Raw genomic sequence first — 1,049,348 nt, 5'->3', positions numbered from 1 at the left:
AAGCAGTGGTATCAACGCAGAGTACTGCTCTCTCTCTCTCTCTCGCCCCTTTCTCCCCTTCTTTCTCGCTTTCGTATGAGGTCAGAGGCTCAAGTCGTGTTTTATCAGGGGCCTCTCCGCGTGTTATCGAGTTCTAAAACCATGAGATAAGGTGGAATGATCTATCGCAGATTACATATAGATGAATTGTATATTCAATTAATATAATGCACACAGGGCAAATTATGTAAAATATATATATAAATACATACATACATACATACATACATATATATATATATATATATATATATATATATATATATATATATATATATATATATATATATATATAAGCCATTAGTGTCTTTAAAATATCTGGTTGAGATGTGTACGCGATTTCTGTAAATGCGAAAAAAATTTACTTTGGTTAAAGGTAATACAATGCGGTTGCTTCTTCAGAATGTAAAGCGTTATACATTAAATACACCTGTTAGAGTTGCTTTCGATCGCAGATCCCCGATGTTGTCAGAGAAACGTCTTTGAGCCTCTGCGAAAAATAGACGAATTGTAAGAAAAGGAAACTTATATGCAAAAAATGTAAAGTTTTAGTTTTCAATATTAGAAACTAATTTTTTTAATTCTTGACTCTCTCTTTTATATATATATATTTTTTTTTTTTTTTACTTCTATTCAATTTCAATGCTCGCGAAGAGCAATCGAGGAGTGAGATAAAAGATAAACTGTAATGCCTTAATCTTAGAAGCTAGAATTTCTTTCATAATCATTCAAATTTCCGCCAATCTTACGTGTTTATTTTAATTCTTATCAACATATATTAATCCTTACATATGTATACACAATATATAAAGACAATCGGCAATTAGAAAAGAATCTCATTCTTTAATAAAAATAAAACATTTAAACAAATAGCAGCTAGATAAAAATAATTAAGACTAACAATTTTCAAGCTGTAATTTTATTTCCGTAATTATAACAATTACAATTTTATAATTTCGCAACGGTATATTTAAAATTCTATATGATTATGAAATGGAAAAATAATAATTATATGTTTCAGCTTTCCAAAATTATTACAGTGAAGTATAAATTAATAATATTAGAACGACAAAACATTATTTTTGATTATTATAATTCGCGGATATCCCAATCTAGCAAATCTACAAAGAAAATATCAATACGTTTTCAATTCGCGTGTCTTTTTGAAAAAAAACTTCGCTAGAAGCATGAAAGAAAAAATGAAATTCGCACGAGGCGAATGTTGGACTTATACCGAGCTTAAAATATTTTCTGGTTTAGCTTTTAGCTAATATAAAAAAATTGACGATTTTGTATTAAAATAATGATTCTCACTCGTAATTTGTAAAAAGATGCGGAATAACCTGCATTAGTCCATTGCTCCCAATCACAAAAGAAAGGAGGATCAAATTAGAGAAAATTCAGCAGCGAGATTGATCTACAAATCGGAGATTTATAATTGAATCTCTCAAAAATGTCGAATCTCTCTCTCTTTCTCTCTAATAATTTTCTCTGATTTGTTCGCCTTTTTTTTTTTTACAGAGCAAATATTTAGGAAATTAATAGATACCATAAAATGTTTTATAAACGATTTAGCGGTATAAAAACGCCTCTCTCGGAGATTTTCTCCACAATTTAAGAGCGCGCGCAACTTGTATATATTTTTCTCTTTTCTTTATATATAATTTCTTCTTTCACTATCCTATTATATACTTTTTCTGACGTCGTATTTCTCATATTCCGCTTTTATGAGATTGCGCACGTTTTTACTTCGCTTTACCCTCTTAATTATAAATATGTAAGGGTCCATTGCAACAACGATCTCGCAATTCATGAATTCCGATGAGAAATTTCCTGTTTCTTTCCAAATCACGATTAGTTGTTATAGAGAATGTGTGACCCACATCATTTTTTTCATTAATAATAAAAAGAATTGTTAAGATGAAATATCATACGGCAATTGTCTCGTTTATAGATTATTTGTTTATATTTTCTCGAAGAGAGAGAGAGAGAGAGAGAGAGAGAGAGAATATAACTCACCAGCATGATTTCTCAACTTTTAACATGTTACATATTTATTGATGCTCGTCAGAAAAAACATCTTTTTTTAAATATAAAACTTATAAATCTAATGAAAATTGATTGGAAGAACTTTTGATATTTACAAGACATCCTATAAAAACAAAAATTTTTATTTGATTAGAGCGAAAAGTGAAATCTATTGATGCAAAGGGCCCGAAAAGATTCGCATTATTTGATGCGACATACAGTCTACTGAGGCATCGTGACATATATGATCTTCGATAATTTTAGATTAGTCTTGAATTCGAATGCGTATTGTACGATATTCCTGATTTTACTCTCCGCCTAAGTCGAAGGCGCGCAAACTCGTCAATACACAACGTTGTTAACAACATTGTAGCATATAATTATAAATAATAAAACAAAACGAAATAATAATATTAGAAATGTTATAATGTTATTCAACTCGTTGTTTCACTAGAATGTTATTTTTTCCACCCATAATCTTCTCCCGAACATTAAAAATGTATTAATTTTGTCTCTCATCACCAATCACTTTATAATATAGATTAATATAAAATATACCGCGCAAATTTTCTTACGCGTTTTATTATCCTGTATTAGTAAATGTGTACTTCTAAAATTTTAAATTGTTTCCTATTAAAGCAACGAAATAAATTTATTAAATTTTATGATAAGATTTAGAAATATTTATCACACAATCCACAAACCAAAAAGACGAAGACAGCATTAATTTGTCCTACTTCTAGCAATTATAATTTTCTGCTACTTTTTTGATAGAATAAGATTTTTGTTAACAAGCTTTGGCATAGTCCGTTTTGTCTCATTCTTACATTTTTCAGTCAATTTCAATTTTAAAACAATAACTTCATTTTGCTCAAAAAATATTTTATTTATTAAATTTTCTATATGTATCCTCTCTTCTTAAATGCCATATGTTGTATCATTACTTTGTATAAATAAAGAATTAAATAATTTAAAAATTAGATATTTAAAATACATTATCCTAATTATATACATTTATTTGCATTATCATACATGTTTGTTGCAAGAGTTTTTATCGTAAATGACTACAATTAGTAATGTGTTCATCATTGCTATCGCATAAAATTACAAATGATTAGCTTGATGAAGCCTATATTATTTAGTTGAAACTCTGGTACGTTTATTCCAAGAGAAATTTATTCCATAACTGCGGGGTTTTGGTTCATTCAGATTTGGCTTTTGCACATAATAATCCCAACCCATCTTCTTGCAATGTGCAATTGCCTCCTCCTTGGTTGCAAAGTTGACTTCAATATTTGACATGGGATCTCCACTGAATTAAAAAATTTGTATAAGTACATAAACGCTATTATTATGCAGCAGAATTTTTAATATACAATGTATGTCCCTCAAATATATCTTAATATTTATATCTAATATTAATAATTACCTGGAAGTCCATCCCATCAATGGATTTTCCCAGCGTTCACGTGTATCAAAATCCATCTGCCAAAAGTGAATATTATTTGTTCCAGATTGCATGGCACTCTTGGCAGGCTGATAAATCCGCACTCTGCGTGTTTTAATATGTTCCTCAGGAACACCAGATACATATCCTACATCTTCGTCGGTTACAATAATTGGACTCTTCGAAGCTTGCAAATATTTGGCTTCTTCTTCCGACAGTAAAGCTTCTTGAAGATTCTTACGCTGTGCCATGTCTGGTTTCTTTTCTATTTCTGCGCTTTTACTCGAAAATAATCTGCTCCATCTGCATATAAAAAGAAAAACTTTAGAATTTTATAAATTGTAATCATATTTTTTAGGCAATACTGTATATGAAACTCTAATTAATGTTAACGTTACATATTTACTTGTCATATTTTATTTGCAATTAAAATTTATATATATTATATATTTTCATCAACGGAGAGCTCGACATAAATAAACTGTTATTGATTTACCTCTCTAACGCTATAAAAATGTATAAAATTTCTAACCAGTAAGATTTGTTATAAACAACGTCGTTTTCGTAAACATAAATTATACGATTATTATACCTTTGAAAATTAGAATTTCGATATGTTACATTTCATGATAATATTCGGTCAATTTAATATGTAACGCAACTGTTATGTAAAATTATGAGGTTATGATCTGTTTATCTTTCTATCATATGGAAAAGACATTTGAGAAATATTACAACAGGCTTACCCAAGATTGTTCTTGTTAAGTCCAACCGCACATTGCCGCAGTAATGCGCGGGATGCCATTTTTTCGTTCTGGAAACGTAAATGACAAGTCGAATGCGAAGAGAGATGAGTCAATTTACAACAAAACCACTAAACCAGTTCGTCTTGCAATCGATCAATCGATGTGCGCGCGACAATATTTTGGTGCGATATTTGATTTCCACATAACGTAAAACATTTTCTTCCTCTTTCTTCTTAAAGAAACTAGAATATCAATTTCTTTATGTCATGTATTAATTAATAAATTGCAATTAAAAATCCCAAATAAAAAGAATGTCTTTGTCTATATATATGCAGAAAAGTATATAATTATATACTGACAAATATACACGTCATTTAATCAATGGATTTATCATTCAACTTAATATACAATATAATATTTTTTCTACATGATTCCGAATCATATATAGTAAATCACTTACGATATCTAATTTAATACGGCATCTGTGAAAAAAAATTATCCATTAATATGCTGATAAATATTGTCATGATATAAGATTAACGTGCAGTAATATGCGTATTTTAATAAATTTATCTGAATTATTAGGAAAATATATATTTTGAAGAGGTGAGAAAGTAATGCACTTTATACAAGCAATAATGTATTTAATATGTTTGAAAAATCGCGTCAGAGTTACTAGGAGAATATATTTCGCAAAGAGGTCGCGCGGTAATGCCGTTCACGAGCGATAATATGTCTTAAAGCGTTCGAAAATTCGTTTCTGAATTAACAGGAGAATATATTTCGCGAAGAGGTATGCAGAGAGATTCCCGCGAAAGGAGGTGGGGACTGAATCCGTGGGAGGGCGTAACCGATGGTTAATATACACATTAAGTACTCCACGCTGATTGGTTGGATCGCGCGGCCATTAAAAAAGGGGTGTATTCTATTGACCTACGATCCAACCAATCAGCACAGAGTACTTTATGTATATATATTAGCCATCGGTCACGCCATCTCACGGATTCAGTCTGCACCACTTCTTGCGCCAAGTAGCGCATACCTCTTCGCGAAATATATTCTCCTGTTAACTTCTGGTAATACAAAAACGAATTTTCGAGCGTTTGAGACACATTACCACTCGTGTACGCTATTACCGTGTAACTTCTATACAAAATATGTTCTCCTAATAACTCAAAGGAATTTTCGAGCGTATTAAAAGACACGTATCTTATTGATTGTCAACTCCATCATCAGTATTATTTACTAGCGAATTAAAATAAAATTTCTTCTCGCGGAATCAGTGAGTAACATCAAGCGGATTCTGTCGTTAAAATTGTAAATTTAAAATAGAGCAAATAGATGAATAAAACAAACCGAATCTATGAGAGAGAATAGAATTATATAATAATTTTCCATTATATTTAATTAATTTTATATATAAGAACTATTTACATATATATCTTTTTAATTTCTCAATATTTAAAAACAAGAATAAACTGTTTCTTGTATAAAAAGACTATCACTTTCTCAAATTTTTCATTTATTTACTTAGAAAATCTTAATTTTCCAAGTTCCTAAATATTGTTGTTTTTTTTTTATATTGTTAAATAACTAGATAGTTATCTTATTAAATTTAACTACATATATTTTTATAATCTTTATATGAATTTATATTGCCAATATGTATGCCAATTTGCAATTCGCTTCTCGTTATCGAAAGATCGTGTAATTCATACGTCATGAACGCTCGAAAACGACGATCGATCATCATATAAGCGAGACTTTGACCTACCCTTAATGATATCAGCATAGGATACGTACCGCAGAGGGATGTACGCATGCTCGACGTAATTCGCTCCTTCCCTTCAGGAACTGCATCGCGTAGGGACAATGCCTTACGAGCGACACAGCGGCGGACAAATGCAGCTGGCGTGGGCTCGTCATCCTCTCGGTGCTTTTTGCACGTAATCCGGAATCGAAGACGTTTATACATTTTACACAGAAATGAGGGAAAATGTAAGTAAATATATATTGTATATGAAGCGTGCAAATATATATAAAATGATTGTGAAAATCTCGATATCATTGCGAGAGATATTGTATAATGAATAAGAAAGCGTTTTGTAACGAAATTCGAAGGAGACTTTAATTCAGAGAGAGATAAAAAGATCTGTATATATATTTCTTTACAAACATATTATAATTTTCAGATTGTAAGTTAAAAATTCTTTATAAAGTAGGAATAAATTGATTGAAATAAATCGATTAATAGGAATAAGGGATAATTAATTTTGTACAGAGTATATAAACGATTATAAATATAAATAAAATTGTTTTTGCAGGATAAAGCTGCACTATGTTTCTTATTGATACTTGCGCTATGCGCGAGAGTATATTCGGCTAACGTCAAACACATAATTACCAAGAGAAATTATAGCGATCAAAGTGTAAGAGGCTATCTAGCAGAGGTAAGGTAATAATAAAAATAAGAATTTTATCGTATTATAGAATTGTTCAATTTTTGCGACTATACGCGAGCGAATAAGAGAGAAATGCAAAGAAAGAGGACAAATTTTTTGCCAACGCTTATTAAACAAAATTTTGTAATTTTTCTCGGTTTAATAAAAATTAAGTTAAAAATATATATATATATATAAAATTCTATTAACTTTACTATGACATGTTGCTCATATGTTTACAACAGAAATGTTTTTGTCATTAAATCAACAATTTTATATGATTTATAAATTATATTAATGAAAAGAAAGCAAATAAACCGATTAAAAGTTATTACTTATGTTAATTGAAAAAAATTATATACTTTAATTATTAATATAGTTCAAATGTATAGATTTAGATTGAAGATGAGCATCTTATACACAACAAGCTCCGATGTTTCAGAGGACTTGTTGGTGGAATGAAGTGTGCAAGGAAGAGTTTCACAGTAAGTTTCGATGCCGTTGTCCGAGATGGTCATATTGTCGTGCACCAGGAAGATATTACGACGCTCACTGCAGCATGACACGCACAGGCTACATATGGACCCAACCAGAAACATCGTTGAGCCTCGAAATCGATAAGTAAACGACGTTACGAAAAGCCAACTCTAAAAAAAAAAAAAGAGAACAGGTGAATTAAAAATCTCTGTAAGAATTTATTTTATAATGTTTTATATATATATATAATTTTCTTATAATATAAATTAAAATTTATTTTTCACGATTTCGAATTTATTTTTATAATTCTATCTATTCCTTATTCCCATTACAAATAACGCGAAAACAATTCAGTCCATAATTAAGTGTGTTATGTGCTTTTTAAAATTAATTTAAAAAATAAAATTAATAAATTATATTAGAATTTATTATCAACAAAATCTCGTTAATATTTTATCGGCAATCTTTAGTTTTTATTTGTATTAGATGTATGTATATGATTTAATTATATTGATAAAAAAAGATATCACGCAAAATATTTTTAAATTGATCTCTCATCTCTAATTAATTAATTTTACAAAAATTAATTGTTTTTAATTAATATTAACTCATCCATTTTTACAGGTATGGCAATACAAAGGAAATCAAATTTCTCTCGTTTGAAATCAAAATCGACGATTGTTGGAGTATTCACAGATTGTTTATTCATCGGTTAAAATATGGTATGATTGTCCGAAATGTAATTTTCTATTAGCAACTTTATTTGAGAAGAAAATGGGAACATTGTATAATGTTGAAAGAATGATGTTCGAAAGACTCGAGAGCAATATAATTTATATATTAGCACATCGATGAACACACGCTGCCAAGAATTTACAATATTATTGCGTTATACATAAACTCACGTTGTGATTAATAAAATTCTCTATTAATAAAGTTTTGATGAAGTAATTTGTGGCTCTGGTTCTCACTCATTGTGTCGCAAATATAATTCTCAAATATAATATAAGTTTATTTGATATGTTTTTATTTTATTATATTTTTTATATAAAATTATATATAGTGCTGTGCCAAACAATATACAATATATCTCTATTTAATATATAATAATTTATAAAAACACGTAAAATCCATAATTTATAAAAATATAACTCCAAAATTTTCAAATATGTAGCGAGCCTTTATTTTATAATCATCATGAAAAAAAAATATGAAAATTGATTACTATCAATTATCTAATTTTCACTTATTAGCGGATAGCATCGACGCATATACATATACGTGTCTGTATTAAATATTGTCATATTACCGGGAGTTATTGATTACTCTGCGAACAGAGATAAAAACTCTGACGTCAATGGTTTCCAGGATACGTTATCTAGTGTTCCTTTCCACTTCCCTGGGGATAGTGACCAGGACACCTGCGCGCAAATATCGATTGGCGCCCACCTGTCCGATTGTACCGGCAAGCCCTTTCTCAAGATCCTGGAATAGACACAGTCTGTTTCGAACGATATTGAGTGTAAAAACAGTTTCGTCAGCCATCGTTTGGTATGCAAGATCTTTCTTTTCTTTTATATTAATTATGTTTTCCCTTTTAATTATGTTTTCATATATCTTCAAATAAAATTCCATTTTGTGACATTTTTCGCATTGTTATCAATCCGTAATATTTTTATATAATTGCCTTTGTTTTGACAATATTATTATATTGAATTGATAAAATAATTATTCCGAGATTCAAAGTCTTTGATGTAATCATCGATTCGTAATTGAATTCTCAAACATTCTTGCAACATTTCAAACATTCAAATCGAGGAATTTTCTCATTTATTCGTATGCATCGAGAAAATGATCGATTTCCTCTTATCGTATAATATTTCTTGCTCTCGAAACTAGATTTTAAAGTCATGCTGATGATGTAAACTTGACGAGCGCCTGCGCGTGCTATCGATTTAGCTTCCCGGCCTGGACCTCATCAGCTGCGGAACTTACGAAAGAGAAAAGTGTAACAAGATGACGGATAAACACAATCACTTGCCCCGATTTCTCTTGGTGTTTGCAATAATATTATTTAGGGGCGTTACATCCGATATCGACGATGGTGGTTTCGACGAAAATAATTTCAATAGACTTGATGCCGTTTCCGAGGCTCTTTATCGTCTTTCCCAGGTATGCACTATATATATAATAATAATAATAATAATAATATTATCTTAGTAAATTACTACATTACGATATTTTAGACAATGTTTATATGTGCGCATAAACTTGAAAGATTAATAAACGACATACGTTGTATCTTTATTTTATAATTTAAAGACAAATATCTAAACAAATTTTTAAAAAATTACAACGTCTTTTTTGAGGTTGTAAAAAAGAGAAAATAATATAGCATATTATATATCGTTTTAGAAAACATACCTTTAATTATTAAATTTGCTTTAATTTATGATTATACAATGTATAATTTGATTTATATAAAAGATTTATTGATATTGATATTGTTGGTATTAAAATTGTTTTTTTATTATGAGATATTATATTTTTAAGATTAGCTTCTCTTGTAAAAGGCAATTAAATTGTGATATTTGAATTACATTGTAATGATATGATAATTTCATGATGAATTATTTTCGTTGTCATAGGATCAATTTCCGGAATCCTACAATCATGCACCACTGCGTCCCGTTGAAAATCGTTTGTGGCGAAATCCCGAAAATCTTGGCGAGATTTCTGGAGTCGCTGTGGATCCATCGGGTAATCCCGTGATTTTTCATCGCGGAGATCGAACATGGAATTACAAGTAAGAATCGTAGAATAAATTACCATAATAATAATTAAAAGCGTATAGCAATATAAAAAAGCAAAAAAGAGATTACGCTTTTAAATATATTAAAGAAAAAGAGCAACAATTATATATTACAGAGAATTTTTAAAAAGGATACAAATTATAATATTTTTATATAACAAAAAACAATGGAGTATATATCGTAGATCGTTTTAAAATTTGTTTAAACGAAAAATTCCAATACAATTTTGAAGCTTACTGAAAAATCTAGCTCTCTATGTTCTTGATAAAAGTTATCTGATTTTTTTTTTGAATTTTTAATAAAATATTATGTGATATAAAATAATTATTAAAATAATTATATAAAATAATAATTTCTTTATTAAGAATTTTTAATGCAAAATATTGCCGTGTTCTCTCATTGTAATGCGTCTGATGCGAATTTTCAGAACATTTAACGAAAACGCAGAATATCAAGAAAAATACAAAGGTCCTATTCGTGGTGACACAGTGTTAACATTGGACCCTAAAACCGGCGATATTATTCGCGGTTGGGGAAATCGGACGTTTTATTTACCGCATGGAATTCACATCGATAGGATTGGAAACATATGGCTGACCGATATTGCCCTTCATCAAATATTCAAGGTACGTGGGGAGATCCATAGCAAAGCCTATTTTAAAACACAAACAGTCTTAATAATTATTATAATAATAAAAATAACAGAATCAAATCTCTCACAAATAGTATTGTTAAATAACAAACATTGCATTATAATTATAAGATATTTAAAAGAAGAAATGGCATTAAAGATTTTAATTAAATGTGTTGTAAACATAATTATGCAGAAGCGAATTACATCAAATATATAAACATATTGCAAATTAATACAGAATTTTCGTTACCCAGCAATCGATCTATTAAAACATATTGTAATCGATTCTCGTAACTATTATTATAAAAAAATTAATAAAATCGATTATATTCGTATAAATTATAGTATTCGTCTTCCGGAGTCCTTCAACTGATTCTCGGTCAACGATTCGAGCCTGGAAACGACATGGAACATTTCTGTCAACCAACTTCGGTCGCGGTTTTACCGAGTGGCGAGATCGTCGTCGCTGATGGATATTGCAATAATAGAATAGTACTATTCGACAAAGGGGGCAATCCCAAGTATAGTATTGGCGAACGTACGTTTAATATAATTAATGTTAAAATTAATATTAGAGTCAATCTTAAATTGTTTATACTGATTCTTAAAGGTAGAGAACTTAGACTATAATTAATAACTACAGGTAATATTAATACTACACAAAATAAGTATATAATGGTAATAAAAAGTAAAGGACAAGTGTTCACTGAATAGAATTTAATAGTCTTTAATTTTATATCTTTTCATTATTTAATTTTTCTACTTTTAATAATGTAATTAGAAGAAAATATAATTCTCTCTTTATCTCATGCTTGTAAAATTTTATTTGTATATTAATAAACAAATTGCCTCTGCTAAATCATTCGAAATATTTTAATAAAATTAATGTATTTATACTTTTAGATTGGATTTCTTTAAGAATTCCGCATTCTCTGACGATTTTGCCAAATAAACAAGTGTGCATCGCTGATCGTGAGAATTCGAGGATCGTGTGCTTGGATGTGATATTTTCCGATTTAAATCAAAATCCCGAATCTCCATATTCCATTCGTCATCGACAATTTGGCCGCATATTCAGTATTGCGTCCTACCGTAAGTAAAACTCATGATAAGTACAATGTATGATTAATGATTATTATTATAAATTAGCATTTAATCCTGACTTTAGAATTGTCGCGCATTTCAGATCTAATATATTATCAAATCCAATTCACATACTTAGATTAGATTGAACCCGCAGAAAAAAAAAAATTAACATTACATTAATAAGAAAAATAAAAATCTTCAAATATATTAGCGATATTATAATATGCTGTATTCTATGTCCACATTTTGATACCTTTAAACTGTTCTTTCCAATACATTATTCTTTATTAATTGTATTTAAGATATTTATTAAAAACCAAAGCAGCAAAATCAAAATAATAAAAGTATTATTATTATCAATCATTTTAGGTGGCTTTATTTATGCTGTGAATGGTATGACGTCTAGAAACATACAAATTAAGGGCTTCACTATTGATCCGATAAATCGAAACGTAACAGAAATTTGGGGACCGGAATCTTCAGTAAGTTTTTATGTTTTATATTCGCGATACATGTAATAATTGTGACAAACACATTTATTATAAATATGTTGATTTAATTTAAAACAGATTGCCCCATTCTTTTCTCGTAAAATAAAAGGAGCCATATATTGTATTATATTTGTTTCAGCCTTTTATGATGCCTCATGCCATCGCTGTATGCCCGTATGGTACAGCACTCTATGTATCAGAGATCGGACCCAATAAAATATGGAAATTCGATTTATTTGCAAACTTGACTAATGTAAAGTTAAACGAATAATATAACAAAATATAGCGCCAAAATCTGTCATCTATAATGCTGTATATTATTACCTGATCGTAGAGTAAATCTGAAATCAAATAATTCACAAAAACAGCGAATTCACCTTTTTCATTATCATCTCATTACGTTGCAAATTTTAACGTTGCGTTGAAGTTTTAACAATAATCTTATTTTCAAATCTAGTACAGTAGATATAATATATATTAGGTAACATATATAAATATATTTTATCATTTAGATATATATGTATATGTGCGTGTGTGTGTATATATTTTTTTAAATTCTTTATACATAATAATTTTTTACCGTTGTTCTCTACTTAAAATTTTATAACATAGATAAAAAAAAAATAAATATAATTATTCGAGAAAACTATTTGAGATTGTTTGTTACTGCACACAATAATGTTTAGCATTCATATCTCGTGTTGTTCAATTTCGTATCCTGATGGTGACTGATTTTGTTTCAATAACAATAATAGCACCCCGAAGTCACGGACCTAAATATCGATTACAATGTGTTAAAACTTTTTAATGCTTCCATGATAATTTATTAAAATCAATGCTTATGCGTAAACTGAGGATGATATGAAACTTGACAATGCGATAATTAACCAAATTATCATCATCTAATTTATATTGACATTGTATGCGATGTTTACATATTGACGCTTTACAATATATGTACAAATGCGTATATGTGTTTCCGTGTGGGTATATAATAATATCTTATACAGCAGATGTGAGAAAGAAAAAGTACATGCACTTTGATATAGATTATTCTATAATTGAGATATAAAAATAATATTCATGGAGTTATATTATTTAATATATATAAAATTCGATCGTATATATAACTATTTATATTTAATTCATGAACTAAAAACAAAGTTTTCGCGTCGCTTTATCAACTTATATTTTCAAAAACCAAATAAGATAGTATATGAAAAAACAAATTTTCTTCGATGTATTTCGCAATAAAAATATTTACGTGACTCGTATGCTTATGACTTCATAATTCATTACAGAAAGAGTAAAAACCTTAATAGAATATATTACACAAAACTACATATATTGTTCATCCTTCTTCACTTATGATATGACAAATTTGATAATCTTACTTTATTGCTCACATTTAGCTATTCGTTATTACTTATTGTCACTTATTTATATAAAATTAATTATTTTAAACTAAATTATCTCAAATTATTACAGCTTAGTCAATTTTCACTCCACTACAACACATGCTAGTCATTGTGACAGTGAAACCCTCGAGCATTAAGTGTGTTGACAGATTCGTAATATTTTCTTCTGATGCATATGGCGGCAACAGAATGTATACATATCTTCCACCAAAACTTGTGAGTTTTCCCATAAAACCATATCTCTTCGTAATCGCGCAAATAATATCCAATTTTGGATGCGACAATCTCAAGTCGCGAAGAATTTCTTGATTTAACATAATACAGATCTGCAAAGCATTAAAAAATCGAAATTAAGAAATATATACGGTTACCAACAAATAATAATATATATTTGACATTGTTGTAAGCACATCTATTCAAAAATGCGCAACAAAGTAATATCAAAAGTCGCAAAAAAAAGCTTACGTTCAATGCTGCGTATTTTTCCTGTAATTGATATAAATTGTCTCTATGAATATTATTAATTTCAGCAAGATTACTAAAAGCCTGCTTTGATAATGTATTCAATATATTAAAAACGATGTTTACGGAAGTGGGATAAGAGGATCTCATTTCCGCTAATCTCTTCATCTGTTCTCTCTTATTTGGGCAAATTTTCGAGTCGATCAGCAGGATCTTCATTTTTGGCACATTCAGTTTACGGATTTTAATAGTAAGTCTTGCCGAGTTATAGTAAAATCTTAATATTCGACCGTATGAGCACACGTCATGGTCGAGTTCGAGTACATAGTTTTGTATTAATTCCTCGCATTTCAGAGCGTATATGGAGATTTTTTCTAAATCATCATGATTAAATGCGCCGTCAACATTTCTCTGCAGACGCGCCCAATGTAGAAAGGCCGCTGCGAGACATACCGTGAACGATGTCGAACTGCCAAGACCAGCGCGCATTGCTAATTGCGTGGTCAAGTGCATGCGAAAAGGTTTTATATCAAATATCTCTTGATTAGCGATGTATATAAACAGGAAAAAGAATGTTTGTAAGCTAAATTTCTGCGCGTATGTCCTCCACATACCGTTTAATGTGATAAAATATTGCACTCGCCTGAGCAACCAAATATTATCATACAGGAACAGATCAGTCTCGTCATCATAAAAGAAAAAGTTTAAAATCGAATTTAAAGATAAGTTCAAGTTTAAATCGACATCGGGGAACTCTATCTTGATGATATCTCTATTATTATCGATTATTTCGCAAAATTTCAGCCTAGTTCGAAGATCTACGCTGGCTGCCACAATATTTTTTCCATACATGGCCAAAGGTTCCCCGTATAAAATCATTTTGCCTGGCGCAGAAACTTGAAATTTAATCATTTTCAATTTTTTAGTGTTACGTTTATTTTTTTAGGAAGAAAAACTTGTACTCTCCAAAAAGTCTAATAAACGTTGTAATCGCAGAAAATTAAATCTGAGCACTGTAGTTCTTATATTTATATGTGTAACGTGAAAAAGATCATCGAGATTGTAGATATTTGTCGCTCCTTTTCGTTTTATATTAACTAGAAATACGTCAGTTATGTGTGACAAAAATATAATTTATCGATATGTTATCGAATTTTTATTCTGTACAAAAAAATGTACTTACAATTCAGTCAAATTCAAATTTTTGTTCTTTCCCGTTGTTTTCTATTTGTCGTTAACAAAAGTCATAAATTATCTTTGTTTCTATTTTCAAGGCTCCACATACAATATATAAAAAAGATCTGAATAATAGATACTTTTTTTAACTATTAAAATTTTATAATATCGATAAGAAAAAGAATCGAAAGGATGAAAATTATTCGAGAATATTCGTTTCTACACAAAACACTCTTTATACTTGGTCTTGTTTTCGTGTCTTCATCACGACTGATTTCGTCTCGATAATAATAGCGCTCCGAAGCCGTGAACCTAAACATCGACTACAAAGTCAAATTTTTTTAATATACTTTAATAAGAAATTATTCGAACTTATATATATTTAAATCTTACGCGTATGTATAATCTAAAAATTATATATCCCTTACAATATAATAGTAAACAAATCGTTATTATCTTATTTGCATTGGCACAATTTATATGATATTTACATATTGACGTTTTATAGTTTATACAGCACATGGTATAAATACGCCTATATTTTCCTACATTATGCGAGTGTAATATTTTATATAGCAAAATACAAAAAAAAAAAAAAAATTCTTTGACGCAGATTATTTTATAATTGAAGTATAAAGTAAAATATAATGTAAGGTAAAATGTAATATAAGATAAAATATATAATATAAGGTAAAATATAATATAAAGTAAAATAGTATTCGCATGTCAAATTATATCATTTTATATAATTCGATTATATAATTTTGACGAAGAGAATAAGCAGCGCTGCCCTTGTTATTTTCTAGATTGCATTACGTAAAACTTAATTCGTCTAACAATAAGTAAGATCATACATGTCATTAACTTGAGAATCAAAATCCGGGAAAGGATGGTAATACTTCTTTTCATTAATTTTTTGTATCTTGAATATATGTATATAGACAAAGATTCAGGCTGCAAAACTTAACTATAAAACAAAAAACGTGAATTAAAAAAATAATGTCTCGATCAATTTCTATTATCGGATTCAAATGAATGGCGTAGCAAAAAAATTAATTTTTTTTTCAAATTTTACAAATTGAAATATTTGCAATGATTCCTCGCTTACGATTTCATAATTCGATACGATATTATCGAAAGGGAAAAGAAACTTTAAGTTAAACGAAAAAAAAAAAAAATATAAAAAATATATTAAATAAAATATAAATTAAAATATATAAAACTATAATGAAATTCATAATCTTACTATACATTATTCGCGCTTAGTTTAATTAATCATATTGTTTAATTATTTTTATACAACTTTAACATACCTCGTCAAGTCTCACCCCGCTACAACATATTTTGGTCATGTGGAAATTAAAACCTAGTCTCGTTAATTGGTCGCAAAGTCTAGTAGTACGTTCTGTTTGAATATTTGGCGGCAACAGAATTAATGCGTATCTAGCTCCAACACCTGTGAGTTTTCCTGCGAATCCATGAGCTTTCGCAATTGTATAAATAATATCAAAATTTTGATTTGACAGATTCAAGTAATGCAACATGTCTTGATTCAAGGTGATGTTAATCTGCAAAGTATTCATAAATCTAAGCGGATGATAATATATTCGAGATTCTTATAAAAATTGTACAAAAGCGTTACTATATATGCGATAAAGTAATTCGCAAAGAAATGAAACAAGACTTACTTGTAACGCTTCATATAAACTGTGTAGTCTTTGTAAATTGTTATTTCTGTGACAATTTCCTATTTCACGAAGTGTTGTAGCAACTTCCTGCGATATATTGTCGATCGTATCCAAAATGCGATCGACGGCGTTACCGTATAAATGTTTCGCCTCGGCCATTTGTCTTATCTGTTCGCTCTTTTGTTGAGAAATTTTTGAATCGATTAGCAAAATATTCAAGTCTGGCACGTCTATGGGTGTAAAATTGTCGTTTAGCAGTTCTTTATATTGAAATATTATTCCTCGGCCGAACGTGCACACGTCGTGATCAATGTTGAACACATAGTTCTGTATAACTTCTTCGCACTGCATAGCGTATTCCGAGATAGTTTCTAAATCCCGAGTATTAAATGAATTATGGTCACCTTTCTGCAGACGCGCCCACTGTAGAAAGCACGCCGCGAGACATACCGCGAACGATGTCGAACTGCCAAGACCAGCGCCCATTGTTAATTGCGTGGTCAAATGCACGTAACAAGATTTTATATCGAGTGCCTCGTGGTGAGCGATGAACAAAAGCAGGAAAAGGAATGTTTGTATACTAAATCTCTGCGGAAATGTTCTCCACATACCGTTTAAGGTGATGAAATATTGTATGTGTCTAAGGAACAGGATATTGTCATTAATTATATTATTATAATCTGAGGAGGAAAGGAAATTTTGGATATGTTCTAAAGGCATATTTATCAATAGACCGACATCAGGCATGTTTATCTCAATGACGTCACTGGTTGTTTCGTAAAACTTGAGCGTGGTTCGAAGATTTATGCCGGCGGCCACAACTTTTTTTCCATACATCACCGTATGCTCTCCGCTTAAAATAATCTTACCCGGTGCTGAAATTTTGAATGTAATCATACTTTTTGCCAATAAAAATCTCTACACCGCGAAAAGATCGACGTTAGCGTTGATCGTAAAAATTTATATCCAGTCCGTAGCTCCGGGAGATAGTTATTAGAACCGTAAGAAATATGTTTATATGTATATAACACCGGTGATGAAGATCACCGAGATAATATTTTTGTCGCTCCTTTTCGTTTTATATATAAAATTGAAAGTGCGTAACGTTAGTTACGTGTGATAAAAATAACTTCTCTCATCGATACTTCTTTATCGAATTATATCGATACATTTAAAAAAATCCGCTAAGATTCCATCAGATTCGAATTCCTTTCAATTATTTTTGTTCTTAGCAAAATAGCCGAATTGTTCGTCACAATCTATCTTCGCTTCTTCTTTCCAGGCTCCGTGTACAAAAGTTTGAACACGTTTACTATTGAACTATTAAAACTTTCACAAACTAAAACAAAAGAGAAGCTATACCCACATAAAATGAAAGTTATTTGAGAACGTTTGTTACCGCACGACAGTGTTTATATTTCGTGTTGTACAAGCCGCGTCTCGATTATGACTGATTTCGTCTCACAGGTAATAACAATTCCGAATATACGAGCCAAAATATTGACTACAAAAGTCGAAGCTTTGAAAGCTTTAACGGGGCGATGCGTAGAGTCGCGGACTGACAATCGTCAGGTTCTAGATTCAATTCCACTCGGGTCCTATATTCCCACATAATTACGCATACAAAGATATACTCTGATGCCAATTGTTATATAATTAAAATATATACTAGTTGTATATACATAATTTTAATAGCGCTGTCGTTTTATAAATCGCTTTAATTCGATTAAATAAAATGTGTCAACTCCGGCTCGAAAGTCAAAATTCGGGGCAAAATGATGTATGAAATTAATATTTTTTATTAATTATATATTAATTTATTAATTTTCCTTATATATAGATAAAATTTTAATTTATAAAATACATAGATAAAGGCAAAAATATAAACAATTAATTTTTTCGGGCCTTATCCTATCTTTTGATTTCATAACTCAATACGGTATCAGTCAGAGACTAAGAATTTTTAATAACAGAATACATTTTGAGATACAACTATAGTATATATTAGTCATTATTAGTCATTGTGATATTGAAACCCTATAAAAATATCTGCTTTTCAAGAAAATTGATGTAACGTTGAACATACATTATCACGAAACAACGTTTATGTTTCCCCGTGTTATATCGTTTCGTTTCTTGATCGTAACTCGATGATTTTATCTCAATAATATAACAGCGTTGCGAAGAACTAGATATTACGATTACAATAATAATGCTTTTTAATGCTTTAATCAAAAGTCATTCAAACTTATACATAATTATATTTATACATAATCAAAAAACAATCAAATGTATTATTTGCAATCAAATTATCATGTGTTCTGTATAAGTGCTATCTTTATTATTTTATAGATCGCATTGATCGCGTTAAGCTTTCGACAAAAAACTACTTGTTCCTTTTTCTTCACTTAAAATACTACAGTAATTAAGCTAATAATCTCACTTTTTTTTACATTTATTATTAATTATTATTTACTTATTATTTACTTATTTATATAATTATAGGTGATCATTATAATCATGAATGGTCACTCCATTAGGACTCATGCTGGTAATCGTACTATGAAAACCCTCTGCCATTAAGTGTGTCGAAAGATTCTCAATTAATACTTCTGGAATGTCCGGTGGTAGCAGGATGTATACAAATCTACCAAATCCTGTAAGTTTGCCCGCAAATCCACATTCTCTTGCAATAGAGCAAATAATATCCAATTCCGGATACGACATATTTAATTTAGATAGTAAAGATTGATTCACTTGAATGGCGGTCTGTAAAGAAATCTAAATTAAGAAACGATATTATTTCTATCAGATATAATTATATACTTGCAAATTTTTTAAATTACGCTATATACAAAAGTATGTAACGAATATCGTTGTTCGCGAAGAAACGAAAATATATACCTGTAATGCTGTGAACGAATTTTCTAATTGAAGTGAATTGTGATTTATGTAGTTAATTCTTATTTCCAGAAGCTTTTTACAAAATCGTTTTGATATCTCATCAATTTTTTCTAAAATTGAGTTGACGGACTCGGGATAAGAATATTTCAGTTCCGCCATTCGCTTTATTTGTTCGTGCTTACTCTGATGAATTCTCGAATCGATCAATAGAATCTTCATTCTTGGCATATATATGGTATGATTTGAAAAATAATGATTGTTCGTGTTCATATATCTTATATTTATATTGCCAAATGAGCACGCGCCGCTATTGATCGCGAACATATAGTTCTGTACCATTTCCTCGTACTGCAAAACGTAACGCAAAATCGTCTTCAATTCATTTAATTCAAACGCATCGTGAGCACCTCTCTGCAAACGCGCCCAATGTAGAAAGCATGCCGCGAGACATACCGCGAACGATGTCGAACTGCCAAGACCAGCGCCCATTGTTAATTGCGTGGTCAAGCGCACGTGAAAAGGTTTCATATCGAGTTCCTCGTTATGAGCGATGTACAAAAGCAGAAAAAAAAATGTTTGTAAGCTAAATCTCTGCGGATGCGTTTTCCACATACCGTTTAAGGTGATGAAGTATTCCACGTTTCTAAGGCACGAGATCTTATTCAGATTCAAGTAGATTAAATTATTAGAAAACAAATGTTGAACTAGTTGCCAAGATAAATTCAACGATATGTCAATATCGGGAAACTCTATCTTAATAATGTTTCTTGGATCATCGATTAATTCGACAAATTTAAGCGTGGTACGAAGATCTAAACCGGCCATCACGCCACGTTTTCCATATAGCATCGCGTGCTCTCCGCTTAAGATGATACTACCCGGTGCGGAAATTTGAAATTGGATCATCTTTTTTATACAAATAAAATTATCCGCTCTTCAAATATATTCATGCAACTTTGAACAGTAGAACGCAGAAAATTAATTTTCCGTGTCGTAGCTCTTATATAGACATTTATTAGAGTTACGAAAAATATATTCACATAACGCAAAGAAGATCGAAAGATAATATTTGTCGCCTCTTTCCGTTCTATATAAGTTATAAATACATAATATCAATTATAATATATATGACAAAAATAACTTATCATCAATGCTTGTTATCAAATCGATATGCATACACGAGGCATATACTTAAATTCAATCGGTTTCTCGTTTTTTGCTCTTGTTTTTGTTATCAGCAGATGAATGGTAAATTGATTTTTTCCTTCAAGATTCTACACACAAGATTGAATGATACATTTTTAATTTTTAACTTTTTATATCATAGAGATCGTAGACAAATGAAAGAAGGACCATGCATAATGAAAATTAATCGAAAATGTTCGTTACCGTACACAAGACAATGTTTAACTTCGTGTTGTATTATTCCGTATCTCAATCGTTACTGATTTGATCTGAATATCATAACAAAATTTTCCAAAGTCATGATTCTAAATATAAACTGTGTCAAATTTTTTCAACGCTTCAATAAAAAGTCATTATATGTTTTTATATACCATTTATGAAATTAATATGTTATAAACTATGTAATAATTGATTAAGTACATATGTACCTATAGTGTGTAGCTATTTATTAATCCATAAATTAAAAAAAACTTTTGATATGTTTTATTGCTACGCATGTCTTGATACAAGAGGGAAGGAATAATGTCGTTTGATCAATCTATACTTTCAAAATGAGATGGCGTACAAAGCAAATTCTTTTTACAATAAAAATATTAAAAATGGCCCATCGCGTCCAATTTCGTAATTCGATATGACTTTAATAAGGAGGATCAGAAATTTTAAATAATAATATATATATCATATTATATAAAATTATATATTTTGTTCGTTTTTTTCATTACTTATATTCTTGCATTTAAATCGCTAACGGTACTATATATGTTGTTCTCATTTATAGTTAATACTTAGATAATTATATAAATTATAGAAATTATTTTAATCTTCAATCCTCACTCCATTGCAACACATGACGGTCCCTGAGACAATGAAATTTTCTGCCTTTAAGTGTTGGATAAGACCCAAAATACGTTCTTTCGCATTCGTAAGATCCGGTGGCGGCAAAATATATGCATAGCCACCAGAACCTGTGAGTTTTCCCGCGAATCCATAATGTTGCGCAATCAAACAAATGATATTCAATTTCGGATGTGACAAACCTAGATAACACAGCATCTGTTGATGTAATTGAATGAAGATCTGCAAAGAGAGTATTAATCTAAATTAAAAAATGATACATACCAGCGAATAATTCATCCGCTTGAAATTTTCATAAATGCAACTGCCTAAAAATACATAACAAAATAATATTAAAAATTGCAAAAAAAAAAAAACACTTACGCTTAATGCTGTGTACGATTGTTGTGATTGAAGAAAATTTCCATTTCTATAATTATTATTAACTGCAACAAGCATACAACAAATCTTATTTGATACTCGATCGAGTTTATTCAAAACGATATTGACAGTCGAGGGAAAATAATGCTTCATCTCCGCCATTTGATTGATCTGCTCATTCTTATTCTGACGAAATTTCGAATTGATCAACAGAATATTCATTTCTGATGGTATATTTATAATCTTAGTATCATGGAGTTGTTGACCTCCGTATCGAAATCTTATTATTTTACCATACGTGCATATATCGGAATCGTTCTGGACTATAAAGTTTTGTAAAACTTCTTTGCAGCACGAAGCGTATTTCGAAATCTGAGCTAATTCAAACGAACTGAATTTATTATTGCTGATACCTTTCTGCAGACGTGCCCAATGTAAAAAGCATGCCGCGAGACATACCGCGAACGATGTCGAACTGCCAAGGCCAGCGCCTATTGGTAATTTCGTGGTCAAGTGCACGCGAAAGGGTTTTATAACGATCTTTTCGTGATGAGCGATGTACAAAAGCAGGAAAAAGAATGTTTGTAAGCTAAATCTCTGCGGGTATGTTTTCCACAAACCGTTTGAAGTAATAAAGTATTGCACATCTCTAAGCAATTGGGCATTGTCCTCAACGACGTGGATGAAATTATCGTCAGAAATGAATCTTAGAACCAATGCTAAAGGTATGTTCAACCCTAAACCGATATCAGGGAATTTTATATTAATAATATTTCTTGCATCATTATTTAATTCGTAGAATTCAAGTGTGGTACGACGATCTATGCTGGCTAGCACAATCTCTTTTCCATATATCGAGGTATGCTCTCCGCATAAGGCAATCCTCCCCGGGGCAGAAATTTTGAACTTAATCATCCTTTTTTATGTGAATAAAAATGTTTCTAAAAAAAAAAAAAAAAAAAAAATGTAATGTTGAACAGCAGAGTATGGAAAATTAAATTTGCGTGCCTTATAAATATTTGTTAAAATGTCGAATAATGAATAATGAGATAAGATTTGTTCGTTTTGTTTGCACGCTTTTTACATTCAGATTTTTTAACTTTTTCCTCTTCTTCATCCGAATATATATTTATCTCGTTTTAAGAACGAAGGATTCTAGAGAGCGCGAGTAAAATAAACGGATCTAATTTATTTGTTGCTTCTTGCGTTTTATATAAGTTATAGAGACGCATAATATCAGTTATCTATGACATAGGTAATTCATTATCAATACGTTATTAAATTTATATTCATACCAAAAAAGGAGATTTAGATTCAATTAGATCCTCGTTTCCTGTATTTCTGTTGTTAGCAAAATAAACGTAAAAATGGTCTTCGTTTCTTAATCCTTTCAAGGCTCGACACACGAAAGATTGAGAATGATACGTTCTTAATTATTAAATCGTTATATCATAGACAAAAGAGAGACAACGGATAATGAAAATTATTCGAAAACGTTCGTTATCACACGAAAACAGTGTTTAACTTTGTGTTGTATTATTCCGCGTCTCAGTCGTGACTGATTTCGTCTCAACACAATAACAGCGCTCTGAAACAACGATCTCAAATATGTAAACTATAATGGCAAATATATCCTCTTTTTCTCTTATATTGACGTGTGTTTATATAAGAAAAATAATAAGAATATAATTAAAAAATAATTTTTACATTGTTTTTTTAGAAAAATTAAAAATATTTTTCTTATTATTTTCTCTGTTTAAATGAACTAAAAAAAAATATATATTTATATATATAAGAGAGAAATAGAGCTATATGCATATATACTTTATATATGTATAATTAAATATATTTATACATAATTATATCTGGATTATTTCCTAAGTATTATTAACACGAACCGTAAATGCAGGAAAAATATATTCAATTAAATATAATGAAAAATTACTACACAAATTCATCGATTCGGCTATGTATCATTCATCTATTTACCGCTTCGAATTTATAATCTCATCATCAGGACCTGCTTGATATCCATTAGCGAAATCCGCGAGAAAAATCTATCCATTAATTCTGATAAATGTCGCCTAATTCAGTTCATGTGTCATATAATACGCGTCTTTTAATACGCTCGAAAATTCGTCTGAGTTATTAGGAGAACATATTTCTCGAAGAGGTAAGCTAGAGATAAATTTGTCGATCCGTCCTGCCCTCTGGATAGCGATGATGTAACTTTCCCTCCGAATGTCACGACATCACACATCACGAACCTTTTCACGTTTTTACCCCTAGGGAAAAGTTAGGGGAAAGTACGACTACTGCTCTGAGATTGGCAGTTTATATTTAAAAATATTCTTTGTCGATGCTTTATCTATATTATTTTTTAATCGATGATTCTAGAGAAATTTGGTAACTTTGTACGTATGAATTTGGCTAACTTTTCGGCCGCGATGCCCGCAATCCTCGATACAATTGCAAACACAACTATTCCAAAATGGCTGGCGACAAGATTGTTGACGGTTCACAAAACTGTAACAGCGAAAGAATAAACGAAACCGGTGACTTGAATCTCAATTTGAATTTAGAGGACGAACTTGTCGAATCAATCGAATATATACCTTGTCCCGAATTTCAATTTTCGGTAAATCGATTTCTACTCTTTCCATCTTATACTTTGACATTTTTTTCTGTTCTTTATAATATTTCGTGACAACTGGTATACTTATTTTGCACCAATAACGAAATATTATATACAATTCTATCGTAGAAAATGTTTTTCTACATCGAGAATTTTTTGACAATTAACTGCATAATCTTTGTATTGCTAAAATAAGAGTTATCTTCTCTCTATTATACTTGTAAACTATTTGCATAGATGAATATATATATTTATTAATAATATATTGATCACATTTATAATTGTTATACTCATATCGTTTCATGACTTCTCTCATTATATATTTTTATAAATTTTTGTGTATATATATATATATATATATACATATGTAAAATGCGTAAACTTAATTTTTTTAGACAACAGCATGTTATATTTGTAACGGATATTATGGGCCTTGTTTTGAGGAACCAGTTTGCGCAACCTGTCATGCATTTTTATTTCCAAATGATATTGATCTACTACAAGTTCCAATTTTCAGTGAGGTATATATAACTGATCTTTTAATAAAAATCTAATCTATATTCTAATATAATTTGGTTTTGCAATATCATTATTTTACAAGAATTCTACAAAAATATATCGGCATTCTGTTGATAATTTTTATGAAATGTATTAATAAATTGTTAATAGTAGTAATTAATGGGTACAATTTATTAATATATTAATATATGTTACTTTTTATGCTTTATTAATAATATTAGTGTCAATCTTATCACATATGTGCTTTTTGAATCCAAAATAGAAAACAGATGATGAAGATTCAGGAAATGACGAACCAACTGATCTTTACTACAATCATGAAAGAAGAACTAGTCAACAACAACAAAATTCTCCACAGAGTGTCAATCCTAATATCCCAAACATACAACAGAATGCATCTAATCATAACATGAATGTTTCTCGCAGATCTTATGCACAATATCAAAATGCAATGCCTCAATGCAATTATCATGCACTGCGAAACAATTCAAATAGCAATTCTGCTGATAAATGTATGGTAGCATTTACACGGAACGCGTCAATTTCGCGCGATGTGAATCTCGATCTGCAGAATATGATCTGTCGAACTAGAAGTGGCTGTCATCAGAATTGCGTCAATGGAAATGACCGACATGTTCAAGATATGATGGAGGAAGATCTGCGGTGTACATCAGATACATTTGCAACAAGTAATGACGGCCAAAACAATGAACGTAGAGATAATATTGGACCACAGTATCATTGGAATTATAGAATGTACGAGGATGTGGGTGAGCCGTCACGGCCGTACAATTTATCGGCGAGACTAGAGATATTGTCGGATCACAAGCATATCGAGCACGAGCCTATTAACGAACCGGGTCTAGTAGAAAGATTGCCGCCAGAGGTATTGCTCGCCATCTTCTCACATCTCGACGACATCAGTTTGTGGTCAGCAGCGAATGTCTGTCGGCGGTGGTGTGGTCTGCTGTCGACGCATGTAACACAATTGCAATGGAAACAGCACGTGAAACTACGTTGGCCCCTTTACAAACCTATAGGTTGTGTCAAGAACTGGTACAAGGTGTATGATTATCTAGCCTCTTCAGCGCCATGTCGAACTTGCTTGGCGCAGACCTCTCTGCAATCTAGACCTTCCCGAATGGAAGAGAACTCTTGGCGAAGGAATAGACTACGCAGTGAACTCAAGAGTTTAAAAATTGATCCACCTGAAGGAATTGAAGCAATGCCACTCGATCATATGTGTTGCCATTGGCAGGCCACAATCACAGGACCAGTGGGAAGCCCATATGAGGGAGGATTATTTTATCTATATCTACAAGTACCCTTCAGGTATGTATATAAAAACTTGCAGGTAGTTACAATAATTTAGGTTTTCTTTCATAAAACTAGTAAATTTTTCATTTTTAAAATTAATTTTTATCTGAATTCTGATATTTATGAGTAAAAAAAAGTACCATAATTCTCGCTTTGCATTTAGCTCGTGTAACAAATTTTTAATCTTATAGTTAGTTATATATTATATTATTAAATTTTATGTATATAACATATATTTTTCAGTTATCCAATGTGTCCACCTGTAGTCAGATTTCTGACAAAAATACTTCACCCAAATGTCTCTAGACATGGAGATGTTGGCATAGACTCAATACATCATAATTGGTCATTGGCTCTCACAATATCTAAAGTCCTTATCAGTGTACAAAGTTTGCTTACAGATCCATATTGTCAAGTAAGTAAATTTTTGATATATCATTGATTTAAGAAATAAATCGATCATTTTGTTCATTTTGATTAAAAATTTCGAAAACAGAAAAAAAGTAAATTGATTTTTTTGTCTCAACTTTATAATATATTCTATATGTTAAGATTCATAATACGATTATTCTCTTGTATTATTATTAATCTATGACTGATATATATGATACATAGGTATGTATGGAACCAGAGTTAGGAGAGATGTATATGAATGATCGTGAGAAATTTGAGGAAGTCGCTAGGGCATGGACATGGAGGTATGCAATGCACGATATTGTGATGCCACTTTAGTGCACTGACATGTATAAATCTCAATTAATTCGTGTAATTAATACGTAAATTACTTAGATGTTAATTATCATACATAGATACTTATCTACAAACTATTTAATAAATTGATAATAGTATGTGATATAATTGTGCTAAGGTCTATGAAAAATGTGAATGTATATTTATAGGAATTATTTGCTAATCACTATTGTACACTAGTGAATCGATCATTTTGTATCCCAAAGTTCATTATAAAATATATACATATATATATATCATCATTTTTACATTGTTATTTCAATATTTGCACTTTCATAAAATATTTCATCAAAGATGCAAATAATACAATACATATGGGTTTATGAAAAAGTTGACATTTTCAAAAAATTAATAGCTTGGGAAGAAATAAGTACTAAACATAGAAATGTCATTTTTCATTATATTGTATAAAAGATAATATCGATAAAATATAGTTTACCTCATAGAAAAAATTTTTTGGAATCTTGAAAAAACTCTGACTCCTCTTAAACAGAGATAAAAGATTTAAAAAATATATAATATTAATAAATATATATAATATATAAAATAAGATAATAACAACAATCGAAAAACAAGTATGATTAAAGAATCAACTTTTGTGAGTAAAAAGTGCCATAATTCTCGCTTTGCATTTGATTAACTATTGTGTCATATACAATATATATAATATCTTACATCTCTTAATTAATATAATATAATTCTTAATTTCAATAAGCAAAATCTTAATAACAAATCTGGAATTTATGAAGAAAATTAAATCTTGAATAAAAATTTCAAAAAAATCCATTTGAATTAAAATAATTTACTAATAAAATTCTATTATTTATTTTGCACATTTTCCGTTAATTACAACTCAAAAATTGATGAGTCCAGTTTAATTTAACAAAAAGAAGGAAAAAGAAATTGTTTTAAATTTAATCAAAAGATCTACACACATACATACACCATCAAAATTCAAAAGTGCGATGATGATGAAATGCCCTGTACACAGCGGGAGAGCGTTTATTAACTAACCTAGAAAGTCGCGTGCTCAAACACTCTTCAGTGTCGCAACATAGTACTTAAATTATAATTTAATTTCGGCCGAACGAAACTAATCGAGTTTCGGAAGGAATCGAAACGAAAAGAGCAGATATTTCTTCATACAGGGCGTGTACCTGGAGCTCGAAGCCTCTCGGCTCGCTCCGGGTGACCTGAGGTGACAGTTATGATTCGAGCGACGACGTAAGATGATACTGAGGAGTGTCCCGTTCGCGCAATGGATCCTGGCTTTAATTCTCTCCGTTGTGATAATCTATCTGCAGCTACGAATAAGCGAGCTCGAGGAGAGCTACAGATCGCTGCGTGCGTATCCATTATATCGCGAATAATCTCATTTAAGCGCAAGACTGCTCTAAATTAATATTCGCGATGTGAAAATAACGTCTGCTTGCGATTCCTTTTCCAGATGATGCTGTCGTGCAAGCGCAAACCAATATTAGAAACGACGCGCGCGTCGAAGCGTCAGGTAATGGAGGCGGTCTCGAGGACGTCGTCGTGATATATAACAGGGTACCCAAGACTGCCTCCACTAGTTTCGTGGGATTAGTTTATGATTTGTGCAAGCAGAACAAGTATCACGTGCTGCACATCAACGTGACCAATAATATGCACACCCTTACTCTCGCTAACCAGGTGCTATATCATTTTGGAACAATTCGCATATTGCTCAGCTATAGAATGCAATTGTTTATGTTATAGAATACTTTTTAAAATATATATTTTACTTTGGTACAAGATACATGATAATATTTTACATAGTAGAGCACACATGAAGTATAAAATATAAAGAGGTACTAAATTTCATTTATTTCTACATTTATGTCTGCTCTATGTCTGTCTTATTTTTTTGTTAAGATTTAGATATACATATACTTGTTTCATCTAAAATATAAAACATAATGAACAAATCTATTGCAGCTCTTAACTATACATTTGCAAAATACTGTGTAAACTTTATTTTATTTGATATATTTTAAATTATATATCAAAAATGGGTTGTTTCTTTTTTGTCTTTTCTTATCAATGCAATAACAATTATTTTAATATTTTAAATTCATATTTTTCTAAATACATTTTCTTTCCTTACTATTTTATATAATAGAGATATATTATATTAATGTATGGCTATTATATATACGTAGATTCAATTTGCAAACAATATATCAAACTGGAATTCTATAAAACCAGCATTTTACCACGGGCATATGGCATTTTTAAATTTTGAAAAGTAGGTGTACCAAAGTTTACATCCTTTATAAGATGAGATGAATTTATTTGTTGTCTTTAACAAATAATACTTTAATTCACAGATTTGGTATTAATCGTACACCTTTGTATATAAATTTATTGAGGAAGCCTTTAGACAGATTTGTATCATATTATTATTTTTTACGATATGGCGATAATTTTAGACCTCATCTTATAAGGAAGAAACATGGAGATACAAAGGTTTGTTTGTATCTGAAAAATATTTAGAAAATATAAATAATTTCATTCAATTAATTAAATTATTCTATTTGTTTAGACATTTGACGAATGCATAAACATTGATCAACCTGACTGTGATCCTAATAACATGTGGCTACAGATTCCATTTTTGTGTGGGCACGACCCAGCTTGTTGGTAAATCTTAATCTTTTTATAACTTTGCAAGTGAAAAAACAATTTTGCAAAAATTGTTTGCCTTTTTAAACATATTTTTAAACATTAAAATATATATAATTATGAAGAATTCCCTAATTATTATAATACTTTCTCATTTGTAACAGGGAGATTGGTAACAACTGGGCATTAGACGAAGCCAAACGAAATCTGCAAAGGCATTATTTTCTAATTGGTGTGACGGAGGAGTTAAATGATTTTGTGGAAGTATTGGAATATGTACTACCACGATTTTTCAAAGGAGCGTATAACTTCTTTTTACATAGTAAGTGTGTCTATGAGAGCATTCATTAAAACTTTTTCTCGAAATCAAGAAACATATATTTGTCCTTTATTCAATTATCACAGTTAACATATCATGAATCACATTAAATATTATAATACTTTTCTTTTAATTTCAGACAACAAATCACATTTACGACAAACTACTCAAAAACTCAATCCATTACCTGAGACAGTAGAGAAGATTCAGCAGTCTGTTGTGTGGAAAATGGAAAATGAATTATATAATTTCGCTTTGGAACATTTTCATGCTGTAAAAAGACGACTCATAAATGCTTCTCCTCAAGATGCAAATCAGCGCTTTATGTATGAAAAGATACGGCCAAAATAAATCTCTACTTTTTTACATAAAACTTTACTTGAAGAATATAATAATGCAACTTCCAATATTCTTGCGACAAATAACTGCTGAATGTGTACTTAATGTATATATAATTAAATGCAAAAGTTTTTTTATAAAAAAATCATTAATTTATTATTAATTCTGTGTAGTTTTAATAATTTATTTTCTTCCTACATATATAAACTAGGCACAACATAAAAGCTTTCCTTCAAAATTTTTTATCTCAGCACTTCCAATTTCTAAGAAAATGATATAGTTGTATAAATAATTTAGACAGATCTATCTAAGGATGCATTATGAAAAAAAGTAGAACAATATGATATATTTAATTTGTATACTATGCATCATTAACTAATTTACTATAATGATTTTTTGGTCTAAGTGCAAACATATAAACTGGATATAAACCACGCGGAAATTTAGTTTGTTGTTGTTCCTTAACACAAATAAGATCAGCTTTATCAAACAGAAATTGCAAACATTTCATTGGTCTGGTTACAGAGGAATCCTCCGTGTCAATTTCTAAATTATTGGAACTTGTAATATTTTCTTTCACCACAAGTACACCATTATTTTTTAAACCCAATCTGCAAATCCAAATCACAGGGTGAGAAATAATGCTTCATTCTTGTTCCATAGTAAAGCAGAATGGAAACTCACGAGCATTTTCTGAAAAACTCTATTAAATCATCATCCCGTAGATGCCCCAATACCCATTGGCACCATATAAGATCATATTTATTTGCTACAGGGCAGAAGTCTTGCAAGCCTTAAAAGACAAGTATATTTATGTATCTGTCGCATACTAAAAATTTAAATCTTATAAATATAAATACACTACCAATCGGATAATACTGATCGATTCTCGATGAATAGTTTTCCAGAGAGATTTTTGCTACCTCTAAAAACTTGGGATTTTGCTCGACTAGATCTATACGTTTAAAATGTTTTATTAATAAATTTTTGGTGATTCTACCAATACCAGCACCACAATCGAGGGCACATGCTTTGGAAGGTGGATTTTTTAACTAAAACAGATTAAAATAGCAGTTTTTTTTGCAGATACATATCATTTTTTTACATTTAATCTCTCTCTTTTCTTATAATTTATTTTCAAATTTTTATTAAATTGTGATAAATTTCAAAAATTGTAGAATCTTATTTTGTAAAATCATGACAGTTTTAATTTTTGAAATCGGGGATTGATTTTATAATCCATTTAAATTTATCTACATTTTAATTAAACGTGCAACTGATTTCAGATCGTTTCACCAAACCCATAAAAAATAGGTTAAGTTAAGTTAGGCTAATAATAAGTACCTCGAAAAGAGATTTTAGAAAAAACGTGGAGCCTTTTATGTCAGTCTGCGAGATAAATCCGAATCCTCCTAACATCCCGTCCACTGTAGGCGGAATGCGATCCCAATATTTCGCAGCTGCGACATAAAATTCGCCCTTACACGTGTTCGCGTCATGTTGCTCTTTCTGCATTTTCGGACACTATGCTTTAGGATTTTCACAAATACACTACGCGCGCGATTCTTTACGAGATTTTTCGCATTTTTGTCAACATAAATATGACTTGAGACATTACAAAAGTTGCAATGTTCTGAAACAAAATATCAAAGCAGCGAGCTTGTAAATTATTTCGATATATGCGCCATGCATGCCAGAATCACACACATGCGTTGACAAAAGGTCCGCACGTCCGCAGCGTAAGGCGTTTGTTGAACTTCGTAAAAAAATTTTTTAAAAAGAAAAAAATTAATATTATTAAATCTCAGACTCAAATTATTACGATCAAAATATTATTATTTATTATTCTTTATATATTATTTATTATCATGAATAATTATATTATTTAATCCCACTAAAGCTTTTCAAAACATTTCTTTTGACGTTTCCTATTCGTATTTATATAAGTTTAATGTGATATTAGTAAAATTTATTTCGATAAGATATACACTATTATACTGCATTAAAAAAAAAAAATAGTTGACAAAATTAAGATAATCTGTTTCCTCAAAGAGCGATTCCCTTCACGATTCTTAAAATGTCAAAGCATCATACTATTTAGAGCATTTTTTTATTTAAATAATTTATGCTACTTGTTTTTCAGTAATATAAAAGAGAGAGAGTTTGTGAATCACAAACATTTAAACTCTCAATAATTGGCAAAGTATTAGGAGAAAGTATCAGATAAAAAGTAGCACAAATTACATAATTCCAAAACTATGCTTTTCTTAAGCTAACTTATATACTAGCTTAAATATATCTTAATGTGTAAATGTACTTTCATGCTCTTAAAGAAACAAATTGATGGAACACGTCTAAAATATGAGGGTCCAAGTCTGGAGTAAACAACAAAGTTTCCAATGTTGAGGAATACTTCTGTACTTGTTCCTGATGCTGTAAAATGAATACAAATAAACATCTTGCAATTATAATAAACAAACAAGAGAGTATACTAATATTATATACTAAAAATTTTCAAATCCAATTGTAAAAAGGTAAAATTTATTAATATGCTATCACATAATAAATAATTTAACTTACAGATAAAAAAACTTGTTGTAGTCTTCCTATAGTCCATTTATACCAATGCGTATTGTAGTCAATTCCATCTGTGTCACAGCGCACTAAATGTTCTGAGAGGATCATTATAAATCTCTAAGAACAAAAATATATATATATAAAATATACAATAAATGCAATAAATTTATTTCTTTTATTTCAAAAAATGTTATTTTTCTTTTGCAATAATAAATAATGTATATCTTTTATACCTGAAATATGATGAGAAATAAATTTTTCTGATCTGCTTGTGCAGCTTCCAACTTTTCTTCCATTCGTTCTACTACATCTTCTGATGGCCTCTCTCTATTTTTTTCTTTATTATTGTCCTCATCGTCCGAGGAAGAGCCCGATCTACTTTCTGCTCTCCTCAATTTTTCTCTCGCCTCTACTAATTCTGTACTCAACTTTGTCACATGTTTGTTCATCTTGCGTATTGTCAAATGTAGTATCTCCCAAATGTATAATCTGAAAACAAGTTTTTAAATTCTTATAAATTAATCTTCAACATATATCTATAAAACAATTTTGCGAATATGTAAAAATATAAAAAGCAAATAAACATTACAACAATAGCACAATACTTGTTAAGTAATAAACAAACTTTGTAAATTCTGATGTCATCTCTTTGGAAAATATCCAATTGGCAATAGCACTACATTCAATAATACCAGTTTTTAAAAATTTGTCAGTTAACACTACCATCATTTGATAATGATTCTTCCATAATGCATACATGTTTCTTAATATACATATTTGAGCTTCTTCTGTTTCAGCAAGTACCTGTAATAAGATGTATTCACAAATGTACATATATAAAAATCTATACACATGTACACATACATACGTGCAACAATTTTATGGCAACACTGTTATAACTTACCTTAAAAACATAATGAAATTTAACTATAGCCGCAAAACTGTGACTAAAACTTTTTGAACCCAGATTTAATAACGTTTGTACAAAAACGTCAATCTTTAAAGGATTGTAATTATTTGTTTCTTCATTTTCCCTAGGACCAGGCAATGTATTTAATACATTTAGTACTTCTTCTGGTGTACATTTGCGTCTTATAGATACCACCAATTCATGTGCAGCAGCTGTACCAGGAAGTGAACCTGTGAAGTAGTTATGAAATAGTTTACTAATATATTAATCTGTTTTTTTTCCTTTTTTTTCAGTATTTATTTTTTACCAATATCTTTATCGTTTTTAGTAAAACCGCACAATTTTTAGTATAATGTTAGAGAAAAATTTATATTTAAAAGAGAGAATTTTATTAATTAAATTATATAAATATCTAAAAAATGTTTCGTATAAATTAAATCACTATGTATCTATCTTTTTAAATTTCTAAAGGATGTGATTTTTCTATCATTTTCTACTATTCCATCATGTACAATACTTACTAGCACCTTCAGATGAATATTTGTACACGGGATCGGGAGCTACTGGAATCAGTTCCACATATGAGTCTGGCATCATATCCCGAATCCTTTGATAATATGATAATCTAGAAACGGAAAGATTTCAAAATGATTTTATGTTATAATAAAAATGTGTAAGTGCTTTGATAATTTCAATTAGTTTTGAGGTAAAATTATATATATCCTATAACAAATTAATATACTGACCTCAGAGCTTTAAGAAGAACTTCTCGTATAAATTTTGGTCTTGGATGTTCTGAATCACGTTGCAGACAAGAATCCCAATCTTCCCACGACCAACGAAATTGAAAGTTGCTCAAATGATATGCAAACCACCAAACAAAACGATCAAAAGCAGTAGCTGCCATACTGTCTATACGGCGAAACAGAATTTCTGTCGCCTGTGCTAGTACCTGTAAAATAAAATTTTTATCTATTACAATTTCAGATAATAAAATACTAAACTTGCAAAATTAATATCATTTATTTTATAACCTGTGGCATAGTTGAAGGCTGCAACTTGCAAAGTTCTATCAAAATTGATCCATAACAAATCTCTAAATGTTTTGGAGTAGGTAGTCTAAACAATTCACCAAATATTACTTCAACAATACAATAGTCCAAGGGAATCTTGGCTTTGAATGGAAAATTCAGTAGTTGAGCAGCACTGTAAAGTATAAAAATGATTAATATTATATATAATTCGAAATAACATACATACATATATATATATATATATATATATATATATATATATATATATATATATATAATTATTATACAAAATCTTTTTATGATTGATTTACAAAATGTTATATCTGACTTCTATTACCAATCTTTTCTCTCAAAATAATAATTGTTAATGATCTGTCGCAAATGTTCTTCTATTAGAAATCTCTCAATAGCATGACTTCCTGGTAATAATGGTCCTTCGGCAGGACAATCCGTATAATCAAACATACGAAAGACAACAGTAGGCAATGGATAAGAATAAGATTCATGGTGCGGAGGTGGCATTAAAGGCGGTAAATTATGTTGCAACGCTTCGCACAAAATTGAATCAAATGCAAGATATGGGCGTGGAATATGTTTCTCGGCCCAATTGTCTTGTCTCAGCTTGCGAACTTGTGCCCATAGACAATCTAAGTATTCTTCTTGTGGATGAGGTGTATCGCTTGACCAAACTCTCAATGCTGGCTGATGTTTCTTGCTTCGTTTATTCAAAAATATTTCTATTGTAACCATTAGATGATCTAATTCTTGTTCTTTTTTTTCATATAGTTCTCTCCCAACCCATGGCAGTGTTGATAGAACGGCATAAACATACCTACAAAATATTATTTATAATTATTAAAAAGTGTTATACAAATATACTTTTGGATTTATTTCGTATAACTCGTCTAACAAAGATGCCTGTCAAAGGAAATAAAGATATTTCTCACATACCAATCACGTCTTACTTGTGGTACACCATCTTCATTTGCAGCATCAAGCATATTGTCAAATAATTGCATCAATGATCCACATGATAAAACATGGCAATTTACTAAATCAGCCAAAAATCTAAGAGAATATCTGGCTACATCCCATTTACATGCTTTCAAGGAATCCTTGAAATTTTTCACCATGTAATCAACAAATTCTCCGCCAAAATTAAAATTTTTTGCATTTAGTAGCCCAACAAGAGTAGTATAAATTGTGCACTTCTCTGGCATCTTAATAGCACAATCTGTTAAAATTCGTAGAATCTTACTACGAAATAAACCTAGGTCAGCTTCTAATACAGAAGCTAAACCTTCCAAGTTGCTTTCCAAAGATGATGTTGATTTCTCTCCAACGCGAAGGATGAGAGATTCGAGACGATCTTCAATCTCTTGATTCTCTGATACCCTTCTACGTTTTTTATATACTCGTTCTAAAAAAATATATATATATCTAATTTTACAGATACAATAAATATATACATTTATGCAATTGCATTGTAAAAGTAAACTGACCAAGTCAGATATGGGTTCAGAATTAAATTAAAATAATTTATAAAATTGTAATTGTTTTATAAAGAGAACAAATTCTTGTTAAAATTATCATTTAAAAACTTCCAGTATCTTCCTCCAATCGTTATTAAATCTTTATTAGATCAAATGATGACTAGTCTATTAAAATCAATTCATAAATTTTTATAAATCTTTAAAACATTTTATTTCATTGACACGTCGATAGAATTATATCATACTTTAGATATAATTTTAATATTCATAAATAGCCATCCGGCAAATCGTAATATCCGAGAAATAAGAAAACAGCAATAATTCGAATAATAATTACCATAGCCATCATCCTCCTCGTGTACTCTTCTTCGACTCATATTTCAATCTGTTGTTCTTTACTAAATTTCCAGTAGTTTACTCCAGTTTGCTTAGAAACGTTCTAATTCTGTTATACGTAAACGAGTCATATATCACCATTGATCACTATATATATGAAATAGAAATCGTGCAATGAGAAGATAAAATGATGATGAATAAAACACAAAATCGCGTAATGGCGGATTCGAATCGCGGAGCATACGCTTTCCAGAGATTTCAGAGTGAAAACCCATGCAGCGGAATAACGTAAAGCCCGTATCACATTACGCATTGAAGATTGAGGATTGAAGATTGAAATTTGACCAATTAGAACAAAGAAATTTTAGTCCCTTTTATTCTGATTAGTCAAATTCTAATCTTTAATCTTCAATGTTCAATGCGTAGTCTGATACGGGCATAAGGCCGGATTCACACCTTGGCAGAAAAGCAGAGACCAATCAGAACTTGCGCTAAAAAAAGCAGAATGTATTGCTTATTTTCAGCGCGAGTTCTGATTGGCTTCTGCTTTTCTGCCAAGGTGTGAATCCGATCTAACGCGAAACGAGAGCGAAACCAATCGCGAGCGTTCAGCAATTTTCGTTACGCTCGCGATTGGTTCCGTTGACCTCGTGTCACATCTACATGCAAATTCGCCGTAAAGGCACCTTTACATGGCAGCGTTAAGCGTCGAGCGTCTGCGCAGATTTTGAAACAAGATAGATCCTAGGCTGAATTTAGATTTTGCGCAGACGCTTAACGTTGCCATGTAAAGACATCTTAAGGTCAATTCGGACAGAGATTTGTATAATTATTATGTGCTGAGAGAAGGGAGAGAACCGACGAATCGCGTGTCCGATTCGTAGAACTCAATATGGCAGCCTCTTATATCGGCGTCCCAAAAAACGAAAAGACAAAATTAGATCGTAGTAATATAATTTTCTTGTTCGTCGCGCGAGATAACGAAGTGTTCCGTAATCTTACGGATTAATCGTAACACGCATGCGCATCGATTACAAAGCATATCTCGAGATTTATTACATATTCACCGCGCCCGCAGTAAATACATATCAGAATTTGTCAAGCGTCAGAAGCGACGACGGACGACGGTGTCTTCCCGTATACATGTATGTGTATGCATGAGTGCGCGCGCGCGCGCGTGTACGCTCCGCTACGAAAACAGAGCTCCGATCGTCGCGGAAACGCAGCTCTCTCTTTCTTCTCTCTGTAAAACCATTGTTCCGTGCGTGACGCACAAAACAAACGCGACAATCAAACGAGAAGAGCGAAAGACGGAGAGTGTCGTAGCTGAGAGAGTCAGTTGGTAATCGATATAACACTCGTATAAGCCGTGTAATCATGGGTCGTCGTCCTGCCCGAGGTTCACTATCGTCGTCGTCGTCGTCGTCGTCGTATGTAAACACGACGGCGATTCGGTGAAGAGTGAAATCTCCGCCGACTGCGTTCCTTCGACGAATTCGCAGAGAGAATTCACGACTGTAAGACTTGTTTCGAAAAAACAAAATAAAGAAAACAAAACGAGTGGTGGAAGGTGAAAGAGTGCGATACCGTCTTCCGATAGGGATTAGAGACATTCGTAGAGCGAGCGGAAAGACTCATCGTCTCGTCCGCTGCTAATCGTGCTCGTGTGACCGATTTGCTCCGATCGCATTGCGCCAGCGAAAATCGTTCGAATGCAGAGATCGTCACGATGGTGATACGGTAAATAATCAATGTTTATCTTTGTAGAGGATCCCTCCTCTCCCAAATAGAGACGAAGAGAGCGATCCCCCTCCTCTCCCCGCTCACAGTCGATAGAACTGCACGACAATCATGTCACCGATCGACATGCTGCAGTATACCGTACGATTTTCCTATCCAACCGATACTGCGTCATTATATATGTGTATGTACACATACACACGTACACATATACAACATATATGTATATGTTAACATATCTCATGTATTTACAAAATATACAAGCAGTCGTGAGGTCTCCTTGACGCGGTAATGTTATCGGAGTACGTGACGAATATATTAGGTCGTGTCCGTAATATTGACTGCTATATGTGGAGGATCGTTGTTTTTTTTTACTCTCGATATTAACGCTATCATATCTCGTCTATTGGCTTCTCTATTTATGTGCTGACAGAGCGCACGTGAATGCGCAATAATATTGCTCCATAATTTCGTCAGTCTTCAATATCGGAGCCCGTTCCTTTACTCATTATGCTCATTTTTCGCCTATAATTTTGTTTGCCTTTTTCTTCTTCGAAGATAATTCACGTTTATCTGCTCCATTCTCGATGCGAAGAGTATGGGAAAGTGTGGCTGAAAAGTACAAAATTTATTGTGTCATTAATAATGCATGTGTAACGTGAACAAAGATTGATATACAATTTCGATAAATTCGATCTGCGATCTGAAAAATTTTACACTTAATTAAAAAAAAAAAAAAAAAAATCATTTTGTATAAATCTCAGTAAAAGTATATCGATTAATTATCTAACACAGTAATACAAAAATCGTAAAGAGTTCTTATATTGAAAACTATCGTGGACGATTATTAGCGAGCAAGTCAAGTAAAATTGTAGAAAATTTTGTCGGGAATGTCACTTGATACGGCATTATCCGAGTGATTTCGCAAGATTTATTTACTGTGCGAGCGATAAGTGCGTTTCATTTGTAATTTGAATATCTGTTGACATTCTTACCGTATACCATGACTTGTTAGTGTGTTAAAGGCTTGCTGATAATGGATCCAAATTTTGTATAATAGCATGGATTTAGTTTCTAGTTTTATCGAATGCAAATCTGTTGTCAATCTCTTGTCAAAAAACGGTAACGCATGAAACTTTAATAGCATAAACTGTTATTTCTATGAATTAAATGTGAGATTATCTTGTTTGGAAAAAGATCTTTATCAGGCTGTAAGAGAATTAATGTTCTATATAATAATCTCACATTATTCATATATTATATGTACAATTAATGTAGGTAAAAAATTATCAAAAGAAATTTCTATATTTAAACAGATTTTTTTCTGTATAAAAATTATTAGCAGCATGCTGATGATATATGTGTTATACGAGAAGAGTTTAATATAATCCTAATTTTTCACACACGAATTATTTTATTTTAAATAAAATTATTTTAATTTTTACATCATGTTACTATAATAGCAGTCGTAATAGCCCATTAGCATGTATCTATAGAGAAAATTTGAGGATGATTAGGTAGGGAGTACCTACTGTATAATCTGTATTATTATATATATACTGGTTATATACATAAATTTACAAATAAACATAAGCAGAAGAATGAAAAACGAGTAGCATCACTGAGAATTGTAGGACTAATTGATAAATTAATATCTATTTTTATTTGAGCATAAACGGTAAATATAAAAAGATTGGATAAAGCAAATCTGATATTAGAATTATCATAGAATCGGTAACTTATGATGCAAAGTAAGAAAAATAACGCTGAGAAAAAGCTGTCGTTTCCGTTAACAATACAAGGCAACAGTAAAGACGGGTCGATTACAATTACAAATATTGAAAATTTTATCACGTATTAAAAAAATTATTGTAACAGATAAAAAGAGAGACAGAACAAGTAAGAGAGAGAGAGAACTATCAGCTAATTATGATCTTTATATTCAATGTTTTTCATTGCAGATCATAATTACCGATTCGCAGCTTGCCGCGTATGCAATTGCTCAGATTTGTCTGCATCCGCGTGAAGATCCTTAAGACTGCCCGTCCTTACCAAGTACCCTTGCAAGTACCATGGAAGTAATAGAAATCTATAAATCCTACTGAAAGGAGGATGCCAGTAACTAAACGCATTCCATATCCTTCGCGGTAAGTAAGAAATTACGGTTTACGTAATTTAAGCCGCGCAAGACTATCTCTATAATCACATCGCTTGTGCTCTCAAATTTGAATTTCTTTATAAAAGGCACCGTTTATAAAAAACATAAAGCCGTATCGTAATGTTCATGCGAAATTTGAATATAAGAACTATTTAATTTAAAGGATTACATTATAGAGTAAAAATAATTGCGTGATAGATCTGCTATGTATTAATATGTGCGACAAGGTGATGTATTGTTTGTGCTTCGTTTAAATTTTGGGCAAAACATTTTACTATTATTTCTAAATCTAATACGCGAATACAGAAGAGAGCTTTTGTCTGCAAAGGTACAACGATTTATCTGTTCGATGAATTAGCTAGTCTTAGTACGCATACATTAACAATATAAAGTCATTTCGTCCGATGTAAAAAACACCAAAACTTTACTGCACTTTACTATAGTCTTTCATATTTTTGATATATTTTTTTGCTTCTGGAATCAGAAGTATTTCCAGTTACAGACATCCTTCTATTCAAAGTTTCCCCGATTATCGACACATTTTAACCCCATTTTAATTTCCAACAAAAAAATCTCCTTCTTCTTGGTGGAAGTTAATCACGCAAAATTACCGGAACTCTCAGGAAATGTATATAATTGGTATAATTTAATACAACACATATTCTATATAATTATATATTCATCCTCCATTTTACTCTTATGATCTTCTAACTACAACTGTTATGACTGCATTGTATTAATCTGAGAATTTATCTTTCTCTGCTGCAATATCGAAAGTTTTAATAAAATAAGAAAATTCACTGTTTTTTTGTAGGTTTAATAAAATTTATAGAAGATTGCATAATTGATTCTTTTATGTTAAATCAATTTTCTGCAAAGAACTAACAAATAAGAACGTTTGAATAATTTATCTCATAGAGTGATATATTACTATCATTTTTTTCTTCAACTGTGAATATCAAACAAGGAAAAAAACTAGTAATTGCTAGAATGTTGGAAAGTGTTCGGAAATAATTAAATAAAATTATTTATATAATATATCTCGACAAATTAAGTTTTAAAATTGTTATATAATAGATGTAAACAACTTATCTCTCAATCATTAATTCGCTCAATTTTAATTCGTTTGCAAAAAAATTTAATTTGAAAACTTATTAAGTACTTAATGAAAAATATTGAAAAACGAAATTATAGAATTCTTGCCAAGGAACAGAGACTAATTCCAAATTCATAAGAGAATAAATTCTTAAGATAAAAAATGATAGTATATATATATATATATATATATATATATATATATATATATATATATATATATATGTATGTATGTATGTATGTATGTATGTATGTATGTATGTATGTATGTATGTATATGAAAGATTTATCATACCATTATTTTTTATATTAGATCCGACGGCGGTAGTAGTGAGAGCCCGTTGCTCGTGGAAGAAGGTGAGACAGTCGGCACGCCTCATAGTCCACGCAACATACACAGTCACAGTCATTCACATGGCAATCCACATCGGTCTCACAGTTATCACCATGAGAAGCCAAAACAATTAGTGAAATACGGTGAATTAGTTATACTCGGGTAAGAATTTTCAACACATGTAAAAAAAGAAGAAATTAGCGAGAAACATTAACGATGAACAAATTTTGCGCAGATACAATGGTTACCTTCCACCTGGCGACAGGGGTAGAAGGAGAAGTAAATTCGTATTATACAAAAGACCCGTGCCAAATGGCGTTAAACGTAGCAAGCACTATATCGTTAAAACGCCCCATTGTTCGCAAGCCATTCTCAATACGAAGCAACATTCGATCTCGTACACGCTCTCCAGAACACAGGCTGTTATCGTCGAATACACGGAAGACGAAAAAACGGACATGTTCCAGGTAAAAATCCAAAATCTTTTTATGCTTCTAAATAATCGCGCGCATTTCCATTTTATTTATTAAATTTTTTTAAATTATTATACTTATTAGTACGTTACGATGTATGGATATTATGTGGCAATATATATGTGAATGTGTATAAATCTAAATCAAAACTTATTTGTATAGATCGGTCGTTCATCCGAATCACCTATCGATTTCGTAGTGATGGATACATGTGCGGGCGGTAGCGACGGCGGACCTGCTAATGAAGGACGCGTCGCCCAGAGTACCATCAGCAGGTTCGCCTGTCGGATTCTGGCGGATCGATCGGATCCCAGAATCGCGAGAATTTATGCCGCAGGTTTCGACAGCTCGAGAAACATTTTCCTAGGGGTAAGATTCGGAAGCGCGCAGCTTGATTTTATATACGTATAAATTTATAAGCTTAATATAAAAACAAACTTTCTCAGTCACATTCAAACATTTTATAAGCGATTTCTCACAGGAAAAGGCAACCAAATGGCAAGAGAATCGAGAGATCGACGGACTTACAACTAATGGAGTCTTGATAATGCATCCGCGGGGTCAATTCTGTGGTGGTGAGGCGCAGTGTGGTTTCTGGCGGGAGGTTAGCGTGGGCGGCGGTGTTTTCTCACTCAGGGAAAGCCGGAGTGCTCAACAGAAGGGCAATGTCGTGGAGGAGGAGAACAATATTCTACAAGACGGTACTCTCATTGATCTTTGTGGCGCTACTCTGCTCTGGCGATCAGCCGAAGGTCTCGCAAAGTCTCCGGTAACTTAGACATATTCTTTAAAAACATTCATAAAATATGTCATTTATATATATTGGAAGATGTAAACATATATTCTTTTTGTAGACGAAACAAGATCTAGAAGAGTTAGTCGATGCTATAAATGCCGGCAGACCACAGTGTCCTGTAGGTTTGAACACATTGGTCATACCACGCAAAGCAGCTTCGGACTCGACGCAGCAACAGCCATACGTTTACCTTAAGTGCGGTCACGTACAGGGACATCACGACTGGGGTCAGGAGAAGGATAAGGTTACTAGAAGGTGTCCTATGTGCCTAGTCGCAGGGGCAGTGGTCAAACTGTCTATGGGAATAGAGCCTGCCTTCTACGTAGATTGCGGACCGCCCACTTACGCATTTAGTCCCTGTGGGCATATGGCTACGGAGAAAACTGTCAAGTTAGTAACGCGCCCCAGTCGCTAATCCATTATACCTTGGACTATCATATTTTAGTTATTCGTCTTTTTCACATTTTTTCCATATATTTGCCATTTTATTTCTTCTTCGTTTTACAGATATTGGGAAAAAGTAGCTATACCACACGGCACAAACGGCTATATCGCGATCTGTCCCTTCTGCGCAATGCCGCTCGAAGGAACGCCAGGATATGTAAAACTAATTTTTCAGGATAATGTAGATTGAAAAGATATATAAAATAATGGAACACTGTAGAAATTAATAACTTCTTAAGAAATATAAGGATTATTAAACTCGACTAATGCTTTGTCTGATCTATCATTGTACTGAATATCCACAACACAGTTTTGTCATTTTCTTTTTTTTAAATACGATAAAATACCTAATGTAAATTATTATGCATAACTATTTACAAAAATTTATGCAATTAACAAGTAGATTGATAAATTTCGCAACATCAAAACCTTGAATGAAATTATTATATAATAAATTTATTTAAAAAAATTTAATATTTTATTTTAAAAATATATTTACCTATATAGGGCAGTTGCAGACATCGTTAAGAAGACGGGACAGGAGATATGTTTTTAATATTTTATTGCCAAAATACACGAAAAGTAAGCTTACTCGTTCTCTTCCGAACGCAAGCGTGCACTGGCATTTGTCACGCGTATCGAAAGTTGTTGAGCACGCTCGACGATGGCTTTTCTTTTCTTACTGCTAACAGCGTGTGCAATCTCTGCACAGAACTTACGATTTTGCATCATTAAGACTTCAAGCTCCTGTAAATAATTGATTCTTATTTGTACCTTATTCAAAATATAAACATTACTAGAATGTACAAATCAACAAAAGGAAAATAATGTATAACGTTAAGAAAGACGCTTCATGTAAAATATACATTTTCTGTTTTTTAATGATTTGTATAATGTTATACATATATTATATAAATTATATCTCATTTTGTTAATTTTTAAAAAGAGAAAATTTGATACATAGAAGCAATATTTACCTTCACATTATGTACAAGGACCTTGCGGAATCCTGTCGGTAGCATGTGACGTGTTTTCTTATTGCTACCATAACCAATACTAGGCATCAAGTATTGGCCCTTGAAACGCCTACGTACCCTGTTATCGATACCTTTTGGTTTACGCCAATTGCGCTAAAAGACATGCAGAATAATTGTAATTTCTACACGATTTTCACTGTTTAATAGTTAATTATTACCTCGAAAACTAATCTTATATCTCTTAGTAAAAAATAAATTGTTATTCAATATTATATGTGAAAATAAATAAATATTTAATGCTAAGTGAAATATATAGCATGCAAGAAAATTTAAAATTTCTCACGTAATCAAATTATAATATAATGTAACACATGTAGTGCAGACAATATAACCAAACTCTACAAACACGTTGATGCGATTGACAAAAGACAAAATAAAAGATACATATCTACCTTGAGTTTGTCATATCTATCACTTTGATGCCTGATGAACTTCTTTGTCCTTTTCTTCACAATCTTAGGTCGGTAGACCGGTCGGATGGACATTTTGAGTTCTGTTTAATAACTGAAACAACAGACGCAATCTAAATCACTTTGGTAATAAGTTGCTCCACTTGTGTCCCGTTCCCGTAAATATTGCACTATTATATTTCAGAAAATCGTCCACAATCGATTAATTCCCGCACAATGACCGTCTTAATGACGATCATCGTGAAAATTAAGGATTTTCCGCGTGATACGTACCGTTCGCTAAAATGTCGTAAATGGAAAAGGTTAGGTTTCACGAATAACCCCCTTTTCTCAGCTAGAACATTGAAGGTGAGTTCGAAAATCCTACTCGCGGGATAGAGAGAAGCATTTAATTGACCAATCAAAAAAAGAAATATTTGCTTTTTTCGACGAATGAGATTGAAAAATGACGATTGAACATTGACCAATCGGAAGAAAAAATTTTAATTTCTTTTATTCTAATTGGTTAAATTTCAATGTTTAATCTTCAATCTTCAATGCGTAGTCTGATACAGGCTTTAGGTTTTGCGCTAAGTGATGGGGGCTCCCACTTCTCCATGATCTGGCAGCTCTATCGCTCGCACGATCTACCACGATCCAAGATCGAGTAAAGTAGATCGTCTGACGAGAATCGAATCCGCGAATACGACAGCTCCCCAGCTCGTAGCCATTCGTGGCTATTCGCGACGGGAGCGAGACCCCCAACCTCGTATGTGATGACGCCATGATCTACGTCGTCGTGTCACAGCGCGGATCGTAGACAGCGGGATCAATTTGCCACCGGAGAGCGACCCCCTTTCTTCTTTTTTTATTATAATTATGAGTGTCATTGGCCCGAAATCTTAACCACCGGACGCATAAATACAGCAGCGAACGCCGCTCATCTCCGGTAAATCGCTCGCATCGCGCATAGAGCACATCGTGCGCGTATTATCGACAAATAGAGGAGGCGGTGTGGAGATAAAAACGGCACTTTATTAAGGTGTGTTCTCGCGCAAAGAAATGTCCGTCCCTCAGGCTCGCGCGTGAACGTCTCGGAAGGATTTAGCGGGAGAATTGTTGTGTGTCACGGGGCTAGTCGACGTGGGGGTGCACCGGTCCCCAGTTGACGGGACTACTTCATTATTTCTTCTGGATATTTTTTCATCTGTGCTCCGAAAACGGGCGATTCCTCCCCCCTACCCGCCCGCGCGCGGATGACACATCTCGATGGAACGATCCAAAATCGTAAATCGTAAATATAATGTCCGTAGAATTGAAAAAAAAAAAAAAAATAGATCCCGTAGAAAAATGTTTTGTCGTAGAGGAACGTTTGACATTTTCCATCTGTGGGAGAAATCCATGATCTGTACGATGTCTCTCCGCCGTTAGCGTGTTACACCTTTATCATTCCCTTTGCAGGAAGGTAATAAGAATGTCTGTGCCACCTCCGCCACCGCCTCCACAGGGCACTGCCTCTGGCCCACTAGTGGGAGACAACAGGAACTTACTGCTACAGTCCATAAGGGCAGGTAAAACTCTGAAGAAGACTGTTACTGTGGACAAGAGCGCACCTGCTATTGCTGGTAAATCTCTTACAAAGAGTAAAATAGTAAGATTCGAGAATAGATTGAGTCGTACAAAATATGTTAATTGTTAAATTTGACAAATTTTAAAAGTGTCTCATTGTATATAAAGCGATAATATGTTTCACAGGGAAAGTTAAAGGCGAATCGATAAGCCCGTCGTTGAATAGTAATAGTAGAACTAATAGTTCCAATGCAGCAATAAGTGGCAGTAATGGTGGACCCATATCCCTAGGAGGTTTATTCGCGGGTGGTATGCCGAAATTAAAACCTACAGGACTAAGAGGCAATATGACCGAGAAAGAGGGACAAAGTGTACATAACTCTAGTTTTCTTCATTCATCACCTGGATCCTCTCATAGTATGAAACGCGGTCCACCTCCGATCCCGCCACCAGCCGCGCAGAAACCACAGATGTTCAGTCAGGTAGAACAAGAACTATGATTCGGCTAAATCGTGCTATTGATCTGTATATCTGTAAAGTCGTTAATTTTAATTGCACAGGGACAAAATACTACGGATTCCGCGACGAGCAATTCAGACACTATGCCCAGAGGATTCGCGAAATCAGCCACTATGCCTAAATCAGTGCCGTCGCCTAATCTGCAAAAACCGTCGCCGCCGCCTAAGAAGTTAAATCTGACAAGTAGCGTGACCAGCGTGGCTAGGGCGCAAAGCATGCGACTACCACGCTCGCCGCCAGTTTTGATGACGATAACGCCATCCTCCTTGCACCAATCGCAGGATTGTCTAAACGAGACTATTGTACCACAAGCCACAGCGAGACCAGCGATAAATCGAGTTCTCAGACCGCCGATAACGAGACCTCCATCGCCGCCGATCTCACGATCGGCAAGTATTGTACCCACAACGAAACCGCCGTCATCGCCGACCTCACGGTCGTCGAGTATCATGCCTGTCATGAGGGCGGCGCCACCGCCCCCATCGAGAGTCACAGTTACTGCGCCGTGCATACCGCCTCCGCCGCCACCGCTTCCTCATCGTCCTGCTCCTACGCATCAAAGACTAGCGCCGCCGCCGCCGCCACCTCCGACTCCACCTACGAGAAGTCTATCGGTGCGCAATGGCGGCGGTCAAACCGCGGCGAGCTCCGTTGACCTAGAGGTGCGATTCGCCGAGATGTTTCACGTCGCATGTAATTTACCACCCCCGGAACCGTTCAAGGGCTTTGTCAAAGTTTACAGTAGTAGGAATGGTAAGACCAATTGACTGATCTTTGATTTTTATCGTAGAGTATAATACACCCCATATGTGTGTGTATAATAATAAAAAGAGTTATATGCTTTTTTTCATTCTAGATTTAGTCACACAATGCTTCGTACAATGCCGCATATTTAAACGCATCCTAACAAATATGTCGCACGTTATAAATACAATTTTCTAGCACAGTCCCTTATACGATGCATATATATATTATTTATATACATTGGTAATTAGACACGATTTATTTATCATGATGTATTACAAGACACTATTTTTTTTTTATAACGTTTCAAGGTTTGTTAAGGTTTCTTTCAAAGCACTAATTTCTGCCGACATTGTTTCTCTATGCATTATGTTCCAGCAAATATACTATAAGCATGTATGATACTAACATTTCACATTGATTATATAATATATAAATCAAACTGCATGCTATACTTTTATGAATATGTATATTGTACTTTTATGAATATCTATAAAATATATAATCTTACTGTATATTGTTCTATTGTCGTGAAAAACGGAAAATAATCATAGTGCTTTAAAAATTACAGCAGCAAAGCAACAAGCTCCAGCTCCACCTCTTCAATCGTCCTCTACCCCTAGTACACTGCATTCGTTAAATACTTCATCTGGGAGTAAACAGTGGCAACATAATGCGACTTCTTTGGCATATTGAAAACACCATCTGTGTATACTTAAGAAATCATTGCTTTAAGCACTGATTATTGTTTAAAAACTTCTCAATGCTGCCACACAATAAAATGTTAAATTAAGTGTGCATGGAAAGAATGAATCAGCAAAGCATAAGAGTTTCAGAGAAAGTGAGATCTTGAATTTGCGAGCCCAGTTATACAATAAAATGTTTTAGACAATATTTTCTGTACAGTTTATCTTAGGAAAATCTATTTAATATAGATTATAATTATATATATATATATATATATATATATATATATAAATCGTTAGAAAGGCTAGGCCTGTTATTACCTAACAGAAATCTAAAAGAGATTGAAACAAAAAGCACATTTACTCTCATCTTAAAAACATATTCATTTAACCTCCCCTATCACATACTTTTCTTATACTTCTATGTAAAAAAATAACAGATATATCACCAAAATCATTAATTTACGACATTATATCAATATCTATGTATGATGATTTATCACTTCTTTATGTTACTTATTTAAACATTATATACAAAGGTCAAAATATAAAATTGTAACTTATTTTTCAATACTAATAAACAATTGCAACAGCAAAATTTGTTGACTTAACAATAATTGTATTATTGTATACTGTATGATTAAACAAATGCAATCTTTACAGAATAGTAAGTAATTAATATATTTTCAAGTAAAATGTGTAAAGCATTATTTATCTAACAATATCTTTTATTATTTTCTCTTAGTAATAGAATAATATTTAGTATGAAATGTCCAAATTCACAGATTGCATGTTACAATCGAATAGTATGTTTGCTCAATGCATTAAAATGAATATAATGCACTTGTTAATAAATTTAAGAAAAAAAGATACTGTAATTACCACAAAGGGAAAACACAAATATTTGTGTCAAGTAGATGAATAAATCGTACATGTATATAATCGATGATTGCTATATTTAATCTGTTTCATGAGAGGAAAGCATTTAAAAAATAAATAAGATATTAGTGATCAAATGTGTTTGGAAAAAAGTAAATATTACAATAAAATAGGTATTAATCGTAAGCTGATTTTAATTAAAAGGGCGATATTCCTCTAAAATTTTCACAATGATATATTACTTGGTATAGGAGATAACGCAAAATTACGAGACAGTATCACATTAGACAAAACTTGGTTTCTTATAATTCAAGCTCCCTCTCGATGATCCTGCGATACTCATCAAAACCTTCTTCAATGCATCTAACAGATCCTTCTCCACAAACCCACAATTCCGTACAAACCATCTGGATTAAGCGTTCATCATGCGATACCAATATTACACCAGCCTACAATGATAAGATAAATATAATGATAAAATATATATAATTGATCACACACATATGCGTACAAAATTTAAAAAAATTTAAATAGAAATTATAGCCAATATGTGAATAAAATAGGCACTTACTTGGCAATTGTTGAGAGCTTTACCCAATGCTTCGATCGATTCGATATCGAGATGATTCGTAGGCTCGTCGAGCACCAGAAAATTAGGCATCGCTGCACACATTAGAGCGAACGCCACTCTAGATTTTTGTCCTCCCGAAAGAGAATTTATGGTCTGCAAAGCCAAATTGCCACTAATCCCGAAACTACCAAGTATTCGCCTGTATTCCTCAATAGGCTTACCTGGTAGAGCGAATAGTAATCACTAATGATTTTTAAGATAAATAGAGAACTATAAGCTCGTATCGGAAACACATACCAGGAAAATGCATTTGTAAAAGTTCGACGGGACAGACGCGCATGTCTAGTTGATCGACATGATGCTGACTAAAGTATCCAAACTTTAGATTACGATGCACGTGAACCGTGCCTCGTGTCGAACTCAAAGCACCCGTGATGATCTTCAATAGAGTAGTCTTGCCCGCGCCGTTCTCCCCGACAATACAGATGCGCGATTGCAGACTGGCAGTAAGATTCACATTGCTAAACACTAAGTCAACTCCTCCATTGTAACTAAAGGAGACTTCGTTAAGTTGCAGTATTGGTGGACTCAGTGGCTCAACATCTGGGAAGTTGAGAGTCACTTCGCTTTCCTTTTCCATTGGCTTCAAATCAGGTCTGTGTTGACGGATTTAAAGAAGATATAAAGTTAAGTAAATTTTGATCTATCTTTCCATAAAGGATCAGATTGCTTGCACATTCAAATAATCACTACTTACAATTTCTCCAACATCTTTATCTTGCTTTGTACACTGGACGCACGATTTGCATTATACCGGAACCTGTCGATAAATTCCTGTACATGTGCTCTTTTTGCTTGCTGAGCCTCATATTCTCGTTGCTGATTTCTCTCGCGTTCGCCTTTCGTTTTTACAAATTGCTCATAATTACCACGATACGCCTCTATTTTCTGCCCACGTAAGTACAAAATATCAGTGGGGACCTGTATTAGAGAAATAGAAACACAAGAGATAAATAATGATATAAATATATTTATAATAAAAAAATATTTAATTATATAATTTTATATATAAATTAAAATTTTTATTATATGTAATCTGTATACAAAATATACGACTAATGTCATAAGATAATACTGAGTTTTTCTTTCTTTCTTTCTTTCTTTTTTTTAAATAAATAGAAACGTAAATATATTTACCGTATCTAAAAATTTCCGATCGTGTGATACTACAAGTAATGTTTTCGGCCATGTTTGTAGATACTTCTCCAACCAGAGTATCGCTTTAATATCAAGCATGTTTGTTGGCTCATCGAGCAACAATAGATCTGGTTTGGAGAAGAGAGCTCTCGCAAGAGCCAGCCTCATTCGCCAACCGCCAGAAAATGCTTTGGTCGGCCAGGATTGCCTTTCCACAGTGAATCCGAGTCCTGACAGGATTGCACTTGCTCTAGCGGGTGCCTTGTCGACCTCGGCTAATTGCATGGCTTCGTACACCCGTGCCAATTCTTCACCTAACGCATCGCCCGTCTTGGAGCCATCCTTCTCTATCGCTGCCTGTAATTTTGTCTCCTGACTGAGTAACGCACTTCGCTCCTGATCGCATTCCAAGACGGACTCCAATGCGGACGTATCGTCGCCGGCTACCTCCTGCTCGACGTGCAACACACGTACATGCGACGGTATCCTTAGCTGTTTGCTAAATTAATCGAGATTTCTCCATATTAATAATCCAAGAGTCGAATTATTCAAGCAACTGTGCAGTGATCTCAATTTCATACCTCGATATCATTCGAAGCAAGGTGGTTTTGCCGAGTCCGTTTCTACCTATCAGACCATACCGTCTGCCGAACGCAAGCATTAAATCAGCACCATGTAATAATACTCTATCACCATACGCAACATCAAAATTCTCTATCCTGATGTCCTGAGCTTTGTTCACTCCACCTTTGGTCTCCATTCGACTGTCCTTCTTGCTCATCATTTGGCTTGCACTAGCCGCACTTTCAGCCGCATGATTGGTAGTGTTAATGCGAGATGCCGATCCCTGCTCATTTACGATTCGTTTCTCCTGTTTCTGTTGCAATTTAGCCTCAGCCTTCTCTAATTTTTTTGCGTCTACTTTCTGTTATTTTAATAATAAGCAATATTAAAATAAATAAATGATAGTTTTGTGTAAATCTAGTAATTAAAAATACAAAAATCGAATATATATAATATATGTATATATCAACATAATTTTATGTATATATATATATATATATATATATTACCATCGCATCATCTCTAGTCGTGACCCATATACTCTTGATCTGTTCGACTTGTGCCTCTAAAGTAGCAGCCAGAGCACCCAAATGTACCGGAGCATTTAATACTTTATTAACACCGTTTTTTCTCCTGTCTATATCATCATTATTTGAACTACTTTTTAATATTTCCAATAATTTTACGCATATTTGCCTATATATAAAAAATAAAATATAAGCTTGAAATTATATGCCAGTTGCACTAACAAAAAAGAAAAGATTAATGACTCTTGCGATCGCGAGAACTTGATATATATACGGAAATATTATACGATTCCTGTTCAGATAGGCAGTCAGTTTTGTTAACGAATTAAAAGATGATAAATGCGAACATATTTACAGACCTAACCTCGTTTTCTGATTTATCCGCTACCTCGTGCAATACCTGGCCGATCGCCTCGTATACCTCGTCGCCATCCTCAAAATCGTCTTTGGAACTGTCCAAGATACCTACGTACATACGTCAAGTATAGAGTTGCAAACTATTATCATGAGAGATTCTTTAGGTTATTTTATGGTTATATACCTTCTACATATTGATATAGGTCGTCGTCTATCGTCGGAAATTGACTACGAATGTATTCGCCGCAGGTCGCCATAATTAAGCTATTTAAGTAAAAAAAATTCGTAATCCTAATCGAGAAGAAAGGACGACACGAGCGAATTTCACTGCTCTTGACAAGTCAGCCGTCAAATTCCCATCGAGCCACAGAGCAATGTGGAGATAGAGACATGGAGGGAGGCACAAATCTCGCGCATGCGCAGTAACGTAAGCACTAGTAAACGCTTTTATATATCAGTTACATATATATTTCGTAGCAATAAAGGATCCCATTAGATTCCTTGCGCGAAAAAGGAATAAAAAAAAATTAATGCTATTCATGTCAGTCACGTGTACAATGACATATTTCACGCATGCGCATGAAAGTCCCGGACAGATTTGTTTCTCCGTCTCCCATCACTCAGCTTCCAGCTATACGTGAACACATGTTCACGCCATTTTAAAACGTCAGTAGTCGGTAGCTCAAAAATGTTGAAACACCATTCTCGTAGAGACGTTAGGAAAGATCTCTCTAACGTCCATCGATCTTTCTTTCGGATAATCGTAATTTTTTCGTGTTTTATTTTGACGGACTGATAATCGTATCTCACCCATAACATCGATTTGTCAGCGCGTCAAATGATCACGGCGGTAACCGCCATCTTGTAGCTGTCAAAAGTGATTTTCGCTGATGATGCTCGACAGCTCGAGAAGTCGCGTTTTCGTTTTGCAGATCGACGCGTATATTTCCGAATGTCGTCATTCCGCGCGACGTCAAACCCGGTCAGGCACGACTATCAGTTTTTAAGTTAATCACGGTAAGAGTCGCGCGTCCTCGTTGCTCGCTATCTAATCCGTCTCATGACGTTTTTTTTTTCCGTTGAGAAATAATCGTCAATAACAGTCCGGGTTGGATGAGCCATTAAGACTGGGAGTTTAGCAGCTGAAATGCCTTTGCTGGCCCCGACGACAGACGTACGTTCTTGCTGAGAAGATACTTTCGCTGAAGAGAGGAAAGAAATCGCGCTGGCGGAGATTCGCGGGAACGGAGATACCGCGACGACCGATGGCGTCGCGGAATCGAATGTCGTCGGGGAGTTATGCGGCACAAATAATGTGGACGAGGGCGAAATTCTTCTCCTACCGTCCTTCTCTTCTAACAACACAATGAGTAAGGAACGCCCGCGGAAGAAACTCTGGCGTAACGCGGTACAGGTAGTGGCGAGCGACGACGAAGATTCGGACGGCCATGAATGTACTTTCTTTCCGGCTAAGCGACATTGCAGCACGCAATTGTCCGAGGTCGATGAGACACGTTCAAACACGGTAATTATATTCGCAGGGATATTACGACGATATCCTAATATTGTATTATTTCTTATTTCAATATCGCTTTTATTATTTAATTATATACACGAGTATAGTATCTACTTTTTGACAAACTGTGTAGTTTCATTATCAATACTTTTATATTGTATCATATAAATAGAAAAAATAATAATTTTTCTATAGGAGCAATATACGAATGCAAACACGGAAACAACAACTAACAATGTAGGGAATATTGAGTATGATGAAATTATATACCAAATACAAATTGAGAAGAAGCTTAAATTATGGCAAGCTTTTCAAGAGGAAGAAGGATCCATGGACAATAGTATTAATGAGGTGTTGGCTTACTATAGGATGATGCATCCATCTGATCCTCTGGAGGAGGATTCCATTGGTTCAAGATCTCATTTATCATATAGAAGAAATGACATGGAAGACACAGCAGTGACAATGGCGATTCGCAATCATGGCTTAGTCCAATCGACCGAGCTCGCTCTTCAACCGCATTATTGTAAATGCATAGGTGTAGATTGTTCCTTTTCATCCAAATGTATGTATGAACTCGACGACTTTTATGGAACTGTCTACAGCAATATAGAAACGGGAAGATGCAATGTGCTGGATGCAGATAAAATATATGAATGTGATCAGCCGGAAGATTTCTTGGAACGTGCCGTTGGGGAAGCGATTAAGAAGAAGGGTCTGAGTGCTTTAAGTGTGGATTACGGTTGAATATATTGGTTAATATATTCCTTCCCCCCATTCCTTTCATGTATTTATATAATAATGTAGTATATCTAATTGTTGTGCTCCGTAAATTTATCGCGATTTTATTTTATAGTTGATTTTTATTGTACGAGTTGTAAATGTGTTTTGCAACAATAATCTCAAAACATTTTATACTCATATGTATACATTCCGATGTAACCGATTGCTTATATTGACCACGATTTGAGATCTATTTTATTCAAGAATAACGTTGAACTGCTATAATAATGATTTTTTATTATTAATCTTTTTAATAGCCAGCTATTAATAGTATTGATATCACATTAATTATATTTTCATGTATATAAATATACGTCATAAATATATATGAAAGTATAATTATTGTATATATATATATATTATGAATCAAATTATAGCTTTGTAAACAATATATATTTCAGAAGTATAAGTAATTATTTTGATTGAAGTATAATTTATTTTGATCAAAGACATGCATATGTTCTTTTACTGTTGTTGAATTTGTGAACTTGTTTTCTCTTTTTAACGTATTTTAATTATATATAAAATCTACTCATGTGTTTCTCTATTAAATATAATATAATTATAAAATGAAGAAAGAATGACATATTGTCTTATAAAAAAAAAAAAATAAGATTGATACGACAGATATATATACATATATATATATATATATATCTACTTTATAAAGACTGAGAGTTTATTTCTTGGCGTTGGTAACCCTGAAACTAGAGTTTCATTGGAGTTTGTATTGTCACCGCGCGCATTCATTGGAGTTTCGCATTGTCATCTCGCGAGGTCTTCAAAATCAGACTACGTATTGAAGATTGAAATTTGACCAATCAGGACAAAGAAATTTTAGTCCCTTTTGTTATGATTAGTCAAATTCTAATCTTTAATCTTCAATTTTCAATGCGTAGTTCGATACGAGCTTAATACGGCTTAATATTTCATAGGATCCTAATTTCATAATTTTACGTTATGGCGAATTCGTCATATTCATCATCCATACAGTCCTTTAACGAGCCATTAACGAAGGAACAGGAAATGGCGCTTTACAGTAACATAAATATGGTAGAGTTACGCGAAACTTTAGTAAATTTATATTTATATAAACTATATTTTGCTGAGATATACTTTGCTTGAATCTGTTGCAGAATCTAGAAACCATTCGAAAAGCTACGCATGATATTAACATACAATTTAAAAGCATACAAAAGGAAATGTATGTCACGAATGCCTTGGTAAACGCGATTAAAACAAAAATTCCAACAACAGTGAATGCGGATTAAAACTCTCCGGGGAAATTCTATTCGCAAAAACTAAAACTACAACTACAGTGCAAAAGTACATTTCAGTAATGTGAAAGAAATCATACATTAAATGCACAACTTTACAAACTATAACAAGAACACAATATTAAATTGAGTTATTTAATGTAAAAGATTTTTTGTAGTAATCAAGAAATTTTATGATTTTGTGGATGCATTGTGAGAACTCGTCTAGAATAGAAATCTTTATACTAAAGAAAATTCTTATTTATTACCACAAAAAATGATATTTGAAAAATTTATATTTCTGTAAAAATAAGCATCTAATGTTAAAAATAACAGTCTGAAAATTGTATAACTTTTTTCATGACTTTATTAATGACAAATTATATATCGAATAAAAAATATTAATTTTCTGGATTACCTGTTTATTGTAATATAACAATAGAATGAATGAGATAGAAAGTAATATTTAGATAACAAAGAAACTGAATAACTTTAAAATCAATCTCATTCTTAAATATAAATAATTTGATTTACAACACAAATCTTTATATTTTATATAATCTCTTTAATTTTTATTTACTTTTTGTCAATTTTCTTTTTTATTATGTACACATCATAGTTTGGATAATTCTCTTGGAAATATTAAATGTGACCTTGTCTGTATCAGGCAATACATTCTAAGCATTGAGTAAGACTACCGTGCGATATTATACATATTTGTAAGAAGAAAGGATGATTTTTTATGCGTATAAGTGGTATGGATATTTCAGAAAAACATCTCGCTCGGAATATATATCGCCGATATAAAACACGCAGTCTGTTAAAAGTTCGCGTCATTCGCTGTGTATGATAAAATCCGCGAATAAAAATATCTCTTCATATATATAACATCGTTTTATATTCAATTCTTTATATCGATAACGAGATCGTGAAGTTTGTGTGAAGACCAACAATGTTTGTGCATTGTTTTTCCATATATCTACTTCTTCCTTTCTGGTTTGGGTAAGAATCACATCTTTTTATATTTTTTCCTCTCCATTTCTTTAAGTAACTTCAATAATTTAAAGTCTTTTTCTTCGAATAATCCTTGATATTTTTTGATAACTGAAGATTAGTTTTGTATATACAAATCGTTTTTTTAAATCAATTTTGAAAAATATGAATGCTAAGAAAATAAACAATTTTTTATGTATTCAAATAAAGTTAAAAAATAAATAATTATTTAGATTATACATAATTAAGAAGGATCGCGTCATACAGTAGTAGTATTTTTTCTGAATTGTACTATACTTATTACATAATGCGTTTATGCGAGTAATGGATTTGCTTTTTCAAGATAAGTCTGTTTTTTATAGCTGAACTGGCTGCATTAGTTCAGACTTTATCTTTTATTTTCTATATTGGAAAGAGAAAAATAAGCTCTAAACTCTGAACTAGTACAGCTAATTCTGCTATAAAGAACAGACTCAAGATGAAATACCTTTAAAATATATATCATATGACATCCTGCGAATGCTTGGACAATACACAATTTGACATAACAGCACGTACTTTTAACGTTATAAGTATTGGATATTGTAATCTATCTTCGTAATGATAGCGCAGATGACTCATTCTATAAATCATTCAAGTGTTCTTAGCGCGCGCAGTACTCGCATTTCAGCTCATCTTCGCGGAACATTTTAGAAAATCGAATTCGCATTTTACACATACAAATTGAAGACGTCAATAAATATATGTCGAGACTTCATTCTTGTTTTAAAAAAGAAAAAAAATCAATATTCATATTATGTTTTATAAAAATGTGCTATATTAAATTTATCTTTATTCAGAACGATCATGGCCATGACAGCGCTAAGATCCATCACAATGATAAAATGGGGTTCTGTGAACAGTCAGGAGATTGAGAAGTATACACTAACAAATAGCAACAACCAAGAAGTCGATGTTGTGACATATGGTGCGACAATAACCGCCATTAGAACGCCAGATAAAGGGGGTAACATAGCAGACGTCGTGCTCGGTTTCGATAACGTCGAAGGTAATCTGATAATGAGAGCAATTCGTTTATAGGAAAGAATATTCGATAAGATATTCGAGTGATCAATTCAATTGACCTTATTATATATGACCTGTTCTTTGAAAAAAAAAATCAAAGAAATGAGTTAAAATTATTCGAAAAACGAAAGTGACAAGTTTGATTAAGCATTATAACATTTTTCAGAATATCAGTCGTCGAGTAACCCGTATTTCGGTGCCACCATCGGACGTGTTGCCAATCGCATCGGCAAGGCAATGTTTGTTGTGGATGGTCAGCGTTACCAGGTATCGAGGAATATAGGCGAGAACAGTCTTCATGGCGGAACTCACGGTTGGAGTTCGAAGGTCTGGAATGCCTCGATCGATCATGATCGTGTAATTATGACCTTGATCAGCCCAAATGAAGATGAGGGTTATCCGGGAAGAGTAACGGCATGTGTTACCTTCCGAATGACTGAAGATGGAGAGCTGCACATAGATATGACAGCTGAGTCGCCCGAAAAAGCAACGCCGATTAATTTGACAAATCATAGCTATTTCAATCTTGCTGGACATGTATGTAGTACTTATCTCTCTTTATAAAGTATTCATCTCCACAAAAAACTTCTCCATTATATTTTCTCTCTATTCAATAAGACTGGAACAAGATAAAAATAGTAATGCTGCAAACTTGATATATTTTTATATGTAGTAATAATATTGGAAAAACTAATTGTGTTCATTTCTGTGCTCTTTCTTGTGTCACAGAAAAATGGTGAGAGATCAGATTATAATTATTTTTCAATACGCGCGATACTTTTCTATCTATATTATTAATCAATCAATTGGAAAAGGTTACTGTAACTATTATAATGCTCGTCGATGTTTTTTTTTAGATTACAAATGCGGAGGAATTATATAAACACATATTCACCTTGAATGCAGATCACTGGACTGTAACGGACTCTGAAAGCATTCCGACCGGTGAAATTCGGCCGGTTGAGAACAGCGTAATGGATTTGAGAAATGCGACTGTGCTCGGCGATGTTATTGATAAAGTGCCGGGTGGCGGTTACGATTGCAATTTCTGTTTATCAGAACCACACGATTACAAAAAGAGAGATCTCGTCGCTAAAGTACTGCATCCGGCCTCGGGACGCAGCTTGGAAGTGTATTCGAATCAGCCCGGCGTTCAGTTTTACACATCTAATTTTTTGCCTGACAGGAACAATATGGGTATTCTTGGCAAGGATGGAGCGCGATATTTCAAACATGCAGCTTTCTGTTTGGAAACACAAAATTATCCCGACGCCGTGAATCATGTAGGTTTCTTTCAAGATTAGCCTCGTAGAAGCTGATAATTTGTCGTACAAAAATTGCATCAAGTCTTGTTGCATTATTATCATAATCTCATTGCAATATGATATAAACTGTAAACACAAATGAAGATCACAATAATAAAAGTATAGATTGAGAGTCAAATACAAATTTCAATTCAAAACTATAGATTTAATTTACTAGAATCAAGCTGTTTAAGGAGATTACATATTGATTTTATGATTTTTTACAGGAAAACTTTCCAAACAGCATACTGCGACCAGGTGTAAAATACAATCACATTGTTATATATAAATTTGGAGTAAAAGTTTGATATCTGTAAATTGAAAAAAAACAAAACAAATATTAAATAAAAAATCTTATATCATTATCCTTTTGTTAATATAAAAAAAAATCTTTATAATATAATTATATTGCTAAACTCGATAATATTTTGTGTATAATATAAACTTAAAATTTACTTAAACTTTCTGTATTTATTATTTTTTATATCATACATAAATAATTAACAATTTATAATAAAATGTATACCTAATTAGATAATGATGGTGGAAGATTTACTTCTAAAGGATTATGTTTCTTTATGGTAGCCGAGGAATCTATATTTTCTAGTAATCTCTCCTGCCGTTGTTGCTTAATGGATGGTGTTGGTGGTGTGTAACGGTCAGATATCCATCCCTCTACATTATATCCGATGAATCCAATAATACCCACAAAAGGAAGCATAATATATTTACCAAAATGGCCAAAAGATCTCACTATTAAGGGCCACATTTTTTTAATTAAGCTGCAATAAAAATAAAATCACTTTACTTGTTTTTTAGGCGAAGATGCAAGTCACAATTTACGTATAAAATTAAAAATATATACACATCATGTGTATGTGATGTGTAAATGTAATACAATATAAATGTTACCATAAGTGTCGATTTAAAAATATTTTAATATGAAAATATGTGAGATAATACTATGATAGGAAGAAACGAAATATATATATTAAGTATGATATTAAGTATAAATATATATAAGTATAAGAATAAATATGTATATAAAAATAAGTATACTTACAGAAGTGCAGGTTATGTAAATATTTCACAAACCATCAGCCACTGTGAAACTGTAAACCCACGTGAAGTGAATTACCGGCAAGCCGGCAACTTGTATATTGTATATAGCCAATCGTTTTATATGTATGCGCAGGAATGCGCATGCGTGTGAAAATCTGGAAACAATGGGCGCGTTCAGGAAACACAACTGTTGAGCATCGTCTTGTCAACATTCGACGTTGATTTGTTGGTTCTAGAAGTAAGAACCAATCACGTTCGATTGTTACTCAACGGTTGTGTTTCCTGAACGCACCCATTGCCTTATTGGAGGTTTTGGTTTCACTCAACGTCATTAGAGAAGTGATACAAGACACAAGTAATAAAACGTCAAGGCGTATTTTTGTTGGTTGTTCTGATAACGAATTTTCATTTATTTACGATGCCTGCAACGAAAGATAACGAAGATCCATACGCACACGTTGCAAAGGGAGCCCTGAAATTGAAGAACGACCAAGCAGTGAGCAGAAAGTAAATATTTTCTTTATTTGATGTTTACTGATTCGATTAAATGAGGTTAAGTTTATTATGGAATAATGATTTTTTTTCTTTTTTATTAAGACAACCGATATTCAAAATAATAGTATATATTAGAAATTGTTCTCTTTCTGTAGGAAGAAGAACAAAGATGGTAAAAAGAAGAAACTGGTAGAGGTTTCAAAGATCATCGAGGAAGAGAAATCTGAAAAAAGGGAAGTGATACGAACAAAAGCAGAGTTAGCTTTTCAGGAAATGCAAGAAAAGATGGTAAGGCAGACATATATATTTATTATATTAATATCAACAAATAATTCGATTTTAAGAATTCTTAGTGCTGATATTTAATATTAAAATTTAATATTAACATTTAATAATTAAAATTTACAGCAAACTGAAAGGATCAAACAAAAAGCCTCTAAGACTCACAAACAACGAGTGGAGGAATTTAATCGACATCTGGACAGCTTAACCGAACACTTTGACATACCTAAAGTGAGCTGGACAAAATAAGTTTCGATGTATCTTTCAATTATTTATATGTATATATATATTATGAATAATTAGTTTTAAATTATGCTAAAAATATATAAATATATTACATTTTATATAATTATAGCATTACATTTGAATTCTTAAATAAACATTAGACTAAGCAATTTTTTTTTGTATCCTCTTTTTTGGAATTTTTAAGAAACCTCGTAAAATTTTCTACTATTTCTGAGTTTTAAAAGAAGCTTTATCTAAGAAAAAAAGTAATGTTAATATATATATTTCAACATTATGGCATATGTATATATTTAAGGATTAAATAAATTTTATTATATTATCTATATATATGTAGGTGTATATGATAAATATAAAATATAAAAAATTATACTTATTCTATAAACTATTTTTAAAATGTCTTAATGTATAACATATGTAATAAAATTGTCAAATGCTTTCTGTTTCATACATAATACAATACATATGAAATAAGAATTATTCAGTTTCAGAAGTTTTTTTTTTTTCATCTCATCTGTTTTTGCTTAAATAAGTAACCTAACCAAATCATCCTACTTGTGATCTTTTCTCTATATCTTGTTCGTATATGCATAATAAAATGAATAATGTGTGAACCAGAATACATTTGTTTTGCATCAGAGATTCTTTGAGGACGGACTTTTCTTATATATTAAAATATCTATATTGTACATCATCTATTTATGTAAAATTCAAAATAAGGCAGTAGTGTGTTAAAGGCACATATATAATCATAATTACAAAATGGACGGAATATATAGTGCCAGTGTGAAACAAATCATCATAAGAATTGTTTAAAACCATATATGCGATATTTATCTTAAATGTTTATCGCACTATGATCGCGTTTTTTATGAGAATTAATGAACACGTTTGATCCTCAAAGAGAATTATTTTTACATGTTTCTATTATAATATACTATTACTAATGGTATGATAAATAAGAATAAGAAACGACTTTTTGTATTACCGCCGTTTCCGAAATGGAAGACATTGACAAAGTTTTCTGTTTTCACCCAAGGATTACTTCCGTCATCAAAATACATTGGACATTGATCACGTTCTCGTTCGTATTCCTATTAATTAACGATATGTCGGTAAGTTTTATTTTTTTATTTTAAATTTCATTGTATTCATTTATCATACTCAAGGAGAAGTTTCTTTCTCCTTACCTGCAATTCTAGCGCAACTGCAGCACCTTCTGTATAATTTTGACTCGTCACGTCTTGTTTGAGATCACAGAATGGACCAATAGCTTGAGACAAGAGCACTCTATTCAGATCGGCCCTTTGATACACCCAACAACGATATTTGCTAAAAGGATCCAGTTCGTCGTAAGTAACTAGGTACGATTTTAAGTTCTCCTTCCAAAATCCAATGCATTTCATCACATAATCGGGATCACCTGTAAAAATAGTGTGATATTATAAATATGTGAATGGAATTATATATGTACTGGCTGTATATAAAATATTAATAAAACTTACTGTAAATGTCAACCGGTTTTCCCAAGTGATCTACAGATAAACAATACGTCTCATCAATGGCGATTTCCTTTTGATCGGTAGTGCAAACCGAAAAATCGGAAATATTTTGTTTGCAATATATATTTGGACGTGGAGATTTAGTGACGCCGCCTAGAATTCTCGTCTCAAAAAGAACATCACCTTTTTGATGGAACTGAAATTTTCCGGCTATCGGACAGCGCACCGGAACGGGATTTCTTGCTAACGAAGTTATATAAGAAATAATATAGTACAATCAACTATTAGAAAAACAAGCACAAATTTATTTATTTATACTGTAATTACCTAAAAATAGATCATATTTCCAATTTTCTTTATTGGGAAATTGGACCCAAGAACACACCGTATGAAAATCATCTTTTATCACAGCCAATCCACGTCGGTATCTAATAATATTATGATGTCGTCGTACAAAATCGAAGCAAACATAGTCCTTTTGGCTGAAAATGCATTCAATGAATATATAAATATAAAGATTTGTATATCTTTATAAAGTATGTGTAAGAATACTTTTAAACTTGTTAAATTTTACAAATATATAAAAATATTTCTTTATGAAAGATTTGACAAATATACCATCCATCAACAGTCAATCTTGCCATCATTATTCTCGAGTCCCTTTGTTCACGACAAACATAAATCGTCCGTCGATAACGTCCTTCGTCTGGATACCAAGTCTCAATAATATGTGTTTCGTTAATGAAGATATCCGCGTCAATATTAGCGGTGTTGATCCAATTACCAGACATATCCTCGGGCAAACGGCAACCCGGTTCGACTATTTCGGACTTAACTGGAGTAATTCGCAAACGTTCGGGACTTTTCTCGACAGTTTTAAGAGTATTACACTCCGCAGTAATCGATACACCGATATACAAATCATCGTCGCGATTCTTTAAAAAACATCTGTATTTCTCGTCTTTTCGAGATTCTTTTGTATTCGCTACTGCGAAGAAGTGATTCTTATCCACAAACCAGTCGCCCAAGCAACTGTATTCTACCACTGAAATGAGACAATATCGATATTTTTCTTTCTATAAAAAATCTCAAAATATAGCTATTTTTTGTAAATTTTATTACATCCATCAAAGGTTCCTTTCATTCCAGGGCATCTCTTGTAAGTAATATTAAATTTCTGATTGGTTATAAGAAATTGAGTTCCTGCAGTCTGACAAGATTTTATTTGCGCATCTGGATTATTACACTCTCCGGTAAATCTAAATCGATTCTGAAATAATAAATATAGAGAGATTACATATGACTAATGAAACTACTATTAATGATATTAATTAATAAAACCGTATAAAATATCATTATCTTTGTGCAATATTACTATCTTACTTGATAAGCAAACTGCCAAACTCCTTCCAAGGAAGACCTGCAGTTTACAGGCACATAATTCTCAGAGAACAACGTTACCAATTGTTGGTTTGCGTTTAAACCTTTGCAAACATTATCCACAGTAGGTTCGACACCATTGGGTAAGTTTACACAACTCACTGTAGTAAGAATAAATAAAAATATTTATAAATTATATATTTTATATATTATTTTTAAATATAATAATTTGTTGCATTAGTATAGACCAACTCATCACTTGCCTTCAAGTTTTTCCAGGACATTTACTGTTCTGACAACAAGTTTCACACAATGATAACAACTGTCGTACATGGCCGAAGTATTAGCATCACGAAATACAAACGTATAATTAACATGATATTCTTCTATCATATTTACACATATACCCCGATTAGTCATACTGTTGGCATTTATTTCTGTTAAGGTATTCCTGCCATTTTCCCACGAAAACCAAGATCCTCTGATGACCAGTGGAATTTGGCAGTTTTCTGTATTCTGAGCTGTAACTGTCAAATTTTATATTTTTATTTTTATTTGAAATATATGACGTAAATATAAGAAAATAGAATATGAATATAATATTATAAAATCCCACGGATATTAAATTTTAGAGCTTAATAAACAAAAAAATCAAAATATCTACATTAATTTTTATACTAGCATATTATAATAAATATATATTTTGTATTTTAAAGAAATTGGATAAACTTACCATGCCATACGAGGCATGTTACGAGCAGAAAAACGCAAGACCAACGTTTCATTATATTAGATCATTTAAAGAAATAAAAATTGCGTAAAAAATTCGATTATGATGTGAGATGATAATATAATAACTGAGAAATTTGAGGCGAACCTAAAACACACGCCCAAACTCATTAGGGGTGATTTCAATGATACCATCTATATATATGACACATTCCTTCAGACGCTATCACATCGTCGATATCCTAAAATTCCTGTGTTTTGCAGGGGGAAATAAATAACTAGCTAAAGTCCCTAGAAAAAGTTTACGATGTTTTTACGAACATGCCACTTCCGAATGAGCCAACGTGTCATGGTCAAGAATTTTACTGTCACGAGTGGTGTACGATGAGGCTCGTAAATAGGTTATTTTGTCTGTTCTTCGTGTTTGCCAGCGCAAATGCTGGTGGCCCGACCCTCGTCTTGTTGGACAATCTCGCAATTAAGGAAACACATTCGATATTTTTCAATACATTACAGGGTATCCATACATTATCATCTTTTTTTCTCTAATCGTTACAAATATTTGACCACTAGCGGCTTTCCTTGATAGCCGGTTTTTGCAATTTTCCGAGCATTATACGGTATCGTATTCAGTATTAATACTTTTGAAATATCAGCTGCGTCTCTGTAAACATTGAGATAGATAATTAAAAATTATACAAATCTTTTGTATATTTCAATCTCTTGTTCAAATTTAATAACCATGTTGGAACATACAGTATTGATGTTACTTATTAAGAGATTCTTACATTATTTTTTTATCATAAAATTTCTGATAATGTATATTATATAACATCTTTAAACTTAGTTTTTTTAGGGCCAACAAGCAAATACTTACTGCAAAATATTTTATTGATATTAATCATTTTTGCAACAGTTTTTAAATATATTATCTAGTCACAACATATAAATACATTATTTATATATTTTATCAATTATTAACTTAGTACATCCTGACAAATTTTGTTTTTATTCTCATGTTAAAAATTAATTAAATGAATATATATAATTGATAGAATATATGTTACATAATATATTTTGGAATTATGTTACAGATAGTGGCTATGTATTGACTTTCAAATCAGCTGACGATGCAAATCTACAGCTCTCCAAGTATGGCGAATATTTATACGAACATTTAATAATATTTGCACCCACAGTCGAAGAGTTTGGTGGTGCTTTGAGTGTGGAAGCTATAACAGAATTCATCGATGGTGGTGGAAATGTTTTAATTGCTGGCTCCTCGCAATCTGGCGTTGCTTTGCATGAATTAGCCTCAGAATGTGGCTTGGAGATAGATGAGGAAGGTTCCACTGTGATTGATCATATGAATTACGATGTTTCCGATAACGGCCAACATACCACTATAGTAGCAGATCCAGCTAATCTGATAGATGCTCCAATCATTGTCGGGAGCAAAGACATCCCTCCGTTACTCTATCAAGGAACTGGATTGATTGCGGATTCGGATAATCCTTTAATTTTACGCCTCTTATCGGCATCCACCTCAGCATATACTTATAATCCAGACCAAGTAATCAAAGAGTACCCACATGGTGTTGGTAAAAACACTTTGTTGATAGCGGCTTTACAGGCAAGGAATAATGCCCGAGTTTTGTTCTCGGGTTCGATATTTTTTTTCAGCGATGAAGCATTCACCAGCCCTGTTCAAAAGGGACAAGGTAAAGAAAATAATACTGAAATAGTTAAATTCTTTGCATTCTCTTTTTTTAGCAAGAGTTTAACAGGAGATTATCAGTGCAACTGTTTATATAATATTATCAACATTTGTTATTTAATATTTTGAAATTACTCGAAACAAAGATTTTATCTTCATCTATTAAAATTTTCAATCTTTTCAATATACCTTTGATGTTTTTATAAGATAAATGTTCTTAAACTATTGTCAATTGTTCACAGGTGGACAGAGATACGAGAAATCCGGTAATCAGATAGTAGCAAAGGCTATGGCACAGTGGGTATTTAAAGAGAATGGTGTCATACGCGTGTCATCCGTTCATCATCATCGAGTTGGTGAATCGCAACCGCCGGCCGCGTATACAATCATGGATGACGTGGTATATTCAATCGACGTCGAACGACTGTCGGACGGCAAGTGGGTGCCCTACGAGACTAACGATCTGCAGCTGGAATTTGTGCGGATCGATCCGTTCGTGCGTATGACCATGAAGCCGGTAGGAAATGGCCGTTACGAAGGCAGATTCAAGATCCCCGATGTATATGGGGTGTACCAATTTAAAGTAGATTACAAGCGCGTCGGATTGACGCATCTTTACAGCACTACTCAAGTATCTGTACGTCCGCTGCAACATACGCAATACGAACGCTTTATACCGAGTGCGTTCCCGTATTATATAAGCGCGTTCTCCATGATGGGCGGCGTGTTTCTATTTTCTCTCGTGTTTCTTCACTATAAAGATGAGATGAAATCCAAGTCTGAATAATTTGTCTCGATGTTCGCATATTGTCATCGTTTGTCTCTTTTACACTTTGGAGTATATTGTATTGTATTGAATTCAATATTGATATTCTTTTTCAATACAGTACTGAGTGGATAGCGTAATACTGTATCGAAAGAATTACATTTCAATGTGTTAAGATTTTACTATGCTTATAAAAAACTAACTATTTTAAAAAAACATTTCCAAACATTTACGTTTATTCCGTTTTTTTTTTTTTTTTTTTTTTTTTAGAATAGCACTTTCCATGTACATAAAACGCATTGCAATAGATCTTTTGTATGTAATACTAAGAGTTCACAATAACAGAAACAAATAAACGTTATCCAATCATTAATTATGTGTGTAATAAAACTAATTTATAATTGAATTATTTAATATATTTAATATTTTGAATTATTTTTTTTCTCTGTATAATCTATTGTATAATTTATCTTTTAATCTCGTCAGTCAGATTGATTGATAATTAAATACAGAAAATATTTCCGATATATATATAAATCCATTGTAAATTTGTTACGTCTTTTATAGAAGGGATATATTTAGAGATTTTCAGAATTGTTTCTCCATGAGAATTTCGTGTTCAGGAACCAATCGAACAAATTCAATGGCGGGCTTCTCGCGCATGCGCTATATGGCAACAGTAACAGATGATAGTAAGTAAATTAAATAAGTTTGTTTTAATATATTGATTTATAATATTCTAAAATATATTCGTGAATAAACATCGGAATAATGTTTAGAAACAGTTAAAAAGAGAGACTAAACAATATCTCTTTGTTTTTATTTGAACTTTCATTCCACTAGGACTATGTTTGACGCGCATGCGTGAGAAAATCAATCCCCTCCTCGCCACCGGTTAGCAACACCGCAACCAATCCGAAAAAACCACCGAAAGATTCAAACTTTAACGTATAGTCGTATAATGCATAGAATAATTCCATCGTGGACTGATCACTCTTTGGCACGTTTCATTTTATTCTGTATGATTTCTTAATCAACCGAGAAATCGAATATATAATTTTAAGATATAAGAGATACAATAAGAAGAGAAGAAATTAGGAGCAGCATAACATTCGTGCTTTGACGAATAGTTTCGGACGTGAGACGTTAATGTATAATTGAATGTAAGTACATTGCGCATCCTGGTCTTCTATTTTAATTTTGCAATAATAACATCGGATCTTTTATATATAATCTTGTTTAAATGGTGATTTATAATGACAGAAATGCGTTTCTGCATTATCTGCACAAAAACACTGATAGATAATTGTTTTTTTACTATTAAAGTATTTCTTAATTTTATTATCTATAAGGGTAAGATATAAAAAAGACATTGCATTATTATATGAATTTTTCGCCTTTGATTTGAATACTTCTTTTATTATGAATCCTTCGAATCACATACATAATATTAGCGATAAATTGAAACAATTTTTGTTGTCAAATAAAGGAATGGCGTTAGCTGCTATTTACCTTGAGAAGTGTAAACATTATTAATATATCTTAAATTAATAAGATCTAGAAACAATAGTCCTTGTGCTTTGATATATATAATTATATTAATATTTTATTTATATTTGCTTATTAAATTATCATTCTCTATTAATAGCTTAAGAATGATTGAGATACATACAAAAGTAGATAATAACTTGAAAAAGAAAGAAAAAGATTTAAAAAACTTTGTTTACTTTATTCTTTCTTTCATACTAGATCCTCGATTTTTGAAATATTTCACATATAAAATTACAAAATGTACGAAAGATATTGAGATTTTGAATTTTTATATTTCAGATTGTCGTTAACAGCACTGTTATTTAGATGAAATATTTCATATGTTTTAATGTACAGTGATCCTTTTACTTTTATGACTTGATATCAGTATACTTTTGGGTAATATCATATTTTACATACGTTATTGACATAATGGCAGACTATTGTAATATACGTGCACCACAATGGATAGATTTTACTCAAAACTGCAGTCCTGTACAGATACAGGATTTTTTTGAAAAGGAGCATACAGTACATGAACGTATAGAAGAATCCTGTAACTCTACTGCTGAAAATATGGAAAGTGCTCAACATGCATCTCAGGTAGACGTCTTATGTGTTAATGCAAAAGCGCAAGCAGACTTGGATATTATAAGAAGTACTCCTGTCAAGGTGATTTCTCCAAAATATCGTAATAATAAGGAGACAGTAACAGCAGAAGTAACTTACGATCAGGTGTTCAATGATGCAATGAGAAAACTGGAGCTCTGCAAAAAGATGCCTAAAACTCGAGATGTATTAAATAAATCCATCCAAGAGCCTAAAATTTTCAAAACTCCAAACATGCCTAAAATTACTAAATCGTCCAGATCTGTTGGATGTGTACTGAACAAAAACAATCAATCTAATCAAGATTGTGCAGGAAGACCTACAAAAATTAATAAAACATCAAGTAATTATATGAAGAAGATGTTGGTTAAACAATCCTTGTTTGAGCAAGATAAAGATTCTGTAGAGAATGATACTTTCAATACATCCAACAATCCAGTAGATGATCTTACAAATAAGAAGGCTAAACAATGTTACGAGGAAGACAATGAAGAATGTAAGGAAGAAGATAATAATAAAGAACATAACGAAAAAGATAATAAGGAACATAACGAAAAAGATAATAATAAGGAATATAACGAAGATGATAATAATAAGGAATATAACGAAGAAGATAGTAAAAAGTTGCAAGATGAACAAGTAGTATCCACTAACGACAATGAAGAAGACAAGAAAGCAAGGAACAGTCAGGACGATGTAGATGCGAAAGGTAATCGAATGCAGTCTATTAAGCAAGTCGCAGTTCTCACCTGGCAAAATCATAGACGAAGCATGCACAAACGTAAAACGTCGGTCAACAAGCAGTACATCGGATTAGCGGAAGCGGTGTCGCGCTTCCAAAACGAAACACCCAAACGCTTCCGCACCAGAAGCAACAAGGACAATACAATTAGACAATCCTTTTACGCGTCCAAATTGACGCAAAACCGTTTAAAACCGACAATACCTATCTCGCCAGCGCTTATATCAAAGAATAGGACTCGTCCCGTCACTGTGTTGAGTCAGGAAGAACGCGAAAAACTGGAAATCGAAGAAATGAAAAAGCATCGAATAAAGGCTAATCCGATACCGCCTAATGTATTGCTAGGTCCGCGCGCGACGACAAAAGCCAACGGTGCCGCGAGAAAGCCGATGGTAATTGCAAATACCTCTTCCGCAATACAGCCTGATGAAAAGTCCAAAAGTGATAAGGTGCCGTCCGGTCTGAAGAACACGATTACGAATGTGATGGTAACCGATTCCGAGGGCATTATCGTACAACACGAAGAGATGGCGTTTTTTGGTGTACCCAAGAATACCACGAAGAATGTTACGCGTGTCGTGCCATTTAGTTTTGAGGCGCGTAACAAGGATATGCAAATGAAAAAGGAACAGCGATTGAAGAATTTGCAGGAGGCCAGCAAAACCAAGGCGGAGTTTCATGCTAGGCCGGCGCCGAATTTTTCAAAGTCGTCGACGTCGTCGAGTTCCACGAAGCCGCCGACGCCGTCGGCCAAGCAGCAACAGAACGCGAAAAAGCTGGTCCTGCCGTCTGCGTTCAGTTTCAAAGAACGAGATAGGAAATTGTCAGAGAAGAAGGAGCAGTTGGTGAAGCAGGTACTCGAGGAAAGCAAGCGGTCGCGCGTGTTTCGCGCGAATCCCGCACCGGTTTTCAAACCCGTGATGGTACGCGGTAGATCCAAGGAGCATCTTTCTGTAAAAAACAAGAACATGAAAACAGAAAGAGAGCATAACGCGGAATACAAGTGCGAGAATCAAGAAAATAAGGAACCGAATGGAATTGATTCTTACAAGACAGAAGACGAGAATATGCAGATGACGGAAAAGAGTTCTGCTTGTGATGATGATAAGCAAAAGGTACCATTGAAAGCCCTTCCACTGGAATTGAACACTGATAAACGCGCAAAAGAACGACGCGCATTTGACGAGAAGCTGAAGCGGAAGGAAATTGAGGAAGAAATGAAGCGTCAGGAGCAAGAGAGGAAGCAAATGGAGCACGAAAAACAGTTAAAGGTGGAGCTGCGTAAACTGGCGGAAATCAAGGCCAGACCAATGCCGAAATATAAACTGCCGATTATCGCTAAAGCGACGAAACAGCTGACCAATCCGCAGAGTCCTGCGTTTGCAAGTAAACTCAGATCTAAACAGGTATAAAAACATGATATTAATTATAATATTTTTTCCCCTTTCAAATTCACATATGATATTTTACTCACTATGTATAGTTATACAAAGATTAAAAAATTACAACACAAATGTAGTATTATAAAGAATATAAATAAAATTGTACTTTAGGTTTTTATTATCATGTATCATTTTTTTTAATAATATTATACTTTATATAATCTTCACCTGCAATAAGTCGTGGATTTTTATCTCTTAAATAGAAAAATAATACTATGCTCGCTTGATGTGTTCATACTGGATGTTATTTTATTCCATTTCAGTTCCAATCGATCTGAGGTCTGTAAACTTGTATAATTAGCTTTTAAAAAATGATCAACAGTTCTTTTAACAATTTCTCACCACTGTACATTACAATCGTAAATATTAGCTTGTACATATATACATATAATGTATATATATATGAATGTATGTACACACACACACACACACACACACACACACACACACACACACACACACACACACACACACACACACACACACACACACACACACACAAAAGCTTTATTAACAAATGTTTAGTATCTGAATATATTTTCATATCTGATACATCTATATATTCCATTGCATCCATTCGTGTACACAGATTTATATCATATTTCAAATAAAACGGAAAAGAGAAATGAAAAAATAAAAAGAGAAAATTCATCTCTTAGAATCTTTAGTTAACATATAAGTTTTTCAGATGCCAATTTGATTAATTCCATTTTTTGTAAAATTCCTCATTTTAATATACAAGAATAACATGATTAGTACTCGGGTATTAAAATTAAGAAGTTTACAAAATATGATGTTGATCAATATGATTTCCGAGAGCCTTATATCTGCAATTGTTCCTTTGCATTGTTGATTTAAGTATTGAAAAGATAAAACTTTAGTAATTTTTTCCATCAATAAAATATATAATTTCATCTTTATCAAGAATCAAGGCATGGTTTATCATTGCCAACTATATGATTGACAAGCTTTAATTTAAATATCTATTACATATGACTATAGAGCAAGTTGCAAACAAGATTCTCTTTTGAATTTAATTTAAAAATTAATATTTATGAATCTGTAATATATATAAATTTTTTTATATTGTATCGTTTAACATTATATAATGAAGGTTATATACAAACAGAGAAGCGACTATGCACGCGGGCGCGAAAATTTCACTATACGTAAAATATGTAATGCTAATCGGTAAAAACGCAATCGAATAATTATTATCGCTGAACACTCGTTCTGTTACGCATAAGATAAATAAAAAAAAAAAAGTCATTATCTTAAAAATGAACTATTTTTAAATAATAAAAAATTAGTACAATTGTGGATCGTATTGAACGATGCGTATCATTTCGCGATGCATTTACAAATATATCATTTTGAAAGCAATAACTCGACAAAATGCAGACGTACTTATATTATGCAAAATTAAAATTTACATACGTTGCATTGCTAGAATCTTGCACATAAATAAACATTCTGATTTATAAGAATTATGTTGCGCTCTATATAGATTGGCTAGATCGGTGAGATCGCTTAATGCGATCGCTAAGGAATTCCTATCGCGTTTAATCACTCATTTCAATGCGAATGATTGCGACAATGTACAAGAACGATATACATTATACGGCGATTCCACTTGGTGGTGATAAATTTTTCGAGTAATTAACATGCTCGTGCACTATACTAACTGTTCCGAACTGGTGGCACTAAGATCAAGTAAACGCCACGCGGCCTTGGAATTGAGTTCTGTCCGATCACGACACATTACCCAGATATAATTGACGCGCATCACTTTCTGTGGATCTCCTTCGATCACCTCGTTCTTTGAGTTTCTCACGCACATGATTTGTTGAGATTGAAAACTAATGATTAAAACCGGTCCCTGTTCCATCATCTTGCCCATCATTAGATCCACATTGTCGATGTCTGCGATTAATTGATATTCCTCTTACTGCTCTCGTATAATTATACAGCTTATAAATAATGAGTTATGAATTTATAAATACATACCTAAAATTTTACTATCTGAATAATGTCCTAGTTTCTTCACTTCTTTATGTGGCTGTGCAATTATATTATAAGGCCCTTCGTGACACCAATCCTTCAGAATCTCGAGGTCGCCCCTGACCATTGCTTCGAGAATATTCGGAATGAAATCAGTCTCGCAATCCTTTAAAAACTGAGTTTTACTAAAATTAGGATCCAGTTTACAGATCTCTGTCAGAGTCTCTGATAGCTCGGTCTTTTGAAATAATCCGCCTATAATGTCCGAAACTTTATCCGTAAGCAATTTGGAAGCACGTAATACAGCATTATCTGATTCGTCGTATTTCATTTTCCAGTCCATTACCTTATTTACATATGGATTAGTATCCTTTAAAACAACATTTAATGGAATTAAAGAAAAGTATTTTTTTTAAATTGAGATTCAAATTATCTATTTGTACATTGCATTAAACTTTTACAAGACACTGTACAATAAATACCTTAAATTTTTGCCAGGCATTAGAAAACATAAAATCTTTATGTATCTCTACACCAGTTGATTTCTGATCAGGCATAATTTCTCTAGGTTCTATCGACACTTCATTCCTTTTTCGTAGCTCTTTAGGTGGAACGTAAACTTTGCCTGTATCAGGGAATAATGAAATTTAATCCTGTTTTCTATTCTCTGTCTATTCAAATTTATCTACCTAGAATTCCATGTTGGTCAAGTTCATTTCGTACGGCTTCTGCGGTGTGCGATATTGTTTGAAATGCACCGGTTTTACCAAATGCTTGGCTCTTTTCAGAAATCGTCTCTGCTGCATCTTTGGCAGATTTCGTAATCTCTTCGCCTAACTGGCCAGCGCGTTTGCCCAATTCAGTCTTACTTGCCTCTTCGATAACTTCTTGCACCTTTTGAATGTAAACTTGTAGAATTGTATAACACTATCACTGTACACAAGTCGATTATGTATATATACCTTCTCTTTAAGTGTATCTAGCCTTTCCTTAATAGCTTCCGAACCCTTGTTAGCTTCAGATTCAACAGCGTGGAATTTTTGTCGCGCCGTGCGCAATGCTTCTGATTGTTCCAATTTCTGAGCTTCCTCTCTAAATTTCTTTAAAGATTCCTTCATTTCCTTGTTCTTTTGCATTTCCTGTTTGATATTTTCGATGAACTGAGACAAGAAACTTGGACGTCGTGCCGGATTCGAATATAGTCGAATCTGCAAAAGTATTTTTGTTAATTGTCAACATCATTCACTCTTACAGTAAGAAACTTACCCACTGCATTTGAACATTGAGCATTTCCAGCGATGTCGGTTGAAGCGTACATAACAATAAATGTTCTCTCGAGCCATTTCTCAAGTTTCTCGTTGATTGTACCGATCTCGTAGCTCCTTTTAAACTTGCTCTACAAGATGCAATATTCTGAAACTATTGCAGCATCAGTTACAATTTTTATCCTCAACAATGATCATTGTTTGTGCAACTTTATTGATAATCGAATACTCGTGAGTTTTTTGGCTTTATTCTCGTATAAATATTATGCAAGAGAATCTTGCTATAAATTAAATAATAAGTTTCTAAATTAAGTAATAATAATGCGCATCATTCAAGTGTACATCGTTATTAATAAAATTTATCAAATAGGCAAGACAAAATTGTTTTTTCAATTTTAGTAAATTCTGTAAGGTATCGTAAATTATTTTAATTATTGCATAAAAAAATACTCGCGGTCGCACAAATAAACTTTGCGAACGAAAACTTTTAAAGAAATATAACCTTTATGTCAACGGAAAAAATACCGGTTTTTTGTAAATAAGATTATGAATTTACGCGTGATTGTCAAATAATGCGGACGCAGCGTTTAGACGACAAGATCATGTTTTCGAGTGACATCGGTTTAGTTAGCAATTCAATTTATTTACCATTTTACGAAAGATTTATCTGTATGTCGTTTGCGAAAAGTCCTTGTTAATGCGCTTAATGCTGACGAAATCGCTCAATCACATTGCCATCTATGATTAAATATGATGAACTAGTCGCGTCTTGAGGCTCAAAGGTTAGGAAATAGGTTAGATTGTTGTGTATATATGTATATCTTTTTTAAAAAGAACATTTGTATTTTAACAAAAGCTGATGAAGTCCATATACGATACATGCGCTACATTTGACGTTGAAATGCTTGGAAAAGTAATTTATAATAAAATTTTATTAAAAAATGTTTATATTCAGTTTCTCCGTCTCTCTTGTTATCCAATGAGAGCGCAGTCGATAAAAAAAATACAACTAGAGAGAAAACAACTAAACGCTTAGCTAATGGATTGTACCAGATTTTACTACAACAATATAGCTTTCGATTCGTGGATTTCTATGTTAGGGTAATATTTCATTGGTTGTTCTTATATCGACAGTTAATGCTCCGTTTGTTATATTTTATATCTATGGACGAACTTTCTTAAAATGCGAAAGAACCACGTTACAAAACCTAACTAATATGCATTTAAAGATAAGGGAAACGTCAAACGATTCGATGTAGCGATATTATAGATTAAAATTGACAGGTAAGACGTAGAAAAGACTGGAGCGAGAATGAAAAAAAAAAAGATATTATGTTTATTTTTATTTATATATATATATTTTTTTTTTTTACGCTCGCGTGCGAATTGCGAATCAGCGATAGAGTAGATGCGGGAGAGAAGGAGAAAAAGTAGGGGAAAACGCAACAGAGTGGGGGAAGAACGAAAAGAAACGACGAATCGGCGGCGACAATAGTGAAACGGTAGTGGCGAAGAGGCTCTCAAATATAGGTACGTATATATATCTCGGCAAAGTTATATCTAGTCACAGCACGCCGAAATCTTGCCTGTACATAACGAAGTTGATATTTCTGTAGTGTATTGTCGTGAGAAAAAGTGAAGTGAGAGGAGAAGTGTGGTGTAACGAGAAGGAGAAGCGGAGTCGCTGTAGTGATCGTCAACGTCGTCGAGCGGATCGCGAAGCGGCGGGTTTGACGATCGTCGTCGTCGTCGTTGTGTTGTCATCGTGGTGATCGTAGTGTAACGTTCGTGCTTTGTCGTCGGTGCCGAGAAGCGTGCTCGCCGAGGAATGGCGTCGGACGAGGAGGTGGACGAAAGCTACGCAGGTGAGAGAGCGAGAGAGAAAGAGAGTGTGTGTGAAAGTTGAAGGAGGAAGCGAGAGAGAGAGAGAGAGAGAGAGAGAGAGAGAGAGAGAGAGAGAGAGAGAGAGAGAGAAAGGTGAAGGAGGAAGAGAGAGACAGCGTACACAGACAAAGAGACATAGCTATACGAGAATGGCATCGGGAGAATTGTGCGAGCCGGACGGTGTGCGACGTATAGTATACAACGCGGGACGCGCGCTTTTCGGTACATAAATGGCTGCCGATGCATCTTAATCGGCCGACGCCGCCACGCTGCATTCCCGAGAATTCTGAACGAGAAGCGAAATCATCTCGAGGCCGTGAATGCGCGCGAACTTTCGCTCGCGTAAAAGAGTGACAGGGAAAGACACGCGTCGCTAACCTTCTTTCGCCGATTGTCAAACGTCGCGACGACGCGGTCAGAATCGCCGGGCAAGTCTCTTCGCGAGCGAGAGAGAGAGAAATAGATTATCATTTATGAATATGATGTAAAAATAATATTACACGCTACGTTTCTCGAAGCAAACTAGATTTTTTACGAATCGCTATTTCGACAATCGCGTATCTTTCGTTTTAGCATCGTTTTATTCGAATTTTACGTAATCATAAATATCCATAATTTCGAGTAATTAAGAATCGAAGAAATCGAACGCAGCCATGGTTGATTTGCAAATCTGACATGGTTGCACGTATTCGTGATGATAACCGATAGATAACTTAACGCTCTCTAATTTCAAACGCTACAAACGCTTATTAAATATCGGTGAATATTCTCTAATGACACATTACGCGTATGAAAGAGATTGAATTTTTTCTCTAGTAATTATATCCGAGTTCGAAACATTTCCAATCGACGAAGAGTAATTATACATTTACGCCATATTACGATGTATGTAACACGCGTTCGCGCAAAAAAAGTTATGGATCCGCGTTTCACATACACGCGCATCATGTTGCGCGCGCGTGATTCGTATGCGCACACGAACGCACGTATGATTATAAATGATACAGCCGGCGTCTAACCTCCATCGCAGTTTCGTTAAAAATTCGCCGCAAATGAACGTGGATTTTACGCGATTATAATTATTCCTTGAATTATTCTTGGTTGAAACTTGGAAAGAAATTATGTATTTTAACGTATACGTGCGAATACATGTGAACATACATATAAGCGCGCTCGAATAATATGCGTGTGTGTGTGTGTGTTGCCTGATGTCAAATGTAGAATGTAGTTATGCCTATATTAAAGAAAATGGCGGACGCACACTCGCACAAAGCATTCGCGGAACGTTGATTAATTTCAAAATCACTTTGGCGTTCGCGTGAGTCCTTCTTTCGATTCCGCCGATCGTGAATTTTATAATATTCGGAGCGTTCTTTTTTTTTTTTTTTTTTTTCATTGTTTTCTTTCAGCTTTTCGATGCTTTTCCAGAATTTTCTTTGCTGTTGCATATTATTAAAGATATGTCGCGTATATTGTACTATAGAGCACAATTGATTCGGCCATTATTAAATATCTTTGCAAGTCAAATTTTTCTCAGTGATAAATTAAAATATCCATGTTCAATCGAATTTATATCTTTAATATCTTTAATTTTATTTAATTATTTTTTCAAATTATTACATCAAATATAATCGAGGATTTTATAACTTGCTTTAAAATTATTGCAAAGTTTAAAATTATTTGCATACAGAAGGATATAGAAGTCGTAAAATATATTGTAGAAGAGAATTGTGTCACATATTTATGAAAAAAGAAATCTTTTATATGTATGTATGTATGCTTTATATATCAACTCCTATTTTTATAAAACATTACTTTACATGTGCAAATCTTATGAAAAATAACAATAATTATTGAAATTAAAAATATTTTCCAATAACAAATTTGAAATATGTTTTTTTTTAGGAGAGGATGACATGGAAGAGACTGGAGGGCAGATATCGAATGTTGGTCAGCAAGTAGATGGTTCATCTGATGCTGAAGAATCTCAAAGATTGGTAAGTTTCATATTCTGTTACAAGTTAAGTTTAATGTGTAATAGTAATATTACTTACAACTTATAATCATAGATAATATAATGAAAACTGATATTTTTTTATTTTTGTAATAATTATGATTTCTTTATGATGATTTAAATACTTTGAACTTGGTATTTAAAATTGTAAATGAAAATTATTCTGCGCAGGAAGAAGATGATGATTATGAACCAGAAGAGCGAAAAAAGAAGAAAGGAAAGAAGCGGAAAGCACGTAGCGAGGATAAGAAGGGAAAGAAGAAAAAGAAAAAGAAAAAATCCGATTCTGGGGATGTAAGTATATTTTTCTCATACATTTACTTGTTGTATAAGATCATATATCATTACTTTAAAAAATCATCTAGCAAAGATAATGTGTTTATATTATTTAATATTTTCGTTATTATAGGAAAGCGATTTCGGTGGCGGTGGTGAAGCAGGCGATGCGGCTGGCGAGGATAGCGACTATGCCATCAATAGAAAAAGCAGAAAGTCATCATCCAGAAAATCCTCCAGCCATAGCGCACCGACCACTCAGAGCCAAGAACCGACAACAGGCATGCCCACAATTGAAGAAGTGTGCAACACATTTGGCTTAACAGATGTACAAATTGAGTATTCTGATGCTGATTTCCAAAACTTGACAACATACAAGCTGTTCCAACAACACGTCAGACCACTTTTAGCGAAAGAAAATCCAAAAGTATGTACATTTTATTATTCTTTATGCCATGTCAGCCATAATCATACATTTCGCATTTAGTATGATAATTTCTTGACTATAGTACATTTACTTTAGTAACAATCTCTTTGTTTTGAATGATTAGGTTCCAATGTCAAAACTTATGATGTTGGTGGCAGCAAAATGGCGTGATTTCTCTGAATTAAATCCACATACGCAACCAGACGCGGATGTCTCATCCACAAATATTGATGACGATAGTAGAAATGCTAGAGCAAATCGAAGTGGCGCTATGCAGGAAGCCGAGGACGAGGAGGAAGACGACGAGGATAGTGATAGAAAGAAAAAGTCCCGCAGCTCGAGAGCGAAAAAAGGCAAAAAAGCGTCGAAAGTTCCGACGCTTAAGATTAAACTTGGAAAACGTAAAAGAGGAAGCTCAGTATGTGTGAGATGCGTTTGAATTAATTTTTGCACGACATTAATTTTATATATAAGTATTCTATTATGACTGAATTTTATTTAGGACGAGGAAGCGGAAGGTAGCGCAGCAGGCTCCGCAGCGGATTCTGATATGGAATTTGAGCAGATGTTGGCCGATGCGGAGGATCCTTCTGGTGCCGAGGGTAACAAAGGCAGCGTCGACGAGAGCGGTGTCGAACCGCCGGCCGAGCCACCAGTTCGCAGAAAGGCGAAAACCAAAATCGGCAATAAAACGAAGAAAAAGAAAAAAACAAAAACTACTTCCAAGTTTCCGGATGGAGAGGAAGGTCTCCAGGTAGAGTTACACAGCATCTGCTTATGCGTTCATTGTTGTTTTAAACGTGCTTGCAAATCATGGACTGCCACGTTATAATCATCATTCTCATACTAAAAGCTTGGAGATTTATTTATAATTTGCCAATGTCGACGCATGTCTAATTATTGTGCTTATTAATATTATCACAATTGCGATTCTTTTCATTTGAATATATACATTTAAATCTCTTATAATGTTAACTCTTACTGATAATTAGAGACAACTTGAGATATATAAATTTATAAATTTGTTATAAAGAATATAACATTTCTGATACTTGATATATATACATGCATATATATACATATATGTACATATGTATATATGTATATATAAATTAATATATAAAAAAGTTGGTGGTGAAAACATGTTATACATATGCACACACACACAAATGAATATTTAGAAAACTTCAAGAACGCATACGCTACGTTGTCTGACTCTGCCTTAAAATAATTATAAATGTGTGTTTCTTTTTTCTCTTTAGTAATATTTAAAGCGGCATAATTACTCATGCAACATGCTTTAAATATGCTTAATTATTATGTTTCGATTTCATAGATATCTTTTTTTCTGTAAATTATTCTATCTAATTAAAAAATAGGTTAATTATTTTCTTTTTTCTTTTTGCTTTCTACAGACTGACCATCAGGATTATTGTGAAGTATGTCAACAAGGGGGGGAAATTATATTGTGCGACACATGTCCAAGAGCGTATCATTTAGTATGCTTAGAGCCTGAATTGGAGGAAACACCTGAAGGGAAATGGAGTTGTGCTCATTGCGAAGGAGAAGGTATTGCAGGTATCCGTATCCTCGCACATACCAACCTGATTTTCCTTGCTCCTATCTAAATGAGTCTTGCAACTACTTGTCATTGAGTGATATATAACTACAATTATATTTGTATCTTCAGGTGCAGCAGAAGATGATGATGAACATATGGAGTTCTGTAGAGTATGCAAAGATGGTGGAGAATTATTGTGTTGCGACAGTTGTACAAGCGCATATCACACACATTGCCTGAATCCTCCTCTATCAGAGATTCCTGATGGTGATTGGAAATGCCCTAGATGTTCTTGTCCACCACTAAGAGGAAGAGGTAGGTTTATAAACATATTATATCTCTTTAGTAATGCTTAAGAAGATATATAATATAGTTTATTTTAGTAATTTAAACGTTTTTTTTAATTTTTATTTCTGTTTATTAGTGGCAAAAATATTAACCTGGAGATGGAAAGAATGCTCGGATACACCGTCGGAGGAACCTTCTACAAGCAAGGCTGCGCCTAAGCAAAGAAAAATGCGCGAATTCTTCGTCAAGTGGGCAGACATGTCCTACTGGCACTGCGACTGGATAACAGAATTGCAGCTTGATGTTTTTCATCCACTTATGTATAGGTAAGACACTTTTTCAGCAACGATATTACTTGTTCAATTTATACATAAATATGTATAATCACGATATATGGATTTTTATATAATCAGAAATTATTATCGTAAATACGACATGGACGAACCGCCGAAGTTGGAGGAACCATTGGATGAGAGCGATTCACGCGTGAAGCGTTTAAAAGAACAGGATGGTGCTACCAACAGGGACGACTACAATTTGGAGGAACGTTTTTATCGTTATGGTGTGCGTCCAGAATGGCTGGTAGTTCACAGAGTAATCAATCATCGATTGCAAAGAGATGGCAGGGCGACGTATCTCGTGAAATGGAGAGAACTTGGTTATGATCAGGCGACGTGGGAAGACGAACACGAGGACATCCCTGGCTTGAAACAGGCCATAGAATATTATCTAGATTTGAGAGCTGCAAACTGTTGCGATGTTAATTCATCACGTAAAGGAAAAAAGGGTAAGGACAAAAATATCAGATTTAGTTTTGCTACTCGCACGTGAGGTCTCTTGTGTTCTTGTAATAGAAATGAAATGCAATCTCAGGTAAAGGAAAGAAATCGAAAACGCGCGAGCTAATTGATGACGAGGAGAGGACTCCAAAACGATATACACCACCACCAGATAAACCTACAACGGATCTCAAGAAGAAATATGAGAGACAACCAGAATATTTGGATCAAACCGGAATGCAATTGCATCCCTATCAATTAGAAGTAAGCATTAAGAAGAGATACAAAAATTTTTTTTTTCGAGTTTCTACATTCGCGTTCTACATTTCTACGATCTTAATTTATAGGGCTTGAATTGGTTGAGATATTCATGGGGCCAGGGCATAGACACTATCTTGGCCGACGAAATGGGTCTGGGAAAAACTATCCAGACTATAACATTCTTATATTCCTTATATAAGGAAGGCCACTGTAAAGGTCCCTTTCTGGTCTCTGTTCCCTTGTCGACTATCATTAATTGGGAACGTGAATTTGAGACTTGGGCACCTGATTTTTATTGTGTTACTTATGTTGGTTAGTCATAATTTTTTTAATAACAAATTTTAATGTGTATGTGTATTTAATAAATGGATGTGTGATAAAATATAATTTTTCTCTTATAGGCGACAAAGATAGTCGTATTGTGATTCGGGAGAATGAATTATCATTCGAAGAAGGCGCTGTGCGTAGCGGACGCGCTTCCAAAATCCGGTCATCATCAATCAAGTTTAATGTTTTACTTACCAGCTATGAACTTATCTCCATAGATTCGGCATGTTTAGGCTCTATTGATTGGGCCGTTTTAGTCGTGGACGAAGCTCACAGATTGAAGTCTAATCAATCCAAGTTCTTCAGATTACTAGCTTCTTATAATATTGCATATAAACTTTTATTGACTGGTACACCACTGCAGAATAATTTGGAGGAATTGTTTCATTTGTTAAATTTCTTATGCCGCGACAAATTTAATGATCTGGCGGCATTTCAAAACGAATTTGCTGATATCTCGAAGGAAGAACAAGTCAAGAAGCTACACGAAATGCTTGGTCCACATATGTTAAGGAGATTAAAAGCTGATGTACTGAAGGTTGGTAACTTTTCTGTATAGATTATGTAATATGTTACAGGTTTAAACTATTTCATCATTTTTTCATAAAATTATGAGATAAATCTAGAAATTTAAATGTTTTACAATATTACTAATTAATTTAATTAATTAAATATCATTTAATTTAATTAAATAAATATTTATTAATTTTATTAATGAATGATATTTACATCTTCAGATACAATTATATATTTCTTTATCTATTAGTGTCTTATATTATGTTGTTGATATTACAACAGGCATGTGTTTCTTTTACAGAATATGCCTAGCAAATCTGAATTTATCGTACGTGTCGAATTATCACCAATGCAGAAGAAATACTACAAATACATATTGACAAGAAATTTTGAAGCTCTGAATCCAAAAGGAGGTGGTCAACAAGTATCATTGCTAAATATAATGATGGATCTTAAGAAATGCTGTAACCATCCGTACTTGTTCCCCGCTGCATCGCAAGAAGCACCAACTGGACCGAATGGAAGTTATGAAACATCAGCATTGATTAAAGCGGCTGGCAAATTGGTTTTATTGAGCAAAATGCTCAAGAAATTGCGAGATGATGGACATCGAGTCCTTATATTTTCTCAAATGACCAAGATGTTGGATATTCTTGAGGATTATTTGGAAGGTGAAGGATACAAATACGAAAGAATAGATGGTAATATAACGGGTTCGCAACGTCAAGAGGCTATCGATAGATTTAACGCTCCTGGTAAGCATTTTCAAAATTATTTTATATATAATTATCCAGTTGTTTTGTACAAGATTATATCTTCTTCTATATTTAAAAATAAACTTATCTTTATCTATTAATTTTATTATATATAAAGTGAAATAATAAGACACAAAAAAAGAAAAGACATCTTTTATTTGTTTTTTAATCAAAACTTTATTTGTAGGTGCGCAGCAGTTTGTCTTCTTGCTTTCCACGCGTGCTGGTGGTTTAGGTATCAATTTAGCAACAGCTGATACCGTGATTATTTATGATTCTGATTGGAATCCGCACAACGACATTCAAGCATTTAGCAGAGCTCACAGGATAGGCCAGGCTAACAAAGTTATGATCTACAGATTCGTCACGCGTAACTCTGTGGAAGAAAGAGTGACGCAAGTAGCCAAGCGCAAAATGATGCTCACTCATTTAGTCGTACGACCGGGCATGGGCGGCAAAGGCGCCAATTTTAGTAAACAGGAACTCGACGATATCTTACGTTTCGGTAAGTTCTAATTCTTATTGTTAATCCATTGCAATTATAAAATATCTGCTAATTGAAAATATTTACTGTCAAATTCTGTCAATTGTTTATTATAGGTTATCCTGTTATATAATTATGATAAATTCAATAATGCATTTGTTTCATGCTAGGTACGGAAGAATTGTTCAAAGAAGAAGAAGGTAAGGAGGACGAAGCTATACATTACGATGACAAAGCTGTTGCTGAATTGTTAGATAGAAGCAAGGAAGGTATCGAGCAGAAAGAGAATTGGGCCAATGAGTACTTAAGTTCTTTCAAAGTTGCCTCATATGTGACGAAGGAAGGTGAGACAGAGGAAGAGGCGGATACTGAGATAATAAAACAAGAAGCAGAGAATACAGATCCAGCATATTGGATTAAACTTCTTAGACACCATTACGAACAGCAACAGGAGGATATCGCTAGAACGCTTGGAAAAGGTAAATTTATATTGATGTATAAAAATATATTTTCAAATAATATCGATACATAAAAGATAGACAAATGTTTATGTATGTCGAATTAATCGTAGGTAAACGAGTACGAAAGCAAGTTAATTATACTGACGGTGGTGTAACCGGCGATCAAGGCGCCAGAGATGACCAACCATGGCAAGAAAATCTATCAGATTATAATAGTGACTTTAGTGCGCCCAGCGACGACGATAAAGAGGACGACGATTTCGATGAGAAAGGAGACGGAGATTTATTATCTCGTAGAAGCAGACGAAGATTGGAGAGACGCGACGAAAAGGACAGACCTTTACCGCCTCTACTTGCCAGAGTAAATGGAAATATTGAGGTTAGTATTTGTTTAAAAAAAATATGATATATACTTTATACATGTTCTTTTCACATATATCTCTACATTTCATTTGTGTGGGTTTAAAAAAGAAAGATCTAAGAATAAAAACGAAATAATTTTCACTTTAATTAAAAATAAACATTACAATTATTTTGCGTTTTTACATGTATATTTTTCACAGGTACTAGGTTTTAATGCTAGACAACGGAAAGCATTCCTCAATGCAATTATGCGCTATGGAATGCCACCGCAAGACGCTTTCAATTCTCAATGGTTAGTTGCTTTACTTTATATAGTTATTATCACGACATATCTATGTTTTAGAATCGCCTTGTACAATTTTTTATTATATTTAACATGAACATGTATCGTGAATGCTATGCATGTATTAGTGTATTACAACATTGCAATATATTATGAAATAGAAGCTATATATAGTTGCTATTATTTTGTATTATTTAACTTATAATATTTGTCCTATATAGTAATACAATTTTTTATCTAAAATCCTCTATCATTCAGGTTGGTACGCGACTTACGTGGTAAATCTGAGAAGAATTTCAAAGCCTATGTTTCGCTCTTTATGCGACATCTCTGCGAACCAGGTGCCGATAATGCGGAAACATTTGCTGATGGTGTTCCGAGAGAGGGTCTTAGTCGACAGCATGTACTAACGAGAATCGGCGTGATGTCTTTGATTAGAAAGAAGGTATCAATTGCATGATGAAGCGCCATTTTTAACTCGTCCCCCTCCTCTCCCTCCCCCGTATTAAAAGCATAGGATACAGGATATATGTTGTTTAGGTTCAAGAATTTGAACACATCAATGGCTATTATTCGATGCCGGAAATGATACGCAAACCAGTGGAACCTGTAAAAATGGAAGGTGTCGGAGATGCAGCGACTGGTACTAGTAGTACCAGTGCTACACCGGCTACCTCAAATGCTCCCAGTCCTAGCCCCGCTGCTACGCCTACCCCTACTTTGATCTCTGGTACGAGCAACGAGATTAACAAAGCAAATTCCGATTCTTCGGAAGCTAAAGAATCTCGAGATGAATCCAAGGATAAAGAGGTTTGTATCAGATGGATCGAATCCTCCAAAAGCCGCGAAATATTGTTTATTTGATCAGAAAAGTAAATCTTAAAATATCATTTCCTATAAATAAATGTTAATGGATAATTATCTTTTATTGTAGGGTAGCGATGCGAAAGATTCTAAAGAAGACTCGAAGAAAGAGGACGATGAAATGAACTCCGAGAAAGATAAGGAAAAGGAGGATGCTAAAAAGGAGGAAAAGGATGCTGAGACGGATACCGCAGAAAAGGAGAAGGACAAGTCTGATGCGAAAGATGAGAAGATTGTAACGAAATATGATGATAAGATGGAAAATAGTGAAAATAAGATGAAATCGGAACCGGAAGAAGATGTCGTTATTGTCAAGGACGATGAGGAGGAAGTTGAGAAGAAAGAGGTATTTATTCGTGCAGGATACTAGATAAAGAAGCGTGTATTTAAGCAGCTTAATTTATGCTACTTTTTTTGTAGGAGAAAGATAAAGAAAAAGATGTAAAGGACTGTGATCCAGATATGGTAAAGCCTAAGCGTAAGTTTATGTTTAATATAGCCGACGGCGGATTCACGGAATTACATACACTTTGGCTGAACGAGGAGAAAGCTGCTGTGCCAGGCCGCGAATATGATATCTGGCATCGCCGACATGATTATTGGCTTCTAGCTGGTATCGTCACTCACGGTTATGGACGCTGGCAAGATATACAAAACGATATTCGGTAATATAAAAACTTTCCAAAAATACAAATATCTTCGATAATAATACCATTGCTTTAATTATTCTTATTATATTTCCTACGATTGTTAAAAATATCGAGTACTTAGATAGCATTTATTTCTATAACTCCAAATCGCAGAATAATCTATAAACTCTAATTTCAAGATTATGATTTAACGATTGTCATTATTCAATTTGTCTGGTTTTTAATCATATTTTATTACTGTACTTATTGTAGATTTGCAATTATCAACGAGCCATTTAAGATGGATATGGGAAAAGGCAATTTTTTGGAAATAAAAAATAAATTCCTGGCAAGACGCTTTAAACTCTTAGAACAAGCGTTGGTAATAGAAGAGCAGTTGAGGCGAGCCGCTTATCTGAATCTTACGCAAGATCCTAATCATCCTGCCATGAGTCTTAATGCGCGTTTCGCTGAAGTCGAATGTCTTGCCGAATCCCATCAACATCTTAGTAAAGAGAGCCTTGCTGGTAATAAACCGGCGAATGCTGTGCTACATAAGGTTGGTTCGATTAATAAATCTATAAATTGTGTTACATGTTCAAAACAAATGTTCTCAAAAAGATTTGGTGAATATCAAAGATTTCTTAATGTGGGAACTGTACTTTTATAGGTGTTAAATCAGTTAGAGGAATTGCTCTCCGACATGAAATCGGATGTCAGCCGCTTGCCGGCGACATTAGCTCGCATTCCACCGGTTGCTCAGAGACTCCAGATGTCCGAAAGATCTATATTGAGCCGATTAGCGGCAACGGCACCTGGCGGTAGCACTTCTCAGACGGGTCAAGCCGCATTGCTGGCGCAACAATTCCCGGCCGGTTTCTCCGGAGGACAATTGCCGGCCACCTTCGCGGGTGCAGCTAATTTCGGAAACTTCCGACCACAATACTCAGTACCCGGGCAACCACCGCAAGGTTTTACAGGTTCGTGATATATTTATAATAATGGTAGATCGAATGTGATATTGTAACAGTTATTTACAAAGATATAAACAAGATGATTATTGATTGTTTGACTATGAATTTTTAAATGCAATCTTTGATTTTCTGTGTGTAACGAATATATTATTTACGTTATAGCCTGAATATTAAGTGCTGGAACACAATGGCTCAAACAAGGACTAAAAATAGCGCAAATCGAACTGTCCCGCGAGATAATCGTTTTGCGCTGTAATATTATTTTTCGTAAATTGCAGTTTTTAGCTGAATTTTTCTAGAAAAAGAATACGAGGCGATTTCCAAGCGCGTAAAAACATAATATTTTATAAATTACGAGTTGCATATTACTTCTGTATTTATTATGTGTACATTCGGCATCTAGATTCAAGAGTTCACATTCTTTGTATTTATACATACGTTCTTTATAGGAAATGACATAGGTTATTTTCTTAAGATTCTCTTTTAAGAATATATGATTTATACATCCCGTTTAGCTTTTAATGTATCGCACACGTAAGAGTACCGGAGTACATTATTTACTTAAGTCTATTTAAGACCTTTTTATTCAATGCAAATCTCCATGTCGTTACCTTTAAGGTGCGCTAATTCAAATAATTTGTCACTTGTAATTTATTTATGTCAAATTTTTGCGACAATAGATTACGTGTAAGCGCGGTAAACTTTTACAACATTCACACTCGGTATTTTAAGGGTCACGGTTTATTTTAATTTGTACGTTCACTGCAAATGAACGACGGCAATCAGATTAGGTCAAGACTGACATTTGACAAGTAGTTGAGGGAACTTTACCGCGTAATATGCACTATCGTAATGCATGGGTATAATTTCGATACGATGTAATTCATTTCCCTACGTCTCAGTTATTTTAGGTACTCTTTAGGATAATTTGGAGAATTATCTCGCGCTTTCGATAAGAAAGGAACAACGATTGTCCAAAATAAATTTTTTTTACCTTCTTTACGAATGCGTTTTTATTATGTTAGAAAAAGAGCGGGTCATTTTTATTCTCTTTTGGATGAGCAGATTTGTTTTATACTAAAATCGAAGCCGTAATATGGCATTGTGCATTTTGTTAATGTTCGTATAGTTTGAAAATAAGTATAGAAGCTATCTTTACACGTATGACACCGATAATATCTCTGTACATAATATTAGATCATCGTATTTATAAAAAAACCATCCGATAATATACGATTTACAATATATTAAACTTGTAAATTTGAGAGACACCAGCCGTGCCCCATGCATTACCATAGAGTAAACTAATACGATCGTACTACCAAATATTGACGATTTTAAATAAGCATACGCGTGTATTATTCAGTCTTTTTCTACCCTGTTTCAAAAACTATACAGAACCACTTTACTTTCTCGTTAATAAACTTGCCAAACCATTGCTTTTGGCATAGCTAAGTTTCTAAGATTAGGTTTTAGAGTTTAGCTATGGAATTTGGAGGACGATTTGAGATACGCGAAATGGAGTGAATGGAATATTATTAAAAAAACAAAAAAAAGAATCGGTTTGTGTATGTATTAGATCTACTGGAATAAATTAATAATAATTAAAAATGTGTTTGTTTACTAACAAATTGTACCTTAAAAGCATATATGTAATTGGTAATGAGGATTAAATAATATATATTACTCGTTTTAATGTTCAATAAATAGATATGTTGTGTATGTGTGTGTGTATATGCGTGTGTGTGTGCGCGCGCGCGCGTGTGCGTGTGTATTATAAAATAGAAATAGAAAATGAAGAGAGAGATGTATTTTTAATAAGCATATAATCAATTCAAAGGAATATATGACAGTTTTTTTTTATAACGGATACACAATTTTTTATATGCAATAAAATTTTATGCTAAAATCGATTTATTCATAGAAAACTAATCGTATAAAAATATGATTGCGCGTTCTATTTTAGAGATACATTAAAGCAGTTTGTTATCGATAGTTGATAAGTGAGATTATAGAAATTTTTTTTCACCGTCGATAAATTCAATCCCGAGGGAGATTACACAGCTGACACTGTTTTATCGGATTGCCGAGTACGTTATGAAACGTTTATTCGGACAACACGTTCTGACTCTGACGTCTCTGATGTCTGACGTTCTCCCAACGACAAGGAGAACGGTGTTTTGACGAAGGAGTCGCGTATCTTGTACGTATTGTATTCCTTCTCATTCCTCAACTTCTTAGTGATCGTCGATCGTATTCATACCGTACAATTTCAGTCTCATTTCGATCAAATATACCTATTAATTAAAACAATGGCAACTCCGAAAGTATGGGCGAAAATACAACCCTTAGAGAATCCTGTCAATCTATTGGATATCACATCAGAACAGCTGGCCGCGAGTATGCAAGAAAGGTATATAAATATCCCAACTTCCTTTCCTGCGACGAATCGGTTATCTGTATCGAATAATTTTCATATATAAAAAATAATTGATACTTTTAATTTTTTATGACGCACACAATGCGTCTATCGTGAGAAATATATAACTGAGCATTGCTACACATTCTGATAATTTATCACATTATAAGATTAATGATTTTCAACGAAATGCGCGCGATGATGTGACCTTCGTTTTATTATAATATTATCTCAAGTTATGTTAACGTTTTTCAAAATTGGAATCAAAACATAGAATTGACGCGTTCGATTTATGTGATTTCGTGTCTAAAATTATTTTTGTATTGCCACACACAGAGAATTGAAACAATATTTCAATGACGATGGCGCGAACAAAAAGACAGACAAAAATATGGGAGAAACGTATGATGCGAGCGATACCAGTAGTGATAAAGTTATAGCGTATTTATTGCAAGCACAATTTAATTGGGAGTACGATACGATGTTAAAGCGCACAGAAGATAAATTTAATCGTGATTCGAAAGGTGATAGAAAAAAAGAAATAGTATGCATGCGCGCGACTATTTAAAATTATTTCTTTTCTTTCAGTGAGTATTTCGTATAGTAATTACCGTAACTCTTCGCATGATACTAAGGATGAAGAAAATGCAGATTCTAATATGGATGATAGCAACAGAGACTTTGATCGTTTTGTTGTAAGTGTTGTGTGCAATGAGACATATATAAAACATTATATAGATTAAGAACTTATTTATATATTGTATTGCATGTTGTAAAAAATATGCTGTATATTAATTTTTTCAGAGCATAGAGAAAGAATATGCTTCAATACCACGTTGTGGTTATAAGAAGATTGGCAAAGATTCTCAGATTATTACAAAACATGACATGTTAATGTCTTCCAGAATAAATGCTTGTCGGGTGTTACAGTTTCCACCAGGTATCCACACAGGAGATACAGGTGGATTTGATGTCAAACTGAACAATAAAGTATATAACACTCTGCGTGCATACAGTCGCGCGCAATACTCCAAGGAAAGAGCAAAGACATCGCCAAAATCTAAAAATTCGAAATAGAATGTCAAAAAGATCTAACAGATAATTCTTTTCTGCATCTCAGTAGTATTCCATACTACGTTAACATGTGTTGGTATTTTATATTGGTATTTGTTAAAAAATATAACAGAAAAATATTATATTACAAAACAGCAAATTGATAGAATATTGTATAGGACCTTTATCAAATCTGCTAATGTGTCATAATAGTAAGCAACAAATTCTTAGCTTTTTTAGCAACAATTTCAAAATTTTCAACAATTGACAAAAATATCGATAAATGTCACTAACAGGGTATGGAATATTTCTGCTTTCACAATCATATTTACGCCCACTTACTGTAAATACATACAGCATAATATGACGAAACGATGTATATATAATCCAAAGCTAAATGTACATTATATAAAACTCCAAAAAAATATATATCTTGAAATTAGAAGAAAAAATTTTGATCAGAACGGGAATGTATTAATCTTTTATATGCATATATACATTATGACAGCATAAAAAAAAGAAAGAAAAAGAATATATTACTTATAATAGCAGACAACAATTGCGTAAAATTGTGAAACGGATACTTTTGTCATCGTTTTATAAATAAATGTGACGATACCGGTTGATAACTGATAAGGTTGGTGTTTTTTTTTTTTTTTATTATTTTTATCACGTTCTCGCGTATTCAAGGACAATAGCTATATGCGCGAGTACTATCGAATATAATACTACAATCAGTCGATAAGTATTTTCTGTTGAAAATTTTACTATTACTATTGATATGTAGCTTAGATTATAGATAAACTACTATTTATTTTTTCTCAATACTAATTATTTATACATATATTATAATTAGATATACGAGATTAACAACGAATGCGATGTTTGATTGTGCTTTAAACGCGTAATATTACGCAAAATGCTTCTTTTTATATTTATCTATATTAAAATCAGTGTACATTTCACGAACAAAGAAAACGAATGGAAATGAACAAGGAAAACGAAATTAAGTATGTGTCGAAATTTTTCCAATGTTGAAAAAGTGTTTATATGTTATATACATATCACATTTATGCTTCTTAATGTTGAGAACATTTAATCAGCAGATATAAAAGAAATAGAGTTTGTTGTACAATTTTCGTTTACGAAATCGCTCATTTATTATACAGAAAGTTTTTAATATATAATAGGCATTCTTACTTTTATATAACTTTTTATTACTATTCGAAATGTGTTTTTTGATGAGTGCAGTAGCGCACTATAAATGTATCAATTATTAACACTGGTAATTTTAATGAACTGTAATGTAACAAATACATACTTTGTTCTTTTTTTTTTGATTTTTATAATTTTTGTATATTTCATGATAATCGTACGTAATCGTAATCATATTTCTTTTGTATACAGTAAGTTATATCTCACATAAAGTACTAGAATGTATCAAATATATATATATATATATATATATATATGTGTGTGTGTGTGTGTGTGTGTGTGTGTGTGTGTGTGTGTGTGTGTGCGTGCGCGCGCATGTGTATTTTGCGTGTGTATACATGGTCGCGCGCATGATCCTATTATCTCTTGATAAGTGTTTCTTACAACAGTATCATTTTTCCCATGGAATGACACTAAAATTCGAAGAATATTGTATCGAAATAACGATCGTAATTAATCATCTAGATCATTGATGTGCAAGACCTCTCTATGAGTTAAGCCGGCATCCAATAGAGTTAAAATATCTCTACAAGGATAGATAATTCTTCTGGGATAACTCGTTGTTATTTCAAAACTCGCCGGAGAATCTGACTGGCTGAATATCCAGTGATAAACGTCCTGAAAGAGAGAGAAAGAAAAAAAATATAGTTTTATATTTTTTACAATGATAAAAGTCAGTCAATCTGGCGAGTACTTATTAGAGAAACTTTCAAGCAGATGCGAATACCAAATGCAAATAATTTTTGCAAATGTTTCATCTTGCACATCAACTATATAAGTAATAATATTTCTAATCTATATATTTATACGATTTCATCGCGTGTGAATTACCTCAACTGTGTCAGTCATAAGGAATCTTCTTTTCATCGTCCTTTCTCCAAGCTTAATTTGAAGATGACATGCGTTAGGATTAGATGGTTCCGGCTCGAAGGGTACTTTGCTAATAGTAAGCTTCTTCTCGAGCCGTATACGTTGTATCTCTAGTTCTTGAGCGTTCAATTGTTCCTTCTCTCGGGCCTCTTTCTCCTCCCGCGCTCTTCGCTCCTCTTCTCTTTTGCGATCTTTCTCTTGATCCGCGCGTAACGACTCCTCGTAAGCGCGATCCTGTTGCTGTCGGAGCGATTGCGCCGCGCTACGCTCTGCTCTAAAATATCCATACAAACATAATTTTCATAGATAACGCTAATTTCTCAATTTTTATGTATCAATAGATTTTCAAAAAAAAACGCAAGTTTTGATCAAATGCCAGATATATCCCGTTTTTTTTTTTCTGGGGATTCTCTTTTATTCGTATTTACCTATCCCGACGTGCTTGGATCAAATGAATTTCATTACGTTCTACGATTGTTTGCAAACGCGATATTAAATCAGCAGAAGATGGTGCACCTTCTAATCTGTACAAAAAATAAAAGAAACATTCATATTAATTAAATCGCGAACATTTAGACAGATATATAAATATTTATTTCAAAGCGCATATAAACGAATTAACTACATACCGACCGACTATTGTCATTCTATTGTCTTTCAGCACGATAAGTGCCAAGAAGGGATATGAACCCGATTTCAGCGCTTCCGCAACTTTGTAACCCTCTCCAGATTTTACATTACATGCCCAGAACAAAGTATGTGTGTTTATGTACCGTATCACTTCTGGATCACACAGCGTATTTCTGGAAGGAAGGCACACTTCTTGCCACATTATATCATTTATGATATGTATGTATGTGTATAAATGCTATTTTCATCTCGGAAGTAATTTGCTATCGCAAGATTACCTGCACCATTGATCAACTTCTTGTGTCTCATCTTTATGCAAGTATACCAATAAAAATCTTAATTCTTGTTTTGCATCCGAAAGAGCTTGGCTGTATGAGCCTTGATAAAATACTGGATGAATGTTACTGTAACGCTCCTCGTAAGACCTAATGAAGTTGACTACATCTTCCACTGGATCGGAGGATACTTAAAAGATTATATATTGGCTTCAATTGGAGTGTACAAATTATAAATCGATATATATATATATATATATACACAATAAAAAAAAATAATTACCAAAATCTTATAAATTGTTGAAATCAATTTTTATAAATTTATGCTATTAAAATTATTGCATAAAATTTGAATAGAAAATATATATATTGAAAAATTAGAATTGAAAATTTAAATTTAAACAAGAATGAGAAAGAATAGAAAAAAAAAAGAAAAAGAAATGTACTAAAATAATAAAACCGACTGTTTCTTATCACATCTATTATTTACCAGGTCTAATGTTCCTCCTAAATATTGCAAACAACAACTGTAGGATGCTGCTTACTATGTTGTAACACATAGAAAAGATATAGGATAAGAGACCACCGCCTCCACCAGAACTTCCTGGATAACTAAAATAAATTCTCGAACTACTGTCATCTACAACTTGTGGCGGACGAGCACGCGAATCCTGTGCGTACATGGATGGTCTACCTTCATATAAATTTAATTGTTCCTACAATACAGTCATTTGAATTACACAAATTGAAACTTTGCATATATATATATATGTTATCTATTAGCGATACATATATAAATGAAATAATGATAAATATGCTAATATGCTAATTTGTTTATTATTAAGAGAAGAGAGATATTCTTTAATTATCTTGTATCAGATTATAAAAGTGAATCGAGATTTAAGGAAAATAATGCAGCATACCTGAACAGCGACCTCCAGATTCCAGTTGTGTCTCTGCAAAACATCTCTGCATACTGATAGATCCTCAATACCGGTGAGATCCTGGAAACAATCGTTATGTCATGTCGTGATAATACGAGGATAAATTTCGATTCTCGTGATCTTAAAATGAAAAGCCTGACGATAAAAGTACCTGGAATTGGAGTACTTTCTCAGTCTGATCACTACTGAGCTCCCCTAAAGCGAGATCTGCCATGACGAAATTTTCCTCCGGTAAGTTGTGGAAATGAAATGTTTGGACAATCCGGCGGAAAATTGTGCGCTTAGTTACATTGAGCCCATCAGCTGATACAAAGTTCGCATATACGGCGTAGGTTATAATAATGCGAGATCGTAACCATTTGGATACGCGGATATTTTTTAACGATAGTTTTAAAGCTTGAGCGTTCTTCGATTAAGCACAGGACGCCCCTCATAAAACGTCACGACACAATTCGTTTCATTTTTTAACTACACGAACCTTGTTTTTGACATCATGACTCTTCACAGTATAATTTACGATTTCAAGTTTTCAAGCTTGTCTCTCTCAATCATTCTTCATCATTCTCAGACCGTCACGACAACGTCATAAACAAACAAGTTACATTTCGAGCTTTGCCATTGGCGAGGGTCGCGTATTTTTCTAGAATACTCTTTGACATCGACCAATCAGAATAAAAAAATTTTTGTCCTCCTGCTTGACCAATCAAATGATTCAAAACATTTTTAACTTTAAGTCGTTACTCTATGTTACATACATAAAACATGGCCGCGGTAAGTAAGACTAGGTCAGTTTAGGTTAGATTAGATCAGGCTTATGTTGTGCAATGTTATGTTATCGTGCGGGTAAGAAGCGCTCTATTGAATCTCGCAAAGTAAGATGATAAGAAATTGGAAAAATGCGCGATCAGTAATACGAATTGGACGCACAAACGACGTCCTGACCGGTGTGTTGGATTTCCTTGTAGGGCGTATGCTGCCCTAATAAGAACAACGGATATCGAACGTTGTCGAAACGACATAGCACGAGACGCTTGGAATGGATTATGCAACGATCGTCGACGATGCAGTCAAGCAATTCTACTCGGCGGGCAACAATGAGGCTCATTCATGGCTTCTACAAGTGCAAGCCTCTCCCGAGGCCTGGCATTTTGTATGGCAACTTTTGGATCCCTCTAAGGTCTTCTTTCTTACAAAGCTTCAAATTTATTTTCTCTTATTACGTCTACTTTTTTTATAAATCGCTTGTAATGTTCTTTTTTTCTCGATGATTCTATAATTCTATACTTTAAGAATGTTACGAGCAGAGTCAGATGATAACTTTTCACACTATTCTTGAACAAGAAAACAATGTAGCTGTAATCAGAAAATAAGTTGAAAATATTTTAAGTGTTTTAACAGTGATCTAGAATTAGTTGATCTTTTTTGATTTACATTATCTTTCAGTCATTTGAAGTGCAATTTTTTGCGGCAACAACTTTACATGCAAAGATATCCAAACAGTGGGATGAAGTGCCTCAAATTGAGTATCCAATGTTAAGGGAACGTTTGCTTAATAGTGTGAGAGGAACCAACACTCCTACATTTATTCTTGCAAAGCTTTGTCAAGCGGTAATATATACATACATATTTTGTTTTTCTTAATAATTTAATAAAAGGATATGGTGTGTGTGTTGCAAATAATTAGCTAATATTTGCATATAATTCATTACAGTCATAAATTATCTAATGTGCTCTAATTTCAGTTAGCTGCATTTGTGGTCAATGTTTACAGTGCAGAAAACAGAGAAAAAAATAAAAGTATAGTTGATGAACTGCTTAGCATTGTACCTTATAATTCTCCATCTACATTAGAATTGTTACTTCGAGTACTTTTAATACTTCCTACTGAGGTATATAAATATATGTGAAATTATTTCTGTGCTACTTAATTTTAACTCTTTGATGATTGCAATTATTTGTTTAGTATAAAAAGAAACACGAAGCAAAAAGTGCCAAATTGCGGGAAGCCGTTCTTAACTTAATCAATAGTTGGTGCCAAACTGCGTGGCTTTTGCAACAGGTCTTTTCAATGTGTAATCTCAATTCTGAAGGTAATGATAATACATTGTATACCTTGGGTCTGGAATGTGCTCAGTCATGGCTCAAAATCGATCAGTTACCTTTAGAAACCACTGGCCAGATCTATCCCTACTTATTAATGGCTGCAGCTCACTATGCACCTAATAGGTACAATTATATTATATATAAAAGAAATGGAATAACGCGATAAATCGGCTATTGTAAAACTTAATTATGTAATGATAAACAAAATAATAAAAAAATATATGAGTTAAACCAAATAATTTAATAAAATTACTTTTTCCATTATAGAGAAAGTGGCGATGATGAGAATATCAAAAACTGGGAAATAGTACAAGATTGTTTAACTATGATTGTGACACGTTGGGAACTTCAAAAGCGACCTCAAACTTTCTGGGAATGGGCTACTGCTTTGGTATCGATGGCGAAACAACACAACGAAAAATATTTCTGCGAGATACTAACTGCCATCGGGGAGACTCATAGCCGAGCGTTTCTCATCGCTCTCGCTGAGAATTCCAACGAGACACATGCATGGACGGCCATGCATTTGATCGAATTATTGTTGGATTGTTCGGAGCAGAAAGGTCGTTATCCTACGGAAGAGACGCGTAGCTCTATACCGTTTGGATTTTGGTATGCATTACAAGATGATCTTTCCACGTTGGATCAACCGTTGGAGAGTCGAGCTCTAGAAGCATTGAAACCCATTTATTTTCGATTGGCCCAGGCATTGTTGCGAAAATCGACATTACCTGCATCTCCGAACGAAGGAGGGAACGCGGACGAACGCGAGCTTTTTAGATGTTACAGACAGGATGTGGTGGATACATTGGATTATTGTTACAAAGTTCTCGGTACTGATCTGTTAGCACTTCTGGGACAAAAAATGAGCCTTGAAGATTTAGCGTGGACTGACATAGAATCCACGTTGCATGCTTTCAAAGCTCTAGCCGAAAGCGTTGGCACTGAAGAGTATTATTACATTCCCGCACTAATAAATTTGATTCTCGTTCGCATACCTTATCATCTTTATCCTGAAGAGGTATGTATAATTTCTATGTGATAAAACAATTAGAATTGTGAATATCATTCTTATAATCCACAGTCAATATTAATAGTATTTTTTTCTAAATAAATAATATTATATGTAAAAAAGTAGTTTTTCTTATATTTCTCTTTTTTCTTTTATTAAATAAAATAATTTTAAGAATTTAAAAATTGAATTTTTTTTATAAGAAATGTTCAAAATATGACATATACTTTTTTGTTTTTACTGTACTATCGTGAATTTAATAACAAACGATTCATCTCCAGGTATTAACGTGCGCCTGTTCGACGCTAGGCGCATACGCCGAATGGATAGGGGAGCATCCCGAACCTTGGCTGAAACAAGTATTGCAACTCGTTACTGAAGGACTGACCAGAGGTTCTATGACGTCACCTTTTGCAAGTATGGCGCTAAAGGATCTGATCAGAGAATGCGAGTCGCACCTCATCCCTTACGCACCGTCCATCCTCCATACCATCAGTCAAACATTACCAAACATCGAGCCCGGTGGTAGGGAAGGCTTGCGACTCATGTATGCCGCCGGAAAATTACTCAATATATTGCCCTCTATGGAGGAACAATTAGTGCATCTTGAAGCGACATTAGGATTATGCGTGATGAGGATAAAAGAGCTGTTGGAGCAACCGTTATTCACGGCGCGAGTCGGCGTGACAAATTATTTGAAGATGGTTACCACATTCTTTACAACTATCGAAGGTGCGATCGGTAAAGCTGTGTTGGACGGCGTATTACCGGTGTTTAATCAGATTGTTATGCATCATGAGTGGAGTCAGGACAACGCTACATTGGAGGCGATGCATATATGCGCGCAACGATCTCTGTCAGCGTTACAACAGCCGGAGATAGAGGCACGACCCCTGCTTCCAATTTTGTCAACTTCGTATAAAATCTGGCCGCATCCGGCCGCGTTGAATCTATTGAAGCAGCTCGTGCTGTTATTTAGGAGAGATCCAGACAACATCGTAGGTCCGGTGCTCGCAGAAATAAGCTCGATAACGTTGAACGGCGTGAAGGCGTGCAGATCGGTGCAGGGCGACCTGTCCGAATGGTCGGACTTAATGGAAGCTTATCTAGACGTGCTCACGCAAATCTGTAAGAAGAACACTAGGATATTGTTGCAGATTCCAGATCAAATACCGGACATGTTGCAGTGCGGTAAGCGCAATCGTGTGTCTCAATATATTCTTAATATTTAAATTATTTTACAACGTAATTTTTTTTCTATAGGAATCGCATGCCTAACTCTACCAGAGACAGCTACAGCCAAAGCGGCCGGTCATTTTCTCAGTAACGCAATTATGCAAAGTCCGCATCTGCAAACGTTTATTCAACCGATCGGGCAAGAACTTGTCTCCGCAATTTTGCATTGTGTCGGTAAGCAATAGAAATGCACAAATATTTGGCGCGTTTACAAAACCTACGCTGGACTATTTATTTGAGATCGCTCATTTATTTATTTTTTGTTGTAGGTGGAGCAGTATCTCATAGTAATTTAGATCCACATGCCGAAGTTTTATTAGCATTAAATAAAACTTGTTCGGAATGGACCGTGCAGTGGTTACGGATTGGACTGGAGAATCAAAAGAATCTTGCTGCTGTAGTGTTACAAAGGGAAAATATGATACGCATTTTGACAGAGAGAACAAGAGCGACACGACTTTGTGAAGTATTAAAAGAAATTAGTATTCAATGTCGTCAAAAAAAGGGACTGTGACAATAGAACTTTCAAAATCGACAGATTTGATGGCACGAAAAACAAATCTAAGGCAATTGTTATAATCTAAGGTAAGAAAAATAATGTAATACACAGAAGTTGACATAATTTATCTCTTCGTAATAAATACTACATTATATATATATATATATATATATTGTTTCATACACATTTTGCATTTGTTTGAATTGTAAAATATTCATGAATTATATAAATATTAAGTAGCGTATCAAATATAGAAATGTCTTAGTAGTGTCACACATGATGCAAGATAAATCGCGATAAAAAAATATATATTTAATATATATACATATAATCAAGTGTCCTTGCTTTGTATTATATAATCGCGTCATCGAACCATAATTTTTGGGGGAAAAAAATAAAAAAAGGAGTCGAGACCGAACGAAATAAAATATCTCAATATAATTAGTAAAAGTATGGTGAGAGTGGAGAATATAATAAAGTCTGAACAGAGAGTCTAGTATTTAGATCCGCTGCCTCAATTTCGAAAAAAAAAGAAGGAAAGAAAAACTACCAATTGCTCCCATATTCTACTTATGAGAAAAGATATGCAGTCACAAATGTATTTTTTTCTTACAGCAAAGCATATCGTCTGTCTATTGACGATTCCCTATGATATAAATAGCGTAATTTGTATAAATGCTCGATATAATTCTTTTCTCCATGATGATAGATTTGGAAAAAATATTTTTGCAGATTCATGGAGAGAAAGAATGGAGGGAAATTTCTTAAATAATAAAAAAGTAAATTGAGGAATTGTCATATCTTTCCGATTATATCATTTTGATTTCAAGTTAAATATCTTTCAAAATTGTTACAGCCGAGTTTAAGAGAATTGTCCAAAGGTAATTCAATGAACACTTATGCCATATCGAATATCTTTTCCATTATTATGATAAAAATATCAATATTCGTATAATTTGTGATAGGAAGGGTATTAATTTGTGTGTACATATCTATAGGATTTCCTACACCGAAGAAGTGATTGATAAACTATTACATATATATATAAGATAGACAAAAGTGGGGAAAATAAGGAAGAGAGGAAAAGAAATTTTTTTATTGATTTAATAAAAAATCACTATAAGAAATGAAAGAACACATAAAAATAATTCAAAACAATGTTTGAGATCATTATAAAAAAAATATATTCAATAATCAGTTATGATTTACTTTATTTTACAGTAAAATTGAAACATCTTGTTGGAGTTTATTCTATTAATTATTTAATTTTAATTTGTTCCTTGCTGTAATATAAAAAAAAGAAACATAGAAAAAATTGTCGTGGACACATGTTGTTATTTGTATATTATTTAATATCACTTTCTGATTATCTTATGTATGTAACATGCATATGTTACTTGCATAACGTTGCCTATCGAGATACAAATCACATGCTGCAATAAAAATAGATGTTTTGCTGCTTTTTCTAAATCGCGCATAATGCGTTATTAAATAATAAATTAAATTCATTTATGCACAAACCAACGTTATTTAACGATTTTGAATTTTTTCAACAAAGTTAAAGATAGTATAAACTGATCGTCATATGTGTGCACATGATACGTATATATTTTAATAAAATAAAATTTTTAAAAAAGAGGGGACATTATTATCAAAATCTTCACGATATACTTTTGCTTTAAGCTTTTGTGCATATCATTTAAATTTTGTAATTTTTTATAATTAATTACGTAAAAATATCTGAATAAATAATTTTCGAACACTCTCATAAAAAAATAAAATAACTAATCAACACACATATAATCATAAAGTATTCTGATAATATATCGTGCTAATATCAAAATATAAAAATTCATGAATATAAATGATACACATAGCTAATGCATAGCAAAATGTAAAAAAAGGCAAATTAAACAATCAATTAACTTTCTCACTTACGTTCTTTACATATGTTATGTATATAAGTTTGGTGTATATACATTTGATTCGAGAAAAAGAATCTACAAATTATTACTTGGTACGATTATATCTAAGTACGAAAAATGTTCAATGCACCAATGTGTAAAGTTTTTGCAACAAGAGATAAACTGGCCCATTGGAAATCTTCAAAGAAAATTGCTCGTTTTTATTATAAAATGTAAAAAACGAACGCGTGATGGAATTTCGGTATTATCTTGTATGTACATATATAATTTGCAAAGCTGTCCCATCTTGAAAGATAGAATAGATTTTTCACTGGGGAGGTTCACCACCATTTGATAAGGGTGGCGAACCGAATTTCGCGGCGACACGCGATTTCCTAGGTTTGGACGATTTTCCCGCGTTATATTGCAGCTGTTGTTGCTGTGATTGTTGTTGCCGTTCGTTTGATGTCTTTTCTCTGACCTTATTTACAACCTCTTGTTTTTCTTTCTGCGTAAGAAATTGACGATTTAATAATCCGAATTAGAGATTAAGAGGCGATATAACTTTTATTTACAAACCTTGGGTGACGTTTCTTCTTTTTTTTGCTGTTGCTGTTGCACTTTAGGGCTCGAATTCTTCTTGGAATTTGGATTGGTTTCTCTTGCAGCTTGTTTTACATTGGCGTTTCTGCTCTTTTTCTGTGCTTGTAACGGCACGAACGTGTTCTTAATCTCCATCTTCGGTCCGTTCTGAGGACCCTTTTGTTGTCCTTGTTTAGGTTGTTGTTGTTTGCCTTGGTTATATAACGCGGTTTGTCCGACCGCTGGATTTGGCGGCATTTTCTGGTTCCATTTCGGGTAGAATATATTAGGCTGCACAAGTAGATTTTGCGGAAACGGTGGCATTTTCGGAGGTCCCATGGGCATTATAGGAGGTCGGATATTTTGAACCCAATTAGTTTGTTGATTATTATACCATTGTGGTCGAGGCGTCAATACGATTTTCGCATCATGTGTCGCTACCATATTTAGATTTAACGCCTAATAATAATAATAGCTATATTAATACAAAATACAAGACCGATATTAAATTTTTATACGCTTATCGTACCTTATACGCTCGTTTTGCAGCACTTTCTGTGGCTAGTTCGTGAGTGATGCAAGGATCGCCCTTAAAAACTCTTGCATGATCTACCATAATGTGGGCGCTAATCAAACCCGTTTTTTCATCGATGATATAATTATATTTTGGTATGCCAGCTCCGCTATACGAGAAATGTTGTAATAATTGTGTGCTATACCAAACTGAATGTGCTCTCTCTTTTCTCTCTTCCGTTCGTCGAGCATGCTAAAAAAATAGCAACAACACACATTTTATATAAAAATTATTAGACAGACATACATATAGTTGTTCCTTTTTTCTGTATTATAAACAGCGAACAAGTCATATACATATATATATAGCACAATAGGACATAGATAGACATACATCAAACATTTGTTGAACCAAAGGTGGGGGATTTAATGTTTGATCTTTTTGCGAAACTGTCGCTTTCTGAAGCGTCATCGCGGATGTAGAGTGTTTGCTCTGTTGCTTATTTGTTTGCGCATTTACATCGGGAATCTTTAACATAGCTTTCAAGAATGCGCTAGGATCTTGTGGCTGTTTTTTGGGGAAATACAGTGATAGATCAAACATATAATTTTAGAACATACTAACACATATCCAACAATATTTACCGATTGCATATTATGATTGTTGCTGAATGGCTTAACCTTTGTCATCATTGGATTCGATGATATTTTCTCAGGCGGTCCGTTCGGTTTCTATATCATATATTACAAAATTCAAATATTTACAAGATTCACGAAACAATTTCATAAATCTATATCATTATATTGTACCTGTATCTTATGCAATTCGTCCCATAGCGCTTGAAATTCAGACGTTTGATTAGGTGGCACATTCTGGCGGGAATTTTGAGGCAATGCCGCGTAAGGCACCGTCTTTGAGTCTGATTCTATCATGTTTTGTTGTACCATTATACCCAAACTAATGTCTCGACTTAATTTTTCGAGTCCTTTCTTAGCGAGTTGCATTTCCGGATACGACTTCGACGATTGATCGTTCTTTTTATTAGGAGAAGCTGGATTCGCGATTTGTTTGCGGCAATCTGCCGATTCATTTGCTGGATTCCCCTGCTCGTTTCTTTCACCAAAGCTGATATTTATGAAGTCCATAGCTGCCAAACGATAGCCGCGAGATGCAGAGCAACCGCTTAATGTAAGTCCGCCTGTAGTATATACATCGTTAAATAGAATATACCGTAAAAGTTTTTTTTCGTATTTCAGAAAATTATGTGCTTCTCTCACCGATGAAAGGCTGGTCAAACAAAACGTCGCACATAATGTCCGCTGGATTGTTCGCCTTTCGTATTCCTATTATAGTACCCTTAGCCCCGAGCGGTACGCTGAAACCGTTTCGAACGCAGCATATTCTGTCGAATAAACGATTCTGAGAACTCGGATCAGGCGGCACACTACGCAAGTGTAATCCCGGTTTGAAGAGCAATTGTGGTTTTACTTGTATAAAGACCATTTTGGTATTTTGAGTCTTTAGGTATTTCTCTGTTTCTTGCTCGATCTGTTTCACTAATTCCATTTCGACGATATCCATGCCACAGGCACGACTTTCTATACCGTCCAATTGTGTTTTTAGCCATATGACTATATCTTTCAACTCGTTTGATCTACAACGTCATGTATTATGTACAGATTTTGATAATATAAAGTACAGGTAATAAAATACACAATGTACCCCTTGTTGAATAGGTCCTCTTCTTGGAAAATGTCGTCTGTTATGTTTTGAGCCAAACGCTCGAACAAATTGGGACATTTCGTCATATAATTGCGAATCAATTCAATTGCTTTTGCACTGTACAACCATTGACTATTTTCTTTTCTAGTATAACCAGTCATCTTTAAAAATTTTGTATTAGACAGAGATAAAAGAAAATTGGTCCACAAAATTGTATGCGTAATGATACATTAGTTACATCTATATAAAATTATATTTAAAAATGCAAATGTCAAATTTATTTGAATAATAATTTTTCTCACCTCTTCATTCTTTTTATTGAACTTTAAATTCAATCCAACATTATATTTGGCAATTTCCTCTTTCGATGCTTGTATAACATAAATTGTTCCAGTAATTCTACTTAAAAGATGACTACTTATTCCAAGACGTTGTGCAGCAATACTGCCATGCATATATCGAGTCCTTTGTTGCACATAGGCTTGTTTAATGATCTCAAATGTTGGCTCCTTTGTAATCTTTATACAAATTTTAATTCTGCGTGGCTTTGGATGATCCTTATATTGCATAACCTATAAATTCATAAAATGCTCTTGAATTAAAAAATTTGTTTTTTCAATGATTTACACAAACTTAATTAATTTATCAGATTAGTTATCATTTCGATAAATTTAACTATAAATTTTTCCAATAATTATTTTGATATATATATGCAATTGTACCTCTCCCATTGCACCATAATAAGGATGTCCCAACATGAAACAGAAAGTGCCTGGTACAAAAATATCATGCATAGTTTTATAAACCGGTAGTTTTTTACTGTGGATAGAAATGTCTTTAACCACAGTCTGATAAGCGTAAGCCATGGGAAAATCGCTCCATTGTTTCTCGATCGTCACTTTTCCCTGAGCACCGAAAATGCATTTGTTTCCCAAGTATGTACGGGCGTAAAGTAATACGTTCGTATCGCCTATGTCTATCCCAAGACGCGACATATGTCTAAAAACAAATATTATGTGGTTATACTCTTAATATCATTCTATTATTAATGTTATGTTAAAAAATTTTATCTTACGTGTCTCTGATTTGTTTCTTTTGTGTACACCATTCCACATTTAACAAATCCTTCACGACTTCCTTTTTCAGATTATTATTGCTGTAACCCTCTAGTGGATTAATTAAACTGAATTTTACGTCGTTATCAGCCACACCAATCACGAGAGCCTCCTTCAGGTGAGGCCATCCGACACATACACTCTTCCCTAATAATTCTGACGCTACAGTTGTTAAATTAGGTGCTTCTTTTGATATTATACTTAGGATCATATTTTCTCCCATTGATGCCTGTTGGAATACTTTAACCTGAAAAGACACTTGTGTAACAAACTATTAAGAATCGAGGCAATGTTGAAATTCAATAACGATATACTTTTGTTTTTTCTAAATGCGCTGTATGTTGTAAGTGCCGCAATACAGGAAATCCCGGATAATAAATATCGAGATTGAAATCCGGGGACAATCCTCCAACTAATTGTTCTCGCGGCACAAAAATTTCGTCGCGGTTTATTAAAGTTAACTGAGCACAATTGATAAATTCCGGAAAGTATGTTGTTGCCTTTTGAACACTTCGGATTGCATCATTATATGTGTATAGACACATCGGTCCATGTTTGTTTCTTGCTTGTTCCTCTGCTGTTAATTTCGATAAGTGTGGGTCCATAGCTATCAAACAGATGAATACAGAATAAAGAGATTTATGTATTTAGTTTATATATAATTTGAATATCAGTGTTTCAGATAAATGTTACATATCTTCAACTCTATCGAATAAAGAGAAAAATATTTCTCACCAGCCAACAATAGTTTTTCATCAATGAATGGAATAAGCACAACTGCTTCCCATTCCTGTTTTTTTCCATTTAGATCAGTTTTAAAATCATGTGGGTAATAATTTATAATAGGAGAAGACTCTTCTATCAATAGTGATTGGAATGTTTTTGGTAATAGATCTTTACTATGTGCAGGTAATACAGCTAATAATTGTTGGAAAGGTAAGAATGGCTCTCCCAATTCAAATTCTAATTTCAAATCCTTAAAATCTTTTATGTCTGAAATGTATGGGGCATAATGATGTGGATAATACCATGACCAACTACAACAACCATGATAATAATAATGCAAATTCCATTGTATTGCTCTGACATAGCCTTCAGCTTGCGAACGTAAAACTTCTCTAAAATAATCCATAAAAAATAGATAAAATTACAATTTTACAAATATCTCGCGTAAAAATTATATATAAAACTAAAACTTACGCATCGACATTTTTGTATTCCAATTTGTTCATATAATAATCTCTTTTATGTTGTACAAATTCCATGTTATATATATCACTATCAGATTCATCATCTATCATATCTATATCATTTATATAGTCACTATCATCTTCATCATCATTATCATCATCAGACTGACCTAAGGACTGTTTTACAAAGTTATTATTTATCTATCTCTAAAATTAGTAATAATTAAAAAAACACTTAAATAAATACCATCTCTGTAGTACTTTTAATTAAAGCATCTAAATCTTTATTTTGTATTTTTTGCGGAAATACAGTTTCGTCATCTTCCGATTTCTTATATACATGACGTTCAGTTTCATTAGGCCGTCTACCTGTTTTACTTTCAAAATATTTTAAATCAGCATACTGTTCATTAAATTGTTCTAAGTCTAAACGACTAAGTTTTTCCATAAACTTTTCAAAACGATCCAGTTTTAATGTTCCTGCTTCATTTATATAACCTAGAGTGAAATAATATTACTTTTATTCACACACAATAATATAAAATATATATATTTTACTAAAGTATTGATAAATTAATAAAACCTTCGAGTGTTGGTAATACTTCCATATATGCACGGTACAGAATTGGCAGTGCACCATTTGTAATATGTAAATTTGGCAAATGGGGAATAAAATCATTTCCCACGAGAAAACCCATTAAAACCCAGTCATCGATTATTTTCTCAATGTCAAATGCAAAAGATAATTTATCTTTGATTGGTGAAAACTCATGCTCTATATATTCTCGTAAAAGTGACAAATGAAGAAGGCAGAACTTTGTCTCCTCAGGAGTCATCCTTACTTGTTGTTTACCAAATTTGACCTCCTCTCTTAAAAGAGAGAAATTTGGCTCATGCGAACAGAGACCTAACATTATTAAATCAGCATCTAGACCATATAAACAATGTCTGGAATTACAGTTGTAATCTTTGCTTGCTTTCATATATCTTATATAATCCATAATTTTATGCTCTCCTTCTCCAGGAACCTGAAACAGTAATATTTTAGTAATTTACTCTATTCTATAAAATAATTGTTTTCACCTATACATATATATATATACATTATATCCACTACAGAGAGCAAACAAATTATATTAGTTTCCCTGATATTACAATGTCAAGGAAAGATACCTCAGATCCACTGAACAGTATTTTACATTTCTTCCAAGTATCATCCATAGAAATTTTATGTTCAACAAAACGTTTGAGCTGTTCGCCAAGTTTATCCATAAAAAGTGTTCCTGGGGTTATGCAATTTGAGTCAAATCTCTTTTCCTTGGGTATTTCAATACCTTTTGCTTTAGCTTTAGCCTCTTGTACTTCTGCATCCTTGGCAGCTCTAAATCGTCGACCCCTCTGCTGATTGATTTTAGCTCTAGGTGCTACACCATCTATCGCCATGAAGAACAACTTTTGTGGGTGTATCATGTTGAATAACACTTCTATATAGTGAAATATGTTTTTAAAAATATCCTTCTCAGAAATACGGAAACAAACATTATCATTCGGATGTGAACATGTATGTATGATACCATTCATATCTAAATATAAATAATCGAACTCTGGTATCTGGAAAAAAAAAACAGACAATTATTGAGTTTTTTTTTTCCATAGAACTGTAAAAATGATTAAAAGCCTCGCTTTTTTTACTGAATATGTAGCGAACTATTTAAGAGAAGGTAAGCTCTTTACTCCGCATTATGAAGAAACGAAGCGGACGAACAAAAAGACAAGAAGAAAGATGTTCGTTGCTCGAAGATAACATTATACTTTTCTTTTTTTTTTTTCCAAATACCTGATGTTCCTTTATGACCTCGCTGAGGCAGGGATATCTCTCGCTTATGTATCTAAAGAATTTCGGCACACCCATCTTGAGATCTCGTTTGAATGTCGCGAGTAAAAAACGCTCAATTCTGTACTGTCTATCAGGCAAACTGCGCGTTTCCTTGTAAAATCCCGTCTTTATAAAAATTAAAAGTTTTGCTCGCGGATGCGCTACATCAACTTTGCTTCAACGATAGCTCATAGTTTGTTTGTTATACATAGATGGAAAGACGAGCTCAAAGTTCTTGGACCCGCTTTCACGCTAAAATACAGTTTTCATTCAATGATACGCAATTGGCTGTCGAATAGAGAATTCCTACAGTCCCGAAAGTTCCTCTATTCTATAGCCAATCGCGTGACATTGTGTGTTTCTTCCTATGCGTTCGAGAACGTCATCATGCACACAGTAAATAACGATGATAAAACGACGCTCGGTGCCCATGGGTGACGTGTGACATTCTCGAACGCAGCCCTGTGTTCCGATTCCCCACCCGGGTGCACCCGATATTATAGTATATGTCACATATACTATAATATCGGGTCCACCCGGGTTTGATCGGTGATAGACCTTTTTGCTCCACTTCTTCGTAAGTACTCTAAATTGAAATATTTTATCTTTGAAAGTATAAAAACGTTCTTTAGCATATGTATGTGTACGTAACTGAAAACTATTGCTAATGTGTTTTATTTGGCTCACGGATTTTAATCTGAAATTCGACCTTAAAATTCTTTTCGAATGAATTCTTTTCGAAACGAACGAAAAAGAAATAGAGAAAAATATATTGATTAAGCAACTATTTTTAATTGCTAGCGTCACATAAAATTGGAATCGATAACGGTAGATTAAAACATTGCCTAATACACTAAATACTAAATATTCTCTCGAGAAATATAACGGTTGGAATTCAAAATGGTAACTTATCCAATACAACAGACATGGATGATATAACGACAAGGAAAGATGTCTTTTCATAATGAAATTTGCAGAGAATTGTTTACAGATATCTCATAACACGTTTGTATTTTCATTATAAATTACAATATTTTTTGTTACGAATATTATCGATTATACAGGTTGTTCGGAAGGTATATATAACTATATACATCACTTATTCCAAATATTAAAAAAGATATTTATCAAACAACGAGATATATAACTTATGAATTTTGCGATTAAAACTTGGAAAACTTTGCGTTAATTTGAACATTTTACATCACATAGTGACATGTACAAGATATTAATTAATTCTTTATTTTATTGCTATTAATTTACGAATTCGTAATTAAGAAATATTTTTAGTTTTTTGTACATATCTCTAGTAAAAAACAATACATTATTATTTAACTACTTATAGCATTCTGTGTATATGTAAGATAAAGAAAAATCATAATTTTTATATTATAGCGCGATATATAAATAAATAATTAATTTTTTGTTTAAATGATTAAGGTAATCAATTCGATGGAGGCGTCAGTTCCTACAGTATCTCGGAGTATCATCCTTGGAGCTTGAATTGTGTGGCTGTTTTATATATATGCCCTTAAAAGATATCTCTCAAAGATTATTAAAGGAAAGTTATTCTATTAATGAGAAAGCAACAAGGCGGTAAGCACGTTCCAAGTAATACTACATTGAAAGATGATCTCGCCTCATGTTCTTCGGCGCGAGAAATGGCAATTAAGCACTTTCGAGCTTTACGCATTGTTCAAATATTTTGATTGTTGCCACGCAGCATATGACACGCGTTAGCTGTCTTGCAGCTTTCGATTCCGCCTGATACGGGTTCTACGGGCGAGCGAACGAACGAACGAAAGCGATCTCATTACCGTCGTCTCACCGAATAATATTACGCTGCGGCGGCGCGAAGCATGAGCGTTAGAATTTTTCGGCCACGGGAGAGAGGAAGAAAAAAGAAAAACGAAAGAAAGAGACGAGCATCTTGATAAATGGGAAAAAGCGCCATTTCGTGAATTTTCGAGGCGATTTTATCGTCACCGTCGATCTCGCGCCGGAGAGTTTCTTGTCTTGGTATACGTTTGAATAATTAATCTGTTCGCTCCACGTATATCCACATCAGGGATGCAGCGCGTTACCACCTCGAGATCGTATACTTATCCGGTATGCTTAACATAGTCGGTGACGGACAATGGCCCGACAGATTTTTAAATTGTAAAAACGGGTCGCATCGACTGAATATCCTAAACCTTTTCGCTAAGGGATACTCTATCTTTTGATTCTGGATTATCTGCGAGCAAAGGTCATTCGCTTTTCCTGTTTTTTATTTATATCTTTTGAAATTTTAACGATTTCAAAAGATGATGGAAACTAATTGTTTATTGAGAAATATATAGACCTTATACATACGTTACTTGACAATGAAAGAAGATTTATGATGCTTATTTTTCATTGAAACATTAAAATATAAATTTTTGAACGAATGTTTAAGTGTCAGAATTGATTCTTTCTGTTCTATTCTTTTTTGTTTTTTTTAGAAAAATACATCTTATATATTTCGTATGAATAATCATTTACTCTTGCTATTTTTACTTTACATAATTATATTCGTTTATAAATGTCATTTTTGTCTGGATAAGACATCAATAATTCTGCCATATATATATATTTCTTACTTCTCATTTTTTTCAAAGCGAGAAATTCTTTTGCTTCTTTTTACTTTTCCGTTGGATATATCGGCTATGCTTTTCTTTATATCTTTATTCATATTTCGCTTCGATAAATAAGGCCGATATTCTCTATATGATCATTTTATTCATACGATACATGTTCGAAAAACGATACCAACGTTTACTATTTCGCAAGCTAAGGATTTCGGCCAAAGAAGACGAAGGGGAAACTAGAAGGAGGAAAGGATAGGAGATGTGTGCGAGCTGTCAGTCATCGTCATTGATGACGCTGCCAATAATGCGTTCATGAGAAAAGATACACTGAGGAGAGGAAAATATATATCTTTCGCAAGAGAAAAATAAGAAGAAGAGGAAACATTCGTCCGTATTAGCGACGCAAAACCAGAAACGCTGGAATATAAATACGAATCCCCGTGATTCTGTCCGCTAGAACCGATATGCTAAGCGTACGGACGGACGTATACATCGGCGAGCTTGAAGCATTGATCGATATACAGTCTCGATAAAAAGAGACACGCCGGTCGGCTGAAGAGGACGATGAAGAAGCGGCTGAGGTGAAAGAGGAGGACAAGAAGAAGACGAAGGGGACTCGCCGCGGTTTTAGATCCGATGATATAGGTGGCATCGATATATAAGCCGCTCGTTGACTCGTCGCGTCCTCCGCCCGTGGCCGGGCATACATAATCGGATAACCGTTTACGTGACACACGACGCCGCCGAGTTCCAGCCCCAAGTCAATCGCGGCACTTCGAGAAAGAAACACGCAATTCGGGAGACACGACGGAACGATCGGCGTATATAAAACCGCGAATGAACTTTCCAGGTGTTTCAATTGCTCGAAAACCTTTATAAAAGTGATTCCATCGATGGTTTCTCCTTTTCTATGTCAGCGCGCTTTTTTTCTCCTCCCGAGCTTTTTTCCATTTTTTGTATATATACATATATATATGTATATATGCGCACTCTATATATTCTCTTTCTTTCCTTTTCCCTTTCTCCAACACGTCTTCCTTCTCATGTACCCTTTGGATCCATCGCGTTCTCCAAGTTTTCTACGTCGCTGACTCTCCCTCTGGCTGTGGGTCTCTTATACGCATTGCGTCGCATCGCTTATACTGATGCACACGCATGTATGCGCTTATATATTAACTAACTAACTATACCGCAAGTTATCTTTCTTTTTCTCCCTTTCATTTTCTTATCCTCTCGTCCTATCCTTCCTCGGACAGGAGTCCTCCTAGTCCTTTTTTTGTCCAACTCCCGACGAACACGCGCGTCCTCTTTGCCGGTAGCTTCTTCCTCCTCCCCCCACACCCTTTCAACCCGTCTAACTCTTTCTCTTTTTCTTTCTAACCCCCATCTTCTCATCATTTCTCGTCATCGTTTTTACTTTGCACGCTCCCGTTTATCTTCCGTACACACACGAGCGGAGCCAAGAATTGCAAGGTGTACCTGTCGGGATAAAGGAGTCGAAAGAGCGACATCGTGCGAGCGTGACACCGGGAGAAGAGACGATGCTGGAATGGTATATCGGGATTGCGACCACCGTGCTGGTCTTTCTCATCTACTTTGCGTATTTCTTCAAATTCAACTGGGTCAGAGTAAGTAGTAATCTTTTTGAATGACTGTACATGCAAGCATTTTTTCTTCAATATTAAAAGAACAATTTTTAAATACAGCAACAGTATTAGCTAAATTGATTAAAAAGTTAATTGAAAAATTAATTGCAATTAACATTTGAAGTGCTTATTTTACAATTATATACAATTTTTAAAGAAATTTCTTTCTCAACGATCAGAATATAAAATAAAGGGAGGGAGAGAGAGAGAGAGAGAGAGAGAGAGAGAGAGAGAGAGAAAGAGAAAGTGTATTTTAAAGATAATTAAATTTTGTTTATTAAATAAATTAAACTTTTTTTTTTAATTTATGCAGCATTCTTTAAAATTAGTTTGATATTTATTAAAGGACTTGAGGAATGAAGGTAAAACGCGGACCGACTGTGGTGTTTATGTGAGATCCAGAAATCGGAAAGTGGGTAAATTACCACCGGTATATCCGAACGGATGGTTCGCTTTACTCGAGAGTTCGGAAATAAAAAAGGGCCAGGTGAAACACGTATCTGCCCTCGGAGAAAATTTCGCGGTCTTCAGGTACGTCAAAGGGTGCAAAATTTTTTTTGACAGACATTTAACGATTGTTTAACCGTCGCTGTTCTTTAATCGTTCTTTATTTTTTTATATTTTTAGTATTATAAATACTAAACTAACTAATACGTATATTAATGTCGATAATTTTAACATGCATTACATTTTTTCTATTACTTATGAATTTAAAATTAAAATGCATTAAGTGTGTACACAAGTTGTGATGTCTATTTTATATATAAAGAGGATTTTACAAATTTTTTATATATTTAATTTATTTATTAGGTAATTATATTAGGTAATTATAATTTAATTAAAATACATTACCGTTAATTCAATGATTTTTTAAAGTTGAATCAGAATATTTGTATTGTTTGAATAATTTTTTTCGTACTGATATTTCTTCGTATTCAAAGTTTTTGAGGAGCGATCTCTATACTTAAGAAGTTAAAATAATGTATACTATTTATTATAATAAAGTTTTCAATTTCTTAAAGAACCGAAAGAGGCATCGTAAACATTTTGGACGCGTATTGCCCACATTTAGGGGCAAATATGGCTCAGGGTGGCCGTGTTAAAGGGGACTGTTTGGAGTGTCCCTTTCATAGCTGGACATTTCGCGGGGAGGACGGTCGCTGCGACAATATACCTTATACCGAAAAAGGTAATTAAAGTTCACATATATTTCTCCCAGTTGCGCATGCCGATATTTATTTACTTCTTCCCATTCCCGAGATATGCTATGTTGATCAAGATTGGATGTTTTTGTACCCTGAAACCGCATTCCTGCATCGAGATATTTGTTTGTGTATTTTAAAAGTCTATTCCCGATTATATACAATGCAAATATTCAGAAGCGATGCGATATTTCGCGTATCGACATTATTTAATGTTTTGTTATTGTACTATTAATATTTAACGAAACATTTTTTGTCTTAATTTAAAATTTTAATAGTTAAATAATGTAATTACAATATGGATATAATATCACATGTCTTATTGATAAAATATATTTACATTACTTGATTATTGAAATCAAATATGGAGATCGTTTATCGTTTATCTCTTTTATATATTCTAGCCATATTTAATTGTTCGCCGTATTTTTTTTCTTATATCGCGCAGTGCCGGTAATCGCGCGTGCAAAAGCCTGGAAGTGTCGCGAAGTGAATCACATCATCTTCGTCTGGTACCACGCTGAATCCGCTGAACCAGATTGGCAGCCACAGCCGCAAACGCATATTTCCAATGGGACATGGCGCTATCAAGGTCGCAATGAGTTCTTCATCAATTGTCACATACAGGTTTGTCGTGCTCTCGATTCTCCAGCCGATATAAAATCTCTCCGTTATTAGTTTATATATGAAGGAGGAAGATACTAGAGGAAAAGAAAAGAATCCGCATAATGTAATAAAGTGAATATAAATGAATTATAGATTGATTATAATCTATTTAATCTATATAATCTATTATAATCTATTTAATTGTTGATTTTATTTGAAAGAGTCTTAGCTTCGAAAGTGCTTACGGATATGTTAGATAGACTTAGCATTGAAAAGTATTACGAAGAGTTATTTTTAATTGATTTTTCTATTCCATTACTTTCTTATCTCGAAGAATGTATTTCTAATTGACAATAAACTTTACATATGTAGGAGATAGCTGAAAACGGGGCCGATATTGCACATCTCAGCGCTGTGCACGGTCCAGCTATGTTCTTCTCCAGTAACGTCTCTTGGCTAGCTCGGCATTCCTGGACTACCGATGTATCGTGGCGGCCGTACTGCTTGTACAATGAGACGAATGTAGACAAGGAGATGGATGCGGTAGCGAAGAAAGCGGAGGTACGCGTCAAACTGAACAGCGAATTGACCGATTATCCGATCGCCGGCAACGACGACGAAAAGAATCATTATCATTTCCCAGTCGTCGAGAATGAAGGAATCGGCCGAAGGCAGAAGCACAAGGCCGGCTTGCAAATGCGCCATAGTTTGACTTTGCTGGAACGCTTCACTGTGCTTGTCGTAGATGTGCGCGTCGAACAGATTGGGCCTGGGTACGTCGAGCTGCTGCTCGATACATCATTCGGGCCCGTGTGTATCTTGCAAACGGTTACGCCGATCGAGCCGATGCTGCAACGAGTAACCCATCAGATTTTTTCACCGCCACTATTGGCGCCCTACGCCAATCTGGTTTTCCTAGGCGAGTGCATAATGTTTGAGCGCGACGTAGTGATCTGGAATCATAAGAAGTATGAGCGGCACCCAATACTGGTGAGTGAGGATCGTGCCATCCGAGAATATCGGCGTTGGTACTCGCAGTTCTACTCCGCTCACAGTCCTACCTACCAGACGGCCATTCAGAACTTGCAGTGGTAACAATACAAGGCGCAGCTTTTTGTAACCGGTATCTCACACTGGCAAAATTTTAAATCCTGGTATAATATCAACAGAGAGGTTTGGATCTATAATACTATTAATATCCCAAAATTGCTCGTATATTTATTCACGATCATGAAATCGCAATGATTGATGTAGAATCCAATAGATGATTTATAATACATAGAACTCAAGAATGAATTGTATTTATAATTTTATGTATCGTATAATACGGTGAATACTACGGAGAAAAATCAGAATACATATATATATTTTTAAGAATAAAATTATAAACAGAATTTTATCACAAACTATGTATAAATCGTCTAAAATGGTATTTATAAGTGAATTGAGAATTTTTTCGTATTTCACTGTTTCGTTGTATTTATTCAAATACATTCACGATAAATATTAGAAAATCAAAAACGCCATTATTTCTACCGAATGTTTAAAATCCTTGCAATAATTTAACACAATTGATGATCTTTTAAAGATATCAACGATTGTATATCGAGAATGGGAAAATTCATATCGATAGAAAAATATTCATTATACAACAGTTTCATTGTTTTGTATCTTTCACTGCGAGCGTTATCAATTATTATATACTTAAGACGTTAATTTAAGCGTTACGATGATTAACTGCTGATTAAAGCTTCTTTCGGTTTATAAATCAGTTTGTTTAATTATGACTTGACATTTATTTTAGAAAACACTATGATTAAAAATTATATAAGTAATTATATTATAACATACAGAATTTATATAAAAAAAGAAAGTATTATAAAAATGAAAAATTCTTTACGCATTACAATTCTTTTAATTTTTATATACAAATATAGCAGTTTTAAAGAAGAAATACTTTAAGAAGAAATTTATATTTATACAAGAAAATCTGCTACAGATTTTACTTTTGGACATATATATGTATATAAGAATCCTGTTATAACTTTAGTTCAAAAGAAGATTTTTACATTTAAAGCTGTTGAAAAAAAACCCATAGATCACCTTTCGGTGTTGGTAAGATTGTGTTGGGCTCCATTTTTAAAGGTACTTGCGTCCTCAGAGAAAGTTCCAGGCTACATTTTCTCAAGATTGCAGCGAAACCCGCCTTCATTTGCAGTAGAGCCATTCTCATTCCAACACAGATTCGCCAACCCTCACCGAAGGGAAGAAAAGCGAATTTCTCGATGCTGTGTTTTCTGTTTGAACTGAATCTTTCAGGATCGTACACTTCGGGATCTTCCCAATACCGAGGATCTTTCTGCAGGCCCTGGACGGGTATCAAGATTTCCGTTCCAGGTTGTACGCGACAAACAAGCCCATCGGATCCTCTTAGCTCAAATTCTTCCGTACATTGCTTTTGCAGAACTGCTGCTATAGATATGATCCTTTGTGACTCATTAAAAACCTGGTTCATGTACGTCATCTCCTTCAAGCCTTCGTAAGTTAAAAGAAAAGGTAACGCGATAGGTTTGTTACATTAACATATAATAAAATAAATAGATATTTATTACAACAATAAAATAATAAGAGTGACACTGCATAACGGATATAAACGCGAATTATTACACGCAGTGATTTTGCGTAAAATGATAAGAATGACACTGCATGACGGATATAAAAGCGAATTATTACACGCAGTGATGTAATGTGCAAATAGCGGGTATCAAGATCTTCGTTCCAGGTTGCACGTGACAGACAAGCCCATCAGATCCTTTCAGCTCAAATTTCTCCGTACATCATTTAGTTATAAGTCCCGTTATGGGTACGAGTCTCTGTGACTCATTCAAAACCTGGTCCATGTACATCATCTCCTTCAAGTCTTCGTAAGTTATCACACCATCATACTTGTTGAGTACAGTTATGACTTCCTTGCGTAATTTCTCCTGCACTTTTGGATGACTAGCTAATTGAAAACCAACGAAACTCATAACAGTGCTGGAAGTCTCATAGCCGTCAACAAAGAACGATATTGCATGAGATGCAAGCATCTCGAGATCAAATTTATCGTCTTCAATTCGCTCCAACTCTGTCATTAAATGAAGGAAATCGTTTCTGAGTATATCGTCCTTTCGTCGTTGCTCCATAAGATCCGCAACCAATGTTCTGAAAAAATGATCGATGTGTTTCGGAATGAAGCTTATCTTGAAGATTTTGTTCAACGACGGGATGAGAAACAGAGGAGCAAACAAAATCTTATTTTTGTTGAAAATGGCTTGACCAATTTTTCGGAAAGATATGTCTTCTTTCTCATCATTGAAGCAGAATCCGTCCACGCCGAAACCGCCGGCGGCCACCACTTGTGCGGTAAACCTGGAGCATAAGTCCTTCAGTTCCAGCTTTATCTTCTCGACTTTGCTAACCTTGTTATCGAGATAGTTTTCGAGTATCATGCATACCGACTTGACGCTCTCAAGCAGGATTTTCAGTCGTATACTAGAGAATGCATAGGTGAAACGCTTTCTTCCGATGACCTACTTATCGCCGGAATTGAAGAAGGGATTATGTGCTAGCAAAGGATTCAAGATTGGATCAATATCAAAGTTGTTTTTGGAAAAACTCGCAAAATTCGTCTGCAACACTGTTTTTACCAATTCCGGCTAATAATTATCAACGACGGTGATGTGAAGTTGTAAAATCCGATCATGCTATGATTCATGTTATCTCTGTAGATTTTGCGACAATATTCCGGCAAGGTCGTTCTCATACAAATCATCCACAGCATATGGCCGATTCCCGGCAGGGCTCCATCCGCGCATGGTACTCCACGTTTTGGCCAGTATTTGTTTTTTTGTGTCAGGTAAAAATAAAACACTACAAGCACTCCGATGATCAAAGATATTAACACGACAGCCATCTCGTCTCTTTCGAATCATAAACGATATTGAATTGCACAGAGTGATTTACCCTTGAGCACATATTATAGTCGCGATTGGTTGTTAGAGTAGAATTACTGTGAAGTATGTATATGTTGATTGCGTCGATTAGCTCGTGAACGAGAAAGGCTGCAAAGATAAATAGTGATAAAGTTTACTTTGATGATTATTTTAATTTTATTTAAGTAAATTTTATTACAATAAAATACCAACCATATTTCTTTGCCATTATATATAATTAATTTTTAATCTTTTATTTGTTAAGGAGAAAATAATTTATTACAAAATTTTTTACAGTAATAAATAGAAAATTAATGATTATTATGAAATTGCACATATAAATTTGTTATTCAAGTACCGCACGTGTCTCATACAACTTACAGATTTGTTATCGAGATAATAATAATCATGGTGTGAAAAAATCATCATTTGACTTTGTTGAACAGATTGACCTTAACTTTATCTAATAAAAACAGATTGATACATTCTGTTATCACTGTTGGTTGCAATAACATGATATTAATACGTAAATAGCTTCTCTAGTAAAAAGCTTCTCTAGTGCAAAGAAAATATCTCAATGTCAATATCAACGAAAGTTAATAACAGTTACAATTGTAGGAACATCTCTCTCTCTCTCTCTCTTTGTATCTTTTTCTCTTTCTTTTTTAAATAAACTCTCTAATTTCAATTTGATCGGCGACTATTAACGATAAGTAATGTAACGCACTTTATTAATGTAATGTAATATATGCGCATTTTGTTAATATTATTTTGTTATTGTGAATAGAATTATAATTTTTTTATTATTTTACATATAAACAAGGATCACATATTTTAAAAACGAAAAATTATATAATTAGAAATTTTGCTGTAGACAATTTTGCTAGTTAAATTAATCATTAATTAAATTAATTAGAATTTGGTCAAACTAAAATTAATATCAATAAATTTTCATTGATAACGGAGAGAATAACGGATATTTTTTTTCTGTTAAGAACAATTTTATTAAAACTTTAACGATGATAAATAACATTTTACATGTATACAATATATAAATAAATAATTTACATTAGAAATTATGTTACATAATACTAACTAAGATTAAGCTAGGTCATCCATTATCATTGATACGCAGCTTGCCCGTTTATTTGCTGATGCTACACGCGCTTCGTGCGTGTTGGTGCACTTTAGAGGGGAGAAACAGTCGTACTTGTCATAGGCTGCGTTTCGTTTCATGATGTACTTATCCTTGTTGTTCACCGAATGTTAAACAAGGATAATGCGCATTATGCATGAAACGGAACACAGTCGAGTGTTTGATCGTTCAGTATCATTAGATCTTTTATGAGAAACAGAAATGGCTCTCGCGATCGTATCCTTGATTCTCATAGCATTATTGATTCTTTACTTTTATTTAACAAAGAATTTCAACTATTGGCAGAAACGTCAAATACCTTGCCCGAATGGCGCTCTACCTGGAATTGGTCATTTCTGGGATTTCATCACCATGAAGACTACCTTCTCAGAGTGTTGTCGCAATATTTACAACAATAATCGGAGTCACAGTATGGTGGGAATCTACAACTTCAGATCACCGGCGTTGATGGTCATTGAACCAGAGCTAGTAAAAACGGTATTGCAAACCAACTTTGCGAACTTCCACGAGAACGGCTTTAAAATCGATCCTGATTTGGATCCTCTTCTGGCAAACAATCCATTCTTTACATACGGCGAGAAATGGGTAACTAACAGGAAGCGTTTGACTTATGCATTCTCCAGCATGCGACTGAAGATTTTACTTGAGAGCGTCAAGCAAGTATGCGTACAATTCGAGAACTTCCTGGATAGAAAATTGAGCAAAGTCGGAAAGATCGAATTGGAGCTAAAAGATCTATTTGCCAGATTTACTGCGCAAGTTGTATCCGGTGTTGGTTTTGGCGTAGATGGATTGAGTTTCAACGAGGAGAAAGAGCATGAATCTTTCTACGCGATGGGCAAGTCGTTCCTCCAACCGTCTGGTGTGAACACCTTTATCTTTATACTTGTTTTCTTTTTGCCTTCGCTGAGTAAAGTTTTTAGGATGCCTTTCCTACCAAAGAGAGCCGATCGTTTCTTTAGAACAATACTCGCGGATGTTATGGAACAAAGAAGAACAGAAGAGAAACCCAGAAATGACTTTCTTCAGTTGATGGCTGATTTGGAACGGGTAGAAGGTACTAATATTGACATGAATATTCTTGCGTCTCATGCAGTATCGTTTTTCATTGACGGTTATGAAACTTCTAGTACAGTTTTGAGCTTCATTGGTTTTGAATTAGCTAGCCATCAGGAGGTACAAGCAAAATTACGCGAGGAAGTGATCTCTGTGCTCAATAAATACGATGGCGTAATTACTTATGATGCTCTGAAAGATATGACGTACATGGATCAAGTTATAAGTGAATCACAGAGAATCGTTCCTACAGTAGGATTTTTGACTAAGAATTGTACAGAAGAGATCGAACTCAAAGGATCCGATGGACTCGCTTGTCACATTGAACGCGGAATGCAAATTCTAATACCCGTTCAAGGACTGCAGGAAGATCATCGGTATTGGGAGCGTCCCGAAGTATTCGACCCCGAAAGATTCGGTCCAGACAGAAAACACAGCATCGAGAAATTCACTTTCCTTCCCTTCGGCGAGGGTCCGCGAATCTGCGTGGGGATGAGAATGGCTCAGTTACAAATGAAAGCATGTCTGGCTACATTTCTAAGGAAGTATAATCTTGAACTTTCCCCGAAGACTCGTGTACCTTTAAAGATGGTGACATCGACCTTTTTGCCTGCGGCAGAAGGTGGTCTTTGGGCCATTATTCGGCCGATTTAACAATTAGAATTTTTTTTTCTCATGATACTTTAATATATATATATAATATTTCTTTTTTATTTTTTATATAATTATATAAGGAAATGAGCTCCTATAAATATTTTTGTGCAGCTTTTACGTTATTTGATGACAAAAAATTGTTTTAAAATACGTTTTTTGTTTCTTTTATTTTGTTCTTATTTAGACTATATTATATTATTATAATGTTAAGAAAAAGAGAAAAAGAAATTTAATATTTTTAGAGCAATATTATCATTATTGATATGATATTTATTATTCTTGATTCCACGATATCATTAATCATGTATTGTACAACAATATCACGACTGTACGAAATGTCTAGTTTGCTGCTTTAGACTACAGATAAAGAATAACATATATTTTCCAATAAACGAATTTTATTTGCATGGAAGTCAATTAACTGTGCTATATATATACAATACATTTTATATACTTGTAGATAAATATATAATTTATAGAGAATATAAATTTTTTATATTACATAATATATAATGTAGTTATTAGCCAGTTTGTAAGAAAAATATAGTTATGGCATTGGAATAAAATTCATCTTTTCATAGAAAACAAGTGTTCCTGTATAATTAAGCTGCTTGTAATTAATTGCAATCGTTGACAAGTCATTGATAATGATTAATTATTATATGTAAATTTTTATTTATGAACATTTGTTATAAGAGAAAGTATATGACATTTATCGGATATAAAAAAAAATGCATTTTGGATATTATATATACAGTGTTTATTTGTTAAATATACTTATATATTCTATATACATATATCATAAGCGCATTATTCTTTTTATACGAGAATACATATATACGTTCTTAGTTATTAGAACTAAATTCTTATTATATTATTTCATATAATGATAGAGAGTATGTGTTATAAGACATATGCGTAAATTAAAATCTATCAAATAAGGCACTACATGGTGAAACCAAAGTATTTTAAATTTTGCAAAAATCAGACAGTGACAATCGTTATGTAAATTAGAATCAAATTAGTGATTCGCAACGTGATCTTTGCTGAAATAATATTCGCTGGAATGATATTTACAATTGTGATTCGATTAATGCATTATGTTATTTAGCGATATATATGTAACTTTAAATCATTATCAAACTGATGATTGATTTGTATTTCGCCGATTAAAGTCTTAGCTCTTTAATCTTAAGAGAGCGCGAATTATGCTTGCTTTTGGTGCTAGTTTAATTAACAGTAATAAAACAATTTCTCTAATTCTTCAAGAACAAAAACTGAAAACACGGGCAGGCAACTTCTCGGTGTGGGTTTTCAGAGGTATCAATGGTAACTTAACAATAAAACGCAATTTCATATAACAATAATCAAGGATATAAAAGATAACAAAATTAATTAACAACAACGATTATATACGCGCGTTATGATGGCTGACCAAGTATTTTTGATGATTAAATATTTATCGCGGAATTTGTAGACGTTAGAGGATTATCGTTGATCGATAATCTAATTAGAATTTATAAATTAAATACAATTTTTTATTATATATAGTTGATATAATACATCATGGAGATTATCGATTGCTTTCCGTTATGAATCTTTATAAATTCTTACTCTCCAAGAAAGATAAAAGTTTAATGAGTTTCACGTTTTGCGTACAAAATTTATAAACTCTTATTTGAAAAATTTTCAAGCGTATACATCTATTTTCGGAAAATCCTTTCTTTTATCGTGCTTGTTTGGGACCCGTATTCACAACATCGAGTAAGTCGCACAAATAAAATTTATATGCCAGGAAAGAAATATAAGCGTAATCATTATTAATTGCCCAATTGGAATTGTTTTGATTAATCGCCCTGCCGTCAACAGTAATAAAGCAATCTGGAAATGTAATGCTCTCGTAATAAAATCTAAATAGTAAATAGTAATAAAAATAATATTAATAAAAATAAAAATAATAATAATAATAATAATCATAATAATAAGGATCGAACAAATGGGGTGGTAGGGTAAACAAAAATGGCATTGAATAACGAAAATTGTAAGTAACGATTATAATAATATGTTTAAGATGGATAAAAACTAATAACTTCAACTGACCAAAATTTAATGCAAGCTGTAGAACACATTTCCACTTGTATGCATTTTTAACAATAACAATGACGGTGAGATGCGTGATGAGAATTTAGATGGATTTGGAATTTCAACTATTTTTGAATTCAAATTTGTAAATTCTATATGCATTTTAGGATATCTGCCGGTCTTTAGATAATATCATGTAATGCAAGATATTTTTTTTTCTATATTGAAATATTTTATGATGATGATAATGAAAACTCAAAGAGTACAATTCTATAATTTGTTGCTATTTTATTTACTATGAATATTGTTATTTCTTGTTAACATTAAACGTAAAACATCGTTAGAATATATATACAAATTTAATGAAAATATCATGTTTGGACATGTGAGAGAATTAATGAATTTTCGAATTTTCGAGAAAGTATTCGACAGCAATTGTGTGGTGATGCATGAGATGACAATGATACGATACGAAAAAAGTATCAACAGTACACAATCAACAAAGGATCAACAGCGTTAAATATAATTTTTTGACAATGTGATAATGTCGATAAAGTAATAGATTTAAACAGGCCTATTAAAGGGAAATGAAAAATGTAACAATCGTCTTTACGTATAACATTCGACGGCTTATTATAACAGTAACAATGCGCCAAATAGAAATTCAACGTGAACAATGGGAGAATCTTGGGACGTGTACCGTGTATATCAGGGCTGACCAAAAAGCGTAGAATTCGAACACAAACGTAAAAACAACAGAAACAGTAACATTCAGGTAAGCAACATTCGAGAAGCATTCAAAAGCAGCATAATACGTTTGTGTATACTCTACTCGGACAATTCTGTTGCGCGTCTTTATATAAAACGCGTCTTTTTTTTTCGAAATGTACCTTAAATACCTTCATTCGAATTGTATTCTTTAGACAGCTGAGAATTTAATTTTAATCGTTACTTTACGGGCAAAGTACAAATCATCCTTGTCGTGAATTTTCAATTCGATATTGAGTTCATACCGAGTATATATCAAATTCAATGATTATTTATTTAGGTAATGATTACTAAAAAAATATATATACGCGTTTACCCTACATAGCAGTTAATGTTAGACTGTTTCTTATATATAATTCACATTAATATAATTACTTTTTTAATTGACAGAGATATTTCTCTGATCTTACTATATATGATTATATGATATCAAACCCTTACGGATACCCTTACGGATTGTTATGAATCTATCTATCCTAATTTTATTTATATTCCTTACAAAGGTCAATAAACGTAAATAGAAATCTACGAGATGAAGCTATCAACTGTAAATTAAAAATATCCAATTTTTTGCTTCTTTAGATGAGTAATGTAACAGCGAAAATATTAACAAAACAATTTCTCTCGCAAACGAGACAGTTATGTAATATTTTATTGACATAAAAAATGAAAGAAATGCTCTATGAACTCAGAATAAAATTTGCAATTGACAGGACGACATCTCATAACGCTTTTCCAAAGCGTTCTGTAATGACTTATCCTTATCATTAATCACCGGAGGTATCATCTATTCGCCTCCGGTACGTTTTGTGCGACATTAAGTTTCCAAGTTAAATATTTGCTAATAACGCGAGAATAATCACGAGACAAACAATTTTTTCTTTTTTTTTTTTTTTTACTTATGCATTCGCTATTTTTGTGCTTATCGGAATACTGATCAGCTGAAACTAAGCACAGGAGATTTGAGATTGTATTCAATTGCGCAGAGATTGTATGCACGCAGATCCTAAAAGGAACAGTTGCTCTCGCAAAACAGCAATTAAATTTTACAGTACATCTTCATCTGTAATTTTTACTAGACAATTTTGCGAAATAAACTCTTTTTCATCTTTCCAGCATCTCCGCACAGTTATAAACCAATGAATTTTTGTTTGCATTTCTCTCTTTGGTAGCAATCTCAAATATCTCTATCTCAATCTCAGTACATATTGTAAAGTCGCACAAAATTATTTTCGAGGCACATTAGCTTTGTCTATTAAACATATTGTTTCGTAGAACATATCATACTTTTCATATTTACATCTTTGTTTCATTTTTTTTAGGGTTTTCATTCTCTCTTTTTTGTTATGAGTAAAAAATAAATCAAAATAATCAAAATAAAAAATAAGAAAAAAAAGATGAGGAAAATTAAAACTAAGAAAATAGATAAATCAGACGTGAAATCATCGATAAAACGTATGAAATATTCAACAAGACACATGACACGCACACATATATATATATATATATACGATAAAGTTCATACAAAGCGCAGGCAAGTAAAAGAATTTAAAGCTACAATAAATTCCATAATTTTAGAATACTTAAATGTTTGGATAAATGAAACTCCATCATTTTTACGGTAATCGGAGAGTTTGCTGTTAGTAACATTATACCAAACTATTATGTATATCAATAATATAATTTGCTGTTCGGGGTAAAATTTTATTGGCATAATATAATTTTGACGATTTCATATATTTTTTTTTTTTTACTGATGTGAGATCGACGTTACCTGGAGAAAATATCTTCCAAACGTGAAAATGACAAAGTTTTCAAAACTCCAATTCTATATTCTCTTAACTCAATGTTATAATTGAATTTATATATATTTTGTACTATGCGAAATTTTATATTAGCGCAAGATAAACATGATGGAGATGTGTGAATAGAATATATATAATTTGCATATATGAATATTTCTGTAATATACATATTTATGAGAAAAAGAAAGATAAAGAGAGATTCTAATATCGACGACGATTTCACGTAGATTAGCGAAACAAAAACGAACGAAATAGAAGAAAATAAAAAAATAAAAATAAATAAATAAATAAAACCTATAATACGTAAATTAATAAGTAATTGAACGCGAATTAAATGCCTAAAGGCAAGATTATGATTTCATCTTTTCTGTGATATCAAATTTAATTTTCGCTTGTAATCAATATCGAAAAGATTAATTGATATTATTATCTAAAAAATTACATTATATAATCTATAATGAGATTAAACAAAATATATTACTTTTTGTCGATGGTCCCACGATGTCCATGTTGTCCATGATTTAAACGATTGAGTCCCACGTTGCAATGATAATTTGGTATTTGATTCCCATGTATCTCGTTCAATGTAGTTTTGTTTTCCGAGGATAATCTTTCCGATGACTTTCGAAGAAGCAATTTATCGTATTGCTTGTCCTTGATTTCTTGATTAATTATAGAGCTTCTCTTGCCTAATGAAAAAAAATCAATAATAGTTATCGATTAGATAAGATTTTACTGATCAGCTTGTCGAGGATTCTTGCACAATCGGAAAAGTTCGCGATTTTTGTCCTGAGATTTGCGTCGAGTCATCAAGTGCAAATGTCTTTTGGTAGAAATTCTGTTTTCTATAATCTTCATATAGATTCGAATCTTCGACTGCATCGATCGACATCGATTTTGTGTAGAGTCTTGTAGAATTATTAGTTTGACAGTTTGTTCCGAGTATATGATTTCTTGTTTTCTCGTGTATTTTACTGCGTCGTTTCGTGTTCGGTTTTTGCTCGTTGAACGCAATTTTGGATTAGAAAATTAATTTATAAGTTAATTATGCCACTACAGAGTCGTGTGGAAAAAATTATTATGCTTGCTTTAAACATGATGATAAAAGTTTCTTCGCCAAGTTTGTTGACAATTTCTAATTGTTTTCGAAGTATCCTTGTATTGGACCAAAAAGGACTCCGCGTGTGCTGTTTTGCATAATGTAATCCGGAAAAAAAATGATATAACGAGTATCGTAAATTAGCTCAATTGTAAATGATTTAAATAATTTCTGAAACAACATTCGTTTTGCGAATGTTTACTTTTTTTGCGTACTTCCCTGGATTTTGTTTATGAATTTGCATATCTTTGCTTTTGAGAGTATCTCTTTTGAGCGCTGCAATTATTGTTCGGTAATTATTAATCAAACTCAAAAATGTTAAATCTCAAGAATTGACGGTGCGTTGACTCGTCGATCCGAAATAACTTACGAATTTCGATCGAGAGCTATCAATTATCCCTCCAGCCAAATTGAACTCTGGAGAATCATTTTTCGATGCAGTTTTGTTCCGTGCAGAGCTGTTTTGGCTGCACGATATAATTTACGGCGTGATTTTCGATTTTGCATTTTGCTTTTGATCTGCTCTGAAGCCTTAATCGTATGTCGTAGACGTGTGCGTCTTCTCTTTGAATCGTAAAATGATCAAAATAGAGTCTTGCGAAACTGTTGCACTTAAAGTCGCAATACGTTTTCATATAATTATCGATAATATACGTCCTGTGAACAGATTTGACATCATGTTAATACTTCTTTGATCGTCAAGTGTGACAGATTGCAGCGCGTAAAAAGATTGTTGCGGGAAGTGTAATGGAAACGCTTTCTCGTGAAATAAATCTTTGCTGTAAATCGATATATGTACTAAATCAGAGTTTAAAGGCGCGGCTTGTGCTGCGGCCGTAATTTAATAACGTTCTGCGAAATTATTCCTGATGCGAGACTTGCACTTGCATGTTACAATGTAGAGTTGCCGGGTTGAAGTCGGAGAAACTGATTCCGTCCATGCCGTGATCCTTTCAAGGAGAGATATAGAGAGACGTTTTGTCCTTTTTAGATCCAATTTCAAGCGAAGCTGAATTCAGAATTTCGCGCGATGTGAAACAGTACAGAGCATACTATAATATTTCAATGATTATAATGCTTTCCTCTCATTTGAAGTAACTGCAAAGTAATCTCGAAGTAAGTCGAGTGGTGCACATGCTGACATTTTTCGATGATTTTTCAATAATTTCAGAAAATAAAAGAAACATCTAATCTCCTTTTATCCATAAACTTTCTGTGTCCATCCTTTCCATAAATTTCAGAACAGTTTACAGATAATATTTTGTATTGTTGCTTTTCGAAGCAACACAGAATGATAGATAATATGAAATGGCGTTTCCAAGTCTTGCTATTTTTGACGAATCATTCATGTTGCGTTATTTTGATTTCGCTACTTAGAAAGTGCTTTTGTTCTTCGGTCTGGCGAGAATAACAGGTGCAGCCTTTGTTAGCCAGGTAATTCCAGAATTTCTTTAAATTTTGCCAATTGTCATGTTAATGATCGACAATTGACGTTCGTCGATTGTCCGTCTGACGATTGAAATAAATTTTCTTGAGACGGAACATGATTGGACCCGGTGAAAAATCATTGCTGCTTTAGTCTTTCGAGGTCGATATCGGAAGATTCGTTCTCGATGAATTCGCGGAACTCCGTACACTTCGATGAAGATGCTTCGTTCGAAGGTGTGTTTCCAAATGTGTGCTAGGTAAATCAATTAATTCTTTCAGGCTGGCCGGGTAGACACGTGAAAGCCTGTTTTCGCCTCTTGTGCAACATATAAATGCGAAAAGCGTTTTAATAAACGCGATAAAAATTCAACAAAATCCCCATAGTATAATATAAATTTAATAATTCTGCGAGTAATAGCTTGAGATGTGAGTGAATCGAAGAATTGCGCGATCGTCGCTCTTGATCTCCGATGATCTCCCTCGATCATCGAGGAACGCGAGATCGCCCAGAAAATACTTGTTATCCGTCCACGTTTTGGTTCCTCGTCGGACAGCTGGCTTCCGCTTGATGCTTGTTTCCGGCTGCACCCGTCGATCTTGATCCTCCCCTGCCATCCCGTCGACTGATAGATGCCCCGATTACCCGTGATTGATGCTGCCTCGTTGTTGTAAACCGTGGCGGTGAGACCTGGAAGAGTGTGAGCGTTAGCTACGAAAAAAAAACAAAAAAAAAAAAAACACACAAGGGCCGGTTGTTCATATGTTCCAGTTCACCTTGAAATTCTAATCTACCGCGATTTCTACCAAATGCTCTTTAATTGATGCTAACAAATAATCTCTCTTATGTTTCAGATAAAATGCAAGATGTGTTTGTAAAGTGTGCGTAAACGTTCGCGCAAACATCGTCTTGGATGTGTTGTAAATATCGGGAGGTTAAAAAAACGCTGTTCTGTTTTTTTCCGCCGTACGATAGAATTCATCTTGTAATACATCATCTTGAACGTCTCTTGTCTGCCGACGAGTTTCCTTGGATAAAAAATTTCAAATAAATTTTGATTGGTACAAATATAATCCTGGTAAAGTGGCGATGACGTTGTCGATTGATATTTTGATAATGTTCTAGATCGGCGTTCAAAAATTCCTTTTTGATGCGGACAAGCAGTTTCGATCAGAAGACGCTTCGCGACGCTCAATTTCAATGGTGAGTTTATATTGGCTGGATGTTCCAAAAATCATTAATTATAACATTGAAATATACTAGATCAATGTAGCAAATTTCTATCAAATGTAAAATTTACAATCTTGCGGCTGTGTGTGTATGTGTGTGGTCGCTGGCTGGTTGAAATTTTGAAGCGAGAACTGACACTCGGCATAGTTTGATAATTATCACTTATTTATGTACGTGTTTTGAGATGTGCGACCCCGATTTTTATTCTCATTGTCGATTAACTATCACTAACACAACTAATACTAATTAGTTATTCAAGTTTTTAATAATATATATTTTTTTATTTTGCAAAACCCTTCATTATTCTTCTCTCAAATCATGTTTTTATCAATATTTTCTTAAATATAAAACTTTAAATTCTTTTTGAACTATTTTTTCGGATTTTGTTTACATGACTCTTTCGGGCAGGATGCGATCGTGTAATAAAATGGTTCGTTATTTAAACCATTTTACGAATTTCTTGAGAGAAAACGCGAAATGTGCTTTGGGAATCTGTCAATCATAAATTCATATATACTCGTGATTTCACAGAACAATTCACGGATCACCTGTACAATAGACACAATTATTTAAAAAAAAAAAAAAACAATATTTTGTACAAGCACTTTTGTAAATTTTAAACGTATAAGAAATAGCGACACGCCCATGTTTACATGCTTGACGATATGTCAATACGGCTTAGTGAGGATAAGCCGCATTACAACGAGATTACACCGATGCAAAGAAGGATGAAAGTTTATTATTATTTGATCAGCATTTATACATTGAGCAAATCGTGTAATATTTTGTTCATTAATAAAGTTCCGTATTTATACAATCTTCAAGGTATGAATATTTCAATCTTCATATCAAACCAAAAATTGATTTCACACGCTTAGCTTAGCACATATTCCGTCTTTTGATTTTTGTAAACGTAAATATATTCTTGAATCTTTTCATTCAGTTTAATGTTATTATTTATATCTTAGCTACGGAGGAGATATTTTTCAGTTATCGTTCTTCTCTGTTGAGTAACTTCTGACCTTTTTGAAACCTTTCTTTTCGTATCGCGTAGCAATGAGATATGCGCGTTTAAGGATCACGATGCATTTATCTATGGTGTTATCGAGAAGTTCGAGAGATACCAGAACAATGTATCGCTAACTCGCCAACAGAAAATATATCTGTTCTTTTCAGTTATACATCTCTTGCACTTTTTATTTTTATTTTCATCATTGACGAGCGATCATCGTGAGATGACCTTGATTTGATATTTTTTTTCTGCGAAGATTTGAAAGCTTTGACGCGGAGAATATCACTTGCACATGTACATTGCACCATCGCAAATAATAGTTGGTAAAATAAAACTGATGTGCGATCTTGAAAAATCTATTTATGCCAGGTTGAAGCTCCCTTTTTCTTTCCAAGAACAGTACAGTGAGACATTATAAAGCACTAGCTCTATTTATTTTTTGTAATTTTAATACGTATTTTTTGCAAATCTTTCAGACGATCCTGCTGGATGCAATTCTTACAAGAAGAAAGTTTTCATTCAATTACAGATATGTCTTGACACGCACTATTGCGAGAGCAGCTGGTAGTAACCTGCATATAAGTCTTGAACAAAACGCGCAATTTCATGTGATCGCCTTGACAGTATGTCAATTATGCTCGTTTTAGAGGGAGGAGAGTATAGAAAGAAGAATACACGAGGGCAGAAAGTGTGTGAACGGAGGAACAGAGCAAGCAAACAGAGAATCAAAGCATCGGTGGTTGCCTATGTACAACCGGAACAACCGGCCCCGGAAAGACCGGAGAGCACAAAAAGAGGGCGAAGCGTGAATCGTGGAGGTGAGCGTGGCCGCAAGAGAGAAGACAAAGACGTCGTGCTGTTGTGCTGCTAGTGCGGGATGCCGGACCGTGGGACTTACGTGGGTATTATACGCGAGGTAAGAGTAAGTCCCTTTAGATTTTTCTCTCTCTTCTCTAGGAACGCACATCGGATCAAGGAATGAGAAATGTTAGAAGGGAATGAACGACACGTGTGTGTAATGATATACACCTTTTGTATGAAGAACAGCGTTGTGAGGGTTAAAGCGGAATTTTTTGTGGCTCGTTAAGTCGTTGAGAAGTCGCGACCGGATGCTAAAACCGTGGCTCTTTGTTACACGAGTCCGGCCTGCTTCGCGTTTTGATATCTAGAATCTTTTTCTTTTACTAACGATCGCGGTGGTCGAGGTTTCGCGGTGTATTTGGCATTCTTCCGATCGTTAGAGTGATCTTGACGGGTTTCGACGACTGATTAATCTACGCTGATCGCATGAAATCATCTTGAGAGCATCGTCTTGAATCCATAATTCGATACACTTGCAACTGCGATTTTGACCAATCGATTTCACGGATTAATTGAACTCGCGTGAAATTGGAGAGATGATGGTGTGATTTTGATGATAATTTATGCAGAGCACATTGTCTTACCGGACATTTAATCTGAAAAATGATGTCTTTTTGACGAATCACAATTTCCATCTGATATATCTTTCTCATCATTTGCGATCGAAATTTTGACAAAAAGAATAATTTTACGATTGAAGAGAGAAGTTTCTCTTTTACGATCGATATATTACAATTTTATTGGGACTTTTGATATTTTAATAGTTTTTTTATTTATATCTTCATTCAAAAACAATACGATATCGGCCGCTTTATGCATTGTGAAAAAGTCCGTGGATATATTTTGTACTCGTCTGAAGCAATCAGAATTAATTTTAAGTAGTCAATATACCACACTATGAAATTCAGATATTCAGGAATTTGTAGTGCAGAATAACAAAGTTTTGTAGTGCAACATTAAAAGCAACACGAAACTATCCTTACGATTTGCTTTCTATTGCTGGATATTGTCATTATTATAATAGAGTTTCTCGATATTAAAAAAAGCTCTTTTTTAAAAACGCATGCTTTTAAGTCGGAATTTTACTTTAATACAATATAATTGGCTTTCAATTTTCGATATCTTCTTTTTCATCTGATGTTTGATGTTTTTGCATTTTTTTTTTTTTTTTTTTTTTTTTTTTTTTTTTTTTTTTCAAATAGAACAAGACGATCCCAAGATATTGACGTATAAAATTAGAAAATTTCAAAGAGATTCTTCTCTCACAATTTTTTTCAAAATACACTGTAGAATGGAAGATAGGAGAGTAAATAAGATTCCTTTGTTTTCTTGTTAAAATAATGAGAATATTTTCTTGTTGAAATATCGGTGCATATATAATAGTAACCGTAAGGTAAATTGTCATTATATTTATTATTGAATAGCCATTATTTTACTGCAAGCCCACTTTTTAAATAAAACATATTTCATCACTATGCGAGATTTGAATTTTATTCAGTAAAGTATCAATAATTAATGTGATGTGACAACTTGATAGGATGAAAGATAAAGTATGCACAGAGCATGTGTATCATGCTGTTTTGAAGATATAAATTCGAATGATACATTCAATAATAAGCTCTGTGAGAATCGTATGTATATTTGAAAAAAAAAAAAAAAAAAAAACTTTCTCTATTTATATGAGCATTTTCTTATAATGTAACCAATTTCAGAAAAGTATCATAATATGAATTTGGAAAGTATTACTCTCATATGACACACAGTCGAGAGTTTTACGGTATTAAAATACGATAAGAATTTATGCAAGATCTAAACGGAGCAAATTTTGCGATTGTAATGGATGCGTGTCGGATAAATCGATATTTTTCTCATTCATTCTCAATAATTTAAGCAAATTTATCTTGGGTCGATAGCTGAATTTTGAAAATTAAAATAGATCTTAAATAGAAATGAATATCGCGATGTATTAGTTACTGATATTTTCAATAGTATTTAAAATAATAAAATAATAGTATTCACATGCATATACACGCAGACACACACATATACCCACTCATTCACTCATAAATTCCTTTGGAATCTTATTTAAGAAATATATTTCGCGTATATGAATGTGTTCAGCGACCGAATCAATGCAGTATTTTAATACGTCAACAATTCTTGCTTTTGATACGATGGGCAGTTCTTATTTTTCCGTGATAAAGAAAAAACGAATCTACTCTCGTATTTATTGATTATGGAAATAGATGCTTGAATCATAATGACGTAATTTTTATCGTGATATTTCGACATTTGCTTATTACAATTTTGAATAAGATATTTTTTAGATATTATAAATATTTTATCAATATTTTATTATATATATAATTATTATTTGTTTATTTTGTACAAGACTTGATAAAATACAATGCCATATTCGCCAGATATTTTAATAAAACGTCAAAAAAAAATTTGTGTTAAATATTAAAAATCCAATCTTTATTATCAAAATTTTTTCGCACCGGTTTTACTGTTTGTAACACAAAACTTCATTACTGATTTCATTTTTCTTTTGTCACACATTAACAAAATGTTTATATTATCATTTCTATTAAAAGCCTAAAGGATTAGGTTGAAATATATGTGTCAAATAAAATTGCAAACCATAAAATTTCTTTGTCATATTAAAAACGAAATTTTAACTGTAGAGTAATTTTTCTTTACATCATATCTTGACATTATATGTAACGTATGTGTCTGTTGAATGCTTGTGAATATAAAAACATTTAAATGCCTATTTCTTATATGCTTGAATTGAACGCATCCACACAGTTTTATAATCGTGATTTGAATAAAATTTAGATCTTTCTTTTCCAGTACACAAATAAAATATCAGTAAAAAAATCATAAACTTTCTTCGCATTACAAGGAAAAATTTTCTGCAATTTTTATTTTGTTTATTATTATTAAAGAAGGGACTTATTAAATATTCTTCTGTCCGGTTTCCTATCTCCTTCCTATCAAATCTCAATCGTGTTTCATAAAGTTCAATTGTAATTATCTAGATTTTTATATTTCGGGATATATTACTAATTTATGAGAATTGATATCTATTACAATTTAATATTTATTACGATGGCTAATTCTTTATTTAACTATTTGTCCAGCTAATGTAATTTTGCAGTCCATGAAAAAGTTTTATCGTGTATTATATGTCAGTGAAGCCAATTGCGTATATCTGACGAAATTGGAATTGACATTAAAATTGGATTTATTAATATAAACATTTATTTCATTAGTCATTTTATATGAATGTACATAACGCAATAATTAAATCCAATTTTAGTTTACGAAATTTGTTTATTCTGAAACTGTCTAGATTGAAGTTATAAAGAATATTAATCGGCAAATCATATTCATCATGAAATATAATATCTCGTTATGTTAGCTGCGTTGATCAAAATAAATATGTACATGTCGATAGCAGTAAAAAAAGGTCAAAGATAACGATTATTCAAAGAATATACCGTGTCATTATTTTTATCTGTAAAGTTTGTGATAAGTTTCTGTTATATTACTGTTAATCAAAAGTACATAATTAATTCATGAATACTCGAAAGGAGTAATCGTTTATTAATATCGTCATGATGATGTAAGAAATATAATAAATTTCACGTGACTGTTAGTATAATTTTTATATTTCGTGCATTCTATTTATTCCAATCAATATAAATCGTTTGTAGCAATTTGTCATATTTTTATCTTTTCTCGTGTATTATATACCTTTGTATCGTGTTTTGAAGTACTACTGCATTGATTCGCTAATCTTTTCGATAACAATAAATTGGGATCGACTTCGAAAAATTTTAATCATTAATTTCATATTAAATTGTTGCCAATATAATATTTTCCAATAGCGATAGTCAGCAATTATTTTTGAACAGCACACACTTAAATATTTTTAACCTTGAGATTGAATAGCAATTTGAGTCGGTATAATGATCAATTAATAATTGATTGCAACAAAATTGATCGCTTCAGAATATTTGTTAATATCTGTCGATGTCATCTTCGATTATGTCAGATTTGGAGTTAAGCAGATATTTCACCTGCTTAAATCTGCACATATTTTAGAGTCGAAATTTAATCCCACTATTGCAGTACGAAAATTTTGAGAAATGATACTTTGCCATGAAGATTTTCGCGTTTGCATTACTTTGTTGTATTACTTTACACACAAACACATATAGTGTATCGACAATTTATGATATGCGAGGTAATATGTGCAGAGATATTTACGCATGCATTTTTTTCTCTCATTGCATTTATTAAGCAGTTGGTGAAATTGAAGGGCAGATCAGATCGAGAGTCGGTACAGAAACAGCAGTTTAAATTTGTCCAGAGTTCGAAACATAATGCGGTAATTAAATGCATGCATTTGTTATTTTGCATAAACCAATTATACTACTGATGAATCTGTAAATCCAGCTATTGATCTATGATAAATATTAGGAGGGTATACGCGTTTAATTCATTTAGAACATACATGATTAACAGTAATCGAAAACATTCTGAAGATTTATAAGAGCAGCGAGAAATTGAGATTGTAATCGTAATATCATTACTCTCGCAATCTCGAAATAAAGATTATTCAAGTGATTTTTTTTCGATATCCTGGTGAGATGGCAAATTATACTTTCGCGTTACTCGATACAGTTTTCAATCAATCTATCGTGTTATTAACGTGACGTCAAGATTTCACGAAACATATTCTCGTAAAGAATTATTTCTCACACTTTTGAAGATAATTAGTAACGAATGCGTGAGTAGTGATAACGCCGTTACAAAATAAGCAGATTGAGGAGAGCGTCTACTTTTAGACCAGTACAAAAGAATTTTGAAAGAACACTATTGCACACAGAACAATTTGATAAGAGATATAAAGAAAAAAAGAAGCGACAGAATTTTCGAATACGCAATGACGAAAAAGAGAGAAAGACAGCAAATTTTAAGTCATATTTTGGAAGGATATTAGTGCCTGGATAGAGTAGGTCCGAATAATCACAATTCGCGCATAACTCGGAATTTCGATCGTAGATTCACGCTATTCTGTCCCGCGAATTATACCAAGACATCTTCGTCGCGATTAATTTTTCTCCCGTTTCAGTGAAATTTGATCGTTTTCTACCTGACCGAAAATTTTCACGTATATAGTACTATTTAATAAAATTAGAACACCGTAAAAAAACTCTATATATACATATATATATATATTTCTATGATATTGCGCGTGAATTTAGTACATGTAATAATTAATCGCGCATTAGTTAAATAAACATGTGGTATGCTTTTCGGAATTTAATATAAATTTAATTCAATTCGAATTTTTCGATAAAAATTTCCGAAGCATTAGCTAGCGAATTAAATCACTCTCGGTGTTCGTATTTCAATGAATTGTACTGTGTAATCAACTATCATCCCCGCGAAAAGTTAAGTGAGCCGAGACAAATTCCATCTTTCAGAATTTCATCTTAAAGATTTCGTTAGCTTCAAAAAAATGTGCCGGTATGTGTAAACATATTTTATCTGCAATAATCGTTCGTGTCAAAATGTAGTTTTTTCACGTATGATTGCAAAGCGATATTAATAAATGTAACATATACATTCATATGCAAACGTATTTGATTTTGGTTTTTTTTTTTGCAACAAAAAATACGACTCGTCCGATTTTTCGCATCGCATGGCAGCCAATTATTGTATTTACAGAGGAGTGCAAATTTCCGGCTTCACGAGGCAGAACGTCGAAGATCCGCGTGGGCCGAACGCTTTAGACTTTAGGCGATTTTTAGCGTAGTCTATCGAAGCACCAAGATCACGTGGACAAGCCAGGACAAAAATCCGAAACTATACTCACCATCGTGATAGTGATGTAGACGCTCCGATCGGATCTGCGACAGAAAAACGTTGACAATCGCCGATTAGATATGGTCCACTTTTTCCTCTTCTCCTCTTCTCTTCATCCTCTGCGGATCCTCCTCGACCGTTTGACCACGGCGGCCGATCGGTCGAAGAAGCCAAGAGACTTCCTCTCTTCGCCGTTGATGGTGATGTTCTGTGATCGCTGCAGACCGAGCGGGCCCTTATATACTAGGCCCTTCCTTCCTCGACGTGTATGGAGATTGACGGGGGGAGCCCTGCCCTTCAGCAGGGCCCTGGGAAAACGATTCGGCACAATGTTCCTTTTCAAGCGCAGCCCCTTCTTGTCGTCTCTCACCCTTCGTTAAAGAAGGAAGAGCTCGCGTCAGACGAAGATATCCTTGATCCTAGAACGGGATTCTCTAGTCCTTACCTGTTTCCACGTTGCGTAACGTACGCGACGCGTCGGTTTTCTCCCTGAGGATTTTTGCTCCGACGCGAGGGATGCTAGTCACCCTTCAAAATTATGAAGGGGGCGAAGATGCCCAGGTGTCCGAAGATAAGTCGAGCATTTTCGAAAATTCGCTGCCATGGCATAGAATTTTTGTCAGATGACTTTTGCGAAGAAAAAGATTCAAGACGCGCGTGAAAAATATCTCCAGATGTCGGATTATTATTTTAGTCTCGTCGACTCGCAGAATGAAGATTGATAAACAGATTTTTTCGGTCGAATGACATAAGAATCTTCATGGTTTTTATATATATATAAATCATCATATCGGGGAAAGAAAAGAAAGAAATAATATTCCATAACTGAATAATATACATTTCTTTGTAATTAAATAACAAAGATGATTTATACACGTAGGATATTATCTCTACGTAATCTTGCTCAAACAATTTAAAATCCCTTAGTATTTTTAAATGCAGCATATCACATACACACAGATGTTTTCATATTTTTACTTCGATAACTAAACTTGTTGTTCGCAAATAAAGCTAAAATTTGTAGATTTTAAATAATTAGTCATGATTAATATAAGAATGCTGTATGAACTGAATAATATTGCAGATTTAAAGTAAGGCATAAATAACGTTTTTATTTAACACATACAATTTCGAGGGAACCGTTATACCGCATCCCCTTTGTACGATGATATGAGAATTATACCGGTTTAACGTTTATAGCATCTAAATCGATTTCCTTTTTTACATATCTTCTCGACGATTTCTTTAACTCTTTGATAGTCACGGATCCAGTTATGTGAATCTCATCCGTTGACCGTTGCTTCTCGCAGAGGAAACCTTCCCCGTTTCTCCTTTCTCTCACCCTTCTCGAATTTTCCAACGGTACGCAAAACTCGAAATATACGTAAAAAAGATGACACATTTCGACGGCAATTCTATATGCTATTTTATTTAATTTTCCCATAGAGATGTTAGCAAAACTTTTCATTTCTTCGACAGATCCAAAAAAACATAAAATAGCTCGTTAAAAATTATCACTAGGTAATTAAATTTTTTGCTAAGTAAAAATTTCATCTTTTTGTCACATATATACTTATCTCTTTCAATTCGATTTATTTTTTATTTTTTCACTCGGTTATATATCGTTTCATCTTTTTATTTGCTATTTTTCCTTGATTATTTTTTTCAATCAACTTATTTCTTCTGATATATATCCAATATAAGGGTGGTGTGTAAATGGTTTTTAAAAGCACTGACACGCTCCACCCGCAGCAGACGATATGCTCCTAATCGGAATTGATTTCTCGACAATTCAAGCAAGATCGACGTGAATCATTCGGCAAAAGCATTTAAATGAATTCTCGCAGACGTGCGTAACATTAACTATGCGGGTACCGACTAGTCATCAGGGGGAGATTACCAGGGTAGATAATTGGTTAATGACTCTTGCTTCTCATCTTTTTCTCAGTGTTTCAGTATAATAGTACAATTATACGCGGCGATCAATTTATTTTCGCTATAAATTAGAGTTATTCGCGACGGAATTCCGTGTTCGAAATCATTCTTATTGTACCGATATTAGAAAATAGTTAAAAGAGGGATGAAATTTCTCTTTCTTTTTTTATGAAATAAACAAATAGAAAGAAAATGCTGTATTTTATATATATATATACTCATTCTGTCGCAATGTAATTCCGATTTACAATACTAATTTATAATAGAGGGCTGTTCTCTAAAAAGACGAATAGATAATAGAAAAATTTGATATAAAAATTTGAAATCATGCAAAAGATATAATTTTTATCCCCTTTTTCTGTTTCAGAAATTGAGTTTCTTCTTCGATTTCTTCTCATGCCGTAAATAACAAAAATTATCGTTCTAGCGTTTTCTATAATTCAGTATTTACGGTATTTAAAACATATACACATATATCAAATCATTTCCTTAACGCTGACGATCCTAAATATCTCTATTGTTGTTAATATTATGAAAATAAGCTTGGGGAAAAAATTACTTATTTTTCTCGAATAATAACTGACAAAAATATTTTCGCGATGTCACAGCTTTCTTTAATTTAAAATTAATTTTCTTCTTTATTTCATCAGTAAATCAATTATTGTATCCGTGAATTATCATAAAGTTACGATTACTCGTTATTATTTCCGATAAGGCAGATGGCCGGAACTGCAGTCCAATTTCTCGACATGACCCAAGTAGTTATTTATGCAACACTTAGCGCGCGATCCGAGGGGTGGCCGCCGAAACTGGGGTGTGCTATGGCATTTCTGCATCCCCTGCATTCTCACGCGAATGTCGATATGTATGAAAAGAGCTACCTGTGCAAGAGTGTCATTTTTCAGACAGGTACACACATATATATGTGACCCGCTCATCTTCATTGTGTGATTTTTATCGTGACATCACCAATGGATAGGACACGTCACGATATAACGGCTTTGATCATTTGCCCTTCCTTGTTTTTCTATCCAAATAATCTATAAATTTATGCTAAAGACAAATATATTTATATCATCTATTTTTCAACAATTTCTATTGAAATAAAAAAGAATTCAAATAGAAAATGGATAATACAAAATGGATGGTAACAAATCATTGCTAATAAAAAAATATGTCACCGTACGTTAATTAATTTAATATAATTTTGTGTATTTTTCATGTACATATTAAAGAAAAAAAAATTCTAAAAAGAATTTCTATTACGCAAAATATATACATACAATCAATCGATTTAATGCAACATCTTTTTCTTGGTAGTTAAAAAAATGCTGAAGAAAATAATCTGGTAGAAAAAATATTCCTCTTTAGATTTTAATGTAATTATTATTATCCAAATTATTATTCAAATAATGCATATTATGTATTTCCCTTCATTGCAAACTTCTTTCATTTTCGTGTTATTAAAAATTTAATTATTTAACACACGTTAAATAATTAATATACACATAGAATCGCAAATCCATCCATTATTATCTTTATCAGTTTAACTAAAAACGGATGTTTTTTCTTCGCACAAAGAAATTAAAAATTCGCGAATATTCATAATTTGTTCCACAGCTCGTCGTATAGTGAATATGACGAGCAAACGAAGGAAGAAAGAGAAACGTACGCTGTTTCTTGAGCCCTTCGACCCTTCGACCCTCTGGGCCTGCCTGACCCTGATCCAAAACTACTGGTGTTATTGCACAGTCGCCTGGTTTTGTACATTTCTATACTCACATCTGCCCTATGTTCTCACGCTATTTTCCTTCCGTAGAACCTTCGAGTAACGATAATGAGTTTTGTTATCGAGATTTAAGAAAATTTAAAATCAATATAATAAAGATATAAAAAAAATAAATTTCTTTTATAGCAAAAATTGACTAAAAAAATTATAGTTAGATTTTTGTTTTATGAAATATTATTGTACATATTTTTGTCTTTTAATTACAAGTTTTAAATTTAAAAAGATTTATACTTTTTTCGTATATCGTTACTCGTATTCCACAGTATAAAGTAATAAAACACGCTTAAGACTTTCTTTATAGTTTATGCATTAATAACTATAATAGCTATAAATTTTGGACAATTGTCGAAAATTCCATTTTCGTTCAAAATATACATATTAATATCATATGTTCACTTACAAAAAAAATTACTTTATAAAAGACATATTAATAATCTTAGTATTTAATAAAAGTAGTTAATAATATTAGTAAAAATACAAGTGATAACATGTAAGAAAATTTATTTTTTGACTAATTTATTTAAAAAAATTACTTATAGTACAAAAAAAGAGAATATCTATGATTTCTCATTTTGGAATTTATAAATCAATATGTTTACAGTGAAAGATGTAGAAAGTTTTAAAATTTATTGCTATCTATTAATCTTATAAACGAGAGTTTTCGACAAATCTTTCATAAACAGCAAATATCTATTTTAAAAGATAAAGGGAGAAATGGCATGTGTGGGAATATCACAGTAGGATGAATGTAAAAATATATAAGAAATATAATATTTGAATATTTTTATATTTAAGAAATCATACATACGATTCGGGAAATTCGAATGTTACATCTCGCCCAGTCAATTGTTTATACACCGAAGCAAAAGTATCAACCTGTCAAGATAAATTGAAACATAATTATAAAGATGACAAGAAAAACTCACAGAAATAATATTCTATAGAAAAAATAAATATACCTTATGCTCAATATTTGTTTGCTCATTTTTGTCCAAATGGACTTTAATAACTTGAGATCCATCAAGTTTCACTCTAATACGTTTGCCAACAATCTCCACAGGATACACAATATCCTCTAATAAGGCATCATAAACAGAAGTTAATGTCCGACTAAATAAAAATAAATTACAAAAATTTAATAAATTTAATTAAATTCAAATGGAAAAATTATACATTAAATATCTTTTTTAGAATATTTATTACAGAAATAAAGACAAAATATATATGTATATATGTATATAATATATATATAATAGATAGTAAATAATTAAATTACATTTAATTATATAAAAGCACAAATATAATTAATATATATTGTATTTTTTCTTACCTTCTAGGACGTTTTTGTTTATTTTTGGTACGAGTTTTTCTTGTCGGTTTTGGTAAAATTTTACGTTCTCCAACAAACATCACATGTTTGCCAGAAAATTTCTTCTCTAATTCACGTACTAATCGTGTCTGTATCTTTTGAAACGCTTTTAACTTGGGCATGGGAACGTATATAATTATAGACTGTAAAGAACAAAATTACCTTAGTAAATGATTCTTTCAAAAAATATTAAATAGCAATATAATAATAATAAAATATGTTGAAGATAAAATCTCACCTTCTTATTACTTGTTTCTAGTTCTTTTGCCTTGGTAATATAAAGTTCTCTTAATTGCGATTTTAAATCGCTATTCATTTCCAATTCCAGAAGAGCATTAGAGATGCTCGCCTCGAACTGGTCAGGCTCGGATCCACCGCTTTTAATTATTTTTGCATTAGCCGTGAACATCTGAAAAAATTTCGAGGTTAGAATATTCTGTATAAAAGCCATTAACAATTCCGTGCGATATAATCGTCGAAATGTTTTGTAATAATAATAACATAAATACGGATTCCGTATAAGTGTTGGAATCGGTTGTTTAATGCGAAAATAGATGTTAAATGCGACATTATACGTAACGTAATGTATCGTGAAATCTAACAGAATCCAGCGTAATCAATATCATGGAGCTATCATCTGAGAAAGATATTGGAAGCTATACATTTTACGAGGCTTCAAATATTATACGATATAAGATTTCATATTTTATTAAATATTTCAGATTTTTTATTAAAAATTAATGTTCAAAAGCACACACCTTGCCTACTTGACAACCATGAAAAAAAGAAATCAATGTAGAAATACAACTGATACGTGGACTTGAACACGTGCGCGTTTCTTCCGAGTTTTGATCTCGCTAGAGGCCACTAGTGTAGCTAGTACATTTTTATTATTTAGTTGGTACAGAACATTTTTTTGTGTTTTGGTAATACTGTCCGTAAAAAGTGCTAAAATTATACAATAATAAACATTAAAATATTAATAAAAAATTTTATTGTAATTAGTGAAGAAATTCCGCATCTTTATTATTTGACAAATTTGTCAAATATATTGATGCAAGATTATATATATATATTTGTTTACATTCAATCTATATTCAATGACAAGTGTTTTCTTAGTATAGACGAATTATTTTAACATAAATAATATCTATATTCAGTTATTTATAATCAATTATATATTATTTATTCAATCAACATTTTTATATATATTATTTAATTATACATATACACAACTGTTTATATAATAAATAATAATATAATGGATGCAGTAGAAGGCTTGCATGATTCTTCAAATAAAGGTACAACTTGTAATGATAGTTGAAAATGATATAGCAATATCTGAGAATGATATAACAATATCTATTTAATAATAACAATTTTATTTTTTTGTTACAGTGGCAGCTTTAGTAGAAAGAAATATTTTACCACAAGGTATATCATTAATCGATCCAGCTGCTGTAGCAAAATCAAGTCGGCAGGATTTGATAGCATTGGTAACAGAAATCGAAAAGGTAATAGAAGAATAATAAAAATTAATATAATAAAATATAATTTTAGATAATTATATATAATTAATTTCGCTATATGTATATACATATTGTATATGTGTCTTATTAATATATTTTTTAATTTTTATATTAATTTCTTATATATATAGGCAGATAGATGTATAAAAGCTAATGCTTGTAATAAATTACAAGTAATCGCAGAACAGATAAGATTTTTACAAAAGCAAGCCGAGAGTATTTTGTTGGAAGCGGAGCGAAATGCAAAGTTACATCATGTAGCTTGTAATTTTATAAAGCAACCTGGTCATATATATCATTTATATCAACGAGATTCGGGACAATTTTATTTCTCCATGCTTAATCCAGAGGTAAATAATATTTTTATATATCATTAATTAATCTAATAAATATCAAATATTAAATTTCTGTTAATTTGCACTCTTCTTAAAAGGAATGGGGCAATTCTGCACCATCACAGAGTTACAAAGGTTCTTTTAGATTAGAACATGATCGCTCATGGACTCCAGTATCTGAATTGCAGGCAAAAGACAATGAATTACACCTGTTTAAAAACTTGTTACCTTCTAATAAGATTACAAATACTCTTTTACAAACAGTTATATTAAATACCAGTACCTAATAAATTTATTGTTATAATTATCTAATAAGTAAAATTAATATTAATAGATTTTTAGAAAAATTTAAATAATATTGAAGCTAATACATGAAGTATTAATGTTCATACAATGCAATATTTAAAGCATGTATATAATAAATATAAAATAAAACATCCATTGCTGAGAACAAATTTCGTTAAGATTATTATGAAATTCTTTAAATACTATATCGCACAAACACCAGTGCTTGATAACTCCCTTGTGCCGGCTTAGATATCCTTATTTAGATAATTATTGCAATATTTAAGCAAGAAGTACAGGTTAGAACAGAAGTTATATAAAAGAATTTGTAACACTACTTGATAAGTTTTTAATCTCTTCATTTGATATATTCCTAAAAATATAAGGATATATATAGTGAACAATATAGAGAATAGATTCTACTTTTTGGTATAATATATATAATTATAATAAATTACGTATATAATTTTGAAGTTCTGTATGTGATACACCTGTTGAAACAATATTTTGTACAAGAGTACATTGTATTATGATAATACTTTAATCCTATTGGGTAATCGACTGTGCAATTAATTAACAATATTCTTGCAATTATATGCAATATGTGTATCAGTTCAAAAGTATGTAGCTATAAGTTAATTATTATCTTTATTCATAATGATCTTTGTATAATTGCAAAAAGGTCAATATAATTCTTAGAATCATAATATATTTTCTATTTTTTATTTAGTTATATATTTCTAAAGGCAGTAGGTAGATTTGTATTTAACTTTGCTTTACTCTTATCATATCTGGAATACAATTTCCATGAGCAAAATGAATTTATTATAGCGTGTTCACATACTATTAAAATTTTAAAATTTTCAGTTTATATATATATATATGTGTGTGTGTGTGTGTGTGTGTGTGTGCGTGTGTGTATGTGTGTGTGTGTATGTATGTATGTATGTATGTATGTATGTATGTATGTATGTATGTATGTATGTATGTATGTATATATACACATATATAATACATAGACTAAAAATTTGAATGTGTGTAAATATATATTTACACATGTATGTGTGAATTTCTTTTAGCATAATTAAACGTCTATATATGATACAATCATCTTTCTACAGAATGCTTAATTCTTGCAAAATATTTAACATATTCCAAATATTAATATTATTATAGCTATTTTCACATAATAAACTATTTTACCACAAAAATAGTATCAAAGCATAAGGATCAATGAACACTTTTATAATATTTTTTGCCCTTTATATAAAATTAAAGAATGAACAAAAACTCTACACTCTGAAGCAACGCCGATCATTGACGAGGGCGATGACTGCGTTTTGATTTTGATGTTGAACGCATTTGTCAAGTGGTATTCACTTTATGTGCTGAAACATATAAATGAGATATATACATATTACCAAATTAAAATAAATTAGATACAAATTTATTTTTAACAAATAATTAAAGTCTTACACGAGATTGGTATCCTGAGGGGTGCATCATCGCGTACAATACATTCATGCGTTTGAGTATGGAACAGATATTGTACCAAAAGTTGCTTATCTTCTCCCACACATGGATCATAAAATCCAGGTAGTTGGCTCTGCAACATTTCATACAATACAGAGTTATGAATATATTATTAATATTTCAATATAAATATCAATATATATGTTTGTTTATTCAATTATATGTCAATTTTAATCAAGTAATTTAGTAAATTGGGAGCAAAATATAACTTTGAATTATATTATAAGTCCTCCCCACCTCTAATTAAAAACATGTAATTGCAGGAACAAGAATTCAACAGCAAAGGAATACAAAAAAAGAATTGTTTTTAGGAGAATACCTTAGATGCCTTGTGAAGAATCAATTTGGAATCCTTGACCAAGCATTGCAAAGGAATGGTTACATCTATCATCTCATCCCTATGTCCGCTCTCCTCCGAGGTAGCTCGATCTTGTTGAGGATAAACAAATCGACCGTATAAAGCTTTGGTAATAATTAATCCTTTCTTTAACTCCTCTTCAGCTCTTATCCTGCTGACGGTTTCTTTCATTAGTTCAGTGGCAGCTTTGGCCTCTCTTTGTTTCTCCATCATTCTAGACTTATTTAGCTCCCTCTGTTTCTCCTTTTCACGTTCTTTGCGCTCCTTTACGACGGGATCAATTATGAGCTTTTTAATAACTGTCCAAGTAATTATAGGTGCCACAGTGGCATAAAAGATGGGAGCTGGTAGAACCTCGTCGCATAGATGAATAGGGAACGTGTACGATTGCGAGGCGCGACTTAGCCTAATTTTTAACGTGACACCAGTCGGCACGCCAACGCGTATAGCCGCTGAGACCGAACTGTGCTTAGAGACTTTCTTCTCTGCGCCGTATTCGAGAAATGCGCCAAATGTACCGGCCCTGTAAATTATACAAAACATATCATATGCAAAATTTTCCGTCGATGAAGCATAAAAATCGATAATATTCGGCAACACTAACTTGACACTACCACGAAGTTTGAGTTGCTTCTCTTCCATCTTATAAGTGTAGTTAAGGCTAACAAAAGAATGTATAAGCCCGAAATGTATAGAAAACGACGTATACGAACGAGACGTATCTCTTACAATCATAGTGCTCATGGCACCTTGAATGCCAGCTCGGTACGTAAGATATCCAACTGTATGTTTATCCAATTGCATTGCAAGAGCTATATAAATAAAATATTTCTGTAATAATTTAGATCATTCGAAACAAACAATTTAGTAATTATAATATGCAAATAATGTAGAAATAATAATTGTCATTATAATGTCATTGTATATATACAATTGTATTCAGAAAGCGCATATGTAAGTGAGCATACTTCCAACATAACCAGCCTTCACGCCGTGTGACGTAAATTGCAACATTGTCGCCCCGTCACAAAACAATCGTTTCGTCAAAGTGCGAAATCCTTTAAGAGAGAATGTTGGACCATTGCCAGCTCCCATTTCGACTTCAACCCAACCCTTTGAAGATATCAATCGTTTCGCAGATACATTAAAGGAGCCAGAACCTGTACCATTTTGGGTTCCTAGTTGACCAGACATAGTCACAGTGTCCCTCAGAGTGAGAGGTGTTTCGATAGATTGTGCAAATGACATCCCACTGACTTCGATGCAAGAAAACAAGCCACTGCTGAAACAAGGTTCACAACTTTTATAATCAAAAGTTATAAATTTTAATTATTGAGTAATCAATTAAAAAAATTTTACTGAATAATCCAATTTATTTATTAAATAATTCTATTTTATTATGTTTTATTGTAATAGTTTAAATTAATCGATCTTACCCATTGTTATAATCTTCATCGTATTTACTAAAAATATCAGTGGCATTGATGTTTACTGTTACAGTGCCCTTAGGATTTGTGTGCTGCTGTAAACGTCTCTCTTCTCTCTCCCTTGCCAATCTCTCGTATTCCTCGCGAATCTCTTGAGGAGTTTTTGTACGTTGTACAATTTCCCATCCTTCTGTTTCTAATCCACGGATTCCCAATGAATCATATATCGCTCTTTGATGTGGATCGCTCAAAACTATAACAGCCAAATATTACTTGAAAGTCTGCACACGTGCACAATAAATAAAACATATAAATGCACATAAAATATCTTGGAATGAAAATTTAATATTGCAAGTAAGTAAAAAATTTTATTTTATAATTAGTTATCGTATATGATAATAATAATTCAAGATTTAAGATATAAAATAACAAAATTATAATTTTAAAATAATGATAGCTTCCTTAAATAAATATATACATATATCAACATTAAGCTATAATACAAACCTTCATACGCCTTCTTTGTACGATTAAAAAGAATCTCTGCTTCTTTTTTAAGTATCGGATCTGTATGCTTATCAGGATGGTAGAGCTTACTTTGTCTACGATACGCATTGCTAATATCTTCAGGACTAGCCTAAAATATCAAAATAAATTATTACAAAAGAAGATATATAATAGTTCCTCTTATTGAATGATGAAATGATAAAAAGCAATTGGTAAAGATAAATTTTATGAAAAAGAAGACTGAGATGGATAAATATAAAGTGATATTCATTTGTATATAAAAGTATAGCAAAAACTAAACAGATTTGCTTTTAGAAGAGAAAAATTGATAGGAGAATAAATAATATTTTGGGAGGAAAAATCAAGGAGAGTAAAGTGCAATTGACGATATCGATTCGCGTCGCTAATTAATTTTCTATTTCTAATATTTATGGAAATATCGTATTTCGATTAATTTGAAAAATAGTTTTCTGCGGCAAAGAAACTATTACGTCATTAAAAAGGATGAAGGTGTCACGTGGAGGGCCAGAAACTGTTCTCTACCTCCTGTGAACCGGGTAAAGTTATAAAGCAATTACAAAGGGGGATTGCTCACGTTTCTCGGAATATTCAGGAAGGTGTAATAGTCGTCCTCGATCGTGCTTTCCTGATCACTTTCGTCGTCCATTTTAAAACTTGCGAATTTTGTCTACGTTCAACGAGCCTCAATAGGAATCGCGCGATCACCCGTGCTTTCTCTCTCAGCTTTTTATAGGTTACGATATAGAATTGAGATATATCTATAAGAGCATAGAGTAAGCCGGTAAACGCGCGCGCGCGCGCGCACATGTATATCGTTTACCGACCTGCAAAACGATGTATATCGTTTTCCCTAGATTTCTCGTTAGATGACGCCTAATGCTCGAGATAAGAGGCGAATCTAAAGATCAGATATATTTATAGTTTCGAATTATCTCGTCAACTTCCATCATGTAATTCCATAGTGTTATTACAATATGGCATATGTATATATATATATATATATATAATCTAATTTAAAAAATTAATTGATTAGAATCAGATTTTTGTAAAAGAAACGACTTTAATTTTTATATAATATAATTACAGAAACGTATTTCTCTTTATGCAAGTCACGGTTTAAAGGCTTTCTCTCCACGGCCATTGCTGATGATTAAAATTACGAACTCACGCCAAAATCCCAAGATGGACGTTAATCTACAGATATTCGCGTAAGATGAAACAGATATTTATAAAATAAATTATTTAGTTCATATCACATCTATTCTATATTATTTATATATCGATTGTTTTAGAATCATAGATTTATTTTGAAACAAATCGTGAGATGAAGATTGCGAATGAGTTTCATTTACATCGATTCGACGAACGTGCTTCTGTTCCAGTGCGGTCTTCCCGCCCCGATTGACTTATTCGTGAAGGGAGTCTTATATTATTTGTTTGACCAATCTATCGTTCGGGAGCGAGTGGAAAGAGAGGAAGAGAAAGAAGAAAGATTTTTACGAGCGGAGTATAGCGTGGCGAGGCTTGCGAGCTGTGAGGGCACCCAAGGGCTCGCGCGCGTGCAAGCAACGTCAGTCGCGGGTAAAACGTAATATTATGCGACGGCGGATCGCCTTTACGTAAACATTTATGCCTCGTGGCAACACTAAAATATGAAGCCGTCGGAGACGGGATTTCGTGTGGCAGGACCCAAATAATTTATGACATCGGCTCTTCTCGCGGCATGGGACTACCTACGTTTCACCGTTGATGATACGCATTCGATATATAATATATATATATATGGACAACGTAATAGAAAATAGAGAAATGTCATAATGAAGAAATAAATATAGTGGATGAATATTAGATTAAATTAGGTATTTAATTCGAAATTAATGATCCATCTTCTATCATTGTTTTTAATTATTTTATTGCCGATATCGTTAGATAGAGATAAAGAATTTCGAAGAAGATGATAGTGTCACTATATATATTGTATATAATCCAATTAAAAAAATTAATTGATTGGAATCAGATCTTGTAAAAGAAATGTTTTAATTTTCATAAACTAACTTTAATTTTTGTATGTGTAATTACAGAAAGATATTTCTTCATACAAGTCACGGTTTAAAGGATTCTCTCCATAATGTCCGCTGACGATTAAAATTACAAAAATTTGCGCCAAAATTCCAAGATTAACCTTAATCTACAAATATTTTCAAAAGATGAGAATGGTATATATAAAATAAATTATTTAGTTCATTACATTATTATTTAATTAGTTTATTACAAAATCTGTATGGAAAGATGCATTTTTACAAAAAAGTGTAATATTGAAAAATAATTATTGATCCTATGTAACAGAGCGTTTCGAAGGCGAGACGAGAGAGACGAGAAGGTGCTTCTAGTCACGACTATACTCCCGTAACGGAACGTGACCGCGTGGTAATCGCTCCTGTCTCGCTTCGCCGCGACAAACCAAAGACTATAAAACGGCAGTAAAACCGACGGGTGTGAGACTCGAGCACGAGAGAAAGGGGGAAAAGGGAGAAGAGAGGTCCAGTCCGGGTCAAGAGAGGCAGTTTGCTTTGACATTGCCTAATCAAAACAGGGACTCCTTCTCCTGTTTCTTCGTCCGTGCCTCGGGTAAATCGAAGAATAAAAAGGCTCGTTGGTTACGCGATTTATCGCTTTTTGATAACCAATTCGTTCGCGTTGAGAGATCGAGATACAAATACATTTGATCCGCTATTGCCTGCTGTTATATATATAAACAAAAGTGACTTAAATCAAAATAGAGAATATGACTCGCTTATCGTAATGAAAATATAATATTGAATATCACATATATATTTTTAGAAACGTAAGAATCGATATAATAATACCAGGTGTCTGTGAAACCTTACGCATTACTACGTACATTACCTGTGTTACAGAGATAAAGAAAGATATAAAAATGTACACTGGATTTATAAAAAGGGATAATCTCGTTGCTTCTTGGCGGACCAACTTGTCGACGATAACGCACGATAGCGACCGTAGAGACGAGAGGCGGGAGGGAAACGGTAGGAACAATCGAACATGATCGGCCGGTCGATGTTGCTAAACACGGTCATTGTGCCGGGTTAACAATACTCTGCTATATCAGCAACACAGGCGTTCGTAAGTCCCAGCATTTGGTCAACAATTCGCGCACTCGGCCATTGCAGCTGTTGAAAAATATCCGGCCGCGCTTTGACCACCGTTGTTCTCATTTGTTTCCGTTCCTGTCGCCAAACTTGCATGATCTGCGATTTTTGTAAATCCTCGATCAAAGCCTGTTCCAAAGTATGATTTAGACGGCAGAGTCTAATTAAGACGAGACGTGTGTATTTAGATCATATGTGGTTGTCCTTTTTCCCGTTCTTTAAAAAAGAAAAACAGCGAATTTTTTTAAGATAAAAATATAATGTTTCGCACGTATCGAATTTTAACGAATTTTAAACTTCTGTACTCCAAACAATATGTGTATTTTAATATAATAATGATAAATATAAAGCACACAAATTTTCAGATATATCTAGATTACGATATTCATCTAAATCTCGTGTGAATACATTTATTTATGTATACCGCTTAAACATTTATTTCATATAGTGTTCTAAAATTATGAAATATTAGAATAAAATGATTTTTTTTAATGGGAGCGTAAAGATAACAATATATATGCAATATTAACGCAAGATTCTTAAAAAGTCTGGATCGGAAAAGCAAAAATATCATATATTATCAATTTTTCTATCTTTGAATCCTGAGAAACGCCGATTTCTTTAATCAATCTTGCATTTCTATAGATCTATTGATCCAGAATTAAAAAATCGAGTCAGTCGGTTAAATCGAGATCTCGCGAGCAGAAAAATAGCACATTCGCATCCGCGGAATCGACAATTCCTTATCAAACGGCCAGATCGTATTGGTTCTTTCCCTGATTTGCTCGTCTCCTGTGCGAATCGAATGCGAAACTTTGTCGGAATCGGGTGCGAGTGCGCGCTGAGTCGATGGTCCAGAAGGAGGCTTCGACCAATAACGCGAGTCGAGCGACTTGTGGATGCCCGCCCCAACATGGCGTCGCAGCTTCCGTTTTTATCTTCCCCTCCTTTCGCTCACGCTCTCACACCCACATTTACGCATTTCGCGAGCTATCGGCAGCCGCTTCCTTTTTATTAACACGCGTCATTTCTTTCGCAATTCGTCTTGTCCTTTCTGCTTTATAGAGCCCGATAGATCCATACTTAAATAATGAAAAGTATACGGTATAATAAAAGATTTTATCAATTACAAATAGGATATTCAGATATTTAGTGATATTTGGTTGGATAGAAAATTATTCTATTATTGATTAATTATATTTATTTATGATGCATTTTCTTCAATTGCAATTAGCCAGAATTCTTCCATAGTTTTAATTTAATTAGTTTATACATATATGTATGTCCGTTATAGAAAGTCTATAATTTGCAAAATTTATTTAATTTAAAGCTCTATAACCCAAATTTTTCTGTATATGAAATATTATAAATAGCTAATTCTATTATTATCGAATGATCATATCTTCACGATGTATTGAACTATACATATATATGTGCTTAACTCAATATCTTTGACAATGATCAGCAATTTCGACAAACGGTTTCATTCTCTTGACCTTAATTCTTGACATCGATTCTAAATGATTAAGCGATGGAGCAAAACAATAATTGCTTAATGCGGTTCATAAAATGCGACATAAGCGTAATTACATAATCTTTGCCTGTCGCGATCGATATTTAATCTGTCACGTTCGTTTCCGTACATCGAATAAGTCTCTGTCGAAACTGTTTAATTTCTATAAATATATTCATTCTTATAAATTTTATATCTCGCATATTCTAGAAAAGAATTTTAAAAAAATAATATGTAAATACCATGAGATATTTAATATTAATATACGCGACAATAAAATATTACATAGATATATGTATTCATATATCGCTTATCAAATAAATCTGCTGCTATAAAAATTAATAACAACAATTAATAATATTGATAATCGTCTAATATACATGTACAAAAATTGTTTTATTTTAATCATTAAATCATTTATAGATAATACCAGCATGTAAAGGTATTTTAAATTCTGGTGTTTCAATTTGTAGATTTTGACAATAAATGAAAAAATCCCGGTTTAAATGCAAATTACAAATTATAATTTAGAATATCGCATTAAATACGAAGTGTCCCGTACTATTAAATAAAAAATATTTATAAAGAAAGTTATCTTTTATTTAAATATTCTCTATTTTTAAAAAATTTATTGCAGAAAAAAACAGATAGAAAGATAGATAACTTTCATAAAGACGTTGCTAGAAAGCACAATAAGTTTGATCCTTAAATATTTTCATGAATTATTTTAAATAGTTTATTATTATTATCAATTTTTTTTCTTTTTCTTTTTTGAACTATATACAACTTTAAAAAATAAACCAACATACATGTAACGGGTGTATAATGTTGTTGATAACGGAAGGGAAGCTAATACACGTAAAAGAGAGATTTCCTTCCTTAAAGATACAAAACTTGGAAAAGAAGATGAAAATATGAAGTGTCCCGTACTATTAAATAAAAAATATTTATAAAGAAGGTTATCTTTTATTTAAATATTCTCTATTTTTAAAAAATTTATTGAAGAAGAAAAAATAGATAGAAAGATATAGATAACTTTCATAAAGACGTTGCTAGAAAGCACAATAAGTTTGATTCTTAAATATTTTCATGAATTATTTTAAATAGTTTATTATTATTATCAATTTTTTTTCTTTTTCTTTTTTAAACTATATATACAACTATAAAAAATAAACTAACATACATGTAACGGGTATATAATATTGTTGATAACGGGAGGGAAGCTAATACACGTAAAAAAGAGAGATTTCCTTCCTTAAAGATATCAAAATTGGAAAAGAAGATGAAATTCTTATAGGATATATATATTTACGTTGATTTTAAATCAGTATCGTAAAAGTGACACGAAATTACCGCGCACTGAGCTGGCCGGCCGATGTGCGGCGCGCTTCAATCGAGAGGAGGGCTTGAAGTTGACGCGAATGCACGCGACTCCGCCTACATTCGCGTCGCACAGGCGCGCGCGCGGGTTGCCGATCCGGCCGCGTTCTTTCGCTGTCCAGTCTCCATCTCGCCTCTCGTCTCGTTCTCTCATCTCGGTCGCTTCGCGTTTTCGCGCGTGTTTCGATTCAATCTCGTTCGCTCTCGCGTCGGGTAGATTCGCGAAATCGCTCGTTCTCGCGAACGCAATAAACAAAGTGATTCTCGAGCAAGGAATTCGAGGAGCTGCGGAGGATTTCGAAGGACCAGCAAACAGGTAGCGAAACGATACATTGCCGTTTATGGCCGTTTCTCTTGTTATCAGTGATATGAATCTTTATACGTCTCTCTTTTTTTCGAAGGGTTCGCGGAAAATTTTTCTCTCTAACGTTCCACGTTATTATCGTTATTGTCGAACAATGACAAATTCGGTTGGATGCATCGATGTATGTATGCGTTAATACAATAGAAGGCCAGTGTACATAAATCTCAACGATTCGATGATAAAAAGCATTATTATTTATTCCGAATATGTTTCAATGTGATAAAGACACTACTTTTACATTACATTTATATCGGTAAATTTAGCTTTTTATGCATATATGATTAAATTCGTTGAAATATATCTCGGGAGTTACGTTTCTTATTTAGGTTATATTTCTAGGTTAGTCGTATAAATCTTTCTTGCGCTCTTTACACAGCTTTTTCATTTCTCTAAAATGTGCGAATATATTTGTCGCGTTTGATGTACAGAAAATATAAAAAGATTTTAGGTGCAATTGAAGAGACTGATTTTACATGTCGCACAGTATACGACGGCGGATGTCAATTTGTTTTAAACGCGTTTATAATATACGTATTATAATATATAATAATATACGTGTTTATTAAAATTATACAACTGTGAGAGATATAAAAGCTAGTAAAAAATTCAATCCTTTCGACTTGTTGTAATGCGTGTAAAAATTATATCATTCGTATTTTCATGTTAATTTACATGTAAATTTATGACTGCAATTCCACAAATTGTATTAATGAAATTTATTTCGCTAATAGAGCTGATTCTAATGCCTATTAATATTAATCGTAAATCATTGCAATTATCTGTCACACTTTATAATATAGAATCTATATTATAGAGAATATTATGATTAGAATTTTTTTTAAGTAGAAAATAAAATATCTTACTTCCATGCAAAGTAGATTATATTGATTATATATTATGTATATACAGTTGATATATACTTATACCAAACAAAATTAATTAAACTACGATACGAGTTAATCGGCATTAATCGAATTATTCGGAAGACATTCGTTAATTCCAGATGCGAAATGACAACGTCAAGATCGAAGAGAGAGAGAGAGAGAGAGAGAGAGAGAGAGAAACAATGTGCGCAAAGTACGAGATGAATGAAATTATTATCGCGCTCGCGCGTGAAGGAAGTAAATCGTCTGGCGCGCGTGCCGCTGGTTTTGTATAACATTTTTTAACTATCTTAAAGACTCTTTCGACTGCGCGCGAGATCGTCGTAAAGTTTGTAAACTTCGGTCCGCGATCGGCCGAGGCGATTTGTAGGGGCCGGACACGGTGTTTACTAAACACCGCGAGATAAATATTTCTTCTTCTCGCGCGCGCCGCGCGAAGATAAGCGCGATTTTTTTTCCGTCATGCGGAAAAAAGAATCGGCGTATCGCGGTTAGTCGGCGCCGCGTATCCTCTCCTTCTCTCTTTTCCTCTCTTTCGGGATTATACACGTTTAGCTGTAAAGTTAAATCATTTCGATCGAAACCTGCATTCAAGGTTTACACAGAATATAAGGTCGAGTCTACAATAAGCGTAATAAGCCTTTAGCTTTTAGAATTGTATCTGTCGAAAGTTTTAAGAGCTGGGATCCGGTGATCGCTTATTGTTGGATATTAGAGCTTTAAGCAGCGCGCAGGAAACATTTCTGACCGGAAATTATGTCATATTTTAGGGCTTAAGCCTTGTGTCCATGATACTAGAATACGGTCTGAGAAACGTATAGCCAATAAAATTGCCGCTTTTCGGTAAAAACTGCAAATTGATTGCCTCCGAGAACTCGGACCGAGTTCTAGCATCGTGGACACAAGGCTTTAGAGCAAAAGGCTAAACCTGTTGTAGATCCTTTATGACAACGCGAGAGACGGTATGTTATTTTCCGTGCGAAAATAAATTATATCGGATGTTTTTTCTTCTTCTTATCGTACGAAGCTTCGCGTTCCACTTATCCGCCGAGTACGCTTGAACTTAATTAAGATTCGATTTCGTATTTATATCTCTACAGATACACAATCAATATTCTTACTCCATTTCGATATTTTGAATATTGGCAAAGCTTCTGTTTTCTATTATTTTCTTTTATTTTACTTACTTGATTTTTGCTAAAGTATCGCAATGGCCATCAGACACGCTCGATGAATTTTCAAGATTGTTTTTGACGACTTTTTTTGAAAACTATAAACGAAAAATATTCATCGAGAAATGCTATAAGAAATAGAAAACTTCCTGAAATTCTTAAAGCTTTTATATATTTTCAGATATTGGAATTTAATTTTTGTTAGAATAATTTTTTTTTTTCCCCCACGACTGCTCTATATAAGAGCAAACGAGAAAGAAGAAAATGTCTTTTTTCAGTTTTGAAATTATTTAGAAATTGAAAATTGTATATTAATAAACTCGAAAAAATACTAAATCGAGAGAGCCCGTTGATTAATATATAGTGTGTACATATCTCTTATCATTCGCGACCTCTCGTACATAAAACATACAGATCTTTTACTGCAAACAGAATTATGACGGATTAGTGGATATACAAAAATATAATGTCGCCTAACAAACACACAATCTAATCGACGAAAGGCATTGAGTAAAAAAAGAGCGGTTCGGGGAGAGGACGAGGGGAGAAAAACGATCGCCAGTCAACAGATATATAAATATCTCCAGCTCGATTAACTGTGCGAATGAATGATAAACGCGCTTCATTAACTCGCATAATCGCGGCTCGTGTCTAAAAATTTTCAAGATATTTGTAGGCATCTTAGAGAACTTATTAAGGCTATTAAAAAAGGAGGGAACGACCGTAAAAATCATAAACACCGAGGTTGGGCCGATCGAGCGCAGAATTTACGGGCAGACGGAGAAGAGTTCCTCGTCTCTCATTCGCCGGCGGAAGTCCCGATGAGTCCCCGGGGAGCCCCTTTCCTTGCCGCATCGTCCGTAAGCTCCTAAGGGTGTTAAGTGCTCAGCTGTTGCGCGCTCATCATCCTCGTCGAAACCAAGCAGAGTCAACGACGTTACAGAGACGTCTCTTCTAAATGAAAATATATAATGCGCCGACCGGTCGACGGACTGTGTCACTGTCGCTTAGAACACATTAGAACCCGGGTTATCCATCGATATCGAGTGTAGTTTAAAGTTGTCTCGCCTTCGTTCTGTGTCGGGAAACATCGGCTTCTTCTTGTCTACATTGTACCGGTAACACATTTCGACGTGATAAAATAGGATGTCTACTGATACTGAGGCGTTAAGGGGGGAAACCAGTGTAACGGCTAAAAAAAAAGGCTATTTTTAAGGATTTTTTTTCTCATAGATAATTATTTTTTTCCAAATCGCGTTATTAACATCACAAAGTACATAATTTGAACTATCTTTTGTGAAATTTTTGTTAAAAAATGTTAATATTAATAGCTACAATAGTCAATAGTGTGAGCCACCTAAAAAAAAAAAAAAAAAAAAAACGCACGCACGCGTAGCGGGGCAACGAAAGCTCCAAAACGAAAAAAAGAAACAAAGATTCTCTTAAAATATAAAACAATAGCTTCAATTGCACATATGGAATTTTTGATTGAATAATTCGTTTTTTTTTTTTTTTTTAATTTTCGTTGGCCCGCTACGCACGCCCCCTCCCCCCTTTTTTTTGGCGCCTCACGCTATAGGCTATTGTAATTATAAATATTAATATTTTTTAACAAAATTTTAACAGAAGATAGTTCAAATTATGTACTTTGTGATGTTAATAACGCGATACGGGGGAAAAAAAAATTATTTACTAGAAAAAAAATTCTTAAAAGTAGTCTTTTTACACCGGTTTCCCCCCCTTAATCAAGTATTTTATGTAGACATATTTTCCTTTTTTCTTTTTTTTAATCTGGTAGTATTGAAAACGCGACGAAGTAGTAATTGATTTCTCATTAATTGTAAGAGAGACCGTGTACATTGGACTTCTATTTTTTCCATATTGCATGAAATTGATAATGTATGGAATTTTCGATGAATCAGCAGTCTTAATTTGGCACGACATTATTTTAATGATTACATCAGCTCTTTTTTCATCGGTGTGTAGATTGTAAACGTTCATTGGACCGATTACTTCAGAGAGTTGACAAGTGATAAAGACCGAATTGACAGGCAATGTAATTCATTCATATACATATATTATTCAGATATGTTTGTAAATATATTACAGAGTTTTTGATAAATGAATGATAATACACAATTGCCGTAGGGATCATAAATAATAATCATTGGCAATTATAAATAATAATATATATATATATATATATAAATTGATTATAAATAATTTAAAAGCGATTCATAATATTCCATAATATATGCATCATATAATAAATTTTGATTTACTATATATTATTTGTTATGAAAATAATATATATGTTATTTTATATATATATTTTATGATACAAATATGGTATAATATTCTAGAAAATTGTAAAAATGTTTTCTATTGATCCCATTGTCGAATGTGTAAACTCTCGAATTCCGATTAAATTGTGATTTTCGAAATTTCGTATTATTTTTTGTGGACAAAAGTTTCCAGTTTCCAGTTAATACTGGCACATTGCATTCTCCAATAATTGATTCAATTATTTAAATTTTTAGTTTGTTCTCCTTTTCTCTGTCTTTAATATTACAAAAATTCATGGAATATGTTCTTACTCTGTTACAGATTTCGATTCAAGACATCTCGAAATTTTCATATCCAACGATTGCCACGAACGATTCTTCCTGAAGATGCAAGATCACAATATCATTCTTGCGATATATTTTACCATTACATTGTAAACTCCCTTTATTGACTTGTACGATATTGTGTGAAATTATGCTGTCGGTGTGAAACGAGTGTGTTTTTGTCTACTTTAAACAGTTTTAAGAGAGCATGAAACACAGAAACAATTGCTCGGCTTCGAAATGTCAGTGAAATAAAATTCCGAACATTAAGATTCTGGATTCTGGATCAAAAGGATTATTGAATCTGATCCGTGTCGAAGCCATCGGCGATTGTGGCAATTGTGGAGACCTTACCTAGTGATTGGGTAGAGTTGCAGCAGCAGCGACGTGTAAATGTAGCGGCGACGGCCGATATCTTTATGAATTACACGTCCGTGGACAGGTCCAAGATGGTTTCGCATATCATTCCTGTTTCTGGGGTGAGTTGATACAATAAGAATCGATTAAAGAATTTCTGTGAATTTAAATGAAAATTATTAGTCAAAATCGAATAATAGAATAGAGCGAAATACTAATTAATATCTTTATTTGAAATGATAATGAACAACTATATGGGCCATGTATACTGTTTACGGTTTTATTATTCTATCTACATTTGTGAGACTTGTTTCGGCAATCTTTCTTCTAGTTATCTGTTTTTTCATGTGATTTTTCCTCGTTTCGCGGAACACATGAGAGAACGACCGACTTTAATGTCATCATATACGCTTATCTTTCAACAGGGGAACGAAAAGAAAAAGAGTCAGGAAGGTCATGATCTCAAAAGTTTCACAACGATTCGCGCGCCATGTCTTCATTAAGATTTATTCTGCGACAATTTTGCAATTTCATCAAAAATTTATTTTATCGAATTCTGTTGATAGATATTGTCGCGGTTTATTTTACATCTTTTACATCTAACTTAATAAACAACTCAATCTTTGTAGATAGGAATACAATTAAATAGAATCTCTCTTTGAAATAGTTTCCGAGTAATCGTCATTGACAAGATTTCAGAATCGATGTGATATCGCGTTGTTATTCGTCCCCATCGTGTGATCGCTGAATGGATTAAAAGTAGGTTATCGAGCGATCATTCCATCGATTAGCTTGCTAGCTCGACTTTGCGAATATGAGCGAAAAATCAATGATATCTCTGATTACTGTCTGCTTGTTGGCTCGCTTATTCAATTATTCGAGTCTTTAAAGATTTCAATCAAGATTAAACACGAAAGGATAAATGTCAAATTTTTTATATTTTGGCTGAAAATGAAGGAGATTTTGTCGTTTTTTTAATGTTAGCGCCAAACCATGCGCATACTATTAAATAAATTTTATATTTGATTAATTTTTTTATTTGAAATATATCTTACAACTAGATAAATAGATGTTATGTAAAGAGAATTAAGTTTCTTGAGCGATTATATTTGGACACATTAATGTTAAAAGATTCCAAAGTATATATATTTTTTTTTGGCGAAAGTAGTGCATGAAAAATAACGAACGATAGCGATACTTTTTATCATTATTTCTATAATTTAATTGCGCTATCCTACGTGTCGTTGAACCATGTCGATCTCTCGTGATTCTCCAAGACATTTTTTTGAGTGTTTGTAGCGTATATACTATATATAACAAATATAAGAAGATATTATGACATTGCAAATGCAGATCGGAAGTAAGGATAAGATTGTGGAATTATTTTCGTCACAGAAACTCGCAACAAAATAATTCGCGCAAAACTTTTTGATAAAATGTTTTATTTTCAAGAAAATTATATTTGAAAATTAGAAATATTCTATTATATCTTATCTATTCCAAATAATTTATCATATCGCGCAACAAGAGCATAATTGAATAGTCAAGTAGCTGCAGCAGCTTTTTTAAAAAATTTGTATTCATGTTTGAAAGAATAAGTCGAAGTGGTTCCACATAAAACGGTAATTTATAACAAAAATTTATAAGCAATATGAGAGAAATAATATATATATGTATGTCTATTTATCTTTATAAAAGTCATAAATAAATGACCGAAATTCTCTTTATGTCATATGTCACAGAATAAAGAAAAGAATTAAAGGCATCCGGCAAATTGTATAAATCACTAAATATCTCTAATTAGTCACTTTTTGACAGTTTGAAGATCGATACCATGTTTCGTAACTTGACGATTCGCGAATCTAATACTTAGGAGCCTCGTAAAACCGGATCGCAAATTAACGATCTAGCGAGATCGTAAGTTTTGCTCCGGCATAATACGATGTCACAACACCGAGTCGGTGTTTATAAGCTTCCGGTGACGGCACTTCAAACATCGCAAGCACCAAGCCAAAAGTCTTTTGGCCTACCCGCCTCTCTCTCTCTCTCTCTCTCTCTCTCTCCTCTTTGTCAAGGGAATTTCTTTACTCTCGCCGTTTGTCGGTGATTTCCCGGTTCGTTTACCTCTCAGTCGCTCGAATTCTATTACGACTTATATTGTAGGAGAATATTTTAGGGTGACGTGAATTTATCTTGTCGATCATTCTTTACTGAAAACTTATGCCGCGTTTTTCCCTTTTCGAATCTCAATCATTCCGCGGAATAATTTTATTCTATTGAATGATACAAATCATTTCGATAATATATAGTTTTGATAATATATGCTTAGATTTTTTTTCAATATTTTTTAAATTGAAATAATTTAATTACTTTATCCGCAGAAAACTGGGAAAGAACGGGAGATTTAATTAATTTGACCTTTTCAGGAGCTGCAGCAGGGGAATGGCAATCTGGGCACCACAGGACTTAGTGGCATGCAGGATTCTCCTCATTCTTTAAAAATCAAACAGGAGCCGTTTCAACTATCGCCACCATCGCCCCTACCACATCTTCATCAAGGTATATATCCTCTTCATCATTATTTCTATCACGCGTTTCTATGGATCGCAAACTTAAATACCTCCAAACATTATGGTGAGCCGAGGAAAAAAAACGCTCGATTTTATTTATTAGGATTTCCTCTCGATTAAAAGCAACAAAGAGAAAATGTATTCATCGATTATATTATTGAATTAATTTGAATATTTTTAAAGAAAATCTATTTAATTTTAATTGAATGAGAAAAGGTAGAATCGAATTCGATTCGATTAAAATTGAATTTTTCTAAACGAATCCTCAAACATACGGCGGTTTCGAAAGAAGAAAAAGCGGGTTGTTGCTAAAAGCTGCGTTCTAATAATACAAAACTGTAGTCTGGAGAACGCCGAGAGAGTGTCGTCGCGAGGGAGGGCTTCGCCGCGAGAAAACGGTGATGCGACGATGGCTTTCCCGAGAGAGAAAAGGAGAAGGAGTGATATACTGCGAGAGGCCTGTGGCGTACAAGAAGAAAAGAGAGAGAAGGAGAGAAAATCCCAATGTTTCCGCGCGGCATTTAATCACACATTTTATCTCTCTCATCTCTCGAGCGATTATATAGCCCTTCTCTACATTGGCCGAGACGAAATTGTCGTCGCGCTCCTATAATTCCGCGGAGCGTAGAAATATCTCGTCATTTATCTCGCGGTGATGAAAGGCAATTTGATGATTTAACGTTCGACGACGCGTCGATGATTTATTGACCGGTATATTCCGCGTGTACAGCAATATTTGTCTCGAAATTTAATAAGTCAGTTTAATGTTGATGTGAAAAGGCGAAAGTAAACTCTACACACATACTGTATTAAATAATAGAGTTCAATTTTTTTTCATTCGAGTCTTTCCATGAAAGATAAAGTCATCTCATTCGCGATATAAATATTTTCCAAAAAAAAAAAAAAAAAAAAGATATATCTTTTGTAATCATATATATTGTATATATATTTCTTTTTAAAAGTTTTCCGAGAGTTTCCAGATATAAGTACCGAAGATTTCTTACGAATCAAAGAATTCGTTATCGCTGCCAAATGATCCGAGCACATGGTATGTGGGTGTGCATTTCTTTCACTCTTAATTTTCGATGGGATACCGAGACGATTTCTCCCTCGACGGTGGTCGACTATATCGCCGGTATAAGCGATTGCCCGAGGCTCGTCTTTCCGTAGACAATCGTCAAGAACAGTCGGCAAGAAACATTTACGAAGAGGATTAATAGAGAAAGAAAGAAAGAGAGAGAGAGAGAGAGAGAGAGAGAAAGCGATAAGCGCTCAGCTCCTTCATCGTCGGGATCGTATTACCGGACTTTATTATTCGCTAATCGCTGAATGTCCGGATGGATAGATAGGCCGAGATACGACCTCGTCGACACGGCTCTCGGCTGGCCCGATTAATCCGCACGTCGGTCTCTTACAGAGCTGAAATCTTAGACGGATATCGATGTCTCCGGTATGTTACGTAGATATCGCGCGCGCATCGCGAAGAGACATAATCGCTAATAGTTTCTTAGCCTTCGCTCGAAGATAAGTCTATCAGACAGAAACGCGCAACAGTTGCAAGATATTTATTCGATGAGTCAAAGGATAAAGGAACTTTCACGTTTATAAATTAATAATATTCACAATATTCAATATTAATGTCAGCTGTCATATTTATTATTGTTGATATTAATTTGACATATTTCTCATATAGAAAATAGAGAGAGAGAGAGAGAAAGAGAAGATATTATATTTAATGTTTCGTATCGAATTTAGTATTGTAAATTTAATATTAAATAATAAAATACATTACATTTGATATTTTAAATAATAAATATAGAATAGAGTACTAAAAACAGTGGACGATAGTTAGGTGGTGAAAAAACTAATATCAATATGTGATTTTCGTGATTGGAAAGTAGAATTGCTAGAATTGTTCGCCGAATGGCTTATAAATACTTGCACTAAGTTTGATGAAATAACGGACCTTTTGTTTTTACCGAGTTAAAAGTAAAAAAAAAATATATATATATATATAAATATCAATAATCTGCAATGTCGTGAATTATCTTTGCTTCTCAGTCCAGAATTATCTTTCTCCTACCGCTTTTGATTTATATGTTTTTGTTTACATTTCTGTCAATTCAATCTCTCGATTATGTCATTCAACAACCTGATCGTTATGCGCCGGTGATACGCGACATTTAAAAACATTGCGAGTTACTCCGAAGATTGTTACACGAGAACAGTGATTACGAGACAAGCGCGTAAGTACAGTGTCGCGGAGAGGAAAGGGTCTCCAAAGGCTGTCTAGAACGAATGCTGCGACAAGAGACAAGAAATAACGAGCGTCTCTCGTGTTCGGGTGGATCGGGGGTGTTTAAAGCGTTCGTCCGTAAGAGTTATGATGGCTAATCCGGGAAGGCTGCGCGTGCTTCAGAGCGAAAACCAATGTATCTACGACGACAGCTTCTTCGTGAATTCCACCATGGAGATCGCGACTTTAGAACGCTCGCATTTAGACCAAGAAATATATCGATAATCACATCCTTTTGCCCCATAATTAGTAACGCGAAAAAAAATCGACGAAATGAATATATTTTCAACTTGTCATCTCTCTCTCTCGATTAACTCTCTATTAGAAGTAAATTTCTATCAAAAGAAAAGAAAAAAATCTTGATTTCGCAAGAATACAGATAATTAATAATTTTTTCGGGAACTCCTTTAATGCATCGGATTCGAAAAATATGAGAAAATTCTCGATCGGATATTTATGGCGATTATACAAAGTTGCGATGCGTGATCTGCCGGGTCACGGCTCGTGGCTCTACATCATTATAGTTTGCACTCGCGCGAACTCTATTCGCCGTTTAACAAAGATTACACGCGGCGCAAGTTTATCGAGGCAATAAAGGCCGTACGATAAAGTCGTACGAAATAGCTGACACATCTAATTATAGGGTAGCCGATTATCGCTTAAACGCCGATCTAATTACTAGTGCGCTGCGCTGCTGCCTGATTATATTACGTCTATTGTACGATTATGGAAATCTAGACGTCTAAGCGAAAAATTTTAGATAATTCTTGAATGAGAGAATACATTTATTTATATTATCTTATGTTATTATTTATAACAATAATTATATTATTCTCCGATTTATATAATACCATTCGTCTAACGTATACGTAAATATGAAATATATAATTCTTAGAATATGGTTTTACATATCTGGATTTACACACATAAGAAAACAAATTCTGTAACTTTCTAAATTTTTCCAATATTTATTCAATATTATATATTGAATATTTATTGATTATAAATATAATATTTTTGAATATATCTTACGTGTGCCAATATATATCTTTGTCTTATAGAGGGAGAATCTCTCTTTTACGTTTGTCTTATAGAGATCACGAATAATAATAACTCTTTTTTTCGGACTTATGACAAAATAAATCGCGGAGTTACAGATATGCGATAGATCTTTCTTGAGGAAAGTACGAATCGATGATCCTGTTTATTTACTAGGAAATCAGGTCAGGGGTGTAATCGTCGTGTATTTGCATCGAAATATGTGCGTAGTAAAGAAGGGCAATCGGTTTGGCAGGCGATTGCTAATTTTGCGCGATAAGAATTATCGCGCGCGAATGTTATCGCAAGTGACGTTACGTCTTGCTGCAGCGTTATAGAAATTGACAGAAGCTACCAAAGTTTCGCGATAAGCTATGGAATGCCGGCTGAAGAATAACAGACCTGTCATTTGGGGGATAATTAGATATTCTTGTGAGCGAATTTAAGAGCGTCGATTTTTTTAAAATTATGCAAATAAGATAGATAGTTGAATAAAAGTTGGTAAGAGAGAGTTACATAAAAAGATTTGATAATAAAGACCCATTATATACAGATATATATGTCGATGAACCGAGTTACGGGGATGCTCCCCTTTTCTCCTCTCCGTCGAAAGAGAATACGTGTCTACCCTCGTTAAATAATCGAATCGTTCGTTTTCTGCGTTAATTTGTGTTTTCGCGTTCTCGTTTGCGATTGTGTCGAGGGAGAGAGGAAGCTTTTCTTTCGATTAATCGATGCCGATGGCGGGTATAATAACGCCTGTGCAAAACAGCACTTCCCGCTGCATATTTACTATATAGCAAAACACGATAGCGCGTCGGGGAGATAAGTCTTGTCGTCGCGGAGGAAAGAGCCGTCGAAGGAGGGCAAACGGTATCGTCGTGTCGCGCGACCGTTCTTGTTCCTTCGAGTCGAAATTTTCTCGTCTTATCTCGCGGGAAATAATTAACGGGCGTTACATTGCCCGTGAACGTTTACGTAAGCGAAATAATAACTCCGGACAATGACGTCGTCGTCGTCGTTTCGGCATCAAATGCAACGCAAATGGAAACATGGAATAGTTGAATATTGATTCCTTCTAAAAGAACTCGTGATCTCGCGTGCCTTTTCGACGAATATATATAATGTAATGAAATGTCAAGTTATTTGTACGGCGAGTGCGATAATGATAAGACCAAAAATAGTCTCTCGTAAGAAAATGTTATGAAATACTATTACAAGAAAATTAATTATACAAAATGATAAGAATAGAAAATTTATTTTGTTGATCAAAAAATAGAGATGTAGAAGGTAAGAGAAAAATAAGATCACATTTTTTTTTCAAGTTTAATATAGACGCGCGAAATTACATTTTCTCCTTTTTCCACTAAAAATTGTGTAATAATGAAACTTGAATACTGGATTATGGTATCAGGAAGCGAATGATATCGAGGTGTTTTTAATTACAAATATCGTATATGTGGCACACGGGTCGAATCGTAGAAAAAAATGTGAGCTTGCGTTAACATATGCTTTACGTCACGACGACGACGACGACGACAACGACAACGACGATGCTGAGGTCGAGATACCGAACGACGATTGGCTCATACGGAAGATATCACGAGATAAGCAGTAGTCGTTGAGATGACCCCCTGGCTCCCGGAGAGTCTATCTTTTATCCTCGTATGAGACCCTCGCATGATTCTCTTCACGATGTTCCACTCAAGAGCCTTCTTGGCTGATACATTTCGCGCGTTTAATATGATTCCATGAACTTTTATACAATAAAATTCACTTCTTTATAATTATACATCAAACGCTAAAGATAAAGGAACAGAGTAAGAGAAGGATAGCAGAGAGAAAACGGCGACGCGAATAAAAGTGATCGTTATTCTTTTCGAGCATGATATTTTAAAAGGCGCGTATAGAAGGACAGAGAGATAGAAAGATGAAAAGAGACGACGAGTTAGTTGCCGACGATGGAGTATCGAATTTCTATCGCGAGCCGAGAGTCGCCGCGAGGCTTTCGAGCCCGTTTAACCCCTCACCCTAGTCACGCGTCTCGTATATCTTTCTTCTCCCCGTTCCTGTGCCTCTCTTTTCTTCTTATTGATCATTTGTACGAATTACTGCGAAAGAGAGAGAGAGAGAGAGAGATAAAAAAAATATGCAATTGGATTAAAAAATTAAACTAATTTATCTTTTTGAGGGATGACAAAATTTTATATCTATATAAATGTGCTTCTATTAATTCTGTCAATATTGTTGATAGATGATTTTTTTTTTTTTCCCCCCATGTAATTTTTCTCTCATAAAGCGGAAAGTAAAGACGAGCGAGAGTATACAGATACATATGTCTCCATTTGTAACGGTTCTCATGTTAATGAGCGTATTACATTTTCAGCACATTTCCTATTCTAATTGAACATCGATACACGGTCACGTGTACCTTCCTCTTTCGAGCCCTCGCCACTTGATCCCGTCGAATTAGCCGTACGCAAAATCCTATTACGCATGATATCCGGGACGCGCGCGTGCGTCGTCTAATTGAGATCGGTTAGCAAGATTAATTGCGCGAGCAACGATTGATAAAGGCAAAAAATATTTTTATAAATAAAACAATATACTATGATATATATATATATATATATATATATAAAACACGATAATATCGTAAAAATTAATTTATGTAATTATTATAGTCTATAACGAACAAAAAAATTCAGATTTCAAAATAGAAGAGTCGAAAAAAAGTTTTCAAAAGTTTCCAAATCATATGGAAAACCAAGCGAAGAGAAGAAATTCAGATCATTATTCTCGATAAAGGTAGTCGTGAAAGAGTCCGGGATCAATTAATCTCGACAGGCAATTTACAAAATATTTATACTTTGCAGCGATAGCGTTTCGAAAGAATGATCCGTTATCAGTAGCGAGAAATGTGCTCTCGCGTATGTTACTACGTACACACATGCGGAAACGTAACGCGTGCTCTATGTAATACACGCCAGGAGCTATGTACGTATGTACACGCCAGATAGAGAAAAAGGGGGTGGGGAGGGGAGGGGGGGGGAGGAGCTAAGGTGCATGAGCAAGCAGGGCACCAAGATCGCGATAACGTCACAAAACGTTCGCCAACACACCTGACTGCAACTGGAGATTTGCTACGCGACACCCGTTGGTACACATCTGCTCCTGTCTCCCGCGAATTAATCCCGATCCTTAAGATGAAGCCGTGCGCGCTGTATATAATATGAGATGTTCGGAAGAGGAGGATTGAGAAAAATATTTTATTTAAATTCAACCTCTCTCTCTTTTTATCGAATAAATGTATATAGTAGAATGATTCCAAATGTCAGATGATGAAACAAAGATGAAACAGAAAAGAAAGAATTTTTGGATATGCATAATATAGACACACTGTGTATGTGTAATTTATTTATTTATTTATTAATTTTTTTTTTTAATAGGTGTAATTTTTAATTGACGATATTTATTGTAATTATGTTTCGTGAATAAAACATAAAAATTCGAGAATATTTTAAATATAAATATCTTTCATAAATATTTATCGAGGAAGATTAATTTTTTTATTTAACATCACATAATATAAAATATAATCTTGACGTGTGTCGATTATGTTAGGCGGGGGTACGAGAATTAGATTTTTTTTATTATCAAAGATTTCGCTGGAAAAGGTGAATCAAAAGCAGAAATATCGCAATTAATGTTTCGTCATTTAGAACGGAATGTAGCGGTCAGCGGCTCGAGAAGGCCAAATTATGTAATAAACATTACGCAAATTTGGCCTTCGGAGTCATATTTATTTGGAATACGAAAATGCAATTGCTGCTTTCCTCGATATCCTTCGCCGATGTTCCGCCGACTTTGCAATTTTATATGCAACACGGAATGAGAGAGAGAGAGAGAGAGGGGGGGGGGGGGTTCACAGTTCTTGAAATATACATCTACGGTTGCAAGGAGATCGACGAAAAGCCTCGATCTAAATCATTTCTCAAAGATCATGACATGAGTTTTGTCGAGGAAAATTGATCACGATATTCGAAATTCATCGTAAAATTTACGGCTGACAAGTCAAACAATTGATCATTTTAATACCGATCTTTTAAATATAGCTGAATTATATTAATAATTCGGAACTTGTGACATTTTGCGTCGAAATTTTGGCATCTTTCGATCCTGTATACACATATATTTGCAAATAGTCGACGATGACAGCGGGTTCTCTCAAAAGCAGCGGTAGGGGAGAGTTATCCGTTTCCGAAGACGAGAGATGGCTGTATCTCGTTGTCGTTGTTCTGTCACGGTTCTATCGCAATTCACCGAGCGACGCGCGTGATGTCACGACGTATTGTATTTCGCTTATCGGCGCCGGATGCCGATTTCTCGTTCAACCCAGCAGCAGCATTTCAGGAATGCGAATGCCACGGTTTTCTGCGACGACGACGACGACGACGAAGACGAAGACGAAGACGAAGACGAAGATGACCTTCGCCCCGGAGATCGGCTTTGCCTTGGAGGCTAATCGATATACCTTCTACGCATTACATTTCGTTCGTCATTTCCGTTTTTTTCACGTCACCGAGTTATCACGTGAGGCAACAGTCCTCGCTCGTTTAACTTCCCGTTGAAACATACACCGTTTGTACCATGCTCGTTTGTTAATTACATGCTGCCATTAGATATATATATTTAATCGTGTCTCTTCTCCCATCATTGCTCTTTAATTTCCTTTACGCAAGATTATAATTTCGAAAATCAAATATTCACTTTGGCGAAAAGATATGAAATTTTTCCGGTTTATTCATTTCAACATGTTTCTATTCTTTACAGGGCGATTTGTAACGATGTTAACGTGCGATTTCAAAATACGTATATAAGATTATAGTCAATCAGCGTTTCTATCTTATCATTTCATATTATCAATAATATCAGAATTCTCGTGCTAAAGTCGCCTGCACTTTTCCGAACTCAATCGAGCGTCTGGTTATTATCGAGAGATTGTGTATTTCTCTTTTGCGATTGGGGCTCTCGTAGATACGTAATACAGTTTGTCGCGGTCATCGGAACATTGCGGATCGATGTTATGACAATAACCGAGCGCGGTAGCATATTCTTGTTTTCAAAACATCGCCTCTCTTCGCGTATACGAGGATGATTCTGGCTTTCGTTACTGCAGGAAATCGTACACCCCGATGGCAGCTACGGCTGTATGAAAAGAGAGATTTGCGTCGCTACATTAAAACCCATTTTTTTTTCTCTCTTTTTCTCTTTCTATCCTCGAGTCCGGTCCTCCGAGCAATTTTACGACGCGATCGAGTATAACGTGCATATTTCGCGATGGAAAAATCATATTTCCGGAAATACGAAAAAATCTCAATCGAGTTAAGAACCCGGAGATAAATTCGGAAAATATTATTTTATGTTTCAATATTATTAGATATGTTAAGAGATCTGACGCTATATTAATATTACACGATATTAATTAGAGATTCGATGAAGAGAACGTTATAAGGGTAAAAGAGTGAGAGTCTCAGGAGAAGCTATTAATTTTGAAAGGACGTTTTTGCGATTGAAAATAAAAGAAATCACATTATTTTATTTTAAAAATAATTTTAGTAATATGACGCGCATCCTCTTTTTCCCTCTTCCTTTTATTATATCTGTAATGTATCAAATTTTTATTAAATTTTCCAGGAGCTTAATATATGAGTAAAATATTATTTACGGGCGAATATCTTATCGAATTTTCAATTTTCAAAACTTTGATATCGATCTTATCGCTCATACTTTTAATGCAAGAACAATTAGGTCCATAATTTGTAAACAAATTTTCCTATAAATATATTTAGATATATCTCTCTCTACGCTATATAAATATTCTATACATACATAGATATATACATATAAATACTAGACTACCATAATACATATGCAATTTATCTCATTCTTGCACTTCGATTTTGTTGATGAAATAACTTTTTGCTGAACTCGTGATTGGTAAAAAAAAAATATATATATATATATAAAAGAGGATCTGTGCGTCATTCGAGAAGTGTGAAGCTCGTGCATGACGTTCGTGAGATCACCGTGCGATCGATGCGTGAGCACGGCACGTCACGGTGTATCCCTTGTTTCCACAACATGTCTCTTTGCCAGGACAAGGCCTTGCTGGCTCGATACTAGGAAATTTTATGCCCACAGTGTCTGTATCGCGCGGACGTCTTGTTTGGCGAATCCATTTCTAGCCCGGAGCACGTGTCCGCGTTTTCGCGGATCCGTTAACGGCAACAGTATCATCGAGAACCTACCGGCGATGTTGTAGACATGTAATATCCCCTGTAACGGATCGAAATACATGACGTTCGACTTTCGAACACGCTACGACACATCGATCGTTATATCATAATATATTACTGAGAAGTTATTGAACATCTTAAGTTCTCTTTAGAGCAAATTTGCTTTCAAATTTTCCATCCGTCTTACATACGCATATAATTAATTCGAATCGCGTATACGTGCAAAATAAAATCTTCTTAAGAGAAAAGCGAATAATTTAAAAGATATTTTACACTTAATTAGAATTTAGTAAAGAATAAAATTATATTGTATTATTTTATAACATATATGTATACACACAATAATATAAATGTATAATATAGTTTTTTGTCATATTTATTATAAAATGAAATGAGAATATGTGTGTTTATATACTTTACAATTCAATTTGTCGCTCGTAAACGTTATAGTAAGAAATAATTTGAAGAGTAATTCTTATGTCACAGATTTTTTTCAGCGTTACTGCGAAATATTCTGAGATATATGGTCTTCATTTCCCAGCTTCCTCCCTTAGTCATTTAACGCTTTGAGAATTTCTTCTACGCGTTTTACGCGCGTGTGCGAAGCAATTTATGCGGCTATTAACATTCGCAGTTAACGACTAATAGTACAATGTAATTACATGATATAGGACTGCAGATTTGCTCAACGTGCGACTCCATAATCTATTCTCTTCTATATTCTGAATAAAAAAATTTGGCGAGATAAAGGAGATAAATTAGCGTACGTATTTTTTATAAAGATTAAACAAGAGAAATTAATAAAAATTTATTATACTTAAATATTATGTACTACCCAATATACATATATGTATATGTATTAGTTATGTAATATTTATAATATATAAAAAATTTATTATGTAAACTGAGATAAATTCCTATTTTTTAAAAAGAGATCAAAAAATATTTGAGTCTTTTAATAATGATTTTAATTTTAATCTTTCATATATTATTATTTAATATTATCGCGATATTTTGTAAATATCTAATGATAAAATATATCGCGATTATTTCGTTCGCGGAGGTGAATGAATTTCTTTCGGCCGACCAATCGGAACTGACTTTCGTCCTTTCGCTTCTTCCACATTTTCGTCCTGGGTTCGTTCGCTTTTATATTACGTCCCGCGGGCGATTCTCTTTTTTTTTCTTTTTTTTTTCTTTCTCTTTCCCTATTTCGCCAGCGGCGTGCACATAAGTTATTGGTGTCCAGTTACATCCAGTTCCAGTTACACGTGCCGCGGGGCACCGATGCACTCGATGCCGGTCTCTCATTCTCCCTTCCCCCTCCACCCCCACGCCGTATGCAGCACCCGCGTACTTCCGAGTACGTGCAACTCTCGCTCTTTCTCTCTCGTTCTTTCCGGTGTTTTGCGATTTTATCGTATCGTAAAAAAAAAAAAAAAAAAAAAAAAACAGATTATCGTACTGTTCTAATGGAAGTTGCGTATGCATGCTTCGCGCACCGTGAAAGAAAAATTCAATATTGCTGCGACGTATTATCGGATTTTTACATAACATGGATAAATTATTAGTTTTAAATTGTAATATTTTATATCTGTATTTTAAAAAATTTTCTTTTTTTTTTATTTTTCGCGCGAGTGCATCTTAATACAGATAATACATTGATAAAATATAATTTATATCGTCGAGCAAATAAATTTTGAAATTGTAGATCTGTGAAGAAATGTTATTATTATCTCGATCAATTTTCACATTATTTTGTAAAAGTCCACAAAAATTCCTTCTAAATTAGTCAAACATCTAAATTTGTGCCCGCAAAGAACCAATTTGAGAATATCGCCCGAATGTTCTTTTTGTCTGTCTTCTCTCTCTCTCACACTCGCTTGCTCGTGGTTTATCGCTTCGTATATCGACTCCCGGCTCTAAACATAAAACCTGTGTGGGCCTCGGGTGTCCCGAGGTACAAGTTCCTCTTAAATGGGTCAATTGTTTTGCCCGGACGAGATTTCTGAGAATTGCGTTACGCATTCACGTGCGTGCGGATCAGCCGATCGATGATGGAAAGACAGAGACAACGAGCGCACTGCCCATTGTCCAAGTTCTCGGAGTAATCGTCACGTTCGATCATCGTCTCGGAATTCGTAACTGCGCGTCTCGGTTTTCTGTAATTTCGTTACCACATCTATCGCATAAATATTTCTTTCATCAATATAAAATTATGTTATATATATATATATATATATATAAAAAAAAAAAAAAAAATTCTGCGAAGAAGAATTTCAAAAAATTTGTTTGTGTTTAATGTCAACGTTTTATTATTAGAAAAATAGAGAAATACCAATTATTGTATCAGGCATGTGCAAAAATATTGAATCCTCTTTGTTTCAGTGAGCGGTTTCGAGCTGCAGAGCAGCTGCATCGGCGGCACCTCAAAGGATTTGGACGCCACTACGATGACTGGCAGCTTAGGCCGCGGTCTGACATCGCATCACGTCTCTCCTCTGAGCCACCATCATCATCATCATCATCATAATCATCATTCCCATCCTAGCCTGCACAGTCCCAACCCCGTGGTATCTATGCACTCCGCGACAACCGGCACAGCCGGTTCGACGCATCATCACCTAGATGACAAGGGCTCGTCGCCCATAGGCGCCCTTCACAGCACCACCAATAGCAATCCTTCCACGCCATCCGCACCCTCCACGCCCACCACGGCTACCGCGGATAGTGGCGCGACCGTCACCGCATCCGGCGCGAGCAACCCTAACGGCGGCTCCTCCGGCGCCGTCGCCGTCAACAGTAAACCGCCCTTTAGCTACGTCGCCCTGATTGCCATGGCGATTCAGCACAGTCCGCAAAAAAGAGCGACTCTCAGCGAAATCTACGCTTACATCACCGCCAAATTTCCGTACTTCGAGAAAAACAAGAAGGGATGGCAAAACTCTATCAGGCACAATCTGTCATTGAACGAATGCTTTGTCAAGGTACCCCGAGAGGGTGGCGGTGAGAGGAAGGGCAACTTTTGGACTCTCGGTAAATTGATGTTGTCCGCTATATATTTATTATATTATAGATTTGATTAATTTTATTTTTACAAGAAATAAGATTATTAAGAATTTATTTAACGAATTTTTAATAGCCACTTTTTAATTTTCGGACTCGGACTCTACTTTCACATTTTTTTACATTTATTTTTATCTTATAAAAAGATGGAAATTAAAGATAAGTCGATTCATAATCAATAATATTTCATAGAAATGTAACGCACTCACTTTATTTTACGAGATTATTACCGCATATATAATTGATTATATATATGTATATACAATTTGTAGCGTTCGCACGTTTCGTAAATATTTATTATCTAAATGTGTTTTTTCGCATTATCGTGTAGATCCGCAGTACGAAGATATGTTCGAGAACGGCAATTATCGAAGGCGAAGACGAATGAAACGTCCTTATAGAAATGCCCCCCCTCCATATCATAAACAATTCTTCGGCGATCCATTCTCGACAACTCATGTACATTTGGGACCTAGGAATATTTTTGGCCATTCACCCCCTTCGTACGCTCCTCCTCCGTACACGCGATACGATACGAGGTATTTTCAAATATCGCGTGCGAATGTAACGTATTTGTGTTAGCATTAATACGTACACTTTTCAAAAGTTTGCGAAAAATTAAACTAAAAATTTTAGAACGAAGAGAGTTAATAATATTTGTTCTTTAATTATTAACAATATTTATACATTAATATTTTCTCCCTTTCTGAAAGTTTTTTTTTTTTTTTTTTTTTAATTCTTTCTTGTTGAATTATTAATAATACATCTTCTTCGTATGTATCTTAAATGTGAGGAAATACAAAACTCTTCCCTTTTGTTAAAGCCCATGGAGTCTTCAACAATCGCAGCTATCATACAACCATTGTCAGTCGGTGAGTTTTCATACCATATAGAAATAACAATTTAATATCGAATAAGATGTACCTAATTCTTTTGGAGAGAATATTTAATTATTATATCAAGTTAGGGTGGAATCATTAATTTTCTCAATTACAGCTGCAATCGCAATTGCAGCCGATGCAGTCGATGCAAATCCCGTCCATGAACGGCTACAGTCAACTGGGTACCTCGTTAAGTGAGTCATTATTCTCGCATTTTGTGCCCTCTTTTGTCGAGCGGGGTAACGCCGATCGACCAGACAAAGCGTTTCAAGGCAATTACCTGGATGTTCCAGGTGGAACGGCCGGATCGCCCAGTTCCATGGGCGGGAGCTCTTTCGGAAACAGTTTCGCCGCGTGCAGCAGGAGGCACGAGTCCGCCATGACCACGGATACGATGCCCGGGAGATGCTATTGGCCCGATAGTGAGTAATTTTAATAAAAATTATTTTATTTTGTATATATATCCGCCTGTCATTACGAGTTTAAGGAGTCGCGAATTTATATATAATACAAGACTATTTTTAATGGATTGCGGATATATGTATAACTTGCAATTATACAAAACTTGCGTTTTGTTGAATTTATTATTTTAAATATTGCTTGCAATATACATATACTGTAATTTTCTTAACAATTTTTTCGATCGGAAATTTTTATGTTCGAATTGACTGAAGAAACATCTTGTAATGGAAGAAACATCTGGAGAGAACAGCCCCGGAGTATCTTGTATATCGTTTGCTAATTATTGCAGTGGTAAACGTAAAGGAGGAACCCGGGAGTAACGTCGTGTCGACTAGCAGTGTCGGCACTGTTGGCGTCCCATCCAGCATGATGAGCTCCGCCGTGTCGTCGGGCGTTTCCACGACGGGATTCACGCCTATGGAGTTTCAAACGCGTTCCAAGTGCTTTATGTGAATTTGCGAACTCGAAGAACCGTCGATTAAATCGATCAAATTACAGTGATGATTCGGGGATCGAAGGATGACAATTTTGCGCAATTTGCAATGAGACGGATTTGCCGAACGGTGAGCGATATACTTGAATAAATCTGGTTAACGCAAATAATATATCCGCAGATTAAATTTAACAAATATTATCGATTAATATCTGATAATTATTTAATAATATTATTGAATAGGTATTTAATAATATTATTTGCGAAGAATCTAACCGCACGAGCAAATAGGCAATAAACAACGTAAAACTCATGTAAAATCGTTGTTATATTAATTCGATGTTAAACGAACTCGTCATGTTGCGTCTCTTACCGCGTAAGCGTGTTCGCTGTTGATACGTAAGCAATACGCAATGTACGCGAATATAATCGCGCTTATCGTATGAAATGATACGATGCGGTATCCTGTAACGACTGAATCCTTTCACGAGAATGATACAACCATCGCGGTTGCATCTGTTATCTGGTTCCGAGTGTCGGAGATACATCGTCCGACGCAAACAAAACGATTGCGAAACGATCCCTTAACTTTGTCTCGTCTTTTGACGGTAACATACTTAAAAAAAACCTCAATCCTTGTACATCGTTTTAGGATTGCTTCCACAGTATTTAATATCTTGATGAAAAATTTTGGATGAGTGGCTAACAAGAGAGTTTGCGCATAACGAGAATGAGATATCATTTCGATCGGGATAGAATGGAAGAACGCGTACTAATATGAATTTATCGGAAGCACTCTTTTCCGGATCAATGTAAAATTATTAATATTTTTTAATTGTATTATTTTTAATTTTATTGCATCTTACTTTATTTTATAAGTTATTCTATTTTATATTATTTTATCTTATTTTAGTTTATTTTATTTTTTCTCTTCTTGTTGTAATGAGTTCTCCCTATATTCTGCTAAATAAATAAATAAAGAAGTGCTTAATAAAATTATTAATAATTTAAAATATATTATTCGTAGAATAATGTGCATGAAATTTTCATTCGTTTTTATGCTATTTTTCGCGTTCTGTACGAGATATGATCGGATGATACCTCTTCTATGGCGACATGAACATTTGCGATAGCTTTTAATTAATTGAATTCTATTATAAAAAAGAGCGACACAAAGTACAGAGAGAATCATCTTGTTGTAGAGAGTTTCCTCTTATATATACATACATAGAATTTAATAAAGCTATATATGTTTAATCGTACAAATATGTTTTATGTCAACTATAGAGATTAGAATGAAATCGTTTCCTGACAATCGCGATGTAAATATATGATTAGTATAGATGTGTTAATAACTTTACAAAATTATCTTGCGAATTAATTAATCTTATATGTATAGATTAACTAAAGTTACAATTTCTATTAAATGTAACATCTCCCCCGTTCGAATTTATTATACACTGAAATGTATATGTATGTGTATATCGTGGCAGTTGTATGCAGTTCGACAAAAATTAACATATAAAAAAAGTGTAACAGTGATTATATAAGATATAATTAGAGAATAAATCTTAATTATTTATCATCAACAAAAAAAAACACAATTTTCTTTTAGAAAATCGGTTTATTTACAAGTTAATTTTATTATTAACTTATTTCAGAAATTATATTCTCAAATTGGATATTTTATAAATCAAAAATGATTTTATTTTTAAAATATAGTATATATATATAAGTATATAAGAAAATATGCCAAAAGTTCCGTTTATAAGAGATTGTAAAGATTTATAAAATTTAATATGTACATTTTGTGAAACATCTATCTAATAATGCGATGTGATATAAAGTTATAAAATTTTGTGTTCTTTTCTTTAAAAAAATTTAATTTTTATTTAATGTTGCCTATTATGTGAAATATTATTGAAATGATCATCGAGAATGAAACTCGTTAGCGATGAATGGTCGGTTGAGAATAGTTTCTACGCTGCATAGTCGCTGTATTTTAAAATTTCTCTCTGCACAGGATGCCGAAGAGAAAAGTATATATCGATGAGAGAAAGAGAGAGAAAATACTGAACCCCAATGGCCGGCGAATGTTTGCGAACGCGATGTTTTACAAACAAGCCGTGCACCCGTGGGCTTTAATATTCTCCGTAAAATCTGGAACAGTACGAGAGACCGCTGCCGGACTCCGGCCGCGCGTCAACACCGCGCGTGCATCGAAGCTGGAATAGCACGTGCATCTTATTTTCTGACCTGGGAAATACACCGTACACGAAAAGGAGCACGTCGATGATATCGTCAGAGCTTTTCTCTCGTAGTGGCTGCAAATAAATTTTGCCAGTTGCCGGATATATAATTGCGAGAAACGTGCGAAACAGTGCGGTGTGCAGCCAGTCCGCGCGCTTCTTTAATATAAACATAAGTAACTAAAAGGTAAATCATGAAAATCGCACAATGCAAAAGTCTGACGTACGCAAATACAAAACATTGCTGCATATAATATTTGCACTTTTTCAATTGAATAACTATTAAAATATATATAGATATGATTTATTTGGAAACGTACAAAGATAATCAATTTTGATTTTTATCTTTACGTGTACCTTCTCTCTTAACTTATATCGCCCACTTTAAAATCATAGTTTTGCTCATCATATGAATGAATGAAATAAAATAATAAAGTTTTAGTTTTTAAAAATACAATTCTTCAAATTTTTATCATTTTGCGTCATCTCTTATTTAATTATATCTTCTGATACTTTATCAATTTCTTCGAGACATCAGTTTTCCCGAAATATGCGAATATATTACACATGCTTTAAATATAAAAAAATCAGTATAATTGTACGTCTTATAAAATATTGAAATAATGCCGAGTGTACTATGCGATTGTACAGCTATTTTATTTGTTTAATTAAATAAATACACATATAATGTTATTTCTATAATAGAGACACTCTCTCGAGGGAAATGAAATCTGAGAGATATCACTTTATGCTTCTTCGAACTCTCATCTAGATTCCTCGAATTTCTTTCGGCTCTTAGAAACGTACGCTTTACATGACGCAGTTTGACACATTCAACATAAACATCAGATCTGTTTTATCAAACAGACACGATAACGGACTCGACTCAATCATCGGTATAGAACGAGCCACATATATGTTACAAAGAGCGATTAAAACGGACAATAAAAAATTGATAATTAATTATCATAAATAAACTGTTACGTGTATACGCGTGTTGTATTAATTTTAAAACTTAAAAAAAAAATAACAACTAAATTTAATTTGTAATAAAATAATATAATTTATATATCGCTTTTATAAATAGGAGATAAATAAAATATATTTTCAGCAAATTTTTGTATCGAGTTCTGCAAGAAATATACTACAATATTTCTCCATTCAGCGGCCGTAAGATAACGGATTTAGGACGAATTGGAGACACGTCGAAAATCTCCGAACGGGCGCCGTATAGAAAGCCACGTACCGTGTTGAATGACGCGCAACAGCTGTACGTAACTTTGAGTCGCGATCGTTCCTTACGCTCGTAAGATGAATATATACAAGCGATGAGAATGATCTCTAGAACAATTAACATATTAGCAAATATATTTTCGAGCCTTGAACATTTTTAATTAAATATTTAACGGATAAAATGTTTCGCACATATCGCGAAATTATTTTGCATCAATCAAGTGTTTTATTCCTTCATCGAGTATTATCGATCTAATATAAATATATATTGTTTAGATGTCTTACTCATTTTATCTTATCATCGATAAAACCATATAAATTCTTGTAATTTCGGGTTGCGATTTATTGTTTAAATTCGCGCGATTTGTCGGGGACGGATGTGAGAAAAAAGTTTAAACGCTACAGGCAGATCGCAAGCTTTCGCATGCCAGAAACGCGGAGAACGCGCGGGATTCACACGCACGTGCACATCGTGCGTGGCGATGCGTGTAAGTGGAGGGTAGCGATGACATATAGCGGCCGTACCGACCGTTTAGGCGACTATTAGCAGCTTCACGGGATGTTTCACGCACGTGCGTCTTTTGTGACGATGGTCTGCGAGCTCTCTTTCTCTTTCTCTCTCTTTCTAGCTTTTCCTTGAAACAGAAAGAAGGAGATTCCTCTTCGCACTTCAGTCGAGTCAATCTTATACTCGCTTAAAATGACACGCCACACTTTTTACGCTCATAAATCATGTAAAAATGTATATAAAATATATGTAAAAGATAAGAAGTAAATTTTCTTTCGATTAAATAAATAAATAAAGTTTATTGAGATAAGTGTATTCACGATTTTGTAAAGTAAATCAGTATTAATTTTTTAAATTAATTAAATTTTAACTTCTTAGATAACTTTAAATTGTTTTTTAAATACTTTTAAGTTATTTTATCTATTCCTTGGTTTATATATTATCTTTACATGTTTACATCAGATGCAGTTTTCATATTGGGCAAATAAAATGAATCACGTTTAGACGATAGTCATTAACTTCTTCTGATTTCCTCGGATTTTGACAGATCGAGGTATTAATAATGAATGCGATTAGTGTCTAGAAATCCTCTGCATCAATCGAGTTTTACTCTGTGTGATATGAATGTTCCCCGAGATAATTTCACATCGAAGTTAATTTGCTATTTTGCGAGAGATCGTGTTCCAGAAAAAAGGATAAGAAAATCCCTCTATTTTTAGCACACGTGTGCACACATACAGAGATATTTTGCTTCGTCCTCATTCGATTATAGCACAGAAATTAAGTACTACGTCCGTAATATATGGATTCGATCGCGCATCGTAAAAAATCAAGTGGACGAATTAAGAGTATGTTAAATATTACCCGATCGATTTATAGTAGTTCTTACGCATAGAAACTAGGGGCCATAAATTTAAAATGTCGGACGGGATGAGTGTTGAAATACGTTGTTTCCCTGCTCGTCGATGTATCTCAATTATTAACGTTGTCATCTAAACTCAATTTAATTGTATATCATTCTCGTCATTTTATTCTGTGAATATTCAAAATTTATTACACGGAATTATGTACCTTATGAGTTCACAGAATTATATTTTGCAGAAGTATGTAGATAGATAATGCAGTTTACGAGCAGTAATGTATCTTAATACACTCGAAAATTCATTTCTGATTTACTAGGAGAATATATTTCGCAAAGAGGTATGCTACTCGTAACGCAGTTCACGAGTAATATTATTTTTTTAATATCCATGAAAAATCGTGTATGAGTTACTAGGAGAATATATTTCGCGAAGAGGTCGCGCGGTAATGCCGTTCACGAGCGATAATGTGTCTTGAAGTGTTCGAAAATTCGTTTCTGAATTAACAGGAGAATATATTACGCGAAGAGGTATGCGAAGAGGTTCGCGTAAGAGGTGGGTGGGGATTTGTGGAAGGACGTGATCGATGGTTAATATATATGTAAAGTACTTGACGCTGATTGGTTGGGTCGTGCGGCCATTACAAAAAGGGTGTACTCTATTGACCCACGATCCAACCAATCAGCACACAGTACTTTATGTATATATTAGCCATCGGTCACGCCATCTCGCGGATCCAATTTCCATCATTCCAATTTTGTACAAAGTAGCGCATACCTCTTCGCGAAATATATTCTCCTGTTAACTTCTGTTAATGTAGAAACGAATTTTCGAGCACTTTTAAGGTACATTATCGCGCTACCTCTTCGCAAAATATGTTTTCCTAATAACTCAAAGGAATTTTCGGGTGTATTAAAAGACACATGTTCATGAATCGCGTTGCTACTAGCATACCTCTTTGCGAAATATATTTTCCTAATAACTCAGAAATAAATTTTCAAACGTATTAAGACATATAATTGTTTTCGAATCGCATTACTTTCCTTTTTGCGATATTAATTTCCTATTATCTTATTGTTAGGCGAATCTTCGAACGTTTTGAAATACATATTATGACTAATGTGTGTGAATTGTATCACAATACTTACCTCTTTGCAAAATATATTCTATTAATTTACACATATGAATTTTCAAGAGTATTAAAGGATACGTATTCTTAATCTGAATAAATTGCATTATTTATTTCTTCGCGAAATATATTTTTCTAATAACTCGGGAATGATTTCTTGAAGATTTTAAAAATTTCAAAAACGTATTACCGACGTATTACTGTACGCGAACTGCATCATTAACAGTATTTGCCAGCGAATTAATGAAGATCTTTTTTGCGGATTCCGTCAGTAAATATCAGGGTTCTGGCATTGAAATGTTAAAATAAGATTACGTGTAAAAATAAAGTTAAACAAAACTAAAACAAGGTCGGAATAAAAAAGATTGAACTATATTGTTAGTACAACTCATGCGGATGTCTATTTTTTACAAATAATCGCTTACATGTAATATAATTTTAACATGCAACACTATGAGAATAAATTATTCTTAAAAAGGAATACAAATGAGAAAGCAAGAGAGAAAAGGAAATAAATTGGTACATTTTCAGAACAGATGGTCGAATGCGAAAGCATGCAAAAAAAAAAAAAGACATTTATCGATTGTCCAATATCATTGGTGACTTTTTTCCGTGCGTGAATGCAAGATGCGTGGCTTTTAAAACGAGAGAAGTGGCATCGTGACGCGGGCAATTTGTAGCGAAGTGTCAACACGGCTGTTTCTATTTTCGAGTACGCGCGGCAAGCATATATATCTTTTTCTTTTTCTGCTTCTTCATCTCCAAGTTCTCTTCGTGCTCTTCCTTTCTCTCTTTTTCTTCATCTCTCTACCTGCTCCTTTTTTTCCGCTTGCCCACCGACGACGTAAATCTACGCGTGGGCAGAGAAGGCGATCGCAGATCTCTTGCCTACTCTATATCTGTCTCTTTATATCGGAAGCTTACATTTCCTCTGTTTTCTAATGTGAATACAAGCGACTGTATATTTTCGTTCCGCGATTTATCAGGCGGGATGAGAAAAACGTCCGAGAATTATTCTTATTTAATAACTTGGCGATTTTATTCAAAATTATGGAGATGTTTATAGCCACGAATAAACTGAATTGTAAATACAGTACGAGGTACTTTAAATGACATAACAATGTTATAACGTATAGTGTATAGATTGTGTTCATTGAAATAAATAAATTCGTATGTAAGCAAATAATAACAAATAACATATGATACGATAAACATGTATACAAATTGTGTTTTTCTTTCTTTAATTTATGCATATATATATATATATATATACTTCAAATATTGAGATATTTGATAGATTTTTGAATCATCTCTTTATTGCAAATATCGAATAATTATAATATATACGATGTTTCTTTTAATAGCAAGTAATGTGCCATAAAAATCTATTAATCTAAATTCTATGTACATACAACATAGATACACAATATATTTAAGAAGGCAAATGTGCGATTATGTATCACAGGATTAAGAAAATTTATGCTGGGATTGTATGGGCGATGCCTGTTCGACGAAAGAGCGTATATCGCCGTGAAATGCTGAACTGGTGCATTCGTAATGATTTGCGCGTATCGACGTGACGTCAAACGAGCCGCGATGATTCACCCTGGCGCACACCAGTTTTTTTTCATCGTCCTTTCACATCAGTCGGAAACCCGAGTTGCATCGGGCGCGCATGCAATGCGACAAATGCTTGGCTTAGTTTATTCGTGCGTGCGTTTTGCGAAAGCGAGCGTCGAATTCGAGAACGCCGACCTCAGCATCGTTCTCGCGGATCTGCATGCGAATGCAAAGTTTCAGTGTAGACGCACCTTTGTAATGTTAATGCACTCTAATATACTCATTGAAAAAGGAGAATCATTATTTGTTTTTCGCATACAATCGATACTGTCATTATTAAACTAATACAAATCATTTTAAAATAATATCATTTATAAATTATAATTTCATTTAAATTATACACAAGTAAAAATACACGCATTTAAGCATTACTACATATAGACTGATATTCCATTTAATTGCACGATTGAACAAGAAAGATGCGATATGTATCAGGAGAAAGAGAAAGAGAGAAAAAATAGAAAAAAATATTGTCCTATATAGCAATTTTTTTCTCGTAAAAAAAAAAAAAGAAGTAATGCAATCCGCGCTGTTTGTCTCGATTATTCAGACGAGTTTGACTCTTCGCATCTTCTTTTCCTGTTGGTGTTAATAACGAGTATATTTTGCCTTAACACGTGCGCACGTTTCCTCTTGCGCGAGTGTGGATCGGGCACGTACAACTCGTGCTAACTGCACCTCTTTATTTTTTTCTCTCTCGGCACATTAAGACACGTACGAGTGTATCGATTCGACTCCGGCTTTTACGCACGCACTCTCGGTTGTCCAAAAATTCAGAGGAAAACGCATCACGTGAACAGCTGATATACCGAATATGCCAGAGTTGACGAAGTGTGGATACATAGTGTTCATTCTTTTTCAAATTTAAAATCAATCTTTTCTGTAAAAATGAAAAAGATTATCGTCTATCATAATTTATATTTTTTTCAATGTTTGATGTGTTTTGTTAACCAAACTCCAAATTAAAATTCTGTTAAAATCGATTTCAAATTTTCAATGTTTCATCATTTATTTCGAGAATTTAATTTGCGAAAAGATTTTATTCGATCTCACTTGTAATTCGAAAATCATATCAATGTCATGAAATTTTCATTGATAAAAACAAAAATCGTTTAAAAAAAAAAGAAAAAGAAAATATGCTATAATAATGCCATTTTGAAACAGCATAAACTTCGAATTTTGATAAATTAGAGATGATGGGAATGTATTTATTATTTGTGTCAAGGAATGAGAAAACGTAAATGGATATAATAAAATGGATGTGAGAGAGAAAGTATGACACAAGAGCACATCTTATACTTTCTATTATATTAACAATATATTTAATCTTTAAACGTGCCGTTGGTAGCTGGCAATTATACGTAGTACCACTCTCATTAATTTATACGATAATATAAACGCACTTGTGCATAAGAATATGTTTTATAATTTTAATACTTGATTCTAAATTATTCTTATTTTCTTTCTTCTTGCGGGGAATGATTGACGGGAGGAGAATGAAAGATACTTGTGCGACACGCACACGCTATTCATCTCGACAGTTAATCTTCTTCATCATCAAAAGGATCATCGTCGAGATTAATACCCTGGAATAATAGATAATTTTAGAAATATTTCTCAATAATGTTAATATTTATAACGAGATATATATAAATAATTAAGTATATCTTGTATTTATATTACTCCATAATTTCAAAATCTTAAAAATGAGAAATGTCGAAGCGCAAGAATTCTTAAATGCACCATCGCGAATGAATGGAAACAGAGCAGAAGGCAAAGCGTGACAAAACGTAATAATGGTCGGAAGAAGGGCTCCGGTTCGGCTCCGGAGTCGAGTGTTATGGCAACAAGGCTGTAAACAAAATACGGCGTGACTGCCTCGGAGCAAACAAGCCTCCGAGGCCTCTCGCAAAGAAAAAGAAAAAAGGGAGGGAAAGAGAAAGAGAGAGAGAGAGAGAGAGAGAGAGAGAGAGAGAGAGAGAGAGAGAGAGAGAGAGAGAGAGAGAAAGAGAGTAGCTCTATTCTCTCGCATTCGTATCAGTTACACCGGGACAAGCCTTAATGATATGTCGTTGATTTTGATATTACGCACACGCACGCGAAGAAAAATTCTTTAACGCAGTTGACTTGCATACGTAAATTTAAATATATAAATGTCTTTTAAACTGAAATAATTTGAAAAAATATTTTCATTATAATTTTTATAATTCATTATAATTTCATTAATAATACAATTCAATCAATCAATCAATATGATTAAAATAATTTTATATAAAAGCTATGGCACTATCTTCTCATTTCATACATCACGGATTTTTTAAATTTTTTTATAATATGTGACGCGTAAATTGCGTTATATGAGCGCGCGATTTCCTCCGAAATATATAACACAAATATAGATTTTATAAATGTGCACTTCAGTGTGTTTTGCACATATATACAATTTATATATATATATGATATGTATACTGTATCGCGCAGCCCCTTTCTTGCTGTGTTTGGTAATACTATACGCTTCTAAAGTTACGTCCATATTTAGAAGCATTAAACCATTGCCTAATTGATTAGTACGCCCTCCAACTCTTATTTGTTCGCGCCTTCTTCATTTTCGATTTATTTTTATCAAAAAAATAAAAGTTTAATAAGTTAATAACTTCGGTCAAATTTAAATGTAATTATGTATAATTAATAATATATAATTTTTTTCAACATAGTGAAAATAATAAAAATAAAATGACATCATAAAAAAAGCGAAATTAAAGCTGTCACATGAATAATATATTTATCTATATAAAAATATTAAAACAAATAAAACTTACAGTGGTATCAATATTATCATCAATCCCTAAGTCATCGTCTAGTTCATCATCGTCCAATGTGAGAGGCCTGTAATTACTCGTTGGCTTCGTCGTCGATTTCTCGGGTATCACTGACTGCACGGTGGACATAGTCGTTTTACTTAAAAAATTGTCCTTTGCTGATATTGAAAGATCTTGCAATCTATCGATCGTTGCTTCAGTCGATTGCGTTTCAGAAATGCTACTCGCGCTGTCCTTAAACTGGAACGCGCCCGATTGTTCGGCGGCCAACATTTCCTCCAATGGCTTCCGTTCGATGTTAGGCTATAAAATTAATACCAATTGATTGGTTATATAATTTATCATCCAATTCAGTAAATCAAATATTTTTTATATATTTTTTATTATGTTAAAAAAATAATATATATACATAAAAGTATATTTTGTAAAATATTTAAAATATATTAATTTAATAATGATAATTATTTCGTTGCATATAATGATATAGTAGATCGCTACATCAGCAAAACGCAAGTTTTATCGACAAGCGGAAGATCGATTTTATATGGTATAGTATTCTGTCGAGCAATAACAATACGATAACAAACACGCAGGGGAATAATATCTTTATTATCGGTAACAGGCGTGACGCGATTTTATAATGTGATTACGAGTATATATAAAAATATTATTTAACTCTTTCACGGCATGTTGTTGTCGTAATTATACTTACCGCGCGAGATTGCGGATTGATTGATATGAGTAACAGATTCGTCTCAGCGAAATGATTTGCGTTCTACTAATACGCTTACAGTTTATTTTTTTTTCTTTAATCTCTTACATGTTATTTTATTCATGTTCATCGATATTTCCGCGATCAATTTTCCGATATTTCTACATATTCGATATACCCTTTAATATTGCCAATATTTTATAAAATAATTGCATGATCTTACCGTAACAGCGGGAAATGCAGAAGCTGAAATCTTCTTTTTGCTATCTTCGCGCAAGAACTTTTCCACTTTTAGCGCTTCTTTGTATCCTGGGAAAAGATTCTCGTACTGTTCGGGATCTGCCAAACTCTGTCCAGCTTTCTCGCTCACTGTCGATAGCTTTTCTTTCCACAATTTGATGATGGAGGAAATTTTACTAGGCGCATATGTCCTAGCGAAGAACGCTGCCTCTGGAATTCTATCCGTTTTGATAAGGATATCGAGACATTTGTCCACGTCACCTAATATAAAGTTCGACAAGAAAGAGATATTGTTCTTTCCCGTTTCGTCCGCGACCGCGCCGAGTTTCTTTATCATGGTGGCATTTCCCGTGCTAGTTGCTAGTAACAACAAGCCACCAAAATCTTGCGCTTGGTGCAGACATTCTTGCGCCAGACACAATTTTCCCTTTTGCGTTGCGAGAGAAGCCAGTTGTCGCCACTTTTGCTGGCTATTCGCTTCTTTGGCGAGCGTATGCGCGGTCACGAGATTTCCAAGCGCGAGCGCTAATTCAAATCTATGCTCGGGATCTGTTGATACCGCCAGGGCTTGTTCTTTAAAACCCTGTAATAAAAATAAAAATGCAAAGAATTCTCTCGATACAAACACATTCGTGATAAAAAACAATGTCGTAAATTACATACTTGCTTCTCTAAGAAGTGAGCTACTCGTGTACGATGTTCCTTTGGGACAGTCGGCAACACTCTGTTGGCGGTCTCAAAATCTTTCCGCATGACCGCAGTCTGATACTCGAGTACTGATAATAATAAAGAATACGAGACGACAGATAGTTCCTTATCGCATAGGTATAACCTGTTGTCTCTCGGTACATATCCCAATAAGTACATTGGTCTGTCCAGATGGGAGACCGTGACAACTTCACCACCGACGAAGTAATTAACACGATTGACGCTGTTGGTATAGATAAAACAATCGCCAACCCATAAACCAGTCTTTACTACTTCGCTCATTTCTGCTACCATCTAAAGACATTATTCTGTTTATATATATATTAGAAATAAAAAATAAGCTTGTTAAAATAATTAAATATAATCGTACTTCGAATGCATTTTCGATGTCCTCAGCGTTTTCTGCAGCATTAGCGATAACATCTGCGTGATATTTTAATATAAAATATTGATCTGATGTAGCTAGTGCCACCAACGAGGCGTTTTCCGCCCAATACACGTGTGTCGGTTGTATGTCTATGCGACGGATCAACTTCAGCATATCCCAGTCAAAGAAGGAGAGACCGGATCCAGAAGATACACCAAGTAAAAATCCGCCAAAGATGCCTGTAATTGCGACAATAATATACTAAAACGGAAAAACAATATTAAATCGTTTGTAGAAGTAGAAAAAAAATATACCATCTGCTCCAAAATCTGGCTTAAAGCTCTTTTTCTCCTTGAAGTTTTTAAAGACCTTTACCGTCGTATTACTTTCTCGCACTGCGTATTGGCTCGAGTCCGCCGCCCATACGAATTCTGACGCCTGTCCAAACGCTTTGTTCCTTAACGCCATAGACGTATATATGATGTACTCTCCATCACCGCAGACCACCAGAAAACGCCCGTTCGGATTATGCTGTATGGTTTGTGGATAAATTTCACAAGCACCCATATCTTTGACGGCTAATGGTAGCCGCTCTCCGTCTTGAGCCTCCTCGCCCAACGCCTTCAAATTCACCTGCTGGATTTCGCTATGACGCGCCCATACGATTTTGCCGCCCAGTGAATCCATCGAAACGGCCGGTTCTTCTCTGCCAACCTTCACCATGACGCTACCTTCGTCGTAGCCGATGGCAACATTGTTCGAACCGCGCATGCACGCAATGGTCCATACTCTTTCGAAGCCGTAATTGAGAGACGATTCTAATCTGTATGTCCCAGCATGCCATATTCTGACAGTACCGTCTTCCGATGCAGTGAGAACAATCGGTAATTCTGGATGGAAACACACAGCAGAAATATTCTGCGTGTGACCTTCCAAAGTCTGTACGCAGGTCTTATTTTGATAATCCCATATCTTGACATATCTATCGTCAGCTCCTGATATCAGGTATGGCTTATCCCCGCCGTGGTAATAATCCACGCAGTTTACGCCCTTTTCATGACCCTCTAATGTGAAATTAGCCGTAGACGAACCAAGCTGCCAAACTTTGACAGTTCTGTCGAGGGATGCGCTGGCAAAAGTGTTGTTGTCTTTCGGATTAAACACAACTTGCATAACATAATGTGTATGACCTTCAAATACTTGTTGACAGGTCCACGATTTCTCCCAGTTCCACAACTTGATCCACATATCATCTGCAAAATCAAATTTAAAAATATAAGCTTTTTAAATCTTGATGAAAGAACGAGAATTATTATTCTTTAACGTACCGCTGCTGGTAAGAATAAATGGTTGCGTTGGGTGAACTGCTATACATCTGACATAATCACTGTGTGCTTCGAACGCATGAACGCGCTCCAAGGTATTGTAATTAAACACTCTGATTTGCATGTCATCAGAGCCAGTGGTAACCCAGTTTTTACGCGGCACAAACTTGGCTGTCCGTACTGGCAGATCGCATACTTCGAACGTTTTTACCAAGGTTTGTGTCTCGTGATTCCAGATATTGACATTGCCTTGATATAAGGAGCACAGCATCCATGGTTCGGTTGGATGAAGATCCACACTCTTCACTCTGTCTGATCTGGCTGTCAACTTCCGTTTAATATCTAATCTAAGAGGCTAAAAGAAAAAATATTGTAAATTAATGTACAACATTGTGCATATGGAATTCCGACTGGCTGTTATTTCTATTTGATTCATCACGTTACCAAAATAATAATAGTATTTTTACTCTAAACATAATAAATACATACATTAAACCTACAAGATTTGCAATAACTGACAGATTCGTTGCAATTATTGCAGAATTTTTGAACGGACAACGTGATGCTTTTCTATCAAAAAAATTCATTATGCAAGTAAGCTTAGTATCATCTCAGAAAGAGGCGATATATTTTGATGCAACGTTAAAATGGAACGTACATATATGAGCAAATGTCAAACGCGCAAGTGTTTCATTGTTGTGAATCGATTCGTATAAGAATCGATCGATTCGTTTTCTCTACATACCATTTTGTTTCGCGATTATCCACTGATTATCCACTGACGCTGCAATTTATCTGCAAGATTATCGTTGCCGCTGCATAAACAGACCCAAATGAAAGATACTCCTACTATGAAGTTAGGACGTGGCCGATGCCGCGAATGAAAATGGCGTCTGGCATATCGTAAATGATGTTACACGATAAAGCTCGAGGAATAATTTCTCGAGCGATCTCTGCAGCAAATATTGAGTTTATTTAGAAAACATTTGCTATTTAGTTAAAATTTTAATTATATACGAGGACATATATATATATATATATTACACATTGAAAAGAGATAATTTTGGTTAGACTGAGCTAATGTGCAATCGATAACACTGCCATCTATTGATAACATAGATTTAAGATTGTTTCTCCGTCAATAATATAGAGATCGTTTTTATCGATCTGATTTTTCTTTCGACAATATATGGAGATAGAATAACATTTTTGATCAATAAAAGTAAAAATAATGTTTTAGCGTTTCTTGTCAGAGCACATTATATATTTATTATCTTTTATTATTCTACATATGCCTATTTATTTATATTTTAGATTACTCTCTTCTTTCTTTTCGTTTTCGCCTATAAAATAAAAGAAATGTGAAAAAGTAAATTGTTTTTATAATTGTTATATAATTTTTTATTTTCTCATCATTATATATTAGTAAATTATTACAAATAACGAGTTTATTATCGAGGTGACCTAACTCTTCTTGCCGTTACATGTCATTCTTATTAGAATCCGTGCTGACTAATTGGTCGATAAGAGAATGGACTACATAAAACGTTTATTTGTAATGTGTCTTTCGCGCGTACGCGACAAAATATGCGATCCCCGGACGACGGATCACGTTTAAATTCTCTCGACAATACAAATTATTGACAAGAGAGATCAATAATGACGCATAGTGACGATTGATTCCGCTAATGTTGCTTGGTTTAGTGACACGTATATTCGATACGGAATTTCTCTGACTATCGCGACAAGAGGAATGCATAACAATAATTAATCTAAGAAGAAAAAAAGCAGCGAAATTAAGCGATCAGACACAGTCGAACACGAGATCTTTTACAGCTAGAACTACATTTTGAAATGCAGCAATGTCGCATTCTGTCGCGCATTACGCCTTTCTTCTTCTAGGTCAGAGTTCACAAGTTATATTAATATTTTCGACTTTAATTCGCGAATTTTATTTAGCACAAAATACAGATGTATAGATAATAATTAGAAATCTCAGTAAATATTTTAACAGAGAAAGACACGAAACTTATAATCTCTACAGGGATCGGGATGTGCAACAAAGCGGGACTTGGATTTAGCTTGAAGGATAAGGTGGTCCTGTATCAAAATTGTACAATTTTCGATAATCCGGATATATACGGTGGCCCGATATGCGGTGACAATGGCATCACATACGCCAATGGTTTATACCTAGACTGTAAAAATCATCAAAGCCACGACACTGGTAAGTCAATTCTCTATTCTGCACGAAAATTGACGACGACACGCCATAGTATGTAAAAGATACTTATATATTATGATTGTAAATTATTTATACATAATTATTATGACATCAATTTTTAAAGAATACTAACGATATATTAATGTTAAAGTTTTTATATTTTAGGAATATATATTTTAAATTTCAGAAAGAAATTTATGTAAAAATAAAAAAAAAAAAAAAAGATTTTAACATAGAAATTCATTGAAAAATTTTTAAATTAATATTTTTCGCAGTTGCTACGTTGCATTCCGGTCCGTGCTTGGGAAACGAGAAATATTGCAGCGTCGATCTACATTACAAGCCGGTTTGCGGTTCGGATCACAAAATTTATACAAACATGCAATCGCTTCTATGCGTTCGCCACAAACAATCGAAAGGTAACATTCTCAACTTTTGCTATATTTATTTTTATATATATATATAAAATTTTATAATATTATATTTATTAAAGCTCCTATATATATTTAATAAGTGCAGAGTCTTTCATAACTTTTCAAAGCTTATCTCCAATTAACTGTAGACAATTTGAGAATATCTGGATCCGACAAAATTAATGCGAGCGCATTGATTTGATTGAATTATCGCAAGCGAGAAGTACTCACTGCGAATTCGACTACTGAAACTTTGTCCTCGTGATCGTTTCAGATTTGACAGCCGTAACGATGACAGACTGTCGACAGAACGATCATTGTGACAGTGACGGCACCGAACATTACGAGGTGAATCCGGTTTGCGCTAATAACGGGCTAACATATCAGAATGCGGCGCAACTCAAGTGCTTGCAACGATATAATCCTGGTAAGGGATCACGATGAAAGAATATGATAATCGATATTAAAATTTTTCATTTGAAAAATTAAGATTAATATTAGAAATTTTTAATCGTAAAAAGTTATGAATTATTTTATTTAATAGATTATTATTGAGAAATATTGTAGTTTTTCGCATATATATGTACATGCTTAGATTTTAAATCTGCACGTGTCAGGATGTATTTTATTTCTCTAGAACTGCAAATTATTCACGACGGCGGTTGTCGCGTGGAATTCGTTCACCAGCTTTACGGTGCAGCAGTTTGTGACATCGCAAAAGTGAGATATGAATGGAATCCGGTTTGCGCATCGGATGGAGTTACTTATTCAAATCCTTTCCTGTTTCTCTGCCATCACCCACGTACGTAATGTAATTCATATATTAACAAAATAATTTCTATACACTTTATCGACGGATACTTTCACCAATTTTTCAAGTCGAAGTTTGCGAAAGAGCAAATATATTAAAATAGCGATAAAGTTTTAATTTGTAAATGCAATAAAAATTTATAATAAATTAATCTAATCGCAGTTTAACTTGAAAATTTATCTCGAATTTATTGTAAATGAATCTCGGAAGAATTTTTATTTTTTGTGATTTAAGATCAAGATCATGAAATATTTATCAAGAAAACTTTCTCTTGGCAATAGCTAAGATGATACGTGAACGCGCACTTCTTATTTTTCATATAATTCAGATCTAAAAGTAATTTCCAACGGAGAGTGCGACACGCATAGCCACGATTCCTGCGTAGAAGCGCACACAAACACGACGATTTTGCCAAATGGCGAATATATGAACGAAGCTTTTACCGCGGATGATGAGGTTTGTGGAAACGACGGTCGCACATACCAGAGCGTACATCATTTGCAATGTCATACACGTCACGATAAATGTAAGTCTCGCATCGCGAGATATCATACCGGACAAATATTTCATAAAATGTATCAATCGTAATAGTTAATTGCTAAATACATTACAAATAAGCATTTTCTATGTAAGATCTATTAATTTTCACTCGCGATTAAATTTCAAAAATTTATATGAAAAAAGTCTAGATAAACAGTTTATATGTATATAGATGAGTCTTAATAAAATCTTCGATAAAGCAATAAGAATTGCTATACAATTCTCACGCGTTAAACTTTAGAAAGAATTGTCGCTCGATATGAGAATCTTTATATATTTGAAAAATCATGTTTTTCGTTTTTTTTTTATATAAATTTTTCATTATTATATGTAATATTCAGGCAATAACTTACATATCTCTTTTTATTATAGATCTGTTCTTGAAGCATCACGGTCCGTGTTCTGGGCCGGATGATCTTCCCTGCGGATCGATACCGGAAGAGGATCATAGACAACCGGTATGCGGTACCAACGGCAAGTCCTACGTGAGTCCGGAGGCTCTCTGGTGCGCCAAATTACGCTCCCTGGCAGAAGGTGAGATCTGTAAATCGTACAGCATATCCGTAAATTCCACAGACAAATTCTTGCTCGCGTTCAAGCAACGGCATTTTCATTTGGAGTCATTCTTTGGAGGCTTCCTTCATTAACTCGCGTTTGTCGCATAAAATATCGTCGCATGATGCATCGTACGTGGTGGAAGTTTCAATTTTGTCTCGACGAGGATATATGGATTTTCATCGCAACAGAAAAAGCGTAATCTTAAAGTAATCTTCATACGTTTCATTATGATAGCAAGATAGTATCTCGCGGTTCTTTTTTTCGCGCGCATATTAAGATAGCGGAAGAAGCCATTTCGTAGATAAATTCTATCAAGCGACTTGAAATTACAACGTAGAGAAAAATTCATGATATACATGACTCGATTCAGACGCAATCAAGATTATATCTAGCGTATATTCGAGTGTTGATATACAACAACGATGTAAAGAAAACATGAGAAAACTGTTTATTATATCGAGATAAAGGCGTTTTTAGATCGACAGACGATTGAACTTTCAGTCGGATAAAAGGCATCCTGTTTTTGCAGATATTGCTTACAAGCACGACGGTCCCTGCTAATGAAGACATTGTAAGGATATCATGCAGAAGACTACCAGAACTTATTCAGTTTACACTTGTAAAATATCTCGAAATATATTTACTCGAAATATCTGTAAAAGTTAGAAAGAAAAACTACTTCAAGATGTCAAGAAAATAAATTCAGAAAATAGATAAATAAAACAAAAACTTTTCTATTAAATATAAGTTATATAAGAGAATATATAATTAAAAATAGATTGTATAATAAATCATCTATATTTGTTCCTATTCATGAAAGAACAAAGATCTCAGTTTAAATATAATATGGATATATATACCCTATCGAATAATTCAACAAGTTTATGGAGAGTTAGCTATGCATAAGAGTAACGTCTCGAAGATACAGATGACATAAAAAAAAAAAAAAAAACATGAATCAAATTTTGAAAGGGCTTGCTTCAGAGGACTAGGCTTATTGAATCATTTGTAACGTTTCTGTCGGAGACTTCATTAATTTAACGCAGAATTTAATAGTATAAAATTTAAAGTATAAAAAAAATAATTGTTTTTAAGAAAATTATTTACGATGTGTTTTCTTAATTTACAATTGTTTTTTTGCACTAATGGATTTGTCTCATTATTTTGCACATAAAAGTATTACGGTAAGATTATCGAAAACTGAATATTTTACGAAATATTTTATTTTTTATATCAAAATATATCAGATTAAAATATAAAGTAACTCAAAAAGTACTTAATAAAAAATACTTTATTATAGTGTTTCGGAAATAAATCTCTCGAGATAAGCTACAAGAATATGTAATGAAAAATAGGGGGTTTCATTTAAAAAATTCAAACTGATTTTTATATGATCTTGACGGTGCTATTCAAGATCATACTAATATTATTATATAATACGCCACTTAGAGCTCTACAACTTTTGCACGAAACATATTTCACGAAAATGCGTTGTTTCCTCAGAAGACTGCTGATACAGGCGCTTTGTTACACCCTGTATAATGAATACTGGCCATTTAGCTTAACAATGTGATATAAATCCACAGCTAATAGTGTAATAAAGAAAACAAACAAAAAACTAAAAAAGTCGTTACCGTTTTGCTATAAAAGATGTCTGAAACTATTAAGATTACGTTTCCCTATTTGCGCAGCGTTGACGATATCGCATGAGAATGACAATTGCTTTGTTCCGGAGAGTTCTCGACCTTTTTTTTTTTAAACATCTGATATTTCACGTAGCGTGATCTGATATTACGTAATCTGGCATGACGTGCTAGATGGACGTGATCGTAAATAAAATTTATCATAGAGACAATACACGCAAGCTGATAATATACATATTTTCAAAATACAGTAGATTTTCTTTTTATGGCAACGCCAAATCAATGTTTATAAACGAAACATTTGCATTTTAAAGATATTTCAATGCAATTATTGTTCAAATATTTGGCCTTTCCAATAATAGCTTACCCGATTATGAATATTAAATTATGAAGATATGTTACAATAAAGTTCTCGAGAAATATGTGTGTGTGTGTGTGTGTGTGTGTATTACAGCCAAATGTTGCGCAATTGTTATATTAATAAATGTATATAACATACAATATTATAAATAACAAACTTACATAGTTATGGATACTGGTAAACGTCATTTAGTATGCTTAGGAATTTTATATATATTATAGTAATATCATTGTGTATTAATGTGATATAATATCGCGTAAGATAAATATCAGATATTCAGCATTAGATGAATAAAAATTAGAATAGCAATTGCCGAATTACAAGAATATTACAATCTTGCAAAAATTAAAAACTTTATTTCGAAAATAATATGAATAATATAATTTGCACAATTATTGTGAATAAGCTACACTAATTTTATTACTATTATACTATTATCACTAAGTGCTATTTAATTCGAATTATTCGTGAATAAAATTTTGCATATTTATTATGACACGTATCATTCGTCAATCTTTTGCAATATAAAAAAGATAGAGATTAATATATATATATATGAATACTGCATTATATAATAAACACTGATGTTTATATAATCTCCTTATTATTTCTTCTTGATGTCTGTAATACGATTTTTTACAATATTTTTCAGATAAATTGGCTGAACACGATACAACCTATTTTTAGGCCTCTTAATGTAAATATAAATGCTTCGAAATCTATGGTATGTACGTAATAAAAATTTTCTTCATAAATTGGCATGTTCGCCAGTTTGTTAGATGCTGCATCGAATTACGTAATCGATAACGTAAACTCATGCTTGATTTTTTTTCATAGTGAGTTACATCCAATAGAATGTCGTAAGTGGATTTATAATATATCTGAATAAAGAAATGATATATATACATTGTATTGAAATATCGTTATCCAGACGTGACCGAACAAATCTTGAAATGGATAACAATGAGATGCAATCACTGATTTTTAATGAAATTTAGGAAAAATATTTTTGTTTATCTTCTAGATAGTTAATATTATGTGGTAAATATGCCGATGAAAAAGTCTATAATTCATCCAAATGATATTCTCCGCATAATGCAACTTCCGTTCCGAAAGCAAATGTATGTGTGTGTGTCTGTGTGTGTGTGTGCAGAGTTGGAGATAATTTAATATGGGTTAAGATCGTCTCTAGGGTTAATTTTTGAGCGATATATGTAAAAAGTACATAGAACGAAAGATGTACGGAAAGAAAGAAACTGTCGGCAATAATGCAAAAGGAACGCAAATAATTTATATGCCTCGCTTTTAAGAGAGATTATTCTCGATTTATTCAATGGGAATACATCGAGTTTGAGCCGCGATCTTTCATATGTTTTATGCATAAGTTGCACAATAATATCGAGAATGGATCTTTAATTAGATGGATAGAAATAAGAGAGGATAATATATTTTTATAAAAATTTTTATTTTATATCTGTGCAATTCAAAATAAAATTTTGCCTCTCTAGTTGTTTAATTAGAAGTAAAAACTTCTTCGCGTTTTATCTGATGTTCTTTTTTTTTATATTTCACTGTAATATTTTAGTATCTCTTCTTCTCTCTCTTTCTTTTTCTTTAAAGATCTTAATATCGTAATAACTGTAATAACATTGTTATGAGAAATCTTGAAATCTTAAAAATGTGATTGCAAAATTAAATTATAAATTTTAATATTGTCTTCTTATTTAAGATGCGTTAGGTTTTTTGTATCATATAACGTTTCCCGTGTTTTATTCTCTAAATAATATTATAGAATAGACGAGTTTAAAAGTGAATTGTATCCAGCAAATTGGATCAATGCCATGTCAACAATATAGATAATTAATCCGCAAAAAGCATGCCATGAATCAAAGGCGAAAGTCAAGGAAAAGATCGCATCTTTTCGAACCTCTTTTGAGACGAAGAAAGCAAAATGAAGCGAGGATATATGCGGCAGAGTCTCTTCAAGGTTTCGAGAAAGGTCTCCCGGAAGATCTCAACGATCGGGCTATGATAACAATCACTCGTTTGAATAACAGATATCTTGTACATTTGTTTGACAAAAAATTCTAATATAATTGTCCAATATTTGTTCCGCGAACCGTTATTAGATCTCACAAACATATTTTCACACATTTCGATAATATAATTTGTCCTCATTAAAAATTTCTCATTCTCTTCCGCGTTATAGTAAACACAATTACGCAAAAGCGATCACATTGGATCTTTTTCAGCACTTTGTGCCTTTGAAATTATATTTTGCTTCGATTGTATAGTCGAAGTGAGCTTCGTTTTGCATTTCTTTACTCTCATTTTTCGCAAAGAGATCTGATCGTATCGTCGAGTATTCACGAGGAATAGCCGGACGCGTTTTGTTATCTCTAAACGAAAAAATTCCAATTATTCCCATTTCGCTGCCGTATCTATTTGGTTTGAACAATTTTTTCTATTGCAAAATTGAGATAATATTGGATCGAACGGAAAGTTCGTGCCATTTTTTCGATCATCATCTCTTATTGTTAGTAAAAAACGGAACGAATTTTCCGTTCAACCCAATAGAATCAGAAAAAAAATTTTAATAATATAATCTCAATTATGTCAAACAATTATGTGCATTTGGTTTTTTCGGGACTTTAGTCGGAAAAATATAACACAGATACGTTTTTCAATAAAAATACTTTTTCTGAAAGCAAACAATAGTATTTTCTGCAAAGAAAATGTGTTTCGATGAAAGCATATAGAAACAACGGGAAAAAAAAAAAAAAAAAAAAAAAAAAAAAAAAAAAAAAAATACACTACATTATCTGATAAAATATTTTTCAAAAATGTAGAATATTTTTTATCAAAATTTTATCTGATATCAACCAGTGATTTACGCTGTTACGATAAATTTGCTGAGTTTAAAGCTTATTTTGATCTAACACAAAACGTATTTCTTTTTCATGTAGTAACTGTGATTCTCGCGCTATTAATATTACATCATTTTTTTTTTCGTGTTAAACGAAATGACACATCTTATTTCGAATGACTAAAAAACTTGAAGAAACATCTTCGTCATTCAAACAGTCGCTATGGATGATCAAGTTAAAAATCTAAGATTTGATTTAAATCGATGAGTAAATCAACGTCTATATACAACGATAATTAAACGTAAACGTATAGTGTTGTGAGCAAATTTCTGAATACTGCAATTTTGTGTGATGAGTCAAACGTAATTTTTCTTCTCTACAATTACCGATTTCCTGCGACCTTAACGTTCGTGTGAGTAATATAGTCTGGTAGAATTTCGTTACAACTAAATTTTCTCTGGATTCTGTTCATAGTTTGCGAACGAGATATATGTGGTATTGCCAGTTAAATTTTTCTTGAAGTGTTTTTTATAAAAATTTAATTACAATTAAACATCGTGGCGGAATAAATAAATTAATATATTGCACATTATTTATTTAAAAGGGGGAAAGGGAGAATACAAGTGTAGAAAAAAATCGAGATGTTAATATTATGTAATATAATATTATATAATATTGTGCAAAATCGCTCGATATGCATTTCTCATCAAGATGCTCTTTAATACCTATAAAAATCTTTCAAAATTTCTTATTTTATTAAAGTTAAAACACACGTATCTTATTTATTCAGATGTGATTAATGATTCTGTTCGATTTCATTGTATCACTGTACATACACATTTATATTATCGTTTTTATATATCAGCATCATCTCTTATCGTATCTTATATTCATCATGTTGATGTAATTATTTCATCACGAAAGAAATTTTCAAAAAAAAATTACAAAAATTTTGTATATATATAAATGCGTGTATTATAAAATATTACAATAATATACTCACATTTTTATAAAAATAACAATGCATCCTTCGAGCATTATAACATACTCTTCCATAATATTTTTAATTGTGTTTCCAAGTATTTAGTTGTTAAATGTGTTGTTTTTTTTTTTTTTTTTACCTACAACTCCATGCGTCAGACAATTAATTCCTACATTGCATTGAACGAAATCGGTTAACGTGCCGAGCAATTAAACACACGGGCCTCGCGTAATTATCACATCAAGCCTGGTTTATTAAGGCCCCGGAGAGAAGATAGATTATTTCTTCTACTATTCTAAAGATCTTTTTCTTTTTCATTTCTGGCCTATTTTCAGCACGTAACCTTCATTTTTTGCTATGAATTTGCTACTGTGCTATCACGCGATTTGTCCGTGATCCATCAAATGGAGACATCCCTTTGATAGCTAAACGTAATCATTAGCAGAGCTTTAGCTCCTTGTTCACGTTGCTCGTTCAGTATTAAATGTAGATATCCGATCCCGTGTTTCATCTATCTAATATGGCGATTTCATCACATTATCAATAGATTTTGTGTTATTAATCACAATAATGCTGTTATCAATCACATAAATCTAACGATATTTTTTTTTATCGCAATTTTAGATTGTAGATTATAATGTTAATTTCTTTTTATTAAAATAAATTGCGACAGAAATCTCGGATAATATCTTGCGCATCTGGGACGCGAGTACTTCAAAGATAGTCCTTGGATCAATACGAGATAACATTCAGATAGCTAGTATTTAATGTTAAAAGTCGTAATGGGAGAGGGAATTTGGCGAACGGCCGCTTTAGCATACGATTTTAATGCGAAAAGTCGGAAAACATTGATCCAGGCGCGCCTCCTCCTTCGCAAATCATCCTCCGTACAATCGTCGAAATGTCATAAGTCACGTTCTAATCGCCCGCGGGTAATTGCACGGCACGATTGCGGCACGGGGGGTGTGCAACAATCGGAAGTTTTTGTCAATCCATCGTCCGATCCGATAGCCACGCGCGCCGCGGAGGAAATTGCGAGACGATTGTCTAACCGCAAGAAAGCAGACGGAGTGTGCGAGAAGGAACGAGAGAGAAAGAAGAAGAAAGGGAAAACGCCGGGTATTGTCTCTCCTCGCATGATCGACGGAAAGATGCGCAACCTGTCTCTGGATCCGGTGCTGTGATTAACAATGAGGACGGATTTTCTCACGAGGCCCTGACATATTCCTGCCCGACGCGATGCGACTGGTAGCCTTGTTCTCTCGCGTATTCCATACGAGATGGCCCGAGGAAGATTGCGCGTGTCACACTTAAGTCGTAGATAATGTACCGAGACACATACCCCGGATACGGTTGCATTAAATATAAATCTTTACATTGTAATCAATCTTTATGGAAGTCTCGATTAAACACGATTTATATGCGTTCTATAACAATTAAAAATTTATAAAGGAAGTACGTCATGTCATCAAGTTCTTGACAACACAAAATCCATTTAGAATTGACTGTAGAGCGCCGAAAGGAACGCTGTGCGAGACACTCTCTCTACGATCTTAATTATGTGTAATTATTATTCGATGGATAAAATATATCATAATTTATAATACTTTTAATATCGCGCAAACATGTATGAAATTGTAGATCGAATGTTTAAAGCACATTTAGTTCATTATAATAATTCCTTTACAATAATTCCGATACAAAGATTGTCATGGAATTTTCCGTATTAGAAAATAATCGTATGCGAAATGCGCACGAGAGGGAAGACTGGATGGACGACAATAAAGCATGCTTGATGAATTACACGCCGAGTAAGCGAGCAACCCTCGCATTTAAACGTTTATATGCGAGAGGATTTACGAGAGGAGGAAGTAGAAACTCTCCTTGCTAGAATGATTAAGCCTCGTTAAAGATGTAACACATTCTTCTTTTACATATAACATATACACATCGAGAACACAAATCTTCAATTTACACTACCGTGTTTGCCATACATATTTATACGCAAATACCTTTGTAACTTTTTTCAACGTCAATGCCATCACATATATTAGAATTAGAATTTTCATAATTTTACTCTCTGTTACTTGTAAAATTTTATCAGGCTTTATCTTACTATATATAAATATTTAATATTTAATAAAAATTTCTGCTGAAGAAAAAAAAATATATATCAAAGAATGAATCATATGTCAAAAAATACAAATTAATTGACGTAGTGTGATGTGATATACTAAAAGTGCGACAGATTAGTTAAACGCTAATCGAGAATGTGTTTTATCGCGTTGAGTAAATTTTGAATTCCTACGCGTTAATACATGCATGGAAATTTTATATTAATTATGTATTTTTCCTAAGGTATTTTTCTCTGTATTTTTTTTTCAACAGATATAAAAAGGCTTAATTTTTTTATGCGATATTTTTATCTTAATAAAGAGATTCACGATCAAAATCGTAAGATCTATAATCGCGACAATCTTTCTAACTAAAATTTCTTATGTGTTTCTTTTTATTCTAAAATCCACATTATTAATTAATATAAAATTAATAATATAAAATCAAATATCATCACAAAAATCAATAAATATTCTCACAATTTACTCGAAATTTACGTCAATATTTCACAAATAATTATTCAATTTATTTGGCTTAATATCTTTTATTCTTTGTTTTCACACACGTGTAATTATTTTAATTACTTGTTATAATCTGTATCGATATATTCGTATCGTTAAAGAACTGACCTCTCGCACTATACGTGTCCACGAATTGATTATCGCACAATTGGAGGAGGTCAGGGCAGCCGTTTATCTCTAATCCCAAGAAAGAAACATCGAGTTTCTCTACGTTTTCCGTTACACCAGGTGACCTACTGTTCCTTTCTCGGAGATGAGAAGAAACGCGCCGCGATTACGGCTGCGTTATTTATCCATCTCCTCTCTTATCCACCACCGCGAGACTGTTTGCCCGAGCGAGATATATTTTTCTTATTCGCCCATCCTCAGATGTCATTTCGAAGAATCATACTTCTAGCTGCCATCGATCACGCGATTTTTCCCTTTTGCTTCGGCACGAGGAGTGGACCGACGAGCGTGTCTATCGATCATTGGCAGAGTGATTGATCGGCACGCGCTGGATATATTGCAGGATCGTATAAAAATTTGTCGAAAGCAAAATCGAGAGAATTAAGAATAACATCATCGCTCCTATGGATGTTGTTATGGATAATAGAGAAAGGGACAAGTCTTATTGGAAGTATTATTTTCTCTTTTCATTCAACACAGAGAGAAAGAGAGAGAGAGAGCAGCTAGTACACGGTATCTGGAGCAGCAATTACGAATATATGATTGTTTCTCGGTCACTTTCAGATTCACCGAGTAACGTTCTTCTATCATTGTGATCTGATAACTCATTAATTTTTTTTATTTCTCATTTTTAAACCCCATACATTTATCATTTTATATTTTATAAAATATTACATTTATTATTTCATTCTTCTTTTATCTTTAATTTCTTATTGAGCTTACAACTTTAGGTCTCGTCTTTCTCTATTGTATCCTTGGTAATTGTAAGTCCAGTTCTCGCGGTTTCAGAAAGATATTTCTTCTTTCCCTCGATAATATAGTCGCGTGACAGTGAACCAGTTTGCTCTTGGTTTTCTAACGCGACAAATGTACCATGACATTAAAGACTCCGAGCTGTCTTTTTTGTCGTAATCATTGATATTGTCGACGACGATTAATAATTCGCCGTTTACTCCAATTAGCATTATCAAAAATACATTATCGGATAAAGAATAATTTTTCACGAGCATATATAAAGCGTATTACAAACATATTGAGATGTAAAATTATAGAAATAATTGAAACGATTAGAATTCTAAATTACAAAAGGAAATAATTTCGTAATTATAATTAACGTAAAGTGTAGTTAATTACATTTAATAGTAAATAATTATATATAATTTCTCGAAGTTTTCCGCTTCGCGGAGAAAAGAGATAGCGTCTTCGTTTCTCGGTGTCCGAATAAATACCGTCGGAGTCATCGACCCGCGTCGGCCACCGACAATGTTATGCAAAATGCGGTTGGTAATAAGAAAGCAGTCCCTAGTACTTGTTGATTCGATTACTTAATATTATTGTATAGTTACGAGAAATCTCACCGGTTCTTTTTTTCCTATGACACCTTCAGTTTATACAGCGCGACGTAATTTTCTCGAAGACAGGTAAGTAGCGACGATAATCACCGAGATACGTGATTAGGGGGGAAAAAAGAAAAAAAGAAAAAAAAATGCGATAATACAGATAAACACATGGCGTAATTAGATATATAATAAAATAATAGAAGAATAATAAAAGATTTGCTTCGCGTCAATATTTTTGATATTTTTTAAAATAAATCATATTATCGTGTTATGCTTATTTTCAATTCGCATTAATTAATGCGAGACACGTCTAACAAATGAGACATAATTTTTTGAAATCTTTCTTCTTTTTTGCAAAAATTAATGTTTCAAAATTCAAATCGCGACGAATATTTATCTAAGTTTATCGGGAACAATTTGTACATATGCTTGTATTTTCAGATCTTTATTTGTCCATATGGTTAATTTGATCACCAATCTCTGTCTCAAAATATGAAAAAATTACACTATTATATCATAGATAACAAGGGAAAAGATAGAGTAACAATAACGTATAATTAGAGTAAATGTTCGGAATGCTTTATGCGTTATCGTATTTAATACATTATTATCTTAAGTAGATGATTTAATTGATCGTTATATGAATTGATTATTTGATAAATCTCACTTATACATTAATATACAATTAAATTACAGATTTATTTGTCGTTCCAAATCTAGTAGATGTGTTTCGCGATAAGATGACTCTTGACAGTAAAACACATTGTATACATTTCATATACTTGACCATAATTTATTGATTGTTCAACATTATTTGCTGCTAACGATAAAATCGCTAATGATAATCTATTTGATTCTCTCACGATTGTGATGTAAAGCACTTTAATAAAATAATAAAATTGTACAATTAAAAATAGAGATGAATAGACTAGAGAAACCAAGATCCTAGAATTTTTGGCATTCGTAAAGAACCGTGTTACCTATTTTTTAAACTATATTTTATTTAGAATGAACGTCGAATGTAAGTGTAGGAAAATCTGAGGCACAAAATCTTTGGTCTTGAACAGTATTTTTAATGGAATTTCATAATGTATAGCGTGTCCTAGACTTTATACTACAAATTACGAAAGGATATTCTACAAGTGGAAATAAGAAAAAAATATTATATAAAGTTTGGCTAGAAATGCTTTATTATAAAGATTAGCTTTATTACAACGGATTTTTCCTCATATATCAATGTGTATTCCTTTCTATTTGAAAACACTCTTGATATTTTGATGATAATTGACACAAGGATTGAAATCTAATAACTATCGATGTAAAAGTAGCAATCTGAATCTTTTAAAGATAGTAAATATGATATGAATATACACAGATAAGATAAATACGTTCGATTTTTCATATTCTGTACAACGGAAAATCCGTTATCTATTTCATGTTCCGTTTCAATATATGTTTATAACTTTGTAATAAAGTATTTCTAGCCAAATGTCATAGAATATTTTTCTCTTATTTCCATTTGTAGAATATGCTCCTACAGTTTGTTGGGTAATCTCTGGGACACCCTGTATATTAATAAAAATAAATAATCATTTTTTATATAAACAGAAATTTGTATCAATATTATGTAAAAAAATATTCTAATATTCATAACAGTATTAAAATTATAATATAATCAAAATTTTTTAAGCAAAAATAATTTAATTGAAATAATAATTTCTCCATTTCAAATTAAAATTTACTTGTCCATGACAAAGTTTCAATCAGATGATTTCTTGGCAGCGCTTTACATAATACATAGTGTTTACTTATATTGCTATCGTACATATATAATATCTCATCAAAAATTACAAAAAAATATTCTTTCATAAAAATTCAATTGAAATTCATGCCATGCATTTTTTTTGCAGTTTTTAAAATTTTATAATTAATTATGTCAAATATCAAAAATTTATATATCGCATGTTTTATGATAACTATATTTTACACGTACTAAAATTTTGTTCTCATGTCCATTTAAGATTAATTAAAGAGAACGAAATGCTCTCTCCATCTTTCTTTCACCTAATTACACTTTTGTATTTTAATTTGTCGAGAGACATCATCTTTCTTTATTTCTGACAAAGAGAGAGAGAGAGAAAGCGTGTTAAATTTAGGTCGACGAGCAAACAGTAGATTTTGCGCATACGACACCGTGAGATAATCGTCAACAATGTATGCGGTGGTAAATATTTTCCGACGCGGAAGCTAAATCGCAAGCGCGCGCGTGCGGTGTGTTGATAATAATTTGGCAGGTAAGTACATTTCGTGAATTCGTATGGTCGTGTGCGGAAATATACGGAATCATCGTGTAACGGGAGAGTGACGGCCAACCGGCCGTTGGCACAGTGGAGGGTTTTCTACATATAGAGGTGAGCGCGAGTCGCGAAACGATTCAGTCTTCTTGAAACCACGCAGCAATAAAATACAAGACGCGGATAAACAACAATAGCCGCGGGCATATTTGTTCTTCGCCAACGTGCCGATCGTACGTGCGAATTTTTTGACGATTTTTTTAACGATCGGATCATCGAGCGAGTTCGTGTAAAGTTTGTGCGACGCTGCAGCTGCCACCAACTCCTCCTCTTCCGGGTAAGAAAATCCTTCTTCGTGGCATGAAAAATCGAAGATTAGTAATTTCTGCATCTCTAGTAAATGAAAATTTTCCTAGTTTCTGTGCGATTGATAAAAATAACATATACTAACACAAGTATGAAGAAATTAATTTTGAAATGCTACTTATATTTGACTTTTTTTTTTCATCGATTATCGGTTGGTCGTGTTAAAATCTTCCAATTTAAATATACTAAAACTAGAGTCTTTTTTAGTATGCTCCTAAATTGCAAAAACATATAAATGCAAATACATCATAGACGTCGGTTATCGATTATTACATACTTTATGATAATCAATCTGTTATCGAGAGATCTTTGAAAGTGGATTAAGCGAAATTAGTTAATAGTAGATAGCTACGGATTTTGTAGCTACTATTTTATTCTATTTACTTCCTTAAAATTTCCGATATTTATAGTATAAAAATTACATTTGTAACGTGCATATAATTATAGATGCATCGCTGCGGAAAGGAATTTCTTTGACAAATTCCGTAAATTGTATAAATTAGAACATCGAAAGTTTGCACAATAGAAAGAGAGAGAGAGAGAGAGAGGGCTGTTATCAAGCAGAGAATTAAGTAAGATTAGATAATAGTTACTTTAAAATTTGTTTCACGTTCGCGTCATTAGAAAATCAATATTTATTTTATTTTACAAGCAGCACACACTTATCGAAATAAGAATCGCGCGATCTAGAGTATCGGAAGCGCAGTGATTTATTCAATGTAAAGTCGCGACAAGCCGCGATCGATCGATAACGCGCGTACTAAATCACGGATTTAATTAACGAAATGCAATTCATTGCTGCCTGGCAATCATGAAACATACGATTCGATCAGTTACGCGTAGAACGTCAAAGTTCGTTTGACAGCTCGGAAAACTCACCTTTCCATTTGTTTGTTATTTGCATGTCGATATAACTATTATTCGATTTGACAAAGGACCCCGCATTATTCTTATGAGAACTATTCAACTTGATCTTAAATCTTCCAAATTTAACATGTAAGGATATAGGCTTTTCAAATCGACATATATGACCTTCGGTCGAATGTGCATGTGTGTGGAAATGTCAATCATTAGCATAATAATATTCAATAATAATAATTTTTTTATCTTCAACTCTTGACTGTATTAGTGCTCATTATTGTTAAAAGCCATATAAAGACAACAAATATACGTGATATAGTGTGTGTAAATTTCTAATGTATGTCAATTATAAAAATAGACATATAATGTGTATATATTGAGTTGAATGGAAAGTTTGTGCCATTTTTTCAGTCTTCATCCGTTAATCTGGAAATCCTTCCAGAACTTGTAGCGCGAAAACAGTTCATAGGGTCAAATTATGTTCATTGATAGATATTCGTTCACAATGACGAGGGCTATAACATATCCAAAAATTAGCCAAATCCGCAGAAAAACATTTTCCCATAAGAATGGCGCAGAGTCTAATTTCGACTAATTGTCAAATTCAATAAGATATTGATATTTACATTATCATCGATTATTTCTATTTGCCACAGGTATTCTACTGTCGCCAAATCGATAAAAAAATATGTCAAGAATTGGTTTTTTTTTTTTTTTATTTTGCGGCTTGTCAACGGAAATTTCAATAAGCAGATTTCGTCAAAAATGTTATTGACATTTATCAAAGAATTTTACCAATATTAATAAAACAAAGAAAACAAAGAATTTTACCAATAATTAATCTAAAATTTGCTAGAATTTTATCTAAATTTATTACAATTATACGGTAATTTATTGCAGTAAAAATATCAAGCCATTTCAAAGTACAGTAGCAATTGATAAGATAACGAGAAAAAAATATATGCATTGCCAACTTATTTGCATCGGTGTAAACTCATTCTCCCGTTGCAATTTCTTCAAATAAGAATATTACAAAGCGAAGAGACGCGCGATTACCGTAATTTATTGCCATAATTTATATTTACAAATAGTATAATCTGTATGAATAATAGTATAAAGTAGTATAATCATTGTTTTCAGTGATCGTTTAATTGTGTCGATATGGAGCAAAATGGTGTATCGATAATATCTCCACCGGGTGTCACAGAAAATTCTGTCGGAAAGTCCAAGAGCATCGGTATCGCGCTAAGATCTGGCAGCTTACAATCGGCTAAGGAAAAGTTGAAGACACCCTGTGAGTATAAATTAATGATGCAATTACAATGAAATCAGAAACGGCTTCGAAAATGTACAGATTTTAATAGAAACTCATATAGAAAATCAAATGAAAATTAAAAACAGTTTGCAAGTATATTTAATACAAATTTTAATACAATGTTTTGTGGAAAAATTTTTGTGGTAAAAAGATTGGTAATTTTTTTCAATGGCAAATTTCTACGTTACGCATATTTTTTTTTTTTTTTTTCTTCAAGAAAAGAGTCGAGTTTCGAATTTTTTAAGATAAACTTCGCATTAGATAATTCACTTTTGCACAGAGTTCAATCGAAATTGGATAATCAGATTTTATCTCCATTTTATATCGATATGGTTTGCAGAAATTTACGTTTAAAAAAATAGCACGAGGCATTACTGAATATTAACACGATCGAGTGAATAATGGCGTCTAAAAGTTTAGTAGAATGACAAATTTTCATGTGTATGAAACTATTTGGGACAAATTTCATTATAATTCGTAAAGGTTACCGCCCTATTAGAATATGAAGCTATTTTCGCATACATCAATCTAGATCTCAAACTTTTAATTCGAAATCATCTAATTTTGCAACGATTAATCATTCTTTCGCGAACAATGCCTGCTCCAAGGTTATCGTGAGTAAAGTAAAGTAAAGTAATTGAATATTGTTAGATGGAGAATACAATAGTAAAATATTTTTATTCGTCAATAAGAGCAAATTAAATTTTTTTCAAACGATTATTCATTGATCAATCTCTCTTTTGATATAATATAAAATAATGAAGAAAAAGGATATTAGCAAAAAACATTTACAATAGGAGCAAACACTGAAAAAAAGTACTGGATGTTTTAGTAATAAATCCTATCTGAAATTTCTTCTCTAACAGTAATCTTGTATTTAATTCTTGATGTTAAATTATCAATCAAGCGTTATAATAAATTTTACTAAAATCTTTAAGTTAGAATTATATAAAAAAATTTTGGTTTTTCATCTTTATTTCATTTTCTGGTATCTGCGTTTGTCAAGGTGACAATTCTTGAGAGATCTTGCACGCTTTAAATGTTAGAAAAATATAGAACATTTATAATTTTTACTTTTTTATTTATATATATATATATATATATATGTATAATATGGAATTCTCGCGTTGAAAATTTCACGGCTTCCTATTCGGGAAAAAGGAACGTACAGAGAAGTGACTTCGCGGTGAAGTTTCATAGGAAGAATCGATCGTATAACAAAATGGAAAGGCCTCGCGAACGATCGTTCGTTGCTGCTTTCAAGATTGACCTTAAACTCACGGAATCGTCTGCTATCGCGAATCGACCGACCTCCTATTCACATCGCGCCGGTTTTCTCGGTGAAAGAAAGAAGAAAGCGGAGGTTGTATTATACCGAGCGCATGCTAAGCGACGCTCTACGAGTATTCCCGACCTGAAAATTGGGTCGGAAATCGGATTTGCGAGACTCCGAGGGAAATTTCTCTCTTTCGCGCGTTGCATCCCGCCGTATCAATGGCATTCTTGGCACGAGAAAATTAAGAAAATTAGGTAAGTTCTCGCGCTTAAGGATAACGTCATCGTAAGTTGCACCTGCCATTTATTATGCAGGCGACGTTCTCGTATCGGAGAAAAAAAATATTCAGTTCCGGAAACGATTCGCGTTTCAACCACGTGACTCGACAAATGGATTATATTCTCGACATGATCTTTAAGACTGTATAATTTCTTTCCTGTAAAATCAATAGCGATCTAATCTATTCACATATTTATAGATTATATTTTTCTAAATTATCAAATAATCTTTTCTTTCATTAAAATGAAAGAAAAGTTTCAGCAGTTTCAAGCACCGTGTAACGCGACGAGAGTTTTCAATTGGCGGCGCGTTTCGCTGTTTGATCTAGAAAGCGGATTGTGTTTCTTTTGACGAGCGTATTTCGGTCGTTTCTCTAGGAAAAAGAAAGTGCATAATACGACCGCATCAGGAAACACGGTTGCTCGGATGTTTTTCCGAGGCACGTACGCGAGGAGTCTCTCGCTAATGAAATTAGATGATAATTATAAAGCGGGACGCGTATATGCTTAGCACCAAACTTCTTTTCTCTTGCTCTTTTCTCTCTCTCTCTCTCTTTCGTTTTACAAGCGCGGAAAAATGATGTGTTTGGAGATCTTAATTTCAAGCGAGTCAATCTCTTGTTTTTAGCTCCTCTAATATGTTACACGCTTCGCAGCGTATCTACATCGCGAGATATTAATTAATTTGAAGCTTCATTTCCCTCGGACGTTCTCACAATGCGTTCCGCGAAAGTCTTACAATTAGATCCGATAAATGATAGAAAAAAGAAGAGGATGCGGATGAGAGGAATTGATTATTCCCGAATGGCTTTTTGTGGATTGTATCTTCCTGAGAAAATCTAGGGAAACAGATCTCGCACGCGAAATATTGAATTATTCGCGTGCACTTTCACCCGCGATAGCGACGCGAGTCCAATTTATAGTCGCGAATATACACGCGATAGTCTTCGGGAATTAATTAGAATTTAATATAGCGCGTGGAGAGTTGAGCGAAGAATTAATATTAAAATGCGGGTCACGTATCGCCTCATAATCCCTTCCTGGAACATTGCGGTAAATGATTAGAAACTTGTTCATGCCACGTTGATGTAAATACTTTGGATACTTTGTTTCGAAATACGTTAAAAGCCCACAAATATTCATTTGCATTCACAAACAAGAATGTGTTGGAACAAAAGTCCTCCAAAACTGGTTGAGATACTTTATAAATAATTTCCTCCTACAAATTCAAGATAAAATTTTGAGAGAAAGAGAGAGAAATGTACTTCAAATAATATTTTTCAATACAAGAACATTCGTGCATTATAATTCGTATACCAATTTAAAGAAACATAATGACAAATTAAGAGAGAAAATAGAATAACGGAGTAGTTCTTTGTCTCTTGCTCGGCATAGAAAGTAGTTTGAGAATCGTGGATTGTACAACACGGGAGTGTATACTTGTACTCGATTTGACGAAAGGAAATTTTGAAACTCCAGTGTTTAAGAATCGCTTGCATTATAATGTCGGCGACATCGCCAACGATCGCGGAAGACCTCTATCGTTGTAATAATTATTTTTTTATGTCATCATGTTATATATTACAATTTTCGTAATAATATCATTAATCTGGAAACGCGCAGTCGCTTCATAAAAATTTTCGCGTGCATCGCGAATATTATTACGTCATTTTTATTGTTAAAGACGCACAATGCAACGCAAATTTCTGATGTAAGTTTCTACACGAGATATTTACAGTGCAGATACATCAATGTCGGCAGTAAATATTTCTCGTTGTCACGTCAGGCGCTTAAAGAAGTTCAGTCTGTCGATGGCGATCAGTGACAAGCAAATTATACTAATGCGTGCAAATTATTTTCGACGGATTGAGATTGTTTTTTTTTTTTTTTTAATTTCATAATAAGAGCAGTGCAAATAGCGAAATATATGTAAGCACAAATTGTAATAAAAGCATTTTCGGCTTCATTGTAGACGCACAGAATAAATCGCGCGCGAATAAAAAAATAAATAATAATTTTCTTTTTCCTCGATTATCATAATCTCTTCGCTATATGCTTTTTGTCGTATTTATACGATCTTTTAAACCTTTTAATTCACATTCATCGAAATCTGGGCAATTCGCATAAGCGATGTTATCGCAGTAAAGCTGCTCCGGATTCCTGAGACGATATAATTATTGCCAGATTGGGGAGCCTGCTGTAAATGGAACAAGCGACGCTTTGAGAAAATTTAGTACATCGCGATATTCTCGAGTTTTAGAAAATCCAGAGTTTCACTCTTTCTCGTTACGATTTATCGTGACAATCGCGTTGTAATTTACCGATACTTCCTCCGTATCCGTTCTCACGATGGTGCTCCGCTTCCACAACGATATGCGCGACGTAGCGATATAGCAGATAGACACTAAAATGTCATGGGAATGCAATCAAAGGCGAGACAATGGTCTTTCGTGTCGCAGTATAACGCGATCTTATTATTATTTATCCGCGTATTTCTCCGCGGCAAATGTTTCTGCAACGAATTTTCAAGATAGATACGCATTAATTCGAGAGAATAATAAAAACTAATATTAATATAATAGAAATACATGACATTATATATAATTGATATCATATATGTCATTAATAATTAGTAAATGTTAATGTTAATAATTAATGAATAAAATTAATAATATAGAGAAAGATTTATAAGTCAAATTTCATAAATATCGTAATTCAAGTATTAATAATTAATATATAATTACAATTAATAAATTATAACTTTGCAATATTAATTGAAATATTTCTGTAGCATTTAACAGCGCTCGAAACTTTAGAGATGATTCATAATATAATACGAAGCGTTTTATACGCATTTCGATCGTGTCTGAAACTTCAGGCACGTCAGAGGAAGTACAATATGTTTCGCATCCCGAAACACGGGTGTTTCTGCCGATCCCGTGATAAAATTTCGAGAATGAAAATTCAGCGGGAGGGAAGGAATTCGGGCATCTCGATAGCGAGTGCCTATGTAAAAATGCCGTTAATCTCCCTCTCTCTCTCTCTCTCTCTCTCTCTCTCTCTCTCTCTCTCGGTTGCCGCTAAAAATTGAGACGGCGCCGATGACGGAAGAAAGATGATATCGGCACATCTTACGAGCGGGTACATCGAGTCTGGCTCGACAGTCACATCATCTGCTCCGGCCATTCACATCGCGAACTTGACCTACTGTCACACTTGCAGCAACGGTACGCGATGTTATATTCTCTGCCGCGTATTCCACGTAAGAAAAAGATCACCGTATACCTCTTCCCGCTATGATTCTTGCGGAGTCTATCGCCAGATATCTTCGCAGACGTACAGCAATGATGTAATAACTATAGAGATTAAATTCTCAATAAGTCCGTACATATTTATTACGCTACATATATTATAATCAATTTTTTGTGCAGTTCGAAAGAGAAGGAAATTATCAGGTTGTCGACTTGACACTCGACAATAATTATTTCTTCATATTTCACACATATTAATGTTATATATATATGCGCATATATTTTCCAATCTTCAGAAAGAAAACACATATAGAGAGAAAGTCTTTTTATTTTATTTTTATAATATATTAACTTATGGACTGCGTGCGCTCTATCATTTTGTACTTCTAATTATATAGATAAATAGATGAAGATAAGTCTGCATTACGAACTTTATTTCCCCGCAAGCTTACAATATTCCTGATGCGTATCTTTCATGTACTTCATTATAACATACGGCCGACAGAACGCATTCCACATATGATGATATAACCTGCATAAGTATTACTGCATCACTCTAAGCGATACTTATCGCAATTGCAAGATTCAAATGCTCAATCGCAATCGTGATGTTACTTACATTTATATAGAACAGAATAGACAATAACAAAAAAATTCCTGAAAATATCTGAAGATAATTTAGTTATTTGGCGAATAATAAAAAGCCGGTTATAGATATTCATGTACGTGAAAATATTGAGATACGATATAAATATACGTATATCATACAGATGCTAAATATTTTTAAATTTAGAGTAGAAAATTATGAATTTCTAATTTCGGTAATTAAATAAATATATCTAAAAATTCGTAAGATTAATCTCTTGAAAGAGATAAACGATAACGTGAGAAATCCATCGTGCATGGATCACGCGTATTTCGATAGTATTTTACATTTCCGGCGCTTATTGAGAAATTGTTTTTATGCAACGCGTCGAATGGATGAAATTACTTTCGACATCGTACCATCGCGAATCTAATCGACTATGCAAATCGTTACGATGCAGTGTAATCAATAATACGTTATATCAGAGCGCGTGTAATTATGCATGTAATAATTATTGATCATTGCCAATCGTTCTCTCGCAAAAAGCACAAAAGCGAATAATTGACAGCGTGCGAAAGTTTATCGCTAATAATCGAATAACGCAGCGATTTTTATGCTTTTTTCAAGACATATATTAAAACGTAGTAGAGTTCTTGCAAGCGAAAAATATCAAGCATACTTTTTCTCGCGAAGAAAGAATATTTGTGCATTAAATGCACCTGCAAGATTAGACGATTAGAAGCGCGCCATTCGTTTAAAAATTTTTTTTTTTTTTTTTTTTGCAACAGAGTAATAAGCAAAAACCCGAGAAAAGCGGGCGATGGAGAAAAGCGCATTTGTTTTTGCGCATCGCTGCGCTTTCATGCATCTCAATGTTCACGACAGTTAATCGAAGTTCGCCGTTGCATCCTCTCAGTCGGTGCAAAAAGCAAGGATTTCTCTTCACGGTACTATTACTAACCCATTTTCTATAATTCACGAGGATTCGTTGCATTTCACTTGTGAGATGTGAAAATATGGATTATGAATGTATTCGAATGTACAAATGACTTGTATAATATTTATTTTCTATACGGGTCTTGTAATCTTGCTCATCGAAAAAAAAAATATATTTATATTCGTTCAAGTAAATGATGATCCATGAAGTAAATCAAAGTTTAACGCATAACTTATCGGAAAACTATTATATTTTCTTCTGCAATTTATTTCTTTAAAAAATATTCATTTTTTTTTTTTTAGTTTTATATTTTGAGATATTTTAAAACACGCAAATGATGTAAATGTAATTTAAGAAGCTTGTTAAGAAATTTATGCACAATTTTACCGAAACAATTATCTGGAAAACATATAATCTTTTTTTTTTTCATTTTGCAAAAGAGATATAATTTAGGTTGTTTCGAGAAAAATAATACACAGATTTTAAAAGATGCCCGCGCTTGCGTGCTCGTGGAAATTACATTCTCTCGGCACTATAGATTTCGCACGGGAAGATGGTATCAGAGTGTAACGACAGATCGTTGCAAATCACACGTAGCCGGTCGTATATTTCACGCTACCTGCTAAGATATCGTTCTCATCGTATTTTACAGCTGAATCGTGCGTTTCTGCGTAAATGACGTTGTTTGCGGAATAACGCAAACCGCGTTACACAAATCGAAGACGCATATTCCGAATGTATTATGTAACGAACGTGTTCGGACGTTCTCGTCGCGAGTAGCCGGCAGATGATTAGCAAATGTCAGAAGAGGTTCTCGGTACTTTCACACGCAATAATAACGAACATGCGTGACGGTAACGTGTCGTGTCACGTGGAATAAACACGTTATTTTCACGTTGATCAATTTTATATCTGATTCCTAATCAATCCTTGACAAAAGCTCAACGGATTCACCATTTGCGGATGTGTGGATTGGAAAATCAATTATGTTAAATGCTTTACTAATATTGATCGGTAGAATACGAGCGCATTACGAATTGTAATTACGGAGGCGGATACAGCGTACATAATTTTGACTAAAGATCAGGAAGTTTATTAACATTGGTTAATTAACATAGCGAACAGCATGCAATGGAATTGGTAATGAGAATAATCGATGCAATGAATAAAAGCGAATATGTTCTTATACTTGGGTTTATATCGCGTCGATTATCATGAGATGACAGAAATGATATTTTCCCACAAGTATAAAAATTATATTACGATCGTCGTTACTACATTAAAACATCTGATATGAAAATTATAAAAGGAATTATTAAACGAACGATTGTACGTTTGTCTCAAATGTATAACTGTTTAATTTAACATAATTTTTTTAATGTACGTCTATCCAGGTGCGTGAGTTGGAAGGTAATTAATGATCCGTTCGCGTTATCTTATCGTTTTGTTAATATCGATTACTAGTTGATTAAACGAGTTGATCAAATATTGTTCCTCTGATCGTTGTGACATGCGTATACATCGTGACATATATATTACTGGAAATATAATGTCGTTTTAATGTCACGAGCAGTTGCGAGCTTGTCGTAGGTGTGTTTTTTTTTTTTTTTTCGAATTTCTCGTAACACGTGGCGAGAAGAAATAGGCGTTGGAAATTAACGCGAAGCGTACTTTACCGCTCGTCATCGCACGTTGCAACGTGCGTTACGACAAAAACTGGCTTTCTACCCTTTCGGTGCAGTTGATTTATGGAAATTTCACCGTGTACGGTCGTCGCTATTAGAGATCGTTGAAATTCGCGGCATAGTGGAGAATATCTTTCTTTAAATTGTCGAAGTAAATTGCCTTTTTCACGTACGTTATCTAGTTATCAAGCGCGTTGCGCGAAGAATTGACCGCGAATTACAAAAGGTTGAGCGATTCACTAATTATAGAAGTTGCCACACTTTAAACTCACGTGCAACACGCGTTGCAATTCATTCCTTGTAATTCATTCCTTTATAAATCTGCGACTATAATTTAATAAAAAAAAAAAAAAAAATCCCATCACAATAATTTATTTATCTGTAACGATAATAGCTTGTTATTAAATTACAGCGAATTACAATATTATCATTATCAAATTAATTAAATATATTGTTTTACTTTTGATATGTAATCCGAACTTAATGATTAATATAAAAATATAATAACATGAATATATTACAGTATGCACACGCGAAATGCATTTTGCTACTTTATCAATCCAGTCATGAGTCATACCATAGATTCCTACTGTCTTTTATACGCTATCGATAGCTGGTAAAACTATGTATGCTGTGGTCGGTATATATCGATGGAAATTTTCCAGAGAGAGAGAGAGAGAGAGAGAGAGAGAGAGAGAGAGAGAGAGAGAGAGAGACGTTAAAAGCAATGAGCATTAATTTATATTTGTATGCGAGATACTGTAAATGGTGCATCGATGAAAATGCATCAAAAAAGCGCATCACTTTCTCGATCCAAACTTCTCCCTTTCCTTTATTCTCATTAAAGAAAATGGAAGAAAAGAAAAAAAAAAGTCAAAAAAGAATATTGAGGGCGAAGTATTATATACAGAAATACGAAACATTTCACTCGGCAAACTATAATCGTCGATTATACTTTCTCGGTCCGTAATTACGCTCTCCGGCACTTTCTTGCTAATTATCTCCGACAGCCTCCGTTCCCCGGAGTTTGATTTTTTTTAATTAACGAATAGAGATATCGCGTTCAAGTTACTCGCAACTTGGAAAGTGCACATCTCGACGATAAAGATACGAGATATATTTCCATAAACTCCACGTTATATACATATACAGATATATACCGTGTTTCGATGTGAGCTCGCATGCGTTTTTCCCATTCGGCCCTAATATACAACGCGGGTACGATGACTTTCTACACTTTATTCCGCCAGTACTTGTCGTGTTTACGACTATCGGATCATTAACCGGCGATAAATTAGCGAAATATTAAGAGACCTCGTAAAGCCATACGCGCGTTCCAATTTCTTTATGTTGATTAAATGCTGTAACCGGGTTTTACAATATCGTCGGATTATTATTATTATTATTATTTTTTTTTTTTAAATCTTGGATAAATAAGTAAACAAAGGAAATGAATAAAAGCGAAATTTTTTCGTACAAATAGTTTGATAATATATACGAGCGTAAAAAAATGAAGCGTAAGAAAATTGAACGTACGCGTATACAGTAATTTTTTTATATAATATTATAAAAATTTCATTCTATAAATTTTCAGACATGATTATATTTTATGGCGCGATGTATCACAATTTTAATTTTTCTCTAATCGTTAGAATGAAATAATTGAATTTCGCAATAATTATCTTCGTAAGTGTTTTTACTTTCAAAATGAAGAGAATTATATGGCAACTTATATCTCTTGGTCTGCTCTCAACTTTTATGTACCTTACGTCGTGAAATACGTCAAGTATTTATTGCGCATGCAATCGATATGATGTCCGAGAATAGAGAATGTCCGCTTTTGAGAGGATAAACACTGACTTTGAACGGCTTCGAGTACATCGGTTTGCCTTCCCGTCATCATATCGAAATCCGGCTAATCCGCGAATGTCGATGACTGATTACCATCAGTCTCGCTCTATGTCACACTAAGCCTGTACGCTAGTGGGAACTGTACGTGACACGTGCTAGCTTCTAATTATATCCGTGCGACATACGTTTAATCACGACGACTCGGCCGTAATTCTAGAGTAAACGTGCTTTGGCATCTCTATGCATAGCTCAGAAGCGCGGACGGATTGTATATATATATATATATATATATATATATATACAATATATAAGAGCACGATTAAAGTCAAGGGATATTGACATCCGTATGTGAAGTTAGGAATATCGTCTGAATGGAAATCGGAAGAGCGCGAGCGTCTTTCAATGATCCGTTCGGGAAAAGCGAATCGTGCGAGTGTAACATATAGCAAGATATAATAATGGAATCATTTATTATTACGTTAAACAAATTATCACATTAAACAAATTATTGATCGCAATCAGTGAAATTTGTCCAATGATGAAATTAAAAATTTAATATTTTCGTTGATTTTCATATATGATGCTCCGATAAATAATTATAAAATTTTATCAAAGCTACGTAGAACGAGAAGAAATGTCACTGAGCCGTGATCTTTGGCTGCACTGATTACTGATTACTCGGCCGTCTTTCTCTCATTGGAGCCTGAAATACTAAACATCAACCCGAGATATTACTCAATATGCGATAACTAGCGATATATTTCGTATATTACAATATCTCTCTCGCGAGCAGAAAGATAGATAGCGAGAGAGAGAGAGAGAGAAAGATAGAGAATTGAATTCATCTTCTACTACGGATATAATTTAATTCTTGCGTTTCAAAGTTGAGTTAAATTACCCGGAATGAAATAAATGAAAGTTGCGTAGTAAAATAATGCGAAAATAATGGGCGTTACAACGGTTAATGGCTCAAAGAGCATAGTTTAATTTAGTTGTCGTAAATTGTAATTCAGTTCAACTTTTGGCCGCGGGCAAAAGTTTCAAAAACACTCTCGTGAAAATTTTATAGCGCGGACACTCGCGAGAATTACATCGAGAAAATTTAATACGAACGTATAATACATTGAAGAAAACTATACCATCCTGTCAAAGAGAAAGAACGCAAAGTGCTTCGATACACAAGAGTGGAGGATACTTATCCAAGTCCAGCATCTCTCTCTTTAACAACGCTAGAGTTGCTCGACCTCCGATATGCATAACTTCACCGATGCTTTCATGTAAATTCTCGTTGCTCCTTTCTACTTTAGGTTTACACCAATGGTAATCGCATTCGACGTGGAGCGAACAAAGTTTTCACTCGAAAGTTCACAATAAAGTAACAGAGTCCAACTTTATCCTGCCTGTCGATCCAAAAATACTTTTGCATCAAGCACATTATTATATACTTTTGAAATTCATCGAAGAACAATCATTTCAGCGTACATTTCAAAATAAATAAAATCGAATATGATCGTGATATGAAAACATATCGTAAATTGCAAATATAAAAATGTCAGGAAAAGTAATTATTTTTCTGAATAACATTAATACGGAAAGATGTTGAGAATCTTGCTCTTTTCAAGTTTTTAAATGCGAAATTAACTAAATAGCACAATCTTGCCATCTTTGTGGCTTTAATATCCTTTATCGGTGAAAAAAGCTTAAAGAAATATAGAACTCTGTTGAATCATCTCTTATTATCTTTCTTCTCACGCTAACGATTCAAGAGATTCGCAAGTCGTGAACGACAATTTCAATACACGTGCATATATCGTCTATACATACGCTTTATTCATCTTTAAAAACAAAGTGCCCGTCCTCGATTATACATTCAATCTGGCTGGCTTCGGCTCTTCGTTTAATGCGCAGAATTAAAAACATGTATATTTTGGTAGAGACTGTTCGTTCGTGCACGATAGTCGCGCACGAATATTTTAATTAAATACGCCATCGTGTTGGCGCACGATGCGACCGTATCGGTAATGAGAGCGCAAATTTTCATACTTTTTCACATAAAAGCACGAAGATGACGCACTCTCGAGCAGCCTTTTCTACAAAATGGTAACATAAAGCTGCGTTTTATCTTTTTCGTTCGTTGCGGCAATTCGTGAATTATTCGTGTAGTCGCGCTTTGGTTTTCCCCTATTCTAACTTCCAAATTTTACATTTCGTACAATAATATAATATAAATTATAAACTGTTATTATTCGTAAAAATTTCTCAATTGCATTCTTACGAACGACGTAAATATTAAATAGATAGAGATTCGACATGCATGTTTTTTTTCGGAAATTTTTACGAAATTCTCGTATAGGTTTGCTCTTCCCTCCCCTTCTCTTCGTTATAAACAAAGCTAAAAAAAAATTGATCTAAATATCTAAAGAGATTTATTACGGCAATGAATAAAAATGTAGCAATGTATTGACACCGCGCATAAATTGATGATGCGTTAAAGACCGAAATGTCCATTTATATTTCAGGGTTAAAAAAGATGGAAGAAGGCAGCACATTGCGGGACAAGTTGCTGGCCGTTCTGGCAGAATTAATCGGAACGGCAATGCTGGTCTTTCTAGGATGCACAGCATGCGTGGGTAGTTTGGAAACTCCGCCACCAGCCTTACAAACTGGCCTCGCTTTCGGTATCGCTGTCATGATCGTAGTACAGGTATAAATCATTCGTGCCATTTGACTATTAACACGTGTCTTATTCTTGAAAATAATATTGTTTTGCGATGCGCCAATATACGTTTGTTTCGCAGCATTTATATTATTTTTTCTTCATATCTTTCTCATTAATATTTTATATTTAGATTATTTTAGAGAGAGAGAGAGAGAGAGAGAGAGATTTCGTTAATAATATATCTTGTGAAGAAAATATATATAAAAAAATATATAAAACACAGTATCTAGTACAATAAATGAGGCGGTGAGAAGCGACGTTATCGAATCTTATCGTCGATTAAACGTTCCTCGTTTACACTCCTTTTTCAGAGTGTTGGCCATATCAGCGGCGCTCACATTAATCCGGCTATTACAGTGGCCACGGTGATTCTCGGCAATAAGACCCTCCTGATGGCCGGATTCTACATCGTTGCACAATGCTTGGGTAGCCTGGTAGGCTACGGTTTGTTAAAGGTCGATGAATATGTACATATTCATTTACTCTTTAAGATTACAGTAGATACTCAAATTAGGTTTTGGCGACCACGCCCAAAAAAAGAATTATTATTGATATTCCTTTTTTTTTTATATCGTATATCGTGTTTTTATAACGCGTTATATATATTGTATATAAAAATTATCAATTTAAGAAGTTATTAAAGGGCTCTCAAGTGAAAATCACAAATACTTGTGATAAAAAATTATGTTATCTCAAAGTTACAATCTGACAATTACTTGGACTCGCTCGAGCTTTCTCTTAAAGATTATCTATATAAGCTCGTTAATTGCGGTTTAATCTTTCGGAAAATTAAATAATAAATATATATATACGATATTAAATAAACTTTATATATCGCAATAATATAATTGTAATTGCTTTAAATTATTCTTTGCACTTTTGCAAGCTTTTAAAAAAAACATTGATTAATTTAATATTTTGCCATAATATTAATCATATGTGATTGACTCTTCTTTTAAATATTGATTACAGATTATAACGCCGAAGCATTTGTTGCACAATGGTAAAGACAACGTGAACCATTCCTTCTGCACAACGAATATTAATACAGAATTAACGATCGTTCATGGACTCGTAGTTGAGGTTTTAGCCACGGGAATATTTGTCTTCTTCGCCTGCGCAATTTGGGACTCGCGAAATGCGAAAAACACCGACTCGGTAGCGATAAAATTCGGTCTGTGCATCACCATGCTTGCTTTGGCTTTCGTTCCTTACACCGGTTGCAGTATGAATCCCGCTAGGACATTCGGACCAGCGGTCTGGAATAATCATTGGAATGATCACTGGGTGTATTGGCTAGGGCCGATCGGAGGTGCCATGATCGCGGCCCTGATTTATCGATGTTTATTCTCGCCAAAGACGAAAAATCAGGAGAATGCTACGCATGACATGGAAACTTTCAATGGCATCGAGACATAGATGAAATCGCCTGTATGTTCTTTTTCTCAACTTGTTGCAAAATCTTGCATTATATTCATACGGCATCTATCGTTAAAAAGTTAAGGAGAGCGCACGCAATGGTAAAAAAATCAATTTTTTCCATGAAGAAATGCGCACTTTGCATATTTAATGCGTTGAATAATATTATTATAAATAACTTATTACTTTAAATTTTTTATATCTTAGATAATAATTTAAAAATGATGTTAAACAACCTCTTCTCTAATATAAGAAAATCATTTTTAATTGAAAAAAGAAAAAAAAGAAAAAAAAATGATTTGACGAAAGTGGAAAATTCGCTCCTGTGCAAATGTTTTTTTCTTGTAAAAAAATCTCATCAATGTTCCGCCAATTTGGCATGTTTCTAAAGCATTTTTTACGATTGCTTTCTTTTATTTTCGTCCATTTCGCTTCAATGCAAAATATATGCTGGATATTTTCGGGCTATGTATAATGCGTCACTTTTGTCGAATAATTTACGAATCTAACTTATATCACGCACTTTCTCTTTCAGGACTCGAGATATTCCAGCTGTGGGGGGGGGGGGGGAGTGACTGACTCACAAATTGAATAGGAAATCCTGAATCGCGCTGGTATTTTCCTCCTCGACTGAAAAAGAGGACGTTGTAAAAGTTTCTTGCAGAAACTCCTGCGGGGCGCGATGGAAGAAGATCGGACAGGCTTCGAACTTTACGGATTTCTGTTTTCAGGATATTCGTCGGAAACGTTTCACTCGAAAATCTTGTAACCCTAAGGAAGAATCGTGAAGACGCGACGAGAGAGGACTTCTCCGTTGTAGATTAATCTGACAAATTATTTTTGTACAAAAATTCGATGTAACAAGGCGCATCAAAGTACCATTCGCATTCGCTTTTATGCGATAGATGTAGAATTTCTGGCGTTTTTTTTTTTGTTATCACATAATTATTTGTTATTTGACGGCGTCGCGACTGAGCGAAACATGACATAGAAATGCATTTTAAATATAAAATGCAAAATATAAATTATATATTCTAAGAATGTTACTTTAAAATAAAAAAATACGGACCAAGTACTATTATAAGTAAGCGTATTCTTAAAAATTTTCTCCAAGAAATTAAAATATATACAAAATAGTTAGTATTATGTATTCGAATATTTACGCCTGTAATTTTCATTTGACATACGCTAGGCCGTGAAGCACACATGAATATTTATATCCTTTTGCCACGTATTATAGTTTAAACATCTCCAGCACTTTCGAGGATAATCGTTCTATGTCGTTGTAACATATAGCGAAGCGCTATAATGGCGTGTGATTTTGTCTTGCTTAGTAATATATTATTTAGGATACTAATTGTCTCGTTTGTCTCTCTTTTTTTTTTTATTGTTCGTAGTGCGAAGCGCACGTGAAGAAGAAAATCTCTCTCTTATTACGCCGCAGCGGCCGCATCGTCACGCTTTTTATTAATTATTAGCGAATTTATGGGTTGTATGCAGACCCGGTTCGCTCGCTCCGCAATTCCACCAAATTCGCCACCATCATATCGTACGCGTATACGCGATGCAGCTCGTTAAGGCCGACATCTCTTATCCCTGTTGCGACGAAATTCGAAATAACGGAATTAGTCTCGGCAAATTCGGGAAATTGCTTCCATCGCCGTCGGTCGCGCCAAACTTTTAATTGTATATTCGATCTACATGTCTGTGCGTGCGTGCGTATGTATGTGTGTATGTATGTATGTGTGTAAACGCGATTGCAATTACGCTCCGCGACTTAATGTATATGTAAATACAGGATACACATTCGGACCTCCTCGCTGGTTTCATATATATCCCTCCTCTCCCCCTTCTGTAGATAACAATAACTTTAAGAGCTTGTGTGCGAAATCGCGCGATAGATTTTCTGTAGTTTCGCAAACCTCTTATTTTGCGCGCGAACGATGGCGTGGGATAAGATCGGATTTTGGATTACATGACTGCAACGTATATTTATATAAGTAATTTTCAATTGTAATAAAATGTGACTTCAAATAAATTCCACGTGATATTTTGACAAATTGTGATTTTTCTTTTTATATACTCATTTTATACTCTTTGCAAATACTTGCGAGTAACTTAAAATGACAACGGATACTCATTTATAAATGTCCAATTAATTTTATTTAAAAGTAGTAGTGTAAATTTACTATCCTAATATTATACAAGTTTATGAGATATAAATATAATATTTTATATTCGGATTGCGTAACCAGATTGGTTCAGAATAAAAAACTCATTAAAAATTCATTATTCGCGTTTATATCGATAACTTTTTGCCTGAAAATAGGAAATGCATCGAATATATGTCGACGAGACGAAAAATCTTAGTATGTTATGTATATAAAAAAAAAAGGCGATCTCCTAGATAATTGAATCCTGAAAATACAGACGATTTGGAGGCACGCTAGAAAGATATAAAAATAGCGGTGATCATATATGAAAGAGCAAAGCGAGCATTGTTGCGAAAGATACGATATAAATATTCGATTCCAAAATTAGTATTCTTCAACTTTTTGCAATCAATCTTCTGAAATAGATATTGCAAGGCACATGTAAATTCAATTTAAAAAAATATAGAGATTTGGCGAAAAACTAGTATAAAAGGAAATGAAAAAGTAATTAAAATAGATGAAGATGAGGACAAGTATAATGAAACGATTTGAGTAAGCGACGATATGTTACGAATGATATTACTAAGGCAATTTAGTCAATTGTTTCTCAGTTTCTCAGACGGTCCCACGGATTCTCGAGTTTTTTCGTTATTGTTACATAAGCAACGATAAAGACTGAAAACTTAATTGCACAGAAAATTACTTCCTAGCATTGTTCGCGACGCAGAAGATTTCTTAATCTCGATTTAATGTATATAGAGAATCTACTTAAAAGTATACGTTAGCGTACAGACTGATAATGAAAGCTTCGACAATCATTGCCAGCTACTGCTGACAAATACACGCGATGTACAGTAACGTTGATATTCTCTGCGGGAACCCCCTATTCTGAAATTAACATCCCCGCCTGATTTTACTATACGAGCGAATAGCGAGCGACGAAGTAGGACGTACAGGCGCGTTGTTACATCACGCGAGCAGAAACCACGTGTCTTCTTTGCGCGATAGAACAAAGTTACGATCATATTCGCGGCTCACAAAGAGACCAGCTGACGGAGTGTGCGGGTGTCACTCTCTCTCTCTCTCTTTCTTTCTCTACGCTGTGTTGATACCTGTCCGTCCAAGTCATTTGTGTTTGTGGTGTTGTGACACTCTCTATTGGAAAGACGCTCCGTCATGCCGGCAAACGATTTTCGCGCAGGTAAGAAACTTGTATTAAACTCATCTCTCTTTTCGTTCAAAAAGTATTGCTTTGCGACGATGGTTGGAATAAGTATAATTATTTATTAATGTAATAAAAAAATTTCGATGACTATGGAGCCGGTATATTTTCACAATTTGAGAGAGTTAGAAATCTTAAAGATAAGATATTTAGAAAATGTCTACTCAATGTAGATTTTTATTTAGATTTTGTTCATATCAATATTTCTACCAAGCAATATTATTTATGAAAGCACTAAAAATTTATTACTTTTTTTTAATTAAATAAGAATAAGTCTTAAATATTTTCAAAATATTAAAATTATACCTTCGAGAATGTTTATTATTTAGTGGAAAGAAAATATGACGCAATATATACCGAAGACTTTCAAGGTTTGAATAACTTATAAGAGATCTCGAAACACAAAAGGTCTGGCAACACAGAAGATCTCGAAATGGTATTCGCTTCTAAATGCAATCTTAATATTACTGACAATATTCATTTTTCATATTTAGCATTAAGTATCTCTAATTATCAGTCTCTAAATATCATATATTTTTAATATGAGATAAGAAAAATAAACAATCGTATTTAATGTTAGAGAAATTTAAATTTCAACAATAAGCCAGTAAATATCAATAATATAATGAGTTATAAGAGAATGATAAAACAAAAGCTGTAAATGAAGATGTTTATATGGTATACATTGTTGCAATTTATCCGACTAGTAGTTTCGAAATAAATTCAAGATTAGATTGCGTGCAAATAAAACTTGCTTCTTTGTGACATAATAATTTGCTTTATATTTCGTGATTGTCAATACAAGTTGTAGTAATATGTCGCTGCTCTTGAGTAAGCGATTCCATAACATGGGGCCGTCGACCCTAGTCCAAATACTGAAATAGTCTTTACCTTCAACCTTCGATTTAATAATACTTATTTTAACGCTATATGATAGTATATCATAAAAGATACTAAATTAATTTAAGAAATAGTATTTTTCTTATATTTAACCGTGTTGAAAAATTTATAATAAGTAAACGCAAACGGACAAATTAAATTAAGCAAGCAAAAATAATATATATTATATTATTAAAAAGATAATGCCAAGTTACTATGGAACTCTTTGCGATTCATCCCATGTAATGTGATGGCATTGCTATCTTTAATTTCGTTAATTTTAATGCGAAAGAAGGAGAGTCGTACGATGATCAAAGTGTATTTTTTAACATAGTCAGCAACAATAAACTTTTCCTCTCATTATTTCATTATATTTATAAAGAGTACAGACATTTTTTTTTTAATTATCAGTCAAGATAATGTATCCATGCAGTTGTTTATTCTCTCTCTTTCTTTTTGCGTTATAAATTTTATAAATCTATAAATTTAAAAATATTTTACTGTGTATTTTTAAATAGTCTTTTTATTTTGTATTTTTTCACGTTTAGTATTGCACAAAAAAACTTTTAAATCTAACGGCTAAAATAATTACGCACAAATTAAATATTACTATAAACAATACTATAGAATTCTGAGAAATTAACAATAGCTTATATCCATACAACATCCCGCACGCACGCAGCATTAGATGCAATTTGTTGTAACACGATTCATGATAATATAATATGATAATCGTATATTACAGCAAGAGGGCCAATTGTACGATAATTCTCTTTTTCATGCAATTATACCGACTGGTTACGTGACAAATGTTGATTAGGCTTTAAGGTCTTGTGTGCATACATAAAATTTTAATTCAAATAGCACACGCACATTTAAGTTGCTCATCAAATTTCAATCATTAATTGATGAAATCACGATATATTAAAAAACTTTATCATTTTTCTCAATATCCGGCGATCCGAGATTGCTCCGCGTCGTGAATTTCTTCGATTTTTTTACATAACGTTAAATTCTAATTTCATTTACTGGTATTGCGATAAAAAAATTCATAAAGATCCTTCACGAAAAAGACGGCAGCAATTTGTGAAATTTCAATACGAATATATCCATTCGATTCTACGAACATTTCGCCACGAGAAAGATCGCGATGTAGTTTCAAGGATTTCTTCTTCATTCGTTCCGACTAAAGTATTTTTATCGACGAGCTGCGAGAGATTGTTTTGTCGATATGAGTAACAGATCGCTTACGCCTCGGATTTTCCTGGCTATTGTATCACAAGTTATAATTTTTCACACTCGCCCACTTACGTGCGCCTTGTTAGGTTGCACATTCATGATGAAACGGAATATCATGTTTATCTGCCCATCCAAGATAAGAATATTTTAGTTCCGATGATAACGTTCTCTCACAATTTGAATTCACCGACAATCGCTTGTCAGTATCGAACGAAACATGATCTCTGTTTACGCTATCGTGTTTGGTTAATAAATATTAAATTAATGGTAAAAAAATGCAACGCGAGATATTATTGATTATCTTACATAAACGAAAAATGTAGTTAATTAACACAGATCTTGTATTGAAATAAAAAGCTAATATATCCATGTATTAATACAAACATGATATACATACATTTACCAAGAATATACTTTAGATATTTTTATTACTGCAATAAAAACTTGTCTTATCATTATATATATAATATAATATATAATAATTTTTTCACGTCTCTTTAATATATCTATAAAAGATTACGTTAAAAGATATTACCGGTACTTATGACGCTGGTAATAAAAATTCGGCAGATAAAATGAAAATCATATTATTAAGCTATATCGCGCAATAGATAATTCTCTGACGTAAATAAAATTTTTTATCAACTTCATTTTCTTTGATCCAAATCAATATACAAATGAAAATTTCATCGATATCGATTGCTATTTACAGAGACACAGTTTTCGCTCCATATTTTGTCCAACGTGTTTCAACGGCGGAAGATCATTTAGCAAGAGTATGTTCGTTCGACGGTTGTTATGGCATATGCGATTAAACTTTTGACTCATGGCTATCGGTTAACTCGTGATACTGGCCTTTATCGTCCTAGCGTGTGAAAACAAACCCGGTCTCGATATCGCGATACATACAAATTTATAGAATTGCTCCGCGGTTATCTCAATTCTGCTAAGTCAACGCTAATCGATAATTAATGAGGACGCATTGATTATACACTCGGCAAGAGAAAACTTCTTACGACATATATATCTTCTGAAATGCGACACGTCGTGCAATTATTGATATCCGCGCAAAATGAGAATTGTGTGAATATAAATTTTGCAAGTTGATAACCGAGAAACTTGGAAAATTACTCATTTTGGTTATATATTTATCTGTTATTACAGTGAAAATTGCAAATTAAGCCATTAAAACAAAACCGGGCCAAGTAAATTGTGTCGATATGTCGCAGATATTTGCGAAACAAATTAAGATATAAAAATGTATCTTTTTTTTTTTATAATATAATTACACGAACTTTTGTTTCAACCTGTACGTTAGCAGTAGTTCGATGTGATAATTGTATAATATCAATGTATGCTAATTAAACAACTTTTTGCCTTCATAAAGTAGATTTTTACTTCCTCAAACGGAAACGAAAAAAGTTTATCGCTAGAGGTTAAAAGATGACTTTTGCGTTCCTGCTATCTAGCAATATAAATCTTATAAATATGCATCGTCATACGATGCGATTCCATAGTTAATTGCAAATAACTAACTAACGTTTATAACTTGATCGTTGTTGTTGTATAAAGCAATGACGTCAATTCTCAAAGCACGTGTATAAGTGTGCAATTTTATTATCGTCGGCAATAAAAAGAATGATAATAATACGATTGCGATTAATTGCGATAGAATTTACATATAAAATAAAAAGAGAATTATAAATCTACAAGATGTCAGTTCGTGTATCATACACTCGCTTCGATCACAGATCGAATTTACTAAAACCGTATGTCTATTCTTGATATAAATGTACGTATCAAAATATTTAAATTTTCGCTCATGAAAGTGTCACGAATGAAATTTCAATAACTATTCTTGCATCTCTCAGAGTAATATAATATTTAAAAGACGAGGTAAAAAACGCGACTTTTCCGCGTACGAATTTACGGAAGAAGAATTGTTACAAAGAGATTTTTATTCAATGAAATTAATAAAAATCGATCCTCGCCGTCTCAAGATAGAGGAAGAAATTGCGCTGACTTATTGTCAATACGGAATACACGGATCATTAGTCAATTTGCGTCGGCTAACATTTGAGTTACGCTCGCAAGCGTTTATCGATCTAATTGGCAGATTATGCCGACTAATTGCCGCGTAATCTCCTGGCGGTGCTCCCGCCAAAATTAACCGATTGTATGCAGATCGTAGATTAAGAGCTTCGTTAGTGCAGGCAAACGATCGAGCGACGATTAGTGACGCGCGCAACAAATGTGTCGTAGAAGAAATTGCAGCTTCTTCTTCCACGGCCCATCCATCTTCCTTAGACAAGTTTCACACTGTCAATGTTAATGATCGACTCGCGGCAGACAGGATTTGATTCATCGACGTATATACCCGGCGGATTAAAATTATCGCACAATTTCAATGATTCACTTGAGCTGCGATTACGTGTTCTGCTTCTCGGATGTATCTAATTGCAGATTGCGATATTTTTTAGAACCATAAATATGATTCTACCATGTCGGTCGTTTACGCAAATTAATGATTACTCATCTCTTAATTATCGAGCAAACAAAATCGTGAATAAAATCGGTTTGATGTAACGAATTAACAAGTATAAGCTTTTCTGTGAGAATTTACTTCTTAATAGCAATAATTACTATAATTAGTTCCTACAATGTTCTCTTTGCGTTAGGATTCGCGAATCTGATGATAATAAATTAGATATAATAGGATAAAAAATATAATGACGTTTCCGTTCATTGTTACAGCATATAAAATCGAATAATCGATACCAAGAATTTGATGGAAACATATAATAGTCGAAGATTATTAAGCAAGTATAAGCAAATTGTATGCATTTAATTCGACGAAATTATGCGATAATTGGATGCATCTTATATACATTTTATTGTGAGAAGAGATAATGTTTCTATCGCAAAGACGATAACGGACAATTTGAAATATTATATAAGCTTTCTGCCGCTTTTTCTCTAAAAATTTATATTTGTCTGCTCTTATCACGCGCGATATTCATTCGCTATCACCGGATAAGTATTATCGACAGATTCTGAAAGTGGATTTGTCGACTGCTACAATCTTTCCTGTCTTTCACAATATTCACGATAAACTCAAATATTTTATCGCTGACCCGCGACCGATGTTGGGCAAAATGTAATCGCGAAAAATGTAAACAACTAACGATTAACAAACAACAAATAACCATTTTTGATATAACATTAATATAAAATGTATCGTTCAATATTGTCTTGGAGATTTGATTTCATATATAATGCAATAATTACATAAGCGATAAATAGAAATCAAGATTTCTTTAATACGTACGATATAGTCGATTAAATAAGATAATTGATGTTGTCAAGTTTACCGATCAAAGAATATAGACTTTTGATGAAAAACATTATTTGCTTTTTTTATTGTTTAGCCGGAGAATCGGAAAGATCGTATGAACAAACAAGTCGCTATACTTTCTTTTTTATAGTGAAAATCGATACGTTTCTTTTAATGTTTTACACAGAAGATCGTTCATTGTTGGTACAATTTATCCCTCTCTAGAATATTTATAGAATACTCTTTACAAGGATGTACCATATAAATGATTCAGCTTCAGCCGAGATAAATACTCTTTTTTTATATTGCAATTTTGAAATATTCCGTTCTCGATGTAATATGTTTTCAGTCCATGTTTTTAATAAAGTTGAAATAGAAATATGCGTTCGCACGAAAGCCATATCTAGTTTGCAGTTGGAATTTTTCGCGATATTATTTTTATACTATAATCATCTGATGTCGTATCAATGTAGCCGAGAAAATTCTGCGATAAGTCCGACAATCTTATTGATGTAAACATGAATTTTTATCATTTGTTTATCACTTTCACTGACAGTTTAAATGTACCAATTCAATTAATTTTACTTTACATTAAACATCGATTATTTTCACTCTACACGAGAGACAGTCTTGTCAAAAAGTTTGTTTTCTAACAAAAATATAGAACATATAATTCTAAGATATTCATTATTTGTTTCGTTCCACATTTGAATTTAATTCAACGTTTTAGAATTTGTATTTGTATTAAATTTACTTTAATGTAATTGCTCGATAGTCGTAGAAATTACAATTTACATTTTTTAAATCTAATTAATTAAGAAAGTGCCGATATTATGGCAACCAGTATATGTAAATTTTAAACACAACACATATCACTTTGACAAAATTAATCATTGGTTAATCAAATTATAATGATGCCATATAGCGTGCAAATATATCCACGAGTTTTTCGCGTGTATACCGTGCAATAAAAGAGCCAGTTGCTCTAACTGCAAAGAAAAGGTAAAGAGAAAAAACGTCTTTTACATCCTTATTAATGGTTTTAATGGGGCATCACCTGGCGAAGATTTTCCACTATTAAACAAGCGATTTTCCATGCGTGTGCTTCGAGAGATTAAAATAATGGAATTGATTGAATAGAATGTCGATTGAAAAGTTTTAATGGAGAAAGAATAGTAGTATAGATTCATAATTTACGAAATCTATTTTAAATTGTATTTTTATATTTAAAATAGATCTCATTAATTATAATGTTGTAATTTTTCTAAAATCGCAAAAAATACACAACATATACGTAATATAAAATATAATTCTAATATTTTTTTTCCTGATTCAAAAGAAATACAATTCTTAAAATCCTCGATTACTTTGAAACCTCAATAAGTTTCTTTCTAAGAAAAACGCACAGTAATATTTAAAACTAATTTATGTGGAAGACTACGTAACCCGCTGCGTAATCAGCAGATTTAATGATCTATCACTTCCGCCCGACGCAAAGTAAATATTTGCGTGAGCGTAAGTTGAATAGCTCTGTTTTTTCGATTGACAGTCGATTTATTATTGACAGCGACACATGCATCGCACATCGATGTCGCGTATATTATGGCGTGCGTCGACCTTGTCCGAATGGCGATGCTGTATCTGCCTTTCGTGAAAGTTATTCTGTCGATGGCAGCCGCGGACTGTGCACGTTTGTTCGACGTAGTGTAGCAAAATGTGGCGGAATCGCCGTAGGACGAGAGGCAAGTAATATAACCGCGTCGAAAATCCTGTATCCTTTGACATTATCGCGCTACCGTGTCATAAAATCGCTAGTAAAGACAGCTGACTAGTAGGAAAAATCGGAAACTTCGTCCTGAAACGTGGCCCATAAATAATGGCACGTTTCGAGAAGCGCAATGCTCTGGTATTTCTTAAAGTGAAATTTTGCGGATAGTGTTAGACAATGAGAAGTGAGAATTGACATTATGTGTGCAACAATTAATAAATACTTAATTTCTCGTGTAAAATTTAAATAATTCAATATTGTGATCGAAGAAGTTATATAAAATATTGCTTCTTTATCGAAGAAATGCTTTCCAGGATTGAAAAGATGGATGGAAGGAGAGGGTACTATGAAGAGCACTATTCTCGCCGGACTGGCGGAACTGATTGGTACATTTATCTTGGTGCTTGTGGGATGTATGGGATGTGTAGGTAGCCTAGGTGTCGTGCCTCCTCATCTACAGATAACGCTAACCTTCGGCTTAGCGGTTATGGTTGTCATCCAGGTCAGTAGGTAATCGGAAGTTTTCGGTTAGCATATGACTGATCGCTCAATTTATTATTATCTTATCTTTACGTGCATTTAAAAATATGACTTTACCTCTTTATGTAATACCGAGCGTATCTTGCACACGCGCGGCTCTCTTTTAATATTTTTTCAAGAATCACCTTAACAGAATTATATAATATCGCAGTTATAAATTTATATAGTATGATCGTGCGATTACATTCCATTTATCCACATTATTATAGTTATCTATTATATTATATTCAATTTCTCCATGTACAATATATGTATAGTATAAAATTGCGCATTTAATATATCATCGTAATTCATATTATAATGAAATAAAATGGCACGTCTTTCATCATATTATACCATTGAAACTCCCCGTGTTGAAAGTAAAAAGTTTAAAGTTTAAAGATATTCGAAATAAACAACACTAATTATACGACGACAACAGCTCGAATCGGTTCAAATTATTATAATTTCGATGCGATCGTATGCGGAGACGTGAAAAGAGATGTATATAAACGGATAGATTTTTTTTTATAACTAATTCATAATAATGATAAAACGATAATTGGCGTACAGTATATTTTCCCATAGCATGAAAAGTTAAACTCATCGATATTAATCTTGTTATACGTGTTTCTGATTAAGACTATCGCGGATTTATTTATTATATATATATATATATATATATCCTATGTATTTTGCAATATTATACTACAAGCGCGTTTTATCTCTTTTATATGCTGCTTTTCGCTCGTATCTGTAAACAGGATTACGGCAAAACGTGGCGATATCGTTTCGCGGTTCGTTAGCGAATATACTCGAATTTTTCTAATCCATATAACGCATATATTTTATTAGCTTTTATTCGTCTCGTTTCGTAATTTGTATCTGCGTCACGGTAATTCGGAATTTTTCGTGCGACGCGTTTCTTAATAAAGCAGCATTAAAGTCAACATGTTATCGATAATTAAACATTCTCTCTTTACTTTTCCGTTTTTACAGTGTTTCGGCCACATTAGTCAGGCTCATGTTAATCCAGCAATCACAGTGGGAGCTGTAGTTTTGGGGAAAAAAACTATTCCCGAGGCCTTAGTATACCTTGTGTCCCAGGTAATAGGTGCCATTCTGGGATACGGTATGCTAAAGGTAGGTATAAGAAAATTATATATTCTTCTTTATATTTTTCCACTAAATAATATTGCAATTAATTAGATGAAAAATAAAGAAAAATAAAAGTCGATCGATCCGTCTAATAATCGTTCGAAAAAAATTATGCAAGATCGAATAAAATTATTATTTCGTAAAAGATGTATATACAATATGTATGTATAATTATTTTTCTCGTTATTTTTATAATTAATTTTTGTTTAAAACAACACGAAAATTTTATATTTAAAAAATCGGCAATATTAAATATATATATATATATATATATATATATATAAATCTTTATAAAACTTATAATACGTGTATAAAACGAATATCATTTTTCCTAAATAGATAAATTAATATTCAAAAAAATATTATAAAATTCTCTGTGTTTCTTACGTTAAGTGGTTCGGTTTTCGGTTTACGAATAAAATTAATAGAATAGTGTAATATTTAAAGCGCGTATAATGTGGAAATAAAAGTGGACGATCGAAACATCGCCAAGTTTTAAATATAGAAATGATACAAAGATACTTTCTAGTTTTGTTGAGACACACGCGTGATGACCTTCGATGTATTCGTCATCGTACTTTGAATTATACACCGTTGAAACGATACGCACAAAATGCGAATTTTATTAAAGAATTAATTAACATTTCTCACTTCAATGATATCTTAATGAACGAAAAACGATTATTAAGCAAGACAAATATATTGACGATATTTATGAAGTAATAGAGCGAGTGAGTGTGAGAGAAAGAGAGAGAGAGAGGGAGAAAGATAGAAATAACTCAAGAAATTTTTCCGCCTGGTTTATATCAACGCGCAGCGAAACGCGGGGATCACAGCCTTTGTTTAATCAGTAATTCAGTACACGTGTTACTCGATTAATATTTCATGCTTCCGTAATGAGAAAAAAGCCTTACTGTTGCGGTATCTCTGCGTCTTTCGTAGCGACATGTCGGCGTGGTAACCTCGATAAGAAGCAAACAAAATAAATAATAACAATTGCCCCCCCTTTTTCCTATAAATGGAAGGAATAATGCATTCTTCAGAGTTCATTGATCGCGGAAAACATAACACAAAGCTCAATATTCATTATGGAAATATTACGTCGGACAAAAAAAAAAAAAAAAAAAAAACTAATAATCCTGGTAAGACACAAGAGCAAAACTGTTTTAATAATATAACAGTATAAAGCAAAAGAATATTGCATAAATAATACTTCGTACATATTTCATATTTTTAAACCGTGCTTTTGTGGATGTTTTTCTTTTTTCTTTTTTCTTTTTTTTTGTGACAGTTATTCAATCGCATATAATCAGCGATTTATATAATTTTATAAATCTGTATTACTAATAAATATTCTTATAAACAATATTCAGTTTTATTTTAATTATACGCTCGTTTTTAGTATACGATAATATAAGAATCGACATCTGTTATTAATGCGCCTTTTGCTTTTGCTCCGTTATGAATTTCTGCTTTACTTTATCCGCAATATAAAATCTTTTATTTTATTTTACAATAAACCAAAAAAAAAAAAAAAAAAAAAAATGTTGAAACGCAATAATTTTAATCACGTTCTACAAAGAAGCGTTTACAACTATTGTCTCAACAACGCTCAATGGTCCTTACAGGTGATGACGCCGAAGGATCACTTGACATCCGCTACTGCCGAACAGTCGCACCTGTTTTGCGTGACTGATCTGCACGCCGACCTGTCCGCAATCCAGGGTCTGATCCTCGAGGGACTCGCCACCGCCGTTCTGGTGCTACTATTCTGTTCCGTGGTAGATCCGAGAAACGAGAGAAACACGGACTCGGTGGCATTAAAGTTCGGCCTTACGGTGGCCGTATTGGCGACCGCATTCGGGCCCTACACCGGTTGTAGCATGAACCCAGTGAGGTCATTCGCGCCCGCATTATGGAACAATGAATGGTCGCATCACTGGGTCTATTGGTTCGGCCCGATCGGCGGAGCCCTAATTGCCTCATTCGCATACAGAGCTATCTTCAGTGTTTCCGAAAACATTGCCGAGAACGACGAGCCCACCGCCGAAGCGGTTGCGCTCAACAGCGTGGATGTCCATAAAACCGAGGTAAGATGGTTGAACGATTAATAAGAAGGAAAACCTAAGACATGTTACTCGTCGATTCGATTTTGTCTTTCGCCGTAAGATAATCAAATCGTGCGATAAACTGTGTAAACGTGAAAGCATGCAATAACTGTACTATTATTTAAAATGTTACATCCAATTAATTTTTCTAAGATCAAAAAGTGCTTTCTTTGTAAATTAATTTAAATAAAATTCAAAAAGAGAACGTTTCATTAAATATTGTTAAAATATATTCCACGACAAAGTATTAATACCATAAATATTACAAAGAAGTAATTAATTCGTTAAATTTCATTTATTATTAATATTACACTTCCTTGATTTTTATTGCGTGAAAGATTATTTGTGCACATTTACACAGTTACCAGCTTTGTTGCAATTAAAGAATGTATTTTAATATGAAATATTGGAACCGCCTGTCAACAATTAGTAAAATACAATATTATAGTCGAATGTAATTTGTTCGCGACAATAGAAATAGTAATTTGTATAAGAAAAAATCAACCGACTTGGCAAACCTTCTTCTTCTTTTTTTTTTCTTTTTTTTTTTTAATAGTTTAACATTATAAGGACAAAAGTTACGAAATGCGTGCGAATCTCTGGCATAAGAGAAACTGCGTCCCGTTCCAGCAATAATTCTCGTTAACGACGTTTCGGCGAAATTAACGGCCATCTTGGTACGACTTTTAACGACCCTTTAAAATACGGGAGGGACTAGGCTCACGTGACTTTATCATGTAAACGCCATACCCGCCATGCATCAGGGTTCTTCGCGTGACGCGGATTATCTTGTAAGGGCCAGCCGTAAAGGTCGACGATAAATCGCTAGGTGGGCAAGAAAGTTCAGTAAAACTGGTTTTACGGAACGTTATTGGGGAGAGCTGGATTTAACGTTGTCGGTATACCCCGATTGTCGCGAGCTTTAAAGTGGATAAGAAATAGAGTCGTCCGTCCCGACGATATTGTATTTTATTCTGTACGTATCTCTCTTTATTTCACTATCATCGCAGGATTGCGATTTTACTCGCATCCGATTACGATCATCTGAAAGCTCTCTCAACAAAAGCCACCTAGTTTGGAACGCTCTATAAAAATCCGCTCTATAAGTATTATCTACGACGAGAGTATGGTGCGAGAATATTAATTCTTAAAAGTCCGCGCGTTTTTTTATCTCTTCGCAGTATTTAAAGAATGGCCGTATTCTTCGTTAAACAATGCACGTTGAAATATTCTTTTGATTATTACGCAAAAATTATCTGAGAGATCTTGAGAGATTTGGAAGAGAATTAATATTATCTACGTTGCAATTGAAAACATTATTCTAATTTCAAGCTCTTTCGAGCAGCAAGAAATAATCTCCATTCATTTCAATTAAAATATAACGGTACACATTATGCTCGGCCAATATTAATTGTGAGACCGCTATTTATTAACCGCAGTACAGCGCACGGTGGAATAGCCGTTATTCGGACAATTCTGTGATTATTAGCAATCCTCAAACATCCTCATTTTGCCGCGGCATTTTCGGGAGCAAAATATATTTCCGCCATTCGTGATTTTCGATCCAGTCGCGACCGCGATTCAAAAAGCGCGCTGAAATTAATTGATATTAACCACATTCCTCTTTCAGCAGTCCTAATTTCAATGGCGAGACAGGCACAACCAATGTGACAGGCGGTAAAAAGAAGCTAAAACGATCGATATTTTATCAACAAGAAGAAAACCTTCAAACATCTCTTGAGAAGATAATACTTTAAAACGCACAGACGATTCAATGACGAGTCAGGTTCAAATAGTCAGAATTGTGAAAATCGCTTCGAAGCTCATCGTCAATCAGAAAATGTACTCGGAATCTCCGAGATCATTGTCAGCACAGAATGACGTAGCCATCGTCACGTGCGTATCCTCGTACAACCGCAAGTCACGATGTTTCTCAGTCTTAGTTTGATAAAATCATTTAATTTTATTAAATCGCGATCGTTTGTTATCATCATTGTTTTTTTTTTTTTTTCCCCAATAATCCAGTTTATAGAAAGCATCTCGACGATATGATCGTCGAGAGTGGACTCATAATCTTACGATCAAATCTTAATTGATATGAAATCTGAAATTAAACCGTCGTGTGCCACTTTCTTTCTGTAGTATAGTGTATATTCGCTATCAAATACCTCGATTATCTCTACAAGTTTATTGTATGTGTATATATATATATATATATATATATATAATTTCCTTTCTTCATCTGCTATACGTACGTTAGAGACAAGTACAAATTTGCGATTCGATGAGAATATGAATGTGGTGAATAAACATTCAAAAATGTATACTTAATTACAAAAAAAAAAACGACATTTTTATGTTAACTCTTTTGCTTTCAGTTTGATAATAAATCAAATTTCACAAAATTAATCTATAGTGCCATATTTTCATTCTCTTTGATTCGTGCGCCTTTTGCATAGTAAATATATTACAGTTATCGCAATTCGATTATATGTTATAATACTCTTACACGCGATATCGCTTGACGAACTTCACTTTTACGTTATCCGTTCGTTTAGGCAAAGCGCACTGTTTCGTACTCGCGTTTGTTAGTCGTCCGGATTCATCGCCGGAAGCGGAAATGTCGATTCCAGAGCGACGAAAAAGCCGCGACCGATGACTCTTTACGTACCAATTTTTGTTACATCAATGTATACAATATCGTTATTTCTATAGTCACGCATATATATACCTGCTCCAAGCTATCGCTATGACGGGAGAAACGTTTCGTTCGCTGGAAAAAAAGGGGCAACTTTCGAGGATTTCCAAACAAGTAACGTTTCACTATTTATAAAAGTTTTATCAACAGATGCACAAATATATCAAATATAACATAATATGTTGGATTTTATTTCTTAAATTTCTACGCTATTCGATTAAAAAAAGATTTTAAATTTTTAGATAAGGTCTAATGTTTTAATTATTTAATTTGTTTGATAAATATAAATAATATCGTGTATATAGATATACATGTGTACGTGGAAAAAAAAAAAAAACATTTCCGTGATGAACATTGTAATAAAAATGTTGTTTTTACGGAGGGTGCTTTTAATGTTTGTAACATATTGTCTCTACTTTATTATTTTAATTATCTCTTTTTGATTTTATTTTAAGCAAAATGAAATATATCGTTAACATAAGCTGCTCTATATCCTGCTGTTACAATGAAGTTAAAGAAAAAAATACTAATAATCCTCGCATGCGCATTTTAATTGAGTTTTATGCTCGTAGCGCGATAAATGAAAACGCGTAAATAAAAATAACTTTGATTGAGAAGGATTGAGAGCGAGTGTCATCGAAAAAAATATGACGTACGTAAAAAGTGTAACTTTTTGATTTTCCTCTTTGCCGCAGGCTTGTCCTGATGGCGCCGACAAAATTTTGTAACTCGTTCGCGAATATCTACGCTGCCGGTCCCGATCGCGTCGGGATACGAACACTTCGTCAATTTGTTCGAAACGATAAAAAAAAATATGACAGAGACTAAAACAGCGTCATCTCTCTTCCCGTATATGTTTTAATCGCCGCGTCGTTAATCGGCCAACGATTGCAATATTTGTAATGTTACGTTTAAATTATAGTCACCTAACAAATCATGTATAATTGTCTCTGAATACGCGTGTGATCATTAATAACGGCCTCTGACTGTGACATATTGCAGCGCGTATTGTGAAAATTGCAACGAGAATACAAAATATTCATAATATTCTTCTGTTCCTCTCGCAATAATATATATTCTCGTGTCCATCTTTATAAGCTGCAATAAACCGCTCATAGTTGTATACAAATTCACACATCTTAATAGACAAGTAAAAATGAGATTTCGTAAATATTATACGCGCGCGAATATGCGCGCGATTAGGTATTATTTATTTTTTTCTTCGTCTGTTTATTTTCGTACACATTCATCGCTTCTCACGCAACAATGTGAAAGAGATAACGTAAGTAAGCTGCGCGGAATGCACAAATTGTGACTCTTCGCGTCTATTATTTCTTTTCAAAGAAGCTATATACTGGGTCAACCGAATAAAGTCGCTACGAGTGTTGCGAATTAGAAAAAGAAGTATCGACGGATCTCGCGGAAGAAATTGATTTGGGTGCAAAAAGGGGCGTGTTACCACGGTGGTAATGGTGACGCGTCCCGAATAACTTTTCAACTCTCTCCCATTCGCCACGTTCTGCGTTTGCAACGTGTCGCCTGGCGCACCAGCCGTTCGTGACTGCCTCGTACTCGGGGTTTGCTCGCTGCAGTACAGGCGCATCTGTCAGGTGCCTTTCCCTCCCTCATCCCTTCATCCGCGTATATTGGAAAGCGGGATATGTGCCGCTGCATTTTCGTAACGTGTTCTAACAATGCTCGAGGAATTTTCGCGAGAATTATCCGAAGACGCAGAAAAAAGTTACGGGGCCGCATGCGATGCCGTTTCATAAAAATATCACGCCCCGTTGACGGACGGATATTTCGTATTCAATTAAAGGCGGTATATTAATTATCCAGATGAATGAATAAAACAACAAGCTAGCATCCCTATCCGAATATACCCGTATATAGGGTGTCCATTCCGCAAGATTATTCGTAACGTTATTTTCACAGTTAGTAATATTTTCTGTGAATGTGAATAAGATTTAAAAAAAAGAAATATTCGAAAATTAGGTTTGAAGAGTGCGAAACAACAACAAAAATCTTATTCTTTTGTTAATATCAATTATTTAATTTTATTTTACGCTATAAAAATCGTAACTCTTTAGGTAAATTAAAATTAATATTATTGTTAAGTAATAAAAATTTTATTTGTCGACGAGAGAAACGAATAAATTGCAAATATGGCAATAGGCAAACACCCTGTATATATAATATCATATTTTGTGCAAGTGGGTCTCCCGGGAACGATAACTCGTGACGTAATGCAAAATTAGACAAGAACGGAAACTGGCTTAAGCAAAAATGGAAGAACCGTCTGGGAAAAAAGATGTAAAACGCGATAAAAGAATTCAAGACCAAAAAAAAAAAAAAAAAGCAAGGAGAGCGATCGCTCGCGCGAGCAAAACTACATTCGAATGTCACTACTAGAATGTCTCGCACGCGTTTGGGATACATTTTTCCTTTACGGAAAAGAAAAGTAATATTTCCGTATGATTTACATGCCGGGCGGTAGGTCACTCGTTAATAATTCAATTTTCAATCTGGTCTTAATGCTCGCCGGGCTTTCCCCAACTTCCATCCCCTTTCCTTTCCATTCTCGTCTCTCTCTTTCCCCTAACTCTCTTTACTTTACGTTTTCGTGCCACCGTCGCCGTTTCCGTCCGGCGCGTCTTTTTCTTTCTTTCTTTTTTTTTTATTCTTTTCTTTTCATTCGTCGGCACTTATTCGTCGCCGTGTCGACGTCTAGATAAGGGCGAAATAAGTACGGCGAGCGTGAATAAATTTTTACATCGCTGTTCAAGTTCGCCTTGTATTTTTCGCATTTGCGCGTAATCAAAAGCAAGGGAATTCTACAAAGAAAAAGGAAAGAGAACGGATAGATATCTATCTTTTAAAAATTGATGAAAATTTCATCGTCGAGACGCGAACGAAGATATCCACCACAACGGCAAGAAGCAGAAACGTTCAAGGTCGAACTGCGAGTGAATTAAGCGATCGAGGTTGGATGCTAATTAAAGCATGGTTCGGCGTTTTCGCGCAGGATTGGTTGATTCGATTAACTATAGGCAAAGTTTCACGTCTCCTATACCTTACTATAGCCTAATAAATTCAAATAAATCGCCTCCGATCATCGTCCTGCATGTTACCGCAATATCTCGTATAATTATTTAATTAAAAATTTTGGTATTAAATAATTCGCGTATAAAGATAAGAAATTGCATTCATTGTTGCAGAAAAGAGATATACGTAAAAGAAGAAAATATTTTTTAGAAGTAAAAAGAGAGAGAGAGAGAGAGAGAGAGAGAGACGGAAAAGAAAATTGTGCGTAAAAGAAATCTTTTTCTATATATTACATCTCCTTCTTTTCTAAAGTTATTACAAAAACAATTTTGATTATTATATATTTTTAAATTTGTGCAAAATTCCTTTCTAGAGAAGAAAAAGAGTAATTTAAAAAATTAATAATAAAAATAAAAATAATGATATTATATACGATATATGAATAATAAAGAAATAATAATTTTCTAGAAGCACACACTTGTAAAAGATACACGTTCTTTATTTATATTTCGTAAACATATTCTTTCTGCAATTATTCAAGTCTTCAATCATGATTTCGTTCAATTTAATCCTAAAGATCTTTGAGACTCATTAAAGTCTTCTTTAGTTAAAATTTATTATCCTTCTAATTAATCTTCTCTCTCGAAGAAATCTGAAATAACTTCGTTACGGTATATAAATTAAATTTTTCAAAATTATTTTTATATTTCATTAGGTTTGTAAACTTTGTTAAAAGACTACAGATCATATGGTAATTTATGCATAAACGGAAATTTCTTCGCTTAATTTCATTTAGTTCAACGTTATGATGTTTGATAATATTGCAGATACAATGAAAATATTGGCAATATCGCAGAAATCTGTAGAAAAGAACGTAAACGTATCTTGATTACTTATCTCTGTAATTAGCAAAATAGAAACTTAGCGAGTACTCGTGCGGATATTTAATCGAATAAACTCATCAATGTTCTCATAAAAACTTGCTATAAAACTGAACGGCAGCAGCCTCGAGCGGCGCGCGCATTAAGTTCCTTTAATCCGTTTACTTGTTCCACTTTTCCCGAGTAATACAGTTTCATAATTATACGAGTGTATACGAGCTTCAAGAGCGCATGCAAAAGAATGTTGCACGCGCCATCGCTTTGTAATTAAATTTATATGATTAGAAAAATTATCTTTTTCGATGAAATTGCGTTACATGTTTGTTGTATTTTTGTGTGTGTGATTTCAAAAAGAAAGATATAATATTTATGACGCCACTTGGTATTTCTTTATTCAGAATTCTAAAGAAAACGCATACGAAAAACACGATAAAAGAATAAAATATATACATATATTTTGTAATAAAACAATCAATGTATGAGAAAAAACATATTTATGTATTAGAATTTGGAAGCGAAAATTTTTATGTTAAAAATTTGATTATGTTATGTTGTATTATTATTATTATTATTTTTTTTTTTTTAATTGAAAGTATAAAGATTTTTTAAATATTTCAACTGGCCATGTATTTCAAATTTGGCAAATGTAATTATACATTTTTAATTACAGCATTATGAGACAACTTTTTGAAAATAATTCACGTGTAAATCGTTATAAATCATTTTTAAAAGATAGGATAAGAAAAATGTCCGTATGCGTGTTATTTGCAAATGTACAATAATATTCTTAAGGCAGCATTTATTCTTCGAAACAGAGAAGTAAATGAGGAAACTTCTTCCTAAAATAAAGATTCGAGGGATTTCCTCCGTCAACCCTGATCCTCTAAAGATCAATCAACGAATAATGAAGGGAACTCTGACATTTCTTGAACAAGATTTATTACGCAAACTTATTTCTCAAAAGCCTTTATTAGGAATGAAATCCACAGAATTGAGTGGAGGATCAATACGGACAGAGATCACGAGGTTTAACCGACAGGAAACGATCGCGCGCAGAGTGACTCGCCGCGAGAGGAGAAACATATTGTTCCTCGAATGCAATGCGGTATCGATTTCATTTTCTGTCTCAAGGACAAATCGCGGTGATTTTAATTAAAGGCCGACCTACCGCAGTCGCGGATGTACACGTTGGTCCGTGAAACACGTATAAAAAATTTGTATATTCCGGTTATACACTTTGTCCAGTGCGCAAACTCGACCGGTCGTTCGACTCGGTGGTCTGTCCCCCCCCCCCCCCCCCCTTGCCCCTGGGTATTCCACGGCCCTACCCTACCACGCTATTACGAACTAACCTAACCGAGAACAGGTCCGACCTAACAGCGGGTGTCCTTAGAAAAGCCGAATAATAACTGCGTCAAATTATACCTCGATACATAAAGTTAATTCGGCTAGGAATTATATACATGTAACGAAAATTATTACGTGCAAAGGACTAAACGTAAGAAAAAAGTATATATTATAAAGTATATAAAAAAATAAATATTAAACACGTAAATTTAAAGTTTTTCTATCTTTAAACGAGTTCTTTTTAATATTTACAAAAGAAGAAATAATTGAAAATATATTTTATTACATGTTATATTAGAATGAAGAAATACCATTATATATATATATATATATCGCACAAAATATATACATATGCTTAGTAATATATTTGGCATTTGAAAATCTCGACGAGAGCGGATGAACGCGTGCCGAGGGAAAAGGATATTCTTAGCACGTCAATCAGTGATAAGAGAGAAATCGTACTTACCGACGAAGCATGTTGCGGTGGAGTCCGCGGTGGCTGCTTACGGTCCTGGGAAGCATCCCTCTCGCGGGCCATGGCGCCGTTTCGGCATCTCTCTCCATCGTGCGTCGCAAGGTCTTCGGGGTCACCCTTTCTCTCTCACTCGCCGCGCCGTCGACCCTCGCTCGAATCCCTTCTCCGTTAACCGAACTCCTTCTCCCTCTTTCTCCATCTCGCTCTCGCTCTCGCTCCACCTTGCGCCGTCGGATGGTGGGGTACGCGTGAACGCGGTCGGACGACAGTCCTTCCGCGGATTGCGGAGGTCGTGACGTCGTTCGATGTCTCGTGTACTCGACCGTCACTCGTCGTATCCTCTCGATATGCCGCGGTATCCTATCGTAGAGTATCGCCGTGTATAAGTCGAGAGAGACGCGGTCGACGCGAGCCTCGCGTGGCTCTCGTCCGTAACGTATACTTATCAGAAGGAGACGGAGCGATAGGGAGAGGGACGCAGAAGCAGCGAGGCAGGAACGAGGAACGGAGAGCTCGCCTTCCCATCCTTCGGCGACGCGACGTCACTATCGTATCGTGTCGCGTGGCGGGGCGGGAGTTATTTCGTGTCGCGTTAACGATACGCGATACGTACGAATGTACATAAGCGTACTTCGCTTTGTTGTCCCTCGACGTCTCGAAACAGCGTCACCGCTTTACCGTCCGTCTCGTCGCGCACTGTTGTCGTTCTCTCTCCCTCGCGCCCTTGGAATTCCACCGCGGTGTGTACGCGACGCGAGAAACGTAAACGCGAACTCTCCCGCGAATGAATCCATTCGATTAACGATCGCGGTGAACGATACACGCTTCTGTCGAGGACGCGCGATGTACGTACGTACTTTCGAATCTCAACGACTAATGTACAAATTTTAGACGCTCGCGGTTGGCATACATGCATCACGTGGCGCGTGACGTATTTGAGCTTGGACGAATTTCAAGAAGGATGCGCGCCTCTCGTGCAGCCTCGAATCTTTTCGAATGTTACGACGGAATTTCGACGGAACCCATGCACAAGCGTGTGTGTTTAATATCCCGATTTATAATCGAAAAATCGCAAAGCGCCTCGTCTCTCGAAAGACATTTGCATAGAAATGAGACAATTTTAACGAATATTTCTCGCACGTTACTCCGTTAAATATTCCGATCGACGGGACCTTTTTCTTCCGCCAACACGTCGCGAGAGAATAATATTCGCCTACCTTTGTCACACGTCGTACAGCGTGTGTAGACAAGCGAAGAATTGTCGGCGCGAGAAAACGAATTCACGCGATACATCCGCGATTTTTCGCTACAGACGAGAGAGAGAGAAAGAGAATAAATTTCCTCTTTGATTTTGACTTATCTGCGGTGTGAGATGAGGCGCGATGCGAAGTGAGTAGCGCGCTCGCGGGGAGAGGAAAAGGCAACGACCAATCAGAGGTGGTGGGGAGGAAGGGGGGGGGGGAGGCGTCGCGTGACGCGCGCAAAAATTTCGACTACGTGCACTGTGTACGTGTGCTCCCTTCTCTCGTCTCGAACGACCTTCATACCGCGACGAGTCGTTGGACCGCGAGTGTCGGTGTCTCCTCGGTAAGATAAATCGCGCGCGTCTCGCAACGGATTGTCCCGGTGAATATCGAAACTGGTGACGCGGCCGCGAGTGATCTTGTATCATGGGACATACGACGGGATCGTGCCGGGCCTCCGCGATCATCGTACGTGATCCTTGAGGATATCGCGGACACCTGTGGACACTTGCCGCGAAGTTGCCATGGCGACCGGTGAGTAGGAAAATAACAACGGCGATGACAAAAAGGGCTGTAGTAGCGGAAAAACGAGTGCTAAAAAGATATATTTCCTGAAATATTTATATGTATACGATGTAAAATTTACAATATTTGCGCAGATGCGTGCGTTAATTTCGTAATTTACGAAAAGATCGTTACGTATTAAGTATGTCCTGAAGTTGCAAACACAAAAAAACGATACTTTTGTATGTTAATGCGACCGAATTTGGCTGCGTATTTAAATTATTATTAATTTCGTAATTATCTATATATTAGTCGTTTCTCTGTATACTAATAATATATGCAGTTAATTGGCATATTAAATATTAATGATAATAATTTTAAGTGATTTGCATAATATATTCTGTCGCAATAAATTTTTAATCGGATAAATTTTTACGTTGAAGATTTGAAAAAAAATTTAACGAATTTAAGCTGATGTCTTTCCAGATATATTGGCGAATATTGTCTAAACGCAAAGTATTTCAAAAATACGCAAATAACGCGTAAATATTGCACTACAATATTGTATGAACAATATTTATTTAGTTTGAGAAAGAAATTTTTTCATCGATCTCAACAGCTACTTCTAACAGCTGCAACTTTTTTCTCGAGGTAAAGATCTCGAAGAATTTTTTTAACAATATAACCATTACAGCCTTTTAATGTCAAGGTCTCACTTTTAATAATTTCATACACGATATTGAATGATAGTCGTTTTGCACGATTTAATCGTTATTTTTCGTTTATTTCTGTAAATGTCACGGTACATTCTAAATATGACCGTGACCTTCATAAAGAATCGAATCGGGCAAGAATCGAGTCGGATTTATTTCAATTCTCTTGTTGTTTTGTAATACGAACAAAATTATTTTTATTTTTCTCCATTTAATATTTCGAATCAATTTCAAATATGTTTGCGTTTTTTTTTTTTTCCAACAATGGCATCTAACTCGCAGCAACGATAAAAATACGTGCGAAACGAAAACAAAATTCGTGTCACGAATATATGATTTATGCATAAATCTCGCTGTTTTATCTCGAATCAATGATGGTAAGAAGTTTATCTCGCATTTCCTTCCGGTGGCTCCTTTCTCTTCTCTCTTATTGTTAGAGTTGCTACCAAAGTTGCTATAATTGCAACACGCGAACTTTACGTTGTCTACTTGCCTCATTAAAAACGTATAAACTGCATCAGTAAAATCTCGTTAAGCAGAATAACAAACGAATATCGTCACTTTTACGCCAACGAAATCTCAGAAATAGCCGAAAATTGCAAAGGACGATCCGTTGACAAAATTTTTCATTTTAATTCTATATAATATTTCGTGTATTTTAAATGTCGTATAGTGAAGAGAATTCGTGTCACAAATATATGATTTATGCATAAATCTCACCATTTTATCTCGAATCAATGCATCGTAATAATTTTCGCTGGTAAATACGTCATTAAATTATTAATAACACTTGTCGTAAAGCGCGCAGGTGGTAAGTAGATTTTTCCGAATAAATTTCTGTTAATGACATTAATGATGGATAATATTGCCTATATTAAATTACGACATTCGATTAATTTAAAAAGGATGTATTACAAGTATTTAATTCAGCACGCAAGGAATGTTTTTCTTTTTCTCCTTTTAATCGCGAGATTCAAAATTTACCTTTAAATTTATCTAATCAAATCTAATTAAAATTAAAAATATTAACATCGACGTTTCCTCGGATAAAACTCGGTTAGATAAAATTTCGATCTCGCATACACGCGAAGCTTTCTCAGCTTTCTCGTTCGTTCTCGCTTAATCGTTTGCGCGAGAAGTTACAAGGGATAATTCATCGATTTATGCACACATTATGCGCACTTTCGGTGAATTCTTTTTACCGTTTCGTTGCGCATGCGCTGCAGCTAGAAAGTTTCGCCGCTACAGGCCAAACAAAACCTTTCGTTTCAGTTAATGGTCGCGTGTCTTGGACGAAAAGTGGAGCGAACTAGCGTTTTATCATCTGTCCCGTTTCAAGGTCGTAATCCTTTTTTTCACGTTCGTAGATGTAAGACATTGATTATCGGCTCGGTTGAAAATTAATATACTAAATGTGCAAGAGAAAATACCTAGGAATCGTGCGTTTGTTCAAAGATTACATTAATTACAAGTTGTACATTAAGAACGTCAAAAAGAGATTTTTTTAGATGACGGTTAGCCAGATTTTTTTATCGGTATATTAAGATGCGAAAAGGAATTTTGAATCGTTATTCCTTCAAAACACTTGTATGAAAATAATTGCGACCATGTTCTTTAATCGCATTTATCAATCTGATTCAAGACATAACTCACATTTTTTTTTAACATTCTTTTGACTCTTTTTTTTTTCCTTATTAGGCGTAAAAATACATATCGAGTGGCTAAAACGCGAACGATTCTAGGATCTCCGATCTCTTTTTATTTTTTATCGGCACTTTGTTCGCGCTTACGGTTCGCACTCTACGCCAATGTTTTTATAAATTATCGTGTAAAAGATCGTTTTCCAGAAAGAATTATTACGCGTTCCGCACTAGCCGCAAACTCATCTGTTTTCGCATTGAATTCTATGATGTAACGCTCCGGGTAAATCCCCATCATAAACAAGGATATACTCTACACGTTCATTATACGAAATATTATGCTTCATATTGCCGAAGATAATTGCATTCTAAAAATAAACACACACTGAAATATTTTTCATCGATGAATTTGATTAAAAAAAAAAAAAAAAAAACAAAAAAAAAAAAAAAAAAAAACACACACACGATACCTATCCGTGTAACATTATAAGATAATTAACACACACATATAATGGCAACTGTGTACGTATGTGTTATAATTACATTGGTAAATTATTCACCGTCTATCTCGATATCACAATCAATTGATTTTTGATTGTATGTTTTTTTTATCGGCTTTTATCTATTTCACATTGCATTTAAAAAACAAAGGTGTTACAATCGTAGAAAAGGTTCGAATAAGTACGAATCGCGAATGGAATCTAGAAAAATTAAAATTATAAATCAGTAAAATATATCGAGCTTATAGTAATTTATATAATGACATTGTATATAGAATATAAAACAATCGCTCTTCTTATATGATGGTAGATGTGTAAATTTTTTACAATCTTGTTTTCTTAAAATTGAATCCTTTGAATCCTTTGAGACATTTTTTTTTCTCAGGATGCGACGAGCGATAAACTTTGTGAAAGATCGCAGCAAACCGCCGAATATATTCCAGGCATTTTTGCGATCTTCCGCAAAATATGCGACTCGGTTTTTTTTTTTTTTTTTTTTAATCTCTCGTCAATATTCTGCTCAATCGTAATCGAAAACCTTTCGGTTCGCGTATTCGTTTTCGGCGAATCGAATAGTTTCTCTCGCGCGAAAGTCTGCGCGAAACCTCGTTTCGATATTTCCGAGGATTAGCGGCAGCCGGCGGAATTTTACTCGCTCGGCTAGTAAAATACCAGGAACAAGCTCCTTGTCCCCTTATGCAGCGACGCTCCATCCGATTCTCTTGCGCCGAACTCAGCAGTTTTTTAATTCTCCGTCGCGCGAAATATCTCGCCGTGAATTCCTCCGTTTTATTGGAAGCGCGAGGAATTTTATTCGCCACGACTCGCATATCGAAAGTTGGACGTTGATTGCGTCGCTGAAAATAGAGGAGATATAATTTATATAACATGTATATAATATCATACTCTTATATAGAGTGTATACAGTCTCTTTGAAAATTTGAGGAATTTTGAGAAATTAAACTTTAAAGATGGACGACAAAATATTTTTTCATCTCGATTTCATTTCGAGCGGCTTCAAGAATTTCATTAGATTTTTAATCGAGAATTAATTGTCAGAATACTTGACGAAAATATTTAATTATGAAAGAAACATGACAATTAAACTGTAAAAGTGAATCTATTTTAAGTTTAATACGAAAAAATGCGCGACTTTTCATGTCTCCTCTATATTCGATGAATTCTTCGAGTCTCTCTCTCTTTCTCTCTCTTTAGTCTCCTTACAAAAGTTTCTACGCTGTCGCATATTTTACTGTATATTCGGACGATACGCCTGCATTTCTGTCGATACCCGTTTCCGTCGTATATCTCGCGCGTTGTTAGACGTAGACGTGTTGGAATCCGGTGTGACATTCTAGTATTCTACTATCCGTTCCTTCGCACCAGCTAGGATATCTCTCCTCGACAGGTGGTATCCTCTAAAAGTACTCGCATCATGAATCCGTGAAATGGCGCCTTTTTATCGAGTTTTTAACGATATCACACGTGTGACAGCAGCTGTACTTAATTATAAAAAATCCACAATCTACGCGACGCAATTAAATTAATTATTCTGAAATGCTGATATCTCCTTGACAATAAATATTATCGCTGATTTAATTACCATATATGTTTATTTATGATTATTTATTGATTTTGAATATTTTAAATATAAAAACTTGTAATTATTTATATTTCAATGATTATAATATATATTAATAGAATATAAATATAATTATATTTTCTATAAATTAAATAAAAAATTACAAATCCATCGCATGTAAAATTTTTATATCTATTTAAATAATCAAATTTTATTTGCTTTTTATATAAAAATATTTTGTATATTATCTGCTCTTTCTTTCGACTCTTCGAAAAAGGGAGGAAAAGGTGTAGTTGGGGGGGGGGGGGGTGTAAGGGCTTCTGGAAAAAAGATTCTCTTTCTAATACTATTTCGCAGGATTTATTTTATGAATCCGTTTACACGTAGAATGTGTACGCGTTTGTTTAAAAACCGGCTTCCTAAACACATCCACGGTGGGCGAAACGAGAGAAGGAAAGACGATAAGAACGTGTCATTGACAGGCGTATGGCTGTAAAAATTGAAGAAGTAGAATGAGAACAAAAGTTAGAAAAAGGAAAAAGAATTGAAGAATACACCGTGGACGGGATACGGGAGGGGAGGGAACGAAGCGTGATAAAGAGTTAACGGTATATTCGTTTAATAACCATTCATCCAATTGTGAGGATCACACGCGGATTTTGCGTCGATGGAAACTGAAACTGACGCGACATGTGTAGAGGACGGATTGGATGACAGAGAAAGAGAAAGAGAGAGAGAGAGAGAGAGAGAGAAAAGGGCTTCGCGTTTCGCAGTTAACTTACGCGCACGTGAAAAGTTGGAAAAGTCCGACCTCTCGAAACTATCTCGTTCGAAAGAAATTTGATGAGGCGAACCGATAATCATCCTATGATTCCGTTCGTCGGAGAATATTCTCTCTCTCCTCGATATCGTACTTTAAATATGTAGAGTGAATGCTAAAGTCGATTGCTGAATTATCACCTGTCGCACACGCATTACTATTAACTGGCTTGAGGAATGACATCAGCATTTAGAGAGTTTTTATTTTGTTGGAGATTAAATTATATGTACATGTATATGCGCGCGCGCATACATACACACATCTTTGTTCGGAAAAAAAGTAGAATTTACAATTATAATTCTTGCTGAAAGGAGCGTCGAGACGAGGATTTTGCAATTTTCTCTATACGCGAAGAGGCCTTATTTGTTTCCTCCAATTCTAAAGAGGACACGTCACTGCAAACGACATTCAAACGGATACGCACGACCAGATAATTACATCGTTATCATAGATTCATACGCGGTTTCAGGACTACGTACCGTCTAGTACTAATTTACATTATTTTTTCATCTTCTTTCCTATTTATGAGCGAAGAAAGAGAGAGTGAGAGACAAAGACCTAAACAAAGAATATGAATTAAAGAGTGCGTTTAATCAATTGCTCGTGTTTACAATTACCATTATCGTAACTGGTTTTACACAGCGAATCTAAAAAGCATGAGTTTTTCTACATTGTTATAAATATTAGAAGCCTTAGCTAATTGTGAGAGATAGCAATTGCGTTTCAATTTAAACGCGTCAAGAAGATGAGAAGAAAGATTTTAGAATAATTAAAAATGTTATTCTCTAAAATTTTATTTCACACAAGATGTAATATCGAATGATGCGAATATTTAATTTCGAAAGAGAGCACACGACTTCTAATTAAATTTAAGAGAAAATCCGCTCCATATAATTCTTTTTCTAGAATAGAATAAAATTTGTTATTAAATTTATAATTTTTTTTTTTTTGATCTTTGTATTTTTCATCGCAGTTGTTGCGTTTTTGCGTCAGACAATTTTTCGTAATCGATGCGTTTAAATTGGCCGTTTAAACGCATTAATGCGATAACGTAGATGATTGAAAAGAATTTGAACTGACGATTACATGGGTATTTACTTGCAACGCGATCGATAGTGTGTCCATGTTGGTTTATTTGCGAATTCGTAGAACGTGGCACAGATTAAATCGAATCGTTTTGCGAATGTTTATCAAAGTTTTTATGTGCACGATAACGCGTTATACGTACAAATATATTAGTTTCGAGTATCCTGCTAGAGTTTTGTTAAAATCGTCCATACGATCCTTTTTACGGGATATGATAATCCAATTTGTGATTGAAATCTCATCGTTAAAACGCTATGATCCTTTTCTCATATATCGCCTGTCGAAATACGCGTCGAAATAGTTTGTCTATAACAAGTGCTTTAACTCCGTAATTTTAAAGATTAAAATGATCCTCTGTATATATTGCATTGTTGTACAGTTTCTTCGGACATATTATCTTATAGAAATATATTTATATATTTTTTTTAAGAATTAAAAGATTTATATTACACACATACACACTTTTTTTTATTTCTCTTTCTCTCTTTCTCCTCTCCAGAATATAATACGTATAATTTTTAAAGCGTAAATCAAGTTTTTTCAGAAGATTAATTATTTTATATTGTACCTACACACACACACACACACACACATATTCATTATCAGTATATGTTACGTGTATATTATATTTACTTTTATAAGATTTCTAATCACAGATGTACAAGATTCTCTGTTTTCGAAACATGGCACGAATCGCGCCCGTTGTACAACTTTATCGATTTTATTCGAAAATACCTGACCAACGCTTATATATCACTATGAATCTGGCAGATTAATGTTCCCACGCTCGTTACGGCAAACGTTTATATCTTTGCGTATGATTTATGGCATACGTTAGACGTGGCATTAAATTGACTTACGATCCTAGCCGCGATGGTGAAACTTGTACATAGTTTTGTCACATGGGAAAATGGCAACAAGGAATCAGACGCGATTAAAGTGTATTTTTCCCATCTTTACAATCATTTTCTTCGAAAGGAAGAATAAATTCTGCTACAATTTTAATCTTTTAACACAAGTCATTGAATAAAATGCACAAATAGGACAATTTTTAGGATGTCTCATTAAGTTCTCAGCTTCTCAAGGCTTTATCAAAAATATTACTTACGAAACTTTATGTGTACTATCTAAAACGTCTTATCAATATTAATGTCTGGAGATCACGCGTAGTTCTTATTTTCTATTCTACAAAATTAAATTTTTTTTTACCAGATTAATCGACTCGTGATGAAAAGTGCTCGAAAGCTCTAAATACATTTCGGCGTCTTTGACAAACGGAGAGAAAGGTATATTATATAAAACTGTAGAAAGATCCTCTTTCTCTCTCTCTCTCTCTCTCTCTCTCTCTCTCTCTCTCTTTCTCTTTCTGCCTCTCTCTGTCTCTTTCGCGCAGATATCATCGAGATATCGCCTAGCAACGAAAGCTGATAGCTTCCACTGAATCGATAGACGCCCTGTAATGCAATATATCGGATGGCACTCCTCGGCCTTCGGCCTATGCCCTGTCTCTCGCTTTCCCTTCCCCCCTTTTTCCCCCCGCCCCTGTCTGTCTCGTTTCTCTCTATCGTGCGCTCTATGTACTCGCGAGAGTCCATGTACCCGTTGCCCTTGAGTAAATACATTTATTCCTCCTTTCCCTCTCTTCCTCCCCCTCCCCTCCTCTTCTCGCCTTCCTGCTGCCATACACCCCCGTCGCGTCGTATACGTGTGTGTACGCATGCAAATTCGTACGCGACATGCGTTTGCATCCGTGAGGCGTGAATCGAACGCAGGAAGTCAATGGTTGCAGCCGGCGGGGGTGGGCCTCGTTCGCTTTGATCGTGGCCGTGGTGAAATTTTCCGTCTCAAATCTTGAATCGTCATTTATCTCCGCGTCAAGATGATAATATTACGATGGTATTTCACGAACAAGGAAAAGTTTAATAGGAAACGTCGGCGAGAAGCGAAAAGGGGATTAAATGGGTGAAAAATTCATATGACGTGTTTGAAAAAGGTACGCGTTAATTTGAAAATTATCGATACGAGACTCGTATTAGCATCGTTTTCATCCGCAGTAAGTCTTTATATACGATGGAAATATTTGCGACGCGATATTTGAATCGCAATTGCGATCCATTTTTTGCACAGCTTTGCGTTTCAAATCTATCTTTTTAGATTGAATATATTTGAAATGTAAAAACAACGCGTGTATTCAATACACGTACATTCGTATGCTATGTTTAATACACTAAAAGGTTAAATATATAGATATATGAAATGAGATTTTGATAGAGTTAATTAAATTAAAAATTTAGTCTCAACTTTTTTTCATTATAACTTTTCGATCGAAACCGGGTGTCGTGAATTTTTCTATAAAGAAGTTTTCAAAGTAACGAAATATTGCGTTATTAGCAAGAACAAATATCGCATCAGTACTGCCGTAGTACTGCGCGTGCAGGCGTACGGAATTTATTTTGATGGGGAAAAAAAAAAAAATTGATCGATTTTCCGGCGTTCCAAGTAGCCGATGCAACGTGTATCGACGGACATTTTCGCGTTCGCGTGAGAAATTACGTTTTTTATCACCCTATTTCTCTGCGTGCGTTTAAAGAATGGAATTTCTCACGTCGTTGAATATTCATCGCATGTCGAAGAAATTTTCATTAAGGAGAGAGACAAGTTCTCGAGAGACGTACAGTACTACAAGTTTCTTGCAATTATTATTCTCGATTAGAGAATCGTATCGCGTTTCAATATTTTCTAGGATAGACGAACTCAGCGCTTGAGATTTTCTCAGTTAAAATCAAAGTTAGAAAAGAAAATTATATAAAGGAATAAAAGTTTATAAAGGTATACGTTGAATGGGGTATTGTTTGATTTTGTTCGTGCGATATTTCATGCCATTTACACGTCGAATTACGAAGTAATATAATTCTATGGATTTATTCTATGTCACGTTCATGTATCCCATGATTTTATGCATGGCAATGACACGTTCCGTCGCCTGTATTGGACGAAGCATATTGTGCGAGAGTAGTTTTGTGTTTAACCGCGGATTTTCGTAACGTAAGGGCCTGACAAGTTTTATAAGGGATCCAGAGATTTGTATTTGTTTGTTCGTGCTACGAATTTATCGATTGGATCGTGATGGTTTGAACTTCGAGAATAGTATCTTAAGCGGCGAAAAAGGGGAAAAGAAGATTGCCGAAAATATGGCTAAATTTCGCGTCGTTACGGATGTTCATTTCTTCTCGTTAGATGAGTTGTACCTTGCTATCTTTTCTCATTAATCTGAAAAATTGTATCGATTACGTGAGTGTAATACGATGTATAAAGAATCAGGATTAATAACGAAATAGGAATATTGAGTAAAGCATAAATAATTGAGAATTTTGGTCAATAAACCTGGAAATATATTAGAAATTTAATTCTTTTGACGGCATAAAGTTACATTTATAATGTGCTTCGTAAAACTATAAATATATTTTAATCGAAAATTTTACTTTAATTAATATTATAATAAAATTTGTAAATTCTTGGCCAGATAGTTTTTTTTTTTTTTTTAAATGTGCATTTTAATGCATCGCAGCGTAGCAACATCACGTAACATCTCTAGATGGTTTAATGGTGACAATGATCCGGCTTTAGAGGCGCCATTTATGGATCTCTGACCGGCTTGTTTCTCCTCCTTCCCCTTTTTTTTCTTTCTCTCCTTCTCTCGATGAAGCTCGAATGAGTTTGCTTGCGTTTCTTCATCGCGTGCGACTTATTAGGACATGCTTTTCCTCGGACGGCCGATGCGGAATAGAAAGAAATGAATACAGAAAAAGGCGCGCGGAACTTTGAGCAAGAAATCTCTTTGCGCGGTGAGAGAGAAAACTTTTCGCGATACGCTACATCACTGAAAAAGGCGAGAAAATCAGTTTATCGGCCCCGCGTCTCACCAGTAACGACTTATTTCATTAAGGTGGAAATTCGATAGCGCGAACAATATTGCGGAAAACGATATCGCTCTCTCTACAATGCTTAATTATCATTACGAAGAGAGAAGAAATAATCTTATCCTCTTTTGCTTCGGGCGATCTTGCGATCTATGAAGTATTATACTTTAGAAGAATGTAATTAATGAGCAACGGAGCGAGTCTCTCGCAACACGCGCTCTATTGTGAAATTAAATTTTACGCATATTATTCCTTTCTTGCATATATTAGGTAAACGTAAAAGTTTCTTGCCTCATGATGCAAAATTATCTCATCGCAGAAATGAAATAATTCCATCGTTGGCGCAATTGCGCTCATTATCGCGATATATAAAATTACATCCCTATAAAAAACTTGGCCGGATTTCAAATTCAACATATGGGACTGAAATTGTGCGATGGCGAATTAATACGGATTGAACTTTGGTCCAATTTTATCTTAATTTATTATATTTCATCATAACTTTGCGAAAACGTCTTCGCCACGCGATCTCCGATATATACGACGCGATGAGAAAGGAATCAGCGAATGAAGCAAGATTTTTAAACGCCACTATCATTTCCGAATTTGCTCGTAATTACGATGGATATATATATAGTGATAGGAAATGTCGATGAAAAAACGAAATAAAGGCTGGAGGAAGAAAGGACGCCAAAAATACAGAGTAAACCGCGATAAGTTTCCGCGTTTCTCGTTTTCTTACATCGACTCTTTCGATGATACATCATTATTGTTGAACATTTTAATATGCAATCAGTTGCATCGCAGGATAAATCTCTTGAAGAGAGAATGGAATATAAAAGAGAATTTTACGCGTTTCACATTATTAACCATCTCTTACAAAATAATATACGATGATAACGTAGTGTGGTCTAAATTTTTAAGATTTATACAATGTTATATCTCTCTTGCATCTTGCTTATATGAGTAGTGAACGTATATATTCTTATATATGTAAATACATTAGTTTTCAAACAATTATCGTTGTTTATTTAAGAAAAAAACTCAAGTTTTATCATTTCTTTCCGTAAAAGAAAATTAATTGTTCGTATTTTTTTTCTCTTTTATTTATCACATACGAATTTTTAATAGTTTCAGCATATCCACAATGTATGGGAGGTAATGTGAAATTTTGAATGGATTTTTTTATGACCATCTTTGCTGACATCCTGATTTGATCGCGCGATTAAATGATTTTATTTCTTCAACCATTCATTTATATAGGACAGAGTTTGCGTCGCGCAGATTTTCATCACAATGAATCTATTTACTCTCGAATATACAATCGAAACCTTCTATTTACGTCGTGGATTTATACCTCTGTTAGAACGGTGGCAATCTGGTAAAGAAGGAATTGCGATGGGCGGGTTGGTAGCAATGACTCCTTGCTTTGCGGCAATCGTAGCTCGATCTCGTACTTTTGTTTCGCGATTTCTGGTTTATTATCTTATATATAGCTCGCACGCAAAGGATACTGTTTTCGAAATCGAGAAAAAGTAAAATCGGGGAGTAAATGCAGAATCTCGTATAGCGAGAGTCTCTCATAATTTTTATCAAATATATATGTAAAAAAAAAAGTTTGAAAAAGATTTATAATTTATATAATATATTATTTATAATTTTATTACATTTTCTATTATTTTTCATAATACATATAAAATTGTATATTTAATCTATTAAATATTTTTGAGGATTACGAGAAGCAATTATTTAATTGCTTCTCGTAATCCTCAAATAATAATTGAAAAATATTGAATAGAATTTAGAAATGGGAACGCGAGAGTGAAACGTTTGAATTTTTTGCGATTATTTTTAAAATTGCTGCGAAAATAAATCTAAAGGATTATATACAATTTTCGTTAGATGACGAGCGAGGATCTCGTTGATTCAGCTATTTCGTAATAGTAATCGAGATCATCAGAAAAGCCAAGTGGACCTTTTAATTCCGTGACTCCGACGAAATTAAATTCTCCTCTAATTTTGTGCAGCCTGCGAAAATAATACGACACATATGTGCGAGAGAAAGATAAGACCCGTGCTTCTATTCTTCGTTTTCTCTATTCGTTTCATACGTTCTCTCACTCACTCACTCACTCATCCTCTCTCTCTCTCTCTCTTTCTCTCACGACGCGATTTCGTCTGCAGGGTTAACAGTTTCTCCATTTTTAATCATGCCGTTTGTTTCTTCAATGGTTAGGAAATATCTTTTATTCGTTTAAAATACGAGTCGTGTGAAAAAATATAATGCGTAAAAATAATTTTATTTTTACATTACAATAATTATTCTCCACGGTTACTTTATTCAAATCATTTTATTTCGTTTTTACTCGTAGCTTGTTAAAATATATGTGAAAATGAAAATTATATGATAAAATATATTATTGAATTATATTATATAATAATTTTAAAAATATATATAAAATACGAGATCACTTTTTTTTACGCGCAAATATTAATTATATATTTCAATTTTAAAACAATACCTCCTTCTTAACCAATTCTAAAACAATACCTCCTGATTCGTGTTCGATAAGAAATTGATATCCGTAGACGAGGAACACAGAATCGCCGTATAATTTTATTAAATATGAAAATTAAGGACTATACAAAGGAGCACCTGATAAATGATTCAGTGACCCTGTCGAAGTTTTTACGCGGTATTTCCTTTCTTGGAACTCGAACATCGGTAAACACTGTCAAAGTTCTATTCGGAATGATTATAAATTTACAAGGTAGCCGTGCATTATGTTTCTCATAAATTATAGATGCCGCTATCGTCGTATCGATCGATAAACATATCTGCGAATATGGAAATGAACGCACTTGTTAGCGAAACAAGACAGGCTATCGATTTCTCAGAAAAGCCAAACATGTCAAACTGGCTGTTATGATTACTCCATTAATTGGCTACAAGAAACGGGCCCATAATCATACCGCGCTATCGATTTTGATGATCGACTTGAAGCTTTTCTCTTTATCCAGTTTCAATAATACGAAGATTGTAACAGATTTAACCGGATATCTTCTTATAAAAAGCAAAATAGATATATCGTTGGAAAAAAATTCAAACCAACTCATATTGTTATGAAAAATAGAAATTAGGGGGAAAATATACGAGATAATTTCTTAGTTAAATTATTTAAAAGAATTTCATATAATATTTCACAATTGTGATGAATAACAAAAAAATTTAAATATCTAATTATAAATATGTCAGATCAATTTGATTTAAAGTATCTCTGATGATAAATATATACGTCGCGTTTTTTTTTTTTTTTTTTTATTCCATTGATCGGTTACACTTCGGCCAGTGCAGAGACAGACGAGCGATATAGGTCTATCACTGCTGCAACTGCTATGACTGATAGTGTTCTCGGTTAATCGATTAAAAATGTAAACATAGAGAATCGTGGTGTAGGGGTGGGTTTGATAAAGCTGCCAATGTGCATCATTATTCATCCACGAGAGAAATGATCTCTATTCGTACGCGATGTATCATCTCTTGTTGTGTAACGATAACAGACAATGTCGTCCTCGCCGATCACAGCTCTAGAGGTAATTACGTATCGCTGATTACTCGTTACGAATCGATATAATAATTGTGAATTTAGATCGCAAACATAATTACGCGACGTATAATACCGGCACGCTCGTATTATTCGAGAGCGAGTAGGCGTTTCTTCCTCTTTTTCAAGGATGTTTATTCGACTTTTATGTTATCATTCTCTCGCGATTTTATTAAAACGAGTCTTTCTCGAACGTGACTTTACGCGAGGTGTATCGTGAAAAATCTTTATTGAGCCGATTTGTACGGAGCTGTTATAACGCGATATTAACGAGGATTACGTCACAGCCGTCATTAATCGCTGATGGATTATTTAAGGCCGTTCTAGACGCGGAGTCTTCGTTGTCGGCGTTATACGGATATCTCGGTTTCCGAACAACTTGCTTGCCTCTCCCTCTCTCACGTCATATTAAAATGCGGCGGCATGATTCTAATAGAAGGCATTACCGGCCCGGGGCTGGATGCAAACACCTTGTAATGTATTCATATTGGCCCACTGCGCTCTACGTACCTCAAAGTGAAGGCTCTTCCCCGGCTGTGATATTTGAATTTTAATGCGAATCCTCTATCCCCGTCGCCGTTATCGTCTCCCCTTGTTCTCTCTATCTCCTTCTCTTTCTCTCTTTATTTCTTCCTCTTTCATTTCTTTCCCCCAATCTCCCCCATTCTCCCCCGATTCTTCTCTCGCGTCCCACTCGTTGGCCACTCGAGAAACCATCGAGCCTTTTTCGGATGGGAACCTACGTTGGCAACAATCGCCGGATTTCACAACCCTCGTGTAGCTATTCTTAAAAAGAACTTCCTTGGCAGTTGCTCGAAAGATATTTCTCTAGGAGATCTTTAGGGAAGAATCTCTTTTGTTAAAAGTTCTTTTCGGTGTGGTCTCGAATTTCTGATAAAAATTTATTTTAAAATTTGATTCCTCTCTTTCTCTCGCTTAAAGTTTTTCCTTGTCATTTCAAACCAATTTCACAGATTTTTTTCATAAAAAGGAAACACCGTTAGCTTAAAAAAAAAAGATATAATTAACATTTTCAAATATCCGTTTGTAGATTCTTTCCAGTGGAGATTAGCAAAAAGATACAATTATTTATACGAGAAACTAATTCCCTTTTAGAACATAATTTTTGATATAAGCACGATTCAATCATTCTAATTTAATAAGATACTTTTAATAAAAATAAATTAAAATTGATGTAACAAAATCAAACAAAATATAGAAATGATTTTTTATTACGTAAACGCTTATATAGGCGGCTGAATATTTCGAAAGTTGCGTGGTCGATGAACGTTGAGTTTCGTTGATCAGGCCAAAGGAGATTTTCTCACTCAGATTGGTGTCTATATCCGTCTTGTTCTTCGTATAATCGGTCCTGCTCAAAGAAGTCCTCGGGGAGGAGTCAAGCGAGTCGTCCGAGTGAGACTCTCCTCCACTCTCGAAGGAACCTCGATTCTTGTTATCTTCATTCTCGTCGATTCTCCTTCGATCCCCAAAGAGGGGTCGATGCCGCGTTCGCGTTTATGGACCGACCCGACTCCAAGAAGGATGATCTGTCCTTCTGGATTATCTCGACTCTTGGCTTTCTTTCTATGGTGACATGCACGAAGGGTCGAAGAAGAGTCAACGAAACGCGGGGATTAGATGAAGCATCTTCCCTTTTAGGCGGATATTAATTTTATCACTTTAGGACATTAACTCTTATGGACAGTAATCTCGCGTCTCTTTTGCTTTTTATTTGGTAAATCTGAAATATTTCTTAAACATTTACAAAGGAGATATATAGTTTATATTTTACGAGAGATAGAGAAAAAGTGCGAGAAAATATGTAAGGCTGTTCAATATTCTATTGCGACTCGCTACTGGAATAGTTGCGCAGAATTATCTTTTCGCAGAAATAATTGACGTCTACTCTCGCGAACGATACGCGCCGAGTTTCTCATCGATGCACAATGACGGGTAGATTCGAGCGAATCGAGCCTGGCTGAGCGCGATAACAAGCTTAATGCGTTCCGGAACCGGAAACGCGGCCATTGTGCTCCCCTTTCAATCGGTTATCGACGTCGCCCGATTGTTCATCGATTCGAGATTCGCGCATTTAATTATCGCACTTCTTATCCCGTTCTCCGTAGCATTTTCCTCCCGATTAACCGCGGCCGCGTCGCGACGCTCGATATCAAATTTAATACTTTTGCTGGGTCGATGAGGAATGATAATGAACGACGTAAACTTTGCGGCGGTTCTGAAACTTAAATTTTCTTCACCCCCGATTTACGCTTTGTGTAAATTAAATTCATAGAATATAATTATACATTTAAGTAGATTACCTTTCACGGGGAAATTTAACAATGTAAGATATTTAAAGTTTGTCGCGAATTCGTATAGCTATGACGATTCGATTATGACTCGTACAGTTGATAAATTTCTTATAGCTTATTTTCAAAAATTATGAGAGACATAGAATAAATATTTTATTTCATTACATTTTATTATACATAAACTTTTATAATGTGTTTTTCTTACAATTGAACGAATTTGCATGGAAAAATAATGTTACAACGTGAAAGTATAACGTTACATTCTTGCTTTACAAAGAATCTTTTTATCTCGTTTCAGTATTTTAAATTAGACGGTCATACATTTATACAAAGACAAAGGCAATAAACATGAAAAAACCTTCTTATACAAATGAAAGATACAAGAAAATATTTTTTTTATAGAATAGCGCGATTGTTCTGCTTTGTACATTTGTTATATTTCTATACGACGCGATGTGTCTTTACGTAAATTGATCTGAAAAAAAGTGGAAAAGAGAAGCGCACAGGTAAGTACGTCGAAAAGAAATAACGACAGAATAACGAGCACCGGCTTCCCACGTGTTTGTACACTCTCATTGTACGACCTGCTCATTATTTTCGAAGTAAATACGTCGTAAAAAAGGTATAGTGTTGGAACAGAAAAAAAAATGACCAGAGAGTATTATTATGGGGTGCTGACTTTCAAACGGGATAGTCAAAACTTTAAAAAGACTTGCTAACAGCTCTCGTTAATTAGGTTGGGCAGTAAAGATGAAGAAGCTCGGACTTTCGAGAAAAAAATAGGGATACTCTTCTTTTTGTATACATCTCGCCGCTATTGTTGTTTCTTCAATTCAGATTACGATGAAGAGAGAAAGAGAATGCGTATCGATAAAATATATTTAACGTTGATTTTGCATGAAAATTTTTTATTTCTCATATCGATTTCATTATTATTCGTTATAACAATTTTATCACATACTCTTTAACAGAAATAAAAATACATTTTCTTGTCGGAGATAAATATGTTTATAATTCGTTATTATGTAAAGTTGATCTTTGTTCAAATGTACTACTGTTTACCAATTTTCGCGTTTTGCATCTTTTTACCTTTTAAAAAATCGAGTTTTGATACACGAGAAAATTGCAGTTCGTGTGCCGTATTTTTTTTTTTTTTTTTTTTTCCCCTGTATTCGAAGACTTGCTCCTTCCTTTTTGCTCCAGTTTCTTAAATCTTTTTTTTTTATTATTATAATCTTTTATTATTTTATCTTTTTTTAACTGTCAGTATCTATTTACGTTCCCTAGGTTCACTCTCGCATTTTCTTTGTCCACTACGTTACGAGATTTTTCTCCGACGAGAGAGAAAACGCGTCCGAAAAATGCATTAGTATTTTGCAGAACGACTAATTGGACTCTGCCAATTGTTGCCACATGCACGTTTGTTTCGAAAATCTCTTGCATCTTTTTTTAATACTTGATTTCTGTTAAGTATATATTCTTACATTCCAACCAGTACGCGCAGCATTTTTTCTGTTTATCATTTTATTTTGTGTAGGAAGATTAATTGTAATGTCTTATTCATCGATGCATTTAGTGTATAAAATCGAAAAGTGATTGCATACGGCCAATAATTGGTATACTTCAGCAATATATTCATATATTCGATAATTTAAAATTTAATAAGATTTATAAAATTTAATAGAATTGCAATTGTTTATATATACACGAGATATTTGGAGAGATGTGAGAGAATGCTTATGAAGAAAAAGGATACAAATATTTGTCGATACTGGACGTCAGTTTAATTTGTATTTAATTGATCTTTGTTGTTGTCGTGGAACATCGATTCTTAATTAGCGTGCTAATTACCTATGTTTTTTGTCCGCGTCTTGCTTTGATCGCGATTCGAAGTCATTTGCCGGTTCGACGAGTTGTTTCGGCGTCTCTCATTAATTAAAAAGCAACTTGTTTTGTCTATATACCGTTTCGTGGCGATAGTAGTAGCGCGAGGTGTGAAAGAGTAACCGTGTAACTTGTAATTGGAACAAAGAACAAAGCAGAGGAGAACAAAGCGTTTATTGTACTCTTGCTATTTCGTTTCCGGTTATTTTGATGTTTATGGTCGAGAGAGAGAGAGAGAAAGTGTTTGTTTCAGATGGCGGACTTTTAATTAATTACACTTTCGCATATATAGTTAAGATGTATAAGCAAACGCGCTTGTTTTCTTTAAAAAAGACGTACAATCGGGTGCGCGATCAAACATTGCGGCACGATATTGGCTTGCGCGATATCAATGGATCGTTTCGCGTTTTAAAAGTAACTTTTTTTTTTTTTAATCGATTAATAAATCATTTTAAACGGCAGTTTTTTTTTCTAGTACGCTCGCTCTGTATGCAACGCTATATTCGTAAAACAAATCGCCGTTATTTTAACGCTATGTGATTTAAACGAGATTTCAGAGAAATAATTTGAACAGATGCAATCTACGCGGAATATCATCTGCAAATTATTATACGATCTGTACGATAGTTCTATTTATGGCCGAGTTGGTTATTTCGTCTCACGTCGGCCCAAATTTAGCCGAGCTACAATCTCCATCGTGACCCGTTTCGTCTCTCGCTGTTAACGCCGGGTCGTCATCGTACATATATAACACGGGGGCAAACACGTAGAAGAAAAAGAGAGAGATAGGGAAAGCAGGGTCGATTAATTTGCTTGAAAACTTTTGTAATCAGACCGCGAGTCACAAGTCGCGATAGGGCGTGACGTCTTTTAATAAAATTTATGCGCGCTCGTGCTGGCATAGTGATGAAGCAACGAAAAAATAATGAAAAAATAGAATGGAAAATAGATATTCGTTTGTATTCCTGGAATACATATCTTTCTCGAAAAATATCAAGGATATTGTGCAGAGAAAATCTCAGAGATGTTATAGGCAACGATTGAACGAAAGGAAACAAACAGATAATAAAAATATTAATATTTGGAATTAATGTGGGATAAATCTCTAGAGAGAGAGAGAGAGAGAGAGAGAGAGAGAGAAATATTTCTATAAAATAATATAGAGAAAATGACAAGATTTAAGTCGAGTTTGTTAAATAATTGATAAATTCCTAAGGATGTACGTTTCGCGCCGTTTATTTCATCGGAAATAGAAACAAGGAAACCCGACGTAACCCACTTGATGCAAAATTCGAAGTATCCTCGGAACGTTGTAACACAGTTTGCTGTATCTCTCGTGAATTGTACCTTGAAGCGGTTTGCACGACTTCGTATTCCGACTTTGTTTTGCGACGTGGCGAACTTGGCGCCGCGCCAAAACGAATATCAGGCAATTTACCGGTAATTTCTGTAATGCCAATATTGAATATATCGCGAGACGCAATATAGTTCACGATGCCTTTCGTAACCATTGCGCTTTAGTAAGACTGTCGGTTGATTCGTTTGTGCCGCTCTCCATTTCTCTCTCTCTCTCTCTCTCTCTCTCTCTCTCTCTCTCGCTCGCAACCGTGTTTCTCGTAAAGGCTCTCTCGTCTTGAGAGATACGGGATCGTGAGAAAAGGGCCCGCGGTTGTGTCGGTCTCGAGTCGCTCTCGAAAGTAAGAGGTGGAAACGCCCAGAATTGTATTTACCCATTGCATGTAGACGGTATTGTGCATGATATACCTGCGCTAGATCGTAAGAACGGCCATGTGCTGGATTAAGATCTTGCGGACTGCGTCTAGTGTTCTCGATATTCCGTGCAGCATCGCTATCACGATCTTTTTCGACACTTCTTTTGCCCAAGCAATGCGAAAGATCATCGTTATTAAAAATTATATATTAACGACAATAATTTTTAACACGTGTAGTTATATTCGATGGATAAAGGAGCGGATAACTTTGATGTCGAATCAGAATTAGAATATATTGGAAAATGGTGGTCCAGAAGAAATTGATATGATATTTGCCTTAATAAATTATATATATGACTTTATTTTTTTTTAAATCAATTTTCTATTTTTTTTTTTTTTTTTCTTAAAACACTATCTTCATGATAGTTTGCTTGAGATTATAAAATTTCAATGGATTTATTTTGTGACTGCAATTATTTATGATTTTCAAGATAAATCGTATTAAACAGAGGCAAACACAATTCATGTATATAGCTACCAAATATCGTATCGTGTAATTGAAATGACATTTTACACTTACTTTGAGATATCTTCTAAACAATGTTTCTCAATTTAATATCGTCAAATTTATCACTTCCTTTTCTCCTTCCTAGTACTATTCGCTTAGAACCTTATCCATGTTGACAAGGGGGATCGTCGTCGAACGGTCGACCTAAAAGCGCAGTCGGTCGATGTCGCGGATCGTAGAATATAATGCATTCAGTGCGTTACGCGAACAAAGAAATGTACCAGAGGGTAGGTACCGTAACGTTACTCGAACGACACGCGAAGTAACTCGCATTTTCCGCAAGGTACGACGACCTTTTTTCCGCGGTCGCCGAGCATCGTGTTGCACGCATAGAGTTCATGTCCGGTTGTAACGCAGCTTAGGATACCAAAGCCTAGATACATAAACGTGTGTTAGCTTACTCGTAGAATCTAATTTCTCATTTACGTTTGTTCGCGAGCAAAAATATTTGTGCGCGCCTGTCAAAATTCAATTAATGTATAAAAAATCTTAAACTTTCGTCTCATAATTGAATTTGCGCCAAAAATAACTTTCCGATAGTAAAATTTTTTTCCACATCACATTGTTACTTATTTATTGATTCATTTATTAAGGTTTTAATTCAGAAAAAGATATTTGCTCGAGGGATTAATAAAAAAGAAAAGAAAAATTATGCTAACGAAGATTTAAGCTTCTATATTCTTGCGAGTATAGTCCGACGATTTATGCATAACGCTCGTTTTAATGATCCATGAATCTAAACTTGACGTAAACGCATCTTTTTGCGCCGAAGATATCGGCCGCTATCCAAGGGGGAGCGACTTGTTACGGGGTTAATCACCTCTGTACTTTTCTCTACACTCTATCTTCCAAGCGTTAAGGGATACCTCCGGTGTACACCCTCCCCCCCTCCCCCCCATCCTCCACCGCCTTTTCCTCCACAACCTCGATCTTGAGTTATCTACTATGTTGTTAATCCAGTCGACCGGCCCTCCGATTTATCCTCGCGCGTTCGACGATATAATTTTTTTTTAAATTCACTTCTACGAGGTCCGCGTGAAACAGCACGTGGCTGCCGATATTAAGGGCGCGAAGCGCGTTAAAAGCGAACCAGGGGCTAAATACTCGTGGCTGGTTTTGTGGCCGGGTTGTCCTGCTGCGAAAGACAACAAATGGCGATTACAGCCGGGTCGTTAAGGTGCATTTTACCGGCCTTAGAACCATTCTGCTCGCCGGTTATAATCCACGACGGTAACGGAGATAGAATTCGCGTCTGATGAGCGGAGTTCAGGGAAATTAATTCGCAAATTACAGCGCGCGCGAGAGGAAAAGGGGGGAGAGAGAGAGAGAGGGCGAAAGTGCTTCGACCGCTTCCGAATGTAACGCATCCCAGACAGATACAGAGGGGGAGCCGTGATGAAGATGGGAGGGGAAGGCAAATGCACCGCCATTGTAGACATATCGTGCCTAACGTTTACTAACGACCGTGACCAATTGCTCGTTTCCGATTTTCATTGTCCTATCGCCGCTTGTCGGTAATCGACAGTGAACAAGAAGAATGTCTCGCAGTCGTTTCTTCCTCGATACTCTCCCGGGGTGCTCGGGCATTAGACCGAGTTCGCGTAACTCGTAGGATCCACTTTTAAACGTGACGTATCCGAAGAGAATTGCTTACAAATTGCCGAGTTGATTAACGAACTTGCAACTCCGTGAACGCCTCATTTAGTTTCTTGACATCCCGATCCATTTTTTATAATCGTATATACACACAGGAAGCCTCCCGGATGCGGCCAGCTGCTTTTTTATTTTCTCCGCTTTATATTTTCTCTTTTCCATTAGTCTTCTGCCATTCTTCATTACGCTCCTCGTGCCATTCTTCATTACGCTCTATACACGGAAATTACACAAATTTATCGACATGTGTCTATTGCTAGAGAGCTTGTTCTGATTTTACTAAATACCGGTATCCTATTAGCGGATAACCACGTGGCTTGTTCTGTCAAAATAATAGCAGACTACAATTTTTAAATTGACGTTTAATTTTCATGATATATCTCTTAACTTCGAAATTACGAAATACGTGTATGATGGACGGAATGAGATTTGCGATTAATTGCATTTAATTAACGATAGATCGTCGGTCGACATTGAGCGGCGTGAAAATGCTGCGCTCGCAAATGAAAATTATCGGCTGGTGTCGCTCTGTTGATGCGTATGTTGCGTATACGAAATAATTGCATCGTCCTGTCGTTATGTTCATTTGTTTCCCGCCTTGACGCGCGGTGATGTGTCGCGTTGTTTTCCCTCGAATCGCGTCAATCCCTCGTTGTTCACCCGAGGGCAGATTGACTTACGATTTTTTTCGACTTAATGCATACGACAATAATAACATATCTTATAATATACACGACGCGCGTCGAAGCATCTTCATTTTTCTTCCTCTTTCTCCTCGTATAACTTTCCATGGACTTTGCCACTCTCGAGGAAATAGCCTGTTAAAATTTCAGGATATCTGCGTTGATTACTTTTTAATACGTAAACGCGCGCAATAGCGGCAGTCATTTTTGCATGCATAATATGAATCCCTACTCTTATTTTTTTCAAAATTGTGTTAAAGCAAGGTTGAGCGTCGCGTCGAAATGGCACGATTACAATTTCTAGTCAGATATCAATGTTCGATAAAACACTGACACTCGAGCATTAATTAATTGCTATTTCGTTTACATAATATATGTATATTACGACTTGAAAAATACAGCAATTGTTTAATTCTTACGCAATGACAGAAACAGAGAGAGAGAGAGAGAGAGAGAGAGAGAGAGAGAGAGAGAGAGAGAAAGATATAAAGAAGGAAATATGAGCTAAGTGAAAAAATACATGAATATGTTTGGTTCAAACTTAGACCCATGCTGCAAACATTTTTTGTATTTGTGCGAATTTTATGTATGCTTATCGTTCAGGTCGACGACCGCGAGAATATGCTTTTAGACGTCGATCGTATAATCATTCTCAATGGTTTACACTCTGTAATTAAAAAGCTTTTAGCGCGGCCGCTATCGTTCTTGGCGTCTTATACAGTTGCGCGTTTCACTTTACGTTTTTTTCCTCATTCCTCTTGCTTCACGCTTTAATAAGGTTCAAACCACACCTTTTAATCTAGCGACGGCATATCGAAAGAAAACATTTTTAATGTTCAAGCTGAAGAAAGCTTTCGAAAGAAAACATTTTTAATGTTCAAGCTGAAGAAAGCTTTCGAAAGATAAACCGAGAATATATAATTCTCTCTCTCTCTCTCTCTCTCTCTCTCTCTCTCTCTCTCTCTCTCTCTCTCTCTCTTAAAGACATCTTTATAAAAAGATTGAGTGAGCCATTTTCTTTTACTGCATTAATATTTCAATATGTTGTATAAAATTTTATTATATACATCATATTTTTTTTTTTTATATTTAACTCAATTTTGATCTCCAATATTTTCAATGATTTTCTCTTTTGTAAACTTAGCATTCAATTTTCAACATTTATAACATACGACATAAAACTACGACATACGATTAATTAGCTTTCTCTCTCTCTCTCTCTCTCTCTCTCTTAAAAATTATTTCGATATGCAGTATTATTAATACGTTTTTTAAACAGAAGTATAATAAATTATATGGCCATGCTTCTGAATTTGGCAAGCAAGATGACGAAGAAACTACTACGAAAGACGATTATCTCGAAGGTGATAAGCTTAGCGTGAATTATGCTAATTAACGTATCCGCGAACTTTCCGCGCGGCGAAGCTCACCGATGAATCTTCCGATTTTCCCGCCACTTTCTCTCTCTCTCTCTCTCTCTCCCCCTCTCTCTCTCCCTCTCCTAAAATCCTTAATTCGATTTCAATTCAGATATTGCGGTGCGCGCTCGCGGGTCTCAATATCCGTTCGATAATACATTCGGTCCCGGAACTGCCGTAAATAATCGATTCCGAGCGCTCTCATTGGCCGGAATGACTTTGCGAGCCCTTAATCTCGATCCTCCATGCTACTCGAAAGTTTTAACTCGATAAAAAAGTTGGGGAACACGGAAAGGAAAGGATCATTTCGCGGAATTCACGAGGTTCCGTTTCCGGTCGCGCGCACTTGCTCCTCCTTTGTGATCACTGTCGCGGAAAAAATTTTTCTTTTTCCTCTATATCGATTCGGTTGATTACACTATTACTATCCAATTTGCCAGTAAACAGTATTGATTTGTAATTTACGTATTTTGATATTATGATATCGGAGTATAGAATATTTTTCGTATCTACTGTTTTATTTACAAGAGATAGTCAGAGCCCCACGTAGTCAGCAGATACAAATTTGCAATATATATGTAGTATACATGATATTATGTCCTGTTACGGCTACAGGTCGAATTATCTTTGGCGGATAGAAACGATTATGATGATAATGGATGTTGCTTGTTTAAAAGCCTCGGTTGGTTGGTTATAGGCAAGCCTTAATGGCCAAATGATATATCGCACAAATCTATATGTATAATCAGGAGATAAGATCATTAATAAAAACGTCTCTAATAATTTGTAAGACAATGTCATAAAAAAAAAAAAAAAAAAAAAAAAAAAACTGTAGAATCTGCAGCTATAATTAAGGGAAAAAAAAATGTTGTTACGTGTTATATTAAAATTATTAACCGTAATCTGTATACGCACACACACATATATATAGGATATAGATTTAATTTTTTTCAATTTCAAAGAAAGAAGAGGAAGGTATTAAATTATTTTTGTGCATATATCTTTTCAATTATTTTTCCACTCATAAATATCTGATTCATCTTCGAATTAAATGGCATTTGCTCGTATTTGGGAATGATTTATACGCAATGTAAACCCACGCTCGACGATTGTGTATTTTCATTATTTGGAAAAAAAAAAGAAATCGCTGACTCATGAACGCGTCACGACTGGCCAGCGCGATACAAACTCCGTTTCGGTTTCACGATGGAGTTACGAGCGGATCTCGCACAAGCGCGCGAAACTCGTTACACTTTATGAAATGAAATGGACGCTAAATGAAAAGTTACATTCTTCCGCTCGTAAAGCCGAGTCTCATCTCGTATCGCCCAGTACCGAGGGTCCATTCGCGCGGTCGTTTTAAGGTTACATTACCGTTGTAATGTCGCTGCACGATTTGTTATTTTTCTCATCTAGGCGCTTCAGCATCTCCACTTGCGTATACACTCCTATCTATAATTTTTCGTACGTCATTATATTGTTTCATCGTTGAACTTATTTTTTATAAATAATCGATTCTATAATCGCGATATGTCTACAAGAATAAATATAAAAATAAAACATAAGGATGTGCGAGAAATTATAGACAAAAGAATACAGTGTGTGTGCAAAAGTTAAATTTTGACAAGAAAAGGATTATGTTTTTCTTTCTCGTCATATTTTAAATTTGTAGCTCTTGCCACGTTAAAATTAAAATTAACGTCACCATTATATATAAAAATATTATTTATTATTAGCAGATATGATTTAAAGAAATTGTAATAAAATATTTTTAATACTATTTTCTGTGGAAGAGTGAAGCTTGGGATTCTTGTCCTCGTTTCGCTCTGGCAGAGCATATTCCCTTCGTAACTACTTTTAGCTCTTCCTTCCCACTTGTTCTACTCACTCAATGTAATTAACGTGGACCGAAATGCGAATTAATCAAGACTGTTTCTTCTTCCTCTAACGTCGGTATATAAAATTGGCTATAAATAAACGAGTTACAGTTAAATATATCTTTTTAATACAAGTGTTTGTTAGCAAATCGGGATAATGTTTGTCGAAACGAAGGGGGATATATATGTATACGAGAAAAATTAGATTAAATATCTTTGAAGATTATTTGATAAAATAGTTTATACGAATATGAATAAAAGAGAAAATCTTATTATTGAATTATTAATATCAAATTAATTTGTAATGTAAATTCTCTTGAATCTTGATTATCGAAATATTAATTCTTAAAATTTTCACCTTCTTTTCTATAACGGAAAAAATCATTTTATTTATCAAATGCAGAAGTATCGTAAACACATAAGAGCGATTTATTTCTAAGATAGCACGCATTATATTTTCTTATATAATCTTTAACATTATCGTAAATGCAATTTTATCGGTACCAAGAGCGACTGTATGTTTATCTTAGAAATAAAGCACAATGTACGATTCTTGATATTCGAACAGCGTCGCGCGATTTTTTCCCGTTCCGAACTGAAAATGGATAAAAATGGACGGGACGGAAGCATCCGACAGCTTTGTGTGGCGAATCGCGACCGCGATTTATATTCGTGCGATGCATTTTTATCGTCGCATCGATAATGCATCCGTCAGATTGTCAGCGTAGCCAAAAATCAAGTTTACTTGTACTACTAAACCTGCGATGAAATGAAATTAAATTCTGATTCTTCTGAAGATCGATTCCCGTTCCTTCCTTAATGCGAATGGAAATCGCGTGGAATCGTTCTGTGTGTTTCCCCATTTCATTCACGTAAATCGGGAAAAGCATTTTAACCCGCACAGAAATAGCGCGCGCGTCTCTCTATTTAAACCGATGCGTTGTTACTTATTCATCGCGTTTGAGCTCTACGTCTGCGTAAACAGATATACGTAAAAGGGAATTTCTTTGATCGCTGCACGATGCTGGGAAGGTAGAGAGATAATATCATATTCCCAATTGTGTTTAATTCTTTGAGACTTTGTATCGATACAGTGTAAACTTGTTGACGAGTTTCATGTATATTTTTTTTTTAGATAGAAAAACAAGGCGAAACGAAAAATAATTTTTAAATAATATCCTGTAAAATATCTCGAATGATAATAGTTTGTTGTGTCGAAATAAGAACGAGATGTATATTTTTTATATCGGCTCACATTCTTCGTCGATTAGGCTCGGATACAAATCTTTTTCAAGGTTCATTTACGCACTAATGTAGCGGGGCTAGAAAAAGCGGACAGCTTGGAATATGCAACGAATAATCGATGTGATTTATTCTCGCATATAACAGACGCGTATCGAGGAACGTCCGAAGGCTACCATTGTCAATGTTGAAACGGCAGGTATGATGCTTTACCGTACATGCGACGATTTTTCATTCTTTTTTTTTTTTCTTCTCTCACCCACGCGGTGACAATGTTGGCGCGTCGATCACGATTTCGTCCATCTCATCCACCATAGAGACACAAATCCGCTCTTCCTATTCGAATGACGCCAACAATCTTTGTGCCATGAAACATGATGATATCGATCGATATATTGACGTACCATTCGATACTTGATAGTACAACATGGATCATGTAAAAGCTGCATTATCATTGTATATACAATATATATAGGAGATACAATGCGCAACGGATGTCTTTATAAATTAAATGTTTAATATAATATACATAATAGACTGCTCTTTTACATATATATCAAATGTATAGAATGTTTCTCATCGATAACAAAATTAATTATCACGATCATCATCGTGATTACATGAATTATTGATGAGTTTTGCATGTAATATATGAAATAATTAAAAGAAAAAGATATTTTGCCAATATAATGGCAAGCGGGATTAAATACAATCCTTGAGATGCATCTCGTGGTTGCAGATAATATAATGTACTTGCACACATCGCCCTTGCTTCGTCAAAATGAAATTTCTATAAAGGATGGAAATTTAAGGAAGATTATATTACGAGAGTTTTGTTGAGCTATTTGCAAAGAGAGGATAGCGTAGAAAGGAATCATAATTTTAAAGGAGCTTTAATACTTAACGCGAGCTTCACCCTCTGACAACGGTTTAATCGCCGGATGAAGTTACCTTAGTTTAGGTCAAAGTTTCAGTGTTTTCTCTTTTTTCATCTTTGCTAACGCCGTAGAAACCGCGAGCATCTGAGAGATAACAACGAGATTGCGCATCTAAAAACGAGCACGTAGAATATTTCGGTAATAGTTTGCGAGTCGCAGATTAACGGGAGAACTGTCATTTTTGAAGCCGGGACAGCGGTTTGAAATAATTTATTTAATAATCGGTACGGAGAGAAGCTCGATTTACGAGACCGTCTTTTTATCTGAATTCAATTTGAATACGTACCTCGCATGTATAATAAGTTTATAAGGATATAATTTTAATATAAAATTTCTCTCTTTCATTTAATTGTTCGGTCAAAGTTTCAAAATGTAAATATAAATTGATGCAATAACCGACGAATTAGGTTTTTAATTTTTTCTCCATTTCATGTCGTGTATTTTGTCGAATACTAATGATTCGCGTGCAAAAGTTACATTCAATTTTAATTCCTTGCACAATACAATCATTAAGTATAGAAAGCTGTGTGTGCTGGTCGAGGAGGCGGTAGAATGAAAAATGTAGCGGGATGTAAATAAGTATTTATTAGGCGGTGGAAAAGTAACATCTTTATTGCCGTTGAACTGGCAGATTCTCCCTTTCTTTCTCTTGTTCCGCGTGCACCGAGGTCGTAGAGTCGGCGGTTGCGCGGGTCCGGGTCATAAATAAAGCGATGCATGCAGAAATTGCAGCGATGGAATGGAGAAAAATGTAATTGACGATGATTTCCGAGCGAGACGTCATAATCAAGGAATGCATTAATCGCTCCGAAACTTTCGTGTGACGCAACGTTGGTGCGAAACCCGCTCGTGAAACCTCGCTCTATCGCGTGTCACGGACTCGCGAAACTTGACATAATTTAGCGTGACGCCGAAGCGATGAAAAAAAGTTGAGATTACACACGTATACAATTGCTTTCACGGTATAAATTTCACTTTTCATGCGAAATATTCTTTTTATTTCTTTGCTCAAGGAATCTATCGTAAAGTTACGTATATTGAAATTTTGAATCGGGTTTTTTTTTTTTTTTTTGTTATTTTCTTTGAGTCGGATGTGATTTAAAATAAAGATAGTAAAAAGATCTTTTTTTTTTTTAATATATATATATATATATATATTCGTATCTTGTTTTATCGGCTTTGTTTGATTTGATTTACATTTCGCAGTTCTCGAGTCTTTGTATATAATAATCTTTTTTTAATCTCGATAAAAAATAATTGTGGGAGATTCCATTATAGTTTTATCAAGAAATCGGATTATAGAGCAACGTAATGAAAATGGCCTTTGGGCCTCACATGGGAAATTCGCTCTTTGATCGTTGAACTCGGGATCAAAGATCCTGCTTTTGCCGTTGATGCCGCCGTCGGTTGACGTAACGTTTATTGCGCGCCGCGCCATGCATATGAAGTACGACCGGCATTTATAACGTTCCGGGACGAAGGGGGATTACGATGGGGGTTACGTCGCCGTAGGGAGGGTGCGGATACTGATTTACAGCCGCGAGTCACGCCACGAAAGCTAGACATTTCGAGGCGAGCGCAACATCGCCGAGGATGTTCGCGATAAATGCGGTAACTTTTGAGTAATACAAAACATGTATATCCTTTTTTTTTTTTTTTTTCATCGCGAGAGCGATACGCCACGTTATAAATAATATTCATTTTTAGCGAGAAAAATTTTCAGTAGAAACCTGTGTAATATTGTAAAAAATTATGAATACTAATTTGCAAGATTCTTTATAAAGTACATATGTATAAAATTAATTCAAGCAAGCAGACACACACACACACACACGATATCTATTTATAATATACAGTGTATAAAATATTATATAAAAATCTTCTTTTAAACATGTTTTTATTTGTTTCTTAAATCAAATTGTATAACCTGATAATCGTAGCTTAAACTTAATAGTACATAATTAGGACTCAAGGTTACATCGACTAGAGGTGTTAATTAAGAGCGCGTATAAGACGACTAATGTTCAAACATAGGATTCAATTTAGTTCTCCTACTGAAAATCGTGCCAGATTTAATCGAGAGTAACTTTGTTGTAACCCATTTCTCTCTAACGGAGTCCTAGCTCGAACTTAGCGGAATTCTAACAGAGACCTAATCGAGAAAGAGAGAGAGAAAGAGAGAGAGATAGTGGTAATTGCGCCGCGGGATAATTGGGCGGTTCTGAGTCATTTGGCCGTCGTGTAATTTAACCGGGACATAATTTTCATATCGAATCTCCCCCTTCTCTCCCTTTTTCCTTCTCCCCTCTTTCCCTCTTTTTTTAATGGGCCCGTTAATGCGACAAGTATAATCGCAGGGTCATATATCTCGTACGATAATTTATCGTACTAATTTGTGTTGGCTAATACACGATTAATAAAATGGTTGTTAAATTTACACGCTCGAAAGATGGCGATTAAACGAAAAATAGGAAACAACCTATCGCGTTGTTTATCATTTTTATCGGCGGGTATGGAACGGGATGATCGCTGAGAGGTGATGATGGGTCCTTATCAACTGCGCGTAAAGCGGTTTCCTTATCGAAAGATTGGATGTGCTCTCGCGCAAAGAGAAACAGTCATTGTCACGATTAGAAACGTTCAGGTATCGTGTAGCGTTTTGTTATCTCGAAACGCCGACCGCGAATGCCTGGGATACTCTCGAGCGATCTGTAGTATCCACTACAGTTAACCTACTTTCTGACACGTATTTCGAGTTAACGATTGTTGTTGCATTGTTAACGGACTCGACGACCGCTTCTAACGACCACAATTTCCCGTCGACGCACGACCGTGCGTTTCTTTTACAATCTTATAGAATCTAATGTGTAATTTAATATAAATTTTTTTCATGTTGACGATTAAAACGTATTGATTGATTTGTATAATGACTTGGGATAAAATTAAAATTAGCCAAACATATAATTAGAAATTGATGAAAAATTTTAATCAGATATAATACATATATGCAGTAAAGTATAATTTTCGTTACTCTCTCTTCTTTGTGTCTTGAATATAAAAGATTAAACTGTCCCTTTTCTTACGAACGATAAGTTCTTTATTGGCAAAACTTTTTATTCTTTGAATTTGCAATAATAAAAAAAAAAAACCACCGAGATAGTCGAGAGAGTAATCATTTATACATGCGTAAGATACAATTTCTTCAAGCGTACCATCAGCTCGCTTTCAGCTTGAGCTTGCGTCGTACGTTCGTCGTCTTTGTATCGTAGCATTAGGAGCGTGTTTACGAGCTTAATGACGGGACTTAAACAGTCCCTTTGGAACCTCGTCGTAAAATTGCAGAGCGTAGAGCTATGTATGCATTTGTCTGCTCGAGCCGCGCTTGAAACTGCATCACGATGAAATTCACGGCGCAGCCGTGTCGGTACGAAACCTCAGAGAAATAGTTTCGCCAGATCTTCCTAATGAACGGCATGCGATTTCGTTAATCACAGTTAGAGAGAGAGAGAGAGAGATAGAGAACAATAGAGGAGGACTGCCCCTTGGGCAAAATCCGGGGAATTGATAGCTCAATTATCGCCATGGATTTTCCCTCTTGTCGAAATTCTCTTGTATTTTATACACACATATATAATATATATATATAAAAGTTTTGTTAACGGGCGTTATTGTAGTATAATGGAATTGGATAATATGGAAATTGAAGCAGTTTTGTCGGAAAAAAAAACTTTTTACGTTTCGCTTAATGAATTATTTGTTTCCCATTTTGCGAAATATTTTTTGCGCGATAAAAAACGACTTTTTAGCCATTTTCAAATCAGTACTAATATTTATACAGCGATTTTGATACTTTACAACCGAGCAATTACGACTTTCCGCTAGTAATAACGTAGAATTTATTGTTATCGTCCATACATTTATTCGTGTAGAGAATGTTGTTTATCGGTGCTAGTATCATATTTCTCGATACTTTTATTACAGTCTAAACCTGTTTGCTAATTGAAAGTAACGCGATTAAGTAATATCATTCGATCGTTTCGGGTTTACTCGTGCGAACTCACGCGTCTCATTGAAAAAAATTAAGAGAAAGCTTATTCGCATTCGCTTGTTACCGGTATTAAAGAATTTCTTTATCGGAGCGAAATATGAAGCTATTCAAAGCGTGTGTGACCAGAATTTTCTTACGTACATACATCGATATGTACATTGAGTTGAATTCAGAATATAGCACGTTACGTGGGGCGGGGCGAGAGAAGAGGGAGAGAGTGAACAAAAGGGAACCGCGAAGAAAAAGAATCGAGAACGATAGATCGCGTGGATGTGGGAAAGAGAAAGAGAGAGATCCGCCTATCGATTCGGCCGATTACTTTTGCTTTTTCGAGCAGACCTTCGTATCATCGCACCCGTATAATTACATCGCGATCTCTTTTTGCTCGTCCGGCCTTTCCGGCACAGCCCGTCTTCTCTTTTTCATCTTTTTTCTCTCTTTCTCTGCCAGTTATCCCTGCTCGCTTATACCGCCTTCGTCATAAAATACGGTCTTAAAGCGTACTCTCTGTTCATCCCTTCGATCTCCCGCGATTATCGCGAAACAGCCGCTTTTTTTGACTTAATTTATAGCGATTGATCTCTTTGCAAAGCGTAAAGTAACGAGGCCGATTCGTATGATTGAAAGCTGCAAAAAATTGTATCCGCGTTGTTAGGTCATGTACATTTTCGCATAATTTATACGCGCGTTCAATAACATGGGATATACGTATACCACCTCGCCATCCCCATCGATCTGATTTCGGTCCCGTCACTAACGCCTAACTTTCTAATGAAGTATTTCGTTGATAAGAGGTCGTTATCCTATTTCATTGCTATAATAATGTAAAATTACCGTTTTTTATCGCGCGGACGTGCAATACAATTTTGGCCGCAAGCTTCGCGGATAATTTGCATATTAAAAGTCGCCTCGTCATACGCCTCGAGATCGCGAGTATCGAGGCGTGCGTATCGCGCATGCAAAGTTACGAAAATGGAACGCCTCGGATTATGATGGCGAGACGCGAGAGTACGACACATCCAAGGGGTGTCTGTACACGAAGAAAAGTAGTTTTCTATACGAGAAGGGATCTAGTTTCTCTGGATATTGGTTATCGATCCAGTCGCGTTGCTTTGTCGTTTGTTTAACGCGAGGACAACTGTATTGTGTGCATCGTGAAAGAAAAATCGTTACGCGATCATTAGCATTACCATTAAACGCAGAAAGGGCAAAGACACTCTGTCTTGATAACAGGCTCTCATATTCTCCGTAGATGAGTAAAATCTTTATTTCTGAATTAACAATTATATTTACAATGTTTTCAAATCGACGATTAAGATACGATCCGTTACTTGTAAATTAAATTCTAAATTTCATTTATTAGAGACCTTTTATTTCTTGCTACATATTTTAGAGGGGGAAAAAAAAAATGATTTTTCTATACATCTGATCTAGGCCATAAATCCGGAAGAAGTCGTTACAACTTTAATAACGATTCCATATTGTCAGATTATTATTTCTCGCCCGCGATCGCTCTTTCTCATGGTCGGCATTTTCCGACGTCGTTCGTCTCAGCGAATTTTTTTACCCGACGATTTATGACTGGCGAATCGACTGAAACCCGATCGACGAAGCCTCCGTTCTGCTCATTTCGTCGGCCCGATCTTTTCGATCATCGATAATATGTGGCATCGTTCCAAGTACTCCGGAATACTCTTTGATCTACCGTTTCTTCTTTCTAACTCTGTTTCTTCGACTGAAAATTGCTAGCCAAGCAATTCTTGCGTATTTTGCACGAAAATTTGATGGGCGTATCGCTTGTTGTCCGTGGAATTAAATTAATTTTTGAAAATTTCCTCGCCGCCCGCTAATCTTTTCTCCCTTCTATTCATATTTTTTTACGGAGAATCTTGTTTGCTCTGTGAAATAAAAGTTCTTGATTTTATTTGCATAATTCTAAGTTTAGTTTCTCCCAATGTAAAAAATGATGTCTCGCCGACGAAAAATTCTAATCAAAGACTAATATTTATCGCAAAGCTTTTCAACATCAATCAAGTATATCAGTGACGAAGAGTGTGTGTTGCTCCGAGAGTTGCGTTCTTCAAAATTAACGATTCGTATGATAAATATGAAAGATCCACGCGAGATTAAAGATCGCCGTAAAATATGCATATTTGCACGAGAGAGAGAGAGGGAGTCTTTTCATCCCAAAACTGACGCGATTCACTCGTCCGCCCGAGTTTTCCAACCTGCAGGAAAACCTTGTGACGTTTAATAATCTTTTGTCACGGAGAAAGAGAGAAAGGATCGCATCGGCCGGATGCGCATCGCGATATCACGCATCGTATTACGCTATCGTGAAAAGCAATAAGACGGACGACAGGAAAAGATAAAACGCGTCTATCTCCGTAAGAATTTTTTTTTTTTGAATAATCTTGTTCTACTTGTTTGTATTCTTTGTACTTTTAGAGATAACGTTTAGAGATGTCTCGGATTAAGCTTGTCAGTAGTGGTTCGCCGATTCTTCCTTGCTCGGACGAAAATGTCGCGAAAAGTCCGGCCGTTCTTTCGCTTGACAAGTGACCCGAAAGAATTCGCTAACTTTTGCCGCGAGGAAGCCTTTTCGGGGACTCGCGCCAAATTGCCAAATAAATCTCGGGTCTTAACTACTATCCCCCTACTACCTTCCTCTCTGCTGCAATTGCGCCGCCGGTCTTTGGCTTTATCCTGTCCCCCGCTGTGATTTCTCGTACGGCGCCCGCCGTTATTCGAGAGGGGGACTATAGACAGTGCAGTCTTCCGACTGCGCGTTAAGCCATCCGGTGGACCTTTGTGGGAACTCGGGACATGTACCGGTTAAGTGCGATCTTGTTCGGATGCACGTGTTGCCAAATGGCCGCGGTGATTGTTAGCCGGATGCTCGGCCTGTAAACTACTCATCTTCGGTCTCCGATCCGCGTTTCGATGACGGAGGGCTTTCTTCTCAGCGATTCTGCCAAATTTTCCTCCCTCTCTTTCTCTCTTCCTATATTATTTGAATTTACTCGATGAAACATATGACCATACGAAGTAAAGGGAAGAGAAAGGATGAATAATTTCTTTTTAAATAATATACATATAAATGAATTGAGAAATATGTAAAATAAATAATATAAATATTTCTTATATATTTACGTACATCTGGTGATTTTATTATTTTTCATCGAATAAAGTGAAATTAATTTTGCAAGTCAAACAACACGTAATGCGTGCTACGTTCACAAAAACGACCTAGGAACGGAATATTGACGCGAAATCAATAGCACGATCAAACGCGTAATGATACGAGAATAAATCAGATTATTTATAATTCCCTATGCCTTCGAATAATTAATTTTAGCTGTTTGTTCGCAAACGATACAGGAGCGTTTATCACGCTCGACAACGACGAACGTCGCTGGAAAAAAAAAAGGAATAGCAAACGCGACCGAGAGCTCGGTATTTGGTTTAAAGGGAATTTGTAACAGCGTATTTTCAATTATACGCGCGCGCCAACACACAGGTGTATACGTACACACGCACGCGCGTGCAGCTTCGCTCCTTTCTCGAAAATGAATGTCATAAATATTTTGTCGGGGAAACACGAATGTGCGTAGCGGATACGTTAACTTTGTCGTCCGAGTGATACAACTGTTGTTTCTATCCGTCCTTTTTCGCGCTGCGATATTTACAGCGTCAAGGATCAAAATGCATCAAAGGATCCAGGCATCGAGGTAGTTTGAAAATTAACTTGTGCACCAGACGCGCGACCTCGCCTGCTCGCGCGAAGCATGCGCTAAGCTTGCACTATAAAAAAAAAAAAAAAAAAAAAAAAAAAAAAAAAAAAAAAAAAAAACTATGTAAAAGGGAGAACGACAGCATACCTCGCTCGTGCCACCATCTCGTCTTTGTTCGTAACTAATTTTTCCCGCCTTTTTAAGCGTTTTTTTTTTTATTTAAACTCCCGTCGGAATTGCATAAGCGTGTAAGACGATTATACCGCGGGTTCTCTGCGCAGTGTAAAAGTATTCGACAGATAAAATTTGACGTCGCATTCATGAGGATATTTATAATCGAATCGTTAATTCCAAAAACAATTACGATAAAAAATAAATTATCCGATGGAAAATTTTTATTGTTGCATATTTTAGATTATTGCAACAATGAAAGAAGCATGCGAATAAAAAACACATTTTTTTTTTTTTTTAAGTTATCGCTAAAATAATACAAATTCTTCTTGAATAATGCTTTTGCGAAATATTTAATACGAAAATTTGTATGTTAAGTCGTATTGTTGGTTTCGACGGGAGATTTGCAGAAGAATAAGTCGAAAAGTAAAGAGGGAGATTTGATAAATTCCGTGTGTAAAACTCTGGCTCGAAGAAGATGACGGGCCCTTGCACATGCGTCGATTCCTGCGATTTGTCATCCCCTCGTTTTTCGCACTTTCGCCGTAATGCTTCTCGGATTTAGTTAGAGCATCGTCAAAGTTCTCAAGCTCTTTGGCGAGTTCTTAAGGACGCGCTGGTCCTTGAAGGAATCAAGGGTGGGCGCGTTGAAACTATAAATTCACGAATGCAGCATCATCGATTCTGTCTTCTCACGCGACTCCTCCATCGGATGTAATATTAACTTTACCCTAATTCAACTTGTTACCATTATTAATTCGCGAGCGAGTTGGCGCACTCGACCAAGTTCGGTTGAGTCAACCCAATTCCTTGGCGAATTTCGCGGCTTCTCGAACCCCGAAATTTGGGGTAGCATCGGGCAAACAGTCGTCGGCGACATTACACTATTCGCCGGCGGTAACGACCGAAATAACGTGGAAACACGACCGCGCGCCGACGCGCCATTTACGTATCCGGTTCTACTGGATTAACGTTGCCCGCGTGCGCGCGCGCGCCTTTCTCGAGCGACGCGAATGACTGCCTGTGTAAACGATACACATACACAATGTATGTGGAACGTCGTGTTCCCTGCATATCCGAGTCGCCGAGTCAACTCGCGCGAAGCTCCGCTCTACATACCGATTGCGGTAATTAAACGCGCGAGTTATCATTCGGCGAAGAAACCGCGCGACCACACACCGTGTGTGCTGCTCGTGCGTTTTCGCCGCAGTCGTTGCTTTTAATTCCAAGTTTTAATTGAAGAATTTTAAAGGCAAGCTTTAATTTGAAGTTTCGGATTCAAAGTTTTTAACTCCAAGTTTCATTCCTCGAAGAGCGGGATATATATATATATATATAATTATATTCTTGTAGTTTTGCTCTGATGAAACTTTGACTATCCGCGGGCAGGCGATCTTTTTCTAACTTTTTTCTAACCCTTTCCTGTTTATTCGTATCGCGAAAATTCATTGGAAAATATCGCGAACTTTTCTCATCCCGATGCGATGTTTTCGCGCGAATATCGCCTACTTCTGCCGATTTCCATTGAGATTTTAGCGAACTCTCCTGACAGTCGATTCTCTACGTCGAAACTACAACCGAGTTTCCTACACACCGCGCCAACTCAGATTTCTGCTCTCCTCGCTCCAAGTTTATTCGCCAAACGAGTCGTACTTGAATATACAGCAGTTTGAATACTTAACAGACCTTCAACTGAGTCACGAATTGCGTATGAATATGAATACAGATGGTATATATGTCTGACATGTCTAATACGATCATAATTTCATACGTGAATTATTTTATATCTTATGAAAGAAGGAAGAAAATGTAATTTTGAAATTTTTATTTTTAATATATCCAGAGGGCACATTTGTTTAATTTATATATCTTATATTTTTGTAACATAGTTTCTTAACTTTTATCGATTATTAAGTCTTATCGTGTCTCGTATCACTTTACCACCTAACCAACGTGATATTAAAACTCGGAAAATTTTCGACCAAGAAATTATTCCGATTAACAAAAAAAATATATAAAAATACAAATGTTGGATCGTGTGAGATTTCGTTTACTCCCGTCGAATGTATCTTGCATTCGCGAGGCATGAATGACCGACCAGTTTACTAGCTTGTTCTACGTTTAGACCGAGATTGCGGATTATGTAACCAGCACACTCGGTAACTGGTTCCTATATGCACTTGGCACTCGTAGTACGCACGTGACGGAATTTTAATTCTTTCGGTGCTGAATATCGTAGCGCCACGTGCGTTTTGTTGTAAACATTTGTATATATATATCGCATCTGTGACAAAGATATATTTCCGAAAAAAATAAATTAATTATAATTCGCGCGTTCCATCTTTTTCTATTATTATTCAAACATTCTATTAAAATTTCCGATCGAAATGTCTGGCAAGAGAATTTATAACTCAAATGGAAATATTTATAAAATATTCGTACAGACATCTCGCCGCGCGTTGTAACGAAAGGGATGGAAAATATTTAGCGCCAATCTCGGAGCACTTTGTGTATTCAGTTTGTTTACGTTTCGTCTTTACTCGATCTGCGTCATACGAAGCGGTGGGGTTTATTTGAAACGTTCGTTCACTCTCGCAAACGTTCGCGTTACGCGCGGCATCCTCTTTCGCCGGCAAACCGATACTCCCCTTCTGATGCTGAAATACCCGTTCGTTGTAACGCACACCGATGGCAGTCGTGTGTCGTGTGTCTCCTCGATATACGAGGTCGCCCCTCGTGCGTCATCGCGCATGTACGAGAGAAATAAAGATAGGGCGAGAGAGAATGCGTGTGTGCACGGTACGCGAGCCCAATCGCTGTCTGGGTCCATGGATGGGCCACTTAGTGTTAGTAGTTGGCCAGATTCGTAGATAGGTTGTCTGGCCGATGGCCTTTCGACCCGAGTCACTCGGGCCGAGTGCAGTTTTCTCGCGAGCCTCCTTCAGGCGACGCGCTATCGTTGTCGATACGAATACGATATAGACAGTGAAAGTGCACAGGAGAAAGAGAGAAAGAGAGAGAGAGAACGCGGCTTATTATAATATAATCTTGTCGATAAACCATTATCGCCGGCGGTTACATTGTTATCATCTTTGACTTGCCGGCAGAAGCTGAATTTTATTGCAAGTGTTATATCGTTACATTACCGTGTGTGTATTGCTTTATTATTTGAACCGTAAAATATTAACTTTAAGATCATTTTTGACGTTTAGATTGTTTACAAATATTTTCTCTTTCTCGCTTTACTTTGATTTCTCTTTAATTATTAATTTCCCTACCATCTTTTCGTTACGCCGCGCGTTTACGAAATTACGAAAATAAGCAATTAAATGTTATCGTTTATTACATTTGCATACAATATCCGAAATAAATAAAACGTAATGATTATTTTTTCGCTAGATACTTATCGTTTTTAAATTTTCTTATTTTTCGTTACTACATCTCTCAGTTTTTTAAAAGAAATTATTATAAAATAATTCTGTAATCATTCTAATTAACTAATTATATGCAAAATTTTCATCGCTTACATTAAATTTAATAAGTTTTTAACTTTTATTTTACCAACTCTTTTGTTTGTTATGCTTTTGTTTCTCTAATTGATATTATAAAAATTTATTATAAAAGTTCAAACTTTTAGTATAATCTAATAACAAAAATATTAAACGAAAGTATTAGACTTTGAATGAAAATTATATAAGAGAGAGACAGTTTTCCAGACAGAGATTACCCTTATATTATAATTTTATTTTGAATTACACGCTCAATAATTTTCTATCATAACGTAAGCTAGAATTATGTAAATATATGCATCTCTTTCTGAAAAGAAGGAAATCGTGGTTCGCGCGGTGTCTCAAAACTGTCTATCCTGCCTGTCTCGCGCTTTTCTCTACCGTCAGAAACTTTTCCTTTACATGATTTTCGGTTGTCGCGAACGGTTTTCGAATAGGGCAAGGATGACGAAAGGCGACGAGATACCTGGTAATAAAAACGAGCGCGACAAAAGTTATCGACACTCGCACGTGTTTTGAAGCGAGAAAAACGGTTACGAATACGCATAAAGAATGCGGGTAGAGTGCTTCTCCGCTAACGGTGGCAATGCACTTTGCTCTGCACTTTATGCCGTTCGACTCGTCACTACGTGATCCGCGTTAGGCGTGTGTTTCTCTTTACGATTGTCATAATAGTTTCAGCTTTTTACACATCTCGCTCTGTCTTCTTCCACTCTCCATTTTGCCCCCCTTTTTTTTTATTCATGCCGACTTCCTTTACTTCCTTCCACGACGCGATACGCGATATATGCGACTGGTCGTTGAATCTTTTTCTCAGGATGATTCAAATCGCTCGCGCATTCGTGAGTCTTATCGTCTCGCAATAAAACTGTGTGCGTGTGTTATTTTATTATATAATATTATTTTATTATATCTTTCGCGTATAGACATTCTTGCCATCACCATTATTCCTCAACGTTTACCACAAATTCTTGGCAGTTACAATGTAATAATAAATTCTAATTATACCATGCGCGATTATATTCGATATATAATTAAAAATAATTTATGAATAAATATCGTCGCGCAAGTTAAAATAACGCGATTATACTATTCGATTATAATTTTTGTCTGAGATATGATAATTATGTCGATATGCCACTTTTATTACACACATCCGTATTTAACCTGGAAATATTTCAATCTTATCCATTGTAATCGTTATATATTAACTTTTTTACCCAACGTATACGCTTCTTTATATTCTTGTTGGAGGCACATTTTTTCGCGTTTTTTTTTTCCTTTTACCGCATGAATTTTCCAGACATACAGCAGCAATTAATAGCACGGCGGGGAAATAATTTTCGCGATGATCGCTTTTCCGACGAAACTGCGTTTTCGATGCACGCGCATCTGTAACGGAGACAAAACGCGCAGTTTTAGCGCCAATGGACGATCAGGGATGCCATTTGTCGCCGTGCTCGCAAGAATGGTTTGGGCAGCTGCTGAAAAACGACAGTAATCTCGCGAAAAAATATACATTTATTCGCGCACATTATCCGAACCGTCCGATCCCCACTCGTTGTCGCGTCTCTCGTCCCTTCGCGCTTTCTCTTTCTTTTCTTTCTTTCTCTCTTTCTCTCTTTCCTTTTTTTTTTCCCTTTCAATGCATTAAATCCGCCGGATAAAAAACACGAATTTTAGTATTGGACCTGTACGCAGCCAGCCTTTGCTCATATTTTTTAAAGACTCGTATCCCTTTTAGACTTAATTATCGTAATCTTTCTCATGACAGATGAATTACTGTTGGAGCATAAGAAATGCGACCGATATGGATTAACATTGTAATATTTGCATTTCGTATAAAACGTTTTATGGAAATATTATATCCGAGATAAATTCTGAAATAAATTATTCCAGATTTTTATTTTATTATAACGTCAACGAGATAGTTGACGTTATGCGCCGGTATCCAACGTTAATAATGCATGGGCTGTTGTTCACGGAAAAAACTTTACGCCGAATCGGATAAACGACGTCGCTCTGAAATTATTTTGCATGAAAGGAACTAACGAAGAGAGCCGAGATAAAATATCGAGTCAATGAGCCCGTAGTGAATTATCGAAATCGACGACTATTGTTCCCGATCGCCGCGTACCTCCCCGAACGGCGTGCGAATCGATGCGATGCGAAAAATTTACACGTACATTATAGCTTTATTTCGACTCTTTATTTATATGCCCGATGCTTTATTCGAACCGAGAAGCGAGAAAGCGCTCCGATGACAAAGCGTGGGGATTGGGAGAGAAAGAGGTAGAAAGAAATAAACTCGCGTCGTTGAGCTTTATGTATACGCTGCCTGAAAAGACAAGAAAAACTGCAGCGTTGCGAGCGAGTGCAGGCGCGACGTAGATAATCGAAACGTTAACGAACGCCTGGAAAAACTTGAGAGAGACTGAAAAAAATGCCGGTATATCTCATAATCGAGAATAATATCGCGCAGGATACGAAACGCGATGTAACGCTCGATTGTCAGAGACATTTCAATCGACGTGCCTCGTTTTTTTCCATGACGGTTACGTATCTTGATTCTCTTCAAGTCGCGTCGCGCCCGGTTGCAATTATACCTAATATAGTATACGTAAAAAGCATTGAATATCCTTTCAATAGAGAGACGGTAAAAAAGAAATTGAGAAAAGAACGTCGGTTACTTTAACGAAGATATCGATATACTCGTGCGGTTATTCAATCTGGAACATTAAGGAATTTTGCCGAGTCAGCCATTGAAGGTGTTAGTAGATAAGAGTTTGATAGTCCGGCTAATTTCAACAGAACTTTATCTTAAGAGAAGTTTTTAGTTTAAGGCTTAAACTGTCAAGGTAATTTAATGGTGAAAATTAAGAACTTGCGATGGCCTCGTACAAAGTTTTCGCGAGGAAAGAATAGCCGTCTCTATAAAATTTGATGCAAAATCCGTGACTAGAAAGAGACTCCTTAGTGAATCTGGGACGTCTTGTACGTCAGCTGCCAACTTTTATCGTTTTGCCGCACGACACAAGAAAGATCATTACGATTTTAACCCGGGCTTGGTATTCTCCAATCACTTTTGTAAACGCAATAAAAATTTTAGACGATCGGGTCGAATCGATCTTCTCCCGAAAATAATCGAGTTTTGCTTTTCCTCGGGCGTTTCGCAATCATATGACGAAGAACGAGAACGTAGCGTATTCTATATTTAAAACCAACAACGAAATGAAACAAAAATATTAATGTCATGTGAAAGAATTTGAACATTGCGATCTCTTATATAGAGTGTCCCAGAGAATTTATACAACGATAGCAAGAAGAGACTGTTGAAGTTCAGAAGAACGATCTTTCTGCCAGTAATCGTAAGACAATATTAAAAATTAAGATGAAAAATTAAGGTGGCGAATTAAATTATGGATTAATTTCAATTTATCTCTCGCGTAATTTCAAATGTATTTTATTTCAACAAAGAATTTATTCAGCAGAATATCTCAATATTGAGGTATAGAAATTTTTCAATAGAAAAAAATTTGCACCAATTCTTCGGAAATTATCGAGTTAATATCATATTACGTAGGATTTTCAGGATATCGCGTATACAAACATTTACGCGCAATAAATCCTTTCATGATATAAATCAGCTCTTGTCATTCACGATGTATGCTATGCGATGCAATGTAGAGAGAAATATTAAGAACTCTCAGGGAGAGTAGATACAGAATGTCGTAATCGCGGTGTAACGAAGATAACAAGAACTTCCTGTATACTTATGAATTGCATCGCCACTCATGAATTTTTCCTCTCTCTCTCTCTCTCTCTTCCTTTCTTCCTCCCTTTCTTTCTACGCTACGGGTCGTCTAGAAAGCTCGACTGATTACAGTAACGATGGCATCTGTCATTCTATCAAAGCGAAGAGACACTTGGTATGCGTTTTATTCTTCATCGTTGCTGGATATCGTAGTTAACGTTTCTCTCGTAGCAGCTTGTTGCATAAAGCGAACGATCTGTTTGACATTTCTTTTGCCGAGTAGGATAAATAATTGAAAAATTGCATTTAAAATATCGAGAAAATATTTCTCAAATTGCATATTAATAATTTAACGTTTTATTTATGATGTACATATATTATTAGCGTGATCTCGATGCAATGAGAGACATACGCGAATTATAATACAATATATTATCAGAAAATAGGAAAATCTGCGCGCGCGCGCGAGAGAGCTTGCATGAAAACGTAGCGCACGTACGGTACTCGCTACTTTTTATTTCAGCACGCGGAGGGCAAATTTTTGTTCGACGTAACGTCGAGTTTAAGCTAAAGTAACAGCGCCAGCTCGCTGCGCATCTGCTAATCCGATTATATCGGCCGTTTTAAAGTTATTCTGTCGGAGGTTCTCGAGAGAGAGAGAGAGAGAGAGAGAGAGAGCTCGGCTTGAAAGAAAGAGAGAGTGAGAGGGAGAGAAAGAGAAAGGCAAAAGGAGAGAAAATAGCTGCTTTCCACGGTTACTCTCGTGTTTTTCTCATGAACATAGTTCCGCTTCTGCCGTACACCCGAATTATGCAGTAGCCTCCGCATCTCTGCAGAATCCTTGCAGGAGATCTTTCTCTCTCCGGAGGTTTTCTTTTCTTTTCATATATGTATATATTTTGTATGTATTATACAAGTTTGTATATATATATATATATATATATCGGATGCGCAAATATTTCGTAAAGATTCTTCTCGCTCTCTGCGCGTTATCAAAAATCCTCACGATTTTTCCATCATCTCGGAAGGAGCGACAATTTTTCACGCTTATCCCCGTTCATTGACATTATTTAGTTGCTTAAGCGTAGTCGTTACGTTTTCCGAAACGGCGCTTCTCTCCGAGACTTTTCTCCAGATTCGTCTCGCGCTCAAAATCCGTAAACGAAATCTTATCATAAATCGTGAACCAGCTCGCGCGCCACTTTTCCAAAATGTCTATTCTCGAACTTTACTCGCTTACTCGCATCTAGTCGCAGCCACGCGAGAGAGTAACTACGCAAGCACAAGTTTGATAGGTGGGTTCCCCTATACACGGTATCGGGATTATCCGAAAGGTCGCCGCGTACGCAGGTTCGTGCTTACAGCGATCGCGGAAATCGAGCGTTAATTTTGTTCACAAACTGCCTCGCCTGGCGAATGGTAGCAAAACCCTCCTTCGCAACGGCTATTACAAGGTTATTATTAGTAGATCTACTATCGCAGTTGCATTATAGTTTACGCTAGATATCCTCTAAAATGTTCTCTAAATATCTCCAACGATAAATATTCCGTAATGGTGTTCCGCGCAGGAAAAAAAAAAAAAAAAAATTGAGATAGAAGAAAAATACATGTTTGTGAATTCAATTTATAATTAAATAAAGATAGTCGAAATTCACGTTTATTCGCGTATTGGTTTGTCGTCAAAGTTGGTCTGGCAAAGCCGATCTCTCGTTTCACTCGGAATGAAAGACAGACGAGGAACGAGGGATTTTTGCGTCAGACACCGGATATTAGTCCTGTCATAAGCGACGCGACGCCCCGAAAGGCCGCGGGTGACGGGCATAAAAAAATTCTTCCACGCAAATAGCATTGAAACTTCAAACGAATTATATATCCGATCGTCCCCTCCATCGAAAACCGAATTAGACCCTTTCGATAGAGGGTGGAACACGAGCAAGGGCTACGGGAGGGCAGGAATCTTGAAGATCCGTTTTCCAACAATCTCAATCCTCTTGTCAAGAATGATAAATTTACTGAATTTTACTGCTTAAACGCAATACATTTGATATAGAATTTGAAATTCTTGTTCTTTTAATTATCAAAATTATGAAATTATAATTTATAATTAATATATGAATTAATTATTAATTTTTTCCATTATATATATATATATATATAGATAAAGATTACACAATAGAACGCCGATTATTTCTTTTAATGATTTATAGGAAAATTAAATTTTTTGTCAAAGAAAGTTTTGAAAATATTTTTTTAAATTTTATAAGAGAGATTACTAAAGAATGTTTGATAACGGAGATTTCTCTCAAACGATCGAATAAAGTACTTTTATACTTGGATATTACGTGAAATCGATGAGCCTCGATGAATTGATCGTTTTTGTGAGCAAGGCTCACCGTCTCTCTTTGCGAGATAACAGCTGATCCGGAACACTGAATTTGCCATCAATTAAAGCTACGACATATCTTCAATTCGTTACTCCCGAACGTGCTCTTGGATATTATCATGAGAACTTGACCCTTCTCGCACAAAGTACATAACTTTGATCCGAAATTATGCTACTATGTCGCATCAATTCTACGGGCATTATATTGTATCGAAAATAAAAAATGATAATGAATAATTTTGATTGATTAAATTGATTAACGTGATGAAATATTTATTATATCGTATCGTTTAAATGGAGGAAAAAAAAAAATTCAAGGCGATCAAAATAATCATATCTCCTGGTTACGAGGTTTTATATATAGAGCGTTCACAGAGACAAATTTAAAATTCATTTTTTAATAGCGAAAGCATAAGATACGATAAGTAAGAAAGAAACTTATTTTAATTCAATCTTAACTCAAATTTTAATTAAAATTTAATGAAAATTTACTAAATGAAAATAGAATTTTATTATTTATGCTTTATAATTAAATCGAAGCTTTTAAAAATTTTAATTCTGAATTACTCTGCAATTATCACTTTTTCGCTCTTGAATTCACTCTACTTTCCCTTGGTCGTCCTTTAATCTTAAAGAACTTTCAATTATTCCAGAACATTTTATGCAGATTTGTCCCTTGCAATATTTTAAGACAAGGATTTATTTTTGCAAGATTACCCAGTAATTTGCGGCGATGCGATAGCGCGATCGGAAAGTATCGAAAATAATACCGATGCGAATTAAGTAATAACATCTTGAAACGACAGATTCCGTGGCGATGTAATTCCGCGCATAAACATCCGCCCCATCCAATTACCCAGAAATGCAATTTCCGGAGTAACGAAAGCGCAGCAGTATCCCCTTCTTGTTCCATCGTATTTCGTCCCACGAATCTCAATCGTTCGAATGCCATGGAAAGCTAAACTTATCGGCGAATATTAATATGGATCGGATAAACAATTCCACGTTGCGTTTTGATATAATCAATTCGATATGATAATCTAATAGCATTATTCCAATGTCCGTAGTTTATACCAAATCATCAAAATTAATTATTCTCATAATTTAAATTAGTTTTGAGGAAGATTCGACAATTAAAAATTTATTTTTTTTTTAGAAAGATTCATTTATATTCCTGCAAAGTCCTTCAATGAAGTTCATCTGTTAGAAAAAAAAAAAAAAAAAAAAAATATGTTGATAATTGAGAGAGTTTCTTATTCTTTTTTTAAATTCAATATATTAATCTCTTCAAAAGAGGAATCTCCAAAATACACGAGACAACTTTCGATTGTATCGAAAGAAATAAATAACGAGATCTCGAGATATTGTTTGTGGATGTTTTGAGAAATGTGTTTTCGCCTCGGTTCTTCCTCGTTCTCAGCCGACAGGGGAACGAGGACGTGTTTGTGAACAACTGGTGATCGGGGGGGGGGGCGGTAGGGAGGTCCTCGGTTCTCTGGGTACGCAAGCGACACTCGTGTTGGCCTTTCAATCAACGTAATTGCCGTTCGATCAAGTTCGAATCTGTGCCAATCCCATGCCAACGACAGTGCGCCCTCCATGCTCCCCCCCCCCCACCCCCCATCTTCTACGAGATTGAAAAGTTCCTGAGCTCTCGCGCTGAAACAGCGAGCTCGATCATGGAGTCTTTACTCAAAAGGGGTGGGCGCATTGGATATTTAAAATTAATAGATGTTGTAATATTTTATCGTGAAAAATTATCTTTCCTTGACAAATTACTCTTTTATTATTAATAAATTAAATTTACTAAAAAAATTAATTCCGCGGCTATTTTATTAATTAAAGGATAGATTCGGATTAATAAATAAAACAGTTCTTTTTATTCGCGCGTAATTTTCTATGAGTAAATATTTTATAACAAACTCTCTATTCCTTGTTCTTAATATTTTACATCGTTCTGTTGCACAGAAGGTTCAATTCGGCATTTAACAAATATTATAAATATGCATATTTTCTCATTAAAATATTGAAACACGGGATGTTGTATAAATTGTTCAAGTTAGAGGATTAGCCCCAATATCTGCTTGAGCGTAGAATCACCATGGTCTATTACGTTAATAATTTATGATTGCAATACATATAGTGTGTTATTACTCGTGCGCGCATGCAACTTTCATGGCTGCAATGTACATCCAATCGTTATTGCGCGTAAATATTAATAGAGGCACGCTAATCGCAATACTCCGAGCGATTCCTACAATAGTTCTACAGCGTATTTAACGCGCGGCTGTTTCCGCCAGATGATAATCACGCTGGTTCATTGTTGGATGAAAATCAATCTGATTTTAAGAAAGTCATTTGTTTTATTAATACATTAAGCAATTATTTTTTTATTTTTGCAATTTTCAATATTTTTGGCGAATCAAGATTTTCGTCGGCAAAAATCCAATTTTAATTCTGACATCTAAAAATTAGCTAATTGTTAAATAAAAATATAGAATCTGTGAAAATTCAAACATTTTTTTAAACAAATTTATAAAAAATTGCACGACTTGTTTAATATGGAAAATTAATTATATCTATTATTTAACACGAGATTAAAAAGAGAAATGCTGCTCTCTTCCCTAACAAAAGCGAACCCTGACCATACGTCACAGTCCTCGCGGTGACCTCCCCTCTCTCCCTTTGCATTTCCTCCTATTCTACGAGTCGAAACATCCCACGGACGTGGAGAGTCCTCTCGGAACGCGTCTTCTCCATCGCGCACTCCGCCAATCTCTCGCGGTCGAGGTCGCATATGCAGTAGACGTGCGTGCGTGCGTGCGTGCGTGTATAGGTGAATGGCACAAACGTGGATTATATCGGCACATGCGCCCCACGCGGCTGTCGCGTCTCGGCGGAAAAGCGGATATAGCCGGCGGCGTGTCAAAACCATTCCGCCGCCCGTGCCGCGAGTTTAGTACGGCGTGGTTCTTGGTTGCGGTTGGACGAGCCCGCGAACGCGATGATTACGAATCGTTGCGGTCGCGCCGTGAAAATCGCCCCTCGGGACGACGCTTTTTGACAGAGATTCCTCCCGTCGTGTTTGCGCGCGCCGGCGCGCCAAGTCTCTCGGTGTTTCGTCTTTCCGTTGCATAAGAGATAGGCGAGCTTGGAGTAGCCAAGTATTAGAGACAATAATTCGAATCTCTTCTTTCGAAATTTTCAAGTACATCTTGATTTTTTTAAAGGGCTAAGTACTTATTGTTAGTCGTTTATCTCGTCGGAGTAACGTTGACAATTTGTATCCAAACTTACAATTGATTTCATTCTTGAGGAAAGCAAAAATGTGAGACGAATATTGAGTGATTCTCGGACATTGTTCTTGTCTTAAGCAACGCGCAGGACAATTTTGAAATGAAAACGAATTTTTTCCGTTTCTTAACGACACGATATCTCTCCGATCGAATCAGCGCACGTTTCGCGGATATTCTCGCGCGAAAAAATCCTTAAGGCAGCTCTGGATGATACGGCCCGTAGAAATGTATTTGAAGAAAGTCACTCGGTTTTCTACTTTAAACACGATGTTGCAAGTCTGAGGCAGTGAAAAAGTTCCCTCGTATATTACTCGGCTCGTATACGGAACGAATACAGCCGGCACAACCTGTCAAAACTATTTCGTTCGAGCGGTGAATTCAGCATCTCGTCATTTCTTTTTCGTCGTCGCGCAATTAAAACGGACAATTCGAGCATAGACCGACTTTGCGTAATCGACATTAAGGTACGATGCTACTTGCAACCTCGAATTTAATTAATGAATAAAATACAAAATTACATTTTAAAATATATTAATACATATATGATATAGAAAATTACAAAATAAATTAATTTTATCACCGCTAAGGTTTTTCTCTATAAGACTTTGCGTATCGTTTTCTTCTCGCGAAGGAAAAAAAGAATTTTTTATTAGCCTATCTTACAACTTTTGTGTGTATGAATTATATATAGAGTCTATATTTTTATAAAAATAATTTATTATTATTATTACATATATTTGTAATGTATATTTTATTAAGAGGAGAGAGAAAGAGACAAAGCAACATATTCTATAATATATAATATTATCGTAGAGTAATAACTAATCGAAAATTGATATACAGCTTTAAAAAACAGCTCGGTTTTTGCGCAAACAGACTGGAATTAAAATAAATGTATTTATACGAATCAACATTGAAGAAAAGCTACGTACAACAACGAGTCCATTGTTTACGACAGTTTTGCGTGATTTTTATTTTCACGTCGGCCCGTAGTTTTTGCAGCGTAATTCTTCCTCTTTCTCTCTCTTTTTTTAATAGTATTTTTTAATTTTTACACACATTCTTTGAATTTATTTTATCCACGCGTCGCGCACAAAGTACAAGTTCTTTGGAACACGTACGACTGAATAAATTATTACAAAACGTAAATATAACAGCTTGAATTTCTACCATGGCGATGTGTTTCGCAGCTGTTCGGATTACCATTAATTTGCAACGAATGTTCGCCGCTGATTGCCAAGCCGTGGAGATAGGCAACGGCACCCTCGTACAAAATACGATAATTTTGTTTAAATCGCACCGCACATTCGATGCTAATCATTTGATTTTAATTACATATTAATATCGAGTGCGTACACAAATACGCGCGCATCCGGTAAATAAAATTCAAAATCGAAAGCGCGACTATTTGGAAATCTCGCGATGAAATTATAATCGCGGAATTGAAATATCAAATTATCAAATAAAATATCAAAATTACACTGAACATGTACGACTACGATACGAAGAATCGAGTAACGAAACGAGTTAATACCTTATGGATAATCATAACGTACCGTCGACGGGGCGACATTTTTCTCGGCGTGCGCTCGTAACTCGAGTCAGGTAACACGCGAGAAAGAGAATGAGAAAGAGAGAGAGAGAGAGAGAGAGAGAGGCGAAATAACAAACGGCAGAGGCGTAACGCGGAGCGGCGGAGCGTTGAATAATTCTCACGTTTTAAAAGGCTCCCAATTTAAAGCGCGTCCGAACACGCGAAATGCGGCACGCGACGAGAAGCGAGCCACGGAAAAGATCGAGAGAGAGAGAGAGAGAGAAGGAGAATTAGACGAAAGAAATCGTTTTTCTCATCGAGTGTGAGTTTCGAGTGCACACTTTGTTGTCTATTCGAAAAATTGGTTTTACGTCGCTTGCAATTTGCAAAGTTTTCTTATGAAAGAGAAAAAGAGAGAGAGAGAGAGAGAGAGAGAGAGAGAAATACGCTATTTTTTATAAAGTACCCTTTCATCGCTCCCGCGATATCATCTTAGGGGGAGGAAAAAAAAACCCCCACCGATAGTATCGATTTAATTCGATCGGGTAGATATTCTGTCAATGGTATGAATTTTCGGGCTTTTAGTAATTAAATTAGCAACAAGGCAAATTTTATCGAATAGCTTCTTCCGAGAGACCTCTTTCTTCTAAAAACACTTGAATTAGAGTCTGGCCGATCGCCTACCCTCGATCAATACAACGCTAATCTTATTAATCGGACAGAACTCGCGTGGGGAAAATTTTATTGATAACAATTTTTATAATTGACAATAGAAAAAAATACAGCTATTAATAAAATTGAAAAAAAAATGAATGCTCATAATATACAAAATGTCACAAATATATTTTATATAAAATCTATATCACAATAGGAAAGAGAGAGAGAGAGAGAGAGAGAGAGAGGGAATTAATTATGCGCCACGTTGATTAAATTTCGATTCGAGCGTCTTTATTTTTTTCTCGATGCGTCGCTCGATCGCGAGGGTATCGAACGAGACACGATAACGCATCCTCGACACGTTTCATCGTCCTGGTTGTGAACGGACAAAGGGATTATGTTCGGGGGCGTCGGTCGAATGGTTGGAGAACCGGCACCTGACGAGCATCCGGCCGTTCTCGTGTCCCTCTCGTTTGTCTCCTCAATCTCCTCTTGCGTTTTTTATTAGGGTCCTCGTGAAGAAAATTGAAGCACCCGACGTGGAACTTCGGGATCTTTTTCATCACGAAGAGAAGTAATGACGTAAGGGGGGATACTTGGAAATTCGCATGTATCGTTTGAATTTTTGAACTCGCGCTTGACAGTTACACTTGCGATTCGTCATATTAATTCTTATATCATTTCAATGAAATCAATCGCGCGACAATATGCTACGATATCAAGAATTTATAATATTTATATCAACTTAATTAGACTTTTACAATAATATGGATTGTTTCCAACCGCGCAAATGTAAATCGCTCCAATCGATTTCCATCGTTTTGTGACACTGCATATACAATATTTAGAGCATATGTCGCATGAATTTAGTACTTGTTTCAAAATTTCATTATCTACGGGAATTAATGTAATTAATTTTATTCTCTTATTGATTTATTTATCACTCAACTCCATTTGCTAATATAATAATGGTAACACATACGAGTATTAATGAATGTACCAATAATTATATTCTATATAATTAATAATCATAAATAAAAAATAAATATTTTCGTAACTTTTTTTTACTAACTTATTCGGCCAGTTATAGTCGATCATAGAGACTCATCCTTGAGTTATCACTATTTTCTATAACTGTTCATTTTCTTTTATAAATTATTTCGTTACCCGCTCATATGCGCTTCGATAACGTTGACGTTGGCTGGCCGGGTTTAATCTCTTCATGAATTTTCGGACGAGCAATTTCTATCGCGTTTCGCGCTTGAATCAAGTCGTTGCGTTTCCTCCCTCTTTCTGTCTCTTATTCTCTCGTGCATACGCATCGCCTGTTTTCGCGTTGAGTTAATACCGAATTAAACTCTAATCCCTCTAACTCTCGTTTCCTTTTAGCTAACCCTTCGCTCTCTTCGCCTTTCTCTTCTCTCTCTCTCTCTCTCTCTCTCTCTCTCTCTCTCTCTCTCTTTCTCTCTTTCCCTTGTCTCGCTCCGGTTTCTCTCCGCATGTTAGTGGAATTATACGAGAACCGCGATCGATTATCGCGTGAAAAGTGACCTTATACAATACATTGGGATGGAGGTTTTAACGCACGACAAAAGATTCCGAAGAAATACGTTGTGTTTCTGATTCACGAGCTTTTGAGTTTATAGTTGGCTGACCGAGTCAGTTTCAATCTCTATCTATTTATCCTTTACTTTTTTACTTTATTACTCGATTTCGGAAAACATTTATCGATGCGATTCGAGATTGATTTTGATCTGCGATTGATTAAAGACACTCGCGAATTTCTCACGACGGTTCATTGTTTGCAATATAATTGGAAAAGTAACGTTGCGCGCTATTATAAAATAAAAAAAAAAAAAACTTTGTATTTTACATTTTTTTTTTTTTTTTCGAGTCGAATCATTTATTTCTTATTTCTTGTATCATTAATAAAATGAATTGTGTATAATTAAGGCAACTTAATAATTTATCAGAGTTTTATTTATTATAGTTGGATTAAATATTATCTCGACGTTTAAACATTAAACGTGTCCTCTTTATCCATGCCTATAAAAATGCTGTATTCTGTATGTACGAAGACAGATGGCTATTTACCGGCAAATGATGGAACTGTAGAAAAGTGAGAGAGAAAATTGTTAGCGGAGAGTTGATCGATCGCATTTCGACCAACCCTGGCTATTCGCGAGTAAAGATACGTATGGTATATTTATACGTTATATTTTGCGTGGAAAAAGTCCAGGTGCGCGGATTATTAGGATCTTCGTATAAAGTGAGCGTGTATCGAGCCGTAATTTTGTATCTCACTATTCTGAATAACGCGACCGACGATATCAGCAGCAAGATGATGACTTTTGAATTCTTTTCACTTCGGTTTTCATCCAAGAATGATGTACATGTATTGTAAAATGAGCGTTCTCTCCAATTCCCTTCTATAATAACCTGTATGATTGCTAAAGATATTATACACGTTCATGTTTCCCGATAGAATAATTGAATTTAATGAAATTAATTCATTCAATGTAAATCTCCCTTATGTTCTCATCTCGATGAGATTGAAACATTTGTATTTCGATCGGTTAACGATAAAGAGCCCGGTGGTACGCGATATCGCAATTAATTATCATTAATGATCATAGTTATTATTTAAAATTTGATTTCGATTCATGGCGTTTCCGTGTTTCGGCATGAAGCTTGCTATATGCATTATCATTACAAGCTCATGAATTTACATATTCGCGAGAACACGTGCATTCATCCACAAAATTATTTTAATACAAAATATATTGTATTAATATCAAAATTTTATTCAAAATTCAAAGACAATCATTAATTATTTAATTTTATAACGTCGGAAAAAAAAATGTTATTTAAAAAATCTTTTCTTTCTGTTCAAGGCCACTCTTCTGCCGCGATGTTCCGTGAAGTGGACGAAAGACGAAGTCAAGGATCGTTCGTCGATCATCGTTGCCGATGCTACATTCCTAGATGAATCACTGTGATTTACGTGTGCGGGGCTTACGAAGTACGCGAGTCGCATCGAGTCGATTGAATCATGTACAAGATATTACGGCGCGGCTCGGGCCGCGTGTTCGTCCTCGGCGTGGTGGTGCTGTCGCTCTTGCTGTGCCTTTACTACGTTAGCCAGGTCCAGGCACCGCCGTCGTCATCGTCGCCGTCATCGGGTCATCCCGCTGCCGCCGCAGCCGCCATCCTAAACGAGGAGCTCAGATACGACCGCAGCAGCATGACCTCCGTCACCCCGGATTACAGCGAGTTACCGGACGCCCGAGTGTCACTCGCCACCTGTCCTATAATCGTCCCGCGAAACGTCGACATTGATGCCCAGCAAGAGTTCGGCAAATTCGATTTTCAAGTAAGTCCGCTCCATTTGTCTACGTTTTGAAAAACGTCCGCGTTTTTTTTTTTTGCATTTTTACTCTTTCTTCATCATTCTCCTTCTTCGTACGTATTGTTTTCTGTAAAATATATTTTTCTATATACGGTGTAGACATTTAATACTTTTACAATAAGGCACAATGTCCTTTTTCGCATTAAAAAAAAAAAAAAAAAAAAAAAAATCGAAATATGGGACTGAATATATCCTCATTTAGATTCTTCGATAGCTTCTTTTACCCTTGAAAATTATCTTCGGCATGTACTTGGCACGGAGTATTTATGCTCGCGAAAGTTTTCGCGGAATATACGAGCGGCTAAATTTTATACCAATACTTCATAGACGGCCCGTGCTAAGTCCGATCGTTTTAAAAGTACCGCGTCATTAGCCGCGGAACTTTCGTCGTCCCTCGCGAGAGTCTGTGAACTTTACTGATTTAATGGTTGGCCATTGTAATAAGAGGACTCTTCCATACCACGCGCGGTATAATAAAAACATCGTTTGCCGCCGTATCATATATTTCGTTCTTAAAAATTTTTGCAATGATACGATGAAGATTGTTGATTAATTAGAAAGATCAGAATTTTTTGGAATTTACGAAAGATCCTGTGGTTTACACAGGAATCGTCGATTTATTTGTGACAATTAATTCTGTAAATAGAGATCGTTTGATTAGAAATTATTCTTTAACAATCTATTAGTCGCCGTTTTTACGATAATCACTACGTTCGCTCATGCCGTCCCTGGCGCATTTGATAAGCGGAAGCGCGGTCTACAATTCAAATCTCTTCTCGTGTTCGCCTAATTACAGAGCAACCGGCCGCCATTCTCCGCTGCTTAGCTGTTCGTGGCAGTAATTTCCGACATTGTATACTTGCGATGGTTTATAATCGAGATGCAAAGGAGCATTGATTTCGCTACTTAGCGAGATTCGCTTCGTTACAAGAATATCGTTAAAAATCTATTTAACGTAATAACACGACATGATAATAATTATGCTTTAATTTACGTCATCCGTTAACTCGATATTTATAAAACTACGCATTTACATGATTAAATTTAAATAGTGAAAAAATATAAATCGTGTTTACAAAAGTTTTTCTAATATTTTTTACATAAAAATATCATTAAACGCTCATTTAGGGTAAAGATATATAGCGGAAAATTATTTTCAAAGATTTACCCAATTAACTTAAATTTCGAACTACGTGATAATTAATTAGTTCACTTTACCATTGAAATTCAATTTATATCATTTTGTACGATGTTCTCGCTTTGAGCTTCGTTTCCATTCGAAGCGTAGTGTATGAAAAAATTCTGCAAACAAAAACGCAATGAATTTGGATGATATGTTTATGCTCGTTACACAGTTGAATATATGAACAACGGAATACAGCATCGACCTCTCACTGTGCTAATTTAATTAACCGGCCATCACCTCGCGTATCGAAAAATTGGCGTTATTCTATAGCCGGAATAGAATCGAGCGAGGGAGGGAAAAGTGCTGAATCGAAGCACATTTTGTTCGTGATCTCGTTCATCGATTATTTATGGCTTCGCGTGACGAACGAGTTTCTCCGTGCCGAAATTTTTATCGTAGTACACGCGCCGGTGATAAAATCTAGTTTGTCTCGTTTGTACGAGACATCTCTTCGCGACGCGCAACTTGTCATGAGCAAACGCTTCTGATAATGCGACTGAACTTTCGCGCGTAGCGGTAATAAACAACAACGTGTCTTTTTTCTGTTCAGTTTTTGCCGTTATGGCCGATTTTTCCCGACTCGATGAATCGTTGTTTTTAATTTTTTACACAAACTGCGTTAAATTTTTGTCGCGCTTAGTTCCGTTCGTTACTCGTTTGAAAAGGATCGGGAAAATCGCGGAGTTTTCTACCGCAAATATCTACCTCGACTTATATTACCTCCGCGATACACACTCTTCGTCTCTCTAAATTTTTCCATATTCGCAGTAACAAAGGTATCGCAGTTTAAAAAAATTTCCGGTTTAAATTTGAATAATTCGTTTAGGAGATAATTATCATAGCGATATTAATTTGGCTCTTGTCAATATATCGTTGAAAATCAAAACATTTGGCACAATATCGATATTTCCGTAAGTGAATGTGACGATGGGAGTTGGAAAAATCGCACGTTGCATCAATCCAGAAAGACTAATCGAACGAAAATGAATACGTCGTGTGATAATTTGCTCGAATCTACGACCTCGATACGTCAGTTACACACGATGAAAGATAAATGGAGTTACGCAAAATGAGCAGCAGCAGCAGCAGCAGCAGCAGCAGCAGCAGCGACGACGACAGCGACGATTTTCGAATTCGAGTCGTAAATTGAATTTGTACCAGCGCCCGCGCCGAAAATTCTACGCGCGCAATTCCACACAATTCTCCGAACGTACATACGTTCGTCTAATCCTGCATCTCGGACAGATTAGTCGCGTACGATGGCGGAGACCAATTGCACTTAATTGCCAGTCAAGGATGCTCGTTAAATTCGCTTTAATTCCGTGCCATGGTCGTCGTCGTCGTCGTCGTCGTCGTCGTTAAGTATGGAATTTCGATAATGCCTTGTTGTTGCCGGCGCGCTTCCGGAGGGGAATAGTTACTTAGAGCGGCGAAAACTTGCTTTGAGACTGTTTCGTCGCGAATCCTGGTGTAAAGTTGCCTCATCCATCCGTGCATTTATAAACGTAAGCAAGATGAAGTTTTCCTTTGCAGAGCGCGTACTAATTTCAACACACGCGAGTACGCGAATAATCCAACTATTTCTTTTAAATTCTAATATACCATATAGCATTTGATATACGTATGCGCCGATATAAATTTCGACATAATTATGTCTTTCTATATGTTTTTTGAAATAATTTTTCTAACTCGCAGAATATCTTTTCACAATTCGATTATAGCTGATACTTTTAACTCTGACAATTTGATTTATGCAAAAGCATAATGGGATTATTGTAGATATAATTGACAAATCAATTGGTTTCCATTTCGAGAATGACGCTCGTCGGCGTCATAATCAGAAGTATAACGTAATCTCGCGCGAGCGGCGCAGTTTACAGCGAGCGAGAGTTGCATATCGATGATCGCATTGACAGCTGAGCGCTCAAACGTCAAAAGGTCGTATTTATGATAGCGGCTATACTATTGATATCCCGCTATAGTTGCGCGCGGACAGATTTACACCGATTAACATGTATTTATTTCGATGTTCGTTACCGCGAGCGTATCTCGTTTATAATTCATCGCGGATCGCGGAAAACATCAAACGCCGGAGTATCATTTTAGCGAGTTAGTAGAGAGTACATTTAGAAAATTATGCCCCGGTGAAACCGTGTTTTGCTTCGTAATCCGTTGACGGCAACAATCGTTTCGCGTAACTGACTATTCGTTTACGCGAATAACATTATTGGCAAGGCATTTCGTATTCAGTCGCAATTTATTAGCGCTTGTTTGATTTTCAGAGAGAGAGAGAGAGAAATTGCGTGTACGAGTACAATTTTCGTTATGATTTATCGAAGACTTTATTGAGAAGTAAATGTATTTCCGTCAAATTTATGATAAAAGTTTTGCGAATAAATCATTAAAGAAATATCAAACGAGATGTTAAACAAAATCTCGATCGTATATTGTTTGAAAAAAATAAGCAGGTGTCGTAAAAAATATTTTCTTTCCATTTAATTTATTAGCACATGTTTTAATACATTTCTAGACTCGCTTTTCTAAATTTTCGAGATTCAACAAATATTTCCAAGAAGCTAATCACGATTCTCCGGACAAACATTCCATTCAACTCAAGCGGCAATATTTCATTCGCGGCCGACGTTTCCGCCAAAAATTCGTTTTTCTCTTGTTACCGGTGAAGGTTTCCCAGCCGCGAGAACGTCAAGCAGGGGACGGACGGTGGTCCGAATATCTGTGAAACGAAGGCGTACAATATTCCGGAACTTGTCTTGAATCTCTTCTCTCTTCCCATCCGTTAGCAGACTACATTTCGCAATTTGCTTAAGCAAACCTTTCCAGAAATTCATATCCGTCCCTAGCGCGAGACGCGTCTACAGCTTCTTCTCGAGTAAGCACCGTGCATCTGACGTTTTTCAGACGTAATCCTGACATGATATTTTCACCTTGTGCGTGTTCCGAGGAATTGAATCGAGAAGACATGGACGGGATATAGCTTGCAATCGGGGCGTGTTGACCTAACCTGAAGTATCCTGTGTGATATAATTTTGTGTATTTCTAAGACGATTTCTTAAACATGTCTAGAATGCGAAATTTAAAAAAATGTCATATTAAGCAAAGTTCTATGCATGAAAATTAAGATAACTTACACTTACATTAACAAAGCGTTGTGAAATTGAGGCTGCATTCAAAGAAATAATAAAGCGCAATAAAATACAATATATTTGCGAAGTAAATCTAACGTTGAATAAATTCGAATAGCTCGCATATAAATTCGCATGAGATTTTCGATTGTTTCTTGCGATTAGAGTTTTATGAGTTCTTTTATGTAAGCGTATCCACAGAAAGCTTTCAGTATACCAAGTTACATTTTGTATTCCGTGTCGGTAGTAGAGAACTTACGATACATTTTTTACAAGTCTCAAAAATCCTAGCTTGTCCCAATGCGGGCTTTTCAGACAGATTGCGCGTCTCGTTCTCTTGACATTTTAAGACATAATTCGGACGTGATACTTTCTTCTTTGCCAGTTACGAGAGCAGACTTCAAGAGTTGAAAGTCGCGTCGAAAAGTCGAGACGACTTATTTCGAAATTGGGTCATATTTTTTAGCTTCGTTACTCAAACTAGGAACTTTGTCTCTTAAATAGAGTATTATCGCCCTTTGGATTCATTTTATTTCGGTAATAATATATTTATAAAAGTATTTTGTATTTTCTTCAAATACAAGTTTATTTATATTTTAATTAGTTTCTTAACTTTAACCAACCTTAGTGAATCTCGTAATATGGATTTTTCGCGCTCTCTCAGAATGTTGCGCGACATTATCTTTGAAGAATTTTTATATAATTACATCGTGGTTTTCGTGCGCAATCATGCGAGTGTCACGACGTGTACGTGCTTGAAAGGATCGTACGTGCCTTCGCTAACAGCGCGAAAACGCCTTTTTGCCACTATGTTACATGAAGCGTAGCATAAGATAGACCCTGAAACAGGCGTGCGGATCTTTCGGGGTATGTGTATCGTAACAATTTTCGCAGGATTTACAGGACGAGAGAGAGAGAGAGAGAGAGAGAGTCTCAGGCTTTACACATATTCCGCCTTATGCGAAAATCCTCATTAACAATTTAATGGCGCGTCGCCGCTTATAATCTCGCTTCAAACAATGTCTATTCGCTTTGTCTGCGCGCGGCAGGACAAATTACGACCCTCCATTTAATTTAATACCCTCGTCATTCGTCCGTATGTCGTCGCGTTACGCGATGCTCGACGTGACGGAATAATCCTCAAAGAACATTATTTTCAAACGGCACAGATACACACAACGATCGAGGGGAATCGCGCGACGCTTTTTCGTCGGTTGTGAATCGATAAATGGCCACTTGAAAACATAATTCGCGGACCGAGAAAAGAAGGAAAGAGAAAGAAAGAGAGCTTCATTGACTGTGAGAAATAAGTAAAATCCACGCGACCCGGTAGACCCTTCTTCTCGTCGTTCCGTCTTCTCCCTTTCTTCTCTTTCCTCTCTTTCCTTTCATTTCCTTTCGCACAAAAGGCACCGAAGCGTATCCGCTCCGTAATCCGCGAAGAAACGACTTCGTTACTGGATTTTCTGTACCGTAACCAGCCGCCGCGATGATGGCGTCGTCGGCGAATGGATGGTCGTCTATCCACCGCGGTGTTCGCGAACGATAAGGCGCTTTTTTAATGCGTTTTATCGATTGCAACGGTAAACAAAATAGATGTCCGCGTTTTAACGCGGTTAGTTGTTATTCACTTTTTTTTTTTTTTTTTTTTTTTTTTTTTTTTTATAGCAATCTTTCTAACACGAACATGTCGAATTGAATGCAATTTTGCTTCAAATAGAACAAGATAATCTAAATGTATGTTTGTCTTTCATCCAGCAATATTTTATAGAATTGACAAATAACATAGTCTCTCAAGCGATTATATATTGTTTTAATTTTAATACGCAATCAATCGAAGATACAATATATAATTAAAATTTCATATATAGCGAAGTAAAAATTTTAGGATAAGTAACTTTTGCAAACTATGTATATTTATTTAAAGATGTACATAGTGGATGTGTCATCGTTATTTTCAAAAAAATATATGGTATGATATAGAAGCCCTTCTGTGAAAGTAAAAATAATTTTTGAAATACTTATGAACAATTGAGCATAATTACTATACTATTAAATGTTTAGAATAATTCTTCTTTATACGGTTTCATATAATTGGAACAAATTCGTTCTTTTCTTTCTGCTGACTTTTGCTATTCCCGAAGGATCAGCAATTCTTTTTTATATAGCGATACACGCGATCAGATACGAAATGTCGCCGCGACATTACGATGGATTCCGTGCAAGGAGTCTTTTCTTCTTCCGATCAAATTCATCCCCTCGCATGAGACAATAGAAATCATATATATATATATATATATATTCGTCGTGAATAAAAGGTACACGTGCGAGGCTCGTAATTAAATCGAATTTGAAAATCAATCTTTCCTCTCTCTCCCTTTCCTCTCTTCATCTTTGTCTTCAATATGCATCGCATTTTCTTTCGCGTAACGAGCCCGTCCGGAATCTTCCTTTCTTGAAATTACACGACCTCCTTTCTTTTCTTACATATATATTTTATACACGCTCTACTTTGCAAGTAGTATCGCGCCGTACGAGGACCGAAGACGTTCCTCAAAGGATTTTCCCGCGTTACCGCGTTCCCTCCCCCTATCTCCTCTCCCTTTCCCTTCTAGAAAACGCGAGTCAGCAGCGACGATGGGATTGCACGGCCTAGGAGAAAGAGAAGGATGGAGCGCGGGAAAACCGGAGGACCAAACAAATACGACAGAGGAAGATGGGGAAAAAAAAAAAAGAGATGGAGAGAGGTGGGAAAAGACGGACGGTTCTTTTGAACCGACGCGCGCATCAGCGTGGGTGGGCATCGCTCTGATTTGCAAAGGCATTTCCGGGATTGTCGTTCTCTGTGTAGCTCGCGTCGCGCATTTATTCTCCGTCTTTCCTTCGGCTTCCTCGTTTCCGGCGACGAGGCCACTTTCCTGCGATCGTCTGTTTCTCCCTGCGCATTCCCCGGGATATTTTTCCTAATCCTCACCGATGCGACGCAGGACGATCGATATCTCGTCGACGACGACACGCCGGATCTATTAAAATTACATCTGAATCGGGCATTTGGCAGGAAAGTAGCATGTATAAAACTTTACCATGGATAAGAAAACTTATCTTCGTTTAAAGAGAGGTATTTATTACGATATTAATCGTATACCATCAATAAAAACCCGAAACGCTAATGCTAATCAATTTAATCAACGTGAAAATCTTGAAATCTGTTATTATAAGTGTGAGATTTTTTTTTTGAAACGACAAATATACAGAAATAGATAGAAATTCATTTTTATTAAAAAAAAAAAAAAAAGAATTTATACACTGTTGAAATAATTAATCCAATTCATTTATCTCAAAGAAGTATAATTATTATCAGAGCCCCATTGTTTTCGAATCGCCGTAATATAATTGCGATTATTACGTCACTCTTGAAGAAATTGCAGTTACGGCAGAGAGCAACGAATTTCGAGAAAAAAAAAAAAAAAAAAAAAAAAAAAAAAAGTATCCAACTATTTTGACAGTGTTTTGTCGCAATCTATCTAATTCATTCGATCCATACTTTAGGAAATTCGCGGTAAATTAAATTTCTTCGTCACGCCGGCGCCGCGAGTCTCAAAACTCGCGGTACCTATGGCTCACGCGAACGGCAATTTTCCGCGACGTGACAAACGCCAATTAAACGACGTCCGCGGACTCGCGCGCGGTGTAAACAATACGGAATTCAATAAACCTCGCTGTTCCTGGCGCACGCGAAAGTCCAATATTTGACTCTCGGCCGTAGATTAAGCTCGAAAGCCCGGCGCCCGTCGAACTTTCCAGATTGCTCTCCCGTCACCTATGCTGCCATTAATCGAATATGACAACTTTGACTACTAGATCAATGATTGACCGAAGCGTCGGTAACTATTCGGTACCTCTTTTTTTATTCGTCTTATCCTAAATGATAAAATAATGAATAACAAAATCGTTCCTTTCTTCATTGTGCAAAATTTAAAAAATCGAGAAAATGTAATTGTAGAAATAGTAATGCAAAAAACATCTGGGGATCCCCGCGAAAAATTTCTATAATTTGTCGTTGCGAGAAATTAAATCACGTGCCTTAAACGATATTCATTAATGTCAGTATCAGTATTAAGCGCAAATAACAAAATGTTATTTTTTATAAAGTAGATAATAAAATGTACCGAAGTAATTTTTTCATTTCCTCTCAATTTTCTCGCGCTCTTCTGAGATCGTTGCTGGTTCAAACTTTGCGCAGACTGGAGAAAGAAAGAAGTTTACGAGAAAGAAGCGGGAAAAGTTTGGGGGGGGGAGGAAAAACTTTCGCGTTTTATCCTCAACTCTGAAAATCATAACGAGAAGTGATTTTATTTTCGCGGCTTGCTCAAACCACCGTCGTTTTCACGGTCGATATTCACGGTCTCGCGAACAGTCGGCGAGAGACGTCGTGTAATTATAACGAATAACGTAGTAATTTACGACGGGACCGGCGACGCCTTGGGTTTGATTTTCGCCTCTGCTGCGTCCACGTGTAACGAGCTGAACCCTCTAATTGAACCCCCGCAGGAATGCTTCTGCAGGAAGCTCTCCTCTCTCCATAGGAGAGGATTACAATACGCGGGTAACCGTGGACAAGCGGCGCTGGCGACAGGTAAACGCATACCGCATGCCTCTGGTCAGCACGCCAGCCAAATATCAATTAGTCCCGTTAATGAGAAATCTGACCGCGCGTCAATGTTAGTTACAGAAATGCGCGCTCTCCGTACATCGTGATACTTTTATTTACGAATTTATATCAACGAGTAGAAATATAGTTTGCAAAAGTTTTGTTGTTTATTGAAATTTTTTTTTCGAGATCCCGAGAAATGCTTTTAATAATCGTTGATAATTGAAACGTATATTTTCTTGCTTGTAATTATTCATATCGTATATTATAAAGAAATTAAAAGAAAAATCGTAAATACTCGAAACGCAAAATACTTAAAATCTGTGATCTGATATTTTTATTAAAAACTATCTATTTAAAATAACGTTAGCGTTTAAAAAGAGGAAATTTGAATGATATCTAATCTGTTGGTTTAAACTTTGAAAATTTTCTAGTGAAATAAAGTTATAAACATCAATCTAAAATTGATCATTCGTCGATTAATGTTTTGTATAATTGCAAAGATGCGCTCTCCGTGACGTGGGCGAACGAGGAGAAAGGGAGAAGGAGCGAACCTTGAACAACGAATTACTTCGATGTTGAGATGTAATCTCTGTTTAAGAATCGGATAGAAATTCATTTCAGTAGTCAAGCTGAGATATAGGCGGGAACGCCGGCAAAATCTATTGCGGGCAAGAAACTTCATCAGAGACGCGACTACAACCTGGGCCATTCAACAATAGTCGCGTGACACCGCGACAATGAGGCCAAACGCAGCGCCGTTCTTTTGAGACCGCTCGCCTGCACCCGGCATTGTTCTCCGACCTCGCATTGTGTGCCGCGAACTTTTGAATATAATAACAATAAGAAACGCGCATTAAAATACACTACATTGTACATAAAAAAAGGCGTGTTAAAGCGCAAGAGTATATTGTCTCATAATTGTAAACAAATGTTCTATTTATTAATTTTAGTTTATTAATTTATTTATATAATTTTATTAATTTTTATTAAAAAATCTGATATCTACTATTTTTTTTTTTTTAATCATTTTTTTAATGGATATTAATAGTATCCTAAATAATATTATTTTTTTCTACGACGATAATTAATATCTCAGCGTTAACAAAAAAAAACATCATTTTTTATTTGTGTCTTCTCAAAAATTATAAAATAAATGCAGTATAATTTTTCGATAAAGTCTACTTTCGAGGATTTAATTTGCTTTGCCGATAGCTCTAATGTTCGAGAATAAGAAAAGATACCGACCTCATTTAGTCGATCGTTCGTATTCTGTTGTGAATAGAGTTACCCGGTCCTTGCATCGAGTGCTCGGGCCAAGTGTCATCGCGGATGACGCTCGAGGCCAACCGTTCGATCAATCGTCGAGCATTACTACTTAACTCGTTTCTCTCGAACGGAGCGCCCGTCCAACTCGAAGAGTTTACTCCTCACTTCGATTTTACCTTCGAAGTAGGTGCAAACGGTTTTCTCTCTCTCTCTCTCTCTCTCTCTCTCTCTCTCAATTTTAACGCGAAAGGTACCAAATTGTCGGACAATCACGACACAATAGAGAAGCTTTCGAGACGTCCGTAGCGTCTGATCGGTCGTCGAGTTTCGTCACTGGTTTCTCTCGATACAATCGAATCTCAATTACCTCCAAGTGCGAGACCGCAACCGTGAACTTTACACGTGTCTGTCTTGGCGAGCTTCCTGACCTTGGACGATTTTAATACAATATTTTAGTTCGATGGGAAGGTGTGCATTCTTTTTTGTCTGGCCAAAGTGCGGTTAAAGTAGCTTTCCCTTGCAAAATTATAATCTCGCTTTAACAGAGCCGAGAAAAGATACGGCAACTCTGAATCTGCATACACTTTAAAAAATTGAAAAACGACAAGAAATGTAGATACTAACGATGTAATTAATTAGTTTTTAAATAATGTTTTTTCTAGTAATGTTATCATAATTTTTTTTTAGAAATGTAACAATAATTGCTGTGAATTTTTTGTCATATTTAACGAATCTGTGACATTATTTTGTTTTCTAGACATTCAATTTTCTTAGACTTAGCCTTTTTGATCGACTCTTGATGTGTATAGACCCACAGGGTTTTAGAATGGAAATTGCAATGCCAATCCAATCTGTCTCTCCTCCTTCTCTCTCTCTCTCTCTCTCTCTCTCTCTCTCTCTTTCTGTTTTTCTGTGAACTTTCAACGACGCTCTCGTCCGCGCAGATTCGTTCTCTTTCGCTTTCCGCTTTTACTATACTTTTTCTCAGAGTCGGAAAGTTTAAAGAAGTTTGCTTATGCCGCAATCAAGAGAAAGAATAAGAAGGATCTGTCTTATTTATCTTTCCTTTCGGCGGAGAACTTGATAGCTCGGCTTGGCTTGGGCTTCGATATAATCTCCCTTTGGCAAGCCGGGAAAGCGGAAAATGATAGGTAAATTTTAGACCTTGGCAAAAAGAGAAAAACATATATACTCTGCCTCAACAGTGTCTGATTGACATGTACGCGAATTTTATTTAAAAAAACGCGCCAAATTAATCCTAAAATTAAATACATTTTACATTTTAATGCAACAAAAAATATATATATATTTTTTTTTATAAAGAAAAAAAATTAATTCATGTGTTTCAAAAGCGACGGAAATTAAATTTAAAAAAATATGAAAGAGCGCATATGTATAAGAGTTGAATGAGATTTTTATACGAATGATTCTATTGTGCCACAATCCCAGTAAAAAATTAAATATATTTTCAAAACATATATAAACAGTGGATAGGTATATACCATATAGATGGAACAGAGTCTACGCAATCTATTTCGGCTTGAGTATGTTCGGCATGTCTGAGTTTGTAGATTGCAGGCATGATGGCATCATCCGGCTATATCTTGCTTCGAATATGAATGTAGAGCGACAGAAACGCGGTGCGGTGAAATCGATACTTTGCAAAGGAGAGGCATTCTCGATTAAGATACTAACGTTTACCTCGCTCTTTGCAACTTGTTTATTTGATGGAATAAAACTTTCTATTAAACATTATCAAGAGAGAGAAAGAGAAATATGGATACGTCTAACATCTTTGAATATCGTTATATACGCGTACAATCCCGTGACGAGAGTACATACTGGGCCGGGTTGAAAAGCACGAAGGGGGGATCTTTGATTCGCCGAGAACCACTTCTGCGAACCTTTTTCTTTCTCTCTCTCTCTCTCTCTCTTTTTTTTTTTTTTTTTGTTCGCCGCCTCATCTGCACGTCGACGTTGCCGACGTTCGCGAGTTTCTACAACCTTTCTTCGCTTGGCTTCGGCTCCCCTTTTCATGACCGCAGTCAAAAGTTCGCTACAGCGCATTGTGAACGGAAATTGACGGTGCGAGGAGTGAGAGACAGCCTCTTTTGATCGACATTCGGGTGAAACCGTACTGAGTGTTGATCAAAGTCGAGGAGATGGAGGGTCGGTATGAAAAAAATAAGCGAAACAGTAAATTAATTTCGCTCATTGTTGGCGCATAAAATGCTCGGAAAGAATATTCAATTTAAAATACGCGATGAAAACTGCCGTATATTTTTCTTCTTAATAATGTAGATATATTTTCATATATATTCATATATATTCATATTTATTCCGTATAATTGTACAGAATACAGGAGAAGTAGAGGAGAGACGGCTATAAACATAAATAGCAGATAAGAAAATATGAATGAAATAAAAGTATAATTATAGAAAAAATGCATTATAATTTGACTCGATACCGCTGCTAAAAATGCTTAAGGATATTTATTGCCTGGAATGATTTCATCATTCTTGAGTTAATTTGCGAGGCACCCTCATTGCTCGATGTTTAGCCATCTAGATATATCTGCCTTTGATCGACAGCCTCATAATGCATGCAATGCGTAATGAATGCTTCGCGCTCGTTGAATTATTATGTGCATGGAAGGGAACGACGAGGCTTCATCGAGCGTGCCAGAAGCAAAAGGAAGGAATAAAGCGCAGCGATGACAAATAACAATTTCAATAACTCAACGAGCGTTTTGTCCACGCGATTCAGTCCGGTGTTTAAAAAAACATGTCGCGTTACATAACGATAGATATCGTAACGTTTATTCATCGTTTTAATATTGGTATTTTTAATAATACGTTAAATAATGAAGAGTACATGTGTATTTCATTATTTATCTCTCAACATTATTACAATCAAAAGAGAGATAAGAATAATTTTATTAAACGTTATAAATCATATATATATTTCTGCGATTAAGAAAAATACGACGACCGTGGGGATTTTCTAAAGCGGGAAAAGTGATGTCACTTTTTGATTAACGGCGTTACTCGCGACAATCCAATTATGTATTACGCGAACTGTATCAATCGCGTGTCGGAATTGAAATCTAAGGGGGCGGAATGCGCGGGTGCACGCACCGCTGCATCGCTGCGTACGCCACGTTAATCCTCCTATGGAATTATCCACGTACGGCTGCATGCTCGCCGATTATTCCCCGTAGACGAGCTACGCCGATGCCGCTAAATAATTTGCAGAAGCTAATCTGTTCGCCTGCCAAAATATTTACTCCTAATACGCCGCTCAGATTCGCAACGTTCTAACTCTTCTCTAACTAAGTCGATATTCTCATTTTAATCTTATCGCTCATATCGTCGATATAATCGAATTGGCCAATCGGATGAGATAACTTGAGCAGAGTGATATGATGATTAAATAAAATTCAATTAGTGTAAAATTAAATTCGGTTTTTAAACAAATCATTAAAAAAACTATTGTATATTCTCTTTACCTTATACCATTATCAAGCTTTATGCTTTATTGCTTGGATAATTAGCGATAATTAGCTAATTATATAAACTATAAACAGCTGATTGGCTTGCACGCGTTATATTTTATGCATTAATTTTGAATATTTTTCCTCCACATATGCGTACCCATGACGTCTCGAGAGAGATAATGGCCTTTTACGTATCGCCGACATATAATTTTTCCGTTCCCTTACACGCGCGCTCGGAAGAAGATTCTTCTCCGCAGATTAAACACGCGCGCGTGTGTTATAGATTTTTAGACGCAATTGCGTGTGCTCTCGTTGCCTGCCCTTCGCTCGCATGAATTTTGCAATAAAAGCCGCGCTGGAGGCGCCCACTTATTTACTCTTCCAGCACCGCTCTCAACATATTCTCTTCTACCTTCCCTCGTCGACCCTTTCAATCCCGTCCCCTCTCTCCATCCCTTACCCCTTGTCTACTCCGATGGAATTTCCCTTTCGCATAGTTCCTCGGCACTTCTCACGTCAGCTGCGATCGCTCGTTCGTAAAATTCCACGGCGCTCGATATCGGTCTTTTTCTCTCTCTCTCTCTCTCTCTCCCTTCTCTCGCCCTTTATTCTGTCCGTCTGTCTCGGACTGTTCCGTTCTCTCTCTTCTCTCTTCTCCCCCCCCCCCTGTTCAACCCAGAAATAATGCCCGTGCATGGGTTATAAAATCGTTTCGATTTTCCATATTCCAAAATTCGCGAGGCTTCGCGAATGTCTCTACCGTTTTCGCTTCTATCCCGTGAAATCTGCCAATATCACTTTTTAATCTTCTTCGTTCGCGCGAAATTTATTTCGAATTTTGTGCATCGAAAAGACAATTTATTTTCTCCATACGCGTCCCATGTTTTTTCGTCTTTTTTCCGTTACTATACTTATCACATTTATTAATATAATTTAGCCGAGATAAAAAAAAAAAAAAAATCCATTTGAACGAAACACGATCGCAGTTTCAATTATAAATGTTGCATTATTCTTTTAATGACATTTTTATTGCGATTCTTACGCTCTCTCTCTCTCTCTCTCACGTTTTCGCAAAACTCTTTACTCTTTGAATACTTCACTAATTTGCTCGCTAAAAATAACATTTCACACCGTTATCGCACTTAAACTTCACAACTCGCGTGCACATCGGGCGCGCGTGCCGCGGGAGCGAGTTAAATCGCGATTATGCGATTGCGATCTGATCGCAGCGTTAATACGCCGGCTTAAATTACCTCAAGGAGAACTTACGTATAACGCGGTTGCATTTAAAATCGTTCGCCGAAGAATGTTTTACGAGAAACCGTGCAGTCTAGGAGAAGATAAGCGGATAAAAGTGCGATTATCCGCTCAAGTGGTGACCACTCCGTGACCGTCCGTCGTGTTTGCCATTAATCGCTTAATTGGTTATTTATGATGACGAAAAAGCGTAGGCCATAAATAATGCATCGGTCGAAAATTGGGTACGCTATACGATTCGCGAATGCAAAAACATTGATTACGAGATATTCAATCCTATCCGGATTCGTTCTTGATTAGACGTGCATTCGTACGTTCGCGGATTTAATACGAGATTTGCAGGCGAATTGAAAATAACGCGTACAACCAATGTATCGAATGCAATAAAATGCGTTTTCGATCTTGATTAACAGGCAAAAAATACTCATCTCGGAAAGGGATATTTCAGAGAAGCGAGAAAATATACTCTCTCGCGCGATTGAAATTTCGAATTCATTTAATTACTTTTCCGATTGACATATCGTAGGATTTTCGAGCAAGAGAGAGAATCGATCGAGAAACGTTTGTTGCAGCTCTTCCTTTTACGGCTATTATTTTAATAAACTGAACTGAGAACTGATAAAATATATTTATCTATTCTAGGATTTAAATATTATTAGTTTTTTAATTCTTTCACAATAATTTTTTTTTTTTTTTTTTTTTTTTGTTTCTTTTCAATCGGCTCTAATCGTCTTTGCAAGAAATTCATATTCTTTATAGAAACATACTTATAAAGGGACAAACATTAAATGAATATTTCTTGCCATATGAGAAGATTTAATTGGTTTGCGCGCTTTTTATGATTTCTGGCTGGATAACCAAGGAAGAAGGGTCTCGCGAAACCTTCCTCTCGATGAGAATTACCTTCGTATTGCCGGGTCATCTCTCGCAGTTTTCCCTATTACATGTAAACGACGGCGACGGTCTAAAAGGGGAGGTCCGGAAAGGTTTTGACCCGCGTGTTCATGCGACGATCCTCTCGATGCCACCATGCCGGTGGCGTCGTATTCTTGTAGGTGAAACGAGATGGACCGCGCTAATGGATTTTGTTCGGCGGCTCTTTGTGCTCGCGATTAATCTATCAGCCTTCCGCGCGGTGGCCGGTTCTTCCATTCGGTGGCTTTTAAGCTCTGCCCTTGATCGCGGCGGGCTTGTCAGACGGCGACAGCGGTAATTATATCTCTTTTCTTCTCTCTCGCTCTCTCTCTCTCTCTCTCTTTCTCTTTCTATCTCGCATGACACGCGATCGAGATATCTGTCGTGCTTTTCTATTAATACCCTCATCGTTTGTTTCTCGGTGTCTCGTGGGATAATTTCATATTACGTAGATTAAAGGGTTAGATTAGGATGGATGATGGAAAGAAATGATCGCTTTTCCGATACTTTTATCACATAGTTAAATTGTGCGTTTTATATATTTTTATTATCTCGATACATTTATTATTATAAATAAATCTTTGAAAATAATATATGATAAATACATTTGCGTATATATAAATAATGCTTATTTCTCTTTACATACAAGTGTGCGCGCTGTGTATATGTGCGCATATATGCGCAAATACGCGAATGCGGTGAGCATAGTTATTCTAACTCGACGAATCGAGGATAAAAAGGAAAAAAATGAAATATATATATTCTTTTATTTTAACATTCTCTCTGACCAATCGTAGCTTTTTTAAACCGTTGGCAAACTGCGCAAACAGCAGAAATTGAAAAAATTTAATTTTAATTTTTTTAAAGGAGAACTTGTCATTTATTTATTTATATGATAGAATTATATATCAATTTTATCGATCTCTTTCGACATGCATTTAATAAAGAAGCGTTATGTCGAATCACATCATAAACATATTTTAAATTAACGGAATAAATAATTTTCATGCGAATACAGTGATCGGAAAAAAAAAATCTCTGAAAAAACGCGCTTAAAATTGCTTAAAACTCTATTAATATTATAACGTAAGAATATTTTATTTTATCGTTATCTTTATTTCGGTAAGGGTTTGCATTCTTGACAAATTCGAAAGTTCGAGAATGATATAATCCCATAATTTGTCGATTATAATTGCAAGAGTATAGTGAAAAATTAATTATTAAGATACTTGAACTTCGAATAATAGTTGGATAAAAAGATAACGGGGGAGAAGGAACTTTTGTGGCAAATGGCGACATTAATGACAATGGTCGTCATTCGGTGCGCTATACGAATGCAGACGACGAATCGATTTTACGTGCCAGATGACGTTACGCGATTCTGGAAATTTACGAGGCTAATATTTTTTTGTCATTGCCAGCCTGGCAATGACAAAACCTATCGCGTTATTAAGGAATGCAAGTCAAATACCGATCGGCAATAAATATTAAAAACGTTATCCTAAATTACGAGAAGGAGAATCTGTTTGAAGTTTTATATTTCAAGAAATTATTGTTCAATTTAGTATTATAATTTTTTTTTTCGTAAATAATTCTAACTTTTTTGTAAAATAACATTTATATTATATGTATAAGAGATCGAGACATATAGAATAATATTTAGATAGATGACACATCGAGAAAGAGTTCATTTTTAACGCTTGGCAAATATCTTCGATTCCTCAATTCACATTAACAATTCACATAATTTGATTCGAAAACTTACCTAATTAGCGATCTTCTTCCATATACCGGGATAATGAAACACGTTGCTCTTCGAGCGGGACTTGGGCGAAAATGGATATAGCCCCCGGCACTTAAATAGCTGCAAGATTCCTAAACCAGGATCATACTCGTCGAAACTTTGCAGCGTCCTGCTTTTCTCTCTCTCTCTCACACGCGCGCGCGCGTGCGCTCTTCTCGCAAAATTAGTTCCTCCGCGGAAGCGCACCGCTCTCATTAATTATGTAATCGCGTTTCGTTACGCTCTTATTTCCTCCGCCTCCGTCTCGCTCGTGCCTTTCTTACGCAATATCTTGTGCGTTTAATTCGCGTTCTCATTCTTCGAATATCTGCGACATTTCTTACAAGATGTCAAATAGGCCACGAACGTTTTCCGTGTCTTCGAGATGAAAGTTTTTCGCGCGTCGCATTTTTTCAACTGCATCTGCATTTATACGTACGAATTTTTTATAGCGGAAAAAACATGTGCGCGGTTGAATTTTTTTTGCAGACTTTTTTTTTTTTTATATAAATTCTGTCGGCGAATTTCCGGAAATCTGGACGATACGCTATACGGAAGATTGGTATTATATTTTGTGAAAATATAATAAATCACGAAAAAAATAGAATATTTTTCGGATATTATTTTTATTTAATTTATTGACAACACATACACACAACGCGCGCATACACACACACACACACACACATACACGAGATTAATAATGAAATAAGTTTACTTACATAATTAAATCGAATTGCTTGTTTTTGTATAATAACGTTTTCTTTGTTATAGAAAAGCAAAGCGCGGCTATTATGGCTATTCGGGGGCAAACGAATTTTCGTAATATCGCTTTTACGCTCGCGAGTATTACGGCTCACACAATGCCGGTATTATGAGATCCCATTCTCTACTAAAGTGGATCACCAATAGAACGCGCTGACAGCATCTTTCTTTTTATCGCAATCGTTCGAGAAGATTCAGCTTCTTTGATCAAGTCGGATTATGTGCAAACCAAAATTGCTCTTTTTTTCTTTTTAGAAATAATATGATTCGAGTAAACAGTAATGTGTAAATATGCGAATATTGTAACTTTTCATTTGTAACCTTCTCATTCTTTTGGGGCATTATTTATATTTCTTATAAATCGAATAATAATCATACTTTACATATGAAAGTCTTGCAACTTGATCTCATCTATTTCAGAACCTACATTTTTCCGTTTAATCAAATGATACAAAGGATAAAATAATAATTTTGAGAAATGTAATCTAGGTGTGAAATGGAAAAAACTTCAATACTGAAATTACGAAAAAAAAAAAAAAAAAACTGTATTTTTCGAAAATCCTTCTTGTACAATCTAATTCATATTTCAGTTAAAATTCTAACACACTTAACGTTGCACATAAAAAAGACCAATCTTCATTCTCGAAACAAATAAATGACATGGCAGATATAAGTCAATCGATATTTAATTAGATGTCTCGCATGGCAGCTTGGCTGCTCCTCGCTCGTAACGCTTATTACCGTGTACGGCTACTCGCAGTTAAGGACGATCAATTAATTAAGCTTGCCGTTTAGACGAGCATGCACACATACGCACACATACACGTCTCCGCGCACGCACACTCGCGCAACAACATACGTATACGTACGCGCATTTCAATCCGCGTTGTTGTTGCAGCTACGTCGTTTTATACCACCGACCCGCCAATCGGAAACAACAATTCGCTATTGATTTAGCCGATAAATGGAATTAAATACTCACGCGTATACGCCCGAATACGGGATGCCGCTTTTGTGCTTAATCGCGCTGCTGCCGCTGCATTTCCGTTTCCTGTGGCAACAAACGCTGGTCGTTTTAGTAACACTCGCAATTCGCGCTTCTCGTCGATATTACGGCTTAATACGAGTGCCTTCGATCACGATGCAGTTTCGGAATCGCAACGCCGTAATCATAAACCTATATAGCGTTAACAACCTTAAATGGGATCGTAGTTGAACGTGCATTTAAGTATCTACAATATTTTATTTGCCATAAATTTTATCTTATTAAATATCTTATTAATTTTTTTCAATTTAATAAGATAAAATTATTACATTATTAATAAGATAAAATTATATATATAATTAAAAACATGATTTATCTTTAAATCCAAGTTATTTACTATGACGCGCGCACACACACACACACGATGTAGGTAAATAACAAATATTTTTATCGATACAATATTTTCCATTTATTAGAAAAGTGACATGTTGTGATCGGGGGGTCGATTCTATCTGGACCTGCTGTCAACACATATCAAATGTATATGTATATATATGAAACTCTGCCTCAATATTAAAAGCTCGTAAGCGTGTCATTGTTGCGTCGCGTGAAAGATTATCGAGTGATTTACATCGCCCCCGCGCCAGCCGCCGTTTAGCCGTCGCGGTTTCGTGCGAGTTTGAAAAATGAGGAGCTTAATTTCAATTTGCCATTGAACAGGGGGTAGTAAACCTCGCGTGCTCCTCGCACGATCGCCCACGCCGATAGAGCCCCTTCCTCTGGTTATCGCGTTGACCACCGACGATTATCGATTAAGGGCGACTTATTTAACAAACTCTCATTGCCGATTTTTCGACGTATCAGCCTAATTTATTCGGGATCTGAATTTTTTTAACGATTATATATTTTCCTTCCACACCGAGAGAAAAATCTATTTTCTTCGAAAGAAAATATATATTGTTCGTATCGCGCGCATGATACACTGCGATAATCGCGTATAATCGCAGCGAAATTTTTCACTCGCCGTCGCGATACACGTACGTACATAGCGATTAGCACGCACTTTATGCACGAGCGAGCTTCGGTTGGAACAATATACATACATGGCGTCGGTCGAACGAATTAAACGACAGCGAATCGTGGTTAATCGCACGAAAACACGAGTAGAGCGGCCCTAGGGCGATAAAAAATACGCTGATATCGGCAAGCGTACAGTTGAGAAGAGCGCGTTTGTTGCGATACAAATGTACAAACATTCGGACAAAGGTAAAAAATATTTTCCATTTTTTTTTCCCGCAACGTTCAATCTTACAATACAAATGTCAAACGCGTTACAACTGGTAATAAATATATGCATATTAAATAATGATCAAACGCGTATATAGATGTTACATTTTTTCGCCGCTATATGCCACATATGTTCTAATATAATCTGATTAAAATATGAAAAGTATATATAGATTTGCCATTATTATGCATCATAGTTATTAAATTAATTAGAAAATTATAAAAAAATTTTTATCTAAGCGAATAAAATACATGAAAGGAAATATATATTTTACAGAAAGCATTCTCGGTGCGACTTTTTTTTCTTTAGAAAAAGCCGAGCGATAGGCAGAGAGAGAGAGAGAGAGAGAGAGAGAGAGAGAGAGAGAGAGAGAGAGAGAGAGAGAGAGCGGGTTAGTCCAACGAGTTTCGCTCTTGTCGGAAAAGAAACGAAGCGTTCGCCCGTGAACGCAAATCGGCAAATCGAATTTCGTGTGCCGGTTCAGGTTAGGCATTATCGGCTTTTAATCAAGTTCGCTCCTTTTTTTGTTCACTCCTTTCCTCCTCACTTTCTGACGTGCCTCTTTGCCTTTGTGGAAGCCGCTCTTCATTCGCAACGCTTTCGAGCTACGCTGCAGTTAGTTAATCGTCCTCCTCCCCGCGAGTTTACTCTATTACGGGGAACATTCGAAGGAAAGTTTCACGATATCAACATTTAATACTGTAAATTGATTTTTATCAAGAAATACGAGTAAAGTAATTTTTTTCGTCGTTTTTATATAATAACTCTAGTTGTATTTAAAAAAAAAAATCATTATCTTTATCTTATACTGTTTTAATCGTCGCCCCCCTTTACGAGCTTATTATCTTTATCAAACTAATTTTCTCAATTTCGATCTCTCTCGGTCCTGTGACGTTGAAAGTCCGCAGGCGTTCGATTTATATCTGTTCCATTCGTTGAATTCACCTCAGTCGCGTCAACCATCGGGGAGGAATAAAAAAAGCGCATCGTTCGTTCAGACGAGACCGCTATTATTCCATGTCGCCGTATTTGCCGGCGGAAATTTGGAAACGCGCGCGAGTCCACCGAATAAATATCGCGTCGCGATTCGTGCGACGTACCCGACTAATGGAAATCCCAGAATCGGCTGCAGCGGAAAGTTTTTCGACTCTGCCCAACCATCAATTTTCCGACCCTCTGTTGCTGCGGAATCCGCGCGCATATCCTTGTGGTTTCGTCGCTTCTGTCGCTTTTCCACGCGAACGGCAATGTCGCGTTTCCCCCCCCCCTTTTTTCGTCTATTCTTCGCAATCGATCGACACATTTTTGCTGTTTTCGCCGAGTCATTCCCCGAATACGGAAACGAAAGATTTGCGTCCAAGGGAAGTTTTTGCCTCGGAAAGTCGCGTCGCTTTTTAATTTTTGTACGCGGCCTTTCGGAGACGAGTAAGAGGGGATGGATCTACGTATACCTTCATGTGTTCTACCGATGAGAGATCGATAATAATACAGTGTCGACGATGTAAAACATCATCGCGCGGACGGCGACCTTTCCCTCCCGGTTGAACGAGAAAACTTTTTCTATTACCTTCACGGGAAGGAAACTTTTCGCGAGCTTTATATGTACTGATGTTTTTTTACCAATCTAATGCTTTGCGAAACTATTCCAGGGGAAAGAGCGGTGTGCGAAAATGTAACGTTACACATCTCCACGATGAGGAGACGAACGTTGAAACGTCATTGCTATAAAATTCGAGCCATCTATTCCGCGAAGCGCGCGTGTATATATAGAGAGATTTACTTTATTTTTTTTAAATTCTTTCACTCGTTATATGCTGATTTCTTTACAATTAAAATATGACTTATAATATTCTTAAACTTTTTTTTTTTTTTTTTTCGTCGAATCCGATTCACTTAAAGTCTAATGTATCGTATAAACAGATAAGAATTAATTTGTCATTTGATATATTTGTAATTTTGATAAAACAATTTCGAAGAAGAACAAAGCTGAAATTTAATTAACTTTATAAAAATCCAATATTTATATCGAGAGATCGAAGACACACAATTGCGTCTATCAAGCTTTCAATTAAGACAGGAATATTTAAATGCTTGTTAAATGGAATAAAAGGTCGATAACAGTTAGACATGCGTCGTCTTTTTAATGAAGCGTCATTCGTGTACTATTAAATTATCATTAAGAAAACAAAAGGGTAGTGTCTTCTTCTTGCTTATAATACTGGAGGAGACGTGTAGGAGTTTCCGTATATATAGGGCGCCACGTGTAAAATAACACGCTACAATCCACTTACAGTTCCATCAAGTAATGTTTTCTTAGGGAAGTCACCCTATTTATTCTTTATTTTCTTATCAAGAATATTTATGAAATATTTTACAAAAGCACTCGTTAATTTTTTTCATTACGAAGGAAAGAATTACAAGAATAAGAATTTTTTTAGTTGTTGTCGGAATCCTTTTTTTTTTATTAATCGAAAAAAGATTTTTTTAATTTAGAATTTTTTTTTTCTCTCCTTTATGAATTATTTGTAAATCGCGAGTGCAATCGTTCGCGCATATACACGTAATTCATGCGCGAATCGGAAAATTCGTTAAACGGCTTTTGTTTTAAGCTAGCCTTACGAAGGGCGACGCATCGAAGCATGCCAGTCCTGCCTACGATATCGTACCGCCATCGTACCTTCCTCCCTTATTCGCTGCTCCGAGAATGAATAATGCGTTGCGCGCACGTACGCATAGAGACGCAAACAGATCGACCCTTAACCCGGTCTCTCTCGCAACCTGCCTTTAAGTACGCGTGCGTCCACTTTGCGGATGTCGATACGTGGATATCGTTACACGATCCCGTCTCGCACGTTTTCTCGGAAACACATTTCCTTCACCTGACCCGATTCGCCCTCTTTCACTTTACCGCGTGGAGTCTGCCCTCCATGAATTTCTTGAGCGGGTTTCGACGCCAAAATAATGTAGCCTTTTTTCGTTCCTAAAAAATGAAATAATAAAATTTTTTATTTCTATTCTTATTTCATCTTAAACCTTATTAAATATTTCTAATACATTTTTCTTAGTTAAAATAAAGTACTTAAATTTCTGTTTTTGATGGCAACGAGATTTAAAAAAAAAAAAAAAAGAAAAAGGAAAAAAAAGGCAGTACGGGCTTTTTTCTCTCTCGTCAAATTCTAAGATAAGATCGAGTGGAATTGGCATTAACTACTTAAACGGAGATTTAAGAAATAATTGCGGATATCTTTTTTATTTAATTCAAGGTTTCCATGTAGAGGGAAATTTCGAAATCTTTTCATATGCACTCCCACGTTACGAATATTACTATATTCGTAATGATAAAAAATTTCCAGGAAACGTCCATCTTCATTTACCATACCGTATACTTTTAGTTTTTATTAAAACGTCGTCCCTTGATTTTTTTTCGCGGTCTCTTTGCATTCGTATGCTCGTACGTTAATGCGATATTACTATATTTTTATATACAGAGTGTTTTATAATATTATTATATTTAACTTTCGAATTTCTATAGATTTTTTCAATTTTTCCTGAAAATCTCTTAATCTAAAAATACATTTGTCAATTAATTGCTTATACACATTGCCATGTATTGTATCTTGGTTCGATCATGTAGCGTATCAATAAAACTCGTAAGGATGAATGTCTCTGAATTATCCTGTATACGTAGCTACGCGAATACAGAATCGACGTATACGTGACCCAATTGAAAAGTCGATACCTTAGGATTCAAGAAGGGAAAAAGCCCGCGCTGTTTCCGCCTCTTTCGTTTTCTTTCACCTCGTCGCTGTTTTCGTCGTCGAGCACGTTTCGGATTCCATGAAAAGAGGACGGTAAGTCTCCTGATCAGCGGATCCTACTTCGTGTCGAGTTATTTCGCCGTGTGTCGTTGCAGCGTGCGCGGTGCAAAAAAAAAAAAAAAAAAAAAATTACGCGAGACATAACGCACGTGCGAAGCTTGTAAAGTAGAGCGTTTCGAATAAATAAACGACGGGAAATGGTGGCATTCGGCGGAATCGTGGTTTATTCTTCAAGGCGATCTCCCGTGTGCTCGCGCGCTTGGTTTCCTTTAAATTTGAAATTGCATTAACGCAAATATGCCAGGACATTATTCTATTATTACAGATGAGTTGGATCGATCATTACGAGAGCAATTGAATTTTTCTTTGCTTGAACGAGTTCGGAAAATTTTTGCTTTCCTTTTTAGAAAAATGAAATTTAAAAATATCTAGCTACTAAAAATATCCGAGCTGTAAAAAGTCCAATACAATGAATAATTGAAAGAAACTCGCTTTTTTCTAAATATCGCCTTTTCTTTCCATTCTTTTGTTTAAATTTTTCGAGAGAAATAATAAAGAAATACTGACTTTTTTATATACAATAGAAAGAAATAGATGTAAATTCTCTCGTATTACCAGTTCAGATTGTTATATCTGGTATTTGTATCGATCAATCTTTCGTATATAATAATGCTAAATGTAAACCGATATCTGAAAGAATAGTATCGCTTTTACGAAATTGCGCCGCAAGATGAAAGACGATCAGATTTCAATCGATTATTCCTACATTGATGGATAGCTCTTGTGTTGTTTGTATATTACTCGATAAAATCTGATTACATCGCGCATTTACATAGCTTTGCAACGCGGCTCTTTGTTCGTCCTCGTAAATTTTTCTTTCTTTTTCCGCAAGTGTCGATAAAACGTCGAGGATTATGTGGCTTCTGTGAATTATGAAGCGATATCTCACGGAATAAAAGCGGCGGTTTTATTAAATTTGTAAATGGAGGCTCGCGTATTTTAAATATTACATATCCGACGACTTGGTTTACAATTGCAGATGCAAACGCGATATCGCACAATCGGTAATGATTAATAACTAAAATTGTGTATTATATTCGTGACATTATAATAATAGTATGTAGATATATATTTTAGGTATAAATGATATAATATTAATTATTATTACATCGTACCTCTTGTTCAGGAAATAAACAATCGATATCAACTTTGTCTCGCTTTAATCGTTTACTTTATGCTGGAAAGGAGGGAGGATAATATTTAAGAAATTCCATGATTTCGCAAGAAATATTTAATTATTGCTGTTTTTAATTTAAATGCGCAAATGTCTGATATAAAATAATATTCATCGGAAGTTTAAGTGAAAATGCTACTGAAAGGTTTCTAGCATTTAGATCGATCGATTTCGCTTGCTAGGTTGCTTTGGCTAGTTGTCGACCTTCGTATTAGAATAGAAATAGCTGTCTGTAAGATACTTAAACGCGTTGTGGATACCCTTGACCATAGCTTAAGCAAAAGAGAACTCGTAGAATGTCTAGGTAAAGTCACATCCATTCGCGTACGATTCTACGTGTGTGCTTCGGTAGAAAATTGATATTATGAAAAGTCGAACACGCGTATTCGTATCTTCTTTTTCTCTTTTCTCCTAATATTATCCTCTTAATTTTATCGAATCGAATAATTTATTATTTCTCCGAAAGAAAGAAATTTTTATGAAATATATAAACTTTTCATCTCTCCGCTTCATAATAGATTGAATAAAAATCTAATTTTTTGATTTTACATAATTGAGTACATACATTGCAGCATATAATAGATAGATTTGTAATTATCTAAAATATATTACATATTCCTGCTAGAGAAAGTAATCTAGGAGACTATAGTATAAATATAGAGGACACGTAGGCTGCAGAATGCTATGAGATATAACCATGGCTCTGTGCTCAGATATACACAAAATTTCCTCGATCGAAATTCCGCTTTACGCTTATCGGCTATCAGGCGTTTCCTCTCCATTGATCGATTTCGGTAATGTCCCGACACAATAATGAGCGTGGAAATGGCGAGAATCAAAAATGCGAATAAGCTAAATCTGTGATGTTATTTAATCGCAGTTAAAATAAAGTTAGAAAATTATAAATAATGTTATTAATTCTTTGTAAATTTTCGACCATTAATATATATTAATCGCAGGAATTGCAATATTTGTTAGATACGTATGTAAACTTATATATAACTTTCTTTTCTTTTACGTTTTGCGAGAGTTCTTGAGAATCACTCTAATCGATATATTTAATAGAGCGAGTAATACAAAGCGATTTATGTGCGATTCTGTCGCTCTCGCTGTTACGATACTCTAAACGTATTATATTGCGTATATCGCCGCGTGCGATCTATGTGTCATATTGTTAAATAGCCTACAGCATTGTCGGGATGACGAACACGCCGAATTGCACTAACTTCATCCGACGCATTATCGTTCTCACGCAATATGACGTGATAATCGATCGTTGCTTCTCCGATACACATCGGAGAAATATATTTAATCCTATTTTAATACATTTTAATATATTTAAAATAGAATTATACGCGTGTATATCAATCACACATATCGACACAATCGATCGATTGACATGTCGAGGTACATGAGCGATATAAATTGTCGTATACCGTAGTTATCTTTAATGAAATTTTTAGTATCACGCTGTGTATACCGCATTTGACCGGCCTTTAAAATACAGGATTTACCATTTACATTAATAATAATGCGATTTTCGTTGGTGATACAATAATACGATGTATTAATTATTAATAGTATTCGATAATTACAATCCATTTCATCATAATTCCTGCATAATTCGCAACAATTGTTTTTTTATCTACTATAGAATAGATCGATTTGCTTTTCGAGCAAAATTTTATTCTGTCAAAAGCGATAAACCCGATACGTTTCTTTTATGCTTCTTTCAATTTTTTATCATCGTCCTGCAGGATAGTCGAATTTACAATCAAAGTCATCAATTGTCACTTTCTAAACAATTGGATACGTTTGTTTAATATTTTACGCGAAATTGATTTAGAGCAACTCTATTCGTTAAACGATTAAAACCGATGTTTTTCAAAGAAATTCGAGAGGATTTAATATTTTAGTTTCAAACAAAAATTATATATTATATACCAATAATTACTTGCTGCAAACTTGTACAATGTATCAGGACATATCTCTATTCCGCAAGTAATCTTTACGTATTTTTATTCTGTTTCTGAACAAACACACATCTACACTAATCCATAAAAATTATTTATTAAAGAAGGAAATTTCGCGATTATCATAAGACAGGTTTTGTCTCAAAATTCCACGCGATTGAATCCGTCTGATCGCTGTGTGAGTGTGTGTCGTTTCTTTCCGATTTACTCCGATGAAGCGGCGTTTCATTATCTGCGGCATTGGATCGTAAACGCGGTGCGCTGGTGATTCTTTCGTCGGATGATCTTCCGGTAAATTTCCGGATGCCGCGTGATACGAGCAATTTCGGCGACGCGACGCCGTTGGGATGCGATCGGACAAACGCAATTTGCGCATAGCCGTCGAATAAAAATTCCGCGACGACAACATGTTGCGCGATGAATTTTGTTTCATCCGCGACTCTTCTATGATCGCGACCAGCAACGAGAAAGAGAGAGAATAATTTTATTCGTGTCTCGTGTAAAATAATTTCGTCGATTTTTCCTTCGTTAAAATATTTAGGTGTCGGCGAAACATTTTTTCCCCGTGTAGTTAGTTACGAGTAATACTTTTCTACGCTTAATTAAATAGAGAGAACTAATTACGTCAACATAATTTTCAGATGCATTTGGTTGAGAAAATATTTTTTTATTTATCTATCTTTTATAGGAGCAACAGAACTATTTACATATCGAATAGATGGTCGGGCCCTGGCTTAACTTAAGAATTATCGACGCATATCGGAAGATAGAGATATATTCGTGACGTAAACTATCTTTCTGTCTTTTCCCGGTGCATTTGTCCCCGTGTAAATGGGCGACGATAAACGCGCAGATGAGGTCATACAGGGTGGCCGTATCCTACCGCGTCGCGACGAATGCATCGTCCTTCTCGATGCGTTCGACAGTAATCTCTCCCCTGCGTCGCGCCGGGGGTAGGAAACCGTGAACCACTCACCGTCAATCACGTGTCGGGAACAAAGGAGCGCTTTAGTGCACTGGATGCACCCATTTGCCTTCGCTTCGCCGGGCGCCGTCATTGCCGTCGTTTACGTGTCTCCTTTGACGCGCTATTAGACGACGACAACGACGAGGGGGGAAAATAAACCTGGGAACGGCACCCTCTCCCCCTTTATCAGCTCGCGGCACCGTCCGTCCCCTTTCCTCCCTCATATTCTCCATCCATTCTGCGTTCGATATCGAATTTCTCTCATGGAATTGTCGTTCCTCCGGGCAATTGTAAACTGCCGTCGAGCAGATTCTTATTCGAGAAAGAAAGAGAGAAAAAGAGAGCCTCTCGTTCGTCATAAATTTATTTCTCGCGGCGAGAGGTGCTCCAAGATGTATAATTATTTCTTTTTAACGTTCTTTTTATTTATTTGGCAACGCGCTCCATTATCAATGGCGAATCAAGTTTATTCGATATCCAAGAGCATTAATTTTCTTTGCAACAGATTTTTTATAACGATACGAATTAATTTTTTATTTACGCGTCATATGAGTATATTAGATCAATTCGATTAAGCATTATTCTATTTCTTTAGATACAAAAAAAAACATGAGACTCTTAATGAGATTTTAAACTGTGGGAGAACAGAGAGAGAGAGAGAGAGAGAGAGGGATCGAATTTGTACGGCAGCGGAACGATATGAAAAAATAAAGGAATATAAATATTTGAGTTAAATTTTAAATCTGGTATCTCTCTATGCGAATTAACATTTCACAAGTATTCCCTTCGCTCGAATATCAAATGTCTCTTGCGGAGCGCGCGAATCTCGTAATAAAGATTATTATTATCATCATCCATTTCGCGGCACGTGTACGAAGATTGAATTAATTAATAAGAAGCGAAAGAATATTGAATTAGTAAAAAGTATTCTCGATTTATATGACGGGCAGCGATTTTAACGTCTCATTCCGCGTTTTAATCGATGCCCGATAATTAAAATTTTCGCGCGTAACTCAAGCGCAATATGAAACAATTAATTCGACGTATATCACGCGCTGTGTATTTACATCACTCTGTTATATTTCCGAGTTCAACAAGTTCGGCTTCTTTCTGGCGTTTAATGCAAGCAAAATGTATCGATGGAAAAAAATGGCGCGCGTGTTTAAGCGGTTCCCAGCCGTAGAATTTTACAGTCTCGACCTGGACTTCGCTTTTCAATAATAAATATCTGGCTGGAATTAAAGCATAAAGTTTTCTGATTTATTTACGTCTTATTTATTCTGATTTGTAACTCAAAACTGTCTAGTAATTAACTCGATTCTACATAAAATTTTTAGAAAACGAGAGAGAGAGAGAGAGAGAGAAATTAATCATTCAGAAATCAATTATAAATGTTTCCATGATTTCTTCTTGTTATAACCATGTAGAAAGCTCGAGTGTTATATAAAATTATGAATATACCACTGAAAATATCTCATATTTTCAAGTGCGATGATCTTTTCTACATTCAAAGATATTTCTAGGAATAAAAAAGCGTCGAAGAGAACGAAAATTACTTGGAAAGCGAAAATTTCTCTACTTTCTTATCCGCATTATAAAAGTGTCTTTACGTTCAATAATATAATTGTGCATCTCGCCGCTTAAAATTATTCTCGCGAGCCGCAAAATAAAATTATCGACATCACGTTCGGCAAGCGTGACGATGATGCGCTGCGGTTAAAATGCAAAAGGAAGGCGAGTTTAATGGAAGAAGAGAGGCCACAGACTGCACGACTATACAATTAGTGCCGGTTTTTTAAGGATGAAAATGCTTTTTTTACCGCGCCGACTGTTCTTTAGATCCGCGAGGCACTTACGGTAATCTACAATACTTGCAAAAATGCGAATCCGGCTGGCTGCTACGAGCGAAAAATAGCATTTCGATGGAATGACGACAAAGTACTTTCGCAAATTGTGCGAAGAAATTCTTACATACGCGTCAGAGCGGCACGAAGAAACACTCCCTCGGTAGATCCATAAAAGTTGTTGCTGGAAAGATGCAATAAAAATAGAAGCTTGTTGCCGTGTGCGGATGATGTATTAATATTTTCATCGATATTCATCACGCAATTAATTTTTTAGCCTCTTACCTAACACGTATATTATGAGAAATGTAAAATCTTTCTATTATTATAATTTTTAGTTATTTAAAAAATAAATAATTTTTTAACAGAGAGAAAGAGAGAATATTAAATATATATTATTACTTTTGATGATTATACAAAACACTTTTATCAGTTAAAACTCGAATCTTTCGTATTTTAAAGACCCGTGCGAGTTTCGAAAGGTCGGTTTAAAGCTTTATACGCTTGTTATAATTCATCGCTGCACACGTTGGCCGAATCTCGTTCGTCGCTTCGACTTTGAATATAGGTGAAGCGCCGCGAATCGATCGCCGAGTATCTGTGAACGTCAATCTCGTAAACTTATTCCGGGCCTTCCCATTCGTAGCCTGTGAAGCGCTATGGTAGATTTCGCGTGAAACTCGCAAATCGTACATCGTCCGTGCAGCCGTTAACTTTGGCGCCAAGCTATACACGTCCACGCACACATTAGTATGCCCTAACGTGGATGGAAACTAATGAAGCTTGAGCTTTCGGCCATCGAACTGTCAACGAAGCGCGGGATAATGTTCTTTGGAAGCGTCTGCCAATCTCTTAAAGACTATAGAATGGAATATAAGGTACTTATTTTCATCGATAACTTGTCTAAAAATATATCTAATGATAGTGTTGTTTGTGCGAAAATAGAAGATAAAAGTGATAATTAGTTTTGTCAATAATTAGCTAGGCGTCGACAGCATTAAGTTAAGAATCAAACGGCTTATTTTTGAAAAAATATGACATTCAACTATTCCGATATTATCATTCTCTTGATCATTCGTTCGATGAAATTCCAGAGACATTATTAAAACAAGATTCAAATGAGTCGTAATGAAAAAGCAATCGGCACCCTAGATAAATAACCAGCTTAAAGTAGATCTTGTAAAACCGTACGCAGTTGCCCAAGAGAAGTGTCCTATAGGATTTGTGTCGATAAGATAGCGTTACTTCGACATCCCTCTAAGACCCGTCCGTTCGTTTTCATCCTTCCTTCCTTCCTTCCTTCCCTTCCCGGCCATCTTTCTAACAATAAGATCGCTCTCTATCCTTCGAGGAATTATCCTCCTCTTCCGGGATACTACGTAAAACGCTTCATCTTCATTCGCTACCGTGTACCAAAAGAAAGTTGGACGGGCGGGATAGTTAGTATACAGACTAAAAGAACAGTTTTTCCTATGATCGACGGACATCGTCGCAATTTCGTTAAAGACAGCTCGCGTTAAAAGACTATAAAATTGTTCCATTAAATGCGAAAATTTTAAAGCAAAATTCTGACAAGTTCTTTAGAACTGTATTCGTGCACGATATTATGAATTGGAAAATATATTTAAACAACTGAAATATCCGCGCAATAATATATTTAATTAGCAACTCAATTATTTACGTATTATTATTTTTTTTTTCTTAAAAAATTTGATTGGTTATCTAAATGTTTACAAATTTCGATTAAAAGAGAAAAAAAGCATTTTGATCGGATCGCGGAAGAGAAGAGCAGACAGATAGAAATCGAAGCGAGAGAATTCAGGGAATATTCTCTCTCTCTCTCTCTCCCTAAATAATCTCAGGTGAAAGAAAGTATCCCGGTCTGGATTAGGGAGCGAAGCTTTTCGATGTTTAATTAACTTGGACGGGATAAGCTCCGTTACAAGAAAGCTCGACCGATCGTCGGATAATCGGAGAGAGCTCCGTGGAAGAAGACTTTTAGAAGGAGGATATATCTCGATGAGTAGTCGGTTGGGCTCGATGGACGAGCTCTTCGCTTGGGATTTAATTTTGACTCGACTTTATCTCCGCCGTCGATCCTGGATTTATGGTGATTAATTTGCTCGCTGCTTGCTGTTGATAGAAATTAGAACCAAGTAGTATCCAGACCGGGATACTTTCTTCTACCTGAGATTATTTAGGGAGAGAGAGAGAGAGAGAGAGATTTTTCCAGCTGCTCGCTCTTAATTTTTTTTAAGTAATCGTGTCATTGTTACATTTTTCCAATTTATATTTAGCATAATTTAAGTACCAGATCCATAGATTATTTTTTTCTGTATTTATAATGCTCAGCAATTATAATTTATGCGATATTCGATTTAAAATAATTTCGATTTATGAATCTCGTATTTTACGCATTATAATCGCTATTGAGAGGGAGAGAAAGATACGCGGGTGATTAATTATTTCACATATAGAATCCAATTTTATATTCTATTGCGTAATCGTTGGAGCATTTGCGGCCAATTTGAAATAAGCTTTCGGCCATTAGAACATTATCTTGATTGATAGGTATGCAGCTAGAAGCGGCAGCAACGAAATTTGATGGATCGATCGAAATAATATCGTTCCCTCGCGCCCTGTCCAGAATTTTCCGCGGTCGCCCGGCGCACTAGAACCGGAAGTCTTCGAATTTCATGGTGTCTGTACCAATGCACGGCGCGTTCGGACTTGCGTAATCGATGTTTAGAATCGGCGGGATCGGATTCCTCGCGAATTCCAATTTCGCTCTACTTCATTACTTCCAATCCGCGAATTCGTATCATTCACGCTCGACGGTATTCAGGCGAGATATTGCTGCCTTTTATATACAAGGTTTTCGAAAAACTGCGGCATTTGGAATTTTTGCAAGTTCCACGACAAAAGTCTCAAGTTATTCCGAAGAAAACTTTTATTTATCGCCCCGATAGTTTCTAACGTTCAATATCTCGATACTTAAAGCGATAAATCACATTTTGCATGTTTAAAGTATAATTCAATTGATAAATTTTCTGGAAATTATAATACTTGTGTATTTGGATTTTGAAAAATCTTCCAATTTGTAAAAATCTTGTAAAATAACGGGAATGTTTCCTTGTTCTTGTTCGAAAATGTTTCGCTTCATTACTATTTTCGCGGGATCTCGATGGCGAAAGCGAGAGCTTTCGTGTAAAGTCAACATCGACGTTAATCGTGATTTCGCTAGGTGCGTTTACCTTATCGACAAGGTATCGCGTCAAAACTATTACCACGATAAAGCTGTTATTAACACGAGGCGATAAAAAGGAACAACGCACGCGAGGTTGCGGGAAAAAGACGAAAGTCGCGAATAAAGATTCGCGTTTACACGATATATTTAATCGTTGCTTAATTCTCAAAGACAGAAATTTAATTCATAAACGCGCGAAATCTAGTTAAATTAAAAACCAACGATCGATTAATCTGTTCGCACGAAATTATCAACATCCGTCAACTTCTAACTTCGCTTGACGAAAATGCAACAGCATATATATACATACATTATATATGTGCAATGTATACGTTACTTTATCTTGTTCTCTCTGTACTTTTGTTATATACGCGGCGAGCGAAATTTACGTCCTCGCGGCTTTCGTTTTATTAGCCGGTGTAGCAATATCCGGTTGTGTAACACGAAATTTCTCACGGTTGTTTACCCTTCTGTTGCAGCCCTCATGGATGCGGAGTCGGGAATATTGGGACGACAGCTTCGAGGCGCGTTTCGCGGAGCTGCGAAAAGATCCGACGAAGCCGCCCTTGAAGGTGAGTTCGTTACATCGTGAAATATTTCATCCTCGGGTGTGTAATAAAATTGCAATTTTAAAATTGGGTTTTCCGATAAAGAAGCCTCGCTTCGCGATCGTAATCCACCAGTCATTGTGTCGAAGGTACACGATTGTGTACGAGTAATATTTATCTACGACACAACTACTTCTTAAGCTAATAATCTCTAAACAAGTGCAGGCGTATTTCAATCGTATGAGATAATCTTTTAACACATTCACCGTTGCTTTATATATAACGAGGCTGTTTTAAATATATTGTAGTATAATGGATCCGATGCAATAATGCAGCTGCGAATAAAAACGGCTGTTGCAGATGTGAAAGCGAGAGAGAGAGAGTGTAAGGGGGGAATTATTGTATAAAATTATTGGGCATGAGAGAAAAGCGTAAGACGATATAAACAGCGGAAACGTTGGGGGCGAATACGAGGTATCCGCTCGTGCAAAAGCTCTTTTCAACGTGCTTTCACGTTAATGCGCGAGCGAGGATTTACGATGCCGTGGGAGTGTAAAAAGCTCGTCTGACGCGAGAGAATCGCGAAGGAGGCTTTGTTTATGGTGTTATAAAGCATTTCGATCTTTCGGGGTTTTATCCTCACAATTTGCACACCGTGAGCGTGTCCGCTCGCTCAAATCTGTGCGACGATATTGTTTTTTTATGATTTTTTTTTCTTTTTTCCTTTTTGGACACTTTGATGATGGGAACGTATTTTTAATTTATTCTTATTGCTACATGCGCGATGTTTTATTTACCGGAGATTATGGGATGTATTTATTTTCTTATTATGAAACAATAATGTGTTGACGGAGTAAAATAACTAAGTTGATTTTTAGTGAAATAATTTAATAATATATTTTTTTATATAATCGGTTTTCTTACATTATAAATGTAAAATTGCGAAATTCATCGCACAGTCACTCGGACATTTGGAGAGTTAGCGAAATAAAAAGAAAAAGAAAGAAAAAAAGACATTTAAGGATATCTTTTACGATACTTGATCGGAGTGGAGAACACTCGCGCGTATAAGTATCGTAAGTAGTAAAGGTACTTCTATGCTCAGCCGTGCGCGACCAATCGCTAGTAACGTAACGAGTTCTTTGCCGGGTCTTGCGCTATCTACAATCGTTTTCTCTTACATTATCGAAAGGTATCGAACGAACAATTTTATCTTTCACAGAACGAGCGACTAATAAACCTTATTAATAATTAAAAACAATAAACGCGAGTATCGGTATTTTTACGCGACGTCAAATGAGATAATCGAACAGATAAACAACATGATGATCTTTTAATGATAAATTTAACAAAACTGTTAAAAATGAATATATGTATTTAATTTTATCGCGTATGCGAAATTTATTTAAAAAAAAAAAAAACATTATTTTTGCGTTTAACCGAAAGCGATCGATTATTTCGCCTGGCTCCGTTAAATCGATATCGCTAATTCCTTGGTGGCGTAATAAATTTTAAATTGCGAATCGTCCCCCTCCCCTCCCCCCCTCTGATGTTTATCTGTAAAATCATACTTATTTATCTACCTGACGGAAAACGGTAGGCACTCGGAAAAATCCCCTTTCTCCCTCCTGTTGGTATATACGGTGCTCGCGAGTAAATTCTCCATGTCGCGGTTTTCGGGTAAACCTTTGTACGGCGTCCATTAACCATCGTCTCTGGATCCACGACGGTTTGCTCTCAACAAAATCGTTTGATCAAAGCTCCAGCTCTAACAATTCTCTATTACGAATCTCGGCAATTTTCTGTTTCCGTTAATGTTTACGGTCCTTATGGTATTCGTGTACGACTACACATCTCTCAACTTTCGGTACAATTCACTCGTAGAATAATTGCTGATAATACTGTAGATTAGGGAAAAATAAAGTTTCGAAACGAATGAACGCGTTGATAATATCGTATTCCGTATATTTGAAAAATGATAAAAAGAAAAAATGAGATTCTCGTATGTGCGTGTAATACGATATTTAATCTAAAAGTGGAGCATGTGCGTAGTATGCAAACGACGTTATCGCACCAAGCGTTAATGTTACATAACGCAGTTTTATAATTTGTTTTCCGGAACGTTTTTATTTTTTCATTTTCGTGTCATTTTTGAAGTGATGCGATAAATTAGCAGCGCTTCTCTCACGCGTATTATACGCGATTTTAATATTTTTCTACTGTAAAATTGTGACCGCATCAACGTGACATGACGCGAGGCAACGACGGGTAATTAGGCGAAAGGAAGAAGGAATTCTTCGGGTAATCGCGCGGAAAATCTCGAATATGTAAAATTCATCCGCGAGGAAGAAGAGAAAAAGAGGAGGAAGAACATTTTTCGATCCGTCTCGAAGGAAATAAGGCATTCGAAAATGAATTTCTAGCGATCCTCCGCGTACTTCGGAACCTTCCTGCGGAAGCATTATTTAAACGAAAGTTTGGCATTTGATACAGTATCGATCGTATACGAATGTATAAACGGAAAAGAATGAAAAATCTACAAGTACGAAGTATTTTCTTTACACGTGTTAAATAATTTTTCAAATAAAACGGACAGCGCTGAAACAGCGCTTGAAATCCTCTGTTTTTCGTTTCAATCTCTCTGGAAAAAGCAGCGGAGTTTCAGTAATTACAGGTTCTTGCGTTCTTCTGCAGATGTTGTCACGAGAGCTGCTACAATGGCCGTCTCGTGCTTCCTATGGTAAAAGTCGTCGGGTGCCTCGGTATAATTGCTTTCTCGCGCGAGGTATACTCTCCTCGCTTTATTTGCCGTTTTATTGGCAGACTCGAGTCTTTTCGCTTTTTCCGAAGAAAATTGCAAAAGATGTAATATTTCACGATATCTCCGCGTCTCGTACACAAGACTCAGTTAAAATCGCGAACCGAGAATCTCAACGTCGTTATCAGTAAAATACTCGTTCGTTCTGCTTCTCCTCAGGTAATCCCGCGGGATTACGGATGTGGATAGCGCTGGATATCGCGAAGCTTTAAACCAACTGCTCGAGACTACTCGAGCCAACCCATCATTAAAAATCCAAACGCGATCTTTCTCTCTCTCTCTCTCTCTCTCTCTCTTGCCGCGTCACTCTTTCGAATGCGGTACAAACAGAGTTGGACGAGTACGACAATACCAGCTCATCAGTCCATTGTCGCGAAGATACAATAGTGCGGGTGGTGGTCGGCCTTCGGAAAACGTGCGCGACAATAGCGGGCAATGGGCGCGATTTCGGCGACGGAATGCATCGAATGCGCTTGTAAGTCTGCTCTTTGGGTCTGAATTCGTCCGTATTGCTACGGGGATTTAGCAATGTCGAGACCCAGGAAGGAAGGAAGGAAGCGTTTCGTCAAGTCGTATAGCGATCGCTATTGGTTTATAGAAAGTCGATCGTGCTGATAACTCTTTTCGGAGCGTTTCGTATATAGACGTTGGATAATATCTTTTTTCGAAGACACATCATATGATAATACAATAATGAAAAAGTATAAATACACATAAAATATGTTATATATATACAGGATGGGACATTTATATTGAGACATCTAAATATCTAAAAAATAAAGCAAGATAGAGAGAAATGTTTCAGACAAAAGTTGTTCGGTTCTAAGGCGGTCATAAGATGGTGCCATTAGTTTGACCTTGGGTGGAGGCGCTTCGGAGATTTCAATGTCAATCACGTTTTTTTAAACGAAGACACCCCAATTTTTTTACATAAATCGATTCCTTGCAATATTCTGCATAAAAAGTTATAGGAGTGCGATGGCCAAAAGTTTAATAGTTTACGAGATATTTTATACTTCATTTTAATACTTTACTTCGATATAATTTGACATAAACTATGAAATATCTCATAAAATTATTTATTTCGCAATAATATTATCTTAATATTTTAAGCTCAAAAAATGAGAGACGTCAATTGGTGTAAAGAAAATAAAACAAGATTGACATTGAAATCTCCGAAGCGCCTCCATCCAAGGTCAATGGCACCATCTTATGATCCCCTTAGAACCGAACAACTTTTATCTGAAACATTTCTTTCTATCTTGCTTTATTTTTTAGATATTTAGATGTCTCAATATAAATGCCCCATCCTATATATATATATATATATATATATATATATACAATATATAAAATATTATATATTATTTTTGTTAATAATTTATAGAAAAAGGACTTTCTATATAGATGTTGGATTCGCGCGTAATGTTAATTTACTGTCGGATGTGAACTGTCGATATATCCGCAAGAGCGTGTCTACATTTGCGGAATCTTGAAGACGAATCCGGTAGCTCACGTCGATAAGCCAATTACGTCTATATATCATCTGACGCATTTGAGGGATTCGTTAACGAAGTTTCTGCCGTAGCTTCTCAAAAAACATATTCACATTTCCATATACTATGTCTCTTTTAAAAGGATATGACGCGAACATGTAATGGTCGTAATATGACTATAAATATGCAGTTTTCGAATCTAGTCCTGTAACATTGAATTAAACGTAAGAGAACAATGTTTTATTTTGCGGACATTGAATCTCTCTTTTAATTACAAAAAGATGTTTCAATATTAAAGAAGCTTGAGAAAAGATGGACGCTGATCAGTTATATCACATCGTTATTGCGGGATAATTTTTCTTCCATAAAAAAATCGAATACGCTATATGTTATTATGGAATGCATTATCGACGAACATTCTCATTCCGTTTTCTTCGGTTTATCATCTATTTTCCGGTAAAATGCCAAAACTTTAACGCGCGTTCCATTCTCGCATCTCGTATTTGCTCCTTTGGTCGCGTTGTTTACTCCTTCGACGGTGCTATTTCATACTCGGTCCATGTATAAATAGCGCAATCCGACGATTTACATTCAAAGCCCTCGAACAAAGTGGCAAGCCTTACTCGGGAAAATACTCGGAATTATTTGCATTCTCCGGGAGAAACGGGCCAACTTTTTGCATCAGATTCCTCCTTCCGGGGGCCAATCAGGATCGTGACGTTGCGAATATTTATAACATCGGATAATAATAATAAATTGGGTCACCGGTCTAAAAGAAGAGAGCAGTAATAAATAATAGTAGCAGCTACATTGAAGCTAATCCTTTTTTACGCGATAACGTTTCGCGACGAAACAATTTTACTTCTCTTCAAAGAAAAATCTTATAATAAAAAATTAATAAAATTTATTTTGACAAAATTTATGACTAGAGATCTTTTATTAGATCGTGATAGAAAATTTTGATTAAAAAAAAAAAAAAAAGTTATTTTCGAGATGAAATAAAATAAAATAGCTGCTATCCGTTACTTGTGGGAAATAAAGCTTACATAAGACGTCCCGCGTATAATACAATAATAATTTTTCTACGGCGTATGTCGTATAGCGAGGACTTCCTAAGAGAGTTATTTACATTGCCGCGAAACTACGTGGAAGTTGCAGCCGGTAACTACATATCTCCAAAGTTGGGGCTTTACTGCTGCGAGATTCGAAAAGTTCGGTGCTCCGTTACAGTGTTAACGGTGCTCCTTGACTAAATTTTTAGCGTTAACCTACAAGAAGATATATGTGATCCTGCAGCACATATTTTTTTTTACGTTGTCGCGTTTTTTTTCTTATTGAAATTACAATTTTCTTATTGAAATTGAATAAAATAAAATACAATTTTATCACGAGATCTGTTTGATAACTAGAACAAAAGGCAGGAAAAGGCTATGTAAATCAAAGATGAAAATGTATAATTCATATGTAATTTTTGCATATTTTAATTACATTTAAATAAATCATTCTTTAGTTTCATTTCATAATTGTGATATTTGTCAGTATACGTCGTTCTCTTTAATGCTAGTTTATTTTGTCGATTATTTCTGTACAAACGCGGCCGCGGCCATTTGAATTTAGTGCTACATATTAAGAAAAATCAAGCTTTTCTGTGTATCGTTAGATGAGAAAACGTTGGAGTTTGCGCGTATAGGAGCTAATGTTGATTTAAAAAGCTGCGATAGAGTTTAACAAGATTAAGTTTGTATTCTGAAGCGAAGGGAGCGTGCATTCGAGCAGAACGATAGGGCTTCGATTAACCCCGATCGAGTCCTCGATCTCGAGACTTACTTTCTTGGAAACGATCCGTAAAAAGGTGGGACGCGTAAACAACATATCCGCAATTTCGCCTCAAGATGAGACGCATCTTTCTTTCAATGTTCTCTCTCTCTCTCTCTCTCTCTCTCTCTCTAGGATTATATAATCAATACTCGTAAAAAAAATTAAAAAGGAAAGTTTTTTACTGTCTTATCAGCCTATTCGGCTGATTCGACGCAGTGCCAGATACAATATAATGAAACGATTCTGGACTGATCGTCGGATCGTATGTCAAAAACCACCCCCAATTTCGTCTTACGATTATCTGAATTTTTTTTATCCACGTCGCATTTTTACGGGTGTGTCTCGATCGATGCGGGGAACGAAGCGGCGTTTCGTTAGGTCCGCTTTAAAGGTAAAAGTCGTGCTTTCAGCATTGATTCGGAAAATTTCACATTTCCTCTTTTCCTGATATTACATTATCCTCACCACCACATGCTTGCTTCTGCGTATTATTTTATCATCAAGATAGAAAGGAAGAAAGTTTCAAGCACGACAATATGTCTATCGCGATCGAAAAGTGTGCGTGTGTTCTCCGTGTGGTCTAATCTAAAATTATTCTATCGTATCCGTGAAAATGTATTTCCGCTGTATCTCCACGACGATAATAATTAATATTCGATGCAGTTAACGGCCGCGCGACAATCGCCCTCTCTCCGATCGAAACGCTCTCTCGCGCTTCAATCTGCATTCCAATTCGGTCCCGAAGGGTTCGGATGGCAATCTCGAGCGGAGAACGGAGACGTGATTCCGCGCGGCAAGGCTCCAATCTTCCATCCGATGTCGCGGTTAAGAGCGATAATAGCGATCCCGGCAAGTAGCTGGGGCGAAGTTACCGTCGAGGTGACAAAGTACACGGGGGTTGTGCGAGCGGAGAGAGTAAAAGGGGGTGAAAGGGCGAACCGGACGATCGTCCGCTACGCCTCTGCTCGCCTCCGGTCGTGCCGGGCGGAGAACAGGCGAGGGCAAAAGGGCCAGGGGTGTATTAAAGGGGCGCCGTGACCCGACGTGCTTGTCTCATGCATACCAATAAGCTCTCTCGGCTGTGCCGCGTCTCGTGTGCACAGCCGAGGCGAGTATCCGCCTGCAGTTTGCCAGTAACTTCGCTTATTTGTCCTGTGAAATGGATCCCGCGTCGCCGTTAGCTCTTGACTATTCGTAGTCGTGATCAAGATTAGCGCCAGTACAGTAATAGTGTATTCCGCGAATGTATGAATTTAATTGTTATTATTGAAATTATTTATTAAGCACTTTCTCAAAGACATCTACCGAATACATAATAAAGATTAAATTATATTAAATTAAAATATGTATATTATTACTTGTAATATTATATTAAAATGTGTTATGCTTTAATATAAAACGGATAATTTTCCGTATGTGTCATCTTCCTTTAAAATATTGAACGAAGACGTATAGAATTCTAACTTCTCTTATATATGTACAATATATATTCTTTTGACAGAACAAATAGCGGAAATGAAAAATAATTCGCGGTAAACAATACGCGGGAAAATAAGCTTGTCTGTCGTTGTAGGAGAGATACGCTCGACGAAACGAATTTTGATTAACGAGAGGGAGGGAGAGAGAGAGAGAGAGAGCTTTCGCGAATTCGGAAGCGCGTTCCGCGCGAGAGAACGCTCCAATTTGTCCGCGTAGTGAGCGCGAAATGAAATTAAGGCCGACGCGAATTTGATCAGCGGGCGGTCGAAATCTCGGTGAAAATGCGGAGCTCGGACGAGAAACAGTCAGCGGGACGACGACTAATGACAGTTACCGCTGCGAGTCGATTCTCGTTTAAAAGATTCACGCCACCTCGTGTAGCTCGCAAATCGAATATTCGATCGATTTTTCCCCAAAGTACTTCCGCTCCATTCGCAGAGAACGAAAAACCAAAGTTCGTCTACTCTCTGGAGACTCGTGACTTTTAAGTGAAGCCAACGTAAAAATTTTAAGTCTCCGATACGCAGTTTAAAAATCGAAAAAAAGAAAACATTTATGCCACAATTTTATACGTATGTTTACATATAATATCATAATACTGTCCAAACATATATATATATATTTTACTATATTTCTTATTCACAAAAACTAGAGATACGTCATCTAATAACTGTTGAAAAATTCAATGCATTATACGCGAAAGATTGGACAGCCGCTGAAAGTGTCTCGGATTCGCGCATTAAAGGAGATGTAAACCTGGGTGCAGGATTCATTATCGTCCACTGACGCGTTCCAAATTACATAAATTCGCCGGCGACAACGCGTAATAAATTTCGCGCGTTGCGTCGAGCGCGATGTTGCGTCTCACGTCGTTTGAATTATTAACTCGCTATGACCGGTATATGTATATCAATTATGCAATATTGACACTGTCGTTTCACGTGATTACGGGGACAGCTATTACGATCGAGTTATCTAGGACCTGCAACCAATTAAATTTCAAAGTATTCTCTGCACGAATACATAACAAGAGGGAAGGGAATCGAATCTCGATTTTATAAAGAAAATAAGTAAAACATTAAAAAATTATAAAATACAATATATGTATCGCTTTTGATAAAACATTCATGTATCACTAGTGATAAGATAAAAAAATTTATATTTACGGTAATTCACGTAAAAAAATATATTTCCTACAAATTGAAGTGTTGACATTATGAAATTATTCTTACTATAATTATTAGCTTGCGAAAGAAATTTATAGTCGCGAAAACATTGGCATTTCGCTTGCGCGATTTAAAAATCTGGTGGCACTTTAATCGCATTCCCGCGCGAAATATTAGCAACAAAGCGAGCAGCAATAAAATCGTGCAATAGCGTACGCCCGTACAGTCGAATCTGTAAACAAAATAAAAAAAAAAAGTCTCGTTTGCACTCCACTTGACAAATATCGACACTCGAGACAGATTGAAACACTTTTTGAACACGGCCGAGAAAAAAAAGAGACAGCCAGATCCATCATAGATAAACTAATAAATTTTGTGCGAATCGACCGTACAAGTTCACTCGTCGAATTAGAGCAATGATGAGACGCGGCATTGTATCAATTACACACCATCGTTATAATGTCGTCAAGCCGATGTCGATGTAGCGCGCGCTAATTAACGAATCTTCATGAATCTGTCGGGTTGTTACCGTCGAAAATTGAGAGCGGACTCGATGAACGAGTGCGAGAATTAGATGGCCGATATAGAACGTTGGCGCCGTCTGTCCCGCATCGATTCGATCAATAATTTCGCCTTAATGACGACTGATGAACGGCGAATTAATTTATAGAGATTATCAGGTTCATAGATAACAGCTTCTTATATGTAAAACATCTTTTTGTCGTTTTCAATTAATTTTTTCAACAAATTGAATCGTTGAAAATTCAGCTCTATTATTACTATACGTTACCAGAAAGCAAATTTTGAGCAGCGCATTTCTTGTACGTGTAAAAAATTCTGATGGCACGAGACGAAATTCAAAAAATAATACGATAACTATAATATAAAAAAGAATAATGATAATAAAAAGTTTGTTATACTCTTCTTTATTTAACAAACCAAAGTAGCAGCACGTGTGATTTCTATCAATAGCTCAATTAATTATTCTTTTATCAAGCTCAACGAGGCTAGCGGCTATATTCTATTAGATTCGCTTCACGCGAAAGGCGAGGCATTAACTTCCATGCGATAGCATATTTTCTATTTGTAGCACGTTTCTGATAAAACGATGGTCGCGTTTCTCCGTTGCAGGTTATCCTTGTGCCTCACAGTCACACCGATCCGGGATGGTTGAAGACATTCGAGCAGTACTTCCACAGCTCCACGCGGAGCATCCTAAACAATATGGTCTCGAAGTTGCAGCAGTGGCCAAACATGACCTTTATCTGGAGCGAAGTCTCGTTCTTGTCACTATGGTGGGACAGGTGAGTGCCTGCTATACGCGTATACGCAAAATATATTTTTTTACACGCGAAATATTTTGCGTGTAAAATAAAAAAGAACCTCAAACGCCAACCATCAAAGAATACATGGAAATATATTTATTTTTCAAGTCATAATATTAATAAAATTAATCGGCTCAGATTTTGCATTTTTTATAATTGAGATAAAAATGTTAAAGTAATTATAAAAGTAACTAATAAATAGATTATGAAATGAATAATATTGACAATGATAAACAAATAGAAATTGAGTAAAATTGCTATTTCAAAATAACGTTCTGAAAATTTCTGATAAAGGAGCGATCGTTATTTTCGAAATTCGGATTCGCGAGTAATAGTCAACATCGCCTTTCTAACGATTTAGTTCTTGTGAATCTTTAATATACGCTCGTTGGTTTCTGCATTCATAATGAAAGATAAACTCTGGTCAATGTATTAAGTAAACCACGATTCTCCTGCGAGCATCTCTCTTTCCTTTTCTTCTCTTTCTCTCAAAGTGAATTATAAAATATGACTCGAAATGACTAACATTCTCGTATAATTACATGTCTGATAACATGTATAACGTTGTCCTAAATTTTAATTGGCGACTGAAAAATAATCGATAATTAATTTTTGCATTCGTAATCAAAGACAAACGCCGGCTTCTGTATTAAGTAAATCGCGAGCTCGTCGCGCAAACATATATATATATTTACAATATCTCGAGATGGATTGTCGTAAAATAGGTCATTGAAAAGAAAAGAGCGGATTGTATCGAGGGTAGTGATTCTCTTAGCACTTGGCGCGAAAGAACGGGAAACGGAAACCTGAGAACAACGAGGGGCGGGAAACTTTTTCTCTTTTTAACGAGCCATGCATGAAGTAGGGACGAAGAAGACGGAGAAGTGTCGCGAGCATAAAAGTGAATTCCGAGATGGGAAACGAGAGAGGGAAGAGATAGAGGAGGGGCGGACGAAATGATAAGTTTCTCAGACGAGTTTCGTAGTGGATCTCGCTTTCATTACTTCCTTCTAGGAAGAGAATGAGATGCAAAGGTTTGCTGAAAAGTAATTTTTACTCGAGAATTTAGTCACCCTGCGAATCTATACGGTTTTACTGGATCAGTGAGAAGAGAAACGGGAAGAAGGAAAAGTACTTGCAAATCGTTGAATACGATCCGAACGTAAAAAAAAAAGCGGAAAAAAATTAGCTAGCTATATAACTGATCGAAGATTTTCGTTTGTCAAAATTATTATGTTTTTCCTTATAAAATTTGTATACTCTATAATTAAATTTTATCCATTTTTAGAAAATTTCGATTAATTATAGTTTGCATTTAATCATATATATAGCCTTTCTCTTCTAAAATCAATTTTATATTTGATTTTAGGTGATTTCATATTTCGTAATTTGATAATATTGTATTTCATTTTCACATTCTGCATTTTATTTTGATACTCTCGTGGATTCAAATTTCATATGTAACCAATCACCATTTACATCGACCACGTGCCCCTAAAGCCTGAAGAAAACGTAAAACGCCAAGAAACCGTAACGGTATGCGTCGCGAGTTTCGGAGAGTATAAAAAATTTATTATATCGGTGGCGGTGCAGTTTAAACAGAGCCGCGTCGAGGAAAGCTCATCTCCAAAACGCCCCAGTTTGGCCTGGGCGTAACCACCTTAGCCTTAGCGACCTTAAACCAACCTACTAGTCACTGGGGAAAACAGAGAAAGAGAGAGGGAGAGAGACGTATAGCAGGTGGAATCCGTGGCGGCTTTATGGTCGACATAAACGACGTAATGTGGAAACCGCCTTCGGATAGGGTAGGTTATATAGGTCGTACATAACATTCTCTCGGACGCACAAATCACGTAAATCCTAGTCGAGGCTGAAATGGGACAACGGCGACGGCGATAAATATGATTCGCGACCCGAATTGCGTGATGGGTAATATAAAACAAGCGCGACAGGACAAATCACAAATCGAGAATGATTAAATTTGACTGGTTGATTCAGAGATGGAACGAAATCGATTATTCACGATCAAACACGCGGGATATAAAGAGATCACATTCATCCATGTGTCAATTGTATTTGTTTATCACAAAATTGCATTTATTGTATTATATTTATCATTAAATCTAAATACTTAATATTGAAATTAAATTTTATTTTATTGCCGTTATCTCATAATGATTAAGTATCATTCTTGCTTTCTAGTGCTCATCCGACGAAGAAGATGGTCGTGAAAAGATTAGTCAAGGACGGTCGACTGGAGATGACCACCGGTGGCTGGGTTATGACCGATGAAGCGACATCCCACATTTACGCCATGTTGGATCAACTTATCGAAGGTAAATACATGCAGAGAACGAAGTAAACACGCGCTTTCTCTAAATAGGAAAGATAAAAATTTAAACTATTCCTAGTGATTTAAAAAGTTGTTAGAGAGCAGATAAATAATAAGAATTAAACAAATCTGTGTACATTTGAAAAGACAAAAATTTTTATTAACATGGAAAAACATGAGAAGAAAACGAAACGATTACGAAACCGATATGGACTTGAAAGTTGAATAGTAGAGTTAATAGTAAGGAAACGCGTTAATATAAAACGTCCAATTGTATTACTAACGTTACACGAAGCTCGCTAAAGAATACGAGAATCCCCTCGCCAAACTATCGATCGAATCGTGTGAAAGGATCGCGTGAAAAGGCGAGCGGAAGGATCGAGCGTATGACGAGAGAAGAAAGAATACCCTTTTCCCTCCAACGATATAAAGATCAAGCAGAGGCGCCCGAAAACATTCTATCGACAGCCAAAAGAACGTCGGAGAATTCCGGTTATCGTAGGGTTAGATAGGTAGCTAGGTGAGATATCCCTCACGTTTGCTAGCCAAACGTCGATCGGCAGGAAGCAATAAGGATCCCCGCCGATGCGCCGCGGAAGGAAGAAGATTCGAATGGATAGAAAGGATTTCTCTCGTCTTACCACATTGGAGAGGAGGAGAAGGCAGTAGAGTAATAAGACGATGGGTGCAAGCGGGTCTCTCAACGTCTCCTTCGTCCTTTCGGAGCCGCCTGATTACGATTTCCTCTCCCTTTTTGCTCTCTCTTCTCTCGTCGTCGCAATAAGGAGAAAAAGGATGCTTCTCGCTCATGCTCGGTTACTTTGAGAGATTTTAAAGAGTCCTCTCGTGGAAATTTTAATCGGTGTTGATTACCTTTTCTCTCTGCGAATGTTTTCTCTCGCGTGCTGCATCGGTGGGATATCACAACCTACGTACCCTTTTCTCTTTCTCTCTCACACGCGCGTTTTCCTTCCGCCCATTACGTAGGGGTTGAAGGAGTAATAACTATTATCGTACATATGTCGCGTATTATACCATGACCTGCACGATTATTCCTAATGCCTGCCGGCGTTTCTCGAATATAGTCGAGTCAGGTATATCGCGACACGGCGCAATATGGGGCACGTTTTTGCACGGGAATCTCTTGAAAATTCAATATGAGAAAAGGCTGCCGCCACAAAGCGCGAGCCGAGAGAAGGACGAGCTCGGATAGAATTGCTTTTGTAATATATGTAAATGTTACAATTATATTAAAGAGCAAATCGGGAGGAGAGAATCAAATAATCTTCTAGATTGATTTATTAAACTCGAAACTGTCGTCAATTTTTTCAAGTTGCTTCAATTTTTAAATAAATTATTAATTATTATATATTTGGGGAAAATTATTAACACTTATAAGTGACATTTCTTTTTTTATACGGTTTTTCTTAAGAAAATATTTCGAACGCGACGGTTTTGAATAAAATTTTACAATATATAAAAATTAAAATGGCAAATCGTATACGTTTAAGAAAATTAGGCATTTAATTTTACCGAAGGAATAATGCCTACTTACGATATTTCTCGATCTACAACATTCGTTACAATATTTCTTCTCTTCTCAAGTTGTTAAAGTTCTTGCCTTTTCAAAAGCAAATAATTTCTGTTCGAAATAATGTCATATGGTGTACGATGATACTGATAAATGTCGCCGCGCCGAGCACTTTGTAGGATTTTACGGAACGACAACTCCTGAAAATACGTTCAATCGTTGTTTCCTCCTCTCGTTTTTCAGTAAACAAATATTTTCTCGCCTCGCGCGAAACGATGCGCATCGCGGCGCGTATGTAACATGAAATTTCCACCAACACCCTACGAGATCATTAACGGCGGTGAGGCAGGGTGAGGGTGAGAAGAGGGATGCAACGACAAAACGTACAGCGTGTTGTGACCCCGTCGTCGCGCGGTTTCCACGTACAAAACGTGCGTACAAGTAATACGAGAGTCCTCGAGAACGAGCGACCTGCACTCGCTCTTTTGTGTTCGCATTTCGCAAATAGAAATAATTGTCGTGAATCCAGCAGAGCTTGTTTCTTTTATTTTTGTCTTTGCACGGCTATGTTATTCATTACCCCGGCACGAAAACCGAATCACCATTGTATGCGCGAGTATAGTAATTCCACCTCCGCGTAATGCGAATGTATTTTTTTTTTTTTTTTTTTTTTTAATCTCTATATTAGATATTCGTAGCAAGATATGGGATTTATTTTTCGTAGAAAATATTGTCTGTCGCGCTTTAGTTTTTTAGAGGATTGAAAAGCATTACCTTTCTAGAAAAGTATTATTTCTCATTTTTTTTTTTTTTTTTATTCATATTTTCGTAAGATATATTTTACAGGGCAATACATTGAATCGATGCAAAAAAGATCCATATATTTTTCAAATATAGAGATTCGCGAAATTTTGGGATCAAGCTTGAAAATATTAAATAAATTATTTAGAAACGTGTTTATATTATACGGTCCTCTTGTCCTTCTTTCTATTCCTCTGTACTCGTATCAGAAATTTTTATATTTCGAAACATTTTATTCGTTTTAATGAGTTGTATGTAACAGTATGAAATTTAAAACGTTAATTTTTGGAAAAGTTTACAATCACGCGCAGCGAATCTTATATCATTATATCTCAAGTCATTGCGAGTCTCGAGATTCACAGATTTACGATCCACGATTAAGTATTGCAAATCATACTAAATTTTCTCTATCGCGGTAGCATCACTGTTTATAAATGGAATTATGGAATTAAGAGCAAAGGTGGTAAATGCATAGAGCGCAAATTATGCAACGTCCAATGCGGTAGGAGGGAAACGCACGAACCCCCCTCCTCCCCTCTCTCTCTCTCTCTCTCCTTTTACAGTGATTTCGCGAGGGCGATTTTGTAGCGGCTGCATTAAATTGAAATAATGCCGCTCAGGTGTATTAACTCCTAATTATTAGACTACTGAATATGTATGGCGCGACGCGCTTGGAACGTTAAATTGCCGAGTTTTGGCAAAGCGCGGACGGCGGCCGCCACGCATTCGCCGCGTGTTGGATATAATACGATACGTATGCATTTTCGAGTGCATTACAGAACGGAGCGCGATTGCGGGCACCCCTCCGCGTTATAAACACGCGTAAATATCAAAGTGCAGCATGTTATCGTCGATTGACCGCGAGTAAGCATAAACCGCGTATCGGGGGTGCGTTAATTGTTAAAAACGTCAACATAGCTCGTGCCCGTGATTACGATTAATGTATTATCGTGTTAATCGCCGTTCTAAATCATTGATAAACTTTACGAATATTTCTTTGCAAGATTATTTGACGACTTGATACGTGTAATATAACGTATAATATATGGTATGATATACTGTATTATTATCTTTAGATTTCTCTTTCATTTCTATTGTCACTATTATAATTAAAAACATCCATTCTTAATTTTATAGAAAAATATTCCAGGCATTATTAGAAGAATAAGAAATTTATTCGTGCAATCGTATAGTAACGCTGAATAATGCGCGTTATAAAGATTGCCAAGATATTTATATCAATCTAGAAATCGTAAGGATTAAAATTTTATAAAATTAAATGTAATATATATTAATAATTATAAAATATATATAAAATATTCTACTATACGGTAAAAAGAATTGATAATATTAAATAATACTCGCATGTAACATGTAACATTCTTAAAGTTGTGTATTACAAAGGAGCGCATTCCATTTATAAGACGTTGATTTTCGAACGAAACGAATGTCTCATCTCGTAAAGTGTCTTTGAACGTCCGATTCTCGTTTAGGCCGGTGTCGCGTTAAATCCCATTCCTCTCGCCTTCCTCTTCTTCTCGTCGAGAAAATTAATTCGCGCGCGCGAGCGGCATCCACAGACGGTGTATCTCGAGGAGAGATCGTTCTCGTTTCTTCGCTGAAGTTTCACGGCGCGCCGACAAAGGAGCAATCTTTTAATAAACGACGATCGAGTATTAAAACGTAATCCCGCGTGCTGTGAACGGCGATAATATCGGGAGCGGAGGTGGACTGGCCGCCCTTTTAAACCGTGCGCTTCTTTCACGCTGTGATCGTCCCTTATTCCTCTTCTTCTACTTCTTCTTCTTCTTCTTCTTCCTCTTCTTCTTCGAGAGATACGCTCTTGTAAAGAGGAATTCGAAGGCTTCATATTTCTCTCGGGCTCGCGCATTTCCGTCTTTTATTCCGTTCTATTACGTACCGCGGAAATTGTAACGGGAAAGCGTCGTCTGTCGAGTTTCGACAAATAATTTAAAGACACACACTCCGAGATACTAGAAACTATCATGCATCACAGTGAGTGATCTGACGGAATTGATTTTTATCGTCGACGAAACATTCGTCTAATGGCTGGACTCGTCGTGGCGATCATTTCGGGATCCGCTCGTCATTCGCATCGGAACGATGAAACGCGCGTTCCATGCTCGCACTGTTTTTTCTCGAATACTGAAATCCATCGATATTTTGAGAAATTCTGCGTTCTATCATTTCACGATGCACAGAGTGATACTTAAAACACATGTTTTTTTTACTGATAAATGCGTTCGTGTAAAAGCTGGAAAATTGGCAAATAGAGAGAGAGAGAGGAGCTAGCGAAAATATTTTCAAACGGAGAAACGTTCTTGCGTATATGCTTCCCTTTTAATATAACTTCAAATAAAATACTCGTTTTTTTATTTCGCCAGATACTTTCTGTCGTTCTCCCCGATAAAGATTTTCAAATATTGAGACTTTTCGTCCGTCTCATTCTTGTATCTCGCCACGAACGTGGAAGTTAGCGTAGCCACGCTGTTGTTATTATTGCGATACGGCTATTGTTCTACGGGACTACGGAATAGTTACGGTTATGGCTCTCGACGAGACAGCACTTTGACTGAGAGAGTAGCTAGTTATACAGGCGTTTCCGTTGCTCGTCGCACCTCGAAGCGCGCGCGAAATTCCCGCCGTTAAAAAGATAGTCAGTCTTATTTCTCGCTCTTCTCGAGAGACGACGAATATACGATAATAGAGACGTTTATCTCGGGGAACGAGAGGTAAGTCATAGCGCTTCTAAACAAAGTCGATTTCAAGGAAAATTGCGTGCTAATTAATACCGCGTATCGATTTTAATAATTTAAAGTTTAATTTTATTTTATCGAAGCTATATAGACATGTATCATATTTAAAATTAACACGACTAAAATATTAATAATATTAATATTGTGAAAAATAACGTCATCAAAAGTGACGTTGACGAGAAGAATTCATTTGGAACGTTTCTTTTTTTTTTTTTTTTTTTACGTAAAACATATGACAGATGTTTCCTGTAAGCGACGTCATTTTATATCGTCGCAATGTACAATATGTTAGAGCAAATGCAATACAGATTTTTCATGATATTATATAATATATGCATTTATTTATATGCATTTATTATAATATATGCATTTATGTAATATATACATGATATATACGCAAATGTATCGCTTGAGTAAATTTCATATTGTTACGATTTCGATTTTATATCGATATACACATTGAAGAATAACAGAAGGAAGGAGATAATATGAGGAAGAAATTTATGTAAAAGTTACGTAAAGAAAAAAACCAGAAGCTATGCGTATATCACAAAGCGTATTACAATCGCGCTTGTACATATCAGATACGTAAGCCTGAGGATAATAACGGCAGATTTGCTGAAACATCGGAATAATACGGAGAGGGCTTAAGAGAGAGGGGATGGGGGTGAGGGAAGGGAGAAAGGATCTAAGAAGAAAGTGTCGTGTGCGCGCGAGTTAAAAGAGAAGAGCGATGATAATATGCGGAAAACGAAGGGTGGCGCGTTGCTCGAGAGAAAGGAAGGGTGATTACCTGAGCGGAAAAAAAAGCGGGGTGACGTGCGTTACACGCGGAAAGGAAAAACGACGCACGCCTGGACGATCACAGGAGGACGAAGAAGGAGAGAGGGAGAGAACGGAAAGTAGGCTAACGAGATCCTGCGGTGGTGCGAAGACAGTGGCAGCTTCGTCCCCTCCTTCCCCCATTTTTTTTCCTTCCGCTTGTTCAACCTTTCTCCCAACGCCCTTTTTATTCGCCATCCCTTAAACGAAAAGAGAGAGAGAGAGAGAGAAGAAAAACGTTAAGAAAAGGGGTCGACGAACATTAAGCCGTAATTAGATCCTCGAGTGTCGATCGCAGCTGCAATTGCAGTTGTTCTGTCGAGATGAGAATGCAGTATTTTGCATTCTCATCTCGACAGAACAACTGCAAAATAAGCGGATGCTGCGCGTAAAGTATTGCTGCATCCACACAGTTCCATTCCGTATTTAACACGCTAATGCGATAGTTTAAAATTTATATGCGAAAGCGCGTGTCGAACGTTTAATACGCGGTATATGTAATTATATACGCGCGAAAAATTTTCCTTTTAATTAACGAAGGGAAGATTTTATAAAACAGCAGAATCTTATTTTAGTATGTATAAAACATTTTCAATATCGATATGTTTTAATCGACTTCTATATTTTTTAGATTTTATTTCCAAAATGTATTAATTTTGAAAAACATTCTTATCGACGCGATTATATATTCATAAGGATGCACAATGTTTATTTCAAAAAAAGATACAATTTGTCTGAGAACTTGAAATATATATATATACGACGACGTAGAAAGTTTCTACGCTTTTTCTCTTCGTTTCTGTCCGACGAATTCCGGATTGCACTTCTCCTTCTGCTTGATTAAATCCGATCGTGCCATCGTGCGAGATCGGCGCAGACAAGCTGGACTCGCGTGTTGCACACACGGGAAACTTTCTGCGCCATAAGTATTCGCTCGAAAATTGCCACTGAGAAGGCCAGCAAGAGGTCTTATTTCGGAATCGAGAGATCCCCAAGAGAGAGAGAGAGAGAGAGGAGCAACGGAATAGTCGCATTCAGCCGGAGGCTGGAAAAGGAAGTGCGACGAGACAATCCCGCGAGAGATCGGACGACGCATTAGATTGCTCTGAACTCTATCCGAAACACGCCTCCGGAAATTTGAGAGAGAACTTCGAACATACAGAGTATTTCAGAATAAACCGAAGAACGTTGAATTCCGATAAAAGATTTCCCTTTAGATAAATTCAAGGTATAAATAATTGAAATAAATATATTATGGCAGAATTAATTTCTCACTAAATAATCCTTGAGAATGATAAAGCAAAATTCTTACACAAATAATTATATTCGATAAAATTTTGAAAATTGCTTTGCAATTTACGTTTATTCTAAAGTCGTACTATAATTAATATTTTTTGCTATTTAATGCAGGAGCGGAAATTATTTAGATTAAATTCTGCATAGTATTAAAGCGCGGCGCTGATTTTAGATTCGTCTTGATCAGACCGAGAGGCGCAACCACGCGGCACATTATGAACGGGGGCGGGGGGGGGGGGGCTTTTCCCGCGCGCGTAAAATTATGCATTCGGCCGCAACTGCATCCCGCAACAAATCGCGGACGTCACGCATGGCGAGCGGATCGGCATAATTTACGAGCCCGTATGCGAACGCATCTCATTCCGATCGCACCTGTTCGATCAGAATGGCTCGGCTGATATACGGCTCTGTGGTTGACCTCATTCGACGTAAGGACAATAGAGCGATCGTATCATAATGGCAGGGTGTTTGCCGATGGAAATCCGTCTCCCATGAATCATAAACACAACAAATTAATTATCCGCCTGTTTGTCTCATTTCGGATCCGAATAACATCATCGCTGTCGCGCCCCCCTCTCTCTCTCTCTCTCTCTCTCTCTCTCTCTCTTTCTACCCACCTCCCCCTTCCTTTCTCCCCTCTCCTTTCTTCCTTTCTTTTTATTTTACATAACTTAAATAAATATATTAATTCAGTTTAAATTACATGCGCGAAAATATTTTCAAAAAATGATTTTTTTTTTTTTTTTTTTTTTTTTTTTTTTTTAATAAAGAATGCAAAATGCGTAATGCAGTAAACTAATTTTTTTCTTAATTCAAAAATTCACGATGCAGCTAATGAAAAATTTTGTAAAGAATGTTATAAAATAATAAAGTAATGTAATTTACTCTACTATATTAATTATATTGTATCTTTATGTCATATTTTTATATATCTATCTCATTCATAATATCGCTTGATTTATTTTTCTGAAAAAAAAAAAAAAAAAAAAAAAAAAATTCTAATGTTCTTGCTTTATTTAATTTTTATGGATACCATATACCTTTACTCTCTCTATTCGCGTTCGCCTTCATTTCTTTTACAAACTCCGGAACTGAAAATCGATCGCGAGACTTGTGGTGCTCGAACGTGCAGCAAAGCGGAAAAATATTTTCCCGCTGTCGAGGAATACAATATTGTATATATTCGACAACAGGTATCCGAAAACAGCTCGGAGAGCCGATGTCGCGACGTCGATCGTGAGATCGAGATAAACGTCATTCCCTCCTGGCTCGCCTATAACACGCCGCAGGAACGATAATAACCGGAAGCGCATCGAAATGAGTCCATTATTACCAGGGTTGTCGCGGAATCCCTCGTTCTCGTTCGATGATACCGGTGCCTGGAAATTGACTGCTATTAACCGCGGCTTGATGCCATAAATATCACTTGAGGGTAAAATCCGTTAGTTTTCTCTCTTTGCGGTGAAACTAAATAGTCATGGTTCGTTCGCTACGATATAAAAATACTTTGATTACTCGTTATACGATATATCTTGATTTTTTTCTCTAGTATTGTTTCATATAACTCTAAAACGCGAAAAAGTTAAACCTAAACGAGATTCAAAAGTGGAACAAGGATAGACAGAAACTTAACGTCACGCGATAACGCTTTTTTAATAGCTAAATCACGATAATAATCTGAGGATAATATCTGATAAATTGACGTGATGGATATAAATCACATGTCGGTTGAGATTTTTAGATTCGTCCGTGGTAATTAATAGCTATTAATATATTTGATCCGGCGAGAGAAAATATTCTAGAGAATTTTAAAGAAAATATAAAGATGATCATAGGATTTGGAATGAAAGCAACAAGTGGCGTACGATATCTCCCATTATCGGTTGGATATAGAAACTCATTTTTTCTTTGTTTTACAAAGTGTTGAAAATTACACAATGCTCGATTTGGTAATTAATAATTGTCAACGGACGTGAGAATAGAAATCTTGTATTATTCGCGTTCTATCGTGACTTGTTCGTTAAGGGACGACTGTGTATCATATTGCAATCGAATCCAGATAATTCAAAAAACAATCTTTATATTTCAAGTAAAAGGATTAGAAGTAGAAGAATGATAAAACACCCTGAAAATTTCGACGATAAGAAAAGAAATACTTTGTGAAATTATTTATTATTTTTTGGGGGAATAAAAAAAATATTATAACCATCTTTTTATTTTCTATTTCGTGCTTGATCATTATCATTCCGATAGACTGTGCGAACCAAAAAATTTGACAAAAAAAAACTTTAAAAGGGTAAACGTTTTGTGATAAATTGAAATTGGAAATCCAAAGAGAGAATTGGCACGTCTGTTGACTTATTCCGTGCTGCAAATCCTCTCTCTATATATCACGCAGCATCTCGACATGCACTTGCACAACCTATTTCGGAGTATCAGAACGTGACCGAGCTTTTTCGAAAGTTTGTCCGTAGCTTTTTCATGCATTTCTTTCTTATCTCCAATCGTTCGTTTGCAGGGATTCGAGACATCCTGTCGAGAAGAGAATTCCATATTCCATATTCGAGTATTTTCACCTCGCTTTCTAAAACTTTATACGTCTTATACACACTTTACTACTTATTTTACGCGATTATTTTCCTCCTCGATTCAAACAGCTCGTTTTTAGAAAAGCGAGTTTATTGTTAATAATTTTTTTTTTTTTTTTTCCGATAATAAACTTAATATGTTCACGCGTTTGGTTCTTTTTTCTAAAACAGCAAATATCAATGTCGATCCTTTTGGAAAAAATTAGCTGCGCGATTATCTCGCTCAGATCTCGCAGAAATGCAGCAAATTTGCATGTGAGACATTCGCAATCTTTCAGGGTGGGTCGCGATAATTCTGTTAATGCACACATGTCGTGCAGCTCTAACGAGTTATAATCAGTCGAGCACCCGGCTGAGTACAGTTTAATGGTTTATTCCCCGCATTAGGCACCCTTTTAGTCTCTCTTTCTCACCTTGGTTTCTACCCGTATCCTCTCCTCTCCTCTCTCTCTCTCTCCATCTCTATCTCCGGACTTCCACAATAATACGAGCTCCATCGGCGGGATAGGACGACGAACGCGCAATTTGCGGCCGAGCTCTGGCTTTCTCGAATAATTGATGCAATTTCCGGGTTGCAAGCGAGCTGCGAATGACCCCGAGAATTTGGATTTTGGATGGATTCACCACCATTTGGTTGGAGATGCTCACGTCGCAAAGTGAACATTAATTTCCGCGTGCTCTCCAAACGGCATTAAATCGCGAATTTTCTAAATAGCTACATTCATATTTTCATAAATAGTTTAATAATTACTAATTTCGATCTCTAAAGCTCGTACTCGTAACTCTCAATTTAGGGGGGGGGGGGGGGAAGCTTAAAATAATATTATGAGAAAGTTATGAAAAATAGTACAATCTATATTTATTCACATTTTTATATATAAAAATATTTCTCCATTTTTGTCGACGCAACAGTATTTTTATTTTACAATTCACTGCAAATAAATACGATATAAAAGAATATAATACAATGGAAGAAATGTAATGGTTTTTCATCCAAGCGACTTAATCCGTTTGATTTATATCTTTCGCGTGCTTGGCAAATATTGTTTATTGTATATTCATAAACATTCATGAGATTATGCTAAAAACACGACTTAAACGATAAGCGATGATAACGTACACGAGCGCGTTTTATTGTCGCGACTACGTGAAAAGACAGAGAGAGAGAGAGAGAGAGAGAGAGAGAGAGAGAGAGAGAGAGAGATATTGCGGGATATCGTCTAACTACCGTTGACTTTAGGCTAATTCTATTAACCATCCCCGGTGAGTCTACCCGCGTTCTCTGCTCCCGTTCCTGTGGGATTAATTTCGCGGCTTCGTTCGCCAGCCAACGCCGTAAGTTTCCGCCTTGTCTAGTCCTATCCGGCCATGATCGACGACCCTCTTCCCTAACCGCGGCGACGACTTTTTCGATAAGTCCGATGTTTCTTATCCGCTAATGATATATATTTTCAATCGTATTTATACCTTCTTTCTTTGTACTTGCCAATTTCGATCTACGGACTACTCCGTTCCGACTCTGATCTTTATTTATTTTTATTTTTGCAATTAACTAATAGGATACATCCTATATTTTAGATTAAAAATATTCGTCGAACACAAAAAAAAGAAATACAAATTATGAATGTTATAAGAGACTTTTAAATATGGAATTCGGATGCATATTTTGTAAAAAGATCGAGGACGAGTCTTCCCCAAGATTGGCTGTTTTACATATTTTATATCATTCCGATGATGCTTAGAGATTTTTTCAAGGGTGATATATTTCTTTATTCATTTTATTAAATTGTTTATTCCTTCAATAATTGATATTGCATAGGCAATCGGGTTAAATCTATATTTTCCATATGCATTAATCATCGCTAGAAGGGATGCAAATTAATGCATACTATAAAAAAATCAGCAGACGCGGCTTTTACGATATATGCTATTCACAATTAAGTCGTAGATTAGTTTTAGCAGATTAAACGAAAATAAACCGTAAACTAGATCCGTACGCGAGTTATATCGGATCTCCTCTATTAGCCAATTAATTAAAATTCACGACGGTCGAAACGACGAACGAAATTTCACGGATAGTTCTGAAAGATGTCTAAAGAATTTTGACGCCTTCTAGATATTTATATGTTGTTTGAAAATATACAATTAAATAAATGAACAAACAAATTCATTATTATAATAATGAATCCAGAGCGATATTCTTTATTTTGATTTTACATTATTATAATGTCAAATTTTTATTAAATTGCGTTAAATTGTAAAAACTATTCGAAAAATTAATGCAATATTGTGTATTTTATATAAAACTTTTTTTATATATAAAATTGCAAAAGAATTATTTTTTTTCACACAATCCTAAATGATACGAAAAGTTTCTTGTACATGATATTTTTTTATCTCTCAAAATATTTGTATATTATAATTACTATAATTTTTTATTCTCATTGATTTCCTTTTCTCGCTATTGTTATATTTTTCCAACGTTTCAAATATGTCCAGCATTTTTGCAACTATATGTAAAAAAGGAACTTCTGTTCTCAAATTTTAGGTCATCAATGGCTCAAGACGAATCTCGACGTGGTTCCCGAATCGGGCTGGTCCGTCGATCCTTTCGGCCACGGTGGCACCATACCCTACTTTCTAAAGGCCTCGGGCGCAACCGGCACGGTGATCCAAAGGATACATTACGCGTGGAAGCAGTGGTTCGCCAAGAAGCAATACGGCGACTTTATCTGGCGGCAGCCATGGGATCGCATCGGCTCGGCCGACATGCTCACCCACAATCAGCCGTTCGACATTTACAATATAAAGCACTCGTGCGGTCCGCACCCGCATGTCTGTCTCAACTTCGATTTTCGCAAGATACGCGGCGAATATACCGAGTACTCGGTACGCGCCGTCGAGATCACGCCCAACAATGTCAAGCAGATGGCCGAGCTCCTGCTGGAACAATACGCGAGAACCGGCTCGCTCTTCACTCATAACGTCGTTCTAATGCCGCTTGGCGATGATTTCAGGTTTGTATAGCTTTATTTCGTCGAAAGATAAAGATAAGATTTTTCTCTCCATTTAAGAATTATTTATAACATTTTTGAAATATATATATATATATATGAATATATATCGAACAAAATTTTTCTATTTTATAAAAAATAATAATATATTTATAATTTATTATATTAATTATATTATAGAATTTTTTTTCTCATTCTATATAAATTAAAAAAAAAATGATTGTTGATATCCAATAGACATGCATCAAAGATTAATTAATGAAAGTTTATTAAATTATATTTCCCATGTTTCAGGTACGACCACGCTATTGAATGGGATCAACAGTACACAAACTACAAGATCTTGATGGATTACATAAATAGCCGCAAAGACGAGTACAATGCCGAGGTAGTGTTTGGCACGCCGAAGGATTATTTTCACGAGATAAAGAAGCGTGTAGACAAGTTTCCGTCGCTGACGGGTGATTTCTTCGTCTACTCGGACATTTTCAGTGAGGGTAGACCGGCCTATTGGAGCGGCTACTTTACCACCAGGCCGTACATGAAGATCCTGGACCGCGAACTGGAAGCGAATCTTAGATCAGCCGAGATTCTCTATACAATCACGCTTAATCTCGCCAAGCAATCCGGCAAGGATATAAAACTTTACGAAACGTATTTCGAAAAGCTGGTAAAGGCCAGGCGCAATCTGGGCCTGTTTCAGCATCACGATGCAATCACCGGCACTTCAAAGTCTTTCGTGATGAAGGATTACGCGTTGAAGCTCTTCGAGTCAATCTCGGACACTACGAGTTTGCAGAGTTTCGCCATTCAATCGCTGGCAGCTGTCACTAGCGGCAAGTCGAATTCCGTTTACGTGCTAGCTGAATCAGATAGGGATAGCTACGAGAAGTTGCCGAAGAAGATACCGATTGGCTTGAGCGGTCACGAGACTAAAAAGATCGTCCTCTTCAATCCGTTGGCGCAACCCAGACAGGAAGTGATCAGTCTCAAGGTTACTTCATATAAAATCAAGGTGCTGGATCCACAGAGAAATCCCATACCTTACCAAATTGCGCCGGTGATGAATGCTACGAATATCATGCATGACGTGTATGTACTGCTCTTTGTAGCCAAACTGAAACCTCTATCGATCGCCACGTACCATTTGCAACAGGTCGATAAGGTACCGGTGGAAGCTATCTCAACGGTATATTGCAGTCGTTGCGGCAAAGACAATGTTTTTCCTATCAAACCGATGCAGGTGGGCGATGTGCAGCTGGAGAATCAACGAATGAAGTTGCTATTTGACGGACAGACAGGCTTTCTAAAGAGAGTCACCAAGAAATCCACTGGTAAGATCATGCAGTGCGCCGTGCAATTCGCCGCGTACCCATCAGCGCAATTTCATAGTGGCGCCTATCTCTTCATGCCGGATCCAAATCTCCGGGATACCGACAAGGATGTCCTCGAGGCTTATACGCCTCATCAAAAGATCTACATCGTCAGTGGCAGCCTTAGTTCTCGTCTCACTGTCGAGTACGGCAAATTGCTAACGCACCATGTGGCTATCTATCATCGCGATGGTGGCCTCGGCGAAGCCATTTACGTACGTAATATCGTTGACTTCGAGACGCCGCCCAAGAATCGTGAGACAGAGATGTTCATGCGGCTACAAACCGACATCTCCAATGGTGACCCACCAGAGTTCTACACCGACCTGAATGGCCACCAGATGATTAAGCGCACCAAGATTGAGCGCATCGGTATTGAGGGCAATTACTTTCCCATCACAACCATGGCTTACATCGAGGATTCGAGTCATCGGTTAACGCTGTTGGTGAATCACTGTCAGGGTGCGGCCAGCTACCAACCCGGCTGGTTAGAAGTGATGCTTGACCGCAGAACTTTGTACGATGATTCGCGAGGCATGGGCGAGGGTTTGCTGGACAATCGGCGGACCGTCATTAAGCACTGGTTACTACTCGAGGACATCACCGGCGAAAAAGACAAGTACTCGAGGCCATCGCTATTCGCCAATCATCTGAGCAACGCTCTCAACTACCCAGTCAATATCTTCGTCGTGGACGGTAGCGAACAGGAGGTCACCATGACACCAGAGGTGCGACTGCTAAGCCAGAGCTTCCCATGCGATCTTCATCTGCTCAATCTGCGCACCAATCACGATCAAAAACTACCGCACTTTCCAGTAAATAGCGCTCTTATGGTGTTACACCGACAGGGCTATAGTTGCTCCGTAGGCATCGATGTAGCGCTAAAACACTGTCCGCTCATTGAGAGATTCGCACAGGGAACCGCGTTCTACAAGCTCGACAATCTCAATGTCACCAAGACATCGCTGACCGGCACGAGGCCGGGTGTCCGTCTTAAGAACGGTCTCCAAGAAATTGGTTTGCAACCGATGCAACTCGAAACGTACAACGTGAACTTTATGCAATGATGCTAAGCTTGGCGATCGGTCATCGATCTTGCGTTGATTGGTTGATGGAAAATTCCGATAATATGCAATATTTGCCCTTTCCGAACGACACTGCCCTATGAATCGTATTAAATACTACCTCTTCAACTCTTCGTGTAATGTGCGACGTTGTCGGCGATAAAAAACAAGAATCCATGGAATACGAAAATGCAGGTAATTACAGAAATTTCTTGTGTGAAACGGCATGGAGTGAGAAAGAATAAAAAAAAAAAAATGATATTTATCGTTTTGGGACAATATTGAAATAAATGATTGAATTGAGTGATTGCCACTTTACGGATTAATTACAACGGATTCTATCAATATTAAGGTACGTTTAAAAATTTTTTCATTGATTAGGAGGAATTTTGATCGATTTCTTTCAATGTTAATTTTGACAAGGTACTCTACCGGTTTAGAAATCGATTTATGTCATTATCTTTTTCTTTATACATTCAGTTTCATCTTTTAATCGCTTCTATTTAGGAATAAAAAAAAAGAAAGTAAAAGTTTTAGAACAGATTAATTATAAAAATTTAAAATTTAAAATTTAAAAGATTTATAAATTTCACAGTGTAAATCTTGCGAAATATTGAATCAAGTATCACGTTAGATCTTTTTATATTATTTCCTCTCGAGAACAAATTTAGCCAACTTCCACTAGACGATCTTTCGTCGATCGCATTACGTTTATGTCGGAAAACTTTCAGAAATGACAAAAAGAGTGCGCGTGTAAATAGAGAATTTGATCGATGCAACACAATTAATTGCTAATAATATGACAAACGTGCAATGCGTGCACGTGCTGTGTACATATTGTTCCTGTATGATGCGTTCCTTACATTTTGTTGTCGAACAGCAGGAACGGGAGGTATCGAGAGAAAGAGGGAAGAAGATAGACGAGAAATAAAAAGATGTACACGTAAATATATATCAATATGTTAGTAATTTACTATCGCGTAGTACGAGAGATCTGATTAATATATGTATATTCATTAGAACACAATATCTTTCCAGGTTTACCCTGATCCACTTTGTTTATTGAATTTTAAGCGATTCTTCCATAAACTAATACGCTTTTCATTGGCACAGCTTTAATTATCGATTGTAATTTATAATTTGTGTTTAACTTGGCCTCGTCATAGCGTTAAAAAAAGTCATGGAAATTGTCACGATTTATTATTTTTTAAGTAATAGTAACGAATTACTTTTTAATATTAATAATTCAGTAACGTCAACGTATTATTTTTTAGAAGAAAAATGCTGACGAAGTTATTATTCAGAGAAAAGAATACGAGAAAGTTAGCGGTAACGAGTTACTTTTATAAAGTAACTTTTAACCCGATCTCTCTCTTCATAAATGAAGATTTTTTTCTAAAATAAAAAAAAAGGACAGAATTATACGTCGAGACATAAAAGGGGCCAAAAAGCTAGGCCTATAAAAAAAAAAACAAAGATTAAAATTTCAAATTGCCACTTTTATTTGTTCGCACGATGGATACCCGTAGGCAGACTGACTGATACAACTACGGACAGTTGTTTTCATTAAGAGAGCGTATAGATACATATGTATATATATATACATGTATTGTACATATCAAAAATCGTAACTCGCTCTAGAGTAATTAATGATACCGTAGATGACATTTGTGATAGTGAACGATGTAAAGAAAATCTCATACATCTATTTTCGTATGTCAAATATTTTGCTATTGGTCTTCCCTCTTTCCCTCCCTACGAATATTGATACTAGTAAGTGTCTTCTTATTATGAGAGGGGGGGGGGGGGAGGGGGAACACGAGATTCGGAGATTCTCTCTGCGAAATCCGAAAATATAATAAATTGCGTGTGTTACAAATGCGTGTGTCTCGGACGACGAAGTTATCTTTCAAAGATAACGCAAGAATCTCCACTGGACAAGGTATCAGGATAATTTGTATAAAAAAAAAAAATTGTAAATAATTTTAAAAACTCTTTCATGACACACTGATAATTGCCACGATCGTGAAATTTATTTTGCCCTCTTTTATTTTCTACATTGTTAATATTATATACACTGAAAATCTGTCAAATTGATAATAATAAAATATACTTTCTTTCGTATACACGAAACTTTTTACGATTATGAGAGTAAATGACAATTATTGAAACTCATCAACGATATATAAATATATCGCAGAATTTTTTTTGCGATATACATATCGTCGTGCGATGTTCCCAGTGATCTTCCATTTTCATAGAGAATCTCGAAGCGTCCCCTTTTGCAGTTGTGAGTCAGTTCTATATATAATTTGTACATAGATTAATTAATGAAAAGTTACGTGCAGCTACCGCACGAGTAGACTGTCACATTTCTCTGATACGAGAAACAAGAAAGGAAATCAATTTTTCCGAAAATAAAAAAAACTCTAGAATCCACTTTAAACGATTTAGAATTCGTGATAGAATTCAAGACAGATTTATGATTTTATATATTGTACATTCTATGTAATGTACATGTGCATGTGTATATGTATATTCTGGATCTTGTATATACGTATATTTTAATTCTTCGAATGTTTTCTGTATTACACGTGGTACATAAAATTATAAAAAGAATTCTATCCCGAATTTTCTCACGAATTATATAGATCATCTCTAAAGCGGTTTATAAAATACTACTTTTGTGTATAAAAACAACATTCTTCCGACCCCTCGAATGCGGATATAATTATTATGATCGAGAAAAAGCGCGTTTTTTTTATATTATTATTATTATTATTATTATTAAGCTTTGTAAGTATCGATTATTGCAATTTTTTCAGGTAACTTATATAGCTCTAATAAATTTCACGATTTGCGAGCGATCGTTTATACGAGTTTTAACGATGTCCTCTATAAATAGAAGATTGTCGATGAGATGATTAAACCAATAAATGAAGAGTAATAATAATAAGGTGAAGTGTAATAATAATAAGTTTCTCTTTCGTAAGAGAACATGCTCTTGTGTGTCATTTTTGATTATTGCTGTTGCGCATCATTGCGTTAGATCTTTGACGAAAATAGGCGAAAAAATGTTTGTAAAAAAAATAAATTATTTATATTATTTATATATTTATTCATTTATTAGCTTAGCGATGATGCGGCTGTTTTCACTCAGCCATCGATTTAATAATTGTAAAAATGTATCTCTAATTGATTCAATTTAATTTTATGATAAAATGATATTGTTTTATTATTGTTTCTGTTTTAGTATTGTTATTTTAATATACACTAAAATGACGCAATGCATTGCTCTCTACATATATGCAATCGTTCGCTTCGTTTCAGTTTAAACGTAACGAATCAAAAAGGAGCGCCTTGACAAGCGAAATTTTGTTGTAGGTATTTTAAGAAGACAAAGTTAAACATTTTCGCGAAATAATACTTTATTCGAGCACCGAATCGAGGTCAGGAAATGTCGATGAAATGCCCGAAACGGCGCGATAATTACTGTCCCTGTAACGATATTGTAACATATTGTATGTTTTGTGCTGTCGTTAGAGAAAGAGAAAAAAATATGGAATTCTATATCAAAGAATAAAAGTTATATTACGTGTTTACACAACTCTGTCGCTCGAGCGATTCGCAAATAATTGATTACTTGGAATCGCGCGAGTGCTATCCGATCCGAGTAATGGATAATGACGATATTGATATCCCTTTTATGTTATACGATGTAATATTATATTTATTAAATAAAATTAGTAACTGACGTATTTTAATCAGCCGCATTGTTCTTTGGTTCGAAAAACACTCTTCGAATAGAGATGGAAGGAAGATAATTGAGGATTATGTAAAGAGATTCGATAAAATCCAACTTCGTACTCTCTCACGTTTTTGCAGATATGATAATGCACTTAAATAGGTCGATTACTGCTTCCTCCTTTATGAGAAATTTTTTGTACCATCTTGCTACAAAAGATTTTTTATTTTATTTTTTCGCAAGTATGAGACTATATGAGAACCGATCGATATTTTGTCTCTTAAAAGATGCGAATAAATATGCCTAAAAAAAATATATATATATACATATGCTCGCGGTATAACGGAAGGAATATCTGGGCTAAACGTTAATCGATACTGCTCCTTGATGCATAACTCTCATTAATGGCGAATATGCGATATTCCTCGCGATGATAAGTGCTCACTCTCGTGCCGATATCGCCCACTGACCGCATAATTGAATCCGTAATAAGACGGGAGCCTGCAGACGCAGAATCAAGAAAATTGCGAGGTGGTCCCCTTTGCGCGAAGCGAACTAATTTGCATATTTCATTCTCGACGATGCTTAAGGGACCTCTTCTTCAAGTCCGACATCTTTTGTATATTGCCGAGTCGGATAAAACTGCAAGCACAGACCTGGGCACTTGTCTGGATTATATCGTTATAAAATGGTGAAAGAAAAGCTTCACAATTTACAGAAATGCGAAAGTACGGGAAGTCACGAATCTTATCTAACGATGATTTTATCTCGTTGTAATTTTAATCTTTTTTAGACAGATTTAATAGGAATGAGAATTGTTTCGATTTATATTTTTAATTTATCTATTTTATGTAACTGTCTAACCGTCAGAGAATGGATAGTCGCTTCTCGTACTCGCATTTGATTGAGATTTTAAAGAGTTGACGATTGAAAAAAAGGAAGATACGAAATGATTCGTGGAAACAAATAGTTACGCCGAAACATAATTTTCAACACTTTCGGAGATACTACGTTAATTTATAAAATATATATTCGCGTCTTTCGCGCGATGGTTTAGCTCAACGTAGGGAGAAATGGGATTTTCGCCGTTTCGACAGCTGAAATGAACTCCGCGCGCGCATGTCTTCGTTATACAAGTTTTAATTACAATCGATTCAATTTCCTTTTTCGCCGAGGACAACGAAGTTTCCATTCGCCTGCCCGCCGGGATACTTTGTCAGCTCGTTCATGAACCTGACACTCGTAATGGCCCTCCGTTTACCGCCTCCGTAAGATCGGAACGCGGCCTTTTTCCAACGATTCCTTCCGTAATCATTAGAAAATACGCTAGAAAATCGCGATTAAAAATCTGTGTCCCTTTCCTTTATTTCTTTACATAGATAGTCGCGCGAGGATTTCCCATCGTTCAATCGTTCAAAAATTTTATTACTACAATTATACAAATAGCAGAATTCGGTAGCAGAAATTCGCCAAGTTTGATATCACACGTTATATTTCTTTTAATATCTAAAGGATTAAAAGCTACAGCATCTCTAATATTCTTCATTTTTTTCTTGAAAATATTTATATTGGAAAAATTACATAGATGTATTATTAAATTTTAGATAATGAAACAAGTCAGCCTTTTACTTTGAGGCACTAAAGACTTTTTTCTAAAACGAGATGTTCTTTATTCGATAAAACGCTCGCGACTCTGAAATTTAATGAATAATTTGCATTTTCTGCTGAAAGATTATACGCGCGCTATAGAACGATATCGCGCGAGAATCGGGAGAGATCGGAGAATTTATTCAAAGATATTCAAAGGAAAACGTCAGTGATTTTCCTTGCCGAGATTGACTGTGGCAAGAAAAGCTCGAACGAGCGTCGCTTAGCCGCTTTGATTTGAATATTTATAAATCTTAACCTGCTGTTACATAAGTTAAGCGAATCGCGGTTGAAACTTTTTCAAAATATTGCAAAGTACACATCACAAATAATTCTAAGGCAATTATAATCCCTTTTCGGGGATCGAATTATATACAAGCGCTATCATTACGTAATAATTAATTTCCAAAATAAAATACCTTATCAAAAATTAAAAATTTGTTCCAAATCATATTAAAAGATAGAGATTACACGCGCGGAAAAATATAAATGACTTAAAAATATATTGTTAAAAAATACACTTAAAAAAAATCACTATGAAAATTTAAATTTGAACCTCCATTAAAGTCATTTATTTTTCATCACAATTGACGAATGCGTATAAATAATAACCGTTTCGATATTTATTTTCAAACGAGAGATTAACTCAAAATCGTAGATGCCGTAGAAACCGTAGAAATAAAATTCTCACGGATTATATAATTACAATTCGATACATATATAAGGCGCGCGATTTTCATTACCTCTTCTTAACACCATGTCGATGCTCGGGGACAATCCCTAGACGCACAGTGGATAACTGAGAATCTCGTTACGACGAAGGTGATCCCCTCGAACCACGAAGAAACAAACATGTTCTACTCCCCCTTTTCTTCCCCTTATTATCACTACCACCACAGCATATATAAACGTCGCGTCTGATGAATGAAGGATAGAGGTAGAGAAAAACGGTATTTTCTGTATCGCGACGCACGACGTAAAGGACCGTAAGGGTGCCCCAGGATTTCGTTAGTCGCGTTCCGTTAATTTATATGGAAATATAAGCTGTCCCGCGTGGATTATGTAAGCCACGGCTGTGCTTCTTACCGCGCAACGTCTTGCAGCAAATTATTCCGAACGTCGTCGTCTGGGAGACAACGGGGCGAGATTATTCGCCATCCTGCCGACGCCTCTTCGATGTAATATCATTAACAATTAGCAGTATCACGTGTCATTTAAACTTTAAACGATCAACGCAAACGCGATCACTTTGCGCTATTTCACTAGTGGCTTATTAAGGTATCGGATAAAAATTCTAATGTTTGACGCGTTAATGAAAAACTTGACATAAAAAAAGATGTAAGTATCTCTGTATATAATTCTAAAGAAATATAAACAGAAAATTTGTAGATATTACGTGTCTCATAGCGATCTTTAAAAAAAAAAAATAAAATTTCTTAAAACGAAATAATAAATTGTATTTTTATATTCTTCATTTAAGTTTACATGAATATTTTAATTCGTCTACGTTTTTTTTTTTTTTTTTTTTTGCAATTGTTTCGTCATCGAAAGGCAGTCGAATTGTCTGCTAAATGTGTAGATTTAGGATGCGAAAGTCAATTTCGTATTAAAACAGATTCGAGATTTTGTCTCAAGAATCCCTGGCTCGATGTGAAAGACGAGATGGTATCAGCCTCGATTACTCTGTAGACAGCGAAAGTGTTAAAGGGAAGGGTGGATAGTTTTAATAAACGCACGTCTCGAGAGAAACTTTTCTCGTTGGGGTGTACCGTCTACCGCAGGAGGGGTATCGCTTTTCTTCTTCCCGACTCGGCGCTAGATGAAAATCCATCTCTCCACTTCAGGGCGACGCCGAGTCGGGTTTCATCAATTATACGCGCAACGAGGAACAAGAGAAGGGAAGACGCGTGTGCTTTTAAACATTCGTGGACATCTCTGGGATAACATTTCACCAGGGTATCCACAAGAAAAAGTTTTTTCAAAATTAGAAATTTAAAAAAAAAAATGAAGAGAAGCTTTAAAAGATTATCTTAAATAAATATAATTTATTACACGGTAAAAAGGATGATTTTTTATTTTGTATAGGTGAAAATTTATAAAATAAACTTAAAACGATAAGTCGATCGTTTCACTAACTGCGAAGCAACAGTCTTGTAAGCGCAAAGGAGAAAGTTATATTGAAAAACTTCGTCGTTGGCAATCGTTCAAGTATTTTACCTAGGAAGCGAACATTATTTTGCGCTTGAAGCTACGTTGATGAAATTGATAAACTGAAATTAATTCATATATATACATATAATGTAAAATTTAAATTTAAAAATATCAAGATTTACGTATATATTTGAAAAGCGCAATACTTTGCGGATAATACAATCTTCAAGCAAGGAAGTTTCTCGTGCATTTATATAAAGTATGGTTTAAAATTTAATTCCGGTTAGAGAGAGAGAGAGAGAGAGAGAGAGAGAGAGAGAGAGAGAGATTCGCGCAGATGCGTGCTTAATCTCTCGTGCACATTGGAATTGTACGCTAATTTACATTAATCCACAATTTACGGGTCGGCGAACTAGTTTTGAAATTAATTAATAATTAATTAATTATAAATCGTTCATATATCGCCGGTGATAAATAACATGGTGCATTTATTAAATAGCGTAGACAACTTGCGGGATATATACGAGGTATATATTTCGTAATATATCTATTGTGTCTGATCTCCATCTCCTCTTTCGATCTCATCCTCCCAATGTGAATCGCGTACTTCAAATTTAATCCCAAAGTTCCCAAACGCACACAGACATCCATCCGAGGAAAGGACGATAGAGAAAAATGTGACGTGTGAAACCAGCTCTGCCTGCTGGAGACGGAAATAAAAATGGTAAAAGAGCAGCAAGCTTGTTTACCAATAATAAAGTTCAAGCCGGCGCAAAGGAAGACGAAGCGTCTTCTCTCGCGGTACGGATGGAAACTCCAGAAACGCAAACTCTTCTACACACACGCATACATGAGATGATCGCAGGCGTAGCGAATGGAGTAAATGAAACGGAGATACAAATTCGGATCATTTTCGAAGCCCATGACGTTTCTCAAAATGATAAGATACACGATAGGCGCCTGATTTTCCTCTCGCATCGTATTTTTCTTTCTAATACGCCAATGTGAAAGATGTATTCGCGATTTGTTTCGTCGATATTTACTATAACAAATTAGTTATTATAAGAAGATCCTGTTCTTCCGATTGAAAATTTTGGTCATAGTTTTTATAGAAGAGATAATGATGTTTATATTCTCTTATTTATTTCACAGAATTTATTTCCGCGATATTTAACTTAATTTTCTCCGTGATTAGATTGAAAATTTATTTCGACAATTTAACTTTGTATCGAGTTAGCGTTCGCACAATTTTCACAACTCCCCTTGCAATCGAATTAAGTAAAAGTTACCGGACGTGGACGCGTAAGTCGCGAGACTCCTGCGTATAATTTTCCCCGTTTCAAAGATCCAAGACGCGGGTCCTCGAGATACCTTAGAAAATTGAGAATAAACTTGAGCGTATGTCATAAGACGAAAAAGAGCTCGCGGACTCTTAATATGTGTATACGAGAAATTGAAAATGTACTCCAACGCGATATCGTTTACATGGGAACGGCAGATTTTCCAGCCTCCATCTCCGTCTCTGTCGCGAAAATCCCGAAGAAGATCTTCGCGAAAAGCAGCGTCATTTATATCCGAGGGACTCGGTACCTTCGGTCCGTTTTGCCAGTAAGATAAATTGCCATTCTGGTCGCACGATAAACGAACCATCATCCACCCACCGACACTCTCTCTCCTATACTCGTCTTTCGAGAAGCGAATAGACATACGCGCTATTTCGTTGAACGGAATCGTTGCAAAACGCCGAAGACATATAAGTCCACTCCATCAAGCGTCAAGCTCTCCGAAGCTTATCAAACTTCTGAAAGCGGTTTCGTAATATCGCGGTCCCTCACCGCATAGCATCGATCTTCCACGAGCCGATTCAACGGACTGGAAATTAAGCTCGCCACGAGATATTTTTTTAGGCCAAGTTCGCGCAACGTTTATCAGCAAAGTATTTCCGATATCGGCGAATCTTTCCGTAAATATTAATCGCGATCAAGTTTGAGGTTTGACTTGTTTTTCCGCCTCTTCCTAAAGAATCTGTTAGACGGCAACTAGAAAATATTATTAATGAATGTAGTCAGAAGTATTATAACTTGCGTACGCTTTTACTCCCTTTTAGTTTTCAGAACTTTAAAAAATATATGAAAGATTAAAAGCTCTCGCTCTTCTATAAAAGAGAATCCATCTAAAACTCCGAAACTTCTGCTTCCCTCCAAGCTAGAAAAATAATTTGCAAGGACTGCTTCTCGAATCGCTGCTTACCAGTCGGCAGGCCATCCATCATCTCTCTCGGAGACGCCGTTGCATCAATTTCTATTAGGAAGACGTGCGAGAGACGAACCGAGTCGAATATACGCAAGCGGGGAGGAAAGTTTTTTCGACAAAAGTCAGAGGAAATCACAGGAAAGACAGATGCGTCACTAGAGAAGGCGAGTTTCCAGGAAGAGATTGCTCTCTCATCTTGGAATTAATATAAAATTAATAGAGAGAGAGAGAGAGAGAGAGAGAGAGAGAGAGAGAGAGAGAGCGTGTTTTGGAACATATCTCGGATATTGAATTTAATACAAGGAATTTTTATATTTGTGGTAGAGGATATTTTCTATGGAAAATTTCCAGATCATTATCCGTTACAATATTTTAACATTCAATATTCACGTTAGATAATATTATTTTTATTCATAAATTTTGAGAGATATATATTTTTTTTAAACATTGCGAAAAGGAAAAATATTCTTGGCAGGATATCAAGAATAATCGAATACAAGTATGGAGAATTGATTGAAATAGAAACGTCAATGCAACAAATATAGATAAAAAAATATGAATAAACAAACTTTCGTTATTTATCATTTTACTTTAATCGATAATCAAATAATTGTGAATCCAACTGTCATGAATTTAAAAAAAAATTATGATGATAAGAGAAAATTACGCATTCTACCTGGCGTACAATAATGATTTTACTTTACATCAGAAATTTATCTTTTCAAAACCGTATTGCTTGATATATTTTTTATGAAAAATGCAGAGAAATTATTTAAATCGAAAAGAACTTTCTTTGAAATCAAAGATCAAATCCGAGTTACGAGCTAATTGAGGATATCGATTTCGTCGACGAAGCGAATGAGAAAAATCATCGTGAGCTCTAATTAACAGCCGGCGCGTAACGTTACCGATATCATTAATATTTATCGAAGCGATTTTATTATAAACCCCATTTCGCCTAAACGTTTGTGCTTCGAGACGCGGATATCGCCTCCGTTATACGAGACTTTCCTGAGAAAAGGATATAAAATTTTACAGCTTTACCGTTATAATGAAAGCCAGAGATGAGATACCTCGAGGACTTGAGCGATAAATGTAAAATTACCGCTTCGTGCTTTCATATTTAACATAATGCATAACATGGTTTTAATGTATGGTACGAATGCAATTAAATAACCAGAGAACTTTGACATAATTTGAATATTTTATGTAGAATGAATTTAAGTTAATATACTTTCAGGAAAAATTCTATTAAAAAAGAAACAGAAAGTAAACATCTTTTTCTCGAATTATTACTTTATATTTAAATATAATGAGATATTATTTTTTCTACATTTTGAAATTTTTACACGTTAAATATCGTAGTAGTTACCTCTCGTTTAAAGTCAGTTAATGTAAAGCATATGTAGAATTTAATTAACAATAACGCTTTATTATAATTACTTCCCCGTTTATAAAGCGTAATAAAACTCCGTTAACTTTCAATATAAAAAGAATGTCTAGTTTAGATGACGATTTCAAAATTAAAAATTAACTTTAACATTTGATAAAACATTGTAACTCTGCTATATACAATACATTATTACGCCTGAATGATGGCAACGCATGCAGTGTTATGCAATCATAGAAAACTAACACGTTTGTAATTTCGATGTTATTATTATCGATGATCACTATATCATTTCAAGGAAGACAATTTCTATTTCTCGGCAACAAGTTTTTATTCACATTCATACTGTATTTATATACTTTATATATATATATATATATATTATTTGTATCGTGTAAAAATATAAAAATTATTAGCCTCTTGTTTTTCAAACATTATCGACTTTTATCATCTTTTTTGTGAAATCAATTTATCATCCATTTCCGTCATACAAAGTTTAATTGTAATTATAATAAAGAAATATATTAATATCATCGATAACGGACAATAAAATATGCATTTCTTTGTCTTTTGCGTATGTCTCTTCACATGACGTCATATGAGAATTCAATGTATGGTCAAGGTCTTACGTATTTTTCGGATCCGGTTGGCAATATTTCTGAATAATATACAATATTAACGATCGCGCAGACACGTGTGACACCGCGTAGTTACTTGAAATACGAAGCATCTCCGGAGAAAAAATTTTATGCAAATTATACAAATATAGACAGAGTGACGTGTACTTTTCACGCTTTTACGTAATGAAACTTTTAGTCAGGATCTACAATAGGTGTAGGAAGCCTCGAGCGATAAAAAAATTGATCAATCACAGTCAAACGTGAGAAGAATAATCAATTGTTATCAGTAATTTTTTTTACGACTTAAGTCTTACCGTATCTATTGTAGATCCGGCCTTACCCGACTTGTTAAAGGCCAGACAAGTTTATAATTGAGGATCAAGTACAGACATATTCGCGTTTTGTATAAAAGTGGAAAAAACTTAAAATTTACGACGATTTTCTACCGATTATTACTAACTCCCGCATGCGTGTCTCACGTATGCATCGACACGAGCTGTAAAATCGCGTGTACCGCTCACAGACGATTGACCTCCGAGCGATACATGGCCATTTGGAGCAGCCTAATTTCCATTTATTACGCAATTGATGCAATTAGACACGTCAATCGCGGGATAATAGACGAGACACGCCCAATCGCGACTGCGTGAAATAAAGCTCGTTTCGCGCGTATAAAGTCAAGAAGAAGAAGAAGAAGATGAAAGTGTTGGCATGAAATAGACAGCATTATTAATGTGAACCGAGATTTTAATATATGATTTTATGTATTTTACATACAACCTCGCGCTTAAACGCCACATAAATGTATAGTATATCGTTATTGAAACGTGTCGCAGCGAAACAAAATGCAAAAGAATTTATTAACATATCTTAATTCTAAACAAAAGACATAGTCTTCGTTTTTTTGCAACATGCGTCATTCGTGAAAGCGGCTATGAAGAGATATAACATATAAAGAAACTTTTAAAACTTTAAAGAGTATGTAATAAATAAAATGTAGGTAAACATCGTATAAAAGAATGATTATTAACGTGATATCTCGTGAATGTAATATTTGGAATATTTTCTTCTTGCTATAATTTAAATGTAATTTTTGGTATTCGACTTACCAGAGATTTTCGAAACTCAATTTCTATTTCAATTTCAATTCGAGACGCTCTTAAAGTTTGCTTATCACCTCTGACACCATATCTGAAAAAAAATGCAACTTTATTTTGAATGTTTAAATTTTCAATTATGCGTACGTTAAAGTCATAAATAGTAATAAGAAAGAACAGAATTCTAACAGTTTTAAAGCAAGGTTATATCACGCAACTGGAAGCGTTGTGTTTCCGTCTTATCGAGTATCATTTCTACTTTACATATAAATTTATTTGCGATTTAACTTTCTCGGTACTTTAGTTTTATATTCTTCAATTATAAAGCGAAATTCGCTTCCCGAGATTAAAGACTCATATAAATCTATTACATAAAATTAAGCTTTTTACAAATCGTCGTAAATTTCGCCCTCTTGATTCACTTACCTTCGCAAGGACGAAGATTTCGCATTCGAACGAATATAATCCGCGACTTACAAATACGTTATGTAAATATCGTGCTTCTCCCCTTTATGCGTCCGAATCTTCAATTAATTATGCATGCAATCGAATAGCAAATTAGTTTTGCACAAGCGTGTACGTATAAATACACGCGTTACCGATACTTACTGTTACATCTCGCGAGTGCTCATCCCCGAGGCTACTTTCTCGCGCGCGCGCGCGTTCCACGCTTCTTTTATGTATTTTCGTATATTACCTTTCTCTTTTTGATTTCGGCCACGTGCGCGCCGCTCTCGCTCACCTGCGATTGGTTCGTGGCGGGGGGCTCGACGCGTGAGGGGCTCCCGCGCGTCTTTCTCCGTTTAAAAATAAATTAACGCGAGAGCGCGAATTGCAAACCGGCGCCAGTAGACTCCGGGGATCGAAGCGAGCGACGTGACGAGACCTTTATCGTTTCGACGACTCTATCTGCACGGAATATGTACGCGGAATAAAGGCGCGCGTGCGGGTACGTGTATCACGGATAACGCCGTCGTCGCCTTCGTCGTCGTCGTCTCCGTCCTTGTCGCGCACGTTGCGATCATGATGTTCTCGCTCGTTTTTCTCCTCTCTAGAATTTTCACGGCACACTCGAATTACGTGAGAGAGATGACGCGTGTCCGACACGTGCAGCGAATCGCGTAAAAGCGCATCGCGTAATCGATCCCCCAGTTTAGCGATGCTGGCCGCGTGTAACCTCTAAATACGCCGCAGAAAAAGAGCGCCGAACATAACCTACAATAATCTACGTACCTCACGTACGTAATGTAGTTTTTTCCTTTCTTTCTTTCTTTCTTTTTTTTATCATTCGTCGGTTCTCCTTTTTGCGCCCCCGTCTTCATCATTATTCTTATTCGTTCCCCTTCATTGTTCTTGGCGGCTCGTAAAGCTGGTAAAAAAAAATAAATAAATAAAAAAAGGTGATCAAAGTGCGCACCGTCGACGGCAATTCGCGACTGGGATCCACGATCCACGGTCGACATTATCTAACTTTATCCCAGATCTTCATCGATCTTCTTCCTGGATAGGACGAAACGTCGACGATGAAGCGAGATAGTTAGGAGATGCTGTAAGTCGACGCCTGTAACGTAATACCCGTACGAAGAATATACGTGTATCTCTTTACCACGTTATCGTTATCGTTATTTAAACCAGCGTGCGGTCGACGGCGTCATCAAGTCCGGCGCGATTTACGTTCGTTGCGTAATAACAGCGATAATGGAAGAAAAATACGGGCATCTTCATCTACTTTTGCTTTGTTTTCCCGAAAACGTTATCCTCGTTAACGCGCCGCAACAATATCGTGTGTGTCACGCTTGTGTCATCTCTAGATATGAAACGCTATTATTGTATATTGCCAGGTCGGTTACAAACTGTATGGTCGCCTATAAACGGTGGATTATGTCGCACAGGAGACAGACTTAAATAAAATGTCTCGCAGTTTGCCAGATAGGGTAGCCGGGCTCTACTATGCCCACGGCCTATTCTGCTCCTCTCATCCCGTCATCATACTCTCGCTCGCAATCTCAGTTTTGCTATTTTGCTGGTGAGTCATTCGCAACTTCCATGTCGATTTATTTATTCCTCGAATCTGAAACAAGATTGAAACTTGTATTTTGTGTCGTCGCAGCTATCCACTTGTCAATCTGCCTATACCAGGCAACGCTCCGAAAACTGTAATAAACAATACCATCGTACCAGCGAACGATACAGAAACTTCAGTATTGTATGTTCAACAAGTAGTGTTAAGAATCGGAGTAATGCCATGGACTGAAGATCTGACGTTGATGGATGCCTTTCGAGGGCCTCTCTACGAAGTGTTCAATCTCTTGGAGATCATACAAAACTATCAACACCCAGAAACGTGAGTAAAGTACTTTTGTTACCTACTCGGGGAATTGAGAATCTGTATAAAATATTAATGTGCAAATAACAATGTACAAAAAGAAAAAATAAGGATAAAACATCTTTGCTTTTTTAGATTCAAGACACTTGGCCAAGTATGTTTGCATATCGAAGCAGCAAAAAGACGAAATGGTAAAAAAGCAGAAGTGTTGCCAGAATACAACTGTCTTGTTCTATCGCCTGCAAATTTGTGGCAACAAAGTATAGAGTTGTTTGCTCAAGATACAAATCTCATTAATACGATATTTTCTTATCAGGTAAATATGGTATTGCAATATATAAAAAATTACTCTGTGTAAAGTAACCGTATTCTCTTGTAAACAATTTATATTTAACGTTATATATCATGCAACAAATAAAAATCTTTTTCCATCCTGGTATTTTTATAATAAAGATAAGTCTAAGTTTGTTAATTTAACCTTATCTTTATTATAAGAATTACTAGCCTTATCTTTACAATAAGAATACCATGGATGAAAAAAGATTTTTTAATTAGTCAACAAATTTAGTCTTATCTTTATTGATCTTTATGATTAAATTTCTTAATTTGTTCTCACCTTTCTATATTTATATCGCAGAATCTTCAAAGGGGTAAAATAAGTCTCGCAGAAGTAATGTTTGGAATGAGTTTGAAAGAAACAGGAATAAAGAGATATCCTGCTCGGATTCGTCAAAGAATTCTCCAATATGCTGTAACTATTTATTTGAAGAAATATGATGAAGAGTAAGTATTTATAATTTACGATTTTGATGTATTAAAAATGTATACATTAATGTATATTAATGTACATTTTATTTAACTGTTTCTAGATTTATAAAAGGATTGCAGAATCGATTGAAAACTTATTATCATCTGCATCAAAATGTTAGCGATAATATGGACAATGATGCGCGCGATGAAATATTGAATATTTTCTATCCTGGTGAATTCAACTATAGTGAATTCTTTCCATTGATGATGACCTTTCTGGCCTTATTTTTCTACGAATATTTTCAAGTGCGGAAAATAGAACTTGTCAAGTCTAAACTGGGCATTGCGTTTAGTGCTACTGTGACAGTGATGGGCTCGCTATCTATGACAGTGGGTGTGTGTTTTTTCTTCGGTTTGACTTTGAGTATGAGCGCCAAAGAAGTGTTTCCGTATTTGGTGATTATTTTCGGCCTTGAAAACGTTCAAGTGTTGACAAAGAGTGTCGTCAGCACGCCCGCGCATCTAGATATGAAAATACGCGTCGCTCAAGCTCTATCGAAGGAGGGATGGTCTATTACAAAGAATCTACTCACGGAAGTAACGATCCTAACTATTGGACTATTCACTTTCGTTCCTGCTATTCAGGAATTTTGCATATTTGCCATTGTTGGACTACTGAGTGACTTTTTCCTACAAATGGTATTCTTCTCGACCATTCTTGCGCTTGATATCAGACGTACGGAGCTATCCAGCGAGAATTCCAAGTTTCACTTGTCGCATATCCCGCCATCACGCAAGACACAATTCACCACTACAATTACCAATAGAAAACCTCATATCTTCCGCTCCAAGTCTCATCCAAGATTGAATGGTCTATCTACTGGTCCGACGAACGTTATCGCTCCAAATACACAAAATACTCATACACTAGGCAAGATTCCCAAGCGTTTGAGATTGGTGCACATTTGGGCGCGAACGCGAATCTTCCAACGTGCATTTATGGTATGGATGGTTGTGTGGATCAGCATGACTATCAATAATTCCGGTATTATTGAGCATGTGATACACTTGAGTGAGACGCTAAAACCAGAAGCTGATATTGATGGATATACAATAGATAAACCTCAACCACTGAATTATATTGAGCTAAATACAGTAACACCAATATCCGTGTCATCGGCGACTATAGCACCAGATAATTTAAATGAACAAGTAAATTTTTTTCTTGTGAACAAGTAAATTATATTCCTTGTTTCCATAATTGTCTATATAATTCAGTTTTTTTTTTTCCAGGACATAACTAATAATGCGACCGAAGAATTGAATAAATTAAGACCAATGGATTTTCCGCCTTGGAATAGTTTATCATTGTACCATTGGTCCTCGATTCTTTCGATGTATAACGTGTCGATTGCCGGTGGACGAGTGACTATACTTTCGACAATAAAGCTATCGCATGCGGTGAATCCACAATTAGTGAAACAAATAAGCAATCCGAATGATGTTCAGCATTTCCAATGGCAGAGTCTTGCTACCGCCGCGCTCGATCCTTTAGATTTTTCCGGTTTGTAAATGGATATGAAATTAATCAGACACCAGACACAACAAAATCATCAATCACATGCCAGACACAACAAAACTTTGATATTTTTCTTTCTTTTCTAGATATCGAAGTACGATCGAGATCGGAGGGACGCGTATTTAATACGGACGCGCCTTTTGTGCCATCGAGTCCAATGGAGATATTTCTGGCCGCTGTACTATGCCTTATTAGCGTGATCGTGGTTGCTTACACGATGGTCGTACTCTATCGTTGTATCTGCTCCAGAAATTACGCCGAGTGGCGAGCTAGCTGGAATAAACAAGAAAAGACGCATGATTCCGTTACTCAGCTAGTGTTGGAGGCAGTGCCCTTGGTTTTGGAAGGCCATATTCAGGAAGTGGAATGTATCGCGACGGACGGTAATACTATTGCTAGCACATGTCTAGCGGGACACATCAGGGTATGGGACTCGACGTCTGGTGAAGAGCTGGCGCATATCGATAGACGGCAATTCTTCATCGGTCCGCAGAAAATGTTGAGCCAAACATCACCAGATGCTGACGAATTGATGTCAGACTATGAGAGCGGTTCGCCGCCTTCCAGAGGAGAGATGGAAACTGCGCAATCGATGGGACTTTACTCACTAGCTTCGACGATGTATCAAGGAAAGTTATTTCCCGCTTACAACGCGCAGAGAGTTGTTAATAATAACAATCACAAAAGGCGATCTATAGGAAACACGCTGGATTACGATTATCAAATCACTGAACTCGGTAGCGACACTAAGCAGAAGCTATTACGTCGAAGCTTAGACAGCGCTTATGATCTCCCCGATTTGAAATCGGCGATCAATACTAAATTTTCATCCATAAAATACACGCCTTTGCAAAAGAACTACGATCAAGGCTTCGACTTTGGCGAGCGATATAAAATTTTACTAAAGAAACATAATAAATCGATTGAGGAAATGCAAAAATCTGAAACTAGGGAACAGTTGAACGTACTTCCCGCGAGACCAAATAATTCAGTTGGCAGCACGATCTCCATAAATACAGATCGTACGATACAATCGTCGTATATCGTATCGGCGATTTGGTGTATGGATTATCAGGAAAATCTCATAGTGGTTGGATGCGCTAACGGCAGTCTAGAATTCTGGGAGGGTACGACCGGTAGATTTAAGGTGAGAACGAATAATCCGAAAAATAACTGTATCTCATAAATAAAAATTAATAAATTACATTTTTCTCCTTAATTCACAGTGTCTCTTCGATGACGGATCGGGACTTGGAATTTCTGCAGTTAAACTCGTCGGTAGTAGAGTAGTAGCAGCTAAGTTGAACGGTACTATCGATTTTCTGCAACTCGAGAGTTACAGCGAAGGCCAGCAGATTGATTGGGGCTTCACATCCTATAGAAGAAGTAAATAGACATTAAAATATGGCAGATTTCGTTTCTACATTATATACCATATTACATGATATTACTTATATTATAAATAAAATGCTCATTTCTTTATTGAAATAAATTCTTTTATATTTTAATTAACTCTCTTGTTATTTTAGCACATGTGCGAACAGGCAGCGCTGGTTCACCCATGGACCTAAATAACAGTATGCATACGGAGGAAGATCTGCGCTGCATGAAAATTGGCTCTCATAGAGCGCATCAACAAGCGATTACCGTCCTGGATAGCGAAGGCGGACGTGTATTAACGGGTAGCCAGGATCATACTTTGAAAGTATACAGGTATACGAATTCGATCCTTTTTTTTTTTTTTTCCAATTATTCGCATGTAATTATATTTTTCTTATCTAGGTTAGAGGATCAACTGCCTCTATATACGCTTCATGGACATTGCGGTCCGATATCATGTCTATTTATCGATAGACTCAGTCCTATGACATCCGGTAGTGGTTCTCAGGATGGATTACTGTGTGTATGGGATCTTTTGACAGGTAATGTCATTAGTATCAATAAATATAAAATTTACATTTTATTAAAATTTACAATTTATCATAATTTTTGTATTTTTCTTTCACGATTTTTTTTGTTTTGTTCTTGTTGCAGGAACATGCATGTATAGTATTCAAGCTCACGATGGTGCTATAGCTGCTATTACATGTTCGGTATCGTATGTGATAAGTATTGGAACAGATGAAAGATTATGTGTCTGGGAGCGTTTTCAAGGGCACTTACTACATACCTTGCCAGCGCATAAAGCAGCTTACAGTTTACAATTAGTGATGCTGACACATCATCTCCTCATAATTAGTAATCAGGTAATATTCTTTCGAATGCTTATTATGCTTTTGTGATCGCTAAACTATAAATTTCAATCTGAATCTGAATTATTGATATTCCAGGGATCATTAGTAGTCTGGGACGTAAGGACGGGTGAGCCTGTGCGAGAAGTGAGATTGGGTCATAAAGACAGTTGCATTTTCGTAAAACAGATGTTGGCTTTGAGGGATAGCGTTGTTTGCGACTACGGCCGGCAATTAAGAATAGTCAGATTTCCGTTGGTCTCTGATAAGCTCGACTAAATTCTCTGTATACGCGCGTGTACATAGCCATTTTTCTTTACCTAGCGTTCAAAGAGAAAGTGTCTTATGTTATTTAATCTTTAGCTTTTAGAAACTTGTAGATTTTTATACAACGTATATCGTGATATTCTAAAGAGCGATGTATATTTTCGATGTAAGTTTATGTTCTCTGACTACACATTGTGGCCATTTTAGAGTGCACAACTTTCATATAATCGCGATACACATGCTTACAGAAATATATTTTTTATCCCATAAAACATTATATAATCACATTTTTTTTATTTTTATGCCGAATCGTTGATGCTGATAACATTAATAACTTCTATAAATATTAATTGAGAAGATTGAAAAAATGAAGATTGTATAGTTACACATAAAATGTTGTATATATTTTATATTTAGAATTCTTTTTATTAAATTAAATTAAAATGATTCAGAATTTTATGCTCGATTACAAACTGTTGAGACAAATGTAATATCTCTTCATTCTAGTATTTTATAACATGCATAGTGGCTGTGCTTCATTTTGGAATGCCTATTAGCTTTTGTTTTGTAATATAAAAGCGCTTCATATTCTCTATTTAAATCCTTTTTATGTTTTTACGATACATAATATCGTGATAACATACATGCATTTGTAAAACCAGTGTTATTCTTTAATGCATAGATATAAGACATTCTACTTATGACTCGATAACGATTATGACATAACTAAATATCAGCGAAAAAAATAGTTGTATGTTTCTGTGACATTTTGAATATTCCTACTCGCTTTAATGATGGAATATGGATTTTGAAATCGCATGGGAACTAATCGAACGATCTTTTTTGAATTGTTGAATAATGTAATAACATTACATTCAACAACTATAACTGCAAGTAAACCAAAACTTAAATCTGAGTCCTCGTAAATGAATATAAATATTATTGTATGGATGAAAATGAAATAACCATTGTTACACATCAAAGTTTTAAAAGTGCCTTTATCATCTTCGTCATTTTCATCTTTACGAAGAAAAATTAAATAATTCCACTAAAATAAGAATAAATAATTAATATAAAAAGAGATAAATATCTGTATATTTATTATTATATAATATATATTAATTATGTAAAAATTAAATTTTTTAAATTTAATTTGATATATAATTAAATTTATTTAATTAAAGAGATTTTGATGTGATTCTGATACCCAAATTGCTTTAAAAATTTAGAAAGATTATAACCATGATGTTATTTAAAGTTGGTTGATGTTATCGTTTCAATTATCGTTTATTAAGTTATTTCGAGAGGCTGGAGTTACATGAATATATTAATGTGGGTTATTTGTGAGTATATTTTCAATTGATTCCATCAATTGGATATTTATTTATTGTCATCGCACTACATTTTTGCGTTTTACACAATTTTTTAAAGGGGAAGAGTTTAAGCAAAATGACATTGATTTCTAATTTATCCAACTATGTTTATATGTGTTACTGTAGTAATGTGTTATTACATCCATGTATAGGTACACAAAAAAAAAAGATTGCTTCTTTATTTGCTTTACTTAATATGGCAGCTGATTTGTAAGAGAAGCGTATATAATGTTACATAAAGAAACATAGTTCTTTGAGGGAGTACATGCCGTTATGAGTTGCTACATATTATTTTCTTGCGAATAAGCAGACTTGAAAGAATATAATAGATTGTGCTTCTCTTTGATCTGTATATGTAGAGGGATAATCAACTTTATTAAGATAAATGCATGTACATGGATCTCCTTTCTCAAGAGGGTGCGATGCTCTCAATCAAATATAGATGAATGGAAATAAGGTTGAGAATATTGGTGTATCGGATAATAATGCGAACATTGCATTGTAGAGACGCACATATGTCTTTCTTGATTTTGTTTATATTAAATAATATATTTATTATAAGTTTGTTCTCTCTTTTTTTTAACTGATCTGAAACGGAACAAAATTGAAGAAGACGGATATATATTTAGAAGTTAAAAAGAGAAAAAAACGAAAAATGCAAGAAGTTTAGTAAAACTCAATAAAAAGAATAAATATACACTAAAAAGATATATAATTTGCAAAACAATATTTTTTTACAATACGAATCAAACTATCCGTACACCACATTTCTCGCAAGTTAATAAAATTTTAGGCTGATTGTACTCAATACATGGCAATTTTTTTAAAATAAATATTTAATTTTTAAATGTTCTTTATGCGCGAGAGCGAATCTACAACCGACGAGAGAAGGAAAAGTAGCAACATAGATATATATTTTTCCTAAGCAACTTTATATCGCAAGCATCACTGTAAGACTCAACTCTATACTGGTAAAAAATAAACGAACAAAAAGAAGATATACAGGATGTCCGATAAATCGTGGTGAGAGAGAGCCGATTTCCCGTGGGGGTAAAAAAAAGAAAAAAAAAACGAATAACGGAAATATAAAATAAATATTTTGATATAATCTTCGAGAGAGAGAGAGAAAATTAGTCTTGAATATATGTAGGTATATATATATATATAAATGCGTGTTTATATATTTTTGATTATAATATTGTGCGCGCTGATTACGATATACAGTTCTTAGTAAAATTTAGCGATTGAGACATCAATTGTCACGAGTCGCCAACGATTTATTGATCATCCTGTATTATAATAAAATGTGCTCCTAGTAACAACTGTCGACTCGCTAATGATTAAAAATCTGTGCGTGTGACTTTTATATTTATTTAGTTAATTTAATACAAATTTTCATGCCGATCATATGCAGAATATGTTATTCTTAATAAATTGTCATATTTAATGTTAGATACTCGTCTTATTTGTCTCGTCATATTGTTACAAACCTTTGCCGAGATGATCTGTCATCGCCCGTAATCTTGAGATCCTTTCGACAGTTCCTGGTATCGCATATTGTTAACGGCATGCTAAAAGAAAAAATGCGTGCTGTGATATAAAAAAATAATTAATAATGCTCTCTTAAGATCTTTTTGAAAAAAATTTTCCCTTTTGATTAATACGCACCCACTATCCGGATGATTATAATATATAGTAACTAATATGTTAATATTTTTAAGTATATTATTACGATCTGGATTTAACACAATACGAATCTTATAAGTATCCTTAATTTATCAACAAATGCATTCTCTTTTATATAAGTGCAACAGCGATTAAAGTCTCGTTAACTGTGTGTTCAAAGAAAGAGGGGGAGATGAATTATTTATATATATTTTAATAAGAGAACTGATAATATTAACGTACGACATAATCAGCATTAAGCAGGATAAAAAATCGTCGTATTTTTCGTTCTTGACTGATATTTAATAAAAAAAAAAAAAAAAAAAAAAAAAAAAAAAAAAAAAAAAGTTTATATAGAAACCTTACGACATTGTTATATTATGATTAATTATGCAAACTTTATGCGCGATCTTGTATCAGTCAATGACGCTGTCGCTGCTTGATATTATATAAATCAGCGATCTTAATCGCTTCTCGAAATGAAAAAATTGATGCTATTAACAATATGAGTTAAGAGTTCGCTGACACCTGAAATGACAGCGACGTAATCCGCGACTAGACAATATGTATGATGATAATGTAACCAACAAGTGCCAACAATTAACATAATCTTTAATACCTGGTCACTTTCCTTATTATATATTTGTGAACAAAATTATGCGCCAACCACTAAGGCTCTTGTAAAATAAGTGATTTATGATTAATATCTGTTCTCTAAGAAATAATATTTTATTTCTTATTATAGTGCAAGCAGATAAACGGTAAAAGAAGCATTTTCGGCAGTTTCGTATTTCGGTTACCATAAACATTGAAAAATGATCTTTATATTTATTCGCGACAATAAAAATATATTTGAAGCACATTGCATTGAAAATTGATCTCACTGAAATGAATGTCGATTACACAAACTATACCTGACGGATATAAAATAAACAATTATATAAAAAAAAATAAAAAAAAAAAACAGTAACATATATTCACAAGTTATTAATCACATATGTGAAATGAAAAGACAACAGAAGAAATGAGCGAACAAAGCTAATGAAGAATGACAAGTAATGATTAAAAACTATTTAATTATAATCGATTTTTTATTAAAATAAGACAAAAATATTTCCTACAAGAATTTTCAAACGTAGCGTCAGAAACACACACAAATTGCGGAGAATAGTACAATGTGGGACACGTAGCGGCACATTATTATCGTTTCGTGACATTATTAACGCTACCGACGTGCCAATACGTTATCCATCACTTTTCAATGATTATAGTATTGAGCAGATACTCACACACACTCATACATTACTTATAACTTTTCTTTAGAAAAGAATCTTCGAAAAAAGGAGAAAATGCATTAAGTTAATCTATTTAAAAAAAGAACTATTTTTTTTTTTAATTCCACTGTTCAAAACTGTAAGATTCGAGATAATTATTTCTTATCTATGTTATATATGCAGGCTATACATTCATACAATATTTTCTATTTTTTGCATGCATATCTAATAATATTCGACCTTTAATATTCACAAATATAAATATGAAATAATTAATTAGTACAATTAATAAAAGAAATTAATTTCGCAGAGAACTTCTTCGCAAAAAACATAAAATTAAGTAGAATTTATCGACGTGCCATTGCAGGATGTGATAATGTCAAAAGTGATCTTGGAAGATTTTTGATTATGTTTAAGTATCATTGTTAACTCTTATTTAAGATAACGTTTTAATATCAACTAGACAAGTTGACATTCGCGTGACATTTGTGCATGAATAAAATTGTTGTTACGTGACAAATCATATAAAGAAAAAAAAATCTGCATTTTAGGCAATCAACATAAATTAAAGTGTGTGCGTGCGGTCATCCCGACTTTTTTTTTTTTATAAATGTTAATTTAAATGAATTTTTTTAAAATTAATGCTCTTTAATCGGAAAATCTATCGATCGCTCAATCTTTTCACGTTGTCCTGACAGCCGCTCATCGCGTGTACATAATAATTACGACAAAATGATCGGTGGCAAGAGAAGGGAAAAGAAGAGGTCACGTATGAGCACGTACATCGTACATGTACCGATTCGCCTTCATTGGGAGAACAGGGAAGGTACATGTCGAAGGAGGGAGCTCAAAATTGAAAGTACAGCTTGCTCGTGGCTTTCGCGCCGCGCGGTGTTTAGTCCATCGCGACGTCCCGATCTAATGTAAATCGATAATTTCTTTCTCACTATTTTCTACCGCTTTCCACTTTGATCGTGATTTCTCCTCGGAATCTTTTTGGATATTTTCCTGTGAACGACACAATTTCTCGCTCCGCGACAAGATACTGCGGTTCTGTCAGTGAACAATTTGCCACTCTTTCTTCGCGATCTTGGAACGGCTAAAGCGAAAGAGATTTGTTTTTGAAAACAGGCAAAATCCAGAAAGAAACTTTTAAAATCTATCGCTACGCCGCTATATATGAGAAAGATTTTTTATTAAAGAATTAAATAAAAATAGAAAAGGAAAAAAGTGCGACTGGTTAATAATTTCTTCAACTTCTTCACGAAACGATTCATTAATCGATATTGTTCTGTTCAGTGAAAGCAAACTTCTACAAATGTTTTTCGACGGAATTATAAATTAATTTTTGACAAAAAGGATATATTCAAAATTTTCTTGATTATTTTCTCTTCAGTTTTAACGAGGATACCAGCTGTATATCTTAAAGGTGTGTATTTAAAAAAAAAATCAACTGTGATGATAACGAAATATTCAAGATTATCATCGAGCTAGAAAAAGAAACGACGATTTCTATTGTAAGAGAATTTCCATTCTGACAAATACAGATGACAAACCGATTAGGATGAATTACAACCAAAACAAAAACATTGAATTACTAACACCTTAATCGCCAGCGAGCTTTGCAATCGTCTACATACAATGACATTCAATTCAAATAATTCAGTAATTGTACCTGTGGCATTTCTAGTGCAATAATCGACTTGAGATGTTTAGATTTGATGAAGTATTATAATTAAAGCTATAGTCATAGTTAAAAGTAGCTATAAAAAGGAGATTTCTGTTTCAAGCGTCGTGAAATTATAAGAAAGCTGATTATCCGCGAAATAGAAGAAGCATCGAAAGAATTGTTAATATCTTCTGTCAGGACGCTTGCAATCAGGTGAGCACGAAAATCGTATAATCAAACTCCTCCCGAGCGAAAGAATTTTGTACGACAAGTAGATGTATCAAGGTACATAAAATTCATTTCCCATATAATACCGAATATTTGAATATATTGATTCATTAATTCTTTTTATACAGAGTGTTTTGTAATGATTAGAACTAGCTAAAAATTTTTTGAGAGATATATTTATACATTAAATATATTAAAACTCGTATATTATATATATTACTCATCACACAATAATGAATAATTAAATAAAATAAACCAAAATAAATATAAGATTTAATAAATCATTTGCTCTTCTCTGCATTGTAAATTTTATTATTATACAAATCTGCAAAATCAATTTCCATTAATTTTTTCTTAATTTAGCTACTCTTTGGTCTCTAGCGTATCATTTATGTGCAAATTATACTATACTATACCCTACACTTTTTTAAATCGCACGCTTATCAAATCTAAACATAGATATTGAAGCTGTAATGTACCGAGCACATAATCGGCTCGCTAAACTCTCACGATACGATCTTTACGAATGCAAATCCGCCGTTTGTACAACAGAATTTATTGCGATTCTCTTCTTCTCCTTGGCTGTTTTTGAGATTCTTTTCTCTCGCGTCATATAAATAAGTGAGCTTTAAACGCTTGTACGCCGAATAATCGAAATCGGTGACTTTATACAAGAATTTAATTTTACATTGTTCTGCTTCGAAAGGAGGTCATCCTTGTACCAACACCGCCGTCCTTCCCTCGATATGCAACGGAGAATCTGATATCTGTAAAACCGCAAGCGACTCCACGTGCCTAAGACCCGAAGATTGAATCGCAAGCGTATCAAGCCACGAAGATGGCAGCGACCGAATGCATAGAAAACGGAAAGAGGTTCGTCATATTTGAATTTTGTATTTTGCATCTTAACGATTCGTGAGAGATTCCGAACAACTATTCTCAATTTCAGATACCCGCAACATCGTTATAAAATTTGTTCTCGAATGGAAACAATGTTGTTAAGAATATTTATTTTTTTGCTCGAGGCTATTTATGATTATGAGACAATTTATTTTTTTACGAGATTTAAGTTTTCTCGTAAAAGAAGATGTAAGTGTCATGAATAAAAAACACTATATTTTTTCTAAATGATAAACTTAATCCGTAAGGGGAAAAAAAAAAAAAAATTATTTTTTACGTAAATTTCCAGTTACTAGAGATTGCATATATAATCCATTGATTTTGATTATAGAATCTTGTTTAAAGAATTCGTGGCCTTAATAACATGCATAACGGAAATAAACTACTTGCCCTAGTTATTATCAAAACAAATTAATAAAAATGTTCGTTTATCAACTTTCATAACGAGTTTCTGTTCGCGGATGTATGTGAAACTAAGAGACCTCGAAATCACGGATGTAAAGAAATAAATGTTCGAAATCCACAAAACGTCGATGGTATCTGTAACAATAGATTTCGAGGCAAACTACATGATAGAAAAACGTTAATGACATAATTTTTCGCGAAATCAAACTTTCTGGCGTTGCATAGTGAATTATCGTTCTACAGGTGTCGCTAAACGATTAAATATACATATACTACAAAGAAAATGACAAAAAATTACTCCTTTTATTTATATTTTTGTCCAATATATTTTTTTGCATACGAGTTAATGAAATATGGCATTTTAATTTATATCGGTAATTTGCGACAGAATCTATTATTATGTAATATTATCTACGAATACACTGTTATGTCTATTCTTTATTATTTGTTCCATTTAGTTTCACTTGAAATTTTCTGCTGATAATTCTACTCATCGAATTGATATAATTATCTAATTAAATAATTAATTAATTTAAAAAAATATAAAAAGTTAAAATATTATAAAAGGAAATATAAACTGTAAATATCAATAAATTAAAAAAAAAGAGCCATGTAAATAACTGTTACAGTTTCGTAAATTCGTTGAATTACATATGTCAGTTTATATCCGCGATTCACTAAAATTGATAATGTTCTATAGCCGCGTTTATGCTACATGTTCGTAATAAACATATAATATATTCTCATTTTTGTTTTCTGACTATGTCAGAAAGGGGTATTTCTGCGAATAAGTTTACAGTTGTCGATGAAACGAAGTGGAGGCATTAAGGAAATTGCAGGAAATGAGATATTATTGAATTCCCGACCACACATAATTTCTAACAATTTTTTTTTCTTCGTTCACATAAACTATTCTAGCGCACGTTACATATATATATATATATATATATATATATATATATATATATATATACTTACGTAACATATATATTTTATTAAAACGCACATCACAACCAAATGCATTTTACACTATTCTTAAATTAATGTAATTACAGTATAAAATTAAAAACGAAAAATATTGTTGTAAAATTTCAACATTTTGTTGCATATTTTATCTAAAAAAAAAAATACTTTTTCAATGAAAAATATTTCTGATATTTCGTCTATTTCATTCTGATCGTAAATTCGACAAATTTCTAAATTTTCACTAGTTATTCTTTTTTAAAAATTTCTTAATCGCGATAAATGATTGATAAATAAAATGCTTATTACAGAACATGGATTAAATGACAAAAATATATATTTTGTATTTTAGTAAAAACTATGTAATCTTAATATTAATATAATTCAAGTGGCGCGCTATAAATTAAAGATCATTAATTGCGACAAACAATAATCGTACCTGGATTTGCAAGTAGGTCACTGGCCGACAATCTCATGGCATTCAAATGACGCTTTTGTGCGTCGAGACTCGTTAATATTCTTTGCGTCACTTAGAAACGTATCTGCGAGATGAAGCATCTTTGCATTCGGCATTCAATCAGGTGTGGTGATAAGAAATCTCATTAATATAATAATCGTTTTATCGATAGCGTTAAGCAGCGTTGCAACGTAATAATTTAGCGCAGCGCGGTTTGAAAAGCCTGGAAAGGAGCTCTTCTACGGGTTTGGCTCAATTACTATGTGACACGTAATGACGTAAATGCGTAACGACACTACTTATTGTCAATGATAAAGATTACGCTCGACTATGACAAAGATCTGTTTTTATTTTTGACGAATAACCGTCCGAAATAAAAATATCATGGAGTAACGTGTTTATCTACGAAAAAAATGAAACACGCCCGACAAGATATTCTCTGCACGTATTTCCACGATACTTCTTGCCATAAATATTCTCGGAATTTTTTGAACTGTATAAACTTTGCAGAGATGGAGTTTCGCTTAGCGGAAAAAAATTGTCGCGACGTTAAAAATATTGCAATGGAGTCTTTGTTGTTTATTTAAATTATAATGGGATATAAACATTCGGCTCTAAGCAAATTTTCCGATAACCATCTGATATCACTAATACTTTAAGTAAGTACGCGTATTTTCCTTTGAAAGTAAATTTTGTGCAAACAGTAGAATATTCATATAATAGAAATTCGAATAGGTTTTGTCGTTCGAATATTTTAGCGTTCATTATTATGACAAAATAAATCGTAAAATGTTGGCAAAACCTAATAATTCACTGTTACTGAGAATCAAAAAAGAATCGCAGAACGATCGTTTCTAAGTCTTGAAATAAAATTTATTTCCTTCTCAGCAATAATGCCAGAGAATAATTAATATTCTTTCAATAGAATGACGTTAAAATCGACGCGACGTTACGTGCGCGTACGAAGGACACTCGATTGGCATATTTTAAGCGTAATTAAAATCGCATCCGAGTTTGATTGGATGCTACATACCATCAAGTACCATTTAATAAATCCTTCGACGTATAAAGGACATTCAATTAAAAGTGTTATAATCGACGAATTTTTTAAAATCGTACCTATCTCTCGTCTACGTTTTCCAAACAGAATTTTAATTCAGATTAGAAGTATTTAATGTTTAAAATTAAGAAAAGTGACGAAAGAATTAACCCTTAATTTGACGTTCGTTAGATGAACTGTTGAAGGAAACGCGTTTGCAAATTTTGTCTGTCGTATCTTAGACATAATTTGTAAATTTATGAATCTCTTTACTTTCTATGTGCAAATAAGGTCTCTTAGTAGAAACATTAAAAAATGCGATACGTATGTGGGCAAACAAACACGTTTACATACTCGAACAGGTGGCAAAAATGAGATTGCGTTATACGATTGAACATGTTACATCATCACCGGGCTCGTTTCATTCGAATTGAGGGAATGGCGCGCACTCGCGAACCAAATACTTTGCCTAAAGCCAGTCGTCGTACATCGATATCACAAATCCATGATTTATCGCGGGTAGAGAAAAAAAGAGAAAATAATACTAAATATACATGCGCGAGAAAATGATTAGGAAGAGAACGTTTATGTTCGCTTTTTACCACGACCTTGCGTAAATAATCCATTCACACTAATCGTCGCATTGTTCGCCGGTACTTGGTGTGATGCTAGCGGTTGTAAACTGACATGATTCGACACAAAAGGTGCCTCAATCGTCATTGCGCTTATGTAATCATCACGCGTGTTCTTGAACGTTTGCACAATACAACATGTGGATCATCGTCAACCAGTTTGCTATTTTTCACCAACTTTCTTATTGGTATTACTGAATTATTTTCATTTCCTATCCTTTAATAACACAGATGTTATTTATATAATAAATGATATCCTTCCTTTACTTATAAACTGTAAATAATTTTGTAAATATTCAATGCTATTGCCGTATTTTTTCACAGATATCTTCTAAATTATAATTTATTTGTAGCATTAAATATTGAAGCTTTTGAACTGTAACCTTTTAATGAGATACATTAACAAAGTAAAGAGACAAAGTATACTATGTGATGTCGGGTGATAAAAGATTGAATTTTCTCGTTTTTAATTTGCTTCCAAAATTATTTACGTGATTGTAATGTAAAAATAATTCATTTTTGATAAATAAACATGATATGCAGAAAAATGTTATTTAAACAACATCGGCATAAAATTACAGTTGCCGATTAGTTTGTCAATAATTAAAAATGACTGTATTAAAGAGTTGTTAAATTGTCCAATGAAAGAAACAGTTTATGAAAAATTTATATTTTTTTTTTTAATGCACGTGAGTCTAAGAATTATGTAGGCAGTTCCGCGAAATAACAATCTCAGAATCGCTGCAGAGATTGTCGCCAAAAGCAATGCGATTACATCAGGTGAAAGGCTTTGTAAGTGGATCGTCGATTATGCTTTTACAAAGTGTAGAGGCTGTGTTTCACTGAACTCGCATACTTCTCTCAATACACGAAGTGTCATGTTGTTATTTTTTTTTTTTTTTTTCGTTACTTTGACGTATGTATATTATATATGTATGTTTGTATGTAATTGTCATTATTTATATATATTATATTGAAAATATGATATTCCAAAATAATTTAATTATATATTACGGTACTGCACTAATTTAATAGCGCAATATATCTTTTATAAAATAATTTTATATGCTTTTTTGCTTTCTCCGATTAATTATGTATGCGTGTTCAATCATCTAGCAAATAAATTCATTCGACATTGCGGATTCGTAAGACTTCTAGCCCGACTACTAACGATGAGTTGTTGAGTAAAGTATATTTAAGACCGTCTATTTGACTGATTGAGAGCTCAATGTGGTGCACGTAGTTTAAGGGTCTTTAAAAGTATGCTAACAATAAGTTGTAAGACCTATCGTTGATAGTTTTACAGAACAGTAATTTTAAACGAAAAATTTACATAATATGGTAAAATGAAATTAATATCTAAAAATCTAGATAAACTTTTATGAAACATAAGAATAATTTATAATATATGCGTTAATGAAATTCCAATATTTATTAATTTAATAATTATGCTTAATCCCTGTATTAAAAATATATGAGAAATATCGATTTCAAATAATTCTGTCATTATTAGAACGTGCATAAATATATACACACACTTTTCTTATCTACACTTTAGGAATGATGACAAGACATCGGTTGACGCGGCGTACATTTCCAAACTTCGACAAGCGATACCACAATGCTGTGCAGTCGGCGCCAAAAATATACTCCTGCTTGCCTTTGGTTCAACCCTAGGATTCGCGACTATCCTCATTCCAGCATTACAAAGAGAAGATACAGATATCAAAGTCACTACGGAAGAATTAACATGGATTAGTAAGAATCTATTTGCAAATATAACTGAGCTGAGAATAATTTAGAATTTTTCGTAGTTTTTTTTCCCCTTTGGAATATAAATAGAGAAATTTTTTTCCAAAAAATCTTATTCTGTCTTTTTATATAAAATCAATTAATCATAAACTAAATTTATATCAATTAAAACTTATGGAAATAGTCGTAGTATTAAAATTATTATATTATCATATTGAGATACTACATGTTTAAATTAATTTAATTCACATTTAATAATTATACATCAATTATTTTCTATTACATAATCATATTTATTTTTTAAACATTATTATTATTAATTTATTGCATTATAATTTTAATAATCTAAATTTTCTCTCTCTCTCTCTCTCTCTTTCATATGTAATATGAAATAAATTTATTCATTAAGTTATTTTATAAATTATTTTATATTTTTATTACTATGTTTTTTTTCTTTCACAGGTAGTCTAAACCTGTTTCTCGTGCCGATCGGTTGTCTCGTGAGCGGACCGCTGTCACAATATCTGGGCAGGAAGCGAACGATGATGTTGACAAATATTCCGTTCGTAATTGCCTGGTTGATATTTTATTATTCTAGCAATCCTGCGATGTTGTTTATCGCGCTCGCAATGACAGGCCTGACGGGTGGCCTTTTGGAAGCGCCGGTCTTGACTTACGTCGCCGAGGTGACTCAGCCTAACTTGCGCGGAATGCTGTCCGCGACCTCTTCGATGTCAGTCATTCTGGGTGTTTTCACGCAAATGTTGAGCGGTAGTCTGGCCCATTGGAGAACGGTGGCAATGATCAACTTGGTTTATCCGATCATCTGTTTCTTCGCTTTGTGCTTAGTACCTGAGAGCCCACACTGGCTCGCAGGTAATCGCACAGTCAAATTATTTACGTATTGTAAAGATTATTAAATCATTTAAAAAAAATTATCTTAATATTATTTATGTCAGATTATTTATCTATTTGAAAACTTTAACATCTGATTATTTCTTTTCGTTTTAAAAATTTATTTCTAAATTTACTAACTAATTTCACACACACACACACACACACATTGGTTTTCCTCAGCCAAGGGTCGTTTCGCGGAATCGGAACGCGCTCTCTGCTGGTTACGGGGTTGGACAAGCCCGTCGCAGGTACGGAACGAATTTCAAACGATCTGCGAGACGGTCGAGAAGCCCGCCGACAACACCGACGATAAGAAGGAAGTCTGGCGATCCTACACTAAACGTACGTTCTACATGCCCTTCATCCTGGTGAGCGGGGCATTCTTCATCAGCGCTTTCGGCGGCACCTCGACCCTGCAGACTTTCGCCGTCTTAATATTCGCGAAACTCAAAGCACCGATCGACAAATACATGGCCACGGTGTTGTTGGGCGTCGCTCAATTGGTCGGCACTATAGTCTGCGTGGTGGCAATCCATTTCTTGGGAAAACGCAAGCTGTCGTTCATATCGGTCAGCGGCACTGGTCTGTGTTTCATTGTTACTGCCGTCTACGGCTATCTGAGTGATACCGATTATTTTGACGGAGTCAGATACACCTGGCTGCCGACTACCCTCATGATCGGCGCCGCTTTCGTGTCGAATTTCGGAATCAGATTGTTGCCTTGGGTTTTGATAGGCGAAGTGTTTCCGGTGAAGGTACGTTTCGCGATATTTTTCTTTTTCAGTAGTTTTCATCTTAATTCTTATTAATCTTTATTTAAATCCGTTTTTACTTTAATTTATTTAATTCAATTAAAATAAATAAAATAAATTAAAAAAATAATTACAAATATTAATTATTTAAATTAATTTTTACATTAAATCAAAACATGGACTGCACTCATTTTTTCAAGCGCTTATACACATTAAAAATTCCTTGTGTTTCGCGAATGATTTTCATATTCACTGATTCATAGGTACGTAGTAGCGCAACCGGCGCTTCAGGTATGGTCGGCTACATTTTAACATCGACCGCGAATAAAACCTTTCTCTACATGATGAACGGCATATCGCTATCTGGAACGTTCATTTTCTACGCTCTGGTCAACTTGGCCGGCCTGTACTTTTTATACACGATGCTACCCGAGACCGAAGGTAGGACCTTAAGGGAGATCGAGGAACATTTCGCCGGTATACAGAATTTGAAGGAACGGCCTAAACAAAAGCAGCACGTAATTAAGGAGAAGTGGGCGGCCGCGAACCCGGCGATCGTACACGACGAAAGTATCGAGAGTAGATTGTAGATTCGCAGATCAAATTGATTATTGAGTATTGCACTTCGAATATATATCTTGCTCTTCGCGAAAATTGTAATTATTTCGAGTATTCTGTTAAATATTACTTATCTGGTTGTTAAATATCAATATCTGGATGAATTATGCGAAGCGTAATCGCACATCTTTGTTAAACAGATTTTTATATAATCTTGAATGATATATATATATATATTTTTTTTTTTTTTTTTTTTTTTTTTTTTTTTATTAGTGAACGTGTGCGATTAAATGCAGTTTATTTTCTGCTATATTTAATGCGAACGAGAATTATCGCGTTAAAAAAGTTTGTTATCATTCCTCGGGTAACGAGTAACGCAATCTATAAAGAAAAATTAATAGATATAAAGATTGATCGATTGAAGAATAATATAGCGAAGATAAGAAGATTATACGCGAAGATATTGGACGCGTAAATTATATAATTTTCTAAGATATTTCCAGGAATATTTGAAGCGCTAATGATGTGTCGAAGAATCTTAGGATTAGCAATCTTATTTATTTCGCAAAAAAAATTTGCAGTTGCCATAAAGCGTCCTTAATATCGCTCGATTAATAGCGAAATGCTGGAGGAAAAGCTTGAGTTTTGTTACTGCTTGCGTGGAAGCTTTCTTTTTTTTTATTTCGCCAAGATTTTCGTATTTTATTGAGACTAGATATATAAATTTGATGGACAAGTGTAAAGACCGTATAATGTCTAATGTAAGTAGAATTAAGCTTTTACTGTACTAACGCGGATACAGTTATTACACCATATCATATTCTTCTGTGATGATCTTTTAATACTAAACGTAAAAGATGTATATTTCGATAAAACATAAAATCATTTTTCTTTATTACATTTCCTTATGAACTCGATAATATCTCTCACTCATTAAACGATTTATATTTGCTCTCGATAGAATTATGAATTTTGAATAAAGTAGAACTTTGAACAAATAAAAATGTTGTATATATCATTTTTATGTATTTTTTTTTTTTTTTTTGTAATTTACATAATAAAGAGCTTATAAGCTAAATAATCTATGAGTGTCTTATAATTTAAAAAAGTAAAAAGAAAAAGAAAAAAATCCATTCCTAATAAACTTTTTTCAATATTTTATATATCGCCAAATTTCTTTTCATTATTTTATCTATTATTTTATTAGTTTATATAAACCGATGAAAAATAATATTTTTAAAGAAATCTCTTTCCTTTATAGATAGAATTAATGAAAAATAACTTGACTATTATATCAGTGACTTTAAGAAAAATTAGAGCACGATATCAATCGAATTAAATATGCTCGTAATCATACTTATTATCTGTATAGAAATTGGAAATATTGTTAAGGATAAAGAAAGTATGTAACGATCGAGATGTGATTGTTGAAACTACTTGCCAACTAACAGGAATAGAGAAGAACTCGTGGTTCTTCGGTATTGCTGTAGATGGAACACGTGGTCGTCTTTATCTGACAATGAGAGACCTATAGATTCATAGTAAGATTCTGCCCATACATATTAGATAGATAGATTTTAATAATAGATTTTAAGATCGATTCTTTTATTAAACAAATATGAATTAATTTCTTTCCAGAGAGAAAGCTAACGATACTTTTCCAGGTCATAAAGTTTCGGAAAAAATCTCTTCCTTCAAATCAAAATATGTGCCACGAACAACCAGGAATAAAGGGATTTCTTCAACTTTTTAATTTGACAAAGTATTTTTTCATCTTTATGTTTAAATGTAACGGAAAATAAAAATTTTATTGAAAAAAAAAAATACTGGCGATCTCGCGGAGGATCGAGATTCAGGGCGCCGGATCGAAAGTCGCGCAAGTTGTACGAGACAAGAATTATCCGCGGCCCACATCCCCGCGGATCAACAAGTGTCCTCTCTCTCTCCACCCCGGCGAGCCCGGTGTGCTTCTATTCACGATTATATTGATGTCAGTCGGGGGTTGTTGGCGGCGCGCAGACTCAGATCCTACTACCCCCGTCGTATCGTCGTCGACGACGACGACGTGACCCCCGCCCGTCATCGTCGAAATGGTCGATATCCTTAGCTATATAGGGACAACCGACTCGGGCGGTCTACGGTGGCCGTGCGCGAGACGCTTCGCCGAGTTCGAGCAGTCCAGCACCAGTCTCGTCGCGTAATAGCTGATACGAAATAACACACCCCCTGCGTGCATCGTGTGCTGCACCGTGGTCCGCGATCGCGAGAGCCCGTTTACATCCGAAAGGGAAAACGGGTCCCCGTCTGGCGCTTCTCCCTTCGTTCGCGTCACTCAACTCCCCCGCCACCCCGTGCGCTTTAAATATTAATCGATCGATAGCCGAGCGCAGCGCAGCGCGTGGTGCATCCGTCGTCGCATCTCACGTCGCATCGACAGCCGACAACGACGACGACGACGACGACGACGACGAATCGGCGCGGGATTTCCCACATTAACGTGTCATCAAAGAGAGCGATCCGTCGTCCGCGAAGGGAGACAACCTCCTTCCCCGTCCCTAGGGAGTGATCCTTCCAGGTGACACTTTGACAATCCGCGAGAATTTTATTTGACCATCGGCAGAAAGTGAGAATTTGCGAAAGAGAAAGAGAGAGAGAGAGAGAGAGAGAGAGATTTTCTTCGAGAAAGTAAACTCGTCGCGATAGCTTGCTTATTGATTTCTCTTCAACTCTCTCTCACTCTCTCTCTCTCTCTCTCTCTCTCTCTCTCTCTCTCTCTCTCTCTCTCTCCTTTCTTTCTGTCTCTCTTGGTTTCTGCCTACTTCTCCGTCTACTCCTACTCTTAAATGTTTTATTTATTTAATTTTTTTTTCTCTCCTTCTTAGTTCTACGTAAAACGTAAAAAAATTTGACCAATATATTCAGAATGGTGGTAATTATATCTTTGCCACTCTCTTTCGCTTATTGTTATATATATATATATATATATATATATATATATATATATATAAATACACACAAGTTTTTCTAATCTTCGATATATAAATATGTCAACTCTCGAATAAAATTGATCCCTCGCGCTTTCTCGCTTTCTGTCAGCCGTGAAAACTGCGGGCATGATCGACAGACTTTTCATTCATTCGGGCTGACTTTCTGCGTTTCATGCGACGCCGTAGAATCGTCGTGACGTAGGTGGCCACCCTCCCTTCTCTCTCTCTCTCAATCAATTTCGCAAGTCGTAATCATTTATTTATTTCACGCTTCTTCCCGCGATGTTCACGGTGTTAAGATCTCGCGGAGAGATCATGTTACGTAAATAAATTTCCTCTCTGTGTACCTTTTTCTTCAAAATTAAGATGAGGAAAGCCGAGATAAGAGGACATGCTGATAAGTTAGTTACCTATCGTGCAACACCCAGCTGAGTGTGTCAGCCTTTATAATCAGGCATGATAATTACTAATAATTCTTCGGATTCAGAATGAAAATCGATATAATTAATTCTTTCCAGACATCTGGTAAATAAAAACTACCATAAATATTCTTAGAGAGAAGTCTTCTTGATAAAATAACATAAAATAAGAAAGAGCAATATTATTAATTATTCATAACATGACAAATATCTCTTATATTTTAGTTACTTTATTATTTCAATTTTATCATCATCATCCCTTTCTCTCTCTCTTATTCTTTTAATTTTAAAATTGTTAAAATATATATATATATATATTTTGTTATGTTTTATTAGTTTATTAAAGATCGATAAAATTGACAATTATTTATGATTATTTTACAGAATAAAGAAACTCGTCGTAAAACATAATCAGTTGAATATCTCGAAGGGATTAATTAATTATTCCTTTTTGGATAAAAGTAGCGGGGAACCGTTTAAAGATTTGATATTTTTGCGCTGATGCCTCTGACGTAAACCGGGGGCTCCATCTTTTACTTCCGTCGTTCATTCTACTGATGCACTGAAATCGAAACTACGTATCGGACGGCGGCGCGAGAGCGCGAGCGTGGGTGGGCACCGGGTGTAACAATCGATTTGCCTCTCCGAAAATATTTGCTCCCTCAATGCCGTTCCCCGTATCGCGAATCGGATGATTACGATATGTCCGTCGCTGCATCAACGATTCGATGAAAGGGCAACTCGTGTCCAAGTGTCATAGTCAAAGGAAAGCAAAAGATTTCTCTTCTTTTGCAATTTTTCGATTCAAATTTCACGTATACTTTAATCTCGCTTTAATTATTTTATCAGTTATTACACGTATAAATTATTTCACGAGCCGAGTTTTATTTTATGAAATTATGTATTGTATGAATTACTTAAGACGAATATCCTCGTGACACTTTTAAAGATATAAACACACGCTTCAACGAGTTTTCTCTTAAAGAAAATATGCGATAAAAGAGATCTAAGATTTGAATAATTAACATTAAAAAAAAAAAAAAAAAAAATCGAATAATATTAAACGTGTGCAACGTTTCCGCATTGATGGTAGAACTAACTTGGAAATTTCGAGCAAACCAAGTCGCCGAGAAGAAATGGACTTGTCCTGTCGCCGTGTCATCGATTTTCCGTATCTACTTGAACTCCGTAAAACGCCCGTAGGCTCAATCATCATCTGTCCATCGACAGAAACGCTCAGTTACTCAACGCCGTCCGTCACGGAAATCGTCGTAACATTGTACAACAATGCACACAGGTGATACGGCGGCGTTAACATACTTGCGCTTTTCTTTACGAGAACCGATGGTAGTTAACGTTGACACGACATACGGCGACCGATATCGTTATCGCACACGGAAAACCTTGTCCTACTTTTATTCAACCATAGTACACCGTATCATACATATGTTTAAGTGCGTGTAAGCGCGTGACGCAATCTTCCGGATGAGATTTTATACTTTTATCGCGCGCTTCTCATCAAATAATTACATACATCTATACATGCAGTATAGCTCGCGCGATCGTCTCGATTGGATCCGTTTTAATAATATTCGTGACGTGTTTCCGGGAAGAAGATTTACGGATTCGAAATAAGCTGAGAAAAATTGCAAGTGTGGCTAATCAGGGATTCGGTTCATTCAATCGAGAATGTCGAGGCATCGATAATGTTTCAATCATATGTAAGCGAAAGTAAAGAGAGAAATTAGATTTCGCACAAGAATACAAATATAAAATTTTGTATCGTTTAATTCGGTGGAAAAGAAAATGTTAAATTTTAGAGATTCAGAAAAATATCATTTCTATAAAAAGAGATTTATTCTAGTCAAGAATTTTAATTCGATATTTTCTGCCAACAATAAGAGATTTATAATCAATAAAAAGTTTCGCTCTCTGAAAAAAATAGAATAAGTCGAGTTTTTTTTTTTTTTTTTTTTTTTTTTTTTTTACATGAAACTTCGAGTTAAAGAGTGGGTTTGTCGGCGAAACGGATCGTACACTTTTACTTGTAAAATAACTCCGGACAACGAATCGAGCGTGATAATCGATAGGAACCTGCTTACCGGATCTAAAAGTTTCTCGGTTTACCCGCGGTTTTACATTCGCGTAGGGTATTTATAACTCTTGATCCACACCGATATTTATTTCCCACTACTAGTATAGCCGTGTAACTTTTGACGAGTCGGTAATCGATGAGTTTCGAAACTTTTTCTCTCTTACATTTTACATATCTCCGCTATATATGTCTCGCGTCACTTCCGCATCGAAAGAAAGAGAGAAAAAGCGAACTATGAAAGACTATACTTTCGTTAATTACTGTAACGTTAAGTAGATTACATTGAAACTATGTTTTTATCTCTTCTTATAAAACTATCGATTTCTCTTTAGTAAGAATTTTTAACGATTCTTAAGGTATACGTACGCGAGCTTTCAAAAATAAATATCTGCTAAAGTAAATGTAGTCAATAAAATTTCACTCTATTAATTCAGTTTCAGGTAGAGAGAAAGAGAGAGAGAGAGAGAGAGAGAGAGAGAAATTTAATTCTAATAGAAAATTTTAATTTAAGCTAAAGAATATTTATATACGAAATAACAATTTAGAATGTGTAAAGAAAGATAACTGGCGCGAGGTAGGTATCGTATTTGCCGATAAAATGTCAGATAAGGTTTGTACGATTTCAATTATTCATTAAGCAAATATCCAAGAAAGACGAATGAAGGGAATGAATCGAGGCGACGTGAACGCGACTGTACGCACCTGCGCGGACCGCGGACTATCGCGGGTGCGATTATCGCCGTCGACGCGTACGCGCCGGAAGCAATATATGCGTATACCGCACCGCGTAGAAAGAAAGAAAGATAGAAGGTGAAACGTGGCCACGTCGTTCGCTAATCGAGCCGACCTGAATAAATTTCCGCGATGCGGTTCGTCGTGGATGCGAACAGAGTGCGCACCATCGTGCAGCAATTTTCTTTCACTATTCAGAATCGTCCGCGAATTATGCTCGGTTACATCAATTAAGCGCAGTTTAGTGATTAAAAAGACGATATATTGGGATTTCGCGTCGGTGCCGAAGAGGAATGAACACAGTGAACGTGTCGAAATGATGATCGATAGTAATTATAACAGCCGATAATTCTCCAACGTACTGGTTTTCGAAAGGAGAATTACAATTAGTCGAGTCTTGTACGGGCACAGTTAATTGATAATTTTGCCCAAGTAAGCTGACGAACGCGCTTGATGAAACGGTTAATAAAACAAGACTAGAAGCGATTAACGAAGCAGTTGATGAGTTTTACTTGACGAAACGTGTAAGGGAGGTTTAATTAAATGGTAAATAAATTGGAGTGTCGATAAAGCGAGATCGCGAAAGACGATTTAAGATAAAATGAATAATAAATTGCAGTTAATAAAACGAGACTATAGAGGGCAAGAAAATTGAGAGAATTCGTTCCCGTTAATGTGTTCGAAGACCCGCAATAAAGGAAGAGCGAAGGACGTGAAAGATCGATCGGGTGTGTCACATCGTGATACACGTTACGTGTAAAATGTCGAGGAAGTGCGAGAACGTATCCTCCGCGCCGGTTAAGGACTCAGTTTTCGAGCTACGTACGCGGATGGCCCGGATGCTGTCCATCGTCGATATTACCTCGCAGAAGAATAATACGGTATCGGAATATCGACTCGATATGTTTCTATTGCGTTTCGAATAAGGGAGAAACTAACAGAGAAAAAAAAAAAAAAAACGCGCGAAAGAAAATTCAATAGATTTCAATTAAGACTTTACACACGCGATAATATTGACGATTTATAAATTCCACGATCGAGTAACTTAATTGAGCTAGTAATTTAACTGAGAGATTTATAAGACTAATGAGTTGCAGTGTTACAGGATAGCGAAGTTGACAGACACGGGATTGAGATGGTTACGAAAAGCCAATGAAATATAATATTATATTTCCTTTAATGCTTTAAATTTAATTATTTATTTATTTAACGTATTATATCTCTCGAAAAGGAACGAGAGAGTTTTAGATATCTTATAAAACTTCTTATTCATTTTTAGTATATGTAACTTTTTTCTGTCAAACGATTAATTTATCATTCAGTGACATTTATTAATCTCACTGAATCGATGAACTAAAATTGAATTTCCGAATAAGATTTCGAGTAAAGCTGTACTAACCTTCTCTCGTATAGGGTTTTTATATATTGCGGCCTGGCCTCTAATTCTTCGATATTTTTATCCAATATTTTCTCGAACGTGATCATGCGGTTCGATAAACTGTGACGAATCATGCATCGTAAACTCATCTGTTGCATCGAACAGCTTTTCCTCTTGACCATCACGTGTGTAATTTTACAACACGGGCATGTGCAAAGCTAATCGAAATGCAAGAGTCTCATCGCATTATCCTCTTCCTCGAATCGCCGATCCATAAACGAGAGTGTCACGAAGTCTGAAAAAATAATATATATATATTATTTCGATGTAAAAATTTTTCTATAATCATTAATCATACTGTATATATATAATCATAAATCCAATATTTCCGAACTTTTATTAAAAATCCTAGGATCCCGCTCCAGAGAAATTAATAAATCTTTTATGTACAATTCTTTTTAATTCGTATAAATAAAAAAGAAAAGAATAATAATTTATACACATATATAATCTAGAAATCTTCTTTATAAATTAAAAAAATTTTTTAAATCTTCTAAAGCTGACTCCTTCGCAGATGGCGCGTCAGGATGGCAGAGATGCCGCGGATCAGAACTTCGATTACATGTTCAAACTGCTGATAATCGGCAACTCATCCGTAGGAAAGACCTCCTTCCTTTTTCGTTACGCGGATGATTCCTTTACCTCTGCTTTCGTGTCAACCGTAGGGATCGACTTTAAGGTGAAGACCGTCTTCAGACACGACAAAAGGGTCAAGTTACAGATCTGGGTCAGTATATCTTTATTCGTCCGTTCATCATCGCGCCTAACTATTGTAGAAAGGCTTATATAACAAATATTTTCCATGATAATTGTACGTGTATAAAAAATAATGATTTGCATGTATTATAAACTCGAATTATGAATGTATCGCTTCTACTTATTTTAACTGATATTTTTGAAACTTTTCCTTCGCATATTATTTGACGAATATCAACATTTAAATACAAGCAAAAAATAATGCTGATTACACTCATTTATCTCGCGCAGAACTGCGTTACGCTTATTGATTCCTTGATTTATTGATTGATTATCCTTATACAGGACACGGCGGGTCAGGAGAGATACAGAACGATCACGACGGCCTATTACAGAGGCGCAATGGGTTTCATTTTAATGTACGACATCACAAACGAGGAATCCTTTAACTCAGTCCAGGACTGGATCACACAAATAAAGAATTATTCGTGGGACAACGCCCAGGTAATCCTCGTGGGCAACAAATGCGATATGGAAGAAGAGAGGGTGATTAGCTCCGAAAGAGGTAAACAGTTGGCGGAACAATTAGGGGTACGATTCTTCGAGACCTCGGCCAAGGAGAACATCAATGTTAAGGTATGTATGTGTCGCGTGTCGCAAAAAGATTCGATAAATCGCCCCAATTTCATAAATGAGATTAAATTCTCGAAATACAAATTTCGCATTAACTGTCTTTAGTTATAAAAGAAAATTGAAAAAAAAAAAAGGTTATTTTCCTCGTTTCTATTGGCTTATGTAATTTACATAAGATAACGTAAAAGCTATAATTGGGAATTTAGTTGAATGTTCGTAGTAAGTTCTTGATAAAATAGCGTATTTCCTTTAAGAAAGTAACTTGTTGCGTTTCAAAATGCGATGACAAATTTCTATTTATTTGAAAAAAGATTTTATTTTTTCAATTATTTTTTGATCGAATAATTTTTTTGCTTGTTCTTCTATGAATGAACATAATTCAAAGATCCTTGCGAAAATTTTTGAAATGCCGTTTCACAAATCTCTGATATACAATCTTCTACTTTATCGTGCCACGAGAACACGCGGATATCGATCCCACCTGTCGCGAGGTCACACGTATGATCGATTCTCTCTCTCTCTCTCTCTCTCTCTCTTTCTCGTTTCAACAGGCGGTGTTCGAGACACTGGTGGATATAATATGCGACAAGATGAGCGAATCATTGGACAATGATCCGACCCTGATGGCGAGTGGTATGGGCCAGACCAAGGGTCAACGACTTACCGATCAGCCGACCAACCCAGCGAACACTAACTGTAATTGCTAAAAAAAATATGGCGACACGCAGAAGAGAGGCAAAAGAACCCAGAGAGATCGTATGTGTGTGTTGCACATGTGTGTTGCGTATGTTAGAATGAGAGGATAAGAAAAAAAGGAGGAAAAAGAGGAGAGGAAGTGTCGCGTGTGCGACGCTGACGAGTCAACTAGTCCACTTACTTCGTCGTTCCTTCGTTACATTATTTATTTCGGAGGCCTTTCGTTCTCATTTATTTCCTTTTATCCTTTCTCGGCGCGAGATGATATGTAAAATGAATCTAATGTACGCTATAATTATATATACATATATATGTATACACATAACGATTGTGATCATCGATATACGACCGAAGATTAACGACCGCAATCGGCCGTGGTCCTCCTTTCGGTTCATTCGCTTGATAGAAATCAGGGATGGACTTTGATAAGTTGAGATTTCTATGCCGCAGACACGCTGATCATTAGGTTTTGTTATTAGAAATAAATATAACATCAATTACGGTTATTAACGGTAGTTATTAATGATATCTGCTCCTTAAATTACTAAAATTTATTTAAACTTAATTCAGATATTTAATCGATCTCTCTTATTTTCTTTTAAAGAATCAAAGAAGATTCAATTAACTCACAATTGATCATTCGAATGAAAACGAAAATCTTTAAAGCAACAAAAGTAAGACTTAAAATATCTGTGCTTTTTATCATATATATGTTCCTTTCTTACAATCTTATTAAGAAATTAATTTTATAAAGCTTAAGATTTTTTTATATATTAACTAAAATATCTTGCTCATCGAGATTATTCTCGTGTATCTGGCATCGAAATCTGGGCTCAATGAAATAATGCAGATTTCGATTTCTGTTACTGTTTGTGAGAAGAAAAAGAGATAGAAAATGACGCGAGGAAAAGAAGATATTAGAAGTACGGGGAAAAAAAAAAAAAAAAAAGAACCACATTGTATTATTTCGCGGTTGATAATAATTAATGACGATGATCATTGTAGCGGGAACGATGTTGCTCACTCGATGTTTGGCATCATAGATTCATGCAGAAAAATCGGACACGACCGAAGGGAGTGACTCAAGTCCGTGCATTAAATAAAACGCGCCCAAAAAAGTCTGACAATAAGCGTCAATCATTCGACAAAATTACACAAGTTCTGAATATCGAGTAATCGGAGACGTATAATAAATGAAAGATTAAAATACAAGAGCGATATAAGATACGCGAGAATGAACAATTGCTTTAGCGATTATTACGTTAATATTTGTTGTAATACACGTGGAAGCGATTGAATAAGATTCACATAATCAATCTATAATCAGATATTCTATAAAAGAAAAAAATATAATATAAGAAAAAAAAATATTTAAACATATAAAATAAAATAAAAAACTCTTTCAACGATATCACGCTTGAAAAAATTCAAGTAATATGCTTCTAAGGAGAATCTCTTAGTTTTCTCTTTTAAAGACATAAAGTATTTCGTTAGCAAACTTTTTCAATACTTGAAATATTTTTTTAACCGATAATATTCGATTATTCACGCGCAATCGATGATTCATTAATGTATATATTTGCAGCGAGTATAACTATCGTAATTTAGATATAAAGTGTCACGAGATGACAATGATAACGCCGATTAAATATGCACAATTTATTTTCGCCCACGGAAAAAAGTCCAAGTATTTTAAAATCTAGCGTTTGGATACCAAATACATTTTTTTTTTTTTTGTTGCGACTGAAATATATCTTCGCGGTTTTTTAAGGTGTCGTCTATGCAAATTGATTATAACGTCAAACGTTTCTGAAAAGTTTTTCATTGCATTTATTATTATTTTATTTTTCATTCATCTTTAACTAATATAATTTCTTTGACGTCTCCTTTTTTTTTTGTTGAGAGAGAGAGAGAGAGAGAGAGAGAAAATGAAATAATATTTATCAATAAAAAGCGATAAGAGACTTGTGTATCGCAAGAGAAAATTCATTTCTGTGCAGTTCTCCTTATAGCTACCTTTATAGCTAGTTTAACCAATTATCTATTTAATTATCCATTCGAATAAAATGACAAGATTATGATCGCGGAAGAAAATGTCGCCTTCGATGAAATATAAAATGTTAAATCTCTGAATTTTCGGGACAACGCAATGTCGCAGTATAATGTAACGTGATCGATAATCATCACTCGGCGACTTCATATAATGAATCGACCTCGAAATGACACTCTTCGCAAAATTATTGAAAGGGAAAGCATTAGCGAATGTTAATATCGGTATCGACAAAGGTCGAGATAACGATAGGGCCGTGTACGACGATATTGCAAAGCATCTAGAAAGGAACCAGGAGCATCGATCTGGCGTCAATTATCGAGAAGTACCGACGTTCCGCTACTATTACTACTACTTCGGTCATCATCCGGCGTTAAATCTATCTACCTATCTACTATAGGCAAGCTGCCCTCTGTACATAAGTGAGATAATAAAAAGGTATCTATTATGTATCACTGAATCTGTAATAAGGTGTAATGTGTAATGCGTTAATTTAGCGAGAAGAGCATGCCAGAAATCACGCGACCCGCGACACCGGACACGATTAATTAATTGACATGGTGCGATTAATCGATCGCAGATGTTGCGAATTGTCAACGGCGATCGAGAGCGATGTTCTCGATCGAGCGATTGAAAACGAGAAACAGAGCAAGAGAGAAACAACTAACGTGATAAAAAAAAAAAAAAAAAAAAAAAACACAGTTATTAATGAATATTTGCACTATCGTAATTTCGACAAAAGTTCGTATCTTTGTTATACATAGACGTGCAAAAATCTTACGCCAATTATCGCATTCCCGAATTATTTGCAGATCCCGTTACAGATTTTTATCTATAGCATTAAAATCCAAAATAAAATCGAAATTATACAGAATTTATAGATCTCTGTTTTTTATAAACAGAAATATTCTTCCGGTTGTCGCGGATATTTGTATGTATGTATTGTACGGTGTGTAAACTGTACTATATATATACGCCTAATATTAACTATAATTACGTTAACGATAAAACAATAATCTATCACTACAGACACATACACGATGCGCGCGCACACACATATACAATATCACATCAAGAAAAAGAATATAACATGAAAAGATACACATGAAAGAGATAAATTCACATAACAGGCATTACACGTTGACCATTTGTAACAAAACAATTGTATTCTAAATAAGCTGTATAATTGTAGCAAAAGTCAATCATGGATGTTTTCAACGATCGCTACGTCGTATATGTTAATTATACATGTATATGTGCACAATCCGTTAATGACGCTGATTCCGAGAGAGAGAGAGAGAGAGAGAGAGAGAGAGAGTGTGTATGTAAGCATGTGAGAAAAATTGAGAAACAGAGAGAAAGAATGAGCAAAAGAAAATGAGAGGATGTAACACAGAAACTACTTTGCAATGAGAAAATTTGACGTAGCGACAAATGTAAACAATATATATATATATATATATATACATATACATACATATTTAAAAAAAATGACAGAGCTAATTGTGTATCGCTCGTGTTGCATGTGCAATATGTACGCGTGTACATACGTGAGAGAATAGCGAGCGAGAGAGAGACAGAGAGAGAGAGACAGAGAGAGAGAGAGGGAGAGAGGGAGGGAGAGAGAGAGAGAGAGAGAGAGAGAGAGAGAGAGAGAGAGAGAGAGATAAGAAAGAAAAACGAATAGTGGAGTAAATCTATAATTTGCAACACGTGTACAAATCATTGACAATTCGGAGGACCAATTGGTAGATGCAGTTGGCAGTCGCTTATCGCGATCTCGCTCAATTGTGACACGACTCTCGATTATAGTCTTTACCCGAATTCTATCGTTACTCGCTCTGCGAAAAAAATTGACGAATGAGGAAACAAATCGTAAACTTCAACCTTGTTCCTCTATCAAACGGAAATGTGTAATCTAAAGAATGAATTTAGAATGTTCTTAGAAATCATTTCGAACTTCTTTCTAATTGATAAAGAGAAAATATAAAGATACAAAAATTGAAAGCCGATTCTCCTTTCACGCCAAGCGCCCATAATTCAAGATTCCGAAAGTAAAATCTTATGGATTCTTTCGTCTATTTTCCGCAGAGTGTTTTCATATCATTTCGTATCAACCACTGAATCCTCCGATCAACTCCGAAAGGATTATCGAGTGTTTCGCAAAATACCCGACGAGATCTCTTGTTATAAACGTCGACGATACGATAAGACACACTGTCAATTCATTTCGCGAAAAGGAGAGAAAGAGATGTGTGTTTACGACTGCATCATCGCTACCTGTCATTCCTGCCTTGCATAGAGCATATCGTTAAAAGATTCTCGGTCATCGTCGCCCGTCGATGGAATTTGCGCAATTTATCGCGATGGAGAGTGACTTTTCCTTCTCCCCGAATATTTAGGACGATGAAGCTTCATTGTACGCCAGTGTGTATCAAGCATCGATCATATATATAGACAGAGCTTAATTGTATAGAAACAAATACAGTCAGCAATATCGATTTTCTCCACGGGAGATAACGTTGTGCCGCTTCTTGCGTTTTTTTCTCCAACGAACCTGCTCAAACGAATGTTCCTCAAGAGGCGAAAGGTAAGAAGGATGTGAGAAAATATTTAGAAACTCTCTCTCTCTCTCTCTATACACGCTACGAGCGAATATTTAAATAAAAAACTTATTAAATAATATTAATACAGTGAAATAAATTGGTTTTTTTTTTTTTTTTTGCTTTCCTTTATCGGTGAGAATGCTTGCAAAGATGAACAATCAAGAAATTTAAGCTTAATTCAAATAAATTCAATTTAAACATTGGTCATAATTGTTTGTAGCTATTTTACATGTTAAGAGAATATCCAAATTCAAGTAATTTAATTCTTTCTCTGCTCAGCGTAAAAATAGAAGCGCGTCATTGGAAAGACGTACCTACATTTACCCCTCTCTCTCTCTAAAATTACGTACGAACGCAAAATTAGCACAAAATCCGACAGTCTGTCGTAATCGTATCCAATTCCGACACTATATATCCCGGTGTTGAAAGGACACCCATTTTGCAAGATTAGCAAGAAATAAAAAAGTAATCATGTCGGAGAAAAAGTGAAACGTCATTATCCGTCAAACTACGATATTTTTTTATTTATGATTGAATTAATGTGTAATTATATTATTAACAAGATACAGAATACTGTTATAATGAATTCATCCGTTATATGTTAAATCGTCTCAAAATTTTTAATTTTATTTCAAATCACGTCCTACTTTTTCTTTTTAAATACGTTATTTCATTATCGATTATATCTGTATTTAAGATCCATATATTTTCTCTACAATAGAATACTTTGTAATAAATGTAGCATCGATAAGATAGGGCGCTTTAAAATTCACATCTACACAAAGTAATCGTCGGAACATTTTCGTAAAATTTATGGACGATGCAGATGTCATTGTGAATAAAATATAGTGAGAATATCGTCCTGGAACTTGGCAATCGTCCACAGATGAAATTTCGACACTTTTAAAGGCCCCAAAGTGATAACCGTCGTTATAGATAAAACTAAGATATTAATGAATGGCAAATCAAAGTACAAGAAAATTATAAAAATTAATTTGTAAACATCTTTAGAAAAATAACGAAATTTCACGTGGAAAATTTTTTGCTCGTCAAATAACTTTTCTCAATCTAAAATAATTATTTATTTATATTATTATTGCATTATAAATATATGTATATGTGTGTATAAAATTTAAATCTAATTTATCAAATTATTTAACACTTCTAAATATGTATATCTTTCAAAGGTATCTCTCACATCACGATTATTGCGCGTATAAGCGCTTGCATGCGAATATTGAACCTAAAAGATGCTTCAAAGCAAAAAAAGCGAATCGAAAAGCTTTAAGGGCAAATAAAGACAAATAAGAGAGTTGTTAGCCGTTGTCCTTGGACGTCTAAAAATGTAGTGACGTCGCCGCAAATAGATTTCTTGGCAACAGACCGACGAGGCGAGAAGCTCGATCCTCGCTCCCGTGTCCAGGAAAAATCTGGCGCCTGCAGTAACGACCGCCATGCACTCGCGTTGTTGGCCCTGCGAGATGTCGCATGCCCGATCGCACTGGGAAAACATTCGAGACATTCGCCTCATTGCCTCTCACCCTCTCTCTCTCTCTCTCTCTCTCTCTCTCTCTTTCTCTCTCTTTTACTACACTGACGACAAATCTTACCGCGGAATCGCGACGCGATGCACTTTGGAAGATCCTTGGCAACTCGCTGCAATCTGATTCTGTCTCGCCAGAAAACAAGCGCTAGCATTGTAGCTATTTTGTCGACGATCAAAAGTCGGGACAAACGACTCGTATCGCAGAAGCATCTGAATAATTTTTCTACAAATTGTCTTGATTTTTTTCTTTCTAGCATTTAAAAGAATCGACGAAATATATGATATATTTTTGTAAAATATTAAGTGCACAGAAAGTGTATTATATTTGACGTTGAAAAAATATATCTAGAGAAATATTCTATCGCATCACACTTCAAAAAAAAAAAAAAAAAAAAGTTTTTTGTATATTTAATACCATTATGTCACTAAATTAGAAATATTTCCATGATTGTTGCATATTAATTTAAATATAAAATAATATATTTCAAAACGCTGCTCTTTTACGAAACAGTCAACAATTTTTCGAGATATTATACATCAGATTGAAGGCATGTTGGAAGAGATTTTTGCAGCTTTTCTTGAACATTTAAAGGGAGCTATAAATGAATACCTCTTTGAAGAGAGCCTTCCTGTCTTCCAATACGGTAAAAATAGTCGATAGGCATTGACCCACAGAGAGAAGGGCCGTCAATGCCTACCTGGCCTACGTTGTGAAACGTCGGCAGATCCATTTAGAACTGATTGATCGGCGGTTTCACTCGTGTTCGCACCTCACGAGTTTATTAAAAATACATAAAGACGCGCTATCTAGAAAATTTTATTTCTTTTACGAAATAAATATCTAAAGCACATATATTATCTTCTAGATAAAAATTCAAGATGTATAGCAATTTTCTGCTCTCGATTCTGATAAATATCATATAATAACTCTATTAAATTTACGATTCTCGATTTAGCCACACATACATAAAATATCAAAGTTACCAGCAGGGTTGGGAAAGTTACTTTATAAAAGTAACACGTTACCGTTACCGTTATTTTTTCTAAAAAGTAACTCGTTACCGTTACAGTTACTAAAAAGTAACGAGTCGTTACAATTTCCGTTACTTTTTTACAATACAAACTAATAAATTATTTTGCATAAGAAAAACTTTTAAAAAATTGTAAGCAAGATTTCATTCAAGGTTTATTACAAAATAAATGATTAAATTTTATCGAAATTCTTTATTAATTTTTAATAAAATTTGTTGCTCCATAGTATCATCATTTAAATGCCCTCTTTGTGGTGTTAATACAGAGCCACCGATGCTAAACATTTTTTCTACAGATGCACTGCTTGGTAGAGCTGTATTATATTTATTAAAAAGTTTTTTAAGTTTTGGATAGTCGTTTAACATTTCTATATTACAATTTATTTGATTTTAAAAACCGTTGCAATTCTTCTTGTTCAGATTCATTTTGCACCGTTTTTTGCTCAAAAATGAAAAAATCATCGCGATCGTTAGATTTTCCAGCTTTTGAAGAATTTTCAGTTGATCGGATTCCCAATAAATCCTCCAAGTAATTTTCAGCACGTTTTCTTTTTTCTCCGGTTAACCAGTTTAACTTAAATTTTGGATGTAAACATGCTGCTATTATTAATTCTTTTGTTTCAAATATTGTAAGAAATCTAAAATCAAATATAGTAAATTAAGCGACATTGTTTGTTTTATTGAAATTAATACTTTTGAATCAATAGTTTAAAATAAAATAATATTTTTCAATTAAATCCTTATTTAAAATTAAATAACATATGTATTAATCAAATTAATAAGTTATCTTTTATTTAAACCTTGCTGAATAGCTTCAACTAATGAATGGCAATCTATAAGGTCAGATTTATTGAGATTTTCTAATTTTCGTTGCAAGGTACTTAGAACTGGTAGTAAATGAGAGCTCTGCTTTTCCGAAAAGATAAAGCTCTCATTGGATATCGCGCGTCGGGTCATCGCACTGGTCTGCAAGAGCCATAAGTTGATCAATCACATTCAAGCATTTTTACAACATAATAAGAATGCTAATTGGTCGATTTGCTTACGGCTTTACGGTTAAGATAAAAATTTTATCACGCACAATAGCAAGAATAATATCTTAAATAAATCAAAAAATTTGAAAAAAGTAACGATAAACGTAACTGTTAAATTTGTTACTCGTTACCGAAAAATGTAACGAAGTTACTTTTTCCGTTACAAATAAAATTTGTAACGCCATTACCGTTACAGTTACCGAAAAAAAGTAATTGTAACGGTAACGGCGTTACAAGTAACGCGTTACTTCCCAACCCTGGTTACCAGTATATAAATATGATATAATAAATAACACTAGATCCATCTTTCGATCTCGTAAACATAAAGTTATCTCATACTCAACGCTTGATCTTGTTGATCTTTTCTTAAAGAAAAAAGTTTGACGATACAACAACTTAACCAGTCTCTTCAGGAACCGTCTTGTACGTCGATGTTTTTCGTTAATGAGAAATCGATACCAAATCGATCAAAGAATCCGTAGGTGAAAGACGATGCGATGGAGGTCACTGTGTATAGCGTCAGTAATCTTGTTAGTTAAGATCGTTACAAAGAGACGCCGAGACGCTTGGTGAATTTTAAAAACCACGAATCGCTGCCCGGGCATCCCATTAATCCCGAGGGCTTTGTAGCGCATGATTAGTTTTTCCGTCGCTGTCGTGGTCGACGACGGGGTCGACTAACGAGATTGTCTCCGTAGTGTAGCACGCGAAAACCCGATCAAAAGCAAAGTCGTTATATTGGGGATTCGTGGGAAATTGGGTCGGTCCCTGTAACGCCTCGACGTCGCGATCTTATATATCGAGTTATAAGAAGTTTCAAGGCAGAGAATGAGGAGGGAGGAGAGACAAGGGGGCTAAGGAGAGGAAGGCAGTTTCTCTTCGAGAATTCTCCAAGGAGCTAAACCGCGTCGATATTTATTAGATTACCAAAGTGACGGACGGTTTTCGTTCATTCGAATGTACCTGAAATGTAAAATGGATTCGAGAACATTGTCCGACGTACACGCGTAACGCGCGCTCGATATCGTGTGTGATAAATATCTTAATCCTCTGTGGGATTCGGCATTCGACTCAGTTAACGATGATCTTTTCGTTCTTAGATGAGAGAATGGTAATGAACATTAAACATGCAAACGACGCGATAGAACGATAGGCACGAGAAAAATCTAGGTAAAAAGTATATATTGGCCATTTTAATTTATAAAAAGATCAAATTTCAAGCAAAAAAAAAAAAAAAACGGAATACACATGAATCGACCAAATCTGTTAAATGTCAAATATTTTTCTCATCCTGAGATATATTAAATAAATTTATTAACGTGATTAATTAGTATAAATTAATTAGTAAGATAGTATCGATTATCCTTTTCTCCAAAAAGTTATAATAAAATTGTAAATAATAAAATGTAGTTATTATATATCTCGCAGAATAAAATTATTTCACTTTAGCGTAGTGGAAAGCGTAGTAAAGAGAATGATTCATATAAAATAAAAGAAAGCAAAAATAATCCTGAATTCCATCACATTTGTAAGCACGCTACAGGGATCTAAATGTCGCAAGAATTAATATTAGCTTGGTAGTCACACTTCAATTATCATGTCACGAATGTGCTTCGTTGAATTCTGCAACATTGCGATGTTGCATGAGAATAGAATACGTTTCCCGATCCAGTCAACCTAATCCACTAATCCCAACGGGATTGCAACCTTGACAATTCGTTTTCCCGACCCGACGCCCTTCGTGTGTGATCAACAGATCTCTCATATACAGAGTGTCCCATTTTAATCTCCTCAGGCAAATATCTCAAAAACCAAGCCCGGAAGAGAAAAATGTTTCAGACAAAAGTTGTTTGGTTTCGAGGGGGCCATAAGATGGTGACAATGATTTGACCTTGGAAAATCATTTGAAGGTCCTGTGAAGGTCAACTTTAAAATCTTAAATGGAAATCCCCATATTTCATTTAGTATTCTTGTAGCAGACATCGAGAGCTTTCCAAAACACTATAATAAAGTATTTTTTCATTAAGTACTTTTTTGAGTTATTTTATATTTTAATCTGACAAATTTTGATATAAAAAATTAAATATCTCGTAAAATATTTAGTTTTCGCTAATCTTATCGTAATACTTCTATGTACGGAATAATGAGACAAATCAATTAGTGTAAAAAAAAAAATTGTTTTTAAGAAAATTATTTACAATGTATTTTTTTAAACAATTATTTGTTTTTTTTTTTGGCACTAATTAATTTGTCTCATTATTCCGTACATAGAAGTATTACGGTAAAATTATCGAAAACTGAATATTTGACGAAATATTTTATTCTTTATATCAAAATATATGTCAGATTAAAATATAAAATAACTCAAAAAGTACTTAATGAAAAAATACTTTATTATAGTGTTTTGGAAAGCTCTCGATGTCAGCTACAAGAATACTAAATAAAAAATGGGCGTTTCCATTTAAGATTTTAAAGTTGACCTTCACATGACCTTCAAATGATTTTCCAAGGTCAAACCAATGGTACCATCTTGTGGCCCCCTCGAAACCAAACAACTTTTGTCTGAAACATTTTTCTCTTCCGGGCTTGGTTTTTGAGATATTTGCCTGAGGAGATTAAAATGGGACACCCTGTATATATATATATATATATATATATATATATATATATATATATATACATACCTTAATATTACAGAGGGTATAAATTTCACAAACCGAGCCGAACACGTGGGATCGATATTCGCGAGCGTGCTTCTTCACATTTTGTCATGTCAACCGTGTTTCGCATTTTATTTGGATTAAAACAACGCATCTCTCGATTATCGTAACGCTCGCGAAAACAAGCGGACAAAGTCGTATCCTTTCATCTAGGATTTTATTCATACACACTGCGCAATTTGCAACCCTTTCTCTCTCTCTCTCATATATGAAATAAACGGAAAACGTATTTCACATACTATACATATTACAGACGAAAGAGAGAGAGAGAGAGTGAGAGAAGATTTTTATTTTTATTTAAGCCGGCGAAACAACAATTCTATTGAGAAAATATCTCTAGACGTCGATATTTATGACAGTTAAAAATTATTGCAAGTAAAGATCTCTTCTTTTTAGCAAATTAATTAAAAAATGCAAATAGATACTATAAAGTTTTCTAAAGATTCATTCGTTTCAATTTTAATTTGTTAACGATTCTTATTTTTACCCAAAACTTTTTCTTCAACCTCCACTTTTCTCTATATATAAATAGCCATGTTGAATTGTAAACCGAGGTAGAATAAAGTTTCACGAGTATCTCTCGATCTAAATATAGTATATTTTGTTTCCAGAGGTGCTATGTATTGTGCAACATAGAGGTATTATTACACGTTAACGTACGTCGAGTACACTCGCAGTTACTATTCAATTATCGAAAGTCAAAGCAATCGAATTGTTTTGCTGTGCGCGAACACACGGCGACAAATATCGCGATTCGCAATGCTTAAGCGTTAGAATATCGTACTCGACGATAATATCCTAGGAGAGGCGGCACCAGAAACAGTCGCGTTTCGCGTATTAAAATCATTTTAAAGTCAGGTTAATCTCTCATTCCGCGCAAATTAAGCCCTTGGCACTCGACGAACTATCTCCCGACGAGCGGACGCGCGCGCGAATTAACAGATTGCATAGCAACACGTGTTTGACGTATATCCGTGCGTTAAAGGGGAGTATATTCAGCTATGAGCGTGCTAACCGAGAAAAGCAAAATTTAGTATACCGTTTAAGATCTTAAAAGGTTTACGTTGAATTATTATTATAATTGTTAATTTGTAATTTTATTGTATTAACGAGTTAAATAAAATTAAATATACATCGTACATTTTTTTCTGGTAATTTAACAATGTAATAATTATGATATAATACACTTATAATATTATAATTACATAATGTAATGCATTTATATTATTATGTATTGTAACAAATTAACTGTATCGCGTACGTTTATATACGCGCTTCCTTGATTTCATAGACATTTTATTAAATAGCCAATAAAGATATTCGTCTAATAATTACATTATATAATATATAATTAATTATATAGTAATATAATAGTAATGATAGGAATCTCACAGATAATAGTCGATGTTACCTATAAATGATAGTAATAATGATGATTTTAGTTTTACGACAAGATGATTTGTACATCGTACAAGTGTAATTTCGTCACACGAGTCGAACACGTGTCACACCTCCTTTAGTTCTAGATCCGACGCCTTTGCGGAAGCTTTGGCGAGCAAGAGAGCGAGTAAAGTGTTTCTGCGTCATGTACATGAGAGGGTGGCCGTATACGACGAGCCTTAACAGCTCGTCTGACCTTTCGAAATTCTGCTCGAGTGTAACTTATTTGATTACGGATAATCGATCAATTGATCTTGGCAGGTTGTCCTCGAATGTGTGGTTGCCAATGAAAGCGATCGGTAATTACGAGGAGATATAAGCGGTTGCCCGTCAACTTTTTCATTACCGGCTGATTGTGAAAAGTTGATGGAAAAGCGACATGAAACCCTCGACAATTTGCGGTAAAATCAGCCAAATTTCAAATGGCATTGATTTGCCGAGAGAAATGAGTAAATGTTCATAATATCAATTATCTCGCACATCATACGAATAATTGCATAAATATTCTTCGACAGTTGCACAAAGGCAGTCACATTCCATTATAAATTTTCGCCAATTCTCTCCGCTTCGCGTTTATTATTGTATTAAAATAAATTACACATTATACAGAGCGTCGCACGTTATACATTCGCCATCTTGATAAAGAGACTTTTCGATCAATTTGGATGAATCGATTTTTTGTTAGCGAAAATACGTATTCAGCCAACTATGGCTCGAAATCAGCCTCTTCCGCCCAAATAAAATATCACTCGTATTATTCCAGTTCATTGACTATTTATTAATCCGCTAACGCCAGTCGTCCTCTCTCGCGTATCGTGACGCGGGAGGCGCGAGAGCCGCAGTAGAAAGAGTCAGTGTTGCGCGGGCCACCGTAGCGCGAGGACGTGCCACCCTCGTGCTACCGCCGTGACAGACATTAGTGCGTGCGTTCGTGCGTGCCCGGATATCCGGCCTTCCATTTCTTTTTCATCTCTTCGCGCTTCCTCTTTTCTTTTTTTTCTTTTCTCGTTTTATTGTCGTTTCGACGATTATTTTTGCTTCGCGTATGCACGTGCGTGCTCTCATTTTTCAGAGAACTTCACTTACGAACTTTCGCACAAATTCGTACTCTATCGCGCCGCGCGTCAAACTCTACGTATATATATATATATGTGTGTGTACGTGTATATATATTGTATTTGCTTTCTCGTCCCGTTTATGTACTCTCTTTCTTCCGTTCCTCGTTCACTCTCTAAACGCGCTCCGGGCAGATAATCAGCCGGATAATAATGCAACCTGTTATTATGCACACGGTAAGTCGTAATTATATATGTAGATAAAAGAGAGATTATAAATGTGGTATACCGCAGAAATGTGTCATTAGGAAAATAACACATTCTCTTTAGCCACGTATGTAAAAAAATTTATTCTAGGATAAGTATTACCACGCGCGTATACTTTACGATGAAATAAAGTTTATAAAATATTTTTTATGTGTAGAGATATAAATATTTCGCGATAATATCGTACGTTTCTTTATATTTAATTTGATTTAGAAATGATAAAATGAAAAATGTCCCATTTGCCCTTAGAATTTTATAAAGTTGTTCGAGGAAAAATGCGTAATCATGTTTATCTGATTTCTCTCGCTCCTTTTTTCCGATGGATTCATGCGGTTTCCAAGGGGATTAATCCCCTTGGAAGTGGGAATCCTGTCGATATCGTCAATACAAATCGTAAGTTCCACTTTTCAGACTCTGTTTGTCCGCGCGCACCCCCCGCGGGGGTATCGTATATAAATTAATATTTCAAAGTAGAACGAGAGGAGAGAGGAAGACTTATCGATGCCGTGCACGTAACGTAACGTGAGCGTGCGTTACATATAGCGCGGCGGCACATCGCGGTTTTCCCATCGCCACAAAACAAATAAATAATAAATACGCCAAAGAGAGAGAGAGAGAGAGAGAGATATTACGGAGCGAATATTAAGGATTTTTATTAATTCATATTTTTTCATCGAGTGTAACACGGGCGAGATTGTAAGAAAAGGGCTTTATTTGAAATCACTCTCGATTTATCTAATTATGGATAAATATATTTAAATAAATTTGAATTAATATATTCAATTAAACGTATGAATTAATTAATTATCCAATTAAATATTTTCTATTGTTATTATATACAGCGAAAATAATTTTTCCTCGCGTAGTTCGATCAGATCTTTTTTACTGGCGAATAAAAATCAGGAAAATAATATGACATTTGTATGCTATTTCTGTGTCACTTTTTATTTTATGTATTGTATATAACTGAGTCGTATTTCATTTAATTATAAGTAATATATCATTTAGAATTCTCTTTTTATGGCTTGTTGTATGTATAACTATGATAATAGGATGGCTGAAATGCAAATTTAGTAAACGACAAAGATGTCACATTTATGGTTTATGTGCTGAAATATTCCCTGGTGGATCATCAAAATGAATAGAATGGAGCTTATTCGAGACAAACAAATAATGTACGTCGTGTTACATGACGAATATGAAATTGTACGCTTCTGTCGAGATGTTGTATATCCGCATAGTCATAAAATAATAATATTTTACTCGTTTTAATAAACATATATCACTCTGCGACGAAATGTCAATTCTAATTTCGCGGAGAAATATCGCTTGATATTTGTTAGTTATTAATTTGTCTTCGACTTTTTTCGCATCGTAATGTGCGTGTCGAATAAATAAATGTCACGGGAAATTATAAATTCATTGCATGTGAATTCTCTCGACAATCAAATAAAACCTCATCCCGGTTTGTATATACGTATGTATCATACTCTCCATCATTGCAAAAACTTTTCTCATTCTTTCGCAGAAAAGCTCGTTATTGTCGGTACAACCAGAGAAATGATAATTTTATATGAAAAATAAGTCGAATATGACGACAAAATCTTCTTATATAAAAGATCTTTATTTTCGAAAATCAATATGGAGAAAAATCGAAAAATTAATACATCGTATTACATTGTGACACTTTTATACTGGAATAACTTTTAACCACAATGCGACAAAATCTTTCAAAATACATCAACATTGATTACGCACAAAAGTACAATGAGAAGAATTCAACATATTCCGATTTAAAAAATATACGATAGAAAATTTAATAAAAGCGGAAATAAAGAAATTTTTCAAATAAATTACTTGTATAAAAATATAAAGATCGTTTTCAATTTCTAAAATGGAATCTTTATTCATATATTCTGATGGACGTTGTCGAATCAAATTCTGTGCCAATGAAAGTTATGCGAGTTTATAAGAATGACGAGAAGAAAGTTTACAGAAAAACTTTCAATAACTGATATATTTATAACCTAAGCTCTTACATATGATCGCGACGTAGACTATCGCTTTATCTTCCGATGTACTCGCATTCGACGATTCGTGTCACATATCGGAATATTTTTATGTCCGTCAAGTGCCTGATGCTGAGAAGTATATATTATTGACGAGCCGCTCTCATAAGTGGCATCTATATTGTTAAGACTTAATTCAATATAATTCGTCTATTTAGATAAAACTCAAAATATAATATTAAACTGTGAGAGAAATTATCTCGCGCGAAGAATAATCTGTTCAAAGTATTCTTGTATAATAAAAAGAATTTTAATATATAAAGATACATTTTATACTTATTGTTAAATATATTCTACAAAAATATATTGCTGAATATATATTTTATAAAAATGACTCGCTATATGTATTGTATATTTTGTGTGTGACGATAGTTGCCAAAAGTTTTCATTGCTTTTAAAAAGTGAATCGTTTATGGCGAAACGGTGATATAAATCATTAAAAATAAAATAGAGAGTTATATATAGCAGTTTGACATAAAATTTTGTATTTTATTCTCTCTCATTAATTTTCAAGAAAAAGGCAAACATACGGTAAGATATCTGCACTATATTAAACATATCATAAATCACTTTACCTTTCAAAAGAAAAAGAGTGTCTTGTGTCGCTATTTCGTTGAGAGTCGCGAATTCAGACGAAGACGAATATCTCGCGGGAGAAATCATCCCTCTAAGGAACTAAAAGGTAATTCAAACTCCAGATACATTCTTTATTCTTAGAAACGGAGCATATTTCTCGAGAAAGCAATTCCGTTCTTTATAAGAGCCCTCGCTCTCTTACCTACCCTGATGTATGAAGGGCAAAACCTGCCTGCCTGCCTGCCTATCTCCTCGATGAGTAGCACGAGTCGGTAAAGTGGTTCTCATGGCCGACGACCCGCTATCGGATTTCGTTCCATTTCCGAACCCCATTCGGGGCCAACATCGGACATTACACCCGTTAAAATAGCCTTCTCGTGTTTTGTGCGCCGCGTGTTGTTTCTCTCGATTCCCGTGCGGTAATCGCGAAACTCTCGCGCGTTATCGCCCGTAAATCCTCGTAACGCGCGTAATTTTACGGGAGAAGTAGCGTCGCGATCATTCTTCCGTAAACACATTCAAGAACACTACATTTTTACGAGAAAATACTGCCTTATCTGTAACGTATATCGTCGGGTAAACCGCGTATTTTAAAACTTCATATTGGCTCGAACGGAAAATTCGTGCCGTTTTTTCGGACTTTATCTCTTAGTAAAAAACGGCATGAATTTCCCGTTCAACCCAATATAATAATTCTCCATATAAATACAAATTATATATATATAGCCTTGTTAAACATCGTACTCTTTCATCTTAAATTTCTATCTCATCACGTATTCCCCTGTCTTTTTTCTCTACTTTTTTGATATGGATTAAATGAACTGATAATCTAAAACGATTATAGGTAAAGCAAAACATAATGGGTTTATCATATATATTTATGTATATTTAACATTATCTTTAACAAAATTGAAACTAACAAAGATGAAGTTGAGAAAATGAAACGCGGAGCTTAAATCGCTGTTCCACTTGTCGTTAGCGGCATATAATTCCACAGATTAGAAGAAATAATGATTCAACGTAAAATTGTTATCAAGACGATTTCAAAACACAAGAATCATACGACCAAGAGTAATTGAATTATATAGATGGCTTCGTGACAAACCGATGCGAGCGAGAACGGAAAAGTATATTTCATCATTATTTTTCCACATCCGCGGATTTTATCACGAAGCGCCGAGAGAGCATCATCTAATGAAGTATCCGGAAGTATACTTCGTTAGTGAACTACTTTCAATTAACTTCCATTGCGTGGGTTTACGTATATCGGCCGACAATCCATGTGGGAGGAGATCGAGTGAAGGAGCAATCGATAGAATCGCTTTTCACTCGCGCATTTTCTTTCTCTCGCTGCTAGAAATAGAAACGGGAATAGATCCCCGATTATCTATGATTAACTAACGCTTAATTAGAACAGCGCCGAAGGGATCCTTCTAATAGCCGAGTGCTTTTTAATCAGCTTGTATTTTTGTAAAATTTTAATTAAAATTAGTGACGCATATTACTCGTCATTATAATAACTCTTACAGAGAATTAATGAGAATTTAATTATTTACTCTCATATAGCTGTAAAATTGAAATAATTGATATATTCTAAATTTAGCAGAAAATACGCATTAATTTTGTATTTCAATTTATTATTTAAATCCTATAAAATAAAATTTAGTTGATAAAACTAATTAAAATTCGACAAATTAATTTATGTTCCCGTCTCTCTAATCATACAAATCATACCAAAAAAAAAAAAAAACGTAATTTACAAGCCGCGATAATTGATTTACAAAGGCAATTTGTAACGCGCATGTCTCGCTGGAGAAACACTATCAAACAAAAAATTTATATTTAATTCATGCAGACATTGAGTCCATTTTGCGAAAGAGAGAATTCTATATCCCCCGGATATAGTTTCAGTAAACTAGATGGTTGATGATTCGAATCGCGAATGAGAATTTAGATGCAAACGCGATACAAATTGGAGCGACAGGTACAACGCGTGTCTCTCGGCAGGACAGGCCGAGGGAGGGCTGACCTTTTCATATTTCTCTGACTCGATTCCAAGCGCGTCTCTTTCTGGCATTGGCCGCGCTTTTTCAAGTTTATTCCTGCCAGCGCGATTGGATCGCGCGAGGTAGCTCTATCGCGATCAGCTGCGTCAGATCCATCAAAGTCTCCTCGGATGCGCGCACGCGCGCGAATCATGTGCGTCACACGCAGCGAGTATCGTTTTATTCTCACGCGAAAATCGTTTTATTTTCACGCCGGGGATCGTTATGCCGTCGGCTTACAACCCCCGCCGAAACTCAGGATTGCCCCACCGCCGAGAGTTCGATCGGTAAACCGGGGGCTCTATCTGCGAGCTATGAATTTCCATGCCAAATTCCTGGGTGAAAATAAATTCTGAGCGAAAAAATGAGTCTCGTTCGCGCCTATAAGCAAAAGATTTAAATTTTCGATCAAACGCGAAGAGAAATTTTACGCTTTGGATATCACGCAAATCAATGTTTTGTTCTATGAAACGTAACTTTTGTCTTTATATTAATTACGTTAATTATATAATTATTGGAGGTTTCTGTTACAATATAATTTTATTTTGTATTGTATTACGATATTATAAAGTTGGATTTTATAGATATTAATTATCGAATAATTTTCTTACCTTGCGAATCCGAATATTTATATAAAAAATTTTAATATCGAATTATGTTTGTGCGCCGGAGAGTATAAAACTTTAGCATAGATCGTGTTTAAATATTTTTTTACGTGACCAACAACGGCGATCCTAATTACAATGTGCATGCACGTTCCGGGTTCGTGCTTTCGATACCTTGAAACTGTCTCGGTAAACAGAGTCGAGGGGAATTAACGTCGATATGCATGACATGTGACTAAGATACATGATACACAGGAGCACCCTATAGAACCTTAGCGGTTGACATTCTTGGCGTTCCCACCAATTGTAATTGCAAATTCTATGCATTGATTACCATTGTAAAGGGTCGCCGTCTTTGCCCTCCTTTCTCTTTGCAGAAACATCCGGACCGCGCCCACAATACTATATACATAAATGTATATACTTCACATTACTCACAATGAATATGAATATTTTTATATTTTTGAAAAAACGCGTGCGTATCATAAACTTTAATTATTAAAAAATGAAAATAGTGAAAAAGAGAGAGAGAGAGAGAAAGAGTGAATAATTTGTATTAAAATCAGGGTTGGGAACGTTACTCTATAAAAGTAACGCGTTACCGTTACCGTACTTTTTCGTTATGTTTTTTTTTTTTTTTTTGTAATGCTAAAATAAGCTATTAGATTATATAAATTATTTAATAATCGATATTAAATGTAATAATCTATGTTGCAATTAAAAACTCTAAATTAGTCTCTATATATATATATATATATAGCAAGCGTTTTTTATATTAAACTTATTTAATGATTCTAATTTTTTTATATTAATATCTTTACTTTTTAATACACTTATCTTTATAGGAATTTAAATTGTAATTTACAAATTTCAATTTTGTCGAAAATTTTTATCAAACATTCTTTTTAAATATTGATAAGAGAAATATTGATATTATTAAGAGTATATTCCAATATTCACTGTCAATATTGTAAAATTTATAATTTACTTTACTGGCGGTGACTATCAGAATGCAGCCTATGATAGAAGGCTACAAAATATTTTCCAAAAAATATATCTATTGAATAGATAGAAGATAATAAAGAACCAAAAAAATAACGATAAAAGTAACGGCTAATTCGTTACTGTAAGAATGTAACGACGTTACCGTTACCATTACAAACAGAAAAAAGTAACTGTAACGTTAACGACGTTACAAGTAATGCCAAACTTGCCAATCCTGATTAAAACTATATCCGGATAATTTTATATTTCAATCATTTTATTGCTTAAATCCGAATATTTGAATAATCTAAATGCGAAGAGTCCGAATTTGCGAGTGCGTTAAATCACGCAGATCTAAATTAATCGTTATAAAAAATTTACAAAGAAAATGATTTGCACTCCAAAATATAGCGAAAGTTTATTAACATATTATGTAATAAAATGAAGATATCAAGAAAGAGAGCTTCGTAAAATTATACAACGAAAATTTAAACTCTTTGGATTTTTTTACGGACGTGAGTAATTACATTTATTTGTCAGATAATTTAAAGACATATAAAAATATTAGTATAGATGGCATTTATTTGGTTCAAATCCCTAGAATGTATTCGGCGCCAGAATGATTGAGATAGTTTTTATATTCAGTAGGTAATTTCTATGGATTTATTCCCACAAATAAATCCAAGATACGATAAAGCGTAAAATTCCTTCTCAACATAAATATCTATTTTATAGGTCAAAAAACATACGTTATTTCCGTAAAATACCTCGCGCGTTCGTGATCGACAAGAGAGAACGTTAGTCGAGACATTTTTAATATATACTCCCACTTTTTTCGCCAGCTATGGTGAACGGCTATGCTTACAGTTGGCTCATTTCCATTTACAATGTTCTCTGTACGAACATTTCGGCCTCGCGACGGGAAATCTTTGGAACGCGTCGTAGCTCTCGAAAAGTTCACCGCGTTGAGCGCGTAGTAATTCAATCCGACACACTTTTGACGACTTTTCGGTAACAAGGTTTCCGTTCCTTTCGTCTAAAGGCAACCTTCGCTGGTCGGTTACGGTAATCTCGTGCATATCGGAAGCGATTTTCTCCCCCTTTTCACGACGAAGAGAATAATTCTAAGAGAATATTTCTAATTGTGCGAGGCGTGACGAGAGGCTCTCGCAAAATTTCGCCGCAACCATGAATGAAAGTGGTCTTTCGGAGAAGGAGACGTTTCCACCAGATGCGAAATATAGCGAGATAAAAGCGAGAGTCGTACCGTGTATATAATTGTCGTAACAGTGTATAATTGAGCATGAAGCTTTCGAGTTTTATTTGGCTTGGATACATGAAAGTGTAACGCGCTACTTTCCAGTGAAATCAGAACTGAAACGACTTAATTTAATATTTCATGTCCGAGAGATTTATTAAGCTTCTTTCGAGAAATATACGAAGCCAATTATCACGTTTATTTCATCAACGAGCTCAAAAGTAAGGTTTATTATTGTACATTATATTATATTAAAACTGCGAATATATATAAAATAAACTTTTAATGAGATAGACTTTTAATGACAGAATATCTTAAAAATAGCTTAAACGTAATAATAATATTAAACGAATGAATAGAGCAACGTTAAATCACTCTTATACGTACTACGAAAGATTTCACCGAAAAGCAATGCAGTTTATCTTCTTATACGTGCATTACGTGTGTATCAAAAGCCCTATAAAATCTACGACTCATCTCTCTACTCGCTTTTGTAACGTTTATGGCTCCATTCCAAATCGATTATTTTTTTGCTGCAACAATATTGTCTGGCCATATGTTTATCCTGACGGTTTACCCGAGCCAGGATAAATGCCGCTAGATTGTGCGTCCATCGTGCGTGTTGCGCTTTGTGCGTTCCTTCGTCCGCGGCTGGCAGTGCCGTGTTACGTCTGCGGAAATATCGTGCCACCCGATACATCGCACCGCGCGACAAGCCAGAAGCTTTTCTTAGCCGTCGGTCACTGACAAGAACGACCAGCGACCGTAAAAGCGTGCGTTTCTATTCACACGCGGGAAACGGACGGCGCGGCGCGGCGTCTGGCGCGATATCGTTCCGGAGCGATTATATTCGAATTTTTCAAATTCATATTTTCGAGGCCGAAAGAATATTTGCGAAATGGTCGAGCATGCACGAGGATCGCCAATGAAAATAAATAATGCATATTCCGTCTCGCACAAACCGCACGTTCCGCATTATTGCGTCGCCTCGATGTCTCGCCGAGTGTAATAAAAAATTCGCATTCTACACATAACGCACGCATTGCGTCTCTCTGGTCCATATATTTTTTCCCTCTCTCTCTCTTTTCTTTTGTACGTTTTATTTCAGTCGCTACTTTTAAGATATTTTTATTTTCATCATGTTCTCTCTCTCTCACTCTCTATCTGTTTCACGAAAAGCTTTCGAAATCGTGCGTCTAGAAATTCAACGAGAGATTATATAATGGCCAATCGAAAATTTCTTAAAATTTTGAAAAAAGAATTCTCTAATGTAAGCGATCGACTTGATAAATTTTATTTATAAATTATTTATAAATCCTAATACGGATAGAACATTTTTACGATAGAACGTTTGTCTTAAAATGATGTTGTGTAAAGTTTTTTATTATTAAAATTTTCTCAGTGAATTTAACGAATATTATAAATCATATCTCATGAAAAAAACAATCTTTCTACCGGTTTCTCGTTTAATATTACATCATTCGATCACATGGATGTAGCACGGAAACGTATATATCCCTACCATACGTCGGATCTAAAGAAGAAACACCTGGAGACTCTAATCAGATTTTCTCTCGAGATAATCAGAATTATTGGACAATCCCGAGCGGAGTCAGAAGCGAAACCAAGTGCCGGCTAAAGATGATGTTCAATTAATTAAGTTCATGGCCATAGTTATCGGCTACGCTCTTCTGTATGCCCGATAAAATTCGCCAAAGTAAGAAAACTCAATCTCTCGTTCCATCTCGCATTCTACAACTCGCGACTCTATTCAAAGTCTGCATCTCTTATTTAAATCATAGCAGCTGCAGGTAATTAAGGACGCTCCGGCAGCATCATTTATTTATAATTAAATAGAAAATACAATGTGGCGAGAATGACGTTTAAATGTCATAATATCGTTATAAAGCAAGGCACGCAATACGGAATGTTATTTAAAATATATTAATGGTTACGTGAAAAATATATGCGAGTATGCTATTTCAGACATGAAAAGAAAAAGAAAAAGAGAGAAAGAAATTATCTTGTCTTTATTCGCGTTTTATAATTGTCACATTTCTTCATCATCATTTGACAATGTCATAATCATTGTATACAGCCAATCACTATATGGAGATATAATTGTCCTGTTATAATATTGTGCTATCGGAACAAAACAATCGCTAATAATATCGTCCGATTTTTTTTTTTTTTTTTCCCCCTCGTATCAATTATCTTTCAGCCATAAATTTTTTTTCGATTATATCTTTAGTCTTTTATAAATATTATCTCAAAGGCTTTAAGTGATATCTTTTTTGACATGTTTTATAATTTCAACAATTACTCCTCGACAATTTTATAATATAGAAACTTTATACTAAAGTTCTGTAGTAATTTTACTCGAGATTAAATAGAGAACGTGGTTTTATCCTGCTTATATTCCTCGAGAACAAAATTTCCAAAGCTCTTCAATTTAAATCGCTATTAACACGTAGACTGTCGCGAGAGTCTTTGTCATTTTTACAAGAATTCGCAAAAAAAAAAAAAAGAAAAAAACGCTGGTAGGGCAGATCTTTGTATACGCGAGAAGAATAATATTTAGTAATTAATGATCCGTGTTCGCACGACGGAACACATCTATTTTGAAAGACATATACAAAGATGGTAACAACAAAAGATGGTTATTGAAACGCCGGTACTCTGGCAGCACTCCAATTTCACAGGAAGCATTGGCGCGCTTCCTGTACGTATATACATCGTTTCACAATCCACTCGACCTAGTAATTACGAGCTGGTGGACTCGACATCCCAAACTGTACCCTCTTCGCTCTGTCACGCGGTGGAAAACTCGCGGAATAGCCGTTGCTGCGATCGAGCTCTGCCGAGGACGTTTCGTTTCGAGCGATCGATGACGTTGACGTTTGGGCTCTCTGTCTGTATCGCGCGCGTGTAAACCCTCTTTGTTTTCACCGTCAACTCCATTCGAAGTTACTTTTAAGCTCACGGGAGGAACAATGGTATAAGAGAGAGAATATTTCTCTCGTTTCGAGCAACAAAAGGATTCGCCAAAGTACTCGATCCAATGCTATCCACTTTATCGTACTACTTTTTATCGTTCCGTAAACCGGGGAATCTAAGATCGCACGTCACGCAAAAAACAATTACGCGTATACGCAGTTGCAATAATTCATATGTGTGTTTCTTCCATGTAATGTATTTCAAATTTTATCGATTCGCGCTTCCATTGTGTGTCCAAAAGCTCCATTTATTATATTACATTATTTTATCATTAATTATGAATAATATAAATGACAAAGAAAATGAAGAAAATGTTTTAACAATGTAATCTTTGATAAAACAGCAATAATTAATAAAATATTTAGAGAATTAAGTATCATTTAAAAGAAAAGAAGTAATAATTTTGAAAAAAGATTAAGACACACAATTGATAAGAGATTTTATATTTATAGTATTGATTATATATAAATATATTTCTTCCGAGACATTTCATGTTTTAGATGTTTCTCTTTTGAACTTTAACTGCCTTTTCGTGTTATTTGAACATCGATGCAAGACGACAGGCGCGCATCAACAAAGTTTTACTCGTCCCGCTAATGAGAGAGTCCGTAAACACTCAAAGAGCCCTCCTCGTAAAATCAACGTCATAAATATAACATCTCCGAGGAGGCACTCGAGCGTAAATAATCACGCGAAATTTGTGTTCCGAAGAATCGCGGAACGAGTCCCGGAAGACTTATTATTTGCATTGCTCCTGACGAACGTCGTTTAAAGTACAGAGATCCCCGGTCCCGCTTCGCCATTTTGCCGGGAACGTACCTTTGATCGCGCGACATAATTATATTTCAGAATTATCTTATATCGCGCGTCGTCGACATGAAAAGAATTGAGCGTGCCGGGCGAATTTTAATATCGGCACAAATGCCACGCGATTCATCATCATCATCATCATCAGCTAAATGCTCAATTTTCCGCACGTATACGCAGATTAAAATAAAACATCCTGTCCGGTATATACGTTCCAACATGATAATATGAGAGGTCTGAATCTCCTATCTTTCCCCCGAAAAGCTTTTCGTAATATCTTACTTTACATAAATATATGTTAAATGTAAAATTATCGATTCTGCAGCGCTATATTTCTTCCCCTCCGAATCATGTCTTTCCTCTTGTCGCAACGAACAAAAGAATACGAGGGACGAAAGTCTTTTATAATATAATTTCACGGTTCTGTCATAAACAAAAGATTAAACGATCTTTTCTAAATAACTGTTTTTTAATTTTCTACTTTTTCTAATTATCTTCATTTGTTCTTTTTTTCCTTTTTCATGAAATTTTTTTAAATAAAAGGAACGTCTCGATTGTGCAGGAAAACCATTTTATATTAAAACTTTATTTTTACTTGAATCAATATTCCACTGGCTTATTTCTTAGCGTTAACAAAGATTAACTTCTTCCAAGACGAAGGACACTTTAACGTTTCAGCAATTTGAACAGAATGTGTGCAACGGCAAAGATATAATTCCATTGCGTAACGGGATTTCCACGCTTTTAACGGTCGAAAAAAAAAAGCGATTTAGTCTGCGAGAGCGCTTAAACGCCGGTAGTGCTGCATTGTGACACAAAAATATGATTACCGTTACCGCTGTGCTCTGCAAGCCCTTAAAAGAACGTTGATATATTAATTTACACAGCGCCAAGAGTGATTTTAAAGTGTCATTAGCGAGGCCGTCCATTATAACGAAATTGTAATTATCTAGCCTTTCACACACGTGTATATACTATATATATATATATATATATATATTCCTTTCCCATTCGTTTCCCAAGGAAAAGCACGAGCTTGATTGCTACCCTCCCTATCCGTCTTGATGATCGATACTGAATCAAAATACACACAAGCTTTAGATATATTTGCTGGAAAAAATGAGAGAGCGTGTTGTCGAGCTAAATTTTTTATATGAATTGCTTGAATACCACGTTATTCCTTTATCCCTCGCATACACACATATTGTTAATTTAACCACAATTTTTCTCTAATAAAAATTGAAAATTCAACATTTTATCCTAGTAATTTGATTTTCGATTTAGAATATTAATCCGGGAAAAAAAAATAGATAAAGTTAAATGAACTGTTTTAATCTAATTACAATTGAAATAGAAGTAATAACGATTTATGTGGTTTCCAATATTATAAATATCTCGCCACAAAACATAATCGGATAATAGGTCTTGAAGCGCGTAGCTTTAACGTGGTTCGTCCATAACATGTTAAGCACATTGTCCGTATATATTTCCACTAACCTAACCAAATTATTCCGGTACGTGACAATCGGCTGGCGTGGATTTCCGAGTATTATCACGATTGATTGATATGTTACTTTTACGGGACACGTGCAACGGTTCCCACGTTGAAAAGTATATGTAAACTTCCGTGCGCGATTTATACAACAAATGCAAATAATCCGTGAAACGCACGCGAATAGTTTAGACACACACGCCTATACAAAAGCACGTGTGTGTGTGTGTGTGTATGTGTATCGTAAGGATTCACGCAAAACGGTCGTTCGACGTAACGAAAAAGGATTTATAAAAGTATCTTCATGGATCGTAACGGCGATTGCACGAGATAAACGTTTCTACTTATATATGCGTGTCGCGTTACCTTTCACAGTTCTACTCTGTTACTACCGCTTTTAGCACATTTCACAAACTCTAACATACGTTGATACGATTCATAGATCTCTCCGGGGAATGTCACACCGACCATTTATACGCCACGTGTAACATAGCGCTCGGATTGAAGCGGAAGTATTGGAATGGATATTAAATATTTTCAAAAGGCCTATTCCCGCCCGTCAAAGCAGTGAAAAATATTTATACTCTTCGAATCAAATACCTCAACGCGTTCGAAACTTTCGGAAGAAGCTAGCAGACCTAATCATCATTTTCGTTGCTATATATCGACGATTTATTTATCTCATCTAAAATTTAACTCAAATTTATGAAAATTTTACCGAAAAAGCAAAAGTATATATCTCAAAATTTTTCAATATAGTATAAAATTTAAAAAAGCATCATATAATATGTTATTATTCCTTATAATATAATGTTACACGAAATTATAAGAAGAAAAGAATAGTTATAGTTATATAAAAGAGAATGTGTATGTTAAATTAATTTCACATTACAAATATACTTTTGTTTCAGCCCAACAGGCATCGGGAATTACTGACATAAATCCAGCCCTTTAGATTTTATCCAAGCCCGTCAGGACCAACCGCCAAAATACATACGTAAGAATCTATCACGAATAATCAATTTAGTTGATATATCCGGAGAAAAAAATTTATAATTTTATAAATTACTTCTTTGTTAATATTAGACAAATACTTTTTAATCGATGCACGCTTCAACGATACATTTTTTAAACGCTGCGAAATAATTTAGCACAACAAATTTTTTTATTTCATACATTTCATTAAGTTTCTACTCTATTTCTTTGGAATAATAAATAAATAATTTATGGACGGAAAAGAGAATGAGGGAAAAAAGCCTAGCAGGCTAACTTTTTTTTAAACTTTATGTCTTGTTCGATGCGAAAAGAATGGCTGATTTTTATTCGCTCAATTAGAGATAATAATCGATATACAATATATACGTATGATAAAACTAAAATCGATTATTCTTGGCCGTTTCTAGTGCACCGACCGATGCGTCAGTCAATGTGGCAAAGGGACAACGATAAAGAGATAAGCGTCGCATCGCCCTCGCGATACGTCGCAGGGTAGCGAGCGACGCACGATCGCGCTCTCGGATAGAAGAGGGAAAATCATGCGTCTCCTGACGGCGACCGGCGCCGATACCGAACCCGCACGCAGGACCCAGGATGTATCGTTGGTCAGCGATGTTGGCTCGCGTGGATCCGAGAAGTGCGGCGGCAGCAGCAGCAGCAGCAGCAGTGGGTGTAGCAGCAGGGACCACGGAATCCGCGACGGCGTCGTCTACGATCGCGGCCACGGCAACGACGATAATCGCGCTAGCGGCGACGATTTCTGGGCATGTACGTCATCTATCCAGCGGACGAGCTCCTGCGTATCTATGAGAATCCGATTCGGGAATCCGTGTCATTGACTATCAACGACGCAGTAATAAAGAACAGTTATCGGGAGAAGGCGAACCAGCAACGATATTATCAGCCGCAACAGCAACAACGAATCGTCGTCGTCGCGTCGGACGACGTTCGTAAGCGCGAGAAGGAGAGAAAGCGGGAGACTGGTCAGACAGTCAGCAGGAGGCGAACTGCGCGTAACGGCGGCGGCAACGTCGACAAGAAAGAAGAACGACGGAATAAGGAGCAGCACGCCGGGACTATGCAAAATAATCGTGCCTCCGGCTCCGAAGAGGCCGCCAATCATCCCTTCAAGGACCTTACGCAGCCGAGCCTCAACGAGCCGCTCAAGCAACACAATGGCGTCGCGCTTAAGCTCGTGCAGACGGGTAAGTGCGCGCGTTTCTTCGCACGTAGTGATGTTTGACTATTCAATTTTTGTGAACGATCTTATTTTAATTCGTCTAATTCGTTGTTACTCTCTTCCATCTCTATTGTTTTATTGCAGTGTTAAAGGCATAAACTCTTGAATTTAAATAGTCAAGATTTTCTTCAAAAGTCGCAACACTCGGTTGTTCTTTTTTCTGTAAATACTTTTCAAGATCCTTTGCCAAAAATTTTGTTCATTTTTGTGTTTTTGAAAAAAATATCGCTTGACATTTTTAGAGATATCTCATCAAATAAAACAATCGTTTACGCATTATCAGGACAAAGCGTGGAAATGTAGCGAAGGGATAAGAAATTAACTACATATATTCTGTCGCGTTTATCGAATTAGGAGGAAAAAAAATGTCTGCGGACTTAATTGCCATACCATGTATTATTACATGTTTCTCCTCGCGCGCTTCTATTCTTTACCACGTCCACTTCCGGAAGCTAATATTCGCGAATAGCTAGATTATACCGTCGCGACAATATCCGCGTGCTCGCTACGAAATTCGTAAATTGAAAAATCGACCTGTCAATTGGCCGATGATCCAAATTATCCATGTATTTAGCGTACGGGCTCGTATAATCGTGTAAGTCGTATAACTCTCTCGTTACCAACTCTAAACTTCTACGCGAGTTAGCATATCACGGGTCTTGACTTGACGAAAGTTTAATAGCCGTCGAGCGAAGATTATTTAAGTTTATATTGTTAAATCATGTAAGGGAGAGATGATATAATAGCGAATTCCATTATATAATAAAAAAATTAAGATTCGGTGTGAAATTTTAATTTTTGAAAGGTATCTAACAAAGAAATAACAATTTTATGCTGACAACTATGTTGAAAAGTCAATAAAAATATTTTTTCATGATATTTTTATATTATTATATTATCATATTTTATATCATTATATTTTAATTTTTTTGATTTTTATTCTTAAATATATTATAAAGAATATGATGTAATTTTTAAATTGTAAATAAATTTAAAAAATAAAGTAACAAATGTTATCCTTTTTTTTCTATTTCTGAAAGAAATCAGCTGTTAAATGTCGCACGGTACTTAATAAATTCCAATTTTTTTCTTAAGAAAATTGTCTCGAGGCAGCTTATTATGTATCACAACTTTTAATATTTATTATTAACTTCGAAACTAACAAATTAAAATATTGTTAATCTAAAGTTTACTTGAAATTAAACGGGGAATAAAGTTTCCTTATCAAAATTTCTCTTCTCCCCTTCCCTTTTCCTTTCTGAGGCTTAATTCGCGAAAAGCACTTTACTACTTTCAATAACTCACGAAAGTCATTAGATACTCGACATTTTATTACGAGGATTCTTGTCTCCAGTTCACTCAAGGAATCCGTCATTAGTAGTAGAAGCGCGGCACGATCTGTATAAAATACGAAGGGAATCAAGTTTAGGATAATCTTACTTAATATATCATATTAGAACATTGCGTTGCGTCTGACATGAGATTAATTAAAACCACGTGTCCTTTTACATCTTTCCGCGGACACACATCTCCAAAATAATTTGTCACGGTCCTCAAATCTTTTCTTCGTTCGCCGCCCTCTTTGATAATCGAGATATTCGTCGGAGAAGATATAGAGATAAAGATTAATTAACAGGTAAATGTAGTGGAAAGAGAGAAGGGCTACGGAGAATCGGCCAGCCTATTATGCTACTGAACTCGAAGCTATCGATCTTTGTCACTCGCTGTCCCTATCTGACCTATCGACCTCAATTTTCGATGTCATTTATGAACCTCCCCTTTTTCATTCGGTCATAAGACTGATAAAATCAGATTAGAGCATGTGGGGCTTTTCGAAGCAAATAATATATTCGAATGCATTTCGAATTAGCTTATCAGATGTAATATGTCCGCTGCTCCGCTTATCACACGTAATATATCCCCTCCCTCCTCCCCCCTTTTTACACGTACCCAAAGCTGTGAATCAATCACGAATGAAGATAACGAACTTTATATTTTATCGATTATGAATTAATAAAAAGGATTGTTTTAAATTAAAAATTAAAAAAATGAAAATACTATCCTATAAAAAAATATATTGTATCTGGAAAAAAAAAAAAATAAATAAATAAATTCGTGTCTCTTTTGTGACTTGAAAACGTTTTCATAAAAGATGCCTGTGTAACTTTGTAAAACATTATAACGTAAAATGTATTATTCCGATTGTCTCCGAATGTATGTACAATATGTATGTATGTATCTCTCTCGTTCTAAACAGACGACACGGTAAAGCAAATCGTTTGGCGTTATTCCGTCACGTGTGCTATTCGACTGTATAAATCCGAACGTCTCCTCCCTTCCTCGATGAACAATGTGAATTCTCGTGGAAACAAAATTCCGCGAACGCCGTTCCGCAGGATCGCAACTCCGCTTATAAGAGCTTGTTACCGCGGTATAAATAGATCTACGCCTCGTAGGGGATTTAGAGTATGTATAACCGCGGCCTCGTCAAGACCAAACGATCTCTCGAGGATGTCACGTGTGTTGACCTGGATGTTTATTCGGTTCATCGGCGCGGCCAGATATGCCCGGTCTGACGAACCCCGACGAAAACGCAATAAAGTTCGATGAAGCGGCATTTAATCGTCGCGTGAACAGAGCCGGTGTTAATACAGCGACGACTGTTGAGTTCCGTTTTTACCCCCAGTCGTTTAAAAGTTAAAGGTTGCATCGAAAACAGAAAAAATAATGATGTCTCTCATTCATCTCGTCGGGAAAGAAAGCAAATAAAGCAAAGTCGATAAGGGTGACCATTCGTGTAATTAAATGATCGCAAAATTTTCTATCGATCAAATTGATAATAAAGATAAAGTCATAAATTATTTACTTAACACATAAAATTTCGATTCAATTTTATTAATATCTATTCAATATTTAATTATTTTCTTTAACAATTCCATATAATTACAATAAAATTAATTAATAAAACAATTCATTAACATTTTATTAACTGTCATATCGGCATTGAATTTACTCTCTGTTATTCACGGTAGCTTTTATCTTTTGTCTCCTCAAACAATTGTATGATCAAAAGTCTTGCTTAATATTTAAAAAAAAAAAAAAAAAAAAAAAAAAAAAAAAAAAAAAAAAAACGAGAGAATGTGTCGAGTATCCATCATTATAAAATACTTCAATGTCACAATCGTCTCTTGATTGACAGCCTGCATATATGCATAAAAAACGATTGTAAAAATACAAGTAAAAAACTACGAGCGTATTTCTCTTTCATCGATCGACAAATTAATATTCATAAACACAATTTTCGGCAAAGATCGACGGATTGAGTGAGAGAGCGTTATTTTAGAACAACGTCTAAGGCTCGCGTGACTCTATCCAATCGGGTTCGTCGAACCTCGCGGGACCCCGTATCAAGGTCGCATCCTTGCACTCACGAAGGTCATTACACCTTGATTCGCACCATCGGACAGGTCGATCGGGCCAAGCCAGTCTGTAGAGTAACTCCGGTCGACCGGAACTCCACGTTCCCCAAATACGATAATCTTGTCCCCCCTTCCGTGATATGAGGGACATCGTAACTGTGTATGCGCGCGATATAACGGTACGGAGAAAACGACGTGGGTCATATTTTAATAAAGGAAGGAATCTACGGTTGCTACGGTAACTGCGAAGCGTACAGAGTACACGGCCAACCAGCTAGGCAGGCAGGCAGGCAGGATATTGATTCACCCCACCTGAATTCAGGTCAACCCCTGACTAAACTGCCGTTTCCACATAACAGTTTCGACTCTCCGTTTCTATTGCGTTAGCGATGCCGACTCCCTTTTTTTTTTTTTCCTTTCATGACCACCAGTCGCCATCGTTCCCTCCCCTATGCCTCTTGCTTGCGGAAATGACAGCGGGGGGCATTCTGCTATTATACATACGATTCGTCTAGATTACTTGCTAAGTCCCCTTTGCCCCCTCCCGAAACCACACATTATATCGCGCTCTCGAACAAGAAAATTTATGTTGAATCGTTAAACATCTCATCGATCTGTCGCGTTTACGTTCCCGTTTACTAGCAAATACAGATTATGACTTATTATCGCGCACTTTGATTCCGACATCGAGCGTCATTGATTATTTCTATCTTTAGGACTTTTCTTTATCCGAGGGGCGCACAATTTTTATTTGCGCGTTATGATACGTAAACGGATAGTTTCAAAAATACTTTTTTAAGATTTCTTTTTATAAATAGAGAGACATAAGTTTCACGCAAAGAATTATAATAATTACAAATATAATGAAAATAGAAAAGTATTTAGAGAGGAAACGTAGAATCTAATGTTTGATTGATTACACATTTTTGTATTAAAGTGATTTGTTAACAAATTTAGAGAAAACACTTTCTCTTCCTTTCGATCTTATTCGCAATCTTTCAATTTCCATCGAGATTAATCTTCCCCCCCCCTCACCCCCCCCCAGATCAAATCGAGTTTATATGAGAATCTATTGATAAGAAAAAGGGAGAGAAAGTATATCGATTAAATATGAAATTTCTGCGAGATAAATCTTATCAGATAAAATTCAAGTGCGCATGACATTTTGAAGTTGCTTCTATTCTTTCTGTGAATCGATCTGTATTATTTTAGAGCTTCGAAATGCATAATTTTAGTGAGTTGAAAATATAGGCAAATTACATATTTCTATACAAATACGACTATCAATACGTATCATATCGATCACGTCGAAAGTAACAATCTCTTCGAGGAAAATTTCATCGCGTATAAAATAAAAATTGCATGGCATTTCAGAGTTTCTCCATTTCTCCTGCGCGATGGTCCTATATTTTGCATCTTCTTTTATTTCGCTTTCGAAAACTCATCGCGTGATTGTCAAATGGAAAAACGTTCGTTTTCGTCCTACCTCGTCCTTTGTCATTGCGTGCTACCGGCTGGAATTTATAATATATGCGGGACGAGCGATTTTTGAATTTTTCACACGCAGCTGTTGATGTACGTGGTAAATGGAGCCGCGGGTGCAATTCTCTCGTTGGTCTTAGCGTTTTATCGAAGATAAAAATTCTCGTCGAACAAAATTGTGCAAGGTCGTAGAAACGCTCGTTAGTAAGCAAAATGCAAATGCAGCGATGTTTATCGTGACGATACTTGTAATACGGGATAAGTTGCGGTAACGTTGCTTAAAGGATATTCCTATATCGATGCAAAATCGATATACTAAAACGCATAGAACGTCATTGTACATCTACGTCTTCCCCCTTTCTTTCACTCTTACGTTTGTACTAATGTCTACCGATGCTTAATCGTTGATTAACTGCAGGACGATGTCAAAAATTAATAATTTCCATTATATTATATACGCGATAATTATATCGTTTTGACATCCATCAAACTACATGCTAGAAACATACATTATACGCCGTGTTCCTTCGTTATACCTGTCCCTTCTTCAATAATCTGGATTCACGACGATAAGTTATGAAGAGACGACGACGACGGTAAAATTGCGTGTAGATAGAACGTAGAGAAAGAAATATTTTGCCGCATTACTCCGTATCAATACTCTATACAGCAAAGCACCTGCGCTATATTTCCGTTCATCTATGCTATCGCGGGAATTGGAGCAGTATTTATTTTACCTTCAATTTTTAACGAGCGCCGAGTCCTTTAACTCTCCCGTGCTCTTTCGAGTCGATAATCGTGGCTCGCAGCCACAGCATTTACGAAGATCCAATCGTTTCATCAATCGATTGCGTATTATAAATACATTATACGAGAACAATAAAAGCTCGGTATGGACAATGCGAGTGTCATATTTTCAGAAAACCGTATTTCGTTGCGAAACATTTCAACTGTCAAGACCAATAAAGCTCCGCAAAGATTGCAGGAACGTCAGTTATGAAAAAAATTATATAAATCTATATTCCGTATATATCGTTCCTCTCTCTTTCTCCAGATAATGAAAATATTGATTAATTAGAATATATTTCGAGATATATTTTGGATATATATTTTTTTGAAAGATTTATACTTTTATTTGTATTTCTAGTATACTCTATTTATATTTCTAATCTCTTTTTTTCCACAAACTATCCTATTTAATTATTTCGCGTTTTTAAATTATGTACAGGGTGGCCCCGAACGTTCCAGCCAGATTTTGAGATCTTATAGGAAATTCTGAACAAAAAATTTCCTATAAACGTAGATCGAAGAATGCATAGGTTTTGAAATAAATCGGTTAATAACCAATTTCAAATGTGGCGAAAAGTGTTTTTTTTTTCAGCCATTGACGGTTATTCCAAAACCTATGGAACGAACTACAATAAATTTGATCTCATTTGAAAGACAATTTAATTCTCTACAACTTTTGTTTCGGTACTTTTTTGTTAAAAAACACATACTTTTCCTGATATTTGTAAAAATGTAAAAAATAACCGTGATTTCGGAGATTTTTCAGCGATAACTTCTCTTAAGAAAGCATTTTTCAACCCATGTTTATAGGAAATTTTTTGTTCAGAATTAAATTTCCTATAAGATCTCAAAGTCTGGCTGGAACGTTCGTGGCTACCTTGTATAATACTTTATAATAATATTAATATAGATCTCCTTCTAATCCTGGTATCAAACGTAAAGAAAGAGATCTTTAATGAATCAACCAATCGACTCGAATCATGGCGAAAAGACGATGATTAAAACTGTAGGAATTCAGTGCGTAAGTTATTCGTCGCGTGATATGCTTCACCGAACTCGCAAATAGGCCTGGCGAACGATAATAGGGGGCGACCCGCTATTACGGCGAATTCAATTAACCGAGATTCTTGGGGCGTGAGAGCGTCGCGGGGTCTGCACCGCGCTTTGCATTCGTACGTGTACGACGTAGTTTCTTTTTTCACACCCGATTTTAAACGCGATTTCTGGCGCAAGACGAAAGTGGAACGCGCCATGGATAACTCGTGGCGCCGACTCGGACCATTTTCCGAGACGGGGCTTCGCAAAGTTTTTCGCGAGGAGAAAATATCTCATTTCTACGGATAGGGAAGTCCCGATGTGTGTGTTTTCTTCCTTCGGTTAAATTATTTCGCTACAAGCGACACGGAACTATAACGACGGAAGCTCTTGAAGAGAGCGAGCGGACAAAGGGTCAAAGTGGAAATAGCTTTGCGAGTTCGAATGACTTTCGTCATTTTGTAAAGCGAGTAAAGCGACGTGCACAAAACTGTGTTAGAAGAAAGAAAAGCGCACATATTCACACGTGGCTCGATTTTCTTCATATACACGTCGAACGCGCAATTACATTTGTTTCATGACATGAATAGATGTGAGATAATTAGACGAGTTTAATAATTTGATTGTGAGTGAAAAGGAGTTTACACGCGAGACTTAAATTCAGTTCATGTAATTTAGATCAGAAAACAAGTATTACAATAAAATATGTATTCATACGCGTTACGTAATATTATATTCTCTCGACATAATCTCGCGAGATTGATATAATAATGTAATTATTCAACGAAAGCGGTTTTGGGTAAAAAGCAATATTACTGATGTACCGTATAGGATTATCAATTATAGATTATTGTATTGTTCGAACAAATGTAATGAATATCGCCATGTATCGATGAATTTGGATAAAAACGATATGTCGCAATATCACATGAGCAACATATACGCATATATATATCGATTTCAAAATAAATAAAATATTTAAGTCAAAATTCTTTGAGAAAATGTAACATTATTCTATAGAGAAAAGTATTCTATTTATTTCAAATAATTAAAAATAAATAAATAAAAATCATCGCAAAAATTTTTAAAACTAACGTATTACACGTTTACGTCCAAGTAAATTTATCGATAAGAATCCTTTATCATAGAGCGTAGTCTGGGCTGAAAATATCCTTGAAATATTCACATTATGCATGCTTGGCGTAAAGTTTCTTCGTAAAACAGACTTTCGTAAACGATGATTAAACGATTAAACGGTCTCTCCAGGAAACTAACGCAGGAAATCAGTAAACAAATTGCGCATTAAACCGGGATTAATTCCCGAAACCGGGCCAGCTCGGGTTAATGCTAATGTCTTAATGAGGGCGATATCGCGCGCGCTCGTATAAAGCTCTTTGCTCGCTTAAATCACTGTCGATCGATAGTCCGTTTCATCATAATTCCGTCGGATTTGTGCTTTCGGTATGATATATGTATATACAACGCAGCGCGCGAATATGTGTGTAACATTTACATAAACGTATGTAAACGGGATGTTCGTTTATCGACGTATTTAAAATTTGCGCACGCAAATGTTATTCGAAAACTGCGCGCTGTCATAATTACGCGAGAAAGATGCCCCTCTATACGATAATTTACTTATATATCATCTCCTCTTGCTTCGCAGCTTCTAAAGCTTCATCGCGAAACAACTTGATAACTAGACGAGATTCTGTTAAGTGAAATTGACATCAACTATGAAAGCTCTCAAAAGAAATTGCAATCTTCTTAGGCGCAATATATTTCACGATCTTCCAATATCGCTTTCATTTGCTGATTCAATACTTCAAACTTATAATTACCATTTGATTTTTATATATATTATATACATACATTCAATTATTTATTATATAATCGCGTATTAATATTGTTATGAGAAAATTATTCTTTATCCTATCAATTTGAAGGATTAATACGATAATCTCAATCTTACAAATTTCTATTTATCCCGACAATAATATATAATACATATATATATATATATATATATATATATATATATATCGCCGATATCGATTTTTCCTTCGTCAGAGGAAAGACATTTTAATAACGATGTCTATGACGAAAGCACTCGGCTAAACGAGAAATGCTCACAAAAACGGGTCGGATTACCTGACGGTAGGTAGGCAGAGCCCTGGCAGAGCCGGAGTTCGGAGGCTCTAGAGAGAGCTCGGCTTACCTTATTGGATTCCCGGGTTATCTTGGCCCGCTTCGAGGAATAATGTCACCCCGTCGCGAGAGCCTTCGTTTGTTTGAATTGTTTGACGAGGAAAAACGATATTCGCCATTGCAGCCTGGCTGGTTGGCTGGCTGGCATGAATTTCTATCTTTCGCATTCCCGTTCATCTCGAATTTATCACAAACTTTTGCCGCGCTAAATCGCAGCAACGGATATCAAATTAATGTTGGAATACCGGAAATATAAAGAGAAATATAAGTCAATTATTTGAATGACTATTGCATTATGCCGCATCTCTTTCGCCCTATTTCTGTTTTAGGCCGAATGTGTGTTTGTACACGTGCAGACTTATTTTTTCTACTTGCATATTTTCATTGACCGAGGTTTGACGTAAAAGCTCCTACGTATTTTTAATTCATCAGTTACACCGAAAACGTAACTGGCGAAACCGAGAAGAGAATTGTTAAATATCTTATTTATCTCTGTCATATATGCTTAATATTATTTTTAATCCCGATGATTCAATATACTACAAGACAAAATTAATAGAGCTCATTCGTATATATTCACGATATTTTTACTATCACAATCTGCTGCAAAAACTTAATTATCAAGTAAAAGTAAAAGATAAAGATCAGAAAAAAAAAAACGTGTTTAATAATATATTAATATCTTGTAAATTCTTAAAATTTTTTATAATTTTCGTTAAAAACAATCACTCCTTAGATATCGATGTAAAGAGAAAACATTTATCATAGAAATACACGCACGCGTATAAGCCGTGAAACCTAACGTATCCCTCTCTCCCTTACGTAAAACAAAAAGAAATATATTTCTCGACAGGTTCGCATCCTCTTGCCAAGATAATCGCGACGCGTGGACGAAATATTAGCGTAAATGACGGCAATGCGCTTCCGTCGCCAAGATATTCCTTGACGTAATCGTACAATATTCTCTACGCATTTGCCCACGACAGTTACTTCGAATAAATTCGATCCAATACAGACGAGAACTTTTAAAAGGGATGGAAATAAAATTTCAATGACTGAATAATATATTTTACTCAATAATATAATTACCTTTGAAGAAGTAGCTTAAAAATTCCCGATATTCGAACAATACTTTTTAAAAATGTAATCCAACAAAATCATCAACCAGTTTATTGTTGCTTTTTTACAATAAAATAATCCTGCTTAGAAAGAAACTATTAATATTGTAATTTATATCGTCAATAGGAAGGTTACAAAGAAAAAAAAAAAAAAAAAAAAAATTTGTTACATACTCGGTATAATCAGATAAAAAGTTCACACCAAAGTTCATCCTCTTATCGGCTTCTTAGCTTCCTTATTACTTCTCCATCTCTCCTCGATCGCGGTTCTACAAGAAATTACGTTTCGCACCCCCCCCCCCCGACCCCTCCCTCCCTCTAAACCCTCTTTCAAAACGCGAGATTTCGATAAAATTGCGGTTCGTAAAAGCGAAGGAAATAAGCCGGGGCCAAGAAGAGGAGATAACGCAAAAGACCAGGAATATCGCCACGATAGCGATAACGAGCTACGAGAAAACCTCGCGCATGCTTTGATCCGTGATCCTGAGTCGTGAGATGATGCCATTTGGGCGTGATCCATAAAAGGATATTTCAAAGTTCCCCGATCGCGTGCGAGATATAAGGTAAGACGGCGAGAATATTGAATTTCCCTCTCTTCCCCCCCCCCCTCACAATGTCACTCTAGATACGCCGAAAATAACGTTCACCAGAGCCGATTTCCACTGAGAGCAATTTACTTTTGGCCGCCCCGCAAGGCCTTTCTATCCAGGACGTGAAATTCCGATATATCGAAAGCGCAACGATGCCTTTGACGAGGAAATCGAATCGACGTAGACTATAAAGGATCGCAACCGCGCCATTTCGCTCGCACATCGCGCTCGCCGTCGCCAGCTGCTAAGTCCCGCTGGCAAATTGCCAAGATAGGCTTTTCCGTTACCAAAACAAGGAATCCCGTACCCGGATTTAACTTTTAATTCCCGTTTAAATAGCATCCCGCTTATTTATTCAGTGCCAATGATTCGTTCGTGAAATATGAAATTTTATGACTAAAGAGATAATTTTAAAAATATTATAGATTAATTGATTTAATGATATTGCTAAGAAATATTAGAAATCTATTATATAATATTAGGGTATAAAAAAATTAATTTTTTATATATGTATATAAAATATTTTTAAGTAAACTTTCTCGATTATTTCAAAGAAACACGATGGAAATTTTTCTCTATTCTTTTAAGAATTCTCTGCGACTATCCCATTTACTATAAATAACGATCAAGTTTCTCGTTTTACGTGTACGACAATAAATTATTTATATATTGAAAACAGATTAATCATTTTAAAAATATCTCTTCTATCCTTTTACAATATTTTCTCATGCATTCTATATAATATCAGCTGTTAATCTCTCGTAAAACGTAAAATCTATATTTCAAGTCCCACTCGAACGGTTACATTTGTCGAAATTTCGTTTATCGCCTCGTAAATCACGCTCGTAACTATCCGATTAATGCTTCCCTCTTATCTGTTCCGCGAGGGCAGTCTCCGAGTTTGCCCAGGAGTTGGGCACCGCGATGGAGAGCCATTCCGCAAACGTGCGACGTCTGGTCGATGAATTTCGTAGCCGATCGGGCGACTCGAGAACCGACGTCGGCGGCATGCGACGCGTTTGGGAGAATTTGCTGCGGCAAGTCGAGGCGGATGCCGCATCTCATCTCGATTTAGCCGCGGTGCTACAGCAACAATTATCGAGACCCACCTTAGAGGCGAGCTTTCATCGGAAACTGCAATCGAGGAAGGTAAGTTTCGGCGCGCGCGGGCCTTGTCCGACGAGAGATAAACGACGCGACTCTCCGTTATGTCTAAATTGACGAGAAATTGGAACTCTGTGACGTAACTATTTATAATATCCCTTTGCCTCGAAGTAGATATATTGGGTGATTGCATAAGTTCGTGCCCGATTTAAATATAAACTTCAATAGATTATATTTTAGAGATAACACTTTTATTGATCAATTATATAGTCTCCATTCTTTTCTACAATGGTTTTCCAATCATCTATAAGCTTGTCGATTCCATTTTTGAAGAAAGAACTTGGTTTTTCTTGATAAAAGTTTGTAAGGTGGTTTTCGACAGCTTTCTCGGAATTGAGATTCTTGCCATTTAAACTATTCTGCAAAGACCGGAACGGATAAAAATATGAAGGCGCAATATCTGGAGAATATGGCGGGTGCTGCAGAATTTCCCATTGCAACTCCTGCAGTTTTCCTGCAGCATATTCCTTTCAGTCAGGAGATGCTTGATACCCGGGTATCAAGCTTGGAAATGTATCCAAGCTTTTTTAAATGACGAAAAGCGGTTGAATTATCGATGTTCAGCCTCTCAGCAATATCCTCGGTTGTAATCCTTGGGTTTCTTTCCACTAAGGCATGCACAATGTGCATCATCGATGCCAGAAGGCCGTCTAGAGCGGGGTTGATCCTCCGTGTTGAAATCACCATTTCGAAATCTGCCAAACCACTTTTTGACTGTTCGGAGAGCAGGAGCGCAGTCCAAATAAACGCTTTGAATTTTTTTTTGTGCAATCCCAACACTCACGCCTTTCCGAAATTCATACAGCATTACATGCCGCAAATGCACCTTTCGTTCTCCATTTTTAATGATTTCTCTTATGCACAAATGGACTTATCTGAACAATGTCTGACGCTAAATTGACATAAGACAACGTCATCTATTCGGTGTAAGCAACAATTACCGCACGAAAACAATAGAACTCCGCCATGGAGTAACTTAATGCCATCTATGAAAATCGGGCACGAACTTATGCAATCATCCAATATTTATATTTCGAATCGCTATTCCACTATGTATCGAGCAGCGATATCAATTTACCCGAGTATTGCCATTCTGTGCTATTGCGATCGCTATTTCAAAGACGCCATTTAATCGCTGCTCGGTAATCGAGTTTCCCAAGCGACCTCCGAACTGGTTACGCGAACGTCATTTCGATTCGAGGCACCCACCGCGTCTCCGTATAATTTATACCCGTACTCCAGCGCGAGATATTCTCTCCACGCAGGTATTCGCCCATCGTGACGCTTACGAGCAGGTGGTTAGCAAGACGGAGGAGAAGCTGCAGCGAGCGAGATTAGATTACAAGCGCGCCTATGCAGCGTTGCTAACCAACGATGGCAGTAGCGTCGAGCAGGAATTGAAGCGCGCTTACTTGGAATCGCACAACGCCTATATTCTGCAGCTACGAGCCACGAACGCCATCGCCGAGCGTTATCAGTCCCATTGTCTGCCGGGGCTGTTAGGCGAGATTGCCGAGGTCTACGAGGAACTCTGCGGATTGGCTTGCAAATGCGTCGCCGGTATTTCGGAGGCGGCCGGGGAGCGGGCTGGCGAGCAGGCCAAGCGTTATCTGGTCGTGTCCAAGGAAGCGCAAGCGGTTGCGCCGTCCAACGATTTACAGGTAATCGTACAAAGAGATGTTCTTTTTCGAGGAGATTTTTTTTAACCCGAGAAACTCTCCTCTTTCCTTTTTCTTTTTTTTTTATCTTACTCCAATCTCACGAATATCCATTACAATAAATATAAAAATATATTCATTACACGTGATAAATGAGACAGAATATTGTATCTCTAGTTTTCATTATCTCTTATTCTCGTTGAAAAAAATAATGCGAGGGATTGCTACGTTGCTACTTTGTTAAAGTATGATTTATACGGCACCTCCAATTGATCGCGAGTGATGGAAGAGAAAAAAAATATGCGATTGTCTCTGTCGCTATCTATTTATCTCTCTCTCTCTCTCTTTCTCTCTAACTCTATAATTCGTGTCTTTCACCAAGCTAAACCCCTCAACAGTTGGTAATATAATATCGCTTTCGATACGTCAATCGGAGCCGATCGATCGCGTGTAGATAGCCACGACTATCCGGACATATTGATCACGCATAGCAAATAGACGTACCGGGCGTATATCCAATTTCGGAACGACGGGATGGATCCGATGTTGCGGATTACATTCATCGGAAGAGAGATACGAGGGTGAAAACAGGGCCGGCTGATTAAAATCGGTCATATCCCCTGCACGTCCGGCATACTGGACGCTCGGGATCGAGTCGCTTATGTGTGACAGGGATTAACTTGTTGGAAACGCGACGGTATTCACTGATTCGCGTGCTCCTCGAATAATAAATCGAATCAACGCGTGAATTCTCGTCACGATTTGTCACTTAAATGCAACGTAATTCTTATCTATTCGTATTTCGCCATGTACAATCCATTATTAACGAAGGAAATTTTTTTTTTTTTTTTCAAAGTTACACGATATATCGACATGGTTTCGTTGACGCTTTTACATCCTTATATCCGATGTACCATTTACAACGACAAGAAGACTATGTATTGATATATTAAGAAGACGTAATATCTCTTATGTTTTGTATAAGATCAATACTTGATTAAAGAAGCAATGTAATGTTATTTAAGGTCTTGGCGCGAAATTTATCCGCAAACGCGACGTCACGAAAACCGGCGCGACGCTTGTACGTCGCGCCGGCACCACCCGAACAGATACCGATGGAGAGAATCAGTCAAATACCCACGCTCAGGGACGAATTGGTACCAACGGGCACCAGTACGCTCCCTCTCATGGAAGATCTCAAACACGAATACGACAGCCTCGTCCAGGAAATAGGTCGTCTGCAAGACTCCCTGGACGCTCTGGTGCGGATGCAACGCAAGTGCGTACGGTTATTTTTAACGCAACCGCATATTTCGTTTTTGCGTGAACGTAAATAATTCTCGTACTAATTTACATTAATCTCCGGAATATTTTTTAAAAATCTTATTTACGTAAGATAAGTGTCTTCGCATATATACATATATATTTTTCGACAATTTTTTCTGTAAATAATTAATTTTTCTATTTTATTTTATCTTACGCGATCTCATAAATTTTCGTCAAGATGGTTTTATCGATTACTACGTGACGTAATGTAAAATTTATTAACGATGTTGAAAAATTTTCAAATACTAATTCATAAGCGAATAAATAAAATTTATCTTTCGCTTTTTTTAAATGCATATCTTTTATAGGTAAATATTTATCGTTGTATCTCCGAAGAGATTAAGATTATAACAATTGCTTCTCAATTCCGCGCGCGCGCGCATTTCTTACCTTCCCAGATATATTTTTCACCTCTTCCAGTAGATACGGTAACTTTTACACGAAAATATATCAGCTTTTTAATCTTTCAAGAAGAAACACACGCGGATAAGAGTTACCTTATCACTTCCCATTGCAGGAGCGCCGAGAGTAATCTTTACACAAAAGTGGCGGAGCTGCAAGAAGATATTTCTCTCAAGCGTTTCGACCTCGGTGTGGCGCAATTACGTCTAGCCGCGGTGCAAGCACAGGTATGCAAGTGTTCTTTATTTTCCTTTACGATCAACGCCGCTGCGTATATTTGTTATTTTATTCGTCTATATACAATATAATACACACATCCCGAATATAATACTATATGCGGCGCAAAAAGTCTATTCATATTTTTTTATACCATCTATTCGTTTAAAAAATACAATTTCTTTTCATATATTTCGTGTATTTGTCGTATTGATACGAATCACGGAAAATATAAGATCGTACGTATATGAATTATGCGAATTTTTATGAAATGCAGTAAACCGAAATAGAAAATATATACGATATAACATAATATATGTATATTGAAGTAAAAATTCGTAAACTTGTAATGTAAACTACATTCTACTATAGGCGTTTATTTAACGCTTCCACGATCACCATCTAAAATTGATCAGGTATCTATCCCCGCGTATTCCCTCCATTTCATCCAATTTGCTCAACAGCGCGTAACTTGGAGCCACATTTCATCTATATGCAGTATACGGGATGCATCGGTGAATGGTTGCTTAATTGTTGGAATGTTATTAATCGAAAGCGAAAATTAATTAGTATCGTCTAAAATTGACAATAGAAAAAGTATGTTAAGAGTAGCGTCAAATCGTCGGTACTAATGATCACAAGCATCTATGAATTATCATTTAATTATTTTATTGATATAATAATTGTGGAAATTGATAGCAGCGGGATCTTTCGCGTGTTTGCAAGATAACTTTTACTCTATTTAACGATTTACAGGCGAAATTCCAATTTATGAGCACGTTACGCTGGTTGAAATATATTTTAGCGTATTTTTATAAATTGAATTTCTTCTCAAAAGAAATGTGTTAAATTTCATTAGCGTATTTCTGAAGCAAACTAATTTTATCCAAAAATGGTATATACAATACGCATTCGAAAAAAAAATAATAATAATAATAATTTATTCTAGAAAAACATTGTAGTGTAAAACCTATAATCTAAAGAAAATTAAATTCAATATAAGTGTATAAAAAAAAAATGTTTTTTTATATATGTATGTGCGTACAAAAAAAAAAATATTACTGCACAGAATCATGTAATTCAATATTTACAAACGCGGCTATCTCGATCATAGAGAATAGATTCGTTTTTCCGTACGTAATATAATACAAATATCAACGATCCATTTTCGAAAAGAAAATTCATCAATGATGGCTGGTAAAATGATTCATTCATCAGCGACGATTGATCATTCACTGAATTCACCGGATGCGCTTTAACCTAAACACCGGATAAATATTGGTAGCGCGCAATCGCGCGACATGCGCCCTCGCAACTGGGTCATCGGCGAGAGTACGAGCGTCTGAAAATCCATTTCTGGCTTCGCCGAGAGAGAGAGAGAGAGAGAGAGAGAGTCCGTCTATCCAGGTCAGGCAGGATCGTCGTCGGCTGTGTCTGGCCGAGCGCCGCCGTTCACTGCTTGCTCTCTTCGTCTATTATCGAATCGTCGCGTCCAACCTGAACGATGGGTTGGACCACGTTGCGTACGCGAATCGTTAGTATTTCTCTTCCCCTTTCTTGGAGAATTATTTTACATTTTTTGCGCGCGCGTTAGATCGCGAAAGCGAGGGTGCCGCATGATCCAGTGGACTCGCTCGACGAGCACACCACCAACAAAATCGCCCCGATTGAAAAGTGCTTCACATGTGATACTCTGTGATATCTAATGCTTAATAAGAATATGTTCTATAATGATCATTGAATCATTTTTTTATTACATTTTGGATAAACAATCATTTTTGCGAGGTTCTAATGTGAATAAATATAATATACAGACACATTTTTGTTTTTATACCATATCGATAAAGAAAATATTAAATAGAGAGGATAATAAAAAATATATATTTAATATACTATATATTTTTTATGTTGTAATATATTTAATATGTGCGTGTGTATCCAAAATAATATTTAAAAAATTTATTATGACATATTTAATGTTTAATTTATATATAACAAAGAACATGTAAATTTCAATGTGAGAATTATGAAGTGGATAAGAAGTTATTCATTGTGAAAACGAGCAGAAAGAGAGTAATGTGTGCCCGCGAACAATGGCAGAGTACTGAATGGCCATAGGGATCAATGAAAATTGACATGCATGCAGTGTCAATAAATATATTTGCATAGTTGAAAATAAACCAATCGTAGTTATATCTACATCATGTGAAAACATTTTCCATCATGCTGATGTATCGACGAATCCGTTTTCCAGGGTAACGCGTTGCCAAGCGCATAACAATGCGATAGAAGTAAAACCTTCGACTTTTAATCGCAGGATGACATATCGTTATGCAAAAATCATGAAAGTGCAATAAGACTAGCTCAGTGTTATTGCTGCTTAAAAATTCTAGGAAAAAGTCGTATATTTGAGTGATTTATTCTTTAGACGCGATAAGAGCTATTGTTCGGGTTATAAGATTCGTATTTAGTAATTATCAGTAAACGTTTTCATTCATCTAGATTTATGAAAATATTTGAATTGAACTCCACGTTTATTAAATTAATATGATCTCGCTAACAATAAGTTGAGCGCGACGATTATTATATATCCATAAGATGACATGTGTCATTTATAATAACAGATGGAGATTCGTTGATATGTGATATCACGTGGATGTAGATTAAACTCATACTGAGAGAGTCACGCGTCTGCTGGATTCGCTCCTTAATCATTCACAGCGATATGTAAATACACGAATTGATACACGAAGAAGTATATAACTACAGTTACCGTTTCAATTTTAATACAACGACAATGGATTCTTCTTCCCTTCACGAGAGAAAGCATATAAATTTATGCAAGATATCCCAGATCGTTTTTATTATCAAACAGATTCGTTGATCAATATCTCGTCCACTTTTCCTTATTAAAAATTTCACGCGCAGTGACTTCTTATTTTTATACAATAATCCTATAATTTTTTTCAACATTAATTACTTTGATAATTAAGTCTCTCAGCAAAGTTTAATTAAACTAAATTATAAATAAAAATTGAGAGATTTTATAAATGTATATTTGCACTTTTAAAGCCCCCCCCCCCTTTTTTTTTTTGGCAATCTTTAATTATTCGAGATCGTGCCATCGATTTTACGATTATGTGTTTAAAAAAACAAAATCTTTCGATACTAGAACTTTAAAATATTTTTCATTTCACGAAAAAAAAAAAAAAAATAATTTTTTTTTTTTTTTATTTGTAATATCGTTATAATATATAATTTTTAAATTAAATTTTAAATCGAATCTTATATAAAGAGTTTTATATATTAATTTCCTATGAATTTTACAGAAGGAACTTTTTGGGGGCGGGGAGGCCAGTCAACCGGACGGGCTGGCCAGTCGGAAAATGTCGAACGGCTCGACCGGAAGTCCCAAGCTCAAATGGCTGAAGGCTTTCAAAAGCCTAAAAACCAGCTCGCCTACGACGCCGCCTCTGTCAGACAAGTGAGCTACTTAATTTCCTTTAGCCTAGTATAACCAATTTCCACCACGTGCATGTCGCGAAAAAAGACGTCGAGAAAATTTCTGACGGAGATGATTTTTCGCACCGAATGACACCGGGAACTACACGTATACGTTTGCTCTATTCGTATATTTCCTCAATACGACTCTCGGAAACGAAAGAGAAATATTTTGCTTTTCGTAGTAATCTGCCGTTTTATTGTCCTCTCCTCGTGTTTTGTCTCTCTAAATTTTATTTCGTATTATTCAGTAGAAAATAGCGCAGCGCGTACATCCGTGGGATGCGCAAATTCAAATTCGCGAGAAAATATCGGAAATATATATAAAAACGATGCTGTCATATAAATCGAAAATATTTCCATCAAATATTATAATTAAAAATCGTATACCTTAATTTTTTTTTTTTTCTTTATTTTTCGCACATATAAATATATACCATATAAAAATTATCTTGCGAATCCTACGTTACACGTCTGCATGAATGAGTAAAATAACGAATGCTCATTCAAAATTGCTTTATCATACCACACCACGTAGATAGAAATCTAATATTTATTTTTGACTTTATATTCTCTCTCTCTCATTATTTTAATAGAGAATTAGAATATCTCGCAAATTTTTAGAATATTAAAATAGAAGAGTGTGCGTGTGTAGTTATCGATGTATTAATTAAATTTAAATGCGAAAGTTTTGCAAGAAAAAGTTGTATTTGCATTTCGCAAACGAGAAGGAAATTTCTTGTCAGTGTCATCTGACAACAAATGAAACAAACAGGCATAACAAGGCAAAAACAAAGTTTTTTCTCGCTGCATCTTTGCATATCTATAGAACAATGTTGTCAAAGTTAATTCTCTCGAAACGAGAAGCGCTCAAGTTAAATATATGCTCTTACTTCCGTATGCTTTGTAAGTTTCCCAATTAAGGGAACCATAGGCGTTAGACGAAAGGAATTTTAAATAACCGTAGATACTGTTTTGCGAATGCTCGACTAATAAAGAGGAAAGCAGGCGACCATGTACCACGCAGTTTCTACCGTCGTCGCCATGTCCAGGTAAATTTTCAGATTGTCGTGTAAACGTCAATTGACATTCGCATTTCTTCTTCTTAATGTGCTTCTAATCGAGTTTTTTTTTTTTTCCTCCCACGCGAGGAAGAGAGATAAATATTATAAAAAATATTTTCGCGTTTATGCCAACTTTTTAATACTTAATAATTCAAACGATTTATTCACTAACGTTCCTTATTGATATTGTCATATTGATAGAATGTATAATTCTTTATGAAAGAAAAGATCGAACATATAGAGAATCAAATTCTTCTCATGTCAAAAATTGGCTTTGAAAAATATCCGTTTATTAATATTCCGATTTTCAAAGTCACTTTTCTCGAACAGAAAATTCTGTATGAAAAAACTTTACTCAACTCTTAATTCTTCATAAGAAATTTCTCAATTGTATTACGATCGCTAGCCACCCCTTCCTTCTTCCCCCCTCCCCCTCCCCCTCCCCTCCTCATCTATCTAATTAAAAATAAATACATCATATATAATTTTAATCTCTGATTAATATTATTTTAATGTCACTTTCGAGAGATTCTTTAACTCTTGGATAATTGTATGCGTCGCGTTTAATTTACGCTGTTTCGATATTATTCTAACAGCACGTAATTAAAGGTAACAATAATATTAATGACGAGATCGCGCGCGCATGCGCATGTCGAGATACGCAAGATCAATGTGAACATTAGAGATTACGATTTCGCAGGAAGAGCCTCGAGTCCGAGGGCGGGCACACGTGGCGCGAGTACACATACCGCAAGATCACGCCGTGTGACGCTTGCGGCCAGGTGCTGCGCGGTCATAGCCGCCAGGGCGTTCGATGTCGAGGCTGCAAGGCCAACGCGCATACGGATTGCATCAACATGGTACAACCGGCGATGTGTCCGAGCCTGGCGCCCAAGAAGAGCGGCGGGATACCGCTTCTGCGTCGACAAAAGACGCAAGTACCCGCTGACGAGATGCCGGCATCGTCCGAGCACAGTGAGTACAAATTTTAAATACTTGAAAGAATAGATGGAAAGATAGATAGCTATAGATAGATAGATAGAGAGAGAGAGAGAGAGAGAGAGAGAGATGCGGCGCGTTTTTATCTTATCTTTTTTCCTCTCTTCGTCCTCCTGCGACGAGACAGTTCTCTTATTGTCGAGAATGTTTTTTCGAATATTTCAAACGAAAAGAATCAGCCAATTCTCCGATAATTTTATCATCTCATTGAATGGAGATTTTTCTTTTTCCTGTTCTACGGAAAAACAGATTTCCCTTCACGCGTGATGCGTTGTTAAAAATTCGTTAAAAAATATACGCCACAAAACGCGACAGGATTTTGTTCGCAGTTTCTCTTTGTCGTATTTCGCATGTAACAACGCGGCGAGTATGAACGGATTCGGAATAGTAAAGGATTGGAAATTGGAAATAGAAAAATTATTAATCAACTAACTGCTTCTTTATATGTGGGAGAATTATTCATTGAATAATACAAAGTGAGAAAGAAAGAATATATATATATATATATATATATATATATATATATATATATATCAATGAATTTTTAATACTTTTAATTTAAAAGAAAAAGACTTTAATTCTTTCGAGTCACTCTACAATTCCATTCATTTGCCGATATTGTGTAACTGTCGCGAATTGAAAAAGTAGTGAGAAAATAAAAGATCATTTATCACGTATATTGAATTGGATACACGCACATACACATACTTAACATTACATATTTCTTATTACAAACAGAAATATTTTTTTTTTATTATTATTAAAGTGAATTAAATTCGATATTATGGTAATTAAAAGCTTAAAATTAAGATTTCGTTAAAATTATTTCAATTATTTCGAAGATTTGAGATTCACATATTATATCTCTCTCGTGAAACATCTCTCTCAGCGCTACGATTTAATCCGCGAGAATTACTCGATACCATTGCCGCTATATCGTTCCTCGTGCGCCACATCTTATCATTTATATCAAACGCAAAGAAAACGAAAAAAAAAAAAAAGGGAAGAAGAAGACAGATCAATGTAAGCAAACTGAGCACTGATCGGAGCGCGCGAATCGTAAAATCATAAACAGACGGTGTCGGTGTGCTTTTTTGCATTGCTGTGTCTCTTTATCCCGTGTGGGCAGACGTGGACGCCATATACCAGGTGCTGAAGCAGGCAGGCGAGATCCGTGGAAACTCGACAAACTCACCACCTACGCCTCCCACAGCAGAACATCTCCCCTCCGGTGCAGCACCTTTGTCAGCGAGGGCTTCCTCCCATCCCTGTTCCTCGTCCACCTCTGGTAAGGCGCACCACCGAACAATTCCCAATGATCTTGGAACGTACGTCGGAGTTTTCCCCGAAATTTTACCACGGACAGAGTGACGAATTATGCGTGCACGAGACGCTCTTATCCGGGGCATCGTGACAAAGATCGAGTTTTACTTCTCAGAGTTTATCATTCATCACTAATAAATTTTGATAATATATATATATTAAATTATTAAATATATCGTTCCTCATTTATTACTATTATTATTATTATCATTATTATTGTATTAATAAAAAGTTCTTTTCTCTTGGTCTATGAGTTTTCGATAAGAATTCTAGATACAGCGTCTCTTGCACTCTAAATAATTTAATTCCGTCACTAAGAAAACATTCATAAAATTCGATTCAAAACTACATCTCAACTTTAACAATGGATATTGTTGTGAATATATACATCGAAATTATTGGAGCATACCGACATAGTACTGGAGTGAACATGTCTCTGAATGTGTACCTTACCTTTTTCAGTTTAAGTTTGATGTATCGATATTTAATCAAATATTTTCATATTTGTTTTTTATACTGTCCTGTAATTTTGTAAACTCAATTCCTGTTATCGTAAACGTAAAGACAACGGGTAACTCTTTCCTTTTTTGCTTTTATTTTTATTAATGTACCGTAATTACTATTATATATATTATTGTAATTAGAAAGAGAAGAAGATAGGAATATTAATTTGATGACTATTGTATTTACGAGATCATTATTTTTTTTTTTTTTTAGTTTTAAATACTTTCTAATGAATAGAAATAAGAATTACATAAAGCATGAAATGTACATTTAAAACTTTTATATTTAAAGAATTGTATTTTTCAATATCTCAAAAACTTGCCGTGTTTATCGTAATTCTATTTCATATTTCTATCTTCTCAGCTAGTTAAATTGTTGTTATGTAACTGTATGTGTTATTTTTTTAAGCACGTATATATTGTGCGTGGTTGTTACGTTGCTCGTGCTCCAGTACTGTCAGTTCCAAGATCCGAGATCACTCTATGTGTCTGTGTAAAATCGCTCGTCTTCTTCAGGGACATGACTCGTAAATTCGTAATCTATCGATTCTTTAATGTGTATTCTTTTCTTCTTCTTCTTCTTCTCCTTCTTCCACGCTTATATCTTTTCCTTTTTTTTCTATTGCTTTTTTCTCCCACCACATATATCTATACATTTTGCTTGCTATTACGATTAATTCGATCGATTTTTAGAGATAAGTCGCTGATTATTATCGTTATTATCGACATTATTCAATATTCTGTTACACTACTTAAAATTATTTGTAACGTTACATTTGTCACGATTCTCGCACCCACGACGATAAATTCCACCTATTTAATCGTATAATATATATTCGATTTTATATTTATCTCTTTTTTTTTTTGTCATTTCAATAACAAAATTTTTACAAAATGATAAATTACACATACAAAATATTTTATATATTTATATTTATGTATAAATATATTGTATATTAAATCATCAAAATATGAGAGACGCATCGCTAATGTCGTTGCATATAAAATTACACTGTAAATACAAAAGTTTATTGAACAAACGGCTTGTCTTCAGTTTATCTCTACTTTGTTATATAAGTAACAATATAAACTATGTACTTTACTATCTTGTTACTAGAGTGTACTAGATTTTCTCAAGGAGCTCTTGTCGCGTGCTTCTCTCGACCGAGAATCAGGTCTCTCGTCGATAAGTCGAAGAAATCGATTTTTTTAGGCTGGCACATTTGTCGTCGTGGGTGTCATTCCTCGACGACGAAAGAAACTCTTTATCGCTTCTCACCCTCTTGACTTTTATCGCGCATATCACGGACGCTTATCAAGTTTTCCACTCCAAATCACCCCCTATTAGTTTTCTCTCTCATATATTCGAGTATCTACTATAAGTATCTACTATAATAATAATAATCATCATGAAATAATAATAAAATAATTATCATCATCATCGTGTTGATACTGATGATAGTATTGACATTTTAATAATTATTATAATATAATAATTAAAAAATATTAACTGTGATAATAAGCAAACATTATTAACAATATCAGTAATAGTTATAATAAAAATAGATTATATTAAAATAACTATTATTATTCTTGATTATTTTTAAGACTTTCTCTTTTTTCGTTATTCGATCATTTATTGTAATTATTAATTCTGTCTCCTTCTTTTTTTTGTTTATAATTACAGTTTTTAAATTACAGTTTATATAATTACATTTTATGCATCGTAATAAGAATAATCCTACATATATGCACAATGAGAAAAGACAGCAAGGAGCCAATAACGAAAAAAAAAAAATATCGTCGACTAACCCCAAAGGACGGTAATATCAGGATTTTCAGTCTATGCTATCCTAACAAGAACAATTAATGAGAAGAATTGTTCGAGCTTTCTCCTTCTAAACAATCTCGAGATTGAGACCAACCGCGAGATCGAATGAAGAATGAGAAACGACCGATTCTGTCGGAAGAGATCGATAATATCGATATGATCGTTGTGAAATCTCATTCATCAGGACGTGGCAGCGGCGGATCAACATCCGGCACACGACCCTTCGGACAGCCCCTTGTACTGATGTCGCAGGAATCGTCGTCGTCGCCGCCATCGACATCGACATCGTTAAGAATACCCGAGGCGGACGTGCAGGCTCAACGAGGCGCAAATAAAAAACGATGACGATGCGTCGCGTCTCGACGTACGAATGATGCATTAGCACGAGTGCATCAAGTACATAGATCCACGAATACCGAGATAGATCTTTTCTCGAGCGCGATACGACCTCGAGAACATCCCGAGGACACCCCCCTCCCCCCTTCCAACATCGCCGATCTCATCATTTCCTTTCCCGCTCGAATATTGCCCATTTTATTTATTTGTTTGCGCGACCCGTTCTCAATTTTCCTTCCTTTATACGCGTATTCTGTGCAATGCAAATATATTTAATAAATATTCTTGGACATCTCTATTGAACATTTGAACGTATTCTGACAATGCTCGAATTTTTCGACGTTAGCTTTAACTGCCGTTATTTATTATTTTGTGAGAGAACGAATATCAACGTTTACAGAGTTAAAAATATAATATTTTATATTATATTGTCTTTCTCGATTTTATCCTCATTTGTATTCGTAATAATTATATCTTGTAAAGATAATAGCGATATTAATAAAATACTGCGAATATTTTGGATGCTCGAAAAGCATGTAAAAATATTTATTAAATATTCGTATTTTGTATAGAATGATAATATCAATCTATTATAATTTTATCACTACCTGTTTCGTGGTACTCTCGAGGAGAGAGAGACGTATTTCGCGCTCGTTAATTAATAGACACTAATGGACGGCCAAAAAAACAATGGACAGATGCAATAAATGTGAGCATCGACTCTTCCTCGAATATATCCGACTGAATATATATAGGTAGATATTCTATGAAAACGGATATTTTGTATATTGAGAGAAAAAAAATGTTTCCCGCGTGAATCGATCAAACGCGGAGATGCGCCACGATCGTTAAAAATTCATTTCCGCGGAAATAATTAGTTAACCGCATGAAGAAGAAGAGGAAAAGTACACGGAAGAAATGTACCCGGATTACACGAGTGCACAAAATTTTACATACGATCACACATGCAGGATCGCGAGAACAGAGGACAAAGACGCAAGTATACGTTTTCGATTCTCGAATCGATTTGCTTGTAACGTCACGAAATGTGTTCGTCTATTTACTTATCATTATCCTTTGCATTTTCAACGTTGCCGACCATTGCGACGACCCATCGTAATTAGGATTGTTTATTCATCGAGCAACTAACATCGTTTCAAGAAAGTGTCGTCTCCGATATTTCATATGCGATATCGTAAAATATAATTTTAATATGACACGTATATTGAGGACAAAACAATATATTTATCCAAAGAAATATTTAGGTTTACCAAATTTCTGTTTCTTTCATTATTATTTTCATTATTATTTATTATTTTATTAATTATTAATTATTATTTCAGAAGAACACATCAATAAAAAAAAAAAAACTTTGACATAAATAATTCATAAATTTTAAGTGTATATACAACTTGAAAAATAAATTAAAAAAGAAACGGAATTTCATTTTTAACTAAATATTTTTCAGGGACGCGTCTCCCCCCCCCCCAAGTTAATGTGACTTTATTAAGTATCAAATCGTAGAAGCGCAGATTTATTGCTCAAGCGAGGAAAAAAAACGATCGCACTTTGTTGTTCGTTGCACGTAGTAATGTAAATACAACTAGCGGAACACAATTCACGCTTTGTCATCGCATTTAAATCGATATAACACGGTCACGATCGATTGTACACCGTTGTGATAGCGAACGAGGCTATTTTATCGCTTCTCCTCTTTATATCGTCGCCAACACGATTTGTTTCATTCATTTCAGCTTTCAGTACGCGACCGTTGGTCGTTCACCGCGTTTTCCTTTCTTTATCTCTGTTTGCGAAGCGTGCAATGCAATTCGAATATAATCTTAGAATGAACAGACGTACAGTTTCTTCGTATAAAACGTGCTATAAAATTCGAGCGATACATTTTTATGGCCAAGTACAACGATGAAGATAACAATTTCTATTCGACAATAAAGCTTAGAGAAGCGCCTTTGCATCGACAATGGCCTTTAGGCTAAATTTGTGAAAAATATTTACTTTTATCGTTGCAGAGAGGCTATCAATTAAATTTTTTTCGCCCGTATCCAAATTTTATTTATTATACTTTATTATCGTACAATATAATTTATACTATCGAAACGCCTGATTAGAAGAAGAAGATAAAAAAATATCTTATATATACGATTTGAAATAATGCGGAGATCAAGTGGCTTATATTATCCCTCAGCTATCGTCTTTCTTACACATATACATTGAAAATGTTATCTATCAATTTTTTTTCCGACGAAAACGTGTAAATATTGTAAATAAAAATGTTCTCTTCCGCAATATTACGAAACTCTTCATATTTTTACGCGAGTCGTGTCCCATTGTAATTATGCTGTTTGTGCGCTTTTTATCCCAGTGTATATAAATCTTTTTGAATAATTCGTCTATTTGTAAATAATCGATTGTCTCGCTTATTTATGTAGTCGATACCTCAATATAATTCGACGCTGACGCCGATAACATATCTCTTTTTGTAGATAGATATGATTCAATTTGTGGAATTTTATTTAAGCAAATGGAATTGTATATCGCTTGATTAATTGCAAAAGCTTAATTAACTATAATCTTTGCTTGATTTTTTTTTTTTTTTTTTATTCTTCCGACTCTCTCTCGATACAAATTAAGTGTAAGCTATCTGAGAATTAAATTTAAAAAAGATTCTGTATAAAAAAAAAAAGGGATCAAAATTAAATGAGGATTTACATCATTAATTTTACTTCGTAAAAAAAAAAAAAAAAAAATCTTACATCTTTAATTATTGTAAAGAGCATGCGAAATATTTTATATTTTTCCATTTTTTTCAAAGAGTATTTTTGTACCATCGTGTTTATCAAATTTCATTAATAAATTTTGCAATTATTCGATGTCAGCGTCGAAGTGCAACTCTTTTATCATGGCTAACAAATTTCTAACCGATTATCATGAAAAACCAAGCACCGCATAGCCCGCAACGTAGACGCGAGAGGCTGAATTTAAGGATGAAGAGCCTCAGTTTGGATTCACCGGAAGGGACTGCGCACGTTCGGCATCGTCCACGAGATTACTACCATGCTACTAGCGCGAGAGAGACCACCCCACCCCGACATTCTGACAGCGGCAGTATCAACAGGCTGTGTAAGTAAACCACAGATCTCACACGCAATAAATTAACATGATATTAGATCGGTGCATATAAAATGGCCAATTTGCATAGGTCTCTAATTGTAAAATTGTATGAGTGTAAGAGGAGCATTCGGTTATACGTTGTCTTTAGCTTAAAATTTTTTTTCAAGGCTTGTTTGTAAAATTAAAAAAAAAAAATAAAAATAAGTGCGGTTTGATACTCGATTATTCCGAGATATACGTTGATTTCTTTGATTTTAATTTATGTTCATAGATAAAACAATATGTTTATATTAGCAAAATATAAACGTAACGAAACTGTGCTTATATTTTGAAATTAGATTTTTAAGACATAACGGGATTCGTAAAATGCAAAATTATTATAAAATTAATATAATGTTGTTTTATAATTTTTAAATCGGTGAACGGGCGCAATTCGCATAATATAAATCTGACATATAAAAACAATCGTATTTTAATATCGAAATGATAAATTTCAGTCTGTGAAATCCGAGATACTAAAAATAAATATTCGAGAATACGCGACTTTCTTTTCTTCTTTAAAAATTCTGAATAGAATTTATCTCTGCTCATTTCCTCGAAAGATTTAGATCGACATTAATTAAATGAAAATAAAACTTTCCCCCTGAAATCGCCCGAAGATAATGGCCATTTTATATGTACCTATTGTACAAGCCGCTTGAATTTCGCGTACTTATCATTAGATATATATATATATATAAAATATTATATATTTTTTTACAGCGCCCTGCAGCCCGGGCCAGACACACGGCGTGCACAAGCACGTGCGAAGTGCTATTCGGATGTCGAGTATGGAGCTGCCGGACGAGAACGAAAAATCATACTCGTCGGCGAGTACGTCACCGTGCCCGTCCCCCCACACCAACAATCAAAATCATCTAAATCCACCCGGTGGTAAACGTGTACTACCACCGAACAATCTCTACGTCGTGCTATACAATTTCGAGGCACGACATCCGGATGAGCTAGATCTTAAGTAAGTAATTACCTTGCGTAGCACAGAAACTCCCAGGTTCTCCCAATTTTCGCTTGTATAAATTTTCATAATAATAAATTATGAACACTTTTGTCTAAAAGAAAAAAAAAGTGTACCTTTTCTTAAAAATTCTTCATTATTTCATTACAATTTTATTTAAATTAATTTTAATGAATTTGAGAAGAGAAATAATAGTTTATTTTTAATATTTAAACAAATTTGCAAGATATAATTTTATTTAACTTAATTTTAATTTAATAATTGTCATTTTCATCGCCTGTAAATTTTTTAAGTTATTCTCTTTGTAAAAAAAAAAACGACAAAATATCAGTATTTTTATTTAAACATCACAATATTTATTTTACACATAATTTATAACGATATCTTAAAATTTTTTTTTTTTTTCCTTTTTAAGTGTTCATAATTATTTTTGATAAGGCACGATTATATTAACACAACGAACGACAAATATCGTAAATAAATGAACTTACATATTAGCTGATGTTGCTCCGCAATACAATACGCCACTGCTTGTATTGTTTTCCGCTCCATCGCTCCTTTTCCCTTATTTGCTCTTTCTTACTCCTATCTTGCTTCAAGTGTTCGCACAGATAGATATGATAATCACTATACTATTATTTATTATTTTTAACGATCGCCCGTTATATTTTTCATGCGACATTCCCGATCACGATACGCTCGCGCACTTTTTTATTCAACGCATTTTAATTCGCCAGATCGAAAAATATTATAAAATACACGACGTTAAATCATCGGCAATATCGAAAACTGTATCGTCCGAAGAAGCAAGTAACGCGAAATATGCAAATTAGTGAAAAGATATAGGCTAGGATTTCGACACGACGCACCGATCGACGCGTCGATCGCGAAATTGAGAGAATACGCTCGATCGCGCATTTTCAGATTAATTAACATTCCGAAATAATCGCCCGTCACTTACTTCGACACTCCCGACACTTGTTCGCGCGTAAAATATTGCTCTCCGCGAATAAAGAAGGCGAGAATCGTGAAACGATCGCGATCCACGTCCGAATAGACACAAGTACGCGACGAAATTGCCGAATATCATCTACCTTCTCTCTTTCCCCCACTCCTCGCGCGAGCGCGTCCTCTCGCCCGAACTCGAGGCCAGAGGTTTTTTTCATATTGTAAATACGCGTCTCGCCGCAATACAATGACGATTTTCGAGATTTTGTTACTATCGCGAATACTTTCGAATATTCTTGACAGAGTAAAAATGTTTGAAATGTAACGAAATTTATTATAATAGCGATATGCGACCAACTTCAAAATACGCTACTTTCGCCACGTACGAAATACGCGGATCTAAGAATTTTAATATTGAGAACGCGCTCGATCGCATATTTCTAGACTAATTAACATCTCGAGACGATTGCCCGTCATTTCATTCGACACTTCCCGACACGCGAAATATTCTTTTCCGCGAATAAAGGACGCGGGAATCGTGAAACGATCGCGATCCACATCCGAACAGACACACGTACGCGACGAAATTGCCGAATATCCTCTACCTTCTCCCTTTCCCCCACTCCTCGCGCGAGCGCGTCCTTCTCTCGCTCTCGAGCTCGAGATTTTTTCATGAAAGCAATAAAAATATTATTTATAATACGCGTCTCGCCGCAATACAATGACGATTTTCGAGATTTTGTTACTATCGCGAATACTTTCGAATATTCTTGACAGAGTAAAAATGTTTGAAATGTAACGAAATTTATTATAATAGCGATATGCGACCAACTTCAAAATACGCTACTTTCGCCACGTACGAAATACGCGGATCTAAGAATTTTAATATTGAGAACGCGCTCGATCGCATATTTCTAGACTAATTAACATCTCGAGACGATTGCCCGTCATTTCATTCGACACTTCCCGACACGCGAAATATTCTTTTCCGCGAATAAAGGACGCGGGAATCGTGAAACGATCGCGATCCACATCCGAATAGACACAAGTACGCGGTGCAATTACCGAATGTCCTCTCCCCACCCTTCACATCTTCTCATTCGAGTCCGAGTTCTTTCCAGGAAAGCGATAAGAATATTCTTCACAATAGACGTGCTATCACAACCAGCGATTGTTTTGAGATTTTCTACTCTATTCTCGCGAAAGCTTCCGAATATTCTTAACAGAGTAAAAATATTCAAAATGTAACGAAATCATCACGCCACATTTACACGAAATTAGTAACGATGCCCTACCAACTTTAAAATATCGCTACTTTCATCGCGTGCGAAATACGCGGATTAGGCCTGTTCTATAATACGTCGTATACCGTTAGTCGTAAACAAATTGACCAATCACGCTCGAATATTCTCGAATAATCGACTGTCGTTGGTCAATTCGCTAACGACTAATGATATACGACTTATTATAGAACGAGCTTTAACGAACGAACAAAGACTCGAAACTCATCGGTCCGATGCGAGAATAAGATAAGAAATCTGAGAGAAAAACGATCGCTGAAAGGTTGTACGCGTATTACGAAGAATATTCTTCTTATCACTTTCCTGGAAAAGACCCGGGCTCGAGCCTCGAGCGTGGACGGTGGACGCGTGGAGGGTGAGGAGAGGACATTCGGTAATTGCAGCGCGTACTTGTGGTTATTTGGATGTGGATCGCGATCGTCTCACGATTCTCGCGTCCTTTATTCGCGAAAAAGAATATTTTACGTACGGACAAGTGTCGGGAATTTTAGATTGAATGACGGACGATCGTTTCGAGATGCTACCGTATGAATTCTCTATGAATATATGAATGATTGAGAACACTTGGTAATTATATGTTTCGTTTGTACGATGCGTGTATATATTTGTATATATTTATAATAGTATATATATTATATAATTGATTTAAGAACGCGTTGTTCTTGTAATTATAGGGCCGGTTACAAGATTACTGTGATTGATAAATCAGAGAAAGACTGGTGGAAAGGGAAATGTCTTGGTGGCCGTGCCGGTTATTTTCCAAGTGCGTATGTTATGCGTGTTGAATCCGGTCAAAAAACTCTTCAAGTTACACGCAACTTGCAGCTGGCTGACCAAACTACTCTGCTGCGAGATCAGGTATATTTGTGATTTTGACTAAATTCCGCGTACGCTACAATTTCTTTTTATTTATTTGAATTTTTACTTTATATTTTTCTAATTTTTATTACAAGAACTTTTATATTTATATCTTTCTATTAAATTTTTTTATTTCTAAATCTAAAAAATATAATTCACGAAAGTTTAATTCTCCTCTACCACATCTATAGATTGTAATTCAAGTGGGCGAAGAGATAGACGGGGTGGCAATGGTGAGATGCGCAGCGGACGTGCGTTCCGCCGATCACACGGGCAAAGAGGGTGACGTGCTTTACAAGGAGATCCTCTGTCCCCTCAAGTATCTGCAAGAGGTGTGACAGCAGCCTTACCATCTTCATCAGAGGACGCGTAATGGTGGTAGCGCGATCGCGACGAGCAATGAGCGTCGTCGATGCGCCGACTTGCGAGATCGTTTCTCGCGCCGTCACGTCGCCGAAAAGTATTACGATTGCCTGCAGTGCACGGAGCAGTGTCGTCACGCGATCGACAACAATAATCCTTCAAATAACAGCGGCAACAACTATAATAATAATAATGATAATGGCGCTGTCGCCATTGCCCGGATTCGCAGCAATCATCGTCTGCCCGTTTCGAATTTGGCGTTGTATCCCGATATACCGACATCTCCGCCCGATGAAATGAGAAAGACTCGAGGCGCCAGAGATAATCTCGCCAGAGCCAAGTCTCTGGCGAGATATCAATCCACTCACCTAACGCCGGTCAAGAAGAGATCGTCGCTAGCGCGACCAGTTCGCGTCCATGATTCCTTTGTGCAACTCAGACGACCGATGGCCAAGGAAGATTCTTGTCACGACTCGCAGCGAGACCAGCAGACGAGATCGTGCAAAAACCCCTGGTGGTGGCAGGAGCGCTGTGAGCGTCAGGAACCTAACGCGTCGACGAGTTACGCCTATCATCGGGGCGGAAATGTCGAGGACGGAAGCGCCGGTTGGCCTATTCGCCTGCGACTCGAGCAGATGTTGGAGCTGACGTTGCCGCAGACTAAACGGAAAAAGAAGAAGAAGAAAAAGAAAAAGCCGACAACGGCGACGGCGACGATGCTGCTAATGAAACAGCAGCAGCGTGGCAAACACAGCTTCAAAGATACCGAAAGGCTCCTCAAGGTACTCAGCATCAACAATGTGGACCAAGATAATAGGTACAACGTCAAACGATGTTCCGTCATGTAGAGATTAGAGTAAAAAGAAGAAAAAGCGTGTAACAAACTTTTTAGGAAACACCGTAGGATTCTGATACGCTCGTATCTGCAATTACCCGCTTTCTGCGAAAATCGAGGCTTTGAGTTTACTTACGTATTGTACCTCTGTCGTGTAATAATAATTTTCAATAAGTTTTATTTTTTCTATGATTTTAATTTTATTTTTTATAAAATGTGAGAAAATGGGAAGTATGATAGAAAACATTCTCTTCGTGCATTTAATCTTTTGTCTTTATATGTGAAAGTTGTTTAAAAAATCGTCTTATTAATATTCAAATTATTTCAATTTGTACGCACTAAATTATTTTTATAATAGCATCTATATGTATATATGAGAGAGATAAGAGCATTTTTTCTCGTAATGGTTTATAAAGTTTAGAGATTTATCTATCACTTCATTTTTAATAATTATATATATTTTAATGAATCTCGTATACATATTTAATATCATTATAAATGAGTGTTATTAACGAGAAAATCATAATTATTATGTAAACATTTATTTCACGGAATTTGAAATGCTATTTTTCGATAACCATCGACCTCGATAACGCACAGAGCGCTTTTTAGAAACAGAAATCGTTTCGTTTCCGTTTCGTTTTTCCCAGCCTTCTTCTCAATTTAGAGATAGAGATCATTTTCTCCTAGTTATGTATCCGATCTACTATTCCGATATTTTGAAACATAATATGTTTCCCCTTTTTGCTTTGATCGGACGTTTTTACTTTTATAAAACGAAGTGATCAATGTCATGATTCATTAAAAAAGAAAAAAAAATTATTTTAGCGATGTTTAAAAAATCACTATTGCTCATTATATTACCATGTTGCATTTCGGTGTGAAGAGTACCGCATCATCGTTTCGTTTAAGTCGACTGCACTTTATGCAAAATATATTATACGTATATATTCGCGCGGTGCTAATTAATCATTCGTATCCGCGCAAAAAGCGAACCAAAAAAATACATGTTAGAGAAAGGAGAAAGTATAAAGAGCCAATTTCATTCCACTAAACTGCCTGGGATCATCGCGGACTCTAAAATCGCGAGCTCCTTTCAAGTTTTGCGACAGCACCTTTCTCCGAATTATTTTTTATATCGAGAAATTAAACCGACACTCCTCTATATTATTCTTGTCGGGCGTGAAAGTTATTTACAACGGCTTTTGCGAATCGTCCATTCGCGATCGGAGAGTCAGATGGATGAAGGATGTATATCACATTTATGATATCCGGAAGTGGTAGTTTGAAGAAAATTTCAAATATAGAAATTATGTCTTATTGACCCGGTTATATGGATAATTTATTTTCTAAAAGTTTTCTAAAAATTTCTTTCGCCAACTTATCGTTCATTTTAAAAAATCATTAGTTTTTAATTTAATCAATTATAACATCCCTGTAATCTAATTACGCGCACGTAATTAAATCATCAATTTATGAACAAACTTTAGCTGATATCACCGTATTATTAAATTGATAGCATGTATACGATAGTATGTACTGGAGCAGATATAATACTTTACGTTTATAAGAATTAGTAGAGAATTTTGTGAGAATGTAATATATTTCCTTCGTTCGCTTAGCTCTTCGAGTTGTCTCTTTAACAACAATTATCCAGAGAAGAGCAGCGAGAGTACCTACCTATAACGGATACGCGCGTAATCCAAGTGCCATATATAGTGTCGCGACAGCCGATTAATTAATGCCTATAAAAAAATCTAAGCATTTGAATGAACTTTCCAGTATTAAGTATATGACGAACGAGAGTGCGGGATTTGACATAATTTAACGATTCGGGATGCATTTCCCCCTCGTTGTATCGTAGATAAACCCACATGCATATAAGTATATAAGGCGATCCTCTGTCCGCGAATAAACGTCACGAGGAAGAAGAAGAAATCGATTCGTATGAGTTCACTGCGCGTTAAAATCGTACGATTAATAGCGTTAGATCGCGATAAAACTGAGTACAGTGTGTTGCTAATTTTGATCGAATCTATTCGGTCTTAACACACGTGAATTTGCGAATCAAGATAATCGTAGATCTAGATTAATCGAGCGGAACTAGACGAGAGAGAGAGAGAGAGAGAGAGAGAGAGAGAGAGAGAGAGAGAGAGAGAGAGAGAGAAGTATTGATTTTACGTATGTTACATTATAATCTTATATTCTCACGAGTGCTCTTCTTTCGTTAATGTATCTCTTTTGGATTATTAACTTTGGCGTAGGGACATAAAATTGTTCCAGCTATTATTCCTGGTATTTTGTAAGAGTATCGTCTATTTGCGAGTTTGAAAGAGACCGATTCAGACGTTCAGCATGATCGAGATGCTCGATCGATGATAGAACGCGCGTCGAACAACATGCGACTAGTCAATCATAATGTTAATTTATCACACGTTAATGAATCACACTATGTATCTCTTGTGAACTTCACCATGCCAATAGGAGAGAAACTTTGATTCGCGACCGGCGTGAGAATGGCTGCGAATTATTAACTGTATCCGGTGTGATGTAATCCTCAATGTTGGATATGTTAACGAGTCTAGTCCATTTACAAGAGAACCTTTGCTATACACCCGTGCAAATGTATCGTTTGACCGGAAAAATAGACTGCACGAAAAATATATTATCTATATATATATACACATGTATCGTGTATATACGAATACCTTGGTACATTTTGCCATTTCTTTTATTTATTCTTTTCAGAATAATATATCTCTGTGAATTTTCTTTAAATCGTAAATTTATTAAAATAAATTGGCAAGATTGGCACTCGCGTTTTATGAAAGCTCATCTTCAAAATCAGAGAATAATAATGAAGAAAAAACTTTTATAATTTCGTAAACGACAACTTTACAAATGATAGCCCTTTACAAGTAATGACTACGTAGATTGAAGTCTTATTTGCATGATTACTTTATACTTCGAAAATATATGCTTATCACTCGAAAATAATTAGGAATGAGAAATAAACTTGAATAAATTTCTTGAATAATAGGAAAGCATCGCTATTTTTATTATCGTCGCGGATAATGTATATGGAACAGCATTACAATTCTCGTTAAAAAGTTTCTTTCTCAATCATTAAAAATCTCGATAGTTCACTCATCGGACAATGCGTACAAATATAACTGCTGTTAACAAACAGCGGTTATCGTTCAAAATGTTTTCAAGACAAACGGAAATCTTTCATTCGAATATAATAATTAAATACTTTAAAATATTTTTAAATTTTGACATTTGTTTCGGCTATCATCCGATCGATCTTCGTTCGATTCTACAATTTATATTTAGCTCCTCTGACAATGGGATACTTGTCGCCGGTGCAAACACCTCGGAAATCATCCAGGGACAGATCCACGATTGCTACACCGCCGAGACCCTTGGATTTAACGAAGGCAGCCTTATTGCCGGCCGTGTCCGGATCTTCGTAACCGGCCCAGATTCCCTCTTCTCCGGTATCGGCGTTGTAAGATTTATAAGCATAACTGCCGTACTTCTTGGATGGATCGCCGACGCGTCGCAATCGTCCCGCCGCATGTTCGGTTAGCCTGGCGCACATCTCGGCGTAGGAGAGCAATCCCGGTTCATTGGTGTGAGGTCCAGGAGCGGCCGGGCCATCGGCCACAATAGGCGGCACGCCGGAAATCTGGCTTTCGGCTGTCAATTTCCACGTGCGAGCGTAAGTGGGAATGCCAACGACAATCTTACTACCGGGGGTGCCGTTCTCTAACCAGTACCTGTAGAGTTACAGATTACTTTTATTAGAGAAAATTCAATATTTAATATTAAAAAATTAAATGAAATTAAGAAATAAGGGTTGTAGATTTGCTTAATACAGATTACGCTTTACATAATTAAATTATATTATGTGAAAATACGAAAAAATAACGTGGGGAAAAAGATAGATAGGTTTACCTTGCCGCAGCATCAATATTGTCATCTCCCACGTATCCGTAACTGTCATAAATTATTTGTATTACACATGTTAAAATATATATTGTGAAGATATTTTGGGGATGCGCGGATATTATGAAGGAGAGAAGTAAATTTACCTTGCCGCGTTATCGATATTGTCATCCACCACGCGTCCGTAACTGCCGTAGATTGGTGCCGGGAAATCGGCCTCTTTGCCGTTGCGTTCCGGTGTCTTTTGATCAAAGGCGAAAAGATGCACGGCTTCGATATTGGGCGATAATAATCTGGCGTCGTAGTAGACTGTCAAAAAGGAATATATAATTATGTAATAAATATCCGGTGATACTAGAAATAATTTTTTATCCATCAATTCTATTATTAACTTTAATGTTATTTTAATCACATTTGTTTTGCATACATTGTATTATACTAACCACTAGCGTTAACGTGTGGCAACACCGTGACAGTCAGGGATTTGAATCTCGACCTAAGTTGCGTCTTGAGGTCACGGACCAGGATGGTGAAACCATCGCGATGCTCCTGTTCCTTATCATCGTTGAACTTTCCGTAGCCCAATTTCTTCTTAAGGCCGTGCCAAAAAGAGCCTAAAGTGCTGCGTTGTTTCTTGGGTCTGACTGATGGAAACTGCCACGCAAGATCGATTCCATCAAAGTCATAGTCATTCAGCAGGCGATTAACGGAATTGATGAATTTCGATCTGCCTTCTGAAGTCTCGGTCTATCAATCCCAGGCAAATTTTTTAATTATTCTATTTGTTTTTCTCATATATATATATATATATAATTTTATTTAAATATTCTAATTTATTATTCCATTTTTAATTACTTTATTTTTATCTCAATTTTTAATTGTTTTAATTAAATATAAGATTAATAGAATAAATGGATTCTACATATAAATGAAAATTGATATGTAGAATGACAAAATTGTACTCACCAATACGAGGTATTTGTGTTCCTCGTCATAAGGATCGGAGTTTCCTCCAATACTCAGATAGATCTTTAGATCAGGAAACGATCGTTTCAGCTGCGTAGTGAGTTTATAATAAGAGTAGCCCGATCCAGTATCTAGATTCGGCGAGCCAGGAACAACTTCAAAATCGGAATTGATGTGTGCGTATCCATAGATCAAGTGAGTGCAGAGAGACAAGGCTAATCTAACATCATCAAGTTGGAATTTTGCTGGACCTGTGAAGGTGATAAAAATTTTGCGTATATTTCGAATCTCCGATAATAACAAATAATAATTTATATGAAAATACTAGCGTATAATATTATCTTTCAATTATGAGTTTCCATATGGAATGTATATGTTGGATTTACGTTGTCATTTGCTTGACCTTAACACATTCGTCATAGCACAAGTGTGACAAAAACTAGTGAATACAAATCGAAGTTTCTACGTATTAGTCGACGCGTTACCGGTTTTAGATATCTTGAGAGTATAGGAAAAATATCATGTAACACAGAAAGAAAGATTTTAAAATATGATTACTTGAGAAGGATGGTTTTTAAAATTAAAATAACTTCGCGTTTTTATATAATTATCCTTTACGTCAATTGTATTCTTAATTAAATTTGAATTTGTAAAAATTATGCTTGATATTTTTCTCGTGCCATAAGATTTGAAAAGAAATCCAAAAGCAGAAAATTTTATCTTTCCTTAACCTTAAGCAATGTATTTTGGAATCGATATAAAAAAAAAAAAAAACAAAAAAAAACTACAATTCATGTTATCTATTTCTAAAATATTGTAGTATAATAGAAATTTTAATTTGATAACTTTCATACACGCTATTTTTATATAACGTATTATTACCACATATTTTTTCTACGAAGAAATTTCTCTCATGTTTATTTGTGGCACGCTTGATAGCGAAATTTTCAATTTTCCAAAAAGCGATTCAGAACCGACAAGATCATAAATATTCTTTCAATAGATTTCACGTGTAGCATGAATGTGAGTGATGCAAAAAAACTAGTAAAAAAACGACCCACCTTGTCTTTCATAGGCAGTACTATTCCAATAGCAGACCACCTTGGAATGCTCATGAGGATCTACGCCGAGCACCGCCTGGATATACAGCACCGCGAAAACAGCTGAGAGTAACGTCTTCATCATCGTTGTCTAAAATTATAATGCGTAGTTAATTAATCGTCTTAACTCCGATCAATATTGACTTTACTGTGCGACGCATCAATTAATAGGCTAATGTATTCATTTCACTTTTTATAATTTTATCGAAAACAAATTAAAATATTTTAACCACAGTAGCACTATCCATCACACCGTCACAATTATAATTGAATAAAAAAAGTCAAACATAGAAAGTGGAACAATCTTTTAATATAAAGACGGTTAATATATTACAAAATTCTTTATTGTGTTTTATTATTTTTTATGCTTTTAACTAAAATTGTATTATTTTTATTTTTAAATCGTTAGCCCAGTAATTAATTATTTATAATATTTTGTTTCTATTTAAAGTTATATTGTATGTTTCCACGATTTAAAATCTTCTATTTAATATTTGATGATTTCAAACGTTTTTCTTTCGTGTCTTACCTTCAATAACGAAAGGAGCGTACTGGTGCGTCGTTGCTCCTCGTCAGGGACTTTGAAACCTCGATCTGATCTTCGGTTTAAGTAGTGGGGCTTAGCTGATATTACGTCAGTCCCGTGATCATTTGTCACATCGCTACATGTTGGTACATATGTACCATATATGTATGTATGGATGCGGTATATTACAGCAGCCGAGGTGCGTCGTGCGAGAATTCAGACGACAGTCAAAACTCACGTACATTAACAATAAGTGATCCAAGGTCGAAGGTTGCGAAAAAGTATGAAAGACGGGCCGATATTATCGTATTACAAACGCGATCACGCTATTAATATTATTCATATTATTAGCAATTATCGCGTGTTTTTAAATTAAGCGATAATCGGAGAATTGAGTTTATTGACGTTTCTTTTTTAGAGAACGAGACATCTGATACTATGTTCTACTTTTCGAGAATGTGAATTTCTTCGTAAAATTTATTCATAAAATTCATAACGTAAGAAATGCATTGCGACATCTTGTTAATCTTTGTCCCCGAAAAGATACTGATTTTTGAGATCGAGGCTTTATCCCTGTTGACTTTGAAGGATCGCTTGCTGACGCATACATAAACGATACACTGTAGTTTCCCGGCTTATTCTGAGATGCATCGTGCATAAAACTCTCGCGCATTTACACATGCCTTTTGATTTGCAAATAACATTAATGCGGCGCTAAACACGATTGAAACAAATCCAATCCAGCTGTGATCAGTTACGAACATACAGGCCGAAATATATTCTGTAAAAAAGATTAGGGAATTATAAGATATTAAAATTTTTTTCACAAAAATAAATGTTTGGTCTTCGTGTTTAAAAATTGTGACATTTATCATATTATATTTTGTGTTACAATTTTTGCGTTCTTTTTATTTGACATTTTCGGTCTACTTATTTTAATTTGCGTTTTTTATGAATTTCGGAATATTTCGAATATTAAATATTTGCGCATAATTTAAAACGAATAAATTCCTGTCGATTAATCTATTTATTCCGTTAATACGTCTATTCATTAATTTTTTACAGGTAAACAATCAGCGCGCATCCTTGCGCGAAAATTGCTGATACGTATGTTCTTCTAATCTTTCCAAAGAGATTCGTAAGAGGATAATTGGAGATGACAATTTAGTATATTCGTACAAGTAGGCATACGACGATATGAACATCCTTTCCGAGCATTGCCAAATATAACTATTTGTCAACGATTTTACTCAAAAAATATAGCGGCACTAATATCGCAGCAGTTTTATCAAAAATATTCTACAGAAGATCACATATTTTATTTCAAACATCAAGCTTTTTACGGATAACGGAATACAAACGTATATATAATATAGCATCACAAATGACTTTTTTAATATTTTTGATATTAAATATTCTTTTTTTTTCATCAGAATTATCTAAATAAAAAATATTTCTTAATCTCTTCGATTGAAGAGATTACAAAGTTTATAAAAGTAATTACATCTGATCATTTATTTATATATATATATATATATATATATATATTTTTTTTTTTTTTTTTTTTTTTTTTTTTTTATATAGAGATACAATACATAAATATTTTAAAATCTAATATAGAACGCATTGATTCTCGTTCATGGAATTTTTTTGGGACACATGATAAAACATATAACTTTTTAATAGAATTGTGGAAAAATTTAAATTGTGCAAGTTTTTCCTTGAATATTCGTCGAATATCACAGACTCTGGACGAGCGAATTACTGCAGAACATTTGATAGTCAAGGAGAATTATCGAGTTGAAAAAGATTAAAATGACGAACAGGCACGAGCGAATCTAGAGTGTGTTTGCGTTCTTGATTCCATTATAAAAGCTTGTCTGACCATGGTTCATCGAGAATAAGGTCCACGATGATAACACGGGCAAAAGGTCAAAATAAATAAATGATCTCTCTTACATCTTGGGCGCGAGAAAGCGTATACAAACAAATTTTCTATATATTGCTAGTAAACGAGATATTATACGTGTTGATGAGAATTTGATCAAAAAAGTATTTCCATTTCCAGTTAATATAATAATAAATAGAACAAATAAAATGTTCGTTTGCAAAAAAATAAATTGAAAAATCTTTGAAATTGTTGCAAACGGATACTGTTGTATAATTTATCATCAAATACGTCAAGAATTTTTTTATAAATAAATGTATTTTCTAGAAAAAAATTTGGAAAAATTTTAGAAAAAAATAAATAAGAAATTACAAAGACAATTATTTTCTGCACAAATGAGAGAAAAGTGAAACACTTATTGTTAATATATTAACATGTATATCGGTTCTCGGAACCGATAGAGAGAAGGAAAACGTTAATGTTGCTTATGTAATGGTCGTATGAATCAGAACAGCCAACAAACAACGTCTAGTGGTACATTTATCCTGTGCTCTGATAGATACGACCTTATTCTTTAAGTGATAAAAAAGCTATTGATCAAAATTTTATTTTTATAAAATAAATAAGATGTCCCACTTTTTAATAATTCTTTGATCAATTTAGAATCAATATTTTTTTTAGCGAAAATATCGAAAATTATTATTTATCACATTTATTGCCCTCCAATTATTAATATCAATAACTTTATTAGTATCAATAACTTTATAATAATGAAATTAGAATTATATAAATTTTATCAAAAATTAATAGGAAAAGTTTTGTTATCTAGTTATCTCAATAAAAGTTTAATTTACAAAGATTTCTTTCTCAATCATTTAGATTGATAGTTATTGATGTATTTTTGGGTTTCGGTACATTTCCGTTAAATCGAGAACATCGGAAATGTACGTGATTATGTCAAAATGATTAATGATTCAGTCTTGTGTTAGGTAGATTTTATTGATAATAGATATATAGCTATATACCTATACCGTATAAGGCGAACGTATCTGATTGTTGAACCATAATAAGAGAAAATTCCAAAGGCAAAGTCTATTTTTTAATCGTTTTTATTATGAAAAGAACGTTTATGTACAATTATAACGCCTCTTTGTATACATCTACATATAACTGGATTTCTAAACTATACCAAAATATTATGCTATGCTCGCTCTATATATAAACTGCTTAAAATAAATCTTTTTGACAGTTAAGTGAGAATTTTTAAGATTCTCGGTAAGGATAAAATAAATAAGATGTGAATATTCCATCGATCGCTCTTACACGATTTGCTAGATTTAATCGATTTCATTAGCGGATGTTAATTTTATTTTTAACCGTATTGTTAAAAATCGACAATCTATGATTATTAGCGACGATTGATGTCGATAAAATGAAAAACAAGATTGAAAGCGTTTATTGACGATAAGTCAATAACCTCAATGTAAATTCTCTTATTGTTAATGAAATTGAAGAATTCGATTATCGCCATGATAATGGGTATTATAACACAGGATTGGATCGCAGTAGCAGAGATGACTTTACATTATGCAATATTACATATAACTCTGCTGTGATAATCTACGATGTATCATGAAATCTCTTTTCTAACAATAATAATATTTTTTAAATGTAAAAAGAAGATTGGGCATAGAATATCCCAAACTTTTATTTACATTTATACAAAATATCTACATTTATACACTCTGCATTTTGCATTTGTACAAGTAGTAAAAAGATCAGTATTGCCATCAGTCGCCATATACCTTCAGTCACATGAACATTATAGAATTAATATAGAAAGAAGTCATTCACGACCAGCTTCAATATTCATTGGATAAAACATTTTTCTGATCAATTTTCTCGTGGATATTGATTGATTCCGAGAACATTCGCTACGTAATATTATCTCTGCTAATGCAATACATGCCCAACTTAATGCACTTGTACTAGTAACAAAGTCACGAGTGTCTTAAGTAATAAGTGCGATTAAATCTTAACGTAATCCACTCTATGCATCTCGGCTATGGATCTTAATCTAGAAAAATACAGTTTATCTTGTTTTTTCCTTCCTTGAGAGCTTGTACTCATATTGAGTTTTCGGGAAAAGGTTTATTAGAATCGCGTAAACCTTCATCAAACGTTCAAATGTGCCCTTGATGATCCGGTTATATATCCGTATATATATATCATTATATATCTAAGATTTCATACAAGAGTTTTCGAAACATAAAGATAAAGTGACTTATATTCTCTAATTTCTCGCGACATGATCATTGAACGATTCATACAGATTATAATACATAATAAGTATTCTGATGAAACCGGGACGATCGTGAACATTGGTCAAGTTTATTATTTTTCAGGCAATTTCCATTTATAGAATTTGATCGTCGATTGCGTAAAAAACTTTCGAACGGTGATGTTGACTTTATTCCCGCTTATCTTGCTTCAAATTATGCGGATATTCAAGCATGTCGCCTTCATCTGAAATTCAGATACGGGAATAATTTCACGAATCGCGCGCAAGCGGTCTTATTCGATCGGTCTCATTAAATTACCTTCACCTTCATCCTCGCCTTCCGCCAAATGAATATCATTCTTTTGCTGCGGCTCTTTATCGTAATCGCCGCCATCATACTGATCGTCGCCACCATTAGCTTGTCCATCGTCTAATCTAAAACAAAAAAAACAAAAAAATTATTTATACAATGCTGGATTGTTGAGATCGAATATACGTATGTATATCTTAGAATATATAAATTAAAATTAAATAAAATTTGGTTATATAATTATAATGATAATAAAAAATGAAATATTAATTATAAAGAAGGAAGTAGGATTTACCCAGGCATACGACCCAACTGATTAAGTTCTTCGCCAATTTCTTGTATTCCAATTAGTTGTCTCACTCCGGACCAAGCATCATTCGCCTTCTTCCTCGCGACAATCTGATCACCGGCATGTCGCGCGGCGGGAGGATTCGCGACGAATGGTGGATCGAGATTGCCAGCTTCGACGATCGGCTCCTTTTCCTCTTTACTGTCCGCCGGAGCGAGTTTTGGCGGTGGCGGTTGCAAATTATTGTGAGCCGCCGCGTCGTCTCGCTTTCGGATCTCCTCTTGATGTTTTTCTTCGTTGTCAATCTTCTGCTCGATAATCTCTGGAATCGGCAATACGCCAATTGGCAATTTGATCTTCGACAGCAATCTGACCGGTACGACTTTGTCAACGAGAGACGGCGACACCAAATTAGCATTGTTCGCTACAGTAGAGTTTTCCATTTTTCGCGAACTCGCGGAATCGCGCGCCGCGTTCTGAAAAAAATTGTTCCCAAGATTATATACACGGTACAAAATACACATTTACAGATAGGAACTGCGCATTGACAATTATACCCATATTATTGTGAAACCGGTTATAATGACAATTGCCATTTTTTAATAAATATACAATAGCATTACTGAATAAACGAAAGAGTCGTGTCTTTAGAATCCATTGCTAATATATGTTATGAAGAAAATTTTTTTCCTGTTAATCCAATATACTTTATTTTGACATCAGCAAAGCTTTACCATCTTTAACTCAGACGAAAAAGACAATAGTAGTTGTGTAAAGAGAAAAACTATTTCGATTTATCAAATAATTGTAATCTACAAAGTTGTAAGTGCAGTGCATAATTTAAAAAGTTTGTACCTTAAAATACGGAATTAAAAGTTATATTATTAAGCAATAAAAATGCAATAGAAGAGGAACTATACTACTACACATTTTTGTATAAATAAATCCAGGCTTGTCTTGCATATTTCAACAAATTCTCGAGCATTCTTTCTGACAAAAGAAATAAATTCAGTCTTGTGCAATGTAAATCGATTAGCGATGGTGATACCATAAAAATGTAACGCAAAAGTTAATAATAGCTAGGTTGTTATAAGGTTGCCAATAAAAATACAAGCAGATAAACATAATAACAATTTATTAATGCATTATAGAACACAGATTTACAGGCACATTCAGAACGACTTGCGAGCCATTATATATATATATATATATATATATATGTAAAAATATGTCATATTCCTAATAACAAAAGCAACCCTTGCAAAAAAAGCCGCGAAAAATTGGCCAAAGAAATTATATATGTACATAAAAAAATATAATTTTTTTTACGTTCTTTAAACATTCAATAAATAAACATTCGCCCGTGAATTGTATCATCAAAAATATCTACAAAATTATACCAACAATAGCAAAAGAAAAAAATAAAAATCCCTAAAGATGTTTGCAAAAATACAGCAACTTCTACATTTATATTTCTTGTTTGAATACTTAATAAAAAAATTAAGTTATTGATGATTTAAAAAAAAAAAATGTTAGTAAAATTAAAAAAAAACTTCTTTATATGATTTACGCAATATTGCAGTGTTGAAAGCATTTATTTTTAAAATTGCGTTAATATCAATAGTACGCGTTATAAGCGCAGGTGTATGTGTATATGTATTTTAAACATAAAAAATTAAACATTTTTTTAAAAACGATTTATTGCTACAATAATTAATGCACAGATGCTTATTAATAATAAATAATATAATATATTATTTTTTATCATGTGTGCGGCGTGAATCCAATTATTTGAATTATATTCAGTAACAAGATATGTATTCTCCGAAACAGACATTCATAATAAACTCTACGTGTAACCAATAAATGCGATTTACAATAGAAAAACTTACAATAAGCATCACTAACTTTAAGCAATGAACAAGAAATAATCAAAAATATAATAGCGGTTCAAATAATGTAAAATCTCGTTTTATTAAATATGCTTATAAGTTTATGCACATCGGCTACATACTTTATTTATTTATTAAAAACAAATTCTGTTATGTGTCTAATTTAAGGCAGTAGTAGAGAAAGATTACAGTTATAAGAAAAAAGCAATTATTCCGAGAAATCTTCAGTAAGAAAATAGAAGATTTCTACTTTTTTTTTCCCCATCATATAGACAATATCTATCTTAAAAGCAGATACTACCATATATATTGTATATTAAAAATAATTAGTCCCAAAATATATTCACCAACGCCTTGTTTTATAAAAAAATCCTTAGTTGACTTAGAATATGAAATAATAATAACCACTTTTTGTTTAAACAACTAACTAGATGTTCTTAACCCATGTGATTAACCCGTTGATTATTGCATAAAAAAATTAAAATAAAACACAAATAATTATATAAATTATTTTATGTCATAGTTTATATTAATTGTTTAAAAGAATTATTGTACATCATGCCAATTAAAAAATTAAATCATAATTACTATTAATATATAATTAAAATATAATTATATATATATATATAATTTGATATAATTATATTATATGATATTATAATAATTATTATAACACAATTGATATTAATATAAATTTTTTTAAACAACGATAAAAAATTTTTATAAAATTATATTATATAACAAGAATTAATCTTTCAAACATTCACGAAATATATGTTAAAGAATCTGACAATCTCTATTATGAATTGAAAAAAAATCCAACCATAACCGAGTAATAATAAATTAATAAATGTATAATCTAATGTATTCCGTTGTGGGGTAAATTATGGTTGAGAATCCCGTTTACTCTTTCCTGCAGAGCCTGCAGTTCGTCATCTTCCATACGAGTTTTGCCACTAATCATTCGACTAGACGCGACCATGGACGCTTTCTTGATGTCAAGTTGCGTTAACGGTTGTTCGGCTTGCGAACCCGACATAGCTTGATTGCCATCACGCTTTGGATTAATGTCGTCCCGTTGATTTAGTGGTGACGACATTACCTGTTCCCTTCGCTCTTTATCAAAAAGATTCTCGTCTACGCTCTTTATTTTCGGACGTTCGACAACATTTTTTTGCTGTTTTTGCTGTTTTTGCTGAAAATTGTTAGCCGAGGATTCGTCAATCTTTTGTACAATAGTTGAAACGATGTTGCCATTCTTTTGAATGAGTTTCGTGTTGTTGATCTCCTCCTTGGCATCCTCGTTCAACGTCTTGTCTTCCGAGGGAGCTACTTTTCCGTTCACGCGATAGATGTTGCGAGGTGCGTATAGTAACCCCAGCGGACTTACCTGTTGTTGCGGTTGCGGCGCCGGTATCGGTTGTGAGTCCTCCTTCTGCAATGCTGATTGTGACGCCGATGCCCGAGGAGTTATCGGAACTGGATCAGGAGATGTGCTTTTTCTGTAGGACTTCTGAAAAACAAGATAACAATTACAGAATACTTACGCATTTTTATATAATAGTTCTTTTTTTTAATTAATTTTGAATATTGAATATTAATCATTTTCTATGTAACTATTGATTGATTGTATACTATAAGATGCAATTATAATCATCTCAAGACATTATTTATCTTATACAAATTGTAATTGGTAAACTGATATTACATATATATTTATAGCATGAAAAAATACGTACCTTGGCGCTGTCCAATTCGCGCTGAAGCTGAAAGACTTCCTTTCTAAGGTGATCGATGGTGCTATCGGCATTGCCGTTAGTTGCCATCAGTTCGTTGTATTTGTTCTCCAACTGAGTCTTCTCATCTTGTAATTCCAGGTACTTGGTCTTCAAATGCTCCATGGATTTCTCCTTCTCCTCTTTCGCCTGCTGAATGCGACCATGTAGATCTTGCAGCGTCGTTTTCAATTTATTGGTCTCGTCCAGTGCCTGCTTTTCACGTTTCTTACATTCTTCCTGTAGATCCTGATGCTCCGTCTGCAGGAGTTGATAGGTCTGCTGAAGCGAATCGAACCTTCGCATCGCCTCTATACTATCCTTATCGCGTAAGGACTTCTCCCGCGATGCGCGCTGCTGCAGTTCTTGCTTCACCGCAGCGTTCGAGCTCTTCTCTTCTGCCAAGGATTTCTCCAGTCGAACTTTGTACTCGAATATAACTAAAAAGAACATGTACTGATTATCTCGAAGAGCCTACACGGAAAAAAATGCTGTTGATTCGATTAAACGTCGATGTCACGGCTGCCACAAACAAATATAGTTCATTCAATGATATTTGGTCCAATAAAAATATCATTGAATGAACTATATATGTTTGCGGCAGCCCGTGACGTCGGTGTTTAATTGAAGCAACAGCATTTTTTTCCGTATATATGAACGAAATGAAGAAAATTCACTTGTCAATAATGTCAATCAAAGAACTCAGAAGAAAGCAATCAATTTATAATTTATGAGGTTTGCCGTAACGTTTTAACGTAAACTTTATAAGCTATACTTTCCACAATAAATTCTTCAATCTATAAGATAAATAGGAGCTTCAAAGCCCTGAAAGTATATATTTGTTATGCCCATATTTTCAGCGCCTACCTTGCAGTTGGGCAGCGAGAGCCTCTTGCTGATGAGCGCATTGTTCATGAAGGTCCCGTAGCCTGGTCATCTCCGAAATAGCGGCACGATAAAGGAACATCAGCAAGAGAGCTACCACTCCACAGCTCCCGTACAGAGCCAGGCGGCCGCCTCGGCCTCTGCCAAGTCGCGAACCGCTCATTCCTATCGACAGTAAGATATATTCTCTTTTATTATCTCTTATGAAAACAATCGGGGTTTATACGCGGATTTATATCGACATGTTGTATCATAAAATGATAAACATTTGATTTTAATGTAATATATATATATAATAAATACATTTCCGCTTACGTTATCTTACAGCTCAGCTATTAAAATATATATAGATATTAATAGTATTCTTAAAATGTAATTAAGTTCTATTCACTAAAATTAGTATAACGATGAGGCACATAAATCCTTCAGCTATAAATCTTGATTTTCTATACTACTGCCAAGGCAGTTGTTAAGAGTGTTGTCAACAAATACAGAAATCAAGGACCACAAATAATATTAAAATACGTTAAAACATAACAATCCTGTCAAACATAAACACAGTAGTCATAAAACTAAATGTCACATAAACATTAGCATCAGCATTATTAAAGTTATACTTACATATCGTTATTTAATTATATAATTATTTTCTCTACAATCTCATTCCATAGAAATTTCAAAGAGAAGTCAACATATTTGAGATAGTTTATCACATATGCAGTTTAATTTTTGAATTGTGTATAAAGAAATTGGAAGCAATGACAACCAAAAAGAGGACGAAAATATTAAATACGATGAAGCAGCGGGAAGAGAAAAAATAATTGTACTTGATTTAAATATATATATATGTATATATTTATTCTCTTTAAAGTAAATGAAAAATATATTTTTTGCAATTCTTTCTCCTGTGTAAAAGAACAGGAATTTTCTCTCTTTGTTTGTTTTTTCGTGAAACAATCAAAATATTTTATTTTATTTTTCTCGAAATAAAACAGTTTTTTTCAAAAAAGAAAAAGACCTGTGTAAAATGTTTCAAACATCTTTATTTGTTTTCGCAGGACACCGTGTCATCAAGTAACATTGGATAATGGAATTTTCGATTATCAAAACGGAAATCATCAATCGTCAGAAACAAAATCGTAAGTAAATTATTAAGCTTTTCGATTGAAGATTTTTAGTTTGTTAAATCGAAAATAAAATTTGTTACATCAACATGTATAAATGAAGAAAAATAAAAAGATATTAGATGCGGTTATAAAATGGACGACGAAATAATCGAAGAACGGATGAAAAAGATGTTGACCAAGATATTCAAATATGTTTTATTATTGCAATTTATATAACATAGCCTCATTAGTGAAGAATCGTTTAGCTTTTACTTTTCTTCTTTTCTATCTTTCGATTTCGTTTTCAGTTTTCGAAGTAACGAAAACGTTTTGGTATCTCTTGTTCTTTTATTTTGGTATCTCTAGTCCAAGCACTTAAGAAATCTGTAAAATATAGACCAGATCATACATACATAATAATATAATTCCTTTACTCTTATAAAACTGTATTACTAAAACTGTCAAAACTGAGAACAAAATAGACAAAAGAGAAAAAACATCAAACAATAAAAATTTTTCTTTGGTAGCTATAAAATAAAAAATTGATTTTACAATCATTTAAATTCTTTTTATTCCGCTTTTAATCATCGATTTCAATTTTCGAAAGAAATAAACATTAATTTAAAAAACAAAAAAAAATGTTACACCTTTAGAATTAAAACATATTTCTATATTTCATACACCTTTGACAATTAATTATAAAAGCGTATTTTTCAAAATCCATTCCTGATTTCTCGAAGATTAGATACTAATTCATGAAAAGGGATTCTCTTCAATTCTTTTTATCATAAAATGCCTCTGCGATTTATAATATCAATATTCAAGATAAAAATTATTTATAATAAATATTACATAAACTAAAATAACAGATTATATTGATTGTTAAATAGATTTACGAGCAAAATAATTTATTATGTCGGTCTACAACTTGAAAACTTTGATAAACTTTATATAAATCTTCAGTTGCCAATTACGAAGATTAAATATCCCATTTCACAGAGATAGATTTCTTTCAATTTATTTTAATTCGTCATCTTTTATCGGATCACCTTGCGCGCGTTTCTTTCTCGACTCGTGCAAATTAATGAGAATTTTCACCGTAGAGCACGAGGAAAGGAAAAGGGGAGGAGATGCAGGGGGGTAGTTGACTACTTAGCAGCTGGATTCGAGTTCACTGACATTTCGGAGCACGCGCGATGCGAGTTTTGTTTCGTTTACGGCGACGACGACGACGACGGAGACGACAAACGGCGATGCACGTGTACCGTACGCGCGGAAACGTGACGCCTGCTCGAAAGCAGATTCTGCTCAGCTCTTTGCATGCCTCTGGCTTTGGCATCTCGCCACACGTCGGGTATTCACAGAATAATAAATTTTTGATTACATACACAGGATAATCTGACAGAAAATATAAATATCTTCTCCGTGGTTTCCAGAGATAATTCTTAACAAAAGAAGAAAATATCGTATCACAATTCTATTCGAATTCTGTATGTTTATCAAAAACGAATATTTCAACAATATAATCGATTAAAGAATAATAAGCGACAAATCAATCCACGTCAATTAATCATTAAATTAAATACATATGTAATTTACACTATAAAATGTAAATATGCCACGCTAATATTTTTTGTACGACAGCTACGGAAATATTGCGATTCTAAACACTGCAAACAAATATCATCATGTTTATCCATCCATACTATAAACTGTTGATATTATTGTCAGTGTTGACACTGACAATGCTGAATCAACAGCTAAATGTTTATTGAGAAATTATCAAATACAATCGCATCATATTGTGAATATTTGTAATAGTTGATTACAATGCGAAAGAGATTTGTAATTAAGACACCTATCGTTGATTTCTGAAAAATCAAATGGAGATATATATTTAATTCAAAATCTATAATTCATTGACAAAGCAGTTATATTTTTTCCCGAATCTCTCTGTATAAGTAGCAATAAATAATGCAATTTGTTAGAAGCATGTACGATTCTTTGCGGCAGCATAAGAAGTGAAATCTTTCTTTTACTGGCAGAACAGAATTCATTTATTCATCGATTGTTGCAATAGTAATTTTAAAATTCGTCTTAATATCCGTAAGAAATATCATTTATAACTGACAAAAGCGGTTTTGTTTACATGGAGCATAATTTTGACGTGCAATGTTATTTATCTCCCTTTTTTTTTCCTCCCGTATAATTTCTGACAAAATAACGTGCTTTTCCTTACCTATGCAATTAGGGATTACCTTGTATACGTCAGTTAGATACTTACATTCACGTCGCATGCATCATGTACGGTTCCTCCATACTTTTAACTTTTTTAAACTTTTTTGTCGATTCGCTCTATTAAGTCTACAAAGTGTAAAAACTAAGGACAGTCTTATCGATATAACATTACTATATCGTGAGTGGATTAATCTTCAAAATAGTTTCTCTTAATTCTATGGTGCAGTTTCGTAACGAGAATATTAGTACACAAAAGATAAAAGTAAATTTATTTCGGAAATGGGAAAATATAAAACTGTTAATTCCGTATTTTGAGATAGTTTAGTTCAAAATTTACCTAAAAAAAGAAATCGAACACATTTTTAAAGCATAAAAGGTTCAATATTATGACAGCGCTTAAGAGACTCTTTTTTTTTTATTTTTTTTTTATTAAAAGACTAAAGAGTTCTTCAGTTCATAAATCTATTTGTGTAGCAATTAAAATATCGTTCTTCAATAATTATTTCAATAATACTCCTCGCAACGATAATATTGATATCTTATTAATAATGAATATTAATTTTTTATTATTGTCTTAGTATTCATATTCGATTGCAGTTCTTGTAACTGTAACTGATTGCACTTGAACGCGAGCATCGCAATATACAAGGTGCCCCAATTTAAATGGCAAGACTAAGACAAGAAGTCTTTTAGAGGTTTGCTCGTTTTTCCTCCATTTTAGAGAAAATCGCAAGAATTCAATCTCTCATCGTCAGTTGCTCTCTTGTGTTGATTGGCACCGAATAAACTTTCTGCTTCAAGATTCTTTACATATGTAAACACTTGATGTTATCCTTTATACGGTGCCAATCAATTCAAGAGAGCAATTAAGAGACCGAATCATAGATGCGGTGCACCAAATATCACTAGAATTTTCTAGTCTAGCTGCAATTAATGAGGTCAATGCTAGATATAACGCTTGCATTGCTACAAGAGGGCAACATTTTGAACAATATCTGCGTTAAATAGATGATAACATAAATAAAATGTAAATAAATAAGTAAAAAAACGAAAACTTGTTTTGTTTCTTTTTTTGTGATTTTCTCCAAAATGGAGCAAAAACGAGCAAACCTCTAAAGGACTTTCCGTCTTAGCTTTTCGGTCCCCTACACGCTCCTGAAGTTTTGCCATTTAAATTGGGGACACCCTGTATATTTTTAATCTAACATTTAAATCTTACTTAACGTTTTATCGAATTGTAGGAATAAGATCGGTTCGTGATACAGATGAAAATAAAGAAATGTCGCTTAGAATAAATGATAAAAAGTAAATCGTTTTTCTATCTGCCGTGTCGGATTTATTAGTACACGACCATTAAAGGTGGGTATACACTTAGCGAACGAACAGCGAATGCGAATGTCTTGTGAAACGTTTTGAACGTTTTTTTTCTCGTACGAATTGTCTTTGATGTACCGCCTCATGAGGGAATCGAGCCGAATGCGAATCGAATATTCGCATTCGCTGTTCGTTCGCTAAATGTATATCCACCTTAAGGCCGATATTACATTTGTCGTACGACAAACTTTTTAAGCGCATTGATTAGCTAATTTCTAGAGACTCGAGAAAGTTTCTATTTTGCAGCCAATCAATATGCTTAAAAAGTTCGTCGTACGACAAATGTAATATCGGCCTAACAGGAGGCGATACGAGACACGACACACGACACGTAGACAAGCCACGTGCCTTCCATTTGATTATCCCGAGATCGGCAGACTGGCAATCTAAAGGAAAAATCCCTAAACGAAGAAATTTGCAACATACACATGGAAACGCGCGGATGACATTTCATTCACAAAACCCGTCATTGACTTCCCGAAACTGTCAACATCGTCGTTGTAATTTACGTAGAATCATGAATAGCAAGCACATTAATCGCGAACTCTATTGCGCGAACTTTGCATATATTAATTATCGTAAATATGATGATTTAGCGTAACGTAGTCACGTATCGGAAAAAAAAAATAGTCCTCAATGCACATTCGTATTTATACGAGAAATGAAAATTCTTGATGCATCAATGCAAAATTAACTTTAATTCTCATTAGTGTAAACAGCTATTTAAACGGTTATTAAAAAAGAAGTATTATAAAAACGCATATCATTATAAATAGTACAAGAGACATGAATAATATATCCTTTTATTAGAAAAATGTGCATTTAACGTTATTTTAAAATAAGAATTGTAAACTCGCTTTGCTTATAAAAATACGTAAACACTTTTCAGAAATAATAACAGCGTAATAATATAATAAGAAAAATCTTTCAATCTTCCATCTGAGAGAAACATGTAATTTCATCATAAGTACTAAGATTACGATAATCATAAATGCTCATAAAGATTAGTTTTAAAAAATTCTCATTAGCTTAAGTTTTCATCAGCAACAGTTAAAAAAAGTAAATGATACCAAATGAAAAAAAAAAAAATATTTTTTTTCAACGATTTTACGATAAATATCATTAATAATTTATTTACGAGATATAACTCTCATTGACGTAATCGAAATAGGAGAGCAACGTAAAAGACGATACCGTGAAAAGAAAAAGAATTTCTCATACAAGATCACACATATGTACGCTGACATGACTCTAGATTATCGTTCACGATATGTTTACGGCATGACATATATACATATGTACGTACCTCATGTACCCGGTGGACGAAGAGCCGCACACTCAGCTCTTCTTCATCGCGCCCAGTCTGCCTATCCAGCGTCGAACGTCGATCGCGGTGGTCGCGTCGGTGGCGAAATGGCGATGACGCGTCACGCGAGGGAACGACGGCGACTCCTCGACGGCTTCTCTTCGTAGCGATGTTCGTAGCGGCGATGGCGCCGTCGTCGTCGTCGTCGTCGTCGTGGCGCGACACCACGCTCGCATATGGATGATCGCGCGCACGCCGCTCACGTCGCGTCGAGGAAACGTAGAGCGAGAGCAAACGAGAGTATCACGCGAACGTGGCCGGCGACTCTCCTCGCGTCGTCGAGAGTAACGCGCACGACGGAGCGAAAATGCAGGTGTAGGTCTGTAAGTGTAGAGTGTAGATGTAGACAATGGGCGCGTTCTAGAAACACATATGTTGAGCATCGTCTTGTCAATACTCGACGTTGATTTGTTGGTTCTAGAAGTAAGAACCAACCACGTTCGATTGCTATCCAACGATTGTGTCTCCTGAACGCACCCAGGAAAGATCATGGGAAATATTCCACGGAATTTTTCGCGCATGCGTGAATGACGTCACTGCTCCACGTGTCCGATCATGCAAGTTTCGCGTTTTGTGCCCGCTGCCAGCGCGTGCGGAGGGGATACGCTCAAGCACCTAACCGTGTACACGACACATGTAAATGCGCAGAACGCTCTGCGCATTACATGTACACGGTTCATGTTTGTGTGCGTATTCCCTACACGCGCTGGCAGCAGGCACAACACAAAACGCAAAACTTTCATCACTTAAGATCTCGGTAGGCTCGTGTCGATTCGTGTTTAGGTGCACGGAGGTAAAGACATTTTTTAGAGCCTATATAAATTTTCTATAGTTTTCGTTAATATTTATGCCATTAATATATCAAATATTTCGTTATATCTCTCTTTAAGAATAAACGAGACAGAAATTTAAATTTATCTATTAATAGATAATGTTGAAAGAAATAATAGAGAAGTCAGTTTTTAAATCTATCTTGTTTATTCTTAAAGAGAGATATAACAGATATTTAATATATTATTAGTATAAATATTAACGAAAACAACAGGAAGTTTATATAGGCACTATATTATTTCTTTCAGCATTATCTATTAACAGATAGAATTTAGTTTTTCTTCTGCAGATTATCAAACTTTTAAGTGGTATATTCTTCAAATACTAATCTAGCGTACTTCATTCTGAAATAAAACTATATCATTGTGCGTCGTCTGCTACTATTTAGAGCTTTAAACAACCAATGTATTAGCAGGGAGGATATTATAGTCAGATGGTATGACTGTGATTAAAAATTATTTTATTTTGACATTAAATCAGATTGTTGATTATATAGAAAGAAAAATGCAACACAATTGTTCTCTTTTCATAGGATATATATAGTCAAAGAAGTCTGTATCAAAACGGAGTGCCTAGAATGCTGCAAGATATCGATCAGGATTACATGTTGATAGAACACATGTTGAGCCGAGTACGAGTTTAAAAGCTTTGTCAATCTAATTTATTTGTTGATATTATCATTCTGTATCTCAATATAGATCTAAATACATTTGTTATATACAGATTCAAGTAATGCAAGATGATCAAAATATGAGAGGTGGAGTGTTTATAACGAATCAGAGAGATTGTGGAACAGATTCCACAAATGTTTGCGGTTACTCGAGAAACTAAATCGAGTCTAGCTTCTGCCATATAAGCTGGATTAAAAGTATTAAAGGTATTTGTATAAATAGAACATAGTTTTATATATGATTTGTGTACAAAGGGAAAGAAAAAAAAAACATCTGTAATACATAATAACATAAATGAAATTTTTTTTCTCTTGTCAATGATTTTTTTAATAAATTGGTTAGTTTAATAAAAGAGCTCTTACATAGGTTTGCCTATGATTTTAGACATATGAATGTGCTGATAAATTATTAATATTCCATTCATCTTTATCAATTGCTGAGGAGCCTGGAAAATTGAAAAACTGTGATGATCATGAAATACTTGGTACAGATAAAGAAAAAACTGTTAGGTATGTATGCCATGTGGTTATGGTATATTTAATTTATAATATACGCGAGTGTGCGTGTGTGTGAATTTTTATTTGCAAAATAATTTTTTTTTTTTTCTTTTACAGTACCACAAAACAATGTCTATAATAATTTGAGTCAAGAATGTGTCGGTGCAGGTTGCAGTGTAGATCTGTTTATCTTTAACAATTCGTATGTAGATGTGCCAACAATTGGTAAAATTTGTCGCCTTATTGGAGGAGAGACGATCGATCTTATGTCATGCAAATAGTTGCAACTATGCCTACTTCCATATCTATTGGATACATTTATCCTAGATTATTTCCGTTGCACGATGTTGATCCTCGAGACACAGAATTACCATCAATGTTGCGCTGCTCTATTGGTAAATTTGCAGAGATTTTATTTCTAGTTATTTTAACTAGGAATAATTATTTCATATTATTCTTTAATAAATATTAGAAAAATGATCGATATCAATATTTTATATATTCTATGTGATTTGTTTTATATTTAGAAAATACTACCTATATGTTCTTATGGTTGGGTATAGCACTTTCCTCCCAATGGATACAGAATGTTTTTAGTGTACCTTCAGTAGTCCAAGTCGATATAATTCACACCGCATTGCCAATATTAGATACTTCTTTCAATAATAGAATCACAAATATTATCAATCGAATACATATTGAAAGACATCGCTGTATGAAAGTAAGCTGTTTAATGTAATGCATGAAAACAGATTCTATTAGAGTATAATATAATTTGTTTTCATCTGTTTTTCATTTTTAATTAACAATAGTAAGGCAACATGAGAAAAAAACTGGAAATAGTATTACAACATTTTTTGATTGAAGATAGAAGAAATGACAGAAACCCTAGCTACATTGACTTCCTATGTCACATGCAGAATGAAATAAGATCACTTCTTAATCAGTAAATAATTTTTTAAATAATAATCAGTTATCCTGTATTTGATTTCCAATTCTTTTTGTAACAATTATGTGTGTTGCCCACATGTCTTAAAAAAAAGTAGAATCGGGGTTTTGTATTCAACCATTGTATTTTTATTTGCACATTTGCTCGAGTATTGGAAAAATATAAATATACATACATACATACACTATATTTATATATATAGTGTATGGAACGGATTGGGAAAAGGGAGATTCAAAAGGGTAATACGAATATATTTTTCAACAAACATAGAAATGCCTTCTCCTAGAGGAAATGTTCTATATAGAATTCAGTTTTTAAATCTATCTTGTTTATATTTAAAGAGAGATATAACAGATATTTAATATTATTAGCATAATTATTAACGAAAACAGTAGAAAATTTATATAGGCTTTAAAAAATGTCCTATATTGCATCTAAGCACGAGTCTGTCTGGATCAGACACGTGGAGCAGTGACGTTATTCACGCATGCGCGAAAGATTTTACCCGTTTAATATTTCTCATGATCTTTCATCACTGGGTGTATTCCGCAATCGACTAGTTGGCGCTGCCGCTCACGGTCTACCAATAGCGATCGAGTGTACGACAGCCGAGCGACCTATCGGCGGCGAGATATCGACTGCAACTTCACGGTTTTCCATCGGACGCATCGCAAAATGCATCATCCTGCAGAGATCGCGATGGAGGTACTGTTTCTTCCCATTTCTTGCAAAATAATAGAATATTCACTAGTAGATATGGGATAATATAGTAACGATTTGTGAATTATTTCTTAAAGATGTATTATATTTTTTATCGGTTATTACAAGTTCGGCGTTACTATCGTAATTGCACTCTTTTTCTCTCTCTTCGGCATTTTCGATTATATTTTTCAATATTATTTTGTTCGCAATATGCCTTTAATATAAGTAATTGTAACTTTATTCCATAACGTCGTATTAATTTTACATATTGTTTTTACTGCAATTAACGAACGGAACGAAAAATTTTTCCAACAATAAGAAAAAGTCACGATCGTTATTGTTCTCGTTGGACATTTTTACAGAGAAACGAGATGATAAAAAAATATACTAATATTTCCTATTTTTATTTATCAAAATACAATCTATGTGTATCTAAACTATTTACTATCTTTTATAATACGATGGAAATACAACAGATACACTGAGGTAACGAAAAGATGAAAAAAGGAGAGAGGGGGAAATATGTGCTTGAAGGAAGAGTGAAGTTGCCGCGGCGCACGGGAACTTTTCGTCGTCGGCGCGATCGACGATCGGTGGCGCTGCGGTCTTTCGGGGCAAGGCTCCACGGGCGACGACTGCTCAGTCAGGGATCTCGTTTGCATCGTATCGGTTCGCGAGGACTACGTGCGATCGCGAGCGGTACGCGAGAGAGAGAGGGCCCAACGTTCACCCGTGTCGCTCTCTCTCCCCCTTCCCTCCCTCTCACCCTCCTCCTCGTCACTCTTCTATTCTCATTCTCCGCCGCCCATCGGCTCGATCTTGGTGTATCGTGTCCGCTGCTGCGCGCGCGAGTGTCGTGATTTGGTGAGCGAGCGACTCCGACGAAAAGGGACGTCCACCTCGCATCGACCACGCATATATCTATATATATATATATAACGAGGCATATAGTCGCGCGAAAAGAAGAGAGAAGGAACGGCCGGAAGTAGGAAACCCGTCGACGGCGGACGTGCGCTTTTATTCCTTTCTCCTACTCCTATCATCGTTCTCTCCCTGTCTCTCTCTCTCTCTCTCTCTCCTCGCGTTGACTCGCTCGCGCGCTGGCGACCCTATCTCTTTCTCTCTCTCTGATCCCCTCGCGCGCGCCTTCTCTCCTCTTTCTCTCGCATCGGTTTTCTCGTCGACGGCCGTCGGGCCGCGCCAAGCCAGATCGCGCCGAGAGCCGCGCCTCCTGGACTCGCGCGCCGCCAGAAACGGCCATCACCGGTGACAGTGTCATGTTGTGTCGTTGCTCCAGTGCCGTGCCCGGTTCCTGTCCTCGTCGTGAATGTCCGTCGTGCCGTCGGCAACGCCTGTGACTGTGACCGTGACTATCGTACCGTTACTTTGCCGCTGCCGCCGTCGCAATGTGCCTGGTCGACGTGCCTGTCTCCGCCCGCGAGATGCTGTGAGTAACCTTTTCACAATTATTTCACATTATTTATAAGAGAATCGTCGTATACGAAGGATTAACATCGCCGAAGGACACCGTGGGACATCGAGCCACTTCGGAGCCGACGGCTATGAACGAATGCACTACGTGCTTCTCGACAGTTTACTATTATTATCGAATTTCTCTCGATATTCCAGAAGCCCTAACAGGCTTAATCTCTCTTCTCAACGCGCGTTTTATTTCTCTCTGAATCTATATTCATGTCCCTGAGAGAGAGAGAGAGAGAGGTCCACCGAATTGCCCGATACAATTTGCTCCTGCAATAACAATCTCTGCCCGATCCTCCTCCTCCCTTCCCCCCTCCTTTCCCTGCTTGCATCCCCTTCCCGCATATATTATTACCGACTTCTCGCTCTCTGGTCGAGAATCGTTACGGAGTGGAAAAACAAGGCGAAACGGCGGATCGCTCCTCTCCCGAGTACGGATCGCGAAATCGCAATGAGTACTCTGCGTTGATACCACTGCTTGAACGATACGTGGCTTCCGACATAGTAGGTAGATAGAGCCCTTTGCGGCCCGACGGTCGGGCCGGCGCTCGACGCTCGGCGTTCGCCGCTTCGCTTGCGTCGCGACGTGGAGGAGCGCAAACACGATCCAACCACGAAAGTCCCATTCGTTCCCGGTTGTCGAAGAAATTTTCTCTTTATGGTAGACGTCCGTGATGAATCTCCGGCGAGTGTACGCGACGAGATACGTTTCGAGCGCGAAATGATACAATAGCTTTGGAAATATCGATCTCTTGGGAGAAGAAGAAAAAAAAAAAGGGGTATCTCATTCTGTTGAAGAGATTGTTGTAAAAATTAGATCTTACCCGCGTGAAAAATGGCACGATTCAACGAGGAAACATTTGTTACTTCCTAGCCAATTTTCGACTTTTTCACGAAAAACTTTCGAATAATTCGACATTTCAGGCTAATGATTTACGCCGTCTCTGAAATACTTGATCATCAATGACGTGCCTGAGATACCTAATCACTTGACGTAAGAACGAAGGAGGAATTTTCGATGATCGTCGTTGATCGCGAATGAGGAACGTGCGTGTAAGTGTGTCGCGTAGACAGTTGCTGTGCGAAAGAAACTCAGCATTCTGGGAGACGATTGATCGTATCGTAAAAGTGCACCGTGAAGATGGATGAGCCGTTGGGTGGAACGGCGCTATATGAGTCACGTTTCCTTCACTTTAAGGGGGAAAACCGAAAGCAATAAAATAATAACACTTCATAAAACAGATCTCCGCGCGAAGAGTTACAATGTTATCTCGCGATATGTCAAAATAATTATGAAACACACAGCCACATGCTATAACAAAATCTCTCTCTCTCTCTCTCTCTATTCATTTTCTCTATTTCATTTGATTTAAATTTTACTCCACTGATCCTTTAATTACTATTTCGTGCAACGAACTTGCACCTTCCCCCCATACTATCCGGTTAATTCGATTTTTCTCTGTTCGATTGGGATTCTTTTCTCCTTTTTAGATAAATGTACGGATTTAACGGTAAAACATAGACACCATGGGTAATCATTTTGAAGAGTTGTCATTAGTAAAAGCGAAGAATGCTTATGTGTCACTGCGCAGTAGGACGGAGCCCTGGCCCCCTGCGAGTCGACGCTAAACATGGTGGTTCATTCCGTCGTCACGCCAGTCTTTTCGGAGGCTTTCCCGAGATCGCCGTTTGTATACACTTTGAATTTATCATGACTCTCTCCATCGCGTTGCCATTTTCGTCATAAAATCAAACGTAACACTGTAATTTTTAATTTGACATTAGAGTTGAGAAATTTATACGACTAGATCATTTAGAGGTATGCGTTAGTTAAATAACATAAACTAGAAATAACGTTGTAATTAACTAGTTTTTTTTTTTTTTTTTTTTTTCCTCCTAAAGCCAGTCAATAATTTTTCAGCTAAGATTTAGCGACTAGAATTTTCCAAAAATTTTGATTATTTAATAGTGTTTTCATGTTTTATTTATATACATATATATATATATATTTTTTTTTTTCACTCGACTTATAATTTTAAGCCTCAAGATTATCTTAGTCATTTTTGATGGTTGAAATGACAACGCGATTGACGGAATTATATTGCAAATATCGTCTCGTTTCCATCTCTTCAATTTTTTACAAGAAATCTCTCGCGATAATTTTGAGAAACGAATCGATATACTTCGTTTTTATTTCGAGATATATTGCGTGTGAAATACAATAATTCATTATATTTGTGTATCGTTTCTGATAAGAGAAAAAGAGAGAGAAACACATTCGTAAACTATAATTTATAAATTATAACTGTATGGATTATCTAGCGAAAATTATTTTGCGAAAAGAACTTGTCATATATCGTGTTGTATCGTGAAGTTTCTTTTATGTCGACGCAACATCGTAAAGGGTTAAAAAGCGAATCAGGACGCACGCGATGCGCGCGCGCTCGCTTCGTGAGTTCACGTATTTGTCAGCACGTTTTTTACACGTTATACGTGGCGTTACGGGAGACCAATCTTGCCGGCCGAGCAGGGCTTCTCAAAGTCTTTGCTCATCGGAAAAAGAGAAAAGTAGGTTCCGCATCGGCATCAAATTCGCAGAACCCGAGATCTCTTTTCATCCACGTTTCTCTGGTGCGGCAAGTTATCCCGTCGTACATTTGAGTCTTTAACGAAACCGAACCGATAACGTGTAAATAATATTTATGTACGTGTAATAATTTTTCACTTTCAGAAGGGTAAGACGTTAAAGAAGAGTTTGCGACGAATTTTTATATGAAATTTAGATAATCTTTTAAAAATTCAATAGTATTTTTTACGATTTATCGTATGGAAATTTATTGGACGAAAAATTTTTAGTAATTTGTTAAATGTAAAGTTAATTTTTGAAATATCGTGCACCAGAATTATTATGAAAGATAATTATATGTCTCGTTTAACCGCGCCAGCGTGTCTGTCGAAATTAATCTTATACTATTGTACATTAAGTACATTGAATACGATTCTCGTGTCACGCAAAAGCAAAACTCAGGATAGATAGCTGCAATTACAATGTAATATAACAAAAATAGAAAAGAAGACAGCATCGATTATCATAACAACGAATATGCATCAAGAAATAAAACTCAAAATTATCTGTGGAAATTCTGATGGAATATGAAAGATATCAAAATCGCGAATTAATTAACGAAATTCGAGAAACAGTTAAATTTAAAAAGAGCTGGTAAATAATTTTTCTCTACAGAGTTATAAATTTTTTCGTATCAAAAGTCTCGAGTTTAGTACGAGTCGAATTTCGAAACGATATAGGCTTTTCGAAAGTGCATCCGTACGTTCAACATGAGGATACGTACATATTATGAAAGTCTTCGGCGGTGACATGTGACACGGTCCGATGTGACGTCATACGTCGGGATGACGTTCGAAATTGAAGTACGAGAGCGAACTCGCGTGCGTCCGCGGGAGATCGGATCTCTCTCTCTCTCTCCCTCTCTCTCTCTCTCTCTCTCTCTCTCTCTCTCTTTTTGCGAGAGAGGCGTCGACGACGGTGAGCACGGATGCCGCCGTCGACGTCGACGTCGCCGTTGCAAGTAGGTCAGCTGGACTCGCGCGTTGCGGAGGCACAAGGCGATGTTTGCGACCGCGAGATCGTTTCACTGTTGTTAGCTAGCACGGCTAACGGAGGTAATCTCGCCTTAGCACGACACCACGTTTCACCGATCTCTCGATCTGATTTGGCGTAGAGATCGAGTTGTATGCGAGGGGGATCAAATACGCACTGATTACGTAACATTTTAGCCTCCGAAATGCAAAGGAAATAAAAGAACGCGAGAATGCAGACGGTCATAGATAAAGTTACGTTCGAAAATATTTATTTCGTTAAAAGCGACTATCGGATTTATACGAATTAATATTTTTTTTTTTATTCTTTTATTAAAATATCATAATTTCTATAGTAACAGTCAATCTTGTATCAAACTTCGTTTTATTATTTCTTGGGTATTCGTATCGACGTCATTCGGTGAATTTGTAATCGTAAGAGGTGATTTTTCAATAACAATTGCGGTAGTTAAATGCAATTGTCGCGGTGCTATTATCGTCTTCTTGCTATATGCGGTTACTTTATGTGTGTAGATACTATATATATATATATATTTCTTTAATTTATACATTATTTTAGGCGGTTTTTTTTTTTTTTTTTTTACTTACGAAGAGAAAATATATCCATTAAAATAATAAATTAGATATATCACGTACAGAGAGTATCTCAAATTTAATGCGTCAATTATTATTGTTTGATATAGACAGACAGATTATTTGCAAAATTCCGATTTTTCGAATAGTCTGTGTGTCTATATCAAATAATAGCAAATGATAGATTGGTGATAGAGAATTAAAGAATGGGATATACATAAATATAGGCATATCAACAAGTATGAACTCTATAACGTAGACACGTAGAGTAAACAGTATTAATTATGCACGCTTGGATTACATTTACATTACCATTGAAATAAATCGATCGGTCGCTGAAGTGGGGCAGCAAGCACATTGAGAGTATAGTTGAGAAGAATCGGAAATATCTATAAGGAACGTTATGCGCGAGAAAAAAGTTATAGCTATTCCAAACTTCTAAATAGGATATCCGTACAGTTTCGCCGAGATTTATTACGTTCTTCTACAACGCGCGTCTACAAGTTCCGGTAAGCAAAAGGAAAATATGGGTTTTCATAGTTCTTGCAAACAAGATTGAAGTATGGATAAAAATGAGCGTACATTTGTTAAATCGAATAATTATAATTTATTCACATATTAATTCTCTCTCTCTCTCTCTCTCGCACACACATACGCACACACGTAATATATTCATCAAAATTCTGATCATCAATTTGCACGTCAAATTTTTTCAAAATCTCGAGTTAAAGAGAAAAAAAACGAATAAGATGAAAAAGATAATTTAGGATAGAGAAGATTTTTTTGTACAGATATATATATATATATATATATATATATATATATATATAATGATAATCCCTTATAAAATTACTTATCATAATTGAAAGAACAAAGTCCGATACTGTGTTTGACTCATCTATGCGAAATTGTTACATAATATGCGTTAATATAATAAATTAATATTATTATATATTATTAGAGAAGAAATTATTGTTTACAATGTCTCTCTATGTGTATATTATAATTCATATACATATTGAATTTCTGATGAACAATTTTTTTCTATCTCGCCTTTGTTTATATTTGTTTTTGTTAATCACGAAAGAGCAATTTTACTACAATGAAAGAATTAATTGCACCTTATGTAATTGAGAATAAATGAATACATATTTCGGTAACATTGTTATCATCGTATAGATAAGGACGACTTTGCGAATTCAAAATAATCTACGATTAAATACAAGACCACCGCATCGATAATTCAACAAAATTAGATTAATAACGAGATAATTTTATTTTTAAGATTGTCAATATTTTTTCAGCAGTTACTCTTTCCTCGTATAATATCGATAAGTCGCATTCACGATCATTTCGTCGTTTGATATATAAACTTGAAAAAATTACTTCATGGAAAAGAGATATTGATTAGAAATAAAAAGTCACGATGACTTCAATCTTTAATGCTATAAATATTATTCGAGAATATTAGAGAATGTACATATAATATTAGAGAATGTGTACATATGAATACACTGTATATTTTAGGCTAATTGTTATTATGTAATGATAATAATTATAATTTATTTATTTATCTTTACTTCTTTATATAAATATAATAATCTTTATTTCTCATATTAATTTCATAATTTAAAAGATATTTAAAAATATTGTTTGTAATATTGATAAAGTGATGAGTGATTCTTTAAATTTACAAATGTATAAAATAACATTAATTTAGCGCTATTATTTCGCACAACATTTAATTATTGATATTTCTCAAAAATCACAGATATTGAATATTATATTAATATAATATATATAAAATATAAAAGATCTTGTTATTACTTTTATCAGCAATAAAAGCTATCGAACAGCGATAAAAATTATATTATTGATCGCTAGTATTGGATTTTCCTGATGTGAAATGAAAGAATAGTCGAGAAAGAAAGGCCGTAAAACGGATTTTTATAGACTTTTCCATTCTGGAATGCGGTATTTCAACATTCCTTGCGAATACTGGAAAGTAAGAACGACGATTGAATTTACAAATATTCGATTGTTAATTGAAACACTGGCGAGGCATTATTAAGATGAAAAAAATTTAGAAACTAGAGATTTAAAAATTTAACTAGCGAATTTATTCTAAAGAGATTTATAAGTATATTGGCTTTCATATTCTCTGCGAATTCAAAATTTAACACGGATGATAAAAAGGAAAGCTGAAATTTTGTTGCGCTCTCTCTCTCTCTCTCTCTCTCTCTCTATTTCTCATTAATATAAAATATAACAGACTTTATTATCGTTGTTATAAATGGTTATAATTAAGAGTTAATTATTATAAAATTATACACTCGCTTCTACTATGTAGAAAATTATTCGAGTAATAATTCTTTTTTCCTAATTAAAACTATATAAAATTATGGAATGCATTAACTGTCTGACATCTAATTTCGATACTCGTTTATAAAAATATTCCGATAAGTTAATATTGATAGATTTAAAAAATATCAATAAAAAGTATCGATTTATTTATCTCTATTCTCGCTTGAAGCATTATTAATCCTTATTATTTTTGTTAAGGACGTCATCTTTTTAGCATCAATAACAAACATATTTAGATTTTTGTCATATATACAATATTATATTAATATTGATTAGACACCGAACAGTCCAAGCTGAAATCGATATTTGTCATCCTCGTATACGACATCCTTCGTTAGCCTCGCATCAACAAGGACACTCGTATGGTCGTCCTTGTCGATCCCCGATACACTCGAAATTGATAAAGCGATTTCCAATGCTCCTAGATTATTTTTCGCGGATTTTCCGTGCGACTATGAGCAACTATCGACATGAGATCGACAAGATCCCGATCGACGTGTATCGGAATTTCCACTCTTTCACCTGTTGAAAACTCCAGCCGATTCCCGCAGGGAATTTGAACAGAGGCGATATCGATGTGTTCTCTCTTCATAACGTGGCGTCCAAGTTCTATTTCCAGGTTTCTCGACGTCGCGATGCCGCGTTTCCCGTGTTTCCGGCGCCAGCGTCGATGTGCGTGACGCTCGATATTTTAAGTTCCACCCAGAACACGGGGCGGCTCTCCCCATGGCCGATTCTCTTTCCCTCTCTTTTTGCTCTTCGTCTCACCTTCTACTTAATGTTACCATTTAATCCTAGAAATTTACGCACGAGTGATATTGTCTCTCCAACAGATTTTCAATTTCCTATTTTGTTGGAGAATTATCGGAGGACGCAAGATGTATATTGTGTCTCATCGTTAAAATTCTTTTTATTTGTATTGTGTAAAACTTTTGTGCATTCTCGCGTTTTCTCAGCTATGTTACGTAACACGTTTTCTCAAAGTGCTCTTTAAAAAAGTCTGTGAAATTTTTAAATTGTAAGAATAACAGCTTTTACTAAGACTATTAAATAGTTATTTAATTAATAGTTACACAAAGTATGCATTTTTAGACTTTTTAAATATTTTTTTAGCTCTTGAATTTATGTCAATTCTCTAACATTTATATTCATTCGTATTTTCCGTTGATTTCATCACCCGATCTATTTGCTTATTCTACATTTAATGTTATCAATTTTTATCAATTTTTATCTATTTTTGATTTCGTATCTTGTATTAACTTATGCGCTCTCTTTTTCTCCATTTTTTATTTTTCTTTGTATTTTTAAAATCCTATTTAATATTTTGTATCATCTGTATTATTTTCTTTTTTATTGTACAATATTCTCAGAGAACTATTTGTTTTTTAGAATATGCAGCGAGAGATTCTCTTTTGTTCAGTACTCTGCGTTGATACCACTGCTTCACTAGCCAAGGCGAAGTGCGCTGTCTCGAAAATCGGCTCTCGATCCTTGGTGAAGGCAAACACCTTTCTCTCTGCCATCTTCTCTTTCTTTTTTCTTCTCTCTTTCCCTCTTTTTCTTCATCTTTTCTTCTTTTTCTTCTTGACCATCGCCGAATCTCTGTTCTCACGCTTATATGATTATCAAACTTCCGTAAGACTAGCTAAACGAAAAGCCCCTAGGTCATGATTTTTTAAATCATTCAAATGCAAATTAATTTTGCAGACTGCACTTGATTCACAGACGCCGTAATCACTCGAGCTATACTCGTTATATCACTTTTTGCCTCGTATTTTATTTATGTAACTGATTCATCAGCAAACAAATATTAAGATAAACTGATCATTTTATTATATAATTGTCGGAAACAAGTGAGAAAAAATATAAATTAAATAATAAAAGTATAAATATTTTCTTATGATATGTAGATCTCAGTTAATTGTTATGTCTTTTTCGTGCAACGAGAAATTTAATTCCAATAAATAATAGTATCAAGAAATAACAATAATCAATTCTTTCAATGTTATTGATTTATTCGAATTTTGTTTGTCTGATTTAGAATTAAATGATGGTGCTAAGGGATCCCACGGGTAAGGATGAGGGAAAGGACACCCTCTGCCGACGACACCCCGAAAAGGGCTCCACCGGCACCAAGCAGAGGTGAGTCCACGTTAATATTAAACTACTTTAATATTAAAAAATTCTCACATATTGTATAATTTTTTACGATTTGTTTTTAAATTGCTTTCCAACAAGAAAACAGGTATAAAAGATATTTCTCGTCATCAGTTAGGGATTTGCAATTAGTCCCACATCAGCATCATAATTCTTCCATATATATACAGAGTTTCATGTATCTTCGTTATATCATATTTTGTCGATGCACTTTATCATGCTACTTTTTACATAGATTTTTTTCTTGCTAAATATTTTTATGGTACAATCTCAGATCAGAAAAATGTTTAACACTGCTTGAATAAAATTAGCCTAAATAGATAACGAAACCTATTGCACATTTATCTTTATACGTTATATAATATATATACTATACTAGATAAAAGAAAAATTTAGTCAGGTTTTTTATCAGATATATAACATTGAAAATTAACAAAGCGACAATATACATATATTAATAATTTTACAAAATATATTCATATAAGATCGTATAAAATACACAATTTTTTATACAATAAATTTCTACAAGATTTTTATTAAGAAGAAATATCGGTTTTTTTTTATATATTCATTACAAAAAATTGTATATTACAATGTAATTACAATCGATACGAAGAAAGTATGCTCTCATAATACTTTGCGTTTTTCTTTCGGAAAATTGAGAATATACTCAATAAAAATCTCAATTCTTCTTCAGTGAAGGAAGAAATCAGAAAACTTGATAAAACGAGGGGGGTATGAATTCTGCGAACTTTATCCCGCGTAAAATTCACAACTCAATCATCGATTCCTGCACACACGACTATAAACATGAATATGACCGCTGGATTATGATGGCCTAACTATTGTTTTCAAGATCCCGATGCAATTGCGACGTTTACGTTTGCGTCTGCGAAGAATGTATATATCCAAGAGATAATTTTTCCTCTGCAAAGCACGTCTCAGAAACGTGAACGTATCATAAATCTTAGATCTTCATGTTTTTTTTTTTTAAAGTCCTTGTAAAAAAAAACACTTGTATCTATATAAAATAATTTTCAACAATTCTTTATTGTAATATATAATGACTGTGATATATACTCTTATCCCTTAAATAATCTTATTCGGAAACTTCTTTGCGACTCCTTTAATTGTGTCAGAACTTGTTTTCCTAATTAAAACGATGTTGTATGTTAAAACCCCTTAATTTCAAATTTATTATCATTATTATGACTTATATCACACCTTCTTTACTTCACAGCGTATACGTAATAACGACGTCCGTGTACCTCAATATGATGGCCGTGATCGGTGTCCCTCGATGCGTTGCGTGTACGATACATACGCGCGTATTCTCGCGCTCGTACGGTGTATAGTCGAAGCGGTGCTACAGCTCCATTGCGCAACGCATATCCGTCATTCGCGGACCTACGGTAGTTATGTATACAAACATACACGGGATTTTGAAAGTAGTCACGCTGGTCGCGAGATCATAATCACGGCGACGTCGACGGCTAAGTAATTATCGAACTTGCTCTCGGATGCAACGACGTCGGTAAATCCCGCTGATAAACGCCGCGAGCGATAGCTACACCGACCGCGACCCCTCTAGATTAGAGACGAGAGATCTCTGTGGTGGAACCAACTGTAGGCGAAGCAAGAGTTTCTCGTGCGATTCGCGGTTTTTTTTTTTTTTTTTTTTCTCCTCTCTTCAAGACATGATTCCGGATTTAAAAAGATCTTATAAATCGCGGACTCTTCCCCGAATTTTCACATTGAATCTTTTAAATTCGTCGTAGAATTATTTTGAATTATTGATATTTGTTGCTAGAATATTGCGTCTTTACTTATCTGATTAGAAACATAATATAGAGAAAATCTTAGTATTCCCGAGAGGAAAAATGTTTCCTATGAAATTTTCACGGAGGCGTATTTCTCGGAAGAAAGAAATTTCTCATAAAATTCTCTCGAGATCATTTCTGAAAATTACTCTTGAGATTATTTTCAAGAGAAGAAAATTTCTTCGAGAGAGAGAGAGAGAATGATGTCTAGATATAATTTCATGTTTCGCAAAATTTTCCGTAATATAATTTTCCACTGAAAGTATTTTACGAGAAGATCGAAAATTTTTATTCCGAGAAAAATGCGAGTAAATAGAAATGCTGAAATATATTGCCGCTTGATAATTAATTATTTTTTTAATTACAATATCATAGGTATTACTTTATTTAATTACAATATAATAGGTATTACTTTATTTATATTAGCTTTTTACGTTATAAAGATAACGATGAAATTATTCAAAGTCTCTGCTGTGTTTTAATAATAAGTAAATGTGACTTTTATTATGTGACTTGATTACTTACATCTTACATAATGTATATATATACTTTATGAGCCAACAATGAAAATTTCTCATTTGAAATTAAGATATGATAGCGAGAGAAATTACTACGATAATATTATCATACCTTCTTTTGATAAAAAAAGTTATATATCATTTATTTTAAAAAATATGACTTTTTTTTTATCGACAGAGACTTAAAATTTTCCGAGTTCCATGAAATTACTCTTTCCTAATTAAATTAATTCTTTCGCAATTTTAACGATGATTAGGTCCCAATGGATTCACATACTGTATAAAACGAAGAGAAAAATTCAAAAGAGACGGACGAGAGAGAAGTTAATCGATATTGCATGGATGGGAGTAGCGTATATTGATATCATTATGTCATTAATAGTCCGTGATAGACAAATCATTAATTATCATTGTTGTCGACGTCTTAAAACGAACCGGATGGTCGAAAGGATTGTCGTCGGTATCACTAAGGCCGGTTTTTACCACCTCGGGGCTGTTGTCAGGGGCTATATGTGTTTCTGTGTACCATATACACGCATGTATATCCATCTCTCTTTTTCTCCCCTTTGGAGCACTCGCTATTCGTACAGCCGTAACCCCTTTCAACATGGCAGAGGGACGGTTATCGATTCTCGCAGCCTCCCTTCTCCCCGACTTCCGGATAAAAAAGTGTCGGCAGAGATATATAGTCAAAGAGCGCTCGCTTTTTCTTTTTCTCTGTTTCTTATTTTCTCGGTGAAATAGTATTTGTATTTTTCTGTTCTTAACGAAATGCCGAAGAACTAATGGATTCAATGCACAGGGAATATTAACAAGATGCAGAGAGAGAAAGAGAGCTAAAAGTAAAATATTTAAAAATAAATTATTTCTAAAGATTATGAATCAAAAATTTTAAATCTACGCCGATTATAGTTTAACTTGTCCTTCTTTGATTTTTTTAAATTTTAATTTTAGAAAAAAAAATAAAGGAATGAACTGTTGCATCGATATGATAAATTCAGATTAATTATTATCTTGTTGTAGAATAAATTGAGAAGAAAGAATTGCGTTAATAAAAAATTGATCAAATTAAATTTATCAGTATAAAAGAAAATGGAGAGAATCAGATACACTAATATTAAAATTAAACAGCACTGATGAAATAAGTTCCACGTCAAAATAACGTGAAATTTCATCACACATGGCTAGCTCTAAATTAAATAAACAGCCATCTTACTTTGATTGCTTTTGAATGGCAACGAGAATTATCGCCTCGTCTTATCTCTTCTTAAATAATTACTTTCGTAATCCCAAAATAAATTACGCTATATTTCTCGAAGAGCTTCTCAGAGCTTTATCGAATCAGAAATTCCTTGGTTCCCGAAAATTTTCTATGATTACAGACGCAAAATACTAAATTTATATGTTTTGCAATACTTTTTATCTTCAAACAAAGTTAATGCTTTGCATGAAACAGCGACGATTACAATGAAGATCCCTTTTAGAGGCGGCTGTAGCTGGTAGCGAGACACCGAACGACGACACGATCGAGGTTTATCGTACGGCCAAATCACCCAACATCTCTTCGGCATCCGGCACGACGTCGTCTTCCGACAGAATGGTGGCGTCGATGCAGAGCCTGGAGGATCTGGCCGTCAGTCATCCTGCCAACGCGACAGGTAGCAACGACGATCGTCAGCAGCAACAGCAGGAGCGATATGGTCACGCTTACAGATCATCGGCGCAGACTGCCCAGGACAAGCGATCGCGACTGAGCAATGTCATCAACAACCTGCGCAAAAAAGTACCCGACGGAATCGTTAAGGAAAATGCAGAATCGCCCAGGAAAGAAGAGGACGACCGCAATAGCGTCGAAAGAAATCTGGAGACGCTTGAAAAATATGTGATGACAATGTTGAATGGTGTGATCAAGGAGGATGAGGAGGAGAGCAAGGAAAAGAGCACGGAAAAGACGAAAGAGCCAGAAAGACGAAGAAAAGACGTTGAAGAAGAGGAGAATTCGACTGGTACGACGGTCAAGTCTGAACCTTCGAATGAAAATGATATCGAAGCTGCCGTGGTACCATCTTTAGAGGATTCCTCCACGGTCGAAAATGCCGAATTTTCCAAGATTACAGACTGTTCGAATACAAAGAGAGCAATTGAAGAGAGTATAGAAGTTTCAGAAGTCAAAATCAATCAGGATTCAAAGGAATTGTCTTCGAGAATAGAGGAAGAATATTTAGACGTTGAAAAGAAAGAGTCATCCGAAAGTGACCGAGACATTTCTAGAGAGAAGAAGGAAAATCGAACGCTGGGCACAATCATAATGGATAGGTTAAGTGAGCACCAAGTTGAGGAAAGAGCAAATGTCGATGTCGGTAGAGGGAGAGATCGACGTGATGAACGTGTGATCTCGGAAAACATGGAGATGCGAGCAATCTGCATAGAATTACTGGACGAGTTGTTAAATGATGTCTATCTAACGATCGACAATCAGAAGAACCAACAGAGAGTTGAAGAATGCGAAAAAATGAAGAAACTTATCGACACAACTGAGTCGAGGATAAAGGAAATCAAAGATTCGAACGCGAATACTCAGGAATTGAAGAGTTTGCACTGCAGTCTACCCTTGGACAAAATCGCGTTCGTGTTTCAAAATTGTCAGACCAACGAATTGGCGATCTCGCGAATCTCTTCAAGATCACCTTCGAATCCTCCGCAAAAATCAAAGTCTTCGTCCTGCACTTCTTCACCGGTTAGACTCCTCTGTCTCTACTGCGATAGAAAGTTTTTGTCTATATCCTTGCGACAGCGACATACGGAAAGAGTGCACCAACTCGGTGGCAGAAGATCGGAGAGGAACTCTCGGAAACCTTCTCAGAATTGCCAGTATTGTTCGGAGAAGTGCGCCGATACCCTGGAGACGCTATTCCAGCACATGATCAGCAATCATGGAGATAAGTATCACGCGTGCGTTCAATGTTTGACAAGGTATCCCACTCGAGAAACTCTGATGGGGCACATGAACGAGACTCATGGCGGGAATTCGGAAAGAATCACCGGTCAAGCTCAGGTAAATATCGTAGAAAATCAATGAGCAACACGGCTTCTGTTTCACATGTTCTAGACTAGAATATAGAATCTTTGTTCAAGCTTTGTTCAGTGTTTATTTTGCTGAAGCTCACTTAAATCTATCTCAAAATTTGTTAGTCTTCTATTCCTCTTCTGTTGATCTACTCTTGGCTTAGGTACTAAACACATTATTGATATTATTCTACTCTATTGAGTTTGTACTTATCTTCAAGAATTATTTTTATGCTCTTTTTTAATCTTGATTATTTCTCTTCTTTTTGTTTTATGTAGTTATGTTAAATAAATGCGTTGCACAATTGCCATTGCTACTTTTTATAGTTTTATAATAAATTTTACATTTATATATATATATATATATATATATATATAATTGTATAATAGATTGTAGAATTATTTTGTTTGTAAGTCTTCAGATTTAATAGTTTTTTAATATATCTGTATTACTTTCTACTTCTGTATTATTATTATTATTTTTAATTGAATACCATCAAATTTATATTATATATTCAATTTTACGCCTCCAAATTAAGACACCAAACATTTTCATTATTTTCAAACAACCACTTTTTTCAGCCGGAGAAAAGCTCGTCCTGCAAAGAATTCTGCAACCGTGAGATGGTGAAAGTGTTGTCAGTCAGAGAGAGGAGATATGAAGAAAAAGAATTGGAAACAAGTCAAGGTGACAATCGACAGTCAGACAGCACTCGGACAAAACTCATCGCGACACGAGATACCATCGATAACCCAGCCAGTCCCGAGTTTGACAGTTCTTTTTACAGCAATGTGAGCTGCAATATCCGCGAGAACTTGCTACACCATTTAGACGGCAAGCTGCAGACGATTGGCGGCGGCTCATCATCGTACACACCGTCGATTATTGTCTCTGGCTCAACGACGACATCGATAGAATCAAAATCTCAACAACAACCGCCGCAACAATCATATTACGAGCATAGCCTTAATCAAATTCAATTTCCCATTGACATTTCACTAACCGCAGCGACGCCCAAAGACTTCTCGGGCGGCGAAGAATACGAAAACTCGAGCGAATATGCGCGTAAGGCCGGTAAAACTAGTAGCGGTTCGCGGCCGCGCCGGGTCTCCTTCGAGAAGTACAACTTTCCACGCAAGTACGATGGCAGGGAACAGTGGACGTGTACGATCAAGGACCTGAGCAAGTTTGACATCTCTACGCAGCTATCACTTCGGAAGAAGCAGCAGCTGATTAAGGAACGCCTTACCATCAGCAGGCTACATCAAATCCCGTTGTCCTGCGAGATCACTGAAGTATTTCTTCGCGATCGAGAACAGGTTGAATCTGTCGTCGAAACGGCAGCGAATAATCAAGATAATGTCGATGGAGGTTGCAATATCGACGCAGCTTCCGCAACTCTCGATATCGTCCACTGCGATTCTAGCGAATCGCCTCCAAACGAGATCAAGAAGGAGACGACGACGGAAAAATCCTCCGCGAGTTCGTCATCGTGTTCAACAAAATCGTTTACTACTACGGAATTCACAATTGAATTTGCAGATTTTATAAGACTGAAGAGACGAGAACAAAGCGGTAATGAAGCCGCCAATATTGAAAAAATCATCTACGCGGAGTTGAGTGGCGAATGGTCGCGAACACGAATTTATATATGCGGAGCTTGTGGTTCCAAACACGTGAGTATATTATATTATATCATATTTTATATAGTACATATATATAGTACATATATATAGCACATATATATAGTACATATATAGCGCTCTTTCATATATATATATATACATATATATTTTTTATAATACTCGAGGCGCTGAGAACCTAGGTAGAGAAACTAGATAAGGAACATATTTTTAAAAAGATCCCACAATCGTATCGTTATATGCATAATAATTAAAACTTCAGTTTTAATTTTCGGTAAATATAATTTTTATTACCTGCCTTTTGTTCTCAGTGTCTCATTTTTTACAATAATCGAAACATCAGCTGGAACAATAGTATCGGGACTATTTTATACGTAGGTACTATTACATTTTTTTATTACCTCAAGATTCTCTATATTTATAGTTTTATAGAAATAATGTACTAAAGATGTAAGAGAGAGAAGATCTCTCTTTTTTTCTACATATTTTTTAAACAAAAAACTTTTATTAAACAAATAAATAAAAATTTTGATTAATAATTATAATTTATGTATTATGATAACACAAAAATATATGTTGAACAAAATTTGCGAGTCGAGCTTAATGCAAGATTTTCCAACAATGTTTAAAGAGATATACAATTGTGAACATAGCGGTTAGACAAGATATGATTCAACTATAAATGATATGCAAATTTGTGTATACATAAGCTTTTAAGATGATTTCAGATATTGCGGTCGCGTGGCAGAATTTCAATTGGTGCAAATGTGGTTTAGATAATTTATCAAGTAGTGTACTTGATCTTTGACATTCATGCGATACATTCGAACTAAATGATAAACGCTCGCGGCGATTCATTCAAATTGCCAACTCATTCGTGCAACTCTGTTTCTCTGCTAGCTTATTACAAGTCACAGAAATGAAGATAAATCACAGAAATAGATAATCTAATGCAATCTGTAATGTTGAACTAAAATATAACTTTTTATTTTTATGTATAATTTTTGTGACAAAAATAACGTATAGCTTTCGTATTATCGTAAGCGTATGCGATTCCGATCGGTCATATCTAGTAAAAAATTTCGAGAAAACACCCAGCAAGAAACCGTATACAGTTCTGTGTCACGCTAATCCCATTTACATCGATTGAAACACCGCGTATTCATGTCGATTGAGACGTAACGCAACGAGATCTAGTTGAATGAATCATCGATATTGTTGTAACGATGCAGATGACGCTAAAGGAAATGGAGGATCACAAGACATCTACGCATCCGCGCGTTTTGTGCTCGCACTTTGAGCTGACCGGCGATCAGCGCGAACACTACAAGCATTTGTATTTACCGGGACAAACCGCGCCTACTAACGAGGCACGTGATGTTGCTCTCGTGGAAACGGTGTGCACCAAGTGCACCAAGAGCTGTCTGAACCTGGCCGAGCTGCATCGTCATATGCTGGAATGCGGTGGCGATTACGCATGGTTGCTCGGCCTCACTGGCAGCGGCAAGAGGAAGTGCAAGTGGCGACCATTCGGCAGCCGCAGCCGTCGGCGACGTCAGCGCGGCATGAAGAGAAACATACAAAACTCGCAGACGCAGCCGCGGATCATCAACACGGAACGGCCCAAGGAGAAGCAGGCACCAGCTGGACCTAGAGTCCGACCGAGCGATCGTAAGAAGAAATTGTTTTGTTTCTCGCACATTGATAGTAAAACATTTGCGAATTTACATGTATACGCAATACGATGCCAGTTTTTTATATTAATTCTTATGTCTCGTATTCTATGTAATAGGTTCTCATACATGAATAAAGAAGACGCAAGAAATAGATCGCCTTTTACAAAGTAGAATATATCTTTTAATAGAGACTTTGAATTGAGAATTTATATATATAAGAATAACATTTAAATATCGTCTTAAAAAATTTTCATTACCGTACATAGCACCGCAATCAATAACATCTCGAACTTGTTCTTAGGCGAGAGTATTCAGAAAATGCTAGCCAATCTGCCGGCTAAGAGGGCCACGAGGAAAGTTTTGCAGGACAATGCGATGCGATCGCAAAGCAAACTACGTAATGTAAGTAACTTAATCATGCGGAATAATGATTCTACCTCGTCTCAATAATATACTGGATCAAAATAGGATCGATATTAGAATCGTAAAGGGTATTAGCGGCGTCGATTATAATCGTCAACTGATTCAATTAGAATATTGATGGTGTAATATCTATCCTTAATATCTATTCTCCATAAAGCCTTTGCGATAATATAGATAGATATTAGTCTTCCCAACCATTTCAATAAAAACCATATGTACATATATAAGAATCGTTAGCTCAGAAGCGTAATAAAATGTTATTTAGAACATTTCTTCCATATGTCCTAAATAATTGCTTTTTTATTTATGCAAATTATCAAAAAAAAAAAAAAAAAAAATTATTGTTTTTTACAACACCTTGGGTAGAGAAATCAGCGTTAATAAGAAATAATAAACGGGACTAATTAAAATTGTACAAACGATTTGATATAAGTTTATGTATTATCAAAACAAAGGATGTAAGCAATAAAATTTCATAATCATATGTCGCGATGTTAATCTGGATGACACAAATATCTTAAATAATCGAGGAAAAGTCACGAAAAAATCGACTCATCGAAATGATAATAAAGCGTTATTGCTTTGCGCGCCTCGTCGCACATGAGCGGAGGCATCGATTAGTTGACATACATGCTCGTTACAAATACACGTTCTCATGATCGTGCACAGAATCACGTGCAGATAGAGCGATTTTTATATTGTCTTGTAACGTTCAGTTCTTTGGGAAAAAGAAAGGCTTTCTTTGCTTCAACTTGTTCCTGTTATTTACATTTGTCTTGTATGTTTATTAGATTATATTGTATATACAAAAGTAAATTGTATAAATAAGAATTTAAAATTGTGATTATATAAAATATAAATATAAAATTATTGATTTTTTTTTTTAAACCTTGAAATTTTGTCTTGACGAAATTGAAACTTATCAATTCGAAAGATATGCACCTATTCGATATCACCGTTATAGCGGTACCTTTGAACTTTGTTGAAACAGGTGCAGACCAGAACGAGGCCACGCATCGGCGACAATTCATCCGTCTCACGAATCTCGCGCAACAAAGCTGCCCTGAGGAATAAATTGCTGAAGAACGCCAAATCGATCCAGCGCAATCGCTGTCGAAGTGACAACATAACCGCGGTGATCGAAAGCGTTGTGAAGAAGTGTCACGAGACCGAGAACGGACCGGATGGTGACGGTAACAAGAATGTCGAAACCGAGGACGAGGGTAAGAAGGATGCCAAAGAGATCAACGAAGTCTTTTTAGCCAATAAGGTTTCAGATTCGGACGATAAGATTGTTCGTCCGAAAGTCGGACGACCTAAAATTTTTGGCAAAAAGGGAAACATGAAAACGAAAACGGACAATTCTATTAACAAGTTTCAATTTCATGATAAAGCTAGCGATAAACTGGCGAATTTAAAAGTAAAGGGCAAATCCGTAAAATTCAAGAGCAGTGCTATTTCAAAGAGCGATGCAAAAGGCGAGGAAACGTCCTCTCCAAAGAATATACCAAAGAACTCGAAAATGACCGATAAAGACAACAACTTCAATCCCGACAGCAAAAGAATAGCAACGGTTTTTGGAATAAAGAGTAAGAGTAAATCGACGCAAGGCACACTGAAGAGGAAACGTCCCGTAGATCCGGTAGCATCCTTGAACGCTTCTCTCAAAGCGAAGTTGCAGTTACGAACACAAGACGGCAAGTTCGCTCGCAATCCGAATAAAGACTCATCGGCGAAATCGTCAGAAGTGAAAATGGACAATGGAAAACATAAGGTTGTCAATTCTGTTGAAAATAAGTTGCTAAAGTCGAAAACGATTCAAAAGTTGAAAATAGCCGAAGTACTACAACTGCCACGAAGAATCACCCGATTATCGTCGGACAGCGACAAGATGCCGACTTTAGAACCAGCAGTGCAAATCGTGTCTTCTAACGAGGAATATGCCGATAAATCAATAAACGATCTGCCTATCTTGTCGCCAGTGACATCATCAGAATCTCTTCAAGATCAAAAGACACTTCGAACTACCGCAAAAAACATTTTAAAGGAGAAAGAGGGTAATACCGAGACAAATACTGATCGCGAGGTTGTACCGGAAAAAAGCACGAAAGAGCAGAAACCGACGCGGGGACGAAAGCCAAAACAGGAATCGAAAGACATGATGAAACAGAAGGAAGTCGTGATAGTTGGAGAAAATTATGAGATCTCTAAAAATAGCTCGACGGTGCTAAAGGAGAGAAGAACGAAAAACAAAAAGAGTTTGCACATCAAAAATATTAATAACGGCGAAAATAGCAAAGAAGAAATATTAAAAAGTGAGATAATCGCTAAAAAGGATTTAAAACCAAGGAAAGAAGAAACGACGAAAGAAACTCGAAGCAATTCGAAAACCATAATAGAAAAAAATTCTATGAAACTGCCAGACATCCCGTTTGAAGTAAAGAAACTCTTGGGTTCGGCTAGCAAAGAAGATCTCTTGAATACATTAGAGCTCGCGTCTAACGATACTGGCTCGAAACGCAATCTGAGACAATCGACGCCAAGATCGAAAATGCTTCAAGTGAATGACAAGAATTCACGAGAACTTGATGATGAATTGGACAGCTCAAAAGGATCCAACAAAAAGATAGACGCAATTAGGAAATCGTCAAGGAAAAACGTTGAAAAGAAGAGCGATGACGTGAAAACGATTAGCCTAGAGAAGGAGTCAGATAACAACACGTTTACCAAAGATGCAACTAACAATGTTGCGCAAAACGAAAGAAGTCAACAAAACAAAAGAGACAACCGAGCAAATGCGAAGACGAAGGAAATCGATAGTACTGATATCGAGGATAAGATCGATAGCAGACAGACGAGAAGATCATTGATCGATGCGAGGAGTGAGCCGTCTTTGGAAGCCGCGAACGGTAACTCTCAAAAGGGTAGCGGTTTGTTTGGGAAGCGCCGCAGTCGCAACAAATCGGTTGAGGAGACTGAGGAGATCAATACACGTGCAATGCAAAAACAGAATAACAATGAAAATGTCACGCCGAGTGAGAAGGAAGTTCAGAAGAAGGAGAAATTCAAAGAGGCCATCGATAAGAACGAAACCGAAGGTGATAGTAATAGCAATTTTGATGATCGCGACTCGACGATGATGAATCTCAGTCTGAGTCATTTGCAATCCGAAACAAGCAACTTATCTGTTGATAGCGGCAAGGAGAATTCCTTAGAGACTTCCATAAACATTCACAATAAACTAAAAGTAACAAGACCCAGAAAAACGTGGGGCGCACGTCGAGAGAGATCATCGAGGAAGAGATCTTTGAACAACGTCATCGGCATTCTGACGGAAGGTATAAACATTCCTGTGGAACAAAGCGTCCAGATATTGACGATTCAAACCAGTCTAGATAATCCAGACAGAATAGCGCGTAACGGAAGCACGCAGCAATCCGTTGACGGCGAGGGTAATGTAATCGTGGTGGACTCGGCGTTCAGCGAATTGTCAGTTCTTGCTAGGAGCGAGCAGGAATCTGCGGAAAATGAAGTCATAGCAACGAATGCAAACGACAATCATTGCGAGGATGATGAAAAGAATGTTCGTCCTTGTATTGATAAACGGGATGCAAATACTTTTACGGATCAGATCGACGTGTCGTCGAAAGTCTCCACTGCCAAGATGCATTCACCAGTCAACGACATTATTCTCGATCTGTCCAGGAGAAAACCCAAGGGTAAGGGTTCTTTCCTAGAGAAGATTGTATCGAAGATAGCCAAGCAAAAGGATGCTTTGTTAGAAGGTGAGGTAGGTTCCCTTTTGGACAACGCCGCTGATGAATTGACCAGCATCCTCGATGAAGTCGGGCCTGCTTTAGCCGATAACGCAGAGAGTGCGAATTTTGGCGAAGTAAGTTATGCCTCAAAGGACGAGAACAATGAAAATATAACGAATATCGATAAAACACCGATAAAAACTGATAAAAAACCATCAGTAATTGCCACTTCAGAAATCCAATCATTGGAAGACAATATAACTAATATCAAGAATGCAGCTTCCGAACGTTCAGTAGATTTATTAGTTATTCAAGATAATCTTGAAGAGAATTTTGCAATGAAGATTGAAATGCAAGTTCAGAGCAAGAATCAAACTAAGGTAAATGGTGTTTCAGATGTTGAAATGAAAGACAACTATATCGTAGATAGACAAGTGAGTGGTTCAATGCGTTCTGTTGAAGAATCACAGGTTGAATCTTGCGAAAATAAATCGGCAACGAACGAAGAAGCAATTATTCCAATGGAGATCCCAGATGAGACTCCATCATCATTGACTGATACCTTAACAGAAATTTCCATTTCGTCAATTACGGTACCAAAACTAGGTGTAGAGAAATTCGAAATGAAGGAAAAATCCAGGAGAAAATTTAGCAAGAGACCACTGGAGGACGCAAACTGGCCGAAGAAAAGCAAAAGAAAGTCATTAGAAGTCGTTGAAGAGCTTGCTGAAAAAAATATACAAAAAGAGCTCCGACTCGACGACGTTATCGCGTCTAATTCTAAACAAAAAGAGATATTTAACATTGGACACGAACTTGTCGAAAAAGAAGGTGAAATTATAGAAATTTCCAAAATAGATGCTAAAGTCGAGAAGCTTCAATGTAACAAAAGCAAAACTATCGAAGATTTGGAGCTATCGAGTTTAGAAAAAATTCTCGTGGAAGACAATGAATCAAATTTGGAGAAATTTGCCAATCTTCCAGAAGCGGCTTATGAAGAAGCGAATGAATTGACAGCGAGTTTTGAAGAAACCGTTTATAAAATAATTTCTGATGAAAAAGCTGTCGAAGCCAATACTCGATCGATAGAATTGATCAAGGAAAGCATTAAATCCCCGATATTATCTTTGAAGAAGACTGTTAAAAGCGGAAAAAGTATGGATAAAACTCAAAAGAAAAACCAAATCGATAATGCAAGCGAATCTTCATATCGACGTTTGTCGAAAAAGAAATCACAATCTCTTTCAGATGTTCTTCAAACTTCCGTGAAACCCATTAATGAGGAAAAAAAGCTGTTAACTTTATCACCCCAAAAAGATTTTGAAACAACAAAGAAACATGCTGCGAATAAAAAGTCATTAGCAGATGAATATTTGAATCTATCAAAAGACGAATCTGTCAAAGTTGCTTCAAAATTTAATGAGGAACTTAATGTCACAGATTCTAACGAGTATTTGTCTGCCAACTTGGAGCATTTCAAGGTACCGGAAGTAAAGGATTTGTTGCAGAGCGTGAAGAAACGGGGATCAAAAAAGAAGTTGTTGTCCGAGGATGATCGCTGCAATAGCGAAAATGTTTCCGAAGAGTCTGGTATAAACAAAGAACTTGCAGAAGTTAGTGACATATCTAACTTGATCGAGAAAGTCGAAGAGCAAGTAGAATGTAAGAAACATATTGTACGAAAACAATCAAGCACAAAGAAACTTGAAAGATCAAGTTCTTCAGGTTCGATTAGGTTCATTACATCTCTAGTCAAGACAAGATCCATGTTCAAAAAAAGATTACAGTTATCGAGTGAGGATCTTGCCGTTTCCAACATTCGCAATCAAGACGCTGAGAGTACGGATGATCTATCCGAGAGTTCATGCGCCAGCGAGTCCAGCTATTTCAGCAAGAAGCGATTCGCTAAGAGGAAGAGGAAGGAAGAGAATATTGTTGACGGTAACAAACGAGAAGATTCAATAATTCTAAAGAGCGATAAAGAAAATTTGAAGAAGAAAACGCAAAATGCTAAATCGTTGCTCGATGAGCACCTTGATCTTTCTGATATGGACGATATCGATATTCCAATGGATATCCAAGCTTCGTTGGAGAACACAAAAGCTTTGGAGAACATCGAACGAGAGTTTGAACTCGCTGAGAAATCTTTAGTTTTACAAAATGAGAATGCAGATGATAAACTAATGACAGATGAATCAACAAACAAAAATGCCACAGCAGAGCAATCAGTATCGAATAACTATGATTCTCCGGATGATCCGATCACCCCGAAGAAACGCGCGGCCGGTAACTTTGTTGTAGTACATACAAAAACCGGTGAAATTCTAATAGTGGAAAAGAGGAAAAAGCTAACAAAGGAGGCAGCTAGATTTTTTTGCGATCTGTGTGCAACGAGTTTTACTCGCAAGAGTTCCTTGAAGAAGCACACGTTGTCGCAATCCCATCTATCGCAGATAGCGAAATCTACCAGGGATAAAATTGAATCTGTTAATAACGCCACGTCTGAAAATACTGAAGAAATCGACGAGAAAGGGAGAAGTAATCCAGTAAGTGACCAAGATATAAAGAGTGTTTCAGACAATGCTCAATCTCATGAAGTTACTCAGAAGTCCGTAGAATCGAACAAGAGTTATGCTCCTTATGGAACTAGCACGGAATCTCTGGTGGATCTAGGTGGAGTAACGAGGCAAGAAACGCTGGAAGATAAATTGCTAGACGAGGAAATCTGCAAAATTACCGAAAACATGAGCCACGACGAATATGTTCTCACGGATCAACTAACGCCGGAGGAACCAGTGTCATCGTCTACTCCTATGAAACAGATTCGGAAAAAGAAACAGGAATCAGGACAAGATAGGAATGGCGACAAGAAGCGTAATAAATCGAAGAAGAGGAATCTAGCGGAAGAACATTTGATCTTGGATTCTCCCGAGTTGGAAGGATCAAAAATTGATTTGAACGAGCCTCTGAATTCGGTTAATGAATGGAGCTCTTCTTCACCATCTTGCGAGCATAGTTCGACAAAAGAAATAATACAAACAGTAAAAAAAGCCAAAGACATACCTGAAGAAATTCAACGTGCGGATTTAGCCGAAACGCAGAATCAGATAGAGTCGATTGTTAAATCTTTAAATAACAAAATAGATTGTTCAAAATTATCATCATTTGATACCGATATGAAAAGTGAACAGTATATGGAATCCACGAGAACTACGAGGAGCAGCACGATGAGGAAATTCTGCAAGATAGATAATGATAGAAAGGAAGAGACTCAAACTTCAACTGAAATTACTCGTTTTAATTCAAGACCGAGAAGATGTAAAAACATTCAGAATTACAATGAAATAGCTAACATGGAAGCTATTGATGTTATGTGGACTTTTATGGGAGCTTCTATGAAGATTAACAACGACGAGATAGAAAATAGCTGCGATTTGCAAAAGAGACAGAACGAAACAGAAGAAGAAATGATTAAAGCGTTACAGGAAATGGCATATGATGATAGTATGGCGTATACGGAAGTTGCAAAATCAAAGCTAGACTCGACTAATGATATTAAAAAGAAAAAACGTGGCAGACCGAGACTCAAGGATCGTATTTCGAATTCGATTATTACCTCAGTTCACACGGAATTTGAAGTTAATGAAAATGATATTGTCGCTACGAGTTTTGAAGAATCAAAAATCGAGGATCAAAAATTAGTTTCTCATACCAAAGAGCATCTTGACGAGGCCGGCAAGACGCCATATATTGATGCAAATATTCAACCTTCTAAACGAAATAGAGGCAGACCTAGAAAAAATCCTGTACAAATCGCAAACAATTTCGTAATACAAACAGAAGATTTTAATGTCTCCGAATCGATGAAATCAAAATGCAACGAAGTAACAGAAAAAACAGAACAGATTGAATCCGAAATGTTGGTCATCGAAAAAGCTGCTTCGATCACTTTAGCAGATTCTTTGACATCGAATGTTGAATCTTTGCCTGCTGTTGAAAGTCACATTCAGGAATCGAATTTATCAGAAACAAAAAGAGATGAATTAAAAGTTGAAGAAAACAAGATTCAATTGACCAACGTGAATACTTCTAAAAATCAATTGGTGCAAAAAATAGAATCTACGGACATCAAGATAGCTGATACCATGCCCGCAAAAAATTGCGATATGCTTATTTTCAATGTTCCATCAGAAAAGAATAAAGCCGTCGATACATCGATGCCGTCAGAGATGAACGTACGTATTGACGATGCAAAATTTCAATCAGAGAATAAATCTGACTATAATAATACAAGCGCAAACATTTTAATTAACTCAACAGTCGAATCTTTAGATGAATTTTCTTCGGAAATTATTGAAAAAGTATCAACTACAACTGATGATTTGAAATCGGTCGAGTCTATTAAAGCAATTGGACTTGATGAGAGTTTTGAGATTCAGAAGCTACCGAATATTTCAGAAGAGAAAAGAACGTCAGGAGAGGAATTTCCAGAGGTGGAAATATTCCATGGAGAAACAAAACTTATATCGGAATCAGGAGACAGCGAGGACGAAATCACTGACGATAAATCTCTTCCAATCACAAATCCTCGCGAGTTGCTAGCTCAGAAAACGATAAACGATTTAGAGAATGATAGCATTCACGATAAAAAAACAACTCAATTGGAATCGTCTAACAAAAGATTATCTGGAAGTTTCCAGTCAGCCGGCAAAGAGCGAGAAACTGGTCGTAGAAAATCGAAAGTCTCTCGAGATAGAAGGAAAAAGGTAGTCAAGATCGCTGAATTATCGAGCGACAGTGAGAATGAAATTGATAGAATTGAATCTGCTTCTTCGAGTAAAAGCAAGATCGTAAAGAGCGTATTTGGCAGAGTATTCGGCGGTGAGAAAGCGGATAAGGTGAAGGAGGTACTGAATGACTGGGTATCGCGGTCGGAAGACGATTCGGATATATCCAGAAGCGCTTCCGAAGCGAGATCCTGTTTACGCGGACCGACTAAGATCCCCGAAAACGGATACAAGAAGAATAAAAAACGCTATTCAGGAATTCTTACAGGCTCCGACACGAAGAAGGATGCCGAGCTATCTCCCAGAAAAAATGGAAACGACAAAGGCAATAGTATCAAAGTTCACAGAAAATTAAAGAACCGAAAAAAACGAGAAAAGGATTTCAATTCGATGCCCGAGGATCGTATCGAATCGTTGTCACCTATTAACCCAGCCAAAAGGAGACATCGAGAGAGCAAGATCAGAGCGGATGAGAGAATACTCAGAACTTTCGATGACGAGTCGCTAATTCTTTCGGAAAGTGATGAAAATGTGAACGAGATTAAAGAAACAAGCAATCAATTTGACGATAATTATTTGGGCAACAAAAATGACGAATCGGAAAGATATTACGAAGAAGAAGAGCGAACGAAAGATAGGAATTCGATTTCTGCGGACTGGAAAAATCTTCGAGTCGGCCATGATGCCTATGCAAAATCGAAAAATAGTTCCAACTATCGTAAAAAGCAGGATACTAACGCGAGGGACGAGCGTTCTTCTTCGCCTTCGCAGTTTAATATGTTCAAATGTAGACGGAGGCAGAGTAAGACTAAGGCCGGCGAGAGGATCTGGAAAACCCTTGACAACGAGACTTCAACGTGCTTTTCTGATGATCAGGATCTTAATGAGACGCATAAAAATTTCAAAGAGCGAGAAAGTGAATTTCATGAATCTAGAGACGCAGATTGTTCGAAAAATTCGAAGAGTGTCGAACATAATGATGACATTTGGAAAAATACCAATTTAATAAATCAATCGCAGGTCGAAGCACAAAATGCACGCGGAAGATCAAGAAAGGACTCGAATAATCGTAAGAAACAGAATTTCAATATAATCGAAATAGACAAGACGAAAACGGATAATATTATTTCAAAAAATTCCGATAATTCATTCATTGCTTTAAGAAATCAAAAAACGAAAGATGAACAAAACGATCAAGCGATTCGATCTACAAGTGAATCGAGGAACCGCTCGAAAAATCTGACTGTCAAAGATAATACTTATGAATCTTCCGCAGATATGAATCATCAGCCAGCGAATTACAGAAAGAGCAAAAAAGAAACCGCCAGTGAAGACTGGAAATGTTCAATGAAAAGTTTGGAATTTGATAAGGAAGATCTCGCGAAGGATAATCATCTGGAGATAGAGATTAGAGAGAAGCATGAGGTATCCACGGTGTTGTCGCGTAGCTGCAACAATTTGACGGGACCAACTATGAAAGATCAATTCGTCAATCTTGACGGAAATTCTCAGATGATTCGGGAATCTGATAATGACGAAGAGGAAGAGCAGGAAGATGACGACGATGATGATGACAATGATCTCGGACGTCGAAGAATGTCGCCGTTTTATGCTTGCGAGACTCCCGACAGCTCGATGGAGAATAGCTCTAACAACGAGGAGGATGAGGAGGAAGATGGCGAAGGGAACGAAGAAGAAAGAATGATGCACGAAGATACTTCCAGAAAAACGAATCCCAGCGAGTTTTCCGGGGAAAAAATTGTCATCAGGTCGCCGTCATCGGGTCACAAATCAGACGTGGTGACGATCGCGCCGACGGACGCAATCGAGGATAACGCTTTGGATGTGCCAAGAGAAATTGAGTCAACGACGGAGCCGCGACAAGGCAAGATTCTAAACTTTGACGAAGAGCTTTTTGTAGAGTGTTGCTCGAGATTGAAGGCCACTAGCGAGAATGAATTGAGAGGCGCGAAAAAGATCAAGCTGGATCATACAGAATCTTATCACAGACGAGATGATCAGCCGCAAGGATTTAGGGTCAACAGAGACCGATGGAAGGATGTGGAGAGTCAAAACAGCCTTGGCAGTCTTCTGGAATCGGTGAATCAAGTAAGTACTAAATTTTTATTATTATTATATATTACCAATATGTATGTATGTGTATATAAATTAATATTCATTGATAATAATTTATGTATATATGTGTTTTATTTTTCATTCGATTTAATCTGTTTAATAATGTGATAATTGTAATTTTAATTTTTTTTATATATACATATATTTAAGATTATTTTTGTGGAAATAATCTCTGTAATTGTCCTGAGCTTCTCTTCTTTTCTTTATTTATTCTCTCTTGTCTATAATTATACTAATTTAAAAAAAAAATACATTATACGATATAAAGTAAGTATATCTTACTTAAAAATTCTAGTTGCTTGGCGAGGAGATGTGCAACAGCCACGACAAAAGCTATCGAACACGTGGCAGCGAGCAATCTAGCAGATCCGCCAGTCCGGATACATCGCGAGTCGACAATCTCGGCTACGAGGACAGTCTGGACGTAGCCTTTGAACATAATAACAAACTCCGAGACAAGATTCAGCAGCGTATGAGAGAGAGCGAGAATCTGATTGCCAGTACATTCGGTCAGAAGACCAACGATAATGATCATTCTGGCGACGACAAGCGACACAGTGTTACCTCATATTCTTCGAGTATGCACGAGCCCGAACAACAATCTACCTCAATCGCGTCGAATAGAGAGCGAATACCATCACCGGGACACAAGAGCAAGGTGAATTCGACTCTAGGTGGTCTGCTAGACAAGGCATTGTCCAATTTATTGCACAACAACGGCAAACATGACCATAAGTAAGTATCTCGATTCTCAAATCTACGCATCACATTAATTTGTGCTTTTTTAATAATAATCGCGCGCGTAATGAATATATTTTATCTAAAATATTTTTGCTTTTAAGAGAAACGCGTTATTAATATTACATCAATATGATGATGTACTTTGATGTGAATAATATTTTGACATAATAAACTTCCGAACTTGGCAGAAACAAAGGTGCTTAAAACTTCGTAAATACTTCATGAATAAACTTGCAGAATTTTCCTGGCCACGGGTATCTTTAACGACTTACTAATACCATAAAATTTTACGCCAAAAGATAGACTTTAATTTCTTTTTCTTATAGATAAAGATGATTTTAATTTGTGTATATAAAATTCGGATATAAAAGCGTAAAAAATTTTCGAGATCGATAGAATGCATACACAACAAAATATCAAGCAAGATGATTAAAAATATATTTGACTGTGTTTTATATACAGGACAGATATCAAATGTCAAATTGCATTTTTCTGCTTTGCTTTCAATTCAACACCTGTTGATCACTTGTTTATTCATCGACGCACAGCTATATGTTTTGTTTTCACTCCGGTCTTTGATTACGTTAAACTAAATGTAGCGCATGATCGGTGTGTAAAGAATAAAGAATGATCGGGAAAAAATAATTCACGTGTTTCGATCGTGATTATTCCCGATAAAAATTAGCTTTCCGAAAATCGAAACCGAATTTTGCCAAATGATGCAATGTCGGCGAAGTTGTTAATATCTTCTTCTTTTTTCAATTCGCCTTGGAATTATTCAAGTGTCAGTGTTCTCAGTTTTCACAAAGAATGGCCGTAAGGACCGCTCTCGCTGAACGATGCCCATTCGTTCGTTGCGTATTGATCCATTCTCGTCACTCCATTCTATACGCGATATGAGCGATCTTTCCCGCAATAACACCGATGTATAATGTTTTTTATACTATAGAGCTCCATATATAGCAATTATTATCAGTATACGCGCTACATTTATTATTCGACCAGATTATTTACCGGCAAACGTGCTTCTTGAGGATATAGAAGGAAGGATATTGTTTAAAGGAAAGAAATATATGTGTGGGTCGAAAAAGAGTACATCTCTCTCTCTCTCTCTCTCTCTCTCTCTCTCTCTCTCTCTCTCTCTCTCTCTCTCTTATAAATTTCAGAAATAGAATAAAGTGTAAAGAAGATGTCATTAACAATATCGATTAATTTAGATTGTAACGTGAAAATTAATATTTTCAACAATAAACAATACCATATAAAATGTCACAAATTTTATTAAGCTTATGGTTTTACAACTTTATTTAAAATTTTATTAAAGAATTTTAACAAATTATAAAAAATACAAGGATTTTTAATGGATGATTATAGTCATTTACACATGGCAATATTTTCTATTTCAATTAACAATACATATAGTCATATACAAGTTTAATAACGAATCTTGCTATGGTCGATGTACGAACAATCGCGTTCGTTGATATACATTATTTATAAACTAATTTCATTCCACAGCGGATCCGCTCCAATGAAGCTGTTGGCGGAACTGGCTTGTGCACGAGCTCCTACCTCTATGTCACCGGAAGATACCACGAATAATGGCAAGAATCATCAATCGGTGAAGATGGTCGCTGTGGCGATGGCGGCGGCAGCTGCAGCGACAGCGATCAAAGATACCTCAGATTTATCGAAGAAGCCAACGAAAGGGTCAGTAGTAACGTCGAAAACATCTCTAACAAAGAAAACAAGAAACCCTATCAAAGAGCTATTTGAACGTAAAAAGGAGATAAACGACAGAAAAGAACGCTCAAAGCCTACGCTGATGGAGTTAAACGTGCAAAAACCACGCAAACCGAAGAGGGGTAAGAAGCAGCAGCAAGAGTTTCCATTAATTCGTAGAAACGAGCTATATGGTGGTTTGATGGAGAAGAAGAAGCGTCGCGAATCCGATCGGAAAGAGGAATCGGAAAGAATAAAGGATGTGTACGAATTTGATGACGAGGAGAGCCAAACAGCGCCCACTTTGGGTAGCGTGATGTCTTACAGGAGCCAAGTCGATAAGAGTTACGACACCAACTGGAAGAAGGATATCGATGGAGACCTTGGTACTTTGGAGAACGACAAGATTAATTATATTGCGGATACAAAATTAGGCGTTATAATTGACCGTAAGTTTCAAGAACTGGAGAAGTTTGCGCCCAAGACGAAAGGCGCTTTGAAGTCGTTCCAGAGTGAAGAACAGCAGCAGCGGATTGCCGATCCAATCACCGGACCAATGGACGACTTTGTGGAAAGAAAGCAGCAACGTTTGAAACGTCTTGAGCAGAGCATCAAGCAGTCCAACAAATTCAAGAAACGAGGTAAAAGTTTAAAAAAACGGGTGAGAAACGCATGGTATGAGAATGATAGCTCGGACGAGTTTAGGACGGCTGCGAAAGCGGAAGATGTTGGCGTCGGCATTTCGAAGAGTCAACGCGCATGCTCGAAGGGCAAGCAGAATCTCTTTGCGGAATTGTCAACGTCGTCCGAGAGCGAATATGAACGGAAGGACGATGTTGAATACGTAATTGGGAATGAACAACAATCTCTGTCGAGGTCGAGAAAGAGTCTAAAGAAACAGCTCAACATCGACATCGAGGAGATGAATTGTGACGAACACATAATCAACGAATCCAAATTCAATAACGAGGATCAAATTGCAAATTGCGATTGGCAGAATCAAATAGCGCAGAACAATACTATAAAGGATTACGACGCCGCGAAATCAGAATCGGAAATGTCGGATCGTTCGTTAGTGATAGATGAGAGAAAAACGATTGATGAAGCGAGAAACAGTGATGACGATGCGGATAATCAATATGAAAGGACGTTTGAGTTGGAAGATCTGTACAGAGAAGATAGTTCGGAGACGGAGACGGAGGTCGAGGGCAATGAAGAACTGGCACCGACGACCGAGGAAGCAAAGGATAGAATTGGAATGCAAGCATTGGATGAAGAAAATGCAATTTTGCAAACGAAAGTTATTTCTGCGAATGTGAAAGACGATTATGCACCGGAGAACGAATTGATTCCTTTGGAAGAAGCTTTGGATTTCTTGGATCGGCACGAGGATCTGGAGTCGAAATCTGAAAATTTACGCTCGAAAGTTCAAACTGAGAATGATAGTGTCAATGACACTTTACATACAATAAATGAAGTTTCTAATGATGGATTCATTAACACGGAGAAGGAAAATAAACATCTGGATCATACAGAGACACAAGATGAAAAGGAAGAACCGGATGACGATGTTCCAGCTTTGCCCGAGAAATTATCCAGTAATGAAAAACCGCAGAAAGAATCCGATAACAATCTTCCTCTTCATGTGTTCCTTAGCAGAAAGGTACAAGAATCGAAGAAGAGAAAGCAACAGCAGTTAGACAAATTACGAGAAGAGCAGGAGAGGATACTCGTGGATTTTCAGCCGACTAGAAGACAAAGAAAGTGCGCGATAGGCAAGCAAGGATTACTAGCGGAAATTAGCAGTTCAGATGAGGAATCATATACTAGAGATAACAGCAAGAGAGGAAACGATCACGACAAATCGCGTAAGAAGCGAGAATCGAAAGAGAAAAAAAAGGAGAGGTATCTCGAGAAAAAGCACGAGCAAATGATTGCTAAAGAGCAGAAAGCGATCGAAGAAGAGATTTTGCGAGAAGTTGGCAAGAGAAAAGAGATTCTTGCACAAAACATAGACGTAGATACTGCGTTGAATATGGACGTAATTAAAACAAATATTGTTTTCGGGCAGGCCCATAAAAAGAAACACCAATCGAAAGAAAAGCAAAAGAAAAGTAGTGAGAATACTGAGAAAAGTGTGCAACACACCACTAATCAGTCTTCTCTTGGCAGTTCAGAAGACATTCATAACAATTTAGAACATGCTTTTTCTTCTATAGAGAGTATCATCGGAGAGAACAACGACCACTTATCAATTTCATCTAAGCGAAAAAAACTCTCGAAATCACCGACGAGACTGAAAAAAATTCACAAACCGGGCGAGAACGGAAAGATCTCGGCGAACAAGAAAAGTAAAGAATCAATTGTGGAGAAATCCAAGAAGACATCCGCGAGCAATAATAAGGATTTGAAGGAGCGCAGATCATCTAGCGGGAAACACGACTCTGATGACGAAGAGCTAAAAACCACCAAATCGTGGAACAAGGTCGAGGAAGGCGTCGGGGTGGCGATCGGCAGACGAAAACGCACCGCCGCTCTTCAGCTATACTATTGGTCCAGCTCAAGTGACGAAGAAGAGGTGCCGGAGCCGGTTTTGGTGCCTAAAGAGGAAGAGGATGATCGACAGGAGCAGCATGGATGGATAGTGGGCGATTCTCACAAGCGAATGATAACGATGTTGGCGATGGAGAAGCAGCAAAAAGAAAAGCGACGCAGAAGCGAAGATGAATTCGAATCCGGCAAATCAAAGAGCAAAAAACATCGGAACAGTACTTCTTGATACGTGTTTCACGATTAAATCTATACCGCGTGATGGACGCGATATTGACGATTACGTCATCGCGATTTTTTTTCTAGAAATTATGGAGGCAAAAGTGCAACCAGAAGAATTTGTCTCTTCAATTAAAATTACGTTTTATTTCAGAGCGGTTATCCGTAGGCAATTCTATTTAGGTAGACAATTGTGTATAAGTGAATGGTGCGAAGATATTTGTTGTGTTCGACCTTTTTCTTCTTTTGTTGCATATTAAATGATGAAAATTGAATGTATGAAAGTGATTTGGCAAATAGAAGAAGCGTATCATGGACATATAAAGAATTTGTATGTTTATATGTATCTTATATGTCTATGAAGCGTATAAAGAAATGAAGAAAGATAAAATGTACATAGAGTTGCTTGACATTAGAGTAAAAGATTAGAGATTAGAAAAGTATCCTTCCGTTGCACTAAAAGTGTGTGTATGTGTGTGTGCGAAACATATATACACACACATAACTTAAGATCTTATATAAATAATGCAAGTACGCAACATTATATAGACTGAATGTGTGAATTAGTAGAGAGTGAAGAGGACACCCTTAGACAATACTAGGACATTTGTAACATTTAGTTACATAGGGGAATTTCCTACACACAATACGAAAAGATAAAGAAGAAAGAGAGAAGAAGAAGGAAATCAGTCACAGCCGCTTATTTAGAAAAGGACGACGTATAAAACCGGGTCCAATCAAGTTTAGTGCTTCTACACAGCTTTTTGTGATTCGTAAAATGTATTTCTCCGTGTATACTTGCATATTCTTATATATTCGTACGTATTCTTACATATCGCAGAATGAAGTAAAAAAAAAATATGAAAAGTTTGAGGACGATTTTGAAAATACCACATCTGAGGAGCTTAAATGCTTACGAATGCGAAAGAATGCAAGAGGTGAAATTGTCTTGATTTTTATTTTTACGAATTTTTGTAGATCTCAAGCTTGCACGACATAAAATAAAGTTACGCGTATATTCGAAGAAAAACAAATGCTTGTTTACACGTGAAACGCGGACATTATTTTTTTTCTTTCATATTCTCATCTCGTGCACATAAGACATAAGTATATAGATTTTCATATATTACGAAAAAATGTTATATATGTTATACGCAAATGACAGAAAAAAAGGAAAAAACGATTATAGACTTTAATGTAAATGTACTGCCATAATCATATATATTATACGAAAAAGAAGCCTATCCGAGAGATAAATATAGTAATTAATATTATTCCTCTGTAAAAATTTAAAAAAAAAAAAAATCTAGCACAAAACTATAGGCGACGATCTAATGTAAATAGAGCATATTTTCAATGTGTCTGGAAAAAGTATGTTTTGTAATATAAGGATTACAAAGAAAAAAAATAAAATTATTCAACAATATATTTCTTTTTTTCTCATTTAATATGATATATTAAATAAATTGCTCTTATAAATATAAAAAGTTCAAAATATATTTTTGTTCCTATAATTTACATTGCATTTAGTAATATAATATTTCTTGAGAGAGAGAAAGAGATTATTCTCATTAAATATAAATCAAATGTGGCGCGTTACCACGCGCAATATTACCATACGTAGAAATGTCCGTTTAGTTTCAGAACAACATTGCTAGGAAATAACAGAGTAATCAGTTGGTATGATTACACATTACTACACTCTATAAAGAGGATTTTTGAACGCATCCTCTCTCTCTGAATCACGGACTTATAGAAGGTGCAAGCAAAACGAGCATATCTACACTTTTAATGGCGGTGTCTAGCGTCTATGTCTATAGTTATTTATCGACAACGGGTAAGATCATCATTGAAAAATGGAGCAAATCATATATGGCAAATTCGGGTAAAATTAATATAATTATCAGTAAAATGAAGCAAGATAATAACTCTATTTATTCCAAATGTGGACATTAAAATATTTGGATAGTGAAACAATTTATTAGAATAAATACAATTTATATTTTATATATGCATGTGATCGATATGAGAGTATTTGGGGTTATAATACATATATTTCTTTATCAATTAAATTAATAATATTTTATCGCTTCAAAAACGCCTTTTTTTATTTGTAACTTCCTTAAAATATACTTTAACTTTATTATCTTTTTTTCTTTCTGTTTAAAATGTTTTCTATTATTTAAATCTTAATAAATTTATATTTGGTTATAATTACTTATAATTTTTTTTTTAAGTGAATTAATATATTTCTCTTTTCTTTTTTAGTCATGGCATTTTATTAGTCTCCAAAGCCTCCAGGTATTCAGTAACAGTTATTAATACACGGAAACTAATGTCTGAAAAATTTAGTAGGCATTGTAGACCATTACTAGCATCACCACAATTGAGATACTTTGCAAATCCACATCGTGGATATGCTATGGTAGTAGCAAGAATCTTAAGGGGAGCATTAAAAATTCGATATCTTCTTTTGGGAGGTGCAGTCGGTGGTGGTGTTACTTTACAGAAGGTATAAGCAGACTTTGTGTTTTACTTTACGCTAATTATGCATTCTTTTTTAATCATATGATATATCTTATCAATTATTAAATATTAATATCAAATATATAACAATATCAATTATTATATGATACAGTATCGATTATTAATAACCATATTTATGAAATTATATAACATTAATATAATCATATTTCTATATAAATAGAAATATGAACAATGGAAAGAAGGATTACCAGATTTGGAATGGATACAAAATTTAATGCCTAATGAAAAGCAATGGCAAAACTTTCGAGAATCACTTATGACAGTTAAGAATAGTGTAGGCGATAAAATTGAGATTGGTAAGCATAACAAATGTATAATCATTTGTATCTGTGAAAACGTGAGGCAAAACAAAACGCGCACTGCAATATATGATAAAATATTGCCAAATACAAATAGATCCACGTATAAAGGAGTTTGGATTAGCTAAATATCAAGAATACAGGATGTGGTTTGATCAAAGACTGGATGATGCTATTAAGGCAGCGGAAAGTCGCCAAAAAGACTACCAAAAGAATAACTCGATACAGAGTGAGTGATTGGCGCACAAAGCTTTTTTTTATATTTGTATATTATGTACATTATTTCTAATTTTGTCGAATAATTTCATTCTCATCGTATATTCCATGTGATCCATACCTCAATTATCATATACTCCATACTCCTTCATTTGCCTGACGTTTTCCTATCTGAATAATAATCATTTTTACAAAATATGGATTAATGATGATGAATTATAATTCCTTTAATTACTCCAATTTCTTCATGCGATCTCTATTTAAATTTATTGTCTATACAAACATTTGCATAACAAAGCATTTTTATTTATATTTGTTTATTACTTTTGAATATTGATTAAAAGTAATTTATATATTTAAAAAAAAACATTTATATTTTTTTAACACGTGTGTGCACATATATAAATTTAGTAATATAATTTATTGTATGCCAAAGCATTATTTCACACATATTTGTATTATAGATTTATTGTGGTCTGTTCTGTTCAGGTGCATTTGATACCATCTCATTGGTAACTAAACAAGCTTATTCAGGTGTGTAAAGAAAATTTGAAATTACTATTTCATACATATATTCTGTCCATTCAGCATTTTGTAATTAAATTCTCAGAGGAAGATTTGAATGTATATTTTCCAATAATGCAAAAGCCACAAATAAAAGCTATGCATATATATAAATATAATTGCAACATATATATATATAATACCAATGAATATCCATTATAACTTTTAAATACTGAATGGGACAACCATTATTTATCGCTTTCGTTATTTTATTTGCATACTTGTATATAATTTTATATACATATATAATTTACACACACACACACACACACACACATATATATATATATATATATAATGTGTGTACTTTTGTATTGCACAACATTTGTTTTTATTATTTTTTTAAATATAATTTTATCATATGTAAAATTGCTTATGTGCATAATAACTTCATTAATTTTTTACATTGATTGATACTAGCTTTCTTGCACACTTAAGCGCGCGGAATAAAGTAGAAATTGTTATAATTTATAAATATACGGTACCTTTATTTATTTTTAAGCAGAAACAAAAGATCAGTTATCCAAAAATGTGATTGTCTTTGCACGTCCATTGGCTAATGATATTACTGAGGAAGAACGTAAGAAAGCTCGTATGTACACATCATAAATAAAAAATTTTTTTATTCTTAAAACCTGGTTTAGCATTCTCATAATCTTTTTTTCCATTGAAGAATCGTCGCAACAGAGAATGAATGCTATGCAAGACGAGTTGATGCAGATGCAATTGAAATATCAACGTGAAATAGAAAGACTAGAAAGGGAAAACAAAGAATTACGTAAACAGATACTTTTACGAGGAAATCAGAAGTTTACCAATAAAAAGATAAAAGTAAGTAAATCACATATATACATTTGATATGTACAATCGCATTCATCTCTTTTGATTGCATTTCTAAAATTATTCTTATTTTTGTAGAAATCATTAATCGATATGTATAGCGATGTCTTGGATGAACTTAATGACTATGATAGTACTTATTCCACTGCTGATCATTTACCTAGAGTAGTAGTTGTTGGTGACCAAAGCTCCGGTAAAACATCCGTGCTCGAAATGATAGCTCAAGCAAGGATATTCCCGAGGTATGCTTTTTTGTGTAATTCTGTATATCATGCAATCGCGAACAATATTGATAACCGTTGCTATTTTTGTTATATAGAGGTGGAGGTGAAATGATGACAAGAGCACCAGTCAAAGTCACATTGAGCGAAGGTCCCTATCATATAGCACAATTTAAGGACAGTTCCAGAGAATTCGATCTCACGAAAGAATCGGAATTAGCCGAGCTCAGACGAGAGGTGGAGCTACGAATGAAAAATAGTGTTAAGAACGGAAAGACAGTTAGTCCAGATGTCATATCTATGACTGTCAAAGGACCAGGCCTACAACGTATGGTTTTAGTCGATTTACCTGGTATTATTAGTGTATGTATATATAATAAATGTTATAAATATTTCTAAGAAAACTCCTGTAATATTGTTTATAAAATCTCGGATTTTGCTTTGAGACAGACGGTAACCGTTGATATGGCGGAAGATACTCGCGAGGCTATTAAACAGATGAGCCAGCAGTATATGAGTAATCCTAACGCGATTATTCTCTGCATACAAGATGGATCCGTCGACGCGGAAAGAAGTAACGTGACCGATCTTGTTGCCCAAATGGATCCGTCGGGTAAAAGAACAATTTTCGTCTTGACAAAAGTATGGGATATATTTTTCTTCTTACATTAATTAAACTAAATAAATAGATGCAGATGCAGATGTGTAATTGCTGTTATCTTGTGGCAGGTTGACATGGTGGAAGAGAATTTGGCTAATCCCGAGAGATTGCGCAAAATATTATCTGGCAAACTGTTTCCAATGAAAGCATTAGGCTATTTTGCTGTAGTTACTGGTCGAGGCAGACAAGACGATAGTATACAAACAATCAAAGATTATGAAGAACAGTTCTTTAGAAACTCTAAGCTCTTCAAGTAAGTCTAAAAACGAATATATTTAAAGAATTGATATGACATTAAATACAATTGTTAACAAGTTTTGAATTTTCAGAGATGGTTTAGCAATGTCGGGTCAAGTAACTACGAAAAATTTGAGTTTGGCGGTAGCCGAATGTTTTTGGAAAATGGTTCGTGAGACAGTGGAACAACAAGCAGATGCATTTAAAGCTACAAGATTTAACCTGGAAACAGAATGGAAAAATAATTTTCCGAGGTAAATATATAGAATGTTATATATGAAAGAGAAAATTTTATATTCACACAATTGTAGTTTTATCAATTTATTCCACGACGTATTGTCTATTTAGATTAAGAGAATTAGACAGAGACGAGCTTTTCGAAAAAGCACGAGGTGAAATCTTGGATGAAATTGTTAATTTGTCGCAAGTATCGCCGAGACATTGGGAGGAAGTATTAATGGCTCGAAATTGGGATAAAGTCAGTATGCATGTTTTTGAAAATATCTACTTGCCTGCTGCTCAAAGTGGAAATCCAAGTATAGTGTATATTGATAGACTATTCTCTCCCCTGAAAAAGTGGAAAGTTTCATAAAGATAACGTTTTCGTGTCACAGATACATTCAATACGACTGTCGACATTAAATTGAGACATTGGGCCGAACAGCAACTACCTGCACGTAGCGTCGAAAGCGGATGGGAATGTCTACAGCAGGAATTCCAGAATTTTATGACGCAAGCTCGACTTAGTCAAGATCACGATGATATCTTTGACAATCTCAAGAATGCCGTCGTAAATGAAGCAATGAGACGTCATTCATGGGAAGAGAAGGTAAATCTAATTTTACAATACAAGATAAATTCAACTTTCTATCTTTATTTCTTTTTATTTAAAAAAAATACGATATATCAATTAATAAATTAAACATTAGGAAAGTGTATTTTTTGTTGTAGGCATCAGAAATGTTACGTGTTATCCAACTTAACATCTTGGAAGATAGAAGCGTGAATGATAAACGTGACTGGGATCAAGCAGTAAGATTCTTAGAAACTTCAGTTAAGGAAAAACTGCAAAGTACGGAACAAATTCTGTGCGATATGCTGGGTCCTAATCGCAAGGAACGGTGGCTCTATTGGCAGAGTCAGACAGAAGACCAACAGAAACGTATGGCGGTTAAGAATGAGCTAGATAAAATTCTTTATGCTGATAAGGTATGCATGTATCAAAATTACTACAGCTAAATAAAATTTCTTTGCGTACCTTCTTTTTACAATATTTAACAGGTCATATATTTTTGATTGCGCAGAAACATGCACCTACTCTGACACATGATGAGCTTACAGCTGTTAGAAAGAATTTACAACGAAATGGATTGGAGGTCGATAACGAATTCATTCGAGAAACGTGGCATCCTGTATATAGAAGATTTTTCTTACAACAGAGTTTAGCGAGAGCGTACGATTGCAGGAAAGGCTACTATCTATATCATACTGGACACGAAAACGAGGTACACTAGAATACTTTTAAAAACGAAAAGTATGAGCACAGTAAAAAAAAATGCACACACGTTTTACATAGCCGCTGGTCGGCCTAATTCGGACATTTTGCAAATATAATGCTTTCAGATGGAATGCAATGATGTAGTACTTTTCTGGCGAATTCAACAAATGTTGAAAGTTACTGCAAATGCTCTTCGACAACAAATCATGAATAGAGAAGCTCGAAGACTGGATAAAGAGATTAAGGAAGTTTTGGAGGATTATAGTCAAGACAGTGAAATTAAGGAAAAACTGCTCACAGGCAGACGAGTCACATTAGCTGAGGAACTCAGTATGTATTACAATATATATTTTTTTCAATCATTAATGTTATTTTTATTTATAAAAGTGTAAATAATAAATCAATATTAAATAAATATTTACATATCTTATTATTGCTAAATTATAATATTTTATTTTTATTTTCAGAACGGGTCAGGCAGATTCAAGAGAAATTAGAAGAATTTATTCAAGCGCTAAATAAAGAGAAATGAACATATTAAATCAATTATTATCGAAATTAAACATCGCATTATGCGCAGGGCGAATCTCTGACGTTATTTGCGAAAGACGAGTCTGTACATTTAGAGATTAATATGTCGTGGAATGTCAATATAGGTCCTTGCAAATTTTTACAATTTAATCAGGAAAATAATTTATTTCTCGACTACAAGCTGGCAAGAGCACAATATTGATGTAGATGTGTAACAAGCCCATACGCTTAATTAAGTTTGTGTAATAATAAACCAAAATCTCTATGCCCTTTGATATGATTTAGATTTGTAAATATGAGACTGATATGTAACTGAAACATAAAAGATTCTTATATGAAATTATCTTTAGTGTACGTGGATCATTTCATATAAGAATATTACGATCAATGTAATATGATTAAATAAATTACATCATCTCAATTATTTGATAAACAAGTAAACATATTAATATAAAAATGCAATAGTATAATACAATTATGCTACGATTATAAATCTATTATGGGCGATAAACATATTGAATACTTGAGGCTGTTATAGCAACATGTGCAGAATGTATGTAGAAATTAAAGAAAATATAAGCTGCTCCTCGAATAATATATAGTATAGTAATATATAATATAGTAATATATATCCGTCATTTTATAATATAACAATTGCATTTCTTTCTTCCATCTCCTATGAATTTTTGAACACCATGTATATCTCTTTTTTAAGAAATTATGCATCTTATTATTTTCTTTCTTGGTGAAATTTTTTATTATATATTGATTTTATCTTGACTTACTTTTTAAGAAAATTTTGATTTTCTATTTGCACATACTTACAGATTTGCTTAAGTCGGTACAATTTGTCACTTGAAGATCTCGATAAATTTAAGTAAAAAAGCTTTACTTAATAAAATAATAACTTTTAAAGCATTCAGTGTAAAAATAAATTATTTTATCAGCAGTTCTATGCGATGGCATATATGATTTTTTATAAAATGAAACTCTAGGCCATAGTTTTTAGTTAGTTTATATCATGCGATTCTTTACATCGTTTCCACGCGATCTTTCTCTTATACTTATCAATATAATATCAATCGCTTTGAAAATCATGTATTGTGAGAAATAAAATTCTTGATGCATGTTTCAATGATTGACGTCTCGCAAAGTATCTATAATTTTTCAAGATATTGTTATTTATTTTTCACGACAATGAAGAATAGAAAATGAGAATGTGAAGAAGCAGAATATGTAGCATTTCCTGACAACCCGCGATTATCATGATGTTATGCCGTGATGCTATAACACATTATTAGCGGTACGTATCTCTGGGTATAGGATTGTTTGAATAATATGTCGTTTGTGTCTCGAGGAAGAACTGACAGGAAAAAACGACAGTACAACAGAGCAAGTCAGAAAAATGCAGTCGGCTGTAAAACATTACTACAATATTAATAAGATCCTCATAACGAAAATCGGTGGCTGGCCGACCCAGAATAATTTTATAAAGATACTTCTGCCAACGATAATAACAACTGTCCTTTTTAGTCAAGCTTTTTTTGAGGTAATGTTACTTGAAATTTGCAAGAAAGATATTCTCCCATAGCAATATATATGTATATGTTAAAAAAGTACTCATCTATTTTATATCTATTTCTATTCTATTACAAGTTACCATATTACAGTTAGTCTTACTATATTCTACATATATTTTAGAAGTTTAAATCTTTTTTTATATATATCGCACATTTAAATAAGCACATTTTTATATATATCATTTTTTATATATTGTATATCGCACATTTAAATAAGCACATTTTTATATATATCATTTTTTATATATTGTATATCGCACATTTAAATAAGGAATCTAGAAGTGCTATTTTAAATAAAACTTCTTAAACTTCTTTAACTTCTTTAAGTTTTATGACTTAAATATTATAAAGCAGTTTAAAAAAAATAACATTCTGGCAACTTTTTAAACTTGATCATAAATATTTTTGTGAGACATCTTTAAGATATTATTTTGCCTGAATAAATAAATTAATTAATTCTGCGACAATATTATACAGAGTGCCAACTCCATTGTATTTTCATTGATCAGTTATAGAACTTACTTCTCAAAATGTTCTGTGATTTTTTAATCGCTTTTATAATTAAAAATTTATTAGTATTTTGATATTTTTGTAAACAGAAATTGACTTAAAACTAAATTATAATTATTCGCAGATTTAAAAAAAGTTTTAATAAAATTTATTAAAGTGCGATTGACAGGAGCAACTTATATTTCTCTTATTTACGAAAATTTGTCGAATATAAAAAATTGTTTCATTTAGAATTATTTTTGTTGGCGTATACATTATTACATCTTTACATTACTATAGCTGTATTTACATATACATCTATTTACAATATAGCCATTTACATATATCTATTAACATTACTATATAGCTATTTACATTATTTTCATTTCAGGTAAGTAAAAAGTTAGAAAGATATTTAAAGAGATGGACTCACAAGTGTTCGCAATTAATATTCTCGGTTTTCATAGTTTGTACAATTAACCCGAACTTGGAGAAGTATCACTCAAGATTGTGAGTGCCTTATCGTACTGCTAGTTTTAATTATTGGTGGTACAAAACTGTTCACTATAATTCTCAGTAATAAAAATGTACGATTTATAAGCTGCGTGATATTTCCTTATTCTTTCAATCACATAAATTGTACCCTTCGCTATTTTGTTTCATATTGTTTCTCAGATAGAACGATTGTTATCTCTCATCGATTATCATTGGCGTATTTTCACGCATTCTATGGAAATACAGATTATGCACGATTACGCTATCCGTGGAAGGAAAATAACGATAAGTTATATCTGTAATAATAAAATAAATTATTACCATGTATTATTTAGATTTTAATAAATTTTGTTATGTGTCGTGCACTTGTTTTACACGAATCATCGTGAACTGCATAATTCAGCTTTAAATAATGATCAAAATAATAATAATATGATTTACAGTTATTATTTATACATTGATGTGCTTTTACTTGCTAATACCAGTAACGCCGCAATTATTAAATATCATCAAACCTCTTAATAAATCGCGCCCATATAAATACTTGTTCGATGTCGACTACGGTATCGATAAAGAAATATACTACTATCCCATATTAATATACTCGTACTTGACAACTGTAATGAATATAAGTATTCTAGTAGTAGTCGATACAAGCTACATGATGTTCGTGCAACACGCGTGCAGTTTATTTGCTGCTATCGGGTATCATGACTATAGCATTATTTTTTAATAAAATATGAGAGAAATTATATTTTATTATCGGCATATTGTAAGTAAAATTTTAATTGTGTCCTAAAGGCATCGATTGGAGAATATAACTTTGGATCTAAATTCAAAGAAAAATAATCAGTTAATAAATAAGGACGATTTGACAGATTATATACAATATGATAAAGATGATGACATCTATCATGAACTTGTACTTGTTTTATGGAAACATCAGCTAAGTATTGAGTGAGTTAACTTACTGAGTACATTTTTAACACATTACGAGAGAGATATAATCAATGACTTTTTCTGTATCTATGTTTCAGATATGTTTGTTTCTTAGATTCTTCGTTCACAATGTATTCGTTTAAATTAATATTCCTTACAATTATAATAACGAGTTTTCTCGGAGTTCAAGTGAGTGCGGTGATAACCAAATGACATCAAATATATTACTATTTGGAAATCATTTTTGCTTTTCTATCAATCTATAGAATTTAATGGTTTTGTAGATACTTTCCTTATTAAATCATAATAAAGAAGAAATGATCAGATATATAGCAATGTGTATAGGTGCTTTCGTACATCTTTTTGTTTTAAACTATCCTGGCCAAAGAATAATAGATTATAGTACAGATATATTCCATAAAGCGTAAGTATATCGCAGCAAATTTATTTAATATAACATTAGCAAAAAATAAATAAATAAATAAATAAAAGATAACAAAACTGTAGTAAAATATAAAAAAATTTTTGTAGCAAAATGTTTAATTAAAAATTCCTCTGTTTTAATGTCTTGAACAAAATAAAATGCATTTATTATATTTTTTTTAATATTTTGTAATTTTATAGCTATTTTTGTTTACAAAAATATTTTATTTTTTATTTCTCATGATCGTGCCATTTTCTTTATCAAATATAATATTTTTTATTTTTTTTTAATTATAAAATCTGCTCGTTCTAGAATATAAAAATTGTATACATTGAATCATTATTTTTAGATATAATATGCTATGGTATAAGATGTCACGAAGATCGACGCAACTATTGAGCATATTACTTCATAGATGTTTCGTACCTTGTACATTAACAGCCGGTAAAATATATGTACTATCAATGACTAATTACGCTTCGGTAAGAATAGCTTTTTTTCAATAAAGTTCCATGTACTATGAGAGAGAGAGAGAGAGAGAGAGAGAGAGAGAATACATAATTAATTTACATTTTAAGATGGTGCAAGCATGTATGTCTTATTTCACCGCTTTTTCGTCGTTCAACTAATTTGCGGCGAAAAAATTACGTTGGATTAGTAAAATTAGCGATTTAACATGATTTTCCCTTGTTGATGTATAATTAAATAGCAAATGGAATTAAATAAAAATTTACAAGCCATATATTAATGGAAATGTGATTATAAATTGATTTTTACTTGAGCTTTCAAATATCCTCGAAAATTCGCGCTTGAGTTTGTAGGAGAATGTATTTTGTGAAGAGGTCGCATGGTAAATGGCGTACACGAGCGACGAAGTGTCTTAAAGCGCTCGAAAATTCGTTTCTGGATTATTAGGAGAATATATTTCGCGAAGAGGTATGCGAAGAGATTCGCGCAAAGAGAGGTGATGGAAATCCATGGGAGAGATATCTTAAAGCGCATGAAAATTCATTTCTGAATTATCAGGAGAATATATTTCGCAAAGAGGTACGAGAGAAGAGGTTCGCGCGAAAGACGGTGAGAACTGAATCCGTGGGAGGGCGTGACCGATAGCTAATATATATGTGTAAGGTATTCCGCGCTGATTGGTTGGATCACGCAGCCATTAAAAAGGGTGTACTCTATTGATCCACGATCCAACCAATCAGCGCAGAGTATCTTACGTATATATTAGCCATCGGTCACGCCCTCCCACGGATTCAGTCCTCACCGTCTTTCGCGCGAACCTCTTCTCTCATACCTCTTTGCGAAATATATTCTCCTGGTAATTCAGAAACGAATTTTCAAGCGCTTTAAGATAAATTACCGTTCGTGAAGGCATTACCGCGTTACCTCTTCGCAAAATATATTCTCTCAATAACTCAAAGTAATTTTCGGGCGTATTGAAAACATATATATTACTACTCGTGTGTGTTTTGAATTGCATATTATTTATCTTTTTATAAAATATATTCTTTCATTAACTCAAGTCAGAGACGAACTTTCAAGGGTATTAAAAAACACGTATTGCTGATTGTCAACTGCATCATCGGCATTATTTACCAGCGAATTAATGGAATGATTCACGGAATCAGTGAACATCAGGTAGGTTCTGCCGTTGAAATTGTAAATTCAAAGCAGCAAATAAATGAATCAAACGAACTGAATCGATGAGAGAGAGAGAGAGAGAGAGAGAGAGAGAGAGAGAGAGAGAGAATTGTAATAATTTGCCATTATATTTAATTAATCTTAGAAGAATTATTCACCGCGCGCGCGTTTATTTTTTGATTGCCCAATATTAAAAAAAAAAAGAATAAACTGCTTCTTGCATAAAGAAACTATTATTTATAGAAAACGATATTTTTTCATTCTAGACTGGTGCAATCGCACGACAGAAGTTATCCTGTTTGTCTGGCTGTTAATAAATAATTTTAACGCGAAATGTCTCAACACATCGGCACGCGGGCTGTAAGGTGGGGACGCACGTGTCGTCCCTTTTGTCATTGTGATATAATATCCGAGTCAATTCGAGTTTATAACGCGCGTGCGTGACTATAATATGTCCTCGACACAACGAACTGAGTAATATGGCGACCATAGACATAGTATATCTTATATCTAGACCGAGTGTTGAGGAGTGGGAGCCGAGGTGCACGTAGAAAAGGACATACTCTGTTTCGTGCACCTTGCGTTCTATCTCGCTCGCACGTAGCATGACGGAAGAGAGCGCTACGTTACGTGCGAGCGAGAGAGAACGCAAGGGCATCACGTAACAGAGTATGTCCTTTTCTACCGGCATCTTTATCCCTACTCCTTAAATAAAGACAAACGCTCGGTCTAGATCTGTAGATATACTATGTTTATGATGGCGACTGCTCGATGTGGTTAGTCGATTCGCGACCATCGACGCGTGTATATCAATGAGAGAAAGAGAGAGAGAGAGACGACAACATTGAGTGACAGTTCTTTTTACACTATATTCTTTGTAGGTATATCAGCACGATTTTTCTCACGAGTTTTTGCCTTTAACTGTATATTCTGAATTCTCGTTTTCTGTTAAGACGAATTTATGTGTCTTTCAATATATACATACGTTTTTTAATTTCGTCACTACCGAAAATTAAATGCCTTTGTAAATCGTTTTTGTATGTATTTGGGATTACATGACGGAATCATAGCGTAGTTTTGTGATACATCGAGTGCTCGCATTGTTACTATCAGAGCGATCTTTTTGCAAGTGTCAGATTTATGAAAAAACGCAATATAAGAAAAATGGAAAAATATTTTAATATTTTCTATATAAGAGATGGTTTTCTTATACAATAATTTTGTGTAATAAGTTTTTTTTTTCTCTCTATTGTATATACAAAAGTAGTTGTCAAATGTCAAATTCAATATATGATGCAACATTGTTGAAAGTCACATGCAAGATCAGAAATAAAATAACAAATATATATATATATAGATTTTATAAAATATATTTTACAATACATAATATATGTACAATATACACATAACGTTCGAGATAATTACATATTATAGTAATATGTCAACGAGACGCTTTTATAAAGATTAATGAGAAAGTTAATAAGAGTATGAAATCATATATGTATATATAATATGGAAATAATCTATTTTTTTTACAGAATATATTGTGTGTGTGTATGCATACACACATTTAAATCTTATTATTATAATATCTCAAAAAATATACTTAATTCTTAAACCAAAATGTGAAATTATACGAATTATTTTATTTACGTTACGTATAAAAATATGTAAATTTTTGTGAAACATATGTAATAAGACTTTGCTGTGCAATTTATTTTAAATATACAATGCGAAACTAATTATACTGTTTAATTTACAACTTGATAACAAATAAATGAATAATAAATAAATTATATACAAAATTTATTAGATAACAAAATTTACTATAAATTAAAGATTTTTTTAAATAGATTTTATAAAAATGATATAACATTTAAAAATATAATCTTATTAAATGTAGATATATAAGTATTAGAAAGATAAATATTTGCTCTCTCTTTTTTATTTTTCTTCGTACATTTTATTATATAGATTGCTACTCATGTCAATAATCATTATTTGTATGTATTCTCTTTTGTGTCCAAATGCAGTATTATTATTTATGCACAATGTCAATGCCTATAAATTAGCGTATATGGTAAAATATGATTTTATCTGTAAGTTATTGAAAGAGAATGGATCCTAGAAAGAATGAATTATATAAGAAAGTAAAAAGAATCGCGCACGTGTATCCATCCTTTTTTAATGTACTGGCTAAGAGAATACGTGCAAACATATAAGCTGGAGTCATTGAACTTTGCAATCGCCACATGTACGATGAATGTCCTTTTGTGCAAAAGAACGGGATTAAAGATCCCCGCGCGCGCGCGGAAAAAGGAGAAAAAGAATCCATTGTTATTATATTTTTAATTGCTTGTCTTTCAACTTGAAAGATTAAATATATGTATATAAATATATAAATGTATATGTATAAATCTAGTTTCCTTAGAAACTTCTAAAATGCAAATCGAATTATGAATTTTATCTTCAATTCTTTCTATCAAGTCATTTCGGGTAAATTTTTCAGCGTTGATTACGAATCTGTCCGTAAAAATGGCATATCGTCAAATTTTTGAGGTAGCCTCAGACAAAGTTACTAAAATAGAAGTTTTTGATACTTTTATCACTATTTTTACGGCCAGATTCGCAATCAGCGCTAAAAAATCTGTCAGAAATGACTTATAGAACTTGTAGAATTTGAGGCAAAAAAAAAAGATCTCATTTTGTCGATCAGTGTAATTATTGTTTGATTCACTGTAAATCTTAATCAATTCGAGAACTCAAGTGATTTTAATTATCACAAGCTGTTATTTCGTTCGAAACATTTTGCATTTGGATAGACTTAAAATTTAATAATTAATTTATTTGTAAAATTTGACCGTCCCTTTTTGCTTTCGATGTATTATATTGAGAGAATAAAAGTAACAATACATACTAAATTTCTTTTTAATGTGTATATAATACAAATTTTTTATTTATATTTATTATCAAAACAAAATTGTGTAATATGTTATAATATTAGAACACAAATATATTATGTTATATAATTATTTCGATCTTTATACACTTATACTTGATGTTACTTTTTTAATTAGCAACATCTGATTCGGAGCAAATATCCGCAATCTTTTCAATTCACATTTTATTTTATTCTTTATTTTACATGTTGAAAAATATATTTATATCACTATTATGGTGATGTAGAGTACATCTTTCAAAATGTGTGTTACGTAAGAAAAAAAGAAAGAAGAAAGAAAAGAGAAGAGAAGGAATGAAAGACTGAGATAAAATATGAAATAAAAATATTCTTAATATATACCATTTACAAAGAATAAAAGTTTGACAAGAAGGTAACATTATTTAATGTAAGAAGAATACATTTAATGTATTAACGCTCTTACGGATTAAAAGAGGTCAGATATAATCATGATAAAAAAAAAAAACAACTAATAAAAGACTATTAGAGTACTTTACAGATCACTGTTGTAGATAATGTTAGGTATATGAATTATTATCATTTTGAATCATATAAACATGCGATAAATCATTTTTCCCCTTCCACCTCAAATCGTTGTGTTTTCCATTATAGCATACTATAAGCTTTATATTTCTGTAAAAAGATTAGTAAGAAATTTCTACATAGCTTAGACACGTGTATTATTAATATGTCCCGCGGCATTAAAATGATGTCAATGTGCACGCGTGTTCCTATATCTATACAGGTCGACGCGTGTACGCGGAGGCAGTCGCGTCTCTATAGAGCGGGGCGGAATGACGTAAGGCGGCCTTCCACGTGCCCGCCCTTGTCGCGCGTGTATCACTCTATAACCTTAACGCTTTATAATCGAATTTTTCCCGCGAACGCCAGAATTATCGCATGCGTTCCGCGAACGTCACACAGTTGCGGTTTTCTGCACTCTCAGCAAAAAGCGCAAAATAGATGACTTTAATGTTTGACTGACACACATTAATCATCAACACGTGCCAAATCATATTTACGCTAACGAATCGATCTTTTTCTTCTAAAAGAGTCGTTAAAAGAGGGATTACTTGTGCAAGCTAGTAACAAACACTTTGGTGACAAAGATTTTAAAAGGCATAAAAAATAATTGAAATTTTCGTCTACGATACGAATGTATGTCAGAATAGACAACAATATCATGGAATATATTCTTCGAATTAATTTTTCAATATTTTACATCAACAGGAATTGTGAAAAGAAAGAAGCCAGTACTATTTATAGAATATACTAAAATATATGTTTGACATACATAATATAAAAATTATAATGTGTGTATATTATATAATATAATATATATAAATAAAATATATAATTTTTTATTTTCTTATTATATATTTTAAAGTACAATACGGATTTTTTTCTAAATATATGTCTTGCATATATATTATTATATAAATGAGAAAAATAATATGTAAAAGAATAATATATCGGTACAAAATTGTACAATGCCAAGACTATGAAAATTAGTAACAAAGTATAGCAGTCTAAATAATTAAGACAAACTGTACACATTGAAAGATGCAGATTACCTGTTCAGATTTTCACGCATTAACATGTCAAGGACACAATCTATTTATTTATTTTATATATATATATATATATATATATATATATATATATATATATACATATCATATGGTTGCGCGTCACGCCTTGCACGTGGTATAGAAGACTCGAGACTCGAGGTCAAAACAATCTCAAATATATATGCCACGCCGCGGTTGGAAGAATGGAGGCTTAGCATTATTTCGGTGCAGGCACGTGTAGTAGTGACGTTAACGGTAATCAGGTCATCGCCTGCATCGATCGTGTCGCCACGCGCGGAGGGTGGAAGGATATCCACGTGTAGGACACATAGGTCATTATCAAAACGTCGGATGTTACTCCAAAGTCAATAGTGGGATATTTAAAAAAAATACACCAGCTCACTGCACGGAAAAAAAAAAATTAGCTGCCGTAGCTAAAATCTGCGCGTGGTAACTAGATTTCAGTCGTACAATATATGGACAGCGAACATCTTAGCTGTGACCTATTTATTAGGTGCAACAGCAAACCGTTTTGCTGCAGTTTAGAAATTTTATTTTTCAAACCATGATTAGCTATAGTAGAGAAATTTTTTTTTCCGTGTGACAATAGAGATGACACGACTTGATACGCATTTAGAAGTTTAACGACGACAAAAATCTTTATTATCTTTTGTGTATGAGTTTTAAAAACTCCGTAATTATCTACAGCAATTATATAACAGAGTATTCCCCGAGCCTGTATGGTAATTAACATATTTAAGAGCGTAATATGATTTTTGGCAAATTTTTATCGCGTATACAAATAATTTAGATAAATTTTTTAACAATTTTAGAGAAAGAGAGTAAATTACATATAAATAAAATTGAATATATAGTATTAAGTTTTGACATAGCCAATCCGTCTAGTTCCTCCTTAAAACCGTACACCATTAAAAGGTTTTAATATATTTAATAAAAAAAATTAAATATCTGTATATATACACATATATATTCTCTTCTATTGCAGATAAATTATTATTTTTATTCTTTTATTAAACAATTCTAAATAAGCTTTTCTTGATGAATATTTCAAAATTTATGTTTTAGAATTTTTATCAAATGGCGCCGACTATTTGCGTAGCAGAATTTCCGATGGTCGGAACCACCGTTAACACGTACGTTCACCGACGACGAAGATCTCAAAATGGAATAAATACCGCTAAACGGCAGAAATTCTCGCTGGAACAGATGATATTGCAAATTGGGACCATCATTGAAACATCCCTAACATCTCGTGAAGATTATTTACGGAAATTAGAATATATGAATATGATTCCAAACCGTTCTATTCCAGATAAAAGTACGAAACATCCAACAAATACGAACGAGTATTACAAAAAACTTGTCACGCCAAGAAAAGGTATAAAATTATTAATGCGAAATTTTAAATCTAAAGTATTGAAGCAAAGAGATATCGTGAACTTTACAATAGACACTGGGACACGTATTTTCGACTTGAGACAAGAATGTGAAATTTCTGTTATAACGATATCTTTTACTTTATATCATGCAAAGATTCGCTCGAAAGTAAAAAGACAAAAACAAATAAATATAAAACTAAACAAATTTATTTTTAAATTAAAACAAAGCTTATCGGAACTTTCTTTACAACGTAATTTTATTTGTTTTGTCGAAAAGTCAGTTCATTTTACATTCTCGTTATTGAGTAGTATTTCTGATATTTTTAATTTTAAATTATTCTCGCAGATCTTTTGAATATTATTATACGCACGATAATCCTCGTGCAGCGCAATCATATCCTTCAGAGACGCCTAAACGCATTACGAGAGGAGACACGAAGATTTCTCCGTTCTGTATTAAATAATCCGGAAAATCACACACGGTGTTAAGAACGAAGATTGCAAATATCAACACATTCTGAGGATGAGATTGTTTCATCAACTTGTTTCACGAAGCTGTTTTCGCTTGCAATAATCTTGATCATACCAATGATAAATCTAATTTGATTAATCTAAAGATTAATCTTTAGATTAATCAAATTGGATTTATCATTGATCAATTTGATTAATCTTTAGATTAATCAAACAGAAGCGAATATTAAGTTTTTAGGATCCGAAGTTAATAATTTCTCAGATGATGTATAAATAAGCAAAAAGGTTGTTTAAAAGGGAAAATATCCTCCTTGTATAAAAAAATATATAACTTTAGATAATACATATTTTATTTCAGAAGATATGTTTCTCTCTAAATAAAATATTTTCATATTTTTTATAACAAAGAATTGACAAATATTTTCTGAATGTTACTCGCGAGAAATCTAATATCTTCTAAAGTATAAAACTAAATGTATCATTAGACTTTTTCCTATACGGGATGTTTTAGAATTGGCGGAAAGTAGACTTATAACTTATATTTCTTGTGAAATTTGTGTGATCCTTTTTTTCGTAGAAGAATTAAATATTTAATGTAAAAAATTGAGAGAAGGATGATACCGAAATTCTCCTCAATATTATCGTTGAAGAAAAGTGATTTTCAATTTCACAGAGAAAACTATGCTTTATACTTTATATCTATTTCTCGTCAATTCTGATACATTTCCTATATCTACTTTTAAATCCAAATTGCAATATTATTGCGATAGAGACTCTATTGAACGGATAAATTGTTTCTAGCAACAAGTTCGATACATACGATCAGTCTTTTTTCTCTTTTGAAATATGGTGAAAAATTATTTCATAAATGTTAGTGTACATGGCAATTTTTACGCATTTTCTTCCTGCGCGAAGACTAACAATTATATTAACAATGATTTAATCTGCTTATGAGCTATTTTAGCTGCTTATGAGAATAGTACTCAAACGAATGAATGATTCCGTAAAATTAATCGTAAGATTTTAAGAAAAATAGTACAAGTATTACGTCTGCATGAATGTCAGTTTGTGGGCATTAAAAATAAATTTTTAAAACTAAATTTTAGATTACTAAATATTTAGAAGTGTGCTATGAGTCTTTAAAAATGTGATCCCCTAATCGCTTTGAATAGTATGAATAGTTGTGGAAAAATGCCATCTCTATAATTAATCTAATTTATTAGAATTCTGGCAGTTAAGCTATCCGTACATAATCTTTTATGAATAATCACATAATCATTAGAAGATATAATGAATGTTACAAAATAGTTCGTTAACTGTCCAGTAATAAACTAAAGGACGAATAATGTTATAATGTTACATATATTTGGTAGCATTAATGCGTAAATTAGATATCATAAAGCTTTCATAATTTAAAAAATTGTTGATGCTGATGCTAATTTACCAATTGATTTCTGACGATTCATGACATTAGAATAAAAAAATTTTAGTTGCATTATGAAATAATTCTAACTGGATAAGATAAAATTATTGGTAAAATTAATGTATTAAAGTCATTGAAATTTACATTGAATTTCAATATACATATATGGCAATTTTGTTAAATGTGTCTCCGATAGAAATTTTCTTATATGCTATAAAATTTTAAATAATCTAAGCAGCCAGCGACACTTCGTAATCAATAGCGATGACGATCTTTAATTCTCATAATATTCGTAAATTTTTCGTGACATTATTTGTGCGTATAGTATAATTTTTATATATATAATCACAGTAATGTTAGAGTTAAAAAGTCAACTGATTTATGAAAGAAGACTTTCTTGGATTTGGGAGCATCTGTATAACATTTAATTTAGTAATTTAAATATTGTACTAAACTATACCCTTTTACTATCATGGCTGTGAAGTCTGTATTTGCACTCCGAATGCATTGTCCCTTTTACAATTTTATCGAACAAATGTTCTAGTTATTATATATTAGAATACACAATTTTGCACCAATGTACAATAGCTTAATATCAGTACATTAGCTATATAACATATTTATCACAGATAATTATATAATTATTAAACTATTGAATAATATAATGAATTCTTTTTATGAAAAATAACGGATAAAAAGATTAATATTTGTAATAGAAACTAATATCAAATTTTGACGTAACGTAATTTATAATCATTAAGAAAAAATTTGAAAGAAGAAAGAAAAATTGATTATTTTATGTTACATTCTTGGATTAATTTGGTACATCACCTTTCGATGTATAAACTATATAAAATTATTTAAAATTTTAATTAGACTTTATTAAACTTAATTAGAATTTTATAATTTTTTTTTTTTTTTTTTTTAATAATTAATAAGAATTGAAAGCAATGTTAACACTGCATTTAATCCATCTTAGAACTGTGTGATAATCATAGTATATTTCAGGGATATAATTAATAAATTTCATATTGAAAATCATGTGATAGCATTATTCAATCAAACTGTATGCTAATAGAGAAAATTTGTGCCTAAGGTGCATGTACGCGCTACTTTTCGATCACTACGAGCAATACAAATTTAAATATTTATAATATATAGGCGGCGTTTAGATAATATTTAGATTCGATGTATGTACTGATTACTAATAAATCTAACTTCCATTCTAATATTTCCTACAGACATAGAAATACTTTATTGCCAACATGATCAGTGTTTTGTAAACTTGATCTTACATACATGATATAATGGACATATGGATGCAAATAAATAAAATATAAAAATATTTACTATAATGTTTTGGTATATCTCACTATATGCTTAATTTTTTTCTTTAGCAAAAAATTCTTTATTAAAACGGTATTAAATATATATATTCATAAAAGACACTAATTTGGTATAAAGTTTTTATTAATTTATAAATAATATATCATTAACTTGTGAATTAAAACCAATCAAAAGTACATATGTATACATTATGTGACATTATTGTTTAATCATCATTAAATATTAACATTTTAAACAAATTTTTACTATCATAAAAACGCTTAATTATGTTACAATTAATAATTATATTAAAGAAAAGAAGTAATATTATAATAACTTTTACTATTTTAGTCTTTTTAATGACAATTTAACAATAAATAAATAGGTCTCTTAATAATGTATTATAATATAAACATATAATAAAAGAGATTAAAAGCCAAATTGCATAATAAACAAAGGTGAAAAACTATTAAAGAATTGAAGAAAGATAATTTAATCATAAGTTTATGGTTATCACTGATTTATCACTGTTTTATTTCAATTTTTATTCAGTTTAAAAGATTAATAAAATAATTTTATAAAGATATATTATATGCTAAAATCTGTGTACAAGAGATTTGATCTGTGTCATGCAAAACTTGCTCTCCAATATCCATAAATTGAATTTTTTATATTTTTTTCTTTGAGATGTGATGCTAGTTTCTAATTGCTGTTAATGCGCTTCTGGTGATTGAGATAAGAGTACTACCAAAACCCACAATTGGAGCAATCCCTGCAAAAACATATATATTATATTTTAATTATTAAGTAATATTTATATTATGACAATAAATATCAATGCACTTTACCATATAAGTCAATACTAAAATTCGAGCTAGTGGATATCTCCTTAAAAAAACTCCTGTTCGTATGCTTATAGCATCCAATGAAGAATAAGCTCTCTTTACTCTTCTGGTAACACTGGTATCAAATGGTGTTTCCATAAAAAGTGTGGGAACTTGAGCTTTTGCATCGTCTGTATCATTTATATTATTATACAATATGTTTCTTCGTAAATTGCCTGCAGCATTCCTATATTCATGCTGTTACAAAGCTACTATTAGTACAAAAATATTTCAGCAATAAATGTTAAACTTTAAGAGTGTACTATTGTAATTACTTCGATTTTTTCAAGTTGGAGACGTAATGCATTTCTTTCTGTAGTTAAACATTCTAATGCTTGTTGCTTTCTGACCAAAGTTTCTGTAAGAGATGCTATTCTCGTATCCATTTCATTATTTGGCATTGCTGATGTAGACAGCTGTAATTTAAGCCTAGAAATCTCTGAATTCTGTTTTTGTAGTTGTAAACCAAATTCATTATGTTGATTGATCAATTCATCTTTTAAGGATCTTATTTCCTAAAATATAATTAATTAATTATGTATTAATATTTTATACTAATTACTCAAAAAATATTGAGATGCACTACATGTTTGTAAAATTTTAAAATTTTAAAATTATGTATATATACTTCAGAATGCAATCTCGCATCTTCTTCTGCTTCTAATCTTCGATGTCTTTCACTAGTTAAAATTTTTTGATTTTCTAGATTTGTTTCCATTGACTTTTGTCTTATTTTTTCTAAATTTACATCTGCATTAATCAATTCTTCGTGTAACGTTTTTAATTGTTGACACATTTGCTGATTTTCTTCTCTAACACTGTCACGTTCGTGCCTGTGATTTAATACATTAGTAGATTACATTCTGTACTAGATTATCAGATGATAATAATGTAAACTTGCAAAATATTAATGTTACTTTAATTGATTTAATTCCATGATAGTGACTTCATCCATAGTTGTCGGTGCATTGTTCTTTAATTCAGCTATTAGCTTTTCCTTTTCTTGTAAAGTTTTTAAAGCTCTAGCCTTATGCTGTTCCAGTTCAGATCTAACCAAATTTAATTCTTGTCTATTTCTATCAATAACAAATTGCAAATCCATTATTTGCTTTGACTGTTGTAATTTTTCTACTTCCAAAGCTTTTAACTTTTCATTTAAAATTACAATTTCTTTCTGATGATCTGTTTCTTGTTTTCCAAGTAACTCACTTTGTTTCTCCAAATTTCTTTCCATTTCCCTTATATATTTTTGCATAGATTTATTTTCTACTGAATTAGTGGAATTATCTAACATATCCGTTTTCTGAGTATTCGATTCTATTTTATATTTGAATTGAGGATAGGAAATATTCAAATGTTTTTCTGTTTTGTGTTCTGTAATATAAAAATATGTATAAAACTACATATTAAAAATTACTGATATATACAAATAAAAATATACCGTTTTGTATAGCATCTGTTGTTGGTTTAGTTAAATATTCACTATTTAAGATTTGTGTTTCATTAGATAGATATAAATTTGCATTCTGTGTATCTATTTCAACATCTTTATTATCTAAAGCATTTGGAACCATTTCTAATAAAGTATGAGTTGGAATAATTTGATCGCTAGTTGATAATTCTGAATCTGTATCATTAGTAGGATGTTCTACTAATAATGAAGTAGTGGTTGGCAAATTAATGGACTCTGCTATCCTTTTTGGACTTGGATCTGGAGTATTCAAATATGTAAATAGCGCATCCTCCTTAGATGCCGTTACATTTAATAGATTCACTGATGTTAACTTTGAAGTAGGAGTAATATAAGGGATATGATCTGACGATTCCAATAAAGATCTTTTGGATGTGCTTCCATTTTGTCTAAAATAAAACTTATATTTTTATTTGTTCTCATATTTTCTTGCATTAGCAGCTATATAATTACGTTAAACTCATATGTTGAAAAAAACAATGCTTTTATAGAATAAATTTATATTCTATCACATACAAAAAATAATATAAAATGTATAAAGTTTTATTAGAATTCTCGTGAAATGATCACTGGTTCAAAAATATTTACCAAAAATAATCTGAAATTGACATGAATACAATTACCCCAATTCCGGAGAAAGCCATGTTACTTCTGTTGACAAGTGATTTTGTGGCATCTCATATTTATCTTTATTTAAGACAGCTGCGGTATTCTTGTCGATTTTATTTAGTAAATTCTCTGCCTTATCAGCAAGACCAGACAACCAAGCCATATCAACCAAGATCGATCAAAAAAAACTATTTGAAAATAAAATTATATTATACGTAGCGATTGTTCGATAAATCACACTCTTGTTCGCAATATAACACGACACAATGATCACGCAATAACCACGAACCACGACTGAAAATACTATCGATCACTGCTTATATATATACATAGAAGCTGCGTTGCTTGACGCTGCATCTGTCAATCTGTAGCAGGATCTAGGATCGTAGATCGTAGATCGTAGGCTCTGAAAACTGAAGCATAACATATAAAGTACATAGATAGAGCATATAGAGGCATAGAGATAGAGTATCGGCTGCTGATTATGGCAAGAGGGGAGGATTTTTTGCATTCTATGACATTTAAAAAATCTACAAGAAATACAAATGTTAATAAATGGAATTAAAGATACATGTATTTATATATAATAAATAGAGCCATTTAAATGTTATATAAGAGTATTTCCATAGAAATTGAGAGCGAGAGAGCGCAAATAGAGACAGGATCTAAGACAGATCTGCGTACTATGATTGGTTACATACCACCAAGCTCGCGTATGTGTAGGTATACCTTATACTATAGATATACAGGCATGTTCTAAAATTCACTGTTAGTACTGAAAATCTATAGTTCACGTGACGTATATTATAGATTTCCAGTATTGGTAGTAAATTTTGGAACATGACCTATATGACTACCATATATACCGTGTTCGGAGTTTGTCTGCATAAGTTGGACATTGTTGGAGATGGTTCATGTTTTTCTCTGCTTATTGATACACTGATTGATATTGACACGTTTCTCTATTACTGTTTTGAGAAGCCTTATTTGTTTTTCTTATCCTTTGGCATAAGTGTAAACTACATGATAAAATGAGTATAATACAAAGACAATTGCATATATATTATTTCTTATAACGAAATATTTGTCTTACAAACTTTGTGTTTGAAACAATTAATATTTTTCTGTTATATATTAAGCATCTGACAAAATGCTTATATATAAAAAATGAAATTGCATTATTAGATATTAAAATTGCTTTCACATTGAAATTGGAACTTATTCGTGGAACATAGCATGTCTAATACACCAGGTAAAAATTTATTAAGGCCGAATAGCCTGCAGTGCAAAAACTTACACGAGTATTTAAAATCACGTTCTCCTGATACTCTGAATAAATTGTATCATAAACCGCCTATATGTTTGGCTGTGTTCCGTGAGTTACCCATAATTGCTAAGCATTATGTTATGAGACTACTGTTTGTTGAGCAACCAGTGCCACAGGCAGTTATAGCATCGTGGTGTTCAAAACTTTATTTCGAAGAACATCAGAAAGTAGTGCAAATCTTAAATGAACTATATGTATGGAAAGAGGCATCTATACCTGGTGGGTTACCAGGTTGGATTCTAAACAATATCTTCAAGAAAAACTTGAAGATTGTACTGCTGGGAGGTGGTAAACCTTGGACTATGTCTAATCAGTTGGAAATTGACAGTAAACCACGCGACGTAGCTTTCTTAGATTCTTATGCATTAGAAAGATGGGAATGTGTTTTACACTATATGGTTGGTTCCCAACAGCAGGAAGGTAAGATTTCTTTCATAAATTTTTCTAAAAAGATTTAAATTTATGAATATTTTTTTGTTTATAGGAAAAATCTTAGGATTTTATGCTGATACCTAAGCTATATTATATTTAATATAAAGGAAATATATGTGTAATCATACTTTAAATGTTTTGTTATTTAAATATAATGTTTTTAAAGTATATAACTCTATATTTTAAATATACTCTTCATACAAGCATATAGTTTATATTAATATAAAGATAAATTACAACTATTTAATATATCTAACATATTTAAATCTAACACATTTAAATCTTTTACAATAGGTATATCTGCTGATGCTGTACGAATTCTTTTACATGCTGGTTTAATGAAAAGAGATGAAGCTGATGGAAGCCCAGTTATAACACAAGCAGGTTTCCAATTCCTTCTTTTAGATACAGCTTCACAGGTAACTATGAATTTTTATACCACTTATATACATATATATATACATATATATATATATATATATATATAATTTGTGCAAGTATTTATTAATTTATACATTGGAAATATTTTGCTCAAGGTATGGTACTTTATTCTGCAATATCTTGATACTATTGAGGCACGTGGTCTTGATTTAGTAGAGTGCCTCACCTTTTTGTTTCAATTAAATTTTTCCACTCTTGGCAAAGATTACAGTACTGAAGGCATGTCCGAAGGACTCTTGACTTTTTTACAGCATCTGAGAGAATTTGGACTTGTATATCAACGAAAACGTAAAGCAGGAAGGTAAATATATGTTTGCCGCGATGGAAATATTGTTAAAAGTTATTGATGAAATTATTATATAATTTTTTTAAATTAAATTAAAAAGTACAAAAAATATATTTAAAACAGATATATATGTAGATATAAATAATATGTAAGGTAATTCAAAGTTACTGATTTTTTTCATTAATGGTATATTTGTTGCAAGATTTTATCCTACTCGATTAGCACTAAACATTGCTACTGGTGAAAATAAACCTTTAGCCAAAGATACAGATAAAGAAGGATACATAATTATAGAAACAAATTATCGAGTGTACGCTTATACAAATTCCAACTTACAAGTTGCATTACTTAGACTATTCTGTGAAATATTATATAGGTATGTATATTACATATGCAAACATACATAATATATACACAATATATAAAATTTTAAAAAACTATATATTTCTATCTATAGATTTCCAAATGTGATTGTATCAGTATTAACAAGAGATTCCGTAAGAGAAGCATTGAAGAGTGGAATAACTGCTTCTCAAATAATAGGGTATGATATATCTCACATCAATATTGAATATATATGAATATAACATATCAAATAATCAAATAATATTTTGTATATTGCTTTATATATATCAATAGTTATTTGCAACAACATGTGAGCAGTCAAATGATAGAAAGAGGACCACCTATATTACCACCTACTATTGTAGATCAAATTAAACTGTGGGAAAATGAAAGAAATAGATTTTCGTTCAGTGAAGGTGTTTTATATAGCCAATTTCTTTCACAAACTGATTTTGAAGTTCTTAGAGATCATGCACTTTCTACAGGAGTATTAATTTGGCAAAGTGAAAGGTAATTATTATTTTAAAATCCCGAATATTTTACAAAATATAAATGGTTTATTATGTCATACAAATATCACAATTGAGACACTGTATCTTTATCTTGTAGGAAAAGAACCATGGTAGTCACCAAAGCTGGTCATGATGATGTAAAAAAGTTTTGGAAGCGATACTCAAAGGGTTCAAGTTAATATCGTATTAATAAAATCTAGTTATAAGCATCCTACATACATTATTGTTATGTTTCTTAAATAATACTACAAAAAAAATATTTTTTCAAAAAAGTGCCTAGAAAAACTGAAAAATTCTTATTGTCTCACTCTAATAGATTGATTCTTTTGATCAATGCCAAAGCTTTTCTCAGGTCGGATTAGGTTTTGCTAATGCGATTATGATATAACGAATTAATGACGAAAATTTTTATATATATTTATATAATAATATTGTCTCTATATTTTGTATATTCCTATCAATTACAAAATTTGTAAGACAAAAAATTATTTAAAATTATTAATTCGATAATTCGATTTATTATAATAAAACTTGTTGCAATTTTGTACATCATAATAAATGAATTTCATATTGGCAAGAATTTAATGGTCATATTCCGAAATTCTTTTAATTTAAGTTTTTATAATTTAATAAATTTAGTACTCAAATCATCCTCGATATCATATGCTTCGAATTAACACTTGTGATGGAAAAATAAATAAACATATTTACACACACAATACTAACATTCAATATATATACAATAGATACTGAAATTAGCATGCATTTGAACAAATTTTTACGAATTGATAATCCATTATACATATATATTAGATATTCAAGAAAATTTAATTAAATTCTATTATAATCAGTTGTAATGTTTCATAACTTTTGACTATCTGCTATATCGAATATTGAGGATAAAATATAAGAATATTAAGTGAAGCATTGTTATTTGTCATATAGTTTAAAATATAGCTTTATATAGAGATAAAAAAGTGTCTTTTGCAGATATAAATGCAAAACAATATTCGTCGTCAACTCTATACATCTCTAATAGCGATATATACGAGAGACATTTTTAATTGAAGTATTTGCTATGTATTAGCATGAATTCCAAACATTTGGCGAATAGGGAATTTGATGTCAACGTTGTGGTGCTGCTTTTGGTTTTGGCATTTTAGCTAATAAACCTTGAATCTCGTTCTTTTCATCATATCTTTTCCATAATTCATACAGATTAATTATATATCGTGCTATTTCTTGGATTTTTTCCATATCTGCATTTAATTCTGCAAACCATGATTTAAGATCTTTCTGCAATATCACACAGGCTATTTGCAGACAACCTGTAAAAAATGTAAACTATTAAATATAAATAAAATTTTTTTTTGTAATATACTAGATTATAAAAATAATATTATTGCTTACCAATAGCTATTTGATAAGGTGGATATAATAAACATACATCTGTTCTTAAACTGTCATTAATAATACGCCATGCAAGAGTAAGTAATTGATCATCTGGTCCCACATCCTGAATTAAAGTTAACAAGGGACGATATGGTTGATATACTATTAAACAACAATCCAAATGTTCCAAAAGATAAAATTCACATTCTAAAATGTGATTTGTACGATATGGAAATTCTTGCGTATATGCATAATTAAACTTGTTTTTAACTATAAAAAAAGAAACAATAAAATGGATTCATTAGTATATTAATAATCAGTAAACTATAAAATAATACATATAATATATCTACAGAACTTACCTACAGTTCCCATTGTTGTTATTAATCTAGTATTGGAAATTACTCCAAACTCTTCTACTTTTGATGCCAAAAAGACTGCTGTAGGAGCTAATAATAGAGGATCTATACATTTTAAGCTATTGCGAGCATAAAATCTTTTAAAATAAACTGTTGCAGTAGCTATCACTTGTTGCCTCAACTTCAATTGTTCACCTAACATTTGTATCACTAATAACAGATGAGTATACATAGTTACATATACATATGGACTGCATTATATTTGTAATTATAGAATATGATTGTATAATCTTTAATAAAATATATGAAAGAAATAATTCTCTCTCTCTCCAGCTAAGTAAAATTATTATATATGAATTTCTTAACATTATTAATATCAATTTTATATTTTGACTAACATCAAATCATAAAATACAGATCTAAAAACTTAACAATCTGTCAAGATTGTAAAAACATACAAATACAAGTTGCTTTTTCTATAATCTAATAAATATCTCACTATATATGCAATTTATCATTTCAACTTACTATTAGAAAAGAAAATAAATATTTTCTGATATTCTTCCTCCGTTAATATTGATAAATCATGTTGACGTTCTCTAACCAAATCTTGTTTATCCAGTAACCATTGCTGGCTATTAAAAATAAAAAATATAGTGAAAACTACATTCTGTAAAAATTTATTATGATATAATATGCAAAAATTAACTTACTGATGTGAACTTTGCCAGAAATTGCCGGCCATTTTATAAATAAATTATTCAATCCTAAATTGTGATGCGTCAAATGGTACTAATTGTTCGAATTCCTAACTCTTGCTTCGGGTGTAATAATGATTTTCATATTTTTTCCACCGAATTTATTCTGAATTTTCTTGAAACATATAGATATAAAAGTTAATGAATGTAATTGTGTTTTCGATATGAGTTATAATTAGAAAAAGAAGACTTACAATTATTCTTATAGAATAAAAACAATTATAAAAACATATTCGAATTATAAATGGAAAGCAACAATATATCAAGAAAGAACAAGCAAGAACAAAATTTGTACTCCGTACCATGAAGACTGCTGACTAAAAAGAGCATCAACTGTCGCTCCCACATGGATAAGTCAAGAAACGTCATTATCAGCTGGCGCTACTATTCACAAATGTGTGACAACTCTAGGAGTTTTATTCGAGGTTAAATTTGACTAATCAGAACAAAGGAACTAAAATTTCCTTCTTCTAATTGGTCAAATTTCAATCTTCAATATATAATTTGATACGAGCTATACGGGCTTAGAATTTAGAACCGGCTTTGACACTCTCGTATACCACCTATACTATACTAAACGGTAGCAAAATAATGGAATAATAATAATAAGCCAAGAAATCACATTGACAATGTTATTACAATGATATTTTAAACATGTAATGTTTTTAAATGTATATTTTTTTATATAATATATATATATATATATATATAAAATAGTTTCGTATATATTGTATAGATAGTTTTATATTATTATACACAGGAAATTGTCTCCTGCGCCTGCCGTCATTCGTCACGTAATCTGCCTATCATGACATATAGGGATCGCAATATTAATGTTTGTAAAAGTACGTGTGATGGACTACCAAAATTAAGGAAGACATATCTAAAGAAATTCTACTGCAATGCGTCAATAGTAAGACATTTTCAATTAAACAGTACAAATATACAGTCTGCCTTATTTTTTGTGCATAATTTTTGGCATCCGAACATGTTTCTTGATTATGATATTTTCTTATAATTCTTAAAAGGTGATAATAATTAAAAAATTCTCATAAATCTCTTGACAACACACTAAAGCCGGTTTTCTTCCTCTTTTTTTTTTATTTTTATTTTATTGAAATGCCGAAGTTTAGATATAAACAAAGAGATTTATTCCGCTTCCAGATTAAATCTAAATTTAATCTAGTTAAAAGCCAGATTAATTTTTCGCATTGAAAAAAAATTGATTTTACGAGTAGACTCTGCTATATAATATTTAGTTCTTTTCTATATTTTAATAATATACATTTTATGAGCAATACGCCGTAACAAACGATCTTTTCTTTTTCTTGGAAGGTTTTTTTTTCTTTTTTTTTTTTTAACTATTAATATGGGAGGGAAGGGTGCATTTTTTGCGTCACATGCGCCTTTTTTCATAATTCTATTCCTAAATATTTGACAAATTTTCATTCTTTTATTTTCTGTAATATTATTGAGTCATTACTACACGTAAAATATATTAGCTTTTATATCGCTTCTCTATCTCTGGCATTTCTCAGCACTTCCTATGTTCCGCCAACACGTTCACCTGTCTACCGCCACCTGCCTCCTTAACCAACTGCATACGGCGTACACGCGTCACAGTCGTGTATGCTCTGCTGTTAAGTATAATATTCTAAGGGACTTTAGTTCGCCTATATAGCACACGTAGTGGGGCCATGATCTTTCACCATACTACATACTCTTGTTCCTGGCAATACGACCACGACCGCCAGCGGTTGTACAGTCAACGTTACGCTGTCGTTGATTACGGTCGTGAATCGAGTTGACTTGGCAGTTTTGATAAGCGACGTTTGAATATCGTAGAAGACGCCGAAGAAAGAGGTCCATCCGCCCGTTCGCGATACAGACTAAGTTCGACGAACTCTAAACGGGAGGAGCATCGGCTACGCGCGATATCATTCCCCCGTAAATGCCTTATCGGGATACTCTCGGAAATGTTTGCAATGTTCTCGAGCATTTCGTAAAAATACAGGATACAATAGTCACGTGGTATTGAACCTGCCGCTTCTACTATCCGAAAGAGCGAATATATATATATTTTACGATTATACAATTTTATAAATAATTTCCACATCTGAGAGATATTAGTGCAAAAAAAAAGTTTTAAACATACAAATTGGAGAGATAAGATTAGAGAATAGAAACGAGTTTTTAAGATAAATTTAGAAAACGGTAAATATAAGATAAACAAACGTTATTTTTGATCAAACGTAATCGAAACGAGAACAAGCCCGTGGTATTTATATCGATAACTAAAACCTCGCGAAAGATCTAACGATAACGCTTACCGATTTGCGATATAATAATTGCGATTTCTTGACATCGGACATTATTAAAGAGGGATCGTCCCTCGTTCAGCATGCCTGCTTTTCGTTTCTTGATGCAGACAACCGAATGTATCAACGTCGACTTATGATGTCAACCGGATATCTCAAACGGTAAGCTCTCGCTATCAATGTAATTATTTGACAATTTTGTGTACAGGAAACATAAAATTATATATCGATTAACGATGGTATCTAAAAAAAAAAATTTTTTTCTCTCTTTTTCTCCATAAAGTTGATTTTATTTTTTACTTTCCCTTATCTGTGTATATCAGCTATACAGTAGCGTGTATAGAGAAATAATACCCTTAGCGTTAATACTTAAAATATATATATATATATATATATATATATATATATATATATATATATATATATATATAATATAGGATTACAGCTAATAATAATTTATTTAAAAAATTGGCGATATTGAGTAAAAAAAAATCAAATATTGATTAATCGAAAAAAAAATAATCGGTTGAAAATATCAATCAATCAAAAGAGCCATCAGTTATTTCGGAAAACATTATCCCTGCCTAGAAACATACAGATATCATTTATGCATCCGACAGTACATACAATATGCACGTGGTGTATTATAATAAGAGCGAAAGAATGATCATTCCGTACCGATCAAATTGGGCGGCAATATGCCAATATCGGTTCAACGCAGCTGCTGTTGTCTGGCCTGGTGCATTTTAGAACGGGGTTGACAGCTGACAGCTGCGTTTTCGGTATAGCAGTTTTATTTTTTTTTTTTTTTTTTGCTTTACAAGTGCTTGGTTAATAATTAACAATCTTAAATGAAATCGGGAAATAAGAAAAAGAAAATAATAAAGTTAATAGTTTTTATACAATACGCTTCGTGTGCAAGAATATCATTTATGTTAAAATCACTGATATCGCGTTGACATATTTTTTTGCATTTAGTACTATTTTCTTTCGTCTTATATATCCTCAATTAGTTTTAACGTAGAAGAAATGAAGTGGAAAAAAATATTTAATTCAAAATCTAAGATAAATGGATATAATATATCAAATCTTTCTCTTTCTCTCTCTCTTTTTCGACGTTACCGTGAGGAATCCTCTACTAGTATTCACTGTCTAGTATTCAAAGTGCTGCAAAACTCTCCTTTCACTTAGTCTCTTTGCGACACCACTCTTTCATTGCGCTTCCACACTAACTATAGTTACGTCGATTACACAAGCATAAGTAATCGTAAGTTGACCGCAGAAGTCCAAATGCAAATACAAAACGAAACATTAGTTTATAAATACTTTGCTTTACTTGAAAGAAAATATAATTATTTTAAATCTATTGCAAGTTATATATTTTTAATGAAAAGCTTATAGAGAGAGATGATAAAATCAAAAGAAAACTATATCTTCTCTTTTTTAAATAAATTCATTATATGTGTTATTGTTTTGTATTTAAGTGATAGTCAATTGATTAAAAAAATCAGACTTGTCTTGAATAATATACACATTGAAATAAGAGAACAAGATCATTACGTTAATAATATATATATTATGAATTTGCAAATAATATATGAAGAATAAAATAATATAGAATAAAAAATTGATAAAAATAATATTGCCTTGTGTTTCTCTGTGCTATTATATTTAAAAAAAAAGTACATGTATCGAATGACTATTACAAATGTGCTAGAAGAGCAGATGTAGAGCAGGGCAGGAAATTCAGAGTTTTATATGTATAATATATACATGTACAAGAGGCAGCTGATACGAATCAAATGCAGACAGATTTCGTCTTGGAAAGAAGCAAGGATGTTTTTTTTTTTTTTTTTTTTTTTTTCAATGGCGGCAGTAGAAGTTGGTTTGTTAAAGAGAGATAATTAAAATTTAGAAATTATTAGGTATGAGTCATATATCAAAATCATCAAACACATAAAAATTTTGTAGATTATAGTTTTCTTCTCTAACAAAAGAGCATATTTCTCTGATGGATTTAAAAATTATTTTACTTTTATATTTGCATTGATCCTTACAGAAAATCGTACATTGGAGTAATTATTAACAAATTTGATGAAGAAGAAATATGAGAAGAAATCAAATTTTTCACATATATTAATGAAATTCTAATTATGCAAAATTTACTATGATTAAGTACTATAAAAATTTGTGAAGGAATCAGTATGCTAAGACGGGAATTATAATAGATAACGCACAACCACATGAGGCAGAAGGCACAAAAGAAAGGTTGCCGATTAACGAGAGAAAAAGACGGAGGTAGATAAATGGAGAGAGAAAAGGTAAAGAAGAGAAGAAGGAGAGGGAAAAAAGAGAGAGGGAGTACGAAAGAGGGTGGGAATGAGAGAGAGAGAGAGAGAGAGAGAGAGAGAGAGAGAGAGAGAGAGAGAAAGAGAGAAATAAAAGTTTGCAGCTGCTGTATGTGACAGCTGCACACTTCCCAATATTATTCTCCGAACAGTATTCCGTCCTATCCTTCCTCCGCACATACGCTCGATCCCTCCCATCATCTTGCCAGGTGTTCCTTGTATCGCCAGCACGCTTCGAAAAACCCTCCTTTGTCCCCTCAACAACGCTCCGTCTGTAATGTAGAACGTGTGTAGACCCGACGAAAATCCTTACTTCTTGAAAAGAAAATTTATCCGATCGCGTGGAGAGTCTCGTGGAGATTGCTCGCACATATGGCAGCTTCATATGCCACCTTTAACTTCGCGATTGAGGGTAGATGCATGCGACGTAAAGTATAGACGTATCGATGAATGATCGATTGAATAATATTATTCAATAAACCTTAAAAGTAATTTCATTATACATATTTAAAATTAAAGCATGCACAACGAGATGAAACACTCTTTTTTATGCAATTGATCACTAATTCAAATATATATATATATATATATATATATATATATATATATATATATATATATATATAATTTATTTCAGCATTAAAATTTGTTTATAAATTTTTATTTATATATCTATCATTTTTAGTTCCAATACAAAAACATTTCCATTCTTTCATGTTTTTTCTCCTAGACTTTAATATATAAAAATACATATTTATCATTCATTTTATTTAACTCTCTTTTTGTTTGTATTAAGGAATTTAAAACTTTTAAATCCTCGATAAACAATTTAGGATTAATAGAAGGTTAAACGATCAAAAATATTAAACGACAGAATAATTGCAACAACATCTATTACGGTTTAAAGCTGAAGTGATTTAATGAGCGGCGATAGTGAACATTCAATAAGTGATTAATACGCCCAGATGTTTATTCGCTCATTCAACGATTCGGCTTCGAGGCATGACACGATACGCGGTAAATCGTTTTTGCGACTATTGGAATATATCAAGATTTAGAATAGTGTGACCGGGGTCACCGGCCAAGAGAGACGATTCGAGAGATATCCTGTAGCCGATCATCTGTGGGGGGAAGGTCGAAGAAGGCCGTGGTTAGATCTCTGGTCTGCGCACAGTTGAATGCACGGGCATATCGCGGCATATATGTAGTTCCGGCAATGTCGTTATTCCCTTTCTCCTTATACTACTCTATAAACTTGCACTTGGCAACACGTGTCTCTCTTCTCTTGATCGGACCATCGATAAATTCTTTTGTTTCCCCAAAAAAGACGTATCGAAGTCGTGAGACGAAATCGAGTTCTGTCGTACAATTTTTTCATATATATATATATATATATATATATATGTTTTTACAAACGCTGATTAGTTTCTTGACGGATATATCATAGAAAATCATTGCAAATCGTAAAAATCATGCAAACGTTAATAGATATAGATATTTCAACAGTCCTCAGCTTCGCAACAAAGTTTAGAACAGCGTCTAATTAGATCGTGAGATGATCTTAATAAGTACGCTTTGCAGGATCCAAATTGTTCGTCTAAATCGCTCTTTCCAAAAAAAAAAAAAAAAATTATTTTACATTCATATATTCTTTCATTAATGATCTGTATCTCTTTTATCTATACTATCTTCTCAGTTATCTTGTTCTAAAACGAAAGTCTATTCTTGCGAGAGAAGATTATGGTCTAAAGATTAGAGATTTACCAATATCTTAATCTTGACTCGTTATCTTCTTACACCTCCGCAGAGATAAATCAGCTGAAAAATAAAATAAATTAAATTAGATTAAATTAAAATTTACATCAATATTGACGTGACTGTGTGAATATATATCTGTGAATTACGTAAAATTTTAATTTAGAAAATAAGTCGCTTATACTCGTGATCAATTTCGTCATTTGATATCCCGTTCCTTTTCGCGAAAAATTTTATGGGATACAACAACTGATTGTAAGATACGATGAAAAACTTCATTACTGAAAATTTTATACATTCGTGTCACGTTGTGGACCATTCTTTACCTCACGGAGTTTCTCCCGGTCCTTCCAATGGCTCTCATGGCTCGCGACCGATTCTTTCCCCCCTTTTCTCCTTCTTCGCCGTCTCTTCCTCCTCCACCACCACCATCGGTATAACCACCACCATCGCTACTATCATCGTCATCGTTCCCATCGACACCATGATGCTCGGTCCAGAGGAATTGCAGAACTAGTCGCAGCCTGTCGCAGCTTGCGTGTTGATATCTCGGGAAGTGCTTCTGATTTAAAGTACAGTTTGTCAGATTCCTCGATGATCAGATGCCATGTATAATTCGGCCAAAATTTGGCTCGAGTTATAGGATTGTGCTCGAAACGGCTTTTAAAAAAATTACAAAATTTTTTTTAGGAAATTTTGCAAAAAAAAATATATATATATATATTGTAAACACGCGACAAGAAGAAGGTATCTGCCTCTCCAGAAAATTCATATATGTGAATCGAGAGACATCTCGATTTTTATATTTACGCGAGTGACATTAGTGCATTTAACTTTGAAGATGGTGCGCGGTCTTTCGCAGTGGACCAAAACTCTGAGTTTCCCAGCGAGGGTGTCACCCCAAAGACCCGTGAAAGAATCCAAGATTTTTCACGTAAGTCCCAGTGCTAGTCCCACGTCACCGCCCAGCCCGATCAACGACACGATGGACAAAGCGCCTATAATTACTGACGAGGTTGGATATATTTGTTTTTCTCTTTTTGTCTCGTTTTTTTTTTCTCATTTTCCTTGACTTTTAATTTAATCTTTTAATGCAAAGCTAGTATTTTTAACGTAATAATATACAATTCACATATTTTCGTTTTCTTATATATATATATAATTTGAAACAGACGACTGATTTATCTCTATACGCCAACAATAATAATAATCAGACGTAACATTCGTCCGTTATTCCGTTATGTAAAATTCCGTTTTCCCGGTCGTCATTCTGATGTCAATAAGCAAGTCACGAAGGAAAGGAAAACGAAATGTTTAAGTACAGCGGCGGAAACGGTGATCTCGATATCGATATGATTTTCGACGGGAATAAATTTATCACGATCCCATTGAGAAAAATTGTTGATTCCGAGATGCGTGCGCAAGAATTTCACATGGAAACGGTTCGTCTTGACAGTCGACTCGCATTTCAATATGTCGCTAGATGCTGTGCGAACTCGACAAGACACTTGGCACTTGGCCCTTTCTCGCGTCAATATGATTCGTGGAATTTCTGTGCGTGAGCATGTCCGGTGCCGTCTCACTGGAATAAAATGTTAGACGGAAGGCTCGTCGATGGCAGCGGAAGCGTGGGAATCGAGCGTAACAGATGGCCTCGACCGCTTCCGAAGTCATTCGACTTCTCCTCTCTTATTGCGCAGCTCATCCCCGATTCGCACGTGCTCGTATCATCATTTCGCCGATACAAATCGCCAATTAATATATCATCGTATAATACGAATATATTATATGATATAATTTATTTAATGCAATTTTCGAATTTCCAATTATGTGAAAGGAATAATAAAGAAGTAATTAAATTTTTTCGGAGTTGACTGGTATCAGCACAAATACAGCATTGATCCTTAACAAAATATAAAACAAAAAATGTAGTCTTTCAAAGCTTGAATTTTGCATTTTAATTCTTGTTCGTATAAAAAAAAAAAAAAAAAAAAATTAATAAATAATTAATTTTAATACAATAATTCTTTTCCCTGCTTTTACGTTCTCAGATATTTAGATGACATTTTTGATAATTTTGATTAATTTTAATTGATGTCATTACATCAAACTCAAAATCATAATTCTTAAAATAGCTACTTTTTCTCGAAGAAAGCCACGTTAGAAAATTTAAAAATTTTTATTGAGAATAATCCTATTCAAAATTTTCATTGAATTCTAATCAAAGTATTTTTTTTTCTTTTTTTTTTCATTGACATATAAAAATAAATAATGTAAATAATTTATAATAAGATTGTTAAGAAGTAGCGAAAATAAAGAAGAGAGGAAAAGAATCTCATATTTATTTTATCCCAATGAGGATTCCCAAATTAATGCATCATACCTGCTATATTGGCTCGGAATCATACATATATATGTATTCTTTATTCAACTGCACATGCGAATTTCGAGTCCAAGTAAAAGCCAGTCACGCGCGATCTTCCATGGTTCCTCTGTTGTTTGCGTTATCCGGGAATGCGAGAAAACGCAAAATGGTTACGAGTGTGCATGCAAGTAATTATTGTGTGTAATATTATAAAAACTCGACTTCTTTGCCCGCCTCTCTCTCTCTCTTTCTCTCTCTCTCTCTCTCTCTCTCTTTTCCCACGACAGCATTCTCCGGTTGGGCTACGCGCCGGAAGCGGCGCGGCTCTATGTACGCGCGTTTTTTTTCATCGTGCATTGTTCCATCGTCGCGCATTCCATGACATAAACTTCTCCATGCCATGCTCGTTCGTGAACGAGAACGTTACGCTCTGCGGCAACCCGCTACGAAGGGAGATAACGCGGGAACTTGATTCGTTCGTTCCGCGTTCAATATTATAAAGTACCCGCATTTTATCTCAGAATTTCTGTCGTTAAAACGACATGGACGATCGTTGTCTCTCGTACGATATAAATGAACGTATTATATATTTTATTCTGTGCGTTCAATTTACGCACGATATCATTCTTAAAATAATTTTACATCAAGGTTGAAAATTATTTTTCGAAAAAATATCAGAATAATAATCATCTCGTAAACTTTATCACGAACTTGCCACGAATTTATAGAAATTATTAGGAGCAGGAATCTATCCGAAAAACTTTGCTATCTAACTCGGACAAAGAACTATACCTTAGAGAGAAAGGGAAAGCTTATACTTTTTTTTTCAATGGGAACCCCAAAACATCTTTACTATTTATTATATAAATTCTTCATTTCAGTTATTCACATTTAAAAATTCTTTAATGTCGCTAATATTTTCATACATAAAATTAAATCATAAAATTAAAAGTTATTTACATATATAATTTAACAAAAAGAACAAATTTATAATTGGAATATAAGAAAAAATTTTGATAGAATTATAATCAGGAAAAAAAAATAGAAAAATAATTCGTTTCTTAAATATCTTCTCTCAGAAGAAAATGTGCTATATCACTTTTTTTTTTTTTTTTTTTTTTACGTGTCTCGTAATCTTTCTCAATTCATTTTAAATGGTTAAAACAATTCGTCTTTGTTGCCTCGCTATGATATTGTTCGATTAGATTCGATCGTGTTTTTTTTTTTTTTTTTTTTTTTTTTTTTTTTTTTTTTAAGAATGAGGAGGCGGTGGGATCAACGCACACATGTCGCGTCGTATGTTAATTTTCAACTATTTGTCAAGGCCATACGTTAAAATTCGAAAAGAGAACGTCCGGATTGAGCGCGAATTCGCAATAGCAGAATTCGTTGGAATATCCTGTCTCCAAATCTGGACGAGAAGGGGGGGAAAAAAAAAAGATTATATCTATTATAATTTATAGCCGTTCGCATCATTATCAAATCGAGCCGTATTAAAGACATTTTGATAAATAATCAGAGAGTGTTTATAATCAAACTAATACACATAGATATAAATATTCGAATTCGTAATTTCTTTAATGTAAAACTTAAAATTGAATAATATGAAATAATGTATTCTATGCAACCTGAAAAAGCAATATGAATTAATTGTTAATATAATAACAACATTTGTCTGTTAGGTTTGATTATATCGTATTCGATTCGTCAGAGCTAAACGAAAGAAAAAAAAATTATATCGACCGATGACGGTATTATTGAGCGTTGAAGATTGAACATTCAACATGCTGCAAAAGCTGCAAAGAATAAATGGAACGTATGAAGATCGATTGTTATCGTCTGTTATTTTACCGTAATATGCCTGTTTGTCGTATTGCTTAGCTATTCTAATACGGGGAATCTATAATATAACTTGAAATGTTTGCTTTTATTCAAAAAGAGAACTTACGTATAATGCAGAAATTTCTGAATTTATTTATTATTATTATTAATAATTCTATGACGACCTTTTGTGTGTGTGTATTTTATATATATATATGTTTGCATATTTTTATATATTTCGACTTTTTTCAAAAGCAATCTGGAGGAAGAAGACAGGTTCGTCTCTTTCATTTCTTTTCTGTTATTTATATCTCGCCGCTAACGACTAGCTGGTTGCGTTAAGTTCCTCGACCTTGCCGGTCGTGCAAGTTTCTGCTTGCGAGCATCTCCGAACGTGCTCGCACACGTATTTAGAAGCCGGATGCACATTTGTGTACGACAGTATATAAATGTTAGTGTCGTGATTTCCTTTCCTCACCAATTTCAAGGAAACAAATTGGCCCAATAGGTCGAATGCAGGAGAAATAGCGAGAATGCATAAACTCGTAACGACATACATATTAATATATAAATTATTATGCCATTGGAATAATTATCAAATAGCGTAGTCGGTTAAGTCAATAGATGATGCCCCGATAAATAGATACAAAGTATTCTTAGATTGCGCATCACCCACGTAGTTCTCAGCATGTGGCTGCATCTCCCACAGTGCCATACCCTGCTTTGCTATTTTGAAGAATAGGCGAACAATATAATGGCGTGTTCGGGAATAATTACTGACAATTAGGTCAGACATAGATTTGAACGAATTGAACGATTTAAAATAAAAAATTATTCGAGTTTCAAATTCAAACAATTCATGTAATTTGAACGATATCATTTTTAAATCATTAAATATGAATAATATATATATATATATTATTGATGATAATTTGTAATAATGCACGATTTACAGCAATTTGTACGAATACGCAAGACAATAAAGTTATGCACTTCTCAATTTTACAAATTTTGATCAACTGATAATCTGATGCTTATAATTCGAGTTATGGCATATACTCGCCGACAGTTTTAAGATCTTTACAAAGGATAAAGAAACAAAAGCAAATAATATCTTTCATCGTTCTGGTCTTTTTCAGACCTTCCAAGACACGGAGGCCGAAAAGGCAATAATGGGTTCAGTCGTATACTGCATACATCACAAGGATGGCTGCAAATGGTCTGACGAATTAAGAAAATTGAAGGTAAGATTTTTTAAAATAGAATTTGATATCAGAAAAAAATTTTGACAGATAGACAAATTTAAATCTCGCTTTTATCAGGCGCACTTGAATACATGTAAACATGATGCGGTTCCATGTGGCAATAAATGTGGGGCGATGATTCCCCGTGTACTTATGGAAGACCATCTGAAATATACCTGCGCCCAGCGTAGGGCTCGTTGCGACTTTTGTGCCAAAGAGTTTACTGGACATACTTTAGAGGTAGAATAATTTTATCGAGCAATATTAATTTTCTACTTTAATTTGTTTAATTATCTTCTTTATGTGAAATATGGATATTCCATTCAGCAGTTTCTTAAAAACTGTATTACTCTTATCTCTTGAAAAATCATTAGTTTCGAACTCTTAAAAAAAAAAAAAAAAAAAAAAAAAAAAAAAAAATTGCAGAAACACACGGGAACATGCGGCTATGAACCTCTATATTGTGAAAACAAGTGCGGAATGAAGGTGCAAAGGCGACACCTCGGACAGCACAAGTTAGGAGAATGTGCCAAAAGATTGGTCGCCTGTCGTTACTGTAACAAAGAATTCGTTTTCGATACGCTTGGCGCTCATCATACGAAATGCGGTCGATTCCCTGTTGCATGCCCTCATCGTTGCGAAACCGCGGTACTTCCTCGAGAAGATCTCGAGGTTCACTTAAAGGATCATTGCACCACGCATCTACTTTCCTGTACATTCAAGGACGCCGGTTGTCGCTTCAAGGTATCATTTTTTCTCATATTACAGTTTATATCCGCTCTGTAAAAGATAAGTAAATCAAAATGAATTGAAACAGGTTTATTTCTGCAAAATAGAATGTTAATGTATTTAGAATAAAAGATTAATTTATAAAGATTTCAATTATCTTTTATCTTTTTACATATTTATTGTATATACATCAGAGTGGGACTAAAATTTAATAAATTTATTGATTAATAATTATAAATAAAAAATTAATTAATAATTATATAATTTAAATTTTTAATCCCCATGAAATTAATCTGAGCCATTAATCGATTGTTTTTAAGTTTTTAATTATAACCAAAAAAATCGAGTAAAAGAAGTGTTGTATATAATTGCGATTTATTCAATCGATTAATAAATATTAATTAATCTTTAACTAATAAAAATCTTTAATTAATAAAAATATTAATCGACTATTATCAGTGAAAAAATAATTATCGATTATTAATCGTTAGTTTGTAGTCAAAATATGATCAAATTAATATACTGATATTAAAAATTTTGTTTTTTATAGGGGAACAGATTTTCGCTTGATAAACATCTAGAAGAATCCGCAAAAATGCATCTAAGTCTCATGTGTAGTCTCGTAACGAAGCAGCAACATCAAATAACCAGTCTAAAGTCAGCGATCAGCAAATTATCATTGAATTATACGGGCACACTTATATGGAAAATTACGGATTATGCTACAAAGATGTCAGAAGCGAAAGCGAAGGAAGGAATGGAGCTTGTTAGTCCACCTTTTTATACTAGTCAATATGGATATAAATTACAAGTATGTGGAATATTATACAAACAATCATTATATATATTTATTCGATTTTCCACGATTTAAAATCTTTTAGATAACAGAGATTTTTAATTTGTCTATCTTGTGAATTTTTTTAGTCTTAATAAATGTCTTTCGCGCGTTTGTATTGTTTATAGCTGAGATTAGAAAATTACAAAATATATCGAGTGTCAGTTTACTAAAAGAACTTTTCGATCGTACAGGCCTCGATTTTTTTAAACGGAAACGGGACCGGAGAAGGCAGCCACATCTCGATATATATAAAAATTCTGCCCGGCGAGTACGACGCGCTTCTACGATGGCCGTTCTCGCACAGCGTATCATTCACGATGTTCGATCAGACAGTCATTGCGGAGAAGGCCTGCAACATCGTGGAAAGTTTCATACCTGACCCGACGTGGAAGAATTTTCAACGGCCAAGTCGCGAACCAGATTCTCTCGGTTTTGGCTTCCCAAGGTTCGTGTCCCATGAGATGGTGAAGAAGCGACACTTCGTCAAAGATGACACCATGTTTATTCGAGTTAAAGTGGATCCTAGTAAAATCGTAGCGGTTTAAAAAATGCGTCAACACGATGATCCTACTAAACAACTAAACCATTACGATTATGATTACGAACTTTAATGTGATATTTCCGAGTACTCGTTTGAGCAAGGCATACAGTACTTATATTGCTTTAAATTATGTGGCAATAATGCAAATTAAAACCTCGAATGAAAACGCAAATATAGGCGGGAATTGTGTCGCCTATCTACGTCATGATAATTTTGTTTCGTTTGTTTAGACATATTATTACAAATATTGTTGACAAATGTAGAATTAATAACTTATTGACACTGCCAAACGATGCATCAAAATGTATTCATTTTCTCGATTTCTTAATTTTTTAAATTTATTACCATATAAATCACTTTCTGTGATGTATAATTTAAGCATACTGTATGTTAACCCTCGGACAGAATGGATGCGAGTGTGAAAGCCGCGTGCATGATGGAGGCTAGGTTTATTTTGACTCGTAACAAAATTTCCTTTATACATGCATATACCAGATTAAAATTTTATATATATATATATATATATATATATATATACACTACACTTATATATATGATAAAACAAAAAATATATTCTTAAAATAAAAATTGATATTTTTGGACAATGCACAGAAAATATTTATTTCTAGCTAAATGTATATTTAATTCTTTTTTTTACACGAATTTTTTAAAATATTTTGAAAATATGGATTACATAAGTAATGGCATTCACAGACGAAAGTTTAATATATGCTATTAATTTTACCATTATTCTATGATAGCGATTATATTTGCTATCTTCCTAATGATCTGTCGTATTTATATTTATAAGATTATATCTTTTTTCACACTTTTAAAATATCTAACGAGTGAGCGAAAATCTTCGATTTTTCGAGTGGTCTTATAATCGCGACTGAAAGTTATTCTTAGGGAACAAAAATCAAAGATTATTAAGAAACTTTGTATATACTATATAAGCTTAAAAAGTGTAAATATAAGTGTGAAATGCCATATAATAATGGACAATGAATTAAAGTAATTGAGACAGATTGACCAATGTAAATATACACTTCTTATATATAGTGATAATGAGAAATGTGATTGAGATATGCTATAGTAAATGTAACGACTTGAAAGTAAATTGGTTAATAAACTTATTATATAATATTCATATGCAAAAAATATTTTCTTATTTTTATATGTAAATCCAATATATGTATATATATATGAAGGATCCAAGGGAAGAATATATAGTTGATTTCAATTATCAAAAAGTATAATATCTAAAGAGAATTTTTCATGACATAATAAAATATAGGAAATAAATAAGATTTGTTAATTGTAAATCAATAAAGTGTAAAAACTCTAAAAATATTCACATTTCTATTGACAATATAATAATAGCATTATTAAATAATTTCATATTTACTTTTTCCTGTTACATACTTCCACTGTATTGGGAATTAGTTTCTCCTGTATTTGCCTGCAAAGAATAAAAATTAAATTATTATTTGAAGTGAATTATGTCAATAATGTCATATGTAACACTATATAATAAAGCTAGTAAATAAAACATCTACTTACAGATTGTATCCGTAACATTTGATCTAATGCATGTGGCAGCAATGGACGTATACTATTAATTTCCATCGCAGTAAGATGATCCAGTCTTGCATGCACTCCCTCGCTCTTCACAAAAGCATCAACAGATGTCCGCAATTTAGACATTCTTATATCCCATATGTCCTACAGCAATACAAATTCTGATTTTTTATTTAAATTTTTATTCTCTGTGCAAATGTTTATTGTGTTTAGCTTTACCTACCTTTACAGATGTCCTTATACTATCTGCATCAGGTATATCGTCGTTTGCCATGTTTAATAAGATTTGACTCTCGTCTATATAATGGTTACTAGGCATCTCCGTAAACAATCTAATGGGTAAAGTTTTTCATAAATAAATGAGTAAATATCGAAAGCATAAGATTATTTTGATCAAAATTGAACAGAAAAGTTTGATATTAGTAATCAGCAAAATTGTTCACGTACTTGGACATCTTTTCCATCTCTTTCCTATCATTTAGACTTTCGATATCCATCCATTCTTGGCCAATTATACGACACTTCTGTTTCTGCTTGAGACATACAGCAAGCCAAATTGGCACTTTGACAGGTAGACCGGCGCGAAACGGTCCAACTGAGCCCGAGATCAGATAAATCATATCCAAATTGAAATTCGGCACTATATTGACCAGTTGCTTCTCGCCAAGGAACTCTATGTTACTCGGGTCCATGTTTAATTCACTTTATGTACCATCTGTTTTTGCTGTCTATATGTTTAGAACCATTTCGTTTGACGTTTTCCAGTATGTTCCGGTCGATTCTAACCTGTTGAATCGTTCTGGACTCTTTCTTCATTCTTTATGAATTTCCCTCCATAAAGATGCTTTTACATGGCAGCATCGGGCGTCTGCGGTCTGCGCAGAAAATTATTCAGAATTTTATTAATTTTATTTATTTCCTTATTTATTATATATTCTCCTTATTAATTTTATTTATTTCCTTATTTATTTATTTGGTTATTTATTTCCTTTTTCTCTCTTTATTTATCTCTAGGCAGGTAGGAGTGGGGATACCCATATATTATGTTCGTCGAATGTAAATGAGATATTAGGAGAATATATTTTACAAAGAGGTAGGAATGTGCAGTTCACAATCAGTGTTTTTCAATATGCTCGAAAATTCGTCTGGGTTAATAGGAGAATATATTTTGCGAAGAGGTCGTGCGGTAATGCCGTTCACGAGCGGTAATGTTCTAAAACGCTCGAAAATTAATTTCTGAATTACTAGGAGAATATATTTCGCGAAGAGGTATGCGAAGAAGTTTGCGCAAGAGGTGGGGACTGGATCCGTGGGAGGGCGTAAAGTATTTCGCACTGATTGGTTGGATCGTGCGGCCATTAAAAATGGAGCGCATCTATGCCCCACCCATCCAACCAATCAGCACGAAGTACTTTACGTATATATTAGCCATCGGTCACGCTCTCTTACGGATCCAGTTCTCACTACTTCTTGCGCCGAGTAGCATACCTCTTCGCGAAATATATTCTCCTAGTAATTCAGAAATGAATTTTCGAGCGATTTAGACACATTACCGCTTGTGAACGCCATTACCGCGCGAAATACATTTTCTCTTATAAACTCAACGCGAATTTTTTCGAGGATATTTAAAGACACAAAATTAATACTCGTGACCCACATTACTTCTAGCATATCTCTTTACGAAATATATTCTTCTAATATCTCATTAATATTCATACAGAGAACGTAATAAATAAATATCCCCACTTCTAAGTTCCGTTGTCGGGAGCAATGTATAATATATATTATTATTATACATATTTCGCATTTTCATCGCGACAAATAGTCGCATGAATAAGTTATAAGAATTCGGGATATAACAATAAGTATGAAAACAACATATATATAGATTATATATGTGAAGATTTTATGACATCGATTTTATTTGCAATCTTGTAATACATATAATGTGCCTATCTGTATTAAGATCTTACATACGCGTTTTATCACGCATTATTGATATAGTGTAGATTGTAGATGAGATGATGCGTTTCAAAATTTAATGAAACGTACGACTTACCATAGAAATGTTCTCATAGAGATCCTACTGAGCATACAGATCCAATAGATGGACCTGCTGAACATAGTCGACTCGAAAATTAATAATATAAAAATATAAAATAGAAGAGGAAATAAAGAATTAATCGTCAATTTATCAACATTTATTTACTTAACATTAATTACTTAATGCAATTGGAATTTTTATTAAGAACAAAAAACTGCTAAAAATAAATATATATTTAAAGCTCTCGAGAACACAAACGTACTTAATGGACAGGACAAAACTCATTGAGAAGTAAAACAATTTTTTTCCTTATCAAAAAATTTAATTGGATCACTTATCTTTATAAAATTTTAATTATGCCTCTCTCGAATAAAACTTGATGTCAAGTTTTGTTATCTATTCGGATTTCAAACTATATTTTGCCAATTTATTATTTTTTAATAACAAGAATGACTAAAAATAATTTTTTATATCTCGATATTTTTATTATCACATACACACAAGTTTTAAAAAATTGTTAACATCACCACATTCACCAAATATGCCTATAAATTAAATATTTTTATAGAGGATGTGAAAGTGCAGGAGAAAAAAAAAAGTGGAATTGTATGATAATTTAATTATGCAAACAATATAATACGCAAATATTGTACAAACATCGTGCCAGGTGTTCTACTTTGAGAATATGTAGACATGAATAAATATCATAATCACATGCATATTGTTCTATTTTGTACAATATTAAGTATATTGTTCTTCTCATCAGCATATCTATTATTCTGCAATGCTTTGTGAATTCCGCGCACGATACAGACATTATCATCCTTGTTCTAACGTAATCGAACATTCTAGAACATATCCTAAGATGATATTTCTATAAATTTTTAAATATCTATTCTAGTTTATTTTAATTTTTTATATACAATACATGATTTAAAAAATTATAGACTTATCACATTTATCACTTTGTTTAGGTGTAGACCGAGTATCATTGTTTTATTTTATTTAAACATAATTTATTTGAATGTAAACTTACATATATGTAACATATGGCACTTTTAGCGAAACAATGATTAAAATAGAAAATGATAATAATAAAATAATTTAATAAAAAAGATTAATGGTGAGAATAATAAAAAACGGAAAGATCCTATTCTTTGTCATCAATTCTATCTCGAGATTTCTCTAGAACCAGAAGATAATCGGGGAGCGGTGTGATTTAACACGTTGACCTCGATCATAAAAATCGATGCGGGCGGCGTTTCCACGATTCGGTCTTCCTGCGCGGGCAAGAGGGGCAATAGCGATTTATACGTTTGCAATTCCATCGAGGGTGAGATCCCGCGAACGCTCGCGTCATCCTCGCTGGCCACCTCTTCCTCGCTCAATCGCTCATTCGACGGTGCATTATTAATTGCGACCGTAATTTCATTCATGATGTTGCTATCAACAATGTTTTGACGTATCTCTTTTTCTTGCGTCGATAACACGCGCCTTTCGGAACGTGCGCTGCCTGTCCTCTTATTGTCAAGTACCTGCAAATGCCCAATAGAGATAGACTGTAGAATGAAACGTGAATTGAATCGAGTGAGGCAAATGTTATGTGGAATGTAATTATGTAATTTAATTATCCTGGTTATATTTCTTATTAATGTAGAGAGTTTTGAATCTATTTTGCCATTAATCTCGATCTTATACGAATATTTTATTTGTGTGTAAGTATACATTGATATTCGGAGTCGCATGTATAAAATATATTTTAATAAATTAAAATAAGAGATTCTTTTTGATTTTAAAATTTATATATATTATATATTGCAACTGGTACATAAAATTTGATGGAAAAACGTAATAGTTTTATATTAATAATAAGTTGTATGTTTTATGTTAAGTTGCGGTTGTTTGTTCTTTAGCTATATTATAAGTTATGACAATGTTTTAACCGCGAAATATTAGCGCATCTATTGTGGCACGCATGTTATTTCAAACATATAGAACATATTTATTTATATACAAAAAATAATTTAACTTATAATCAAAGTAAATAATTTCACATACATACTCACAGTCCTACAGAAATACTCCCCAATGCTGCTTTATTATCTAATATTTATTTAAAATCTATATAATATCCTGAAGTTTAAAATAAAAAAAAAAAAATAATAATAAATTTTCTCTCTTTCATTTTCTTTTCTTGAAAAAAAATAAGATACGCTAAAGTGAGAATTTTTCTTCCTATTTCACACTTGACATATAACTAAATATACGATCGAATAGACAGATTTACGCACCTGACGTAACATACTCGATCTTTGACTCCTTGACTGAGGAAAATCGCTAAGTCGCTGAGCCTGATGCTGTCTCCGCGAACCGACGAGGGATCCGCGATCGTTGATTACGCTGATTACGCTCGATTTGACGTCGCTGTGCTGGGAAAGCAGTCGCCAGACGAAATTCTTGAGGGCGATGCGAAAATCCTTGAGATGATAGGCGTAGAGAAGGGGATTGCCGACCGAATTGATGTGCGAGAGGATGATGCAGAAATTCATTAGGAGATCGTTCACCTCGCATTTGGGACAGAAAGCCTTTACGCAATTTATCGTGTACAGCGGAAACCAGCAGACGATGAAGAAGAGGACGATACGCGAGAGATTCTGCGTAGCCTTGACCTCCCGTTTGCGCGCCGCGCCGAGCACACGCAGCATCGTCCCCGTAGTTTGATGACTCCCGCCGAGACGTAGACCTCCGAGACGGCGAAAGGTACCACCACCGCTCGAGTCCACCGTGACGATTTGCTGTAGCTACAACCGTCGTACCCGTTACACTTCTTAGATATTTTCCCTGCATCGCTGTTTGCCATGTCGGCATTCAGTCCTTCGTGCGACTGACCTGCTTTACGATCACCCGATATATATGGGCGTAGAACGCAGCAATTAGCAAGGCGGGAAAGATTATTGTGGCGAAGTATAGGAAAACGAGGTAGTCGTAATCCATAACTTTCGTGAAAATACATCTGTGATCGTTCGTTTCGCCGGCGTTCCATCCGAATAAAGGCAGGAACCCTACTAAAGTGCCCGCTATCCAACATACGCATATTATACCTGAAAGCGAGCGTTTTTTTTTTCTGTTAATCATTTACTAATCGGTTTATTTTTTTCTCGATTATTCGTCATTATTAATGAAACGGGACATGGTCTCGTCATCGTCATCGTCGTCGCGTGTGTACATTGTGCGTGCGTGTACGTGCGTGCGTGCGCGTATGCGCGGGTTCACGTTTGACAAAAGAATTCGTCGGAATGTGACGTCGCACAATTTAGAACGAATATGGCACGAATTACAAATTACGCACAATGTCGTGTAATTATTGGCTTGCCGTATTTGTGTCCTTACATCCGAACATGTAATTTAGAAAGTGAGATTAGGGTACTATACTATATAGCTATCAAGCCTTCTTATCTCTTTCATTAACATCACTGTATTAGTTAATAACGTATCTAAAGATCTAATTTAAAGCTTCCTTTGTAACTGATCCTTAACTAAACAAGTCTGTAATTGAACGGTTAAGCTATTACATATAGATATCTAAATCATAATTCTTATTATTATTATAGAATTAGTCCAGAATCATATTTGTCACATCGCGCTTTCATTGTAAATGTATGCGTTGAGTGAAATATTAAAAATTGTATTTTAATATATATAAATAGTTAGAATTAATTTTATTAACGTCACTTAAAATAAACTTGGAGATCAGAAATAATTTTTCCCTGTTTTTGTGTATTATATTAAATACAACTACAATATAATCTATAAATAAATATAATATTTTTTGTCAGCGATGACTTATTTCATTAAATATATCGGCAATCTTGATTACTCGAAAATAAGTATTTCTTTAAAATGAAAAATGAAAAAAATCAATTCACGTATAATTACGTAATCGTTATGCCGCGATGTCGTGTTCCTGTCGTTCCTCGTGGGAATGGAAGAACGATACCTCGGATCAATGTGCGGATCGTCTGCCGTTAGGTCTCGTGACACGAGCGTCCGATATCGGGTATCAAATTAATAACGTTAGAGCTGTGAACGAAGGGTGATCTCTCACCTATGGCAGTTTTGGTGCGTACAGTGCGCGAATATCCCATTGGATGCAGTATCGCCCAGTAACGATCAATGGACACTGCCACCAAGCAAAAGATGCTGATGGTGCAGAGAACGATGAGGACCGATACGGTGAACAGGCAGGCGTGTAAATTCGTCGGTAGACCGATGCTCGCGAGGATCGCGAACGGGATTGCGAACAGACCGACGAGAAGATCGGCCGCTGCTAGCGAGATGATATAATAATTAGTACGTCTGCGTAGCTTTCGTTCTTTGCCGAATACGATGATCACCAGGCCGTTGCCGAGGACGGCACATATCGCCACTAGAATCTCGCAAACGGTGTACGGCAGATTCAGTTTCGCGTCCACCGACGACGCATTCCTTGGGTTCAAATCATCCAAATAATCGTATATCGAATCGGTTGTATTTGACGCGAATCCCATCGCAATTATCGCTGTTGAACAAAATGATAGTTTTATCGGCGTCGTCGAGGATACAGGTGGACGATTCTCGTTGTTACCTCTCGATCTCGAAGCATGATACTTGTAGTATCACGCGGTATATAAAGTCAACCGATGCAATCGTGATGTTGGCTCATAAATGCGACATCGCGATATTTTTGAAAAAGACAAGCAATATAGTCATCGCTTCTTCGGAGAATTTTTAATATCTCTTAGATATTTAATAATTATTAATTTCTTTCTTTCCTTAACTCTCGAACGGTTGTATTCTGAAGCTAGCTCGCTGTATCAATGTCGAAAGAATAATTGTACGTGCGTGTATTTATAATTTTCTTTACATATATACGTAAATTTCTCTATTTGTTACTTACAAACACACACGCACACTATTTTTATGTTTAGATTCGTAAATTCTATTTTTCGTTGAATATAAAATTAGTTCACTCGATGGAAATCGTTTAAAATCATAGATTTCGTCATCAACGCCAGAAAAAAATGCTGTTAATTTATCACTCACGCGCTTGTTCCAGAATTAACGATTCTTCAGCGATTACTCATTGAAAAAGCATTTCAGTTTTTTTTTTTTTTTCTATTTCGCTGTCTCTATAAATATCGATCTTGGAAAAAATCGAAATATTGCGCTATCAATTTCGTACATGAGATTTACACGTGACTTCTGCACATCACTGTATATATGTATAAGTGGTTCACCTTTCCTCGTTTTATGAACGGTTCGTCAATTCTCGCAAGCTCTCCTTTCGATATTTTTGATAATTGATATTCTTAAATTTTTTTTTTTCGACCTTACGATTTCTCGTGATCTACACGCGCATCGGAAAAGATGGATGGGCGATCGATCGATCGATCGATCGATCGTTTATTCGTCTCGCGTGATACGCTAAGCGGACGTCGTGCTTCCATTTACTTAGGAAGAACAGCGAAATCGAGTTACGTGAGCGCGTAAGATGGATTTCCGCGCGATAACATCTAATGGAGCTGTATTTTGTGTCACGCGAATTCGTAGATACACCATCATGTCGCTGCGAAGCAAAGCGAGGAAGTCGTCCTCATATACACGCTTTACATCACATTTCTTCTCACGATCAATCACGTGTTATTTTTATCATTCATTATTTCTCGCGGTAGCTCGATTTTTTCGATAGAGCGATAAAAACTGTATTACACCAAGTAGTCGAAGAGGCACGAATTAAAAGGTATGATCACCAATCATATCTCGAAATCATGCGTGCCAAAATTCTGTTATCGATTGCGAATTCGATCGTCGTTACAATATTAATTTGCGTTCTTCTCGCGTTATTCGTATACATTATTGAAAGAGCGGGAAAAGTTGCTGCGTAAAATCTGCCAGTTCTCGTTAAGAGAGTCCATCGATTGGCTAAATATTTATATAAATTCTATTATATTATGGTCAATATATATATATATATATATATATATATATATATATATATTTTATACGTGATATTAATTAATTCGATACACACAAGGTTCTTTCTCCGTAATACGCGAACCGTAAAGCTGAAGCGAACGCGTCCGCCTTCGCAACCCTGTGGCGTGTAACTGAGGTGTTCCTTGTGATAGAAAACACGAGGAGGTGGAGGTGGAATCTCTAGCCCGTGTTCTCTTGCTCGTGTTTTTCCTTACGTCTACGTTATCAAAACGTCAAGGGAAGACTTATTTGACGCGTTCCATATGTTACATTCGACCACGTGGTCGTGTAATATCGATATAGTGCGGACAGATGTGATAAGTTTATCAAATTTAACATGGAGATTCTCCCATAACTTATTAATATCAGTTTCTCGCTCGTAGCAGATGTGTTCGTGTCAAATATATTTTTCAATTTTTCTTCTATACTTTATTTCTTATCCTTCTATAGAAGCTATATTCTTCACTGCTATCCTTGTCTTCTAAATGCCGAAAGTGCAAAGTAACAAATCTATTCTATGTCACATATAATAACTTGATTATAATCAAAATAAAAATTATGCTTGATAGAAATTTGCGTGTAAAACTATTGGTATGAAATTGCATTTGATTTTCTTTCTCAAGTTTCACTTAATACTTTATGTAAATTACATTCGTGCGCGCGAATCAAAATAAGATGAGATTAAACAATTGCATGTGCTAAATGAATGGCCGCAATATCACAGAGAGGAGTAGGGCGCAATCGGACATTTTTTTGTTTATTAGGTAGCAAGATTCATTATATCGTCAGCGTTATATAGAGAAAAACGTAAACTATGTTGATAGTTCTCTGTAACAATCAGCGCAATATGGCCTGGACGAAAAAAAAATTCTATATCTGACGTAAGTCATTACTCTTGCTTATGGCTATGCAATTGTATTTGCATAAAAGCTTGAGCGACAGATAACAACGAGGAAAATCAACAGGGTTGTTTATAAGAGAACAAAATACCTATAATTAAATTAAAAAATTGATTTTTTGTTCGAATCTTTCCATCCTGCCTCATAACAAACATCTCACACACACACATTTCATATAAGAAATTGAACTATAGCTATAATATCTTATTATTAAGACATAATACTGTTTTAATAGCGTGTGTAAAATTATATTTCCGAATATCAAAAACGTATAGAGATTATATTAATTTCTTTTTGCAGATATCGCGAACGATATTTCTCGACAATCGATGATAGAGAAAGAAGCGCGACGAGAGCTTAATGTAAAATATAGTAATCTTTCGAGTATCGTCGAATAAAAATAATTATAAAGATAATTTATCGTTCGATTTCATAGGATCCTTGTGAGCTAAAATTATTTCTGTGTAAAACAGTTAAAGACGACGATCATCGACCGTAATTAGTATTAGCAAATCATGCGTGCGTAATGATGGGTCGGGAGCGCGAGATATCATTTGATGGGACCCGAGCCGAACATTTGATGTCGCCCGACATTATTAGACATCGATAGATATATGATAGAGGAGAGGGGAAATAAGGGTAGAATTACTATCAAGGCTAACCGGGTAAATTAGTCTACACATTTGTCACTCTCTCTTTCGTGAACGAAACGTTTCTCGTATATACATACCAATACGAGCGCACGAATACACATAGATATGTGAAGTACAATATCATATCTTCTCTCTTTCTCTCTCTCTCTCTCTCTTTCCCTCTCCCCTCACGTGGTTGAGACAAACGTCGCTCTTCTTAACCGCGAATATCAATGTGTGAATATTTCACAAGCTCTTATTTTGCCACATTGCCAACACCTTTTTTTTTTTTTTTTTTTTACCAAATTGTGAAGCAATAGAATATCTCAAATATTTGTTATCCTTTCATTTTTAACATTTTTATTTAATTTTATGCGTGTCAATTTATCTTATATATTTATATTTTTTGAAGTCTTTTAAAAATACTTAAAAAAAAAGAAGATAATTCAGATTAAAAAATAAATTTAACTTGTGTTATTCACAATGTGTTCATCAAACGTAGAATACAATCGCACTTGTTCGATAGAATCGGGATTAATCGTCGACAATGAGTGTGGTACGATAAATTTGCGGAGCCATTGCTCCAGACGCGCGGCGTCTGAAAAAAACAGCGGAGAACTGTTCAACTTGGACACCTCCCATTTGCTGCTGGTGGCTTTAACGAACGGTGAACGGGTCCATTCGTGATAATTCTTATATGTTCATTGTCCGTAACTGGCGTATAACGGAGCGCTTGACATTGCATAAAGGATCTCTAATTGCGCTGCGAAACTAAATGGTTTCTCTCTTTCTTTCGCGCCACGAGGTAGCAGCTTCTCGATGAACGCGATCTAAATCGAAAATGGGTCGTGTTCGTGTTACATCGACCATGTAAACACACCCTTGAATATACTGCCGAGTATCTAATGGTTTAATACGACTAATGCTTCGCGCTGGAATATAAGACTTATTGTTAAATTCAGTAGTACTTCCGATCGCGTGTAAGCTTTTCGCAATAATTGCCCAAATTATATTATATTTATTTTTCTTTAAATTCCTAAAGTATATATTTAATTATGCAATATATTTAATTTTAATTTAATTATTTTTAATTTTTAATTTTATATATGGATTTGGAATCGAGAATGGGGATATTGAAATAGTATTTAAACATATCACGCGTAAATAAATTCACTTAAATTTACACGTATATAAGTACAATCCGTAAATATGTTTAAACAAGTACAAGTTTAACGAAGTAGGAGCAGAAAGCGCGTGGAAAGTAACGCGAGCTTTACTTACTGCAGAAGTGATAAAGATGTTTTACTAAGGAAAGTCGCGTGTAAAAAAAAAGAGAAAGAGTCAGAAAATAATATAAAGACGCACGGATCATCCGCGCGGTTGCGATATCTAAAAAAATCTAATTAAAAACCATCCTCTACAGATACACAAAGTTTACGCGGTATTATGTTTCTTAGCCGCGTGCTTTATTTTTATTACAGGCCGCGCGTGACGTGAAATTGTACAAATTAACACATAACACGCTATTTTTTTTTTTTTTTTTTGTTTGTTAAAGAGACTTTTTACGTCCCCTTTGTATAGACAGGATATAAATATACCCACAGAAAAAAAGGTTCATATATAATCAAATATAAATATAAAAATATAAATGTAAATATATATATAAACTTTAAATTCCATTTTAAAAAACGATTAAAAAATTATTCTTCTTATTATCTTTCTTGTATGTACATATGGATAGAGATTATACAAAACAAAAAAAACATATGGATATATATATATATATTTTATATATAATTATATATATTTATATTTAATTGTATATAAACTTTCTTCATGCACATAATTAATTTAACTTTTCGAAAGTGAGTTGTTTTATAATTATTAGAAAGAAGAATTGATCGCCGCTGTTCTTGGCGCATCGTATCGGTGTTGTGTAGATTTTTAATTTTTTTTACGTGCATTTAAAGCTTTATCGATCGACTAGCGTCAATTTTCGAATTCAATTTGTCTAATGAGACAAATGCAACCTCATTTTCTCGGTGCATTATGTTGATTAAGCTCGTTCAGATCGTGACGATGATCAAAGCAGATCACGATAATAATTGTTTTCGCGCTTTCTCTATTTTTGATACGCATAAAGCCATTAATGAGTTAATATTTGCTAATATTGTTATATTAGTCAGTATATACACACACATATGCATATCTAGACACATCCGCATCCGCACACATATATAATCGCTAACAGATATTACAATTTATCGTTTGTTGCAAGAATATTATATATGGTAGACCAAAGTAATTAATTAATTTACATTACAGTTTAAAATAACTTTTATAAGAAAAAGAAAGATATCTATCTAATGACTTCAGCTATATTATCAGTAATAAGCGTAATATCAATAACATATAAATGAGAAATAAATGATTATACATTTTAAAAGTACAATTCTACAAATTAAATAAAAAATATAAATATAAAATAAATAAATAGAATAAATGTATTATTAATTTCAAGATAAAAGTTTTGAAATATTTTTAAAATAAGCGATTAAAAAAAAACAGTTTAGAAACTTATTTCTCATTTCGTATAAATCTATACATTATTATTAATCCTTTTTAACAAGCAGTAACCATATTTAAGGTACTTGCGCTTACAATTGTTTTGTATTAAGATAAATATAAACAAGAGAAATAAAGGGACCAATTAAATTATGTTTTCAAAATGTATATATATTATTTCTTATATATGTATTATTTTTAATATTTTTTATCATTTATGGCAAATACAAACATTTCGTTGGTATATTTTTTATAAATAATTATAATGTAAGTACACACAACCAAGAGTAGTGGCTTACAAACATTATTAGAAATATATTATACAGGATGTTTCAGGACCCATGGATTAAGCTTTGATGGATCGTAGATTTCACCAAGAGAATCAATTTTTATCAAGAAACCCGTGTCTTCCGACGCATCTTTAAGGAGTTATTCAACCTTCTTTGAATCGGTTGTAAGGTAGGCAACCATACTGTCGTGTGACAGTATTGTGCATAACGTTTTACAATACTAATCCATGTCCTTTAAATAAAATTTAAAGAAAAAAACAACAAAAAAAGCAAAATAGAATTATAGGCGATCCAAACAGAAAAAGATGCATCAAAGGACACTGGTTTCTTGATAAAAATTGATTCTCTTGATGAAATCTACGATCCACCAAAGTTTATCCTTTTAAATTTTATATATATATAAATTTATATATCAAAAATTATTATACATATTCGTAAATATATCATCTAAAACAATTTACATAGAATTGTATCTTGTTGATCATTTAAAAAATTTAAAATATTATCGGTTAATGGAAAACGCAGTTGCATTTGGTCTGAAAGAACTTGCATCAGATGGAAAACAATGATGCAACATGCCACGTATGATCACATACATAATCCACACCCAAAGTGCAAATCCCAGGAACTTGAAAGGACTATAACTGTACAAGAAAACGTTGTAAAGGCATAGAATAATGCCAAAATTATAACATAAATATATTTCAATGAGCGACAAATTATAAAGAACTCATGAAATTACATACTCGATAAGCCACGCGAGAAATATCCCGCATGATACACTAACGAGAAATGTGTAATTGGCTAAGGATCGTAAACTTAGTCGAGGTGGCAGTCGTTCCTCGCAACCATGGATAAATCCATTAGGCGTACGTTTTGGTAATTTCATGACCGTAACAGGTGGTGTGATCAATTGCCGAAAAATACTACCAAAGAAGCTCCGTCTGTTGTACAGTGCAATGATCTCACGTCGATACTGCAAATCGTGAATTGTTAGATCGACGAACAACAGTTGGTTATACATTAAAGATACATATATATAATACCTTAAGATTGATGTAACAGCATAATTTGTAGAAATTTCTAACTAAAAAAGCACATTCATTCGATCGAATCGGTTGTAGCTCTGGATCACCCATATACTCGATATATCGGCACGTTTGTCTATCTTCTTGCAGCGGTACAAAAGTACCCGGTCTACTTGAGTCAAGGCTAGACTCCGTCTATAAGTTAATCATATTTTTTTCTAATCAAGTTTTAATAAAACTTATTTTACTAAAAAGATCATAGACAATGTTTCACCTGTGATTGATGACAAAAAGAAGTTGATAGAATACTATCGTGATATTCTTGATCTGCCACTATAGCAACTTGTGGAATGTCTTCGAGTTTGATCTGCAATAATCGCGATTGTATGTATGGTATTCACGCTAACATAGATATACGATTCGTGTTATAAGTATAAGAAAAATCTAGTTACTTGAAATATGTCTATCAGTTGCTGCTGAGCGGTAGCCAAGAGTAGAGGGACGCGTCGTCGTTCTTCTATGCTAATGTCATCTGAAGAATAATCTTCGCCATTAATAAATTCCAATAAAGACAGCAAAAAACGCTTTCCTCTTCTTCTGTTTTCCAAAGCTTCAACCAAACTAGTCGCCGTTAAATGCGCTTGTTTAATGGTACTTAAAAACCATACAACCTATAAAGAAAATCGTAACACAAAATCTAAAAAAATTAATAGTCAATAATAATAATCACTGATTTAATGTCAAATTAGTATCTAATTTGATCTAAATCAATTTCAGACTAGTAATCAATAGATATCCAGAGATATATGAAAAATGGAAAATACCTGTAAAGTTATAGCTGATGAGAACATAGGTACATATTGATACGTTGGACCTTCCAGCTCGAGAATCTGTTGCCTAACAATCGATGTCCATTGATTGGTAGTTAATCGGCTTTTACTTAAGCCTTCATCCATGCAACTTTCTACTTCACATATCATTTTTGCTAAATGTGGTTGCGAAAATACCTATAGAATAGAAAATGGCAAAATATATTTTCATAACAAATATATCAAGCATAAGAAAATAATTTATTCTGTCAAAAAAAATGTACATGCCTTTGTAACTCTGAATAACATTAATGCATTCTTAGGTGCTACTAGATCAGTTCTCATAAATCTTGGAAGCAACTGTTGAAATACAGCTGTATACGCTAATAAATTATTGGCAACAAAAGAAATCCATCTTCCAGTGTCATGAATTTTACCTCTTTCTTCTTCCTCTGCTTTACTAAAAATATTAAAACGCAAATATTAGCAATAGTACTTTGACAGTATTGACATTAAATATATCTACCCTTCTTTGGTATACGATATTTCAGGAACATATCTCCATGGTTGAATAAAACTCAACCAAGCTTCCAGTATTAATCTAAATGAACTATCCAATGGCCAATGATATATTGCTTTTCGTAGAAATGTATATATTTTTCCTTGAACTGAAGGAAGAATTATTCTGGCAAGTACAGATAAAATAATAATATTAATTGTAAGAAATTATATATGTACAATATAAAATATTATTATAAAATGTGTATATATATGCATATGTATACTATGTGAATATATTATAAAATATCTTAATACCTCTTCAATTCATCCATAGCACTCTTGTCACCTGTTGCACTATTCGTGAATTCATGCAGCGTTTTTATAAACGCTCTTACAAGACGTACATGTTCACCAGAATGTATGCTATGCTGAAATTAGAAGCTACAATCAAATATATTTAACAATAAGACAACAAAAATTATTCATATTTTTATTTTACGAAAATATTTCTTTTTTCATATACTGTAGCTTACTGTTTATTGTGCACAGAAAACTTACTCGCCGCGGTATTGAAGTTAAATAAGATGTATTCAACTGAGTTGTATTCACACGAGAAGTCAATTGCTCGTCCTCTGTATATTCTAACCAAAAATCAAGAAAAACTTGCACTACAGTCTCGCTTCTCCATACTAGTGGTAGGTACTGTTGTTGCGGTACACCTGATCCTGAGCTTGTCGTTCCTGGTGATAATATGGACGCTCTCAGAAGTCTTGGAGTTTGCAATTTATGACAATCTCTGATTGGGATTTAAGACATATAAATAAGATGTATTTACTATTTGAATTTACAAAACTTATTTCTCGATATAAAATAAATTAAGTTCCCATACCTTCTGAATTCTGGTGACTGAGTTAATTTTCTTGGCGGAGTTTTTTTGATATATGGTCCAATCATTGGTAAAACGGTAGAATTATCTTTTGGAAGGAAATGATACAAATAATTATGTGCTAATTGAACATAAACTGTTTCCCAATTCATCCATATATTTTCTGGCTGTTGCAGTTGCAACCAGGGATTGGTTAGATGATATGCAAAATGAAAAATATAATATTCAAAGGGATATATATATCTGCATTAAGGAAAAATTAATGCTAATAAAGCATTAAATACATTAAGCAAAGAATAAACCGAAAACACTGTAGAGAATCAAGACATTACTAAGCATTCCTTTGATTTTAGCAGACATTATTATAATACATAATTTTAGTTAGCAGTTAAACTTCATAATAACTATATAGTTTTTGGTAAAGGATACTCATGAATAAAGCTGAAGGAACACGTATTCCTTGATCATCTCTAATTTTATCGAGATAAAATGGCGATATTACCGCTTCTTCCAACATGGAGCGTATTTTTGACTAAAACATGAAACAATAAAGTTCATAGCTGCAATAAATATAAAACAATATATATATATGCAGTATAAATTTAATTTTTAGACATACTGGAAGATATGATATTGGAAAATTATATTTTAAATAACAGTCTGGAAGCAATTTGTAACATAAAGAAAACATTGGTCCTTGTGGGCTAAGAAAATTGCACAGTGCTTCATATTCATGTGGATTCTTCTTCAGTGTAATACTATGCAAATTCCATCCAATATTATCTACTATTCCAAATAAGGAGTCTATCAATAAAGGAAATACAAGCTGCAGTTCAGTGGTACTCGATTCATCTATCAACATAGCTAGATTTTTGCATCGTTCTATCAATGGCTCATTTAAATATTTCTGAGCTCTGATCTAAAAAAAATCATACAGTAAAATCTATTATATATTGCTTTTATTATAATTATAGATACTATTAAGTATTATTTAAGCATTACTTATAAGCGTTATACAATTTCTTTTCGATAAATGATCAATATGCTCAAATAATATTATATTTGAGGAACATAATTGATATATTTTACAATTAATGTAATTTGTGTTCATTTTAAAGATTTTTATACTATTCTGATTTTTTAAGATTATATCTTGCTATATATATGTGTGTATAAGTCAACTGACATATAATATACATACTGTAGCAACATCAGTAGAAGCAGCCATTGTTCAAAGATCTTTCGTTCTTGAAAAAATTATAAAAATCAGCTTTTAAACAATAAGAAACAATGATTTATAACGCTGTTAATTTATACATCACTTTATATATTGTTTTTATTTAATGATTTTTGTCGGTCTACACCATAGATATATAAAATACAGAAGGCACATAGAACCAACCTCTCGCTCTTACGGACGAAATATAAACCGATTGGCTATCGCGTCATCGCGGTCGTGTCGCTTCTTGCCGCGCATGACAATGGCGCCTTCCACGCTCCCACGTGCGAGAGTCTAGAGAGCAAAGTTTTTCCTGAGATGAGAGAAGAATTTACGGATATTTACCTTTATTATTTCATGCAATTTTTTGATATAATTATTTTTGTAGAAAATCAGATTTTAACAATAAAATATATAATTAAACAGCAATATTTGTACAAGAAAATATTTTAAACAAACAAACTTGATGCTTTTTTTATCTTTTTTTGAAATTTGAATATACATACATATTTATCATAGAAAATTTCTTATAACTATGATATGCTATATATTTGTCTTTTATATTTTCGATTACAAAAATCATGACAAAATGACACATATAAAAAAATATAATCTAAAAAACGATTTAACGTATCTCTTATAGAAGTCTTTTGACCTTTTTGTGCTATCTGGGATTTATAATCTTTTGTATGTGGGTAAAAATGGCACATAAGATGTCCATTTCCATCTGAAAGATATATATTAACTATTATTATTATCTACGTGCAAAGATACGAAAATAAAGTTTGTATAATAATACCTTCTTAGCAAGTTCATTCCAAACGGAAAATCGTAAGTGCTCCGGACGTATTCGGTATTAGATATTTCGTCAGTTTTTTTATCAACCGCACGATCCGTCAATTCCATTTCCTTTGCCCAATCCTCTAGTCCACGTTCTTTTGCATTACCTTTTAATGTTAAATAAATAAATAAATTATATATTTAGTATAAAGTCATTATTTCCATTACATTATAAATAATATACCTGGAATAATATTATCCAAAAGACAGCCTAAAGCACCACCCACCAGAATAGTGGTGCTGAGTAGTACAGTTAATACACTATCTATTATAGCGCTTCCTGTTTGTATTATATCTGGATATTTGATCAACCATTTCGATAGAACCTGAAAATGATCGCCCATAGAATTATATAAGCCAAAACATTTATGCATAAATAATGAAAAAATATATATATGCAAATATAATAATTAGTTGCATTTCCCGAGAATGTACTTACCAGAGGAAAAAACATGGACAAGCCCAAGATGAACAGATTTCTCGAAGAATTGAGATTTATATATTGCAATGCCGACAGACCTAACGAGAAATTAGATTAGTAATAATAAAATATAGAAAAAAGAAACAATAGATTTTTAAAAATAGCAAGAGCTTTGAATTATTTATTTAAATATTTTAACTTTATGTATAATGTACTCTGGTTCTTTTTTAATGATTTAAATACACATACACGCGCATATAAATATATAAAAACTCACCAAAAGCACAAATCATCCCAAACATTACGCAAAATATTCCGCCAATTATCGGTTCGGGAATTATGATAAACACCGCACCGAACTTGCTGATAACACCTTGTAGGATCATCAGGATACACGCCCATTGTATTACTCTACGACTACCAACTTTGGTAACTCCTAATTATTTTCCCAAATGTTAGATGATAATATTACATGATTTACGATCATAAATAAAAATCAATTCTCAAGTGTATGATTGTAAGTAGTAAACAAATAAAAAATATCGATTTGCTTACAGTTACAGTTTATGTATTTCTACAGGCTTAGGACAACGGAAAATTCGCTTAAAATAAAATTGTCTTTTACCTATCGTGCCGACATTCTCGCCAAATGTATTCGTACCGTTACCGCTACCCCAAAGCCCGGCCAATATTGTACCGAGGCCTTCCATGCCGATACCACGATTGATCGCGTGAATCGGCGGCGGCGGTGCTCCTAGAAATTATAATACGCAATAAATTTTATTAGATCACGTTTTAATATACGCGCATTTTCATTGAAATGTATTTCTTGTTAATAATTATTATATATATATTATACATTATCCATGCTGCTATCATCGGCAATTGAGGATCATAAAATGCATTAATAGAAAACGTTAAGTTGCAAATGATCTTTTTCCTCCTTTTTCTAGTTATTCTTGTCCAAATAAAAAAATTGTGGCTATAAAGCGAATATACCTACCGCACATTTTCGCGGTAGTTGGATAGTAACTGATAGACTCGACCGTACATGCCAATACTCCGGCTAGCATACCGAGTACCCCTGATAACGTTACAGTGGGCATGCCCCACTGTCCAGGGTACGGTACTCGAAACCACGGTGAGTCGCTTATTATTTTTAATTTACTGTCGGATCTGGCAGGATGACCGTATGGTAGCATATCGGTAACCGTTAGTATAGCGCAAATTATCCACATGATAATTATTGTTAATAAAATCTACGAATGCAAAAAATTATTATCACTGCAGAATTTATAGGATCTTTTTTGCTTTCTATTTACCGGAAAAAGTTTAAATAATTCAAACCAAATAATTTGGAATCCTTGGCCTTTGCGATACATCGGAAACGGAAATGGCACGTTAATCATTATTTGTGAGCATGTCGTTAGCAGTATTATTGTTCTAAAAGTATACGCGAGAGATTTTCAATATTGAATATCATCACAGTAATAGTTTATATAAAGTCTTCTCAAGCAATACCCAGCTGCGATACCCCAGTGCTGAGACGCGGCATCCGCTGCATTTTCGAACAAAGACAGCCCAACTAACGAAACTGTCGGCACTATTGTCAACGGGGTTATAAATTTCAGCAAATATCCAACGATACCTATAAGCATGCGATTTTAAAATGTATCGCGTTAAAAAAAAAAAAAAAAAAAATTATCATAGATTTGACAATTCAAGTCACCTCCAAATCCGATTATCACTTGGAATAGAGCGGAAACAGCAATGGCGCCCGATAATTCTCTCATTCGAATTTGCCACAGCTCGGTCCGATTCTCGTGGGACATCTGACTTAAGACTTCCGGCACGGGGCACTGCCACTGCGGCAGGTTTAATATTGCTAGAGTCGGTACTAAAAATGATATGGTACCACCCTGTACCAATGGCAACCTAATGCATAAAATCTGTTTTTTTTTCACATAAATTTTACTATCGGTATTTCTCAAATGAGATCAATCGATATAAAATTTTATTATTACGTGAGTTGAAAGAATTAGTGCACTGAGAAAAAGAAATTGTTAATTTGCCTAAATTCGTCCAACTAATTACTATTTCTTTGTATTTCTTTAATTGAAATATTTAACTATTTAAATCAAATATACCTCATGTTAGATTTAATTATTTAATATGTCGTATTTGACTTAAAATATTAAAATATTTCAATTAAAGAAATAGTAATTAGTTGGACGAATTTAGTCAAGTTAACAATTTTTTTTTCCCGGTGTGTATAATCAGATCACTTTGCAGCATTCAATTTTATATTTTGTTTTATATGATAATAATTGTACATACCTACATCCTACAGTAGTCTGAAAAAATGTCACCAAACCGGTGACAAAGATCATCGTAGAAATAATATGACTTCTCGCAGGATCATCTTCGGCCATGCAAAGAGCTGGCGTTAAAATGAAAGGGATAGAAACGATAGCGCCGATCATAGTTAAGTAATGCTGTAGAGTGTATTATTAAATAATATATCTCATGTAAAATATAATATATGTAGAATATATATATATATACTAGAACAACACATCAGGTATTAATATTAAAAGGTTAGAGGAAGAGGACTAAAAAAAATTAGAGGGGTCCCATAAGAATTTTAAAAACTTTTTATAATTTAAATAATCTAAACTTTTTATATATTTAATCCTTTTATAAATCTAAACTTTAACTAAATTTTAATATGTAAGTATTAAAAACATGTTTTAAACAAAAACAAACAATATTTTTTTTTTTTTAAACATCATTTTTATCAATGTTAATTTTTATTATTATTTTTAATATATATTGTATGTACGATATATGCTTATACCTGCAGTGACATAAATAAACATAGATACCATGGCGGTATATCGTCGATGCCGTAGGTGATGCCAAAATTTCTGTTTTTATCTCTTATCGTTTTCTTTGGTATTGTTATGACCGTTGAATTTTCTATCTCCTTAAAAATCAAGGAATATATAATTAAGCAAGACAGTATAAAATTAGTAGGTTTTAAATAATACCTTTTGATGAGAATATCGACACGAGAAACTTAAACAGATATCGAAAAATATTATTTGTTATCAGAATGTACTCGCATACAAAATTGGCCCATAGGTAACCAGTTTATAAGATTCAATATCAGTGACAACGGTATAATAAAAGTATCATATCATATTTATCTTTTTAATAAATTAATTGGTATGCTTAAACTGGTAATAAATGATAACACAGATTGAGAGAAAAATAGAATGAGGCATTATCCAACCGCGCAATCATCTAAATGAAGATACTGTAAATTTCAAAATTATTCGTGAATCATACCTGCGTCACTAATACTAGTATACATACGACACACAACAAATACGCGATTATCTTAAATATAGTCTGAAATTGGCCAACGTTAAATCTTTATATTTCAAAAACTATTTCTTGAAATAAATAATGGTATATGCTTTTATTACTTTATTTTTCTCAAATTTTCATCCTGTAATCTTATTGTCCTCAATTTTCGGGATATCCTATATTTATCGCGCACACATTACTGATGCTACATACTGATAATATGCAATATACTAGTAATATATGATAGATAAAGAAAGAAAGAAGAATGCGCGCGTATTAATTATATATTTTTTTCGAATTTAGGATTTCAAATATATATAAACATTATAAAATAAGCTATATCTCTCATGCAATAAAGTTTCCTTAAACTTGGGACATTAAATTTTCCGTTTCTATCATTTAAAATGGCCAAGATTAATGAGACTCTACTGTATTTTACATATTCATATACCCATGTAACGCCTTAATTTTCATCTTGTGTTGATATTAATAACAATAACAATGTTCACACCGAACAAACAAAACTTAAAGTTAGAAAAGAAATTATCACATTTGACTCTAGATACGCTAAACACTTGGCGATAATAAGGAAATATTAGGAAAATTCCATTGCTTATACGAGATATTATAACTTATATCGCTGCTCGTTTTGGAAATAATATTAGTATAATAACTAAAATATTATCTTGTGTACCGATTCAATCAGATTCATTACAGTAATATAAAAATTATTCTGCAGCTGTGCAAGCATTATTATTTGATAATGTCAGAATAAAAGTAAAATTTTTCAATATTTGTGTATGTAATGTTTAATTAATATTGTTTATACATACATACACGCACATGTGTAATCTTTATTAGATTGTCGGTGTCGTTATGTGTTTTTTACGCAGCTTTTCTACGGTATATTATCTGCGCAAAGATAATTGTAGGTAGTATGTATAGAATAGCGTTCCTGAAATAGCTTGCATACAAATACTTGCTTACAATTGACGATATATAATATCGACAAAAATTGTCATTTATTTATCATTTGTTATTTATCTATTATTTGCAAATTATTAATTATTTGCAATTATCTGTTATTAGCTAACAATTATTTGTATTAAATAACTATAAAGTGTTTAATGTTGTTTAATGTATTCTTGTTTATATAATTATAAAGTGAAAAATTCTCTCTTAAAGTTCACCTAAGACTAATTTAAAATTATGTGAATTAATTGCTCTCCTTAAAGCTTTATCCGCAAAGAAACGTGCAATTTTATGATAGCTCATAAAAAAATCAAATAAAAAAAGATGATATTTCTGATATCTTAATTTATACAGCACGGAACATTTCAATTAGATTGCAACAATATTATAATCTTGCAACATAATATCGTAGAGACATTGTAAGAGCATATAACTCTCTCGTCCTGTCTCTCATTCTCTCTGTTTCTTCCTGAAATATTTCATGAAAAATGTTACATCAACATTTTAGAAAATAATTACAACAAAACATTATTCAGTAATCGTTAATTATTTGTTCGCTTACCACAATACGACGCATTATACACTATCGTATTATACAATATCGTATTTATGTTTTAGAATCACGAGAACTATATAAAATTTGAAGAACGGCTAATAAGATTAAAGATGTAATAATTATTTCTATCAGTTTAATTTTTCTGATACAATCTCAACATAGACAATTCATATATTAAACTAATTGTTCAGAAATCTCGGGCAAATAAATGAATGACAATCATTAATTTATTATCTATTTAAAAAAAAATGTAGAGTTTAATTTTCATATAAAAATAAAAGTTTTAATGAATAAAAAAAACTATTTAAATTTGATTATTTTATGCAGAAAATCTTTTTTTATTCCAGATAACTCACCATTTGGGACATTTGTACTTCGTTCTCCAATTGCATTTTAATAAGAAACACAGCACGATATGTCGATCGTCCTTATACGAGAAAGTCTCACAAAGATTCGTCGCAAGAGAAAATGCGGCTCACGTTCAAATGCATCCAATACTTATGTGTCAAAATATGATCGAGCGCCCGATCTCTTCTTATATACACGCTCTCCTACTATCCGCCATCTATATCTCTGTCGCTTCTATTAAGTGATTATTAAAAATGAATTCCATGACGCAATTCATCCGAGTAACGCTCGAGAAAACATCGATGAATAATGCAAACGGTAATAATACGATTCGTATATATGAATGATAAAATATTCTACAAATAAGAGAAAACTTGCGAAAAGCGAGAAACGCGGATAATGGAGCGGAAAGAATCATATTTAAAATTACTGATTGCGAATTGCAGCCAAATGTAAGAATTAAGATACAAATTTTTCTTTCAATATGAAAATATTTGCTTCACTAAAATTAACCACACAATACAAATCGGACAATACAATTATTAATTCTTAAAAATGATTCAATATATTTTTCTTTCAATGTCACGCTCCGTGCAGATTCTATGTTATTATTAATTAAAATAGTTAAGTTATATTAATTAATTAAGTATTATTTAAAATAAAATAAGTATATATTTAAGAAAGAAAGAGAGAGAGAGAGAGAATTTAGTAATATTAATTATGAATATTTTTGAACAAACAGTCATAATCGATTAGTAATATATGTTTTATAATACGCTCGAAAATTCGTCTAAATCAATAGGAGAATATATTTTGCGAAGAGGTCACGCGGTAATGCAGTTCACGAGCGATAATGTGTCGTAAAACGCTCGAAAATTTGTTTTCAATTTACCAGGAGAATATATTTCGCGAAGAGGTATGCGAAGAGATTCTCGCAAGAGGTAGTGGGGACTGGATCCGTGGGTACTTCGCACTGATTGGTTGAATCGAAAAAAAGAACTAGACTTGATCAATTGACTCACACAAATCGAAATTTCGTGACCTACGCGAAATATTCTCCTTATATCTGATAAATGGATTTTCGCGTATTAAGACATTTCTGTTTCAAGCTGCATTACTTTTATCTCTTCGCGAAATATATTTTTATTGTTATATAATCAAAGTGCAGGAAGTTCAGCATTCAGCTACAAAGAACAAACCTTAAGGCCGATATTACATTTGTCGTACGACAAACTTTTTAAGCATACTGATTGGCTGCAAAATAGAAACTTTCTCGAGTCTCTAGAAATTAGCTAATCAATACGCTTAAAAAGTTTGTCGTACGACAAATGTGATATCGACCTAAGGCTCTTATAGGACACATCAACAACGTGTTGAGACTGGCCGTGTTCCGATATTCACTGCCAGTACTGTAGATCTATAATTTACGTCACATATACTATAGATTTTTAGTACTGGCAGTGAATATCGGAACACGGCTACTGTGTGTAAAGAAACCTTTAATGATCATCTAAAAATATGGAGGTTTGGTGGCCCTGACAGTAAACGTCTGCCGCTGTGGTTGCTTATTTGTAAACTGTAACCTATTAATTTTATCTCATATATAGTAAGTCGTTAATTATTGCAAAATTCAAATTACAAATTAGTCGTTCGCTTCTGTTAAGAATATTTAAACGCCTAGCGCATTTGTCACATTTGTGCGACATGGACGAGTATGAGGAATCTTCGGACGTTGAGATGGTGCCTATCGAGGAAATAGATAGAGTCAGAACAGTTCCAACAACAGAATTACGAGTAAGACAAATTATATTAATCTTAATCGATACTTGTTGTTAATCAATACTATTGTAAAAAACGCAAACTATTTTATATAGACTCAAATGCAAACATTAGACAACCACTATGAAAAATCCATGAACACATTTACAACGGGTATAGATATATTTAGTGAAGAGGAGAAGTTGAAAATGGAAGAACGAGCAAAGCGTTTTGGCTTATTGGAGAAATCCGAAAAATCTCCGAATCAAGAAGAGAATTTATATAGCAGGTAAAAAATAGTTATGTGGTATGAAACGAAAGCGATCAATATGATTATATATTATATTTTGTAGTATGGGCATCACGGATGATGGCGAGAATGCAAAGAATGCAAGATTGAATGTAATTCATATGAGAGGAACTGAGGAAATGAGTAGCAAAGATGTGTTTAAATATTTCCAAGATTACGCTCCAATGTCTATTGAATGGATCAATGATGTTTCATGTATGCTTTAAAGTTTGATTTTATTCAAGAAACATCTATAATGATATATCATTTATGGTTGATGTTAGTTTAATATATAATTCATTTTATTACAGGTAACATAGTCTGGTTTGACAATTTATCAGCAGCCAGAGCTATGCTAGGATTATCTAAAAAAATTGTAGGTAATGTTGTGAAATGTTCAGATCGAGAAAACAATTCCGAAAATAGGAAAGACAGTGAAGTGACAGTACATTCAGAAAATGAATCTGTTGATGTAGATAAGGATGGAAAGAAAGAGAATTGTGTAAACATTAAAGACATCGATTATCCATTACCTCCGGGTATATGGAGGAAGGGAATGGATTATCCAAAATCTAAAGGAATCTTTCTAAGATTTGCTACCAGGATGGATAAAAAGCCTGCCAATGCGGAAAAGAGGAGTGAATACTACAAAAAATATGGAAATCCCAACTTTGGAGGTAAATTTGTATGCAATTCTGCTTAACAAAAATAAAACTAGATTAAAATTGATGAGAGCAAAGATGACAACAATATGGTTTTGTTTTCATGTGCATGTTCTCAGGTCTTAAAGGAATTCTAACAGAGTCTCGTAAGCGTATGTACAAGCAGATTCAAAATAAACACATACTATCAAGTGAAGATGAAGATCGAAACAAAACGAAAAATCCGTGGGGCGCATTGTCCGAAACATGGGGTTTGAATGATGTTGTGGAGGATGACTTTCTTCCAAAGAATGGCATTAAAGATCAAGTACGTGGTATAAAAGAAAGATTGGGTGTCAAATGTAGGGACAAAGATGCCATACAAACAGAAGACTTAGGAGAGATTAGTTCGGGTAGCGATAGCGATGAGAATTGGTGTAAGCGGAGTAAAATTCCCCGTATGCGAATGCACGCCGACGATGAGGAGGAGAAATTACAAAAGCGACGTGCAAAGCTCCGATATCAAGTTAGTTACTTTCTTTTTATTGGAAAGATATTTTTCTTTTACTTTTTTCTATAAACGATTATCCTTTCCTTTAGATGGTTCTCAACAATTTAAATAACAGTAGTGACTTACGATCGAAATTGGGAAGACCAAAAACGAAAGCGCAGTTCCACGATCCCATTCAAGTAGTGGTCACAAACACGAACCTAACGAAATCGAAACATGATAATTCTGGAGTAATCCGACAAGATTATCAGAAAGAAACACAATTATCAGAAAGAGAAGAAGGAGAATGGCAAGAATCGGAAGATGAAGACAATCAGGCAGAAGAAGGCAAGAAAGAGCAAAAATATGGACAATGTGCATTGATCGAAGAGGAAGAAAGAGAAGGAGGAGAAGAAGAAGAAGAAGAAGAAGGCGAACACAAAGAGGATGAAGAGGATAGTGGTGAAGACAGCATTGTACCTGCAAAAGAGATTCAAGGTCCTAAAGGAAGCGTGATAAAGGTAGTCCCACCCAAGCCACGCATTGCTTCCACTGTATGGGCAAGATTAAATCACGCAAAAGGCGAAACAAGTGATAGCTATTTGAAAAACAGGTAACAAAATAATTTTTTTTATTTATTAATCATAATCGCGCATTTTCTTTCCCTTCCTCCTTTTCTCTCTCTCTTTCCTCTTCTTCTTTTTTTCTTTCTGCCTCTTTGCTACATATCTTTTTGAAATCAATTTTGCACACATTGTAATTTATTATTATATAAGTGTTCATTATTTCTGACTAATGAGAGTTGTATTTTTTAAAGACAATCGACAAGCCGCGACTTGAGAAATACTTTAAAAAAGGGCGGCGACTTGCGATCACGTATCAGGAATCATACCAGAGGACGTTCTCCATTGAGAATAGAAGTGAAAAATGATAAATATACAGAAGACAATAGTGATGGAGAGTGATTCTTGCATGAACTGATTGTTTAAACTTTAAAAGTTTGAAATTTGTAAAGAGTGCTCATTATCTTAATGTATTGTTTTAAGAGTTCATTTTTTCATTGACTACAAATTTTCAATGGAATACAAATTATATAATTATATATATATATATATATATATGTGCAATTATATATAATTTATGCGCTCTCGATTATAATGGAATTTTTTTTCATCATTAGAAAAATTTTCTTTTTATGCGAATGCATAGTGGAGAGAGCAAGGGAAAAGATATCAATATATTTAGAACTCTTATTTTTTATATTGTACAACCAATCTTCCAATAATAATCATTATCATTTCTATATTTTTATCATTATGAGATAATGAATGCTTTTAATGATATAAATTTGACAAATCATGTATCTATAAATTGATGTATATTTCTGCAGATAGAAAAAAAAACCCAACTAAGTACTTTGATCAAGTCATTTGCGTAATTATAGAAAAAAAAAGTAAGAAATTTTTCGAAGATATCACTTTCAATATGTTATCCTAAAGTGTAAAAAATATACTTTTTACATGAAATTAATCAGAGAAATATGGATAACAATAATTTTATAGCTTTTTGAAATAATCTCGAGATATCTTGTAAAGGTAATCTCAATAATCCGAGAGTATGATCATTGGTAGATGATATACTCGAATCATTGTGAAGAAAAATAAATAAATAACATTTGTGCATTGAGTTATATTTACTATCTTTCGAATATATTCTTGTGAAATCACACCGGTATGATCAGAACTATCATCTATGTGAAAGTGTCGTATGTATAATTTATTAAATAAGATCTCACTTTTATTAGTTCAGCACGAGCGTAACATACTAAAACCAAAAAAGGTAAAACCACAATACAGAAAAAAGTGTTTATAATTTTAAAAAGGGATACACGAATGGTGTAATAAAGACATCGAGTAATTGACCAATAAAGCCATTTTTATATATTAGCACAATAATAGTTTGGAATAGCTATTTCAAATACAATAGTCGATAATGATAATTTAATTAACATGAATTATGATGATCTATCTCGGATAACAATTATTTGGAGCAGCAAATCGAGGTAATAAAGAAATCGGGTAAAGAGAACATAGTAAGTATATTTATTTTTCAAATTGCTCTAGCTACATTCATAGTTTATTCATATATTTCTATTTATGGTTTCTTTCCTGTGTTCCATTATACTTTCAAAAACATAATATCTATGTGCAAATTAAAGCAATTATATTCAATAGTAGATCTCAAAATAATTCGTTTACCATTTTTACGACTGTTTCAACTTTATTACGTTTTTTAACAACAACCTACAAATAATTATACATGTTGTAATTATCAAATTAATAATGTATTGAAAATTATAACTTAATTTCATTCAATTATCTTTTTGCGCACACATTTTAAAATCTATCTGCTTTCTCTCAATTTTCTTTCTGTCTCTTTGTCAAATTTGTGTTATTCATAAGTTTTATTTACGCTAAAATCTCCGAACAAATTGCAAATTTGATTACAAAAAAGAGCAAGCAACAAAATAGTTTTATGACAATTATAAGATTAGAGGATTTCAACTACAATCATATCAAATGCATTTATTCGCTTTAAACACTATGAATGTAACTTCAGCGAAGAAAAAACTATCGATGGCTCACGGCGACACAATTAAACGGACAAGATGATATCTTTCACGATTCATGAACAACAGAATCGAGAACAAAAATACTTTATGGGGAAATTCTGGTTTTTCTTGACGCATCAAAGATAAATATATTAAATCGTTTGTGTATATATATGTGTATATATATATATATATATACCCTGATGGAAATATTTTTACATCTTTTCACGCGAAAATGATATGGAAACAATTTTGTATGATGTAATTACAACTTTTTAAATTATTTCTACGTAATTTTTAAAACTATACGATTTTTAAAGCTATGCGACAATGTTTGTAGTTTTTCATAAATTTATATAGTAAATTGTAATTTTCTACAACTATACATTATGTAGTTTAGTTGTTTTTTAACGATATTTTGCAATTCATTACAACTTATCATGAATTTTTACATTTTTAGAAAATTGTGATTTGTTATTGAAAATTTTACTTTTTCGTAGAAATACGTGAATTGTTGTAAAATTATTTTCACAAAAGTAGTTTTATACTTTTATGTGTCCCAAATGTTATCTTAAAGCGACATTGGGATAGTTGTGTGACAGTATAAATAGATCCTCCCGCGATGGTTTGCTGCACACATCTGCATACGTTTGATTGACGCACGTGTGAAAAATGCCGATCTTGCCCGTCGTTAAGAGGCGGTCGTATGGTTTTTTTTCTCAAAGTTGTTTCATTCTATTCTACGTAAAAACGCTAATAATTTTTCACTCATTATTCGTTTACGAAGACTAATAACAGTCGTTCTATTTCTTGAGAAAACAGTGCGTAGATCTTTCCTGTCCCTTTTTTCTCCTTTACATTTCAATGATATAATCGTCGATCGTAACATCGAAAATCGACGGACGAAATGTTCGGATATATGTATAAGAATCGGCAACAACAACAAGTACACGTATATAACTTTAAGTAGATTAGGCCTGATGATATTGATAATATTTTCATCCACATATACACAGGGTGTTTCAGAAATAGGTGGCTAAACTTTAAGAGTATATTGTATTTATTGTAATGATAAAAAATCATATGGAATGTGGGTCTGGAAACGCTTCTTTTTCGCATTTATAATTCAAAAAAAGAAGCGTTTCCACACCTGTTCATATGATCTTTTTTCATCATCTAAAACACCCTCTGTCTACATGTGCGCGTGTTGAGTAATGCGCAACATTCTGCATTTGCAATGTTGGCGTTTTTCTAATTTTTATCATTTGTATCACAATTTATATATATAGTACATATCCAATTATCATTGACAGGAGCATCTTTGATTTCTCGTCGGCTTACATTTTTGCTGAACGCACGATTTTATCATAGCTTTCCCGCGATTTGCAGTATGAAAGCATTTTTGAAAAAGGCCTCGGAATGACCATCACTTTTAAAAAAAACTCGTCTATTATGTACAATACCTCATAGCCTGCTAAATAATATCAAAAGACTCCATCTTTGTGCTTAAAAATTTTTAACAAGCACAGCAAAAAAATAATGTTTAATATATATACTAAATATAATATACATATATATACTAAAAATATGTACATATCATCGTAAATTGTCAAATGGTTCTCTATCGAGATAAATCAAGAGATCGTAAAAGACTATATACGCAATATAATATTTGTGAGTTTTTAGAAATCATTATTACAACAAAGTTAATTATATTAAAATTTCATTTCGTCGAAGAATCGTATTAGAAACAGGAATATGTATCGAAAATTATTTGTACTCGAATTTCTTTTCATTATATGTCGAATATTTATATGGCAAAGGCAGCGATCCGTCTAATAGAGCGCAGGAAGAAAAGATATATATTTATTTCATTTCGAGTTACATACACAATAAAGAATGTTTACAAGGAATCCACCATTCCCAAGAAAATCTCTAGTACGTCGTAACTAATTTAGAATTTATCGCTACAAAGGATTGTCGTCATTATATGAAATACTGATTCTTTTCTCAAAAAAAAAATTATGTACTTGTAAATAGAACTATTTGTAACCGTCTACATAATTTGTGCGCATTGTAATCAAGGCTTGCAGTGTGCGAGAAAAGTGTAAACCGCGAGAGATTCTTTAATTCTTTTTATACACGATAATATTTCGCCATTCGAATGCGCGTAATTGATAAACGTCGAAGGAAGATAGATTAAATCGACAGAGATTGATAAATCATGACATTGTGATAATATTATAGAATGTTGTTCGCTATTATATATCTGACATCCTTTCGCACGTTAATAGATGAAGAACGTCAAAACGATGTGCGAATCATCCTCCACAAAAATTCGTAATTACTAAAAATGCGTCTTAAATCTAGATAAGAATCTCTTATGAATCTTTCTTTAATTATCAATTTATTGGATGCATCAAGAATGTGAATTCGAAGAATGTGAACATCGGTAACAGTTAATGGAGGAAGTAAATATCTCTTCCCTGGTTTTCTTTCGCCTTTTTTTTAATTCTCGCTCAATATAGTGGGAAACAACCGGAGGAAATTCTTTCTGTGGAAAAAAGAATCTTTCTGTTCGACAAAACCGAATAAAAATGTCGAAATCAGTTGGCTGTAATATCAGCTCTGGAAGAAGCTTTTAAACTCAAGTAAGGTTCATATTCCATATAAGATTTTCAAGATCTCCGAATGACAAAAATATTAACTTGGGAGCTTCTTCTCAATGTTATCTTAATTATCGCTTTATATATATATTTTCGTATCTTATTATTCGGGCACCATCGTTACTGTCAATATACTGTAAATTACACGTTTAGAAAAAGAGAGAGAGAACGAGAGAAAAAGAGATCACGATTCTTTTCAACACATCAATTATATTCTATTAACCTCTCGTACGCTCAATTATAGTGGCGCCTATATGTCGCGTACTGGCTATAATGGTTGACTATCACGGACAGATTAAATACCAAAAGGAATTCTGCCACACACACGTGTACACACAATCATACGTACACACATGAGACAAAGAACATCATATGAGATGAATTTTACACGAATATATGCTATAAGCGCCCAAATCTCGGTCTGGAGTAAGCGCCCAAATCTCGGTCTGGAGTTTATTACGTTTAAAGTTGAATCCGAAACCAGGACCTTCGCATCGAGGCACGAAAGGTCGAATGTATATTGCCCTGATTATGCCGTACAATTACGCGATATAATCGTAACTATTTCCCCCTTCTGGAAAGGGATAATTCCATAAAGAAAACGATAATATAAAGACAAAATATATCGCGTGTTACATCTCGTCACGCTCGCAATTCACAATTAAATCACAGACAGACGGTACGGTACGGTGCAGTACGATACGGCGATGATATAAATAAAAATACATATTGTACCAATTGTGAAATATTATGCTATGTTCGATATAACGTAAGAAACACTATATTCTCTTTCTTCTGGTAAGAACATGCGAATGTACAAGCGTATGTACGATTGCTTCACTCACCCGATTAATCGGTTCGATTATTCGTTCGTTGATCGCTGAACTACATCTTTCGTCAATATCCTAGCACTTATGTCTCGTCATTAACTAGAGCAGCGATAAAGTGGCGAATTAAAAATACGCTTTCTTTACACCAATTCCGTTCTTCTGCTTGTTGTTCTTTTTCCGGTTTTTTTTCCGTTCAGTTATCACGCTTATCCACTATTGAAATTCCGGCAACAACATGCCTGATAGGAAAAAGGAGAAGAGTACTCGATTATTGATAGATCATGAAATCGACAATTCAGAAGAAGCTGCACTTAGTACTCACCAATCGACTACATAGCGTTTTCTTGATGATTCTTTTGAAATAATAAGGTTTCTTCAAAAATATACTGTTTTAATACTTCTTTTGGGAGATCATCCAACTCCATGTCAAATTTAAATGGTTCCTCTGCTACAGGCTAAAGGAAATTTATATTGATTTTGAATATAAGTTGTCACAATAGTAACATCTCATAATTGTAATCTTACGGCGAATAGAGCTTACCTCATCGGCAGGATCATAATATTGCTCTAAATAGGGATGTGCTAGCGCGTCTTCCACCACAATGCGTTTATTGGGATTGAATGTTAGCATTTTGTCCAAGAGATCCAAAGCTCTTGGATCGGCATTGGGAAAAAGACTCGTCCACGCTACCTTTGGTTTATACGGCAAAGACTGCAGGTAATTGCGTGCCTGAAATCAAAGCGGTTTAATGCTATTGAACAAAGTGCAAATCAATGAGTATACGAGTTGTATTGCATAATGCATTTGCAGGATTAGTTTTTAATAAGATACAAAAAGGCATAAGCGTAGGCGTAATCTAGTACTTTCTCGTTTATGATGCATTCGAGATCCTCCGGCGAGGGCGATCCGAGGACACCGAGGATGTGATTCAATTGATCCAAATAATGTTTGCCAGGGAATATCGCTCGTCTCGAGAGCATTTCCGCCAAGATACAACCAACCGACCAAATGTCTATGGACTTTGTATAACCCTGAATGAAGAAAAGTGTATTACAGTAACGTTATATTTTTTTCTCTTTCTACATATGTAAGTTTTCATCTTTTAACTAATGTTTTCGTTTAGAAGAATTAAGTCTAAGTACCTTAGAATTAAGCATAATTTCCGGAGCTCTATACCATCTTGTGGCCACATACTCCGTAAGAAAACCCGCGTGATTGTGCTCCGGATCCGCGACCCTCGCTAAACCAAAGTCGCATATTTTAAGGTCACAAGTGGTATTCAACAGCAGATTGCTCGGTTTCAAATCTCTGTGTAACACGTTTGCCGAGTGTATATACTTTAGTCCTCGTAATATTTGGTACAGAAAATAACATATGTGGTCATTACTAATAGCCTGAAAACAGAAATTTTATTCGAATATTTCTTGTTCACAAACTTACATCGCTTTTCTTTCTTTCTAGCAATTTCAAGCCAGTTTTGCGAATATATGCGGATTACTTACTTGTGTCTTCAATAATTTATAGAGATCAGTTTCCATTAGACACTGAACGATATATACGTCTCTCATTTGCTCTAAATTAGGTGCTCTTAATATATCTCTTATATCTATTATCTATTGCAAAAATAACGGTTAATTAACAACAACAACGAATTATTAAAAAATATTACATTATTAAACCATTATGAAATTATTCACGTTAACTTACATTTTCATGCTTAAACCTCGTAAGAATTTTTATTTCTCTCAAAGTCCTCTGACTATATGTTTGATGTTCGAACGGAGAAATTTTTTTAATAGCTACTTTCGTTTTGGTTACATTGTCGTAGGCAGATCTGTAAGATAGTGTTAGAAAGATTATTTATTATTTATTAAAGATTTTTTAATGTGCTCGGTCCTACAATCTTCATATTATCCCGTAATATATCCATCGCAATTATCTACTTTAGATTATTTGAATAAAAGAGAAATCCGCTTTTCTTATTATTAGAGGAAGCAGAGCATCTTAATAGAAGTAAAAACAATATTTGTTTTTAAATAAAAGCATGAAATAAAAATATTATACATTTTCCATAATAATCTCTCGCCACAGAATATAGTACAGGAAAGGTACAAACTAACTCTTCTTTCTTTTTCCGCATTTTTTATTCGATTATGTGACTACGTTTACATGTCACTTTTAATTGGATTTAATAACATCCGTAATTTTACAATTTATGAATCACGGCTATTCCTCTGAAGAATGGAATGACTATGATTGAGCAGTTTTAAAATTATTGATAGTATTAAACCCGATTAAGAGTGACGTGTAAAATCAGTGATACATCCGCAGATTAGGAGTCTAATTGCAAAAGATTTTCATATTTGCGAACTTCTACAATTTATTTATTCGCTAACAATAAAGAATTAGTAAAAATAATAAAATATTTAATAAAAAAAAAAAAAAATTTCTATTTGCATTTTCATATTAAACAGGCCTAAGAATGAATTTCTCTTTTCCATTGTCACAGACTACGTTTATTTATTTATATGTCACCCTTAATCGGATTTAATAACATCATATAATTCTAAAAGTGATCAATCACGGTCATTCCATTTTTCAAAGGAATAACTATGATTGATCGACTCTAAAATTACGGATGTTATTAAATTCGATTAAGGGTGATGTGTAAACGTAGTCATAGAGAAACTTGGCACATTCCTAAGCAAGCTCTATCTATAGAGAAATGTGTATCTTTGAAGATGTCGCAGTGTGAAATGTGATTTTATGACATAGATCACGTGGTGGAATTTATTCAATTTCATGTGACGCATCCAGACAAAATTGCAATCAAAAATTTATCGGCTGATTTAAGTGATACATTGAGAAACAGCGCTCTCACTTCACATTTTCTCCATACTTTCTTTGACCAATTTAATTTAAAATTCCGATCATTAATGTATATATGTATCCAATGCAATATAATGGAGCAATACAAAACGTTAAAAGATAATTAAATAAATAAAAAATGCGATAAGAAATCTTTCTTTTATATTTATTATTAATTACTATCTCGAAATTATTATTATTAATTCATAACTTTAAAATGTCGCGGGTAACTATTATATTTCAAAAATTATCAATACTTTAATACTGATTCGCACAACAATAATAATTAATTCAACATCGTAAATATCGAGAAATTAATTTCAAATTTATCAAAAAATATATCGTTAAAATAAAAAAAGTATTTTTAATTTGCTTTTATTTCTCAAGCTTTTGCCACGCAAGACTACCGTCAGTTTCTAGTCTTGGCTTACGTTGCGTGTGCGTGCGATTGTGTGCGTGTTACAATAATAACTGTAATAAAAATATAAAAGAGATACAAGGATAATATCTACGCCAGCGAAAAAAGCGTTAAGCCTGTATCAGACTTTGTATTAAAGATTGATATTGAAGATTTGACCGATCAAAATAAAGAAATTATAGCTTTTTTTTTTTTTATTTTAATTAAATTCCAATCTTTCTAATCTTCAATGTAGTCTGATAACGGGCTTTACGCGTAAACATTTGTTTTCCACGTAATACGTCGCGGCTTGCTATGTGTGATTGCGCACGTGTTAGATAGCACATCGATAAAAACGATAAGATTAGTAAATCGCAATTTCGTCTTATTAGCACATTAATACGAGGGGGAGGGAAAAAACGCAAGGGAATATAAAGGTGATAAGGAGAAAAAACGGTGGAAAGAGAGAGAACGGATACAAAAGAGACAGAGACAATAGATGAGTGAGAAAAATACGGTGAAAGGGGCGTGACATGTGTTCGAAAGTGGCGGTACAAAATGAAGGTATACATATATAAATATGTGTGTGTGTGTGTGTGTGTGTGTGTGTGTGTGTGTGTGTGTGTGTATGTGCGGTGCGAGCGGCGCACGGATATGTGTGGTGTATGTACTCGCGATCGGCGGTTTTTGTCGCGGCCACGTTTGTCGAATATATTGGCAAGCTGTCCTCGACGATGATTGCTACGCGAAAATGTCATCGCAAGCTGTTGCTATTCGCGATGCAACTGTTGGCGAAATGAGAGTCGCATTACCGCTCTCAATGTTTATCTCGGGCTATCGTCTGTCAGATGACGGCCACGGAAAAAACGGCCGCTCAACGCGGGACAGGGTGAATCGGCGCACTCGGATAATGAAATACTTACACGACCATGCCGTAGGCACCTTCGCCCATGTATGACAGATTCGTGTATCGCGGTCCGACCTCGAATGTTTGCCCGCGAACCACCTCGCAATTCGGATTCACGCCTTCCAACGCCGCCATTTTGACAACTACTTTGCGGCACCGTTCCGACAAAGTGCTTAGCGGAGTGCCTCGCCGGAGAGCGACGCGTAACGTAACGACGCGCAACGTAACGACGCGCCACCAATGATGCCAGAATTTAGACGCGAGCAGCCTTATATATACCATCTATGCGCAACACGCATCCATGATGGAGGGGATAACGCACACAGGCGCGCTCACCGTATATATGTGAGACTTGGACTTCGGCTAACTTCGGATAGTAGAGTAAGATGGATATATCACTTTGTATCTCTTTCTGTCTCTAGGATTGACCAATCAGAGTCTTCTGTTTTTTTTGTCTAGGAGTTTGTGTGGTCCTGGCAATCACGGTCATTCGATTTTTCAGAGGAATAGTTGTGATTGGCCAGTTTTAGAACTACAGATGTTATAAACCCGAGTGATATGTAAATGTAATTTATAGTCTATGGTGTTTTTAATAATTTACAATAATTAACAGGGTTGTAGATACTGTGACTTATCTATGTTGAAAGAAATTTATAAAAAGAAAGAAGGAATTTACAAAGCAAGATGAATGCACCTCCAACCTTTGAATCGTTCTTGCTATATGAAGGAGAAAAAAAGTATTTTCTAATATTCGATTATTTGTTTGGCTCTAACCTCGCTCCGACGAGATATGTAAATAATAGAATCGTCTAATCCTATACATTTATTCCTGCGTGTTTGTTACAGGATAATAAAGGAACAAGATACCAAAGTGCCAAATGCTGCAATTTTTACGATCAATAAAGAGGATCATACTTTAGGAAATATGATTCGGAAGTAAGCATATGAGTGTTACATACTTTATTCCTTTTTTATATGCATAGTTAATTAATAATAGTTTTTAAATTTATAGTCAGTTACTAAAGGATCCTCAAGTATTATTTGCCGGTTACAAAGTCCCTCATCCACTAGAACACAAGTTTGTTATTAGAATACAAACTACATCAGATTATACTCCACATGAAGCCTTTATGCATGCCATCACTGACTTGATTGCAGAACTCTCATTGTTTGAAGAACGTTTTAAAGTATTTCTAATATAAAATATAAAAGCATTATTATATATGTATCTATTATACTAATCATAATTTGTTTTTTAGGAGGCAATCAAGGAGAAGAAGGAAGGTTTGGATTAAATAGACGAGCTGAAAATATATCCATATATGTTTTATTAAACTTTCTTTTATTTAATTCTTAGTTCTTTAAAACATAATATGTATATTAAATATGACAAATACATTTGTAAATAATTTAAACATTTAATTAACAATAATATTGTAGAGGGCTAATAGGAGCCGTGCGCAAGATAGAGGACGCAATTAAAATTAATAATTCAATATATATTTAAACGTTTCGGTCCATCTTCTGGCCATCTTCAGTATAGATATAAATGTCAAAAGTTGTCCATGATTGAAAATTAACAATGATAAACGATGTGACAATTATTGAAAGAAAGTGGATAAAAACAAAGCAATCCGGATAAAAAACGTACGTCACATATAAAAAAGAAAAATATTTAATTAATTTTCCGAAATCTTGAACTTTATATATGTGTAGACTCCATATTTGTAAATATTTTAAAAACTAATATTTATATAAATTGGAAAATTTATTTTATATGTGTTCCATTATATTTAATATTCCTTATTAATCAAATATTTTCTCAAACTTATCTCTATATAATAGACACAAATTACCACTAAAACCGCTTACTTTTACATTATACGTATATGGAAGTGTGTGGCTAACAATAAAACAAAGTATATCATTCTCTTAAAAGATTTCTTTATATTTGACTTTTGTAAGAGATTCAAAATTTAACATGTAATATATAAATTATATAATTATGAATTCAATATTGGTTTATTTTTATTTATAATGACAGATATAAAGCTGAAAATATATTCTTATTAGAGAGAAGCCACGCTGCCGTTTTTCGAAAGACACCTTTTCTAGCTCGTACAGTAGCGTCAACTAGATCATCTATTTTAGAATCGGCAAAACTACATGTCCAGAAAAAATAACCGCGATTACAGAGGTTTTTGGACGCTAACTTTTTAAGGAAGTAATTATCGACACATTTATAGGACACTTTTGTTCGGTATTAAATTATCTTTCAAATGAGATCAAAATGGTTGTAGTTTGTATTAATATGCACCAATTGACTGTTTTACCATGGCACTGAAAAGTAAATTTGGCCATATAGTTCCGTCAGCTTTAAAATGCATCTAGTTGACACTAATATTGTACCAACTATAAAAAATGCGTTTTATAAAAATTGGCAGCGTGACCCCTCTCAGGCTTCTCTCTGTTCTTATTAAAATCTTTTAATTTCTAAACTAAAAAACATTTTCGGAAAATTAATTAAATGCACGAAATATAAAAATAATATACACAAATTATATTAATTTCTTTATTTTACGTATATATATATATATATATATATATATATATACTCAATCTACCCTCTACGAGATCCCGCCAAAACTGAAAAGCCTATCACGTGGCCATAATCGTCATCATTACGTCGCGCATGCGCGAAAATGGAAGTCTGCTAGTATCACTAGGCGCGTTCAGCAGAAAAAACCATTCAATAGCAATTGGCTCTTACTTTTCGAACCAACTTTAAAGCCTATCGCACGATGCTAGGCGATAGCGATAGCGATAGGTGATATCCAATGAGAGCACTGCTTTTTCGAAGAGCCTATACCAATTTCAGATCTATATCAATTTGAATGGATATTGCTAGCAGGTTAGTCGCGGTACAAAATATACTATTGAATATTGATTATTAAAATCAGATTTTAAATTGTTTTAATATTCAATATTGATTTTAATTTTTCTTCTAGAGGGCTTGATATTCCACATGTAGATATCGTTATCAATTTCGATATACCTACACACAGTAAGGATTATATACATAGAGTAGGTCGAACTGCGCGTGCAGGCCGATTCGGCCGTTCGATCACATTTGTCACGCAATATGATGTCGAATTATATCAACGAATAGAGCAGTTGATATCAAAACAATTGCCATTATATCCAACGGAAGAAAAAGAAACAATGTTGCTGCAAGAAACAGTAAGCAAAGCATAGCGAATAGTGAAAATGGTAAGAGCTGGTTTAAAATTAATGATTTTTAATAAAGAAATGCCAACAATGCATCTATGTTGCATATAAATATTATCTATAATTCTCTAGAATATGAAAAATATCGAAGAGAGCAAGAAATCAGGTAAACGAAAACACGACAGCAACAACAAAGACAACGCTACAGAACAGTCTATTGGAGTGAGAAAAAGGATGAAAACAAAAAGTAAAAGAAAGCAAGAATGTTAAATATTGTGTATAATATATGTCATTAATATTATAATTAATTTTATTATAATAAAGTCCTTTTTCTTTTTACGATATTTGTGGTTTAAATAAAAAATATAATAATCCTTTTTACTTTGTTAACTATATCTCACTCGAAAATCAATAAAAATTTTCATCTACTGTATATTATTTTATATTTTTTTTTCATATTTATCGAATATTGTATAACTTTTGATTAGATTTTTCTTTACATTAGATTTTAATCCATTATAAAGTATTTTATGCTATTCTAACTGGATTAAGGCTTCTTTAAGGCTTGAAATGCAATAACTATTAAGGCTAAGCAATAAAGCAAACATATTGTTATACTGAAGAAATTAGTACTGTATTTTAACGACTTGTAGTCTTTGCACAGAGAGCAGTATGGTATTTAAATATCACTCAAAGAATCACAATAAAATATATTAAGTAAAATCACAATTTTTTTTATCATTTGCGGCGAACGCGTTAGGGGAAATTAACGAAGCATCGAAGACAAAATTCGTTATTGTACAACAAAGAGAAGTCTTCTTTCACGCTTCTTGCATGCTTCTATTTGAATGTTATCACAAAGCAGAATATCATCCCATTTACGAGAAGAAATGCAGACAAAGGAAAACACGTTCGTCCCTATAGCAGAAAAATGTTTAACGATCGTTATGTATGTACAGTTTTTAGACTACTATTGTAAAATCGATAGTTGACTGTTTTTGTCAAATCTCTATAGAAAGTCAGTAAAATTCATTGTACAAGGTTTTGTAGTACAAAATACGGTACAAGAAACACAATAAGTGTTCCTTCCAATTTACAACTACAATGCATTCTCTAATCATTAGGAGATTATTAATCGCGTGTATAAAGTGGCAACAGATACTTTTTATAATTCTTCAAAATACATATTATCTAATCGCGTATTGCAGAAATTAAAAAATATAAATGTGCATTTCACTCTCGAGAATATTTCAGTATTCTCTGCCATTGTTATCTTGTCATTGCAAGAAACACAATTAAAATGCTGTAATTTCTCGAATTGTGTGCCCATCACGCATTTAACTCGATTATCAATGCGATACAAGTTATTAAGAATTAAGATTTTAATACTCGGCAAAATTGTTCAGTATCACATTTTAATATAATCTGAATATATACATAATTACATATACTATCGATATTGAAAAACTTCTACGTACAATCGCGTACGTATATAAATCTTGTAAACATTCGCTATAATGTATTTATTGTTGTTTGACAGATATATATAATAATATATCTCTTGGATCACTTAGTAAACTTGAAAAATGCGTGATTGTGCATTTCCAGTATGCAAATAATATTACTCGTCGCAATCTCTGCAACAGGAGTATCCGCTTAGAATACATGTATATGCTACGCTTTACATGGTATAATTAAATCATACCTCTCTCTATTTCGCTAAATAATCATATGAGAATTTCAACTTAGTTTTTATTGCTAGAGGGAAGGAAGGAGATGTACAATTAATCTCGTTATCGAAGGCTGCTGCGATAGTGAATGACGCATCCACATAAAGGTGTCACTTCGATTTGCAATGTGACGATCTCATATGCAAAATTATTTATTTCAAATGCCGATATATTATTCTTGTAATATTTAACACATACGTAATTAATAATCTCTCTTTAATATTTATTTAAAATTTGACAGAGGCCATGTAGATAGAGAATAGTATAAAAAAATATATTAATATTTTTTACTCTTAATACTTGGATAATAACAATGCCATTTTATAACTTAAAGATATAAATATTAGTACATTGGATATACTGATAAATATAATTTTTTCTCTTCTCTTTTTGTTTTCTGGAACAATATTAATCGATTTATTTTGAAATAGTGCTTTGAAACATCAGCAATTTATATTCACTCGGTATATCAATGCATATCATTTAATATTATTACAGTAGTATATCGACGATTTGTAATAAATAAATTCGCGCGCGCGCGCAATTCTTGATAAAATAGATATGCACATGCATATCGATAGTGATAAACGTCATTCGAATGTAGTAAATTTGTATTTGTAAAATATATTGCGAATCTAAGGACTGCAAAGTGTAGCATGAAAAGTAGCTTAGCCTACCATGCTACTGTTATTAATAATACGCGGTACATAATCTTAAACCTCGACAAGCCCCGACCTCAGATCAATCGTTAGAGCGCATATAAGTAACCTATTTCGCGACAGCGGAGGAATCACGATCAATCTAATCACGATGGATGGAATGTTTTTCCAAATATAGGCTGTGAGATGATGTGCTAGTGTGTGATAAAAATCGAAACACAACTTAGGTTTCATTCAAATGAGAAATAAAATATATTCCATAATATTATTATTCACTATTTCTACACATTCTGTACATTAATTCAATTTAAGGGTTTTATACCTCGATACACTTTATACAAAAAGGCTACTTATAATCTAACATTAAGACATACCATAGCATGAGTGCCCTCCACTTACCGCCAGACGGCGGAGGGCCGCACGCATGTTTGTACTGGTATTATAGAGTCAGTCGCCAGCAAGTATACCATCCTTTCCCCTTTCCCTCTTTCTCATTTTCATTCTCTCCTATTATCACACAGCACAGTAAATTGTTTCATATGTTTATGTAGTTGTTTCTTTTTCTATTTTTCTCCCTTCTCTTTGTTTTTTCACATTGTTATCATTTACAAATAGTTTCGATTTCTTTCCCAAACAATCTCTGAATTTTTTTTCATTCCTTTTCATCTATCTCATGGTTAATGGTTTTTTCTTTGAAAGAACGATTAAAAGAGATTTTATCGTCGCAGCTTCAAAACGTAATGAAATGCTTTCATTGGCTTGTATGCACGAATTTGTTCTGTTTTGTTTTTTTCCGTTGTATTCTTTATCAAATTTTTTTTTTTACATCTGAATCATTTGCAAAATTTCAGAAACACAATACCGGTACGGAAATGGCGATCTCGAAGATCTGACGAGCGACAGAAATATTAATTCAAGTCTCTGTCCTCTAAGTACTTATACTCGAAAGTAAATCCTTCTTTTTTCCTTTGTCCCCATTTTTCATAGTCAAAATAAATGTACGTTCCCTAAAACAAAATTATTCTTATAGAGTATCGTAAAATATTAGTGATTAATGAACAAAATAAATAATTTGTTTACTTCTATTTAAATTATTCATTGTTACACTTTTGGAAGCATAAAGATCGGCTTTCTTTCCGAGTATAATCAAGAGGGAGAAAAAAATACATACTAACCTGTTCATATTCTTCGTTAATAACTTTTGGTTCCTCGTGCCTTTGAAACCACATCATATACTTAGTGTGAAACCTCCAACTTTGTTTCTTTAAAGCTTTCGCCGCCAAGTACTGTCCTTTAGACCCCTCCATATAATAAAATATGAAGAATAATGTTTCTGTAGAAAGACGTTGGAAAAACTCCACGGTATCCGAATGGGGAAGCTGAACCTAATTGAAGCAGTGTCAACAGTGTCAGCTCGCACTCGTGGGTAGTGAGTGATTGATCAGACAAAATATTGTATAAAACAGGTAAAATATACCTGTTGATAATAAGGTGGCGTGGTGCATGTGTTTCTCGGTAAATACGAACGTAATCTTTCCGAGTCAGACGGATGTGGCATATGACAGTAGGCAGCCTCCATCATTTGGAATTGCAGTTGATGTTCCCTCTGCAATGGTACAGGCCCCAGAGGCGCGACCCCAAGCAGCGGAGGAATGTGTGCTTCCGACGTGGCATTGTTGCCGCTGTTGTTGTTCGTCTTAGTACTGTCAAAGATGTTTCTATTCGGCTCGGAAGGCGGTATCTCGAGACCTGCTCGGACAATTACTTGTTGGGCAATGGATTTTAGAGAGGACATGTTCCCATCAGGAAGCTTAGAGATGAGACCATTGGCAGTGGACGGTGCTGGCGAGCAGGAGTTTGCAGGTATCGGCGAGGATCTACTGCTGACCGATGATTGTGGCGATGACGAAGGCGGTATCGGCGTGATTATTTCCGTTTCGCTATTGTGATTCTGGCTCTGCTGACTGTGTAGCACATGCGTCGTTGGTACCGGCACCGAATTACTATTATGCTGCTGCGTAACTGTTTGCGGCATATTCGTAACGCTGGACGTAGACGATGACGACAAGAGATTATTCTCGTTGTTGTGGGCTACAAAAAAAATAAAAATAAAAAAATGAAGAGATTTATAAAGTTGTTTAATATAAGTCTAATATAAAATAACTATTACAAAAGTGCGAATTGATTTTCCGCAACAATTGCTACAAATAGTCTCGTATACAATTTTTATACATATAAAAGAAAGAGAAAAAATATATCTTACTAGATGTTTTATTGGAGGTAGAATGGATGGTGTGTGAACTGCTGTGCGAAGCAGCTACGGTGGCGAAATTGCCGACGTTAGTGGTGGCAATGTGATTACTTGTAGAACTAGGCGAGCTGTGACTAGGCGTCATGGGAATGGTTTTGCTCGGAGTGCTGCTTGATAATATGTTTGATTTTATGGTGGCAGTGCTTCCCGTGGTTGGAATGCTCGCTTGTGTATTCAGTAATGGCCTGACTACTGTCGGTTTTACAGGCTGAAATCAAAACGCGATATCGGAATTGATGCTATATCCTAATCTCGATAGAGGTTTATCGATCTTCTAATCAACTTTTTTTCTAATCGAATTTTACGACTAATGATAAATATTTATTTCTTTTTTAGAAATGAGAATCAAGAATGAAAGGTGTGTACCTTTGTTTTCTTATCATTATCTGTAGAGCTGTCGCTCGAGTGATTATGCATAGTTGAACTCAACGATGGTGATGGTATAGGCGAAGTACAGGAATTAGTTGAAGTCGGCGTTCCTCCGGTTTCGTTGCTGTTGTTACTATCCGTCGTTGCTGACGAGGGTATACCAACCCCAGACAACTCGACTTCATCGAGGCCGATAATATCATCGTAAATATACTCGTTTTCTTCAAAATCAGGATCTTGTGAAGACTCGATATAATACTCAACATCATCCTTTATCCTTTTTATCTGTTGGCAATTTCACAGAGAAATAAAAAACGAGAAAAATTGTTTTGTGATAGAATATGTTATGCCGTATATATATTATGTTTTTACATCTAAAAAGGCTTACTGTATTGACTTCGACGGACATATTGTCAAGCATACGTAATAACGTTTCCAATTTACGGATATGATAGCGATGCTTGTCGAGCTTCGTCTTCAATTCGTCTACCCTATCTTGCTTATCTTTGTCTATTCTTTTCTTCTTTCCTGCCTGTAATGATTCTATTTCCGATTCAAATGTATCCATCTACATAAAAAATGATAGATGTTATAGTAACATGCTAGTACTTGAATATTATCTATTGAAGACGCCATCCAAGATGCCATCAATGTAATAACTGATACCTGTAAATTGAGAGCGTCTATGGAATTAGCAAGCCAACTAGTAACCTCATCTTTCTCTTTTTGAGCTGGATCTAATTTTTGAGCTGCGCCCAAACCTTCTTTAGAGTAAGCCTTTGTTTTCGTCTCTCTCTCCACAACTTTAAATCTTTCCATTTGCTGTAAGAAATATAAAATATTCAGTAGTATTTATAATAATTATATATATATGCACACATACTATTACTTGGCAAGCATACTAACAGTTTCAATCAACTTCCGATAGTCAAGTAATGTACTCTTATCTTTTATTTCACCTGACGCGATCCAGCTCTTAATTTGATCGCGTAACCTTTGAAGTTTTTTAATTTCCTTTTTGAGATCAGCCTCGTACTTTTCCTTTTGATTGCTGTTGGTGGCATTATGAACTTTTTGCCAAATATCTTCAAAGGTTTCTACACCTTCCGTTACTTTTTTAAGGCACCGATCTATTTCACCTGAAATGATAATTTTCATATATTATCTTGTTTGTTTCTTTAATATAAATGGGTTACTTCTGCTAGAAAAATTATGTGAAAATCATTGTATATTAAATAATGTTTAAATGATTAAAACAATTACATTAAAAGAAATTGTATCGCTCTTCTTCAGTTCCTAATTTAATGTAACGAAACAATTGCATAAATATTTTTGAAAATTGAACCAATTTTCCTACTATATAATAAGTTCAAGTTAAAGTTCAGGTTAATAATTATTTTTTTAACTTTTTGGATAAAATAAATTAATATAAATCATAATTCATATACACATACATATATGTTGAGATATCATTAGAGAGATGGAGAGAACACAAAGAAATCTATAGAAAAACTACTACTTTTGCAAGATCACAATCTGAAAAGATAAAAGAGGAAAAATATATAAAGCATAAAATATAGCCAATATTGCAATAAAGATTTCATTTGGCTACAATATTCTCTCGTAGATCAGAAGAAAGAGCAGATATCTCGCAGCTATTCGCAACAACTTATTTATAATGTGTATAATAATTAAAAATGCGTACGCAAATGAATTTCAAGATTACAGTGTATATTATTTTAATTCATCTTACGTTGCATTATGCTACAATTAATTTAAAATAGTTGATCTATAAAGTATAAAATTTTTAAAGGTTATGCCGATACGTGTCAAAGAACCGGTGCCTCCGCGAGAGAAGATTAAAAGCGGCAATGATCGCAATTGCAGGGGGCAGGTAATACGCAAAATTAGGCAAAGTAAGATCTATCAAGATGCCGAGCAAAACGATAGAGAATTGCCGAATGTAAACATACTGGAAAGACCATTTTCCCTCTCACCTTGCAACTTTCTTGTCGCAGCCATGGCTATGTGAACGTGTGGCAAAATGGTTCATGCATAGTCTAGATGTATTGGAAAATATACGTAGCAATTTATCGGAACAAATAGCCGCGACTATTATTCCTCGTATAATATGGGAGACTCGGCCACACACAAGATGGCTTCCGTTTTCAAATGACAACGTCCGTGAATGTGTCGTAGCGCGAGAGATCCTCCTCTCCTAGCGTTCGAGAGCCCGATTCCTCTAGAGATTTTCCTGTTGCGAGCCAAGTGCTATGCACGAATGTAAACTGCGCACGATGCGAGCTTGTTTTCCTCACAGTCCGTAATATAGTCGGCTCACGAGAAGCAAGTAGCATCAACAAATGTGATATATATGAGATTGAGATACGAGAAATGAGATAGTATATACATATAATACATGTGTGTGCACGCACACTCTATTAGCGATTTGCATACGATTCTTCGATGTGTTCAAAAATCCGATATCTCTATAAATTAAAGATGCCTTTTATATACCGTTTTAAGGTGCCTTTACATGGCAGCGTCAAGTGTCGAGCGTCGAGCGTTAAGCGTCTGCGCAGAATATTGTTGACCAGAATTATATTTATTTCGTTTATTTTATTATATAATAGATATGTGTATTCGTGTGTTATTATTATTAATCAAAAATATATTGTAGAACGTTACTACTCTGGCAGTGTAAATTAAAATAAAATAAAAATACAAATACAGCAAGAGATTTTGGATGGTTGAAATATTTAAATAAATAATTAAGACACAAAAAGGGATTCACAAATGACAAAATGATACAGTTTGAAAAACTATTGCTAAAGGTAGGAAATGACTTAAAGGAGCAGTATATATTATAAACATGCAGAAAAAAAATTAAAATTACATCCCTTAATCCTTGATTAGATTCTAATATTCTGCTAGAGGATAGTAACGTTTTATATATATTATTTTGTTTAATAATAATACATATTGTGTATAATGTAAATAAATATCAATTTTCAGTATTAGTAATGTGTATCAAAACAAAATTTCTTTTATCTCGACCGAATTCATATCATTCATCATGCTATTAGCAACAAGAAGCTGGAATCTATCTTATTCAGATTCCTGCGCAATGATTTCTGTGTGGATGCAAACGCTCGACGCTCGATGCTGCCATGTAATAGCGCCTTTAAGCGTCGAGCGTCTGCGCAGAAAATTGCGCAGAATCTAATTTCAGTCTAGAATCTATCTCGTTTAAATTCTGCGCAGACGCGGGATGCTTAAAGCCCGTATCAGACTATGCATTGAAAATTGAAGATTAAAGATTGGAATTTGATTAATCAGAACAAAAGGAATTAAAATTTCTTTATCCCGATTGGTCAAATTTTTAATCTTGGATCTTGAATCTCAATCTTCAATGCGTAGTCTGATACGGGCATAACGCTGCCATGTAAAGGCACCTTTAAACGATTTAAAAAATCACGTGTCTCTGACTACGTATACACGTCACTCCTAATCGGGTTTAATCCGTTGTTCTAAGACTGGCCAATCACAGTCATTCCATTCTTCAGAGGAATAGCTATGATTGACCAGTTTCACAACTATGAAAAAAGTTTGTCGTATGACAAATGTAATATCGTCTTTAAGGGTGCAGTGTAAGGTCGATATTACATTTGTCGTACGACGAACTTTTCAAGCGCATTGATTAGCTAATTTCTAGAGACTCGAGAAAGTTTCTATTTTGCAGCCAATCAATATGCTTAAAAAGTTTGTCGTATGACAAATGTAATATCGGCCTAACAAAGCTCTCTGGATTGTCACTAACGACCATAGAACTTATATGAAATAGAGTAGCATTCGGTTGACCAATCAGTAGCGGGATTCTCTAACGTCTTAGCGACGATTATCGTTGTCGTTAGGGAGCGATAACCTATAAGAGTTGCGCTTTTCACCAGGATTGTTCTCGCCATTGGCTGTCGCTAGTTAACGATACCGAAAATTGTCGATAGCAAGTTACTGAATCCCGCTACTGGACGAAGAAATTTTTATTTCCTCTGATTGGCCAATCGTATGCTACTCTACTCAAAGTAAATTTCGGAACGTAATCCAGAGTGTTCATAAACAGGCTTTTCGCGAAATTGCATCATTTCCCGCGACGCTTTGTGAAAGATATCAAGAGTTTCGGTGATCGGAGGATTACGTTTCAGCGATTTCGAATCGCTGTCACCGCCGGTTTACTCGCCGGTTGCCGTTGTCGGAATTTGTTATTGAAGTGAGGAGGTTGGGATAGTACGGTAATAGAACGTACACGAGTTGTGTACGAAATGTATCGCCGTTCGAGATTTCGCGCGGCGATCCTAAGCAACGGACAAGCGGCAAGACATTCGCACTCGCTTGTCACTGGCTGTGTATCCAAATTAAATCCGTGGCAGTAACAGCAGCAGTAGCGGTAGTAGCAGCAGCATTCTCCTGACCATCGGTGACCATCGGTATCGCTATTGGATACTACGTCCGCTCGTAGCCCGCGGACTTGGATTAACCTCCTTCTCAGGACGGTTGCCAGGGCGAGCCGTAGCACAGTCGCTATGACAAAAGGTGGCATCACTGGGAACGTGTTGGAAGCACGGACGGTACAGCGCTCATTCATATGACGCCATTTTACTAACCTTTCTCGTCGTGTCCACCGCGACCAGCTACTTAAAGCAGTACCGAGGCATTAACTACGGGCTACGTGTCGTGTTTCCACACGGTCGATCGTATCATCGTGCGAACAATTGGCTCGGTCTCACGGCTTGTGTAAAGTAAGTACCGAACGTGAATCGCGTCTCTCGCGTTTGCTCTCTCTCTTTCTCTCTTCCTCTCTGTACGAATGCCCGCGCTCGATCGCGGGAATTCGCTCGAGAGTCATCCTCGCGCGCGTCCAACATTTTCGTCGTCCGTGTTGCTGGCGTCGTTTCTTGGCCTCCGCCAAGGATCGTTGTAGTATTTAACGAGAAAGACAGGCAGAGAGAAAGAGATTACCGGCGATTCGCCTCGTCATGTCGTTGCCAGGACGGTGTCTCCTTAAACCGCCGTATTTTCTCCGCGTTTCGTCTCGAGATTCGCAATTTCGAACATTCGCGAAATTTGATCTGCGACAAGAATTTCGAATTTTTCTAAGTTTAACAGGTAATTGTATTAAGGCTGTAATTTTTTTTTTTTTTTGTACGAGACCGAAATTTCGAGTGTAGAATTAAGACCAGGGATTATCTTCAACGAAACCGCCTACGCGTTATTGCGACGCAGTATATATTAATTATCTCAATTTTGATTTGTCGGAATGAAATTTCTAATGAAAATGCATTAATAATGTTTTTGTTGCATTGAAACGCCGTTTCTATGTTTGTATTCAGTGTAATCTTTGGTCACAGATAATTTCATGTTTTTACTTTCGTCACATTCTGGCATTCTTACAATATTCCTTTTAATAATTCCTATTTTCAATAATTCCTATCGTCAATAATTATAATCGTTTTTTAATTCTTTGAACTCAAAAAATTAACATGTCATTCTAATAAATTATATGCGCATAAATCTTATAATGTATGCAAAAACATATATTATATTTAATTTAATTTAATTTTAAATTCAATTTAAATTTAATTATTTATTGTATATTAAATATAAATATATTTCAGGTAAATTGCTGTAACAGTTTGCATTATTATGGAAGATGAGGATGGAGAGAGTAAAATTATAGATATGTGGAATATCTTGGAGGAACAACAGTTCAAAGATTCGACATTGGGTAACGCATTAAGACATTCCATCGACGATGTATACACAGATGTAATTGAAGAGGAGAAACAGCTAATGCGCTACAATTCGATCATAGCGAAAGATTCGCCTGGCAGAAATACAGTAACAAATCCAAAACTTACATTCAAAGGCTTCAAGAAGCGCATCCTAGCCCAAGCTCGGGAGATTCATACCTCCAGTCCGAAGAATAGCACGCCGGAAACGCAACAATCGGCATATCCCAATGCAAGGAGCGGCAAGGACAAGAGGACAGAGGGGAAACGGGAGCGTAAGATAACAGAATACGCTCAGTATTTGGGTCTTCAACCATCAGCGAGATACAAATGCTCCAAGTGTCACACGTGGTCCATTTGCGGTCCCAATACGAAACAGAACTCTTGCACCTGTAATTCTAGTATGACGCCGATGCCGAGTACCTCCGAATCGAGTACTTCAATGTCGCACAGCGCCAGCAGCTTCAAGATCACGAGAAAAGTTTATCTGTGCGCAGCATGTGGTACATATTTCGAAAACTGGAATTTATTCTTACACATGAGGGACATACACAAACGTCACATATGTCTTTACTGCCTCGGCATGTTCGGCCAGGCGGAAAGGCTGTCGTACCATCTGATGAAGAAACACAGCGTTCCGGAGATGGCGTTTACCTCGATGGAGGATTTCTATAACGCTTTCAAAGGTTCGTGCTACTTGGTCTGTTGCAGCTGCGAAAAGGTTTTCTCGGAGACCGACGATTTCTTTAACCATTATTGTTCACTGACGTTGAAACAAGATGTGACTGATACCAGCACACCGGTATGTACCATATGCAGGCAGAGTGCGGGTACACACGCGAGTACCTGCAGTTTTGCGCTATCATCGGATACGGATAGGGATTTGTATGGCTCCGCGACGCCATTATCAGTCGCCGACGCGATGCACGCGGATAATGCGTCGCCAGCGACTATTCTACCATCGGAGAAAACTACAAATCTCGAAGGTAAGGGACCACCGAGAAAAGCAATTAAGCACAAGAGCAAACACAGTGGGGGAGATGGTGCACAAAATTCTCGCCAACCAAAACCGATTGCATCGACAAGGAAATTAGGCGCGAAGACCCGGTGTAACGAAAACCAACTCGATTGCGATCTCGATATCCAAAGAGAAATAACAAATAATTTACCTAGAGACACAGTTACCGAGACAATAATGGAAGTGTCTAGGTACACGGGCCGCGATTCATCTGACGAGAATGACGAGAACGATGAACAAGCAATGAATAAGAACGTGTATAACAATCGTGACAAAGAATCGGGAGAAACGTCACCAGCTCAAAATTGTCAACTCGATCGCAATGAACCTTACGACAGTGTAACCGAGACTATTATGGAAGTGTCACGCTATACAGGTGACAAAGATAAAAACCAAAAAGGAGAAGATTCGACGTGTACTGCAGATGATGAATATACATCGCGCACAGTTGAAAAAATGAATACCGAAAACAGCGAGATATGCGATAAAAACGATATTGATTTGGTACGTTCGATTAATTCAAGACCATCTAGTCCAGTACAATGGGAAGCCGAGAAAACCGCGATGGCAGACGCAAAAGCAAATGTTACGTGCGAGCCTGAAAATGAAATTGAATTTTGCGCGTATGACAGCCCGCAAAATGTACAAAGTCCTGTCAATCAATCACTGTTTAGTCCGCAACACGAGTCGCATGCGTTGGATCCGCAATCCAAAGAAGAAGAAAATGTCGACGATGTCGAAAAGAATGAGGAGGAGAAGTCAGATGCGATGTGCGCCGCTGAATCTCAAGCTTCAGTTTCGTTTAACACTGTTGCTACTTCTGATAGGAGTTTGATTATTAAAATTTGCAATAGAAACTCGCAGTTTAGCGTCGCAACGACTACCATCGCGAGTAAAAAATCCGAGGAAAATAATAATGCCCAAGGATCGACATCAAAGGACAAAATGTTAAATGATTCGAAAATGGAAAGAGACATCAACGGCGGGAACGAAGCGAATAATGAGCTGGATGATAGTGATTCCGATAGCGATAAACTGGCAGTAGTGGATAGTAATCAGGAGGAAGATGAAGAAGCGGAAGACGGTGAGGAGGCTGAAGAGGCCGACGAGGTCGAAGAAATCGGAGAGGATAGATGTAATGATGCGAGAGATGACGATAATCAAGATAATCAGGAAGGAAATGATGGAATCGGAACTGAAACAAATACTAATCGGGAAACATTCGTCACATCGATGCCGAGCCACGATGTCAGTATTGAAAAATTCATTAATAACGAGACCGAAGGCTCAGCGAGAAGTGAGCAGACGACGAAAGACGATACAATCGGTATCGATGGTGGTATTGCACTAGCCGGCGAGGACGCCCCATGTATCGATCTAAACGTTGAGGGTACTTTGGATAGCATGGATTTGGAAGAGCTGCTAAAACGCTGCATTGAGGCGGCCAGTCCTACCTGCGTTTATTGCAATCATGCGCGGCACATAGCCATCAATGGCAAGCAACTGGGTCTGCACATGCTGGCGGAGCACAAGTTTCAGCCGCAGCATCCCGCGATAATCATACAGATGGAGCAATTTACCACACGGGTGAGGAGATCCCTGGATGAACTCGAGTCTCGTTACTTCAATGTAAACACATATACTAGCGCGAACGGCACATACAATGTGCCGGCAGTGTTAATATACGAATGCTTTCACTGCAGATTCCACTCCGCGATACACAAAGAACTATATCTGCACAATCGGAAGATGCATCAGAAGACTATATTGATTTGTATAATGTGCAAATCAACATTTTATAGTTATAGCGAGCTGCTATGCCATCTATGTCCTGGTATTTACTCGCCAAACGTAAACCTGCGGTATCGTTGCTGTCTCTGCTCAGTGGCCAGTCTCCCATCGGCATTTCGGCTCATGGTGCATCTGCGCAAGCGTCATCACGTCTGTGACGTTTGTCTAGAATCTACCGGCAATCAACAGCGTCTCTCGAACCACGTGTGGAAGCATAAGTTACATCATTTGTGTTACAGATGCGGCATCGCATACCGCAACAAACCGGACATCACGAAACACCTATTTTGGAAACATGGCACGGAGAGTGTCCTATGCCGGAAGTGTCTGCAGAAGAAATGGCCGCACATATATCACTTCTGCATACCACCCACGGCATTTGTTTGCGAGGAGTGCGGCTTAAGCTTTGGTCGCGCGGTGGCGCTCAAGGTGCACAAAAGATTACACTCGGGCGATTCACCGTATGATTGCGACGAATGCGCAGAACGCTTTATATCGCGGAAACTTCTAGCCAAGCATCAAGTGGCTCACAGGGAACCGAAGCCAGAAGACATCGATGTGAATACGATGGACGTAGTTCATGCTCCACCTACAGAAAGAGACGAGAAATTAGACACAGTGGCAGCGACGATTGATGGGACCGCCGTAGTGACGGGAGTCATGGGGATCGAAACTACGAAGAATGTCAAAGAGGCTGTGAAAAGAGTCGATGTTTACGATCTGCCTCCGCTTAATCTATCGTCTGAAAGCGATACGGATAGCGAGGAAGAAAAAGTCATTACCGCGGAGAAACTGCTGGAAAAAGAAAAAGTCGTAGAGGACGCAGCGGAAAAGAAAAATGAAACCACCGAAGAGCTCTCTGCTACCGCTGTTGATGATGTTGCTACATTAAATAACGATATAGTCGAAGTGGAACGGAATGAGGAGGAGAAGAAGCAGGAGGCACGCATTATGGACGGTATATGGGATAATTTCAAGACATATGCCGCCAGTCTGGACGTAGAGGAGTCCGCCAAGACCATTGCGTTGAAGGAGAGCGTACCCGAGACCGATGCCGCGTATCTAAGAAGTATTATCCTCACCGACCATGATTATTGCATAGTATATTCCTCCGAGAAAAAGAGCGAAGATCAAGCCATTTCCAAAGACGACGACGTAAACGACGAACACGACGGAGTTAAATCTAAAAGGAGTCCATCACCCGGTACGCCAAATCGCAACGCCGGATGCGACAGCGACGCGAACAAAAGAAAAGCAAAGACTCCTAAAAAGAAGAAAAGAAGCGGCAGCACATCGTCCACGAGTGATTCCTCGAGTGATACCGATTCGAGCAGCTGCTCGTGTGGCACCAACTGCAGCTGCAGCAGTTCCTCTTCCGGTAGTTCCTCTAGTTCTAGCAGCAGTTCCGACTCTGATAGCTCCACATCTGAGAATTCACCCAAAAAGCAATCAAGCAATCGTAAAGAAAAACATAGTAAGAAGGAGAAAGAAATCGAGCCGGAGGACAAATTAGAATCCGTTGAGCCGGAGAACAAGCCAGAAATCACAGTAGAGAACGGTCTAGTAATTCCCGAGCTAACGAACGAACTTCCGACAATCAGGGCGAAGCCGCTGTTGCGGGAATCCGATTTGGAGACCGAGGAGACCGAAACAGACGAGGACTTTTATGACGAGCATCCACAGTTGCTTGCCAACAAATTATTGTCGGAAAAGCGCAATCAGTTGCTGCTATTGGCCGCCGTTGCACCGGCGTCGACACCGATCTCGCCGGCGCAAGCAATGGAACAACCATCGACGCCGCTCAACAATGGCATTTTAGATGCGGAAAAAGCGTTGCCGGAATCGATCATGATGACCACTGAGGATCATCAGCAACCACAGCAGCAACAGAAGAGAAAAACAAAGACGAAGAAACGACGAAAAGGTGAGAGGGGTGGTAAGCGTAACGCGACTACAGTGGAATCGATCAAATTAAACATTCCCAAGGCGTTTTACCGGAAAAATCCGGGATTCGTCGCATCATCGCTAGCGGTGCTGTATCCCAATAGCAGGGCCTCGACACCGAACCAACTGCCGGCTACCACATGTAACGATTACGAGGGTGTTAGCAGTGCAATGGAGATGATGCAGCAACAGCAACAAACATCGATCACTACTGTCATTGGCGTGCCAAATCAACATATCGGTGCAGGCATGGAGACGGAGAATAAGAGAGTTTCGAAGAGGAAACACGTGCCGAAGCGCTTTTATGGCGATTCGAGCGATGACGAGCCGAAAGGCAAGCAACCGACGTTTAATAGATGGCGAAAAAATAAGATCCCTGCTAGCCCCTCAGCTTTCATATCGCCGCTCCCGCCGACGGCAATGACATCACCAAATCCGAAATCGATCGTACCTCCAAGATATTCTTTGGGCGGCAAGAGCATTACACAGACATACACCAACAGGTCCCAGGTGGTCCAAATGGAGCAGCAAGCGGTTCTATCCGAGGAGTTGCCGCGCATCATTACGCCAGCGTCCGCCACCGAATCCGACGATCCTGCGGAGAGTAGCAGTGATAGCAGCGAGTCCGAGACGGAGGACGTCACGAGACAGAGGATAAATCGTAACAACCTGACGATGCCATCAGCCATAAATACATCAGCCACGGAGCGGCCTGGCAAGATTTATTGTTATTGCCGCTGCCCATACGACGAGGTATCGGAGATGATAGCCTGCGATGGCGAGGACTGCCGCATTGAATGGTTTCACTTTGAGTGCGTTGGTATAATGGTGCCGCCCAAGGGCAAGTGGTATTGTCCGGATTGTCGGAAGAAGCACGGTATCGTACAGAACGATGACTATTGCGATTGATAGTGAGATAACAAACAGGACAATGATGATAGCGACAGCGTACTAATTACCAAATTCGACCGATCGAAATCGTTGCTTTTAGGCATAATGCTAAAATTTTCCTTCTTTCTTTTTCACGAAAAGGAAAAAAAGATACTACACTGTTCCATGTTGATATTTTTCTTAAACCGATATGTAGACAATGTTTGTACATAATTGTGTAAATACGTCCTAGAGTTTGTAAGAATGAAAAAATGAGGTTTTTGTGTACATTTTTTTGTATTTCTTTTAACGACGGCGCCATATATAAATATATGAAGTAGATATGTAGATAAATAGATAAATACAGACAGATAGGTAAAATAGGTAGGTAGGCAGATGAACAGGCTGATAGCGAATAACTGTGCAAAATCGTAGGACCCTAGCTTTTCGTAAAGGCAGGACAGCGTTTTACGAATTCGGAATTTTCATCTGATTATGATTGTCGGCATTGCTGGCGGTTTGTCTTGATCTTAGCTCGCGATCGAATTTGCATGAACTCTCGCATATCTCTCTGTTAGTTCGGCAAAAGCACTAAATTTGTAATGCTAAATATATAATAGTCGCGCGCGCGGGTGATTGCCATCTACTTTTTTTTTAAACTATGGATACGGAAATATGACAATTTCCTTTTTTTCTTGTTGGTAAATGGACGGTTTTATAAATTTTTAAATCGTTAAATTCATTAAGTTTGCATTGCATTAATCGTTAACTGTTCTTTTTAACAATGGCTATGTTCGAATTGTCGCTATGTAGCGCTTTCTCAAAATGATTGTATCTCTTGAGAGGTGTATCTTTCCTTGCTTCTAGTCTATAAGATAAAATGCTTGAAGTGAAACGTTATTCTTTCAGCAGCCGAAACAGCTCTTTCGTCGACAATCTTGTGCCACATCGAAAAGCCGATTAACGGTCGTATAAAGGTTTATATCGCATCAGTGAGATCTACAAACGTGTTAAATTGAATTAGAAAGCAGGCGCCATTCTTCGACTATGAGAATCGATTAACAAAATATCGACGCGCGGAAAATACTGTTAATATTAGAAATGAAGAGATCGTGAAATGTTTATTGAAAATTTCGCTTTAAACAGTATTATAGGATATATACAAGGAAACATATATCTATCATGTTTATTTATATACGTTTCCGAATTTCATATCTTTATATACATATACACAACATTTTGTATATATACACACCCATTAGAACACACGAAATTCGGAAATATATATAAGAGAGAGAGAGAAAGAGAGAACATGTGATGGATATATAATACATATATGCAATATACATCTCCCATATAACTAGTAATACAATCGAAAAAATAATAGTTCTATGAAAAAATAAATTAAAAATTTAGAATAATTTTTTTTTTTAGCAAGGTTTTATTTCCGAGAAAATTGACTTTGAAAATTGGAAAATTAAGAATAATTTGCTTTTTTAAACTTGAGTGATTTCTGACAATCTTGTGTTATACATTATCGAATTTTTCTTGCGTGGTTGATAAAATATATATAAAGAGATGCAACATTTTTTTATTAAACAAAAATAAAGTTTATCTACATATTTTTCTCATTTACAATACTTCTTCAGTGTAAATCATTTTAATTTGTTTTATTAAATAGATTAATAGTGTTTATTTGTACTTTTACATATATATTAATCACTCTTGAGATGAAAAAATTCAAATATGACAAAAAGTGAATTTTCTTGAAAACAAAATCTTATATGAAAAGATATTATTATGTGTTTTCGAATTATTTTTTCATATAAAATCCTTGTTAGTCGAGTCTGTTCGAACAGATTTTCACAAGTGTCTGCTACAAATTTTTATCAGCAGAAAAGCTATGAATTTAATAGAATTTGTTAATTTCGATTATGTCGACACACTGTAATAGAGCCTGAGCATAAAGATTGTCATAATCGTTGGTCACAGAGTCGGAGATGTAAGGTAATGCACAATGATTAACGTAAACGCCTACGGCCATTCTGCTAGCATTTCTTCTTTTCTTTATTCTTAATAATGTCTCTTTCAAAATTTTAATCTGACGTTTACAAAAAATAAATAGTTCCGATCTTTGTTTTAGGTTTACTTCCATCACTTTCGTTTACTCCTCACAGCAGTATATATCTATAAAAAAATCACTCCAGAGTACCGCGATGCTACAGATAATCATCATGTTGATTTTCTCGATTGTTAACTTTAGTTTCCTCCAGTGTTTCGATACCCATAATGTCCATGGCAAAATCTTTGTAAGATATTCTCTGTATCATAACGTAACAATACATTACTCTCGGGAAGCCTAACGATGAGTTTATCTTGTTTATTCTACATTTATTGCCTATTTGCATATTGTTTTTCAACAAATTGGGGAGGAAAAAATTACCGATGGAAGGAAAAGAAAATTGAAGGACACGTCTCTTTGCGATGGACTTGACGGCCGAATCTCTGTCGTTTCTTTGTCAGAAGGCATGAGCAACTTGAGATACGTGTATGCCTCTTCTAAAGTCAACGGTTCACCTGTCATATATAAGAACACATAAATTGACGAAATGTTATTGAATACTGCAGGTGAAAACTAAATCATTTATTTTGAAAAAAAAAAAACAAAAATGTAATTTTAACTTTATTTGCTCTATTCAAAATGTAAGAGTAATTCGCAAATTTTGAGACTGTTCTAAAAGTAGATTGTTACATTAATTAGTATACAATTTATTTGTATACTAATAGAAACAATTATGTTTTCTTTAATAAATAGAAGCATGAGAAAAAAATCAAATTAAAGTAGATAGATAGGTCATATAAGAATTAAAAAATTTGATCATTAATTTATATCAGAATGCAGTCGATATAAGGATATAAAACTACATAAATTTTATATTTTTGCGACAAAGTCGCAAAATAGAATAATACATAAAAAAAGTTTACAACTAATGAACTTGCCAACACGCTCGCTATCTTCCATCGAAGTCTTCGACATTGTTCTACCTAATAAAACATCCATAAACTGTTCTCTTGTTAAAGTAGGATTTTCCATATTAATAGAATCCTCATCGATGAAAGTACGAAAAACTTCCTTTATTTGGCGCATACAAATTCCGAACGCTGGACGATGATTCACATAGAGTCGCACGAATTCTTCAAAAGTAATCTTTTCGACAAGTTTATCGGTTTCGGCATAATGTTTGTAGGACACTTCCGTCATGATATTCTCTATCTTGAAAGTAAATTTATATTTTAACGCGACAGAATCTTGCGACGATATACACAAAGAAAGAAAAAGTAGAAAATCTTATGATCCCATTAGTACAACTTCAAAGTTTCAAAAAGATTCGTCCACATATTCAAAAGTTCAAGTTTAAAATGTTGACATTTTATAATTATATCCTGTATATAATATTACGCGCATGAGTACATAAATATACACATAGCCTAACATAACATAACACATAAGGAATACTTCTTTGATGGTCGGAAAATATCCTATAGCTCGCATAAGATTTGGAATCTGCTCGATGGCCACAGTATCGGAGACGATTCTAGCAACGGTCGTATTTTCACTTTGATGTAATATTTGCGCGTAATAGAACAGATTCTTCATCTCGTTTATCAGCCACAATTTTTTGTCGCCTTCAACGAGACGATGAAACGGCAAGAGTCCTTCCCCGCCTAATTGAGCTATTAAATCAACGGATCTGGAAAAATTTTTATTTACATTTTTCAGTATAATATTAAGATTTGCAATCACCAATCGTTTTGCAATTGTATTTGATGGCGATGATGTCTATATAGAGCAAAGATAAAGTTTTTATATAGAAAACCATATTTTTTGAAATGTTTTATAAAAAAAAATTGTTTTTATTTTAACGATGACATATCGAAAGCGAGAATATATAGCAATTTTCAAATTTTCTTTTAACGTCAAAATTTAATGTGACTGCAGTAAAGAGCCAGAAGCCCGCACTGCACATCAACATATACCAACTTGAGTTTGATTTTCCACATCAACACACACGGATCGTTGTAGCCTGTGGTAAAGAGTATTTCTCTGTTGCTGCTGACAGCGATATTTGTTACCTACAAATAACACAGGTGCATACATATCTACCATTTCATAAATATGAATATGTAGCATCTATAGGCATCTAACTTTTCGTGGATGTCCCGTCATACCGACGATCTTATAAGGATTGCCGTCAAGAGGCAGTAGCTGAAGACCAATTTCCCTGTCAGTGGCGAATACCATATAACTGTTATAGTTGACAAATTTCTTCGTTAAGATCTGTCGGCGTTGCAGAGATTTAAATACAAAGTAATCATTAAAAGATCAATCTGATAATTACAGACGTTCCGTCTAAATTAATCAATATATCATTCTAATAAAAATCGTTCTATGAATGTCTCAATGCGTTACTTGGAATTGTTGTACTGGTTCTCCAAAAGTCGGTCCCAAATAAGTACCGCGAATAGTTTTGGTAACATCATTGAAGATCTTATATTTGTACTGTAATGAATATATGGATTAGAGTAATACATCTTGTTCACAATTTGGGCAAATCAAGAAGAGAAAAAGCCGATTATCGAAATCTTACTTCGGAATTTGAGATCATAAGAAATCTCTCAACACCAAACTCTGGATACCATGCTAAACAAAGGGGAATAGCGCTCTGTTCGATTTTATCGGTGCGTAATATTTGAAGTCCTGGCGTTGGATACGGGCCGCTGTGTTCGAGATCATATTCGATGAGCTCTTGATCCTCTCCCAGTGAAAAAAATCGGGATGTAGAGAAATCTAATGTAGCCGGGCCGAAAAGTATATCTCTGATGGGTAGATAATGCGAGTGATATTTTCCGATTAAGTTCCACACATTAGGCTCCTTCGAAGCGGCGATATCGTTTCTCTTGAATACTACTACTGTCAGCGCGTCGTCCTGAAAATAAAATTCTTATATTAATATCTTTTAAGAATAGATTTTACATCAGCGGAACAATCGATGAATTTCTTTTTACTGTGTAAGCCATGTAATTGGCGCACTGCGCGAAAGCGATTTTATTAACGGCTGCCGAGGAGTGTTTGTACGGAAACTCCTCTAAAGGATCTAAAGTAATGTGATGTAGAATCCAAATCGCTCCATTTTCCAAACCGCACGCTAGCATGTCGCCTGTAGAAGAAAAAAAAATGAGCGCTCTTCTATGCAGATTTCCTTTACATGGAAAATTATGACATTCGTCGATACCAACATCTTGGCGAAAACTTTAAAACTGTGATGGCTTTTAAAGACTCGTGATTTTGCGGACAAGTGATGTAAATAATGTTCTTGTCGATTGTCTGTTTTTCGAGAATCGGCCGGAAATCCGGAAAGGGTGGCATGCTCCTGGATATCATCAAGGTACAGTCCTCGTGATTATATAGACGTATGGTACCTTGCACATCGCCCACGACTACATAATTGCTTTAATTAAAATTAATCAATATAATAAATATATACATTATTAATTATTTTAAGTATTTTCAAAATATAATTAATATAAAAAATAATATAATTAATATAAAAATACAGATTAAAATAATAATATATTTATTTATTTATTTTTTATATATTATATAATTATTTTTTTATATTATATAATTATATAATTATAAATTATATAATATATAATTAACTACATATGTCTACTTCGAATTATTCTACCTTTCTGGATGAGCATCTATGCTGGTCGTGATTGCTACTGGATGAGGTAATATAAAGTACCATTTTTGTTTCGGAATTTCTATTAATGCTATTACTCCTGTAGAGGAACCTATAATAAAAGAACAAAGCCACAAAAATGAATTTAAATTCGAATCAGAATAATTCACACATCTCTAGTGAAATGAATGTTTTACATGCAAGAAAATTTCGGACGTTAAACGGGGAGCCCTGTAAAGTAGCATCTATCGCCGGATAGCTCGACTTCGCTTCGCTAAATGCCTTGTAGTTTCGTGGAATATATTTTGCATTTGTAATGATTTTTGACGAGGTCATCTCTGTTTTGCCATTTCGTTTGTATTCTAATTCATGAGAATATTTCAACCTATCGTGTGATCCATTGTGCAGCGAATACTTTTCTTTCTTTCTTATATATATATCGTAAGTTTTCATTTTTCTCGTACGTTAAAATATCAAATAAAAAATATACGTAATGAATAAATTAATATAATATATGTTTTACATTACTATATAATATAGATTTAATATCAGTTATACAAAAATTCTATGAATAAAAATATATATAAAAATGTAAACATTAAAAATAAATTACATATACAAAGACATATATATAAAATGGGAATACAAAACAATGAAAGATAAGTGATATAACTTATAAGAGGACCAATTTTAAAAGCTAAAAACGGAAGAAAAGAAAAAGATTTTTTTAAATAAGACTTACTCTCAGATACATTGGTGATAAATACCGGAGATAGCAAGTTTGATTGAAGATCGAAACTTATCCATCGAATGGAATCAATATTGCAATTCTGACACCAGTACAAAAGTTTCAATTGATAATTATAAAAAGTGATACGACCATTTGAACTTCCTGTGACAAGCATACTGCAAAATTAATGATTAAATTCGCGTCAGGTATACTATTATTAGGCTATTAATAAATTATAATCTTCAGACGTGTATACTTTTCGTTATGGGCGATAACAGTAATACTACAGTTTTGTAATTTGATCGTTTTTACGTGTTTTTTCTTCTTATAATTAGTATCATTAATCGCACCCTTTTCTTTACGAGGAACGTCATTCCACACCAAAATGCATCCTGAAAAAGTTATAACGTCAATACACAATGTTAGATAATTGTTTATTAATTAGCAACTAAAATTATGTCGACAAATAGAGAATACCATTCGTAGTCACTGTAAACGCTTGTTGTATTTTAGAAACATAGCAAGTTCCGTTGAAGATTTCAACACGTCGAAGTTTTGTTATGACTTTGGGACAATCGTAACTCAAAGATTGGCCGTTCTTGTTTATGAAATTTGATAGAAATTTGATGAAGATCAGAATTCAATCAGACATTAGTTAAATTAAAATTTAAAATGTGTATAAACTTTTTTTTCTTGTTTTGTGATAAAATATTTAGTAAGAATATTTAATGTAAAATCTAGTTTTGTTAATGTAGAGCGAATATGTTATAAAAAATAAAATCTAAAATTTGATATATCATATAAAGAGAAAGATCTTGAAAATTCGTACATTATAAAACTTTATTTATTTCGATTTATATCACCGTTTCGCTTACCAATTCTAAATAAACTAAAAATACAGATATGATATTTTTCACTAACCCAAATTAGGAACAAAACATGATAATCAGTAGTTAATGCGAACTGTTCCGGATATTCATCGTCGAAAGTTATTTCCTTGACACGTTCGGACATAGTGTCGATCAATGGAATTGATGCTGGAAATGTCGTTAAGCAAATTGGTAATTTATAATCGATAATTTTTTTGACACAAATATTTTACAAAATCTTAGTCATAATAATCACAATTGTCTATTTAAATAATGATTAAATTTAATTAAATCTGATATTATATCAATATTTTTTGCATAAATAAATAATATAATCAGTAGGATAGGATAAATATAATTTTTGTAATGATGATAATAACAATATATGATAATTAATATTTAATATTAGATGTTTTTAAGGCAAAGAAGAGTGATTAAACGAACGAACAAATTAAGGGAGCAAACCATCTGGTTTGTCCCTTCCATGGGTCCACAACCAGACATGCACATTCTGACACTTTTCCTTGCTCACAGTGATTATCTGTTTAGCATCGGGACTGATATGAGCGATTGTCACATCTTCGCTTGCATACGGATGGAATAAAGTGCACACGGGCACCCTGAAAACATATCGAAAAGAATAATATTATGAAAATAGTTTTTTTAAGAAAAAACTTGCCCCTTTTCTGTATCCCAGACCATCACTATGGAATCTTTTCCGAAATTCGCTGTCAGTAACCATTTGCCGTCCCGCGAAGTGGATAATGTTCCCACGGCATTACGCTAAAGAGGGCAAGAAACGTCCCTTTGCAGATGCGGAAAAATGAACGTTATTTTGCGCTACACGCGTGAAAAAATATACCGACATGGCCTAGAAGCGGCAACATTTCTCTTGAAACATAGTTATAAATCACAACTACATGCGAACAGGCATACGCTAGTAACGTACGATTTTCCGTCGTTAGATTTATCACCGGTACTTCCGGATTTATGCCGAAGGACCATTGCAACTTCTGAAAAATAGAACGTCAATTTTTTGACAATCAAAGACATACTCGTGTCAATTAGTGCATCGTCCAATGTAATTTTATAGTTTTCACTCACGAACGGGCAAAGATCATGCTCCGTGAATGTCCGCTCGTAGCATTTTTTTTCCGCGTTTTTTTCCATGGTCTCATTATTTTCGATATCTATTCGAGATTGATCCAAAATTGACGAAGAAGCAACAGCGTACATCGCCATTTTAAAACAAATGCGACAGAAACATTCAATTTACAATATAATTACAATTGACATAAAATAGAATTCGAATTTATATTTAATTGTTGCTTCCGAGAGATGATGCCATAAGGATATTTTTTTTTTAAATTTATAACAAACGTCAATTATGATACCAATATATTGTCAATATATTTATTTTCTTTTAGCTCTTAAAATAATCGTTATTTCTTATATCATTGATGCATATGCCATAAAGGTGTTTATTTCTTTAAAAAAATAATATATATAAAAGATCACTATTAATACGATATTACAATGTATCATTTCTAAAGTCTATTCTATTCGCTGTTTATTTTACGCGATATCGCGATATTTCACAGCACTCTGTATGTGACAAATTGAAACACTATTTTAGCTAAAAACTCGGCTGATATTTGTTAGAAAATTAAATGTTATCTTCTGGTAATGAATAATCTGTATGCTGAATGATATCGCTATATGTTATGTACATTAATCTAACTGCAACAGCTTTGTGGCTTAGGATCCAGGCCTGAACGTTTGGTAATGAATATGCGCGTAAACTCCTCTGCTACTGTTGGATGAATTCCCACAGTGCCCTTCAATTTCGAAATTGTTAAGCCACATCTACGAAAATACGACAAAAGTAAACGTTATAACTTCGTAATGTAATTTTTTTTGAAAATAAACTTGTGTGCGTGTGTGCGTGTAGACATAAATATTTACTTAATAGCAGCAGCAAATCCTTGAATCACTTCGCCCGCGTTAGGTCCGACAAAGTGCATACCAAGCACCCTTTGATCATCATTTCTGAGTGCGACGACCTTCACATAACAATGATCGACTTCCTTCTGGGGAACGAAAAATTCCGTCGGTTTGTAATACGCGTGATAAATTTCTATCTCTTTCTCTCCATGAAGCATGGTCGCCGCTTCTTCGCTCAGTCCAACACATCCATATTCTAAAGGACTAAACACCGTTGTTGCGACATTTGTATAGTCCATTTGTTCGGTAGAATTACCGAACAGTCTTCTCGCTAATAATTTGCCCGCATGTATAGCGACAGGTGTTAATTCGGGCTTTTTCTGTAATAAATATTCGAAAATTAGATCATTTATATTAAAATCGTTTATATTTGTATTTGCGTTATATTTAGCTTATGTGTATGTCTATTTATTTATTAAAACATTAAAAATATTTATCAATTATCTATTTAAAAATGTTTTTATATTCTGTTATAGAATGTCATGCAAAACTTACATGAAGTACATCGCCAACAGCATAAATGTTTGGAACATTCGTTTGTTCATTAATTGCTTCAATCTTGTTAGTTTCTGGAACAAGCTTCAACCCGACATTCTCTGGTTTTAACTCTTCCGTAAGCGCTCGCCGGCCAATAGCAAATAAAACGGTATCATACACATCTTGATGAATTTGGCCATCCTAAAAAAAAAATCCAAATTATATTACACGCTAATGCAGAAAAACTTATTTATGCTGATTTTTTTAATATAAATTTCTGTAAATTTGCACTCACCTTGTCGACCCAATCAACAAGGAGACGGCCATCTTCTTGCTTTGCAATTTTCTTAGGCTTTGCCTGATAGATGAAATGCACACCGCGTTGCTCCATCTCTTCAGCAATGAGGTTTGCCATTTGTTGGTCAAATCCACGCAATACGATTGATCGGACCATTATTGTCGCGTCATAGCCTAAGCCATTAAGAAAACCAGCACATTCTAAACCAATATCTATTTCATTATTAGAGAAAATATTAATATGCATTTGTACATATAATTTTATTATAAATATCTAATGGAAGATCTGGTAACAAATCATAAAATTTTGTTGAGAAAAAGGATACATCCAGCTCCAACAACAAGGGTCTTGCCCGGAGCATGATTTAAACTGAAGATATCATCACTACTTATGCCATACTCTAGAGCACCTGGAATATCAGGATATCTAGGTCTACCACCTACTGCAATTAATACATTTTTAGCTGTAAGAATTTTCTCCTCCCCTTTCTTAGTAATTCCAACTACCGTGTGCGCATCCTTGAAATGTCCAAGAGCATTCACATATTCGACTTTCCTATATTAATGCAAAGAATATTATTATAAATATAAAAAAAGAAAAAAATTAAATAACAAACATAGAGTAATTAACGAAATATTATAGACAGAAAAATTGGAAAACAACTAACTTTGTTCTAAGTTCGACACGAGTGACCCAGTTAACAGACTTGACATGATTTTGTACAGCAGTTCTCAAGGCTTCCCAATCGATTTTCACAGTCTTAGGATCAGGTAATTGCCAACCAAATTTTGCCGCCTCCTAATAATCACGAAATTCACATAGATCAAACAGAGGTTTTTTGATTTTGAATTACAATATTGCAATAATTTAAAACGTTTATGTACATGAACAGCTTCACCGAGTAATGCGGCTTGATGCATTAACTTTTTTGGTATACATCCTACATTGACACAGGTACCACCTAAGCCCCAAGTGGTACCAAGAGGAGAAGGAGTCACATAATCTAAAACTGCCACCTTCGCATTCAGTCCCACTGCTTCCTTAGCTGCTGCCAAGCCACCGGATCCTCCACCGATGACCAAGAGATCATACATATAGCTTTGATCCGCTGAAAGGAAACGGTAATTATATACTACCATTATATACAGGAAAGATATTTTAACGGAACGAGTTTTTGAAGAAATATTCAGCGCCATCGTAAAAAACGAAAGAAACATTTCCCGCGAATAATATTACAGACAATTGTAAAGGTGTTTCTGTCGAAGCTCTCGTGCATTTCTCTGAAACGTCACTCAAAAACTTTTCGAAAATCGCGCGCGAGCCGGTAGCACAATTTATTACAAATGTAATGACATCGCAATTATTCTTTATCAGTAACTTATACGCTCGTTTCACTCACTGCACATACAAGCCATCGCGCTTCTACCGTAGACGAAGTCGTCGCACTTGACAAGCAACGGATGCGGTAACCCGAGCAATCTGGCGTGTGCGCCTCGAAATGACACGAGCCGCGTGAACACCGTCAGAGTCGCCATCATAATCGGTGACATGCGATTTACGATTGCGACACGTGACGTCAGTCGTTCGCGCCGACCAGAATAAAGGCGCTGTAACCGCGCGACGCGCTTTTTCCCGTGATCGTTCCCCGCGGGTGGTGGAGATGAAATCGATCCTAATCACCGGCTGCAATCGCGGTCTCGGTCTGGGCCTGGTGAAACATCTGGCCGAAAGATCCCCGCAACCGGACAATATCTTCGCGACCTGCCGTGACGCGAGCGAGGCGACGGTAAGATTTGATGGGCGGCGTTCTTTCCGGCGTTTTTTCCGTGTGCGGTTACAATCGTCGGCGTATTTTATTTCATATATTATACAATTCTGAGGATCTCTCCTACGTTACTTACCAATCGGCGCCATCGCAACTCTCTTTGCTCCTCGTGTGAAAGAATGTATTTCGCCCACGTATATAATCGACGAAATGTCAAAATCGTGTTCGCGCCGTGTAACGCTCAAAAATACTGTTTAAAGAATCACTTGATTCAAGCGACGATTAAAGTTGTACTGACACGGATATGTATGTCTACCCATAAGTCTTCATCACCTCCACCGCCATCTGTTATACGTGACCTTCTTCGAATCTTTCCCCCTCCCTGACTCTTCCTCCTCTCTATATCTTTTGTCGCAATTTTGTAATGAGTCAGCGGATGATGATGATAATAATTAACGAGCGATTGTGCGTTCGATCGCGATGGATATCGATAAACGTTACGTAAGATCGGACCGGAATGTCCGAGATCGATTCCACTCTCGCCCGCGGTTTCGTTGAATCGTTCTCGAAATAATGGAAATATACGAGATACACGACATATGAGATATTTTTCACGATGACGCGACTCCGTTAAATTGAAGTAAGAAAGAAAAAAAATAAGGAAAATGTTTACAGGAATTACGCGCACTCGCCGACAAATCTTCGAACGTACATATTATCGAGATAGGTAAGTCGTTAATTTCGTTACCTCTATTTTATTTATTCGTTTCGTTTGATTAATCGCTAATTTCAATCGTAACGAGAAAATATATAGTCATACCGTTATTATCTTTATTATTGCGATAACATTATATCAAAATGATTGCAAATAAATCTGATGAAAGCGTTCATGGAAGCGTCTCGAAACTTCGATATTTATTCTCTCGTTGTTAATTGTAATTAGAAATATAAGTTTCTCCAATAATATAATACATTATAAATATATAATAATATTTTTTTTCGATAATATAATTTTTTAAACAATACCGTACAAATTGATTTAAATATAAAAGTGCTATAATGTATGTCATACTCGTGCAGGAAATATATCTTAAGAGTTTCAATCAGAGAATGCTGATATATATCTTACTTAATACAGGAGTAATATTCCTCTGTCGATTTTCCACTTTATTCCCTACACCGTCCTTCACTTTATCCCGCATTTTATTCTCTGCTCCGTTATCCACTTTGTTTTCCTCGATTTCCCGATCACTCGAATCAGAATCTATAGTTTGCGGTTTTTCGCGACATATCGAAAACCATGTTTTCGGCTTGTTTGCTTTACGGGCCTTCATATCCACGCATTTGCCCAAGAATGTCGCAAATATTCCTATTGTAAAAAAAAAAAATTATCGGAGGTTTATATCGATCGACACGTACTATCTGATATCAACAAGCTAATTTTCTACCTGAGTAAGATCGATCTTTTCCCCCGCGCGCGATAAGAAAATCAATATTTATTGTTTGTCAGCGCATGACGCGACTGTTTCTTTTACAATACGATTATGATAATTGTAATTTAACTTTGAAAAATTGAGTTCATGAGAAATTTATACCTTGTATATATCACACCTTTCGTATATAATATTTAGTGGATCAATGTAAAATATTCAACGGTATAATAATACGTATAAACCACAGTTTACTCCCTTTTCTTTCAGATTTGATGGACACGGATGGCTACAAAAGAATCGTAGATGTAGTCGGCGAAAAAGTAAATGGCGCCGGTCTCAACGTTCTTTTTAACAATGCTGGTATTTCCAGCAAATTTACACGCCTCGGTCTTGTGAAGAAGCAGCAAATTATAGATGCTTTTCTAGTCAATACCGTTGCACCTATTATGTTCACAAAAGTATGCTAATGATACATATTATTCACTAATATTAAATACAATTGAAGTACTCGATTTATATATATATATATATATATATATATATATATATATATATATATATATATATAATGGAGACATTCATTTTATAATTGATTCAAGGCTTTCTTACCGCTGCTGAAAGTGGCTGCGAAAAATGTCAAGGACAAAACCGAGTTAAGCATAAGAAGAGCAGCTGTCATCAATATGACTTCTATTTTAGGCAGCATTGCTGAAAATAACGAGGGCGGTTTTTATCCCTACAGATGCAGTAAAGTAATTATTATTTTTGTAATTCATTAAGTTTCTCGTGAATTGTTTATAATTTTTTATTTAATATATTGCACGTACATCGTTATTTGCTTCCCGTCTATTATTTTGTCTAGAATATCATCTCGTGTTATCTTGGTAAAATTTATATGCATTCAATAAAATTCGCGCGTATACTTATAATCCATAAATTCTGTAATCTTTTAAAATTGAAAAAGTTATATTACTTTCAAATTAATATTGGCATATACTTCATATCGCGCGTCAAACACTTGAAACAAATTTTGCGAAGCAAAATATCTTATCTAATCTCAGGCAGCGCTTAATGCGGCAACCAAATCGATGAGCATCGATCTGAAAACAGATGGGATTTTGGTGGCATGTTTGCACCCTGGATGGGTACGCACCGACCTAGGTGGTAACAACGCTCCAATGGATATCGACACCAGCGTCAGTAGTATTCTAAATACCTTGAATTCATTGACAGAGAGGCATACGGGTTGTTTTATTCAATACAATGGTAAAATACTACCCTGGTGAAATAAAATATTTTTATACATAATATACTTTTATGTATTATATAAAAAGATTTAAATTTTTTTAATAATATTAAATATACATTCTACATTTTTTTTTGTAAAAATTTGTCAAATGAATAAAAATTTATCTCAAGGTGGTCAAGTTTTAACTTAATATTTTTCACTAAATAACTGTAGGAAAAGTATTTTCACAAATATTAGATATTTTCTCGTATCTTTTTTATACCCTAACCGAAATATTTGCTATAAGAGTTAGTGTGAATATCTTTGTACAAAGTTTAAAAAAGAAATATATCACGACTTTTTCATAAGCGATGTATAGTATGTACTGATCGAAAGGTTATTCAACTTTATTTGTATGAGTTCAAGCTTATTTTGTACATGTCATGGTGCTATAACGCAAAGGAATGCAAATTCTTCTATAGTATTAATAGACAAAGAAAAAGTGATATTTGGTATATGTACAATGACTTTTCACAATTTTTCAAAAGCATAAATGTGTTTAGACATAAAATATACATGTACTTATGTGTTTTTACATCAGCAGTTAATTTATAGTGAAAATAATTCTAATTACATACGTGTTTCTTTTTGTTAAATACTCTCTGGTACAGCAATATATCATTATAGCCAGAAAAATAGAATTAAAAAAAAAATATATATATATATATAATACTTTAACATCGCTACAAATGTTGCAATTGCTGCAAATGTACATACAATCTGCTATTAATTTTTTTTTCTGACTTTGAAGATTATTTTTGTAATCTTGCAATCTTTTGGAAAAATTATATAAAAACCCGAATTTTTGATAAATATATTGAGCATTTCCCAGTTTTTATCTATCCAATTAAAGAATCATTATTTATAATTCCTAAATTCAATGGGAAAATTTGTAATAAATTCATATGTAAAAAAATAAACTTCATTATAATACATAATTCAGAATGTTCTATAAGATTAATATTATTTATATAATTACATATGTGTATATATATATATATATATATATATATATATATATATATATATATATATATATATATACTATATATTATGTAGAATATTTTTCATACTAAATTTGGATGAAACAAAAACTTATCTTGCAATTCATCCATGTCAAGAGATATGATTTAACTCAAAATTATTGAATGCAAATTTACAAAAGAGTGATTCTTAAATATATTAAACTGTATATGACAGTGATGATGATGATGATTATATAGATCAAACATTAGTCAGTCTTTAACCTCTTAGGTGCAGATTCGCTATTTTGTGAATTGGAGTCCTCCGAGAAACCCAAATGTGCAGAAAAATCTGTCAGTCCTTGGGAATCGCTAACAGTAGAAAAACCTAATATGTCGAAAAAAACAATTGTTTTATTAATCAGCAATAATATTTCTTTTAAATTATCATTAAAACTAAACTCACATGTATTGGAATCTTCTGTGAGTCCAAAATTAGAATTTGATGAATCTATTCCTCCTTTTCTTGGTAAACCATTCTCCTTATCGGAACCGGTTTTACTTTTTTTCTTCTGCAAAATAAAACATTTACTCTTAAGTAATAATTTGTTTTTTTTTATTATTTTACTCTTAGCTTAAATTATCTTCTTGTATACCTGATCAAGAGTCGAAATTGGAACCCATTTATATATTTTCATAGTTGTCTCTCCTATAGTAACCCATTTTTTTTCCCTGCGATATACATTCAGGATTCTAATTAACTGTGTATTTTAAATGAATAATAATATTAACAAAAGATGAAAGAAAAAAGCATTGGTTATTTTTCATAACGAAACAATATGTATTATTATATATTTGTTCTTGTATAATGACAAATAATTTAGCCATCCAATTAAATAATATAGCAAAGAAATATTATATTGTACATGCATAGAGTGATATGTGTCAAAAGTTGTAATGTACGAAATAATGTAAAATAAACTGTCATTATACACAAAACATAGTAATCAATATCTGTTTTCAGGAAATGAGACGCTCTTATTGAGATACAAATGACAGACGCAAGAATCGGCAATTCTTTCTCTTCGAAACTACAGATCCGAGAAACACTTACCAGTGACGAACCTTATCAACTACTTGCATCACGCGTTTGATGTCATCCTTGGCACGACTACGGGTCTCTGCGCGCACTGACCGCGACATCATATTATTGTTTCTCGTGCGACTAAATCACCGGTAATCGATTATTGCACCAATCACTACACCAAACACACCGGGACATTCGTAAAACACGAGTGATGTGGATTGTGGATAGGTTAGAAAAGTGACAGGAAGCTATACGAATACCGATTGCTTCTTGCGGGGAATCGTATAGTTCTATAGTTACATCTATAACTTTAGAGAGAAAGAGACAAAAGATAATATGTTTGTCCTCTTTTAGGCCCATTCTACAATAAGTCGTATGTCGTTAGTCGTAAGTAAATTAACCAATCACAGTCGAATATTTTCGGAATAATCGACTATGGTTGGTCAATTTGCTTACGACTTATTGTAGAACAGGCGTTACCGATGCTAGCCAAAGCTGGCCGAAGCTGGCCGAGTGACGTGCGCACACGGGAGGTGGGCGCAAATCATTGACATAGTATATCTAGACCGAGTGTTGAGGAGTGGGAGCCGAGGTGCACGTAGAAAAGGACATACTGTGTTTCGTGCCCCTGCGTTCTCTCTCGCTCGCACGTAACATGACGAAAGAGGGCGCTATGCTATATGCGAGCGTGAGAACGCAAGGGCCACGAAACAGAGAGTATGTCCTTTTCTACGTGTATCTTTACCCCCACTCCTTAAATAAAGGCAAACGCTCGATCTAGATATACTATGTCTATGGCGCAAACCTTCCACCTCCACAACTCCACACGCTGGAACGATGATTGGACGCGTTCAGCAGAATATAAATCGCTTAATAGCAATACAACGTGATTGGCTCTTACATTTAGAGCCAACAAATCAACGTCGAGTGTTGACAAGACGATTTCCAGGATGAAGAACTCTGAGTGGTTGATTCTCTTATGCAAAAGTTTATGCTACCGTCTTTCACCTACTGTTGCTATACCTTAACCTATATCTAATCTATTCCCTATACCAGACGAATCAGACGAATGCTCTTGCATGTTTGGCACGTGTTCAGGAAAGAATGAGCGGTTTTACTTTTATGTAGAATCTAATAAAAAAGCGTACGACTAAAAAATTCTGATAAATATGAGCAAATCGGACGAAGGAAAATTAAATCACGAAAATGATTGGATGGTACTTTATTATTCTTTTTTTCTGCGTATCATCTTTTCATCGAATATCTTATCAATTTTATACTCTTTTATTAGGTTAGGCCATGTATGGTGTACAAAGCCGAGTACGACGATTGTACCAGTATAAAAGCTCGTTTCAATCAATATTTTATATTCGGCAAAATGCTCGAGTGCAATCAATGGAGGACTGATTATCGCAACTGTTATGAATGGGAAAAACATAAATCGGAAGAAGCATACGTATGTGCTGATTTACTCTATAAATTTTTAATATATCACGGAATAATATATCAGGCCCGATTGCACCAGTGTTATTTTGACTTTAAACGAGCCTTAAAACTTTTGGCAACATAAACAATGTTATTTGGCTCTAGACTATAATTTAATCGTTGATTAATTTATTTGAATTGAATCTTTGATTAACTATAGTTGAAATAACATTGGTTATTGCCAAAAGTTTTAAATCTCGCTTAAAGCCAAAATAACATTAAACGGATTTTAATATATAATACACAATTATTTATATATCATTATAATATTTAATATACTACAAAATAATGTTCTGGAAAATCACAGAACGAGCTGATCGCGAGCGAGAAGCAGCGCAGGAAAGAGCGTTTACGTCCGCATTATGAAAACGATGTTTGGGAGAGAAGGGAGAAACCACCGGAGAACTGGAACGCTCCTTTACCCGAGTGGATGCAGAAGAAGTTTGAAAACTCGTACCTGCATCTAAGAAATCAAGAGATGAAAGAGGGCAAGGAAATTTCCCAGCTCAATTCGAGATGCACTATATTATAATGATAAGATATTCGATTTGATCTTTAAGATTAAGTAGCATGTACATATATGTATATATGTATTTATTAAACCCACGTACATTTATACAATGATATATGTATATGTGTATATTGAGTTTTGCAGTGTTCTCATAAGAACAATCGTTGATGTTACATTGGAGTTAACTTTATCAAGAGATGTGCAACCGAAGGAAGAATGAGAACAATACTGAAAAGAAACGAAAAAGCAAAAGCACTTTCGCGTACGTCAAAATGTTGAATTATTTTATCGCTTCAAGGAATGGAAGACGGAAAATTCTTATATCATTTTCTTTCAGCATCTACTATTCATTTCTGAATACATAGTATCTCATTTAACAAACGGAAATCCAAGAAGGAAATACGTAATAATACTATTCATTTCCCGCGAATTAATTCTTATCGCGATGAAACACGCAGCTGGGGATCGAGGCGCGTCAGCGAATTCTGCGCATGCGCGTTGAAATTTGTCTCCCTACCCTCACGCGAAACGACGAAACCACCGACCACAAGGGAATACAACGTCTCGTAAGGTCACCGATGTCGGGCATGCGCAATCGCATCCGCACACCGACCGGTAATCCCATAGTGCATCTTATTTTTCCGTCACGATCTTTCACAAAAAAAATCTACGCTGATGTGGACAATCCAATAAAAAAAGAGATGGTCGAAGAAAACGGAAGGGACGGTTGACGTTTCGAACGCGTCGCGTCGCGGCGCGCGCGTCCATCCCTGCTCCATTTCACACCCTTTCTCACGTTCCGAACACTGCTCCTTCCTACGTACGTGCGTACATACGTACGCAGCGCGTGTGTCCGTAGTGATTGTCCGCGTACGAGACGCCGCGGTGAATGAATGACGTAATACGGGCGGACTTAATCGTTAAAGTAAGACAGTGGTAAGCGGGAACGAGCCTGAATCGGGTCCTCCTTTGCATCGACACTCTTATTACGCGTCTCGCAGCATTGTGCGCGCGCCGCGCGTTTTTCGCGGCACGTGCAGCGCGACAGCAGTGCGACACGCAATGGCCACGGACTGCGTGGTTGACGGTGATTACCTGGGTGCGTACTCGCGCTTCTTCGCGGAGTTCGTCGCCCGGGTAAATCCGAACGATCAGCTGCCCGTCAAGGTGAGCGCTTACGACATCGACGAGAGCGAGCTGGTCGGTGAGGTCATCAGCGTGACTCTACAGTATCTCAATAAAACGTAAGCATACAAATTTTTTCACAAATTTTTGTTCAAATTGTCGCGTGGGCGAGTAATGATGTTCGTCGTATATATACGTATGTATATGTGTTTGACATTCTACAGAAATGCCCGCGGCATCGAGTTTATCGCTTTCGAAATCATATCGCGAGCTATTCGTAGGGAAATCTTATCTTTGGAGAGTACTCTTGGAATGTCTAGGATAAATATTAGAAGAACATGTAGTACAAAAATGTGCTCCGATTAATCCCACCACCCCCGACTTGTTTCCGTGAACGCGTTAATTGAAGAATCGATTATGATTTTATTGCTCATCGTCAGTTTTTCCTAGAAATAAACATGGAAAGAGGGAAGCGAAGAAGTAACTTCAATCACAACTGATTATAATAATATACTTATAATATATACAGTGTTAGAGAAAAAGAGAAAATTTCGTAATCTTTCTCTCTCATATGTATACATATTCACTCGCCTTCGCGAATAAAGGAAATACCCATTATTTCTAATAAGAAATATTCGATCACTTTATGAGAAACAAGCGCAAAAGTAATGACAAGAATATTGTTCGAAATAATTTCTCGATACGATTTTTCAAAACGTTTTAATCCCGAGCAAACAATCTATTTTTCTTTGTTGATTCATCGTATAATTATGTGTGAAAGGCAATGATCTTTTTTTTTTTATTAGGTAATATCTTCACTTAACTCAATTTTTTAAATTTTTTATACAATTTATTGAAGCAAATGCGAAAATACTTGTTAAAAATAAGATACTTAATATTTGTAGTAGCTTATTTTTATAAAGGAAAATGAAACAGGAAAAAACAGAACATGCAAAATTACGAATATTTTTTCTTCTCAGTTTAAGTAAACGCGAATTTGTATTGTAGTTCTAATACAGAAATGTTCCAGTGCTTTTAAAACAACGAGAATATGTGGTGTGCGTGCGTGAAAAAGTTAACACGCAAAAAAGTTACGCATAACTGCTCGGCGTATCATGCGAAAGGGAAACTTGCACAAAGGATGGAATTTTACTTGGCGAGTGAGTACATACGTATATGTATTTGCTGTTTTAAAAACTGCAAATTTTGCGAAAAGACGCAGAAGAAACACGCGGGATCGTGTAATGAAAACTACTTCCGCGTCGTTTATTTGCTGCAAGTGAAATCACGAGGCTATCACCATTCATCGTCGTCGTTGTCACGCTCTGAACGAAAAGGATAAACGATGAAAGATAAATGAGAGAGATAGCGAAGCGAACACGGACTTTTCTCGTAGGCCTCGAATACTTAAGTTTGCTTCTCTCAGTCGTACTCTTTCCATGTTTTCTGTTGTGATTTTTTTTCTTTTCTTTTTTCTCTTTTAAAAATTGAGTATCTGCTTATTTTATTTTAAACACGAAAAGGGAGAAAGAGAGAGAACGCGATGTAATTAAGAAAAAGAAAAGTAGATTTTCCATCAAAGATGTGCATACTTATTATAATTTTAAAGATGCAGATATATTCATTATTTACTTTTACTTCTCTCTCTCTCTCTCCCTTTTGAAAGTTTAAATTTGCGAAAAATTGTTCTAATTTTTAATTACTTATAATTGTTATAAAACTATCGCTACAAGCTTTGTATTCAACAAGAAAAATCGATACCGAGTTGATTAAAGAGTACGTTCATAGAGTTTATTTAAGCATTATATATACTCGATAAACACTTTTAGAAAGTAAAAAGGATAACAGGATAAACGTAAACATACACGGGACTGATTTCAGATATTGTCCTCCGAGTTTACAATCCTATATCGTGCATCTCGTGATAGAAGCAATCAAATCAACATGCAAGAAGCAACCCGAGATTTGCGGATTAAGACCACAAGAGAAGAGTAAGTTCATTTTTAATCATTTATTTATATATTAAGAAATTAAAATATATTTTTATTTATTTACACACACACACACACACACACACACATTTACATATTAATGAGAAAAGAAATTCTTTGACAAATAAACGTATGAAATAATTACAAGATAATCAGTCGAGAAATATGCGCTGAAGGCGCGAAACACGAGTCGTCCATCTCGAAAGTGATATGCGAGTCCATTTTCTTAACACTTATAATAAGATCTTAATGGAATTGGTAATGAACATAGAATCCAGAGATACATGTATCGAATTTGGGAACATTTCGATTAAACAGCTTATGAGAGATAATCGAAACAAAATAACTTATATTCAATATTTTTAATCATCAAATTTTTCTTGCAGCATACGCACCTTTAAAGCTTATGCAGGCTGTCACGAACGAGGTAAACGAGATCTGCAGGCGATATTTAGACAACAGTAGGCTGGCACTTCTGCCGCCGCCTTCGTCGACGCCGCAGGTGACGGTGGGTGCCACTAGGAATGCTAGGAGAAAAATGGAGGACCGCCATATGGTCCTACATGATTTGCACACTATTTTTAACATTCAGGTAAGGAGATTTGGCAACAAGTTTCACGACAATTAAAATTAAAGTCTGAAATTATTATACTAAATGCATAAGAGTGATAGATAAAAGTCGTAATAAAACAGGGAACATTACTCTTTGATTTACTCTAAAATATATACTAAATGATATTGTTTATTGCAGGACGACACGATTGTGAATTATTATGCAGTGTTTGATGGCCATGGCGGGCAGGATGCTGCGACATATTGCGCCACACATCTGCATCAATATTTGGTCGAGAGTGTTTACTATCCTACGGATCCGGAAAACGCGTTGCGCGACGCTTTCCTGATTACTGACGCGCAATTTATAGCAAAATCGAGTACGCAGGTAAACATTTCTCGCACATACACAGTGCCAATATGTTGCTCCTCGTATTTTGATATCCGATAATCTCTACTGATCATTATCGTCTGCTGCAGAAATTAAACGGCGGAACCACCGCGGTATGCGCATTGCTGTTAAACAAAAAGTTATACATCGCTTGGGTCGGCGATAGTATGGCTTCCCTGGTCACGGGCGGCAACGTGAAACAATTGGTGAATCCTCATCGACCCGCACGAGAAGTAAATAATCTAGATTCTAGATTCATATTTTAATACAATAGAATAAGATTTAAAAAATGTAAATCTTTTTTGAAACACACAAATTTGAAGTTATAAATTTAACTTTTTTGTTCATTAAAATTCTCTTTAATTGCCACTGTTTTTTTACATTTTTTTTTTTTTTTTTTTGGAAAGTGTCGAGACAAGATTAATTTTGTGATTCGCGAAACATCTAACCAGCGTAATAAAACCGAATGCTATCAACGCCTTTAATTTTCAAGGATGATTTTGCTTCTGATCACATGATCATACAATATCACATGCTCGTAAAATGGGCAATGTATCCGTACTCTTGTTGTGTCTATACCAGGTGATACGACAGTAGGATCGACAGTGATTACCTGTCTGTCGTGAATATTTTTAAACAGCAAGCCACGTTTGGAATCTACAATCGGTACGTAATTGCGGGTTTCATTCAAAGACGTTCTTCCCGTTCTCCAGTGATAATACGCGAGATCTCGCTTGAACGGTGACAATCTTTTTTCGCCGCGATAATACGGCAACCAATTTTCCGATTTGAGTCGGTCGCCGAAATCAATGTAGGCCGATTCCTCGAATTGTCGCAATTTCGTTGCAAAGTGACGGACGAACACGATAGTCGACGTATAACCCAATCTGTTGGATCGCTCGCGTAGACTAAGTTCCTCCATTAACCTACCGGCGGGCGTTACGTATTCGCAGGTGAGTACGTAAGGCCGATGAACGGGAAACAGCAGATTTTTCACAATTCGTAAGCGACGATAAAAGCTTCTTTTGCTTAGGATCTCACCGGTACAGCGGTAACCGAGCTCGGCCAATTGCCGCGCGGTTTTACTGCTTCGAACATAGTAGATGTCTACTGGACTCACCAGCGAGTCTAAATATTCCTCGTAATTTTCAAAGTCCAACAGTCTTCTATCACTGTCGGTCTGCGTCCCGATGATTGTCATATTGACAAAGAGATAGATTCTTAAACCAATAATTTTTTACATTGTGTGTCATCGTGCAACGTATTTAAAATACCTTGTCCTATATAAACAATCGAGACACGCAAAATGCATATCCAAGCGAGAATATCGAAGTATCGACATATTTGACGCTTGCGAGAATGTTACGCTCATGCAACGATAATTTTTATTGACAATGTCATATGCGAAATTTATGGAGCCAAGATAGCAACGACGTGTCCTATTTTTCACAATCTATTTTTTTTCTCTTAGGATGAAAGCGAACGAATCCGCAATATGGGAGGAGTCGTCGTTCATTGTATGGGTGTCCTGCGTGTAAACGGATTCCTCAGCATATCTCGAGCCATAGGTAAGTCATTGTGACGAACATATCTGTTTCTTTTATTACGATAATTTAAGTTCCATATTTTTAATTTTTTTTTTTTGTTTTACATAAAAACATTGCAGTAACCCTATAATGAAAATGTTTATGGAAGAATATATATATAGTTTTTTTTTCTGCTCTATCTGATTCTTTCAATAAGCTTTTTACCACTGATTTACCGGCCGGTTTTTGCCGCGTTGCCGAAATGTAACGCGGTACGAAATTAATGTACAAGTGTACAGATGGAGACAGCCGTATAACGGACGTAGTATGATCGGATAATCGCGACACTCCATAGGAAACGCGAATAATCGCGAATAAGAAATCGCAATATTTATCTCTTGGCAAATAATTTATCGACTTATCGAAGAGATATTGATAAAATTGCACGTGAGAAGTTTAATATAAAGTTAGATCTAAAGATAGATCAACGATCTAACTCGCTTTTTGAAGAAGGGTGAGGGGTGAGTAACCTGAAGTTAATTTTTTTCAAATTCTCAAGTGTATTAGACAAGTATCGAAGACGAAGACTTCGTATGCATAGATGAGAATCATAAGATTGAAGAAAAAGATCTCTAATTGAACGTTTATATTCATTATTGCCAGGATATCCAATAAATATTATGCAAAAGCGCTTTTAATCTTCATTATATGAATTTTTCCTCCTTTCTGTATTTGAAGCAAGATGTGAATTCGGGAAAACGAGATTGGCAATGCGAAATTTCCGTTGAACGGAGATTAGCAATGACGAGAACGTGATTATTGACACGAGGCGCATTCTTTTTTCGTATCCATGGAAAATTCGAGTCGTCGATTGAAATATTTGCTGCTGGTCGCGTCCAAACGCGAGCCAAGTAAGGACGGGCAACGGGTGCCCAATTACGGCTTGAGACGCGACGTTTGTATGTAAGTGCAAAAAGGAGCTAGAAAAAATTCTGCCCGCGTGCGTTGGGTATCCTGTTGGTTCCGTTTGTCTGCTGACACAATAGTACGTGCAGTTACGCTCCGGGAGCGCTCCATCGAGTGGCTCGCATATCCGGAATACAATTAAAAAGACTATTTCTGCTTTCATCCTTAGCATATAGACACGTGCAAAGAGGTGGGGTCGATATTCGAACGTTCATAAATTTCAATTTATTGTTGACGCGTAGATGAAAAGTGACCTTTGTCACGCAGAGAATTTTTATCGTACGTATATATAATTTTAATTATCGAAATTTTTTTTTATTCTTTATCGTAATATGAGGCCTTATATAAAATTCGATTCAACGGCGTGAATTATGTAAGCTCGGCAGTAATGGCATGCTTTTTCCTCGAGAGTTTTATTAAACAAAGTTAACTCTCACCTCTTGTTGACACAGCGGATATCCCAAGTGAAATAAAAATTTCGGAAGGTTAATTACGAAAAAATTAATTTGGTTACGGCGAATGAGATAATACTTTCGGTTACGATAACAAACTGTTTCCATGTGTATGTACGTAAAGGAAGAGAAAAGAAACGGCTAGTTCAGATTCAGTTAATAACCGGAAGCACGTTGCGGTGGCGTCGTTATTTAAATTAGCCGCGCTATTCATTAAATAGTTAATTATAACTAATTGCGCGCTGCGTGGCATGTTTTTTACGTGTAAAATATCTGAATTACGGCTCTAGCGATGAATATAAACCGAGGTAAACAGTTACCTCGGCTATGATCTTAAGAAAGAACTGGATGGATCAACTACATCAAAAGTTAATAAATCTGTTAATACAAAGTACTTTTTTAATTTTTTAAAATATAAAATTAATAATTAATTTGTGAATTGAAGTAAAGATTTTCTAAGTCTTTATTTTCATGAATTTTTGTGTACAATCGCTATAAAGAAGTTAGTTCGATAAAACAGAATATTTAAATTATATTTTATAGGGCAAATTTTTACTTTTTTTCAACTCGCAAATTAATTATTAATTTTATATTTTAAAAGGCTAAAAGTGTGTGCTTTTCGCACAATGTCAAATTGATCTCGAAATGAATCTCGAAATGTATTATATTTATTAACTTCTAACATAGCTGATCCGTCCAGCTGATTCCTCCTTAATACACATATACTTTCGAAGTCGAGCATTCCTTTCCGCTTTTCGCGCTTGCGCCTGTAACATCTACTTGAAACAACGAAGAGAACGGTCGTTCTTTCTTAATTTTTTATTTTTTTTTTCCAGGCGATGTCCCGTATAAACCATATGTTAGCGGTGAGCCTGAGGTTCGATGCGTGTCTCTGGACGGTACCGAGGATTTTCTTATAATCGCTTGCGACGGATTGTGGGACTACGTTGATCAAAGGACCGCGGCGCTCCGCGTTTACCGGCAGGTGTTGCAGAATCCACGTAAGTTTTTTTTTTTTTTTTTTCATTAACAGTAACATAAATCGTAATAAGTCACGCTGCACGCAAGTGTTCGATAATCAAAATTTACTGCTACATATAACAGCTATATGTATTTTAATAGCTATTGTTGAGATAATTTTGATAACTTTTTAAAAGAATCATCTTTTCGATTATACCATCAATTATTAAAAAAAAAAAAACAACAAATGTATAATATATTATATATAGAGTTTTTTTAGGTGCTAATATAACACGATAACGCGCAATTTAATAATTTTTAAATTGCAAAATCTTGGAAAAAATCGCAAGAATACTTCTTGCGAAAGGAACTTTTTATTATCATAAATAGCGAGGAGAAAACTGATCCAATATTGTCGTTCGATAAGTGCAGGAAATCCAAGTCGAGTTATTTCCATTATCGTGTCGCCGGTAAAGATAGAACGATATTCGAGAAGTTAAGAGAAACGATGTGGTCTCGTCGAGAAATATGCGCTAGAAAAGACGAATCTCTTTCTAATCTAGTCGATCTCCTCCTCGTGGTCTTTACTTGTCATGCTCTGCTTCCCTGATTTCCGGGATGGACGCGACATAAAATTTGCGTAGCCTTTTACGACGTGCTTGTCCGTCGATTGATAACGACATTTTTGGCAAGGCATGCAGAAAATAACTTCGGTAATCCCATTGTTCAGCCGAACTATTCAGCGATCCGCGTTTCTCGTAGATTGAGCTACTTTTTTACAAGGAGAGATGAGAAAGCGAGAAGGGACATCTGAAGCAGCAGGTGAACGAGAAATTATCACGATTTCGTGCAGATGCACACAGCTGTGGCATAGAGATATTTTTATCATCTCCACCGAAAGAGGAAAGAAACAAATTTTCCTGCGTTTAAACGATATTAATAGTTATAATAACACATTAAACTTCTTTTATTGTTAGTCATGAATCTTTGCAGAATCACATTGATTCGATACTCTCATTTTATTCATTTGGAAATTAGCTATAACTCTTTCAGTATGTTTTTTTTTTTTTTTTTTTTTTTTTTTTTTTTTTTTTTTTTTTTTTTTTTTGGAGTGCCGATAACTTTCAGTACAAAATCCTTTTTCGAATCTTGCGAATTTCGCTCGGATAATGATATCATAATTGAATCGTCTTTCTCATTTAAATTGTAAAGCGCTAAATCTCACAGATACTGTATGTAAAATTTCCTTTTTTCGCCATCGACCACTACATCTTGCGCGGTTTTGTTTCTTTTTTTATAGTATTGATGAAAGGTTTACCGAACGTATAACGCGGATCCGAATGCTTCTCTTGGCTTCTTCCTTCGTCCTCGGGCGAGCCAAGTCAGGCCAATGCCTGGCGGCTCTTCCGATCATTCGCTCGCTTGTCATCCGTTTGCACGGCCGTCTTTTCTCTCTCGTCGTCAGGACGTTTTTCCTTCGATTGATTTTTCGCGTCTTAGTTGGTGACTCAGTGATTCACAGTGATTCATAGTGTTCTCGAGGAGGAGGACCTCGGACTGTATATTAGGAGTCCGACCAATAAGCTTTCGCGTGAGTCTTGGCTGGTAAGTCGCAGACCACCCGCAATCGATTAAACCGCGAATAACGATAGAAAGATTTATTTAGTAATCCTTAAAAGAAATAATTTATTCTTTTATACTATTTTAATTATGTGGCAATATCTATTAATTTATTATCATTGCCAATTTATAACTTTGTCCTATTTTCCCGACATTTTCAATTATCTCGCTCAATTTTATTCTTTATTTTTGAAGATTTTTAGAGCTTTTTGTAATTAATATCGTTGTCTCGAAATTAACGCTCGTCGATCATGGATGATATCATCTCGTGTAACTTGTACAGAAATCGCAACTGAATATTGCGCGCATATAAGACGACGAGATTCAATATTTTCTCTTCTTAGTAAAAAAGAAGGAAAGAAGAAGAAAACTAATCGAGCAATGGGCGCATGGCCGACCATTGTCGTCGGGCGAGAGACGTTTTCCCAGCGACGTTGCGTCCATCATTCATCGCGAAAGGAGTCCGGAAATCTCTCTCCCCTCTCGCGAAATTACCGTATTGTCGTTCGTGCAAAATATGTCTACCCGTTAGGAAGTGTGCGATTATTGTCGCCATCCGCCGCGCCGACGTAATCTTTCTTCCGCGCTTTTACGCAAAGGAATTTGAAAATTACGTAAATCCTGTCCCGATTCGCGTCGTTGAAGTCCGTGTAGAAGCTGCGCTGCACCTGAATTTCGATATAGAATGACATAAATTTTTAACACGGCAAAGTTTTTAGAGAAATTTAAATTCTTAACAAAATTGTTTCAACATTAATTTTTTTTTTTTTAATCTATATATATATAATCATAAATGATTAGTGAAAACAGACAATTTCGCTTCAGGATAGATAAGAACAGATGAGAAAATAAACAAAGAAACGCTAATTATTGCTTTGATTTTATTCATAATATATATAACGCAAATAATTTTTTTTCTAAATGATAAAATGGACATTTAGAGTACAGGATTTGCAATAGATGATTTAAATTAATTTAAATCATTAATTCTTCGATTGTAAATTCTCGATGTCTCCTGGATATATGTTTTATTATTTCTGGAATTCGTCTCGGATAATCATGAATAGTGGACTTATTGATCTTAAATTGCCTTATTGACTTTAAGATAATTCAAATCACTTTAATTTCAAAACCTCAATTATTTATCAAACAATAGGTATATATTTACGTTTCAAAATTCCAACTTTGAATTATAAATATATACAAATATACAAATCGTAGCAATTGATAGAACGTGTTAATCTTTCCTCGCTTCAGGCGGATTTGAAAAGCAGTAGAATATTTGTAAAGATCAGTATATCTATGACGCGGTGAAACTTCAGAGGAGAATGCAACATCCGCTGCATTACAATCGTCGATTGGGGAATAACGCACAGAAATAACGCGTTATTCGCATATAGAATCACGCGACGTACATCTAAAATTGACGACGTTTGTGCCGGCACTCGGGGAAGATACTTCGCGGCTAGTAGTAAAGAACGCGGTTGGTCGCGCAGTATCCCAGAAATATACGTCGGTGATTCTGTCACGCTCTGACGCATCGTTGACACGATGCATAGTCCGACCTAACTTTGCTCTTCGTATCTTAAACAACATTCTGTATAAATCTGTGATGACGGCACAGCTGTACGTTCACCGCGCGTTGCATCTGCTTTGGTATTGGGACTAGCAATCGCATAATTTATCCGACTATAGCATATATTTCTTTTTCTTGCCGGGTATGTAGATGTATTCATTATATTACATTAATTACATACAAAAATTACCCTGGGAAAAATCACGAAAATAGAAAAATCGATTTTTTTTGGCAATTTCAACGATCTTATGTTTTCTTCAACGAAATTGCTTCAGTTTAATAAGCAGAAAATTTGTAAATTTTAATAGAAATTTCGATATCGATTATTTGTAACGACATGTACATATTATTTATAAATGTAACGTAATTCTCTAAAAAAAAAAATATATATATATATATGTTTGACTTTACGATTCTACTTATACATATATAGCACCTGTTATCGCATGTTCGGTCATTTTACAACATATTGGATCGATAACAAAATATATTTCAGGCATTTTACAAGTTCACTCTAGTCAATTGAAATAATATTTCGAAAAACTATTAATTTGAATACAAATTACAAAAATTACTCGCTTTTAATTCTGATGTTATAATTAATTGACGCTATAACTGAGGACTTGTATTATTAATTCAAATTTCTTTACTTTTATTGGTTGATTATCGCTTGTCTTACAACTTTCTAGTAATAAACCATTAACAAAACCAGTTTCGTTTAATCTCGGTTAATTGAAACCTCCGGAAGAGACGCGATTCGGCTTGGCTCGACTCGGCTCGGCTCGGCGCATGGCAACAGTGCAATGGCGTTAAAATATCGCAATAAGGCATTAAACAAAGGAATCCGGGAGGAGCTGAACCAAGACCGCGGTTACTGAAGCGAAACGCCTGGAGCGTTTCTTCGTCTCGAAAGGACTCGCCGGGGGAACGAGTACTCCGGAGAGAAGGGGAGGATAAGGATGAAGATGAGATGGGTGGGACGTGAAGGAAAAGGATATCCATTCACGAGGGATCGCGCGAAAGGCGAAATTTGGGTTATACCAGTTTCTTATTACCGAGCTCTATCCGTTAATGTTTCCTTCTAATTTTGTCTTTTGTCTCTCTCTCTCTCATATCCTTTCTGAAGGGCCTCTAAATGTATGATGATCAAAGCGTTCCCTAATGTTGATTAAACATAGTATCGATTGCTTTGATTTTATTTAATTATAATATTAATTGTCTTTTATAACATAATTTATATTTTTAATTAATTTTTATTCTTCTTTTTTTACTGTGAATGTAACTTAGACTGTTATAATTATTTTAGTTGTTTTTATATTTGTAGGTAAACGTATCTTTTGCCAATCACTGTGTTTTCATGCCAGGCATTTGAATACACATATAGCAAGTTCAAATTTTGAACGACAGATGTAATGTCTAATAAATATTAAGAGATTATTTTCAGAAATCTATATTAAAATTTGAACTCACTCTTTTGTTCCTTATTAAATTTAATACTTAGTTAAAATTATTTTTGATTCGTAAATTCATACATGTATAATATATTAACAATGCGATACTATTTTAAACATGAAAATAAATATTATTTCTTTGATGATATTATTTAGAAAAAGAGGAGAAAAAAGAAAGAGGCAGAGAGAGAGAGAGAGAGAGAGAGAGAGAGAAACAATTAAATTATTTATTTTATTTATTTGTACAAAAAGAAAGAAAATCCATCTAGTTACATATAGAAAAATAATCAAATAGATATTGAGAAACAAAAAAAAAATTAATTAGAGTAATTATGCTCGAAATTAATCGTCACGAGAGAAATCGGTACCAAATGCGAAATCGTTATTGGATATCCGGAACGTAATATTCACTGGTACTTATTTTCGCCACGCACACCGAGTGTATACGACCGGTCTGACAGTGGTGGACCTCGTCCTCAAAAAGATCGGTCGAAGGCCACGATCGAAGAGACATATTCAACTCTACCTCTCCGATACTTCGGATAATCCACGAACGGCGAGACCGATCGTTCCGTATCTTTTTTTTCGCGGCTGCGAAAAAGCTCGGATATGCCTCGTTATTCCGTACGATGATCAGCATTGTCTCGCATGAGAACCGCTGAACTGCAATAACGTTCACGACGATCGCCCGTACAGTCATCGGAGCAGCCTAACCGCACGCCCGATGAATCATCCCAAGGATCCCGTCCGTCTTAATCCCTCGATATCGCGCTCATCCTTGCAGCTTTCGTCGCGCGATATCTGCTTCAAGAACAGATTTCTTTAGATTTATATACTATAGTAATATTTTATATTGCTAAAGATAAGATCGTTGTATAGACGATAAATTTATTAACGAATCTATACATTTATATATAATCGATTTTTCTTAATCGAAGTTTTAAATTCGATACATATTTAAGTTAAACGTTTCTGATTCTTATCAAAATTGAAGACGACTTCAATTGCATTGTTCTAGCAATAAGACATTGATGAATGGGATATCGTTAACGCTTTCTCGTCGAGGCGTCTCAACGAAGCCGGATACAATCGCATCCGATATTACGATCGAAAACAAAACCCAGCCAAGGAGAGGCGAGGCGAGGCGTCTTCGTGCTTTTTATGCTTATGACGCCAGCGAGTAGTTCCAATTTTAGTGTGGCATGCGAGCACCGAGACATTCGTATCTGACTCACGACGACATTCCCGACATTGCTCGCCGGATGAAATTGATTTTTTAATACCCGTCGAGTTTGTGCGTGTCAAGCGCGTTGGTTCAAAAGGAGGGAAACTCTTGCCGGGAGTACCGAAGGAGACCCGTATGAAAAGGTGAAAACGAAACGACGGAGACGACGCTCTTGAAAATTGCTTTCTCGCGATGTCACTTCGCGGCGGAGGCTAAAAATACGAACTGCCGCTTCACGACGTGTTAGGGCTATCTACATGCAGTCAGCGTTTGAAGGATTCTAACAGCTGAAAGGCATTTCTCGTCCTAGGACGCGCGACACACCTAAGGTCGACGACCTCATCTTTTCCGAGAGCGATACACGTCGGGGACGACGAAACGCTCATAGTATTGTAATCATGGTTCCTCTCGAGAGGCACTGACCTGCACAACCTGACGACTTGGGTGTGATTTCCATGAATTAGGCAGATATCGCGGCGATTTTCTCGCTTATCCAAGATATCGCTTCGTATTACAAAAGCCAGATAGTGATCTAAATCGCACTCGTATTTGATTATCCTTAGCACAATCGGGATATTAATCTCTCGGTGCACAAGGAGAAAAGAGATAAATTAAAATCTACTCTATTATGTATCTTTTCCGTTGTAAAATCTAATCTCTTTGTTGCTTTTAAAGGGGATAAATATAGAATGCTGTCTATTCGAAAGAAGTGATTAGTTAAATACGCGTCAGTTGCCAAGAGAGTCAGACGTATTCTCGATTAATTTAAGAACATTAAATTCCAATGGCTCGATTGCTATTTTAGTTTTATTTTTATGTCATGCTTATCTCGTTACATTATTCTGGCTATCTTTATCAAGAATACCCCATTAACGACTTCCGTTTAGGACTCGACTGCGGATGTTTATTCAGAATCTGTGATCGACACTTTGAATATAATAATAGTTCACATATAAGAGAAAGAGGGGAAAAAAACTTTCTTTTCTGCCATCGTTTTCACTAAGGCAATGAGTGGCGCGAGCTTTCGTGCTTATGACGATGATAAAAGGCGATGATGTCACCGACGGCAGTGGTTAATCGTTACAAAGCGCGTGAAAATATATATATATTTTACGTGTGATATGTGCCATCTGGTACACTTCCTTGTTCGCGTCGAGAAATATCAGCCTCTCCGCGCAGCGGACGCCACACCCACAACTTCTCGGTCCGAGTAATTGGGAGTTTCAGACTAGACGCGTACGTTTCACGACTATTAATTTATGCGATTTTATTTTCTTTAATTATTTCTAATATGCGAAAGAAGAAAGTAGGCCGGCTAGCATGCTTCGTTCATTGCGATGCGTATAATGATCTAGATATAAATTTCTTCTTCTCGTGGAATATCTTGTGCGCGAGATTGAGGAATTTTATTTATAACATTTATTAATCACAAATGAGATATTTTCTTTTTGTTTTGTTAACTTATGATAACGTATAATTACGGTTTTTTTTAAGACAAGATATTAAAATATTTCATAATAAGGGAAGAAGAAGGTAAAAAGATATTCATAAATATATGTTTTCCGATGTTTATATAATGTTCTTAAAAACTTAAATTAAATTAATCCTTTTCCTAATAATTGTTATCAAAACAATTTTCAAAACATCATATTTCCTTCATTGGTCCATATCATGTGGTTCCATATTTTGCGGTTGCTGCATATTACGCGGTTACCGCATATTAAAAAAAAGATGGACTCACCATGTTTCTTTCTTCTCATCGCATATTCATAAAAAAAAAAACTTATTTCAGTACGCGAATAAAAAGTGCATTATAATGATGCTTCAGATCGATATTGAGATATTTTACTGTTTCAAACATGCTTGTCGTTACTTTTTATGACTTTAAAAAAAAAGGCAGCCCATCTAGAGAGAGAGAGTCTGAGATTATATCATCGTATTCTTAACAGTTACTAACAATTACATGCTATTACGTAAAATGGACCGCTTTATTTGTGAGCGGATAATTGATTTTTGATTTACGTCGTGAACGAACGCGTCTCCCGGTAAAAAAAAAAAAAAATACCGTCGTGTCTCGGCGACTTCTCATAAATGGAGAAACCGGCGAATTAAAGCGAGGAGTTTCCAGTTTCTCGTTACGAAAAACACTTTCCAGGCACATAAATGCACATCTCGTTTACGCCCGCTGAGTAATATATGAGTTTGATAAACTCAAACTTGAGAGTGTGTTATCTCGCGAGTATATACCATAGACACCGACTCGTAACCGCATAAGTAAGCGTAATTTTAACACGATGAGCCTAATAATTATATGGTAGATTATCGTCGAGAAAGTCACTCAAAGCCAAGCGCGTCGGATTCGCGAGCGTTCGTTACGCTTGTACGATCGCATTCGCGATCGTTCCACGTCGCGAAGATCGAGCAAAAATGATCCATATTCATTGTGGTTTAGGTTCGGTCGTTTTTTATTTATTTATTTATTTTTTTTTACTGGAGATAATACAGAACGTGGCGTTAGAACCGCGATAGATCAAGGTTACCACGCAGAAAATCAGAATCTTTTTGTGATCTTGGAAATATTTGCAAAAAACTGAACAAAAGCGGCAAAAGAACAAAATTGCAGCTAAATTCCAACATAGATTTTATATGCTTAAATGTATTTAGTGTCTAATATTTTTTTCCAACAAATTAAACTTTTCCTATATTTTATTTATCGAATATTTATTCATTTTGCTATCTGCATGCGCAAATTTCACGAAACGTATGACCGCTTGATAAAGATAAGAATGGAGAGATCGTGTCATCTCTTGAATACGTGACATTATATCGACGATTTGTGAAAATTTATTTTTCGATTATCGAATTCTAGTATCCGTTATCATATTCAACTGAATGATGGATTATCGGGAAAAAAGGAGCTTAGGCGCGAGATCTCTCGAAATAAAAACTGTCTGTTATAGACGAGAAAGGCGACTAAACTTATTCACTCGGTCATGAATGCGCGGTATTCTCGAATTCCTCGCTAATGTCAGAAAAAAAATGAATTAGAGCCAATTTTATAGACTATTTCTCCCTCCTTTCGTTCTTTCCTTCCTTGACGCGGAGCCATGAATAAAATCTTGAACGTGTTAAAATTCTATCGCATATAAAGATCGCTCCTTGAATTTCGCCGACCAATTAATTTTACTTGTTCCTACGCTCTAAATATTAATTATTTTTTACAAGATTTCTTAGAGTTTAAGCTTGCATAAGGGTGTAATTTGTTTTATTTATAAAGATGGAGATATAGACAGGGAGAAAGAGAGAGAGAGAGAAAGAGAAGGGGAAAAATGAGTCAGGAAAATTACATAGCTCGGAAAATGCTTATAATAGCTTCACGGTCGGATTTAAATTTAAAAAGGAAAATATATGCGAAAAGTTACCTATATAACTACAGTGTTTCACAATTCAAGCATGTATTATCTTAAAAGAATGTTTTTTTTTAATGTATTTATTATATTATTTAATAATTATGTATAATTCAAGTTTTCTCCGAATTCAAATCTCGAAATTTTCGAATCTTTCCATCGAAGCATCAATATCGGGCTGCAATTTGTGTTCGCGATTTGTCGCTTAATTCGGATTCGATTCGGCTTGTCGTGTGATCGTCGTGTGTATTATATGCTGTATTTTCGGGCTGCAATTTTTGCGAGCGAAAGGTTCTGTCACGCATGACAGGACGAAGTTCGCAGCTGTCACATTGGCCGGGTAATAACGGGCATCCATATAATTCGCCAATTATGCCCGACTATATATGAGTCATTCGCATCGATCTCGATCGCGCTTAATATTTTCGAATTATATTTTACGAACGTCATTAAAAAAGTAGATCTTGATGATTTTATCTATATATCATCCAAAAATTAAAAAATTCACGCTACGAACGCCCGTTCTCTTGAATGAAGAATGATCTTGCTTTTAACATTAACCGATTAACGATGATCTTATTGAAAGAATATAAATGTTTATTATACATTATCTGAGTATTAATAAAAAAAATTTTTTATCGATTTTATTAATAATATCATTAAAATATATCGTGATTATAGAACGATCGGACGGTTATCGTCGCGTGGCAACGCGATACCGTAATGCGTCGTATCGCTCATTTTCATGTACAATACGGACCACGTTAGGTACTCGAATGAATCATGCCGGCCGGAATGCGATTTAGCAACACTCACTACATAGTGCTTTTCTCTCGGTGCTTCGCCTCGTGGATCGGTAAAGGGTGAAGGCGCCGCGGCACGTCCGCAACGCACGCTTCGCCGGTTCTCTCTCTCTCTCTCTCTCTCTCTCTCTCTCTCTCTCTCTCTCTTTCTCCGTCTCTCCCTTCCTTCTTCCTTCCATCCGTTCGTCATTTCCACCTCCTCGGAAATCGCCCGGATGCGTGCCGCGCGATATAGTTGCGTCACGTTCGACCCGGTACGATTCGCGCGGAGCGAAGTAAAAAAAGGCTCTTTTTTGCGCACTGACAACTCGCTTTTTTATAAATATATATATATATATATATTTTATTTTGTATAAAATATATTCTATATACATCGTCATTCGATTACAATTATTCTGCTGTTAAATTTTTTGTACAATTAACATATATTATGAGTGATAAAATCGAATACTTTGCGTGCGAGTGTGTGCGTGTGTGTAGCTTTCTCTGTGAAATTAATATTTTTAAGTGTCTTAGGAAAGGATACTTCTTACGTTTCGATACTTCACATATAATGCGATTTATTCTCAAGTCTTATCGAGAAAAACTCTCAAAAAATCGATGAAAAATATATACTTTTTCATACATAATAAATATATCGACAAATAAATACAAATATGCTCTCTTGGCTGTATTATACGAAAAAAAAAAAAAAAAAAAAATTACCAAAATATTTATATACAACTTTGAAAATATCCGGTCTCTCCTTTAAACTTATGTAAAACCAATAAAACTTGTCGCTTTCCGTCTTGAATTCGCCCGTGAAAAATTCTGCTGTCATCGTCGCGACGTTATATAATTCAAAAACATGATTTAAGAGCCCAGATTTCTTTCCAGGCGATGGAAATACTGGCTATGATTCATCGCCGCGTCGCATAGAGAATATTAAAATCCGTGTAAATACTCTTAAATGTGTCCTTGGTCAACCTAACTATTTGCTGGAGAGGCCCGTGATCCTCTTGTCCATTAGACTCGAACGGCCCCGTTTGTTTCCTCGTTTCGCGCCCGAGAGCGCGGCTAATTCTAATAGCACGTGTTTATTACGCTAATTAACGCCGTCGTTATTTCGGATGGCCCAACCCAGAAAGAAAATTGTTAAAGCAGGTATCATTTAAGATATCTATTAGGGAGCGACAAGATATCAACTGGATGATTATTTTCTGTTTTTAAATATATAACGCAAATAAATATGCAATATCGATATTTTTCAAATACTTAATTAATTAATATAATATTAATGATTAATAATTATATTTAAAAACGAAAATTCTAAAAAAAAAATGTATTATCATGTAAACATATAGAGTACGAAAATTAAAATTTAATAGCTTTATTAATTACTAAATTCTTGATTCTTTTATAGCAATTATCGTATATGTGTGTGTGTGTGTGTGTGTGTGTGTGTGTGTGTGTGTGTGTGTGTGTGTGTGTGTGTGTGTATTTTTGTACATGTGCTGGTGCAAAATAGATATGACCTACGTATATTATTATATTAAGTATTTAAATGTAAAATACAAATTAAAATAATTCTTTTCATATATTATATAAAAATTTGCTAAAGTATAAAGATTGTGGTCACAAAGTTCTTTTGCATAGTGTATAAAGTATATAGTCTGAATAAATTTTAATTTTATGGAAAAAATATAATTTTATGCCAAGCTGGGTATTTGCGGTTGTTTGTTCTCTCTAATAGCTATGTTATGATAACATTTTAACCGCGAAATAGAAACGCGTTATTGTGGTACGTGTGTCATTTAAAATGTATGGAAAATTGAATTAACCAATATTTTTTTTCAATTTTTTGATATTAAAGTGAATTTTAGTGTCATAGAAACACTAAAATTTTTTTATCTAAAATTTTTTTATCTAATAAAAGAATATATATATATATATATATATATATATATATTCTTTAAAATTCCTTTCTTGAATATTAATAATAGTTTCGGTCATCTTTCCAAAATTCCTTAAATGCGAAAACGCGAAAGGGAAGAAAGACTGTTTATCGCATTTCATAAACGAAGTTTATTGAACGTTTATTTCACATTTTTTTACGTTTCTCCATATTCGTACGAAATAACATTCTCTCATCGACATGAACAATCGCGCGAGAAGATCGATCGTGCTGATTAAAAAAGGAACTTTCTACACTGGTGAAAGCAACGATTGAAAGCAACGATATAATTTCGATGAGTCCAATCTTTTGTACCGCAGATACAGAAAAATTATATCGCGACAGGGATGCGAATATCACGCGAGGGTGGCGTCGCGTGATAAATCATCGGGGGTGTCATCGTTTATTTCGTAAAATATTCGTACACATTACATTATATTCATTAGCAGAGTTTAAAACGGTTGCCAGGTTAAGTTGGGTGGAGAGAAGGAATAATTTTTTTTTTCTTTCCGATAAAAACTGCTTCATAAACGATAAAAATGAATATTCCGAAATCCTACGTCGCATAAACCGAATGGACACCCCATATACGATGGAGTAGCCGGCTGGCTGGCGCACGAGGGGTGACATGACTCATCTTCGCTCGCGCCACGGCCGGTGCTCGGCGGTGGCGACATCCGGTGGCGAGGGATGGCAACGAGCCGGTGAGCGAGAAGGCGCCGACGACGAGAGGATCAGTCGTGATACGCCACGCCCGGTATAAGGTCGTGTAGCATCGAACGGTTTGAACGTTAACTTGGTCCGCGCGCGACTTGGTTTGCCGCCGCGGTCAGGTAGTACTCCTTCTGTCACCTGGAACACCTGTGTGCGTACACCGCGTCGATCCCCGCGTTACGAGAGCGTAACATTTGTCTCGCGTCTGTCAATTTTATCATCGGCACGAACTTACGAAGTGGATCTGGTCGCGAATCTGTTTTGCGGAAACCTGCTGCCCGAGAATCCACCCAGTTCGGGGTATATCGTCGCCTCTGACAGAGAGCGTGAGTCATCGCTGTAAATTTTTTTTTTCTTTTCTTTCTTTTGTGTGTTTGTCTTTACCTCGTCCTTGTATCGAACGTCTTTGAAAATTTCAAATTATTATCCATAATGACCAATATTGTTTCCTTTTTTTCCACGAGACTAAAAAGAGTGATTTTGCAAAAAGTATAAGGGAAAATATTTATATTAAGAGAAAGAGAGAGAGAGAGAGAGAGAAATATTTTGGATTGTTTTAGTACTTTGATAAAGTAACGACCTTCACGTTTCATAAGCATATAACGAACAAACCGTTTAAAAATTTTCAAATTTTATGACAGCACACTTTTCGGAGCAACATCGTTTTCTCATATTTAGTAATGTCGACGGATATGTCTGATCTTGAAATATCGAGCTATAGGTCCTTTTCACTTTCCCGTTTAAAGAAACTTTTTGACGAAAAAAAAAAAAAAAATTAATAAACTTTTTACAAGACTTAAAATTTCGTCACAACGACGTTAAAACCCGACATATTCGCGATATGAGTAAAGCGAATAGTCGGCAATCTCGTGAACGAGACAATCGAACATTTTCCCGATGATGGCGAGAATTCGCAAAGCACTTGGAAGATACTCGATGTCGAAAGCAGACACGCGCGTCGAAATCTGGAATTTTTTTTTTCCCCCCCTGGTAACAGCGCCAAGACGTACGGGAAATCAGATATCGCCTTCTCCCTGGTAATGTGATTCGTGCTAGAGGATCTTCGAAAATATATCGAATAATATTAATTAAAAAAAGTAGAAGGCGAAATATTTCTATTTTTACCAACAGTAAACGCGATTTCTTTTATCTCTATCGGAATAAATCTTTCAAAAATAAAATTATACTATAAATTATACGTTTAGTGAAATCGGAATAATATGAAATAATATAAAAATTTAGAATCTTATATTTATTTAAAAGCTATACTATTTAATTTTTTTTATAAATTTTTTTAACGCAAGTGAAAAAAGAAAATTATTGTGTAAACACTATGCGTTAAAATAATCAAGAACCATTGAGCTTTTCCTACAATATTTCAACATCTCCTAATATACTTTATTTTGCGGATTAAATAGCGTTACGAGAAAATAATCCGCGCGAACTCATCCGGGTAACAGTCTGGTAAAGCCCGGACATTAAGAACGATAAGATTCGAAATGATACGTCGCGAAAAAGATATATATGCCGCGTCGTCACGCGGAGGGTTTCTTTTTTAATTTTTTTTTTTTTTCCCATCAGCTAAGATACGTCATATACAGAGTCTCTTGTAAAACGTTGGATTTTACTTGGCGCGGCCTAGCCTTAAGGCGGGTATACAATTAGCGAACGAACAGCGAATGCAAAAACGTTTTGAACGTTTTTCTCGCACGAATTGTCTTTGATGTACCGCCTCGTGAGGGAAATCTGCTGAATGATAATAACGAACGTTTGCATTCGCTGTTCGTTCGCTAAGTGTATATCCACCTTTAGACGAACAGGCAGGCAGTCGGCTCCGATGAACATTGGTTCAACGATCGTTCCGCGAGCGAGTACCTGGATACAATACTTACGCGCGTGCCACCTACATAATTCATATCGGTATATAAGAGCCGACCGTTTTGACGAGGAGAAAAAAAAGAGAAACCGCGAACGATGTTCTGCCGTGGAGGAGAGAATTCGTGACCGAGACGATTGGCCGCGCGAAATTCCGATCGGTCAGAATCCCGAGATCGAGAGAGCGGATGTGGAGGAATAAGCCCCGGGGGTTTTTTTTTTCCCCTCTCTCTCACAGCCACGCGGCATCCCCCGACGCGCGTAATCTAATATTTCCGTGTAATTTATATCGCCGTGCGTTGGCTGCAAAGAGAACCCGTACATCGGCGCCTGGCGCGGGCTTCTCGTTGGCGATAAAAAATTTATTTTATCTTGGACGCTTAAAGAGAGGAACTAAACGGATCTACCTAGCTACGTTAAAAGTTAATAAATCTAATACATTTCGTGAGGAATTCATGAATACATTTGACATCGCACAAACAAAGCGCGCACACTTTTAATCTTTCGAAATATAAAATTAATAATTAATTTTTTGAATTAAAATAAATATTTGCTCGGTAAAATATAATTTTATCTCAAAATCTCTTTATTCAAGTGCAATTTTATTATTTGTACTCCTAAGAGATTCAATTCGCAAATAAATCTTTATTTGACTTAAAAATTAGGGGTTGGGGGAGAACATTATTTTATTTGCCTAAATATCCGCTATTTAATTATTCAACACGATCTAATTATCATGTTAGTATCGCGTTAACTAATATTAGAATTATAACTGTTCATCAACGCAATAACAATGAGTCCGTTATCGAGTTCAGCCTATTGTAGGGTCGCGAACTGCGGCGTGCGATATCTCGAGATGAGTTTTTTCATTCATGGTCTTTATCACAGTTCCGCTATCAATGCTATATAACCAGTCTGTACTATAAGTGACCTTGGATAGCAACGATCACCACATTGAAACGCGATTGGAATTCATTAACCTTCTTTAAGGGAGTCCATTCGTAGTAAAATTTCTTCTAGGATCTCTTTGAAAACAAATTCCGGCATGTGTATCTGAGTTTTATTCTTGAAACTTTTTTTTTTTTTTTCCTTGGAACATTATATATATTAAAGGAAAAATAATGTAAAAATAAATTAATAATAAAAATACACGAAAGTATCGAAAGATGGGGCGCGAAATAGAAAAAAAAATTTTTTTTTTTTTTTTTAGATCTAAATAAATAATATTTATATATAATAAATATAATACTTCTTTACAATTTATGCAAAGTTATTAATGCCTAACTAACATGCTAAAAACCTAGATTTAGTCGAGAGTTAAACGCGAATAGGCGTCGTTCTGTGACATCATTTGCGCATGTTCGTTATTTTACCCTTCTTTGCGACTAACAATGCGACAAGCGTTAATTGAATCCTCGAGTACGGACAATAGCACGAATCGCCGATTTTACTCTTCATTTTTTTTTCCCCCGATATAAAAAATGCACGAAATGTTAGTTTTCGTGGAAATATTATGCACCATGTATTCAGTCGTAAGCACCTTCTCAAATATACAGTATAAATATGTGGATGTATCTATCAATTGTGTATATATATATATATATATATATATATATATATATATATATATATATATACCGGGCATATATTTATCATTAATACACCGCCATGTGACCGGCGTTGACATTGATGATCTCGGTGAATCTCTCTGGATGCAATAGTTCAATTTGTGCTTTCTCTCAAGGGATCTCGTTCACGAGAATCAGAAAGACAGAAAGAGGTAGAGCGACAGAAAAATGATGGAAACCGATGAAAAATTAACATCTCCCCCTTCCTCGTATAGCAAGAGAATGCTCTCGCAACGTAATGAAGTCACTAGAGCGCGAATGTAAGAGAATGAAAGAGAAGACGACAAGAGGTGAGCGGCAACGGACAGAGGGAGAAAGGGTTGAGAGGTGGGAGAGGGCAGAGGGAGAAACGAAACGGGTGAGACGGCGAACGAAGGGGCGAGGAATTAGAGGGAGAGGACTACGCAGGCGTCGATAGTCGGCGTAGGTCAATGTACTTTCCGCCAGGGCCGGCGCGATATTCGCGGATGCCGAGACGCAGTTATATGTAGTATGTAGTGTATCGTGAAATTTCTGACAAACTCTAGATATGCGTCATTTATAAAAAAAATTTCCCTCCCTCTCTTTCTCTAAAATACAAGCAAAGAATACCATAAGATACGAGAACGTTTTTGATTCTGCTACCCAAGTCGAAATTTTGCTCCTATTTTATTACACGTGGATATATGAATTCTGCAGGATTTCGATAGGTTTCATTTATATAGGAATATATCTTTTGTAAAAGAAAAAAAAAACTATTTAATTCTTGCGTCATCGATCTATATCGAAGAAAGTTTGACGAAGATAGTATTTTGCAATAGCAATATTAGTGGATTGTGTACATATTCATATTTTACAGGAAACGATGTATCTGTGACATTCGCGAGACGGCTTCTTGAACGCGATCGCGTGATGATCTTCGAGCGTGCTTTATTCACGAACCATTGACTTCGGCAGCCGTACTTTTATTATTCGATGACTCGCACCGATAAGCTAAATAACAACGTATCCATTGAAAGATACTTCTGTTACATCCTTCGCTTCCGTTCTTCGCGCCCGTCTTCTATAATATTTTTATGATATTGATGCATCTTGATCTGGATTATTACGTTTATCTCTCTCGCTATGTCAAGAAATAGATAAAAGGCTAGGGCAATACAGTTTTTATTCGAAAGAATGTATAATACGTAAAAAATATACAAGATTAAAAAGTAAGCGCACGCGATGAAAATTCTTTGCTTCGTTAAAAAAAAAAAATATATATATATATATATATATGTTGGAAAATTACTTCCAGAATGTGAATTCCGTCGCGGGCTTTCGGTAGCGGAAGACCCAACAACGGGATCGTACAAAATTTACGTACCGTTTCAAAGTTACGCTCCCGACAATAATATTGTAGTAATTAAAAAGTAATCATAATCAAGCGATTAAATCGAGACGAGGTACGAAAATTTTTTAACGAATGCCCATCTTTCTATCTTTGCAGACGATCTAAAGCACGTGCATCAGGCGTTACTGCAGAGCGCTAAACGCGCGGGATCCTTGGACAATATCACTGTGATCGTCGTGTTTCTGACACCGCCGATCGAGATCGCCTCGCGGCATTCGCTCCTGACGCATCAAGCATCGAATGGTCTACTACTGAACAACATGGACCCGAATAATCCGGTCTCGTCGAATTCCGGCCAGTTCGATGTGAACGCTGCTTTCATTAAGCAGCAGCAGCAGCAGCAGCAGTTGATCGACGCGGATCTGCAGCACGCTGATTTTGATTTAAATCGCGTAGTCTGCGGGATGGCCAGGAACGGCAAGCATCAGGACGGCGATGGCAACGATGACGATTATGATTACGATCTGGGTCCGGAGACCGACGTCGACGCCGGCGAGGACGCGACCGACGTTAATCGCTCCTTGGAGCCCCTTGTAACATCGTCCTCATCGCACGAAGTCGCCCTCGATAAGTCGTCGATGGAAACCGAGGTCGACGAAGAGGGCAATAATAAAGAGAAGGAGGAGGATCTACTTAACCGCGATAATGCAAACATCTGTCCGATGGACTCGGTGATAAACGACATGTCCGATAATCGTGTCATATTGAGTGACAAGGACATTCTTTGCGATGAAAGGCCGCGCGACAACAATGACGACGACAACGACAACAACGAAGCTTGCGTGGAATCTACTACTGGCACGCATACCCTTATGGACGATGACAAGTCGCCACCCTCGCCACGAGATGCTAGTAAGTGCACCTTGTCCGTTGTAAAGACTCACCTGTGCGCCGCGATGGTATACGGTTATGCTTGTCGCGCGGTGAGCAATCTATTCATGTCGTTGACGAATTACATCTCGGCCTCATTTGCTGCTCACGTTTTCGGTCTACGCAGGAAGTGAATACGTCTCGTTGGCGAAGATCATAAGGATCGAGACGGATATATATGATATTATGACAAGCGATTAAATCGATACGATGTAAATTATAGATTTTCGTCGCGACATGCGACGTCTGTGATGAGATTGCACTTAGTCATTATGCATCGCGCAGCACAAAGCATTTTATATTTCATTAAAGAACAATACGAAATGTGAATATCTTGAATACCGAGAAAAATAGCTTGTCGAGAATAGAGCAAAGAAGAGGCTTGTATCGCTTGCTGATAATATCGCTTACTTCGACAATACGAGAAAAATGTATCTATTGTGTACAATATACTGCCATTATTAAACATTTCTCGCGATATATACAATTTTCCGCATATATAGAGAAGAGTAATATTGAAATATATTTTTAATAAATTAAAATATATTTCTATGCGATTTATACTAAAAATAGAATACGTTTTGTAATGATCTGATTTTCGTGCTTGTAATCTATAAAAAATATGAAGTTTATGTTCTTTTTTTATTTTATTCTTCTTGGTATATTAAAAATATGGCAAATATTTCTTTTAAAATCTCAGAGCAGTAGTTTTATCAGAACAGAATGTGAGATTAGTAAGAACTATTATTTTTTTCCTAGAAAAAGTCGTCGCATCTTTCCTTTTTTTTACTCTATACATATACGTTATCAGCATTAATAGGCTTACATGTCACAGCGGTATAGTCACAATCGATCGATCAGTTTTAGAATTTTGATGAAAGAATCAATTTTTTCCTATAAACTGATGAAACCAATTTGATTGTAAAAACAAGAAATATTTAATTATTACGACTCATGTGCCAATTTGATAAGTAACAAAATATCAAAGTTTGCGAACTAACGGAAGTAGCGAATATATCAGCAAAGATACCGTACGAGAAAACCTGTTTCTCTAATTGATTTTGAAATTGATTCCATTTAATCCGCATCGGCAGCATCGCGAAAACGGAGATTGAAATGCAATATAGGTAATCAAAAGCAGCTTTTTAATATTTCTTTCTCGATTAGCGGAAATATCGAATATCGACTAGGCGAGGCACGCTAGGGTAAAGTAGATGTCGTAAATTTTTATATTACCAGATATGCAATTTTATAAAAGCTTATTACATTTGACGAGAAAGAGCCACATTTCTGGATAATGATTATTTATGAAAAAGAAGAATAGATAATACTCTTACAGAGCAATAATTAAGAATAAATGTCTGACATATATTTCATCTTAATTATTAGATTAAGAAGAACAACTAAAAATTATTTCATATTAATTAAATTAATATATTAAAAATAGCAAAGTTATTTTTTAATATTGAAAAATTTCAAATCTTTACAATTTATGTGTATCTCTAACAAAATATTTACATCTGTAAAAAAAAAAAAATGCTTTTACATTTATTATCCAAAAAAAAAAGGAAATTTTACGAACTTTTACAAAAACTATTTTCTATCAACGATATTCGATATTTCTAATCATCGACGAATCGATGCTTAACGATAACGTCCAATTTGTATAATTCATACATTTCGAATAATCAATAGACACGCCGATAAAACAATGATTCGCCATTAGCATTATCGCCCAGCAGTCTTAGATAATTAAACAAGTACCATCATGTCTAATGTCATACATATGGAGTCCCGTTACGTTACTTTCGAATTGACCGCGTCGGCGTTCGAAGGCACACTCGCAACCTCGTCGCGATTGGCCGCCGCGCCGCGTTCGCATTACCGATAGGCGAAGGCTCGGCCAATCGGACGTCGTGCCGCCAATTGTCGCCGGGTCGCGTAGAAGGGACCACCGATTAGTTCTTCTTCGTGCTCGCACGGTTTGTGAATGTGCATCCTTCGTGTCGCTTTCGAGTGCATTTTCGCAGTGCTCGCGTGTTAAAGTCGATTCCTTCCATCGGCTATACCACCCCGACGTGCCGCACCGTCGTCGTCGCGCTTCTCGCGAGGAGTACGGACACGCACGCACGGATTCACGAGCATCTCCGAGGTACGTTGTTAGCCTCGTGCACACGCGCACGACCATCGTTGTTGCCGGGAATCCGAATTGCGTATTATTTAAATCGAGGACTTTGCCGGCCGGCAACCGGCGCAGTTTCGACGGTGACGTAATTAAAACTCATCGAAATCGTAAAAGGATGTAAAGGGGGATTAAAATGAAATCGCTGCGCGATAGATAATCGTCATGCGTAGAAATTTCGTCTACAACGATGGGAGGGGGGGTGGAGGGGGTGGGGGAGGGGGCGGCGATCGACGACACTACCAGTTTCAAACTTCAGGCCGTTTTTCTTTCTCTCCCCCACTTTTCTCTCTTTTTCTTTCTGGAAGGAAACTAATTCCTACAACATGTTGGACCGCGAGGGCTGCTCCATCTAACCTCGAACGCTCTAATTTCCGCCTTTCGTGCGAACGAGAAAAAGGAAATGAAGAAAAGAGATGGCGATAGAGGTGAGGGAGAGGAGAGGAGAGGACAGGACAAAATAGTGTTCGCCGCCGCGTCATGCGAGGCGTGTACGAAAATATCGTGTTGTGAAATCGTTGTGTGTTGTGTATTATTCTGTCGTCATCCCGTTGAGAACGAGGTCATCATCAGGATGTCTTCTACACTTTTGTCGAATGTTGCATGCGGCAATACATCTTGTCTCCCATTGAGACAACTTTGAGATTACTTCGAATTCGACGGATGAAATTACGCGGAAATGAATATCTCACGAAGTCCCTTCATCGTCATCTGATGTATACATGTAAACCCGACGATTTCCCGGTAGATATCGAGACTGAAAATTATCTCGATCTTGATGAGCCATCAAAATTCTCTTTACGCCGATGCGGGTTAAAAGTTCCCAGCTATGCCAAAGACGATTAATTTTTTGTAAAAAATTAAGATCCTTAAACGCATTTTTGTCAAAGTTAAGAATACATCTGATGCAGAGAAAATTCCTCAAATCTTTCGATGAGAGAGAGAGAGAGAGTAAAGAAATATTTAAATTGCGCCATTTAAGAAATTAAGAATGATTTTACGAATAATATTTATATTTAACGCTTTGAAATTCTGATGAAATTTTTATTGTGTATTTGGCAGTGGGTACCTTATCTTGTCTAATCGGTATCAGTTCAAATTGTAGAAGAATTATTGTGCATATATCGAGCGTAACACAACGAAACGAATATCAGGCAGGAGAGGAAGAAAGAGAGAGAGAGAGAGAGAGAGTCGCGAAGTTGTTATAACTTATAGGGGGATTACGACAACGATCCGTACGATTCGCAGAGAAAATGATTAATGTAACTTTTCTCTATCGGTCTTGCGATGCAATTAATTCGCCAATCGCGTGTCCTTTTTGCGTCACGCGTTGCTGTCTCTATTTATAGACATGAACGCAGTTCAGTTTTAACGTTCCCAATATCGTCTTCCCAAATTTTAAGACGATGTGGTACAAAGTAATTGAATATATCGTCCTGCTGTCAGTCTCGTCTCATGTTAAATTGTTGAATTTAAGCGAATCGTCGTGATGCGGAATACGATGCGTTACTTTAGCTAGATTTATAATTTTTTTTTTTTTTATTTATTTATTTAAAGAGCACTTTGTCTAATTTTACGAGTTTGCCAATTTGTCCTATTTTTCAACAAATATTCGCATGATAAAGTTTCGTGATAAGATTTGCGAGATCAGGTTAGATCGAGATTAAAATGAAGGGGAGTCGTATTACGGAAAAAGAAAGATGACAGAGAATGCGAACGTGACTAAAAGAACAAATTTATCCTTTTGCTCTCTTGGTCGTGAAATTGCTTTTTGTGCGTTTTTTTTTCTTTTTCTTCAAAGCAAAGCAGGAATTTATCGCTGTAACACTAACGTGTTGTAGATGCTGCGGCATTAATCTATCACTGACTGTTGTGATAATATTGAACTTTGACATTTTTTCTTCGATTTTAAATTGCACGAATAAATTTGTATAAGTACGCAACAGTATTCGCAAGTGTACACACGTAAAATTGTGATGAGAAAGCGTTTTTTTTTTTTTTTACAAAAGTCTAATTTTTTTTTTCCATTAATAAAAAACAGATTAATGAACTTTTATATTTTAAATAGAGGTAGCTTCTTCAAGATATGCCTTTTAAAGCTAACGAGCGGTTTTACAGAGGCAGAAATTGCCGCCGCCTGGCAAGAAAACGCTATGCAAAAACGACGTTTAAATCAGCGAGTGTGACGTTAATTGTAGCAATCGTAGCAATAACGTTAAAACAAATAAGACATTGTTTTAGATTTTAATAACGATAATTTAGCACTATCTCTCTCACACTTCAGTCGTATGCTGTCGGACAATTTGTGCCGGAGTTTGCTTTCCGGTCTATCTACGCTTTCTGCGCTTCTTTTCTCTCTTTCATCAAATGCACAAGCGTAACTAAATTTTGCGCGCGTTTTACTTGAAAAAAGTACAAAAGATTCCTGTTAAAAGAGTCGCGCGTTGCGACTAAGCGCGACTTTCGGTCAAACAATAAGAGAAAAATGACTGGTCAATTGGCTCGATGAATTTGCATGACCCCTATATTTGTTCTCAAAGAAACGCTTGGTGTAATTTTACTTAGATAATTATTTATGGAATATATAATGAGAATGTGTGTGCGATGACTCTTCGTTGCCAAGGCGAACGAATGAGAACATTTCGCTGATATGTATACGAACGTTCCTGATGTCGAAAGTTAAACTTGCCATTTATTACCAGAGAATAATTATGAGGTCTAGCTATTGTCCCTTTTTTTTTAAGGCTTTAAATAGGCTTTAAACACTTTTCCATCGCGTCACCGGTCATATCGGCGAGTCCGGCATGCATGCGCGAGTGCCATTTCGTTTCCATCTTTGGAATGAAACCCTTTCTAAGATAAATAATTAAAATGTCGGAGATTATTTTCGTATACAAAAGCTTGGGTTTCAAGATTTATTATTTAATATTGGAGGAGAAAGAACCGGTTAATTATTTGCAATACTATTATTAAGGATATCTTTATCCTATCATAGAATAGCATTTGTGAGAACTCCACAGCGCTATATTCTTTCAAATAATTGAATTAGTAAAAAGTTATAGTTTGTAAGCTATATTTTTCCATTATCCTGTCTATTGAAATAGTTTCGATATAACGAGCTTTATTGCAATTTTTGTATATATTTTTTAAAATTTTTTAGGACGATATAATGTTGTTGGAATTTATATGAGAGATATCGACGAAGTTGATGAGAGGAAAAACCGAATATTCAGGGTGTCTACTCTCTGGATAAATATGAAAAATCTGAAATTCTTAGGGATTTCTATTATACCTGGAAGAATCAGGAAATTATCATGGAATTTTATTGAAGCAGAAGGAATTTTGTAAAAAAATTTTTCTTTAATAATTTTGCTCTCATATTGTAAATGGTTGGCAAGTAAAAATTGTGTGTTAAAAATATATTATAAATATATACCTATCTCTCTATTTATATATATTCAATGTCTTAACAAAATATTGAATATACAGTACATATTTACATTCTTTATTATAGTTTTTAGTGATAAAGAAAATGAAAATGTTATGTAAGTGAAAAATATTTATTTTGCAAAAGCTATTCAGTTCTTTTCAGTACAAATCTAGCACTTGAAACTTAAGTGAATTTTTGTATGAATTTTTGTGGAATAAGTTTTATATATATATATATATAAAACTTATTCCAAAAAAATTGCTTTAAATTATTTTTTTTATCTGAAATTTGGAACAAAAATACCTGAAAGATCATGACATTTCTTTACAAGATTTGAGCGGATACCCTGATATATTTGTGCGAATTTTACATTTCCAGTCAACCTTTCGAAAACTTCGACACATGTGGCGGCGAAACGAGTTGCGGGATATTATTATCCGAAATTGTTTGGACCAGCCCTCTTTAGACAGATTCGTACAGATTCAAAATGCGTTAGAAGCGGTAGAGTGCGTGGGAGAGAGAACCTTCGTGAGTTGGCACGAGTTTGCATTGGTGGCAAAGAGACTTGGAACGGAATTAAGAAGAGATTAAGCGAGCGTGGGCTGCGTTTTTTTTTTAAGCGTCCCTTAACCAGTTTCCACGTAGCGTTTTCCTGGCTTCGGCCAGGTGGGCCCGATATTCTTATCTCTCTCGGCTGCATTTCTTACACACTCATACCGAGTCCTTTGTTCGCCTTCGCCTTCGCTTCACAAACTCGTGCCCTCACTTGATGTTTTAATTCTATGAAAATATGCAGCGAGAAAATTTCACGCAAATATCTCTATTTCGAGAATTTGCCCTTTCGCTCTCTCTGTAATTTGTAAGAAATATCTTTGTGTGAGAATATTTTTGATAGATGGATCAAGACACATTATTAATGCATAACGAGAAATTTGCAATAGCAATGAATAATATAGGATCGCAAGACTAATGAAGAAGATTTAATAGTCAATATTGGTATAAAATTCATTATCAATTCGTGGAATTATTGTATCTCGACAATATTAAATTTACAAACTAACGAATTTACGTAGCTTTATTACATTGTTCATCATCTCACATTATATTAATATTAGTCGATTATTGTTTTAAAATTAATTTTCTTTGTTTTATTGGGCATATAATTATATTGAAAGAATATCACATTCTATATTCAGAAATATATTTAACATCATTTTGAAAATCTCTCTTTGCGAAAATTGAAATCTTGAGAACGGAATTGTGTTGAGGCCAGAATCGAGAGTCAAATGCAAAATATAAAAAAGTACAGGAATTTTTATCCCATAAATGAAGAAAATAGATTTATCGAGTACGACTGAATCTATTAATTGATTCCTTGATCCTATCTATTTTATCGCTTCACGCAAAAATGTCTTGACCGCTAGAAAGGAAGTATTAAGGATCTCTTCCAGTCATCTCGCACCGCACTACTCCAAGAAATATTTAAAAAAAGTGCAATCGAGAAACGAGCCGATTCCATCACGCGAATATTTTCCCGAATAGATGTCGATCGATTCGACGATTTCCAAGGCTCGGTCCAATCGGAGCGAGGTCGTTCTCCTCTAATCGTCACGACGCGGTGCACAGGTGGGTGGCGGCGGCAGCGGCAACGGCGTGTAGGAGGGGTGTGAGGGTAGAGGGAAAGGGGAGGGGACGGAAGAGTGCTCCGGGGGCTCTGTGGACTAGATCGATAATGCATCTCTTGGCGGGCGTAGTTCCTCTTAGTCACCGAAGGGCGATTGCTCCCGCGAGGAAGATATCCGTCGTTTTACAGCCGTCGTCTCCCGGCTGCGTGTCGAAGAGGAGGTTAGTAGTGTCGGCCCATCTATCGAGCATTAACATGTAACGAACATGTTGGGTTGATTTAGAGTACCAGTGCAGAATCAGTAGTTGATAGTTTCTAACATTTTAGTCTCTTACGTCGAAATTAATTTATCGCAGAATTTTCTGTCTTTTCTCTTTATTTTCCGTGATAAGTATCGCCAAAAATTTCAACAATTATTCTTAAGGATTAGATGATTGTGAAATAAGATTATAATTATTTTCATGACGAATGAAACATTTAATGTGAGAATGAAATAAATTTATAATTTGTACAACATTTGTAATAAATGAGAATGACACGATGTAGCATAACGAATTGATTATTTGACTCTCTAATTTCTTTTGATGTTTATTTCAGACACTCCTCAGCATGCTCCGACTTCTGAACCGGAGAATGTAGAGAGTGATCAGGATTCTGACGACGGGTGGAATTATTATCGTATCGATTCGAATAAGAAAGAATCTGTGGCGACGGCTGTCACGGCTGCCACAGATAAATCTAGTGAGGGCATTGAGGAACAAAGACAAGACCTCGAAACGGGTCCGAGAGGTGATTCAAAAACCCAGTCTTCAAAAGTCGAGGCCGATATTAAATGTGAAGAATCAGAAGAAAAGATTACTCTTAAACCTATCAGCATCGATGTAAATATAATCTACACTATTGTTTTCTTATAGAAGAACTTTTGTCATTTGATATAAGAATATGCATTTTGAATAATTCTCTTCTTTGAATAATTTACTTTTAGATAAGTTATCAGAAAGATAGGCTGAGCGAATCGGAGAAGAATCACGCTCACCTAGACGACAGCGAGAAGCAAGCGGACGACAATAAAGAAGACATGAATAATTTCCCACTAAATCCGGAGGCGGCCGAGTTCGTGCCGTTGTCGTCGCCACCACTGATTAGTAAATTGCAGGATTATGCCATCAGCGGCTCTCCCTTGAAACAGACGCCGATGGATGATATCTTGATACCGAGCCAAAGCGAATTCGAGAAAGAGGTGTCTCTCCGACCAAAAGAGATATACGAAGACTTCTCGAGCGATGAACAGCATGCAGCGTGCGATAACAATTTGCCGGACATGAACTTGTCTGAGATATCGTCGACCAAGGCCGAGTTGGGTGATGAATCGATGGCGCGTATCGTATCCACCACAACGCAATGGCAAATGGATAACTCTTCTCAGTGGAGTGCAACGACACATAACGATGTAGAATCCGACTCGGAGGAGTATGAAATCGTCAATATAGATAATGCTATGACGATTTCGTTCACCCCGGGTGATTTCGAAGCTGCGTTCGAGAAAGGCGTCGATCTGAATGCCTTGCACGATCTGAATGATAGTTCAGACGATGCCGAACATATTAATACGCCGCCGCGTTCACCCGGTGGGTCGTGCGTGAACGAGAGTGTACGTGCGGATACACGCTTAGATGATAAGACACCAATCGATCTTCTGTGCACATCATCGACACCACATCCCACGGATAATCAATCAACACGTACTGCCACCTCTGAATCGGACGAAGCGAAAGCGCTCTCGGTCTTCGAAGCGGATGGTCTCACTCCTCTCCCGTACGATCTTAGTCAGATGGAAATGTTATCCTCTTCTGTTAATCTAATAGATAAATCCAAATGCATTTCCAATGAATCCAAATTTACGAATTCTGATGAATTCAAGCTTGCGAGTTCTGCGGAAGAAGATATTTCGAAAGAACTGTCGTTAAAAACAAATGAAAATCCAGATGATAATCAGCAACCGATAGATTCATCTAAAGAAAATGATAACGAAACATTTGAATTGCTGTCTACCGTACTCGAAAATGTAAAATTGACAAAGGAGATTGATAAAATACAAAACGAAGGAGAACAAACGGGTTTGTGTGAAAAAGATGAGAAAATACAATGTAGATCATTTGCTGAAACTATGACAGTGAAGTCAATCGAATGTGCCCCGTCTAAGATGGCAGAGATATCGACAGACGAGGAGTTTCAATTGACAACAGAGAAACTGAACGAGATGAATATTACTGATAATAGCAAAACAAAAACTAATGGATCTTCTTCAAAGGATATGCCAGAGCTGGTACGTTCCATTTCTGACACAGAAATGGAACACCTGAATGTTTCCGACACGAAACTGGATTATCGGCTTACTAACCAGAGAGAAGGATCACGAGAGCAGGTGAATATTGATACTGAAACAGAATTTTATTTGGAAAGGTCTAAACCCCAGCCATCTAACTGGACAGATTTCTACAAAACAGGTAAATTGATGCTGCTTGAAATAGATGATGATCCATACGCATGTAATAAATTGTACAGGTTTACTACGGAACGTCAAGAGTCATCAAAGACTCTCGAAAAGGATGATAAAAACGATAAAAATGACAAAAATGATAAAAGCGACGGTGATACCAAACCTGACAATACCGATCCGTCTGATTCGGAAAAAGATTTCACGATTGTGGAGAAGCCAACGCAATCTGAAAGTCAGACACATAACCAAAATGCGCCGTCGTCTTGTACATTGTTAAGCAATGCGCAAACCGAGCAAAAGCTAATAGAAATAGAAGCTGCATCTGCGAACACCGATGAGATATCTGAGAAACAGACTGCATCCGAAGATATTTCTACAAATAAGGAAGAAGAGAGCAAATCGTGTCTTAATCTTTGCGAAGAAACCGCGAAAAAATTGCCAGACGTCACAATGACAATGATAATGAAGACGGCAGGGGAAATTACGCCGACATCGCCATCCAAAGCAGTCAGTACGACGATCACGCGAATAACCACAACATCGCCGTCAGCGCAACCGATCTTCATGGAGGAAGTTGTTGCGGCTCGTCCTAAGCAGCTGGTGGACGAAGGAAAACCATCGAAGCAACCGAATATTGATAATGAAACAGAATTTTATTTCGAAGACTCTCAACCCCAGCCGTCTGACAGGACAGTTTTTTATAAAACAGATAAACCGACGCTGGTCCAGTTAGGTTCACAATACGAATGTAATGAATTCTATAGACTTGCTACGGAACGTGAAGAGTCATTAAAGATTCCCGAAAAGGACGATAAAAACGATAAAAGCGACAGTGATGCCAAGCCTGACAGTACAGATCCATTCGATTTGGAGAAAGATTTCACAATTGTGGGGAAGCCAATGCAATCTGAAAGTCAGACACATAAACAAAACGCGCAGTTGCCTTGCACATTGTTAAGCAATGCGCAAACCGAGCAAAAGTTAATAGAAATAGAAGCTGCATCTGCGAACGTCGATGAGATATTAGAGAAACAGATCGCATCTGAAAATATTCCTAGAAACAAAGAAGAGACCAAGCCACAAGAAACCGCGGGAGCATTGCCAGACATTACAAAGATGATCGAGTTTAGTACATATACTAGAGCCGCTGCAACGGCTACCGCCACTACAATGGCGACCGTAGGTACAACTAAGGCAAAGGCAACAACGACCACGACGAAACGTCCAACGAAAACGACGACGACAACAACGAAGACGGCAACGAAAATTACTCCGGCATCGCCGTCCAAAGCAGTCAGTACGACGACCGCGCGAGTAACCACAACATCGTCGCCAGTGCAACCGGCCCTCGCGAAGAAATCCGTTGCGGCTCGTCCTAAATATTTAATGGACGGATCGACCAAAGCTGCGGCGATTTCAAGTGTTGGTGGCAGAATCGGTGGCACTAAGACAATGACATCATCTAAAAATGTGACAACAACAGCGACAAAGACCAGTGTCTCGCCGCGCGTTAGTACAACAAAATCAAGAACTAGCACAGCTTCGTCAAAATTGAGCACCACAACGTCAGCCGAGAAGAAATCAGCGATAAATCTCGGTGAGACAAAACCCGTCAGTAAAGTCGCTGCCACCGCCGCTAAATCAGCAGGTGCGAGAACGACGACCACGAAAATCACGCCATCCGTTAAATCATTGCCGTCGACAACCGCGATAACGTCCAACGTAACATTGAAGCCGAGATCTACGTCGGCCGGTACGACTGTTAAGACGTCCGTGATGACGTCAAAACAGTCAACGACCGTTGCATCGTCGAGACCCAAAACCGCGCCATCGACTTCTAGCAGCGCGAACAAGCCGCGTGAAAATTCCGCAAAAACGACCACGACCAAGTCACCGTTGATTGATAAGCAGAGCAAGGAATCGGCTAACAAGGAAATCTCTCGTTCTACCGCCACTGGAACATTGTCGTCATCTAAAACCGGTAGCAAACCCTCCGCATCGCTTGTCGCCACTACGGCTGCGAAACGCTTGACGCTTGGGAAATCACCTGGCAAATTGCCTGGAAACACGATTTCACCGATAAAGAAGTCCGCTCTGACACCGAAAGCCGCATCAAGGACTGCTTCTTCCAGCCCCGGGACAAAGAGCACGCCTTTGATTGAATCGCAGAAAGTGTTGCAGAACGGAATTTCTGAGAACCGGATGGTGGATGTGACCCAAGTCGCTGTCATAACAGCAACGAGCGATAAGCCTGAGGATGACGTGCCACGGAAGGATGCGTCACCGGTGAACGTGCCGACCGATAATCAGCTGATAATCACCGATTGAAATGGTTGATCGAGAAATCAGAAGTTGTCCGCCGTTTGCGACAACGCAACGCCGGCCTAGGGTTATAAACATAGAGTCGCAGATTTACACGAACTGTTATAGGTTTCTCTTTTTTTATAATTCTTATTTAACTGACAAAAACAACAGAGCTCCCGCGCGTCGTTCTCGGGAGAGAATAGTATTTAAGAGACATATATGTCAAATATAAAAAAAAAAAAATTATTGTTCTTATGCGCAACACGTACGTGTGATGTGAGATATGTTTGATCTAACATGAGACGAGAGAAAGGCAAGTATTCTAAACATTACTTTTGACAACTGCTGCCTTATCATAATAAGAATATATCGATAATCTCTTGTTATGTAAATATAATTCGGATGCGTTTTCATGCGTCATTTTTTTTTTAACCGATATGTTCGCACCTGAGATTGCTCTATAGGATGATGCTCCAGTAATGATCTGGAAACAGATTTTCAAATTCTGATACGGCAGTATGTTAATCTTTGAACATTTAACACGGAAACTTAATAAAACATATATGTGGGTTTTTTACCATTTTTTAATTTTATATGCGCAAATGCAATTAATGAATATCATTACTCGCTACACTTTTATTCGTATGACAGAAGAAAAAAAAAGGTCGTAAAGAAAACGTATATTTATTCTTGTTTGTTCCTATTTTTTGAAGTTGAAGTCGTTGCGAGATTATATATCGACTCGTAACCATGATAATATAACGTATCTAATCTATGTACAGCACTTTTATGATTTAAATGTGATACCTTACAATACCATTAAATAAATTTATATAATGCAGAAGTTTATATATGTGTATGGATAGAGAAAAAGGAGAGGAACGAAATTCAAAAATTTAGTGAGAGAAGAAATTGAAGAAAAAAACAAATATATGGGAAAAATACATATATTCTACAATAACAAATATATATATATATATATATATATATATATATCTGTTCTTTTTTTTTCTTTTTTTTTTTTTTTAATATATATATATATATTTTTTCTCTCGCCAAATCTTCGAAACTCGTTCCTTTTCATATTTCTCAAAGATGATCGGCGTCGGAGATTGCTGCACGCGCGCGCTTAAAAGGTTTTATTCTGAATAAACAATTTTTTTTTTCTTCTTTACGGTTTAAAGCTTCATGGAACTCAAGGTTTCAGATGCTTCTATTATGTTAGGGGGAAAAAAAAACTCGGAAGAATGGCATATTCAAAAGGCATTCGATTCAAAATATAGATTTTTTTTCTTTTTTTTATTTCGTTTGACATCTGATCATGACACAGTATTTATTTTGTTTGATGAATCGTGTTGTACCGATGGCTTTCAAATATGCAGCGAACGAATGTTCCGACACGAAATCGGGAGATGTAATCTCGTGGATATGAATTTGCCTGGAAGCGCGCGCGCGACAGTCCTTTGCGATATCGATGAGACTTGTACACACGCACAATATTCAACCTGATATGCATTATAATATGGCCTCGTGTGTTATCAGAGATCATAACTTAGCGTTTTACACGCGAATGCGTGATATTCCGATTTTTTTGTGTATTTGTCACCATTTATTTCTTAGAATTCATACTTAAATAAATGACATATTACGTTTGAATTTGATAATATTCAGTGATGTACGTCCTCTATCGTTCGATCTAATCCATACCATTGAGGAAATTGATGGAGAGTAATGTAGGAAAGATTTTCTTTAAATTTTGATCCTTTTAATAGAATGATCTGGTATATCACGTATTACATACTATATATTTAAATAAGAAAATGGCTTTACAGTCTTTTGTATATACGCTTGGCTTTAACATCGCTTCTATTGGTAGATACGTGCTGAAACGAAAGGAAGAAATATATATAAGAATCTTTGTAACGTTATTGCATTCAAAATTGCACTTACCGCGATCATTCCAGTGTCCGTGAATTCGTAGACTCTGGTCACTTTGAGATCCGGAGTTAAAGAAGTCTCAGTTTTGAAGCCGTTATCTTGTTTCGTGGTCACGCTCTGCAGCAAGATTGAAAAACGTAACAATTATCGCTTTTCTCCTCGTCAAAAGACCGAAAGATTGCTTCCGAGTTGACCAAATCAATATAAAAATTATTTTAATCAATTTTAATTTTATATAAATATACATTAGATCTTGTGTGGGATATATATCCCCTTAAACATAAGAATAATAATATAAACAAATGATGTGTTTATTTAAATTACATGTGGATGAAATAGATATGATATAGGTAAATGTTATATTAATCATTGAAATATATTAAATCCCCCAGAACTCTCGTAGAAGAATAAAATATTTCAAGTACTAATCTTAAACGAACTAAAAGCGCTTTCAGAATCTTCTTAAACTTTCTTTTTGTCATCTTCCGGATTATGATGCGACCCTCTCGCTCATTCAAGCAACATTCGTGCCAACTCACCTTGAAACTGACGCTCTGAGATGGAAATCGCTCATCGTAGACGTCTCCGAGCTTGAAGGTGCTGGTGACGGTCTTATCCTGACTGGTGACCGCGACTACCCACTGATCGCCGTTCTGCTGGATCTCCACGACCGGCGTAGATTGCAAGAACGTGTCCGTGAGCTCGGACTTGCCAATGCTCTTGATAAATTCGTCCGTGTTCTCGCTCGACACATACTGGTACTTGCCGACGATCTGTGCCATGATGACCGGTATAAAGTAAGGATTAATCGTCGCGCACACAAGTCAGAGGATCAAGGTAAGCCGTTGAAGAAACACTCCCGGCGTGTCGAAGCGCGCCGGCTTTTATAACGACATCCGTGGATCCGGGGCTAGGAGGGAGGGGAAAGAGATTTTGTTAAGGGATATCTCTCCGCAGGAGAGAGGAAGAGAACCGCCGGCCAATCTGCTGATGATTCCGGACAAAGTATTCGACGGATTATATTATCCGTCGACGGACGGATAGAGACCCATCGTTCTGTCGTCGTTGCTTCTGATGTGCCCTTCGCGCTTGTCGAGGGGCCGAAGGGAGACGCCGCATTTATTCGCGTCCATTTGCCGAGCACTTGTGCGTTAGTTAGTTGCAACTTACATCCTGCCCCGGCTCTCGGAACGGGTAAATTTAATGTCTTTCTTGATACACAGAGGAGAAGGGTTTCTATCATCGGCAATTTCATTTTACTATATATATTTTTATAAAATTACAAATTATATAGTAATACAATATTGTTTAACTAAAACAATTATATAAAATATCTAACTATTACTATTAAATTTATCATATGTGAATTGAATTGATAAAATAATCAATACAGATTAATAAACGATAATTATTACAAAGTCGAAAAATTTAAATACGTATATTTGTGCATCGAGTTAATCGATGGAAGATTGACATTATGTAACAAACAAGATCATCGTTTCCATCACCAACGATAAATAAACAACCGTATTCTCGCAAAGGGAAAATTGATAACAAGATAACTGCAATTTAATTCTTAGGTATCGCTTTGATATCGTCAATTTCCTTGGGTTCTTTATTTTTTATCGCCTATTTATCCCGAGAGTGCATATCTTTTTAGTTAAAAAGTTACATCGCCCTTATCGCAATGGAGCAAAGTTAAACAAGACAGATAGGTGTTGGGTAAATCTGCGACAATTTGAATAACACTTGAGACATCGATCACACAAGTGTGTTTGTGTGCCTATCTGTGAGAGATATGAAAGTACATAGGTCGCATATATATATATATATATATATATATATATATATATATAAGCGCATCGGATTACACGTCACCTGTTCCTCAAGTAATCTTTCTCTCTCAAGTAGTCTTCTCGAACGATTATACAGACATATACGACAAGATATTCTTAGTAATAGTGATATCACGCACAGAAAATAACTTTCGATTCAAAACGATTCGTATAGGTGACATCATATTGACAGGGAGTGTCACAAAATCATTGAATGTTTTTTTAATGGCAGATTTGTTGGCCAATTCGAAATCGATTTTTCAAAAATATTATTTATTTCAATATTTCAAATATTTTCATCATATCTTTGTAACTAAGTATCAAATTAAAAAATTCTATTAATTTAAATATCTATATATATATATATTTAAATTATATATATATATAAATTAATTCTATTAAACTAAACTGCATCTGAAGTTTTTGATTAAAGAATGTAGTTTTGTTATCTTTCTAACTCCCTAAAATTTAGTTTGCGAAAAGTCTCTTTTCCAATTTCTTATAACTTGAGCATTACAATTTTTACTGATAATGAGAGGAAAAATCGACTCCGATTTAACCAAGGAATTTGCCATTAAAAGCACATCCGGTGGTTTTCGGTCATCTTGTGTACGATATATGTATCGTATCTTGTCCAAGAGTCAAGAATCAGCTCCAAAGAGCGATCGCTCCGCGTTTCACGGTCACCAGACGAGAAGGTCAATGATCATTATTTATTAGTCATCATATCATCGTTGCCATTAATCGAAGCGGTAAATCATATTTATGTAATATTAATAAAAGGAGTGAATCATATAGCGAGTAGATATATTTGCAGGGAAAAAATGTATATATACAAGAAAATTCTGTAAAATAAACAGAAGAAACATATAATCTATATAAAATTCTGATAATATTTTTATAATATTTTTTATATCTCGTATATACCTTTAATTCCTACTTTCATATGAAACTATCAGAGAGATCAGCTCGCGTCTGTTTACACGTATACGTTTGATTTTCATCATCAATCGCTTCGATATGATAAGAAATATTATATATGTATGGCTCTTCTTTGAAGGGAACATGGGACAATCGCCACTTCTCGCAGATTGCTTGTCCCCGCCTTCCAAAACCATAAGTATAGCCATGAATTGACAGCTAATTGCCAGCGACGAGCATACATCAAAGACTTAGACGATGCGTTCCGCCGCGTCGAGTCACGTGACGTCTCCGTCGTCTCGTATATACGGGATGAATGAGCTTATTCCTATTAAGAACGTACATGTATGTACGATTCTTTACGTTGCACGATGCTCAATTGAATTTATTGTACTTATAGTGTATATCCTCCCGGTTGTTGGTTTGCAAACAATTGTATAATCGATAGTTGACGATAAAGCATCCAACGATTTCCTTCGATACTGCAAAATGATATAAGTCATAATTCTAATTGATTTATATAAATTTATATAAAACATTAATCTAGAAAAATATCTCAGTTAAAGAAACTAATATTTATATTTAAAAAATCATTACTTTTCATACAAGCGATTCGATTTCCACGCGAAACACGTTCAAAGAGCAGTAGAAGAGAGATAGCAGTTAGATAATCATTTGTTTCTTCGAGAAATATATGAAGCAATAAGATTAATGTCTCGAATTATAAAACTCAGTAGAAAAGAAAAAAAAATACGACGAATAGATTATTTCTCACTGTTTTGACGCTGAATACGATTCCGGTTCACATATTTTACTTTATCATATGTCACACAATTGTGAAAAATCTACAATTAAAGTTGCAAAAATGGGCCATTTCAATCAATCTTATAACTTATAGTATAAATCGTATAACTTATAGTATATATGACATTTGCAACAAATTTCTCAAAATTGTAATGTGATAAAGCAAATCAGAATCTATTAAATAGATCAGAATATATTTAATATAAAAGAATACAGAAAATTATCACACTTGTGTTAAAAAAAAACTTGTTTTTTTATTGAACTGTGTTATCTATTAGATAATTTATTAGATAATATCATTTAATATGTATATATGTGTGTTATATAAGATTACAGATTTGAGCCGATAAACATGAATTGAGGTTTCGTTTTCGTTTGTGGAAAAATACGGAAAAATATATAAATAGTCTCTTATTTATTGTTCTCTCTCTCTTTCAAACATGCAAAAAATTAATGTTTTATCGAATCTATATACTTTTATTGAATTTATATACTTTGATATTTAATGGACTATAAGATTCTTAACTGCTTAATCATGATATCTACATTTCGATAATGATTCTAAACTACGAGAGGTTTATTTTAAAACTATATAATCCATGTCGCACGCGCACATTTAACATACCCACACAAATTCTCTATATTATAAAATGAAAGAAGAAAGCGTGTAAACAAAACATGTACACAAAATGTTTCATGATATATAATAAATCTTATAAAACACACATTATTAGAATATAAAATAAAGAAACAAGAAAATTTCATAACAAAATTCACATCCTGGAAAAACCATGTCTCAAGATAAAACTTATTAAGTCAACTATATTTACCTGATATATGTGAAATATTTATGCGTAGATAGTCTCAAAATTCTCAACTTTAATTTTTAATGACTAAATTAATCTGTATTTAACATTTGATTATTAAGAAACTAAAGGTTGAAAAGCTGCAACTAATGATGATCTCTTTCAAAATGCATTGAACTTTTTCTTAAAAACTAACGATTTTACAAATTTGTTGAAAATCAAATATTAAAATTAAAGTTGAATATTTTGAAATACTTTATACACTCAGATATATTCTCTACTTTCATTTATCTCTTTAAAGTAACCATTAATGTCAAACATCAAACTCAAAGCATCAACAATTTTTTTTTCTCTAAATTTAAGCAATTAAAAATTTTTAAAGCGCTTTGTGACGCTATCAACAGATAACATATAATTTAATTATAAATAAAATTTATTTTAATTTTAAAAATTAAAGTCCAAGCTAATAATTTTAAGAGTTGAAGATTTATATATATATATATACTTATATAATCATCTAATTAAATAAAACTAGACATTTAAATGTTACAAAGTTTTGTGTAAAAAGGACAATGTCTTACTTATTTTTCATCCGAGAAATGTGTGAAGTGTTGCAAATAATCCAAAGCGCTAGAAGGCGGATGGAGAGGAAACCCACCCCACACATTATATCTAGATGTATAAATTAATAATAAATACTTTTTTCACCCAGTTTCTCTTTAAATCTGGCAATGCAAAGGAGCATTAATTACTAATTATCTATTTACATATTTAAACGTTCTCCCATGGATCGAGTGAGCCTAAACAATCGGGAACACTGTTACCCTTAAGTACAAGGCATTTCTATGCATATGTGCGTTTGTTTGCTTATAATTTACATAGGCAGAACAATAAGGGAATAAAAGCACCAATGGCTACGAAAACAGGTAACATTACAGATGAATCATCTATCGAGTACGGGTCGGGTGTCCTAGGTCCACTCGTGTGTCGACTACGCACAGTAGTTTCTTCTTCCTCTTCCTGCATGCTTTGATATTCCTCTGGATCCTGCGGTATCGGTCCCAACTGCGGTATATCTGTATAAAAATATAATTGACAATAAGAAAATTTTTGTTACAAACAAAGACTAATATCCGTTAGAATGAAGAAATACAAACCTTCTAAGGTGCCTTTCACAACAGCTATAGCATTTATTTTCGGATTGTCCCGGTAACCCTGTAAATTACAATATTGATACAATTACATGCTGTATCATATATATAAAACATATTAATCTCTTACCTTTATAAATTCTACTCTTATCTTTCCTGCCAAAATGTCTGATTCTTCGTCATTGTATATTAATTTTCCTTCTTGTACCCTGAATGGGACGTATTCGTCATGTGCAACACCTCGGCCGACTCTTTCGAAGATATCCAAATCGGCGACCACGGTATGATCACCATTCAGCACAACATCAAAGACCTGCCCAAAGGATTGTACGTTATGAATTTAATCGAGACAATAGTTTTCAAGAATGTAGTCACCATTTCGTGGAGGAAATTTACCTTCATATTTGGCGAATTGAAGTAAACTTCGCAGAACTTGAGTATCAAAACGTAATCACCCTCCTGGCTAATCGGCACGTCGTATCCGAACGTACTGTGATGATAACGCTCGGTCTGATAAAGGATCTGGTCCACGTTGTTGACGCGTCCTATAATCAGCTGTTTACCGTAATCGGATGCCGTGCCGACCTTATTCATTAAGGGATCCTTGGTGTAACGTATTCCATAACTGTCCGTATGCGACTCGCCGCCCGCGTTTATCGCGTATATCACCTCCAGGCAATGCGATTCGGGAATCTGGGACACGCCAAGTAGCAGCGACAGCAATAATATCGCCGAGAGATTATTGGCATTCCCCGTTGGCGATCGCATCCTTAGAACAGACGTGTCATTCGCGGCTTGAGAAAATTCGGCTCGTGGAGCACGTGGAGCAGGTGCTCATAACTCGTCCTTCAGGATCCGTCGTTGTCGTCGTTGTTTCTAGGCACGTTCCTTGCCAGGAATCGCATCGAATCGCAATCGCGTTGATCTTTATATCGCGTGCTGCAATCAAACAGCACGTCGAATGGAATCTGCTGATTTTGTGAGAAAATATTGATATACAGCTGATATGCGGCCATATGTGTAATGCGATCTGTTATTTAGCTAGATCTCCGACTTATCGACCGCACTCACAATCAGTTCTTGTCATGTTAAAAACGCCCATCATATGTCGCCACTTTCCTGTTTTATATCCGTCAGAGATTTTATTATATATTTTTTTTACCTATAATGCAGAATATTTTTTGCAGTCGCACAATCGATTGAATATATGTTATATATTAGATATAAATTAATTATTAATATCTAAATACATTGAATTATATTAGAAGTAAATATAAAATATATATTTGTTTCTATCAACACATACATTTTATTTTTATTTCTACATTTCAATGTAAGCTCGTTATATCGATCTGATAATCAATGAATAATGTGAGTTAAAAAATTTCGCTTTTGTGACGTTGAAATGTGAGAAATTCGAACAACAAAGAAACATCTTGGCTTTACTTTTTTTTTTTTTTTTTATTGATTACGTCACGCTCATCCTATCGCAACATCTGTTTTCTGTTCATCGAATTTATTACTAATAATTTACAAGCGACACAACGAATTTGTGCCCGTCCAAAATAAATCTCTACAGTCTTATATTATATCGCTGCTATATTTATTCGTCGAGGTCTTCGCGCTTATTTTCAGTGACAGCAAAGTCTCAATGAAAATCAAAAATACTTCGCGTGACGTATATTTATGAAAATATATATATTTTCCGCATCATGATGCACATTTGATTTTACGCATGCACTTTTGTACATATGGATGTTCAACGACAAATTTTGATTTAATAGAATCTCGATTTGATATATTTACTTATCAAGTTTAAAAATTATAAAATATATAATAAAAAAAGAGATCGTCAAATTGAATTTGTACTAAAAAAAAAAAAAAAATTAATTTTAAAATTAAGGAAAAATTAAACACTAATAGTTGTTGAGAATTTGTCTCCAATTCTTGCGGAGACAGTCAAATAATCTGCTTCCGTTCGAAACAAAGAGATTAAAGATTCGGAAACACCTTGGATATTATTAAAAGGGACACGTGGGCATCTGAATGTGATCAACGAACGAAAAAGAGAGAGACAGAAAGAACAAGGACGAACCGACATATTATTGTATCTTTACTAGAATATAAACGAGAGATTTCGGATAAAACGAAATATATAATATCAATTTAACGAAAGATTTTGTTTCAATCATAAAGTAGATTAAATAATTTAATTGTAAGACGTGGATTTTCTTCATTTTACACATCCTTTCATTAGTAATTATTAAAAAACTTTCGATGACGAAATAACCGAAAATATCAACAGCAGTTTTTGAAAGTTTCCATAAAAACCGAATAATGGAATGTTAGCGTTAGAAGAAGGGATAAGAAAGAAAAAGAGCTATACTATATATGTATATATACCTATTCTCTAAAAAAAGGACAGATATATATGAAAAAAGAAGAAAAAGAAACGAAAGAAAAGATTTTGTATAAATATAATTACGAACGACAAATGTTATTCTGAGAATGAATTATTTCGTCGATTAATCATCAGATCATTTCGATAATATCACAGAGTCATTATTTCATATAACTTTCGTAAATATGTGTGTGTACTCGATATTTTCAGAATATTTTAACGATGTTTCACAGGTCGCTTGATAAAAAATTTAATTAAAACTCTGTTGTGTTTATATAAATCGACTTTCTCCTTGCGAAAGCTATTTCCCTCGCGTGAAAACTATGAAAAATCGCCTGTTTAACTGATTCTTTATATTTATAAAGCGACGAAAAATCGCTATGGTTAAAATTAACTAGTTGTGAAACAACCGACCCATCGGCTTTCTTTCTCTCTCTCTCTCTCTCTCTCTCTCTCTCTCTCCCTGTGGGTTACCTCCTGCTTGAATTTGTGTATGCCTGTTCCAAGGAGAAACCGTTTGCGGTACATTGTTGTATCGCAGCTTCCTCAAGGAGCCGACGTTAAAAACCGTTACTGCTAAACGCACCTGGCCTGATCTGGCCTAGCAACACATCTTGACCTACGATGGTTCATCAAATAAGAATGTATCGTCAAATATTACAATTTTTTTTCCACAATAGCGTATTTTATATACAGTAAAATATTCCATTAAAAATACATGAATAAATTAATACTGAATTGATGAATCTCTTCTCTCTCTCTTTAAGTTATATTTCCAACCATAACATCTCGACAGAGAAAAAAAACAACATTTGTTTTCTACCTTTTCTTTTCATATTTTGTTTCTCTTTAACTTTTTCATCTTGATCGACATCGCGCATTATTTCTTATCTCTCTCTGTAAAAACGTACATATTATCGATATAAAACATATATGTTTCAAATGGTAGATTATAAGCTGTTTTTCGAGATAAGCGTTGATGTAAGAATATAATTCGCTAATTCTACTGCGAATAAATGCGTCATCAATGACTTGTGATTTTTTTTGACTTGTGTGTGTGTGTATGTGAGAGAGAGAGAGTTATTTCCACGCGATTAATTTCGTTGTAATTTAAATAATTTTTATTAATGTAAAAATTTTACTTTTTACTAAAGATGATCATAAAGTTCTCTCGCGTCTTCGCGCGTGTTTTATTTCTTCCATGTATACGTTATATTTTTCCAATATACGGTAGAAATATATCTGATAAAAAAAACTTTCTATTGTTTCGCTGAACGTTCGAGAATCTCAAACGGTTGCGTTTATCCTTATATCGACCGCATGAATCGCACTTGTAAGTTTTTTCCATGCAAACGCAATAAACTTGACGCGCGTGTCCGTGGTATCATGCGATGAACATAAAGTCGCTCGTGTATGCCTTACACAAGAAACGTATGACTCACACGTGTATAATTTTTTCAGACCGCCGATTATATATTTTCCATGGAGTAAATGTTTCTGGTCTGTCTAAAATAGCTAGAATGTAGATATCGATTTAATCAATATAGAACTGTGCAATTTTATGAGATCTTAATTTATTATTATTATTAAAAAAAAAAAGGTATTTTTTTTTACAATAAATAATGTATAACAAAATTCTCTGAAAATTGTCGCCCATTAAAAATAAATAATGCAATTTCTAAACGCATATATAAAGAGAAACGATTTCTATATTTGACTTATATACAAATGTAATAAAAATTGTTACCGTGATTTGGAAAATCAAACAGACATATCCTGCCAATTATACATAAAATGAATATTGGATTTTCTCTCTTTCTCGAGGTCTCCAGAACTACACGTGTATCTAATAGTCGCATGTATTTGTTACTATAGCTTGAAAAATCGAACTTATCAACATTATATAATCGCGTAGTGTAACATATGTCATACGTGCATATGTAATTTTCCGCCCACAGAATATAATCTGCACTCTAATATCATTAGTCGTTATGAATTGTACAAGATTCAATCATGCAACTAGATAAAGTTCGCGAAGGGCTCGTTTTCTCTCTTTCTCTCTTTTTCTCGCATTAATATATTCCATCGATGCTCTGTCAAAATAAAAATGCTCCGTAACCTACGTGAATACTCTCTCGGAAAACGCGCGCGGGAAAAAGAATCGATCTCCTCGCGTGATCAATTTACCATGACGTCAAACACGCGAGTGTGCCATGAAACCTTGGACGCTCGTATCGCGCACGCGCTAGAATGTACTACGCGTTTCTAGAATCAGGCCCGCGAACATTCTCCATCTTTCCATCTTCCATATTTCGTTCGACTTCCGTTGTTCTAGCGTCGAATTTTCCCCGGTGACGGATTTCCCACGTGTCCGTCATTATCACATATACGACGTCCGATCGTCCAAGAATTATTCTGAATTCCGGCGAATCGTATTCGTTTCGTCGCGAGGTTAGGAATTTATTTCTGTTCGATGAACGGCATTTACGGACGCTCGATTGATTCCGGCAGTGGTGGGGGAAGGGAAAGGGTGGGAGAGGACGTCCCGTGGGTCGATGACGCTCGGCCTATCGCGCATCAGGCTCGAACGGAATCCGGCGCTGCGATTGGTCGGCGCATAGTTCCTGCGCCGTGAGAACATTCCAGAACCCATCGGGCTTTATATATACAGCTCGTGGGCGCGGACTTGGTTACTCACGTTGCGAATCGTCAAACGAAGAACTTCTTCGCTGTCCTACTTACACGGAAGTGTGAATCTTTATCGAAGCGCAGAAAGATCAAAAGGTATTGTGTTCTCTCTTTCACGATCGAGGGTGTCTGATTTTTTTTTTCTTCTCTTTCTTTTTTTCACCGCGCGTTTCTCATCTTTCGGCGTTCCCTCACGGAAATCTTATCCTCGTGTCTTGCAGAATCGAAGAGAAAAAATGGCGAAGGCACCCGCAGTTGGTATTGATCTTGGCACGACCTACTCCTGTGTCGGAGTCTTCCAGCACGGCAAGGTCGAGATCATCGCCAACGATCAAGGAAACCGCACGACGCCCAGCTATGTGGCCTTCACGGAGACTGAACGACTCATCGGCGACGCCGCCAAGAATCAAGTTGCCATGAATCCCAACAACACCATTTTCGGTAAGTTGCCGCCTCTTCCTCCTCCTTGTTCGCTCATTCGCTCGCTCTCTCGCTCGCTCGGTGTATGCGGAAATGTTAATTACGTTAGCAAATTAAATCGTGACTCGGCAAATTTTCAGGAATCGACTTAGCTCGATATCGATGCGAAAGTATTTTATCTTATATATGTCGGGTGCATAAAATTTAATTTATTAATGGCGTACTTTATTGATTAACTCTTGTAAGACACTTTTTTTTTTTTTTGCTCTGTTGGTCACATGGTTCATAATATTTTGTTAGAGACTTGGTTGCCTCAATGAGCTTGAGAAAAACCTAAAGTTTATGTATATTGTTTTACATTTGTAGAAAATGGTTATGTACAACGAAAATTAGAAAATAGATTATAAGCACTTTTTTACCGATTAAAGTCTTCGAGATATTCTATTATTAAAACATCGATAGACTTAAAATGATACGTGTGATCTGAAAGGATTAACATGACTAAAATTGATATAATGTCATACATGAAATATCTTAACATTACATTATGTTATCAATCTTGCACTATTATTTGAAAAAGGACATATTTATTTGATAAACAAGTAATAATTGAATCTTTCGATAAATATACATAAATAAGTTAAGATTTATTTTGAATAAATGAACGTAAAGATATTGTGACATTTAATCAAGTTCATTCTCATAGTTTATAAAACATTAATTACAAGATCTTCAAGATTACTAACATTATTTTATCATTTTAAATATTTTAGATGCCAAGAGACTGATTGGACGTCGCTTTGAGGATCCGACCGTTCAGGCTGACATGAAACATTGGCCTTTCACCGTAGTAAACGATGGTACCAAACCCAAAATCCAAGTACAATATAAAGGAGAGACGAAGACTTTCTTCCCCGAAGAAGTGAGTTCGATGGTTTTGGTAAAGATGAAGGAGACTGCAGAGGCATACCTGGGCAAGACCGTTACCAATGCCGTGATCACCGTCCCCGCTTACTTCAACGACTCGCAGCGTCAGGCAACCAAGGACGCTGGTACCATCTCGGGCTTGAACGTGTTGCGTATCATCAACGAGCCTACCGCCGCCGCTATCGCGTACGGTCTCGATAAGAAGGCCACCGGCGAGAGAAACGTCCTAATCTTTGATCTCGGTGGCGGCACCTTCGACGTATCGATCTTGACCATCGAGGACGGCATCTTCGAAGTCAAATCAACAGCCGGCGACACTCATCTGGGTGGTGAGGACTTTGACAACCGTATGGTCAATCACTTCGTGCAAGAGTTTAAGCGCAAGTACAAAAAGGATCTAACGTCGAACAAGCGTGCTCTACGTCGTTTGCGCACGGCCTGCGAGCGAGCCAAGCGTACTTTGTCGTCGTCCACGCAAGCCAGCATCGAGATCGATTCACTGTACGAGGGAATCGACTTTTACACCTCCATCACCCGAGCGCGCTTCGAAGAACTGTGCGCCGATCTTTTCCGCGGCACTCTCGAACCCGTTGAAAAGTCGTTGCGCGATGCCAAGATGGACAAGGCCCAGATTCACGATATTGTCCTTGTCGGCGGTTCCACGCGTATCCCCAAGATCCAGAAGCTCCTGCAGGACTTCTTCAACGGCAAGGAGCTCAACAAATCTATCAATCCCGATGAGGCTGTGGCGTACGGTGCTGCTGTACAGGCGGCTATCTTGCACGGCGACAAATCCGAGGAAGTTCAAGACCTGCTCTTGCTTGATGTCACTCCGCTTTCTCTGGGTATTGAAACTGCTGGTGGTGTCATGACTGCGCTCATTAAGAGGAACACCACCATCCCGACGAAGCAAACTCAAACCTTCACGACCTATGCAGACAACCAGCCTGGTGTGTTGATTCAAGTATACGAGGGTGAGCGCGCCATGACCAAGGACAACAATTTGCTGGGCAAGTTCGAACTTAGTGGTATCCCACCAGCACCTCGCGGAGTTCCTCAGATCGAAGTCACATTTGACATTGACGCTAACGGCATTCTTAACGTCTCCGCCGTGGACAAATCCACCGGCAAGGAGAACAAGATCACCATCACCAACGATAAGGGCCGACTAAGCAAGGAGGACATCGAGAGGATGGTTAATGAGGCAGAGAAATACCGCAGCGAGGACGAGAAGCAGAAGGAGACGATTGCAGCCAAGAACGGTCTGGAGTCCTATTGCTTCAACATGAAGAGCACGGTCGAGGATGAGAAGCTCAAGGACAAAATCAGCGCATCAGATAAGCAGACGATCTTAGACAAATGCAATGAAATCATCAAGTGGCTTGACGCGAATCAGCTCGCCGACAAAGAGGAGTACGAGCACAAGCAGAAAGAGCTCGAGGGCATCTGCAATCCGATCGTTACGAAACTCTATCAGGGCGCTGGTGGTATGCCCGGTGGTATGCCAGGCGGCTTTCCCGGAGCCGGCGGTGCCGCACCCGGTGGAGCACCCAGCAGCGGTGGCGCGTCCGGACCTACCATCGAGGAAGTCGATTAAGAGTTATCTCTTACCTTCTCGACTTGCTACTGCCCATCGTCATTACCGCATTACCTAATATGCGCGATTAAACGAATAAACGAACATAGAACAATTACACACAACCACGGTCTTCGCTCTAATCATTCCGTTTTTATGTATACGTTCCTTTAGCGCACGTCGTCTTTTATTAGAGTTCCTTTTTTTGTATTCTTTCGTCGAAGTAAATGCGTATATGCTTTATTTACTTATTTATTTTATTTGCGTACTGTGTACTTATGATTTATTCCGATAAAGATCTACTTTGTTAATCTTCTATGTTCCAGATTTCGTAAATATATAGAGCGATTCCCCAAAAATTGAATAACGTATTATTTTTTTATCCCAATAATAAACACTTAGGAAAGCACGATAATTTGATATGTAATTTAAAACAGTAATATACAATAATATAGATAACTAAACTTTAATATTTATGAATTGCCATTTATAATTTATAATATTCTTAGCGATATTAGATAAAAAATATAACAAATACTTGAATAAAAAAATAGATTCATAAACACGAATTTTATTTTCTGAATATTATGCTGTAAAAAGTTGAAAAGTAGAGAGAGTATAGAATACAAAATTTATTAAAAAGAAAAAGAAATATATACAACTGATTATTAACAATATATATATATATTTGTAATATATTAGCTTTATATATATTTGTATATATTAGCAATATATATATATATATATATATATATTTGTAAATTATCTTATCAGAAAACGAGACTACACAAAAAAAAAGAGCATTATGCATTATTTGAATAGAATAGAAAAATTGTTTGATAAGTGAAAAATCCGTGATGCGATTACAATTTTTTTATCGCTTATACAGTGTTTGTTTAGCGCAAATTTAATAAGTTAACGTAAATAATAATTGCAAATTGTTTTATTCGCATGCATTTTCTTATACCTAAAATAAGTATACATTTTAGGTCTTGAAAAGAGGAAGAGAGATCTCTGAGACATTCTTTAACTCATTTAAATACTAATAGCGTAATTGAAGTAAAATTTTATTTGTAAGCACAATGTGTGAGAACCCTACAGCAAATAATTGTTCGTTATATGGTAAAGAATTACAATAATTTTCAGTACAGAAGTAAAGACATTCAATACGTATGCCCTACGATATCAAATAATGATAGCACACAAGAGCTGTAACGAAATTAAAAATTTTCTACAATTGATCCAATAAAGTTACCAATTACCATTATATAGCAAAAAATTAGCACGCAAAAAATATCATATGCGATTATATAGGTAATTACAAAGAATAACCAGATGTCATGCCAGTCGTTAACAGTACAGTTCCTTTACTCTTCTTTTTCTTCTTCTTCTTGCCGGCTGCACTACCCTCGTCCTTCGTTTCTGAAAACGACAACGATTAAGTTAAGAGATAGGAAAAAATTTTAACCGATTCATTATATACTCTTGACTCTGACAATTCAGTCATTGATCATTCAATATATAGTCAAAATAGCGCGACTCACGTTCAGAAACGTAGGTTTTTTTTTCATCTTCATTGGAAGAAGAAGTACTTGTACCAGAATACGTTTTCGATTTTACATGCCAAGCATTGGCAGACTTATCATGCGTCTTTGTTGCTTCTTTCGCCGATACTTCTTCGTCCTTGTTGGATGACGTTGTACTAACGTTGTATTTTCTCGATTTTACAGACGGCCAAGCATTGGTAGATTTGTTACACGTCTTTATTGGTATTGTTGACGATAACTTTTTGGTTATATCGGCAAATGTTCGGATCTGTCCATGCGATGAATGGTCCGTTTCTTGTTTCGGAATTTCATCGAACGCGCTCAAAGGTGGACTACTAGCGATACTCGAAGTTGCCGATTCTGAGAGCGACAGTATATGCTCGCTATGTCACAAAGCAAAATAAATCAAATGATATTTCTACATCATTAGACATTACAACTTGCATAGGTACAAAATGTTCATGTATGCAGAAAATATTAATGAAGGCAATATTAATGACGGCGATATTAATGAAGATGAGATTATTGCACTCACTTGGAAAATTGTAGTTCTGCTTGCAATTGAGGAAAATGTTGATGCGATTCGATGTCAATGTTAGGCGTTGGATAGATGCCAATCAGTCTATTCTCAATTTCTATTATTTTTTTCTCCCTTTTATTTTCTTCGCGTTTCTTCTGTTCTCTGTTTTTCTCTCTCAAATTCAATTGCTCTGGCAATATAAAATCAATATAATAATAATAATAATAATAATAATAATAATGACAATATATTTGAAGAAGTAAATTTTATAATAGAAGATGTGACTAATTACCATGGAAATTACAAAGAACTTCCTCCGATACGAGTGGCGGTTTTAATTCAATCTCAACTGATTCGAATAAACAAGTAAGTGGTAAGTGAGAAAGACATGGTAATTTCTTCCTCAAGTTAGCTGTGCAGATGCTCGCTTGCTTCTCGAGAAGCTTACCCGTTATAACAGGTGGGCAATACTCCAGACTACCATATTGCTTTTTCAACATGCTCACATTCAATCTATCAAGATATAAGTGCTGTCCATCCTCAGCTAGAAATTAATTAATAAATGTAGCATTAATCTTATCACTGAAATATTAAGCATCATGTAATCTAAAGTCTTAAATTTTCAACTCTAAACTATAACATATCTAAGAATCTATGCAATGATTTACCTTGATAAAAGTATAAAAATTTGGGAGGATTTGAAACAGATTGGCTATCACTGGAAACACTATCCATTGAAGATTGTTTTTCTAAAGGCGTAACATCCTCTTTGCAACATTTGTTGGCATTTATTTCATTTCCGTGTGGTGTTTCCTCAGTAATGTCTTTTTTTATTGTATTTTCCATGGATAGAGCATCTTTAGACTCTGTATCCTTATATTGCATAACATATTTTTTATTATTCCATGAGATATGTATGATATAATAATATATAGTTATGATACTGTTACCTTCCATAACTTTTCTTTCCTTTTCAATAACTCGCTGAGTGCTTGGTCGATGTCAAAAGCCATATCTGGATTATCCCTAAGTTCAAGTTCTAATTCAAAACGCTCGCGCTCTATGATGTCCATAATCTGAAGACAATTTTTATCATTTGCATTTCACTCTTGTATTTAAGAGCATTGGGAGTTTTTATCAACTTACATCTTTTACATTTGCAATAAGAAGTTTTGAATATATCTGATTAGCAGCACTTTTCGAAACGGATAAAAATGTTGTCGGTGGATGAATCATAGGTTCCATAGGTGTCGCAAATAATGAAGTCTTTTCGCGTCGCATCAAACGTAAATTGATTGTATCACCCAAGTTGTATGTATTTCGCGTAATCTCGACCACACTAAAAGATTATATATATATATATATATATATATATATATATATATGCATGTACATCCGATATATATATGTATATACTTTGAATATTTTCAAAAACATTTCAATATCATGTGTATTATAATACACAGTAACAATAATTCTGTACAATTACCTTTTTAAGTCATCTTTATGAAGATATTCATCGCAAATAGGGCATTTGTAATTGCCTGTTTCTTGACAATAACGTAAGTAACGAAGAATACAGGGCCAGCAATAGACATGACCACAGCGAGTCATTTTGCCTGCGACTGGTGCATGTAAACAAATAGGGCAACAGAGATTTTCTGAATTGTGTAATTTCTGGAAATAGGACAACCATTTTAAATTAGACTCAATTAATCACACATCAGTAATGATATATATGTAAGAAAATTTTGCAATAAATTTTTCATTATAACAAAATTTGTGAGTTATAATGGAAACAACTTACAATTTGCTCAATCAATTTCCAATCCACAAGAATATCAGCGTTGGTCAAATATAAGGAATAATCTCCGCTTGTAGTCACAACAAACTGGCAGCTATCAATATATATAAAAATAGGAATTATGTATACATATTTAATGTATAGATTTCCAAAATTATTTTCATATAATTTGTACACATTATTATCTGATATAATATGCATATAAACAATAGCATATTTAACAATATATTAATGATATTATTAATAATCGAATTCTAGTTCCCAGGTTCTCCAGCATAAATTTATTTTGAAATAATTTGAAAGAAATCAAATAACTGAATTTTTGGAAATTTTGTATCTACAAAATTTTATATAATTCTAATGTGCAATATTATCATATGAGATACTTTTTTCGTTTTGCATAGATAAGCTAAATATATCTGAATAGCAATTGAAATAATCAGTTATATCTATAGTTTTGGATAATGGATGGATATCCAAGTAAGGAGACTATCTTGCTCATATGAACAGAATTATTATTTTGCTGCAAAGGGTGACTGTTGCGCACAGTTGCTGGGGATTAACGATCCTTCAAGTTCCTAAGTTGAATACCCTCCACACACTCATCAGAAAAGTACACAACACATACAGTCTTCAATCTAGGTCATTCATCTGCTAATTTCTTCATAAAAACAATATACTCATCTAACTATAATGTAACTATATACTATCTGCCTATCATACTTGATTTGCGCACAGTGCGTCCAACTCCTATCCAATAGCAAACTTGATCTCTGGCAGTATGAACAGAATTTTTTTGTGCCATTAACTAGAAATAGTAGTAGGATTATTACCTAGCTTGTATAAATTGTTCTTTGTTGTACTTATGTCGCTGCACCGGTGGAAGCAATCTATCATTGTTGAAACTATGTCTTCCTACATCCCTGCTTTGTGCATCTCGCGTTATATTTCGTGCATAGTGAAAATTCAGCAAATAATTGCCATTTATTTTTCTTCCTTGGACCAATACTGAGTCATACTCAGGTAGCTTGTTTTCCACTACCTGTGAATATACATTGAAAATCTGGGTTTCTAGCATGACATTTGTCTTGTACTAACAACAAGCCATTACATATTACTTTTGGATATATATATATATATATATATATATATATATACATATGAAACCTAACTAAATTAAAAAAAAAAATAGAAGCATGTTCCATATATGCAAATCAACCTTGGAATTCTTCTCTGCACCGCCATGATGTTGTCCTTTAGGTCTCTGTCTCTTAACAAAATCTTTTGCTTTCTGTACATTGTACTTTGTTGGTTCATTTTTTGTTTCATTTTTAGCAAATTTACTAGTAGGTTCTCTTTTGCGCAATGTTCCAAGATAGAGCTCGTTGTTAACATCTGGAAAAAATCGAAACATAAGGATAAATATTTTGCGAAGCAAACAACGACGATAACAATCCGTTGTGACTTCTTAATAAAGACCATTGCGCGATGACCTTGAGATGGATGTACCTTGGTTCTCTCTCGCATCAGTAGCAGTCCCCTCGGCAGAGGACGGCGTAAGTTTCGTCTTTACATCCATTTGTGAATCGATTATAGCCAGTCTGGTGACTCGTCTCGTCGCAGCTGCGGTCTCCTCCGTCTCCTCTCCTCGGAGAAATGATATCTTTTCGCACGCCCGTCATCTTCTTCAATAAGCCATGTTTCGTCAGTGCTAAAGTGATAAAAAGTGTCTCGATATGCCGACGTGCCGACAAGTCGATACGGAGCTGTACGGGGATGAAAACGCGAACGTCGGTGAGCGTGAAGCTCGTCTTCAGGGAGCAGTCGGCCTCCCCTTTCGTCGTGAACGACGATGATCTTTTGGTCCTTAACCTTAACAATGGTCACGATCCAAATGGCGAAACCTAACCATCTGCGGAAGCGGAAGTGAAACACGTATGCTTATACTCGATACCGTGACTCGATACCTGATTCACGTAGTATTTATGTATATATATATATATATTTCGCGGATATCACACGTCGTTTAAATCCGATAGAATTATCCTGATGAAATTTTCTCAGTAACAATAATTTATTATCTCACCTGATTAATCAATTAATATATTAATGAGAGAATTAATTATCAAATTTTTATTTTTTATTTTTATACATTAATTTACTGAAGAAATTTATTAATGAATTTTACAGAGAATTAATTCACTGATTCACTAAAACTAATTAATTAATTAAATTCATTAAGTCTCTCAATACCTCGTCGATGTCTCATCATTACATAAATTTCAGAAATAGATATATTATTTATATAAAAAAGTAACTTCGCTATATTTTTTAAAATAACGAATAGTTTTATTTCTATTATCGTTATCACTTCTTCTTCTTATCTGTATGAATAGTTAGACTTCGCTTGCGAATATCGTTATCACTGATCTCTACATGTCTATAATTAGATACGGAATAGGGAGAAAAAACTGCGACCAATTGAAGCCCAAAGTTACGGCTTGTGTCTACAATATGACGTTTTGCGCTTGCGTAAATAGTTATGTATAGAGATCTATATGTATATAAAAATAGGAAATTAATTCCTCGACGTTGATAGCCCTGACGTCGAAGCTTCGCATTTTCACCGCATGGGATCTTCAGGATCGAATTCGTAGTTCATTTGTCAGCGTACTGTTCGCGAAGTTACACGAATACACAACGGCAGGTATTCGCTAGCTTCGCGATCTCGCGTGTGTGCTTACGGTTGCGCGCGTTATAATAATCACGCCTGTGCGTTTTCGAGGGAGTGACGTAGTGAGTGAAGTGTATCGTGCATCGTGCGTATCCGACGAACCACGGTGACAGTTGCGGACTACTTCCGAGCACGCCCGACGCTAACGTCACGTCACTCCGGTGCGCCCCGGCGGTTTCGCCAGTGTCGCGAGACGACGCGCGCGAAGAAGACGCGAGTTTCCCTCGCGTCTGTTTACGCAAGATCGCCTTTTTTTCAGAATCGTGCGAACGCGCTTAGATATGCGTTCGATCGACGCGGCGGCTGGACGAGCGAACGGAGAAGCGGCGGTGCCGCGCGAGATTCCTCGCGCGTATTGGTGAGGAGCGGATGCCACGGTATAACCGGTGTACTTCAGAGTAGTAGTGGAATTTTCAAGGAGAGACCTTCGAGAGGAAACTGCGTCTCACCTTCTGGATCACGAAGATAAATTATGCGTAGTATATCGAAGATACGCGTAATGGAGTAGGAACGTCTCGCGCGTATTCGCTTTGTCCGCGACGATGACGTGACGCGATGCGTATCGGACGGACCTGTTGATATCGCGCCTCCTTATCGTGCGACACCGTGCGACGTACGACACTGCCGATGCCTGCGACACTTGCGATCGCAACAGCGATATCGCCAACTGTTACCTGCCTTTTCTAATTTTAATCTCAGGTTCGCATCACGTTCCGTATTCATTAATATTACGCGTCATTATATTTATATGCGCAAACTTTAATTGGATTTTCCAAAAAGGACACAAAAACATTTCTATATATTACCTTTAGGGCAATAATTAAGCAGTTCCAATTTCATGCTGCTTTATTTCAAACAAAATATTTATAATTTACTTATACATTTAACATATCATTTATTTTAAATATGTTATATAAAATATATTATTATTAATATTATTAATATTAAATATATTATTTATATATATATATATATATATATATATATATATATATATATATATATAATGATATATATAGATGTAATAATTATCGAAATAATTTAAATTATTACAACTCAGAAATATTCCTGAGATATAAAGCTTATCAGAGGATACAAGTTTCAATCCATCTTTAAGCAATTTTGTAATATATTAATCATATATACATCTATCTAATATATATGTGATAAAAATAAGCAGAGAAGAGAGACCGTGAGAAAAAAATCGAAGCGATCGATCAAACATACATATGCGAAAATATAACATCGTTTCCGAATATACATATATATGAAGAGATGATTGAAGGATTAGAAATTGATTGACCCACGATACAAAGTTTTATTATTTTACGGGAGAGGAAGTAAAAGTAATGCAATTTCTTTATTTTTTTCTATTTACTCGCACCACGCATATATAGCAGAGTGTATAGTATGCGCGAATTTTTTAAACGCCCCTTATAACGCTCCCGATTATTGACGCCTTTCACTCGCAGTATTTCTTATGGCTTATGGTGATTGGTATCGCTATCGGTATAGAATTTTCGAATTTCGCATCGATGAATTTTTCATCTATAAATTAATTTGCATAATAACCCGTGAGAAATGTGGACGTTTTACTAAAAGTTAAATTGCGTGCCGAATATTCGCATGCAAACTTATCAACTTCATTAGACAGCTTCCTGTGATTGGCATTTAAATAGAATATATATTAGACATCAAAAATATACTAATATGTATTGAAATTTATATATGTATCATAATACTTTAGAGATAATTGAGGACATTTGAAAACTTCAAGTATATGTAAAAGTATATCAAAAGCAGAATATTATAATTGTTACTATATTAATTTTCTATTACGTTGTAATATATTTTTATTAACGATTTTTATACATTAAAATTAGTGAATTTTACAATTTAATTGCGCATTCTTTGATTAATTTTTATTTTTTAAACATTTTTTTTTTATCAAAACAAATCGCGGATCGAATCTGATATTATCTTATTTCTCATCAATTTAACGCTCGATGACCGCTGCTTTTCGTATACTATACATAGTATTTTTTTTATCTGATACGAATGGCTTGGTCAAGAAGATTTTTTTCACTCGATCGTTTGGATTTGTTGCCCGCAATGACATGTGTTCTGTAGAGATTTAGGCACTTGGAGGTATTCGAGGTAACGACGATGCAACGACATACTCGCGACCTTCGTGCTCTCGTGGCTTCCTTCGCAGTACCGTAGAAAAGTTTCATGAAATCAGAATCAACGCTCTTGTATTTTTCTTTAAGAAATTTACGCAAAACAGAATATACTAATACAATCGATAGACGACATTTCTACTAGGATGGCGATTATGTATAGAAAGTATGAACGAGAATAGAAAGTATCTATGGCGTTATACCGTTAAATCTGATTCCGCGAATGCGAAAGCGCGACGATGAATTAAGAAAAATTTTCTGCGTTCTAGCTCTTATTTTTGAGAGCAAGTTGCTGATAAAATCCATTTTACGCCCAGTGTCTTACTATTTAAACGAAGTCGAGTTTTGATCGTCAAAAATTTAATAGAAGATCATAATCTCTACAAATTTGCCAATTTTTTAAAAATTGCGCTATTATAATAAGAAAGTAATATAAATTTAAACTCCATTCAAAATTATCTGCAAAAAAATTATTTTATTATTTATACTTTTAAATGTTATATATATTTTATATAATTCAGTTTTCGATATTAAATAAATTTGATAACGACGAGAGGAATAGATGGTAAAAAAATGATATATTATAGTTTTGAAATACTCTTTAAACATAAAAATATTTATTATATAGCACGCATTGTATATTGTAGGAAATGAAAGAATCTGTCGATCGAGAGAAAGTACACGATGAACAAATTACACCTACTGTGTAATTTGCCGTTTTAATTCACAACAACGCGTGTTTCGCGACATGGACATTCGGATGGACGTTAATGAAGAAGGAAGAAAGAGAGAGAGGGAAGGGAGTGATGCGTGCTCTTTTGCTACAGGAATGTGCATTACAGAATATACACGAGGGGCAATACCTAGATACAAGGCAGGAAACGGCCGCTTAAGTGCAATAAACAAGCCGTTAGTACATACGTCGTCTGTGATGTATATATTAAACGCGATAGTGCAACAGCTATAGCATAATTAAATGCACGATAATAGTCGCTGCCAGAAGTTCCAGAGTTTTGGTCGTATTGCTCGGGAAACGAAATTATTCATGAGTATGAATAAGCTGGTCCCTATTTTTCTTTTTGTACTGTAGAAAAGAGAGAATTTTATATACATGTATATTTAAAACGAGAAATATTTTTTTCTCCATTTTGATATTTTTGATAAAATTTTTTTTATCTGTGACAAGTACTAAAATTCATTGCTAAATTTAATATCCGGCAAGAATGTTAGAATGAGCGTGAAAACATAAATCTTTCAAAGATATACCTGATGATATTATGATGGGTGTATCACGCGATAAAACTATATCAAACACATAATTTTGCAACAAGTAATTCTGAAACAATCAAATATTGTTGACAAACAGCTCAAGATTAGAAAGATCCGGGAACACTTTTAAGATTATTCTATGTCACAATAATACCAAAAACAGATAGACTTGTCTAGCATTTTTTAATTTCTTTATCAGACTACAAAGATTACGTGGAAAAAAAAAAAAAAGCGAACATCGCACATTCAAGTAAATCGAGAAAATTATTTCTGAATATTTTCTGTGCCTTCGAATATTTTTTATAGAAGACTTCATAAAATATCAGATGTTTGTTATTTCGTTTATTTATTTTATGATTTATATTTTACATTAATTTTGCTATTCATTCACAATTATTTTCTCTGTATTAACAATTGCGAAAAAATGCATTGTTATAAAAACATCTAATATTTTCGAAATAATCGGAGCAATATTTTAATCAGCTAAAAATATATATATATACGATAGCCAAATAAATATATACATTCGAATAAATCAAGGAAATGGTTAATTCGATTCATCCTGCATAGCCATCCGATTCGTTCGCCGTTACTTAAACTTTCTGATTGTAAATCGAGACGAGCGCGATGACATTCGTGGCGATTCGCGTTATTATATCATTATACGAACGAGCATGTGCTCACCCTTTCGAATACTCCTGTAAGGCAGGTATTATATTCCCATTGACTGTTCCTCGCGCGTCTCCTACCGGTTTTTCGAAGGATATAAAATCAGGTATTACTCGTCCGAGACGGACCGTTCATCGATCGAATGAATGCATTGTTCGGTATAACTCGAAAACTTTATACAGAAGAACGACTTTGATATAAAATAATTTTATAGTAGAAGAAATAATTTTTTTACGTTTTTTTAAATATCTCTCACGACATATTTGAGAAAATCATCATTTATTAATAACATAATGATATTTGCAGCAATTTGTACCCAAATACATTACAGACATTTCTTTAAAATTCTAAATTTTAATATTATTTTTGATCTAAGTGGAGTATATACTACTCTGTAATATCATTCTCAAATTTTATTTGAGTATTGTTATAAATTGGATATTATGTAGGATAGATTGCGGGGTGAGCGATTTATGCGATTTTTTATTTTTTTCAGATCGAAATCTAAATCTTTCATGCGAATTGTTTCTCAATGTTACGTCGCGAGCTTTCCGGTGCACCGGGACTGGCTAAGGACGATGAGCAGCATAACGAGCACGATACGCACAATAATTACACGCACCACCGAATTCGATGGTGCCGGTATAAAGCATTTGATATCTAACAGCGGTCTCCGAATCTTTCTTTAATATAACGATTTATATTACGAGGCCTTGAAAACATATTGAAGCGCGCCTAAAGTTCGCCGATATCCTTCAATCGCGAAGAATTTAGAAAATTCTATGACACTGTTCAATATTTATATAAGAAGCCAAAATCGATTAATTCCATCTTGTAAGTTTTAATTTTAATATCGAAGCACGTAATGCTTATATTAGCACGTAATGCTTATAAAGGATAATTATTGTTAATTTTATGTGCTCTGATATTATAATTAAGAAATTTACAAACAGTGGAGTTGTTCAATTTGGCTGCTGAGAGGTGAAAGAGATTATTTCGTAAAGTAATTTATAATTAAAATTTGACATGAGAAAGCACAACATCAGAAAAAAATTATTTTTGATATATGTATTAAATTGTCAATACTTTATACACACGCACACACATATATGTATGTATATTCCGGGCGCCAGGAACTTAAGAGAGATAAAATATTGAGCACATTTGGGGCAATTCAAGTACGTCCTAAAATGTACTTGACTTTATGCGTTAAGGCATTCCTTGTTCCTAGTATGTGCAATACACGGAAAGATTTGGGAACCACTGAAACAGTGTGTACGTCACGTGCGAGCGTAGTAATAGTAGGGATCGGGAAGGGGAGGGTGAGAGTGAGGAAGAGAAAGAGAGAGGGAAGGCGAGAGCAGGTAGAAGCGTACTATTGCCGTGTGCGTATCCAGAGAAATTCATCGTCATACACATATATAGTTGAAATTTGCGGCGTAGAAGCGGAAACGAGATAAAACGGGACCGTGAGTGGCAAGATCCGATGCGTTCGATCGACGAGAGAATTTCAGACACGCTATAAACGAAATGAGAAATAATATCGGTACAACTTGTGTCATCTTAACAATCTCAATCGAACACCTGGCGGGACAAAACAACCACGAATCTCTCCATCAGGTATCTCGCTCTACATCCACACTCTCATTTCGACTTCCTCGAACTTCGCGATGTGTAGCGGGATACGCGAGATTCACGAAAAACGGCCGTAACGGCCGGTGATACTCCAAAGCGGGGAGGATACCGTGCGTAGCAAGGGAAGTCCCCTCTTCCCTTTCCCCCCCCCCCCTTCCTCATTCTCGGGGCCCGATGGAGTTACCTCGTCGGTTTGTCAGTCGCTTTGCCGTACGCAGGAACGCGCGGAGCTCGTCACCACGCGCGTGGAATTCAACAAGCAGCGTCGTTGGGTGTGGCGGCGAGTGTTTGATTGTTGTCGCGAGTGTGTACGCGACGCGGTGTATCGAACATTGTCCGAAAAGTGCGCTGGAGGAAGTCCGTTTTTTCTTTTTCTTTTTTGTTTTTTTTTTCCCTCGAATCAATCGAAAAGAAAAACTGTGGAAACGCCGCGAAATAAATTCCGACGCGTCTTCTAACGCGTACAAAAATTGGAAAACTAATGGAGGGAGAAAATATTTCGATGTAAGAAAGGGATCCGCGTGTGCATGCCCTCTCTCAGGTTGGATCTCGCAGAGTGAGTCTCGACGGAGTCCGAAATTTGCCGGAATGTGTGCCATTGTTCCGAGGAATTTTGGACTTGAATTCTCGAGTTTTATGAGAGAAAATTGTACATATAATACTCCTCCACGCATTTGTTAACAAATTTTTATTTGTCGCGATTTTTTGGAGATGATGGGAAAGATTAATATAGACATAGATAGCTTAATAAATACGAATCAAGTCTCGATTATCCACGATTAGTGTCGTTCTCAAGAGAGCATAATTCTTTGTTGGACAGATTCGAGAACGATGAGAACGATTCTCTTTCTTCGTCAAAGAATTTTATTATCAAAAATTCACGACGATAAAAATTTTGTAAGAACAATTTAAAAATAAATTCTCAATTTTTTTTTCTTGGGAGGGGGAAGGGAGAGGATATTTATCATTCATGAAAGTTATTTTTAAAACAATTTATTTATTATTTTTTATCTAATCCGGTATGTATGATATACATTTTATATTAGAATTTAGCAGGGAAAAATATCGATTTTTTTTTTTTTTTTTTTTTTTGTAATTTAATGAGGAAAGTTACATCCAATATTTGTGAATCGTTCGTTTCGTTCCCAGAAAACACAGTGGCAGAATTGACTTTGCGGTTCGACGACGTGTTCTTTGATGTGACGTGACGTGAAAAGAGTATCTCTTCAAGGCTGAAAGAATGACGGTATCCGAAGAGTGAGTACAATATCAAAATGGAGCACTTTGAAGCGACACGATTAAACGAAAGTACAGTATTCGTGGGATGACTATGCTTTTTTTCTCACGTTTCTTACGATTAGACCGACGAGAAAAAGCATCGGAATATTTGCAATTTTGAATAAGAGGAATTATAGAATCTTTATATCAGCATCGAGCATTCAACACACTTGGTATGTTTCCTATGGAAATATCCTATGGAAATAAAATGAATTACATTTATATTACATTTATATTATAATATATTTATATAAAAATATGTACTAAAAATTTTTACAAGAAATATAGTGGAACATCTCGGAATTTTCAACCGTACATTAATAAATTCAAGACTACTAGGATCCATTGAGAGATAAAGTAAAACTTCAAATATGCCAAGACACGACCCTACGAAAAAAGGACGCATCCTCGAGATACGAAACGGTTTGATCATCCTGGACTGGCGCCGGCACGTACAGTGAAAATTTTTTTTAAAAAAAGAAAGATCGTTCCGTCTAAATAGGTATCTTCAGATATCGAAGCGTTTGCCTCCAGTTTCATTGTCCACTGTTTACCGACGTTTCTCCGAGACGCGGGAGATCTGATGAATGCTTGTCGGTTTTTCTCTTGCTACGTATAATAGTAAGAAACGGAGTAGCGTAAAGGGCACAGCGGGGGAGGGGAAAGAGAAGTTACGCTTGTAGTAAGCTGTGCTATAGACAGGTGCAGAAATAATGTGCCATGCTCACGCTTAGACTTTTTGCGACAAAGTTTCTTTGTGATACTTAAAAGCTTATGCTTTTCGCTTGAATAAGACAGTCCAACAAAAAGTAACTTTTTTTCGGACACGATTAGAACAAGTCACTTCCTGTAATTTTTTTTTATGCTGAATACGAGTCCGGTTTCCGCTTAATCGCTTGCTTCATCACACGTCACGATTTTCGAGAAATTCGCAGTTAAAATTGCACGAAAGAGTTTTTAGTCGAATAAATATTAATATCATATAATAAATCTAATATCACAATTGACAGATTCAAAATGTATGCATAGATTTTTGTAACAATTTAAACATTTTCTATTTTTTTTTTTTTTAATTTTGATATCTGTATTTATTAATTTTTATTTCTTAAAATTGTTTATTTAACTTCTCAAAATTGTGACGTGATAAAGCAATTTGGAAACGGGAATCATATTCAGCATAAAAAAAAAAAAACTACGGAAGCAATCTTTTTTTTAACTGTGCAATTAATTGTAATGCTTCGATTACTTTGTATTTTCGAAGAAACGAAGAGAATCGGTGAGTCGCGCGTCTATCTTCGTAGATGCAGGAGTTATTAATGTATCTGATTGTACTACGTTGGCCGAGGCGAGACGCGTTATGTGCTTTGAATATATCATGAGGTTGACACTCCTCAGGAGATTGGCACTCGGCGATCGAGAAAGTTCGTATCACGATTCCATTCAGGATGCGACGAGGAGGATCGCGTAGTGCGAAAACTCAGCGATTTAAATCGCAATTGCGTATGTGCTGTTGTAAATTTTGTCGCAAAGACCCCCCGATGCACCGTCACCGTTACGATGCTCGCAAGTTTGCAAGGCAAACGAGTGACGCGCGCTTCATATTTTAGCGTATGAGTCATCGCGGTTTTACTTATCTGCGCGAGGTTACCTGCAATGATATCGCAGCGCGATCGAGCGATTAAATCTTAATGGAGAGAGGTGGCCTAGTATCACGATTCAATAATTTTCTCATCCGAAGAACTCGTTAGAGACCCTCTGTTCTCTTATTGTTAGATATATCTTCCAATTTAAGAATGATCTCGTAAGCTTCGTAGTTCTTTTTTTACGCTTACATCTCTCGGGATATCAGTCTGTAATCTCATTTTACTTTTAAATACGATTGTCCGATAGCATTTTTTATATAATTTTAAATATAATTTAAATTATATTATGCGAGTGAGTGAAATAAAATTATATTTTAATCTAATATAAATAAGATAAAAATTAACTTGTGCGTCAGAGGGTAAAAATGCAGGCGATGCAGCGAACCCTTAAAAGAAATGCGTGGACGCGCTTTTAAGGTTTTAAGATCGAGGACATGAGACGTGCTGAGAAGAACGGAGGGGCAGGGAGAGATACGACAGGAATGCTTGGCACGTGACTGCCCCTCGAGAATCGTCCGGAAATTCCGGAGTCTCGGTCGAGACAGATTTTGTTTAACTACGATTTAAGTTAATTAACATACACACACACACATACATTGTTGGTTAAACTTATTTGATAAGCGCCTTAATCTTAGCTGATTAATATAAGCTACTTATTATACTAAATAAAGCTATACTCAATCTCTTTAGCCAATTAAAAGTTGGTAATTAATTCAAGTTAAACGAAAATTTGTTTTCTTTAGCGATTTAACTAAGAGATAAACACGAGTTAAATTTGATTAACTTTAATCTCGATTCGTTGGCATAGTCGAACAGTAGTCAAATTCGGAAATTGCGTGAATGTGTCAATGATGTTATACATCTTTTCCCGAACACCCTATATAGTTCGTAGTATTCAAGAAGGCGTCGTTTCTAGATGCATCGCATGCATTGGACACTCGTGCTGCATAGAGAGAATCATAACAGACAACGTGATATTCCAGGGTAGCCTGGCGTACCGAACAGACGCCTCGTACTTTATTTCTGCCGTGATAATTTATCTCGACAAGGTATCGCAACACGGATGATGCTGGGCAGTTAGGGACGGCTTTAGAAAATTCCAAAAGGGGCGATAAACAAAATCAGCAAAGTAACACGCGCATTTTTCGGAAAGTAGATTTGATTAAATTCTTTCTAGGCATTTTTCGAAGATTTAGATTTGTTTTCTAAGCAAAACTTTATGGTTATTGGATTGATTATACCAATATTGGAACCTTGATTGAAGTTTGTTTATCTTTTATTTGATTTTAAATAAAAATGAAATTTCTACGGTTTATGTTTTTAGAAAATCGTCGCACACACACACACACACACAATACACATACCAATCGTACACTGTAGTTTCTACAGTTGTGTCGTTTACCTGCAATTGTATATAACTTGTGCATTATGTTTTTCAGGATGGCAACGGAACTGGCGAACAAGAAAGCAGAGCGAGAGGCTCTCAGGGGGGTCATACAACAGTGGAATGCCAATCGTTTGGACCTGTTCGAACTTTCGGAACCTAATGAGGTGAATATTGCAATGGTTCTGCAAACACCTACGTTTTTAGTTTAACAATATTATTGTTCGCCCAGCGTATTTCATTTATACTTTATTCTTTTTTTCGATAGGATTTGGAATTTCATGGCGTAATGAGATTCTACTTCCAAGATAGCGGCCAGAAGGTCGCTACCAAATGCATCAGAGTTGCCTCGGATGCGACCAGTCAGGCAGTGATAGAAACGCTCATAGAAAAATTTCGTCCCGATATGAGAATGTTGTCCGTCCCAGAATATGCCCTGTACGAGATTCACGAGAATGGAGGTGAGTGAAATCAAATTGCAATTTATATTACATTGCAAAAGGACAAAGTTTGATTATGACTAAAAACTATATATGTCTGATAAGAAACTAAAAATATACATATAATTATAAATTTTGTAATTATTTTAGCTATAATAATGTATATAATTATATTAAATTAAGAAATAAATTATACTAAAATGTATGTGTATTTCAATACAATTAATTTTCAAAAATTAAATTTTGTTGTATTTATTAATATCATACAAATATTTCTGTCAACTATTTTATTAATTATGTTTAAGTGTTTTTAATTATGCTACATATATAAATTTTAATTATATATATGATATATATGTTAAATATATTATATATATGTTTAAATATATATATATGAATTAACATCTTGATCTTTTTTTGAGCTACAGAGAAGCATGTTTTAATTTCAATGTTTTATTATTTAATAGTTTTAATTTATTTTGCGATAATATGTTATGTGTATAATGAAACTTTCTTCATTTACAGAAGAACGTAAGCTTGGGTTGGAAGAAAAGCCGTTGCTGGTTCAACTAAATTGGCACATAGATGATCGCGAGGGACGCTTTTTGCTGAAAAGAATTGATGACAAGACCAATGCGCAGGGCGTCGGTTTTACTTCAGCCGAGGGTTCTAGCTTTCGAAGAAAGCTGAGCAAGCGGGAGAAAAAGCAGATCAAAAAGCAAGAGAAGCTCAGTCGGCTGAAGAGCTTGGAGCAAGACGAAAACGCTGTGCCTGGCGATCAGAACGGCGTCGCCGAAAAGCTCTATACGGGTTAGCAAACATTATTTTTAGACTGTTTGTATAAAATCATTAAAGGATTAAAGAAACTAATTAAAATTCTTTAGAGAATTTTAGAGCAACTGAAAAAGATTACTCTGAAATCTATCTGTATTTAATTTTAATATTTTTAGATCATGCTCTCTAATATTTTTTATTATGTCATTTATTGTCTTCTCTCAGATAAATGCAAAGTCTAAAAATAGTTTGATACGTCAGACACAATTATTTTACTTCAATCGTCAATGATTATTTAGTATTGCACGCGATAAACATAGATTTTTTTTATTGTTACTGACTAATACGAATATGTTTTTCTTTCTTTTGGTACTAACGATGATATTATAATTTGCAGAACTCCCCGAGACTAGTTTCACAAGGAGCATTTCGAATCCGGAAGCGGTGATGAGACGCCGTCGCCAACAAAAGCTTGAAAGGAAACTCCAGCAATTTCGCAGCAAAGACGGCGGACCCGACACTGGCGGTACATTGAAAATTTATGGCGAGGCGTTGTGCAAGGACGTGCCATACAAAACATTGCTATTGAGCGTACGGGACTCCGCCGCTCAAGTCGTACGAGAAATGTTGGCAAAATACGGTCTAGAAAAAGTGGACCCACAGTTGTATTGCCTTGTTCAGGTTAGCATATGAATTTGTCGTTTATTCGTTTTTTTTTTTTTTTAATTATATTTAGACTACATTCTGATATTAATTGCCAGTATTGAAAACATATAATTTATGTTTCGTACACTACAGATTTTCAGTACTGGCAGTGAATATCGAAACGCCTTAGAATGTTAGTATGTATATTTATAAAATGACTAATTTGATAACTATATTTTAATATGACAAAAGGTTATTTTGATAAAAACAGAAACAAGAAAAGAAAGATCATGAAAATAAAATAATAAATATATTAATAATTTGCAACGCAGAAATACATAGTTAAAAGCAGAAACTTGTTAAATAATATTCATGTATCTTATTTAATCAGAATTAAACCAAATAATAATAGTCAACAATAACATTTTTGTAATATGATAAGGAAATTGGAGAAGGATTAAAAATGTTAATATGCTGAATATAAATAATGTTGTTGGTGGTTAAGATTGAATATTGTAAAATATATACTTCTATATCAAAACATATGATTAATTTACTAGTTCCTGGAAATTGTATCAGATTTAGTAATATAAATATTAGATGTTTCTTGTTAAAAGTATAATCATATCGTAAAAATTATATTTTATTCATGCTGCAGGTTAATAGTGAGAATGTGGGTGGCAATGCGCATCAGGAGTATATATTGGATGACGACGAGTGTCCTCTGGCGATATTAATGAATCATCCTTCCACACGAGGTAAGAATTTACAACTTTCATGTGCTTTAGACATATAATTGTATACCTATGATTCTTATGAGCGATTTTGATTGTATATTATCGTTTCAATATATATACGACCAGACTTGTAATTTTAAGGACTTTAATCTAAATTTTCGTTCATTACATTTAACTTCTTGAGGCTATATATTGAAATTTATTTCTATACATTTAGAGAAAAAAAAACATTAAATTTCTCGTTTTTCAATCTTCTATCGAAAATTTAATATAATCAGAGTTAATATTGCAACACTAATTCTATATAGAGTCTGTGAACAATAATAACTTATTACTCTGATTATCTTTATATTATAAGATTTTTTGGAGAAATGGTACGGTTTAAAATCTTTAGCATGATATATTATATAAAGTGATACAAAGAAAAGGAAAAGCTTGTCATGAACTTTTTGCTAGTACATAACAAAAATCATTAACATATTTGTCAATTAGAACTTTAAGTAGTGTCTATTTAAAATTATATTTAAAAAGCAATTATTAAAAAAATATTAATGTCACAAATTGAATAAGAAACTTTGTTACATAAAATGTGAATATAAATTTTGAAACATTTCTATTAAATATGAAAATAATAAATTAGACAACACTCTATAGAGAAAAACTCAAAATTGTATTAAATATAAATCTCATTGAAAAATTAAATATAAATTAAATATATATCATAAAAATAATCACTAATGTGTAAAAAACTTTACGTGGGAGGATTAATATATCTATGATGAAAGAAAACGATAGAGAAGTGATATAGGCAAACGCGGAGGAAGAAAATATCTATAAAAAAGTTGATATGATAAAATAGGAGGAATAATTTCATTAAAAAGATTGACGTCAGAATTTATGAGAATTGAATAAAAGTTGGACGTAAAAGAAGGCTAAAAAGATAAAAGAGGCTGCGTCAAAGAAAAAATTATATTTATACGATTGTGCGTCGTACGCACAGAAGGTTTATATCAGCTGGAAAAAATTCGAAAGGAGCAGTGAAAAGGGAAAGAGAGAGAGAGAGAGAGAGAGAGACAAATCGAAGAATTGAGAATGGACGAAGGGGGATGTAAGGGTGGCGTAAGGAGAACAGCCGATGCCAACATCGCCTCAGTTGGCTCATTGTCGTTGGTACTGGTGCCAGTGCGCGGGCGCCGTCGTCGCCGCCTCGTCGTTCTCTTTGCCCTCATTTCAACGTCATCGTTCGTAACGCAATAATTGCCAGCGATCTCGAATTGCCAGTGATTTTGCATCAAAATTTGCACGAACGATCTTATTCACGAAGAAATTATAATTGTTCCAGCACATCTTTTACGTAAAAATATGTGAAAGTTCAACGCTGAAGGCATATGTGTTGCTTTCTATATACATTAATTTATATATACATATATATATATTAATTGCGTGACACATTTTATTTATTTAAAAAATGTTTCTACATCGAACTCGAAGTCGTTTAATCATCGGGTGCATCTCGCGGGTCCGCTCGAGAAAACTCGACGAAAGTATATTCATCTACCTACGCATTTGGTAATCCATTGTAGTCTCGACGGAGTATATATAGGTACGTGTTTATCCTTTGCAACAACTTGCATAAATACGACAACGCAGAGTATTAATAGCGACGAACTCGGTTGACTTGTCGTCGACAAGCGCGAATTTACAACGATGATAAAACTGGATCCACCCACTCGCGCGGCTGTAATAGCCCGTAATTATAAGAAGAAGTAAATAATCATCGCAATTACACGCATATAATGCGAAGCAGGCGTGGCGTCATTGAATCCAATTAGTTCGTCGACTTATCAAAGACGGTTTACAACAGTGAAAGCGAATCCACCCACGCATGCGATTGTCGTAATACTTGGCACGAAGGTGTAAATAACTGTTACAATTGTTGCACGCGAAGCGTCGGCATCACCGAATTTGGTCAATTCATCGTTATACTGGCATATCAATAGGAATTGATGGATAGAGAGGTGGATTCATCTACGCGTATGATGATCTTGTAACTCTCTGCAAATGCAAAGAACCAATAAATGCGACCTATTAATCTTATCTAATTGAACTATCAATACTCGTAATTCAACGTAATCGAATTTATTCGACCTATTACGAAGACCTAAGAAAAAGAGGAAGAAGATTGTAACAACGGGAATATGATATTGCCTCTCGTAAAGAAAACCAATATATATATATATATATATCGATTACATGCATAAGTTACAATATAATAGGTAGTATAAAAGATTGCTGTATGATGACCTACTATTATTAAGATATCATAAAAATAAAAAAAATTGTACGCGAAACGAGAGATAAAAGTGTACAACTGGTCTTTTTTGACCAATCGAACGGTCGATTGCAAGCGACAAAGTCGATCTAATCAGAAACGATCGATCTAGTATTATTGATGATTAATTATACTTTTCTATGAGATTTTGAAGCAACAATTTCACGGTGATCATTAATCATCTCTGATGAATCGCTATAGATTATCCTTATGATTTACTATGTGGACCATATTTGTGCAATCTTTATTCCAAATATATCTTTAAACGTCAATATACAAAAATAACGAAGAGGCTGATTCAAGGACATCATCGTGATCGATGACATACTATTGACTTATCATTGCACACCGATACTAGCAATTTCTTTATCCGAGATCGTCAACACGACTTTCTTTGATAAATCGTACGATCCATAAATATATCGCAATTTATTCGCAGTATTTGCGAGAAACAGCAGGAGCTGTTTTATAGAGTTGTGTCGTTATATCTGAAGCAAGATCTTGACCATCAGCGCGGATCGTCCTTGTATATTGCTGCGACATGTTTATATGACTATGAACGCATTTTCCTAAAGTGTGTCGTCATTAGTTACTGTCTAAAAAGTTTTTTGACAACGATATTTGTTTAACTATTAGCTAAATAACTTCATTATTCTTCCGGTTGTGTAATTATTAAAAATAGGAAGCGAGAAAAGAAAAAGCGAAGAAAGCGAGAACAGATGTGTTCTTATTTTTACATTTAAGTCTGGGTAATATCACCGGGATATAAAGCAAACATTATCGAGCTTCTCAATGAAGATAGGACGAGAGTAAACTTGGATCTAATCGCGATTTCAAGCTCGTCAGTGCTGTTAGCAGCAATTGATGCTGAAGAGATTTGATTATATACCTCAACGCCCATCAACTTCGCAACTAGTTGATAAGATTCGCTTAACTAGCTTGCGAGGGACCAGGAAGTTTCCAAGTTTCCACGGAACAACGAAGGAAAGGAACAACGAAGGGGACCAATATTTCAGCAGCGGAAGCAATAATCGACAAAGGGACCACGAAGTTTAATAAATAAAGCGGTCGACATGATGGATTGGGGAATACGACGTAAGCTCTTATTAAAGCTGACAGAATCATGCATGACGCATAAGCTGAACTTTCTTTTTTAAGTGTGATCCCGTATGTTTTATCGACTCAATTTAAAAAAATTTACTGAAGCGTATTATTTATATAAATAACGTTCATACTGTAAATATCGAAGACATTTTTGAAAATTTATTTAGCGGCAATGTAATTTTTTCTATTTATTCCTTATTTGACTTTTGTAAGATATGTTCTTTTGTAATATACTTTTTATCGCTTCTTATATTGAAAAGAAATTGCTAGAAGCAAAAAAATCTTATGTTCCATCGTGTACGTAAACTTTTTATGCATTATAGGATTTTTCGATAATTCGATCAAGGCTTGCATCTTGTCTTGTTTGCATGCATCTCTTACATTGTATTAAAAAGAAATCAATGCTTTTAAAGACGATATTAAATATTTCATTTAAAAAAGTTTATTATATCCGAAGAGAGATAATTGCATTAAATCATACGGAAATTCATTTAGATATATCATTCGATATCGCCGCGGTATAAAATATCTCCTCGATATGAAACTAGAGCACAATTTTTATCGTGCATATACATAAGTATAAAAAATATGATAATTTTAAAAGGGAAAGAAAAAAATACGAAATTTTATCTGTAATCGAGAAAAATTGAATATATTGCTTTCCCTCTTTCGGGATCAAGCGACTCTTGTATCGCATTCGAAAACCGATAGGGTTGAGGAAATGGTCAAGGGATGAAAGCAACATCATCGGCGATCTCTCGTGACCTCTTGCGTGTCTCGCATACGCATCGCGAGACGATGGCGATGTACATATGTACGTACATACGTGTAGATTCGCGACTGGAATTGGGTGCGCGGGAAAAATCAATAAAACGCCGGAACGACCTGCGTTATATGCCGACCTACATTCGAGAACCTAGCATGTCACCTTTGTCTCTCCAAAGATACCTTCGGTAGTTTCTCCTTTCCGGCAATAATCGCGTGCGCCGATCCTCCGATCGTTTCCCCCCCTCCCCCCATCATCTTCCTCTGAGCGACGAAGTGAAATTTCTTAGCTTCTTGATCACGAGATTGTGACGATGATGAGTAACTGTTTCCGAAGATTAAGACTGCAAGTGTAATAGAAAGAATTTTAATTGAATCACCATTACTACTTTCATTTATCTAAGAGTGTCTCATATTAATATATGTAAAAATTTGCTTTTTTATATACATATTTAATACAATATAATAAGATAATTATTAGCTAATGTTACAAAAATGGGATACATCGTATTTGGATCAATATAATTGAAAAAGAAAAAAAAACATAAAATAAAAATTCTTAAGAATCTCGTCCATCGGCCACATTTTCCGATAAAATCAACTAATTAATTGCTTCTGTACAGGATGAAACTGTTTTATAATTCTTCTGGCCTTTTCTACGACGATTAAAGAAACATGTTGATCTCAGACTGTTATCTAATAACATTTGTGGGATGATTAATTTCGGAGTACATTGTATACATATTTATCAATGAAATTGATCTCAAGGATCATTAATAAAAATTCCATCTGTCTTATCATTTATAATGATAATATAATATTGCAAATTCTGTAGGTTTATGAAGATAAGATCACATCAACGGAATCATGCTGGGACGTTTTATCATTCAAGATGGATTTCTGGTGTCATAGATATCGAAGAAATGGAAAGGCTTTGATAAATGTGGATTGATATGAATATACAGGATGTCCCCAATTTAAATGGCAAAACTTCAGGACCGTGTAGGGGACCGAAAAACTGAGACAGAAAGTCGTTTAGAGGTTTGCTCATTTTTCCTCCATTTTGGAGAAAATCACAAAAAAAAAAAAAAAAACAAGTTTTCGTTTCTTTACTTATTTATTTACGTTTTATTTATGTTATCATCTATTTAACGCAGATATTGTTCAAAATATTGCCCTCTCGCAGCAATGCAAGCGTTACATCTAGCACCGACCCCATTAATTGCAGCTAAACATTGCTCTAGTGATATTTGATGCACTGCATCTATGATTCGGTCTCTTAATTGCTCTCTTGAATTGATTGGCACCGTAAAGGATAATATCAAGTGTTTACATATGTAAGGAACCTTGAAGCAGAAAGTTTATTCAATGCCAATCAATCCAAGTGAGCAACTGACAATGAGAGATTGAATTTTTGCGATTTTCTCTAAAATGGATCAAAAAAGAGCAAATCTCTGAAGGACTTCTTATCTTAGTTTTTCGGTCCCCTACACGCTCTTGAAGTTTTGCCATTTAAATTGGGGACACCCTATATAGTAGAAAAAAAAAGAGGAAAAAGTCACTGCTTGCTAATTTCAAAAATTATTTCCGTTATTCTTCTAGTGTTTACTTTTGTTGCTCGTTTGTCGATAAAAAAATTACTGTTGCACGAATCTTTCTACGAGATCGAACGTAATAATCGTAAAAAAATCCGATATCACCCTCTGTGTAAGGCGTCTCTTCCTGTCCCTATTTTCGATTAAAAATTAACTCTTGCACGAATCTATCACGAAAAGCTAATAAATAATTTCACGACGAATGTAAATGGAGAAGTGCTGCTATAGTTCCGTGTATATATAACATAAGGGAGACTCGAGAACACGCTTGCGCCGATCTCACGTGCGTTCTAGCGTATTCTAGTTTCTATATACATATATCCTGTGTACATACATTGTACGGGACGAAAGTAACAAGAAGAACACAACATACGGCCCAGTGTTGTTTTAACGGGCGAGCCGCGTACACACAGTATCGCCTCCCGCGTCACGAACATTGAAAGATTTATTAGGTTCGTCTCGTTATACCCGCGAATATAATTGCAATTATCGCATTCGATCGTGTTTGCGATAAAATCGAAAGTGCCTCTCTTTTCCATTCAAGTGCGCGATTTATTGGTTCATTCTCGATGAAATATTTCATAATATCCGCAAGTTGTACGGATAAAAAAGAAATGTATTAATATATAATACATTTTCTACAATTAATCTAATTATAATTAATTATTTAATTCGCAGTAAGCCTATATTTAAAACTTATTAATTAATTTATTGAAGTTTTTACTCTCCTCTCCCATCCGCGCTTCGCGCGTCTTGCTTTCTATTTGATTAAAATTTACATTTGTAGTTTTTATTTCTTCGTCCAGCGTCTTTTTTATTAATAGAGTAAATAAATTTTTTTGTCGGTGATTCGATAAAAATAATATGTTACGTGTAAAGTTTGAAATATTATATGTACATAAAGAAATTATTTTAATTATCCAAAGGAATTTAAAAAAAAGTGTCAGTCTTTATTTATTGTACTTTTAAACGTATCAAGATTGTCGCGTGCGATTTTCAATATATTGAGAATGATCTTTACTTTACGCTCGTGGCATGTTGTGTCAAATTGACCGCGTGTACGGTATCTAGAAATCTTTCGCATTACAATATCACATTTTCTATCGAGTGAACCGAAAAGGTTAAAGCTACGTAAAAATTGCAACAGGTGCAATTTAATGACAAAACGTTGTTCGCAGAACTTTCATTTTTATAGCATCGATAAAAATACACACTGGTCGATTTGTATATAGCTGTACATATACATAATAGGAAAAATTAGTATGATAGATATGTATATTTATCCTCGAGGGAAAATACGATTGGCCTATTAAGCTGATCCGCTTATCCGTTTTTTAATCTGATTTTAATTCCTATCATGTTCAACTTTTCTTTACCTACGTAATTTTTATAGTTATTTTATTTAAATATATGTATATGTTTCCCGATATTTTTTACATTTTATTAATAAGTATTTCATTTTTAATTTTCGAAAATTGATTTCTAAGACCACTAAAATATATTCCTGTTCTATCGATGTACAAACAGATGTAGTTTGTTGCAAGACATTGACATGTTAAATCGTACGTGTTTTGAAAGATCTTTCTTAGATATATTCGCGTTATTATCCGCCTGCGAATCATTGATCTAGAAGTGTTATCGGACTTCATTGATATGAAGATATGATCGGGCTTTGGCCATTCAAGCCACGCCGAAGCGGCAAAGTGGAGGTGATGTTGGGTGAGTGTTTTCGGGAAAAAAATTTGAATACTCAAATATAGATTGCTGACGAATCCAAAATTATCCAAAGTTTACGAAATTCATCTACACGGAGTCTATTACAAGCGTCGACTTCTACCAATATTGTCAAACGTACCAGGCATTTTTTGCAAAAGTCCTTAGATTCCAAGATCATCTGAAGTCTTTTAACTCGCGTATGTATCACCCTAACCGAAAATAAAGAAACGACATCGTTTGCAAAAACAAGGACAAGGGAAACGCTGATGAAAACGACGACTGGGTGCAATGACTGTGCGGCTCGCTGACCCGAGAAGCCGAGAGTCGTTCTCCCTTTCCGTCCTCTTCCGTGAGAAGTTACCGTGCTTTGAAAGCACACGTGCGTCTACGTGCGTTGTGCGTAAGGGGAACAGTAATATTTTAACGCGAGAAAAATGCACGATCGCTATCTCTCGTCCATCATACTAATTCGACGATTTACCGCGAAGCTTCTCATGCGCAATTATTATTATATATGCCACGCATCTCTGGATTAAACGATGCGCATTCGTATGACGATTCTTTGATGAAGCTTCCCCTTTTTTTTCTCTTCCCACACATCGTTGCATTTTCACACTTGATAAAAGTCACGAAGCTCTTTATCGTATTTATTTATTATTCTTATTTTTCGCAAAAGCGCTGTATTTATTTATTTGATTTTTAAAACAAGTATCCCTTTCGCGTGAATTTTGTGCGCGTGAAATAATTTTTGCAAGAAGTAATCGCTACTTCTATGAACAAGCTGTTGTAAAAATGTATTTATCCGCTCTATAGTGTTTATGGTCTTTTATGTTTATGTACTTTATATACTGAATTATAACTCATGATTGTGTGTCTTTATAATTTATTATTTATGTAGATAAAATGTATATAGCATTGCTTTGTTGTGCGATAACGTTGCTTAATTAAAATGCACGTATTTTCATTGCAGGGTCCATTATGTTTCATGTGAGGAGGAGGCCTGCGGATTACATGCCGCGAAAACGTAAAAAGAAACCCACCGGAAAATGGAACGAGTTGGATCACAGGTACGAAACTTTTCTATAATTTTTTTTTGGCTCTGCGTTTTTCCTTCGTATGAGTGAATAACATTAGAAAATACATGCAATAAAAAAAAACTTTTCGAAAGTTGATCAAAAAAATAAAAATAAAATATTCCTTTAAAATATTCGTTTTATTTAGAGTTTTAAACAAATATACCTGAAAGATCAAAAAATTGTCAAAGAACTGTCATAGCAAGTCTTCAATTTCCTCGAAAGAAACTATAAATATCTTGACAGTTATAAAACTTGAATCTTTGTAGATACGAGGATGAAAGGTTGCCGTTCCTGCTGGAGCTTAATCCCGATGGCAGCGATATCCCTAACGGTGCCGGAGTGCGACATCGATTGCAGCCAAATGTCACGGAAGTAGGATCGGAGAGACCTATTGGGCCGCAAGCGGTGCAGGCACAGACGTTGACGCTACCAGGACCGACGGTGATGCCCAGGCATTGCGTGATAGCCTTCACCGAGAACATCGTCACCCTTACGCCGTGCTCCAGAGACGCGCACACATATGTCAATAATCAGAGGATACATCAGACCACCATATTGCAGGTGTGTTGTCCGTTTTTTGCGATGAAATTTGCTCGTATCTGTCTTTTGTATTTATATATTTACTTCCATGATTGTTGTGTGTGATTAGTTGTTTAATTAAATGTAAATGATTCTATAATTAAGTGTAAATAATAAATGTAGAAAATAACGTTCAAATTTATGCTCCGAGTTGTGTCAATCGACGAGAAATAATTCGATCGTAAGCTTTAATGTTGTGTACATTTTTTACAGAATGGAGCTATCATCAAATTTGGCAGAATGCATACTTTTCGATTCATCGACCCGGCCCCGGAGGACCGCATTAGACAAAGACATGATTCCAACAAACAGATTGACTATACCTATGATCGGTAAGTTTAAAATTCATATTTTTATACTCCGTTGCTGTAATTAGATGAGAATAGACGTGAATGCACGAATCTTTTACTGCATTTGTCGTACAATTTAGCCATTATGCATTTTTAATGCATTTTAGATGCACACATGTTTAGCTCATTATAATCATCAATTATCATAATTCCTATATCGACGTGAATTTTATGTATATTATAATTTTTGTTAATATTTTTTCTAATGTTAAAATTTTTAGAGAACTATGACATTTATTTCTTGATAGTTTTTTACCATATTTTCTTTTGCCACTTTGTTGAGTGATATTTATTTTGCTCGATTTTTGCTTCGATGTTTGCTTTTTCCGTCACAAATCTTTGCTTCGCGCGCACGTCACGACAGACGCTCGCCGGACGCAACCAGTCAGGATGTCAGCTCGGAAAAGTTTCACCCGGGATCCGGGACACTGAACGGCGGCGGTCAAACCCCGAGCCAGATCCAAGAGAGTGCGACCCCTTCGAAGTCCACCGTCGCAGCACGTAATTCTCGTAGTCCCACGCATCCGCCAGAGCCCACGCACAATTACGAGACCACATTCGATCTAGATGGAAACGTGGAGACCGCCAGTCTTAGCAGTAGCAGAGACGGCAACAGGTAGCGAAATGCGAATCTACAACGGTTTTCGACGCTTTCTGACTTTGACTAAGAAAAGATACTTGGAAATTGTTGGATCATACAAATGCGAAGAATCTTATCAAACGATTATAATCGTAAAGTTTGTGTTAGAAGCAAATCATATGTGTACATAAATTAGTTCTTCAAAATTTGTTAATTTTTTGGAAATTTGAATCCGAAGAAGAAAATTAATTTATATCAATTGTTGACAGACTTTCACAGTACGATCGGCAGCCGCGAGGCACGGATCCGATCTTGCCGGCTGTTTTGGAGTTCCTTGAAGAGACAGAGGAGACATTCTTTCACGCTGTCATCACCGATGTGGAACCTTCGGCGCCGCAGTTTAAGCTGGCGCCCACTTACACCCTTTATTTGAGCGCGAGGTATCGCGCCAGCACGCATTATAGACCGGAACTGCAACCTACGGAGAGAGCGCACCGACTCACCGTCATGCTGGCTAACGTCGCTACGATGATTCAAGGTGTTATCAAGGTATATTTCAATATGAATAATTTTCTTAGCAACAAACTTAAAAATAACCCACTTACAAATATATTAACGTGGTTTAGACTTACATCTGAGAATGCACGATTCCATGGCACAAATAGATATGTAATATACGTGAGTTTTTCAATGAAGATTTTTCTAGGAACGTTACATGGACGCCTCGTCTTTGGCTTTTTGGCTGGCAAATGGCTCGGAGCTGTTACATATGCTGAAGAGCGACCGGCATGTGGGCGCATTTTCCACGCGGGCGCAGGACATTTTGGCGGACGCAGTGCATACGGCTTTCGGTTCGTTGGTGCGTTGTGTTACGCTGGAGCTAACGCCGGCGATGACGCAGTTCATGGCGGACGCAGATGAACCGGCGAAGGAGGCCGGAGTGTTACAAATCTTTTCGAATACGATGGCATTACTACGAAGATGCCGCGTGAACGCTGCGTTGACGATACAATTGTTCAGCCATTTGTTTCATGCGATCAACGCTACGGCTTTCAACACTCTGGTTTCTAATGGGAATTTGTGTGTTAGATGGTTTGGACGCAGGCTCAAAGCCAGGCTAAACGCTTTGGAGACTTGGGCCGAGAGACAGGGGCTGGAACTTGCTAGTCAGTGCCACTTGGCGACAATTATGCAGGCGACTCATCTCTTACAGGCTCCCAAATACAATGCCGAGGAACTGGCCACATTGAGCTCAACTTGTTTCAAATTAAATTCTCTGCAGGTCAGAGCGTTACTGCAAAAGTATCAACCAGCTGCGGACGAACCTAGGTTACCTGCCGAATTGATCGAGAACGTTGTGAGAGTGAGTATACTTGAGAATACTATAATTTTAGTCTTTGTTATTGATTATAAAATTGTAAAGATGTTATTATATATAATCAATCTTTGTCATAGGTGGCAGAGAGTGTCGCAGATACACTTGCGCGTGCAGACGGTCGTGAAATAAGACTGGAAGAGGAACCTATCCTAGGATTGGCGTTATTACTTCCCGAGGATGGTTACAGTTGCGAAGTAATAAGAGGCGTTCCACCAGGATTAGCGGAATTTCTAGCACCTCTACAACGAGACGGTTTATGTCGCATGGCCGCTCAACCCACTAGCAGTGGCTATTGGACCATTTACATGATAGACCATCACAACAATGTAAGTTTTTTTTATTATTATAATTTCAAATAAAATAATATCTATACGTGCAGCTTTTTTTAGTGCTTAATTAACAAGTAAATTGTAGTCTTTATAAACCGATGAAAAAAAAATTGTCTTATCTTTATGCACATATATTAAATTTTTCCAATTTAAATAAGAATTGTATACAAAAATGTTTTCATATACCAACACACAGTCTTTTTTTTATATTTTGTAGTTGCGTAGCCCTAGCGCGATGAGCAACAGATCCGGCGGCTACACCAGCCATGTCAATCAAAATCATACTCAACCAGAAATACATGTCATTAAACTGCATAAGAGTACTAACGGCATGGGTTTGAGCATCGTTGCAGCGAAAGTACGTAACCTCTATCCCGCGTTTGTTTGCATATCTATTTATTATAATTATATATGATTTTCTTAAATTTTATTATGTAGGGTGCTGGACAGGACCGATTAGGTATCTATATCAAAAGCGTTGTTGCTGGTGGTGCTGCTGATGCTGTAAGTAATTATTATTTATTCGAAAAAACTTCGCTCAATATATATACACTATTCAAAACGCGTGTTTTGTATTTAGATTTTTGACAGACAATTAAACATTATGATATAAAAAATATCTATATTTTATTAAGAAATTTATAATTTATTTTTGCATATTTATTTTGTCAGGATGGTAGATTGACGGCAGGCGATCAATTGCTCAAGGTGGATGGACAAAGTCTGGTCGGGATTACGCAAGAAAAGTACGGCAGAGATTGTGTGATTTAATCATAAAAAATGTAATAAATCTTTTAAATATTTCAATCTTGTATCATAAAATTTCGCAGGGCTGCCGAATATCTTGTGCGTACCGGTCCGATCGTGACATTGGAAGTTGCGAAACAAGGCGCTATATATCACGGACTCGCAACGTTGTTATCTCAACCTTCTCCTGTGATGACAAGAGGTAAGTGCAAAAGATTAATAACTAACGTTACAATCTGCGATGCTAATTTAGCTCTTGAAGAAAGAAAGAAATGATCAAAATCTTATTTTCTGGTTCTGTCTGATCAGTTTCAATCTATAAAGTTTATGTGACGAAAAGAATTATATTTATATATCCACATACATACACATAATCTATAGTATAGTATGTTACAAAATATTATCTTAAGGCCCCATCTTTTTTCTTAATAAATAATTTATTTGTGTATTAATAATAAAGAATTTTAAGAAAGTTATTGAGAAACTTGTTTTACGCAATACAAAATTATAATGCAATTACAATTATCTATTATAAATATCAGAAGTAAAAATTTTAAACTGAAATAAATTATCTAATGAGATCGAGCTTGTCACCTTTTTGCTTCGAGCACACGTGTCGACAAGATTCTATTTTTTACAAAATCGCTATAGCAAGCGTTTTCTAATCCGAATATCTGCTCCGCCAGAATAACGCCTTTCGCTTCGCTTCGCTCGAAAAGAGCCCGCTTTATTAACGCTTGACTAACCACTTGTTTCGTGCAGCGCATAAGAACCGGCCGAGGTCCGAGCTCTTAGAGCCGGCGATAGGAGCAACGGAGACGGCAGTTGGTGGTCAGCAAACCACATCACACTCGATGGGCGACTTATTGTCCTTCCCGCAGCAGGTGGCATGTTGTCAGGATTTTAATCAACCAGGTGCGATTCCATCTCGACGCATTGTCGAGGCATCCGTTTATCGTAATCAGATCGATCAAGGTTTTCCACGAGTCGATGATTTCGGCAAATATCGCTCCATACGGCAGGATTCGTTCTCCGTTCTCCGTCAAAGAGGCACATATCCCGTCGACGAGAGAGAACACATCCCACGTCCTTCCACTCCCACCGTCTCCCCCGCGCGTTTCCCGAGAAATCGTATGCCCTGTCCTCTGATCTCCGTTACGAGCGACAACGATATATCGTCCGTTATATATCAGGACGAGAGTGACGCGAGTGACGATAAAATCGTAGAGGAGGAAGAGAATAATACCGAATTAGACAAAGTCGCGACGAGTAGTTTGAATTATTCAACAAATACTTTAAATCCGTTCGTAAGGATTACTCCGCCGCGGGAGTACGCAGAAGCTGCAGATGACTATAAGAATGACTATCCACTGACTTTTGATAGAAACGTCTTTGACGCTATACCTTACATTGATCAAACCGATGACGGTAATTTCGCAGAATATAGAATCCAGATAGAATCGAGTGATAAATGTGAGCGCTGTAATAAAACTGATCGCAACTCTAATCTTGGAGATTCTCAGAAGCGTATAAAAGTAGATTACGATAGTCAACATACTTTAAATATTCCACGATCTAATTTTGAGATAGGTACATGTAGCAATCTCGACGTTTCATCAATCGATACTCGCTCATTGCCTGTGGATAGATCGGTGTTGCCCATCGGTACGATCGAACCAATTTTCGAATTTAAGTTAGACTCCTCGCACCTTCAAAACGCGAATAATAACGCAAGATGTATATTAAACATCGACGAACGATGCGAGGACAAAGTGTTGGACGATGTTTCCAACTCTGAAGATTGCGCGGATGAGTCCAGTTCCACGATTAACGATGATTGCACATCGAGCAGAGTCGACGGAGATATCGAGGGAGGAATTTCCACTCCCAAGATGTACACTGTAATGCCAGAGTTGCATCTCGATCTGAGCGGGCTGAATAGCGACGTGTCCAGTGACGAATCCAAGACGGAAAAGTGCTGGAAATCTCCGGAAGAGGTACGTCTAGGATGCGGTAGAGTCGCAGCATTAGCGAAACACTTCTCTAAACTTGGTGATGCCGGTTTGATCAAGTTTAAGTCTACCAAATTGACCGATTCCCGTCAGTTCGTGTCGGAACCGAACATCATATTGTCGGAAAAAGATAGCGAACGATATTTGCACCGACCTCTGCCGATTGTGCAGAAAGAATACAAATCGGATTCGAACTTGACAAAAAACTCGACAAATAAGAGCTCTCGAATCCGCCCAATCGGAAAACGTGTCATTTTGGTTGATGTTGAAACCGAAAGAAATGATCTTGCGATCGAGGAATGTCATCATCATGGTGCTAAGCGAGTCACCATTGCCAGGATTCCTTTAATGGATAATAAGGATCAAATCGCGATTGATACTAAAGGAGAATTAGACTTGGTAACCTCGATAGAAGGCACGTCGAATAACGATAGCAAATATCAAATGTGCACTGAAAAGGATGCGACTCTTGCGGAGATTGAAGATAATAATATGATGAACGATAATGATAAATCTCAAGTTTTCATTGATGCTGAAAGTACGCCGATCGAAAAGATTAATATCAAAGATAACGGTTCCAAGCTCTCTTTGGAACAACAGCGAGTGATCGCGAAACAACTCGAGCAGTTTTCCAATCTGGATAACACCGATGCCCCTTTGTTTATACCGGAGCGAAGTGTAAAGCAGGTTCCTCTCGCTTCTTCGAAGAGTGAGAATAACGTAATGTCCGGTGGCTCGAATTTGGCGCATCAATCAGCGGCGTCTCTGGAGAAATTATCATCGTTGATCGATACAGATAATAGCTCCCGAAGAACGAAGCAAGTTCCCGACTCTTCGTCGTCTTCTTCTCCGCCTTCCCCTTCATCTTCCATTATACTACCGCTCTCGAATGTTGTCGAAGATCCTCCGTTCTCGGAAGACGTCAAAACGCAAGTCCATCAATATTGCAGAGAAGGACACAAATCTTGCCTGCTCATCGATATCTGTCATTCTTCCGCTAAGATTTATTCCAACTCCTCGAAAAGCTCATCGATGCTTCCGTTATGTCACGCGAGCGCGCATTCTGGGGATAAACTGAATATTCTGCGGGTGCGAATTGCCAGATCGCTCTGTAACAGCGAGAATAATCTGATCGGGGCTGCTATTTGCGAGAAAGAAGAGAATCTTCGCGGCGAGTTCGCCAAATTGACGCGCAGCTGTGAAAGTATCCTAAACAGCAATTTCTCATCCGATTCTGCCGATCGACTCTCTAAAGATCTTAGTAAAGGTATTGATTCATTTCATACATTCTGCAATAGATCGTGCCCTAAAGAGAAGACCGGATGGTTCCGTGCACGCTCTCTTGAAGAGCTGAAATCGAAGAAGGAATCGAAGCAAGACAACTCGACGAATTCTATTTCAGCTCGAAGTTCCTCTAAAGTTCAAACTAGATTTAACAAATTCTTCGGTGATAAATCAGATTCCGAGAACAGAGAGGAGATACGATGGAATCGTCATCTATCGCTTGAAGAATTGAAATCGAGAAGAGAATCGCGCGAACGAAACAATCGCAGGAATTCAAGTGAAACCGTCGAAATACATAGGTCCGATTGGACATTGAGGAAGAGATTTCGCACAAAGCTACGCACGAGTTGCAATCGGTTGAGAGGAAGCGCGTTTGAATTGTCGCATGGAAGCGAAACCAACGACGAGAAACGACAAGAACGGGAAGTCATAGAACGAAAATATCGGAGCGAATTGGATGTTTCGCGACGAGAGTCTGATTCGGAGAGGGATGGTCGGAGCTTTCGCGAGATCAGCTCAATGCGTAAGCTACCATCACATGTGTTTATGCATTCAATGTGCATTTAGTTGAACTTTTCTTTCTTCGAGCACTCTCTTGCCTGAACAAAATAAATGGAAAATCGACATTCCCAGGCGGATCAATGTCGCACAGTTCTTTAGATCTCCGTGTTTAAATCCTTTTTATATATTATGTTTCTTTATAACGTGATCCTGGTGTTCCAATGAAAGTATAATCATTCTTGCAATTCGTTATTTTACAGCACATAATGGTTGATAAAAAAGCGATCGAGTAAAAAAAACTGATCAATTTACTTTTATATGAGGGATTGTACATATAAAAAAAATATATGCTCTAAAATAATAATATAAAACTTCTCAAATAATGCAATTCTCGCTTCATCATAAAAAAAAAATTGAAAACGATTTAAATGTTTTTTTTCTTTTTCCTTTTACATAAAATTAGGATTTTTAAAAATCAAAAGAAACACACTAATTTGATCAGTTTTTGATATAAATGCATCAATTAATGTATATCATTTATGTGATATATTGATTTTTTATAATTTCTAGCTTTGCTTCATGCAAAAGTGAAATCAAGTGTCTCATTTTGCAAAGCATAAAATACGTGTATTTTTATTTCAACACGATATATGTATTAACACAATTTTTATATATTTTGGCTGGTTTCATTGTTTTTAGAATTGTTCTTAGTAACATAGCAATACATATGGTTTTACATAATTTTAATGCGTAAATAAAATGCTAATTATAGATTGCGACAATTGCAACAGAATAAATGTCTTTTTTATATATTTATTTTTATTTTTAATTCACTTTATTACACTAAACAAACTAGTCATATAATTGCAAACACATGCATGCAATATGTGTATAATATATATTTATAAATATTATTTAATTTATGTCTATATAAGATGTGACTTCTCTTCTGACAAACTCTAATATAATGTCTTTTACTAATCGAATTAATAACTAAATAAATATCACTTTTAGATGTTGACTAATTTATGTCGACATTTAATAACACAATCGGAATTATTTTATCTGAATATATATGATTTTCGAGAAAGCAGTTTGTAATATTTGAAGATCACCTTATATAAAATAATAATACAAATACAAACTCTTGTTCACAGTGTAGCTTAGCATGTCATGATCATAAATATAATCTTACATTTAGCTATATAACATTAACAGGATTGGGAAGTAATATTACTGTAATATTGTAAAGTCATTATATCTTTTGTTATATTTTAGTATAAAAAAATATTTAAAAATGCAAATTTTACGTTTCATTTTTGATCTTTATAATAATGTTACAAATAGATAATGAAAATTGTTTTGTAATGTCTCGTTGCTTCTTGAATAACGGTAATGTGGTAATGGACTTGCTTTTTAAAATTGGTAATGTGTAGCTTTTATAAAATAACTTTCCCAACCCTGACATTTTCGCTGCTTTCAAAGTGTCGATGCAGGCATATCTCGCAACCGCCATATCCCGAACACTTCGGCAATCTAGAAAAGAGCGTTCTATTCTCGATAAATATGCTTCTCGTATGTGCACGAGTTGTCATTTAATATCGCGCCACGGCGCTTTTGTGCGTTCACCGATGCATTAACTCAAAGCTGTCTCTTTGTGTGTACCCGCTTGGGCTACCCGCAGGTCCACGTCGCATGAGCGAGCGGGATCTACCATCGCGGCTTGGACACGACGCTACTCCTCAGCAAATCCACAGCAGCAAGTCTGTACCGGCATTGCATAGTAAGTAAGAGCGTGCCTTGTGTGTGCATATATTGTAACCCGAATCATTCAGCTTTTTATTCGCAATTTTCACTATGCTAGACACTCGATTAAATATGAGTTAGAGAAGGGAAAGACCTATATAATAATAATTTAAATAGAATAAAAGTAGATGTTTGGTAAAAGAGAATACGTATTTATTCGTCCGTGAATTGAATCTTTTTAGATATGGGCAATGAGGCCAAGCAACAACACGAAGTATTCAACCCGGGATACAGCAGAGCCTCTTCTAGCAATAGCGTTACACCACCCGTCCAACCACCTTCTATGGCAACGATCACCAGTGCAACTTCTTTGCGTTCCAGGTATTATATCTTCGGCATTCGACAACTAATTGAGATTACTCTTGATAATCTTATCTTTCTTAATATATTTTAACAAAGATTTTTTTTATATACAATTTATTAAAAAAAACTGTAAAACAATTCTTAATAATTACAAAGATCAATTTTTTGAGTATATCAATTATAAAATCTAAAGTATATCGGAACCTTAATATGTATAATTTATTTTGCTTATATCCTGTTAAAATCTGACTAATTTGAGTGGACTATGTAGCTTGAAAATAAGGTAAATTAAAAATATTGTAAATTTAAACATTTCATTAATAATTAAATCATAATTAATTCATAATTAATAATTAAATAAATTTTTAATACAGTTAAAAGTTGGTAATAATAATATACTTGTAAGGATAATGTATATTCTGTTGTATGCGTAGATCAAGTCATAACTTGCACGATCCTATGAGAATCGGGACTTTACCACCCAGTGGATTGGTCAGTAGGCAGCAGTCATCGCCCAATTTAAATCCGAATACGACGCACACAAATGCACTGTCAAATATGCAAAACGCAGAAGCGGAGAGATTTTATCAGAATTTGAGTATTTATCGAAATCAAGATTCGATGAAGCAACAGATTAGCCCGCAACAGTTGGAAGACAAGTACGGAATATAGTCGAACTCTCGATTCTTGATTATATATAAATTTTTCAATTCTTTGCCATTTGTCTTGTATTGCCTTCCCATTTATATTTGATGAAGTATGTGTAAAATGAAAAGATATCACTATGCGTATAGAGGAATCTTATAACTTTTCTTAAACGTTATTGTAAATAATCTTAATTTAGCGTTATTCTCTTTACAGAAATCCTCAGCACATTCAAAAGAGTTCCTTGAGAGGTTCGCAAAACTCGCTGAACCGACCGTCCGGTGCACTGGAAGTGAGCGGCGCCCACATCCGAGACCGTCCGACATCCGCGTATGTCACCCAGTCGCAAGGCCAACAGCAGCAGAGCTATTCAATGAGTGGCAATCAGCAGATGCAACAGCAGATTGGCGGACCGCCACCGCCACGTTCCCAGTCCTCGCGCGACATAATTCGTCAGGAGGCGAAGATGCAGGAGATGCAGGAGGAGGTTCGTCGGCGTGAGTTGCGAGGTGGTGGTGCGCCAATACTCAATCAACACAGACCGCCTGCGGCGATGTACAACATCGGTTCACGAGTGGCCGCATCTCCTGCTCAGCAGGCCTCGAATACTCTGATAAACGTTCGCTCGCCGAGAACACCGCTCGGCTCCACGTCAAGTCTGGGCACGAATTCTGGTTACATTGCGAGACAAAACGCGCCCGGTTATAATTATCCGGACACACAGTACAACAGCACGCAGTATAGCCAGTACAATCAACAATATCCCAATCGATATCCGGTATCCGCTGGTAGTCAATACGGTCCGATAATGCCCAAGCCGAAGAATGAGGCGGCGATTGTTCGCGGTCACCATCCGATGTCCAATGAAAATCTACTCGGCACTCGAGATTCGAATAGCCAAGAAATAAGATACGCCGAACAGAACCGACATTTCGGCGGTTTGCAGAACAGTTCGATCTATCCGAATGGCAATCTGGAGCAGCGTGTCGATCAGTATGCGAATGATGGTGTCATCAATCGAGCGCAGAACGGGGGGGAGGGTCATTCTATGACGACGTCGGAAACTCTGTCGACGAGACCGACTCTGCCACCTGAGAATGCGTTTAACGAAAGCCCGCCGCCACCACCGCCAAGCACTTCAACACATCCTCTGTACAAGCAAGCCGACACGAGGTGTGTATATGTGTCTTGACTCATCTCGCGTCATGTTAATTTCAATTCCTAGACAATAGAAGAAAATCTTTTCTTTCAGGTACACCGCGAGCATGCAAGATCCACCACGGGGTAGTTATTATCCTGCGGGAGGAATCAACGCCATGCAGCAACCGCGTCAATATCAGTACAGCGCGACCAACCCTTGGCAACGAGAAGAAAGGGAAAAGGTAATGGAGAGTAATAGCGACGAAAATAAATTGATAGCAATAATGAAGAAAATAGTAGTAATAATAAATACATATAAACAAAGTTTGAATCTTAGATTCAGTTTTCTACGTTGAAATCTTCATTTTATCGCTAAATATCTAATAATTTTAGTATTATTTTATTTTAATACTTATACTAATTTAAGAACAGTTTAATTAAACGAGCTACTTGACATTGTTATCCTTTAGGAACAAGCCCGCAGAAGAGAAGCCGCCCGACAATGGCGAGATCAACAAATCGCCGAGTTAAGCGCGTTGACGCATCGAACCCAGCAGCAGGAAGAGCAGCTACGAGCGCTCCAACTAGAAAGAGATTTCCAGAAACGAGCAGAGGAGGCTGCTAATCAAGATGACGATGAAGAAAGTAATGATCTGGATAATGAAAGCGCACAACGCGTTCAAGGTTTACTAAGAATGGCGGCTAGTCAGGAAAGAACTGCCCAAGGGACTCCGCAGCTACCAATCTTATCGAGAACGAATACAGGCAATCAGTCTATAAGAGGTGGTCTATCTCTCCAGTCTATTGGTAGCCAATCTGTCGCCAGCAGCCACTCACATATTCTGCCCAATCAAGCGGCGGCTCAAAACGTTGGGATGAGCAATCTCGGTCAAGAAAACAGCGGCTTACACATGCAACCGAGTCAGCAGCAAACGACAACGGGTCAGAGCGAGGAGCATGTGTCGCCCAATTATGGCACATCCCTTTCCAGCCATTTCGGTTCCAGTCAGAAGCCGTATCCCATATCGCATTCCACGGAGGACAGGGAATTACAACGGAGAATGGACGAGGTGAAACGGAAACAAGCTGAATTCGAAGAGAATCAGAAAAAACAGGAAGAGCTGCATTCGCCGCAGCAGCAAACATATCAGCAGAGCCAACACTCAAGGAGCCAGCTGCACCCGGGCATGCTACGCTTGGATAACTTGATTATTAATGGACCCAGCGTGTCTATGCGTTAGTAAATTAAATATGCCTCTAAAGCTTCCACGGATTGTGAAAGCACGTCGTTTCTACATTTCTCATAAGAAAAAAATCGTTTTGGAATACTATATCCTTTATCAATGATAAAAAATTGGCAGATAAATTTGAAAATGTTATTTCTCTATTTTAGCCTCGCAAAATAGCATAAATGATGCGCCCCCGCCACCTGAACGAGGCTCCAGTTACGCCGTTATGTCTCAGCAAAGCGCTCTCAGATCAAACGGTTCGACCGCTTCTAATCTACCTCCCATTTCTCAACAGCCAGCATCGATGAAAAGAGTCTCTTTTCATGATTCGAATGCAAATAGCGAGTCTATGCTGCGCAATATGTCCGGATCATCAAATCCATCATCGATGTCAATGGACATTATTAGAGAGGATCCCAACGTGAGTCATTTTTTCTTTATGTGATATCTTTTAATTCTTTTAAAGTTTATTTCATTTACCTACTTGTTAATTTATGTCTCCTTTATCTTAGTTTGTTTCGTGTTAACGTTGAGTTAAGAATCTCGATTTCATATTTTATTTTCAGTACCTATGTATGTTATCGCAAGTCATATGTATATACTTTATTAGTTTTCTCGAAAAAAGTAAAAAATATTATTCATAGAATCATGTATATTTTTTTATATATTTATAGTATTTGGAGCTAAATATATTTTGTACACTTTCATCTTCCGGTGTGCCGTCTGTATTTTAGATAGTCAACTAAAAACTTAATTTCTCAAAGAGTTAACTTCTTCATCATTAATATGCATTTATTATAAATATGAATATTCTTTCGAAATGCATACAATGGCAGATATACATATAAACAAGTAAGATATAATTTACAAAACAGATATTGTTGCTATGTCATTATAAGTATCTGATGCATGGACTGTCAGTCATTATTGTTTAATGATATATATATCTCACTCGAATGTATTGTGCGCTGTATATTCATTACTAGATATTTTATTCATATTTCATTCATCTATACTCATGTTGTACATGATTGATGCTAGTTTTTCTAATCGTTGCTTTACGCGTACATTGTTCAGGTTCATTATTCAGATACATTACTCAGGCTCCAAAAAGTGTGTAACCTGTCGCAAAGCATTCAAAATCAATATTTTCTTGGCAAGAATTTAATCCAGAAATCTTATTTATCATGCATTTTTTATTATTCTGCATTTATCCATTAACCATCAAATTAATTATTAAGACAGTTTCGTTTAATAATATAATAATACATTAATTTAAAATTGATGCAATAGTAGCGATTTTTTTTATATATAATGTCCTATTGTTTATAATATTTTTAATTACATACAATTATAAAATTACTAAATTAATTATAAAACATAACGTTCCATGTTAAGTAGATAATTTGTTGATTTCAAATATCTCAAATTATATTCTTGCCGAGAGGATACAATTGCATATGCAACGAGAGATACGTAAGATATAATATATGTTGCTAAACCGTTCGATTATGCTTTCAGAATTTTATCAACGACGCGGAGAATCTATTGGCATCTCCCAAGACGCCGGAAGGGTCCGGAACTTCATTTACTGGTGCCACCCCTGGAGTGATTGGGGCTCAAGAAGTATATAAGTAAGTTTATTCCAGAATGAAAGAAGATTACAGTTTCGAACAAATAAACAATTCTTCTGATACGCAAGAGTCTATGGAACATCTTTGTTTGTCTAGAGATCCGAGACAAAAACGACTGGCAGAAAAGCAGAAACAACAGCAACAAAATTCGCAAATTGGCGCGGTGCCGGAGAAGCTTAGTTTCAAGGAGAAGATGAAGATGTTCGCGATGGAGACCGGTGAGGACGGCACGCCGCGTGACAAAGTAAAGATTTCGCGAGCTCAACGCGAGATCGATAATATCAGCAGCCCTCTCAATTCCAACAGTAACAATAATAACAACAACAATAACAACAACAACAATACCACCAGCGGCAATAACACCAACAACAATAGGATTTAATAAAGTAAAATTGCATTTTTTTATCTTCGAACTATAGCAAGCAAGATGTAGGATGGTTTAAATATTCAAAGTATCTAGGATACTTGGAGGAAAAAGTCACAAATGTAAAATATAAAACAGAAAATAACTTTTCTAAAATTTACATAATCCGATATGAGGTATTGACACTAAGCAATACCGATATGCTAGGACGTGAAAATAATTTCTCTACAAAATATATCTCAATTACTGCAAAAATGATTGACAATGAGTTATTTGACTGAAAGAAATATTAGCAGAAAAGTAAAAAATAAAATTTGTATTTACATTTTATCTATTGACATGTGCATTAGAATTATCCAATATCTGCCTTATATTTGTTTCCTCCGAACATTCTAGATATTTCGTCGTGCGTTTTCTTCTGGAAAAAAAGAGAGAAAGACATACCAAGAAATAGGTATTGTGCATAGTTGTATTTCTATACGCGATAAGTTAATTAATTTTATTACTAATGGTACTGCATATGAATGAAAGGGATACAAATGTTCAGGATGAATCCGATTAGCCGGTGATTCTCCACCTAGCGTCAAAGTACAAACGAAATTTTAGCTCTTTGACCAAAAAAAATGTCGTGTGTTCTGTTAAGAAGGACCATTAATAACATAACGATAAATACGGATGTATTTATTACAATCGCAATGAGAAAAAGAGCTATCTATTCTCGTACACAATGCGTCCAATATTCCTGATATTACTTCCGGACCAACATAATCTTATTATAAAGTAATTGATAATTTCTGTCGAAACTAGTACGGCGTAAGATAAAGCTCGGGAGTACTGAATAAGTTTATCGAAAGGCAAGAATCATTTTGCGAGGAAAACTCGCGAATGTACATAAGAAGGAGACAGATAGGCCGGGCCACATGATATGGTTTCAATACATTATTTTTACTATTGAGAGCGATCTGTAAATCATGCAAGAAAGGATATTTTTGCTTGCATATACTGTCGTATAATATATATTATAAATATAATTTTAACATTTTTCACTTATACTTTCTAAGATTAAGGGATATCAATTTAAGGATACACAACTTTCGAATTGCAGTATATGATTATATTAATCGATCGTAATTTGAGATCTTAAATGACTCACTCTACGCAATTTTTCTATTGGTCTTCTCGACGCTAAGTGATAATCAAAATATTATCATTGAACGCGAAACCTTTCCTCACCTTTAATTCTAAGATTTTGAATTTTTTGATCTTCGTAGACTCTTTTGCATTTGGAGAGTATTTGCGGATGATGACGCAGTACTCCAAAAAGAGCTTAGTGATCTAATAATTATCTAATATGTGAAGAACAAAGCGTAGCAATATTAGAATTTAAGAAACAACTAATATAGAGTAAACTTTGTACAAATGAAAAGAGTGGAGAATGTTAGCCGATTTTGCGCAAAAGAAATTGTCACGCGGGTCGAGCCGACCGTCGCTGGAGAGATATTCACGTTCCATTTAGTGCTTCGGTGAATTTGTTGAAATCATGCAACATTTATTGCATTTCTCGCCGTCAAATCTGTTACAACAGTGTAAAAAAATATCGTAAAAGAAGCTCGTTTTTTTTGACAGTATTCTGAGAAATTTCGAGTATTATTTGTGAAAAACGATTTATCTTTCATATCTCTACATTTTTTTAAGCTTATGAATATTATTAAGTTTATCTTCCAGAAGAGAAAAAGAGAGATGCACAGAATGCAATAGTAATATCGCATAATTAGAATGCAATATACACAGATCAATACAAATATCGCTTCCAAAAGAAATTCTTATTTTTATTTTTGTACATTATTCACGAATTTATATCTTGAATTCTCTATTTAAAAAAAAAGGAATTGCGACATACAAAATATCGAAATAATAGACAATTGATGATCTTTTTTTCTAAAAACAATGGCTAATGCCATATAAACTTTCCGCGTAAATAAAGTATCTAATTTTATTTCTCAGAAGAACTTTGATTGTTGTCTAGTGATCTTAATAATCTCGTAGAAAAATGCACTTTGGTCTTATTTATATTTTGTTACACACTTTCATCGTTTATACGCCTCTGTCGAGATCTATTCAGGATCGTTTCGGCCTTATACATTCATTCCTCCACTTGGAAACAATAGTGATAATACTAAGCAGCTTGTTATATGCTGTCGTGTGACGAATGATTTTGCTCGTGGCCACAACGAATTTCTGTTTTTAAGCAGTACGCTAATTAAAACGCGCGAATGAGGTTCCGTAGTCTTAAATTCCGTAGTCTTAAATCTTTTCAATTTTAATTAGCCATATCGAGCCGATCGAGGTGACTCGACATATTAATAGGGATTAATTACTATCGACAGAGAAGAGTATTGAAATGTATTCCTGTCAAACTCGTTAATCAAATATAGTAGACGAGAGAAAAAGAGAAAAGAGAGAGAGAGAGAGAAACGATGACCGAGAAGAGGACTCTCCCTTCTTGTTGTGTATAGCACGAGCTATATGATATATATAATATATATATATATATATTTGCACTATATTTTGTAAAACTGTTTTCATCATCTCTTGTAGGAAAAAAAAGAAAGAGAAGAGATAAAAAGAGCGACGATATATCGATCGATTGCCGAGAGACAACTTTACCGTCACGCGCGAATGTTATTAAATATTAATATTATATTTTACTTATAGTATCGACTGTCTAATTTCGCAAAGTACAGTATATTTTTTAATTATTGTATCATGTAATGTTATTAGCGAAATATGATATACGACGGAAAATATATGTCAGCTGTATTCAATATTCTCTCAAGAGATGTCTTCTTTATATCTTAAATATTTTCTTTACCTGGAATTTTGAATCTATATAGGTTCCTGAAAGATCAGGGAATTTTCAGAGAATTTTTTAATAAGGTTTTAGTAAACACCCTGCCTTTCTTATCTCGTAATATATTGTAAAAAAATATTGAATTTTAAATGATAAAAAATATTTATTTCACTTTATATTCTACATAATATATTCTTACTCTCTGTAAAAATATCGCAACATATAGAAAGATGGGATAAAATTGATGCAATATGTTTCTGCAAAGAGATAATTTTATTAACATTCATCATTATAAAACGCGTTGACTTGCAATACATTTGATTCATTTATTAAGGCTATGCCCTGCATTTCAACAATAACGAGTACATTAACGTCGTTCCACTTTTAATTTTTTATGCTTTTGTTTATAATCGATTAATAGGGATAAATGAAGTTTTATTTAAAATTCAACATTACTTTAGAGCTAATAATAAAATGTGCACCTCTAACATATCTAATATGATATCGCGTCAAAAGAATTCATATTAAAAATATTTAAATATTTTAAAATTGCTATTTATAACATAAAATAAATAATATATAAGATTCTTAATACATCCCTTCTTTTCCCCTGTAACTTTTATACATTCGGATAAAATTTGTTATAATTTCATAAACAGTTAAGCGTGATTAATTTTATATCACTGCGAGTGAATGTGTATATATAACTGTATACAAAGGGTCTCTCTTATCTTCATCATGTTAAATTGTGAGGACTTAAGATTTAATTGATTTAAATAGACTTTTCGTTAAAGAAAATTTTGTGTACAGATACAATTTTTTATTAAAGATATTTTATCTTGAAAATCAAAGATTTGCAATAAGTGATCTCCTCCGACAAGATTGCGCTTTGTCGAAAAGAATAAAATTTCATTGAAGAATATGTGTCATAAAAATCAATCCGCGATTTTCGGACACATTCTATAATAACGTAAATATAAATCTTCAAAATTTTGTTTTATATTAGCGTCTTTAATGTGTGTGTGTGTATATATATGAAACGACGTCTCAGTATCGATTGTCAACAGGTGAGCTTTTGCACATATATATAAATATCTCGTCTCCATTGTCACATCTCTCTCCCTCCCCGCTCCATTAACATATCTTTTTTTTTTATATCGATTTGCATGTGTCGAATAGAAAAATCAAAAACGGCGAACAACGTTTTTCGACCCCGTCGATCCTTCCGATGTAACCGTAATTTGATTTGAACCTTCTTAAATTAACGAAAGCCTTTCTTAGTTATTATACATATTTATCACATCGAGCATTTATTATTCGACCCTGTACGCTATATTAAATATTATTATCGATATTACGGAACGTCGTTTCGTATCATGAGCTCAGGCGACAAATTCACATTAAATTTCATAAAGCGCGATTGAATTAAACTAATTGAGTGATTCGATCAAATAAGTCGTTTCTTACTTGATAGGCGCAATTGATTAGTCAACGATTTGATCGTTTTATGTAACATGTCGCATAAAATCTTATAGAAGCGAATATCTAACAATGTAAAGGGATGAAATGTATATATCTTCCTCTTTTATATAATTAACATTTTACATTACGTTCTACGTCTCGTATTTAGAAAAGCGCGTTGCTAATCGACTATGCGTGGAAAAAATAATTTTCCTTCTCTACAACAATCTTCCTATCTATGGAAAATAATTCTTATATCTTTCATATATAACAATCTATTTTCTAGTAAATCGAGGGCCAACAGAGTCGAATTACAAAATCTGCTGTAAATTTGCTTTTACTACGTCTCGCAATAAGTCGCATACTTGAGAGATCTTTCATCTAACATAATCGATGTTGTCTTGTAAATAATCTCTCACCGTACACAGAATACAATTATATATTTTATATAGATGTTGTATATCTTATTTAAAGAGCTAAAATCACTGCAGCAACGTTCGAAGCGACTACAATGTCCGTCAACAACTTGATCTAAAAATTTTTCATTCTTTGTTCATCCTTTGTCATTCCATATTCGGAAAGAATTGAGAGATGAAAAAGAGAATTGATCTCTTTTATCGTACTTTAGAATAAATTATCATTGATGAAATAGCGAAATACAATTATATTCAGCTCGTCGTCTCTATATATGTTAATGATTATCAATCTGGCAGACTTTAGATGTAGTTGTGTACCTTTTACTTTAAAAGCGAGAATTGTTCGTTGTGACGTAATTGTCGCTTTCAAACGAGTATCTTCCTCGAGCATTATTTAAATTTACATAGTCGATAATTAAAGATTTCATTATATATGTTCAATTTTTCTCCCAGAACAGTTTCAGTTCCATTTACTTCTATTTCCAAACTATTTCTGTGAGATTCTATTAAAATAAAATAAAAACAAAAAATACATTATATCACTGAAATCTATGTTCACATCTGACATTTAGTGCTTAAAATAGAATATGACTATAGAATTTAGAGCTAAAGCAGTTTTTGCCTTGCTTTTAATTTTCATTTGAATTCATAATATAAGAAATTGAATCACATAAACGTTATTCCTCCTTCTGTTAACACTATCCTCTTTCTTTTAATTTTATCCAAGTTTCAGATTCTGTTCAGCTATTCTAAGATTAACATTTGAAAAATTCTTTCGAACAGCTTAGAAAGTGGATAGTAATAATACGTCTCGATTGTAATCTCGCTCGCGAGATGTTCGCTTTTTTTTTACTTTTAGTTCGATTATCTTCCCAAGTTCCTGGAGAGCACACACCATTCCTTCGTCGCTTGATAGGAACGTTTGTTAATACTAAAGATGCTAAGAAATTCAGCATTTGTCTCGTGCAAAACATTGATTTTCAGTGTAAGAGGACGGAAAAATATGTGCAAAGTATTACATTTCCTTGCTAGGCGCGATTCGTCTCACTTAGGTTTCTCAGTTCTATATCTCATACAATTATTATATCTTACAATACGAGTTCCTTAAATGAATGTGCCAGTCCTAAAACCGATATATTTATACAAAATAGGCATAGAGTTTTTGGTGTTCTTTTCAATAATTTTTTAACTTTCATCCTGCACGTGGGATCCATGCAACGAATAATCAGCGCGCGTGCACGAATAAACTTAGAATCTCAAAACAAGAATTGTACGTTGTACAGCCGTTTTTGTTTCTGTTTTCTCCAAATCGGAAATAGGTATAGTGATTCTAAATTTGAGCTTCTGTTATCTATTACGAACAGTGACGCAACTATTAAAAAAAATGACCTCGCCAAAAAACACACGAAAAAAGAAAATTAATTAGAGAGAAAAAAAGAACTTTAATTAGAAAGAAAAAGTAATACGAATTTTAGGCTGCAATAAATACTGCTTACATAACAACAGATCGGAAATCACTAGAAATGATCTACTCAATACTGTAACTCTAGCTTTATTATTTTAATTTAAACCGAATTTTTTAATTGTATAATTGCTTTTCTCGAGATATCTCTTTATTTATCCAAATTAACTCTTGTGCGGGAGGCCGGTAAAAAATAAGCAGTTACGCCACTATCAATAATCACAGATCAACGCAGATTGTATCTCTGCTTGATCTAATCGTATTATACGTACGTACTACCAGCTACCAAGACAAAGCTCGGTGTACTCTTTGATTATCACTGCTTTTGCAAGCGGTAGTTGAGGGCAGTAAAACCTGATGACCGACATTTCTGTGAAAAACTGCTGTATAAGATCGATTGAGCTTTCATTGCATGAGATAAAGATAGAATCGTGTTTTTAATAATTTCGTTAAAATTATTAATTCCATTATGCAAATTAATATGTTGCGGCGTTATATTTTATATTTGGCTTATTTTCATCGTAATTATCCCATTATACAATCAGAAAGACAATTCCATTGCCAACTATACTGTACAACTAGGTGACTAGACGTGTGTGTTTTATATTTATACTTATTTCTTATTAATATCCGATATTATTTCTCAGATTTTCACACGTTTATCGTCAAAGAGATTACAATAATCGAGATAAATCTTTTAAAAATTTCCAGAAAAATATTTCGAAACGAGAGGGTCCTTGCCTTTGCTCTCTTTTTCATAATCCGTGCGACCTTGAACTCGTTCGCGGCAGAGATATCGGTCATCGTGTTTCGCGTGTCCAAAAGTCTTTGACTCGCGGCATGCGATAAGTCGCACGCCTCCCTTTAGCATCCGGCCCATCGCGTGCAGATACAAAGAAGGCATTTAGCACGGCCATGGTATTATTGGCCGGAGCTGACGGACATAGTGTCGCTGCCGGTGGACGTGGTGTCTGATAACGGTGGCGGCGCCGCCGATGTTAGCAGCTCGTAATGGCCCCGCGGTATCCGCGGCACGGCGTGCGGCGACATCACAACGGCGTTCACATTCTCCGGCAACGGCGGTAACACGTTATTCTGAAACTGACCGGACACGTTCCCGACCGGCTCGTAATTAGCCACCACGATTATCTTGCCGCTTCTGCTGTGCGCCTTGCCGACCCCGAAGTAACGGCTACTCGCCCATATCAGCTGGGTGAAGTGGCCTAGGAAGTGGCGACACTTTTTTTACTTCTTTTTTCTTTGTGTTAATTAGTCTCCGTCAGAGAGACAATTAGAGAGCGTGTATTTTCGATTAATCCCTGGATTTAGAATTCAGAAACGCACGCGACATCACTATTTTTTACCTGCATTCACATTGGCATGAAGAACATCCGGTTCCTTGAGAAAGTCGTACTGCCTCACGGCCGAGTACCAGTAGGACGCAACCTCCGGTCCTGTGACATCGCCAGGTATGCCGCTACCGGGGCGACAATAAAGATTGTGACCCACGTTGCGATCGTTTCTGTAGTAGAACGTGTTCGTGTGCGCCAAATGATTCGCCCACGATTGAGCGTATTCGCACAACTGCAATGATACATATATGTATATATGTAATGACACAATTCGACAAAAAATAACTTTTTCGGATAAAAACAAGAAAACTCTTATGACATCTTAATACATCCTAAAAGTTTTTTTTCTCTTGCAACTTTAACTGCAAATTTATCAAAATTGTGACATGATGAAGCAATTTAGAAAATAGAGCGTCAAAAAAACTATGGGAAATGATTAGTCTTGTTTATATATATATATTTTTTGTTGAGCTGTGTAACCATTACAAGTATCGTCTAAAAAAAAGTTTGCGTTATACCAGATAGCGTTTTCTTATTCCCTTTATCATTTTTTACCTGTGGCGACATAGTCAACGGAGGTGCGTTATGCCGTTGCCGATAAACGTTATGCCAGCAAAGGCACTCGGTGATAAATTCGCTGTCGCGCCAATCGGTCTCCAGATCGCTCCTATCGAGCGTGATACTCATCGGCCGGTTGCTGAGTATCTGCAAGAAAATTCATAAGATGTGAGATATCTACGAGAAACCGCGCGATAACTTTACCTCGATGTACGCGATAACGTTACACGCGATATCGCGTACTTATTCATCCTTGTATCTCACATATTTAAGAGGTTGTATAGGAATCAAAAAATAGAATATTTTTAACATATGATGTGAAATTTTCGTTTGAACAAATAAAAATAACTGTAAATGTTTTTCTTCTTAAAAAATATAGTTTTCTTTTCAAATCCCAAAGAAAATTTTATTGCGTGGAAAATAATTTCATACGAATAGCTAAAATACTTGAAAGTTTGCCAAATTAAAAATTTGAGTAAACAGATCAATGATGCGATTTTCCAAGAGTGTATTTAGCGACAGAATAGCATATAGGAACCGAAGTATTAGTGCGCCACTCCTGAATCTAAAGTATCGACCCAAGTACTTTGCGCGCGTGCTCCTTCGCACTTTTGATTTCGTATTCCATTTCGAAAACAGTCGTATCGCAACGAGCAAGCCAAGGACACAACGGAAATTATATTCCGTGAACTTGAGATGTATCCGACATAGCGCGTTCGTGTAGTTGTTCAATATGTTTCATCCAAGTTTATAAGAAGATGCGATCTCACAGTTGTTTTTACCAATTTTATTTCGTAATTTTTATATTTTTTAATAATAATATAGAATTAAATTATTTTTTACAACAAAATATGACAATCTCTACAATGTGTATTTAGATTGAAAATATATTTTCAAAAATATCTACACCAAAAAAGATTTAATCCATTTTGAATTTAATATAAAAACATTACTTTTAAATAATTTCAAATAAATAAACTAGAGATCTAATGGTATCGTATTAAGTATGATTTTATCTCAAGAAGGAAAATATTATAGAAAAAAATTAAAGAAAAAAAATAAATTTTTATTTATGACTTTAAATAAACTTGTCCGGCAAAGTTATTTTACATTGAAGTTTCTTTCACAAAATAATATTATTTTAAATTGTTGCGATTTTTGGACCGCCTACCTTTTTTAGAAGTTTCGGCCGATTGTCCAGCTGTTGTTGAGTCTGTTCATAATTTAATGAGGACGAGGTAGATACAACTGGATCGACGATTCTATCCGCCTTGTACAATTTGCTTTGTTCTACTCTTTTCCTGAGATTCTCCAAGGCCTTCGCCTCCTCACGCTTCCTGGATGGCGGCCAGTTTTCGCTCGAGGTGTGGATTATGCTGATTCCGGCACATGGTGAATCCTGACGAGCACAATTAACATATATTCATGGATTAATTCAGAGTTTTTTTTATAGATTTATCGTAATTTCATTTTTTGTTGTGTTATTTGTAATATCTTAATTCTTTTTTTTTATCGTAATGTGTCCGATTGCCTCGGATATATAAAGTTTTGATCTTAAATTCTTCGAGATCTTTTTTGCTTAAAAAAAGTGAGAAAAAGATTATAATTTAAAAGATTAATCTTTTACAATATCTAATTTTATTATATATTTTTGAAGAATACAATTGGGTTTTCTATCAAACTTCCAAATTGTATGACTGTAAATAATCAATAGTAAAAAATATTTATGAATTGTAATTGTAATAAAATAAATTTGTATAAATTAATGTAAAGTTGTTGCGAAAAATGTAATATTAATAAAATAGATAAAATCATTAAACTAGCATTTATGTAATCTTATGTAATATGCAGTACTTCTCTCGTAATAATTTCAAATAATAACTGTTTGAACAAAATATATATACAAATCGACGGGCAGATATTAAATATAATTCTTAGATAACGAATTCTTCAATTATAATAGAAAGAGAGATTGAAATCTTTGAATTTCCAATTTGCTCAAGAGCGGTTTTCTGGTCTCTTTCGCGAATCTTTTAAACTCTAATTAGCGTCAAGTGTCGAGTGTGCAAATTTTGCATCTTGAAATCCTATGCTTAAAGTTCCGCAATTGTGTATATGACCGCGTCTCGAACAATCGGAATCCTGATTGAGATGAAGTCGCGTCTCCTCGGATCGGATCCTCACGCGGACCCCCAAGGACCGACCTTGAGATGATTGCTGTTGGAAAAATTGTAGTCCAAATTCGCAGCCTGACTGAGCAATCTTCGACTCGCGGGGCATCGGTTACGATTGATCATCTCCTTCTGTATCGCGTACTCGATGAAGTAACTCTCGTATTCGGCGTTGTCACGCTGCGGCAGGAGTTCCGTCGTCTCCTCCGCAGTGCCGTACGCGCGGTTCACCTCGCGCAGCTCCATAGCGGATAAGAGGAGCCTCGCAGATTCGGCCGCGATCCGCGTTCGGGCCAGACCGAGCGCATACTGACTGCATATCCAGATTCAGCCAGCCTACGATATCGTACAATGCGGATATCGTACGTTTGCGCGCCAAACTCTCGGCCATCTCCTCGCAAATGATGGAAACTGGATGAAGCGTATCGCGATGAGAAAGTAAAAAAATTAAGGAAACGATATACATGAGCGTGTTATGCCATTTGATGATGTGTACTAAATCTGCTTGATTTATATTTTTCCACAAAGCGGATATGCTGGAGAAGTTTTATTGTAATAAAAATTAAGTATGTTAAAATTTTCAGACTTTAAAAAGAAATTTATATCGACTGTAGTTAATAAGATATATTCATGATTAAATATGATCTATTGGAGAAAAGTTGCAGATTAGATTACTGAAAATCTATATAAAATAATTTTCAATTATGTTTATATTCAAACTTAAGGAATTTTTAGATTACTAAATACGAGCTTAATATCAAAATTGACAAATTTAAAATGGCGAAATTAATATAAATGTCAAAATTTAAAAATGTTTAATTTTCGCAAAAATGTATATAAGTATATATTTTGAATGATCGTGATTATTCTAACTTAAATGACAAAATTCTCTTGCCTTCAGAAGTGGATGGAGCATCTTTGTCATATGCAATGTCATTGTATGATTCTCAGTGATCTAAATCGCAATTTTCCCACGATACATCCCATATTTAATGAATATTTTATTAATCTATCGCGATAACAAATTTCTTTTGAGAGAAAAGTCCTCAATAATTTAATTTTGCATGATTGGAATATAGAACTTCTCAAAACATCACATATCGTAACTACAATATAACAAAATACATTAAAATGACTCTCTTGCAACTTTAACTAAAAGTTTTTCAAAATTGTAATGTGATAAAGCAATTTGGACAGAGTCGTAGTCAAAACAATGTCAAAATAATATTGAAATAACTAAACCTGTTCTTGTTCAAGAGAAAGTTATTTTTTGTTGAATTGTATAATTCTCGAGTCTGTATAAATTGAAATTAAATATAGTTAAAACAAGAGGAATTAGAAAAGTAAAACTATCTTAAAAAAAGATAAATATTAATTTAAAAAATCATGAATCTTTTTCATCCGTGTGACAATCAGTGATGGTCAATGAAAAGTTTTCTAATTATCTAGATGTGACGATCCGAAAAAAAATATCAGTTATAATAATTTTTTAGAAAGTTTTGCGAGCATTAAAAATAGAGTATTATAAAATACCATGTTTTATTATTTAAAATATATATTCACGAAATCTGATATAAATTAAATGGTAAGATAAAACCTCACGTATTTGTAAGTTTGTTATTGTTTATTTTACAGAAGTACATCAATCTTGGCTGGCATCCACATTTTCAGTTTGAAGACCCTTAAACGTTGCAACAGGTATATATGTGACAAGGGTATAAAGCTTGTTTGCAGAATCCTCGTCATCATTTCTTCTCCTGCTTAATCTTACACGCACTCTGAAGGGAACATTCCTGAAAAATAAATAAATGATATAAAGAATATTGCAGAATTATTTTATCTATTCATTATTTTATCTTTATATTCTTCTATCAACAAAGAATCAATATTTTCATAACAAATTTGCATATAAATAAAGTCACCTTAGATTCAAAAATTTTATTTCATACATTACTAACTAAAGCAAAAAATTACAATTGAATGAGGTTTTGTTTCAATACATATCAATTTGTACTTTTACTATAAATGAATGTATTTCAAAAAATTATAATAAATTATAATAGCTTATAATCAAAAAATTATTGATTATTATGACAAATTATTATCAAATGGTTTAAGCATGTAAAACTCCTCAATTCAGATTTTATCGAGAGCTTACCTGATGCCCTTGGACCACAATTGCTTGTTGAGACGTGTGTCTATCCTAACATCAGGCGTTCCCATTTGCTTCTCCGCAAATTTTCTAATTTCCTTGATGGCTCGTGGAGCACGTTTCTTGAATCCAACGCCATGAAGACGCTTGTGAAGATTCACTGTATATTCACGAGTCACCACCTCGTTGATGGCACTTTTTCCCTTCTTTTCAGAAGATTTAGCCATCTTGTTTACCTAGTTTTAAAAAATTGTTAATTATACAGATAGAGAAACATGTGTAAGGTGAAATTAGACATACATATCTAAGAAATGAATATTCTATGAAAAAAGTTTATGATGAAAGAGAAAAAAATTCTTAACAAAGCAAAAGATATAATAGCTATTTCGCGATACAAAGAATTATTAATTTATTGCAATTACTATTTAAAACACAGTACGTAATATATTAGAGTAACAAGTAAAATCTGTCATGATCAACAACAAATCCATCACATGTTCAACGCCAATTAACGGCGGAAAAAAGTGAGTACGACAATTACTTCAATATTAATTGACGAAAAGAAGATCTATTGAATAGGATTTTATAGGATCTAAATATTTGTGAAGAATCTACGAGTAGGATGTTTATGGATTATAACTTAAAAGTAATCATCACTACCTCTTCCAATTATAGCTAGGTAAGAAAGAGCAGGAATTGCAAGAGGGGACATAAAAGAAGGGAAATTTCCGCTGGGAAAAGGAAGACAGCTTCAGCGACATCTGTATAGGCTCCAACATGAATTAATACACGAGGTTGCGTTCCAAAACTTACTCCCTGATTAACCAATCAGGACAAGAGAAACAAAAATTTTCTGTTTTGATTGGTCAATGAAATGCTACTCGGACGAGTGAATTTTCGAACGCAATCCTTAATCGAGTTCTCGAGATTGCGATGGCTGATAGTTTCGAGGACGCGCTTAAAGAGAGAGGAAGAGAGAAGGAGAGAGATACATACGTTCTCATCACACATTAACCTGCGATGTCGAGTTGATCGTTTAATTCCCGTTTGATTGATGCTCGCGGAGCCCCTTTTTAAATAAAACGGACCAGAGCATTAAATATGGCCAGCAAAGTATGGCATACAGAATTGTGGAAGTCATGGGATAAACACGGAAGAAACGATTTGTAAGTGGTGTTGTTGGCGCGTCGCCTGGTCGACGCGATCGACACGGTGCATTGCTGGTTCACGAAAACACTTATCTACTCCTGTTAACTCGCTCTCTACTGAAGACTTAATTTGTCAATTCACGCATGTTTGCAGCCTCAAGCTAATCAAGCACAAATTTAAGGAAGGCAACGCACCAGGTAATATATTTCGCCGCCGAGTATATCTTCTATTATAAATGCTTAAACTAGCACGCCGTCGATCTGAACCATTGTTGCTTCTTCGCGGCAAACATGCAGTCCGCTTCCTATTCCAGTTCCTAAATGTATATACGTATATCGTTCCAAAATTTTATATATTCTTGAAATTTTCTGGTTATATACAATTATTAACTCGTTTTCCTTTGTTTTACTTGTTTATGAGTATTTCATATATTTTGAATTGGAATGAGAGAGAATGGTTCTCTGAAAATATCTGCAATTACGATAAAAATTTGTTTTTTTTTTCTAAATTTTAATTTTTTTTTATGTATTTTTAATTCCCTTTCCACATATGTACGCATTATTCTATATTTAGATTATATTGTCTTATATGTAATTGTATCTTTGATGAAAAGAATTTTTAATTTGATCTTTTTGTTTATAGAATGGAAGCGCGGATTATACGAATTAATATCAAATGGAATCCATGGAAATGTAAAAAAGGACAGTGTAGTACAGACATTAGGTGAACTTACGGTATGACAAAATTTTTTTTACTATTTTAAGCTTTATAAAGAATTATCAAAATTACAGATTGTTAAGATAGAATTATAATGATATTAACTTTAAAAATTTATTTGTAGAATTTTGATGGTGCAATACCATCTGCAATAGTAGATATATTTACTTTAATCGATGCAGAAGCACATAATGAAGAAAGGAATAATTTTTATTATATTGTGAAAGAATCTGAAAAGGTATGTATACATTTTTATGTATACATTTATATTATATATCTTAATTTAAAAATACCATCAAAAATCATTGAGAAGAAGAAATATTAAAAGGAATATATATCACAGTTTTAAAAATCGATTTATTGTTTTAATGAAGCAAGAGTTCTTATATTCTACCTCAATTTCTTCTATTTCTTTTGTTCTTCACAGTTTTTGACCGACAGAATATTGAAAGAACGTTTAGAGATTGAAACTTTGCAAGATGTAGGAACATTAAAAAACAAAAATTTTCAAACCAAGTTTATAAAAGTAAAAACAAAATTATAGTGAGTATTTTCTTATCAATGTATACAAAAATTCGAACTATTTTTGTGGTATAGACGAGATTTAAAAAGATCTCATCCATTTTTTTGCAGTTATAAGCAGAGAAAATTTAATTTATTTCGTGAAGAGAGCGAGGGTTACTCCAAGCTCATTGTAGAGTTAAATCAAGAACGTCCAGGCAACGAAGTAGCCTCGACACTGGAAATTGTTAAATCTCTTATTGGTAGGATTCTCTTAATTTTTGCTAGTGGTCACATACAAATATTGGTGTCTTGAAAAATTGCAAAAAGAATAATTGAAAGTACAAGATATTGTCTCCTTGCAGGTTATTTTAATCTTGATCCTAATAGAGTACTCGACATCTTGCTAGAAACTTTTGAAAACCGACCGCAAGATGATGCTCTATTTATTCCCTTAATACGCTCGTATATGAGTGATCAACAGGTACTTTGCGAGGTGTTAGGATTTAAATACTGTTCCACCGTCGACGCCACGCCATTTTCGCTCCAAAAGGTCACCGCGCTTATGCTGCAGCACAATGTGATTAAACTGGACGACATATTACCTTGGCTAGTGCCAGATGATAAAACTATCATATTAGATCACGACCAGGCGATGAAGCAGGCTAAGGAGTATGTGCGAAAATTGAGCGTGATCTCAACAAAGGACAAAGAGGACGTTGTGGAAGAGAAGGACAATGCACAAGTAGCAACCAAAAAAAATTTTATTAGTTACTCATTGTGTTGCAAATTTGAGTTTAGCTGATTATTATTTAATGAATTCAAAAGTTTTCTGATATAAGTCTGTTCAAAATTTATTAATTGTAATTTCTCTATAATTAAGCTTTTTTAAAAATTGAAAATCTATGAAAAATCTAATGATTTGAAGTCGGAATATTGAGTTTTATTTTAATATAAATGTAATATATATTACATTTACATCTTTAAACAGAATATATATATATATATATATTCTGTTTAAAGATTGATAAAAATTAAGTTTTGCGTGTACATTTTCATATTACAAATATTCAAGTAACAATTTTCAACTTTTTAATTAATAATTTGCTAAACTGAGTTTATTAATCAATGATTTGCCTGTTCATTATTAACTAATGTTTCGCAAAAGTACAATATATCACTTTATTTCATTTTAAAGGACAAATATGCGAACAATCAAAAATTTGTATTATGTGAAGCCCTTCTGGAAATCGGAGCTTGGGAAGTGGCACAAAGCTTATTCAATCGTTTGCCAGATTGCTGTTTCACTGATCAACGTCCCATAGCTTTAGCGTTGTGCAAAATGATTCAGGCTCTTATCGAACCTGTATATAGAAAGTAAGCCATTAATGTTTTTTTCACATTTATTGTTTATTTTAAAAATACAATTTGTAATAAATTACAGTTGAGCAAAAATTGTATGCTATGCTAACAAATTATTACACTTTTTACGATAGCTGTTCTATTTAGCGCTCTAATTAGCTCCCCTGAGTCACAAGTTTTCTAATTCTTCCAGGCATTGCATTGTTTCCCCTAAATTGCCAGGTCGTAAAGTACCTCCCTTAAAAAATGCTCTCGCACCACCACTGATACACGATCTGAAGGATATTCACGAGCATTTGTTGCCTATGCTGATCGTGCTTGGGCCGAATCTACACCACGATCCTATTCTAATGTACAAGGTGATGAGGCTGTGTCATACCGCTATCAAACACTGTCCGCTCGACGCGGGCAAACAACCGTTGAATAAGAACTGCAGCTTATATTACGATGTATTGACAATCCTCGATGTCGCGCTGCTACCCTCGCTTTCTTTCATGGATTGCAATTGTTGCGTCGCTGAGGAATTGTGGAACATTCTAAAATATTATCCCTATCAAAATCGCTACTGTCTGTACGCGCGCTGGAAGAACGACACTCCGTTACAACATGCAGCTCTGTTACGGAAACGGGCGGACGCCCAGAAAACGATCAAGTCTATTATGAAACGCGTGAGCAAGGAGACGATCAAGCCAGTCGGTCGATCGATAGGGAAACTTACGCATTCTTCACCGGGTGTATTGTTCGATTACGTTCTGATACAAATCCAGTTATACGATAACCTTATAGGTACATATAGTGCGCACGTCTAATGGAGTGTCAAACTTAATTTTAAAAAAAAGAAATGACCATTACATATCGCATTATACGTTTCAGGACCTGTAGTAGACTCCTTAAAATACTTGACAAATATTTCGTACGACGTGTTAGGGTACTGTCTTGTAGAAGCATTAGCAGGTGCTGACAGGGATAGATTTAAACACGATGGCACTAGTATATCCTTATGGTTGCAGTCTCTGGCTTCCTTTTGCGGAGCGATATTTAAGAAATATAACATCGAATTAACAGGATTATTACAATATGTAGCAAATCAACTTAAAGCTCAAAAGAGGTATATTCCATATATAATTAAATTTTCCGCATACAAATATTATAGTAATTTTTTTAAGCATTAAATCATTGTTATATTGCATATAACATTTTAAAATCTGTTTCCAGCCTAGATCTACTGATATTGAAGGAGATAGTACAAAAGATGGCCGGTATCGAGGCAGCCGAAGAAATGACATCTGATCAATTAGATGCAATGGCGGGTGGTGATTTGTTGAAAAATGAGGTAAATTCTAACATTATTCGAATATATAATATTGTATATAAAATTTTGATACAGATTAGTTGTCTCATGTGAAAATATTATTTCTTAAGGCCGGTTACTTCAGTCAAGTCCGCAACACAAAAAAATCTTCACAGCGTTTGAAAGAAGCTCTCGCCGAACACGATCTCGCAGTCGCCTTATGCTTGCTAATGGCACAACAGAAACACTGCGTCGTTTACAGAGAGACGGACAAATCTCATCTGAAACTTGTTGGTAAGTTGAATTGTAAACATGGAAAATAGTATAAGAGTAAGAAAAACTCTTTCCTATTATTTTATTTTATTTTTATTTTTCACATCTATAACAGGCAAGTTGTACGATCAGTGTCAAGATACACTGGTACAATTTGGAACATTTCTGGGGTCAACAATGACGGTGGACGAGTATGTGGAGCGACTGCCTTCAATTCATTCTATGCTCCAAGATAATCACATACACTCGGATGTCGCATTTTTTCTGGCGAGGCCAATGTTTGCACATGCCATAAATGTAAGCAAGCCACTTATACGCACCTTCAAATTTCCCAAAGCATTCTAATATTTCCTTGACTTAATAGTTTGAACTATTAGAGAATCACAGCACAAATAATTGATTAAATAAACTACTTTTCAGAATTTTATTTCAAAAATATTTATATATCGCTTATAATTTTATTTGTCAATTTAACACGTATTTTTATGCATTTTATAATCTTGATTTTATTTTTGCAGATAAAATATGATGCCCTTCGTAAAGCCGATCCGAATTATAAAAAAATGTCCACGGCTATGAAGCAATTGAAATATGCGGAAGCCGCGCAAGCTGTTATGGCACCCGTCGCTCAGTCAGTTAGACCATTGCACCCTCTAAAAGTATGGGAGGACATATCACCACAATTCTTAGTCACATTTTGGTCCCTATCGATGTACGATTTGTATGTGCCGGTGGAAAGCTATCAAAGGGAAATCAGCAAGTTGAAACAACTTGCGGCACAGACGGCCGATTCCAAAGATATGGTAATGCGATATTAGCAAACTTAGCATTTTATTATATTGATTACAATACTATATGTGGCAAAAAGATGATTCATTTTAAACTTAAGAAAATACTTTTCTCTTCTCTTCTTAATTTAAATTGTAAGTGATGCTGATTTTTAGAATATAAGTAAAGGAAAAAAAGAACAGGAAAGGTATACTACTCTGATTGAGAAGCTGCAGGACGAAAAAAAGAAGCAAGAGGAACATGTCGAAAAAGTATTTGCGTACCTGAGGTAAATCGTAATAACACATACATATACAATATAACATATACAATAATATGATTCTCATATAATTATATATATGATTATAATAATTATTCACTAATTTTGATAATTATATGATTGTTATTGACTTGTAGACAAGAGAAGGATACATGGTTTTTGTCACGAAGCGCCAAATCTGCGAAGAATGAGACGATAACGCAGTTTCTGCAGTTGTGCCTATTTCCGCGGTGTACATTCACAACTGTGGACGCCATGTACTGTGCGAAATTTGTACATACCATCCACTCCCTGAAGACTGCAAATTTTTCGACCTTGCTTTGCTACGATCGTGTAAGTTACTTTTTTCTAGTATTAATGATCTTATTGGTGTGTGAAATATTCTGAAAAATCGTATTCCAAAATTTTTTTTGGAATGTAATTTTCCAAGACATTATACATTTATATTATACATTTAATATAAATCTGTAATTTATTAGATTTTTATTTTTTACAATAAATTATTTGTCTTTCCAGCTTTTCTGTGATATTACCTATTCAGTCACTTCATGCACAGAGAACGAAGCAAATCGATATGGCAGATTTTTGTGTGCCATGTTGGAGACTGTAATGAGGTGGCATTCTGAGAAAGCCATATTCGATAAGGTAATAAAAATACAAATTAACAAATTACTTTGCTTCTTAAGACTTCAAAAGTTATTTTTGAAAGAGACAATCATGCTTTTTTATATAAATATTAATTCTGATATGTATTTGTCTTCTATTAATTAGAAATTTTTTTTGCCATAGGAATGCAGTAATTATCCCGGATTCGTGACCAAGTTTCGCGTGAGCAATCAATTTTCCGAAGCGAATGATATGGTCGGATTTGAAAATTACAGACATGTGTGTCACAAATGGCATTACAAAATCACAAAGGTGAAATCTTAGAAATATATTATTATTTTTAATACAAAGAAGATATTTCAATGTTGACAATAATTCAGCTCTTATAATTTAATCTTTCTTTTTTCTTTCTTTCTTAACAGGCTATTGTAGTATGTTTAGATTCTAAAGATTATGTGCAAATAAGGAATTCTTTGATAATATTGATCAAGATATTGCCACATTTTCCTGTCTTGGCAAAACTTTCTCAGATCCTTGAACGAAAAGTAGAAAAAGTGAGAGAGGAAGAGCGTGGCCAACGCCAGGACTTGCATGTTCTGGCTACATCATACAGTGGACAACTAAAGGCTAAAACTCCCAATATGATACGCGAATCGGATTTCCATCACGTGGGCGACAAGGTTATATTTTCGATAAGTAGTTTATTTTGTGTGGAACATAAATATCAAATATTAGAAATTGACGATTTTTCTTTTTATTAGTTTGTTGTTTGTGTTTCATATTTTATCTTTAGATCATGTTACTTTATTTGTTATATACAATAAATATAAAATATCTTTTTCTTTCACATAAAAATGGAAAATTAAAAGGTTATAATATAAATTTTTTTTGCCAAAATTTCTGAGATTATATTTTAATTTGTTTTAAGAAAAATATTAAAAGATGTATTATTCTTTTTATCTCTAATGAGTTAAATTATTTTCTAAGAAATTACATGATAAATGCATTTAAGAGAACTACTGATTATATTCATTCGCAGACTGGAAAGGTACCAGATACTGCGAATAATGATACAAATGAAAAAGTTAGCAATGGAGTAGCGGTGAAAGAAAATAATGGAGAAACTCGGCCCGAAAAAGAAAATAAGGAGCAACGAGAAAAACGAAGTTCGTCTAACCAAACGCATCAGTAAGTACAATATATTTAAGAATATTCATACATCTCTATTACATTACATCAAAGAGCTTAATACACATCTATCATACTTCATTATACATTTATAACATTATATCAGAGAGCTTATTTATTTTAGAAATGTTTAATTATTAAATATATTCTCTTAGCCTTTGCACACTTTTTGTCTTCAATGATTTTATTTATCCTAGTTTTGGAGGAGATATAAATTATTAAGAAAGAGCTGTGCATAAAAATATATAAACATTCAAACTGAATATTTTCTAAAATTGAATCATTCATTGTACAGCAATATGAATTTTTTGAATAGTGAAAACTCCGAAAAGTTCAGGAAGAAAGAAGACAGTAAGGACGTCTCAGAAGCAAAAGAGAAATATATCAAGAAGGAAGAAGTGAAAGAGGATGAGGGATTAGATAAAAAGGATCGCAAATATTATAAGGTACGTGCATACATTAAAGTAAGGCTGTGTTATGTTTTTCATAGAATAAGCCATCGAGAAATTGCAAAATAGACAATTCTATACTTTTAAAATAAAAATGATAAATATTAAACTTTAATGTATTGTTGTTCAATACTTGTAAACAGATATTTAAAATTTCATGTTCATATTATTATATATTTTTTGCCTCGTAATTCAAAATTTAACTTTTTTCCAATTAATTTATAACATACAATTAATTTTAATATAAATTTTATATTTTTAGGAGGAACATTATTATAGCAGTGGTATAGATAATTTAGACCGAGATCTTTCCAGTGTGTCAAATAGTAGCGCTAGTTCGGGACCTACGCAAGAAGGTCCTGAGAGAGGTTTGTATTATAATTAGTATAATAATCAAACACATTGAATATATGTGTTTCTAAATAATGGAAGTATATGTGTGTGTATGTATGTACTTTATTTTTTATTTATTTATCTGATATTTTATAAATATTTTTTTTAAATATTTTTAATTGCTTTCATACACATATATGACTATATATTGACACAATATATTCTAATATTAAGTTATACTCAGTTTCAGATGCAAAAAGAAGAAAAGTAGAGAGTGTCCCGAAGGTGATTACACAATCTATATTATACATTATAATCTCTCTTTTTTTCATCTTTCTTTGCATAAATATTTTTGTATCTAGCAGGAAGGCAGACGTGTGGAGGCTATTCTTGATAAAAAAGAACGTTCCAGCAAAGGAAAAACGCGTGACGAACAGAAGGAGCAGCGTAGGGAAAAGAAACAAGGACGGAAAAGGGTAATTATCATTTATAATTACTCTATACAATCATATCATGCACACATACAATTTGAACCTTGGCGCCATATACATACTATTGTTAAATAAGTTATTATAATAACGCAGGATCGGACAGAAGAATCTATGGTAATTACCGAACAAAAGCGGAGAAAAGATGATGAGAGAGGTTTGTACCAAATTTTTAATTCTTATTATATAAAAAGAATAAACGTATGAATCGATATATCAAAGAAAACATTTGGAACAAATATATTGAAATATGGATATATTTTTGTCAGCCAAAAGTACGCATCAGAACGGTGACATTCCTGAACATAGAGAGAAGCATCATTACAGTAAGGTTAGTAGCAATAATCTGTATCTTTTATAACAACGCTTATAGTAACAGTTACATTTCTGTTGGTAATCAATCATTTATTTTCTGTTTTATAGCAATCTTAATTTTTTCATACAGTTAATTCTTCTACATTTTCTATGAGCAATTACTTCTGCTTTCTATATCTCTATTTCTCTACATTTTTTTAAATTTTGTTTTCAAAATATATCGCCCAGAATATCTGGACTAATAAAAATAAATTTTTATATATTATATATTTCTGTTCAATGTTTTTTATTTGAAAATTTCTATTATATACTCTGATACCCACACACTCATACACGCATGCTATGAATGCTAGGTTCAAATTTGCATGTAGTGCTTTATGATCAATTATTAGCCTATTTTATAAAAGAATGAGAAACCAAGTCATTATATTCTTAACAACTTTCTGTTACTTGACTTCTCATAGTTGATAAAGATGTCTACTACAAGTACATTAAAAGGACGAAATGGACGGCTATAAGAAAAAAAAAATCTTTCAAGTATCCTCAATGTCGCAAGAAATCACGGCATTCGGGAAATTTATTCAAGAATGTGTATTTTCAGGAAAAATCTCCATACGCAAAGGATCGTCCTCACGAACGCGAAGGACGCGAAAGCCGTGACAAACAATATCCTTTTCTATACACTTAATATTAACGTAGAACTGCTTAGCAATGTTACAAATAATATTATCATTTTTTTTACAATTAAATAATTTTGTACGATAATGTATTCACACATACACAATTTGATATATTATACATTGTAACTAATTAAGTGTTAAAATAGCTTTTGCACCATATATATAGAGTGAATCGTACAATTATTGAGTTGGAGATCATTTTCATCTTACGTTTATATAGAAAGATTCTCAATGTCTCTATCAACATAATTTATTTATAAATATATAATTTATGTTTATTAATTGGACTTTTTTATTGGTTGTAGATATATAGATGATAATAATATTTGACAATAATTTAATACTTAATTAATTTATATAGATGTTCGATTTTTCTTTTTTTTATATATATATATAATAAAAGATTTGTAATTTACATGTTACGAACTTTTTTTTTTTTTTTTTTTAAAGAAAAAAAGTCCTTAACTGCTCAATAACTGTATGATTTATCCTGTGCACAACAAAGCACAATTGCTCGGTATGATCCTTAATTCAAGTGCACTAGAAGAAGTTCAGATCCAAAACGAAGATGATGTACAACAATCGAAGGGAGCTCGACTTAATATTTTTTATGCTATGTTTGATGTTGCATGTAATGAACGTAGAATTCGAAATAAAGCAAAAAAAATAGTGGATAATTTGTATATTAATGTTTTAAAACATCCAATTTTATATAAAATAAATTATCTAAATATCCGATAATTTTTGATACATGTTTTTCAATTCAGTCTTTTTCTTTCTTCGAGAATAGACGGAGATCACGCAAGTATAATGTACGCAAAGTGCATTCGCAACAATCGTCAATGGTGCGCATATATATAATAACGATAAATAAATAAATTAATTAATTTTGCATAAATATTGTAGAATGCTCTATTTCTGCTACGAAGAGGTGTTGATGAAATTGGAAAAATATTTATCAGCTTTCAAGCTCTCCTCTTCTAGGCGTTTCAATCGCATCTTCGCGTCCTTCAGAATATCCTCCGTGGAACTGCTCTCGCTGACGATCGTTGCATTCGCATTGACAGCTTGAGCGACAGAAATCGGTATTTCGATACCAATCAAACGCGCTTCCTCCAATTGGCGTGATAACTGCACGCTACGTAGCGTGATCTCTTCTATCCTCAATCGTTGTTCCTGCACGAGGTTCGTCAATTCCAGCTTCTCCTGTTGCAGAATTCTACACTCGTCTATTATTGCGCGACTCTCTAGATCAGTTTGCACGTGAATATCTCTGACATTGCTCTGAGTGCACTGGTTTGACGCGTTTTGCGGCATCTCCTTTTGCATTTTGACGAGTTCTCGTTGCAGTTTCTTCAAACCGCCCTCGAATTTCTTATAACTATCCCGTTCTCTCTGCAATCTATAAAAAAAAAATCATTCGAGATACAAATTTCAAATAGCTAATTTAATCAAAATAAAATATTAATAATTTTTTTTCTTTTATTTTCATAATGCAGAATACCTGTTAGCTTCTTGCGTTAAGAAATTCTGTTTCGTAGATAGTTCCATCTCCTTTCGCAAGATGAATTGTGCATTACTGTCTTTCTTTTCATTCAGCTGCTTTTCTTTCAGTATCAAAGATTGCATTAAATTCTAACATAAACAGAAAAAAAATAGTACAAGAGATATTTATATATTAGTAGAGGGCATCATTTTCTATTAAGATCTTTGATCTTTTCTCAATAAAAATTGTCACATTCAATAGTCTTTAATAAAATTTTGATAAAAAAAAGGATCAATTTTTTGTTAACTTGTAAAATACTTGATATTTGACAAATATAAATATTTGATATTTAATAATCTCGTACACAAAATATTTAAATCTATTGTTAAACGATAATGATGAATGTAGAACATCTTTATGCAATTGAAGAGAGATATTTTACCTGAGCTTCTGCCACTTTTGTATTTAACAAACTAAGCCGATGTTTTATGACGGAAGCTTGCTGTTTTAATTTGCTCTCTTTCGTTTTCAATTCATCATCGTACAGTTTTTTCTGTTGCATAATTTTCTTCCTCGCTGCACGCATTTTTGTCACATCTGCAAGGTTTGCTTCCAGAATCAAATTAGCTTGCGTTTCCTTGTCATATAAGGAATTTTTAACTGAGGACTGAGTGTTGATCACAAATGAAGCTATAGAGCTTAAAATGGATAGCAACAATGGTGCTTCAGTATTCATGTAATTCGATATAATATACTGGCCCTCGGGCCTGTTCGGATCAATACCCAATGTTTCCAGAGTATGTACTATATAATCACTTTGCAACTTATTGCTACAACTACCTCTTTCATTATCATTAGAGGAGCCCTGTGGCATGCTGTTGCAAAAGTTTACCAAGAGCGGTACTTCGCTGGCAAATATCGAGAGGGTGAAGGAATAATTGTGACTAAACAGATACTCGGCTATTAACATATCGTAAACATATTGTTTTGCTGATTTTGCCTCTCTATTCTTACACAGAGTCAGATCCTTATGCTTCAAAGCATTCACCAAGTTTTGGCGCAGGTGTGTTCTGATGTTAGATATAATCCCACATTTTTCAAACCTGTATAAAAAGTAAAACAGATAGTTGACGGTACGAATAAAAATATAGAATTGTATTTATATGCATCATACGTTATATATTAAATATATAAATTGATTTATAAATTATAATTACAAATTGTAATGTATCATAGGGAATATGATCGAGTTTAAATAGCGTTAAAAATAAAAAGTTTTGCTTTGCAAAATTGCAAAAATATAAAGATAACCTTGATATAAATTTTCCATTTTGTCGCACAAAATTGAATATGATATACTATCTGTACACAGTTTATATGTTTACCATGTATACACGGTGGAGTAATAATCACCATCCATATCGGTTAAAAGGAATACGCGTAACGCCGATAATATAACAATTATGTGACAAAAGAAACGTCTTTAAATACACAGGACGCTCAAACTTATTGATGCAGTACCCGCCATTTTCAATCGATAAATAAGGAGGTTACTTTACCGATTATTTTCACGTGATTGAACTTACCGATTATTGGTACAGATGATATTTTTACTACACGAATGAGATGTTATCTGTTGATGACACCGGAAATAAATAGCGCTGAAAATTCAAATTTTTTAAAGAACAACAGCTCAAATGATTAACTTACTTCCGGTATTGATGACCGATTTATTTCGACTAGCCTCTTATTAAGATTGGATCAGACCGATAATAAAAGAAGATCGTATAAAACACAAGCATCGTAATTAAGGTATAAATACTTATTTTAATCGATTAATGAGAATTTTGCAATAAAATGATGTCAAATATTATTCGAATACTTTTTGGTTAGATACATAATACAATTTTATTATGTATCATTGATATCATTTTAATCTCAAAAATCTCATTAAACCTATTAAAAGGACTTTCGCGAGAAAATTAAAAAATTAAAAAATTGCAAATTTTAGTTTTTAGTATCAAAGTTAATGCAGTTATTGCGACTGCTTTTTTAACAATAACTAAATCAAAATCTTTAAATATCACATTATTAGACGATGATATTTTATTAGTTCCGAAAATATCGTTTATTTAGCGTTTGCGGTTGTTTTTCAGACACGGGAATTGATGAATATAAATGTAAAAGTTTTAACGGAGGACGAAGAGAGACAGAAAGAGAGAGAGAGAGAGGGAGAGAACAGAAGAAGATGAGAGAAAGGGAGGGTGGGCCGATATACAGAGAACGGGCAAACTAGATTCATTAGTACGACATCAGTGCAGCTGCGGCCAAGCCGAAACCTCCTCCGTTCTGTATTCTCGGCTTAGTGATTTCCGAGTAATTATTGCCCGAAATATCTCTCTCTCTCTCTCTCTCTCTCTCTCCGAAGGGACGAGGAAGATTCGCCGTTGAAAGGCCACCAAGGAATAAAGCGGCAACAAAGAACGTCGATTTTCTTCGTTCTCGATCAGCCGATTAACCCTTCGTTGCGTATTCCGGATGTTGCGAATTTAGGCCGGCCTCTGCTAAATATATATATATATATATAATTGAGAACTCTCTCTCTCTCTCTCTCTCTTTCATCCAAAAATATTATTACTAATTAAAAATATCGACTCGCTTTTGAAATATTCCGGCTCTGTAAACTATGAGAGGGATGATATATAGATTTACATTGCTCATTTTGTAGGATCGCCTTTACGCGATATTTAGAACGTTTTACTTCAGAATCTCTCTTTTGAAATAAGACAGAGCTCTTTCTCAGAGACTCTTTATTCTCTTCTACTATTTATAATTTTTCTATATATCATCATTAATTATTATATATTTACATATGCAATTTTCTTTATGCGCACATATCGTTACATATACATACGCAATCCGCCTAAATTTAATTTAATTTATGATAAAAGAATAAAATGTGAGTTTAACAAGAATCTCGTTTTACACATACACACACACACACACACACATACATAGATCGGTATCATTAGTACCGTGACTAATTATGCTACGCGACTAACTAAGGGTTAACAACGTCGGCTGGAAGAGAGAGCCTTCCCCTCCTACCTCATCCCCCCGCCTACGGTCGGGCTTTGGTCGACGGTCAACCTATAGGCGTGCCGTAGCGTGTGCGGGAACGATTCGCGCGCGGTGCGGCTAGCTGATTAATTAGAACCCTCTACCACTCTGCTCTCTCCCCGGGACCATCGTCAAGGGAACTCGATGTAATTACGGGCATCGGGAGCGCGCGGGCGCTGCGTATAGCGCGGGGGTGGTTGACGAGAGCAGGGGGACGAGATAGGTGGAGAGATGCGAAATGACTGCGCGGGTTGGCCGCCGTCGCGGGGGGGGGGGGCACCGAAAAGCGCAGTGGTTCGCACGTGTAGTGGCGCATAGTTACCGATGCGGACGGAATGGTCGGGATGGATATCCGGACGGATCCGGTTAGGACGGTCGGGAAAATCCTCCCCCTCTCGGCGGAGAGAGAAGGCGGTGGAGTTCGACAAACTGGATTCATTACGCCGCGGAAGGAGATGCAGCGGGAGGGAGGATGGCAGGGATGAGGATGTAGAAGAGCGCGGAGAGTTGGAAAAGAGAGGGATGACGAAAAAGGGGTAGAGAGTCAACACACGTCTCGCGATGTTCGATTCGCGATCTTTCGGTCGCTCTATTGGATTTTTTTTTTTTTTTTTTTTTCCCCCCGTAGAGAAAGTTCCATTTTTTCGGGATACAATTTTAGATTTATGTGCATCTTCTCTTCGCATTTGGCGCAAAAATACATACGTACGGTATGTCCGTAATATTTACTTTGTCTCGTGGGATCATCTCTTTTTCTCGTAATACATTTCTAATAATTTTTCACCCTGATTTTTAAGCAATTAAAGGCATTCTGCTATGAGAGAAAATCGGAGATTCATGTGGAAAAAGATATTTACACTTTTTGCGATTACACACGTGTGGAAAAAGATTAAAATAACATAAAACATATAGGGTGTTTCTTATATATAGTTCAATTGGTATAAACGGTAGATTAATTTGACGAGTTTGCACGGTATTCTCAAATATTTTGCGTGAGAAACTCTGCGAGGAAATTTCTTAACCGCAACCTGAGTATTACCAGGAAGATTTCCGGTTAATTTGCTTCCTACTGGGCTGGCCGGTTTCTCGTTGCCCATCTCTTTAATATGTCGATGTTCCTACTCATCATCCCCTCGATCGATCTCCTTCTCCTTCTACCTCTCTATATATTTCCTCCTTCTCCGTTTCCTTCTCCAATTCAATCCTTCTACGATTCTTATTTATCCGCATCTCTTCCCACTAGCAGCGTCTATTACGATTTCCTTCTATTTTTGATTCTTTTTTGCAAAAATCGCCTCTTGAAAAATATCGCATAATATTTCATATATTGCACTTTTCTGTTATCGTAATATCAATATTAATTTCAGGTTTCAAAAAAATATATTTATCGAGAACAAAAAATTTCTCTCAAATCATATAAAAAATAGATTATTATAACATATCATCGTTTTTTAGAAATTACTGAATTCCGTTGCATTAATTTGTTTTGTTAAAGCTTGATAAATTCCATGAGATTCAATCTCTCGCGTTTATATTATATAGTGACAGTTATTAAATAATTTCATCAAAAAATCTTTCTCTCTCTCTCTCTCTCTCTCTCTCTTTCGTTCGCAAAAATAATCGATTACGCAATAATCAATCGCCAAGAGCCGCGTGAGATCGCAGCTTTTCCCGCTACGGCAAGTTTCCCGCGTCCGTCGACGATGGTCTCGTCTCAGAGATCCGCTTTAAGTAATTACTGCACATTTTCCATACGCGGAACGGAACGCCGAAGAACGGAAACAATGTATCCCCGGAACAAGCGGCTCGAATATCGCGCATTGTGCTCCCCGATATCGCGGCGATTCGCTAAACAAAACGGCCACTGGTTCGCCACTCCTCCTCCCAAACATTTTCCCGCCACCGGGTACGGGAGACTCTCCAGCCCGAGCAACCCTCCTCTGGATCCGTTTCTTTCGTCGGCCAACCGCGAGGAACGAATGGTATTCGTTAATGCGCGGAAATAACAACGGGCGATACGAGATGCGCTTTCACGTCGGTGAACCATAAAGCTTCGCATCAGAAGCTGCACATCACTTTTTTATTGAGATTGAGATTTTGTTTACTATTGATAATCCTAATCGTGATTGATTGTATACAGAAAATATTTTAACACGTGTAAGGAAAAAATAATTTAAATTAATCTCATTCGCCTTTTGTGTTTTTATCAAGCATAGTGTTCCGCTCCTAGATAATTTCATTATATATTTTATTTTATTTTATATATTTCGTTAAATATATTCCATTTTAACAAAAATGTCAAATGTATATATAACTTGGCCTTATGATAGCGTTATTAAGAAGAATAATAGAAATGCTGAAAATTATATAATTAAAATATGTTGCGCGATTAAGAAATTTAATCTGACAAGCTCGACATTCGCATAAAGGGTGTCATAGATCGAATGTCATATTGGACTAAAGTCAAAATATAGAAAAATAAATGTAAAAATATATGTTTCCTTAAAGTAGTACGTGTATCTCTATATAAATACGTAGCTAGAAAATTTTTTCATTTATCTGACAATGAGATTAATTTTCAGACGCGAGAAACGCGCGAGGCAAATACGAAATCTGAATTATCGAATGAGTTCGACGTAAATGTTTCAAGAAGTTTTCGTTACGACCGTACGGAGCGTTGTCGTCGATAAATATATGTCAAAACATATGATTTGTCAAATGTCACGCTCAGCTGATTGCAACGATGATTAACGATGTCGTAAAAATATTGCGTACGGTCAATTCCTGCACACACGTCAGCGCGATTGACGAGTTGAACATGAATCGCGAAATCATGGGAAAGTGGACGATAAATCGCGCCTGCATTTTTATCGTCTTGATATCTCTATGCGCGAATACCGGTCATTGTTTACGCGAAGAAGGAGATGGAAAAAGCGATTCACCGGTGCCAATAGTACTCTGGCACGGAATGGGTGAGTTTTATTATTGTTTTATTTTTACGACTATTTTCATTATATTAAATAAGTATAACTGATATAATTATTAATTGTTTGAGTTGTAACATTCTTCACATCTGTGATATTTTTGTGCGAATGTAAAATTTTATATCCGATTGTCAAAAATATATTAACTTTCAATCTAATTTTATTTTAAAGAATGCCCCTTTTCTTTCTTCCCATACTTAGTTTAAAGGAATTACAATCTTATCATAAAAAACGATACATATTTATCGGCGTTTGCTACATATGTAAATATATTGATATCCTCGTTATCGCCTAAAAATAAAGTAGGTTGTATATGAAAATTTCTTTATCTTTTTAAAATATTATATTAATAAATGTAATAATATGTTTGCAAGTGTATAAAATTTTTGAAACGTTTCTTTCTTATATAACTTGAGATATTATATTTTATTTTATTCATCAATCATTATTTTTCAGAATTTTCTGTTTTATTTTCTGTTTTATTATTGCTATGGTGATTAAGGCATATCTTTTGCAGGTGATAGCTGCTGCTTCTCTTTCAGTCTTGGAAAAATACAAGAAATTCTTCAGAATGAAATACCTGGAGTCTATATCAATTCTATATGCATCGGAGATAATGTTATTGAGGTTGGACATAAAGTTGTCAATAATTGAAAGCATATTTTATTACAAAAATATTATAGTAGCATCAAATTTATCTTACTTTCTTATTCTATCCTATCTCTATTCTTGCCTTATGTATTTATCTTCATTCAATTAATTTATTTTAATCTTACTCTAATAATGGACGTTTCTATACAAGACTTATATTGATATTATTATCTGATAATCGGATATTATTTGCATCTTATTCCATTACTTTATTCTTGTTTATTTTAATGCAGAATTAAAACGATATCTTTGTTAATCTAGGACGTTGAGAACAGCTATTTTGGAAATATTAATGAACAAATTAAACATGTATGCGAGCAATTGTCACAAGACACAAGACTTCAAAATGGATACAATGCCATTGGTTTCTCTCAAGGGGCTCAATTCCTGTAAATTACCTTATTTATTTATTTACAACAACATATAATTTTAATGAATATTTTTTATTTCTATATTATTATTTTCTCTATTGATAGGCGAGCGGTAGCCCAAAGATGCCCCGATCCACCAATGCTGAATTTGATTTCTTTAGGCGGTCAGCACCAAGGTGTTTTCGGGATACCAAAGTGTTCGGATACATCTCGATTGTGCAATTATATGCGGCGCATGTTGCGTTATGGTGCATATTTATGGTATTTACTCTCATGTTTCTCGAAAAAAATTATTCAATCTTGCTTAGCAGTAGAAAAAAAGAAAGAAACGTATTTTATATTCAACTTTTTCCATAGGTATATTCAAGAGTCGTTAGTACAAGCTGCCTATTGGCACGATCCCTTAAAGGAAGATGAATATCGAAAAAAAAATGTTTTTCTCGTCGATATCAATAATGAAAAGATTATCAACGAGGTATGTAAATGATTATGCATTGCAACTTAATTTTATTAGAATATAATAATCGATATAAGTGTAAAAAGATGACGCATCTTATCATCAAAGTGATACGGAATTTTAATAACGTCATTAAAATTATGATAGAGACAATCATAAAGTATAATATTAAATATAATAATCTTTCTTTTATTTATTATTGTCATTAGGTATATAGGGACAATCTTCAAAAGCTTCGAACTTTAGTTCTCGTTAAATTTGAAAACGATACGATGGTCGAACCAACGGAGTCAGAGTGGTTTGGATTCTATAAACCTGGTCAAGCGAAGGAGATACAGAAACTGCAGGAAAGCGAGCTGTACCTGCAGGTACGTAACCACATTCGATCGATTTAACAATATGATACCGCTTAATGCATAATTATTTTTTTGTCTGATTCGTAGGACTGGCTCGGATTACGTAAGATGGAAGAGACTGGTCAAATTCACTTTCTTTCCTTACCTGGTGATCATTTACAATTCACGGCCACCTGGTTCATCGAAAATATTATTAAAAAATATTTAATATAAATTCGGAGAGAGATATCTGCACGTTTCACCTACGAAAATACTCTAGAATTAGAAAAAATGACATATTAAAAAATATAAAATAATTTTTTTTTTTTAAATAAAATTTTATTACTATTTTTTATATTGATTATCTACTATATTTGAAATAATTCTCTTTTTTTTTTTAATTCTCCGTTTTCCTCTGTCCTGATCGAATATTGATAATTTATTTTGCATATCAAATATCTTTCTTTCTAATCTATTATTTTTTCCTGATAATATTGAAAATTCTCACAAAAGTATGAAACGTATAAAGTAAACGCAAAAAACTTTGAGTTAATTAACTTCTTTTTCGACTTTTTCACGCTGATACTTTCTTTGCGACACGAACAATGAACCGTCACCGAAGAATCTGTAACGAGAAGGGGGATGATTTCACAAAGGAAATCTAAAATACGTGAGATACATCTATGAGATAATTTATTCTGCATCAATCCTTCTTTCAATTTATTTCGAGATCTCCTGATCGTTATTTTACGCTGTTCGTACTCTCTTATTCTTTTCTCTCTCTCTCTCTCTCTCTCTTTCTCGCGACGTGGAATAATAACTCGCCGCGAAACCGCGAAGGACCGACCGAAGGGAGAGAGAGAGAGAGAAAGCCCGCAAAAGAGAATGCAACGTAATTCGTACTGTTCATTGTCGTATGACGCGATTGTATATAGACCGGGGTGGTGTTGAGGAGGGAGAAAGAGGGGGTGAGTGACGACAGGAGAACGCGAGGCAGGCAGGAGGGTGCGCCGCCACCGTCCGTCCCCTCCTCTTCTCTCCGTCCCTACCTCTCCCCTCTCGGGTTGCACAACAAAGCCTCGGGATGAGAAAACATTAATCTAGGCATGTTTTGCAATCTCGCCCGCTCGCGGTGTAGCTACATATAATGGAACGCTGTTATTGCTACGCTGTTACGGCGTGCGCGTACAATGTTCGTTTCGTGCCTCTTCCTCTCTTCGTCCTCTCGTCGTCGACGACGCCGTCGTGGTCGTCGTCGTCGTCGACGTACAGATTGGAGGCGCGCACGTGTGTTCGCCAGAGAGCGACCAAGATTAATATTTCGAAGGTAACGAAATGACGACGCGAAGATTCGCGACCGATACCTAGCGGGGGCGGACACAGGTGTTCCGCGTTGTGTGAGGAGAGAAAGGGTGTACCGTCGAATATTAATACTTTACTGAATATTTTCCTAGTGTATTAATCTTTTAGCCGGGTATAAAGTAGTAAGAATTGAAATATTTGCAATTAATCGGCTGAGAAATCTGGAAGTTGATTTGAACATGATTGTCTTTAATATCATCTAAATCTAGAAAAAAAATAATTTATATATAATTATATATAAAATATGTGTGCCCCCCCCCCCCCCACCTACATATATATCTTCCTTCTTTTATATACCCTTTGTTCGTTTATATATAGGAAATATAATATTTAAAAGATAATTTTCGCATCGTTTTTTTTTTTCAGGAAAAATAAAATTTGCAGTTAGATTTTAAAGAAGAGCCGAGAAATTTCCTATATATAATTATATGCATAAAATACGTAGGCATTGATATATTGAATATCCACCAATGAGGGAAACGGGTTAATTGAGAATCGAGCATGATAACTAAAGCGTTAATTTTCTTTCTTCCAATGTGATTTAATAATTATTCAGAGTTGTTTGAATATATACATATATATATACATATACATATATATATATATAATAATTTAAATAATCGTATTTCAAAATTGTGCTCTCACGTTCTTCGTGTTATCATATTTTGCTCATGCTCTAAATGTCTAAATAAATAAACCGTCTGCGAGAGACGTGTCTCTGAATCATCCCCGCGCACTCCCCCCTCTCGCGCTCGTTCTATTCCTCATTAAATGCGAACGATGAAGCGGCCAAGAACACCGCGAGGATTATTACCGAGAGGCCGGCACATCCCTTCGGCGCCCAATCGTGGATGTCCTTAGAAGGGCCGCCTCTCGTTGCGATTTCACCCCTGGGGAGGTTTCCGCGCGGCGCCGGAGGGAGCGCTAAAGGGGAGGCGAGGGTGTAATAAATAGAGGACGGACCGTGAGATGCACCGGTCGCGCGTTCTGCGAATGATAAACGGAGATAAATTGGTGTACTAAAGGGCATAAACTTAGAATAGAGAGAGAGAGAGAGAGAGAGAGAGAAAATTAAATAAATAAAAATATATATTTGTTCATAAATTTATATTACTTAAAATTCTATATATTTTTTCTCACTTTTAAAAGTTTTGATAAAGAAATATAATAAAAATAATTAATAGCAATCAATATTTTCTCGATAGTAATTTATATTTTATTATGCAAAAACGCAAAGCGATTTTTCAGTAATTTTATAAATTTATAATAATAATAAAGTAATCGCGAATGTATAGGAAAAATTTCACGTTATTCGTCAGAATTGCCTCGCTACGTTGAGCTTCTTTTCTTTTCTAACATCGCACAAGTTAAAGCGGCGTCTTTGTGAACTTTTGCGGTCCGCTGGATATCGACGACATGTCGCCCTTTTTCCCCTTCACAGAAGTTTTATCGAGAAGAACTTGACAAGTTATTAATAGGAGCCTCTTTTCTGATATCTCCTTCCCGCTTCCATGAATTAACATCCCTAAAAGGCCCTTCTAAAAGATCTCGATATATGCACTGACGGGGGATAACAGTGAAAAATTCGGACAATCAGATAGAGATAATATTATAATAATTCCGGAAAATAAATTTGTGTTTATATTTGTGAAGAAAATATAAGTATTTTATATACAAAAAAAATTCATCATTATACTTTCTCTCTCTCTCTGTCATAAAATTGTAATTTCTTTATTATTATCAAAGGAATTTTTTATTCGCTACATTTGAATTTTAGATAATATAAAAGAAGAAATAAGATAACTTAAAAAATATCTCTCTCTTTTTCCAATTTTCATAAATATTTTTATTATTGAATATCGCTAAAAAGAGCCGAGTCGCAAATTAAGATTTAATCCTGTTAAAATATAGAAGGGCGGGGGGAACTCCTCTTACAATTAATCCACGATTGAATGTTTTGTTATTTATTGGCAACTCTAAAAGATTCAGTCAAAATTAATTTTTATAAATGTTCGTTTAATTCTCTGTCGTTCAAGATCAATCGTGATGCCGCACCATCTTTATCAATGACAAATCAGCTTTGAATCGATCAGAGAACACACGCGGACACACTAAAGGGGGCTAAGTTTAATTACGGATCCGGATTGTGCGCGAGTGGTGGTGCAGCGATGCTCTCGCGTCAATGACTTAGAGCGAATCCATCAACGAGTCAACGCAAACGCGCCCCTGAAAGGGAACAAATTTTTGTCCGATGAATTAGAACGAGGAGTCCATCGCTCCTTTGACTCTTGTGGACGTGACAATATGAATATTAAACTATTGTTAGGCTTATATGCGGGGTGTGCTACCCCTCGTCCATCCCTGAATCCGTGACGTTCGAACGACTTCTAGCCGCAAGCAGATTAGTCTGTTTCGCCTTGTCGCCTCCGTTTTCCTCTTCCCGTCGAATTTTAGGAAGTAAAATACGAAGTCTTTTAGCAAAATTTGTCGCAAATTTATTTTTTCTTCAATCGAGAATTTAAGATTTATTCAGATAATAAGAGAGATGCGCTTCTTCCTAGATCTCTTAAGGGTTACATTTATTTTGTTTCTCAATATTTCGAAATATGTAATAAGATTTATATATATTCAATATATGAAATTATTTCCTGAAATTTCAATTAATGAAATAATAATTTTATTAAATTAGTTGCAGATGATGTCTAAAGATGCTAGAATTGTATACACAGAGTATGACCATTCTTTGAAAGAGGGGGAGAAAGAGAGAGAGAGAGAGAGAGAGAGAGAGAAAGAATTAAATATTAATAAAAAACGATACTAAGTGAGTACTCTGAACCTATTTCTGCTATTATTAATGAAGAATAGAGAAATTTTAAAGTCAAATTTTAAAATTTTTAAATGCACAAATCTTAGAAATCTCAAAGTTGTCGAATTTTTAAAATTTTATTCGATCAAAATATAATACTAGTTCTTTGAATCTTTTATAAGAAAAAATTAATTATGCATTAAACTTAGAATAAATTTAGAAAATTAAGAAAGAAATGATGTTTTAGAGACGCTTTGTATATATATATATAGACGCGTGTACTTTTACTATTATTAGGTTTAATAATGTCGTGTTATTTCTATGTATATACAATCTGCACTTACATCTCCATATGTTTCTTCCTTTCTTTCTTTCTTTCTTTGATAAAAATTATTTTGAAATTTTACTCTTTTTCGCGATCCTAGATCTCTGTTTGTAACCCTTTCCTTTCACGCGGCGCGTTCGCATCGCTTTACCCTCGCCGTCATCGGTAAATTTTCTCTTTGTAGATTTTTGTCGGCGTACCTTTAGCCGGGTGTATGTTGCGCGAAAGATACGCGGTATACGTACACCATATATTCGTCGGAATTACATTAATGAGATATATCTAAACGAGCTCAGTCTGCGATTTTGCTAACATATCTCTCTCATACCTCGCTAAATTAAGTAACACGCATTTAAAGAGCGAACCATCCGTCCGAATATTTGTTATTTTGATATAATAAGATGAGTAAGAGTTTAAAAAAATATTACTCTGTTTTTTGAAACATTTTTGATTTTTAAGATTTCTGCAAATTGAGTTATTTGAAAATTATTTAATTGTTGATTGTAATTTTTCTAATAATGATCGAGAGATAAATTTTTAATAAATCATGCATTATAAAATAAAGCCAATAATGCATAATTGCGTCTTATTATTAAATATTCGCAATTCGCGGCAAACTATATCGTGGTATTTAGGGTAACAAATAGAAAGATAAAGACCTACCACTCATTATTTTTAGGGTGGATTGGCTGAGATATTATGTACCGCGTATACCCCGTCTACCGACGTAATCAATGAATGGACCAGGCGGACAATCCCTCTGTGACAAAAGCCCGACATTTTCCGGCTTTTCAGTCTCATTACCGTAATAATGCAAATGAAAAGGAATTTTGCGAGTTTGTTCGGTGCCTGCTTTTCTTGCTTTTCGCGACCAGCATCTCCATTTTTCATCCGCCGCTCTATCAGAGGACTCAACGCTGAAGAGATAGAATGTTGTTTAGCTACCGCCCATACGTTTATTTATTAATTAATGTACTTATTCATTTCGTTATGAATAAAACTTTACGTGGATATTTAGATAAAACAAGAAAGTATATGATAAAAAGGCACACACTATAGTAATATAGCAGTTGGATATAAAAAACGTACGATTGAATAATTGAATCAATAATTTCGAATTTAGGAAAAAATCAGTATTTTACGCGCGATGTTTTTTTTAGATTTTATCTTTACGACGAAAATATAGATAAATCTTTCCATTTGATGCGAGGCATATTCGAAAGCGACGAGTGAATTAATCGTGATTGCGAGTAATCGCGATTGTAATCGGTAGATGCAATGCGATGTATTGTCTTGTAGTAGAAAGTTTTTATTTCGATGCGACAACGAGAAAACTTCACCAACTATCGAGTATTCTTAATTCGTTGCTAGACTTCATTTCAATCCTCGTGCTGTTCAAATATTAATATGGGACGAACGGAAACTAGGTCAGGATTGACTAAAGATTTTCTTTTCACGCGATTGTAATTAATTTTCTCTATAATAATTAATATTCGGTATATTCGTCGATGATAATTATTTATTATTAAGAATCAACACGAAAAAAAAAAAATAAAGAAAAGGAACGAAAGAAATATGTTTATAACGTAATATCCTCGTGGAAACACATAAAAAAATTAACTGTGCGACATTATATAAGAAGGGGTAAGAAAAATGAAAGAAAAAAAAAAAAATTATCGGGGTATGTGCGACTTCAGATATTGTAGCCGGTAAAAAAAATACTTTTCCATCTCAAAAATCACAGAAGAAAAATGAGGAAACCGAGAGAAGAGAAGAGAGGAGAAGGAGAAAATAATCTGACAAATGTTTTGGTTTCAGATAGAAATACACGCAATCATGTATGTCAGTTTAAAACATTATATATATTACCCACACATGCAATAATATTAAGGATATTTAGAATGAGAGAATTGACAAAACGATTCTTTTACAGAGGGAAAAGAAAAGATGGAGGTTAAAATAATCATGACAGATATGCTTGATGATGAGACCTGGCGGAGAGATGTATCTCAACATACTACAACGCTCGCGATCTAACATACGCGCGCGCGCGGTGACCATTGACAAGAATAATTCTCCATCGAAAAGCTGCACGGGCGAAAATAAGGAAAAGGAAGGGGAGAAGTGAAGGAGGAGAGAGGAAAATAAAAAAAAAATCTGCGCGCACACGCGAAGAGAGAGAGAGAGAAATCGGAGAGGGCGAATGTTGGTGTTCCTCAGACAGAGACACATAGCCCCGAGCTATGTAATTCATTACTAAAGCAATCTCACCCTGGCACCCTCTCTAGCCTGCACCCTGCCGGCAGCCCTGCCTCCGCCCCTGACCCATCAGAGCCGCCCGAGAGAGAGAGCCCGCACGTTATAATATAAAAAAAGAAGATGAGCGGTGGCGAGAGACGGCGGCGACGGCGGTGGTGGTAGCGAGAGAGGATGGAGGGTACAGGACGAAGAAGGGGCGGCGGGTAGGAGAGCGCCCGATTAGAATAGCGCCCCCTGACAACAAAACAAAATGAAACACAAAGCAGTGTTTTCATAATTAAAAAGATTGCGCGCGCTTCTTTCTTCCTACCATTCCTATTCATGCCTCTTTTCATTTTTCCTCTCTTTCTCTCTCTCTCTCTCTCTCTCTCTCTCTTCCCCTGTTCTCCTGTTCTGTTCTCCAATCTCTCACTCGCGCGCGTTCTCGCTCTCTCTTCTCTTCGGACAGAGACGAGACGCGAGACAGAGAGACGGAATTCAATAACTCGTATTAATACCGCGTCGTCTTTAGAAACGGGCAGACGTATTAAAATGTTTTAATCAACTCTGACGCGAGTAATCGAATCTGCGATCACAATGATTTTCCAGAATCAACCTTGCCCGATTACAAGCTCGCGACATTCTTCGAATCTTCAGCTGGACTGAGGGAGATGCTGCATTTTGCACGAGCGGATACAATTAGAATTGTCGTCGACGCGACAATTGGGACGTTTTTATCAAATTTTGTCTATCTCGTTCGTTTGCGCTAGCTCTAATTGAAAAGAAAAAAAGAAGGAGAAAAAGAAATAAAAAAACACAGAAACCCGCAATGTCTCCGCGTTTGCAGTCAATGCGCCGAGTATCAAAGGAATTCGAGCTCGGGGGAAACGTAAATGGGCGCACCCCAGGGAGACGCGGGCGCCGCGCAATGTATCAAAATATACGAGGTTACATCAATCAAATGATTGCATATTTATCCGCCCCCATCCGCGTGGTCATAATTGAGAGGCAAAATACGCCGTCGCTAATTTATGGCGTATTTGACGGAATGGATACCCTTCACCGCCGCGGTTGTCGATTTGCCTCGATCATTTAGCGCATACGACGCGACAAAAGCGAGGGAAATGCACGACTTTATTTAGCCCTCTCCGAGTGGAATATTCGATTTTCTCTTTCCGAGAAAAATGTTGAGATAAAAAAGAAACGTCAGTAATTCTCTCTGTCTTGTTTTGAACAAATGTATTATATCTACGTACAATATTCATACATTCTTTTACGATGAAAGAAATTTTACACGCATTTGTTTTAAGCAGGATTTGAAGGAAGCAACACGTTACGTCTGGTTTAGAAACTGTAACGATTGTAATCGTTATTTTTTGAATAACAGTATATATAACACGACAGTTCCTTTTATAAAGTAACTTCATCAACTCGGATTTTTTTAAATATATTGTACAATATTTATATACGTCTAATACAAAGGAGTGTTGCATGCTTTCTTATAAAGAGTCAAGTTAGAATCTGAAGCACTGCTCTCATTTTGTCTAAAAGAGATTGTGTAAAGAATGAAAATATGCTTTATATGTAGCATTTACAAACTAGTTACAACATTGAAATTTTCAATATTTCCATAGATTTATAGGCGTTCCCGTTGAGAGCTTGAAGACAACATTATTAAGAGAAGACAATAGAGAGTTAGATGCTTTTCTTACTTGATTGGTAGAGAGAAAAGAGGAGAAACGGTCGCTTCATACTCATTTTCCTTTACATCATCCCTTTCCAGAACATTGTGTGACAGGGAGAGAGTACGCGTGTGTCTCTGTTCTTCAATTTTATCGTCAGCTGTCGTATAAAAGCTTGCAATATATTTATATAAATCTAGGAATATTTCTCTGATTGATCTCGCTATTTTTTATCAAAAAGAAAATCTTAGACGATCAGTAAGAAGATTGGTAGCGTCCAGACTTTAACTTGAAAGTCTCTCTACTTGTTTGCAATGTATATCAGAAACCGAAGAGTAAGAGACATAAAATTATTTCGTTTTCAAATTATTTCGTTTTTAAGCGATATTCATTTCTCAAGCTATTGAGTGAGCTAAAAAAGGAAATTAATAATTACAGATAAGAAGAAATTTACTATTTATTATTTAAAGAGCTCGTTTTTCAATCTCTCGATTTCAAATTTTCAAAATATATATAGATGATGTAACATAAAAATATATATAGAAAAATCTATATATTTAAATTTATTTTCATTCGCAATGAAAAAGATATCGACTCCGAATTAAAATTTGTAGCAATAAATTTTACTACATTCGATGTATATATGTATACACTTACGTTATGTGTAAGGCCTATCGGTGTCACCATCTGCGTCCCGACACGTTTTCGAGGTTTTGCCCCTGGAGGAAGTCGAAGAAAACCGCCTTGCCGAGCGATCGAGCTTATTTCCGCCTGGAAGGAGAAGAAGATGAGGAATAAGAAAAGCAAAAGAAAAAAAGAAGTAATAAAGAAAATACATACACTGGCAAAAAGAAAGGGGTACGAAACGAGGAGAAACGAGTAAAGCGCGAACGGAACGCGAGCGAAGAATGACGAAGAAAGAGCAAAAGCGAGGAAAAGGAGAAGAAGGGAGGGAGAGGGCGAAAGACAGCGGGGGTAAAAAGGATAAAATATACGAGGAGGGAAAATGGGGAGAAGAACGAGGAGGAGGAGGAGGAGGCAGGAGAGCGCAGACCGCGATTTAGCGGATTTTCAACGTAGCCGCTCTGCACAAATCTCTCACCCCTCGCGGAGGGGTGTGCGCGATTCTTAACGCGGCAGAACCGCCCTCGGAGCCTCGCGGCCAATGGCGGTGCCATCGCGCGAGCTCGGGGGTTGCGAGAACGGAGGGTGGCTACCCCTCTCGCTACAAATTGCTCGCTCACCCTCCCGAAACGCGGACGAGCGCGACGATTCTCCTCCGCAGTGCTCTCGCCATGTTCGCGCCGAACGAGCGGCCCGTCGTTCTTTTGCTGCGATAGTGAGGATCTCCAAGCTCAGGGGAAGAGTCCGTCTTCATCTTTGCAAACGATCGAAAGCGATCAAGAGGAAACGCAGAGCGAGGACCGATAAATATAGGGAGGGGACCGCGATCGCCCGCCATGGCGGGTCCGTATCTGTCGCCCCTCGGGCCCCAAGCGGATTTATTAACCGAATACATGTTCGGCCGTCGTCGTCAGGTCAGTGTACGTTTCTCTTAATTTCATATTCAACTGTTATTAATTTGTCGAGTTATTGATTTGTCGGTCGTCGTTGATCGAGTGCACTAAATTGGTATCTGGTTAAACTGCTCGATTCTTCCCGGGAAATATCAAACAAATACTCGGATATCTGTATTTATTCGGATATTCTTAATCTTTTTATCCAAAGTTTTTTTTTATATGACGCGATATCTAAATATACTGATATTGAAATGTAAAAATAGCAGACAAATCTCGGGAAAGTAATTCGAACAATTCTAGTAATCGTGTGTTGTAAAATTAAATGTCTAACGATAAATAATAATATTTGTAGAAAAGCTTGACTTGTATATCATAAACAAAACGAATATTTGATATTTATGTTCAATTTGAAGAAATAAGAAAAAATTATTCATAATTATATATAAATTTATATATGATGATACATAAGCAATTTTTTATCATTTATTCAAATTTTGCTTTCCTAAAAAACGATAAAAAAAATTATTCTTCTATTCTTCTTCTTATAAGAAGACGAAGAATTAAAAAATTGGAAAAATAATTTTCGCGTTGTTTTTTATTTTTTTTTCAAGCAAGATTTGAAAAAGTGAGAAAATATATATTTCAAAAAATAATATTGATTCTAATATGTTTCGCATTAAATGTCACAAACGTTGTAATGTCATCACACATATCATGTGATTAGCGTACTATCGCACGTTGCCGCGATTAAAGATCGTTAAATATTTTAAAAAAGTATGTAAGATAAGAAAAATTTTGGCGACATATGTAACACTCGAATTCTTGTAATTTTTTCAAGCAGAGACGCAATCGGACAACGTTTACGCCGCAACAGCTTCAGGAATTGGAATCTCTTTTTCAGAAAACGCATTATCCCGATGTTTTCCTTAGAGAGGAAGTCGCACTTCGGATATCGCTCTCGGAAGCACGTGTTCAGGTGAATTTACCTCGCGATCATACTTTGTTAATATTTCGCTTACAATTATTTTATCTGTATTAACGCATTTTCGCTTCTCTTCGATGAGTTTCTATCAATAATATGACTATACAAGTTTTCCCAATACAATAAAAAGCTTAACTAAAAATTTCGTTACAAATGCCTAATTAATTAATTAAATACGCTACTAAAAAAGCTAAAAACAGTAAAGTAAAAAAAAATAGGAATTTGCAAGTATAAGGAGAGATTTTTGCTCATAGCAAAGATTTTTTGACTTTAAGCGAGAAAAGAGATGATTGTTAATTTGATTAAAAAATTTAAAAAAGAAAAAACAATTTTCTTTAGAAGAAGAACTTATAAATCAATCGGAAACTTTAATCCATATCATCTACGATAAATTTAGATATTCTTAGTTTCAGTAGATTGATAGAAAGATGCACACAACCCTTTTATCTAGGAAACTATCCGAGATAAAAGCTAATGCTCGCTTTTGCCTTCCCGGCCAACACAGACATCCAAAGGGTTAAGAAAACTTACAACCTCAAAATCTACGAAATACGGGCTTCCAACAGATTACTTCATTCCTTAAAACCGTTCACTAATTAAAGGCCAAATAAACTGTTTCGCGGAAAATACGCGCGGTTTATTCGCTTTCCGAATCCGAAAATAAACTTTGATTAACGGTCGCAATTTATTTCGGTGCATCTAATTTTCTCCAATAATTGCTGACATTTCGTAAATATATTATATACAAATAACTGAGGGGATGCAATATACATTTACAGTAAAATATCAAATAGCGAACAAACAAATTCGAATAACGCGGAATATCGATTTAATACATGCATATATTTCGATTTAATTATGAAAGAAGACTAGAAAAAAAAATATACATATATATACGGTTCTTATTCTATAAATCTTTTGATGTTATTTTACAGTCTATACGATTTTCTTAAATATATAATTTTCTGCGCGTCTAATTATTTATTTACCTTCTAATGCTGACATATCTCGCAATACGAAATTGCTACGTCACGCGTGACACGCATGTCGAAGCTTTTCGTCTCTCTTTCTCTCTTTTCTCATTTTTGATCTTTTTCCAGCTGATTGTTTTTATTAAAAAAATAATAATAATTCCGTTGTAATTTGATTGTATAACAATTAATTTAAATTTTACGTGACTGCAAGAACCTCGTTTATATTATAGCAATTATTATTTAATTAATCAGTGACATTTGATCAATATACGATATTAATTCCTCGATCAATTAATTTTTTTCCCATACAATAACAGAAATCAACGGAGCAATGACTCTCAATCGGGTTCAAGTCAGCCGCGCAGATGTTTCGATTCATTAATTGATATCAGGATACGAACAAAACTCGTCGATCCGCGATCGTATCACAAAGGCCGCGCGTACATCTGGCTGTAGGATAGCGGCTATTACGCGTGGACTATTGTGCGAAAACGATTAGGTGAACGCTGATGAAATGACCAGGCAAATCTGTACAAGGAATACACGAAAGGGTGCGAAAGAGAGAGAGAGAGAGAGAGAGAGAGAGAGAGAGAGAGAGAGAGAGAGAGAGAGAGAGAGAAGTTTGTCAAGTAAATTCGATTAATGCTTTCGAATCTGGTCAGCCGCGAATCTCGTCAGCGTAAAGGGTCAACTATACGGGATCTTTAGTAAATTGGCGGTGGTTGCAACACAGACTCCTTGCGACGGATTAAATGGATATATGAGAGCAATTTCATCGCGCGAGAGCACAACATAATTATTATTTTCTAAAAAATATTTTAAACCGATTTTATTTTTTTGGATAGATTATACAGCGCATGTGTATGTGTGTGTGTGTGTGTGTGTGTCAAAAGTGCGGTCTTTTAATTAAAGCCGTTCAAAAGGCGCACTTTTCTTGCAAAATGTATTCTGATTAATAATTATTATTTTAATTAATATTTTAAATTCTTAATTTAATTAATTAATAAATTTTTATTTTTGACGTTCAAAATTTTCAAAAATAATATTATCTGAGAATCTTAAATTAGGAATATTAAATCGAATATACATACGGAATTGTCCCGATTGTGGAGTATCATATCGCTGTAATGTTCGCCTTAAAAAGAATGAGGGGAAGATGGGAGGCCAAAAGGGATAAGAGTTTACGGCAACGATCGGTCAAGCGAGCGGTTCCTCCGCAGGTGTGGTTTCAAAACAGACGAGCAAAGTGGAGAAAGCAAGCTCGGTTACAATTGCTGCAGGACGCGTGGAGAATGCGATGCTTGGGTTTAGGGAGCGCCACGCCGTTGCTGCTCGGTCGACCGCCTCCCGTGAATCCCAGCAGCCTCACCGAGAGGACCAACACCGCCACCGACGCGTCCTCCTCCACTTCGCCGTCGTCCTCGTCGGCCCTCGCAAATTCGCCGACCGCGAGCGATAAATTACCCGAGATCGGCGGTCCAGGGTCGGTCTGCAGAGACTTTAGAATCCTACCTCCGCCGCCACCCGGGTAAGTATCTGAAATTATATAAGAAAACAACGCGTTATTTTTTATATACGTAAATAAAATGATTAGTCTATATCACGCGCTTGTAATTTAAGATTGCAAAATTAACTGTGTAGTCCTTGCGTAAAGAATGATTGAATTGAAAGTATCGATACTTATCATTTCCTTTAATTTTAAAAGCATTATCTAAACGAAACGCTTTATAATCTCATCTTTCACCGATCTTCCACAGTCTGAAAAGTTTAAAACAAAAACATCTTTATATCTTATCTTAGACATATTTGTATCGCATCTATCTTCATCTAGACGATTTCGAGATTATCTAAGCAGAACACTAGCCGTTTCGCAGATACTCGGTTCCTTGTGATAAATCGCCCGACAGGCTCAAATGCCGATGTGGAACGCCGCCGAGAATCTGCGCGAGTCCCGTGGATCGTGTCGACATCCTGACGACGAGGGAGCGGCCGCAGGAGGCAGAGATGGATCTCACTCTCAAAAGTCATCATCACGCGTCCGGCAGGCAGGTCGCTACCCTGTTCCATCATCATGTAGCGAGCAGTCCTCAGCAAAATATGGATGAGCCTTTAGACGTCACCCTAAACAGCACCAAGAACAACTGAGAGCGGAGAGATGAATTGAACGATGTCCAAGACTTTTAATCCTTTGAAATTCTTTGATTCTCCCCCGCCGAGTGTGTATGATGTGTATCATATTTGGCGCTTATCGGAAGCGCTGAACTTCATCAATTTCCAAGACGTTAAGATTTTTCCGTCTTCATCTTTTTGTTGAATCTTTCATGTTCTTCTCGAAAATCAATTGTTGCACAGTGTGATCGTATCTTAATTTTATACATAATAATATAAGTATAATAATTTTACGCAATTAAGAATTAATTAACAAATCCGGATCACGCTCGCTATATCAATACTTGGAGCTAAAGAAAAAAGATTATCGAATGTTTTAATCGAAAAGAAAATCAATCATATCGCAACGTATAATAATACTCTTTATCGCTGTATATATATATATTTTATCGTTAGATTTATTTGTATTATATTGAGCGAGTGTAATTTATAGCGACGTGCCGGAAATATATATTTAAAAGACAGGTGACGTCGTCTTTGGGATCGCAGTGTGATCGAGAATGAAGTATTTTTAAAGCAATATTTTATAATAATAATTAGATGCTAAATATCTTTCAAGATACTCAATCTGACAGCATTCATAATCGAAGATTTTCATGTAAAAAAAGAAAAACATTAACTTTTTCAGTATTAAATTAAAATTATATATATATATATAAATCTGTTGTTTGGCAATTATAACATCACGATACATTCTCTTACAAATTTCCGAACGTCTTGTTAATAGATTTGTTAATTATCTGTGTATAACTCTCTGATCATATCTTTATTATTAAACAATAAAAGTTTCTTTCATTCTTTCGAGAAAAAAATACAATGTTAAAAGGATCATAATTCGAAAAAAATGAATGATTTTATTTTTTATTCATCGAATATTTTATTTTTGTAGAAAAAATTGCTATTTATTAATATATATTACAGTGTAGAGAAAAATTAGTAATTTGTACAAAGTTGAACATGTATTTCTTATACGAAAGAAACTGAAAGGATTAAGCGATAAAAGTGCAAATGACCATTATCCGGATACAGTTGCATAGTTGAGATTACGAAACTGTACTCGAATATATAAATCGTAATATCTGCAAAAATTCAAATTGACTTTACAAAACATTTATTTTGCGCGTGCACAATTTTTATCTGTAAAAATTTTCAAAGATAAGACACAAACGAAATGCTGAAACGCGTTTCTGTATAGTAGTTTGATTAATGCGTTTTGACGTCGATAATGATTAATCGAGGGAATAGCTCTCTATTAATTATGCCAGAAAACGTACGGATTTTTTTTTTAGGTTTATACGATGTAAAATATCGCAAAATAAACAATTAATAGTATTCCGATTGCACTTATATATATTCAAATTTTCCTATAATATACATAAATGTGTATCTTCTCATTTTTACAGAATTGATTATATACTTCAATTACTTATTTATGCTCGCGAAAGAAAATTGTTGTATTCTTGTGAATACGATCGTATTGGTCCACCGTTATATAACATATCCAATCGCATATATGATTATAAAATTGAGTCAAGTCGAAAAATACATTCGCACATCTTCCAATTCGCGCCTGCGTATGCGATATAATGACTAGGAGTAGAAAAATATTTTTTTTCCAAGATATTCTTTCTTTTAGTTGTTATGCTAGTTTTTCATAAGAAAATACGAAATGTTAACGTTGTATATAGATTTGACATATATATAAAATTATAATTTATACATAAATAAATGAATAAATAAAAATAACACAATACTCAAATATTTAGAATATATTTGTTTTAGAAATAAATATTAATCGCTAAAAATATGGTTTCTATTTATTTGACAAGTTCCCCATTTAAAAGTAAAACATGTAATAATAATTCCTATTTAAATTTTTAATACCGTATATTTCCAAGTTTATCAAAATTATAATTGCGTTTCTGCTAAAGTAAAGATATATATATTTAAATAAAATTTATATTTTAATAATTTCATAATTAACTATCGAATATCTAAAATATTGAAGCACAAAAAAAATTATTTTTTAAAATAATGATCTCTGATAATTAATTTCAATAAAGTTAGAATTATTTCTCCACTGCTGTTTCTTATTCAAGATCAAATTATTATAATAATTCACTTTTAATGCTTAAATTCAAATTTTAATTAAATAAATAGATTTTCAAGTAATAATTTCTTATTGCATGTGAAAGGAATATCATAAATAACAAGACCTTTGTAAAATAATTTTGTATTTAATTCAAAAAGTATTACTACTTTTTCGCAGCTTTTTTCGTGCTCTTCTTTGCTGCATCGCCAGTTTTAACCTTCTTGGTTTTCTTTTTTAATCTGAAAAACGCGTCTGTCCGCAATTTGTTCCTTATCTGCCTTGCTTTACGCAGTTTAAAACGATCAAAATCACAAAGTGCCGCACGCTGAAACAAAGAAGATTCCTTGTAATAAATCATAATATGTCAAAGTGTATTTTACTATCGAAATTGTAATTGTATCATCAGAATTAAGCTGGCATCATTTAAATCAGCCGGCCTTTCCTATCAATAATATTGGTTCATCATATACACATTTAAGCTATTTTATAAAATCTAATATGACAAGAAACATGTTTGGAATATTTTTTTTTTCTTTTAACAGATAGAAACTTATGTTAAGAATATAATTTTTTAAATCGAACATGAATACAATAATAATTATTTAACATAAATAGCATTTATTAATTGGTGATGAAATTGACGAATTTTTTTAATTACCTTCTTTTTAGCTTCAACTTTTCTGGACCACATTGTTTGTTTCCACAATTCATTGATATTAGCCGTTTCCCATACTTTACGTACGACACGAGTGGATCCAGAAAACGGGAAACGTAAGCGGAATTTCGTCAAGTGAAGCTCGTTGAGCCTCATTTCACAACGAGGTACACCTGTCGATGGACCATCGACCAGAACCTTAAAAAAAGTAAAAAATGAAGTATTGAATTCTAATAGAAGTATTATAGAAATCGCAATAACTGTACCATCAGACATAAATTGGCATCATTAAAGTCAGCCGGCATTTCCTATCATAATACTGGTTCATCATTTAAGTACAATTAAGAAATTACAGAGAAACAAATATATATGAAAATAAAATATCAAACTTCTCAAGGAACAGTTGTAGCATTTATTTATATTTTTGTTATGATTATAGTCTGTCTGTATGTAAATCTCTTGCATAATATTATCTGCAGCCAAAACACAATTGTAATCAATATTCTAATGTCTTACCGTTAATATCTCTTATTTACAATTAATTGCCTATTATAGTTCTTCATACCAAAAAGCTTAAATTAATAAAATTAACAATTTAATAAAAAGAAATATTATTCTTACCCGATTCTGATCAATAATATCAACGATGGTGACCAATTTGCCTTGGTAAGATCCATCGCTCACATAGGCCACACGGCCCGACTGCACAAATCTTTGAAATGGCTGTTAATGAAAGAGCACAGTATTAATGATGGCTTATAATCTATATTAATCTACAACTTTAAAAATAATAAGTTCTAGTATACAATATTAAAATTTTACGATACATATGTATTCTTGCAATTGCATAATTAAAATATAAGAAAATATAACGATACAGTAACAAATCAATTGAAGAAAGCTCTATTTGCATAATAAGATCTAAAAGATTCGAGTATATATATAAATTCTCATTAAAAAGTCTCATTAAAGATATACATATATTAAGAATGTTTCTTAATCTAATTTAAAAAATTAAATAAAAGCTTGCTGTAGAACGTACATTTCCTAAGCTATACAGATTAAAAATACAGTTTATATGTGTAACAAACGATGAATATAGTGGGGTGAATCGAGCACACATGCATCTAGAATTCCGGAGGACACGCCGTACAACATGTGATTAATAAACTCATGCGACGAGGAGGTTAAGTCTCGCGATAATTTTGCGCGAAATCCTCGCGTCCCTCGAAAATAACGAGTATCGCGCGAAAAAAGCTAAAACCGTGAAAAGAACCGACTCGTTCGTCGTTCATTACAATATTGTACGACGATAATATTATCGAGTTCCAACAATCGCTATTCACTCACCATGATTTTCCGGAAGCGAAAGAACCATACGAGACAAAAGTGGATAAACGCGCGCCCACTGCCACCAACCGCCAACCGTCAAATTCACTAGCGAGCAATAATCTCTAATTCGGACTATATACTATAGGGATTTTTTTCATCCCATTATATCAGACCATTTTAATACATACCGTACCGTGACATATTTATTTTTATTACGTCATATCGAGCATGCGCTATCGGGCGCGCAACGCGACTTCTAATCAAGGTATGTTTTATTTCGAAGCTCGGCATCAGCTGTTCTATTCCATGCTCCGTTTTGAGAGAGAGACTAGCAATACGATGAACGAAAATATATACGTATATAAATAATTTTCAATTCTTAGAGAATATATACTGATATATACACTGACAGCTGACAGAAAGTTTATATTAGAGCGCATACGCTAAGAATTATATCTTTAATGTGAATTTCTTATGCAAAAATGACAATACTTTATGATTAGAAATATTCGTTATCAGAGCTAGACATAATTAATAATATGAATTTGACGGCTGTAAAAATGTTGGGAAATTCGAGAGCTGCAAGATACGCGTTCGACAAACGAACGCACGTGTTTCTGTTCGGTAATGCGAATATGCAAGCAAGATGTAAAAGTAAAAAAATAATGCACAAGGCTGTCGAAATAAATAGATATCAACGATCGGAAGAATCTATTGGAGTGTATGGATATTGCTTGTTGGCAAGTAATACTACAAATATATTTATTACGCTTATAAGTTGTTATAAAATTTTGTATGTATCATAATGATATAGAAAGATCTTATGTTTGTGAAATATAAATAAAAATTTACGGAATAAATAATGTTATGACATATTAATTAATATATTATAATATATTATAAATCTATACAAAAGAGAAATATTAAAATTTAGAAATTTAGATGTAAAATTTATTGAACAATTTTTTCATTATAATATATTTATTATTTATAATATATACATTATAGTATATTTATATTATAAAATTGCTTAATATAAATAAATAAATATAAATTATATGTTGAACAGATTGCAATATATTAATTCTATTAATATAATAAAGATAAAACATATACAAAAAAGTGAAATTTATAATATTTTTAAATTAAAAAAGCTGATATTTTATTTTTAATTTTCATACTTTTATCTGTGCAATTCCTGTACAGGGTGTACCTATTGCTACTTTTGCACTTGGCACATGGCAAATTAAAAGATGGCGATGGAAATTAGATTTAATAAAAACCCTAAAATATCGTACTTCTGCAGAGCCAATTGATTTGCCATCTGAGTAAGATTATGGTGATTTATATTGTAAATACTATGTTAAATATAGGCACTTCATAGAAGTATGTTCTTTCCAGTTTAGATGAACTGAAGCATAAGGAATATTATCCTGTAAAAGTAAAGGGAAAGTTTTTGTATGAAAAGGAATTTTTGATAGGGCCTAGAAGTCTCATTCTAGATGGAGAGGCTATCAGCGAAAAAAGCGGTGGAATATTTTCTCGCAAGTCGGGCACAGGATATTATGTGATCACACCTTTTAAACTAGAAGATCGGGAGTAATTGCAATTTGCTTTTATTAATTATTTAAAAAGATCTTTTTATTCTACAATATAGAATTAATTATTAATTATTTCAGTTTGACTATTATGGTGAATCGTGGATGGATATCTAAAAGCGATCGTGCATCATTTAAAATAGAAAATAAGATTACAGATTCTATGGAAATAGTCGGCGTTATTAGAGCAACTGAAAAACGACCTACATTTGTACCTGCCAATGCTCCTTCAAAAGGGGTATGGCATTACAGGTATAAAGATATAATATAATATGATATTTATATCTAATTTATATATGTAAAAAATTGTATTGAAAAAATTTTTAGTAATTGAGAAATAATATTTTCTCCAATGAAACATTAAGCATTTATATTAATTCCAGGGATTTAAATGCAATGGCAAAGATAGCAGCAGCAGAACCTGTATATATAGAATTATTACCTGGATATAGCACACCACGAGGTCCAATTGGTGGCCAAACAAGAATAACTTTAAGAAACGAACATTTAAGTTATATAATCACTTGGTATGGGTTGTCTGCAAGCACATGCTATATGTGGTTTCGATATTTTGTACAGAAATTACCTCTCATTTAGTCGCATTTCTTAGAGAAAAAGATAGAAATTTATCTGAAACATATGTAAAAATGTATGAGAGAAATTTAGCTGTTCTTTAATTGCAATTATATATTTTACATTTTTCATGTAAAATCTTTTTATAAAAAAAATTCAAAAAAAGAAGATAAAGCAACGTTATTTTCTGTGATTATAGATCTGTTTATAGAATTCTTTATTCTGTAAACATAATAATTATAAGTGTACTCTCCATTTCTCTCAAAGAAATATCATTTATTGTTCTTTCGCAGAAGAAATGTAGACTTTTTCATTTTTTATTAATCATTAATAATAATAACAACGATTACTATATTGATAAAATCGTCAAGAATAGTCATGATATGTACAATATACTTTCTGATGAAATCAGCACAAAAAATATCTTTATATAAAATATGAAAATATACAGTATACAAGTTACATCTTGATCGTATATTCGCATATACTAATGATCAATGATAATAATAAAAAAAAATTCTTTAGAAAAGCAAGAGTCAAGGAAGATTAGCAGGATTGTCGGATTGTAATAAAAATAATAAAATATTTCTCTTATTAACGATGATAATTATTCTCTTAAATTTTGTGTTAATAAATTTCATTATCATCCGCGTATTTTTTTTAATATCTTGTTTTTATAACAGACGATTTACATATTTTGTTTTTAATACTTAAATATAGTAAAAGTTATTTTTATATCTAGAATTATTTGGCGTAAAAATCTATATAAACATGTTTCAACAACTATCTTTTTTAAATAGAATTTTTAAACTATCTTTCGTTTCACTGATATTTCATTAAATCGTGAAAAGCTTTTGATAGAAAAAAAACGATAAAATTTTATTACGATTATCATTTTCATTTCATTGGTGTTTGTTATATTCATTATGTCTTTCTCAATTATGAAACAAGATGTTCGTATACCTTTTATTGTCGCGATGCGATACTCTAAATATAAATTCAAAAAGTATCATTTTTGTCTATAAGGCTTGACGAAAAAAAGAAATTCTTATGTCTTCGTTATATTGATAAGCCAATAATCAAGAAAAATATTTGACATTTAATTATAGAAAATTAAAGAGAAGAGAGATTCGTAATCTTTTATATATTTTTTTAAATTTATCTTACAAATGCTAATTGAAAACTACGGAAAAATAAAGTATATAACATATCAGTAACAAAGAAATAGACTGTTATAATATAGCTCGATAATTGAGGAGCTTTGTTACATTTAATAAATTTCTAGAATAAAGTGTGGAAAGATAAAATTTCTTTATTTAACAATTGTTCTATGCTTATATAATTCTCTAAAATTTAATTGTCAATCGTGTCTCCGATAAAATTCTCGCTTTGGCAACAAAATCAGCACATCTTTCTTCGGAGACATCGCATATCCTATTCTTCTTTTTCGTCTTAAATCTTAAACAATTACGAAATATGAAATAATAAATTCCCTTAAAAACTTATTTCTTAATTGCACTAATTTTCTAGATATCTGGTAGGTAGTATACTGCTCGTGCGACGTCCTCGCATTCCCAGCGAGTACGTCGAAGAAGGCAAGCTGTGAATCGGTCAAACATTACACCCTTATCGATCCCTCGCACACATCCTTATATATATATTTTATATTTTCGCAGTTATACTATATTATCAATAGTGATTTTTTTCCACTTTATATCTAAAAAATGAGAGCTCGAAAATTCTTGGATTACACCTTCGATATCGCTTACAATCAGAGACGCTCGTAAGCTTTCGTCTTCATTCGATAACGAAGAACAAAGTCTTTATTTAAAGATATCAATGTTCTCGTCGAAATGTGTACGGAACGTGCCACATCATTATGATCACTTTAACTTATTCGTGGTATAAAAACGCGCATGTCTTAACATATTGGATCCAGTTTGAGATCCAATGCTACTATCTTTCGGTCTTTGCTGTGATCTAGATACATATCTAACGCGTGATTTTTGAATCGTGAAACTTATATCGGATAGCCGATTGATTGGATACTTGAAACGCGAGAGAAGTTGGAAAACGGGTCTGCTTTTCTTCCTCAACAAAGATCAACTTGATCTTTCACGTCATATATAAGTAAAGCTCATAGAATGGGGGGTTTTATTCAATATCGTCCAGTTTGCTGCCTGGACACGATTCTGATGTGTCGAATACTCGTATCGATGAATGAAACTCGGAATCAATGTAGTGATTCCGCTTTTGGACCATATTCGAGATTTAAGCCGAGCTTAAGTGCATATAGAGACTTATCTCTTGAGAATCTTCTCGTTTTGTTTCCTTAAAACAATTTTATTTTCATAAAACATAAAATAAAAAAAGCAAAATTTGTTCGTAAAGTTTTGCTTGCTCCCTTCCGTACTATACATTTATTCATTTGGACAAAAAGGCAACTTGTATTAAATCTTTTTTGAACACTTTTTTGATACTTTTAAAATGTTTAGCAATTACAGCTGTTATTTATATATTTCAAATTACGTGCAAAAGCGTAACATAAGCACTTTGACTGATATGAGATATCCATCGTGTATTATATATTAATAGCGTAATATGATTGTTTTGAGCATCTCTTGCTATAATTCAAATATTTATATAAACAATTATATGTATATATGCTATATATGTATATGGTTTATATATATATTTGTGGATTTATGTGCAACATTCTTTAGACTATACTAATGTGCACACAAATATAATCAAAACTCGTATCTAAAAACAGAAGCTATAATAATAACAACACCGTTTTATGTTTACATTATAAAAAGGTTAAACTTTATATAAAACATGTTATAAAAAATAAAATAATTATATCAAAACGTTGCGATCAAACCTTTCTGTAATTCTTAAAAGTAGGCTTTTTCTTTTCATTTATACAATTTATTGCACGACCTAATAATTTCACGTACGCAAATGATGACAAGGTGAATTCAGCGAATAGTTTGTCTCACGAGCTCCTCTCGTATAAATTCATTAACTTGCTATATTACTTTTGAATCTGTAAGAGAGAGAGAGAGAGAGAGAGAGAGAGAGAGAGAGAGAGAGAGAGAGAGAGAGAGAAAGAGAGATTGTGTGTTGGTTTTATAAATTCGTTCTCTATGTTCAGACAAGTATAAATTTATTTCATCTTATCTTGTGTGTCGTCTAAAACGACACACAATTGTAAAAAAGCCTGTTAAAGACGATCCTGTGAAGAAAGGATTTAGCGCGATAAGAATAACTTGTGTGCTTCGTATTTACAATTACAAACTTGTCTTAAGATTATCTAATATTTATACCCTTGCTATGAATACAATCGAGCCACATTGACAATTTGAATAAATTGACTACGATTTAATGCAACTCTCTAAATAATAATATTCTATCTATAACATAAACAGCAAAAGAGAACCAAAAATTAATCCTATAATATTAATCGACGTTCGATGCAATCTTGCCTAATCGTCGATGACAAAGACCTCGTTTCCGTGGAACTTGAAGTTCGACAAGTATTTCGAGCGACACTTAGATGCTAGATCTGAAAAGCTCGAGCTTTACAATCTTTTTCCCGGCAGATAACATTCAACATTGATCATTGTTCCAAACAGGATAACAATAAGATAGGATTCTAAATTCTACGAATAATAATTGTACGCTCCAGGTGTGTGTATGCGATTGTGTGCGTGTCGATCCGGTCTCTCACACGTTCGTAGGCTCTATTATTCATTGAGCATACAGGTGCGAACCAGAGCGTTGCATACAGAATAGGGATCGCAATTACTGCTGGGCCTCCTGTCCTCCAAGTAACCCTTCTTATCCTCGGCGACGCCACGAGGAATGCGAATACTGACATTCCGATTGGCTACACCGGCGCTAAAATCGTGGATGTTGCTAGTCTCGCATTTCCCGGTTAATCTGCGCTCGTTATCCTTTCCTCCGCGCGGATCGTACGCTTGGATGTGTCTAAGGTGTTGTTTGCTGAGCTTGTCGATCGCCTTCTCGATTTCGGCGATACCGTTCTCCCCACGCATCGCCTTCGTTGAGAAGTTGGTGTGGGCGCCAGCGCCGTTCCACGTACCGTCCACCGGTTTCGGATCCAGGGTCACGATCACGCCGTATTCCTCGGCAACATGATGCAGAATGAATCGGGCAATCCACAGATCGTCCCCGGCGCTGATGCCCGAGCACGGTCCCACCTGGATCCATAATAAAAAAAATACTCTCTTCAAAATGGAAAAACTCTAGAGATTGGAGAGACATTTCTTTTCTGAAGATGATAAAACTTAAATTTCCGCTACATAGCTTCAAATCGTGTAAAGCTCGAAATAAATTTACACGATTTTGATGCAATCCTTACATTAATTTTGTTCTATTATATAAATTTAATCTTCAATATAATCTGAAATTTCTACTTTATATTATCAAAGCTCGATCTATAAGAGTCCTTTAATTATCTTTCATCTAATCATTTAGCCGGATTGCTATGTGGTCTCTTTTATTTTCTATTACAGCAATTGGCGATTCGAGTACTTACCTGAAATTCCCATTGCGAAGGCATCACCTCGGCGTTGGTCCCCGCGATCTTCACGCCGGCGTAGAGGCAGGCTCTGTAGTGAGCCTCGACAATCTCGCGGCCGATCACCTTATCGGCGCCGACGCCGCAGTAATAGGGGCCTTGCGGACCGGGGAAGCCGTTCTTGGGCCAACCAAGCGGTCTACCATCGAAGTCCAGGAGAGTGTACTCCTGCTCGATACCGAACCAGGGATCCTGATCCTTGATGGCCTCCATCGCCTGATTCGCAATGCATCGCTTGTTCGACTTTGTCGGCGTCTTGTCGCTGTTGTAGGTGTCGCAGAGCACGAGTTTGTTTTTACCGCGACGGAACGGATCATTATAAATGGCTACTGGATAAAGATATATGTCACTGTTGGCGCCGTCAGCTTGATACGTCGAGCTACCATCGTAGGTCCACGTTGGCAGTTCTGAAATTGGTGATCGAAAGATTAAGAAATCTCGTATTTAATCAAATTAAATTATTGATGAGATGTATGATGGTGATTTAAAAAAGTTTATATATAATAAAAAAAAATATATATGTGCGTTTTTTTTCTCTTGTATAATCTCCATCTGCATTTTTTCTCATTTTATCAAACTTAAATTTTTCCACTTAAAAAAAAAAAGGCGAAAATTATTTCTCTAATTATTTGTTAATTATTCTTCTTATTTTCTTTCTTGTATATATATGTATATGGATTTGTTCTCAGAGAATATTCATCGGAACTTTTTAGCAATCTTGCGATTCGATTCTTTTCGGTTAAAATTTTCTCAGAATTTCATAAAAAATTGTTATCACTTTTTGATTAACAAGTATTTTAATCCTAAATCTCTTTCTTTGATGAAGTAAAAACTTTCAAGTTAAAATTGAAAATTTGTGAATCTTCGATTAAAGTTTCTTTTGTTAACGATCTTTGCAAATCTCGATTCTATTCTCGAAATAGACATACGCTCAATGAATATAATAATAGCATCATATATAATGCAATAGCAACGATATTTACATTATACATATTAATCCGATAATAGTCGATCCTAGAAAATCTGCGATGATTATTTAAGCTGTTGACAACAGAGTTCATTGCTCCCGTATTTTCTATCGTTCTATCTAACGTGCGTACTATATATGCACGATTAGATAATATTACTTCTTTATGAGTAAATCGAGATAAACGAACGCAACTATAATGCGCATATAAACGCTTAAATTTTCGTTTCATTATCAATGCTCATAAATTATGGAGACCTTATATTTGGTCATATGATCGATTAACAAATGTATGTGACTTTATAATATGTCACAATACAATATAAATTTTGTTTCAAATTTATTACTATTATATTTCATTTGCGGAACGCATATTATTATTAGAAGAAGAAGAAAATTTTTCCATATCATTTTTGCAAAATCGTTCTTCAACACATATACATATATGTATATATATATATATATATATATATATATATATATATATATATATATATATATACTGGGTGGCCCATTTTAATCCATCCAGTCGAATATCTCGAAAACACTGCGTTAAATCGAAAAATGTTTCAGACAAAAGTTGTGTGGCTTCAAGGAGGCCATAAAATGATGACAATGATTTGACCTTGGAAAATCATTTGAAGGTTATGTGAAGGTCAACTTTAAAATCTTAAATGGAAACTTCCATTTTTTATTTAGTATTCTTGTAGCTGACATCGAGAGCTTTCCAAAACACTATAATAAAGTATTTTTTTATTAAGTACTTTTTGAGTTATTTTATATTTTAATTTGACATATTTTGATATAAAAAATAAAATATTCAGTTTTCGATAATTTTACCGTAATACTTATATGTACAGAATAATAAGACAAATTAATTAGTGCAAAAAAAAAACAAATAATTGTTTAAAAAAATATATTGTAAATAATTTTCTTAAAAACAAATTTTTTTTTTTTTTTATACTAATTGATTTGTCTCATTATTCTGTACATAGAAGTATTACGAGTAAGATTATCAAAAACTAAATATTTTACGGGATAATATTTTGCGCGATTAATGACAGCGATAGAGTATAGCAAGAACGATCGACTGAAAGATTGAGCCACACCATTATGCTTGCTGCATCCAAGGTCTTATAGAAATATGTAAACGAACAATTGAGATACATTGATCGTGCAACTTGTGTAACGTGGCCCTTATAAGACTAATGGGAAAAAAATGCGTTTCAGTTACTTGAGATACAATCTTTCTCTTTTAAAATAATCTTCCTCTTTTCTCTATCAATGTCGCTATCAAACTATTGAAAATAACGGAATAGTAGTTATATGTTACTTTAAGAAGAATAACTAGCTATATGCGTCACAAAAATAAGCAACTATTCCGTAAAACTTTTTTTTTTATTATTATTAAAAAAAGGAATTAAAATTGGAATATTATACGAGAGAAAATGTACTTTTTTTTTAAATTTAATCTTAGCGTGGGAGCTTTTAATAGGCTTGCCTTTTCAAATAAAATTAGTTCGATACAAGGTAGACAAATTTTTACATTTAGCAAATATTATATTGATCGAAGTGGATCCTCTTACTTACCGGAAGGATGTTTCGGCACAAAGTCCAAGGTCCTGGTCTTACAACGTAATCCTTCATCAGTACCGTCAATCCAGATGTACTTCGCTTGGATCGTATTTTCCGGCTGAGGCAAATCGAGGTATTTGTTCAATAGAGTTTTATCTAACGCCGCATTTGGCGAATCTTTCAACACGCTGCGCGACATAGTGATGCTGTAACAAAAAAGAGAGAGTAATGAGAATGAATAAAAATGATAGAGAAAATTGTTCGCGAATTATAATCTTTTTTTATGAAATATATCGCGAAATATGTCATATTAATTGTACAAGAAAATAATCATAGAGTATAAAATTACAATTTATTTATCTATTTCGCATCGATGACCTATCACGTTCCGTAGTATTTTACAATACTAATAGCATAAACATTCGCATAATTACAAGATGGTGCACTTAGCGTATGATTCGATTAATTATATTACGCGTATGCATCCGTTTATGCGTTTATGTCACGCTTCGTACTTGTGAATGAAAAACGGCACTATAAAAGTCCATACACATTATTGTGTATTTATTTAATTGCTGTATAATTATTTTTTTCTTTTCTCTCTTCGATCTATCGCAGATTTTGATTTTGACGAATTTATTGTAGAAAGAATTTTGAGCGCTCGTCCGAGCTAAAAATTATTCATTCTCTCGCAGGAAGAGGCAGGCTCCGCGACGTAACACACATACGTAGAAAGAGAAGAGGAGCTTTCACCGTGGTGGTATACCGTGAAAAGATAGGTGCGCCCACATGGGACTTCACGCGCGTAACACGCAAACTGTGCGTGCACCACGCACTGCTCGGCATGTCGCGAGCGTTGCCGTGGCCATTGGCGCCGACAGGATTTTCCTCTGGTTCACTACCGAAAGTTTCCTGAACGGAAAAGCAACCCATTCTCTGATACACAGCTCATAGATGCTTGATAAACTGTCTCGATAAATCTTGAATACGTAGGTCAAAACAGACTGTTATATAGAATTCAATATTCCTCTCTCGCTCTCTTCTCTTCGATTTATAAGATATCAGTTTCAAGGAAAAATTATATTCCCCTTTCAATTTTAAAGAATGGTTTAATTACGATATGAAAACTGCAATATAAAATTGCATTAGGAGAAAGATATTTTTAATGCCTGAGAATCGAAAAATATGTTTTCCATGTGTAAAATTAAGTTATTATTATTTTAGATTTATAGAAATCCGAAAAAATTTCAATATGTAATTTTAATAATAAATTTTTTCACCAATTTGGAATAAATTGTGACGAAATTAAAGTTACAGAATCTTTCCTTAATTAAAATTGAGATATCTTTTTCTCGAATTGTAGATTAAAAATAAATGACTTTCGGCGATAAAATATATAAATAAATAACACGATTCTGTTTTAATTACGTATTACAATTACAAAGTATTTCATTTGTGCTTATTCATTTAATTTTAAACAAACTTTATCAGAGATCAATAGCTTAAGAATTACAGTATGATAATTAGAAATACAATTAAAATTAAGTTTCTTGCTATTAATAGAGTGGCTAATATTAATATAAATATAATAAATATATATATATATATATTAATATTAATATAAAGAGTAATTTTATAGCTTTCATATGTTTTAGTCGGGCTCTGATCACAGGACAAACTTTGACCTTAATTTAGAGCGAACCGATATGTACATATATCGCGTCGCGTCGCTCGTTGTATCACTTCGAAAATCAGTAAAATGCAAATCAAAATTTATTTCCTCACGTCACTACACAATTACATAATTAATGCCACACGTTCATGTTTGCAAAGGCAATTGCGATAAATTTTCGTTGTCATTCTAGACGTAGAATGTAATGAATTCTGAAAGTCAAGATTTTATATAGGGAATTGAGAGAGAGATTATACAGACTTCCTTCTAATTTCGGGAGACAAAAAAATATCACGAAAGATATTAATAAGAATTAAATAAATAAAAAATATTAATATTAATTAATTTGTTTAAATATCTATATCAGAGTTTCTTGTACGACTTTATTCTCTTTCTCTCTTTGTCGGGTTTATATCTTGAGATATCTTGTATACGTCATACAAAGCTTGCAGATGAGAGAAAAATCGAACAGCGTATCGGAATGTTATTTTTGCTCATTTTTTGCGTGATACATGCACAAAGAGATGTCGGAACAAAAATATTGTATGCTTGATCCGCTTTTATCGCAATTACGAGACGGTTGTGGCCAATCAGCAGTTCGATAAGATTTGAAATTAAGTCTGGTGAAAGTATACTTTTTCCGAGTGTCAGTCTTGATGATAAATATTGATTTATCATCTATTCCGCGTTGATAATTTTTCATCGCGACTCGTGTAACTTCTCACGCTAATTATCATATTAATTCTCAAATGAAATGAAAATTGTAAGATCTCTTTCAGAAGTCAAATCAAACATGCGATTTATATAATGTAACGATTTATTTTATACAGATTCTTACGCGGTGAAATGTAATGCGATACGTAATGATCTAATTATAATTATAATTATACAGTATATGAGAGAGAGAGAGAGACTTTGATTTATTCAAATCAAATGTCAAATGTAAAAATATATAATAGTTTTGCAAATAATTGCAAGTCTCACAAAACCTAGTCAAATTTTCATCCGCTTTAACAATAGTTTTCTTTTGCTCCCAAACTGATTCCTTCCGCATTCTCTCATTCGGATTTTTGCTCATTTTTTCGGTACTCGGAGGGAATAAAGACTCTGAAGGATGAAAATAAATGCGGAGGTTAACGCACTTCCCGTTAAACTCGTGGTTGCAGTAGCAAATACGACCTTTGCTCGATCCTTTGTTTTACCATAAACAGTCAATAATGTACACGCGCGTATCAGTTATGACATTCACATATCTAAACCCGCGAATGGGAAGTGATAAATATGAAATGATACTGTTGGCATATTGGCATTTTAGTATATTTTGTCGATCTTTCCCGCGTATATTGGCTATCTTATAATACATAAAATTAAAATAAAAAATCTTTCTAGCACTTTAGAATTGTACTTTGCACGTATATCGTTAAGAGCAGATGTAAAACATACCCGATAGAAAAGGATTTTCGGATATTCATCGCGGTCGTATATTTAGATATATATCTTTGTGTATTTTCTTTTCCTTCAACACATTGAACGCAAGGCGTACTTGTGACGCACTTGGATTTTCGTATGATTCGAACGTAATTTTCAGCGAAACTTGAATACAACATAAATGTGTCATCCATGCGATAAAACGGTACGTAAGCCAGTGTCGTCGAGTATTAAATTTCGATTTCTGCGTTCCGTAACTCGACAGTGTTACTCTTCTGAAATTTTAATGACGCTCTTCGATTTTATTATTCCTCCGTTTTCTTTGATAATATTGCGAATAAAACCTAGTCTCACGTAAACGTATTTACATCATTACATATTAAAATATTTTTATAACAAAATTATTAAGTATCGTTTATTATTAATATATATATATATATATATATATATATATATATATATATATATATACATTATATTTATTATTTTATATAATAAAAAATTTTTGTCATTTTGCAATTCCAAAATGGATACGATTCGACGGATGAAGGCGATCGTCTTTACAACCATACTTCTTAAATAGCTCGCTTTACATACTCCAGGCATTGGAATAATGATGATGATAGTAATAAGGTCATTATAGGAATTAAACGTATAATTTACCAGTTTCCACGACAGGTTAATCGTCGTTCGTAGAAAGTATCTGGGGCGAACAGGTGTGGATTTTGAAAAATGAAGAAAAGGTGGCCGAAAGATATATACATATAATGAAGAGAAAAAAAAAGCAACAGACTAATTTATAAACGAAAACATTATTGACACTCTATATTTAATATGCTGTCGGATAAAACTTAATTATGCTTTATTCAGATAATAAGAAAAAATAAAAAGAATTATCTTTCGACGTCAACACGCAATGAAACATTTTGTCAAAAAAAAAAAAAAAAAGAGATAAAGAACCAACTGACATCGAAGAAAGTTGATGTTGGAAGATCTTCTTCTACGATCATTGCGTAAAAAGTAAATTACTTTCTAACCGAACGTGGCTGTCACGAGCATAAAAGCTCGTACTGAGACTGCACGTGATTTATTTGACATTTAACGCGGCTTATGTTGCCGTGTCTGCGAAATATATTCGTCTCGGCTTTGACATTTAAATATCAATTGTTCGAGAGATTCCATAACTTCGAGATATGAATATATTATTATTCGAATCAGGCGATTCTTTTTTCTTAATAAATCCATAATACATAATTCGATAATTGACTTGAGTTCAAAGTTTTAATCGATATTAAACCGCTCTAAAAATAGATGTCTTATCGTGATAAACAGTGCAGGAAAAAGGACGACATTATAAATAATTTCGACACGTTTTGTATATAAACAACCTCGACGAGACCTTCAAAGTTGTTGTATATATTTCAAATCAATATATTTAGGCCTTCGTATGAAGAGGCTTTCGCCAGAAATACATCGCGTGTACGTGTTTTTTTTTTTTTTTTTTTTTAAGCTAAAAATATTCAAAATTCAGATTTTCTATAATACTATTTCCAAAAAGATATATATCATTTTATCAATTTCGACGTGTTATTATAAATTATTATGTGTTCGTTTAAAAATCGGAGAATACTAATTTATATTACATTTATTATTTTTTCTTACTTATTATTTTTATCACCCTTGTTGTTTTTTTATCCCCCCTCCTCTCCTTGAATTATTTGAATTTTATATATATATATATATTTATATACAAAATGATGCTTATAAGATAACTTGAAATGATAATAAAAAATAAAAAAAAATGGCAACTTTATATCAGCGTAATAAAAACCTATTTAGTGATCTATCAATATTTTAGTATATTCAACTATCTCTGTTATTTGAGTCCAGTAATTATCACTATCCAGAGATATATCTGTTCTACACTCTGATAACATACCTATACGCTAATAAAATCTGCATAAATAAGGCTCAGGCAATTTAGTAATTTTTGCGAGTATAACAGGTGTTCCTTCAAATGTAAAGTGTACTACACATTTCATCGACAGATTTTTCTATCAATTTTTAAACATTACAGGAATCCGATCATGACATAACTCAGAATTTGATTGTCAAAACAATCAATCTCGGAACTGAAAAATTACGGGAAAAAAAATGATATCTCGCAAAAAAGAAGACGAATCTAAATTCGCGTATATATGTGCAGTACTATAAAAATTTTGTTAAATTTACTGTAAGAATTTCTGGAATTGAAGAATTTTTACTTTTCTTTTATTTTTCTTTCCTTCTGTCAAACATAAATCGTGCAGCTACAAGCGAACGAAAGTAGATCAGTATAGCTTAAAGTTAATTAAAAATCAATTAAAGACACAAATCTAAAGTTAATTAAAAATTAATCGAAGACCTAACAATCTCTTTCAAACGTTCCTATCAAACCTATCGTTTCTACCAACCTAAAACACCTGCTGATAGAGATCTATGACCTTTCATCCATCATTTTCGCGAAGCTTCGGCCCGCAAATCCTGACGAATATATTGGTGCTCATCGTGATGGAATTTCGTCGTCGAGGTGAGGATACGCGAAAGAAATCTCGATCGGTCTTTAAGAGGATCGCGCGTTTTTTTAAGAGAAGAGCGTACGAATACCGATGAGAGAGCACGAGGGAGCAACGCACCCTGAAAACTGGTCGACAAGGAACGAGAGTGGTACCATTTATATGGGCGCCCCTTCCCTAACGCTACCTCAGGCACCTGAGGATGCCCAACGAGTTTAACTTGTGTTTCGTTTTTTAAGCATTTTCGCACGGGGCAAAAAATATTACGGTCGCGATATGAATAAGCTACTCTCTTTATTATCTGATCGAACGACAGGTCAATTTCACCGCGGGTTATACGATGTCACTCGTCGCGTCGAAATTCAGCGCGTGACTCAATTTTTAATTAACGTTTCTCAACTTTTCTTATCAGTATGATTTCTTTGCAATTGTTGTCGGAATTGTATGCGAAAATGGGGTCCATTTCCGCAATTGGCGCGAGTAATTTCGCAATTAGCGCGATGTTAATTCATCTCGCTCAGAAATATCATCCCGGACGGACGAGAGAGACGGTTCTATTAGTGTTAATATTATTTTTATTTTTATTCTTTTTGGAGAGAAATGAATATATATATATAGTAAATTAGAAGCTGCAAATTTTGTCCAATCACGATTTAATAGATGCTCAAAATCGTAATATTATTAATTATTAACATTATTAATGTTAATTAATTATTGACATAATTAATTATCATTATTATTAATCTCATCATGAATTTCTGTCAGGTATTATTCTTTATATATTCTCTCTCTCTCTCTCTCTCTCTCTCTCTCTCTCTCTCTCTCTCTCTCTTTTGCACTATTATTCAGGAAATATATAAATTTTAATAAATTTTTTAGAAAATTTTATAAATGTCTAATAACTTCTCTTAAATAATATTCATATCGTAAAATATGTGCGTGTCGAATATTCTAATGTTCTTTTTTGATTTTCATTTAATTATGAGATTAATATATAACTATTTCAAAATCTCTTGCCTGATGTAGATTGTAAAAAAATGATGTAAAAAAAATATTGTGTATATATAATGTAAACAAAATCTAGATTTGCTTGCTGGTTAAATCGAATAAAATTTGCTTCGCAGTTCCAAGTTAAAGTAAATAAATGAAACGAATTAAAAATTGTCGAGAGACGTTTTGTAGATGGAACATCAATTGATCCGACCACTATTGCAGGCATAAATAAAAGAAGAGGAGCAAAATGTGTCGCGGTCGATGCTCGTTTATTGAATAAAAAATTCTAAAGCGGATAGTGGAACATTCAAAAGAGTGATGTAGATCCAAGTAGTTAATTATCGTGAGAATCTCGTGCCAAGACAGCGAAAATATGGTCAATGATCTCCAAAAGACTATAAGTCAATGTTATATTTGGACCGTTATACAATTTATGATTAATATATATATTAATCATAAATTATAATATATTATAATATACTTATAGCATGGAAAAGGGGATAGAAGAGATTGAAAATAATCAAATAAGAGTTAGAGCTACAGTAATTAAAATAATTAATATAAGAGTAAAAAGAAAAATTATATTATTACATAATAATGGAATATTGTAGCAATAATAATAGAGTTGTGTTGTAGGGTCATAACATATTTATAATTAAATACGTTATGACCTTACAACGATTACACTTTAACACACTCATAACAATAAGCGCAAATTAACAGATACATATTTGATGACAAACTCGAGCGTAATTAATTGATTATATTATGCCGCGCCGATATTGTAGAAGAAAAATCAGAGCGAGTCAACAGATAAAAAAATATATAAATTCAATGGTAAATTCCAATGTGAAAGAGTATGATTGATTCAGCAAACGTTACGATCGATTTTCGAAGTGAATCTTTGTCGGATATACGAATATATTTTCTTAAAAAAAAAAAAAAAAATAATGTGTTTAATTATTCAACTGCAATACAATAAGTTTCTTAACACAATTTTTTTTAACGCGTACTTGTTCTTTTATTTAAAGATTAAATTCATATCTCACATTGATTATTATGAGACACGAAACTCCGCGCATGACCAGCAAACGTCACTGAAGAGCATACATTGCTGCAATCAGTGGATTGTTCAAACAACCATTACGTCAATACGATTAATTAATCTGTGAACTCGTGACATTATACGACGCTTGTAATAAGATTTACTTGTTTCTACTTGTTGTTACAACGTGCTATGTTGATTGTTATATTAAGCTGTCATAATTGATCTAGTAACATTGTTATATATTTAGCATGTATTAATAAATGTTTCTTAATGTGTATCAAATTTGTAGATTTAAATTAAGTATCGTACTCGGTTTTAATCGTTCGACGCGATTGCAAAATCATGTATCATTGACCTCGTTATCACTCTCTTCTATAGATAAGTTCGAGATCTTATCTTACGAGACGGAACTCATGACGTCTGAATGACGATAATTTATAAGAAATTCGATTTCATGAAGAATCGGTAAATGAATCATATTCGCGAAGTTTAGAGAAGTAAAATGAGAGAAATCATTAGAAATTTATTAATTTTTATTAATTGGCAAGGATATTTAGTTTTCTCATTTAACAAGAATTCAGAAATCTTTTATAAAGACATAAATTTTTTTTTGTTTTTACATGAGACAAAGAATTAATAAGCACTTGCGCGTAATAATAATAGTATAAGAGAAGATAGAATTTATAATATATCACACATTTTAGCTTACATATAAAAAAAAAATTTTTCCTATCCGTTCCCAAGATATAATCTGTCCCAGTTTTTTTTTGTAGGATACCCTATATATAGCAATACCAATTAGCACATTGGAAGAATCTTGCTTCTAAATGTACATTTTTAATCGAGATAAATAAATTATTTAATTTCTGTCAAAACAGCGACCTATGTATAGTTGCGATAAATTTACCATGTGTCAAATCGCTAAAGTTAAAAATTAGAACAAATCGATCGAAAAGAAACAAAGTATCCATTACAAAGAAAGTAACTATCCGCTCTCATCGAATTCAGCCTTTTAGCCGATAAAAATACTTGTCCGCTACCTTAGACAGCAATCGATCTTCTTAGCCCCACGTTACGTATGTTTGCTATCATTATACCTATCGAATGTTAATCTAGATTGTTCTTCCTGCAATCTTTGTTTAACAAAGACCCTTTCTGCTGCATTTGTATGAAAAAAAAATTATATTAATAAAATACAATATTTGTCAGGAGAATGAATGTGTTTAAAAAAATATTGGATTTAAATTTAGATATAAATGTCTTGAAAATTCTCCCGCACGTATATAGAGATCTCCCATTTTTTAATGTTTTCACGAATTAAAATAAAAGAAATATATCCGTAGACACAGATCCTATTACATTTAAAATCTAGAAAAAGAAAGATCTCTTGAGATGAGTTTGTTTATGCGAATGTAGAATATATAATAATATTGATAAAATATTGAACTAATTATTTTTAAGCTCACGAGTATTCTTATCTCGTATAATTTTATAAGTAGGATATGATACGTCGATAAAAATACTCACTTAATTGCAGATAAGCATTGCTTATCGATGATAAACCTGATAAAAAAAAAAAAAAAAAAAACGATAGAAACTGCATAAGAATTGTTTATAATATTGCGTGAATAATTTTTATGACAAATAAAATTTTAGGAGAAATTACATTTAATTGTAATTCCGATTATATTTCGTATATATAGAGCGTCTTTCAAAGAAAAATTTATTAGAGACGAAGAAATTTATTAGAAACTGATAAATCTCATATAATCGTCTTTTGATAAAACTTAAGAAGAGCGAAAATATTATTGAAGTTCAGAAATATACATCATTATAAACTGTAATGCAATTAACGCAAAATGAAATCAGATAATTTAAAGTTGCTTATCGAAAATAAATACACCGTACCGATAAGATACTAGACAAATATTTACTTGTACTTAAACTTTGTATCTAACTCGCGCCTTTAAAAATTACGCAAATACGCGCTCTTCTTTTTTTAAAGCAAATTGCAAAATAACATAAAAACAATTAACATTTTAAGACCGAGATATATGTGCGATGTGCATAGATACAAATAGAACAAGACGTAATAAATTTTTAATGATCAGATTTATAGTTATCATCTGAAAGTGATTATTAAGTGATAACACAGAGCCATAATAAAAATCATTAAAAAATAATATCTATTAATTTAGCTATTACAGAAATTAGCATAGCACTTTTCCATTTACACAAAAGTCCTATTTCATTTAACCGTATTCTTACGTTTTTACACGTATGCGAGGATTGCGCTCCCAAGTATACAATGAGAACAGCAATAGAATGTGCGTTAAATTTTTTTTTTTTGATAAGTTACAACATATCATCTGCAGCACATTTTGCGCAATTTTACTTGCGTCGCGTTACATTACAAATTACGAGGTCGCGCGATAAAGTAACGAAGGCGGCTTAAGCGTTCCATTGACCTATCCACGACATCAGTCAATGGCCCTTATATAGACCCTTCATTTAAGGGTTTAACCTCATTCGGATATATCTGTTCTCGGAAATCAAATATATCGCGCATTTACGAGCTTTGCGCTTCGTCGTGTGTTGACACGGCAATAAAAGAGATCGATGTCTCATACAGGGTGTCGTGAAACATAATCTTTTGCCACATGAAGCTTTACACTTTGTGTTTGTTCCTAGGCATACTTCAATCCTTCGAATAATTGGAATAAAGAAATTTTTTTTTACAATATAATGAAAGATATATTAATCACTTATATGTATACTTGAAGAAAATTTGTACGGCTTTATATACAATATTATATATCCCGAAATTTAAAAATTTATTTAGTGATTAGAGAGATCAACCAGCACACAAGTCTCGAAATTATATTTTGGGCATATTAAAGGGAAAAAATTTTTAAGCGCGTTATATTATTAGGTTTGAGGCGGTTTTTATGCGCGTATTCTCTCGCATAAATTGTTGAAATCTGACTCTAATTGTCCAACAAGTTTCATAAGTGCCTTTTTTTAAATTAAGAGTCTCACGCTGAGCCTCATAGCTGGTGAATCAAATTGAAAAGAAGCCATGAAATCAATCAAGAGCGTCAATCGATGACTTGAAAGGAAAACAGGCTCTCGTGCACATTTAAGAAATTTTAGATACTCCTCGGTCGTGATATAAGACCTATAACGTTCTATACTCTTTCACGCGACTAATCTCTTACAAATTGTTTACGAAGACATATTTGTTGGGGGGGGGGAGAGGTGGCGGGGAGGGGGAGGGGGATACGCGCTTTGATTATTTTATTTGATATATTTGTTTTATGAAGATTGATATAAATCTTATCTATAATTTTTTTATCGACAGATCACTATCGGTACATGAATCATAGGAAATTTAGCCTATTGAAAATCATGTAAAATATTTTTTTTTTTCTCCTACAAATTATTAATAATAAAATTAGGTGTGTTAATTAAAAGATCGTTTGATCTATTTCGTCGAAAAATTTGGATCCCGGGATCGAAATTTTGCTTCGGGGATGTTTGTTTTGTTAATTTGTTCTTGTGTTAAGTAAAAATTTTCCGCGAGTCGCGATCGAGCCAAGTTTCCGGAATGCACTATTTGTCGCTTCCCAGGGTCAAACGAACAATTGCAATATCGTGCCAATTATTTCCGGTGACCGTCATCAAGGACGTTCCGTAAAAATCTAATCCTCTCTCTCTTTGCCAAAGAAAAAAAAAACCATTCTCTTCTTTTCATCGGCGTACAGTTAATAGTCGGAGCAAAATTAATTATCGGGTAATTAAACTAAATCTGATATAATAATTTTTTTCAACTGAATGCGAAAACAATAGTTATGTTTATCAATTTTCCTAAATTAATTTTATATTAGATTAAATTTTGATACATATTGATATTAATAAATTTTGATACCGGTTATTGAAAGCAGCACAGATCAAAAACATCGATAAATGATAAAATTCATTTTACATCTTTCGAGACATCTGATATCAACTGGCAAAAAAAAAAAAAAAAAAACGCGCGTGTATCTCTTACTGCTGATGAAACTGCACAACCTACACACACGCATCCTTGCCAAGTACGCGTGATCTACGAGAATAGCATATTAATAGGCCTAGAGAAAAAAAAAACTATTCTATCGCAATAAAATAAAGGAAAATACCAATTCTCTTAATTTAACATTTTCATCATTTAAAAACATTTAATCATTTAATTTTTTCACAAGTATAATTTATGTTGATATTTTCCTTGTCATTTTTGCCTTTCTTGTAACATTTATTTATTTCATTATATAATAATATCACATATTTTTTATTCTACTACTGTATTATAATGGCATACTTTAAAAAATGCAATTGATAAGTTAATTAAAATTCTATTGCTTAAAATTTCTTAATATATTTTATATATTCGTATATAGATAAAATAGCGAATAGGATGTCACGCGTATTGTAAAATACCCAGATTTTATAATACGATTACGAAATGCAATAACCCTGACTATTTTTCGTAAGCTCAATCGACTGCTGATGATAGAAATGTTAAATAATCACATTGTCAAACGTGATTTTTTTATTGATAGACACACTCTTGCGATAAAATTGAATAAATATGCATCGATTTAATTATAAACGTGCTCTCTTCGATCTTACATTCTTACATCCTTCTATAAGATTATACACGTTTCTTGAAACTTCAATAAAATAAATTTATAGTATTGTACAAATTTTTTAGATTTTTCTTCGTTTGAATCCTGAGCTTGTATATTCGATTCTTTGTATTTCGACTTTATTGTATTAATATATCTGGATTTCTGTAACTTTGTCGATTCGATATCTTCTATATTTTAACATTTTTGATTTTTCAGTGATTTTTATTATGATTAATAAACAATTCTCTGATTCTAGATTTTTTTCCACATGTCAGATTTTTTTCTAAACTTTCTGACTTTAGAATTTTAATATCTAAGTTAAAGGACATAGACTTGTTTAAATCTTATGTTGTAATTTCACGTATAAAATCTTTTCACGATACTACATTCCATCAGCCCAATTAAACTTCGAGATTGTTTGCAACCTAGTTTCCTGGAATTCTAAGATCAAGTAGCTCGTTATCAAATGACTCGCGAACAAAGAGTAATCGTCGACACGATACAATTTCAATAGAAAAAGATAACTTTCATATTTTATCAAGATTTTACTTTATCTTTCTTTACGAAAAAAAAAAAAAAAAAAAATCATCGGCTATAGTCAATTTCCATGCATTTAAGACTGTCGCCGCTTTGTATATATGGATGATAAAGGTCACAATCTATTTCGATTAACTCTCCACTCTCCACATTGTATTATGGAATATACAATGTGGTCCGTTATTGAGGATACAATCGAACAGAAGAAATAATTCTATACGAAAAAAGATAAAAGTAAAAGAGATATGCAATATTTTTTCCCGACACATTTTTCTTCGATAGAACAAGATCGAATGATTCGATAAAAGATAAAAAAGAAAAGAGTACCTTGCTGACCTTCCTCCTTACTGCTGGCGAACGCGATTCATTCGCGACGATGGACACTTAGCATCAGCCAGAGATGCGAGAGTATTGCCAGATGCAGTTGGCAGTGCAGATCGGTACAACGATATAGGATGTCGTCAACGACGACGACAATACGTATAGATACGGTGGTCCACGAAAATAGCGTCGCGTGTGAGTGACAGCTGCGTGGATCTACGTGAACACGACGGCGAAGAGATGCGTCATACACTAGACTATGGAGGAAGAGAACGAGGCTGGCTTACCCTCCTTTTTATATGTCCCCACCCCGCGGGTTCTGAGCACGCGTTCGCGGTGTGCACCACGTAAGTGCCTCGAGTTGTATCTCTCTTGGTTACTTTTATTTTGTACGATATTTTTATATTCCGTCGAGCGGAAAGATTCATAGTTAAGCGATAAAAACAAGGAAGAAAGATAAATTTTAAAATGCTTTTATTTGCTTTAAATGTGTGTATATGTATAAAAGAAAGAAAAATGTGATAGATAATAGTTGACTAAATTCTAATTGTTTATAAATGTATTTTTATTTATCTTCTCTCTTTTTCTTTTCTTCTGCATAGATTAATAGAAAAAAAAAAGATCGTAATATATATCTCTTTCAGTGATTAAATAAACTCACGTGCAACTTAGAATGTATACGGTGCCAGTTAGTCACGAATTTTAACACACGTAAAGCACTAATTGCTTCCGTTGCATCCGCAAACACAACAAGCTAACATACTAATCCTTAGCTAATACACTAAACCGTGAATTGTTTATTCTTTGACAATCGCGTCTAGCTATTGGACAAACACGTGTAATAGAATATTTGTCATCGCAAACAAAAAATATTCTTTCAGAAATAATCGCTTGTTATTATCGTGAAACTTCTGTTTTGACGATTCTTGATGTCAGAAATAAAAAGATAAAAACGTAATCGTAGATTTAAATGACAATAAAAGACTCTAGTCATTTCTAATACAGAAATCTTATCATATCGCTGCGTCGCGATTTAACAAACACAATGGATTTGAGGTTTGTAAATAACGATATCACGCGTTTAAAATTTTCCGAAGTCAAATCTAAATTGCTATATGACAGAATCAAGAATTTATAGAATTCGTGGGGGGAAGTAAAAATCCGTAAAGCCACAAGATAATACTTGTTTTCCATAGCGTCGTAAATTCATAAATGATCAGCTGATCGAAGATTCGGCGAAACGAAGAACTTACAAGAGTCGCTTTAATCAAACTCCGATTAAATTAATCGGATTAACTTATTGCAGGTAATATCTCTGATTATTTTGATAGATTCCTCCGCGCAGGCTACATCCTACTTCTTAATCTGCGAATGTTATCTAAATTATTAATTTTGCATTAGATAAATTTGAATAGAAATAATAAAGCAATGTTTTTCCCCCATTCGTTCGCATTTCGGAAGTATCAATCACGATTATTACGTGCACGACACGTGGCCCGCATCGCACGCATTGACACCTAATGCAGGTTGGGAGCAATCGTCGGTCACAATCGATTGTGACTGACGTTACATGTTACTTGGTTACATCGCCATGGTGACACGTGAAAACAAATATAACACATGCGATCGCGTAGACGCGCTGACCCACAGTGAGCCTCACGAGTTCAGTGTGTCACGTGTACGTCAGAAAAGGAGCGAAAGTTCCTCTCATTTGTCGACCTCCCCGGCAAAAGTGTGTGTTTTACTACGATGAATTAGTAGGTATCGAAAAACTCGAGGTTACTCGTGGAAGGTGGTTTTTTTGGCCATGTGCCCGAATTAAATTGACGCCTCTCACTCCGCACATTTGTTCATGCGAATCTCGTTCGAATCAAATTGAACTATACTCGTCTTGGGTCATTTTTTTTTTTTATGTACAAAAATTCTTAAATTGAAGAATTCTAAATTCTTCGATGAATTTGAGATATAATATCTGTGCTTGTCAAGTTCTAATTTCTCTGCAACTCCCCTGTAAATCCTCGAAACCTAAATTTCATAGGTTCCAATATTCCTCGTTTCATCGGAATGTTATTTTTCAAGTACTTTTGTATCTTTGAATTGTACTGTCTGTCAAACTTTTAAAATTACTTGCTGATATATGTTTGAAACTGATAATCTTTCGTGCTTGTATACTTATAATATTTTGCACTCTCTTTTGAATTTAATTGTCCTGAAAGTCACCAAAAAAAAGAAGTAAAAAGTATAACTTTTTTTTTTTTTTCCAAGAATGTCGTAAAAAATCTTGCAGTTTATCCAAGAATAGTCTTTTATCGATAAATTTATGCCAACGTTTCGTGTAACGTTATTCGCATCGGAACGACCCTCGCGCGCGTTACCTTGACCCACACTGTATAGTTCAATGTGTCACGTGCACGAAATGGATCGAAACCGAGTTCAGCATTCTCCTCTCACAATGAGAGTTTCCTTCAATCCTCCAGCGAGTTAACAATTCCCCTCGACCCCTCTCTCTTTCTCACGAATTGAAAATGTTATGTGTGTAACCTGTCTCATTGTTTCCATTTGTAAAATCTCTGTATAATTTTCTCTTTTCCTAATTAATAAATATTTTTTTGCTATTGTAATTAATATTTACGTAAATAATTCTTCATAATCTTATTTCCTCGATCAAACAAAATACAAGAAAGATACAATCGTCGTTTATAAAGAGATCAATCATTCAAGGTAATAAGATTTTTACATAAGACGAATATTATATTTCACGTAAAGGATAAATCATATCGCATCATAATTGATGCCTAATGAGATAAATTTGTCAATTCTACTTTGTAATTAAATTTACTACAACAATTATATATATATATATATATATGTTTATTATACTATATTATATTTATTATAAGATTAAACGTTAATTAATTACTGTTATGTGCACGTCATTTATTCAATAGCTCTAATTGCGATCGGTATCGATTTTAATAATTATACAGAGTACAGAGACAACAGTCAGATGTGTCATTGCAAGTTTCAATTATTCAAATTGCATAAGCTCTACATTCGTCGCAATTGTTACATGATACGCAATTGCATTCAACAAAATAGAATATGTTTGTTCAACTTGCAGCATAAAAAAGCGAAGCGACACGTGTTTACGGAAGTGCGTAACTATTATTCACTTCGTAATGCATTATTTTTCACAATGGACAAACAGTATTTTCTATATCACTCGGAAAAATAATAACTAGATAATATATTTTAATTAAAGTTAAACACCCCGGATAATTAAAACCAATCGATTAGAATACAAGAAGCACGGCCGAATCTGTCACGAGAAAACGGAGTAAACACGCGTGAGAGAAATACCGGGCATAATATAAAACAAGGAAAACAGATATTATATTGTATGAGTGTGTGTCTGTGTGTATTCATAATATGTTAATATAAGTTCCATAATGCATATCATGTGTAACAGAGTATTTTTCCTACGCCGTACAAATTTAAATTGCTCGTACAAATTGCAATTCGACACTGATATTATTCTATTCCTACAAAAAAAAAAAAAAAATATATATATATATATATAGCTGCTTAAATAATAATAAGAGATTTACGTAAGAGAAAAAATATGCTGGGAAGCTCTTGTGGCAGTTTTGTACAAATTTATATCTGCTGCAAAAGACTTACGAATTGCTGTATAAAATGATATTATTACACAACGATATTTCGCGGAATTAGCGTAAAGAGGAGGATAATTATTCATCATCTCTGAGCGTGACGCTGACGTAAAACATTCGATATTCGTAAAGCACGAGCATCCGTGGATTAATTTCAGCAGCAGTGTATCTTGTGTATAAAGCTTTCACGAGATTCGACATTTTTCTATTCTCGCGATCTAGGTCAGTGTCGGCGCGCCGAGTGTTTCATTTACTTACGGCATATATTACAAAAATTCGTCCTTGTGTACGAATAATAGGCCAGGGATAATTGGTATCGGGATAATTGGCATCTAATAGATCTTATAATTTCGCGAAAAATATTAATTTAGAAATATGATTAAAATACTGCGTTCTTAATTTAGTTTCGCTCTATCCGATTTTTATAGAAATTTACTTCGCGATGTTCAGGGGGATATCAACATATGTTATGTAGATATTTGTTTCGTTAAGGATTTAATGAATTAAAAGAGAGAGAGAGAGAGAGAGAGAGAGAGAGAGAGAGAGGATAACAATAAATAATAACAGTAATAGGCAAAGAAGAGCCAAGTCACGGGCATTACTGTGCGAAATTTATTTATAAAGTATTCCGTAAATGCAAAGATTAATTAATTTCATATTTGATAAAGACATCTTATTATTGCATTTGAACTGTTTAAGAGCGGTTAAAACGTTACTTTAGTAGAAATAGCGGTTGGAAAATAATTTATTCTTATGTAACTGCGTCCAATTTTAAACGAGAAAAAAAAAGATAAAGCGCGTGCGGGAAAACGGGAAGAATAAAACCAGTTGTTAGACATTACTATAAACGAGATGTTATGACATGACGCGCGCACAGGGATCTTCAATAAAGATTCGTAATATTCGACAAAAAGACGTCAATGTTTTTTCACATCTAGAGATCATTACATTTGGATTTATATCCTGGCATAAGGTATACGAAAAATTTTGCAGAAAATATTTACGAATGTTTTTTTCCTAATGAATGTAACGAATATAATAATCTTTAAAAAAAAAAAAAAAAAACCGAACTATAGAGAAATTTATGCGAGTCGAAATCATTTGCAAGAATATTTTAACAAACGAAGAGAATTCCTTCTCTGGGATCGCTTATCGTTTGAAGTATAACTGCGACAATAACTCATTACTGTCGATAAGAGATGTATAAACGTATCGAGGATAATTAAATGCAGCCTCAAACACCTTGACTTTGACTACGTGAATTGCGGGAGCTCGTTACAGTAATGCATCTTGCAAATTTATGCGATAACTATGATAATGAATATGCGTTTTTATTGCGCAAGCACCTTCTTATTAAGCTAATTTTTTGCCAACTTTTTTTATGGGTAAGTTTTTTTTTTTTTTTTTCTAAAACAGTTAAACCTAATAATTATATTATATCGCGTATTAAATTGAAAAAGAGAAATATTTCAAGAATTGTATCGCCTATATATTTTATATATATAAATATTATCGTTATATCTCATATATTATATAAATTATCCCATATATATATGTGTGTGTGTGTGTGTGTGTGTGTGTGTGTGTGTGTGTGTATAAATCCTTATATTACATTTTTTTTATATTATTTTTCACGACGAAATTTTTTTAGACGATAAGATTAATTGAAATGTTTGTTATCGATTCGCTTAATGAATCATTTTATGTGAGCAAGAGTTCGATCTAAGATAATAGTAAGGAAAAATGTGTAATTTAGAACATACAATCTCATATAAAGGGCTTTCCGCGCGCAAGATGAATATGGCTTAGTATTCATACATACTTTAGCGACTGTTACTTATTGGGAAATATATCCTAATAATACCAGTTATGCCGCATTACGAAGAAATATTACGCAACAAATAGCATATATCGTCATTTTTAATGACGATTTATAATAATCATTAATTTTAATGTTTGCGAAACATTTCAATGTCCAGAGCTTGAATAAATCATAATATATATTTTATTGTATAATAAGACATAAATTAAAAAATATTCTCTAAAATAAAATATAAATATATTATGTAAATACAATAAACCTGCGCAAAATATAAATAAAACTTTTTGCGTGTGGAATGCAACAGAAATAAGGTATTATTTAAGTTTTCAAATATCGAGGAAAAATAGTAAAAATTTTACATTTGTGTCAATTTCACATTCCATTAAAATTTTATCTTTTAATGAAGTTGAATTACGATTGCTAAATCGATCATTGTACGCTAAAGATTCCCTCATACATACCATACAAAATATATAATAATAACAAAACAGTGTTGAAAATTCAGAATTAGTATTGTATATAAGATATTTAATAGTTTAATAGAACGTAAAAGATTTGAAAAAAAAAAAAAAAAAGAGGATTGCGAAAACATATTGAACTGACAACTTTTTAATAAAATAGCAAACAATTTTGCTTAAAACATTTTCAATTCGATCCTATAAAAAATTATAAAGTTTCCATAATCATTAATACTCGACTTTTTAAAACTTTTTATAATCAACTTTTTTGGGCTTCAACAATTTTTGCAATTATTTATATATTCCAGTCATAATATTGTACATCTATGAAATGTTTCTTAAAATTAATTTTAAAACAAGGAATTATTAAATTACTTTCATTCGCGTGTCTAATTGTCTGTCTAATCTGTTAATTTTCATAAAACAATATTTCAGAAGCCGACCACCAAATGTATCTCGCTAAAACACTCACCTTTAATTGGTCCACCCGATGAGAGCTATTCGTCCAAATGTCTCGCTAAAGTATTCTATGACTATGCTGCTCAGTTACAGTTAGCTATTGCTTGATAACGCGTTCTGCGATACTACCGTAGCTGTTAGCTCGTGATACTTATGTAGGAGAGCGTTTCAGCGCAAGCGTCGCTCACCCCCCAACGGCGGTCGGCTTCCACCTCTCCGTGATGGGCATGATTATCCAGCATGATCGTACGTCCATCGTAAATCGTTAAATGTTGTAAATTCTTCTCGCGATGCTCACGAATCATGCAAATTGAACACACGGGATCTGAAGGTCGTGAATCAGAGCTACGCGAAACAAGATACATTCGCGAAATCAGAGATAGGGATCCGCTGTGTAAGGACTCGGGTATTGATATCGATAATTTCAAGGAGCTTCTTTTCGTAAAGACGAATTTATGGTAGGATTGATCGTATCAAATTGGAAAAATTATATTTTTTTTATAATAAATTTCATATAGCGATAAGAATTCTTTGTATCATGATTTTGTGAATTTGAATTCTCGTATATTTAAAGATCTATGATTATTTGGTGTGAAAATTTAAATATGTAACAGTTCAATATGTTATTCTATGATTATAATTTATAATCATAGAATTATATGTATATTGCATATAAAATGTCTTCAATTTTTCACAATAATCCATCACATATCCTCTCATTTTTTTTAAGTCATACAATTCGTAATAAATTTCATATCTATTTTTAATACAAAACTAATTATTATTATTTTTTTAATATATCACATTCTCTGAAAAAAAATATTACAAAAGAAATCTAACAAGAAATTTTAATGTGTATATTATTAATGTTCTCTCATAGAACTGCGATAAAATGACACAAATGATTGATTTTCTGATTAATAAACGTTTTACATGGAAAAAAAAAAAAAAAAAAAAACCAATATATTCTCAATTAGTTATGTTTTATGTTATATTACACACGACGTGTATTAGAAAGGTGATAATGATTTATATTATTTTGTATTTAAAGAAATATCAAATTAATTATAAATTATATAGCTCTTAAGAAAATGAAGATGCGAAGGATTATTGCTTGAAAGATTAAACAAGAGACTAAAAATCAATGCAAAATGAAATAAATTTTGAATCAAATAATAATGCATTATTATTCAACATATCCTTGTCTTACAATGAAACGAATATTTTTTTCAGGTGTACTAATATTCAAATCGTTAAAGAGAGCGAGAGATAGATAAATGCAACTTTGCACCGTAAGAAAGAAGATCATGCGCGCACTAAAAATGCATCGTCAATGATTATAACTATTAAAAATAATTGTATTTTATTCTCTTATACAAGAGATTCCTATGTACTAATTTTATCACGGTAAATGATAATTGGCATCGTCATATTACGCATTTACAACGATCTACATATGCATATTCACAGGCGCGAAATCTTATCTTCTCTCACATAAATATATAAAGTAAAGGATTTTATTGTTGGTAAAAATCACTGTTACATGTATCTATGACCTCTGATCTTGCTACGTTTGCAAAAAAACTTATGATAAGCTATTCTCAATTATAAAGCAAGCAACTATTCTAGCTTTACATTCGATTTACCTATAAAAGCAGATTTTAGTTTTGTAAAATTTTCTACAATTTGACCGATTGATTTATAACTCGAATCATTACGTCCGTTGCCGAAAGTCTTCCGATAATCTTTCCAAGAGATATATTTCGAAGAATAAAAAAAGAAAAAGTTATTTATATAATCACAGAGCAAACATTTATATTCGCGGCTCTATTAATAATTTTATAAAAAAATATTAATGTCTCTCTCATCGAGTCGTATTTTATGTGCATTGTAAGATATTAAACCGTATAAAATCTCAATCGCACAACCGCAAAATGTAATTCTGTATTCATCAAGGAGAACTGGCCTCGCATATCGATATCACAGCCCGTTTAAAATTCCGCATTGAAAAAAATACGAATACGAAGGAAAAGCGCGTTTTGTTTTATATTGTTCGCAACAACTGCACCTCGTTAGGTAATTGAGTCTTGTCAAAAGAAAAGCTATAACAAAAAACAAGTCAGTCGTTCGTAAATAAACATGTCCAATCAAATTTATGCTCAAGAGAAACTAGCTCTAGTTTCATTAAAAGTATCTTTAGCTGAAAAAATGACACTCCGTATAAAAAATAGATGATATAAATCATGAAATATAAGAGAACAGAAACGAAGAAAGAAAGGGGAGGAGAAGAAGAAGGACAGGGAGAAATCGATTTATTGGAGTTATCTGTGAAATCATTTTCATCATTGCGTGCTACAAATTTCTACAAATCCGAATGTCGTGACCAATTTATGATAGTAGCTCGAACAAAAAATTATGGAGTTTGCGCAATCACTCTTGATCGCTAATGATCTCTCGTCAGGGTCGCGCTGAGACACATCCTCCGCATCCTAAATTGGTAATGCGGAGATGCAACGCACGCGAGTAATGCGAGCGCAGCGAAACTGCGCTCTTCGGATAATGCCACTTTAAAAAGTTACACCGTCCGTTCAATCGCCGATCGAATGTTCGTATCACATTATTGAATTCCATCCAAGCTATTTTCAACACGAACGTGTTTTATTTGGATATCCGTGCATTGTCAAAATGTTATGTAACTAAAGGAATAAGGATATCAAAAATAAAATCGCACACATTCTTTCTATTTCATATCATCGATATTCCGTCGTTTCGTCCCATCAGATGCGATCGAGAAAAATTTAAAAAGAGCCTCACCTCGAATAATATTCTACATACGTCATATATTTGTACTTGTGCAAAAATGAAAATAAAAAAAAATTAAATAAATAAATAAATACTTCACAATAGAAATATTTCTATTGATATATTATTATGTTTTTTTTTATAAACTAGAGATATAAATTAGAATCGTGTGAAAGTATCAGAAAAAGGGGGAGGGGGAGATTATAAGCGAGAAATAATTGTTTAAGCTATGATTGCTAAAATGAAGTTCATTATCGATTACTATCTAGTGATGATTATGCGATCATTCATCATCTCGCGTGACTTGATTTGTCTCTCTATTTAGATATACGAAATTCTTTAAGGTCACGCATATATCGAATTAATTGTTAATGGGCGTGCTGTACGCATCGCGCATTAACTAGGTCGCCCCATAGTCGGAGGAAATCCGCCATTCAGGGACCCCTCAGCTGGGAACACCGCACGAAACCCGCTTCAAATTATTATGTAATCGCTCATATATCAACATACACTCTTGAGCGATCTGGGGATGCGATTGGCATAATGCACGGTAATACGTCACATTCGCAATTCCATGCAATAATAATATATCAATCATCGATCCTTTCAAGAAAGCATATTATTTTGGAAGTTTGAAAATAGAACTGATTATTTTTGCATGACATTGCAATAAATTATAGTGTCAATTATTTAAAAAAAAAAAATCTACATATTTTTTTAAAAGTAGAAGAGTATTTAAAAAATAATATAAATCTTGACTTTAATTTTTTATAAAAATAGTAATTTATATTAATAAATTTTAATTTTGAAAAAATGCATTGTATTTCTAGTATGTCAGTTGTGACATAATTACCGATAATCTTATGCAAATTAAAATAGAATGTACATTGCATTTTCCGTTTCAAGGATGCAAGAAGAGCGCGAGCAATGTATAATACAACATTATTCTATCATGCATATGCAGATTCACATGCATTAGAGTCATTCTAATCAGCGTATCGCGTATTATTCTCGATCGGGACAACGTGACCATTTTAACCCTTTCACGTCTAATGGCTATTTTATAGATTAATCGACAGACTACGTATATAAAAGACTGTTGGAAAACATTTCAAGCTTATTAAATGCAGCTATATGAAATATCGAAAAATCGAAGAGGAACGTTATAAATATCTCGTGCAAAAAAAAGATGTCTCAAAGTTTTTATAAACCTAATAAATATATATTTCAAAAATATAAAGAAAGGCAAATAATATTTATGGAATAGACGCGATCATTATATACCTGATCGTACAATACGACTAGATTAATTCAAAAATCATTCATGTCTCTTAATATTTTTGTAAAAAAAAAAAAAAAAAAAAAAAAAAATATCCAAGCGGTAATTCTATTGCCGTCAATTATTTTATTATTATTTTAATTTTGCCGTTAATCAGGGTGTCTACTAAAATCTTGTAAAACATTTCCTGATCTTCTAGATATTTTTGTACAAAGTTTTAAGTAAAATTATACATTTTGCAACTTTTTTAAAATAAATTTCCAAAAAGGTTTCTGTTCATATTATCAAAAGGAAAGGAAAAAAAACCATTTAAATTTTAAATATTAAATTCCTGAAAAATTACTGAAGAGACTGAATGGCTTTCACAAGATAAGCATTTTTCATTTTAAAAATTTATCATCAAGAATTACGACTATTACGAGATTGTGTTTACATACTCAATATTTTGCTGAGACATTAATAAATATAAACAGAGATATGTATTTATAATTTTAAACACAACATTCGCAATCTTCATAAATATATTTTAAACGATATTTAGATATTTATCTGTTTCATAAAATATAGAGCATGTGACTAAAGTAAGATATCGATTTAGAATCAATTTAGACGCAATATACAACATAGCAATATCATTACCTAAATGCATATGCGAATGTGATCGTATCAGTCTGTACTAATTGTTAATTTGACCAATCGGCTGCTTGCAATATTAGAAAGCAAAATTGTTAAAAAAATTGACACAATTTTCAAAAGAATTCTTCGAGAATCCCAATAAAAGGATTTCATGAAATTTCCTTAATTGTTCAAGGTAACGAAATAAATATCTGAGAATTCTAGACTTTTCAGGTTTTTCCAGGAAGCGGACATCCTGTTAATGCGAATGTACTGGTCCAGATGGAATGTGCAGTTATATGCGAAAAAACGCGGCTTGTTACGAGAGAGAGAGAGAGAGAGAGGGAGAGAGAGAGAGAGAGCACGCGCGATAATTTAACACTCCACGCGACATTTCACTCGAGATTCCTGATACATGTTTACTTTTCACGGGATAAAAACGTGAAAAACGCGAAAGAAAGACGCGAGGCGAAACTACGTGTGGTCAAATATATAACGGACATAATTGCGCTTCATTCGGTATTGCCAACATTTATTTTTCACGAAAGAAGCGCATACAACTTCGTACCGATTAGAGCGCGGAATTTCTAATATTTAAACACAAATTAACTTTTAAATTAAAAACGAATCTTGCATACATTTAAATATAGTAAAAATGAAAAAACGTTTGATAACCGACATCTCACGATAATCAAACAATACCTTTGATCACTTCTTTTCTAATCAAAAACGTGAAATATATACAACGGCAAAATTAAGGCGCATACAAATACGGTGATTAAAAAACACTAGAGCAAAGTTCTATACATATATAAATCGAAAGATAAATAGTTAAAATCGTTTTCCCTCTACAATAATAGTTTAAATTATTCTCAAAAATAAAGATTTTAAGAATTATATTAAATTATTTAAAATTGTTTAAATCATAAAAAACGGTTTAAAATCGTAAAAAAATTTTCGTTATTTTAACGTACTTATTTATATAATCAAAAATATTTGAAAATTGTATAAAACTTTTTCTTATTTTTAAAAAACAATCTATTTTAAAAAATATAAATTACTTTATAATATAAATTATAGTATAAATTTATTATATTAAATAATTATATATAACATTATATATAAATATATATATATATATATATATATATATATATATATATAAATTTTATATAATTATTTATATAATTATTATATGAATGAATTTACATAATGAGAACACAATTGTGACATCTTTTTACAATTTTGAAACGTGAAAATAAATTGTCTTGAACAAATTAAATATACAGAATATATACGACATACACATACATTTTGCAATGTTATTTAATGTATTTCGTTCTCATCGATAGAAGCAAACTGACAAATACATAGTGATCGATGAAATATGCGACGTATCTTTAAATAGTATTTTTGGAGAGACTGCTTTTTTCTCATCACTTAAATTACAATTCATACAATAAAATCATATAATTAGTTAGTAATTAATGATTAATAATAGTAATTAATGTATATAATTATCCATGTATCCGAAGATTACAAACTGTTAAATTTCTTCAACATCATATGTGCTTTGATTAAATGATAGTTTAATTAACATCAACGGTAACATTTATTTCCTACAAGTAAACGATTTGACCAAAGATAACTAGTCATGAGTCATTAAAGTAGCTGCGCACGTTTGTGTAATAATATTGTGTATGGTTTTACAAGTCTTTTTAATCTTTTCGCATTTTGTATACTTCTATGATATTCTGCAATAACACTCAAAGAATTAGAGCAACTTCAAATTTTCGCTAACTAATTTCAAAAGAATGATGTTTTGTCATGTTCGAGTAATTTATAAAATACTGAATATATATATATATAGATTTTTTAATATTCCATAATACTACATGTACTTAGAAATATTCAATTTTATCTACGCGAAAATCTTACTATAAACCAAAAGAAAAATAAAAGAGAGAGACAAAACAGATCATTCAAATGAATCTAGCTATTGTATTGATGTGTAAAGTTACCAGCAAATCTCTTAAAGTTACATTTAAAATTTTGTTGTAAAGCTTAAAACATATACATTATCCCTCTGCTGCATGTACATTTAAGCATAAATCATCTTGTATGTGGAATTCTAATGGTAAATATGGTAAATTCACGTATAATACATTAATTTATATATTTTATGTAACATAGCTAAAAATGATTTTCTGGAATTGCCCCAGTTGTGCTTGTCTCAGATATCATAAACCTTGTTTCATAACATAACATAACATTGTACAAAATTGTGTATATATATATTTACTTCCAAAATTAACCATCTCCAAAAATTTCTATCTTTCAGGACATCGAAATATGTGTACAGATAAAAACACCTCAATATATTTTCTTTTTAATTTATTTTCTATCCACATAACTTGTCGATTTATTGAAAGAAATAGATTTTTTATCCCATATTACTTGTCTATATTTGTGTCATTTTCGAATTGGAAATGGTATTTTTCGGAAATAGAGATTTATACATCTTTTTTCCATGATTTCTTTTCCCAACATTATGTATTACTGTATTAATATCGAAAATACATCAAGATTTATGATTCTGTTAGCATGGGGCAATAGAAATGCTTATTGAAATGTTGAAGTACATATCATACTGCAAATGCGTTAGATATTACATAGGAATAGAAAATTAATAAAAAAATAAAAAAAATATATTTATTATATTTTAAAATTGAAACGTGAGAAACATTTTATTAAAATATTTAGGGTATTATGAGTACATTTTGGATACTGTCAATGTATTTAAAAATTTATACAAAGATAAGATTTACTATTAATGTTTAATTGATAAAATATGCTTTCTCTCAATGAATGCATTGTAATTTTATAGTTAAACTTAATTATAACTGACTCAATTGTCATTAATATACGTTTAAATTGCAAATAAATAAGATACAATAAAAAAGTGAAATTTCACTATAAATATGATTAAGAAATGGCCAATCAATAATATATAATCAATATTACAATACAATAGCTTTCTTGCTAAAAGTAATCTGCCATAACACTTTTTAATATTTAATGTAATTTCCATTGTTATACCAATAATAATTATACAAAATTATTAGGCAATAATCAATTGCGCACTCCAAGTTTTAACTTTCGTCAAGCTGGAAGATACATTTAACATTAAACAATTCCTACATCCTGAGGTAAGATAATGATAAGTGGATTTCTCCAAAGAACATATTCAAATATTATATTTCTCCCAATGTTACTAGTTGCCAATGTTAATATCCCAACTCTTATATCAATGATATTGTGATGTATGTATTCTCACATTTAAAATATTAATGATGCTTCAAAGTTTCTTTGATTACTCTGTCAATTTACTATTATCCTATTGCAAAGCAGAAAATTATCAACAAAAGAAGAGAAAAATATAAGAATAATTTTACATTTAAATCTAGTCTAAAAAGTCGAGCCTAAAAAATGCTTCATTTTAAAATATCAAGTTCAAATTCTGATTTAAATAAAATATACTGCAACAGTCAACGCATGATGTTGGGAGAACACCTATTGGCATGAATTTATAATTGTTAAGATTAAAAGACAAAGAGAAAGAGAGAAAGATAAGAGAGAGAAATTTCTCACGAGTTTCGGCAATTTATTTTGAGCTGTGCTGGCTTATGCAGTCCGCTGGATGATGTGAATTCCGCTATCTGTGTGCACAGGTGAAGACAGCTCGCCTACCTTCAGCGTGAACGCCGCTTGCTCGAAAGGCTTTTGCATCGCGCCCCGACTGAAGGGCCCGAGGTCACCGCCACGCTTCGCCGAACTACAATCGCTGTATTTGGAAGCGAGCTCGGCAAACGTCGCTTTACCGGACGCGATTTGTTCTCTATAAGCTGTCAACAATATATTCCCTATGTAACATCATGTGGCAAAAGAAATATTCTCGCAATAAAAAATATTTATAAAAGATTACATTTAACAAGTTCAAGAGCTTCTTCTTTTGACCTAGTAATATTTTCTTCTCGCCAGGAAGAAGGCCGTCGAGAGCCTGAATGTTTCACAAGTAGATGAGAACATTGCACTTCTTCCGGACCATCTGCTTTTCCATTACCAGATGGATCTGCAGGTTTATCTGGTCTATCCCATTGACTCTCCTTAGTATAAATATTTAAATAATAATGTTGACCTGTAATTATAAGACAGATTCCTGTAAAAAATTGACTGAAAGATTACGATTACAATATGTTATATTTATTTAAGACAGACATCTAAATCTGTGTTTTCTCTTCATTACTCTTTATATTTGTATGAATAAAAACTTGATTATTCTAAATTGAGTGAACATTAAAATCATCAATAAAATACAAATATTGAAAATAAAATTATATATATGACAGTTCGACAGTTCGCAAAGTATACTTTTAGATCTAATTAAGTTCATATATTTTATAACAATTGCGCCAAACATCTCCTTTGAGAATACTTGTCTTTGTGTAGTATGTATTAAGTTCATATTTAAATAACAGTTTGCAGATTTGTAAAAGTTGTTATGTGAGAGACAAGACCCAAGAAGATCCCTGCTAAATATTTCACAAGCCAAAATTTCCGACAGATCAATAAATAACTTTCGTAAAGCGAATTCTTCGCTTTATTATAATAGATGTTTGCGTGACGCGAGGTCTATCGACGAAAAGGAAGCTCGACGAAACGGTTCCTCGGTACAGCATTCGATCGTTTCTCGTCCTCAAAAATTCATATCGATACGAAGTACGATAGTGACAAGAAAATTCGGCGGAATCTCTCAGGAGAGCCTTGCCTTCGGATTGATCGTATCGGCGAAAAAATGCCGGCGAATGAATGGGACGCGTGATCTCGCCGGTGATGAAATTCGACGACGACGATGAATCACAAAAATCGCGATCCCGATTTCGAGAGAACGTACCGGTCGATCTGCTGAGACGTTTCTCCCAACCCGCTGGTAGCTCCTCGTCCGCCATTGCCGTGTCGGGGGGGTATTTTTGAGATAATTTCGACTTTCTCCCTCACGTCAAATGTCGCGGATCGTCTCCATTGCGCCGAGATTCGTGCCAGTCGAGCCACCAGGCTCGCCAACCTCCCCGAGAATAATCGCTTTTTCGACGTGACGTGAAACGCGAAATCTCGAACCGGTTAACGTCACGTTTGATCTCGCGATCGTTCCGTCTCTAGCACGAAAGATTATCCGGCGTGTCTCGTGCAGCTAAATTTCCCTCACTTTACGCATGTATAGGCGTATGGAATCTTCGCGAATTCTACAGACCTGCGATAAATTCCGGTAGCATGACAACTAGAACATTTTTACACCTGGGCGACACGGCGAACAGATGGTGTGAAGGATTTTCATAACCTCTCTCCCTTTCTCTCTCTTTTTCTTTCTCTCTAGTACATATATATACCGTATTACTTTTGCTTTGTTTACACTTTTGTAAACATTTTATTTCACAAATTTCTCTTATTTCTTAAACATAATTGTCTATAATTTTCTGTATTCCTTGCTGTGAAATTATGTTATAGAAACTTTTCATTATTTTTTAATAATATTAATCATTTCATAGCATTATATTAGTTTCTTATATCTACTAAATGTTTTTAATATGCCAATATGTAGTACATTTATTGTTTTTTTTTTATTTGTATAAAAATTTATAAATTTGTATAAATTAATAAAAATCTATATATAAGACATCGTATAAGATGATTTTTAATTGTATATTTGAATATATATCAACAGAAATTTAGAATAACATAAATTGTTCAAGATTCTTCTTAATTTGTAATAAATTACAAAAATATTAAAAAATACTAATTTTCCACTGCACTATGCATTACAGTATGATCTATGTATAATATAAAAATATAGTTTATAATTGCAGTTTCTTTGCGACTGTACAATACTGCAGACCCAAATTGCAAACATCACAATATAGGCAAATAAGAAACATAAGGAAATCACAGACTTCTCTTAAACAATCAGAGTCCCCTTTTCCAAATGTTCATATTGAAACTGGAACTATACAACCTGCGAAGTTGTGGAAACATCTCGGTTTCACCATCATGGTAAATAAATAATTTACAAAGTTATTCATGAACTTTCCTTGTGGAATCAAACAATATATTTTATAGTTCAAACAACATATCTGTTCCATTTATGTATAAAAAGAAATAAAACGAGTTAAAAAGTATAGCAGTATCAAAGAAAAAAATATATTCTTCTGAAATTGTTGCCAATAATGTTGGAAATAGAATTTGATTGTCGCTAATATCTGTGATAGGATTTCTTATTTTTTAAATACTTTGAAATAAATTATTTTTTAATATTTGGCAACATTTTTGTTCCATCAGTTTAGCAGTGCCTCTATGGTCGGTGCTGCAATTTGGGAATATGAACGTATCAGAAGCCAGACATACAAAATAATCCAACGTTTCAGACAGTTTCGAACTAATGTACGTATCAGTTAAAGAAATATTTAGATGATTTTGCATGCTTTATTATATATACAATAATATATTGGTTAGCGAACAGGATGGAGGGGCGAAATGGAGACATGGTGGAGAAACTTGACGGAAGGACAGAAAATGTTTGTGCCTATATGTTTTTTAAATACAGTCGTATTCTTAGCTTGGCGAATGCCGGCATTGCAGAAGTCGATGGTGCGTTACTTTTGCGCCAATCCTGCCTCCAGTAAGTGGTATTATCGTCTCAAATATTTTATGCAATATTTGTTTTTTTCTTTTTCGGATTATTGTAAATATTGATTGTGATAATTCTTATATATAAGGTACGGCGTGCTGGCCTATGGTACTTTCTACCTTTTCGCATTATTCCATATTTCATCTGGCTGCAAACATGTATGTATTACATAGCTTCAGCACGATAGCTGTGGCAGCATTGGGAAAGGAGCAATTTTTAGCTGTCTATTTATCAAGTGGAGTGATAGCCAGTTTTGCTAGTCACATGTACAAAACTATGTTTGGTGTGCCAGGCCTTTCTTTAGGAGCGGTAAGCAGCTTTATTAAAAAAAAAAATAATAATAATAAACTTTATACACAATATATCGTTAATATTCCACAAAATCACAATTATTTTTGAAAATACAAGTCATTTGCATGCTCTAGAAAATATTTTCTCTTTTACATTTATTATATAAATAAGTTTTATCTTTCTTTATCTTTCAACAATTTTTTTTTCTATTTTAGTCAGGGGCAATTATGGGTATTCTTGGATTTATTTGTACACAATATCCTGACATTCAACTCAGTATCATTTTTCTTCCTATGCTCACGTTTACAGCCGGTATGGTATGTATCCTTATTTTTTATATTGAAATTTGGATATAATTTTGATTACATAAATGTAAAAATAGTATTATTTTTATATATCTTGGTATTATATATTTTTTTGTAATTGTATTATATTTTTGCAATATTTTTCATTTAGGCAATCAAAGGAATAATGGCTATAGATGTTGTTGGTTGTACCTTAGGATGGAAATATTTTGATCACGCTGCACATTTAGGTGGTGCATTATTCGGAATGTAAGTTCAATCACATAACAAAAATCAAGTTATATAAGACTTGTAAATTGTATTATTATATATTTTGATATATTTCTTCTTCGAAAAAGAAAAAAATTGAGGATATTATTCAAATGCTCATTATAAATTTATACAATGTCAGATAATTTTTAATTAGTAAAAATTTTCATTTTTGTCAAATAGTATAAATCGCATTATAATTTCCTTTTTGGAAAATTGCAGATTCTGGCAGGTTTGGGGCAATGCTAATATCTGGCAAAAGCGAGAACCACTTTTGACCCTCTGGCACGGATTCCGAGAACCTCGTAAATCACAATGATGTTTTCCCTATTCTAGATTTTATTTATATTATATTCTATCCACAAATTGTAAAGTTTCTATTATCTTACAAGGACAAATTTGCCGAAAAATGTAGATATGCATTATATATTTTTATTATTTATACATCGTTTTTACATGATGAAATATTACTTTATCATTTCTCAAAAAAGCAATAAGAAATTATATCATAATAATCATTCATATATACTTTTTATAGAAAAATGCAAATTTTTTTCTTGGAGAAAATGTATCATTTTAGTTTACAATAATTCTAAATCTCTGGTAAAAAATATAATATAGATCGCAATATATCTCAAAAATCTAATGTTTTTAATAATAGAGTAATAATATAGGATATACTTAACTTTTAAGATATTTTATATGATGCTTGAAATGATCCTCGATGAATGTAGCTATAAAGTAATAGCTATGATCATAACCGTCCTGAAATCTGAGAACGAGTGCTATTCCATTATCCTTGGCAGCGTTTAATAAATTCTCTGGCAATAGTTGACCTTGTTTCAGAAACTGATCCTCGTTACCCTATAAACATTCAAACTTTTATTTTAAAATACAAAATACAAATTTTTCTTACAAAGTCTAAATAATTAAAAGATTGAAGGAAAATCCTAGAAATATCAATTAAGTGACTAAGGAAATAAGATATAAATCAAAATTAAATATAAATATATAATTTTAAAATTAAACCTGATCAATTAAAATGTCCAAAGGTGGACCATCGTATATTTTTGCTAGTTCTGTAGCATCCCATTCTTTCCATGCAACATTATTTTCTGGCCCTCCCAGATATCCTGAGAAAGCATTCTTTCCCCATGGACACAAAATTGGATTACTTATAGGTGCAAAAGCTGAGACTGTTTTGTATTGTCCAGGATTTTTAAGGGCGCATATTAAAGCGCCATGTCCACCCATACTAAACAAGAAAAAAAAGGACATTTAAAAATCACATTCAAAAATATTCTTGCAAAAAATTACTATTTTTCATACCTATGGCCCATTATAGACTGCTTATCCGATAAAATTGGAAATTCTTTATTGATCAAAGCTGGCAGTTCTTTGGTAACATAGCTATACATCTTGTAATTTTTGTTCCACGGTTCGCGTGTTGCATCCACATAGAATCCTGCACCACTGCCAAAGTCGTATTTATCATCCTCCCCAGGAATATTCAACCCTCTTGGACTTGTATCAGGTATAACAAGAAGTATACCATAACTCGCAGCATATTTCTGAGCTCCAGCTTTTTCACTGAAATTAGCCTCGGTACAAGTGAGACCAGACAACCAATAGATAACTGGTACAGGGCCTTCTTCAGCTTGGGGTGGTAAATAGACAGCGAATTTCATCTTGCATCCTAATTGTAGACTGTTAAATAATTACAATCGTCTATTTCACTGAACGCAAAGTATTTTGCAGGAATAAATTTAATTGTAATTTATATTAATAAACTATATTTTTTTCATAAGTTGCGTATTTTACCTGTTGTGCGAATATACTTTCTGCCATCCTCCAAAAATTTTATTACTTTGCACTTGCGTTAACTCAGACATCTGAAAATTATTATTAAAGTCTCAATAAACAATGTCCTTGAATGTTCTTAAATGATACAAATATTTTATCTCCTAAACTAAAATTTTGATGAATTATAAAAATGTTTATATTTTAAATTTAAGGACGTTGAGGGAGTAAAAAATAAGATTATGGTTAGCTTAAGTTAGGTTAACCAATAAATCGTCAAGTCATCAAATGTGAATATATTTGTTATAGGTACAAATATATATAATCATACATAATCGTATATCTCTCTTTACATAATATAATAATATTTAATCTTTATAAAAAATTTTAGATCCATTTTCTTAAAATTTAGTACGCATATATATTTAAAACACTTTTGTTAAAACTATTTGCATAAACGGAAGGAATAAGACGATAAAAATATAAAGTTTTTTATCTTTTTTTTATAAGTATTTTCAACTTTTTTGAAAGCTTTACGTACTTTATATCGGAAATATGCGGATGATGCTTGTAGCTTCGGCCGAAATGCTCGTGAATTCACGCGCGCAAGAGAGCGAGAGATGCAAAATATCTTTAACATAAAAAACATAGTACTTTAAACTTTGATCTTTCAGATTTTTATGTGCATTACATACGCATTTATATATGTATGTACCATACATATTTAATATAGATAATACAACTTAAGTAAACTTACTTGATATGAAAATTATATAACCATGGTGATGATGTTTTTTTTTTTTAATAATCTTAAAGAAATATCAAAATAGAAGCTCTTAAAAACTTTTTTTCTTAAATATATAGAAATGGCATGGATTAATTTTTCCATTGTATAATCTTATTTATTATATTAACAGAATCATCATCACGATTTTTTTCCTAATTGTTGCTTCTCTTGTATACTAGAGGATCGTTTTGACAAGACAATTTTTGTAGAACACGATTCGCATTTTGTATTCTTTCTTGAGATGTTACTTGCTGCTGAAATAATATACAAATCATAAAAATTAGTAATTATCAAGACATTGAAAAACGAGAGATATTTAATTACTTAAAATTTAGAATATTTAATATTTGTTTTATCTCGATTTAAATATTCTAATAATATGAAAATTTAAAAATAAATATGTGATGCAAAGATATTTACATGATATTGTTATATATATATATATATATGTATAATGGTATTCTTAATACGCGTACATTTCTCGAATTGTGCTTCTATCTTAACCACACTGCCGATGCTCTCTCTCGACGATGCGAAAATGCTCGTACGGCTCGTACTCTTTGGAAGCCGATCTAACGAACTTGCAGAACTCCTGTATGGACTCATGGATGATCTGATTGACGGAGGAAAGCTTGGCAGTTCGATATTTTTGGCTATCAGTAATTTTTTAACATACGCTTCAGCTTCTACATGACGAATCGTGAACTCTGCAATGTCTTGCAGGACTAGCGCGTTCTGTTCTTGGAGCTCGCGCAGTTCCACTTCTCTCTGGAAAACGTTTGGAGATGCAATTGTCAAAAAAATGTAATTCATCATCAGCAGATTTTCTATTTGCAGTCTTTTACCTGCTGTAAAAGTATGATGTCATCTCTCTTAAGAACGTACAAGTTCTGTATATCCTTTTGCGCTTTACGAAGATTTTTATCGGCCCTGGATATCTTCTCTCCTTGTTCCACTGTCTGTTTCTCAACATTTGATAAATAATGTTGCTTATTTTCCTCCTCTTCTTTCATTCTCTCGATGTCATCGAGTAGTTGAGTATAATCATTCTGTGCTGTCTGTCCAATACAATTGTGTATTAATCATATATTGTTTTTTAATAATTAGGGAAGAAAGCTCCTACATATATATATGCAAAATACCTGCAATTTATCAGACAATTGTTGCAGTTGTGTTTGTTTTTGGTGCAATTTTTGCCGTGAATCACGCATTTGTTCCTCGAGTGTCTTCTGTTCCATCCACTCCGGTGCATCCTGGTCGACCATCACCAGATTGTCTCTATATTTATCATTGCACACGTTTACTACGCGTAACGTGTTTTCCATGCTACGTATTTCCTGCTCGGTTCGTCCGATGGCTTCGTCCAGCTTATCACCTCGCTCCCGCAACAGATATTGCTCCTGAGCACTTTGTATTTTCAAATATGCAGTGGTCATCGGCAACCCTTCCGAGGTGGCGCCTAACGTAGCGACGCCACTGTCATATCGCGCTTGCAGCTGCCGTATCCTGCTTTTTCTTTCGGTGATAGCGACCCGTAGTTCCGAGCATTCGTTGCTAGCAATCCTCTTTTGTACGACGAGCGCCTCTTTCTGCGCCGCGATTTCCGTCGCGCGCTCTTTAAGCGCCTGCGAGCAAAAATGGAGGTATCATTTATGGCAATGGCTTGATTTCGCAATTGGAACGAATATAACTGATTCAAATTAAACAAGACTCTTGTTTTTAGACTAATATTCTCTTCTCATCATATTAATTAATTTTAATAGAATAATCAATTTCGAAAATGAGACTTACCGCTTCGAGATGAAGACGATACTTTTCTAAATCGTAAACTTTATCGCTCACGTTCAATGTCATTCGCTCGAGCTGTGATACTCGAAGACGCATTATATTTTCCTCCACTTGTCTCTCCTCGTTCCGGGATTGCGCAGTCTTCAGTCGTTTCTCGCCTCCGTCCAAGAGCAACAGCAGATCCTGCTTCTTGTTCCGCAATCGTTCGAGTTCGTCGTTCTCGTTTGACAAGCAAATAGATATTTTTCTCATGTCATGCTGAAAAGAAAAAAAAAACATTTTCTTTGATTAAATTTTATTCAAATAAATTTTCTTTAACTAAGTTTTGATATACTTCGACTTTTTTTTTAATTAATTTTAAATTTATTTTTATTGTATTGTATAAACTTAAAAAAAGAAGTGCGAAATTTTACCTCTAAACTGGCGATCTGGTTTTGCAGTAATTTAGACATGGCTGTTCTCTCGTTCAGTACAGCTTGCAGCTCCTCAATCTTCGTCTGCTTCCTTTCGGCTTCGTTCTTGTCGCGTTCGTACCCTCTGATTCGCTCGAGTTTCATTTCGCACTTTTGCAGATTAAATTCCACTCGATAGAGATCTTCCTTTTTCTCACTTAGCAATTTCTTCTCTTTCACTAGTAATCCGGCAAGTAAATCGATTTTCTTGTGTTCGCCCTGAGTTTGCACCTGCATCGTCTTTCTTTCGTTCTCCAATTCTCCAATCCTCTTCGTTGTACGTAAAATTGCGACTTGCAGCCGATTCAATTCCTTGACAATCACGGATTTCCGTTTTTCGTCGTGCTAAAAATAGTAAATTGTAACAAGTTATTATTCTTTCCAAAACTGCTCGCATTACCATATTATAGTCAATTCCCCTTCTTTTGATTTGGCATCAATCTCTATACATTACAACATGTACATACTTCGATCATCTTTTCCAAGCGTTTTGTTTTCTCTTCAACATTTAACTTCTGGTTCTCTATTTCCTCCAAAGTTGACGTTAGATCATCGATCCGTTTCTTGCAATTGTCCACTTTTATATATTTGTTCTCGATCTCAATCTTTTTATGTTTCGCATTAGCTCGAACTTGTTGTATACGACGTCCCAGATCCCCCACTAATTTTCTCTGGGTATGAACCTGTTCTCAATGATTAGTATGTGACAATCATTGTCAAGTTGTAAAGATAAATCAAAATAATGAAGCAACAATTTAAATTAACATAGAATAATTTAATAAAGAGATTTATAATTTTATGAAAAATATGATATATATAAATCTTCTATTGCCTTCACACCTCGATGGCGTAAATATCAATCGTCTCTGTGATTTTACGCTGTTTCTCTCGGTTCGCAATAAGTTCTTTCTCTGATTGTTTAATTAGTTCCTCCAGCTGCTTATTATTTACAATCTGATCTTTTAAAAATTTTTCCGTTTCTTCGAGATTGTTCTTCTTCTCTCTATCGATTTCTCGCAATGTTTCAATTTCCTATGATTTGTATATATATTTAATTGTATATATATATTTTTTGATATATTCTATGCAGAAGTTGAAAAAAATCGATTGTATATACTTTTAGGCTGTTTTGTATATCATTATCCCTTTGTCGCAGAACATTAACACTTTGCGTCCATTGATTTATCATCTGCCTCCGCTCTTTTAACGCTTCCATATACAATTTTGTTGTACGATCCAGAACAATCTCCGTCTCTTGTACTTCGTCGAAGGCTTTGACAATAGCTTGGCGATAAGTTTCAAGTTCTCCGCTGAGTTTCTGCCGTTTTTGCTCCAATTCCTAAAAATAAGATTATCTCTTCAATATATATTTAACACTTTTAGAGATATATTTTAATTGTCTTTGTATTACCTTATACTTTTGTGCATCTTGCTTCATATAACTCTCTATTAGCTGATTATCCTCTTCCTTCTGTGTGAGCATCTCCTCACATTTGCGTAAATTATCTTCATCAAAATGGACTATTTGTTTTGCTTTAACTAGCTTCTTCGTAATCTTTAGCAGCTCTTTCTCTATGCATGATACTCTGTGATTCACATCCGCCCATTCTTTTTCAAATTCGCGCGCCTCTTGATGTAGTGACGATTCCTTGTTGCCACTGAGCCGATATAGATGATCCTCTGTCTCCATTTGAGCCGAATGTTCTGCAAGCAGCTTCTGATTGAAATCGTGCCGCATGGCTATATCACCAGTATGCTTTTTCATCATCTTTAGCCGTTCCTCAAAACTTTCCAGCTTCGCATTTAAAGAAATCTTGTACTTAGTCTTTCTAGCAACCTGTAGTAAAATATAAATGTTTAAGATATGATTTTACATTGCAGTTTATATAACTTTTTTTCAATTTAACTTATAATTAAATTTAATTTAATTCATTATTATGCATAACGTAATTATTTTCTATATTATTTTATATTTATATAATTGAGTGTCATAATAAAAAATATTTTCTATCGTAAGATATTAATAGTAGACAATTATTCTTTACTCTATAAACAATAATAAATATAAGAATCATTACTCAATTATGATAAATATCTCTTATTTCTATATCTTTCTCTTTTTAAATGTTTTAAAAAATATTTTTGTTTATATTCGAGAATTCACAAATTAAAATTATTCATGGACAAAATCTTTGTTAACAAAAACCGATTATTTCATAATCGTCTTTAATTCTTATCCTAACAACTGGGATTTTCTATTCTAGGAAATAAGAAAAACAACGATTAAATTTATTTATATTGTTTATTTTATTATTAATATTGTTTAAATAAATCAAAGGGAACTATAAGACCTCTTGAGATTCTTTATAATCTTTACCTCTTCTTCCAGACGTTTGTTCTCTTCGTTAGCTACAGGAATTCGGAAGCCGTCCTGCCATCCCAGTTGGCTCAGGATCACATCTATATTTCCCGTCGCCATGTGTCAAAATATTGTACTGTTCTATGTCGTTAATTATTCGTAGCAATTCATAACAATTCATACAACAGTATGCCACGTTCGATGCGATCCGCGACGCGGCGACGTTTGTATTTTGTCACTATAGTAACCGACAGTATAACCAATATAATGGAATACCAAATTTACTAGCTAGAGTATTTATCTCTGTTTTAAAGACCTTGAAGGAAATGTGTTCGAAAATTCTACTTATGGGGTAGGATAGCATTGAATTAACCAATCAGGACAAAGAAATCTTGGTTCCTTTTGCTACGTTCCGAAATGTATTCCTTGGAGTAAAGTCAGTCCTACACTGGCCTTCTCCAATAACAGCAGGATTTGTCATCTTCTGTTCAATTTTGTGACGAAGAACAACCTACTCATATAGATTACTGATTTCAGTACGGACTAACTAATGGTGTATAGACATTTCGGAGTCGGAAGTCTCCCAGCCATAACAGAGAAGAAGAAGAAGTGGACATAAAAATGGCTTGTCATATGTTACATATTTGTAGAATTGTAAATAATTCGATAAAAAATGCTCAATCTGTAACCAATGGTAAGGCAAATGAAATATATTACTGTTTATAAATTATTATATAATTTACATATATACTTAAAGTTAATTTATCTCAATTTAATCTATATATTAACTCTAGCAAAATTATGAAACTTTCAGGTATATGTAATTTATTGTCTGTTAATCACTCACATTTGTTAAAAACACATGTTCCTTTACTAAGTAATGCGAGAAATTCTACATTTTTTGTGAACAGTGAGTAAAACTTTTATGGATATACGTTTTGACAGTAATTTTCACATTAGAAAATAGTTTGTATTTCATCATGCTTCTCTTTTGTAGAATCTGGAAATGAATTGTGGAAGGGTGTAACATCTGTCAGTAATGCGGGAAAACGCAGAGGTAGAGCAAAAGGATTACCAAGAAAAAAAGATCTAAACAAAGGACAGATTATTGGTGTAGGAAAAATTCCAATACAATTTCCTGGGTTAAATACTTCTGTGTTTAGAGGAAGAGAATTAGTTCAACAGCAGAAGTTACCCATAGATCCTGAAAGAGAGGAGAAACTTGCAAAATTACGACAGAGTCAGGCTGGATCAAAGCGAGTAAAATTATCCCCATTGGAACGTGGATGGACTAGCGCTGGAATGGGTGGCAGAAAAATTGGACCACCTGATCCTATCGGAGAAGGTTGTTAATATTTACACTATAATTGAATTATATATGGTTAAGTTGCAAAATCATGTGACATAGTATATTTAAGTTCTCAATTTTTTTTTGTTTTAGTCCTGATAATATTAAAGAGTTTCAAATAATTAATATCTTTATCCTGCAGATAATTTTGAAGGTTTTGAAACTTGGATTTTGGAATGTAAAATGGTAACTTGTATGACTAGCAATTTAGGGCGTAAGGCTAGAGCCAGTGGATTTGTAGTAACAGGAAATGGAAATGGACTAGCTGGATTTGCAATATCAAAAGCACCTGTAGCCAGAGCAGCCTTAAAAACAGCTAAGAATAGGGCAGGTCAAAGATTAATATATATTCCTAGATATAAAGAACACACTGGTAAGAAAATAATTTGAATATTATATAACATAAAATTCTTATTCCTTTTTTTAATATCATTTTGTACTTTTCAGTGTTACATGATTTCTTTACACAGTTTGGGAATACAAAGATATTTGTAAGAAAAAAGCATGAGGGATATGGGCTTATTTGTCATCGTGCGTTAAAAGCATGTTGTGAGGCAATTGGCATAAAGGATATGTATGCTAAAATAGAAGGAGCTAAGAATGTAAAACATCTGATAAAAGCATTCTTTATTGGTTTATTGCAACAGGTATATATATATAAAACATCTTACAATATATATTATACTTTTTCTTTAATCTACATTAAAAAGAAAGGAAAGAGATTTTATTTATAGGAATATATATATATTAACATGAAAAATGCAGATTGTGTTGATTAATATTAAAGCATTTTATTCTAACCATAAAATTATGAATTTTATTAACAATGATTTCTTGCCCGTTTAAATTTTATAGGGATGCATTAGTAACAATCTTTTATTTAGTGTTTCAAACATATTTTTTTCTCATAGAACTTTCATTTAATTATTATATTATTGAAGCTATTGAATTAAATAGAATTAAAGTTGGCTTTCTCATTACGATCTTATAACAGATTATAATGTCAGAAATTATATTTTAATTTATTGCAATATGCCATAAAGTAAATCGATCCTAAAATAATATCGAAATATTTGCAGAAATCATATCAACAACTAGCAGATGAAAAACGGTTGCACTTGGTCGAGTTTAATCCGGAAAATGGTAATTATCCAGTAATACTTGCTTCACCATCTGAAGTTAGAAAATCAGAAGAAATCCCATCCAATGAGACTCTCGATTTTACTCAATATATAATGGGTAACAGAATGGTACTGCAAAAGAAGAAACTTCCGCCATTCTTCACTAAACATCCACTTTATAGAAGAACATTGGTAAAACAAGAACGAGTCAGAAACTCCGATAAAACAAGAATACAATTACAAGCAAAATATGGAGCACTTCATAGTTTCCTGACAGAAAAATATCCAGAGGCAAAACCACATCGTAAACAAAAACCAAGCGAGAATGATGAAACAGTAGAATAAAGAAGCATATAATTGTTACGCTTTTATGTATTAATGTTTCAAAATAAAAACTTTACGCTTAAAATATTACATTGGAAATTATAGAATTAAATATATGCGTATGAGAGATCCTAAAATTTTTCTTTTTTTTTCTAAAGATTCTTTAGATAGATCTGATTCTTCTTTCATAAAAGTGTCGAGACACTTATAATCTGGATATTTGATATTACACGTTTCTCATATTAATTTTCATTTTTCATATATGTTAGAATTATAATCTATTTTAGATACTATCAAAATATAATTTTTATGATATATATCCTTCTCGATAATATCGTGAAAATGCCGTTTTTTTAAACGAATGCCAGAAAATAGTAGGACTATGACAAAATAGGATGAAATGAACATTTTTCTATAAATTTATACAGAATTCATATGGTCCTAGGATCATCGAGTCCTGGGAGTCGATCGTGTATCTTTGAAACGAAGTGAAAATTACAAAAGTGAATAGATTTACTAGATTTCGACAAATGAAATCGTAGATACTCTAATAAATTATACTCACTTTTGTAATTTTCACATCGTTTTAAGATACAACACAATCAACCCCCTCCATTTTTTTCCGTTAAACATGCTTAACCCCGTATCAGACTACGCATTGAAGATTGAGATTGAAGATTGAAATTTGACCAACTAGGGCAAAGAAATTTTAGTTCCTTTTAGTCTGATTAGTCAAATTTCAATTTTTAATCTTCAATCTTCAAGCTTCAATTTTCAATGCGTATAGTTCGACACGGGCTTTATTACAGGCATATAGGGGTGCGCTATCCCCTCCACATTTTGAGGATATAGAAGCGTCTGAAATTTGGCATCACTGTTTTTAGTTTCCGGTAGTCGGTCGTCAGTGGTGGTCGTTATTGGTAGTCGACGAACGATTCATCACACTTTGTAAACTCGTGAAAGCTTCTGATTTCAGAAACTACTTCTCTTCTTCTTCTGCAACATTTTTGTTAGTAGTGGACAATCTTTTGACTTCAAAACTGGCTAGAATTGGATTCAACGATCGCCGAATAATCAGTTTAATTTCGGCTGGTGCTACCACGTATTTCCTCAGGTTCATGTATATTTACGTTTATTTCTATCAATATGATTTAAATTTGTTCACCTTAATGAAGATATACTTCGTATTATTTAAAAATTGAATACTATATTCTTCTTTCTAATGTGATATATAACATATTCGTAATTAAGCATTCGCGTAGTTTGTGAGAAATTCAAAGTTATGATTTTCATCTATATTTTTTATTAATCAACACAAATATAAGTATATTAACGAAATCTTTCAATAAATAATCATATCTCTCGCGCAGTTCGGGGCTCTGAATAAAGTAATCGCGAGATTAATTTTCAAACCATCCACGTGCAGTTATTCCAGAATTCAGACGCAATATCAGTTGAATGGATACACACACAAGCGTGACTCGTGTACGTGTAACGCGCAGATCGCTCTGCACATGTTCACGATTCAAACTTATATATACGTATCAGATTTGCATGGCAACGGGCGTCTCAATTCTGGCTTCGCTACCACGTGCGTCTCATACGTGTTGAGATTTCAAGATTCGCTATTTACAATGTTTCAGTATATATTGCGATGGCGATTATTATGTTGTAATTTATGAATTGTGTAAATGATTCTAGAATTTGAATAAAAAAATCTATGATTGTAAATTTTATAGATCAAAAAATGCCTTGTATAAAATATAACCGGCATTCACTACGCCGTTTCTGTATAATAGAAAAATTTGTTTTCCGCGTAGAAGCATAAGGGCTCGGGCACATAAAAAAACTTAAGCAGTAAGACTTAAAGAATTTCGACCATACGGAATTTTCAGCGTTGCTTACGTGTCAATATGGCTGCCTTACTTGTTCGACCGTGATTGGTCAATTCGCTTACGTCTTAAGTTTTTTTATGTGCCACGGCCCTTAGAGCGAGTGAAACGTGGCGATATCGTTCTGCTTGATTTTCTTTTGCCCTTTGCATCGCGCAATGAGAACTAGAGGGCGATGGTGAACAAATTGTAAATTTAAATCATAGACATACAAAGATATAGATATAGATTTAGATTTTATGTCTATAGTTATACAATATGTCTATAGTTTATATATGTATATGTCTATAGTTTAAAATTAATTATTGAATAATTTGCAGGATAGCAACATTAAAATTAAAAAATTTCTATTAAACTATGTACAATAATTATGTTGTTAAAGAAATTTGATGTCATCCGTGCATATTAATCAATGATTAAGTTTAAATCATGTTGATAGAAATGGGCATTAGTTAGATTAGCAATATGTAAAATAAATTTGTTCGAAGAATACGAAAATTCCCCTATTGTTGTGAGAACGATAAAAAATAGCGTGGTATCATTAAGGATCAAAAATCCATTAAAAGAAATTTAATTTTTTAAAACTTTATAAATTTTTAAAAATTTAAATTTTATATTAGTTATCCACATTACATATAATAATTGCATACTTATTTTTTAAATATATATAAAGAAATTGCTACATATTTGTATATATATTTAGAAAATAAGTATGCAATAATATATAATGTGGATAACTAATATAAAATGTTAATTTTAAAAAATTTTAGATTATTTACATATTTTCATTAGGAATTAAAATGAACGCGGATTCCGCCTACATTGGTAATTATTTATTCCTTTGGCATTTATTCCTTTGGCATTTATTCCTTTGAAAAGGATATATAAAATTCTATATAATATATATTTTTTTATGTACATATACATATATATTTTAAAATAAAAGAATATAACATATATATTAAATTTTATATGTTATATGAATATCTTTTTTTTTATATATATAAAATATTTAAAACATCTTTATTTTATAAGAAAATATGAAAGGAAATATATAATTGAAAAATGTTTTGCATGTGTTTAAAGAAGATTGTTTAATATTTGTTCGATTTATTCATGTGAATGTTGTTTTGCCAGATCCTTTTCTCTTTGACTGGGTGGACCATCTTCATGAAATTATGAAAGACCGAGAGCAAAAGATAATTAATAAAGGACAATTAATCATGCCATATGATGGTAAGCAAAAGTAAAAATAAAAAATATTATATGATATTCATGGAATTCATTCAAGTAATAATGTTATTACGTTACAATATTAATTATTTTAAATTATAGCAATTACAGTACCCGTTGTCGTAGCTGCCACTCACATAATGGATACTCTAGGACTGAATCGTCACGTAAAATATATGGCTCTTGAGTTGTTTGACAAATTTATAAACAAATTCTATCAGGAGGCTTACAATATGAGAAAAAATGGGTCTGACAAATGGTTACAAATCATTAGAAAAAAAACTTCTACTCATGCACCATTCTATCTTTTATCGTGCTTTCAAGTGGTATGCAAAGTAAACTCTCACCCCAACAGTTTAAAAATATCACAGGTAAGGCAATACTCTTTTTGCATTTAAAATACTATAGTAAATTTTCCCAAATAAAATAACACTCTACTTTTGTATTTTATTAGATTCTTCAGCTTGCACAAATATTTGTCAAAGATTATGAATACACACGAGAAATGGTAACCATGATGGAAGTTGAAGTCCTCAAGAAAGTAGGATTTAGAATGCCCCTCTATACACCAGTATATTGCATTGAAATTCTTATCGCAGGATTAAATTTCTTAAAAATTACTTTTGTAAGTGAAGAAACAGAAAATGGAGAAGAACTACATAAGGCTTCTTTGTTATTATTAGACATAGCTTATTTGAAGGTTTGTAAGATTTTTCTATCTTATTCTTCTATTTCTCTCATTGTGCAATTTTTAAATATATTCAAGTATTATATTCAAAATTCTATTTTTAGTACGAAGAATTAATAAACGCGTATGATCGCTTCCAATCAAAATACGTATGCAGAAATGCTCGAATGAGCATACAAGAGAAGATGCAGAAATTAAGAATATTGAAATCAAATACACTTTTACTAAGTGCAGCGACAGTGTTGTGCGCAGGATACATTTTATATCCATATCCAGCAGTAAGAAATAGTAGATTGAGATTGATTGTGGCAAACTTAGCAAGATTAGCAAATACAACGGACTCTGATGTTATGGTTATGGCAAATATGTTATACCAATTAGTGCAATATAAAATAAGTAGCATAAATGTATATATATAAAAATATGTATGTGTACATGATATACATGTATATATATATATATATATATATATATATATATAACTGTGTATTATGTCAATATTTTATAAATGTAAGTTGATAATACATAATAAATTGAGCAATTTAGAAAATATATATTCTAACTCTTCTAATTCAAAAACTCTATACACGCACAACTCCAAGATATATGTAAGTCAACTGCATACAAGGGAAATCTTCAGTTATTGATTATAAAAACATCAATGAGAAATTTGCACATTTACAAAAGATACTAAAACTCTCATCCTCTCTCGCACAGAAAATATCTATCTCACCTTTCTATCGATTCGAGTTTGGTTCATAATCGGTGATGGCGGAGGGAGGTATCATTGACCCCGATGGTTCTTTTCTCGGTCGCTCTCATTTCACTCCTTTCACCCTATCATACACACGCTTACCTTTCATAGAACGCACGCGCGCGCTTCACATCCATTCATCGCGGGAATATACGCTACTAGCTACTACGCGAGCAAAACTACTATCTGTTCTGCCGAAGCGGACACCCTTTCTATATCAGGCTATTATTCGCGACGTCCGATTTACTACGCTATCATAAAAAAATTGCTCTTGTTGATAAGCGGCGGCCAGGGCTGGATGTTGGATACGAGATCACTCGCTTCACGAATATAACATTAATAAAATGATTAATATTATAATTATATAATAATTAATATAATATTGAAGATAATTCGTTGTGAAAAAAAGACTCAATTATATTCTTATATATTTTCAATATATATATATAATACTGAACTCTAATGCTTCCTTTTATTTAAGAGACTTTTTCTTCTACGCATATGAGTATGATTATAATTTTAGAGAATAAAATTATATAAAATTATTTTAATAATTATTCTCTCTTTTTCTCTAAACTTTATATGTAATATTTCATACAAAGGTGAGAGAATTAAGAGCTAATTTGTAATACAAATTTTATTATAATCAAATTATCTTAATATAAAGTAGCGATAGACTTAATAATAAAAAGCATACGTTTAATATGTAATTTTTAATGTAAACTTATGTAATATTTATCATCCTCGCAAATGCATTCGATTAATTTCTTCTTTTCATTTCTGCGCAGAGAAACGAACTTTCTCAATTCGACCCGATTGCTAACGCACTCAAGGACTCAAGTTCGAGAGAAAATTGTAAAGCCGTCATTCTGTGAGAACGGGAGGCAGGAAAGGGGGCCTTTTTTCCCCTTCCGCGAAGGTCGGGCTTGGGATACGCTACGCACTGCATCTGTGTGTGTAGTACACGTAGTACACATCGGTATTCACTCTCGCGTCGTTCCAAGATGGAGAGAAAACAACGTCGCGCCTGCTCTCGCGCAAGGTGGTTGTAAACACAAGCGGTGCCGTCGATGATCTTATCGAGATCGTGCGAGATCCCCGAGAACGTGCGATGGCGAAGTCCGTCCTGACTTCGGACAGCTTGCCAAAGGCGGGTCGCGTGAACGAAGGTGAGAAAGAGACAGGTTTTTTCGTCCCTTCTAAGGGGATGACGCGCCTCTCCTGTCACAAGACTCTCCGTTCGACTAGCGCTTTGTTTCCTTTTTTCTCTTCCTTTCTCTGCAAAAAAAGAAAAAAAACTAAGAATGGATCTAATATTCATTTTGTCTTTTAACTTGCGGACAGAGCGCGAGAAAAAATGCAATTAAACGAAAAAGGGATCTCGTTCTCGCGCGCGTCACGATTAGTCATTGCATTGGCACTCATATATTGTATTTGTGCGAATTTTCAGTGTGTCGCGAGTGGCTGGTGCACGAGGATGGGGCATTGGCCTACCGGCTTCAGGATGAAGAAAGTACGTAAAAATCTTACACATATGTTTGTCTTTCACATGTGTAATAAGTGCCAAATTTGTGCAGGGCTATTCTAAGAATATCGCCTGCCCTAAACGCTGACAAAGCTTGCTATCTCAGGGTGAGCGAAGGCGATAAAAAATTTAGGGGTCGAAACTATAATTAATGTAAAGAAGAAAATCGGTATTATGGGAAACAAGCTCGTTAAACTAATTGTGTACAGAGAGAAAGCAGTTTATTTTATGTTTATTAATATGATTAGGAACAATTCTGGAAATTTTATTGTTAAGTGAAAAGAAAAAGCATATAATATAACAGTTTTGCACCTTTTATTGACTGTTTGTAAGAGGCTTATGTTAATGTGTAATTTTTTTGTTACACGACTTACAGTCAAGGAGCATTATACTGGCAACAAGACACGTAATGCACAAGTGAGGGAAGATGTGCCACGAGCCAGAGTTGAACAGGAATTGGAAGCGTTGAGATATCAAAACTACGTTCAACAACAGTTAGTAACATAATTGGTACAAAATATACGATTGTTTAAATATCTTTTTTTTTATAAAAAAATTTAAAAAAATTTTTTTAAAGGCTCTGGACAAAAAACGAAAATAAAACAGGAATGTTCTGTTCTATTTTGATTGTCTTTTTATTTCTTTATTTTTATTTGTTGAAGGGAAGAGAGAGATGCGCTTGTCGCGCGGCAAATCGCGCTTTCCCTGGAGCGAGAGGAGAGACAGAGAGAGCGTGAACTTCAAGACCTGATGAGATTACAATTAAGATTAGGAGATGAAGCTATACAGCAGGATATTGAAAAGCGTATACAGGAAGAAAAAGACGAGGTAGTTACAAAACTTTACTATTATATGAGCAAGTTAATATTCTCTTTTTTATCTCTTTAAAGAAAACGATTCTATATTAGCGAAACATTTATTAAAATGAATTTTTTTACACAACAGGAACTGGCGAAGAAGTTGCAGCAAGAGGAGAAAGGAGATCATCTGGACGGTCCAGGAGATGAGCAATTAATGTTGGATCAAAAACTGGCGATGGAAGCGCAGGACGCTGAGTTGGCACGGATGCTTCAGGACAAAGAACGAGCAAAAGCGCGTAAAGCGCGAGAGAGAGCGAGACAAAAAAAGCTGGAGCGCGAACGTTTGCAACAACAACAGTTCGAAGAGCAGAACGTCACGGCGCGACCACCAAGACCGGACAGATTGGACTTGAAGACTCCGCCAGTCAAGAACCGAACTCGTCATCCAGTTAACTATTCTCAGTATCCAGATCCCGAAGAAATCCAGACGTTGGATGATCCTGTTGACGGTTCACAAGAAGTGGCGAATGTCGCGGCTATCATCGATCCCACTTATAACGCGCATCGTGGCACTTCCAGCAGCTCGAGCAGCACGATAAGTCCTGTTTACGCCTTGCCAACGCCGTCGCAAGAGCTGATGATCGATGAAGCACCATGTTACATGCCGATCCAAGGCCAGCGACGGAATCAAGCCCAATCGCCGTCCAATGCGCAAGAAGAGAAGCATAAGCGACGCGTTAAGGACGGATGTAAGCATCAGTGAGACAGAGAGATAGAGAGAGAGAGAGAGAGAGAAGAGAGAATTGAGAAATCAGTATTTTTAAAATAAAATATATTGTCCTTTTTCTTTTTTTATTGCCATTTAACGATGACATAAGTTGATAAATAACTGATTCATTTCTAAAAAGTTCTTGTCTAAAGAGATGCGATTTTGTTATGCATTGATGAACACATTTATCTGATACATGTATTTACTTTCAGAAAATGTATAAATCTCTCGCAGGATTTTTTGATTATTTTACACTGACAGGATTTACTGCCATATGTTATGCGGTGATGTAATTCGCATTATGCAAAGTACAATGTGCCTTTTAAAGGGCATAAAAATTTGAAACGGCCTTGATAACACAAGTTGACAACTTATCTAGCAATATAAATTGAAGTTTATTAAGATTATCTATTCAAATAGATATATTATACCGTCCTCGATTTTGTATATTTATGTTTCTCGTATCCATAATTCTTACGAAATGACATTAGTGTAAAAATTGCTTTATCAATGACAATGCTTTACATTATTAAAATTTTGATATCTTTAGCAAGAGAGTTGAAGCGAAAGAAGATATTACAGACAATCATAAAATGATTTGCAAGAGATATGTATTGTGACGCACACTTAGATGTGGCAAAAAAAGAAAAAATAGTAACAGTGTAAATGTTGATTGACTGTAAAAATTTACTGCAGAGTCTCATAATTTGTAGGTGACTAATGTACACAGGGTGTAATTGAAACACATGAGCAAGTCGTGATAAAAGATTAAACATTTTTTTTCCAAGTTATACTTCAATGTTTAAGTAGTCGAGTTTAAAAGGAATCTCTTGTATTATCGATACGTTCGATTTGTTCGTTCGATTCCTGCAGAATGACATATGTTTCCGCTACACACCGTACAAAGGAGTTCTCTAGATAATATGCGACATTAAATTAGTTATTATATAATAAAACTACTTATATATAATTCTCTTTTATAATTAATAAAGTAGAATGTAAAGAATAACAACACTGCCAAAGATAACACTTTAATGTGTTGGCCTTTCAATAAATAAAAGAAAGTGTTTATTAAAGAAGAAGCACGTCTTGTGCGTGTGTAAAGATCTACAAATCTATATCAAGCGAATGTTATGTATTGCAATCTTTTCCCCCGAACTTCAATATAAACAAGCTCCTAAAAAAATGTTTATTGAACATATTGTTGATTGTAGTATCTCGGGGGAAATGTTAGAACGCAAGAAAATGCCATAAAAGAATTTAAATTGTTATTTCCTTCTTTCTGTGTCTCGAAAAAAATATGCTTAACTATTTATAATTTCAAAACGACACACATTTATAAAATGCTGTCAGAATTCGTTATTAATTTTCGATCATTTATAATATACGTATTCGGCCTTGTTTCATACACTTGCACGCATGCACATATACATATAATACACACATACGCAATATATTATTCACTAATTTATATAAGAACTATTCGCGAAAAGATCAGAATCTGTATTGATAACTTCAAGTAATATTCTTCATATACATATATATTTTATATATATATATATGAGAATTAATTTGTAATAATGTATATTTTTGTGGTGATTGGAGATTTTTCTTTTTTTTGATAGTATATATGTCATGTATTACTTTCTTTTACATTTATTGTATTATACATGAGTACATTAATAAATTATTTACAAAGGTATAATACATTTTTTGCCTTTTTTACCGGAAAAATACTATAGGAATTATATGCACGATGTAGCAGAGAGAGAAATCTGCGCTAAAAAATCAAATTCTAGAAATATTAACTAAACACAAAAAAATCTATTCACAACAGGTGTCTTCCAAAAGAGTGTATATAAAACGGAATAAATACTACTGTGAGCGTTAAAAAAAAAGAACAATATTGATATAATACAATTTCAATGATAGTTTATCATTTAAGTTTATATTTTTGAGAAGCGACAGATTCAATCATAGCTTGTTAGAATGATATATCCGAGATTTGAATGAAATAGCAAATTGCGAAAACAATCTTCGCGTGAGAATTACATACATATATTTTTTTTTGTTTTTTAATATATTTCTAATCAATATCGCGCGTATTAGCATATATTCCAAGTACTGCCGCTATAGTCGATAACATACAACCACAACTTAAAATATATCCCAATTTGAACAAAGAAAAAAAAATTGCTTTATCTCTCTAATTAACCCAACATTCTATCAAGACAATTTGTTCGCGGAAAAAAAGAAGAAAACGATATTGAATACAACATTGATAACGTAAATTTGATATCTCTATAAAATAACATCGAAAGATAACAAAATTTCTCCTCGTTTCCGTATGTGGTCCCAGCGTAACGTACGAAATCTTTCACTTCAGAACAAGACAATTGATCAACTAAAAATATTTAAAATTTATCGCTTAAACATCTAATTCAATGATTCTATCTATCTTCAATCGTCAATTTGTGATTGTTTATCATATATCAGCGAAAAATTACTTTGTACTATATCCCAGCGAGAACATAGAAACTGAAACTCGACAATTTTACGCCCGTAATATGTTTCATAATATTTCTTTTATTTCCGTATCAAAGCAGACAAAATTTTAAATATTTACTATGCGCCTACAATTGTTGAAAATTAAAGTTTGCGATGAAATTAATACTACAGACAATTTTAATTAACGCACAAACGCATATCACGAAAAAACAAGAAAATATTGCAATCTAAAGAAAAATATGAAATAAATTTAAATTTAAATATATTGAAAGATTTGCAGGTCGAATATGCACGATAAATTATCAGAACTCTTTTGTGGAAAGTTTTCTGTTTAATCTGTTGTACTTTTGAATTTTTTATGTATGAGGAATTTTGTCCGAAATCGTGATCTGAAGTTCTTTACGATCAAACGAGAGTAACGGCCAGGTTGAATAATGTCGTGAGGTCTCTGGACAGTTGACTGCGATTCTCCCTTTTCCTGGTCAGAACTCGGTATGAACGAGCTCACTTTTCTATAAAAGATAAACAAAGAGTAGAAAATAAACCGATTATACTTTCTCGAGTATAATTCTCAGAATCTTAAATATAAACGATTGAAAAGCGTAAAAGGGGGAAGAGAGAGAGAGAGAGAGAGAGAGAGAGAGAGAAAATATAACGGCATAAGAGAACGTTCGTATTGATCAATTAATGAATAGTGACCTACGATGTTGATTCGGAGAAATGCTTTTGGATCTGGTTTGGGGTGGTGAGAATACATAATTCGGAACTTTCCCAATCTCTGCAAATTGAAAATCACGATCTTATCAAACGTTCGAATACTTGCTGCTTCACAAAAGTGAATGGCATTAGTCACAGTAAACTTAACAGAATGAAAAATCTAACTACATATTAAATTATATCAAAAATAATAGAAATCTAGAAAGAAATTCAATAATTCAAGAGTTAATTTCTGAGACCGATTTTCGAGGATTCAATTATATAGATCGTTTACTTAGTATTATTTGTTAGTATTATTATAGAAAATATATTTTATAATACAGAATCTACAGAACATTCTATATTTACAAAATATAGTGTGTTCTTTGTGACATAAGATCATTCATCTGATAAGCATCTTAAAGTTACCTTTCTCATCCAATGGCATATCCGACTTCTCCGGCTGTGAGAAGATAAACAGATTGCTAGATTCTTGACTTGCGTCTATCTTGCGCGGTCTACCACGCTTCCGCTTTACCGTATCCTGCTTTGTATCTTTCTTGACCGTCGTTGTGGTCGACACTGGTCTTCTTTTCGACACGGCAGTATCTTGTGCAACTCTGTTCTCCGCCTGTTCGCCATCTTGAGATCTTACTTTGTCCTCGCTTTCGGCCGATTCTTCCACTATCGGTTCCACCGCAATGTTCCTCGCGCGAATGTTTTTGGTCCTCTTCTTCACGTCTTTGTGCGTCACGTCTGCGCTGGACGCTCTTCTCTCTCTGACGTTATCTTGCGCAGCCTCCTTCCGGGCGGATCTCGTCTCCCTCACCGGTGGGCTCAGGATCTCCTCCAATTCCTCCGGTATTGACAGTATCGATGCACTTCGATTGCGTGTATTTCTCGTCAATGGTATGTTAACGACGTCCGACGTATTTCTCGCGACGGAACTCCTAGATGTCCTCGATTCCTCGTCCGATGGCTCGGTAACTTCTGGGATAATCTCTTTTATTATACTACTGGACCTTCTCCTCCTGCCAGTCTGCATTGTGATCTCCTTAGGCACTGAATTGCCGCGTCTTCGGCTTGTCTTGATCTCCTTAAACTCCTCCGGTATTATCTTCCTGTCCAAACCTCTGGCGGACAATCTCGAGGAAGATCTGCTCGTCGTTGTTTTGTCCGTATCGGACGACACCGAGGACTTTCTTGTGCGCAAGGATCTCTTTTTCGTACCCTTGTCCTCTTCATCGTCACTCGTCAGCTTTGCGGGACTTCTCGGCGTATCTTCCTGTAATTCTTTTCTCGCAGTAGAAGAGCTAAGTCTCGTACTTCTCCTCACTGGTAGCTCATCCTTAATGCTCTCGGAATCGCTATCTTTGATCTCAGTCCAAAGAGTCTTCTTCGTTGGTGTAGATCTGAGATCTCTTTTAACTGACGGTGACGCGTCAGAACTTCCCAATTCCCTCTCAGATCTATCGAGGTTTTCGTCCATCACGAGTGAGTTCATTAGCACGTCCTTAACAAGAGAACTTGCTCTTCGGCTGCGTAACGATCTTCCTGACGGAGAATCTATCTCTATTGTCGTTATCGAGCTCGCTCTCCTTAATCGCGGCGGCTTTTCAGGGTACGTTTCGTGCGACGAAGGATTTGTCGATAAATCTGATATAATTGAAGTCATCCTTCGTAATAGAGGAGGTTCTTCAGAATCTGTACTTCGTGATGATGAATCCATCGGCGAAACCTTCGTCGTTGAACTTGCTCTTTGCGATCGCGGAGGCCTTTTCGTTTTATTGCGTGATGGAGAATCCGTCATCACATCTTTCGTCATCGAACTTCCTCTTCGCAGACGAGTGATCCTTTCTGGTTCCACTTGCCGCAACGAGGTATCTGTCGTTTTATCTTTTATCATCGAATCTACTATAGGTGATCTAATAATTCGTACATATGGAATATTTTCCGATTCAATGTGACTCTGTTTGTTCTTCGAGGAACTTTCAGCCTTCGATAGCTTCTCTTGACATTCGGTCGATTCAGTTTTGTTGCTGTCTACTTTCGAACAAACATTTATATTAGTTATCATAGCATCAGATTGCGATGTAACTTTATCGGCGGCTTTCTTTGAGACGCTCCCTCTCGCATCTGATTTCTTTCCATCGGATTCACTCTGGTTTTTCTCCGCTTCGGGATTCTGCGTCACGCAGTATTCTTGTAAATTAGAATATCTATCGTTCTTTGCCTTCGGTTCTTCGGCTTCTCTAATATTGGAATCGGACTCGTCGTCCGTAATATTCGACATGTCATAAAATATATTCTCCGGATGAACGATCTGCATTGAATGTTCCTTCTTTCCATCGTTATCTATCTTATCGGATACCATCGGTGTCGCGCTTCTGCCACTCGTAACGGATTCGTCATCGGTGAAATCAATGTCAAGCATTACTTGCGTCACCGATTCTCGCAGCCCGTTAGATTTCGCGACGCCGTAATATCCTTTCGTTTTGTATTCCGGATTACAAGTTTCGGACAAACGAGGAACGGAAACTCTGCCCTCCGATTGCGTTTGCGCATCCTCTAGATTCGTGGATAGACTTTCGAACGTCTCCTCGTGCTCTTCCTCGTCGTCTTCGTCGTCTCGCAACCGAATTAACTCATCATCAGACTCATCCAAGACGATCGAACTCGATTCAGCGACCTTTTCAGAGAATACGGACTGTTCTTCGCAAGGATTTCGTAAGCTTTCCTCCCTCGCAACATTTCCATTATTGTGTTTGCTTTCGCTTTTGTTTTCAGTTTTGTTTTGCAGTACGTCTTTTTCTAAACTATCTCGCCGTTCTACAAAATTGCTTCTATCGTAATTAGATTGTTCATCACGTTTCGTGGACTCGCTTGGCACGTTAAGATCCTCTCTTATTTCGTGCATGTTACTTATAAAAGATTCCGATTCCACGTCCTTATCATTGTCGTCTTGGTCGATTTTTATCGTTCGCTTAACAAATGTTGGAGAAACTATACTTTTCATCAGTGGCGTAGATGAAATGGTAAATTTATTATAACCGTCTCTTTCTAATCTCCATTCCAACGGACTAGCGCGTCCTGGTGTCTTCGGGTAACTGATGTCAACGCTATTGTCGGGAGACAGTATAGTAGTTGAATAAACAGAGGCTGATTGTGATGAGCTGCATCTCTTCGATGTATTCTCTTCAGCAATTAACGAGATCGTGGTGGATAAATTTGCGGATGTGCCGCTCGCTTTCTTCGCGCAAGATTCTTGTAATGACTCTACGGATAAGGCACTTCTTCGGAGGCTAGGTCGCGGACGGGCATAACAATAAATCTTGCTGGAGGTGATACTGCTTGTGTCGCTCAGGATCGCGCTTTCATAGTATGCCGATTTGTTTGAACTGAGAAACACGTCATTGCTCACGTTTGCCTTCAAGGAAACGTTGGCCCTATCACCACCTGCTTCCTCTTCTACTTTCTTGTCTTCATTCTCCTCCTCTTCCTCTTCGTAAGTCAAGGCTTTCTTGGACTGATTAATGTTGAATCGTATTTGTCTATTGATTTTCTTCTCGTTCTGAGGCAGTCCGTCTTCAATCTCTTCCCCCTGGAGCGTCGCAACATTGGATGACGTCGAGTTTCTTGCAAGCTGTCTGATCTTCAGAATTGATTGCGGCGTCTCTGGAACATTATCTTTGTTCGTGCATGTATTAAATTTGCGCTTTACCAAAGGTGTCTCAAAGGTCGCTGTCAATCTCGATTCTCTCGAATCTAATTTGTTTAACGAGACGTTCCCGTCTGACAGTTTTCGGCGTTTTGCGTCATCCGGCATGTCATCCACATCTGCGTTCTCCTCCTCGTAGATCTGATCAATTCTACGTTTGTTGTCGCGATTCTTATGCACTAATGCCGGGAATGATACGCAGTTCATATTTGTCCCGTAATTGTTAAACTTGAGCGACATGCACGGTACGCTGACGAACGGGACCTGATATTTCTCATTACGAAGATAGGTCTCCCTAGCTTTCGCAATCACTGTCTCATATATATTTCGTAATCTGTCATGACTCTTTCGATGCGACATTGGTCTAGAATATCGTGCCTTTAGATCTACGTCCGAGCTGGTTGCAGCTAATCCGTTTGTAGAGAATTGCTTTGTGATATCGGGCAAAGTCATGTTGTATGCATCGAGCATACTGAATGACGTGGACTGTATATCCTTTGTGAAACTCGATTGATATTGCCGGATCGGATGGCTGCCGATCGCCTCCGTATAACGGCACCGTTGCAGATAATACAATAATCGCAAATCTTCAGTTTTATTCTCCTCGAGAAATCTGACAAACACTTCCTCCTCCTCGGTATCCAACGCCAGATGCAGAATCTCGTTGAGCTTGCTATATTTCTTGCACGCCCGGAAGAAACAGACCAGCAGCTGTTCGTAGTGACAGGGTGGTCGGCGATGAAAAGCCGATTGCACGAGACCGTGTTCTACAGAGAGACTCACAGCCACACCTTGCTCCTCTAAGGAAGACAGAGGAGGCTTCCTCACGCGGAGATATACGAGTGCGAGTTTATGCTGATTATTGCGCACCAAGGTGCGCAGTATAAGTCTGTGGTGCCAATCCTTAACGTCGGAGTCGGAAATTAACTGGCCGGTCATTGTGTCGAGGAATTCCTGATAGTTCTCATGATCGAGCAGCCAAAACGCTTGAGTAAGCTTAATGAGACTGGGAGTCATCTTGAATGCGGACGGATACTTGATCAATTGCTTCACTGAGGGATATAATCGTTGTAACAGCATCGCCTGCAAATCCATCAAGAGATAAATTATGATCTGATGCTTGCAGCTGATTTCACTCGCTTCCGTCTGATGATAATCAGTTAAATAACTGCGTAGCAGAGACTGCAGCGACGGCGGTGGATAGCAGCCGCCCGTGGCGGTGCCGCCTTCTCTCTCCCATTGTGCCTTCAACATGGAACATTCGCGCGTTATCAATTCGTCGATGAATAAGTCCTGTTCATTTTTGTTACCGTTATTGTCTTTTTGAAACTGCGCTCGTTTCTCTTTGTAAAGCGCCGAGAGCCTCTCATAAGGGTAAGGTATTCTTAGTGCTAAAGAGATAGGCAAAGTGCTTTCCTCCTCCTCCTCCAAGTCTTGTGTTTCGGGCAACAGCCCCACGTCATAGAACCAAAGGAGTATTTGGAAGTACGTAGATACGCGTTTCAATGTTCTTCGTTGCTTCTTTAAATCTACCACCGCAGATGGTAATTTACTCACCACACTGGACAGGCATTCTAATTGCTGCGAGCAAAACCGCAGATTCCTTACGTCGGCCTCGCCGATGCTGCTACCAGATTGATCAAACAGAGGAACGCAGAGCCGATCAGCGATCATTTTTATCGTAGAGGCTCTCTGAATGCCCCATTTGAGGAAAGTAGGATACAAATAAGAGGCACTACCGTCCGACCACTCCACGGCGCATTTTACCAGAAACGTGGACCACCGCTGCTCCAAGCAGAGCGACAACAACATTTCCCGCTGTGCATTCTGATCGCTGGCGAACGTGAATTCCGAATTAAATGGCACCAACCCAATGGAAAGACATCTATGGAACGTTTCAGTCGGCTGTATTAGTATAATCGGACCAGCCATAGCCATTTCGCGCAGCAGATCTGCCTGAATGCCGCGAGTCATCCAGAATGTTAGTCTCTTCGAACTCAACTCCACCCATTCGAGTGAGAAGGAGTTGGGGTAGAACAATTCTTCAGGCGAGTTCGGACCCGAGCTGGGGAACTCTTGCAAACTAAGCGGAACGTACGCGAAACTTATCACTTGATTGTTCGCGTTCTGCGTGTCCAATCGCGTGCGATACGTTGCCAATATGCTATTTGGATTCTGACACTCGTTAATGGTGCGCGGCATCTGTTCTTTGTACCATTGATTTAGATCAAACAGCAGCGTTCTCTCATTGGTGGCGATAAGCAACAGATTATCCTCGCCTCTTCTGACGCTTGACTCAGTCTGTTCAGAATTGGACTCTCTCTCGACGGTGCACAAGCCAACGATTCTATCTCCCTCGCTTAACTCCGACTCAAACTTGAGACTGGGATCGTCTTCCAGGTTGAAATACAAGTTGACGTCTCTGTCATAGTATTTCCTCTCGAATAGCATGGCATACATTCTCAATACTGGTGGCGTTCTCGATAACTCGTCTTGAAATACTACCCACAAGTAATAAAACGGTCTAGGATCATCTGTAGGTTCTAGCAGAGCCAGATGCGTGACCGCCATGTTCTCGTCGATGGGTGCGCTGATCCATCTTATAGAACCGTCGTTTTGCCAAATTATCACTCTGCCCAAGCAGCCAGAAATTAAACAGCCGATTTTCGTGGAACTAATAATTGCAGTGGTCAAACTCTCGTCGAGTAAAGGAGATAATTCGAAATCTTCTCTATTAAAACCAATGTGCTTTTCTATACCTAGAAGCAATAAAGAAATTATTGATATTAAAACTTTAACTTTTCCTACAAATTAAAAAAAAAAAAAAAAAAAAAAAAAAAATATTCTTAATAATTTAATATAATTATTTATAGTAATTATAATAAAAAAAGCCTGTCAAACTCAGTTTTATTATGACTCATTTGCGAATAAGTATATCATTATACTATGTGAATAAATAAACTGTCAAATAAGCAATGACAATAGATAATAGACTTCAAAATTTCTAGGCTCACTCGAGAGACAGAAAAGTTATAGTGAGATCTTTTCATTATTGACATGATGAGTGTTCATCATTTAAGTAATAATCACTGTAATAATGAATACTTAATACTTGACAATTGCTTTACATTTATACTTACGTCTATTCAACAAATTGTAAGCAGCATGTTTTTCCCGATTGGACTGATGCCTACCGACAACTTGTTTTGCCGATAGAAAATCCAGTTCCGCTGGTGACATTTCGTCCATAACAGAGGACAAATCGTATATGTCCCATGTACGTCTTCGAAGATCAATCATGATATGCTGAAGATTACGCAAGACTACACAAGCTATTCCATCCATCTCATTTAGTATGTTATCCAATCTTTTATCAGTAAACTCTTCCCATTCCGCGCCACCTGACACAACACATACTTGTTCCACACCGCATGGCATCTGTAAAATGCAAGCACAAAGAAATAATTTTTATAATGATGTCTTTCACTTAAATAAAATTTTTTTTTTAGACAATGCTTAATTGATATTTACATGAATTGCTCTCAAAACACGGGATGTTGTACAGTCAAATATACATAATAATCCAGAAGAATCTTTCAATTTGTTCGCACAATTATCCACTCCAATCAGCAGCAGTGGAAATTCTCCAGATTGTGCAGGAAAATGAGAAACTGATGTTACAATCCCACGAAACGTCCAACTGCTAATGCTTTCCCCTATTTTTACATTGAAGACTACTAGACGGCAGCCGTAACTCAGCCATGCATATGTTGCATTATGTAGAAATCCTCCACGACATTCGCTGTCACTATCATGCTCTTGAGAGATCGCAGACTGGCCATACTCCTCAGTCTCTGAATTTCTCAACTGATTTGACACAGGAAATTGTAGGTTCACGATCCTGCGAATCTATACGAGAAAACAGAGATTTATCGAGAGATTTATAGGGAAAAGCGGGAAAAAGTTTTCAAACAGAAAAATTTGTCGAACAGAATCCATTTTTTTCATAAAATTCGCTCAAAGTAGAGAAACGTTAATCGAGAATGAATTTATATTAGCGATAATGGAATATTCTAAAATAATGCCTTTATACTTATTATACCTCGCAATTGACTTCCTTCAACTCCTTCATTTTTCACGCGAGCTACCGAGATATCATCGGTGAGAATTGCATTAAAAAAAAAAATCTCGCGGCACGAAAGAGAGGTTATACTGGCGCCAAACTTTACGATTCTCTCGTAAGATCGTTCATGAGATATCATAACAGACGAAATTGCGTATTGCAGGCGCAATTTAGGCAGATGCGATTTATTCAGAAAAATAATTTAGAATCGGTACTACGAAAACAATATTGTCTCTCATTCGTTTAGCTACTCGCGCGTGCGAGCACACATTTTGAAACCGCGAACTCCGCTACACAACTGCGAAATACGTTAAGCATTGCTCCCAACCGCATATCCGTTTTGGGATAACACGAAACACCGCACGTGGATTCTCTTTATTGATTATTTCAGCAATCGGTTGGTAAAATGTTACGTAAGATACATTAATTGCGCATTTAAAAAATGCTCTTTAGAGAAAGATTGATAATAATTTAACACATATAAACACGCGAAATAAAAACATTCTGTATCTCATATCGCGGATAATTTTTAATTATACGCTAGAGAGAGAAAGAGAGATACCTTTTATTCTCTCACATGAAGTTAGACGCAGTTTTGAGGGCAATTTTGGAGAATGCGCATCGTATCTAGATATTCGTATATCAAAGGTTTGCTCGTTTGAAATCTTGATCTAATAAATTATTATAAATACATCGTATATATCTTGTATTTCGAATTATAAAAACGATTGAAAAAGAAATAGAATTTATTTGAATAAAATGAGGCTTGGTTATAAAAATAATTTGACGGGAAAACATGGAAATTTCTGAAAAAAATAATTAATTCTCTTTCTTAACATTCTCGCTAAGAAAAAATTAGCTCGAGTTTACAATATACCAAATTGGGCCAAGAATTTGTTACAAAAAGAACATTCGGTAGCTCTTTTTTTTTTTTAGACATCCTATATTATTTATATATATGTGTATATATATGTATGCGTATAGCATATGACATGACATATGACAGTATATGTGGCCTATTTGACGTTTGCCTCGATGTGCATTTTCGCACATACGTTAGATATTTCTTTGAATTTTTGGTGGTTGTACAAGTCCTTTATACGATGAATAATTACGATTCACTTGACGCGAGTTAAATTGCAGATTATATCTATTATTATAGCGACGCGAATATCTTATTTCTGTAAACGTGTCAAGTGTTTTGCGAGGTTAGAAATATATGACAACGTGTACGGCTATTTAAAATTATTGCATATAACAGTAACAGAGGATTCGATTCTTAGGAAATTTGGGGATGTTTTTTCTTTTAGAAAAATATAAAGATATTTTAAATTATTTCTACTTTTATATCATTAATCGAGCAATTGTTTCTTGATAATTTGTAATCTATTACGATAAAATTTGGGAATATTTTTTCGAGATCGAACAAATACGTTACAGCAGAACGTATGGATTTTCAGGAGAAAAAAATGGCATCCAATTGTGGATCTAAAACTGATCGGCATGCCGGTGGCGATCAACAGGAGAAGAATATTGTATTATCATCTGTAGAAGATGAACATTATGACTTAATCAATGAGAAGGGCGATTACAGCGTGTCGACTAAATCAACCGTTCACGATATTACAAAAGAATTAATTGCCAGTGAATCCGAACACAATATTGTACAGAGTTCCGAACCAGCAACGCAGTCTTCGTACACATTGTCAACAATAATGAGCACAGGGGACAGTTATGACAATGATGGCAAAATGAGAAGCGCGAAATCTTCTGATAGTGAAATTCTTCTAATCGATGAAGGTCAGAGGCACTACCTTGCATTTTCTGTTGTATTCTTATTTTATATTACAGTAAAAAACACAAACATGATTTTCTACAAATATGTTATAGTTAAAAACACACACAAGTTCTTCTATATGTTTATTATTTTGATACTTTTTTTTGGCTTTTAAGAGAAGTACATTTGATGACAATGTTGTTAGTTGTGAGTAACCTTTAAAGCAGGTAATGTTTTAAGGTTTCACGACTTATACAAGATCTTTTTAATCTAATAATTAAATCAGCCATTGTTGTGCTGTTATAAGATAAACTATCTTCGAAACAGTATATTAGTGCATTCAAGAAAATGTCAATAATAAAAGTACAATCCGGAAATAAAAAAAAAGTTTTAAGATTTCGAGGTAGTTATTTTTAAGTCTAATTAGCTTATGGAATTTAGGTATATATTGGCCATGTACTTATAATGCAGAAAATATTTGATCTAATATAGATTCCGATATCCAGAATAAAAAGAATAGTGTTGGCAATGCAGTGAACGAACTAATGAAAAGACAATACGATTCTACTATTGATGAAAGGTTGCCGGAAACTGTAACATTATTGACGACACCGGACGGGGGAAAATTATACTTAGTAGGCACAGCACATTTCAGTGTTGAAAGTCAAAATGATGTGTCAAAGGTAACTATCTTGTATATTCTTTGGCTTGTTAAAATCTTGATTTCAAGAGGATAATTTTATTATAAAAATGTATTACACATTACTTTATTGAACATATTTTCTCCTTTACTACAGGTTATACAGGCTGTACAGCCTCACATAGTTGTGGTCGAATTATGCAGAGCTAGAGTAGGTATACTACAACTTGATGAAGAAGCTATGTTTCGTTATGCCAAGAACATTGATTTCAGTGAGTTTCTCTATTTTTAGAATTCTATCCTGAGTGCGTGCTATTATATTATTATTTAATCTATTTACAGAGACTATCATGGATACCATTAAGAAAGAAGGATTTTATAATGGTTTACTACATATCTTAATGCTGAGAATGGCGGCACATGTTGCCAAGCAACTAGGTATGCCACCCGGTGGCGAATTTCGTAGAGCATTTGAAGAGGTTAGCGTGTGCACATAATAAAAACGGCATTATACAATGATGATCGATTTAATTTATTATGATTATTTCAGGCAAAAAAGGTGCCTAATTGTATCGTTCATCTGGCCGATCGATCAATTAAGATAACGATGCAACGTGCGATACGATTGTTATCTTGGTGGCAGACTATAAAACTAGGATGGCATCTGGCAACAATGAAGAATCCTATTACTCAGGAGGACGTCGAGCTCTGTAAACAACGATCGATGCTGGATCGAATGATCGCCAGCATGGAGGAGGAATTCCCGGTATTGGAAAAAGTGTTTGTCAAAGAGAGGGATATTTATTTGACGAATTCTTTGCAGTTAGCCTGCATGCCCCATCATACTGTTAATCATACTATCGAACCAGCGCGAGTTGTAGGAATCGTCGGCTTAGGGCATACACCCGGTATTATCGAAAATTGGGGTAAAGTTAAGCCCGCCGATATACCGCCTATCATGAGGTAAATATGAGACATAGTAAATCTCTTATATTAAACTGATGTAAAATCATCTGTTATATATTAATTCATCACTTCATTTCTTGCAGAGTACCGCCACCGTCGTTGTCGAGTAAAATCCTAAAGCTGACTGTCAAGGCGTCCGTTCTTGGTGCTGTAATATATATAGGCTACAAGATCGTAGCGATACCCGCTGCTACCACTTTCCAAACTATCAAGTCATCGGCCGAGGGACTTTTAAAGGTTGGTGCTACACGATAGGGTTTGAATTCTCGGTTTACTTTATATTCTAAGAAGAAAAGCCTCTCTTTTTTTTTTATCATAAAACGATTATTTTCTCTTTATCTCTTGTGCTGCCTTTGTCTCCCAAAGAGTCTGTCGGATTTGCTTTTGGGCTTTTTTTATTGACACACGATTATGGTAAGCATGGAGGCAACTGCTTCCATCGATAAGTACGAACATACCATAGCAGACGTTATGTATGTAGTAAATAATATACCGGGGCCCGGCGTAGACGTAGCGGATTTTGAAGCGGAATACGTCGTGGGTTGTTCCTGCACGGTTAAATGTGATAACTGCTCGTGCACTCGTGGTTCCGTTAATTACTTCAATGCCCGAATCGTCGACGAGAAATTGGCCGGTCCGGTATTCGAGTGCAACCCTCATTGCAAGTGCGGACCAAATTGCGAAAATAGATTAGTGCAGAATGGTCCGCTAAATTGTTTGATTGTCAAAGAAATTGCCGGCAAGGGTCTCGGTCTCTTCACGACTAGATTAATCAAAAAGGGTCAATTCATCTGCGAGTATGCTGGTGAAGTGATTGGTCCACAGGAGGCGCGACATAGAATCGAAGCCAATAAAAGACATAATATGATGAATTATGTTCTCGTGGTAAGGGAACACATTGGTGATCATGTTATCATCACTTGTATAGATCCAAAATACTTTGGTAACATTGGACGTTATGCCAATCATAGTTGCGACCCTAAATCTAGCCTAGTCCCGGTCAGAGTAGAAGGAATCGTGCCTCGGTTAGGCTTGTTTGCATCTAAAGATATAGAGAGTGGGGAAGAAGTGACTTTTGATTATGCTGGTGGTGCAATGGTCAATTCCGTCCATTATCTCAGTGATACTCCTTGTCTTTGTGGTTCTAACAATTGTTTCAATTATTTACCACATAATCGGATTTGACAGTATAAAGTATTCTCAAATAATATTATAATAGTGACAAAGAAATTAGGCTAAAAATGTTCAAAATTTAAATATCACAGATCTAAATTGATTGTAAATTGGAAAAAGTTATATCTTGAAATTTGATATTGTAAAAATCAAAACATATGTTGCAGAACATTATAAACTTGAATTTTTAAGAATATACGTCTAAAAATATAACTTTATATATATATGAAAGAGAAAAAGAGAGAGTATAAAATACATAATAAATTATACATATATACACACACACGTGTGTGTGTGTATTTATCGCATGATTCTTCGCAATGAGTCAATATTATTACTTGTTAAAATATAGTATACTTCAAGAGAAATAAGACATCCTGTGTATCATCATGTTGCAACTATGTGACTTACAATATTTCTTGAATAGAAATTAGTTATTATACTTAAAAATATATACTTATATATATTTAAATAAAATTTTGTTATTTGATATTTTATTTAAATATTATAGTATTTAATTGCTTCGTTCTTTTTTTTATAATATGCAGTTTATCGATATAATATTAATATGCATAAAAGATGAGTTATCTCTTCATTGTTTTGTCAAATAATTTATATAACGTGCCAACGGAATTATTTTTATTAATTAAAAATAGGATGATTCCTATTTGATATTAAATCTTTAATATTTTCTTTACATTTAACTCAAAATAAATAATCAATACAAAATGTTCATGTAATTGAAAAAAAATAGGTGTTCTCAAAATTGCGAATGTTGGTATAATTGTGCATGTATTTGACACATAGTATAGGATATTCTTATATATATATATATATATATATATATATATATATATATATATATATATATATATATATAATCATAACGTATATAATATCTGCTTTTCATTAAAATAGCGAACATCGATGATTGTTTCTATAATTCTACAACTATTTAATATAAAAAATTTATTCTGACAAGTGTGAGTATTCATATCAATCATTTATATTTTATTTAAAAAATTTTAAAGATATCTATATATACATATATTTATAGACTTAGAATGCTTCTAAATTATATAACATCGAGAAAGTCGTAACTTATTAAATTTTTAGATTATCGAAAAGTCAACGATATAGTATATTTTAATATCAAAATATATGCATGCATATATAGATATACATATATCTAGAGCATATTTTTCTGTAATTGTTGGATGTTTTAAGAGAAATTGATGCTTATTAATTAATTTATACTATATTGAATGAAAAATGTAATTCCCAATAACTGCCTTTGATATATCGACGATGATTTGTGAAAGTATAATTATTTTTAATAAAAGTTCAATCATTATTTAATGTTCTATAGGTATACTCATTCAGAAATTTTGCGATAATCTGTGTGTATTGTAAACTATATTTAAGGGATGACTTTCTTCTCATTTATGAGTATGATATTTTAATATTTGGATACATTAAGCGTATTTGTGGTTGTATTAAAATGTAAATAATCAAGAAAAATGTTTTAGACAAATTATTTGGCAACTCTAGAAATTTTAAATTGTTAAAATCTGTAAATGTTGTGAAAGATAAATGGAGCTACATATTGACAATAAAATGATGTACAGTGTATGATAGAAAATATTTATAATTGTCTCTCTAATTTTGTTCAAAATTATGCAAAGTAATTTGATATAACAAAGAGATAGGATATTGTTTAATATATTTTTTAATAGATATATTGTACACATTTTTAATAGATTAATCTGTAACAAAGCTAGTTCATTAAAGAAAAATAGATATTTTGCTCTTTGATAAAGGAAAGTAATTATTAATTTTTATTAAAATAGTCATGGATGTAAAATTAAAGAAATGCACTTATAGAGAGAGGATTAATTGTAATATATGAGATAAAACTGTAATTATACTGTAAATATAGATACTATAGAGTTCTTCAAAAACCTAGCATTATGTTCTAAGCAGACTATTTGATGTTATTTTGGCAGCAAATTTTCAAATTTTGTTATAATATTAACAAGAAATTCTTAAAATCACAAAATTAAGTACTTGAATGATTTTATATATAGGTTAAATTAATGTTTAATATTAGGTTTAAATGTTAAATATTAATTTAACTTATACATAATTACGTTTTTAGCTTCATAAAATTATTTTTGGGAATTATTTTTGACTCGACATACAACGCAAATCAATTTTAATTTGATTTATATATAATGGATGAGAAAAAGGTATTTGTACATTTGTAAAATATATAGAAAATTTATTTATTTTATAGTGTACAAATACTTTTCTGATCCACTTTATATTTGATGATAATAATGCTGCAAAACTCTTTTTGCAAATTATATATCATAAATTTATATTTATGATATATTTTTAAAACTATTATACACATATAATAATCTCTTAATGCAAGATTGTTATATTACATAATCATTAAGGCATTAATCATCATTTCAATAAAAATTTCTCAGACTAGTGTATCTTATATTAGCGCAAATTTATAAATTAATGCGTGATAGTAGATATTGATTCATTATTGGACTGATACCTCCAACGCCACCATGCCACTTTCATTCGATCCCAGATATTTTCCCATGAGTCCATCGCAGGTCTCACATCAAGTAACGCAAATGTGTACTTTTCGTCAATTTTACCGCCGTCATAATAATCGATAATATATCTTACGTTTTTACCACAACGATCTATAATCCAGTCATGTCGATCAAACGGCAATTCATATCTGAAAAAACAATATATTCCGTATAGTCAATATATTTCACAGATGATATATAGTGAATCAATTTATATAGGATAGCAACGCACCCCATCCAATGGCGAATACGCGCACGTGGAGAGTATTTCGATGCTTTCCCACCAAAACTACGCAATTTCGGGTTTCCACACTCTCGTGCATGAAGCGCTTCCCATTTAAGAACCTCTTGCCATGCCTGTTCATTGTTAGCATTGTGAATTTTTATTATGTCATCCATATCTTTTGTAGATATATCATCATTCTTCCATCGCCATCCCTTTCTTAACATAGCATTCCAAAACATTTGTTGAGAGGGGTATACCCAAAATTCTCCCTCCCCAGTTGCTTTAGGTATTGATGAAACTTGTCTATTAGTTGGTAAAGGAAATGGTTGGTCTGGTGCGGGTTGCTGATTTGCTGGTGGCATCTACAATTATGTTTGTTTATGAATGATTCAAGAACAATGGTATATCACACAAAATACAACATGTATTTATTAACTAGCAAAATAAATATTCCATTATACGTACCATGTTTAATGGATTTATTTCACTTTCATCCATTTTGTCTATTGGACATTCGCTAATGTAATTGATAGTGTTTAATTGACCTGATTTGTGCATGGGACATTCTGGTGGTGGTTCATCTCGATATTGTTTCGTTCTATGGGATTCTGGCTTAATAATTTGTTGAGATACCGGTACTATCACATCAGCAGCTGACACAGATGCAGTGGTAAGAGCGTTGCCCATGATTGTTCTTATAATGGGAAAAAAAAAAAGACAAAAATCTTTATAAAAATGTACAATGTAAGGACAGTCATAAAGAGAGTAACCTAACGATTAGCAATAATTAAAATCAAGTCTAATCGAGAAAGTTTCAAAGATTTAATTTTTGGCGAAATAACCTTTAAATCTAATGAAGAGATTATGCAATAGTCTACATTCTCTGATATAAAATAGAATATTGAGATACTTGTGCAAAGATTACACATACGTAATGTGACAAGATATCGCCCGTGGTTTCTGTCAGAATTGTTAAGAATTTTCATTGAATTCTCTCGAACTTACCTGTTATGGCAGATATAATTTTGAAATTTCTCAATTTCAGATAAATTTGATCTTTTTTTATTTCGTACTTTACTGAGAAACGCGGATTATTATATAATCCAAAGTTAAACAGAGATTTTAACGTAAATTATGTATATAATTATACACAATAAATGTGGAAGAAACATGGAACATCTGAATTCCGAATTCTCTTCCAACTACCAGACATAGACATGAACACGATTTGAAGTAATTGATTGTATCGGTAAGAATAGCAGGCGAATAGAGATGGTTAATGATCGATATGTATTTTGTGTTTCTGTGTTGTGACTCCACAATGATCACTTAGAATTTTATTATCAAATGCTTATTCTTAACTCATAAAAATATTAATATATATCTGGACTCGATTTTTTATGTGATTATCTTTTTCTTGAAATTTAATTTCTGTTTTTAAATAGAAGAAATCGATTCCATGGTAAAGTAGCGCAAATCAAACTAGAATCGTCTAGAATCTCGTGGTATCAATTATCAATGACGTCACGATAATCGGCTTTCTAATAGGTGGACAAAAATTGGACCGGCCAATCAGCGCGAATTTCAATCGACGACGCATGCGCGGCGCTGCAAGTGCACGATGATTGGTCAGCCTGGTTTTTCTTCAGCGTGAAGTTGAGCGCGGCATTTAAGCGATCCGGGACGCGAGTTTGAATCGTTGGTCGTAATTGTTGCTCCGTAAAAACGAATCTCGCGCGCGTAATATATTATCGCGAGTGTCTTGTAAAGTGTCGAACGTTTCTCGTAACGCGTTAAATATCGCGTGTAAGTGTTATCCATTGATATCGTGCGCGATTTGATTTCAATATCCGCTTTCGCGTTTTCGGGTTCGATCGATGTCGGTTTCGCGTATATTTCAACGGCCATTTTCTCGCCGAAAAGTGCATTAAAATGTAACGCGCGCACAATCATCGTCAGGTATAAGATGCTTAATCACACACAAACATATATATATATGTATATTGTTTTACAATTAGTTATATATTGATTGTATATATAAAATATATATTTATTATATGTATGAATGCGAATGTATTAGTGGATAGATACGTGGAGAGTGAAAGGCGCCATTTTTGTAACGCTCTGAAAAAAAAAATTATATTATAATTATAATATAAAAAACTTTGGTTAAATCACATGCACAACTATATAATAACACCGTTTTATTATTACATTTGATTGATAAGTCGCATGCGCCGCGTCGCGATGTAAAATATTGTCGTCAATCAATCGTTATTTTTTCTTCGAAATAACAAGTACATTGCAAGTACATTGTGTGAAATTAAATTAGAGAGATTTGAATTTACGATATATTTTTACGAATTTGCAGGTGCCGATGCCGAATCTACCGATGGATTAATACGGGATCCATCGATGGATTAATGCAGATAACGGATCTACTGATCAACAAAATAAAGGAGGACGGACGATTTAGAGTTTCAACGAATTGCGATAAGTAATAATAATTGTATAAATTGGTGCACAATATCGAAAAAATAAGTATCATTTTTTAGGCAAACTTTCCGGAAATGCACTAATTTCGAGATATTTCATTTTTTAACATAATATAGAGTACAATATATATATAATATATTTGTTTGTTAAATTTTTCATATAAATAATTTTTGCAGTGATTTCATTTGTAAAAATATAATTTCTAAACGAGATTTTGTTTAAAGGAAAAGATACTTATTTTTTAACAGAGTATATGTTAGTAATACCAATCTCTACAAGTTATAGGACATTGTGTATAATAAAAAATGAGAGACAAAATGAAGCATACTATATTTAATGCCTTTTTTTAATTAAAATATTTGTAATATATATATACACTTAGTACATACACTTTAGGACGCAGATAATAAAACAATCTCAAATCTGAACACGTTTCGTGGTTAGATTTAGTCGATATGCGCGTACAAAATTATACAAAAAAGATTTAACAATTCGACAAAGATAATCAAACTTTACATTACTGTATTAATATACAATAAGTAATTATTAATAACTGGCCGTCTCTCAAAGCTTTTCTCTTACGTTACGAAATTGAAGGAAAGAGATTAAACGGAACAGTTTGTGTTTTGCTGACAATTTTCAGAATTTCGTAGTTATCTATCATAATATCCGGTACACATCGACACTTTAACGTCGTGTGGATTAAGCGTCTCATATATAAAATATGTATAAAAAATTATCCTAAAATACTGAACTACACAGTATTACATACGTTTAATAACGCCGGAAGAGTCGTAACGCGAATATTGTACGAATTTAAATAAATCAATATCGACGTTATATTTTCTCTCGAAATGGATATTCAATATCTATACTCTTTCTCCTTTGCGCTTTCGCGCGACTATTCTTAACCGAATTTGTTAATGACTGGCCGCTATAATAAATGATGAGTATCGAAATTTTTCTGTTGCGCGACCAGTAATGCGAAAAATATTTTATCTTGTCAGTATCTGGGAACAGATACTTGAAATGTATCCGATTAAAGCCGATTAGCTTGCTTTTACCTTCGTACAATATTGATGACATTGATATCGTTAAGTACGAAATTAATTTGAAATGCGAACACAAGTATTTCAAAAAATGTACCTCGAAAGTATTTAGAAATAATTCATCTGGCTAGAAATACATAGGTATTTTGTCGCGGAAAAAATGCAGGCACAGGTATACCGAAACAATATACCTAGCCGCAAAAAGAAGGTACATTTCTTGCAATATCAATACATCACTAGTCTCTTTACATTATTATTATAGTCTCGTCTCTAAAAAATTCGACGTGTTATATGTACGATACGAGATTGTTTTAATTCCTCGCGATCTTTGTCGATTCCTTGTTACTGGTGACGTGCTCAAGATCGACTCCATCGTACTCTAGACCGCCCGTATTGTCGTAATACGCGTAATCGTAATCGTTCTTCTTGCTCGATTTCGGTCGCGCTGTCGTGTTACTACCGCTGCTAGGTAATTTGGTCGTCGACGTAAATGGTCTCGCGGATCCGCTGACATAGGTGATGCCACGCGGCGTCGTCGTTGGCTGGTTGACTCTCTGAGCACTGGAGCTAAAGCTGTTCGGATTGTAAGTAGTAGCGCTGGAAGGCCGCCTGTAATGACAGAAGAAAAACATTGCAATCGATTTCTTTCTATGTCAAAAGCTTTCCTCTAAAGAACAAAGAATTTCGATCGATGAAATATCGTGGCAAGAAGTAAATTTTCTGTAGGTTTTCGAATATCTGTTCACAGAGTACTCCTTGCAGTTTTGATAAAATTATCTAATATTTTAATATTTATAAATTTTTTTTCGCGTGATCACACATTCTAAGGTGAATTTATACAATATCACACCCCATTCTTAGCATAAGCGAATCGAAAGATCACCTGGGTACCGGTGTGGTAGTTCTTGGCGATTCGGCGAGATGGTTGATACTCGCGGGACTGAAACCGATCCCGACAGAGGATCTGGCGAGGTCAAAGCTACCCGTGCTGCTCTCGATGTAATATGACTTGCCGCCGCTCGCTCCGTCGTAATTATTATACTGAGTCGCCTTCTTCGGCGTCTTCGTGCTGTCGTAATACTGCGTGGAAGGCTTTATCGCCTGATTGGTAGTTTTGTCGTAGTATTGGCTGTTATCATTATTCCGCAAGGCGGTTGTCTGCGCAGCCGTGTTATCCCCGTTCGCGTACTTCTTCGTCGCCGGGCTGTAAGTGGTGGGCGCATAACTATTGCTCGCGAAATTATTGGCAAAATATTTCGCGGTTGTCTGAGGAATGTCCTGTCTAGTAGACGTAACTGATCTATACTGGCCGTTATTGTTATAATGATTATCATAGACGGTAGACGCAGATGTAGTGGACGACGGGTACGCAATGTTGGTACTTCGTTGGATATTGTTGTAGCTTCTCTGCTGATAATTATTGAAATCGTTAGTCTGTTGGTAGTTGGTGCTCGGCTGGATGGTGGTGGTAGACTGGAATTGATAGTTGGTTTGATAATTGGTCTTCGGGCTGTAGGTGCTCGGTCTCAGGGTTGTGACTTGGAAGGAACCGCTGACGGCGTTCTGTTGGTTGTTGAAGATGCTTCTGGTAGTCGTGCTGGGTGATGACTGATGGTTACTATACGCATCTTGATACGTTGTGCTTGGTCGATATGTCGCGGACGACGGTACGTTGTATCTCTGGATGTTCTGATTTCGGTTGTAGTTTTCCTGTAACGGTCGGACGGTCGTCGACGAGACAACATACGTCGTGGGTCGTTGATTGTACGCGTTGCCGTTGTAATAGTTGCTGTTGTAGCTTTGCTGACTGGGAGCGGCTGGCGCTAACGTGGTGGTCGTCGACGAATAGCCGTTACCATTGTACGGCTGCTTCCTGCTGACCTTTCTGACACCGCCGCTCTTTTTCTTGGTGTCTTGATTCACATCTTCCTTATACGACTTCTCAGTCTCGTATTCGTCCTCCTTGTTGTTTCTATTGTAGAAATTACCGCTATTGCTACCTCGTAATATGTCGCGGTTGCTGTTGTAATTGGACGAGGACACTCGATTTATCGCATTAGCGGAAGATCGAACCGCGTCACTGGTCTCGCTGCGCTGAAGATGATCTTGGGGCTCGGCGTCGCTGCGAAGATTATCGTAATGCACGGATTCGAGACCAGAACCGATTCTATATAAATCGAAATTATCGCTGGCATAATAAAGGGTCGCGGCCTCGCAATCCACGTCGTACCAATCCGCACATGTCTGGCTTTCTTGATCGAAAGCGGTATCATTAGGACACAGGAATCTAAATGAAAAATAATAATAAAATAATCATTGATCTATATAAACTCGATAATATTAAATTATAATTTTTAAATTTTTTATGTACACATACATATAATTAATATATTTTTTTCTAATCTATATATACATATATTTTTTTTTTTAACGACGATTTTAAATACGGGTATTTACTTGCAATTAGTTATAAAACTTGAGAAGAATTTATTTATATCACTCGCGGAAAAGATTTTACGACGTGTAACACTCACTTATAGTCTTGAATAGAACCAGCTACAGAGACACAGACGTGGAAGACTTGGCAGTCGGTCTCAGGATCCGCGTAATAGCTACCGACGATTTTGTTGCGACAGGAGAAGGAAGTTTCCGGCATATACTGTTGGGAATATCTCGGCGGTGGTCGTTGAAGACCTAGTACGTAACTCCATAATATTCCCACTGAAACATAAAGCCGAAAGTGTGTCACAAAAATTTTTTTATAGACTAAAATATTCAATATGACGCTCTATCGTTTAAAATAATATTTATTGCTTATCATTTTCCGAAAGAAAAAAATTTTTCGTTTACAATTTTATGTTGATAAAAAACTTGTCGAGCGCGAAATAGTTGGATTATAGCTCATAGAAAAAAATGGCAAAATTTTAATCCATTGTATTAAACGATTTTCTTGTATTTAGAGATAAATACTAAAAATAAAATAATATATAATGATTTTATAAAGAAAGAATGAGAAAAAAAATTAATGATCGAATGTGTTTATCCATAGGATATATGATAGGATGCATATTAGAAATTGTAAGCAACGAATTGTACGATCATGTCGATATGACTTTCGAGTATGCGATTTTTCCGCGTTTTGTTCTGAAAGTATTTTCATAAAATCTACATAAAGGAATTCTTTATTACGTCTCATCGATCGAATTTAAAAACTCGAATATCTTTTCGCGGATCAACAAAATGTCAGTATTGATAGTTTATAAACTCGATAAATATCTATGCAGCTTTCTGCTTCAGAGTATTTGTATGCACAAAGAAGTATGGATACTTAGGAAGACGCGATCGCTTTTGTACGAAGATTATCTCGATCGAATACATTGCCAGTCTTCTATTAGAACGTGTCTTAAATAAGAAACCGTTTAAACTATCGTAGAACGTATAACATATAAAATCTCTCGACGCATGCCAAATACCTAAATACGATTTTTAATCTCATCCTTAAATTAAATTATTAAATTTTTAAATTATTAAAAAGAAAAAACAATTCATTGTTACACGCGTAATTTGTTCACATTCTTATCATTTTGCCTTTTAAAACTAAATGGCTGGGGGAAAGATTTCGCAAATTAAGAGATGCGTAGGAAAAAAAAAAGAGAGGGGGAAGTTAAAATAAAAAAATTTTTTTTACGCATTATTGTTGCGTGAAAAAAAAATGAAATTTTACGAAGATACCACGATACATCACGCCATGGATAATATCCATTAATTATAGCAGATATTGCCGGCACAAATGACGAAGTCATTTCGCGATCCCTACGTCCGATCTATCGCGCGGTGATTAAAGTCGATTTCATCCCGTATTTGAGTACACCTACCCGAGATTAGAACTAGTTGTCGTCTCGTGAACTCCATATTCGTGCGCCCTCTTCACTCGGATTCGATTCACACTCCCGCGTTACCTGCGCGATTGAACTCGTGGACGCGACTGCAACGGCGTCGAGGGCCTTTGGGCCCGAGAAGAGGAGACGCGCGCGCGAAGATGCTTTCTGGGAGGACGGGATCCGTCGCCAGGTAGGGGCTCCTCGTCGTTTTCGCCAAGGAGAGAGAGAGAGAGAGAGAGAGAGAGAGAGAGAGAGAGAGAGAGAGAGAGAGAGAGAGAGAGAGAGAGAGAGAGAGAGAGAGAGAGAGAGAGAGAGAGAGAGAGAGAGAGAGAGAGAGAGAACGTGCACATGGGGCTCCGCGTTCTATGGAACGTAACGTAACGTCTTTCTCGTTACGTCACCTCTCTAGTAACCGGGCTCGTTCGCCAAGTAGCCCCCGCGGCGATGACGGTACGTATGTACATGGGTACGCGACGCATATCTCGCGCGGGATGACTCCCGCGTATAACTTACACCGTTTTACTGTTACAGGGATAGGAGATCGGAGAAACCGCGACGGAGAGATTATCATCTGCTAAAGAGAGCCCTGTGTCTCGCGCGATGCAAATGATAATACGTAGGCGATCGCTATTGTAGGCGATCGCGTGAAAGACCATGCTTGACGATAACTTTGCACACGACGCTTCTGGTGGGTTGATGATTGCATATATTTGATTTAGAAATTGCGATAAAAAAGAGCGTTTTAGTGTCAATTTTCATTTACGAGTTCTGATGACGAGTTCTGATGATGGAGGAGAAAAAAAAAGAAGAGAAAACGAACGGTAATATGTATAATATATAAACGATCGTTTAATCGATGATATATCAAATTCTTTTATCCGATTATTTTCGTGACAATGAGAAGTTTTGTGCGACACGCGATAGAGGAAAGTTGCGTTTTGCATCGAATCATCCGTGGAAGAAGTGGTGATAGATATCGCCGCTGCTTTGAATGGAGATAAAGATAAGAAGCCGAATGCCCTCTAGCGACAATTATTGTAATAGTGGAATCTCGAATCTCTTACATTTTGTGTGAAAGGAATCCATGGTTGTCATTATACAGAGTATGAAAAGAGTGACATACATTTTCTATACATGAAATATGTTTTTTTCAGCCAGTTATATATACATATGAATGAATATGCGTAATTTACTTTTCAAGAATTTAAAAAAAAATAATTTAAAATTTTAAATAATTTGCCAATTGTCTCAAGTTCCCGAGAGAGAAAAAAACAAAAAAAAAAAACTGTTTTATTTTTCTCTCATCCTTTCAATTTTTTTCGATATTAATTTGATATCAAAGAATCTTAAGCCTTTCTTAAACAATATTTCTATAATTTACAATATAATCAATAAAGAAATTTATACATTCATAATTTAATGTGCTCTGATATATATTCTTTTATACATATACATTTTACTTTCTCGGTATTTTACTTTTCCGCATTATATATATGATACTAAAAATTATAAATTTGAACATTAATTATATAAATAATTTAAAGTGGACTTTATTCTTTTTATTTCACTGCGAATCATTTTTAAGCAGAAATGCGTAACAGAACTTATTTCCATATTTAATTTTGGAATTTCAAGTAAATAGTTGATCTTCACAAATCCGTACGTGTATTTTTTCAAGAGATTTTATCACAAATCTTCCAACAACAACAAAAAATGAAGAGAATGTATTTCTCGTCTCTCCTTCTTCTCTTTATACTTCTAAATTCATGTAAACGCTTCTCGTCGCCAGCGCAAGTTCGGCGTGACCGGTCGTCTGATGGCCTTTGCCAGCCAGAGATCATCGCGACTTGTTGCACTCGTCGTGGAGGGTGCATCCAAGGAGTGCTCGGCTGCATTCCAGAGGTAGCTTGAGGAGCGCGACGGACGGGGAACACCGGGTATCCGTGTTGGAAGGTTCGGATCACCGCGTCTACGAGATCGTCCCATCAGCTGAGACTACGTTCTAACTGTAATGTTAGATACTTGAAATAGCTGGAAATCGTGAAATCCATCGCGGATAATTGCGTGCCGCGGAATTGCACGGGCGGGATCGAATTGTTCGCGACGACATTTTATTTACCCTTGTCCGAAACGATTATCGATTCTTTCTCGAAACGCGCAAAACTTTCTCGCGAGTTTCTCCGATATTAGCTACACGATGTCGGATAATGGGTGAGGGACGGACGAACGATCTCGCACCCGTTGTGAAAAACGTCCGCTGAGGAAAACGTCGGAGAGGAGATTTCGTTACAAGTGGAATATTGCGACGGTCGATCCTTGATCGAGATAAAATCGTTTCCGCGGATCGAAATCGAAGCTATACGCAAAACACGCGAAGGCGTTCGTCTGCGAGCAGAGGAAGAGTCACGTGGCCCGATTCACTTGCCGCCGTTGCACGAAGATCGAGGTCGTACCTCGACAATCGAAATTTCGCAATTCAGCCTGCCTTGCATGCTGCTGTCGGTGTAATGCCTTAAAAAGAGATAGAGAAGGAGAAGAGCGAAAGAACTTCACGACACGGCTTTTCAGACTCGTTGCATTTACGTCCCGCGAAATCAAACATGAGACTTTCTTAAGCATTTACATTTTCCGATAGATACCCGGTTTGTTTTTATTTTTAAATTTACTTTAATATGCAATCTCTCTTTCTCTTCAATAAATAACAAAAGAATTACATACATTACGCAATATATATTTCAATTTCCTTAATCGACGATATTTCGTCGCGATCTACGTACACATCCGTGCAAAATAATGATCTGATTATTTTCAATAATACGAATAAATTGAAATTCAAAATCCACATTTTCCTTTATCGAGAACATATAATAAAATATAAGAAATATGCGTAGAATCAAATGCTACAATATTTTGCGAAAATTGAGCCTCTAACTCGAGTTCATTTAATCCCATCTCCTGTAATGGATATACCATTAGCGATTGGAGACTCGTTTCGACATCGACGTACGTGCCCCGGTAAAGGAGTAATTAACGAATCGGGCATTATATTTTTCAATGACCGCTCGTCTCTCCGTTACACGCGCCGCGATGAGCTTTGCGCCGCGAGGAATCTTCTCAGCCTTGGAGGGCGAAAGTTGTCTTCGATTCGCTCGTAGATGGAACGATATTTGCACCTACAGAGAGGCGATCGTCGTTGTTGTCGTCCTCGCGCGATTGCGAGCGTAAAGGTGATTTCAGTCGCTCGTTTTCCGCAAGTAGATATGTTTTGCACACGATAAAATGATTTGAATAATGGAGAGGAGAGGAAGAGTAATTCCTTAGAATCGCAAAGTGATGATATGATAATACAATATAATGACAGTGACACGAACGGATATTTATCTCCGATTATAATCTATCCTCGTGCGAATCATCTCTTAATTAATTTCACATGTCATGCATATTTCAAGCGGCGACTCTGTGAGAACCTAAAGCGACTTTCGAACATTGGCGATTTAGAGTTTTGGTAAAAGTCTGATAATGCGAGATATTTAATGTATTTAGAATTTAGTAAATTTAAGATATCAAGATTGAGTTTAGTGTTATTTTTTTTTTATTGTATTTATTGACTTGTTTTCAAAAATTTATTTTAATGTAGAATGTTAGATTATCTCGATATGTACAAATCACAGAGCACGTCCGCTTACGAAACAGCCTAATCTAATTTTGCTGAGTGCAATGTACCAGAAGCAATATAATGAAAAAGATTTAGAAATCTACAAGCATATAGAATATACTGTAATAATATCTAGAAAGACAGTTATCGCTGTTTAGATTATATAATATTCGTGGAAGAAAGTTTCGACAAAGGAAAACTTTCGAATTTTGAGAATTCGATACAAGTTAATTTAGCATATAAACGAGGATGAATTATTATGAATTTTCAATGAGTAAATTAATTAAACGGATCCAATTTGTGTTAAAATGCAACTTAATTGGTCAGAAATGTCGAGTTTTTATCATCTTTCCTATATCTATTTACTCTCTCGCAAATTCCAAGCTCTATTCGAATTCATATCCATATATTCCTCATTCATTGTAAATATATACGGCATTCGAAGATCTTAGAAATAAGAAATCTCGCTTTAAGTTATCGCATTCGTCTTAGAAATAATCTTGCACGTTACAGCCATTAGTCTTTAGATCCTCGCAAGATTATTATTAATTATTAATTTCTCATTGGAAATTTTGCATCAATTTGCCCGGACGTTCTCTCGGTCTCGAGCAACGTAAGTATGTGTATAGCCTTAGGGTTACACGCGATGTGATATTTGCTCTTTCCGGAGTAATTTTACACGTAAGAGTCATTAGTCATAGCCTCTAAGAGGAGCATAAATTTCCGCCTCGTTAAATGTATGTGGAATAATTTTCCGAATATCTGTGATAATTATGAAAATCAACGGACCTTATCACCCTTATCGCCTTGGCTCGCGCAACTTTTGTGCGCGTTTATATCGGTAATTATTAAACTTCGCATCTTTCCTCTTCGGCTTGTACCATTTAAAGGTCAGGCTCGCCAATATTGAATCATCGGTAAATTTCAAAGAGCATGACAATTCCTACGGCAGATTCGTCGGCGTGCTCGCGGAGAAAGCGCGGAAGGTTAAAGGTCCCGGTGAGCTATTTTTTCCGTCACGACGTCTCGTTTAGCTTCAACAGAAACCATCTTAATTATTGATCGATATCTTCTTGGATTTTATAAAAAATCAAAAATGAGCAACGCAATTTCATTTTATATCTTGTTCCATATTATTTTTATCTCATTTTAATTTATTGTATTTTATCTCGTTCATTCTAAACTTATAAAATTGTTTATAACTACTTTTTTATGTCGTATTTGTTATAAGTGAAACAGTTGGCTTCTCCAATTAAAAAATAATTTTCTTCGAGAAAATGTCATTTCTTTTTAAACTAATTAAAATACGCGACAGCCTCGCACCTTTCCTTCTTTATTCCGTTTAAAGTAGCCGTTTTTGAACCGCGAATTGTTGCGATATTCTCGATATTCCCTTTCTTCTCTAAAAATACGCATATTACGCAAACAGATACGCGCTTCCGTTCGCGCCCGCCTCTATATAACTTCTCGTGTCTCAAGATTGTCGACCGACTCCGCCGAACAAGATATCCGCCGTCGAGGTTTCTTAACTTAAGCGGATGCAAAAAGGTGCTAAGCGTATGCGAGTACATCTGACTTCCGTCAGACGCGCACACATCCGTACGTGCGATCCGGTGCGCATCTTCCGCGCGGATTAGCCTTGAGATATGGCCAATAAACGAACCAAGTTCCCCGTTTTTCTTAACAATCGACCGCTCCTCCCTTCTCTTCCCGGCTCTTCTTGTCACGCACTTCGACTCGAGATAGTGAAAGTGTAGAGATTTTTGTCAGAAACGTCCTCCATCGGAACAACACGTGCGCATTTGGCGAGTGCATTCTCTCGACGTTTGGCGGGGAGAGAAATATATACCTCGTAAAGTTTGTACTTATTTGAAAATGCGAAACGGCATCTGCGTTCGATGAGAAAATGAACGGAGAATGTACACGTGACGTAAGATACGAAAACGATGACAAGCGATAAATTAATATATATTTTATTTAGACAAGGATATCAAAGTTAATCATACGCGATATGGCATTTTTAAATATCTTTTTTCAAATCCTCTTAATTTTTAAACATTTTCCTTTAAATAAAATCTATTCAGATATAGGAGACCTCACTCTCTATTGAAAAACCCAAATAATTTTTTCTATCCGATTTTCTTCATATATTATAATCGCGTAAATCGTATCAATCTGATAACATTGATATTTCTCGTATAACAACTACAATATCGTATCGAGAATCGTTCGCTTCAAAAGGACACGCATCATGCAATTTTCGATCGGGTGTTTTTATTTGCGGCGAGATTAGGACTGATAGATACTAAAAGAACAATAAAAGTTAACGCATTCGAAATGTGTTGCCTTTACACATGGAGAAATAAAAAAAATAGGAAATGCATCTTTTTACGAGCGCCGTCAATTTTCGCGTCGTAAAATTCGTTAGACCAAGACCGTAATTCTTCGGGATAATCATTCTACGATAAATGCCTTTTTTTTTTTTTTAAATACTCGAGGAGGAAAATGTGAAAAAATTACATATCGCAATAACGATCCGAATAACGGAGTTACAAATCGGAGAGTCGAACAAATCGATTCTTTATACGATCTCGATTTGTGACATCTGTTATGCAACATTGTACGCGTGTTTGTATACGCAACATTTTGATCTGAGAGAAAGTAAACGAATTTTATTTTAATCACTTTCTTCCAATAGATATTCTTCTCCAACGGGTCTATTATAATTATACAAGTGATTAATTATCTTATAAAAAAAGTATCATTAATAATATTTATATTGTATGTATTATATATGTACATCGAGAGTATAAAACGATTATAAATTCTTTAGCTCATATCTGACTTATTTATTTTATTATTTCTCCGAAGCCACTTCATCCTAACTTGTTCCGATTTACTTGTCACCTATTGCGTAACTTTATTTTCACGATGTGTCTCTAAACATTCATGTACGGTGCCGTTTTTTTCGCTTCAAAATTAATAAGTAGAATCCATATGACATTCTTCAAACTTTTTGACACTTCTGATGCTCGCGATGATTATCAATGGAGTAAGCTGGCTAGCAAATAATTTATCTTCGCGGCGATGGTAGTACGAAGACAGAGAGAGAGAGAGAGAGAGAGAGAGAGAGAAAGAGCGAGAAAGAGAGGATGTCTGTTCATCTCTACCACGTGAGAAAGTGAAAGCAAAGGCCGTATGATTTGAAGACGAGATGAGGCACCGAGTACCGATCATCCCGGCATTCGATCGTCTTGAAAAAAATCACTCTTCTTCTAACAGCGGCCTCGTTATAGCCATATCGTTCTTCTTCAAAGCGACTGTGCGTGTGCGGGTTTCCCATCGCAAATCCGACAAGTTTTTATTACATCATCAATTTTCGGGATACGATTCTTTGCGTTTCCTATATTATAAATTTTTTTTTTTTTAACTTGATTAAAATTACTAAAATAATATCTTATGACCTTGCGCAAAAATCAGATAGAATATTTCCCTCGCGACATCGCAGGACGGAAGTTTATTATCTGCTTGGTTATCATCATTGATAAATAGCAAAACGCACATTCATATTTATCTCTCCTCGATTGTGTAATTCAATAACAATCGCTCGACGAGATGGTTAATTGAAGCGATTACTTTGCGATTGATGAATCGATTATATATGTTTTCTCGATCTTAAATTACCATCTCAATTCTGGTCTAGATTCAGATAGATTAAAAAAATACAATTCAATTATATATTATTGTTTTAATAGGAATTAAGATATATTGCAGATGCACGTTTTTATGTATAATAAATATTATTTCATATCTAAACAAGAGAATTTTGCACGATGCGTGATCTCTTTGAAAGAAATCGAGTTTTTAAACTGTTTTCAAATTGATCTAAATAATCTATTTTTTAAAGAAAAGAGAGAGAGAGAGAGAGATGGAGAGAGCGCCGGCTGTTTCCGCGAGCGTAATTAACGTATTTGCGATGAATTAAGCAGCCACCCGAGGTCTTAATTACGTTGCGAAGGGGCTGCCTTTGCCGTTATTGTGACATACTGTGCATATTCCGCGACGCGCAACTCCGTGTGAAAAAGAAAATTATCCACTCATCACCGCGATATGCGCCTCTCACTTATATAACTTGGAATCTCGTTTGATGGTCCTCAACCATATACGTTTATATATATATATATGTATATATCATTTCTCCTATTCCTTTTGCAGCATAAAAATTTGTATATTTACGCATTTTCCATACGTAATTTCTACGGTAAAGAATGTTTTGCATTAACAATCATAAATATTTTATACCGAAAAGGCTATCCGCGCGATTCTTGTCTTTTTAGAGAGAAGATCAACGGAGTTATTTATCCTTCGCTAATAGAGAGATGTGCATTAATTTTGTGCATGTATAGCGCGCATATAAATTGCATCCGACAAGAGGAGATTCCATTCGAATATCGTTACTCTTCCTTATTTTGTCAACGTATCTCTTTATTGTAAAATTAAGCTTTCTCGCGATGTGGGACAGAAAATTTCATTGTTTCATATAAATATTATTCGTTCGAGCAATTTAAATGCACAAATATTGAAAAATATCTCTTGTAAAATAAACAATCTAAGAACTCGCGGTGATTCATATGCAGATCAGCGTTTTAACGAAAGTTTCCAATCGATAATGAGAGAGAGAGAGAGAGAGAGAGAGAGAGTTGCAGGAATAAATTATTTTATTAAACTTGTAATTTAAAAAAATTACTTTGTGTAACTTCATATTCTTTAAATACGAAATAAATAAAAATAAATAATTCGCCGAAAGAAAAGATCTTTTCTCACATATTTAGCTGGATGATATTTTGTCAATAATATCATTGCAAAACCTTGTTGGGACCGTTAGCGAGGTATCTCATTTATTGTTAGGTCAGACTCTTTTAATCAGCAGAATTCAGTATACTTTCTGCTTTTAACACAGGAAAAACAATTAATGGTTTTTGTTCATCGAGACTACCGTAGAACTCGAAGACGATTTATAATCGTAGGTCATGCCGAGATGTTGCATGTAAAGAAGGGGGAAGAGGGGGAGCGGGAGGGGGAAGGGGGAAGGGGGAAGGGACCCTAGAGAATAACTTTCACTCGCGACAGTGTCGCGGGGATCCGATGCCCCAGGCGCATCGGGACACACATGGACACGACGATCGCGTCGATATACGACATACATAGCGATCTCGCGTAATGTTGCATAAACGCACGCTCTTACGTGCGTGCGCGATACGCGAAACCAGCGCTCGCGTGAAACGTGGAAGTAACGGCCGCGATTATACAAGCGGTGGGTGATTCCCACATGTGGGCACGGGATAGAGGTATCTTTTCGAAAATTTCCAACGAGATCGTGAGCGAGGGGACCCATTCGAAAAGCGCGATTTCAGCGATGTAATATTTATCCGCGAAGGGCTCGGGCTTTCGCGGAGCAGCGATTTGCTTTCGGATCGTATTCGTTTAACTGGGTATAAGAAACGAACGCGATAAGAGATTGTTTTTGATTACTGAGTAGAAGGGACGTATAAATAAGTATTTTATTTTACGACGATTCGATCATATATTTATTATCTATGATTTTTGTATATCGCGTGAGTTATATTCAATTTCTGCGAAAATGATCAGAAAGAAGAACAGGATAGAGAAAAAAAGAAAAAGAGAGAGAGAGAGACATTTTGTATGCGCAACTGCCGTGAGAAATTCTCCCCGAGATTCATAGACAGGTAAGAAGCCAAGATGAGAAAAAGCATAGACTAATTAGTCTTCGGGAAAAACAATACTATGAAAGTAAATCCTTACACGATCGCAAAGCGTTCAAACGAAGTAGTCTTTAAAAGGAGAACGAATATCTATACGGAACAACATATTAGAGATGAAAGATTTATCTTTCATCTCTAGCGGGATCGAAGAAAGATTTCCCAGATGAAGCTTCTCTTTGAAAGAGGGCTAAATATCTATATAAGTAACATGAATGAGATAAAAAATATATACACGGAGAAAGTACGAAGAGAGAGAAAATCTTTATAAAATATTCGGATGAGAAAAGTTTTAAGTAGCAAGTGCTTAAAAAATTCTATGTTAGAATAGCGAAGGATTGAAAGATGTAAGGAACGTTAAATGTGAGAATAATCAAAATAAATATAAAAACAGGAAAAAAAAAGTTATACACCAGCAGGTTCGTGGTAAATACGATATTTTCCGTTATTTGTATCGTTATAAATTTTGTTAGATAAGTCGGGGGAAGGAAGCAGATTCTCTCTTAATAATCGCAAGGAAATACAGCTGCGCGCATATACTCGCATATTAACGGAAAGATGGCGTAAACTTGCCCTTTTTAATTATTCACGTCTTATGCGCGTAATTCGCGCGCGCACACAGGCGCACGGAATCACACACTCGTACGGAATGATGCATCTTAGATGAATCGTATCTTCTCCAGCAAAAATGTTCGCATGAATGCGGACGAGAGTCTTGCGAAAATCCGCCTCTTGCGCAATTGCTCTCGATCGGAGTGTTACGTCTGTCTAACATCAGAATCACCAGCACTTCGTCTTCGATTTCCTTTCGTAGAGAGTAACGCAATGTCGTTCTGCCGATTCCGCCATGAGGATCGATTCTATCTGTCTCCGATCGATTAAGCTTAAGGCTATTTAAATCGTACAGCCGTTTATCTTAGGATCAATTGGATCCTATATATATATATTCGTAATGTATAAAAATTCTGAAGTTCTCGTACTAAACGTTGCTTCGATATCTTAGGGGACGTATAAAAAACGTCGTATTTTATAAAGACAAATGTTGATTTTTTTTTGTAGCGAAACATCTACTTCCGCAAAAAGGAACGCGCATAGAGGAACGGATTTTTTTTTTTTTTTTTCACTTTCGCAAAAGCCATTATAACGTCATTCGTGGGAATCAGTTCAGTTCTGTGAACGTTACTAAATCCAATGGTCGATTTCTTCACTTTGCGATAATTTTGTTCGTTTAGACTGGGAAAAGGTGGCTTGGCTCGTTCCATTATTTAACAAATACCGATCACTCTCTTTCTCTCTCTCTCTCTCTCCATCTTATAATATTTTGTTTGCAGTACAAATTGTCTTTTGCAAAAATTCGCCTTTTACTTTAGGTTCATTTTAAAAATCGCTATGTATGAGTTATGGAAATTATAAAATATATGTAAAAAGATACTATATCGCACACAAGAAGAATACATATTTATTAAAGTTACTGAAATATTGATTAGATAGACATTAAATATATATATATATATCTCTTTTTATTTTATTCTGCATTTTGTAGCAAGATAATGATGATTCTTTTATAGGATACCGTAATTGGTAGATTTGCGTCGTTGATATCCTTGAATTTCTGTATATGGCATAAGAATGGTCGGTGAAGTGAATCCTGTCGTTTTACTTTCAAAGAGCCTTCTTATTAAGCGATACAATTCGATCGTATATATTTTGCCCTTTTTTATTTATGATATAAAGATCTCATAATAACACGTGCGTTGTGTTTGAAATTTCGCAATAGTGATTAATAAACGCAGTAATCACTTGCATAATGCTATGATTAATTAATCAAGTTACTTATTCTCGGCGTTAATCATAATTGATCTAGCGATTTTAATTCTTGGCGATGAGCAATCTCACTCTCTCACTCACGCACTTTCGCCTTGTATTACAATTAGAGAAGTAAGTGTTATATATGCGTTAGATTTTTCTCGCTAGATTGACGCGCGTGAAACTGTTGGCGTTTTTCCTGCTCATTAGCGATCGGTAAACGAAGGAGAACACATGTCTTATCTCACATTATTAGATATTATGTTACCTAACCGAGCGTTTCTCGCTTTGTATAATGAATGTACAAGGCGTTCGTGCTCCAATTCGGTTTTCCCATTAATTTTCCTTTCTGGACTTATCCGCCGTTGCTATTCAATTAAAGTCGCCTCTAATCGCACAGAAGAGAATCCACGAGCGTAACCGATGTCTTATTGTACAGTTCGAGGGGGGGGGGGGGAGGGGGGGAACGGAATGGATAATCATTTCCCGTAATTTATTTGACGCTGAATATGACTCTGTGTCTTCCAAATTATTTCATCGCGTCAGACATTGCAGCTAGACTCTGTATTTAATTGATAGATCTCCTATTAACTATAACGGTCATTACAAATTTTTTTCGAAGACCTCGAAAATCTCTCTCAACGACGTATTATTAATTGGAAAACAAAATTTCTCCTATACGTCACACATTGTAACTACAACACGATAAGATACTAAATTAAAATAACTCTCTTGCAATTTTAATCGCAAATTTCTTAAAATTATAACATAATAAAATCATTCGAAAACCGTCATATTAAATCGTATTCAATATAAAGAGAGCTATGGGAAATGATTATTCTATTTTTCGTGTAAAAAAAAAAAAAAAAAACCTAGAACTGTTTCTTTTTGCCAATGAGGAGCGACACGAGACGCACGAAATTTACATAGGATCTGTACGCGATGGCTTTCTTTAATAGGTTATCGTCAAGAATCATCTTTTCGAGTATGTTACATTGTGCGTACGTCTCTTATGAACATCTCGGTGCAAGGATGTCTCAATGGGCTATCTTCCTAATTATACTTTGTTCCTTTCTTTCACTACATTACCCTGACCCACATCTTGACATGTTTATATTCGATGAATTTTTAATCTTCATCAAATGAAACGTCTGTTTGATTGAATGGCACGTTAAGGCGACGAGAATAGAGAAGATTATTATTAATATTACATATCGGTTATACATCTTCATCATTTCTATTAGTATGCAATTAAAAGTCGCTTTGATTGTATAAATTTATTTCGACGTATACATTTCTCTCTCATTTCGATATCTAATTAATTTTAATCTGCAGTTTCTTGATCGCGCTTCGCGTCGATATTTTTGATCTTCAAGATACCGATGCGGGAAGCATTGAAAAGGAAGTTGGGATACTTTAATTAGTACAAGGGATAATTGATACTAGCAGAAGAGCACGCGGTTTTACCGTAGCTGTTTCGTGGGAGGCTGCTTGAAGTCTCACAGTAGGCAACAATCATTTTATTATGTCGTTACCTACACGTACCCTTTCTCGAATCTCGTAATTATTAGTAAGAGCTTAGTTCAACGTTTTCTCAATCTTTTCCCTTTTGTACCATTTCCGGGTTTACTCGCCGTTTCTTTTTTTCGCGTTGGTTAATCGAAAGAAAGAACGATTTGGATGACTGGCTTTAAAATCTATTTACGTCTATTTGTGTTCTGCGTGCTTTTATTTACGATCTCTAAAAAAAGTATTACGCGATTCTTTTGTTGAGAATCATCAGTCGTCTAATCGACTTGGCATACAATCGCGTAACACAATCGTGTATTATGCAAAATACATATTTTCTTTTGATATTAAATTTTACATTAATATTTTACATATTGATATATTTTGGAAAACATTAGAAATTATGCAGTTACATACATTGTTATAATAATTTTCGATGTAATGATTAATTGTATTTAATTGTATTATAATCGATCGAAGGTTATCGTTCGACAAAGACAACTTTTTTCAAAAGCATCATCTTTTTACTCGAGATAATTATTGTCACGATCATTTTTCCCGCTAAAAATCTATATAAGTTTCGCACTTTGAAAAACTTTTCTCCTATAATCGAATAGGCTATAAATTATTTCCATAATTATTATCCCCCCCCGTATAGCATTAACGATAAATTATGCACCGTTATTGAAGCTTCAATGAACTTACGAGACATGTAATTACGGACGCGACAATACATGTAATTTATTATAAACACCATTTTCATTATGTCAGACCGACAATTTCATTCTCGGGTGCATTACATTTCTTATGCGTGATAATGACTATATAATATAATAATATCGCGATGTCATGTTGTGTTTAGATTGTCACGATTAGATTATTAATAAGCCATAACAGATCCGGCATTCAAGCATAATGATTTACTTAACCGAGCGTGCCTCAAGTCTCGAAGGTCTTTCGCATACGATCAGAGAAAGGGTAAAAAAAAAAAAAAAAAAAAAACTTACCTGCCTTCGCGATTTTGTTTCATTCACATCGGTCCGGATGGTCCTTGAGTGTATAACCTTTGGATGAAGTCACCGAGCATCCCGTTTATCTTAAAGACGACTTAAATGCCATGCGAGTAACATCGCCTCGCGATATACTCATCGATGCTATCTCATTTCGAAGCGAGTATATCGTATTATAAAATGTACGTATAATTTTTGCTATGAAGAGAAAAATCTATTGCAGAAAGTTTTTAAAAATATATGTATAAATTTATTTACACAAAGCTAAATATTGTTATTTATGTAGGACTTTGAAAACGCCTGTTCTATTTATTAACGAATGCGTTTTCCGATATCGAGGAACTTTTCAAATCCTTCATAAAGTTGGATATCGCCTTTCGCATGTCCCATTGACCTTCCGACAAATACGATTCGCACCATTCGTCGTTCATTTTGGACACCTGTTTCATTCTGGTGATCAGCACGGACTTTTCGCTCGGACTGAAGCAAACTGGCACGATCTCGTCGTATGCATATTTCACTACTATTTTATCGGATGTAACATTCTCTGGCGCTGCATATATATGATACTGGTCGTTTAAAATGTGATACTCGTTGTCCAGGGAAGCCAACAGTACGAATGTTCTAGAAAACGACAGCACGTTCGTGCCGGAACTTAGCTTTTTGAATAATCCCGAGACACAGAACACGATGCACTTGTCATCGTCATACATGACGTCGTACGTGAAGGAACTCTTGTCGTGATAGGACCTGGGCAATTTACTCAAAGCTACCAGAATGTCCTCCTGAGTATGATAGAGAAACGTATTTTTCTTCGATCCTTTCTTTAGCAGATTTCTGTTGCCTGTGTACAGATTAAGTCCAGTCCTTTGCGCGACGGCATTGGAAATGGCGAAGCTCATGGAATAAAACGCGTCCTTGTGATAAAGTCCTCGTAAAATCGTCCTATCGAGTTGATCGTGTAAATTAAAGAAATGATAGGCGAATTTATGTACGAGACGCTGCGTCCTTTCGTCCTGAAAGTAGTCTCTGTACATCAACGGCATATTTGGCACAATGGATACACCATCTAGTTCTTGCAAATGTGGACAATATTTTTTCGCAGATTCAACGTACTGGTTCGCAGTTGAGTAATTCTCACAAAGTGGATTTCCGTCCAGCCAAAGTTTGACGATCTCCAGATTCTTGAGGGGAGTTAGCGCATCCATATTCAATAAATTATTATGTCTCAAATCTAAGTATTTAATGGATGTTAAACTCGAATTCTCTATTGCCGATATGTTGAACAGCTCGTTGCGTTGTAGATTCAGATGTTCAATAGTGGCTATAGCAGTTTTGGCCATCTTCAAAATGTGATTGGATGTTCTGAGCTGTGACAATGGGCAATAGACAGTTTTCTCTATATCTGGATCTAAATGAAAGTTTTCCAAGTTTAACGTCTTTCGATTTGGATCGTATTTCTTGGTCAGTGCGGTTAATAATAAGGGTTGTATGTGGATTCTTAGATCATTGATCGAGGCGTATCCCAAAGTCACCACAAGAATAATAGCATCCCCTTTGACATTTTTAATTATCAGATTTGTTTTGCACAGCTTTTCGAGAGCAGGGCCGCAATTTCTCGCTATGAAATACGCATCCTCTCCGCAAACTTGATATTTCACTGGTATTAAATCGGTTGGTTCTATCGCTTTTAAAATAGCTTTCAAAACTGTCTCCTTGTCGTACTGGGAGCCTCTGATAACTCTGATTTTGTGCCATATATCCGCACGAGCCATCAGTGCTCTTTCGTAGATCATTTTTGCTCCCATAGCTATTCTTATAGCGATTGAGGAATCCATTTGAGATGGGATGATTGGTACATTCTGTACCTGATTCGGAACCTGAATATTATCTTGTTTCATCATCTTATTTCACTGATTTGTTGTATCTTGAATGTCGAGAAAAACCTTTATTTAGAAAGATCTCGAATTCGTTTCTCTATTTATTATTTTTCTTTTCGCCTATTTTCCAATCACATGTTTTCTTTGATTTGACAGCTTCTTCTGTTTACATGCCTTTGAGGTTAACTTGTATGTTTCTCTGAAACAATTATTAAGAATAAAAATATTCTCATATATACATACATTTCCAACTTTGAAGATTATTTAAATATTACAAAACAATAATTATACATAATTAATATAGATGTAATAGATGTTAAAAAATTTACTTGTTTTTTATTTGATTTTCTAATCTACTGGCGCATTTCTACTTTTTCACTGGAATATAATATGTTTCCAACGAGCTCTGATTATTTGTGATAGATGCCACGACACGATGATATCGATGGTAGGATATTCTACAGTTGAGTGTTGATCGGTATTCAATAATTCCTTTTATTACCAGAGAGAAGCCTGAGAGGGACCATGCCACCGTTTTCGAAAGACGCTTTTTCTAGCTAATGCAATAGCGCCAACTGGAATCATTTTAGAACCAGCGGAATTACATGGCTAGGTTCACTTTTCGGTGTCACGGTAAAACGGCCAGTTGGTTCGTGTCCGTGCTAAATCCATTAATTGTGGATAAAAAATGCGGAGAAATATTATAAATTTATTAATGTTTTATTAGTTACGCATGATGTTTTGTCATTTTAATATATATTACGGCCAGCGATATTATTGAAGTACTTTTATGTACACGCATGTGAAACAAAAAATAAATTTTCTTAATTATTTTTTTCCTAATTTTTAAATATAACGGATAGAAGATATTTACAATAAATTAAATAAATACTTTCGTGTAGAAAATATTTACAATAAATTAAATAATACGCTATCACATTTTTCTTATTCACGAAACAAAATTATCAAGCATCTTATATCAAATTATGTATTTAGGTTATATAGCTTTTTATAATTAATTAATTTATTATTAATTATATTATTTAATTAATTTTTAATTTATAAATTTAGTTGGATGCACTTAATGCGCATCGATGCAAATTAAAGGCGATTATATACAAATTTATATAAACATAAGTAATTAAAATAATAAGATAATTAATACGACGATATAAATACGCTTCGCTTAAATCTATTTTCACTCAAAGAACAAAATTCTTCGCCCTCATTTGTCCACTAAACGCTTCGGAGTAAAAATATTGTCTAACACAGAGCGCATTTACTGAATATACAAAAAATTTTATAAAATTTTTATATTTCTTATATTTTTAAACATAATTTTACTTGATTACTAAAATTTTTGCAAATGAATGACAAAAAAACGCGACATTATTCGGATAAATTTTAATTAGATACAAATGTAAAAATCAGATACAAAATTATGTTTTAAAATTATTCTTATCTGAATAAAAATTATTCGAATTATATCGTATTTGATATGTCATTTTAATCGTAAAAATCTCATTAATCCATTAAAATTTATCTCAAATTGGGGTAAAATGCAAAAAAATCATTCTCAAAGTAAGAATCGAAGAGATCTAAATTATAAATTATTGTTTTGTTGCGAATTTTTACGAATAATAATTATTTCTTTAACAACAAATGGTATCAAATATATTTTGTTCACGGTGCTATATCATTTAATTTTTCGACGATTTAAATATAATCTGAGTCAAGAACGTGCTATAAAATGATCGAATCGTAAAATCCATTAATTAACATAACGATAAACTCCGTGATATATTAATCGTTTAATAAATATTTGATATTAATAAATAAATTATTAATAAATATTATAAATTGATCTATAATTTAAAATATTTATATAATTTAACATTTCGCATATCGAGAGACGCGGTAGCGTCTCCCTAAGTATATGATATCTTTCGCCGTCTTTTTGTTTACTCTAAACAGACGCTATTGTGTATCATTTACCGGAGTATATATTTTATAGTACATAAAATATTTCAGCAGCGAATTAGCAATACCTAACATGTTATTCGGCCTTGGCGACGTAAACATTGGCGCGCTATTGTTCATGGCTTTGTTATCATTCATACAACAACAATTGAATAGAACTGTGGCGGGAGTTGGGGGAGGGGGGAGGAGGGTGAGACGCTCAAATTCCTTTCTTACGTGTTATCATTCGCGCGGCGATACTCGAGCAATAAAGTAGCAGTGCGTCGTCGGTGCCGTCATCGTGCCGCGGACGGCTTTCGCGTCTTCCGCGTCGCGTGTCGACACAGCATTGCCACGAGTCGCACAATGGCTCATATGTGGCACGCGCATTTGTGCGTTGAACGCGCATTAATGCGTCGTCGTTGCCGTCATCGTGTCCTACGAGCAACGATGCGTCGCGTTGTCGCGATATCGCGTTTTCGCGTCGTCGCGTCTTCGCGTTGGACTTCTATCTCGTTTTCACGATTGTCATCGAGAATCAGACTTCGTTGCCGGCTAAATGGGGATGTCTCTCAGCGTTGCAATCTTTAATATATTAATACCTATTAATATAATTAATTTTATATTAATATCAATTAATATTAATACTATATTAATATTATATATTATATAAATATTTATGTATTAATAAATTTAATATATTAATGCAGGCGCAATGTTAAAACGCCTCAGTATCGCGGCTGAGGTGAATGCCGACCGCGTAGCAACGTATGTTCGTGCATAGTATAGATGCATGTTCGCGCGGTTAATCTTGAACTTCGGTTCGAGAATCGGCTGTCGAGGGCACGTTCTGCTCCGACAAACGGTTCGGCCCGAATCGGTTAGAGTTCGGTCGATTGTTTTGGAATCGTCGTTTAATGGGTCCCTTCTCTTGTACCGTCTAACAGCACATTGTAGCAATACTGACATGTTTGGCATTTGAGGAGTCGGCTGTACTAAATTAGGTTCGATTTTCGCTCGCTAGAGAAGTTGATCTCCCGCTTTCGAAGTGATCTAGATTGTTAGCACCTAGAAGGTGGGTATCTTCATTCTCGACCCGTCTACCAGCCTTACGATAAACCCGGCTCAGTCTGTATGATAGAGACTTGGTGGTTCGTATGAAATCGTTCTTAACGAAGTTCTAGTCGGCCCTCGATGGGAGCAGGCGCGGGTCAAGAGTCGAGCGAACCCCATTCGCGTCGATTCCATCAATCGATTTCGTCTTCTTCCGCTTCCGCTTAACCTTTCCTCGAAGTAATCGGTGAATTCCCGACTTGTCGGCTCGAAGTGTGATTCTCACGTGCGAAGAGCGAGGTTCGATCGTGCCGAAATTCGAAAGTGCGGGAGTGTCGTTCAAAGTATCGCGCGTACAAGTGCGGAGGTAATATCTTTCGATAAAAATGCGGGAGTGCCGTTTAAAGTATCGCGCGTGTGAATCAACCTGAGAGGAGGAGGAGGCCTAGGAGAGGCATCGGGCATCGATGGAACAACCCTGTGGTAAGTGATTTGTTATTTTATATTAATTATTTATTAATTGCGTATGTGCAATTTAAATTAAACAATCAATTGCGTAATTCGATCTTTAAAAAAAAACATGATTTAAAGAAGAGAGAATTAGACGAAAAGACTATATGAATGCTATAATCTTCAAAATTTATAATCGTAAAAATTTTTACTTTTAGATTATAATTTTTATATGGAATTTAGTAGTATATTTCCTTACTTCAAAATTTATAAATTTGCTTATTATTATATGTATCGAATATAAAATTCAATACATACAATAAATTTTTTGAAATAATTATTTTGAGCGCTGCTACAATTTGAATCTTTTATTCGTATGTTACAGATCAACGTAGCGACCTAACATCCTAAGAGGAGGAGGAGGAGGCCTAGGATAGACATCCTGCACCAACGGAGCAACCCAAGGGTGAATATTTATTATTTTTATATCAGTTATTAAAAATCGCGTACGCGCGATTAATTCAGTCTCATTATTTGAATGAATTGAACAAGAGAAAATTAGGAAAAAAGACTTACATAAATCCGATAAATGTTTTTAGTATTAAAGAAAATAGTCTTTTTTAAAATTTGTAAAATTGTTTCATATTTATTTTTAAATAAAATTTCTTCGTATTGTACGCATCGGATGTAAAATATTCTGCACAAAATATTAATTATATTTTGAACGCTGTTATAATTTGAATTTTATATTTCTATGTTACAGACAACGTAGCTTCAAGACCGACAACTCCGCTGTTGCGCATCAATGTCGGTGAGTGATAAACTTTTATTTAATTTTAAAGTAACGGATTTGTAAAGATTGTAGATGCAGGTTGTAGATTGTAGATTGTAGATAAAATCTGTTACTTTAAAATGGATGAGCTAAAAACAGATCAAGTCGAATAACTTTTAATAAGTTCTTTTGATATATTGCATCTATTGCATAAAGTAAATTAAAATCTAAATTAAAAAAGAAAGATTAAAGAAAACTTTTTTTCCAATTTGTGTATATTTTATCTGATTTATCGAATAAAGAACGATAGTAATTTTATCAATTATATCCGTATCATAGTAACTTATTCTTATAACGCGCGCCTAATCTTATCCTAATTTCTTATATTGTAGCTCATCCATATCGTAGAATTTGTTTGCAGATATTATTCTTAAACTTTGTTTTAACTCATATAAGACCAAATAATCAATCAGTTAAATTACTTGTAATATAATAACAAATGGCACAAATGTTGTGCAAATTAATCTTATTTTATTATAAATTATATATTATTATATAAATTATATGGTATTATATATATTATTATATAAATTATATATATAAATATATAAATTTTTAATCAAATTTATACATTTATCATAATTTTTTAATCAAAATTTTGATTGATAATTTGGCTTTGTCTCAGTTAAAATAAAGATGTATTAAAATGAACATATAACAAACGATCGTAAAATCGCACGATTGTCAACGAGTATGAAACACTCATTTGCCGGCGACAATAATTACCCGGCAAAAGAAGGAGTTTATCTCCTTACGAACGCAAGAAAAATCTTGCGCTTATTCGTTGGCAATGGTAAATAGCCGGCGATAAAAGGAGTGTATATCTCCTTTTTTGATCTAATTAGAGATCGAAACAGAAAGTGGCCAGGAGCAACGAAAGGTAGGTCTTCAGCAACTGGCTCAAAGAATGGATTTGCTACGCAAAATAGGCGGTCAAGACTAAAAATAGTATTGTCTATTTTAAAAATTTCTAGTAAATTTTTTATTATACGCATATTTTGGACATTTTCATGTAATTCCATGTAGTAAATTATTTTGTATTAAATTTCAAATTATATTTTGTATTAAATTTCTGATACTTTTCTGCATTTTCGGTTTTTTAAAATTTTGGATAAAATCCCGCACAATACCCGCAAGTACTTTTTTATATTCTATAAAATCAATATTGCAAAGAAAATCGCTATTTTTCGTATGACATTTTACGAAAACCTGTCAGGTGACAGTATCTCTATCATCACGCGATCATATAAACATTAATTAATGCTGTTAATAACTGAAACTTTTTAGAAATCAAAGCAACATTTTAACGGTTAAAACTATAGAAAAATATAATAATTATAATAGAAAACTTCGGAAAAATCACAATTTCACGTATATCGTATATATGTATATTTAACAATAAAATTTCCAAGAAAAAATAGATTTTTCGCATTTCCGGTTTTTTGTTATTAAAGCAAAAAATAATTGTAAAAATTAACTAATGCTGCTAATAATTAAAACTCTTTAGAAATCCATAAAACACGGTTAAAATTACAGAAAAATATCATAATTATACCGTTTTACCGTAGCACACCGAAAAATAAATCTAGCTATGTAGTTTCGATTATAAAATGGATCCAGTTGCTGCTACTCCATTAGCTTAAAAAAGCGTCTTACGAAAAATGATAGCGTGATCTCTTTCAGGCTTCTCTTTGGTATTACCCTCTTGGTAATATAAAATTTACGTATGATTTCTGAAAGATGTCGCGACAATGCTATTTTCGATATACAGAAGACAATATATGATGTCTGTTCAAAAAAAGAAAAAAAAAACGTAGATAATATAAAAGTTACATTTTTCTCTTTTTTTTCATCTTTTTTCTTTTTATCTGCTCTATTTTTTACAAATGCAATACTATTTTTTCACCAGTCTCTAGAGAAATTATACTTAATTTTCTTGTTCAATTCAAAATTGCAATATAGCTTTACACACATATACACACATGAATATTTTATAATCAATTTAATATTTCTTTTTTAACGCTCGTGCGTGTGTGCGTCTTGTATTAAGATAATTTGATACATTTCCAAGTCTTTTTCACTCGCATTAAATTTACTTTGTGCGATTCAATCTTTCAACGAGAATAAGCTAAATTTGCAAAGTACTTATATAAAAATCTGTTGTATATTTTAAAAAAGCATTTTCTTATTTTTACATATATTTTAAAATATATCTTATTTTTATTCATTTTATTCATCTTACATTTTTTAAGTTATATAAAATTGTGTTTTATATATATATATATATATATTCATTTGTAAAAATTATATGTTTTAAAAATTACCGAAGCTTTGCAAGCTCTACGAGAGTAAACTGGCGGCGGCCGATCTTTGATCTCGCGACACACCACGCAAAGATTCATGCGATTCATAAACTCGGCGCGTTCATTGGCGCACTTCCTCATTCTCTCGTTAATTGCAACCAGCTTACCGCTCGTCTCTTGCAGAATCAACTGTTCTTTTCAACGAATAGCATTAGCTATCTGCTAATTTAGAGTTGAAAAACTGTTGCAAACATAAATTGATAAAATATCTAGATTGAAAATTTTTCTCTCCTACTCTTTCGATCTTAATTTTCAATTTAATATCTATTTTGATACTTCAAGCAGTCAGATCATTCTCTCTTGAAACTATTATTTAATTTATATAATTTTGCCGAAAGCCCCTCTTTTAAATCTCTAAGTGGAAAAGTTGTTTTATTCTGTTTATAAAATATAGGAGTATATTCAATTCGTATATAAATTAAATTTTATCCTTTAGAATACATAAAATATGAGAAGTTTAAAATTGAAAATAGAAGTAGAATTTTTTTATTTTCGAAAAATAAAGTTGATAATATAAAGATTTTCCAATTAGCTTAATTAAAAATTGCATTACTAATTTCGAGAAATGCAATATCTGACATAACTGACGTTCTCATTTAATTTCTTCTCCACTAGTCAATAAATCCTCGAATAATTTAGCCGCACGCGTTACGAAAGATTGAGTTTTATCCTCGATTCGCGAAAAAAGCTTCGTACCGCGGGTGGTTTGTATCTTCTTCAGCGGTCGCGCGGCGCCTCATAATTCACTTAGACTCAGCCTCGCTTGTCTGCATGTTGCTCGAGACAGCGGCAATTACGTCTTACGTCGGCAAAAAGCGAGTGTTCTTCTCCCGTGCCCGTTTTAACAAACGCCAATCCCCATAACGTAGAGTCGTTTCACCTCGTGTTCTCGATCGTCGCTTTTGCCGCGATTCCGCATAAACTTGAATCTCTCGCGAACTTTATATACTTTCTAGAGGCAATGTTCCTATTTTCGATCTGAATTATTTCAAATTTGTAGATTCTAGAAAATTTTGACAGAGATTTAATTTATATCGAGCTTTTATTTCGTACCTCAATTTTTCCCTTGAATTGAGATTTAAAAGAAAAGCTTCTCTCTCTAGTAAAACTATAGACAAATAATTTCGAAAAAGTAAGTAGATTTTTGGAAAATTGAGACGAAGAATAGGAGAAAAATTTTGTCTCGGGGTCGGAAATTAATCGATCGCTCGTTTCTTCTCCTTCCGTCCTCTCTCTCTCTCTTTCTCTCGTAATTCATTTAGACGGTAGTCAGACGAGACAGGCTCAATTACACCCGCGGCAAAAAGCCGCGCGCGGGCCGACCGCCGCCGCTTCTTCGTACAACGTGCGTGGTCCTCCTCGGCTGACAAGACGAGAGAGCGAACACGAGTGTCATCCGTATCCTCAAAAGCGAGCGTAGACCCGTCCGGTTCGTGTCGTCGCGTTGATCGTTATAGGATTCCCCTTCGCAAAAGCGACGCGACCGATGCTGGAATCGCGAATGTCGCGAAGTGTCGGCGATGAAGCTCGAAGCGGAATAAACGAGGAGATAGATGTATCGCAAATGTTTCAAATAACCGAGTATCGATGATTTCGCAATCTTTTTGGACACTCTTTGACACCTGTGTATTTGTGTGTTATTCGCCGAGAGTATATAATATCGACACTTGGGAAAGAGAGAGCGCGCATTCGCACACACATATGTATGATAAGTCATATGGTAGAAATTTCCGGAATCTACGATCGCGTATTCTTTAAGATTACTATCGACGCGCGATACCCGCTCGGCGAAGCGAGTTCGCGGGAATCCGCGCTTCTTGCGCGGTTTACGCACAAAGAGGACGCAGTTGGCTGTTCCCGGAGGAGTCGAGGTGGTTAATCGGCCGGTTAACGTGGCGGAGAGGGCAAAGAGGTTCGCTCGAAAACAATGGCCCTCGTGTTGATGGCAATATTTTAATGAAGTTAGCAAGTTCCCGGTATACTAACGGCTCCCTCGTCGTAGACGCGCTTCCAGGAGCGTAAATGCATCGGAGGTGGCGGATCCCCTAGAGAGAAAAAGAGAGGGTGAGAAAGAGAGAGAGAGAGAGAGAGAAAGAAATGGGGGATCGGTAGGCGCCACTCGACTACTGATTTCCACTTACCGATATCGTTCTACAAAGCTGCCTTCATCTGCCAGCCTACGCGGCTGTTCTCTCGTTAACCCAATGTGTGTCCCGATCTCGCGTACTTGAAACTCGTGGAAAATGAGTTTAACGTTATCAGATATTACGACTGTAGAACGGAGATTGTATTAACAAATTGAATGTTGTAATAAAATCTAAATAAGTGTTATGATAAATATATAAGTCACCCCCTCCGATCCAGTTGTCTACAAAAGCTATATTTTCTTATCTGTTAAGAGATGCTACGTGCATAGTAAAACCTTTTCGCATTAATATAATAGAAATGAATAATTTTGCATTTATTTGATCTGATATGTTTGATCGATTTGAATTTTTTCCTAAATTTGCCTATGAAATAGGGTTGGTTTTAATCTATTTGAATGGCAAACATAAGATGCGAAGGGAGAAAGATCCGCGTCAAGCGATGATTCATAAGTGAGGCGGATGACGATTACCGTTAGTCGCGTATCAATCGAAGAAGCGCGGCGGGATGAAATCGCATGTGCAAACATAAATCGTTTTGCATGCGTCGAGCGTGCTAGGATAGGTGGAGATCAACTGTGATCGATGCTTTGCGTACAAAGTGAGATGGCGCGATTCACAACAGAATACGATTATCGGTTAAAAGGGAAATATTAACGAATACTCTTTGAGAAATATCGATTCACGTATGAAAGATGCCGAATGAAAATGGACTGTAAATCCGTATAATTTGCAAGAATTATTTTAGACAAAAATTTATATTTAAATCTCTCATAAATTAATGGACACGGTTAACTTTTATTTTATACATTGATATAAATAGTATCTAAATCTTTATTAATTTGACGAAAGAATCGAACATTTTTGCAATACTGTGGGAAGATATATATATATATAGTTTATTCTTTCTTTTAAGAAAGAGAGAGAAAGGGAGAGAGTCAATAGAGATTCAACGCGGATAAAATTTTTTCAGATAACGAAATGTTTCGAACCGAACTAATTAATTTGCCTTCAATTAATTACCAACAATTGCTCTCGCTCTAATTACGGACACTCGATTAGAATCTGCGAAAGTTACGACCGAACGGAACAATCTTAAGGTCTCGGCTACTCACACATGCGAGTTCTCGCGAATAGAATTACCCGTGATAAGACTTGACCGCAAACCGCTCTCTCTCTCTCTCTCTCTCTCTCTCTCTCTCTGTACGCCCACGAGCACTTGCGAGTTTTAATATTTTGTAGCTTCATCTTTTTTTACATCTGCGACGACGCAATCCATCTCCGCCGCTTATAATCCGAGTCCTTATTTTCAACGTCGTTATCTAATAAGGAATCCGAATAAATTATGCAAAGGGGCTTAAGTTTGCCATTTCGCGGACATCGATCTTCGGTCGAGATCACGTCCGCCTGCCTGTTCTTTCGTTCGTCACGCGCGATCGTTTAACGACTCTATCGGAACTTTATGCGAGCCGTAAAGAGCGACTTATACCACAATTTTCACACGGTAGCATTCTAAAAGCCTCGATACGTCAATCTTTCCAAAATTCTCCACCCTGTATTTTGCGCGGGGTTTGTCGATCGAATTCGATAGCTTGCGTGTGTGCGACACGTAAATATCGCGATATTATATACACACGTTGATTGTACAAATGTGTACGTTTGTTAGTTAGGTGGACCGAACACAGATAGGACTACATAACGGAAGGAGAAGGGAAAGAGGGGTCGGAGTAAAAGGGGAACGAAGGATGCCCAGGATCTCGTCTCCGAGGTCTCGGGGAGGGATATTAAGGCTAAAGCTCTATCTGATGGTTTCTCCTCTTCTCTCCCGACTGTCTCCTTCGCCCCCCCCCCTCCCACCTCTCCGCCTCTCTCTCTCTCTCTCTCTCTCTCTCTCTCTCTCGACGATTCCCGGCATCGAGAGGGCGGTTTCGCGAGAGACGGTGCAGGGACAAGGGGAAAAGGGAGAGGGAGAGGAGAAGAAGCCACGACTCGAAATTACTGCATCGATCCCCGAGCAGACTCTCGTGCTCCACCGACAGTAGAACCAATCTTGGCCTTAAGCCCGTCTTACGCGTCGCGATTTCGTCTATTGTCGACGAAACAATCTTGAAGATTTCGCGATTATACAACGCGATCTCGACTATCTTACTAACCGTGGGAGCAGCGAATTAGCGCGAATGCGAATTTTATTTACCTACATGCTGTTTCGCGCTGTTCTTCCTCCCTCATCAGACTCGATTTCCCCCCCCCCCACGAAATAAGTTGTCGTCGAAAGAGTCTCAGGATAAGGTACAACTTTACGAGGGATTACGCAGTTTATGACTTTCTTCGACGTTTCCGCCGCGCGCTCCTTCCCGTTCGTCTTTTCCCTCGCATTGTCCTTTGACCTCGCCTTCGTCTTCGCGATTTTACGATCGAATCCGTTCTTCTCGCGTATATTTCTCTTTATTTTCGACTTTATCTTCGTCGATTTAAAAATGACCATCCTTTGTGCCCCGAGATTTTCTTTCTTCTTATACTTATTTCGAACATGATTATATCATAGCCCTGCGATAAGATCTATTTATAGCTTTGAAGATAAAGTCGAGCACATCAAAGTTTCGTTGAAACATTCATATATGCCATACATATATATGTCTAGGTAATACGTGACATTTGGATGATTTATCTCTTTAGCCTTATTGAAAAATATACTTTTCGCATATATATGATTCTAATACATATTTTTCTAAATTCATGATCAGATATGAAACATGCAATATCTTAGAAACGTGACGGATATTTTGTGTATCAAATTTTCAGATGTTTATCCTTAAAAAAAAAAAAAAAAAAAAAAATTAAAGGCTAGAGAAAAATATTTTAATATTGGAAATTAAATAAATTTCTCTCAAATTTTACGCATACACGAACGCAATGTTCTATCTGTGTTATCCGAGCCTGATTCTCTATATAGTTCTTCTAGATATAATTGATGTATAATAACAATAAGGCATATATAGGAAGAATGGCAAATTCTAAATTCGCGTTTATCTTATCGCGCGATAACGACCGACGATAAAGAAATTTTGCGTCGAGAAAGGCGTTATCACAAATTGAATTATATCCTCTGACTCTTCTCTTCAAGTTGGTTAGCGGTCCGACTTTTGAATTAAAACGCCCATCGGGCGAATATCTACGACGTACGATCCGCGCCCCCTTCTTCTATCGCTCACAAACTCTCAGCAAAAGATATAAAAATTTAATTCCTCGCGGAGGAGAGAATGACGTGCCGCCGGCGCTGCGAGCTTCCTTCGGAGAGATTTCTCCCCTTTCCTCCGTCTCCTCGCTATACTTTTTTCCCCCGGTTTTCTCTTTCTCTCGCGAAGAATCTCGTCATCGTGCCCACCTATTTTTTAAACTCCCCACGTCGGGAAAGTTTTTCCATTCTTGCAGTCGTTCACGGGACCGTTTACGAAAATTTAACGTCTTGCCCGAGAGAAGTCGAGGAATTTATCATATCTCGGAAGATTTTAGATTTTGAAATATAAAATATCTTTAAGAGAATTTTTTAAAATAAACAATTAAATATATGAATCGTTTACGGATTACGATAATGTATCTGCGATAAATCTCGCGTAAAGATTTACAAACGATTACATTGATGAAGACTAATCTAATTAATTATTCATACATATTTACAAGGTAATAACAGCTAGCCGTTATTATGAAACGCGTAATACAGCGTGCGCAACTTTTTGTCTCGCATAACTTCCGCGGCTTAATTGATTCATCTATCGCGATGATTCTTGCTGCTTCCGTTCGCTTCGTTTTTGCGCTTGATAATTCAGCTCCCAGTCTTCGTTTCTGCAACATATTGCCGCTGACTTTTGCATGAATCGATAGTTTTGCGTTCTACATGCAGATAAGCCATAAGGCAAAAAGTCTTATACACATCGGCGAAGACTTGAGTGGTAACCGTTTATCTTGTCTGGTAACGCCTCATAAATGCAATTAATAGCGTTATCGATAAAGGATCAGCGATAAGTCTGACGTTATATGCAACGAGATGCCTGTTTCCTTTGAGAAGTTTTGCATACGCGGAGAAACGTAACTAACAAGTCCGATCCTATACTTGAGATAAAATTTTTCTTATCGAGAAATATATATATAATTACAAAAAGAAGAAAACACGAACGAAGAAAATTCGCTTCAGACTAGGATCCTCATCTTCGTTATTTCAAGAAAGGAGAAGGGATTCGATTTTTACCCGAAATGAGCCGAATTCTGCTTCGAGGAACGATATCCCGAATACGTTACCCTCCGTTAAGGTTATGTAAGAAACAGGCAATCTCTGTCTGCGCTAGATAAGACCGCCATGGGTATTCGAGAACGTAGCTTTTCATCTTACTAAATCACATTCGCCACTCATTCTATACCGTCGGCATCCGGTCCGTGTATGGTATGTATTACCACAGACTTAAACCTAAACAAGAACTCCTCTCCCCCCTCAGTAGTTTGTCGCAAACGTACGCATTACGTGGCGAAATAATCGACGTGATAGAAACGCGATTCTTGTCGTCCATTTCTGTTTCTTAAAAATTAGCTTTTGGACAAAGCGACATTTAACGGCGTTAGATCGCTTTTAGAGAAAGATAGTGATATCGCTCTCTAAATAGTTAATTAATTAATCACGCAGAGAATATATATTTTTCAATTTTCTGTCATAAATGAATCCGGCAAGAATTTTGTATTATTGTATTACATCGGTGTTGAAATGAACATTTCTATGTCTTTCTTCATTTAAAGAATATATTCGAAATATTAGCAGGTCTCTTTTTCTCTTTCTTTCCGTCTTGTCTAATTCTAATGAAAAATAGGAATAAAAATAGAGAAAAACTTTGTTGGAAAGTAGAATACGCTTTATGTAAATACCAATGGCTTGAAAAATAGAAAAAAATTATTTTTTTTTTTTAGATAAATGATGAATTTTCGAGAAAAAGATGCATTTATCCAGAGGATAATGCTTACAATAAATTTATATTAGCGTACGCGCGATTATGTATATAAAACAGGGTAGAAAGTATCGAATTGCAGAATCTTCCTTCGGGGAAAAAATTTCATGCTTTCGACTTTCCTTTGTCGATAATCCTATCGACCCATGTAATCTGTTCCTCGTTGCGCGAGGGAAAAGGGGAGTTTGCCCGCCGACTAGTGACATCACTGGGCCATACATCAAATCGTTATCAGCGCCGGTCTCTCCCTCCTTCGTTCGAAAGGGTGAGACGGAGACAGACAGTTCGGAAAGAGATGGAAAAAGGGAGAGAGAGATTGTGAAAAGATGGAAAGAGGAGAGAGGAAAAGAGAGAGAGTGAGAGAGAGAGAGAGAGAGAGGGGGGGAATGATGGACGAGGGTAAAGATGAGGCATGAGAGGGGGGTGGGGGGGAGATGGCGATGAGGAAAGAAAAGAAGCGGAATAAGTCGCGAAATGTTTTTTTTTTTTTTTATTATTATTATTATCTTGCGAACTCATGAAAGAATCGAGACGTCGATTTGTTTTTATTCTCGCGTAAAACGCGCTTCAAATATAAATGACGAATGCTTTCGTCGATCACTTGACTTTTCAAAACGTGTGCGCGTGAGAGAGACAGTCGCGCGATGGCGATCATTCGGAAAATATTTCCCGTCGATTGCGGGAGGCGCTTCTCGTAAGCTCTCTTTGCTGGAGATTTTCAAGGGACAGGCGTCACGGTCGGCGGTATAATTTTATTGCGGCAGATCGAATCGGCGGACGGCGTCGTTGCATCCGCCCCTACGGGTGTCAATCCACTCCCGGGGCGAAAGTCGAGGTAGGACGAACAGAACGTAACGACATGGGTGAAGAGGAGTAACGCGCAGGAAGAGAGAAACGAATGGGAGAGAGAACGGATGGAAGTGAAGGCGAGGGGTAGTCGGTATCTGACGAGATAAGGGCGCAATCTCTATCCCCTTCCCTTTCCCATACCTCTCTCTCTCTCTCTCTTTCTCTCTTACTCTCGTCCTTGATCGTCTTCACTCTCTACATCTCTTTGGAGCGAGGGGTGGAAGAACTTCCCGTAGAAGGGGTTGAGAACGAGATAGCGCAGAGCGAGGGAGGCAGGAAAGAGGAGCGAGTAGGATAGAGAAACAGAGAATGAGGGGGGAGAGAGAGAGAGAGAGAGAGAGAGAGAGAGAGAGAGAGAGAGAGAGAGAGAGAGAGAGAGAGAGAGAGAGAGAGAGAGAGAGAGAGAGAGAGAGAATGGTTGCCAGGCAACGACGAGCAGGGCGACCAGCAGTATAGATCGCTATCCGGCAACCTCCTCAGGGGCGGGTTGTGTGGGTGAAGGAGGCAAAACCCCCTCGGCAAGATGGCTTTATTACCCTCCGTCGAGGACTCGCCGATGTCGCTGCAGTAACTTGGTCCTCGCTCTAGGAAATGACGCCGGCGTTAGTCCTCCTTGTGTACACTTACACAGGAGTACACACACGTACACCGTCGCATCGGTACGGTATTACACGTTGTATTCGTGTTGTTTCCGCATCTTGAGATCCTTCGTTCAATCCACACGAAAACGCGCTCTTCTTAGTCGTGCGTGTAATGGTTATACCGGATAATTTTTAATTAATTGAAAATAATCGCTGTTCGATGAGTTGTAATTTTTCTATTCAAATTTGACAACAACACCTATAGATATAATTCATTCTTCGAACTGTTCGATTATTAGAGATCAAAAACATTAATGGCGTGTATCTTAAATTAATTTTATAAATACATGTATGATAAATACATATACTTGAAGCCGAATTATATCTCAACAATTCGGGCCTTAAAGTTTTTGATCCATTTAATTTTCCAATTAAGAATTTGCAATATAATATTTACATGGATATCGCAGTCATTGAAGTAATATTACATAGCCATGCGATACATCGATTAACAATTATAAATTCAAATTCAAGACATAGAATATATTTCCTATACTTATATTTTATAATGCATTACATATTTCGTCGCGGCAACAATGTATAATAGTGATCACACGCATTGTTGACATTCCTTATGTTTTTGTTTACTTGGTGATTTACATCTCAAATAGGAATCGAGACGCGATAGGGGATAGAAATGATGAAGCTTCGTTTTATCGCAATCCTTACGGATTAGTTTTTTTTTTTTTTTTTTTTTTTTTTTTTTTTTTAGATTTATATGTATATATTTTGTATCGTTTGTTGAATTTTTCATCGATATAAAAATAATCCGTTCGGTTCGAGAACATGGAATAAAACACACAAATCGTGTATCGGAATAAAATTATTATATTGAAAAAATTCAATTTACAAAATAATGATAGAGATATGCAATAAGTAATAACGGCATTATATATCTTCTTATAAATTTCTTTATAATTAATATAAAAATTAATAAAAAAAAAAACTATATTAAAATTGAAAGAAATTAATATAAATATTTTTAACCTTAGGATACCGTAATCGTATAGAAGTCTGCTTAGTATTAGGAAATTAAAAATTTTTATTTTAACAAGGTGATGTATTACGCGGACTTTTTATATCCGACTCGCGAATATCTTATCGACTATCGGATTCTCATTTCTACTCATAAATCACAATAATTCGCGTTCGTTGCATTTTCTCTTATTCCAGCGAATCATAAATTTCATAGTAAATATCGTGAAATTTTACTCGTCGCGGAACCCGCTTGTCTCGTCGTCGTTATTATAACAAGTGGAAACGGTTTTCGGTGACGGGAGGCGGTTACAACTTTAATAAGTCTGCTCGACTTTGTAGCGGCGATGCATCCAGTCGAGTCGAGTCGCATCTCGGCGCCGGGCACCGGGACGCTTCCTCACGACGACGAATTCCGCCAAGGCGCGGCACCAACTCTGTCGACGGCGCAACACCGGAGATGGAACCCCAGACGTAATTTCCGGTTTCGACGCGGCACCCGCGCGTTAGCCGAACCAAAAGACGATCGCTCAGCGAACGAGATAGCCCGCGATAACTCGCTCCCTCGCGGCTCTCTCTCTCTCTCTCTCTCTCTCTTTCGTTGACTTTTCCTCTTTTCTCTTCCCATTCTCTCCATATCCAAGAGTTATCTCTTTGTTTCTTCTTGCATCCTTGTAAGCGGAAACACACTCGCTACTCGTCTTCCTCGTCGTAGATTGACGACAACATTACGCGAGATGAATTTTACTCTCTCAAGTATCTCTCAAGAACTGCTCGATACTCGAATTTAAGAGATATCCGAGGAAATTGGGGAAGTCGAGACGCGATAAAGTTACTTCAAAATTGAAAAAACAGCGGTGCGTGCCAAATATAGTGGATATTTCTTCGGCTTTCGCGATAACACTTGGATAAGTGAGAGGATAAGTTGACAAAAGATTTACGTTATAGTATAGAGAGATCACGATCCGCTCGGTAGTTCTCCTCAAAAAACGATCCTAAGAAATAACGCGCAGAAGCCAGTTTCATTTGAGATATTTCTCTCGGGGAAAGCCTAAATGGCTTTGTCGTAAATACGATTTTTGCTGCTCGACATTCATATAGACTTGGAACGGTATGTTCGCTGCCAACATCGCATCATGAATAATAAGCGAAAGCATCGCGTATGATACACGACAACGAATATTCTTTTCGCTACCACTTATTTATCACTATCATTTATCATGGATACATGTGAAGATTTATGGTAAGGTAGATTATATAGTTTAACGAAATATATATATATTTTTTTTTTCAACATAAGAAAATAATCATTTCTCGTTTATCGTCGTCTCTAGTTTTTTAATTGTCCTAAAAACAACATACTTAATTTCGTTAGAAAATTTCTCTCTTTCTCTATCAAACATATCACGTAATTATAACGTGACGAAATTTTTATATATAATTTGTTTAAGATATTTTTTAAATTATTATAGATTCTATCGATTAATCTCCGGATTTGTAATAACAGAAAATTTCGCCAGACAGCGAGCTCGTAAAAACGGACGGCGCCTTCGGAGAAGTTGCCGGTGTAGGTGTATTACGGCTATATAGGCGAGTTCGTTCGTAAAATGCTGTTCAAATTTTAAAGGCCAGTTAAATTTAAAGCGAGTTAAGCCCGAGCATTATAACGGCGCGTGCCAAGTAGAAGGGAAGAACATTCGAGGGGTGGTTGAAGCGGGAGATGATGGATGTTTAAATTTCGCATGTAACCCCTTCGTCGAATGATTGCTGATAGGAGGGGGAGGGAGAGGGATGCAAGGCCGAAAACGCTTGTCAAATCGGTAGGCGGAGTGGGAAAGTACGATTTTGTCGAGTTTTTTTTTTTTTTTTTTTTTTTCCTCCACAAGTTTTCGACGCCGCGCGTGAGAAAGCGCGACTCTATTGACGATAAAAACACTGTCGTTCGTGGCGATCACCTGTTTCTTTTTCTCTTTCATTTTATATCATCTTGTTACAATATTCTCTCGTGAAATAACGCTTTACTATTTCTTCAAATTTATACATTCTTTTATAAATTTTTCTACTCACAGAATCAACAGGGATCAACGTTTTTCTCTTTATTTAAACAGCCACTAAATCTTCATTCTATTTTAACATTTTCTAAAATTCCTCGTGCGAGAATATTATACGCTCCCGTACAAGTAACCCGAAATGAGGTAGGTGAGCGCTCTTTTTTTCTTTTTTTTTCAATATCGCGCTACAGTAGCATATAGAGAAAATGTCCATATCGTTCGCCAAAAGTGCTCGCCTGTCATCGCGGTTCATTGTCTCGTGTGCGCGAGCGAATTCAGCCGGCGACAGAATTTCTCATGGGTATCGAGTACGTATACGATATTACGGTTGTCGCTGTCATAGTCGATTGGAGCATTGAAATGGTAAAGAGGGGGCTTCGCAGACAAGCATCCCGCAGCTTAGGACAGGCACGCCCGCCGCTGCACGGAAGTAAGCTCCCGCGACACGTCCTGCGTACGCGTGCGCGCATATGTGTCGCGCATCTATTTTTTCTTCATCCTTCCGTGACAACGCGACGTCTCCCCTTCGAATATTCCGCAGAATGCGCGTTTCTATAAGAAGCATTGTGTCCTTTTTGCACCTTTAGCAAATGAAGGATTCGTCGCGAGATGATTAAGCTTAAAGCTGGAAGGTATTAAATTTTTGCTTAAATAATTTTCTCAAAAGTGTGAAAAGATTTCTGCTTTTCACGATATAATCGTTCTCGCCTAGATTTACGACCACGGCGTGTGACAATGTAATTGACGATATTAAAGATCGTATACTAAATCGGTTTTTCGAAATCGTGACAAGAGATCGTTATCAGCGCTGAAAATCGCCTTGCAATTTTTCAGCGATCATCGTCGCACCGCCCTTTCCTTCATCCCTTTTTTTCGCGACATATTGTCGTCATAAAATGACTCGTATACTTGGAATATTTCACACGCGCTACAATCCCCCGTCCGATCCAACGTCGCTCCCCTGTAAAATTTTTAAACTCCAAAAGGGTTGTCGCGCCCGGTTTCAGTTACTTATTTATTAACCCATTTACTAACCCAATTTGTTAGAGTTATTGTGCGGTCGTGACGCTTTTCTTCGCACTATCCTGTGCCTATGTATGCCTATGTGTTCGATGAAGAAATTTATTGCGATTTTTTTTTCGTATCAGATAGATTAATTTAACAATGTAACAAATGAAGCTGCCAAAATATAAAATTTATCTTAAAGTTTCCTATGTACGTATATGGATATACACATAGGACTAAATTTCTTCGGTTTTCGTATTTGGGGATTAATTTTAAAGCGACAATGGATCTCTTTCCATCATATCAGATTATCGTTATTTTCAGTGTCGATCTTGAGAAGATTAGTACACGATTTTCTTTCCATCGATCGTGTAGTATACGTGCATTTATGCCAGAACGACGGGCTTTTAGTTCATTATCTACTTAATGGAGCGAGAATGAAGTCGGAGCGATGCTCACTTCCCATGTCGGCGAACAAAAAGGAACTCTCGTCACCGTATCGTAGGGTATCGTATCACACTCGTCTACTGTATACCATAAACTGCTGTTATGTGCGAATAGAGAACGCGTGCGAGTCCGCGATGACGACTGATGAATGATCGTCGTCGATTAATCGCCATGGTCGTGCCAACCGAACTGTGAGTAAAGTGCCGGCAAACAGCAGTCACGGCACTCGCAGCTCTTATTGTGCGAGAGGAGAGGACGGTTTCACGGAGATTCCGGCCCCGATGCCCGATTGTGAGCGTCAATAAATTCCTCGCGGCGCGTGTGAGCGCGCATTTAATTAAAGCCAAAAAAAAAGATAGACATTTCACGTGTATGTCCTTCGTTCTCTCTCCACCTCCCCGTCTTCTTCGACATACATGCGTACGAAAGACTATATGTATAAAAAATTTAAGAAAATTTATTTAGCTTTATTAAGCGCGATAACGTTAAAATTATCTGCGATAGAATTTACGATAGACTCGAGTACAAAAGGCGAGACTTATACTTACAAGTATTGTAGAATTTCAAAATGCATAGCAAAAATGGAAATATAATAACAAAATAAAACAAAATGTTAAATATTAAATCATTAGATGTATAATACAATATGATATATAGAAGAAAAGAAAAAAAAAATTTTTTTAAGTATAAAACCAATTAGTTTATACCATATATATCGTTGTCGAATTCTTCTATCTGATATATATTTGCTATGAAAAATTATAGATAAAAAATTCGTTGCATTGCGCAGGAATAAATGATGGTCGGATAAAGAGAATCAACGCGCACGCGAATAAATTTTAGGGGAAGAGACGCTTCGAATTATATTATACAAATTCCACACGCGCGGAGGGATAACTTTCCCCACCGGGTGCGATGGGTGTGTTTGTTTTATGTCGGTGGATCAAATGGGATTTACGGAATTCAGGTACTGCTGCCAGTCCTATTAGCGGGTCGGTTCGGCACTCTGTTCCCAGGATATATTTTTTTTTACGCCGTTAATGCGCCTAATAATGTTCTCTTGGGTGCGTGCACGCGTTAGGAATATGATTATCGATGATTCGAGGTCGCGGGCGGCCGCGAGCGAACCTTTCTCCATCCTTGGACGCATCTGTCTCCTGCCGGAAATTGATATTGTATTTTCATCGACATTCAGAGACCGCACGCATCTCTACGTTCGTCGCTCATGCAATTTGCGAGCGCGCTTTCGCGAAATCAAGACTGCCGGCTAATTATTTCTTACTCCCCTCTTTTGGCGGAAGCGCCTTTATTCATTACAATAATAACTGCGTGTCTACGGTCGTATAACCTGCCATTAAGGATGCCACGACCGGAGTAACTGGTTCAATCAGCTGGCCGTTGTCGGCTTTTCGACAATCGACTCGACGGACGGACGACGAATTTAATCGCCAACAACAAGTTATAGGCCAGGCCTACGGTCGATATCGAGCGAGAGCTGCAAACAGGTGAGATGCGTGCCGTCACTCTTGAATATCGAATAAACTTGCATACGTCTATGTATGCGAGACCTACAGGTGCATTTACGAAAATCAATCTAAATTCTCGTTGTAAGAAATCCCCGACATTCTTTTCTCTTCCGTTTCACACATTTGTAAAAGATCATTCCGCGTTTGCTATTAAACAGACAAATTAATAGATGATTTAGAATCTCAGATAAAGAAATTCAAAAAAGCCTCAGAAAAGAATGGTTTATTTACAAAAATCCTCGTGAATATCTTAGGTATTATTTCTCGAACTCGCGGACGATCGGACGATCGACTCGTTGCCAACGACACGATCTCCGAGAGCGTTAGCTTGCATTGGTCATGCGTCTTGCTCGGTATTTTTTTTTTCCTTCTCTCTTTATGCCGGAAACAGATGGGCGCGCGAGTCCGAGATCATTAGGAAGAGATTAGAGAGGTCTCTTTGCAGACAGAGAGCCAATTAAAATTTTTCTGCTGACCGACCGACTCTCGATTCGATACCGGTTTATGTACATAAGTATACACATACGTATCGCATACATAAAAAGTGCCGAAACAAAAGTTGTAGAAAATTAAATTATCTTTTAAACGAAATCAAATTTATATTATAGTTGGTCCCATAGGTTTGGGAATAACCGTCAATAGTCGAACGAACACTTTTCGGTACATTTGAAATTGTTTATTAACTAGTTTATCTCTAAACTTATGGAACGAACTACAATCATTTTGATCTCATTTGAAAGATAATTTAATCGCGAACAAAAAGTTTCCTATAAACATGGAGAACGATAACGTTGATCACCGTACGATAGTATCGATATGTCGCTAGTCGGAGGGATGACGATTTCTCGTCCTATCCCTAGTACTTCGAAGCGGAAACATATTTGCTCTTCGGAGACACTTTGCGTCCTTTGACACGTATCTATCGCTGCGACGAATGAAAGTACGAAATGCACGATTGCAAGGAAGATAATGGTCAATGTTTTCTGACACCTGTCAGTTTTCTTTTCACCTGTTATTACCTCGTGTATCTTGTTAACAAAAGGGCTGTTGAAAACATAATTTCAGTCTCAAAGAGAAATTTTGTATAAGAGTCTCTGTCTTGATCACGTTAATTAGAGCATTATATCGGCGATATAAAAAGGAACAAGCGATTTTTGCTACTCGAGGGCACGTCCGTGTGGAGAAGGGGAAAACCCACTTGTGAACTACGACGGACGCTTAAAGGGACGCTTAACTCGAGGGTCGCGCGGGGATGCTGGTTATTTAATCTTTAATCCCAACACACTCGAGGGTGACTCCGTCACCGATACCCCAGATTTGCGTGGCGTCAGTGCCCACCCTATGAAATCATTTTGGGGGTTGTTCCGACGCGCCGTGTCGTCCCTGATCGATTCGTCGAGCGCGAAGCCCTCGTTTTATCTTGCGCCCGCACAATTATCTCGATATCATTCTGTCTAAAAATATCTATACCAAAGATATCTATACTATATTTATATCTACTATATCTATACTAAAGAAAAAAATATATTTAGATATTTGCATATTTATCTATCTCTAACTTTCGACGCACATTTATCGAGAGTCATTAATTTCATTGATTTCCACGCGATTTAAATAATTCAATTAAGTCAGAGCTCATAATGCGTGACAGATTTAAAAAAACATCTGACATTTTCGTCGATCTATTAAAATAACGATCGTTCGATTGATCGATCTGATCCAGTTGCTCACTGATTTGAACGACGAGTTTCTTATCCTGACAATTCTCGATGTTTACCGCACATGACTTAACGGATCGTGGCCAGCGCGACTAATTGTTATAATTACGATAGAAACAAATCTGCATATTCCGGTGACCGGCCTTCGCGGACGGGGAAGAGAGCGATATCAAAGTTGCGAGATGAAGAAGCCCAATAACAGCTTAATAAATCTTGAATTGCGACTCGTGCGAATGACGCCAAGATTTACGAGTTTACGCTCTCTTCCTGTGCGTTCGGAAATTTACATTCGCCCGCGAGATCGTACGCTTAATGTACATAAGCCGTCGCCGAATCCCCGTCGCGAGCGGCGCGCGCGTTCCGCGATCGACCGTCTCGAATGTAAGGCCGAATATACGCGGCTCGTTAGGTATTCCGATAAGAGAAATCGCGCGATTATGCGAATCCGTTAATTAGAGGCCGCGCGTTCGCGCGCCTAACGACTGGCGCGGGTTTATTTGAGAAACGAGATTGCCATCGCGCGCGAGATGCACGAGCTATGAAAATACCGGTGGAAATGTAGAATCCGTTTCTTCTTCTTTTCTTTTTCTTTTTCTTTTTTTTTTTCACGGTCGTTATAAGTTCGAAAGCGCGATATTCTCACGTGTGCAAGGAACTTTTCGCCGATGAGCGCGCTGATCCTTTCGTTGCGTTAATTGAAAGGAGTGACGTAATGCCGCGTGATACAGCGGACGTGAGAAAACGAAAGTGTGTGTGGCCTTTTTTTTCACTCTTCTTTCATTTCCCGTTGTATGTGAACTGTGTATTTATTTTCTGTGTATTTTTTATGTTCCATGTACGCGTCTCTATTCTCTTAAATGGAATTAGTTTAAGAGGGTATATTTTATTTTGCATCTCTTTTGCTTAACAATAAGTAGATATACTCTATTTCTATTCGCGACGAATCTATCGTGAGTCAGACAATTTGTCTTTTGCATAATTATATCGAATCTCCTCGACTCATCGGGATTATCATTTGCGTCGGCGTGAGAATCTCGTGATTTTAAGGGCACGACGCGACGCCGCCGCTATCAATACGCTTACAGGATAATAAGTATAATCGGATGTTAGACGGCTCGCGTAACGAAAGACGGGTAACATATTGTCCTGTTAGGGATCCTGTGTCGAGAGAGAGAGAGAGAGAGAGAGAGAGAGAAAGAGGAGGAAAGAGAGAGAGAGAGAAAGAGGAGTCTCTATACCCTAGGGTGGGTTCGGTCTCGTTTCTCCAGCGGATTTTCGCGGGACCCCCCATGGGAACATTTCACACCGGTAACCACCGCAAACCCCCTCGCCCCCGGGCCCAACCCCTCCCCCGTACAACGGTAGTCACCCTTCGTAGTTTTGGTTGCGCAAAGTCGATTTAGTCGGGGATGGTTTGCTCGCTGATTTATAACGTATGGAGACCCGTGCGTGTGCAAAGTCGTCTCTATATCGTTTTTGCTCGCTCAGGTTTTCGCGAGAGGATGAGGACCGTGCGCGTTAATAAAGGAGGCTGGGCACGCATTATCGATATGCAACCATTGGGCATGGAAATGACATTACAAGCTTGAAAGAACGCGGTTGTTTTTTTATTCTTTTATTTATACACACGCACAAGAGAGAATGTCTAAAGTCGCGAGATGGACTAATCGCGTAGGCTGTTTCGCCCCCCCCCCCCCACGCCCCTCCCGACGACACGGTTTATGCAACGCACTTTCGACGCATTAATAAACCTTCCCGGGTATAATAATACACGCGGTCAGGCAGATTTATCTCGGACCTGTGCGATTTTGCATCGCGAATCGGACCAACTTTTAATGGAAACCACGCGCACGCAATTCTCCGAGAACTCTCGTTGCCGGCGACCTCGTTGCCGCGAGGAGCTGTCGCATAAATCCTCCTCCGCGCAAACTAATCCTTTCTACCGATAGGATAACACCTATTTACCTACCTACCTACCTACCTACCACTGCTAGCTACATATGTTCACCGCGGCTGAGTATTGTCGGTGCGTTTATTAATTAGAGGTTTGCACGGCGAGGAAGATGGGAGAGGAGTCTCGGCCGTCTCTTTTACTGTCTCTCTCTCTCTCTCTCTCTCTCTCTCTCTCTCTCTCTCTCGCTCTTTCTCTCTCCTTTCCCTCCACTTCGGCAGAGACACGGCATGTCGTTCTTCGACCGAGATGAAGATACTGGAGGTAGGCGGACTCGGCCGTACATAAATCGTTGGTCTAGCGAGCGAGACGCTAGGTGAACGCACTGTGTACGCACGCACGCACGCACGCACGCATGTGTGCACGCGTGCGCGTGTATGCGCCGCGGTTGCATTGTTAAACATCGCGCCTACGATGAGATGTATCCGCCCGCCGGCGCTTTCCACCCTCGCCCAACGCGACGTTACGCGCTCGCACGACTACCTTCGCGGTTACCGACCGCCTGATTTTCTTCCGAGTCGAGAAGGAGAGAGAGAGAGAGAGAGAGAGAGGAGGGGGGAGGGATATAGTATGCCTCCGGGTCACGCCAACGTTATAATCCTGAATACATATCGCGAGTTTGTTACAGGGATCCCTCCTGTTACGCGATTTAACGCAATTTATTTATGGCAAAAGCAATTTCGTTTACAAATCAAATTGATTTGAAGGGAAGAATATTTAATAAACTCTCATAAGATGCATTTTGACATTTGATATAAGTTGAATATAAACTGTATCTATTATATGATGCGTTTCATTTCTCTGCAAGATTTATAGCAAAAAAAAAAAAAAAAAAAAAAAAAAAAACACATCTGACAAATTATATACACATACACATATTTATATAAATTTTTTTAAAATGATTGAAACATCCTGTATATATACATATAAGATGTGTGTGTGTGTGTGTGTGTGTATAATATACTTAATCGGAATCCCTTACGCGGTGTCTCACAAAGTGGATCGTCATAGAAACGACGCGTCAAGTTCCACAACGTCATCGGTTTATGGTAGGTTTTTAGATTTTGGCGTCCTTTTCTCCCCAAATTATCCCACAGAGATCGGCACGTGCCGATCGCACCCCACCGTCAGCGACGTGCATAAAAGTCCGAGGGTTGTCACGAGATCCCCGCCTACCTCCCCTACGGCATCGGATTCACGGGATGAATCGACGCCAAGTCATCGGCGTCAACGGGGATTCAACCTTCTCGAGTATTTGCTTAGGGCGCAACGTTTGTTTCTTTAGGATCAATGGCGATTTGTTCTCTTTCTCTCTCGACAGCCGCTTTGCAGCTACCGAGGATCGCGTCTGTTTGGAAATCTTTCGTCGCCGCTGATAAAGTCAAATATAGATGCCACATAAAGCATTTGTGCACAGCCGAAGCAAATATAAGGAGTAAATTAATTTTTCGCAATAAATTACACGAGAAATCCTCGATCGTCATTTGACACAATTTAAAATATTCGAGTGCCAGATTTGACGGTACCGTTATCATTTATAATCAGTTTTCGCTGGCGAACGCCGAGTTATCTATATCTTAACAGTATTTTATAAGACTCATAATAATTAAAACAAATATTTAACGTATGTATTGTATACAAGTATCAATTTTATTTAAAAAATATTTTTTTCCCCCTTTAATTATCACATCACGTACAAGTAATATTTTTTTAAGACGCAAAATTATGGAAGGATCAAATATATATATATATAAAATAAAATCCATTGTAAAATTTTATTCTGCGGCATGTATGTATAAGAGAAATCTTGCTGCGGGTCAAAATTGACTCATTGTCAGCGTCCGAGGGTTTATATCTTACTCGCTCTATCTCGGTTATATTTAGCTTTACTTAATTCTTGCTTCGAGTACAAGATTAGTTTTAGGATTTACACTCGGGATATCGGTAAACCGTATATAGTTTTAACATGTAGGCCTGTGCATAATGAGTGTCATAGCGCGAAAAACGGCCAAGTTTCTCACGAAACCGCTGCCGGGGTGCGCTTTCCAGCGTAATTCCGCGATTTAAAGCGGCCAAGTTTGTCCCCGGGTTCGGACGTTACGGCGATGCACGAAGTGTTCCCATATCAGGCATGCAAAGCTTGATGTATCGACGCTTTATGACGATGCCGAAGGGCGCCGAACACAGACCGCCCAGCCCTCGAAGGGCGACCGTCGTCTCTCGGCGCCTGCGAAGTCACCCTAATGGCCGGATTAGTTTCTGATAGCGGCGGGTAGGCCGACTGAGAAGCCACGTTACGCGGGGGAGGTTACTGCATTCATGACACATTTACCCTTCCTGCTTTTCTCTCACACTTGCTGGTACGTCATTACTATTCATTTCTGTCCTTCGTTGTTGCCAAGATGCGACAAGTTAATTATTAATGGTTATTGGAATATGTATAAAAGTAAATACAACATTCTTTCTATTAAAGAAGTAAATTTTTTCTGCATATTTTATAAATAATTTTTTTCAGTAACTTAAATTATTTTATTAAATGAAACGTAATATTTTTACATTTATATATTAATCGCTATTGAAACGTGAATTTAAAGATACATGGCGCTAAAGTCAGTAAAGCTTAAAAAGGCACAAATGTGTTAATAATTTTTCTAATTTTAAAGTCGATTTTCTAAAAACAAAAGAAAATTATTTGACATTTTATAGCATCAGTTAGGAAACTAATATGACTCTGTGTTATTAATTCTGTAGCAGTTAGGTGTTCCATAGGAATTAAAAGCATAGGATTATTTGCTTCTCGATTCTCCGAATTCTATTCCATGGGTCCGCCTTTAGTTTCTCGAGCCTCCCGTTCGATTCTTGGACTAATAGCTCCAGACGTTGACCGATATCTCAATATCTCCGGATGGAGTTGGAGAAAGGCGCGCGGGGAGCGATAGAACACTGAGGAGGACCGGGGCTCTTCGAGATGTATCTCAAGCCAAGATCTCGTGTTGCTCTCCGTTTAGGCGAGCCCGGAGTCTCCGCGTTCGTCAAGTTACCGGACGGCCCGGAATGGAATCATCGATCGAACCGGGCGAACCTTTCAATCATGCGACACCTATCAACCGCGGGGCTCGCGGTGCTCCAAATGAGACCCTGTGCCCCGGGCACGGGCCACGAACGAAAAAGCTTGCGATACTATCAGTGATTCATGAGAAACATTCGGATATATAATATATTCGGATCGTCCCGCGACTCGGAGTCCGCGGTGAAACGGTGACGGCTAATCTACGGCATCTCCGCCCAGGTAGATAAACGACGAGATTTGAAATCCCATATGTCGAGGTTTATAATTGCGGCGGTATATAACCTGGCTATGAAGATCATTTTAATTATACCCACGTTTGAGATTTCACGTTCTGTTTCGCGAATGTTGAATTTTATCCCGAACAACGCGTTTCCTTCATCGATGAACACTTTCTGTTATACTTTCTATCGGTCTTGTATTCTCAGAGAATGTTTTATATTACTTATGCAATAATCAAAACAAGTATTTTGTGTGAAGAAATCAAAGAAATTAATATTTTTTAAATATATATATTTTTTTTATATACAATATATATATATATATGTATTGAATTCTAATAAAAACGTCAAAGTCTGGCAAAACAGTTTTCAAAATATAGGCGATTGAAGCGAAAATACTGAGGAAACATTTTCATAAACTATTAATTTCTTGTCTTTAATTAAAATCTGCGGTATAATATACGCCACGGTGCGGTGTTAAAAGGTCGTAGGGCGAGATGCAGTGCGGGAATGACGAGATAACGTTGATGATAATTTCGAGTCTCGAGGCGAGACTCACACCGGCTTCCCTCTACCGGGTGGAGCGTGTTCCGTGAGCGTGAAAAAGATCGCGTCGTGTCACGCAACGTGTTTCACCGTTCTCATTGGCTCGACATTCCGACCGAGGATCGTGAACGCCCCCGCGCACGCACGCGGACGCGTTCTTACGTGACCGGTGACAATATTCCCAGCCACCATTTTCATTCTTCATGTCCTCCCCCCCCCTTTTTTTTTACCCATTTTACATCGCCATTTTGCCGACTCGCGTCGTCGGGGATCAGACGTCCGATAAACTACCTTACAAATGTCACACGTACGTTAAATATCTTGCGAGCGAAGAGTTTGATATAATCGTTAAAATAATTTCAGTTTTATTCCGTAGAAGAATATCTTTCAATATGAAAGAAAAAGACCGAGGAAGCGCGTCTCGCGTCTCAGTGTGTTATCTTGGATAAATAGAGATTAATTTTTCATACATAATATATTTCTATCGTCGAAATTTGAATTTGCGAAAATTATGCCGGAGCCTAAGAATTTCGACAACCGATATTCGTTTTCTTTACAGAAACCCTTTCACGCGGACTGAATTGCGAGTTCGATTCGCAATTATCCACCTTGGAAGGGGACATTATAAATTTCGCGGGCACAATCGCCTCGCGCGATCTTACCGCGTGCGCGCGCGTAGAGGGTGGAAGGAAAGGAGGGGGTAGTATGCAAAACGCGAGCGGCAGATATCGGCTTAAGCATAAATTCCTCAAGCGTCGTGACACACGTTCGCCGCAGCATAATCTCTAACTAACGGCGTACGAGCTACGGGGGTGGAAGGGGGTAAAGGAGGGAGGAGAGGGTGGAGAACGGGCGAGAGACGGGTTGAATCTGCGCAAACCGCGCAATATCGTCTCAGATTTATGGCCCGGTGAAGATAGGCCGACGCGATACTCGTCACACGATGAATCGGCAACGACGTCCATCGGCTGCGTGCGCGCGCGCATCTCGATCCTAATTGCCGAAATTGGGCCCGCGGTTATCGGCCATCCGTATCGGACTATGCTATGAACCGTTTATCGTTTAACGTTGTTCGTTATGTTATATTGGAGCCTCGAGCTTATCGGGCGTCTTAAACATGATTCTTAATAGCATTTCGTAAAATAAAGCCTCGACAATGTTACAGAAATTATCTCTTTTTAAGTCTTTATATGAGCTCTCTTAAAAAAAAATCAGAGTGAAATTTTATTGAAAAAATTAGTTGCTGATAATGGCTGTTTCAATATATTACTTTAAAATGCTTAAAATTTTATATTATATTTTATATATTTTATTAAGAAAATTATTTTTAATCGGGATATTTATTTATTTTTCATTTATCATATCTCTGAAGAGTAAAAGAATGTAATATGTATAAGATTATGAATTTTTGAATGTTTGTTGCATGTATTTCATTTTAAATAATTGTGTGCGAAAGCTTCTCTTAAAAAATGACAATCCAAAATAAATAGAAAAAGTTTTCAAAACTACGTCCTGCAAACATACTTATATAATTATTACTGACTTTTTAATTAAATCTTGCTGCCATAATCAGTGAAATCTAAGATGGAAGAACGAAATGTGAATATTTTCACTGAAGATCTATAGCTTACTAACGTAAGAAAAAAGAAAATTTGCTAATTTTCAATAAAATCTTTTGTGATATTTCTACTGATTAAGTTTAAGAGAAAATTAAACTAATTTTCGCCCATTGTCAATTCAGCGTCCGAGTACCTCTCTTAATGTCATCTTTAGTCGACATTAAGAAACATTAAGAAATTTCTATAAGCATGAAAATAAAAATTTAGAACACACACACACACACACACACATTACGATGCAACGCAACAGACGTTAACGTACGCACGTAAAGCGTTGCTATAACGTAATGTAGCGTATGTAGATTTCCTCGCAGAGTACAACGAAACGAGAGCACCCGTGCAGCCGCTGTCTTCCGGGCTGGCTTATTACGTCAGTTACTCGTTAACGCGCGGCTTACGTGGCCCCGTACATTGTGCCGGCCGTGTGTGTGGGGTCGATAATACAAAGCCGAAGAACGCCCGGAGAGGACTCTCGACGCGAGAGTGCGCATTGTCAGGCACGCGCTGCCACTACAGATGCCGCATGGCACTTGGTCTCGAGTGCGCCGCATATGCTGCGAATCAGTTGCGAAACCTATCCGACCGATTGTCCGAATCATGTAATTTGCGGACGAGGCGGAAATTCTTCCGTTACCGGAGAGAGTCGTCCGCGAGTCGCATCTCCGGCGAGAGAATAAGAAAGAGAGCGATCGGGCGCGAAAAGACCGACGAATCGTTGGTTAATACATGTTTACGAAACTCTTGAGAAATTTTTTGAGGGATATTTGCAGAGGACAAGATTCCGCGAAACATCTCTCTTAAGTAGAATCTTCGTATCTTACGTTAATCCATTAATTAGCGAAACACATTTGTAACGCGTTTAATGAATATTATATATTTAATACTAATTAAATTTATTATATATTTAATACTATCATTTGTTATCTTGTCGTTTTCTTGGAATTTGAAAGACTTGGAGCTTATGCGTCAGTTAGGTTGTAAAATTCGACATGCTCGAACTCTGATTCTGTTCTGTTGTCCAGCTTGCAAATCTGTTTCTCCTAGTCGCGCGACGCGAAAACAATAGAGACGTCCGGTTCAGCGTTATTGGCCGAAGCGGGTGGGCGAAGGAGTTTTAAGGGGGTTTAAAATGGAGAGAGAAAGAGACAGAGAGAGAGAGAGACAGAGAGCACTCTGCGGTGGTCCTCTTCCTTCCGTTTCCCCAGCAATCCTCTTCACGAGGAGGATGGGGAGTTTTACCCGTGTGAGTTGAAACAATAAGGTTCAACTACCAACGCGCAACTCTCCGGCACTCGAGTCATCCCTCAAGTGTGCTTTGTGGGGGCACGCGCCCCTGTCACACACGACGGTGATTGCGGTAGGTAGGTACGGAAGAGAGAGAGGACCGTCAAGAACAGGCTTGCATTTCCACTTTCAACGTGGAAATATGCAATGCCGGGTCGAGTTCAAGTAACGGTTCAAGCGCTACCCATGTAACGACGGGGACACGCTCGTTAATCCGTCTGGACCTCCGTTGTTGCCCCGTGAATTTCGCGCGACGAGTCTCTCTTGCGTACGTGAAACATTTACCATGAAACGTTTCAATTCTCACGGGTAATTTGTAAAAGTCTCAGCGATATAAAGCTTCGACAATTTCTTGTTGACATTCTGTGGAATTTTCTTCGAGAAGCGAACGTCTATTCCAATTTTTAAATTACTTCGATCGTCATTGATTGAAATTTTATTGCGTAAGAGATAATATTTTTTTATATAATATTTATTTTAATTCGCTGTATAAAAATATTATAATATTTATAAATTAAGGATATACATACATACACGTACACGTATACGGTTGCATGTAATTTTCTTGTCAATTATATACGGGAATACGGTGAAACCTAGGATTTACGGATTAGCGAGATACAAATCCCGTTCTCTACTTTTCCGTAATCTCACGCCTGAACTCTGCTCTGCCGAAAATCAACGCCGGGTGTTCACCGCAATTTTCGTTGGTCCGTTGTCTCTCGCGTCGTAACGACATCCACGTTGACAAAGGAAGCGGCGATCCGGCGAAAGGGAGAAAGGCGGAGCGGGGCGGAGAGTGTCAAAGTGGATAGGGTCGAAAACCCCTGAGTAATCTCGTTAATTTGCGTGCCGGCGAATTCGCTCGTCGCCAGAGAAACGCGGGAGGCCAGGAGCGGTATTCTTGCCGGGATCCTGCCAGAGGGTCGGAAAAGCCGGGCGGGGACGCGGCTGTATGGAGGGACGATAACGGAGGACCCCGGTTGTCTGATGGCAAGATGGCGCCCCACGATAGTGACGTCACGGCTCGGTCGTGGCGGGGGCGGCGATCAGAAGGGTGGCTAGAGAGAGACTAAAAGAGAGGTGAGGAAGGCGAGAAGGAACGATAAGAAGCGGAAGGAAAGAGATAGATAGACCGCGGAGGCGGGAAAGAGGGGAAAGTCAGATAGAAGCGCGAAAGATGGAAGGGAGAGCGAGAGCAATGGAGAGCGACGAAACATCGATGGAGAAAGAGAAGTAGATAGAGATGAACGGCGAGAGAGCGGAAAGACGGAGGATGAAGAGTCTGCGACAGAGGAGGGAGTAGCAAGGGACGTAGAGTTTGAGGGAGAAGGAAGACGGGGAGAATCCGCGAAGGGAGGAACGGACGAAGGTGCGAGAAGGACGGGGGCTAACTAGGACGAAAAGGGCGGTGAGGGAAAGAGAGAGAGAGAGAGAGGGAGAGAGAAAGAGAGGGAGAAGAGTATAATATTGATCGCATCTTCGTGGCTGCAGACAGCATCTACCCTCTATGTTGATGGGGTTGTTACTTTCGAGGATTTAAGTTTGATTCGCCGTGGCACCTCTCTGCAAAGATCATAGGCGTGACTGCTCACAAACCAATATGGCCTCGTGTTGCTTACAATTAGATAGATACTTGGGTATCATTTTCAATCATTGATATATATATATATATAATATTTATTAATAATAATAATAATTTGATATTTATGTAATATTTTAGTATATACGTTTATATTTATAGATCAAAAAGTTGTTTAAATAATTAAACAATATACAAGTACAGCTCTTTTGATGGATTTCTCGAATTAATACTGGTCTTCTACTGGAAATCTACGTGATTTAGATATATATGATTTGCGACGCGTGTGCGATAATTGGCAGTAAACGTTAATGGCTCGGTAAGGTGTTTTCCCGGAGATGGAAAGAAAAAATATTATATATATATATATATATATATATATATATATATATATACGCGCGTCTGAAATTAAGTTACCCTTATCCGATAGTCGCGGGATAGTCGCTATCGCGCGGCAGCTGTTTCTCTCAGACACGCCCGTTTATAATTCTCGATATCGTATTTTCGATCCCGTCGTCTGTGTCAGGCCGTCGGACTTGCGGTAAAAGTGTCGTCGCTAAAATGGCGATCGTGGGGATATAGCGTAATCGGATGTATCATTTAGCAAGTCTTTCCTTACCCGCTCGCATGACACTGCATTTGCGTGTTCGCAGAGAGAGAGAGAGAGAGAGAGAGAGAGAAGAGTGTACGCGTACAACAGAATAATACATCAAAATAATGAGACAATTTAATGACACGCTTTTAATAACGCGCGCATTTTATGAAAATCAGCTTCGATAGCATATGAATATTCGTGAGAAAATCTAGTATCACATTATATCGTCTAGTATCGAGGAACTATGGATGAAGTCGTATCGTCGCGTGCTCCGTAGTTGGTGGATATTGAGCAAGTTGGAATGAAGCGGATAAAAGCGACACAGAGTATAGCACAGCAGGCGAAACCGGCCTGGCTGGTTACAAGTTCGTCGCTTCTTTTTTTCTTTCTCTCCCTTCGTCCGCCGATTGGTAGCCTCATTAGCGATTCAGCGGATTCAATGCCACCTGAACGATATGACTAACCGGACGTATGCAAAGCTCCATCCTGCCCGTCCATCGGGCCCCGTTTCTTCGCCACCTTGACGCGAACTGACATTCCTCCGCGCGTGTCATCGTCTGCTACCGGCTGTGCGAGAGACACTTGTGTCAGCGAAAAGAGACGTTTCGCATCAGGCTCGAAGCAAAGAATACATTAGTCGTATGCCTGTCCAATTCTCTCTATCTTTCGTTCGGCGAATAATCCAGAGATAAGAATTTTCATCCAGCAGTATAGTCTAATGATCCTCGAAGGATTTGCGTTGCAAATTTTATCAAGTGTGTCTGAAATTTTTATTCCCATATTACGGTTGTCGCAAATAAAAGACGCGTATCAATAATTTGATTCAATTTTTTTTTTTCACTTGTATAGAAAGAGATTTTCTAAAAAAAATAACATTTTCGGAAAAAGTGATCGTGTAATGGAGTCGCTTTAAGAGCAGAAGCTGCTCACGATGTCTATCATCGTTGCACGAGTTCTACGTGATGGATGTAACGGGCGGCATATTATTTACATCGAACTATCATGGATAGAGCGTAGACGGGAGCGAGACGCGTACATCATGCCATTTTGGCATGGAGAGGTTGATTCGATAGGTGCAATCTTCGCACGCATCGACATGTGTATTTAAATTAGTCGCTCCTACGGTTGGCAGAACCCGGAGGAGAATCGGGCTACACACGCTTATACACGTATAAAGATACGCGCGCGCGTACACGCGCGCACGTACGCACATACGTGCGCGCGTATCGTAACATGTAGTCGGGACGCGGGGTGAGGAGGAGCAGCGTGTACACAGGAGCGACGTGTAAGCTGCCCGGCCAGCTTGTATTCAAATTAACTCCCCGAGAAGCTGTTAATTAGCGATCCTATTGCTACAGGTCCTTTCATTAGCGCGTCTCGCGCTTCGTTATTCGGGGACGACTCTTAAATATATCTCGCGCTCACGTGGCAAAGGAAACCTTTGCAAGGAGTTGAGAGCGTGAGCCCGGAAGGACGTCGTCGGAAAATTTTCGTCACCATTTTTGCTCGAGGATCTGTTTCTTAGATATCGTTCTATCTCAAGTTTCATATGTCAAACGTTGATGCAAATCAAGATGATAATCTCAAATGTTTCATCGTTGTATAATTTAAAAAATTTATAATATGTTTATTTATTGAATGTAAGATATATAATATAAGAGAACAGCAGAGGATATACACGGTATATAGGACAAATATACATACGTATATATCCATCGAACAATCATTACGGTTATTAGAGTATAACTCTCTCTCTCTCTCTCTTTCTCTCTTTTTATTTTACGAAGATCATATTATAGATTTGCATATTCCTCTTACTCGCTTACATTCTATTTCTGTTCTACATAAAATTTTAAACGTTTATACATTTTTGTCGATAATAATGATTTTTTCTCGCACAATCTTCACAATAATCATTACAATATTATACGTTATAAGCAAAACTATCGCTCTCGCACGTGCGTGTGTGACGTGAACGGAAAGTCATCGAAAATCAGAGAAATTCTCCGCAAGCGTGACGCGCGATATATTCGTTAAATCCGCGTTGAATCGATCCTGAAATCCATATCCCTCGATAAACTCTCTCGCCCGACGAGAGCGAAGTTCTGAGAGGCGCATTCATACAAAAGCCGCGGCGCTGTCAGTCACACGTCAGCCGGCAACAATATCCATTGTGCCAAAGTGAATCGTAATACCTTGCGGGTTATGGACGTACGTATCTGATACGATAACGCGATATCGAGATGACACCGGCCACTGACTACCAGGCCCGGTTGGCTGCTGCCAGCGACGAGAGAGCGATAATCGCGTGCGCGCGCGCTCGACATTTCTCAATGTTATCTGTGTATTCGAGGAGCGAAGTTTAGCACGTAAAAGACCGAGGACTTGTTGCTCGTGTCAGCTGCCCTCGTAATAGGCATGCGATATCGATAACGGGGGATTGAGGGAGAAGGGAAAGGGAGAGGAACAGAAAGCCGTTCGCCGTGATTTTCCTATCAATCGTTGTCAAACGGCTTTGATTGGGAAACGCGTTCGATGAAAATTGACAGGTATAGGTAGTCTTTATTACGCGAATCGTTCAGACGATTCGTTATGATTCTAGAAATGACGGTCGGGGTCGTTCGGCTTTCTCGTCCAAACACGCCCGAATCGATCGACAAATGGTGGAATAATAATTTTCTCTCGGCAACAGGATATCGATGACGACCAACTTATCGCTCTGAAATCCGATCGACTTGTAATTATTGCAAGTTCCACAATGTGTTTCGTCAGTCGCGACGTCGAAATTACTATTAGGCACGAAGCCACATATGGCTGTAACTCGTTGGTTCGCGTGCATGTCGTCCGACATTTTTCATCAGCCTTGCCGCACAAAGGGGGAGAAGGGGGAGAGGGATAAATTTTAAACTCCAAGACTCCTGAAATCAAACACGAACGCGAACTCTCGCGTACGTCCAGCTTGGAAAACGTATAACGATGTAAAATACGAACCACTCTCGTTATTTATATTTTAACGCGATATCACGCAATATCGAAACGTGTAACGAAGATCTTTTTCGAAACGGCTTAGCCGCGAATTTTATTTTTCGACATACTTTTGCGATCTCGTCGAGCGAGAAACGTAGGTTTGTCTCCTCGCGAGGCAAACATCGACAGGACGTCGTCGATTCCAGACAGCGGAGAAACAAGTTGCCACGTTGAGCTTGCGTCGCACGCAATAAAAAAGGGAGAAGAAAGGAAGAAAAAAAATATGCACATTTATATCGCTTTCATAGCGCGAATTCGCTGTCGCTAAACGAGACCTCGACCTGTCATTACCGGCCGCGTTCTGTCACGTTTCGCGGGACGAAACTGCCATTAGACACGAAGCTCGTCGTAGGACGAGCCCGTGCGCGCACGCATGCACGTACCTAAAAACCGATTCCTCCCCGCGATTTGAATTTTTGCGCTACCGCACACGGGGGTTTTATATTTTCTTTCGTGGCAATTAATTAGCGGATAGTATCGCGGACCTGGCGCACGTACGAACGCCGGTCGGCCGATAAAAGTAATGCTCCGGAAAAATGTTCCTCCTACGACACGATGGCGGGAAAGAGAGAGAGAGAGAGAGACAGAGAGAAACAAAGGCGATCGCGACTAGGCGAGGTCGGAGGGAGAAAGAGAAAAATGGAGAAAAAGCATAAAACGGAGAACGAGTGTTGTCCGAGTCCGGGAGAGGCGAGGCCAGAGAACCGGAGCGAGTACGCCAACGGCATAATATCTGCGCTCTCTCGGAGAAACGAGCGGCGCGTTCTGCATGCAATCGCGTCGAGGAGAGAACGTGGAGAGAAAGAGAGAGAGAGAGAGAGAGAGAGAGAGAGAGAGAGAAGGTGAGAGGAAGACGGGGGAGGGCGTGTGTACGCTATAAAATATAAAGTATAACGTATATAAGACCATAAAGCGCGATAAGGGAGATTACCCTAGATATACGGCCGCGCCGCGAAAAAGAGCCGGCGAAATTAGAATTTTTGCGGTGATCCTCCCTCTTCGCGACGACGGCGTGGAAGCGAAATACAATTAATGTTCGAGAGACAAGAGAGATACTTTATATATATATATATATATATATATATATATATATATCGTCGATTTACTCAAATAAATCGCTGCGTCTTCGAAGAATCGCGCCGCCGAAAATATCGATACTATTTAACAAAAATATCGATAAGAACAAGGATGTGAAGGAGCGGGAGAATTTTAAAAAAGATTATTCGAATATGCAACGAGAATCAGAGTGATTGATCTTTGATTGATATATTTTGTCCCATGATGTTAAATTCAATATTTTCAAAGCACATTTGCATCATCTCATCGATGATAGAGCTATCGGAATCGTGGCGATAGTCAATTATATCGATAACTCGGATGGAAAGAGGAGGTAAATCTCGCGGATATAAAAACCCATCGTTGTACAATTCGGAGATAGATCGATAAATTATGGAAATTCTCTGCTTAAAACTGTGTAACCCTTAGATCCCGTCTCGTAAACCGGTAGTCGTCCAGATATACGAGCTCGCCGTCTTATCGGCGGTGCACGCGAAATTAGAATTTTTACGGTCACACGGCGTGGGTGGGATGAGCCGAGGAGCACGTGGAGGAGGAGGAAAAGAGCCGCGAGAGCTCGTAAACATCATCGCTCGCTGTGTACGCGGGAGGGGGGGGGGGGAGGGGGGGATGTGTATACATACACTGCGTATAAAGGGACGTCGTGCCGGATTAAAAACGCGCGCGCGATAATTAGAGACGTATCGCGAAAATGGACGGAGTAAATAAATATTTGAGGGTAAATGGAGTCGCGGTGCGAATGCGGCCGAACGAATCTTCCTCGTGGAAATTAACGGGGCACCATCGCGAATTTTTCTTCCGCGGACACGTCCGTTAGCCGATGTCCCGGGCGACGAGAGGGCGCGAAAAATGTGCGGGAATTTCGCGAGCCTGGGTCTCTCGCGAGGAACAGGGATTCGCGGCCAAGAATATATCCGAATTAAAGATACCAGAGGGGAGATCCATTATTTTCGCAACGCTGCTAGGTTAAAGAGAGATTCGCTGCGCGACGTGCGATTGCGGAAGGAAAAGGCGAGATATGAAAAACGCGATGCATAGAGGCAGATAAATGGTCCCGTATATATGTATAGCGAGCTATATACGAAAATTGTTGGCAAAATTAGAATTTTTATGATGACCGCGCTTCCCTCTCTCCTCACGCTCCTCCTCTAGTACGAAAAGGAATAGCAAAAGTGTCTATTGGCTTATAATTCTCGGATTTTACAGGAAGCTGCGAAAAAAATAAAAGGCCGGCCGTCTCAAATTGCTCGTCCCGTTGCGCTGCGATTTTTAATATATTTGCCTAGCAGATTTTTTTATTCACGCATTTTTTCAATTTAAGTCTAAAGTACACAAGATTCTTACAATAAAAATAGAAAAGTAAAATATCGTAATGATTTTGATCTGAAAGAATGATCTGAAAGAATTGATCTGAATGCTAAAGTGTCAGCTGGAGAAAGACAGACAGACAGAGAGAGAGAGAGAGAAAAGAAACGTAGAAAAAAAATCGCCGTATAACCAGCTTAGGCAGTAAAGCGAAATGACCGGCGTATAAAAGCTGCCGGGGACGAGGGAAGGGCTTTCTCGTCCAGCCGAGAAAAGAAGGTTGTGACAGGGGGCGAGTGAAACCGCGCGATGTGTCCCTCTCTGCCGATCTGCCTGCCTTTCCTCGTCCTTTCCCCAGCAGGGATGAACAGATCTTATCCGTCAACTACAAAAAGTGCCATGGTGCCTGGCTTCTTCTCTCGTATGCCACCGGAAAATCCGTGACGTTGATACCGAACTGTACCTACCATACACGTGACATCGCGCGCGGATTGTATCCCGCACGTACGAGCGACGATTGCACGGGTGACAGGAGGCGGCAAGATCGTCCCTCCGCCACGGACGAGTTTCCGGATTTTCCCCGTGGGTCTAATAACGGACATTTGACGGCGACGAATGAGTTTGCATCTATTTTGTTACCCGAGTTATAGAGTCTCTTCATATGGAGATTTTGTTCTACACGAGAGATTGTTTTCTTAAATATTCCATTCCTTTGATCGACAGTGACGAGCATGACAACGTTCCCCTTCGAGCCGAAATTTTGTCCTTATTTTCAATTCCAATTTTTTTTTTATTTGTGAATTTTAGAAGATAGGTTTATAATTTATATAAGAAACGAGCTTCAATTTTATATCTTAGATAGGCAAATTAATTTACATATTGTTATAACACTCGCTAGTTTACTCCGCTGTAGCCGTGCGACGCACATACCTTTTGTCTCGAGCACATCGTGGAGATAAGCTTGTAATGGGAGATAATAATGATAAGCGTGCGTGTGTATGACGCACATCCTGTCCTGTACTGGCAAAGATAGCTACGTTTGCTGAAATTAAATGACTTGACGCTTGCATAGCGGAGAAGTACTATTAATTTCACAGATATGTAATTGCCTCTAATTACGGACGTAATAGTTTCAAAAGACATTTTTTTATTCTTGCAATTGTGTATCTATATTCTTCATAGTTTCTCTTTAGTTTTATATTTTATATATAAATTATAAATTATTATAAATGCGTGTATGTCTATTGAAGTTCACGTGTATACTATTTCAATATCACACATGCATACAGGGTGAGTTACTATAAAAAAGTATCACTTTCTAATATTTTTTATATTAAAATATTTTTCTATGATAAAATTATATATAATATAAAAAAGACAAAACGTATTGTTCCGCATTGTTTTTTTTTTTCCCAACATGTATTATCGGAGAAAGGGTTTCAAAATGCTGAGTTTCTCGTGATTCAACGGCACAGTCCGTGCTGCGCTCGAGCTCGTCGAAGGTTTCTCGATAAATGCAACGAGACGCTTACCGAGGGAGGACGTTGCACTCTCTTTCTCCCTTACGCGCATAAATCCATTCGAACGTCGATTTCCCCGGCCGCGCCTCCGCCTCCTCTCTTTTTCTCTTCGCTCTGCACGAGATGACATCTCTTGCTTACCGAATAATAAATGAAAGAGAACATTTCAATTAGATAGTTCTCGTCTCTCGCAGCTTGATGTCTCCTCCCTTTCCGAGGACCACCCCAACGCGCCTCCGAGGGGACCCGTCGATGCGAGTTTCGGGTCAGGCGGATTCCGGACGTGTATGCACGCACGCACGCATACGCGCGTGCACGGACGAGGGGCCTGTACCTTGTTGTTATAAAGAGGCGTGCTCATGACGAATGAGGACATTATGCGAGCTCGTTAGGTGTCTGCTTAGAAAGAAACTTAGACCTCTACGGTTTCTCCCGCCCCTCCCTTTTTCCGCGGTAACGCTGGGATTTTTTTCACGCGCTTCAAAAATTAGATCGGCGCGAATTCGTTCTTTGAAAGCCGAAATACAGATGCATTTATATTGACAGAGCACTTTAAGACCTTTCACTCTTAAGGGGCACAACTGATCTTGCACCGAAAAAATCTTTAATAACGAAATTCTCTACAAATATCAATTTATAGATTTTTAATTAGAATTAGATATTGCACGCAAAGCGATGGAGCGGAAAAAATCTCAATCGTTTCATCCCGCGGATTTATCGCTGCGATCGAAAACTCGTCGTTATGATGTACACGATGCACTCGCAGGTCGATCGATCATGCCGTGGAGCAAGTGAAACGAGAGATGCAACGCGCATCCGTCCGCGGGTCCCAAAAAACAGGTAGCCAGCCAGAGATCGTCCTCTCGCGGGCGATCTCTCCGTCGGTTTCGCGCGACTATTTTTCACTCGTCCAGTTTTTAATGGGCGGGATTAATATCACCGGGTAACAGGACACTCTTCTTTTCCAAAGGGGAGAGCCGTGCGTGTGGGTGTGCGGGCGAAAAAAAAAAGGATTACAGATGCGGCCCGTCCGTTCGCGGCGGCAAAATAAGTCCGATTGTGCTCGGGCGAGCGGACAAATTATCCACTATTATGCCGGCGTCTCAGTCTATCAATTACGTGGAGGAGGAGGAGAAAACTGGATGTGTAAGACGCTGGGCTCTCGCGCACACACATCGCCGTCGCGAGTCTCAGCTTCTGAAAGAGAGATCGGCCACACCGACACGCCCGCAGTCTATTTCATTGATCATCCGGTGATCGTCCGCTCTTCCAAGTATCGCGCGACCAGGTCTCCGCCTCTTCTCGGAAGCCTCGAGAGAATCTTTTCATCGTAAATAGGTGCCGCGGAGGATTCGATCCGCGAAGCGCGACGGAGGTTTTACTTGGAAATTTAGCGCCCTTGAAAAAAGAGTTTTCCATTCAGGGCAATCTATCGTTTCGTTTTTATCATTTTATCCGAGTCAAAATTATTTTTCTACTTTCGATCTCAACTCTCTTAAATGGAGTTCAGTGTATTATCATTGATAGCCAGATGGTTTCAATTATAAGTTTGTAGTACTACGAACAGTGAAATGTCATTGAAAAGAATCAGTGATAATGCGTTTGATTTTTCAATGAAATTTTATCGCCATAATCAGTGAGACATACACACAAGAAGCAAAATAAATATTTTCTGAGATCTAGTGAAATATTCACTGATCTTTCATGAAATCTTATGACACTCTGCTTTAATCAATGACATTTGCACTGATTTAGTTTAAGAAAAAAATTTTCAGTCAAATATTTACTTGGATATTTTAAGGGGTTATTCTCTTTGAAATTATTTTTAATCCAGTTTTACCGAGTTTTTTTTTTTTTTTTAAACTTCGAGGTAAAAAACCGTCTTTGTTCGAGAGATACAAAATAAAAAAATTTAATTTTTCTAGATAAATCAAACACTTGAACTCGAAATCCTCTAAGAATCCATAAATGTGAGAAATTTGAGATTGAAAATAGAAGCAAAATTTCGACCCGGAGATTACGTAAGGTTGGATCGACGATTCGGAAGCGAAAATGTAACGATTATCGAAGTGCGTAACGTTTAGGACGCTATCGCGCGCCAAGTTGTAAAATACTAAATTATCAATTGCAATGTGCTGCGACCGAGCGACGCATTAACGCGCTTCGATTTCGACTATTATGCACTTTCTCGTACACCGAGCGCGGTAATGAATTATCTATCATTGTGCTCGATATTTATTGTACGAGCGGGATATAGCGCGGACGGCTTTTCCGCGTCTGTTTTCTCCCATCTGCGTCCCGATTTTATTACGCATCGCTCTCTTAAATGGAATCGGTGTATTATTAGAAAATGAATGATCATTGATGCTTTGAAATTTCAAAGAATCAGTTAGTAACGATGGATCTTTTAATCAGAGATATTTTTAAAATATGCCTTGTATTACAATATTATTAATATACGAAATAGATTAATAACGCTATGTTTTGTTAAAAATATATCTAAGTTTTTGATTAAAAGTCTTTGTTATTTTTTGAAGGATTTATCACATCTTAAAACTAAAATATATATATATATATATATATATAAAATTCTGAACATTTGAAAATTATTATACATGTTTCGTGACGAAAGTTTTTTTTTTTTTTTTTTTTTCGAAATCCTGTTGGGAAATTGAATTTTTTCACACGATAGCGCTAATTATTAATGATTTAATTTTCCAAAATTTGCGACTATAAAGATCTTGAATCTAATCTTGGAACAGAGCTTCGCTCTCTGAGCAATATCTTTATGAAAAGTTTCTCGCGACGCGCTATAAACTATTTATCAACAATTTAACGCACTCCCGTGGTATAATGGACTCGGAGAGAGTATAATGCGTCGCGTCAAACCTTTTTTTTCCCATGGTTTTCTATGGACCCCCTTAAGAATAAGAATAAGACGTTGACACATGGAGGGGCCCTCGTGCCACGATCGTAATATAATATACGACGATGTAACTATACTTTATATAAGAGGAATCTGTTACGGATTATGGCGCTTGTGGAGGCAAATCTATACGGGATCGCTTACGTTTCTATCGTGCCTTTATGCAACTATCCATTTATCATATGGATCTCCCGAGGTGTAAATAAAATTCTGTAAAAAATAGGAAACTTGTATGCGCGAGATATGACAAGGGGGAAAATAAATATGATATCTGCAAAATTTATTTTTATAATTTCAATTTCTTATTAGACACGCAAACGTATACATATTTATAAATATTTACGAGTAGAATTCACAAGTTTCTCTTGAATTTTCCTTATTTTATAGAAATAAATTTAAAATTCAGAGAGTTAAGAGAATTTCTCTTACGCTTTCTATATATTCTATATATATTTATCAGTTTCATTACGCATCTACATTTTTGAAAAGAGAGATATTATGTTTTTTGCGTAAAAGTCTTATGTGCTAAAGCTGCGCGGATGCGTAAGTCGTAAGGGCGGCTAATTCATATTTTTTTCCTCTACAACGCGCGCGCAGATCCTGTCGTTTACTTTCCATCGTTCTGGTAGTCATCGAGGGGTGAGGGGAAAGGACAAGGATTGTAGTGAAAGTAGTGCAGCGTTGCGATAAGGAACGCAATCCGATGCGCGTGTCAGATAAGTGGCTGATGCCTCTAGTATGGGGAACGACGGTGTTTCAGCCGTAGGTTAAAACTCTCTTTCTCTCGCTCTCTCTCTCTTTCTTCTTCTCTGTCTCTCGAGGGGTCGCAGTAACACCCTCACTTAGGCCATTCGACCGAGTAAAATCCCCGAGGGTCGACGTCGTAGATCGAATTATGCCAAGCGAGGGAGGGATGAAAAGTCATTCGCGAACCAAATGGCCGGATTAAGGGACTCCGGGTCATTAATTGGTCAGTTTGGTCTCTGACGCGTTGGTCATCCCTTGCTGTGCGTGAAAATCTTATGGAGTTAGTTCTATTATCGGTATATCTACGACGATGAGTCTTGCACACTAGATGAGATTTAAGCGGTTCGCTGAGATAATAGTGATTGTCTACATCCGTTTAGTGCAATTACAGATTACGTTTAATAGAGGAATCACTTCAATACAGTAGAAAAAAAAATATTACCGCAAGATTTAGATTCTCTTGTAATGAACTCCAAGTATACCTGTCGTCCTGATATAATGTCATCGTAACGATTTTTCTCCCGGCCGAGGGAATTTCCACAAAACCATGAAATCAATCAAAATACCCCGTAAGGTCCTGCAGTGTCGCGAAAAAAATGGAAGAACGGAGGGTAAGAAGAATACAAGAAAAAGATCGCGCGCGGAGGACGACAAGGAGGGAGAAAATGATGAAGCAGTGGTGGAGGATTCGTAAGACGGGCGCGTAGCCACGGGGGTGTTTGGTAAGGGACCCCGAGTCTCCGTGGGTTCCCATGGGCAGCAGGTTGGCCCACCCATGGCTCCCTTTCACGACGCGCACACGGGACGCATTCAGAAGGAACACACACCGATGATCCCTCCGATCGGGCCCTCGCGCGCGGCGGAACAGGAGGGTGAAGGGAGGGGGGGCGGGAGGGGGAGGGGAGGGAGAAGAAACGTCTCTCGTAGGGAAGAAACGGATAGAGTCCTTCGTTCCTCCTGACAGCGGGGGCCCCGCTGGCCGACCTGGCAGATATAAACGTGTAATTCTTTCGCGCTTCGTACTCATTGTTCCCCTAAACTATGGATTGCGCCATTGTCGCGCATTGTGCCGCTCCGTCATCCCCGTCGCCCCCGCCCCCGTAAGATTGGAAGGGTCATTATTTCCGAGACGCGTCCCTGTGAATGTATCCGCGCGTTTTACCTCGTTATGCCTTTTGCCTTTGTGAAAATGCTGCACTTGACTTTTCGAGCTTCGCACACAATGATATTAAAGAGCTCGTCGCGGGACTTGAATCTCGGCTAAAATACGTTTCGAATAGGATAGGGAGCCGAGTGCATCGAACTCTTTTGGCATTCGAACAGCTGCGTGGAAATAGAAAGCGCATACCTTTACGCAATGCGAGAAAAAATATTAAATATTATTTACCATGTTTTTTTATAATTTAAAGACATTTGTTGTAAAAGTTGTGGGTGCGAGAGAGAATATTATCTAATAAATATATAAATAGATTATAATAAATTTTCATTAAAATTTTATAAAATAAAAATGTATAAATTTGTAATTTAAACTTTAAATTTCAAGATTAGAATCCAAAAACAAAATAGTGATATGGACTAATGTTGATTATTCAATCGAGAGATTCTTCGTTATAATAGAAAGCTCGGTTACATCAGCTACATATAATGACGTTTTTGCTGCAACAACTTGCAATGCGCAGTTGCTTGATGAGCATCATTAAATATTAAGCGCACGAAAGAATATGAAATCTTTGGTGAGCATTATCGGTGTTCTCTTTCCAGACAAATTGCGGTAAAGCTGTCAATCGGACACATTCTCTAAGCGAAGCGTGAGAAACCATTATGCGACAGACATGTAATAATTAACAAATTAATTAGGCTTGATTATTTTCGCGAAATGTTAATCATATCTCGCCGCCGTCGACTTCCTTGATTCTCATCGTAATTAATTTGAAATTGCACAGATGCAATTGCGATAATCCTTTTTCTTTTTTGCACAAGTATGTACATATTCCCGGTATTTATATTTAATTATTTGCGAAGCGATAATTATCCTCACGAAATCTTGTAATACATCGATTGACCGTTGGAAGGAAAATTTACGGTATCGCGCGTTTCGACGTTTGTCGACGCGAGTCTTAATTTGTGACAGAGAAAAAGAGAGAGAGAGAGAGAGAGAGAGAGAGAGAGAGAGAGAGAGAGACACACGATAGTCTTTATTTCGCTTTACGGATTAACGGCCGACTCCCGCGCACAAGCATGCGAAATGCGTTCGCATGGATCCGCCACCTGCTCTTGCAGGACGATCTAGATCGTCGTAAAGTCACGTTTTTATGGTGAGAAGATACAGCGCAATTGATACGAGACGACGTTTACGCGTCGGTTCACACGCCTCCTCGATTCAATGGTCGCATCCCCTTACACGTATACGTTATATTACATGCTTCTCATTCGTCCTCGTTGTCGTTCTCGTCGTCGTCGATGCCGCGTCTCGAACTGCCGATACCACCGACGTATAATTGAAATAATCCGTGATACGCCGTCGCGACAATCGTCCTGGATATCGGACGCGTCCGTAATGTCGTACCTTGGATAATTTTATTATCGACGATATAGGAAGAACGAGCTCGAGCGTGCCGTCAAATAGCCATTATATTGGCCGTGGCGAATCCGTGTACGAAACAAGCGTGACCCGAATGTTGTCACGCCGACTTGGTGCCGCGCCCAACTTTTCGCATCCTCTCCCCGCTTTGTCGGCTCTCATTTCGTACCCTTGATACGATTAATGGTTCTTCAGTAAGACCTGCAAATCCGCCAAGTGTTACACGCGATTATAAATCATAGTTTATTTCTAAAGAGATTTAAAAAAAATTATGACGATCAGATCAGTAATTTCTATGTCCAACGTTTTATTTAGATATACTTGGCCAAAAATTATTTTATACAGCTCAGGAAATAATTAATAATAATAGTCCAGGAAATCTCAATTTTTTTTAGACGAAAAATCTCCTCAGTCGCATTTCAAGTTGTATTTCAATCATTTTTGCCCCCACCCCCTGCTCCCTCCCCTCCCCCCCGTTGAGTGCGTACGTCTCTTTAGACTTTTTATCAAGGGATCTGTACGAGATGGATTCCCGCGTCTCACTTGCCGAATGACTTACCAAACTCATCGTGTCGATCGCCGCGCGGCGAGCGAAACTCGCAGCAGCCACTTAAGTCACGAGATTAGCTCGTCCCGAAATTCCCCGTGTCACCGTTCCCCCCTCCCAATTTCCTCTTTCTCTCTCTCCTTTCCCTTGTCCCGGGGCCCGTTCGATCTCGGGCGACGTTCGAAAAGAGAAAATGACAGAAACACAAGCGAATAAGTAAAACGAGAGAAACGAGAAGGAGAGAAGCCGGTCGGGCTCCAAGGCAGGAGCACAATGTTCGTCAAGCGGACAATGGGGTCGATCCCTTCTCCCCGGGACGATGGACGATGGTGGAGACCCCGGGCCGGGCATATATCGATACTAATCGATATGCGCGCACACCGGATCGCTTGCTCGCGTGCGTGTATATTCGACGCGGGACTCGATTAGTCTCCGCATTGTGGCCGCCGTCAATGTCTACGGGCGAGAATGGTGGGCTTGTGAATACATATATATATATATATATATATATATATATATATATATATATATATATATGTATGTATGCATATACGGGCATGTCGTGTAAACCGCGCACACACGGCGCGAGAGATCCGAGGAAACCTGCGGAGGAACGAACGTGTGTCATTGTTAACCACCTGAGACCCTAAGTGATTCCTGACACGTTGTCCGTGAAAATGCTTCCAAAAGAGAATGGTGAGAAAGAGGGAAAGAGAGAGAGAGAGAGAGAGAGACTCTTCTCGCACCCATTTGAGCTGTACGATCGATCGCTATTAACGGCTCGGCTCGGCTTTTTGTTTCGAGCTGCGAGAGGAATCACTGTCGGGGCGATAAGCGAGCTCGCGGTGATCCTCGAATGGATCATCCACTCTTCTTCTCTCATCGTTGATCTCCCGCATCTCTGAATCACGTATCCGTTCGCGTCGGTCGCTCTTTCGATGTACGAGCAAGCTTACGTTTAACAAACAGATATTAATTAAAATGGCAAAATTTCGACGAGCTCACGCAAAGAATCGAGTAGGTGTTTTTTTTTTTTTTTTTTTTTTTTTTTTTTTTTTTTTTTATAATCGAGATAATTTATAATCTGAAGGAGCTTTTGATATATCTTTTCTCGCGGTGGTAACGACCTTTCGCAAAATTATGGAAAATGACCGCGAGAGTCTTTACCAGAAATATTTGATTCGTAAGTTGCCAACAATCGAGTCGAAATAGCGTGACGGCGTCTGTCATGTCGAGGAACTGTCACGTGTCGGTGTTTACTGCGATTTTAGCGGTCGACATTGGTCCGATACCTGTCGTCTTTGGCGAACGCGGCGCAAGGCGAAAAGCAGACGAGGAACAAAAAAGGGACTCCACGCGCGGGCGGATTCCATCGGGAATTGGAAATCCTTGGAGAAGAAGAATGATGCGTCAAAATATGTCGAAAAAATGTCAAAACGCTCGTCGAGTAGGAGAGGAGGGTGGGATCGCGGATCGAATCGCAGACGATCCCTCTCGAAAGTGCGGGCCGGCCTTCTTTGTTGACGACTGAGATTTCTCGAAAAACGTCGTAAGTGCATTCATCGGGACGAGAAATTTTTTATTCTCCCATTTACTTGCGCCCGTCTCAACATATGGAAAAAGTCACAATTCCGCAGACTAATATCGATTGCCGGTTGAGTCGATAAAAAAACACAGTTTTTTAACTATCGTTGTAACGAGCAAACATCAAGTTTGTCAAAAATAAATATCTTATACAATTTCGTTTTTATTATTATAATTTTTGTTCGTTATTATATAAAAAATTTATTATATACATTTATATATTTCTATACATTATACATATATGTATACATAAAAAAGAAAGAGAGAGAGAGAGAGAGAGAGAGCGTTATTCGTAAGATAATAAGTTATATAATATAACGAATGAAAAAATATTATAATAGTGAGAAAAACGAGATTTTATATATAAGATATATAAAATGCATAATTTACGAGTTATTATATAACACTCCCTGAGTGAAGCAATACTTTTGCGATTTAAATCGTAGTACCATTGTTGATCAGGGGCGGGCCAGGAATGCGATAGCCGTGCGCGTAGCGCTAGTAATAGAATTCCGTGACTTATTGTTAGAGCGCGACATACAAGCACACGATCGCTGCACACGCAGCAACGTCGTATTACAGATACATCAGATATCAAATCCGCAGATTTGTGCTCTCGACGGCATCAATTTCTCCTCTGACACGTACTTTGTGGGATATTGGAAAATGTGTCTTCTCTCTCGCGCGTAAGATCGGAGGGATCTACGGACAGGTCTCGATTCTTCGACGCGACGACTCGACGATCGTCGACGACGACTGCGAAAATTTCTATTCGCGGAGGCAATCGAAATGTCCGCGGGAGAATGAAAATAAAAGTCCATCCAATCGACACCTACGGCGCGTCGTGTCGTGACGACATGTCCGCTCTCTCTCTCTCTCTTTCTCTCTCTCTCTCTCTCGTCTTCCTCGGTACGCTTTTATCCCGAACACCGACGTCGAGATCCTTTCGTCGACGTAGACGAAGTTGTGTAGACTCCAAGTACCCGAAAATGAAACTGTCACTCTGCTCTCGTGGCTATCTTCTTTCTAACTTGAGACCGCGAGAGAAGGTTCTGTTGATCTCTCCCCTTTCGCTGGCTTCTCGGATTTACTTTCCTATATTTTCGCAAGCCATTGTCAAGTAACTCATTGTGCGATAAATCGTCGACAGATCCGTCTGCAGATTATTCGATTGTCGCAGAATAATTTTACGTAGACACAGCGCAATTTGTGTCTTCTATTTATATCTGTTTTTCCCTCTCAACATAATCTATGCTAATCATTAATTTTTTTTAATCACATATTAATCTAAATACACTTTTTCTTTACATATTCCATCTATTTAATTGCAACGGCGTAGAGCGCAAATAAGTTTGTAGGAAAATTTCCGACGTGGACACCCTATAGATAGCGAAATAGCCGTTCCACATTATATAGGGTGGTTCCGTATGCAAATAAGGCTTCTCTTTCCGTTCATTCCTCGAGCTCCACCCCCGTCCTCGGGCGTCCATTGTACTGCGGTTTGGTTGCGCGCACACAAACACCCTTGCTCGGATATCGAAGCATACACGAATATATGTAGCGGATCGCTACAAGTATATTAATAATAATATACGCAGTGGCTCTCTCTCTCTCTCTCTCTTTCTCTCTCAGAGATTCGATATAATTATAGTTCGGACGCGGGTAGATAGCATCGACGAAGATTACGCTACGGCTACTCTCGGTGCGGGACAAACTGTTGTAGTGCACCTTTATATTATACTTACCGAGCCGCGAGCATTAGAGAACATTCACTTTACGATCCAGGAAAACGGGAATGCGCCAACAAGTAGATTTTATGATGCTAATAAAAATTTATATATATATACATGTTATAATAATAGAAATTACGAGACTGTTTGATTTGAAAAAAAAAAAATCAATTTTAATACACGATAGTCGTGGTTTTCATATATACCATATAAATAAGAAAGCGAGATTTTTCAAACTTGCACATCGTATCTTGGTACTTACGTTCTTTAATGACTTGGCTCGAGTGTTAACGCGATTAGATGTCGTGAGGAAAAAAAAAAAAATAATCGCGATCAACACGCGCATTAAGATTATTTTCCGCGGACGATGTCATCCTTCCTTCGACACCCTCCCTTTATGGGAGGAGGGTGCGAAATCTCGGTAAGATCTGCAACGAGGAGGAAAGTTTATCGTCCGACCGCCGAGCTACTTTTCGTCCCGATACAATATTTACGAGGCGATGCATCATGACCAACAATGGCTCATAACACCCTCGTCGAAGAAAAATCACCCCGATACCTTTTCCAGCGTACAGCGTATACGCGCGCGCGCGCGCGCGTGTGCGTGTGCGTGTGTGTACGCGCGCCATTTCTGAAAAGAGGATAAATGTGTCCCTCGCACACACGTGTATACGCGCGTGCATACGTGTGCGCGTACTACCCGAGGGCTATATCGTATCGGAGTCCAACAGATAACTCTTATCTCGGCGAAGCAGTATTCTTACCGACTTCTAGCGGGGGAGGAATGCGAAGCTCAGGGCCGTGCTTACTGCATATTCCTTTGGGAATTTCGTTCATGTTTGTCCTTCATATACATATATACAATATATATACTCGTTTGGTGCAAAAATTACATATCAGATTTGTAGAAAAAGCAAACGATCGCACGATCTATAATTCGCGATAAAATTCGAGACAAAATTTTCTCTATAATTTTATATACGAAAATAGCAGAAGATAGCAGAGAAGTGAGAAATATATAACGTACAATCGAATTATCAAGATATTATCAGAATATACTCGGCACATAGAATTATAAATGAAATTCTGTCTCGAATTTTTATCGCAAATTATAAGTCGAATTAGAATGCGAGCTTTCTTCAAAATGATCTTGTCGCGTACAAAATTTTATTTTATTTTATTATATACAGTCTTATATATATATATGTATCATTCTATAAAACTCTAAATATAATAAAATATTTATTTATTTAAAATAAGATTAAAATAAAACAGAAAAAGAATTAATATCATCGAATACCGCATGTTAGAGAATCCGACCGAAGAAAACCGCGCCCAGTTATTTATGTATAATTGATTTCGTTTGAAGAATGATTCCAACAATACGGTACTGCGCGATGACGATCCGAGGCAGTACGGAGAGGTTGAACGGCGCTCGTATAAATAACCGGTGGCGTTTGGTGTGACTAAAAGTAGGGGTTGCTCGCCCGACAATGCGAACGGGGGAAGGGATGATGCTCGCGCGCGACGAGGGGTCGTACGCGTGCCTCTTCCCTCTCCCCCAAGGGGTGAAGCTAAATCGACTAAACATATACCGCTTCCGCTTCGTTTAACCGCCGAATATGTTTTAGATTTACTTGGACCTTTTAGGCACCGCGTAACTCGATAAGTCCGCCAATTAGGTACGCCGCTCCGACTTGGATCGCCGAGCGATTTTCTCGCGGCACGCTTTAATCGAAAGCCATTTCATCTGATAAATGATACGGATATTCGAAACGCCGGTGAAAAAAAAAAAAACGTAGTGGAAAGTATTTTTATATGCATCGTTAGAGAGTTGTTTCACTATTGTTATAATTATTATTGCAATATATATATATTTTTTATTATATTTTTTATTATATATACATATATACACAGGAGGCAATATAATTAAATCTTTGAAAATTACATCGCTTTTTCGACGTATATATATATATATATATATATATATATATATATATATATATATATATATATATATATATAATTAACGAGAGAGGGATATGACCAGCATTTATTTTATATAAAAAATATAGAATTTTGCAATTGCAAATTATACATTGTTTAATATACGTCTATTTTACGTTTTAATTATCATTGATACAAATGACGCCTTAAATGAAGTAAATAAAGAGTTTGGGAAGAAAAGATACAAAGGTCGAGAAGCAGAAGAGAAATTTCGAGGAACCGCCAAAGGGGTGGACGCCCAGCACTTTATTCGATAAACGCCCATTCACGGAATCTGAATGCATTAACCGTGCGACCTTCGTAACCGCGATAGCCGCAGAGAAAGAAGAAGCAGATGATGATTATGATGATGATGATGACGCGGCATAGTTACTCGATCGTTCCCTGTTATTAGAGTGGCAGCATTGTTTCGACGTCGCTCCGTGATCGACCGGGGTTACCGTTACATCATATTAGTCCATTCCCGAGGACTCCCGGATTTGTAAAGGCTACTGGAAACTGCTTCTCCATAAATAGATCGGGTGGCGATTAATTCCTGACGTTCTTCAAAGCTCGTCTCGAATAGAATTTTTCTCTTTACTGCGAAATAATTTTAATTCCCAGTGAAATAAGTTTAATTCGGATTTTTCGATCGATTAAAAAATTTAAATTAAATTCAAAAAGGATAAGATATCCAGATTTACGGAAGAAGAAATTTAGATAATTTAGATAAAAGCGAGAGTCGCAAAAGTCGCTACGCTTTTGCGCGGATTTAAATTAGAGAATATTTATTTACAGACGCGTTCTCTACGCGAAATTACGCGAACGATTTCTATCTACGATATAATTTACTTGGGAATGCAGTTGCCGGTAAACTGCCCGCAATCAAGGGGTCGTAAAAAGCAACGGAGACTGCCCCTTTTTTAGTTGACGATCTTAACCGGGAGTAATCGCGGTGTACGTTCTCTCGCACCATCGAGATTAGACAAGCCGGATTAGCTTGCGGTAGCAGGTTGCCCTATTCGGTTAGTTAATAGTCCCCGGTAAACTATCGTCGAGCAATACGGGGGTGGCCCGTTCCCCTCCCTTCCTCCATTAGGAAACCCCTTAACGAGGGTTACGTGGCCAGAACGTAATGTGGATACCCCGCGGCGATCCTGTCGTTACAATCCACCGTGTAATTCGCTCTGCGCATCTGCCAGTCTCGCAGGTCCCGAGATAGATTCGTTTTCGTTGTTGTTTTCTAAATATATATTCCTGCGGGACTATTTGCGGACGCTAAAGTGGAAAGAGAAAGAGAGACGGATTCGCGCCTCAGATTGATGTTCCGACATATGGTCACTTCTGCTTGAAACAATGCTTCCTCGCGTCTCGCGACATTAGATACGATATATACATTCTTTATAATCGGAGTTTATTTTAATGAGAAATATTCAAATTCAAAGAAATCATACAACATATGAGGTGTTCTTATATTCAGATATCGTTTGAACGTAATTTTTCGCTTGATAATATCTCTCTTTGAAGGAGGAAAAAGCACATGCGTATAAAATATTTTTTCACGAGGAGAGAATGCAATTAATATAAAAATATTAATTGCAAATTGCACGTGATGTTTGTCGAATTCGTTATACGTAGCGTTAGAGGAAGACGCTTCGTTTCGTTTACAGAAATTCTAAGGACAGCGTCCGCGACATTACGTTGAGAGCCTGAAGCCTCGGCTTCCCTACGCTCCCTCCGATGAATGAATGGAATTAGTGAGGAGGCTAGCTGAATAATATCGGCTCTATCTGCGGGGGCTAGAGACCGGGAGCTGAAGCGTATCAGTGCGGCGTATCTGCATAGACGCAGGGGACGGACGCGTCGTACAAGACCAACCCTCCTCTCTCTCTCTCTCTCTCTCTCTCTCTCTCTCTCTCTCTCTCTCTCTCTCTCTCTCTCTCTCTCTCTCGCCACTTCTCCATCTAGACTCCTTCCTTCCATCTCTCTGCTGCCCCTTCCGGCATCGTCTGATCTTCCAAATAAGAACGAGACGGCGCGAAGCTCGTGTGTATTTTCGTCAACACATTTCAGATTTAGAGTATACTTTTATTTTTAATAACGAGATTATCGGTTCTTCGAAAAATCGAGGTTGTTGTAGAAATTTTGAAACTTTCTCTTCCATCGTGAAAATAAGGAAGAAAATGCGGCAAGATTCTCTCGAGTATGTTAAATTAAAAGATAGCGCGAGAGAGATCATCAGGAAAGAGATGCAAGACATTTTGCTCCTATACACTCTATAGAATTCTTGACGAGAAAAAAAAGAAGTGAGACAACCAGATAATAAATTTCAGCCTTTCTCTCTTTTTCTTTCTTTCTTTTTTTTTTTTTTTATCACGTCCTCGTAATCTCGTTAACGTTCTCATTCGCCGAGATTGTCGCTCGCTGACATCTGAGAAATATAATTTCTCAGAACTTCTCGATACGTTTCATATCCCGAGATTATTATACGCGTCAGATTATTCCTCTCGTAATCGTAACGATATTTAAATCTCGACCGTGCTCTCTCCGGTGATATTAGAAATGCAGATACGTGCGACGAAATCCGAAATATCACCGGCTCGCCGGCAGTAATCTCGCGGACAAGGGAGCAATCAGAGAAGACATCCTGTTATCCCCCGGGGTACACCCATACTTAACTCCGGGACCTTTCTCTCGAACCGGATCCGTCGTCAATTCTACGATCCCCGAAACGCTCGTCTTATTTGACTACCGTGTAAGCCACACCCTATTCTCTTGCGTGAAGGAAAATTCTCGAAGGGATTGTGTCAGTAATTTATCATATTTTTCAAATCCATACTCAAAATATTAGATTCTTTTATAAAGAAACTAACGCGATAAATAATCAAATATTTATTTAAAGACATTTTTACTTCTTGCTTTTTCCAAAAAGTATCCACCTATGTATATCCGATATTGTCAAGATTCTGATTTTTATATTTATAAAAAATGCACATCTCTCTCCTTTTCTCTTGTGAAACTGAGAAAACGAGAGACATTGTTAGAATCGAGAAGCAGGATACAAGAATTTACGATACAAGCGAGTACGTTGCTCATCTCGATAACATCAACGATCTTCGATTCTAATTATCTCGGATACCGATACGATTTCCGTCGTGTCTCTTCGTGTCTTTATGAATGGGGCTTCGTCGAAGCTGTGCGATTGCGATCCCTATTAAAAAATTCCGTTCCCAAAAATCGGACAGGTCATGCGTGTTCGCATCTACGAGGTTCGGACCTCGGTGTGACGAGGGTTCGGTCGCGACGATACCGCTCGTTTGTCACTGACACCGACCTTCCACGGCGACATCGTTGAACATCCCTACGATTCTAACGAATGACTTAACTAACTCAACGCGACTCGGCGATAGGTCGATCGTTTCAAAAATTCATAATTGGGTTTATGGCAAAAAAAGAAAAAGACACGCGTTGTTTAGAAATATATATATCGAGAATCAAAGGTATCAATTATATTTGAGATATATTACGAGATAAATTTATATTAGAGTAAAATTGAGTGGAACCGCTTCCAGTATTATATGAAATTAACAAATGTCATTTGTAGAAAATTTTCTGCGAAATTATGATATATTTCTTTCATCGCGGAAAACATGTGTTTTTTTTCTCTCTCTCTCTCTCTTTCTTTCTCTTTTTTTTCTATCTCTACAAGCAGATATAGATGTTAAAATAAGGTATAGGAGAGTGACTTGTGCGTGAGTCCAAACAAAACTCTGTCTCAGCCAGGTGGCGAGATTGATATCCCGTTGCTCGTTGATCCTGGAACCCCCAGGACGTCATAGGACCTCCTACAGTCATCTATCGCGCTACCAGCGCGAGTCCCCCAGGATATGGGTCCATATCTCGAAACGATAATGTATTAGTTACATCCTGGAACTGTGAGGCGGAGCGTCACGAAGATTATTCGTTTGTAAAGGCGTTTGAGCCGTTCCCTTTTCGGTTTAATCATATCTCGGAATTTGCTGCAACTTTGTCAGACTAGCATCTGAGAACTTTCCATAATCGAGTAGTTTGAAACGGACGAAACACACGCTGAGTCTTTTGTAATTATTGAATTGATTTAAGAGAGACACAGATTTTTAATAAACATTTTTAATATAAGAGCGATAAATGTGATTTTGTTGGAGATTATCGTTTTACAAACTTATATTATACAGACACTTGTATAAATAGAAATATAAATTCTTTTTTTTAATAATGTTAAAATATATGTATTCGAGAATTCATTCGGTCATCGGGATCGCGGCGGGACACAAGCTGCGCTCGTACGTAATTTATCACGCGCGAACGTCTCGGATGTGACTACGATCGGAGCGACCACAATAGGGTGACGGAGCCTCCCTTCGGAGACGCACAAACGATTGTGACATTCGACGGTACCAACAAGCGCAAACAAATTTCTCGAGGCCCCGTGGGGGGAAAAGCCGGTCGGCATGCAGCATTATGCGAAGACGTACGGAACATTCTCGTGAAAACCGCACGTCGTCGCGAGTTCTCTTCTTCTCGACGAGATGCTCGAGGCACAATGCTCGCCAAATTACGGCTGTTCCAGTCAAAATACGTTTTCTACGAGCTCTTCTTCTCTTCTTCCCTTCTTCCGCCCCCCCCCCTCTCTCTCTCTCTCTCTTGTATACACACACACATTTATACGCGCACACTCTGTCACCCTCTCGGCTTCCATCTCGTTTTTGCTCGGGGCTCGCGTTCTACGTTTTGGTAATCGCGATCGGCCATCTACGACCACCGCGTGCATCGGGTGACCGCAAACTGCAGCTGTATTTTCGGTTATCGCCGATCGCCGATCTGCGGATTTTCGCTTTTTACGGGAGGCATACGAGATGGAGCGGGAAGAAGAGAGAGAGAGAGAGAAAGAGAGAGAAAGCATCGGACGTCTCGCTTTTCTCGTACCCGCTATCACTATCGCTTTTTACCACTAACTACAACGTTATTCGGCACCCTTTTGTGCCCCTCCGTAGGGTTCGCGTTTTCGTCTGGCAAACGCGTGTCACGTTTCCAGAACGCATGCTTCACGCCTTGCATCCTGAGACAGAGCTCGCCTCTCTTTTTCGTCGCGTAACAAACAAATTGCTTGCAACTTAATCCAATAGTAGCGAGGTATCATTTACTTTTGCTCTTTGTTTCTTTTCTCTCCTTTCTTTGCTCCCAAAACACGAATATACGCATTCTCATTCTTTATACGGAGAATAAAAATTTGACCGCGATTAAAACAGACGGGTCTAAAATCTCTTTCGGTCTGTCTGAGAGAAAAAAAACGCAGAAGCTAGCTCCTGTACGTAACTCGCAGGATTTTTTCCTTCGCGCAACGGATGCGTAAGCTCTGTTCTCCGGAGTTTGCCAGCATCCTTTTTTTCTCCGCTACGCGGGAAAAATGTGCCGTTAAAAATTCCCCGCGAACGATAGAGAGAGGAGAATCGTATGAGGGCGCGAGGGCGAGCGTTAAGCAGCTGTCGCCCATTCGGCGCCATTGTCATACGATGTTTGAGTGTTCCCGAACAGTGGAGAACGGGCCCCCGGTATTGTCCGGACTTCTGAGATCCTCGCGATTACTGGGCTAGCGCGCGATACCATCTCATCTGCATTAGGGCGTCCGCCTCTCTCGTTCTTTCTGCGCCTATACATAAATACGCGTGTCTACGGACGCGTACCCCCGCGTGTGCGCCCGTGGAGAAATGTATTCCTCCCTCCCCCACCCCCTCCTGCTCCTCGTTCCTCTCTTGCCAACCCCCGTGAGAGAGGGAGAGCGCGCGAGGAAGGAATCTTCCGGTCAAACATCATCCGGAATGAATTTGCATGTCGAGATTGCGCCAACGGCCCACACGGTCGTCCATATAAACCACCAAGCCTCGAGATACCCTTATTAAGCCACGCTGTACCATGTGGAAAATTTGCCGACGAGACTCGTCGCCGCAAAATAGGATGCGTGTCGTCGCCGTTGTGTCCGGATCGCTACGCTCCGATGTCGCTTGATGAGATCTCCCTGCTTGTCGACGAAATTGCGCTCTCTTTCTCTCTCGTGTCGTATTTGCTATCCTTGTCGAATGTGTCGTAAGATTGACTTTAGAGAAAGAGAGATGGATTTGAGAAGAAAAAAGTCTTCTCGATCTCTCTCCATGCACTTTCCATTCAGGGAATAAATTATGACGTTATTAAAGTAACACGGAAGACGCTCCAGAAAGTCATGTTTGTAAAGTATGTCTTGAAAAATGAAAAAAATCTATATGTGTGTATGTGTGTGTGTGTGTGTGTGTGTGCTTTTAAATATATACACGATGTTTCAAGAATTTTTATATATTGTACATTCCTGAATCTTTCGAAGCTGAAATACTTTTGATCTCAATTTTCAATCTAACATCTATTTTGATATTTTAATCACGATGGAATTCAGATCACTCTCTTTTGGAACTATTTCTTCTATATTATATATCGCGAATATATGCATTTCATAGTCTCGCGCATTAAAGAGGATAGATTACGAAAGAACGTTATTAAAAAATTAAAAACGATTCTTGTGTGGAGAAACACCCGCGGGAACCGAATATATCTCTCGCCGTGTAACTGCCGCGAATCAGATAAACTCTCCGCCGAACTATGGCCGAACTTTGGAAAAAAAAAAAAAAAAAAGTATATATATACATATTTTTTACACTACGATCTCGCAATCACCGCGCGATCTCGAATTAACACGGGCCGTATAAATCAGCATTATTTCTCGCAGAGAAAACATTTCGATATACCGGCCGGAAAAAAAGGAAGCCGATCGCGAGATTAATCCAATGTTTGCCCGCTCAACGACAATCGAGTTTTTATAAGCGACTGGATAATGCCGATAGCTTATCGCATTCGCATCTTTCGGAACGGTATCTCTGCCTACGCGTTTATAATTTATAAACTGCCGCGCGGTAAAAAGGAGACATTATTTTCACAAAATGCATTGCGTTCTCATTGTATCCATTTCTCTCTCAATCATCTATCCCTCTCTCTCACATTCTCTCACTCTCTTTGAATATATTTATTTGTAAATCGGAATCAAGCCATTAGACGATGTAATTTTTTTTTGAAAATTCGAATCAAAACTTCGCTCTTATTTTCAATTTCATTTTTCTCACCTTTATAGATTTCAAAAGATTTCGATAGAAATTTGTATCGAAATTATGTGCCCTTACTCTTTATACCTCAGATAAACAGTTTCTCATTTAATAGTACAAAATAGGAGAGCTTTCGGTTAATATAAACTACAAATTAAACCAAAAAAATGATGTAATCGCTTAAAGCATCAAATAGATTAAAGATGGAGATCGAAAGAAGGTTTTCGACTTAGGGTGGATTTAAAATTGTTTAATCTCGTCGATCGCTGAACGGTAGCTCGATAATTTATTTATTTGAAATTTTGAAAACATTCAACTCCCCCCGTGTAACTCGTGGGGACCCACAACGACGACAATCGCGAAACGGAAGAGTTAAGAGCGACGATTAATTACGACGCACCAAGACGCGATAATTCATCGACGTCCTGTCAGTGATCCTTTCCGCCTCGGTCAACGTCAATTGCGCGTCGAGGAGCCGGGCCGACGCATCTGCCTTCCTCTCCCCGCGGCAGCGCTTTTTCGGATTTCTTAGGACACGGCCTCGTTATACACGCATCGGCGAGCACGCGCGTGCAGAAGGATCGCTCATCTCCTTCATGCCGCAAGAAACTAACGTTCTCGGAACACACGATGCAACGCTTTTATTATCGTCGAGGCGTTCGGCATATATGCGAGTGCCACCATGAAGCCAATAAAAAGAAACTTTGAACAAAGCTCGCCTTTACAAATATATATTTAGCGCGATGATTAAATATCCGTTTCTTTTTATGACACATATTATAATTAATTTACAACGCAACAGTTGAAAGAGAGATTATTTAGAAATGTATAAAATATCCATATAAAAGTAACGATAATATAAAATTAGATTTTAATAAGAAAATTTCTATGTAGGTAAATACATACAATATTAATTTTAGACCGGTAAAAGTTGTGCGCAAGAGAAACAATTAGAAATAAAATTATAAAAAAATAATACTTCTTTCGCGTAAATCGATTCCATCTTTAGTAAATCTCGCGGTGATGATGCGAATAAAGCATCATGTATAAAGGAAGGATTTTGAAAAAAGTAAAATTTCTGTTCAAATTAATTAACAAGTAAATTTATCATTAAAATTTTTACATCATTAAGAACATTTTATTAACGCGTCTGTTAATATGATGAATCTAGATCCAAATCGGCACAAACGATGTTGACGATTGAAAATTGCTATAGACGCAATTTTCCACAGTTTTCGCGAACGAGAAAAGCCAACGCGACGAATGAAATTTCATAGGAATTTAGTTTGCGCCGGCTCATTCGATACGTTTCGCCGCATTATCGCTTCCCGCATGCATACACGTGCATGCAAGTGCATTGATTCACACTCCTCGACACTCTTCGTGTAGCGGCGATTATCGAAATCGATTAGCGATTCGTCATCGCGAGCTCGCGCTACCGATTTAATCGGGCCCCACCGTCGATCCGATCCGACTGATCGAGTAGAGTCGCGGACAATCCGAACTTCGATCGACGTCTTCGATGAACCTCTATCGTCGCCAATCGCAAAACACACGAGAGAAACGCACCAGATTGATATACTCGCGAGGTGACATATCGCTTTATTGGGGAATACGTGTCCCTCGTATTCGTTACAAGGTAAAACTCTTTCATATATGTTGACTCGATGATTGAAAATGATCATAGCTAGCGATAGACAGATCGACGCCTAGTAGATTAGATACAAATCATAGCCTTCGAGTTTATATAAATCGGTTATCGCAACAAATGCGTACAATTTTTTCTTTCAACGATTATGGATGACGTTCCATTGTGTTGAGAGTTTTTGATCGTGCCACTCTACATTAAATGATCGTGATTGCGAACCGCACGATTCGTACTTTACACTGAGCAATTTTCTTTCTTTACGAGCAGGGATAATGTATCTTTGTATGTATTCAGTTGCGGATGAATTCCATTTACGTATGAATCGGATTAATTAATTCGGCAATATTAAAAACCAAATGTTTATATAATGTATATTTTTTTTTATACTTGTATGACACTTACATGTATTTACATAAATTTTATTTCAATTATTGCTTCTCTTTACATGCGCGTGTTTAATTCAATTATTGCTCTCATACCTCTAAATAGAAAATATTTTGGAGAGTTGCTGCTATATGAGATTCATATATTTTCGCGAGATTGCGGCTTGTAACAATTGGCGGATCGTAGACTAAACGATAAATCCAACGTATGACATACAAATAATACACCTTGAACTCGGTGCGAATATTAATTTCTTATCGGCGTGTGTGTTCTTATTTCGCGTTAGCATAGCAAACAGCAATGTTCGAGTCATGATAAAACGCAGACATAAAGATTCAAGACAATAACATCATAATTTGTATTAGTACACAATCAATGATAAGATATTATAAATAGGATAAAATTGTTTCGTTCAAGCATATAGAGAAAAATGCATTTTTCTTTCAACTAAATGAATAATGAAAATTTCAGACAGCTTTTAGAGAGAGATCGCAACTGAACTGTACTTTGATATTTCTCTATAGATGGCGAATGTGAGGAATGCATTTTTGGATTATATGGACTGCATTCTGGAAAAGGAAAAGGTCGCGTCGCTCAAATGTCGATATAATGCTCCAAATCTCCGAGTCCCGTTTCGAGTAAACTGGATCGCGATATTGACCGTAACGGCATCGATATTATTCTGTCAATTCGCGCAATCTGTTGCTGAACGACAAGCATCGGTGAGCGTAAATAAGATAATTGTAATAAATTTCTTCAAAGTCCTCTTCCTCTCTCACGTTATATTTCTGTGTTTCTTTTTACATATAGTCAATACAAATATTAGCAGGAAAGCACGTACAATTAATTTTATAATCAACGCATTAATTTAGTTGAAATATTCTTCTAATAAATTGGACTATTAATAATAATCCATAATAATTTCACATAAATATTCTATTTATTTTCTTTATATAAAGTCTCAGTATTCTCAATACGATTGACAAAGATTGACAGATGAGTAATAAATTTACTCCTTTTTGCATTTATTCTATCGATTGATATTGTAGAATTCACATAGACGAAAGCATTACGATCAATATTGCTTGGACCATCGTAGTAGCCTGCGAAGATCGATGGCAACAGTCAGTCGTACCTTACAAAGCATTGCCGATGATCCGGCTACCGCGTCGCAGGAGATTTTATCGCGTTTGGAGGCCGCCGCAGTTTTACGAGACAATCTGGTAACAGCGTTGGGCCGCGTGCTTCTGCTCTGTCTCGATGATCACGCGAGAGTACCTCTCGAGCTCGTCCACGACGCCGTACGAAATCGTCGGGTCGCCATGTACGAGCTGCTGCCCATCCTGCCGGCGCTGAGAAACAAGCTGCCGAAGCAGCAGCTGTACAAACTCCTGCAAATGCTGGAGAGAATCGACAATCGCTTCGTCTCCGAATATGCGTCGCTCTGTATAAATACTTTTCACGACATCAGTGCCGTCATAGAACAAGCGTCGCTCACCGACATGTTGCGGAAGGTGAACCCGGAGATGATAAAGTCAATCTTGCACGATAAGCGCAGGCCTTTATCCTTGACAAAGGACGTTGACTTTGTGTTGCGAGCGGTTCGCAACGATGTTAGAACGCTGAATCTTCGCCTGGTGTCCGCGATATTAATGAATTATCCGGCATTCGATTTAACGGATCCGGAGATCCTCGACGCTGTCAGTTTTGTCGCGCAGCGAATGAGGGAGCGTTCGCGCGCCGAGGATCCTCTGTTGTGGAACATAGAACCCAGTCTGGTGAATGCGATGGATTTTCTGAGGGCCGTCCTCGAACGCCTGGAGGTGGACGAATTGTCGTCCAAGGCAACCCGGGAAGCAATCTCGCTGTTGCTTCAGAATCTCGGCGCGGAGCCTTATGCGTTCGCTTCCGCGTGGAAGGACAAACAGAAAATACTCTCGACGATTACGAACAATTATTACCCGATTAACGTTACCGCCGTGGCGAAATATCTCGCGAATCATCTTGATGACTCGCATTTTCAAGATCTCGATATTGGCTTCTACGAAACGGGCGATCGAGCTCTTTTGCAAATGTTGTCGCGTCTTCGTAGAAACTCGAATCTACAACATTTAAGTAAACCTCTGTCTTTGCTGACCTCCTTTGTCTCGCAAAAACTGGCATATGATGGCAATTATGCTTACACGGCGCCAATTAATCAATATGAGATAAATGACTATCTGGATACTTTTGACACGCCGTGTTTGCAGCGGAACGTGAGCGACGCGATGAGAACGTTACGTTCCCATCTGTCCGATGATCTGCCGTGGACTTATGCTTTCGGAAATAAACGAGCGAATGACGATCCCAGGGAATTGACGTTGCTCGCGCTGACTCGTTTGAGAAGCATCCCGATCAGCAAGCCGCAAGCGATCGTCATCGACAATTTCGTTTACAAAAGTCGCGCTGGGAGTCTGACTGGTGAACGGAGTCCGCTTTACGATTCTGGTGTCATCTTTCAGAGGGACGATTCGATGGACGTGGAGGTCGACTTTTTTTCTCTGCTGATGCGCATACCGAACGCCTTCAAGAGCGAGAAATTCGCTCCCATGCTGAATTTTTTGTCCAAGCCGAATATCCTCGACATTCTCGGCTATCAATTCAACAAATTCGAGTACGATACTCCCAGAAATCTACTGTTAGCACTGCTGAAGAGGGCTTTGACGCTCGCTTCCGTGAAATCCGACGAGTCTCTATCCAAGGCCCTCCAGAACGCTCGCAACTATCTCGAGAAGCCGCTACTGATCAATCTGTATACCTCGAAGGATCTACAACTCCTTCTAGAGCAACTACCGGGTATTGAAAGCGATCCGCGATATCTACCGCTCAAAATATTCTTTAACAAGAAGAGATTGTTCACGTTTCTATCGCCAAACTTCAATCTAGCTGATGCGCATGCGCCAAGGGAGAGGCTCTTGTTAATATTACGAACGGTAAGCTTGAAAATTGAGGGAGCGAGCGCAAGTTTCTCCGAGGCGTTGAGCTTCGCTCTCGACAACATTGACGGACCACCGCTGAAGGTCAGAACTTTCGATCGAGTCGACTTCGTCTACCTAGTTCAACAACTATTGTTCAATGATACGTTGAAGAACGAAATTTTGAAATCATCCGTATATATGAACGTGGGTGACTGGAATATCTCCATCAACGGCACGCCTGAGAACATTCTTGCCAGGGTTCTGAGCTATCCTGTTAAATATATCGCGTCGGATGGTCATCTGGCAAGTCTTGTAAAGCAGGCGGTGAGCATTCTCGAAGAGAAAGATCAGATTAACATCGAGATCCTGAAAAAGCGGACATTAGAAGCGATGCTGGAATATCTGCCGAACAACACGTACGTGAAGCCTGTGATTCTATTGCTGAAGAAAGCGAATTTAATGACGCTCGTTCCGAGATTAAATCTCTCGATACTGGAAAAGGCCAGCCCGCGCGACGCATTGATTATGCTGCTGAGATACTTGACCGAGTCGAGCGTAATACACACGGAGAAGTTGTTACTGAGACGCGTCCGAGCGGCGTTGAGTTCCTTGGACGGCAACGAACGTCCTCGTCAGACGTCAATTTACGCTTACCTGATCCAATCGTTGCAGGATCCGAGCAACGTTGTTTACAAGCCGCTTTTGCAAGAAGTAAACGAATTACGAAACGTGACAGTTTCGTCCGACAAACGACAAGCTTGGTTGCAAAGTTATTTCGAGGAGATTGTCGCTAAAAATAAAATGAAGAACCTGACGAAAGCCGCATTGATGGCGTTGAAAGAAATCAGATACGACGAATATCCGGATGAGGAAACGCGTGCCAGTAAGACGCGGATCAATGAAGCTTTGTCGTTCTTGCCCGTCGATTCTTTCGCCAAACCACTACGGAAACTACTGACGCCAGACTGGGTGTATAGTGTTCTACCGGAGGAGTTTAAACACTCGGATTCGCTGGAGAAGGAGGAATTATTGCTGGCAATTTTGTATCATGTGAAACGTCGAACCGACATTGCCGATAATCCTGCTTTGACGAAAGTCATCTCCAACGTCGATACAAAATTGAACGGATGGAAAACGAAAGTCGAGATGTTGAAGAGCGCCGTTGCCGTTGCGAAAGCGGCCATTTACGATCCCGTGAGAGATCTTCTGACTGTTTCGGGACTCAACAAACTCAAGGTCATCGTGCCTGTCGCAAAATCGGCCAAGTTATCGCTGCTGGCATTGTTGCGTCGTCTACTACAGCATCCTGTGATCAAAGTAAACAACAAGGTCTTCGAATTGTTGAGTGCCGTTAGACAGGACATACTCGATTTCGGGGTGGACATAGACTTGCTGACCGTACTCGATGATGTGGGAATCGGTTACACCAACGAGCTGGCTTCTATTAGACTGTTTCTGCATAATCAGGGACGATATAACGAGAAATTCGCCCGCACCGTCTTTCCGATTGCAGATCCCAAAGAGCGGTATCGCACCTTGCTAAACATCCTTTGGAAGCAAAACCAGATAAACAACGACACGCGACTCCACGATGCGCTCTTGATACTGAGAAATATCGAACCCATCGACAGAGAATCCGCGAGTACGTTGAACTCGGATCTCGAGGATGTACTAAACTCTATGCCACGTCAGGTCAGACCACAATTCAAATTGATCGAACAACTCTTTAACAACAACCTTTTGTCCCGTTTCACTCATGACAATGAAATCGTTGAATCGAAAATGCCGCTAACTCTTTTGTTATCCAAGATGACAAGTTTGCCGGAGGTCCGCCGTAATCAAACCGCAGCGCATGAATTGAAGAAATTACAGTCCGAAATCGAGAAGTTGGGCGATCGTCCAATCGTCACCGGTTATCAGCTCAGACCATTGCTACTGGAATTGAAACATGTTCAACAAACCAACGTAGACTATCTCAATTCCATCATAGATCCTGAAGTATTGAGTTATTTAAATCCAGAGGAATTTTCCGACATATCCGACGATAATACCGAAATACTCAGCACTATCGTTGATTATCTGTTACACGAGGGAACGATGTATGTGGATTACAACATGCGGAAGCATTTACAGTCTTTGAAGCGTGTTCTGATGTTGACGATGGGCCCCAGCAAGACGTCCTCAAAGAGGCATTTGAGCAAAAAGGACTGGGAGAAGATGCTGGTTCTGATACCGCGCGATAGAGATTTTGCGCCCATCAAGATCTTCCTGGAGTCCGAAGAACTCTACAAGTACATTCCCAAGGACACGAATTGGAAAATATTTTCCACTCCGGTTAAGAAACTGCTTCGTTTGCTGTCGCTGATTGAGAGCAGCGATATCGAGAGCACAAATGTCTATAGCTCGGCGAACAAGTTGCGCGAAAATCTCGAAAAACGTTTCAACTTCGTCACTGAGCGAGACGTTAAGAGCATGCATCATGCCTTGACGAGTCTGAAGCTTAAATATGATCTGGCTCCACTCAAGATATTCTTAAATCATGATAATCTGATCAAGTATCTGCCACCGGACTTTAAATACACTAAGTATGGCGTATCAATTAATGGCCTTGCTGCCGTCCTGGACATTTGTTTGCAATCGCCCAATTTGAAACAAAGAAAGATCCTCTACAAGACCATAATTTTTGTGAGAGAGTCGATACGTGAGAGAGCTGGCTCAGTGAGACGATTGTCTCGCAGAAATTTTCACAAACCGTCCGCCGAGGATCTCGAATTCATCGGTTCTATCGCTTCGCCAAAGATACGCGAGTTTCTCAAGCCTGAAAAACTGCTAAATCTATTGCCGCAGTTGTTTACTTTGGACAACCGGCCGACGTTTAAGACAAAAGCGTTGCATTTACTGCGACAACTATTGCAACTGAATATTACAGACGTTCATTCGGAATTGGAAAAACTTGCCCGTGAAGTGGAGACGTATCCCGATGTTCCGAACATCACGCAGGATGATCTGGCGCCGCTCCTGAACATACTTCCCGTCGAAGGAATATCTCACGTTGAGCTCATCAAAAAATATCTGAAACCGCTCCCGTTGATCAAGTTGTTGCCTGGAAATTTCGTTATAAAGCAAACGGATAATGCTAAATTGGCTTTGCACAATGTTCTGTCGTTGCTAAGCGCGACTCTTGGATCCGCGAAGAATGACAAGCTAAAAACAGTCCTCGATGCACTTACGAGCGAATCGGCAAAGATTAGCTCCAACGTGATACCAGAAGAGCCGTTAGTGAACAGCGATGACATAAGATCTATCATAGAAGAGATTCCATTCGAGCAGTATAAGCAGATAGAGCCACTTAAGACTAAGATGACGATCATAAATGTCGTCTCATCCTTGCCCATGAATTTCCAATTGACCAATTATAAGACGAAGAAACTGCGTGTGTTAGCGGTTTTGAACGAATTATCTAAAAACAATGAATTTAAACCCTGGTTATATTCCGTCAATTTCGCCAAAAGAATCGTTAGCAAGATGCCAAACATACCCGTAGTGAATGACATGGAAATCGAGAGACTGATACTGCCATTGCCGTTGAGCGCCTTTTATGTGAAGCAGGTTATAACAAATTGCAAGCTGGCTATATTAATGCCATACCTGCCCATTCATTTCAATCTTGCCAGCCTAGAATCGCGAAAGATGAAAATCGCCAAGATTCTGCGCTATTGCAAAGTGGCCAATCCCACGAATATGAGTACGAAGCAAGCTTTGACTAACGCGGAGGCAACGTTAAAATCGTTGCCCGACTTCGATGTCACATCGAAACACGTGGAAGTTCTGATACGGTCGATACCGTGCACTCGTTTCACTATGATAAAACCGCTTCTGCGATTTCTGTCAGTGACGAACATCACGTCGCTTCTCCCATGGGATCTCGACGTTTATCGTACGTCACGTATCTTCAAGTTGCGCATCCTCGATCTGTTGGCCGCTCTGCGAAACATCAAGGAGCTGCAAAACGGCGAAATGTTCACCGCCCTCGATTACTTGGAGACGAACACGAAATCGTTGCCAGAGAAGGTAAATGTTCCTCAGGATCGTATAACGGTTCTCATAAACACCACGCAGACCATGGGTTCCGCACCGTGCGTAACCCTCCGAGATTTTATATTAAAGACCGACAATCTGATCCAAATATTGCCGCCGAATTATCGCTTTCAGACCAATCCAGAGACCGTTCATAACGAATGGGCATTAATTATTTATATGTCATCGTTGTTTCTGCGCGACGTGAAAATGGACGGCGCTATGAAAAACGCCTTCAAGGCCTGTACGGATAATATGCGAAAATTCGACAAGGAACAGCTTCACAATCACATAATTACCGGATTAAATAGTATGCCGTTCGAGCAGTTTGTACCGCTAAGGCTGTACACGCTAAGTCACGCGAACGCTCTGATCTCGCCCATCGAGAACGTTTATCATGGTGTTTTCCTCCAGAGAACAATATACACCATGATGCGCGTGACGATGAGGGAATTTATCCGTAAACCGGAGCTGATTGGGAGCAAATCGGTAATTGATGACATGGAAGTGTTTCTGCACGATTACGTGATGTTGAAGATTAAAGAAAATCAGACGTATGACGAGCAACCGACACCATACGATATCGATCTGGCCATTGATGACATTCCGAGCGATCGCAAGTACGACGATCTCAAAGTGCTCTTACGATGTCAGGAGATACAGACGCCGATCGTGCAGAGGAATTTGTCGGCGGACGATACGCCGAAACAGTTGCTCATGGAATTGTTAAAAGTGGCCGAGAACAGCGACATAGACGATAGGGTACGAAAGAGCGTCGAGATTCTCAAGACGGACGTCGCGCATAGTATTCGCGAGGAGGAGGTGGAGTACGTATTGAAACAGCTGCGCGATTACAGATACCACGCGAGCAAATTGCAAACTATCAGAAAGTATCTCTTGCGAATTGGATTGCAATCCGTTTTAATGAACGATACAAAAAGCGACTTTCATACGGCATATCCCACTTATAAGCAGAGGCTGTACATATTGAACGAGCGTTTATCGAAAGGTGTATCCGGTCAACCGAACGACGGCGAGTTTCAAACCGAGTTGAAGTATCTGAATCGTACTCTGCGCAATGAGACTAAGATCGATCGAATAATACCGCGAACGATAGACGACGTCAATGTTGAATCGCTGTTCCTCGCGTTGCCGAAGACAAGGGACGAGAGACTCATCCGCGGCATCATCAAGTTCTTTTCCGTTCCCGATCTGCTGCGTCGACTGAACCTACCCAAAGATCCGTTCGAGTACGTGACCAAGAGTCGACTCTTGGAGGCCATCATGGATCTGGGCCAGGAGCTGGAGAGCGTGCAACAGGATCCCGTACAGCAGGAGGCTCTCGAGTACTTCAGGGACAGGATAAAAACCACGGGACTCGGCGCACAACCGATCAAGCTGAAGAAAGACGTGTTCGATTCCAACGTAGACGTGGACACGTACGGTCTGATGCGCGCCATCGATTACACGAAGGTGAAAGAGGGCGACGCGGTGAACGTGGCGACGTTCCTCGACCGCAAGTACGACAGGCTCGTGTACGGAATCGGTTTCAATCACCTGGCGTATGCGACGAGGGGCGCGTACCTAAAGGCGTTGTTCGAGCATCTCGTTAATATTTCCCAAGTGCCCGATGACATAAAGCAGCAGATAAAGACATTGATACCGGCGGTGAGACTGAACGGTCCGGGAGAAGAGGGCGTCGATCTCAACGTCGACGTCGTTCACGAGGAACCGACGCTGCATCCAAGAATATTTGGAGCTGAAAAGCCGGTCGCTCGTCTTGGCACGGGGATCGTCCCGCGCGCTTTCCGGGAGGACAAGGATTCGCTGAAGGCCGCCATCTATAACATGCTCGAGACCATACCGTCGTCCGAGGAGGAGAATCCTACCAGTCAGAATAACATCTACGTAAGGGATAAGACTCGCGTCGTCAGCGGCATGCTGCAACATCCGTACGATGTCGCCCGACGAAGGTGGAATTCGACGGAGGATGCGAGGAATCTCAATTCGTCTCGACTTGAAGAGACGAGAAGATCATTGAGCGAGCTCAGCACGAAAGTACCGATCGCAAATGACGCGAGAACGAAGGGGAAGGGAAACGATCGGTCGACTACGTCGTTGCTCGACGATATTTTCGAGGTCCCCGTCAAACGCAATAAGACGGTAAGAAAAGGCGAGACTCTTCAATCAAAGAATGACTCGAATCGAAGATCAAATAATCTCGGTTATCTTAGCGGTGAAGGCGCCGACAGCTCGATTAAATCGCAAAAAAGGATAGTTAAATCTCTTCCCTCGCGGAATTCGCTGTCCGAGGAACTGCCAAAGAAATCACGAAATCGGAAACATCACGAGTCGTCGCCAAGAATTCTCCTCCAACCGGACACTAGTGTCAACGTCGAGTACGATGATGTCGACGGAAACGCGCCGATTATCAGGATGCTCCGCGACATGTTGCTAAGAGACGAAGAAAATCTATCTCTTATAAAGGAGCTGATGGAGGAGGAGGAGACGAGAAACGACGAAAAGACGAGAACCGTAAAGAAAGATCTTAGTAGGCATGCGAGGAGAGAGAAGAGAAATGAGGGCATGAAAGAGAAGCATGAGGGATGTAAGGTAAATTAAATCTTATGAGGTATCAATTATTCGCTAAATTATATCGATCATCATAGTAACGACAGATAGCGTAACAATTACTCGTTAAAAGCGCAGACGGTAAGCTTTATTAATAATATTTGAAAACATGAAATATACAACTGAAGCAGCAACGAGAGAGAATATTCTTGTCGATTAATTATCAGATCAGAAATAAACATCCTCAATAAGACAGGTTGAGATATGTGGAAGCTGTTTTTTTTTGATTCTACAAATAATTCTTTTTTATTCTATATTTTGTGTTTCAATTTTACATTATCTTATTTTTTCAAATGTACAATTATTCACATAATTTATTGTATAAAAATATTGTGTGATTTATATTGTCAATATAATATTGGAAATAGATAAGCCTCAACGAAATCAAACGGCGATCAGTTTTCAACTATATACAATAGTTATATATAGCTCAATTATCGATAATAATTTTATAGATATTTTGTGTTGATTATTAGATCATATGTGTATTAGATATTAGATACTCACACGTCCAACAATAAGTAATCAAGTATCACCTTCGATATGATGAGGAACAGATTACATACTCGAAATAAGTATTATTATTTGTATAGCAAAGTTATTCTAATATTTCTAGAGAGATAACAAAACTAATCTTCCCGAGTGATGTTTGCATCCCGGTAACTCTTGATTTTAAAATGCAATGTGGAAAGAGAGGAGCAAGAACGTAGCTACGGTCGACGACGCGTGCATATAGGGGCGCGTAGTTTCGACGAGAGTGACAAGCGGGAGAAACGGAGAGAAGGTGAGAGAGATAGAGCGAGAAAGGCATGGACCGTTTATGCGCGCGACACGGAGCAGCGGTGGAAGGAGGTACGTGACACAGACATCACATTAGATTTCGAGACTAGACGTGTACACCGGCACACAAACGTATCTCGCGATGATCTCGCGCACCTCCCTCCTCCCTCCGTGTGCCCTTCTATCTTTCGCCCCGGGCCGAGCACTTCGCTTTTCGGCGGCGCGCGGCTGCGGCTTCAGATACTGCGGAAGATAATCTCTCCAGAGCGAAAGGGAGAGAGAGAGAGAGAGAGAGAGAGAGATCTACGCCAAACAGCATAAGCGGCTAAAACCCTTGCCCGGATAATATAGATAACATTCAGCTCGCGCTCTTCTCTCCCCTTCGCCTTGCTTCCCCGATATGACTCTGTCTCTCTTTTTCTCACGCATGCTGCCTCTTTCTCTCTCTCTCTCTATCTGTCTAAAAGCGACTGAATTCAATAATGCGCCCGTGTGTACGAGGCCTGAATGGAGGGCATTGTTGGCACCTTGAACCAGTATACTCTCTCCCGATCTCTCTTTCTCTCCCGCACGCTACGATTCCCCCCCGGCCCCCGCGCGTTCAATCTATTTATCTCTTCATCTGAATGTGTTCCTGTCCTCCTTTAACTCGGTAAGGTGGAACCGTCACACGAACCGTCCACCGTATGCGGGAATCTGCGTGTTCCGCGAATGATTCTTTCTCGCAACAATATATCGTGTCGGGGGGGAGGGAGGGGGAGAGAGAAACAAGAGCAAGTACTAACAGCTTCTTTTAATTTCCATTATCCTCGTTTGATCTCTTGTACGAATTTTAATAATCTTTCTACAGAGAATTTTACATCAAGTTGTGAAAAATTACCTTGTCCGCGATTGTTTAATTATTATACCATCATTATCTCTGCGGGGATTCGTACAATTAACCGGCTCGTTTCGAGTCTTTAACACTTGGCTCATTAATAATACGTTATTAACGTCGTATAATAATACGTTCCCCCTACATCCTAACTAAAAATTGCTTAGTCTAACGCCTTTAAGAAACCTCGTACATCTTCAATCTCGGTATTTTCCTTCGTGTACTCGCGGTAACGTTAAACAATTATGTACCTCGTGCAAAATCTGATGGAAACGGCAAAATGCTTCGAGCGATCATGGACCTCCCCTCTCTTCCCGTTCCTCACGTTGATCACGAAGTTGCCTAAAGCGTTGTAATAAGCCATAAAGATACCGCGGCGGATACCGGCGCGCGGTGTATACGGGCGAGCCCTTCCTTATAAAGATATGTGTATCCTGCATCGAGAATAATTATATAGACGCGTGCACGGCCCGTAAACCAGCAGATTCGTACCGCAGATGCACCCTCGATGCACCACGACGTCCTCCTCTCCCGTTCTCCTCCAATCTTATCGCAACTCGCGCGTTTATCGACGTCTTAACGATGCGCGCCCCTTTCACCCTTCTTCGTCAAGGAAGCACGACCGCGAAAACGACGAATAGGCACGGATTGAATTTATTTATATTTTTTTCTTCTTTTTTTTTAATTAACATTAATGAAGAATATTTTCTCGTCCCTATAATCGCCCTTCAACTAACATAGAGAGGAAATGTCGGACGTTTATTTTGCCCCCGCGATGTAGATTGAAATAGATTGTTCTTTCGTCAAATTTATAAATTAAATATTTAATTTCAAAAGTCGATGAATACTTAAAGTGTCAAAGTAAATATTGGATTGAAAATTGAGATGAAAAGAGAAATAGCAAAAACAGTTTTCGCTCGAAACGCGATAGAACAAGGCTAGTAAAATGTGCCGATGAGACTCGACACGTATGACTGCGTATAAAAATTTTCGCGTAAACGTTTGAAAAATTTATCGGGGTCGGACATGCGATTCTTGCGTTAATAATGTCGATCGATGTTGGTTCGCGCAGATGGCGATATCGAATATGGACGGTCGCAGTGATACCTGCCGCGCAGGTGCGCATCAGATGCGAGACACCTGAGGCCGACATTTAACCGTCTCATCGGTATCCCGCTCAATTTATCCATGTCGCGTCCGATCGACTTTAGACTCGATAACAACTGTTTTCCCGCTCATATCTGGCGAAAAATCGAGAAGCTTGCCGTCGTCCTAATTAAAGATCGCGAAGAAATAACACGACTTGTTTTCGTAAAACTGCGTCTTCGTTTTGCTACGGAAGCTTGTATATAATTATAGACAATTAATGTATTACGAGATATAGGTTCTTCGAGTTCAACGTAATTGCAGGATTACGCTAATTAAACGACGACCTGCCTATTTCCATGACGGACGCTCGTAAATTCCGCGCACGTCGTAAATTACGTACCCTCGTATATCCTTCTCCTCCCTCTCTCCCTCACATTATTCCCGATACATACATTAAATAATAATTACATTAATGCATCGCGTACGTACACGCGATGTAGCGAATATGCATGTGTGTCATTAACAACCGTCGTTATCCGTTCTTAAAAGTTGCGAAGGAAAAATTGCGAAAAAGAAAAATATGTCTGTCGCACGACGGATCCACTCGGATCCAACGTTTAGGTTCATCTTAGGCACGCGCTTAATACGCACGGGATGTAATTTACGCGTTTATCATCACGGGAGGAAACCCGGAGGTGAATCGAATCGGTCGTCGAAGGCATCACTGTTTACAGGGCTTAACGCAGTACGGGCCGATTGTTCGCGCAAGCCCGCAACAATGGTCTCGCATTACGAGCTTCTCATTATGTCGGTGCCAACTCTTTTTGTTCGCGCGGTGGATTAAGGCCCCTCCGTCGCAGTGGGGATCGTCCCTTTCGAAGGCCCGAAAGGCGTGCGGTCGAACGGTAGGTAGGACACGAGGTCTTAGGGAACCTTTCGAGAGAGCGAACGGAAAATGGGGACCGTCCACACGCCCCAATAATACCTGAGACAATGCGGCGTTTTCCAGTTTAGGTGAACGACACGTTTCCCGGGCCCGAATCCGCTCGGGATTTCGCGGCGACGGAGCAATCGCGTGGAGAATCCTCCCCGAGGATTTCGTGATCCTACATTGGGATAAGGTCATCGTGTGGCGCCACAAAAGCGCGCCTTGCAATATATTTCCCGTATCTTTCTTTATTATCGCGTACAAGTCTATTTCAAGATGGGAGAATGAAATTTTCTTTGTTAATAATTTTTTTATACGTGCTTCTATTACGCGATGACACGTTGGAACTCGTATTTTTCTACGATAAGTGTTTCTTTCAGCGATTAAATTGAGATTTCTTCGGTATAATAGTAGCGAAATTTTGTTGGCCAGATATTGCGAAAGATTTTTGAGTATATACCACCGTGTCGAAATTTACTGTTCGGTTACTCTGTCTATTTAAAGTACAAAGTAGGAGCTTAATTCCTATATAAAGTAAACCTCTATATAAAATCTAAAAATGTGAGAAAATTAAGCAAAATTGAAAATTGAAAATAGAAGCAAAATTTCGATTCGAATAATTGTTTAATATTGTAGAGCGAATACTATCAAATATTTATAAATATAAGATCGACGCGCGTACAATAATAATGGCACGATCCCTCGTGCTCTCTGGACCGATATACCTGAGATAATATATCTAACCTACCTTATGTTGGACACGAGGCCTAAAAGTGTCCGGATTTGTCGCCGAGGATCGTAAAATCCCAACAAGATTCCGATCTTACGGATAACATAGCTGCTGCGGAATAATGCGCGTTAAGCTCTCAGAGTCGACGAAACCAAAGATCTTTGTCTCCGCGACAAAAAGAAACTTGGAATTGGCATATATCGGATATGGAGGATGCGTTTACACAAAACATGCGATTTCCGATACGAGTCTTCAGTCTCTCGATGCATCGGGGGGAGGGAGAAGAAGATTAAAATTGAAACGTATCATCGCGAGTATGGGAAGCCGCCTATCCTCGAAGCGCTACATCACTTGTACAAAGCTTATCCGAGAGAATTCCGTAGTTATAGTGTTAATCGTACACCCTCGAAGATAGATGCTTCATTTTTTTCGAGAGACGAAGCGCGGAAGGGAGCAGAAAGTAGTCAAGCGTGCAGGCTACAATCGGCGCGCGCTTAATGGAGACATTGGTTATCCGTGTCTATTCTCTTTGTGCTTCCAATTACCTCTTCCCGCGAATATACACCCTGCGACACCCTGGATCCTCGGCGTCGTCGCTACGTGAGCGAGAAAGATGCGAGGAAAGGGCGAGACAGAGGGAGAGAGAGAGAGAGAAAGAGGGATGGGTGTGAAAAAAGAGAACGAAAGAAAGTCGTATTATCCTATCACGCGCAAAAGCTCCCCCTTGTCACACGTGCGCGAGCGCCGCCGAAAAACATGGGGAGAGACAAAAATGTGCAGGGGTGGGCTCGTTTAATATTTTTTGCGGTTTAATTATTTTTTAAATTAAAACTGGACCGCGCGCACGCATACATACACGGGGATGTATGCGTACGCCGTATGCACCGAGTTCCATGCACGATCCACACGTTTTGTATTCCTTCCAGAGATACGCCAGGACGTTCGAGGCCCGACCGAGGAGGTGAGGAGAACGCGACGCGAGAGGGAAGAGAGAAGGGTGTTTTGAATGTGAAATACCGTCTCCGGTACGAATCCTACCGCGGTGGCAGGGGTGGTTGGCGTGCAGGGGTGGCTGATTGCGCGCTCGTTCGTTCGCCGGATTGGGAGGAAGGGGGACAGAGGGTTGGAGGGAGGGATGGTGGTTGCGAGAGACGGAGAAAAAAGGAAAGCGCGGAATAAAAATGTAAAACTCGCCCCGGGCTTTCTTGGACGTACGTGAGGACGCGGTCCGTATGCGCGGTTGTGTGAAATGGCCTCTCGTGTATATGTATACGTGTATGTGTGTTTGCATCGCCTCGCCATCGCCGCTTACACGTGTAGGTAAACGTCGGGATTTTTCCCGAGGTTTTCATATTCCTGGACCTGTCCCGCTTCGCGGGCATCGCACGGCGTTTTTTCTATTGGCGGTCCCGCAGTTATTAAACCGTTTCATTGGAGACGGGATTTATCCGTCAAGCGAGAAAAGACGCAACGGGATAGAAATATCGCGACGGCGGATCTTTTCATCCCTAAAGAATCCCCCTGCTTTCTGTTTCACTTTTTTTTATTATAATTTTTTAAATATATATTTTTATAATAATTATAATATAATATAATATATATAATTTGTCAATTATATTTTTAAAAACATCCTCATGGGATAGTCGATGGCTCGACGCAAGGACGCCAACGATTGCAATAACGGTTCGGCGAACATGGAAATAATTTTGCGTTATTGGAAACGCCAATGAAATATTTTTCGCGCGAGAAGAATCGCCCACTCGCGCACGATTCGGAACAATATCGTCTAGATCGTGCGGGGGCTCCTCGTAAAAATGTCGGTGTTTTTCCCGCGCGCGAAACCGCGTGTATGCCAAAGCGTACGCGCGCGCGCGCGCGCGCGCAAGAGTTACTGTACGATATATCTTTTAGAGATAACAGCACGATATATCTCCGATATATATTGTTATCTTCAAACCATACGCGCGTTTTGCACGGTACATTCTTTCTCAACGTACACTCTTTTTCTCCTTGTCGTCATATATACAATATTTATCCGGATTAAAAAATGCGCCTTTGTTACTAATTTCACTTGGAAAATGTAAAATTTAGATGATGTTTAAAAAACTATGCATATCTGTATTATTATAAAATAGCACGCGGTTATTGAACAATGCAACAATTGTTGAAAATTTCTATGAATTTAGTGCTAATTTTCGATTTTGTTTAGAGTTGAAAATTTAAACAAAAATTCTCGCAATTAAGCCAATAATTGTTTATTAATTAACACAGAGCTGCATTTAACTTTATAAAGGTTTAATGTGTATGTTAATACTGAAAAGCGTAAGATGCGCGACGGAAAAACGTGTCGTGAAATTAGGACACGGATCAAGGCCCGGATCTTGGAAGACGAAACCATCGTTATCCTCGTACTCTCCAGTACTTTTACATTAACGCGATAAGTCAGGTGGATGGGATGGCAGGTTATAGGGAGGAGGGGGTGAAAGGGTGGAAGGGAGCGAGCGGGTGGCCCGTGGGCCGAGAAGATGTATTTTTTCACCCCTTTCTTGCAATAAATCTGCTCGCGGGGAATTAGTTTCGAGATAAAGTATAATATCGGGCCCCCGGTGGGTGACGTCAGAGGCTGCTCCCCAGTATTTATGGCCGCGATAGTGTCAGTCGTGTGCGCTCGCCCGCTCTCTAGCAGCAGTAGGCATCCGACCGCTATTTCCCTCCTCCTGCATCCTCCTCCTCCTCCTCCTCCACCACCACCACCACCACCTCCAACGCCGGAAAACCACTACCCGGCGGATCCTCCCGTCCTCCCATTGTCCCCCGGCCACCCCGACATCCCGAGGTAAATTATTGGAAAATAGTCGGCCGCTCTGAGATCCTCTTTCCAGCGTCGCGACGCCAGCTCGATCCTTCTTCTGTTTTGTATTCCGCGGTACCTTCGGGTACCCGTCTGATTTATGCCCTCTTCTGCCTCTGTTCGCTCGCTTGCCTTCCTCCTCCTCTCCTCTTTCTCCTTCTACCCTTTCCCTCCCGATGCCCCTTCTGCAAACGTCGCCCTCTGTTCCGGCGCGCGAGGGGGATGAATTTTGTCTCGTGCGCAGCGCGCTTTATCTCGCAAACTTTCCATCCCTATCCCGTTTCCTCTCTCCCCCTCCCCCTCCCGCCTGTTCTCCGCTCCCCTTCTAACCGATGTATCGACTTTTTCGTATCCGCGTCTTCGTGATATGCTCGTGGTCTATAATATATTATAGTTGCGAGTCTCTTCATTTCATTTTCTTCCGCGTAGAGCTCTTTAAAATTCGAGAATCTTCCGAGAAAGAAATTGCAATATTATTATGTAGTAACAGCTGATCGGCCCGTCATCGTATCACATCCTGACCACTCTTCTCCGCGGCGTACATACCTTTGATTGTAATTTTGTCGCGTATACATTACGTGGCATGGCATTGCTCGTCTAACAGATGGCAATGCGAGTCCCCTGGGAGGTCTAACGAAATAATTGCGATGTCAACGCCACGATAGGGCGGCGATCTCGCGGCGCGACAACTATATAATTGTGTATACATATACATATATATATATATATATATATATATATAATATATGTATTGTGTACGCGTAGCGGACAGTAGTCCAGGTCCCGTCTCCGCACTTGCCACAACAGATGGCCAACGACATTCGATTCGGCCAATTGGTTGCCCCCCGACGGGTGGTCCTCCCCCTTATCTTCACCCACCGACGGGGGGTGAAATCGACCCTTCGCGGGCTCTTAACAACCGCGCGATATCGCGGTGATTTCGCGCAACCGGACCGGCTGCGCGCTTCTCGGCTCATTGCACCGTCATTCGAACCCCGGAATTTATGACCGTCGATGCAGGTGGACGTGACGTGGTCCGGCGACGCACGTAAAACGCATCCGCGAATAGCGCGATCGTTGGATCTTCGATCCGGACACGCAGGGATGATTGAGAAATGAAAGAAAATATGAGCAGAAGGACAACTGAAGTCTGTCTGAAAATGAACCAAAGAGATCGTTGCGATTTTTATATATATATATATATATATATATTTTTTTTTTGTACCATCTTTATATTTTCCATTTTCATCATCTTTATATTATAAAAATGCGCTTTATATTATGATAATATGTTTGAAAAACATATATCGAAAACTTATTATTTTAATCAGCGATTTAGTTTCATTCGATACATTCGAAAAAAGAAATCGCAAACTTGAAGCAATCCTTAGGAACGCAATAGCGGAGAATGTTGCGAGAAAAATTATTTGTAACGGCAAATAGGAGTTCGTCACTCCTTGCGATACGACGAATTTAATCATCCACGTCGATCGGATGGAGTTGCTCGCTCTCGATCAATATATACCGAGTAACAAGAATTCCCGCGTCGTAAATTTCGGCGTCTCGTTAATTAGCACGACCGGGGTCAATTAACGCCGAGTTGGAGTGCGCGGTGCAAATTATCGGGCGATTACACGTGCCATTAGAGGTACGCCGCTGCGAGTACGAGTACATCGGCCGATGGAGGAGAGGAGGAAGGATACGTAGCGTAGTAAGAGAACGAAGGGGAACGAAGAGGGTGAGGTGGCCGGCCGGTGTGCAATCGTCTAATTTACGCAAATTGCAAATCCGACCCGGCCGCGTAATGTCCGCTGTCCCGATTCTGTGCTCGCCGACGCGAACGCAAACTAAGATCTAATAAAGCGACAAATCAGCCTAACGAGCAACGCGCGGAAGCTGCAAGTGCCGTTTAACGCGGCGTGCCCCGTACGTTGCATTAAACGATGGCACTAATGGCCTTTCCATATCTATGCGTGCCCCGCGAGCGTTTCCAGACGGGCGTATGTGCTTTTCCGGAGATATCTGGAGATATATACGTATTTGCTTCTCGTGAAGTCGACGAAACATTCCCACGTTCCCTTTGCTTTTATCCCCGAAAGAAAGACAAAGACAAATAATATGACACCGAGTTTTAAATAAGTTGCATGCAATTCAATCCGATGTTAAAATCCCGATTAAAAATACAAATCATTGACAGATGTGCGACAGTTAAATTCCTAAGCGTCACAGCTGATTTTGACAACTAAAAGCGGACGCGTACATTCTTGACATTTCGCTTTGTCACATAGCTCTGTTACGGTTCTGTATCGAGAATTACGTTCCCGGATGTGAACACGCGCAGCGAGTGAGCATTGAATTCAATAACGGCGAGGGGATAACATCGAGAGAAAGAGACACGACCGTCCGACGAGCGGACGATACGGTTTCGTCGTAATGACGTAGAGAGAGGCGCCGCTATCTGCGGTCGGTTGGTCGCGCAAAGCGATGTGGCCGAAATTAATTTCAGGCTTGACGTACGGGCGCCTCATAATATTGTCTCATAACTCTCCGTCGCAATGGGGCTTATCTCGAATGCGGTGGCGTTTCAATTAGCCGACGCGACGCGCGACGGCTCCTCCTGCTCCCCTCCTCTCCCCTTCCACAGTCCGAAAGTCTTATGCCCCCTCCCCCTCCCCCCCCGGTGTTGCATAACGCACGCATAAATATGCCACGATTAATTTTCGCCACGGAATTTCGAAATTCAAATCCCCTCCCTCCCTTCTCGAATAGATTCTTATCGGCGCGTCGTAATGAACGTCTCGTTTCAACAGCTTCTTCAGCGGCGTTTTACGTACGAAGATCGTCGACGTTAATTTGTCCATCTCCCCTCATCTGGCAACGCAAGCCGAGCTCTCTAATCGAGTTACGCAAAATTTGCGACACGCGTATCGAACACCTGTTGCGAAAAGAAAGATTTTACAATCCTGGTAAAATTCTCTCTGTGGACTGGAACATTGATGTGCAATACGCTCGAGAAGAAGTATTGAAAGAATTTTAAAGATGGATCCATTAACTCTATCCATCTTTCTGCTCTATTTTAAACAATAAGCTAAATAATGAAATAATAAATATTTAAGTGTGGAATTTCTTGTGATTCATCTTGCACTATAATATTTCATATCTATAATATCAAAAAGAGTATTGATTTAATTAACAAATTATCCAATTATAATAGATTAATCAACGATCTGAAATTGATTGATCTTTCTTTTCGATAGATGTATAACTTTATTTGAAAAATCTTTAATTCATTGAAGAAACTTTTGATATAAAATTTGTTCCAGTTGAATAGAAAAAAAATAAAACGTGCCTGGGGTCAAAGAATGATTGGAATATCCATATACTAGTGATTCTTACCGGTTCGCGTAATCTCTCCTGATAATAGCGAACTCTCCTAATCATCGCGTTTCGTGACCTGACAATGAGAAAAGTTGGAAAGCCGAGGCTGCGTTCGCATGCCCGCGAACTGAAAAGACGACGTAGTAGTACTCGACTCGACGCGACGTGCCGCGAAACTCGAGTTACCTTTTTCACCCTCGTTACCCTCGAGTAGCCGACTACCTTAAGAAGGGCCACAATCTGCCCTATCGACATCTATATACACGTATATGGCCAAGGGCGCTAAAGCATTTAATGCGGGCCACTTCTTAAACAATCGCATCGGCAAGTGCGCCGTCGTTCTGCGTTTATGCAAAAGGGCACACGCGCAAATACGAATCGTCAATGGAACGGCAATTAACTTCCTTTTGTACCTATTGTTTTGTCTAAGAAATTAGCCCGGCCGTTTTAAAATCGAAATTGATTAACGGGGGTACGATTCAAAAAATAAAAGTTATTCTTTGCTTCTCGCATCTCCTTAATCTCGATTATGAAAGATTAGAGTTATTAGAATCACGTGTATAAATTAAAAAATTAAAATATTTCTGCCTTTATTCCTTTTTTTTTCGTGACTCGATAATTTGGCGTCAAAAGCGTCGCTTGTGAAAGAACAGCCGGTCGAAACGCGTATGGACAGGAAGCCGAAAACCGGCGATTTATTCTCACCAGAACGCTTCTGGGCATCGTGATTCCGCAAAACTGCAGGTCGCGGATGGAGGGCGGAAAAGTAGTAGGACGAGGAAAGAAAGCCGGCGCCGTTTCGAGACGGACGATTTTCAAGGACCTGGACTTTTCGGCTTCGCGCAAACAAGGAACGGGTCACGCCTACCTTGTTATCGAGCACGAGCTCCTTGTCCAAGATTTTATTTTACGACCGTCTAATGTGCGGTTGTCATCGCTGCGCGCGGTACTATCTAGGCCGGAAAATTCTCTGTTCTCGCCCGCCTTTAGTTACAATAAATTCCAAGCTATTAGATAACAAGATATACGCTTCACACGACATATGTGAGAATCATGTATAAAAGTGTATCGAACATTAATTTATAGAAAAAGGAGAGAAATATGTTGTCTCCAAAAAAATATTAACAAATTACCTATTAGTCGATTATTGCAAACTGAAGAAAAATATGTAAAAAAATTTGGATGCTGTCTCAATAATATATTTTATTTCCAATTAAAATAAAATATATTATGGAGATTATTTTGACAGAGAGATAGTGCGTTTGATTTGACATTGTCATTGTTAATACAATCGCTTAATAGTTAAAGTGCAGTTAGCTTCTGTCAAAATCGATGAGAGGAGAGTCCGAGGCGAGCGTGTAATTAGGTACGTGAACCGGTCCGATCTTTCGACTCGGAGAGTGGAGAGAAATATTGAACCGTAATGATAGAAATTAGGGTAAACTTCCGGGGTGTTCTCGAGTATCCGAGTTGTTAGGATGGAATGCGCTACCGTATAACAATGTATCGTCGAAAGTTTGGACGATCTTCGGCGGAACGAGAGAGAGCGAAAGTGAAAAAGAAATGATTCGATGAGTCTGCCAAACACTGTCATTAGAAACGGATTCTGGGATGCATCCACATCACGCTCGCGCCTTCAATTACACGCTGTAATTATCATGTCCCGTTGAAGGCTACTAATTTCGCGTTACATTGAATTAAAATCGCTGCTTGACCGTAAAAGACAAATGAGCCATTACTTTGTTCATTTTTATTCGCCACTCGATTTTTATTCAATTAAATCTCGCTTTATATTATCGTGACGATTCTTTACACTCTACCATATATTCGATTAATTTTTAAGAAGCATGATTTGTTGTGCGAATCGGTATATTTATAGTTTATGGTACATCAGATAAAAACTCTATTCGTTACAATTATTGCAATTTCAATGAATTCGTAATTAAAATTACGAATGTATTGAAACGTAAAAACTTGTTCTACTTTATATTCATATAAAAAAAGAAAAGGAGAGAGACAAATAAATATGTAATATCAAAGATTTGATTTTTAGATCGAGAAAAGCGAAGCGCTGTCTCTTTAAAATATCTGCTTTGTAAAGTCCTGAGAATTTAAAGATTTTATCTATGACGTTTCACACAGTGCAACAATAATGATGACAAAAGTTTAGAAAAGAAAATGCCAATCGTCGCCTCATATTGATCAACTATACCATAAATTAGAGATGACCCTAATTCTTTCGGATGAATGCGAGACAACTTGATTTACAAGAGGACATCCCGCATCGATGAATAGAACGTTTGCATCGTTATTTACCGCCATTGATATCGATACCTAAACAAATCAATGTCGACAATACTACCTTTTAAGAAGGAAAACGAAAAGTTGTTAGTGTAATAATGGGTTGCGTCTTGACTTTCGAATACGCAAACAGCATATTTTTATCGAAGTTATTAGTCGTCACAAAATTATTCCAAATTTTCGTAATTGTAGATTTTTAATATTATATATATAATAGTAAGAATTATTAAGACTCACATTTTATACATTTATCAAGAGTTTTTTTTTTTTATCATTATAAAAATCTTACATTATTCTATAACAAAGAGAGTTATTATTTTCCGTGCGATCATTTAAAACTTTCATTAATTATTTCATTATTTATAAATTCAAAAGTACAATAATTATAATCGATACTCAAAATGTCTTCATTAAAAAATAAAAATTTACAAAGTACGGAACGCGGATATGAATAAAAAAAAATATGTCTGAAACACACGCGGATCCTCCTCGCTTCGCCGATCCCTCGGGAATGCAGGAGAGAAGTTTCGTGATGAGGAGTCCGCAAGGGGGAAAAACTCACGTGCACGAGACGCTTTTTACATTTTACAGGGTTGGCATCGTCCCCATAAATCAGGCACGGGCGACCATAAAACCGTGGTGTTCGCGCCGAGGGAGTATATCTCGCCGCCGTCTTCTAGGAGTGTCTCTCCTGGAGTTCCGAACGTGCGCGCAGGCAAGCAGACAGAATCTCCGGCGTCCCCTTTCCCTTCCGCCAACCCTCCCCCCCCCCTTTCTTCTCCTCTTCTATTTCAGGTTCTCCATTTGAGACGGACAATGGAATACGTAAGACATTGCGACATTTCGGAGCGTAGGCTCCAAAGACACTGGAGGGTGTTTTACAGAGGGTGTGGTTCGCCTCGGGGTACCTGGTGTTTAAGCTGGGTGCGCCTCACCCTTCTGGGAAAAATCCTCCAGCGGGAATTAGGTCTCGGGGTCTAATTGGCCGTTGCGGTGATGCACGCGAAATCGGGGAGATCGAAGTATGACAGGTGGTGGGTCGCTTTCTGCGTTTGGGCATTAGGCTAAGAGGCTCAGTGTTAACTGGAGCAACTGGAAGAGAGAAGCGCTTTTGTGCCCGAGATCTCTCCGGATTCGAAAGAATGAAATAAGATTTGATTTCCTTCCTTTTTAGCAATCTCTTTTCGAACGCATGTTATACGTCATTCGCGTCTATTAAACACTGTCTATTTAAACGCCCCCCCCCTTTTTTTTTTTTGTTCGACGCGTCACAGCGAGCTCATCGCTCACTGTATCGTCTTCAGGTCTGCCAAATTTTATATAGATGAGTGTGGCATGAGTTAGGCATCCATTAAGTTATCATTATCCATTCGGTGTATTCTAAGTCGACCAGATCCCCGAGGGCTACTGTAAATAGCTATAATCCGTGAACTTAAGGCCATTCCTATTCAGGTCGTTTTCTGCACAGATTTACACTCATTTTCAGGTTACCTCAACCGAACGTCAAAACTTCTTCCACTTGACATTATTCTAAGAAACAACAATATTATTCGGCTAAGATTGAGAGCTGACTATTACTTATAATGTCACGAGTGAATAAACAAGCAGAGAAAAAGATGCAGGCCGAGATGATTTTATCGTAAGCGGCCCCTTTTTAGATATTATAGTTTCTTTCTTTCAGTTTCTCTCTAAATTCTGATATAATATATATGATACCAATTTGTTGAGAGAAAATATCGCAAATATATATAAATAATATATATTTTCTATAAGCAAAAAAATTATGCACAATGCAATATAAGATCGGTTGAATAACTTACTAGAAATTCTAGATAATTAGACAAAATGAAAAATTGACAAATTACTATAGAACATAAATAAAGATAGATAATATTATAGAGCGTATTATATACATTGGATTACTTGTGAAAACTGTAGAATCTCGACAATTCTTGGCGAGAAAAAAGAAGATAGTAAATGAAAGAGAGAGGGAAAGGAGGGTGTGACAAGAAACGGCATTCGGGATATTCAAAGATTACGAAGACTGACGGTCTCTAGTCGAGGACGTTTCACACCCTCGCGTTCCTGAAATATTCTTAGATCTTTAAATACATATTAGCTTCATATGGAAACACGTCGAGGATTCGGTATAAATTCAAATCAAATGTATTGTAGTATTCATGTGTGATTAATATGCATTTCTAATTAATTTATATTTTATATAATTTATCTCTAAAAAGGATATAAAAATCGCATAAATTCTCCTATATTTATCTTTATAACGTCAAATCACGACACGCGAGAAAGATTAATATTCGGGGCCAGTCTTCTCTCGCGTTATCTGCGAAAAGCGAAGAGAAGTAACAGCACGAACAGAGAGAGAGAGAGAGAGAGAGAGAGAGAGAGAGAGAGAGAGAGAGAGAGAGAGAGAGAGAGAGAGAAGAAAGAGAAAAAGAGGGAGAAAGAGGATGACCACGCCTCGAGCCGAAGATAAGAGCGGCGGACAACAAGCGCATCGATAAACTTCAATTTCGAACAAACGAGGAAAGAACCGGGCCGGATGTATGTTCGACACGCCCCGACACGATGTAAAACCACGATGTAGCGGCTCTTATCTCAGCGGCCGGGACCAGCAACGAGATAAGTGGCCGTTTAGGCAATCTCCTTCGTGGGGATGGGAGGCAAACTCGACTATGGGGCAGATAATCGTATTCATTTACCGCGTCGCGGGGCAAAAAAAGAAAGAGCTGCCGGAAATCTACCTCGCATCAAACGGCACGCTTCGTCCGTTTACCAGCGACGGCACTCCCGCTTGTTTAATTTAAACGGTAATTGTGCCCTCCCCTCTTTCGTTCTGTAATCCTTCGTAACAACAAGCGGCTGTCGCGCTCGACTCGATCAGATTGCGCGTTCCTAGATGGAAGCTCTCTAATAGATGAGAGACGAGGAGCGCAAAGCGCGCGCATCCGACTCTGCACGAGTATAAATGTACCATCAATTTAGTGACGATTGTGGAATATCGTAATATCGAATATAATTAATACCATTATACGATCTGGTTTGCGTTAAGTACAGCGCGAATACAATTGACGCGATGACAGTTCGACTCGCAGACGAGAATCCGTGACGGCGTCGCCTAGACTCCCTCGTTAAAAAAAAAGAAAGAAAAAGAAAAAAAATAAAGCGGCGTCTAGAGGGATTTTGGTCTAGGTAAGACACACGCCCGTTCGGGATCTAAAAATATCACCGCGTCGAATCGAAAATAGGGACTAACTCGCGTGACGTCTCCGCACCCATCATAGGACACTTTACGTCCTGATTCTCTTGTGTTCCGTCTCGAAGCGCCGACATCGAACGTCGTAATGTCGATTTTTTGCGACGTCTTTTTTGCCTTCTTTTGTCGATCCACGCGATCATGTTTTCTCGCCGAACACTTGTCGATCAGTAGCGAGGTTATCAATTATATATTGTGTATCTGTTTTTACAAATTGCTTCATGAAATGCATTGAGGTGTAATTTTCAGGAGATAAAGGGGAAATCGCCTTTTTTATTTTTCAAATAAAAATTTAAAAAAGATCCTCTCTCTCGCACACAAATAGTTTTATCTAGAAAAATATATCAATTTATTAACCTCTTTTGCAATAGAAATTTTTTTTTAATATAATTTACATCGATCTGATTACATCTTTAGCTTTTATTTAATTACGATGTTGCACTAATTGCAATGTCGGAGAAATTGCCTTTAAAAACAATCGGACTTAGAAAATTTCTCTATACTTTATTTACTTTTTTTCTGAGAAAAAATACATCTTCATATTTCTCATTTAACATAATAATTTAATATATAAATAAATTTAATTATGTAATAAATATTTTATAGATATTTAATATTTATCCTACAAAATATAAATGTCATAAATAGAATATTTAATGCGTTTTATTAACTATTGATAATTTTATGCTGCTGTCGACAGACAAGTGCTTGTAAAAAGTTGTGACTAGAAAAATAACGATACATGCGTACGTCAATGCTTTGGTACGCAGGTAAACTAGGTGTGGAATTCTTTTAGGAGTTGTGTTTCAATTGTTCTTTCCTAAATAGAGTGGTCGGCCTGTGACCGCTCTCTCTCTCTCTCTCTCTCTCTCTCTCTGCGACGACAACGCCCCGGCGTCTCAGGTCGTCTTAGGAAAACTCGAAATCGTTAATTAATCGTATCTAAGCCGTGTTATCTTTTCTGAACGTGCCACAGAAGGCTGGAAAGAATTATCGAGCGTCGTTTCACCGGTCTGACCTTGTGTCTCGATTTCCCTAAAAATCCGCTCGATTTGATAAATCTCACGTTAATTCTGTTAGCCATGATTTACGACTGCGACAACAGGCAAAAATGAGACAGCCTTACGATAAGAGTCAGAACGTCAGAAACGTTGTCGTTGCTTTCGAGCTACTGCTTCTTTGATAGATCTCGGAAAAATCAATCTTTCTCTCTTTGATAAGAATCTAGATCGATTTCTTTTTCCATAGTAATTGTTTACATATATGGCGTTATAAATTAAAGCATTACTTTTATAAATAAACTATAAATTATTTCAAAGATTTTAAGAATGAAAGATTTCGCGGAAAACTACAGTCGACAGTACTCGTATTTTTTTTATCAAGCAATCTTTTTGTTAAAAATGTATTCTTTAAAAAAAAATCAATTATCACAAATATGAGGCAAAATGATGATGAAACTTAAACATGCTTTATCGCGGCATCTATTTAGCATGCTTTCGAAGCGACGAGTTCGCAGCGATCGGACGGACATAGAAGTGCATTCCTTGGCTTTTGATACACGCGCTCTTGTTGTTGGCGAAAGAAAGGCATTTCGCGAAGCGGTTTGTCACGAATCGGCGACCCGGTTGGAGCGACGAGAAAGCGCGCACAGCAGCGACGAGGCAATAGCGACGGTGGTAGTAAAAGAGTAGCAGCGGAGAATGCCGTTTCTTATCACGGTGGCATCGACAACCGTGAAAGATCTCTTTTCCAAGGTGGATGGACTCTTCTCCGTCTCTCTTCCTCTCGAGTCTTCTCCCTTTCTTTTCTTCATTGTGCGGCCCCGCTGTCCACCCTCTCTTATCCCCACTCCAGAACCTATCTCTCCTCTCCAAATAGGTCTTGTAGTACTTAGGGTTCATCAAGATAACTCTGGCCTGGCTTTGTGTCCCTTCCAAGAGAACGCTGCGAATGGAGATGGCGGTGGATCGGGGGCGATGGGACGGAAGGGCGGAGCAGCTAGTAGGACATATTGTACGGATGCTGCGCGTGGTTTATGTTTTGGTCTTTTCGAGATCTGTGGAGCTTCAAGGAGTCCCTCGTCTCTCTCTCTCTCTCTTTTTTTCTCTCTCGCCGTGACACACTGGATAAGTGCAAGGAGTGTATTGTAAAGACTTGGCGGATCGTTGATCCACGCCAAAAACCTGTCACAGCGACCTCACTCCCACTCCTATTTTCTCCCATTTCCCGACGAAACTGTTCCATTGTCGCACGAGATGCTTCCGATAAGTTGGAGCGGTGTGCGAGATGATCTGTTAACAATATAAATATTTTCACTGCCCTATTTGTTCACGAGATTCCGTCGCAGAGCTAGCTAAGATCGTTCCAGTTTGCATCGAGAATGCATATCGAAATCGTAGATACATGTATACGATTGCCGAATAAGATAAAACGTGCGACGCCTATCAAAATTTATGTAGATTGCCTGGGATTTTGCGATGTGAATATACCCACTCACTCACAAATATATCGCGTAATACTTTGCTCGATATTTGCTACGCGGGAATTTTCGACAATCCGTCCCGTGTTATTAATGGGAAAGCGAAACGAGCCATTATACGTGCAACGAATTACGAGCCTCGGGAGGCCCTACAGCGCGCTCTTCGTTACGTACGTGGGCAAAAAGATAGCTCATTAACTCTTACGAGCTCTTCTGGCGTACAGTGATGCCTACATACGAAGTAACGATAATCCGGACATCACCGCTTCGGGCGTATCACACAAGCTCGCCCATTCGAGAAAAAATAAATTATTCCCGGACGCGAGATTCCGGCCGAGAAGGAAACGAGAGACGGCTGAGACCGAGGAAGAAGAAAACGAGAGAGAGAGAGAGAGAGAAAGAGAGAGATCGGGAAAAGGACGCCTCTCGCGTGCTAAACTTTCGGCTTTAGAAAACGCATCGTCGTGTCGGTGCATTAACGTAATCACAGAGGCGCCAGATGTTTCCCCTCCCTCTCCCCTTCCCCCATCCTTTAAGCTTTTTTCACCATCTTCTGCCCGTTTTCCGAATGGATCCCGCGCACTTTACAACACGCGCTCCTGACACGCGTCCGTGCGCAATTAAAACAAAGTGACTATAGAAACCGCATCCGACGCGACCCGTACACGGGCCGTGTATGAACGAGCGAGAGTCGGCCTAAGTGGCTCTGTGACTCTGCAAGAATTCGATTTTTGTGATCCGAAAATACAAGCGCGTCACCCGGTTCCTTCGTCGAGCCGATTATCGAGCGTCGTTGCGTTATCGCACGTCGCCGTCTCTGACGCTCGATCCGACACAATCGTTTCGATAGAAATTGAATGTACGACACACAAACACCCTGTCGTTTATCTCGCGTTGCAGGTGCGTCCGATAAATAGACACTTATGTTGGCTCTAGTCGAATGTCGATTATCCTGACGTCAAGAATATTAACAATTTTCGTAATCTAATTAATTCTGAAACGTGTATTTGCGTGGAGATAGATTCTCGAAGCAGTTCCTAATGAATCTTTCATCTGTGTTTTTGTAATCATTAGCGTGTTGCTTGTTATTATAGTATCGAACTATTAAACATCAAATGTTACGTGTGCTTTATCTTGCGAAAAAGATCATAAATTTTCTATATTATATTGTACATACATACGCAAATGTGCATACACATATATACATAAAGCAAAAGTAAGGGAGGAGTCGCACTTGTTGGCAAAAAAATTAGTAATTCCACGCGAAATCGAGTTTCTCCCGAATAAAGTCTTACATTCTTAGCCCGGAGGTAGGAGCGGCTGCGAGATAAGAATTTATCAAGGCCGTTGGAATTAATCTGGCATTAATTCTAATCGCCCCGGCGATTTATTAGGAGACGGTAAATCTGCCAGGAAACTTCTAAAGAAGTAGGAAAGTTCCCTCGCTACCGAGCGAAATTGTGAGCAACTTCGACCCGAAGGAAAGAGAGAGAGAAAGAGCGAGTGGGCGGCCCGATTTTGGCGGCTTCTTTAATTAACTGCCCTCGAATCACGAAATCCTCATAAAGGTTTTATGTTCTATTCATTCCTTAGCCGTGAATAAATATATTCAATGTCGTTCATGTGAAAAATAATATTATATCACCGAAAAATATGTCATTAACTGACAATTCTACGCAATTGTTCGAGATCGACGTCGTTAAAGAAACGAATTTTAATGATCGTAACCAACATAATTGTCATAGTATCTCGGATCGTTACCGATTCATCGAACTCATTAACCCGTTTGCTTTAATCAGACGTAGATAAGCATCGGAACGACTTCGGCTGTAGTCCACGAGGCTAATGGACGCATTAACAAAAATACGCAAACGAAGGAGGACGCAGCGCAATTAAGGAGGGTGCAGCCTGCTCTGTTAATTATACCGTCTCCGTCTTCGCTCCGTAATACGCGCTCGCCGACGATGTAAAGTGAATATAATCGATTGCTATGTCTCGACGAGAGTATTTCTACTTCTACGTGTGTCACTATATCTGTTACCGATTTCTGCATTACGTCGTGTAGAACCGAGCTGTCCAACCGTAAGTGTTTTTACTACTTTGCTCTGTATATCTTTTTGCCTCGCGTTACTCTTTTGCTTGATCGTTTGCTCGCTTATTTAATATTGTGTGAAATAGAAGATGTAACGTGTGTGTTTATTTTATATATTTTTACTAAAAGGCTAGTGGATTTAAAAAATATTACTGGCCTTTTAAAAATTATTATCCTGTCGTACGAAAGTTAATAACGGTCGGCTAAATGCAATTTCGCTGTCACGAATGACGTTGAGTCATTAACAACGGTCATTAGCGTGCTCTCTGGCAGTGTTTTACGTATACAACGTTGATCGCGAATATTCCATTTAGCAAGCGCTAATCAATCTATGTACTTTCGTGCTATCGAGTACAAATTCATAACATTCAAATTGGCTATTTTCTCTAAATCATTCGTTCAACCAATCGCATATGAAATTAATTTTTTTTTTTTTTTCCGTACACATACTTCAATGCAACATGTATAGTCTAATGAGAGTTTTATAATGATCATTCGATAATACGGGAAATCTACTTGCGGAAGACAAAGCAAAATGAATTAAAATCTGTAACACACAAGTGTCATATCTCTAAGTTGTCGGAGTCTCCGAATAATCTGACAACCTGATCCATTATTCACGAGTTTTCGGGTAAAATTTCACCGAGAACGCGTCTGCGAGCGGACGGCGAATCCCGGTAACAAAAGGAAATCTCGAGGAAAAGTTTATTATCGGCGCGAATTTGACTTTCGGGAGGACGGCCAACGCCGGCCAAGAAAAAAAAAAAAAAAAAGGAAGGAAACGACACCCCGCATTATCTGAAAGGAGACCCTGGAGAACTGCCGTGCTCCAGAATGTATCTCCTTTGGCGCGCGTTTACTTTCTTTCTCTCTTCTTTCGTCCTCTTTCTCTATTTTGCGCCGTTTCCTATATTGCCTTCATCCACACACATACACACAACGTGTGTTCACTTACTTTTCTAAACGCGGCTCCTTTATCCGAGGTCTCTTATCTCGTCGGTTACGCAGGTCAATGAAGAAGGAATCGTGATTTTCCGTGAGAAGGAAAATGTGAAATATACGAGCGATATTACCGTATATATTATATATTAATCCATCATATTTTAATATATTATTTTAATTTTTTTCGCTAACCTACATTTATTGCGAGTTTTAAAGCTGGATGCAAAATTTTATATAAAGTGTTACTTAAAAGATATGTTGTTTGCATACGGAGAAAGTATAAGATAACAATTCTGTATAACGACTACAGAATAAAGCAAAAATATTTGAATTAATCTGCATAGAGAATAATCTCTAGTTTCGCATTGCTCGTAGATGTTTATCGTTTCAAAAGACGTTCTCGGGAAAAAAAAATAAAAAAATAAAAAATAAAAACAAAAGAGATTTCCCTTCTTTCCGGCCGTACTCGTTGCACGTATTTTCAGCGGAGAATAATAAATCGGCGCGCGCCCCGCCGATATCGCGGCCGTTCGAAAACTCACGTAGCTACGTAATTTATGACTATTTTCCGCGACGCGTCCCTTCCACCGATCTCCGAGGGGAAGGGGTTCTCAATAAAAATCAGGGCGGAAAAATATCGACCAGTCGCGCATCGGGACGATACTCGGGTAGGGGTGGATCGTTTAGGAGAAATCTCGTAGCTTATCAGAGCATTCCTGATTCAGAGGAATCGAATCTTATCGTTCCATTTTATTCGTTCTGTGATCCATCAGTATTATTACTTATACTCATTGTAATCCTAAATTAATTTTCTAGTAGAGCGCATCGATAGTTGACGAAATACTAAACTGCTAATAATAAATTTGATATTTACGACATTGGTCATCATTTTTACTTTCTTAAGAATGTATTCTAGGAAGCAATTATGACGCTTACATTGTTCTTCGAAAATAAATATAGAACAAATAAAAGGCGAAAATCTTTTCGGATCGAAAGGACATCTCAAACCCATTATCACTAATCGCATTTCGAAACGCGCTTGTCATTACTTCTGGATACTTAGCGGTGTCTTTCATTTGTTCAATTTGTTCCGCATTCATTTCACATATAAATAAAGTATTTTATTTCTCTTAAACAGGGCAAGACGTAAAAATTTTCAGATATATGCGTTTCGTTAAAATTAATAGTAATATATTTATATAAAAAGAGTTCATGTTGATTTTATTTGTGATATCATTTACGTCTATATGTTATATTGTGTCAGCACGATTAATCTTTAGTTACTGCCATGGAAGCAATATTTGACACTCAACGTCCATTTTATCTAATGCCAAATGTTCCACGAAGAGTCATGTGCGATATCACGGATTTATAAAACTCTTCGTATCATCTTCCTCGAATCTTTTCAAGTTTCTCGGCAAGTTGTAATAGATATGTGGAAAAGACTGTGTCATCCAGAGAGAGAGAGGAGCAATTGTCTTTTTCTCTCTCTTTGACGCTGTACAATTATCAAATTTACTTTGAAACATTGTCGCAGAACGGACCGTAAGTCGACAGTCTGCGGGATGAGAGAAGAAGAGAGAGGAAATGTCAGAAAACGAGCGAGATCGAGGGGACACGCGAATGGACACGGTAGCTCCGTATGGCGTGCGATGGAATAGAGAGACCGGTTGTTAAAAGAGAGGAAGCAAGAGAAAGAGAGAGAGAGAGAGAGAGGTAGAAGCGAGAAGAGAGCGAGCGGGACGGCGACGGGAGGTAGAAAAAGGAACGCGCGAAACTCGAGAAGGAGCGCGAGGAGAGAGAAAGGGAAAGAGGGAGCGAGAGAGACGGAGAAACAAGAGCGGTAAAAATGAATCGATAGGCGGAGTTTTTCACGACGCGCCGCTAGAGGCGCTCCAAGTGGGGGAGCGCAATAGGCGGAGTCAGGCTGATTTAGGGCCGCCATTTTGTGACAATGGACGAGAGGGGGTATGCCTATCTGATTGGCTGATCTACGGACTTCTCTCGTCCTGGACAAGCTTCTACAGATTGTTCGGTTGTACACACCGCCGGGTACTCCAGCCACCCGGCAACCCGGCAACGCCGCCACCCCACACTACCACTTTTCTCTATCCCACCGTCGACGGCGTTGCTCCCTATCCCCTTCTCCATCGCTGCTGCTGTATCATCGCGGCACGTATACACTCGCCTATGTATGTGCTGCGCACGAGCGCGCGTATAGCAGAGGAATCCTCGCGAAAAATTGCAAACGCTTCGTACACGATTCGCGCGCGCGCGCTCATACTTTTATCTGCCATCGCGAAACGTTGATTGCGATATTTCGCTTCCGCTTAATCGAAGGCGCTTCTCTCTCGTACCTCCCGCAGGAACGTCGTCCGAGACGGACGGTATCGCGCGATCTCCTTTAAAATTTTTAATTCGGCAAAAAAACATGGAGAAGGAGAGAAGATTTTCGATTATGCAACAGATCCTCCCACTCTCGATGGTAGATCGATTAGATCCACTAGCTGGCGCAACACAATCGCCGAGATCTACGTGGGCTCTTGCCTCACGATTGCACGCTTGTTTCGAAAAGTTGTGCGCCGCTTTGTCGATTGCAACGCATTTCCCGGAACCGTTACAACTTGAGCATCGATTGCTCGAGAAACTGATAAGCGGGACTCGGAGAGAATTACATACTCGCTCTATTTATATCATATTACATTTTTATCAATCTTACATAGAAATCTTGTGTAGAATCTTGCATAATTTTGACGCAAATATTTTTTGTCAGTTACATAGCCTACATTTTACTCAAGATTTGTTCTAAGAAGTGAGTAAATTCTCCGTATACAATCGTCCGCTTATCCTTTTTTTCGCGAGTTTGATCGAATCAATGAAAGAATCGAGAAATTGATATTTATTCGTTGCATTGTGCGATCAGACTTTATCTCGAGTCATCCATCCAATCTAGCATCGAGAATCTGGATTTTTCGACAACAATAATCGCGGAAGCCTGCTGAGAATTCTCAAACGACGTGTATTATAATCACCATGTATCTGTGACGTATCGTCTCAAAAGAACTCGAAACCACATACACAAACGCGCTTACCGTATCTCCAGAGAAGATGCGATGTAAACGACAAGATTGGCGTCATCCGGCGGCAATTAGCGCAGTGGAAGCCAGAAGTGCGAGACAGAAAGTCTCTCGCGGTGCTATCGGATCGCACGACCTGGGCCAACCTGTAACACGGTAGGTAGATTATCGTCGTCGTCGTCGTCGTCGTCGTCGTCGCGCATCTCGCTCGAATTTCAGGATGGCTTCGAATTTCGGAGGGCGTGTGTGTATCTTAATCGCGGTATCTCATCTAGATATATCGCGCGCGCCGGCATCAAGATCGGCGGCCCGCGAGCATACACATGCGAAGCGTATGCGTGTATGTGTGTGTGTATATTGTATGTGCGTGTGCACCTATCTAACCGGTAATCTACGCGCGCGGGACACGTGGCTCGAGCGCGCGCGCGCCATCTCCAGGCTCCCGTTTTCCCCGATCCGATCTAAATTCGGATCGGTCGATCGCGTCTGATAGGTGCGTCTCTTTTTCGTCGCGGGAATCCATCGCCCTCGTACCGATCCGACGGAATTATTCAACACCTCGTGCGGGCTCGTGCTGCGATCTAGATAACCGCGATCTCCTTTTCCGTCGTAAAGTGCGTAAACGAGCCGCGCTCGCAATATGTAATGCAATGTAATTTGATCCCTCGCGGGAACGAGAGTCATTACTTCGGGGAGATATTATTCGAAAGACGTTCGCGCAGATTTGTGACATCCAGAGAAATATAGAGTAAAACGAGACACGCGTATAAAGTATCCTATATTTTTCCTCTCTTTTGTTCGTATTATATTAATTTTTATTAAACAAAAATGTAACTCTAATTTGAATTATAAAAAGAGAAGGAAATTATATTCGAAAATATTCATACGAAATGATCGCGCGTATAAAATTTTGTCGAGGGGATATGGCGAATTTGAAAGATCTTGCAAAGTTGCAAAATCGAGAGAAAGAGAGCAAAGTATTAAGAATCATCCGCGATAATTTAATTCGTCGTTGCGCCACGATGATACGTTAGATTTTCGATTGGCCGGAGCTTTGATAAATCGCCGACATAAATAGCAACGCTCTCGCGCTGCGCGATATATTCAAAGTATAGGCTATAGAAATGTATCGTGCGTGTGCGTCCTGATGGAACGATTTGGCACCGTCGAGCCGCGGTATCTGCCAATCGGTGAGGACTGCATTAAATCCGCCTGGGAACATTGAATTTTCCGCTCGCGCACGATGTCCCGTTGCGGGCCTGAAACGCGTTTCGATATTATTGCCGGCTAGAGATCGTCCGTTTCCTGCTTCTCAAGAAGACATATTCAACTGTGGTGTGTGCGTATTTTCTTTATAAATGCATTTGTATTTAAACGTACAATTTATAAATTGACTGAATATATAGTACGTACGATTCGTGTACTCGTACGTTTGTCCCCGAGGAAAGGCACAGAAGAAAAGTATACCCGCGTATCGTAGACCCGATAGTTTAACCTCTCGGTAAACCGGTACGGACAAGATAAATGACCGAACGCGATCCCGATGCTCGAAAGGAATTACGCCTAAGCTAAACGGGTGCCGCCTTACCTCATGAATATTCAGCTAACCAATAGAAACTCGTTTCACGACGTTCTAAAAATTTCGATTCAACTTCATCGATCGTTCGTCTCGCGTCATCCTCGAGACGCGCACATGGTACACGATCCTTCTCGAGAGACAGAGACCGCGTGCATTTAATAGATTCGTTACCTCTATTACGCTGATAATTTTACGTAAAGCGCACCTTTACCGTGTCATTCTCTCTCGCTTTTTCTCATCATCGGCGTTGACAGCTGCGGCAATAACATCGTCGACGGAGGAACAATTCAGCCACGGGGCAACGGTATACGCATCGGTCGAGGGTGGAAACTCACTCCTCGCATCGGTACGGTAGTAAGCGGTAGGGAGAAGACCGCTACGCCCGCTGGTAGGTTGGGCCGCCGTCAGGGGGCGTCGCCGCTGCCGGCCGAGCGGCGCCGAACTACGCCGAGCGGCGGCGGAAACGACCGAGCGCGCGTGAACGTGGGGGCTCGTGCGGCGCGGTGTTTTCATGCGCTTAGTTTCGCGCCGGTTGCCACGACAGTCGCATTGACTCGGGTTCGCGCGCGTGCGTGCGTGAGTTTTTTCGAAAAAAAAATAAAAAGAGAGAGAGAGGACAGGGAAAAAGAAGACTCGACGCGACTGCGTTTTTGTTCTCGAGCGTGAGACGAGAGAGAGAGAGACGCGAAGAAAAGTTACGGACTGTACCGCGCGCGTACTTCATGGCGGAAGACGGAGCGACGGATGCAACGAGTTCGCGCGCAAAGTTGCACTTTGCAAAGTGAAAGAGAGACGTCGAGTTTCGCGCGGAATCTTCCTTTCTCGACACTCGGTGAACGAACGGGACGAGAGAGAGAGAGAGAGAGAGAGAACGGGAAAGAAGTCAGTCGAATCGAGCCGCCCGCCACGGGCTGAAACTCCACGAACGCTACAATGTGCTGTGTGTGTGATGTACGGTGCAGTGTGTTGGTGCTAACTTAGTGATAACGACGATATATACATATATATATCCCCCTCCCCCTCCTCCGGCGTAACGTGCAAACTAGTCGCCGTATTATCTCGCCCGCCGGGATTGCCGCCGGAAAGATAAGGTAAGGACAGACAAGATCGACATTTTTTTTAACCGCCGTAATAACTATTTCGCGAAAGGGGGTTTAGGGGGCGCCGCTGCTTTTCCCTCTATCGAATCCACTCCCGTTTTTCCGGTGCCGAAAACATCGATTCGATAAAGAGCATAAGAGTATTAACGTCGTCTATCACGATCGAGCACGTAAATCAGATTAATCGCGACGCGTGTCTGCCGAGAGAGATCTCCGTCAAACTCCGCAAAGACAGCATAATCTTAAGAGCCTTGTCGTAATTGAAATTGATCACGGAAAGAAAATCAGTGTGTTGGTGTAATTTTTTCTCTCCAATCTCCTTTATCGAGTTCTTGAAATCGATTTTTATTTACAATGGATTAGAGATTATCAAGGGATCGTGATCGTACTGGCGAGACTTTCGTCTAATCGAGAGACGCGCCGCGTTTCCATCGATATTTATCGTTAACGATAACTAATCGTCGCGCTTTCGTTATTCATCTCCTCGCGTTTATTCGCTCTCATTTTACACGATTGATAAGAACAACAATAATACAGTAACGAAAATCATCGAACCACGTCATAACCTAAATAAGAGTCATAGATTGCGTATATATACTAGATTTTTCTCCGTCTACGTAATTAAGATTGAAGAGCAGTCGCTTTAATCGTAATCGGTTCTTCCTTATCTAACCCTCTTTCCGAAAATATTCGATATTACGACCAATCGAATCGCGTATCGCTTATATTATTATACATTGCGCGCGTCGTCTTTCTCGGCCTAAAAATCTTTTGCGGACGGTTATACGATCCTCTTGTTTCACGAGACGAGACGAGACGAGACGAGACGAGACGACGAACGGCGCCGAGCCGAATTGAGAGCGCGTTGAGCGAAATATAACCGGATAGTCAGAGGGATTCCGACGGCGCAGGTAAACCGGTCAGCTGCCTAGGATAATGCGAGGAGCCGTCTGCGAACGGGGAGACCCTTTTTTTCTACGCCCTGTCACGGGAGATACCTAACCTATAACGCGACGCGACATTTTGCGCTCGAAAAGTATCGTTAAATTCGGCCCATCACGATTCCCCCCCCCCCCACCCCCTTTCCAATTTTGAGAATTCACACACTCGAGTCATTTACGATGGTGGCTGTCCTCTCCCGTCGACATGACTCTCGTGCACCTATAAATGCGAGATATCGTGAGATGTTGGAATTTTATTCCCGTTCGTGAAATTGTTAACGTCATACATATGACTTTCCTTTCTGTCGTACAAAACTGATTATACTTTGATGTAAATATTCACGTGCAGTTTATTTATGATATGGCGAGAACCTTGCGGTACCTTGTCGGTTCACTTTCGACATCATCGTTGAAATTTGCGTTGATGCAACGTTTGTTTCATCGACGCGCGAAGCTCTTTCATTTGTCGTTTATAGGAATCTTAGTAGTTTTCTCTTTGTAAAAATCTAGATTTTAATCGTTGCTGGACACGCGAAAATAATATCTGTATAAATGCCACAGTTGACGCGAAACAAACACAAAGATTTAGCATCGTCTTTCTCTTCGCTATATGCAATTTTTAATTAAAAATAATTTCTTTTATTTTTATAAAACAGTTATAGTACATATATCCGTAATTATAACAGCGTTTGCATTTGAACGCGTAACAATGTGTACATCTCGAGTTACTCGTCTCGGGCATTTAATGTTGTTAGAAATTTTTTTGCGAAATATTGATAAATACAAGAAAAAAGTAGACGCGTATACGATATGCTCGACACGTGTAACGTGTTTAAAATCCTTTTTGCGTTCGCGTGCCGTTTCATATATTTATGTACTAGACGCGAGGAAGAGATGCGTTTTTCGCTGTCACCGAGAGCGAAGAGACACAAACACGTGATACGTCTCGATCCCCACGAGACTGCGTCTTTTTTCCGAATTAAAATTTTATTCCTATTTCCATCCTCAATGCTCTCGTGTTTATTATATTTTCAAGGAGCTCGTTTAAAAGTTTCATTTATACAGAATTCACAGCAGTAAACGAAGCAGTTTTTTACCTGGAGGCTTAAAGAGAAACTTTTGGTAAAATCATAGATTAAATAGTTTAAGAAAGAAGAACAAGATTGAAAAATTTCCGTTTGACAAATACAGCTTCAATTTTGAGCGTCACATCGGGTGTCGATCGATGCTTTCGATCTTCGAAGATCATGTTTTTTTCTGTTCTTTTTTTTTCTCCAACTAAAGGAGAATATCTCGCGTTACCGCTTATCGGCAGCTCTCGATTGTTTCACTCTCGATCCGTCGGTTCCGCGAACCGACCGACGCGAGACTCGCTCTTTCCGAACATGCACTTGCGTCGTCGAGACGACGCCGATGACGTTTCCCGGTGCTCGTGACAGTGCGTGGCACAGGCCGATGACTCCATTATTCGCTCCCCGATGTATTCGTCGACTCGTTTTAGGTTTTTACCGCGTTTCGTCGCCGTTAGAAACGTCGTGTTTTACGGTGAATCCGACTCGTGCGAATCGGAGCCTTGTGGAAACGTCAGCGCGAGTAAAGTGTCGATAAAACGCGTCGAGGATCGTCAAACATGTCGCAATGATGTTTAATGTCGCAATATCGAGGATATTATCAATTATCACGTGAAAAGCTTTTCGAATTTTTGACAGCTGTTTATACTTCTCACGTTGAATTACGACGCATTCCACTTGATGAATCGTTTCAATCTGAGAATAAATATTTCTTTATCGATAATTATTACTTAATTGAATATTTCGCGAGACTCATACGTCATTCTACGCGTTGAAAGCGGAGAGTAATGAAACGCGTTGTATATTCAAATGTGGAATATTCGCCCTTGTACTTTCAAGTTACAAGGCCAGATCTGATTCTAGTTCAACTAGCTGTTCTAATCCTAGGACATTGGAACGTGCCGCGATAAAGAGACACTATCCTCGATTCTATTGGAATGACATAGATGAAATAGAATTCCGTTATTGTCGTTCGATCAAGTTCTCGTTCGTTAATTTCGATGTCGCGTATATATGTGTTTCGAGTATATAGGTGTTGGTCGACACGGCCGCGGGCGCTTTTTCAGATTAACGAATTTCGATAAGATTAGCCCGTGTGATACGTGATCGGGAAACGCGCGCCGATGGAGTTTCGTCGAGAGTGGACACGGTGATGTAACACGGAGTCTAGAGATAAGATTCAACGTCACAACCTTAATACAATTGGTGTTCCTCGAGTTAGAGACGAGATCACAGTTCTGACAAATTACAATCGAATTCTTAAAAAAAAAAAAAAAACGCGAATGTCGAATCATATCTCCGTTACAGTTCGTAATAATATCGAGTGCGTGATTTATATACAGAATACATTTTTGGATAGTTTCAAAAAATGATGAACGATTTTTGCCTGCTGTGTTAATCTTTCGCGTAATTTACAATTATCATCGCGACGATCGACGGATCGCTTTATCACGAGGAAAGTCCAGCGAAAACTCGTTATGTCAAAGTATCGATGAGATACTTTGCGATCATCTTTATCGCAATAAACATGAGTATATACAGGGTGTATCTGAAATGATGCGCTAAACTTTAGGAGCATATTCTGGAGATTCCTTTCCCTATGAACATAGAGGTTAGAGAGGCCCCTAAAGTTTGGGGAAAAAATTAAAAAAATTGCCACTAAAATGAAGTCACTAAAATGAAAAAAAGGAAAACCTCTGCCGACACATTTTCGAATTTTAGCTCGGAGGGGTGGGTTGTTCATTTGCGAACTCATGTTCATAAGAAAAAAAAAAAGTTTTATTTTCACCTCTAGAAATACGCTCTTAAAGTTTAGTACATCATTTCGGATACACCCTGTATATACAATATATATGTATATTTGAAAATTATATATACTTATATCGACTGTAGTTATTTCTTTGGCGGTTCAACGGACGCGTTCCAATTTTCTCGAACCTGTTCTCCTCATGGTTATCGTACGTAATATTCGCGATATACGACGATAAGTTGATCTAGGAAGCACGAACGCTTATCGCGGTTTGCGTGTAGAAAATTTCCCGTCTTTTTTTTTCCGGTTCGTCCTTGGTTCTGTCACACGCATCGAGTGTCGTAATATTTCGCTCTCGGTTAAAGTCTACGATTTATTTTCGTGTTTAGCCGCTTATCTAGCCCAGGGTTAATCGCGATTATCAGATCGATGAGATCGGAGTCGCACGATCTGTGTGAGTGATCCGTCGAAAGTGCATATCGGTCAAGAGTCTGATTTCGATTATCTCGGGACAAGAGGAAAAGTGAAATCGAGTATGTGTATGTGCGTCTTCGACGAGATCAGACTAGGAAATTTTATTTACCTGTCACAGAAAAGGAAAAGAGATTGCGAGAACAATGTGAAAAATCGGCAAGAAACAAAGTGATTGTAAAATACTTTCCTTCTTTCCGTTCCTCTTTTCGAGAAACTCAGTATTGTGTGAATATTTAAAAAAACTGCGACAGAATATATATATATATATATATATCTTGGCGGTAGTCGATATTTCGAGCATATTAATGTTTCAAACGACCGCTATATGGTAGCGATAAAGTGAATGTATGTGCGTGCGCGCGGCTCGCGTGATTTATATTGCCGAAAAAAATATTATTCCGATGGTGAGATATCTCTGTGAAAAGTAATCGCGAGCTCGTCTTGCGATCGTGTCGAGCGATACCGTTTGATTGATCTGTAGTCCAAATTTAGTTATATCTATGATCGATCGTTTCGATATTTTCGACGATAACCGCCCAAGTTGGGCGACAATCTGCGACGTCAATAACTATTTGACGGATTTAATTAATACACTATACCTATTATCTATATATTATTCTGATTGACTTGACTGATTAAATTTACACAATTTGTAAGAAATATTCAAATATTTTAAATAGAAATATCGTAGGAGATAGCTGATATTTAAAATTTACGTGTTATAATTAATCGTTGATTAATATTGTATATATTGTCTCTCTCATATAAGTAATATATTTGCGTAAGAAGTCATTGTATAATAAATTTAATAATAACGACGGGAAAATCTCGATTGCTTGGTAATCAAAATTAATCGGATATGCGTGTCACATTCCGTGCGGTATCAATCTTATCGATGTACGCTTTTTCGTGTGTATCTTATCTCGCATTGTTTTCGAGTGCTTTATTTGCTCTGGCCGAGTAATTTTTGCGTTAGCGCGAAGTATGAGGAAAAGAAAGGGAGAAAGATAGAGGAAAAATTTTATGTTAGAATTTATGTGCGCGGAAACGACACATATTCCGCTTAAAGCAAGATAGGAGTGCTGCGATCTCAATACGTCGAAAGATTTAACGCTTACTTTTGCGACTTGCATTGAAAATGAAATCCGTTAACCGACTACGAGAACCGGTTCTTCGAAAAAAAAAAAAATATATATATATATATATATATATCTTTTCCTCTAACGCGCGAGCACTCGTTTTTTTTTTTTTTTTTTCGGTTCTCGCGATAACAAAAATCGCCGTCGTTGACGAAACTACGACCTCCCCGAAAGAAGAGTAGGAGATGGTTATCTAATATTTCCGAAAATTCCGCGTCTCTCGATAAGACTTCTATCGTTTCTCTCTCTCTCTCTCTCTCTCTCTCTCTCTCTCTCTCTCTCTCTCTCTCAGTGTCTCTCTTTTCCTCTCCCGCTTCTCTATCTGGATTGGACCGACTTGTCCCGGTTGCGTCATCGATGACCTTGATCGCCTACACAAGCTGATTGATAAATCATTTCGAGCACTTGATCGTCGATCGAGCGATACTCAGTATGTTCGCACTGAAGCGCTGATCAGGACCTAATTACCGTAGATCTCGTTGAACGATTATCAGATTTCGACGCGTTGCGCTTTAAGTCTTCCATTGCGGTAAGTTTGTTGTCTTTGTGTCTCTTTTCCGAGGTTTTATCAAACCTCGATTCTCTTTTTTCGGGAGTGCTGTGTGCCTTGATTGGAAAAAACCGTTCGCGTCTACGAAAGATTTTATGCGTCAGGTTTAATGTTAGAAAATATATCGGGGATTCTGCTCGTCAAATCAAAGTGATAAAATATACTCGATTATACACCCACAGAAAAGATTTCCGGATCTAATGCTATTACTCTTCAATCGTATCATAAAATAGGATCGATATAGCGACAATCATATTTATTATTGAAAAAGGAATATTTTAATCTTAAATGGAAAATTCTCAAATCTAGAATAAAATGCTCTTGATGCTATCCCGTTAATTTTCTCACAAAGATGAAGATGGAAATTTGTAGCGATCTAACATCAAGCTTAGATTGTACAATATATGTTACTCTTGTCTCAAGATAGTAAGACAATCTGATTTAATTCGAGAGAGAAGAAAAGGAATTATTGATTTAATTTTAAAATTGTTTTATTTTTATACTGCATAAGTTTGTGATACGATTAAATATGTCAAGAATATTTTTTGTCTCGTTATCAGAAATCCTTTCTGAGAGTGTATACCTGGTATATAAATTGAATTTAAAAGGCTCTGTATATATATATATATATATATATATATATATATATATATATATATATATTATATCGCGTATCGCGATAACAGGATCGAGAATCCAAAATCCCTGAGAGTCGCCGATGTGAGATGATTTGATCGAAGCGACGTACATTGAGATGTAACCAGCGATTGTTGCATTTTCATTTCTTTAATTGACGCAGTGCAGATTTTTTCGGATTGAACGCCGCTGGAGTCTTATTAAAGTGGCTCGATCGGCGTATCTATGTCTTTGCTCATCCCGTCCCCCTTCTCCTTCTTTCTCGAGTGGTGTATAATTAAACCACCACGCCATGTAAATCGCGAAATTATTCGTCGTCAATAAAATCGCGGGGAGGGAAATTTTCGCACCGTTATCGCCTTCGTCTAAAACGCACCAATTAAATTTCTCATTTCTCATTTAACTTTCTCATCTACATATAAAGAAGTTCGAAGTTCAAAATAATTTTGCATTTGCGGGTTTCTTAAATATATATATATATATATTTTTTTTTCCAAATTTTACTAATCGTCTTAGACTGTTATTACCAAAGAAACAAAGCGACAATTGTCATATGGAGAAAGGTTCGAGCTAACCTCGTGCTATTCGTGTTTTGCAGGACGGAGACCGGCAAGGAAATTCCTTTGGTGATCCTCTCAGCAAATCAGACCAGGATTACCTATGATCCCGCTGGGCGTCGCGAGGACGACGGAAAAGGCAGAGAGGCGCTTTTGGCAGCGTTCCTAATCTTCCTGCCTGGCCTGCCTCCCGTTCTCTTCTCTCTTTATTCCGTTTTCCATCCCTTCTTCTTTCTCCTCCTTCATCTCCACCTGGCGTTCCTCTTCGCCAAGAGATCGCGGACGCATCGAGATCTCACGTCGGATCACACTATGGACATGAGCAGCGAGTCGAGCACCGCTAGATGGTACGAGCCACCTAGGTCATCGCTGGAGCCGCCTTCGGGGGGTGCCGGGGTAGCCGGGGTGGTTGGCAACCCCGGCGACTACAGGGGTTACTACCCCCACGCCGGACCGACGGCGCATCACCCCGCAGCCGCGGCCCACTACGCCCACAGTAAGTACACACGTTTTTCTCCATCTTTTCTTTTCTTTTAAACCACCCTTGACGTTTCTCTCTCTCTCTCTCTCTCTCTCTCTCTCTCTCTCTCCGCGTGTTTTCCTTCCTGAGAATCTCGCGTCGCGACGGTCAACGACCGAGCGCTACCGGACTTTTTTTTTTTTGTCGATGTCAGGAGAAGCGAGTGCGCTTTTTATTCTTTTTCGCGCGACTATAAGTAGGATAATATGTATAATCTTGAAACTAATTTAATATAATCTCTTATCGATCAAAGTCCACCTTAGTGATTCTGACGCGCCGGAATCTCGAGAAGCTCTCGATTAGAATTTCAATCGCCTCGGAGGATTCACGCTTTCTTGCCGATTGAAATATCGCGAATATTGATACAGATATGAAAGAAAAAAACAATATCGTGAATACATTACTATCGGAATACGTTGATTTTGTGAAAGGACGATTAAACTTCGAGCCCTTACAACAAGGGACACCCGTTACACGCGGTATCGCGTTTTTCTCTCGCGTGTTTAACGACGCGGTTCAACGACCGTCCAATAGTCACCTCTCCGCGAGAATGAGATGTAGCACTCCTCATTAATTAGAATTTCTATATTTAATTAACGAGGCGTCTCCGAGGTTATCAGCGCCATCGGATGTCTCCCTTGATGCATCGCCATTTTGCTCATCCTTTCCCCCCTCGGTTACAGATGCCCTGTCTTGATAATTAAATTTCCACCACAGTTGATAGCAGCGTAACGTACAACTGGGAGGCTCTAGAAAGAAAGAGAGAGAGAGAGAGAAGGGATGACAACTGTAACATGCCACAGGACTTTCTTAGCGCGCAACGCTAATTCATTCCCCGAGTGCAACGAGACGCACTCGAGCACCGCGTGCTCTCGAGCACGCAAGTGCGTGTCGTTAGCCACGTGCTACCATACGCATTCTTTCGACTCTTGCCTAACAAATGACTTTCCATTTCGAGCGATTCACGCCGCCGCCCTTCTAACGCGAATGACAGCGAGAGCCAAAGAATACGGCAAGTCGAGTTTCGACGGACTAAAGGACAAACGCAGGAAACGTTTGATTGGTTGCGAAAAGGAAGTCATATCCCAAGGGATAAGCATAAACGAACGACGCTTGACGTATAATCGGGAGAGGATAAAAGAGAAAATAAAATAGCGAAAAAGGAGAGAATGAACGAAGTTAAGCATCGACGAGAGTAAGTTGCAAGAGGATGTTCTGAGACAGATTATATAAATGATAAAACAGATATACTTGTTATTCGTGCGATAATTATTTAACAAATCAAAGGAGGACTTTTGAAAATAAAATAAAAGGCAACAAGCGTCTCCGAAAATGCTTTAAATGTTCCGATAAAAAAATCTTATTCTTTTATATAAAAATTATATATATATATATATATATATATATATATATATATTGTATACAAGAACAGAATCACAAGCAAATTGCTCCTCTCTCGAACTCTATATTTTCAAGTAATTCACAAAGAGATGAGAGCCGTTTCGAAGGAGAGGCGCGTTCCATGCCGATAGTGTGTACGTACACTCTAGATGTGTGTAATCTCGATAGCGCTCCTTCGGTTCCTCGCCGTTGGCCAAGCATGAAAAAGCGTAGAATATAGAAGGAGAAGAAAAGAGGAACGAGAAAGAAAACGAGGAGAAGAACGAACAGAGGGAGAAACGCGGAGGGAGAGAAGGTGGACGCTTGACTCGAGACTCTTGGACGTGCCGGGAGGGAAGGAGGGAAAGTTAACAGGAGGAGGAGAGGTACGGATGGAGAGAACGAGAGGGAAGGCAAAGGCTAAAAAGTGTGCGTGCGTGGAGGCAAGGAGGAAACACGATACAGCCGGGCCAGATCTCGGAGGCCGTGGAAGGCGATATCCCTGATTCGTGCCGACGTGCGCGGATCATACTCGGGCCTCTGTTAACTCGTGGCCCTGAAAAAACGACGCCCCTAATCGGAATCAAATCTACTGTACGATTATACGCGTCGAGGAGACGCGACGCGGAAAAAGCGCGGACGTTTTACTTGCGAGTTTCTTGCGACTCGCCGCCGGCGCGGTCGACGGTTCTTTTTCCACCGAGACAGAAAGAGAGAAAGAAAGAGTTAAACGTTTTTCAACTTTGAGCACAGCCGGGCAAGTCGGTCGCTTTTGATTATCGTCGACCGAAACGACGATAGGAAAACCTCTCCGAGTCTCGTTCCGAGTTTTGACAGTTGAGCTTTGACACGGGAGCAAAAATGTGTCGACAGCTGATGAATATGGAGTATTTTTTTCAAAGTATTCTTAATCACCGCGACAATATTATGATAATTTAATTTTAAAACAATAACACGATTGACGTAACACATAGTAATATAAATTACATAGCATTATAGATTTACATACAGAAATGTAAATCTCTCTCTAATTTCCTAAACATCGGAATACCATGTAAGCAAGCAATCTATATACAATGGAACCGTAATATATATATATGTCCGAGGAGAAAGCGGGTTGTCCCGAGTCGGAATCATTTAACTTACTGGGATTACTAACAGGACACTAGGTCAGATTTTAATATTCGCGAGCGCGATATCTCTCTCCGACGATTTAGTCGGAACGATAGAAATCACGACAATATTCGAGAGAGAAAGAAAGAGAGAGAGAGAGAGAGACAGACAGACAGAAGAAGAAGGAAGAGAAACGGGACACAGCGATGTTAAAAAAAAGAAATAAACAAGATAGGCGGACGCGCACGGAGAGCGGGATGCATAATACACACAGTGGTTGCGGGGCACAGACAGGAAGGAAGCGCAGCCAACCGCGAAGCCCGCGGGATCTGAGAGAGGTGCATACGTAATTGCGGGGCCACGCGGGAGGCGCTGCTTTTATAAGTTGGATCTCTTCTTCCTCTCCCCTCCCCCCCACCGCCTTTCTCTTTCTCTTTCTCTCTCTCTTTCCATGCCCCTCGTCTATCTTCGCGCGCGACTCTCGTACCCTCGTTGTGTCGCACGATGTGACGTTCGAATTCGACGATTTAGTTTGTGTTGTTCAGGCCAAAGTGGCACGACGAACGCGGGGCCGGTAGACGCTAGTCCGTTGCACCGGTGTGTGCAAAACGTGTGCAACCGCGTTGTGTACACCGACCGACCGACGCCATCTTGCGCAAATGCAGACGCCAGCCGAAGGCGGAGCCTCTCCCGAAGGGCTTCTCTCCCGTCGTTTCTCTATCACCATTTCTCTCTCTCCCTCTTTCCCCTTCTCATCGTCATTTCTCTCTCTCTCTCTCTCTCTCTCTCTCTCTCTCTCTCTCTCTCTCTCTCTCTTTCCCAGTCTAGTTCACCGTGGCAGATGCAGCTTCACCGCGATCAATCTTCCTCCTCGTCGCCAGCGTTTCGTTCCCCTCCGTAACCTCCTCGCGCCACCGACATAATACGGTTCCCTCCGCTCTTCGGTAGCTCCGCGTGTGTCCGTTTCCCCCCTCTCAATTTAGCATCCTTTTTTTAATATCGATTCCGCCAATTAATCAATCTCGCCGATGCGCAACCTACGAAGATGTTGCGTGATAATGTTAGAAAATTGTTGACAATAACTTTGGCTCGATCTCTCGCGGACCCGATTTTAACATCGAGTTTCTCGTATAATTAGGAATTAAATCTCGTGGAATGAATTTGTGCTTACGTTCTCTCAGGTCGTCTGCTTTTCTACGCTTCTGCTCCAGCGTTTTATGCGATCGAGAGAGAAAGAGAAGATTGTACGGAGGGGTTACGGGGTGAAATTACATGTTATTACGCGAAAGCTGCTGGGGGCGCTCGATGTGAAATGAGACGTTATTTTCTAACGCGGGAATTTCGTACGCGTACCGGGATTATATTATAAGGCGCGCTGGCAACGGTGAAGAAGAGGAGGGAGGAAATGATTTCTTAAAACCCGTGCAAGATACATTCCCCGTGCCCGATCGGTCGCACCTCCAAGTCACCTGTCGACAATTTTATTCGCAACAAGAATCATTAACGGTACTGGGTTAAATTTAATTAATTCCTCGAAAGAGAGACTGCAGCTTGTTAGCGGATTTTCATCGGAGGGTCTCTTCTTCGACGGAAAATGGAGTATGATGTAAAATCTGCGTCGTCCTCGTCGACACACACGCGATAATAATACTTATCGTTCATTTGCGCGCGCGGTTAACGAGGCGGATCACGTGTTTACGCGCGGATGTTTTTCAACCGAGGCGATATTTCACGCATATCGTTTCTTATTAACGATGCTAATTAGATCTGCAAGTTAAGGAGGCTCATGTTCGAAAAAAAAAAAAAAATTTACGACCGACTGACGTCGAGATTTCTCGACGTTCTATGTTTCCTCACGATTTTCTCCATATTTACGATAACAATTAACAACGCTACGCTTCGTACTCGAACAATGTTTCGCGAAAGTGCGATAACGCGCGTCTATCAACGCAAGAATCGTCCGCGATAAAATATATATTTCAAGAGAATCTTTCCCTTTTTTTTTTCCCCCATTTGATGATTTAACGATCGCAACTCTCTTCGCGCCTGAAAAAAAAAGGTTGTAATTCTTTCGCGCGAACGTAACGATAATTAGCCACTATCTCACGATAATGTTAACGGAAATCTCGAGAGATGGGACGCCTCTTTTCGCCTGGAAACGTTCGACGTTAATTTCCCCAGCACGAGAGGATGCGTTTTTTTGGTATCTCTTCATTTTAATAAGATCAACACGCGAATCTCGCGCCTCTCTTCAACTCTTATCAAAGACCCGAAACGGGACGCGACGTCGAAGGCAAATGGCCGGGAAATAAAGCGCGTCTCTCCGTGATCAGATGACGGAGTCCTTTCAGACGGATTTGCCGGTGCTTTGAATCCTTTTGACCCTTTGATATCATCGTCTCTCTCTCTCTCTCTCTCTCTATCCCGACACCTCGTCGCACAAAAGTAAAGCACGCTCTCTCGGGCGCGGTTAATTATTTGGAGTAGTTGCTTTGATGCGCGAGCAAGCGAGAGAGATTCCATTCGCGAGATCAACATGGAATCGGATATTCGTCAGGACCGAGTTCCCCCACCGGCCGATGTAACGCAACTTTATGCACATTTACTAATTATTCGTTATCTAGGGAGAGGAGTGCGGTAGATTGTTTCTTTTTTATGGTAATATTTCTCTTCTCCTAAAATATATGTTGAAACCGATACAGAAACAACGTAGAATAATGTTATTTTATCTATACTTATTTACACTTTGTTTGGGGAATAGTCGTGACACTGATATTTCGCTATCGTGTATAATTAGCGGAGATAGAGAGAAAAAAGATAATAGTAATTCTGGTAAAGTAGATAAAAAAAATTTGATGATTGATTGATGATGTCCATCGATTAGATAGATATACTTGCGACAAGTTTAATAAAAAAGAAAAAAAAAGGAGTAAAACTTTTATTTAATAACCTCGAACGATTCGCGCCTTTTTACAATCTCAAATCAGTTTCCGTTTTTTTAATCTGGAGACGAAATTTTGTTTCTATTTTAAATCTCAATTTTTTCACACTTATGGATTTTAGATTTTAGGATTTCGATCAGTTGTTTTTTTTATATGGGAAAATTGAACTCCTCTACTTCGTAATAAATAATTAACAATTTTTCATTTGGAGACTTAAAACAGATGATTTCGGCAAAACAACAAGTTTTTTTGAAAAAGGAGTAATCTCCTTAAAATATCAAAGTAAATATTAAAAATTAAGAGAATAATTTATTGACTCGGAATATCATTATTGCGCTACTGATTATATTTTTCATTCCAATAGTCAAGAGGAAACTTGCCGTTTCGTTGGCTGGAAAATGCTTGGCTTTCGCGGCTTTCACTCCGCCGCTTTGATCCTCGTTCGTAACCGGTATGGAATAATATAAATGTAAATCGGGATCGAGAGACTTGCGTATCCCGGCCGCGTAATAGGTCGCAGTTTTTCACGACGCAAAAGAAGAGAGAGAGAGAGAGAGAAAAAAATCTCCACACAATGTTTTCATAGTCAAGTGCGTCATAAACCTGATCTATTTCCCGGACCATTCGTTGATAGTCGGCGTGAGCTCGCCGCGTGTATCGCGATTACCATATTAATTTATTACCAGAATCGGTGTCGTGTTCCCTCGACAAGTAGGCGCGCGTACTTTTTTACGCGCGTGGGCGCGGATCCGCTTCTGAATCATCTACGCTCGGTCGATCGAGTGAGAGATTAATCGAAACGATCTCGTCCGCCTCTAACGATATCGCTTATACCCGTGTGATAAACAAACTTGACATGCTAAAGAGAGGCGAAATTTTTTTCCCTCTTTCGATCTCAATTTTTATAATCTAGCATTTAATAATTAGTCTCGGATCATCCTTTTTCGAAACTATTTAATCTTTAATAATAAAAAAATATAATTTACATAAAATGGGTTTTTTTTTTTTAAATTCTATTCGCTCACTACCTTTTTTTTTTACAAAATAAGAGCTCGATTTCTATATGCAGAAAAATCAAACTTATTGAATATTTTTAGAATCTATAAACGTGAGAGAATTGAGATTGAAAAATGCGAGCGACATCATCACAGAAGAGAAAAAAACAAAACAATTTACAAACATTAGCACGCTAATTCTTTGAGCGCGTTAGCGGGGGGAAAAAAAATGCGGTTAGAAGCGAACGCGTTATCTGCCGATCTCGCCACGATATAACAGTGACCGTATCCATGGATTTTTCATGAATATTCATGATAGGCCGAGCGGCGCTATAATCGACGCGCGCAAACCCTCGGCTATTATCTAGGAATCAGCCGGTCGGATAATATCGCGGAGGAGAGCGACGCGTATATTTAATGACGCGGTTAACGGCGGGGCGAGAAGCGGAAAATGTATTTTCCGAGCGGCCGTCGGAAATTGAGAGGCAATCTCGAGTTGAAAAAGTGATTCGCGCGACGATCATCTTCCTTCTCTCTTCCCCGATCGACTTAATCGCGAGTTGAAATTTGATAAGGCGGGAATAAAACGATCGCGAGGAAATCAATATCGTTAGCATAATATCGCCGTTAATATACGACAGATTATATATTCGGTTGTGGCTCGCGTGGTGGGCGTCCCGTCGATCCCGAGCTCGGTATTTTCGGCCCGATAGACGGGCAATGTCGCCTTAATAGTAGAAAGACGGATCCGACGATGCGGTGAGCGACGTTATATTGGACGGGCTTCGTTTTTCTGAACGAGCGCCATCTCGCCGGGATGAAAACGCTCTTGCCGAATTCTTGGAAATCCACGTGTTCTTGTTTCCCCTGTCGTTCTACGAATCAAGTTTTCATGCGTTAATTGACATCGACGATCTCCGATATATTTATGACACGCTGCGACTAGCCATGCCACAAAGAATGGATCTGTATAAAAGCGCGAGTGAAACGTCATCTCTCCTAGACGATTTCTCGCGAAAATAATCGATATTCGTCGGAATGTCGAGAATGCGCGCCACGTCAAGAGGCTCTCGAACAACCGTCGACCATATTGTCCGGACGCGCTCCTCGTTCCACGGCCGATCGGCGACTGCGGATAAAATTGCGGGGTCGACAGAAATATCGCGTCGAGATAACAACACCGAGAGAGAGAGAGAGAGAGAAAGAGAGTTACGTCAGCGCGTCCATCAGAGTGGGACACGAGAGAAGCGAGGGAGAAGAGTAAGAGAGACAGAGGAAAGAGTCTCGCTCCCGCGTCCTGGAGAGAAGAGGGGGCAAAAAAATCTCGCGAAATCCTGTAAAAACGGGAGTTGAGGGCGTGAGGGAGGATCGAGGAGAGGCGGAAAGCCCGATAAATATCTCGGCCCGTGCAAGTTTTTATTACGTCGAGAGTGTGAAGTGGTTCTCTCTTCTTGATTCTCTGTCTGCTTATTTCTTGCCGTCTTTATCCCCGCGACTACTCGTCACGCTCTTTCTATCTCTCTCTTTCTCTCGTTGTTTGACAGGGAGAAACGATTGGCTTAAGGCAATGTTTCTCTCGTAAATCCCCGCTGTTCGCCAGTAATATTTCATAGTCGAATTGTTGGAAAATTGAAAACTGTGTTTTCTTAACATCGTGTACTTCGAAATGATCGAGAGATTGCGGAATCGCGTTATAAAAGGCAACTCTCTTATAGGGATCGTTAACGGGGAATGAAGAGAGAGAGGGGGAGGAGGGGAATATCTCAGGGTGCAACGGAACGGTCGAGGATCCGAAAGCCTTCGCGTAGAGCTTGTTTACTTTTCATCGCGGCTGCGCCGTGATGCAGCGGATCCAGTTACAGACAGGCCATCGTTGGCTCCGATTAATTAACAAAGCCGCAGCTGCTCATCTCGCTGTGCCTGCTGTATTCGTAATATTGTGTTTCGCGCCCCTCTCTAAATTTAGACTACTTTCCGCGGACGCGGGCGTCGCCGCCATTTCCTTGCATTTGCGGCGAGTAATTTTGCTCGCGTATTTCTCGGAGCGATAAAAATGTTTTTATATATGCGGCGAAACGGACATTTTTGATTTACAATTGCGTTGAAAAATGGTAGAGTTTTTATATATCATGTGATGCGAACATTCGCCGGAAACAATCGCGAGATGCGACGTTCTCGAAATTAATGCCGTATTAATTAACAATTGGAAGAGACGAAGGGCGAGACGCGCGGTTTTGGTAAAACATCGTTCCCTCTCGTTATCAGCGTATGCCGTGAAGGTGGAGCGACGTCGGCGTTGTTGGCAAGAACCACTCGATATATCGATCGGCCGACCGGACCAACCCACCCGTAAAGCGGGTTTGCATGCGTCGCATGTGCACGCTCCGGCATTCGCTGGCAACAATGTGCATCCGCAAATTTGCACGGATATTAAGAACGCTGCACTTTCCTGACGGCGAGAGATGGGGATCGGTTAATTAGATGGACCGATATCGTCGTCGTCGTCGTCGTCGTCGTCGTTGTAAGATAATAACCGGGGATAATTAATTTGATGCGTAATGAGCTCTCATTAATGACATAGGTGACCGTATCGTCGCAGGACGGTCATAATTGCCCATTCATTTTTGTCCCACAAACGTCACTCCAATCTCAGATATCGTCGTCGCGCCAGTTCTTTTTTTTTTTTTTTTTTTTACTTTTAATTATCTTCTCATTAAGCACAATTGTTTTTACGCTATTGCATTTATATTTACGTACGAGATTTTTATAATCATTAGCAAAAGAGTTGCCTTTTTATCCGAAACGTTCATTTATTTCGTCAGGTACATTGATCCCGGCGCGCCTTCGTTCCGTCTCGCACGGACGAGACTTTGCATCGAGGGGACGGAAAATATGTGCGTGTAAATATTGTTTGAAATCAAATATGCAGCTACATATTATATTGGCAGCATAAAAAATTATTGCGGTGAATCATAATATAATCTGCATAGACTTTTGCATGCGACACGGCGGTGTCCGATTCAGCCTCGTAGCGCGATTAACGTCAGGCGAACATTTCTCGGTCCAGCCGGCAATTTTGCACGCGAGGCGAAGGAGACGCTCGTATAACGAAAGTAATATCGCTAATGAAGGGCTAATTACGCGCCGGGGTAACCCGATGGGGCGAATCGCAATGGCGATTGAAACTCGAGCGACGAAGAGTAATAGGTACGCAGGTTTCGTGTCCGTATACGTCGGGACAGCAAGTGGATCTTGCACTTAATTAAGACGTCTGTCGCAATTAGGGTAGCTTTTACGATCGGTATAAAAGCCGATCATTCCGAGCACGCATTTCTTCGATCGGCTTCCCCTTCTTCGCGGACCGTTACTACGATGACTGTCCAGACGTCCTCGCGGCTACCATTCCCAGATAAGCGATTCCCGGAGCGAAGCGCGATCGCGAACCTGCTCGATCACTTCATATCGCGTTCGTATAAAAAGTGGAGTCGTTGATAAAAAATATTTATTGCTCCGCAATAAAATCCGTTTTGAAAGCAGCTAACGCGATCGATGCCTTCAACGTTTATTACATTTGTTTTCGCATCGCTTTAATTTCGAAAACGAAAGCCCAATTTACATTAGATCGGAAGACTGGTTGGAACTTATTCGTTCAATAAATATTAAAGATATCGATATAACGGAGATTATAGATAAATATATCGCGACATCCCATCTAACGTCTTCCGTTTGTTTTTCCAGCAAGGATGTCGAGCAGCGGCGTGTCGAGCGGTCCGGTGAGCCAGGTCTGCCGGCCGCACTTTCACAGCTCGGTTCTCCACCCGTGGCTGTCCGGCAGCAGCGCCGACACCTCGAAGACACCCTGGGGATTCCCCGCGACGACGGCGACCACGGGCGGCGCCGTGAGCGACGAGAAGCCGCAGAGTCCGCTGGGATCCTCGCTGCCGCCCACCACTGGAAGTTTGTCGAGTCACGGTGGCGGCGGCGCCGGCCACCATCTCTTCTCCTTCCCGCCGACGCCGCCCAAGGACGCTACGCCCGACAGCATAACCGCCAGCACAACCTCCAGCACGAACAACAACAACAACAACAACTCGACGAGCGCCAATAACAACAATAACAACAGCGGCAATCCTCTCTCCGGACTGGGCGGCGGAGCCGCCAGCGAGTACCAGGCGGCTGTCGCGCACGCGGCGGTGATGGGCGCGTTCATGCATCACCAGGACGCGCTGGGCGCGTCCGGCGCCGGCTCGTGCGACATCAAGCCGACTGTGATGCTCGGCCATCATCACGGGGCGCCCTCGCCGCCGCATCAGCAGCACAACGGTTCCAACAACGGTGGCAACGGTCCCGGCACCAACGGCTCGTCCGCCGGCCAGGTGAAGCAGCGAGAAGGTAATAACCAATCCGGCAATGTGACGGGCAGCCAACAGGCGAGCACCACGCAGCAACAACAGCAGCAGGACGCGTATCGGAACAACAACGGCGTGCCGGCCGGTGGCGGTGGCGGTGGTGGTGGCGGCGGAGCTGGATCCTCTGGCAATGGTAATAGCGGTAGTAGCGGCGGCAGCGGTGGCGCGGTCTCGCCCTGCAGAGACAGTTACGCGGCTGCGGCCGCGGCCGCCGTCGCGGCCGCGACCAACAGCCACCATGCCACTTCCGGTTCGCAATACGATCCGGCCGCGAGTGCGTACAACATGTACCAGCACCTGCAGTATCCCGCCACCAGCCACCATCACCATCATCATCATCACGGCGCCACCTCGGTGTCGTCCACGGCCGCGTCGTCCCACAATCCGCACAACGGCGGTGCGGTCGCCGGTATTTTCGGTCACCACGCCGCCGGTGCCGGTAACGCGGTCGGCGGCGGCTTGACCGGCGTCGCGGACTCGAAGCTGCTAGTCGGTCACGCGCACGGGAACCCGCCGGGCTCGCCCTCCGCGCAGCAGCAGCAGCAGCAAAAGCCGAGGAACAAGTCGAGGACGTCCGCCGGTAAGCGGCACGCGCGTCTCTTTCACGGTTTTATTTTCGTTCGTCTTTTGGTTTCTCTCTTTCGGATCACTCTTTTCGTTCCTACGTCATTTCCTTTAGTTTCTTTCGATTTTTTTTTAATCTTTTTCTTTTATTCGCCCATCTTTTTCTTTCTGATGCTAATATCTTTTGACGCGGGAGAAATGTTTTGGAAAATTATTTGGAGTTGAATAGAAGCTCCCGTAGGTTTTGTGAAAATTTGAAGAGGATTATAAATTATAGTCTTTTTATATTTATTTATTAGAGAAATTTCTTAAACGGAAATTTTGAGAATTTTTCTTTCTCCATTCGAGGGGATACGACCGATAAATGACATTTTCCCGCGTAAAATATATTGGAATTTCTTTCCTCGAATCATTTTTGGATTTTTTTGCATCATTGTTTGCTTTCGGCATCTTTTGTTCTGCTTCTTTGCATCGGCGTTGATTATTAAAAAATATTAATATGTAAATTTTCAATAGTTTTTGTTTTTATTTCATCTCTTTGCGACTATATTACATATCGAATGATCTGATTTATGATATTTTATGAAATTTATTCAAGTCAATGTACAAAAATCGACGCTAATGCATTTCTTCCTAATTTTGTAACCTCTCCCATTCGTTTTACGTTCAGTTAAACTTTTTATATATTTGTTTTTACTTTTATTTTATTTTAAAAAATAATTTTCTTTAGTTTCTCTTAAAAATTATTTTCGTTTTATCCGTATTCTCTCTCATTCGACGTCTAATCGATATATCTCTCTCAGAAATATTTCGAATACCGTCTAGATGTGCGAACGAACGAAGGAGAGAATACAGGCTGCGTTCTTATTATTTGACTTTGTTTTCTCATTTTTTGATTTTAACCGTGAGCTTTCGGTGGCGGTCGTCTTACGCTTGAAGTTCGTTCAGAACACGTTTTTTCCACCCCGTTTCTCTTTTTTTTCGGTCGAGCAGTATCACGCAATAGTCAGGAAGAGAGGGAGGGAGGCACTGTGACTGTGATCTTTTGTATTTTGCCTCACTGATGTGTTTTTTGCGTGGCACCCACTCGAGAGAGCGAGCGCGAAGCACCACACCCGATTTTCGAAATGTGACACACAATATATATTATATATTTCTATGTATCCTTGTCTATATAAATACAAATACTTCCTTATACACACACACACACACACACACACACACAAAATAAATATTCAAAGACACGAAGAAAAGCACAGATTTTTTTTCGATGTGGTGTGGCTAGCGCTGCGTTTTTTTTTGTTTTTGTTTTTTGTCACGGCAAAGCTCCCTCTCAAAGAGTCCACGGACCATTTTTCGGCAAATATTTTTTTCTCATCTCGCAAAAATTTGCGAGTCACCGATTGTAATTATCGCTCGTAAAATCGCGCAACGATGAGAATCGCACGACGAGTCCTTTGGGGATTTTTCTTTTTTTTTTTTTTTTCTCGTAGGAAATTGCGCGTTCACTCGCGGTAACGCTCGTCGTGGACAAAGTCGAAAGAGGAAGAAGATGGCGGTGGTCGACGCGAAGCGGGGAAATGAGAAACGGTTGAAAAATGCCGGATACGCTGATTGCGGTAATAATGGCCGGTTGCTTCGGCCAGCGTAGCGGCGCCGACGGCGTGGTAAAAATCCCAATTCCGGGAACAATGGCCCCCGGCTTCGCGGCATGGAAGCCCGCTAATTGAATCGACTTACGACACACACACACACACACACACATATATATATACGCACCAGCCGCGCGTCAGTGTCTCTCGCGAAAAAGAAGCCAGACGGAGCACCCGCGGCTCATTTAGCGACGTCTCTTACCGCGATCGTCGAGAAAATCGCCCGTGAGAAGAACCACGAAAAGTGATTTGCGCAACAGGGAGCTGCGAGTCTGTCGACGAGAGAAGCGATGCCTGAAATAAGACAGATGTCGTTTGAGCAATATACCTCGCAAACGGTAGGGAGGATTGGCAAATATCCTTTTGCGCGCGATGGCCAGAGGGGGAGAAACGGTATGGAACGGAGCCGTCGAAGAGTCATCGAGAATAGAAACCAAGGAGGAGAAGCTTTGCGGCACGAGTCCCGTTAGTTTCGAGAGGATCACGACGGGCAATTAGCGGAGGAGGAGAGTGAGAAAGAGATAGTCGTGGGCCAGATTTGTGACGGAACGCCGCTTCCCTCGTACTGAATCATAACTCGGCCGTTGATGACAGAAGTGGCACGGGACAAGCGGCGGTTTCCTTCCGCCTCCGCTCCGCCGATCCTCTTTCGCGCTCCAACGATCACCGGTGCCCCCCGGGCCTAAATACCCTCGCCCGTTATTGTTTCTGCGATCGACAATAGGGCACAATCGTCGCGGTAAACGTCGCGAAACGCTTACGAGGGGATTTTCTTTTCTACCGCGCATGAATCCTTTATCTCGGCGTAAAAATTCGATGCGTTGATAAGTTTAAAATATGTTTTATTTAATACGTTTGTAGGAAAATTACAAAGATGAGAAAAAAAGTAAAGAAAAACGTGTAATAATTATATTCTTTTTGTTATATGTATCGAGATAACAAAGCAAGAAACAATTTCAAATTCCGTTTGCAAGAGAATCTTGTCATAAGGCGATGGTCTTTTACATTTCGTCAAATAAATATTTCCTGCCGTAATCCGGGATGTTTCGGGAAAGTCGAAACGGAAGCGCGCGCCTAACGGATTTTACTGTCACCTTCTGACACGAGAACTATATTTCGACGTAAACGAGCGTCGCGTCGATGTTTCGCGGCTGATATCCATCGTCCGCGCCGGAAACTATCCGTCCGTTTCATCGGATCGATATAGGGGCATCGAAAGGCATCGGCGTAAGGAAAAATACACGCGGTTGGAAACTATCGTTAATAACGATCTACGAAACCTATCATCATTAATGGATCGATAATAAATAAATCGGCGAAAAGAATGCGAAAAACGCAACCTGCCGTCTACGAGAAAAGAACACGCCGAGAATTGTCAGATAAAAAACAACATAATATCTAAAAGAGAAGATGATGATTTAATCAGTAATCAGCGTCATCGAAATCAAATCAGAAAGTGGCGAGGAGGAATCGAGATTGATCGTCGCTCGGTTATTGTCGACACGAGGGATCAAGAGTCGTCGCAGGATGGCGATCGACGCGGTGGTCGCTCGTTATCACCCTCCGGAATCTGCCGAGATTCGATAGGAGCGAAATCGAATTAAGGCATCGAGAAGCGAGTCCTCGGGTGGGTCCTTCCAATTAGTTTCGGGTTCGATCCGGCCACCGAAACGGCAATTGCGGGCGAGCGTTAAACTCGGTCGGATCCGGTTAGCGTCTTCACGCTAGGATCTCGTTCGCGAGAGAGGAGCCTTAGACGCGCGTACGTGAAACGTCGACGAGATCGACTCCGTTATGGAATCATCCGCATATACAGGTGAGACTCGCAAACGAGCCGCTCGCGTGTCGGCAATTATTATATACGTGCGCCGGAGTTATCCCGCCGCCGTCAAATTTCCTCGTTAAATCGAGGTCGAGTCATTAATCAGCGACGCGCGGTTCGAATCGATATCGCGTTTACACACGATCGGCCGACATTTTTTTTCGCGATTAATATTATCTTTTATGAACGCTACATCTTCTTTATTAAACGCCGCGTTTCTCTAAATACACATGTATTTTGTAACATAAAAAATGCATTATAAATTTTACGACGCTAATTGAAACGCACGTATATAAGCGACGGAAAAATATCGACGACAGATCTGATTAGCGCCAAAGGACTCGCGATCCTAATAGGTAGGTAGTCGGAGGGCGGCTTTTACGAGCATCGTTAAGATGAACGGGAATGGCCGCTGGAACGATACCGATTTACTTTTATATCGTGAATCGCGATCGATGGTATAATCGCGAGCAAGCAATCGACAACGAAACGACGACGACGACGACGACGACGACGACGACGACGACGACGACGACGACGACGACGACGACGACGACGAAGCTTAATAGTGATCCTTTTCAGTATATAATGGCCGATAAACTCTCGGCCGTATTCCCGCGGAGGACGCAGCTCGGAGGACGATTCGGGAGAAGTAATCCTTTCTCCTTCCCCTCTCCTTTTCTTCGCGAGAATCCAAATTTTTATCTCTTTTGCTTTCAAAAGGGGAAGCTTCCGCTTTATATCGCGTGAGATATAAATTTGGATACCTTCTTCTCGTGTCATCCGATTAATGATAGATACTGAGAGAAATGAACAATCGCGAACGAGATATCCCGTCCCTCGTTCCACTCTGTATTCGCTCCCTTCTCTCGCAACGTCCTTGGGATTAACCAACCGCACTCTGACGTAAGTTCGATCCGTGAATCCTACAAAAGTCCATGGTCTTAAAGAGACTCTGCTTTTGCTCTTGGTAATCGCTTGGTATGGTTTGTCTGCAATTGCATGCGAATTCTCTCTCACGAGTCACCTAATTGTTTGTAAATCTTTTTGCGAACGCACGTTGATCCATCGAAGTCGATTTTTTTTCATATCGAATGAAAATATTTCCACGCTTATATATAAATTTTCCACGGTATATATAATCATCATATTTAAAAAGAAAGAACAGAATTATTAATATCATAAAAAATGGCGAAAATTTGGCGAAGTTGTGGGAATAATACAAAATAAATTAAAAAGATACATGTATTATTAAAAGAATGACATTCTCGTCGGAATTAAAATTTCCAAGAGTGTATTCGCGGCGGTTTACGTCGTATCGCGAAAGATTGAGCGAAGGGCGAGATGCCAGTTTCGGGGATCAACGTGCCTACGAGTTCGCGCGGGAAACATCGAGGATCGAGTTCTCGGAGTGGGACGAGCCGGAAAGCGTTTCGGCGATTCGATCTGACGTTTCGCGCGCGGACACGTGCGATTTATATATGTATGTCTGGACCGAATTAACACGATTTTCGTTCCGTCGGGATGGGAATCCCGGTAGAGGGCCGCGAGTGCGTGAATTGCGGTGCTACTTCGACACCGCTCTGGAGACGAGACGGCACAGGCCACTATCTCTGCAACGCCTGCGGCCTCTATTACAAGATGAACGGCCAGAATCGACCTCTCATCAAGCCGAAACGACGCCTGGTAAGTACCTAAGCTGCGTCACTTCGCCTACGATTATCATACTTGAGCGAGCGAAAGCGATCGATTAAAATATTATACGATGGAAAGAAGCTCTAACCATCTTTATGATCTTATCCTTTCACGTTTAAGGAAGATATTTTATTTATATTTTGTAAAATTTGCATATTTTCTTGAGGCTGGATCGATAGATTACGTGTTATAATGTGCTGAAAAATGACGAGGAAATAATTGACGTTTCGCAGTTAAATCTAATCTAATAATGTGACACGTGTTGAGTGAACTTTATATTGTACATCGACAACGTATATCGGCAAACTAATTTTCGAGATATGTTTCAATCTGGAAAAAAATTTTATGTCCATCTATTACATATACACAAACGTATGCCGCATTCGTAAAAGTACGTCCTTGATCGCTTCCTTCGTACAGCGAGATACACATACTTGATTAGCGGTGAGAGAGAAGCCGAGAGTTATGTCTTACTCGCGCCGCGTAGACGTAGTAATCAGAATGCAAGATAAAACGAGGCCAAGTTAATTTCCTGTACCCGCTGATTAATAACCGCGTGTGCCTCCGCCTCTTCTCTCCGTTGTACGATTAGCAACTCTATCGCTCCGATGACGGCGGGTCGAATGATTTTCGTCGCGCGGAGAATCTTCTCCAACACTTATACGTTAAAGAAACGCGTCTTTTCGTAATCGACGTCCTCCGTTACCGACAACATTCCGGGGAATACCATAGTCACGTCGAAGGCGAAATCTTTACGATCTAATCAATTCAAATTGATTGTTTCGAAGGATACGAGGCCCGAGTGAATTTCCTTTATCGCGTTTGCAATTTTATTTTTACTCGTGCAATTCTTTTCATTCATTTATTAATCTTTCGAGCCGCGTTAATTGACGTAAATCTTATAAAGACATTCGCCTTTTCCATTTATTTTAAATCGCTATTTTTTTTGGAGAAACGTTCACACATATCTGAAACGATACACGTATTATATAATTAAAATGCAGGTTGCATTGAGAATTATATACATCTTGAACTTTTTTATTCTTGTAATATGATTAGCTCGCAAAAAATGATCAAGATTGTTAATCAAACTCAGATATTTCTTTAACAAAATATGTTGCTCTACGCAAATTTATCTCATATATATATATAATATTATAATATAAAAAATAATGCATTTTAAAATATCAATAATCGAAACATCCATTGCATCTAATTGATTCTTCCAGTGATGATACGTTAATTTCACCGAAACCGTTTATAAATATACATGTATACAAAGTAAATTTTCCCTGCGTTTATAAAAGGAACATAGATACTAGGATTGTTTTCACGAGCGTGTTTCAATCGTAGCGCGAAGCTCCGTGCACTCGCATGTACATATATTGTATATATATCGGAGCTCCATCGTACGATCGATATCACATGAAAACGGTAGCCGTGGAGGTTTCGTGCGATCGGCTCGTAGAATTCGTGCGAACTCGATCTATTTTTGGCGACTCGGCTTGGCACCTATGTAGATGGAGCAGGCTCGTCCGAAGTACCGATGCGGAAACTCGATACCGCCGGCCGACCCTGCTCTTCCTCCTTCCTTCGTCGTCGTTTCGGACTCTCCTCGATTCCTCCCGGATTGCGATTCGATCTGGCTAAACACTCACGAGAATTCGCGGAATCGATCACGAAACGCGACCGAAACGTCCGCTTTCTTTATGGCTTTGCACTCTCTCCCTTTATAATCGCGTAATACGGGAGGATCGAATTTCTTTTTTTATTTATATCGTATACATGGTGTATGATGAAACACGTATCTTAGGCATTCGATACTTTTTACGATACAAAATTCAACGTAATTTTAAAAATATTAGCAAAATAGACAAGAACGAGATTTCGACGAAGATAGTTTTGGAATTTTCGCGTTAAATCTCGATAGAAAATATACGAGAAAGAAAGATTTTCAAGGATCGATTAGATCTCTCGTACGCTGCACTTTCGCGCGGGCGTCAACCCTCCACTTCTTTCGCTCCAGATCTCGTCTCGTCGACGAGAGCGCAACGGAACGCAACGAACGTTACCTGGCGCGTATTGCATAGACGTAGCGCGTTTCACTATCCCTCTCGTCGTCGTTGCGCACTTTCTCCTCTATGCGCGATAAAGCAAGAAGGTTGATGGATTCCAAAGTTTTTCACTGGCCGGCGTCGCCGGCTGATGATTATATGCCGACCGGGCACGCCACGCGTTAATTGTTACTTGTAAAATACAGTGCAACATTCGCGTAATTTCTCGCGCTCTTTTCTTTTTCTACTTGACGCATCGCGCGGTCGATCTCCTTTTCTCGAAACGCGCCGTGATTTTGCTCGAAACTTTCCGCCTTTTCAGAGGAAAATCGTTTCAGGGAACGTTTGATCAAAAATTCGAGTGTCGTGTGAATATCTAATTACACGCATACATATATATATATATATATACACGGATTGTTTTAAAAAATTTCTTTTAGTTTTTTATAAAAATATAAATATCAAATTAATTATAACAGAATTGTCAAAAATTTTCGATGAATCGAGAGGAATAGCAAATGTATAAACATATATATTTTTTGAATTATGCTTAACCATCGAGATATTTAATTTGAAAGAGAGTCGAAATTTGTCAATCGAATCGATCGTTAGAGCGTCGGAGGACATTTTCTACGCACATTCAAAGTACCCCCGCAATTTGTTCATCCTCGGTGATTAAACAGAGACAATCGTTTCGCGCGTTCGCCATGACAACCCGTACAAATATTGTGACGCGATGATGAACCGACACGCCCACCCATCATTCATTTGCGTGCACGCCTGTGCGCGTGCACGCGTGCGTGCGGCGTAAAAGCGCGGATCGATAGAATATCTATCGATTTGAAGCCGTGTTGGCGCGACACTTATACATACAGGCGCGATACGAGACATCTTCGACACGTTTCGTAATCTCCCCGTCGAATTTTTTTTTTTTTTTTTTTTTTTTTTTTTTTTAATCCGGACGCCTCTCTTACTTGCCCCCCTTTTACTTCCGGATTAAAAATTCATGCAACTATTCGGCCGAAATTTATCCCCGATTGCTGCCTATCCCGGTGAAATGACGGCTGGTCGTTCACGACGATCCCCTCCCCCCTAGCTATCTACCTCCTTTGTTCGGTAAACGACATCACGTATGACAATAGCAGGAGGACATTTCGCGTGGGAAAACGATATAAAAATCGTTCGTCTATTATACGGATGGATAAAAAATATTTTTGTCCAACACAAGAAAAAAGAAAAAATTATTTTTTGCGAAGAATAATTCCCCCCTCCCCCTCCCCCCCAACGACTTATTTAACGATTGAAATGTATTATATGACTATAAATAATTTGCAGAAATATTATTCTACAAGTATCGACGAAATTAAATCTTTATTAGAGTCTACGTCTTCCATAAACTTGTGATAAAAAGTGATGAAGCTCTATCGTCATAGCAGTAATAATTAAATTTTCATCGAATCCTCTCGCACGTATGAACCAAACTTTATTCTCGGAGGGCACGATCTGTACTTTGGAGGGGGGGGGGGGAAGGAGATGTATTCGCGCAAATGCATACGCCTTCATCGCAATATGTCACATTTTTAGCGCCCCGTCGCGTCGACCGCGTCGAATCCGGTCACAGATGCGTCGCCGAAGAGCGGAGCGCTGATACGATCTGGGAAACAAAAGGCGGCCACCAGGTATACGCACGCGGGTGCGCGCGCGAACGACCCGCCACCCCGTATATAATAAAGTCGTGGCACATATTGCCCCCGGTGTCCCTCTTCCTCCTTTTGTACGTACCTATCGTACGTATCGAGCTACACGGGAATTCCACGCGCACACGTACACGCGCACGCACACGCGTGCGCCGTGAACTTCTGCCGCGACGGCGAGTTTCGATCAGGCAGATAGCAAGGGTTGGAAACCCCCCCTCCCCTCCCCCTCCCCGTCCCCTTCCTCCCGTTGCGACCGACGTCCGCCATGTTTGATCCTTCGCGAAGATAGGCCGGCTCGAACAGCTGGGAAATTTTCGTTTCTCTTTCCCCCCTTTTTTCTTTTTAAACCTCTCTTTCTCGCTCTCGCTCTACCCCTCCTCTCCGTTCGCGCTAAGGGCGGCTTACCTTTGGCAACACGTGGGATGGAATGTCGCGATACGGCGCCAATCTGCCGTTTCGTGCAAGAACGCGCAAAATATGGCGGAATACGAACTAGTTTCAGTATGATTTTTGGCAACAGATATTCGTCTGATATAATATAATTGTGAAAATATTAACGAAGAATTTATATTCGTCATAATACATTTTATTATTGTTATAATAATGGTTGCTTATTGATATTATTTATCTTAAATAACATGTTAATTAAAATAATGTGTAATATACAATATAAATTGAAAATTTATAAAATTATATAATATATTAATTAAAAATTTGTAATATATTATTATATTATCAATACATATTAATATATTTAATTATTCTTGACGCGTGGGAAAATAAAACTCGGGAACTCGGCGTTTGCTACCGGAATCGATTCTCTCGACGACGTCGCGCGAAGAGAGATGATCCTTTATTCGAAGCCGCGAGTTCTCGTAGTCGAAGGAGAAATGAGGAAGGAGAAAGAGAAAGACACTAACCTTCCGGGCGCAGAGTCGCTCGTTAACGACTGTCCTACACACGCTCCCCTGTCTCTCCCCCTCGCGTTCCGGCGATGCTTATCTGCGCCCATGCCGTGCAAACGCTCGTAGAGTTACGATCCTCCAGGCGTTCCTGGACATTCCAGCGGAAGCTGCGGCTGCCACCGCTGCAGCCAGAAACCAGCAACCCTCGACGAGACCCGTTATTCTTGCTAAAGACGCATACTGCGTTCGCGCAGGATCGAGAACCCGGTGAAAACGTATAATACTAGTCGTGAAGGTCAACATTGTTGAAACGATTCCGAGACTTTCTCTCGCGAAGTGAGAGAGCTTTCAGGAATGATTCCGAGTGTCTTCACTCGGATATTCACAAGAACTTTGAGAAATCATTTCGTCCAGGAGAAATGATGATCTCGAATCTTGCGGCGTGATTTTATCTTCTTGACTCTTCGGGTAGCCAAGATGGCGAGCGATCGAGAGAGAGAGAGAGAGAGAGAGAGAGGGACGAGCTGGAAGATCGCTTCTCCGGAGCAAAGGGTTATCCTCATCGATTTCCGTGACGAAAAATGAATAGTTGAAATTGTCGTTTATTGTATCTTCGGCGTGTGGAAAGTTTCTTCGTGAAAGGAATAAATAAACTAGGAGCGTCCTACAAAGCCAAACTGCATTCGTTAGTCAAAATCTATTAATTAACGCAGAATCTATTCTCCTTCGCGCTAGAGTGATTGCGACAGGTTTATGAGTGAAAAAAATTTGTCTTCCAGATCTCGATCTAACATCTATTTCAATACTTTAAACACAATCGTATCATTCTCTTTGGAAATTAATTAATCTCAAAATAGAAAATTTCTTTGTTCATTATCCGTATGAGGTACAAGGTAGGATCGCGATTCTTATATAAATAAAATCGAGATTGTTTGGAATTTATAATGGTGAAAATGGGAGGAAAATTCTGACTCGGTCAAAATCGTTCGACAAGGGAAAACATTACCGTGACCGTTAATAAAATATCGTTAATGATTTTACATGGGCTTGCTTGCAGAACTCATTTTAAGACTTGCGCACGCCTCGGCGCGCGCGCGCGCGCGTTACAAAAAACTAGAAAGGATTTCGTAGTCCCCCCTTTTTTCTCCTCCGTGCACGCGAAGCGCGCGCCCGCGACTCTCGTGAAGCAATCCGGGCAATGACTTGGAATACGTTTTGCGCGAACTCGATTATTCCACCGCGTGAAAGTATAATTCGCTGGCTCGTGTTTTTCGCATGCGCTCGCCGTGAAAATTTCCCTTTGAGAGTTCACTTTTTATATAAAACCTACACACACACACACACACACACACACACACACACACACACACACATAGCGATGAAAATTTCCACATAACGCACCCCGGGATAATTGCTCCCGTGACTGGCGTCGAAGGTGTAACGCTTTAATTTATGCGTTGTATTCCGACAGTCGCTTTTGGTTGTTCCTTTTTTTTTCCCCCCTTTCCGGGGGCTGTATACGCGACGATCCCTCTTCAACGTTGCTGTCGAACCTGTTTCGGAGACTATTTTAGATCTTACCTCGAAGAAAATATTAATTTGGGATCATTGTACGTGTATACCTGTGTATGATGAAACCGTGATTACATTTAAAATTATTCCAAAAATATGGTATTCGCCTCTTTTCTCATCTTATTTCATATATCAATTTATTAATTATTAAATCCCGATATACAGAGGAACAATTCGCTTTCTTTCGCTCGCGGACAAGATTGGAAAAGTCGAGAAAAATCTTTCGAGTATCTTATTTTTTCATCGGCGTGCGCGAGCGCGTATCCTGCGTGTCACCGATTCGAGGGGAGGTAGCAACACGGCGGTTGAATTATGTACCAGATGCAAATACCGCCGTATTGTCCGGTGCCGCCGGCGTGCTCCATCCATCTTTCAGCTTCCTTGAAAATTCCGCTCATGAGATACGCGGATTTGCATCCGTTCACACTTTGAATACAACGCGCGCGAATTCGCAAGCGAATTCGACACTCGTCTCTCTCTCATTCGTCCCTTTCCTCTTTCTCTCGCCTCGTCTCGACGCCGATGGATGTACCGACTCTCTGTCTCTGTCTCTCTCTTTCTCTTTTTTTCTTTCTTTCTTTCGCGCCGCATCCTGAATCGGTCGCCGATCGAGATCGTCAGACTATTCGCACAATCGTTAAACGGTTCTCGTGCTTGAATAATAAAATTCAAAAACAGCCGTTTACAAAATTACTCTCGATCCGCGATTAAAATGATAATTCTCTCGGAGGAACTCTTGTTACAATTGTAAAATAATGTCTTGATAATGAACGACGCACAGAAATCTTGGTAACATTATTTATATTAACCGATGAAAAAAATGATGCTATAACTCGGTGAGACACGAGCGTGCACCTCGTTTTTGAAAGGTTTTAGTATCCTTCTCGCCGGGATATAATTTCCGATCGCGGGAAGAGCGAGAGGGCGAGAGATAGACGAGCCAATTAGATGGGCGTGCGCGCGGACCAAACGAAATAAATTCAGCGAGAGAGGTGCGAGAGAAGGGCGAGCGCGTAACGAATCGTCGTAACCTATTAACTTGTAAATTGCTTCCGACTGTTGTGGGCGAGCGAGAGGAGGCGCTCCCCGCGCATAAATTCGCGAAATAAATCCCACGGGGCTTGTCGCCTCGGCGAAACGAGACGCGTGACAAAGTTATTGGATCCCGTTAGCATAACCGAAGCGCGGTAACCGAAGACGGGATTAGATTTTGCGCCGATAGCTCGTAAAATATTGCGCGTTCGCGCGCGACTCTTGCGTCAAAGTCAGCTGACAGCTCTCGTATTTTAAGAGGAATTTCCGTTCAAACTTTATACAAAAAAAAAAAAAAAAAACCGGATAAGGCGGGGAGATGAACGGATAGAGGATGTTATTAGATCGAGACGTTTGAGACGCGCGAGATTATTTATCAGCTGACTCGAAAAAGATCAGAGAAATCGATGTCAATTTATGAGAGCGGCGAATGACAATCTCTCTTCTATGCCTGTTCGCTCGACGATCGCACACTTCGATCATTATTGACGCGATAATTCAAGCCGGTCGGTTGCCCGGCCAAACCGTTACTCCGCGCGCGTGTAAAGCTTCTTTTTTTTCGTCCCGTGCTTGTACACGGCTACTTAAGATTCGGTATGCCGCGATTGGACGACCGGATCCGGCCGATCGACAAGCCGATCGATCATCCGCTCCGGTCCAAAGAAAACAATTGTTTCGTCGATAGATAGAGCGCCACTCTCCGTACGCGTGTATTTATGGCTCCACCCTCGTTCGCGAGGGAATGACAGTTTTAGAAGGAGAATATATTTATCAATTTACATAATGATAATAATTTATATTAATCATCATTTGCTATAAATTTTAAATCAAATAAATTCACACAACGATTTGCGATCGCTCAAAATTTTTATGGATAAAGTCGTTATTTGTCTTGAGATGTATTCATTATCTTAAATAAAGTCAATATATATTATATTTGAAAAGCAGCGAATAATCGCTTATAGTCTGTTTCTCTCTCAACCAATAATATTTTAAAATATTTTATTATATATTATGATATTATATATGAGATAAACTTTTATAACTTTATATTTTGTTTATATATTATTGATTTTTTTTTACTAAAATTGTGTCTCTATAATTGGGACATGAAATCATTGACGGAATCTTAGATCATTGCTTCTATCAGTGACATTTTCGCCGATTTAATTTAAGAGAATACGATGGCATTAAAATATCGAGTCGAAGAACGTGTCTGGCGAATTTTATTGGCAAAGAATAATTTCTCGCGATCGCGCCGTAACGCTGATCGCCGAGCCGAGAAAGCGGGCGGGAATATTTCTCGCGTGCGTCCATCCCCGCTCGTCGTAACGAGAAAATGTTTTCGTCGTCGGTAACACGAGACTGCCGTGCGCGGGTGTCGGAATCGATGCCTTCCCTCCTCGCGAGTAAGAGCGTGGTGAAATGACTTGGCGAGAGAACGAACGCTCTCGCGTTGGCGCGCGCGAGCCGGTCGTCTCTGCCGATATGCAAATCTCGTCGATCGTGGCCGCGATTCTTACGAGCTTTCTTCGGCCCTTTAACCAACCTCGGATCAATTCTGTCTACCGGCTAGCACCTGGAGTTTTGCCTCGGCGAACGCGACGTGCGGAAAAATTCGTTGCGCCAAACCGCGACGCGTGTAGGCGTATACGCGAAGGTGCGCGCCGCTATCGCGTTACACGCTTATCAATCCGAGGGAGAGAACACTCGCTTGAAAACGTTAAACAAAAAGTTTCCGGCACAGACACAATTTCGGTTCCGCCAATCTATGTCGGGAAAGACACGAGAAATTTGCGTATTGTGTGATGGAAAATAATTTATTATTTATTTTTACAAATTGCAATAAAAATTGCAATAGTTTTATAGAGGTAAATTAACGTATATATGGCTCTTTTTATATATATATATATATATATATATATATATATATATATATCAATTCTTTTATACTAAGCACTGAGTTTTATAAAATTCTAAATTTTTTGTGAAAAGACAAAATTTGTAAAGATCCTGTGACATACATATACACGCACAATATGAATGATATATACGTATACTTTATGATCATGCACTATAATACTTTTCTTTGGAATAGAATGTCAAGTATAATATCAAATATCACCACAATGTAACAATCTATAATCGATTGACCGGTTTGCTTACTATTGAAGAGAGACGGTAGCCGATCCATCGGCGTTCTTTCCGTTCCGTCGATGAAAACCTCCTGTTTTTCCGTACGTCCACGATTGTAATCCTTTTTCCCATGCGAACCCTCGCAACGCCCTATACGTCGACAGCGATTTAAGGCATCTCTTCATTCTCTCTCCGTCAGGAGAGTAGGAAGAACGGGATGAAGAGAGGGGAGGTGGGGGGGGGGGGATTCTCTCTTCCTCTCGTGGCAGGGATTCCCTCGTCGATTTCCCGGGGCAGCTGCGCACTCTATCATTGGTCGCGATCTCGATGTATCCCACCCGAGTCCGGGAAACGACCCCTCTAGCAATCAAGGACCAATCCCATCCCGCTCGTGTCCCGTTGCAGCAGGAGGGTAGTAGGATCCTATCCCGCGGCCGTCGCTCTACCCTTCCTTCTTTCATTCTCGCGCACGCTCCAGCTCAGACGAATTTCTCCCTTCGAGCCACCCTCGAGCGCGAGCGAACGAGAGGAGAGAGAGAGAGAGAGAGAGAGAGAGAGAGAGAGAGAGAGAGAGAGAGAGAGAGAGAGATTGGAGCCACCAAGGGCTAGGTGGGAGATTTGACGGTGATTTAGGAAATGGTGGCGCGAGCTGCGGACACACAGCTCGACGGGGGATGGAGATGATTTATCTATTGGAAAATGTAGTAGCTAGAACTGCGAGATTATAACTGAGAAATACTGTATAGGAACGAAAAGAGGGGGGGGGGGGAGGAGGGTGAAGAGCGTTAGAACTTGATGTATTATTAATTGAAATGCGATATAAATGAAAAGTGTTGGGAGATTGAAATTTGATGTATTTTATTCATAATCTAAGAGCGTTCTTTCGGAGTGTTTCTCGTAATTATTCACCGATATAGAAGCCATGGATGTGGAAGCTGTAGGGATATTAGTTGGGTGTCGCGCTCGAATTGAACTGTATTGTTCCGGACAATAGCAATAGCATGAATTTGAGATAATCGCGGCTAAGGACGAGCTCGCATTGTGTGAGTTAATCCAGTAGCGCATTACGACTAATACCTCTATCGGTAGTGGCGTCTCTAATCCTGCCCGATTCGATTTCGGAGGAGCGACGATTCTCCCAAAAATTTGGACCATACCCATACAGCCGCTTATCTATCTTTACGTCCCATCGAGTATCGATCTCTCGGTTACTACGTCCGAAAATCGAGAGGGAAGAAAAGGATCGCGCGCGGGCCAATCTTAAAAGAATCGTTCTGGAAGTCCATAAATCGTTCGCGATCTAAAGGGAGAATGCGCAAAGTGAAAAAAGAGAGAGAGAGAGAGACTGTACTCTTATGTGGAAGGAGTAAGAAGTCGAGGAGAAGGAGAAGAGGCTGACTGAGAGGTCGACTCCGTCTATCTCCGGAGAGGACTCCGGAGCTGTTCGGCCCCGCGGGCACGAAAAACGCGCGACGATCGGTGGCGCGTTCGAATAAATCAAACTGGCGTGAAAATCAATTGTAAGACACTCGCCTCGCGAGTAGTCGACCCGTCACCCATCCCTCGCGATTACCCCTCTCTCCCACCTCCTCTCGTGCTATTCGGTGTTGTATACCAGGACGAGCCACCGTCCTTTGTGCTCTCCTCGTCGCGTCTCTTTGTCTCGTGCGGGTGTACGCGGTGTGTTCGCACGCGTGTGTGTGTGGCACGCGCGTGTGTAAGCGCGGGCTCTGTAGCCGGAACGTCTGCGGCTTTCTCGCAAGGGGAGGCCGGCGGGAAGAGACGTGGGGAAGCGACGGCAAAGTCAATACGGACCCGGAGGTGCGCAAACGCCGGCTACCAGCCAATACGAAATGTCGCCTGCGGCGCATGGCGTCCGCGCGCGGAGAGCCCGCCGTCGCGGCGTCGGCGTCGGCGTCGGCGTCGAGGACGGCGCGGAAGGAGACGGCGAGCGAGCACTGAGCACTTTTGCCTAGTTTCGACAATTTTTCCGCAACGGAGAATTTCTCAAATTTCCGTCGGAATCCGCACACTATCGGGCTGTGCTTTTACGTGCGCGTTCGCGATTCGAGTCCGAAGATCAACCGACGATCGAGATGGAAGAACGTCGATTTCGACTCTGCGATTCGTCCTCCCGCTTTTATTCCCCCGATCGATGAATTATTTATAGCGTGCCCGCGTTTTGCGCGACAAATTCCAAGAATGGAATGACCGGGGGAGAAGGAGCGCCCTCCTCGGTAATTTATCATGTGTGTCGACTGTAAAATTGTTGGCATGCGCAACAATGCAGCCGCGTAGCCCGCGTGCGATTTATATAGGTGTACCGATCCAACGTCCAAGATGCGCGCGATCCACGTCTGACGAAATGTACGCGGATCCGTTTTACTCAGGTATCTCGCGAGGGAAAAATCTATAATTATCGTCTCTCTTCTCCCCCGTGTTTTCTCCCGCATGAAAATAACGATATCGCATACATAATACGATACAACGCGCGCGCGCCTTGTGCTTATCAAGCTATAGATATCTCTATTATTTATAATATCTCAATTTGACATATTGTCAGGATTTTTGATAATTTTTTTGTTGTTTACTATGGTTTTAATTCGTTAGAAAGGACCGATGTGTGTCGCGAAACAAACGAGATACGTCGATCCTCGCGCACTCTTTCACCCTTAGTCGTGGCAAACGGGGTGGAGGGTGAACGACAAGTAATGGCCGCCACGAACCTTATTTATTACATCGTGCACGCGAGAGAGAAAGAGAGAAGCGTAGGCGTAGCAGCAATTTCCAGCGATAACCGAGCGAGCGAGCGCGAGCACGCGGCTCGTCCCCGCGATTAGTCGTCGCGAGTGAATAAACGATGCGACCAAAGAGAGAGAAAGAGAGAGATTTCCTCGAAACATCGTGATTAAACGCCCTCAACGTAATCGCGCCTCAATCCCTCGCCTTGGAATCTAATCGACGATTATTCGCGCTATTCCTCCATATTTGAAAAATCGCGATTTCACTTATTTATTTAGATTATTCGGCATCGATTGGATTTATCAACTCTTGCAAGTGTGCTTTCAAAATTCTTTAATTCTTTCAATATATTGTATAAGATTCTAGAGGAAGAGAAAGTGGGGGATTCTCGGTATATATTTTTGACACACGAGGGGAAGATTCGCGCAACACGTTATTTATCGCGGCCGTATAAACGTCGAGCGAAGGCTATTTCCGAGCGACAGTCATGGACTTCATTGCCAAGACCACATTTACCGTTTTCATCATTAAGACGTATCTAAATTTCAGGCTCGCGTAAAGGAGCGCTCGTCTTTGTTTCTACACTTTTTGAATTTAAAGGCGAAATCGATCTTCTTCTTCTTCTTCTTCTTCTTTTTTTTTTTTTCTTCCAATCGATTTCGCGCGTAAATCTTCGTATCGAGTGCATTCGATAATTATATATTGGCGGCGCGAGGACGAGAAACGAATGTTTACCATCCGCTCGAGAGAGCTAACATAATAGAGACAACATAATGGCGCTATAAATAAATAATAATGCCACAGTCTATTAAACGCGGTATATAAAGGAAGACCCGAGAGAGGCTCGTAGTTGTTGCTCGCTTCGCGTTTCTTATTATTGCCATGTGACACGCATATACGCTCCGTTAGCTTCTCTCGTAGTAAGAAAAGGATGATCGAGCGTGAGTAGAAAGAGAGAGGAAAATATCGTGGAAGATAAATGTCTTGCTCGGGCGCTTGGTCGATTAATTTAAATCCCGTCTCTGTGTTAACGTAAGCTCGATTGGATCGAGTATCTCAGTCGAACGGAACAGCATTTTGAAATGAAAATTTCATCAAATTTTTGTTCCCCGTTAAACATTGCATTTCCGATAAGAGAAATTCTATTTCATTCAAGGGGGGGAGATGTAACTCGCGATAACACAGAATCGTCATGCACAGCAGCGAGAAATGGCGATGAATAATCGCGCTGATCGTTGACCGAGCCGATAAGAATACTCGTGTCTCGTGCAACTTGGAGGAAAATCTATTTGACGAACGCGTGCCGACGGCATCACTTGACAGATTCCCTAAACTTAATATTATCAAAATATTAAAGGGGAAAAGAGAGTACTTTAGGGATAAATTCTATTGTATTATTACCAATATAAAAGATATATTATTTTCTTTTTATGGAAACGTAAGAGGACAAAATAATTATTCTATAATTTTCTTTGATTGTAATAATTTTTTTCGATACCGTATATAATTCAAATAGTAGAAAATATATTACGATTTTATGAATGCAAAATATTTTTACAATTTTTAGAAGCTATAACAAGTTGCGTTGCTGGAGATAAAAATAACGTTTCGTTAACTGCTTTTTTTTAGTATCGTGTTTTTATTATAATTTAAAATTGCGACGTAATCACGCGAGCGTTGCAACTCGTCGCGATTCCAATTAACATATCCCGCGATAATATAAGAAGCGCGTTGCATAAATTATTGATTGGAAAATAAAGACAGAAAACTGGAAAAATCTTGAATAGCATAAGCGATTCGTCGTGTATTTCAATAATTCTTCATTCAGATTTATCGTTCGAAATAAGGAATAAAAGGAATACACAATTTTCTGAGCTGATAAATCTTTTCGACATTATCAAAAATTAAGACGTGCCCGTAATTTATTCGACGCTTGGATGATAAATCGCGAATGACAGAATATCTCTCTCTCTCTCTCTCTCTCTCTCTCTCTCTCTCTCTCTCTCTCTCTCTATCCATCCATCTATCTATCTATCTATCTATCTTTCTTTCTTTAAGAACTTGGATCGCGACGGCGTGATGGTTCGCTATTAATTCGAAACGTCACGGCATTAAATGCCGACGGCGGCCGGTGTATTATACGTACTATCATTGATACCGGTATCAAAGTAGCAAGGCTGGCCACCTTGCCCTAATAAGCCGAACAGGATATTCAATCCTGTTCTCTTGCGCGCGCCTGCGTTATATTGTCTGACGTACGCGCGCGGGACAGTTGCACAATCTTCCCGCTCATACATAGACACGTGCGTGAAAAGCGGACACACGTACACGCGAAATAGTTTTCGGCATTGTGATATTAATTATTAAATTTACATTCACTGCGTACAACGTAATTGAGTCTTGCGCAAGAGTGCCTATATTAATTGCCGTTTAAAAAAATTTTCGAAATCTAATTATCTTTACTTGTGCAAAAAGGGGACCGACTAATTAACCTTTTATCGGCGAGAGTAATTGTCTTCTATGAAAAGGCATACTAAAATTTTACGACCGAAATAAGAGAGATTGATGCAACTTTCGTTGAAGGAAAGGACGATAAAGCTTCTTTTCCCAACGAAGGATATTGAGGCGTGTAGTTTAACAGTCCGAGAAAAATGAAGGAGTATCGGGGACGAGACGCATCGTAGATCTTTCCACGTGCTCGAGCGTAGAGCGAGTTTCGTACGTGTATGTCACGCACGATGGTGCACGCGTGCATACACGGCAGCCGCCGTGGCAGCGGGAGCAACGTTATAAAGCGATTTAAATGCCATACGAGACCCGGTGGTATTACACCTGGATACTACTACTACTCGACTTGTCTATAATACCTCGTACGAGGCGATGGCGGTAGATACAGCGAGAAAAGGAGAACGAGAGAGAGAGAGAGAGAGAGAGAGAATGCCAGAAGCAAGAATATGCTCAAAAGCATGCTCGATTTATGTCGGACAAAACATTCCAAATATTAGCTTGAAAGAAAAAATAGCGATGACGTTTGCGAGCGTCGTACAAAAGCGAGCGTTAGAAATGTCAAATGTAAAACATTTAATATAAAGCGTTTGATAGACAGATTTAAACAAGACGTTTTCATGGAAAGAACAGAGATAATAAAATGCAATACAAATTGTAGGAAAGCTGTCGAGAAAGAGAAAGAGAGAGAGAGAGAGAGAGGAAAGCATGTCAAAGTTCTCTTGACCTAAGATAGTCAAAAGAGGTCAAGGCAAGTTACTCCAAAGTTTCATTGATATTCCAATGATCTTTTCAATGAGATATACACAAAAGAATATTATATGCTTAAGAATATACTGCTAAATCTGATTTTATCATCGTAACCATCATCGATATCTAGTTTCTTAAAGATTTATCAACCTTGTATGTTTCATTGTTATCATCTACATTATCTGTAATGTCCACGTTATAACGAATATAATTTTGTTAATTATTTCTGGAAATGTTAAACGAGCGAAGGTCTATTGGAGCGTCTCGTTAAGATAGGCAGAGACGCCTGATTCGAGAAGAAAAAGCGATTCCGTTGTTAATCCACGCGGCACGAGCGGGAAAGGGGGGGGGGGGCGGAGAGAGAAGGGGACACGAATGCGTCATGCGGTTTTGTTCCGTGACGTAATTAATACACCGCTGCACTTTCTCGGGACGAAGGTGGATAAGTAATGACTGTCGACGATGATGGTGCCGCGTAACATCGATTGCACGGGATGAGAATTAATCGTTTGTCCTAAGAAATGTATAGCGGAGCGACAACCCTCGGAACCATCTCAACGAACATGCGTTTATTTCTAAAAGTCGTAATTAGGTGCTCGAATTGCGTAAATTGACAGCTGTAGTTTGAATCTGTAGTACCATATATTAATTCCTTTTATCCTCGAGCGATTAAAATTACCCTCGAATAACTATCGTCACTCGTCAAATGTCCAGTGCTTCTTAAATTAATATGTCAAAGTGATACACGCTTGCGATACATTTTGAAACGTTAGCTTTGAATTCACGCTCTCCCTCTCTTTTCTCCGATCGTCTTGTCTCCCCATTCCGGACACCCGTTACGTGGAATACGTCCGGACGAAAGTACGCGGCCGGAGTGTGGGTGTGTGTGTGTGTGTGTAAGAGGTCCAGCCTTGCCTCTCGGACGGAGGCTGGGTGTGGCCGTGACTAAAAGTTCACTAGAGCACTCTTTAACACACTTAACACGCAGTTTCTCCGTCGAACGAGCGACGAACGAGGCGCGCGCCGTATACAGGTACAATACCATACGTATATACGCATGAATTCCGCGAGGTGCATTCTTTCCGAATGTCTAGCGCCTCGAGATTTTCTTATCCGACAAACTAATCGCGATCTAGAGACCGATAAAGGCCGATAAGGATCGCGTTGAGTCGAGATTCGCCATTTAACGATTAGCGCCTACCGTGATCGCAGATTTCTCGCGAGCAACGCGATTCTATTCGAGAACCGCGAGTACCTACCAACGTTTGATTATAATTGTTAGTGAAAGGCGTTTGTGAAACTTTTTTTTTACAAAGTTTCCAAGCGTTTCTATCGTAAAGATTTTAATTGCATCGTATATTTTTTGAAAAGAAAAATTCTCAAAAAAACTTGTAAACATTATTTTTATACATTTTATATACTATATGTTATAATAATCATTTGTCGTCTTTTTTTCTAAGACTTTTAAATTATTCAAGATTCTCAAGAGTAATGAGTTAACGAGATGAGTTTTTTTTCGTCATATATTCAAAGTGATCAGTTTCTCAAGCGTATTATTAATCATTATATCATTGTAATCGCTACAATTCTCGACTGGTAAATAATATCCATATCGATATACGGTCTTTTCACTCTTTTCCGCTCTGCGATCTTATCTCCGTCCATCTTAATCGGCATCGGTCGTTAAATCGAGTGCAGCCAGTGTATAAATCATTATAATACGTAATTACGAGTTTGCGCGTCGAGATGAAGTGCGAATGGAGTTTCCCGAGATTATCGGCAATCGCGCGCGATCTTCGTGGAGTATAACATTGGGGCGATAATATAACGCATCGGATAATTCTATATAATATTACATTATGTGCGTGTACACATGCCTGCGACACACACATGCGGCATTACGGCTAATACCACACTAATGATAGCCGGCCGATTAATTTACGTTACCAACAACTCGTTTCGTTACTTTCACGCTGCGAGCGAGTGGTATTCTCGATCACGGTGATTCATATGCCGCTTAAAACGCCGACCCCTGTCGCTACTGGACGAGGATTTTTAGCAATCCTCGCCTCGCGCGAGGAGCACGAAAGTAATTTCTTGCGCGGATACACGAATGTCCGTCTTTCTTAATTCCGCGCAATTTAACGCGCGTCGTATCTGGGAATGTCCCCTCATTTGTACAAATTCTACTTATCTAAATAATCACTTTTGCTTCGAGAAATAATTTCGATGTGATATAAATAATTAAACATAGATTTAGGTTTGTAATTTTTTTACATTTTCCACTCATTTTACACTTGTCGATTAAGACATGCGTCATCTATCGCATTAAATCTATTTTTTTAATGGTGTCCGAAAATAATATTATCAAGTCGAAGTATTATTGAATTACAAAGAAATACGTAATTTCTCAAGTCGCTATTTAACTTAATTTCCATTTAATTTCCACGACGGCCGTGAGAATCGCTAGAGAAGATCGAGGAACGTAGCGTTCGAGAAACGACAGGTCCTTAACTATCCGACGAGGAGGATCTCGCGTGAAAAAGTTCGATGGCCGTAAACTGTGTGTATGTGCGTGTTGGTACATTTTGCGACAGTAGCTCGTCGCGTATCCGGCGAACGACTTTTGAAAGGGAAAAAACGATATAAAAATCCAGTGTTCGGCGACATGTGCGTAACGTGTTTAATTTAATTATTCTGTCTTGTAAGAGGTAGGAATTAAGCGAATAATGAAACGCGAGAATAATGTCTCCAAGTCTCCATCGACGATTGCTGTATTTATTAAGAGGCGATCGGTCGTTATTAAAAACACTGGCGTAGACGCGAGATAATTTCTCGTTAATTACTCCTGTAAAATGGCAAAATGATACGGATCGAACGACGATTTATAACGCGATTTTACTGTCTCGATCCATAGCAAGAGATTAGTCGAAACGATGCGCGCTGGTCACCGACGGAGAGGATGATGATGACGATGCCATTAAAGTGGCATCGACGGCCAGCCAGCGAATTGACTTACGCGTGTACACGTTTACGCGCACATGTACACGTGTTTGCGTTCACTATGGACTGACTATATGGTAATCGCGCGGGCCCGGTAGGGGGGGGGGAGATAGTATCATACCGTGTATATTATCTAACTGTAGATTACGGTGAGGAGCGAATGGCAATTATCCGTCCGCACGCGCCCTCGCCCTCGTCTTGCCGCTCTCGCGTCTGTAATCTAATGCTTTTCAATAAGCAGCGATTTTCCCGATCATTAGCGCGCTCGTTTTACGGCCATTTGTCTCCCGCTACCGCCGCGCGCGTCGGTTCCTCTCTTCTCCTTCTCTCGGATCGGTCCGTAGATTATCCGGCGGAGAGAAGGAGCAACGGGAGGGAAGAGGTAAAAATCGTGACCGCGTGTGCGCAACTCGCAATTTGCCTGTCAGCGAAATTACAGGGAGTCGCGCGAGTCGCATCGATGATGCTCGTTGTATAATGTGCAATAAAATATTGCGTACGTGTGTGAAGTTTGCATCTCAAGTGTTAGCATCTCACAAATAAACTTCATATTAACTAGCATCCAGCATAGTTCCATAGTTCTTGATAGGTTTTAACAATAGTTCCGTCTAATTTACTATTAAAATCGTATTTTTAAGAAATGAGATGCTAACTTCCGGTAACATCTGATAGCATCTCATCGTATTTCGAATATTTGATCATGGGGGAGTAGGATTCCGTGGAGTTTTACAGCCTAGACACATTCTGTCAATAGTTCTGACGATTAAATTCTGTAGAAAGTAATTTATCGTCACAAAACCCATCTAATCCGCGCTACTGGCACCTTACTTTCAAAAATCGGAAGTTTTATTAACAGTTCTATTTGCATCCCGAAGAGTTCTATCGATAAGTATTAAGGCCCGAAGCTGTAAAACCAAAAATGAAAAAGTTCTGGCCACTTTTAGTTATACGCTCTTAAAAAATTTCTAAGTCCCGAGGGGTTGATATTTTTTTCTAATTTTCGAAGTTCTAATGGTAGTTCTATTTGCATCCCGAAGAGTTCTATCGATAAGTATTAAGGCCCGAAGCTGTAAAACCAAAAATGAAAAAGTTCTGGCCACTTTTAGTTATACGCTCTTAAAAAATTTCTAAGTCCCGAGGGGTTGATATTTTTTTCTAATTTTCGAAGTTCTAATGGTAGTTCTATTTGCATCCCGAAGAGTTCTATCGATAAGTATTAAGGCCCGAAGCTGTAAAACCAAAAATGAAAAAGTTCTGGCCACTTTTAGTTATACGCTCTTAAAAAATTTCTAAGTCCCGAGGGGTTGATATTTTTTTCTAATTTTCGAAGTTCTAATGGTAGTTCTATTTGCATCCCGAAGAGTTCTATCGATAAGTATTAAGGCCCGAAGCTGTAAAACCAAAAATGAAAAAGTTCTGGCCACTTTTAGTTATACGCTCTTAAAAAATTTCTAAGTCCCGAGGGGTTGATATTTTTTTCTAATTTTCGAAGTTCTAATGGTAGTTCTATTTGCATCCCGAAGAGTTCTATCGATAAGTATTAAGGCCCGAAGCTGTAAAACCAAAAATGAAAAAGTTCTGGCCACTTTTAGTTATACGCTCTTAAAAAATTTCTAAGTCCCGAGGGGTTGATATTTTTTTCTAATTTTCGAAGTTCTAATGGTAGTTCTATTTGCATCCCGAAGAGTTCTATCGATAAGTATTAAGGCCCGAAGCTGTAAAACCAAAAATGAAAAAGTTCTGGCCACTTTTAGTTATACGCTCTTAAAAAATTTCTAAGTCCCGAGGGGTTGATATTTTTTTCTAATTTTCGAAGTTCTAATGGTAGTTCTATTTGCATCCCGAAGAGTTCTATCGATAAGTATTAAGGCCCGAAGCTGTAAAACCAAAAATGAAAAAGTTCTGGCCACTTTTAGTTATACGCTCTTAAAAAATTTCTAAGTCCCGAGGGGTTGATATTTTTTTCTAATTTTCGAAGTTCTAATGGTAGTTCTATTTGCATCCCGAAGAGTTCTATCGATAAGTATTAAGGCCCGAAGCTGTAAAACCAAAAATGAAAAAGTTCTGGCCACTTTTAGTTATACGCTCTTAAAAAATTTCTAAGTCCCGAGGGGTTGATATTTTTTTCTAATTTTCGAAGTTCTAATGGTAGTTCTATTTGCATCCCGAAGAGTTCTATCGATAAGTATTAAGGCCCGAAGCTGTAAAACCAAAAATGAAAAAGTTCTGGCCACTTTTAGTTATACGCTCTTAAAAAATTTCTAAGTCCCGAGGGGTTGATATTTTTTTCTAATTTTCGAAGTTCTAATGGTAGTTCTATTTGCATCCCGAAGAGTTCTATCGATAAGTATTAAGGCCCGAAGCTGTAAAACCAAAAATGAACAAGTTCTGGCCACTTTTAGTTATACGCTCTTAAAAAATTTCTAAGTCCCGAGGGGTTGATATTTTTTTCTAATTTTCGAAGTTCTAATGGTAGTTCTATTTGCATCCCGAAGAGTTCTATCGATAAGTATTAAGGCCCGAAGCTGTAAAACCAAAAATGAAAAAGTTCTGGCCACTTTTAGTTATATGCTCTTAAAAAATTTCTAAGTCCCGAGGGGTTGATATTTTTTTCTAATTTTCGAAGTTCCAATGGTAGTTCTATTTGCATCCCGAAGAGTTCTATCGATAAGTATTAAGGCCCGAAGCTGTAAAACCAAAAATGAAAAAGTTCTGGCCACTTTTAGTTATACGCTCTTAAAAAATTTCTAAGTCCCGAGGGGTTGATATTTTTTTCTAATTTTCGAAGTTCTAATGGTAGTTCTATTTGCATCCCGAAGAGTTCTATCGATAAGTATTAAGGCCCGAAGCTGTAAAACCAAAAATGAAAAAGTTCTGGCCACTTTTAGTTATACGCTCTTAAAAAATTTCTAAGTCCCGAGGGGTTGATATTTTTTTCTAATTTTCGAAGTTCCAATGGTAGTTCTATTTGCATCCCGAAGAGTTCTATCGATAAGTATTAAGGCCCGAAGCTGTAAAACCAAAAATGAAAAAGTTCTGGCCACTTTTAGTTATACGCTCTTAAAAAATTTCTAAGTCCCGAGGGGTTGATATTTTTTTCTAATTTTCGAAGTTCTAATGGTAGTTCTATTTGCATCCCGAAGAGTTCTATCGATAAGTATTAAGGCCCGAAGCTGTAAAACCAAAAATGAAAAAGTTCTGGCCACTTTTAGTTATACGCTCTTAAAAAATTTCTAAGTCCCGAGGGGTTGATATTTTTTTCTAATTTTCGAAGTTCTAATGGTAGTTCTATTTGCATCCCGAAGAGTTCTATCGATAAGTATTAAGGCCCGAAGCTGTAAAACCAAAAATGAAAAAGTTCTGGCCACTTTTAGTTATACGCTCTTAAAAAATTTCTAAGTCCCGAGGGGTTGATATTTTTTTCTAATTTTCGAAGTTCCAATGGTAGTTCTATTTGCATCCCGAAGAGTAGTACTCTGCGTGATACCACTGCTTA

The 1,049,348-nt window shown here is 35.6% G+C and overlaps 98 protein-coding genes, 5 long non-coding RNA genes and 1 pseudogene across 215 annotated transcripts; 56 read left to right on the top strand and 48 right to left on the bottom strand.

Annotated features, from left to right (window-relative positions):
- Positions 1-3,066: 3,066 nt before the first annotated feature.
- Positions 3,067-4,418, bottom strand: Nd-18 (NADH:ubiquinone oxidoreductase subunit 18). Of its 2 annotated transcripts, none has more exons than XM_070301088.1 (3): positions 4,107-4,193; positions 3,497-3,817; positions 3,067-3,379 (listed from the first exon to the last, which is right to left on the bottom strand). In XM_070301088.1, the coding sequence occupies exons 2-3, from the start codon at positions 3,763-3,765 to the stop codon at positions 3,202-3,204; spliced, it is 447 nt and encodes a 148-aa protein (XP_070157189.1). In that variant the 5' UTR covers positions 3,766-3,817; positions 4,107-4,193; the 3' UTR covers positions 3,067-3,201. The 2 variants fall into 2 exon arrangements, with proteins under 2 accessions (XP_070157189.1, XP_070157188.1); XM_070301087.1 differs by lacking the exon at positions 4,107-4,193 and adding an exon at positions 4,261-4,418 and having other exon boundaries at positions 3,068-3,379.
- A 1,700-nt stretch (positions 4,419-6,118) lies between these two features.
- Positions 6,119-8,059, top strand: LOC138936046 (uncharacterized). The gene is made up of 4 exons (XM_070301089.1): positions 6,119-6,258; positions 6,585-6,710; positions 7,144-7,371; positions 7,803-8,059. Exons 1-3 carry the CDS (start codon positions 6,247-6,249, stop codon positions 7,324-7,326), a joined length of 321 nt encoding a protein of 106 aa, XP_070157190.1. The 5' UTR covers positions 6,119-6,246; the 3' UTR covers positions 7,327-7,371; positions 7,803-8,059.
- A 501-nt stretch (positions 8,060-8,560) lies between these two features.
- On the top strand, positions 8,561-12,568 carry LOC138936127 (peptidyl-alpha-hydroxyglycine alpha-amidating lyase 2-like). The gene is made up of 8 exons (XM_070301245.1): positions 8,561-8,729; positions 9,078-9,350; positions 9,827-9,984; positions 10,419-10,617; positions 10,971-11,163; positions 11,529-11,717; positions 12,081-12,193; positions 12,342-12,568. The coding sequence occupies exons 2-8, from the start codon at positions 9,195-9,197 to the stop codon at positions 12,471-12,473; spliced, it is 1,140 nt and encodes a 379-aa protein (XP_070157346.1). The 5' UTR covers positions 8,561-8,729; positions 9,078-9,194; the 3' UTR covers positions 12,474-12,568.
- A 1,092-nt stretch (positions 12,569-13,660) lies between these two features.
- LOC138936297 (mevalonate kinase-like) lies at positions 13,661-15,316 on the bottom strand. The gene is made up of 3 exons (XM_070301572.1): positions 15,266-15,316; positions 14,086-15,179; positions 13,661-13,946 (listed from the first exon to the last, which is right to left on the bottom strand). Exons 2-3 carry the CDS (start codon positions 14,992-14,994, stop codon positions 13,692-13,694), a joined length of 1,164 nt encoding a protein of 387 aa, XP_070157673.1. The 5' UTR covers positions 14,995-15,179; positions 15,266-15,316; the 3' UTR covers positions 13,661-13,691.
- An 891-nt stretch (positions 15,317-16,207) lies between these two features.
- Positions 16,208-17,843, bottom strand: LOC138936720 (mevalonate kinase-like). Its single transcript, XM_070302333.1, has 3 exons — positions 16,947-17,843; positions 16,572-16,826; positions 16,208-16,225 (listed from the first exon to the last, which is right to left on the bottom strand). The coding sequence occupies exons 1-3, from the start codon at positions 17,841-17,843 to the stop codon at positions 16,208-16,210; spliced, it is 1,170 nt and encodes a 389-aa protein (XP_070158434.1).
- Positions 17,844-19,445: 1,602 nt separating this feature from the next.
- On the bottom strand, positions 19,446-20,756 carry LOC138936719 (uncharacterized). Its single transcript, XM_070302332.1, has 2 exons — positions 19,851-20,756; positions 19,446-19,715 (listed from the first exon to the last, which is right to left on the bottom strand). Exons 1-2 carry the CDS (start codon positions 20,754-20,756, stop codon positions 19,446-19,448), a joined length of 1,176 nt encoding a protein of 391 aa, XP_070158433.1.
- A 1,095-nt stretch (positions 20,757-21,851) lies between these two features.
- On the bottom strand, positions 21,852-23,165 carry LOC138936718 (mevalonate kinase-like). Its single transcript, XM_070302331.1, has 2 exons — positions 22,254-23,165; positions 21,852-22,112 (listed from the first exon to the last, which is right to left on the bottom strand). The coding sequence occupies exons 1-2, from the start codon at positions 23,163-23,165 to the stop codon at positions 21,852-21,854; spliced, it is 1,173 nt and encodes a 390-aa protein (XP_070158432.1).
- Positions 23,166-24,694: 1,529 nt separating this feature from the next.
- Morgue (modifier of rpr and grim, ubiquitously expressed) lies at positions 24,695-27,663 on the top strand. Its single transcript, XM_070301193.1, has 5 exons — positions 24,695-24,888; positions 25,281-25,406; positions 25,667-26,736; positions 26,965-27,136; positions 27,337-27,663. Exons 1-5 carry the CDS (start codon positions 24,742-24,744, stop codon positions 27,451-27,453), a joined length of 1,632 nt encoding a protein of 543 aa, XP_070157294.1. The 5' UTR covers positions 24,695-24,741; the 3' UTR covers positions 27,454-27,663.
- A 774-nt stretch (positions 27,664-28,437) lies between these two features.
- On the top strand, positions 28,438-30,883 carry LOC138936159 (heparin sulfate O-sulfotransferase). The gene is made up of 7 exons (XM_070301301.1): positions 28,438-28,815; positions 28,919-29,145; positions 29,655-29,740; positions 29,823-29,961; positions 30,038-30,135; positions 30,282-30,439; positions 30,576-30,883. The coding sequence occupies exons 1-7, from the start codon at positions 28,701-28,703 to the stop codon at positions 30,785-30,787; spliced, it is 1,035 nt and encodes a 344-aa protein (XP_070157402.1). The 5' UTR covers positions 28,438-28,700; the 3' UTR covers positions 30,788-30,883.
- Positions 30,510-32,603, bottom strand: Ntmt (N-terminal methyltransferase). The gene is made up of 4 exons (XM_070301302.1): positions 32,120-32,603; positions 31,641-31,827; positions 31,460-31,568; positions 30,510-31,386 (listed from the first exon to the last, which is right to left on the bottom strand). The coding sequence occupies exons 1-4, from the start codon at positions 32,288-32,290 to the stop codon at positions 31,137-31,139; spliced, it is 717 nt and encodes a 238-aa protein (XP_070157403.1). The 5' UTR covers positions 32,291-32,603; the 3' UTR covers positions 30,510-31,136.
- Positions 32,604-32,651: 48 nt separating this feature from the next.
- On the bottom strand, positions 32,652-37,404 carry Cbp80 (nuclear cap-binding protein subunit 1). Its single transcript, XM_070301300.1, has 11 exons — positions 37,127-37,404; positions 36,248-36,716; positions 35,634-36,128; positions 35,297-35,468; positions 35,009-35,214; positions 34,784-34,887; positions 34,257-34,492; positions 33,978-34,156; positions 33,586-33,841; positions 33,356-33,469; positions 32,652-33,208 (listed from the first exon to the last, which is right to left on the bottom strand). The coding sequence occupies exons 1-11, from the start codon at positions 37,164-37,166 to the stop codon at positions 33,095-33,097; spliced, it is 2,385 nt and encodes a 794-aa protein (XP_070157401.1). The 5' UTR covers positions 37,167-37,404; the 3' UTR covers positions 32,652-33,094.
- A 616-nt stretch (positions 37,405-38,020) lies between these two features.
- Pli (E3 ubiquitin-protein ligase pellino) lies at positions 38,021-44,429 on the top strand. Of its 4 annotated transcripts, none has more exons than XM_070301141.1 (8): positions 38,021-38,270; positions 40,827-41,012; positions 42,432-42,614; positions 42,688-42,919; positions 43,088-43,294; positions 43,407-43,694; positions 43,780-44,111; positions 44,229-44,427. In XM_070301141.1, the coding sequence occupies exons 2-8, from the start codon at positions 40,978-40,980 to the stop codon at positions 44,353-44,355; spliced, it is 1,404 nt and encodes a 467-aa protein (XP_070157242.1). In that variant the 5' UTR covers positions 38,021-38,270; positions 40,827-40,977; the 3' UTR covers positions 44,356-44,427. The 4 variants fall into 4 exon arrangements, with proteins under 4 accessions (XP_070157242.1, XP_070157240.1, XP_070157243.1 ...); XM_070301139.1 differs by having other exon boundaries at positions 38,021-38,865; XM_070301140.1 differs by lacking the exon at positions 38,021-38,270 and adding an exon at positions 39,115-39,167.
- A 281-nt stretch (positions 44,430-44,710) lies between these two features.
- Rpl32 (large ribosomal subunit protein eL32) lies at positions 44,711-45,976 on the bottom strand. The gene is made up of 4 exons (XM_070301143.1): positions 45,886-45,976; positions 45,595-45,706; positions 45,143-45,295; positions 44,711-44,912 (listed from the first exon to the last, which is right to left on the bottom strand). Exons 2-4 carry the CDS (start codon positions 45,685-45,687, stop codon positions 44,754-44,756), a joined length of 405 nt encoding a protein of 134 aa, XP_070157244.1. The 5' UTR covers positions 45,688-45,706; positions 45,886-45,976; the 3' UTR covers positions 44,711-44,753.
- A 222-nt stretch (positions 45,977-46,198) lies between these two features.
- Positions 46,199-49,690, top strand: LOC138936349 (WAS/WASL-interacting protein family member 1). 6 transcript variants are annotated; one of them, XM_070301677.1, is made up of 6 exons: positions 46,199-46,885; positions 47,053-47,216; positions 47,347-47,642; positions 47,721-48,432; positions 48,536-48,666; positions 48,995-49,077. In XM_070301677.1, exons 1-5 carry the CDS (start codon positions 46,848-46,850, stop codon positions 48,619-48,621), a joined length of 1,296 nt encoding a protein of 431 aa, XP_070157778.1. In that variant the 5' UTR covers positions 46,199-46,847; the 3' UTR covers positions 48,622-48,666; positions 48,995-49,077. The 6 variants fall into 6 exon arrangements, with proteins under 6 accessions (XP_070157778.1, XP_070157776.1, XP_070157780.1 ...); XM_070301675.1 differs by lacking the exon at positions 48,536-48,666 and having other exon boundaries at positions 46,200-46,885; positions 48,995-49,690; XM_070301679.1 differs by lacking the exon at positions 48,536-48,666 and having other exon boundaries at positions 46,201-46,878; positions 48,995-49,690.
- A 314-nt stretch (positions 49,691-50,004) lies between these two features.
- On the bottom strand, positions 50,005-53,986 carry LOC138936229 (ATP-binding cassette sub-family F member 3). The gene is made up of 9 exons (XM_070301456.1): positions 53,389-53,986; positions 53,207-53,312; positions 52,830-53,016; positions 52,338-52,681; positions 51,757-52,255; positions 51,317-51,540; positions 50,857-51,215; positions 50,560-50,780; positions 50,005-50,437 (listed from the first exon to the last, which is right to left on the bottom strand). Exons 1-9 carry the CDS (start codon positions 53,459-53,461, stop codon positions 50,291-50,293), a joined length of 2,160 nt encoding a protein of 719 aa, XP_070157557.1. The 5' UTR covers positions 53,462-53,986; the 3' UTR covers positions 50,005-50,290.
- Positions 53,987-54,097: 111 nt separating this feature from the next.
- On the top strand, positions 54,098-55,787 carry LOC138936715 (uncharacterized). The gene is made up of 3 exons (XM_070302330.1): positions 54,098-54,191; positions 54,398-54,729; positions 54,916-55,787. Exons 1-3 carry the CDS (start codon positions 54,098-54,100, stop codon positions 55,465-55,467), a joined length of 978 nt encoding a protein of 325 aa, XP_070158431.1. The 3' UTR covers positions 55,468-55,787.
- Positions 55,788-56,328: 541 nt separating this feature from the next.
- On the top strand, positions 56,329-60,465 carry LOC138936271 (galactose mutarotase). 4 transcript variants are annotated; one of them, XM_070301539.1, is made up of 8 exons: positions 56,329-56,556; positions 56,640-56,829; positions 57,379-57,447; positions 57,530-57,761; positions 58,592-58,800; positions 58,984-59,354; positions 59,675-60,100; positions 60,349-60,465. In XM_070301539.1, exons 4-8 carry the CDS (start codon positions 57,712-57,714, stop codon positions 60,427-60,429), a joined length of 1,137 nt encoding a protein of 378 aa, XP_070157640.1. In that variant the 5' UTR covers positions 56,329-56,556; positions 56,640-56,829; positions 57,379-57,447; positions 57,530-57,711; the 3' UTR covers positions 60,430-60,465. The 4 variants fall into 4 exon arrangements, with proteins under 4 accessions (XP_070157640.1, XP_070157639.1, XP_070157641.1 ...); XM_070301538.1 differs by lacking the exon at positions 57,379-57,447; XM_070301540.1 differs by lacking the exons at positions 56,329-56,556; positions 56,640-56,829; positions 57,379-57,447; positions 57,530-57,761 and adding an exon at positions 58,204-58,302 and having other exon boundaries at positions 60,349-60,464.
- LOC138936273 (uncharacterized) lies at positions 57,335-60,426 on the bottom strand. The gene is made up of 3 exons (XR_011447361.1): positions 60,297-60,426; positions 59,713-60,208; positions 57,335-59,436 (listed from the first exon to the last, which is right to left on the bottom strand). It is a non-coding gene; the product is annotated as an uncharacterized lncRNA (long non-coding RNA).
- A 1,043-nt stretch (positions 60,466-61,508) lies between the features above and the next one.
- On the top strand, positions 61,509-62,476 carry LOC138936360 (protein FAM32A-like). The gene is made up of 3 exons (XM_070301703.1): positions 61,509-61,690; positions 61,834-61,966; positions 62,087-62,476. The coding sequence occupies exons 1-3, from the start codon at positions 61,602-61,604 to the stop codon at positions 62,207-62,209; spliced, it is 345 nt and encodes a 114-aa protein (XP_070157804.1). The 5' UTR covers positions 61,509-61,601; the 3' UTR covers positions 62,210-62,476.
- Positions 62,477-62,549: 73 nt separating this feature from the next.
- Udt (protein undicht) lies at positions 62,550-65,962 on the bottom strand. Its single transcript, XM_070301704.1, has 9 exons — positions 65,819-65,962; positions 65,349-65,612; positions 65,089-65,246; positions 64,828-64,975; positions 64,324-64,750; positions 64,033-64,187; positions 63,709-63,948; positions 63,394-63,626; positions 62,550-63,297 (listed from the first exon to the last, which is right to left on the bottom strand). Exons 1-9 carry the CDS (start codon positions 65,868-65,870, stop codon positions 63,118-63,120), a joined length of 1,857 nt encoding a protein of 618 aa, XP_070157805.1. The 5' UTR covers positions 65,871-65,962; the 3' UTR covers positions 62,550-63,117.
- Positions 65,963-66,159: 197 nt separating this feature from the next.
- On the top strand, positions 66,160-68,522 carry Ost48 (dolichyl-diphosphooligosaccharide--protein glycosyltransferase non-catalytic subunit Ost48). The gene is made up of 3 exons (XM_070301045.1): positions 66,160-66,331; positions 66,909-67,535; positions 67,774-68,522. Exons 1-3 carry the CDS (start codon positions 66,199-66,201, stop codon positions 68,316-68,318), a joined length of 1,305 nt encoding a protein of 434 aa, XP_070157146.1. The 5' UTR covers positions 66,160-66,198; the 3' UTR covers positions 68,319-68,522.
- Positions 68,523-68,744: 222 nt separating this feature from the next.
- Positions 68,745-72,738, top strand: LOC138936015 (targeting protein for Xklp2 homolog). The gene is made up of 3 exons (XM_070301043.1): positions 68,745-68,989; positions 69,141-69,460; positions 70,128-72,738. The coding sequence occupies exon 3, from the start codon at positions 70,260-70,262 to the stop codon at positions 72,588-72,590; it is 2,331 nt and encodes a 776-aa protein (XP_070157144.1). The 5' UTR covers positions 68,745-68,989; positions 69,141-69,460; positions 70,128-70,259; the 3' UTR covers positions 72,591-72,738.
- LOC138936016 (mitochondrial import inner membrane translocase subunit TIM44) lies at positions 70,155-76,623 on the bottom strand. Its single transcript, XM_070301044.1, has 7 exons — positions 76,535-76,623; positions 75,888-76,040; positions 75,584-75,829; positions 75,311-75,515; positions 75,104-75,246; positions 74,628-74,991; positions 70,155-74,543 (listed from the first exon to the last, which is right to left on the bottom strand). The coding sequence occupies exons 1-7, from the start codon at positions 76,535-76,537 to the stop codon at positions 74,296-74,298; spliced, it is 1,362 nt and encodes a 453-aa protein (XP_070157145.1). The 5' UTR covers positions 76,538-76,623; the 3' UTR covers positions 70,155-74,295.
- Positions 76,624-77,283: 660 nt separating this feature from the next.
- Mi-2 (chromodomain-helicase-DNA-binding protein Mi-2 homolog) lies at positions 77,284-90,861 on the top strand. 8 transcript variants are annotated; one of them, XM_070302339.1, is made up of 26 exons: positions 77,284-77,416; positions 77,503-77,751; positions 79,676-79,767; positions 79,956-80,078; positions 80,194-80,487; positions 80,612-80,911; positions 80,990-81,241; positions 81,903-82,065; positions 82,178-82,363; positions 82,473-82,662; positions 82,750-83,123; positions 83,210-83,379; positions 83,463-83,688; positions 83,778-84,241; positions 84,521-84,974; positions 85,162-85,479; positions 85,629-85,937; positions 86,030-86,298; positions 86,483-86,574; positions 86,824-87,010; positions 87,106-87,375; positions 87,500-87,775; positions 87,850-88,094; positions 88,332-88,617; positions 88,729-89,038; positions 89,195-90,860. In XM_070302339.1, exons 2-26 carry the CDS (start codon positions 77,715-77,717, stop codon positions 89,197-89,199), a joined length of 5,892 nt encoding a protein of 1,963 aa, XP_070158440.1. In that variant the 5' UTR covers positions 77,284-77,416; positions 77,503-77,714; the 3' UTR covers positions 89,200-90,860. The 8 variants fall into 8 exon arrangements, with proteins under 8 accessions (XP_070158440.1, XP_070158441.1, XP_070158442.1 ...); XM_070302340.1 differs by lacking the exon at positions 77,284-77,416 and having other exon boundaries at positions 77,430-77,751; positions 80,612-80,905; XM_070302341.1 differs by lacking the exon at positions 77,284-77,416 and having other exon boundaries at positions 77,430-77,751; positions 80,612-80,905; positions 81,903-82,056; positions 89,195-90,859.
- A 305-nt stretch (positions 90,862-91,166) lies between these two features.
- LOC138936232 (serine/threonine-protein kinase RIO3) lies at positions 91,167-93,691 on the top strand. 2 transcript variants are annotated; one of them, XM_070301461.1, is made up of 5 exons: positions 91,167-91,235; positions 91,309-91,445; positions 91,788-91,975; positions 92,040-92,146; positions 92,256-93,691. In XM_070301461.1, the coding sequence occupies exons 2-5, from the start codon at positions 91,345-91,347 to the stop codon at positions 92,526-92,528; spliced, it is 669 nt and encodes a 222-aa protein (XP_070157562.1). In that variant the 5' UTR covers positions 91,167-91,235; positions 91,309-91,344; the 3' UTR covers positions 92,529-93,691. The 2 variants fall into 2 exon arrangements, with proteins under 2 accessions (XP_070157562.1, XP_070157561.1); XM_070301460.1 differs by having other exon boundaries at positions 91,169-91,445.
- Positions 93,606-96,993, bottom strand: Faf2 (Fas-associated factor 2). The gene is made up of 8 exons (XM_070301459.1): positions 96,590-96,993; positions 96,418-96,498; positions 95,985-96,210; positions 95,498-95,684; positions 95,219-95,392; positions 95,018-95,113; positions 94,551-94,863; positions 93,606-94,337 (listed from the first exon to the last, which is right to left on the bottom strand). Exons 1-8 carry the CDS (start codon positions 96,650-96,652, stop codon positions 94,173-94,175), a joined length of 1,305 nt encoding a protein of 434 aa, XP_070157560.1. The 5' UTR covers positions 96,653-96,993; the 3' UTR covers positions 93,606-94,172.
- Positions 96,994-97,245: 252 nt separating this feature from the next.
- Positions 97,246-106,267, top strand: Cdm (importin-13-like protein cdm). Its single transcript, XM_070300933.1, has 10 exons — positions 97,246-97,615; positions 97,882-98,046; positions 98,181-98,327; positions 98,402-98,664; positions 98,809-99,562; positions 99,835-100,744; positions 100,817-100,963; positions 101,059-101,374; positions 105,334-105,476; positions 105,545-106,267. Exons 1-8 carry the CDS (start codon positions 97,475-97,477, stop codon positions 101,301-101,303), a joined length of 2,772 nt encoding a protein of 923 aa, XP_070157034.1. The 5' UTR covers positions 97,246-97,474; the 3' UTR covers positions 101,304-101,374; positions 105,334-105,476; positions 105,545-106,267.
- Pcm (5'-3' exoribonuclease pacman) lies at positions 103,393-110,375 on the bottom strand. 2 transcript variants are annotated; one of them, XM_070300931.1, is made up of 18 exons: positions 110,153-110,375; positions 109,489-109,926; positions 108,899-109,343; positions 108,563-108,813; positions 108,326-108,492; positions 107,861-108,243; positions 107,440-107,732; positions 107,086-107,372; positions 106,733-107,009; positions 106,313-106,582; positions 106,011-106,171; positions 105,566-105,942; positions 105,098-105,486; positions 104,933-105,019; positions 104,682-104,855; positions 104,304-104,540; positions 103,772-104,233; positions 103,393-103,700 (listed from the first exon to the last, which is right to left on the bottom strand). In XM_070300931.1, the coding sequence occupies exons 1-18, from the start codon at positions 110,225-110,227 to the stop codon at positions 103,521-103,523; spliced, it is 4,953 nt and encodes a 1,650-aa protein (XP_070157032.1). In that variant the 5' UTR covers positions 110,228-110,375; the 3' UTR covers positions 103,393-103,520. The 2 variants fall into 2 exon arrangements, with proteins under 2 accessions (XP_070157032.1, XP_070157033.1); XM_070300932.1 differs by lacking the exon at positions 104,682-104,855.
- Positions 110,376-110,638: 263 nt separating this feature from the next.
- Nvd (cholesterol 7-desaturase nvd) lies at positions 110,639-117,677 on the top strand. Of its 3 annotated transcripts, none has more exons than XM_070301266.1 (7): positions 110,639-110,768; positions 111,632-111,802; positions 113,008-114,428; positions 114,793-114,977; positions 115,469-115,635; positions 116,097-116,275; positions 116,627-117,677. In XM_070301266.1, the coding sequence occupies exons 3-7, from the start codon at positions 114,342-114,344 to the stop codon at positions 117,347-117,349; spliced, it is 1,341 nt and encodes a 446-aa protein (XP_070157367.1). In that variant the 5' UTR covers positions 110,639-110,768; positions 111,632-111,802; positions 113,008-114,341; the 3' UTR covers positions 117,350-117,677. The 3 variants fall into 3 exon arrangements, with proteins under 3 accessions (XP_070157367.1, XP_070157365.1, XP_070157366.1); XM_070301264.1 differs by having other exon boundaries at positions 111,632-112,300; positions 113,003-114,428; XM_070301265.1 differs by lacking the exons at positions 110,639-110,768; positions 111,632-111,802 and having other exon boundaries at positions 112,712-114,428.
- Positions 117,678-118,160: 483 nt separating this feature from the next.
- Positions 118,161-120,245, bottom strand: LOC138936138 (probable cytochrome P450 6a13; annotated as a pseudogene).
- Positions 120,246-121,464: 1,219 nt separating this feature from the next.
- Positions 121,465-123,668, top strand: LOC138936266 (cytochrome P450 9e2-like). Its single transcript, XM_070301532.1, has one exon. It carries the CDS (start codon positions 121,586-121,588, stop codon positions 123,092-123,094), a length of 1,509 nt encoding a protein of 502 aa, XP_070157633.1. The 5' UTR covers positions 121,465-121,585; the 3' UTR covers positions 123,095-123,668.
- Positions 123,669-130,900: 7,232 nt separating this feature from the next.
- Positions 130,901-144,968, bottom strand: LOC138936003 (small ribosomal subunit protein eS7-like). Of its 4 annotated transcripts, none has more exons than XM_070301027.1 (6): positions 144,855-144,968; positions 144,592-144,762; positions 144,315-144,496; positions 143,944-144,094; positions 143,793-143,860; positions 130,901-130,964 (listed from the first exon to the last, which is right to left on the bottom strand). In XM_070301027.1, the coding sequence occupies exons 1-6, from the start codon at positions 144,921-144,923 to the stop codon at positions 130,916-130,918; spliced, it is 690 nt and encodes a 229-aa protein (XP_070157128.1). In that variant the 5' UTR covers positions 144,924-144,968; the 3' UTR covers positions 130,901-130,915. The 4 variants fall into 4 exon arrangements, with proteins under 4 accessions (XP_070157128.1, XP_070157131.1, XP_070157129.1 ...); XM_070301030.1 differs by lacking the exon at positions 130,901-130,964 and adding an exon at positions 142,058-142,076 and having other exon boundaries at positions 144,855-144,965; XM_070301028.1 differs by lacking the exon at positions 130,901-130,964 and adding an exon at positions 142,978-143,017 and having other exon boundaries at positions 144,855-144,966.
- Positions 131,341-139,935, top strand: LOC138936006 (uncharacterized). Its single transcript, XR_011447321.1, has 4 exons — positions 131,341-131,477; positions 132,993-133,080; positions 133,164-133,432; positions 139,123-139,935. It is a non-coding gene; the product is annotated as an uncharacterized lncRNA (long non-coding RNA).
- A 384-nt stretch (positions 144,969-145,352) lies between the features above and the next one.
- On the top strand, positions 145,353-147,083 carry LOC138936005 (uncharacterized protein C1orf50 homolog). The gene is made up of 4 exons (XM_070301031.1): positions 145,353-145,654; positions 145,752-145,867; positions 146,014-146,232; positions 146,316-147,083. Exons 1-4 carry the CDS (start codon positions 145,615-145,617, stop codon positions 146,502-146,504), a joined length of 564 nt encoding a protein of 187 aa, XP_070157132.1. The 5' UTR covers positions 145,353-145,614; the 3' UTR covers positions 146,505-147,083.
- On the bottom strand, positions 147,040-151,080 carry LOC138936002 (dnaJ homolog subfamily C member 11). 2 transcript variants are annotated; one of them, XM_070301025.1, is made up of 8 exons: positions 150,923-151,080; positions 150,328-150,457; positions 149,830-150,073; positions 149,362-149,675; positions 148,998-149,205; positions 148,355-148,916; positions 147,979-148,108; positions 147,040-147,890 (listed from the first exon to the last, which is right to left on the bottom strand). In XM_070301025.1, the coding sequence occupies exons 1-8, from the start codon at positions 150,992-150,994 to the stop codon at positions 147,868-147,870; spliced, it is 1,683 nt and encodes a 560-aa protein (XP_070157126.1). In that variant the 5' UTR covers positions 150,995-151,080; the 3' UTR covers positions 147,040-147,867. The 2 variants fall into 2 exon arrangements, with proteins under 2 accessions (XP_070157126.1, XP_070157127.1); XM_070301026.1 differs by having other exon boundaries at positions 149,362-149,672.
- Positions 151,081-156,516: 5,436 nt separating this feature from the next.
- On the top strand, positions 156,517-180,402 carry LOC138936309 (forkhead box protein D1). Of its 5 annotated transcripts, none has more exons than XM_070301599.1 (9): positions 156,517-156,727; positions 161,439-161,919; positions 164,224-164,356; positions 176,389-177,036; positions 177,398-177,605; positions 177,890-177,938; positions 178,081-178,141; positions 178,241-178,369; positions 178,699-180,402. In XM_070301599.1, the coding sequence occupies exons 2-9, from the start codon at positions 161,860-161,862 to the stop codon at positions 178,860-178,862; spliced, it is 1,452 nt and encodes a 483-aa protein (XP_070157700.1). In that variant the 5' UTR covers positions 156,517-156,727; positions 161,439-161,859; the 3' UTR covers positions 178,863-180,402. The 5 variants fall into 5 exon arrangements, with proteins under 5 accessions (XP_070157700.1, XP_070157699.1, XP_070157698.1 ...); XM_070301598.1 differs by having other exon boundaries at positions 178,063-178,141; XM_070301597.1 differs by having other exon boundaries at positions 178,063-178,141; positions 178,220-178,369.
- Positions 180,403-187,734: 7,332 nt separating this feature from the next.
- Positions 187,735-197,004, bottom strand: Beta'cop (coatomer subunit beta'). 2 transcript variants are annotated; one of them, XM_070301797.1, is made up of 8 exons: positions 196,954-197,004; positions 192,616-192,967; positions 191,602-192,540; positions 191,291-191,526; positions 190,876-191,214; positions 190,196-190,795; positions 189,261-189,563; positions 187,735-188,027 (listed from the first exon to the last, which is right to left on the bottom strand). In XM_070301797.1, the coding sequence occupies exons 1-8, from the start codon at positions 196,987-196,989 to the stop codon at positions 187,983-187,985; spliced, it is 2,850 nt and encodes a 949-aa protein (XP_070157898.1). In that variant the 5' UTR covers positions 196,990-197,004; the 3' UTR covers positions 187,735-187,982. The 2 variants fall into 2 exon arrangements, with proteins under 2 accessions (XP_070157898.1, XP_070157899.1); XM_070301798.1 differs by lacking the exon at positions 196,954-197,004 and adding an exon at positions 193,358-193,621.
- LOC138936432 (serine protease inhibitor dipetalogastin-like) lies at positions 194,662-196,783 on the top strand. Its single transcript, XM_070301854.1, has 6 exons — positions 194,662-194,839; positions 195,112-195,255; positions 195,524-195,676; positions 195,887-196,051; positions 196,389-196,586; positions 196,773-196,783. Exons 1-6 carry the CDS (start codon positions 194,665-194,667, stop codon positions 196,781-196,783), a joined length of 846 nt encoding a protein of 281 aa, XP_070157955.1. The 5' UTR covers positions 194,662-194,664.
- Positions 197,005-209,603: 12,599 nt separating the features above from the next.
- LOC138936312 (aquaporin-like) lies at positions 209,604-227,805 on the top strand. 3 transcript variants are annotated; one of them, XM_070301604.1, is made up of 7 exons: positions 209,604-209,786; positions 210,263-210,387; positions 211,817-211,970; positions 224,375-224,559; positions 224,886-225,029; positions 225,547-226,005; positions 226,529-227,805. In XM_070301604.1, the coding sequence occupies exons 3-6, from the start codon at positions 211,838-211,840 to the stop codon at positions 225,991-225,993; spliced, it is 909 nt and encodes a 302-aa protein (XP_070157705.1). In that variant the 5' UTR covers positions 209,604-209,786; positions 210,263-210,387; positions 211,817-211,837; the 3' UTR covers positions 225,994-226,005; positions 226,529-227,805. The 3 variants fall into 3 exon arrangements, with proteins under 3 accessions (XP_070157705.1, XP_070157704.1, XP_070157706.1); XM_070301603.1 differs by lacking the exon at positions 210,263-210,387; XM_070301605.1 differs by lacking the exons at positions 210,263-210,387; positions 211,817-211,970.
- A 1,339-nt stretch (positions 227,806-229,144) lies between these two features.
- LOC138936668 (aquaporin AQPcic-like) lies at positions 229,145-242,601 on the top strand. 3 transcript variants are annotated; one of them, XM_070302262.1, is made up of 5 exons: positions 229,145-229,347; positions 236,903-237,090; positions 238,107-238,250; positions 239,894-240,355; positions 242,004-242,439. In XM_070302262.1, exons 1-5 carry the CDS (start codon positions 229,323-229,325, stop codon positions 242,010-242,012), a joined length of 828 nt encoding a protein of 275 aa, XP_070158363.1. In that variant the 5' UTR covers positions 229,145-229,322; the 3' UTR covers positions 242,013-242,439. The 3 variants fall into 3 exon arrangements, with proteins under 3 accessions (XP_070158363.1, XP_070158364.1, XP_070158362.1); XM_070302263.1 differs by lacking the exon at positions 229,145-229,347 and adding an exon at positions 236,443-236,562 and having other exon boundaries at positions 242,007-242,601; XM_070302261.1 differs by lacking the exon at positions 229,145-229,347 and adding an exon at positions 236,454-236,562 and having other exon boundaries at positions 242,004-242,601.
- Positions 242,602-249,093: 6,492 nt separating this feature from the next.
- On the top strand, positions 249,094-369,088 carry Alpha-man-iib (alpha-Mannosidase class II b). Of its 4 annotated transcripts, none has more exons than XM_070301794.1 (8): positions 299,278-299,530; positions 299,639-300,082; positions 304,704-305,182; positions 339,520-339,612; positions 349,497-349,669; positions 351,893-352,026; positions 364,386-364,854; positions 365,146-369,088. In XM_070301794.1, exons 3-8 carry the CDS (start codon positions 304,862-304,864, stop codon positions 367,289-367,291), a joined length of 3,336 nt encoding a protein of 1,111 aa, XP_070157895.1. In that variant the 5' UTR covers positions 299,278-299,530; positions 299,639-300,082; positions 304,704-304,861; the 3' UTR covers positions 367,292-369,088. The 4 variants fall into 4 exon arrangements, with proteins under 4 accessions (XP_070157894.1, XP_070157897.1, XP_070157895.1 ...); XM_070301795.1 differs by lacking the exon at positions 299,278-299,530 and adding an exon at positions 302,318-302,383 and having other exon boundaries at positions 299,539-300,082; XM_070301793.1 differs by lacking the exons at positions 299,278-299,530; positions 299,639-300,082 and adding an exon at positions 249,094-250,597.
- Positions 369,089-381,037: 11,949 nt separating this feature from the next.
- Scap (SREBP cleavage activating protein) lies at positions 381,038-390,637 on the top strand. Of its 4 annotated transcripts, none has more exons than XM_070301791.1 (13): positions 381,038-381,113; positions 382,033-382,217; positions 382,302-382,535; positions 382,653-382,833; positions 383,155-383,300; positions 383,387-384,479; positions 384,561-384,831; positions 384,933-385,993; positions 386,073-386,232; positions 386,376-386,559; positions 386,629-386,768; positions 386,881-387,092; positions 387,177-390,637. In XM_070301791.1, exons 2-13 carry the CDS (start codon positions 382,102-382,104, stop codon positions 387,354-387,356), a joined length of 3,978 nt encoding a protein of 1,325 aa, XP_070157892.1. In that variant the 5' UTR covers positions 381,038-381,113; positions 382,033-382,101; the 3' UTR covers positions 387,357-390,637. The 4 variants fall into 4 exon arrangements, with proteins under 4 accessions (XP_070157892.1, XP_070157891.1, XP_070157889.1 ...); XM_070301790.1 differs by lacking the exon at positions 381,038-381,113 and adding an exon at positions 381,144-381,429; XM_070301788.1 differs by lacking the exon at positions 381,038-381,113 and adding an exon at positions 381,144-381,740.
- Positions 390,638-392,446: 1,809 nt separating this feature from the next.
- LOC138936408 (facilitated trehalose transporter Tret1) lies at positions 392,447-402,129 on the top strand. 4 transcript variants are annotated; one of them, XM_070301808.1, is made up of 7 exons: positions 392,447-392,579; positions 392,956-393,085; positions 394,260-394,426; positions 399,508-399,707; positions 400,164-400,577; positions 400,779-401,353; positions 401,614-402,129. In XM_070301808.1, the coding sequence occupies exons 3-7, from the start codon at positions 394,392-394,394 to the stop codon at positions 401,938-401,940; spliced, it is 1,551 nt and encodes a 516-aa protein (XP_070157909.1). In that variant the 5' UTR covers positions 392,447-392,579; positions 392,956-393,085; positions 394,260-394,391; the 3' UTR covers positions 401,941-402,129. The 4 variants fall into 4 exon arrangements, with proteins under 4 accessions (XP_070157909.1, XP_070157908.1, XP_070157910.1 ...); XM_070301807.1 differs by adding an exon at positions 393,447-393,538 and having other exon boundaries at positions 392,447-393,085; XM_070301809.1 differs by lacking the exon at positions 392,956-393,085.
- Positions 402,130-404,019: 1,890 nt separating this feature from the next.
- Positions 404,020-415,319, top strand: Rab3 (RAS oncogene family member Rab3). 7 transcript variants are annotated; one of them, XM_070301815.1, is made up of 4 exons: positions 404,020-404,483; positions 410,094-410,306; positions 410,621-410,911; positions 411,460-415,319. In XM_070301815.1, exons 2-4 carry the CDS (start codon positions 410,094-410,096, stop codon positions 411,613-411,615), a joined length of 660 nt encoding a protein of 219 aa, XP_070157916.1. In that variant the 5' UTR covers positions 404,020-404,483; the 3' UTR covers positions 411,616-415,319. The 7 variants fall into 7 exon arrangements, with proteins under 7 accessions (XP_070157916.1, XP_070157917.1, XP_070157918.1 ...); XM_070301816.1 differs by having other exon boundaries at positions 410,079-410,306; XM_070301817.1 differs by lacking the exon at positions 404,020-404,483 and adding an exon at positions 404,510-404,531.
- Positions 415,320-424,900: 9,581 nt separating this feature from the next.
- On the top strand, positions 424,901-473,067 carry Stacl (SH3 and cysteine-rich domain-containing protein). 6 transcript variants are annotated; one of them, XM_070301800.1, is made up of 15 exons: positions 424,901-425,323; positions 439,106-439,183; positions 439,590-440,387; positions 451,956-452,212; positions 453,493-453,888; positions 454,911-455,164; positions 455,729-455,840; positions 459,159-459,313; positions 460,329-460,382; positions 461,095-461,369; positions 462,523-462,681; positions 468,348-468,527; positions 469,281-469,533; positions 472,457-472,640; positions 472,832-473,067. In XM_070301800.1, the coding sequence occupies exons 3-15, from the start codon at positions 439,949-439,951 to the stop codon at positions 472,976-472,978; spliced, it is 2,865 nt and encodes a 954-aa protein (XP_070157901.1). In that variant the 5' UTR covers positions 424,901-425,323; positions 439,106-439,183; positions 439,590-439,948; the 3' UTR covers positions 472,979-473,067. The 6 variants fall into 6 exon arrangements, with proteins under 6 accessions (XP_070157901.1, XP_070157900.1, XP_070157903.1 ...); XM_070301799.1 differs by having other exon boundaries at positions 439,098-439,183; XM_070301801.1 differs by having other exon boundaries at positions 424,936-424,954.
- LOC138936714 (uncharacterized) lies at positions 472,979-476,778 on the top strand (the record flags this gene model as incomplete). Its single annotated transcript, XM_070302328.1, has 1 exon — positions 472,979-476,778. A coding segment is annotated over one exon (873 nt), but the record flags the coding sequence as incomplete, so codon positions are not given.
- On the bottom strand, positions 476,697-480,488 carry Idgf4 (Imaginal disc growth factor 4). Of its 2 annotated transcripts, XM_070301811.1 has the most exons (7): positions 480,385-480,488; positions 479,817-479,946; positions 478,756-479,006; positions 478,233-478,536; positions 477,936-478,098; positions 477,799-477,840; positions 476,697-477,620 (listed from the first exon to the last, which is right to left on the bottom strand). In XM_070301811.1, the coding sequence occupies exons 2-7, from the start codon at positions 479,938-479,940 to the stop codon at positions 477,158-477,160; spliced, it is 1,347 nt and encodes a 448-aa protein (XP_070157912.1). In that variant the 5' UTR covers positions 479,941-479,946; positions 480,385-480,488; the 3' UTR covers positions 476,697-477,157. The 2 variants fall into 2 exon arrangements, with proteins under 2 accessions (XP_070157912.1, XP_070157911.1); XM_070301810.1 differs by lacking the exon at positions 477,799-477,840 and having other exon boundaries at positions 480,385-480,466.
- A 2,907-nt stretch (positions 480,489-483,395) lies between these two features.
- On the bottom strand, positions 483,396-496,086 carry LOC138936175 (Golgi integral membrane protein 4). 2 transcript variants are annotated; one of them, XM_070301326.1, is made up of 7 exons: positions 495,726-496,086; positions 489,684-489,866; positions 488,781-489,256; positions 488,432-488,554; positions 485,156-485,625; positions 484,876-484,985; positions 483,396-484,795 (listed from the first exon to the last, which is right to left on the bottom strand). In XM_070301326.1, the coding sequence occupies exons 2-7, from the start codon at positions 489,862-489,864 to the stop codon at positions 484,740-484,742; spliced, it is 1,416 nt and encodes a 471-aa protein (XP_070157427.1). In that variant the 5' UTR covers positions 489,865-489,866; positions 495,726-496,086; the 3' UTR covers positions 483,396-484,739. The 2 variants fall into 2 exon arrangements, with proteins under 2 accessions (XP_070157427.1, XP_070157426.1); XM_070301325.1 differs by having other exon boundaries at positions 483,397-484,795; positions 484,870-484,985.
- On the top strand, positions 495,731-498,499 carry LOC138936176 (uncharacterized). 5 transcript variants are annotated; one of them, XR_011447346.1, is made up of 7 exons: positions 496,452-496,578; positions 496,865-497,052; positions 497,149-497,247; positions 497,340-497,493; positions 497,672-497,796; positions 497,902-498,179; positions 498,312-498,499. It is a non-coding gene; the product is annotated as an uncharacterized lncRNA (long non-coding RNA). The 5 variants fall into 5 exon arrangements; XR_011447349.1 differs by lacking the exons at positions 496,452-496,578; positions 498,312-498,499 and adding an exon at positions 495,731-496,104 and having other exon boundaries at positions 496,906-497,052; positions 497,902-498,257; XR_011447347.1 differs by lacking the exon at positions 498,312-498,499 and having other exon boundaries at positions 496,906-497,052; positions 497,902-498,257.
- Positions 498,500-499,977: 1,478 nt separating this feature from the next.
- On the top strand, positions 499,978-536,062 carry LOC138936174 (microtubule-associated protein futsch). Its single transcript, XM_070301324.1, has 9 exons — positions 499,978-500,882; positions 509,511-509,611; positions 513,449-515,019; positions 515,613-516,707; positions 517,907-518,345; positions 518,652-518,752; positions 519,765-529,427; positions 529,750-530,189; positions 531,714-536,062. The coding sequence occupies exons 2-9, from the start codon at positions 509,548-509,550 to the stop codon at positions 534,694-534,696; spliced, it is 16,356 nt and encodes a 5,451-aa protein (XP_070157425.1). The 5' UTR covers positions 499,978-500,882; positions 509,511-509,547; the 3' UTR covers positions 534,697-536,062.
- A 422-nt stretch (positions 536,063-536,484) lies between these two features.
- Opa1 (Opa1 mitochondrial dynamin like GTPase) lies at positions 536,485-542,903 on the top strand. Of its 9 annotated transcripts, none has more exons than XM_070301606.1 (18): positions 536,485-536,571; positions 536,955-537,198; positions 537,394-537,529; positions 537,630-537,761; positions 538,238-538,282; positions 538,815-538,904; positions 538,986-539,143; positions 539,231-539,394; positions 539,472-539,736; positions 539,824-540,015; positions 540,103-540,287; positions 540,364-540,525; positions 540,620-540,807; positions 540,886-541,100; positions 541,223-541,480; positions 541,576-541,776; positions 541,895-542,099; positions 542,237-542,903. In XM_070301606.1, exons 1-18 carry the CDS (start codon positions 536,543-536,545, stop codon positions 542,299-542,301), a joined length of 2,934 nt encoding a protein of 977 aa, XP_070157707.1. In that variant the 5' UTR covers positions 536,485-536,542; the 3' UTR covers positions 542,302-542,903. The 9 variants fall into 9 exon arrangements, with proteins under 9 accessions (XP_070157707.1, XP_070157708.1, XP_070157710.1 ...); XM_070301607.1 differs by having other exon boundaries at positions 538,818-538,904; positions 542,237-542,902; XM_070301609.1 differs by lacking the exon at positions 538,238-538,282 and having other exon boundaries at positions 538,818-538,904; positions 542,237-542,902.
- A 740-nt stretch (positions 542,904-543,643) lies between these two features.
- LOC138936364 (odorant receptor 13a-like) lies at positions 543,644-546,914 on the top strand. 3 transcript variants are annotated; one of them, XM_070301714.1, is made up of 9 exons: positions 543,644-543,849; positions 544,837-544,956; positions 545,045-545,162; positions 545,308-545,569; positions 545,666-545,821; positions 545,902-545,992; positions 546,088-546,227; positions 546,577-546,709; positions 546,806-546,914. In XM_070301714.1, exons 1-9 carry the CDS (start codon positions 543,706-543,708, stop codon positions 546,854-546,856), a joined length of 1,215 nt encoding a protein of 404 aa, XP_070157815.1. In that variant the 5' UTR covers positions 543,644-543,705; the 3' UTR covers positions 546,857-546,914. The 3 variants fall into 3 exon arrangements, with proteins under 3 accessions (XP_070157815.1, XP_070157816.1, XP_070157817.1); XM_070301715.1 differs by lacking the exon at positions 544,837-544,956; XM_070301716.1 differs by lacking the exon at positions 543,644-543,849 and having other exon boundaries at positions 544,854-544,879.
- Positions 546,915-548,660: 1,746 nt separating this feature from the next.
- Positions 548,661-557,010, top strand: LOC138936109 (uncharacterized). Its single transcript, XM_070301203.1, is given in 3 exon segments — positions 548,661-548,751; positions 553,491-553,803; positions 554,151-557,010. Coding segments are annotated over 2 exon segments (561 nt in total). The 5' UTR covers positions 548,661-548,751; positions 553,491-553,502; the 3' UTR covers positions 554,411-557,010.
- A 434-nt stretch (positions 557,011-557,444) lies between these two features.
- Positions 557,445-560,661, bottom strand: Golgin84 (golgin A5). Of its 2 annotated transcripts, XM_070301466.1 has the most exons (7): positions 560,003-560,657; positions 559,350-559,768; positions 558,826-559,282; positions 558,537-558,741; positions 558,184-558,423; positions 557,873-558,106; positions 557,445-557,796 (listed from the first exon to the last, which is right to left on the bottom strand). In XM_070301466.1, exons 1-7 carry the CDS (start codon positions 560,149-560,151, stop codon positions 557,737-557,739), a joined length of 1,764 nt encoding a protein of 587 aa, XP_070157567.1. In that variant the 5' UTR covers positions 560,152-560,657; the 3' UTR covers positions 557,445-557,736. The 2 variants fall into 2 exon arrangements, with proteins under 2 accessions (XP_070157567.1, XP_070157568.1); XM_070301467.1 differs by lacking the exon at positions 557,445-557,796 and having other exon boundaries at positions 557,879-558,039; positions 560,003-560,661.
- A 150-nt stretch (positions 560,662-560,811) lies between these two features.
- Mrn (general transcription factor IIH subunit 4 marionette) lies at positions 560,812-563,730 on the top strand. The gene is made up of 7 exons (XM_070301462.1): positions 560,812-561,735; positions 562,042-562,166; positions 562,284-562,489; positions 562,677-562,850; positions 562,932-563,018; positions 563,114-563,329; positions 563,429-563,730. The coding sequence occupies exons 1-7, from the start codon at positions 561,225-561,227 to the stop codon at positions 563,508-563,510; spliced, it is 1,401 nt and encodes a 466-aa protein (XP_070157563.1). The 5' UTR covers positions 560,812-561,224; the 3' UTR covers positions 563,511-563,730.
- Cycc (cyclin C) lies at positions 563,357-566,226 on the bottom strand. 2 transcript variants are annotated; one of them, XM_070301464.1, is made up of 6 exons: positions 566,143-566,226; positions 565,796-565,955; positions 565,611-565,717; positions 565,086-565,292; positions 564,742-564,993; positions 563,357-564,659 (listed from the first exon to the last, which is right to left on the bottom strand). In XM_070301464.1, exons 2-6 carry the CDS (start codon positions 565,825-565,827, stop codon positions 564,457-564,459), a joined length of 801 nt encoding a protein of 266 aa, XP_070157565.1. In that variant the 5' UTR covers positions 565,828-565,955; positions 566,143-566,226; the 3' UTR covers positions 563,357-564,456. The 2 variants fall into 2 exon arrangements, with proteins under 2 accessions (XP_070157565.1, XP_070157564.1); XM_070301463.1 differs by lacking the exon at positions 566,143-566,226 and adding an exon at positions 566,035-566,130.
- A 6,536-nt stretch (positions 566,227-572,762) lies between these two features.
- Positions 572,763-580,421, top strand: Traf4 (TNF receptor associated factor 4). The gene is made up of 6 exons (XM_070301154.1): positions 572,763-573,276; positions 577,587-577,691; positions 577,770-577,931; positions 578,118-578,435; positions 578,971-579,231; positions 579,450-580,421. Exons 1-6 carry the CDS (start codon positions 573,103-573,105, stop codon positions 579,801-579,803), a joined length of 1,374 nt encoding a protein of 457 aa, XP_070157255.1. The 5' UTR covers positions 572,763-573,102; the 3' UTR covers positions 579,804-580,421.
- On the bottom strand, positions 577,405-582,562 carry Psf2 (DNA replication complex GINS protein PSF2-like protein). Of its 2 annotated transcripts, XR_011447326.1 has the most exons (6): positions 581,828-582,562; positions 581,604-581,712; positions 581,363-581,524; positions 581,208-581,261; positions 579,634-579,780; positions 577,405-578,471 (listed from the first exon to the last, which is right to left on the bottom strand). XR_011447326.1 is itself a non-coding variant. In XM_070301155.1 (5 exons), the coding sequence occupies exons 1-4, from the start codon at positions 582,070-582,072 to the stop codon at positions 581,217-581,219; spliced, it is 561 nt and encodes a 186-aa protein (XP_070157256.1). In that variant the 5' UTR covers positions 582,073-582,562; the 3' UTR covers positions 578,905-579,780; positions 581,208-581,216. The 2 variants fall into 2 exon arrangements, 1 of the variants encoding a protein (XP_070157256.1); XM_070301155.1 differs by lacking the exon at positions 577,405-578,471 and having other exon boundaries at positions 578,905-579,780.
- A 1,243-nt stretch (positions 582,563-583,805) lies between these two features.
- On the bottom strand, positions 583,806-589,944 carry LOC138936077 (adenosine receptor A2b). The gene is given in 6 exon segments (XM_070301153.1): positions 583,806-584,631; positions 584,633-584,959; positions 585,716-586,225; positions 586,314-586,525; positions 587,530-589,404; positions 589,495-589,944. Coding segments are annotated over 5 exon segments (1,548 nt in total). The 5' UTR covers positions 587,972-589,404; positions 589,495-589,944; the 3' UTR covers positions 583,806-584,574.
- Positions 589,945-593,737: 3,793 nt separating this feature from the next.
- On the bottom strand, positions 593,738-598,544 carry LOC138936247 (sphingomyelin phosphodiesterase 4). Of its 2 annotated transcripts, XM_070301489.1 has the most exons (15): positions 598,452-598,544; positions 598,251-598,296; positions 597,669-597,968; positions 597,479-597,581; positions 597,053-597,284; positions 596,722-596,959; positions 596,479-596,591; positions 596,189-596,347; positions 595,951-596,122; positions 595,678-595,860; positions 595,306-595,524; positions 595,128-595,220; positions 594,872-595,048; positions 594,572-594,801; positions 593,738-594,469 (listed from the first exon to the last, which is right to left on the bottom strand). In XM_070301489.1, exons 2-15 carry the CDS (start codon positions 598,275-598,277, stop codon positions 594,328-594,330), a joined length of 2,388 nt encoding a protein of 795 aa, XP_070157590.1. In that variant the 5' UTR covers positions 598,278-598,296; positions 598,452-598,544; the 3' UTR covers positions 593,738-594,327. The 2 variants fall into 2 exon arrangements, with proteins under 2 accessions (XP_070157590.1, XP_070157589.1); XM_070301488.1 differs by lacking the exon at positions 598,452-598,544 and having other exon boundaries at positions 598,251-598,414.
- LOC138936248 (solute carrier family 23 member 2) lies at positions 598,472-604,959 on the bottom strand. 4 transcript variants are annotated; one of them, XM_070301491.1, is made up of 14 exons: positions 604,786-604,959; positions 602,387-602,515; positions 601,867-602,024; positions 601,259-601,464; positions 601,051-601,177; positions 600,852-600,972; positions 600,533-600,788; positions 600,155-600,283; positions 599,807-599,965; positions 599,548-599,627; positions 599,293-599,434; positions 599,068-599,215; positions 598,924-598,995; positions 598,472-598,562 (listed from the first exon to the last, which is right to left on the bottom strand). In XM_070301491.1, the coding sequence occupies exons 1-13, from the start codon at positions 604,819-604,821 to the stop codon at positions 598,944-598,946; spliced, it is 1,743 nt and encodes a 580-aa protein (XP_070157592.1). In that variant the 5' UTR covers positions 604,822-604,959; the 3' UTR covers positions 598,472-598,562; positions 598,924-598,943. The 4 variants fall into 4 exon arrangements, with proteins under 4 accessions (XP_070157592.1, XP_070157593.1, XP_070157591.1 ...); XM_070301492.1 differs by having other exon boundaries at positions 598,508-598,581; XM_070301490.1 differs by lacking the exon at positions 598,472-598,562 and having other exon boundaries at positions 598,850-598,995.
- A 1,279-nt stretch (positions 604,960-606,238) lies between these two features.
- Positions 606,239-609,877, top strand: LOC138935972 (nuclear cap-binding protein subunit 3). Of its 2 annotated transcripts, XM_070300972.1 has the most exons (8): positions 606,239-606,383; positions 606,459-606,571; positions 606,652-606,824; positions 606,889-607,040; positions 607,136-607,501; positions 607,606-607,991; positions 608,066-608,568; positions 608,773-609,877. In XM_070300972.1, the coding sequence occupies exons 2-8, from the start codon at positions 606,482-606,484 to the stop codon at positions 608,918-608,920; spliced, it is 1,818 nt and encodes a 605-aa protein (XP_070157073.1). In that variant the 5' UTR covers positions 606,239-606,383; positions 606,459-606,481; the 3' UTR covers positions 608,921-609,877. The 2 variants fall into 2 exon arrangements, with proteins under 2 accessions (XP_070157073.1, XP_070157072.1); XM_070300971.1 differs by having other exon boundaries at positions 606,239-606,571; positions 608,773-609,876.
- A 4,334-nt stretch (positions 609,878-614,211) lies between these two features.
- On the bottom strand, positions 614,212-618,475 carry Rl (Mitogen-activated protein kinase rl). The gene is made up of 8 exons (XM_070300973.1): positions 618,252-618,475; positions 615,771-615,897; positions 615,566-615,676; positions 615,206-615,457; positions 614,927-615,094; positions 614,604-614,792; positions 614,385-614,517; positions 614,212-614,301 (listed from the first exon to the last, which is right to left on the bottom strand). The coding sequence occupies exons 1-7, from the start codon at positions 618,368-618,370 to the stop codon at positions 614,392-614,394; spliced, it is 1,092 nt and encodes a 363-aa protein (XP_070157074.1). The 5' UTR covers positions 618,371-618,475; the 3' UTR covers positions 614,212-614,301; positions 614,385-614,391.
- A 261-nt stretch (positions 618,476-618,736) lies between these two features.
- Positions 618,737-619,720, top strand: Rpb11 (DNA-directed RNA polymerase II subunit RPB11). The gene is made up of 5 exons (XM_070300974.1): positions 618,737-618,972; positions 619,082-619,171; positions 619,248-619,422; positions 619,495-619,556; positions 619,677-619,720. Exons 1-4 carry the CDS (start codon positions 618,920-618,922, stop codon positions 619,528-619,530), a joined length of 354 nt encoding a protein of 117 aa, XP_070157075.1. The 5' UTR covers positions 618,737-618,919; the 3' UTR covers positions 619,531-619,556; positions 619,677-619,720.
- Positions 619,721-620,833: 1,113 nt separating this feature from the next.
- Positions 620,834-621,802, top strand: LOC138935975 (uncharacterized). The gene is made up of 3 exons (XR_011447316.1): positions 620,834-621,146; positions 621,244-621,505; positions 621,596-621,802. It is a non-coding gene; the product is annotated as an uncharacterized lncRNA (long non-coding RNA).
- A 303-nt stretch (positions 621,803-622,105) lies between these two features.
- On the bottom strand, positions 622,106-628,912 carry Not3 (CCR4-associated factor Not3). Of its 2 annotated transcripts, XR_011447360.1 has the most exons (10): positions 628,530-628,912; positions 627,439-627,671; positions 627,199-627,354; positions 626,921-627,100; positions 626,530-626,817; positions 626,116-626,371; positions 625,330-625,943; positions 625,028-625,237; positions 624,227-624,859; positions 622,106-622,381 (listed from the first exon to the last, which is right to left on the bottom strand). XR_011447360.1 is itself a non-coding variant. In XM_070301533.1 (9 exons), exons 1-9 carry the CDS (start codon positions 628,552-628,554, stop codon positions 624,761-624,763), a joined length of 2,061 nt encoding a protein of 686 aa, XP_070157634.1. In that variant the 5' UTR covers positions 628,555-628,912; the 3' UTR covers positions 622,396-624,760. The 2 variants fall into 2 exon arrangements, 1 of the variants encoding a protein (XP_070157634.1); XM_070301533.1 differs by lacking the exon at positions 622,106-622,381 and having other exon boundaries at positions 622,396-624,859.
- A 1,772-nt stretch (positions 628,913-630,684) lies between these two features.
- On the top strand, positions 630,685-640,559 carry Mesr4 (misexpression suppressor of ras 4). Of its 3 annotated transcripts, none has more exons than XM_070300978.1 (2): positions 630,685-631,157; positions 632,205-640,559. In XM_070300978.1, the coding sequence occupies exon 2, from the start codon at positions 632,233-632,235 to the stop codon at positions 637,978-637,980; it is 5,748 nt and encodes a 1,915-aa protein (XP_070157079.1). In that variant the 5' UTR covers positions 630,685-631,157; positions 632,205-632,232; the 3' UTR covers positions 637,981-640,559. The 3 variants fall into 3 exon arrangements, with proteins under 3 accessions (XP_070157079.1, XP_070157077.1, XP_070157078.1); XM_070300976.1 differs by having other exon boundaries at positions 630,685-631,328; XM_070300977.1 differs by lacking the exon at positions 630,685-631,157 and adding an exon at positions 631,626-631,695.
- Positions 639,996-646,546, bottom strand: LOC138935977 (cilia- and flagella-associated protein 251). The gene is made up of 20 exons (XM_070300979.1): positions 646,392-646,546; positions 646,154-646,300; positions 645,967-646,070; positions 645,753-645,907; positions 645,340-645,455; positions 644,896-645,016; positions 644,675-644,810; positions 644,431-644,594; positions 643,886-644,050; positions 643,692-643,800; positions 643,240-643,451; positions 643,009-643,160; positions 642,591-642,929; positions 642,413-642,502; positions 642,149-642,280; positions 641,984-642,075; positions 641,459-641,693; positions 640,942-641,215; positions 640,385-640,518; positions 639,996-640,262 (listed from the first exon to the last, which is right to left on the bottom strand). Exons 1-20 carry the CDS (start codon positions 646,527-646,529, stop codon positions 640,161-640,163), a joined length of 3,117 nt encoding a protein of 1,038 aa, XP_070157080.1. The 5' UTR covers positions 646,530-646,546; the 3' UTR covers positions 639,996-640,160.
- Positions 646,547-646,716: 170 nt separating this feature from the next.
- On the bottom strand, positions 646,717-651,661 carry Trxr1 (Thioredoxin reductase 1). Of its 4 annotated transcripts, XM_070301274.1 has the most exons (9): positions 651,427-651,661; positions 650,961-651,200; positions 648,951-649,174; positions 648,734-648,864; positions 648,392-648,621; positions 648,064-648,278; positions 647,787-647,969; positions 647,253-647,611; positions 646,717-647,153 (listed from the first exon to the last, which is right to left on the bottom strand). In XM_070301274.1, the coding sequence occupies exons 2-9, from the start codon at positions 651,163-651,165 to the stop codon at positions 647,024-647,026; spliced, it is 1,677 nt and encodes a 558-aa protein (XP_070157375.1). In that variant the 5' UTR covers positions 651,166-651,200; positions 651,427-651,661; the 3' UTR covers positions 646,717-647,023. The 4 variants fall into 4 exon arrangements, with proteins under 4 accessions (XP_070157375.1, XP_070157376.1, XP_070157377.1 ...); XM_070301275.1 differs by lacking the exons at positions 650,961-651,200; positions 651,427-651,661 and adding an exon at positions 649,466-649,631; XM_070301276.1 differs by lacking the exons at positions 650,961-651,200; positions 651,427-651,661 and adding an exon at positions 649,475-649,616.
- Positions 649,626-652,686, top strand: Sni (SDR family oxidoreductase sniffer). The gene is made up of 5 exons (XM_070301278.1): positions 649,626-649,852; positions 650,507-650,558; positions 651,532-651,722; positions 651,864-652,016; positions 652,326-652,686. The coding sequence occupies exons 1-5, from the start codon at positions 649,727-649,729 to the stop codon at positions 652,548-652,550; spliced, it is 747 nt and encodes a 248-aa protein (XP_070157379.1). The 5' UTR covers positions 649,626-649,726; the 3' UTR covers positions 652,551-652,686.
- A 928-nt stretch (positions 652,687-653,614) lies between these two features.
- Bcl7-like (chromatin remodeling complex subunit BCL7B-like protein) lies at positions 653,615-654,886 on the bottom strand. Its single transcript, XM_070301545.1, has 4 exons — positions 654,629-654,886; positions 654,171-654,246; positions 653,981-654,086; positions 653,615-653,902 (listed from the first exon to the last, which is right to left on the bottom strand). Exons 1-4 carry the CDS (start codon positions 654,718-654,720, stop codon positions 653,784-653,786), a joined length of 393 nt encoding a protein of 130 aa, XP_070157646.1. The 5' UTR covers positions 654,721-654,886; the 3' UTR covers positions 653,615-653,783.
- Positions 654,887-655,770: 884 nt separating this feature from the next.
- LOC138936713 (synaptic plasticity regulator PANTS) lies at positions 655,771-656,618 on the top strand. The gene is made up of 3 exons (XM_070302327.1): positions 655,771-655,818; positions 655,893-656,057; positions 656,394-656,618. Exons 1-3 carry the CDS (start codon positions 655,771-655,773, stop codon positions 656,616-656,618), a joined length of 438 nt encoding a protein of 145 aa, XP_070158428.1.
- A 137-nt stretch (positions 656,619-656,755) lies between these two features.
- On the top strand, positions 656,756-696,060 carry LOC138936545 (serine-rich adhesin for platelets). The gene is made up of 11 exons (XM_070302013.1): positions 656,756-656,859; positions 656,935-657,841; positions 659,604-659,713; positions 660,100-660,305; positions 660,465-660,653; positions 660,746-660,889; positions 662,128-662,224; positions 664,437-664,601; positions 682,261-683,016; positions 690,868-691,151; positions 691,256-696,060. Exons 2-11 carry the CDS (start codon positions 657,660-657,662, stop codon positions 695,096-695,098), a joined length of 5,976 nt encoding a protein of 1,991 aa, XP_070158114.1. The 5' UTR covers positions 656,756-656,859; positions 656,935-657,659; the 3' UTR covers positions 695,099-696,060.
- On the bottom strand, positions 661,138-661,857 carry LOC138936546 (cilia- and flagella-associated protein 299). Its single transcript, XM_070302014.1, has one exon. It carries the CDS (start codon positions 661,855-661,857, stop codon positions 661,138-661,140), a length of 720 nt encoding a protein of 239 aa, XP_070158115.1.
- Positions 696,061-696,660: 600 nt separating the features above from the next.
- On the bottom strand, positions 696,661-697,884 carry LOC138936370 (fatty acid-binding protein-like). 2 transcript variants are annotated; one of them, XM_070301725.1, is made up of 3 exons: positions 697,552-697,881; positions 697,025-697,129; positions 696,661-696,957 (listed from the first exon to the last, which is right to left on the bottom strand). In XM_070301725.1, exons 1-3 carry the CDS (start codon positions 697,792-697,794, stop codon positions 696,901-696,903), a joined length of 405 nt encoding a protein of 134 aa, XP_070157826.1. In that variant the 5' UTR covers positions 697,795-697,881; the 3' UTR covers positions 696,661-696,900. The 2 variants fall into 2 exon arrangements, with proteins under 2 accessions (XP_070157826.1, XP_070157825.1); XM_070301724.1 differs by having other exon boundaries at positions 696,661-697,129; positions 697,552-697,884.
- Positions 697,885-700,831: 2,947 nt separating this feature from the next.
- Positions 700,832-703,615, bottom strand: LOC138936660 (malectin-A). The gene is made up of 4 exons (XM_070302249.1): positions 702,926-703,615; positions 702,660-702,842; positions 702,536-702,593; positions 700,832-702,454 (listed from the first exon to the last, which is right to left on the bottom strand). Exons 1-4 carry the CDS (start codon positions 703,295-703,297, stop codon positions 702,246-702,248), a joined length of 822 nt encoding a protein of 273 aa, XP_070158350.1. The 5' UTR covers positions 703,298-703,615; the 3' UTR covers positions 700,832-702,245.
- Positions 703,616-705,070: 1,455 nt separating this feature from the next.
- LOC138936661 (uncharacterized) lies at positions 705,071-708,068 on the bottom strand. Its single transcript, XR_011447413.1, has 3 exons — positions 706,678-708,068; positions 706,373-706,445; positions 705,071-705,827 (listed from the first exon to the last, which is right to left on the bottom strand). It is a non-coding gene; the product is annotated as an uncharacterized lncRNA (long non-coding RNA).
- Positions 707,607-710,900, top strand: Hsc70-4 (heat shock protein cognate 4). The gene is made up of 3 exons (XM_070302248.1): positions 707,607-707,714; positions 707,840-708,059; positions 708,812-710,900. The coding sequence occupies exons 2-3, from the start codon at positions 707,855-707,857 to the stop codon at positions 710,560-710,562; spliced, it is 1,956 nt and encodes a 651-aa protein (XP_070158349.1). The 5' UTR covers positions 707,607-707,714; positions 707,840-707,854; the 3' UTR covers positions 710,563-710,900.
- Positions 710,901-711,601: 701 nt separating this feature from the next.
- LOC138936198 (E3 ubiquitin-protein ligase RNF10) lies at positions 711,602-716,341 on the bottom strand. The gene is made up of 12 exons (XM_070301387.1): positions 715,922-716,341; positions 715,632-715,807; positions 715,246-715,454; positions 714,416-714,506; positions 714,098-714,285; positions 713,755-713,947; positions 713,559-713,684; positions 713,277-713,481; positions 712,901-713,152; positions 712,624-712,798; positions 712,086-712,471; positions 711,602-711,963 (listed from the first exon to the last, which is right to left on the bottom strand). The coding sequence occupies exons 1-12, from the start codon at positions 715,989-715,991 to the stop codon at positions 711,860-711,862; spliced, it is 2,175 nt and encodes a 724-aa protein (XP_070157488.1). The 5' UTR covers positions 715,992-716,341; the 3' UTR covers positions 711,602-711,859.
- Positions 716,342-717,042: 701 nt separating this feature from the next.
- Positions 717,043-754,190, top strand: Cno (adherens junction formation factor afadin). 8 transcript variants are annotated; one of them, XM_070301380.1, is made up of 28 exons: positions 717,043-717,845; positions 724,049-724,156; positions 727,260-727,371; positions 727,473-727,665; positions 728,170-728,454; positions 728,816-729,099; positions 729,722-729,821; positions 738,283-738,379; positions 738,655-738,949; positions 739,181-739,299; positions 739,682-739,933; positions 740,167-740,446; positions 740,604-741,260; positions 741,353-741,601; positions 741,822-741,962; positions 742,043-742,108; positions 742,277-742,350; positions 742,435-742,553; positions 743,114-743,266; positions 747,833-747,931; positions 748,137-748,275; positions 748,692-748,916; positions 749,119-750,075; positions 750,155-750,284; positions 750,513-751,278; positions 751,436-751,692; positions 752,793-752,905; positions 753,002-754,190. In XM_070301380.1, exons 2-28 carry the CDS (start codon positions 724,140-724,142, stop codon positions 753,285-753,287), a joined length of 6,465 nt encoding a protein of 2,154 aa, XP_070157481.1. In that variant the 5' UTR covers positions 717,043-717,845; positions 724,049-724,139; the 3' UTR covers positions 753,288-754,190. The 8 variants fall into 8 exon arrangements, with proteins under 8 accessions (XP_070157481.1, XP_070157482.1, XP_070157480.1 ...); XM_070301381.1 differs by lacking the exon at positions 724,049-724,156; XM_070301379.1 differs by lacking the exons at positions 717,043-717,845; positions 724,049-724,156 and adding an exon at positions 724,452-724,625.
- A 2,229-nt stretch (positions 754,191-756,419) lies between these two features.
- Positions 756,420-763,877, bottom strand: LOC138936195 (uncharacterized). The gene is made up of 5 exons (XM_070301378.1): positions 763,574-763,877; positions 762,541-762,768; positions 761,367-761,516; positions 760,824-761,043; positions 756,420-760,682 (listed from the first exon to the last, which is right to left on the bottom strand). Exons 1-5 carry the CDS (start codon positions 763,784-763,786, stop codon positions 760,381-760,383), a joined length of 1,113 nt encoding a protein of 370 aa, XP_070157479.1. The 5' UTR covers positions 763,787-763,877; the 3' UTR covers positions 756,420-760,380.
- A 1,268-nt stretch (positions 763,878-765,145) lies between these two features.
- Rpl31 (ribosomal protein L31) lies at positions 765,146-766,421 on the bottom strand. The gene is made up of 3 exons (XM_070301263.1): positions 766,353-766,421; positions 765,699-765,928; positions 765,146-765,333 (listed from the first exon to the last, which is right to left on the bottom strand). Exons 2-3 carry the CDS (start codon positions 765,917-765,919, stop codon positions 765,183-765,185), a joined length of 372 nt encoding a protein of 123 aa, XP_070157364.1. The 5' UTR covers positions 765,920-765,928; positions 766,353-766,421; the 3' UTR covers positions 765,146-765,182.
- A 230-nt stretch (positions 766,422-766,651) lies between these two features.
- Positions 766,652-776,825, top strand: Tho2 (THO complex subunit 2-like protein). Of its 4 annotated transcripts, none has more exons than XM_070301127.1 (28): positions 766,653-766,858; positions 766,995-767,038; positions 767,484-767,575; positions 767,683-767,796; positions 767,986-768,101; positions 768,192-768,322; positions 768,425-768,804; positions 769,258-769,436; positions 769,615-770,207; positions 770,295-770,529; positions 770,637-770,754; positions 770,844-771,006; positions 771,101-771,282; positions 771,504-771,788; positions 771,930-772,042; positions 772,171-772,366; positions 772,550-772,678; positions 772,823-772,951; positions 773,062-773,319; positions 773,679-773,827; positions 774,144-774,273; positions 774,539-774,644; positions 774,854-774,894; positions 774,972-775,085; positions 775,194-775,254; positions 775,367-775,428; positions 776,014-776,078; positions 776,634-776,823. In XM_070301127.1, exons 1-28 carry the CDS (start codon positions 766,794-766,796, stop codon positions 776,662-776,664), a joined length of 4,281 nt encoding a protein of 1,426 aa, XP_070157228.1. In that variant the 5' UTR covers positions 766,653-766,793; the 3' UTR covers positions 776,665-776,823. The 4 variants fall into 4 exon arrangements, with proteins under 4 accessions (XP_070157231.1, XP_070157232.1, XP_070157228.1 ...); XM_070301128.1 differs by having other exon boundaries at positions 774,975-775,085; positions 776,634-776,822; XM_070301130.1 differs by lacking the exons at positions 776,014-776,078; positions 776,634-776,823 and adding an exon at positions 775,877-776,007 and having other exon boundaries at positions 766,652-766,858.
- Positions 775,199-779,064, bottom strand: LOC138936065 (uncharacterized). The gene is made up of 4 exons (XM_070301132.1): positions 778,964-779,064; positions 778,021-778,681; positions 777,597-777,727; positions 775,199-777,494 (listed from the first exon to the last, which is right to left on the bottom strand). The coding sequence occupies exons 1-4, from the start codon at positions 778,996-778,998 to the stop codon at positions 777,014-777,016; spliced, it is 1,308 nt and encodes a 435-aa protein (XP_070157233.1). The 5' UTR covers positions 778,999-779,064; the 3' UTR covers positions 775,199-777,013.
- Positions 779,065-783,412: 4,348 nt separating this feature from the next.
- Positions 783,413-785,829, top strand: Ppt1 (Palmitoyl-protein thioesterase 1). Its single transcript, XM_070301210.1, has 7 exons — positions 783,413-783,670; positions 784,200-784,309; positions 784,595-784,722; positions 784,810-784,965; positions 785,062-785,179; positions 785,371-785,529; positions 785,605-785,829. The coding sequence occupies exons 1-7, from the start codon at positions 783,442-783,444 to the stop codon at positions 785,728-785,730; spliced, it is 1,026 nt and encodes a 341-aa protein (XP_070157311.1). The 5' UTR covers positions 783,413-783,441; the 3' UTR covers positions 785,731-785,829.
- A 9,377-nt stretch (positions 785,830-795,206) lies between these two features.
- Positions 795,207-799,761, top strand: LOC138936359 (retinal homeobox protein Rx1). The gene is made up of 4 exons (XM_070301702.1): positions 795,207-795,447; positions 796,271-796,405; positions 798,606-798,913; positions 799,260-799,761. Exons 1-4 carry the CDS (start codon positions 795,370-795,372, stop codon positions 799,528-799,530), a joined length of 792 nt encoding a protein of 263 aa, XP_070157803.1. The 5' UTR covers positions 795,207-795,369; the 3' UTR covers positions 799,531-799,761.
- A 2,010-nt stretch (positions 799,762-801,771) lies between these two features.
- Positions 801,772-803,714, bottom strand: Rpl14 (ribosomal protein L14). Its single transcript, XM_070301272.1, has 4 exons — positions 803,652-803,714; positions 802,923-803,024; positions 802,305-802,499; positions 801,772-801,971 (listed from the first exon to the last, which is right to left on the bottom strand). The coding sequence occupies exons 1-4, from the start codon at positions 803,652-803,654 to the stop codon at positions 801,810-801,812; spliced, it is 462 nt and encodes a 153-aa protein (XP_070157373.1). The 5' UTR covers positions 803,655-803,714; the 3' UTR covers positions 801,772-801,809.
- A 217-nt stretch (positions 803,715-803,931) lies between these two features.
- On the top strand, positions 803,932-806,410 carry Surf1 (surfeit locus protein 1). Of its 2 annotated transcripts, none has more exons than XM_070301734.1 (5): positions 803,932-804,373; positions 804,840-804,961; positions 805,035-805,232; positions 805,313-805,483; positions 805,615-806,408. In XM_070301734.1, the coding sequence occupies exons 1-5, from the start codon at positions 804,173-804,175 to the stop codon at positions 805,826-805,828; spliced, it is 906 nt and encodes a 301-aa protein (XP_070157835.1). In that variant the 5' UTR covers positions 803,932-804,172; the 3' UTR covers positions 805,829-806,408. The 2 variants fall into 2 exon arrangements, with proteins under 2 accessions (XP_070157835.1, XP_070157836.1); XM_070301735.1 differs by having other exon boundaries at positions 804,255-804,377; positions 805,615-806,410.
- Positions 806,411-807,096: 686 nt separating this feature from the next.
- Positions 807,097-832,729, bottom strand: Gs2 (glutamine synthetase 2). Of its 2 annotated transcripts, none has more exons than XM_070301730.1 (4): positions 832,597-832,729; positions 812,968-813,158; positions 810,369-810,817; positions 807,097-810,030 (listed from the first exon to the last, which is right to left on the bottom strand). In XM_070301730.1, exons 2-4 carry the CDS (start codon positions 813,149-813,151, stop codon positions 809,554-809,556), a joined length of 1,110 nt encoding a protein of 369 aa, XP_070157831.1. In that variant the 5' UTR covers positions 813,152-813,158; positions 832,597-832,729; the 3' UTR covers positions 807,097-809,553. The 2 variants fall into 2 exon arrangements, with proteins under 2 accessions (XP_070157831.1, XP_070157832.1); XM_070301731.1 differs by lacking the exon at positions 832,597-832,729 and adding an exon at positions 826,180-826,416.
- Positions 832,730-838,511: 5,782 nt separating this feature from the next.
- LOC138936377 (putative peptidyl-prolyl cis-trans isomerase dodo) lies at positions 838,512-842,688 on the bottom strand. 2 transcript variants are annotated; one of them, XM_070301737.1, is made up of 4 exons: positions 842,234-842,688; positions 841,265-841,477; positions 840,931-841,184; positions 838,515-839,410 (listed from the first exon to the last, which is right to left on the bottom strand). In XM_070301737.1, exons 1-3 carry the CDS (start codon positions 842,286-842,288, stop codon positions 840,964-840,966), a joined length of 489 nt encoding a protein of 162 aa, XP_070157838.1. In that variant the 5' UTR covers positions 842,289-842,688; the 3' UTR covers positions 838,515-839,410; positions 840,931-840,963. The 2 variants fall into 2 exon arrangements, with proteins under 2 accessions (XP_070157837.1, XP_070157838.1); XM_070301736.1 differs by having other exon boundaries at positions 838,512-841,184; positions 842,234-842,658.
- Rho-7 (rhomboid family intramembrane serine protease rho-7) lies at positions 842,252-845,718 on the top strand. The gene is made up of 8 exons (XM_070301732.1): positions 842,252-842,657; positions 843,204-843,387; positions 843,673-843,774; positions 843,847-844,012; positions 844,110-844,330; positions 844,528-844,629; positions 844,769-844,866; positions 845,089-845,718. The coding sequence occupies exons 1-8, from the start codon at positions 842,611-842,613 to the stop codon at positions 845,183-845,185; spliced, it is 1,017 nt and encodes a 338-aa protein (XP_070157833.1). The 5' UTR covers positions 842,252-842,610; the 3' UTR covers positions 845,186-845,718.
- On the bottom strand, positions 844,983-847,315 carry LOC138936375 (S-formylglutathione hydrolase-like). The gene is made up of 5 exons (XM_070301733.1): positions 847,208-847,315; positions 846,688-846,758; positions 846,196-846,573; positions 845,896-846,121; positions 844,983-845,730 (listed from the first exon to the last, which is right to left on the bottom strand). The coding sequence occupies exons 1-5, from the start codon at positions 847,313-847,315 to the stop codon at positions 845,548-845,550; spliced, it is 966 nt and encodes a 321-aa protein (XP_070157834.1). The 3' UTR covers positions 844,983-845,547.
- Positions 847,208-852,282, bottom strand: LOC138936372 (coiled-coil domain-containing protein 39-like). 2 transcript variants are annotated; one of them, XM_070301727.1, is made up of 12 exons: positions 852,071-852,282; positions 851,105-851,530; positions 850,811-851,032; positions 850,534-850,725; positions 850,161-850,376; positions 849,655-850,038; positions 849,245-849,499; positions 848,596-849,078; positions 848,299-848,511; positions 847,930-848,221; positions 847,424-847,707; positions 847,208-847,297 (listed from the first exon to the last, which is right to left on the bottom strand). In XM_070301727.1, the coding sequence occupies exons 1-11, from the start codon at positions 852,170-852,172 to the stop codon at positions 847,592-847,594; spliced, it is 2,901 nt and encodes a 966-aa protein (XP_070157828.1). In that variant the 5' UTR covers positions 852,173-852,282; the 3' UTR covers positions 847,208-847,297; positions 847,424-847,591. The 2 variants fall into 2 exon arrangements, with proteins under 2 accessions (XP_070157828.1, XP_070157829.1); XM_070301728.1 differs by having other exon boundaries at positions 847,424-847,704.
- Positions 852,283-852,548: 266 nt separating this feature from the next.
- Mrps5 (mitochondrial ribosomal protein S5) lies at positions 852,549-854,932 on the top strand. Its single transcript, XM_070301657.1, has 6 exons — positions 852,549-852,746; positions 852,867-852,962; positions 853,050-853,397; positions 853,543-853,773; positions 853,848-854,047; positions 854,480-854,932. The coding sequence occupies exons 1-6, from the start codon at positions 852,674-852,676 to the stop codon at positions 854,864-854,866; spliced, it is 1,335 nt and encodes a 444-aa protein (XP_070157758.1). The 5' UTR covers positions 852,549-852,673; the 3' UTR covers positions 854,867-854,932.
- Positions 854,933-857,855: 2,923 nt separating this feature from the next.
- Positions 857,856-859,077, top strand: LOC138936431 (cyclin N-terminal domain-containing protein 1). The gene is made up of 4 exons (XM_070301853.1): positions 857,856-857,973; positions 858,073-858,341; positions 858,425-858,670; positions 858,763-859,077. Exons 1-4 carry the CDS (start codon positions 857,916-857,918, stop codon positions 859,075-859,077), a joined length of 888 nt encoding a protein of 295 aa, XP_070157954.1. The 5' UTR covers positions 857,856-857,915.
- Positions 859,078-860,365: 1,288 nt separating this feature from the next.
- Positions 860,366-864,195, top strand: LOC138936392 (coiled-coil domain-containing protein 50). The gene is made up of 5 exons (XM_070301773.1): positions 860,366-860,581; positions 860,863-860,925; positions 861,314-861,431; positions 861,600-861,765; positions 861,883-864,195. Exons 1-5 carry the CDS (start codon positions 860,524-860,526, stop codon positions 862,498-862,500), a joined length of 1,023 nt encoding a protein of 340 aa, XP_070157874.1. The 5' UTR covers positions 860,366-860,523; the 3' UTR covers positions 862,501-864,195.
- On the bottom strand, positions 862,613-873,944 carry Elys (AT hook containing transcription factor 1 homolog). Of its 2 annotated transcripts, none has more exons than XM_070301755.1 (6): positions 873,531-873,944; positions 872,960-873,337; positions 872,569-872,866; positions 866,140-872,187; positions 865,714-865,792; positions 862,613-865,526 (listed from the first exon to the last, which is right to left on the bottom strand). In XM_070301755.1, exons 1-6 carry the CDS (start codon positions 873,558-873,560, stop codon positions 865,346-865,348), a joined length of 7,014 nt encoding a protein of 2,337 aa, XP_070157856.1. In that variant the 5' UTR covers positions 873,561-873,944; the 3' UTR covers positions 862,613-865,345. The 2 variants fall into 2 exon arrangements, with proteins under 2 accessions (XP_070157856.1, XP_070157857.1); XM_070301756.1 differs by having other exon boundaries at positions 865,436-865,526; positions 865,718-865,792.
- On the top strand, positions 873,930-883,408 carry LOC138936391 (traB domain-containing protein). 7 transcript variants are annotated; one of them, XM_070301772.1, is made up of 8 exons: positions 873,930-873,948; positions 875,012-875,351; positions 875,821-876,011; positions 876,126-876,240; positions 876,311-876,447; positions 876,519-876,931; positions 877,018-877,171; positions 877,301-877,388. In XM_070301772.1, exons 2-8 carry the CDS (start codon positions 875,021-875,023, stop codon positions 877,334-877,336), a joined length of 1,377 nt encoding a protein of 458 aa, XP_070157873.1. In that variant the 5' UTR covers positions 873,930-873,948; positions 875,012-875,020; the 3' UTR covers positions 877,337-877,388. The 7 variants fall into 7 exon arrangements, with proteins under 7 accessions (XP_070157873.1, XP_070157872.1, XP_070157869.1 ...); XM_070301771.1 differs by lacking the exon at positions 873,930-873,948 and adding an exon at positions 874,181-874,199; XM_070301768.1 differs by lacking the exon at positions 873,930-873,948 and adding an exon at positions 874,367-874,466.
- On the top strand, positions 877,346-878,307 carry LOC138936394 (histone-lysine N-methyltransferase SETMAR). The gene has a single exon (XM_070301775.1). It carries the CDS (start codon positions 877,346-877,348, stop codon positions 878,117-878,119), a length of 774 nt encoding a protein of 257 aa, XP_070157876.1. The 3' UTR covers positions 878,120-878,307.
- Positions 880,394-882,298, bottom strand: Cchl (Cytochrome c heme lyase). The gene is made up of 4 exons (XM_070301774.1): positions 881,954-882,298; positions 881,414-881,642; positions 880,955-881,310; positions 880,394-880,871 (listed from the first exon to the last, which is right to left on the bottom strand). Exons 2-4 carry the CDS (start codon positions 881,633-881,635, stop codon positions 880,637-880,639), a joined length of 813 nt encoding a protein of 270 aa, XP_070157875.1. The 5' UTR covers positions 881,636-881,642; positions 881,954-882,298; the 3' UTR covers positions 880,394-880,636.
- A 386-nt stretch (positions 883,409-883,794) lies between the features above and the next one.
- LOC138936388 (probable serine/threonine-protein kinase DDB_G0276461) lies at positions 883,795-902,175 on the bottom strand. Of its 2 annotated transcripts, none has more exons than XM_070301758.1 (4): positions 902,132-902,175; positions 887,028-887,214; positions 885,377-886,780; positions 883,795-885,102 (listed from the first exon to the last, which is right to left on the bottom strand). In XM_070301758.1, exons 2-4 carry the CDS (start codon positions 887,147-887,149, stop codon positions 884,805-884,807), a joined length of 1,824 nt encoding a protein of 607 aa, XP_070157859.1. In that variant the 5' UTR covers positions 887,150-887,214; positions 902,132-902,175; the 3' UTR covers positions 883,795-884,804. The 2 variants fall into 2 exon arrangements, with proteins under 2 accessions (XP_070157859.1, XP_070157858.1); XM_070301757.1 differs by lacking the exon at positions 902,132-902,175 and adding an exon at positions 888,369-888,514.
- Positions 902,176-902,334: 159 nt separating this feature from the next.
- LOC138936389 (nuclear RNA export factor 1) lies at positions 902,335-1,000,602 on the bottom strand. 2 transcript variants are annotated; one of them, XM_070301761.1, is made up of 2 exons: positions 1,000,584-1,000,602; positions 902,335-904,213 (listed from the first exon to the last, which is right to left on the bottom strand). In XM_070301761.1, exon 2 carries the CDS (start codon positions 904,036-904,038, stop codon positions 902,440-902,442), a length of 1,599 nt encoding a protein of 532 aa, XP_070157862.1. In that variant the 5' UTR covers positions 904,039-904,213; positions 1,000,584-1,000,602; the 3' UTR covers positions 902,335-902,439. The 2 variants fall into 2 exon arrangements, with proteins under 2 accessions (XP_070157862.1, XP_070157860.1); XM_070301759.1 differs by lacking the exon at positions 1,000,584-1,000,602 and adding an exon at positions 904,344-904,482.
- Positions 908,248-1,027,488, top strand: LOC138936390 (transcription factor GATA-6-like). Of its 3 annotated transcripts, none has more exons than XM_070301764.1 (4): positions 908,248-908,287; positions 1,010,406-1,010,860; positions 1,021,053-1,022,303; positions 1,027,302-1,027,488. In XM_070301764.1, exons 2-4 carry the CDS (start codon positions 1,010,677-1,010,679, stop codon positions 1,027,457-1,027,459), a joined length of 1,593 nt encoding a protein of 530 aa, XP_070157865.1. In that variant the 5' UTR covers positions 908,248-908,287; positions 1,010,406-1,010,676; the 3' UTR covers positions 1,027,460-1,027,488. The 3 variants fall into 3 exon arrangements, with proteins under 3 accessions (XP_070157865.1, XP_070157863.1, XP_070157864.1); XM_070301762.1 differs by lacking the exon at positions 908,248-908,287 and adding an exon at positions 1,003,167-1,003,238; XM_070301763.1 differs by lacking the exon at positions 908,248-908,287 and adding an exon at positions 1,009,071-1,009,150.
- LOC138936712 (uncharacterized) lies at positions 966,633-976,298 on the top strand. The gene is made up of 3 exons (XM_070302326.1): positions 966,633-966,830; positions 967,158-975,755; positions 976,266-976,298. The coding sequence occupies exons 1-3, from the start codon at positions 966,633-966,635 to the stop codon at positions 976,296-976,298; spliced, it is 8,829 nt and encodes a 2,942-aa protein (XP_070158427.1).
- Positions 1,027,489-1,049,348: the final 21,860 nt, after the last annotated feature.

The sequence above is a fragment of the Polyergus mexicanus genome, unplaced genomic scaffold (genome assembly GCF_030449975.1).
Source record: "Polyergus mexicanus isolate NDT 795.1 unplaced genomic scaffold, iyPolMexi1.0 SCAF_9, whole genome shotgun sequence".
NCBI lineage: Eukaryota > Metazoa > Arthropoda > Insecta > Hymenoptera > Formicidae > Polyergus > Polyergus mexicanus.
The sequence above is the reverse complement of the archived record's forward strand: the minus strand, read 5'-3'. Positions and strand labels throughout refer to the sequence as shown.

What these genes read in the sequence shown, in the direction of transcription:
- Nd-18 (XM_070301087.1), bottom strand. Translation starts at nt 4,319, where the DNA reads ATGGCATCCCGCGCATTACTGCGGCAATGTGCGGTTGGACTTAACAAG. An exon ending in CTTAACAAGAACAATCTTGG is followed by an intron (nt 3,818 to 4,260) that starts GTAAGCCTGTTG and finishes TTTTATATGCAG; the next exon opens with ATGGAGCAGATTATTTTCGA. An exon ending in TTGATGGGATGGACTTCCAG is followed by an intron (nt 3,380 to 3,496) that starts GTAATTATTAAT and finishes TTTTTAATTCAG; the next exon opens with TGGAGATCCCATGTCAAATA.
- LOC138936046 (XM_070301089.1), top strand. An exon ending in TAAGAGGCTATCTAGCAGAG is followed by an intron (nt 6,711 to 7,143) that starts GTAAGGTAATAA and finishes CCGATGTTTCAG; the next exon opens with AGGACTTGTTGGTGGAATGA.
- LOC138936127 (XM_070301245.1), top strand. Translation starts at nt 9,195, where the DNA reads ATGACGGATAAACACAATCACTTGCCCCGATTTCTCTTGGTGTTTGCA. An exon ending in GATCGAACATGGAATTACAA is followed by an intron (nt 9,985 to 10,418) that starts GTAAGAATCGTA and finishes GCGAATTTTCAG; the next exon opens with AACATTTAACGAAAACGCAG. An exon ending in CCCTTCATCAAATATTCAAG is followed by an intron (nt 10,618 to 10,970) that starts GTACGTGGGGAG and finishes TATAAATTATAG; the next exon opens with TATTCGTCTTCCGGAGTCCT.
- LOC138936297 (XM_070301572.1), bottom strand. Translation starts at nt 14,994, where the DNA reads ATGATTAAATTTCAAGTTTCTGCGCCAGGCAAAATGATTTTATACGGG. An exon ending in AAAAATACGCAGCATTGAAC is followed by an intron (nt 13,947 to 14,085) that starts GTAAGCTTTTTT and finishes AATGCTTTGCAG; the next exon opens with ATCTGTATTATGTTAAATCA.
- LOC138936720 (XM_070302333.1), bottom strand. Translation starts at nt 17,843, where the DNA reads ATGATTACATTCAAAATTTCAGCACCGGGTAAGATTATTTTAAGCGGA. An exon ending in GTTTATATGAAGCGTTACAA is followed by an intron (nt 16,827 to 16,946) that starts GTAAGTCTTGTT and finishes AATACTTTGCAG; the next exon opens with ATTAACATCACCTTGAATCA.
- LOC138936719 (XM_070302332.1), bottom strand. Translation starts at nt 20,756, where the DNA reads ATGATCCAATTTCAAATTTCCGCACCGGGTAGTATCATCTTAAGCGGA. An exon ending in ATTCGTTCACAGCATTACAG is followed by an intron (nt 19,716 to 19,850) that starts GTATATATTTTC and finishes ATTTCTTTACAG; the next exon opens with ACCGCCATTCAAGTGAATCA.
- LOC138936718 (XM_070302331.1), bottom strand. Translation starts at nt 23,165, where the DNA reads ATGATTAAGTTCAAAATTTCTGCCCCGGGGAGGATTGCCTTATGCGGA. An exon ending in AATCGTACACAGCATTAAGC is followed by an intron (nt 22,113 to 22,253) that starts GTAAGTGTTTTT and finishes CTCTCTTTGCAG; the next exon opens with ATCTTCATTCAATTACATCA.
- Morgue (XM_070301193.1), top strand. Translation starts at nt 24,742, where the DNA reads ATGGCTGGCGACAAGATTGTTGACGGTTCACAAAACTGTAACAGCGAA. An exon ending in AAGTTCCAATTTTCAGTGAG is followed by an intron (nt 25,407 to 25,666) that starts GTATATATAACT and finishes AATCCAAAATAG; the next exon opens with AAAACAGATGATGAAGATTC. An exon ending in TTACAGATCCATATTGTCAA is followed by an intron (nt 27,137 to 27,336) that starts GTAAGTAAATTT and finishes TATGATACATAG; the next exon opens with GTATGTATGGAACCAGAGTT.
- LOC138936159 (XM_070301301.1), top strand. Translation starts at nt 28,701, where the DNA reads ATGATACTGAGGAGTGTCCCGTTCGCGCAATGGATCCTGGCTTTAATT. An exon ending in CCCTTACTCTCGCTAACCAG is followed by an intron (nt 29,146 to 29,654) that starts GTGCTATATCAT and finishes ATATATACGTAG; the next exon opens with ATTCAATTTGCAAACAATAT. An exon ending in GGGCACGACCCAGCTTGTTG is followed by an intron (nt 30,136 to 30,281) that starts GTAAATCTTAAT and finishes CATTTGTAACAG; the next exon opens with GGAGATTGGTAACAACTGGG.
- Ntmt (XM_070301302.1), bottom strand. Translation starts at nt 32,290, where the DNA reads ATGCAGAAAGAGCAACATGACGCGAACACGTGTAAGGGCGAATTTTAT. An exon ending in CGATCAGTATTATCCGATTG is followed by an intron (nt 31,569 to 31,640) that starts GTAGTGTATTTA and finishes TTGTCTTTTAAG; the next exon opens with GCTTGCAAGACTTCTGCCCT. An exon ending in GAGTTTTTCAGAAAATGCTC is followed by an intron (nt 31,387 to 31,459) that starts GTGAGTTTCCAT and finishes TTGGATTTGCAG; the next exon opens with ATTGGGTTTAAAAAATAATG.
- Cbp80 (XM_070301300.1), bottom strand. Translation starts at nt 37,166, where the DNA reads ATGAGTCGAAGAAGAGTACACGAGGAGGATGATGGCTATG. An exon ending in CGAGGAGGATGATGGCTATG is followed by an intron (nt 36,717 to 37,126) that starts GTAATTATTATT and finishes ATATTTTTTTAG; the next exon opens with AACGAGTATATAAAAAACGT. An exon ending in AATTTCATTATGTTTTTAAG is followed by an intron (nt 34,157 to 34,256) that starts GTAAGTTATAAC and finishes ATCTTATTACAG; the next exon opens with GTACTTGCTGAAACAGAAGA.
- Pli (XM_070301141.1), top strand. Translation starts at nt 40,978, where the DNA reads ATGCCAGTAACTAAACGCATTCCATATCCTTCGCG. An exon ending in CGCATTCCATATCCTTCGCG is followed by an intron (nt 41,013 to 42,431) that starts GTAAGTAAGAAA and finishes TTTTTATATTAG; the next exon opens with ATCCGACGGCGGTAGTAGTG. An exon ending in GGTGAATTAGTTATACTCGG is followed by an intron (nt 42,615 to 42,687) that starts GTAAGAATTTTC and finishes AATTTTGCGCAG; the next exon opens with ATACAATGGTTACCTTCCAC.
- Rpl32 (XM_070301143.1), bottom strand. Translation starts at nt 45,687, where the DNA reads ATGTCCATCCGACCGGTCTACCGACCTAAGATTGTGAAGAAAAGGACA. An exon ending in ATAGATATGACAAACTCAAG is followed by an intron (nt 45,296 to 45,594) that starts GTAGATATGTAT and finishes CATGTCTTTTAG; the next exon opens with CGCAATTGGCGTAAACCAAA. An exon ending in TCCTTGTACATAATGTGAAG is followed by an intron (nt 44,913 to 45,142) that starts GTAAATATTGCT and finishes AATTATTTACAG; the next exon opens with GAGCTTGAAGTCTTAATGAT.
- LOC138936349 (XM_070301675.1), top strand. Translation starts at nt 46,848, where the DNA reads ATGACACATCTCGATGGAACGATCCAAAATCGTAAATC. An exon ending in ACGATCCAAAATCGTAAATC is followed by an intron (nt 46,886 to 47,052) that starts GTAAATATAATG and finishes TTCCCTTTGCAG; the next exon opens with GAAGGTAATAAGAATGTCTG. An exon ending in GAGCGCACCTGCTATTGCTG is followed by an intron (nt 47,217 to 47,346) that starts GTAAATCTCTTA and finishes TATGTTTCACAG; the next exon opens with GGAAAGTTAAAGGCGAATCG.
- LOC138936229 (XM_070301456.1), bottom strand. Translation starts at nt 53,461, where the DNA reads ATGGCGACCTGCGGCGAATACATTCGTAGTCAATTTCCGACGATAGAC. An exon ending in CCTATATCAATATGTAGAAG is followed by an intron (nt 53,313 to 53,388) that starts GTATATAACCAT and finishes GTATGTACGTAG; the next exon opens with GTATCTTGGACAGTTCCAAA. An exon ending in AAGCTCTCAACAATTGCCAA is followed by an intron (nt 50,438 to 50,559) that starts GTAAGTGCCTAT and finishes TTATCATTGTAG; the next exon opens with GCTGGTGTAATATTGGTATC.
- LOC138936715 (XM_070302330.1), top strand. Translation starts at nt 54,098, where the DNA reads ATGCTCGACAGCTCGAGAAGTCGCGTTTTCGTTTTGCAGATCGACGCG. An exon ending in GCGACGTCAAACCCGGTCAG is followed by an intron (nt 54,192 to 54,397) that starts GCACGACTATCA and finishes CTTGCTGAGAAG; the next exon opens with ATACTTTCGCTGAAGAGAGG. An exon ending in ATGAGACACGTTCAAACACG is followed by an intron (nt 54,730 to 54,915) that starts GTAATTATATTC and finishes ATTTTTCTATAG; the next exon opens with GAGCAATATACGAATGCAAA.
- LOC138936271 (XM_070301538.1), top strand. Translation starts at nt 57,712, where the DNA reads ATGTTTGTGCATTGTTTTTCCATATATCTACTTCTTCCTTTCTGGTTT. An exon ending in CGGTTTCGATAACGTCGAAG is followed by an intron (nt 58,801 to 58,983) that starts GTAATCTGATAA and finishes AACATTTTTCAG; the next exon opens with AATATCAGTCGTCGAGTAAC. An exon ending in ATTTCAATCTTGCTGGACAT is followed by an intron (nt 59,355 to 59,674) that starts GTATGTAGTACT and finishes GTTTTTTTTTAG; the next exon opens with ATTACAAATGCGGAGGAATT.
- LOC138936360 (XM_070301703.1), top strand. Translation starts at nt 61,602, where the DNA reads ATGCCTGCAACGAAAGATAACGAAGATCCATACGCACACGTTGCAAAG. An exon ending in GACCAAGCAGTGAGCAGAAA is followed by an intron (nt 61,691 to 61,833) that starts GTAAATATTTTC and finishes CTCTTTCTGTAG; the next exon opens with GAAGAAGAACAAAGATGGTA. An exon ending in AGGAAATGCAAGAAAAGATG is followed by an intron (nt 61,967 to 62,086) that starts GTAAGGCAGACA and finishes TAAAATTTACAG; the next exon opens with CAAACTGAAAGGATCAAACA.
- Udt (XM_070301704.1), bottom strand. Translation starts at nt 65,870, where the DNA reads ATGAAACGTTGGTCTTGCGTTTTTCTGCTCGTAACATGCCTCGTATGG. An exon ending in AACATGCCTCGTATGGCATG is followed by an intron (nt 65,613 to 65,818) that starts GTAAGTTTATCC and finishes AAAATTTGACAG; the next exon opens with TTACAGCTCAGAATACAGAA. An exon ending in CAGTTGCGCTAGAATTGCAG is followed by an intron (nt 63,298 to 63,393) that starts GTAAGGAGAAAG and finishes GTTAATTAATAG; the next exon opens with GAATACGAACGAGAACGTGA.
- Ost48 (XM_070301045.1), top strand. Translation starts at nt 66,199, where the DNA reads ATGAGGCTCGTAAATAGGTTATTTTGTCTGTTCTTCGTGTTTGCCAGC. An exon ending in ATTTTTCAATACATTACAGG is followed by an intron (nt 66,332 to 66,908) that starts GTATCCATACAT and finishes ATTATGTTACAG; the next exon opens with ATAGTGGCTATGTATTGACT. An exon ending in CCCTGTTCAAAAGGGACAAG is followed by an intron (nt 67,536 to 67,773) that starts GTAAAGAAAATA and finishes AATTGTTCACAG; the next exon opens with GTGGACAGAGATACGAGAAA.
- LOC138936015 (XM_070301043.1), top strand. Translation starts at nt 70,260, where the DNA reads ATGGCAGACTATTGTAATATACGTGCACCACAATGGATAGATTTTACT.
- LOC138936016 (XM_070301044.1), bottom strand. An exon ending in TGACCAACATGGAATTCTAG is followed by an intron (nt 75,247 to 75,310) that starts GTAGATAAATTT and finishes TCCCTGATACAG; the next exon opens with GCAAAGTTTACGTTCCACCT. An exon ending in TTCAGATAGTAAAATTTTAG is followed by an intron (nt 74,544 to 74,627) that starts GTATGTATTTAT and finishes AATTAATCGCAG; the next exon opens with ACATCGACAATGTGGATCTA.
- Mi-2 (XM_070302336.1), top strand. Translation starts at nt 77,920, where the DNA reads ATGGCATCGGGAGAATTGTGCGAGCCGGACGGTGTGCGACGTATAGTA. An exon ending in CGACGATATCTTACGTTTCG is followed by an intron (nt 85,480 to 85,628) that starts GTAAGTTCTAAT and finishes GTTTCATGCTAG; the next exon opens with GTACGGAAGAATTGTTCAAA. An exon ending in GATATACAAAACGATATTCG is followed by an intron (nt 88,095 to 88,331) that starts GTAATATAAAAA and finishes TACTTATTGTAG; the next exon opens with ATTTGCAATTATCAACGAGC.
- LOC138936232 (XM_070301461.1), top strand. Translation starts at nt 91,345, where the DNA reads ATGGCAACTCCGAAAGTATGGGCGAAAATACAACCCTTAGAGAATCCT. An exon ending in GCCGCGAGTATGCAAGAAAG is followed by an intron (nt 91,446 to 91,787) that starts GTATATAAATAT and finishes TGCCACACACAG; the next exon opens with AGAATTGAAACAATATTTCA. An exon ending in GAGACTTTGATCGTTTTGTT is followed by an intron (nt 92,147 to 92,255) that starts GTAAGTGTTGTG and finishes TAATTTTTTCAG; the next exon opens with AGCATAGAGAAAGAATATGC.
- Faf2 (XM_070301459.1), bottom strand. Translation starts at nt 96,652, where the DNA reads ATGGCAGATCTCGCTTTAGGGGAGCTCAGTAGTGATCAGACTGAGAAA. An exon ending in AGAAAGTACTCCAATTCCAG is followed by an intron (nt 96,499 to 96,589) that starts GTACTTTTATCG and finishes GATTGTTTCCAG; the next exon opens with GATCTCACCGGTATTGAGGA. An exon ending in GAAGTTGATCAATGGTGCAG is followed by an intron (nt 95,393 to 95,497) that starts GTAATCTTGCGA and finishes CCTTCCTTCCAG; the next exon opens with AAATACGCTGTGTGATCCAG.
- Cdm (XM_070300933.1), top strand. Translation starts at nt 97,475, where the DNA reads ATGGATTATGCAACGATCGTCGACGATGCAGTCAAGCAATTCTACTCG. An exon ending in AACTTTTGGATCCCTCTAAG is followed by an intron (nt 97,616 to 97,881) that starts GTCTTCTTTCTT and finishes ATTATCTTTCAG; the next exon opens with TCATTTGAAGTGCAATTTTT. An exon ending in TTGCAAAGCTTTGTCAAGCG is followed by an intron (nt 98,047 to 98,180) that starts GTAATATATACA and finishes CTCTAATTTCAG; the next exon opens with TTAGCTGCATTTGTGGTCAA.
- Pcm (XM_070300931.1), bottom strand. Translation starts at nt 110,227, where the DNA reads ATGGGTGTGCCGAAATTCTTTAGATACATAAGCGAGAGATATCCCTGC. An exon ending in TACTGTTCAGTGGATCTGAG is followed by an intron (nt 109,344 to 109,488) that starts GTATCTTTCCTT and finishes TTACTGTTTCAG; the next exon opens with GTTCCTGGAGAAGGAGAGCA. An exon ending in ACGAATTGCATAAGATACAG is followed by an intron (nt 105,020 to 105,097) that starts GTACAATATAAT and finishes TATATGATATAG; the next exon opens with AAACCGAACGGACCGCCTGA.
- Nvd (XM_070301266.1), top strand. Translation starts at nt 114,342, where the DNA reads ATGCTGGAATGGTATATCGGGATTGCGACCACCGTGCTGGTCTTTCTC. An exon ending in TCAAATTCAACTGGGTCAGA is followed by an intron (nt 114,429 to 114,792) that starts GTAAGTAGTAAT and finishes TATTTATTAAAG; the next exon opens with GACTTGAGGAATGAAGGTAA. An exon ending in TATACCTTATACCGAAAAAG is followed by an intron (nt 115,636 to 116,096) that starts GTAATTAAAGTT and finishes TATATCGCGCAG; the next exon opens with TGCCGGTAATCGCGCGTGCA.
- LOC138936266 (XM_070301532.1), top strand. Translation starts at nt 121,586, where the DNA reads ATGGCTCTCGCGATCGTATCCTTGATTCTCATAGCATTATTGATTCTT.
- LOC138936003 (XM_070301027.1), bottom strand. Translation starts at nt 144,923, where the DNA reads ATGTCGCATTTAACATCTATTTTCGCATTAAACAACCGATTCCAACAC. An exon ending in TAGAAACAAGTAATAAGAAG is followed by an intron (nt 144,497 to 144,591) that starts GTGAGATTTTAT and finishes TGTTCTTTACAG; the next exon opens with TCTATAATTATATACGTTCC. An exon ending in ACATTCGAATTTCCCGAATC is followed by an intron (nt 130,965 to 143,792) that starts GTATGTATGATT and finishes ACACTCTTCCAG; the next exon opens with GTCTCACCGCCACGGTTTAC.
- LOC138936005 (XM_070301031.1), top strand. Translation starts at nt 145,615, where the DNA reads ATGGATGCAGTAGAAGGCTTGCATGATTCTTCAAATAAAG. An exon ending in GCATGATTCTTCAAATAAAG is followed by an intron (nt 145,655 to 145,751) that starts GTACAACTTGTA and finishes TTTTTGTTACAG; the next exon opens with TGGCAGCTTTAGTAGAAAGA. An exon ending in TCTCCATGCTTAATCCAGAG is followed by an intron (nt 146,233 to 146,315) that starts GTAAATAATATT and finishes TCTTCTTAAAAG; the next exon opens with GAATGGGGCAATTCTGCACC.
- LOC138936002 (XM_070301025.1), bottom strand. Translation starts at nt 150,994, where the DNA reads ATGGACGACGAAAGTGATCAGGAAAGCACGATCGAGGACGACTATTAC. An exon ending in TACAAAGAAGGCGTATGAAG is followed by an intron (nt 150,074 to 150,327) that starts GTTTGTATTATA and finishes TGGCTGTTATAG; the next exon opens with TTTTGAGCGATCCACATCAA. An exon ending in GAAGGCTGGTTATGTTGGAA is followed by an intron (nt 149,206 to 149,361) that starts GTATGCTCACTT and finishes TTATTTATATAG; the next exon opens with CTCTTGCAATGCAATTGGAT.
- LOC138936309 (XM_070301595.1), top strand. Translation starts at nt 161,860, where the DNA reads ATGAATTACACGTCCGTGGACAGGTCCAAGATGGTTTCGCATATCATT. An exon ending in CCTACCACATCTTCATCAAG is followed by an intron (nt 164,357 to 176,388) that starts GTATATATCCTC and finishes TCTTTGTTTCAG; the next exon opens with TGAGCGGTTTCGAGCTGCAG. An exon ending in TACACGCGATACGATACGAG is followed by an intron (nt 177,606 to 177,889) that starts GTATTTTCAAAT and finishes CTTTTGTTAAAG; the next exon opens with CCCATGGAGTCTTCAACAAT.
- LOC138936432 (XM_070301854.1), top strand. Translation starts at nt 194,665, where the DNA reads ATGTGCAACAAAGCGGGACTTGGATTTAGCTTGAAGGATAAGGTGGTC. An exon ending in CTTGCAACGATATAATCCTG is followed by an intron (nt 195,677 to 195,886) that starts GTAAGGGATCAC and finishes TTATTTCTCTAG; the next exon opens with AACTGCAAATTATTCACGAC. An exon ending in GTTTCTCTGCCATCACCCAC is followed by an intron (nt 196,052 to 196,388) that starts GTACGTAATGTA and finishes CATATAATTCAG; the next exon opens with ATCTAAAAGTAATTTCCAAC.
- Beta'cop (XM_070301797.1), bottom strand. Translation starts at nt 196,989, where the DNA reads ATGCTTCAAGAACAGATCTATAATAAAAAGAGATAT. An exon ending in TCTATAATAAAAAGAGATAT is followed by an intron (nt 192,968 to 196,953) that starts GTAAGTTATTGC and finishes TTTTTCTTTTAG; the next exon opens with CCTCTTAGATTAGATATTAA. An exon ending in CTCACTTCTTAGAGAAGCAA is followed by an intron (nt 190,796 to 190,875) that starts GTATGTAATTTA and finishes TTTTTATTACAG; the next exon opens with GGTTTTAAAGAACAAGCCCT.
- LOC138936312 (XM_070301603.1), top strand. Translation starts at nt 211,838, where the DNA reads ATGGAGCAAAATGGTGTATCGATAATATCTCCACCGGGTGTCACAGAA. An exon ending in CTGTCATGATCGTAGTACAG is followed by an intron (nt 224,560 to 224,885) that starts GTATAAATCATT and finishes CTCCTTTTTCAG; the next exon opens with AGTGTTGGCCATATCAGCGG. An exon ending in TAGGCTACGGTTTGTTAAAG is followed by an intron (nt 225,030 to 225,546) that starts GTCGATGAATAT and finishes TATTGATTACAG; the next exon opens with ATTATAACGCCGAAGCATTT.
- LOC138936668 (XM_070302261.1), top strand. Translation starts at nt 236,535, where the DNA reads ATGTGGCGGAATCGCCGTAGGACGAGAG. An exon ending in GAATCGCCGTAGGACGAGAG is followed by an intron (nt 236,563 to 236,902) that starts GCAAGTAATATA and finishes AATGCTTTCCAG; the next exon opens with GATTGAAAAGATGGATGGAA. An exon ending in TGGGATACGGTATGCTAAAG is followed by an intron (nt 238,251 to 239,893) that starts GTAGGTATAAGA and finishes TGGTCCTTACAG; the next exon opens with GTGATGACGCCGAAGGATCA.
- Alpha-man-iib (XM_070301793.1), top strand. Translation starts at nt 304,862, where the DNA reads ATGTACAAGATATTACGGCGCGGCTCGGGCCGCGTGTTCGTCCTCGGC. An exon ending in TCGGCAAATTCGATTTTCAA is followed by an intron (nt 305,183 to 339,519) that starts GTAAGTCCGCTC and finishes CTTCTGTTGCAG; the next exon opens with CCCTCATGGATGCGGAGTCG. An exon ending in CCGCTTGGCGATGATTTCAG is followed by an intron (nt 364,855 to 365,145) that starts GTTTGTATAGCT and finishes CCCATGTTTCAG; the next exon opens with GTACGACCACGCTATTGAAT.
- Scap (XM_070301791.1), top strand. Translation starts at nt 382,102, where the DNA reads ATGTCTCGCAGTTTGCCAGATAGGGTAGCCGGGCTCTACTATGCCCAC. An exon ending in TTGAAGAAATATGATGAAGA is followed by an intron (nt 383,301 to 383,386) that starts GTAAGTATTTAT and finishes AACTGTTTCTAG; the next exon opens with ATTTATAAAAGGATTGCAGA. An exon ending in CATACTTTGAAAGTATACAG is followed by an intron (nt 386,560 to 386,628) that starts GTATACGAATTC and finishes TTTCTTATCTAG; the next exon opens with GTTAGAGGATCAACTGCCTC.
- LOC138936408 (XM_070301809.1), top strand. Translation starts at nt 394,392, where the DNA reads ATGGCAGCGACCGAATGCATAGAAAACGGAAAGAG. An exon ending in GGAAGAATTAACATGGATTA is followed by an intron (nt 399,708 to 400,163) that starts GTAAGAATCTAT and finishes TTTCTTTCACAG; the next exon opens with GTAGTCTAAACCTGTTTCTC. An exon ending in GAGCCCACACTGGCTCGCAG is followed by an intron (nt 400,578 to 400,778) that starts GTAATCGCACAG and finishes GGTTTTCCTCAG; the next exon opens with CCAAGGGTCGTTTCGCGGAA.
- Rab3 (XM_070301812.1), top strand. Translation starts at nt 408,903, where the DNA reads ATGTCGAGGAAGTGCGAGAACGTATCCTCCGCGCCGGTTAAGGACTCA. An exon ending in GGGTCAAGTTACAGATCTGG is followed by an intron (nt 410,307 to 410,620) that starts GTCAGTATATCT and finishes ATCCTTATACAG; the next exon opens with GACACGGCGGGTCAGGAGAG. An exon ending in AGGAGAACATCAATGTTAAG is followed by an intron (nt 410,912 to 411,459) that starts GTATGTATGTGT and finishes TCGTTTCAACAG; the next exon opens with GCGGTGTTCGAGACACTGGT.
- Stacl (XM_070301802.1), top strand. Translation starts at nt 439,949, where the DNA reads ATGTACGTCATCTATCCAGCGGACGAGCTCCTGCGTATCTATGAGAAT. An exon ending in GGAAACTGCAATCGAGGAAG is followed by an intron (nt 452,213 to 453,492) that starts GTAAGTTTCGGC and finishes CTCTCCACGCAG; the next exon opens with GTATTCGCCCATCGTGACGC. An exon ending in TAGCCGCGGTGCAAGCACAG is followed by an intron (nt 455,841 to 459,158) that starts GTATGCAAGTGT and finishes TGAATTTTACAG; the next exon opens with AAGGAACTTTTTGGGGGCGG.
- Idgf4 (XM_070301811.1), bottom strand. Translation starts at nt 479,940, where the DNA reads ATGATGAAGACGTTACTCTCAGCTGTTTTCGCGGTGCTGTATATCCAG. An exon ending in AACACAAATACCTCGTATTG is followed by an intron (nt 478,537 to 478,755) that starts GTGAGTACAATT and finishes TGGGATTGATAG; the next exon opens with ACCGAGACTTCAGAAGGCAG. An exon ending in AATATTGATGCTGCGGCAAG is followed by an intron (nt 477,621 to 477,798) that starts GTAAACCTATCT and finishes GTAACTCTACAG; the next exon opens with GTACTGGTTAGAGAACGGCA.
- LOC138936175 (XM_070301325.1), bottom strand. Translation starts at nt 489,864, where the DNA reads ATGAGCGGTTCGCGACTTGGCAGAGGCCGAGGCGGCCGCCTGGCTCTG. An exon ending in TCTCGCTGCCCAACTGCAAG is followed by an intron (nt 489,257 to 489,683) that starts GTAGGCGCTGAA and finishes TGTTCTTTTTAG; the next exon opens with TTATATTCGAGTACAAAGTT. An exon ending in GCGAATTGGACAGCGCCAAG is followed by an intron (nt 488,555 to 488,780) that starts GTACGTATTTTT and finishes CTTGTTTTTCAG; the next exon opens with AAGTCCTACAGAAAAAGCAC.
- LOC138936174 (XM_070301324.1), top strand. Translation starts at nt 509,548, where the DNA reads ATGAGGGAAAGGACACCCTCTGCCGACGACACCCCGAAAAGGGCTCCA. An exon ending in GAATCACCGGTCAAGCTCAG is followed by an intron (nt 515,020 to 515,612) that starts GTAAATATCGTA and finishes CACTTTTTTCAG; the next exon opens with CCGGAGAAAAGCTCGTCCTG. An exon ending in CGCAAAGCAAACTACGTAAT is followed by an intron (nt 518,753 to 519,764) that starts GTAAGTAACTTA and finishes TTGTTGAAACAG; the next exon opens with GTGCAGACCAGAACGAGGCC.
- Opa1 (XM_070301606.1), top strand. Translation starts at nt 536,543, where the DNA reads ATGGAGCAAATCATATATGGCAAATTCGG. An exon ending in AGGCGATAAAATTGAGATTG is followed by an intron (nt 537,530 to 537,629) that starts GTAAGCATAACA and finishes AAATACAAATAG; the next exon opens with ATCCACGTATAAAGGAGTTT. An exon ending in CAAGCAAGGATATTCCCGAG is followed by an intron (nt 539,395 to 539,471) that starts GTATGCTTTTTT and finishes TTTGTTATATAG; the next exon opens with AGGTGGAGGTGAAATGATGA.
- LOC138936364 (XM_070301714.1), top strand. Translation starts at nt 543,706, where the DNA reads ATGCAGTCGGCTGTAAAACATTACTACAATATTAATAAGATCCTCATA. An exon ending in CGAGTTTTCTCGGAGTTCAA is followed by an intron (nt 545,993 to 546,087) that starts GTGAGTGCGGTG and finishes ATGGTTTTGTAG; the next exon opens with ATACTTTCCTTATTAAATCA. An exon ending in ACAGATATATTCCATAAAGC is followed by an intron (nt 546,228 to 546,576) that starts GTAAGTATATCG and finishes CATTATTTTTAG; the next exon opens with ATATAATATGCTATGGTATA.
- Golgin84 (XM_070301466.1), bottom strand. Translation starts at nt 560,151, where the DNA reads ATGGCTTGGTTGTCTGGTCTTGCTGATAAGGCAGAGAATTTACTAAAT. An exon ending in TGGCTTTCTCCGGAATTGGG is followed by an intron (nt 559,769 to 560,002) that starts GTAATTGTATTC and finishes GTTTTATTTTAG; the next exon opens with ACAAAATGGAAGCACATCCA. An exon ending in AACAGATGCTATACAAAACG is followed by an intron (nt 559,283 to 559,349) that starts GTATATTTTTAT and finishes TTTATATTACAG; the next exon opens with AACACAAAACAGAAAAACAT.
- Mrn (XM_070301462.1), top strand. Translation starts at nt 561,225, where the DNA reads ATGTCTAATACACCAGGTAAAAATTTATTAAGGCCGAATAGCCTGCAG. An exon ending in TGGTTCCCAACAGCAGGAAG is followed by an intron (nt 561,736 to 562,041) that starts GTAAGATTTCTT and finishes CTTTTACAATAG; the next exon opens with GTATATCTGCTGATGCTGTA. An exon ending in CGAAAACGTAAAGCAGGAAG is followed by an intron (nt 562,490 to 562,676) that starts GTAAATATATGT and finishes ATTTGTTGCAAG; the next exon opens with ATTTTATCCTACTCGATTAG.
- Cycc (XM_070301464.1), bottom strand. Translation starts at nt 565,827, where the DNA reads ATGGCCGGCAATTTCTGGCAAAGTTCACATCA. An exon ending in TTCTGGCAAAGTTCACATCA is followed by an intron (nt 565,718 to 565,795) that starts GTAAGTTAATTT and finishes TATTTTTAATAG; the next exon opens with CCAGCAATGGTTACTGGATA. An exon ending in AACAACAATGGGAACTGTAG is followed by an intron (nt 564,994 to 565,085) that starts GTAAGTTCTGTA and finishes CTTTTTTTATAG; the next exon opens with TTAAAAACAAGTTTAATTAT.
- Traf4 (XM_070301154.1), top strand. Translation starts at nt 573,103, where the DNA reads ATGGTGCGCGGTCTTTCGCAGTGGACCAAAACTCTGAGTTTCCCAGCG. An exon ending in TTACTGGACATACTTTAGAG is followed by an intron (nt 577,932 to 578,117) that starts GTAGAATAATTT and finishes AAAAAATTGCAG; the next exon opens with AAACACACGGGAACATGCGG. An exon ending in AATATGGATATAAATTACAA is followed by an intron (nt 579,232 to 579,449) that starts GTATGTGGAATA and finishes TCGATCGTACAG; the next exon opens with GCCTCGATTTTTTTAAACGG.
- Psf2 (XM_070301155.1), bottom strand. Translation starts at nt 582,072, where the DNA reads ATGGACCCGAGTAACATAGAGTTCCTTGGCGAGAAGCAACTGGTCAAT. An exon ending in GTATAAGGACATCTGTAAAG is followed by an intron (nt 581,525 to 581,603) that starts GTAGGTAAAGCT and finishes GTATTGCTGTAG; the next exon opens with GACATATGGGATATAAGAAT. An exon ending in AAATGTTACGGATACAATCT is followed by an intron (nt 581,262 to 581,362) that starts GTAAGTAGATGT and finishes TATTCTTTGCAG; the next exon opens with GCAAATACAGGAGAAACTAA.
- LOC138936247 (XM_070301489.1), bottom strand. Translation starts at nt 598,277, where the DNA reads ATGGCTGCTTCTACTGATGTTGCTACA. An exon ending in CAGTCACCAGAATTCAGAAG is followed by an intron (nt 596,960 to 597,052) that starts GTATGGGAACTT and finishes AATCCCAATCAG; the next exon opens with AGATTGTCATAAATTGCAAA. An exon ending in CTTTTTGTCATCAATCACAG is followed by an intron (nt 595,049 to 595,127) that starts GTGAAACATTGT and finishes ATTAACTTATAG; the next exon opens with ACGGAGTCTAGCCTTGACTC.
- LOC138936248 (XM_070301491.1), bottom strand. Translation starts at nt 604,821, where the DNA reads ATGCAATTGGAGAACGAAGTACAAATGTCCCAAATG. An exon ending in AGTGATAATCGGATTTGGAG is followed by an intron (nt 601,178 to 601,258) that starts GTGACTTGAATT and finishes GCATGCTTATAG; the next exon opens with GTATCGTTGGATATTTGCTG. An exon ending in TGGGATGATTTGTGCTTTTG is followed by an intron (nt 599,628 to 599,806) that starts GTGAGTTTTTAT and finishes ATTTCTCGTTAG; the next exon opens with GTCTGTCGGCATTGCAATAT.
- LOC138935972 (XM_070300972.1), top strand. Translation starts at nt 606,482, where the DNA reads ATGGACGAGTATGAGGAATCTTCGGACGTTGAGATGGTGCCTATCGAG. An exon ending in TTCCAACAACAGAATTACGA is followed by an intron (nt 606,572 to 606,651) that starts GTAAGACAAATT and finishes TATTTTATATAG; the next exon opens with ACTCAAATGCAAACATTAGA. An exon ending in GAAGAGAATTTATATAGCAG is followed by an intron (nt 606,825 to 606,888) that starts GTAAAAAATAGT and finishes TATATTTTGTAG; the next exon opens with TATGGGCATCACGGATGATG.
- Rl (XM_070300973.1), bottom strand. Translation starts at nt 618,370, where the DNA reads ATGGCGGCGTTGGAAGGCGTGAATCCGAATTGCGAGGTGGTTCGCGGG. An exon ending in ATAAATTATTGAAGACACAA is followed by an intron (nt 615,458 to 615,565) that starts GTAAGTAATCCG and finishes TTCTGTTTTCAG; the next exon opens with GCTATTAGTAATGACCACAT. An exon ending in AAATTATGCTTAATTCTAAG is followed by an intron (nt 615,095 to 615,205) that starts GTACTTAGACTT and finishes TTCTTCATTCAG; the next exon opens with GGTTATACAAAGTCCATAGA.
- Rpb11 (XM_070300974.1), top strand. Translation starts at nt 618,920, where the DNA reads ATGAATGCACCTCCAACCTTTGAATCGTTCTTGCTATATGAAGGAGAA. An exon ending in CTATATGAAGGAGAAAAAAA is followed by an intron (nt 618,973 to 619,081) that starts GTATTTTCTAAT and finishes TGTTTGTTACAG; the next exon opens with GATAATAAAGGAACAAGATA. An exon ending in TGTTTGAAGAACGTTTTAAA is followed by an intron (nt 619,423 to 619,494) that starts GTATTTCTAATA and finishes TTTGTTTTTTAG; the next exon opens with GAGGCAATCAAGGAGAAGAA.
- Not3 (XM_070301533.1), bottom strand. Translation starts at nt 628,554, where the DNA reads ATGGCTGCGACAAGAAAGTTGCAAG. An exon ending in ATCGGAAGTTGATTGAAACT is followed by an intron (nt 627,355 to 627,438) that starts GTTAGTATGCTT and finishes TATTTCTTACAG; the next exon opens with CAAATGGAAAGATTTAAAGT. An exon ending in TTAACGAAGAATATGAACAG is followed by an intron (nt 624,860 to 625,027) that starts GTTAGTATGTAT and finishes ATTTTGTTTTAG; the next exon opens with GGAACGTACATTTATTTTGA.
- Mesr4 (XM_070300978.1), top strand. Translation starts at nt 632,233, where the DNA reads ATGGAAGATGAGGATGGAGAGAGTAAAATTATAGATATGTGGAATATC.
- LOC138935977 (XM_070300979.1), bottom strand. Translation starts at nt 646,529, where the DNA reads ATGGCGATGTACGCTGTTGCTTCTTCGTCAATTTTGGATCAATCTCGA. An exon ending in TTTAAAGTTTTCGCCAAGAT is followed by an intron (nt 643,161 to 643,239) that starts GTTGGTATCGAC and finishes TTTCTTCTACAG; the next exon opens with GCGACATGCTAGCGTGCGGT. An exon ending in TGACGGGACATCCACGAAAA is followed by an intron (nt 642,076 to 642,148) that starts GTTAGATGCCTA and finishes TGTTATTTGTAG; the next exon opens with GTAACAAATATCGCTGTCAG.
- Sni (XM_070301278.1), top strand. Translation starts at nt 649,727, where the DNA reads ATGAAATCGATCCTAATCACCGGCTGCAATCGCGGTCTCGGTCTGGGC. An exon ending in CACCTATTATGTTCACAAAA is followed by an intron (nt 651,723 to 651,863) that starts GTATGCTAATGA and finishes AATTGATTCAAG; the next exon opens with GCTTTCTTACCGCTGCTGAA. An exon ending in ATCCCTACAGATGCAGTAAA is followed by an intron (nt 652,017 to 652,325) that starts GTAATTATTATT and finishes ATCTAATCTCAG; the next exon opens with GCAGCGCTTAATGCGGCAAC.
- Trxr1 (XM_070301274.1), bottom strand. Translation starts at nt 651,165, where the DNA reads ATGAAGGCCCGTAAAGCAAACAAGCCGAAAACATGGTTTTCGATATGT. An exon ending in GAATATTACTCCTGTATTAA is followed by an intron (nt 649,175 to 650,960) that starts GTAAGATATATA and finishes GTTTCCTTTCAG; the next exon opens with CGGATCAAAGCTATATGTAT. An exon ending in CGTGTCGAACTTAGAACAAA is followed by an intron (nt 648,622 to 648,733) that starts GTTAGTTGTTTT and finishes GCATTAATATAG; the next exon opens with GAAAGTCGAATATGTGAATG.
- Bcl7-like (XM_070301545.1), bottom strand. Translation starts at nt 654,720, where the DNA reads ATGATGTCGCGGTCAGTGCGCGCAGAGACCCGTAGTCGTGCCAAGGAT. An exon ending in GTTGATAAGGTTCGTCACTG is followed by an intron (nt 654,247 to 654,628) that starts GTAAGTGTTTCT and finishes TGTATATCGCAG; the next exon opens with GGAAAAAAAATGGGTTACTA. An exon ending in CAATTTCGACTCTTGATCAG is followed by an intron (nt 654,087 to 654,170) that starts GTATACAAGAAG and finishes TTTATTTTGCAG; the next exon opens with AAGAAAAAAAGTAAAACCGG.
- LOC138936713 (XM_070302327.1), top strand. Translation starts at nt 655,771, where the DNA reads ATGAGCAAATCGGACGAAGGAAAATTAAATCACGAAAATGATTGGATG. An exon ending in ATCACGAAAATGATTGGATG is followed by an intron (nt 655,819 to 655,892) that starts GTACTTTATTAT and finishes CTCTTTTATTAG; the next exon opens with GTTAGGCCATGTATGGTGTA. An exon ending in ATAAATCGGAAGAAGCATAC is followed by an intron (nt 656,058 to 656,393) that starts GTATGTGCTGAT and finishes GGAAAATCACAG; the next exon opens with AACGAGCTGATCGCGAGCGA.
- LOC138936545 (XM_070302013.1), top strand. Translation starts at nt 657,660, where the DNA reads ATGGCCACGGACTGCGTGGTTGACGGTGATTACCTGGGTGCGTACTCG. An exon ending in CTACAGTATCTCAATAAAAC is followed by an intron (nt 657,842 to 659,603) that starts GTAAGCATACAA and finishes GACTGATTTCAG; the next exon opens with ATATTGTCCTCCGAGTTTAC. An exon ending in ACCCTCGCCACGAGATGCTA is followed by an intron (nt 683,017 to 690,867) that starts GTAAGTGCACCT and finishes TGTTTATTTCAG; the next exon opens with ACACTCCTCAGCATGCTCCG.
- LOC138936546 (XM_070302014.1), bottom strand. Translation starts at nt 661,857, where the DNA reads ATGACAATCATCGGGACGCAGACCGACAGTGATAGAAGACTGTTGGAC.
- LOC138936370 (XM_070301724.1), bottom strand. Translation starts at nt 697,794, where the DNA reads ATGGCACAGATCGTCGGCAAGTACCAGTATGTGTCGAGCGAGAACACG. An exon ending in CTCAGAGCGTCAGTTTCAAG is followed by an intron (nt 697,130 to 697,551) that starts GTGAGTTGGCAC and finishes ATCTTGCTGCAG; the next exon opens with AGCGTGACCACGAAACAAGA.
- LOC138936660 (XM_070302249.1), bottom strand. Translation starts at nt 703,297, where the DNA reads ATGCGATCGCCAACGGGGAATGCCAATAATCTCTCGGCGATATTATTG. An exon ending in TAAGAGTAGAATTTATAAAG is followed by an intron (nt 702,594 to 702,659) that starts GTAAGAGATTAA and finishes TGTAATTTACAG; the next exon opens with GGTTACCGGGACAATCCGAA. An exon ending in TGTGAAAGGCACCTTAGAAG is followed by an intron (nt 702,455 to 702,535) that starts GTTTGTATTTCT and finishes ATTTTTATACAG; the next exon opens with ATATACCGCAGTTGGGACCG.
- Hsc70-4 (XM_070302248.1), top strand. Translation starts at nt 707,855, where the DNA reads ATGGCGAAGGCACCCGCAGTTGGTATTGATCTTGGCACGACCTACTCC. An exon ending in TCCCAACAACACCATTTTCG is followed by an intron (nt 708,060 to 708,811) that starts GTAAGTTGCCGC and finishes TAAATATTTTAG; the next exon opens with ATGCCAAGAGACTGATTGGA.
- LOC138936198 (XM_070301387.1), bottom strand. Translation starts at nt 715,991, where the DNA reads ATGGATGTAAAGACGAAACTTACGCCGTCCTCTGCCGAGGGGACTGCT. An exon ending in GAACAATTTATACAAGCTAG is followed by an intron (nt 714,507 to 715,245) that starts GTAATAATCCTA and finishes ATATATTGATAG; the next exon opens with CTGCCAGTTTGTTGTGACTA. An exon ending in GCAGAACTACAATTTTCCAA is followed by an intron (nt 712,472 to 712,623) that starts GTGAGTGCAATA and finishes TTTGTGACATAG; the next exon opens with CGAGCATATACTGTCGCTCT.
- Cno (XM_070301379.1), top strand. Translation starts at nt 724,549, where the DNA reads ATGCCAAGACACGACCCTACGAAAAAAGGACGCATCCTCGAGATACGA. An exon ending in ATCATCCTGGACTGGCGCCG is followed by an intron (nt 724,626 to 727,259) that starts GCACGTACAGTG and finishes TATGTTTTTCAG; the next exon opens with GATGGCAACGGAACTGGCGA. An exon ending in TGATCGAGAACGTTGTGAGA is followed by an intron (nt 741,261 to 741,352) that starts GTGAGTATACTT and finishes TCTTTGTCATAG; the next exon opens with GTGGCAGAGAGTGTCGCAGA.
- LOC138936195 (XM_070301378.1), bottom strand. Translation starts at nt 763,786, where the DNA reads ATGGAGCTGCGCGAGGTGAACCGCGCGTACGGCACTGCGGAGGAGACG. An exon ending in CCAACAGCAATCATCTCAAG is followed by an intron (nt 762,769 to 763,573) that starts GTCGGTCCTTGG and finishes TGTGCTCGTCAG; the next exon opens with GATTCACCATGTGCCGGAAT. An exon ending in GGCCGAAACTTCTAAAAAAG is followed by an intron (nt 761,517 to 762,540) that starts GTAGGCGGTCCA and finishes ATTTTCTTGCAG; the next exon opens with ATACTCAGCAACCGGCCGAT.
- Rpl31 (XM_070301263.1), bottom strand. Translation starts at nt 765,919, where the DNA reads ATGGCTAAATCTTCTGAAAAGAAGGGAAAAAGTGCCATCAACGAGGTG. An exon ending in TTGTGGTCCAAGGGCATCAG is followed by an intron (nt 765,334 to 765,698) that starts GTAAGCTCTCGA and finishes TTTATTTTTCAG; the next exon opens with GAATGTTCCCTTCAGAGTGC.
- Tho2 (XM_070301127.1), top strand. Translation starts at nt 766,794, where the DNA reads ATGGCCAGCAAAGTATGGCATACAGAATTGTGGAAGTCATGGGATAAA. An exon ending in AAACACGGAAGAAACGATTT is followed by an intron (nt 766,859 to 766,994) that starts GTAAGTGGTGTT and finishes GCATGTTTGCAG; the next exon opens with CCTCAAGCTAATCAAGCACA. An exon ending in AAGTAGAGAGTGTCCCGAAG is followed by an intron (nt 774,895 to 774,971) that starts GTGATTACACAA and finishes TTTTGTATCTAG; the next exon opens with CAGGAAGGCAGACGTGTGGA.
- LOC138936065 (XM_070301132.1), bottom strand. Translation starts at nt 778,998, where the DNA reads ATGGATGGTGATTATTACTCCACCGTGTATACATG. An exon ending in TACTCCACCGTGTATACATG is followed by an intron (nt 778,682 to 778,963) that starts GTAAACATATAA and finishes CTTTTTATACAG; the next exon opens with GTTTGAAAAATGTGGGATTA. An exon ending in TTAACGCAAGAAGCTAACAG is followed by an intron (nt 777,495 to 777,596) that starts GTATTCTGCATT and finishes TTTTTTTTATAG; the next exon opens with ATTGCAGAGAGAACGGGATA.
- Ppt1 (XM_070301210.1), top strand. Translation starts at nt 783,442, where the DNA reads ATGATTAACGATGTCGTAAAAATATTGCGTACGGTCAATTCCTGCACA. An exon ending in TCGGAGATAATGTTATTGAG is followed by an intron (nt 784,310 to 784,594) that starts GTTGGACATAAA and finishes TTGTTAATCTAG; the next exon opens with GACGTTGAGAACAGCTATTT. An exon ending in CGTTATGGTGCATATTTATG is followed by an intron (nt 784,966 to 785,061) that starts GTATTTACTCTC and finishes CTTTTTCCATAG; the next exon opens with GTATATTCAAGAGTCGTTAG.
- LOC138936359 (XM_070301702.1), top strand. Translation starts at nt 795,370, where the DNA reads ATGGCGGGTCCGTATCTGTCGCCCCTCGGGCCCCAAGCGGATTTATTA. An exon ending in TGTTCGGCCGTCGTCGTCAG is followed by an intron (nt 795,448 to 796,270) that starts GTCAGTGTACGT and finishes TTTTTCAAGCAG; the next exon opens with AGACGCAATCGGACAACGTT. An exon ending in CTACCTCCGCCGCCACCCGG is followed by an intron (nt 798,914 to 799,259) that starts GTAAGTATCTGA and finishes GCCGTTTCGCAG; the next exon opens with ATACTCGGTTCCTTGTGATA.
- Rpl14 (XM_070301272.1), bottom strand. An exon ending in ATATTATTGATCAGAATCGG is followed by an intron (nt 802,500 to 802,922) that starts GTAAGAATAATA and finishes ACTTTTTTTAAG; the next exon opens with GTTCTGGTCGATGGTCCATC. An exon ending in AAGTTGAAGCTAAAAAGAAG is followed by an intron (nt 801,972 to 802,304) that starts GTAATTAAAAAA and finishes TCTTTGTTTCAG; the next exon opens with CGTGCGGCACTTTGTGATTT.
- Surf1 (XM_070301734.1), top strand. Translation starts at nt 804,173, where the DNA reads ATGAATTTGACGGCTGTAAAAATGTTGGGAAATTCGAGAGCTGCAAGA. An exon ending in CCAATTGATTTGCCATCTGA is followed by an intron (nt 804,962 to 805,034) that starts GTAAGATTATGG and finishes TGTTCTTTCCAG; the next exon opens with TTTAGATGAACTGAAGCATA. An exon ending in AAAGGGGTATGGCATTACAG is followed by an intron (nt 805,484 to 805,614) that starts GTATAAAGATAT and finishes TATTAATTCCAG; the next exon opens with GGATTTAAATGCAATGGCAA.
- Gs2 (XM_070301730.1), bottom strand. Translation starts at nt 813,151, where the DNA reads ATGTCGCGCAGCGTGTTGAAAGATTCGCCAAATGCGGCGTTAGATAAA. An exon ending in TGTGCCGAAACATCCTTCCG is followed by an intron (nt 810,818 to 812,967) that starts GTAAGTAAGAGG and finishes CACCAATTTCAG; the next exon opens with AACTGCCAACGTGGACCTAC. An exon ending in CTTCGCAATGGGAATTTCAG is followed by an intron (nt 810,031 to 810,368) that starts GTAAGTACTCGA and finishes TTATGGATCCAG; the next exon opens with GTGGGACCGTGCTCGGGCAT.
- LOC138936377 (XM_070301737.1), bottom strand. Translation starts at nt 842,288, where the DNA reads ATGGCGGACGAGGAGCTACCAGCGGGTTGGGAGAAACGTCTCAGCAGA. An exon ending in ACGTCTCAGCAGATCGACCG is followed by an intron (nt 841,478 to 842,233) that starts GTACGTTCTCTC and finishes TTATAATTACAG; the next exon opens with GTCAACATTATTATTTAAAT. An exon ending in AGCTCTTGAACTTGTTAAAT is followed by an intron (nt 841,185 to 841,264) that starts GTAATCTTTTAT and finishes TATTGTTGACAG; the next exon opens with CTTATAGAGAACAAATCGCG.
- Rho-7 (XM_070301732.1), top strand. Translation starts at nt 842,611, where the DNA reads ATGACAACTAGAACATTTTTACACCTGGGCGACACGGCGAACAGATG. An exon ending in CAGGCCTTTCTTTAGGAGCG is followed by an intron (nt 844,331 to 844,527) that starts GTAAGCAGCTTT and finishes TTTCTATTTTAG; the next exon opens with TCAGGGGCAATTATGGGTAT. An exon ending in TCACGTTTACAGCCGGTATG is followed by an intron (nt 844,630 to 844,768) that starts GTATGTATCCTT and finishes TTTTTCATTTAG; the next exon opens with GCAATCAAAGGAATAATGGC.
- LOC138936375 (XM_070301733.1), bottom strand. Translation starts at nt 847,315, where the DNA reads ATGTTTTTTATGTTAAAGATATTTTGCATCTCTCGCTCTCTTGCGCGC. An exon ending in AAAGTATATTCGCACAACAG is followed by an intron (nt 846,574 to 846,687) that starts GTAAAATACGCA and finishes ATTATTTAACAG; the next exon opens with TCTACAATTAGGATGCAAGA. An exon ending in CAGTCTATAATGGGCCATAG is followed by an intron (nt 846,122 to 846,195) that starts GTATGAAAAATA and finishes TTTCTTGTTTAG; the next exon opens with TATGGGTGGACATGGCGCTT.
- LOC138936372 (XM_070301727.1), bottom strand. Translation starts at nt 852,172, where the DNA reads ATGGCGACGGGAAATATAGATGTGATCCTGAGCCAACTGGGATGGCAG. An exon ending in AATTGTCTGATAAATTGCAG is followed by an intron (nt 848,512 to 848,595) that starts GTATTTTGCATA and finishes TGTATTGGACAG; the next exon opens with ACAGCACAGAATGATTATAC. An exon ending in AGAAGCACAATTCGAGAAAT is followed by an intron (nt 847,708 to 847,929) that starts GTACGCGTATTA and finishes ATATTATTTCAG; the next exon opens with CAGCAAGTAACATCTCAAGA.
- Mrps5 (XM_070301657.1), top strand. Translation starts at nt 852,674, where the DNA reads ATGGCTTGTCATATGTTACATATTTGTAGAATTGTAAATAATTCGATA. An exon ending in TAGATATAAAGAACACACTG is followed by an intron (nt 853,774 to 853,847) that starts GTAAGAAAATAA and finishes TGTACTTTTCAG; the next exon opens with TGTTACATGATTTCTTTACA. An exon ending in TTATTGGTTTATTGCAACAG is followed by an intron (nt 854,048 to 854,479) that starts GTATATATATAT and finishes AAATATTTGCAG; the next exon opens with AAATCATATCAACAACTAGC.
- LOC138936431 (XM_070301853.1), top strand. Translation starts at nt 857,916, where the DNA reads ATGAAAGACCGAGAGCAAAAGATAATTAATAAAGGACAATTAATCATG. An exon ending in ATTAATCATGCCATATGATG is followed by an intron (nt 857,974 to 858,072) that starts GTAAGCAAAAGT and finishes TTTAAATTATAG; the next exon opens with CAATTACAGTACCCGTTGTC. An exon ending in ACAGTTTAAAAATATCACAG is followed by an intron (nt 858,342 to 858,424) that starts GTAAGGCAATAC and finishes GTATTTTATTAG; the next exon opens with ATTCTTCAGCTTGCACAAAT.
- LOC138936392 (XM_070301773.1), top strand. Translation starts at nt 860,524, where the DNA reads ATGGCGAAGTCCGTCCTGACTTCGGACAGCTTGCCAAAGGCGGGTCGC. An exon ending in GGCGGGTCGCGTGAACGAAG is followed by an intron (nt 860,582 to 860,862) that starts GTGAGAAAGAGA and finishes GCGAATTTTCAG; the next exon opens with TGTGTCGCGAGTGGCTGGTG. An exon ending in CAAAACTACGTTCAACAACA is followed by an intron (nt 861,432 to 861,599) that starts GTTAGTAACATA and finishes TATTTGTTGAAG; the next exon opens with GGAAGAGAGAGATGCGCTTG.
- Elys (XM_070301755.1), bottom strand. Translation starts at nt 873,560, where the DNA reads ATGAAGGAGTTGAAGGAAGTCAATTGCGAG. An exon ending in GTGTTTTGAGAGCAATTCAT is followed by an intron (nt 872,867 to 872,959) that starts GTAAATATCAAT and finishes TGCATTTTACAG; the next exon opens with ATGCCATGCGGTGTGGAACA. An exon ending in TTACAATTTGTTGAATAGAC is followed by an intron (nt 872,188 to 872,568) that starts GTAAGTATAAAT and finishes TATTGCTTCTAG; the next exon opens with GTATAGAAAAGCACATTGGT.
- LOC138936391 (XM_070301765.1), top strand. Translation starts at nt 875,000, where the DNA reads ATGGATTTTCAGGAGAAAAAAATGGCATCCAATTGTGGATCTAAAACT. An exon ending in GTCAAAATGATGTGTCAAAG is followed by an intron (nt 876,012 to 876,125) that starts GTAACTATCTTG and finishes CCTTTACTACAG; the next exon opens with GTTATACAGGCTGTACAGCC. An exon ending in GATATACCGCCTATCATGAG is followed by an intron (nt 876,932 to 877,017) that starts GTAAATATGAGA and finishes CATTTCTTGCAG; the next exon opens with AGTACCGCCACCGTCGTTGT.
- LOC138936394 (XM_070301775.1), top strand. Translation starts at nt 877,346, where the DNA reads ATGGTAAGCATGGAGGCAACTGCTTCCATCGATAAGTACGAACATACC.
- Cchl (XM_070301774.1), bottom strand. Translation starts at nt 881,635, where the DNA reads ATGGGCAACGCTCTTACCACTGCATCTGTGTCAGCTGCTGATGTGATA. An exon ending in AAATAAATCCATTAAACATG is followed by an intron (nt 881,311 to 881,413) that starts GTACGTATAATG and finishes ACATAATTGTAG; the next exon opens with ATGCCACCAGCAAATCAGCA. An exon ending in CGTATTCGCCATTGGATGGG is followed by an intron (nt 880,872 to 880,954) that starts GTGCGTTGCTAT and finishes TTGTTTTTTCAG; the next exon opens with ATATGAATTGCCGTTTGATC.
- LOC138936388 (XM_070301757.1), bottom strand. Translation starts at nt 888,405, where the DNA reads ATGGAGTTCACGAGACGACAACTAGTTCTAATCTCGG. An exon ending in ACAACTAGTTCTAATCTCGG is followed by an intron (nt 887,215 to 888,368) that starts GTAGGTGTACTC and finishes TTTATGTTTCAG; the next exon opens with TGGGAATATTATGGAGTTAC. An exon ending in GGTTCTATTCAAGACTATAA is followed by an intron (nt 886,781 to 887,027) that starts GTGAGTGTTACA and finishes TTTTTCATTTAG; the next exon opens with ATTCCTGTGTCCTAATGATA.
- LOC138936389 (XM_070301761.1), bottom strand. Translation starts at nt 904,038, where the DNA reads ATGATGAAACAAGATAATATTCAGGTTCCGAATCAGGTACAGAATGTA.
- LOC138936712 (XM_070302326.1), top strand. Translation starts at nt 966,633, where the DNA reads ATGGCGAATGTGAGGAATGCATTTTTGGATTATATGGACTGCATTCTG. An exon ending in TTGCTGAACGACAAGCATCG is followed by an intron (nt 966,831 to 967,157) that starts GTGAGCGTAAAT and finishes TTGATATTGTAG; the next exon opens with AATTCACATAGACGAAAGCA. An exon ending in AGAAGCATGAGGGATGTAAG is followed by an intron (nt 975,756 to 976,265) that starts GTAAATTAAATC and finishes TATGTGTATTAG; the next exon opens with ATATTAGATACTCACACGTC.
- LOC138936390 (XM_070301764.1), top strand. Translation starts at nt 1,010,677, where the DNA reads ATGGACATGAGCAGCGAGTCGAGCACCGCTAGATGGTACGAGCCACCT. An exon ending in CGCGGCCCACTACGCCCACA is followed by an intron (nt 1,010,861 to 1,021,052) that starts GTAAGTACACAC and finishes TTGTTTTTCCAG; the next exon opens with CAAGGATGTCGAGCAGCGGC. An exon ending in CAAGTCGAGGACGTCCGCCG is followed by an intron (nt 1,022,304 to 1,027,301) that starts GTAAGCGGCACG and finishes GAATCCCGGTAG; the next exon opens with AGGGCCGCGAGTGCGTGAAT.